Source organism: Homo sapiens, chromosome 2 (genome assembly GCF_000001405.40).
Source record: "Homo sapiens chromosome 2, GRCh38.p14 Primary Assembly".
NCBI classification, from domain to species: Eukaryota; Metazoa; Chordata; class Mammalia; order Primates; family Hominidae; genus Homo; species Homo sapiens.
In genome coordinates this window covers 121,773,003-122,926,435 of record NC_000002.12, presented here as the reverse complement: position 1 = coordinate 122,926,435, position 1,153,433 = coordinate 121,773,003, and the positions used below count along the sequence as shown (strand labels likewise).

Genomic DNA, 1,153,433 nt, shown 5'->3' with positions numbered 1-1,153,433 from the left:
TCTAGGAGCAGGAAGTGAGCCCAGTACCCTGCAAAAAAACAGGAACCTCAGTCCTACAATCACAAAGATATGAATTCTGTCCGCATTTGAATGACCTTGGAAATGAATTCATTCTTCAGGCTTCCAGAAAGGAGCACAGCCTAGCTAATACCTGGATTTCAGTCTTGCAATAGCCTGAGTAGAGACAAGCTGAGCTTACCTGGACTTCTGACCTACACAAACATATAATAAATAGGTATTGTTTTAAGATGTTAAGTTTTGGTAATTTGTTGTCAATACAGAAGGGCTGGGCTCTTGGCTAAACCCCAAACTTAAGCCTGGAACCACAGCCCAAAGTAAAAACACCTGACCCCATTTTGCCACTTATATGTTGCCTTTTTGGCCTGCCATACCTCTATCCTATGCCCATGAAAAGACTTCAGCTGGCAGAGAACAAAAATGACTGAGTATCAGGGGTACAAGCAGCTGAGTGGCAAGGATACAAGTGGCTGGGGATACAAGTGGCTGAGCAGTGAGCAGAGAAGCAACTGAGTGTCAGAGAATACATATAGATGCAGCTAACTTCAGATGAGGCAGCTTCTGGGAAATATCACCTTCTTCCCACACTATCCCTTTTCCAACTTCCCATCCCACTGAGAGCCACTTCCATCACTCAAAATCCTCAACATACACTACCCTTCAATCTGTTCATGTGACTTGATCCTTTCTGGATGCTGGACAAGAGCACATGTGCTGAAATGGCAGGGGCCTGGATGCTGCTGCAGGCCCCATACAGAGCCTGCTCCCACCAGACAGAAGTGACTGGCTAGTTCTAGTGCTCATTCACTCTGGTTCCTGCACTCACTTGCTCATGTGCTCCCTCTTGCAAGGACTGACCAGTAGTGGGCTGAGTCAAGCCACTCTAGTTCCCACCCATGAAGGGGGTCAAGGTCAAGGGAACAATCCCGTCTCATCTGGGGGCTCATCCAGGATACAAAAAAAGGGTGAGTTAAAATGCAAAACTGTCGGATCTGTCTCTTTTCAAAGACCTTGCCACTTCTCTTTTACCTTTGCATAAAAGGAATGTTGGCTCTGTTTCCCTTCACAGAGGTCTAGCCAGTCTGAACCAGGGGAAGGATACGGTGATTAAAGAAACTCATTTCCACAGAGCAAGATGCTCTTCTCCTAGGCTCCCTGCCCCCTTATGCAGTTTAAGTTGCTTTCTTCTTTGTTTTTTTGAGATGGAGTTTCGCTCTTGTTGCCCAGGCTGGAGTGCAGTGTCACAGTCTCGGCTCACTGCAACCTCTGCCTCCTGGATGCAAGTGATTCTCCTGCCTCAGCCTCCTGAGTAGCTGGGATTACAAGCATGTGCCACCATGCTCAGCTAATTTTTTTTTTTTTTTTTTTTTAGTAGAGACAGAGTTTCACCATATTAGTCAGGCTGGTCTCGAACTCCTGACCTCAGGTTATCCACCCACCTTGGCCTCTCAAAGTTCTGGGATTACAGGCATGCACCACCGCGCCTGGCCCAGTTGCTTTCTTCTTCTCTAAGCAAAAGAGTTCTCTTCCTACCTCAACACTCTGCTTATGATAGGGAAACAACAGAGGATCGATCCCTGCTGGCTGTTAGCTGTACATTTGGCAAGGCCTGTTTGAGACTTAATCTAAATTAATCTATGCACACCTGAAACACCTTTTTGTCCCAAACTCGATTTCGAGCTTTAGATTGAGGCCCTAGAAAGGAAAACCAGATCTGAGGGAGCTAAAGCCAGGCAATAGGCACAGTGTAAATGAGCAGGACTAATTCTTGCTGATTAAACCCCCACTTCATGGAAGGAGGCCATGCTGCATGGCATAAATGAGACCCAGGAAACTCAAAGGTTGTCGACAGTAGGGGAGGTAGAGGCATAGATGAGTGTGGATAATTCCTATTTTCTAGGCCTTCACTGGTTTATGGGTGCAAGCCACATTGGCATCCATGGGTGGCACCTGCCAAGGACACTGGGACTTGGGGATAAGGATGGGAAAGAAAAGGAGGTGTGCCTGCTTTCTTTCCACCTCACATTCCGAGTTTTCGCTGAAAGGAGGAAGGGAATGAGGGATGCCAAATTCCCTGTCTTTCAGAATGGGCAACAAACTTCACCACCTCCAGTTTATACTCAGAAACGGACCATGGGACCAGATAGTACATTAGAGGACCTTTTGAAAGGGGCCACATTGGTCTTTCAGACACAAGAAAGAGGCAGAAGCTTTAATGGCCACCATTCAAGCTCACAAACTCCAGAATTCCTAAGGTTCACCTCTTAACTGCTACAGATTTGACAAGAACAGCTACTCCCTCTTAAAGTTTAACTGCTCCTATACAAGGTTTAATCTATTTTATCAGGGTGAGAGAGCTCAGGATACAACGTTGTTAGTATATTTCACTTCTTTCTGTAATCTTTGGCACTAGATTCTTTCCTTGTATAATACATGTTTGATTCATGCATACTTACCTTGTAAAGCTTGTTTCTATTTCTTGCCAAGAAGCCATCAAGTCTCCAAATGGGCAGACAGGCAGAGCCTCAGATAACCAGCCCCTTTTGCTAGGGACCCTTGGGTAGACCTCTAGGAAGAATCTGACTGCCGTTTCCCCCAAATAATGCCCCCTTTCAGCAGGAAGTAGCTAAGACTGGATCGTCTATATTCTAACGGCAGTTAGATGTGCCTCTTCAGAGGGGGAAAATGACACAGAACTGCTTGGGCTCCTGGCTAAATCCCATCCTTAAGTCTGGAACTGTGGCCCTAAGTGAAAACAGCTGACCCCGTTTTTCCATCCAGATGTTGCCTTTTTGGCCTGCCATGCCCCATCCTGTACCCATAAAAAGACCTCAGCTGGCAGAGCAACAAAAGCAGCTGAGCAGCAGGAACACAAGGGGCTGAGCAGCGAGCAGAGAAGCAACTCAGCATTAGAGACTGCAGATAGACGCAGCTAATTTCAGACAGTGCAGCTTCCAGGAAAGATCAAATTCTTCCTGCACCATCCCCTTTCCAATTCCCGATCCCGCTGAGAGCCACTTCCATTTCCCAGTAAAATCCTCTGAATACACTTCCCTTCAGTCCTTTCACGTGACCTGATTCTTCATGAACGCTGGACAAGAACCTGGGTGCCTAGAGGTTAGGGGCTTGGATGCTGCTGTGGGGCCTGCACAGAGCCTGCTCCCACCAGAGAGGAGTAAGCAGCTGGTTCCAGCATTCGTTCACTCCGGTTCCTACACTCTCTTGCTTGCATGCTCCCTCTCACTTATTATTTTCATGAGGGCCTAAGGAGCTCCCATGTATCGTAGGGTATTCTTTGGTAATAAGAAGCTAGTGACCTATAAGCAGAAAGGCATACTTTTAACTCTAGAGGCTCTTTTCCATGACTCCTCACTATAACTAGGATAACAGAGCAGCCACATTCCCAAATTGCCAGTTACCATGGCAGAAGGAAAGAGAGCTCTGGGGAAGATTCTGCGCTCTCAGGCTACCAATTAAGTGCTCACACTAGAAAGTGACACATTAATTCTGCTCACAAATTTTTGGCCAGACTAGTCATATGGACACATTTAACTATAAGAACCCAGGAAATGTAGTATTACCATGTGCTGGTCATATTTGATGAATGCATTTAATGATTATCACATCCCCAAGTTGGAGAGAAAGCAGGCACAATTAGCTTAACATAGGAACAAAGTCTAATCACAGAACAGATGAAGCTAGTCACAGGATTTCTCTGACTTTCAGATTATTATCTTTGTTCTAACCCTGTTGATTCAACATGTAGACTTAGGCCTATGGTGATAACAACAAGAAATGGAAATATAAATTAATGAACTATTTACCAAAAAACATCTAAGGTACAAATAATTTCTATTTCATGCTTCTCTTCCAAAATTCCTCCCAAATTGGAAAAAGGCAGACATTACCTTTTCTCAAGTCTCTTCAGAGTAGGTGTATATAAACCATAAACAGACTTCAAACCCAGAAACTTAGCAAATTTGTCATCTCTAGAGTTTCATGGACCTAATTTTATTTTTATCACCTTCTATTATTAAAGAAGGTATACAAAATTTTATAAGCTTCAGGGGATAGAAAACACATCTGTTCTTGCCAGTAAGATCCTTCCTTACCAAAAATCCTACCCCTATCCTCCACGACCAAGGCACATCTTCCAACATTCACGTGCAATTTTTGTCTGGTTACTTAATCATTTCCAAAAGCAAGAGAACCTTCTTCCAAATTAATCTTATTAGTCAAATGCAGCAAGTCTGTAGGACTCACCCTTTTCAGGGCTAGGTTCTCCTCTTTTTAGAGCATACATACACAGATTAATGCCTACTTAGACATTTCTAAATGGAAATTTTATTCCAGGAGTTCAACAATGGTGAGTTCAAGTGAACTAAAGGCCCCAACTGTGGTGGAACTTTATGCCACTAGAAATTTTTAGAATTAATTCCTTTGAAGTAAACTTCACATCTTTATATTAATACCTGTTGTATTTCAGGAGCTTCCTTGTTACCATATTTCCAGCCTGGCATGCTATTTTAAATATACCATGCAATATATAAAACATTTTATCTGGGTCTGCATTGCATGTGAATTTTATAAGCATATGAGGTATGCCATCACTCAAGTTGTGGTTTAGATCATAGAACAGCACAGAGCCCTGCAACATATCACCTGAATACTTTTCATTAGAAAGTAAAATGCCATTTGAGTGTGGCTATTTTCGTATTTATAGCCCCTTGGATTTGTCTTATCAACCAGCCAGGGTTTCTTCCTCATGTTCCCAAGACTGTTTAGAGTCATCATGGAAAATTGTTAGACCTAAAGCAGAATTTTGTTCAATGCTTTGTTATGTATTTATTCATTTTTATGCCTTTGATCTGTTGGCCTGAGTCAATGTTATTTATTCTGTATGTAGAAGCAGTTTATTTTCAGAAAAGTTTCTGTTTCTTTGGTCAAGCTTCAATTTCATCATCTATTAAATGAAATTACAGCTTATCAGTATGAAGATAAATCAGAAATGCATGCTAAGAGCCTAGGAAACAGCCCAGGTCATACTAATGATCAGTACATATCAATCTCATTTTCTTGCCCTTTCCTTTGCTCTAATCAATCCCATTGACCTTATAAACCCTCAATAACAGTTTTAATCTGCAGAACCATCAGCTGATCCAGACATCATTGATTATGGGCATTTGTAGTTAAACCAAACTAAAACAGTCATTGCCTTCCCTCAAGTGTCTTCAGAGTAGATATTTATAAACTCTGAACAGACTTCAAACCCAGAAAATATGTTTAAAACAGTGAGGTCAAATATACTGTCTTCCTAAAGCTACTAACATACTGCTTTGGTTCACAAAGAAGACAAAAGTAAAGTGATACCTGACTGGGAATATTTGGAAAGACTTTCTGCAGAACATCTTTTCTGACACCTCTGGAGGGTGGGAAGGAAGCTTAGCATTCTGCAGGAATGATCATCAAGTAAGTGGGCATTCTGCTCAGGATGTTGGCGAAGTGGGAAGTATTTTCTATTTACTAAGTTTGGGGAATTGGAAAATTCACACACAGGATATGGCAACTCCATCAATCTGAACATTATATTAATCAGAAGCCCATCTAGTTCATAAAAACCAAGATATGGAAACAACTAAAGTTTGGTCAATGGATAAAGAAATAAAGATATTGAATTATGCTTATATATATAAGCATAATTTAAATGCATTTTATATATAAACATAATTCAGTATCTTGCTGAATTTTATACAGATATAGATAATTCAGTCTTTAAAAAGAAGGAGATTTTGCCATTTGTGACAACACTACCAAGCACAAACCAAGAGGACGTCAGGCTAAGTGAAATAAGTCAGACACAAGTTATCAAGAGTGGGGTGGGGAACACAGGAGAAATGAGAGGATGTAGGTCAAAGAGTACAAAGTCGTAGTTATGTGGGATGAATAAGTCCAGAGATCTAGTTATGACATGAGGACTATATTTAATAATGTATTGTGTACTGGTAATTTAACAACAGAGTAGTTTTTCAGTATTCTTATCACCAAAAAAAGAAAGAAAAAAGGAAGATTATTATATGAGATGTAGACATGTTAATTTACTCGACTACAGTAATTACTTAGTATATGTATATCAAGTATATCAAAACATCTTATTATACATCTTAAACATATAAAATAAAAAAATTAAGTTTTAAAAAAGCCCACCCCAAACTACTTTAACCCACTTGTTTGCTTCTCGTTGACCTTCTGTTCAATTCACAGTCAAAGGCAAATTCATACACAAGTACTTATTGGATATCTCCTTTGAATGATAAGCTGCTTTGGATGTGGTCAAGATACACTACCTATGGTTTCCGTGCCAAGCAATTTAGATTTTTTTAAAAAATAACTTTCATACATATCCGCTTACTTTATTTCCATGTCTCCCTGGGTGTTTCATATCAAAGGAAATACCTTTTTCAACATCTGACAAAGGAGAATACAGCAATTTCCCTAAATGTTGACTATGGATAGACTGGGTATTGGATATCTGCTTTGTTTTCTAACTGGTACTATAACTTTAGCCAATTTATTTGCCTTCTCTCAGGCTTGGTTTATTTCATCTGTAAAAGAGAATGAAAACTAAATACATCATCAGATTCTGGAGAACATTAATTAAAATATATATGTAAAGCACCTCGCACAATTCCTGACACGTATTAATTTTCAATAAATGGAAGATGAACATCACCATTTTGACCAACATAAAATACTTCTAAGAAATAAATTTTGCTTTGCATTTTGTTCAATTTTTAAATCCTTGTGATCATGTGATCTTTTGGTCACTTTGGCATAAAACAGTCGCTGAAAAGAAAAGTGAACTACTGTAGACATAAGCTCTCCACAAACTTTTTTTTTCTCCAAATTGGTCTGAAGATGTATCTTCAACGCTAACTGGAATGCAGGCTTAGTGGTCTAGCAGGAATCTTCTGTGAAGTTCCAAAGTAAACGTGGATTTTTATTGGTGTTTCCTGGCCCAGGTCCTAATATAGGAATATTGACTAATAGCTGGTGGAGAGGTATCCATTAGCAGGCATAATTATGGCTAGCATCAGGGTTAATGGAGGACTAACGATGCCCTTCACCTGGATTCCCTTTTGTCACAGTAAGAGAACAGTGCATAATAACTTCAAATACAACGAAGGCCCCAAACACAAAGTTATTAGACACTGTAATCAGAATAAAAGTGTATTTAGTTTTCTTTACATTTCCAGTCCACAAAATCATGCCTCAGTTAATCCTTTCTGATGTCACCATCATTATCAAACATTGCTTACATGCTTACTATTGTGAAGCAAATAGAAAACTAAGAAATACTGAGAATGTATAATATGCACAAATCATAGGGTGAGGTATTTTCACACACTTTATACCAACTGATCCGCATAACGGCCTTTCAAGGTAACTCTTCTTGATCTCATTTTAGAGATGATAATATTAACCCTTTAATAAGAAAGGGACTTACCTACAATCACATATATGAGTACAAAGTCATAGCCGTGACCTTGAAAGAAGTTCTTGCTTGGAGTCTTTAAGAAATGTATAGGAGTCTCGGAACCCAATCAGTTACAAGAAGAATAGACTCAATCTCAACAAAACCAGTCATCAGGTCCTCTGTCCACAATTGCAGAACAACTAGAGGCCAAACAATTCACATTACCACAATGCTGACATACACTTTGTCCTTGAAACAAACTCGCCTGGGCAGGAGGGAAGATCAGCTTAATATCTATTGGTCTTAGGCAGTGTGATGCTCTGATCTCTCCATCTTATTTCTCAAAGGCCTTCACCTATTGTCACTCACAAAACTTTCCATTTTCCTCTCCCCATTGAGTTCCTGGTTCAGTGAGTTGTATTTACTTGCTAGATTGAAATTCTAACATTCTTTTATAAACTTCTGGCTTGAAATGGTAAAATCTATTCCTGTCACCCCCATTGTTTCCCCAAACGAAGTGCAAGTTGCTTGTCTAGCATCCCACCGCAACTCCTTCCATCAGCTCCCTAACTCCACTGTTCACTGTGGCAATGCTAATTCCACCTAAATCCCACTCATCATGTGCCTTTGATGGAATCTAGGCTGTTCATGCTGTCCCACTGCTTGAGATATCCTCCTTTGGTTACCTAGTCATTACTCTACGCACATCTTATCAAACGCTTGACTCTGCCATCACCCACCCCAGCAACTTCTCTGACACAGACTTGTAGGGTTGAGTGCTTTTCTTTGTGCCTATAAAAAATGCTCTAGGTTTATGTTCATCACAGAAATGCTGACATCAAGTTACAGTGATCTGTTTCTGTGTCCCTCTCCCTTATTATTTTGTACTCCTTAATGATAGTAATTATATCTATTTATCTTTGTACCCCTGACCCTAGCACAGTGAATAAGATGAAATACTACTAGCTGTGTTTTAGCTCAGTGTTTGTGAAATGGTTTAGAGTGTTACATAAATGGTGTAGAGAAGCAAAGTAAAACCTTTTCTAACTCATCACAAGTTTCATGACTGAAATCCTTATATCCAAAGACAGATTAACAAGAGAAAAGCACACAAATTCATAAATGAAGGCTCAAAAAAACAGGGAAATTTGTGTATTTTTATCCTTTGGTTTGATGATGAGTGGACAGTCATGTTGAAATATGATAGAAAGAAAAAAAGGTGAGATCTAATGGTAATAAACTAGGGAGAACTTAGCAAGATCTTTTTGTTTCTATCCTACTTGGCTTATGGGTATAGGAAAGGGCCCCTCTGAAATAATGAGGGTCTTATGACCTACTTTCAGGGGAAAGTCAGGTTTTATGGCTTGCTTCAGGAGAAATTTTTTTTGAGTTTCTGTGGTCTGCTTCTACTATTTTCTCAAATATTTTGATGTATGTGTGTGTCCTGAATCTCATAAATTAATGATTTGTTCTGTTATTTTTTCTTGTATTTATTTGGAGAAAATATATTTTACTCATGTGTCCTTATATGTTTATGTTTTATTTAGTAGTGATGATAAATTTCATTTTTAGTTAATATATTTAAATTATTTGAAATTGTTAAAAATGGTAAGTAAAAATAATTTCAACATCCAAAAATTGTGAGTATGGATGACCCTGGCTTACATCAGTTTTCTAATGTAAAAATCTTGGTAGGATCAATGAGAAATACATTTTATAGCAAGGGTTTTCTTGGAAACCCATAAAATCCTATTTCAAGAGATTGACTTTTCTCAGAAATAACTTTGTTCCAAGGAAGAGGTAGGTAGATATCTGGAAGGTTACAACAAAGCAAAATTTTAAATCAGATTTGAGTTTGGATCCCTTCTGCTGGAAGTAGAAATTACAGTGGTGACAAATCTTTTAGGTAAAACATGTTCACCTCATTATGTGAGTCATGAATCTGCATATTAGTGAGCCTGCATCCAGTTCCAGATCCTCTATTGAAGGAAGGCCTGGGGGATTTCAGATGAAGTATGCAGACCACTTTGCTACTGTTCCCCTTCTTTCCTGTCAAATGAGTTCATTATACAGAGGGAAGGGTACATCTCAGAACAAAATTTGACTAACATTGTTTTCATTTTCTTATGAAGATGATCTAAGTTTCCAGAATCCTTCAATGACACAAAAGCCTTTGGGAGAAAAAATGAAGTTAAACCTAAAACTCCCAAAGGTTCAGATTGCAGGGGCTTTCTCTTACATGCACTGATGCTTACATCCATTATGCTCATCAAACCAAAAATCAGGGCCCATCAATACCTCATGCACTGTAGAAGCAGGTATAAGTATAATGAACATGACTTTCCCTTGTGGAACTTCAGGAGAGAGCGTAAAACAGACCACTGAAGAAGAAATGATGTGGGGGAAGGTAGATAGGGTAATTCAATCTTGAAAAAGAGCCAAACTTGGTTCAAAATAAACAGAACACTCCCATTAGGAGATCTTCCACTGCTGATGACTTTAAAGCGTTTCTGAACAGTGAGCCCCTTGCTCCTACTAAACTCTTTGGAACCCTTTCAAGCCCACATCCCCCAGGCTTCACCAAACTATGAATCCAGATGAGATCTCTATACATGAAATACTCACCACCAGCTCCCTTGCTTGCTCTATGCATGTAAGACCTCTGATTTAACAGCTAAATCTGCTCTATAGACTTACTAATGTCTCAGAAACGGGCACAATTCTATCACTTATGTCCTAATTATCCTACGTTTTCTATATGCTTAATTCTAAAGAACTTTCTAGCTTTTCAACGTATCCAACTCTTTTTTTTTTTTTTACACTTTTATTTAAAGTTCAGGCGTATGTGTGCAGGTCTGTTATATAGGTAAACCTATGTCATGAGGGTTCGTTGTACAGATTGTTTTGTCACCCAGGTATTAAGCCTACTACCCATTAGTTGTTTTTCCTGATCCTCTCCCTCCTCCCACTTCCTACCCTCTGATAGGCCCCAGCGTGTATTTTTCCTCTCTGTGTGTCTAGGTGTTCTCGTCATTTAACTCCCACTTATAAATAAGAACATGCATTATTTGATTTCCTGTTCTTGCATTAGTTTGCTAAGGATAATGACCTCCAGCTCCATTCATGTTACTGCAAAGGACATGATCTTGTTTTTTTGATGGCTGTATAGTATTCCATGGTGTATCAACATATTCAATTCTTGAAGCCTAGTTTTATTGCTTTCAGTAGTTCCCAAAAAGGGCAGTCCTTTCTGCCTTTCATCAACAAACATCCTGCTAAGGGTAAACAATTGTTCAGCATATTTCTTGAAGCTTAGGTCTTTCTGTACTTTAGCCAAAATGCCCCACATTATTTTGACTCAACCACAGCTTGGAGGAAAGTGAACAACCTGGGTCACTTTCACTTTTCACAGATTCCCTGGAATCTGTTCTTGCCTTCAGGATAACATTTCTTAGCAAAAATTCAGGAACATTTATGCTATGATTTCTGCCTACCCTTCCAGCATCATTTTTTGCTGCTCCTTAACTATAGACCTATCTCCCAAATCTTTTAGGTAAAGTTCTCTGAATGCATCTGGCAATCCTTGTATCTATTTTCTCATTTAGAATTTCTATTTCTCTTCTACCTGCATTATATTTATCTGATTAATATTCACCTGAATTTGGAGGTTTAATTCTAAACTTAATCTCCGACAAATCTTTTTGATGCCCCTTAACAATCATTACATAATTTGCCATAAAACTGACCATAATATTTGCAATTTACCATAGTACATTGTAATTATGTGTGCATTTCTCTTTCTCTTCCATGAATGAGTAAAAGATTTGAAGGAAGCAATGATATAATCCCAACAAACAGGAATTCGTAACTGCCTGAAATGGCAGATGTTTAGCTAATGTCAAATAAATAGAAAAGCACACCCAAACATCCATAGCTAGTGAAGGGGATGCAGAGACTTCTCTTAGATGTGGTTTAAGTGTGCTTAAGCTGTGGCCCTAGATTTGGTAAAATACTGCATGGGTGCCAAATGACCAGTAGTGAGGCAGTTATTTCTTAAAGAATGTCTGCCTCTGTGACTCTATTTTTATTTTATTACAGCTAGAATTCAGAATCTGATTTTCTGACTCTAGGATAAATATACTAACATATTCCTACACGCAATGAAAATACACCTTAATGGTGTCTCACACCTGTAATCCCAGCACTTTGGGAAGCTGTGGTGGGCAGACCACGAGGTCAAGTTATTGAGACCATCCATCCTGGCCAACATGGTGAAGCCCTGTCTCTACTAAAAATACAAAAATTAGCCAGACATGGTGGTGGGAGCCTGTAATCCCAGCTAGTTGAGAGGTTGAGGCTGGAGAATCACTTGAACCTGGGAGGCGGATGTTGCATTGAGCCGAGATCGTGCCACTGCACTCCAGCCTGGGCGACAGAGCAAGACTCTGTTTCAAAAAAAAAAAAAAATACCTAAATGAAAAGCCAGACACATCCCTTAGCTGCCCCCTAACTGGCAGAACAGCCCAGAGGAGCCACCTGACCTGGCATGGAATGGAAACAGTGGGGCCATCACATTGTTTCCCTGGTCGGGAAACCTATGCAAACAAAATTTCAGTTGGCCTTTTATTCCTTAAAAGAGGGTTCATTCTATCCTTTGTATTTGGAGGTAGGTTCATATAAATAATTCTTATTATTTCTAGGAGGGACCAAAGTCATCTTTCTTTCCTTTTTAAGTTATTCTTTTCTAGCTAGTATTTGGACATTTAGCCACTGGCTGTGCCCCACCACCTTTTTTTGATGACTTCTCATTGTGGCAGAGAAGGTTCTAATTACCATGGCCCTTGAGGCATTGCTGCTGGCCCTGTTAGGCTGACCAAGTTCTCAGCTGCCAGGGTCAGCAGCTCTCCATGAGCCTTGTTGCTCAGTAGCTTCTTGCCAATGGAAGACTTTTCCTCAAGCCATAGATTCCAGCCATTCTCAGAGCCCTGACAATTCCAGCAGGCTCATTTTCTCAATGCTGTTTTTTCCTGTTGGTTTCAAAAAAGCTTAGCGTGTCAAATTTGCCAAGTATGCAATGCAGTTAGAAGGAGTTGCCGATCATAAGGAGACATTTTAATGGGGTTTTCACTAACATGTCCAAAGTGATCTTTGAAATAACAACTTAGAGCAGCCAAAATTTTTAATTCTGTCCTTGCAAACCAACACCTTTGTGTGTTTCTAAACATCATCAGAATATAAAATGAATATTTATCCTAAATTGTTCACTTCATCAGTAACTATCACATCTAGCAATGATTAAACACCTGTAATAACCAAATGTCTTGAGTCCTCACAATAGAGCAAAATGGGAGATTTCATTGTCTTTATTTTTTAATGTATAATTTACTGCTGTCTCTATAGCCCTGGGACTTGTGTTTGGCATACATGGTACACACTGAAAAAAAATTAGTCGTATTAATTACTATTAATATTATTTTTTGAGATGGAGTTTCACTCTCATTGCCCAGGTTGGAGTGCAATGGTGCGATCTCAGCTCACTGCAACCTCCGTCTCACTGGTTCAAGTGATTCTCTTGCCTAAGCCTCCCAAGTAGCTGGGATTAGAGGTGTCTGCCACCATTCCGGGCTAATTTTTGCCTTTTTAGTAGAGACGGGGTTTCACCATGTTGGCCAAGCTAGTCTCAAACTCCCGGCCTCAGGTGACCCACCCGCCTCAACCTCCCAAAGTGCTGGGATTACAGGCATGAGCCATTGTACCCAGCCAAATTAATTATTTAATTTAACAAATAAAACAACTGAAGTTCACATCTCATTGCTAATTCCTCATTTCCATCAGGAATGCTGCCATTGCCTACTAGATCTCAACAAGCATCAACACAAACATACACATCCACACATACACACATGCATACACACAACCGCTTATGTGTGCACACACAGAACAAAGTGGGGAGCCAGCCTCAACGATATGGTCAGTTCAGTAGAGGGAAACAGACCCATCTCCACTGACATCTGTTCCATACCACACATTCATTGATACAACTTGAGATGGAGCATACATAGCCACACGATTGACACATTACAATTTGTTCAACAAAAATCCTCAGATATGTGTCCCTGAAACTTCCTATAAAACCAAGATTCCTCATTTCTGTCTTTTTTAAAAAAAATAGTGTGAATTTAAATGATGCAGACAAGCACTTGAAGCTCATTCTATGTGCTTATCTCATTCTTCCTACAAAATGTTAGCACAAACTTTCTATTTTTAAAATTATTTTTTTGACTTAAAATGCACATCTTTATATTGATCCCTGCTGGCATTTCAAGTGTTTACTTGTTCCCATATGCCAAGTCTGGCATGATATTTTGAATATATAATTTAACACATAAAACATTTTATTTGGCTCTGTATTATGTGTGAAATTGATAAGCATACATAGTATGCCTTCACTCAAGTTGTGGTTTGGATTATAGAAAAGCACAGAGCCTTGTGGCACATCACCAAAATACTGGTGTTAAAACACTCCTTTGGGGTGGCTGTTTTGATGTTTATAACCCCAGGTATTTCCATTATCAACTCCTCAATGTTCCTCCAGCATGGAAAACAAACAAAAAAAACTCTTTAAATAGAATTTTGCTCAATGCTTTGTTATGTATTTCTTCATTTTAATGCCCCCTTACCTGTAGGCCTGGGTCAGTGTTACGTATTCTGTATGTAGAAGCAGTGTATATTCAAAAAAATTTCTTTTTGTCTCAGGACAAGCCTCAATTTCGTCATAAATCAAATGAAAATACTAATACATATGAACATGAAGATAAATCAGTCAAGCATATTAAAAGCCTCAAGAAGAAAAAAGCCCACGTCATACTAGTGATCCATACATAACAATCTCATTTCTCATTTTCTTACTCTTCCTCTTGTACCCATCAATGCCATAGATGCCATAATGCTTTTATCTGCAAGATCATCAGCAGATCTGGACATCATAATTATAGGCATTCATTATTAAACTAAACTAAAACAGGCATTTCCTTTTACCAAACCAACCCATTAGACGTTTTGTATTTATCTTCATTTTTAAATTTACATCGAGTAAATTAACTCTATGGTGGATAGCTATGGGTTTTGATGAATGCACAATCATGTGTTCATATATGAACCACCACATTTGAGGTACAGAATAGTTTCTTTTTTTTTTTTTTTTTTTTTGAGATGGAGTCATGCTCTGTTGCCCAGGCTCCCAGGCTGGAGTGCAGTGGTGTGATCCCTGCTTACTGCAACCTCTGCCTCCCAGGTTCAAGCGATTCTTCTGCCTCAGCTTCCCGAGTAGCTGGGATTACAGGTGCTCACCACCATGCCTGGATAATTTTTGTATTTTTAGTAGAGACGGGGTTTCGCCATGTTGGCCAGGATGGTCTCGAACTCCTGATCCACAGGTGATCCATCCACCTCGGCCACCCAAAGTATTGGGATATGGAATAGTTTCATCACCCCAAATAATTTTATCTTGTTGCCCCTTGGTGGTCAGATTCTCCTCCACCCCAAATCCTGGAAAAAACAATCTACTCTGTGTTGATATAATTTTGCCTTTTCCATAATGTCATATAAATGTTGTATGAACATAAGTTTACATTTATCTTGGGTGCATAGTTAGAGAGTAGGCACTACATCATCTGGTCAGTGTATGCTTAACTTTATACAAAACTGCCATATTTTTTACCTAGGTGGTTGTACCATTTTGCAATCTCACCAGCAATGTGTGATGCTTCCAGTCGTTTTGTATGCTCATCAATACTGCGTAATGTCTGATATGTGTGTGTGTGTAAGTGTCATTTTGGTCATTTTAATAGGTTCCTAGTGCAATCTCATTATGGTTTTAATTTGAATTTGTCTAATAACATTGAGTATGTTTCCATGTGCTCATTTGCCATGCATAAAGCTTCTTTCATAAAGTATCTGTTGCAGTTTTTTGCTTATTTTCTAATCAGATTTTTTTATTGTTGAGTTTTCAAAAATTCTCTGTGTATTCTGGATACAAGTCCTTTGACAATTATGATTTAAAAATATTTTCTTCTTGTCTATAACTTGTCTTTCATTTACATAGCACAAGTGTTAAATTTGGAGCATGTTCCATTTGTAATTTTTTTTTTAAGTTTTAAGCATAATGCTTTGGAGTTATGTAAAACTCTGTGCCTAATTCAAATCACAAATAATTTATCCTTTTCTTTTCCTAGAAGTTTTACAGTCTTATAGCTGATCTTCAGGTTTAGGAAGGTTTATGATTCATTTTAAGTTCACAAAAGTGAAGTGAAATGAAAAGTTGTAATCTCTATGGATAGCTTATTACCGATCCAGGTGAAATACTCTGTAACATGCCGGTCTAAATCCACACAAACCCCAACTAACCTAAACTCATATTCAACATTAATTTACTCAAGTTAACAAATTTTAGCATGGAGCTCTGTTTAAAGTTCAACTTAATGCATCCAGTGATGCATTCCACACTGTCTGCAACATCAGCTCATCACTCCAGTTGGTTGTAGCTTTGATATTTAGAAGTGCAATGCCTTGAAGTAGCCCCAGCAATTTTCTTTGGGCCATAATCATTCGATCACCATACCTGATGAGATAAAATGTCAAAAACTAACAGGAATATACTTTGGTCCAGCATTAAAATGTAATAAGCCCTTTATAGGGGAATAATTAAAGTTGTTATCTTTAATTTTAAAACCCCATATAATGCAAAGAAACAGATGAAACATATTCTATATATAATGGCAGAGAGGGAGCTTTTCTGAGAATTCTGTGTATATGTGTGCCTTTTCTTCAGGGCACCATCTTCCTGGTAGCAATGTGTTTCACCATCATTTCAGTCATGAGAAACTGCTGTTAAGCCTAAAATTTGAGCAGGAGGATGCAAGTAAATTAAAGGTGAGTTGAAATGCATGACTATATATACCTCAACATGCTGCCAAACAAATATACAAGAAGAACCAAAGACAGTAAAGGAAGTAAGCTGGAAGATATTTTTTGGTCAACACACACATTGTAGATCTCTGATTGTGAGAAGAATAAGGATAAAAATTAAGGACATGGGAAAAATTAATAAATTAAATTGATTAAAACAGTTATCATCCAGCTCTGGAATTAGCCTATTTTAACTAATTGTAAGAAATCCATTTACAGTGAATTCTAGTTAATGCCTAACTTCTCAAACCATAATTAGTGTGAGCCCTTGTAACTGCAATTAACTGACTAATTTAATTTCTAAATTTGCTATTACATTTTCTTTCTGTGTGGCTTGAGTTTAAATTATTAATAACACTTTGCAATTTGTTTTACATACTTTTCTTTTTCAGAACAAATGTGCCCTGGTTTTCATAAGGGCAAATTAAGTTAGAGTTTTAGATGTTTTATCACTTTTATAATATTTTGAACTCTCGATGTCCCAAATCTTATTTCACTGGACACAATTTCTCTTTCTCTGTGGATTTGCAAGGACAAACAATGTATTAAATCTTAAAATCCAGTGTATAAAGGTTCATTGGTTGTCCAGGAAGACTTTTATGTCCTTCTATCTTTGCAATTACTGTTTCTCCCCAAATAATATTTTTTAAAATGTTAATTAGCCATGTGTGACCCAATGGAATCTTCATGCCTCCAGAACCATGGCTCAGCCCACTTTCCTAGGCCTCAGGAAGATGTATAAGGCAGTGCTCAGTGTCCACTTGGATGGCAGTGAGAGGAAATTTGCAAGGCTGGGGCTGGTGAAGAAAAGGAATTAGCAGACCAGGGGCCAGAATCTATTGCCCTTCCCAAAACAAAACTCAAACCAGAACCCAGAAGAATCTCGCTCATATGGTACTGAAGAAAGAATTTAATGAAAAAAATTAAGCATTGGGGATTAATGCTACACCCGCAGATTCCAGCTGAAAAATCTTTAAGATTGCCAGAAGCTATCTCCACATGACATTAAACATCTGTTTAAAAATTAATCTTTGAAATTGATATTTCCAAATGACTTTATTATTAACAAAATACAATTTAAAAAAAATTTTTTTGGTTGTCCTAGTTTAGTTAAAACCAACACACACACACACACACACACACACACACACACACACAGATTTCTGTGACTTTTTGTGACTGTATTTTTCAGACTTTTAAATTCCCAATCCTAAACACTCTGTTCTGAGTATACCAGCCAGATATGTTGATAACTAAATATTTGAAGCATATAATTAGACATATATGGAAACACATGCATATGTGGTGTAAACACACGCAAACACACACAAAAAAAGAATTGTGTCTTTAGCCTGATTGGTAGAAAATTCCAGGAAGACTCCTTTCTAGATAGTAATGAAAGATAAAATCAAAGCAGAAGTGGCTTATTTAAATGAATCTATGAAGCATAAATCTTAAACTGCTTCACACTGGACTTCCTAAGTAGCAAGGTGGTGTAACTAATAAGCTATCAATGAGAATTATGAAAAAATGACCTGTAGCAGAGAAATCATGAGGAAGCCTGTAATCTATCCCTTAGCAACCTTGGAAGTAAATGTCATGTTTGACAAAGTAGTTCATGTTGAGAAACACCATCTGTGCGGAATATTAGCAATGAGGAGGAGATTTCATGCTTGATAAACTGGGAATGCCAATGCCCATCAGAAAAGCCAGCTAATATTTTTAAAGCTCAGGGAAAAGGCAGTCAAGAGAAGAAAATGATGAGTTTGAAGAAAACACCTGAGGCTACTGCTCATGAAAACAAGCACATGAGAATCATTCTGTATAAAAAGTTTCTTATCCAAAAGAGTTATCTGTACTTCTGTGAAGGTACTGTACCTCCTAATATTTAATATTTTCTTTCTGCTTTCAGCTAACATCTTTATTTGCTTTTTGACACTCATTAATTGTTGTTTCCTCACACACACTAATATACATCAGCACTGGAAATTTTAAAAATTGGAAATTAACAGGCTTCATTTTTTCATTTTGAATGCCCTATTCAATTCAATAAATATATTTTGTGGATCTTTTCTGAGACAGCTCCTGTGCTGATTATTACAGGCTTTTATGGATTAAATGTTTGCCTCCTTGAAAACTCATGTTAAAATTTAATTAGCATTGTGAGAGTATTAAAATGTGGGACCTTTAAGAGGTTACTGGGCCATGAGGACTGTATCCTTATAAATGGATTTATGCCCTTATCTTCTTGGGGGGTCGGTTAGTTATTGTTATTGTGAGAGTGGATTCACCTTCTTTTGCATGCTCCCCTCACCTCTCTTTTGCTCTCTCTTTCTCTCTTTCTTCTTTTCTCTTTTTCATCCTATCTTTGCCCTTTGGAAATGTGATAACTTCTGCTATGTTATAATGCAGCAAGAAGGCCATTAGCAAATTGTGGTACCTTGTTTGTGGATTTTCCAGCCTCCAGAACTGTAAGCCACAAATTTTATAGTAAATTTGTATTTACTATAAATTACAGTCTGTGGTATTCTATTTCAGCTGTACAAAATGAACGAAGACACAGACACATACTTGCACTCAGGGAGCTCACTAATACAGATGCACACAGAAAACAATATTTCATTACATCTTAATGTAAATTTCCTCATTATGTAAGTCTGTACAGAAAGCTACGGTGGTTAGTATGCTAGGAAGACCTCACAAGAGCTGTTCTGTGAAGGATGACTGAAGTTCATCAGGTAGCATGAGTTTAGTTAGAAATATGAATGGTGCCTTAGCTTTATAAAGAAACTGACATGCCTATATTTATTTCACTGAAATCCCAGACTAGACAAATTTTCCTAACCACCTTCATCAATGATTTTTTCGTACCTATAGTTATTTACAAAACAAAAGTGTTAATATTCAGCTTTCCCACTTAATTACAAATTTCATGTTGATTCACCATTTTGTCGTTAGTAATTAGGAAGAATCCATTAAGTTCAAAATCAGTTAACTGACAGACTGTTCCAGAAGACCCTTGGTTATTATTCTTCTTACATGTGTCCTGATACTCACTTTATAATTAATCATATTTACTAAAGAAAAAAAGTGAAAAAGAAACTGTGTATCTTAAGAAAGTTGCACTAGATCTGTCTGTTTCTTTTTTTGGAAGTAAGTATTGAAGAATATGAAACTTAAATGCCTGAAGAGTTTTTCCAAGAAAATTTGCTTTAATGAGTATTTGCTCACTGTTTACTGGGTCTATGAAGATGCTCAGGAACCTACCCATTCAACTGGACTCAAATGGCTTAATGTAGTTCTGATTAGAACTTAACAAAACAAATTGTTTCTACCTAAAGTGGGTTGGGTTAGCTTTTGAATGCTATGCTTTGAAGCATTTCTTCAGTGTGAAAGAGAATTTTTTTTTCTTTATTTATCTCTGAAACTTATAGTCAAGAACTTCTCAGACTTTTGGGAACAAAACAAAACCCTCACAAAGCAAAAGGCTAAACTACGTCAATGGAAGGGTCAGAGGAATTTAAACCAGAGCAACTCCATCTTGAATAGGGGCTGGGTAAAATAAGACTGAGACCTACTGGGCTGGGCTGCGTTCCCAGGAGGTTAAGCATTCTAAGATACAGGATGAGATAGGAGGTCAGCACAAGATACACATTATAAAGACCTTGCTGATAAAACAGCTTGCAGTAAAGAAGCCAGCCAAAACCCACCAAAACCAGGATGGTGATGAGAGTGACCCCTGGTCATCCTCACTGCTCATTATATGCCAATTATAATGCATTTGCATGCTGAAGACACTTCCAACACCAACAGTGTCATGATAGTTTACAAATGCCATGCCAACGTCAGGCAGTTACCCAATGGGGTGTAAAAATGGGAGGAACCCTCAGCTCTGGGAATTGCCCACCCCTTTTCTGGAAAACTCATGAATAATGCACCCTTTGTTTAGCATATGATCAAGAAATAACTGTAAATATTCTTAGGCCAACAGCTCAAGCTGCTGCTCTGCCTATGGAATAGCCATTATTTTATTCCTTTACTTTCTTAATAAACTTGCTTTCACTTTACTCTATGGACTCGCCCTGAATTCTTTCTTGCGCGAGATCCAGGAACCCTCTCTTGGGGTCTGGATCAGAACCCCTTTCCGGTAGCAGATGGCTAGGTTTATTGTGGGTATTATCTGATTATTGTTTATTATCATTTGATTAAAGGACAAAGGGCAATGGAAATGCACATAACCTCAGACTGAACTCTCATGTGCCATAAAATTTGTCTTCATTTCTGGTTTTAAAATAATTAGAATTAAAGTTGGCCAAGATTTTGCTCGGCTCTTAAAACTTGGAGTCACTACATAGGGCTTAGTAAATAAGGAAAACATCACAGAACTAGTTAGTTCTATTTGCCAGATGTTTTCCATATATCAGACAATGCGTGGGCCTTGGCGATATAGAATTTACCCTCTTGGAGCTCCATTCAGTTATGTGAGAAATTGCAAGTACCATACTGGATTGAGAAGTGTGTGTGCTAGGTCGAAAACACTGGTAAGGTGTTGAAAATGTATACAAAATATAATTAGATACATAGCTAGTGGAAAAAATACAATCATAATATCCCAGACTTTGTAGTTATGTTGTGTTGAAAATAATTCTCTAGAATTAAGAAGAAAAACAAATCACTTGCTACATATGTTATCACAGATGACTTAATTAAAACTAAAGTTGGGTATCTACTGTAATTCAACATAACACCAAATTTACTAATTTGAAGACACACATGCTGACAGCAATGTTAAGCTTTATCTTTTAATACATTGTTTAAAAGACAGAGTCTGTAAAAGTGTTGCTAATGTATATATGTTTATTAGAAATAGGATACAGACATACGCAGGCATACATCATTTTATTGCACTTTGCCTTAGTGCATTTCAGATATTGTGCATTTTTTTATAAACTGAAGGTTTGTGGCAAGCCTGAATTAAGGAAGTCTACTATTGCCACTTTTCCAATAGCATGTGCTCACTTCATATCTCTGTTTCAGCATTTTTTAGCAATAAAGTATTTTTTTTAAGATGGAGTGTTGCTCTGTTGCCCAGGCTGGAGTGCAGTGGTATGATCTCGGCTCACTGCAACCTCTGACTCCTGGGTTCAAGCAATTATCCTGCCTCAGCTTCCTGAGTAGCTGGGCTTACAGGCACCTGGCACTACCCCTGGCTAATTTTTGTATTTTTAGTAGAGATGGGGTTTCACCATGTTGGCCAGGCTTGTCTTGAACTCCTTACCTCATGGTCTGCTCGCCTCAGACTCCGAAAGTGCTGGAATTACAGGTGTGAGCCACCATGCCCAGCAAGTATTTTTAAATTAATGTTTGTATTTACGTTGTTTTCTAGACACAATGCTATATTGCACACTTTTAATAGATTACAGTATGGTGTAAGTATAACATTTATATACACTGGGAAAACAAAAAATTTTTGTGACTTGCTTATTGTGACATTCGCTTTATTGCAATGGTTTGAAATCAAACCCACGATATCTACCAAGATACTGTAGAGGATAAAAAAAATTGGACACTTTGTATTATAGTCATTTTGATATTAGAGAAAAATATTTTCAGTGCAAGTCATCTTGTGTTTGGAATCCAGCTCATTCACTTGCTGTTTAGATAAGACAATCAGAGATCACATCTAAATATCTAGTTTACTGACTTCTTGTGATTAGAACAGTGCACTGTAACAATAGATTGTCAATAAAACTTGTAATGATTAAACTTCATAAACGAGTGTTTCCATCTCTCGTTCATCAATTTCTAATAGAATCCCTCTCTTTTTATTACCTTCCTTTCTTTACTATTTCTTTCCCACTTTTGAAGGCTCTTCTGAAGCAAATAGTCGTTAGACAATGGTGATCTTAAGTGTTGCTGCTAGGCCAGTGTTTAATGTTGCACCCAGAAGCAGCCAGTAAGAGAAGTGGAGGCATCTATTTTTGGTTCAGAATTGAATGCACAAGGGGCTCGTCAAGCCAAAAGAGGCTTAAAGTGCCTCCTGCTCACCACAACTCAGAAAGTTTATTGATCCACTGAAAGACGCGGCTCACAAGGAGAACACAGACATAGACAACTGGGATGGAAGGGAGAAGAGGTATAGAGCCACAGTCCCATAGAGCTATTCTCATTAAACAGAAGAACAGGAAGTTACATTATGCAAAGCACAGGTGAAGAAACAGGTACACAGCCAAAAATTAATTAAGGCTCATTGTCCTAAGGCTGCAGATGAGAAAAACTAAAACCTTTTAATTGTAAGTAACAAGAGCTGGGGAGAAAGAAATGGGCATATAACACGTCCAAAATATACAAGCAATACATCTTCAAAAAGTGTGTTAATATGTGCTTATTCTATGTGGAATTGTGACACTTTATATGCTGTCACTGAATCCAGTTTTTAGTGATTTCTTGCCTATTCTTTGCCTAAGTTTAGGTAGTGCCTATTCTGTGGCTTATTTTCTCAGAACATTTTTATTTTTGAGGATTAGTCTAATGAACTCAATCCATCTAAGGCATTTCTTCTTTCTCTATATGTAATCATTATCTAATTATTATCTAACTAGCTTTTGGGGAATATCTTTCAGAAAAGCTTCAAAATGTGGAAAAAAATCAATAGTTTAAATGCTATTCCATTATCTCTGGGCTTTCATCTTTTCTTCTGAGGAATTAGCTGTCATTTCATTATTGCTTTTAGGGAGATATGCCTTTTCTTCTCTAGATACTTTTAAGGTTTTCACTTCTCATTGGCCGTCTTTTATTTTTTATTACATGGTAAAAGTTGTACTTATTTATTTATCTGGTTTGTATCTATCCCATTTGCTCTGGTAGCCCTTCTTTATATCATTCATCAACTTAAAAAATTTCTTGACCATCATCTTTTCAAATATTTTCTTTCCCAATCTCCCTTTCTCTCTCCTCTCTTCTTGATAAGCTAATTACATGCCTTTAAGATCTTTTCACACTCTCCCTTATGTATTTTCAATTTTTTATCAGTGTTTCAGTCTTGATTCTTTCCTGTCAATCGAAGTTTTACTCATGAATCCTCTATTCTATAATGCCCAATCTGCAGTTGTACCCATCTAATAGAGTACTTATTTAAACAATCCTGAGATTTTCATGTGTTTGCTTTGTATAAATTACAATTTTTTAGCCATCTTCCTATCTATTTTATCATATTAATTATGGTTATTTTAATATCATGCCTGATAACTCCAATTTCTGGGTCATCTGTGAATCTGTTTTCTTTTGGTTCTGTTGTTTAGCATGGCTGTTTCCTTTGTTTGTTTGCTTACTTATTTGTTTAGTAAATATTGGGCATTCAGACTAAAACATTGTAGAGTTGTAGAGTTTCCAATAACTTTTTATCTTCTGGCAGGCAGTTTGACAAGAAGCACATCATATTAATTCCATTAAGGCTTCCTCTATGTAGACATAGCATATCACTCACTCTTCCCATGACTGAAGAACTTCCTGTTCCTCCTTACTCCTGGGATGTGTACCCAGCCCCTGGGAGTTAAACCCCAAGATTATCACACACCTCCTCCTTATCTTCTATTTTATATTTGTGGAAATGAAGAAAGTAAAATCAAGTACAGTTTTTACTTATGCCTAGAATGGAAAAAAGTATAACATGTTTCAATTGATGCCCCTTAAATTGATAGGCTAATAGCTTACAATTTTGCTGTGTCAAAACCTGGATCTCACTTTGATTATTTCAACAGATGGAATCTAGAAAAGATTTATATTAAAGAAAACACTTTACACCCTCCAAGATATATAGATTATAAGTCTATGCCTCGGGGGTGAGGACGCCTAGATCTTAGGGAAGGGTTCTATCCAACAGAACAATCATAACATGTACTATTCTCACTGCATCTGAAAGGTTCTATTTTTCTTCCATAAGACCATTTGTGTATATATATTAAAAATAAATTGGAGAATCAGATGTAAAATCAGTTTCACATATGGATTGTATCTGTAAGTATCTCTCTCTCCCTCCAAACACCAGAATAATAAAGAATATTAAATAACAACAAAACTAATGTTTGTCTTTTCTTATATTATACATATTTGCCTCTATATCTTGACTAGCGCTTCCCCAGGTTAATATAAACAATATTGAAATAATCATACTTTTTGCCATGTTTCTAAATTTGATGAAAATCCTCAGGGTGTTTTGTTTTTAATTATGAAGTGAACCGTTGGTTCAATATAGATAATCTTTATTCCATAAAGAACATATCCTTATGAAACTAGCTTTCAGCTTTTATCAGAAAGTGTTGCTGCACTTTTTCACATGATTGCTGTTGTCTACAATATAAACATACATCTTTTTCCTTCCATATGGTGGCTTAGTTATAGAAATAGATTTCCTAGTATTAAATTGATTTGCAAATGTTGCTTAACAACTGGAATATAATTTTAATATACTATTGGACTATATGTGTTGTAATTTATCCAAAATCATTATATCTGTACTTGTGTGATCATTCTACAGGTTTTTTGAAAAATAGTTGTATAAATAAATAATTAAAATTCTATAATTATATAAATTGTATAATTTTTATAGTTTGTTCCCTAGAAAAAACAGGTTGTAGTATTTGAATGTATCAACACAAAAATCTGACAGAATTTATTATATAATAATCAATAATTGTTTCATATTTTAATTCTTTAGCATTTTTAAAAATATATTACATATTTATGTAATTATGTTTTCTACTTGTGATAAATTTTCCTGTTTTTCTGGTGACACAAATACGTCTCAAATCTTAGAAATGCCTGGCTCCTAATGAACTCTATGTAAGTCTCTGATGTTTAAATCCTGGTTCCATCACATACTTAGCTTTGGTATCTGGGCATATTAATCAGCCCCTGTAAGCCTCAGTTTTTTTATCTTTAAAATAGGAAACAAATAATGCAATTATATCATGTGGCTGTTTAGGGATTATATAATATAATAAATGTAAAGCATTAGCAAGGCCTAGCACCTGGTGAGCATTGAGGAACTGCTTGACCAACAGCCACCACTGCTCAAAGAGGAAGGCCTGAGTCCATACCCTTTGTTGGAACCTTCCAAACAAACAATCCCTGTCAATGTCTGTGTCTCTGCCTTTGACATTCATTAAAAAATATTTACTGATGGTATATTATGCACGTGGTACTATTTTAAGTATTATGGATATAGAACTAATAAAATAGACAGAGAAATCTTGTTTTCATGGAGCTTCTATTCTAGTCATCATCCCTCTGCACCACTTACTGTACCTTTGTTCATTATCTGCTGGTGACCTGCTCCTTTTTATCATGCTTCAAGTTTTTTTTTTACAGATTATATTAATTTGAAGAATAAATTCACAATATGCTACTGATTTTTTTGTGCCTTTTCTGAAGGCCAGGTCCACAGCTTGTATTCTTGAAAGTTTCCAGGAAGGACTTGAAGGATCTGATCAGAGCTGTGGTTTAGGAATTCTGCTTTGATAGCAGTGAACACACAGAATAAGGAAGCAAGGAGGAATGAAGGCAGCCTGGCTGGGAACTGGCATGATGGTGTAAAAATGAAGGGAAGGAAGAACCAAAGAGGAAAGACAAGTTTTGACAAAATATTATACACTATGATAGGAGAAGAAAAATGAAATTTTAAAAGATAGTTTCATGAATTTTAACCTAAATAACTGAGAATGTACAAGTGCCATTAACTAGAGTCAGAGATATAAGAAATAGAAATAATTTTGGATGGTGAGAAGATTTTATGTGCTGACTTTTAAATGTTAAAATATTACCCAGAGAGATAATAAGCTGTCAATGATTTGTTAATAGCTCTACAGTTGGTGCCTAAAACTGTACCTGGCATGGTAAGTATGCATGAACTGACTGAATAGCAGTTTGTAATAACTGAAAATACAAAAATAGATTAAATGCTATTTGCCTTTCAAAATTTATATGTTTGCCATCAAAGGGATTTATCAAAAGGACTTGAAAAGCAATTCTTAAATTTAGTTAATAAGTAAATACCCCCAGAAAGCCAATATTTTTAAAAATAGCAGTGAGTGGAATTTGCCTGATCAGATATCAAAGCACTCTATAATTTTATAGTAAATAAAACATAGTCATTCAGGAATGAGCTTTACCATCCAAGTACTCAGAAAATGATTCATTATTATGGAGGAAGGAGGAAACAAATTGTGTGTGTGTGTGTGTAAATATTTATGATATATCATTCCAAATTGATCAGGAAAACAAGGGCTTTCTCCAGTTTGCATGACACTCATTTATAATGAGGGTGAGGAGTGAAGGGTGAAGAGTTACTCTATTTTATATTATAACAAAATGAATTCCAGGTGTATTTTAAAGCTAAACATGAAAAAGTCAGGTATGATAATAAACAGCAAAATGGTGGAGTAGCCTCATTTCTCCCCCACCACCCCCACCTCACAAAAAACAGCAAATAGACAGTTATCTATGAATAGTTAGTAGCCTTGGGAGAGCTCAAGGGTCCATTTAAGAAAATGCAGCAACATACATGGAACTATTGGAGCAAAAAACAGAGAACAACCACACAGAAAGGATTACTGGAGAGATGGTCAAACCTGAGATATTTGATCACAACTGGTAAGAAAGAGAAAGGGCAGAAGCTAGCAGTCTCGGCCATAAAAACACACAGGAAAGAGAATTCTTGTACACTGTTGGTGGGAATGTAAATTGGTATAGTCATTATGGCAAATCACATGAAACTTCCTCAAAAAATTAAAAATAGAATTACCGTATGAGACAACCATTTCACTTCTGGGTATATATTGAAGGAAAATGAAATCAATATGTCAAAGAGATGTATGTTCTCCCATGTTCACTGCAGCATTCTTCACAATAGCCACAGAATGGAATCAACACTTAGTGGAATTCATAGTATAATCTTATATTTTCAAATATGTGCATGCATATGTGCTTCTCTGAAGGTGTGCTTGTGCAGGTGAGTCGAGGTATATGAATATGTATACCTACTGAAAAATACCTAGAAAGATATTCAAGGAACTGAAAGCAGTGGCTATTTTAAGTAAATGGAGAGGAAGGCTGGGAGGAGTATAAAAAGAATGCACTTTATGCTTTATATATGTGTACTTCCTATCCTCTCAAAAGACCATGTATTATTTTTGAAAAAAAAATGACGGATATAAAAGTGAATGAATGGAATAGGTAGTTACTTGAAAGAAGACTGTAAAACCTGTGAGACTAGAAAACATAATTTAATAGAGTGATAGGGTTTTTGTTTCTGAAATTATCCTTACTGGTGACTATATCATCAACTCTTATAATGAATATATTTATACACACCAATGAACAAGATTTCACTTCTGACCATCTTTGAATAAAGCCTTATAACACACAATTCTTCAAAATTATGGAAACTTTAGTTATTCATTTTCTGTTTTGTTGGGAATAATTGTGACAAAATCAATTGTTGCTCTCAGAGACCAACGAATTAAAAATATGAGTTAGTTGAGCAGGTTAATGCAACTAACTAGAAGTTAGGAGATTATATTTCTAGTTTAGGTTCATCTAACTACTGTGGACTATAGCTTATTTACATATTGAGTAAGAAGAGAGACTGATTATATTAGATACACTTTTCATAATTGCTAGATTTAAAGAATTCCAGAATCTCATCCAACTATAAACTTCTGGAATTTTGTATCATTGAGTGTAATGTTCCCTTAAAATGTAAGTCCAGACCAGATCTTTACCTTAGTGTAACATCTTCCAGAAACAGACCTTAAAAAAGAATATAAGTTGCAGCAGGTTGTTTGCAAAATAATTTCAGAGAATGCCCATATGGAAGTGATGTCCTCAGACGTGGAATGGGGGGAAGCCAAGAACAGTGTGGTGTGTTATTAAGCTAGTTGTTACTGCGGACTTTGATGCTCAATCCCGCTTGTGATGACTTGAAGAAACTCTGGTATTTATACACCAACCCCTTGACCCTCACTGGTTGAGGGCTGTGACTGATGTTATCATGCTGGCCATACTTCTGTTTACCCTGTGCAAAGACGAAGCATGTTCCCAAAGCTGGAAAAAAAGTGTCCTATGAAAAAGTCTCAGGTATTTTTGCTTAAGCAGCATCAGAATACAGAAATGTGTGCTCAGAAGATAAGGGCAAGACACCAAAGTCTCCGCTATATTTCACCACCTCCATTTTCATTCTGTCAAATGTCAAGTCATAGTCACAAATACATAACAACAACCAAAAAAACATATGTTACAGCAGTTTCAATGAGACCCGGTATAGTCCCTGACAGTTCATCTGTTTCCAAAGCTGTAATTGATTTTCATCCTCTCCATCCTGTACCACTCATTTGATATTCCCATCACCCTTGATTCTACTTCTGCTGGTTAAAGTTGCTCGTGCAGTAGAGTGACCCAGACCCTTGTTCCTGTGTATTTGATCCCCTTTTCTTTGGTGATAGGGAGCTCATGCAGTTGGACTCATGCACATTTTCTACTCTGGCCACAATAGCTACTTTATTCATGGGCCCATCATGGAACACTGATCTTGTTTCTTTCCTCAAGGTAGCCAAAGACAGAAGATGATTCAACCTCACTAGAAAAGTTATCGTAACTTTTTGTTTTGCGCCTCACTTTGATAGATGCTAGTAAAGTTTATAGTCATCCGCCATGACCCTTCTGTGTTTTGCAGACATTAAACTGGAAGCCAAGATATGGATGTGACTGGGGACAACAACCCATGCACACTTTAGCCCTTGAGTTTGACACCAATCTTCCATCCACACATGCCCCTGCTCTACCATCTTCATTGAGTGTGTGGGTATTTACCTTTCCCCAGTATACAATTATTGTGGTACATACCTGTAGGTTCCTTAAATAAAATGTGGATAAATTTCTACTTGGTGTACTTGCTATGACCTTCAATTAAAGAAATCTGAGTCTCAAAATTGTATCAGAAATGGAAACTTGGGAATGGTCATATATTTCCTTTGTAACAGATGATATCAGTAGTCGACATTTCTACTCTTGATCTATTGGTTGTACATGTCGAGCAATTTCACCACTTGCTGCTCGTGGAACCCCTAGTAATGGCATGGTCCTGTGAGTCGGTGTCCCTGACTACTACTCCATCTTGTTGGTACATTATGTTGCTTAATTTCACTTGCTCTCTTAACAGGTTAGTGACACCAATCAGCCTCTGCTATTCTAAAATTCTGTCATTTCCATTGACACAAAGGAGTCGATTTACACAGCAGTATCCCTCACTGTCCACCTAGACCTGCAGAGGCCCACACGTAGCTTCTCAACAATGCTAGTACCTTCCTAACTAGCACATTTTTGTTGTGACTAAAGGGAGACTCTTTGGGCCTTCTCAGAGAATGTGGTCATTTGGTGAATTCTCTGTTGTTACATCATAAATAGATTTTAATGTGACCTATTATTTGGGCCTTTTTATCTGCTCATCAATATTCTACCAAGGCTGCTCTGTAATCTTCACTTTATTTTCAATATGCCACCACTTTTTTTAAGCTTTAATGAGGCCTTCCAGCAGTGTATCAAAGCTAGCTCTAGCTGTTCGTGCCAGGATATTAAACCCCAAGTTAGAGAAGAATGCCTGAATATCAATTAAGTTTCCATTATCAATCCCTATACTCTCTTCGCCCACTGGGGTTTGGCAAACTCCAGAAATATTTCTAAGCTGCTTTCCTATCTCTGTCCATCCATATTGGCCATTTCCTTTAGTAATTTAGTTAATAATCTCTTTCCTACTGCAGCAGAGACAGGCCATGCTGAAACATACTGAAACTTGACCTTGATTATTGCTCATAAAAAAATAAAAAGAGAAAAGTCTTGATGAGGCAAATATGATGTTGGGTAAAAACTTGAACAACCTCTTGACAAGGGAAGCCTGTTAATCTGTTGCAAAGAGGAAGAGGCCACACTCACCTTCTCAAAGGATTCAGGAGAATCCGCAGGTTCTGATGATCCAGCACATCTATTGGATGTCCCTGACTTTGGGATTCTGTTCCTTTCCAATCTGGGTTCTGACTCCAAACTAGGAAATTCTTGTGACTGTGCATTCAGCTACCCTTGCAGTTCTTCCACTTTCACAATCACATCCTGGACTTGGTTCTCAGCACAATCTACCATCCAGTTGCAGGACATGAGTGCCTTTAAACTGTCTAACTGTTACCCTAGAGTTGATTCAATGGTGGCTAACCCGAGTCTGTGATTCTCTTCTCCCAGAGTTTTAATGGCAGTTGACAGTAGTAGACCACTGTCTTGTACTTGCCATTGACTTTCTACCTCTCAGATGCTAAAGCTTGTTTATGGACTAGTGCAACCACCCCTACCCCTATGCCATCCCAATTCACCACAGGTAAAAATCTTAGAAATTTTGATGATATAACATGTCAGGAGTTAACCAACATTTTTCTTTTCTGTCATCAACATCAAAGGCATTCTTGCCATTGGATAGCAGATAATCCTAAAATAGAAGGGATTCTTAAGCAGGTAATCGTAAAACAGAAGGGATCCCTAAGGTTTTACTTCCTAAAATCACTTCTATTACCAAAAATCATGACTTTTGTTCTCCCTAAAAGAAAACTCTGGGATAAGGATTCCAGTGCAATGAGTTTATTCAGAAGGTGATCCTGGAAAACACCAGTAAAGTTGTAGGGATTGGAGACAAGGAAGAGAAGCAATCCAGTAAAGAGTGGAGGACTGGAGAAAAGTGAACAAAAGGGAGAGTATTAGGAGGTGAGATCACACAGGTAATGGGGCCAGATTTTGTATGGCTTTATAGGCATTGTAAAACCTTCAGAAGTTATTTTTGATAAGACTGAGGGGCATCATAGTTTTTTTATCAAAAAAAAAAAAAACTCAGGTAACATATGCTTCAGTAGGAAAACCTTGCCTATTGTGGTAAAACATTGAATGAATAAGGACAAGGAAAAAGCAGGAAGATAGGTTAGAAGATGTCTATGACAAGACAAAAGAGACAAGATGATGGCTGGGACATGAGTGGTGGCAGTACCAGTGGTAAGAGGTAGCCATGTTCTGGATTTATTCAGAAACAAAAGCCAACATGACTCATTAATGGAGTTAATGTAGGGCTTGAGAGAGATTGGAGATTAGAATGACTCCAGAGTTTTGGCCAAAGCAGTTTAACTCATTAACTGAGATGGTGAAAGCTGTGAAGTCAGGCTTCTTAGCGCAGGATGCTGTTGAATCTACAAGCATGAGGTAAGAGGAATTGTCTCATATAGAGAAATATATTTTGGTCTGGTCAAAGTAAAAGAAGAAAAGTTAGGCGAACAAAGAGATCTCAGGGCTGAGTTCTGGGCCATCTAAACTAAACGTGTCAAAAAAATAGGAAGAAGAAATGGAAAAAAAAAAAGAAAAGGGATGAACAGTCAGAGGTGGAAAATGAGGAAAATGTGGAGCTTAACATTTTACTGACAAATGTGGCAGAATAGAGTATTAGCAACTACAGTGCACTTACTAAATGCTGAGGTCTTTCTTTACATTACTTTATTTAATCTTACATACTATGAAGTATTATTATGAAGCATAACTCTTTGTGTTCTGTGTATGAGGAAACTAAAGTCTTAAAGTTAAGCCATTTGCTCCACTCACTGTGCTAGGAGGTGAATGAAACTTGTTTGAATCCTGGCTACCAGGATTCAAGTGCCGAGCTTTCATATGATAGCACACCATTCTCTTAGCAAAGGCAATATATCGCAATATATCCATTTTTCCACTTTATTTCAAAGTAGTTCTCTTTTTATTCCCGCCACAAATCTACTTTTATATTTGGTTAACTGTGTCATCACCTATTAGTATCATAGTACTGGAAAAGACCGTAAAGATCATCTAGTCAATTCTACTATATTAATTTCACATTATGGGTGCAGAAATGAAGAGAATCATTTACAGTGTAGCATAGATGTTAAAATCTCAGACTTTTAAACCAGATTGCCTAAATTTAATTCCTAATTCCCCACTTGGTGTAGGAAATTAAGTAACCTTAGAGAAGTTAATGAAACTATCCAATTCTCTATTTTCTTATTTGTAAAACAGGCTAACAATAGTACCTACTTTATAGGGTTTTTATAATTTAAAGAATTAAAAGATATAAAGCAATTAGAACACTGTTAGCTATTATTAATACTGTTAATACTTTATATGACATTTTGACATATAATTCATGTACTATAAAACTCACATTTAAAAAGGTGAGTTTAGTGGTTTTTAGTATATCCACAAAGTTACATAACCTTGACCAATATCTAATTTAAGAATATTTCATATTTCCACAATAAAGCACATACCCATTAGTATTCATTCTCCGGTCTCTGTTCATGTGAGCCCCTGGCAACATCAATCAACTTTCTGTCTCTCTGGGTTTTCTTATTCTAGATATTTCATGTAAATGGAATCATACATTATGTGGCCTTTTATGTCTGACTTCCTTCGCATAACATAATATTTTTAATATTTTTAAGGTTCACCCATGTTATTGTATGTATCAGTATTTCATCCCTTTTTAAGGCCATATATATTGTACTGTTTAGAAATACTACCTTTTGTCTATACATTTATCAATCAATGAATACTTGGAGTATTTCCACTTTGGGCTACTATGAATAATGTTAAAATATTAATGTACAAATTTTTGTGGGTATATTGATTTTCAGTGTTCTTGAATGTGTCATGAAGTTGCTAGAAATGAAATTGCTGATTCAAATGGTAATTCCAATATGAGACTTTTGAGAATCTATAGAACTGTTTCCTAAAGTGACTGCAACATTTTTCCATTTCTACCATCAATGTGTAAGATTACCAACTTCTCCAACTTCTTACCAACATTTTTATTGTCTAATTTTTACAGCCCCCCAAGAGAATATGATGTAGTATCTCATTGTAATTTTAATTTTAATTTCCCTAATAACTAATGATATTGAGCATATTTTCATGTTTATTGACCTTTGCGTGCCTTCTTTGAAGAGATGTCTATTCAAATACTTTGTCCAAATGTTAGTTAGGCTATTAGTCTTTATTTTACTCATTTGTAATAAATATTTTCTCTCATTCTGAATTATAGTTTTATTTTGTTGGTAGTGCCTGTTGAGCACAAAATTTTTATTTTCAATGAATTCTAATTTACCTATTTATTTTCTTCTGTTGACTGCGGTTTTGGTGTCATTTCTAAAAAGACATTGCCTAGTTAATGTCATGGAGTTTTATATTTGTGTCTTCATCTAAGAATTTTATTATTACATTCTCATTTTTAGATATTTGATTAATTTTGAATTAATTTTAGTATATGGAATGAAGTATAATTGTAACTTTTTTCAAGAAGATATCCACTTTACCCAACACCACGTTTTAACAAAAACCTACATGTTTCTTTATCAAAGCATCTTGAAACCCTTGTTAATAAACAATTTATCAAAATATAAAAATTTATTTCTAGACTCTCAATTCTATTTCATATTTCCATGTCTCTGTCCACATTCCAGTACCTTATTGACCTAATTACAACAGTTTTGAAGTAAGTTTTGAAATTAGGAAGTGTTAGTGTTCCATGTTTTGGGGATTTTTTCAAGATCTTTAGGTTATTTTGGGTCCGTTGTGTTTTCATGTAAATTTTAGAATCAGCTTGTCAATTTCTGAAAAAAAATGCAGTCAGAATTTTGATAAGAATTGCATTGAATCAGTAGATCAATTTGTGACTATGCTTATTTTAACAATATGAAATTTTCCAACCCATGTACATAACATGTCATTTTATTTATTTAGATCTTCTATAATTTTTTGACAATGTTTTGCACATTTTTGTTAAATTTATTCCTAAATATTTTACTATTTTAGTGATATTGTAAATGGAATTATTTACCTAAATTCATTTCTGGGTTATGAATTGATAGTTGGGAGAAATACACTTTAATTTGTTTATGTAGATCCTGTGTCCTACATCTTTGTTAAACTAATATATTTGCTCTAACAATGTGTGTGTTTGTGGTATCCCTTAGAATATTCTACATACAAGGTCATGTCATTTTAAAATAGAGATAATTTTACTTTCCAATATGGACACCATTTATTTATTTATTTATTTATGCCTTTCTTTTTTTGAGGCTACAACACCCAGTAGAATGTTGAATAGAGGTGTCAAGAACAGAAATACTTATATTGTTACTGATCTTACAGAGAAAACATTCAGTGTTCCATCATTAACGGTGATGTTAGCTGTGGGTTTTTTGTAGATCCCTTTATCAGGTTGGGGAAGTTTCCTTCTATTCTTGTCAGGTGCATTTGTCACCTAGGGCTGCCATAATGAAATACGATAGGCTATGTGGAATAACACGAATTTATTTTCTCGCAGTACTGAAGGCTGGAAGTCTGAATTCAGGGTGCTAGCACAGTCAGGTTTTGGTGAGAGCTCTCTTTCTGGCTTGCAGATGGCTGTCTTTTGGCTGTGAGTCACATGACCCTTTCTCAGTGCATGCATGTGGTGTGGGGAAACGTGGGTGGGGAGAAAGAAAGAGAGAGACCTACCTTTTAATAAGGCCACTTATCATATCAAATTAAGAACCCATCGGTATGATCTTATTTAACCTTAACTACCTCCTAAAAACCGTATCTCAAAATGTAATCAGATTGGAAGTTAGGGCTTCAATATATGAATATTGGAAGGCCATAATCAGTTCATAGCACTGAGCATTGTTGTTTTACATGAAAAGATATTGTATTTCATCAAATGCCTTTTCTGCATCACTTGAAATAATCACATGGACTTTGTCTTTATTGTATTATATGGATATTACCTTAATTGATTTTTATAGTTTACATGTTGCCAGACTCACTTTGTTAGTATTTTGTTGAAGATTTTTGTGTTGATATTCATAAGAGGTATTGGTCCCTAGTTTTCTTTCATGTCTTTTAGTTTCAGTGTCAGGGAATAGTGGCCTCATAAAATCAGCTGGAAAATGCTTCCTTCTCCTCAACTCTTTAGAAGGGTTTGTGAAGGATCGGTGCTAACTCTTCTTTAAATGTTTGGTAGAATTAACTACATCATCTAAGCCTGTATTTGTGTGTGTGTATGTGTGTGGAAAGTTCCTGGATTACTAATCCAGTCCTTTTAGTTGTTAAAGTCTATTCTGATTTTTCTTGAGTCAGTTTCAGTAGTTTGTGTCCTTCTTGAAATTTATCCATGTCATCTACATTGTCTAATTTCTTGACATACAATAGTTCTTAACATTTCCTTATAATCTTTTCTTATGTCTGCAATGTCAGTAGCAATGCCTTCTCTTTAATTCCAGATTTTAGTAAAACAAGTCTTCTTTCTTTTTTTCTTCAGCGGTCTAGCTAAAGGTTTGTCAATTTTGTTGATCTCTTCAAATAACCAACTTTTGGATTTGTTGATTTTTCTATTGGATTTTTGAACTTCATCTCATTTATTTCACCCTAATCTTTGTTTTTTCTTCATTTCCTTGCTTTGGGTTTACTTTGCTCTTATTTTTCTAGTTTCTTAAGTCAGAGATTTGTTATTTATTTGAGGTCATTTTTCTTTTTTAATGTAGACATTTACAGTTACAAATTGTCAAATGATGACAATTATTCAAGTATTTTGCTTCTGGGGAAACTCCAAACCAATCTGCCTCCTCCTCTAGCGCATGCTAGGTTGCTGACTTTCAGTGTGATTGTGGCAATGTTCATTTTCAAGGCTACCATGTAGCTGGGGAGAGGGTGATGAGAAAAGGGCATGTAAAATGCCGTAAAACTTCCTGTTCTGTCTGAGAGTCTTCCATTTTTCTTGAATAGATGTTCCTTAGATTTTTTTTCAAGCATTTGGTTAATTTACAGAGTTCTGAAAAGAGTGGATTTTTTTTTTTTACAATGTTTGCCAATGTTCTCATTGCTTTTTTAAGGAGGAAGGAATTTTTGGAGGTTCTTTTTTTCTCATTTCCATTGATTTAATTCAATTCTTTTATTATTAACCAGAATTTGAACTTGGACTTTCTAAATCCTGAGGTATTTTCACGTAATTAACAGGTAAGAGAGAATCCAATGGGAAATCAATAAAAGTATTAATTTGTAAGTAATTTGGGAATAATCAACCCAAACTCCTTCAATGCCTAACTCTTTGATTTTCATACCTCTTAAAGCACAGAACTATTATTTCAAATACAATTCTATGCAGAAGTTAAATAGATATAAAACGATAAGTGGGAGTGAGACACCCTTGTGGATTTCTGCCTCTTCTCTTCTCTGCTTGTGGGAGAACTTGAGGAAATCCCAGCATCCTCAACAGAAGCCCCTGCTTTCAATAAATACAGTTTGAAAAACAAAGTAGCAGCTGCATAAGGTGAGAGTCACAGAGGGGCGAGAGGGGAAATGGCTTCCCTAACATTAACAGGTGAAGATACAGATCCTGTGATTCTAGTCCAGTTTTTTCTCTTCTCCTGTATGGAAGATTCTCCATAATGCTGTATTTTTCCACTCTTCATCTGATTAAATTGCAATTCATTTGCATTGTTGAGGCACATTATTATTTTCATCATTTAGTAATATTATGTACAACTTACTTCATTTTTAAATATGTGTTTAACTTGAAATATATGCTGGCTCTGTCTTTAAAGAAAACAGCAAACATTTGATGTCAGAAAAACAACAAAAATAAAAACTTACAAAAAAGAAATAAAAATCCTGCCCTATTAAAGAAGGCCTTTCTGAAATAGGATTTTATGTTACATCTTGACAAAGAAAAAAACTACAAATTAAATATCAATGCAGGAGAATTGCAAGAAAATGCCATTTCCCAAAAATGAACTAACCTTATCCTTGAGCATTTGGATTTAACTAGCTAATCAACCTGTCTTTATTAGTTTTTCTTTGTTTTTCCAGGAGATTTTTAAAATATGAAGAAAATAAGAAAAGTTATTTACTTCTTTGAATAATTTTTGGAGAATCCTACATTGTTGAAAATGTATGGCATGACCAAATACATCACATTAATCATAAAACAGAAAGAGTTTCTCTTTTCATGGTCTATGTCGGGGAATCAGTTTGAAATCTCTTTTTCAAGGCTCTATGAAATGATTTTGTTGAGAACAAGGGTCATGGCTGCTGTGACTAAATATCACGATTTTTAACAAGCTGCTTCATAATATGTTTCTCTTCCATTTATTTCACTCATTTATCCCACAAGCAATGCATTTATAAATGCAATCAATGTTTTTTAAATGCATGAACACTTTCATATGGATCAGGGAGTCTTCAATAAATCTTCATTTTATATAACGATTCATCTGGAATGTTCCAGATGTGGTATTTATAAAGCATTTTCTATTCCATATATCATGAACTTTACGCCAAGCCCAATTTTCAGCCCAGAGCAAGGAGTTCGGGAACTCTGTCCACTTACAACATTTACTTTCTCTTCAAATTACAAATATTACTTAGGTCAATCCTACAAGTTCCCTAAGTGGTCACTGAGGCAAATAACACTAAATGCAGTAAGATGTATGGTAAGGAAGCTAATGATGGCCAGAGGACGGAAATGTACGGTGTTCTTTGCAGAGTATTTTCTCTAGCCCTCTACATTTCTCTTCACTGCCTAGAAAACAGAAAATACAGCTCAGTTTCCTGTGCTCCTGAAGCTATCCCTGACTTAACCAGAAAGAGTTAGTTGCTTGTACCTCTAGAGTTCACAGAGCTGGAAATATACTTACTTTTTGAAAGCATTAATCATATGATTTCATTCATTGCCTTTGTGTCTGTCTCTTCTATACAAGAAAGAAGAAAAAGTATTCATCTCACCTTTATAATTCCTGTATCTGTCACAGAATAAGTATCCAATAATAATATTTTAAAGAAATGAAAGAATGAATGATGCATGATGTACAGCAGCCTGCTGGAAAATGTGAGAAAATAGAATGAATTTATACATTTTTCTCTGGCAGGCTAGTAGGAATAAACTAGATACTATATAGCCAGGGTAGAAAGGAGAATTACCCTACACTCTGTCCTGGTGCCTTCACTGTTTGAAAGAAGTAGGAAAGGCTTTGGTGTAGACCAGGAGATGCTGGCTGGCTTGACATTCTGTCTGATCAGTTTATCTCTTAAATCAAGCTAAGCAGCAGGCAAGCATTTTTCATAAATATTTTTTAAAATAGATGAATAGAAAGAAAAGGTAAACTTCATCGTGAGCATGTCTACTTTTTTATTTTCAATAAGAGGACCTCCAAGTCTGATAAAAACCATCTAAATATTTCTTAGAAATACAGAATCTGTATGTCCAAACAAACTTACCAAATTAAACTTTCAGTGGTAGAGGGGGATGTATTTTAAACAAAAGTCTCAAATGCTTCTTACTATCAAGCTTGTTTGAAAAACATTAACCTAACGAATACTAAACACTGGAGTAAGACAAGTTCTTCTACTTTATAGATGTGCAATGTGGATTCAGGGGATGACACTTCAACTTTACATAATGGTGTATTTTTACCTCCAGATCACGTAACCTTTCTCACCCTTGTTTTCCAAAATAAAAAGGATAATGAATGTTCTAGTAGATTAAAAAATAATTGACACAAACACACACACCCAAAGTCAAAACAACAAATTAAACAATAAAAAATGGCCTTAACACATTCTTTCATGTTTAACAAGGCATGCAAAAATGAATGTCAGGTAAAGTGTAATCTGTCTCTTAAAGCTTTCTATTTTCTCCCTAGGAAGGAGAGACTTATAAGTAAGGACCTGTAATCAAAGTAGGCCAAAAAAATCTCTGATATTTAAAAAGGAGTTTGAAAATTTTAAAGTCCTTTTTCTCTCTTGATAAAGCCTGACTCTCAAGAATATCATCAGTAGGAAGTATTGGGAATTGGAAAAATGAGCCTCAGACTGCAACCCAGATCCCAGAAACGGCAGCCGAGGTGATGAGGAGGCTTCAAACCAAAGTACTCCCGAGGGTGTCCTGCAACTCTTCAGAATGGGCCTGCCATAGTAACCAGCTGTGTTTAGTCACCGACTTCAAACAGGCTGCAGACAACAATATCTTGTAAAAGTAGAGAGGTATATTTGATTCCTGTTGCTACCATAACAAATTACAACAAATTTGATGGTTTAAGAAACACAAATTATTTTAGAATTCCGTGGGTCAGAAGTCTGTCCGGGCCTGACTGGCCTAAATTAGGGTGTTGTCAGGGCTACATTCCTGCCTGGATGTTCCTTGTTAATTCAAGTGGAATTAGATTCCTTGCAGCTAGAGGGCCAAAATCCCCCTTTTCTTAGTGGCTGTAAGCTGAGGGCCGTTCCCAACTTCTAGAGGTGGCAGTATTCCTTGGCTCCTGGCCCGATCCTTGATCCTCGGCTTCTCCATCTGGAAAGCCAGAGACAGAATATTGAGTCTTCTCACATAGCATCTCTCTAACCTTTCCATCTTTGCGTCTCTTGCTCCCAGCCAGAAAAAAAGTTCACCATAGTCAATGACTCATGTGATTTATTGGGCTTACCTGCTTAATCCAGGCTAATCTGTCCATCTGAAGGTCCCTACCCTTATTTTGCTGTAACAGAAAAAATAGTAACAAGACAATTAAGATAGTTTATTAATATTGTAATAGCCTGTTTATTGTAGTTATTTCATATCTGGACAGTTCAGTAGAATCTAGAGGTAGAAATAGATACAAATGCACATGGCTATTCAATTTGTAAAAATTGCAGTAATATTAAACTAGCGAGGATAGAAAGGCTACTCAATAAGTGATGTGAGACATTAAGATAATTCAAAAAAGATAATATTTAATTTAGTTCTTACAAAAATTAATTACAGAAAAATCACAGATTGAAAACTAAAAATGCCTATAACCAAAAAAGATCTAGAAGAATGTATAGCTAGATAAAATTAAAATATTTCACTGGGAAAGGTTATCATATCAGGTAACAAAACTCATGAGAAGAAAAAAATGACAAAAAAATTAACACAAAATGAAGGCAAACAATTCATCAATGAATGGGACTCATTGAATTAACTAAGGATCATCTATTGAATGAAAATAGAGCTTTATATTTTAATATGAAAAGTTTCTAACATATTTGGAGTGAGAGTCAAATGCAGTATATATGCATAATATAATTAAATACAATGTAGGTATCATTTAGTCACAAATGTTCAAAGTTTATTCATTGCTTTGGTTTTATTATGCAACTTGTGTAAAAGTGTCTTCATATGTCTCTGGTACACATCAGTGGAAATAGTGGCAACCAAAATGTTGTTTCCAGTATGTCTTAATGGTCTGAGTGTATTGTTTATGATACTAAGGATATTGCCACTGGACCTGTGGAGACTAGTCCTAACCTGCTCTCTTATGAGACATAGACCTTGCAATTTAATGTTGTTAAAGCAATGTACCGCTGAGCTTTATTTGGGAGGCTGAGGTGGGTGGATCACGAGGTCAGGAGTTCGAGACCACTCTGACCAACATGGTGAAACCTGTCTCTACTAAAAATACAAAAATTAGCTGGGCATGGTGGCGTGCACCTGTAATCCCAGCTACTCGGAAGGCTGAGGCAGGAGGATCGCTTGAACCCGGGAGTTGGAGGTTGCAGTGAGCCGAGATCATGCCATTGCACTCCAGCCTGGGTGACAGACCGAGACTCCATCTCAAAGAAAAAAAAAAAAAGAAAAAGCAACGCACCCTCAGGGTTGCTCATCTTTTTATTTGAAGGGTGTGATAGATGACAAGGATGTTTCTCATTATTCAGCCTGGTTAAATAAACATTATAGGACCTATACTCATTCTTATATAGACATGTCCATTACATTTATAACTAATATTGAGCAAGTGTATCCACAGCAAAGCAAGCTAGTTGAACAATACAAAATAAACTCTTCACTTTCAAGACCACTAAACTGTAAATGAACCAACATTGTAAACTTACCTTGGGGAAATGACTTTTATTTAGCCTTCGTGTTGCTTTGTTTACCTGTCAGTATAATAAAGAGTAAATTAAAAAGTGGCAATGTTTAATACCATCCTAGCACAGAACAATGTAATACATATTTGCCTGCACACAGATTGACGAGTTAGGTGACTTGCCACAAAGCTAAAGAAAGTAAATTAATTGGTCTTATTGATGTCTTTCCTTCTTTCCACATCAGAAATGCCACGTGTGTCTGACATATGTGTCAGTTTCTTTATTTTGTAGGAAATAAATCTTGCCTTTTTAATCTACCAGATGTCAATCAAAGTTGTTTTATTTATTTTTAAATCATTCAATGGAAAAATAATCCACAATTCTCTTTCATTTGCCAGACCTTCTAGTGTCTATGTTTCTAAATGTGGAGGTTATCTCTTAAAGGAAAAAGATAGCCATTCAAAGAAAGTGTGTTTTAAAAATCACAGTGGTCAGAGAGAACTTGAGGGTGTTATAGGGTTCCTCCTCTTTATCCTTGCAGATACCTGAAGTCAAGGTATAAGCACAGGCCCTAATGCAGGGATCAGCAAATGGTAGCCCACTGGACAAATCCAGCCCAGTGCCTGCCTTTGTGTAATCCAGGAGTACAGAATGGATTTCATATGTTTTAGTGCTTGAAAAACATTTTGTAATATATGAAAATAATATAAAATTCAAATTTCAGTTTTCCTAAATAAAGTGTTATTGGAACAAAACCCATTTGTTGATATATTATCTAGGCAACTTTCCTACCAGCAAAGCAGAATTGAATAGTTGCTCAATCTAAGATATTTACGATCTGGATATTTGCAGAAAATATTAACCAGCCCCTGCTTTATGGTCACAAATCTCTCAGGCGACCACAAACTGCTTCCTTTTTGGCTTCCTTATTCTTTTAAATCACTTTCCTTTTTACTCAATCTTATAGCATATTGTCTTGGTTTCTGTCTATACTGTACTTGCTATGTGTGTGATAAGTTAAATGAAGACTGTAAAGCACGGGACAAACAAGGGTGCTCCGGTGTGTTAAGTTTCTGTTCTTTAATCACTCCCTCTGTCTACTCTGTCGTCCCAACTATAACACCAGAGAATTCAACATACACTTGTGGAGCTCATTCTAGCAACATTCTCTGGTGTTTTTAACTACCGATCTTGCTCCTTTTCTTACTATCTTCAAAGTATTGGCCGGGTGCGGTGGATCACTCCTGTAATCCCAGCACTTTGGGAGGCCAAGGCAGGTGGATCACGAGGTCAGGAGATCGAGACCATCCTGGGTAACACTGTGAAACCCCATCTCTTCTAAATATACAAAAAATTAGCCAGGCGTGGTGGTGGGCGCCTGTAGTCCCAGCTACTCGGGAGGCTGAGGCAGGAGAATGGCGTGACCTGGGAGGTGGAGCTTGCAGTGAGCCAAGATTGCACCACTGCTCTCCAGCCTGGGCGACATAGAGAGACTCCGTCTCAAAAACAAAACAAAACAAAACAAAAAGTATTAAAGATTCATTTGAGCAAGTAATAAAACCTGTCAATTCTTTCAACCCTGCAGGCTACAATTGACTATATGTTATCTGATCTTTTCTTCTTGGAAACAGTTGTGTTATTTATACTCTGATAAGACTCAGTCACAAACACATGTTTCTTCAAGGCAGTCTCTTTCCCCTAGGCACAGATCTTCTCAGATTTCAGAGGTCTAAAACCTAGAATATAAAATTGAAAGTAGTGGGGGGAAACTGTGCTTGTGATAAACTGTTAGAGAGAGAGGAAAAAAAAAAGTTGACTTTTTTTCCCCTAACTTAAAACCTCCAGATACAGTAATTCTAATCAAGACTTTGTTTTTTTCTGTTTTATCCATATGCCAATTATCATAAAATTGGTAGAAAATTCTATTAGCCCATTTTCTTGACAATAAAAATGGATTTAATTTTATATTGACATAGTGCATCTTTCAAAGCTATGAATATATTTTTAAAGTACTTATTTGCTTTTTAAGATATGATTTTTTCTAATTATATTTTTCTATGTGTGTGTGGAGGAGGGGAGCATTTTTAGAAAAGAGAAAATATTTTCTAATTTTCTTACTATTTTCAATTGAAATCCAGGCTGTATCCGTAAAACCAAACACCAAGTAATAATACATAGCTTTCCCTGTAATCCTGTTTGCCTTTAAAGGGATGTTAATTTTCAGAATCCCTGCAGATTGATATTGAGCACAGATGTGCACAGCAGTAAGCGCACAATATGCAGGCATGTACCTTATCTTCCAAAGTAGCAGTTGAAAATGGCACTCAACCTAATTAGCTCTCAAAAATGATTTAGAAGGACAAGAATTAGGAAGAGAGTCAGAGTTAGATAATGATACTAAATTTTGAAATAGAAATGCGTCTTTAGCAGAAAGTCATTTAAAAAATTCATATGAGGGGATAAGAATAATAACATAATCATTTAGGGTCAACCACTACTGTGATTCCATAAGCCTCAATTTTAAGTCTACAATTAGGTACAACCCTGCATGAAAAGGCCTTCCTTTGAACCATCTAACCCTACGTAGCTTGTATATTTCACCAGTGCATTCCCTACCTCTGATCTTGACCTCAACCTGTTTTGTTCCAGCTTCTTTTAGTGCCTCCAGTTTTCATGGCCATTGATTTACTCATAGATCCTTACTTCTGCCTCCATCTTCTCTTAATGCTCCATCTTTACTCTAGGCAATGCATTTTCATTGAAAATTTTGCATAGGGCTTCCTTGTGTGGATTGGGCCTTTGAGGCAGTTCCTGGGAGATATGATGTTATCTCCTTAGAAATGCCTGAGCAAATAATAATAATGATGACAAAGTTGGTGATGGTCTGCTTTCAGGAATGCCTGAAGATGGACCATTTTCTCTGGACATCCTGGACTTTTTGTTGTTTGTGGCTCTCATTTTGTTTTTAATATCAGGGCTTTCCAGAAAAGCTTCTTTGAGACAGTATCTGACGTTGTTTCTGAAGGAACAATTCCCTAAAGGCTTTAAAATAGAATAAAGATTGGAGGAAAAGTCAACAAACTGCCGCCTCCATCCCACTTACATTTGGTGAAAATATCCTCTACATCGCGTGTGCATAGATACGCAAAGACCGATGTTATTTAAATATCTGTTTATAAAAACAAAGTGTGTAATCTAAATTTCTAAGAATTCTAGCATGTAGTAATTAATTTATTCAAGAACTCCTGATTTAGAATATTGTACACTTTGATAAACATATGTACTTTTATTCTTTACCATATAGAGAAAAAACAGAACATTTTTATTTTCACATGTAATCTAAATAGATCGAAAGAGGTTGTTCAGACAGGATAAAGTTCTCTCCATTCAACATATTATTTAACCTTCTCTTCAGAATATTGCTCTATATATTTAGAAGTATAGACCCCTTTTCCAAACTTGAAAAATGCCTGACATTGGATGACAACCTAGGTTTGAGTTCTGGCTCTGTTGCTTACTCACTGGGTGGTCATGGACAATTTATCTAACATAACCCCATCTATCCCTGTGTGATATGTGGATGATATTACTGTGAAAGGCTACGGCTGTGGTGTGGATTAAAGTGAGATAATGTTGGCTAAGCGTGTTGTAAAGTAGACAATAAAAATCACTTCCCTTCTTCTGCCTTTCCACTGAAAAAGTTTTATTCCAACCATCTCTTTAGTTCAATTCCTGAAACTTGGGTCACCTCTGATCTTCTTTCCAGTTATCCCCAAGTATATGCTTTCTGCTTCTTGCTATTTAAACCACCCATAAATTTGTAGCTCCAGATGACTTGTATTTTGTGATGAATCACAGATTGATTTCCACTATCAAAAAGTAGTCCTCACCTTTCCTTCTTGCTATTATTTTTCCTCTCTGCAAAAGGTTGCCCTCAAGCAAGAAGAATTTCGCTCTTCCCATAAAAACACAAGTCTGAGGCTTCTCTCAGAGACACTTATTTTACCAGAATCATATTATTCAGTCATGAAAGAACATTTTCTCATATTTGTCTTAAATCAAACTTCTGCCCTCTATAGAACTTAACAGAATTTATATTTTGCATAACAGAATTTATGCAAAATGCATAATCTGCATAAAATTATATATTTAAACATTATAATAGAATAAATAATAAATAAAATCTTTGTTACTCTGTGTCATGACCAATTGTTAATTTCATAAGCGAGCATATTTTTTTCTCACCAATCAAATTCACTTGATCTGATTATTCAGTGATGTTCCCATCAATCTGATAATAACACACACATTGTAGGAGACATAGGAGGAGGTTTATTAAATATAGTACAATTTTTGTAATAATTGTTTTTCTAATTGCATCCCTTATAAAATAATCTTTCTGAACTTGTCTGAAAATATCTGGATGTACAGATATCCATATTTTAAAATTATTTCATCCAACTTCCTGATGGGCACAAACAGAGTTGTTGCTGAAAGTTGTGTCTTCCAGCTGATGGCTTGGGAATCTCTGCATTGGAATTTCAACCAGAAACCCAGGGTTACACTGGCTGCCACTCAAACAGAGAAGCCAAAAATCAGTTTGCTTCCATCTGGGTAGGTAGAACTTTAGCCTGTCATTTCTGAAACATATTAATAACCAAGAAGAGATCTTCCCTGCAAACTTCTAGAGGGAAGTATTGAGGAAAATTCTAAAGTAAAGTGGTGATAGTCTGTGAAACTTTATAATCTCCCATAAGGCAAAGGGGAAACTGTGCCCTCCCAAAGCATCTTCACATCTCTCAGCATTTCCAGCTCTCCTTTCAGAGACCCTCAAGCCTAAGGGAAGTTATGAATCAGAAGTCATGTTTCCCTTCTGTTGTTTAAAATAAGTCACAGCACTTTGTTTTCTTAACAAAAAGCTGGGGTTCACAAGGTATATTAACTTGGACAAAAGACAGTTTTATTCAGTTTCTTCCTAAATGTAAAAAAATGTTGGTTTACCTAAGGAAAGGATGTGTGACCTCATAATTACTTTCCCACTCGCACATCTAATATGAAAAAATATATTTAAAATGAGATATTCTGAGTCGATTGGCTACATTAGAGTGCTCCATGTCTTGTCTTTTACCCTGGGGCTCAGATAGAGAAAACATTCTTGCTCATAGACACCCATCAAGTCTGAAGTACAGGGATGTGATTTGTCTTCAGAAACAGAGCTTACCTTCCACCATCTTGACTTTACCAATTACGTATTTCTGCCCAAGACACCCTGGCTATATCATATCTCTGTAAGGCATTTGTTCCATTTATCAAATCATAGATTCCTCAAATATTAGGACCAGGGAGCCAGATAAAATATTTCTAAATCTTCAGGAAATATGGTAATTAAATGGGCAAAGAGAATTGATTCCTTATCTTGCTGGAGATTACTTCCAGAGTAGAGCAATCTAATGCTTCTCTTAATCTTCTAGTTCCTCCATCCTATTTGATAATGTATCTGTAGCATTGTATCTATCTGGAAAAATTTATACTTTAAGTGGTTGGATAGTGTCACCTCCTTTTGACAATTCATGCATGTATTTATTTAATATTTGATGAGTGCTGACTATGTATTTGTCAGGCACTGAAGCCACAGAAGTAAACAAGATGGGCATAGTCTTAGAACCATCGCTGTGTTCACGGCATCTATTGTAACCTGTTCTCTTCTTCTAAATTTCCTAGCTGCTCCAGCTCTTCTCTGATTATGATTACTTGCTTTTTTTTGTCCATCTATGCTCTCATACCTGCACTTTTGCTCTGTTGTAGCTCTTCAAGGACTGACTTGATTCCTGCCTTGGAAACCATCAGCACCAGACCACAGATGGAAACAGATCACCCAAGCTCAGCTCACAGCTCAGGTTTCCCAGTCCCTGGAACCCTCCTCAGCAGCAGTGAAATCTCCAGGCTTCCAACTGGAATCAAAGAGGTCTGTGGCAGAGTTGAGGATATGGGCCCTTCTTTGTGCAGTTGAGGACCAGAGTCTCCCAATAGCCTGTTCTTGCTTCTACTGCAGGATTCAGTCCTGAAGTTCCTGTGAAAAAGAATCACATGATGCCTGCAATGACCCCTTACCTTGTTTTCAGGCCTCAGAAAAGATTCAGCACAGGATATTGGCACTATTGTGTGGGATCTCAAACATGACAATTATCCTTTTTTAATCTTTTTTAGTGTTATTGCTTCAATTAGTTTGCAACTAATATTCATTTCCAGATGCTTTATTTGCTGAGACTCACTGTGGATGTTCAAAAAATTGCAAAGGGTCACAAAAACAAAAGTTATAAAAATTATGACTCCTTTATTCAACCAGATGCCATACTTCCCAGGTAATTGGCTGGCAAATTAGTGCTAACGAATTCTGAAAGCAACACTAGTGAGAACAGCCTCCCACTGCCATCACTACCTCCACAAGACACACACACACACACACACACACACACACACACACAGGAATCACAATTCAACAAACAATTATTAAAAATAACAATCAAACACATATAACATGTATATGGCAATTATTACATGCCACTCACTATTCTAAGCAATAACTTATTGAATTATCACTACATCTCTGTGAGGTAAGTATTGTCTGTTACATATATGAGGAAGCTGAGGCACTTCAAGTTTGAGCAACTTGTCCCAACTTCCATAGGAAGTAAATATCGGATTCACATCTAAACCCAGGGTGTCTGATTTAAAAGCCTGTTGTCAAAATGGCTTCTCATTACTGCTTCTTATAAGATTATTAAAAGAATATGATTCATCAACCCCTGCATTTATATCATTCTAAACAAAGACATATGGAGCATCCATTCTTGTCTGTCACTATGCCAGTTGCTAGTTATAAAAGGAAAATAAGAGACTTTCTCTGCCTTTAAGATATTCAGGGTCTAATAGGCTATATATATATGTGTTTATATATACAGATATTTGCACTATAGTAAAGGTTATAATAGATCATAAAAGCCCACAGAGTGGCAGTGATAACTAAGTCCATGTTCACAACATAAAGGATACTCTGTGAGAACAAAAGGACATTTAATATCCCCCATCTTTCTGAAGGTTGCCACAGTGGATTGGAAGGAGCAAGAGTTTGTAATAGACGGAACCATATGAAACCGATGCTTTGAAGGTTAAAAACTTTTGAATATTGGCAATTTCATTTGGTTAAACCTAATATTTATGCAAATATCTTCTTTAAATTTGACACTGTTATTTATTAGCAGAGTCTTTTCCTTCTTGGGTTTTAATTTTATTATTTCTTAAGAGAAAATAACAATATTTTATCATTTTTACAGTGAGCTTAACATTTCAAAAGGACTGGGCAAGGCTGAGAAGTTTCCACGTCACAGTCACGTTATGCATATGCAATAAGTTTTATAATACTTTAAATAAGGCAGCAATCCTCTGGGCATTTGTAGGTGGTTTCTTACTAGAAAATGATTTGAAAGAAAAAATTGGTTAAATGAAGTCAAAGAGAAAGGAGAGTGTTCTGTTTACTTCTCCATATCCACAGTCATCTCCTCTCAAACAATAACCATTATTGGCATTTATAATTAATCATCAATTGTTCAGTGAGGAACTTATGTGCCATGCATAGATCAGAAGATTTGAAATCTGAGAACTAAGACAACCTCATCAGGCATTTTAAGTCAGAAAATGAATGGCAAAGGTTTTTACAATTTTTAAAAAATATATACTATTTTATATATTTGAGGACTGAGATCCTTTTACTATGGCCTCTTAAAGGGGCCACTTTACTACAATGGGCCTTTCTTTCTTTCCTTGTAAAAGTGATAAAGTAAGACTATGGCCTCTAAAGCCCAGATCAAACTCTCAAACTCTCTCACTCACCTCTAGTATGAAAACAGCCAGTTACAAGCCTCCTTGCTTTTATTCTTGTCTCCCCACATCTATCTGTTCCTTCAGAGCAACCAGAATCATTCCTGTAAAAGTATAACTCAGAAGACATGACGCCACAATTGAGAATTCTCCAATAGTTTATCACTCCCTCATCAATAAAACCCACATTCCCAATGAACAGAATAAAGTTCCATAAGACCTGGACCTGACTACCTCACTGGTGGTTGTTATCAAACTGTGGTTAAAGAAATCAGTGGAAATCTAGATTATGAATAGTTGGATCCTTTCTTCATGATAAGGTATGCATGAAAGATAACATCCTGAAATGTGTTTCCTCAGAGGAGAATTTCAAACTTTAACCAAAGTCAAATCTTATTGTAAAATGATGATGCTGGCACAGGAAGTTAGATCACCTGAAAGGAAGAAAGCAGAGGGAAAGATCATTGTAAGATTTCACTCCTTCCTAATGATGTAAGTGATTGATACCCATTCTCCTCTGTGCTTACCATCATCTTTGTCCTCCCGCAGATTTGCTTTATTTGAGAGTCTTTGGGATTAGAAGGAATGAAGCTATACTTTTGGTATACAGGACATCCTTGCAGATATTAGGAGATGCGTCCCTGGGCAAGGTGATCTCAGTAACATCTGTCTCTTCACTGACACACTGGGATACCATACTTACATATAAGATGAATTTAAATCCTGCCTGTGACTTCAATATAAGAAGATGCTGGTAGCTTGTGACTTCAATATAACAAGATGCTATTATAAACCTCTTGCTCCTTCCACTCCATAGTGAGGAGACACTGGGATGCCTTTTGCTGGGAAAAGGGCAAATGTGATAAACTCAACATTTTCAAAAAGAAATTACAAGATAAGAAATGATAAATTATAAGTGACTTTGTTGACATATCAACCAAACACAACGTGTCAACTTCATTTGACTTCTGATTTGAACCAGTCAAATGAAGAGTGATAGTGTAATGGGGATGGAGAAGATAGAGGAGGGTGGGTGGGGTGGGGATTGTGAGAATTCTTGAGATTTGAATGTTTAATTGATATTTGATTTGTGCTTTTTAAAGTGAACGTCTCTTACCTACTTATAAATACAAGCTATTTACCAATGAAGTTATAAGATGTCTTTGATTTGGCTCAAAGTAGTCCATCTATTTTACAGCACAGGCATGTAGGTATAAAAAATAATAGCTTTGTACTAAGAAATTTTGAAGCAAAGTAATGGATTTGTGGTGTTTCATTATGCCACTTTGTTCTACTTTTGTTTATGTTTAAGCTTCTGTAATTTAAAGAAGGAGTAGTGTAGTAGAAGTGAAGAAGAAACCATGTAATGCAGTAGGGAAGAGTGAGGCCTATGAAAATGGAACCCTGTTTGTGCCCAGCTAGAAATAACTCAACTCGAAATCTGCTTTGAACACGTGTGGCTAAACAACACATGGTGACAGGCTGGATCGTGAAAATGCCCACATGTTCTGGATCTTTAGAATATAGAACATATTTCAAATGCTCACTAGGGCCAAAGAAGGATGTTACTCTGAGAGTTGTTTAAAAGTGTCTTGAGCAAAAGATGGGAGAATTATCAAGATGAGAAATCAAGACAAGGCAGGGTGAATATACAAAGTGGTGAGAAGTGGCAGATATGCAGTCATGTCACCAACCACAGGGCACAGTAAAGGAAGTGAGGAGCAAGATGTGTGGGAATGAGGCAAACTCACTTAGCTCACTAATTCCAAAACCTCTGGGCTTTCTTGGAGCCTGGAACTTCCTATGCTGGTGGGGTTGATCCTTGGCCACCATGCCATTTGGACTGATGGCCATAATTAGACTGCTTCAATGCGATGACTCCTTCCCTTGAGAATGAATGGTGGATTGTATACTCTAATCTTTTCAGCTGCAAAACTGAGTGCCATTCTGCAAATGCTGATTATCTGCATTGCTAAATGGATGTACTACACCGAGATAAGCCTAAGAGATCATCAGCAGATGGAGAACTTCAATACACAGTTCCTTTGAGGGAGGCAGGGAAAATAAAATTTAGTGAGAAACCGTCTTGGGATTCAATTTTTGATGGTTTAGTGATATTATTTGTGTTTTATTAAAAGTCACCTTTCTCTCGGTCCATCCACTGAGGTAATTGAAAGGTCAGGAGTTTGGAGGTCACTGGGCATTTTCTTGACAATAGTTTTTCGGGCAGTTGGACCAAAGAGTCCTGCTGCTACAAAGAGTAAAATAAAGAATCTGAGACTTTCGACAAGACAGATTCTAATAGCTATTAAGTTAGGTTTGAACAATCTGAGCACATTTCATCTTGGAAAGAGTGTTGAGAAGAATAGAAATTTTGCTATTTGCATTCCCCTGAATATAGTAAGCTAAAATAAATTCTAATGCTAAAATTAACTTTTTATTTTTTTACCCATAGAGAAAGAAGTGCAAAGCTTCTCTCACTCATATCTTCCCCCAAGCAAACAAGTATATATAAAAATACTGATAAAATTGAGGTATTAAAATACAATATATTTCTAAGAAATGAAAATATGATCAGAAAATACATCCTACTTCAGAGATAAACTTTATAATGAGTGATATTAAATGAAAATGCAAGAGTTTTCAGAACGAAAAAGTACAAAGAAAAACACATTTAAAAATAAACAGACCTATATCTACCACACAGAAAGAATCACTTCTGGACTGTTGTTTTTTCTTAAAAAGCATTGTTAAATCTGTGAATATTAATGCTGGTCAATCATGAAAAGTTAATTTAGGTCATGTGATAAGCTATGGTGACATCATTTATTTCCCCTTTTCCATCTACTTCAGGCCTGCATTAAAGTGTGCGGGGTTTGGGGTTTGGAGAATAAATTTTGGAGACACAAATGTTAGTAACAGGATTTGAAGTATGATGCAGATGTTTACTGAAAAGTGACTCAAGTGCCTAAGGGAACAGTCATTTGGAGAGAAGGATGGGCTGTGTCTGCTGATGCTGACAGAACCTAAAACTCTTACAAGCATGTTGTCAAAACACAGGCCAGCACCAGAACCAAACGAAACAGGTGGGGCTGGCTCAGCTTCTTCTTAAAAGCCATATTGGGCTGGTCATGGTGGGTCAAGCCTGTAATCTCAGCACTTTGGGAGGCTGAGGCAGGAGGATCACTTAAGGCTAGGAGTTCAAGACCAGCCTAGGAAACATAGTGCGATTCTTATTTTTTTTTTTTTTACTTTACTCTAAGTTCTGGGATACATGTGCAGAATGTGCAGGTTTGTTACATAGATATACATATGCCATGGTGGTTTGCTGCACCTATCAACCTGTCATCTAGGTTTTAAGCCCCACATGCATTAGATATTTCTCCTAATCCTCTCCCTCCCCTTTTCCTCCACGCCCCAACAGGACCCGGTGTGTGTTGTTCCCCTCCCTGTGTCCATGTGTTCTCATTGTTCAAATCCCACTTATGAGTGAGAACATGCAGTGTTTGGTTTTCTGTTCCTTTGTTTGCTGAGAGTGATGGCCTCCAGCTTCATCCATGTCCCTGCAAAAGACATGAACTCATTCTTTTTTACGGCTGTATAGTATTCCGTGGTGTATATGTGCCCCATTTTCTTTATCCAGTCTGTCATTGATGGACATTTGAATTGGTTCCAAGTCTTTGCTATAAACATACGTGTGCATGTGTCTTTACAGTAGAATTGGCGGCGGGGGGCCAAGATGGCCAAATAGAAACAGTTCCGGTCTGCAGCTTCCAACGAGACCAATACAGAAGTCCGGTGATTTCTGAGATCCTATTTCTACTAAAAAATAAGGGGTAAAATTAAGTGCTGTGCTCACAGAGGCTGAATTTTAGCAGGCTGACTACACTTGCTGCTTTGTCCATAGCAGGCTGTTTTATGCCTGTTGTCATGTCATAAGTTTAAAAATTGCCTCTTTTCTCAATTTCTAAATGCCTGAATTTGGTAAAACCAGTTGTATTGTTCTGATCTTCTGGAGCCTTTCTTCTTCTTTTAAAAATATGTTTTATGTTTATTAGAAACTTAAAAAAATGGGATGGAGGGGCATTTGAGAAGTTTAAAGTGGGTTTTTTTGTAAGAAAGAGTTTTTAGACAAATAGATCTTGCTAATGTCACCCATAAAATTACAGTGAATATTAAACATTTGACCAAAGCTGTACGTTTGTATTAAAATAAATATGTGCATAAAATACACAAATAAAATATTGAAGAGCTATGTAATTAGTTGAATACTGCACTGAAAAATAGAAATGTTGTATGGGTACTCAAAGTATGGCTTCTACTAAATGTGCACCAATCTCACACCATTGTAACGTGAAAAAATCATAAGTTTAACCTTCATTAGTCAGAGACCATTTGTATTATATTACATTACATATTTAATATACACACATCTGTATATAAATGTATAAACACACACATACAGCTATGCCCATACACTTTACAAGTGGTAAGTGGCCAACACTTACTACTTTTACTGTAGAATTTTTAACCAAACTGCTATGGAAGTGACTATTCAGTGAAAAAACTAATCACAGGATTTAAATAATGAAAAAATTTCATATAATGGAGTAAAAGTGAACTATTTTCTTCAAAAATAGGCATATAGAAGCCTTTCCACACAACACATAGAGAAGAAAGCACTTTCTGGATAATTTTAGGTAGAAAAAGTAGGTATGTTTGTAAAATTATGAGAAAAATATAATTTCAGCCTTCTCAGTTTTGTACAGTTTAAAAAAAGGTGAAGGAAGAGATGGCTAGTGCAATTTTAAAACTGTAAATAAAGATTCTATATAGTGATTAAATTTGGAGGAGCTGCAAAATTATTGAGAATATGCTGAAATTTTTATTTCAGTAATGCTTCAAAGACATTACTGGCTCAATGTGAATTGTGTGTGATCTAAAACAACAACAATATCAGTGTTGAATACAGAACTAGGAATTGAGCAAATAGATTTGTAATCAAAAGATTTGGCCTGGTGAGTGGCCCACACTTGTAATCCCAGCACTTTGGGAGGCAGAGGCAGGTGGATCGCTTGAGCCCAGGAGTTCAAGACCAGCTTGGGCAACATGGTGAAACGCTGTCTCTACCAAAAAATAAAAAAATTATCTGGGCGTAGTGGTATGCACGTATAGTCCCAGCCACTTGGGCGGATGAGGTGGGAGGATCACTTGAACCCGGAATGTTGAGGCTGCAGTAAGCTGAGATGGTGCTACTGCACTCCAGCCTGGGCAACAGAGTGAGAACTTGTCTGAAAAATAAAAAAAATAAATAAATAAACTAAACTAAACTAAAATAAAATAAAATAAAAATATTTGTCTGTGCTATAGTATGGTGAAAACCATTGTGATGATAGTTGTAATGTCAATAAGGTATGTGACTATGCATGTACACACATCTATATATGAGTAAACACATATACACAGTATGGAGGGGGATCTGTGTATGCCGATATAGAACGCATTTTGTCTAAAACTGACGTGGTGTTCCTTCATGATCCTTTATTTGATGATAAAAATGGAAATTTACTTAGTCTAATTTGGTTCAAAACTGTGTCCAAACCAATATTGTAAATAATCCCTTTAGGCACTTTTTCAGTCTCATCAATTCTGCCCTCATCTGTATGTCCGCAGTGTGGCATCACACTGTTTGGAGGATGAAGGGCTCCTGTGAACTTGTGGTATGGAGTGACAGAGTCCTTGAATTTTTTCTTTGTTTTGGGGGTCCTTGCCAGTCCTTGCTGAGGTGGGACTGATCTAGCATTCTTCTGGTTATGGTGGATCCCACGATTTAGCATTCTGCTAATGTCTGTGCTAACGTTGTGGCTAAAGTATTCCTGACCATCCTTTGTCTGCTGTAGCCATGGCCAAGTACCTCTCGCTGCAGAAATGCTCCCTACTCTCTTGCGTGTACCCTCAGAATCTCTGCAAACCTCCCTTTGTTCCCCTGGCCCAGATAGTCAGTCCCCTCTGTCATTTCCTTGTCATATGCTGGCCATGGTGGGCCAGGGGAACTTATTTCTCTATACACAAAACTGATTTTCTCTAGATTGCTGGTAGATGATCTGTCATTGTAGGACTTAGCTGTGAGCACCGACAGGATTAGTGAAAATAACTTCACCTATTTGAAATACAATAGAAAAACATGTATATCAGTTGTTTAGGAGTAAACTATTCCAAAAAAAGAATCATCTATTTTGAGACCTAGGATTTTTGTTCTCTGTCTCTCCAGACACATTGACAATAGACTCGCTCTAAGATAACAAGAGTTTTTTGTGTACCTCATTTCAGTACTTTGCATAATAGAAATTTCATGTTGTTGAAAGAGCACTGAACTTAATTTGGTGCACGTTGCTCTTCTTTTAACAGTTTTGGTTAAAATATTTATTTAAAACAAATAAAAGATGGAATTAGAAAAATGAGAAAGTAATCAAAGATTGTAAAAAATACTGAGATAGAATTAAAAGGAATAAAAAATTTGTAAATCAAATATGTAATTCTTTTTAAGTTGACACATTGTAATTTTATATATTTGTGGAGTATGATTTGGTACATTAATTTGTATATGTGTTGTATGCTGATCAAATCAGGGTATGTACTAGGCCATTTTTGCATTGGTATAAAGAAATACCTGAAGCTGGGTAATTTAAAGAAAAGAAGTTTATTTGACTCATGGTTCTATAGGCTGTGAACAACATCTGCTTGGCTTCTGGTGGGAGCCTCGGAAAGCTTTCAATAGTGGCAGAAGGGGAAGGGGAAGCTGGAGTATCACATGGTGTGAAAGGGAGCAAGAGAGAGAGAGAGAGACAGGAGGTCCTAGACTTTTAAACAACCAGATCTTGTGTGAACTATTTCATGTGATTAAGAACTCATTCATCACCAAGCGGAAGGTGCCAAGTCATTCATGAGGGATCCACCCTCATAATACACTACCTTCCACCAAGTCTCACTTACAACATTGGGAATGACATTTCAGCATAAGATTTGGAGAGGACAAATGTCCAAACTATATCAGGGTAGTTAGCTCATTCATCACCTCATGTCTTTATCATTTCTTTGTGGTAAGAACATTCAAAAGCCTCTCTTCTAGCTATTCTGTAATATACAATACCTTACTGTTAACCACACTAAACCTAGTATGCAACAGAACACCAGAACTTATTTCTAATCGTAACTTTGTAGCTACAGTTGGACAATTAATTTAACCTTGGTTAATCGGCCTTGGTCTGTTCATCTGTAAAATGGGCATACTGTCTGCCTCACAACATGGCTGTGAGCATGAACGGCCCAAAGACTTGACACATAATAAGAGATCAATGCACCTTATTTCATATTCTTATTTATTAAAACCTTATAAACATATATTTTGATATATGCCTTGCAGATGCTATTCTAATGAAATTAAGCTTTAAAATAAGAACAAGAGTCCTACCACTATCACATATCAACAATTCAATGTGTTTCTTTCCACACATTGTTCATATACACACACTGTTAGAGATATCATGAGTATAGATATTTTATATTTTCCATTGTCATTGAATATTAGATGATTATTATTTTAATATTGCTATATAATCTTTATAATAGTAATAATATGTTTATATATTAAAGGGCCATTATTGATATTTCTTCAAATTTTAACTTCCAGATTATTTCTAAATTTTACCATACCAAATGAATTTTGTAGTGATCAAAAAGTTCATTTTGAGTATAAAACACACACACCCCCACACACACTTTTCCTTTCTAAATATTTATAATACATACAAGTAAAGAGACTTACGGCACAGCGTGTTTCTATATAGGAATCAATGGGTCCCTGACATGATTGTCCATTACATATATGTTATCTAAAACCTCTGGGTGCTTCTAATTTTCCAGTGCTTACTTGTGATACTCACCAAAGCCGCAACAATAGCAACAACCAATTCCAGTTTTACCACCGACAGCCGTCTTATTAAGTGATTGCTCAAACCACTGCAGAACTTTCCCAATCCAGGCAATTGGACAAGGGCTGGAGGTTGAGGGAGTAAGGAAGAGGTGATGAGGCTATTTTGAATAGCAGCCTTTGGTTCTGCAGAGCTGCAAACTTGAACTATGGAAAGAAGCTGATAAAGTTGTCAAATGGAGAAGGAGAACCATATGTCACCTCACATGCTCAGCACCGCTCACAATACCTTCTCCTGGCTGCAAGCACACTGGGATTCACCCACAAGGCCTCAGACATCTGTGCATCAGTAAGAGAAGATTGGGCATGTCCAAATGGCCAAGAAGGCAGCTGGCCTTCCCTGCAGCTAACACATTTAGCAGTCCTAGTCAAGCAAGTGTCCTTTCGGTTAAATATAATTCATCTCCTTCTAAGTGTCAGGAGTGCTGTGGTTGTGTGTGTTCTTAGGCAAGAACATAAAAAGAACAATCATTCCACGTAGCCCAGCAAAAAATAGATATAGTTGCTCAGATGGCAGGTGGGCATAAGACGAGAAGAGAGGCCCTTTTTGAATAGAGCCCATCTATATACTTGAAAAAGATATAAGGACATCTCATGCACACAACGTTTCACTTAAAAAGTACCTGGAAATCTTCCAAGAATAGCTTTAACTAGCAATAAAAAAATAGCAATCTTTTTTCTTTTAAATCTCACCTTAATAAATTTATATTATTATTGTTATAATTTTTATTCATTTGTACGTTATGTAGGTTATTTTTTTTCCTCTCCATCCTAAATCTTCTATGTCATTGAATTTTCACAGTTAGATATAATTTGGAAATACTCCATTCAGAGCTCCAAACCATTTTACAGTTAAAGCATCTGAATTCCAGAAAGTTAAGCAATTGGTTAAGTCATTTATATAGATTTGAGCTGAGAACCCAAGGATCTTGAAGTTCAGCTGTGCACATGTTCCAATAAGAATTGAGCAAAATCTACTTCCAAAGATGACATCAGTGGAAAAACTTTACTACATCATTCCTTGTGATGTCCTTAGCGTTTCGTGAACATTGTGAGATTGTTAGGTTTCCACTTTACACACTGATGCAGTGTTGGGTGACTTCTTTACACAGGGTGCTGTCAACACATTGGCTAACACAGCCAGCGTGGGTTTCAGTGAAGTCTGCTCTTGCCCAGAACTGCAGCCTAGCAGAGGAGAGGAAAGGCCAGAGCCAGGCTCCAGACACTGCATCCCAGCTCTCCACGCACTTTCTTCTCCGTGACCTCAAAGCTTCTTCATCATTGATTAGTCGCTTTTTGTGGTCTGCCTCTCCCAGCTGAATGTGAACTCTGTAAGAGCAGAAACCTCATCTCCCTTATTCCTCTCAGGATGCCCCACCCACAGACAACATAGAAGGTGTTTGATAAATATTTGCTTAATGAGAGAACAATCTTATGAAAATTGCTTTATCTCTCCTATTATCAACTTTTCTCATCTGCAAAATGAACAATCTGTGTCGATAGAGATGAGATGGCAGGTGTGCCTGGGGCCAAGCACACAGTGGTGCTCCGCAAATGTTTTGCTGCTAGAGCTTGGTGGTGAGGTTTATTTTATTTGCAAAATGAAGCTAATAATAATAAATAATATATAATAACAATAATAATAGAGCTTCTCAGCCCATTTGTGATTTATGTCCCTCCCATCTTCTTCCTTTTTCTTCTGTTTTTATACCAACCCTTCTCCCTCCAATCCGATGCTTGGTGCCTCACCATTGGTAAGAATTCTCAGGGCAGGCTGGGAGCAGTGGCTCACACCCGTAATCTCAGCACTTTGGGAGACGGAGGTGGGCGGATCATAAGGTCAGGAATTCGAGACCAGCCTGGCCAACATGGTGAAACCCCGTCTCTATTAAAAATACAAAAAGTAGCTGGGCATGGTGGAGCATGCCTATAATCCCGGCTACTCAGGAGGCTGAGACAGGAGAATTGCTTGAACCCGGGAGGTGGAGGTTGCAGTGAGCCAAGATCGCTCCATTGCACTCCATCCTGGGCAACATGAGCAAAACTTCATCTCAAAACAAAAAAGAAAATAGAATTATCCAGGTAAAGTTTAGGTCAAGCCAGGGTCTCCTGGGTTGCTAGGAAGTACAGGTCTCCATGTCCCATCTGCAGATATTCTAGTGCACTTGGTCCAGTTCTGGTCTTCTTTGGATTAAATAGTGGGCGTCTGGCATCTGCCATACATAATGCCCCTCTCTATGGCTGGAGATTTCGTTGTAGGTGGTCTTTTGACCTGATCTGAAAAGGACTATCCTTTGCTCCGGCTTCTCTCGCATCAAGGCAAGTTATTTTGTGTAAGATGGTCTCCAGTCACCTCCCAGGGCAACTTCTTTACCCAGAAGACCACAACTCCCCTTCTTCTTCAACTGACTAAAGGTGTCCAAACATGTGACAGCTTGTCAGAGATTTTCTTGGATGGCATAGATTTCTCCTGCTATTTTTTAGTACTTATTTGTAAGAGCATCCTTAAGATATTTAAAATAATGATAGGACAGAATACAAGATTCAGGATTAACTTTCATTCCTTCACTCTTTGATTTAACAACAAAAATGAGCACCTACTCTGTGCCATTCTTCTAGATACTTGAGATACATCAGGGAGACAAAAAAGCAAAACAGACAATCATCTTTATTTTTGGTCTTATATTCTAGTGGGAGGAAAAATAAAGTAAACACAATAAGTGAGCAAAATATGTAGTGTATTTTAAGATGTTAAGTGATCTAATATGATGAAACAGGATGTGGGGAGCTGGACATGCTAGGTGTGGGATCTGAAGTATTGAACCCAGCAGTCAGGGCAACCACAATGAAAATACAGTATTTGTGTAAAACTGAAAGAAGAGCTGTGGAGCTGCATGGATATTAGATGAAAGAGTGACTCAGGTGGTGGGAGCCATCCTTACAAAGTGGTCAGGTAGGCTAGTGGGCACAGCTGTTTAAATGGTGAAAGGCCTGAGGGGCAGTAAATGAGCACAGGAAGAAAGGGAGCAGTGGGGAGGAGGTGAGACCATAGGGCAGCACACACAGCATATTGGATGTATTGAAGGGACTGTGGGTGTTTTTTTTCCTGCACGGAGAGGGGGATCATTGCAGGGTTTGGTGCAGAGGAATGGAATGACCTGACAGATTTGGAAAGAATAATCGTAGCTTCCTTCATACTTAGAAAGTTAAAGAAAAAAAATAAAAAACAAGATACTGCCGGGTGCGGTGGCTGATGCCTGTAATCCCAGCACTTTGGGAGGCTGAGGCGGGTGGATCATTTGAGGTCTGGAGTTTGAGACCAGCCTGACCAACATGGTGAAACCCCATCTTTATTAAAAATACAAAAAGAAAAAAACTAGCCAGGCATGGTGGTGCACACTTGTAGTACCAGCTATTTGGGAGGCTAAGGAAGGAGAATCACTTGAACTCGGGAGGTGGAGGTTGCAGTGAGCCAAGAACGCACAAGCCTGGGCGACAGAGTGAGACTCCATCTCAAAATAAACAAATCAATCAATCAATCAATCAATCAAACAAGATACACAGTTGTCTATGAGTTAATGCACTGATTTATGAGTCTATGAGTTAAATACACTGAGTTGGATTGGCCATGCACAGTAATAACAAAAAGCAGCCCAACTTTTAGTTGATTAAGTGCAGGCACTTCAACTAAACCAAAAGTTAAACTCAACTCAACTAAATGTTTAGCTAAAGTGCCTGTACTCACTTCTACCTCTTTGCCCTTGGTATACTCATGGTTAAAGGGGCCATAACAGCAACCTGTATATGTTATCTCAGAGGCAGAAAAAAAGATAGTAGGCAAGTTAGAAACTCTTGCTTTATACTACAGATCAAGTAAAGGCTGGTGTGTCAAAATATTTTCTAACATATCCTTGGCTTCGGAATTTGGTATAGATCCTGGCCGATGGAACTCGTCATTTTTACAAAAAGAATCAATTTCCTGGTAGATAAAGTAGATAAAGTCTAAGCCAGTTCATTATGTGTAAGCCTTCGTTTTTGAATAGATATATGAATGATGTCAGAAAATTATAAAATATGCTGGATATGTAGAAAGGGTGCAATAAATACTTACGTAATTGAATTGGATGTTAGCCAAAATAGGGTAGCATATGCATCAATAGGAAAACAAACCATCACATTGCTTAGAGCATGTGAAAAGTTGCCCTGGCAACTCTCATCTATTTAGTGGTCACATTGATCTGACATCATGTTGACTTCCTACAGAGTTAATTTCTCACTTCTCCAGACTGTAATGTCAGCACAGTTGCACATCTTTCTGTTTATTTACCAAAAATATCAGCACAGTCCAAGACTCAATATTTAAAATGCATAAAACCTATGACGGAATTAAAACTCTTCCATATCAACAATTATAAAAAGGTTAATATGCTGGAAAAATGCTTTTGCAATGTGGTTTGAGTAAAGTCATTTTATTTTATATTATTGTAAGATAAAAGCATAAAACTGATGACATTTGACATTTAGGCTCTGAAGATGGGAAATATTACTAGATGAGTTTAAGGAGGTGATATCAGAGATTATATGACCAGGTTGAGAAAGAAGATTTGAATATTAACAATCCTTAGAAATTTCAAAAACATGTAGCCTGCTCTTCTAGTCCAGTTCATCTGGATGTGAGTTCAGTACTGCTCACAGCCAGCTGGATGTTCTTAGGAAAATCACAACTTTTCTGGGCATCTATTTCAATTGCCAAAGAAACACAAACCACCAGATTGTTGAGAGAATCCTGTAAGATACCTTGCTTAAACCAGTGTAAGTATTAGCTGGAAAACACTAGAAACAAAGGGCTGCTCAAGTGTCATAATCTGACTATATGACTGGTACACAGCCACTGCCCCAACACTCCCCGTGCTCACCCCACTGCTGGCCAACTTCGCCTCTCCCTTGGGACCCCTCCTATCTAATCAGTGTGCAGATCCAATACCCAATAATGATCAACCTTTTTTTTTATCACTCCTTTACAATAACGAGATATGCATAGTGACCTTCCCATGAATGATTGTCAACTGGTTAATAATCCACATGCAAGCACTTTTAATAGTTAGAAATGACATTTAATTATTAAATGTTATTTATGTTCGCAAACATATATCATTTTGAGGTTGCTTTCCCTTAGAAATGGATTATGTTCAATACCATTTTTATTCCAATAAACACAGGATGCATTAATGAAAAGGTACAAGGGCACAAGTCACACCTGCCAAAACCCAATTTCAGCCATATGCCAGATTTGGAGAGCACCATAGAGCTGCCAATACAACCCTTTAAGGAGCCAGATGCCACGGCTGGGGAAATACTTTTCAGTCCTGCTCATGTAATTCTTACATTACTAATTAGCCTTAGCCCACACAGAACTAAAATTAATCATGAGAAGCGGCAGCTTGACTCTTCCAGTTATGTTTCAGTTTCAGGCTGTTTGCTTTCACCTCTGCCGGTGCATCCTCTGTTTCTGACACTGTCTCCTGTTTGCCTCCTTTTGCTTGGTGTTCATGGGTGGAGCTCACTGAATGCCACTGGGATGGCAGTAGTCATTCCAAATGTTGCAAGTCCAAAACCCAACTCCTGATCCTACCCTCATTACAACCTAGTCCCTCTCACAGTAGATAACAGCTTTAACATTCCTGGTTTTCAGAGGCAATAAATCCTTTGAAGTGGTCTTGCTTACCCTTTCTCCCAGCCTCCCAGCCTGTCACCAACACATCTAAATGTTTTATTCTACAAAGCATCCTAGAAAGGGAAAAGTTCTTTTACCATTATCTCCTGTTTGGGTTACTGCAAGGGGCTCTTAAGGTTGTTTCTAGAGGCCACCCTCATGTTGTAGAAGCCCAAATTCAGGCTCCTGTATGGGATGTGTAGCTAATGCCAAACATGACACATAGGTGCTGAGAGATAGAGAAAGGTTTATTCAATTTGGCCAAAGCAAGAAGGCAGGATGGTGAGATCTCTCAAATATTTCTTAACAAACAGAAGACGGAAGTTTCCTTTCCTATTACAGGAAAGTTTCCTCCTATTTCTATACAATATATCCTATATACACTACCTATTGTGTTATTTTTTCAAAGTTGATCTACCTATATGTGTACTCTTTCAAAAGTGGTACTGAAACTAGAAATGGTTCTGTCTCAAAAGTAAATGAATTCTTAAGATAATTTTGAGGTGTAAAAATGGGGAAAAGATTAAATTGTTTCTTCTTACAAATGTGTTCAGAAAAACTGATTAATTCTAAATCAGCTCAATAATAGCAACTAGCTAATTCAAAGAATAATTGAGAACATTACGATAGATTAAAACTGAATATTCGTGCAATATATACTTATTTAGACAGTTGGTTAAAAGAAAATATGGAATGTGAATGTTGAGTGTTAGTACTAGGCATGCTTCTTTGAAAAGTCCTTTTCTCCAGTAACTGATATTTACTGTAGGAACCCCAACACAAAATACCAGGAGAGGGTTTGTGGGGTGGTGAGTTGTGTCCAAGTTAAAGAACTTGGTCAACAGGGACAAGCAGAAGAGGTCATACCAAGAACGCTTTAACTTCCCACCAGTGCTTGAGCCTATATCAAACATTCAATCAAGGAATATGTCTTAAACCCCTCCTATGACAGAGGAACAATTATTTTTCATTACAAGGCTCAGTTTTTTCCTAAACAATAACACCAAACTGGCACTGTCTAAAATGACTTTACACAACATAAACATTATTAATTTGTAAAAGCAGTTCTGCTATTTCTTCTGAGGATTTATAGAATTGCTGTTTTACATGGCCAATGAATCCTGCAAATCAAAATAGAAGTACTTGAAATGCTAATGTTTTTCTGTATTCCTGATTAAGTCAATCAGATTAATTTTGTACTTATTTGCAATTTATAGCAAAATCTGTATTCATTTTTACCACTCAGTCTACTTGGCACAGTTGCTAAACATTCCTATCAATATTGCAGACAAGATGGAGCACCTGATTAATACAAATGCCTAAACATAGTTGCCTGATTTTGGCTAATTTATCTTGTATTGACAAAATCAAAAGTAGTTAAGAAATAAGCACACAAAATGTTACTCACCATCTTGTAAATGTCAACCTTATTGGGAGGCAATATTATGTGTGGAATGCTTGCCTCATTTAAATTTCCCAGCATAATTGAAAATATGTTTTAATAAATCTTACATAGTAAAAATAATCTGGTTGCAACAGGACAAGAAAAATTAAGTTCATTTGATAACATTCTCATTTAAATACTTAGCACTATGCTTGTACTCAATGATTATATCAAGTAAATCCCCCAAATTTGCAGTAAAAATGTAATTGCCTGAGAAATAATATAATAAAAAACTGAATAACAAATATATGGAGTCTGCATTACAACTATAAAACAAGTCAATAACAAAAGAATTGATAGTGTTTCGTTTGGATATTGTAGAGTTATAATTTGAAACTGTTTATGTTGCAACTATGTAAATTTATGGCTTGGCACCAAACAATGCAATGTAATAGAATTCATTCCTTTCTATCTCTTAAAGGCACAGAGTAAAATTGTAAAATCAGATATTTTTTATGGATAAATTAAAGAAAAGACAATCTTCCTGGGAAAACATAGATTCAATACATTTTTCGGTATTTTCTTCAACTTTATAAATGTATCTGTTCCTTGATCATTGCTTCTCATGATGAAAGAGACTGAATTCTTGCTAACGCCTTAAAATAGGGTTCATTCACAGCTTTAACCACCCTAACAACTGGGTCAACAACACGTCCCTGAGAACTTTGCAGAGAGAACAACAATGCTGTCTTGGCTCTATACAAATACAATTGTTAGAGTACAAATTATGCTACCTTTTTAAAATTAGATAACCTGTTTCTTCAGTTGAAAGTGGTCTTTGAAAGTAGGAATCACATATTCATCATCAGTGAAACCCTAGAACCTTGCACATTACTTAATGCTTAGAGGTGATTCAATGCACTTTTGTTGGATTTTTAAGGAAATAAAATTAAATTGAGCTTGCAAAGCAAGTAATTTGTTTTAATATGCTCTAGAAGGCTCTTTAATGCCTGTTTATTCATCTCACCAGCACTGTGCTAAAGTATAAGAGTAAATAGACATCTTATAGACTTGATTGATAGAATAAGAAAATGCAAGGAATATTTCTCTTTCTCATGACAATGACACCGTCACTTACTCACATATCCATTCCCCAAGCATTCACCAGTCACCTAATATATGCAGGATACTCAGATATCCCTTTCTTTAAGGATCTTCAAACCTAGTAGGAGGTTTGAAGTTATGTTTGAAGTATGCAGTCCATGCAGGGGTGCTGGGTTTCTTCTACCAAGCCATTGCTTTGCCCAGCACATTATTTCTTACATGCACTCTGGGGAAAGTCATACCAAGAAGATAAATTAATGGGGAAAACACATCCACAAAAGAATTAACATTAAATGTAAATGTATAGCCTGCATAGGAACACTGCTAAGTCCCAGAAAACCTGCTCAGACTTTCTTTTTCTTTTTTCTTTTTTTTTTTTTTTTTTTTTTTTGAGATGGAGTTTCACTCTTGTTGCCCAGACTGGAGTGCATTGGAGTGATCTCGGCTCACTGCAACCTTCACCTCCCGAGTTCAAGCAATTCTCCTGTCTCAGCCTCTGGAGTAGCTGGGATTACAGGCACACGCCATCACGCCTGGCTAATTTTTGTATTTTTAGTAGAGACAGGGTTTCACCACGTTGGCCAGGCTTGTCTCCAACTCCTGACCCCGGGTGATCCACCCGCCTCAGCCTCCCAGAATGCTGGGATTACAGGCGTAAGCCACCATGCTCGGCCTCAGACTTGCAATTACCATTGACTGCTCTCTCAAATGTGATTTGTTCCTCATGAGCTCCATGAGCATGTCCTGCCTCTTCTGCTCCTGGATCAAAGCCTCCTAGCCCTCCATCACTAAACCCTGGGTGCCGTACAGCCCCATCTCAACACGAAGTTCCCTCTGGCCCTCTAGTTGTCCTTACAGAAGAGAGGAACTGTTGCCTTCTCAGAACGGCCCCAACTGCTACCCAGTTTCCAATGGTCCTTTTGTTCTTGCTGGGCACATAACCTCTGACAGCCTGTGACCGTGAGCAGGCATCACTATCTCTACTTGGGAGCAGCTTTGCTGCGGTGGTCTTCTGTGGGAACTGCTGTCCCCTGACTCTGTGTATCCATGTGTTGGGTCACTTGGTTTCCTCTTTTCCAAAGAGCAGTTATTGAGTTTAGACACAGAAGTGAGCAGAAGCAGATGTGACCTCTGCCTTTATGAAGTTTGCATTCCCTGGACATGGAGTACCTGAGGCATGGCTCATGTTCTTTTCTCTCTTCCCCATATCGCTTTCAAAAGGCTAAGCAGGAATGCCCACTACTTTTGGAAGTGTATGTTTGTTTGACATCATGCTCATCTTCCAAGCACACACACTCACACACACACATTCACACACACTCACACACACTCATACACACACATTCACACATTCACACACATATTCACACACACATTCACACACGGTCACACACACATGCACACACACATTTACACACACATTCACGCAAACACATACACACTCACACACTCACACACGCATTCACACACATTCACACACACATATTCACACACAGTTCACACACATTCACACATTCACACACAGTCACACACATTCACACACATATTCACACACAGTCACACACAGTCACACACATTCATCACACACGCACACATTCACACACATGCGCACACACATTCACGCATACACACACGCACACACATTCATGCACACACACATTCGCACACATTCACACGCACATTCACACACACATTCATGCACATACACACACATTCACACACACATTCCCCAATACAGTATTTTTTCCTTTTGCTCTCTACCAAAAATTTTCTATCAGAATTCATTTGAGCTGAAAAAAGAAATAATGACAAAAAATTTCTAGCTACACGTAGATTGCGTTTTCTTTCTCTCTGTATCACCTACATCAGAAAACACAGTATCTAGAACACAGCGATTCTTCAATGACTGTCTGGTGAGTGATGCATAAACAAATGAGCAAATGAGGAACCCGAGTTTGCAATCATTCATGTGTATGAGAGCAATTAAAATATGTTTAGAAATATGATGGTTTGTGGTACTATTTCCAAATGTTGGCTATCTCCTCTTGTGTGACAATCTTACTTCTTCCAGCCTTTTGGCAGCAGGCGGGGCCATCTGATTTGCTTTGGCCAATACAGTGAAGCAGAAATGATGCTACCCACCTCTAAGCAAATATGTCAAAAACAGCTGCATGGTGCCATTATCTGTTTTTCCCCTGTTTTATGAGACGAGTATGTCCCAAATGGGGACTTTTCTTCACAGGAGTCTTGGATACAGAGTATACCAAACCTCAGCTAAACTTACAGAAGACATGAACAGAGGGCAAGAGGTAAACATTTGCTGTTGGAAGCCATTCAGATATGTTTGTTTGTTTGTTTACAGCACAATTAAGTCTAAGCTAAGTGATTTATGGAATATCACAAGCTTACTTTCGAGATGGAGAAATTATCCAAAGTTCCTAACAGTCTGCAAGTTTGGAATTGCTGAAAGAAGGAAAGGAAAGGAAAGGAAGGGGAGGGGAGGGGAGGGGAGGGGAGGGGAGGGGAGGGGAGGGGAGGGGAGGGGAGGGGAGGGGAGGGGAGGGGAAGGGAAGGGAAGGGAAGGGAAGGGAAGGGAAGGGAAGGGAAGGGAAGGGAGAGAAAGAGAAAGAGAAAGAGAAAGAGAGGCTATCATCCCCTGAGACGCCACTGGGCATCAAGTATTAAATAATCTTACATGTATAGTTCTTACAACCATTTCAAGGTAGTGTCTATCATAATTTATAGGTGAGAAAGCAGGCTCAATTATTATATTTGTTGAGCTTTCACTATGTTCCTGTTCTATGGAATGTTTTAACTTTTGCAATCATCCTAAACTAATTGACTTACACAGATATAAAGATGTTACTCTTTGCCTTTTCATTCTGTACATGTGTGAATTGTGTGTTTGTGTGTGAGGGTGTATGCGGGCAAGGTATGACATAATAAGAAATACATATTTGGTCTTTGTCCCTGGTACCTGACACAAGTTCCTAAAACTCTTGGAATTTCCTGAGTGATCAGTGTGAGGGAAGCGTCTATTGTTTTTCATAATAAGTCCTTTTCAAACATACCTGAGATTGAGATGGCTCTTGGAAAATGAGGCGTGGTTGCCAGAGGAACCAACCATGTAATCAGAGGATTGAAATTTTCAGCCCCACCTCTAACCTCCCTCAGGAAGGGAAGAGCGGCTGGAGATTGAGCTCAATCACAAGGCCAGTGATTTAACCAATCTTGCCTATGTCATGACACCTCAAAAGAAAACCCAAACAATGGAGTTCAGAGGGCTCCTAGGTTGATGAACACGTCAGTGCTGAGAGAGTGCACACTGGGAGAGGGATAAAAGCTCTGTGCTGCACCCTACATCTTGATCTGTGCATCTCTTTCGTTTGATTGTTTGTCTGTATCCTTTATAGTAAGCCAGTAAACCTAAATAAGCCATTTCTTGGGTTTTGTGAGTGTTTATAGCCAACTATCAAACAATAAGGGGTTAGAGGAGCCTCATATTTATAGCCAGTTTATGAGAATTACAGGTAACAATCTGGGCCTTGCAATTGGTATCTGAAGTGGTGGGCAGCCTTGTGGGAATGAGCACTTAAACTGTAGGCCCACACTGACTCCAGGGAGTTAGTTTCAGAATTTAGTTAAATTGTAGAACACTCGGTTGGTGTCCACAGAGAAATGGAAAATTGCTTGGTTAGAAAACCCACATGTTTGGTGTCAGAAGTATTTTGAGTACATAGGAAAACAACAGTTTTTCTTTTGACAGGGTAAGGGTAAATGGCTGTGGGGAAGGCACATAACCATGGTTGATTGTACCCATGGCACCTAGGGGTTTTGCAGAGTAGCTCCCATTTCAATTCTATAATAGAGTTTCTCATTTGGGAAATTGGTGTTGACGCTTTCTACGTCAGAATATAATTGTGAAAATAAATATCAAATCCGACGTAAATTTCCTTTGAAGATACAATCTCATCTATATATGTTTGGTTCCTTTGTTATTATTAGCAGGGGAAAAAGAACAGCTCACTCTGATTGTTCCTAATGAGTCAGTAGGGTATGGATGGAAGACAAACATTTTCATATGCACATGCCTCTGACGGAGTGAGAATGAAAAGTAAATATAATTTAAATTGAAAACTTCCAAGAGCCCATAATTTTCCAAGAGCAAATAGACAGGAAAAAGGTTTTGTGAGCTCTTTTCATAAATGAAAAGAGGGAAATCAGAAAGCAAATAAAAATGTAGCATTTAATGGCATGCTAGCTGAAGGAAATCTCACTTGGAATCACTAATGCACAAAATCGGAAGTATCTCAGAGATTCACAGACCCACACTTTCATTTTACAGTGAGGAAAAGTGAAGCCTGCTGAGGGGAAAGTAACTTGCCCAAACTCATTCTAGTAATTAGCTCAACTAAGGCATGTGAACAAATTTCAGGACATCAGAGTTTTGTGGAGCTGGGATTTTGCACTCAAGTAACATAGTGTTAAAGTAAACTCCATTTTTCTGTTCCTGATTATAATGCAGGTAGTGGATGAAATTCATCTGGGTTCTGTGCTACTTGAAATCTACACCTTGCAATTCACATTTTTAAGAATTTACCCTCTAATTTGTCCAGTGACTTTGTAATTTATTCCATCATACCAGAAACTGAATTCTGATAAGCAAATGTTATCATATCAGAAAGCAAAGGATTCTTCAGGAGAATAATACCCTTGTGGTTACTTTTTTTTTTTTTTTTCAGACAGAGTCTCGCTCTGTCACCCAGGCTGGAGTGCAGAGGCGTGATCTCAGCTCACTGAAACCTCTGCCTCCTGGGTTCAAGCAGTTCTCTGCCTCAGCTTCCCAAGTAGCTGAGATTACAGGCGGCCACCATCACCCCCGGCTAATTTTTCTATTTTTAGTAGAGACGGGGTTTCACCATGTTGGACAGGCTGGTCTCAAACTCCTGACCTCATGATCCACCCACCTTGGCCTCCCAAAGTGCTGGGATTATAGGTGTGAGCCACTGCGCTCAGCTGTGTTTACTTTTTATAAATCCATTTTTCAAATCTTGATAACATTAGATTAATGGTATATCTTTGGAGCTCAAAAGACAAAATCATTATATGCCAACACAGCCTATAGGTCACCTAAACAGAGCCTAAAGTTTTAATGAGCTCTAGGAAGTTTCCTCTGAGTTAGGACTCATGAAAAGAACTCATGAGTGTTTTAAGTGAACAATAGTTACATCGACTAAAGTAAGAAATTGGATGTCTGATTTCCTTTGAATTTTATGAGGCACTTTAAGTATCAAGCAGGAGTACTATCTCTAACTAAAGAATACCATTATTGCCATTCCAAACATTATTCCTAACTGTCTGAGATAACAATTGCAACAATAATAATAATAATGAGAAGTGGGCAATTATTAATACTTAAGTATAAATTTATCTGTTAGAATACTAATAAAAGCTTTAAAGCTGGCTTTTTAAAAAGAGCTAAGCATAGTAGGGCCTTTTAGGAAAGGCAGGCCTGGATCAGATACCAGACTGGAGGCTCTAGCCAAGTAAATAGCAAACGCTAGGACATTGGAGAGGACCACAGAAGAGAACTAAGAGGGAACTAGAGAAAATCTCCAAAGATTTGCTTAGCCTCTGTTTATTAAAAAAAAAAAGAAAAGAAAAGAAAAAAGTTATACTAAAATAAATTAATCACAAATCATTCAAAGTATATTTTTATAACTTTGCCTTCAAAGCAAGATCAGCCAAGGAAAAAAATCCCTAAGTCCTATCATTCCAAGGACCAACAAAAATATAAAAATATAAAATTAAAAAACATTAAAATGAGAATCTGAGACTATTTAGGCATTTTCTTTGTATGTTAGATATAGGATCAATCATTCCATTACAAATATTTATTGATATTACTCTAAAATTTTCTGCTAAAACATCTTCAAAAGTTCAAAATGTATTTAAAACAATGAAAACTCCATGAGTCATACTTCCAAGAGCCCCCTCCCCAAATGTAGAATGATAGTGAGAAAGGTATTTGATGAGAGGCATAAAGAATGCTTTGTGAGTTCAGAGGAGACAGAGACCCCTCCATATGGATAAATCAGAGATACTTCATGATAACAAAGGAGGCATCAAATAGATACTATGGAGTTTTTGTTTGTTTGTTTGTTTGTTTTTAGACTTCGGCTAGGAAATGAGCCTCTTTGGGTCAGATACTAGCTCTTTGGTGTAGTAGCTGTTCACCCTTGGTCAAATTGGATTCATTAATATCTAAAAAGCCCTTAGAACAGTGCTAAGCACATGTGAGTGTTCAGGGCCCATGGGTCACTATTGTATTTCACTGGGGTAAGATTCCAACACTGCCTGACAAGGGGCTCACGCCTGTAATCCCAGCACTTTGGGAGGCCAACGTGGGAGGATCACGAGGTCAGAAGATCTAGACCATCCTGGCTAACATGGTGAAACCCCGTCTCTACCAAAAATACAAAAAATTAGCCACGCATGGTGGCATGCACCTGTAGTCCCAGCTACTCGGGAGGCTGAGGCAGGAGAATGGTGTGACCCTGGGAGGCGGAGCTTGCAGTGAGCAGAGTTCGCACCACAGCACTCCAGCCTGGGTGACAGAGCCAGACTCCATCTCAAAAAAAAAAAAAAAAAGATTCTAACACTCTGAGTTGGTGATGTGGATTTTAAGGGAAAAGGCGAAGCAGGACTAGTGAAAACAATCAGCATGAACCCACTCTGAGGAGAGTCACAGAACAGAATTGAGCAGGCAAAGAAGCTGAGAAGCAAGGCCAGGCTGGGATCTCTGAACACCTATTGCATTTGCCTGCTTCTCTTTTATAAGGCAGGTCGTTTCTTACCTCATATTACACCCGTTTATGAATATGTCATTATCCCTACATGACCAGCACCTGAAAAAGGGCAGTGAAATACTCATAGAATGCATGGACGGGCATGTGTTAAGTAACACAATGAAACACTCAGGCATGGTTTTGTACAACCTCAAATTTTAGGCCTGGGCTCTGTTAAGCTCTATGTTCTACCTCTCTTCCATTTTCATCTTTGATTTTCATCTTCCGTACTATTTTGTTCCTCCTACTTGTTGACCTACACCATAACCAGTTCCGCTCAATGCCATCATGCAAGTCAATTCCTGTGTGTGAATATTCTCTTTTTCTTACTAAGTTGTGAACCTGGCCTCAGGACTTGAGAAATCCATTTTCCCCAGAAGCATTCTCTCACAACTGCTTTTCATGATCATCTTTCCTCAGTCACATCTCTCCCGGATGAACTTTTTACCCAAGCACATACAGATGGATGTGTCCATATCAGCTTTGGTGACTCATGTGGTTTGTGTACCATGATTGGCCTCTTCAAAGGGTTAGGAGTACATTTCCTTTAAGTGACTCCCTACTCAGACTACAATGACAGCTTCATTCAAAGAGACAAGTGTGAACAAATACCTAATTATCTGTTTTCACAGTTGCCAGATACTGCATAAAGGCCAATAGTAACATTTCAGAGTCTAATTCCAAATTTCAGCAGTAGTTCAATATGTAACATCAATAAGAGGAAACTGAAGTATAGCCATCCACAATACTGATGGCCAAACAGAATCCATACTTTGGAGTATACCCCACAGGCATATACCATAGCTTTAAAAGAATGGATTTTGCATTCAGTCGCCGAAATTCCTGCTCTCAAACCACAACTATAGCTAGGAGGTCAGTAAGCTCCAGTTGAATGTTTGTTATCTTTGGGAGGATTGAGGGGTTGAGGAAAATGTTTCTTTAAAAACTAGAATTAAAACAGGTTATTATTGCATATAATGCAAATGGTATATAATTTTTAAATTAAACTTGAGTCTTTAAAAACTCTTTACATTCTGACAGCTGTTTCAGGCAACCACCACATGCACTCAGGCATAATTTGTTTTCGTTCAATGGGGAAATTTTGAAAAGAGTTGAGAAGAACCCCACGGAGATGTCTCTATTACATGGAGGAGGCACTGAGCCTCCAGTTGAACAACTTCGCTTTGCGTAACTGGTACTATCAGGAGCCGCCCTGAGAGCACCCAAAAGTGAGCTTTAATGTGTAGTTACCCACACAAGAATGTCTGCTGGAGTTCCTTGAAGATAGAAATCCGCTGTGTCCTGCCTTGCCATTCGTAATTAGTCAACCAGTTTTGTTTAATTAAAGTAAACGTGTTTGGAATGCTATAATTACTTGTTAGTAAGGAAAACATTTGCTCTAATTAGGTACTCATTAGAAATTCAAAAACCACTTAATATTAGCAATTAAAACTGAAACTGTACTTTGAGATTGAATTCCCCATGTCTATAAACGAAGCAGTCCACCACACGCTGGTCCTGAATTTTAGTTAACTGACTGCAGCCCTGGATGGCACCAAGGGAAAGAAAAAGTCACAGATTTAATTGGGAAACATGGCAGGAAGACCAAAGTACTGCACGGTCCCTGCCCGTGGAAGTCACCCATGCAGAGGGGTGGGCAGAGATCCATAAACCATTTGTTTAGAGATAAGTATACAGAAAGTAGGGCGGGAAGGAAGAGAGAGAGGGAGGAGAGGAAGAAAGCAACAGTTACTCATCCAATAAATAACTGGGCCCTTTTAATGTGCAGAACAGCCTGAGTTCATGCATAGAAGAGACATAGGAGGAAATCAAGTGTTGGAGCCAAACCACAGCACAACATTACAGTTAAAGCATGGCACAAAATCATAGCACAATTCTATAAATCTCCTTAGGCAAAATATGATAAAATGTCAAAAGATAAAGGCCATGAGATTTAACAGCTATCTCAAAGGGGCAGCAGTTTGTCAGAGGGGAAATAATCAGGCAGCTTTAAATGGGTAGAGTGCTTTTGTGTTTGTGTTTTTATTTTCACTGACAGAGAATAGGACAGTGGATTCCTAAGAACACAGCATTGTGTGTATATAATCGATTGTTTTCTTTTTTTTTTTTTTTTTGCTTCTTTTTTTTTTTTTTTTGAGACAGAGGGTCACTCTGTAGCCAGGCTGGAGTGCAGCGGCGCGATTTCAGTTCACTGCAACCTGCGTCTCCAGGGTCAAATGATTCTCCCGCCTCAGCCTCCCAAGTAGCTGGGACTACAGGCGCACACCACCATGCCCAGCTACTTTTTGTATATTTAGTAGAGACGGGGTTTCAACATGTTGGCCAGGATGGTCTTGATCTCTTGAGCTCATGATCTGCCCGCCTTGGCCTCCCAAAGTGTTAGGATTACATGTGAAAGCCACTGCACCTGGCCGCTTTTTTAAAAATATGTATTTGGGTTGCATTGAGAATGCAATTATGTAAAATTTTGGCCAGATGGGTTTTTGCCACAGTGTTTGAAAAAAAAATTATTTGATTTTTCTTTGAAATCCCATTGAATATATTTTCCTAGGTCAAACAAAACAGGGCAAAGCGTGAAGGTAATAATTGTATTTGGATGAGGGCTGACTCACACATTTATTTCGGACTTCAGCTTCTCTATTTATTTTTCCTCTTTCTTTCCATAAAACCTTCCAAAATTGTGTGCTTCAATCACTGGAATGAAGTTAGCATATTGTGTTTTTTTTTTTAAAGCTATGCAAAGCTTCCATGACAATTCCCACTCAATAAACACAATGTGTTTTCTCTTTAGACAGACGACACATCTTTCACATACAGGGAGCTATTGTTCTATTTCCTAATTCATTCCTGTCCGTGTCATAAATGTTGGCAAAGAAAGGCTATGTCTACAGGTACAACTAATTTGACTGTTTTGACTGAACTGAGGGACTATTACCTGCTTACTGATAACTTAGTTAAATAGCTAGCTGTCAAGATGATCCTGCTGGCTGGGTGTAACTCACAGCAAGCATGACTGAGAGAGGCTGTTTTACTGCTGAATACGGACTCCAGTGATGGAGCCATGGGTTCTACACAGAGGTTTGTCCATTCCTAGAAGTGCCAGCTCAACCACCACTTATTTCATGATGCAGTTTTCTAGAATTAAATGAGTATAATAGTTTTAATAATCTGTATCAGTTTTGGAAAATTGCTTTGCCCATGCATTCATTTATGTGCAATTAATACTTTTTCAGCAGTCTTCCATAATTCAGATTCTATGTTTTCCTCAAGGCAGCCACAATTCAGTGGGATGACAGACTGGCTCCTTCTCATCATCTATCAAAGATTACCCTTCTTCTGCTTGTCCCATAAATGCCTGGAGCACTCAGGATTCCCTTTTCAATGCTTTTTTTCTTGTTACTTTAAACTTCTTCCATCAGCTGTTTCTATATATGAAATTATCACCTCAGTACTAATGACTTCACAATTTGTCTCTCACCATACAGTCTTTTATATATCCAACTGCTTTGATAACACCATTGCTTGTATGCTTCTCAGGATCTAAAATCCAAACTCTCACACCTCTTCATGTCTTTCTTTCCAAACCTGTTCTTGGTCCATCAGTTCCTGCCTCAGTAAGTAGCTCTACCACCCATGGAGTTGCCCATGTCTGAACTTTGTTGGCCTTAACTCTTTCCTCAGCTTCAGGTAGCACTTTTAATGAATCACCATGAAAAGTTTATTATACTCCCTTTATATATCTCAAATCCATCTGCTTGTTTTATTGTTGTTGCCCAAACTACTGCTCAATCTCAGGCAACCTAAACTTTATCTTTGAACATAAGCATATTTCACATACAAAGAGGGTTCTACAGCCTGGTCCCCTCTGATTTATTCTCTGCTATGCAGAGAGTAAGTTTTCTCATGTGTTTAAAATCCTGATGTTTATATTATACATATAAACCTAATATTTGATCGTCATGAAAAACTTAGTCTGTTATCAGCAACTTTTAGGTAAAAAGAGAAATACAAATCAAAATTGCAAAATTTCTGGAAAACAGTAATAGTGAAAACACTATAGTTCAGAATCAAGATGCAGCAAAACAAATACTCAAGTGAAATATTGTTTTAAATCTTCATAAAATATACAAAAAATAATAAAAGTTAACAAATTAAGCATCAAACTAAAAATTAGAACAAAAGGTTGAAAAATAACCAATTAATGGAAAAGAAAAGAAAGAATACTTCAAGCTAAAATTCAGCAATAAATAAACAAATTACTTCTTTGAAGAACTCCAAAATTGATAAAAGATTAAATTACCTGAGAAAAAAAGAGAAAAAACACAAAAGAAACAAACACGGTTATGATAAGGGGAAAACAATCACTGATATAAAAATAACAACTTTTTTTTTAAGTTAGAAAGTTTCGTTTTGGTAAACTCAAGGCAAATAAATAGAAAACTAAATGAAATGTAAACTATTTTGACAAAATATTATTTACCAAAATCTGACTTCATAGGAATAGAAACGAAAATAGATTAATTTCCACGAAAAATGGAGAAAACTCTGACAATGGTGTACTGCTAAGGTAATATCAAAAATACATGGTTTCATAGGAGAATCCTACTGAACAAACCACAATTCCCATACTAGTTAAACTGTTCCAGAGATTAGAGGACAAAAGGGCCATTTCTGAATTATTGTAATGACGAAATATTGATTCCAAAAATAATGATTGCAGAAAAACAAAACTGCAAGACTCATCTCTTTTATGTAACCTCATGCTAAGAATTCAAGAATGATTCACTATTAACAAATATATTAATATAATTAATTATGTTATTTTACTTAATTATAGAAATTATATGAGCATCTCTACAGAAATTGAAAGGTACTTGACAACTTTCAGCTACATTCTTCATCCAACAACAACAACAACAAATGCAACATGATGGAAATGAATGATTACATACATACTTACATGTGACTGCTTGTGTATACACACACACACATACACAAATCTAGATTAATGCAGGGACATACTTTGTGACATAGTCAATTATTAAAGTCAAGAACAAGACACTCTCTCAGCTTTCACAATTATTATCAAACTTTTCTGCTAAAGGCACTAGCAATGTATCAGAAGAGTAAAATATATTCGTTTAAAAGTGGTAGGAAGGAGGTTAAAACACCCTCACACATAGTTTGTAGATGATGTAACTGTCTTACCAGGCCTTAGAGAGTTTGTAAAAATTTTAACAACTACTAAAAACAATGAGATAGCAGGATATAGAACTAATAAAGAAGAATCAATGGCCCTCATATTAAAAAAAAAATCTAAAAGGAGACATAATGAAAAAGAAGACTTCACTTTTAATAAGAGACAAAAACAAGCATAGGAATAAACATAACAAGATATGTGCAAAGAACAACTTTATGCAGAAACTTTTTTAGAAGTCCTCAAGGAACACAAAAATAGACATGACAAGTAGAAATATATAACATGTTTTCAAAAGAATGACTCAGTCTCATAAAGATGTCAATTCTCTCTCTGTAATATAAATTAACATTAAGCCATTGAAAATAATCAGGATTTACTTCAGGATTAGATATGCTGATTCTAAATCTTATGTAAAAAAAATGAACAATATGACCATAATAACACTAAAAGTAAAAAGGCAATAAGGAGATATAGCCTTAAAAGATATTAAATATACTATAAACACTCAAGAATTTCACCTTGTAGTGCTGGCAAATGAATAGAAAGTCAAACGAAGGAAATGAGAAAGAAAGTTTAGAAATAGATTCAGATATTATAAGAATTTTATATCTAACAAATGAGGCATTTCAAGCCATAAAATAAAGTATTTTTTTACTATGTATAAATAAACACCTTTATGCCTAGGCCCCAAAACATATGTAAAAGACAAATGACAAGCTAGGAAACTATTTCAATTTTATTCATAGCAACATTTTTGCAAGATTATTGCAAGAAATCATCCAAGTGACCATCAGTTGAGTCTGGTTTAATTCCGCTGTACTCATTAAAATCATAAGCAGCTGGAAAGTTAAGTACCTACATGGGAAGGTCTGCAAAATATATTGTTATTTGAATAAAGCAAGGCTAAAAGGAGTGTGCATAGTTCACTATCTTTTGAGTAGGTAAGAAGGGTATATGTGTATCTGTTTACATTTGCATAAAGAAACACTGGAAAGCCGTACTATGCTCTTACTTACTGCTGGACTTTTGAACATGTTAATCCTTCCTCTCCATGGGTTTTTCCTCTTTTGCCTCCTGACAACTCCTATTCACCCTTCAGGCCTCCACAAGATGTATATTTCTCCGGAAAATGTTAGTTTCTGTGGCCCAATAATTTGTGGGAACTCTCCCTATGTGCTCATCTGTATTTAAGCATAATTTATCATTATACTTAATTTGCATTTTTCATTAAGCATAATTTATCATTATCAAACAATACTATAATTATCAACTTATTTGCCCCTTAAGTGCCTTGAATAAACAACTGCAGTTTGGTCCCCGCTGTATTATTTTCGCCTATCAAAGTGCAAGAAGAAGAGACTAAATAAATTCAATTAAAGAATGGCTACACCAATAGTGATGCAATATAAATTAAGTGTGATCAGAAAAAATGTCACACTTTAGCATTCTTCTGAGAGGCAGCGAAGGAGTCTAAGAAGGATTTGCTTCAAGATATCATTTCCATTTACTTCCTATCTTATCCTTTCCTGAGGATTAACTGCATACATATTGCTTTGCTGTTTGTTTATCTTCTTTAAAGAGATCTAGTCTTATTAAAGAGTTAGGAGTTGAGTGTACACTTAGGAAAAGTATATTAAGTAAGACAAGATTTGAATATGAGTCTTTTCTTTCTCTCTCTCTTTTTTTTTTTTTTTTTTTTTTTTTGAATATGGCGTCTCACTCTGTAGCCCAGGCTGGAGTGCAGTGAGTGGTGTGATCTTGGCTCACTGCAACCTCCACCTCCCAAGTTCAAGTGATTCTCATGCCTCAGCCTCCCAAGTTACAGGTGTGTGCCACCACACCCAACTAATTTTTGTATTTTTAGTAGAGGCGGGGTTTCACCATGTTGGCCAAACTGGTCTTGAACTCCTGACCTTAAGTGATCCGCCCAACTTGGCCTCCCAAAGTGCTGGGATTACAGGCGTGAGCCATTGCACCCGGCCCGCTTTTTCTTAAATAATGAAATACAGTAAACTTGTTTAAGGTGAGAAAGTAATATGTTCATTGATCAGGCACACTATATGTTCCAGGAACTTTGCCAGGTCTTTTGCATAAATTTTTCCTCCAAGTAAGAAGGATGCTTGCCATAGTCAAAAAAGGTTTTCTAGTCAGAGTTGCCAACTGTTACCCAAGTGCAAAATGCATACTTTTCCATCTATGAGCAGACACATGCCCACTCTGGTTTATTTCAGATGAAATAATTATTACTGCCCCTTCACATGATGCATCTACAACTTATTAAGTGTCCCTTGCTGGTGCTCAAAACCCCAATAGCCACAAGATGAGAAAAATAACATTTCCTATTGGGAATGAAAAGTAGTTTAACCCTTAATATTGTATTATTTTTTTCCCTTGACTTGTTAGAGAGTCAGGGAAAGTTTGGGGGTCCCAGACCTAGTGTCCTGAGGGACTGGATTTGTTCCCAAGGCCTCACTCAGAAATTTGTAGAAGTGAGTCCTTGAGAAAAATGACAAGACTCATGTTTCCAAGTTAGTGGTGGTGATGCAGGTGGGAAAATCAATGTGCGATCATGTCCAATCACATCCAACCTTAAAAATAAAAAATCATTTGAGACCAGGAGGTTGAGGCTGCAGTGAGCTAGAATAGCACCACAGCACTCCAGCCTGAGAGACAGAGTGAGACTCTGTCTCAAATAAAATAAAATGATGAAAGTAGGCATCTGTTTTTCAACCAGGTCTATTTTATTCTAGCAATGTTATTGTAGGGATTCTTAATGTTCCTCCTTATCTCCCTATTACCCGTTCTTCGTTCTCTTGTTTTGTCATTTTATTATTGCATTGTTTTATTCACTCATGTTCTTATTAAATTCCTCTACACTAGGGTTTTTCCCCTAAGCATGATTGACATTTGGGTCAGGGTAATTATTTGTTGTGGGTGGGTGAGTAGGTGGATGGGAGATGTGTCCTGTGTATTAGATGTTTAGCAGCATCTCTGGCTTTTACCTATTAGATACCAGGAGCAAATTCCCTTTCAGTTGTGACAACCAAAAACATCTCCGGACATTGATGCATGTCCTGTGGAGCCAAAACTGCCTGGAAAATAATATTTATTACTCTCTGGGCTTTTCATTGATCTTTTCCATACTGCATATGTATGTATTTTTCACTTTGTTTCTGCTGTTTTGTCTTTAATAGACTCTGTATTTTGCTGTTGTTGTTATTGTTGTTGTGTTTGTTTTGTGATCCTACACATATTGAATGTGTCTTGAGTCTTTTACATCTGATGTGATGTCATTTTTTTTTTTTTTTTTTTTTTGAGATAGAGTTTCACTCTTGTTGCCCAGGCAGGAGTGCAATGGCACGATCTCGGCTCACCGCAACCTCCACTTCCCAGGTTCAAGCCATTCTCCTGCCTCAGCCTCCCAAGTAGCTAGGATTATGGGCATGAGCCACCACACCCAGCTAATTTATATATATATATATATATTTTTTTTTTTTTTTTTTTTAGTAGAGACAGGGTTTCTCCATGTCGGTCAGTCTGGTCTCGAACTCCTGACCTCAGGTGATCCACCCACCTCGGCCTCCCAAAGTGCTGGGATTACAGGCATGAGCCATTGCACCCAGCCTAATGTGATGTCTTTATTAACCAGTGAGCTAAAAACTGCAAAATTTAGACTGTAACTATTGACTGCCCATGACATGACAGAGAGATAAGGGGTTGGATTAAGACTTAAATTGACTTCTACTAACAGCCGTGAAAAGGGTGAACCTGATGTGAGGCATGTAGGAAAGTTCCAGCTTTGATGCAAGTCCAAATGAACTTCACCTGTAAGAGCTACCTGGTGAGGCTCTTAGAATGGGGCCACTTCAGAATGGGTTATAGCAGGGGTTGGGGTACAGAATCATTATGTGGCCTTCTAGGAGAAAACATCACCCATATCACAGGACCTGCCACTGGAATTTCCTAGTATGGGGTCCCTGAGAAAGTCACAGAAGTGCCTGATGTAATAAGCAAAGTCAGTTCTAGACAGCCACATAACTAAGAGTACTGGCGGCTACTGTGCTGGAACTAGTCACAAAGTCTGTGTTCTTCCCTTTAATCCCTTCTCATCTCCCTGAGGAGTCAAATATGAACTATATGCAAGGTGCCAGGGACAAGAAGCAGAAGCATTAGAATTTACCTTCAGATCTGTCTCAAAAGCCCACTAAGAACCCCTTAGTAACTCCATATAAATCGTCATACATCCACTGGCAAGTCTCTCTTCTAAAATGATATTCAGCTATGCCTCCTTTCTAACAAGATGGAGTAATGATGAAAGATAGGAGGGGACTCCTAAAAATTCAAGAAAGTGTATGGAGCCTCACTCATTGCACACTGGAGTTACTTGGCTACACGTCTGTCTCCCAAGGTGAAGGTGAACCTGGTGAGAGCAGGACCAGCATCTGACTCATCCCTAAGTTTCAACACATGGCACATGATAGACCCTCATTTCATCACGAATTAACTTCTTTAAAGTAAAATTTCTGTCTAAATTGAGGCACGTACTATCTCCTTTGCAAAAGTACTTAATGCATTTAGCACTTTGCAAGAAAGGAAACACCTCGTTTCAATTATCAAAAAACCCCTACATTCCCGCCACCCATTTACTAAAAAGGCAAAGCAGAAGAATGAGATCCATGCACATGAGTGGCCAGCAAAAGCTTCCCTGACCTGTATCTAAGACATTTGCTCTCTCTGAAGGAAGCATCAAATTTTATCTTAAGTTAAATCTCACTCCCTATGGAAGAGAAATTCTAATTTCAAAAATGAGTCTTGTTGGTATTCAAGCCCCAAAGAGTAAAGGAAAAAGAAGACAAAAATTTCTCTGAAGCACTTCAAATATGACGACTTTTCTTCTCAGATTTCTCAATTTGTTCTCAGAGTACAAATTCGAAGAGTGAAACCGAGATTTGTTTAGCTTCTCTTCCCCTTGAATTATCTGGGAATTACATTTCACAATCTCTACTGTGGGCCTTGAACTCATCAGTGTTCTGAGTCTGCTACAAGTCATTCACTCTGTTATCTCCTGGCAAAATAATACAGCTCAGGTGTCCAGCAGCTGTTATCAATTCTGACTGCTAAGACTACACAGCTATGAGAAAAGAGAGCCTGCTCTCTGATAGAGAAAGATAAATGGCTTAACCGGACAACCCTCTTGCGTAGCTTAAGGAGAGTTCTGCCAACAGGGAGTGGTTTTGAAAAAAACAGAAAGGTATTTCCTACCCCAGATTCTCTCCATCTCAAGCCTTGTGGGTGGCAGGCTTTGCGGGAGAGCCCAGGCTGGGCAATGAACAGACCCAAGTTCTTTTTTTGGTCTCTACCACTTACTAGCTGAGTAACCTCAGGAAAATTCCTTAAACCTTTTAAAGTGTGTTTCTTCAACTGTAAAATAGAAGCAATTTAAACCTATTTCAAATGGATTGTTGTGAAAATTAAATCAGACAATGTTTGTAAGAACCTGTTTCAAGGAAGCACTCCATCAGGCTAGAGTGTCAGCCTTTGACAATAGACCTAAGCCTTCATGAGTGATAGGTCATTTAGGTCTTCATCAATGCTGGTTTTGGACCTCTCCTTTACAATTCAGACTCTCTAGATGGAAGAGCACGTGAGGTCAGGGGAATCCACAGGTTTTCAGTTGTAACTGAAATTCACAAAACTGTATGTGTGGAAAACATTTTATTAGTACCTGACCAATCAAGAATGTCTATATTTTTATATACAGTATATCATTAAGAATATCAGTTGAAGTCATCTGATTTCATTGTAAGAAGTGTTTTTCTTTTCTCAAAAATCTTTAATGAAGCCCAAGTCCTTGACTCAGGCCTACACAACTTGACTCTACCTGGTTCCTGCAGATCTCTCTCATTATGTGTATTTTTTTCCTTTTCTTTTATCCCATAAAACAAGTAGCTTTTATCTTTCCAAAGTTGGGACTTTGCACTTGCTGGGCCTTATTTTTAGAATGTTCCTCCCCAACAACTGCACATAAATGCCTCTCTCTTAGCATTCAATGCCCATCTTAATTACTCACTCTTTGATGACAACCTCTTAAACCACCAAACACAAACTAACCCTGTCTCTCCATTAAGGTTTATTTGCATCACAGGACTTTGACTATTATAGGACCAACAGGTTTGTTTGCCCACTGATCAATTACACTGAGTTAGCAGGATTTGCAGCAGGAAAGAGTTCCGTGATCATAGGGTGCCAAGTGAAGAGATGGGAGGAGACTCTCAAATCTATTTCCCCAAAAAGTTCTGGGTTCAGTATTTTTGGTCAAGATATGCCAGAAGCAGCATGGATTGCAAAGCTTTTTATTTTGTGCCATATCATTGTCAGGTTGGTGTGGTCACCTGCTTTGGGTCCATCTTGTCCCTTGGTGAGACCCCTATGGCCAAATGACTTTCAGTCAAAAGACATGTAGTCAATTAAACATTCTGGGCCAGATGGGAATGGAAGTGGGCAGACACTCAATAATGCTTAAAAAACCTTTTCAGCATATAAGAGCCAAAAAGTAAGGTTATAGAAATGAATTCTGGTCTTAGATACTGACTTGTAGCCATTTAGCAATACGAAACATAAGCATTTGGTTAAACCCTTTTGAGTTAAGGAATTCAGAGTGGCAAAATTCCTCAACTTGTTGGCTGTTTAGGTAACTCTGTGCCATCCTTGATTTGGAGCATCTGAACTAATTGTATCCCTCAAAACAGGCCCTTACAATCTCACATGCCCATCTCTCCTGCAGTAGTCACTGAGCCTAGAGAGATTGAATAGTTTTAATTTCTAGTCTTATGTCTCACAAAAGCAGATCATTTTCATGCTACCTTTCTTCTGGGTCTGAAGACAAGGCTTTTGTTAACCTGAGTATGGTGTCAGATAATAGTATCAATATTTTAAGAATTAGTAGGAGTTGGTGCCTTTTTCAGATGAGATATGTGCACCCAGGAATCAAAACCCTTTAACTTAACAGTACAAGGATTAATTAATAGCACCTGATGAAAGTCCCTTTAAAGGGGGGGTCGAGGGAGTCTTTCAATGGATATCTCTTTCAGTACATGTAATTATCAGGCTGGAGTTGGTGATGCTGGAGTTCATGGTTTGACTGGAAGCTGTAAAAAGATGCTAAAATCTTGCAGGGATCAGTTTTTACAGCTTTGATAAGTATCAGCAATAAGTCTAAGTCAGAGACTTAATTTAGAATTTGATTTTGAGGATGTATATCAAAGATGTTAAAAGGCCAAAACATTTGATCAAAACAGAATCACAGGTCATTGTAAAATAATAGTTATTAATTTAACCAAAGTGATAATCAAGACTTTAAAAGCACTACAGAAAGTTATACAGAAGTAAAAACTTTCCTTCTTAAAGCTGAATGTTCCTAAGTAATCAAAAAACTAACAACATAGGAATTATATTGATAAAATATAAAATCTTGCTTCTTAGGCCTGTTATCAAAAACACCAAGGAAAACCACCTGCAGAGTGAAGTGTGATTGCTTCTCCTTATGGGAAACCCATTTAGAGAACCTTAAAGTCAACCCTGATGAAAAGGGCACTTGAATCAATCCAATACAGGAAGAATGTGTCCAGGATTATGGTTATAAATTATATTATAGAGGAAACAAAAAACTAGAAAACTAGTAATGCATGACTCCTAGTAACACCTTGAGAAGTTTTCTGTTACATGGAAAAATCCAGACATAGCAAGAAAAGTCAAGTATACAGAATCAAATTATTCTAAAGAAAAACATTGCTTTTCTAGAGCTTTAAGATAAATATTTTATTGTCAGGCCATAGCAGTAAAGTGAAAAACAGAGACAGAATGTTACAGGAGCTGGCAATAAAATAAAATATAAAATAAAATAAAATAAAATAAAATAAAATAAAATAAATAAAGTAAAATAAAATAAAAATGAAGAAGAGAGTTTTCATCTCTGGCCTTCTCAAAGGGAGAAAAGGGTGAAAACAATGAGAAACAGCAAACGTCGAACTTCTGAGATATAAATCTGAGTTTTCAAAATGAAACAGGTAACACAATTAAAAGGTAAACCTCTTGTAATTTTTTTTTTTTTTTTTTTTTTTTTTTGAGACGGAGTCTTGCTCTTTCGTCCAGGCTGGACTGCAGTGGTGCAATCTCGGCTCACTGCAAGCTCCGCCTCCCGGGTTGACGCCATTCTCCTGCCTCAGCCTCCCGAGTAGCTGGGACTGCAGGCACCCGCCATCGCGCCTGGCTAATTTTTTTTTTGTTTTTTGTATTTTTAGTAGAGACGGGGTTTCACCATGTTAGCCAAGATGGTCCTGATCTCCTGACCTCGTGATCCTCCCGCCTCAGCCTCCCAAAGTGCTGGGATTACAGGCGTGAGCCACTGTGCCCAGCCACCTCTTGTAATTTTATTTAGAGTAAATTCATACCTTAAGGAAATCTTGTTTTATCAGAGGATAACCAATCTTTAGAAGGACTATTATGAATAATATTTTCAATTATAGTCAACCTAATCAAATACTAAATTTCTTTCATAAATTCCCTTTCATGAGTCTTGTCACAACTTATACAGGCCATCTATGACATGTCTGAACTTTCTTTTTTTTTCTAAATAACTAGTCATTTTATTTTAGAACAAAAATATATCACACAAAATATTTTTTCATATAAAAGTATTATCTTTGTTTTTATAACCCTCCTTATGAAAAATATATTTTTATATTTGTAATTGTTTTTACATATTTCTCCTCTACTTACTGGCCTTTTTACCTTGTTTCATAATCTTTTCAAGTTCATAATTTGAATCAATCTTCAGATAACTTCTGAATTAGACAAAATTATTCTTTTTCTTAATAAAAACCCAACTTTATATTTTTTTAATTTTTTTTCTAATGAGAAACACATCTTTTTTGACACGTTTTACATGCAGAACTATATATTTACTAGAAATCTTATTTCAGGTAACCTTAAGTTTTAGTGAAAACCTAGGAAGCAAGAAATCCTGAACTGTTTGTTAGATGTTAGTGTTTTATAGTTGAAATGATTTAACAATGTTTAGAAACTTGTTTCCCTATATCGTAACTGTTTCTTAACTGAAAATTACCCAGATATCTAACAAGCATTCAAAATAATTTTAAGATTTTAAACAAACAAAAAGTTTACCTTTAAGTATTTAGCCCATTCATATTTACTCATTTATTTTTAGCAGTTTATCTAGATTAGTTATGATAACTGAGATATTAGACAAAGCTAGTCATCATTTAAATTTATTTCTGTTTGACATTTTTATAGCCTGTGTTAGTTCACCTAAGTAAGAAACTTAAACTTATGAGTACTTTTGCCAATAACTTAGATGATTTAGCTGTTTTCATTGAACAAAAAACATTAAATTAGTCTTATTTGTCAAAAAATTACACCAACGAAGACCATTCTGTTTTTGGATGGGTTTATAGTCTTATAACCTTTGTGCCAAAATCTGATACCTTAAAATATCTAGAAGAGGAACATATAAAATCATCAGTAAGCCCAGACAAAAATATATGCTGACAATTCTGGAGACATTTCTATTTTTATTTTATCAATAATTTTAAAGCCAGCTTTTTAATTAATGATTTAAGTCACATGAACTTGAAAAATATTTGAACTTTATTTATGAGTGTTCTTTTAATTATAAGCCAGTTTAGTACCATATGAACATGATATATAACACAATACATGTGCATACATATAAATTTATCTAAATGCACATACAGACAATACAAAGATGCTATAGGTTTTGCTTTGAAATTCTAGTCATGAGATAGCAATACAAACTCAGTGGTTTATGAAAGATACAAAGCAGGCAGAAAAGAAAATAAAGACAGACAGAGAACTTTTAATTTTATGTTTTCAGATAAACTCATTTGAGCTCTGAATTTTTACTTTACTGTAATTTGCCCATCAATTTCAAATGTGCACAAGACTGAGCCATGGTTTATAACCAACTGGAATCCTAGAAAACCTGGCATGCCTTTGCACTTTTCCATAGTTTTTTCACAGGAGTTCGTGCCCTTAGTGGGTAAGTTACCTATTGCACTACCTAATAAAGATCTCTCTTGTCTTCCCAATTTTGCATAAAGCCCGGTGGGCTGCTTGGAGAAACCAAATGAACATTTTTCATTCTGGCCTAAATAATGCATGCACAACAAAATGTACACACTAATCACTCTACTTAGTACCCATGGGTGACCTAGCAAGGCTCACATTTGCCTCAGCTAGCCTTGGCACCTTTGACCTACTCAAGGTCGGGGGGAATGACCTCCAACCAGGAGTTCAGCAGGTGGTCTTGAGGCAAAGTGGAAAAGTGGATGGTAACCCCGAGTTAGGCCTGCCGAGCTTCACTACCAATTCTTTCAGGGATCTCTTTCACATACAAACATACATAACAGGACAAAGACAAACAAAAGGACTTCCAAACTCAATTTCCAAATTTCAGAAATCAAGAGTATTTCTCCCAAGCACTGCCCTTTTTAATCCTTTTAATTTAAGAGAAATTCCCTCAAATAAGGCCCTTCCTATTACTAAAGAGGGTCGTCAAAAACCCAGGAGAATCCACAAGACCTCCAAGGAGGCCACAAGACATCAGAAGAGACATGAGACATCAGAACATCCAAGGAGTTCACAAGACCTCAGGAGAGGTCACAAGACATCCAAGGAGGCCAGGAAATAGGGAGAAGACAAAGGGGGTGCCAGTTGCACAAATAAAACTTACCAACAATGTTTTTCACAACCAGAAACTGTTTCTATGCACAAGTGACTTATGTGCCCCATTGATAGGCAAGGCAGCAGAGACAGTCTAGTTCACTGGAGCTAAGTGGCCATTTGGGCTTATCCCTGGGTCCATCCCAATAATGACAGAACACTGAGCCTTAGGCAAATGCCCACAAACTGCTCCTGACTAGGCTTGCCATAATTTCTTACAGGATCAACAAGTTCATATGTCCGATATGCAGTAACAAACCAATTATACTGACCCAGAAGGGTTTGCAGCGGAGAAAGAGTTTAATGGTCACAGGGCACCAAGCAAAGAGATGGGAGAAGACCCTCAAATCCATCTCCCCAAGGAGTTTGTAGCTGGAGTTTTTAAAGGGGTTCATGGATAATGAAGGGCTGGAGAATTCAGATCATTGATTGGTTGGGGTAAGGGAGATAAAATTATCAGAATATGTAAACTGCATTCCTTGGTCAGCTTCTTGTGGGGTCCTTCAGACCAGCTAATGTCAGTAGTTTCATCAGTATGCAGGACATGCAAGAATATCTCAAATAGAAAACTTACCATCTCATAATGTTCAAGTTGTTATCTGTAGAGCAGTTAAGAACTATAATCTTGTAACATGGTCTATGTGATTCTGAGGCAAGAGGCATGAAACAACTATGAGGAAGTAGGTCGGAGAGCAGCTGACCTGGTGATCAATGCTGAATGTGCTGCAAGCTGTGTTCAGTTTTGTTTCTTGTCCTTCCTTCTTTCCTGATTAATTTTATAAAGTTGGTAGGAGGTGTTTCATGATTACCTGATGTCTTCTCTTTATTCTTTTTATTTATTTGCAGTTGATTCTTTCTCCCACTCTTATAAAAATTGGCACACTACACATGACAAGGTGTAAGGTAAGTTTTCAAAGAAGTGAGCCACTTATTGCCTCCAAATCTCCATGAAGCTATTACATTGCTAAATTCATGGAAAAAATATTTGTTTAATTATCATTTTGGAAATGCCAATTTTTTGAAATATGATTACGGTAACATAGTTACAAGAATAACAGGCCACCTGATTTTAAAACTCTAAAGTCAGTTTTCCCTAATTCTCTCACAGATATGATATAGAAACAATAGAAAAAAAATGAAAGCAACAGTGTAAAGCCACTTTTTCATAAAACTAGAAAACACAAGATATGTAATTCAGTGAAGAACAAGATGAAAGTGCTGTCACGGCCACCCAGGTGGTCCAGAGTCTGTAGAAAGCACATCTTTGTAGAAGACAAAGTCAATGGACCACGTTCAGGAGCCACACTTAAAAAGCTCATTTTGAAAGAATGAGAATGAAAGTGAGAGCTTCCAGGGAACCTGTTTGGTACCAACAATAAGCACAGGAGGTAGGGGCATAGGAGGCAGCATACACTCAACTTGGACCTACAGCAAGCCGCCTTTGGGTAAGGTGTTGGGGGAGTGAGAACACAGTGGATGTGATGAGCCTACAGCCATATTACTCAGTTAACTAAGGACTCCCTTGCATAGAGAATAAAAATCTGTTAGCCTGACTAAAAATCACCTGATTCAAAATGAAAAAAAAAAAATTAGCACTGGGTCTATAAAAATATATTATAATTTACACACACACACACTTCCCCCAAAAAATGTTCCCATTGAATAGATAAAAACTGTTGCCATTACCATAAAATAAAAGGAAAAAGAAAAACATCAATGGAGTAATCTCCCAAAAAAAACCAATGAGTCAAAGCTGACAAACAACATTTAAGGAGGGAAATGGTGAAGCGAAACAAGGACTTGAAATATGAGTGGCAGAACCAAAAAAAAGGTGAAATAAAAATAAGATCAATACAAAATGCAAAAATAAAGGTAACCTTGGAAACAATATGAGGGGAAATAAACGTTACAGAAAAACAGAGGATGCTATATGGAGCACGGGATTAAGAAAAGTAAGCAAAGATGGCTCATGCCTGTAGTTCTAGTATTTTCGAAGGCCAAGGTGACAGGATCACTTGATCTCAGGCTGCAGTGGACTATGATCACGCCACTGTACTCCAGTCCGGGTGACAAAATGAGACTTTGTTTCTAAAAAAAAGAAAATAAATGGCCTGCTGCAGTGTCTCATGCCTCTAATCCCAGCACTTTGGGAGGCAGAGATGGTTGCATCACTTGAGGCCAGGAGTTCAAGACCAGCCTGGCCAACATAGCAAAATCCCATCTCAACTAAAAACCCAAAATATTAGCCGGGCTTGGTGGCACACACCTGCCTTATTCCCAGTTGTTCGGGAGGCTGAGGCATGAGAATCACTTGAACTGGGGAGGCAGAGGTTGCAGTAAGCCAAGATTGAGCCACTGCACTCCAGCCTGGTTGACAGAGCAAGACTCTGTCAAAAAAAATTAATTAATTAATTAATAAAAGAAAATAAGCAAAAGGAAAAATATGCTATAAAAGAACTGAAAAGATATGATCTGAACTGAAATTATAATAATAGCTATAGAAGACAGATTCTTGTAATACTTGTTTTTGAAGGAAAATAGTTATTTCTGAAGAGGAGAAAAGAAACAAAGGAAATTAAGGTGTAATTCAATGTTTTTCTCAGATATTAAAAAATCTTGTTTTTAGATATCACTAAGTATATTGAGACCTGGAAAACATGACACATAATGATTAACCCTGAAACATATCCTAATAAAGTTACTGAACATTAAATTAAATAAAGAATATTTTAATCTAACTTTTGCAGCACTGCTGGAAAACACTAGAAGAGTGCCTAAATTCCTTAGTGAGCAGAAGTGTCCCAAGAATTTTATACAAGGCATATAGTAGTTTGAGAATGAAAATGACAGACACACATTGTTGCATTGTTTAGAATTTCCAAGAACAGAGAAAATATTTTAAATGACGCCTTCTTAAGGAAACAATGATGGAATAAACTTGAACAAAAAAAAAGAGAGATGGTTGGAGAAATTGTCATGAAGGGCCAGTGCTGAGGGTTGATGCCATTTAACTCAAGAATAAAAGCTGAAACAAATGCAGCATTATGTCTTCAATATAAATGTGAAAATTATAAACTCTGATGCGATAAAAATTGTATAACTAATGGGAGTATGATGGGAAAGAGAAGGTGTAAGATTTTATGAGATTTCCCCATATTTTATAGCCAGGGGTCAAAAAATTTACTTTAAAGAAATAAAATAATTGAGTACATAAGGGCATAAGCCTAAACATACAGAAAAAACATAATCATCTAAAATTTAGAGATGAAGAGTTTCAAAGGTAGAAGCAGGCAAAGTGGTGACATGTGTTTTTCTATTATCTCTGGCAAGTATATATTAGAAAATGTGTAAAGAAAGAGAGACAAATGTGATACATACAAACTCATTGTCATAAAGGTAATAATTAGCTCAGTATATGCAAACTCCCCTGGCAAAACCATCACAGACAGCACAGTAAAAGATAAAACAAAATAAATGCTCCAAAATCAGAAAGAATAGCTTTAATTAATATAATGTTATCACACTCAAAACTATCTACAAACCAGAGAAGAAAAAGTGCTAATCAGTGACAATTAATAGTTTAAATAAAAAGATTGGGTCACAAAATCAAAACTCAAATATTCTTTCAAAAAATATAAGCAAAATGTTTAAGAAAGATTGAAAGGAAAATGATAGAAAATCTTTTTGTTTCTAAAGGGAAACAAAAAAAGAAAGGGCATTTCAATATTAAAAAGTCAGATTTTTTTATTTGCATGTTGATATCTAGTTTCCCCAGCACTGTATATTGACGGCAGCCTTGTCAAAGATCAGTTGGCCATATATATGTGGGTTTATTTCTGTAACTTTCTATTCTCTTCCATTGATCTAAATGTCTGTCCTAATGCCAGTATTATATTGTTTTAATCACTGCAGCTTTGTAATATATTCTGAAATCAGGAAGTGTAATGTCTCCAGCTTTATTGGTTTTCCCAAAGATTGTTTTGGCTATTCTAGGACTTTTGTGGTTCCGTATAAATTTTAAAATTGTGTTTTCTTTTGCTATAGATAAAGCATTTGGGATTGGTGGAGATAGAATTGAATATCTAGAATATTTGGAGTAGTATGGGCATTTTAACAATATTAAGTCTTCCAATCCATTAACACAAAATTGTTTCTCCATTTGTTTGTGTCTCCTCTAATCTCTTTCATCAGTGTTCTGTATGTTTCAGTATGGAAGTATTTTATATCTTTGGTTTACTTTTAAGTATTTGACTCTATTTTATGCTACTATAAATGGGATTGTTTTCTCAATTTATTTTTCAGATGGCTTGTTGTTAGTGTAATGTCACTAATTCTTATATGTTTACTGTGTAACCCAAAACTTAACTGTATTTATGTATTCTCTCAAACACTTTTCATGTCCATGTGTGGTGTTTTTAGTTTTCTGGTTATAGAATCATGACATCTGCAAACAGGTATAATTTTATTTATTTATTTTCTATTTGAATTCCTTTAATTAATTTTTTTGTAAATTGTATACTTTAAATATGCACAGTTCTTTGTATATTAATTATATCTCAATAAAGGTGTTTTAAAAATATTTCAGGACATAAAGAATTAAATGAGACCAAGAAAGGCAATATATTAAGCAAGCAAGGATAATCCAAATTGAATATTAAACTTAAAAAAAAATCAGTAACCACAATAACATAACCTAAGAGAGGAATGAGTAACATGGCAAGAAAACCAAATAGAAATAGAATTCTTTTAGTAGAGGGGGACTTCAATTCATCCTTCACAGCTTGTGAGTGATTTAGTATAGAACAAGAAAAAAACTTAAAAAAAAACTAATTAATAAAACACTTAAGATCGTTATAATTAAACTAATTATTAAGGCACATTTAACTATGTACATAGCAACCACTAAGACTAAAATCATAGAATATATATTCTTTTCATGGATGTCTGAAACATTTGCAAAAATAAAAGCACTGTAAGCAAAAACAATTAAAAGCAGAAATAATACAGAAAACATTATCTGATTTATCTGCCGTGAGATATGTTAATAAAAAACTTATTTATAATTTAAATATTAAAAAATTAACCAATCGATAAATGAAAACTCTTTTGTAAGCAAGTTTTGATCAAAGAGAAAATTAAAACTAAAATTACAGAAAATGCAAAAATAAATTAGCATAAAATAGTATGCAACTAAAATCAGTGGTTCAGTGAAAATATTCAGAGAAACATGGCTAGTCTTATACTTAGTAAATAGAAAAGAATGCAAACTACTGGTTTCCATACCACCCCATCCAAAAAAATCAGGAAAAGGAAAAACAAAATATATAAGTTATAATGAAGGAGATAATACTGATAAATTAAAAATAAAAGAAAAAAATACATAAAACTCTGGGAAAATAAACCATTACCTAATTTAACCAAAGTTAATGAAAAAATAAAAAGCAAAGTGAAATAAAACAATACAAATTTATGGGAGGAAGGTAATGAAGATACAGATGAAAATATTGTATTCACAAGACATCACTTTGTTCAACTCCATAGAAATAAACTGAAAAGAATACAATGTATGCTCATTATGGAATATATAAACTATTAAAACTAACTCCAGATGAGGCAGGGAACCTAAAGAGGTAGAAACCTAAACTGTCAAATAAAGCAAGTAAAATAATTAAAATCATTAAAAGTGTCAAAAGCTACTTCTACCAAAGAATAAAATAAGACAAAAAACAATAAGCAGGCCAGGGTGTTTCACAGGGGATTTTCACTAACTCTTTAAGGAAGATATTGATTTTCTAAATACTTAGGGAGCCAAATATTAGATATATACATATATAATTTATTTATACTCTTGCATTGTATTATTTTTCTATTTAGGAAAAGATTCCAATAATTTCTGTGAAGTTAGCGAACTGTTCCTACTAAAGCTCAACTAAAAAAAACTAAGATCAAATTTTTATTTCAGTATTAATTTAAAAATTTTGTAAACGAAATAGTTGCAAACTCTGGCAGCTGATTTAATGTAAGTGCAAGACGAGCTAATTCCACGAAAGCAAACGAATTAACACTAGAAAATATTCCAGACCAATTCATTTGACTGATGGATCAAAAGTAGAAAAACCTCAGCATAACCTTTTGATAAAAATCAGCATCAGTTCTTGACAAAATGCCTTAATAATGCAGTATATTAATGGCTTAGACATTTCTTGAGCCCTTACTATGTTCCAGGAACCATTCCAAATGTCTTGTGTGTATTAACTCACCCATTTATGGCTGCGGTTTTACAGAGTAAACAGCTGGATAGCTCTTGCATATGAACATAGAAATTCATCATTGTAAAGAGTTTGCTACGAGGTAGGCACTGTTCTAAGTGCTTTCCATACATTATGTCTCTTAATCTTCACAACACCCCATGAGGTAGATATTACTGTCCCTTCTTTATCCACACATGCATGTGTGTGAATAAACATTTAATATGTCAAACTCAAACGCTCCCCTCAGGCTTTACAAGGAGGAATTAAAATTATTCTCATTAGAGGCAGGAAGAAGACAAGGGTTTTCATTATCACCACTATTATTTCACCTGGTCCTGCAGTTGCAAGTAAATGCTATCACACAAAACAGAAATACAAAAATTAGAAAACAATGGCAGAATAGTCATCATTTGCAGAGATATATCCTTATACGTGAAACACCTGCTAGATTCAAATGAGCAAATTTATTCAAATGATCAAAAAACTCAGGACAGTTGCTATATATGAAACATATAGAAATTAATAACTTTCTTATTAAGTGGTTAAAAGAAATAATGGGAGAAAAAAACCACATTCACATCATGAGTATCAGTGAGAAGGAGGTAGTGGGAAACAACATGAATTATCTACGAGGTCTGCACTGAAACAGGGTCGGTATTGAAAATGATATTGATGATCATAGGCACACAAAAACAAAGACATCATCAAATGGGAAGCCTTATTGTATTTAAAGAAGAAAACTATTTAAATGATCTCTATTAACATACAAATTTATGCTTCTGCAGTACATTTCCAATATGTTTCTGAAGTAAAATTTGTTTTCAAAATGCTTACAGGATCCTAAAACCCTACAAGAATGGCTTGAAAAGTTATGAAAAATAAGAGTAATGAGGGAAGATTAATCCTAGGTGATATTAAACACAATATAAACTTTCAAAATTGAAAAGAGTGCTGTTCTTGCATGAGGAGACAGATTAATGAGAGATGCTGAAGAGTTGACAAGAAAGGAAAAAATTGCTATCCATATCCAGGTAGCAAAGGGCAGCTGATTTATACCCTCTGTACCTTATGTTCTTTGTTTAGAGAATAAAGTTAATAATAGTAACCACCAGGGCACTGTGAATAAGCATTGCAAGCAAACAAAAGAAATTGGCATGCAGAGAAAGCTTTTATTCTAGAAAGGACAAAATGCTGCCCTTTCAATAATGTAAGTAGTCCAATGTAAGTAACCTGCCACCAAGTAGCTGACCTATAATTGTGGGGAATGGTGCCATACTGGGAACTTAGTGTAGGTCTCTGCTGCTGGCAGGTTGGGCACTTGTCAACAGCTGGGGTCAGGTTGGCCTTGGTAAGTAGAAGTGCCTGTTGCCGAACTCATGCGTAACCTCCATTTCTGTCACCATGGCCACTTTTTTCATGAGCTTTTTGAGTAACGACAGGGGTGGATTGGTTTAATGACAATGAAAAGAGGCTGACTGGTATCCACAGAATGATTCACTCTATCCATTTGATGATAAAAATACTCCTCTGCTGAGGTCACCCTTTGATGAGCATTCACACTGGACCCAAATATCTTCACGTTTTTGCCCATTCAGAGAGGTATATTCATATACCTCTTTTCCAAATTTCTCTATCACCTATTTTTCAATCATGTTCCCTCCAAATCCTTTACCATGCAGTCAAGCCATTGGCCATGACCATGCATCAATATATAATCACATGTTTGGCCATTTCTCCTTCCAAGCAAAATTAACAACCAGGTATATTGCTCAAAGTTCTACCTTCTCAGAGGATTTCCCTTCACCATTGCCCTTCAGGGATATTTCAGAAGAGGACTGTAGTGTTACAGCTGTCCACTTCCAGATGGTGCCTGCATATTGTGCAGAACCATCTGTAAACAAGGCATGCATTCTCACTTCCTCTGTCACCTAAATTTAGGGAGCTCCCCATGAAGCCATGGGTGCTGGCTAGGAGAGAGAAGGGGCAGCATAGCAGGATTAGAAACCATGGGTATTTGAGCCATTTCTTCATGTAAGTTACTTGTGCCTTCAGGGCTTGCTTGAGTCCCATCTGGTCTATACCACTTCCATTTGATGATGGAGTGCAGTTGTGCATACCCAACTTTAAGGTTTGGTGGCTCAGAAAATATCCACTTCATGATGGGAAGCTCAGGTCACATGGTAACTTGGTTGCCCATAGTTAAGTATTCAGTCTCAACTAAGCTCCAATAACAGGGTAAAGCTGTTTCTCAAAAGGAGAGTATTTATCTGCAGAGGATGGCAGGACTTTGCTATAAAACTTACCTATAGGGGCCTGTAAATGACACCAAATGGCATCCATATATGCCACTGTTACTTCAAACACCATTGGATCTACTGCATCATATGACCCAAGGGCAGAGCAGCTTGCATGGCAACCTAAATCTATTGTATAGACTTCTCTTCTTCTGGGACCCACTGAAAACTAGCAGATTTTCAAGTCACTCAGTTAAGATCCTAGAATATCACACCCAGATGAGAAATATATTGACTCCAAAATTCAAAGAGTCCCACTAGTCATTATTATGGGCCTTTCTGAATTTTGGAGTCAATATATTACTCATCTGGGTTTGATAGTCTAGGGTCTTTACTGAGTGATACAACAACTTAACCTTCACCTTAGAAGGGATCTCTTAACATACTCCATACAACTGAAGTCCTAGAAATTTTGCTGATTTGGAAAGGCCTCTGAATTTATGTACGAACCTCTAACATGCAAATGTCTTACCAGTACAGGCATACTTTATCTTATTGTGCTGTACTTTATTGCACCTTGAAAAATACTGTGCTTTTTACAAATACAAGAGTTGTGGCAACCCTGCATCAGGCAAGTCTATCAATGTCATTTCTCTAAAAGCATGTGCTCACTTTGTGACTTTGGACATGTTTTAGGAATGAAATATTTTTTCATTAGGTATGTATGTTTTTTAGACATAATGCTATTACATATTTAATAGATGATGATAAAGAGTAAATATAATTTTTATATGCACTGGGAAACCCAAAAATTTGTGTGACTCCTTTTATTGAAATATTTGCTTTTATATGTTGGTCTAGAACGGAACCCACAATATCTCCAAGTAATGCCAGTATGTCTAGTGTAGTTGCTACTTCTTGCTCACGAGGTACAATCCGCCTAATGTCATCAATGTAGTGAAACAGTGTGATGTATTCTGAAAGAGAAAGGTGACCAAGATCCCTGCTAACCCTACTATGACATAGAGCTGGAGAGTTGATCCCTGCTGTCCATTACAGCAACGATGCCCACCTTTTGTTGGTTGAGTGCTGCCACTTGACCCCTGACACTCCTAGATGCAATTGTTCTCACTGCATTTAGGCTTCCCATATCAGTGACATCAGTTTCCACTGTTAGTTCTAGTCAGTAGAGGAGAGCGATCACAGAGCTGTTCAAGGAGGCTAAGGCTCCCTCACAAATGTATTTCTCACAGTATTGATGAAAGCTATGTCTGCTGGACCCTCCCGATGTGGGTGAGTAGGTTGTAAGTGAAAAAACTAACATTCCCATCTCCCTAAGCCTTCACTGTCTTCCTTTGCAGTATACCAAATCAGGTCCAGCATTTCCAATCATGTTTCTTCCAAGTACTTTACCATGCAGGCAAACCATTGGTCATGGCCATGAAGCAATATATAATACATGTCTGGCTATTTCTCCTTCCACGTAAAATGAACAGTCAGGGGTACCACCTGGTTCATTCACAGTGGACCACCTTTTGAGCTATAATTTAGTTTACCAGTTGAACTAACTGTTAGAGCCCACTTCTAATTCTCCAAACTGCAACACTTAAACTAGAATGTCATTCTGGTTTATTCACGGTGGACCACCTTTTGGGCCATAATATAGTTTACCACTTCAACTAACTGTTAGAGTCCCCTTCTAATTCTCCAAACTGCAACATTTAAATAAGAATCTCTAATTAGTGGACTCATGTCAATATAAGTCTGTTTTGTCCAAATTTATGTTTCTTCTGCCATTTTACATAAATATTCATTCCCACATATATTCCTAAAATTTCTGTCTATATATATTGAAAAAGATCAAGGTGTTTGTTTGTTTGTTTGTTTGTTTGTTTGTTTGTTTTGGAGAATGGCACACCTCCTCATGGGTCACATTCTGTACCTCACCTTTAGGGGCCTGCTGGGACTTGAGTATACTTATAGGTCTACAATTTGCATAGCAACTGCCTCAGGGGAGGCCATTACAGTTTCCTTAGGCAAAGCCAGGTTGATCTACTCAGATGGGGATGGAATAACAGCTTTTGCTGGCAAAGAAGACTTATCAGAGTTGAGGAAATCAGTGTCCCCAATCTCATCAGGGCCTTCTCTTATTTCTTCATTCCAACTCTCAGGATCCCATTCCTTGCAAATCAATGCCCTAGTTTAACAATAAACACCCCGTGAGGTTGGAAATTCAACTGGTATTATAATTCAGCCTCTCACAGGATGAGATTCTGGGTTTGATTTTTGAGCAATCTCAGATCTGCAGCTATAGAAGATAAAGATTTCCTGCAGGGAAGACTTAGAAATTTTCAGGTCATTTATATAATTCTTGAGTTGGGAATTTGAACCCCTGAGCTCTTCTTTTCCTTCCTCTAGCAAAATTAGGAGCAACTAGTGAATATCATTACAGCTGTCAGTTTGACAAAAAGATTAGAAAGTATTATATATATGGTCACCCAGAACCTGGCCTCTCATAGCTATCTGATTAGGAGTAGCCAATGGTGATGCTTTGCCCATCTCTATTGCTGTATCACATTATAGACTATCAGTGCTCTCTTCACTGCTGGAAATAGAGTCATTGGTGACTTTAAATCTAATTAATTTAGAGAATCAATTCCAGAAACTCCAGAACCAATTCAAAACACTCATCCTTAAGATTATGTTCCTGTTAGTTATGTTATTTTCCATAATTAAGTGATCTTTTTTCATACATGTAATTCAAGCTAATTTTATTTAAGTGGTAAATAAAATTTTTTCTCATGTTTTTATTGCTTACTATTATGATATAAGATATTTTATATTATTATACAGAAGTAATAACTGTAATGTGTATGGCTATATAATATTCCATCTAGTGGATTTACCACAGTTTTCTTATCTTCTGTTCAGCATTTAATATGTTTTCAATTTTCACTGTTATAAACTATGCCACGAATGTTGAATTAGAGCCTAAAGTGCTTTTTGTTTTCATTATTATTATTCTTTGTACTACATTTACAACTTCTCAAATACATATACATATTTTGTTCTGTTTTGAGTGCGGTTTATAACTTTAAATATAAAGCCAAAACTGAAGACATGCCTTGGACTTCACCCCAATATCATGTCTTCTCAATAGGACAGTCAAGATGTTTATTTCATCCAGAACTGGTATGGATTCATGAATATCAACTTTCTGTAAGAAAACAGTTAAGTGACCTTTCTACAAATCTTTGCTTTCAGGAAAAAGAAAACATTTTACAGGCACTTTGAGAACATTTCAGAATTTCATATAGCACTTCCAAGTCTTCAATAAAACCTGTGAGTGCACCTGGCACAGGTGACTAGTCAGAGAGGAGCAGAGGCATGAATGTGTAATGGCTCATCTAAATATATCAGTAGGGTAACTTGGTAAAGTGAACAGTAATTTGGTAAAAATGAGCTTTGTAAAGGCTCACTTATTCTATATATTATTTTATCTTCTGACTTAGAGCTTGAAGTGCTCACAAGTCTATTAAAATAGGCTTTTAAAAATCTCGAAGATTATCTTTTCCAGGGGTTAAGGGTGTAAATTAGAATTCCTTAGAGACTGGTTTAAAAATGTGCATGTCACATTCCACACCAACACTGTCCTTGATGTTCTGTAGTTACTTGGGGATTAGAGGATTGGAGAATGCAGGTATAAAATGCTGAAAAAGCATTCCCTGGTGATTTTGATTGCTGTGTGTCTGATTCGGCTTCCAGAAACATTCAACTGAGACCACAGATATTGACAAATTCTGAAATTGTACAAAAACAACCTATTGTTGCTTGTGATTTGTTTGGAATAGAGCTCGGAAGAGAAATGCAGGTCACTTGACTCATTCTGATACTCTTTTCAAGCCACTCTTTTTAAAGGAATTATGTTCAACTCATTTGAAACTGGAAATACATAGCATCAGTTGATTACATTTAGTAAAATATTAATAAGAACTGTTTTTCTATATATTCAAAGACGGACCAATACTCTACAAAATTAGAATGAGGATGGGAAAGAAGGGAGAGATCTGAAGTGAAGGTATTTAACATATTCAAACACATTATTGGAAAATAACGAGCTTTGGGAATACTTACCTTAGGGATCAAACCCCAACATCACTACTTACCTGCTCTGGGAACTTATATAAATTACTTAATTTTTCTGTTTCTTTGCTTCTTTTGGGGGACTATTGGGGATAACAATACCTACCACATAGGGCTGTTAATATAATTAAATAATGTACTTTATAGAAAGAATTTCTCATGTAGCATTAGCGGAAATGATAGTAGTCATAATAGTGGTAGTTGTAATGCAATTATTTCTAACTTCTCTTTTTATCTTCCTTTACTTTGGGAGTAGGTGGAAAACATTTGTTCAGTGGTAGTAACAGAAGATATAAAGAAAAATTTTATTTTGAGGGCAATAAAAAGAACGTCCATGCTTCATATTTGAGCAAGAACATTCCTACAGTTCTTGCAAATTGCTAGAGAAAATGGCCTTGCAGAGAGAGCACAATTTCAGGATAGGTGTAGTACAGACAGCTTATGTATGTGCTTCTGGAACAATCTTACCATGGGATCTTGGACAAGTAATTTATTGTCTTTTGACCTGCTTTCCCAACTGTAAAGCAGTGAGACACAATCATCCCAAAGGTCACCTTTCCTCCACCATGATAGGTGCGTCTAAAATTATGGCATCTCCATGCAAGGATTCTTGTTGTAACCACAGTTGACCTGACGATTTTTACTCTTGTGAGGCCCATCTAATTGGCAACTGCTGGGTAAGTACAGCAAAAACAGTAGGAAGAAGATAGTAAGGCAAGTTTCTCACAGGTAATGGTGATCACACAGCATCCCTCCCCACGGCTCAGGTAATACACACAGCTGGATTGCCCTGTGGGCTTCTGTGTTTATGTAGCCTGGAAAGGATGCAAATCAACTGGCTCACACAAAGAAAGACCAGGAGTCTTTGGACTCCTGTTGAACTCTAAGAAATTATAACTTTGTATCTTGGCATAATTACTGTAGGAGAGAAAGAATGATAGACGAGCTGTTCCTTCCCCCTCCATCTGCCCCCTTTCTGAAAATAATGTCCGTCCTGGGAGATTTGAGGCTGTTCTTCACCATCTCCTCCAACCCAGTGAACAAGGTGAGAAAACCAATCCCAGATATTTGTTTAGATCAGTGCTGTCCGATAAAATGCCACTGGCCACATGTAAGTTTTTACATTTAAATTTGACTTAGGCAGTTATGCCCGTTAAGGAATTTAGCTGGAATTGGGATAATGATTGGACAAGTAAAGGAGAGTATCTTGGGAGTCTTGGCACCCTATGCTACTTTCATTTACAGCATTTAGGAGGATGGTGGTGGCAGACTTTTGATGGAGTGAGGGCGTGGCAAAACACAGGAGTGGATGCAAAGGATTTGACCTGGGGGTCCCAGGACACCACTGTGCATGTTACCTACAGTAGCACTTTTCTTTTTCCAAAATGTTTTATAGAACACAAAATTTTGTTTCTTCCTGGATTTAAATCTGGGTTGCATGCACTGTAAGTCAAAAAAAAAAAATCATCACCTTCTTCTACAGAGAGAAGGGAACTATTTCATTTTTTGCTCATCATAAGCCTGATTGAATTCTACACATGGAGAAAAAATGTTAGATTCTTCAGGAAACATCATTCTCTCTTTCACACCAGCACACATTTTGCCACAGGTTAATATTTCTCTTGCATTTGCTGAGGATTGACACCTGAAAGAAATCACTGCTCACCTCAGGGCTGGTCAAGGTCACGTTTATCTTCAAGCGTCACAGTTTTATGTTCTATTGGACAAACCTTTAAAAAGAGAAGGAGAAAAAAGAGCATTTTGGTGGAATGTGACAATTTACAATCTTAAGGCCCTTAATAGAACGCTAATATTTACTCCAAGAAGTGCCGTTTGTTTACTGCTACCATTTCTGTTTTCAAAGGCTTTGGAGCCTGCTGGTACACGCCGTGGGCATTTTCACCTTATTCTCCTGAAGTATTTTCTAACACGATCTTATAATATTCCCCTACAACAGCTGCAACTCTACAAAGTCTAATTGCCTCAAATACTAACCATTACTAGGGAAGATCATCTTCACCGACCACTGTATTAGTTTCTTACTGCTCCTGTAGCAAATGATCACAAATATAGTCACTTAAAACAACGTAGATTTATTCTTTTACAGCTCTGGAGGTCAGAAGTCCTAAAATCAGGGTATCAGTGGAGTAGCCTTCTTTCTGGAGGCTCTAGGGAAAAAAGTGTTCCCTTGTCTTTTCTAGAGGCTGCACGTATTAGCTTGCAAACCTTTCTTCCAATTTCAAAGCCAGCAGCATGACATCTGAAACGTCTGTCTCTCTGATTCTTTGATCTTTGCCTCTGTCGTCACCTCTCCCTTTCTCAGGATCTGACTCTTCTGCTTTCCTCTTATAAGGACTCTTGTAATTACACTGGGCTCATCCACATAATCTAGGATTTTCTCCCCACTTCAAGATCTTTAACTTAATCAAATCTGCAAAGCCTCTTTGGCCATGTCAGGTAATATGCTCACAGGTTTTTAGTATTCAAACGTGGACAACTGTGGAGGGGCTATTATTGAGCCTATCACAGCTACGTTGACTCTGGAGCTCAGGTTTTCTTCATTTTTACTGTTCTTCCTAGGGGAATTCTTACTAGCTCAGTAGGTGAGTAACACACTTCAACTGGATCCAGAAAACAACACTCAATCAATCGTCTTTTAAACTTAGTTCAGCCACGGGTCTAGGTGTTTGTGAATCTTCTTTTTAGAATATTAAAGCTATTAACAAAAGATGAGATCTACAGAGGCAGAAAGGGGCTTTATTTTCTGACAGTGACCTATAGATTGGAGACGAGTAGCCTTTGGGATAAAGTGAAAGTGCACTCCCAGGAAGGGTTGGAGAGTTAGAGATTATAAAGGTAAAAAGCGAAAGGCCGAGGAAGGGGCCTGGGGGAGTGAGGAACAGAGCCTTGAATGGATGACCTGTAAGTGTAAAACCACAGGTCTCTCTTTGTTGGCTGACTCTTGGTGGACAATTGTTGGTCTGTTTGGGAATTTCCAGCTGTAGCCTATTTCAGTTTGGCTTGATTGCAGGAAGGGATGTCTTGTGACATTTTTGCAACATTTTCCGAGCGCACAGTATGCATGATGACCCCCTCATCCTGCTGTGGCTGCCTGGTTCTGCTTTACCTTGAGCATCTCAGCCACAGAGAGTCCATTTAGTCTATAGGTTGGAGCATAATTTGAAAAAAATCAAATATAGAAACTTGAGAATTAAGACTTAACTGAATAACGTTAAAGAAAGCAATGGTAAAGGGTGACACGTTTTCATGTCCCACAAATCATTCTCCATTGCTTTTAGAATGTGGCTATGCCTCAATTTAGAACTTTTATTAAAATTCTTCATTGGATTCACAACACATAAGAGGCATAATCACAGTTGGCCTGCCCTTTGAATTGCAAATGAGGCCTTGTTTTCATGCATACAATGATCTGGATCCTTTTTTGAGCTTGTATGAGAGAAATTTCCTAAGTATCAGAAGAGGATGAGAGATTCACAGAATGAGAGAGAGGACAAACAAGGAGAAGTTCTGGGAACAGAGGATAGATTTTACAGCTTTGCCTAAGGCCATCCCTGAAGACTATTTTGTTGTGTGAGACCAAAGTGATTTAATGAGAAAGAAGAAGAAGACCTGAAAAAAGGCAAGCTTTCGCCATACTTAGAGAAAAATGCTCAGCCGCTTCCAGTGTTTGATGCTTGCACTACAAAACAATAAGTAAAAAATGCAAATAGAGAAGTCGGCTACGTGGTCTGCTCCCCTCCTTCCTTCACCACTCACTCCAGAGACAGAGCTATGTTGAAACCTGGTTATCTAGGTCTTCATAGGAACTCTCCAGGCTTTGATTCTGTGGGCCCATAGCTAGGCAGCTGGCATGAGACTATAGAGAAAACCACAAGAGACCTTGGTACAAGGACAGGCTCTGTCACTAAAATATGATGTCAGACAATGCATTTCACCTTTTGGAGGACAAATGATAGTGTGGAAATAACAGGGGACTCAATATTTGTGTAGTTCATTCTGAATCTAGAAAATACCACCTCTAGAAAATTACTAAGATTCTTTCAGTCTCTCTTCCTTTATTTATGAGAAAGAGAAGAAACTATTATCTGAGCAATCTGAAAAGGGCCATTAAGGTGAGACAGCAGTGAGGTCTCATTCCCCACCACCCCAACCTTGAGCTAAGTAATCACCTTTTGAAGCCACTTGCTGGGTGGGCTCTGGATTACTTGATGACAAGTAGCCATAAATTAACCTAACAATGCCATACGCTGGACACCATAACTCATAACCCAGAGCTCTAAAATGTATAGCCAATCACTAATCAATGTTATTTCTGTAAACCATTGAAAATTCCTAACAAAAAACTTTGTATCAGCACATTCTTTATTCCCTTTCACTTCTAAAAACCTGCTTGTAACGAAGGCTGAATGAAGCCATTTCCAGGTATTTCCCAGGCTTCAATCCTCAACGTGGGCCTAAAATAATTTTTATATTAATTTTCCGTCAGTATCCTTATTTAGATTGATGCCAATAAAGAACAGATTTGATATGAGAAATGAATGAAATAATGCATGCAAATTCCTGATAAAAATGTTGAATGTTAGTTTCTTTCTTAACTGTACATGAAGCAGACATTCTTAAATTCTCAGAAATTTCACAGTCATTTCTTCCCTCCTTTCATCACCTGTTAATGACTGTCCTGCCTATTAATAAGATAATGCCTGTGGAAGTTCTCAAGTTTAACAGGAATTTAATGGAGAAGAGCTAAACCTGCAGTTCATCTGCTTTAATCATGGTAAATGAGGTTCATTCCCTCCATGGCCTCTCAGATGTTGATATAATTCCAACTGACGATCCTGGATTTCCTGGCTGGTGAGGCCGGGCCCCCAAGGGCACTTTGAAGATGAATGAGTTATGGGGGCATTCCCAAGCTCACACTCCAGCATCTCCCATCCTGGTGTAGGCTGCCTGTAATTACCTGGTTGCACACTGATTGGCTTCAAAGTTCAAATATACCTTATATTTCTCTGCCCTGATGGGAAATTTATGTAACCTGCTCTCTCTCCCAGATTTTATGTGCGTTCTCTGTGTTTCTCCAGTCACACCTGTTGTGGCTTGTAACTTATCTATTCAGTGCCCTTTTAAATATAATTATGCATAATGGCTGAGACTAAATATAAAGTAAACATATATTTAGTGGTTCTTTGAATGCACAGTCAAACTGCCCTCATTAAGTCACATTACTCAGGGTCAGATTCTATTCAATGACAGAGATGGAGGAACAATTTAAGCAAGGGAATTACTAAGCATTCTTGTCTAAAGACAGGAAAACCATTGGGCTGCACCTGTGCTTGGAATAAGAGCCAGACCCTGCTCTGCTCCCATAACCCTTTCTTGACTAGGTAATCAGGAACCTACTGAACAATTTCCCAGAAATGGAAGCGCCAAAGGCATCAGTTAAAAATGATTTTAGGCTGGGCTTGGTGGCTTACGCCTGTAATCCCAGCACTTTGGGAGGCAGAGGTGGGCAGCTCCCCTGAGGCCAGGAGTTCGAGACCAACCTGGCCAACATGGTGAAACTCCATCTCTACTAAAAATACAAAAATTAGCCGGGCGTGGTGGCACACGCCTGTAATCCCAGCTACTCAGGAGGCTGAGGCAGGAGAATCGCTTGAACCCGCGAGGCAGAGGTTGCAGTGAGCCGGGATTGCAGCACTGCACTCCAGGCTGGGTGACAGAGCGAGATTCTGTCTCAACAACAACAACAAAAAAGATTTTAATGGATACACTCTGCCACAGTCTCACTATATACAACCTTATATAACCTTTGGAAATTTTACCAAGAATTTCACCACTTCTCACTACTCCTATTGCTACCACTCTCATCAAAACCACCATGGTCTCTTCTGTGAATTGCTGAGTAACTTATTTCCTAGCCTTTGGGATACCCCTATGCTCCCACCAACCACTCACAGCCTAGTATTTGCATAAAACCTTAATCACCCATGTCATGCTTCTGCTCCAAACCCTCCTGTAATTTCCCATCTTCCCCATCTTCAAGGAATAAAACCCTGAGTCTTCCAAGTTACCAATGTTACCTCAATCTGTATAGCCTCTCACCTTTGGCTACCGGTCCCTCCCTCCCTGATGCTTCTTCATGTCATTCGTTCCTGCTTTCCTTGGCCTTCTGGCAGCTCCTCAACACACAGGGCCTGCTCCCACCATGCCCAGGAATCTACTAACTCCTTCCCTCACCTGCTTCGTGACTTCTCCCAGACATCACCTTCTACCAAGGCCTTCTCTATCAGCCCTACTTGGTGTTGAACACCCCACTCACAGCATTATTTCTCCAACATTTTTATTATTTTTCTCAGATATTTTAACACAATATAATGTCTCTCTCTCTCTCTCACACACACACACACACACACATATATATATATATAACTTTTTAATTTACCCCATTCAGAAGAAAGCCCATGATGGCAGAAGTATTTGTTAAATGTGTTGCTGCCCTATCCCGAGCACATTGCCTGGAACAAAAAGATACTCATTACATATTTGTTGAAAGAATGGACCTATAGGGGTTATATTAAAATTTTTTAGAAAGATTTTGTGCAAACACTTTTTCAAAATATATCTTATATGAAAGCTGAAGGTATAAAATAGGTAAAGAAGATTCCTTCTGTTTAAAGTGTGATTAGCATCATAAAATTAGCTAACACTTACATGAAATTTACTCTACACCAGGCCTTGTTCCAAAAACATTACATATATTCAAATAATTTATCTCCTCAACAACCTAGTGATATAGTTACTCTTATTTTCCCAATGGCACATATGGTGGAAACTGAGGCACAGAGAGATTTGGACCCTTACCCAATGTCACACAGTTAATATGATGAGAGGCCTGGATTTTGTCTGCTTATCACCTCTCTTTGCTGGTCTTGCAAATGCTGGGCCTCACAGGGTTATGTTTGCAACACTGGCAGGACGTCTGGGGTTCCCAGGAACCCATTTTAACAGCCACACATCTGTAGACTGGAGGTGAAGACAGTGATTGAAGGCTATAAGTGCCCACATGATCTGGGCGGACCAGTCTTCTCACACTTGGACATCCATGGATTTGTGGATATTCTTTCTTTTTTGGAATGTCTGTCTCATTCTCCTCTGCCTGGCAAACCATTAGTCATTTTCATGTCAGCTTATTATAAAACCCTGTAGAGTTAATTTGTCCCTTAATAAATTGTATACATTTATTAATGTAGTTTTCACATTGATTTACTATTACTTGCTTGTAAATTTTAATTCTACTACAAGACCATGAGCCCCTTGAGAGTAAAGACTGTTTTTGTTGCCTCTCCATCGTAGAACCAAGCATCATGCCTCAATCTCAGGAGATTTTTAACAAATGCCCATTGATATGTAAAAAACTGATTTGTCAAAAGTCACAAGCATGGAGAAGGGAAAAGCTGGAGTTAGAACCTACTCTAATCTATTATGGGACAGTGACAATTTCATAAAATGGTCTTGCTTCTCTCTACATCTTTCACGTTAGATACTCAACAAAGCAGTTGCAACTCATCTACTCTGAGTCTTATTTTTGAGTATCCATACATTCAATTAAATGATAGCAACTTTTAGTGTTTTGTGAAGATTTGGGGATGGTGTTGTTAGGGTATTTGGAAGGTGCTGAGCCACAATATATAAGTAGTTGCTATTAATGATAACTTGTCCTCAACACTTACTAGAAGATACTAAGAGATATTCAGAATTACACATGCCCTGCCCTCAAGAAGGTTTAAAATTAGAGGAGGAGATGGTTTTCTTCCACGCTCAGGAATAAAATCTAAACTCCTTCACATGTTACCCAGGGCATTGAGCAACCTCGTCCCAAGTCAGCTCTCTGTCCTCAGCTCCTGCCTCGCCCCCTGTCCTCAGGGTTACACTTCAGCCTCGCCGCCCTGCATGAGGCTGGGTCGGCTCCCCTCAGACAAGTGCTCCTTCCTCTGCACCAGGCTCTTGTCTCTGTGCACAGTTCTCAGTGTAATTAGGCATATAATGAATACTTATGTTGAGCACGATACTGCTATTTTCTAAAAGGAATAATGAATATATGAAATAAGTTGTTGAATAAAGAGAATCTACTGGGGCATGTGAAATTAAAATGTTGCCAGAAGGTCAAAATTAATTTTGGAAACATTGGTGGAACAGAGAGTTTTACACAGAGAAAACTGAGAAAATAAAAACTGCATGAGTTCAATGAATAAAAAGGGCAAAACATCTATCCAGAGGTCTTTTGCCTTTGCTGGAATTCATTAACTTTTATTTTGGCTTCAACTCTTTGAAAAAGTTCTGCCTAGAGGAATTCGTTAATTTGAACTTAATGTGGCCTGTGGAGGCAAAGTGAGATTTGGAGGGGCTTCGAGGCTAAGCAGATGCTGGTAAGAGTCCAAGACCACCCAGGGTTGTCCAGAATCGATGAACTGCTGGGGGTAGAGCAAGGAGGCTTTTTGATGTTGGACACTGTGGTAATGACTGCCTGCAAGCCAGAATCAATCTTTCCAGCAAAGACAGATGCTCTTAAAGAACACAGCACCCAGAGAGTTTAATACTTCTCTGCCTTTGTCTCTTGGCAGTTGACATCTCACCATTACAACTGCTTCTTAACTGCAGAATCAGGATTCAGTTTTCAGTTTTCCCCATGTTATTTTGACCTCTTCCCACCATCATTTAATAGTATCTGAAGTGATGGATATGTTAACCAGCTTGAGTCGATCATTCCACTTTGTATACATATGTCTTAGCCTCATATGTATAAGTGAACATGATATATACAATAAATTATAATTGTACATATGTGTACCTCATAAATATATATAATTATAATTTATTAATAGTCCATTTAAATTTTTTAATTAAAAAACACACATTCTTTACATTAAAAAAGTAAAATTTCAATATTTTTCCATAGACAAACACATGATCTTTAAATTAAATTTATCCAAAACAAGGAAACAGAAGCAAAATCCCTACAACCCACCACACAAGCACAGTATTTTGTAGAACATTACATTTTGTTTACTATTTTATTATATATGAACAGTTCAGTGACCTATATACAAACTCTTGTTTATTCTCTTTTTTTTATTTGTAGAAATTCTCATAACCTAAGTTATAACAGGATTATATAGTATAACATAGTGGTTAGAAGTACCTTTTCTGAAACCAGGCTGCTTAACTGAATAGTGGCTTCACTATCTCCTAGCAATATCACCCTGGGCAAACAGAGATAATGATAGTTCCCTGATAGTAAGTGCTTCATAAACTCTCTCACGGTAATAATCAGTATTATTGTGATTATTTACAAAATATACTAACATAAGATTTCTTATATTTGAGGATTCTGAGACAAGGGAAAGTCATGTTCCTGTTAAAGCCTTACACCCCCACAAAAATAATTATTACTAGAATTTGAATGGCAACATGTTTCCCCACATGATGTAGAAGGTGCTGGCAGGCCTCAACATTCTGTGCATATCAACCCCAAGGCTTCCTACTGAAAACAGCTTCAACTTCTAACCTAGGTTTTACTATGTCCTTTAGAACATGCATATTCTGTACCAGATGGGCCATAGATGCTCTAGGGTTAATACTCTTGAGAGCAACCTTCAACTAATGGCAGAGTTGGAGGACAAATGAATCCCCCAGCTTCCTGGTCCCTTGAATGGAAAAACTGTGAAGCATAGTTTTGTGCAGTCTACAAGAAGTCTCCAGGAGGAGTGAGTCCCAGTTGCCCACTGAGCAGTTTCTGATAAGTTTAGGCATATGCCCACCATATGTCCTGGCAATACTATTCCTAGTTAGTTACTCAAGAGAAAAGAAAACTTATGTCCATATGAATGTTTATAGCAGCTGTGTTCATAATCACCAAGAACTGGAAACAACCTAACTGTCCTTCAGCTGATGAATGGCAACTGCTGTGGTAGTGCATTCATGCAAGGGAATATTGCTCAACAATTTAAAAATTAAAAAAGAAAACATGATTCATGCGACAACATTGTTCAATATTAAATGCATTTTATTAAGTGAAGAAGCCAGACTCAAAAGGCTACTGTATAATTCCATATATATGTCTTTCTGGAAAAGGCAAGAATAGAGGGACAAAGAACAGATCAGTGTTCTCCAGGGAGTGGGGGATTGACTATCAGGAGCAAGAATGTGGGACATTTTGATAAGTGAAGAAATTATACTACATCTTGATTGTGGTTATGTGACTGTGTATATGGGACTAAAACCCTTTATTTAACCCTGTATGTTATACCTCAATAAACATGATATATTTTTGGGAAAAAACATAGCCTTTTTTGGGGGGGTTGTTTTGTTTTATGGGGTTTTTTTAAACCATTTTTTAGTGGCATCTTTCCCTTGTCTGTCTCACTTCTTTGCCTCTCTTACTGTGCTTGTTACTATCATTTCTCAAATAAACAACTTGCACAAATTCTTGTCTCAGGGTCTTCTAGGGACACTCAATCTAAGCTACACATAGTTGAGAGTGAAAGTAATTTTTCCTATTTTATTTATTTATTTTTCCATAAATTATTGGGGTACAGGTGGTATTTCGTTACATGAGTAAGTTCTTTAGTGGTAATTTGTGAGATTTTGGTGCACCCATCACCCAAGCCATACACACTGCACCATATTTCTAGTCTTTTATCCCTCACCTCCCCCCAATTCTTCCCCTCAAATCCGCAAAGTCCATTGTATTATTCTTATGCCTTTGCATCCTCATAGCATAGCTCCTATATATCAGTGAGAATATACAGTGTCTGCTTTTCCATTCCTGAGTTACTTCACTTAGAATCATAGTCTCCAATCTCATCCAGGTCACTGCAAATGCTGTTAATTCATTCCTTTTTATGGGTGAGTAGTATTCCATCATATTCACCATATTCCATCATATATATATATATGTATATATATATTCCATCATATATATTTCTTTATATATATATCACAGTTTATACATATATATTTTATATATATATATACATCACAGTTTCTTTACCCACTCGTTGATTGGTGGGCATTTGGGTTGGTTTCACAATTTTGCAACTGTGAATTGTGCATGCTTGTGCAAGCATCTTTTTCGCATAATGACTTCTTTTCCTCTGGGTAGATACCCAGTAGTGGGATTGCTGGATCAAATGGTAGTTCTACTTTTAATTCTTTAAGAAATCTCCACAGTGTTTTCCATAGTGTCTGTACTAGTTTATATTCCCACCAGCAGTATAGAAGCATTCCCTGATCACTGCATCTATGCCAACATCTCCTGTTTTTTTATTTTTTTTATTATGGCCATTCTTGCAGGAGTAAGGTGGTATCGCATTGTGGTTTTCATTTTTGTTTCCCTGATCATTGGTGACATTGAACATTTTTTCATATGTTTGTTGGCCATTTGTATATCTTCTTTTGGGAATTGTCTATTCGTGTCCTTAGCCCACTTTTTGATGGGATTGTTTTTTTCTTACTGATTTGAGTTTGTTGTAGATTCTGGATATTAGTCCTTTGTCAGGTGTATAGACTGTGAAGATTTTCTCCCACTCTGTGGGTTGTGTGTTTACTCTGCTGACTGTTCCTTTTGCCATGAAAAACTCTTTAGTGTAATTAGGTCCCAGCTATTTATCTTTGTTTTTATTGCATTTGCTTTTGGGTTCTTGGTCATGAAATCCTTGCCTAAGCCAATGTCTAAAGGGTTTGGTTTCTAATTTTTATAGTTTCATGTCTTAGATTTAAGTCCTTAATCCATCTTGAGTTGCTTTTTGTATAAGGTGAGAGATGAGAATCCAGATTCATTCTCCTACCTGTGGCTTGCCAATTATCCCAGCATCATTTGTTGAAAAGGGTGTCCTTTCCCTACTTTATATTTTTGTTTGCTTTGTCAAAATTCAGTTGGCAGTAAGTATTTGGATTTATTTCTGGGTTCTCTATTCTGTTCCATTGGTCTATGTGCCTATTTTTATACCAGTACCATGCTGTTTTGGTGACTACGGCCTTATAGTAGAATTTGAAATCAGGTAGTGTGATGCCTCCAGATTTGTGCTTTTTGCTTAGTCTTGCTTTGGCTATTTGGGCTCTTTTTTGGTTTCATATGAATTTTAGAATTGTTTATTCTAATTCTGTGAAGAATGATGGTGGTATTTTGATGGGCATTCCATTTAATTTGTAGATTGCTTTTGGCAGTATGGTCATTTTCAAAATACTGCTTCTACAAATCTATGAGCACGGGATGTGTTTCTATTTGTTTATGTCGTCTATGATTTCTTTCAGCAGTGTTTTGCAGTTTTCCATGTAGAGGTCTTTAGGCTCCTCGGTTAGGTATACTTTTAAGTATTTTATTTTTGTTTTCGCAGGTATTATAAACAGCGTTGAGTTATTGATTTGATTCTCTGCTTGGTTGCTCTTGGTGTATAGAAGAGCTACTGATTTATGTACATTAATCTTGTATCCAGAAACTTTGCTGAATTCCTTTATCAGTTCTAGGAGTGTTCTGGAGGAGTCTTTAGGGTTTTCAAGGTAAACAATCATATCATCAGAAAATAGTGACAGTTTGACTTCTTCTTTACCAATTTTGATGCCCTTTATTTCTTTCTCTTGTCTGATTGAACTGGCTAGCAATTCCAGCACTATGTTGAAGAGGAGTGGTGACAGTAGGCATCCTTTTCTTGCTCTGCTTCTCAGAGGGAATGCTTTCAACTTTTCCACATTCAGCATTATGTTGGCTGTGGGTTTATCATAGATGGCTTTTATTACATTAAGATATGTCCCTGGTATGCCGATTTTGCTGAGAGCTGGTTTTTTTTTTTTTTTTTTTTTTTTTTTAGATAAAGTCTAGCTTTTGTCACCCAGGCTGGAATGCAATGGTGCAATCTCAGCTCACTGCAACCTCCGCCTCCCGGGTTCAAGAGATTCTCCTGTCTCAGCCTCCCGAGTAGCTGGGAGAGAGTTTTAATATTAAAGGGATGCTGGATTTTGTTGAATGTTTTTTCTACAGCTATTGAGATGGTCACGTGATTTTTGTATTTAATTCTGTTTGTGTGGTGCATCACATTTATTGACTTGCATATGTTAAACCATCCCTGCATCCCTGGTATAAAACCCACTTGATCATGGTGAATTATCTTTTTGATATGTTGTTGGATTCAGTTAGCTAGCATAATGTTAAGGATTTTAGCATGTAGGTTCATCAAGAATATTGGTCTGTAGTTTTCTTTTTTGATTACGTCCTTTCCTGGTTTTGGTATTAGGGTGATGCTAGCTTCATAGAAAGAATTAGGGAGGGTTCCTTCTTTTTGTATTTTGTAAAGTAGTGTCAAAGGATTGGTACCAATTCTTCTTTGAATATCTGGTAGAATTCTGCTGGGAATCCGTCTGGTCCTGGACTTTTTTTGTTGTTGTTGTTTGTATTTTTTAAATTACTATTTCAATCTCGCTGCTTGTTATTGGTCTGTTAAGGGTATCTAATTCTTCCCGATTTAAGCTAGGAAGGTTGTATTTTTCCAGAAATTTATCCATCTCTTCTAGGTTTTCTAGTTTATATGCATAAAGGTGTTCATAGTAGCCTTGAATGATATCCTGTATTTCAGTGACGTCAGTTGTAATGTCTCCTGTTTGGTTTCTTATTGAGGTTATTTGGACTTTCTGCCTTCGTTTATTGGTTAATCTTGCTAATGGTCTATCAGTTTTATTTATCTTTTCAAAGAACCAGCATTTTGTTTCATTTACCTTCTATATTTGTGTGTGTGTGTCCATTTCATTTAGTTCTGCTCTGATCCTGGTTATTTCCTTTCTTCTGCTGGGTTTGGGTTTGATTTGTTATTATTTCTCTAATTCCTTGTGGTGTGACCTTAGATTGTGTGTTTGTTCTCTTTCAGACTTTTTTTTTTTTTTTTAATCTTGTTGCCCAGGCTGGAGTACAATGGCGCAATCTCAGCTCACCTCAACTTCCGCCTCCTGGGTTCAAGAGATTCTCCTGCTTCAGCCTCCCGAGTAGCTGGGATTACAGGCATGTGCCACCAGGCCTGGCTAATTTTTTGTATATTTAGTAGAGACGGAGTTTCTCAATATTGGTCAGGCTCGTCTTGAACTCCTGACCTCAGGTGATCCACCCACCTCGGCCTCCCAAAGTGCTGCAATCACAGGCATGAGCCACCGAACCTGGCCCTCTTATAGACCTTTTGATGTAGGCATTTACGGTTATAAACTTTCCTCTTAGCACTGCCTTTTCTGTATCCCAGAGGTTTTGATAGGTTGTGTCATTATTGCCATTCACGTTGAAGAATTTTTAAATTTCCATCTTGATTTTGTTTTTGACTCAGTGCTCATTCAGGAGCAGGTTATTTAATTTCCATGTATTTGTATGGTTTTGAAGATTCCTTTTAGAGTTGATTCCCGGTTTTATTCCACTGTAGTCTGAAAGGGTGCTTGATATAATTTCAATTTTCTTACATTTATTGAGGCTTGTTTTATGGCCTATCATATGGTGAATCTTGGAGAAAGTTCCATGTGCTATTGAATAGAATGTGTATTCTGCAGTTGTTGGATGAAATGTTCTGTACATATCTGTTAAGTCCATTTGTTCCATGGCATAGTGTAAATCCATTGTTTCTTTTTTGGCCTTCTGTCTTGATGAATTGTCTAGTGTTGTCAGTGGAGTATTGAAATCCTCCACTATTGGTGTCTATGTTGCTGTCTATCTCATTTCTTAGGTCTATTAGTAATTGTTTTATAAATTTGAAAGCTCCAGTGTTAGGTGCATATATGTTTAGGATTGTGATATTTTCCTTTTGGACAAGGCCTTTAATGTCCTTCTTTGTCTCTTTTAACTGCTGTTGCTTTAAAGTTTGATTTGTCTGATATAAGAATAGCTACCCCTGCTAGCTTTTGGTGTCCATTTGCATGAAATGCCTCTTTCCACCCCTGTACTTAGGTTTATGTGAATCCTTACGTGTTAGGTGAGTCTCCTGAGGGCAGCAGATGATTGGTTGGTAAGTTCTTTTCCATTCTGCGGTTATATATCTAAGTGGAGCATTTATGCCATATACATTCAATGTTAGTATTGAAATGCGAGGTACTATTGCATTCATCATACTCTTTGTTTCCTGTGTATTTTGGTTTTTTTTTTTTTGCTTTTTAGCTAGTATTTTTGTAATAGATCCTGTGTGATTTATTCCTTAAAAATATTCTGTTTTGAGTGTTTCCAGGATTTGTTTCAAGATTTAGGGTTCCTTTTAGCAGTTATTGTAGTGGTGGCTTGGTAATGGTGAATTCTCTCAGCATTTGTTAGTCTGAAAAAGACTGTATCTTTCCTTCATATGTGATGTATAGTTTCATTGGATACAAAATTCTTGGCTGAATAGTGTTTTGTTTGAGGAGGCTGAAGATAGGGCCCCAATCCCTTCTAGCTTGCAGGGTTTCTGTTGAAAAATCTGCTGCTAATCTGATAGGTTTTCCTTTATAGGTTACCTGGTGCTCCTGCCTCACAGCTCTTAAGATTCTTTCCTTAGTCTTACCTTCTTCCTCAGGAACACCAATTATTCTTAGTTTTGGTCATTTAACATAATCCCAGACTTCTTGGAGGCTTTTTTCATATTTTCTTATTATTTTTTCTTTGTCTTTCTTGGATTGGGTTAATTTGAAGACCTTCTTTTTGAGCTATGAATTTCTTTCTTCTACTTGTTCAATTATATTGCTGAGATTTTCCAGAGCATTTTGCATTTCTGAAAGTGTGTTCAGAGTGTCCTGAATTTTTTATTGTTTTTGCTTTAAGCTATCTATTTCCTTGAATATTTTTCCCTTCACTTTTATATCATTTTTTGGATTCTCTTGCATTGAGCTTTGCGCTTCTCTGGTGCCTCCCTGATTAGCTTAATAACTAACCTCCTAAATTCTTTTTCAGGTTAATCAGGGATTTCTTCTTGGTTTGTCTCCATTGCTGGTGAATTAGGGTGATTTTGGGGGCTGTTAAAGAGGTATGTTTTCTCATATTACCAGGGTTGGTTTTCTGGTTCCTTCTCACTTGGGTAGGCTCTATCAGAGGGAAGTTCTAGGGCTGAAGGCTGTTGTTCAGATTCTTTTGTCCCATGGGTGTGTTTACTTGTTGTAGTACTCTCCCCTTTTTCCTATAGATGTGGCTTCCTGTGAGCTAAATTGCAGTGTTTGTTGTCTCTTTTCTGGGTCTAGCCACCTAGTGACTCTACTCAGCTCCGGGCTGGCACTGGGGGTTGTCTGCACGGAGTACTGTGATGTGAACCGTCTATTGGTCTCTCAGCCATGGATACCAGTTCCTGTTCCAGTGGAGGTGGTGGGGAGTGCAATGGACTCCGTGAGGGTTCTTAGCTTTAATGCTCTAGTTTTGTGATGGTTGGCCTCCTGCCAGGAGGAATCAGCTCCAGGGAGTATCAGCTGTAGTAGTATGTATAGGGACCAGTGGTGGGGGTTGGGGGTCCTAGAACTCCCAAGGTTATATGCCCTTTGTCTTCGGTTACCACGGTGGATAGGGAGGGGCCATTAGTTGGGGGTGGGGCTAGGTGTGTCTGAGCTCTGACTCTCCTTGTGTGGGTCTTTCTGTGGCTGTTGTGGGGGATAGGGGTGAGATGCCCAGGTTAATGGAGTTGTGTACATAGGAGGATTATGCTGCCTCTGCTGAGTCATGCAGGTTGTCAGGGAAGTGGGGGAAAGCCGGCAGTCATAGGCCTCACCCAGCTCCCATGCAAACCAAAGAGCAGTTCTCATGGAGCCTGTTTCCAGGTGGTGGGCAAGATGGGCTTGAAAACTTGCCTCAGGCTACCTGCCTCTCAACTATGGAAAAAAAGGGCTTGGTTCTTCCCCTGCCTGTGGAGTCTGCACAACAGATTTGTGCCCTCCCATGAGTTCTGGCCAGGAGGCTTCTCGCCCTGTTCAAATTGTTACAAAGTTCAACTATAGATTTCTTTCTTCCTGTGGAGTTTCAACACCTGCTCCTCTGGCCACCCTCACAATGGATCCCTGTGGTGCCAAGCAGGAATGGCCTGTTTGGGCACCCAGTGAGCTCCCAGGGCCTTTCTACTGCTTCCTCAAACCCTGTATTTTGCTCAGCTCTCTAAATGGATTCAACTCCAGAGAAGGTAGGAAACTTCTCCCACAAAGAGACCTTCAGTTTCTCCAGTGGGGCTGTGTGTTCCAGAGAGGGGGGTCTCCCTTTACCACTTCCAGCGTCGGGGCACTGACAGTATTTGTGGTGTCTCTTGGGTACTGCAGAAACAGTTCGCTTCCTTCAGAGAGTCTGTGGGTACTCTCGGGATTGCTGGCTTGTTCTTGCAGTCAACCTGGAGCTAAAATTCACAATGCGAGCCTCTGCACACTGATCTATACAGAGCTGCAATCTAGTCCTACTTCCCATCCACCATGATTAACAGAACATTTTTGTCAATGACTGGCTGGACATCTTCATTGTTTGGAAACGTTCTTCTCATTTCTTTCTCCTCCACCTTCAATGGCTTCCAACATCACTCAGAGTAAAAGCCCAGGACTCTCCTATTTTATTATACTCTTTTGAAACATGAATTATAATGACCACATAGTATTCAATTGAGGATAATATCACAATTTAATTTATTAATCCTTTGAGGTTGGGCATTATATTGTTTCCAAATCTCAGTGTTAAAAATATTTCCAGAATGAGTATCTTTCTGTAAAAAGGTTCTACAAATCCTGTATGATTTCCAAAGTTAGATTCTTAAATAAGGAATTACTGGTCAAAAAATATAAGCTCTTAAATTTGTCTTAAATGCGTATTGTTAAACTTATTTACAATAAATGTTCACTATTTACTATTACTGTTAGCAAAGTATAATTCTCCCGTTCTTCCTGTCATTGTTTTTCCATAGTTCTCATTTTACTTAACCTGTGCTCATTTCAAACAATAAATTCATGTCCCGCTACCAATTTTAATTTGGGAGGCAGAATAGCCTGATGGTTAAGAGCCCTAATCTGGGAGCCAATTAGTACATTATAGTGCTGTCTCTTAGTTTAGTTTGACATTTATTTATTTTAACATGAGACCCTTCTAGAAAAGTGTTATTGGAAAGTTACAAGTCATATCTTCTCAGAAATCATCACTCCCTTTTCCGTGCTCCCACAACGGAATGTCTATGTTTCTAGGGATCATTTATAACACACAGCCTACTAGATAGGATTAAAATCATGCTTATTTACATATAGCAGGTTGCTTCCATAATGAATGCCTAGACCAGTGTAAGAATTGAACATACTAATATATTTAAGAAAATGAGAATATTCAGACAGTCATGGTCAGGATTAAAGATAACTATAGTGGTATTCTTAAAAACAAAGAATTTGTTGATCACCTATTAGCTACCAAATACTTTACAGAAAAGTTATTCAGTCACAATAAGTCTTATAAGTTAAGAACTGCCAGCTCAATCTACGGGTGTAGTGGATTGAATAGTCCCAAAATACATGTTCACTCAGAACCTGAGAACCTGACCTTATTTGGAAATAGGGTCTTTGCAAATTTAATTAGTTAAATATCTTGAAATGAAATCACTCTAGATTTAGGGTGGCCCCTAAATTTAATAAATGGAGTCCTTATAAGAATAGGAGTGGACACACAGACACAGGAAAGAGGGACACGTGAAAATGGAGGCATAGACTGGAGTGAGGCTGTCACAGCTGAGGACTCTCAGGAGCCACCCAAAGCCAAGAGGAGCAAGGAAGGATTCTCCCCTAGAGCCTTCGGAGAGAGTGTGACTCTGATGACACTTTGATTTTGGACTTCTGGCCTCAAAAACCATTAAGACGACACATTCCTCTGATTTTAAGCCACCAAGTTTGTGGCAACTTTTATGGCAAGTCCAGAAAATGGATACAACCAGTAAGAAAACTGATGCTCTGAGGACTTCAATTCACTTTTCTGAGCTTCAATTTTTATGCTGGTGTGTGGTAGTTTGTTTTTCTGGATTTCTAGCACAAATACATTTTGTGCAAACCTGCCCAGGCTATGAGAGATGGACAGCCATAGTTTTTCAGCACATGCAGAGAATGGGGTCACCATAAACTACCTGATGACTAAATGTAGTCTAAATTTAGTCTAAATTAGTTTGATTTAGAGATGTTTCCTTAATTTTAGTGACAGTTCATGTTGCATCTTCCCAGGCCGAGGTTGGAAAATATGCTCCTTTTACAGGGACACTGCTATGACAAACAATACAATTAGTTGGCCTTGAAACTTTCCTTTTTATGGCCTAATAAAAGTAACACTGCATTCACCAGACAACCAGTCATCTATCCCCCTCGTGGATCCCACTGTATAAGAGAAGCACATGCTCTGGTTACATTAACACCTCTGACCTCTCCCCATCAGATATGTCCAATAAGCAAGAACTGTTTTCCACAGCCCCTCTCACAAAATAATGGTGCATTCCTTTTACTAACTTTGAGAAAGATATTGCTAAACATGTATAGGGTTAATAATGTATTAATAATGTAAAGAAATTTGAAATTTCTTTAGAATGGTGTCTTTCATTTCAAGTAATGGAATGACCCCCGCCCCCCCCGGCTATTTTTCCCCATAGAGTGTGGCTATAGCATGGAGACTGGGAAGAAATTTAAGGTGTGACCCATCCCTTTGCCATCATGAAGGAAAGATTTGGTTTTGTACAATTTGAGTTTTCAAATGTCACTTTCTACAGAATTATTATGAAATATTTGACTTATGGTCCATTTATTGTACTTCGCTCTGAACATTAATCCTATAGTTTCAGTTTTCCAGAATTGTCCAGAAGTTACTAATTTATCTTATTCTATTTCTTCACCTCCCTCTCTTTCCTTTCATTAGACTATCAAGTAGTTAGGAAAGAAAGTCAGTGAGATGTCTCAGGCGTGACTCAGCTACGGAAACAATAGCAATCAGAGGACATTTGGAGATGAAGAAAAAAAAGAAACAAACTTCAATACAATGAGAAATATACCAGTACATGTATGACACTCAAGTAACATAATGATCTTAAGGCTAATTTACTACCTCCTTGTTGCCTGACAGGTCAGAACAATTTGTTTAGAACATGAAATCTGCTAGTAACTATGAGATGTTGGATGTGTCATTAGCCTCTCAAAAGTCTCCATTTCCAGGCCCAAAAAATTACGATGGGTAAATACTTGATGAAGTTGTTGTGTGTTTTAATTGCAACTGAGGATTAATTACCAGCAAGCATCAGTCACTACATATTTTTTATTGATCATATTCTGTGAGCTAGGCACTGTGCTATTTTCTGTGCTAGAATCACTTACTATGAGACAGCCTGAGTAGAATTTCCTCTACTGGACTTATCTTCAACAAAGACAATAAAAATTGTCATTATTTTCAACAAAAATCTGGAACTTAACCTGGAAACCTCACTTTTCTGTGCCAGGAGGTTTCATGGGCTTTTCCCATAGGCCATTCGGGTTTATCTATGTGGACCTCAGTTTTCATATTCTTCACAACTTATACTCAAGTTAGGGCCCTGGTACCTACACTTTATGTAGCTATAGAAGAGAGCAATGATATTGGTCTTATCTTACTATGGAAGAATTGCTATAACCTCATATTCATCTGCAAATGTGGACATTTGGAACAGTAAAGAAGCGATGAACTAAATTCTAAGCCAGGCAAAGGGAGTGTTACTACCCTGACCAAAAGAATTTTTTTAACATGGAGTCCCCAAGACAACGATGGTGACTGACTCAGTGCGTATTTTTCAGCTTCATCATAACCTCATTGCAAAAGTCAACACTGCTGAAATGTGCTTTCTTTTTAAAGCACCTTCTTCTCCTGTCTTTATTCATAAACACACGTATATCTGTTTCCTCTGACCTCACCAGCTGTTTTAACCCAGAGTCTTCTTTGCAGAATGTCTGTACAGTATTCCTCAGAATTCAGTCTTGCTTTACTTGTCTCTCTTCTCCCAACACAACCTCCCGAGGTGATCGAAAACATTCCAGTAAATATAATTTACAAATGTAAGTCTCTCATCATTGTATCACCGTGAAACATTAGTGAATATACATAGTGCTTCTATGAGATGTTTCCTCTTGGATATCTCAGAGGTATTTCAAAATTTACATGATGATTTTGTACAAAATAATTTTTAAGAATTATGAAAATTTTCAAACATACAAAAAACTAGAGTGATGAGCTCATGATTTAGCTTCTATAATTATCTAGAAAAATGAAATCTCTTCCAGGTATACACCTCCATCTCTGCTTTCACCACCACAGCAGAAAGCCTAATAAGTAGGACTATTTCTTAAAAAAAGAAAGCATTAAATATTCTCAACTAATTTTTTGTCTTCACTCTTCCATTCCAAATTATTATTAAGTGTCTTGGTCATAATTCCTGATCGTTCAAACTTTCCTCCATCAGGTCTTGGCATATGCTCATTTGCCCTTCCTTGAATACTGTTTCTTCTGCTCTTGACTAGGTCCTCTTTTTTATTAAACTGTTAATATTTTCTGTTTTTGAAAAGATCCACATTACCTAAAGTGTCTGTCCCTACGTTCCACAGAGACCTGGAACCAAACCCAGAACTTCACTTCCCTGTGCCAGAAGGATTCCAGTGAGCTTTTCCCACAGGCCCTACAGTCTTCTCCAGGTGAACCTCGGTCACTATCTATATTTATTAATGGTTTCTGTCCTGTAAATATCTTCTATAATAAAAGATTATATGTGATCACTTTTTAAAATCCTTTTTAATTCTAGACTATATAATTGCCATGAAGAATCGGTGTCTCGCTTACTATTGCAGCTCTAAAGCCTAGCATAGATTTAGCCTGTTCATTCGCTACATAAACGAACAAATGGAGTGAGGCAAGAAGAAGACTGTTGGAATTGGTTTAGTAGGGAATGGATAGCAGGAAGATTAAACCTCTTTGGAAAAAATTTCTCTGAATTTAAAGCAAAAACATAAAACAGTAATCAAATGGGAATGAAGGAAAAAGAGAATGGGTTGTTTTGTGTTTTTTAAAATTTTATTTATTATTTATTTACTTTTCTCCTGGATACCACACTGGAGTTTTTCATTTTAAATATTAATGGTACCAGAGCATGTCTTTGTCCTATTGAAAATTATCCAACAGAAATATGCATGCATATGTTTCAGGAGAAAGAGGATAACCCAACAGAGCAGGAAGGTGTGAGACACAGGCCCTTGATGGAAAAACTGACCTTTGATAGGGGAATGAACAATTCCTATTTTGTAGTAGGGATTAAGAAAGAAAGGCTGAGGAGCAGGGAGACTTACCAGTTGGTAACAGGAAAATGAGAAAGATAGTGTGTATGGATTTCTATTCTCTCAATATCATTTGAACAATGTCATACTTGAGAGTAGAGCCAGGAGGAGTAGTACAGCAGTTTTGTGAAGACAGTCATAATACAGTATTTATTTTGAGAATATAAACTGATTTTTCTAGAAAAACACAGAAGATATCCTGATGATACTGAGTGCCAGTTTTGGCTTATATTACACTTTTCTAGGAAGCTACTTAGGATGGCTGTGTGATCTTCCTCAGCAGCACAGCACTCAGCTGAGGGATTCATCTTGAATTTTCACTGCAGCAGGCATTATGTTGTCATTAGAAATATCTTTAACAATTGCTACAAATGAAGTTTGTCAGTATCTTAATGTACTAAGTCATGAGTAGGTAGCCATTATTACGCCCATTTTACTGATGAAGAAACTAGTGCTTAGAGGTGCGAAGTGACTTACCAAAGCTCATAAAGCTTGGAAGTAGGATAGTCAAGATTTGCAGCAGAACACTGGCTTCGACCTCATTATTTTAACTACTACATATAAACGCCAGAAACACAAAGTTTAGAATTCAAGGGAAAAGCAGATAGAAGAGTCAGCTGAGATAGCAATGTTCTAACCAAGAAGGGAGATGTGTGTCCCAAATACATGCAGAGACTAGGGCGCTTAGCGAGTTCCTTCCTGCTGCAACCTACTTCCAATCTCAGAGCCCAGAGAGTCCCTCACAACTTGCTAACTTTTGGTTTGCTCCTTTGTTTTTTTTTTCCTACAAATGGAAAAAGTACTGCTTAGACCTGAGTTGGGGGTTCATTCTCCCCAGTGGCCTCAAGCAAATGTGGCATCTGCCCCTCCTGGTCCAGCTACTCCAATAACTTTCTTTCCTTGTCAATCTGCCTCTTTCATTTTCTCTCTAATTAAACCAAGCATAAATCAAGGTACTTTACTTTTATGTAACCAATTTTTAAAAAAAGAATGAAATGCTCTCAGAAATTGGAGCCAAGTGCACAAGTTGAGAGTGGTGACATGTTTACATCATGTCAGAAATGATAAAGGGCTGTTTTCCAAATATATTTCCTCTCAAAGTACATTCAAGAGAGTGTATTATTTACTAAAACTGTGACTGCAGCTCATTTTTGTTAATAGGCCTGATTTCAGCACTAGCTATAATAGGAAAAACAAATCATCTTTCTATTAAGAGATATAAAGACAATTTTATCAAACACAATTTCACCTTTATATATGAATAGTAAAAGCTGTGTTAAATGGAAATTTTGAGCTATTAACAATACACATTGAATTGATTTTATTTTAATTGGTAGGCAAATATTGGCCTTGAGTCTACCACGGCCTGGCTGTAGGGCTGTAGGTCCTTAGGTAGTTTATTAAAACGTCCTCTAAAATTGCAGATCGTTCATGTATTACCTGTGTTTAACAATATTTACCATATTCCATTCAAACTCAGAATGAAATACTCCTAACTGTGGTATAATGCAACGAAGCTTAGATGGCTTTTGCTTGTGGATTTTAATCCCATCTCTGCCCTGTAGTTGTGAATCCAAGGGACATTAATTTTGTCCTATCTGATACTCAATTTCTTGCTCTGTAACACTTAATTTGCTTTTTTTTTTTTTTTTGACAGAGTCACACTCTGTCACCCAGGGTGAAGTGCAATGGCACAATCTCGGCTCACCACAACCTCCACCTCCTGGGTTTAAGAGATTCTCCTGCCTCAGCCTTCCAAGTAGCTGGGATTACAGGCATATGCCACCGGGTCCGGGTAATTTTTGTATTTTTAGAAGAGATGGGGTTTCACCATGTTGGCCAGGCTGGTCTCGAACTACTGACATTGTGATCCACCCACCTCAGCCTCCCAAAGTGCTGGGATTACAGGCGTGAGCCACTGCACCCAGCCTGCATGGTTGTTTTAATGAATAAATAAGATGACATATGTAAAAGGAAATACCAAGAGAATAGGATACAGTGAGGACATCTGCTTGTTATTAAGTGTTCTTTTCTCCCTTTCCATAGCATTTTATAGTCCTGTCTTTGGGTTTATTTAAAAAATAGGATTTGAAAATATTTAGTACTTTAAAATAGTAATATAAGTGTAAGGTTTGTAAGTGAAGAATATGATAATTTATAGGTAAAGTGTCATAGGAGACCTTGTCCACCAGGAACATCTTTGGCTTGAGTTGTATGCTACATTTGAATAAAGTAACACAGCTGCAGTAATTGCCTTAAGCTCACAGAAGTGTTGAACCAGAAGAATGCCAAGTTTGTGTAGAAAATGGCTGACATTTTCAAGCTAAGAAAATGATGGCACAAAATGTTAAATTGAACTTGACCGAGTAGGTTATGCTACAGCATTGCAAAAAGGACATGCTTGCTGAGGAATGCTTTGCAGATAATTTATAAATAAATCTTTGACTTTACAAAGAGAGGAATAAGAATTCCTAAAATTGTATAATCCCAAATATGGAATGAGAGTGGATTTGTCAATGAGGGTAGTGTGACACATGGTGGTTGATTGAGTGGTTCAGAGCAAGCCCTCTCCAGGTACCATGGAGTAGCCATCATTGATAGGATCCAAAAGGGACTGACCCTAACTGGGAAGCTGTCAGAAGGCTGCTTGGAATCTCATTCAAACTAGTGAACTGATGTGCGCTAACTTGCAGAGCATAAAGCAAAGGGAATTTGAAACCGGAGGCCTTCCCCAATATCCCCCTTACACTGCAGGAACATGTGCTTAGGGCTTACCCTACCAGTCACAGAGAAGCCAGCAGAATTGTTGTCTTTAGGTACAATTGCCCAAACTAGGCAGGTGTGAGTATTTATTCCCCACATCTTTCTACACAATCCTTATACCCATTCGTTCCCATACCTATTCATAACTATTTGTCACCCTTTCTATTTTCTCTAGAATTTTGTGTATTCACAACAACATTTGCTGCATTGGTACAGTGTGACAGATACAGCACTGAGTACTGACAAACTGGGGATATAATTATTAATGAATAAAGGCAAAAGCATGACACTTAAGGACATAATCTAGTAGACTGTAATGTGATGGTAAGGAAATGCATGTATGCATGTGATATATACATATGATATATAACATACATAAAATAAATAATTATATATAATGTATAGATGTGAAATAAATGAAGATCATGTGCATGAGTCGAATGGTGTCCCCACACCCTGAAAATTCATATATTGAAGTTCTAATCCCAAGTGCCACAGAAAGTGACTTTATTTGACAATAGGGTTGTTGGAATGGAATTAGTTAAAATGAGGTCATCCTGGAGTGTGGTGGCCCCTACCCTAATATGACTGGTGCCCTGAGAAGAAGAGGAAATTTGGAAACAAGCATGCACAAAGGAAGAATACCTCAAAAACATGAAAGCAGAGATTGGGGTGATGCATCTACAAGCCAGGGAATATTAAAGATTGCCAGGAAACCACCAGAAGAAGCTAGGAGAGAGGCCTGGAACAGTTCCTGCCCTAGGTCCTTCACAGGAAGCATGGCCCTGCCAACTTCTTGATCTCAGACTCCCAGCCCCCAGAACTGTGAAACACTATGTTGCTCTTGCTTAATCCACCCAGTGTGTGGTACTTTGTTACAGCAGCCCTAGCAAAGGGATACACACAAATGAAAACAAAAGAAGGTCATTTAGTTATAAATTACATGTATATATGTGCACACACAGAGCAATAATTTCAAATATCATAAAATCAAAGATGCTCATTTTCTGGAAACAGAGCTCAAACTGACAAATTCATATATTGTCATGAGATTTAAAAAAATACTTTCCAATTGGAAAGTGAAAAAAGATAATTTCTAATGAGCTCTTAAGACAAAAACATTATATTACATCAAACACAGTTGTCCCTGGAACAACATTGGGGTTGGACACTAACTTGCCCCACCATTAACTACCAATAATTTCAACAGTAAATTAAAACATAAGTTTTATGTTATGTGTATTACACACTGTTTTCTTATAATAATATAGAGAAAAGAAAATGTTATTAAGAAAATCATAAGGAAGAGAAAATATATTTATTATTTATTAAGTGGAAGTGTACCATCATAAAGGTCGTCATCCTCTTCACATTGAGTAGGGTGAGGGGAAGGAGAAAGAGGAGGGGTTGGCACTGCTGTCTCAAGGTGGCAGACGTGGAAGAAAATCTTTGTGTAAATGGACCTGCACAGCCCAAATCTATGTTGTTCCAGGGTCTGCTGTATTTATCCTTGGTATGACAACTTCAAAATGATAGTTATAGTCAAATGTCGTATCTCTCAAGACATTATTATATGCTTAAGCTTTATATTTGTGTCTTGAATTAATGAGAGCTAAATGACAATAGCTTCGGTGCTTACTATGCACCAGATAATGTACTAAATGATTTATATTTGTTAACTCATTTAATTCTCAAAATATTCTTATGGGATAAGTACTACTATTTTCCTAATTTTATTTATGATACTGAGTTTTTGAGAGTCTAAGCAATGTCCTAAGACCAAACCAGCTAGTGTATGATGGATCAATCTCCAATTCTCATCCACTTGCTTTGGGTCCTTAAGAAATGCTTCGTACTGCCTACATATATTGCTTCTGCTTGAAAATTCATGAAATGCACTTCTCCTTAAAAAAATTCTCCATCTACAAGAAAGCCTGAGCTTCAGCCAAGCTGTTTACTTGGTCCTGACTCGTTCCGAGGACCCTTAAGTGAAGCATATTGCAGCCTCTGCCCCACCACTCTCCAGCCTAAATCTTCACTCACTATAGCTCATGCTATAATGGTAGCACCATGTCTAGGGAGTTATCACGAACAGATTTTAATACTAGTTCCATAACCCATAGATATGTTATTTAATCCTATTGAAGTTTGGTTTCTTTATAGTATGAAAACAAAATCTTACACAGTTTGTATGTATCAAATGAGAAAATATGTCTAAAATATATCTCATAGCATGTAGCAAGACTGTTTTAAGGATTATAAAGCCTCTGACAGTTAATGCAAAATGGCATCTGAAGAGATCTTTCTGAGCAGGGGACTCTCAAGTGATAGTTCTCAAGTGATAATATGCTGGAAAGTAGCTGTCCAACATGCCTGTCACCAGGGATGAGGGTGAGCTTTTCCATGGATTCCAGGACTGCAAATGCCTGGGTGAGAGCCCAGTGATGAGAAAGACTGGGTGATTGCTAGAAATGGCAATAATGAGATATAATTTTACTAATAAACTGATGAAATTATAATTGCAAATAATATGTATTAAACATTGCCATGTTACTCATATTGTGCTAAAGCAATTTAACTGCTTCTCTAATTTAATCCTTGTAACAAATGTCTCTAAATTGCCCCAATTTTACTGATGAGAAGCCTGACTCTGAGATGCCAGGTGAATCTCCCAAGATCGCAAAGCTAGCAAGTGGCTGACCTATGATTCCAATCTATGATTTCTGCCCCCATGGACTTTACTATAGAGAGTGTCTTAAGGGGATCTTGGGGTCCAAACTAGGAAGTTAAACTGTTTCATGAAATCTGAGGAGCAACCTCAGGACCAACCACAAATGAAATCAAGGCTAAAAACCAAGTAAAAGTAGAAGAGAGCCAAGCTCAGAGTAAAAACTGTGTCTTTGCATTGATCTGAGACTTCTGTAATGGTCAAATCCATTTTTATTTGCTCTGAGCACTATGCGTAGAGATGAGTAGGCTAAGTAGAGCTCAGGGTCAGAGTGGCCCAGACACATAGTAATGAGCTGAACTTCTGAGTATCTGCTGGAGGCATCAATCTACAAGGGGTGCTGAAATATCAATCAAATAAATAAGAAATATGGTGTGAGTTAACGTAGGTTTCTGCACACAACTCAAATAAATGGTAAATTATAAACTGTCTTGCCTCACACTGAGTAGACACAATAAATCTCTTATTTTGAATATTACTATGAGACAGGAAGAAAATATTTGTCACTTGTTATAACCCACTGTCTTCAGAGGAGGGAGAATCCTGGCAACAAGATCTGCTTTACTTTAGTGAGCATGAAAAAAACCAAAATCTTCATCCTCAAAAACAAAAGTATTTGCCACTTCAGAAAACAGTTTTAAGGAATAGATGCGGAATGCAAAATAAAGAAACTGGGGTAGAGTGAAATATCTTTATCAGCAAAACTGAGAGACCTGTGGAGAGGAAGAAATAAAAAAAGGTGTCAGAAAAAAAGCAGTCGAGAGCTGGGAAACCTGAGCGCATGGAAGGAAAGAGAGAGAATGGCAACTTGGCACCTGCAATGCTGAGAGGCATGCTTGATTGAACGGAAGTTGCTGCTTCAAACCCAGTTCTGGGTCACAAGAACTCACCCTTTCTCCCACGTCTGCATTGTTCCCTAGTCCTCCTAGCTATACAAGTGCAGTTTTGTTTTGGGGAATCCTCAAAAAGTATAAAAGAAAACCTCCTATATACGAGTAATAAATATATGAAGAGGGATTCATTTCAGATTCATCAAAATCCAGTTTCTTTGTTTTCTATTTTATAGAAGTTTACCTTGAAGGAGAGGGGAGATTATGTTTGGCCTCAGGTGGACACCGCTTAGTTCACTTACTACAGGCCTATCCAAAGGACGTCACTGTCAGTGCTTTTGGGGTTCTAATTAAGAGATACCTATAGATTGTGTTCAACTAAGACAGAATAGCATGGGCCTAATGAAAAGAGCACCCCCCAAGGCAGTGCTGCATTTCATCTCATACAATGGAATCCCACCAGCTTATACAGGATTCTATTGGCTCCTGTAGGGTAATTAATTACCCAGGGAATTGAACAGCAGATATTGGGATGTGGAGTCTAAAGGGAGATGTGGCCAGGATATGGAGCAACATGACACTGCCCTGCTGAAATACCTGCTTGACCTCCCCACAGGAACCTGGTGGAAAGCCAGCCCTGGGGAACAGGCTGGATTCTGCATTTCAAATGTTATTTTTTCTCAGCACGAGGAAGACCAATCGCTCTTTGTGAAACAGGAAACAAGATCTTGAAGCAAGTATGGCGCTATATTTAAAACCATAAAATGATTGTAAAGGAGCTCTAACTGGTAATCTATGTAGGAGGAAGTTACAGTATTTACGGCCCAATATGCCACCATCCAGAAAGCATCCATTATACAATGGTCATAAAGGAGAAAAACAGAGTGCTACGAGCTCAGTGTGAATAAAGGAGCTACTGTTCCTGCTGATAATAATAATAGCTACTGTATTAGGATATGGAATGAAACTTTTTTTAGTTGCCTTGTAATTGACAATTAAAGCCTGTATTCAGAAGAGAGTGACCATCAAATGGGGTCAGATACAGCTCCCAGGGCACTGGATAACTTGTCATCCTGGAGTATAGGATGGATGGCTAAAGAACGAAAGAGGGGAAATACAGAGGTAATTTTTAAACATCTTCTTTCTTTTAGGGAATAGAATACTCATAGTGCAAAATACTTTCCCTATGCTCTTGCCCTGTGATTCCCTTCCATCACCATCACATCCCCGAAGACAAGGAATGGTGGGGATGAGAGCTTTAAGCAAGTCAGGTGGATATTCCTGAAAGAAAGAGAGCTTGAATTTTGGCTTACCAGGTCATGTTCATTGCATTACACATCTGCCGGGCTACCCTCTTATTGCTTCCACAGGAGCACTGCAGGGTGAAAGAGTTCCTGGGGAACTTGGTGCCTGTGCCCCTTGGAATGTAATTAAAGAGGTCTGCCTGTTTCTGCCACATGTTATCTGAATATGGCAGAATTGCAAGAGTAGCCCTAACCAGTATGAAAAAATGCATCTCCCCACTCCACATCCCTAAAGCTCCCAGAAGATATGGAAGGAAGAATACCTCAATAGCCTCAGTGTCTGCAGCTAGAAAGAGGTTGGAGGTATGGATTTTTGATGGGGGCAACCAATAAAGAAACACATTTGTCTCTAAAAGTGGGTCATCAATAAGAGGCATGCTGTGGAAATCTGGACACCTCTCCAAGAAAAGCATACACACCATACAGAAACCAACATATCTGCAGATTGCCTCACATATCAGGGAACATCAGGAACAGGCCAGGAGCACTTCTGCATCACAGAAGCAGCCCAAGAGGCATATGACCATTACCATCTCATGATAGATCTTCACTTGTCCCAAACTTGAAGAAACAAGATCCAAAAGTGGGAAGAAAAAGAAGCGAAAGAAAAAGCCATGCACAAACTCCATTCCAAGTCTCTGACCCTCAGTTTTGTCCAATAAAGAAGGAGACAAAGATTTTACAATTGATATGGGATTGGATTTATAAACTACCTCAACTGATTTTAGTAACCATAAATGACAAGAAAGTTGTGGAATTTGAAAATGTATTTCTCAGATGGAAAAATGAGCTTCTACTCAGCAGGTTGAAAAAACAGTAAATGAAGAAAAAAGATCATTACAAATATTAGACTACATTTTCTGAGAAACTCTATGTTTCATGTGTTTCACACATCCCCCAAACTCAAAGAAGTGGTGTTATTAAATTCATTTGACAGATAAGGAAATTGAAGACAAGAGTAGATTTCCCAAAGTGATAGAGAGGATATAACTTAGATTCAAACCCAGTTCTCACACACTCAAATTTTGTGCTCTTTCTTTCTACACAACATTGTTTTTGCTGGGTCCTTGACCTGAATCATCAATATCTTTAAGATAAAGTAAAGTTGTATGTATTAAAGTAACACATATTCCTATCTAGTCAACAAGAAGATATTTTAGGCTTGATATATTTGAAATATATCCCCTGCCACTCCCACACCCTCAGCCACTTAAATAAAATGCTGACACAGGAAATCATCTCAACTTCCTTGCTAAGTGTTCAGACCATTATCCCACTGAACCACAGGTAAGTATCTGTGATGTTTGACTCTATGTGTCAACTTGGCTAGACTATGATGCTCAGTTGTACGATCAAACACTGGTGTCGATGTTGCTATACAGGTATTGTTGGATGTGATTAATACTATGGTCAGCTGAGTTTTAATAGGCCAGATTACCCTGCAACATCTGCTGCAGGGTGGGCCTCATCCAATCAATTGAAGGCCTTCAGTTCAAAAACTCAGGTTTCATGAAAAATAAGAAATTCTGTTTCAAGACTATAACACAGAAATCTCACCTGAGTTTCCAACCTGCTGACCTGCCCTACAAATTTCGCACTAAAAACTATGACATCAATATCAACTCTTACCTGAATTTTCAGGCTGCCAGTTTGGCCTATAAATTTCAGACTTGTCAGCCTCTGTAATCTTTTCAACCTATTCCTTAAAATCTCTCCTGCTCATCTATCTATCTATCTATCAATCTATCTATCTATCTATCTATCTATCTATCTTTCTATCTATCTATCTATCTGCTGTTTATCTGGAGAACCATAACAAATACAGTATCCTTAATTTCATTTCAGAGATAAAGTTTAGAAAAATAAGTTGCTTTCCCAAAGTCAAATAGCTGATAAATGATGGGTCCAGTAGTTGAAGCTGGACTTTTTAAAAAATATTTCTTCTGTAGGATGTCAACTAATGCCTCAAATCATATCTATCTGAGAGATGAGGCACTTATATTCTTACTTGCTCATATCTTCCCCCAAATACTTTGTAAGCCAAACAATACTCTACTGCGTATCAAAGGGGTAAAACTCATGGGCACATGATCCTTCCCTCCTCCTCTCTTCTGAAGCATCAAGGTTGTGTTTTTGGGTAAAATTTCCATTGATGAGATTGAAGGTCCATTGATGGTTTCTCCAAAGAGGCAGTCCAACACAATGAGCTCTTCAAAACCTCATGCTCCAAGGGGCACAAAAACCAGTTATAGTTAGCAATGCTTATTTCAGTCAGAATCATAGAATCTTTCTCTGCTTAATCTATTTTCTTACCACAGTATTATTTCCTTGCTTCTCACCTATATTTGACCCTAGATTAACCTATCTCCAATTTTATATCGTTCCCAAATAATCCTCCTATTCAATGGCTTAAATTCTAGGCCTTCACCAGGAATTGTACAACCTGAGGCAACTCATAGCAGAGCATTGGCAGCAGCGAGCTCCCTTCTAAGAAGTCTCAATGCTATACATACTGCATTTACATCTCTTTGTTAGAGCATATTTCTGCCCATTGTACCAGGCAGCCTTCATGATAACTCTGTGTATCAGTGAAGTCAGGGTCGCTATCTGCCTTTGACAAATGAAGACAGTGAGATCTAAAAAGTTTAATGACTGGACAGAATCTGAACTGGCCCGGGTCCCTTGAGTCCTCACCTGATAATTTACTTTCAATGATGGGCTCCACCTGTTTGTCTTGAAGGGGAAATGTGTTATCCAATTTGGGTTTCTATTTACAACCTCTGAAAGAGAGGCTAAAATTGACTTTGGATTTGGTGTAATCAGCAAGATAAGGTCACATCCTATAATTGAATGATTTTCTAATTCTTTATTTGGTATTTAGAAAAATGTAGAACAAAAAAAGTATTGTAGTGAGTACCTAAAATATAGCTAAAACCATTACTAATTATTTATTTCATAAAACATTGCCAAGCAAATATACAGTCGTCAAAACATAGGCTCTTTAGAAAATATTGACCTCTTTCACTGTTCAAAACGGTCATGGACAGGAATAAGAGTAGTACATGAGAACACTAAGGATTTCTTTTCAGATAATTTCAAACCAAAGTTTATCATAAAAGCCAAAGTAGATATTTTATTTGTAAGCTTATTTACTGAAAGAAAAATCTAAAATTGTTTCTCTAATATTGTTACTTTTTTATTCAACAACTACAGTAGAGAAGGCACTATTTTAGAAATGGCATATGCATAATCTAAACTGATTTCACAAAAACCCTCTGTGCATTTTAAAGAGAAGGAAATAGAGCCCAGAGAGGTTAAAGTGCTACAGTGACTCATGTGTAGACCTGTGGTTTTATTTGGGGCTAAATATCTCTAAAACCTACAGTATTTATATTCCACTTGCTTGAAAATGATAGATTATCTTGTGAATTAGAATTACTTTTATGATTTTGCATGTATCTTCTACCTTTCCACTTCCTTTATTACTCGATGAAAATGAGAATATCAGAAAAGAAGGACATTTATATTTTCCTCCTAGAGTGTTTGCCACAGCTATGTCATTCCAGGCTTTATAGAAAAAGTAGATCATGCCATGCACCATCGTTCGTCAGGGAAAGGACCAAGAGTCTTCAGTAATGCCCAGGATGCTAATGTTCGGGGTGCTGATGATGCGGCTCATGCAAATAACTGCTGCAAACATGCCCTTCACTTGGGTGAAAATTATTAAAAGAATCAGATACAACAGTTAAGATACAGTCTTGATTCTTTTACATCTCACTTGAAACAGGCTGTCCAGTGTTCATCAACTGTTATGCTGGCAGAAGAACTGCCAGGAGCTGAACTCCTTATGCTGTAAAAACAAAAGATGTTGCTTTCTATTTTTTTTTTCTTTACCCTTTTATGAGGTGAAAACCTGGAGGGTACATATAACTTAGAAAGACAGGAAAGGAATTTGTAAGAAGATTCTGAAGGAAGTGTAAGGATTTCAAGTTTGAGATGTAGTTGAATATAAACTGATGCTGAAGTATAGGAAGTGTAACTGCAGAATATGAAATAAAAAGTAACTAAAAATATATGTGGAGAAGAAAGTTCAATAGCAACATATCTTCTATGTTCTTATCAGAGCAGGGTAAAAAGCTCATATCAAATATACTGTCCTTGCTTTGCAAGAAAATGATGTTTCCTTGATAAACTTTTTGTTGTTAGCATGCCAGAAAATTAAAAAAAATACTTTAAATCATGCCTGCTACAGTTGATAAAATAATGAGGACTTACATAGGCAATTGCACATTATGTATACACATACACAAAACTTTGTGTTGTGTTGTATTGAACATGAAAACCCTGAGAACAAGACTCTACCTGTTTCTTTTCTCTAACATCTAAAAAGAGTTCTGCTTACATCGTACAAGTCAATAAACATATACTGATTGAAAGGCTGGAAGGAGTGCATATTTCACACTTACAGATCAAGGTTCTGCAATATGTATCACAAGCTTTCAAAATAATCTTTCTTTTTATTACTGAAAATAGTCATTAAATCCACTTCGATAGGTTTATCCCAAGAAAGTAATCAGAAATACACATTAAGATTTATGTGTAATGATAGTCAACTCAGTATTATTTATAATAGAAAAAAATAAAACCATATAAATATCAAAAAATAGAGAAGTAGGGTAAATAATTTACAGTATATCTCCAGCATGGAAAATTATGCAATCATCAAAAGCTATACTCTGAAAATTATTTTATAACCTAAAATATTTTTAGAAGTTAAATAAAGCAATGCATAAGGTTTTATATGCAGAAAAATCTCAATTTTGCAAATGTATGGATATAAATAAAGATATCCTGTGGATGTCATAATTTACTGGCCTTGGAAGTCTTGATTTCCTTTGTGTCAAATTACAATTGCCCAAGTGCTCATCAACTGTTACTGAAAGAATCCTTGTTTTTGACCACAAGTTAATCTCCTCAGTCACCCCCAGGTTGCCTAGTAAATGGTTCCATATCTTAAATTCATCCCAGCTTACACTTGTCTACCTACTTCTTTCTGAGGCAGAAGTCTTGCAAAGCTCAAGTGTTTTCTGTTTTTCTTTGTACCACTTCAAGCAAAACACGGGATGATCCTTTGCCCTTGAATATACAGTAGTCAGACGCTTCCATTATTTAATGAGAGGGTACAACAGAACTATTGGAATGAAAGTGCAATGCAGAAAATCACTCAAAAACTCTGCCTGTGATTGGGTTCTCTGGAAACAAATTCTGAGACTAAGAAGTAGATGCAGAAATTGTACTAGTAAATGTCCTTCTGAAATAAAAAGTGAGGAAGGCAAGATTGGGCAGAAGGAGAAGCTGATCTATTAATACACTTGCAAATGCAAGCTCTGCTGATTCTATAGGGAGCTCTACACCTTGGATACTGTTTAGCCTTGTTCCAATTTGCAGGAAAGGCCGGGGTCTTTGATATTCTTGACTATAAGCCACACCCTGAGAAAAGACACATTCTTGTATAAGATAATTTTCTGTGGCTGTATTAGTCCATTTCACACTGCTGATAAAGACATACCTGAGACTGGGTAATTTATGAAAAAAAAAAAGAGATTTAATGAACTTACATTTCCACGTGGCTGGGGTAGCCTCACAATAATGGTGGAAGGCAAAGAGGAGCCAGTCACATCTTACATGGATGGCAGCAGACAAAGAGAGAGAGCTTTTGCAGGAAAACTCCCATTTTTAAAACCATCAGATATTGTGAGACTCATTCTCTAACAGAAGAACAGTGTAGGGAACACCCGCCCCCATAATTCGATCACTTTCCACTGGGTTCCTTCTATGACACATGGGAACTGTAGAAGTTACACTTCAAGAGGAGATTTGGGTGAGGACACAGCCAAACCATATTATTCCACCCCAGGCCCCTCTCAAATCTCATGTCCTCACATTTCAAAACTAATCTTGCCTTCTTAACAGTCCTCCAAAGTCTTAACTCATTTCAGCATTAACTCAAAAGTCCACATTTCAACCTCTTACCTGAGACAAGCCAAGGCCCTTCTGCCTATGAGCCCGTAAAATCAAAAGCAAGTTAGTTACTTCCTAGATACAATGGGGGTAAATGCATTGAGTAAATACATCCATTTCAAATGGGAGAAATTGGCCAGAACAAAGGGGCTCTAGGCCAAATGCATGTCCAAAATCCAGCAGGGCAGTCAAACCTTAAAGCTCCAACATAATCTCCTTTGATTCCATGTCTCACATTCAGTTCACACTGATGCAAGAGGTGGGTTCCCATGGTCTTGGGCAACTCCACCCCTGTGGCTTACCATGGTACAGCCTCCCTTCTGGCTGCTTTCACAGGCTGGCATTGAGGGTCTACAGCTTTTCCAGGCACACAGCGCAAGCTATCAGTGGATCTACCATTCTGGGATCTGGAGGACAGTGGCTGTCTTCTCACAGCTTCATTAGGGGGTGCCCAGTAGGGACTCTGTGTCGGGGGCCGATCTCACATTTCCCTTCTTCACTGCCCTAGCAGAGGTTCTCCATGAGAGCCCCACCCCTGCAGCAAATTTATTCCTGGACATCCAGGCATTTCCATACATCCTCTGAAATCTAAGCAGAGGTTCCCAAACCTCAGTTCTTAACTTCTGTGCATCTGCAGGCTCAACACCACATGGAAGCTGCCAAGTTTTGGGGCTTGCACTCTCTGAAACCATGGGCCAAGATGTACCTTGGCCCCTTTTAGCAGTGGCTGGAGTGGCTGGGATGCAGGGTACCAAGTCCCTAGCCTGCACACAGCATGGGGACTCTGGGCCTGGCCCACCATTTTTTCCTCTTAAGCTTTTGGGTCTGTAATGGGAGGGGCTGCAGCAAAGGTCTCTTGACATGCCCTGTGGACATTTTCCCCACGGTCTTGGGGATTAACATTCCACTCCTTGTTACTTATGCAAAATTCTGCAGCCAGTTTAAATTTTTCCTAAGAAAATGGGTTTTTCTTTTTTACTACATCATTAGGCTGCACATTTTCCAAACTTTAATGCTAAGTTTTCCTTTTAAAATGCAATGCTTTTAACAGCACCCAACTTACCTCTTGAATGCTTCGCTACTTAGAAATTTCTTCCTCCAGGTACCCTAAATCATCTCTCTCAAGTTCAAAGTTCTGCAAATCTCTAGGGCAGGGGCAAAATACTGCCAGTCTCTTTGCTAAAACATAGCCAGAGTCACCTTTGCTCCAGTTCCCAACAAGTTTCTCTTCTCCATCTGAAATTACCTCAGCCTGGATCTTCTTGTTCATATAACTATCAGCATTTTTGTCAAGGCTATTTAAAAAGTCTGTAGGAAATTCCAAACTTTCCTGGAGTTTCCTGTCTTCTACTGACCCCTCCAAACTGTTCCAACCTCTGCCTGTTACCCAGTTCCAAAGTCGTTTCCACATTTTAGAGTATTTTTTAGCAGCACCCTACTCTACTGGTACCAATACACTGTATTAGTGCATTTTCACACTGCTGATAAAGACCCCAGAGACTGGGCAATTCACAAAACAGGGTTTAATGGACTTACAGTTCCACATGACTGGGGAAGCCTCACAATCATGGCAGAAGGCAAGGAGGGGCAAGTCATGTCTTACATGGATGGCAGCAGGCAAAAAGAGAGCTCGTGCAGGGAAATTTCCATTTTTAAAACCATCAGATCATTTGAGACTCATTCCCTATCATCAGAACAGTGCAGGAAAGACCTGCCCCCATAATAAATCACCTCCCACTGGGTTTCTCCCATAACATGTGGGAGTTATAATTCAAGATGAGATTTGGGTGGGGATACAGCCAAACCATATCAGTGACAGAAGGTAATATCCTGGGAGAGGCTGTGAGCCTAAAGCAGCACTATTCTCTGTAGCTGTGAGTAAGTTGAAGCTGAAGCAGAGAACTGAGTAGATCCCCATTGTCTCAGTCAGTTCAAGCTGCCATAAGAAAATACCCAGAGTGGGTGGCTTAAACAAGAGAAATAGATCCATTCACAGTTCTGGATGCTAGAAGTTGAAGAACCATGCTCTGGACAATTCATTTTCTGGTGAGGCTCTCTTCCTGGTTTGTAGATGGCCCCGCTCTTGTTGTGTCCTCTCATGGCCTTTCCTCAGTGCATGTTCATGAAGAGAGAGAGAATGAACTCTCTGATATCTCTTTTTATCCTATTGAATCAGAGTCCCTCTCATATGGCCTCATTTAACCTTAATTACTTCCTTAGAGGTCCCATCTCAAAATATAGCCACACTGGGGGTTTAGGCTTCCACATGTGAATTATAGGGACACAAACGCTCAGTCCATAGCACAAGTATTACCCATCACACACTGACAGGCTTAACACCCTCCTGAAGGCTCCCTCTCTGCTGCCTTTTCTGCTTTGCTTCCACCAGATCACAGTTCTTTCTTTCTACATCCCAAACTGAGAAGCACCTCATGTCTCCACAACTCATATTCTAGTTCTTGAGAAGCAAGGATGATTACTTCTCAATCAAATCCTGTAAACATAGTTGCTACCAAGAGACTCCAGCTACAGTTTTAAAAGTAACATATTGGTTAGCAATTGCCACAATAAAGATATGTGACAAACCACTCCAAAACTCAGTGGCTTGAATCAAAAAGCATGTGTCTTGGGGTTGGCTGATCTAGACTTATTGAGGCTCTCAGACAATTACATGCAAAAAATTTATTGGGATAAACCTGAGAAGACAAAAATGGACCAAGTGAGAAGCTGATCTAGGCTGGTCTGCTTGGCTTGACGCCAAGCTCCAGATCATATCCAAGGGTGTCCTATGCATCTCTCATCCTCTTTGGAACAGCAGGCTAGTCAGGGCCTGTTCCCCTCATGGAGATGGCAGATGTGTAAGGAAGTGTGACTATATCTGTCCAATGTGGATAGAGCTACTCTAACAATCTGGTCCAATCCCTGCAATAGATTCCCAGGGCAATATTTTCTTCTGAATTTATGTTCACTCTTCCTTAATTTATTCTTCCTTTTCACCTCTAAATCTTAGAGATTTATCATACCTTCTTGTGAAGCCAATGATTCATTTAAAACCTTGGCTGTAATTATTTACCCAGTACATACAGTTTTTCTACTGGTGGAGAATCATTTAGAATTGCTAGTTCATCCTATTACTGAAATATTAATCTCTTTTTACTAACTTTTCACTTTACATATTTCTATTAGAGATGTCATGGCGCAAACAAAGTGTAATAACCAGGTATTGATTCACATTTCTTGGAATCTCAGAGACAGAAACAGCAATAGCCATGTTATTGCCCTAATGACCTACATGTGGTATAGCACAGATGCCAGCAGAAGACAACACCAAGCTCCAGAGGATGGGTCTGGGAAACGGACTGGGATTTTGGCAGTGTGGTGCACCAGATCTCTGGCCTCAGTCTGTACTGTCAGCTCACTATGCACCTCCCCAGGTGTGATCAGAGATGGGGTGCCAGCCGTGTGGTGCAATTATATGAAAGAAAGAACTGTCTGATTGGCTACCTGAGCACCCTACAAAGACTCATTGCTGACAGCAGGTGTTTCTGGAATTCTGTGGGAGATTAGTCCTCCTCTGGAGCCCTTCTGCCTGATCCTGTTTTCTTTTTCTATCTGTCATTTATATTTATTATAGCTAATATTATTATTTTAATTTGCCATTTTAATCTGTGTTTATTCTTTTTTGCTTTGTTATAGTTTTTCTTTCCCCTCCTTTCTTATATTCCAATGTGCATATCAAATTTTCTTCTACTGTTTTGAAAATAATCTTTCATTTTCATTTAACTGTTGGTTATATTAATTAAATTCATGCTTTATTATTTCTTTCATACTTATATTGATGTCTATGTTATTTATGTCTTCTCTTTCCCAATAATTTGTTCTCCTTCTCGACTTCTCCACCCAATTCTACTGCTGCATGGTCTTCATCTACAATTTTGGCTTAGATTATTATGGTCACACATTTTTGACAGATTTATTGAGGTGTAATTGACATACATAAACTGCACACATTTAAAGTATACCAAGTGATATTTTATGTATACACACCCTGAAATCATTTTCCTTTAAAATTATATACACAAAAAATTTAATATATTATTTACCACCTCAATTTTGTTTTCCCTTAGATTTTTCCTTCTTTTCTTAATTGATGCATAATAATTGTACATATTTATGGGTATATTGTGATATTTTAATACATATAATATTTAATAATCAAATCAGGGCTATTATCATACCTATGACCTTAAATACTTAACCTTTCTTTATGTTGCAAATATTCAAAATTCTTTCTTCTAGCTATTTGAAAATATATAGTAAATTACTGTTAACTATAGTCATCCTACTGTGGTGTAGAACACTCGAACTTATTTCTCTTGTCTAACTGTAATATTTTACCCATTACCTAACCTCTCCTTATTTCTCCATCTCTCCTGTCCATCTTACCCTCTGGTAACCACTATTCAACACTCTACTATAACATTAATTTTTTAGTTCCTACATATGAGTGAGAAAATGTGGTATTTGTCTTTCTGTTTGTCTTACTTCACCTAATATAATGTCTTCCATGCTCATTTACGTTGCCGCAAATTTCAAGATTTCATTCTTTTTATGGCTGAATAATATTCAATTGTGTATATATACCACATTTTGCATCATTTGTCTTTTGATGAACACTTATGGTGATTCCATATTTTTGCTCTTGTGAATAATGCTGCAGTACACACGAGGGTGCAAGTAACCCTTTTATCTACTGTTTTCTTTTCCTTTAGATATGTACCCTGTAGTGGGATTGCTGGATCATATAGTGGTTCTACCTGTAGTTTTTTGAGGAACTCCCATACTGTTCTCCATAATAGCTGTACTCATTTACCTTCCTACCAACAGCAAATTGGAGTTCCCTTTTTCCACATATTTGCCAGTATTTGCTATTTTTTTCTTTTTGAAAATAGACATTTTTAACTCAAGCGAGATGATATCTCATTGCCTTGGATTTCTCAACTAAATGCTGTCTACAAGAAGCTCATTTCCTCTGTAAAGACACACATAGACTAAAACGGAAGGAATGGAAAAAGACAATCCACACAAACGTAATTCAAAGGTGAGCCCAAATAGCTAGACTTACATGAGATGAAATAGACTTTAAGTTCAAAACTATAAAAAGAGACAAAAAAGAACATTATATAATGATAAAGAGATTGATTCAGTAAGAGAATGTAACAATATTACTTTATATGCACCCAATAACAGGACACCAAGATATATAAGGCAAATATTACTAGATATAAAAGCAGAGATAGGTTCCAATACAATAATAGTTGGGGGCTTAAATAGCTTACTTTTAGCATTGGACAGATCATCTATCGAGACAAAAAGTCAACAAAGAAACATTGGATTTAAAGTGCACCATAGACCAAATTGACCCATCAGACATTTACAGAACATTTCACCCAACAGCTGAAGAACACACAGTCTTTTCATCAGCACACAGAACGTTCTCCAGGACTGATGACACGTTGGACCACACAACAAGTCTCAAAAATATTTTAAAAACCTAATTGAATACCCTTTATTTCCTTCTCCTGCCAAATTGCCCTGGCCAGAACTTCCAACACTATGTTGAATAGGAGTGGTGAGAGAGGGCATCCCTGTCCTGTGCCAGTTTTCAAAGGGAATGCTTCCAGTTTTTGCCCATTCAGTATGATATTGGCTGTGGGTTTGTCATAGATAGCTCTTATTATTTTGAAATACGTCCCATCAATACCTAATTTATTGAGAGTTTTTAGCATGAAGCGTTGTTGAATTTTGTCAAAGGCTTTTTCTGCATCTATTGAGATAATCATGTGGCTTTTGTCTTTGCAGTTTCAGCTTTCTACATATGGCTAGCCAGTTTTCCCAGCACCATTTATTAAATAGGGAATCCTTTCCCCATTGCTTGTTTTTCTCAGGTTTGTCAAAGATCAGATAGTTGTAGATATGCGGCATTATTTCTGAGGGCTCTGTTCTGTTCCATTGATCTATATCTCTGTTTTGGTACCAGTACCATGCTGTTTTGGTTACTGTAGCTTTGTAGTATAGTTTGAAGTCAGGTAGTGTGATGCCTCCAGCTTTGTTCTTTTGGCTTAGGATTGACTTGGCGATGCGGGCTCTTTTTTGGTTCCATATGAACTTTAAAGTAGTTTTTTCCAATTCTGTGAAGAAAGGCATTGGTAGCTTGATGGGGATGGCATTGAATCTGTAAATTACCTTGGGCAGTATGGCCATTTTCACGATATTGATTCTTCCTACCCGTGAGCATGGAATGTTCTTCCATTTGTTTGTATCCTCTTTTATTTCCTTGAGCAGTGGTTTGTAGTTCTCCTTGAAGAGGTCCTTCACATCCCTTGTAAGTTGGATTCCTAGGTATTTTATTCTCTTTGAAGCAATTGTGAATGGGAGTTCACTCATGATTTGGCTCTCTGTTTGTCTGTTGTTGGTGTATAAGAATGCTTGTGATTTTTGTACATTGATTTTGTATCCTGAGACGTTGCTGAAGTTGCTTATTAGCTTAAGGAGATTTTGGGCTGAGACAATGGGGTTTTCTAGATATACAATCATGTCGTCGGCAAACAGGGACAATTTGACTTCCTCTTTTCCTAATATAGAAAGCTGAAACTGGATCCCTTCCTTACACCTTATACAAAAATCAATTCAAGATGGATTAAGGATGTAAACGTTAGACCTAAAACCATAAAAACCCTAGAAGAAAACTTAGGCATTACCATTCAGGGCATAGGCATGGGCAAGGACTTCATGTCTAAAACACCAAAAGCAATGGCAGCAAAAGACAAAATTGACAAATGGGATCTAAATAAACTAAAGAGCTTCTGCACAGCAAAAGAAACTACCATCAGAGTGAACAGGCAACCTACAGAATGGGAGAAAATTTTTGAAATCTACTTATCTGACAAAGGGCTAATATCCAGAATCTACAAAGAACCCAGACAAACTTACAAGAAAAAAAAAAATCAAAAAGTGGGCAAAGGATATGAACAGACACTTCTCAAAAGAAGACATTTATGCAGCCAACAGACACATGAAAAAATGCTCATCATCACTGGCCATCAGAGAAATGCAAATCAAAACCACAATGAGATATCATCTCACACCAGTTAGAATGGAAATCATTAAAAAGTCAGGAAACAACAGGTGCTGAAGAGGATGTGGAGAAATAGGAACACTTTTACACCATTGGTGGGACTGTAAACTAGTTCAACCATTGTGGAAGACAGTGTGGCAATTCCTCAGGGATCTAGAACTAGAAATACCATTTGATCCAGCCATCCCATTATTGGGTGTACACCCAAAGGAATATAAATCATGTTGCTATAAAGACACATGCACATGTATGTTTATTGCAGCACTACTCACAATAGCAAAACTTGGAACCAATCCAAATGTCCATCAATGATAGAATGGATTAAGAAATGTGGCACATATACACCATGGAATACTATGCAGCCATAAAAAATGATGAGTTCATGTCCTTTGTAAGGACATGGATGAAGCTGGAAACCACCATTCTCAGCAAGCTATCGCAAGGACAAAAAAGCAAACACCGCATGTTCTCACTCATAGGTGGGAATTGAACAATGAGAACACTTGGACACAGGAAGGGGAACATCACACACTGGGGCCTGTTGTGGGGAGGAGGGTTGAGGGAGGGATAGCATTAGGAGATATGCCTAATGTAAATGATGAGTTAATGGGTGCAGCACACCAACATGGCACATGTATACATAGGTAACAAACCTGCACATTGTGCACATGTACCTTAGAACTTAAAGTATAATAAAAAAAATATATATATATATATATAAAAGAAAATTTAAGCAACTCGAGTACAGAAAAAAAAAAGAAAAAGAAAGAAACGTTGGTGACGGGATGACTGGTCCATTCATGTATTCTTTCAAACTGAGCCTCTACAAGTGGCCAAGTCAAGGCACAATGATGCTAAGAGTTGTGCAATGCACACAGGTGAGCAACGGGTGCTCTTAATTCTAAGGTACCACTCTGGTCTACTGTAAAAATAAGCTCCCATATGGGAATTTCTTGAAATATGAATTTTTATTCCAACTTTATAGGAGGCCCACTGTGACTTTGGTAAAACTCCTTATTGCTTTTTCTTGTATTTTCCACATCAATGAATTAGAGAACTCTTCTATTTCTCTATATTATCAGGGTCATCATATGAATGAAGGCTTAAACTTTCATAAATAACTTATAAATTCAAAGCATCATGAAAAAACAATGAATTATAATGGAAAACAGCATGAGGGAAAATTACTTAGAATTTTAGAATTCTGTCTCTATTCTTAACAGCTTTATACAAGTTTTTAACCACTTTCAACTTCAGTTTCATTATCTGTAAAATAATAGCTACCTCAAGAAAGTTTTATGCATAACTCTAAAGTAAATGTAACTCTAAGTGCCTGGCATACATAGTTAAGCCAACAAAAAATTTAGCTGTTATTTGTAGTGGTCTTCTTTCAGGGCATTAAACTCATATGGTTTTTTAATCCCTTCTTTGTATGCTGTACACTCCTTGATATTTGATAGTTGATAAATAAAGATTTCTTAAACTTAAATTAACCAGCCATCTAGGACACAATAAATTATGAAAACTTAATTAAGAATTTAGATTTACTTAATTTTTATTAAAATTGGGAGATGTTTAAGACATGTGAGTCAAGTCAATTTACATTTTGTAAAGCATCCGATTAGTAAATTTTCTTTCATTCCTATTTCTGAAAATATTCCTATTGTAGACACAGTGTTTAATATAGTTTCCATTAGATATAGAGTCATGGGTCGGGTATTTTTTTTTTCCCGTCAGAACTTTGAGGCTGATGTTTCAATGTCTTCTCTTATACATTGTTGCTGAAAAATGTGAATCACATTTTCTTCTTCCTTTTATGTATGGTGTTTTCTTTTAAGAAGCTTTTAAGAGGTCTTTCATTGCTTTTCAAGTTCTGTACCATCATTTGATAGCCAAGATGTGGAATTAGCTTATCAGGACCCAGAGACTTCCTCCTATATGACACTGCAATTTTAGAAAATTTGAAAGCATTTTGTTTTCAAATGTTATTTCCTCATTATTGATAATAGTATGTTCCTGGAAACCCTACTTTATGCATGATGGTTATTTTCTACTTATCTTTCCCATCTCCTAAATTCTTATCAGTATCTTTCATCTCTAAATATTCCTCTGTGTTAATTCTGGGTGATTGCCTCAGATCTCTCTTCAAATCTACTAATTCTTTCTTAGATATTAATCCATCCACTGAGATTTTTTTAATTTGAGTGATTATATTTTCAATGTCTATAATTTTATTTGCATTTATTTGAAAAAAATTTCTTTTTCTGGTTGACTTTTTTTTCACACTGTTCTTTTCTTCGTAATTTCATATCCTTCCACTGTATCATTGAGCACTTTAAATACACTTATTTAAAATTGCCTAAGTGGTTTTATCTTCAGTTATAAGGTACAATTTTTATTGAATATTTTTAAAAGGTGTTATAATGTTTTGTGTTTTCCTTTGATTTATAATTTTATTCCTGTGAGTTCCCCCAGTGAGGTTCCTTGATGTGCCTGGCCTGTAGTGGGCATGCTTGCTGTTGTTCCAAAAATGATTCAGCCTTCTGGTTTCCCAGTTGCAGAACAATTTTAATGTAATTTTAGGAGGAAAGAGGAAGATTAAGAAGCAATGTGAGCAAAAAATGTGGACATTAATTATCTTGATATTCATTCACCATGCCAATAGTATAAATTTACTTTATAAGTGTGAAAGCTGTAGGCCTGGGCTCCTGATATTTTGTGTGTGATACAATTTCCAGCCATCGTTCCTGGGAGTTGGAAAGTATTCCTGGGACTTCCTAGTGCTGTTTGGTAGACTTTTTTCTCAGAACTTGTTTCAGAGATGAGGTAGAACTTTGTGACTTCTAACCTTACGAATATAACTCAGTTATAGCTACCCAAAGCCATGGAACCTAAAGTCAAGTGCCCTCTTCCTAGGTAGGTATCAAAGCCATCATCAGGTTCCAATTCCCCTTGGATTCATGTGTCATTCATCACTTTGGCTAATTCCCTCCCTTCCTTCCTTTTCATTTATCCTCACTTCTGTACTGATAACAGGGGATGAGTACTGTGCATCCAGTCAATTAACCATGCTGAGCAGAAGAACCGTCATTTATTAATAGTAAATGCAAATAAAATGTAGCTAGTCATATGACTCCAAAGAAAGGAAATATTTTTTGTACATCATTAGTGTGATAGTGCTAATTTTATCTTTGTACAAATTCCGGAGGATTAACTTGCACTGAGGATTTTGAATGGAATTTTCTAAGCATTCTCATGTATAATTGCATCACTGAACTTGCTTCAGGTGTTTTAAGTGTACTACTACTTCCGTTTGGATTGTAAGTGTTTACATAAACATTCTAAAAAGATATTAAGAAAATTTCAAAGGCAAATAATTATATAAATTAACTAAGCAGTCTTTGAGAAATTAACTGGATTCAACTTTCAACTGGTTGGAGTATGTTTTTAAGTGATTTTTTAAAGGTAGAAGAGTGTATGGCTTAGGCAATAGCCATGTATATTTTTGAAGAGGTCATTAAATTATTTTAATAATAAGTAAGTGTTATATTAAAATTTTCAGTAAAAATCTGATCTTGTAAACACCATTACAAATTGCTTTTCTGTCTTATAACATTTTGTATTTCAGAAAAGTCTGAAACTAGACATATTTTTGTTCTTTTAAAGGACATTGAAGTCTTAAAGTGAAAAGCTTTTATTCTGTGTATGTATATGTCTATATCTATATGTACAGCTATCTCATCTATAAATAATTCCTAGATATTTAATATCTCTGTTTCTACTGCAAATGTACCTCAAGAAAAAAATTCAAATTGGTTTCTGATCAGACTTTAAAACATACATTGCTTTTTACGTTTTTATTCTTATATTTTGGCCACGTTGCTGAAACAAATTATTAATTTTAATAACATGAAGATCCTCCTAGATTTGTTTGAATAGACATTCGTATCATCTGCAAATAACTTTTCCTATCTTCTTCAATATTCTTTCTTATTCTTAATTCTAAATGGGATGCTAATCTTGTTAAGTCATTAAAATGATACATGATAAACAACCCTTGCAATTAGAGAATGTTATATTTTTCATTCATATTTAAAAATATAACAGTGAGTATCTTTTTGTTTTTTGCTTTCTTATTTTTAATTTTTTTAATTTTACTTTAAGTTCTGGGATACATGTGCTGAATGTGCAAGTTTGTTACATACATATACATGTGTCGTGGTGGTGTGCTGCACCTATCAACCTGTCATCTAGGTTTTAAGCCCCACATGCATTAGGCATTTGTCCTAATGCTCTCCATCCCTTTGTTCTTCACCCCCTGACAGGCCCCAGTGTGTGATATTACCCTCCCTGTGTCCGTGTGTTCTCATTGATCAACTCCCACTTACGAGTAAGAACATGTGGTGTTTGGTTTTCTATTCCTGTGTTAGTTTGCTGAGGATGATGGTTTCCCACTTCATCCAAGTCCCTGCAAAGGACATGAACTCAGTTTTTCATGGCTGCATAGTATTCCATGGTGTATGTGTGCCACATTTTCTTTATCCAGTCTATCATTGATGGGCATTTTGTTGGTTCCAAGTCTTTGCTATTGTAAATAGTGCTTCAGTAAACATACATGTGTACGTGTCTTTATAGTAGAATGATTTATAATCCTTTGGTATATACCCAGTAATGTGATTGTTGGATCAAATGGTATTTCTGCTTCTGGATCCTTGAGGAATTGCAACACTGTCTCTCACAATAGTTGAACTAATTTACACTCCCACCAACAGTGTAAAGGCATTCCTATTTCTCCTCATCCTTGCCAGCATCTGTTGTTTCCAGACTTTTTAATGATTGTCATTTTAACTGGTGTGAGATGGTATCTCACTGTGGATTTGGTCTGCATTTCTCTAACGACCAGTGATGGTGAGCTTTTTTTCATGTTTGCTTGGCCATATAAATGTCTTTCTTTGAGAAGTGTCTGTTCATATACTTTGCTCACTTTTTGATGGGCTTGTTTGTTTTTTTCTTGTAAATTTGTTTTAGTTCCTTGTAGATTCAGGATATTAGACCTTTGTCAGAGGGATAGATTGCAAAAATTTTCTTTCATTCTGTAGGTTGCCTCTTCACTCTGATCATAGTTTCTTTTGCTGAGCAAAGCTCTTTAATTTAATTAAATCACATTTGTCAATTTTGGATTTTGTTGCAATTGCTTTTGGTGTTTTGTTCATGAAGTCTTTGTCCGTGCCTATGTCCTGAATGGTATTGCCTAGGTTTTCTTCTAGGGTTTTTATAGTGTTAGGTTTTACATTTAAGTCTTTAATCCATCTTGAGTTAATTTTTGTATAAGGTATAAGGAAAGGGTCCAGTTTCTGGTTTCTGCATATGGCTAGCCAGTTTTCCTAGAATGACTTATTAAATAGAGAATCCTTTCCCCATTCCTTGTTTTTGTTAGGTTTGTCAAAGATCAGATGGTTGTAGATGTCTGGTGTTATTTCTGAGGCCTCTATTCTGTTCCATTGGTCTATATCTCTGTTTTGGTACCAGTATCATGCTGTTTTGGTTACTGTAGCCTTGTAGTATAGTTTAAAATCAGGTAGCGTGATGCCTCCAGCTTGTTATTTTTGCTTAGGATTTTCTTGGCTATATGGGCTCTTATTTGGTTCCATATGAAATTTGAAGTAGATTTTTCTAGTTCTGTCAAGAAAATCAATGGTAGCTTGATGGGAATAACATTGAACCTATAAATTACTTATACTTTTCACAATATTGATTCTTCCTACACATAAGCATGGAACTTTTTTTCCATTTGTTTGTGTCCTCTCTTATTTCCTTGAGCAGTGGCTCATAGTTCTCCTTGAAGAGGTCCTTCACATCTCTTGTAAGTTGTATTCCTAGATATTTTATTTTCTTTGAAGCAATTATGAACAGGAGTTCACTCATGATTTTGCTCTCTGCTTGTCTATTAGTGGTGTATAGGATTACTTGTGATTTTGGCACATTGGTTTTGTATCCTGAGACTTTGCTGCAATTGTTTATCAGCTTAAGGAACTTTGGGGCTGAGACAATGGAATTTTCTAAATATACATTCATGTTGTCTACAAACAGAAACAATTTCACTTCCTCTCTTCCTATTTGAATACCCTTTATTTCTTTCTCTTGCCTGATGGCTGTGGCCAGAATTTCCAATGCTATGTTGAATAGGAGTGGTGAGAGAGGGCATCCTTATCTTGTGCCGGTTTTCAAAGGAAATGCTTCCAGCTTTTGTCCATGCAGTATGGCATTGGCTATGGGTTTGTCATAAGTAGCTCTTATTATTTTGAGATGTGTTCCATCAATACCTAGTTTATCGAGAGTTTTTAGCATGAAGGAATGTTGAATTTTATTGAAGGCCTTTTCTGCATATATTGAGAAAATCATGTGGTTTTTGTCATTGGTTGTGTTAAGTGATGGATTACGTTTACCAATTTGCATATGTTGAACCAGCCTTGCATCCCAGGGATGAAACTGTCTTAATCATGGTGGATAAGCTCTTTGATGTGCTGCTGGATTCTGTTTGCCAGTAATTTATTGAGGATTTTCGCACTGATGTTCATCAGGGATATTTGTATGAAGTTTCTGCCCAGTTTTGGAATCAGGATGATACTGGCCTCATAAAATGAGTTATGGATGAGTCCTTCTTTTTCTATTGTTTGTAATAGTTTCAGAAGGAATGGTACCAGCTCTTCTTTATAATTCAGGTAGATTTCTGCTGTGAATTCATCTGGTCCTGGGCTTTTTTTTTATAATCGGCTATTAATTACTGCCTCAATTTCAGAACATGTTATTGGTCTTTTCAGGAATATGACCTCTTCCTAGTTTAGTCTTGGGAGGGTGTGTATGTCCAGAAATTTATCGATTTCTTTTAGATTTTCTAGTTTATTTGTGTAGAGGTGTTTATAGTATTCTCTGATAGTAGTTTGTATTTCTGTGGGATCATTGGTGATCTCTCCTTTATCATTTTTTATTGTGTCTATTTGATTCTTCTCTCTTTTATTCCTTATAAGTCTGGCCAGCAGTCTATCTATTTTGTTAATCTTTTCAAAAACCCAGCTCCTGGATTCACTGATCTATTTTAACAGTTTTTCGTGTCTCTATCTCTTTCAGTTCTGCTCTGATCTTAATTATTTCGTGTCTTCTGCTAGCTTTCGAATTTGTTTGCTCTTGCTTCTCTAGTTGTTTTAATTGTGATGTTAGGGTGTCAATTTTAGATCTTTCTCACTTTCTGATGTGGGTGTTTAGTGCTATAAATTTCCCTCTTAATATTGCTTTAGCTGTGTCCCAGAGATTATGGTACATTGTCTCTTTGTTCTCATTGGTTTCAAAAAATTTGTTATTCCTGCCTTAATTTTGTTATTTACCCAGTAGTCATTCAGGAGCAAGTTGCTCAATTTCCATGTAGTTGTGTGGTTTTGAGTGTGTTTCTTAATACTGAGTTCTAATTTGATTGCACTGTGGTCTGAGAGGCTGCTTGATGTGATTTCTGTTCTTTTTGCATTTGCAGAGGAGTGTTTTACTTCCAATTATGTGGTCAATATTAGAATAGTGTGATTTGGTGCAGGAAGAAGGTATATTATGTTGATATGGGGTGAAGACTTCTGTAGAAGTCTATTAGGTCTGCTTGGTCCAGAACTGAGTTCAATTCCTGAATATCCTTGTTAATTTTCTGTCTCGTTGATTTGTCTAATATTGACAGTGGGGTGTTAAAGTCTCCCACTTTTATTGTGTGGAAGTCTAAGTCTCTTTGTAGGTCTCTAAGACCTTGTTTTATGAATCTGGATCCTACTGTAATGGGTGAATATATGTTTAGGATAGTTAGCACTTCTAGTTTCATTGATCCCTTTACCATTATGTAATGCCCTTCTTTGTGTTTTTTGATCTTTGTTGGTTTAAAGTCTGTTTTATCAGAGACTAGGATTGCAACCCCTGCTTTTTTTTTTTTTTTTTTTTGCTTTCCATTTGCTTGGTAAATATTCCTCCATCCCTTTATTTTGAGCTTATGTATGTCTTTGCATGTGAGATGGGTCTCCTGAATACAGCACACCGATGGTTCTTGATTCTTTATCTAATTTGCTAGTCTGTGTATTTTAATTGGGGCATTTAGCCCATTTACATTTAAGGTTAATATTGTTATGTGTGAATTTGATCCTGTCATTATGATGCTAGCTTGTTATTTTGCCTGTTAGTTGATGCAGTTTCTTCATAGTGTCATTGGTCTTTATATTTTGGTGTTCTGTTTGTTTGTTTTTTGTTTTTTCTGCAGTTGCTGGTACCAGTTTTTCCTTTCCATATTTAGTGCTCCTTCAAGAGCTCTTGTAAGACAGGCCTGGTGGTGACAAAATCCTTCACCGTTTGCTTGTCTGTAAAGAATTTTATTTCTCCTTCACTTAGGAAACTTAGTTGGCTTGATATGAAATTCTGGGTTGAAAATTCTTTAAGAATATTGAATATTGGTTCCCACTCTCTTCTGTCTTGTAGGGTTTCTGCAGAGAGATCCACTATTAGTCTGACTGGCTTCTCTTTGTAGGTAACCTGACCTTTCTCTCTGACTGCCCTTAACATTTTTTCCTTTGTTTCAACCTTGAAGAATCTGATGATTATGTGTCTTGAGGTTGCTTTTCTCGAGGAGTATCTTAGTGGTGTTCTCTGAATTTCCTGAATTTAAATGTTGGCCTTTCTTGCTAGGTTGGGGAAGTTCTGGATAATATCCTGAAGTGCGTTTTCCAACTTGGTTCCATTCTTCTTCTCACTTTCAGGGACCCCAATCTATCGTAGGTTTAGTCTTTTTACATAGTCCCATATTTCTTGGAGGCTTTGTTTGTTCCTTTTCAATCTTTTTTCTCTAATCTTGTCTTCACTCCTTATTTTATTAAGTTGATCTTCAATCCCTGAAATCTTTTCTTCTGCTTGATCATTTTGGCTATTAATACTTGTGTATGCTTCAGGAAGTTCTTGTGCTGTGTTTTTCAGCTCCATCAGGTCATTTATTTTGTTCTCTAAACTGGTTATTCTAGTTAGCAGTTCCTGTAACTTTTGTCAAGGTTCTTAGCTTCCTTGCATTGGGTTAGAACATGCTCCTTTAGCTCAGAAGCCTACTTCTGTCAATTAATCAAAATATTTCTTGTCCAGTTTTGTGCCCTTGCTGGAGAGGAGTTGCAATCATTTGGACGAAAACAGGTATTCTGGTTCTTTAAATTTTCAGCATTTTTCCAGTGATTTTTCCTCATCTTCATGGATTTATCTACCTTTGGTATTTGAGGCTGAAGACCATTGGATGGGGTTTCTTTTTGGGGGTTCTTTTGTTGATGTTGATTTTATTGCTTTCTGTTTGTTTGTTTTCCTTCTAACAGTCAGGCCCCTCTTCTGCAGGTCTGCTGCAGTTTGCTGGAGGTCCACTCCAGACCCTATTTGCCTGGATATCACCAGTGGTGGAGGCTGCAGAACAGCAAAGATTGCTGCCTGCTCCTTCCTCTGGAAGCTTTGACGCAAAGGCTGATGCCAGCCAGAGCTCTCCTGTATGAAGTCTCTGACAACCCCTGTTGGGAGGTCTCTTCCAGTCAGGAGGTTTGGCGGTCAGGGACCCAATTGAGAAGGAAGTCTGTCCCTTAGTAGAGCTCAAACGCTGTACTGAGAAAAACCCTCCTTGTCAGGATCTGCTGCTCTCTTCAGAGTCAGCAGGCAGGAACATTTAAGTCCACTGAAGTTGTGCCTACAGCCACCCCTTCCCCCAGGCGCTCTGTCCCAGTGAGATGGGAGTGGTATCTATAGGCCCCTGATTGGAGCTGCTGCCTTTCTTTCAGAGATGTCTTGCCAAGTGAAGAGGAATCTAGAGAGGCAGTCTGGCCATAGCCGCTTTGCCACACCATGTTGAATTCTGCCCAGTCTGAGCTTCCAGGCCTTTTTAGTCCTGTCAGGGGAAAACCACCTACTCAAGCCTCCATAATGGCAGAAACCTCTCCCCCAACCAAGCTCGATCATCCCAGGTCAACTTCAGACTGCTGTGCTTCCTGTGAGAATTTCAAGCCAGTGGTTCTTAGCTTGCTGGGCTTTTTGGGAGTGGGACCCCCTGAGTGAGACCACTTGGCTCCCTAGCTTCAGTCCCCTTTCCACGGGAATAAATGATTCTGTCTCACTGAGGTTCCAGGCACCACTGGGTTATGAAAAAATAACAACAATAATAATAAAAACCTGCAGCTAGCTCAGTGTCAGCCCAAACAGTTTTCCAGTTCTGTGCTTGAAACCCAGGGCCCTGATGGTGTAGGCACATGAGGGAATCTCCTGGTCTGTGGTAAATACTGTGGGAAAAGCATAGTATCTGGGCTGAATAGCACAGTCCCTCATGGCTTCTCTTGGCTGGGGGAGGGATGCCTCCCTCTCTTTGCACTTCCTAGATGAGGCAATGCCCCACCCTGCTTCTGCTTGCCTTCCGTGTGCTGCACCCACTGCCTAACAAGTTCCAATGAGATGAATAGGTTACCTCAGTTGGAAACGCAGCAATCACCTGCCATCTGCATTGGTCTCGCTGGAGCTGCCAGAGCTGTTCCTTTTTGGCCATCTTGCCAGCAGTCTCTTTTTGATTTTTATATTTTAATGAGAATTTATTAATAATAGCTTGGGTGTGTCTTGATATTATCATATAATTTCTTCATTATAACCCTTTAAAACAAATTAACCTCACAGTTACATTTTGTGTGCTACTTTTGTTCATTTTTTTATAAAAATGCGAGACTTGTAAACTGAGCTAGAAAATATGTTTAATGAAAAAGTATTTTTAGGTTTATAAAATGTTTTATAATAAGAACTTATTTGTGTGCTGAAAGCATTTTTGTCAATATATTTGCTTTCTTTGCTTTAAATTTTTAATTTACTCACAAACCTATGCAGGTTTTTTCTTTACTTAGTGATGTTTACTACATATTCAATTCTCTAAAGCATATTAGCCTACTCAGAGCTTTCATACATTCTTAAGTGAATTTTAATCATTTTTCTTTATCTGTTTCACCTGTATTTTCAAATGTTGTAATGTCATTTTATATGATAATCTTTCATGTTTTAAAAATTCCACAGTATTTAAATTTATATCTCCTTTCTTATATAATAAAGGTACTATTTGTATCTTTTTCCCCCAATCAAACATGAAAAAAATTTGTCAGTTTTGGTTTTCAAAAAAAAATTTATTTTGTCCAACTTATGGTAAAATATACATAATATAAAATTTACTATTTTAGCCATTTCACCAGCATTAAGTACTTTCACATTGCTGTGAAACCATTACCATCATCAACCCACAGAACATTTTAGTCTTGCAAAGCTTAAACTACTCACATTAACTCTCTGTTTCTCCCTATCACCCAGCTCCTGGCAAATACCATTCTACTTTTCTCTCTATAAATTTGACTACATTGAATATCACATATGGGTTTGAATCATGCAGTATTTGTCCTTTTGTGACTGGTTTGTTTCATTTAGCATAATGTTTATCCATATTGTAGTATGTGTCTGAATTTCCTTCCTTTTAAAGCTGAATAGTAGTCCATCTATATTTATGTACCACGTTATGTTTACCCACTAATCCATTAGTAGACATATGGGCTGCTTCCAACTTTTGGCTATTGTAAACAATGAACATGGGTATACCAATATCTGTTGAGGCCTTCATTTCAGGCTGAGCACTGTGCTGAAGACAGGCAGGCCTGGTGAAGTCCAGAATGAAAAATTCTGTCCTGTAGTAATGGAGTTGGCCTATGGAATACTTGTTATTTCTCTCCTCTATGAAGTGACTTAGTGGAGAGAATTAGGATCAGAATAGATCTAGGAAAGATATAACCAAGAGAATGTGCTGCTGGACAGGGAAGAGGATGCTCACATATGTTGTCAGGAATGCATAGTGCCCTTGCCCTTAGGTAAGAGGTGATTGAAACTAGAACCTGCCACCCAGAAGTGGAATTACTGGATCATATGGTTACGATAATTTTTTTGTTTTGTTTTTTTGTTGTTTTTTGGAATTGCCATGCTGTTTTTCACAGTGGCTATGCCATTTTACATTCTCACCAGCAATGTGCAAGAATTCCAATTTCTCCGCATCCTTGCTAACGCTTATTACTTCTGTTTTACTTTTGCTTTTGTTTTTGTAATAGTCATCTGTATTAGTTCATTCTTACATTGCTAGAAAGAACTACCTGAGACAGAGTAATTTATAGAGGAAAGAGATTCAATCGGCTTACAGTTCTATGGGCTGAACAGGTTTCTGCTTCTGGGGAGGCCTCAGGAAACTTACAATCATGGTGGAAAGTAAAGAGGCAGCCAGTACATCTTTATATGGCCAGCAGGGTAGGGGTGGCAGGAGGTGCAACACATTTAAAAAAAAAAACACATCTTGTGAGAACTCTATCATGAGAACAGCAAGGGGGAAGTTCACTCCCATGATTCAATCACCTCTCACCAGGCCCCTCCTCCAACACTGGAAATTACATTCAACATGAGATTTAGGTGGGGACACAGAGCCAACCCATATCATCATTCTAATGGTAGTGAAGTGGTATCTCACTGTGGTTTTGATATGCATTTTCCTAATGATTAATGATGTTGAGCATCTTTTCATGGGCTTATTGTCTATTTGTATATCTTTTGTATCTCTTAATAGATGTCTATTCAAGTTCTTTATTTTATTTTTATTTTTTGAACTGGGTTGCTTGTTTTTTATTGTTGCATTATAGAAGTTCCTTATATATTTTGGATATAGATCTCTTATAAAACATATTATTTGTTTATATTTTCTCTCATTCTATATGTTGTCTCTTCACTCTTGATTGTTTTATTTGCTTTACAGAAGCTTTTAGTTTGAAAAAAACCCACATAGCCACAACAGCCTTGAGCAAAAAGAACAAAGCTAAAGGAATCACACTATCTGACTTAAAAACATAGTACAAAGCTATAGTAACTAACACAGCATAATACTGGCATAAAAACGAATACATAGACCAGTGGAGCAAAATAAAGAACCCAGAAATAAATCCAGATATTTACCATGAACTAATTGTCAACAAAAGCACCAAGAATATCTACTGGAGAAAAAGCTGTCTCCCCAATAAATTGTTCTGGGAAAACTTGATATCCACGTGACAAAGAAGGAAACTAGATCTCTCTCTCTCTCTCTCACCACATGCAAAAATCAACTCAAATAGATTAAGGACTTAAATTTAGGATCTGAAACTATGAAATACTGGAGAATAACATAGAGAAAATGCTTCAAAACATAGGTCTAGACAAGGATTTTTTTTTAGTGACAATGTTGAAATTTACTCCAACTGTATAATCCTGGAAAATTGCAAAGTTTAAGGAACTTTATCCCCCAAACCTTTGTTTCCTTGGTAACAGCTTACTGCAAAGAAGCATATTTTCCTGTGGGACTTCATTAAATTTAATGAGAGTCCCCTGTTTACACAGAAAAAAGCCAGATATAGACCCATCAAATTCCCATTTTTTGTCTTATCAAGGGTTCCTGAGATTTTTGCCCCACTGATCGATATGAAATGTGATTGTTATTTTGACTTTATCACCCTTTAAGTTAAGCTTCATTCCTTCCTTCAAGTTCCTCAACTTTGGACCACTCTTGGGCAAGGTAATATGAAACAACTTCTCCTTAACAACCCCTGTCAAGAGCAGGCTGAGCTTCAGATAAATCATTCGTTGAATAACTGTAGATCATGACATGCTCAACCACTGCCCCATACCTTATTCTTTCTAGGCTACTTTACCCCTCCATATAAAAGAAGAGTTTTTTTCTGTGTGACTTTTGGACATTTTCAGATCCTGTAGTTGAAACATTCTTCCTACTACAATAATTTCGGTCAATAAGATCTCTACTTCCCTAAATCTAAATTTGCTTTCTACAGTGGTAAATATTTTAATCTTCCAATCTGTTTTAGAATATGCATATTCTCTTTTGTAGCAAAGGATTTAATATACACTCATATGATAGTAGTTTCTATTTTAAAACTTTTTTTAATCCTTAATAATTTGCATTTGCTTTGTAAATATAGTACAGGGAGAAATGTCAAAACTTTTCTTTAATAGAGGAAATATTCTTTTATATTTCTTGTGAATATGTCCATTTTGCTCCCTTGAAGAATTTACAAGCATCAGAACTCTACGTACACAAAATAGATAGATGGATAATTTTTATCTATAGTCGATTAGTTTATCATAATTCCAGTATTCTGACTTCAATGAAAAGCTCCACAATCAACTCAATTATTTTTTGTTACTGATTATGGATGTTCGTATTGATATTTCCATTTTGGCAACCTTACTAGTTAGCGATACTGTGTAATAAAGAATTAGTGACCTTGTTGAGATCTCAAAATCTGTCCTAGATGGTCTATCTTTTTAAAATGTGCTGATACATCTTCTTGAAATTATCTTGCAGGGCTTTCAAAAGACCAGGACGTTCTGCTCTTTTAAGCTAAAAATATCTTAAATATGCTAGTTTTTCTATGTAAACATGATCATATTTCAATTGCTTACCACTCTTGGATGGATGAAATCTTCCACATATAGGAATATGAGATAAAAGACAGAATTCTTGGTAGATGTTAACACAGAGATACTGTTATACAAATATTAGTTTTTAATTTTTTTACTTCAGACTCAGGGGGCACATGTGTAGGTTTGTTATGGAGTATATTGTGTGATGCTGAGGTTTGGACTTCTACTGATCTTGTCATTCAATAGGAAGTTTTTCAACTCTTCTCCCCACCTACCTCCTACCTTTAGAAGTCCCGAGTGACTGTTGTTGCCATCCTTATGTCCATGTGTAGGCAAAGTTTAGCTCCCAATTATAAGTGATAATATGCAATATTTGGTTTTGTCTTTCTGTGTTAATTTGCTTAGGATAATGGCCTCCAGTTATAGCTGTGTTGCTGCAAAAGACATGATTTTATTATTTTTCATAGTTGCATTGTATTCCATGGTGTATATGTACCACATTTACTTTATCCAGTGATTCCTTGTCTTTGCTATTCTGAATAGTGCTGCAATAAACATGTAAGAGCAAGTGTCTTTCTGACAGGACAATTTATTTTCCACTTACATAACCAGTAAAGGGATTGCTGGGTCAAATTGTAGTACTATTTTTAGTTTTTTGAGAAATCCCTAAACTGCTTTCTACAGGGACCGAAGTCATTTAAATTCCCACCAACTATGTATAAGCATTCCCTTTGCTCTGCAACCTTGCCATCATCTGTTATTTTTTCACTTTTTAATGATAGCCATCCTGATTGTGCGTGTCACTTGGTGTGAGGTATTATTCTCATTGTGGTTTTGATTTGCATTTCTCTAATTAGTGATGTTGAGCATTTTTTATATGTCTGTTGGCCACTTTTATGTCTTCTTTTGAGAATACTTTTTATACTTTTTGCCCACTTTTTAATGGTGTACTTTCTTTTTCTCTTGTTGATTTATTTAAGTTCTTTATAGATTCTGCATATTAGTCCTTTATACATTCATAGTTTGCAAATATGTTGTCCCATTCTGTAGGGTGCCTTTTTACTCTGTTGATAGTTTCTTTTGCTGTTCAGAAGCTCTTTAGTTTAACTAGGTCCCAATTATCAGTTTTTGTTTTGGTTGCTATTGCTTTTGAGGACTTAGTCATAAACTCTTTGCCTATGCTGATACTTGAGAGAGTATTTTGTAGGTGTTCTTCAATAATTGTTATAGTTTGAGGTCTTATATTTAAGTCTTTAATATATCTTGAGTTATTTTTTGTATATAGTGAGAGGGAGTGGTCTAGTTTCATTCTTCCACAAATGGTTAGCCAGTTTTCCCAGCATCATTTATTGAATAGGGAGTCATTTCCTCATTGCTTATTTTTGCCCATTTTGTCACAGGTCAGTTGGTTCTAGGTGTGCTGCTTTATTTCTGAATTCTCTATTCTGTTTCATTGGTCTATGTGTCTAGTTTATTAACAGTACCATGCTGTTTTGATTACTATGGCCTTATAGTATATTTTGAAGTTGGGCAATGTGATGCCTTCAGCTTTGTTTTTTTTTTGCTAAGGATTGCTTTTCTTATTCAGGCTCTTTTGGGAGTCCATATAAATTTTAGAATGCTTTTTTCTAATTCTTTTTTAAAAAATAACATTGGTAATTTGGTACATATAACATTGAAAGTATAGATTGGGCAGTGTAGATATTTTAATGATATCGTCATCTATGATTTCCTTCAGCAGTGTTTTGTGGTTGTCTTTGAGAGGTCTCACCTCCTTGGCTAGATATGCTCCTAGATATTTTATTTTTTTCTGGCTATTGTAAATGTGTTTGCGTTATCGATTTGACTTTCAGCTTGAACCTTACTGGTGTATGCAAATGCTACTAATTTTTGTACATTAATTTGGTAGCCCAAAACTTCATTGAGATGGTTCATCAGGCCTAGGAGCCTTTTGGTGAAGTCTTTAGAGATTTTTAGGTATAGAATCGTATCATTAGCAATAATATTAGCTATTATTGATAACAGCAAAAAGTTGTATATATATATATATATATGTAGGTGAATGCTCTCAGAGCAGAATTCATAAAACTTCTAAAATAATTCTATGAGTAGTTTATAATTTTACGGTGAGTGCTTAGAATATAATGTTAAATAAAGCTTGTTCATTATAATAGCAACATTATAAAAAGCATGGAAAAATATTGAAAGGGAAGATACTAAAACAGAGAATAATTATGGGTTGTTCTAAATTTTTATGCACTGTAAATGATACAATGTCTCCAATTTATCACAATAAAAAGTGTTTTAAAAGTCTGAAGTTTTGAAAAGGGTTACATCAGCAAGATAGTAGATTAAGAACCCCAGAGTCATTATCCAACAGAGATACAAATTTAACAATAATATATGTTCAAAAAGTCTTTATGAGAACTCTGGAAATAATTAAGAAGTCACAATACCCCAGAGCAAACAATAGCTATATTGAAATGAGTAAGAAAACCTGCTGCATTTCACTAACAGCCCTCCCACCAAGCCAGCACAATTAGTGCAATCAGGAGAACATGCCCAACTCACAAATTTTTCCTTGAGAGGGAAATAGAAGAGTGGAGTGTGAGTGTACATAAAATTTTCTGACTTTTCAGTGAAGCTGTCTATGGAACTGGTTTCTGTTTCACCTGGTGAAGAGCATTGATGATGAGCTGCAATAGATTGGATGCCTGAGAGCCACTGAGAACAAAGGAGTGGTTTGTTGCAACACCAGAGAACCAGCAGCAGCACAGACAGACAGTGGAAGGAGCAAGAAATTATGAGATTTTCTTAAAATCCTATATACCATTGTAATTAGGAAATTACACAAACAAGCACAGAGAAGACACATTTTTAGAAAAGATTTGAGAGGCCCAAAGAATCTCTGACTAGAATAATTAGTAAAGATCTTCCCCTGCATGAAGCCAGTCCTTATGGCCTGAGAATTTTAGATCTTTTTTTCCAAATAAGTAAATCCTGGCCAAAAAAAGCATATGAAGAAACAGGGAAATAAGGCTCAATCAAAAGAAAAAATATCTCTAAAAATTAATATTTAAAGAATGAGAGCTCTGTGAATTTTCTAAAAAAATAATTCAAAATATCTTAAAGAATCTTAATGAGCTACAAGATAAATAGACGGACAACCAAACAAAGCATGAACAGAATGAGAGTATCAATAAGGAGTTAGAAACTACAAAAAAGATTCAAACTGAAATTCTGAAGCTGAAGAATAGAACAACTTAATTGAAAACTTTACTAGAGAGTTTCAAAAACACTCTTCATTTATTAGAAGAATCAGTGAACTCAAAGACAAGTTATTTGAACTTATTGACCAAGGGGATCAGAAGGAAAAACAATAAAGACAGAAAGAATAAAAAACTTATATTATCCCACCAAGTAAACAAGTATATCCATTATAAAAGTCCCAGAAGAAAAGAGATAGGGTCCAGGACTTCTGATTCGGCCATCTTGCTGATGTCACCTTTTCTTTTTTTTCTTTTTTTTTTTTTTTATAATGTTTATGTTCTATAGGTATTTTCTTTTTGGTTACCAAGACAAAAGCAAAAGGTGACATCAGCACAGTGGCAGAATAGGAAGACCTGGACTTCCTATTTTCTCCCACAAACACACTGATTAAGCAACAATTCAAAAATCAGCCCACTCTGTGAGTAATCACAAACGAATTAAAAGACTCCTGCACCTCAGAAGAAAGCTTAACCAGATTTGTCGAAGCTAGTAGGGAAATTCAGGATACTTTCTAACCAGAAATCCCTCCCTTGCACAGTGCCATTGGATCAAGAACATATGCCCTTCCTTCTAGCTTCACCCAAGGGAGAGAAGAGATTGGTTTGTGTGTTCAGCACTCCACTTCTGCAAGGGGGCTCTCAGCAAACTGGTTGCTGTCCTATGAATATTGGGGCTGTGATGGGTCTGGCACAGTCCAACCACCCAGGGGAGAATGTTGGCAACAGTTTAGCCTGGTAGATGCCAGTGATTATACCCCTTGCTCAGCACATAGCAAGTAGGTTTTAAAAAACAAGCTGAAAGATTCTCCATAGGAAAGGAAAGAATTTATCCATGTGTCCAGCACCCTAACTTTTCTCCATGGATGCCAAAATAACTAGCATTTCTAACCAGTGCTGACTTAAGCAGGCCCAGCACAGTCAAGCTGCTCAGAGAAGTATGAAAATGGTGTTTTGGGCTTGTAGACCATAGCTACCCTCTCTCTGGCTCAACACAGAATAAATGGACAAAAATCACAGCTGCCTAATTCCTCCTCAGGAGGGAAAGAATTATTATAGGCCACCATTATTTTTGGCTGTATTTGTTGGTGAAAGTGTTCTCTTTTATAAAACCAGTCCATGAAGACTGGGAGAGGTGCTTGCTTTGTTAATATACAGAAACCAACATAGAGGGTCAAGAAAAAATGAAGAATCAGGTAAAAATGTTCTAAACAAAGGAACAAGATAAACATACAGAAACCAACCTTACATGATTTATCCAATAGATAATTAAAAATAATTACAAGATGCTCATCAAGGACACAAAAATATAGTGAGAATTTCAACAACGAGATGGGAAATCTTAAAAAGTACCAAACAGAAATCATGGGCTGAACAACGTACACTGAAAAATTTACTAGAGAGGTTCCACAGCAGACTAGACCAAGCAAAAGAAAGGATTAGCAAATCCAATGACAGATCACTGGAAATAATTTAGAGGAGCATAAAGACAAAAAGACTGCAAAAGAGTGAAGAAAACTTACAGGAATTATGGGACACCATCAAGTTGACCAACACACACATTCTGAAGTCCCAGAAAAAGAAGAAACAAAGAACCAGAAAAGTGACTTAATGTAATAATGACTAAAACTTATCAAATCTGTAGAAGTAAGTTCCAGGTCCCAGAAGCCCAGAGACACGAAATAAGATGAATACATGCACATCGAAACACATTATAATCAAATTGTCAAATGTAAAAGACAAAGTAAGAATTCTGAAAGCGGCAAGAGAAAAAGAGTGACTTGTCATATACAAGGAACTTCCATGAGACTATAAATAGACATTTCAGCAGAAACTTTTTGGGTTGGAAGGAGTAAAATAATATATTCAAAGTGCTGAAAGAAAAAAATGAAACTGATAATCAAGAATACTACATCTGGAAAAACTCTTCTTTAAAACAAAAAGGGAAGATAGAGACTTTCACAGAAAAACAAAAGCTGAAGGAGTTCATCATCACAAAACCTGCCTTAAAAGAAACGCAAAAGGGAGTCCTTAAGGTTGAAATGAAAGGATGCAAAATAGCAACACAATAGTATACGAAAATATAAAACTCGTTGGCAAAGGTAAATATGTAGACAAGTACATAATACTGTTACTGTAATCATTGTAAATTGCTCTAATACTTGTATAAAAGTTAAAAGAAAAATGTATTAAAATAACTATAACTAAAAATATGTTGAAAGGTACATAATATGAATAAATATAAATCATGATAAAAATAACAAAGTGTATGGGAGAAAATTGAAGTGTAGTCTTACTACATAATTGAATATAAGTTTCTATCGGCTTTAAATAGACTGTAATACAATAAGATATTTGTGTAAGCTCCAAGGTAACCACATACACAAAAAAAGCTATAGAATTATTTTAAAATTAAAAATAACAAAGTATATAAGTTTTTTAAAGTTTTTGTTTTTCTTTTTGTGACAGGAACTTGCTCTGTCACCCACGACTGGAGTGCAGTGGCATTATCATAGCTCACTGGAGCATCAAACTCCCAGGCTCAAGGGATTCTTCTACCTCAGCCTCCCGAGAAGATTAGGTATACATCAGCATGCCTCCCAAGGTACATGCCAGCATACCTGGCTAATTTTTTAATTAATTAATTAATTAATTAATTTAGTGTGTTTTTTTGTTTTTGTTTGTTTGTTTTTTGTTTTTTGTCTTTGAATAGACATTTCTCCATAAAGACATGCAAATGGTGAAGAAATACATAAAAAGATGCTCCATGTTATTAATCACCAGGGAAATGCTACTAAAACCATGAGATACCACTTCACACTTGTCTGGGTGGCTATTTTCAGAAACAAAAGACAAAGAGTGTTAGCAAGGATGTGGAGAAACTGGAACATTTGCATGCTGTTGTAGGAATGCAAAATGGTACAGCTGCTATAAAAAAATTGTATGGAGGTTTTCCAAAAATTGAAAATAGAACTACCATATGATTCAGCAATCCCACTTCTGGGTATTTATCCAAGATAGTTGACAACAAAGTCTCAAAGATATATTTGCATACCATCTTCATGGAAACATTATTCACACTAGCCAAGAGGTGGAAGCAACCTAAATGTTCATAGATGGATGAATAGATAAGCAAATTGTGGTATATGTTATATACATGTAATTAAATATTTTTTACATTTGAAAAAGAAGGAAATCCTGTCATATGCTATAATGTGGATAAATATTGAAGACCTTAGGCTAAGTGAAATAAGCCATTCACTAAAAGACAAATACTGCATAATCCTACTCATATGAGATACTTAAGTATCTAAAGTAGTCAAGCTCTTAGAAACAGAAAATAGAATGATGGTTGCCAGGGGATAGCAAAGGGTGAAAAGGAAATTTGATGCTCAATGGGCATAGAATTTTAGTGTTTGTATTAGTCTGTTTTCATGATGCTGATAAAGACATACCCGAGACTGGGCAATTTACAAAAGGAAGAGGTTTATTGGACTTACAGTTCCACATGGCTGGGGAGGCCTCATAATGATGGTGGAAAGTGAAAGGCACATCTCACATTGGCAGCAGGCAAGAAAAGAGCGCTTGTGCAGGGAGACTCCTATTTTTAAAACCATCAGATCTCATGAGACATATTCACTATCATGAGAACAGCATGGGAAAGACCTGCCCCCATGATTCAATTACCTCCCACCAGTTTCACCCCACAACACATGGGAATTCAATATGAGATTTGGGTGAGGGCCCAGCCAGATCATATCAGTGTTGCAAGATGGAATTTTTATAGATTTGTTGCACAACGATGTGCATATAGTTAACAATACTGTACTGTGCACTTAGAAATTGCTAAGATGGTAAATTTGACATTATGTGTTTTTACCAAAACAAAAACAAAAACACAAAGCAGCCAGCAAAAAGTCAAGAAACAGCCTGGCTTTTGCTGAGGTAGGGCATATAATGTGAATAGGGAAGCGATGAAATGGAGGCTGGGGAGGGAGAGAAGGCAGGCCCCCACAGAACCTCCTGGAGAAGTTTACAAAGTGGGTATCTGATCCCATGAGCACTGGGGAGCAATTGAGTATTTTAAGCAAGTAGTAGGAAAGTCGACTTCCCTCTCCCTCCTCCTGAGAAAAATGTGTTGCAACTCTCCTTGTGGAAAAGGCTGTGTTGCTAAGAACAGTGCCTGAATATGCAGAATGGAGGGAAAGTGAGATAAGCACTCAGAGTGTGTGCATTGGCCTCCTTCTGAGCCAGGTGAAGTAGGTGCTGGGCAAAATGACATGTCTTCATGACCTAGGGAAAGCCAGAAGGTCCTAACTTCAAAGAAAGGTGTGTACCTCCTTAGTCAGTTGCTCTACCAAAGCTGATGCTAGGTCTTGTTAAAAAAAAAAGAAAAAAAAGAAAAAAAAAAAAGAAGGGGATGAAAAAGATTATCATTGAAGGGAAAATTAATTCAATTTCTTAGAAATCAAGAAGGTTGTTTTGTTCTGGTTCCTATTACTGTTGTTTTCTTATCTTTGAGGAAGAAAGTAAATTTTATTAAGTAGTAAAAGACATCTTCTCCCAAAATATCTCCTTGTATCTAAGTAATTTTATCTTATTTCAAAATAAGAATTATAGGCATGTCCTTTTTGTTTCTTACTCTCTTAAAAGAAAACATTTTTGTTGTTCATGAATGCTTACAGGAAGCTACAAAAACGTTAAAAGACCAATGTTAACAAGTAATGAATATAAATAATCCTTTCACTATGACAAACAACATGGTTTAAAATAACACATTTTTTTTCTAAAAAGTATCCTATAACAAACATTCAGATCCAGAGGTCTTATTCTGATGCCCTGAAGCTCATTATCATTCAACTTTGTCTTATTCTTCTTTTCTAATCCTCTGCCTACCTCCTAGAGCATTAAGTGCATCTGGAAAATTCTTTTTTTTAAAAGCCAAGATAAAGATAAAATTCTAGATGGTTCACATTTTCATTCTAAAATGCACATAACCCAGCTTTCCTACCCTCATATTCCACAAGACTTCTGCATTGAACTCCAAGTTGGCACCAACATCAGTAATGGACAGAAACATGGGGAAGAAACACTTGCACACAACTTCTGGTTTCAAAAATTCTAAGATTTGCTGCTTCTATGATTTGGAACAATCTGTAAGCTCCCTGATATTCAGTGCTTCATTGGCAAATGGTTATATTAATTCTTGTCCTTCCTTCTTTACTAATCTGAGGATTCCAGGTGGTAACGGGTTGTTATAGATTGAATGTCTGTGTCTCCCCAAAAGTCACATAGGGAAGCCCTAACTCCCAGTGTGGCTGTATTTAGAAATGGAAACCATAAGAGAGTAATTAAGTGTTCTTATGAGAATAGAAACCAGAGATCTAACTCTCTGTCTATCTCACCCTCTCTCTCTCTTTTCTGTGTGCACACAGAGAAAAGGCCATCTGAGGACACAGTGATAAGTTGACCATCTGCAAGCCAGGAAGAGGGCCCTTACCAGACCCTTACCACTCTGGCAGGCTAATCTTGGATATACAGCCTCCAGAACGATGATAAAATAAGATCTGTTGTTTAATCCACACAGTCTGAAGTATTTTGTTATGGAAGCCTGAGCTAACCAATGCACAGGTGATAATGAATTTTGTGACATATGAAGTCCTTTTTAAACAAAAGCTATTGTTACTTGTCCTGGAATCTCTTTGTTTGTGATTAAACAGCCATCAGCCGACCAAAGGCTGTGGGTAGTCCAAGTCCAGCTCCCTACATGGGAAAGCAAAGAGAATAGCTCAGCTTCATTTGAGGCAAATATGAAGCTGAGCATTTGCATCACACAGTTCTAGTTGATAAAAGTTTTTGAGACTATTCTCTGCCCTTCCCATCATTTTCTAGTGCATTAGAAGAATACTTTGGTTAATAATATTTATTGCCTTCCCTGTCATCAAGTAATTTTTTTATTTCAATTGCTGAAAATGGATTAGTGTCAAGACCCCAGATTTCAGAAAATGTCAAAACTTTAACAAAATGGGACCAGGCGTGGTGGCTTACACCTGTAATCCCAGTACTTTGAGAGGCCAAGATGGGCAGATCACTTGAGGTCAGGATTTCGAGACCAGCCTGGCCAATGTGGTGAAACCCCACCACTACTCCAAGTGCAAAAATTAACCTGTTGTTGTGGCACGTGTCTGTAATCCCAGGTACTTGGGAGGCTAAGGCAGGAGAATCTCTTGAGCCCGGGAGGTTGAGGTTGCAGTGATCCGAGATCGCGGAACCTCACTACAGCCTGGGTGACAGAGCAAGACTCCATCTCAAAAAAAAGAAAAGAAAAGAAAAATGATAGGAACTCTGCAGCGCATTCTGTCAAATAGAGAAAATAGGTAACTCATGTCTGCTCTTCACATGAATTCACAATCTCATTACAAAGATAAAGTACACAGAGAAAATGGCGGGTCCAATGTATAAGATGTCACAAATGATAGGGCAGATAAGAGTATCAGAAGGGAGGATCATTGCAGTTATGTGAATTCTTCCTGAACTTCTCCTCCCAATCTCCTAATTTCCCATTCTACAAAATTGTTAAACATTCCTCTCTGAATTTCACCTATTCCCTCCAGACGCTTCTACTTTTTACTCATATAAGGCTATTTTATGTTTGCTTAATACATTTAATATAGTATTAATAATTATAACATAGCCTTATACATTTTATATATATATTACATGTATAAGCTATGTTAATACATTAGTTTATATTGAAAGTGTGCTTAACCAATTAGAATACTAATAGTATACATGTATAAGGCTATATTATTGTTTGTATAATATATCAGTTTGTATTGAAAGTGTTTTACCGATTAGAATACTATAAATTCCTTAAAATGGAAATTAATGTTTTTAATCTTACAACTTTTTCACACTGAACATCATGAATTAAAAAGTAAAAGCATAATATAAATAAAATAGGAGGAGGTCTTGAGGAGTAGGTAAACTTAGGCATTCAGGGAGAGAGGTCATTTCAGGGATGAGGTAATGGTTTGACTAATGTATAAAAGTGGGAGGGAGTGTGGGAAGTAAGACAGCTTCTACAGAAGACATGTGTTAAATAGCATCTGGATAAGTTGAACAGAATCAAATTAAGGAGAGTCTCCTAAACGATAGCAAAGTAAAGTTATCAAATGCAGTTCTTTCAGTTAAGCACAGTGGGATGAAAGGATTGAGGTATCTCTTTTCCTCTCTTTTATTTTCTATTTTTATTTTTTTCCCTAAATCTAAGGCACCATATGACCAGGACATGACTTTTTGTTTGTTTGATACATGTTAAACCAAAAGGGAAAATAGCATAATCAGATTTAAATTATTAAATGTACCATACCAAACCACTTTGGACTTTCTTACAATCATTTCTATTAACAGCCCATTCCCTCCATCTACAATTGAGGACAAAGAAGTCTTCAGTGGAGCAGGATCTCAATTATTTGTTAATATTTGATAGCATCAGAATGGGTCCTCTCTTAGTCAGTTCAGGCTGCCATGACAAGTTACCACAGACTTCAAACACAGAAATATCAAGAAACACGAGACCTAAGGTTTTATACACATGTAATTTTGACCAAACAGTATTTACAATAACTCATTAGACTGGGAAATGAGATATGCTATTTCACAGTATGCCACTACACAAGATTAAGTTGGGGGGTGAATACAGCATCATTTTTACATTTGCTTATTTGTTACAGAATAATTTATAATACAATATGTGCTATTAATATTACATGACTTTTTTTTCCTTCAGATTTTCCTTGTTTTTTTAAAGTTGGTAAGGCTGTGTGAGTAAGTACTTTCAGTTAATAACATGCCCATGGACATGTGCCTACAAGGATTTGGGGATTAGGTTGAGGCCAACACATTTGGGAAGTAATAGTGCTGCCACAATTTAATAATAAGCAGCTTTGAGGCACAAAGTGTCAAATAAAACATTGATTCTCATAATAGTAAGCCATAACGGCCAGTCTAATGTTTAACTATAAAGCGCAATAGCTAGTGTTAGCTGAGTAAAGATTGATTATAAAATGGAAACTCACACTGTAACCAGTTTTAGAGAAAAAGTAAGAAGAAATAATGTTGGAAACTAACCATTTGTGTGTGTGTGAGAGAGAGAGAGAGAGAGTTAGGTATAGGTATATGTCTATTAATTATAGTGCTTTCAGAATTTACTGATAGATTGTGAGGGGTCCCTATTAAGCATCTAAGTTGATATGTTGAGTTGTTTTTGGGAATTAAGTGGGGGAATTCAAGCTAGAGATGTAAATTAAAGTTAACAAAATATAGGTTATATTTATGGCCCTGAGACTGGATGAGATCTCCCAAAGGTGTGAAGACAGTAACAGAGTTTACATGCTAAGGCTTGTGAGAATTTCAAATTTTATAGATTGAGAAAATAATAAGTAAAAATTAAATTCTAAAAAAATACAATGAAAAATATGAGTAAGAGCTCATGAGCATGTTTTACCTTCTTTCCGGACTCACTATGTGACAATGATATTTCCTTTTTGAATCGCCAACAGCCATGGCTTTGTTGAAATTATGATGTAGAAAGAGGATGACACTAAGATTTACCTAGTTGACCTAGTCAATGACCACATTGCCCTAAACATTACACGAATGTTATCTAAGATGTATAATAGTCTCCTAATAGTCTCTATGTTTGTTGACTTTGATTTCCACAGGCTACCAGAAGAACTTTACTAAAATGAAACTATTTGTGTGTTTAAAATGCTTCGGTGGTCCCCTCTTGACCTCAGGAGAAGGTCAAACTCATCTTAGTACACAACACTCTTCATCCTGTTCCTTTCACCCACCTCCTCCAGCAGTATTTCACCACTTCCCTGCTGGTACTCTGAATTACTTAATATTTCCCCTGATGTTTCATTATCATTTATCAGCAGGCTTCCGTATGTGATGTATCTCAACCTAGAAAACTCTTTCCCAACCATATGCGTTGACATTTCTGACATCCTTTAGGGATCCCTCTCCGAACTCTTTATTCTGGGTTAGATACTTTCTCAGTACTCTTCCTGACATCTTTTTCTACTGTAAAATTAAATAATTCAAACTTGAAACTGTTGGAACTTTAAGGCATTTTGAACCCAGAGAGGATTCTGGCTATGTGGCATGAGTCACATAGTGTGCAGCTGGAACTTCTTCCCCTTCCTATAAATGATTAAGAAAGGCCTTGTGGCAGCAGAGATAAGACCCCACTCAGATCATCACCCCTCCTCATGGAATGTCAAGGCAATCTTCCTTTTATTATGGCAATCTGTAACTTATCAAGTTGCCATAACCTATGCACTGACCTTGTATGGAAAATGTTGCAACTCTCCCTATATAAATGAAACCTTGACTTATCCACTTAGGAACGAAGACCCATTGTTTTAGAGTATGTGTTTTCCAGGTGGTCATCTTCAAGCTTTGCACTCAGATAAACACTATACTTCACATAGTTTCTGAATCTCATTATTTATGTTTGACACTACTCTGCATTGCAATTACCAGTGTAATGAGATAGAGATTATATCCAGAAAAGTGGTTCTCAATTGTTTGTCCCCCAGGGCACATTTGACCATGTCTAGGGACATTTTTGGTTGTCACAACTGGGGAGATCCTACTGACATCTAATTACTAGAGGCCAAGGATGCTAGCAAGCATCCTATAATGCGCAAGATTGCCTCTACAACAAAGAATTAATCTGCTCAAACTGGCAATCATGCCAAGATTGAGAAATATTGCCCTGGAATGAAGAGAGAATCACATGAGCCTTGTTGAGGTTGAGGGTGTGGAGGGGCTGCCCATGGCAGGAGTAGCTCAGAACCTGAGGGCACAGAGAGTTAGAATAAGGAAGGAAATGAAGTGTGATAAAAAGAGGCCTCGATGGGTGAGAATATAGAGAGAGTTTATCAGCTATGCTGGGGAAAGGAAATGGTGTTTAAAGAAGACATTTAGAGATGTGTTCTAGGTGAGCCACTGTGGGAAGCCCTCTCCCATCTACTCTTGCCTGCTGTCTATTGGAACATACCTTCTCCAGGACTTGTTACACCCTCACCATCCCACAAGCTTGTCCAACCTGCCTTATTTTATTGTTATTGTTGTTTTGTTTTAAGCTTTTGGCAGCCTGAGCCATGGCTTTTAGTTTCTGTCTCTAGTGACAAGCAGAAAAGGGATGAGGAAGGTATTTCGCTGGCCCAACCAGAAACAGAACTAAGAATCTATGACTCTATTATCTCCCTTGGACACCCCTGAAAGGGAAATGGTTATAAATGCTTTAGATCTATTCAATCATTCTGATCTTAGTGGCATAATACATTTCTTCTATAAATTTTAAAATTTTATTTTGAAAGTAGGACCTTTGGAGATTTCAGTGCCTGAAAACAAGTGAATAAATCACTAATGTTGAAATACCAGGCACTGTTGAAGTATACAAGGGAAATATTTGGAAAGTAGAAAGACGTTGCAACTATATCCTTCAAATTAATTCTTACTGGGGACTTCCTACCAAGCTGCCGGCAAAACTATGTTATTAAAGGCAGTAATTTATAATCCAATATTATAGGTGGTCTGCAAATAGCCCTGATACAATGCATGTTTTTCTGTGTGTCTGTGTGTACACGTGCACACATGTGTAGTGGGTAGGAGGCTGACTTATTTGTGTTATAAGCTACATCATATATTTTTATACACAAACACACACAGACATACACATTCACAGGCATATTTTCTCTAACAGCTTGCTTCTAAATTGATGTTTTACTGTGGCTTTTGAACTCAGTTGAAACAGCCCAGACTTTTCAGTTACAATAATGGATATTCCATTTGCTTGATGATATCTAAAAAACATACTTGGTGTGTTCTAACTTAGCCTTCTTTATCTCTAAAATAGGGCTAAGTCTTTGCATTCCATTTAGCTTTTGAAAGGATTAGCTGCTTCAAACCATCACACAGTGACAGGCAAGAAACCCAGCCACACCTACCACCCTTTTGGTGAGTGTGATTAGGTACAAGTGGGGGCAGAAACATGAACTAAAAAATAGAGGAAAAGGATGAGATTTAGTAACACCAGTATCTGTTGCAACTTAGAACTCCCATTTCTAAATAGGAACGCTAAAGGGGAACTTTGATAACCTCCACAAAGAGATACAAATATTGATATTTATTGCAATGTTTTGTAATATCGAAAACTGGGAATAATATTAAATTTCTATTATTAGAGGAATGGGTATATAAATTGTAATACATTCATACGTAAATGTTCAGACAGCATTTAAAGGAAATGACCTAGATCTAAATATTTAATGTTCAGTAAAATGACATTTTTTGCAAAGGGAAGAAGTGAAAGAAGTAAGACTGAGATGGTAATGCAAAACAGGTTTTAACTATAACCCTATTATTCCTTTAAAAATATAGGGCAAATATTATAAAATATTAAAGTTTCTTATATCTGAATAGCATATTTATCGATCTTGGTATTTTTCACTGTGATTAGAATCTGCTCGTGTGTGTGCATGCATGTGAGTAAGAAAGAGAGAGAGGAATTCCTGATTTGAGGGAGAACTTCTGAGTTTTGCTAATAATTTTTAAGACCATACTTGCTGTTTTCTAAGCCTTACTCTAACTTAGAAAAATAAATAGGGTGTTTGAGTCAAGAAACTTGATATTTCTAATCGGTCACTAACTGAATTCAATTTACTTCTTCCTTATTATTTGTCTAAATCACAACCTTTTTCTTTAAGTTACTAGTAAAAGCAGTATTTATTCTTACAAAATTAAGTTATAGATGCACAGTTTTACAGATATGTTATCTTTTTTTCATTTCTTCACTTTAAATATTGCCCTGGGTTTCTCTTTCTGTACATTAGTAGAAAGTTGACTTTATTTAGAAATTATAATTATTATCTCATTTCTTTGGGTCTGGAATTAGAATTGCTTGCATTGGTCTTCAGTCTCTGTCTTTTTCTGTGTTTTTTTTCAAGATTGCCACTGCTTCAGACCTGTTGTGGCCTCATTAAGTTTCTTTTCAACAGGCCTAAGATAGTTCCCACACATCTGAGCTTTTAACATCCCCAAGAATTATTTCTCTTAATGCTCAGCCTTAAGAAACACTGACTGACTTAGGGTAATTTCCTGTAAATTTTTTTTTTTAACATCACGCTTTTTTAAAAAACCATGTTGAATCTTGCTTCTTTCTCTCTAGTTCTCTCCAGTACTTCCCCTGGTAATTTATCCACATAACACATAAGTGCATGTGCCCTTCAAGTTTTAGTGTTAATGATCCCCTTCCTGAAGAAGCCTTCCCTGAACTACTCATTTGAATTAGATTCCCCTATCGTTTACCTGTCCTCATCCTTATGCTCAGTTGAGAGCCTTATTTAACACTGACTTTCCTGAGGAAAAAACTGTATCTCTATCTGTATATCTATATCAAGATAGATGATAGAGACATATAGATAGATGCCAGCTAGCTAAATATGTAGCTAATAGATAGATAGATAGGGTAGATAGATGAATAATGAATAGAGACAATAGATAGATGATAGATAGATAGATGACAGATGGATAGACATAGACAGATATAGATAGATAGATGGTTATAGATAAATGGATAGATAGATGATAGGTGAATAGATAGATGATAGATAGATAGATAGATAGATAGATAGATAGATAGACAGACAGATAGATAATAGATAGATAGATAGATACATAGAAGATAAGTAAATAGATAATCTTTAACCAACCAGGGCTGAATACAGGGTTTGATGCAGAATAAATATTCAATGAACATTGATGTAAAAAAAATTGACTCAATGAAAAACAATTCATTAGACATTAAAGTACAGGTGTCCTCCAGGGTAGTCAGTATTAGTAGGACAAGTTTGCTCTTATTTTCTGCTAGAGTTACACTTAAAATTCTCAGACTGACATTTTAGCATATTTGGCTAGCCCTCATCAATTTGACCTCATGCATAATTACAGATCATACATATAGTCTAAGAAGGAAAAAATAAAACACCACTTAGTAAAGTGGAAGGAAACCAACTCTCATTGTTTAACTTTCAGGAAACACTTTTTGGAACACCAGATAATTAAAATAATAATAAGACCATAGAATCCTATCCACTGATCCTACTTCAGACTTCTGACACTCTCAAAAATCTACATAATTGAAGCTGGGCATAGAGGAGTTGTCCTCACAAAGACTGTGCCCCACATTGTGAAGACAGTGTTCCATTTGGCTCCCACACAATGTGTGGACTTTAAAATTATACTGTATCATTTATTATTGGTTAGCATGCATTTATTCTGGTGCCAGAGAAACCTTAAAATTACTACTTTTGTAGTAAGTTTGCATTGACTATAATAAAAAGAAAGGAAAATTGACCAACTGAGAAATATTTGCAACACAAATAGCATGCAAGTCTAACTAGGAATAAGAAGGCAAGGAAATTAGCAAGAGAACTTGACAAATTGTCAATAAATATATTTAAAAATGCAAACTCATTTATTTAAAAATTAAATAATCAAATAATAAATACTAAATATTATTTATTATTCATTATTAAAATAAATAACACATGATATATAACATGGATGAGTTATTTATTATTGAATAAATAATTTATTAATAAATGATAAATAATAATTAATATTTTATAATTTGGATAAATTATTTGTTATTGGATGGATTGGTTATTTATCAGTACAACAAATGATAAATAAATAATAATAATTTAATATTTCTTATAATTTTGCCAAACTTTAAAGGAAAGTAGAAATTTGGTATAGTCAATGGAAAGACATTCTTGTTTATTATTGGGCTGGGTACATTGTTACAAATTTTCTAAAGGACAGTTTGCAAATCTCAGCCCCTTAAAATGCCCATTCCCTGCTTTCTGTACACATAGAGATATTCAGGAGGTTTACCAAAACAATTATAAAACATTAAGCCTATGAAATGTGATTGTTAACCAAATAATTATTGGATAAATGGAAGAAGCATGCTGTCATAAATAGATAGTTCAGTAATAAATCAACTCATTTATAAAAGGTGTGTTTATTCTTTGAGGAGAAAATATTTATGACACATATTTTCAAGAAAGAATAGACTTTTAAGTTGATAACACACATTCAATGTTAACAGTCACTTGCTGCAAAATAATAATAACAATAATTTTGTCTGATGGTTTTGTAATTAGTATTTAGCCCAACACCAGAATATGATATCTGGACTTCCCCATTCAGTACAAAGTACTTTCCAGGGCACCAAAGTGATCCCCTTACGTCTGGGTTCAGTCACATGTCTAATTAAACAACTCAAATTTTCTATCCTCATCACTTAAAAGAAAAACATAATTCTACTGTGATCTATCAATTACTTAAAAATGATCAGATAAGTTTGTTCTTCCCAGAATTTTAAAATTTGTGCATTTCCATCAGAGATTGAATTAAAACAAAGGAAAGTCATGTTTATAAAACTGTATGTGCATGAAAGGACATTTTATAATTTTCTCCAAAGGCATTCATTATGCTAATCCCATTTATATTACAACTGTGCTCTGATACCTGATGAAAGGATATTATTTACTTATCTGGCTTGATAAAATAATAATATTGAGATGAAAGTGCAATTAAACTAAAATTCAGTAAGACTATCTACTGTGTACCTTTTAAAAATTCATATAAGAAACAAGATACACTTCATTTCATTTCTGAATTATAACTTTGAGATATGGTAAAATAGCTAAATAATACCTAATCAAGAAATTTGACCTTCATCCTCTCCCTGCTTACATGTATAATCCATAATAAACTTGCTTTCTTTTTAATTCAGTCAAAATGGACAACCTGAAACTCTAACAAGCTCTTGACCTGTGTTGGCCCTTCCTGCATTTTCATGGAAGGATGATGCAATTCATTATTTCCACTGATACGTTCAGAGCTCTTGGCCAGCATCTTTGCTATTCATTTATTCAATCTATAGTAATCTGTGCTTAATAGAGTGCTGGAGCATGTCAGGATGAACAATTAAATATGATTGTTGTCATTGACAACCAGCAGTTATTGCTAAAAATGTTCCAGGCAGGAATGTGAGCATTGAGGTGTTTATTTTAAGTAAAGGAGAAGTTTAAATGAAGTATCTTTTCTAGATAATGACAATTAAACTCTATCATTCAAATAGTGCATTTCTCCTTCCATCTATAGAAATCATAACAGAGTTTCTTTTTTGCTTTCCATACTCCCTGGCGCAGGCAATTAATTCTTTAACTGGTCAGACTTTTGACTAAGAGTGCGATCTCTGATTATATGACTTGTTTGTTGGAGCAAGATGGGGTTCAGGTAGGGGGCAATCATCCCTGAATACGGCAAAAGGGGACATGCTCTTGAAATGGATTAAAAGAACAAATGATGACCCCTATGTAAGCAGAGAGAGAGAGAGAGAGAATCATTTAATAATTTGAATGAGAAAATAAAATGAGATTGTCAGAATTTCCACAACAAAAAGAAAAATATCTCCCATAAATGTCCCTTTTTGCCTCAATGATGTATCTAAAATGGGTGTGATATTATCAGTTCTCATAGTCAACATCCGCTGTGCGTGGGTTTGTGTGCACATAGGGTCAAAGGAGACGGTATCTGGTGAACAAACAGCTGGTATAACTAAGTAAATAAATGCCCTTTGGTGAAATCATTGAAGCTGATGAAAAGTGTAGTTGTGCTTTCCCTAATCCCTACAATAGGAGTACTAATTAAATTTCCCAACATGGAGATAGACATGTTTCAAGACGGAAATTTCTCAAGGATGACTCAAGAGCAATATCCTGGAGGAATTTGCATGGGGTGGATATAAGTATCTCATTGTTTTTAGAAAAGAAAAAAAGTGTGGCCACACAGAGGGGCTGTTGAGTTTTCACTGATACTGCAGAGATGGCCATGCAAGGGGCAGGCCACAAACTGGGCTTGGCCACAAAAGTGCACTGAAGCCCAAAGAGTAAACAGAGAGAACAAGGCTGAGCAAGGAAAGGGAGAGAGAACGTGTCTCCTCATCCCCACTGTCCCAAATCCTTGATGAGATGGGATGTCACATTCAGGAGATAAATGTCAAATCTCTGATTGGGTCACATAAGAGGTCACCCTCCAGCATTATTTAACTGTTTGGTATTTTATCTGTGATCACACAGCAAGCCCAGCCCTTTTGCTTATCTTTTTTGATTTCTCTCTTCCTCCCCCTCCTCTTCTCTGGTAAAAGGTCCTTCAAATATGACAGTTTGTCAGAGGGCTCATCATAATTTAATAAGAGTGAACATGCAGGTGAGAGAAGGCCCAGCAAGCTTTGGGACTCCTGTGTGCTGTAGCTTGATTTAGCAGAGATCAGTATGATCATCACGTGTGGCTCCATTTGCTTCATGTGTCTTTCTTTGCTGGCTGTCTCACCTGGAAAAGAGGTGGTTACAGTTTGGTACAAGATTCTGGCCTTTCTGAGTTCTCTGCTATAATGCCCTGAAATGGTAGCACACATGCTACACTTCTTCTAACACTGGTCATTCCTCTTCAGAAACCTCTTTTAGCCTCTCCCAACCAACACAAAGAGGCAGAAAGACTCAGAGATGATGCTTTCCTGGATCTGTGTCATAATGCATCTTCCCAGCAGTCCACTCTGTTAAAGGTTGAGGAAAAGCATTGCTTGTGTTCCATTACACAGTTGATGAATGGTTAGAGAAGTGCCTGAGCCACTCTTATTTCCTTAATCACTTCTAGGTCTCTCATCCAGGATTTTTTCTGCGTAATTCTTCAAATTAATTGCATTTCAGCCTACCTAAGCGTACCAGTAGTTGAATTATCAACAACCTATTAGTAACTGCCTAGCAACTGAATAGGTATACTAGACTTTTATTTTCTTGGCTGTGCAATATTTCTTTGAAATTTTGATCCCCATCCTAACCCACCAAACCCGGAGAGCAAATCCTAGAAACTGGTGAATAGACTTGCATTCACACTTCTCCCACGTTTTGTCTTTCTATGCTGAAGGAAGAGATGGAGGTGATTTTAATCTATCTTCAAATAGCAAAGTAGTTGCATACTTTACACTCCCTTCCACACACACATACTCATACACACACACAATCCCTTATTCAATTAATCCACATTTATCACATCTTTTTTTGAGGATCAGATCAATGACTAGAACTGTACACAGTCATTCATTTGCACAGGTCTCATGGTTCCTGTCAGTGATAATTGATCAATGGCTGAGACCAGAAGCCCCAGTTCCCACTACCAGGAAGAGGCTTCATTCTGCTTGGAACTCTTATTTGCCACTATCGTTGCACTTCCTTAAAAAGTACCTTTCTTCGAGGCTGGGCAAGGTGGCTCATACCTGTAATCCCAGCATTTTGGGAAGCTGAGTCAGGCAGATCACCTGAGGTCAGGAGTTCGAGACCAGCCTGGCAAATACGGTGAAACCCCGTCTCTACTAAAAATACAAAAATTAGCCAGGCGTAGTGGTGGGCACCTGTAGTGCGAGCTACTCAGGAGGCTGAGGCAGGAGAATTGCTTGAACCTGGGAGGCAGAGGTTGCAGTGAGCTGAGGTTGTACCACTGCACTCCAGCCTAGACAACACAGAGAGACTCTGTCCCCGTCTGCCAAAAAAAAAGTACCTTTCTCTTCTTCTGAAATAAATTATAAAGATTTTTAGGGAAGGGAAAGTACTTTGTTTTTAATACTACCCTTAAAATGCTTTGTGTATAGGAGCTGTGGAAAATATTTGTTGAATAAATGATTGACAGATTACAAATCATGTAAGTATAGGCAACTATCAATTACCTCAAGGCTGATTACCCCATACTTAGAATTTCTATTGACATTTTTATATACTTTCATTCCAAAGCTTATTTTTATTATTTCATGTATAGAATAGTAATTTATATGTGGAAGAAAATCCATAAAGAGTTTTAATTGGTTGTTTACCAGTTTTCTTCAAAAATGTATTCTCTCATGTATTCTATGGAATACTACTTGACTGGCAAGGGAAAATCTTTTAAAGTAAAATAGTAAATTAAATCATGGAACTAATGGACCACGAAAACTATAAAAAAATAAATAAATAGATGAAATAGTTAAAATAGTAGAAATAAAATTGAGAGAGAGAGAGCTCTATTTTGACATGAGCTTTGCATTAATCTTTGAGAAAACTTGCCATTTCTAAAGTAAAATAATTCAAAGAAGTGAGGTTGAGGAAGGAGAAGGAAGTTTTATATAATGAAGTTAAGTTTAAACTTAGACTCCTTTAAAAAATAAATGTTTGAAATTCTCAGGATCTCTCACACATGTTAATTAATAACTGCCAAACATATCCCTAAATCAAAAAGAAAGAATTGATTCCCCTTCTGAATACCAGGATTCCCCGCTAGCTGGCCAGCAGAAACAAAACCGTGTACTTTCTACACTGTCAGCGGTCTTTCCTGAATCACTGCCTTGCCTGGAAAGGTTCAGCAGGAGGTATGATAAGTGAAACGATCAGGACCACCAAACAAGACAGAGACTCCACACCAGAGAGAAGGCCTAGAGTTACCCACATAAGAAGAAGTTCTTGCTAAGAAAAGCACCTGTGTGCATACGTAGACTCATCTCCTAAGTGCAGGATGGACTTGTCTGCTGTAGAATTATTTTGGTGGCAGCTTTTAAGTTACAGTATTCCAGGGTGCATTTGCATTTTAGTTTCAGCGTGTTTGCTTATCTCTAACCACAAGATTATGCGCTATAATTGCATGCAAGAGCAGGAGGTGAAATAAGCTTTTAAAATTAGATACACAAATTTGTATGTGTCAGGACCCCAGCCTAAAACACATGGCATGCTCAGTTAGTTGGAATTTTTCAAAGAAGCTTCTTAATGAGGGGAGTGTTTACCAAGGCGTGGTAAGAGGTAACAACCTACAAGGGATATGTAGACACCTAGGGACTAGCAAGGGTGAAGAGCCTTTGCCACTCCTAGGCCTGGTGGAACAAATGGAGGCATTGGTGTTACTGGAGCTTAGTTAAGAGCTGGACATGGAAAAAGGTGGCCCTCAGGGCCATAGTGCCAGTGCTGCAGACACTGTCAGACCTGAACTCAAGCTGGGGTGGGGTGGGAGGAATAAATGCTCTAATCTTTCTACTTTTCATCCTCTGATCTCCCTCTGATGCTTTTTACTAGCAAAATTGAAACTGGGGAGGGAATGCAGTTGATGCCCCCTATGGAAATCAGCCTTCTGGACACAGAAGAGAATAAGCTGGAGAATAAAAATGCAAGGCAAATGCTGAGTAACCCACACTACAGGGAGGGAGGCATTTATCTCATTAAATATTATACAGAAACCCGAAGTTACACTCGCTGTACACTTTCAGCATTTTCCTCTTGAAAGATAAGTTGAGACCTGAATTCAAGTTTTGAATCTGCTGAGTTTGTTAAAAGCCGTTGAAATAGTCCTTTCAACCCTCTATCCCTTAATCCACATAATATTTTTACTTACCTTTTTTATGTAAAAGAGTTTGTTTAGATATATATGATAATAGTTTTAATAAACTGTGCCCTCTTCAGGGTAGGACACAGTATACATTCAGGACTTCCTAATGGTCTTTTGAATATGTGGTGAGTCTTACAGTGATGAGAAACTACAACGTAAACTTTGTATATTTTTAGCCTATGAACTTCAGGAACTTAAGCTTAAACCTTATTCTGGGAAACTTCCTTGTTGAATAGTGAAACTCTGTGTTTGGAGTTGAAGAAGTTGGGTTCTATTTTCAACACATCCATTAATGGGCCCTTTTGAAGTTCTATAGATTTCCAAATAGTGTTTTAAAAGGTAATTTGGGTTGAAGTTATGAGTAGGCAAACACAGCAGAGTGTTCTCTTTCATGTAGTTTTCTATTCATCTACAAATGGCTTTGGTCTGCAATTTGCCTTTGGAAAATGCATGCAATTTGCTTTGATAAACTTACAATTTCAGCTTCATGCTGCTCTTTTGGGGGAAATCATGAGACTCCTACAAGAGCTGGTAAACAGAGCTGCAACTTGTCAAAAGGACTAGCATTTGAAAAATTAGAATTACAGTAATTGGATACATCTATTTTTAAAGGCGCCTGTGAAAATAATCTCCTAATACTATTTAACTCAAAAGATTTTAATGTCTCAGTTCTGGTGCTCCTGGTCTACCATGCAGAGCCAAATATATATCCAAGACAGAGAAACAGGGAACTCCTGGAGAAAATTTGAAGAGAATAATTAGCAGCCTGCACCTGGGGGTTGCAGAGGGTGATTCACGGTAAAGGAGTCACACGGTGCCTAAACGCCACCTTGACACTCCTAAAATAGTGAGAATAAGACATGATGAACATAGCAATGGGGTGATCATTTTCCTTCCCATGTCTAACTTTGTTTGTTTCATATTTCTTTCATTTGGAACTTCCTCTTAAAAATACACAGATTTTAAATATATTTTACTACTTAGAAAAATTAAATTATAAAATGTTATAAATTATAAAATACTAAAAATCTTTTCACATTGGCCCTTGAGGTATTTTTCTTGATTATTCTTGTCTATATAGTTGGTTTTTTTTTCTATTAGTAGTGCTGAAATAAGGTATAGCACACCCAAAAATAAAAATAAAAGGCATGCTAAGACATAAAATTTCAAGAGACACTTGATTGTATTAAATCTGAGTACCAGAATCTTCACAGGTAGGAGATTTCTGGCTCAAGAACATTGAATAAAGCCATTCTTTTTTGATGTCTCATTCCAAAAAACTTGCTAAAATCTATAAAAGCAGCAAGAAAATATCAAGAAGAAAGTTCCACCTTCATCACTAACAAGAATATGCCCCAACTCCAAATTTCACACTTGGAAGAATATTTGCCAAATACAGTTATATTGAGGACAAGTGAGGTAGGAGGCTGAAAGACAGGCAGTCTTAACTCAGACCTTAGGCAGGATTTAGATCTCCCTGAAAGGGAGGTTCATGGTGCTCAAATAGCCATGTGATGCCGCAAGGAGGGGTGAGGGGTACCAAGGAAAAGAGGGGAATGTCCACATACAAGACTCCTTTTCAAAACAGGTGGAGGTGAAGGAGGAAGCACTCTCACTTGTCATTGTCTTATTATCAGCCTACCTTCTGGCTAAGAAACTGTTGGAAATGAAATTGGGAAGAGGAAAAATAAGAAAGCAGATGTCATAAGATCCTAACAGAGAGAACTAGTGACTTAAAGAACAATATTGTGAGACACACTGATCCCCTGGGTGAGTCACCTAAAGAGACTTGTTCCAGGACAAGTCCATGATACCCCTCCCAACTCCAATCTTCAGACACCTCTAGTTAATTATCTATCTTTCTGCCAATCTGCCTCCAGGTCTATCTCTGCATCCACATGTCCATCTACATGTTTATCAAATACTAACGGTGACTAATTCCCCTTCATTAGATTGGGATTCATTTCTGCTTTTTCAGTTTTTTTTCCTTGCATCCTCTATATTGCTTAAGTTTATAATTATAAATAAATCACTTTTTAAAATAAAATGTCAAATAAGGAATGGAGCAACCCAATTTTTTATAAAAGAAAATTTGTTCAGGCAAGGTACGAAGGCTCACGTCTGTAATCCCAGCACTTTGGGAGGCTGAGGCGGATGCATCATCTGAGGTCAGGAGTTCAAGGCCAGCCTGGCTAACATGGTGAAACCCCATCTCTACTAAAAACACAAAAATTAGCTGAGCATAGTAGTGGGCTCCTGTAATCTCAGCTATCTGGGAGGCTGAGACAGGAAAATCACTTGAACCCGGGAGGCAGAGATTCCAGTGAGCCGAGATCATGCCACTGCACTCCAGCCTGGGCAACAGAGTGAGACTGTCTCAAAAAAAAAAAAAAAAGTCATTCATTAATGACTTAACAAAGAATTGTTGATGACTGAAGCCACAATTTTATCATAATTTCATAATTTTTAAATCTACTAAATATATGTTATATATACACATAATATATATGCATGTATATACATACATACACAAAAACATACACACAAACATATATACATACAGAGAGACAGAGTTTCCTCTTCCCACTGGTGGTGTAGGCATGATTTCTGTGCTCGCCTAGCCCAGATTCTCCTCATGCTTCAAATTCTGATCCATCACACAGTGATGTTTCCAGTTGGATCCAGAGTCCCGACTAGTAATCGTAGAGCTTTCCTAGTTTTTGGTGTGCTGTGTCTCTTGCACTTCCCATGGGGTAGAATACAACTACAAAATGGGTCTCCAGTTTATTAGGTTAAACATGTATTCCCTCAATGGTACTTTAACCATTCCACTTCAAAAGTGAACTTTATCTTCATCGTTTACTATCACTCAAGCCCAATACTGAGGAAATAACATCCCCATTCCATCTCTGCCTGTGCCACAAATTTCCATCAATCATTTCCCCTTAATTCATAGAATTGTAGAATGTGTGAGTGTAAAGGGAAAGATGAGAGGAATGGGGTAACATTATTAAGCAGTTTTTTAAACACTTCACATGTCACCTTTTACTTAATACTAAAAATAGCCTTTTTGATATAGGTGTTATCGCCTGCATTTAATAGATAAAAAAATTAAAGCTTAAATGGATTAAACAACTTGCACAAGAAGCCCTAGATATTCAGAGTGAGCCTAAGATTGTAAGAGAGACTAAAGATCCCGAAATCTCACTGCCTTCACCACACTGTGCTACCCCAGCCAAGAATATTTTGTTTAACTCTTCATCTAACCCATCAGGAAGCCAAGACTTAGAGGGGATAAGGGTCTTACCCAAGTTCACATGACCAATTAGGGCTAGCACTGAACTGGGTCTCCTGAATCTTGTCTCAGTGATTTTCCATACCCAAGGTTGCCTATTCCCCACAGAAGGTACAGCTAGTGCAACCCTAACCATTCCCCACCACAGAACAAGTGTTTTTACTGAGCCAGAAGGTGTCCCTGTTGCTGGCGTCTCACTCACTCCCTTTGGACCTCTGTTCTGTCTTTTTAATCCACAGGTCATTCTTGTTCTTCTCTATCCATACAGTTCCTGAGTACTGTAGTCACACACAGGTAATAGATTTCTTTTGAGAATCTCACCAGTGCTGCCCAGTAATTGAAGACAGGTGAGAATTAACACTCTTTCATTATTTAGCTTCCAGGAAATTATAAAATTAAGCCCAAGACTGAATTATGCTACAAATGTACACAATTTACAAGTAAGCATGCAGCCTTAATAAAATCCCACTATTCTGTTTTGAGGTTCTGAAAATGTGTTGCATGGAAAGTTCTTTGAAACCAAATGTTACAATATTCTCATTATGTATTTCAGCAAATCAGCTCTTGGAATACTGTGACCAATAACCTTCTAAAGCAACAGCACAACACAAGATTATTTACATATCGAACCTTCCATGTTATCGCTAAGGGTATATGGTGAAATAGACACTAGATTTTAATGTCTGCTCCTTTAAAAGCAGAAAGTGTTTTCAAAATGTTTTACCTTATCCACACACATTGAATATCAAAAATGCACAAAAATGTAAGCACATTTCTAATGCTCATTATTGCTAATCAACAACCTTTCTAATATCTATCAACCCTTATACTTAATTAATATAGCTTCTGATAGTATTTAGTAAGCAAGAAAGCAAAACAACTTGTAGTAGCCAGCCCTGGAGTGTGGATTTTCTGATTAAAAGCTAGCAGATCTGTGTTCACTTCAGCAACACATGTACCAAAAAAAAAAAAAAAAAAAAAAGGAGCAGATCTCCTTGACATGCAATTGAAAGAAACCAATATACGCATGTACACAATATGGCCTAAGATGAAGTAGTTAAAGTAAATTGCTACTGACAAACTTATGGACTCACCATTTCCCTTGACTTGTGATCACTTTGTTCACTTACCTGCCTCTTGTCTGACTTGTTTCTGGGATCATCCTTCACTCTGACCTGTAACAGGTGCTTTCCCAAGACTCTGATCTCAACACTGTACATGCTCCTACTTTGTCCTGACCACCACCTGCTGGGCCTAGGGCTACAGCCTTGGAGGATTTCTGGATTTGTTTGGTCCTGCTTCCTCCCAGCCTCTGCTGTTCACTTTCAGCTCTGTCAAGCACTTTGCTTCCCAAGGGTCTGCATTTTTCTGTCTATTCAGGGCAATGAAGCACCAGACATCAGCCAGGTCTCTAATATCTGCACTTCTCTCCATTCAGGTACAAAACCAGCTTTTAAGGGGAGATCAAGAGTACAAGTTGGTTCAGCTCTTTTCATAATGTGGGCTTCAGTGGGAGTTCCCCTCTCTGACTTTATCATCACCCCCAAACCTAACATCACCACTTCCTTTGCTCTCTTTTGTAAAAGCGAAATTGGGAGCAGTCAATGCTCTGATCTAGTTGTCACCTCTGACTGTAAAACAGAATTCTCAAGATGCAGAATGAAAGATGTAAGGTGGCACTCAGACTGGGTGAAAATGTGCACCAAATAGCAGTGATTCAGTTTTCAAGAAGGAAAGTTTAAGTATCAGCAAATAAAGACAGACCACTCTTCAGGACCAACAAGCTCCTGCAGCTGAGCTGAGAGATCAGCCAGACACGTGGGTAAGCAGGGAGAAGAAGCCCCACCTTTCTAAGCAGCAGCCTCAGCACAGCGCATCGTGACTATGAAGACTACTCTGCAGTACCTTTTAGTTTTTCAGAAGATGCACATCATCAAAGCTTTCGATGTGAATCTCCTTACTATAGACCCATTTTTAAATAATTTCAATTACAAAAAAATGTTGTGCAAACAAAAGATCGCTGCTGGTCTGTATTCCCTGGTATAGCTGGGTCTTTGGAATTCTTGGAGAATCTTAGGTCAGTGACAAGGGTTGAGACATCCTAACTATGGGGGCAGAGCTATGAGCCTCTCTATTTAGGCAATAAAAAATTTCTCATAAGATATGGAACTAAAACTGTTTTATATAAAATCTTTTAAGAATACCTAGCTTTTTCTAAAAAAAAAAACTACCCTATGAAAGACAAAATAGAAGGCACTTCATTTATGATATCTAATGAAATCCACATAGCAACCTAAGAAATAGACTTTAGTATTTCCATTTTACAAATAAACTGAGAAACCCTGAAAGGTATCACGTGTTTTCTCACACCAACAACAAATTCCCCAGTGCTCTGACACCAACTGAGTAACCAAAAATTCAATTTAATTCTGATGCTATCTACCTGGACTGAGCATCAGATGCCACAAATTAAAGGGCTCTATCCCATAGGACTGTCCCCACTTCCAACACCAGTTGCAGTCCTAGGCCACTTAATACTTCTGTCCAACTGACTATAGATCTGGGGTTCCTATGATTCTCTCCTGCTTCTTCAGTTCTATGTACTGGCTTATTTTAAAGGATATAACTCAGAAACAGCCAAACGGAATAGATTCATAAGGCAAGGCATAACACAGTGGGTGACACAGAGCTCCCATGCCCTCTCTAGATGTGCCACCTCTGAACAAATTGACATGTTCACCAACCCCAAAATGTCTCCAAATCTCATTGTTCAAGACTTTTTATAGAGCATAAACTCCAGTTGTCTCACCCTATTTTCTGGAGGTCAGTGGCCATATAGGGCTAGAAGTTCCAGTCTCCTAAATACTTGGTCTTTCTGATGACCACTCCCATCCTGAGGCTATCTAAAGGCTCCACCTGAAGTCACATATCAGCATAAACTCAGGTGTGATGGAAACAGCTTCCTTATGAATAACAAAAGATATTTCTATCACTCAGGAAATTCCAAGCGTTCTAGGAACTGGGTGCCAGGAATTCAGAACAAAGACCAAATATATCTGTGTATTATACCAAAGTAAATGACTTTTCCAACATGATACAAATATGCCATACTATAATTTAAACAAAGATGAATTTGGGTTTATGGTCTCAACCCAAGGATTGACTCACTAACCTGGTTATTAAAGTAATATTTGCCATTGATATTTTCTCAATCAATAATTACTACCATGCTCCAATATCTGCCCATTTTACTATGATTCCACAGAGGTCTTTAGATATTCCTATCAGGCCTGAACTGGAAGGAAGGAACATGATGATAAAACCATTGTTTCGATTACCCCAGCTGAATCTACACATATGAAAAGTTGGGAGAGGTCATTTCCATTTTGTCCCTTTGATTGGAATCTTTCTTTTTCTCACTAGGATCTAGTGTGAAATGGTGTCTGGTTTATTTACTTACTTTAATGTGAGACATTTATCCAAATGTCAGAGTGTTCCCTGAAGGCAGGAAGGATTCCTAAGGGCTCAGTCACTTGAATGAATTCAATAATCTTTATGATAAAGTGTTGATGAAGTGACCAGCATTTATGTTTCACAGCAAAAGACAACTTTGAAAAGAGAGGAAAAAGTCAACACTGAAACCAGAGTGCTGAATTTTCAATGGTGCTATTTCAGTCACCCTTGGGAAACACGTTTTAGGGAGGCCACACTTTACCTGGACATCTAAATCATTTCAGTGGGGTTGGGGTAAGGGTTTCCTTCTTGCGTCCAGTGATGCTGTTATTTCACCTAGTAGAAAAGAGGAAGCAAAGGGAGTGTAAGAGAACATTCTGAGCACAAGATGGGGACTCTGGTGTTTTTAAAGAGAACTGAGTATATTGTGTGATTTCCTAGAAAGATAATTTGAATATGAGTCAGAGGAACTGGGTTTCAGCTCAAGTTCTTCCCATGAGCTACTATATGACCTTTCATAAGCATGCAGTTTCTCTCTATTGAGTGACATAAGTATAATAGCTACATTGATTGAAATAACAACAACAATTTTCCTATCACTTTGCATGTGTGATCTTATTAAGCTTAAGGATAATCATGAAAATTATCCTTCTCTCTATTTTATGTGGGATACTGCCCTAGAATTAAACAAACGTCAACTACAAATCGATAATCTTTCCAAACATTCGGCTTCTCATTAAGTGTGGTCCAATTCTTCAGGTTATTCTGTCAACAAAAAGAGTCGAACTCTGTAAAATATTTGAAGAGATTTATTCTGAGCAAAATATGAGTGACCATGGTCCGTGACACAGCCCTCAGGAGGTCCTGAGAACATGTGTCCAAGGTTGTCGGGGCGCAGCTTGGTTTATACATTTTAGAAAGGCATGAGATATAAATCAAATACCTTAAAAAATACATTTGTTTGTTCTAGAAAGGCAGGACAACTCAAAACTGGGTAGGGGAGTTGGGGGAGGCTTCTCAGCTATAGGTGAATTCAAACATTTTCTGGTTGACAATTGGTTGAGTTTGTCTAAAGACCTGGGATCCTTAGAAAGGGAATGTTCAGGGTAAGATAAAAGACTGTGGAGGCCAAAGTTTTTTGAAGTCTTATTGTGGCTGCCTTTAGAGACAATAGATGGCAAATTGTTTCCTATTCAAATCTTAGTTAATCTTAAAGAGGTTTCTTTAGGATTGGAAGCATCTGAAAGAAAAAGATCTAGCTATGTTAATAGAGATTCTTTACAGATGAAACATTTTCCTCCACAAAGAACAGCTTTGCAGGGCCATTTCAAAATATGGCAAAGAAATATGTTTCATGGTAAAATATTTTTATTTTTCTTCCTTGTCTTGTAATTTATGGCCAGAGTCAGGTTGGAAAGTAAGTCAAAATATATAGAGTTAAATAAAACCCATAGGATGAGAACTTAAGATTTGTAGGGCATGACCCCCCTAGGACCCTTAAATAGGAATTTGGGCAAGATAAAAAAAATCAGAGCATAGTTCTCAAATCTCTTTCCTCCCTCATCTTCACAAAGTTCATTGTGTTAGCAGCAGCAAATCTGGCGGATCTGCAGCAACTTGATTCTTCCCTCCTTGGAGGAAAGATTTCAGGTGAGAGGCATAGGGCAGAGAGAGAGACTGAGGCAAGTTTTAGACAGGAACGAAAGGAAGTATACTTGGAAGGGGGCCAAGTGGACATTTAAGAGATCTAAGTGTGCTGTTTGGCCCTTGACTTGTGGTTTTACACATTGGCTTGGTTCCAGTGTTTGCATTTCTCCTCCCTTGATTTTTCCTTGGGAGGGGCTATCCTCATGTTCAGTGGCCTGCCAGCATGTGGGAGGGGCCGCATGCCCAGTGGTTTACTGATGTTGTGGGCATGCTCACTTGAGGCGTTCTTCCTTTACCAGCCAAGTGTTCCTAGAGGAAGGTCATATACCAGTTAAACTGCCATTTTGCCTCTTAGTGCACATGTCTGAACACACTTGCCCAACTCCTGAGATCTTATCAGGAAGCAGCAGATCACCAACTTCAAGTACTTTCTATCTTTTGGGAGACAGACTTTCCTTAGCACTGGCTGTGACCAATTTTTATTTTAGAGAGACAGTTTAACAACTGCCTGACCATCACCTGATGGTCACTTGACATTCCTGGGTTGGAAGGCACCTCTCCTGCCCTGCTCATGTCTGCCTAACTATCTAACAATTTTATTCCCACTAAATTTGTTTTCCGTGAGAGCTATTACGATGTTATGAAATGAATGAATAAGAGCAGTTTGATAAAACACATAGTAAAGATCTACTATCTTCATTGACCACTATGATTTCCAATACTGCCTGAAGTAATTATCTTTAAGTAAACCCTAAGTTCCACAATGCCAGGGACTGTCTATCTATCTACCTATAATATATTCTTATATCTAAACATGTCTTTGTTTAGCCCAGGGGTAAAAACAGAGTAAGTGCCTCTCAAAATTTTTTGTTCAATTTTGATTTTCTGACACAACTCAAATATTTTGTCCAATTCAGTGGCAGAAACTCTCCAGTGCGTCCCTAATTCTCCCCTGTGCTTCTCATTCTTCGTACTTCCCCACTGGCCTATTCCCAGGCTCACTGGGCTCCTTCCTACAGTTTTTCTAGAACCTAATGGGTGCCAGTGACCCCAGAGCTTGGGACAGATATGTGCAAGAACGGTGCATCACACCAAGCAGGCCGGACAGGTGCACTTTCCTGCAGCTTTTAGCACAGACTAGAATACCTGAGGTAAAATGTCCCAAATGGAAATAAATTACTTAAATAATCAATGAACAAGGGCAGGTATTAATAACTTCACATGATATAAGGGCCATTTGTGGTCTACAGCTTAAGTCTCTTTCTTAGCTCATTTATTCCGTAGGAGATGTCATAGCAATGTTAAAATATGCTTCCATTCAAAGTAATTAAGCAAACACACACAGGCACTTAAGGAATAATGAGACTTAAACAGTAATGTTCATATTTTTTCCTGGTGATTTCAACAGCCATCATCCATACATATTTATGTTACTAAGAGGCATTTGGAGGCAGCCTTGGAATGTCTACTTCATTCTTCATTCATTTGCTCATTAGAAAATAACGGCTGAGAGAAAGAGAAAAAGAGAGAGAGAGAGACTGAGAAAAGAGAGCCTATGCCTTGTGGAGTGATAGAGTAGATGCAAAGACGAATAGCTGAATTGAGCCTCTGTCTCCAATCCACATGTCCTCAACTCCCAGCCCCTCCCCCCATACTCTCTTCTCCCACCACACTGAATTGCTTCCAATTTCCTGTGCTTTGACCAGCCACAAAGACATTGCACTGCTATTTCAGCCTCATTCCTCAGTGTGTGCGTGGTTCCTGTTCCTACCCCCCACCCCTTTCTATCCCTGGCCTGCTGCCTCTGGAGAGTAACTGCTAACCTTTCAGGGCACCAGGTAAAGTGATCTGCTAGAGTCTGAGTCTCCTCACTTCTCATCCAGATAAACCGCATCTCTTCCAGGGATTCACAGACATTAGCTGACTCTTGAACCATCGCCGCAGTGTGTGTGTCCACTAATCTGGATTTTCCATTACATTGTGAATTACTTGAGGGCAGTAACCATGTTTTATTCTTTTGTTTGTTTTGATCCTTTTTACTCTGGGACCTTGCCATGGCTCTTAGCACATGGGGCATGCTCAACACAATATATATTGAATGAATAAAGGGTGGAATAATTAAGAAACTCCTAGTGTAATGCTGTAGAGACAGAGGTAAACCAATAAACAGAATACAGTATCACAAGCTCATGGGCACCCATGGAACTGGGATGCACCCATAGTGTTAGGGAGGGCTTCACCCAGCTCTCAGGAGCAGGCTCAAAATTGGTTTCTGCCCAGCAGAAAGTGCAACATGAAATAAAATGCAGGAGGAGAGGGTCATTTCACAGAGGGAAGCTTGTGTAGCTTGACGAGAGTAAGGAGAGATTGCACAGGGGATGTTTCTGCTACCTGGCCTGGGGCAACACACACTACATCAAAATGTGAGGATAGGATGGAAAAGAAAGGCGCAGTACATTGGAGAGAAAAGCAGAGGAATGCTGGAGTATGGCAGAGGGGCAGCCGAATATACCTCCCTGAAATATGAAGGGTTGAGCTGAAGGCAAGTTGAAGCAGATACAAGAAACTCTCTGCCCTCCCTGTGTTTGCCTAAAAACAAGACACAGATTTACAAAGGTAAAGGGTATCCTGACCTCCCTTGGGGAGAACAAAGGTTAACTACTGAAGACAGCTTTAGATTCTTACCATCTGGAGAGGAATCTTTGTTGACAACATTTGCTAACCAGACTTTATCTATCAGTTATTTGCCTTCCCACAAGTTACCCTGGCTGGAAACTCCAGGTCCCTTTCCTTTTTCTTGTCACTTCTCTATAAATTTACTCCTCACCAACAAAGAACACTTTGTCGAAGATGCTCTATAAGCTGACATTCAAAGCCACCTCTTTGAGAACTACTCATTCTCTGGGTGTCTCCCATATATATGAAATAATATGCTAATGAATGTCTGTTATTCTCTTATTAATCAGTATGTGTATCAGGGGTCCTTTCCGACTTAATGCCTATGATAGTTGAAAAAAAAATCCCCAGTAGGGGAAACTAGACAGAACTTAAGCCACACATGTGTGTCCTAAGACAGAGGATAAGAAAAGTCCTTAGTATCCATGGAGATTTTCCCTGGATTAATTAAAGCTAAGAAGATTTCCAAGAAACTACCTAGGATTTCTTCCTGCATGAATCAACTAAGCCCCATGCCTCTATACCTGGGACAGGCTGGCACCTGGAGTATAAGGTTAATGTTAAGAATATAAGGCAGTGGCTTTGGGACAAGAAACCTACTACTCACTCCTTTACAGTTTTACAGAGAGGAAATTGTACTCGCTCAGACATTACCTATGCCTGGACATGAGCACAACAGCCAAAGAGAAACTGGAAAATACAAACAAAAACAAAAACAAAAACAAAAACAAAACCCTACTTTCTCTTAGTACTTGGGCCAGACCTTGATTACAACACCATGGCCATCTGGAGCAGATCTCTTCCCATCAGTACTCAAGGCTAAGGTTCAGGAATCAATGTAAAGCATTCTACTTGTCACCCTTGAATCTAGAAGAGCTATAAGTTGGTGCAAAAGTGATTGCGGTTTTTGCCATTTAAAGTAATGCCATTACTACATAATGGTTTTGCCATTACTTTAAATGGCAAAAACTGCAGTTACTTTTGCACCAACCTAGTAGATACACAAACTGTTTCCTAGACAAACGGCCAGTGGACATGTTAGTCAGAGACCTTGTCCCAGCAGGTCTGGAATCTGGAGCAGAGAGTGCCCATTTGGCTGCACTCTGCACAGATGGGGCCCCCATTCTGGCTTTTCTCATGGAGCCCAAAACTGCAAGAAGCCTGGGGAGAGACACACGCAGGAAGTGAACGTGGAGGTTGGGCACCTGCTTTTTCTGCAGCCTAGTGAAACATCACCCAGAAATTTAGGCTCTGTCCACACAGATTAGGAGTCCTTACTCTCTTTGGGAGCTGTGACCACAAGAACAGTTAAAAGGCCAGGGAGCATTTCTTCATGTTTCTTTCCCTAAGGACAGAGACAGGACAATGGGGCAAAGAAGAAAGACGTCTTTTTTGCCAAAACTTGAGAGTATCCTTTGGGGAAGTACGTAGTTTTCCAATACTTATTTTCCTGAAATGTAGAATAGGGAAAATAAACAAAATTTTCTTACTAAGTGGTTGAGAAGATTAGAGTAGATAATGTACTGAAGAATTAATTATAATATAAAGTTAATCAGCATTAATTTTGTGCTAACATAAAGCTATACCTCAAGTCGGTGCCTCAGACTGGCATTGGCCCTTCTCTCTGACTGCCAAGTGGTGATATTTTGTGAGCAAGTTTTAACATGTGGTCTTTTGGTTCCCTAACTTCTGCAGTGTCCATCCCGAAGTCTTGCATAGACCCTTTTCCCACAGTGTTTTCTGTGCCATAGAAACCATGCCAGCTCTGTTCTGATGCCACAATGATTCAGGAGTGCTAGGGTGGGGGAAATTCGTAGAGAGAGAAAATTAACTTTCAAGTTTTATTATCAATTAATGTTTATAAAGCATAACCTGGGTGAAAACAAATGGGTTAAAAAAACAAAATATGGAATTCTTACCTATGAAGTCAGCAGCACAAGCTTGCAGGGCTGGAGAACACACACTCAGAATATAAATGGACATCAAGAAACAGGACAAAGAGGCATAAGATCTGCATAACAGAGCAATGGCCACACTTGCTGAAATAAAGCCAAAGCACTTAGATGATTATGATAGGATTATAATCTCTAAAATGGCAAAGCCCCCCTGTCTTCTGTTTGCGGCTAGTTAAATCAGGAGCACTGTGCCCTGTCTTGGGAGCACCATGGCTAACCAACAGTGTGGTCATGAACAGCCATCACAGTGCAAGGTCCAGAAAACTGGGCTATGTGAGAACCCAGGGCCACCTAGCCCAGTAAAGGAGCCTCTGAGGAACCCAGGTCATGCTCTTCAACCATAGAGTGCCATGTAGATGAGAGACCATACCCTTTCCCCGTTTCAGTAGGGGCAGAGCTGGATTCAATGGCTAGATTCATGGGGGAAAAAAATGCAGCTCACGTGTTAGAAAGAACATATTAATAGCTTTGGCAGTCCAATAATGGAATGGCTAGCTTATAAAATTATGGTCTTCACACCATACAAAATGGGCATGTAGCCATATTGGGGGGCACATTTCCATAAATCTTAACCATTGAATGTTACATGTTCCCTAAGAGAGGAAAAATACCTGAAAATGGTTCTAATAGAGGAGAGGAGGGAGCTTGAGTGAAAGGAACAGAAACACACAAGGGAGGAACCCATTAAGGCCCCATATGTTTTTTTAAAAAAATGGAAAAAAACGGTAGAAAAAGAAAAGGTTAATTTACTGCCATTTGTTATCCCTCAAATATACTAAGAATCTATTATGTACAAACACACATTTAGTTGGACACTGTGGGAAATACATTAAATAAATTAGCCAGAATGCAGTTTTCATAAAACTTACAACCCAATAGAAGAAAACATAGTCATAAATAATATTATCAGGTAAAAAGTGACTTAAATGTGAAGCACAGAAAGCCTTCTGAGAATGACTTTAAATAAAAATGGACAAATCAGCCTATGTTTTCCTTGTAATTAAGAAATGAGATAAAATTAAGGTATTTTAAATCAATTGCTTCTTATTCATAAAAAAAAGTAGGTCAAAAAGTTTGAATCAGAGAAATGAGAAAGAAAAATTTAAGAAAAATAAATTTTCGCCCTATTTCTCCCATTTTATAAGCATTATTGATTCTCGGGTTTGGATTAGACACCCAAGAACATATTTGTGAAGTTATTCCAAATGTTTCCACATCAAGGTCATTTTCTTAAAAAAAAAAAAAAATCAATAAACCAGGGCCTGTCTCTTTCACTCAGGCTGGAGTGCAGTGCCATCATCTTGGCTCATTGTTCAACCTCTACCTCCTAGGCTCAAGCAATCCTCCTACTTCAGCCTCCTCAGTAGCTCAGACTTGGACCACCACACTCAGCTAATTTTTTTTATTTTTCGTAGAGGTGGGGTTTCGCCATGTTGCCCAAGCTGGTCTCAAACTCCTGGACTCAAGTGATTCACCCACCTTGGCCTCCCAAAGTGTTGAGATCACAGGGTCATTTTCATTTAACTTAAGTAAGATTGGCTTATTAGAGAAATATTGAAAAAAATTAAATAAGCAAAAGAAAAATGTGTGAAGAACTATAATTACATGAAGTGTATGTTAAAATGTAACCTTTTTCAATGTCTATAAATATAAATGGATATGCATTTACATATATATAACATAAATAATATACAATGTAAATATTAAGCACATTTTTATAGCATGATTCACACACATAGAAATACATTTCTCCATTGATAAAATGCTTTGCGATATCATCTTTAATAACTCATTTCTTTGTTAGGTGCACTATAATACATGTTTTATTGTGATAAAATATACCTAACAAAATTTACCATTTTAACGATTTTTAAGTGCACAGCTCAATGGCATTAAGTACATTGTTGTGCAACTGTAACACATTTTTTAAAACCTTAGTTGTTGGACATTTACTTTGTTTCTAATTTGATATTACAAATAATGCCACAATAAACATACCAATAGTTGTTCATATTTTAAATTATTTTGCTATAAATTTACTTACGTACCAAAGTATATGTGAATGTCAATTTCCACATACTCTTGGAAACTATAAGTATTCACATTACATTTTCTTTATGTATCAGACAGGAAAAACAGCAGTATTTTAATACCATATCAATTTTTATTTATTTATTTTCAAAGAACAATGTTTGACATATTTGCATTTGTAATGAATTACAAGGTGTTTGTCTTAGGAATTGACACCACCTGAGGAAGTCAGAAAGTCATATTGTAAACATTTTTAAACTCTGTCAGTCACACTGATGGGAATCATTAATTTGTCACAGCACAATTTTTTATGTTGCATTGTTTTTCTGTTGGTGTTATACATGAACTCCCATGGGTCTCTGTTGAGGGCTGCCCCCAGGAGGTGTCAATTCCTTGGTGTATGGGCACATCAGCAGAGAGGCTTTCCAAAGCCCTCAGGCACAAAGATGCCGACCCTGGCAGCTGGAAACTGCGAAGCACAGGGAAGGGTTGGAGGGCTGTGGGGATGATGGTACTGATGGTTTCTGTTACAGCCAGGACCAATCTTCTCACCACAGTGAAAAATCATTACCAACGTGTTTCATATTTTCTTTCAAACGTATTTTTACTATAAATACTATACGTGGAATATTGTTGTTTGGGCATTGTTTCCACTCATATTGTTGCAGTCACCGTCTTGTTAAAGTTATTTCCATCATTCTAATGACCACATAGTTCTCTTCTGGATTGCTTTGCTATAGCTCATTTAATGCAGTGTTTGCCCACTGATACATCGCAGTGTGGTAGGAACACTTAATACATAAGCTGCCAAAGTGTGGTCAATTTTTGTTGTAAGTGTGTGCATTTTTATGAAAACTGAGGATCACGCTCTGATAGCAGCATCTGCTGGAAAGAACATGGAGCTGAATATGAGAAAGAGAAAAAAACCTCCCACCCATCCGGTACTAAAGAAAGATCATATATTTATTAAGACACTTGAAGATTTTGCCCAAATAATACAAAAGAAATTCACAGCAAGGATTAAGCTCTTCTCCTTAAGGAGGAACTGAGATAAAAAGTAACCAAACAAAAAGCAAATGAATATGGTATTAACCAATCCCTTCAAAATTTCAATTTTCTAAACTGCAGAGATGCACAAATATGTTGAGCATTGTTAACTTAAACATTTCCTTGCTGCTGCACACTTTTTTCTTTCTATTTGGTCTCAGCTATAGAGTTTAATTAAGTATAACTTCCAGTTTATGGCACATAATTATCATTAGTTCATGGAAGACCTCATTCTCTTTTATTTTCTTTTTGCTTTTCCTGACCCCCAATCCTGTTCTATGTTCCAACACAGACACCCAATCTAATGTGTTTGTTACATGTCTTTGGATTTGTATATAACCTTATAAAAAGAGTGTTGGGTTTTTGTATGTGTTTTAGTATATGTAAATGACATTGTGCCATGGAGCCTATTTGTATGTGCGTGTAACGTGGTAGCATTAAGTAATCTTCATGTGGTCACAGGTACACCTAATTGACTGCTCCTAAGTGCTTGCCACACTGAATACATCAATCATATTTTATGTATTTAGAGATACATAAATGTAGAGATAGCTACAACCAGTAGCTATCACAAACAGTGATAAAAAGAATGAGCTTCACACATGATTTTTCATTAACTTCTTGGGAATATAAACCTAGGAATGGGCTTGTTGGTAACAGGGTGTACACATATGCAATGTAACTTCTGTCAGCTGCTCTCCAGATCAACCTTATCAGTTTGCATCCATTCTGGTCACTGCCACACACACCACTCCATCCATAACAATGCTTGGTATAATTCAAAGCTCTATTTTTTCCTAAGATGCATCTCCTAATATGTATAAGGCAATATCGCAGTTTTCTATTGGTGAGGATGAGTATCTTTTCATATAATTCTAGATATTTAGGTTTGTTCTCTGTATTTCCTTGTGTTCTTCTTATGGATTTGTAGAATTTCTTCCATATTTAACAGATTGGCTTTTAATTGGTTTTAGTTGCTGCAAATCCCTCATTTCAATCTGCCCTATGTTTGCTAACATCACCTATACTTTCCTTCTTTAATGAAATATTTAATATTTCCGTAATACAATCCATTAACTCTTTTTTTATAGTCTTTTGTTTGAGAATCTGGTATACTATCTCTTTCCCCCATCCTTACGCCAGGGCTCAATGATATTCTACATTTTCTTACTTTAGCTTGATAGTGTTTAAGGTTTTTAAGCACTCTGGAGTTAACATTTATATATTGAATGAAAGAAATTGAACGTAACTTTTCTCCATTTAGTGGCCTTTATCCTTTACATATTCCCTACTAACTGGGCATTCCAGTTCTGTCACTTAGCATATCTGCTACAAATACATGATTATATTTCTGAGCTTTCTTTGCTAATCCCTCAGTTAATCTTGAACAAGCAGCATATTGGCCACACACCCTCAAGAATGGCTTTTTAGAAACCTTATGTATATTGGAATAAAGATTACCCTTGCTTCATAAAATGAGCTGGGAAAGCTTTATTTTTTTGTCCTGGAACAACTTTTGTAAGTTAATAAATAGCTATTCTGTGAAAGTTTGTAGAACTTATTTGTTGCTCTTCTGATGACCATTTCCATTACTTTAACACATACTGAATGTTTTATGCTCTTTACTTTATCAACGATTTTTGAAATTTCATGTTTCTATAGGAATTTACCATTTCAGCTAAGTTTTCAAATATAGTATCATATAACAGCTCATAATATTCTAATACTTTTCAAAATCTCTTTGATTTCTTACTTAATTGTCTAAAATAAAAATTTGAAGTGGCTCTTTTATCACTGATTTCCAATTGTATTGCATTCTGGCCAAAGAACTTAGTCTATAAGATTTCGAGTCTTGACACCTGTGAAGCTTCATTCGTGCCCTATATATTGTAATTGCTGCATTACCTATAAACACAAAGTGTTTATTTTTGACAGTAACCATCTATCTATACATGAATAAATGAATAAATAATGTATTAATTGGTTTTTGAAAACTTGTGATATAAGAAACAGATATTTGGTCTTTGTCCCTGGTTCCCATCACAGAACTTGTAAAACTCTTGCAAATTCCTGAGTTATAGGAATAAGAGGAATACCTTTTTTCAAAGAATAATTGTTTTTTCTCCCATTCCTGAAATAGCTTCAAAATTATAAAGTTTAAAGGAGGGTCTTTTATTATTCATAACAAGCCCAATTCTATTACACTTGAGTTTATGTTAATAAGGTGACGTTTGGAAAATCTCTAAGGATGAAGGGGCTGGTGGCCAGGGGAACCGTGTGATTAGTGAGTTGGTACTTTCAGCCCCACCCTCCAACCTCAGGAAAGGAGAAAGAGGCTGGAAATTAAGTTGATTACCAGTGGCCAATCACTTAATCAATCATGGCTACGTAATGAAGCTGCCATAAAAACCAGAACCAAAGAGTAATCCTCTAGCTCTTGGAGTTATGTTTTATGCAGGCAAAGTAATTTTTAGAGATGAGCTGTCCTGCATACCCTCATTGATACTTATTTTCCACCAACCAGTCTCAAGAGCTGCTCTGCTGTTACCACCACCATTCTTGAGCAGCATGTGAACAGTGCTCCTGTTCCAGAGACCAACCATGTTGGGTCAAGGGATGAGAAATGGCTTATTATGGAAAATTTTGGGGAGAAAAAAGTCACAATGAAAAGTGTCTCCCAACATATTCTCTGACCATCTGTCAGGATCTTTTTTGCTCAAGACAGATGCTTTCCCCTCAATGGGACTCAATCATTTTCTGTCTCCACAATATTTTCTTCCAGATTTTACATTCATTACTCTCATCTCTCTTTTTCTATCTCCTCTTTGTGCTTTAAACAAAAATGTATCTCAGGCAAGTGTCCATCAATTTTGAAAGTTTATTTTGCTAAAGTTGAGGAAATGCCCACACCATAGCCTCAGGAGGTCCTGAGAACATGTGCTCAAGGAAGTAAGGTCACAGATTGATTTTGTACATTAAGGGATGGGGGGCAGAAGTTACAGGCAGACATCAATCAATACATGTAATGTGTACATTGGTTTGGTTTAGAAAGGTGACACATCTTAAAGGAGGCAGGTTGGCTTCCAAGTCATAGGTGGATTCAAAGTTTTCCCAATTGGCAGTTGGTTGAAAGAGTTAAGTTTTGTTTGAAGAGTTGAAGTCATCAGAAAGAAATGCTTAGGGTTAAGATAAGGAGGGTTGTGGAAACCAAGGCTCTTGTTATACAGGTGAAGCCTCTAGGGAGAAGACTTCAGAGACAATGGATGGTAAATGGTAAATGTCTTTTTATCAGACCTTAAAAGGTGCCTGACTTTCCTGAAAAGACTTAGTAAGATATATTTTGGGGTGAAATACTTTGATTTCTTTCAGGGCCTGCTATCTGTCGTATGATGCTATACTAGAGTTCGGTTGGAATTGTGTATCTTATTGCTACAAATAGTCTGTTTTGTTAGTCTTAAGATCTCTGTTTTAATGCTGATACTGGTCAGCTGTGCTTGAATTCCAAAGGATGGAGAGTATAAGGCGTGTCTGATTCCCCCTTCACATTATGACATTAACTGATTTTTCAGGTTAATTTTGGAACGCTCTTGACTGAGAGAAAGGGTCCAATCAGTTGGTTGTCAGGCTTAGAATTTTGTTTTATATACACTACCATGCTCTCAAGTTTTAGGTTAGTGGACCACATTTTCTGGAAGCAGAAATTTGGGAAAAATATTTTCAATTTCACTTTATATATGAGAAAATTTAGGTTCAGAGAATTTAAATAATTTACCCTGTATTATCCAGCCAGTAAACAGCAGAGAGAGAAAAAAGGTTGTTATGCCTGACTACAATTCCCGTGGTCTTTCCCTGGAATTTGTGTCATATAATAAGAAATATACAGACATCATTTTTAAGGATATCAGTTGCTCAGTTAATAAGAAGAAAACCATTCTGTTTTTACCAACTTTGGAGCTGGAGGATCATTTCAAATCTGCCCAACAAAATCAAACACACAGGAGATATTTTGAGACCCAAAGGCTCATTTTCACTTGCTGGAGATGAGAAAAGGCTGTGGAATAAGTGCAAGGATAATTTTCATTCCCATTTACAAAGACGATTTCTGCAGAAATTGCATACATAAACCCCATAAATGGACAGTGAGCATTTACAGTTTAGAACCTCTCCAGTGACATGCACAGAGCAAATGGAAATCACTCTGCTCTCCACCACTAACCGAACATAAGCTCTCCTTTCAGGTAAGTGCTTTCCAATGCAATACTCTGAACAGCAGCTCTTCAAACAAGGCAAAACATTTAATTTTTAATCACCACATAGTTGCTTGTTATGGGAGTAGACACACAAGTGCCAAGTACTAAAACATAAGTTAGTCAAATGGAAAATACCACCTGGGTTGTCATTTCCCTGAATTGTTCACGGCGAAGTTGAAATAATGGCCTGGAGTGTTTCTTAAATTTTGTGGAGTTTTGCATTTTCTTTCTGTGTGTTTTAATTTTTGGAGGAAATGTGTATTTGAAGACAAGTGGGATTATTTTGAATAATATTTTGAATCTTGTAATTTATAAGATATTTGGCCTCCTCTTCAGGAGGCAGTGTAATAGCTGTGGATGCAGAGACTCTTCATTGGTCTGTAGAATAATCAGGCAGTCAGCAAAGCCCCAAATACAAAGCTCCATTCCTTCGGCATCCTGGATAATCTATTCTGCATGACCAACACACCACAGCTTTAGCCAAGTTATTACACCAATCAGATAAAAGTGTCTACCTATTCTAAATAGAAATTGTAGCTGAACACAGGAGCCAAAGTGGAGACCACTAATCTATTTACTTACTTATTTAGATGAAAATTTCACTGTAAAAGAGAGGGAAGGAAAGTACCACATGTTGCATCCTGTGTGCTAAACATTTTGCCAATCATTTTACATTTGTAACTCAACTACGTCAGTGTAAGTCTATGATGCTGTTATCAGAAATTAGCTTTCTCCTCAAAGTGTCCCTATTTTTTGTTTTTTCTGAAATTCTGGAGGGAATAGTCTACCACTGCTCAGGAAGTAGAGTATCTAGTGCTTTCACTCCAGCTTCTTAGCCCTGCTGCCATGCCACTGGCCCTCCAGAAGCTGACAATGTTCTGCTGAGAAGAATTATCCTCCACTGAGAAACACTTTGTTACTGCAACTCTTACACTGGGAAGGGATGTCATAGTCTCCGTGTCCCTCTTTACCCTAAATATAAATAGGGCTTTTACCTATGAAACCTATTATCTTTTTGATATGTTGTTGGATTTGGTTAGCTAGTATTTGGTTAAGGATTTTAACATCTACGTTCATCAAGGATATCGGTCTGTAGTTTTCCTTTTTGGTTATGTCATTTCCTGGTTTTGGTATTGGGGTAATGTTGGCTTCATGGAATGAATTAGCGAGGGTTCCTTCTTTCTCTACCTTGTGGAATAGTTTCAAAAATATTGGTACCAATTTTTCTTTGAATGTCTGCTAGAATTCTGCTGTGAATCCTTCTGGTCCTGGACTTCTTTTGTTGGTAATTTTTTATTTACCATAATTTTTTAATTACCATTCTAATCTCAATGCTTGTTATTGGTCTGTTCAGGATATCTAATTGTTCCTGATTTAAACTAGGTGGGTTGTGTCTTTCTAGGAATTTACTCATCTCTTCTAGTTTATGTTCATAGTATTTCAGTGGTGTCACTCCCTTGTAATATCTCTCATTTTGTTTCTTAATGAGGTTATTTGGGTTGTCTCTCTTCTTTTCTTGGTTAATCTTGGTAATGTCCTTCCAATTTTATTCATCTTTTAAAAGAACCAGCTTTTTGTTTCTTTTCTTTTTTTTTTTTTTTTTAGTAGTGGTTTTCTATTTCAATTTCATTTAGTTCTGCTCTGATCTTGTTTATTTCCTTTCTTCTGCTGAGTTTTGATTTGGTTTGTTCTTGTTTCTCTAATTCCTTGAGGTGTGACCTTGGAATGTCAGTTTGTGCTCTTTCAGTCTTTTTGATGTAGGCGTTTAGGGCTATGAACTTTCCTCGTAGCACCACCCTTGCTGTATCCCAGAGATTTTGATTGGCTGTGTCACTATTTTTGTTCAGTTTGAAGAATTTTTTTAATTTTCATCGTGACTTTGTTTTTGACCCAACGTTCTTTCAGTAGCAGGTTATTTATTTCCCCATATTTGCATGGTTTTGAAGGTTCCTTTTAGAGTTGATTTTCAGTTTTATTCCACTGTGGTCTGAGAGAGTGCTTGAAATAATTTCAATTTTCTTAAATTCATTGAGGCTTGTTTTATGGCCTATCAATAGTCTATCTTAAAGAAAGTTCCATGTGCTGTTGAATAGAATGTGTAGTCTGTGGTTGTTGGATGAAATATTCTGTATCTATCTGTTAAGTTCATTTATTCCAAGGTATAGTTTAAATCCATTGTTTCTTTGTTGACTTTCTGTCTTGATGACATGTCTAGTGCTGTCAGTGGAGTATTGAAGTACCCCACTATTATTGTGTTGCTGTCTATCTCATTTCTTGTCCGTTAGTAATTGTTTTATAAATTTGGGAGCTCCAGAGTTAGGTGCATATGTGTTTAGGATTGTGATATCTTCCTGTTGGACAAGGCCTTTTGCCACTGTATAATGTCCCTCTTTGTCTCTTTAACTGCTGTTGCTTTAAAGTTTGTTTTGTCTGATATAAGAATAGCTACCCCTGCTTGCTTTTGGTGTCCATATGCATGTAAAGCCTTTAGATAATCTGATGACAATGTGCCTAGGCAATGATCTTTTTGCAATGAATTTCCAACACGTTCTTTGTGCTTCTTGTGTTTGGATGTCTAGGTCTCTAGCAAGGCTGGGGAAGTTTTACTCAATTATTCCCCTAAATGTGTTTTCCAAGCTTTAGGAATTCTCTTCTTCTTCAGGAAGATCAATTATTCTTAAGATTGGTCATTTAACATAATCCTAGACTTCTTGGAGGCTTTGTTCATATTTTCTTATTCTTTTCTCTTTGTCTTTGTTGCATTGGGTTAATTTGAAGATCTTGTCTTTAAGCTCTGAATTTCTTTCTTCTACTTGTTCAGTTCTATTGTTGAGACTTTCCAGCATTTTGCAATTCCATAAATGTGTCTAATGTTTCCTGAAGTTTTGATTTTTTTTCTTTATGTTATCTATTTCCTTCAGTATTTCTCCCTTCACTTCTTGTATCAGTTTTTGGATTTCCTTGCATTGGGCTTAGCCTTTCTCTGGTGCCTCCCTGATTAGCCTAATGACTATCCTCCTGAATTCTTTTTCAGGTAAATCAGGGATTTCTTCTTGGTTTGGATCCATTGCTGGTGAACTAGTATAATTTTTGAAGGGTGTTAAAAAGCCTTGTTTTGTCATATTACTAGAGTTAGTTTTCTGGTTCCTTCTCATTCGGGTAGCCTGTGTCAGAGGGAAGGTCTAGGGCTGGAGGCTGTTGTTCAGATTCTTTTGTCCCACAGGGTGTTCTCTTGATGTTGTACTCTCCCCATTTTCCTATTACTGTCACTTTCTGTGAGCTGAGCTCCGGTGATTGTTATCTCTCTTTTGGGTCTAGCCATTCAGCAAGTCTACCCAGCTCCGAACTGGTACTGGGGGTTGTCTGCACAGAGCCCTGTAATGTGAACCATCTATGGGTCTCTTAGCCATGGATACCAGCACCTGTTCCACTGGAGGTGCCAGGGGGGTGAAATGGACTCTGTGAGGGTTCTTAGCTTTGGTGATTTAATGCTCTATTTTTGTGCTGGTTGACCTCCTACCAGGAGGTGGTTCTTTCCAGGGAGCATCAGCTGTGGTAGTATGGAGAGGAACCAGCAGTGGGCAAGGCCCTAGAACTCCCAAGACTATGCCCTTTGTCCTCCTCTACCAGGGTGGTTGGGGAAGGACCATCAGGCGGGGGTGCGGCTGAGGGTGTGGCTAGGCGTGCCTGAGCTCAGACTCTCCTTGGGCAGGTCTTGCTGTGGCTGCTGTGGAGGATGGGGGTGATATTCCCAGGTTAATAGAGTTATGTACCTAGGAGGATTATGGCTGTCTCTGCTGAGTCATGCAGGTTGTCAGGGAAGTGGGGGAAAGCCAGCAGTCACAGGCCTTACCCAGCTCCCACGCAACCTGAAGGGACGGTCTTACTCCCACCATACACATCTGAACAGCCCCAAATCTGTTTCCAGGCAGTTGGAGAGCAGGGCTTGAGAACTTGCCCCAGGCCACCCACCTCCCAGCTGTGAAAGAAAAGGTCTTGGTTCTTCCCCTGCCTATAGAGTCTGCACACCAGATTTACACCCTCCCTGGAATTCTGGCCAAGAGGCCTCTTGCCTAGCTAGAACTGTTTCAAAATTTAGCCAGAGACTTCCTTCTTCCTGTGGCATTTTCCTCTGCCCCTCTGGCCACCCTCCCAAGGATCCCTGTGGTGCCAGGCAGGAATGGACTGCCTGGGAACCCAGTGAGCTCCCAGGGCCTTTCCTGCTGCTTCTTTTTCCCCTGTATTTCACTGGACTCTCTAGATTGACTCAGCTCCAGTTAAGGTCAGAAACTTCTCCAACAAGCAAACCTTCAGTTTCCCCAGTGGGGGTGTGTGTTTGGGAGAGGAGGATCTCATTTCCCCACTTCTGCAGCTGGGACACTCACAGTATTTGGGTGTCTCCTGGGTGCTGCAAGAGAAGTCCCCTTCCTTCAGAGGGTCTGTGGGTCCTCTCTGGATTTCTGGTTCATTCTTGCAATCAATCTCGGAGCTAAAATTCACGATGTAGGCCTCTGCCCATTGCTCTGTCCATCCGAGTTGGAGCTGCGATCTATCCTGCCTCCCATCTGCCATGATCTCCTTCTCCTACCTCATTTTACGCTACTCATCTTTCATTCAATTTAATTCTGTCTGCATCAGCCTCTTTGTTAGCGACCATGATCTCTTGTTATTTTTGAATGTTGAAAATACCTTTATTTTGCTTGGACAATGACTGACGTCTATTAGTAGCAGGTTTTTACATTATCTGGCTTTAGTCTCCTTCTTCCTACCTCATTTTACACTACTCATCTTTCACTCATTTTAATTGTATCTGCATCAGCCTCCTTGTTATCTTTATGAAGCCTGAGCTTATTACAGCTTTGGGCTTTTACAGAGGTACTGGAAGCAATTTCTGGTTTACTCCTTCACTTCTTAAAGGTTTAGGCTCTGATATTACTTCCTCAGAGAGGCCTTCTGTCAATAGCTCATTTAAAATACTTCCCACTACATCATCATTTTCTGTACGCAGGTTTCCCTTCATAGCACTTATCACTGAGTATATATATATATATATATATATATATATATATATATATATACTCAATTATATGTATACACACATATATATATAATTGAGATAAATTTGTAAGTAACTTTAAAACATGTACTCTATTAGACTCTATATTCCTACACTCCTCTTATTCACTAAAGACTAAACTCTCTGAATTTCTTGAATGTGATCACCTTATTCAGCACCATGTCTTTCATGAATAGAATCGTGCTCAGCAAATATAATGTGGACAATAAACATTTAGTGAACGATAGGGTAAAAGTAAGTCCTCCAAGATCTTTCTTGTATAGTTCGCCCATAGTTTCAATTCGGGGAAATTTCAGAAGCAGTGCTGATTTCTACTCTAATGGGAACCCACCTTTGACTCAGAAGGTGTGCTAGCAAAATTCTAAGATAGACCCCGTAATTCCCAGCACTTGCTATACACACACCTTCTCCCAGTTATTCAGTCAAACACTAATCTAGGTGTTGTTGTGAAGGGATTTTGAAGATATAATTAGACCACAAATGAGTTATTCTTTTTTAAAAACTTTTATTTTTGGTTCGGGGTACATGTGAAGCTTTGTTATGGAGGTAAACTCATGTTACAGGCATTTGTTTTACAGATTATTTAATCATCCAGGTATTAAGCCCAGTACCCAATACTTACCTTTGCTGCTCCTCTCTAGCCTCCTAGCCGCCACCCTCAAGAAGACCCTACTGTCTGTTGTTTCATTTTTGGGTTCATAGGATTTTATAATTTAGCTCCCACTTGTAAGTGATAATGTGGTATTTGGTTTTCTGTTCTTGCATTAGATTGCTAAGAATAGGCCTTCAGCTCCTTCCATGTTCCTGCAAAAGACATGATCTTGTTTTTTATGGCTGTCTACTGTTCTATAGTGTATATGTACCACATTTTCTTTATCCAATCTGTCATTGATGGGCATAGGTTGATTTCATATCTTTGCTCTCCTGAATAGTGCTGCAATGAACATTTGCACGCGTGTTCTTTACAATAGAATAATTTATATGCTTCTGAGTATATTTCCAGTAATGGGATTGCTGGGTCAAATGGTTGTTCTGTACTTTAGCTCTTTTAGGAATCCATGCTGCTTTCCACAATCGAACTAATTTACACTTCCATCAACAATGTAAAAGACATAATCTTATTGTTTTTTATGTCTGCATAGTATTCCATCATGCACATGCACCGCATTTTTAAAATTCACTCTACCATTGATGGGCATTTAGGTTGATTCCATGTCCTTGCTATTGTGAATAGTGTTGCAATAAACATATGTGTGCATGTTTCCTCTACCAGTCCCCTGACTCAAAATGTTAATCTCCTTTGACAACGCCTTCACAGACACACCCAGGAACAATACTTTGAATCTTTTAATCCAATCAATTTGACATTCAATATTAACCATCACAGAATGATATACCTCAAAATGATAAGAGCCATATATGACAAACCCACAGTCATATATGGGTAGGAACATAGAAAAACTTATGTTCCTTTGGGTATATACCCTGTAATGGGATTGCTGGGTCGAAAAGTATTTCTGTTTTTAGGTATTTTAGGAATTACCACACTGCTTTCCGCAACTGTTGAACTAATTTATACTTCCACCAACAGTGTAAAAGTGTGCCTTTTTCTCTGCAACCTCGCCAGAATCTCTTGTTTTTGACTTTTTAATAATCACCATTCTGAATGGTGTGAGATGGCATCTCATTGTGGTTTTGATTTGCATTTCTCTAACAATCAGTAATACTGAAATTTTCCTGTTTGCTGGCTGCATGTATGTCTTCTTTTGAAAAGTGTCTGTTCATGTCCTTTGCTCACTTTTTAATGTGTTTTTTTCTTTTGTAAATTTGTTTATGTACATTATAGATTCTGGGTATTAGACCTTTGTCAGATGCATAGTTTGCAAATATTTTTCCCATTCTGTAGACTATCTGTTTATATTGTTGATAGTTTCTTTTGCTGTGCAGAAGTTCTTAAGCTTAATTCGATCTCATTTGTCAATTTCTGCTTTTGTTGCAATTGCTTTTGGTGTCCTTGTCATGAAATCTTTGCCCATTTCTGTGTCCATGATGGTGTTGGCTAGGTTGTCTTTTAGGATTTTTACAGTTTGGAGTTTTACATTGAGGTCTTTAATCCACCTTGAGTCGATTTTTGCATATGGTTTAAGGAAGGGGTTCAGCTTCAATCTTCTGTATATGGCTAGCCAGTTATCCCAGCACCATTTATTAAATAGGGAGTCTTTTCCCCAATCCTTATTTTTTGTCATCTCTGTCAAAGATCAGATGGTCACAGGTGTGTGGCCTTAATTTGGGGGCTCTGTATTCTGTTCCCTTAGTCTATGTGCCTGTTTCTGTAACAGCAGTATCATGCTGTTTTGGCTACTGTACCCCTATAGCATAGATTGAATTTGGGTAACATTATGCCTCCAGCTTTTTTCTTTTTGCTCGGGATTGCTTGGCTATTTGAGCTCTTTTTAGGATCTGTGGATTTTAAAATAGTTTTTTCTAAGTCTGTGAAGAATTTCATCAGTAGTTTGATAGGAATATCATTTAATCTGTAAATTGCTTTTGGCAGTATGGCCATTTTAATGATATTATTACTTCATATCCATGAGCATGGGATGTGTTTCTATTTGTTTATATCTTCTCTGATTTATTTGGGCAGTGTTTTATAATTTTTATTGTAGAGATATTTTATCTTCTTGGATAGCTCTATTCCTAGATATTTTATTCTTTCGGTGGCATTTGTGAATGAGATCGCCTTTCTAATTTGGTTCTTGGCTTGGCTGTTGTTGGTGTATAGGAATGCTAGTGATTTTTTGTCCATTGATTTTGCTTCTTGAAACTTTGCTGAGATTGTTTATCAGCTGAAGGAGCTTTTGGGCCAAGACTATGTGGTTTTCTAGATATAGAATTATGTCATCTGCAACCAGATAGTTTGACTTCTTCTCTTCCTATTTGAATGTTCTTTATTTCTTTCTCTTGCCTGATTGCTCTGGCTAGAATTTACAATAATATGTTGAATAGGAGTAGTGAGAGAAGGCATACTTGTCTTGTGCTGGTTTTCGATGGAATGCTTCCAGGATTTGCCAATCTATTATAATGTTGACTGTGGGTTTGTCATATATGGCTCTTATCATTTTGAGGTATATCATTCTGTGATGGTTAATATTGAATGTCAACTTGATTGGATTAAAAGATTCAAAGTATTGTTCCTGGGTGTGTCTGTGAAGGCGTTGTCAAAGGAGATTAACATTTTGAGTCAGGGGACTGGTAGAGGAAGACCTACCCTCAATTTGGGTGGGTATCATCTAATGAGATGCCAGCATGGCTAGAAAAAAAAGCAGGTGAAAGAATGTGAAAGGACTAGACTTGCTGAGTCTCCTGGCTTTCATCTTGGTCCTGTGCTGGATGCTTCCTGCTGTTGAACATCAAACTCCAAGTTCTTCAGCTTTTGGACCCATGGACTTACACCAGTGATTTGCCAGAGGCTCTCAGGCCTTAAGTCACAGACTGAAGGCAGCACTGTTGACTTCCCTACCTTTTACATTTGGTACTCAGACTGGCTTCCTTGCTTGCAGCTTGCAGACAGCCTATTGTAGGCCTTCACCTTGTGATAGTGTAAGTCAATGCTCTTTAATAAACTCCCCTTCATATATACTCCTCTCCTATTAGTTCCGTACCTCTAGAGAACCCTGACTAATGCACCTTCAATTCCTAGTTTATTGAGGGTTTTTAATATGAAAAAGTTTTGAATTTTATCAAAAGCCTTTTTTGCATCTATTGAGATATCATGTGGTTTTTGTCTTTAGTTCTGTTTATATGATGAATCAAATTAATTGATTTTTGTATGTTGAACCAACTTTGCATTCTGGTGATGAAGCCTACTTGATCGTAGTGGATTAGCTATTGGATGTGCTGCTGGATTTGGTTTGCAGGTCTTTTGTTGAGAATTTTTGCATCAATGTTCATTGAACATATTGGCCTGAAGTTTTCTTTTTTTCTTGTGTCTCTGCCAGGTTTTGTATCAGAATGATATCGGCTTCATAGAATTAGTTAGGGAGGAATCCCTCCTCTTCAAATTTTTGGAATAGTTTCTGTGCAAATGATACAGCTCTTCTTTGTATATCTGGTAGAATTTGGCTATGAATATGAATCCATCAGATACTGGACTTTTCTTTTTTTGGTTGGTAGGCTATTTATTACTCATTTATTTTTGGAGTTCATTATTGGTCTGTTCTCTGAATCAATTTCTTCTGGTTCAGTCTTGTGATGGTGTGTCTCCAGAAATTCATCCATCTCCTCTAGGTTTTCTAGTTTGTGTGCATAGAAGTGCACGTAGTAGTTTCTGATGGTTATTTTTATTTCTGTGAGATCAGTGGTAATATTCTCTTCATTATTTCTAATTGTATTTTTTTTTGCATCTTCTCTCTTTTCTTCTTTTTTTCTTCTAGCTAGCAGCCTATCTATCTTATTAATTTTTTCCAAAAACTAACTCCTGAATTTGTTGATCTTTTGAGTGGTTTTTCATGTCTTGATTTTCTTCAGTTCAGTTCTGATTTTGGTTATTTCTTGTCTTCTGCTAGCATGATTTGCTCTTGCTTCTGTAATTCTTTCAGTTATGGTGTTAGGTTGTTAATCTGAGATTTTTCTAACTTTTTGATGTGGGAACTTAGTGCTATAAATTTCCCTCTTAACACCACCTTCACTGTGTCCCCGAAATTCTAGCATGTTGTACCCTTGTTCTATTAGTTTCAAAGAATTTCTTGATTTCTGCCTTGATTTCAATATTTACGCAAAGTCATTCAGGAGAATGTTGTTTAATTTGCGTGTAATTGCATGGTTTTGAGAGATTTCTTAGTATTGACTTCTATTTTTATTGTGCTGTGGTCCAAGAATGTGCTTGGTATGATTTTGATTATTTTGCATTTGCTGAGGATTGTTTTGTGTTCGTTTGTGTGGTCAATTTTAGAGTATGTGCCATGTGGCAATGAGAAGAATGAATATTCTGTTGTTTTAGGGTGCAGTTCTGTAGATGTCAATCAGATCCATTTGATCCAGTGCTAAGTTTAGGCCCTGAATATCTTGTTAATTTTCTATGTTGATGATTTAGTACTGTCAGTGGAGTGTCAAAGTCTCCCACTATTGTTGTATGGAGGTTTATGTCTCTTTGTACATCTCTAAGAACTTGCTTCATTATGAATCTTGGTGTTCCTGTGTTGGGTGTATGTATATTTAGGATAGTTAGGTTTTCTTCTTGATTTGAACCCTTTACCATTATGTAATGCCCGCTTTTTTTTGGTTTGAAATCTGTATCTGTTCTGTCTGAAATATGGATTCTCACTGCTGCTTTTTTTTCTGTTTTCCAGTTGCTTGGTAGATTTTTCTCCATCCCTTTATTTTGAGCCTATGGGTGTCATTGCATGTGAGACGGGTCTCTTGAAGACAGTATACCATTGGGTCTTGCTTTTTTATACAGCTTGTCACTCTGTGCCTTTTAAGTGAAGGAATTTAGCTTGTTTAAATTCAAGGTTAGTACTGATGTGTGTGGGTTTAATTGTGTCATTATGTTGTTAGCTGGTTATTGTATTGGTTTGTTTGTGTGGTTGCTTTATAGTGACACTGATCTGTGTGTTTCAGTGGTTTTGTGTTAGCTGCTAGTGGTCTTTCCTTTCTATATTTAGTGCTCCTTTCCGCCTTTCAAGATCTCTTTTAAGGCAGGTCTGGAGGTAATGAACTTCCTCAATATTTGCTTATCTGAAAAAGACCTTATTTCTTTTTCACGTAGAAAGCTTAATTTAGCTGGATATAAAATTTCTGGTTGAATTTTTTTTTTTTTTTTTTTTTTAGAATGTTTAACATAGGTTCCCAATCTCTTTTGGCTTACAAAGTTTCAGCTTATAGATCTACTATTAGGCTGATGGGTTTCTCTTTTTAGGTAAACTGACCTTTCTCTCTAGTTTCCTTTAACATTCTTTCTTTCATTTTGACCTTGGAAAATCTGACAATTATGTACCTTGGGATGACCTTCTCATGTAGAATCTTACAGGCATTCTCTGTATTTCCTGAATTTGACTGTTGGACTCTGGCAAGATAGGGAAAGTTTTCGTGGATGATACCCTGAAATATGTTTTCCAAGTTGTTTACTTTCTCCCCATCCCTTTTAAGTATGCCAATGACTCATAGACTTGGCCTCTTTACATAATGCCATACTTCTGAAAGGTTTTGTTTATCACATTTTATAAACTTTTTCTTTATTTTTGTCTGTCTTATTTCAGAGAGCAAGTCTTCAAGTTCTGAGATTCTTTCCTCAGCTTGGTTTATTCTGCTGTTAATACTTGATTGCATTGTGAAATTCTTGTATTGAGTTATTCAGCTCTGACAGACCCATTGGGTGTTGTGTTTGTTTGTTTTTCCACCCGCTATTTCATCCTTTAGCTCCTGCATCACTTTATTGTGATTCTTAGTTTCCTTACATTGGCTTCTGCCATCCTCCTGAATTTCATTGAGCTTTGTTCCTATCCATATTCTGAATTCTATTTCTGTCATTTCAACCAGTTCAGCCTAGTTAAGAACTCTTGTTGGAGAAATGGTGTGGTCATTTGGAGGACATAGAATACTGGCCATTTGGGTTACCAGAGTTCTTGCATTGGTTCTTTCTCATCTCTGCATGTGTGTGTTCCTTTAACTGCAGTATAGATTGAGTACAGTCAATAGACTTTGCCGGATATTCTCACTGGGTAAAGGCTTTGTGCGGGGTCTTTATTTGAAGCTGACTCCTTGTCTCTGGTTTCAGAGGGGGGCGTGTTAGCAAGGTATTTTTGGTGTTGAAGCTTTGGGGTGTGATTTAGTAGGTGTCACTCAGGCATACTTGCCAGCTGATAGACTCTTGCTCTGTTTCCTTCAGTTGTAGCCATGTTGCCTCTCAATGTCCTGAAAGTATGGGTTCCTCTCCCCCTTGAGTGCTGCTGTAGATACCAGCTTGGCATGCCTGGGCTGTCCACTGCCACTCTGTGGCAATCTCAGTGTTTATGTTCCTTCCCAACTTAGAGTCAGTAAAGGAAGAGAACTTAGTACTGGTTATGGCAGCGAGTCTTTTGCTTTTCTCCTGGGAACTCCACCCCAGAGAGATTTAAGGTCAGCAATCACTCAGTGCAATCAGCCCCGGATGGAGGGCCTGTGCTGTGGGCCCAAGCCAGGGGTTCCCAGTCTGGTAATGAGCAGTGGGGTATGTGGGGGACCCGTGGGTGATGAACTGGCCTCCTCTCCTTGGGTTGACTGCACCTTGTTGGAGGTGTGCATAAGGCACTTATGGTCTTCAATCCTTCATCAGTCTGAGACTAGGAAAGGCAGTTCGACTGCAGAGGCAGTGACAGAGAGGATTTCACTTGCTCCTGATGGCACTGTCCTAGGGAGTTGATAGCTCTGGCAGAGGGTGGCTGGAGGCTCAGGCCTGGAGGATGCACCTGGTGAGAAGATATGGGAATGGGCACCCACGTAACAGTCTGACATCTTTTTTATAGGGTTGCTGTAGTATGCTGCAGGTCAGCTCCAATCCCTAGTTGCCTTGGATTTTCCATTACCTGGAGATTACCACCAGTGAAGGCTGCAAAATGGCAAAGATGGTGGCCTGCCCCTCACTCTGGAAGCTCCTTCCCAGGAAGTTACAAGCCCGTTGCCAGCCCAAATACACCTGTAGAAGGTGGCTGGAGACCCCAGTTGCAAGGTCCCACCCTGTGAGGAGTAACGGGATCTTGGACTTGCTTAAACAAGCAATGTGGCCACACTTTTAAGAGCAGCTGTGCTGTGCTGTGGGATCCTTTCCACCCCTAGTTGGCTTGAACTCTCCAAAGCTTGAAGCCTGGAATGACTAAGTCACCCACATAGCAAAAATGGTGGCCTGCCCCTCCTCTTGGAAGCTCTGTCTCAGGGAGGTGTAACGCTGCTACTGGTGACTGGTTGGAATTCCAATCCAATGGGTCTTATCCTGCAAGGTCCCGTGGAAGTGGAACATGCAGACTGTCACTGCTAGGCCTTCTGGATTCAGCCCCTTTCCTAGGGATATGTACAGGGATCTACCCTCCTGCTTTGCTAGAGTTGCAGCTACTTTTGCCCAGAAGCCCAGAAAGCCTGAGCATCTAAGGCTTCCTGCTGTTTGCATATGCCTGAGTGGCTGCTTTGCCGAGACTCCACGGCAGCTCTGTGTGTCACACTGAAGGCCCTGGTGGAGTGGGTTCACAAGGGGATCTCCTGACTGGAGGGCTGCAAAGACTCACCAGAAAAGCATGGCTTCCCAGGGTCACACATCCACTCACTGCTTCCCTGGGCAGGGGAGGTTCTTCTTGCTCTGTGTCACTCCCAGGTGGTCCAGTGTCCTGCCTTGCTCTTCTCCATTCTCTGTGGGTTGAGTTGTTCCCTTGATTATTCCCAATGCGAGTAGATTGATGTTTCAGTTGAAGTGCTGTATTTACTCGCCCTTTCCCGTCCTCTCTGTGAGAGCCACACACACTAGCTGCTTCTAATAAGCCATCTTGGCCACCTCTCACCGAGTTATTCTTTTTTTTTTTTTTTCTTGAGACAGAGTCTCCCTCTGTCTCCCAGGCTAAAGTGCAGTGGCCCGATCTCAGTTCACTGCAACCTCCACCTCCCGGGTTCAAGCGATTCTCCTGCCTCAGCCTCCCAAGTTAATCTTAAGATAATGAAATCCTCCTCTAGCGACCCTGACGCAATCAGGTGAGTCGTCAATATGGACAAGTTTGTCCTGTTGACAGAGACTTTAAGCACAAGAGGAAACTAAAGTGAGGAGCATTCTCTGTTGCTGGACTTGAAGAGGGAGAAGGTCATGTGACAAAAAGTAGTTCAAGGCCAGGTGTGGTGGCTTATGCCTGTAATCCCAGAAGTTTGGAAGGCCGAGGCGGGCAGATCACCTGAGCTCAGGAGTTAGAGACCAGCCTGGCCAACATGGTGAAACCCCGTCTCTACTAAAAATACAAAAATCAGCCGGGCATGGTGGCACACGCCTGTGATCCCAGCTACTCGGGAGGTTGAGGCAGGAGAATAACTTGAACCCGGGAGGCGGAGGTTGCAGTGAGCCAAGATCACACCACTGTACTCCAGCCTGGGTGACAGAGTGAGACTCAAAAAAAAAAAAAATAAGTAGTTAATATGCACATTAAATATTGAGAAACGTTGATGTATTGAATGCATGTGGGGTTAGAATTGAAGGATTAGAGATGTCCTGGAAGGCTGGCCTTTCTGTGATGATAAAAATGGGGAGATAACGCTTGCTTGGTTGCAGGGCAGATAGTGGAGAAAACACAATCCGTTCAGGGCAGAACAATTGGGAGGAGGGCGTCCTGACAAGAACTGGGAGTCTGGGAGACCTGCCAAGAGTTCAGAGATCAGGGCAGTTACTGAACTCCTCTTAGGACCTACAGGGGGACAGTCTGTCTCTGCGCATAAGGGCCCTTTCAACAGGTAAGATTTAAATAGAGTCACATGCTCAGCGTGGATTTCTCTCAGAATATAAAGCTATTATTTAAGATGAGCAAGTTGGAGCATAATATATTTGATGTAACTGCATTTATATAAATTATTAAACAAAACAATACAAGAAATTATGGATATATATATATTTTTTAAAAATTTGAATGTGTATAGGAATGCAACAAAATGCTGTGAGATCCATTATGCGTGGGGAAGTAGAAAATTAGTTGTAAGACATGAGGGAGATTTGCTCTAACTATACCTGGAATTATTTTCTTTAAAAAATATATATATTATATATATAAAATTTTATATATATATATTTTAATGAAGCCCTTTATTCATATATATGGAATAAAGGGCTTCATTAAAAAGTTTGGAAAAAATATAACATTCATTAATTGTGGGTGGCAAGTGCATGTCTATATGTCATACATTTATCATTATTTAAAAATAGAAGTACTAGATTAATTTTAAACCAAAGTTGATACGTACAAAAATATCTATGAAACTTGTATACCTAGCTTCACCCATTAGGATATAAAGAACCTCTCTGACTTCCTAATTTGAGATTACAATAACTCCAAATCCCATCTATGCAGATTAGATGTCTGTCCATCTGTCTACTGGTATGTCATATTCCAGTAGAATCAACATTTAGAAGAACCTCCTTGAGATCAAAAGAAGTCACAACCACTCCTAGGTCCTGCTGTTGTTCCTGCTGCTGCCCTCATATTCTAGTCAGTGTGGACACACAAACAGGCAAGTGGATACGCAGAAAAACTAGCTGAAGGAAATATAAATGGAGCTGCTACCTTAATCATGGTGGTAAAGGAAATTTAATGATCTTACCCTCAAAATGTATTTTTTGACATATTTTGAAATGGCTGCCACTTGGCTAGCAAACAAAAGTGGCCCTGCAAAGCTGTCTTTTGTGGGGAAAATTTGGATCTGTAGAGAATTTCCTTCAATGCAGCCAGGCTGCCTCCCTTTCCTGTGCTTTTCCAGATCCTGAAGAAACTGGAGAGTCTGACACCTTTAAAGTATGAAGAGAAACATTTACCCTCTATTCTAAGGGAAGCTTCATCTACATAACAAGGTCACATTTGCTAGTCAAGCTTCTTTCTCTCTCTCATAACCTGTCTTTTCACTAAGCCTGATTTACCAATATAACCAGTTTCTGGCCATGTTCTGAGTCTGTATTCTTTACTGTGGCCTCAAGATGGTATATACATTTCTGTAACTCATTGGGAAGCTGGTCTTCATTCTTAAGGCTCCCACGTATAGAAGTTAAATAAATGTTTATGTCTCTTCTCCTATTAATCAATGTGCCTCATGCCAGTGACTTTTCGGTGAACCTTTCAGGGACTATGTGGTCAGGTAAGACCTCATGAAGATGTATTATTTGAGTTGAAAATAAAAAGATGAAGTGCAAGCCCTCCTTCAGTGTGCTGGGAAAAGCACTCTTAGCGGAGGGAAAGGCAAGTCCAAATGCCCTGATGGGAAAGGTGCTGTGTTTAAGATGCAAAAAATCCTATGACTGGAGGCTTGTGCTAGAGGTGGACGATCATGTATTTTAAGGCCAAAAATCTAGTCAGGGTCAAAAATCATAAGAATTGTTAGTTTTTAATCAGAGATTCTGATTTTATTGGAAGGGCAGTAGAAAGCCATTGAGGGATTTTTAGCAGACAAATTAAATAATCTCATTTGTGTTTTAAAAAGCTCATATTGGCTGAGAAATAGATAATGGATTAGAAAGAAAAGTAAACACAAAAGTAAATATATTACCAAGCCTTGCATGATGGGACACAGAGTTACATTATCTAGATGGTATTTCTAAAACAATATTGCATTGGGCAGCTGGTGACTCTCAGGGGATGGATGGCAGAAAGTATTAATAGAAGCACCTTCAGGATCTAAAGGACATAGGCTGGTGGTCCCAACAAACACCATGATTTACCAGTTTGATTCCTGCAGTAACCAAACAGATCCCAACGGAAGATATTAAGCTGCCACTACAAAGTACAAAGTAATAGTAGCCACAATTGCAGCCACCATGCCAAATATGGAATCCTTGCAAAAGCACATTAGCTTGGTCTAAGGTACCTATAATTGGCCATTGATTTATTGAATACACTCTTTTCTATTCTTAGCAGAAAAAGCAGTTCTGAAAAAATTCACATTCACAAGGCAGGAACGACAGCAAATGTTTCAAGTTTTGTCCCACAATTATGTTAACTGCCCCCAACCTCTGTTAAAATATAGTCCAAGGAAATCTAGATTATCTATGCATCTCACTCAACATCACATGATCCACTCCATCAATGATATGATGCTAACTGAGGAATGAGTAAGAAATAACTAGTGTAATTGTGGCAGGCCAGGTCTCCATTAGCAACCAGGGCAGTCATCCTTCACCACCACCTTAGTGTAAATCTGATGAGTGTATAACTTAAGCATTAAAGAACTGGAGAAACTGGTGCCTTAGTACAAGGGTTAGAATGTAAAAACAAGTCCATTAAGACCCCACCTGGGCTTTCTCAGACATTAGAGTTTAATTAATAAAAGGAGGCATTCTTGCACACCTTGTACCAAGACCCACTTTAGATTACATAATTGTTCCTAGGCTCTGAAGTAATTTCCAGATCTGAACCCTAGTTAAAGATTAGACAGAGTGAAACACTTCAGTTTGTAGGTGCTTTCCCACACGTAGGCATATGGTTTGAATGTATTATAAGCACTGGAGAAAAACTTGTAACTTTGAGTTGGTCTGTTGAGTTATTCTGGTTTTCTCCCTGTAACTGGTTGCAGAAACTCCCTTCTTGCCCAGTCTGTTTGCATCTTATGATTGAACCATGAGAACAAGCAGCTGGACCCCAGTTCTGTCTGGGAACATAACAGCCTGACAGGTTCTTCTTGCCCACTGTTTCCAAAACAGCCAATACATTGAGCATAGCAGGTGTTGCAGCCCAGAGTTCCATAATCACAGGGCCAGCCAAGTGAGGAGAATGGGAGATAATTCTCAAATCTGCCTCCCTAAGAACTTGGAGGTGAGGTTTTTTTTAAGGACAGTTTGGTGGGCAAGGGGCTATGGAATTTGATTTGCTGCTTGGTTGGGGATGAAATCATACGGGCATCAAAATTGCCTTCGTGCACTGAGTCAGTTTCTGGGTTGTCACAGGAGCAGTTGAGTCAGTTTTTTGATATGGGTCATGAGCCTGGTTGGCATCTGTTGGCCCAAAGAATGCAAACTCTAAAAAATATTGCAAACACCAGTCAGGTTTTGCAATAGCAATGCTGTCTCTCGGGGCAATTAGGGAAGTTACAAATTTTGTGACCTCTGGCTACATGACTCCTGAGCAGTAAATCTATTAGGAGACAATGACTAGTTATTATTTAACTATGCCTAGCATTAGCAGAATTCAGGATCTTACTGTAATTCTAAAATTATGGCCTTTTATTAGCTTTACAAGGAGCGACTTCAGTACCTGAATAAGTGGGAGATTAGTTTTGGGAAGAGACTACTATCATTCTTGCTTTAAACTATAAACTAAATTCTTCCCATAGTTAGCTTGTCCTACATGTACGGATGGGCAAAGGCAGTTTGCTTGCGAGGTTAGAAACAAGACAGAGTCAGCTATGTTAGATTTATCTAACTGTTACAATTTTTGAAAGGCAATTTCAATGACATGTCAGAAACCTTAGTAAATGTGTGCACTTTTGAGTGAAGGAGATGAATCCTGCTAAGATTCAAGGGCCTCTCATCTCATTATAATTTTTAGGACACATAGGTTAGGTATATGATGGGACATCTTAGCCAATGTAAAAAGCAAATTATTGCATCTCTCACCTACCACCACAGAGAAGGAATCATTCTACCTGGTAGACTTCTTCAGGATCTGGAAACAGCGTTTTCTACACTCGAGAATATTGCTATGGCCTATAATTTAATCGTGCAGAAGGCTGGCAGATTTGAGGGTGACCCAGAACAGAAAAGGGCTCTTCAGAGATCTAGACTATGATGTAAGCAGCCCTGCCATGAGTGGGTTCTGTCCAGATTGAGTCCTAAGATTAAGCATCGCTTATATGGCACATGGTGTCAGATGAATGTATGTAGTCACATCAATGGCTAAGCATAAGCAAGACAAGAGGGCACAAGCAAGCTGCATGAGCAAGCATCTCAGAGCCCTGTGACACTCCTCACTGCTGCACCAGTGCCAACTCTCTTGAGATCACTCCAGTGGCCCTATGAGAGATCCACAACCAAATGAAGGAGGAGGAAATACCCCTAGCTTAGCTCATGGATAATTTGCTTAGATATGTGGATGCAAGGTAAAAATAGTCTGTAGTTGCATTACCTCCTTTCTCAGGAGTGACCTTAAAATAGAGTGGTAAAGAAAATTGCTCCCAATGGGCAGAGCTTCAAACAGTAAAACTGGTCATCTATTGTGTGTGGGAAGAGAAATAGTCTGGGATTAGAATTATGTGTGAATTCATGAGCCATGACCAACGGACTGGACAATGGGACAGGTGCCTGCAGGGAGAAAGATTAGAGACTGGGGAAAAGGAGATCTGAATGGAGAGAGATATATGGAAGTGAGCATAATGTTTGAAGATCTTTGTATCCCATATTATTTCCCAGTAGCAATCATTCACCATGGAAGAAACAATAAACCATCAATCAACAAATGGTTTCATCCAGTTGATGTCAGCCAGCCTCTGATATTGAGCATCCCATGCTGGCATGATGGCAACAGGAGTAAAACAGCCAAATTGGCGGAGATGGAGATTATGCATGGATCCCTCTGAATTAACTCCTAACCACAAATAATCTGCTTCATTCTCTCTTGCTCCCACATATAATTTCCTCTTATAATCATTGACACTGACAATATTCATTTCCTACTGATTAATTTTACCCTCACTCAGAGGAAAGTAGCCCAGTCCTGTGAACCATTACAAAATAAATCAACATATAGATTCACATTGTGTATCTAAATAAACAACTTACAAGTGGACCAGGAAAATCCCATTGGGATTCAGGAATGAAAATCATTTATTGTTAGAGAAGGCATAATGAGAAATAAGCAATTTAATTAGATGTTCAATAACTCGAAGGCATATTTTTAAGTTCACATGGATTTTATTGTTTAAAATTTGTGCCCTGATTCTGAATAAGAGCATGACTGATGAATGTGTTTTAAAGTATTTCTGAGACCATAATTGTGACTGTATTCAAAACATCCAAATCTTGACTAGGTCTCTTCAGAGCTCTTTGACTTTAGGCAAAAGAAATAATCAATTTCTCAATATGAATAAGTAACCAACAAAAGCTCAGTGAGACCTTCCAACTTCTCAAAATGGAAGAAATTAATTACTTTATACCTAGTTTCCAATCTGGTTTGTTTCTAACTTAAGCCAGTAACTCCTTCAGCTACTTAAAATCATGCTTCCAGTTGTCAAGGTAGTTACAGTTTTCTTTTTCATTTTTTAAAAATGATGGGTGTTCAAATGATTGCTACCTGAATGATAAGGAACACTCTAAGAGTAGAGAAGGTGATTAATTCTGAGATGGTCTATATATATTAGGAGTTCATTTGAATCAGACCATTCAGTAAATCAATCAATAACCTTCCCCCAATGTCTTCATATGTTAATATTCCTCCAGGTCTGCACGCAATTTTTATTTCATAGCATGCTGTCAAAAGAAAAAGAATGTTCCTGAGAAATGTATCAACAGTGACTATACTTTAGAAGAATAACTTTTACTTCATTAGGTAAACCTCCCTTTCACAGGCCAGAGCCATGACATGAAGTGAGTAGTGGTTATGAAGTGAGTAGTGGTTATGAAGCTTATTAGCTCAAATGGGATCACTGAGTAAAAGGAGAACTAGCTTCAATGCAGACTTCCTAAAATGTATGAGCAGAAGACTCATAATTGGTTTTTCTATTTCCATCTGCCAACTGAACATCCCTGAATGACTCACAAGTGCTTTTCCAAAACTAAAAAATGTAGTCATTATCACTTGTTTATTCTCCCTGCCTCCTCATAACCAAATAGCCATCAAATCTCACCATACCATACTACTTTTGTTCATAAATTCTCTCTTCCTATCCATCCACTTACCTTTACCTTTCTAGTCTCTTTTTTAAGAAAAAAAAATGTATTAGTCAGATTTGTCTTTCTATATCTGGTCTCTCCTGAGAACTTCCTTTGCACAGCTGATTGGATTCTCTTTCGAAAACAGCAATTCCTTGTGTCATTTCCAGTTTGGAAATGCACCAGTGGCTTCCCATCACCCATAAAACTGGGAACAGTATGAAGGGTTAGTTGGCAACAAGACCTCACCTGATTTTCAGCCTCAATTCTGCTGGTTCTTGGTTTTCACAAGGACTGTCTATGTTCCAGCAGAACAAGATGGTTTCACTGACCAAATGTCCCTGTCCTTTAATGACTGTGTGTCTTTGTATGGGGTAGTCTGCAGTTTTTTTCCACTCTTTCCATCTGTGCTTTTCAACAGCCCTCTGGAATGTGCGGTCTTCTTCAATATCCACAAATAGACTATTTCTTCTATCATTTGGTAGCACTTTGCACTTGCTGTTATTACAGGAATCATCACAATTCCTTGAGACAGAATGAAGCTTTCATGAGTAAATTGATAATACCTAGGACAGGGTATCTAGCACTTTCTCAATAAGTATTTTTTGATGAGTAAATATATGAATAAAAGAATTATTGTCACAGGCCTCCCCTCTTTTTCTTCTCCTTCTCCCAACTCGATGATGATATAAGTAAGATTAAGCTGAAATCTTGGGGGGTGTGTATCTGCGCTCTCTGTACTTTTGTTTCAGCACAAGTTATCTTTCCTTACCCAGGTCCAGGAGTTGATTTTTTCATATCTTCTCTCCAAATAACCTCTTCAATGCTCACAGCTACCTAAATTTCCCTATTTATTTCAGAAAAAAATCCCTCTGATAATTATTGAATTAAATTATAAGTAAAAACTACATTATCACATGTTAAAACATGCCTTCAAGAAGTATAGACATTCAAAATTCTTAAATATTTGCTTCATATTTTCAAATTAGGAAAAAAAAAAGCTAATTTAAGTTTTTATGTAGCATCGTACTCTGTGTCATTCCTGTTTCATTCTTCTCCCTTGTTCCTTTCCCACTGTTCAGCCCTGTCAGAAGCAACCTGCATTATGACTGCATTTCATAGCTTTTTACACACACACACACACACACACACACACACACAGAGTCATTTCTGAGAAACACATATATATATATGTATGTGTGTGTGTATATATATCTATATACACACAGTTGGCCTTCTGTATCAATGGGTTCCACATTCCCAAAGTCAACCAACAGCAGATTGAAAGTTTCGGAAAAAATAATAAAAAATAGCATTACAACAATTAAAAATACAAATTTTAAAAATACAGTGTAGCAACATTGCATTCACATTGTATTAGGTATTACAAATAATCTAGAGATGATTTAAAGTGTACAAGGTGGGGAATGGTGGCTCATGCCTGTAATCTTATCACTTTGGGAAACCAAAGCAGGAGGGTCACTTGAGGCCAGGAGTTCAAGACCAACCTGGGTGACATAGCAAGACCTTTTCTCTACAAAAAATAAAGTATACAGGAGGATGTGCATAGGTTATATGCAAATACTGCACCATTTTATATAAGAAACTTGAGCATCCATAGATTTTGGTATAGGGTAGGGGTGCTCTGAAACCAATACCTGGCAGATTCCCAGGGATGGCTGTATAGCATTCGTTTAAATTTAGTACAACCTATTTACAAATACAGATCCTCCTCTTGCATCGTTGTAAAGTTGAAAAACTGTAGGTGGAACCATCTTAAGTCAGGGACCATCTGTATAACTTTTTGAGCATGATTATTTTTAATTTATATAAATAAGATCACTATAGACATATTACGCCACATTCAAAATGTACTGTAATGTCTATTCCTATGTAACTATTGAGACACATTCTTCTTTTCACCTGATATATAGGAATTTAAATTGTATTCAACATTATAGTAATTAGCAGTTTTGAAGACTATTTAGGCCATATGTATTTTTAGGTTTACAAATATTGCTCCAACAAACATTCCATTGTACCTGTGTACAGCATATTTAAAGAATATAAATATATATACACACAAACACAAACACACACACACACATATATATGCACACATACATGCACATGCATACATATATTTTTTGCTGTTCATTTTCTATTTTAATAGATATTTAAAATTTGTCCTTCAAATTTTATACTAATTTACATTTCTATCAAAAATTCTAACCTTATTATATACATGGTAAATATATTTTCCTAATTGATCCTATTTCCTTTAAGTATGTTTATGGCATCTTGTTGTTGTTAAAAAAGCCTGTGATTTCAATGAAGTTAGATTGCACTGTACTTCTTCTATGGTTAGTGATTTTTCTTTTTTTTTTTTTTTTGACAGGGTCTCACTATGTCACCCAGGCTGGAGTGCAATGGCGCAATCTCAGCCCACTGCAACCTCTGCCTCCCGGGTTCAAGTGATTCTCCTGCCTCAGCCTCCCAAGTAGCTGGGATTACAGGCGCCCGCCACCACACCCGGCTACTTTATGTATTTTTAGTAGAGATGGGGTTTCACCATGTTGGCCAGGCTGGTCTCGAACTCCAGACCTCAGGTGATCCACCCACCTCGGCCTCCCAAAGTGCTGGGATTACAGGCGTGAGCCACCACACTCGGCTGGTTAGTGATTTTTCTTTTGCTGTCTTCCTAAATAATATATTATTTACCTTGATGCCACATATGCATTCTTCTTTATTTCTTCTAATACTTTTGATGTGACCTCTTTCATATTTTCCTTTTAAATTTATCTTTTTTTTTTTTGCTTATAATGTGGGGAGGATATTATTTTATTTAGAATTATAATATCACATCCAACACATTATCTATGTATGTTAGAGTGGTTTCTTCAGTTCTTGGATTATTTATCTCATTAAGGCATTTAATTTATGAAAATGTTGAATATTTTATTGGCATACATATTATGTATGTTTCAAAACGTGCATAATATTAAATGTGCATCTCGATAAATTTTATTACCACTCTGATCAAGAAATATTATATCAACATGGAAGTTCTGCTCAAATTCTAATTATCACAAGAGAGAAATACTTTCTAACTTCTGACCCAAAATATACCTATAATTATAATTAAAATAAAAATGAGTTAAACTCAACTCAATGAGTTAAAAAGATTATCAGATTATATCAAATAAAACCAAACCAAAAATAATTAGTTATATGCTGCCTAAATTAAATAGGTCAGTTGTAAATAAGGTTATTTTAAAAAAAGATAAAGTAGGCATGTTCTAATAAAAATCAAGGGTATTATTAATGTCAATATAAGAAAGAGAAATTAAAGAAACATATAAGTTACTAGAACTATAGATTAATTATAATTTCATTTAAAATGGACATAAATGAGGCTGGGTGTGGTGGCTCACACCTGTAATCCCAGCACTTTAGGAGGCCAAGTTGGGTGGATCACCTGAGGTCAAGAGTCTGAGACCAGCCTGGCCAATATGGTGAAACCCCATCTCTACTAAAAATACAAAAATTAGCCGGGTGTGGTGGCATGTGCCTGTAATCCCAGCTACTCGGGAGGTTGAGGCCCGAGAATCGCTTGAACTTGGGTGGCAGAGGTTGCAGTGAGCCAAGATTGCACTACTGCGCTCCAGCCTGGGTGATAGAGTGAGACTCCATCTCAAAAAAATAAATAAATAAAAGAAAAAATAAGTAAAAATAAATAAATAAAATTGATATAAATGGAATCATGTTGTCTGTATTCATTTCTGCTTATTCTGTTGGATATGGCAATTCTTTGTCTATTTTCATTGCTTTATAGTATTGCATTATATGAACATACCAAAATTTTTTATCTGTTCTAGTGTTTATAAACACTTGAATTGTTTACACTTACAGTCACATGAACATTGCACCTATGAAGATTCCTGTGTATACATTTTTGTGAACATATGCATAACATTCTGTGGGGCATATACCTGACAGTGGAACTGCTGGGTTATACAGTACGCAAATGTTTAGCTTTAGTGGATCTGTAAAAGAGATTTTTGAGGGACTGTACCAATTTACACTCCCACCAGTAAGATATGAGAAATTTTGATAATAAAGAGTTTTTTTCTTCTGTTTTTAATTGTATTCACTCTTAATATGCAGGCATTAGCATCAGGTCATAGTTCTAGAATAATTAATGATGCCAAGCACATTGTCACATTTACTAGCAGTTTTGATAGATTTATTGTAAAGTGCATTTGCCCAGTTTTAAAATTGTCTTGTATGCCTTTGTCTTGGTATTGCTAGAAATTCAGAAATCTTCTCTCTCCTGTGGTTTGACTCTCACAGGCTTAATCATATATTTTTATGAGCAGAATGTCTTTTTAGCATAATTCAATATATCAATAATTTTCTTTACGGTTAGAATTGTTTATGTCCAGTTTTGAAAAAAACAACTTTGCTTACCCCAAGATTATAAAACTATGATCACATATTATCTTTTATGACTTTATTGTTCTGCCATTCATATTAGATTTACAATTCACCTAAAATTGATTTCGACATATGGTGTAAAATAGAAGATTCATTTTTTCTATAGGAATATTTAATTGACACAGCATAATTTGTTGGAAAGTCTATTTTTTTTCTTTTATTGTTCTATTTGTGTATTTTTACACTAATTCTACACTGTCTTCCTTACTAGAGTATCATAATAAATGCAACACCTTCACAAGTATAAATTGTCCACCTTCTTCTTCAAGAGTGTTTTGCCTTTCCTAGGTCTTTTGCATTTCCCAGTATAGTTTAGATTCAGTTTGAAATTTTTCAGCCAAAAATGCAGCTTAGATTTAAATTATGATTGTAGTAAACCAATGGATCAATTTAGGGAAAAACACAACTTAATTTCGCTGAGTTTTTTACTGCTTAACATAGAATATAACTTTATATATTTAAGTCTTTTGTACATTCTGTCAGTAATATTTTGTAGTTCTCCTTGTTAATACCTTTTAAGGGTTTTTTAGTTTTTTTTCTAGAGTTATATTATGGTATTATAAATGGCATCCGATTTTCAAATTTTATAGTTCTTTGTGGCAATATACATACAAAAATTATTTTTCTTTATCGATCTTGAGTACAATGATCTTACTAAATTCACTCAGTAGTTCTCATAATTTATCTATACATTTATTTATACCTTCTAAGTACACATTCAAGTCATGAGTGGGTACTAAATTACAACAAGTGAACTTTTTGCAAATGTTGAAATAATCAGATGTATTCTCTCATTTGTTTTGCGACTATGATAAGTTAAATTGTTCAATTTTTAAATGTTGAGCCAACCTTGTGTTCCTGGAATAAAACCAATTTATTTTTGGTGTATCATCCTATTAATATATCCCTGGAAATAAATAAATAGCTAGTCCATCCAGAATTCTTTGTATCTACGCTTATGAGAAAGACAGGTCAGCAATTCTCCTTTCTTATAATGTCTTAACTGGTTTGGGCTTCAAGTTTGTTCTAATCTCACAAAAGTTTTCTTCATTAATTAGGTATTCATTTTTTAAATAGATATAGGACTATTTAGAACTTATATTTCTTCTGGTGTATTTTCTACTAAGTTGCAGTTTTTGGGAAATTTTATCCATCTCATCTAAGTTTCCAAATTGATTCATATATAACAATTCATAATCTCTTATTAACTTTTTATGTATGCGTATTGTGATATGGATGATTTGTGCATTATACATGCTTTGTCTTGGTTATTCTTTCTAGCAGTTTATCAAACATATTTGTTTTCTCAAAAGACCAACTCTTTGCTCTATTGATTTTCTCAATAGTGTATTAATACTTTGACTTTGAATAACTTTTTTAACTTTTATTTTAACTTTTATTTTCTTTACAGTTAGTTTGATGTTTATTTACTAACATTACTAATGTAGTTCCTCTCTCTTGCTCTGTTTTAAAAAAAAACAGGATCACTGTTCTTTTTTTTTGTATAGTACTTTTTTTTAGCTCTATCAATATGTGTGGTAGGCAGAATAAGTAGTCCCCCAAAGTTGGATTAGTCCCCCTAATCTGTGGAAACTGTAAACGTGTTACCTTACATGGCAAAAAGACTTTGAAAATGTGATTAAATTAAGGATATTTCAATGGAGAGACTGTCCTGAATTATGTGCATGGGCCCAAAGGCTCTTATACAGAAAAGAAGGAGGCAAAAGAGTGAGACAAGGAGATGTGGCCATGAAAGCAGAAGTCACGGAGGTTAAAAGATGCACCACTGCTGGCTTTGAAGATGGAGATAGGAGCAAAAACCTAAGAATTACAAGTAGAATTGAGAGGCTGAAACAGGCAAGAAAAAGAATTCTATCCAAGGTTATTCCCAAAATGCCAGTCCTGCCAACACCTGGACTTTGGCCCAGTGAGAAGGATTTTGGACTTTAGACCTCCACAACTATAAGATAAAAAATCTGGGTTAATTTTAAGTTACTACATGTGTGGTAGTTTGTATTACCACAGTATTGAAAAACTAATAAAGCATGTTTCAACACTTTGCTGTTAAGATTTTATTTTGAACCTTACTTTTTTAAACTACAGTATTGTTTCCTCAGCTACAACCTTAGTGGTCCTTTCCAGATGGGTGGATAATAAGCTTTTATAGTCTTTATATTTCTTAAATGCCTTCACTCTGACACCCACCACATAGTATAATGGTATAACTATCATAAAGGATTCTAAACTGAATACTTTAAGGATAATAGTTTATTGACCTTATTTATTTTTAGTGATAAAATCTATTGTCAAAGTAATCGCTGTTACTTTGTGGAAAATCTGCCTTCTTCCCCCCCTCATAGGCATTAAATTTATTTACCCTTTGTCTTTGGTATTAGCAGATATTTCCTCTCTCCTTTTTAAAGGCAATTATATTTTTAACATAAAATAGATTTTAATCTGTCTGTCATGTGTGTTTGGAACAGATAGGAAAAGTTTTCTTTTGTTTGGTTGGTTTTTAAAATTTTCTCCCAGTTATGTGTACCTAGAAGTGCCTTAGAGATACTTGAATAAGAAATGGAATAGCTGTATCGGCACTTCTTAAAATATCACAGCTATTAAAACACATCCCTGTTAGTTTAATGCATTTGTGCATTCTTAGGTAACTGGTAAATTGCCTCATTTGTATCGTTTCAAACTTTTGTTAGTATATCTTATTTTGTACTAATGTTTTCCCCCTCTTTATCATTTTTTCTAAAGACTGAATACTTCAATATCTAGGTAAAATACATGTAAATGCTTAAGTTTACAATTCTAATAAGTTTATTTAAGTTGTAATGACAGACACAAGACTCTTAAGATATATTATACCACAGAGAAATACAAATCAAAACCACAATGAGATATCATCTCACACAAGTTAGAATGGCGATCATTAACAAGTCAGGAAAAAAACAGGTGCTGGAGAGGATGTGGAGAAATAGGAACACTTTTACACTGTTGGTGGGACTGTGAACTAGTTCAACCATTATGGAAGACAGTGTGGCGATTCCTCAAAGATCTAGAATTAGAAATACCGTTTGACCCAGCCATCCCATTACTGGGTATATACCCAAAGGATTATAAATCATGCTGCTATAAAGACACATGCACACGTATGTTTATTGCAGCACTATTCACAATAGCAAAGACTTGGAACCAACCCAAATGTCCAACAATGATAGACTGGATTAAGAAAATGTGGCGCATGTACACCATGGAATACTATGCAGCCATAAAAAATGATGAGTTTATGACCTTTGTAGGGACATGGATGAAGCTGGAAACCATCATTCTCAGCAAACTATGGCAAGGACAAAAAAAGCAGACACTGCATGTTCTCACTCATAGGTGGGAATTGAACAATAAGAACACTTGGACACAGGAAGAGGAACATCATACACCGGGGCCTGTTGTGGGGTTGGGGGAGGCGGGAGGGGTAGCATTAGGAGATATACCTAATGTAAATGACGAGTTAATGGGTGCAGCACACCAACATGGCACATGTATACACACGTAACAAACCTGCACATTGTGCACATGTACCCTGGAACTTAAAGTATAATAATAAAAAAAGAAAGAAAGTTACATGCCCCAAACAAAGGCTGTATAGAGTAAAACATTTCAGAGTGGGCAGCAACTTGGAAGGTTCCAAGACAATTTTTTTTTCAGAAATAAGCAATAAGCTATATGACATGTTAAAAAAAAGAAACTACAAATCGTAATTTGAATTTGTTTCTATTTTTATTTTCCAAGTTTTTATGATCACAACATATGAAATAAACATTTCTATTATAATTAAAATATATATGTTATACCACAATTGATTAAAAAGAAGATTATATCCTTTAAGAAGCAAAGTGAAGAAGGTGAAAGAAAGCAAAACAAAATGCTCTATTTTCAACCCCAGGCATGGTATTCACATTTTCTAAATGTTTCTATAAAATGTAGATAATACCGACTTAGCAAAATTGTTTCAATGTTTAAATAAAATAACTAAGTGAGGTAATTAAGGAAAAATAATTATCTGCCATTAGCAAATCTTCCACCTATGTTTGTATGCATACACACACACACACACACACACTTACTTTAGCTCTCCTCTCCCTGTGAAATTTTAAAAATAAAATTAATATTCCTTAAGTCTCATTAAAAGAACAATTCTGTTTTAAAATTATAGGTTTTTCACTTAACATAATGACCTCTAGTTTCATTTATCTTGTTTCAAATGACAAGATCTCATTCTTTTTTTATGGCTGAATAGTACTCCATTGTATGTAGTGGTTACATAGCATCAATTTATGTAGATAGCATATAAGACTAATTCAAAAATATCTTCGGTCAAAATGACCAGGACTGTTTATTGGGGCAAATGCACACACACATTGGTCAAGGAGAAGGGACTGATCATTAGAACCTCCCTGAGTGAGGCTGCCCCCTTAAGCCCTAGGCAGTCTCATTCAGCTGGACACAGCTTTGAAATGCTCCCCTTCCTCCTTGCTAGCCCTGCCAACAAAATCCTCATTCTGGCAATTGTCTGATATCAGTAGTTGTAGAAAAATACTCTATACTAATCCACAAAAAAATCAACACTAATATCAGCGACTGTGAAGTCATAAATGTGAAGTTAAAATCCTGTGTCACCAACAAACACTGAACTCCAGCTTCTAGGTCTGTTCCACCTTCAGAAAAAAAAAGAGGAAGAAGAAGATAGAAGAAGAAGAAGAAGAAGAGGAAGAGGAAGAAGAAGAAGAAAGCAGAGGAAGAGGAAGAAGAAGAACAAGAAGAAGAAGAAGAAAGAAGAAGAAGAAGAAGAAGAAGAAGAAGAAGAAGAAGAAGAAGAAGAAGAAGAAGACGACGACGACGACAATGGCCTTTTGCAAACATTACCAGGATTACATGAGATGGTGTGTGTGAGAATGGGCCATATGTGAGATGTGACCCATAGATTCACCTTGCAGACCCTATCCTACAAGAGATAAACACTTAGAAAACTGAGTACTGAATCTGAAGCTTAGTTTGAATTCAGTACATGCACTGATCGTTATTTTTAAGTTATAGAACTCCATATTATGGTTGACTATCATAACAAAATATCCTCAATAAGCATAAACATCTAACAAGTTTCATAAGATTTTTGACATTTTATACAATTCAGTTTTGATAGGATGTCTTGGCCACACACAATACATGGATACTGGCAACCTGTGGAAGCTAAAACTCAGACACAAAATAAAGCATGGGGCATGTGTGTGTGTGACTAAGACCTTAGAGAGTCGCTCAGATCACGTAGAGGATGAACCTTCTATTTTTTTTTCAAACGCACTAATCCTTGTACCAATGCTTACCATAACCTCCTTAACAAATTTGTTGTAATTCACATAGTAATGACTTTCAGTGCAACATTCTATGGAAATTAACAACTCTCTGACAAGCGGCAGCCTGCAGTTTATGTGCCACTAATATGCAGTTAAGTAGTTTGGGCTACTCAGACATCTGGCCCACGTGAAACAGCTGGAGAAGCACAGCTATTAACCTTTTGCTTACAAAGAGAAGCTTTCCTACAGGTGCTAAAATGTTATGGGAGACTTGAAAATGCCTTGTAATGGCTCAGACAACTTTTCTAATTGCAGGTGATGGCATTATGCCTTCCTTTCCTCAACAGTGGTGTGGAGAATCCTGTCTAGCTTCTCCTGCTTGATCTATGTCACTTTGTGTACATGCTATTAAATTTAAGTTTATCAGATTCAGGGAGAGAAGATCTTTACAGACAAAAACGTTATGCTGTATCCGAAGCCAAAGAAGCACTGCCTTAACTGGTAAGAACACTTGAGAAGGAGAAATTCTATCAACATGTGGGAAGTGCAGGAAAACAGAACTAATGTTTTTGAAGAGCTAGTCGGGTGTATGTTAACTATGTTTTATTTGTGTATTTTCACTTTTTAACATTCACTGAAACTTTGTAGAAGGAGAAAGTGAAGCATGGAAATTTTTGTCTAGAATCACAGTTAGAACTTGGTAGTTCTAGCCGGGAGTGGTGTCTCATGCCTATAATCCCAGCACTTTGGGAGGTCACGGTGAGTGGATCACAAAGTCGGGAGTTCGAGACCAGCCTGACCAAGATGATGAAACCCTGTCTCTACTACAAATACAAAAAAGAGCTGGGCATGGTAGCACGTGCCTGTAATCCCAGCTACTCAGGAGGCTGAGACAGGAGAATCGCTTGAACACGGGAGGTGGAGGTTTCAGTGAGCCGAGATCACACCACTGCACTCCAGCCTGGGTGACAGAGCAAGACTCCATCTCAAAAAAAAAAAGAACTTGAGAGTTCTGAGATTAGAGTACAAGCAACACCTGTGTAACCTTCGAAACAAGCTCCTAAGCACATTATGTTTTAACTTGTCTCCATAATATTTTCAAATCTAATTAAAATATTAAATATCCCAAATAAACCCTATAAGTAATATTTTTGCCTAAAATTTCAAGGTCCAGATAGTCATCGATACTTGATGTAGTTCAGTGATTATTTGCTTCAGAAAAATATGTAAATAAATGACGGTATCATCTGATATCCTGGTTAAATAAGAGCATGGCACCACCTGCCAAAAAATCCTCTTGCCTTATATTGAGCAATTATTTTTGAGGACCTGCACTGTGCTTGGCAGCAGTCTAGGTCTCAATGAAAAGTTCTCTGCAGGAGAGGTATATATACTATGAGAGCTTATAAAGGGTAATTTATTTCACCTGGGAATTGAAGGCAGGGTTAGAAGAAGATGTAATAACTATGCTAAAATCTAGAATAAAGTAGAAGCTAATATGTTTGCATGAGAAATAGAAGAAAGAAGCACCACGTCTTTGGTAGAGCAACTCATATGCGTAACAGCCCTGTTCAAAAACATTTTAAAAGGCTAGTAGCAGTTTGAATGTAAAGTGGAAAGAGGAAGAAAGCCTAAGAGAAAGAGGAGCTTGGGGAAGTAGGCAATGGTTAGGATATTTGGAAACTGAAAGACTATGATCATGTTTCTCTAAGATAAAAAAGGAAATCCATTAAAGTGTTCTAAACAGGTAGGTGATTGGTGACATGACTCAATTAACAGTTTAGAAAATCTCTGTGACTGTAGTAAGGAGAAAAAACTCCTGGAGGAAGAAAGGGCAGGAGACGATGGTCACATGGACTATGGTGATGGCTTGAGGAAAAATATCAATAGATTGGATAATAAATAATGAGTTGGATTTGGAGGGTACGCAAGTGAGGGGCATCCAGAAGAATACTTAAGTTTCTGTCTTGCATAGCAGGATGCATGGGTGGTAGTGTTATCCATCAAGCCAGAGAACACTGGAGAAGAACCCTGTACAAAAGGAGGCCCTTGAGTTCACCTTGGGACATTATAAACTTGAGGCGTATTCAAGACACTTAACCAGAGATGTCAAGCAGTCAACTGAATATGAGTATGTTACACAACAAAGAATCCTGGATGGAAACATAAACTTGCAATTAAGTCCTATTTGAAGCCTCATGCATGGTTAAAATTGTTTATGTAAAGAAAATCAAAACAAGGAGACAAAAAATAAGACAGAAATGAGTTATTCATTTTAGGCAGCTCAAGACAGCAATATACAACTTCAAAAAACCACCAGTCCCTTGAACTATGTTGTGAGTGAGCCCTTTGGAGTTGTTAATGTGGCTGCTATGGACAGAAATTGTAAGACCCAATTACTAGGGAGAGGAAAGTGAGCCTGAAAAGTGAGTGCCTACCCAGAGAAACAAGAAAAAAATATGGACAAGGTAGAGCCATGGTCAACAAGGGAAGAAAGTATTTCAAGAAGTAGGGCGATATAAAATGTTACAATTGCTGCAGAAAAGTCAAGTAAGATGAGGCTAGAGGAAGGACATGGAGCTTGGCAACCTAAAAGTCATCAGAATCCTTTCAAGAATTGTCTCAGTGTAATGACAGGGCTAGAAGCCAGATTGGAGTAGGCTGAGGAGTGAGCAGGAGTCTTACCCGTTACTATCAACCCTCTGTACTCTAATAGAACTTATCTCACTACGCTGAATCCATATCCTTTTCAACTTTTCAAATGAAGTGTGAGTTCATTAGGACCATAAATTATTTATTTTTGCATTCTAGTCTTATCACAATAGTCAGAGTCGTCCTCCCAAATCAGATCAGCTCTCTACTCTGCCTAAAATCCTCCAGTGACTCTCAAGAATCCTCATATGACCTTCCATATCAGCCATTCCCTTTATCTCTCTGGCTTAATCTTCTACCTCTCGCCCCCTCACAGCATCCAGTAAAGGACCCCGGCCTCCTTACTCTTCCACAAAATGCTCAGCTCGTTTCCCTTCTTTCCATCTACTTGTGTGCCCTTTCCATACACACCCTCATGGATAATTTCCTGGCTTCTTCCCAATCTTTATTCAAATGTCACTTCTTTTCATGAGAGGCCTACCCTACAGACAGTCTAAAGTGTCACCACCACCATCTCATTAAAATGGTCTCTGTCCTTGCCTGTTTATATTTTTCCTCTTCAATACTTAACACTTTCCAATATACTCTAATTTATTTATCATGTGCTTTGCCTATTCTCCATTAGAATGTGTTTCATGAAGGGAGGCCTTTTTCATGTGTGACTTTTTACTGTTATATCCCCAGTTCTGCAGTAATATTCTATTCAGAGAAGTACTCAGTAATTATTTGTTGAACAAATACAAATTTCCAGTGCTTTACACAGTGCTCTATGCATAATAGGCATATGGTAAGTTCACAAATGAATATATTATGACCAAATTATATTAATTACTAAGATTGTATTGAATACAATAATGCAAGTGATTTCATCTATTTCCTTATTATTAATTTTTGGTGTTTATCAGTAACCCATCAAAATTGCAGTCTAGTCATTATGGTGAAATACTTTGAAGCAATTTGCAATTGTAGGATTTCATTGGCTATCCATATCAACCTCGAAATTAGAATGATGGAATGTTATGTACTCATTTGGATCTAATGCCTTTCCTGGAGCATCAGGGTAAGAATACTGTTTTCATTAACTTTCTTAATAACAACACTAAAAGATGAACATTCTGTAAGTCTGAAATTCATTTGTTTTTAAACTCATTTCAAACATGAGCTTGGCTTCACAAAGCAGAAAAGAAAGATAATGTCATACTCTGGACTTGACTAAGAGGGTGGATTAAACAATTGGGTGGAAATGTTTCATGACATCTTTATGTCCTGTACTGATGTTTATTTCAAATTGAGTGATTTATTGCTCCAAAATTTTTATCTTATATGATTTCATATCATTTTTCTCCCCAAAGAAAATAAAGACTAAATTGTTGAGCCATAACTCAGTCAACTTCATAAATTTGTGACCTGTCATCAAGTGTAAGTATGGGAGAATTGTCATAATGATGGAGATTAGTTTGTCTGGGGTAGAGGGGAGATCTTGAGACATAACTTCTAGCAGAGTAAACCATTTTCTCTGAGGAGCTTGGTGAATGTTTTTAAGAAATATGGTTCATTGACTTTTTTTTGAAAAAGAAAAATTAATGATAACAGGTAGGAGGCATAGTAGCCACTGTTCCCCTAAGGCACAAACACTATATAAAATGTGTGTCCAGAATGTAGTCAGGGCCAAAGATCATGGTATAGATCTCATGTCAAAAGCAGGAAAGAATAAATAGTAAATCTACTCCTCTGGGGCATACTTCTATTTCTTTTGTCTTTTGTCTTATCTGAACTACCTCTTTTTATTTGTTTGCTCTCATGATAAATCCCTTTCCGGAGCCTAAACACGAAGGAAGCAAGAATTGTACTCTGATCCACGAAACTGTAGAAATAGAACAATTGAGGATTTCCTCACTGTCTATTGCAAGAGAGATAATGCCATAAAAATCACCTTCTATAGATTTTTTTGTAAGGAAAGAGCTGTAGGGCCAACCTATGATCTCCATAGTGGAGCAACTGCACTTGCCCTTGCCAGCACAAATCCTTGATGTTATCAGCTCCTTCAGACTGAGTCCAGCTCTCAAAGCCCCAGAGTTAAAAATTCCCTTTCCAGTGAAATAGTTTAAGAGAGTCATAATGATGCTATCATTAAGGATTTCCTTGCGTTAGGGCCGATTTAGTTGTATACTGATACGACTTAGTGTTTATTTATTCACAAGAAGTCTTTTCCCTGATAAAAAGGTGTGTACCAAAGGCCTCTGTCTCTTGCTAATTAGCATAGCTCAGTCATAGGAATGCAGGCTGCAGAGTCTGAGGAACTTTTCAAAACAGATTTGACCAATTACCATCCATGTCACTGAGAAAACTACTTAAGCTCCCTGAGCTTCAGTATACTCTATAGAAAATGGGCATAAATAATAATTTTTACTTTATAAGGTGGCTGTGACAAGTATTTCAGTGAGTAAAAATTAAGTGCCTGGAAAAGAGTTGGAACTCAGTCAATGGGTGGATTCTCATTGTCAACCCCAAACAACAATATTAAAGAATTATCCCATGTAGGTTATCATGTATTTGTCATTCTAGTCCGGCAATGAAGTAGGCTCCATAGTCGAATTTATGAAAATTTAAACTCTACAGCCTGATGTTAGCAATAGCATTTGGTTATTTGAAAAGTTATAGATGCTTGACAGTAACAACTCTAAATTGGCTTCCACTTGACTAAAGGTTTTTGATCTTCATTTATGAGACCAATTTTGAGAAAATGTTACATTCATAAAGTTCCTTTCTTGCATCAGTAGAGATATATTTTTAATCGTTTAAAAATTCGTGTGTAGCATCTCTTCTTACAATATGTTATGATACTGCACTGTGAAATGTCAATTCAGAGCATCAGGTAATTTTTAATTCATCTCCAGGCTCCTGTGTAGTGAAAGGAAGTTTGGAAATGGACTCTATAATCAGACCATCCAGAATCACAAGGTTAAAAGTAGCTTGTCAGCATCTGGACTTTTACTCTGAAGTGCATTATATTCCTAATACTTATTACAGAAAGGAACAAAAGATTTAGAGAGATGTCTATCTTTACATACATACAGACTCTCCTGACCTCACAATGGGACTTCAACACTGTATTAAAATTTCAGGATAACTGAAGGCTGAATTCCCAAAAATATATGAAACAAATAAAACTACTCATGCATCTATTTATTAGAGACCTACAGTATACAAGATATTAAAAACTAGAAATGCAACAGTAAATGTGAGACATAGTTCACCTGAAAAGGGACTTAAGGCCTAATGAGGACTTACAGTCAATTTCAAATAAATTGAATTATGCACATGTTATAACGTTCCACTCCCCAGTTTGTTTACTGAAATTATGCCTAGATGTTTCCTTCAGTGAATGGAAATGTAGATGACTCGATTTTTACTTTAATGCACAAATTATACTAAGTTAAATGTGCCATATGTGTGTATATAATATTCAAATACCTGCATCTTCAACTGCAATTGGTTAACAAGACTAAAAAAAAAAAAAAAAAAAAAAAAAAAAACATGTGTTATTCCATTTAGTGACCAAATTGTAATCTTAAGTACAATTTGACCACCTGTCTTTTCTACTATAGCACTAATTGTTACTGTAATGGAGGAGAGATTTATATCATGTTTAGGAACTATATGTCCCTTTTTCCACTTAAAAGTTACAAAGCTGATTTCCCAAAGCCTCATCACCCGTGGCTCTTGAAGGGCAGTATTAGCATCACCTGGAAAATTATTAGAAAAGGAAATTTGGGATCCCCACTTCAGAACTATTGAATCAGTCTCTGGGTGTGGAGTCCAGCGATTTATGTTTTAACAAGCTCTGCACATGATACTGAAGCATACTTAAGTTCGAGAACTTGAGTCATTATTTCTGTTTAAAGTCATTCCACTTAGATTGGTTCAGAGCCCATCATTCGTATTTCCTAGGGCTGCAGTGGCCCACATGGTAGTCGGTTGTTCGTTGTGCCTGTGGAGCACTTGAAATGAGGCTATCCAATTGGAGATTTGCTGTCAGGGTAAAAACATGACAAATTTTTAAAAAACATGTGTGGCTTATATTTATTGTTCATATTACATATATTTCGGGGGATTATTTTTAAATTTTTTCAGCTTTATTTAGGGATAATTGACATATAGAAATCTTATAAAGTATACAATGTAATGTTTATATATATATTATATATATATAGTGAAGTCATAATTACCATTTTTTTTTGGAATGGTGAGAACACCTTCAATCTTCCATCTTAGTAAATTTCAAGCATATAATACATTATTGTAAACTGTAGTCACCATGCTTTACATTAGATCACCGGAATGTCATTCTGCATAACTAAAACTGTATTCTTTGACAAACATCTCCCAATTTTCCCCTCCCCACTCTGACCCTGGCAATCACCAGGTTGCCACTTTGTCCTTCTGTGAGTTTGACTATTTCAGTTTCACATCTAATCATGCAGTATTTGTTTTCTGTGTCTGGCATATTCCACTTAGCATAAGTTCCTTCGGGTTCGTACATATTGTTGCCAATTATAGAGTTTCCTTCTTTTTCTAAGGCTAAAAATAAAGCAGAGAAATATCCCATCATATCTATATATATGTGTGTGTGTATATATATATGTATGCTACAATGAACATAGGAGTGCAGATACTACTTAAAGATCCAAGTTTTATTTTCTTGGATATTGATATGGTTTCATTCTGCAACCCCACCCAAATCTCATCTTGAATTGTACTCCCATAATTCCCACGTGTTGTGGGAGGGATCTGGTGGGAGATAATTTGAATCTTGGGATAAGTTTCCTCCATACTATTCTCATGGTAGTGAATAAGTCTCACAAGATCTGATGGGTTTATCAGGGGTTTCTGCTTTTGCATCTTTCTCATTTTCTCTAGCCACCACCATATAAGAAGTGCCTTTCACCTTCCACCATGATTCTGAGGCCTCCCCAGGCATGGGGAACTGTAAGTACAATTAAATCACTTTTTCTTCCCAGTCTCTGGTATGTCTTTATCAGCAGCGTGAAAATGAACTAATACAGTGAGACCTGGGCATTAGTATGAAGGTGACATCGCTGAAAGTAGATTTGGAAAGAATTACACAGCATCACACCATTATGGTTTTTCCACAATATAGACAAAATAGATGTAAATAGCTTCAAGAGCATAGATTGTTGTAAATTGTAAAATAAATACCAGTAGAGTGGGGTGATGCAGAAAAGATACCCTAAAATATGGGAGTGACTTTGAAATTGAGTATCAGGCAGAGGTTGCAACAGTTTGGAGGGCCCAGAAGAAGACAGGAAAATGTAGGAAAGTTTGGAACTTCCTAGAGATTGGTTGAATGGCTTTGACCAAAAGCCTGATAGCAAAATGGACAATATGGTCCAGGCTGAGGTGGTCTCAGATGGAGATGAAGAATTTGTAGGGAAATGGAGTAAAGGTGACTTGTCATGTTTTAGCAAAGAGACTGGTGGCATTTTGCCCCTGCCCTAGAGATTCAACTTTGAACTGGAGAGAGATGATTTAGGGTACCTGGCAGAAGAAATTTCTAAGCAGCAAAGCATTCAAAAGGTAACTTGGTTGCTGTTAAAAGCATCCGTTTTAAAAGGGAAACAGCATAAAAATTCAGAAAACGTGCAGCCTGAAGATGCAGTAGAAAAGAAAAACTCATTTTTTGAGCAAAAATTCAAGCTGGCTGCAGACATTTGCATAAGTAACAAGAAGCCAAATGTTAATCCCCAAGACAATGGGGAATATGTCTCCAGGGCATGTCATATATCTTCTTGGCAGCCCCTCTCATCACAGACCCAGAAACCTATGAGGGAAAAATGGTTTGTGGGTTGGGCCCAGGGTCCCCGTGCTATGTGCAGTCTAGGGACTTGGTGCCCTGTGTCCCAGCCACTCCAGCCATTGCCAAAAGGGGTCAAGGTACAGCTCGCTCCATGGTTTCAGAGGGTCCAAGCCCCAAACCTTCCATGTGGTATTCAGCCTACGGGTGCACAGAAGTCAAGAATTGAGATTTGGGAACCTCTGCCTAGATTTCAGATGTGTGGAACCACTTGGATGCCCAGGCAAAAGTTTGCTACAGGGGTGGGGCTGTCATGGAGAACCTCTGCTAAGGCAGTGCAGAAGGGAAATGTGGAGTTGGAGCCCCCATACAGATTCCCTACTGGGGCACCGCCTAGTGAAGCTGTGAGAAGAGGGCCGCCATCTTCCAGACCCCAGAATGATTGATCCACCGAGAGCTTGCACCGTGCACCTGGAAAAGCCGCAGAAACTCAAGGCCAGCCTATGAAAGCAGCCAGGGGGGTTATCCCCTGCAAGGTCACGTGGGCACAGCTGTATATGACTATAGGAACCTACCTCTTGCAGTGGCCTGACCTGGATGTAAGATAGGGAATCAAAGAAGAACATTTTGGAGCTTTAGAATTTGACTGCCCTGATGGATTTTGGACTTGCGTAGGCCCTGTAACCCCTTTGTTTTGGCCAGTTTCTCCCATTTGGAATGGCTGTATTTACCAATACCTGTACCCTCATTGTATCTAGGAAGTAACTAGCTTGTTTTTTATTTTACAGGCTCATAGGCAGAAGGGACTTGCCTTGTCTCAGATGAGACTTTGGACTGTGGACTTTTGGGTTAATGCTGAAATGAGTTAAAACTTTGGGGAACTGTTGGGAATGCATGATTAGTTTTGCAAAGTGAAGACTTGAGATTTGGAGGGGCCAGGGGCAGAGCAATATGGTTTGGCTGTGTTCCCACCCAAATCTCATCTTTAATTGTACTCCCATAATCGCCACATGTTGTGGGAGGGACCCAGTGGGAGATAATTGAATCATGGAGGCAGTTTCCCCCACACTGTTCTCATGGTAGGTAATAAGTCTCACAAGATCTGATAGTTTTATCAGGGGTTTCCACTTTTGCATCTTCATTTTTCTCTTGCTGCCGCCATGTAAGAAGTGCTTTTCGCCTCCTGCCATGATTCTGAGGCCTCCCCAGCCATGTGGAACTGTAAGTCCAATTAAGCCTCTTTTTCTTCCCAGTCTCAGGTATGTCTTTATCAGAGGCATGAAAACGGACTAATACAGATATATACCCAGAAATTGGATTTCTGAGTCATATGGTACTTCTATTTTTAATTTTTTAAAGAAGTTCCATATTGTTTTGCATAAGACACAGATAAAAAGACATTCTCCACTCATGGATCAAAAGAATTAATGTTGTTATAATGCCCATACTACCCAAAGTGATCTACAGATTCAATGCAATTCCTTCCAAAATCTCAGTGATATTCATTACAGAGATAAAAAAAATTAAAATTCATTTGGAACCACAAAAGACCACAAATACCCATAGCAATATTGAGCAAGAAGGATAAAGCTGAAGGCATCACATTTTCAAAATGTATTGTAAAGCGATAGTAATAAAAACACTATGGTACTAACATAGAACCAGTCATATGGACCAATGGAACAGAATAGAGAGCTTAGAAATATTCACACGCTGATAGTCAACTGATTTTTGACAAAAATACCAAGAACACACAACAGTGAAAAGATAATCTCTTCAATAAATGATGCTGGCAAAACTGGCAATCCAATGCAAAAAAAATAAAATTTGACCTTTCTCTCACATCATATTAAAAACAAATATAAGACAATGAAACTGTACAACTACTAGAAGAAAATATATCTGAAAAAGCTTCTTGATATTGGTCTTGGCAAAAAATATTTTGTTTATGACACCAAAAGCACAGGCAACACAAGCAAAAATAAACTGAGATTGCATCAAACTAAAAATATTCTGCACAGCAAAAGAAACAATCAACAGACTGTAAAGCAATCTACATAATGAGCAAAAATATTTGCAAACCATATATCTGATAAGGGGTTAATACCCAAAATATATAAGAAACTGATGCAACTCAGTAGCACAACAAAACAAAATAAAATACTGAAATGGATAAAGGACCTGATTAGGCATTTCTTAAAAAGAAGACATATGTCTTAATCTGTTGTGTACTTCTGTAACAAAATACTTGAGACTGGGCAGTTGATAAAGAACAGAAATGTATTTCTCAGAGGGATTAGTACTTCTGCCAGAGGACTGGGGCAGTCCAAAAGTGTTAACTCCTCTGTCATTTGTACACTTCAATGAAAATACATACTGCAGTGTATGGGATCTGATTACCCTTGCAGTTCTCAGTGTGGCCAAGTGTCATAGTCCATAAGTATAAAGAAGGAGAGACAGTGTGCTCTTTGGAGAGATTTTGATCAATGGGAAACAGGAAATGACAAATATGTGCAGAGGCATTCCTTCACGCCATCTACTCACCTCCAGCACAGCCATCTGGGGAGGTTCTGTATGCCAAAGCAAGTGTACCTGTTGTGTGAGGACACATGTCCTTTGGTGGTTTGTCATAAAACAGAGGCCAATGCACTGATCACTCCCTCTTGCTAAGTCCCTGAATCACATGTCTGATCCTGTGAATGTCTGATTCAAAGCAGAGACTGTGAACCCTAGGTGGAACAAGGAGAGAAGGGAAGCAGCAAGAGGTTAGTGGACAGTGACAAGGTGGTTGAGATGGCAGATCAGAGGCCTTGATACATGGGGTTAATATGTGGACTGAGGACAGCATAAAGGAATTTCTTCAGTAAAAAATTCACTTATTTCAAATTAAGAAAGTGCTTTTATTTCCATGCATAATAAGGGAGACTAACTTTTCCAGGGGTTCTTTATTTCTAAAATAGTTAAGTTTCTCCAGTTGAACTAAAATATCTTCTGTAAGTACCAATTGACCCACTTTTTTACTATATATTTAGAGGCAAGATAAAGTTCCTCTAATAGAAAGCTTCTCTGACTTATTCTTAGGTCATCTGCTGCTAGTTGTGAATGTGACAAGGAAGCTAGCTCATTAGTGCACTGGAGATGCTTGTGTGGGAAGACGTAGAGTCCCATTTTACTTTGCTGTTTGACATTTTTCTCTCTAATGTGTAATCTACTGAGAGAAGCTAATCCTCAACTCATCCTGCTCAGTGGGAAGTGAAGAAATTGCTAATTATCTCATCGTGATTCCACAAGCACTGCACATTTTGGTTTGGGTGTTTGTGTACGGCATTAATGAACTAACACTCATTCCTCAATATGGTGATCTAACAGTGAAATACCTATGAATACTTGACTTATATTTTCACTGAGTATAAAACTAAGAATACAGAGGAAAAGTTTCTTCAAATGTTTATAAGTAGCTGAGGAACATTACCGTCACCTTTCATGAGAGCAAACTAAACGAAACTTCTGAGAACATAACCCCAGAAAAGCTGGCGAAAATGTGATACATCAACATGAAAGACTTTTCTTTCCAAGAGGAAAGTCATAAACTGGCATTCGCTTTGGCTGAATCCAGCTCACAGATTTCTTGAGCTTATTCAGTATTTTTTAATAAAGTGAATTAGTTGCCAAAATATAAAAATCATCAGGCTGCAAATAAAAATGCATCCATACTTCTGGCTTTCTTTGAAAACAGGTTCCTCTAGCACACTGGTCCCAGGCTACAGGTGGCTTCTGTTGGAGGGAGCCCAGGAGCATGCTTTCCCCAGCTCCCCACACTCACCACCTGACCTTCTTCTCACATTTACTTTACGTGCTTTCCACCTGAAGTCATTTACTCTGCATCCTCTGTTAAGAATTTCTCTATATTTAGATTGTATCTGAACTGACAGTCAGATCTTTATCATCAGGATGTTCTAGCACAGTGGTTCTGCAACTTGACCACACACCAGTCATTTATGAAGCTTCAGACATTGTTATGCTCAGGCCATACCCCATATGAACTGAACATACTTGTAAGCAGAGGAGGGTATAGCACTCAGGCATAAGTGAGTTTCTGTTTTTTAATTCTCTAGGTTATTTCAATATGTAGCTACGTTTGAGAACAACAGTACCTGAAAATTTCCCAAATTCCTGAAGTGCCCTTGATCAGAATTCAGATAACCAGGTGATATGGTTTGGCTGTGTCCCCACCCAAATCTCACCTTGAATTGTACTCCCATAATTCCCACATGTTGTGGGAGGGACCCTGTGGGAGATAATTTGAATCATGGGGGCAGTTTCCCCCATACTGTTCTCATGGTAGTGAATAAGTCTCACAAGATCTGATGGTTTTATCAAGGGTTTCTGCTCTTGCATCTTCCTCATTTTTCTCTTGCCACCACCATATAAGAAGTGCATTTCACCTCCTGCCCTGATTCTGAGACCTCCCCAGCCATGTGAAACTGTAAGTCCAGTTAAGCCTCATTTTCTTGCTAGTCTCCAGTATGTCTTTATCAGCAGCATGAAAACGGACTAACACACCAGGTAACATCTTACCAAGAGCTATCTGGTGGCAGATGGGATAGCACATAAGGGGAAAGAGAAAACACAAGTTGGTTAGGTCAGGAGTTTGCAGTGCTGGTTGCACACTAGAAATAACAAGAAGCTTTGACAAAAATCCATTCTGGCCATACCAATAGCTATTCTGATTTGAGTGATTTAGTTTGGTACCCATTGGTCAGTATCACTTTTAAGCTGCCTAGTTTTTCTGAGAAAAAGCTAGGTTTGAAGCACCACTGGTTTAAGGAGTTCAAGACTGCAGTGAGCCGTGATGACGCCACTGCACTATAGCCATGGTGACAGAGTAAGACGCTATTTCAAAAATAGAAAATGAAAATGAAAAAAAAACCCACTGGTTTATAGCATTTTCTGCAGCTTAGAATGCTTAACTGAATTACAGATACTTAATCATCTAATAACTATGAGCAAACAGGCAACCTGGATATTGTTGAACAAGCGAGCATTTTTAATTATATTTCACCTTTGGACTGTGTCTAGACCTGACCTTCAGCTTTCTTTGGCCTTTTAATTCCCATAAAAAGCTGTCACATCTCCAAAATTAGAGGATGAGCCTCTAATTGGCAGGCTCTACTGCATCATGTAATTTTCAACATATATTTTAAGTGCCTACCAGATGCTTGTTTCTATCTTACTTCTCGCTCTGTCTCAAGAACCTAGCATGGAACCTGGCACCTGGCAGACTCTCAATAATTTTTATCAAATTTAGAGAACAGCTAAAGAATTTTTTTTTTTTTTTTTTTTTTTTTTTTTTTTTGAGACGGAGTCTTGCTGTCGCCCAGGCTGGAGTGCAGTGGCGCGATTTCGGCTTACTGCAGGCTCCGTCCCCCGGGGGTTCATGCCATTCTCCTGCCTCAGCCTCCCGAGTAGCTGGGACTACAGGTGCCCGCCACCACGCCTGGCTAATTTTTTTTCATTTTTAGCAGAGACGGGATTTCACCGTGTTAGCCAGGATGGTCTCGATTTCCTGACCTCGTGATCCGCCCGCCTCGGCCTCCCAAAGTGCTGGGATTACAGACGTGAGCCACCGCGCCCGGCCCTAAAGAATTTTCTATAGATTCTAACCTCTGCCTCTAAGCTTTTCTGTTATTCTATTTTCAATACAAAATAAATACCATAACATGTTCTTTCTTAAAACAATTTTCTAAAATTTCCAAAATGTGGTCTTGTCTCAAAAAAATTGTTAGTTAATTTAAACTCTGCTTAGAACTTTCCCTTTATTTATTCAACAATGCAGTACCCATTTTGCCCGCTCAGAATTTCTTCTTTGTATCTTTATTTCTGGACTTTTGGAAGTCCAGAAATACGGTTTTGGGCTTTTGGACTTAATAGAGGGGTCAGAACTTAGGCCACAGAGGCATTTTCTTCTTCACCCTATCATCAGAAAACCTGAGGCAGCATGAGCAGGTGAGAACTAAATATGCTGTCCATAGAAACTAAAGTTATCAGGAAAACAGAAAAAAAAAAAAAAGCAAACGAACAAACTACACACACGCACGTGTACACACAGAACGTCTCCAACTTATGAGGGTTTGCCATGTGATTTATTGTTTTCACGATGGTGCAAGCAATACACATTCAGTAGAAACTGTACTTTGAATTTCGAATTTTGATCTTTTCCAGGTTAGGATAAGCTCTTATGATTCTGGATGAGCCACAGTTTTTCTTTAGCCCATGGGCACAAGGCTAAATAACCATAATTTTTCAGTTGATAATGTTTTCAGCTTTTGGTGGGTTTATCAGGACATCACCCCATTGCAAGTAGAGAAGAATCTACTATCTATCTATCTATCTATCTATCATCTGTCTATCTCTATACACATACATATGTATATACATATGGATATATATCCCCAAATCATACATATCCATATACATGTATCCATAGACATATGGATATATATCCCCAAATTAAAGCATTAAAGACAAAAGCAGGAGAATGCAAACAAGTATGATGGTCAAAATGGGGACAAAATCTCATGCAAGGAATGAATTGAGAAGAAATGTTCAAAACAAAAATAAAAAGTAGTGAGTTCCTGGTTACAGACATGAAACTTTCCTAAGCCATAAAGATACAGACAATATTTATTGTTAATTATCATCTAAGTTTGGTTTTCTCTACTCCATAAAATTCCCCCAAATCCTACCAACCTATCATTTGGAAATGATATTCTAGCTCATGTGTGTGAATTTTGTCTCAGATTGATGAAAGCAATAATTCTCAAGCATCCTCTAGAGTAGCCCTCCTACTGGTAGCTACATATAGTTGTCTCCCTCTTTTGTGATTTGGGATCTGCAGCAGATTGTATTTTGAAAGATGGCCCCAAAATATCTCCAATCCCATATGTTCTTCTTAAACCTTGCCACTCCGTTTTTGAGAATTGGAGTCTCCTTTCCCTCTTTTTGAGTCTGGGCAGGCTTGTGACTTTAACCAATAAGAGGTGATGGAAATGATTCTGTGACTTCTGAGGCAAGGAAATGAAAAGTAATGTAGCTTTTACCTTCTTCTTTAAGACACTTGCCTTTGGAGCCCTGGGACACCATGTAAGAAGGACAACTACCATGAGGCCATTGTGTTATAAAAAGTCCAAAATAGTTCATGCAGAGAGACCGTGTGGAGAAGGCTACATGAAGAGAGAGATGCTTGATCAGCCCTGACCCTCCAGCTCTAGCCCTACAACTGCATGACACCCCAATCCAGGACTATCCAGTCACATCTTTCCAGAAACAGAAGCTGAGCTTTAATTATGAAATAATTGTTATTTTAAGCTACTAATAAATTATGGAGTGAATTTCTAATTCAGCAATAGTAAGTGGAACACATTTGTATTCTACTATTCCTTCCTTGGATATGGATGGTCCTACTTAACTAGTCTTGTGCTGGTAGATGATTCACAGGTAGCTCCCTGGGATGGGAAGTTCTGATTTGTAGTGCTTGCTGATTACTTTAGTGTGATTTCAAGTTGTCAAGGTGATGCTACTGAAAGCAGAGCTGGAAAGAATTACACAACATCACACCATTATGGTTTTTCCACAATATAGACAAAATAGATGTAAATAGCTTCACAAACATAGATAGTTGTAAATTATAAATTAAAATAAAATAAGAAATGGTAAGTTGTAAGTTTGTATTATCTTTATGCTTAATATAAATTTATGTATTCTAAATTTATACAATTTAATATCGAATAATAGTTGTTTCTAACACCCAGCTTACAAAATTACCAAGAAGTTATCTATTGGCTCCAACACGCCATGGTACTTACACTTCTCTATTGCTCTGTGTATTTTTCAGCATCATCGTAAACATCAGAACTTCAGTGGATCCACTTAAAATGACAAATAAGTTCTCTTTTGTGCATACCGTGTCTCACACCCTGCATCCAATTTATTTAGTCCTCCAGCCTGTCTCATTGACTTCCATTGTTTCAGTGACCTTGGACAATCTGAATGTCTAAAACTATCAAAAGCATTGCTAAGAGTGATTATTAGTGTGTCCCACAAGTATCTTACATTGAACTTATGCAAAACTGAGTCATTGTCTTCCCCATCACCCTTTCCTTTTTATATCTTTTTTATCTTGTTGAGTAGCATCATGAAACACCTGGTCCCTGACTGCTCTTGAATTCCACCCTCTTTCTTCTGCGTCCTGTTATTCCACTGACTTTGGTTTCTCAACTTTCTTGACTTCTCTCCACTTGAGTTGTCACTATCATAGTCCAGGTATTGATTCTTTCTTGACAGATTATTTTAACAACTTCTCAAGCAGTGATCTTACCTCTGGTCTTATACTTATCCTTTCGTCACCTTGACGTCAAGGCTGCCTTTCTAACCATGTTGTTTCTCTAGGGTGTGCCTGTTTGTGCAAGGCTGGGAGAGGTTGTTGTGTGTGTCACAAGCATTTTTTCTCTATGATTTTGTTGTCCAGTGAAGACAAACAGAGGAGATCTCCCAAGATACATACAGGTTTATATATGTACCTGCATATATACAGTGTCTTAACTCAGGTCACGTACTAAGTCTGACAAATAGTCTTAATTCCCTTTTGCCCAGTACCTACCCTACTTGTGGAATTTCTTTTTTTTTTTTTTTTTTTTTTTTTTTTTTTTTTTTTGAGATAGAGTCTCACTCTGTCACCCAGGCTGGAGTGCAATGGTGTGGTCTTGGCTCACTGTAACTTCCGCCTCCCAGGTTTAAGCGATTCTCCCACCCCAGCCTCCTGAGTAGCTGGGACTACAAGCATGTGCCATCATGCCTGGCTAATTTGGGTAGAGACAGGGTTTCACTATGTTGGTCAGGATGGTCTCGAACTCCTGACATCGTGATCCGCCTGCCTTGGCCTCCCAAAGTGCTAGGATTACAGGCATGAGCCACCATGCCCGGCCCCTACTTGTGGAATTTCATTAGAGTTCAGGTATAAAGTTCAGGTGCTTATTACTCATTTCATAGCTTTTCTCTTTTGTACTTATATTCTCTAGCTCAGGGGCATCCAATCTTTGGGCTTCCCTGGGCCACACTGGAAGAAGAATGGTCTTGGGCCACACATAAAATAGATTAACACTAACAATAGCTGATGAGCTAAGAAAAAAAATCACACAAAAAGACTCATAATGTTTTCAGAAAGTTTACAAATTTGTATCGGGCCACATTCAAAGCTGTCCTGAGCCACATACAAGCTGTGGGTTGGACAAGCTTCCTATAGCTAATCCAACCAACTGAAATTGAAATCTATCTGAAAGATATTTTCTATTGTCCAGAGACTTGTCTTAATTTTTCACCCTGATTACACCATGGAATAAAACTATAGAAATGCAATTACAGGCACTTGATTTAGTGTCTAGAGAAAATATTCGCTAGGGAGTTGAGTCACTTTGATCAGCCTTAATTTTTAACAATGAGACCATCTGAGTCTTATTTCTGTGGACATCAATTTTTTTCAAAAAATTGGTTAATTTATCTACACTCTACTTCCGAGCTGCACCATTTCCTTTAAGTGACAGTAGCTACATTTCCAAACATATATTGGATTTTTTTATTAACCCTAATTTATATACTCAGTATTTTAATCTTAATCCTAAAGTGTTTAGATTCAGCACGACTTGCTAGAATGAATAAAATTCACTGGATCATAAAATAAGATAGAAAAGTTAAATGATCTGAAATACATTTTATGTGAGACTTTCATTTTTCAATAAAGCTTCAGAAAACACGCCCATATTCCACAGGAAGGAATTTATTAAAGCTGCATTAGAGATTTCAATAATTTCTGATGTTCACAATGGATTATTTGGATACTTATAAATGAAGGGAAATGATTTCCATCAAAATATGCTGAATTATATTTTCTAGGAATATTTTTCCAATACAATCCCATATGGCCAAAAAACGAGCTTTTGAAAACAATGTATCTTAAAAATAATAACAGATTTTACTGAAATATCTTCATGTTCTTAATTCCCATGTAGAGAGTTTTCCAGTTCTTTAAAGTCTGGCTCAATACAGATAGCAATACGTAAGAGTTGTTTTCCCCTCCCTGGCACCTGCCTACTGAATGCTATTTTGTACTTGTCAACCACGTCCAAGTGTTGTCAGCCTACCATTTGTCAAAGGCACAAATGCTACTTGCTAAGCTTTACTGCTTCACCTTAAAAAGAAAGGGTGGCATTTCCACACAACTGTCATGGGACTGCTTACTATGCCACTTTGTTTCGATTGTTTCCCATACGGAATGGGGTGGATCCTGAGCTTCGGGTAGAAAATAAATTGTGATGAATATTAGTGAAATTCTGATGGTGTGCTGCTTTACCAAGAACATTTATTTACCCATTCACTCAGCCTTCCCCGCCTTCATAAAAGGTTGACTTGAGCAGTGGTTGAAAGCAATTGAATACTTGCTACCTTTCCAGGCCTGTGTTCAGTACTTTAAACGTTATCTCATGCACATCCCCTTGCAACTACGGGAGGCGTTGGTAGATTATGCCCATTTTGCGGAGAAAAAAACTGAAGTTCAAATAACTTTTATGTGGCCAAGTTTTTTTTTTCTTAATCGATGTGTTTATTAAAAACATGGACTAATGATTCTGTGCTTAAATGTCATTGTGGTAGTGTGCTGATTTTCATAAAACATAACTGATAATAAGGGACTCTTCACAAATACACTCCAGACAGAAGAAAAAGGTAAACAGAATTCACTGACAAAACAGTGCCATTTCAGACATAGCTCCCTTAATTCTTGCTAGCAAACGGAGTTTAACATTATTTACAATTATACCAGTATTGTCAGAGTATGTGGCCAAGTTTTCTTTCTCTCTACCCTCACTATTAGCATTTAGACAGGAATATCCAGTCCTATAATCAGTAAAGAGGGTGATTTCCAACTCTATACACAGGGTTGGGTATTTAACAAATAAATTATAGCATGTCCAATTAGATTTAAATTTCAGATACAGTTTTTTTTTAGTATAGTATGTCTCATGCTATATTTAGGGCATATTTGTATTAAAAATATTCATTGTTAATTTCAAATTCAGCATTAAATGGGCATTCTGTGTCTTATCTGGAAACACTGTTTATAAAACTAGTTTAGGCTATTAAAGTTAAATCCTCTTAATGTCTTATCAACCCAAACTCCTATGGATACAAAGCCATTTGTCACACTCTAATCTTTCCTTTGATCCCAGCTGGCCTATGTAACAGGTAGGATGATTCATATATCTCCACTGAGCATCACCTGCAACCTCCCACAGGTCCCCAGCTAAATATAACTCACCTGTCTTCTGCTTCTAGGCCTCTCTTTCAACAGTGCCATGTATCTGCTGCATTCTCTGCAGTTTTCATTTCTGACCCAACTGGAACCTCCCATTGACCTCTGACCTCTGAGGCTTTATGCTCTCTCAGTCCTGATTACTGATGGACGTTGTTTGCAACATGCCTGTCCAGGGCTCGAGCGCCCATTGGGCTGTCTCCTTGGGCTGTTTGAGATACCACTTTTATCATTTTCTCAACAGACTTAGAAAAAGTGTATTTTATCCACGACACATGTAAAGTCTGGACGCTAATGAGGTAAAAGTGAAGAAATCATGGGACTGGGGTGGAGAGAACGTAACAGATTGAATATCATCAAAATAGGAGCACGAAGCACAGTGGGGACTGGGAAGGAGAGATGTGGGGACAGGTATGTAAATGGAAGTTTCAGGCGCGTGTTTTTGACAGTGATAGATGAAAACATACATCAAGTACTGCCTTCCAGTTTGTCCCTCTTTGGGTACAAATGTCTACAAAACCTTGGATAAGTTCTTGTTGCTGGTAGGGCCATGGCAGTGGTGAAGCAAGCAAGGCACTTAGGGCACAACATCTAAGATTAAATAATGACTTGTAATTGTCTGAGACCTAGTGAGCTCTTAAAAAATGTTGGTTCTCTTAATGCTTCTGTCTTGGGAATAACTGCTTATTAAAATTGAGGTTAATTAAATTGAAATTATTGTATGAATAAAATAGAACACGAAGACCTTTGTCCAAAACCATGTGTAATTGCACAGGAAAATGAGCACTGCATTTGGAGCCATGAATGTTGGGTTCAAGTCTTAAATTGATCACACCCTGCATCATTTATACACTTTAAATCAGCTTCATTTTCTATAAAATTATGCATGTAGCGAGTCTGTTCCTCAGAATTATTTCATTAATGATCCTGTCGTCAAGGCTGCTGATAAAAAATTGTTTTTATTTATTTATTTATTTGAGACAGAGTTAGCTTCTGTTACCCAGGCTGGAGTGCAGTGGTGCAATTTTGGCTCACTGCAACCTTCACCTCCCAGGCTCAAGCGATTCTCATGTCTCAGCTTCTCAATAGCTGGGCACGTGTCACCACGCCCGGCTAACTTTTGTATTTTTAGTAGAGATGGGGGTTTCACCACATTGGCCAGGCTGGTCTTGAATTCCTGGCCTCAAGTGATTCGCCCGCCTCGGCCTCCCAAAAGATGGAATTTATGCAAGAGCTACTGTGCCTGGCCAGAGAAAAGAATGTTTAGATCTCTTTGTAGTAAGATTTGTGAAATGACTTTGAGTCACAATTGTCACAGAAATTTGTGAGCATCTTTCTGAAATAGATTGTTCATCACAAAAATTTATGATCATTAGCAACTCAACCCAAGCTGAGACCAACTTTGAGGTGGCTGCAAACTCTTTAAAGCATGTTTGTTTAGAAAGTCTTTAAGACTAAGATGAGTTTCTGTGTAGCAATAGTTTGCTGATACATGGTCCTTTAAATTCTGCTTCATCTCCTATTAACTCTAAGATTTCCCTAGTTCTCCTGGGTCCAAAGTCATTTCTCCTTCTTCTAAATATCTCTGGTATATAACATTTGCACCACCAACGGACAATTAATGCATATATTTTTATATCCCTAATCTGCTAGTAATTGCCCTGTTTAAGAGAATCTTGTACCACTTTAATCCCATAATTCCTTATGCAGCTCAGGAGATATATAAATATTTATTCCTTTGATTAGTATACTTTTTGTTCAAATCCCACGTGATTTTTATTGTTAAAAAGTTGGCTGGGCGCAATGGCTCACGCCTGTAATCCCAGCACTTTGGGAAGCCGAGGTGGGCGGATCACAAGGTCAGGAGATCGAGACCATCCTGGCTAATATGGTGAAACCCCATCTCTACTAAAAATACAAAAAAATTAGCCAGGCCGGGTGGTGGGCGCCTGTAGTCCCAGCTACTTGGGAGGCTGAGGCAGGAGAATGGTGTGAACCCGGGAGCCGGAGCTTGCAGTGAGCCGAGATGGAGCCACTGCACTCCAGCCTGGGCAACAGAGCAAGACTCCGTCTCAATAAATAAATAAATAAAAAATAAAAATAGGAAGTTGGCATTATATATGTTCTGCAGTACTAGCTCTTAACAATTCTGATTTAATTAAATTAGGATGAGGCCTAGGCATTGCTATCTAATAAAAGTTTCCCAAGAGATTATGATGTATATGAAGGATTAAGAATCACTGTTTTCAGGTTGGCTCAGAATGGATTAAGTCTTTAGAAGACTTATTTTTTAAGTTGATTTTGCCATGTTCACATACTCCAGGTAGAAATTATCTCCTGCCCTTTCATAATCTGCTCAGTTTGTTGTTGTTTTTGTTGTTTGTTGATGTCCTTCTGCTCTAGCTGTTTTTCTTATCTCATTCCTGTTCCCAAGAATTGCTGTATAAACCCCTTGGTTCCCTTTACTTTAAATACAAACAAATCCTTTAAAACCAAATTGATTCATCAGAGGAAAAAGATAGCACCAAATGGAATGTTGGTATTTTTGTAACTTCTAAGTGAACAATCCATTTTAAATGATTAATTCCATTATACTGCAATTTACATCTAGTGCTAATGAAATAAAATTAGTTTCAACATCGATTCAACCCTCTTCCCTCTCTCACATGATCTCATTAGCCTCATTGTGAATGTTTTGCTGCAATAATTTTTCTGCCATACCAGCTGCACCATTACTGGATTGTTATTATTGATTACTGAAAATCCAGATGTAAGAAAGAGGAATGGGCAGGGAGTTGATTACTATGATCAGTTTGAAGTTTAAGTGGGAGAGAAGTCATCCACAAGGTATCTATTCTCTTCATATATTTTCTAGAGGAAAGGGTGGGTTTCTGACACCAAGTATATTAAAAAGCCCTTATATAGATGCAGGTTCTAAAACAGTTTTCAGGGATGTGGCTTAGAGAATGTCTTAGTCTATGTGTTGCTATAACACACTACCTGAGGCTGGGTAATTTTTAAAGAAAAGAGATTGATTTGGCTCATAAGTCTGGTGACTTAAAAGTCTAAGATTGGGCAGCTGCATCTGGCAAGGGTCTCAGGCTGCTTCCACTAATGGGAAAAACAAAAGTAGGGGGATGTATGAAAAGAGATCATATGTCAAGAGAGAGAAACCTAGGAAGGCAGACTCATTTTAGCAACCTGCTCACAGGAGAACTAATCATTCTCATGAGAGCAACAATGCACTCACCCCTTGAGAGGGCATTAAGCTATTCATGAGGGTTGCATGCCCAAGACCAGGCCCCACCTCTTAACACTACCACACTGGGGATCAAGTTTCAACATAAATTTTGGCAGGAACAAACCACAATCAAACCATAACAGAGGCCTTGATTTATTACATAAAATAATGATGTTACATAGGATAAGTACATTTCAGTATTTATAGTACTTTTTCATCTACAATCCTGGATGATCTTCATGAAAAACCTAAGAAATCAGAAATATAAACACTTAGCCATACTCTATTAATGGAGAAACTATAAATCGGAGGACTTGTGTAATTGACATTTGGCTCCTTGGTGGTAGAGAGGTGACCAGACTTCTCCTGTCCCCAGTATCTCTAAAAGCAGGAATGAGAAACAAGGATGGGAGCTTTGGGGAAACCTAACTGGTATGTTAACTTATGCAGTAGGGACAGATAATTCTATGTGAGAAACAGCTATGTCTCTAATATACTCCCTAATATTAAAATGGAAAATATGGCCAGGAGCGGTGGCTCACGCCTGTAATCCCAGCACTTTGGGAGGCCAAGGCGGGCAGATCATGAGGTCAGAACATTGAGACCATCCTGGTTAACACGGTGAAACCCCATCTCTACTAAAATACAAAAAATTAGCCAGACATGGTGGCACGTGCCTGTAGTCTCAGCCACTTGGGAGGCTGAGGCAAGAGAATCGCTTGAACCTGGGAGGTGGAGGTTGCAGTGAGCCGAGATCTCACCATTGCACTCCAGCCTGGGTGACAGAGCGAGACTCTGTCTCAAAAAAAAAAAAAAAACCAAAATAGAAAATATGACCCCTAGATGCCACACTAAATATGCCACGGTGTCAGACATGCCAACATGTAAGGTACCCAGTGCCTGGTCCAGAGAGACACCTCAACCAATAGTGTTGAATAAATAAATCATTTCCTCTCATAAAGACACAATTTAAAACCAATTCCCCCGATGGAGCACGTTATATTAAACCATACTAAACACATATAAAATGTGTCTGTAACATTAGGCAATAAGTCCCCTAGTAAAAGTCCGAGGGACTATGGCATGACACAGATATATTTTGACCGTCAGGTGAGGAGCAGACTCAAAGGCTTTTATTTTAGGAGGGCAGAGTTAGAGAAATGTTGAAACACAGTGCCTTTCAATATTCAAAAATGCAGAATGGAAGAAAGTGGGTGCACCAGCCAGTACCACTCAAGAAGAGATATGAGGCCAATATTTTCTGTTTCACTATTTCTCAGAGAGTCATATCTCCACAGCATATAATAGTGGAGAGAATACTGACTGCAATCACAGATGCAAAATTCCTTTCATCTTTGTTTTAGCTGAGTGATGTTGAAATCTTGTTTAATGTTTCTGAGTCTCTGTGTTTTCATTAGAAAAAAGTCAGGAAATTTTGTAACAAATGATCAAGTCCACTAATAGATTTTTTTAATCGGCCTAGAATATAATACTAAAAAAATTTGCCCTATTTCCTCTTCTTCATCTCTTTCCTCTAGTAACTATTAGAATCCTCAAATCCTCTAGGTTTTAAAGCACTTATTTTTGTGAGTGGTTAAAAATTCAGAAAGAGAAATCCTACTACAGAAGGTCAAATCTTGTCTTCATCACTTATAACTGTCATCTTGGGCAAGCAATCTAATCGCTCTTTATTCCAAGAATTCCAGGAACTCATCATTTATAAAAGGGTATCTACTAAATCGGGTTACAGTAAAACATATATGAAAAAATATAGGGAAGGTCTCTGTGCATAACTTATTGCAAGTGCTCAGTGAGCCCTGCCGGTCCCTGCCTTGTCTTACAGGGACTGAAGCACCCGTCTACCTTCACTCCATCTTGTTGACGAGGCTCTCCTTTTTTTTTTTTTTTTTTTTTAATTATTATACTTTAAGTTTTAGGGTACATGTGCACAATGTGCAGGTTTGTTACATATGTATACATGTGCCATGCTGGTGCGCTGCCCCACTAACTCGTCATCTAGCATTAGGTATATCTCCCAATGCTATCCCTCCCACCTCCCCCCACCCCACCACAGTCCCCAGAGTGTGATATTCCCCTTCCTGTGTCCATGTGATCTCATTGTTCAATTCCCACCTATGAGTGAGAATATGCGGTGTTTGGTTTTTTGTTCTTGCAATAGTTTACTGAGAATGATGATTTCCAATTTCATCCATGTCCCTACAAAGGACATGAACTCATCATTTTTTATGGCTGCATAGTATTCCATGGTGTATATGTGCCACATTTTCTTAATCCAGTCTATCATTGTTGGACATTTGGCTTGGTTCCAAGTCTTTGCTATTGTGAATAAAGCTGCAGTAAACATATGTGTGCATGTGTCTTTATAGCAGCATGATTTATAGTCCTTTGGGTATATACCCAGTAATGGGATGGCTAGGTCAAATGGTATTTCTAGTTCTAGATCCCTGAGGAATCGCCGCACTGACTTCCACAATGGTTGAACTAGTGAACTAGTTTACAGTCCCACCAACTTGATAGTGTGCTAGTGATCTGTGGGACACCCGGTTTGGCTAGTGCCCTTTTCCTGCAGCAGAATGCCTTTTTCTCTGTCTGCTAGCATCACTGGCCCTCTCAGTGCCTCTTCATGGAGCGAGATCCTCCCACTGGGCATCTTTGCTTCAGGCAAGCGAGCCCAGCCAGGTGCTTTTAGGGTTTTTGGGAGTTCCCAGGTGATGGTCACCCTTACAGCTGTTGGCAAGATGAAGTTGCATACTTAACCTTACTCTGGTTTGCATATGTAGGATAAAATAAGCTCATTGAGCTTTAAAAGTATTGTGATGATTATATTTTAAAATAGAAATAATTTGATTTGAAATCTGACATTCACACTTCTCTTTTCCAGATATTCTCAAATGAAACATAGGTTCATTTCAGTATTGATGATCTATATCAAATCATCACATAAGACCTGTCTGAAGTCAAATAACATATTAAATCTATTTTATTTTAAAGTAGAGTTTTTTAAACACATGCTTAGCTATTCAATGTTTTTAAGCTAAACCAATTCTTATGAGAATGGCAAAATTGCAGATGGCAAGTATTATTGCTAACATTATATTAGTCAATCAACCCCTTGGTTACAATGGTTTTTAAAAATTCTTCCACACCTGCATTTTATTTTGTTTTCAAGCACACTTCAGCATATATGCACACCATCCTAAAATCCCAGAAAACTTCCCTTTTGTACCCATTTGAAAAGTACTTAATCTCTCCTCTTATTTCCAGATTCCTACCAAAGGTAGGGTTAGTGACTGGATTAGAGGAGAGCATAGAGGATTTGTCACCTGCTTCAGTCTTTGCTCCTTTCCTTGTTAGCTGTTTGACCTTGGATACTCTCCTGAGCCTTGCTGAGCCTCCGATCCCTGGCAACTGGCTCTGAAGCTTAGCTACCACGGCATGTGGAAGGGCCCAGCCCTCACTGGGGCCCTTAGAAAATTCAAGAAGAAAGAAGACAATAATATATTTTTTGGGGAGTAGCAGCAGATCCTGGATATTCATTTTCTTTTCTTAGTACTCAGCAATAGCCCCAAAGAAAGAATAATTTCTCACCAAATAATACAATATGAGTTAATCAGTTTTTTTTCCCATTCAGCTGGAATTCTGTGTACTAAAGGTATTTACACTGAATTTTCATTTGGACTAAAAGCTTGAGATTGGTAGTCATCTGTGCTTTTGATGAGTAAAGTTAATTTTTATGTTTTAAAGCGGCCATATTGCCTAAATCTTGACAGTCCTATAGGAAAAATAATAACAGGGAAACTTGGTGCTAAAATGTAAGCTCCTAACCCAAAACTAAGGCTTTAACATTTAGAATGTGTGGCCACATCATGCTATGAAATAAATAGAATTTTTGTCTCAGTTATTCTTCATTCTTCTGGTCAACAGGGGAAACACAAATAATTTATGGGAGAATTAGCTTTACCCTCTTCATCAGAACAATGCTACCAAATGACTATTTTCACCTTCCTATTTCCAACCTTTCATTATCATATGTTCTCTTACCTTATTCTCTTAGCACTCTTAAGGGTTTACAGGCAAGAATTGCAACAAATAAGGAAACTGAGATCCGAGAAAGCTAAGAGAATCACATGAGATGAGAGAATTATTAAGTGACTAGTCTTGAGCCAAATTAGGGTCCTGATTTGCCAAGGATCGTTCTAGTTCACACGTATTACCTCAACATAATTATTAAATGATTCCCCTTAACTCTCAAAAAAGAATTTGACTGATTCCTTGGTCACTCTAAGTAGAACACACATTTCCTTAGCCCCAGTCCTGTGCCCTTTCCACTGCATGAAGCTGGGCTTAAATGTATCTGCTCCTTCAGAAAACTAACATCCTGTTTCAGTCCGTGTCTCACTACTTTTGCTGCTTCAGAGCAGAGTGGAGATAAACCGTAGGTGTAGTCAATGCCATCTCTGCACTAATAAAGCTTCTGTTTCCCGGTCAGCTTCCTGCAGGGCAAGAGCTCCTTTTCAAATTACGATCAAGAGCATTAATTTATCAGACATCATGCTGAATATGCCCTGAAGTTTGGTTTGTTTTTTCTATCATTACATCTCCCCAGAGTTGCAGTCAAGAAAAGTCTAAATTATTACTGTAATTATATAAAAAGATCAAAGAACTGGCATTAATTTCTACTTAGTGGACAGTTTAATAGTTCAACCAAATTCCATTAAATCTGATATCATCATTAATAAATATCAACATTTTTATCTAACATTCAAAGAGTTTCACTTTGTCTTTGTGTTTCCTTCAAAATTTGAATTTAAATTTAAACCATCTGTTCCTTTTGAACACAACACATCACACTTACCTGTCCAGCCTGAACGTTGCAAGTTGCCTATGAGATCACTCTAGGTCTCATTAGCATCAGGCTCATGAATGCACACAGTGAAGAGCTGGCAGTGTGAAATGGAACCCAGCAAGCTAGTCTTCAGTTTGGTTAGTAAAATAAAGCACAACTAAATATAAAACCTCTTGCACGTAGATAGCTCTTCATGGCTTTTTGTTGTTTTTGTTTTGAATTTGTTTTGTAAAGCCTAGCAGCTTTGTGATATAAACAGGCCAGGTGTTATCAAAAGTCTGTAGATCTAGAAATGAGGCTCATTCACTTTGGTTCATTCACTCTTCTCTTTTTTTTTTCCTTTTTTCTGTCCACCACCATTCTTCCTGAAGTTCCAGTTTGTCCATTGAGGTTTTCAGTATTTCTTCTAACTGGACAATTTTCCCACCCTCATCATCCCAGAGCTGTAGTCAGCTGGCTCTCAAGGACTCCCCATCAGTGCAGGCGTCCCTGCAGATGACCTCCTAGTATGGCCAGGAATCCCTAAGAAGACCTAGTCGCCTACAAATGAGGGGCCTGCCTGCAGATACATAAATACAGGCCTTGTCGAGCACATGGGCAGACGGCCTGCCCAGAGCCAGCCTTCTCTTGGCACTAAGAATATCAGGTAATTACAAAATGTTGCCTCTTAGCCTCCCAAAGCTTTCAGCCTACTTGGGAAAGCAAGCATTAAGAAAATAAGTTCAAGGCCAGGCACAGTAGTTCACTCCTGTAATCCCAGCATTTTGGGAAGCTGAGGCAGGAGGACCACTTAAGCTCAGGAATTCCAGACTAGCCCTGGCAATATAGCAAGATCTTGCCTCCATAAATAAATAAATAAGCCAGGCATGTTGTCACATGCCCTCAATCCCAGCTACTTGGGGGACTGAGGTGGGAAGATAACTTGAGCCGGAGAGATCGAGGCTGCAGTGAGGCCTGATCATGCCATTGCACTTTAGCCTGGGTGACAGACCCAGACCCTGTCTCAAAAAAAAAAAAAAAAGAAAAGAAAAAAAAGAAAAAGAAAATAAGTAAATAAGTTCAAGTGTGAAGTGATTCACCTGTTCTTATAAAATGACAGAAGCTGGTGGCCTACAGTTTGTAGAGTTGGGATGTCTGCCTCTTTGAAGAAATGACAGTTAAGCTGAGATATGAATAGAAATAAGAGTTGGTCAAGAAATACAAGTCAAGCTTATGATGACTCTTACAGAAGCAATTTTAATAATAAGATACACTGACTCTTTCTCAGTTGAATCTTTGGAATATCATCTTTGTCACTCACAACACCTTGATATTTTTCACCCAGCTTCATTTCAGGGTCTCTAACATAGCCCTCATGTCATAGATTCTACTAAGTGTCAGCTCATTCCCTGAGAGATGAGCCACAGTTCCAGTGTTTTTTGTTTGTTTGTTTTTGTTTTTGTTTTTTTCGGATTCCAGTTTTGTTCAGAGTAATAAGGGGTAAGTGACTTAAGAGGCAAATACCACTGAAGTATGAGCTGTGAAAATATCCCAAAGAAACACAGGGCAGGCTGGGGTGATACAGCACATCAGAAAGGCACAGATATGAGTTCTCCAAGACTAGCTGTGTTTGCAGCAAGATTCTGTGGCCTCAGGAATCCTGGTTGGGGACCCCAAGCTGACCTGCAAAGCCAACACTGATGACTGCCCAGGGCTGCCAGACAGAACAGTCTATGTTATCACAGCAAAGGAGCTCAGGGATAAAAGACCGAAGGAAGGTTTCAGCAGGAGTCCTGTAGATGACCAGGAAGGCTTGTGGGAGGGGAAAAGAGAGACGCATAAAGGGCCCCCCGACTTTGGGGATGCAGCAATCTGGGATTCAGTTCCATGTGTTACTCCCTTGCTGGGCAATGTAAACTAGTCTCTAGGTCATGCAGAGCCTTAATATATGAACTAAGACTGCAAACTGTAGCACTTAGAGACAGTGCACATATGGCAATGAACATCCATCTTGGCACTTGATAGTGTGCAGTAAGAAATAGATATTTTTATTATCGACAGTTGTTAGAAACCAGACTGGGTTTAAGATACGTTCAGACAGGGATGGGTGCACAAAGAACACACAGCAGATGCTGTCTGGAATTGGTGGGGCAGCAAGCTGGGAAGACAGAAAAGCAACCTGTATCAGGGCTCTTCTCTCCCTGAAAAGGTACAAGAGGAGCAGAGGAGAGAATGCATGCATGGCAGGGCCCCGGGAACCCGGACTCAGGCCAGAGCAGCACCAAGGATAAGTTGGGCTCAGCAGCAGCAGCAGCAGCAGCAGCAACAGCAGCAGCAGCAGCAACAGCAGCAGCAGCAGCAGCAGCAGCAGCAGCAGCAAAGCTTTTTTGATGTGGTGACAGTGAATCCTACAGATCCAGTGCCCGGGATTCTGCAGCCACCACCGCAGTCCTCATGACTGGTGACTTTCCCTCTGCTTTAGGCACCAGCTGGTCTGAGGAGACAAGGCAGTAATTAGAATAATTAGGACAAATCATCACAGTGAATTAATGAATCACCAGCCTCCCCCTGGCACGATGGAAGGGTTCAACAAAGAGTGTAACTCCTGGAAATGCCATGGACAATAAATATTCCTGAACTTCTGTGGCACTGCCCGTGTCCAGGGGACAGTTCATTAGGAGGAAAACAACTTTCCCTGTTCCAGATTTGGCTGATCTGGCCAATTTGAACACATGTTTAACTGAATTTTTATTAAGATAAGATCCTGGGGGTTAGACCATGTGACAACATGAAAGCATTACAAATGCAATTATTAAGGTGGAGCCACATGCAAATGATCTTTCTCTAAAAAGAGAGAAAAAGTAAAAACACTACAGGGTTCATTTTCCTTTACTCTGGTTCCTGAACTACAGGCAGGATTTTGGCATTTCAGCAGACAGTCATTGTGATGTGTGACCGTATTTCATTCACCAGGAATCAGCGGGTACAAAGCACTGAGTTTCATATGACGCACATACTGTGATATAGACACTATGCTAAACATGTGACATAAAGGGGTTTTGGTATTTAATACTCACAATAATTATATAAAATATATGTTATTATCTCCAGATTACATAAGAGAAAACTAAAAGTTAGATCGATTATGTACCCTGCCTGAGGTTGCACAGAGAGGAAATGATGGATGAGACTCCCGTCAAGAGTCCACTTCTCTGCCTATTTTCTTCTTAACGTGACTCCACAAGTCGCTATTATAGTAGCTTTGTCTTGTTGAGAATTGCTTCTCTGCTCTGCAGCACTTTCCTGAAAAATAAAGCCTGATTAGCTGAGATTGACGTGTAAGGTAAAATGTAAAAGACTTTGCATTCAATGATTGTACATACCCTCTACTGTGCCAGAGTGTCCCTCAAATTTGCTCTTCTGTTCTTTGAATTCTGAAACTGAATGCATTTTGAGTTGCTGGTGTTCATTCAGAAAATTAATTTGGAAGGAACAAACAAGAAACTTTATTTTCCAGGTGTGTAGCTGTCATCAGTAATGTTCTGGACAAACATCTGTAATATCACCAATGGCAGAAGACCAGCATGGAAGAAATAACCTTCAGATTGGTGCAATCATTGCTCTGAGTCTTCTAGAGCTAACAAATAATAGACATTTGCAAGATGGTGGTAAAGTCATCCAGGAGGCATTGAGGAAGGTTGACGCAGATAATATTTCCTCAAGAGGATGGGCCCAGGCTCTGTGATCTAGCCAACACAGGTGCATGAAAAACAAGTTTAAAAAAATTACTTCAGGTTCCTAATGACTTTGGAGAAATGGGATAATTACCCATCATACCATTTCTGTCAAAACCCAATGACTTTGAGATTGGATGATGGCACCCATGTATTCTTATCTTTCAGACAAGAAGAACTACCATTCAACACATTTCCTCATTTAAATATCATAACACAGTTAGAAGACAGACAATATTTATTCCCATTATGAGGAAAAAAAGAAAAATTGAGTCTTGCAGACAGTAGGCAAAACTAAGAGGGTCACAGTCAAATACTAATAGAACTGGGATTCACAACTGTCTTTAAGGACAGAATTTCAGGCATCTGAAAATGACTATATGTATATGTTTGTTTATGTACACGTGTATGTACATGTATGTATACATAAATGCATATACTTTGAAGAGTGGAATAATTTCAGTGCTCTTCAAATCACTCCACATTTTTATGTTTAAGTATATAATGTCACCTCCTTACTACAGTCTTGAAATGTAACTTTTTAAAATGATATCTTAAAACTGTAAAGGAGTGGTAGGCTAGAAATCCTATTAGCCAAGTCTCTTATTTTATTAAAAAAAAAAAAAAAAAAAGGACTCAAAGCCCCAAGGGCTGTGCCGAATTGCACAGGACTCACAGAAAGCTAGTACCTGAGCCAGAAATTTCACCAGGGGTCTTCTGTGCCAATCACAGCCTTTATCCTGCTTTTAGTCCTCGGCCTCATCGGTGGCAAAGCATTCAGACACTACACACACACACCCCAAGGGGAAGAAAAGCTATTTTTCGTCCCAGATTGCATTTCCTTTTCTGAAACCTCCACTAACTCTTCTCCTGGAACGCCCAGGTATTCACTCTATTAGCATCCTCTCTGAAGAAACAGAAAAGGTGATTAGAAACAAAGGAAGAAAAGCTAGGGAAACTCCTACTCCCGCCTGCCGCTTTGAATGCCACTCCGATGTCCTCCACTTTCTTTACATATTCCCCTGCGCTGCGTGCCTATTGTGAGCACTAATGAACCTGCAGCCGGCCTCCAGGAGAGCGCTGCAGACGCACCTGGCGCCCAGAGAGGCGGACCAGGCTGCCCCAAAGGGAGCAGCCAGATGCAGGAGGAGGAGGCTTCCCAGAGAAGACTTCCACTGCCGGCTTCTTTTCTTCTGTCTTCCGAAGGAAAAAAAAAAGAAGTCAGGGAGGAATTCAATAACAACTCAGCCAAACACCAAGACAGCCACAAAAGAATAGCCTCTTCCAGAAGGTGGGATGAATAGCGAAGCATCCAAGGGAGGCCACCGGCGCTCCTCGGGCGCTCTGAGCGGCCCCTTACACAGGGCGATCTGCATTCCTAAGAATTAGAAGATTCTAGTGCGGTCCACAGGCTCCGTGCCCATTCCCCTCTGACACTTTCTTTGTTCTGCTTTAGGAATTTGTTAAGTTTGGGCTTATGTTCCTGCTGGAGGAGCAACGCTGGCACCTGAATTACAGCCCGATGGCGGGGGATGAGCTGAGTGCTGAGCCTCCGCGAGGGAAGCGCTGTTCAAGCTGCTGGTTGACTTTTCCTGGGGCTGGGGGATCCACCTTCACCAGTCAGCAGAAGTTAGACCGCCTCACAGGCACTCTGTGTTGCTCTCAGTGCTGGAGGCCAGGACCTGAGGGCCGAGGACAGAGCTTGGACAGAGAGGACCGCAGCCTGGGTTTCCCTTGGCCACTGGGAGCACTGGCATCCTTGGCCAAGTTACTGCTTCCCTTTGACGCTCAGCTTCCTCCTGTGTTAATATTTATTTGGTCTGAGGCAGTGCTCTCAGATATGAAACCCATCTCCAAAGAAAATTTTACAAGGAAGCCCTATTTGTAGAACAAATAGAAACTACTCTAATTAAAGCAGCTGGAAGATGAGTAGGGTGTTAGACCGAGGAATTTTAATATTTGTTATACTTAACATCTGGAAACCAATCGTTTCAAGTATAATTCTTGATTACTTACTTTGGCTGAAGCTGCTCACAAAAAAACAAGATATTCTCTGACCACCTAATGAAAACACTCTGCCCCCGGGAGCTCTCTGTGCCTTACACTGACGTACTTTTCCTTCTACTGTTTATCGCCTCTGATGCTATATTATGAATTTATTTGCTTATGTCCTTATTGTATATTTTTCTCATTAGACGCACACTCCATCAGGATCAGGGTTCTTTTCGTTTTATTTGCCATTATATTTCTAGCACTCAAAATAACGCCTGGCACATAATAAATACTTGTTGAATATATGTCTGGATTTCCCAGAATTTAATTGGAATTCTCATGTTCCCCCAAACTTGTATACATGTAGGGCCACCTCAAAGTCTGAGCGGTGAGATGAGTGTTCCCTTGCTCAAGAGTTATTTTCTCTGGGGGAAAAAAATTGAGATGTTTAATTCCTAAGAAGTGCAAATTCTACATATTTTGCTGTACCAAAAATAATCACCCTCTTCATAAAAATTTCAAAGGCACAAGGAGGACCTCAGCATGCATTCCAGAAAAAAAGGCTGAAAAGGGTAGAGCAGCAGAGGCTGGTGCCATACAGTCGACCCATGAGCACTGTGTATGTATGGCCAGGGAGCTCCAGGACACCACTCATCAACTAGAGAGCTCTATAATCAGCAGCAGAGAGCAGGCAGCCTCAGGCTTCAGACTCCTAAAAGTTTTGACTGCATCCCAGGAAATGTCTGAAAATTTGAACAAGTGTGAATTACTGGGTTATTAACACAATTCTTCACAATGGTTCAGGTGCCCTTAGAAGACTTTCGGCCCCTCTTAGGGATGGTGCTAGCCTTTCCCTCTGGAGGAGAATTGCGCAGCGGAAGGAGGCCAGGCTTGGGCTTTAGAGTTGTGTTAAAACTCAGTTCAAATCTACTACTCACTGATTCTGGGAACTTCGAATTTCTATGTCTTACATGTAAAATAAGGTTAGACATAGCTCTCTAATAGGAGTTTGTAATAATTGCAGATACTGTTTATAAAACATCCACCATAGTGCAGAACACAGAGCATTATTATTTTCCACCACTATGACTATAGTTGATGCAATATTAAAAGGTAAGATGCATATATTAACTTCAGTCAACATAAAGAGACATTCTGTGTGGCTACATTACAGCATAAAGCAAGGATGAAGCATAAACCTTCTGAAAATCCAGTGTTTATTAACATAGCTAAGATAAATGGCACTGCCCACAATATACAAAATAAGGGAAAAACATTTAATCTCTCTGTTTCTTTCTGTCTTTTACTTTACTTTTCAAATTGATGGAAAAAGTTCTTTCCACTTTGTTTAAAGTAATTCAATTCAGATACGAGGTCTCAATATATGACTCTGACTTTAACACATTCCAAATTCTTTTCAAATGTATTTTAAATATAAAAAATGTAACCAAACAAAATGTTTTCACTCATAATTTAGTTTCAAGATGGTAGCCTGAATCACAAGGTATAATTCACGGTCCTTCTATAGTATTTGGCAATATGCTTTAGAAGGAAATATGCTCAATGTTTAAAATCTTGGGCTCTGGAGAAGAAAATTCCCAGAACTGTCACTTCTGAGCTGACTGAATTTGGCCCAACTGTAAAATGGTTCTAATAGCCTCTATCTCTTGGGGATGCTATGAGGATGAATTTAAATATGCATATAAAACATTTTTAATAGAACTTGACACATTATAAGCCTTCAAAGAATGTTTTCTGCTGTAATTTTTTATTATTTTGTTTTTATCATCAAAAGTTATAAAGCAGATATTGAAAAATGTCACATCTTTAAAACCCCTCACAGAAAGCAATAATTTTTTTTTTTTTCCTAAGGGTAATGTGGACCTTTGACTCATGCCAGTTGAGCAGAATACTGTTTGTTCCAAACACTATCAAATTTCTCAAAATTGATCTTCAAAGATTTAAAGCAGAGTGGTGTCTACATAATAATGAATATCTACAAACAAAAGAAAATATTAATGATGTATACAGATGTTCCCAAACATATGAGTTGCTTTCTTAAAAATAATCCTGTACTTCTTTAGTGTACAAAGACTTAGATATTTTAATTTCTTAGATCTAGTAAACATAACAATCATTATACTCAAGATGAGTTTACCCAAAATGCACATTTCTCAAATAAAGTCAAAACTATACATGATACTTAAGCAATCAAAAGTTTCATAATTAATTAAAGAAAGATCCAGGGACATAGAACAAAATTTGGTTAAAGGTGAAAAATCTTTTAGTGCTTTGTCAATTCTCATTATCAGGACTTTTTTCTCTGACTTTTTTCCTCTGTCCTGTAGACATCATCCTTCCAAAACCAAGAGAGCCACAATCCTTGTCTCTGAATTGAATAATCATTCTATTCTGTTGCTTTTCCAAACTTCTCCAGATCACAGAAGTTTGGAGTTAGAAGCGCTCTTACCCAGGGGGTGTCTAGCATGGCGGTTCAGGAAATGCACTGTGGAAGCCTATAGACTTGGCTTTAGAATAAGTTTGGCCATTTATGAACTCTAGTTCTCTTCGCACAAGTTACCAAATGTCATCAAGCTTCACTTGCCCCAACTATAAAATGAAGCTAACAACAACAACCTTGCAGGGTTGTTAAGGAGACTGAATTAAAAAATGGATATGAAGTGCTCAACTCAATGGCATAATAGAACTTGTTTCTTTTCCGTAAGATGATACTTGCTCAGAATGTAATTGGATGAGCCTCAGAATGCAATGTTTCATGGTATTTTCCCAGAAAAATAATTCATTTATTGAAATATTAGACTATGTTGAAAGATATTTAAACGAAGCTGAATGGAAGATAATAATATTAATACTAAATATCACAGACACTCTAGGTATGAATATAAAAAACTGTCCATTTATCTTACAAGATCTTGATCCTTTTGGCTGGTTTGGTTGTTTTGTTGGGGGTGGTAGTGATGTTGTTTATTTGTTTTATTGTTGTTTTTATTTTCTATAAAATGTTTACATATCTGAAGCAATTAGATTTAAGATTTCACTTACTTTGTCTTGCGTTTTAGGCTCTGTTGAGGAACACTACTTAAAACAAATTTTAACAGCTATTATATACCCCCCAAATTTAAAAAATAATAAAAAATAAAATAAAGTGAGCCTAATACTATATTTAATGTTATAACCTACCTAGATAAAATACTGGGGTCATAGTAAGCCCCAATAAAAACGTATAGTTTCTTAAGAAAATAATTATAACACCAAAATATATGGTCACAGTTGAAAAAGCAGATACCTAGATGCACTGGCAGCAATGGTTCTACCCATAAGCTTGAAGCCACACAGTTCTGGTATGTCCGCTTTCTGACTTTTTCCCTCTGTCCTGCAGACATCATCCTCCCAAAACCAAGAGAGAGAACCTTAGCCACAATCCTTGACTCTGAATTGAAAAATCATTCTATTCTGTTGCTTTTCTAAGTTGCCAAAGGCCATTTTCACATTTGGAAGAGGGATTATCCATCCCTAGAAAATTTCTAAATCCCCTCAACTTTTTCCATATTTTCCCCTATAAATGATTTGGCTTTCCCTCTTGCTTATTCTCAGAAAACACTCTAAGTTAATTTTCTTGATAGCACTTTCCTCAACACAGAAGCCTCCCTTCCTTCTGCAGGCAAAGTGCTTCTCTATAATGCACAGCTGGCGATAGCCAATCTCTCACCCCAGGCCCCAAGTGTGCCTCACCTTACTCTCTGACCTAGTGGAGGCAAACAAAGTATTTGATCACTGTTTTCTTAGAGCCTAGGTTTTTCACTGAAAAGCATTCCTTATGGGTTAGTATAGAACAAACCAGCGTGGCAATGGCACTGCTAACTGGTTAGTTGTTGTCCTCTGGGATCCAAAGTAAAGATGACCTTCGCCTTCTGTCATCTTCTAAAGTTCTGACCCATAACTGCCCTGGTGGATTTTGGATAGAGGAGTGGTAATAGTGCAACAGGTTCATCTAGCCTGCTGCCGAGAAAGTCAAATGTACTGAGAAGAACAGGTATTACAGCAAAGAAATGAGTTTAATATCACAATGCCAGCCAAGTGAAGAGAACAGGGAGAAACTTCTTAAACCCACCCTTCCATGAGAATTTGAAGGTGTGGGTTTTTTAGGGTACTTTGGCAAGCAGGGGGCTGGGAAACTGAAACAACTGATGAAATCACAGAGGTGTCTAAAACAGCCTTCATGCAGCTGAGTCAGTTTTTGGGAGGGAGTCTCAGAACTTGGTGGCAGCTCTTGGTCTGCTGAAATGCTAAATCTGAAAAATATCTCAGTGGTGATGTTGTCTATGGTGATGATGTAGGTGGGAAGTAACACCCCCCACCTACCCAAGCCCAGTTACATGACTTTGGGGCAGCAAACAACTTACAGGAAAACAAGCTAAGCCATGGCAGGTTATGGTTTAACAATGCCTATTCTTTAGAAAAGTACAACCTGTGCCATAATTCTAACATTGCCCTATGAATCTGGCTTCAATCTTCCAGCAAGGAGGAGGGGCAATTTCCCTAGCCTCAAAGTTTAACTAAAACTAAATTTCTCTCATAGTTATCTTGGCCTCCATGCTAGATTAAGAAAATAAAAATAGTCTGTGAGGTTAGAAGCAAGGTGGAGTCATTCATATTAGATTTATCTCATTACCTATAATTCTTCAAAGGCAGTTTCAGAGACACATTTCCCAAAAGAAGCAATACTTTTTAGAGACTGCACTATAAATCCAAATGTAGAGAAAAACACAAAAGCCATACCAAACACACATAAACAAACACACACTAAATTTACCTGACTCTACAGGGGCACCATCTTGCTAATAAACTCAATTTGCATGACTAATAAAACACTTCCCTCTCAGTTCCAAGCTGGTTTCTTATACATAAGCATTACAAAAAAAAAAAAAATTCCTAATGTGACCCCCTTTTTTTTTTTTGAGATGGCAGGCTGGAGTGCAGGGGTGCGATCTCGGCTCACTGCAAGCTCCGTCTCCTAGTTCAAGCGATTCCCCTGCCTCAGCCTCCCAAGTAGCTGGGACTACAGGTGTGTGCCTCTATGCCCAGCTAACTTTTGTATTTTTAGTAGAGACAGGGTTTCACCATGTTGGCCAGGCTGGTCTCAATCTCCTGACCTCGTGATTTGCCCCCCTTGGCCTCCCAAAGTGCGGGGATTAGAGGCGTGAGCCAGCATGACAGGCCTACCCTTTTCAAGACAAAGAGAACACTGATTTCAAAGATAAATGCCCTGTATGATTCCTAGCCAACTGCCAAATGATAGAACTTCAACAGGTTTTTGAGGAAGTGCCATTGAACACTTCATCCGTTGTACCTTTTCTCAAAACCAGTAGTGAAAAAATATTTTGCAGTCCTGCAACCCTTGCCGATATTAGATAAAATTGAAAATCATTCAGCAATGCCTATCAACTATTTACTGAGAGTCATATGGTACTGTTTTTTTAATTCAGAGAGAGAGAAAAAATATTTATATAGCATAAGTTCTGGCTTTGAGGGGCTCATAGTTCACAAGAGCAAATAAGAGAGGCACGCAGCCAGTGGCAATTTAAAGTAGAAAACAATTGCTATGGCAGAGATTTAAAAGCTATGAATATTCAGAGGAAAAAGAAATTACCTTGTTTGGAAAAATCTGAAAATCTTCAAGGATAGAAGGATTTGGATTATACTTTGAAGGATTAAATAGATTTACAGACATCTTGATGGAAAAGAGTAAGAATATTTGAGGCCGAAAATCCAACAAGATCTAAGTTATGAAGACTGAAAAACATATTAAGTGAACAGTGTATACTAAATTAGCTTGTCAGTTACTGGTAAAAAAAAAATCTTAAACAAAAATTTAAAAAATATATATAACATTTAATGTCTGTTTTCATCTCTTTCTTTTGCTATAAATGAATACCTGAGGTTGGGTAATTTATGGAAAAATGTTTATTTGGCTCACAGTTCTGCTGGCTGGAAGATTGGGTGTCAGGTGAAAGCCTCAGGCTTCCACTCATGTTGGAAGGTGAAGGGGAACCTGTGTGTGACCAGGAGATGCCAGGATATTTTTAACAATCAGCTCTCATGGGAACTAATAGAGTGAGAACTCACTCATTATTGTGAGGATGGCACCAAGCCCTTCATAAAGGACCCGCCCCTGTGAACTTAATGCTTCCCAGTAGATCCCACCTCCAACATTGGGGATCACATTTCAACATGAGGCTTGGGGAGACACGCATCTAAACCATGACAATGTTCTTTATGATTACTCAAGAGCCATTCAGTTGCCTTGTACAGAAATAATTTCATTTTAACCTCACCAGCACCCATTAAAGAAAAGCAGGTATTGGCCGGGAGCAGTGGCTCAAGCTTGTAATCCCAGTACTTCGGGAGGCTGAAGAGGGAGGATCCCTTGAGTCTAGGAGTTCAACACCAGCCTGGGTGACATAGCGAAACCCCATCTCTATCAAAAATACAAAAATCAGCCAGGCATGATGGCACATGCCTGTAGTTCCAGCTACTCAGGAGGCTGAGGCAGGAGGACCACTTGAGCCCAGGAGGTGAAGGTTGCAGTGAGTTGAGATCACGCTACTGCACACTAACTTGAGTAATGGAGCAAAGTCCTGTCTCAAAAAAAAAAAAAAAGCAAGTATTTATATAGCAGAGTGCCTGATATTTAGTCAAACTCTAAAATCATAGCAACTATAATATTATTAGTAGTAGCCAACCACAGAAATGGGAAACTAAAACTCCTTCTTCAGGCTGAGTTCTTCCTATAATTGCTTGCTATTCTAACCAAATAAATATATATTTGAATCCGGTGTTAAATTCTATAATCTAATTGATGTACTGCATTAAGTAATGCATCCTAGAAATGCATTACACACCGGGAAAGTAGTTAAAATTAGTATTTTAAGTGGATTTTTTAACAAAGCCTCCAACTCCATGTACATGAAGAAACAGTCAGATAAATAATGCTAGAATGAAATCCAGAGTTAATACAAGGATGCTTTCCAGAAAGGTCTGGGGACAGGCAGTGTGGTGGTAGGCTCTGACTGCCCACATGTGCCGTGCATCATATGTGACTTACTGCAGGTTGCTGTGTATGTTTCATCTGCTGGGAACAGGAAAATGGCTGGGTGAATTCCCTTTTAGTTTTGGCTTTCTCAAGTTTTAAGTGTCACACATTTTTGGCTTCTGAGTTTGTATCCAGAATTTGTGATTAGGGAATACATTACTGTTCATATTAGATGTATGGTAAACCGTGCTTGCAATCAATCACCATTTTGTGAATGATATTTACCCATTTTCATTTTGTAGGCAATGGGATCTGCTTCAAAGGGCTACAAAACAATCAAAATAACATCAATTACAGTATAGAATGGAATAAGGCTGTACATATGTATGCGTATGGCACTATATATACATATGGCACTGAACAAAAAAAGAGCAGGATCCTAGTGCTAGGTGAATTTTTCCAGGCTTGAATTATCAATGATTCACAGAAGTATGCAATTGCTCCTTGGATTTCCCCGAACAAAGATTAAATTAGTAAGTATTGTAAATAACACCTCACAGAGCAAAACCAGGCTGAACAAATAGCTACATTTGGAAATAGAGACAGAAGATGATGAAATGAAATGCAGCATGGAAAAATACTCAGAAACACAGCCAAGAAGTCCATAAAACAGCAAATCAGCAGCGTTTAGAATGCATTAAGGGAAATGAAAGGAAATCATGAGACCATATGTGTATATTGGCCTAAAGAATAGGAACGGTTGAGTTCCCCCTGCAGAGTTTAGACTCATGCAATGTAAAAAGCACAGAACCAGGATTAAAGAGACACAGACACTGGCTTATGACCCACCCTGGTAGCAGTCTCCTAGAATCAGCTTCCTCATCTACAGGAAGGGAACACAACACCTGCCTTTTGAGTTTCTGGGGAAATGTGATCTGTGTAAGAACACTTTTTAATTTGTAAATTGTGTTCTGAATTTTAGTCATTAAAATTATCATGTTATTTTATAGGGAAAGGCACATGATACTGTGTTACTATTATACAACATAACCATCATTTTTCAGATAAAGAAATTAAAGCTCAGTGAGGTTAGAGTCATAAAGCAAATAATAACAATTACAGTTTAGTGACTGCTTAATGAATGTCAGGCACTGTGTTCCCCTGTTCTTTATTTAATCTTTACAATGATTCTACAAGGTGTATTATTTTCTGTCTAACCTACAATTTAAGGAACCAAGGCTTGAAAAAGTGAAGTGAGTTTTCCCCAAATCAAAGAGCTTATAAAGGATGAAGATGGGATTTAAGTGCAGGTGCATCTATTCTAAGGCTTATACTATTATTCACTGTGTTTCAATGTAGCGACATCATAACTAAGTGTCCTACTACATGAAGGGGCCTATACCAGTCTCAAAAGGGTGTCGGAGAGAGGGATGGGGATATAGATCAGAGAAGGTTTGCTGTGCTCCATTACATGCTGTATAAAAAGAATCTCACTGACTAAGCATGAGTCCCAGGCCAGAGCTTGGGAACACCTGTCAGCCCTGGAGAGCAAATTGAAGCCAAGAGTTGGACAACAAATTAAAACCAAAGTCCTTAAAACACCAGAGGTCACAATCAGGAAAACCAACTTCAGTCATTAAATACAAAGAATAATTGTAGAGGGAACACATCCTGTTAAAAATCAGGATAATGAAATACTGTAATTAAAATGCTGAAGGATCTAGTGGATGTGTAGACAACATGGGTGAAGAAATTGCAAACTTCAGCAGAGAGATAGAAATAAAAAGGACAGATGAAAATATTAGAAGTGGAAAATATTATAAATGAAGAATTTATTAGCTGCTCTTAACAACTGACTCTACAAAGCAGAGGAAAGTTCAATGAACTTGAGAACACATCTATAAAAACTGTTGAAAATGAAATACAAAGACAAAAAAGAATGAAATAAACAGAACATCAGATATCTGAGATAAAACATGAAATGTCTAACAGAAGTGTAATGAGAGCTTCAGAGGGTGGCAGGGACAGGATGAGGCAGAGGAAATACTTGAAGAGACAGTAATCAGGAAACTTCTGACCTAGACATGTGCGAAATGATGGATGAGGAAGCTCCAACCTTTCGTCTCCCAACAGAAACATTGGAAACAAGCAGAAATTGTCAGAACCAACTTTGTCAGAATTCAGGAATACAGTAAAACATTATAGTAATCAAAAAAATACAGAATCAAGAAAATGGTACTTTAAAATGCTAGGAAACCTTTGTACTCTCCCTTCCTCCCGACCTGCCACCTTACCCTCTTTGAACAGTCTTGGTCTTCAAGTGTCTATAGCTTGCATTCCCAGTGTGGGACCCTTTCCCATTGGTCTGGAGTGAAAAGAATAAGATCTTATTAGAAAATATTGTGTTTATCAGTTCTGCCCTGTGTAGGGCTACCTGTAGGAGTGACATAAGTTCTTTATCTCTGTTTTGCCAAACTGGAAACTCAGGCTGGAAAGGCAGCTAGTATTGCCAGGAACATTGCAAGCCAAAGTAAGGACCCTCAGATGCTTATGACAAAAGCTGACTGTCAAAGCATACAATAGACTACCTAAAGTCAAAACTGAAAGCTAGGGAGCGTTTCTTTAGAAATTAACAAAAGGAGACAAGTATGCTGAGAAATTCAGAAAGCTACATGTGTACCCAAAAGACACATGCTCAGCAAAGGCCTCAGAAGACCTTGAGTTTTCATCGTGGGCTGTTGTCTAGCCAGTGCAAACCTGTCTAAGTGTTGAGGAGGGTCCTGACACAGAACCAATCTGCAAAGACCAGGAGAAGTGGTTATTTTCCCTGTACCCCCACCCACCTTGCCCTCACTCTCACTATCACTCTGGCTTTCATTTTATTTTGTTTTTATTTGTTTTGTTGCTTATAATTTTTTTTTAATCAACGAGATCAAAAATTGGTCTTTGAAAGGAACAAGAAAATTGACAAATCTCTAGCTGGACTTACAAAAAAGATAAAAAGAGAGGAGACACAAATAACTAAAATCAGAAATGAAAGTAGAAACATTACTTCCTACCCCACTGGAAGAAAAAGGATTACAATAAAACACTATGAAAAATTATATGTCAACAAATTAGACAACCAGATGAAATAAAAAAATTCCTAGAAACATGTAAATAACTAAACTGACTCAAGTAGAGACTCTCAACAAACTTATAACAACCAAAAACATTGAATTAGTAATATAAAATCTCCCAACTAAGGAAAGTCCAGGACCAGATGGCTTAACTGTTGAATTCACTACTTAATGTGATAGCACAAAAGACATTGCCAGCTTTGACTGATGGAACAGAGATGAGAAGAAATGAAGGAGAGTCTCTCAGACTTCTGAGATCTACAGGCAGCAAAAAGGCAAATAGAGCTAATGAGTTGTGAACATGTGTGATTCTTCAAGAAAAGGGAAGAATAACTCCAAGTTTGCCTTGAGACCAAAGAGGCTGATGGGGCCTCTAGGGTTGCAGATTCTGAAGCTGAATTAGGCTTCTGTAGACCCAGAGGGCAGAGTGACAAGCTACAGTGGGTTATTTGCAGGCCTTGAAAACTAATGGGATTTATTCTGCTTTATTTCCAAATATCTTGGGGTCTGTGACCCTTTTATTCCTTCCAATTTCTCTCCTTTAAAATGGAAGTGTCAATCCTATGGCTATTACTACCCTTGCATTTTGAAAGCATATAATTTATCCTCTAATTTCACAGCTCCACACATGAAGAATTTTACTGCAGAGTAGGCCATACCCAGACTCTCATCCAGACTTGATTTAGATGATTTAGAAAATGAGAAGTGGAGCTTTTAAAAACTGATGACATTATATGAGGTTTTGAACTTAGAGTTGATACTGAAAAGGGCTAAGATTTTGTGTAGGTTAGGACGGGGGTGGATGAGTTTTGCACATAGGAAGGATATAAATTTTGAGAGCCTAGAGGCAGACTATTATGGGTTGAATTGCCCCTTCTGCCCCCACCAAAAGATATGTTGATGTCCTTAACTCCAGTACATGTGAATGTGGCCTTATTTGGAAACAGGGTCTTTGCAGATGTGATTATTTAAGATGAAGTTACATTGGATTGGGGTAGGCCCTACATCCAATGACCAGTGTCCTTATAAAAAGGCCACTTGAAGACCCAGAGACAAGCACACAGTGAAATGACAGCCATATGAAGACAGAGGCAGAAATGAGAATGATGTAGCTACTAGTCAGGGAAGGACAAGGACTGCCAGCAATGACCAGCAGCCAGGGAGTGGCAAGAAAACGTTCTTCTCTAGAGAGAATAAATTTTTGTTGTTCTAATCCACCCAATTTATGGATATTTGTTCTGACAGCCCTGGGAAATAAATACAGCTCCCCACCAAAAAAAAAAAAAAATCCACTTTAGTTACAAATACACATATAAATACAAAAGGTAAAGAATAGTTTAAAAATATAGATATGTAATGATAACACTAGACCAAGAGAAAAGAACTGGAGTGGCAATATTAACATCAGAAAAAGGAGATTTTAGAGCAAAGAGGTAAAAGTCACTTTATAAAGATGAAAGACTGAATACATTAAGACACCATGCTAGTTTACGACATTTACGTACCTAATAACAAAATATATGAGGCAAAACCTAATAGAATTGTATGGAGAAACAGATAATTATTGTAGGAAATTTTAATACACCTCTTTCAGTAACTGATAGAATAAGTAGCCAGAATTAAAAAGGCTATTAAAGATATGAAAACCATCAACCAACTTAACAAAATTAAAATGGGTGGAACACTCTACCCAACGACAGCAGAATACACATTATTTTCATGTGTACATGGAACATTTTTCAAGTTAGGCCATATGTTTTTCCATAAAACAATTCTCAATAAACTTAAAGATTCAAATTGTGAAAAAATTTTTTGTCTGAAAATAACTAAATTGGAATGAAAAATAGAAGTCACTGGAAAATCTCCAAATAGCTTCAAATTAAATAAATAACAAAGCTTTAAAACATCAACATGGAAAATAGAAAGTAGTTTGAACTGAATAAAAATGAAATGTCAAAAGTTATGGGATTCTGATAAACAGTGCTCAGGGAAAAATTTAGAGCATTGAGTCTCAGTCTCAGTATTAGAAAGGAAGAATGGTCTCAGAACAATGTCCTCAGTGTACACCACAAGAAACCAGAAAAAGAAGAGCCAATTAAACCCAAAGTAAGTTTTAAAAATAGTAAATATCAAAACAAAAAGCAATGAAATACAAAACAGAAAAACAACAGAGTGTGAATGATAGACACTGGAGATTTGGAAGTAGGGGTGAGGTGAAAGTGGGGAAGGCGTTGAGAAACTTCTTAATGAGTACGATGTACATTATTCAGGTGATGGATACACTGAAAGTCAATACTTCATTAGGAGGTAATGTGCGCATATAACAAAATTGCGCTTGTACCCCTTAAATTTATACAAATTGTTGAAAGGAAACCAAATGATGGTTAGTTATTTAAGAATATCATTAAGCTTATTTTAAAACTGTTAAAGTTTTGGTCAGATTGATTAGGAAAGGAAGAGAGAAGACAGAACTTATCAAAATCAGAAGGAAGAGAATGGTGTAGTGACATTACCACAGATTTTAAAAACACTAAAAGAATAATCAGAAAGTAGAATGAACACCTTTTGCCAATATCTTTGACAACTTAGATGAAATGAACAAATTTCCTGAAAGACAAAAACCACCAAAGTACACTCAAAAAGAAACAAATAATTAGTATAGTCTTATATTTACTAAAGAAATTGTACTCATACAAAGAACATTCCAGGCCCAGATGACCACTAATAAGTGCCACCACCAGCATTCAAGGAAGAAATAAAATCAAATCTACAAAAAACCTTCAGAAAACTGAAAAGTGGGTATTATCTGCCAAATCATTCTATGAGCCAGCATCATCCAGAAACCAAAACCAGAAATAGATATTTCAAGAAAAGAGAACTATAGACTAACATACCTTATGAATAAAATGTCAGCGTTCTGAAAAAAATTTTAGAAAGTGCTATTTATTCAACAATATATAAAAATAATAGTACATGATAACCAAATGGATTTTTCTTGGGACTGCAAACATTAATTCTTTAACACTTGACAGCCAAGAAAGAAAATTCACCATCTTACTAAACCACCAAAGAAAAAAGCCGCTTAACAGAGAGAAAGCATTTGACAATTCTAGTATTCATTCCTGATATAAACTTTTAACAAATGCGAAATAGAAGGGAGCATTTTCAACCTGAAAAAAGACATCTAGGGAAAACTCCACAGTTAATATCAAGCTTTATGGTAAAAGATTGAATTTTTTAATAAGATCAAGAACAGATCACAGATTTCTGCTCTCACTATTTCTACTCAACACTTTACTGAAGGTCCCTATCAGTACATTAAGGCACGAGAAAAAGATACCACAATCAGAAAGGAAGAACTAAAATTTTCTTTAATCACTAATGGCATTAATCATCTTTGTAGAACATGGAGTGAAATCTACAAACAAAGGCACTGGAATTAATAAATATGTTCATCAAAGTTTCAAGACATACAGAACAAATTAAAAAGTTATAAAAATAAATTTTACTTATATATACTTTCATTAAATGACTTTAAAAAAATGGTTTTTTTCCGAAAATTATATGTACCATTTAAAACACATGACATATTTAGGGATAGATGTGATTTAAAAATTTGAAAGAACTGTGCAAAACATTGCTGGAAGAAAAGTAAAGAGAGTAAAGTAAGTGAAGAGCTATGCCATTTTTATGGATTGGAAGATGCAATATTGTTAAGATGTTAATTCTTTTCAAATTCATCTTTATACAATCCCAATTCAATACTATCTTAATAAAAACCACATAAGATTGTATTGTTGATATTGACAAGTTAATTATAACATTTATTTGGACAGGCAAAGAAACTAGACTAGCCAAAACAACTTTAAAAAAAGAAAAAAGAACCAAGTTTGAAAACTATCTGATTTCAAGCCTTATAGTAAGAAAGACAGCGTGTTTTGTTATATATATAGACAGATTAATGAAACAGAATACAGATTGCAGAAAGAAACTCACACATATAGGTTAACTGATTTTCAGCAAAGATGTAAAGGCTATTCAGTGAAGACAGAATGATCTTTTGACAAATGGTGCTAGAACAATAGCATATCCACTTGCAAAAGCAAACAAAAGCAAAAGCAAAAACAAACAAAAAAACCCAAAAAACGAAAACACAAGTAAAACCCTGATTCATTTCTTGTGCCACATACAAAAATTAACTCAAATTATATCGTAGGTCCAAATGAAATAATAAAAACTAAAAATCTGCTGGAAGAAAGCAGGAATTAGGAAAAGATTTCTAAGAACTAACACCAAAAGCCCAATTTATTAAAAAAAAAAAAAAACCACCACTGGTAAATTTAAATTTGTCAAAATTAAAAGCCTATGCACTTTAAAAGACACTGTTGAGATAATGAAAGACAACTTAAAGATGATGAAAAGTGGACTAACCAGAACTCTATTATACTGCTGGTAACAATGTAAAATGACACAACCACATTGGAAAACAGTTTGGCAGTTGTTTATAGAGTCAAATATACACCTACTCTATCATTCACCACTTCTACTCCTAGGTAATTTCTCAAGAGGAATAAAAACGTGTAAAAAAGACTTCTACAAAATTAACAGAAGACTTATTCATAATAGTCCAAACCTGTAAACAATTCTAATGGTCATCAAAAAAGAATAAGAAAATAAAATATGATGTTATATATATTCATTTAGTGGAAAACTACTTAGCAAAAAGAAGATGTCATCTACTGATACATACAAATCATGAATGTAAAAAACACAGATTATTCTGACTAGACAGAGTCAGACATATACAAGCACATATTGTAGAATTCTATTTAAATCAACTTCTGAAGTAGGTAAAACTAACAGACAGTAGAAGTTGCCTCAGCAGAGACTGAATGGAAAGAAGCAAAGAATATGTTTGTGGGTGATGGAAAAAACTCTGTTGTTTAGGTGGTGGTAACATGAATGCATGCTATTACAAAAACTGATTAATAGAAATACTTAACTATTTATTTTATGATACGTAAATTATACTTCAACATAAAGTTGAGAAAACAAGGGGAGCTGCAGATAAAGACTAACAAATTTATTAGCAAGTTCAATAAGTGTAATTATTTCTCATCTCCAACCGGTAAAAGATAAAATTGGGAAATGATTTCAGCTATGGTATGACGTGAGCAAGAAGTTAGCCCTTGTTGCTATAAGCCACTGAGATTGTGGGATTGTTTGTTCATGAGACATAACCAAGCAAAAGGTGTTACTTGTTCCAAGACAAATTAGCCACCTATTTCTGCCGTTTAAAAATAAATCTCGAGGCCAAGGCGGGCGGATCATGAGGTCAGGAAATCGAGACCATCCTGGCTAACACGGTGAAACCCCGTCTCTACTAAAAAATACAAAAAATTAGCCGGGCGTGGTGGCGGGCACCTGTAGTTCCAGCTACTAGGGAGGCTGAGGCAGGAGAATGGCGTGAACCCGGGAGGCGGAGCTTGCAGTGAGCCAAGATCGAGCCGCTGCACTCCAGCCTGGGCGACAGAGCAAGACTCGGTCTCAAAAAATAAAAATAAAAAAAAAAACTCACCATCTTCAAATGTTTAAAGTATAAAATATATTAATTACCTATAATTTGTTTGCTTACTTGTTTTTGCTTGTTTTGATGTTTGCTGTTTATTATTTCTAGTGAGATGGTAAAATTCTACACAGCCAAGGCCAAGTAACAGGGAGTATAGAAATTGATATTGGAGGCTAGAAATACGATAATCTATGATATGCCTTTTTTAATACTAATAACTTAAAATGATTATCACGGCTGCAAATGGCAATTATTTTCATGTTAGTAGAGGGATGAATCTTTTTCTTTTCTGAATTACTGAAGGTCAGAGAAGAAAAGAAAGTTTCTGACAATCCTCATCCTATCTCCTAATATTCTTTGCTTCCAGAAAAATGAGTGCTAAGGCTAGAAGAAAGGGAGGTATTTGAAACCAACATATATTAACTGAATACTATGTATTTGGCATTTTTGTGGGATGCTTTGTGTACATTGTGTTGTTTAATCTTCATTAATCTTCATTTAAAGGTACAAATTATCTATTATAATCACTGTTTTAGAGATGAAGAAATTGGGGCTCACGGATTAAATGACACCTATTTTTCATATCACACACTACAAAATCTCAAACACAGGTGAGTATGATGGTGAAGAGGGTGTACTATGTTTCCTGTCTTTATTTATCCTAAAACAATTGCCAAAGTCTCCCATTTGTGAGTCAGAACAGCTTTATGACCTCCAAACCACTGTCCAAGGAATAGGAAGAAAAAGTGTTATTTGATTTGTGGTAAAGACAGCATATCAGATTTGTTTAATTGCTTCTTCATTATTTAGTTCTCAGAAACACCATCTATTAATCACCTGAGAGTTAATCATACTACATTGTATCCATTACAAGCAGAAGCCATTAGTCAGAAAGCCAACAGCAAAGACAGTGCTTATGAAAAGCAATCATCATTTTGGATGTGGGCCAGCATTTACCCAGCTGCCTGTTGGCTAATGACACACAACAGAACACTTTAGAGAGATATGGCTAAGAGGAAGCAGACATTTTATTTGTTTTCCAAAGAAAACAAAGAGTGAAATAAAAAAAAAAAGTACTCAGTGAAGTTAAAAAACATGTTCTTTTGGAATTTCTAATCATTTCTGAGTTTGTCATGGCTCACTAAAGATTAAAAATGTATCAGATGTGGTGTGCAGGCTATAAACAAATGCATCATCATGAAGAAACTGGGGAGAATAAAGGCAAAAAAAATGAAAACAACTAGAACTCTCCAGATTGAAGACAACCCAATTGTCCTTTTATTCAGAGACAATATGGCCACAAAAATTATGTGTTCAAAAAGACTTACATTTATCTTTTTGGAAAATGTATCCAACACTATGTGATGTAGTACCTCACTTAAACCTATCCCCTCCCTCTTCCTTCGGCAATCTAATTGATTTTAAAAGAGTTAACAGCAATTCTTTAGAAAGTGTTAATAAGGATATTTAGGCAATTCTAAAATGCCATTTTATACACACATTAGCAAATGCCATTCTTGGAGTCTATGTTATCTAGTAGCAGTCTGGGTGGTGTGGTGTCTTCTGAGGGGCTTCAGAGTACCTTTCATATGCAGGAAATATTTTCAGCAGTACGTTTGCAAACCATGAGATTCTACCACTAGAGTAACAGGTTTCAGGTGTGTGTCACTTTCCTACCTGTTAATCTTAAGGTTAAAAACAATTATTGGATTTCTCAAAGAATGATACTGGAACTCACTGAATTTTGGGAAAGTAAAATCCAGAGACTCGAATGGTGCCTTCATCTATTCAGGCAGCTGTAACAAATTTATAAGCAACAGAATTTATAAGCAGAGTAATTTATAAGCAGAGTAATTTATAAGCAACAGAATTCATTGTTCACAGTCCTGAAGGCTGGAAAGTCCAAGATCAAGATGCCAACAGATTCAACATGCGGCAAGGGCCCATTCCTTGTAGATAACACATTTTGCTGCATTTTCACATGGCAAAAGGGGTGAACAAGCTCCCTCAAGCGTTTTTCACAAGGGCACTAATTTCATTTTTAAGGGCAGAGCCCTCTTGACCTAATCAGCCAAAAGCCTCGCCTGGTAATACCGTGACCTTGGGGGTTAGGTTTCAACATGTGAATCTTGAGGAAATACAATTCTTCAGACCATAACAAATGTATAAAACGATAGCAAGCTTTGTAGTTCTTCACAGGCACTCTAATGTCTGAGCACAACTACTACTTACATGTTCAACCTCTTCAGTTTTATCAGCCATATTTGGCGTAACATATATGACTTTTTTGGTTTTTTTTTGTTTTTTTGTTTTTTTTGTGATGGAGTTTCACTCTTGTCACCCAGGCTGGTGTGCAACGGTGTGATCTCAGTTCACTGCAACCTCCACCTCCCGGGTTCAAGCAATTCTCCTGCCTCAGCCTCCCAAGTAGCTGGGATTACAGGCACCCGCCACCACACCTGGCTAATTTTCATATTTTTAGTAGAGATGGTGTTTCACCATGTTGCCCAGGCTGGTCTCGAACTCCTGACCTCAGGTGATCCACCCACCTCGGCCTCCCAAAGCGCTGGAATTACAGGCATGAACCACCACACCCGGCCCATATATGACTTTTTTAAGGTCTCATCTAAAAATATCCAAGTGACATGGTCCAGCAAAATTTGATGGAACCCCATAAAGAGAAAGAAAGAAAAATACAAGAAATTTTTACCAGTATTCCAAATTTCCTAGTTATTGCCATGCTTTATATCTGGAAAGGCATTCTGACTGGGCCTTATACAGAGGTATATAATGAAAGAAAATGGAAATTTAGGTAGGCAAATGTTTATTGAAGTTTTATGCAATGTGCAAGAAATATACACATTATCTCATTTAATCTTATCAATAATTGTAGACATTCTTTGCCTGTCATCTATATGGGGAATCTGGAGATCAGCTAGTTTGTGTATTTTGCCTAAATTCATATAGGACTTTAATTAAGCAATTTTTGTTTTTAAAACTTTTTTTTAAATTACCAAATCTTCATGTTTTTTCAGGTATATCTTCCCCTTATTTTATAATGCTGTAAGTTTTGCACTTGAAGAGATACTGGGGATATTCAGAATAGCTTAACATTGGTAACATCTTCATACATGACCTTCAATGGACATACAGAAGCAAAACTCCATATCCACTTCAACGGGGTTGCCATTTGAAATCGTGGGGTCGAGTCGTTGAGTGTGGCAATATCGTGCTAAACTAGGACTCACCGAGAGAGAAGTTGCTAAATGTGGTAAGCACTGGCCTTGTCCTTTAGCATAAATCTCAGGGCTACCTGACCTTGAGAGGAACCCCTACCAGCAGGTTAATGTTGGCCCCACTCTTCAGAGTTTACTGTTTTCATCTACAACAACTTAAATTGCAATGTAGGACCCCGTTTTTCCACATTGATGCCATGCTTTCCAATAGTTTCAATGTTATATTTTCCCATGTGCCGCTGGACTCCACTCTTAAGGCTTCCTATTAAAAAATAGACCACACAGTCTTTCTAAAACTCTCAGGAAGAAGGTACCTGACCTTTCCTAAACACCCAGAAGCCCCGTATCTGCCAACAGTACCCATACCAGGCAATAAACAGGCCTCACTGTACAAATAATATTTTGGAACAAGTTTGTGACATTTGTTGTTGAATCCCCAATGCATAGCAGGGAGTCTGGAATCTAATAAGTGCTTCCTCTCTATGTCTTGTTTTTCATTCATGCAGCAGCTATTTATTAAGAATCCTCATATCAGGAACTGTGATTGCACTGGAAACACAGGGAAAAGACTGAGGTCAAGGGAAGATGTGGACACCTAGGTGACCAGGTCATGATTAAAAGGATCAATTGGGGCACTTATGCAATATGACGTTTCCTTGAAGGGACCTGAATGGAGCAACCAAGTTAATTCTTGTATCAGGCAAGGCAGAATCTTGAAGGTTAACTAGGAGTTTTTCAGGTGGAAAGAGGGGTTATAAAAAAGACGTGGGAAATAATCCTGTAAACCAACCAATTGCTCAGAAATATTCTCCACCTATTTTTCTTCACAGTATCTCAACTCATGAAACATTCGGTCCTAAGATATCAAGTGCAATCTGATTCCAGCCTGTGCATTTTGACAACCTTTGACTGCTCTGCCAATCGCCAGGTGCCCCTCTCCAGCCCAGTCAGTCGTTTCTGGCTCCATTCATAACTCTGCCGGATGCCTCATTAGAGAAGTGTCCTGAGACTTCTTGTGAGATATGCCTTCCTGAGACCTACCCAATGTGCCCATGCTGACTCCTACCAGACAGCTGAGAGACCAACTCAGAGAAGAATAGCAAAGAAAGCAGAAAATGGGAGGCTTTATCCCAGTGCCCAATCCCTGCTAGCTGAGCCAGTTGAGAGTCACAAACCAGGGAAATCCAGAGATTTTAGTTTCATCTATGGCCACTGGGGGTGAGCAGTAAGAAACTGAGGACTGTAAGATGGAAGGCAACATGACAGTGGTACAAAGGAGCTGTTTGTTGTGTTTTTGTTGATGGTAGACCACTTATAGCTATTTCTCTTTAATTAAAAAAAACTGTTTTATGCAGCAAAGAAAAACAAAATTGAGTATATATTTATGTTGCACCATTTTTAAGGAGAATCCAGGTAAGATTCTAAAATAAAATAAAATAAAATAAAATGTATTAAGAGAGAAGATGGGCAAGGGTGGAGAAGAGAAAGAGAGACAGAGAGAGAGGGAGAGAAAGAAACTTTTCACCAAGTATTCTAAAGTACTGGTAGCCAAAATGAAGGCTCATTTCTGTTCTACAAAGAGAAATAACCTATAAGTGCAAGTGTTTGAAATGTTAGCTCCAGGAGAATTAGTGTGACGGGAAGTAACACTTCCTGTAAAACCAGTCTCCTTACAGACGCATCACCATCTTCTTCCAGGCAATTGTGTTTAGAAGTCAGGCAAAGGCAAGCTCTCAGAGGCAGAATTCCATTTTGGACTGCAGGCATGTAATCCATAACTTCACCAAGCAGTCAGTAAACAAATTCATGAGGATATCTTTCTCTCATGTTTTTTTTTTCCTTCCAGACCTTGCATTTTATTATCTCACATGATGAATTCCTGCTTTCATGTATATAAAGACAACATTACAAGTTTTACCTGTATTTTGAATACTACAGTTCAGCTTCTTCTAATTTAAGTCAGTCTCCTGGTCAGCTACCAGACTCAATCCATCCCCCTTCAAATTCTGTTTTATGTTTCAAATCCCCCAATCTTTGACCCTTACTCCAAGAAGGATTAGAATAAGTATCACACATGAAATAGAGGCAATAAAAATGAACATTCCACTTTGATCTTTCCATTTGAATATTTTGTGGTGCAAACAGAGAAGAGTAAAGGAGGAAGCAGGTCTTCTTCAAAGCAGCGTTCTAAATAGTGTATGACAGCCAATTACTGAGTCTAGCGCGGTCTTTCACACTTCCTGCTTCAAATGAGAATGCAAAGGAAGCCGTGTTCCTTTCCATAGATAACTTTTTTGATGAGAACATTGAAGAATTTGCACTGGAAAAAATAGAATTATAATGGAATTACACAAAATACTGTATACACCTGCCTTTACTGAAGCCATTTTGTCCAGATGTTAAATATTCAGACATCAAAACACTTAAATTAATGAGATAAAATCTAAAAGTTACTAGTTAGATGTATTAAATATGGTTTAAAAATACCTGATTGAATACCAAAAAGATCTGTTGTTGTTGTTGTTGTTGTTTTTTGAGACAGAGTCTCGCTCTGTTGCTCAGGGTGGAATGCACTGGCACAATCTCAGCTCATTGCAACATTTGCCTTATGGGTTCAAGTAATTCTCCTGCCTCAGCCTCCCAAGTAGCTGGGATTACAGGCGTGTGCCACGAGGCCCAGCTGATTTTTGTATGTTTAGTAGGGACGGGGTTTTGCCATGTTGCGTAGGCTGGTCTGGAAGTCCTGGCCTCAAGTGATCCAACGACCTTGGCCTCCCAAAGTGTTGGGATTACAGGCGTAAGCCACTGTGCCTAGTCCCCAAAAATATCATTTTTATAAAATAAGATAAAATAATAGTTGCACCATAAAGTTACTTTAGAAGTTTTTTTTTAATTTAAGAAACTATTTCATAAGCACCTTGCAATAGAACTTAAAACCTTCAAAACAACAGCCAGCAGCAAACAAAAGATGAATAAGTGGTACTGCATATGAAAATGAGAGGAAGATATAGAAAAAAGAGGAGGACTGGTGAAGGGAAAAGGGAGAAAGTGGAGCGGGAGCAGGTTCAAGGCTAGGGATGAGATGGCATGGGAAAAGTTCTCACAATGGGTGGCCAAAAGTGGGCCAGTGGGATGGTTACCTTAGATGTGAGTACCCCCTCTTCCACCCCCTCCTCTTACTGTATCTCTCATAAAAGCGGCAAACTACAAATGTCTATGAATGAGGACTTTCTGCAAATATTAAAGAAAAGGGTGTATTTGACATCTGGGTTTTCAAGCCCAAAATTCAGGCATCACAAAAGGATAAAAAAAATCAACTGGCCAGGTGCAGTGGCTCACGCCTGTAATCCCAGCACTTTGGGAGACCAAGGCGGGCGGATCACGAGGTCAGGAGATCGAGACCATCCTGGCTAACACGGTGAAACACCGTCTCTACTAAAAATACAAAAAAGTTAGCCAGGCGTGGTGGCGGGCACCTGTAGTCCCAGCTACTCAGGAGGCTGAGGCAGGAGAATGGCATGAACCCAGGAGGCGGAGTTTTCAGTGAGCCAAGATCGCGCCACTGCACTCCAGCCTGGGCGACAGACCCAGACTCCGTCTCAAAAAAAAAAAAAAGAAAAAAATCAGTTAAGCAATTAAACAAATCGGCAGAAGCCAGATTCTGATCCAAAGTTCACCACTAAAACACAATTCCCTCTTCACTCCACTGCCCCATCCCACACTTCTGTTGCAGCTAAAAACTATCAAAGAAGTTTATTTCTGTACACTTCTCTTAGCCTTATAAATTAAGAAGGAGATTCTAGAATGGGTAAAACCATGCTTTGTCTGGAAAGATGCTTGATTTTGTTACAGGAAAGGGGTCCTGATCCAGACCCCCAGAGAGGGGTCTTAGATCTCAGGCAAGAAAGACTTCAGGGAGAGCCTGCAGTGCAAAGTGAAATAGATAAATACTGGAACAAAATATTCCAATATTACTTTTAAGAGCTGAGAGGTTCCAATTGACTCCTGGCTTATGCTTTCTTGGATTTTAACCAAGCAGATATAATTCCAACTGTTTCTCTACTATTCACCAGGCAGCTAAGGCCTACCTGGACACTTGTCTCGGCCTTATAAATTAAGAAGGGGATTCTAGAATGGGTAAAACCACGCTTTGTCTGGAAAGATGCTTGATTTTGTTACAGGAAAGTGGTCCTGATCCAGACCCCCAGAGAGGGTTCTTGGATCTCAGGCAGGAAAGAATTCAGGGCGAGCCTGCGGTGCAACGTGAAAGCAAGTTTATTAAGGAAGTAAAGGAATAAAAGAATGGCTACTCCATAGACAGAGCAGCCCTGGGGGCTGCTGATTGCCCATTTTTATGGCTATTTCTTGATGATATGCTAAACAAGGGGTGGATTATTCATGCTTCCCCATTTTAGACCATATAGGGTAACTTCCTGACACTGCCATTGCATTTGTAAACTGTCATGGCGCTGGTGAAAGTGTAGCAGTGAGGACGATCGGAGAAGAGTCTCATCCCCATTTCAGTTTTGGTGGGTTTTGGCTGGTTCCTTTACTGCAGCCTGTTTTATCAGCCAGGTATTTATGACCTGTATTTTGTGCTGACCTCCTGTCTCATCCTGTGACTTAGAATGCCTTAACCATCTGGGTATGCAGCCCGGTAGGTTTCAGTCTCATTTTACCAAGCTCCTCTTTAAGATGGAGTTGCTTTGGTTCAAATGCTTCTGACAATTTGACCTAAGCCTGAAATACTTTCCTGAATGAGATGACATTTGTGGACCCTGACACACCAGCCACGATCCTGACCTTGACATCAAGAAAAATATTGATATTGATAAAAATATATATACATGTATCTATAGATAAAGATGTAGATATAGATATAAAATTAGTTTCCTCAGGCGGGCATTCATTTTATATTCACAGGGTTCTGTGTGCCAAACACTGAGTCAGTATCACGGAGTTACATGCATGTTTTAAAGAATTTGATTGTTTTAAATGTTTTAAACCTACAATTTTTTTTTGTTATTCAGCACTTTCTGTTGTTCAGGCACACAGTAGTCTGTACAATATGTTAAATCTTTTCAGTAATCAGATTTGTTGCTCAAGTCACTTTGTGTCATCTACACATCTGCATTAATCTAGGAAAGAGTTATGTGTAGCAATAATCTAGGAAACAGTTCATCTGTAGCAATTTTTACCTTAGTTCAGACCAAAGCAACTGATCAGGTTTTGATGTTTTAAGAGTCAGCATGACAAGTGAAAAAGTGTGGTCTTTTGAATTAGCCAGGCCTGGATTTGTAGTCATACTCTGCTTCCTCATGACAGAGTGTTACTCTTGGATGTGTCATGGTAATTCTCTGAGCCCCTGTTTTCCTCTTACATAAATGGAATTTAAAATATTTATCTTCATTTTGAGTAGACACTTACAATAGATGTATTAGAATTTGTTACCAACATCCTGATGAATCTGTCTTGATTGCAAAAATTTTAATGTGGCCTAAATGTTAAAAGTCCATTTTAAAAAGTAGAACAGAGAAGATATTGTTTTTTTGTCCTTGAGGCAACATTCAACTCTGTCCACTCACATAACTTGGTGGCACTCTTTAACTTTTCTGACTCCCTAGATTATAACCCTTGCTTCCTGCCTGAACCACATAAGAGATACAGTGCTTTCTTCTCTGCACTAACAGATCTGCCTGGATTTAAAACTGTGTCTGTATAAATCTGCAGTGTCAGCCAAACGACTGATGCTGTCCTTGACTGTTTAACTCTCACTGCTTCCCATTCTCCCATAGATTATAATTTGTGAGCCAACTTCAGTTGTCATCTGGTACTTCTTGAAGCTAAATTATATCAGTTTCATCTATTTTGGATTTTATTCCTTATAAATATTGCCAAAGAATTGAAATTCAAAATTTTGTCCTATTTCTCCAATGCATTTCCAAAAATCAAGTTTTATATTCTCTAATTAGGAGCCAAAACCTCTAACTCATTGATATTTCTATATATAGTAAAAAAATAGTTTGGAAATGAAATCCACTTGTTTGTCAATAAGCCTGACCAGTTGTCGTCTACGGATGTCTATTTCGTGTTTCCATGTTTTATTAGTTACTACTGATCAGAAGGAAAAAAATAAAATAAAATAAAAAAATTAAAAAAACTTTTAACTAAGAAGCAAATTTCTTGTGTAGTCTGTAATTATCAGTTAATACATTCTTTCCAGTGAACCATATTTGCAATGCTATTTTATTTATGGTGGCATTTAGATATCCCTGATTGCTTTAATGTCTGGCATGTAAAGAGTTTTTTCATCTAACATAGCATCAAACATCTGGATGGGAGCTTAACATTTAAGTAATTTAGCTCTATATTTTCAATTATCCTCATGTTTGATATCTTATGGAGCAAATATCCAGATGTGTCACTGAAGATTTCATTTTTTAGCCAGATGTTTTATTGTCTAGTAGGCATTTTTCAAATGAAAAAAATGTATTTTTACTTTTCTTAATAAAGCAATCTTTTTCTAGCCTTTTAGTTTCCAAAGTCTCGATTCCATACTCAACAGAAAATCCAATTTCCTTGAAGCTGAATTTTTTTTTTAAATCTCATTCTTTTCTCTCTGTATCTATTTATTTCCAATCACGATAATGATTCTTGCCAACTGATATAATAGCAAAATCCCCTCTTTTGTATATTACAAAAATTTGCTTTGTATAGATGGCTGCTACATAACAATTTAGCCTGTATTATTTCAGAAGACACTTCCCCTCAGTGCTGAAGATTCAAATCAAATATTTATTGGGAAGATAGTTCAAGGCTCTGTGACAAAGATGAAGAGACTCCTGAATTACGTGGCACCTTTTCTCTCCATTCTTACATTTAAACAACAGCCATATGTTTAACTGACAAGCAAAAGATGGTTTTAATACATCCTTTGGTTGCAAAGACCAAAAGTGATTCAGACTGACTTACATAAGAGTCGATTGGAAAGAGTCACTTAAATTTCAAGAAAACACAGAGTAGAAATTTCAACTGTGCCTAGTGAGAACTGAAAACTTTGTCTCTTCCTCCTTCCAAGCCTCTACTCTCTCTCTCCCTCTCTGGAGTTGCAGAATTCCATTTGACTTGCACATCTCTTGGCAGAACTCCAGTCTCAATTCTTCAGAGTGACTCTTCCTGAGTTTCAAAACTATCTTCCCATAACCTATCTATGTGGGCAAATTGCACTCATGTTTTATACTAAAACCCAGTCTAGTAATCTCAAGAGGGTATATTCTACTGCATCTTAACTCATATAGAAGAACAGTAATTTATAAATCAGCTTTATTTATTGCTCTTATTTGATATTTATTACTTAAAGAGTAAATAAAATGTCAAGTATATTAAAATAATATATTAAAGATAATAAATAGAATGTGGCTATAACAGATGTCATTCTACTCATATAACTTAGTATTGTGAGTCAGTTTCAATATATTATTTTAGAAAGATAATTTTAATTGTTTCCATTAAACAAAAACAGTCCGCTCGATTAATCAAACATCCATCTATGACAGAGTTTAAAATTCTCTAAAATTCTGTACTATTTTTGGATATAGCTTGCATGGTCAACATAAATAAATATTAGCTCATGAGACCAAGAGTCAGGCCTTGCCTCTGTCCTGATTAGTGTGTGACCTTGAGCAGATCAGTTACTTCTCAAGGAACTTTTAGTTTGAGTTGCATCGTCCATCAAGGTTAATGTTCAATGGCTTGTTTATTTTGGCTACATTAAAATGCCTCTCATCAAATCAGCTCAAAAGAGTGATGACAAAATATAATATATACATCGTGAGTTTGTTTTGAACCATATATTTGAAAGTGTGCTTCAAATCATTGCATAGCATATAAATGCCTTTGACTGCTCACCTTGTAGACAATGTCTATTGAGGAGAAGGGTTTATTAGCCTCAGTTCAACAGCAAGAGTGAAACTCAGAGTGGTCCAACAAGATGGTCAAGAAAGACACTCAACAATTGAGTGATGAAATGTGAACCCAAATACAGATTTGGCCAATTTCAAAGATCACAATTTTTTACCTACCTTGTGACTTCTTAGAACATCTTAAGCACATTTTACCTGCCTCATTCCACACTGAAAAAAGAATTAGTCGAATATCAAATATGAGGCAAAATGTCATCTACTTGCTAGCCCAGTGGGTAAACGTAATCCTAAATAACCAAAACAATGTTGTTTGTAAGTGTTGATTCAATTTCTTTCCATCGATTTATATGGAAAATCTCCCTCATGCCAATATAACTATATTTTATTTCTATTAAATGCCTTTTTTAATTTATAAGACTTTAACTAAAAAAGTAGAGCAAAGTAAATTCAGGCATAAAATAATGTTCTCTTCAGTAGGTCAAATTGAAAAAGCAATAATCAAAGTATACACTCAGAGTCACTAAGTCTAATCATTTTGATTCAGTTTCTGCCATAAATGACTGATTAGGTGGTGAATTGTTCTTTGCATCCTGATGTTCATTCCTGAAGAATAACTACTTAAAAAGAGAGAAAGAAATACAGAAAGTCACTTACATTAAAATGATAAGAGGGTAGCCATTTCAGAATCTGAGAAATAATAGCATTGCTGAGCAAGTGTTGAGAAAACTTTAAATGCTGAAGACAATAGCTTTTTAAATTATTTTCTTTTAATTTATTTACAACTAAACTGAATGTCCTTATTCTCCATTCCATTAATGTTAGAAATGAGTGTTGGCTCCTTATGTTTCCCTGTTTCTGACCTACATGCAAAGCTTTTTCATGTAATCACAGGCAGATGAGAAGTAGCAAGCAACTTTTTCAGTGTGAGTATTGAGACTATAATACTTCTCAGCAATGCATAAGAGAGAATTTGGTACATATGACTGTATAGAAAAATCACTCATAACCAATTGACTTCTAACAAACCTGAACAGAACTGGTGGGTGTACTTTGTTGGATAGAACTGAATAATATTTACCTACAGCAGTGTAAGACTACCAGAAAACCTGTATGGTGATTGAAGAGAAGCCAAGGTTTTATGCAGGAAATCTGTGTCAAGCGGAAAGGAACACCAAGGCCTGAAATTTAAGGATGAATAATGATTGAGAAAGTTGGGAGCATTGGCGGTATAAGAGGGAAGTATGTGGTGTTGAGACAAACAGTGCAGAACAAAGACCACAAGGGGAAAGATAAGAGTAGTTTTCCTTTGATGTCAAACTAAGTGTATGGCACCTTGGAGTGTTCACACCTACAGGAATTCCTGTTCACAGCTTACAGGAATACTACAGATAAAAACAAAGTGTGAGAAGTAAACATTTGTTCGCTAAACATGTGCACAGTTCAAGTGTTGTGAGATGGATGAAAGCCATTTTACCGCTCACAGGTGCCCTTGAGACTGCTAGGTATAGAGAGTCAGCACGTCCGGCTCATGATTACCAGCCAGTGGATCATAGTAATAATAACAGATTGTTATTATTGCTTTTTTTTCTAAAGAAGGAAACTAGCTTCAGAAAATCACCAATTTAATGAGAAAATTTAACTTATTGGGCTATAAGCATGAGATGCTTTTATTTGTCCTGACAGATACCACTATCTGCCTTTGGTCAAATCATTTCTCACTGGGTGGTGGGTTCCCTTAACACAATCTCATCCTGAGTTCATAAAATTAAGACTTTTTTGATTACTGGAAGAGTTATTGCTTCTTTTTTATTTTATTTTATTTTATTTTATTTGTTTGTCGGGGGGACGGATTCTGGCTCTATCGCCAGGCTGGAGTGCAGTGGCACAATCTCGGCTCACTGTAACCTCCGCCTCCTGGGTTCCAGCGATTCTCCTGCCTCAGCCTCCTGAGTAGCTGGGATTACAGGTGCCCGCCACAACACCAGGGTAATTTTTGTTTTTTTTAGTAGAGATGGGGTTTCACCAAGTTGGCCAGAATGGTCTTGATCTCTTGACCTCGTGATCCACCCGCCTCGGCCTCCCAAAGTGCTGGCTCACTGTTGTTCACTTACTAACTTTAATTTTATTTTCAATTTAAAACTTCCAGATATGACTAGCCTTGCAGCTCATGCAGCCTGGCATGGAGGGGAGGTGGGGTCTGCTTTTCCACATCTCACCTCCTCCTACTACTACCACTGTTGTGAGGAGAGGATTGGAAAGAGGACAGACAGATCCCTCCTTCATGGACTATAGCAATAATTAACTAATTTCCCTTTGTTCAATGACAGTGACTGCCTCTTGGGGTGCATCCATTTGTATTTATCCTCTCTGTGCACAGCGATTAGCAAGGAAGATTCAGTTTTGGCTCAGCCATTCCCTGTCCAAACCTCAGCGTCCTGCAAGTTTCATCCAGTAAATGATGCCATGGACACCAGCAAAACAGCTGACGCCTCAATCCCCACTCCTTTTATATAGCATGCCAGGACCACATCAAATGAAGGGGACACAGGCTGCTCCTTCATCCCCACTCGCTGCCTCCCAGTCCCATCTTTCCTCCAAACTCCAGGTTCAGCTGCTCCAATGGTCCAGGGATTCAGAATATTCCACGGAGAGCCTAATTAAGTTGCAAAAGATTCTGAAACCTTGCATGTTTCCACTCTTGGATACTCCTGCCGAGAATCAGTATAAAAAGGGATACAAAATGAGAAATGAAAAACAAAAATGCAGTATTTGTTGAATGGTTGCTTACCAAGGTTTTTGGTTTTTTTTTCCAAATCACTTTGCAATCTTATGCAAAAAACAATGACTTCCATATAAAATATCACATTGAAGTATATGAGATCAGTGTGAGTTGGAGGCAGGGTCACTGAATGTAGGAAATGGGATTTACGCTGATGCTTGAAAGATAAAGTGGTATATGGATGTAGAGAGAAAAGGAAAAGGAATTAGTGAACAAAGTTTGGATATTGTGGGGAAGATACCAGAATAGTAAATGCCCACTGTGAATTTATTAAGAAAAAAATAGACTTTAGCCAGAGAATGTTTGGAAGTTATTTTTAAGTCCTGGTCCTTACTAAAAACTGCCTAGAAAGATAAATGTAATTAATACATTTCAGGAAGTTGGGCCATTGATTTCCATTAAAGACTTAAAAACTGTCAGGCATTTAAAAACAGCATTTGACCTGATCAAGGACAATTGTCGGCTATTACTTCTGAAGAGTTAATTAAAAAATAAAATTGAACTATTTTCACATTTGTATCTTAATGACATGCTATTGGTTAGAATTAACTTAATAATGTAGTTTCCATGAATTATTTATTTCTAGGATCCATTTCCCATGACTTTTAAAATCAAAGTACAACAAAAATTAATGTGGACATAATTCTAGCTTATATGATACAGTGGTTTGGTTTAAGTGGAACATATAAAAACCTGAATAGTATTTTATTGTGGTACTTGCGTTGTTTTCATAAAGACTTCTCAGCATTGCAGAGCAGGGGAAGAAAGATTCCTATCCTCACCAATGAGAATCAGATTTTCTAAATATCGTGGCTGACAATATTCCTGACCTTATTTTTTGGCAATGCACCTTTCCAGTCTCAAACCAAACATTTGGAAATCACCTTTGACTCCTTTCTGTCTCTCATATCCTACATCTGATACACCTTGAAATCTTATCATCACCACCTCCAAAATATATCCAGAGCCTTATCATTTCTCACCACCGTAGACCAAGCTATCATCAGTCCATATAGGGATCAATGCAATAAACTTGTAAGTGTACTGCTTCCTTCCACCTTGGTCTCTCTGCATGCACTCTCAATACATCCATCAGTTATATTGTTACCACTTATCAATTCACATCTTTCTTCTGATCAAAGTCCCCCAATATCTTCTCACCTTATTCAGAGTAAAGACTGAAACCTTTATAAGGGCTTATATTACCTGCTTCAGCCCCCTATCACACATGCTCCTCCCCTAATATACCTTGGACTTTACCTCCTCCATCTTTCCAGCTCAGATACTGCTTCGGCCCCATTGACCTCTCAAGCAAACCCCTGCACTAGCTCTTTTCTCTGTTGTAATACTCTCCTTCCAATTACTTACCCAGCTCACCTCCTCAAGGTCTCTGGTCATATGTCATCTATGGTGAAGGCTTTCTCTGACCACTGTATACAAAATGCCACCCCCCCTTACCCTGACATTCCTCATCATCCTTTCCCTGTGTGGTAGATTGCACTGTTGTCTTCAGTTCTTTACTCCTTCCCTTAATAGAATAACGCATTTATGCCTTTGCCATATGACATTGCAGTACCACCCACTATGAACTGACTGTACCCCTCACATCCCAATTGATCTTGGGCTTATCCACGTGGCATGAATTGTCTACTAGACTGTGGGCCTCAGATAGAATTTTGCAATTTCTTGTTGAAGCCTAAGAAGCCATATGACTTTCCCTTCACCCCCTTGTGTTCCTATCATGCTACAAGAAGAGAACATTTACTAGCAGCACCGGTGGCTGCTAATATAAGGAGGATAAGCACAGTGGAGCAGAACTCAGTGTGAAAGCAGCCTGAGGTCACTCACTCCAGCCAAGCACAAGCCACTGTGCAAGAGAAAACAATGTTTGCTGCTATGAGCCACTGAAATTTGGAGATACGCAGCTTTACCATCACGTCAATAACTATTTATCCTGGTTTGTTTATTGCTTTTGGAATACCTGTGATATGCTATAGGTAGTTATCTCTTTGTTTATTGTTGTATCCACTGTTGATTTCTTGTTTTATCCCCAACACCTAAAACAGCACCAAGGGCATAAGAAGAACTAAATAAATATTTGTTAAATACATGAATGACTAAATGGACAGATAGAAAATAAAAATGTGCCTTTTTAAAGAAAACCAGGGAAATAAAAACTCCACCATTTTGGGACTCTAAAAACCATTATTTTTATGTGTGAATTTTTTTATTATTAGATAATTTTTGCAGTGAGCATCCTAAACATGTCCCTGAGCTTTCTTTATCCCTGACGGCTATCTACCCAGAGGAAGTCCGATTCTCCCACCTCAACAACACAACCATCTAGGGAATGAATCTTTGATACATTTTCTTTCCCTTGTTACTAACTACTGGGCCCGAAACACAGTTCCATGGAATCTTTGCACCTTACCTGGGTGGAAGGGTAAGCAAGGCTCTGGGGTGCAGTGGGAGTGAGGACAGCATAGGGTCAGGTGTGGTAAGGATTGGGCATGGAGGTAGGCAAACAGACCAAAAAGAGGTAGCATGTTTTTAACATCATAGCTTAAACATGGGGACAATTATCATTCATATTATCGGGACCAAAATATTCCTGGTGATAAAATGACTGGTACAAAGTGACCCAATAACAATAACCTTGCTCTAGAAGAAACTAAAGGAGGCCCAGGAAAGACAACTAGCAAACCATCTGTCACACAGCCAGCCAGTGGCAAGGAAAGAGCTGAAATCTATTCTCCTGACTTTGGTCCTAGGTTTTCAACAACAAGAGTCATTCAGGGGCCCCTCTCTATTGGCTTCCAGCTTCTCCCAAGTCTGCCATCATAGCTCTGGGCTCCTCCTGTAGGTCTGGCTGTGGCTTTGCATGCTTATTTTTATTACTGCCACAGCTAGATAGGGAACATTTCCTAGATACCTTCAACATGGCAAGAGGTTTGCATATATTATTCTTTTATATTTGCAACAATCCCAGAAACACTAGATGTCATTACTCCATTTTGCAACTGAAGATGTTAATGGTCAGAGAGGTTAAGTAAACTGGCCAAAAGGATATAGCTAATAAATGGCAGAGCTTGAATTCAAGCTCTGCTTAAGACTTTATCTTATGATCATTTTCCTAATCCACGTCTCTCTGCTGGCATCCCCCTGAATGCCCTGACTTCAGTGTCTACCTGGCTTCCCCCACTGAATGTGCTTGTGGCATTCATGCCCTGTGCTTTCTTACACTGGACTCTCCAAATCTCGGCTTTCATGACTCACAACACTCAGCTGACTTAGCCCAGAGCCTCCGTGGAGAGGGAGGGTTTTCAGTTATTCCCTCTGTCCCTGAATCACATATAAGTAGACTTTTCACTTAACTTTTTTCATTTCAGAATGGGCACCTCCCCTTCTTTTGCAACACATGACCCCACCAGACTCCTCTAGCCCTATATCCATTCACAGATATTTTGGTCAACACACTCTATCCTCTTGATTTTCCAAGGAAGCCTGAATCCATTTGTGCTCACCCTTGCCATGTGCCATGCACACTTAGCATCTTTGCTCAGTTTCTTTGAAAGTGTTTTATGTAAGAAAGCAGCTTTTCTCCAAGGTCTCTTGGATTGTGATAACAGTCACAGAAAAAGTGCTGTTAGGCTACAGGGTGAAGTGATCCATCCCACATGCAGACAGCAAGGATGTTCATTGTCTGTAGATAATTAAAAAAGGAAACACTGAACTGAAATTCAGCTACTTGTCATTGCTGTGCTTCACCAATTATAAACAATGTCAAAGAAAAATATTTCTCCTCAAAAAATCTTTTTTTGGTCTAGCTTCTAGGGAGTGTTTTAACTGCTATTGAGATCTGATATTACATTTCTCTGTGTCAAATGAGCACATTTTTATGACCTATCCTATAATAAACATTATGTTCCACATGCAAATTACTTTAAGAACTCCCAGTCATACTGTTGGCCCCTGACAAATACAGACTCAGCTACAGGTGTTTGTTTGGAGGGTCAGTTGGTAAGGAGTTAGAATCATTTGAGCTCACTTAGAGGACAGTGCATTATAGTTCATGTCTTCAGAGCCTGTAGGACCACATTATTCTCATGTCTAAACAGCAGTCAAAATAAACCAGATAATGTCTTAACTGTAAAGAAGAACAAACAGAATATGAGTGACTTTCATTCTATCATTCTTTGTGACCACTTCAAATGTTAATTTCTGTCTAAAATGTAAAACAGTAAAGCAGAATGCAAACTTCAAGGTGTAGTATTTTTATTTGGTAAGTAAAAACCTTTATTCTACATGCAAATATTTTACTTAAATATTATCTTTAAATGTATGATATTTTTAGTTGTTAATTGTTTTCAAACTAAACAATGAATCAGAAAAAATGATCATTCCTGGTAACTAAAGGATTATTACTGAAAATAATGTTGCAGCATGTCCTCCTCTGTACCACCAGTGCTCACTTTATTCACAACCCTCCTACCACCAAGAGCCAAATCTTGTTCAATGTGGAGGCAATTTCACATCTCAGTGTTCCAAACAGACAGTCACGGTGTTCATAAATCCAGCGAGCACCATCGCTATGGCATGCTGGAAGATAAAAGGCAAGAAGCCCAAAGAGACTGTGGGACATAAATGCCTGTTAGCGATTGCAGTGATTTTATCCATAACATCTTACAAATGTGAATTAAGCCACAACATCCAGCGAAAGGAGAAGAAATAATTATTATCCATTTCATGCAGCAGTGAAGTGATTCTCTGAGGTCATGGATTCATTGCCATCTCTTACACCTTCAATGTGAATGTCGCTTTGTCTCTGTGGGTGGTGGAAAGAATGTGACATGTGGTCACACACAAAAGCCAAAAGCAAGATTCAAATCCAGACTCTACTCCTATTCATTCACTGAATGTAACTTTTTATTTATTTAAGTTTTCTGATTTTATTATCTTCATTTTTTCAATAGAAATAGCTGCCTAATTCATAAGCCGCTTAAAGGGATTGAATTGTAAAAGGTGGAATGCCTGTTATGTGACACATGAACCCAACAAATGTTACTTCATGTAGAAATTGCCTTAAAGACTTCCTCTTTGAATTGTTTTTTTCCTCATACCATTATGTCTGAAGATAAGATGGAAGAAAATAGGTTTTTAGTCTATATTAGAAAATGTATGGGATTACTGAATATATCGTTTTCACTTCATTAATTTAGTCTGGCATATTTCTTCTGTGTTTGTTCAGTGAGAACAGAAACATAACCATTAAATTGTTCACCAAGGATGGGATTTATTTGTTAGGACTATATTCATGCACAAAAAAATAAAAATAAGAGGAGACAAGTCCCAACTGCCATGTTCACATCAATCCATCTTCATAGGGTGGCAGAATTTTATGATAGTACACAAAGATTTAGGCGTATATACTCATAATTCATTTATTTGAAAATTAAGTAACTTTGACTCCAAACACAAGTCTTGATGTATTGTTCAAGGCCAGAGAGGATGCTGCTATCAGCATTTCAAGAGGCCCTGCTCTCTATACAACATCCTAACCCAGCAATGCTCAACCTAGACTTATCTATTAGAAACACCTGCTAAGATTTTTAAAAATATTGATAAGTCAGTCAAATTTCAGGCCTGCCAGCATTAATATCTTCATGCTTTGGATCTAAAAATTATATCTGTATTTTTAAAGTAACACAGGTTTTAAGACTATAGTCCTAATCAGATAGACATTGATGGTACTGAGTTACACCACATCCTCCTGCTCCTGCTCCAATTGTAAATTGTTAATATGCCTTGCTTCCCTCCACACATAATTTCAGGCAATTCTTAGGAAACATGAAACAGTGGAATAAAAGGTCAAGGACATAGAAAGTTCCAACAAATATGCAGATTAATCAAAATCTTTTTCAGAGTTTCCTGGAAGCCAAAGCAAAAATATTTTTTGAAAACTTTCAAATTGACCTATAAAGTTAATCCACATTAAAAATCATAACAGGGTGTGTGCATGTGTGTGTATGCATGTGTAAACTGAAAAGCTAATTGTAAAATTAATATGGAAAGATAAAGGTTCAAGAACATCCAAGATATTTTTGAAGAACAAATCAGGAGGACTTGCTTCTCTGGGTATCAGGACTTAGGACAGAATACTATTGAAACAAGCTACAGAGCCCTAGAAATGGACCCATGAATTTGTATTTGTTGAGGTGTTTGTTTGTTTGTTTACAAATATGACGTTATATAGCAGTGGGGAAAAATTTGACACACTATCAGGTAATTTGTACTCTCAAAATTTAGAAGTAAAAGGGGAACCTAGATGAAAAGCAAACACACAATTTGAATATGGACTTACAAAACAGAATGTCTAAATGGCCAATAAACATATAAAAAAATAACCAATCTCATTAGCCAACCGGAAAATGAAATTAAAACTACACACTCATCAAAATGGCTAAAATTAAAAGATTCAATAATATCAAGTGTTACCAAGGATGTAGAATAAAGTTCACTCTAACACACTCATAGTGGAAATGCAATACATATATATATGTATATATGATATGATGACTTTGGAAAACTGTTTGCGTTGTCTCATAATATTGATGGTAAGTGTACCAAAAACCCAGTCATTCCTTTCCTAAATATACCGCTACAGAGACACAGATATGTGATCCAAGAGAAGTGAAGATGAATTATTTTAGTAGCATTTAATGAACTATCAGAAGTTAATAATAATCTGCATCTTTAACAACATTAGAATGGATAAAATATTACCATATAATCATATAAAGAGGAGAGTGACAATTTTTTTTCTGAAAGGACTAGATAATAAATACTTTTGGCTTTCTGAGCCGTATGTTTTCTGTCACAAGTACTCAACTTGGTCATTTTAGCAAAAAAAAAAAAAAGCTATAAATAATTTTTAAATAAAAAATTATGTCTGTGTCCTAACAAGACTTTGTTTTCAAAAACATGTGGTGAGCTGAACTTGACTCCCAGGCCATGGTTTGCTGATCTCTGGTAGAATGGACTATTACACAGCAATAGAGACAAACCGTAGTTATAAAAACAGAAGGAGCATGAGAGGAACTTTGGGTGCTGGTAAATCTCTTGATTTGGATTATTTTTAACATGGTGTTTACATTATAACAACTTGCTAATTTGTGTACTTATTTTATGCACTCTTCTATATTTGTATTATATTTAACATTTTAAAAACTTAGTCAAGTTCTTGCATTAAATTTCCTCCCAACCCTTCTGTTCTAAGCACGACTTTGATAATCATTTTTTTTGAATTGTAAGACTTAGCTACTTTTAAAATGCAAATCAGTAAGTGTGCTGAAGACACAAACTGACAATTCTGCATTCCAGGTCCCAAAATAGGTAGAGGTAACTGGGAGTTTATCTTAGTACAACGGAGGCAAAAGAAAAAAAGAAAAAAAAAGAAAGAAAGAAAAGAAAAAAGAAAAAAAGTCTTCCCATGAATAAAGGAGAATAGGAGAATACAACCAGGCCTAAAGAGGGGCTAGAATAGATTTCTCACCTATGTAAAAGTGGTCAAGAAAATAGTGACCACTGTCAGGGTTTTGCTTTATGTCAGCCTATACGACTAGGATGGTGGGAGTGACCAGAGACAGCCTGATAATCAGGACCTTGCCAAAGCACCCCCAGGATCAGTGAGTAAGCTCTGATAGCACTGAGGACAAAAGCTATTCTGTCCATTCTGTGCCACTTGGAAACCTGATTTTGGAATGTGTCTGGGTAGATGCAATCATTAAACCAATACGCACAAAGGGAGCAGAACACAAAGGGAACATGGGAGAAAAGAATTACGGTCCTCAAAGGGAACATGCAGGCTGAAATCCCAAATCCCCTAGATTAAAGTAGGCTAAGTAAAAGAGCAAACTAATGTAAACAGTCAAAAAATTAATTTAACTACCAAAAGAATCAGAAAGGAATAACTGCATGTTTAAAGACTCTCAAAAGTTAAAGAAATTAACAATATTTTAACCAAACGAATTTAAAAACAAAAATAGATTTGTATCAAGAGAAGGAAAATTAAAGAGAATCATCCATTCGTCAAGTATTTATTGAACATTACTATGTAGCAGGCGCTATTATAGGTGCTAGAAAGAAACATGAACAAAACACAGAAGTCACTACTGACTTGTAGTGAGGGAGAAAATCAAGAGTGAAGGGAAGAAAAAGAGAGGGAGAAGGAGTGGGGAAAGAAAGAAATTAAGAACAAACATTTCAGGAAGTAATATGAGTTATGAGAAGAAATGAAGCAAAAAATAAAAAAGAAATGAGAGATAAGTAAAACATATTTATCAGAAAAGGTGGTAAGAAAAGATAGCTTTTTGCTGCATGAGAAGTAACCAGAATATAGAAAGAGAGCCATTCCAATAAAAATCTGGAGTAGGGAAACATGACCATTGAAACAAAAGTCTTCAAAAATGTAACATCTACAGTATATTAATACAGTTTTAGAATACACTGCTGACCACTATACAGAAAGCTAAAAGGATGAGGAAAATGTGAAAGAAATTTTAAAACATGAAAGATAGATTAAGAGGCTTTGGTATTCACTTCATAAGAATTCCCAAAGTAGATAAAGAAGAGAATAAAAAAAAAAAAAAAAAACATTCGAAAAGGTTTTTGATGCGAACTTTCTATAATTTATAAGAACCATGGTTTTCAGATTGAAAAGATATTAAATATTAAAAAGGATAAATCCAAATAAATCTACAGTAAACATATAGTAATAAAACTGAAGAACATAAAAAATGTAACGTTCTAAAGCAAAAAAACAGGTTACTTACTAGCAAATGGCAATTAGAATGTCTTATTATCAAGACAAGCAGATGTTTCATCACCAATAATAAATGCCAGACAAAAATGGAATAATAGAATGAAAGTGCTTAGGGAAGATAATTGTCAATCTGGAATTATACATCAAGGCAAACAATCATGCAATTGTAAAGCCAAAATAAAAACTTTAGATATAAACCACTAAGTTGAACTTACAGACTTTATAACTAAAAGTATGAGTATGAAAAAAAATTAGAAAGAAGCAAATTTAACCCAGAGGATGGGTTGGTAAGAAAGAAGATAGAGATAATCTATTTTTAAAAATAATTTTTCTAGACTAAAAAAGTTTACACATAAAGAGACTATGCATAATGGTGACATGGTAAAGTTTCAATGAGAGTTGATATATGCTAAGGTAGAGAACGGTACTTACTATACAGTTTTAGATATTGTAAAACATAGGGTCAATACTCATGTCTTATAAGGAGAATAAAGTTGGATTTCAAAAATATGTAATCCATTTTTGAAAAATCGTTTAATAGATTACTTTAAACCTTCTGAATTAGAGTACTGATATAGTAGGTTTGATGAAACCATATCATTTTTTTTCCTAGTTGCCAGACTTCTTCTTTTTATTTCTTTTCTGTTATCTGTTGGATTGAAAAATATAGGCCAGGCGCGGTGGCTCACGCCTGTAATCCCAGCACTTTGGGAGGCCGAGGCGGGCGGATCACGAGGTCAGGAGATCGAGACCATCCCGGCTAAAATGGTGAAACCCCGTCTCTACTAAAAATACAAAAAATTAGCCGGGCGTAGTGGCAGGCGCCTGTAGTCCCAGCTACTTGGGAGGCTGAGGCAGGAGAATGGCGTGAACCCGGGAGGCGGAGCTTGCAGTGAGCCGAGATCCCGCCACTGCACTCCAGCCTGGGCGACAGAGCGAGACTCCGTCTCAAAAAAAAAAAAAAAAAAAAAAAAAAGAAAAAAATATATATTTTTCTCCCATATATTTTCCCTTCTATTGGTTTGGAAGCTTTTCCTGAATTCACTTGGCTTAATGTCTCTTTTATTTTCCCACACAGTCACGTACTCACATAAAGAGCTTCAAAATTAAGTGATTATTTACCATTTCCTTTCTCATAAAGAAACAGGAAGCTTGAAAAAAGAAAAAAAAAAGTAGCTAAAACTACAAAATACAAGATAATATGTGATGGCCGGGCGCGGTGGTTCACGCCTGTAATCCCAGCACTTTGGGAGGCCAATGCGGGTGGATCACAAGGTCAGGAGATCGACACCATCCTGGCTAACACGGTAAAACCCTGCCGCTACTAAAAATACAAAAAAATTAGCCAGGCATGGTTGGCGCACGCCTGTAATCCCAGCTACTCGGGAGGCTGAGGCAGGGGAATTGCTTTAACCCAGGAGGCAGAGGTTGCAGTGAGCCGAGAGCACACCACTACACTCCAGCCTGGGTGACAGAGCAAGACCCCTTCTCAAAAAAAAAAAAAAAAAAAAAAAGATAAAATATGATTTTTTAAATAAAGAATTCAGTTCACTAGCAGAAGCCTGAAGGTTGAACAGTACACTCTGGAGCTAGCAGATGCACTGAGAACCAATGATTCACGGTGATCCAGAGTATTGAGATTTAACAGTACAGGAGAGAAGGCATCAGGCATCTCCAAGGTGGGAGGTAAGTTAGAACAGATATGAGAGAGTAAATTACAGCACCCAAAGTGGTAGAGAGGAAAAAATATTCTCCTCAAAAAATCCATAACCTCAGTCCTTCACATTTTTTAAACAGAGCTTCACATTAATTGGGTTTTCCCCAATCTTTCAAAATTTGCATGAAAATAAGCCATTATTAGGGAGAGTCAGCAGAAATTAAAAAACAACAGAATTAGACTTCCAAAGACTTCAGGTATTGAAAATAGCACACACAGAAAATACACTTTATGTGTTTAACCCTTTTCTTATTTAGAAAAAAAAAGGCAGCTCACTGTCAATGCTCATTTAATTTTATATAAACACACTCTTTGAGGCTGAAGCAAATCTGATTTTTAATGTGAAAATAAAATATAAAGCTATTGTTTGAGTTATTTCTAAACAGAACTAACATCAGAATCATCTGAATCGTCAATCATATATTTAGAAGAAAATGGATTTATTAATTCAGCGATGGAGAATTACTATATTTCATAAATACAAGTAACCACTACTAAAAATAGAATGCTATAAATAGAATGATATCATTTGTTTCCAAAGTGGGTATACTAGAGTGGTGCAAAAATTAATAATAAAAGCAAGATATTTTGTGGCAAAGTTATCTCAGGGTAAATGCTGCAGCCGCAAGTACTGCTAGAAAGTATTCTTGGGGCATATGGGAAAAGGGTAAAGGAACAAAACAGAGAATTGAAAGCATAAGAAGGGAAAGCAGCTATACAATGACCATGTTTATTTTTTAAAGAATCAAACAGAGTTTACAGACATTAAAAATATCTCCCTTTATATCAAAAACCCAATAAATATATTAAAGAACGGATTAAACATAGTTGAACGGAGAATTAGTAAACTAAAAATATAGGAAAAAGTTAATGAAATGCAGAACTCAGAGAAAGAGGAGTAAAAGTAAAAATGAGATAAATGGAAAATAAATTCAGAAGGTCTAACGTGCATTGACTCAGGTTTCCTGATGCAGAACATAAAGAGAAAGAGAACATAGGAACTTAGAGAGAATGGAACCAAACTAATAAAATGATCACTGAGAATTTTCCAGAAATTATAAAGGAAAGAACTCTTATGATTCAGAAAGCATAGCATACTCTAAATACTATGAATAGACAAAAAATTATCCTGACACATTTCGGTGAAAATACAGAACACCAAAAGCAAATTGATTTTTTTAAGTAAGAATATAAGAAGCATTATTTAGAGAAACAGTAAACTTATCAATAGCACCAAAAGGGTCAGGAGAGAGTGGAACAAATATTATCAGAGGGAGAGGAGAAAATAATTGCCAACTTAGAATGGTATGCCTGGTAAAATAGCCTTTCAAGAATGAAAGGAAAATAATGACATATTAAGAAAAAGTAAAACCAGCAACCACAAAAAATAAAAATAAATAAATAAAAAGCAAACAAATATTAATCACCAACATGCAATTGTTTTGTCTGCTATGGACTGAATTGGAACCCCCTCACCCAAATTCATATGTTGAAGCCCTAAAACCCTGTGTGACTGTATTTGGAAATAGGACATGTAAGGAGGTAATTGAAGTTAATTGAGTCATAAGAGTGGACCCTAATTCAACAGAATTGTTGTCCTTATAAGAAAAGAAATAAAGACCAGAAGTTTTTCTATATATATACTTGTTTGGAGAAAAGGCTGTATGGGGAAAAGTGACATAGCTCAGATCTCAGCCTGGGAAAAGCTATGGAAAACAGTAACAGGCATTGCGCATGAAAACAGCCAGGGACTACTGACCTGCAGACTCTGGCATAAGAAAATACAGATGAAGACACATAATAGATCACCTAAATCCCCATGGATAGGCTGAGATGAAACTCTCTGTCAAATAAAGACATTTAAAAATAGCCATGTATATAAAGGAATTGAAAAAAGCACACATATAGTCCAGGCAAAATGAATTGTTTGGGCATGCCCTACTAATTAGCGAGGTATTTTCCACACAATATCACTCTGCCAAGACCAGAAGAAGTAACTTTTTATTCAAATGATGAATTTTCAAAAAAAGGAAGAAGGAATACAAAGAAAAAATAAAAATCATGGCCTATTCAAATGAAAAAAACTAGTACAAGTATTTCCTGAAGAAACATAGGCATCAGGTGTACTAGAAAAATATTTTAAAGCAACTGTTTACATATGTTCTAAAAGCTAAAAGAAAACACAGAAAAATAAATAAAGGAAGATAGAAAAATGATACATGAACAAAATGATTGTATCAACAAAGATAATATTGTAAAAAGGAACTGACTGAAAATTCTGGAGCTGAAAAATAGAATGACAATTGAAAAACTCACTAAAGGAGTCCAACAGCATACTTGAACAGGCATAAAAAAGAATCAGCAAACTTGAAGAAAAGACATTTGAAATAATCAAATTTAAGGAGCAAACAGAAAAAAAAAGGAATGAAGAAAAGTGAACAGATCCTAAGGAACTAATGGGACACCATCAAGTGTTATGGGACAAGTGAAGAAAAGTGAACAGAGGAACTTAAGGAACTTGTGGGACAAACATGTCTGTATTATGAAAATCACAGAAGAAGGGAGAGAGAAAGAGAAGACAGATTATCTAAAGAAATAATTATGGAAAGCTTACAAAATTTGATGGAATACATGAATCTACAAATTTAAGAGGCTCAACAGACATCATATAGAATAAATGTAAGAAGACTCACATTAAAAAAATTATAATCAAACAGTTAAAAATCTGAAGACAAAGAGAATTTTGTCAACAGACAAAAAAAAAGTCCACACACACACAGGCACACAAAAAGAAAATAAAAATGAAGTGTCATTATATACAAGAAATCCATAATGAGATAATAAGCAGATTTCTCAGCAGAAATCATGCAGGTCAGAAGGCAGAGGGATCTTGTATTAAAATTGTCAAGAAAGACTTGTATGCAACAAAACTGTCCTTCAGACAGGTTTGTGGGAGAAATTAGACATTCCCAGATAAGATCTGAGAGAGTTAATTATCACTAGACCAACCCTATGTGAAATGTTAAATGAAATAAATTAGGTCAAAATGAAAAGATGATAGGCAGTAACTCAAAAATGTATGATGACATATAAATCTTTGATAAAGATATGGGCAAATATAAAAACAAGGTTTATTTTTTTCATTTTGGTTGGTAACTTCAGGTTTTATTTCTTACAGCATTTTTAAGGCTAATGAATAAATATTATTATAAATCTATATTAATTGAGTACATAATAACTAATGATGTAATTTGTGACATCAATAACCTCAAATAGGGGGGGCTGTAAGGGTGGGGAGTTTTTGTATGTAACTAAATTTAACTTGGTATCACCTTAGATTGTTATAACTTCCTAATGTTATAAGTAATCTCCATGGTAACAAAAAATAAAATCTGTAGAATATTTGTAAAAGGAAATGAAAAGGGAATCAAAACAGTCCACTAAAAAATTAATTAACTACAATAGAAGATGATTAAGAAGAAGACAATGGATTCTTATAAACCATTCAAGACAAGGAGAAAACAAAAAACAAAATGGAAGAGTAACTCCTTCCCTATAAATGTCATTTTAGTTTTACATAGATTAACTTCTCTGATCAAAAAACATAGTTTGAGAAAATGTATAATAAAACATGATCCAACTATAGAATAACTTTACATGGAAGGACATACAAAATTTGAAGGTGAAAGAATGGAAAAAGATATTACTTGCAAACAGTAACCAAAAAAGGGCAAGATGACTACACTAATAATATAAAAAATAGATTTTAAGTCAAAAACTGTGGCAAGAGTTAAAGAAAACATCATATAATGATAAATGGTCAATTCACCAAGGAGATATAATAATTATAAACATATATGCACCAAATATCAGAGCTCCAAAATATATAAAACAACACTGACAGAATTGAAGAGGGAAATAGCACTACAAAAATAGAGATTGCAATACCTCACTATCAATAACGGATATAGCAACCTAACAGAAGATCAATAAGAAATTTCTATTGAACAATAAGTATAGACCAATTATACCCAAAAGACACACACTGAATTTTCAACCCAACAACAATGGAATACATATTTTTCTTTAGGGCACATGCAACATTTGCCAGAGTAGATCATGTTAGGCAAAAAAACAAGTCAATAAATTTTAAAAGATTAAAATCATATAAAGTATATTTTTCAATCACAATGGAGTGAAACTCAAAATCAATATCAAAAGGAAAACTGGAAAATTCACAACAATGAGGAAATTAAGCATCACACCCTTAGACATGCAATAAATAAAAAAAATTACAGAAAAATTAGAAAATATCTTCATAAAAATTACAACGCAATTTACTAAAACTTCCGAGTTGCAGTGAAAGTAATGCTAATATAACAAATCATACCTACAAACACTTTAATTGAAAGAGAAAGATATCAAATCAGCAACTTAACTTTGCACTTTAAGAAGAAGACAAATCTAAATGTAAAATTAGCAGAAGAAAGGAAATAATAAAGATTAGAACAGAGGTAAACAAAATAGAAAAACAATTAAAAAGTTAACAAAACAAATAACTGATTCTTCAAAAATATCAACAAAATTAATAAAGTTATCTAAATTGACTATGAAAAAGATTAATATAACTAAAATCAGATACGAAAGTGGAAACATTATACTGATTTTATACAAATAAAAAGGATTGTAAGAAAATGCTATGAATGGTAACACACAAACAAATTGGATAACCTAGATGAACCAGGCAATTTCCAATAAATAATCAACCTTCCAAGGCTGAATTATAAAGAAATAGAAAATCTAAATAAACCTATAGCTAGTAAGCAGATTTAGTCAGTAATCAATACCTCTTAATAAAGAAACATCTTGAGCAAGATGACTTTACTGATAAATTCTACCAATCATTTAGAGTTAACATCAATTCTTCTGAAATTCCTCCAAAATATTGAAGCAGGAACACCTCCTAACTTATTCTGGGTCCAGTATCAGCCTGATTCAAAAAACAAACAAATAAAACCACTGTAACATAAAAAAGCTACAGACTCATATGCTGTATAAATATGGATGTAAAATTCTCAACAAAATACTACCAAACTAATTTCAACAATATATTAAAATTAAAATACACTCAAAATCAAGGGGAATTATTTATTGGATGCAAGGATGTTTCAATATATGCAAATCAATTAATATTATACACATTAACAGAATGAAGAAAAAATACTATGTGAACAACTGAATAGATGCAGAAAAAAATTTACAAAATTAAATGTTCTTACATGAATAAAAATTCAAAAAGCTAGGAATAGAAAAATATATTTCCACATAATAAAGGCCATATATGAAACATCCATAGCTAATATAATTAATGACTGAAAGCCTTTCCTCTAAGATCAAGAACAAGACAAGGATGCCTGTTTTTGCTACTTCTATTCAACACAGTACTGGGAATCCTTGTTGCAAAATTAGGCAAGAAAATGAAATAAAGGCATTCAAATAGAAAAAAAGGGAAGAAAAATTCACCCTGTGTTCAGAGATGACATGATCTTATACGCAGTCAATCCTAAAATTACATGTACAGACACACATACACAGGCACACACACATACACACACAAACACATACATGTGTTAGAATGAATAAATGAACTCAGCAAAATTTCAGGGTATAAAAACATCACACAAAATCTACTTGTATTTCCATATACTAACAATGAACACTTCTTTATCTCTTCTTACAGTTTTTATCTTGAAATCTATTTTGTCTGATATCAGTATAGATACTTCCACTTTTTTTTTTTTGCTTCTATTGGCATGGAATATCTTTCGCTATTCTTTTATATGTAATCTATGTATGTCTTCAGGTGAAATGTGTTTCTTGTAGGCAACAGATCATACAGTCTTGTTTTTTCTTATTTTTTGTTGTTGTTTGTTTGTTTTAATCCATTCAGGGACTCTATAACTTTTGAATGGATAGTTTAGTCCATTTACATTCAAAGTTATTACTGAAAAGTAAGGGCTTATTCCTGCCATTTTGTTATTTGTTTTCTGGTTGTTTTGTGGTCTTCTCCTTCTTTTTTCCTTCTTTCCTGCCTTCCTTTTAGTAAAGATAATTTTCTCTGGTGGTATGATTTCATTTATTGGTTTTTATTTTTGTGTATTTGTTGTATGTTATTTGATTTGAAGTTAACAAAAGGCTTGCAAATATTATTCTATAACTAATCATTTTAAGCTGACAACTTAACCCTGATTATATAAACAAACTAACAAGCACAAACAAAAATATTGAAACTCTACACTTTAACTGTGTTGCTTGGCTTATTAACTTTTTCTTGCTTCGATTTATATCCTATTGTACTGTCTGTGTCTTGAAAGGTTGTTATTCTTGACTCGTTCATCTTTTAGTCTTTTTACTTAAGAAAATTTAGTTTACACACCATAGTTAACAGTTATAACATTCTGTTCTTCTTTGCACTTACTAGTACAAGTCAAGTTTTGGTGTGTTTTTTTGTACCTTCAGATGGTTTCTTATTGCTCAATAATGTCCTTTTTTTTCTGATTGAAGTACTCCCTTCAGCATTTCTTGTAGGACATGTCTAGTGCTGATGAAATCCCTCAGCTTTTGTTTGTCTGGGAAAGTCTTTATTTCTCCTTTACATCTGAAGAATATTTTTACCAGATATACTACTCTAGGATAAAAGTTTTGTGTAGTTTTTTTTCCTTCAGCACTTTAAATATGTCACATCACTCTTCTGGCCTGTAAAGTGTAAACTGAAAAGTCTAGTGCCAGATTTATTGGTGCTCCATTGTATGTTATTTGTTTCTTTTTTCTTGATGCTTTTAGGATTATTTCTTTACCCTTGACCTTTGGGAGTTTGATTATTAAATGACTTGAGATAGTCTTCTTTGGAGTAAGTCTGCTTGGTGTTCTGTAACCTTCTTATACTTAGATATTGATATCGTCTTTAGGTTTGGGAAATTGTCTGATATTATCTTTGAATAAATTTTCTACCTCTCTCTCTTTCTCTACCTTCTCTATAAGGCCAATAACTCTTAGATTTGCCAATTTGAGGCTATTTTCTAGATCCTGTAGCATGTTTTATTCTTTTTTCTTTTGTCTCCTGTATGTATGTTTAAATTACCTGCATTCAGGCTCGCCATTTCTCTCTTTCTTTCTTTCTTGATTAGTTCTGCTGGTAAGAGATTCTGATGCATTCTTCAGTATGCCAATTGGAATTTTTCAGCTCCAGAATTTCTGCTTAATTCTTCTTAATTAACTTTAATCTCTTTGCTAAATATATCTGATGGAATTCTGAATTTTTTTCTCTGAGTTAACCTGATTATTTTTTAGTTTTGTCAACACTATTTTGAATCCTCTATCTGAAAGGTCACATATCTGTCTTTCTCCATTATTGGTTGCTGATGCCTCATTTAGTTCATTTGGTAAGGTCTTGTTTTCCTAGATGGTCTTTATGCTTATGTATGTTTATTGGTGTCTCATCACTGAAGAGTTAGGTATTGTAGTCTTCAATGTCTGGGCTTTATTATACCTGTTCTTCTTGGGAAGGCTTTCCAGATAGCAAAAAAAAAAAAAAAAAAAAGTCTTGGATGTTGTGATCTAAGTTATTTCTGCATTAGGGAGCACTCCAAGCCCAGTAATGCTGTGGTTCTTGCCCAAGACCTTGGTGGTCTTGGATAAAATCTGGAAAAATTCTCTAGATTACCTGGCAGAGACACTGGTTCTCTTACTTTTTCCCAAACAAATGGAATCTCCTTCTCTCTGCTGGGCTGCCTGGAGCTGAGGATAAAGTGACAGAAGCACCCCTGTGGCTACCACCAGTGGGACTGTGCTGGGTCAGACCAGAGGCCAGCACAGAACTGGGTCTTGCCCAAAGCCCACTGTTACCACTACCTCGCTATTGCCAATGTTCACTCATGGCCCTAGGGCTCTATAGTCAGCAGGTGACAAAGCCAGCCAGGGTTCTGTCTTTCCCTTTGGGCTGACAAGTTCCCCCAGGCACTGAGTGAGATCCAGAGATTTCATCTGGCAGCCAGAGACTAGAGTTAAGAACTTTAGAAACCTACCTGGTGTTCTATTCTACTGCAACTGAGCTGCACTGAAACCATGAGACACAGCTCTTTTCACTATTCCTTTATCTTTCCACAGGCAGAGGGGGCTCATCCCATGGCCACCACCACCACAGGCCCATGCAGAGTATTGCCAGGCTATCGCTGACGTTCACTTAAGGCTTAATGGCTCTTCCGTCAGATTGTAGTGAATGCTGCCAGCCCTGGAACTCACCCTTTAGGGAAGTGGGCTCCCCTCTCACCCAGCCAGGTCCAGTAATGCTGTACAAAAGTCAAAATCTGGAGTTGGAAACCCTAGGAGCCCATTTGTTGCATTACCCCACTGTGGCTGAGCTTGTACCTAAGGTGCAAGATAAAGTCCTCTTTACTTTTCCCTCTGCTTTTCTTAAGGACAAGGAGTTTCTCACCATAGTCATCACAGATGAGAATATGCTATGTCTCATCTGAAGCCAGCATGTCTCAGAGTCTTACCCAAGGCCCATAGCACACTAACTGGGTGTTGTTGCTGGTTATTCAGGGCACAAGGGCTCTTCAATCATCAAGTGATGGATCTTTCTAGTACTGGGTCCTTCCCTTTAAGGTAGCAGTTTCCCTTCTGGCCCAGGGTGTGTCTAGAAATGTCATTAAGGAGTTAGGGCCTGGAATGGAGGCCTATTAACTCTTCCCTATGTCCTATCCTACTGTGACTAAGCTGGCATCCAACATGCAAGATGAAGTTCTCTTTACTCTTCCCTCTCCTCTCCTGAAGGAAGGGGTCTTTTTGGAGCTGTGAGCTGTGCTGCCTGAGGCTGGGGGAGGGATGGAACAAGTACTCCCTTAGCTGCCCCAGTTGGCATCTCAGTAGGACACGAGTCCCCCAAGCCCACTGGCCTAGAGCACAGCTCAGGACTAGAACTTGCCTATGAGTTGCAGTTCTTGTGGCCTACACTGCCTTTCAAGTTTATTTAGGGACCCAGAGCACTTTAGCCTCCTATGGTGAGGCTTTCCAGAACTCAAATTCTGACCTCTAGAATGGGCAATTTTCATCTCGTTATGGCTGATCTAAATGCTCCCTCTGTACACAGGCATTGGCGAATTCAGCCCAATTTTGCTTTTCACTATGACAGGGCAACACTGAGGTCAATGCAGAGTTTCACAATCACTACACTCTCCCTCTCCCAAGCACAAATATTATTAGTTTTTGATGTTATACAACTTCTGCCAGGGGATGGGGCAGGGATGACATTGGCAGTTCAAGACTGCTTTTCCTAGTCTCTTCAATGCCTCTTTCAGTGATATGAAGTTAAAATCAGGTACTGTGAACACTGATCTGATTTTTGGTCTTGAGAAGGTGGATTTTTTTTTAATGTAGATAGTTGTTAAATTTGGTGTACCTGCAGAAGGGACAATTGGTAAAGCCTTTTATTCAACTCTCTTGCTCCACCCCTTCATTATCAAATATTGATTCTGTCATTTATTAGCTGCATTGGCTTGAAAAGCATATGCAACCTCTTTGATTCTAAGCTATATTCTACAAAAAAAAAAACAGTAATTTTAGTACATTACCGTCAACTTTGCTATGTGATTAATAAATTAGAAGGCAAGTAAAAGCACCTCCTTAGTCTGGCATTGTAAGCACCACATAAATTGGATTATTTTTTCTCTTGTTCTTCTTAATATAGTTTGTGAGGTACATGTGTGTCCATGTGTATGCATGTGTGTTCACGTGTGCACATGTGTGTGTTTGTATTTGTATATGAGAGCCACGTTTTTTTATATTTAGAAGGTGGAAAGAGAGAACTTTACATCACAGGAGGATAGCATTTCATTGTTGCTGTTTAAATATATAAAGTGCATTAAATTATGTCTTATAAACTTTTTGCTTTCTGAACTTTGTTGGTTAATTTCTTCCAAGCTGTGTGCATGATAATTAGAGTCCTAAAGGTTCTAAATAGTTCTCTAATAGTAAAGAAAAAAATGTCTTAAAGTTGTAAGAAAATGTTGCTAAATTGACTACCTAGCAAATCCCGCCCTCTTTTTAACTTTCCAAGATTTATGGCACACATGAAATTAGCTTGAAAAGTAGAAGAGTCTCCTCACAGTGGCTCATCTCAAGGAGTTTGACCTTAACACTCAACTCCCTCTGATTAAATGTCTGCTCTGAATAATGAGCCTTTCAAGAACTAAGCCTCCTTGAATATGGGACACTAATATTGCACCATTCTTTTCTTCCCATGCAGACCACCCTGAATCTCAAGGTGAATTTTTCAGGGCAGCATAACCCATCCTAAACAGTTACAAGAATGGTGTGGACCCACACTTGTTGCCCAGTCTCAGAGGAGAGTCAGAAAGAGTTGATAGTTTTCAGGCCTCCGGCAGCAGCAGCTCTGCTGTCTCTGCCTTGTTTCCTCTGTGGACTTCTTTCCCTGGATGAAAAATTCCTTTCAGAGTCCACTCAACACTCAGTTATCTCTCAAAGGAGCTCAAAGGCCCCTGAATCCTGATATGATCTGGAAGAGACCAAAGACTCATCCTAGTCTAAGCCTTTAGAAACCTAGGTAAAGCATTAGGAGCTAACTCAAACCTCAGAGAAAATAAAAAAAATGCAAATGTGTGGCATGAGTATAAAGCTACCTTCACCACCACACCTAATAAATGATTCCATTCCTACATTTAATAAATATGTTCCATGTGGCCTGTGTTATGCTAGAAACTGAGATGACAGAGGTAAAATCAAACATGTCCTGTCTCATGAAGATACAATAAAATGGGGATGAGGGTGCAGGTAGCTACCTTTTTCACAACCGCTGACATTTGACCAAATGCAGTGTGTATTTCACTAAGACTCAACTTTTGGTTCACTCAGACCAGGCCCAACCAATCAAACTTGCCTCCCTGAGACTTGCATCATAGTCTGTGATCCTAAGAAACAGGCAGATTGGAAGCAATAACTTTGAAAGCCCAGATGCAAGAGCTTATGGTTTTCAGTGGCAACATCCAGTCTCCAGGGTTGAAGCTACAATATTGTTTGTTCATCAGCAGTGATGGCAGAGTCTTCCCTTGCTGGCTCTGTAGTATTTACTGGCTGTGGTTCTATATTCCTGCCTCATATCTAAACCTGGTTACCTAGCATTCTCTACAATTCTATGAACTACTCAATACCCTTTCAACAATTTGTTTTTAGTTTAAACAAACTGCAGTCAGTTTTTTTATTGCTTCCTATTTCTGTTATTTCTTCCTATTAAGACCCTAGCTGATGAAAACACTACGTGTAGGTGTGCCTTTGCGTGTGTGCATGTGTGTGCATGTGTGTGTGTAGGTATACAACTGTATTAGTCTGTTTTCACATTGCTGATAAAGACATACTCAAGACTGGGGAGAAAAAGAAGTTCAATTGAACTTACAGTTCTACATGGCTGGGGAATTCTCAGAATCATGGCAACAGCAAGAGAAAGAAGAGGAAGATGCAAAAGCAGAACCCCCTGTTAAAACCATCAGATCTCCTGAGACTTATTCACTAGCACATGAACAGTATGGGGGAAACTACCCCCACGATTCAATTATCTCCCACCAGATCCCTTCCACAACACATGGGAATGATGGGAGTACAATTCAAGATGAGATTTGGGTGGGAACACAAAGCCAAACATATCAGCAAATCTATGAAAAATGTTTAAATTATAAAAATGCTAAAATCACAAGGATCTTCTAGAATATAAACTTCATAAAAGCAGGACTTTCTCTTAATTTTTCTGTTGTACCAGGTATTTAATAGATATTTGTGCAGTGAATGTATAAATGAGTGAATGAATGGATATTTGTCAGTGGAATATCTGGATGCACACAGTTTGGGTAAACCTTTTAACCAATTGGTGGATTTGGACCCAAGAAAAATTTTCACGTAAATTCTTCATATTTTAAATAACTTTCTGGCTGCCTACTTTCACATTTTCCAGAAATATGCGAACACTTGATATTGTGAAGTCCGAGTTGCAGAATCATGCTGACATCTCATAATGCCTGAGAGAAAGGCTAATGTCCTCAACTCTGCACAACCAGTCCTCTAAATAAGTCTCCTTTTCTCTTTGGGACAAATACAAACCTCAAGGCAAAATCTAACAGAATCCTCTATATTCATTTCTGAGATAGAATGCTGTGGGTTTGACTGCAGGGGAAAAAGGAACAGATTTCTGCGAAATAATCTGACATACCCTTAATGTTGCCATTTTGTTCCATGTTCCTTATTCATATAATGCAGTGGTGTAGGAACACACAGCGCTGTGCATCAATTTCATCACTTGTGTTTTGCACACATTATGCTGGGAAAGAGAGCTAAACAGAAGCTAAACTCTGGCTCTGCAGCCTGCTTGCTTATAGCATGACAGCACCCATTGCAGGCTGTCACCTGCCAAGCACCCGCCTGCACGTCCAAGTACAGATGTTAAGTGAACTTCCCCACCAGTAAGAAGGCATCTATCAACGTGCTTCCCGGTCAGCTGGCATCAGTTAATGAGGACTTTATGCACTTCAGAATAATAACAGTAGAACTAGCTGGCAAGTCTGAACTTAGAAGAAAAATCTATAGTTTTCTTTTATAAAATAAAATCTGGCCTATTATTTCAGCAAAAGTAACAATAACAGGATCCTGAAGATACCACCTTCAGCAATCAAATTCATTCTATGGGCATAACGGCTGAAATCTATTTTTCCTTCTGATTGCTTATTAGTTTAGTACTGGAATATGCACTTTTACCTATTATTTTACCTAAATTTGAATACAGTAGAGGGAAGTCTCCTTGATAGTAGAGAAACTCATTCCACAAAAATAATTTCCTAAAGCCATTTATTCTGAAAAGAGTAACTTAAAATACACACATACACACACATACTCTGCCTTATTTATTTCACCCTGTAATTATATTTTTAGATGATTTCTTGTGTATTTTCTCACTTTAAAATGAAAATTAAAGGTCTGATGACTTGGGTGGATTTAATTTGCCCAGGGAGTGGAACTCCCACCCCAGTTCTGCAATAGTGAATTTGTTACTATGTCATTACTCAATCTATAGAATTATAGGATGCTAGTGTCACTTGTTTTTATCATGGTTTATTTGTTTTATTTTGTTTTGTTTTGTTTTGAGACGCAGTCTCACTCTGTCACCCAGGCTGGAGTGCAGTGGTGTGATCTCAGCTCACTGCAACCTCCGCCTCCTGGGTTCAAGAGATTCCCCTGCTTCACCCTCCCAAGTAGCTGAGATTACAGGTGCCTGCCATCACACTTGGCCAATTTTTTTGTATTTTTAGTAGAGATGGGGTTTCACCATGTTGGCCAGGCTGGTCTCAAACTCCTGACCTCAAGTGATCCACACACCTTGGCCTCCCAAAGTTCAGGAATTACAGGTGTGAGCCACCGTGCCCGGTCTATTTGTTTTTAAATATCCCATTATGTAGTTATATGAATCATCTGGGGGAAAGAAAACATCATCAGAAGGTACTGCTTTGTCCAGATCATGCACTTTCTTTCTGTGTCTTTAAACAAATGTGAACAAAAAACAGAAATAAACTTACAACTATTCAGGGCCAGAAAGAATTGAAGCTATCATTTAGCTCAATACTGTTTTAACATATGGGGAAATTGATACTCAGAATTCTCTTATCAAGTATCTCCAAAGTCACATTGTTAAGCAGAAGGAAAGCCTGGCTGGCTCCTGGTTTCTCTACCTGGTCCAAGGCTGTTTTCAGATTTAATGACTTTCAGTTCCACTAGTTGCTTTTTATCACGATCTTTGTGAATAAAATTGAGGCTCAGTGTGAAAAGCACAGGACGAGCTATGGGAGAGGGATAAATTCTCTAAGGGCATTTTCATAAATGTGTGCAGAATGACTGCTTACTTATTATGTACATTTATCAACCTTGAACTGCATCGGCCTTTCACTTGGTATGAAGTGAGTATCTCACCAATAGAATCTTCATTTTAATGGAGGTTACGCACATGTCCTATTATTTTACTAAACAGAACTCCTACCATTTTCTTAGACACATGTACTATTTTCTGGTATAAAATGTCTATTCCTGCATTTCCTGATGTCTAGATTTCTCTTTCACAATTCCTTTTCCCAAATTCTATTTGCTAGGATGTTATTTATCTTTCAGCATCAAATCAACTGATGCCTTTTCATGGTGTTCTAACTGGTCCTCTCTGTCCCTTAAAATCTTCATGTTTTACTTAGAATTAGAGTTATAGAGCATGTATCTTACTTGTGTAATGTTCAAAGCATCTAGCATTTATTTAGCAAAAATGTGTTAAAGCCAATTCAGTTTCTCAAACGGTGTTAGCCAATAAACATTAAAAAATGTTGCAATAATGAATAACTGAATGGCATCTATAAATCCATCTGGGACTGTCCTTTGAAAAGCAACTTCTACAACCCTAGCTGCTCTCTAGACTGCTACATTGACGCTCCATGCCCTGGTTGCTATATCTTTTTGAGCAGCAGGTGTGCCCAATGCCATAAGATCAACACTGCGTAAAAATTGGCCTCTGGGGCTGGGGGCAGTGACTCATGCCTGTAATCCCTGTACTTTGATAAGCCGAGATGGGTAGATCTCCTGAGGTCAGGAGTTCAAGACCAGGCTTGCCAACAGGGTAAAACCCCATTTCTACTAAAAACACAAACATTAGCTGGGCGTGGTGGCGGGCACCTGTAGTCCCAGCTACTCAGGAGGCTGAGGCAGGAGAAACGCTTGAACCTGGAGGCGGAGGTTGCAGTGAGCTGAGATTGCACCACTGCACTCCAGTGTGGGTGACAAGAGTGAAACTCCATCGCAAAAAAAAAAAAAAGAAAAGAAAAGAAATTGGTCTCCAGAATCCTCTGATTGCTCTGTCTCCAAACTGACCTTTACAGTCCAATTTATCTTGTATTCAACTTCCTACATATTTTTAATCTCTTTGATTTTTAATGCTGCTCCTTTATTCCCTCATTCCTTAGGCCCTTTCTTCTTTCTTTAAATCTAACACTTAATTTTCCTTCTCCAAATCTGTGTAGAGCTTTCCGTCCTTGATAGTGCTGTGCTTTTGACTTGACTTCTTTACATTTTTGCCAGACAGCAAATATCTCTTCACATGCAACATGTAATTAAATGAACTCAATTTCTTCACAGAAAAATTACCATTCTTCTGGTTTTCCAACACTTGCCCAGCTCTTATACAAGCAATAATACTTTTTTTACCCAACGGTATTGACAACACTTTGTACCAGAATTGTGTTTCTTCCCATACTTGCAGCCATCATTCCTTTGGCTAATGCTGATTCGTCCTCTGTTGCAGGCACTGCACTACTTTCTCTGAGGTACCTACATAAATGAGACATAGTTCCTTCCTTCAAGGGCCTCACCGTGTAAAGTGGATAGTATACATATAAAGAGATCATGATTACAGTGTGAAGAGCACTTGATGATAGAAACCACCAAGATTCTGAAAGCATCAAGCTGAGCATCACTCTCAATGTTGCATGGTATCAGAGAAAGCTTTCTTCAGCAGGTTGTGCTTGAATAAATTTTATACAAAAGTTTCAATTAGTTATAGAAGCTGTTACAGGGTAAAACAGGCTTGATACATCTTTGAATCTTCTCAAATCATGCAACACAAATGTCAAATAAAAAGCTTAATGATTGAATTATGACTCTACATGTGTTCTTAATCTTCCCTTTCGACAATATTTCAAATATGAATTTGCAACTCACATTTCTATATTTCTGCAATAGTATTTCTGCAATATTTCTGTAGTATTATATAATATTTCTATAACACATATTGTTGTAATAGTCTGTCTTCAGCATCTTCTCCTATCCCCATCCTACAGTCATTCTCTAGGTTTACATCTGATTAATCTCACCAAAGCATTACTTTTTAAGTGTGTATCCCTGAGGCCTATTCAATAAGCTCTAAACTCCACAACCAAACATTCCATGCCCCAATACTGAGACCCCAATCTATTTTTCCAAACATTACTTTTCTGTGCAAACTATTTGCAGTAGTCAATTTAGTCTATACCTTTCCTCTGAGATATATTATTCAGTTCTTCAGAGTGTTCAAAGCTTCTTTAAGGGGTTTATAAAGCACAGCAATAGACCAGTAATAAGAAGAAACGGTGGGTTCCCAGGAAGATGTTCAGGAATGCAAGGACCAAAATGTTACTGGAATGAGTGAGACAGGAAAAAAAAAAAAAAAAAGAAAGAAAGTGTCAGTGAAAGGTGTTCTTTGTTTACTCGAATTACATGGAACCCTTGAGTTTCCAGAACTGACAAGGACAAGTTTTTGCAAAATGTTCAGCACTTTTAACTTAGCTTTTTTTAAAATACTGCAAAAAAATTTTTTTCTTTTAATATTTGTAGCTCTACTCCCTCTGTCTGAAAGAGTGAAGGCAGCAGGAAAACACAAATATAATAGAGGAACAGTATGTCAACTATTTTCAACCATGCCAGGAATCATTAAAATTGAAATCAGGGGCTTCAAGTGTTATCAGCTTTGGTGATTCATTCTATCTTAATGCCTGCTTTCTTTGCTCCTAATGATCTCTCCATTCTGATTCCTGCACCTTCACCTCTGTGACTGCTAGCATCTGAAAAAAACCTTAATTTTTTTGCTGGTTGTAGCAACTCATTGCAAATGTGGAACTTTAGCCTTTATTTATTTATTTATTTATTTTTTGAGATGAAGTTTATCTCTTGTCATCCAGGCTGGAGTGCAATGGCATGATCTCGGCTCACTGCAACCTCCGCCTCCCAGGTTCAAGCTATTCTCCTGCCTCAGCCTCCCAAGTAGCTGGGATTACAGGCACCCACCACCAGGCCCGGCTAATTTTTTTGTATTTTTAGTAGAGATGGATTTTCGCCATGTTGGCCAGGCTGGTCTTGAACTCCTGACCTCAGGTGATCCACCAGCCTTGGCCTCCCAAAGTGCTGGGATTACAGTCATGAGCCACCACACCCATCCAACTTTAGCCTTTATTAATCCCCTCTACTTCTGTATTCTGTAGTTGAATTACAGCATAGTCTGTAATCTATCTCCTGATTCTCTGGCTTTTGGTATGGTGCAATCTTATTAAAATTTCTGGATGGAAGTTGGTCATACATTTTGTAGATCAGCGAATTCAATAAATGTTTAGTACATGCAAACACACACATACAAGCATGCACACATGCACCCACAAAAAGCAGATTTCTTTTTAGACAGAATTTTACAGCTGTTATGGAGTAGTGGTATTTAATATATGAGCTGTTGCTGCATAGTGGTGTTCAGCATATGAGCTGTTACGGAGTAGTGGTGTTTAGTATGTACCACAACAAAATATGACTGTAGGAGACCAGAATATGCCACCCCAAAATATGCCTCTTTAGCATAAGGATTATTTTGAACTGATTAATTTGGGCAACAGCAAAGATAAAAGAAGCTCTGAAAACAGTAGAAGTTGTCCTTTCACAAGAGCAATTTATATCTATAAAGGAAACATCCATTTGTAAGAATGTCTTCTTCTCCGTAGCAGGAAGGGAAGGATGACTCTCAGTCACTAGAAACGCTCATCTATAGAGAAGACATGGACCAACCTGCATAACAAAACTTATCCTGCTTCCTGTGCTTCTGTGGTCATCTTCCCATTAACTGCTCCTTACCCAAATACTCTTATCATTTCAGCTGAAGATGGCATTTAAGCCTAAATTTAAGCCACTTCTTTGAGATTTACTCATTTTCCCTGGATATCTTCTATGTACACATGAAGTATACATGTTATTAAACTTCTGTTTGTTTTTCTCTTGTGAATCTTTCTTTTGTTACAGGGATTTGTCCCAGCTAAGAACTATGAAGGGTAGCGAATGCCAACATAAAACAGTCAAAAGGCTCAGCATCCGGTTAAAAGAGTTTACTCAAGCACAAAGGTAGGGCAGCTGACAAGGGAGCAGAATTACACCAAAGAATAGTGATCAGTGCTCCTAGTGTGGGGGAAAAATGAGGATTGTTTCTATAAGCAAAAATGGAGGGGCTGAACTATAACATTTTCCGTACAAAGGCTAACATACAGATATAAGATTTGATTGGCTACTATTGATTACACTCTAAAAGGCTTGCTTAACATTCTGTCATAAAGGGTAATAGTCACAAGGGTCTCTATCTTCATGTCATCTAGTCTAGGTTTGAATGAAGAACAGGGAGTCTGGTCAAGGTATAAAGTCTCAACGCAAAGGTCAGTAAGCAGTAGTCAGGAACCAGAGAAGAAAAACAGTTGTGTTATGCAAGCCCGTTTTCAAGGTTTAACTTTCCCCCTTGGCATAGTAAATTTGGAAGGTCCTGAGGTTTTATTCTCTTGTCACAGGAGAAAATTATTTTTCCTCCTGTGACAAGAGACAATAAAGCAGGCAGCAGGTCCCAAACACTCCCCTTCCTCGGGTTGCCACTACACTCAATATTTATAGCATTCAGGCACTGTATTATGCTTATCTCTACTTTTCACTTCCTCCTCCCCTGGAGGGCTCCAGGAAGGTAGAGAATATCCCCTTCGTTTCTGAATCTCCATACCAGCCTACTTGTGGCATGTCACAAATGCTTAATGTCTGTGGGCTGACTGAGTCAAGGGCTATTTTTTAGAATTGGGAACTAGACATGATTTCATGCTTAAAAATTCCTCTAAAGTAGAGCTTCTAAGTTCTTGTTTTATAATATATCTTTCTCCATATTCTTTAGGAGTTTGAATGGTATTTATGAGAAATTCTAAAATAATTTCTAAATTATTTTATGATACTTTGAGAAATTCTAAAATATTTCCAAATTAGAAATAAAAGACCTATGATGAATTTAGTTTTATTTAGAAAAAGGTGTGCTTTTGCAGAAATGAATACCCAGAGCAAACACAATGAAAATGCCAACGAGGCCTTGCTTATCTGCAGTAGGTGTTACACACACGCACACACACACACACACTCACACACACCAGGCCACACACATACTCCTCTGTTTTCTTGTAATCAGAGAAACTGGTTTTCATATTGTGGGCATGGATCAGAGGAAAGCTCACTCGACAGTAAATTCATTTCCACGACATAAAGATATTAAATATACTCAAGCTCACTAGTAATTAGAAAAACACAAATATTAGTAAAATTAAATGCCATTTTTAATTTTCAGACTGACAAGTTCAAAAACAAAACAAAACATCTAGAGCTGGTAAGAATGAGAAGACATGTATTGTGGATAAAAATGCATTTTTGGACGGCAATTTGTACACACCCTTTAGTAACTACTTCAAACAGTCTTTCCCCAGAATGCATGCAAAGGCATAAAAGAATATCCACTGCAGGAGAGTTGGACTTAGCCAAAATAACAAACGATGTCAAGTCTGCGTGTATATCAGGAAAAGAATGTTTAAATTATTCATAATGCATCTGTGCAAAGAATATTATATAAGCAATAAACAGAATGAAAAGGCCATTATGTATTAATTTGTCCACATGTATTATGAAACAAAACTCATGACAGAACAATATATGTAGAATGATCTCTCTCTCTCTCTCTCTCTCTCTCTCTCTGTCTTTCTCTCTTTCTCTCTCTCTCTCTCTGTGTATTCCATTACATACATTTCTGGAAAGGTATACATCCAACTTTTACCATTGTATAAGTATTGCAATCTATGTTTGAAGGGGAGAGATGCCGTGTAGGCACTTTTATGTATTTATGTGCTTAAAACCAATAAAAACATGGAGGATAAATTTAAGGAGACTTTTTATATACACAGGTTTATACTGCTTTCTGAATGATAAAATAAACTAATCCATTAATTAGTTGAAAATTGTGTTTTTTAAATTTTAATAAAAGCCTTCAAATAATCAAAGCGTTCAAATAATAAAAGCCTTCAATGTTTAGGGCATTCACAAATTATATCCCTTTTCTTAGTCCAAGTGTGGCTTAAAGCTCCACTCCAGGGCCTTCAGACTTCCAGAACCGAGTGCCTTGGGAAGAGCATGCTGGGCTGATGGCTTCTGTTTCCAGCTTTTCGGTTTCTACAGCTGTAATTTAGCCTCAGCTATAACTCCAGGGCATGAGGAAATCATAGCCATTTAGCATTCTCCCTAGGGGCTTATTAGTTGGTTCTAGGTGCCACAAGATGAAGATATATATATATATATCTTCATCTCTCACAGTCTTGGCAACTACCACTGATGATGCAGGCTACAAATATTTTAATTATGTATAATTCCTCCAAAAATGATATTTAGTTTATTGTGAAGTTCTGATGGCTGTAACCTCAAATGATGATAATTCTGTAAGTTCCACCAAGAATTCAGACAACCTATATGTGCAAAAAGCCAGAGTTTAAAGACAAAACTTATGGTTTAGGTACTTCAAATATATCATATATATGTGTAATATTCCTTATCCCAACTTCACAAGTGAGGTGTGAGTCCCCATTATACAGAACAGAAACTGAGGTTGAGCAGGATTAAGTAACTGTCTCAAAGTTATATAGTCGATAAATGGGTATACCAGGATTAGGATCTAGTTTTGTCTGACTCCCAAACTTACACAGTTTCTTCTGGAACATGTTCCCCTCCAAAGCATTCAGCTTTAGTGAAGAAGGCATTGGGGATCAGAAACCTATACCCCAAAATATGGCGCTTCAACTTGCTGAACTGAAGAAGCCGCTCAAGGTCTCTGTGACCCTCCCCAGCTCCACCCTCTCTCTTCCAAAGCACAGGATAAAATCGTTCTCTAAAGTGTCCTAATCTGCCTAAGGTCCAGACCACCAAAAGGTGGTGACAGTGACTTCTGGTCCCTTCCCTGAGTTTTCATTAACTGAATCTCATATCGCAGGAAGAAAAACTGAAGCTTGTCAACGCAGCTGGGCAGACTTTTGTCACAAACTATTCTGTGGGCCCGCCGGACTTTGTCCCAGGCCATTGTATGTTTTTCAAATCCATTGATAATCCTAAAGATAATTTACTAACCCCTCAAAATCATCCATACTTCCCCATCTCCCTTTCTCCTAGGAAGAGGGTATATAAGGACCTCTACCTCATTGGGTAGTGAGGTAATCACTGTGGGATTTCCCCCTTGTGCGTGTTAGTACATTTCTATACCTTTCCTCCTATGAATCTGCCTTTTGTCAGTTGATTTTCAGTGAACCTTCAGAGGACCAATGGGCAGTTCTCCCTTTGCCTCTACAAAAACTAATGAACTTTCCTTTTTACTCTCTAGGCATGACTTTTCTAACCACCAACTTTAATTTCAGTCATCTGTGTGGTTGCTAATTGGGAAGAACCCCACCCATCCCAATTATATTAGGCTAGGCTGATGCTCAAAATTGATGTTATCCTATAAGCCCCAGAGTCTCCCCTGGTCTATAGAATCCCAAGTATCAGGCATTGAGGTGGAGAAAACACCAATTAAAGAGAAACTAACCACAACCTCCACTAACCAAAGATACTTGCTAAAAAACAATTTGGAAGCAAACCAAAAATTACCTTTATCTGGACCCAGAAACCCACCTTTCAGAGGTTGGTGCAAGTCCATGGAACCCCTCATCCCCTGTATATTTTTTAGTTTCCTGCAATCCAAGCCAGTGAGCCTGTTTGGGCAGGTGGGGTTGTAGCACAGTTTGAGCACTGGAAACAACTCAGGTTAGATCTCGAAGACCTGGTGTGGAACTCGGTCCTCTTATTTCTCCTCAGTGTTACAATGGCTAGATGACTCAGACTTTTTTAGTTAATGCTGCCACAAAGAGTTTGCAGGGGATTGGAGATGTTTACTGTAAATTTCTCCCACCATGTATTTATTCACAAATGAACTAAAAAAAAAATCATTCATGAACAGTCCTGAGTGCCTCCAGTACCTGATATATGCCTGAAGAAGTTGATTCCTGGATCACTGTCTAGAAGGTAGGGGGTGGGGTTGGAGAGGCATACAGGAGAACAGGTAATTACAAATATGTTTGGCCTAAACTACCTGATCATTATATAATAGCTATTGTGACTTTCTTAATGTCACACAAAAACCCTAGCAAGACAAATAATGATCTAATCATAATAGTATGTTATATTTATCTAGAAGGTGGGGCCTAGGGGCAGCAGGGGCTTGATTCAAACATTTTAACAAGATTTTCAAAGCAGAAATGTCTAAAATTTATAATTGATATGTAATCATTGTACGTATTTATGGAGTATAAAGTGATGTTTCAATACATATATAAATTATATAATGCTCAAATCAGGGTAATCAGCATATCCATTGCCTTGAACATTTATCTTTTCTTTGTGATGAAGACATTCAAAACCTCTCTTTTAGCTATTATTATAAATGTGGTTTAGCTTAAAGCTTTAATTAAGAAGTTCAGCTAAACATGGCCCTCATTTATATTTACCAAGATGTTACCAGAATGATTTTTCTGATTTTGGTTAAAAAGGAATTGAAGAAAAATTGGCCTCAATGATGTGGGACCACTTTTCTTAAAAGTAGATCCAATCTCCATTCTGCACAAAATACATGCTATGTTTGCAATATTCCTTCATCTATAGTAGGTTTATATAAAAAGTAAACAAGATATTTTACAATCCATATTTAGTGATGTGCTTATACAATTAGAGACTTTTATGAATCACCTTCATTGTGCATTTAAACAGTTCATAAAAGTTATGAGTCCAATGTATTTACCCCTTTTTGTTATTGTAAACCTTCAACTATAATGGCAGTGAGAACAAAGAAACAAAAATATGCATGTTCTAGAGTCTTCACACCAACCCTTTCTTCAATTATGCATGAATTAACAGAAATGAATTTGCAGCGTTTTATTTCTTGGTGTAATGGAGCTCAAGTATTTCATAAAGTGTAACCATACAGCAAATTCTGAGCTCATTTTAGAATAATTAGCACATTGATGTTACTTGTGTAGTTAAAAGAAAATGTTAAAATTTTCCCATTGTAAGCAGTTTTTGAAGGCTCACTCTGTTCTCTAAAGTGAGTAATCTTTCATTCTGAAGAAAGCTGGAAGCTCCATCTTCCCTGCATTTCATCTTCTTCCTCTTATACCTCGATTAAACTACTAGTGCTTATTCAGACAAGTCTTAATTACAGACCTCAAGCAAGTGAAAGAGCCTCTGTAGATAAAGTCAGTAATTTTTTTAAATGATGCCTTTACCTCAAGTTACTCCTGTTCAGTCCTTTGAATAATGAAAGCTCAGCTAAGGGAGACATAAAATTTGCACCTTAAAATGTCTTCATTTAACATTCTTACCAAAATTTGACATTCCCATATAGCTTTCCCCAATCCTTTCCATAAAAGGCAAGTCCCTCTCTTGGGAGAAGGAAGAAACTAACATTTATAGAGCTTCTACTATATGTCAGACACACGACTGTGCGAGGTATGCGCCACTCCTATTTCTTTGGCTGTTAGCATAATTCTGGAGGTTACCATAGTCATTCCTGTTTTGCAAATAAAGAGAGCAAGGCTCAAAAATGTTAAGTAAGTTTCTCAAAGTCATAGAAGCCAACCAGGACAAAGGGAGGACTTAATTCAAATGAGTCAGTCTGGACTCTTCCTAACTCTAGAAAATATTTCTGAGATAACAGAAAACATTTTTGGTAGAAAACTGAGAGATGGCCAAGGGGAACTTGGCAAAACTGTAGAAGCTTCTGTTGAGGTTTGCACTATAAATTATTTGGATATGTTAGACACAGCTTCCCAGATAGGATTTTGATAGATGCAACTGTAGCAAACAAAGAAAAAAATGAATAAGAAATAATGTGATTGTTTTTAAATTCCATCAAGCACTTACTGAATGATTAAGACATGCCAAAAACTATGCTGGGCTTCAGGAATAATACTTTCACCTAATTGGATGGATTCTTTTCTTACAGAGCTAGAGTTAAACATGAGAACTAGGTAAGCAAAGGGCATACTTTATAATCTAATGAGACGGGTATAACATCAGGATCTAGTGAGACAGATGTTAACGCCAGAACTTTTGTTCACAGATGTAACCCAAACACCTAGAACCTGGCACAAAATAGGTGCTCAACAAATACAAACAAAAGAGAGCTAGGAATATCTAGGAGGAGGACTTCACACAAATTAAGTGGGGAGAGTGTGTGAAGTATGAGGCATTCTTGTGGTGAGGAATAGTATGTGCAAAGGCTAGTAAGAAATAAGTGAGTCTGGGCAGCTCCTTCTCTAGGAAAGAAAATGCTTAGAGTAGAGGCTAAAGGGATCAAGGACAGACACTAGACAGCAACGCAGAAAATAGAGTGAACAATACTTTTTGGAAAAGGATGTTCAGAGTTGGATATATTCTGGATCAGATTGCTGGATCTCTGGTCCTGAGACAAATGTATTGGATTAAAGCAAGACTTTCAAAGTACTTTTCCAAGGATTCATTTCTTAAGTAATGAAAATGCATTGACATTGCAATATATTAATACATTGCTTTGGTATAATATATTAAGTATGTGATATTGTAATATAATAAGAAACATATTTAGTCCTTGTCCCAGGTTCCTGGCAAAGGCTTCTAAAATTCTTGTAACCTCCTGAGTGGTGGCGGTGAGAGAAACATCTTTTGATATCCATAGTCAGCCCTTTCAACTGTACCTGAGTTTATGCTAAGGCAGTGAATTTCCATGGGCCCTACATAGCTTTAAGTTGGGGGCTGGTGACCAAAAGAACCAAGCACATGAGTAGAGGGTTGGAACTTTCAACCTCACCCTAACCTCTGGGGTCAGAAAAGGGGCAGGAGAGATTGAATCAATCACCAACAGCCAATGATTTAATCAATCATGCCTATGTAATGAAACTGTAATAAAATCCCAAAACAGAGTTCACAGAGCTTCCAATTTGGTGACCATATGGAGATGGTGGGTGGGTGGCACAGCTGGAGAGGGCCTGGAAGCTTCACACATAACCCTCATACCTCACCCTATGTTTCTCTTCCGGCGTTTTATGAGTTATATCCTTTATAAAAATAAACTACCAGTAGTAAGGAAACTGGTCTGCTGAGTTCTGTAAACTGTTGTAACAAATTATAGAACCCAAGGAGGGGGTTGTGGGAACTCCCAATTTATAGCCAGTCAGTCAGAAGTATGAGAAATCCAGGACCTGCAGTGGTCATGTCAAGTGGGAGCAGTCTTGTGGGACTGCACCCTTCACCTCTGGGTTCTAAAGTTAGCATCAGAATTGAACTGAATTGTTGAACACCCACTTGATGTCTGGAGAGTTAGTTGAAGAACTGGTTGTTGGTGTAGACAAAACCCACACATTTGGTGTCAGAAGTGTTTTGTGGGCAAAAACAGATCATAATAGAATTGGGAGAAGCAAAGTGTTTTTTTTATTGTTATTTACTATAGGATAATATGCTTTATAAATCCATCCAAATGGAAATATTACGTAAATGATTTTTAAGCTTATTTGACAAGTAACTTGGGAAACCAGGAAATCTAGAAAACATGAAGCACTTAACTAAAGGCACTGTGTAAGATCAGCTACAACTCCCAAGTCTTGCTCCACTCATTAGTTTTGTAATTTGCTGGGTGGCTATGGAGCAGGCTTAGTATCTGCAGTAGTTAGGGTAAACTCTGGATACACATATATCCAATAATTGTACGTCTTTTTCGTCTTTTTTTTTTTTTGACAGTGTCTCTCTCTGCAGCCCAGGCTGGAGTACAGCAGTGCCACATCAGCTTGCTGCAACCTCTGCCTCCCAGGTCCCAGGTTCAGCCAATTCTCCCACCTCAGCCTCCAGTTGCTGGAACCACGGGCATGCGCCACCACTCCCAGCCAATTTTTGTATTTTTAGTAGAGATGGGTTTCACCATGTTGATCAGGCTGTTCTCGAATTCCTAGCCTCTAGTGATCTGCCCGTCTTGGTCTCCCAAGATGCTGGGACTACAGGCATGAACCATCACACCTGGCCATGAATTGTAGGTCTTTTCATTACCCCCTGCCATGTTGGCTAAATCTCTGTATCTTGGTTTGACCTTTAGATTTTCGTTGCTCCATACCCACTGGTTTCAGATTCTTACTGAAAATGGATATTTGGCCAACCCTACCCTTTATAACTGGAAACCCATCACTTTACCTAATTTTAATAAAGCATCTTTTCAAATGAGTGAAACTTGCTTCTATATGCTCTTGGAATGTACTTTTCACTAGAGACCCCTATCCCTGACTTATACAAAACACTGTTACATTCAGTTTACTCTTGTTTTGGGTATCCTACAGAGTTGAACCTCCTTATATATCATATGGTTGTAAATCACAACTAAACTTACTATCTGCATTTGAATAATACTGTTTACAAAACCACTGACCATCGGCTGGGTGTGGTGGCTCACACCCGTAATCCTAGCATTTTGGGAGGCTGAGGCAGGCAGATTACCTGAGGTTGGGAGTCCAAGACCAGCCTGGCCAACATGATGGAAACTCTTCTCTACTAAAAATGAAAAAAAAAAAAATTAGCCAGGTGGAGTGGTGTGTGCTGGTAATCCCAGCTACTCAGAAGGTTGAGGCAGGAGAATCACTTGAACCAGGGAGGTGGAGGTTGCGGTGAGCAGAGATCGTGCCACTGCACTGCAACCTGGGTTACAGAGCGAGACTTTGTCTCAAAACAAAACAAAACAAAAAAACAAAACAAAACAAACAAAACAAACAAACAAAAACTACTGATCTTCCATCTTGAAGCCTAGCCCTTCGATAAAGTCAGAATCCTCAGCTCCAGACCTCCTGGTATGGGCATATCCTCCCCTACTCCAATCTGCCACCATGTTGTCATAAGCTATCCTAATTTGAAGCTAAGACACCTTGGACAACCGACAAGAGAAAAAAGCACAAATAGTTACTAACACAATATTTATCTTTGCACATTTATTGACTATGATTTGTTTTGTTCCTTCCAGATCATTGCTAGTAGGTGGCTAACTTTCACATGAGGTGATGACAACCCCATTGTCTTCACATTCAAATTGCCTTTTCTTTACATGGGTGTCACTTTCCTTGGTCCTTCCATAGTAGCTGACATTGCGTCTTTCTTAAGTCACAGATGTTTATCTTCATGTCTTATCTTCCCAGTTGAAAGTTCTCCATATTCCTTATTCATCAGATTTTTTTGAGCAGGTTTTAGATAAGCTTCAAGGCCACATTTTGGGCATCTGATAAAATTGTCCTCAATGGCTGGAGCTTTTTGCTAAATTTCCGTTAAGTGTCTTTTAAATATTAAGGCTGAGGCTATTGCTAGAGCTTAAGTTTTGCACAGGTTGGTTTCTTTAGCCAAATTTAATTTAAAATTCATAGAGACACACTCATATATATACATATTCACATAGTTCTTTATTACTATAATTCTCATTGTTGGTCAAGTTTGTTTTTTTGTTTCATTTTGTTTTTCAAAATTGTCCAGGCCAAAATTGCTAATAATAGCTTATAGAATATTGCAACTACAAGTAGGAAATCCCTTAATTTGTGGAATATTACAATGATGTTATAGTAAGAAAGCCAATAATTTCCACAAATTTAACCTATGATTATCCATACATTCTTCCAAAATTTTAAAAAAAGTTATCAGAAGAAATAACAGCAAAATGTTCACTAAATAATTAATAATTCTGCAGAACTCTATGCAGTACTCTGGTCAAATGCTGAATTGCTGTGGCTCATATTCCACGCCTAAGAAGGGCCTGCCACTCTGCCTGTGTGTCTGTAGAGAGGCCCAGCTAGTGCCAATATGGATGTCAAGTCCGTTTACAACCAAGCCACAGGAATCATAAAGAAAAAGAGAAAGTTAGGTGACAATTCCAAGAAAGGCTACCTTCAACTTGTTAAGTCTTCCATGAAAAGTTTAAAATTATGAGCCAGGGAGCCTAAGTTAAAATGCAATTAAAATGCAGAGATCCCTCTTCTTCTTCTTTTTTTTTTTTTTTTTTTTTTTTTTAATTTTGATATGGGGTCTCACTCTGTCATCCAGGTTGGAGTGCGGTGGTGCGATCTCGGCTCGCTGTTCCTAAGCTCAAGTGATACTCCTGCCTCAGCCTCCCAAGTAGCGGGATTACAAGTGTGCACCACCACACCCAGCTAACTTTTGTATTTTTAGTAGAAACAGGGTTTCACCATGTTGGCCAGGCTAGTCTCGAACTTCTGTCCTCAAGTGAAGGGATCCCTCTTCTAATTATCTCGTCTCCATATCTAGGACCAATCTGATTAGCAATGTCCACTTTGGAGTGTTCATAGAATGTAGAAGCAGGAATAGAGTAAGTTTTGCACAGGTACTAGCCAGCGGGTTCTGAATATCTCATGAGGAAAGAAACTCTATGGATACCAATAAAGTACCATGATTGTTTTGGCAGATATTATGTTGATAGTTTGAGTTATCCAGTGTGGCTATAACTAGTGTTATTATCAAAGACAATCGACCTGTGGGTAAGACAAGGTCCGTTCATAATCTTAGACAAAGCAAATTATGACTTGGTCTTGGCTTGAATAGAAAATTTGGGGGAAGATAGGAGAGATGCTTTTGGAGACCTTGAACTCCCAAAGCAACCTTTCATTCCTTAGACAGAGTCCCACATGGAGAGGCCAAAGTTGGGGTTCAACTCAAAAGGGCAGAGCTTTGGGGAATATATGTGGCCGCTGCAGATTGTGTTTTCTCAGCCAGTGCTGAGGAGCATCAAATCAAAATCCTGTTGTAGCAGGAACATTTGAGATTGAAAGAATCTTTTTATGTCATTGGTGATGTAGATAAGATAAAATAAAACCAGAGGAATAAGAACAATTAACAAAAGAAAAAAAACGATGGAGGAGAGGGTGGTCACAGCTTCTCTCTGGTCCTCTAAAGATGTAGATTGAGATGTTCCAAAAACAGAGACAGCACAAGGCTAAAGGCCTTACCCTTCTTCACAATTTAGGGGACAATCATATGGCAAAGATCAATGCCCAGTCTAGGGAAGGTCTGCAGCAGCAGGAAGGGGCTAAGTTGCTCTTGGGCCTCTGATAGGGTTAGGAAAATCCTTCAGCTAAACAAAAGACACTGGATGGGAGAATTATCCCAACTCAGTTAAAGGTAACAGTTTCTCCAGACAATTTGTCTGGAATGCCAGACATCCTTGTGGGAGAAAATGCTGAACAGAAGAGACTCAACTTGCTTACTCCATTCTAATTCTCTCAATTCTAATTTCTTTATGTAAATGTGTAAGAATCTGTTACTGATTTTTGTTTGTAACAGCAGTATGGATGTAAGTAATGTAAACTGGATTCTGGAAACATATTGCTATGGATAAAATACTTTCCTTGCTGAGAATTTTAAGATATGTTTATATATCTTTTTGATTCACTAGAATTTTAGAAAAGTGGAACACCTGTGTGGCAAGGCCTCAGATCTACTTTGGAGATATGGAAGGAGCTATTCTTATTGCAAAGGGGAATGGCTCAGACCCCATCAAGCCACCGGGTGCAACGCTTCTTGCTTAACCAAGCAGCAGTCGTCAGAGGAAGTATTTAAGCTCTGTGAACTTTGAAGCTATAAATTCTGTGATTTCATTTTTTTATGTGAGATACATTGTATCATAAAATTTGTTTCTGTAAGTGTGTAATTCAGTAGTGTTTAGTACATTCACAGAGTTGTGCAACCATCACCCCTATATAATTCCAGAGTATTTTCATATCCTGGAAAGGAACCCCATACCCATTAGCACTCACTCCTAAGTGCTCACTCCCTTGCCTCTGACACCCACTGATTTGCCTTATAAGTCTATGGATTTGCCTTTTCTGGACATTTTATATAAACAGAATCATATAGTATGTGGTCTTTTGCATATGACTTCTTTTATTTAGCATAATGTTTTCAAGATTCACCCATTGTACTCATTTGCTTAAACTGCCACAACAGAGTACTGAAGACTGGATGACCTAAACAACAGAAATTTGTTTTCTCACCATTTAGGAGGCTGGTAGTCTAAGAAGAAGGTGTCAGCAGGGTTGTTTCTCCTGAGGCCTCTCTCCTTGGCTTGGAGATAGCCATCTTTTTCTGGTCTCCATACATGGTCTTCTCTCTGTGTGTTTCTATTCTCTTCTTCTTATGAGGATTCAAGTAATATTGGATTAGTGTCCACACAGCCCCATTTTAACTTAATTACCTCTTTAAAATCCCTATTTCCAAATTCAGTCACATTCTAAGGTACTGGGGTTAGAATTTTAGCATACGAATTTGAGGAGAACACAATTCTGTCCATAATACTTCACCCCCTGCCACTCTGCAAATTCATTGTCTTCTCATATACAAAATACTTTCACACCATCCCAACAGCCCCAAAAGTCAACTCATTGCAACATCAAATCTCAGTCCAAAATCTCATATAAATACTGTCTAAATCAGGTATGAATGAGACTTGAGTCATGATTCCTGGGGCAAAATTGCTCTCCAGCTGTGATCCTGTGAAATTGATGAGTTATCTACTTCTAAAATAGAATGGTAGGTGTATTAGTTTGCTAGGGGTACCATAACAAAATACCACAGACTGGGTGACTTAAATAACATTAAATAACAGAAATTTATTTTCTTTTTTAGTTCTTGAGGCTAGAAGTCCAAGATCGAGGTTTTTGCAGATTTGGTTTCTTCTGAGGCCTCTTGCCTTGGCTTGCAGGTGGCCGCCTTCTTGTTGTGTTCTTATATGGTCTTTTCTCTGAGCTTGCACATCTCTGGTACCTTCCTGTGTCTCCAAGCTTCTTGTTCTTTTCTTTTTTGCCAGAGTCTTGCTGTGTTACCAGGCTAGAGTGCAGTGGCACCATCTCGGCTCACTGCAACCTCTGACTCCCTGGTTCAAGCAATTCTCCTGCCTTAGCCTCCTGATTAGCTGGGATTACAGGCACGCACCACCACACCCAGCTAATTTTTGCATTTTCGGTAGAGATGGGGTTTCACCCTGTTGGCCAGGGTGGTCTCAATCTCCTGACCTTGTGATCCGCCTGCCTCGGCCTCCCAAAGTGCTGGGATTACATGCATGAGCCACTGCACCTGGCTCGCTTCTTGTTCTTACAGGGACACTAGTAAGATTGGATGAGGGCTCATCTTAACTGTCTTTTTAACTTAATAACCTCTTTAAAGTACCTATCTCCAAATACAGTCACATTCCGAGATCCTGGGGGTTAGGGTTTTGATGTATGGATTTTGGGGAGACAAAATTCATCTTAGAGCAATAGGCATGAGGTAAACATTCCCATTGCAAAAGGGAGCAATTGGGAAGAATAAAGGGGTAACAGGTTGCAAGCAAGTCTGAAACCTAGCAAGGAAAATTCCATAGGATTTTGAAGCTTGAGAATAATCCTCTTTGACTCCATGCTGTGTCCTCAGAGCCCATCCTAGTCCTAACGCTGCCTTTTGGGCCCACCAGTGTGGTGGCACTACCCCAAAACTCTCAGACCTGAGGATCCACGTTGACAGTGGCAGCCCCAACAACCTCTGAACTGCCTTCACAGCCATTCCTTTTTCATGAAAGATAGCATATGTTCACAACCACGTGTCTGTATTAGCCCATGCTATAAAATCCCAGGAGTCCAACAGCCTTGCTTCATTTCATTTCATCTTTCTCTCCTTCAGTCAACCTGACAGTGCTTCTACTGGTATAAATCCCCATCTCCATTCATGGTTTCAGCTGAGACAGCTGATTGGAATCATAAGTCACACACCTATAATTATTTTTTTGGCAAATCATTATCCAGCCCTATCCTTGATATTTTTCAGGACACAATTTCTTATTTTCTGCAATATTGATAGGCTGAGATTTTCTCAAATCTTCAAGCTCTGGTATCTTTTTGCTGACAATTCTTCAATCTATCTCTCCTTTTACATTTTACCATACAAGCGAAGAGAAATCAAGTTATGCCTTCAACATTTTGCCTAGAAATCCCCTCAGTGAATTATTCAAGATCATCACCTACAAGATCTATTTTCCACAAAACACTAGAATACAATTCAGCCAAGTCCTTGCCACCTTGTAAGAAGAATCTCCTTTCCTCCAGTTTTCAATTACATATTCCTAAGCTCTGAGACCTCACCAGAAGCACCTTCAGCATACATATTTCTAGCAACATTTTGTTAATGACTGTACATGTATTTTTATGAGATGCTAGAAGATTTCTCTACAGCTCTCTAATTTTCTGAGGACTCACGGGAATCACATTCAGCATCTATATTTTTAACAATACTCTCTTCCAATCAATTTAGGCTTTGTGTAACATACATCCAAATGAGATGGATTTCTCTACCCAGTTCCAAAGCCACTTCTAGATTTTTGGTTATTTGTTACAGCAGAATCCTCCCTTTTGATACCAGAATCTGTGTGAGTTAGCAAGGTTGCCATAACAAAGTATACCCAGTTCAGTTCAGTCCGTAACACGTATGTTATAATATGTATTTGGAATCAATTCCTTTTCTTTCTTTTCTATGTATTTCTTTTTTGTTTCACTTATCACCCTTCAATCTTCATGTAAAAACCCCTGCCCCATTTAAGTCCATGCCAACTGCGATGCTGCCTTCTCCACCTCATCCCCATTGCCAACACCTTCTTACCTGTAGATATTCTCTATACTAAATAAAGTTGTTAGCAAGTCCACCAAGATCTCCAGTTCTACCTCAGTTACTACCATCACTCTAGGAAATTCAACACACCCCAGAGGCCTCCAGCCAACATCCTGGCCTCACAAGACCTTGGCTTCCTCAGGGCCAATGAGGTGGTCTTCTTTATCCTGACACCTCAGCCAGACATTCCTACCTAAGGCCACTTCCTCAAGTGTCACCATAAGAAACTGTTCCTTTCTGACATTACTGATTCGAACACCTCACAGGACCACCACCTTCTAACCCTCCAGATCTCTTTGGGATATCTTTGCTTGGATGTTGGTTTGGCTGTGTCCCCACCCAAATCTCATCTTGAATTGTAATCCCCAAGAGTTGCGGGAGTGACCTCGTGGGAGGTGATTAGATCATGGAGGTGGTTCCCTTATGCTGTTCTCATGAAAGTGAGTGAGTTCTTACAAGATCTGATGGTTTTATAAGGGGCTTTTCCCCCTTTGCTCTGCAATTCTCTCTCCTGCCACTCTGTGAAGAGGTGCCTTCCACCATGATTGAAAGTTTTGTGAGGCCTCCCTAGACATGTGAAACTGTGAGTCAATTAAACCTCTTTTCTTTATAAATTACCCAGTCTCTTGTATTTTTTCACAGCAGTGTGAGAACGGACTAATACAGATGTCTCATAGATACTTCCAATTAAAGAAGACTAGAATTGTGAGGAGTCAGAAGCAAGCCCATATATTTAAACTCTTTGACAGTACTTACTGGATGAGTCTGTGAGGCCTCCCCCAAAGCTCCAGGACCCAGAAATCAGAAACTTTTCCTGGATCAGAAGTTCATTAACCAGAGAAATGGTTATATCCCTCAAGAGGCAGCCAATCTTCGGATTATTTTGCACTGTCATGTCTACACATCCTGCTGCAGGGGTTGTGAGCTTCCATTCTTGCCAAATCCAGGATAGTGGCTTCATTTGCTTGAGATTGGCAGCAAGAAAAACCCTCCTGGGAGCTCAAGTGCTAGGCATAATGATTCTTCTTCAGGAGGCAGGCCATGTGGCTCACTAGGAACTTACAGATCATCTCTTATGAAGTAGAAGCAGATTTAATTTCCACTCCTCTAGAAACTCTGATGGCTCCTTCTCTCTAATATGGTCTTTGCTCCAATTGTCCCACTTTGATTTTTCAGTTGCCCCGGGCTTCTCAATATGCCAGTTCTGTCTTAACAATTGTATCTCCATGTGTCAGCCCCTCATTGGTTAGGGAGTAGGCTTTCTGACACCTAGATTTAGGAATGTCATTGGTGGCCCCTGATCAGGCCTGGGGCTAGAAATGTTTGTGATAGGCACTTTGTCACTCTAATGGCTGAACCCTCTTTTAGAAAGAAGTCTAACTTTCTATTTGATGTTGTAGAATAGTGTAGAAAAAAAGAAGTCCCAATAGAAAAATTTATCTGGTCTAGAGGACACCACTTCAGGTTACCTGATACTAGACTTTCATTGTCTTTGAGTTCCTTTATATGCTATAAGTCATAGGTCACTGACAGACAATGTTTTGTCCAGTGGAGATTCAATTGTCCACCCTCCTCACAGTGTAACAAAATCAATTTCCCCTACTTATATATTCAGTTAATATTTTGATCAATATTCATGTTCCCTTAAAATGTCCATATCTGTATTAATGCTCTGATTTTACCCTTTTATCGAAAGTTGGCTTTAAATATTTTGGAGTTCATATCAATATGCCCAATTGATTTACTTACCAGTGCCATCTAAACTCCAATGACAGAAAAGTGTAACCACATACAAGGTTAAAATTTAGGCATCTCTTTCCTTTACTTTCCTAGGTAATTCCAAAGCACTAAGAGAACTTGGTTGACTGTTTTCCTCATTTTAATTTTTCTTTCTACTAATTTAGTGTTTCTATTTTCTTTTGGTAAATTTATAGCTGAAAATTTATTGCTATTGTTGGTAGCAATAGTCAGGAATTTTTTGTTGATGTTTTCAAATTTTTATTTCTTCTCATTGGGAAAAAAATTATATATTATACATTTCAAGGTGTAAAATTCAGGGTTTTTTAGTATATTCAAAATGTTTTGTGACCCTCAACAGCATTGTTTCAAAACTCTTTCATCACTCCAAAAACGAAACCCACACTTATTAAACAATCACTCGCCACTCTGCCGATCCACAGACATTAGCTACTTGCTCTTTATCTCTATACATTTGCCTATTCTGGTCATTTCATACAAGTGGAATCATATTTTGTGTAGGTCTGCTTTCAGTTAACACAATTTTTGCAAGGCTTGTTTATGTTATAGCACGTTATCAGTACTCCCTTCATTTTTATGGCTAAATAACTTTCCACTGTGTGAATATACCACATTTTATTCATTCATCAGTTGATGGGCATTTGGGCATTTTCATCGTTTATCCATTGTGAATAATGCTGCTATGAAAATATATGCAATTGCATTTCCGTAACTATTTTAAATTCTTTTTGGTATGTACCTAGAAGTGGAATTGCTGGGTAATACGAAAATTATGTTTGAACTTTTGAGGAACTACCAAACTGTTATCCAGAGAGAGTGGCTGCACAGTTTTACATTCTTACCAGCAAGGAACAAGGGTTTTGACTTTTCAACATGCTTGATCATATGCATTATATTTTCATTGTTTTGATTCTGAGCAACCTAGCAAGTGTGAAGTGGCATTTTATTGTGGTCCCTATTTGCATTTCCCTAATGACTAAGGATGTTGAACATCATTTAATTTGTTTGTGGGACATTCATTACCTCTTATTTTGAAAAACATTCATTCTAGCCTTTGTCCATTTTTAATTTGGTTGTTTATCTCTTTTTGTTGAGTCCTAAGATTTCTTTATAGATTCTGGATGCTAGTCCATTATTAGATATATAATTTGCAAATATATTTTCCCATGTTTTGAATTGCCTTTTTATTCTCTTGTTAATGACTTTTTATTTACAAAAGTTTTAAATTTTGATGAAGCACAACATATCTATTTTTTTTCTTTTGTTCCTTGTATTTCTGGTATCATATCTATGAAAACTTTGTCAAAGTCAGGGTCATGAATTTTTCCCCCCTTCTTTTTTTAATACTTTAAGCTCTAGGGTACATGTGCACAACATGCAGATTTGTTACATATGTATACATGTGCCATGTTGGTGTGCTGCACCCATTAACTCGTCATTTATATTAGGTATTTCTCCTAATATTAGCCCTCCCCCTTCCCCCACCCCATGACAGGTCCTGGTGTGTGATGTTCCCCAACCTTCGTCCAAGTGTTCTCATTGTTCAATTCCCACCTGTGAGTGAGAACATGTGGTGTTTGGTTTTCTGTCTTTGTGATAGTTTGCTCAGAATGATGGTTTCCAGCTTCATCCATGTCCCTACAAAGGACATGCACTCATCATTTTTTATGGCTGCATAGTATTCCATGGTGTATATGTGCCACATTTTCTTAATATAGTCTATCATTGATGGACATTTGGGTCGGTTCTGTTTTTTAAAGATGTTTATAGTTTTAGCTTTTATGTTTAGATATTTTAGTCAATTTTAAGTTTATTTTTGTACATAATGTGAGATGAAAATCCAACTGAATTCTTTTGCAAGTGAATATCCAGCTGCCTAAGCACAATTTACTAAGGGATCTATTTGGCTGCTACTGCAAATGTAATCATTTCCTTAATTTCTCAAATGTTTCATGATAGTGTAGAAACACAATTAAGTTTTTTTACGTTGATATTGTATCCTGCAACCTGGCTGAATTAATTTGTTAGCTCTCTTGTAAGTTATTTTGGATTTTCTTTATGCAAATCATGTACCCTACAAATAGATATTATTTTAAATGTTATTTTTAATTTGGACGCTCTTCCTTTCTTCCTTTCTTTTTTCTTTTCTTTTCTTCTCTTTCTTTCTTTCCTTCCTTTCTTCTTTCTTCCTTTCCTCCTTCCTTTCTTCCTTTCCCTCCCTCCCTCCTTTCCTTCCTTCCTTCCTCCCTCCCTCCCTCCATCCATCCCTTCCTTCCTTTTCCTTTCTTTCTTTTCTTTCTTTCTTTCTTTCTTCCTTTCCCTCCCTTCTTTCCTTCCCTTTCTTTCTTTCTCTTTCTTTCTTTCCTTTGTTCCTTCTTCATTCCTTTCTTTCTCCCTTTCCCTTCCTTCCTTTTTTTCTTTCTTTTTTTCTTTCCTTTCTTCCTTTCCCTCCCTCCTTCCCTTCCTTCCTCTTTCTTTCTCTTTCTTTCTTTCTTTCCTTCCTTCCTTCTTCCTTCCTTTCTTCTTTCCTTTCTTTCTTCCTTTCCCTTTCTTCCTTCCTTTCTCTTTCTTACTTTTACTTTCTCTTACTTTCTTTCTTCCTTCCTTTCTCTTTCTTACTTTTACTTTCTCTTACTTTCTTTCTTCCTTCCTTTCTTTCTTTTTCTTTAACTTCCTCTTCCTTCCTTCCTTTCTTTTCCTTCCTCTTCGTTCTTTCTTTCCTTCTTTCTTCCTTCCTTTTTCTTCCTTCCTCCTTCCTTTTTCTTCTTTCTTTCCTTCTTTCTTCCTTCCTTCCTCTTCCTTCCTTCCCCTTCCTTCCTTTTCCTTTCCTTCCCCTTCCTTCCTTCCCTCCTTCCTTCCTTTTCCTTCCTTCCTTTCTTCCTTCCTTTCCCCTCTCTTCCTTTCCCCTCTCTCCTCCCCTGCCCTCCCCTCTCCCCACCTCCCCTCCCCTCCCTGGTCCTCCTTTCCCCTCCCCCCTCCTCTCCTCTCCTCTCTTTTTTTTCTTTTTCTTTTTTTATTTTTTTGGCCTAATTGTCATGGCCTGAGCATACACTTCAACATTAAATGGAAATAGCAGGAGCAGACATTGCAGGCATCTTTGTCTGATTCTTGATCTTAGGAAGAAAAGGACTCAGTCTTCAAGAAGCCTGACATTAATTATGGGCTTCTCACAAAAGCCCTTTAACATGTTAAAGACATTACTTGTATCTCTAGATTGTTTAGTGTTTTTTATTTTTATATTTTAATCATATAAGAGTGTTAGATTTTGTTGAGTACTTTTTCTGCATCAGTTGAAATAATCATATGGTTTTTGTTCCTTAGCCTGGTTGTATGTTATATTACCTGCATTGATTTTCATAGAATGAGCCAACCCTGCATTCCTGGCATAAGCCCAACTTGGTAATATTGTATAATCCTTTTTTTCTATGTTGCTGGATTCAGTTTGCAAGTATTCTGTCAGAATGTTTGTGTCAGTATTCAAAAGGGATACTAATGTATAGTTTAATTTTATTGTGATGACTTTGTATGGTTTTTATGTCAGGATAATACTAGCCTCATAGAATAAAATAAGAAGATTTTCTATATTTTGAAGTAGTTTGAAGATTATTGATGCTTATTCTTTAAGAATTTGATAGAATTCATCAGTAAAATCATGTGGACCAGGCTTTTCTTCGAGGAAAGGTTTTTTTTTAATACTAATTCTACATATTTTCTTGTTAAAAGTCTATACAGATGTTTTTCTTCCATAATTTAATTTTAGTGGTTTGTTTTTCTAGGAATCTTTTCAGTGCATACACATTATCTAATCAGTAGGCATATAATTATTTATAGTATGTCATATTATCATTTTTGTTTTCCTAATCAGCAGTAATATTCCTTCTTTTAGTCCAAGTTTTATTAACTTTAATCTCTTCTTGTTCTTAATCTGATCCAGCTACATGGTTAATCTCTTTTTGTTCTTAATCTAACCCAGCTAAACATTTATCAATTTTGTTTATATTTTTGAAGAACTAAATTCTGGTTTTTTTATTTTTCCATTGTTTTTCTATTCTCTATTTCATTCCTTTTTCTCTCATACGCTTATTATTTTCTTCTTTCTGCTTGCTTAAGGTTGTTAGCAAGGGTTGTTAAGTTGTTTCTAGTTTTTTAGTTTTGAAAGGTGAACAATTATGTTATTGATTTCAGTTACTATTAATTATAGATACTTAGTTATAAGTGTTTCTCTATGTACAGCTTTAGCTGCCTACCATAAATTATATGTTGTGTTTTTCATCTCCAATAATTTCCTAATTCCCCTTGTGATTTCTTCCTTGACACAATGGTTATTTAGAAATATATTTTTAAATTTCTGCATGTTTGGCAATTTACCAATTTTCCATTTATTAATAATTAGTAATTATATTCCACTACGGTGGGAGAATATATTTGTGTAGTATAAATTATTTAAAATTTATTAAGACTTGTTTTGTGTTCTAACATAAGGTCTATCATGGAGAATATTAATGTGCAACTGAGAAAAAATCATTTGCTGTTGTTAGTTGGAGGCTTCTGTAGACGTATGTTAGGTCCAATTGCTTAATAATGTTTTTCAAACCTTCTTCTCCCTTGTTGATTTACTAACCTGCTGTCTAGCCATTACTGAAAGTGAGAATTCAACTCTCCAAGTATTATTGTTGAATGTCTATTTATTCCTTCAATTCTGTCATGCTTTGCTAAGTGTATTTTCGGACCCTTTGTTATGGGCATGTATGTTTATAATTGTTATATATTTCTGATGGATTGATGCTTTTTTAATATATAATGTTCTTTGTATTTGGTAATGTTTATCCCAAAATCTGTTTTGTCTGTGAGTAACATAGCCATTCCAGCTCTGTGGTTACTGTTCGTTTAGTATATCTTTCTCCATATTTTTACTATTAACCTATTTGTATCTTTTAATCTAAAGTATTTTGTATGCAGCATGTTGTGGACTATGGTTTGTTTTTGTTTTAATATTTTGTCAATCCCTTTTGGTTGGAGTATTTAACCCATTTTTATTTAATACAGTTACTGAAAATTCTCCTTTATATACCAATTTGATATTTATTTGTCAAATGTCTTATTTTTTCTTCTTCCTTTTCTTTATTACTGTCTTTTCTGTTAAATAGATATTTGTCTCTGTAGTATTTTAATATCACTATCATTTCTTTTTTTTCTCTGTAGCTCTAACCAATAAATTGTAATTTATTTTACTGTTTATTTTTGTTATTTTTTCAGTGGTTTCCCTGGGGATTACAATTAACACGTTAATTTGCAACAATTTAGTTCAGATGAACACTGACTTCATTCATATACAAAAACCTGGCTCTTATATAACTTCATTTTCTTCCTCCTTCTCTGTGCTGTAATTATCATACAAGTTGTGTCTTTATTCATCATATGCCTATAAACACAATGTAGAATTATTGCTTTATACAATTTTTTGAAAATAAAATAGAAGGGAAAAATGACTTGTAAATGTAAAATACATTGATACTGTATTTTACATTTACCTGTGCACTTATTTATATTGGTGTTATTTATTTTGTCACATGGATTCAACTTACTGTTTAGTGTTTCATTTCAGCCTGAAGGATTCTCTTTAATGTTTCCTTTAGAATACATTTTCTGGCAACAGTTTATCTCAATTTTTGTTTACTGATAATAATTTTTTTTTTCATTTTTGATGGATACTTTTGCTGAAATATGGAAATACTGATTGAGATTAATTTTGTTTAGCTCTTTGAACATGTCATTCTACTCTATTCTTGCCTCTATGGTTTCTGAGAATGTCTATTAATATTATTAATGGTATCTTATCAATTGCTTTCCCTTGCTGCTTTGAAGAGTCTCTCTTTGAACTTATCCAACTTAGAGTTTGTTGAGCTTCTTGGCTGTGAAGATTAATGTTTGGAAAAATTAGGGACATCAGTTATTTTCAAATATTCTCTCTACCTCTTTCTTTTTTCTCTTCTGAAACTCTCATGATGCATATGTTTGTGTGATTGGGGGCGTACTACAGATGTCTAGCTCTGTTTATGTTTATTTGCTTGTTTTTCTTTCTGTTCCTCACATGGACAATCTCAACTGATCTATCTTCATATTTAGTTATTTGTTCTTCTGCTAAGTCTAATCTGTGTTGAGCTCCTCTGGGGAAGTTTTTATTTCAATTACTGCACATTACAGAATTTCTATTGGTTTCTTTTTTATTATTTATATTAATTTACTGATATTCTTTATTTGGTGCAATATTGTTCTCATATTTTCCTAGATTTTCTTAGAAATGATTGTTTTTATTCAGTTCTTAGAACATATTTAAAACAGTTGATTTAAATGCTTTCTAACAAGTCCAGTGTCTGGGATCTTCAGGGACACTATTGACTGATTTTTTTTTCCTCATATAAGGCACACTTTCTTGTTAATGTGTACATTTCATAATTTGTGTTGAAAACTGGACATTTAAAATAATATAATATGGAAACTCTGAAAGTCAGTTTCCATTCCCCACACTGAGTTTGATGTTGCTGCTTGTTGCTGTTATTGTTTGCTTGTCAGGAAAGAATTCTGTAAATTTTTTATTTTCTTTGTATGGTCACCAAAGTTTTTGCCCAGTTATCTTAGTGGTCAACTGCTGACCAGCCAAAGATTTTCTTAAATGTTTAGGATTAATAAGCATTGCTGCCTTTGACGGTAGTGTTTGTGTCCATGTTGGGGTATGACTTCAATACTGAGGCAGGCAGCTTACAACTCTGCCTTATAAGTCTGTTGGTTTTAAAGGCTTCTGTATTCATTTATTCAGGCTTCCATTAAAAAGTACCATAGGCTGAATAGCTTAAACAACATGCATTTATTTTCTCAAGGTTCTGGAGACAAAAAGTCCAAGATCAAGTTATCATCAGGGATGGTTTCTGGTAAGACCTCTCTTCCTGGCTTGTAGATGGCTGCCTTTTTGCTATGTCCTTGCATGGCCTTTCCTCTCTGTACACACAGAGGAAGAGAGAGCTCTGGTACCTCTTTCTCTTCTTAAAAGACCACTAGTTCTATTGGATTGGTGCCCTATACTTAAGACATCATTTAGCCTTAGTCACCTCCTCAAAGGCAGTATCTTCAAATACAATCATATTAAGAATTAGGGTTTAACATATGAATTGTGGTGGGGAAAACCACTTAATTCAATCTGTAACAGCTATTCTGGGTCTGAAAGGGAGGGAACTGAGAATAGTATAAGGTAAAACATCACAAAGTTCCCTTTTACTGAGATTCAGTCTATTTTTTTAAATAAGAACTTCATTTTTTTGTTTGCAAGCTTTTGCTTAGTTTGAGTTCTGAAAAAGTTTATTTACTACTTTTCCAGTGTACTCATTGCCTTTATAAAGGAGCAGCTTTTTGGAGGTATTTTACACCAGATTTTTTGTTTTGTTTTGTTTTGTTTTGTTTTGTTTTGTTTTTGAGATGGAGTCTTGCTTCGTTGTTGGGCAGGAGTGTAGTGATGCGATCTCGGCTCACTGTAACCTCTGCCTCCTAGATTCAAGCAGTTCTCCTGCCTCAGCCCCCCAAGTAGCTGGGATTACAGGTACCCATCAACAGGCTCAGCTAATTTTTGTATTTTTAGTAAAGACAGAGTTTCACCATATTGGCCAGGATGGTCTCGAACTCCTGACCTCAAGTGATCCGCCTGCCTTGGTCTCCCAAAGTGCTGGGATTACAGGCGTGAGCACTACATCTGGCCTGCTCCTATCATTTTTTAGTGAGGTGCTCTTTAAGCACCAAACATTTATATGGCCTTATAATTGACCTCTAATTTATTGGAGTTTGAGTTCCCAAGACTTCCCCTCTTTCACTCCAGGGATCTAAATATTAGAAGGCATATTCAGAAAACTGATGGCCAAAAGACGATAGCAATATCACTTTTACAATATTTCCATTCATGTCACCTCTGAAATTTCAATTTGAAATGTAATTTCTCTGGAAGAAAGACAGTTTCCTTGTTTGACTCCATGTCATTTTAATTGTATCATGGTTTTATAATATATGTACTCCTAATGTGCCCTTCTGGTAAACTAGGGTAAAGGACATAACAAGGTATAACATGAGTTGAGAAATTCAAGAGGAATAGTTGTTCATCCTAATGTGCATTGCCTCTTTGGAATTAACTTCAAGTTCTGATCTATTTCGTGGATTCTTAGAGAAACAACTTACCCATCTTAGTCTTCCAAGATGCCAAAGAGGGCCCCAGAAAGTAGCTTACAGCAGGAGGGAGAGAGCAGCTTTGACTATTTCTTTCCTATCCTAAGGTGGGTCCCACCTCTCTGCTTGCCCTTTCACTGAACTTTTTTTTTTTAAGTCTAATCGCTTAAAAGGTGCCTAAGGAGAGGGAAATATAGGGAAAGGTTAACACTTCTAACCCTATCCACAAACCAGCGAGCTTCTACCTTTCTGGGCTTTCATCCCCACTGCTCGCCAAGAGCTGAGGAGTTGCTCCTAACAAATGAGTGTCTCAATGTCTTACAGTCAGAAACCAAATGCTTTTTACAGTCTTTTTGGTGCCTTCCAGTTTCTGCCTTTCTTTGGTATGTGATGCTTGACAACTCAGGTGGGCTTAGTGAATCTCTGTCTTGTCTTATTTTCCATCAGAAGTAGTTGTGTGGATTCATAAGGTTTTTCTGTAGACTCCAAGCCTTTTTCAGTGTCTTGTTTCTTGCAGCATGCCAGATTTTAGGATCCTGGGATAGGAGATTTGGAGGCATCAATGAAGCTTCTAGGCTAAGACATGAGCGTCCACTTAGCCTTTTGACAGAAATCTGCACATAAACTACATTCCAAATTCCTACTTATGCCATTATTATTTTTTTTCTGTTTTGCAACTCTCTCTGGTATCCTATGGTTAAAAAAGGTGATATCCCAGGAAGGATTCAGAAATATTTGGGTTCCTGGCCATAATACCATTAGGATTCTAATCTAATCCTGAACTCGTCATACTTTCCACTTTGACAGTTATGGAAAAATTTTATCAGAGCAAGCTTCCATAAGACTCTATAAAGAATTTAATTTTTCCATAAATAAAAGTAGTAAATATAGATAAGTCATTTATATATATTTTAATCTTCTAGAGACAATCAGTGTGGACACCAAACCTTGAGCATGATTTCTGTACAAGTCAGTAACATTCAGTGCACGGTAGAACAGACACAGGTACTGAACTCAACAACTAAGTCATCTTCAAGGCCTATCAAGTAAGAAACAAATCTGTTAATATCACATACAAATAAAATAAGCAAGCTCATGTTAGTGTAATAATGTGGAGCATATGTGGACAATTATGTGTGACTGATTTATGTATATTGGGACTATGGGAGCCATAAGATCTAGTAAACTGTCTTAGTAATGAGAATATATACAAAGCATCTCTAATTTAACCATTGACCTATATGGCTATAACATTCAATGAGGTAACGTATCAAACAACTATTTTTGTTGTTGTTTTGTGTGTGTGTGTGTTTAGTTTTCTCTCTGTCAATGAATTGGCAACTTCGTAGGGAGGTAAAATTACTCAACAATATTATCTCTTTTAATTCATGCAACACTATGAAATGAGTGTCTTATTTCTCACTCTCTAAGTTCTGATAATTTGAGTAATTTTTTCAAGGTTAGATAGATAGTAAGTGTCCAGGAATCAGAGCCCTATTGCCTTACCCCTTCTGGGAAGCCATATTGCTCCCTATAACTTTCATTCAATATTCTCCAAAGGACTAACTTTTCTTAAATACTCCTCCTCACATTCCTTCTGAAGATAGGCCGCCTATTCTTTCTCTGAATGGAGGAAGCTGGAAGGAGCTATAGATAATTTGACTGGAAAGAGCGAGATAAATCCTGGAACCTGGTGAGGGTGCATAGGATTTCTGTGTAAGGAACAAGCTGCGTCTTCTGTTATGTTGCCTGTTTTATGGATGAGTGAAGCTTGGGCCTTCTGAGCTTCTGGCTAGCACAGGAATATTACCAGGATCTGTGCCTTCTGGTAGCTTCTTCAGCTGCTTCTTCAAAGGTCTTTCTTGTCAGTGGGGAGAAACTAGAACCAGCAGTGTGGATCTCAGGTGGAAATCGTGCTCTGCAGTCATTTGATCTCAATAAAGCTGATATTGCTACCTTCCTTTGACGAATAGTTTTTTGAAAGTAACTTCTAATATTTTGTATTGTAGAGCAAAGAAGAGACAGGTCTTGGGATCCCACCTCCAACAATCAGTGATTAATCTCAAGGCTTCAAAATGTGTAGTGCTTGAAGACCATCTCTAACTTTAAAATCATAGGTGCAAATCTGCCAATATTTGTAAAGAACATTAAATTATTTAGATTTCTAGAGTCCCATATTTCCTTTTAATTCTTCATTATTGGTGTATCAAAAGTGCTAGAAACAGTTTCTGTCCCATAAAACACACAAAATATATATGTGCAAAATGAAAGAATGAGAGAGTAGTCTGAAAAGCAGACCAAAATGTATGCATAAAAAAGTTTATCAGAGCATTATGTACTAAGCTAAAAATTACTGGAAATAAAAGTCTTTAAAACAGAGCTCTAGTCACATAAGTCTTATGATCAATATCTATTCATACAATAAAATATGCAAGATTTGCATTTATTGAAATTTAATGACATCAGAAAATGGAACCAATACAATACAACCCTACAAAATAGGATATAAAATTACTTTATCTGCATTGTAATCCCCTTTAATTAAAATTATCTATAAACAATGTAAACATGTTGGAGAGGATTGTGAGAAGATGAAAATCTGAGTTTGTGTCTCTTACTGCCCTTTCCCAAATCCCTCTCTGGAACAGCACAATAACAAAGGGAGCCAACTGTTAGCAGACAGCTGCAGCTTATGGCCATATCGGGTGTTGACTGCAATGGGCTGCCCTGATAAGGGGCTTAGTGGGCCCAATCCCAGCCTGGGCTCTTCCCTCTAACTAATACACCCTGAACAGCGCTCCTTTCACATGGAAGAAACACCTTTTTCATACTGACACAAAGTGGCTAGGTATGGCAGAACTTGATTCTAGCTCTTGAGATTGACTGGAAAGATCACATGCATAGGTCTTCATTGTCCATATCACTTAGAGATCTCAGAGTCTAGTGACAGAGGAGAAGATTTGCACCTCCTGGGCTATGTGGTTCAAATGAAAGACACAGTTCAGCTTTCTTCGCTGACAGAAAAGGGCTTAATTGGTTGGTAAAGGTATACCAAGAAGAAATATGATTATTATTAACCAGTCATGATAGAGTTTGCCTCAGATAACCATCAGCAGGATCCATTTTCCATCAGGGTAAAATTGAAGGAGTGAGACACAGTTGTTTGACGCTTGAATGGATTTTGGCCTCTGGGTGGTAAACCTTCAATGACTAAATGACTTCTAGTATATTTGGACAATTCATATTTTTGGGTATCTTTAACATGTGACAGGATACCAATTAGTCCACTAAAAAGACTCTACATCTTATCCATTAGACAATTCAAGCAGTCAGTAGGACTCAGGAATCTTTATCAGCTCATGGAGGAGGTTTGAGGGCAAATTCTTTCTCTGGTACTGATTGCATTCTTGCAGGAGGTCACAGGTGTACATGTGACTCATGTAGCAAATATGCATGGAACAAGGTCATGTAGCAAATTCCTACCCCTTCTTTTTGTATCACAAAAAGCAAAAAATAGCAAATAGGAACAGTGGGTATACTTTAGAAGATGCTGTGACTTGAGTAGTTTCACCCATCAGACAAAGAAAAAAAACAAATATGGCAGAGAACACAGCACCCTTTTCATGTGTAAAATGTGACTTGTTACCTGTCAGACTCTGAATGATAATCTGGAACTCAACTAGTTGGCAATTTGAAAAGTACACACAAATATTTATCCAATATGGCACACAAAACAACTACCATTTTGGAGAGCCTTGAGGCAGTATCTCATTAATTTTAAGATGTTCATACATTACTATCTAGAAATGTCCACAATTAGGTAGCTACCTTAGAAAAATTTGTCACAAGGACACATGTAACACAATGTTCTTTTCAGAATTCTATAATAAAAAAATCATAGAAAAACAAAATTATTACAATTAGAGAAAAAAATTAAATGCTTGCTATTCCTTCAATCAACTAGTTTAAAATAATACATCAAATTAATAAGCATAGATAAATGAATGAGAGCTACATGTACCAACATTGATATAACCATTACATTGAAAAGTTGCAAAAGGATATATTTTATCAGTTACATATATTTGAGAAACACAGGAAATATTATATAGGCTTTATACACATAAGAATATATAGGGTAGACATGTTGTAAAGAATGAAGTAGCTTCAGGAGGCCACACACCAAAATAGTTGCTTCAGGAAATGGTTACTTCTGGGACTGAAAGATGGGGAACAAAAAGAGGAGGAGCTTTTATCTTATCTAAAACTTCTAAGATAAACAAAAACAACATGAAACAAATACAGCAAAATGTCAACATTTCATAAATCATATTAGTAAACACATGGATTATTTTTTATATTGCTATTCTTTTTTATATGGCTGAAATGATTCACAATGAAAACGAATTTAAATGTCATAGAAGTTAGCCCCATGGTATAATTATCCTCAATAGCTAATTGCTGGTCTTAGCATTAAAGCCGCACACAAAATATTTGCCTTTGAAGTTTTTTTTCCCAAAATGTACACCCATTCAATCTCTCCATTCCCCAACATCCTGGAAGACAGTGTTTTATGGTGACAGTAAGGTAGGCATCAGGGTCAGACAGACTTCCTGGCATGAATTCAGTGGATTTTTCTTAATTATGAGAGAAGAAACATTGCACAGATAGAGGGTCTATCTCTTAATGCGTGTTAATTTCATGTCTTTCCCAGCATAACTTCCTAGATGGGCCAAACAGATCTTGTTTAAGAATAAGCTATTCATTTCTTTTATCAGACTGTGGTCCGCAAATTTGGAATGCTTTCCTATAGTTTTCTGTACTATGAAAGTTTACATGAAATGTTAAGTAACCTTTAAACAACTCAAATCAATTTTGTTTCTGCCTTTTTTAGAATTGTTAACCTCACCACTTACTTCAGCATTTAATCCCTTTCTTCTCCTTTATTGCTGTGTATTACATGCCCTGCTTCATTATGTGACCCTAGAAAGGTGAATACACCCCACTAACCTTCAGTTCTTAGTCTTTTCATTGAGGTGTTGTAAAAGATAATTCAGTTCTTGAGGGATTTTTGGCACTAATATTTTACAATTTCAGAATCTCATGAGTATATAACTTGTCTTCTGAAGTCTATCACAGAGAAATCTTATAAGAAATTACTCTCACGTGCCCCGGAGCTGTGGCTTATCCAGGGTGGGAGTAGGAAGGAGGGGTGAAAGGGCAGTGCAACCACCTAAGGGGTGAAAGGGCAGTACAACCATCACAATTTCTTTGATGGAGAAGGGTGTTTTTAATGTAAACAAGCCTATTCTATATTTGTAATATTAACTTATTTGGGGACAACTAAAGAAAATACTTATGAAAAAATATTCTTATTGTTCAAATAACAAATATCATAGGGTGATATCAAATTTCACCCTAGGATGAAAAAAGAAGTGATGGCTTATCTCTGTTTCACCTAACTCAGAACTCAATCAAGGAGAAAAAGGAGAAGGCATTGCTCAAAAACATTTGAGGGAATATATAGTATTTCCTGTGTTTCTCAAATATATGTAACTGATGAAATGTATCTTTCTACAACTTTTCACTCAGTGTAATGTTTATATCAATGTTAATACATGTAGATCTCATTCATTTATCTATGCTTATTAATTTGATATATTATTTTAAACTCATGGATGGAAAGAAGAGCAACCATTTAATTTTTTTTCTCTAATTGTAATAATTTTGATTTTCTATGATTATTTTGTGTTATAGAATTCTGAAAAGAACATTGTGTTACATGTGTCCTTGTGACAAGTATTTGAAAATTTTTCTAAGGTAGCTACCTAACTGTGGGCATTTCTAGATAGTAATGTATGCACATCTTAAAATTAATGAGATACTGCCTCAAGGCTCTCCAAAATGGTAGTTGTTTTGTGTGCCATATTGGATAAATATTTGTGTGTACTTTTCAAATTGCCAACTAGTTGAGTTCCAGATTATCATTCAGAGTTTGACAGGTGACAAGTCACATTTTACACATGAAAAGGGTGCTGTGTTTTCTGCCATCCTTGTTTCTTTGTCTGATGGGTGAAACTACTCAAGTGACAGCATCCTCTAAAACATAACCACTGTTCCTATTTGCATTACACTTCAGTTCAAGAATGTTTCTTATATTATAAATGTAAATAAGCTTTCTATTTTTAAAAATGAAGAAGTTTAAAAACTATTTTTTGTTTGTTGGTCTTAGAAACTATATCGGGTTTGAACTCAACAAGGTTATTTTTGTTACCACTTCCATTTTTAAAAATTTTGTCTTGAAATCATTATGCTAGAAATTACTATTTTATCAAATAAAGAGCATTTTAATCTTCTTTTGGGCATTATTAAATTGAGTCAAGTGTTAGACTACAGATCAAGACATAAATGTGAAAGCAGGTTTGCTTAAGGTTCAGACATGAGTAAATACTGCAGATAGCCAAGCCAAGAATCCATTAATTTCTCCAAAACGTAAATTAGACAACCTCATTAATACTCCTCATATTTATGTTTTGGAAGAAGAAGGAATAAATCAAGATTGTGACAAGACTGAACATTTTCCAAAGTTCCTAAAGATATGGGAGGGCTGCAGGAAAGTGCTGGGGAGACAAGAATGGGGTCCCTGCCACGGGATCCATCCTTGGGCCTGTGCCCACAGACCTAAGTGAGGACAGGCACTCCTGTTTTCGTTCCCAAATGTTGCATTTGCCAAGACCACTTTGGCCTGCCACACCCCCTCATCCTGTGCCTATAAAAACCCCGAGGCCCTAGCGGGCACGTACAAGTGGCTGGATTTCCAGAGAAACACACCCACCAACAGACGCTCGCAGGCCATGGAGGGCAGAACGACGCGAATGCAGAGGGGAATTCGGCCAAGGGCAGGCGGTTGGAGAAGAGCCTGGCTGCTGAGAGGCCAGACTCCACGGAAGGACCATCTTCCCACGCCATCCCCCTTCTGGCTCCCCATCCATCTGCTGAGAGCTACTTCCAGCACTCAATAAAACCTTGCACCCATCCTCCAAGCCCAAGCGTGATCTGATTTTTTCGGTACACTAAGGCAAGCACCCAAGATACAGAAATCCCTCTGTCCTTGCGATAAAGCGAGGGTCTAACTGAGCTGTTTAACACAAGCCACCTGTGGACGGCAAAACTGAAAGAGCACACTGTAATACACACCCACTGGGGCTTTGGGAGCTGTAAACTCTCAACCCTAGACATCGCCATAGAGTCGAAGCCCAAAAATGCTCCCCATGGCCTGCCCGTCTGCCTGGTCCCCCTAGGGTTTCGAGCTGTGGGGCACTGAAGAACTCAGCCACACCCCCGTCCCTGTCGCTGGCCATGCTAGGGGGATAAGGGAAAATTCCTCCCATTTCAATAATAAGGTGAAATGAATACACATTTTGGCCAAATGTCAAAAGGCCCAATTTTATAAAGTGGCTGAAAGTTGAGGCCAAAACTGATAATCACTATCATAGAATTAAATTCTGGGATCAAAAATAAATTTGGATAGGTGAGGTAAGCAAACTGATGGAGCAAGTGGCTCGAAACACCTGTTCCTCCACAAAAACATCAAAAAGCAAGCAGAATTATAAGAAACCGCTTTGTCACAGCCCCAGAAAATGGTCAAAAGCATACAGGAAGTAAGTGAATGTTGAATCAAGAAAAAAGCAACATAAAAATAGTAGAAAAAGTTTGTGGCATTTTCAGTTGCCCTTGGCTACCCTTCCTAGTTCTGCTGCAGACTTGAAAGTGACACCCTGCATTTCCAGTGCAGTCCTTGTCCCTGGTTCTTAATGGAGCTGAGCAGACTTTATTTGAAAATTCGTGTGTTTGTCTGTTCTAACTAGTCTAGAGGCTACATGAAGGACTGCGGAAGATGCTTATCTCTCTTTCACCTAACTCAGAACTCAAGGAGAAAAAGGAGAAGGCATTGCTCAAAAACATTTGATGATGAATCAAAAGCCCAGTTATCTGGGGCAAAAGATTGTAGTTGTGATGTACAAAAGACTCCCTAAAGCCTGGGAAGCAAAGCTGGGAAAGAGTTTCTGTAGGAAATTACAACATCCAAAAGCACTGAATACAGTTAATCTTAGAAAGCCACATTCAAAATAGTTCATAGAAAAACAATAGAGAGAATCAGTACAACCAAAAGTTGGATCTTTGATAAGATCAATAAAATTAGTCAATCATTAAGTAAATTGACTAACAAAAAATTAATCACGAAGCAAAAATACTTAGTCAGATGTGAAAGTAGAAACATCACTACAAACTTTACAGAAATTGAAAGGATTATGAAAGAATACTCTGCAGATCAAATTAACAAATTCCTAGAAAGACACAAACTACCAAAACTAATGCAAGAAAATGAGAAAATCTAAATATACCTATAACAAGCAGGATTTAATCAGAAATCAAAAACTTCCCAACAAAGAAAAGCCCTGGACTAGATGGCTTCACTGGTGAATTCTCACAAATATTTGAAGAAGAACTAAAAAATGTGTTATCAAATTTATCTTGCCAGTTTTTAAAATATATATTTTTTATTTTAGATTCAGGGTATACGTGCAGGTTCATTACATAGGTATATTGCATGATGCTGAGGTTTGGGTTTATATTGATTCCGTCACCCATATAGAGAACATAGTACTAATAGGTAGTTTTTCAACCCTTGCCCCTTGTCCCTCTTTCTCTTACTTTTTGGGGTCTCTAGTGTCTATTTTTCCCATTTTTATGTGTATGTGTGCCTAATGTTTAGCCCTCACTTATAAGTGAGAATATGCAGTATTTTGTATTCAGTTTCTGCATTAATTCACTTAGGATAATGGCCACCAGATGCATCCATGTTACTGCAAAGCAAATAATTTCATTCTTTTTTATGCCTGCATAATATTCCATGGTGTCTGTACTACATTTCTTTTATCCCATCCACCATTGATGGGTACTTAGTTTGATTTTATGTCTTTGCTGTTGTAAATAGTGCTGCAATGAACATATAAGTGCATGTGTCTTTTTGGTAGAGCAATTCATTTTCTTTTGGGTATATACCCAGTAATGGGACTGCTGGGTTGAATGGCAGTTGTATTTTTAGTTCTTTGATAAATCTTCAAACTGCTTTCCTAAGGGCTGAATCAGTTTACATTCCCACCAACAGTGTATAAGTGTTCTCTTTTTGCCACAACCTCACCAACACGTTATTTTTTACTTTATTGTATTAGCCATTCTGACTGGTGTGAGATGGTATCTCATTGTGGTTTCGATTTGCATGTCTCCAATAGTGATGCAGGGAATTTTTCATATGTTCATTGGTTGCTTGTATATCTTCTTTAGAAAGTGTGTATTCATGTTCTCTGACCACTTTTTAGTGAAGTAATTTGTTTTGTCTTGATTTAAAGTCCTTATAGATTCTGGATATTAGTCCCTTCTCAGATACACAGATGGCAAATATTTTCTCTGATTCTGTAGGTTGTCTGTTGATACTTTCTTTTGTTATGAAGAAGATTTTTAATTTAACTATGTCCCACTTGTCAATTTTTGTTTTTATTGCATTTGCTTTTAAGGACTTGGTCATAAATTCCCTGCTTAGGCCAATGTACAGAAGAATATTTCCTAGGTTTTCTTCTAGGAGGTTTATAGTTCAAGGTCTTAACACTAAAATCTTTAATCCATCTTGAGTTAATTTTTGGATATATTGAGAGGTAGGAGTCCAGCTTCATTCTTCTGCATATAGTTAGCCAGTTTTCCCCAGTTTGCTAATATTTTAAAGATTTCTGCATCTATGTTTATCAAGGATATTGGCCTATAGTTCTCTTTTCTTATAGTGTCTTTGTCTTGCTTTGGTATCAGGATAATGCTGACCTCATAAAATTAGTTTGGAAATTATACTTCTTAATTTTTTTGGAAGAGTTTTTGAAGGATTATTGTTAATTCTCCCTAGAACAACACTATACACCATATGGATCAACATACATAAACAGAACATTCTGCCTACAAGAGCAGAATACATTCTTTTCAAATGTACATGAAACATTCTCCAAGGCAGATCACAAATAAGGTCACAACAGAAGTCTTAATAAATTTAAGAAGATCGAAATTATACCAAGTATCTTTTCCAACAGAGATGAATGAAACTAAAAATGAATAACAGAAAAAAAACTAAAAATACTAAAAAAATTACTAAAAAATACTAAGAACTAAAAATACCAAACTAAAAATGACAAAAAGAAGGAAAAAATCACAAATATGTGGAATTTGGACAACCAATGGGCCAAGGAATATATTGTAAGGGGATTTAGATAATATATAAAAATTTAGAAAACATACCAAAACTTATGAGGTGCAGCAAAAGCAGTTCTAAGAGAAAAGCTTATAGTGATAAAAATCTATATTAAAGAAGAAAAATTTCAAATAAACAACTTAACTTTACAAATCAATGAGCTGGAAAAAGGAGGACAAAGCAAGCCTAAAGTTAGTAGGATGTAGGAAATAATAAATATTAAAGCAGAAATAAGCTAAATATAGAATAGGAAAACAATAGAAAAAAATCAACAGAACTAAAAGTTGGCTTTTTGCAAAGATAAACAAAACTGTTAAACTTTTAGCTTTCAGAAAACAAACAAAAAAAAACCAGAAGATGGAAATAAAAACAAAACTGTAAAAGAACATATTACAACTGATTCCACAGAAATAAAAAAATCATGTGATTATTCTGATCAATTATTTGCCAACATATTGCATAATCTAGAAGAAATAAATACATTTTTTAGAAACTTACAACCTACCATACCTGTATTATGAATAAATAGAATGTTTGAACAGACCAATAGAGAATAAGGAGATTGAATCAACAACCAAAAACTTCTCAGAAAGAAAAACTCAGGACCAGATGGCTTTACTGGTGAATTCTTTATTGGTTTTTAAAATAAAATTAACATTTTTCATAATCAACATTATTTATTTTTGCAGCATTTTCTACTTGTAATAGTAAATATAGATTTACTCTTCAACCAAGTAGACAATTTTTTCATGTATAAAAGTAGGGCGAGAAATGTTCACTTCAAGTTACAGGTAAATATTTTTATATCTGAAAAATAATATTTAGGCATTAAAGAATCAAAATTGTCTGTGCTCCTGGTACTCATGCCTTTATTGTGACTAGATCGATGGTAATCTATCTGATCACAAAATTAAAATTATACTGAAGTAGACACTCAGCCCTTTGAATACTAATATAGAAGCCAAATATCAGATTTTGGTCAAATATCAAGGCCAATGCCAACCTCCAGTGCATTCCTAGTCGGTGTTTTTTGTATACATTGTAAAGAAGAGTGTAGAAATTTGTCTGTGAGTTTTATGTTTTAAACCTGAGCAGAGCTCTCTTGACTTAAAAATTAGTTAAGTAAAAAATATTTATATTGTACATGATTTAAACAAATGTTTTTTATTATTTGTTTGCTTGTTTGTTTCTGTGATTGGTTGATTAATTTGGCTCTTCCTACTCATGAAGCTAGGCAATATTGGACTAAAGAGTACCAGGAATTCACAGCTTAAGAAAACATTTTATGAAATAGAAAATTTTAAAAAACATAGAAAAACTTATAAAAATGTATAGAATAGCTACTTTGGAAAACATTGCTTGGATTATACATTTTAAAAGAAATTTCAGTTAAGTGCCAAATTGGTAATGTAACAAAGGAGATCAACAACATTTTTCAAATATATGGTTGTCACTCTCTTTAGCTTTTAGTTTTAAAGCCTTCAGTGATAAGAGGAATTGTGTTTAACTATGTGCAGAAGAATTGATGCTTTCTGTAACCTAGGATATTACCAAAAAAAAATGCTAATTTTTTTTTTCTTTAAAGCTATGTCCTGGAGTGAATGAGGTGAATTTGAAATTAATAAAGAGGGCCTGTTCTGACTGTGAGTCAGCCAAGCTTTCTGCAGGAGTGTCAGGATTTCTTCTGTTAGAAAAAAAGAAAAAAGAAATAAAGACAAGAAAAACAAAACAAATACAATTCATTTAAACACACACTCACAGACGCACTTTAATTTTAAGAACTCCTTCCATTATTCTCTACCTGGCTTTGACAACTAAAATTGCCCATTAACTCACAAGAGGCCTTCAGTCTTGCTATGCTTCCTGTCAGCTGATGACATTCAAGACAAGCACAGTAAAGATAAAAACATGGCCACTGCCTGTCTCTGTGCAAATCTGAAGACCAATCACAAAGTTCTTCAATTGTATGGTTGTTAGTGGTCAAGGGGAAATAAGCTGCTTTGGGAAAGCCATTAAAACAATCATTTGCTCCAAACTTCCCACAATTATGCTTTACAGTTCTGTTCAGCATATAAAAACATACATTTTGAAGCTTTGAATACATGACACAAAAAGCTTAGGGACAAATACCAATAGCTTTACTTATTATGACATACTTCACCATTTATAGCCAAAATATATCTATGAACACTGTGAATTGGTACTAAAACATCTCTTCGTGTTCTCAGATTGATGAGACTCTCAAGGACAAAGATCTTGAAAGCGATTTGAGGGAAAGTATCAAATCTCATCTACTCTGTGTGCAGAAGATATTTTCTTCACATTGGAGCTGAAAGTTTCTGTTAAACACATGAATGAAACTGTCTTCTCAGCAATAATAATAAGTGATATCTACTGAGAATTTAGTCTATGTCAGACACGGGTACCTGCCATCAGCGGTCTTGATCCTCAACACCTCTGAGTATCTTATGTGTATTATCTCACTTAATTCTCACAGAATGCTATGATGGGAAGATTAATGCCACTTTTTTCATGTGAGGAGATGAGACAAAGACAGGCCAGGTAACTTGCTGAAGTCACCTGGCCTGGAAGTGGGGGGACCAAGACTTGAACCAAGCTAGTCTGATTCCAGGGACCTCTACGGCCACCTCTATATCTGCCTGTGAGCTTAAGTAACCAATGCTTAGTCTTTGACTGAAAGATTCCAAGGGAAGTTTTTTTATTCCCTTGTCCTGCAATCTTTCACGTGGGTTTTGAGACCATTATTTGCACTGATGATGAATTTCAGCAGCAGCAGCAGCAGCACCTTAGACTTGAACGGAAAGGTAAACTTTGTTTAGCTTATTCATTTTGTTTGTGTATATTACTGTCTGGACTTCCTAGAACATAAGCTCCATTTCAGGTTTTGTTTTTTTTTAATTTGTTGTATTCATTGAAGTATCCCAAAAATGATCAGTGCTCAGTGCAGAGCTGATTTTCAATAAATATTGGTTAAATGAACATTATAAATTTAGGATAGAGAAGTTTTTAACAAGCAATCAAGTGCACCTTTGTCTTTCTATTGTCGTCGTATGAGCCAAGAAAAGCCTTTAAGCATCTCCATATCGAAATTGTCTTCTGTAAATATCTGTTGTTCTAAATTGAAGCTAATTTTGAAATTGCAATTGATATTTTTTAAAGAGTGATATTTAATGTTTAGTAAGAGTAAAGTTGAGAAGCACCACTGTAAGGCACCTGTCCTGGTTCCAGACATGTAGCAAGTGCTCAATAAATTCTGGTTGAATGAGTGCTCGTTAACTACTTCGAGGCACAGAAGAGATTAGAGGCCAAATGTTGAATAGTAATCACTGTCAAAAGTTCACATTAAATTCCATGTAGGAATAGTGTGTTTATTGAAGCAAGTCATAAATAAAATAAGCTAAGCCTTTGAAATGACTAATGACAACCATTTGGGATCCAGATGTGCTGAAGCAGAACTCCATCATGCTAGTGGGTTTGTAGAAGCTGTTAATAAAGATGATGTTATTGGAAGGTTTACTAAGAAGTATGGAATTGTTAAAAGGTTAGAAAGTCACACTTTTCTGGATAATCTGAGGTTATCATTTTGTAGCCAAAATTCATGCTTTCAAGTCTTTTCTCTATCACCCTCACCTTCATATTTTACTTTTCAGGTGTTTATTCTGAATGCTCAAATGCAACTTACTCTCTCAGATCTCTGCATTAACCCTTGCAGGATATTCTGCTTCTCCTAGATAACTTCACCTAGATAACTTCCTAGATAGAGTCCCCTGCAAGACTGCACTCAAGGTTTACCCATTCTATACTTTCCATGACCCCTCATGTGACCTAGGTTAGGCATCCCTCCTCTTTGTTCTCACAGTACCCTGTCATATCATAGATCATGAGAAACTGTGTCTGTTTGCATGTATATCAAATATTACTAGACTGTGAATTCTCCAAAAACATGCCTTATGTTTTTATCTTAATGCCCGCAATCCAGAGCATAGGACCAGACATGTAACCTGTGCTTTATAAATGGACCTTAATTTTTTTTGATCTGCAAATGTAGCATTTGCACTTTGAGAACAGAACAGTGCTCTGGCACCTTTGGATCTACCATAGTACTTTGCACAGATTCAGGTACATAGAAGGTACTCAAAAAATTATATAGTCATTATTAGAACTTGATTGATGTGAGATTCTTTTCAGTTAGTATAAAATAGGATTTGTGAATAAGAATCACATTCCATAGAGCTGTCAGGGGTTAATTCAAAAGGAACAGGACACACAGTGATTGGAAAATATTAATTAATATTTTTCATCCTTCCGACTTTTTCTGGGAAACTCCTCCTAGCCATTTAAGACTCTAGCCTAGTAACACTTCTTCCAGAAAGCCTTCAGAGACTCACCCTCACTTTGTTCCTTGGATTTATGACTCTTCTGCATTTCCTAGCATTCTACTGCATCATGTTAAAACTGCTGTCATCAAGGTCAACAATAAACTATGAGTATTGACTCATTGCTAACTGAATTCCTCTCTTTTAATATTTTAAACAACTTCAGAATTCTTAGTTTTCTACCATGTTGCCTTTTTTGACAACATTCTAACTTGGTTCTGCTGCTATATCTCCAACTATTTCTTCTCAGATTTCTGTGCAAAGTTCTTTTCCTTTCAACTACGTCTTCATTTACTCCCTTTTTTCATGAACTGGAAAAATATTTAATGTGACGCTTCCACATGCTAAGCTTTAAGCTTCTTGGAATGACATTTCTCTGTGTTGTATAAGTTTAGCTGTCAAATAAGAATCCATGCCCTTACACAAGGACACAGCTTTACTCCCTGCCCTCTCGTCTCTGGGCATGCTTTTCTCTTGGAAAACATGTCCATTTCTATGGTTTCAAAACTCACTTATAAATGGAAGACACCTAAATTCATATCTCCAGCCTTGATCACATTATTAAGATTTAATTCCACATCTCAAAGTTCCTCTTAAATTTTTCCATTAAATTTCTCATCCTCTGTAATACCAAACTCAAACTCATTTTGATGGTGGCCTGATGCCAGGACACAATAGTCTCAATTTCTCTTTAAAAAAAAAAAAGTTGTCCCCAATGTTTCGTAGCATAGCTTCTCAGGAAGAAAGCTTTATAATGCAAAGCAAGTGGATATGGGTTACCCATTTTTAATATATTTCATAATCATCCATATTTTAAAAGTCCATGTATTCACATAAATACACACAGAGCACACCCAGCCACACACACACACACACACCAAATCACCAAAGATTAGTACATTTACCCAGTGTCCCGATATAATTGGAAGACAAGCAAATGACAACTTCAATTTAATACTGAAGTCTGTGATGATGCCTTTGACACCATTCCATCAGTGCTGTGTCCATCTCTCTTACACAAGAGGATAGTTTGGGTGGCAGCAATACTGTTTTGCAGATTTGAAGACTTTCCAGGCCTCTTTGTTATCTCTCCATGCCAGCATGGAAATTTCGTCCTCCGCTCACTCCCTGGATGAGCTCATCCTTATTCATGGCTTTGCACACCATAATTGTAACTCTAGCTTCAATTTCTGTCCTGAGCATCAACTCATATTTCTATCTGCCTATACAATGTCTCATCTAAACATCAGAAATACATTGCAGACTTACATATCTAAAAACAGACCTCTTTTGTTTCCCATCTCCTATCTCAACATGACACTTCACTAGCCTTCCTCATCTCAATAAATATAATCAATATTCATCCAATTGTTAGTCCAAAGCCCAGGAGTCTTGATTTCTCCCTTTCTTTCACATCCATTTTTAAGTCCACCGGCACATTCTGTTGACTCTACCCTTAAATATTCCTGGAATCAGTTTGCTTTTTGGCACTTTCTCCATTGTCACCATCATCCCAGTCACTATCATCTCTCATCTCAACTACTGGGGACATCTCTCAAATGGTTCTCCAAGTCCACTCTTGGCTTCTACACTATCTCCTTCACCCTGAAGCCATTGTGATATTTTGGAAATATAAATCAGTTTATGTGGCTCCCTTTACTCCTCCACCATCATTTAAAACAATGACACTTAAAATCCAGTCTCTCTAGCCTCATCTCTTCCCCCAACTCAGTCCACAGCATCCTGCTGTTACTCACATATAGCAAGTTCTAAGGGCTTTTCACTTGCTCTTCTCTCTACCTAAAATATTCTTCCCCACATGCATGATAATGTATATCTGTGCTCTACTGTCACCCCTTAGAGTTTGTCTTCATTACTCTTTCCAAAATAACATTCCTCTTTGTATATTTCCTTATTTTGTTTCTTTTCTGAAGTGGCATTTATGTTTTCACATGGTAATTTTCTTGCTCATTCACTAAAATATATGCCTTATGAGATGTTTTTATCTCCTATATCTAAAACAATGCTTGGCAAAGAGTAAGAGGTAAAATATTGGTCAAATTGATGTACAAATGAATAACACAAAAGTCTATCACCTATCACAGAGAAGCCAGAGGAAGCATCTACCAGGTGAGCCAATACCAGGATGTCATTGGGAAACTACAGCGATTCCTCATGGCATAGCCATGATCACGGACAATCTACTTTACAGGGTGAAGCAGACTGGAGGAAACTTCTCCACATCATGGGGGAAGACAGTAGAAACTACCAGAGAATCCATGAAGACTAAAGAACAAACAGAAAGAGTCCAAGAGAATTTCTGCAGAGATGTGTTATTTTGTTTTCTGTGGTGTATTTTGGGGGCCAGTCCTAAGTCAAGGCACAAAGTCAGGTCAGATGACACTTCTTGTCCCTTCATACCCCAAGGCATGTTGGTCAATCAGTTCTTGCTGATCTTATGAAGAAGGAGTCCTGCCAGCTTCAGAAAACTGTCTTTGGGTTAACTCATCTACTGAAATATTTGACCTGCTTTCATTTACACACAATATTTTTTTCTCATGCACCTAATTTATTCCAATCTCTTTGCACATTCTGTTAACATAAAGTTATTTCTAACACAATATTAGAATAGCATTCAGTAATGCAATTACTATGTGTTTCTATCAATTCAATAAGCACTCTGGGCTGAGGACATCTCAGACCATGCTGGCCACAGGTCTCTGAAAATTAGCTGCTTCAAAAGTGCGAGAAGTCATGCATATGTGTTCATATATGTGACTAAGTTATTCTTACTTAGGCATATGGATTAGTGTTCTAGGACTGTCATAACAAATTACCACAAATTTAATGGCTTAAAACCACAGAAGCCCATTTACTCACAGATCTAGACGCTAGAGTATGAAGCCAAGGTATTTGGTTGGTTCCTTCTGGACGCTGAGGTAGACTCTGTTCTATGCCTCTATCCTGGCTCCTGATGGCTGCTGGCAATCCTTGGTGCCCTTTGGCTTGTTGCCTCACTCCAATCTCTGCCTCTGTCTTCATGTCGCATTCTTCTCTGTGTCTGTGTCTTTGTTCTCTTCTCTTCTCTTCTTTTATCTTCTTTTATCTTCTCTTCTCTTATAAAGATGTCATTAGATTTAAGGCTTATACTCATCCATGATGATTATATCTCAAGATCCTTAACTTCATTACAAAAGCAAAGTCACTTATTCCAAATAAGGTTAGATTTACAGGTTTGGTGGTTATGAACATATTATTGGGGAGGGAGTGTGTTAGTCTGTTTTCATACTGCTATAAAGAACTGCCTGAGATGGGGCAATTTATAAAGGAAAGAGGTTTGATTGACTCACAGTCTGCATGACTGGGAAGGCCTCAGAAAACTTACAATCATGGTGTAAGGTGGAAGGTGAAGACGAAGCAAGGCACCTTCTTCATAAGGCATCAGGAAGGAGAAGTGCCAGAAGGGGAAATGCCAGACACTTATAATACCATCAGATCTTGTGAGATTCACTCGCTATCACCAGAACAGCATGGGGGAAACTGCACCCATGATTCCATTACTTCCACCTGGTCTCTCCCTTGATATGAAGGGACTATGGGGATTATGGAGATTACAATTCAAGATTTGGGTGGGGACACCAAGCCTAACCATATCAGAGAGTGTCATTATTCAACCTAATACAGCATCCTAATGCCTAAAGACTAAGTCCAATCTTCTTCCCATGACTTTAGCTTGCTGTCTTAGCTTCAGTTTTGGTATCAACAATACCCACAGTTGGATTTCCTGGAGGCTTATAGAACTCCACTTTCTCTCCATCCAACACTGTCTGCTACATCACTAGGAATTGCTCAAGTGACCTTTCTTAATCAAGATATTCATACTCTGTTCTTTAGTCTTTGTGTATACTCTGGTAGTTTCCCCCTCTCCATAAGAGAACACTAGCATGATGCCCTTTTTGTCTCTATTACTACAATAAGTCAAAATTTGTTCTTCCATCCACTGTTCTGTAAGTTCCCTCATGGGACTCAAGCTGTAATCCTTTCCAGACTCCTCAAAATACTTTCTCCAGAATTTAAACTCTAGGAAAAGTAAAATCTCCATATTATATATTCAACCACTTCTCTAAATATTTTACCTTCCATTCTACAAACCTGGCTCTCCCCAGAGGTTATCCTTCCCTACAGCCCTCCCATGGCGTGATATCTTTCTTATTTCACTGGGCTTAGGATAAGTATCCTCTTTGATCTCCATTGTCAGTTCCAGAATATTGCTCCTTCATCCTCCCTAAACCTTCCAGCTTCTTTGACAAATACACTGCAAAGTTATACCAGCCACTATTTTCCTTTGTCACATTGCTATCCTTCTGAGCAATCCTCCTAATTTTTGCAAGATTTTTAGCACCTAATTTAGCTCGGTTTCTCCACTGCTTACTACTCTTAGCATCATCCTTGATCACTCAAAACCATCTACTACTCAAGCTTCTCAATAGCTTGTCTTCTTATCTTCCAAACACCCCATCTTACATTTCCACCTTCCTTTGTCTAACTGTCCCCACTTCCCAGGCCATTTCTTAGACTGTCCTTACCAATAACTCAAACATAATTAAATATTTCACCTCAGCATCTAGTCTTCTGTGTAGCAACACTCATTTTTCCATTTCTACTTTCTCTAGATCTCTCACTCCAACACTCCAACAACTCATCAGATAGGTCTGTGATTCCATTAACATTTTCCCCTTTTCTTCTCCACCTTCCATCAGTTTGTCACTACCTTTGTATTCAGTCGAAAGTCTGTATGATTCATCTATTGTTATCATCTCATTACTTGTCTATGTCATTCTTTTTCTTGCCTGTTTCCTTCATCATAATCATCTACGAAATCCGAATTTTGGCTTAAATTCGACTTTTGCTTTTGTCTCTATCATCCTTGCAAGATGATTCAAGCTGGAGAAATCACAGTACATGCTAACTGTGCTTAACTTCAAATGTATGATCCAAACTCTGTCCAGGAAATCTATTATATTTGCTCATCCAATTCACTCTCTTACTCACCAAAACAACTATTTCTCACTTTTTCTTCGCTTTTAAAATACTAAATCATCACTCCACCCCCCTCATTTTCAGCTGGTGACCTGCTTCTCATTTTCTGAAAAAAATAGATTTAATCAGAGAAGGTCTTCAGCCATACACCAAATCTATTAACCCCATCTGCACCCTTTTACTCTACCATTCTTCTCATTCAGTGAATGGACTCAGACCCCCTATCTAAGCAAATCCCTTTATTTGTGACCTGGGTCCTATTTATTCTTGTCCCTAAAGTGCTTTGCTCCTACAATTTTTCCCATCTCTTTGCATGCCATCAACTATTCTTTCCCTATTGGATCATTTTCACCAAATAAAAATTGTGCTCAATAAATACCCAATAGGAAAATTTTTTTTATTTCCTTCAACAGATACCATTAACATTTCCTTCCTCGTTTTGACAAAAGTTACAGCAAGTGTTGCTTACACTGTTTTCACTCTCTCACCCTTTAATCTCTCTTGAATTCCATCGAGTCATGCCTTTATCCTCATCATTACCCTAACACGCATTTGTCAAGGGAGTTAATTCACTGGTCAGTTCCCACACCTGAACTTACTTAATTGACTCTTTGTAGCATTTGACACAATAGATTTCTATCTTTTTTTCACAAATAAATTATTTATTATAATTAACAATTAAAATTAGGTCCAAATGCTTTTATTCAAAACAAAACCAAGAAAAATATTGAGATAGGTAATGCTAAGGGTTTGCTATGTGCCTGGAAATATGCAAAGTTTTAGTGTGCATTGGCACCTTTAAGATTCACAGCAGTCTACGAGGTAGGTGCTCTTTTGTTTTGTTTTGTTTTGTTCTTGTTTTTTGTTTGTTTGTTTGTTTTTTTGAGATGGAGTCAGACTCTCGCCCAGGCTGGAGTGCAGTGGCAGGATCACAGCTCACTGCAGGCTCCCCCACCGGGGTTCATGCCATTCTCCTGCCTCAGCCTCAGGAGTAGCTGGGACTACAGGCCCCTGCCACCTTGCCCAGCTAATTTTTTGTATTTTTAGTAGAGACGGTGTTTCACCATGTTAGCCAGGATGGTCTCATCTCTTGACCTCGTGATCCGCCCCCCTTGGCCTCCCAAAGTGCTGGGATTACAGGCGCGAGCCACCGCACCCAGCATTTTTTTAAATATACTTTAAGTTCTAGGGTACATGTGCACAATGTGCAGGTTTGTTACATATGTATACATGTGCCATGTTGGTGTGCTGCACCCATTGACTCGTCATTTAGTATTAAGTATATCTCCTAATGCTATCCCTCCCCCTGCCCCCACCCCACAACAGGCCCCGGTGTGTGATGTTCCCCTTCCTGTGTCCAAGTGTACTCATTGTTCAATTCCCAACTGTGAGTGAGAACATGCGGTGTTTGTTTTTTTGTCCTTATGATAGTTTGCTGAGAATGATGGTTTCCAGCTTCAGCCATGTCCCTACAAAGGACATGAACTCATCCTTTTTTATGGCTGCAGAGGATTCCATGCTGTATATGTACCACATTTTCTTATTCCAGTCTATCATTGATGGACATTTGGGTTGGTTCCAAGTCTTTGCTATTGTGAATAGTGCCACAATAAACACACGTGTGCATGTGTCTTTATAGCAGCATGATTTATAATCCTTTGGGTATATACCCAGTAATGGAATGGCTGGGTCAAATGGTATTTCTAGTTCTAGATCCCTGAGGAATCACCACACCGACTTCCACAATGGTTGAACTAGCTTACAGTCCCACCAACAGTGTAAAAGTGTTCCTATTTCGTCACATCCTCTCTAGCACCTGTTGTTCCTGACTTTTTAATAATCGCCATTCTAACTGGTGTGAGATGGCATCTCATTGTGGTTTTCATTTGCATTTCTCTGATGGCCAGTGATGATAAGCATTTTTTCACGTGTCTGTTGGCTGCATAGATGTCTTCTTTTAAGAAGTGTCTATTCATATCCTTCGCCCACTTGTTGAGGGGGTTGTTTTTTTCTTGTAAATTTGTTTGAGTTCTTTGTAGATTCTGGATATTAGCCCTTTGTCAGATGAGTAGATTGCAAAAATTTTCTCCCATTCTGTAGGTTGCCTGTTCACTCTGATGGTAGTTTCTTTTGCTGTGCAGAAGCTCTTTAGTTTAATGAGATCCCATTTGTCAATTTTGGCTTTTGTTGCCATTGCTTTTGGTGTTTTAGACATGAAGTCCTTGCCCATGCCTATGTCCTGAAGGGTATTGCCTAGGTTTTCTTCTAGGGTTTTTATGGTTTTAGGTATAACGTTTAAGTCTTTAATCCATCTTGAATTAATTTTTGTATAAGGTGTAAGGAAGGGATCCAGTTTCAGCTTTCTACATACGGCTAGCCAGTTTTCCCAGCACCATTTGTTAAATAGGGAATCATTTCCCCATTGCTTGTTTTTGTCAGGTTTGTCAAAGATCAGATAGTTGTAGATGTGTGGCATTATTTCTGAGGGCTCTGTTCTGTTCCATTTGTCTATATCTCTGTTTTGATACCACTACCATGCTGTTTGGGTTACTGTAGCATTGTAGTATAGTTTGAAATCAGGTAGCATGATGCCTCCAGCTTTGTTCTTTTGGCTTAGGATTGACTTGGCAATGTGGGCTCTTTTTTGGTTCCATATGAACTTTAAAGTAGTTTTTTTCCAATTCTGTGAAGAAAGTCATTGGTTGCTTGATGGGATGGCAATGAATCTACAAATTACCTTGGGCAGTATGGCCATTTTCATGATATTGATTCTTCCTATCCATGAGCATGGAATGTTCTTCCATTTGTTTGTATCCTCTTTTATTTCATCGAGCAGTGAAAGTAGTTCTCCTTGAAGAGGTCCTTCACATCCCTTGTAAGTTGGATTCCTAGGTATTTTATTCTCTTTGAAGCAATTGTGAATGGGAGTTCACTCATGATTTGGCTGTTTGTCTGTTATTGGTGTATAAGAATGCTTGTGATATTTGCACATTGATTTGGTATCCTGAGAGTTTGCTGAAGTTGCTTATCAGCTTAAGGAGATTTTGGGCTGAGACAATGGGGTTTTCTAGATATACAATCATGTTATCTGCAAACAGGGACAATTTGATTTCCTCTTTTCCTAATTGAAAACCGTTTATTTCTTTCTCCTGCCTGATTGCCCTGGCCAGAACTTCCAACACTATGTTGAATAGGAGTGGTGAGAGAGGGCATCCCTGTCTTGTGCCAGTTTTCAAAGGGAATGCTTCCAGTTTTTGCCCATTCATTATGATATTGGCTGTGGGTTTGTCATAAATAGCTCTTATTATTTTAAGATACGTCCCATCAATACCTAATTTATTGAGAGTTTTTAGCATGAAGGGTTGTTGAATTGTGTCAAAGGCCTTTTCTGCATCTATGGAGATAATCATGTGGTTTTTGTCTTTGGTTCTGTTTATATGCTGGATTACGTTTATTGATTCACGTATGTTGAACCAGCCTTGCATCCCAGGGATGAAGCCCACTTGATCATGGTGGATAAGCTTTTTAATGTGCTGCTGGATTCGGTTTGCCAGTATTTTATTGAGGACTTTTTCAGCAATGTTCATCAGGGATATTGGTCTAAAATTCTCTTTTTTTGTTGTGTCTCTGCCAGGCTTTGGTATCAGGATGATGCTGGCCTCATAAAATGAGTTAGGGAGGATTCCCTCTTTTTCTATTGATTGGAATAGTTTCAGAAGGAATGGTACCAGCTCCTCCTTGTACCTCTGGTAGAATTCGGCTGTGAATCTGTCTGGTTCTAGACTTTTTTTGGTTGGTAAGCTATTAATTATTGCCTCAATTTCAGAGCCTGCTATTGGTCTATTCAGAGATTCAACTTCTTCCTGATTTAGTCTTGGGAGGTTATATGTGTCAAGGAATTTATCCATTTCTTCTAGATTTTCTAGTTTATTTGCATAGAGGTGTTTATAGTATTCTCTGATGGTATTTTGTATTTCTGTGGGATCAGTGGTGATATCCCCTTTATCATTTTTTCTTGCATCTATTTGATTCTTCTCTCTTTTCTTCTTTATTAGTCTTGATAGCGGTTTATCAATTTTGTTGATCTTTTCAAAAAACCAGCTCCTGGATTCATTGATTTTTTGAAGGGTTTTTTATGTCTCTATTTCCTTCAGTTCTGCTCTGATCTTAGTTATTTCTTGCCTTCTGCTAGCTTTTGAATGTGTTTGCTCTTGCTTCTCTAGTTCTTTTAATTGTGATGTTAGGGTGTCAATTTTAGATATTTCCTGCTTTCTCTTGTGGGCATTTAGTGCTATAAATTTCCCTCTACACACTGCTTTAAATGTGTTCCAGAGATTCTGGTATGTTGTGTCTTTGTTCTCGTTGGTTTCAAAGAACATCTTTATTTCTGCGTTCATTTCGTTATGTCCCCAGTAGTCATTCAGGAGCAGGTTGTTCAGTTTCCATGTAGTTGAGTGGTTTTGAGTGAGTTTCTTAATCCTGAGTTCTAGTTTGATTGCACTGTGGTCTGAGAGAAAGTTTGTTAAAATTTCTGTTCTTTTATATTTGCTGAGGAGTGCTTTACTTCCAACTATGTGGTCAATTTTGCAGTAGGTGCAGTGTGGTGCTGAGAAGAATGTATATTCTTTTGATTTGGGGTGGAGAGTTCTGTAGATGTCTATTAGGTCTGCTTGGTGCAGAGCCGAGTTCAATTCCTGGATATCCTTGTTAGCTTTCTGTCTCGTTGATCTGTCTAATGTTGACAGTGGGGTGTTAAAGTCTCCCATTATTATTGTTTGGGACTCTAACTCTCTTTGTAGGTTTCTAAGGACTTGCTTTATGAACCTGGGTGCTCCTGTATTGGGTGCATATATATTTAGGATAGTTATCTCTTCTTGTTGAATTGATCCCTTTACCATTATGTAATGGCCTCTTTGTCTCTTTTGATCTTTGTTGGTTTAAAGTCTGTTTTGCCAGAGACTAGGATTGCAACCCCTGCCTTTTTCTGTTTTCCATTTGCTTGGTGGATATTCCTCCATCCCTTTATTTTGAGCCTATGTGTGTCTCTGCACGTGAGATGGGTTTCCTGAATACAGCACACTGATGGGTCTTGACTCTTTATCCAATTTGCCAGTCTGTGTCTTTTAATTGGAGCATTTAGCCCATTTATATTTAAGGTAAATATCGTTATGTGTGAATTTGATCCTGTCATTATGATGTTAGCTGGTTATTTTGCTCGTTAGTTGATGCAGTTTCTTCCTAGCACTGATGGTCTTCACAATTTGGCATGTTTTTGCAGTGGCTGGTACTGGTTGTTCCTTTCCATGTTTAGTGCTTCCTTCAGGGGTTCTTGTAGGGCAGGCCTGGTGGTGACAAAATCTCTCAGCATTTGCTTGTCTGTAAAGTATTTCATTTCTCCTTCACTTATGAAGCTTAGGTTGGCTGGATATGACTCTGGGTTGAAAATTCTTGTCTTTAAGAATGTTGAATATTGGCCACCACTCTCTTCTGGCTTGTAGAGTTTCTTTTGAGAAATGAGCTGTTAGTCTGATGAGCTTCCCTTTGTGGGTAACCTGACCTTTATTTCTGGCTGCCCTTAACATTTTTTCCTTCATTTCAACTTTGGTGAATCTGACAATTATGTGTCTTGGAGTTGCTCTTCTCGAGGAGTATCTTTGTGGCGTTCTCTGTATTTCCTGAATTTGAATGCTGGCCTGCCTTGCTAGATTGGGGAAGTTCTCCTGGATAATATCCTGCAGAGTGTTTTCCAACTTGGTTCCATTCTCCCTGTCACCTTCAGGTACACCAATCAGATGTAGATTTGGTCTTTTCACATAGTCCCATATTTCTCGGAGGGTTTGTTCATTTCTTTTTATTCTTTTTTCTCTAAACTTTTCTCACTTTATTGCATTCATTTGATCTTCTATCACTGATACCCTTTCTTCCAGTTGATCGAATCGGCTACTGAAGCTTGTGCATTGGTCACGTAGTTCAGCTCCATCAGGTCCTTTAAGGACTCCTCTGCATTGGCTATTCTAGTTAGCCATTCGTCTAATGTTTTTTCAAGGTTTTCAGCTTCTTTGCCATGGGTTCGAACTTCTTCCTTTAGCTGGGAGAAGTTTGATCGTCTGAAGCCTTCTTCTCTCAATTCGTCAAAGTCATTCTCCATCCAGCTTTGTTCCATTGCTGGTGAGGAGCTGCATTCCTTTGGAAGAGGAGAGGTGCTCTGATTTTTAGAGTTTCCAGTTTTTCTGCTCTTTTTTCTCCCCATCTTTGTGGTTTTATCTACCTTTGGTCTTTGATGATGGTGATGTACAGATGGGGTTTTGGTGTGGATGTCCTTTCTGTTTGTTAGTTTTCCTTCTAACAGTCAGGACCCTCAGCTGCAGGTCTGTTGGAGTTTGCTGGAGGTCCACTCCAGAACCTGTTTGCCTGGGTATCAGCAGTGGAGGCTAAAGAACAGCGAATATTGGTGAACAGCAAATGTTGCTGCCTGATCGTTCCTCTGGAAGTTTTGTCCAAGAGGGGTACCCAGCCGTATGGGTGTCAGTCTGCCCCTATTGGGGTGTGCCTCCCAGTTAGGCTACTCGTGGGTCAGGGACCCACTTGAGGAGGCAGTCTGTCCTTTCTCTGATCTCAAGCTCCATGCTGGGAGAACCACTACTGTCTTCCAAGCTGTAGGGTTCATTTAAGTCTGCAGCGGTTTCTGCTGCCTTTTGTTTGGCTATGCCCTGCCCCCAGAGGTGGAGTCTACAGAGGCAGGCAGGCCTCCTTGAGCTGCGGTGGGCTCCACCCAGTTCTAGCTTCCCAGCCGCTTTGTTTACCTACTCAAGCCTCAGCAATGGCGGGTGCCCCTCCCCCAGGCTGCTGTGCTAGCAATGAGCGAGGCTCCGTGGGTGTAGGACCCTCCAAGCCAAGTGCAGGATATAATCTCCTGGTGTGCCGTTTGCTAAGACCATCAGAAAAGCACAGTATTAGGGTGGGAGTGACCCGATTTTCCAGGTGCCATCTGTCACCCCTTTCCTTGGCTAGGAAAGGGAATTCCCTGACCCCTTGCACTTCCCAGGTGAGGCGATGCCTCGCCCTGCTTCAGCTCACGCTTGGTGAGCTGCACCCACTGTCCTTCCCCCACTCTCCGATGAGCCCCAGTGAGATGAACCCGGTACCTCAGTTGGAAATGCAGAAATCACCTGTCTTCTGCATCGCTCGTGCTGAGAGCTGTAGACTGGAGCTGTTCCTATTCGGCCATCTTGGAACCCATTTCCAACTGATTTCTATCTTAAAACAACTTTTGCATTTGGCTCCTGCAATACAATCACTGTTTGCTTTTACTTCCACATCAATGGAATGTCCATTTGTTAAATTATTTTCTTTCTGACCACTCACTCTTGCAGTTCCAGAGGCCTCAGTCTTCAGACACCTCTAACTTACGGTCATTCCCTATGTAAACTCACAATTTATGCTTGATTAAACACTCATATAAACTGGTAACTAAGTGTATACTTCAGCTCCTATCACTACCTTGCTTTCCAAAGTCATCTACATAACTAACCATCTGATTCTCTAATTGGAAGCCTAACATGAATCTCAAACTTCACATCTCTCAATTTGAATTCTTGTTTTAACACTGAAATCTGTTGCTCCCTAAGTTCCTCCCAGCTTACTGACCTGCTTCTCATTTTCCAAAAAAAAAAAAAATAGATTTAATCAGAGAAGGTCTTCAGCCTTACACCATCAAATCTATTAACCCCATCTGCACCCTTTTACTCCACCATTCTTCTCATTCAGTTTATGGACTCAGACCACCTATCTACCATCCACCCAATTTCCCAAAGAATTTTAAAACATCCTTAATTTTTTCCTTTTCCCTGATTCTCATGCATCAGCATGCCATGTTTCTTCAAAACACATCCAAGACCTGACTACTACTTACCAATGCCACCACTGCCATCCTGGCCCAGGTAGCCATCGACATTTAACTAGTCCACTGCAATAGGTTACTAAGTGTTCACATGTTTCCACTCTGCCCTCTACTATCTATAGTTCAGGCAACAACCAGGTAAATCTCAGGAATATACAAGGCAAATCATGCAACACTGTTCAATCTTACTCCAAGTAAAATTCAAATCCTTTACTATGACCCCCAAAGTTTTACATAATCTAGCCTCAGCTTCCTCTCTAACCTCATCGTACTCCCGCTAGCTCACTGTGCTCTATGCATGCTTGCATGCGTGCTGTCCTTCAAACACAACAAGCCTGTCTCAGCCTTTTGGCCTTAGGATCTGCATTCCCATGTGCTGGCATGATCTCTCCCTCTTCACTCAGGACTCTTTCAAATACACCTGCTCATGGAGGCCTCCCCTAGGACCTTTGCCAAAAGACTCCTCACTCCCCAGCCCCTTCCTGACCCCATTCCTTGCCTTACTATGTTTCATAGCACTTATCATCAACCGACTTGGTATTATATATTTTTAAAAAATGGTTTAGATTCACAGAAAAATTATGAAGATGTTATAGAGTCCATATTGCATACACTCAGTTTCCCCTGTTATTAACAACTTACATTAGGGGTACATATGTCAGAGTGAATAAAACAATATCAATGCATTATGATTAACTAACGTCCATACTTTATTCATATTTCCTTAGTTTTTACTTAGTGTCCTTTTTCCCTTCCAGGATCCCATCCAGGACAACACATTACATTCAGCTGTCATGTCTCCTTGGTCTCCTCTCTGCTGGGATAATTCCTCACACGTTACTGCTTTTTGATGACTTTTAATGTTTTCAGGAGCATTGGCCATGTATTCTATAAAATTTTTCCCTTTTGAAATTTGTCTGATTTTTTCTCATGATTAGACTAGGGTTATGTGTTCTGGGGAGAAAGACTGCAGAGGTGAAGTGCCCTTTTCATCGCAGTGTATCAAAGGTAAATGTTATACACATGATTTATGACTGTTGATGTTGACCTTCATGACCTGGTGGAGGAAAAGTTTGTCAGGTTTCTCCACTGGGAAGTTGTTTCTCCTCCTACTCTTTTCCACGCTGTGTTCTTTGAAAGAAAGGCACTATATGCTACCCACACTTATGGGGTAGGAAGACAAGCTCCACCTCCTTGAGGGCAGAGTAGGAATTATACTTTTATTTGTTAATAGGTTTATTTTCTCCCTTCCTGACACAATATAAGCTCAGCTTGGGATTCTCATTACCTAAAACAGTTCCTGATATAGTTCCTAATATGCATAGGCTCCCACTAAATATTAATGAAAGTAAACAATTAATCTCCCATCACATATACCTATTCATATGTCTAAGGATCTACCTGGGCACTTTCATCCACCTAAAAACCTCTTTTTTCCTTTGCTCATATTTTTCGGTAAATTCTCATTCAGTCTTAAAACTCTTTTTCTCATTGTTCATGTCCGCCTAAGTTGGAAGACACAGTCACATGCACATGTATGTGTATAATGTGTATACACTGTGGATAATGTGTAGAGTTGTGCCTATGGCTCAGCATCGTAATTGTTTCTTCACATCTCTGCTTGCTGCCATCCCTGATGAGTACCTTGAGATTTCTTTACCTTTATGTTACCCTAAATGCCTAGCACTGAGCCTGGAATATTGTATGCTCTTTCCCAATGTTTGCTGGTTGAGGAGATTAAACTAGATTAACAGCTTGATAACTTTCACAAAGTTGCCTTTTTCTAGCTTATTGCAGGCACCTGACTTGAGTCACCTGCTCACAATAAAACCAAATCCTTTCTTTGGATTATATAGCACATTGATGTTGAATTCTTTCCCTCCCTGGAGTCAACATCAGAGTTTTGTTGTATTACGATCACTAGGACCTTAGCCCCTTTCATGCCAGGAGCTCTGGAAGGATAGGGTTAAAAGCTTAAACCAGGAAAGAATAGAGACTCAAAGAAATGATCAAGAAGTGGCTGGCAATCAAAACTCTCCAGCACTTTAGCCATAGTTGGAGCAGGTAACCTGAAGGAATCAGGAAGAATATAGGGAACTATTTTTCCATTTCAACTACTTTATTTCATCAAGCTGCATTTCTCTGAGCTCAGTTTATGTGGTTTCATTGTCCACGGGGCCTCAGCTTTCCTGCGGTGGCCTGTGATGCTGGATACTGGATGAGGATGAAGGACAAAAGATGCTTGCAAAATAAAAAGATTATTCATCAGGAATTGTGCATGACAGTTTTGTGTCATTTGTGTCATTTGTGTTATTTGTGTGTCATGTGTGTCATTTGTGACGGCACAATTTGTGACAGCACAAAACCCAATCCAGAAATCCAGGTAATTGAATATCAACTATTTTCTTGGTTTTCAAAATACAAGTTATTGTTTTTCTATTTTAACAATTTTTATATTATAAAAGCAGACATGCTCACTTGAGAACATAAGAAAATAAAGAAAAATGTAGATAAAATAATAAATATTTGCCTGTAAAGATTTGCCCACTTTCAAAATGAGTATTTTAATATATATACCCTTCTATTCAAGTGTTTATAAGCACATTTAAAACAGTTGGAGTTAGGCCAGGTGCAGTGGTTCACGCCTATAATCCCAGCACTTTGGGAGGCCAAGGCAGGTGGATCACCTGAGGTTGGGAGTTTGAGACCAGCCTGACCAACGTGGAGAAACCCCGTCTATACTAAAAATACAAAAAATTAGCCAGGCATGGTGGCGCATGCCTGTAATCCCAGCTGCTCAGGAGGCTGAGGCCGGAGAACTGATTGAACCTGGGAGACGGAGGTTGCAGTGAGCCGAGATTGCACCATTGCATGCCAGCCTGGGCAATAAGAGTGAAACAACGTTTAAAAAAAAAAAAAAGAAGACTATACTTAAATATACAATTTGTACCTTTCTTTTCTCAGGTAGCATTATAAAATAACATAATTTTGTATTTCAAAACAATCTTTTCATGAACAAAATTTTAAATGATTGTGAAGTATTTTATCACATGGCTATCCCATAATTTTTCAAGTATTCTTCCATTTTGGAGAGGTTTCAATTTCTCATCATGACAAATTTTTGCCCCCAAATAGGCCCCCAAAATAGAGATAAGCACAAAAGTCTGAGGGAAAAGAAAGGGGATGATTTTACCAGACAGAGAAACCCTAGGAAGTTTCCCCCAAAAAGGTGATAAGTTGGTTGTATCTTAATATGAACCGGCTTAGTGAAAAAGTGAAAGGAAGAATATTCTAAATATTTAGAGGAAATACAGAGACTTAAAATCTCAACATTGGAGCTTACCACCTTCTAAGGCAGCTTTTCTATCATTAAATAATTCTAATTTTTTGAGAGGCCCTTTTTTATGTTAAGCAAATATTCTTTCTCAATATAACTTTCACGACTTGTTCTGCCTTCCATAGCAGCACTGAATAAGTCTATTCCTCCTACCATATATTAATACTTTTAAAAATGTGCAAGTAGCTGCTCGGTTTATCCTCAGACTCAAGTGATTGTGAAAGCAGTGAGAGACTTCAAAGGTCATCCACTTCAACTTTCTCATTTTTTAAGCCAAGAAAAATTGGTCCAGAATAGGACAGTCACCAGCCTCCCATGGCATACATATTTAGTGGCAGTGCTGAGTGGATAAATCATATTTCCAACTCTCAACCCACTTCTCTTTTTAATATGCTCCCTTCTCTTCTCCACTGTGAACTTCCCAGTTCCTCCTGTCAACTTTAAATAATGAGATTCAGAAAATATGATTAAGTATACAGTTTCTTTGAGGCAAAGTTTGAGGCGGGCCACCCAGAAACATCGACTCCAAAGGAATGGGGCCAGCATTCCAAAGTAGAGAAGGTATGGTTTCCTTTACATAGAAATTTTAGCAGGATTATATTTTTTATACAAGACCAGTGCAAACACCCCAGTGATTTGATTAGCTACAAGGAAGAGGACTTTATTACTCCATGAGGAGGATAATCTGAGGTGGGGGAGGTGTCTTTTCTTTGGCACTATTTGGTCCTGAATGTTTACAGAAAAAAGACGGAAGTTGCATCCGCATGCCATGCGACTCAGGCTTCACAGCCACATTCCTCAGAATAAAGTTCCAACAGCTTTACGTCTGAATTATTTTAAGTTTGAATTACTGAATTTCATCCTCCAAGTACTCTTTGTTCAAGACTCTTTTCCCACCTCTTCTAGATCTTGGTCACTTTCTCCCAAAACAGCTCCAGCAGTGCTTCAGTTCACCTGAGTTTAGTTATACAAAAAAATAATATCCCCAGCATTTTTCCTAGGCATTTCAATAACACAACTCAGTGAATTCTGATAAGCTCGTGATGCACCATTTTTCACAAATGAGAAAACTGAGGCTCTGAGAGGTGCAGGGCCTTGCTCAATCTAACAAAAATGGTAAGTGCTGAAAGTAGAATTTGATTTTAAATTTGTCTATAATTCCTTGAATTCAACTACATTTGTCTATATTTGTTGTTGCTGTTATAGCTTTGTTTTAGAATCCTCTAATTATTGCACAACTAACTTATAGCAGAACGGCAATTACAATCCAGGTATTTTGATTTCAGTAAATTTTTGCCTTTCTTAACCACATTATGACATCACATATAAGCAATCAATCCAAAGTAAGAGTTAGACAATTGTGCATGGTCAGGTTATAGCAATAATTTAAATTCTTCCATCAACCATTAGCGTGGACTTCACATCCTAGATATTTGTATCTTAACGCTAAATAAGCCTATGAGTGTATCATGAGTCTGACTCCCCAGGGTTTTCTTTATGTTGCTACTGCCTTGTTGAACCTGATGAAAGGTAACACAAGCCTTCCAATGTCAGATTTCCAAATACTCTCAACAGGTAAAGCACAAAGGGCTAAGCAGCAGGTTTGTTTGCATTTTAAATTAAAAATTATTGTCATCCTTAAAAACAAGAGCATCATGAGATGTTTGGCAAAATGGTAATATATCACTGATTATTTTAATTCTAAAGAAAGCCACAGCCTATAATTAAATATCCTTAACTTGATTTTGGCTTCCTCCATAAAAATAAACAAGGAAAAAAATAAGTGGGCAGGAGGTTGGAGACCTTCCCAAAGACTTCAGAGACAGGACTCATGGAATCATTGCCAACATGTCCATTTGGGAAGCTCCAAAATGTGTGGGCCCTTCTTTCCCCAACTCACACAAACAATGGCAGATTGAATTTGTATTTGAAAAACTTTCTAAAGCCACAAAATCAAAGACATCGATGTTTTGCAAATACAATGCAGGCAGAGTATTTATTATGTACATAACCATTCCACAGAAAGTAAAAATATTACTGCAATCCATTTCTAATCAAAATAAAATTTCAAAATAGCATCTACTTATCATTGAATCCCACTATTTTGATTCTTCTATTTAAAGAAGCACTTTAGTGCAGTGGAAAAAACATGAGCAAGGATGAAGATACTACAGTTGTGATATGAAGTATATGCTGTTTCAGGTACACTGCAGATCAGGGTGCTTTTAAATCCATTCCTTCATTTAATAACTTTTTATTCAGTCTCTTCTCAATGTCACTCCCTTTCCTGGCCCTTGAAATAGTGAAGAAGACAGTTCCACTCCTGCCCTCAAGTGTCTCACATTCTAGAAGAGGGAAGAGAAGGAAGAAATGCAAAGACACTTGTAAGCACTTTTCAAATAGTGTTGATTATTCTGAAGACCATTCAACAGGTGGATGCAGCAAGAAGGGATTTATGGGGCATGCTACACAAATGACTAATACAGTGGAAGAAAGGATTGATGCTAGGTTATTTCTAGATAGGGAGATCTGAGGAAATTTCATGGAAAATGCAACACTTTAAGCTGTCTTTCGAATAATGGACCTTTCATGTAGAAATGAAGCACTATCATCTGAGGTGGAGGGAACAGCAAAGCAGCACTGCAAACATGGTGGAAGCCCTTCCTTTGAGAGGTCATAGGCATCCATGTCTCATGTTGCAATCTATGAAATGCAGAGTCTGGAGGCTTTAGTCACCTCAGAGACATCACAGGAATGAAATGACGTGTCCTCCCATCTTCCCATGATTCTGCAGGACCCACTTCTCTCCTCTTGTATAATATGGTTCTAGGAATAATCTTTTAACTGCTCTCCCTGCTTTCAGCTGCCTGAAAGATCTTTCTAAATTACTGCTTCTCAAATTATTTTGGCCACACCCTCAGTAACAAAAACTTACTTTGTGACCTACTACACAAATTGTATAAAACAAATTAATTACTATTACTACTTGCAATGTATTTTAAGATTTCCTTTTTATTATAATTGATTCTATTTCATTAAGAAAATATACCGGTCTGAATATCTAATTTCATGGCCCTAATGGATTTAAAACCCCTGTGTGTAACTCCCAGCTCTAAAGCAGAAATGTCCATAGGATCTCCCTACTTAGCCTTCACTGGGTCCCTATTGCCTTCATGATAAAATTCAAATTCCTTAGCAGGGCTTATAAGGCCTCGATCTGGCCCTTGTCCTCCTCTTATAGATCAACCTCTTTATTTCTAGCCTCATCAGTTCTATTCCCGCCATCTTGAATTGCTTGCAGTTTCTCAATCCTGCCCCTTGGTGACTCCGAATGTGCTGTCCTTTCTCTCCTTTATGTAACCCCAACCCACCATCACTACCACTTCACCAATCCCTGTTCCTGGGCCTCCTGGCCTATCCATACTCATATTTCAAGCTTATATGAAGTCACGTGGAATTCCTGAAGAAAAAACAAAACATCTTCCTCCATGTCTGCTATTTGGGTTTGGTTTCCAGCCCATATCCTTCCATATTCCTGAGCGTGCTTCCAGAGATGCCTTCGTTCTATTGCATTATAAATTCATTTCTTTTTCTGTAAATCCCTATAGCAGAGGCAAGGTCTCAGTTTTTAAGCTCTGTATCTTTAAATCCTGGATCCCCATAGGCATTCAATAAATGTTTGATTATTAAATAAATAAATGCTTCAATTAACGGGCAAACATTATAAACGCCTCCCAAGGTACCTATGAACTCTGTATGTCCAGAAAATTTGTCCTAGTTAATTGTGAGTCATCTAGAGATTTTATTTTTCTTCATCTTTTCTCTGCTTCCTGAAAGCTGACATTGTCACTCATATGCATAAAGGATTTGTCAATCAATGTGTCTTAGCTGAGCACATTCTTTGATTCTGTGATTGAGTGATAAGGTTCTGGAAGATCTTATCTCCTAACAATCTCAGAGATTGGAGAATCCATGTTGCCTTCTTTAGTGTTAAATAATGAAGTAAGGTTAACTTGAATGTCCTTGTTTTAGAATATTTTAGGGAGTTTAATGTCAATGACAATAGCCAGCAGAGTATGGTTTTCAAGACCTTCATACACTTAACAGTTAGGCTTATTTCCTGCACATTTTAATAAGGGATGGGAGACAATCTGCAGGATTTTTTAATAGGCAGTTCCCAGAGAAGGAACGTTGGGTAACAACAGTAGGGCACAAGGGTTTGTCAGATTTTCAGTATTCTGGAAATATGTATGCCAAATTTTTCTAAACACACGTAAAATTCAGCATGTTTATATAAAAATGCAAGTCACTGCTCTCTCAGGAAACAAGACTATACAAAATAGCACATTTATTTTCAAGAGTGCGCATTCATACTAGTATGCTAATTCGTAGATGAAATTGTTGCTTTCTTTTATTATAAACCAAGTGGGAATTCTGCTAGTCACTTTTCGAGGTGATGAGAAGAATAAAGTGGTGATGAGACACATTCTAAATTCGTTGCCTACAAACTGTGGAAAGTAGAGGAATTTCAGTCTTTGTGCTTTGAGATTGGTTTACCCGGGAGCATTGAAAAAGAGACCTACATAATGCAGAAAGAAATCAATCCTCTTTTCAGGAATAAAATAACAATACAAATAAAAATCTGGAAATGAGAATGATTCTAAGCTAAGCTCCACTTTTTCTCATCAGAGCTGACAGATACAACAGTACATCTTTCCATCACTCATCTGTCAGCAGCAGCTTAGCTTGGTGAGTTGACCCACCAGCCCTTTGACACAGGGACTATTGTCCCGCCAGCAAATAACCCTCAGCAACCATGAAAGCGAAAGGAAGAAGTGAGCATTCATGAGAATGAAAAATTGGGAAAAGTGACACATTTCCTTATGTTATCTCTCTTCTATTTCTATTATATGTTTAAAACACACACTCACAAACCCATATGTGCACCTTCACAAATCTAGGTTATCCCCACCACAAAAATCATTTGAGAATCTTTTTAGATTATCAAACAGTTATAGCATCAGTAGAATAGAAATCTTATTAGCTTTAAATTTATAGATCCACACCAAATGCATTTCTGTACACCAGAAGGGGAAATAGGGGAAATGTCGAGGTTTTTGCCTCTTTTTCCATGAAAGGAAGCTACTTCAACATCAATAAAACCACACTTAGAGTCTGCTTGTATTTCCCTTGTAGCACCCAGGGCAACTCAAGTAATCAGAAAGCATTTTGATGCTACAGATTGTGGTGGATGCTGTAAGGTGTTGTGCCTCAATACTCCTTCAGAGGCCCACAACCAATGATGGATTGATGTAAGGGAATAAAGTCTTGCTGAGAGCCACCAGAGTGCCAAGCTTCTGGTGAGATCAGCTGAGGCCATCAGTGGGCCTCCATCACAGCTCATTCCTCTTCTGCCTATTCCCCTTTCTCTTCTCTCCTTTTCACAAGGGTTGATCCCAAAGGCCTCTCCAAGAATCCAACTTGCAACATGAAAACATAACAAATGCTTGTTGGGTGGGGGTAACATGGCAAAACAATGACTAAATAGATTTCCTCAGTTGAATTCAAATGTACTTTCTGGTAGCTGAGAAAGTGTGAAGACCTCTTACCAATTATCTTAGTCCACATGGGCTAAGTACATATAGCATTTGGGCTGCTATAACAAAATACCATAAACTGGACGGCTCACAGACTACAGAACTTTCGTACAGCCCTGGATGCTGGGAAGTCCCAGATCAAGGCACTGGCAGATTCCATGCCTCATGAGTGCTCACTTTCTGGTTCACTGATGGCACCTTCTTGCTGTGCCCTCACATGGTGGAAGAGGTGAGCAGGAGTCTTTTTTAGGCCTCTTTTAAAAGTGCACTAATCTTACTCATGAGGACTCTGCCCAATGACTTCATCACCTCCCCAAATTCCCCAGCTCCTAATACCACAACTTTGGGGGTTAGCAGTATAACATTAATTTGAGGGGAATGGAAACTTTCAGCCCATAGCAAGAATTAAGTCTTTGCACAGCAGTGGAACTTTGAATTGCATGTCTACATCATTTCAGGTAATTTGACATTGCAAAATCAAATAGAAGCCATTCAACTTGGACTCAGGATAATGCTATGATCAAACAGACAGGTGTCGGAAAGCCTAGATACAGTTCTCATCATTTACCATCTATGTGACCTTGGGTGAGTTAATCGACTTCTTTAGGACTAAACATGCTTGTTAATAAAATATAGATATTAATAATACTATTTTGTACGTAGGGTTCTTATGAAGACTAACCAAAAAAATCACAGAGAAATATAAATAAAGCGCTTACCTCAGTGCATGGTGTAACGGGAACATTCAATGAGCATTCTTTCTTAAATATACTCAGTTATGCTGCATGAAGCCGAAAGTCCTCAACATCTTAAATGCCCTGGCCTCCCACTGTGCCTCCCACCCAATTCCTCTCATACCCTCCCCTCACTTGCTATGTCTATCGCCCCGGATTCCTTGATGTCTTCAAACACACGAGTACAATTCTTCCTTATGACTTTTGTTTTGCTTGTTCCATCAGCTATGATGGCTATCTTCCTCACCTTTTGCAAGTGTTTGCTCAAATGCCATCTGCTAAATGACATTCATGTTTACCATCCTGTTTAAAATCACAACCTGTTCCTCAAGTCCCACACCAGTGATCTTAATATCCTTTACTGAGACCTATGGTTTCTTTTTCTCACTGCATGAATCACCTTCTAACAAATTATATACATATATATATATATATATATATATGTATGCACACATATATGTGTGTACATATACATATGAGTATGTGTGTGTATATGCATATAGTTTATTTTTGTATTGTTTTTGCTCACCTATGAGGGCCAAGATTTTTGCCTATTTTGTACACTGTCTCATTTTAACTACCTACTAGAGGATAGGTACCTCATAATTGTTGAATAAAAGGCTAGTAACTAGGACCATAAAACTAATACTGCTATTGTATATTGTACATGTTATTAATAAAGAAAAGGTGTTTTAATCAGGTGAGTTTATTAAAGCACGTACAGAAGTCCCTTCTTATCTGCAGGAGATGTGTTCCAAGACCCCCAGTGGATGCCTGAAACAGCAGAAAGTATCAAATCCTGTGTAAACTGTGTTTTCTCTATCTCATAACTGAGAGAACTACTAAGTGATGGGCAGAGAGTGTATACAGTGTGGATATGCTGGACAAAGACACGATTCATGATGGTGTGGGGACATTGTGAAATTTTACCACGCTACTTAGAACAGCAAGCAATTTAAAACTTATGAATCATTTATTTCTGGAATTTTTCATTTTATATTTTCAGACCACAATTGACCAAAAACTAAAAACTAAAAATTTTATTCTGGTTTGAAATGCAAGAGGCTCCTTTCCTGGCTATTTATCATTGCCACATTTCTTGTGATTTATTGCTATTGTTATATTTCCTTCTGTCATTTCAATGGGATTTTTGAGTGAAGGAGAGGTAAACACATATGTTTAGTCGGGCTTCTTGAACAATAAACTGTATTTTTTACATGGTTAAGATTATTCTCCTCTGTATGTATTACTTGAACATTTCAAAATTTAACACAGCATTTCCTATGTTATTTTTTTAAATCTCCTTAAATATGGTTTTGATGGTTGTATGCTGTTTCATAATACGGTTTCACTTCAATTTACATAACTTCTCATAGAATATTTGTTTCCTTTATCTATCTAGCTATATATAAACTTCCTTATTTGCTTCTATATATAAAACTGTAACTCATGGGTAAGCATTGCAGAATGAAACAATCACAGAATCTCTTCCCAATATAAAATGCATTTTAGAAAAAAAGTCAATGTAAAAAATTAACTAGGAAAAGTTCTAAAATATTATTTTTAAAACTTTGTAATTTTATGCACAAATTAAGAGACACCAGGAGAGTGCAGCTTAGTACAGAGCTCAGTTCTGTCTCTATTTCTGAAAAATTGACTGTAGGAAGAAGAGACATCTGACAAAGCCTGAGGAATCTAACCAGAATCTCCAATTTGAAGATAACTAAACTGAAGGATTAGAAAACTACTCAGAAAAAAGTTGAATTTTTTTTCTTAATACTAAACTCCCCCTGTAAAGGGCCCATCTTATCAAAAACGGAGGAAATGACAGTAGGATTTTTTTTTTAATTTTTTCAGTGCCCCAGAATGGACTGGGAGAACCAAGCAAAGTCCAGGGTATACCTTTATAGCATACTCACTCACACAGACACGCACACGCACATACATAGATACACACACACACACACACACACACACACACACACACCACACACATTCAACCCTGGGAAGAATAAACTCTGATGTAGGACAGTTAGCAAAACAGGTGGACAGAGCCCACATCTCCAACCAGTGTCGAATAGAGCAGCAGCTATATTCTCTCTACCCTACCTACACTCCAACAACCCAAGGCATCTGCAATAAAATGTGCATAGGATGAAATATGGATTACAGCTCAGAAGGAAAGATGAATGAGTTGCATTATCAGAACTCCTAGAAAGTAAAACTGCTCATATGAAGCATCAGTGAAATAAAAAAATAAAAAACGATGCAAGCCTAATACAGAAAAAAAAGGATTCAAAAAAGAGGAAAAAAAGGAATATCAGACACAAAATAAATGACACATCCAACCTAGACAAAAAAAAAATGCAATGAACTAAGAAAAATTCCCAATTAGGGCTTTAAGCTATATATAAATATTTTTTAAAATAGTTAAGTAGAATAGGATCTAAAATATTAAATAACAAATAGTAATTTCTACTCTGGCTTTGTATAATGCTATTCTAATTTCCTCATTACTAACAAACTGTTTATAACCTAACAAACTACAACAAAATAACTGTATAAACACAGTATATAACATAAGCAAAAGAGAAAAGAAATGCTTTTCTCAAAATGTCTCAAAAGACAAAATTCCAAACATATATACTACCGATTAAACCATATCCTACAATTATTAACAAATGGAACATTTTTGTAGCTTAGAGCATCTGCATTCTGGTTAATAGTGACTTTTGAGCTTTCCTTGAGTAAAATAGTATCTTCTTTTTCTTTCTAAAAGAAAGAAAAAGTTCCTTCTGCAACTCTTATACAGCAAAGACACAATAGGAATTTTAAAGCCTCTACCTCCATGAAAATGAAACCGCTTGAAGTTACCAACAGTGACTTTTTTCATGTTGTTCACGGTATCATGATTCATGGGGCCAATTTTAGGAATGGCTCCCCTTTGCCGCTCTATTATGTGACTTAAGATGAACATTATGAAACAGAGATTAAAACCTCATATTATCCTTAATTAAACTGAGATATGTAAAAAATAAGCAACTTGCACAAGATTAAGTAGTAAATAAGGACAAAGCTAAGACCTGAAACTAGGTCTGTCTGACTCTCTAATCTACATTCTTTCCAATCAAGGAAGTCAATTTCATTTACCTTTCTCTCTTCGTCTTCTGAAGACACACAGATGGGTTTGGGGTAGCATTCCTGGCAGTGATGATTGCTCCCAGGAAGCTCACAGCTGTCCTAAGGCAGTTTATGTATAACTGTCAGCCACACTGAGGGTCCACACCTTCTCAACCCAACCACTCGCTCTAGGAAAAAGTTCCACGTGGTCAACATCTCCTTCCTTGGACTAGGATGTAGAAAACAACAGCCTGTTTTCATTCCTAAACTAGTGAAACACAGAAGGGAACGGGACCAGGACTCTTGCAAAACTTAGATAAATATCCATTTTTATTTCCCTCACTCCCACCAATGCATAGGGCTCTGAACCAGAGCAACTCAAATTGATCTGGCTCTCATAGAAACCCAAATAGTCCTCCATTATTTCTGACTGTGACCTTGATCACATTCCATCATCTATTCGTTTGTGTCCAAAATTGCTCTCCTTTGTTTGACTGTAATCTCCTCAGCACTTTGACTGTAAGCTTCTATGCCTTACTTATCCCCCAAAGTCCCTGGCTCAAGAATAGATGGTGATTTATCATTAATCAGATTAGTGAATGGGCTTCAGCTTAGTGCAAATGTAGAAGTGAGAACACTTCTAGTTACAGACTGTACAAAAGAGGACTCACAGGTGAGCTAGCCGCTCCTCCTCAGTTCTAACCAACTGCATGTATTTAGAGCAGCCGGTTTCTCCAGCCTCTTCCATTCTAACATGTACAAAACTTTGTGTTCGAAACTTTTAATTATTGCTCCAAATCCTTTTCCACTTAGAATTCAATAAAGTAACTTGGAATAAGGAAGGCCCCTGCCAGCTTCTCTGAAATTTCCTTCAGCTTTCAGTGTTTACTACCTCAGAGAACACAGAGCTATTCCTGTTAACATGTCAACCACATCAAACAAAGAGCTTCCTAAGTAGACACTTAGGGGAGATTTCCAGTGAAGGGAAAATTGCCATAATGCTGGTAAGTGGATGAGCTGCCATCGTTGGAAGGGAATTATGGGTGAGAGGATATGCCTGACTAAATGTAAAATCCATTAAGGCACATTGCAATTAAAGACGATTCCTTAAAGAGCTCCCTTCAAAAATGAGCTTCTAGGGAGATGGAACCAAGAGCCCTATGTTGTCGCTGGATGGCTATGAAGGACCACTGCCAGATGAGGATGAAAAGGGAGGAGAGGCTGCCTGACTTTGCAGATAGGAGATGAGTGAGGTTCTGGGCCCCGGCTTCTCTCTTTCTTTTCCTTTGGGGCCTCTTTGTCCCACTCTGCCTACTTCGGGCCACACAATCATTTCCAATACTCAACTCAACCACCTCATATGGAGAGTATATATATATATATATATATATATATATATATATATATATATATTCTGATTCTGTTCACTTCACCTGAAGTAGATTCATAACTTTAAAGCATGCTACTTGTGTGTGGTTGGTTTACGTTCTCTTCTAGTTTCTGGGTCCAAATCTGTGCTCTTAAAGGGAAATCGGGGTGGGGTAAAATGGTGTTTGTTGATCAGTTTTGCTATGTGACCAATTTTACGCTAAATGCCTAAATGCTTTACATGCTATTACATTTAATTCCAACAAAAAAGGAAAAAAAAAGAAAAAGAAAAAATAAATCTCCCTCCTTCAGAGGAAGTAAAGCTATTGATTTTAGGCTTTCTATTTTTCTACCATTTGTTCCCAAATACATTCCTTACTGGAATTTCCTATAAACTGGTTATTTTTTTTCTGCAGGATCTTTCTCATAGTCTCGCCTACTATTCATCTACTATTCAGTACCCTACAATATTTGCTGTACCTCCACCCACCTCCATTTTTAACAGGGTTTTCCTTCTCCATTGTTCTGTGTCTTTGACATCCAAGTTAGAGCATCTTCTCTATGCTCTCCCAAGCTTTCCTCTCTCTTTCTAGCTCCTTTTCTGTTCTTTGTTTGTTTGTTGTTTGTTTGTTTGTTCTTGAGACAGAGTCTCGCTCTGTCACCCAGGCTGAAGTGCAGTGGCGTGGTCTTGGCTCACTGAAACCTCTGCCTCCCAGGTTCAAGCGATTCTCTTGCCTCAGTCTCCTGAGTAGCTGGAATTACAGGCACCTGCCACCACGCCCAGCTAATTTTTGTATTTTTAGTAGAGATGAGGTTTCACCATGTTGGCCAGGCTGATCGCAAACTCCTGTCCTCGAGTGATCCCCCCTCTTCAGCCTCCCAAAGTGCTGGGATTACAAGTGTGAGCCACCGCGCCAGGCTTCTTTTCTGTTTTTATATAATGTTTCACATTCCTCTCCAATCCTGGCTTAATGCCTAATAATCTTTAATATTTGCTGGACCTGGTTATATATTTCAAGCCCTGAATAAAAAACTTTCATGGAATATGTTATTTTATTTTTGCGTATAACTCATTGATACCAGTACCATTTTCAACTGAAATTACATATAAGAAAACTGAGGCACCAAGGGTTCTGTAAGAGACAGAACCAAGGTTCGACTCTGTACCCCCTCAAGTACATCACTTTTCTAGATAGAGTGTATCTAAAATATGCTAATTATAATAAAAATACATACTTGTATATTCAGTCATCCTATTCTTATAACCAAAATCAACATATTCTTGTCAATGGAAATCAACATCTAACTGGGAGCAAACCTATAATAGCGTATACTAGTATACAGCTATGTCTAAGGAAGGGGCATTTTGCCACAGAGCAATTTTAAGGTATTTAGATTCATTGTTCTAGAGAGAAAAATGTCCCCTGGATTGTAAATTAGAGACATCATGTGTTAATCTTTTTTGTGTGTGGTTGTTCCCTCCCCCATTTCAAACTTGCTCCCATAAGAGTTACCATTTAACTATAACATTTCGCACAGAATACAAGATGCATATATATTAAAGGAGACAAGTATTAAGGGCATAATCCTTGCCCTCCAGAGGAGGCGTTACCTTGGGATGGTCTTTCATCACCTATCTCCACCAGATCCCCTGGTCACAGGTTTAAAAATGGCTTAGCAGGGCAGATTTAGTTCTTAGGTAAGGTTGCCAAACTTAGGAAATACAGAACACCCAGTTAAATTTCAATTTTAGATAATTTTTTTAGTATGAATATGTCCCATGAAATATAAGGGACACATTTACAATTAAAAATTGTTAATTGTTTATCTGAAATTCAAATTTAACTGGGGTCCTACCTAAGTAGAAAGATGGGATCTTTCGCCTATCCCATGTCTCTTACTCTAAGAATATAGAAGGAACTTAATTAGTACATCACACATGCCACGTATGAGCATCAGGCTTATATTGGCATTTATAATTGTACCTGGTAAGTACAGATTTCTCTGCTTACTGGAGAGGGCAGCCAGGGAATGGCTTGAGGGAGCTGTTTCTGATATCCTTTCATATCTTCCCACCTGAGTGGGAAGTGCTGCTCCTCTAAAAGTTGTCCTGGTTCAGGTATTCACATTGTGAGTCTCCAGCTCTCCCACTCTGCCTCCAGTGATGCTGAGAAGGATGCTGCTTATTATCTCTGAACACATAGTGCAAACCTCACTTAGGTGTTCTGGGAGGCATCAAATATGACCCAAACACAAACATTGGGCCAGATTCCCAAGGCTCGAAAACAGCTGGCAACTAGGAGGGTCCACACCTTCTCCAACCCAGTCCTCTACCTACAGGGAAACTTCTTTCTTGGGCATCTCTTTCCTGTGGAGGCACACGGATGTCCAGGTTTGCAGAGGCTCTGTGGTGGCCTTTTCCCCATTCATGACTGCCAAATATGCTTCTGTTCCTGCCTTTCAATATTGCAAAGTCGAAATGGGGTCTCAGAAGTGTCTGGGTCTTTGGGGAGGAAAAATACCACTTCAGGTCTTGATGTTGCCTTAGGGTTTCTATCTGAGGCATAGCATCACCAGTCTCCACTTTCTTTGCAATAGCCATCAATTAGACTTCAGTGAACAACAATATATTGAACAACTGCTAGCTTTTACTACGTTAGGTGCTGGGGATATTAGATAGAAATAATTAGATTTGCATCCTTGACACCCGGGAGGCAACAGAGATGTGTAATCAAGTAAAAGATGACACAATATATTAAGTGCAATGAAAGAAGCAAAGGCAGATGCAGGATTTGTAGAGCCAGAAGCTTAACAATTTGGAGTGCACTCTTGAAGAAAAAAGAATACATAATCCCTAAATATAAAATTAGTTGGAATGTTAATGGTAAAATTCCAAACACAATACAAATTACTAAAACACAAAACATTTCATAAACATTATAAAATCCAGAAAAAGAACATAGTATTTTGATTAATTAACAAACTGACATATCTCTATCATACCTTTTTTGTACATTTTTGGCTGCAAATTCTTTGTCCATTTGTATGGCATCAATTTTGTAGCACAATTATCTATAAAGAGAACAGAAAAACAATCCAATGTTGCTTATAGCAAGTCGATCCAAGTTATTTTTTCTTAGTTTTTCATCACATAAAAAAAGTTTATTTTAGCTGCACAAATTGTTATTGGTAATACCACAAACATTTGTGGGATTGCTTTCAAGTCTGGGGAAAAATATATCGAGCTTATTTGTTGTATGAACCATGAGACTTAGAAGAATTTCCCTAGACTAGCTTCCAGCTCCTCACGTATCAAACCTTGTTTCCCCTTGGCTACATACATATTTCTTTTCTGGCACTCAATGAACCCTTCATTTTGTGACATACTTCGGTCTCTGTGTCTTTCTGTCATGCCAGTTGATCTGGTGTGGTGAGTGGCGGGGCCATGTCTAGAAGCTTTTCCTACACTGTCTACTGAAGCGACAGCTAAACAACTACAAATACACCAAACTAATTGTGCTTCTGACTTAACCGTCCTTTCGTTGGATTCTAAAAATATCAATGCCCCTCTTGCACCACTAAATTAGTGGGTAAGAATGTCAGGAGAAGTTGAATAGGAAGAGATGTAAGATTGTGGTTAAAATGCCAATTTATGTTCATTTGAAAAAAGCATTCTTGATCACAGTAATCACTTTCACTAAGTATGTGTATATCAAAAATCACCTTGTACACATTACATACAATTTTTTAAGTTTAAAACAATAAATAAATAAATAAATAAGTAAATAAATAAATAAATAAATAAGCATTCTTTGTTGTATACAGTGCTGGGCTCCTGACTGTTTAGGGCCACTACTTCTCCGCTCCCAGCCGACTGTCCAAGGACAAGGGCGGCATCTAGCAGAGCAGGGGAGGGCGCCCTCCTCAGGCACGTGCGGCAACTGCATTGGCAGCCTGCGGCTGCAGGAGGAGGAAAATGCTGTCAGATGCAGGCTGGGGAGGGGTTAAAGCTCAGACCCAGTTCTAAGAGACCTTGCTGTTCATCTCAGCTCTCTCCTCGTCTTCCCAACCAATTGTTCTGCAGGCAGTAATTTCTTGTTTTGATCTCTTGGGAAGTTTTCAAAGAACACACCCCAGGCTTATGTGTCCAACAAAAAGGAAAACGCACGGTCCCCCGGCTCCCTCCTGCTGTCCCGCTATGTTTCTTTCTCATTTTTGCAGCATTTTCTAATATTGCTCTTTGATTTGTGGCTCCGATCTGGCTTCCCCCTGAGGATTACTGTTGCTTTTGCTAGTTTTCTCAGTTAGAGTTTTAATTCTTACTGTACTGGGAGGAATTTCTCTGAGGATAGTTTCTGCTGCCAGTTTAGAGAATTGGCCTCTTTTTCAGATGCTGTTCTTTCTTAACGTTAACAAGGAGTCCAGGAATCTCATTGTCTCCGTGTTCCTTGCCAGGCAGGCCTACTGGTTGTATTCTTAGACCACTCCCCTCCTGCCCTAGGCACCAGTTCCACTGTGGGCAAATAGCTGTTTCCCATTGGAAATTCTAATTCTAATTCAGTACAATAATGAAAAGAAGACCAGGAAAGTGGAAAAAAAAACCAAAAAGGAATAAAATGATCTTTTTGAAATCAATAAAAAGAAAAAGTCACAGACATAAAGATTCAGCTCATAGAATTCCTCTTTGTTGCTTTCCTGACCTCTCAACCTCAAAATGTTTTCCTCCCTTCTTGCCCCAGGCCTCTCCTGTGTAGCGTTCTCAAATTAGACAGGTGATGCTGTGAGGTATGTTAGAACATTGTCACTTTTTCAGCTAATACCGTCACTAAAATAAGGGCAAGAATTCTCACTTTCAGTTTTAACATATGTGGAAAAAGGAAGTCACTGCATCTGTTTAGATCTGTAGAACAGGACTAAGGCCAGCCAATAAACTAATAGAATATCCTCTGGGTTATCTCTTCTAGTGACAGGCTCCTGGTCACCAGAAGCCATCAAGCAGTGCCTGGATGCCACATTTCAAGAATAGTGTGGAGGAAATTTCTGTGGGTAGAAGTCTGGATTAGATGATAGATTACAGTTCATTTTAATGAAGAAATGTAATTATTTTTAAGTAACTTGCAATCCAATAGAACTATGAATTAAAACTTTAAATGAATTGTTCAAATTTGCTGAATTCCAACATATACATTTTATTCAACAATGAAAATCTCTCTCTTTTTTTTTTTTTTAAGACAGAGTCTCACTCTGTCGCCCAGGCTGGAGTGCAATGGTACGATTTCGGCTCACTGCAACCTCCGCCTCCCAGGCTCAAGCGATTCTCCTGCCTCAGCCTCCCAAGTAGCTGGGATTACAGGCACCCGCCATGCCTGGCTAATTTTTTATATTTTTAGTAGTGACGGGGTTTCGCCATGTTGGCCAGGCTGGTCTCGAACTCCTGACCTCAGGTGATCCACCTACCTCGGCCTCCCAAAGTGCTGAGATTACAGGTGTGAGCCACCACACCCAGCTCTAACTATGAGAATCTTTGATGTTAAAAGCACACACATAGATAAACTAAAACGTCATTTTGGATTGGAATAAAAACTTCATCATTTCTTAAATGATAAAATAAAATAAAAATATTGACAGTCACTAAATTAAATCTGAATTAAACCAATATCCTTCTTATTTTGATCGTTTTCTTGGTTGTAAGAAAATAACATTAAAACCTATGTAACACTGTTGTACTTATTAAATGGGATAAATTACTGACGATGCTGAGCATCTTTTCATGTGTTTGTTGGCCATTTGTGTATCTTCTTAGGAGAAACATCCATCCAAAAGTTTTGCTCATTTTTAAATTAGGTTATTTGTCTTTTTATTATTGAGTTGTATGAGTTTTTATATACTCTGAATATCAAACTCATTAGATATATGATTTGAAAAATTTAGATATGTTCAAATATCAATGTGGGGGGGGTGGTAAGAGAAGTAGTATTTGCCAATATCAAAATATTTCAAATATGACTTGAAAAAAAATGAAGAAAGATATGTGAAGAGTCTGACAAAGAAACAGGCCCAAGGAAAGGGCACAATAAAAATTATTTCCACCCCCCCTTTGCCTTCCTTGATTGTTTTCTTGGGGTATGAGGTCTTTTGGGTGACTTCAGTCAATGAGTAGAATATATCTGTAGCTCAATTTATTCATCTGGTTTACATTGAAATGGTATTTATTCTATATACAGATAATGTTTCTTCAGAGATATGAACTCTTTGGTATAAAAATTATCCTGAAAATGCTAAGTATTCTTTGAAAGAGATGCCTTCTACACTCATCCTACATATATTCAGAATGTGGGAGCATATTTGGCTGGCTTTCACGTAGCTCACATATGTGGAAGTCTGCCGAGATCATGTTGAGGGAGAGAGTTGTTTGGGCAGAAATGAGTGAGTTATAAAACATAAATGGTTGGACAAAGGGGGGAAATAAATCTCTGTACAGACAAGCCTAAAACAACCACAAACGAGTTTAGGCAACATTTTGCACATTACTGCCTTTTAAGTCACGTGGACTTAAAAGTCACTGCACTGACTTGGCTGCCTGGGTGTCCCCTACTGAGGGGAAAGTGGTGGCCTGGGCCCTCCTTCAGCACAGGCTTTGGAGGAGGCCCAGGATGACGGGCATTACAGAAGACAGAGGATGCTGTAGTTGGCACCTCATTCACTCAGCCTAGTTGCCAGGCCACTGCCGCAGCGTGGGGTGGTGGTATGAGGAGTAGTTAGTATGTGCCGGGCACAGTGCTCAGCTCCTCGCCCACATATTTCAGTCATGCTGGCCCCATTTTTGTCCCATTTACAGATGAGCTCCCTGAGTCTGACACCGCAGGAGATTTGCCTGAACACAGCCATAACTAGCAGCACCAGGAATCAAATTCGGGTCACTGTGACTCAAAACTTGTGCTCTATTCTGTTAGACCAAGTTCTCCATTGGAAAATTAAAAGGGTATAGAGGGTACAGTGATCCAGTCCCTAGCATTGAGGGTCCCTAACTGAAATTCTCTCACATTGATTTACTTCTGGTTATCTTTTCCCCACACTGGAACTCACGTTATTTGTGTATATCACAAACTATCCTTCAATTACATTTAAAAAGGCTACTATGTCACCCAGTTAATTCTCCCTTAGGAAGCTATCTCTCTTCTACAGAGCAACAGGACTTGGGCAATTTGCTTAGATACACATAACTACTAAAAACCTTTTTATTTTTTCTCATTCTTCTCTCAAATGTTCTATGTAAAATTATTGTATAAGAAAATTATTGGAACAGCAGCAGAGGTAATTTTGAAATGTTTCTTGGAATTAAATTTTAGTAAATAATCATAATAATCATAATAATACTATCAGCTAAGCCAACACAATGAATGCTTGCTAAATGGAAATTTATTACGGGATAAACATTAATTGCATTGGAATATGACAATGTCATTTTACTAAATACATTGTTTTTACGGTTTTGTTTTAGTAAGTGAAAATTAATATAAAGTTCAAGACTTTGATGACTTCATCTCCAGCTTCTTTCTCCTGTCCCTGTTTTGCCAACCACAAATTTATCCTACCACAAATATCCACAAGTACATGAGTAATCATATAACCCCAGATAGGGGGACAGGAAGCCTGGACTACATCTTGACTCTACTATTTACTTAGATTTTTGAACTGTTGAAATTACTTAACTTTTCTGTGCCATGGTTACTCTTTTGCACAATGATGAAGATACGTTTCCTGTCCTAACTCGACCAGGGTTATTTATGAGGATCAACTGGAATGAAAGTGATCTTACAATTTAAAAGAATTATATTGATAGGAGGTATTGTTCTTTTGTTCTTTTTTCTTTTCTTTTTTTTTTTTTTTTTTTTTTTTTTGAGACAAAGTCTTGCTCTGTCACCCAGGCTGGAGTGCAGTGGGGCAATCTCGGCTCACAGCAAGCTCCGCCTCCCAGGTTCACGCCATTCTCCTGCCTCAGCCTCCTGAGTAGCTGGGACTACGGGCGCCCGCTACCACGCCCGGCTAAGTTTTTGTATTTTTAGTAGAGACGGGGTTTCACCGTGTTAGCCAGGATGGTCTCGATCTCCTGACTTTGTGATCCACCCACCTCGGCCTCCCGAAGTGCTGGGATTACAGGCGTGAGCCGCCACGCCCGGCCGATATGAGGTGTTGCTCTTAAGCAAAGTGAATGAGCAAAGACAAAGGACATGGTCATATATTTCTAACCTCTGCTCTCCAGCTATACATAATGGTTATCAGTAATTCAACTGGGTCAGAATTGCTATATTCCTTACTTCAATTGTAATAGGGTGTTGAATAAAAATAAGGTCATCTTTCACTTGTTCTTGTAAATATATGAAGTTCGTGGTTCCAGTTGATTATTCCAGATGTGTGTTCCGTTAAATGTTTACAGGCCCACAAATCCATTCAGACATTAAAGCAGTAGGACAGATTTATAGCTTTAAAAACAATCTCATTTGCACAAGTAGAAACTATATGGAAGGTTAACATCAAGGCTTAAACATTTCTTTCCTAACAGTGAGACTGTCAGTTATTTAAAAGCCCTTTCATCATTCAACATAGATGGGAATCTACTATACGTCATGCCTTGGACACATAGTAGGGGCAACAATGTTGATTAAAAATCGGCCCTGACCTCAAGGGGCGTATGGTCTCCTGGACATTAGCCTAGACGTTAACCTAGACATTAACGATGTAGTCTTACAAGTTAAGGTAAATATTACAACAGAACATTTACTATAGAGGGAGGTACACAGTATCATGAGAAAGACCTTTTAATTAAAAGACTTAGGTTAGTTAGGAAGATACTGGAGTGGATCTCTGAAGAAATGACAACTGACTCAAGCTTTGAGGAGAGGGTCAGGGTTACCTGGGCATAGAAGGAGGAGGGATAGAGCATATGCAAAGCTCAGGTAACAGGTGAGGTTCTGAAAATTTCCAGAAACTAAAAATCAATGTTCCTTTTGAAGGTTGTGAGGGAAAAATCTGGAATAAGGAGATGGAGAGAGACAAATGCATAAAATGAGTCTGGAGACAAAGCAGGAGATCCAATGATGCAGGGCCTTGTGGTCCATGCTAGCAATATCTATCAAGTTTGGACTTGATTCTAAACACAATAGAAAGTTATTGAGATCAGTAAAGCGTTATCATCTGAGGGATGGCATGATCAGATTTGAATTTTCAAGACAACATACCTGGCAGTAGGATTACTGCATTGGAAGAGAGTAAGTGTGTTTGAGGAAGACCAATTTAGAGACTGTTGTAGCTCTCTGATCCGAAGATGATGGCACCTTGGAGTGGGGTGGGGTACCAATTAGGATAGGTTTACACTGAAGTAAAAAACAACCCTAAAATTCCAATGGAATAAAACAAACAAACAAACAAATGTGTATCTGCTGTTTATTCGGTGTCTGCTGTGAGCCCAGCTGACCATCCAGCATAGCTGTCCTCCAAGCACAGTCTCTCAGGTTGCTTTGACCTCATGGCCACTCTATTTCAAGTGCTTACACAAATCCCAAGCAGGAGAGAGAGACTGAAAAATAGTACACTGATTTTAAGTACTTCTTTTTTTTTTTTTTTTGAGACGGAGTCTCGCTCTGTCACCCAGGCTGGAGTGCAGTGGCACAATCTCGGCTCACTGCAGGCTCTGTCCCCCAGGTTCACTCCATTCTCCTGCCTCAGCCTCCCGAGTAGCTGGGACTACAGGCGCCCACCACCATGCCTGGCTAATTTTTTTTTTTGGTATTGTTTTAGTAGAGACGGGGTTTCACCGTGTTAGCCAGGATGGTCTCGATCTCCTGACATCATGATCTGCCCACTTCGGCCTCCCAAAGTGCTGGGATTACAGGTGTGAGCCACTGCACCTGGCCTTAAGTACTTTTTTAAGGAAGTGACCACATAACCTTTGCTCATATTTCATTGGAAAAAATAAAAAGTCACTTGTGCCATGCTTTCTTACTTCAAGGGGTGGGGAATGCACCTATGTTGGCAGAAACAAAGCTAATGGCTCATATGTAGCCTTTATTCTAACCCGGTAGTTCTCAGTTGGGTACAATTTTGCCCAAGGTGACATTTTACAATGTCTGGAAACAGTTTTGGTTGTTACAGCTGGAGTAGTTCCTCTTGGTATCTAATGGGCAGAGGCTAAAGATGATGTTAAACATCCTAAAATACACAGGACACTCCCCCCACAGCAAAGAACCACAACAAAACATTATCTGGGCTAAACGTCAATAGTGTTGAGGTTGAGAAACCCTGCTCTAGGCCCATGAACAACTGAAAACTTGATGGATGGTTGTATTTTCAATGCAGTTTGGACTCAAGGAATGTATAGCCATATATGGTATCTTGCTGAGCTGGCTAAGCACTAAGCCAAGCAGCTGTATCTAAGACGTTTACTGAGTAACCCATACTTGATCATCTGCAGCTGCACTGGGGCATGTGTACTAGTCACTTAGGCCTAACAGAGCTGTGTGCTTTGCAAGGAATAAAATGTAAAAGATGCCATAGTTGATGCTTCCCTGAACTGAAGGCATCCACACCCTCTCAGCATCATCTCTCATGCCAAGCGTACAGCAATGCTGGAAAGTTGGAAGCTATGCCTGGAGGTTATAATCCCCAATACTGTATTGTTACCTGTGTATATCCTTTCTTAATGCTACACACATTTTGTGCAAAATGAAGCCTATTGTATCTTGTAGGTGTGGTGATCAGTACCACTGCTTCTGCTTGGAGAGGACACATTGCAAGTGAACACAAACTGTTAGTAAGTAGCAGTAATGTCTATCACAAGTGTTTGAAATTGGGATAAAAAGAATGATCAGTTTTGGGAGATATTTAGAAAGTGATGCAAATACTATTGCTCTTTCCCAACTCTATTTTGCATTATCTTCTTTGCCAATAATGAGTGAATTTTGTTCAGGTGCTTTCCCTCCTCTGCGCTTCAGGGTAAACTGGTTCCAGTTCCCTTGCAAGTAATTGATTTAGGCATGGGCATGTAATACAATTCAGGCAAATGATATGTAAGGGAGAGGCCACTGGGAGCCTTCTGGAAAAATGTTTCTGCATTCCTAAAAGGAGATACTTAAGACGAGATGGCCTTTTTATCCGCTGGGCATTGTTGAAATTGTGTGTGAAACTGAAGTGTGCTGCAGTCAACTTGCTACTATAATAGAAATAGTCTCAGAACAAGGCAGACTTGTTAATGATAACAGAGAGAAAAGTAGAGAAGAATGCTGGTTCTGACTTAACCAACCCTGGATATCTCTTATACTAGGACTTCTTATTACTTGACATTAAAAAAAAAAAACTTAAATAAATTTAAATTGACAAATATTTATATTACACGTAGCTAAACCATCTTCAGTGATACAGAATTTAAAATCCACTGGACTGTGATGGAATACATATGGGGGAAGAATAGGAGACTTAGATTTCTGGGTTGGTAACAAAAGGGATTTGGTGGCCTTAATGAACACATGAACACTAGAAGAATACAAGGTTAAATTAGGAACAGCAAAATTTGCTTCTTGGATATTTTTGAGTTTTAGGTGCCTTGAATAATATAAAGAGAGATTTCAAGTGGGCAGTTGGATATACATGTCTCCAGTTCAGAGAAGGTGTCTGGAGTGGAGATATCTATTTGCAAGTTATGGGGGCAGAGGTGATGATTTGTGGCCATAGATTGGCTAGCCTAGTGGAAATGCACAGAGACGGTAGCCTAAGGCCAAGTCTGGAAAACTTCAATGTTTAATATTAATGTCTACATAGAGGAAAACGAGCCTATGAATGTGGCCAAGAACAGTAGTCAAAGATGCAGAAGGAAACCAGGAGCATACTGTGCCACAGAAATCCAGAGGAGAGAGAGCTACGAGAAGGAGAGAGAGATTGACAATGCAAGAGAGTTACAAAAACAAAAGAGAGGTTGACAATGTCAAATTTGATAAGTCAAAAAGATTAAGAATCAAGCATTTCTTTTCAGTTTAAAAACATTGAAAATGATAATTAAATATAGAAAAATTGTCATATTTATATTGCATATACTTTTTTGTGTGCATTGTCTCTTTTGAGTCGCTACACAATGTTAGAAATGGATTCAACAGCTATTGTTGATCAATTTTGCACAGGGACCATGAGGCTTAGATATGCTGAGTGACTTACCCATCCAGCAATGGAGTAGCCACACTAGAGTTCAGACTCACTGCTGATAACCTCCTGGTGCAGGGTTTTTTCCATGTTTCCCACAAACAATTTACATTTTACTCTCTTGCCAGCGACAGTGAATTAACTGTGAGTCTAGTGGGAAAAAAGGGAGTGAGAGTCAGATATACAGACAGACCAAGTAGACATAGATAATACAGTCCAGACCCTGTAGGACCTGCATTACATGAAGAATAGCGTAACAGTGTCCCTAAGGCTTCTTTCAACCAGACACCTGCCATATATTCAGCCAAGTATTGACAGTCAGCCTCCTGACAGGGTAAGACTTCCAGTCTTTGAGCAGCGAGAACACAGGCAGATGTAATGAGATGTGCCCACCATTTGGTGGCGGGAGGAGGCGCTTTAGTGATTTAGTGAGTGGAGCACATTGCCCCCTTTGAAAACATGAGTTCCATATGCTCAAAACAATGGTGTCAAATAGGTATTGATAAATGGGACTGCCATAGAAAGTTCCACAAGCTAGGTGGCTTAAACAACAGAAATGTATTTTCTCACAGTTCTCACATTTCCAGGGGCTAAGGTGGGTTCCTTTGGAAGGCTGTGAGGGAAGATCTGTTTCATGTGTCTCTACTGGGGATGGTTCTGGTGGTTTGCTGGCAATCTGTGGAATTACTTGGTTTGCAGGCATAGCACTCTGATGTCTGTCTCCATCTTCTTATGGTTTTCCTGCCTGTGTGTCTCCATGTCTAAATTTCCCCCTTTGTATAAGAACACCAGTCATGGTGGATTAGAGCACATCCTAATGACCTCATCTTAACTAATTACATTTGCAATAACTGTTTACGAACAGGGTCCCATTCTAAGAAACTGCAGGTTAAAACTTCAGCCTATGATTTCAGGGAAGACACAATTTAACTCATAACAATTAGCTTCTCTTAACAATGAGTAAAGCTGAAATATGATTGGCTGGTGATACAAATATAAACATCTATATACATATATAAACATATACTGACACGCACATGGGCACGTGTGTGAGACCTCAAGATTCCTGGGTCAGAGAAGCACAGAAGCCCATGTTTGTTTTCATACAAGAAACAGCAGCCAGAGTGGCATCTTGCCCAGGTTCCCCAGTCCTCATGCCCACAGGATGACACAATGAGGGCAGGATGTTAGCTGCACACAAAGGGGTGCATATAACCCAGGAGAAGAACCACCAAGTTAGGAGACTGAGTGATGTGGGTTCTGCTTGAATATCTGCCCATTCTACCCTCTGGAGAGAAAGATTTCAAAATATCCCAAAATGCCAGTAATTCTCCTCTAGAGAAGAAAAAGGCATCCCTTGACTCCTAACCCTGAACTGTAAGAAAATGTCTCTAGAGAGAGGGAGAAGAGGGCTTTATCTTTACTACCCTGGGACTTCTCCAGGGAGAAAAAGTTGCCACATCTCTCCAGAAGGATACATTATCTGTAGCTTCCAATGCTATTGACTATGAAAACATGCCTTTGGGTCAGAAACACAAGAAATCCAATGAGAATTTGTCTCCCAACAGTTTATCAGAAGGGCTAAATTATAAAGTTGGTCATATTGATAACTAGGATTATGTCCCTATTGAATTTTAGATACAATCTTTAAATATGTTTAAGAATTTTATTTATTGTACTTGAGTAGCTTATTTGTGTATCTGTCTCTTCACTAGATGATAAACTTCATGAGATTCTAGACTGGGAATTCTATTTTAACATTGTCAGTGCTTAGCAGAGCACTCGGTAGCTCATAAGCATTCAGTAAACTATTGTTTCATTAATATATAAAACAAAACTCCTCATATATTTTGCTCTATAGCTTATGTGCATTCATTGTCATCTTTTGACTTTTTCTAACTTGGGATGTTAAAATGTAATAATTTATCCATCATTTGTCTTCCTTCAATGGCTTTATCACTGCACTGATTCAAATATCCCTAAGACTTTTTAATCTTCAGGTTTCTTTATTTTTCTTCATACATCAGCTTTGTCTCTTTATCTTCTCTTTGTTCCTCTTTAATCTCCTAAACCATTCATGTTATTATTACAAATGTTCCATGTGTTTAAAATTAAGTGAATTATTTTTTATTGGAGAAATGCTATTTTTCAAAATCCAATTAACCTGCTCATTTAAATAGCTTCTGCATATGAAGAGGTTTTTTTCCACATTAGAAAAAAAAGAACTTTTATTTCAACTCTTTCACAAGTTTTAAATAACACCTTGAGATGAATTTTGAGATAATCTCATTTTTATTCATATTTTGGCCATTAAAGTATCCCTGAATTATAATCTCAAATAATATTTCATGTACATGGAAGTCTATGTGGAAGTGACTGTCACTTGTTGACAAAATAAATAGTTGTTAGACTCAGCTGCCTGGGCTGACCACTGACCCATTTTCCAGACGACAGCCTGCCCCTGCTGACTTTCTTCATACTGCCAAGGTGTACTGCATGGAGACACAAGGAATAGAGAGACCACACTCACCTCCTGCAGATACAACTCCAAAGTGCTAAGACTCTAATATCTTTAATAATGTTCTCTCTTTATTTCAGGTTTTGGACTTGGAGCCTTTAAAAGACCTAAACATTTTTCACTGTAATATAATGCCCTGTGTTTCTAACAAACCTAAAAACAAAACCGAAGCCACTGATGGCACATAGAGTGACTTATAAGCTAACCAAAAGATAAATAAAAGTAAAAGTGAAAGGCTTACAAGAGATAATATAGTTGCAGATTTTTGCCAATTGCCTCAAATTCAAGGCATATATATGAAGGAAGAAATAAATTAAAAGGATACATTTAATTGTTGTGGGTTCAATTTAATAAGCTTTTGTTTTACAGTTATTCACTTAGTTTTCTTGAAAACGTTGTATTAGTTTAAGCATGGAACAGATTTTTATCTCCGGCCTGTAGTCAGAGAAGGACAAAGTAGACTCTCTCCTGTACATGGTTGACAATCCTATGTTTTAATTTTTAATTGATATATAATAATTGTACATATTTATGGAGCACATGTGATATTTAGATATATGTATATGCTGTGTAATGATTAAATCAGGGTAATTGGGATATCCATCTCCTGAAACATTTATCATTTCTTTGTGTTAGGACATTAAAAATCCTCTCCTCTAGCTATTTTGAAATATATAATACATTATTGTTAACAATGGTCGTCCTATTGTGCTATAGAAGGAACCTATTCCTCCTATCTAACTGTAATTTTATACACATTAACCAACCCCTCCCTATTGTTACAGTCTCGCCAATGCTCCACAATGTAGCAGTCTCTCATTGCCTGAGTTAGACCCAGAGTTCTTTGTCTCATGACCAAGAAAGTTAAGGAGCACAAACACCAAGGGCGAGGTTGGAGTAAAAGTTTAACAAGGAAAAAAAGAAAGTTTTCTGCTGTTAAGAGGGGACCCAGAAGAGGGTTACCATTTTTACTGTTCAATGCAAAGGCTTTTATAAGAAACTGATGAGGCCTGGACATCTCATTTGCATAAGATGTGAACTTCTGATAGCTCCACCCTGTCCTCTTAATACACATGGGGGCCATTAGCTTGAGTTACTGCATATTGCTTTATTCCTTATACTCTTATACTGCATATGTGTCAGGGGATGGAATTTTCCATTGCGGGCATGTCTGGGCAAGCCACCTGTGTAACCTCTCTTATCTGTGCAACTGTGGCCATGTCTTAGGCAAGACCCCCTCTGCAAGCTCCCTTATCTGTGCCTGCAGGCTTTTCTTTTGTTTGAAAGAATTCAACCAAGGACCCACCTTACCTGCCTGCCTGACCTGTTTCTTCCTTTCTCCTCTCTCATATTCACCCCTCCTCACTATCTTTTCCAGCCTCTGGTTACCACTATTCTACTCTCTACTTCTATGGGAAAAGTTGATCATTTTAGCTCTGATTCTAAGACAAAGTTACAGAATAGACCTGGCTTCAACTCTGAAGTATTCCTTGGAGAGGGCCCATGGAATATTGCACTTAACATTAAGAGTCAAATATGCTTCAGTCAAATGGGGAGTTATGATTCCTACCTTTGAGATTCGTTATGGATTTATAGGTAATGTACGTGGCGTAGTACCTACCTACTGCAGTTGCATGTATTTGGTAGTTACTACTAGTTGACCTGCAGGGGGAGTGCACTCGAAGGTTGTACCAATCCCTTGCTCCTTTGTCTTCCAAATAAAATGAGCATGATCAACCTGGTCATTCTCATGCACAGGCAGATAAAGAAGAAAAAACTTCACATGCTGTAGAAATGTATGCCACATGCTACATGCAGGAATACCCTCTTCTGTCCAAAATTTATCCTCCTGATTAGTGAAGTCTCAGTTAAAGAAAAGACTAAGACTTTCATTTTATAGAGACAAGGCTTAGAATATGCCCTCCCTAAGAAAACAATAAGTCAAAGGAGAGTTTGAAATTGGGAGATAGAAGAAAAAAATGGTTATTAGGCAGAGAAAGCCTCAAGCCACCAGTTTACTGACCTTGATAGTTAGTAGGTCATGTGGAGATCATGTAAAATGCTTCTGCAATGAGCAATCAATAGAAAGGGAAACTGATTTTTTAAAGACCATTAAAGCTCTCCTAAAATGTTGTTTATTCTAAGCCAGAAATTTGAAAAAACTAGAATTTTTAAACAAATTAGAGTAAAATAGATTCAAAGTTATTAGATTTCAGTGCCTAGAATATATTTTATGTGGGTCTATATATATAAATACAAATCCATATATATGTGTGTATACATATATGTATACACACACAATCGCACACATCCCCACACAAACACACGCACACAAACATATAGCTGTATCATGATCTAAAGGGCTTATCTTAACCAAGAGGAGAAGTTTTGGAATAATTCGAAATTAGTTTTGGTTGCTGTTGTTTGTTTTGCTTTAAAATACATGAAACTTCAGGAACTGGAGCTACTTTGAAATATGATCTTAAAATGCTGTATACGTTTGTAAAGAGATGATTAACTCTTTCAAAAAAGTTTAAATCCCTCTATTGAGAACATTGGTCCCTTCTGCAAGAACTACTGGCTCCTTCTGAAGGCAGGTACCTTCTTTCCACATCGCCAATGACATGCAGCTAAGTTCACCCATAAGAAAGCGGCATTGATTGGCTGTGGAGTAACTGACTGCTTGACCGAAACCACACAGATGCATCAACCTGCAGCTGCAATGATTTACGTGAAGGAACCCTGGGCTACAGGAAATACACTTGGAAATACTTTTATCTTCTTTCTTAACATTTCTTCAGAGGTGGATTTTTCATGCGGTTAATCAGCTTAATCTTCATTGCACCTCACTTGATGAGCTCTTCTCAAGGCTTTGAATTTAATGTTGAGTTTATCATTTTGGTATTATTTTTGTTAAAAGGAGCTCCCAAATTTGAACAAGTTTCAGATCTCACAAAAACTGGGTCTACCCCTTCATTAATCATAGACTAATCAGTATTTAGTTTAATAGTTCCAAGTATTAAATTTAAAAGACCTTCTCTTACACTTATTTGAAAGTCCATCTATTTACAGTACTCAGCGTTATATGAGTGTACACAGAGGATGAGAGTTTTGGAAATAGATCACATTTGTTGATCTTGAGCAAGTCATTGATTTCTCTGAAAATCTGTCTTCTCAACAGCAAAACTGAAATATCATGGGATAATTTTGAGGATTAAATGTAACTTCCCACAAAGATGAAAGTGATTAATGTTAAAAATTTCCACCCAACTTCCAGTTGAAAATAAGTTCATTGTAGAACTGGATTGACTTACTCCTTCTCAACCTGCTTCTGGTGAAGTTCCCAAGAGAAAACTGAGGGGCAGCAGTGGGGGAGGGGTGCAGAAAAACATGAGAGCAAAAGAATATAAATCACACTAACCGCCACCCCCTCACTTCCAGGTCATGAGGTTCCTAATCCAGCGTTCTATTTCTCTGTTAATATGAAGGCATCAGTAAATTTTGATAACTCTGATTCACAGGTATGTAGGGCACTATTGTGCTTAAAATTAAAAATATATTCCACTGGCTTTGTCCACTCCACCAACACATCTGACATTTCAATCAGTCCAGAAGACAAAGCAGATGACGTACCATGCCATTATACAAAATGAATCCTTGGACCATAAGGCTCAAACCACCGGAGTGACTGAAGTTAACTCTTGTCACATGTTTGTTTTGCCATCAGGCTGATAATAACCTTAAAAGCCATCTTTATATTACCAAAATTAAAAAAGGTGTCTTCAGAAGCATTGGAGTATCTCTTCATGCAAAGTTGGATTCAGAATGCTAAGATAATGGAAAATGAAAAGAAAATGATTATTGTGGTAGATTCTGTGAGTCAGTCTTTGTTCTCTCCCGTAACTCCAAACTCATTTCAAAAAGCATGAAATGCTATCAGTTAATGGAGGCAAGTTAAAGATGGCCATATTATAACTGAAGAAGGGCTGCTAAATGTTTAGATAATAGTCATCAATTTGCCATCATTGGCAGACATCTCCCCTGAGAGTCCTTTCATAAATTCTCCAGCTCAATGCACCCAGAAGAAATCTACTCCTAGGCAGCATTACAGATTGCCAGCTGTGAAGAGCCTGCCCCACCCCTTGTCACAGCTCAGAGAGTTTGCATGACAAAAGAATAATTGAATTGGTAATGCAACAGTACATGACATAGATCACCATTTTGCAACAGGAATGTTCAAGTCATGAATAATGAAGTGATTTCCTCCAGAGTAATTTATGGAACAGGTACATTAGCAAAGCAAGCTCCTGTAGGTGTGAAAATGCACCCACCTCTGACCCAGGGGAGCTCAGTGAGGTCTCTCAGCTCATTTAAATCCCTTTCATTGTGACTTCCGCTTAGAGCAGGTAGCAGGGCAGCAGGTATGACGAAGGGGGGATATTTTTGTTTCATTATATTTTATTTTTTTTAATGCCTTGTGGTATCTTGCCACAAGAGTAAGAGAGAGGTTTTCTAAAGCAGTTTAATATTGAACATCAAGCAGTTGCCAAGGAATCATAACCTCTGATCATTTCTGGCCTCTATTGAGTTTGAGTCGTTACTTCTGGTCACATTACTGAATGCAAACCACTCAACAGTTAGTGCTTCCAACAGGTTAGCTGTCGGGAAACTGATATGTGGGAAAATAAGACTCCATGTTTAGACACTGAAAAAATTATCTTTTCTCATTTACAAAACTCTAAATTATTTATAACAAAGATTTGATTTGAAGAATAAAAGAGTTTGTACTTCTTAAGAAAAAGGTCCTGAGGAATTGCTATTTACTCTTACATCAATAGAGAAACCATCTTAGCAGAGCATTACAACACTGCAAGAAAAGGGGAGAGAATGAGGGAAATGGCATTGTTTTAGGAAGATTTGATTCAACTATTGGAATCAGCGGAGAAGGATACTTCAAAATATGGAAATTTGGCATGATAAGCACTTTAAATTAAAAGAAATTGGGAGGCCTTAGAAGCTGCCTCAGAACCAAAAATTTTCTAACCTTCTCTTGTTTCTCACCCACCGCCCAACCCCCAAGCACACGGAGGGACTGTCTCTGGAATTCCCTAATCTGATAAAGGAAAATTTGTCCCCAAAGAAATGCAATTGCCTTTGCCCCACTGCCTAGGAATCTCATCAAATAACAAGGGAAGATTTATCACCAGAGAAGAGAAGAGGCTAAAAATCATCACCATACCCAGACAGATTTTTTGTCTGTTTTTCTGAGGGCAGCTCTGAGAGATTACCTGAAAGACTTCATTTGCATAATAAGACAAGCTTTGTTCACAGTGAAGTTCTTACCTTCCACGAGATCCCCCAGAGCTCAGAGAAACTTTGTTCCAAGCCATCGTTCTTTGAGCTCAATCATTTGCCCCCCATATTATTTAAACCCCTCTAAATATGGCCTACAGACCTCACATTTAAGCCTCAACCATCTAGCCCCTCTTTGAGTCTCCTTTCTGTGGGACTCCCAAGTGTATATGCACATTAATAAATTTGTTGTGACGTTTTCCCCTATTAATCTGTCTATTGTTAGTCATTTTAGTGAAACTTCAATGGGCAGAGAGGAAGCATTCCCTCTACACTTACATAAGCAAGAAGGTCTAAGAGAAAGCCCACTGGATTCTCTTGCCAACTAGACTGTATTGTTAGCAATAATTAGAGAAAACAAAAGTGGATTAAATACAAGAATCATGATCATTACCACAATAATAGTAACAATAGCCACTATTTATTCAGTTTTTACTGTTTATCAGATACTGTGCCAAGCATTTTCCATACGTTTTCTTATTTCATTTTACCAGTACCTCCATAGCATTGGTAATATGTGTGTTCTCATTTTGTAGATAAGAAACCAGAATATCAGAAATTTTAAGTAACTTGATGAAAATCAACAAATGACTGAACTAGAAAGCAAGCCTAGCTTTATTTTTTCCCAAAGGATCAAATTATTGTTTTTACCCAGCCACATGAAAATCAAATCAAACAAACCAAGGAGAACATAAATTATTCTTACAAAAAGCCTGAATTCAGCCCTTTTTTGCACCAAGCACCATGTGAGGCACTAGCAATACAAAAATGAAGAAAAAGTCTCTGCCTTCAGGTTGCCCACAGTCTAGTAGGGAAGTAAAGTCATAAACAAATATTCCTATGTGTTTTAATTTTGGTACATAATGGATAGTATCTCAATCTAGGTGCTTTACGTACAAGGCAAATAAATGAACTCTGGGCAACTAAAGCAGGAAATGATCTGTACAGAAAAATAGAGAATAGTTGTATAAGGACAACACACTTAAGTAACAGTGGATGAACTCAGCAGAGGCTTGATTATTGTTGATGTGGTAATCTGAAACAGTGGGGTATCTGCCAAACAGTGACCCAGGGAGTGAGGCTGCTTCCACGTTGCAGTTCTGCCTCCAAGTGGTTTTGAAGGAAGAGAATGATCGAGGAGGCACATTGGTTTTTATCTCCTTGGGTCCAGAAGCTAACATGTCATACATTCTCACAGTCTATTGGCCAGAACCAGTCACATGCCCCAAATTAACTTCAGAGAAGGATGAGATGACTGGTGGGCAGGAGCACTCTGGTTTACAGAACTAACAGTAAGATGACAGCGGTGGATATGAGGCGAGAATGCAACCAGGACACCCTAGGGAACTTGGCCATCTCATCAGGACCCCTCCTGCTGGAGTGAACGAACACCATTTTTCTTTCTTTACGTCTCTTCACTTGAGAGATGTCACATGTTGCCCAGATGAAGACAGAAGCATCTTGATTTATAGCCCACCAATACCACATGCAAAGAGAAAGAGAAGCTAATCCCCAAAAGGGAAATAAGGAGAAATAGGCATTAAAAGGTGAATGAGAATTTTTAGGTAAAAAGAGGGAGGGGGAAAAACATTAAGGAAAACCCACAGAAAACAAAAATGGCATGCCGACCCAGGAAGCTTCTTGCTGTTTTTGATGACTGGTACTGAGTCCATGAGACAAAAGAGATGACACTGGAGATGCTGAGCAGTGGCCATCATACAGAGTGTTGTTTGATCATTTAATTCTTTTTTTTTAAATTTATTATTATACTTTAAGTTTTAGGGTACATGTACACAATGTGCAGCTTAGTTACATATGTATACATATGCCATGCTGGTGCGCTGCACCCACTAACTCGTCATCTAGCATTAGGTATATCTCCCAATGCTATCCTTCCCCCCGCTACCCCACAACAGTCCCCAGATTGTGATGTTCCCCTTCCTGTGTCCATGTGTTCTCATTGTTCAGTTCCCACCTATGAGTGAGAATATGTGGTGTTTGGTTTTTTGTTCTTGTGATAGTTTACTGAGAATGATGATTTCCAATTTCATCCATGTCCCTACAAAGGACATGAACTCATCATTTTTTATGGCTGCATAGTATTCCATGGTGTATATGTGCCACATTTTCTTAATCTAGTCTATCATTGTTAGACATTTGGGTTGGTTCCAAGTCTTCGCTATTGTGAATAGTGCCGCAATAAACATACGTGTGCATGTGTCATTTAATTCTATCAGCTGTAAGCAAATGGTGCAAACTGGGGTGCAACCCACCCCAGGTCAGTGGACTGCCCTCTGCACCCTGAAAGTCATTCTGTTGTTCCCAAAATCTGAACATTGAGAAGAAATCACAAGTAAAGTAACACCTCTGCTTCTTCTTCGCAAACAGACTTGCCCACACATTCACATACATGTGCCCCCACATACACACATACATGTGTCTATACACGTATGCACACGTATAAACTCACATATGCCTACACACATCCACATACACACTCATGTGTCCCCACATACAAAAAGGCTTTCATGGAAAGGTGAAAGCAAAAGAGACACAAAAATCTCCAAGCTATCCCTAGTTTCAAAATTTGACATTGTCAATTGTGGAGAGTCCTTGCAAAGATTTAAATGGAGATGCACATGATCAAGTAAACTCAAAATAAAATTACTCTGGATTTAATGACACACTAGAGATGAAGGAAAGTCCTAGACTAGAAACTACATTGGTTCTTCTATCACTGCCTAGTGATGTGACCTCTGATGACTTGCTGGAATTTACCTAGACTCAGTTTTTTCATTATTATCACTATGGGACAATATTGTTTTCTTACTGGGGGTTCCAAATAAGAGCACGTGAAAGTGATTTAAAATTAATATGCATTCTATAGAAGTTCACTTTTCAAGTGGAAGCCCTCATCCATTTGTTCTGAAACCTAAAATACTTTTGGGCATAGACTCTAATAGACATAGTTCTGAAAGACAAGACATGGGAGGGAAGGGAGAATCCAGGGTTTGAGAAGACATAAAGTTCTTGCCTCTCCTTCAGGCTGCTCTGGGTTACTACCTAACACTGCTGATCACATAAGGTGCCAGTAATTGGCATTATGTACTCAGACTGATCAGTAATAATCCACTGAAACTAGAGAAAATCCATTTGTAAGCATTTAATTTTTGAAATGAAATTTCAAAGTGCAATTTTGGTCCTCACTAATGGCAAAGGCATAGTTAATTCAAGCTAGTTTCAACCAGATATAGAGAAATATAAAAATAGATCAGTCTGTTTAGTCCAAGAAAAATAATACAAAGTGTCAGTTAAATAATTATCACTAGGTAAAAGACCTATCTCTGTTCTGAGGAAAGAACAAAAATAAATAAAAACAGAGATTTGCTTTACCTACAAAAAATTCAAGTTATACATAAGGAGGAAGCTTAAACAATAGCTAATCCAGACAAATCATTAAGCAGAAAGAAGGCATAAAGTGAAAAATACTGTGAACTAGGAGAAAGAAAGTTATATTCTTGTCTCACTGGTAAAAAATGTGCCTTGGGACGTCACTTAATTATTTTGGTCTCAAAGCCCTAAGTAATAAAGCATAAGTAATATACAAAAAAATGCCTCTCTTCTCAAAAACTATCCTTCATCCAGCACCTCTAGTTTTTATTAGTTGCACATTATCCTCCTGGTCAGCCAGAATCAGACTCCAGAGCTATCCTTAATTCCTATCTCCTCACTCTGGCCACCTATGGATGATCTATCTCTTGATTATTCTACATTCCTGATTCTCACCTCCACTCGAAGTCCTTACAACTCCTTGCCTGGGTTGTAGTCAAGGTCCTAGGTGGTCTCTCAGCCTTGTGTGGCTCCACAGTCCAGGCCACTGGCTCACTGCTAGCTGGCAGGTTAATCTTGTACTGAGCTGTGGCTGTGTTCGCTGACTTGAGAGAAGCTTTCCCTGACTCCATTAAGTGAAATGCTGTTGTTTTTTATGATAACTTTAGGGCTATTTGAAAGTTTGCTCCAAAATATCTTTCTGAAAGTATACCTCAATTCAACTTTTTTTCTTGAAATTCCCTATGATCCAACCAAATTCTCTGTAGATTTATTCTAAATACTCCTTTTAGATGTGCACTTCTAGAAAGATGGAGCAACAGGGATTAGAGTCACTCTCCTGCCAGAACAACTAAGACACTGGATGCAATGGTTTTAGAGGCAATGGACAGTAGGCAACAAAAAGCCGTCATGTCTGAAAAACAAATAAGGTAGGACAGCACATGTACCAATTTTCCCCTTGCAGACAATTTCTAGATCACAAAAACAGGACAGGGAACCCAGGTGACGCTTGGAAGTGTCCCTGAACTGAAGAGATGGAACTGGGAGGCTACAGAGGACCAGGCAGCTAGAATTTACAAGGCCAAATTCCAGAAAGGAGAGAGCTGTCCCCAGAGAGTGTTCCAGAAGTATGCAAATGGTCTCACTCAAATCTTGAGCTGTCTGCTAATCAGGACATGTGAGTAGAGAAACTACTGAGGCCAAGGAAATAGCCATGCCCCCCAAATTAGAAGAAATGATACCTGGAACTCACACAGGCATAGAAATAATTCCCCTTCTCACCACCCAGAGTAGAAAGCCTTATAACTAACTCAAAGAGCAGCGGGTAAAGTACTCAGAAACATTCTGCTTCATTCGTTGGTAAAACTCGTGCTAAACTAAACATTGTTCTGATTTTGCCCAATAAAACGTACAAGAAAAATGAGAAAGGGTAAAACTGTTTCCAAGTAACATAACTGCATGCCAGAACAGAACTGAAGAATGCTGTATTTATAGATACACAAAACATGCAGCACCAAACAAAGTAAATTTTACAGTGACAAGCATTCAATTAAAAAATCATGGCTGGGTGCCGTGGCTCATGCTTGTAATACCAGCACTTTGGGAGGTCGAAGCAGGCAGGTCATGAGGTTAAGAGATCGAGACCATCCTGGCCAATATGGTGAAACCCCATCTCAACTAAAAATGCAAAAATTAGCTGGGCATGGTGGCGCGCACCTGTAGTCCCAGCTACTCGGGATGCTGAGGCAGGAGAATCACTTGAACCCGGGATGCAGAGGTTGCAGTGAGCCAAGATCGTGCCCCTGCATTCCAGCTTGGGTGACAGAGTGAGACTCTGTCTCAAAAAAAAAAAAAAAAAAAAATTCACTAGGCATGCACAGAATCAGGAACCACTCAATGATGCAAAATTGTGAGAAAAATAAATCAATCCAAACTAATCTAGAAACGACATAGATGACAGGCTTAATAGACAAAGACAATAAAAATCATTATAACTATACTGCATATAATCAAGAAGCTAGAGAAAAGCTTAAATATGTTAAGAAAACACAGAAAGATTAAAAAGTAGATGAAAGTTTAACTTCTAGAGGTGCAAACTACAACATCTGTGGTTAAAAACACACTTAATAAGATCACCAGCAGATTAGACCTTGCAAAAGGAAAGATTAGTAAACTTGAAGACATGGCAATAGAAACTGTCCAAAATGAAACAGAAAGAAAAAAAGAGCAGGAGAACAAAACGGGATAGAGCATCAATGAACTGTGGGGTAATTTCAAGCAGCCCAATATAATTGGAGCACTCAGAAGAGAAGAGAGGGAAAGGGCAGAAAACAGTATTTGGAGAAACAATGACTGAAACGTCTCCAAATTTAATGAAAAATTTAAGTTCATAGATCTTAGACTCTCAGTGAATTCTAAGCAAAAATCAAACAAAACTACACTAAGGTATGTTAGAAGCAATTTGCTGAAAACTGATAGTAGAGGGAAAAATCTTAAAAGCAGCCAGAAAAAGTTATACATTATATATAAAGAACAAATATAAGAATGATTCTAAATGGCCCTTTCCTATTCCCCTTCAGACCCTAAAAGATGAAGAATAGAAACTACCATCTCTTTATGGAGTCTGAATAAAGTCCAGACTGCTTTTCAAATCGAGGTTCGTGACTAAAGGGATACAACTGATTCCAAGAATGGGATCTTACTTTGTAATGTCCTTCCTGCCAATCTGGGCATTTCTTTTTACTAGTGGTCTGTTTCTCATGGTGACATTTGAATCAATAGATGTTTTATGAGTGCCTGCTCTGTGCAAAAGATTCACTTATCTAGAGCCTATTGCAATTTGCAGCTTAACCTGAAGCAAAATCAAGACAAGAGCACAACAGCCTGGGTGCTAAGTCTCAGCTTGACACTTAGTTCTGCCAGTCACTTAGAACACACTTTCTGCCTACATGGTCAATGAGAAAAGTGGAGCTGGGTGGTATTTAAGGTGCCCCTGGCTATTATATAAATATTTTAAACATACTGACACTCCTAGTTGCTTTCCTGTTTGCTTTCCATGTATCAGAAGTTTATGAGTATAAGCTCAGTGTACATAAAAGAACAGTGGCAATAACTTTAAAACTTTGACCAAAAATTACTGAGCACTACATATATCAAATAGGATTCTGAACACTGGAATTAGGTCTTTCTCCTTAAGGAGCTCAGAGTTTGGAGAAAGTGATTTGTCAATGTAAAGAAAGAAAGAAAGAAAGCTGCTAGAACTTTGGGGAAATTTGGAAAGACTGAAATGGAAGGTAATTTTGGATTTAATCAAAAGAGACATGCTCATATTTGCAAACAAATAGGTTTACACTTAAATAGCATATCTTTGCACAGTGACCCTGAAGCAAAATAAAAGATTATCCAAACATGAGCCCCTGACTTAAAGTAGCGAATTTAAGAGACAGTAAAAGCAAAAGTTCAAAATACGATGTTTGTCAATCCAGATGATGTGATCATCTAGAAATACAGTAAATTACATAAGTCTATGAGAATTTTACATCCTTCAACACTGCTGCTAAGTAACATTACAAATCTCAAATTTGGCTGGAGTTTAACCTTCAAAGAAAAAAAAAAACATGTCCAAGCTAGTGATGAGCATGCCCTGAAATGTTACCACAGGAGGATCTCTGGGGATCCACAGGCTAAGAAATGGGGTCCCATGATTCATCTGCTTGTACCTGCTATTGACATTCCAGTGCCTAATTCTTCTGTCAGGTACAGCAGGCCACAGCAATCATTAATTGAACATCTGTTATGCACAAGGTACTGGGGAGACAAAGGTGTCTCCTTTCAAAAAGCTAAGAGTCTAGCAAAGGTGGCATACAAGCATTGCAATGTTCTTTGCCTAAGACAGCACTCAATAAGCAAATACATTAATATTTCTTCAGGGAGTTGATTAATAACCTCACATCTGTTCAGATCATATTTGCTCCCAAATGAGTTCAGGTTAGCTCTGGTCTCACCATCAAATCAGTTAGAAAATTCTGGAAATTTTAGAATACAGGATAAAATATGTAGACCTGAATAAGAAAGTAGAGTAGAAGGAACTGATTAACTTCACTTAGGAATATTAAAGATTTTGCCTTCTGGAAACTTCTCTTTCATTTGTACCTTTATCTGTTCATTTGCTTTGCAAATTCAGGACTCCATAGTTCTTGACTTCTGTTCTTCTTGTACCTTTCTCAGAATATAGATTGGTTTGGAATACACTGGACGCTTAATACTCTCTTTTTTGAGACAAGGTTTCACTCTCTTTGCCCAGGCTGGAGTGTAGTGGTGCGATCTCGGTTCACTGCAACCTCCACCTCCGAGGCTCAAGCAATCCCCCTGTCTCAGCCCCTCAAGTAGCTAGTACTACAGGCATGTGCCACCACGCCGGGCTAACTTTTCAATTCCTTCTTGGTAGAGATGGGGTTTCACCATGTTGCCCAGTCTGGTCTCAAACTCCTGAGCTCAAGCAATCCACATGCCTAAGCCCCCCACAGTGCTGGGATTATAGGCATGAACCCCCGTGCCCAGCCTTAATATCCTTTTAATTAAAACAAACTAACCGTATATATATATGTATAACAGCTCACAGTTCCATGAATAAATGCTTGTAACAAATGCTTATTATATTAAGTAAAAAAAGCTGGAAACAATTACATATTTTACGGTACATTTACTACAACTTAAAAGTGCATTAAAATATTCTGGAAAGAAGTACCCAAAAATGCAACTGTGATTGCATTTGAATGATGGAACTATAACAGTTTTTTCCAATTTCTACACTTTTGTAGCTTTCCTTCCAATTTCTTTAACAAACATACATTTAAAAATAAACCTGAAAAAATTCTGGAATCCTGAACTGAACTTTGAAAAGACTTTACTTTTGTATATTTCCACCATGATTTTCTTAAGACTTACTTGGTACTAGGAGTTTGTTTTCAAGCCTTTCATATTTTTAATAAAATGATTCACAGTTTCTAAATTCCCATGCAAAATTCCTAGCTTCATCATTAACTAGGTTTCTCATGTGGTATTTTTGGCAATGGGAAGCATGTTTCCCACGTATTATATGGGAGAATAACTCATGCTGCTTCTGATAAGGCTGAAATGTGTGTCAACATCCAAATTTCCTCATCCTATGTATTTCTTTAAGTGAAAGAGATAAAGGAATACCTGTTGATTGCTTATTATGCTTGCTACTCTAGCCTTCAATTTGGTACAAAATAAATGTACATCTTAACATGGTCAAAGGATTTAGTTCAGCCACCTGTTTTAAAATCTTCTGTTATCACCTAAAGGTTTTCTGTGATTATTTTTTGTATTACTTTTTATTGTGGTAAAAGACACATAATATAAAACCTACCATCCTAACCATGCTTAAGTGCACAGTTCAGTGGTATTAAGCCTATTCACATTGTTGTACAACGATCACTATCATTCATCTCCAGAGCAGTTTTCATATTGCAAAACTGAGATGCTGTACTCATTAAATAATAACTTCCAATATTTGTATTCTTTATTATGGCAAAATACACACGACATAAAATTTATCATCTTAACCATTTTTAAGCATAGAGCTTAGTGGCATTATGTACATTCATGTTGCTGTGCAGCCATGAAAACCACCCATCTCCGGAACTCTTCATCTTATAAAACTGAAACTCTGTACCCATTAACACGAACTCCCCATTCCTCCCTGTCTTCAGTCCATGGCAACCACCACTATACTTTCATTCTTTCTGAATTTGAATTTGACTACTCTAGCTGTCTCATATAAGTGCAATCATGCATCATCTGTCTTTATTATAATTGGCTTATTTCATTTTGCATAATGTTCTCAAGGTTCATTCAGGTTATAGCATGAATCAGAATATACTTACTTTAAAAGGCTAAATAGTATTTCATTGTATGTATATACTACATTTTCTTCTTTTTAACTTTTATTTTAGGTGCAGGTATACATGTGCAGGTTTGCTATATAGGCAAACTCATGTCACTGGGTTTTGTACAGATTATTTAATCACCCAGGTACTAAGCCTAGTACCCAATAGTTATTTTTTCTGCTCCTCCCCCTCCTCCCACCCTCCACCCTCAAGTAGGCCCCAGTGTCAGTTGTTCCCTTCTTTGTGTCCATAAGTTCTCATCATTAAGCTCCCACTTATAAGTGAGAACATGTCATGTTTGGTTTCCTGTTCCTGCATTAGTTTGCTAAGGATAATTTTCCCCAGCTCCATCCATGTTTCTCCAAAGGACATGTCTCAGCATACCAGTCATCAAAAACAGCGAGAAGCTCAGCATCTCCAGTGTCATCTCTTTTGTCTCAGCATACCAGTATGACATGATCTCATTTTTTTGTATGGCTGCATAGTATTCCATGTATATATGATGGTAAGTTTTTATATCTTGTCACAATCTTAAAGTTTTTTGAAAATTGAAATAAAATTGAAAATAAAGTTTTTTGAAATTAAAACAAGCAGGAAATGTAAACACATAAAGGCACTGTAGGCATAAATGGGATCGCGTTTATACAAACAAACAGATTTGTGTTGGCAACACAAATTAGAGGGCATTTAGTCCGTGGATGTGCTGATTCCTATTTACTAAGTGGCTTTGGATTTAGTCTGAAGTTGGTTTTTCCATGTGGTTTCGATGCATAAGGCAATCATTTGACCTCTATGATGAGCTGAATTCCTCCTCATCACAGTGAAGCAATGTTTATTAAGCACCCATCAAGTGAGGTACTAGGTATACTAGTTTCTTCTCACAATAAGGTCATAATATTTGAAGTAAGATAGTTTCGTTTTGCTTTTAACTAAACACGATTTTTCTGGTTCTGTTGCTTTTTTAATGGGTGCAGCCCCACACAGGCACTGTTCTAGGCACTGAATCACAGTCCTGAATCAACAGACATTATCTCTACCCTCATGATGTTTATAGTCTCCGAGAAAGCAACCTCTGAACATACAATTCCATGTGTAAGTAACAAATGTTATATAATAAAATGTATGTGATGTTAGATCACAATTTCTAAATTAATCTGAGTTACCCTATCTTTCCCTACTCACACCACTATTCTATCTTTTCTACTTTATTTTTGTCATCTGCGATTTTGTCTCAATATCTTATGCCTCAGTCTTCTCCAATTGATTGACTACTGATTTGACTTTGCATTTTTTAATCAAAGGGTACTCCTTCAAGCTTTTCTTGTCTATCTGCCTCTTACCACAACACTTGCCCCCCCAGCATAATCACTCAGACCACAGGCTCCCCACCATAAGGTATGAGAGCATGTTATGCATGTTATGCCAGTGATGAGCTTTAGAATGGCCATAAGAAATTTTGGGAACTGAAATAAGAATGATGTCACAATGAGTTAGAGTTAGAATGCTGTGGAAAAGTTTCTGAGAAGGGAGAGAAATGGAGGGAAGTGAGACATGACTAAGATGTAGGTAAAAAGGAATAAAGGTTTTCCCTGCTCAAAACTCTCATGAAGAAATTAATGGAGAAGGAAAGCACAAAGCATGCTTGAAAGAAAGCAAGTAAGTAAACTAATTTGATTGAGTAATCTTCATGGAAAGGATTAGAGGGGGTTAAACTGCAAATGAGAAATGAAAAAGAATAAAGTAATTTGTATGGCTTATTTTTACACTTCCTGATATACTATGCTAAATGTGTATGCATATGTGGATCAGGACAAAGAAGGAAAAAATGCACAAAACCTTGACAAAATTGCTGTCACCAAAATATCCTGCAAATCTTCATACTACTCCATTAACTAATGCAACTTACATCTTCAACCTAAAGTAAAACTTGAAAATCAAATAGAATTTCATTTGCTGAAACAAAAAGTCATAGAATTCATTTCTACATCGCATTTATTTTAATAGTTTACTGAAGGAACTGACTTTAAATATCAGCAACAAGGAGAATAAATTTTTAAAAGTAAATCAACAATGAGAATAGGAAATAGAAACACATTTTATGTTTGGTATAACATTCTCTAGTATTATATTACAAGCATATTAACTTTTTCTGGCTGCAAATTTAAGTTCACTCTTATGATCAAAGCTCTTTCTCATTGCCCTTGTTGGATGTTATTCAGGGGTCATAAGAAGATCCTCCAAATTTTATTTGTTTACTTTTAAAATGTCCAATATCGAGAAAAAGAAAAACAATTCTTTTCATTAGATGTCATTATATGTTATGGCCAGATGTTCTCACCAGCAAATGCTTTAGGTATTCTCCTACCTAAATGTGAGATTTAGAAGTCACAGTTATCCCATAATAGCATGTCTTGCATTTGTGCCTAAAATTTCGCATCATTATGTTTTTCCCTTTCTCTGAGTAAAGGAGTCTTCTTATAAGTATCACCTCCCATGGAGTGATAAGAAGTCAAACTCATCCATCATGTCAGTGGGAAGAGAAGGTATAAATGATAGAAGAGATCCAAGTTTATCAGGAAAGGATAAAGGGCAGCTTACAATTTGGATCAAAACGGCAAATTTTGATACATCTGCCTACGCTGTCCCTCACAGCAAGCCTGGAGACATTAGAAAATAAAAATATAAGGTGTCAGAATGGATGTAAACTAGAAGAAAACAGAAATACTTGGAAAACTGAAGATACGTGGGTCTCACTATACAGAAAAATGGTGGCTGGGAGAAGAACAGAGCTAGGGCCTAAGAGACCCGAATAGGGCCTGAGCCCAGCTGGGGTGGGAAAACTGTAGCAGTTTGGAGCTACACCCTTTGCCTTCTGACAGAGCACCCTGGGCATGAGCTGATTGATGCCCCACACGCTCACACCCCCATGGATGTTCTCACATGGTATGTGAGCACACTGGTTGTTGTTGCTGGCCAGGTAAACACTCAGAATAGTGAGTTATACAAATAAGTACAGGGATATGATATTACCTGAAGGTCCACCTTGTACATGTTCCTGGTGTGAGAGCAGTAGCGTTACCCAGATGCAGGAAGACAATGACAGAACAAGGCCATGAAAAGGATGGCTACACACAGAGCAGCTTTTGTATAGCTATACCATTTATCTTGGACCTGGCAATTGAGACTAAAGAAAGGTGTTATCAGACAAAAGTAGTGCTTTGGGAAGTAGGAAGAAGACACCTTGGGTGCAAAAAAATGCCATGAAGAATTGAAATGGTTGAAGCTCATATTAGAGTACTTGTTTCAGACATCTGTCTTGCTCTTCAGCCCCTACTTTTACCAAGAGAGAGGAGGAAAAGTCTAGAGAGCAAACAGACTCAAGAAAACAAACCTGAGCTTGGGACAAAAACAATCTTACAGTATTGATAAAGCTCAAGCATTGAGAAAGAAAAGCAAAAAGAGGCCTATCTGTAACACAAGAGGTGAGTATTGGAGGAGGGATTTTAAAACAAACATTATTAGTATTTAAGAAAGATATAGAGGCACCTGCAAACATCAAGTAGGACAAGTTGTTATGGATAAGAAACAGTTGGGAGATATTGGACACGAAAAATAACGTTTTTGAAAGAATTCATGAACACCAATTAGCTGCCTCTCTAGCACACAATGTCTCCCATGCCCAGTGGCCCATGATTCCTATTGGCTTATGTGTGGTTTTCAAAGAACATGGCCTTGGATAGCTAACAAATATGTGTTGTCTCCCTTGCTACAGTGACTGATTTGTGCATTGGCATGTAATCTAAAGTGGTCAAATCAATGTGACTGTCAGATTCCTCCAGGGACTTGTGGGACATAGATGCTTCTCACTTTCTCTGGGTGATGTGGTATGAAGCCTAAAACCATTTCTCTACCATGATTGAAGTCAGCCTGAGCATAAAGTCTACACATGAAGATCAGATCTGAGCCCTGCTGATACTACAGCTGAAGACTGTTACATTTTGGTTGCACAAGCCATTAAGTTCTCATCTTTAAGATAAAATTTGTTTATTTTATGCTTGAAAAAAAGTGCTCAAACTGATAATAATAAGTTGAATTATAGAACAGATGGGTTCAAAACGAAAATTAGTGAGCTTAAAAGTAGGATTAAGAATATCTTTCCAAAAGCAGCATGAGGAAATAAAGAATGAAAAGTATTAAAAAATAAAGCTAAGAAAAATGTAAAAGCAAAAGTGTCAAACTGTCTAAAGAGAAGAATTAGTGACAAATGAATAATAATATATTTTTTAAGTTAATATTTGTGTTTTTAAAAGATATTAGATTTCAATTTTCTTAAAATAAGCTTGGCACTCTCTAATTTTTTTTAGTGAGAGTTCGAAGAGTGCCAAGCTTTTTAGGAGACTTGAGACATCCCCTGCAAAGTCATGCAAGGTCCCAGAAAATGCATAATACAGAGACTTTCTCTGATAGAACTTTTGGGAGAAGAGTTACAGTAATGTAATAAATGATTCCATGAGAAGACAAGAAGAAGGAGAATCAAAAACAGGGAAAGAAATTACCATTTTAATTTAACAACAGATGATATTGAGTGATGCACCATTTTGTGCCACCAAGAAAAAAAAAAGATCAAACTATGACAACATGCTCTCTTCCCACATTTATATTCTGAGGGATACTTATTTAAAAGTTAAAGTGTTATTTTTAAATGTGTCTTAGAACCCACAAAGTACAAATGCAAGGTATATTTCTGACTACAGGAAAAATATAACCTCATCATGAATATCTGCAACAATTTGAGATTAAAACTTCAGGCAAAACTGTCATTTAAATTGATGGTTTGGGGAGGTAACGATAAGAGAGTGGCAAAGCATTATAAAACTATTGCTTTTCCCCTAGGAGAGTATATAGTATTAATAACCTTCAATAACTGGGCAAAATGTGTATACATACATGCCTTAATAAATTAGGCACAATTTATAGCTAGAAATAGAAATAGGTAGAAAAAGAAAAAGAAAGAAAATAAATCTACCTAACAATAGTCGGAAAAAGAAATAAAACAAAGCAAAGAGAAAGCATACTAATTATAAAATAAGAGAAAAAGTGGCAGAAATAAGTTCACTTTTATCTGTTTTTATGATATACACATATAGATAGATTAACCAAGTAAAAGACACATTTATTAGTTTTAATAAAATAGAACTAATAATATATATTTAAAAGATGAAGAAAATATGGCAAGATTGAAAACAAAGAGATGGGAAAAATATAATTAACAAATGTTAAAATAATACAAGCTAGTCAGTTTATTATGACAAAATAGTATTCAAATAAATATTAAAATATGACAAAAAATAGTGCATAGTGACTTAAGGAAAAAATGATACCAAGCAGATACAATATTCATAACCTTATATTACATAATTATGTAGCCTTAAACTATGTAATATATCAAACAACAAAATAAGGAAAACACATAAGCTACAAATGTAGTTGGAATTTTTACACACACATGTAAACATATTCACATACACACATCCCAAAACACGCTATTCTCAAAATTATGCTAGTTTATAGATTTGAGCAGCATGCTTATCAAGTATAATCTAGTGGATACATTTTACAGTTCTTGTGCTATTCATTAAGACTCTGTATTTCTCTCAAAAGCATGTAAAATAGTGAAATAATTCATACAGGAAATCTCAATACATTTTAATGCACAAACTTTTTTTTCTGACAACAATCCAATTAACCTGAAAATCAGTGTCAAATAGATAACAAAAACCATTTTCAAGTTTGGAAAATTTAAAATCATACTTTCATCTAACCAATGGGTTGAAGGTGAAATCTTGAGAGTATTAAGTTCTTCATGCAAGATAGTTAAATTTCAAAATATCAGAATGTTTATTTAGTGGGAAAAACAGTGATTCTAAATGTGTTTATTTAAAAAAAATAAATCCTGGGTGCAGTGACTAGCACTTGAAATCCCAACACTTTGGTAGGCAGAGGCAGAAGGATTGTTTTAGCCCAGGAGTTTGCTAACAGCCTGTGCAATATAGAGAGACCCTATCTCTACAAAAAATAAAAAATTAGCCAGTGTTGTGGCACATGCCTATAGTCTAAGTCATGTGGATTGCTTGAGCCCAGGAGGTGGAGGCTACAGTGAGCCATGATCTCACCATTTCACTCCAGTCTGGGCAACAGAGTGAGATCCTATCTCACAAAAAGAAAGGAAGGAAGGAAGGAAGGAAGGAAGGAAGGAAGGAAGGAAGGAAGGAAGGAAGGAAGGGAGGGAGTGAGGGAGGGAGGGAGGGAGGGAAGGAGGCAGGGAGAGAGGGACGGGAGGGAGGGAGAGAAAGATAGAGAGAAAGAAAAAAAGATACAAAATAAATGAGCTTGAGTGTTTGCATTAACGAAGTAAATAAACCATAAACATAAATTTAAAGAAATTAGAAAAGAGATCAAGAAATATATCACAAATCCACGAATTAGAAAACAACAAAACAATACAAATGATCAGTACATTTAATAAGATAAACCTCTGAAAGCACAGATCATTTAAAAACAAGTAAGCATAAAAAGCAGTAACAACAGAGAGAAGAGTTACTAAAAAGCAAAAAAGCAAAAGCCAGAAAGAGAGAGAGACAGAGAAAACTAAACACAAATATAGAAGCAATCTTAAAATAATAGAACATTTTGGAAAAAAAATAAGCCACAACCCAAAAATGCATTTAACAGGAATAAATATGGAATAAATTAGGAATAAGAGACTGCCAGAATTGTCACAAAAAGGAATAGAGAATGGATTTAAAAACTAAGTTAATAAAAGCCATAAAAACATGAAGTGATCATCAACAATCCTCCACAACCACGCTACCTCTAAAATTTCCGGGTCTAAATGGCTTACAAGTAGATTTTCCCATACTTCAAAAAACAAAGTCACACTCATAAATGAGTTGTTCCCAAACTAGAAAAACAATGAAAATTCTCAGCTTTTTAAATGATATTAATAATGCTTAACACTTAGATGAGATAATAAAATGCAAAGATAAAAAATACAGACTAATTTTTCTTTTGAGCATAGATGCAAAAATTTTAAATTATATTTTAGTTGATGCAAACCATGAGTATATGAAGCAAAATGTAATTTCATGTAGATTTTTCTCAGGAACGCAGAATCAAATAAATTGTTACATTCTTATCAATCATTTTATGTCATGAAATTAACAGGTTAAAGTAGAAAAACACAAAATCACATCACAGAGGTCAAAATGACATTTAATAACTTCAAGACATATTCCCAAATTTAAACTATCTAAAGATAAGTAGAAATAGAAGGGAATCTCCTTAACCTGATAAATGCTATTTACGAAAACCTTATAGCAAACATCACACGTAATGCAGAAACTGAAGAATCATTTCATTTAAAGTAAGTAGTAAAATAAGAATGTCTTTAACAAGAGAGAATAAAATTATAGAAATTGAAAGAAAAGAAATAAAATTACTGTATATGCAGATTATATAGTCATGTTGACAAGATATTAGAGCTAATTTAAAAATTCAGCAAGATTGCTAGGTAACAAAATAACCTATAAAATTCTGAAGTGTTTCTCAATAACCATAATGAAAAAGGAAAATTATAATAGAATACTATATTCAATATCAACAATAAGATAATCACTATAGTATAAAGGAATTAACCTACCAACAAGAGAAAGAGGATAAGGCCTCTATGAAGAAAAGTTTGATTCTTTGTTTGTTTTCATTTTTTGTTTTTTGTTGGTATTTTTTTTTGAGACAGAGTCTTGCTCTGTCACCCAGGCTGGACTGCAGTGGCCAATCTCGGCTGACTGCAGCCTCTGCCTCCTGGGTTCAAGTGATTCTCCTGCCTCAGCTACCCAAGTAGCTGGGATTACTGGGATGTGCCAGCACGCCTGGATAATTTTTGTATTTTTAGTAGAAACAGGGTTTTATCATGTTGGCCAGGCTGGTCTTGAACTTCTGGCCTCAAGTGATCCACCTGCCTTGGCCTCCCAGACTGCTGGGATTACAGGTGTGAATCACCATGCTTAGCCTAAAGAAACTTTTAAAATCTATGCACATATACAAAAACCTATAACCAGAGAGATTATACTGTGTTTGTGTGTAAGAGGGTTTAATGTTATAAAGACGTCAGTTCTATATCAACTTAATCTATAATTTAATGTCCTTCCAATAAAATCCCCAATGAATATATTGTAGATTTGAGAAATTCTTTTATGAAATATATATGGAATAATTAGACATAAATAGTGAGTGCAATCTCACTAAAGTTACCTTACCAACTACTCAGACATACTTCTAGGCCATGGTAATTTAAACAATACTTTTTTGGCACCAAAATGGAAAAAATAAAGATGAAAGTAACCAACCTAAAACAGACACACACATGCATGCGAACTTTTATTATAATAAATATTGCATCAAAAATTAGTGCAGAAGACAGCTGCTTTGATGTGCCATGCTCTAGGTAGTAGAACATTATTTTATTTTTACTACGACGAAAACAAAGTGTAAAATGGCAGATGTAAATCCATCTATATCAATAATAACATTAAAAGTAAATGGTTTAAAAATCTAACCAAAAGGTAGAATGGATATTTTTAAAAATTAGGATTCAGCTATATACTATCAATAATACATTGAAAATAAAATCTGAAATATTATAAATATACACATATATACCATAGAAACAACAAATACAAGAAAGCTGAAATTGTTATATTAATTTCAGGCAAAATAGACATTTAAATAAAAATATGTCATCAGAGATAAAAAGGACCATTTAATAGTAATAAAATGATCAATCTATCAGGACAATATAACAATTATCATCATATATGCACCTTACAAGAGTCCCAAAATTATGAATCAAAAACTTACATAAACAAAGTGAAAAATAGACATTCCAACAATAGGCACTTCAATATCACCCTCTCAATAAGGAATAGATCAACGAGGCAGCATATCAAAAATAAAATTGAGAAATGGGAAAACACTTTAAGCCAACTAGACTTAGTAAGTATCTAGGTAATTTTTTTAACCAATCACAGCAAAACATACCTTCTACTCAAAAGCACATGAAACACTCTCCAGGATAAGCCATGTGCTAGCTCATAAAATAAACCTCAATAAATATTTAAAATAATAAAATTATGCAAAATATATTTTCATACTACAGTGGAATGCAATAAGAAAATAACAGAAGGAAATTTGAAAAATTATTATATAAAAATTAAACACTTTAGAATTTCAAAGAAGAAATTAAGTGAAAAATTAGAAAGCACTAATGATATTAATAATTATTATTATACAGCATACCAAAATTTTTGTGATACAAGCAAAGCAATGTGTAGAGGATAACTTATAGCTCTAAAATGTCTACATTTAAAAAAAATCTCAAATCACTAATCTATGAGAAAAATAAAAGAAAAAATTAAACCTAAACCAAAAATAAGGATAGAATAAAAACTATGGCAGAAATTAATAAAATAGAGAATAGAAAAACAAGAGAAAATTAATGAAACCAAAAGCTAGTTCTTCGAAAAGATTAACAAAATCAGCAAACTATTAGCTAGTTTAACCAAGGAACACAGTGCAAAAGCTCAAATTACTAGAAACAGAAATGAGAGAGAAAACAATACCAACAACCTTGCACAAATAAGAGGAATTATAGATAAATACTGTGAAAAATTCATGGCTATAAATTAGATAACTTAGATAAAATAAACAAATTATTAAAAAGAGATAAACTACCAAAACTGATTTAAGGTTCACTGGTTATTTCTATCAAACACTTGAATAATTAAACATTAATTCTTCAAAAGCTCTTCCAAACAGTAGAACGGAACACTTCCCAACGCATGATATGAAGCCAGTGTTATCCTGATACCAAAACTACACAAAGATACCATGATAAAAAAAATCTACAAACCATTATCTCCTTTTTTTTTTTTTTTTTTTTTTTTGAGATGGAGTCTCTCTCTGTCACCCAGGCTGGAGTGCAGTGGCGCGATCTCAGCTCACTGCAAGCTCCGCCTCCAGGGTTCATGCCATTCGCCTGCCTCAACCTCCCGAGTAGCTGGGACTACAGGAGCCCGCCATCACGCCAGGCTAATTTTTTGCATTTTTAGTAGAGACAGGGTTTCACCGTGTTAGCCAGGATGGTCTCGATCTCCTGACCTCATGATCTGCCCACCTCGGCCTCCCAAAGTGCTGGGATTACAGGCGTGAGCCACCGTGCCTGACCACCATTATCTCTTATGTTTATAGAGAACAGAAATCTTCAACACAATACTAGCTAACCATATCTAGCAACATAGAAACAGAATAATACATTATAACCAAGTGAGATCTATCCCAAAGATGCAAGGGAAATTTAACATCTGAAAAATCATGTAAACGAAATAAGAAACCAAAAGCATGATATTGTCTAAACAGCTACAGAAAGCATATTGATGAAACATAACACACATTCATGATAAAACACTAAGCAAACTAGAAATAGAAGGAAATATTCTTACCTTGTGAAAGTCACCTGTGAAAATCCCGTAAGAGACCTCACACTTAATAGTGAAAATCTGGATGCTTTCCTCATAAGGTCAGAAACAAGTCAAAAATGTCTGCTCTTGGCTTTTCTATTCAACATTGTATGTGAGGTACTAGTCAGAGCAGTTGGGAAAGAAAGAGAATTAAAAAGCATCTAGATTGTGAAAAACGATGCAAAACTATCTCTACAGCACATGTTAATGTATATAGAAAATCCTAAGTGATCCACTAAAAAACGATCAGAACTAATAAGTGAGTTCGTCAAGGCTGCAGGACACATCAGTGCACACAAATCAGCAGGATTTCTATACACTTGCAATGAACAATCCAAAAATTAAGAAAGTAATTTCATTTCCAATAGCATCAAAAAATAATTAGGAATAAATTTAAGAAAAATATGCAAGACGTGTACACTGAAAACTACAAATGTTGTTAAAAATTTTTTTAAATGTCTAAATAAATGAAAAAACAGCTCACGTTCATGTATCAGAAGGCTTATGATTGTTAGGATAGCAATAGTCTCCAAATTTGTCTACAAACTTGATGCAATCCCTATCAGAATCCTAGCTGTCTTCTTTGTAGAAATTGATAATTTGGTTCTAAAATTTATATGGAATTGCAAGGGGCCCACGATAACTAAAACAACCTTATTACAATGCAACAATAATCAAGATGGTGTGGTACTTGCAACAGGGTGGGCACGTAGATCAATGGAATAAAATTAAGAGTCAAGAAAAGTTGTTTCTATTTGATTCTTCTCTCTTTTCTTCTTTATTAATCTGGCCAGCAGTCTATCTATTTTGTTAATCTTTTCAAAAACCCAGCTCCCAGATTCATTGATTTTTTGAAGGGTTTTTTTGTGTGTGTTTCTCTATCTCTTTCAGTTCTGCTCTAACAGAAATAACAAGAAATTAGTTATTTCTTGTCTTCTGCTAGCTTTTGAATTTGTTTGCTCTTGCTTCTCTAGTTCTTTTAATTGTGATGTTAGGGTGTTGATTTTAGATCTTTCCTGCTTTCTCCTGTGGGCATTTAGTGCTATAAATTTCCCTGTAAACACTGCTTTAGCTGTGTCCCAGAGATCCTGGTATGTTGTGTCTTTGTTCTCATTGGTTTCAAAGCACTTACTTATTTCTGTCTTACTTTCGTTATTTACCCAGTAGCCATTCAGGAGCAAAGTTTCTCTAAATATGGAAAAAAGTATTTTTATTCCAGGTTTGCAGTGACATTTCTGTATCCAGCTTCTAGATGCTGGATACACCCATGCCCCATGGATGCATAATTGTTAGTCAGTTCTTTTGATAATTACAAAAAGAGTTTCCAGTCCAAATCCAAATTGGTGTATCCTGATACATTCTTCACAAGACAAAATCTTCCATCTACCACATTTGAATCAGATTACAAAACCTTAGGAAATGAGTCAGTTCTTATTTAAGTTAACAACAAATTTTCTACAGATTAAAGTCCTAAAAGAAAATTTATTTTCAAGGAAACAAAGTGTATATCTAGACTACAGGACCAGAGGAATAGGAAGAGTGATGGCTGAGTATTTATGCTTTAAAGAAAATGCTCTCCTCTTCTCCAGCGTCTTAAATATTGCCTCCCTCAATCATTCCTTCATGTGATTAAACACTCTTGACTTTCCCAAGCTTTTTCTCATGCATCAAATTTGCTGCACAACCCTTGACCAGAGAATGGGACAACACTGTTACAAATAGTGTAGTACATCTGACAGGCTACACGAAATCAAAAAGATAGAGCCATCGATATGTGCCCAGAAGCCTAAATGACAACATCGTTTTCACTCTAAAACACCATGCGGGCCCTGGTTCTTTTGTCCTCAAACACAAATGACACAAACTCACGTTTTAGGAGCTTCACACTTGTAAATTGTTTTCATCTTGTGCTGTTCAAGTGAGGTTGAGTTTAAACGAGCATGAAGACATTGAAGAGATGTCAGGGAGGCAGTCAATGGAAAAGAGGTTTGGTGTATGAGGTCTGCGTTTTATGTATATGGCCAAATTTATAAGTGTTACTGACAGGGAAGAGGGGAGGATGGGAGGAGTCTTTAGGATGTATAATATTTAATGGCCAGTAAGAGAGGGAGAAGAGATGTCAGTGAAAAACAAGGCAGGGCAGAGTTGGGTCCAAGCGCAGAGGATTCATATGAAGGAATGGTCAACAAGACCAACTGCTTGTAAGATGTCAAGATTGATGAAGACTAAACATTGTCCGTAAGATTTAGTGATTTGGGAGTCAATGTTAACCTACCAATTAGGACTTCACAAGATAGATAAAAGTGAAGAGGGAATAGACAGTAAAAAAATAGAGATTACAAATATAGAAGATAGGTGGTAAAGAGGAAGAAAAAGTAATTTATTCTTATGTTTAGATAGAGAAGAGAGCTTTTTAAATTTTTTTATTTTCTTTTGATGCTTTTTGTTTTTTGAAATAATTTTTAAGTCAATGTGATGTGTTAACTTCAGAAGGAGATGTTTATTATATAAGAGTTGTGGACTTTTCAATAATTTATAATTCCTGGATAAAAGGACAGCTGTTGGAATCCATAGAAAAGGAAAATAATTAAATTTAGGTAAAAAGGTGATAAGTGGTTTGTGTCCAATGGTAACTTTTAAGAATTACTGCCAAGTTAATGCATATATTTTTACTGTTTTCAGTCATCACCATAGATTCACCAAAATATACTACTTATCTATTGTCCAGTTTACAGGTGATAAAACCAAAACCAAGGGAGTCTAGCTAATCCAGGTGATAGGGGAAAAGTAAAAGAATCAAAATGTATATCTGGCCGAAAGCTTAACATAATGTTTCCAGACAAGGAGTTGGAAATTTTTTCCTATAATAAATATTTTAGGTTTCACAGGTCCTATGGCCCCATTATAACTACTTAACACTGCACACATAGCATTTATAGATTATGCACACACAAATAAACAGGACTGTGTTCCAGGTTAAACTTTAGTTATGGACTCTGAAATTTGAAATGTATATTATTTTACATGTCATGAAATATTTTTCTTTTGATATTTCTTAGCCATTCTAAAAATGTAAAAAATATTTCTAGCTCCTGGACCATTCAAAAACAGGCAGTCAGGCAGAATGACCCATGACCATGTAGTTTGCTGACCCCTGCACTGAGCGACACTGTCACCCCAGGGCTATTCTGTATCTCATGGTGACTCTGTTCTACCACTCTATTTCAAATAGCTTACCACCTGCTTTAGCAAAATCTGTATGGTCTTCTAATGTCTAATCCTCTTCATATTTTTCAGTCACATTTGCATTCCTCCCCTAGACATATTTGTACTAATATTTTTTGTCATTCTAAATCAGCCACCCTCTTTCTCTCTCCCTCTGTCTCTCACTTTGTAAATCTCTTCTTCACTTCCTAGGCCATTCTTGCATCTTTGCTTCTCTGAGCACATTGCAAAATCCTCAGCAGTCCCATTTTACATCATGCCACAAAGACTTCCAGCTGGGCAAAGGTATAGTCCACTCATATGCTATTCACTTGTCTCTGTCCTGCTTGGCAAGCTACTTTTTTCACTTAAGATAACTTTCCTTTGTGCACTTCTAGTTCCAAAGTTCAAAGAAAGAGAAAATATGTAATTATACCATGCCTGTCCTATCTCAGCAAGTCTTCTGATATCAAGAGTTTATTTGTCATGTTGCTGACCAGAGGGGAAGGTGTACCCATTAGTGCCAAGGCTTTGATAGATCTCAGCACACGGAAATATTCCTGGGGGCTATGTTTCATCTCAAGCGTATGACTGAATTAATCCCCAGGTTATGCCACAACTTTCCTTTGACACTTAGGTAATAAATAAGACATACTTTTAAAATAACTTTCCCTTTAGGCTAGAATATTTCTGACAACTGACTTGACTCTGATTTGCTTTCATCCAGAAGGAACTTGTTGTCAAGGAGCCTCTTGTTCATGACTTAGGGGCTGAATACGAGCCCCCATCTCCTAGACTGCAGCCCTGAATTAGGTCTTTCTCTGAATAAATTCTTAATTATCTTTCTACTTAGCTGTAAGCTCATTAATAATCTACTAGACTGTGCAGCCACTTAAGTCCCTAAGGCTTTGATTCCTCAAAAATGCAAACTGAATACCTTAAGTATAATGTTTGCAAAAGTAGATCACGTCAGGATATTAAAAAGAGCCTTGGAATCAACTTTATTCCTTTGTGTAAAGAACGTATAAATGTATCATATTTCACATGAAAAAGTCCACTGTGATATTCTAAGTACTCAAATCTTTTCTAAACATAATGTTATTTCTATCTCATGTACAAGTTTTGAGGAACTGCTGCTGAGACTGAAAGAGGAAATCTAAAAAGAGAGAGCATGGACAAGTGGGGACTGGAGACTGAACAGCAAGAACTGTTTGGTTCATTTACCCCACGGAAAAATTGTGAAACCAGTGGGGTCTTTATGAGTTTTTAGGTTGACATCTGAAATTTGTAACATAATTCTAATAACTGCAAAAGATATGGTTTCCCATGTATTACATGTTTTATAATACTTTAAATATATTTTGATCGAAATCGGCAGAGTTTGTTCATTCAATTAGTGGGAAACTCCAGTTTTCAATCAAACCTATCAGCCAAAGAGGTTAAATTTCTGAGAGACAACATCTGACTTCATTTCTAGAGTCAATCAACTTGGTACTACATATGGCTTCTATGAGCTCCTTGCTGCTGAGTGAGAATTCTGAGATGTTAACCACCTTGCTCTGGCATGGTGCCTTGTCTGGACATGCTTCCTCACAGAAACAAAGCCTTTGTCCTCAGGAAGGAAACATGCTTGAGCTGTCCTTTTGTTGAGTGCCCAAGAGGTTTTACACACTGGGTCAGAGCAATTTCCAGATAGCTGAGAGCGGTGCTTGCCTTTTCCCACTGTTTCCTGTAGAGTAAAAAAAGAGCAATTGACAAAGGGGAATGGAGAAGAACTGACAGAGGGACTCTTGAGCAGAATAATCTTAGGGACGAATACAGATGGAAGTTAACAATCTAGAAATGTATTTTCTTATAGCTATCCAGGCTCTCTGGAAAATATTGCCATGTCCATAGGGATATATATGCCCAGTGATAAATCTCTAAAGAAGACACGAAGAAATAAGAGAAGGGCAAGATGAGAGACAAGACACCAACTCCCAAAGAAAATTGCCGAGTTTCTCAACCCTTCAAGGGCCATTTGAGAGCAACTTGGTGTTGTGCAAGTCACTGTATGCAGTATGCAGAGCAGACAGAATTTGCTGCGGGATATGAAGCTCACCAAGCGACCAAGGGATCTAACTGGAACCGGCAGAGAAGAGCCCTTTAGAAGTAGAAGTGAGAGAATGTTCCTAACTGATTCACAGACACAGCACTTCCCAGCACTCCCGGTGAGAGCCAGAAAACCCGGGGGTCCAAACCTAAAAGACAGGGGACATCAACAAGGCTGAGATGATCCATTTTGCCCAAAGATTTGTAATCTCTTTATGTGGGCTACCCATACAATGTCTGAAACGTGTTTTATGGCATTCTGTCAAATTCTTTGTTGTACGATTGCTGGGTTTTCAGATACCCTCAAGAGTCCTGAGAAAGGTGAACAGGCCACCTGGCAATGCTCTGCAAAACTAATTAGTGAGGGGAAGTATTGAAAAATCACTCAGATGGCAGTGTGGCAATTACAAACCATTGAAAGTGTGAGGCAGATGGTGAAGTTCTTATGTTGTCTTACTTATCGGTTCAACAAAATCATACCAATTGCCCACCATGTGCACAGCACAACTAATAATGAAATAATTATTTCATTATTAATGAAAATGAAATAATGAAATAATTCATTATTTGAATTATTGAAAAGGCAGGTATGCAATAATGAATAATGAAAAGGCAGGTATGCAAATTCATAAAATGCAATACAGGAAGTCTGATTTTACTGGACAAACACTATCAGCATGAGCAATTCACGAGTGTGACACTGCCATCTTAGCCATCTAATCTTCCACCACTGCTCAGCATTTTCTCACTTCTGGACATTCCTCAAACCCTTCCTCTACCCGAATATTCTACCAGGTCCTTGGCTTCCTCTCCCCATGGGGGTGAAATCATGTGCATGCTGCTTGACACATAAACACATCTGGCCACATTACTTCCATGCACATTGCTGTGGATTCATGCACCACACTGCATCATCTTTGTCTTCCTATATCCCCCAGCAGTTCATAGAGAAAAACGTGGCCAGGACCATGTCTTACTCTTCTTTATACATTGAATGTTTGACAATGTCTGACACATTGCAGGCATAATAGGATCAAATCCCACTATCAAAGCCAAATGAGGTGTGCCTGATTACCCCTTAATCTTGAGGATTCCTTTCCTCTTCTCCCACACCACTCTTGATATATCTAAGGACTGCTCTCAAACACTGCATGTATGGTAGTTACTTGTATAGTCTACTAATCCAACTACACTCTTGGGAAAAAGAAATATATTTTGCTTTTCTTTGTAACCTCCACAGAATCCACCAGAAAAGGGAACAAGACCTTCTGCTTACATAGCCCAAGCTAACAAAGCCAAGCAGCACTTCCCACTGCTCCAATCTTTGTCTGCACCTGTCTCTCCTATGGTCACTTAATTACAGCCACTTGGACTTCTGTTCTGACCCTTAAGCCCTGCTCAAACTCATTCGCATCCCAGGGCCTTCACAATTGTTGCTCTGTCTGCCTGGAACATCGGCCCCTTGCTCCTCAGAGCTCAGCTCTTTTGATTCCTTCAACACTAAGCTTAAATAGTATTTCCTAAAGAATCATCCTCAACCATTCTCACATCAGTGGCCCTACCACAGGCTCATCATTTCTTTTATGTCACCTGGCTTTTTTCTCTTGTTTATTTATTACTCCCATGCTCCTCCCCTCAACACACACACACACACACACACACACACTAGAATGTATGGTCAGCCAGGAGAGTCCTGGTCTGTCCATTGTCACTGCTTTACCCCAAGTAAAGTGCCTAGAACAAAGTAGGTGTATAACAAATATTATCAATTGAATAAATAAATTATAAAATATTAGGTAATTCAAGAATTATTGCTGGAATAAAAAATAAAGAAAGAAATAAAGTCATTGTATCCCATCTTCATTCGCTGTTTCAACATACATAAAAACATGTTCTGAATAATAAATTGATTTATTGATATCTACATTGATACCTTAGCAAAACTGAAAATCACTAGGTGTTGGGACCTTGGGAGAAATGGACGTTTCTCAAAAAATGAGTACTAGACAAAATTCAATCTAAAACTGCATTAAAAACAAGTCACATTGCATTAAATTGGAAAGCAATATAACACATTATTCAATTAAACCCCAGAACCCACTAACTAAAACCTCAATGAATTGAAAATATAGTGGGGCTCCACTTTTGTGCAAAGCATATGTACATCTTAGCAGCTGGGCCATGATTTGCCATCCCTTAAGAAGGTTATGCCCCATGATCAAATCTGTGAACAGACATTTGTGAAGATGCAATTGTGTGCTAGGCCCCGGGCTCAGCATAAATGGCACATACACAGAGAAGAGACAGTGGACAGTCAGGAAAGAATAGAATAGTAAGGAATGGGGAAGAGGTTTGTTGTTGGGGAGACTTCCCAGAGGAGATAATGTACATATACGTGACGATCTACTTTGGGAAGGAAAACCACTAGGACAAAGTAAGAACCGGTACTAGCCCAAGGGAACAGCTGCTGCAAGGGAAAACCGAATGAGGTCAGGCTATGCTCCTGCCCAACTAGGTTGGCAGCAATAAGCAAAGAGAACTGAAAAAAAAAGTAAAAGATAAGATATTTAATATCACTTAAAAAATTCACGAGGTCAGGAGATTGAGACCATCCTGGCTAACACGGTGAAACCCCATCTCTACTAAAAATAGAAAAAACTAGCCAGGCATGGTGGCACGCGCCTGTAGTCCCAGCTACTCAGGAGGCCGAGGCAGAGAATCACTTGAACCCAGGAGGCAGAGGCAGCAGTGAGCCGAGATCACGCCACTGCACTCCAGCCTGGGTGATAGAGCAAGACTCAGTTTCAAAAAAAAAAAAAAATCAAGTATAGTTATAAGCTAAGAATGAAATCCCAGAAGTTTTAAGACTTTTAAAAACAAACACTGACATAAACAAAGTTTTTGAGTACAAACTAATTGATTAGACATTTAACCTAAGCCCTAGTCCTCATAATAGAATTACTTAATAAACTTTTAATTTTGGAATAATTTGGGGTTTATAGAAAATATACAAAGATATACCAAGAGTTCCCATATGCCCTTCACCCAGTTCTCGCTAGTGCTATGGCTCACACTGCCATGGACTGTGGGGGCTCAGAACATGATATCTCAAAGCATGGTCCTCTGGCGTGCAGAGTACTTTGAGCTAAAGGACTGGAAGAGCCTCAGAAGCAAACCCTTTCTGACCTTTTCCTTTTCTCCTGACTCCCACCCCTGTTCCTTCTCCTGAAGAGTTTCACAGAAATCAGAATTCCTCTCTCCTAAGCCAGGTCATAAAAACTTGAACTCTTCCCCAAATTCGCCATAAAACTTAGAAAGTTCACTCCCTGACCCTCTCCCTCTCTCTCGAAGACCCTCATGTGACAGGTGTCCTGTCTTATACCCATAGGAAAGGAAGGTCACACAGAGGCCAGGAAGAATCCAAACAGACAGGCCTTGCCAGGCTCCCCCTCTTTAGATCACACTCTTTGGCCCAGTCACATTTCTACATGACTGCCTGTTTTTCATCAAACCTCAGAATAAAAATGCACATTTCCCTTGAGTCTTTGGGTCTTCATTTCTGAAGGCTCTCATAACACATAAAACTTTGATTAAATAAATTTGCATGCTTTTCTCTTGTTAATCCATCTTTTGTTATAGGAGTGTCTGCTGTGACCTTATTGATGGGTGAGGAAAGGGACCACACCTTTCCATCCCTACAGTACAGTTGTCAAAATTAAGAAACTGACATTGGCATATTACTACAGACTTTATTCAGATTTCATCGAGTTTTTCACTAAGGCCCTTTATGTGTTTCAGGATCAAATCCAGAATACTCCATTGCCTTTAGCCAACATAGTATTTTAAATCACAACCTTACTGTTAATGTTAATGGGGATAAGATTAACTATACTTATAAATTCTAAAAAGAAAGATGTCATAGCACAATGAATCATAGTCACCCGTTGACTTTTGTTTTTAATAAAAGGGTGCTGTACTATGCAAAACCTATTTCCTAGTAAAGCATGGTTGGAAAATTGTCCTTTGATTTAAAATTAACTTTTCTTGTTGACTTTCATTATAATTTCAGAATATTTTATCCTTGTTGCTGAATGAGCTTCAATAGACAGTGGTTCCTAACACTTAGCTTTAATTTCCCTCTTTTCATACCCTTGAGCAGTTAATGATCTACAAACATATTCTTACTTGCATTAAGATGTTGATGCGGCTTTCTTCTTTTGTAATTTTTTTTTAATCTGTCCTTTTTGGAAATTAACTGTGTATGAGGTTTTCTAAGAATGCATTCACAGAGGGGTATTTTGATCTTATTTTCACATAGAGCTAATTATGCTGAATGGAATCATCTCACCACTGTAAAGTGAGCTCATGCTCTGTGATTTGTGCAAGTCCCTCAGCCTCCCCACACCTCATCCCAGTGAAAGGGAGAAAGGGGAACTCCACGAAAGTGGGATCCCAACCAAGTTCTGATAGACAATGGGGAAAAGGAGACTCAGCAGAAATGAAATAAACATGTGACATGAATATAATATTCTATTTAAATATATTGTATTTCACTAAGCGTAATAACATCCTTTTAGTCACTCACTCTTTCCTTCCCTTCCTTTCCTTTTATTAATAGAAGTAAGATGTAGCAAATTAATTTAAGTGCCTGCCATTGTCCTCCCATTTCCTCTCTCTCCCAAAGTCTTCCCCCAACATAAAACCTTTTTCACTTTTTTTTTTGGTATTATAGTCCTTATTTTGATATTTTAATGAAATACACTATTAAGGCATATGTTACACACATACATACACCCACAAACACACACACGCACACACACACACAGTTTGTCTGTTGGCTCAAATGGCAGAGTCAACCCAGATGAAAATGTGTAAGTCTGTAGGCTGCAAACAAGGCTTGTGTCTTTGCTGAACAACCTTGTTTGAAATCCATCCCATGACCTCCCACCCCCAGCCTTCTTTTCCCTGGAGATGACAAGGATAATCATGCATACCTAGCAAAGAGTTGATGTCAAGTAAATGGTGGCTTCAATTATTCAATTTTCCTCCTCAAGTTTCCTGTAATGGCACCGTATGCACCAGTAATGACTGCAGTTTTACTTTGGTTTGCTTTCAAGAGGAGAGCTTGGTTTGTTCTCAGTCCTTGTTCTGTACCCCTGCCTTGGGTGTTAGTAGAGGCTAATGAGTGGGAGGGGGCTTTCTAAACACAGAAAAAAGAATAAACTAAACTGTCAAGAGAAAAGAGTACAATCTATTAGAGGTTTTGATCACCCTATTTGTCACAGAGAAATAACAGATGCATTAATGCACACAGCATTTATAATTCAGAGATCATTGTTACACCAAATGACAAATGATGTTACTATAATGTACCATTTGTCTTTTCTCACATAGTTAAAAAACCATAATTACTAAAAATCATGACAACTTGCCAATTAAACAGACTCATTCACCCACAGATGAAGCATGCATCTTTGCATTTTGCAAATTAAATAGAGGTGTGTGGGGAGGATAAGAACCAAAGTGTGTGGTACAGTGATTTATTAGGAAGCTTGAACAGGTATACATTAAAAGTAAAATAATTTCTACCTGTTTTCTAGAGCATCTGAGCCACCTGAAAAAATTTCCAGTTGTAAAAAACAGTAATCTGTTTTCTCCCTAAAGACCTTCAGACTTCGTAACAATCTGACTAATAAAGTTAATCTAATCTCATCTGTCTTTTACATTTATTGTGCCAGTGAACAAATGATCTAATACAAGTAAAAAGAATGGATTAATCTTATATTATTTGAAAAAAGAATTTTAAATGTACATAAAACCACTGGGCACACCATTTTGGAAATAAATAATAAAATGCATTACCCCCAGAAAAACGGTACAGAAAGGGAGGAAGGAGTCCAGGATATGGCAACAGACAGCTGATTGAGTTCCTGAAAGGACTTGAGAGAAGGGCTGGTCAGGGCCAGCTAACATCCAGCCCTCATGAGGAGAGAAAAAGTGACAGTATATTTAATACATGGTGTTTCTGCTCTGGGTGACTTTGGGACCCAGGAGGATGAGCGCAGCCCTCTTAGCAAGTGGAGCTCAATTTTGTTCACATGTCACAAGAGTTTATGGATTCTGTAATACATGTCAATTCCTAGAAGTAGAAGCTTCCATTTGCCTTTGCCTGCTGACAGACCACCCCTTTATTTGGAAGAAACTACCTCTTTTGTTATACAATGTAAAATAAAGAGCCATTTCCTTGAGAGAGAGAGAGAGAGAGTGTGTGTGTGTGTGTGTCTTAAGGAAAAATAGTGTAAGACTGGGTGTGGTGGCTCACGCCTGTAATCTTAGCACTCTGGGAGGCTGAGGCGGGCAGATCACCTGAAGCCAGGAGTTCGAGACCAGCCTGGCCAATATGGTGAAACTCTGTCTCTACTAAAATACAAAAATAGCCAGGCCTCGTGGTGCATGCCTGTAATCCCAGTTACTCGGGAGGCTGAGGCAGGAGAGTCACTTGAACCCAGGAGGTAGAGGTTGCAGTGAGCCGAGATCGCGCCACTGCACTCCAGCCTGGGCGACAGAGCGAGACTCTGTCTCAAAAAACAACAACAACAATAACAATAACAACAACAACAAAAAAACAGTGTAGTAATCCAAATGCAGATATTTGAGGTTTGTTTAATAAGAAAAATTCTGTTGTGCATCAGCTAGAGGCCACCGTGGAGAATGTGGTTAGGTGCACAGGTCGTGGGGGCAGTGGGTAAAGATCTCATCCCAGGGTCCCCACATCTTATAGTGGCTGCCATAGGGAAATTCACTTAAGCTCTCTCTGCTTCCATTTTCTCCTCTTAAAATGAGCCTAATCACAGTACCCAATTCATAGGGCTATTGTGAGCATTCGTGAAATGAATCTCCTGCCCATGGTAGATGCTCAGTAAGTGCTGGGTGTTTGTTGGTGGGTGGGAAGGGATATTTATTTCCTCTGTTTGTGTTTAGACAGCAAAATTCTAAAATTGGTGTCTGGTTTGTTAGAAATGGATCTGATTTGCAGAAACCATTGCAATGAGGGAGTTAGCAGAAAAGTGGCCTTGCCGTCTGTTGGAGTGTGAGATTTGCCAGCTACAATTATAAAAAGGGCTAATTAATTTTAGAATGGATAAAACCCAAAAAGCAGTCTTCGTTTGCAAACAAAATTGTGTTACAGCCAGAGCTTTCATAAAGAAAAGTCCAAACACCCCAAACTCATCTTTGTATTTTGTGAGGATAGGATCATCATCAACAGCAAGAATATCTACTTCTTTGACAATAATGAAACTGGAAATGATAATTTAAGGAGGGAGCACCAGCATATGAGACTATAGAATTTCCATTTGCACTAGCTATCCTTCTCTTTACAGAGCTGTTTGAATTTCCCTTGGGAAAAGATGCAATGCAGACTGGCTTTGAAACTTGGACTCCTTGGCCAAAAAACATGCATATTTGTTTCCTTTTAATTTGTTCAAATGTATCATCAACACAACCAGAATCCCTGTGCAGTTGGTACTGGACTAGTTAATTAGCAAGTGTAAATAAACAGGTGAGAGAAAATAAATTTGCTGTTTAGAATATATTTTGCAATTTTTTGGCAAATAGTCAAAAGGACAGCTTTTACATTTCTAAAGAAGGAGAAGGTGACATATGACCTAGATAAATGTATGATCCTAATCTACTGTATTTCACCAACTCTTACTTAATGCAAGAAATGGAAATATTATCTCCACAGAACCATAGTAGTATCCCATAAGGAGGAGATTGGGAGAATAGAGAATTTTGGGGTCTGAGCTCAAGTGACTTAAGGCAGATCTTTCAGTGCAGGAAATCAATTGTCATTGGGCTTGGTTCATAAGGTCATGGTTTAGGACTGGTAGCACAATTCAGTGGGGTCTTGAAGTGAGTCTGAGGAATAGACTAGGTTGGATAGGCAAGCCAATAAGCAAGCCATTTGTATGGACAAATCAATTTGCAGAAATTCCCTGAAGCAGCCGGGAAGTTATTTATTGATTTATGCCTTTATCTTACTAAAAAAAAAAAAAGAATGTCCTGCAACAAATTGTGAAGTTATGTGTTTATAGTCAGCCTCAGTCCTCCATCCTGATAGTGAAGCTCTGCGAACACAGGTTGTCCCTTCTCTCCTGATACCATGTCAAGTGCCCTTTCCCTTGTACCACACTCTTCTGCTCTCTGCCCAGGGCCAGAACTTTGCTTTAACTACAGAATGCAAATTCCATTCTCGTGCCCTATGTCTCTTGCAAGTGCACAGCACTGAAGTTGAACACTTTAAAGCTCTCAGTCTCCAAATCCTGTCTGTGAGCTGGCTCTGAGCTGCTTGTGCTTTAATTCCCTGGGGAGTTTTTCTTTTCTCCTGGAACCCTTCATTTTTAATGTATCATATATTTTTCCAGAGGATGTGCACAGCTAGGTTTGTGAATCCTTGAACCAGGAGACAGAAATGAGTAATAATTCAGTGTTTCTTGAGGTGATTAAAGGCATAGAATACCTAAACACCTTCTTGTTCTTTCTATGACACCATGAAGAATGTCAGATTCAAATACTTGTAACTGAAATGATTATATATGGTATTTAGGACTACACTTCACTAGCAATAAGCAGTACCAGGTAAAAGGTTTAAATACAATGCACAGAAGATCTTTTTTAATTAAGAAAATTGCTCTCATCAACTTCTTCCCCTTAAAAGTTGAAGGAGGGAAAAAGGTGAGTCACATTGTGTCTGGATGAAGCATTAGACCACAGGGCCATGCAAACACAGAGAATGAGAACCACTGGGCTAGAAAGAAACACAGCTGGAAACTCAGTCTGTGAGGCTGCCTAAATAGCAGCTGTAGGGGATCACATTTGCATTCTGACAGGAAGTATGTTGCCATAATTTGGAGAAGATACAGGGGGTGAGAATTACTGGTTCTTTGTGACTGCAGGTATGAGAGATAATTTTTTTTTATATTTGAGGAATTCTAAGACTCCCTTGTCCTCAGGGGTAGGCAGCCATCTGTTTTGCCCATGACTACACTGGTCCTCTATTATAACTGGTATTTGTCTTATGCTTTCAGTTCAGGCAGGTTGGGCCAGGTTATGCCTCGGTAACAAACAGCCCCCAAATCTCTGTGATTTAACACATCAAGCATGCCCTTTTCCTTCACAATAAACATCAGTACAGTTCCACCAGGAGCTCCAACATTAATGGGGTTCCATCCCTGCATGGGCTTGTATGATGTGTTAGAAGAAAGGGCTGTTGGGAGTCATACACTGGCTCTCAAGCTTCCATCTGTAAGTAACACGGTTCACTTCCATTTCAATTTCATTCGCCAAAGTTAGTCACATGACCACACATAATTTCAAAAGGGGAAGAAAGTTTATCTCTTTCATATGCCCAGAAATAAGAGAACCAGAGCACATTATTTACCAACAGCCTCCAAATGTTAACTTAGGTTTGAGAAATAGACATTCTCACACTCAAATTGCAGCTCCAACAACAGCTAGTAGGTAGCCTGAAAAGTACTGAGAGAGAAAATGGGTCCCTAGAGAAGCTGTTTGCATTATCTCTCTGACGGTTTGTATTGATGGGCTGGGTTAAATTAAAAGGGCCAAAGCAGGAAAGACATTAGCTATCCCAATCTGTCCCATCCTTTAGTCAATGCCAAATCCTTCCCTGCTGTGAAATGTTCTATGACTGTCTCAGGCTGCATTGTTCTGTCTCGTTTCTTCAGTTATCACCAATACCTAACACATGGTCACTCTTTGATAACAATGGGGGAAGTGAATGAATGCTTGTAAATCAATATTCCGGGGGAAACAGTTCTCCTCTGTGCCACTCCACAAAGTGCCTAGGCCAAGGATGGGCACGCAGTACAAAAACCATAACTCTTTAACAGTTGATTGACTAAAAACAATAATAAACACGAAATTGATGGATGTGAGCTGAGCTCCTCATGGTTCCCTCAAAGAATAAATGCCATTTCTATTGAAAGCACATTGCTTACTCCTCCCACTCAGCCTGGCCACACAGAGTGAGTTGGAAGACTGCTGAATATAAATGACATTTGGCTGGGTCCTTGTGAGGACAGTCATTAATATTGCTAACAGGTCCATGTGTTAAACTTGGCCCAACACGGGCACCAGATGCATCCTCCCAGGCAACCTGGGGGCCCTTCTGATGACTCCTCCAGGCCAGGCACACTGCATCTGCTTGCATTCAGGCAGCCTGGCCACTTGGCTCGAGACAGAGCGTCCATGGCAAGAACGAACACTCTCCCAGCGAGGCTCTACTTCATGAAAAATGAATGTAGCTGGGGAGGTTGAGTCCTGCTGGCAGATCTGGTCTACAGATGGTGTACTTCTTCTAATGACTGGGGACAGCCGATTGAAAGATCATCTAGGCCTACTTCTGCAGTCCCAGAGGAGTTAGATAAATTCAACAGGGATTTATAATAATTGCATGCCTACTTTGTATCTAGCCCTGTGATCACGAAAATGGGCAATCAGAGATTCGGAAGAAAGATGAACTAAGGCGTCCTTTGACAAAGGTGTGATCTTAAAGTTGGACAGTGTGTAATGAGAGGAGGAAATAAATTCCTCACTGTGGTGAAGGGTTAAACATTTTTTAATAAATCTAATAAAGGATTCACATACATTATTTCTTTTAATATTTGCAATCGCCCTATGAATAGATACTAATATCTCCATTTTCCAGATGAGGAAACCAAGGCTCAGAGGTTACACGGCTTCCCCCAAAGTCTGACACTTGATAGAGTCAGGATTTAAACCTCTGATTCTGAAGGCCATGTTATGAGATTGTACCTTATATCTTGAGGGCTATTGAGTTCAAATAAGTCAGGCTCAGAATATGACGAATAATAAGAAACATTTCCAGAGTGCTCACTAGGCACCTGACAACTTCCTACGCCCTTTCCATGGAATAACTTATTTAACTTATAGCAACCCCATCAGTTCAGTACTAATATACCCTCACTTTATAAATAAGGAAACATGCACAGAGAGTTGAGATAATCAGCCCAAAGTCACACAATGAAGTGGAGTAGTAGGAATTTGAACCCAGATGAACACAGTTTGTCTTCCTGCCCACTACACTGTATTAGTAATACACGTAACGATCACTTCCTTCCCCTAAGCCTCCCCAAATATGTCCAGGACATTAACTGAGAGGGTTATTTATTGTTTTTATCTGTCTTGTCTCAAAATAGAAGTTTACAAACTTTTAGAAAACAACTTTCCCTGGCCTTAGTTTTCAAAACCTAGAGAAGGAGGGCTTTAAAGATTAGGTGTGGTCAAATCTGATAGATAGATAGATAGATAGATAGATAGATAGATAGATAGATAGATAATTGATAGACAGAGATAGATAGATGATAGATAGATGATAGACAGATAGATAGATAGATAGATAGATAGATAGATAGATAGATAGATAGATAATAGATAGATGCATATAGATTTTTTTAAAACTTCTGTCTAAACTAGGAAGCAAGTGGAGGAGGGAAGAGATCCCACAGGTGAAAGTGTTAGTTACTGCCCTCCTGAGAAAGGTGATAGGACTTCTATTAGTGATATTGCACAGTAGAAAGGCTGCACATGAGGAGGTAAGGCTCCTAGCCTCATGAATAATCTCATTGTACAAGTTTAATATAGAAACAGTAATGCAGTCAACTTCAAAAAACCACTCAGATTTAGACAATTACATTCCTGCTGACCATTGTAGACAGGCCATAGGGCCTGAGCCAAATGCTTTGGAATTTCGTGGTGCTTAAGGGTTCCAAAATGAATCTCAAGAGGGTAAGAGTTCTCCACAACAAAAAGATATTAAATTTCTTATCTACTGTGAGAAATAGGGGCCGGGACTCAGATTTCATTTAATTTGAAACAAAGAAATGGAAGGTTCTTAGATGTGAGTAAGGCAAGACCCTTTCTGTGTGTAGATATTATCTTGACATTCTGCAGTTTTAATATTTAGTACAGTATTAGCTTGAATATCTGAGAAATGCTTCCTTTCTCTTTTCCCTAATTCACACACACACACACACACACACACACACACACACACACAATGGAAGAAAAGAATAGAGAGGAAGAAAAATAACAAAGCTAGAAAGATTTGTAGTGGCAGATGCAAAAATGAATATTAACTGTTTTTCCAAGTAATAGAATCAGATGTTTAGTTTAGCAGGAGACTGTTGTGTATCTAATTTTTCCATTAAGATTTTCATAGAGAGAGACCTGATAACCACTTTTGCAGTGAATATTGCCGAGGTGTACTTGCATGGTTGAAGGGGAAGAAAATGAATATGTGCATTTAAAATTTTTATGATTACATTTTTAGTGAAAGGAGGAGGATGACTGGAGTTTCACAGCTGCTTTAATACAACTGGTTTCACTTAGAGAAGATGACATGTTGAAATGTGATGAGTAAAGATGTGCAGAATGCTTCCCCAGTAATTGGAATTCAAGCAACAATAACACTGGGCATTGTTGGATCCTTTACAACTTTAAGAAAAAGGTCTCCTTCCTTCATTTTGGAAAAAAGCGCACATATTATAGAACATCATGACTTTATTCAACATTAAAAAGAGAAATTAAAAATTATTTCACCTGAGTGCATCTGCATTTGAATCAAGCATATGCTTAAGTTTATGCAACTTCTAACGCACAATTTCTTCTTCCAACTTTCTATTGCTATAAAATGGCAGGATTTTAGAGCTGAATGAGTAATTTTGTGTCAAATTCTCACTTTAGAAATGAGGAGATAAAGGCCTAGGTAAGTAAGGTAATTTACCTATAGATACACAGTAAATTGATGGCAGAAATGGAACCAAGCTAAGAACTCCTGATTGTGCTTCTTGAATAGCCCAAGATGGGAGGGTCTGAGCAGTGGGAAAGAGACTGTCAGGGGCCAAGGACCAGTTATCCTGGGGAAATATTAAGAAGAACTGAATGAGACTAACAGCTGGTAAAAGGCCATTGGCTGTAGCAAACAGATTACAGATGATGTCTATAGTCAGGACTTTTTTGGTCATGAGTGGTGGAAAACCATCTAAAACTAGCTTGAGCTAAAGGAAAAAATTACATCCTCATGTTACCAAGAAGTCTGGATTTAGAAGTTATTTCAAGTACACCTGCAGAGAGGTGCCCAAATGACTATCAATCCTTTTTCTCGAGCTCTGTTTCTTCGCTTTCTGTGTTGGTTTTATTCTTTCTTATAGGTAGCATCTTCCATGCAGTGAGAAAGAGGGCCACTTTGTAATCTGTATTTATGTTCTCCCACTTTGGCAACCTCAGCTGAAAAAGAAAGCCTGCCTTTCAACGTTCAAACATTAATTGTGGAGCAGAACATTAATTTCTGCCCCAAAGGTATATGTTGGTAATTAACATATACCAACTCTATACTCAAGAAGTCGCTATTCTTGGCCAGAGGTGAATAACATTTCAACTCTATAGCTGGTGCAATACAGAGAGATTTTATGATTCACTGACCAACTGAGGACATATGATAAGGCTTATCTTAAAGATAAGAGGATATGTAATTGGAAAAAACAGGCTAAACATTAAAACAATAGCTTGAGTCTTCCTTTAGTGACCAACAAGCGTATATACCCTTCTTTTCAAACATTTGCTCTATCTAACAAATTACAAGTATCTATGTACAATTAAAATCATGTTCAACACTGCCCAAGGGGTTATAGCCTAAAGTCAGTTCCAGATACTGCATGCTAATTTCATGTCATGACATATCATGAATCATAATTCATAATACAAAATGAATCTTAAAACGATTCATCCCATGAAATGAGCTTTGAATCAAAGGAATATTCATTCTGCCTGTATTTCTACTAAAATCCTATTTCAATATTCTGAGGTCTATGAATAAAGTAAGTACTCGGTTTCATCATCTGAAGCATACCAACTGAAAACTGGCTGGAAAAACGTAATAATCTCAAACACTCCCACTTACAAAGCAAAGAAAAGGAAATATTATGAGGAGACCCTTGATCCATAGCACATGCCGAATACTCCTGGACAAGAAGAATCCTATCTCTCTGCATTAGTTGGGGAATAAGAACCTTGGTCAGTCAATCTTGCTGTCCTACTTTCCGTGCTCTGATATCATTTCCTCCATGATCATGCCAGGCAGAGACATAGAAACAAATTACATGCTAGAAGTTCTATCACTTTAGAAGCCCATTTCCTGTAGGGACAATGATAGGAATCTTTGGTTTGCTTTGGAAGTTGAGAAAACTTTTATCTCTAAAGCATGTTTCTCTGACAATAGAACTACTTTAAAACCCCACTCAACCTCAAGGCTATTATATTTCTAAGGACTCCCAGTTACAAATACTGGGACATTTTTAAAGATATGATCCATGTATGTGGATCCCAACCTGGTAGACTGTTTTTTGTAGCAATAGGCCTTGATGCTAGGCTGTAATGGATGCCATGGGGTACCTCCTACAACCCCTGTACAGGTCTAAAACCCTCATTTCCCTACTTCTGGGAGTTTTAGCAGCCAGCAGTTTTCAGCTGAATTCTTTTTTGGAACTTGCCTTCAACTAAACAGAGCTGACTCTCACAATTTTTGCCTCTTCCCTGGATTTAGAGGCACATTTGATGACCGGTCAACATAGGGGTATAAATGCCTGGTCCCCCTGTTCAACTTTAGACAACTCTGAAGGGCCAACTCAGCTTCATAACTTTACATAGAATTGACCAATGTCAATATTGCTATAGCATCACTCTGCCCAATCTTGCTACCTTTATTCCTCCACAGGTGTGGATTCTGAAAGCATTCCTACAATAAATATTCTGCTCGTAAATTCCCATCTCACTGTCTGCTTCCCAGGGAACCCAACCTATGACAGGCAGTGCCAGGAGTCTAAGAGACAAAATTCTAAAATGAGATTACTGGAACTCAGTTAGATAACTTGCAGACTGGCAGGCAATAAGGACCCCAAAAATGGTGATTGGTGGAGCATGGACATTCCTTGGCATATAACAGTGGAGTAATTATTAAAATTCTCCCCAGTATTAACCAAGATTGCATACCAAGAAAGGAGAAAGCATTGATATGTGCAATGTAAAAGATGACCAAGAAATATTTGAGAATTAATAATTATGAGGACTACGGAACTGGATGAATGTTGCTGTGCACAATGAACACTGTGAAGATGGACAATGAAGGGCTGAAGGTGATTCATGTCCAACCAAAGACTAAGGCCAGAGGGTCTTCTTAGAAGCATAGAGAGAGACTAACCCCCTGCTTCTACTTGAAAGGGGTGGACTTTGGAACAACCAAAAACTGCCAAATTTTAGTAAGGCCTTCTCTCAGTCAGTCAGTCTTCTCTCACCAGAGAAGCAGACCTGTAGGATATACATACATACATCATTGTGTGTGTGTGTGTGTGTTCACACAGAGACACATGCATATGCATATATGTATATGTGTATGTGTTAATATACATATGATTCGTTATAAGGAATTGGCTTACACAATTTTGGGGGCTGGCTAAGCAGGTCTTAAATCCATAGTGCAGACAATCAAGAAGAGCAGCCTGGAAATTCTTTGACAGGAACCAAAGCTGCTGTCCCCAGGTAAAATTTCTTCTTCCTTAGGGAAATCTCAGCTCTGCTGTTAAGGTCTTTTATGTGATTGCAATCAGGCCCACCCACCCAGATTATTTGGTGTAATTTTCTGTACTTAAAGTCAACAAATTGCAGCTATTAATCATATCTACAAAATACATTCATAACAACATCTAGATTAGGATTTGGTTGCATAATTGAGGACTTGAGCTTGGCAGAGTGGACACATAACGCTGATCCTCCTAGGCCTAGAGCAGGAAAAGGCTCTACATCAGCTCCAGGCTGTGGTTTCTCACATTCATGAGCTCATAGCTTCAGTGGAGGAAAAAGAGCACCGCTTAGCTGGGTCTCTGCCTAGGGTCTCATAAAGCTATAATCAGGGAACTGTCCACTGGAGGGAAAGATGCCATGTGATATTATGGTGAGATCCAATATGAGAATCACATCATGGATGAAACCAAGGAGTGGAAGTAAGAGAGGCTACATTTACCGTCATTCTGAATTTCCCACTTGGTGAACCTGGACCTCCCATTTCCAAAGCTGGTTTAGACGTTTTGATTCCTAGATGGAAAACAATTCTACCAAGTGAAAGAGCTGAGTCCTACTAACCCAAGTGACAGCTGCTGCTTGGTCACTTCTGACTCTACTCTTTTTGCCAAGAGACCAGCAACTGAAGGAATCAACATCCTGGCAGGACAAATGATTCTGATCATCAGAAGGTTGTTCATACATCACAAAGATGGGAAGAACATGTGTATTCCCCAGATGAACCAATGGGTGTCTTTTGGTGCCCCCTTTCTTCAATAACTTTCAGAATTGTCCTAAATTGTACTAAGAAGAAAATTGTTTATATTCTGCATCAACCAATCATTAGAAATGAGATTCTGAGAAGTGGACAGGACTTCTTTGGCCAAAGTGGCTTCTTCAGCTAATGGCAAGTCGCAGAGAAGGATCCAGTGGAACTTATTGGCAATTAACACTTGCAAAAGCTAGAAAAATAAGTGTGGTATCTGAAGTTATAATTAAGTTTTTAAATTACCATGATAAATTTTATTATTATATCACCTAATCTTTTAGTCACTTTTTTGTCACAAACACTGTCTCCTATTCTATTCGTTAGATTATTTTTACTTGAATCTGGCAGGCTTATGACTGCTTCAAGCAAACAGAGTAAGGTAGAAGCGAAGCTGTGTGTCTTCCATGGCTGGGTCAGAATAGGTCATTCAGCTTCCTATTGATTCTCTTGGGCAGTCACTCTGGGGAAAGCTGGCTATTGTGTAAGAAGTCCAACAACCTTGAGACTACCTTGCTAGAAAGGTCACAATTTGACAGCCCATTTGACAGAAACAGCTGAGTTCTCAGCCGATAGCCAGGAAAACCACCAACCATGCGCGTACAACATCTTGAACTCACAGCCAAGCCAAGTTTTCTGATAATGATGTCTAGCTGATATCTAAATGCAGCTGCCTAGAAGGACCAAATACAAACCAGCCAGCTAGGGCCTTCTCAAGTTCCTGACCCACAAAATTTTAATAATAATAAAATGATTGTTGTGCACAACTCAGTTTTGTGGACAAGCTGGAAGTGTCCTAAGGAGACTCTTAGTGGAAACATGATGGGACTCGAGAAGGTTGTTGGAGAAGAGCTAAAGGAAGATGGCATTGAAAGCTGAGGAGTATCTTTATCCTGACACTACCATGTTGGAGAGGTTCTAGGGAGGCATTCTGAGTAACATTCTTCACTGAATTCTCAGACGACTGCCAGCATCAAATCCTAAATATGTCTGTGGGCCTTCGCAATGCCCAAGAATTCTGTGTAATATAACTTCTATATAGGAAAGCTTTTGAATTTGAACTTTTCTTTCGATAACCAGCCATTTTACTATTTACATGTGTTATGTTAAGATTTTATGTTGGAAAGTTAACATCTTAAAAAATGATAGTTTTTTAAATTATTCAAATATTTCATTTTTCTTGTTGCATTGACTAGAAGAGCTAAACTAGTGTTAAGTAAAAGTGGGCACAGCAAATATTCTTGTCTTCTCCTACATTAATGGCTTAATAAGCTTAAGTTATTAAAAAACCTTTATTAACAATAATAATAAGAGCTATTGTGGATTACTGTTTGGTGCTAGGTGCATAATAACAGTATGTTATAGTTCTTAAGAGCACAGATTAAAAAGCCAGATTTATTGGATTCTAATTCCATCTCTGCTCTTTGTGATGTAGGGCAAGTCATTTTACCAGTCTTTGCTTTAGTTTCCTCATCTATAAAATGGGGATAACAATGGTCTACTTACCTCATTGGGTTGCCGTGGGGATTAAAATGAAGGGGTAAAATTGGCATCACTTAGTGCAATGCCTGATCCTTAGTAAGTACTGTGTAGGTGTCTGTTGTTATTAACCTTTATCAAGAGTCTTCTATGTCCAGATTCTGTGCTAAGAGCTTCAATTTACTGCCATATACAAGGTTTACAACCTTTCTGTGAAGTATATACTATTTTCTTAGTATTTCAGGGAAGGAATCTGCAGCTCCAAATAATTGTATAACTTGCCTTGTTGCTTAACTGTAAATGACAGAGCAAGGTTTTGAACTCAAGTCCATTTAACTTTCTTTCTTTCTTTCTTTCTTCCTTTCTTTTTTTTTCTTTTGAGACATAGTCTTGCTCTGTCACCCAGGCTGGAGTGCAGTGGTGTGATTTCAGCTCACTGCAGTCTCTGCCTCCGGGTTCCAGCAATTCTCCTGCCTCAGCCTCCTGGGTAGCTGGGATTACAGGCTCATGCCACCACACCCTGCTAATTTTTGTATTTTTAGTAGTGACAGTGTTTCACCATGTTGGCCAGGGTGGTCTCAAACTCCAGACCTCAGGCAATCCACCAGCCTCAGCCTCCCAAAGTGTTGGAATTACAGGCATGAGCCACTGTGCCCAGCCCCATCTAACTTTCAAGTTCATATTTCCCCCCAGTGATATGATATGCTTCTAGTTCCATGGCAAGTACTTTGCAAAAGCAAAGAGAAATATTATACATAGTTCCTTCCCTTATGGGTCTTAAAACTCCAGGAGCCAGTTAGGGCTGCCAGCAAAGCACTCAGTTTGCTGGATCACTGGAGAGGAGGAGAGAGGAGCAGCCATGAAGAACTTGGCTCCATTCTAAGTTCTAAATTTTGAATGTCAAGGAAAGCAGCTGCCCTGGATTTCCCTGAAGAGCAGTGAGCTGTCAGATGCTGAGATTCCATCAGACAAAGAGCCCAGGTTATCTCCCTGCAGGGATCTGATATTTGACCTCACCTTGCTTTTATTCTGAAGTCATAATGAAAGGTTGAGATGAGGATAGCCAAAAACATGTCTGGCATGGAAGGTTGGTTCCCCTGAATAAATTGCAATGATTAGGAAATGAACATATTTGGAGACCTTTGAAATAATGTTTCCATTTTAATAGTACTTTATTGCAAACTGGCTGTCTTCAATCTTGACCTTCTTTATGACATTCAATTCCACATTTTCAACTGTTTCCTGGATGGCCCTATAGATAAGAACAATAAAATCCTCTGAATTAAAATAATCCAAGTAAAACTAAAGTTATCATCCAAGTTTACCTTCCCACCTATACTTTGTTGTCATTGATATTGTCATTAATCTTATTGTGTATGCTTGACACTTTGAAATTATCCTTGACCCTCTGACCCTCTCCTTCAAGATAAACACTAGGTTCTATTGAATTTTCCTCATTTATCTCTCTCTTTCCCTCTCTCTCTCTCTCTCTCTCTGCCTTAAGTACAACTATCTCTATAGTTTACACCTACATAGGCACATAGTCCAATCATTATTTTCTAATAAAAGCCCCCCTTTCATTTCAAATCCCTTCTACCCAGTATGTCAAAATAAATCATTCAAAAAATCCCCTTGAGTAGGGAAAGAGAAAATTAGTAACTTTATAGTAGAGAACTTTGGCACACTCTATCTTAACCATGTGATAAAGGTTCACATCACCAGATATGTCATGCGAATATCATGACCCCATCATGTAAGGTGACTGGAAGGGCTCTGGAGTTTAATTCCAGTGTAATCATGAGGAAAAAACATCAGACTTACCCAGGTTGGGAGAAATTCTAGTGGACATTTGGCCAGCACACATTAAAACTGTTAAGGTCATTAAGAAAAAAAGGAAATACTGGGAAACTGTCACAGACCAGAGGAAACTGGGAGGTATGATAATTAAATGCAATGTGGTACCCTGGGTTTGATCCTGGAGTAGAGAGAAGGCATTCACGGAAAAGCAAGAGATATGCAGATGGCTGGAGTTTAGTTTGTAGCAATGTACCAATGTTCATTTCTTAGTTTTGACAAGGTACCAAATGAGGAAAACTAGGAGAGGGGTATATAGAAAGTCTCTTTATAACTTTTTTGTAAATCTAAAATTATTCTGAAATAAAAAGTTTACTTAAAAAATGCTCTGTGTGCAAAAATTTTCATTAGAGCCCCACTGTTCATCAAGTCCATGTGTAGAATCCTGCTGTCCTTGGCTCACTACTGCCTTCTTCAATCATCTCTGTAGGCAGAATGATGCCATTCCCAAAGATGTTCACACCCTAATCTCCAGAAACTATTAATACATTGTCTTTCATGGTTCTATTAAGGTTATTGGCCTCGAGATTGGGAAATTATTTTAAATCACTTGGGTAGGCCCAATCTAATCATATGAGCCTCTTAAAAGCAGAAAACGTTTTTTGTCTAGAGGCAGAAGAGATGTGGCAGAAGGGGAAGTAAGAGAGATTCCAAGCATGAGAAGGATTTGGTGTGCTGTTGCTGCCTCTGAAATGCAGGACTCCCCACGCATGGACCAGAGGAGGCCACAAAGCTGAGAGTAGTCCCCAGCTGACCGCCAGCAAGGAGAAGAGGAGCTCAATCCTACAGCTGCAAGGAAATGTTTTCTGCCTATAACCTGGCTGAGCTTGGAAAGCTTTTTTTCCCAGAACCACTCCATAACAACCCCCACCAACCAATATCTTAACTTTGGCTTTGTGACACCTACAGAAGAGGAATCAGCCAAGACAACCTGGACTTCTGACCTAAAGAGGCATGAGATAATAAATGGGTGTTGTTTTAAGTTGCTAAAGTGGTAGTAATTTGTTATAGCAGCAATAGAAAGTTAATTCATCCTGTATATTTTTTTCTTTTTAGTCCAGTGCGGTCTTTCTCATCTTGTTTTTTACTGTCTCTGCCATTCATTTGGTATGTGGGGGAGGCTGCCTTTTACTGTTTTTCTGAACATGAATGCATCATTTTCCCAACTAGGTTATAATTTCTTTGAGCACTATGGTCTTGCCTTGTTCATGACTATACGTGTGTGTGTGTGTGTGTGTGTGTGTGTGTGTGTGTGTGTGTGTGTATTTCCAGCTGCTTACTGTTGCATTTGAGGCTTCCTGATCCTGCCTGCCTGCATCTATCTTTTAGGCTTTTCACCCATCAGTCTCTGACACCTACCCTAGATTTCAATCTACACTTGGTAAATATTTGTTGTATATAAAACACGAGTGTCTAATGTCCTAATCATAGTTGTTCAATAACATGGTGATTATGATAAGCCTGAAGAAGTGGAACGAAGAGAGAGAAAATAGTGTCAGATTCTGAGATAAGAAAGTAAGCAAAAATATTATGAGTCACAACAGATATTCCTCAAAAATAGTGATTTTCAAGTTGGTCAATTGCCCCAGGAGATATTTGGCAATGTCTTGAGACATTTTTTATAGTCATGGTGGGGGAGGGAGATTTCAACTGACAACTAGTGAGTAGAAGCCAGAGACGCTGCTTAACATCATATGATTCACAGAACGGCCCCTACAACACAGAAGTATCCAACCAAAAACATCAACAGTGTCCACGTGGGAAACCCTATTCTAAAACCACACTGCTCAGCTATGCATAAGGGATAAGGTAAGGGTCCTGCTGTACTTCGGAATATAAGCAAGAACTGGAACAATTGAATAATCCACAGGCTCAGTCCTTAGGGAGTCTGTAATTACATATGAACAATAGCATTTATTCCACACTTCTGTGAATGTCTCTGTCATGTCTAGATATGTTTATCTGTCAATGCCTAAAATTAAAATATTTTCTTGAGCTATAAATTAGCATTAGTATCTCTCTGTAAGCCAGCTAACCCCAAAGATGAGGTTATGTCCACAGATGCTAAAGGAAAAACAAGTTCTCAGCACATTATCTAATTAACAGCCAAGCCTGCTGTCCGCTTAGTACTCCTATGTGGTATTGCCACTCTTTCGAGGACAGCCCTCATTTTCACAAATGCTCACGTTCAGCCCTTATAATATTTATCTTGTCAAGTTATGAAAAATTGTTGAAAAGTCATTTTGTACATTTTTGGGCATTTGAGCCTGAGAGAAAACGCTGAAGCCCAGTGAAGGGTCCATTTGCCACATGCCACTTCACCAGAGGGAAGGAAGAGTCTGCCAAAGACTCTTCCTTTCTCTCAAAATTTTCAAATAAATAATTTCTCCTAAACCTTCCCAGACTCCAATGTATCACTTTTCAAGCTGCTTGAAAGCTAAGACATCTAAACAAGAGAAATTTAGTTAAGGAAAAAAATGTAGCTTTCAAGAGCAGAAGCTGGGAAACTACTTTCACATGAGAAGTTCAATTTAATCTGAAAGGAAGACAAATCTATCAATGTCCATTCAACTGGTTCCAAAACCTGAGGGGCACTCAGTTTCCTCCTAGTGGAATCTATGTATTAGATGTTATTTGGGTTTTTCTGTTCCTGAAACACTTACTTTAAGGTGTACCATGTAATTGAATTTGGCTTTTATTTTCTCTTAGTCTACGTATGTCTACACTTTTCAAATGCTCCTTAGATTTTTAGCTACAGGTAAAATTTCTCTAAAATGAGTAGGTGATTTATGTCCACATGCAACAACATTCAGCAAAACCAGGGAACCAGGCCAGTGTTCTCAAGTGGACTATAAGGAGTTTATCTGCTTCTGATTCAGTGGCTCTTTCCTTTTATTATGGGCTGCTGGAACGTGCTCTAGTGGAGTCCCTCATCAATGCCCAGCCAGGTTTGGGGGATAATAGTCTGACAGAAACACATTTCAGGGAGAAGTAATTTTATTGGCATCTTACACAAAGACCAACTTTAATAGTGAAGACTGAGTCTAACAATTTCTATTAAAGATATCAGGCTATGTAAGATCATAACTTGGACCCTTCCAGTTGATGAAGGAATCTAGCAAACCTCAGACAAGCACCAAACACTTGACTGTCTCTTACTCCACTGAAAGAAAGCAACTTCCTTTTGTCAAACACTTGCACTTACTAAGTACCGCACACTAACGGACACTTTTAACTCCATTTTGCAGGTAAAGGAACTGAGATTCAAAGAGTGTTAGTAACTTCACCAAGGTGGTAGAGAGAGGAATTAGGATTTGAACTGGAATGTGCCATGCTCCAAAGCCCTTGGTTTATTTCTCCCATACATGGACTGATGAACCCTGGAGTGCCAACCCCAGCACTCACACCAGCAACAGCACTGGGTGTCAAGAAAGGAGGAGAAACATAGGCCTTGATCTATAAGTGCAAGCATCCAAGAGTATAAAGGGCTTTTTTTGGTTTGTCTGTTTATAGCTTTGGGGACTATTTCCTCAGTGGAGAAGAGAGATGCACCATGAGTTAGCAACCCCTCAGTCAGCCAGGCCTGCATCAAGCATTGGCCCTTTCCCTACCTGTGTCCAGAGTGATCTTTAGCAGGTGATCGAAACTCTCCAAACCTCACTGTCTTCATTTCCCAAATAATGACAATCATAATAACTCTGGCCATGCATATTGTTTGAAAGCATCAAATAAAATACTCCCTGAGTGATCCTTGAACAAGTCAAAAAGTATGGAGGTGTTCTTAACCTTGCCCCCTCTCTCTATATGTAATAAGCTAAGACTGAAAGCTTAGCTAGAATCTTATAAGGCCAGAAACCCAGAGGAATCAGCTACTGTGGCTAGCAAAGTCTTCTTAAGAAGCCCCAGAAAACCCAAATCTCAATAGAGAATCACATTTTAACTATATGCCTCCTTTATCCTTTCAGGAATTAGCATGAGTTTAAAACAGAAATGAAAAATCAAGACAAACAAAATGCACTGTGACTTGAGCATATGCAGCATATCAGCAAGGGAGCCAGCATGGAGGAGACATCCTCGCATTTTATGAGACAGCTGTGGCTCACCTTTCCCTCTATTAAAAGCCAGACTCTGTGGCTTTTCTGCAGGATTACTAGAACCTCAATGAGCCCGTGATCGATCTGACTTTCAGAATACTTTAGCAGGCTCCGTGCCTCAGACATACCGTGCTCATCTTCCGTCCCCGCTGACATGTTTGTGTCAGATGGCAGCCAAGCTCATGGAGGGTCTGGCTAAGAATATCCGGGACTCTGCCTCCTTCACTCTTCTTTTCATGAGTTTTTTTCAGAGATTCAGAAAGTTTGTTAGAACAGTTCCTTGCTTTCTGGCCAGCAAATATACCAAATCTTCTGAATAAAATAAGAGTTCACACTGTAGTCGGCAGCCTCCAAGATGGCCCCAGAGAGCCTCACCTCCCAGAACTCACATCCTCGTGCACTCCCTTTCCTTTAGGTTTGAACTGGACTTACTGACTTGCCTCTAATTCATAACACATGACAGAAATTATAAGGTGTCATTGCTGAGATTAGGTTTAGGTTACAAAGACTGTGGCTTTATCTAGGGGCATGCCCCCAATCTTTCCCTCTTACCCGCTTTGATAGAGGCCAATCCCCATGTGTGAGCTGCCCTTGGAGAAGTCCACACGGTAAGGAACTAAGCGAGGCCTTTGGTCAACAGCCACTGAGGGACTGAGGCCCTCCGTCCAGCAGCACGTGAGGACCCGAACGCTTCCACAAACCTCTGAGTCCAGCAGCACACGAGGACCTGAATGCCTCTCACAATACCTTGAGTGAGCTTGGAAGCGGATCTGCCCCAAGTCCAGCTCTCTCATGAGACCACAGTGCCCACCAGTGCTGTGATTGCCATCTTGTGAGAGATCCTGAGTCAGACGCCCTGAGATCAGCTGTGCCTAGATTACTGACCTACGGAAACTGCAAGATGCCAAATGTTTGTTATTTTAAGCTCCTGAGTTTTGGGGCAATTTGTTACACAGCAATAGAAAACGACTACACGATACTTAGCAAATATTCCCAAGTGTCTAACTTGACAAAGCAAAAGAACCTTCTTCAAATAAGTGCTTTCCCAACCCCAGAAAACAACTCTGAATAAAAACGAGCATATCTTCATCATCAGTTCTAGTGTGCCTGTTTTCTGAGGCAGGTATAATACAACAGTAAAGAGGCCAGACTTCTGGGTTTAAAGACTGACTCCACTAACTTCTTCACTTTAAGTGAGTTATTTAGCATTTCTGTGCTTCATATATAGATAATGAGAATGATAATCATACCCATTACATAGAATTACGTTAGTATTATATTAGTTTATGTTAGTATTCTCAGCATGTAACACAGTTTCCATTATATAGTAAAGGTAAAATACATTTTCTCATGAGTGAATAGGTATGACTTAATCTTTTTATCCATCTAACTATACTGCAATCTATTTGAGGCCGTGGATCACTCCTCATGTTGTTATTTATTTCATCATATCCCAACATGCTATGCACAGAAAGGCAGCTCAAGAAATATTTTTGACTACTTTGACACAGAATAATATTGATCCATTAAAAGTTCATTGGTTGCATATTCTTATTTGAATTCTTTTTGCTGTGGAGACATAAATAATTTATCCTTCCCGATTCTACTATCCATTTGAATTTTTGGTTATGTGTAGATTTTATAAAGTGTCTAATTTTCTACCTCAATTTCCTTCAACCAACATGAATTAAATGTGTTTCTTACTTTTTCTTGCAATGAAATCAATCAAGATCCAGAAGTACTTAGTTTGTAGCTAAGACTTTGAGTATTGACAGTGAACATGAAAACTCTTTAGATGAGAGAATTTATAAGAACTGCAGTTCTGATACTTCTCTGTAAGAAACATCATTAGGGAAGCCAGTAATTCATCAGCAGAGAATCCCCAGGGAAGCAGAGCAAGGATGGCTTTGTGCACCATGATTTTCACTTCCAAATTTCAAACAGGGCTGTCCCAAACCTTGCCTGCTGTTTCATGTACTCACCACACTGATTGGTAATCACTGACCTACTTAGCTGTATGCTTCCTCGTACAGCTGGTACCCAGACTAGTAGCATCTCGTTATCTGAGAATTTGCTAAAAATGAAAATAACTGCGTTCTACCACAGACATAGTGAATCAACAACTCAGGAGCTTGGGCCAGAACTTTATGTTTCAACAAAATCTCCAGTTGATTCTGATGTAGCCTAAAGTTTAAGAACCACATTGCTATAGAGCATAAATTATTTGAGGGTAGTGCTCACGGATTATTTAAACTGATATTTCTAGTGTCCAGTGCTTGACCTAAAGTAAGAATTCCAAACATGTTTATGAAAGAGTGAAGAGGGTCAAAGATTTTGCTTTTGAACCTTTTGAGTTTCTGTATGACTCCTTTGGGTCATCTAGGAAGATGGGATTATGAGCTGTCAGGGTCCATATAACAACAAAAAGTAAATGTCCAGGAAAGACCTGTGACTGAAAAAGTCATGCTATTCACCCTTCAAGTCCCACTCCAAGTCGTACCTGCTTTGCAGATCTTTCTAACTTAAACCCCGTGTCCTATGATCCTCCTGTCTGCGTCCATTCTTTATTATTTAAGTGACCATATCCTAACTGAATATTGACCATCATTACTCATTTTTATACCTTCAACAGCTGGCACACTTTTTAGAATAGTGTTAATGCAGAACAAATCTTTCCTCATTAATAAGGATTTGTGGCATACCTATGTTAATGTTGAATTAAATCAGTGTTGAAATTATTAGCAAAGCTATTCCTATCAGACTTAGTCCTGAAGACAAGCCAGGTCTTGGTAATTTTACACCTTACATTATTTTCAAACAGATCAGGGTACAGTCCAGGAGCCAGGTTTTCTTGGGCACCTTCCTTCTCTTTTAACATTATTGTTTGTTCTCTCCCTGCTGTCTCTTGACCAGGGAAATGTCTTCAATATCATTTATTTTGAGATCTTGCTCGAAACTGTCATTGGAGATGTTAGCTGTTAATGAATGCAAAAAGTTGATAAGTTTTAGCTTTCTTTTTTTGATATGTTGGCTTTAGAAAGTCAAAATTCTAAGACTAAAAGACCTTCAAGAGAGAAATTAATAAAAATCACTATTTCTTTCCTTCATTAATAAATACTTATTTAGCATCAACTGCTATGCATTATCTTAGGTGCCTGGGATATCTTACTGAATAAACAATGATGCCTGCCCTTAAGGAGCTAAAATTCAGTGCAGCATATGAGGGGGAGATACTGGAGGGGGCAGACAATGAACACAAATACAGAAACAAGTATGTAAAATGTCATATTGGAAGGTGGTGTGTGCTATGGGGAAAATAGAGCAAAGGGAGTGGGGCAATGATGCTGAAATGATGGATAGTAAGTGGATTTACAGGTCAAAGCTGGGGATTGTTCCCAGAAGACTCTCAACATCCATTATTTTACCTTTTCCATGTTCACCTCTTTTATTATTCTATCAAGCCTCAAAGCTTCAAATGTAATTTACATGCAAATGACTCTACAATTTTATACTTCCAGTTTAGAGCTCCTCCACATACTACACATCCAACTGCCTTCTTGGCATCTTTATTTGGGTATCTAACAGGCATCTCCAATTCTATTTTCAAGAGCATCTTCTATTCCAACACCACCCCCTCACCCTCATAGACAAACTATGTTGTCCCACAGTTTTTCCATCTCCATTAATGGAAACTCCAACCTTTAAGTTGCTCAAGCCAAAACCCTTGGAGTCTTCCTTAATTCCCCCTTCTTCTAATAATCTCTTATCTGATCAGACAGCAAATCCTGTCACCTCTACCTTCAGAAATCCACCCAGCATCTAATCCTCATCACTGCCCTGTGGTCTAGCCCCCATCCATTCTTGGATTATCTTGGATAATGTTTCCATGATCACAATTGTCTCCTGAGATTAATTTACTTTTATTCCACAACACAGTCTGTTCATAGCACAGCAACAAAAATGAGCCAGTTACTTCCACATCAGGCCATGTCCTGCCCCTGATGCAGCCTCTCCATTGTGGGTTCCCCATCGCCCTACTCTCAAAAGCCAAATGCTTCACTCCAGCCCGTGATGCCCTCCAGAATCTGGTTCCCATGGTCTCCAAGTCTCCATCCCTTTCCAATTTCCACCTCACTCGTCTTGTTACTGGTGGAAGGTATCCAAGTTACCAGTGGTGAATCCATATAGGTCTGCAGCAACCTCAATTCTTGCCTCCTCAGAAGAAAGAATTCAACTCAGGGGCATGAGGCAGAAAAAGAGACTGAGGCAAGTTTCAGAGCAGGAGTGGAAGTTTATTTTGAAAGGCTTTAGAACAGGAAAGAAAGGAAAGTTCACTTGGAAGGGACCCAAGCAGGCATCTGAAGGTCAAGTGTAATGTTCAACCTTTGATTCTAGGACTTTATAGGCTGGCCCCTTTCTCATGATTCTCCCCTTAAGGTGGGCTGCCTGCATGTGCAGTGCCCTCCTTACCCCTGGGAGATGAGCATGCACAGTGTGTTTGGGAAGTTGTGTGTGTGTGCCCATCTCAGGCTTTCTTCCCTTTTCCAGTAGAGTGCCCCTGGTAGGTCATACTCTGCCATTTTGTCTTTTAATGCGCAAGTCCAGGAAGTTGTCTCTCCCTGGCATCTGCACTCAATTAACACTTTAGTGCAACAGACGTGGACCATCAAGATATGGCCTCTCCCTGGTGCCAGCTGCCAATTTAACGCTTTTAAAGAGGCAGTGTGATAATTGCCAAACCACCACCAGACATTCCTAGTGGGTGGGGGAAGATCCCTATCCTGCCCCACTCATGTCTAACTACCTGTAACAGTCTTTCTCTCAACACTAGTTTCTTCTTTGTAGTCTTTCAACATTCCAGGCACAACCCATCTCCTACCTCAAGGTTTTTACACATGCTGTCCCCTCTACCAGGTATATTTCCCCCCCAAATACCCAAATGTCTCATTTCCTTATCTATTCCTGGCCTTCCCTTTCATGTTGCCCTTATTAAACATTATGAGACCTCCTCTGAACACCCTAAAGAACTGTAACTTTCACCTCCCCATACCGTCTGCCTTAATTTTCTCCATATCACTTACTGTCATCTGACATATGGCACATTTACTTACTAATTTATTGGTTATCATATCATTTCCAGAATGTAAGCTACATGAGGGCAGCCCTTTTGTCTAAATTATTTACTGCTGAGCCTCAGTGGCTACAAGAGCACCTGGGTACTCCCTTCACCTCTGTTGCTCCAATCATTTGTCCTGGAACCCATACTGCATTAGGAAGTGAAAAGCACGTAGTTTCTATCATTTAATCTCCATTACTACCCTGTGAAGAAAGTCCGTGTTACCCTGGGAAAACTGAGGCTTAGAGAAGTAAAGTGACTTGTCCAAGGTCACATATCTTCTACCAGTTAGACCTAAAATTTGGATTAATACTCCAAATCTTATGCTATTTTCACTGTAGGATGTGGCCTTGTAATCACCACGTTTTCTAGTTTCTGTGTTTGGTGCCTCGATGAGCTTAGAGAAAGTGTCCTACCCAGGGCTAACCAATTCCTAGAGATAGCGAACAGCTCACTTGGAAGCATGCCTTTCATATGCAAACCAACTACCTCATTTATTGGGGTCTTACACTCTAGGTCATTATCCCCCTGAAATTATTCAAACTAGTCAATCCTAAGCCAGCTGACCTTGCCTCACTTTTTCCTTCTAAAGGAAACCAGAATAAATGCTCTTGCCTGAATTTTTCCCTTGACGCATCTGCTTCCACAGAGTGTGCTCCCCCAAGGGCCCTGACTGGCATGCTCTACTTCCTCCTCTTGGGAACAAACTGTATTTTCAGTGGCAGTAGTCTTCTGATCTGTTGGCCTCACCATACTTGAAGAATAATAAACCTACATTTTAGACCATGCTTGGGTGGTAAAGGATCTGGAAATCTTGTCCTAACAGGAGGCTTAAAATAACTGAGAGGAAAGAGGCTATATCTCAAGTCCATACTTAATCCTTTCCTGGAAATACAGTATGCATGGGAAGATCTTGGAAGCCCATTGATAGAGATATTAGAAATCCAGATAGTAAAAGGGGCTGAGAAAGAAGTGATATAGGCATGGAAAACAAGGGCATCCTTTACAAGGTCACAGGAATATGGGAGAAGGTGAAAGGAAAACACATTTATCAAGCACCCAGTGTACATTGCCATGAGTTATACTAAAAAATTACCCATTATGTTAGTAAATCCCCATAAAAACCCTGAGAAGCAAGTATTATCATTGTCATTTTACAGAAACTGAAACTAGGACTTAAATAATTTAGGAAACTTGCTCAAGTTTATAAAGATAGGCAGAGGCCACTAGGAACATATTTGGTTTCAACATCAATGCTTTCCCTTTCACCGCACTGAGGTCCAAGGCCTACAGCTGAACAAGAGGTCAGATGGTATTATTAACAAAATTAATCTAAGTTTTGCTTTCTTCTGATTTTGTTTTTTTTTTTTAATGAAAAATGTGCTCCTATCCATTCTTTTATCCCTGATTTTCCTGGGGTTCTCTTATCCTCAAGAAATCCAAAACTTATCTCAGTACTTCAGTCATTTGTATATAATTATCATTATATACCTTATCATTGCCTTTCTCTTTGTTAACAGACCTAAGCTTCTACACCACACTGTGGAATTGATAGACATAGTTAGCTAGGAACTGTCTTAAAAGAAAGTTTATTTGGACAAATTAGATTGCAGTGATTCATTAGGTCCTCCTGTGAAGCTGCTGCCACCGCCCTCCTTCCTGACGTAGATAAAACTGAGTAGTTTATTGTAAAACTACTTCCTGTGTTCAGCCTCCTTATCGGCAGCCTGCAAAATTAATTTCACTTGAAGACTTCTACCTGCTCTGTTTAATAATGTAAATGTATTTAGCAGGGGGATAGGTTTTCTAAAGTCAGGTAAATTGATACAGACATAAACACAATAAGGCTTCAAGTGCAAGAAAACAGGAAGGATTTGTGTATTCAGGGCATGAGAACAATCTAATATTCTCTATATATGAGTCTTTTGATTACTCTAGTTTCATTGTCTTCATGGAGATATGACTCTAGGCAATGTTACCAGTATTTAGCCTCACTTTCCTCATCTATTAAGAGAGAATTATAACAATTACCTCATATAGCTCTTGTTAGGGACGAATAGAATACCATAATGTACCCAGCACTATGCCTTCCTAGAGTGGTCATCCATAACTGAGTGGACCATGAAACTGGTCTGTCAGTCTTCAAGTCCTGACTCCAGCACTCATCACTGTGTGACTTTGGGCAAGTTCCTAACCTCTTTGTGCTTTTCATGCTTCAGTTTCCCTATATGTAAAATGAGGGGAGATATAGTGAAAACCTTATAGGATCATTATTATGATTAAAAGAGTGAATACATGTAAAGCATTTGGACCTGCACTGGAGATCTACATGACCCACTATATAATTTTTTTTGCATTTTAAATTGAGACATAATGGATATAGCATAAAATTCATCATTTTGAAGTTTAAAATTCAGTGATCTTTAATGTCTTCACAATTATTATACAACTGCCACTACTATCTAATTCCAGAATATCTTCATTTTCTTAAAAGAACCCCTGTACCTGTCACTCCAAATTTTTCTCTCTCTCCAGTCCCTGGAAACCAATTATCTACTTTCTGTTTCTTTAGATTTGCCTATTCCGGACATTTCACATTAATGAAAATATGTGGCCTTTTGTGTCTGTCTTCTGTCACTTAGCATAAAGTTTTTAAGGTTCATCTATGTCGCAGCATGAATCAGTACCTATTCATTTTAATGGCTAAATAATATTCCATTGTATACATATGCCACATTGATTATCCGTTTATATCAGTCAATGAAAATGAAGGCTGTTTCTACCTTTGAGCTATTCTTTCTTTCTCCATTAAATGGTGTTTGTATTACTGTTGAAAATCAACTGACCATAGATATATGGGTTTATTTCTGAACTCTCAATTCTATTACATTGATCTGTATATCTATTCTGCCACAAGTCGTACAACTTTGTTCTTATTTTTTAAATTTGTTTTGAATAATCAAAGTTTCTTAAATTTCCATAAGAACTTAAGGTTCAGCTTGTCCATTTCTGCAAACAAGGCAGTTAGAATTCTCATAAAGATTGCAATGAATCTATATGAGTCAATTTGGGGAGTATTGTCATATTAACAATATGAAGTATTTCAGTCCACAAACACAGGATGTCTTTCTATTTATTTAGGCTTTAATTTTTTTACTATATTTTGTATTTATTAATATATAACTCTGACCTTTTGGTTAAATGTGTTTCTTAATATTATATTCCTTTTGAGGTTATTGTAAGTAGAATCATTTTCTTATTTTCATTTGTGAATTATTCACTGCTAGTGTAGAGAATTACAATTGATATTTGTATATTGCTGTTGTGTCCTGAAACTTCTGTAAACTTCCTTATTAGCTCTAGTAGTTGTGTGTGTGTGTGTGTGTGTGTCTGCTTATCATTTAGGGTTTTCTTTTTAAATTTTAGATTTGGGTGTACATGCGCAGATTTGTTACATGGGGTTTATTACATGGGACTGAGGTTTGAACTTCTGAGGTTTGAACGATAGTTTTTCAACCCGTGGCTCCCTCCCTACCACCCCACGTGGAATCCCTAGTGTTCATTTTTCCCATCTTTGTGTCCATGTGTACCCAATGTTTAGCTCCCAATTTATAAGTGAGACCATGTGGCATCTGTTTTTCTGTTCCTGCATTAGTTCACTTAGGATAATTGCTTCCAGCTGCATTTGTGTTGCTGCAAAGGACATGGTTTCATTCTTTTTTATAGCTATGTAGTATTCCATGCCATATATGTATCACATTTTCTTTATCTAATTCACCATTGAGGGGCACCAAGCTTGTTTCCATATCTTTGCTATTTTCAACAGTGTTGTGATAAACATACAAGTGCAAATGATTTATTTTCCTTTAGGCATATACCTAGTAATGTGATTTCTGGGTCAAATGGTAATTCTATTTTAGTTCTTTGGGAAATCTCCAAACTGCTTTCCACAGACCTAATTTTTCACAAAATTAGAAAAATCTATTCTAAAATTCATTTGGAACAAAAAAGAGCACAAATAGCCAAAGCAATCCTAAACAAAAAGCACAAAGCTGGAGGCATCACATTGGCTGACTTCTAAGTTTATTATAAGGCTATGGTAATCAAAATAACGTGATACCATTACCAAAAATAGACACATGGACCAGTGGAACTGAATAGAGAACCCAGAAATAAACCCATATACCTAAAACCATCTGATCCTCAACAAAATTAATAAAAATAAGCAATGGAGAAAGGAGTCCCTGTTCAATAAATGGTGCTGGATAACTGAGAAATCCCCAAACTGCTTTCCATAGAACTAATCTGCATTCCCTCCAACAGTGGTTAAGTGTTCCCTTTCCTCCACAGTCTTGCCAACATCTGGGTTGTTTTTTTTTTTTTTGACTTTTTAATAATGGCCATTCTGACTGGCATAAGTTGATATCTCATTGCGGTTTTAGTTTGCATTTCTCTGATAATTGATAATCTTTAGCATTTTTTATATGTTTGTTGTCTGCTTGTATGTGTTCTTTTGAGGAGTGTCTGTTTATAACATTTACCTACCTTTTAATGGGATTATTTGTTTTTGTCTTGACTCATTTAAGTTCCTTACAAATTCTGGATATTAGTACTTTTTCAGATGCATAGTTTGCAAATATTTTCTTCCATTCTTCAGGCTATCTGTTGACTCTGCTGATAGTTTGTTTTGTTGTGTAGAAGCTCTTCAGTTTAATTAGGTCCCAATTATCAACTTTTATTTTGGTCGAATTTGCTTTTGAGGACTTAGTCATAAATTATTTGCCTAAGCCAATGTCTAGAAGAGGATTTCCTAGATCTACTTGTAGAATTTTTATAGTTTCATGTCTTACATTAAAATCTTTAATTCATCTTGAGTTAATTTTTGTATATGGTGAGAGGTAGGGGTCCAGTTTCATTCTTCTGCCTGTGGCTCACCAGTTATCCCAGTACCATTTATTAAATATGGAGTCCTTTCCCTATTGCTTATTTTTGTAGATTTTGTTGAAGATCAGATCAGGTGTGTGGGTTTATTTCTAGGTTCTCTATTCTGTTCCACTGGCCTATGAATCTATTTTTTGTACTCGTACCATGTTATTTTGATTATTGTAGCCTTATAATAAACTTAGAAATCAGCCAATGTGATGCCTCCAGCTTCATTCTTTTTGTTTAGGATTGCCTTTGGTATCTGGGCTTTTCTTTGGTTCCAAATGAAATTTAGAATGCTGTGAAAAATGACGTTACTCATTTGATAAGAATAGATTGAATCTGTAACTTGCTTTGGGAAATATGGACATTTTAACTATACTGATTCTTCCATTTCATGAGCATGGAATGCTTTTCCATTTGTTTGTGTTGTCTATGATTTCTTTCAGCAGTTTTGCAGTTCTCCATGTAGAGATGTTTCACCTCCCTGATTAGATGAATTCCTAGGTATTTTATTTTCTGTGGCTATTGTAAATGGAATTGCATTCTTGGTTTGGTTCTCAGCTTGCATGTTATTGCTACATAGAAATGTTACTAATTTTTGTACAGTAATTTTGTATCCTGAGACTTTGCTGAAGTTGTTTATCAGGTCTAGTAGCTTTTTTGTGGAATCTTTAGGGTTTTCGAGGAATACAATTGTATTACTACTGAAGAAAGATAATTGGACTTCCTCTTTTTCTATTTGGATGCCTTTCATTTCTGATTTCTCTGGCTAGGACTTCCAGTATTATGTTGAATGGGAGTAGTGAGAGTAGACATCCTCATTTTGCTCCAGTTCTTAGGGGGTATGGTTCCAACTTTTACCTATTGAGTATAATGTTGGCTGTAGGTTTGTCATACATGGCACCTATTATTTTGAGCATGTTCATTCAATACCTAGTTTGTTGAGGGTTTTTTGTCATGAAGGGATGTTGGATTTTATCAAATTATTTTTCTTCATCTGCGGAGATGATCATATGGTTTCCGTTTTTAATTCTGTCTGTGCTAGGTCACATGTATTAATTTGCATATGTTGAACCATCCTTGCATCCCAGGAATAAAACCTACTTGATTGTGTTCTATTAACTTTTTGATGTACTGCAAGATTCATTTTGCCAGTATTTTATATTTGCCTATAGTGTTTTCTTTCCTCATTGTGTCTCTGCCAGATTTTGGTATTAGGATGATACTGGTTTCATAGAATGAGTTAAGTAGGATTCCCTGTTCCTCTGTTTTTTGGAATACTTTCAGGAAGACTGCTACCAGCTCTACTTTGGTAGCTCTTCTTTGTGTTTCTGGTAGAATTTGGCTGTGAATCCATCTGGTCTGGAGCTTTTCTTGGTTGGAAGGTTTTTTATTACTGATTCCATTTTATTACTCATTATTGGTCTGTTTGGAATTTGTCTCTTCCTGATTCAATCTTGGGAGATTTTTTCCAGGAATTTACCCATTTTCTATGGACTTTCCAGTTTGTGTGCATAAATATTTTCATAATAGTCTCTAAGGATCATTTGTATTTCTGTGGGATTAATTGTGATGTCACCTTTGCCATTTCTGATTGTGTTTATTTGGATCTCTCTACCTTTTTGGTTAATCTAGCTAGTGATCTTTCAGTCTTCTTTACTCTTTCAAACAACCAACTTTCTGTTTCATTGATTCTTTGTATAATTCAAGGGGGTTAATTTTATTTAGTTCTGCTCTAATTTAGGTTGTTTCTTTTCTTCTGCTAGCTTTGGATTCAGTTTGTTCTTATATTTTTAGGTTTTTTTAGGTGCAAAATCAGGTTGTTAATTTGAGATCTCCCTATCTCCTTTTGTAGTCTTGTTTGTGTAGTTGCTTTATAGGATCAATGGGCTGTGTGCTTGCATGTGCTTTTGGGGTAGCAAGTATTGGTCTTTAGTTTCCATGTTTAGAACTCCCTTAAGCATATCTCGTAGGGCTGGTCTTTGGATGACAAATTCCCTTAGCAATTGTTTGTCTAGGAAACAGTTCATTTCTCCTTTGTTTATGTAGCTTAGTTCAGCAAGATAGGAAATTATTGGCTGGCACTTCTTTTCTTTAAGAATGCTAAAAATATGCCATAATCTCTACTGGCTTATAAAATATCTGCTGAGAAATACAGTAATAGGTAATTTGGATTTTCTCTGCTACCTTTAAGATTTTTTCTTTTTTAAAAAAATAATTTCAACTTTTATTATGGATTAAAGGGTTCACATGCAGGTTTGATACATGGGTATATTGCATGATGTACAGGTTTGGGGATCCCAATGATCCCATCACTCTGGCAGTAAGCATAGTACCCAACAGATGGTTCTTCAGCCCATTCCCCACTCCATCCCTCCCTCCCCTGTTTAGTGGTCCCCAGTGTCTATTGTTCCTGTCTTCACATTCATGTGTATTCAATTTTTAGCTCCCACTTATAAGTGAGAACATGCAGTATGTGCTTTTCTGTTCTTGTGTTAGTTCACTTGGATAATGGCCTCCAGCTCCATTCATATTGCTGCAAAGAACATAATTTTGTTCTTTTTTATGGCTGCATAGTATTCAAGGGTGTATATGTACCACATTTTTTTATCCAAACCACTATTGATGGGCACCTAGGTTGATTTTATGCCTTTTCATAGTGAATAGGACTGCAGTAAACGTATGGGCACATGTGACTTTTTGATACAATGAATTATTTTCTTTCGGATATACATCCAGTAGTGAAATTGCTAGATTAAATTGGAGTTCTATTTTAAGTTATTTGAGAAATCTCCAAACTGTTCCCATAGTGTATTCCCACCATCAGTGTATAAGTGTTCTCTTTTCTCCACAGCCTTTCCACTATCTATTCTTTATTGACTTTTTAATAATGGCCATTTTCAATGGTGTGAGACAGTTTCTCACTGTGGTTTTAATTTGCATTTCTCTGATGATTAGTCATGTTGAACATTTTTGCATGTTTATTGGCCACTTGTGTGACTTCTTTTAAGAAGGGTCTGTTCATGTCCTTTGCCCATTTTTAACTGGATTTTTAGTTTTTACTTGTTGATTTGTTTAATTTGCTAACAGATTCTAGATATTAGTTGATATGATTTGTCTGTGTCCCCACCCAAATCTCACCTTGAATTGTAATAATTGCCAGGTATCAAGGGTGGGGCCAGGTAAAAATAATTGAAACATGGTGGCTATTTCCCCCATACTGTTCTCATGGTAGTGAATAAGTCTCATGAGATCTGATAATTTTATAAATATAGGAATTCCCCTGCACATGCTATCTTGCCTGCCACCATGTAAAATGTGACTTTGCTCTTTGTTCACCTTCAGCCATGATTGTGAGGCCTCCCCAGCCATGTGGAACTATGAGTCAATTAAACCTTTTTCCTTTATAAGTTACCCAGTCTCCAGTTTGCCTTTATTAGCAGCATAAGAACAGACTAACACATTAGTCTTTTGTCAGATGCACAGTTTGTGATATTTTCTCCCATTCTGCAACCTGTCTGTTTACTCTGTTGTTAATTTCTTTCACTGTGCAGAAGAAGCTCTATAGTTTAATTTGGTCCCACTTGTCAATTTTAGCTTTTGTTGTCATTGCTTTTGATGAGTTAGCCATAAGTTGTTTGCAAAAGTCTATGTCTAGAAGGGTATTTCCTAGATTTTCTTCTATCATTTTTAGTTTGAGATCTTAGATTTAAATCTTTAATCTATCTTGAATTAATTTTTGTATATGGTGAGATGTAAGTTTCCAGTTTTATTCTTCTGCCTGTGGTTCACCAGTTATCCCAGTACCATTTGTTAAATAGGGAGTCCTTTCTCCAGTGCTTATTTTTGTTGATTTTGTTGAAGATCAGATGGTTGTAGGTATGTGGGTTTATTTCTAGGTTCTCTATTCTGTTCCATTGATCTATGTGTATATTGTTTGTAATGCTATCATGCTATTTTGATTACTTTAGAAGCTTACTTTAGTAGTTTTAGTAGCTTACTTTACTTTTAGAAGCTTATCTTAGTAGCTTTAGAATAAACTTAGAAGTCAGCCAATGTGATGCCTCCAGCTTTCTTTAGTAGCTTTAGAGCTTATTTTAATAGCTTTAGAATAAACTTGGAAGTCAGCCAATGTGATTCCTCCAGCTTTCTTTTTTGTTGTTGTTGTTATTTAGGATTTCTTTAACTATTTGGGCTCTTCTTTGGTTCCAAATAAATTTTAAAATAGATTTTTTCTAATTCTGTGAAAAATGGCATTGGTATTTTGACAGCGATAGCATTAAGTTTATAGATTGCTTTGGAAAGTATGATTATTTTATAATAACTGTATTGATTCTTCTAATCGATGAGCATGGAATATTTTTTCATTTGCTTGTATTGTATATGATTTCTTTCAGCAGTTTTGTGGTTCTTCATGTAGAAATCTTTCATCTCTTTGTTGTATGAATTCCTAGATATTTTATTTTCTTGAGATTGTATTCTTGATTTTGTTCTCAGCTAGAACACTACTGATGTATAGAAATGTTACCAATTGTTATATATCAATTTTATATTCTGAAACTTTACTGAATTTGTTTTTCAGTTCCAGCAGTCTTTGGGTGGAGTTGTTAGGGTTTTCTATGGATAGAATTATACCATCAGCAAAGAGCAATAGTTTGACTTCAATTTTTTTTTTTGGCATTGACCCTGGATAGTATAATGACTATGTGTCTTGGGGATGGTCTTCTTATATAGTATATCACAGGAGTTCTCTGAATTTCTTTTATCTGCATGTTGACCTGTCTAACAAAATTGGGCAAATTTTTCTAAATTAGATCCTCAAAATTTTTTTCAAGTTGCTTACTTTCTTTTCTCTTCTCCCAGGAATGCCATTAAGTCATACATGTGGTTACCTTACATAATCCCATATTTCTTGAAGCCATTGTTCATTTTTTAAAATTATTTTTTCTTTATTTTTGCTGACTGAGTTGATTCAGAGGACTGATTTTAAGCTCTGAAATTCTGCTTAATCTAGTTTGTTTTTAAGGCTTCTCACTGTATTTTGAAATTCTGTAGTGAATTTTTCAATTCCAAAAGTTCTGTTTGTTTCTTTCTTAATATGGCTATGTCATCTTTCCAATCTTGGTTCATTTTTCTGGCTTCTTTGTGATCGATTTTAACTTTCTCTTGGATCTCATTGAATTTCTTTCCCATTCATATTTGAATACTGTGTCTGTCATTTTACACATTTCATTCTGGTTAGGAGCCATTGCTTGGGAGCTAGTGAGATCCTTTGGAGTTGATGAAATGTTCTGGCTTTTTGTATTGCCAGAGTTCTTATGCTGCTGGCTTCTTCTCATCTGAGAAAGCTAACACTATTTTTTTTTTTGAATTTGCTATATTTTGGATGGTACTTCTTGATATTTTATTGGTTTTTCCCCTCAGGAGTAATAACTGTGGTGTATGTTGTGTATGGTCAGTTGGCTTTGTCTCTGGCTGCTTTCAGGGTATCAAGGGTCTTTACAAGTTTTCTGGTTGCAGGTAGGTTTGTGCAGTGGCTTTCTCAGACATCACTTTTTGTAGCAATATGATTTTGTTTGGTGGTGTAATTCAGGCTGAAGTCCAGTAGGTGGCACTTAAGAATAGGAACCAGCGCATAGGGGCAGGAGTGGAAGCAACAGAGAAGCATGAAACGTGCCTTTTCCCAGTGCATGCACATTCATCTTCAGTGAGGTGGAGGCACTACGGAAGCCCAAGAAATGATCTCTTTTAGTCCATTCGCTGGTCCAAGATGGGAAGAGCCACAGCTGAGTCCACAAAGGTGCACCAAAGAGGGAGGCAGGCTGGAGAGATGACTGCCCCCCACTTCCATTCCTGGGCTTTAGTGGTGACACCTTCAGCAGCTGGCACCATGTTCACATTTTCTTTGACCCAAGGGAACTTTGGCAGGCTGCACTGCCCATTCAGGGGTGGATTGTGCCAAGGGTTAGATCTCCAGGGAAGTGAGCTCCACCTCCTTTCCACTCTTTGGAGCTGGCAGAGCACTGTCCCCAAGCTGAGCAAGCGAGCAGGCTGGGGCACCCAGAAATAACATGTGGAGACTGGTTCTAGGTCACAAAGCTGTCCCTAGCTGCAAGTCTTGCTGCCTTCAGCTTCCACGATTACCTTCCCCCTCTAGTTCAGTGATGGGAGAGAGCCTAATTGCAGCACCTACTGCTTGGGTACTCTCCACACTCATTGCTCAATTCTGGCTGTGGGACCATTCCCTCATTCAAGAGCAAGCACTCCAGTTTCTGTCTCGAGACTAAAATACCTGCTGTGGCTGCTGCTACCAGGTCACCAAATGCTGTCTATATACTATCAAAATGGTGTCAGTTGTGGGCTTGTGACTGGGGAGGGTGGGGCCCCATTCTAGTGAATAGGCAAGAAGCTTTGGGAAGTGTGGTCCACTGAAATCTTGGCCTCACAGCAGCCTGTACCAGGGCATTGAGTATTGTCCTAGGTATGCATAGGAGAACCTGGCTTCCCTGTCCCTCTTTGGCTGGGTGGCAGCTAGAGTGCATCAGCCCAAAATCAAGACAATGGTGAAGTTTTGGACTGGGAACAGAAAGGGTGGAGGATGACCTAGGCAAGCAGTGTGAGCAAAAAGCTGTGGAGAGTGTGGTCTGATCATGTTTCAGTCTCACAGCAGCCTGTTTCAGAGCACTGGGTATGACTATATATATATATATAGGATAGCCTGGATTTCCTGTCAGTCCTTGGTCAGGGGGTGGCTTTAACCTTGTCAGCCTGAGCTCAGGTCGAAGGCAAGCCTCAGCCCACCACTAAGCTCTCAAAATGGTGCCTTGGTCTGGAACCAGAGGGGATGGGACACCATCCAGGCAAGCAGCATGAGTAAGACTCTGGAGAAGTGTGATCCACTTATATCTCAGTCTCAACAGTAGTTTGTAGCAGGACAGCAAGTACCCACCCAGGGGTGTATGGGTGCACCTATTCACCCCTCTCCCTTCTTGGAGCAGCACAGTGGTTGCAGCCATGGTCTATAGGTCCACAGCATCTTGGTTCTGAAAATGGCTCCTGACTGAGGCTGCTCCTGACACAGATAACTGTGGGATTCTGTGTAGGAACCCTTTCTGGAGCAACGTCTCTGTGCAAAATCTAGGCAGCTCCATATGTCAGGCACGAGGACCTAGTGGGTTGATGGTTTCTCCCATGCCAGGTTTGTTAAAGTTCATTTCAGAGGTCTGGGTATTTCTCTGTTACTGTTTCCCCACATCAAGGCATTTCTCCCAACTCTCAGTAAGTTCCTAGCTGGACAATCTGCCTCAAACTCTCTTCCTACTTATTTCTGGTGCTTTCCATCTCTTCTGTGATGAATCCAAACATTCTCTCCTAGAAGATATGTTTGAAATTTGAGTATCTACTTCCTATTCTGGCTCTTCCCCATGGTGGAAGCACATAGTACCTGTATTTAGTTGGCCATCTTGATCCTTCTTCTCTTTAGCCTTTTCTGTGTATAAGATCATGACATCTCTTAATAGTTTCATTTCTTCCTTTCCAGTATGTATGTATTTTGCTTCTTTTCCTTGTCTAGTTGCCATGTGATATGGCTTGGATCTATGTCTTCACCAAATGTCATGTTGAATTGTAATCCCCAATGTTGGAAGTGGGGCCTGATGGGAGGGAGGTGGTTGGATAATGGAAGTGGATTTCTCATGAATGGTTTAGCACCATGTGCTTGGTGCTGTTCTTGTGATAGTGAGTGGGTTCTCAAGAGATATGGTTGTTTAAAAGTATGCAGTACCTCCCCCATCGCTCTCTCTTGCTCCTTCTTCCACCATGTAAGACCTCTCACTCCCCCATTTGCCTTCCTCCATGATTGGAAGCTTCCTGAGACCTTCCCAGTAGCAGAAACTGCTATTTTTCCTGTACAGCCTGCAGAACTATGAGCCAATCAAGCCTCTTTTTAAAAATATGTTAGCCAGACTCAAGTATAGCACTGTGAGAACAGATTAATACACTAGGGTTAGAACTTGCAGCACAACAATAAACAGAATGATATCCTTGTATTATTCCTGTTCTTATGGGGAAAATATTCAGACTTTCACCATTATGTATGACGTTAACTGGATTTTCCACAGATACCCTTGCCAGGTTGAGAAAGTTCCCTTCTATTTCCATTACAATCAGAAAACATATTTTGTATAATTCTAATCATTTTGAATATATTAGGATGTGTGTTGTGGCCTAAAATATGATCTGTTCTGCAGAATATTCCATGTGTGCTTGTGAAACGTGTATTAGGCTGTTGTTGGATGAAGTATTCCATAGCTATCTGTTAGGTCTACTTGGTTTATAGTGTTGTTCAAATTTTCTATTTTCTTACTGATCTTTCTAATTGTTCTATGCAGTAGTGAAACTGCAGTATTTCAGTCTTTAACTGTTATTTAATCATCTATTTTCCCCTTAATTCTGTCAGCTTTTCCACCTCTATTGTGAAGCTCTCTTATTAGATGTATATGTATTTATAATGTTTCTATCTTGATGGATTGACCTTTTTATCAATACATAATGTCCTTCTTTGTCACTAGTAACAATTTTTGCTTTAAAGTCTTGTTTGCTTCATATTATTGTAGCCACTCTAGCTTTCCCTGGTTACTGTTTGCATAGTATATATTTTTTTCATCCTTCAAGTTCAACTTACTTGTGTCTTTGAAACTAAAATGAGTTTCTTCACAACAGCATATAGTTGATTATGGCTTTTTTATTCTTAATTTTTGTATTTTAATTGGTTAAAAGTTAACCCTAAAGTTAACTGCTAATATCCTACTGTTGACCAGAAGCCTTACCAATAACACACAGTCAACTAACACATATTTTGTATGAAATACGTATTAGATACAGTATCATTACGATAAAGTAAGCTAGAGAAAACATCTTCATCCTCTTCTTCATATTGCATAACCTGAGAAGGAAAAGGAGTAGTTGGTCTTGCTGTCTCAGGGGCGGCAGAGGCAGAAGAAAATCCAGGTATAAGTGGACATGCACAATTTAAAGCCATGTTGTTCAAGGGTCAACTGTACCTATTTCTACCATTTTGTTATTTTTTTCTACATGTCCTATCTTTTTTGTTCCTCATTTCCTGTATTACTGCCTTCTTGTGTGTTAAACAGATATTTTCTAGTGTATCACTTTAATTCCTTTGTCATTTCGTGTACTATATGTTTTTAAATGTTCTTGGTGGTTGCCCTGGTATTAAATTTAACTTAATTTATAATTAAGTTAAATAATTAAATAAGATCCAGATGCAGGAAACTCAGAGGTCACCAATCAATTTCAACTCAAGAAGGAGCTTACCAGGACATATCGTAATCAAATTATCAAAAGAAACCCCAAGTGGTTTTCAGCAGATTTTTCAACAGAAGTACTGCAGGCCAGAAGAAAATGGAATGATACGGTCAATGTAATGAAGGAAAAAAACTGCCTACCAGAAATACTTTACTTGGCAAAACTGACCTTCAGAATTGGGAAAGAAATAAAAACTTTTCTAGACAAGCAAATGCTAAGGTAGTTCATCACTACTAGGCCTCCTTTATAGAAACTACAAAGGGAGTTCTTGAAGCTGAAATTAAAGGCTGTTAATTAATAAAGTAAAAACAAATTGAAAGTTAAAAACTTAGTAGAATAAGTAATGTATAGTCATACTCAGAATTCTCTATTACTATAAGAACGGTATGTAAAGCAATTTTATTTCTACTATGAAAGTTAGAAGGCAAAACTATCAAAAATAACTCTAGCTACAATAGATTGTTAAGGAATACAAAATACTAAAAAAAAAAAAAAAGCAAGTTTTGGCATCAAAATAAAGAAAACGTAAAGGAGAGGAAGTGAAAGTGTAGTTTTCGTGTGCAGTTAAAGTTGTTATCACCTTAAAGTAACCTGTCATAAGAAGCAGATGTTTTATGTAAGTCTCATGGTAGCCACACACACAAAGAAAAACCTACAGTAGTAGCACGAAGCATAAAAAGAAAGATCAAAACATATCACAACAGAAAACCATTAAACCTCACAGGAAGACAGAAAGAGAAGAAGAAATTAACAAATGGCCTACAAAACAATCAGAAAAAAAAATTACAAAGCAGCAGAAGCAAGTCCTTACCTATTAATAATTACCTTGAATGTGAATGGATTAATCTTTCCAATCAAAAAACCTAGAGTGGATGAATATATTTTTAAAATAGGAGCCAACCATGTGCTCCCTACAGAATACTCACTTTACTAGTAAGGACACACATAGACTGAAAGTGAGGGTGTAGAAAAAGGTATTCCATGCAAATGAAAACTGAAGGAGAGCAGCAGTAGCTGTATTTATATTAGACACAATAGTCTCCCATTAAAGAAAAGCCCAAGACCTGAAGTCTTCACTGCTGAATTGTAACAAACATCTTAATATTAATACTAATTCTTCTCAAACGCTTCCAAAATATGAAGTAGAAGGAATACATTCAAACTCTTTTTAGAAGGCTAGCATTATCCTGATGCCAAAAGCTGGACAAAGAGACTGTCCTTGAAGTAGAAAGTAGAAAATTACAGACCAATATTTTTGATGAACATAAATGCAAAAAATTCTCAAAAAAAATTAGCAAACTGAATTCAACAACCCATTAAAAGAAACGTTCACCATGATCAAGTGGTGTTTATCCCTGGGATGCAAGGATGGTTCAACATATGCAAATCAATAAATGTAATACACCACATCAACAAAGTGAAGGATAAAAATCATATGATCATCTCAATAAATGCAGCAAAAGGATTTTGCAAATTTCAACATTTGTTCATAATAAAAACCTTAACGGATTAGGTATAAAGAAAATGTAACTCAGTACAATAAAGACCATCTATTACAAAGTCATAGCCGATATCATTCTAAACAGTGAAAAATTGAAATCTTTTTCTCTAAGATCAAGAACAAGACAAAAACGCCCATTATTCACCACTTCTTTTCAACATAGTACTGGAAGTCTTATCAACAGCAATTAGGCAAAAGAAAAAAAACAAAAGGCATCCTAATAGGGAAGGAGGAAATAAAATTGTCTCTGTATGCTGACAGCGATCATATATGTGTGTGTGTGTGTGTGTGTGTGTGTGTGTGTGTGTGTGTGTGTGTATATATATATATCTTAAAGCCTTCATCAAAAAACTGTTAGAACTGATAAACTGAATTCAATAAAGTTGCAGGATACATCAGCACACAAAAATCAATAACATTTCTACATACTAAAATTAAGAAAACAATTCCATTTACAATAGCAACAAAAATGCTAAATACTTAGATGTAAATTTAACCAAGGTGGTAAAAGACGTGTATGCTGAAAAATATGAAACACTGATGAAAGTGAAGGAAATATTTTTTAGTGGAAAGATATCCCATGTTCAAAAATTGGAAGAACTGATATTGTTAAAATGTCCATACAACCCAAACTAATAAACAGATTCAATGCAATATCTATCAAAATTCCAATGTCATTTTTCACAGATTTAGAAAAAATACTCCTTCAATTCATATACCATGAATAGCAAAACAATCTTGAACAAAAAGAACAAAGCAGGAGGCATCACACTCCCTGATTTCAAAATACATCATAAAGTGATTGTAATTATAACAGGGTGGTACTGGCATAAAAACAGACACATTGACAATGGAATGTGGTTTTATGGTTAGTTGATTTTTGACAAAGGTACCAAGAACACACACTGGGAAAGGGGCAGTCTCTTTCAAGAAATGGTTTTTGGGAAAATTAGTTACCCGCATGCAAAAGAAGGATAGACCTTGGTTTCACAACATACACAAAAATCAACTCAAAATGAATTAAAGATTTAAATATAAGATCTCAATGTGGAAAACTATTCAAAGAAAACACAGAAGAAAAGCTCCATGAAATTTGTCTGGGCAAAAAATTTTTTTTAATATGACCCAGAAAGCACAGGCAACAAATGCAAAAATAGCCAAATAGGATGGCATCAAACTAAAAACCTTCGCACAGCAAAGGAAACAATTAACAAACTGAAGAGACAACCCACAGAATGGGAGAAAATATTTGTAAGTGATACATCTGATAAGGGGTTAATATTAGAAATATATAAGGAACTCAGTTAACTCAATAACAATAAGACAATTCAATTAAAAAAAGGTAAAGAGCCTAAATAGACATTTCTCAAAAGCAATACATACAAATAGCCAATGGGTACATGAAAAACTGTTCAGCATCACTAGTCATTACAGAAATAGAAATTAAAACCACAATAAGTTATCACATTATACCTGCTAGAATGACTTTTGTCAAAAAGATGAAAGATAGCAAGTCTTGGTAAGGAGGTGGAGGAAAGAGAATTCTTGTACCTTGTTGGTGGGAATGTAAATTGGTACTACAGAAAATGATATGGAGGTTTCTCAAAAAACTGAAAATAGACCTACCATATGATCCAGTAATTCTACTTCTGGGTATATATCCAAAGAAAATGAAATCAATATGTGGAATGTATATCTGCACTCCCATGTTCATAGCAGCATTTTTCACAATAGCCAAGATATGGAATAATCCTAACAGTCCACTAACAGGTAAACGGATCTTTAAAATGTGGCATATACACATGGTTTGATACTATTCAGCATTTTAAAAGTGGGAAATTCTGTCATCTGTGACAACAAACTGTCTCTTCAGTTTGTTAATTGTTTCCTTTGCTGTGCAAAGGTTTTTAGTTTGATGCTATCCTATTTGGCTATTTTTGCATTTGTTGCCTGTGCTTTCTGGGTCATATTAAAAAAATCTGGAGGACATTATGCTAAATGAAAAAAGCCAAGCCCAGAAAGACAAATACTGCATAATCTCACTTATATGTGGAATGTAAAAAAGTGGAACTCATAAAAAAGAGAAAGTAGATAGTGGCTGGGTGAGTGGAGGGAGGGAGAAGATGGGGAGGTGTTGATCAAAGGGTAAAAAGTTTCATATAGACAAGAGAAATAGGTTTTGAGATCTATTGCACAGCAGGGTAACTATAGTCAGTAATAATGTATATTTAAAAATAAGAGAGTAAATGTCAAATGACTCACAATAAAAAATGATAGGTAAGTGAAGTGACAGATATGTTGAATAACTTGATGTAGTAATTCTACATCGTATACCTGGATTGAAACATTTTATTGTACCCCAAAATATATACAATTGTGATATGCCCATCAAAAAAATAATATTCATAATAAAAAACTAAATCTCTTTAGTATTATGACAACTCTGGTAATCAGATCACCTCTCCTCCTCAGAGTGTATTGTTACTGCTTATAGTGCTTGTTATTTATTTAGTGATACGGTTTGGCTCTGTGTCCTCACCCAAATCTAATCTTGTAGCTCCCATAATTCCCATACTTTGTAGGAGGAACCTGGTGGGAGATAATTGAATCTTGGGGGCAGGTCTTTCCTGTGCTGTTTTCGTCATAGTGAATAAGTCTCACAACATCTGATAGAAGCAAGAGTTTGCCTGCACAAGCTCTCTCTTTGCCTGCTGCCATCCATGTAAGATCTGACTTGCTCCTCCTTGCCTTCCACCATGATTATGAGGCCTCCCCAGCCAGGTGGAACTGTGAGTCCAAATAAACCTCTTTCATTTGTAGCTTGCCTAGTGTTGGGTATGTCTTTATTAGCAGCATGAAAACGGACTAATACATTTAATTACTTTTTATAATTCTCTATATTAAGAGAGAATTGTTTGTCATGTATTGCCACTGAAGTCACAGTTCCATTAGTTTAGAGGTCAGAGATTGGTCAGAGATTTTTTTTAATGCCTAGAACACACACACAAGTCTCCCAGTCTTTACTGGGAGCCTTTGTGTACCTGTTGGGGCACATGCCTTCAACACTCGACAAGGCCATTACAACTATGCCTCAGCCTTCACTTCCTGCTCATGCAGAGACTGAAGGTTAACAAAAAGTGAGAACTCAGGGCCTTCTCAGGACTATCCTGAGCATATTTGCAGTTCTAGGTAGGCACACGGCCTTTTACATTCCAAGAAATATGTCAGAGCTTTCCAAAGTCCTTATACACATTTCCCTTCCTAGTCATTCTTCCCAAGCTTTCAGTTAGTCAATTGTTTGACCCAACTTTTATCTATACCTCAGGCAGCAGCGACTAAAACATTTGGATATAAATTTTTACAGAAAACACCTCCACCTAGGTAGTGATTTTGGCACTGGGGATTTCCAAATCAGATGAACTAAAAACAAGCCTTTCAATTTAGTCTTCCAGGGACTAAAGTTCAGGTTTCTGTAAGCCTTTGGTTGATTTCCAGACTTCCATAAAAGTTGATTCTGATAATTTTCACCAGTTTTTTCTATTGCTGTTATGAAGGGGCAAAATTTCAGAGTCCCTTAGTCAGCCACTGTCACTATGACTCCACTATATGAATTTTACATAATTATTGTTCTTACCATTATTTTCTTTTTCCCCTATAATATATAAATCTCAGGAGAGATTTAAGATGAGATGCATTATCTAATTCATAACCATCCTATTGTAAACTTGTGGTAGTCTTCAAACTGACCCATATTCATCCCTTCACTTCTCAGATCCTGTGACATAAATCTCATGTCAACCAATTTGCCAACAAAATGTTAAAAACAGTTTCAATTGGGACTCTGTTTATTCCCATGAGTTAGTAGATAAAATTTCTTCCAAACTTGAAGAAAATCTAGTGACTCTTTGGCCATTGGCTTATTCTTCAGATGCTTTGTTCAGGGCAGTTTGATGGTGTACTTCATCCAGATGAAAGTAAATAACATAGTCACTCACTTAGCACACTGGCATTGTTTTTAACAAATATTTTTATTGAAGTGACATATACGTACAGAAAAATACATTAACCCATGGGTGTTTATGCAAAGTAAGCATGCCTCTGTATAGCTAGCACTCAGATCAAGAAAAAAAAAGATTATAAATATCTCAGAAGAGCATTTGATGACCCAGTAACCACTCCTAATCTTCATGCAAAGGTTGCCCCTTGCCTGACTTCTAAAAATACATATTAGTTTTTTCTACTTTGGGACTTATATCAGTGGTTTTATACAGTACTTGCTCTTTTCTGTCTGGCTTATTTTGTGCCAAACAACATTAGGGAGATTCATCCATGCTTTGAAGTTGTAATTTGTTCTAATTGTTGTACAGCATTCCTGTACAACAAATTGGAAATGCCATAATTTATTTCTCCACTCTGCTGATAATAGGCATTTGGTTTTTTCACAGTTTGGTTCTGTTATGAATTTAATTTCTGTATTCATTCTTTTTTTTTTTTTTTTTTTTTTGAGACAGAGTCTCACTTTGTCCCCCAGGCTGGAGTGCAGTGGCGCAATCTCGGCTCACTGCAAGCTCTGCCCCTGGGTTCACACCATTCTCCTGCCTCAGCCTCCCGAGTAGCTGGGACTACAGGCACCCACCACCATGCCTGGCTAATTTTTTTGTATTTTTAGTAGAAATGGGGTTTCACCGTGTTAGCCAGGATGGTCTCGATCTCCTGACCTCGTGATCCGCCTGCCTCGGCCTCCCAAAGTGCTGGGATTACAGGCGTGAGCCACCGCGCAGGGTCTCTGAACTCATTCTTATACATGTCTTGTGATAAACATATGCACCACTTCATCTTAGACATATATTCAGAAGTGGTGTTGCTTCATCATAGGGAATATACATGAGCAGCCAGTTTTACAAAATGATTTCACTAGGTTATTCTGCCATCAGCAATAGGTAAAAATTTTTGTTGTACCATCAATCTTTTTCTTTTAGGTATTCTGGTAGGTATATAGTTACATGCTTTCGTTGAGTTAATTTGCACTTTCCTAATGACCAATGAAGTTGAGCATCATTTTGGATATATGTGAGCCATTTGGATGTCTTCTTTTGTCAAGTGCCTTTTCAAGACGTTTGTCCAGTTTTAAAATTAGATTTTCTATTCTTTTCTTATTGATTTATAGGTTTTTATATACTCTGAAAGGACTTCTTTGTCAGTTATATGTGTTGAAAATTACTTTTTTCCACTGTACTGCTTGCTTCTTTACTCTTTAAATAGTATCTTTTGAAAAAAACAAGTTTTTTACATTAACATAGTGGATTTTTTTAAATGTTTTCCTATTGTCGGAAAATTAACATCCTATTTAAGAAATATTTTCCTAACTTACTGTCATAAAGATAATGTATTTTAGAAGTTTTATATTTTATCTTTTAAATGTAGAGCTGCAATAAAACTTTTGCTTTTCTGTAAAGTGTTAGGTAGAAGTGAATGTTCATTTTTTAAGTATATAATTAATCAACTTATCCTGCATTATTTATTGAAGTCTATCATTCTCCACTACTCTATAGCACCACTTTTATCATCAAAATTAGTTTGCTTATGTGTGTGGCTCTGTTTCTGGATTCTCTATACTGTTTAATTAATGTGTTTGTCTGTCTCTTCATTAATATTATACTGTATTTTAGATTTAGAATAAAACTTGATAACTGATGGTAACTTTTTCTTCTTTAAGATTGTCTTATGTATTTTTGGTCAGGTATAGTCCTGTATGAATTTTAGAATTAGCTTATTAATTTCCACCAAAACACCTGCTAGGATATTAATTAGGGTTCTGAATTTATAGATTAATTTAGGAAAAATTGACATATTTAACTATTTAATCCTTCAGTTCATGAACATGGTATATCCCTACACTTAGCAGATATTTTTTTCTCTCTGTAATGTCTTGTAGTTTGCTAGCACATGGATCTTAAATATCTTTGGTTTGATTTATTCCTAGAAAATAAATATTGCTCAATGAATTGTAAATATCATTTTTTAAATAAAAATTCATTCTCTTTATACTAGTAATATGTAAAATATATTATTGTTTGTTCTACATGGTCCTTATTCAATAAATGTTCTAAATGTACTCATAACTTTTTATCATTCAACTCTAGATTCCTTTGGGTTTCTATACCTAAAATGATACAATATGTGAATATTTGATGTTTTACATATTGTGTTCCAAATGTTATACTGCTTATTTATTTTTGTTTCTTTATTGCCCTGGCTAGGAACTCCAGTACAAAGTTGAAAATATGTGGTGATAGTGAGCTTCCTACCTTTTTCCGGTGTCACTATTAAATAAAATGGTTTTTTTTTTTTTTGGTGCCATCTAACAGATTGAAGAAGGTCTTTTTGCCTTTCTTGTTAGCTAAAAATTTTTTAACACTTAGAGTGTAAATTTTATCAAATAATTTTCAACTTTTAAAATATTTGTGCAGTTTTGCCCTTAAATTTATTAATTTTGTAAATTTTATTAATTCGTAAAGGCTATACAATATTTATCCTTGTAATAAATCAACTTGGATATAATGTATTAGCATATTATATAACTAAATTCAGTTTGCTATTATATTGCCTAGGGTTTTTGCATTTGTATTTAAGAGAAAGATTGGCCCTTAAATTGTCTTTCTTGTAAAGTCCCTGTCAAATTTTGATAAGAAACTTACACAGATTCATAAAAGGTATTAGAAAGTATTTTTATTTTTTTATTTTTTAGTTCTCTGGAAGATTTTATGTTTAATTATTATTCTTATTTAAAAATTTAAAAATTTTATCTTTTGATTTCACAGGTGAAGTCACCTGGGCTGCAAATTATGGATTACATTACTTAAATAAATTTTAGATTATTAAAGTTTTTTATATTTTTTAGTGCAAATTTTATAAATTGTGATTTCAAGGAATTTGTCAATTTCAATTAACATTTTGAATCTATTAGTATTCATTCCTTTTATTATATTTTCTAATTATGTATGCAGGATATTGGTAATTTATGCTTTCTCAATTTTCTTTTTGATTAGTCCTTACAGTATTGTTCCAATTGTACCAATTGTATCTGTTCACTATGTCATTGTCTATTTTTGTGCATCTTCTCTATGTGTTTTTAAATTTTTTTTTACATTTCATATTTTCTTCCTTTGGCTTTCTTTCATTTTAATTTTCTGTTATTTTTTCCTAATATTTTGAACTGTATATTAAATTATTACTTTTCACACTGTGTTTCTCTGATAGTGATATAAATTTCCCTTTAAGTAGTTTTTGTTGCATCACATATTTTAGAATTCAATTTAATTTCCATAGTGATTTCTTCTTTTATTTATGACTTACTCAAATGTATTTTTGCTTAATTTGCATAACTTTGAAAAAAATTTTAGATTTCAATTTATTATTTATTTCTACTTTAGCTCCACTATTGCAAATAACATAATCTGTGAGATTTCAACCCTTGAGCTTGTTTAAATTGCTTTATGGCTTGACATGTTCAATTATGGTTAACATTCTATAGGAATAAGAAAACATTGTGTATTCTGCAGTTGTTCAAACTATCTACAAATCCAAATTTGTCCATTTGTTCTACCGGGTAATGAGAAAGGTTATGTTAAGATTCCCCACTATGATTGCAGATATATCCATTTCTCTTTTTTACTCTGTGACTGCTTAATACTTTGAGACTTTCTTCCTAGATGCATACAAATTTTGAATTTTTATATATTCCTGATAGACTGACAGTTTCATCATCATGAAATGTCATCTTTATCTCTAGTGATAATTCATTTTATAAAGTCAATTTTGTCTGACAGTAACATAGCTACACTAACTTTCTTTTGGTTAGTGTTTGCAGCCTATATCTCTTTTCATGCTTTTATTTTCAACCTTTCTGTATTTTCATATTTAAGCTGAGTTTCTTTAAAGTAGAATAGAATAAAATTCATTTTCTTAAAATTAATTCTCATAATCTTTGTCTTTTAATTAGAATACTTAGTCTGTTTACATTTGATGGAATTTCTAGTATATTCATGTTTATTTCTACAATTATACTAATTTTTTCTATTTATCTCACTGTTCTGTATTTGATTTTTTTGTTTTTTGCCTACTTTTGAACTAATTATTGTTATTATATTTTTGCCTTATTTGTTTTTCTGTTCTAAATTCCTTAACGCATTTTTTCAGTTGTTAAACTACAGAGTTCATATGTATAACTGAAAATAAAATATAGTTAAAATTAGTATTTCTACTCCTTCTAGGAAAGTGCAAGACTTTAAACATTTAAAGTATTGTAATTTTATTTATTCTCTTCATGTACCTCCTTTTGTGCTATTAATTGCATAATTTTAATTATTTGTATAGACAAAACTCCATAAAAATCTGATTTTTATTTTATGCAGTCAATATTCATTTAGATTAATCCACATATTTACCCTCACCATTGCTCTTCATCTTTTCTTTTGTTGCTTGTTTCTATACGCCATCATTTCTTCTTTTTCTGGTCTGAAGAATTTTACTTAGTGTGTTTCAGTAGATTTACTGATGCCAAGTTATTGCTAATGATGTTTGTTTTGAAATGTTTTGGTTTCACTTTCATTAGAAATGACTATTTTTGATGTGCATTAAATTCTATTTTATCAATTATTATTGCTAGTTATTAAAAAGCAAGCTATCATTACGGGCTGGCGTGGTGGCTCACACCTGTAATCCCAGCACTCTGAGAGGCCGAGGCGGGCGGATCACGAGGTCAGGAGATCGAGACCATCCTGGCTAACACGGTGAAACCCCGTCTCTACTAAAATTACAAAAACTTAGCTGGGCGTGGTGGCGGGCACCTGTAGTCCCAGCTACTCGGGAGGCTGAGGCAGGAGAATGGCATGAACCCGGGAGGCGGAGCTTGCAGTGAGCCGAGACTGCGACACTGCACTCCAGCCTGCCTGGGCAACAAGAGCGAAACTCTGTCTCAAAAAAAAAAGAAAAAGAAAAGATTTGACTGCCCCATTGGATTTCGGACTTGCATGGGGCCTTCGTTCTGGCCAATTTCTTCCATCTGGGAAAGGTGTATTTACCCAACGGCTGCACCCCCGGAGTATCTAGGAAGTAACTAACTTGCTTTTGATTTTACAGGCTCATACGCAGAAGAGACCTGCTTTATCTAAAAAAAAAAAAAAAAAAAAAAAGAAGCTATCATTACATTGGTTTTTTATTTTATTTTATTTCTAAGAAGTGCCTCTCATTATTATTGTTGTTTCCTTAAAGCTAATGTGCCTTTTTTCTCCAGCTTATTTTAAGATTTTCTTTTTTCTTCTTGAATTTCACTCAATATTTTTCTCACTTGAGGTTTGCAGAAATTCTTGAATCTACAGGTTGGTATTTTTCTTTAGTTTTAGAAAGTGCTCAGCCATTTATACCTTCTTTTCTCCTCTGTCTTTTCTCCTTCTGAGATACAAGTTACGCAGGTTTCTTATCTATCTTACACACCTCTCTCTCTTTTTTACCCTCCTATCTTTCTGGGATTTATATTTTATACTGTATATGTTCTATTGAAATATTGTCTTCCTCTACAGATATGCCCACTCTTCTGTTTGAGCCATCTGTTTAGTTATTAACTGTAGTTAGCATATTTCTTAATTGAAGGTTTTCCATTTGATCTTTTTATAGATTTCAACTCTGTAGAAATTTTCAGTCCTGTCTTATATTATTTTGAATATGTTAAGTTACTCTGTTTTCTAGCATCTCTTGGTATTTAGTCACTTTATCTTTCCTCGTGTATGCCTAGCAATTTTTTTCAGTCTATTTTCCTAAAGATAAGTACTCATTTCTAATCGTTCCACGATACCGTTCTCAATGTAAAACATAACAATGCTTCCCTTAAAGTAATGAAACATTGTTTAGTAAGTGCTTATAGACTGGCTGTTCTTTTGTATAAATAAATTATAAATGGAATATGAGTCTCCAGAGGAAGTTATCATTCCTTCATAGAGGATATATTTGATCTTTGTGAGGCAGTCGGTTAGGGAATACTCTCCTTATTCCAATTATAGATTGAAGTGATTTAGGAGTGGGTCTCAATATTTGTGAAAGTTTGTCTATTTTTGTTGTTTTTGCTGTTTACTTTTACTCTTAGCAGTATGTACTCCTGGCAAGATCTCAACCTAAAGCCTGTAATGTTTACCTGTGCTTCTGCATGTTAGCAACTCCTGAACTCCAGTTCTTGACTTCTCAGACCTGTGATATGCTGCAGCTTCTGCATATACTCTTATGTTATTGGTTTTTGATGGCTGGGTGATGCCATTCAAGGCAAAGAGAACAATATGAGAAAAAGCAAGGAGGCAATAAAAGCATGGAATATTGTGTATGGTCAGCGTACCAGGGAAGTAGCAAAAGATAAGGAAATTAATTTAGGTAGATTAAATTTCCGAAGTGTCTTGAATGCCACAATAAAAATTGGGGATTTATTTTATTGGAGAAAAGCCAAAGCTCTTAGTGAAGTGGATTGCTCTGGCCACTGTTTATAACTCTTCCTATGGGCTAGTCCCCTAGTACTTTTGGCCAACTTCTTTTCCCTCCCTTATAAAGGACTCAGTTCAGTTTGGGGATGAGGGCCATAGTGCTGCCAGGAAAATTTCCTTTGGGATTTTGCCAAGATGGTAGGCAGATCCCCATGTCAGAAGGAGACTTTTTCCACATATATTCCCAAAGAGTTTGTGACTGATTCTTAAGGGAAAAAAATAAACCAAAACAAACAAACAAACAAACAAACTCAGTATTTCATTTCTAAAGATTAAGATGTGAAATCCGTGATCCCTTTCGTAATTCCACTCTTGCCTATGATAGATAGGTTTTCAAACACATCTACTTATAAAATGCAATCATTATTCAGTCATATGAAAATGAACAAAAGCTACACGTTCTGAAATGCAGCAATTGTTATCTCCATGACTTAATTATTTTGCATTTATTGTTTCTTCAAGGTTAGAGATTTTCTTTTTATCCTACAGACATTAGCAAGTTGTTTTTTATTATACTGATTTGATTAGAATCCTCAAAAAGTCATTTTAGCCTACTGGCAAATCTTTAAATGTAGACAGATACAAATGAATTTTAATTGTTTCTGAGAATATTTACTTGGGTAAAAGAGATAAGAGATATTTTTAAATTCTTCAAATACATATGTGAATCGAGATGTTTCATTCATTGACAACAAAATAATTTGTTCCTCATCACATTAGAAACATACATCCTATTCATACTCTCCTTTAAAATGGTTTTTTTAAGAATTGGGTGGATTTTTCTACATCTTGGATGCTATAGAAGGCATTGAGACTCAAAACTGACCAGCTATTTTGCTTGGGGCAAAGTTAGGAGAATTGTGCCCTTTTATACTTCAATCCTGTAGTTTCTGGTGACAAGGATTATGAATTCTACCAAGATTTCTCTACCCCCAGACCTCCATGAGATTAACACAAAAAGTTTCTCTAAATACTAATATTTTCCATCCCTACCTTTTTGACCATGACAGTCATTAAATTACTGCCTTGGAAGGATTAATCCAGGAGCCATGAACAGAGGGAGATGGGCAGGTCTATTGCAATGAAATGCAGTGAAATGGGAAAATCTGTTGTAAGCATTTTGACATAGGCCTTTCAGAGACTGAAGGTTATTGATTAGAGCAAATGGGATGAATCAAAGACTTTCTAAAACAGCAGGCAGAACTCAGTAGATTTTATCTCCCAAAAGTTGATACAGCATAATCAGACATAAACTGCAGAGGTCTCGGTATTAGGCACACAAAGCATGAGCCTGATGGCCCATCTCCTCATTTCCAGTAACTAATGCAAGGCTAGCAAAGGGTAGGATGCACAATAATTGTTTGATTAATTAATTTATCAAGAATTTAAAGTGAATAAAGTGAATGACCACATTGTCACAATTCTTTTAATTGGTAATTTCTAGTTTTAGATTTAAGTGAAAATACACAAAATCTTAAAACTCAGACCTTTAGAAAAACTATCAAAATGTTTTGCAATTTCTTTCAGAAATTAATGTAGACAGTATTGAGTGAAACGTTTTGTAGCGATCATTGCCAAAGCATGTCAGGACTTTTCTAGCTCCCCAAGACACTTGCTCAGAATACAGAAGTGCTCAGTTCAACAAACCCTCTCTGCCTTTTGATAATGCCAATACCAGCTTTGCTAAGCCCTGTTCCATGAAGAATGAATTCAGAATGCAATAGTTGCTTGAGTCTAAAAATTCTTTCAGCAACTTTATCAGTAGAACAAATTTCTTAGTTCAGAATTTCCCAACAAACATTTGATTATCTGAGGCAATGAGGAAAACAAATGTGTTCTGGGAATCTCTGTGATTTTTGAAATCCTTACTTAAAGAATCATAAAGTCTCTTTTCCCCTTGACCTACCTCCAGCGAGAATTTAATAGTCTATTGTGCAACGGAAATTATAGCACTGTACCCCTAACTCTCCCATCGTTTACGTTGATAAAGGTATTGGGCTGGACAGTGCTCCATAGAACACTCGGGGAAACTCTGATCTAAGGATGTCATGCACAATTATCTCTCAGAGTTTAACAAATGTTTATTGAATAAACACTTCGTATTCCTCAAAAGCTTGTGAGCTATGAGCTATGCAAAGACAGGTTAGAGTCGTTCAATTATGTAATAGCGGTTAATAAATGACTAAAGGACATATTTACTCACTGACTGTGCTGATGGAAGGCCAGGCCACTGTACCTTGGGGAGAGCATCTGCAAGCTGTGTAGGGAGCTGAAATGTTCAAGGCACCTGAGACAATTTTCTCTGCCCTAGTGAAACAGTAACTTCTGTAAGTCAGCCTTGCTTCCTTCTGTAAGCATTGAACTATGGTTTCATGATCACTTTTATGTTGTGTAAATTATTCACTGAGGCAGGTGGGAAATTCCACTTAAAGAAAAATTGCAAGAGAAAGATTTGTCTCCTGCTTCCCCCAGATTGCTGCCTGACTGCCAAACACACACACACACACACACACACACACACAGACACACACACACACACACACACACACGAGACTGTCCACTCTTACCTGCTCAAGGAAAGTGCCTGTCTCTGGAGAAATCATTGTACCACAAGGAATCCAAAGGTGGGACTGAGGATGGATGAAGGACTCGGCAATGCTCAGGACTAGAGATTCCTTCCCTCTCCCTGGCCCCTTCCATGGCTGTTCAAAAAGTCCTAAAGCAGGAAACCCATTAAAAACATCTACCTGCAAACACAGACTGTGGAAGAGAAGGACGAAGAGTAAACCTCACAAAGAAGAATCAAATTTCCACCCACTTTGTCCTTCCCTCCAATATCCTCACTATATATCCTTACAGACCCTGTTTTTTCTTTGTTCTACATGGGAAATCCTGCTTTCTAAAGGAGAATGTTTGAGAAAGTGACCACTAGATGAGAACATGATGAAGAGCTGAGAGACTGAAGGTGTTGAAGACAAGCTTATCTACTTAATTTGCCAAGATCCTAGAAGGCTAATATCATTTTTCCTTGTTGAAATGCTGGAAATTCTTAGTGAGTCTCCTAGTTGCCTCCTTATATTTTGCTTCAGGTAAAAAAAAAAAAAAAAGGAATATTCTTTAATGAAACAATTCTTGAAATGTTTATACTTTTCCAAAACAATATAATGTACACAAAAGTAAATATGGGGACAAAATTTTAATGATAGAGCCATAGAACTGCATTGTTGACACTAACCTTTCAGTGTCACTCTGAGACGGAGTCACTCGAAGACTCAGGATAGGAAAGGTCAGGGCAACCTCTAATAACATGCTTCATTTAGAGCAGCTAAGAGGATATGCTCCATACGCACTTGATAGTATTTCTCCCCAAGACTCTCCCCTCAAACCAGAGGCTTAGGTCCACCCAGGACACCCTGTGTCAGCACACTGTAGGATATGATGCCCTACTCCTCCTCCTTAACTCGCATAATCGTAGTAACTAATGACCACGTTTATTGTGTGAGGGTCTCAGTGCTTTTCATGTACAATCTTGTTTAGTATCCATAGTCACAAACACTCCAAGAAATAGATATTATTATGCTACATCCATAAGTAAGAAGATTAAGGATTTACAGATCCTCATTGACAATAGTGTTAAAGGATGTAACTGCAACTGCAATGTTCTTTCTCTTTCCCACAGCTAGGTTATAAAGCAACTATGTCTGCTCTTTTTCATTCACTTCTACTCAATTTTTTTCTTCCTAACCTCGAATTGACTCTTTTTCTAATGATAACAGAATCTTAGAATTACACATATGAAGACTATAAAATATTTAAACTGACATGCCCTTAAGTAACCATTATTTAAGCAGAAATTTCTTGTGAGAAATTGGAGGCCCGGAAATATTATGCTTCTTATCCAGAATCACCACCAGTCCTCACATCTTCAGACTGTCATCTGCAGGTCTTTTTTCTACAGGACTTGGCCATAATTCCTTTTCACTGGGTAACCTCTAAAACATTTATTTTAAATACTATCCCCTTGCTATTCGCATCCTCCAATGATGGCAAGAAGAAGTAATGCCTTAGAGTTACAAGAGTAAATAAACACAGACAGCCCTGTTCTCCTTGCCTATGCCTTGCCTTCAGGAACATGACATAATTCAGTCTGCATGCAGACCTGAATGGAATCAGTATTTCATTCCATTACCTTCAATGGGATTCTCATTGCCCTTCCTAGAATAATTTAATTTCTCTCACTTCTCAAATTAAATGATACCTGAAAGTTTCAGCTGATGAACAGCTCCTGTTTTACTGTAGGAGGCCTTCCTTCAGGTACATGGGGCATTCATCTTTTACTATTAGTGAAGGCCATTAGCTGCAATATAATGCCCTCTCTCTCTGACATCCACTACAGTAGTAATACTCTCAGCCCCAAATGAAACTCATTTCCATGGCTCTGAATAAATAAAAGCAGATTACCTGTAATTTTTTTGACCATGCATTTAAAGAAAGCACATTGATGAAAGGGAGGAAAGCATTTATTAGGGATTCATATAATTGCCTAATGTATAGAATTTTTTTATTATTATTGCTTACATTTGTAGTGCAATATTATATTAAGAGTGGCATTGAGGTAATTCAAATATTACACATGAAAAAATTAGAAAAGTATACCTTGTTAGAAATTTAGATTAAAATAACATCAATGTTCATGATAATATTGGCTAATATTTATTGAATGCTAGGCATTATTCTAAGTATGTTGTCAGCATTACCGAAGCTAATTTTAATGAGATGAGTAACTGGTACAGCATCACATGACTATTAAAGGGAGGAGCTGGATTTAAGCCTGGAGAGCACTGTGCTTGTGCTCTGAACCTCCACACCATATTCCCTGTGAAACCCAACTCAAGAGAACCCTGAGCTACACATTCTAACACAGTTCCCCAGCTAGGAAGATAAGCAAGGCCCAGCTGTGCTTGGAAAATTAATAGAGACAATTTTTAAAAGTGCATGATGCATTCATGGTTTCCCTCAGACAATGGAAACACACACACCCACAAATACATTGAAACCACAGGAAACTGTAAGCAGCAATCTCCTCTTATTTCAGATTATCAATCAGTGAATGAGTCAAAAAAATTTATTGAATATCTATATACTATACATCACTGGGCATCTCAAGGGATCATGCTTTTGCCTTATAACTTGAATTCGTAAGTGTATCATATCACCTGTGGAATACGGGGTCAAGATACAAGTGTGCAAAATGTTACCGTTGCTATGGTGAGTGCACATAGTAGGTTATTGATGTTGGAGGTTGCAGGTGCTAGTCACTCATCTGAAGCTGCTTATGAATTGAAAACAGTCAAAAGAGGCCAATAGCCTCTATTTCAGTATAAGTTGTATTAAAGGGTTGACAGAGGATCTGTAATAACCAATGTATCTGATAGAGTTGAATTGGAAAATGAGGTTTGGAACTGAAGCCAAAGTGAGGTTTTCAGCTACCTTGCCCCCAAGTCTAATCTCCTTTGGGTACTACTTACAGAAAAAGTTCTGTCCACAAAATTCAGTAAGTGCCCTCATTCATGGAGGGTCTCAGTCACCTTCCACACACCAGGAACCTGTGAAATGAAGAGCCAGGGGAAGCAGTTAGGTCACTGGTGTTCTCTAGGAGACAGGACCTGCCACTTGACTCCTGTGTGCTGTTTTGCACAGTGAGCTGGACTTTCTGGCCAAGCTGTGACACAGGCAGCAAAAGACAGGAGCTGGAGTATGTTTCCTAATTTGAGGTACTTTCTTCTGTGGAATATGGGCCGTCAGATCACTCTCCCTCCACTTTCTTGTGTCTGAAAAGGACATCACTACTTATCTCATAGGTGGGAAGAGAGACTGGAAAAAGACCTCCAATCTAGAGAAGCAAGGTTTGGAAGGGAAGGAAGCAGCTCAGCCTGTATGGGCAATGCAAGGATGTAGGGCTGCAATAGGATGAGGAAAAGCGCAGCAGACGTGGGCTAACTTTCAAGACGGGGTGGAAACAAGGTGAGTTCAAAGGAGAATGGATGGTTTGAGTGGAATCTTGGAAGATATGGTAAGATAAGAAGACAATAATTGGCCAGGCAGAAGAGGCAGAAAAGGTCATTCTAGACACAGAGTGGGATGAGAAGAGGCTCATGGGTCCAGGGACAGAAGCACCTGCAAAGGTACCCACACCCTGCCCTATAAGACGGCAGTGGCCCTCTGAGCCCAGAAACCTCAAGATGTCCTGGGGAAATCTCCTAGGGCCACAGGGTTGTGAAGGTCTGAAACCTAGCAAGTAAAATGCCATCAGCACCCCTGCCTGAATTCAGCCAGGGTGGCTCCTTTTTGTTGGAATTAAAAATAAATTTTTATCTGAACCAAGTGTTCTGAAAGTTAAAAAATAAAATTTAAAAAAAGGCAACAAGACACCACACTCATAAGCTGAGGAGCCAGAGGTCTGTAAATAGCTACCGATGTAATAGGCATGCTCTGTGGTCGTAAATAGAGCATCTGCTCCTTGCAGGCAGGGGCTGTGTTCACATTTTTTGGACATGGCCTTGGCACTGTTTCCTACAGATAGTGCTTGCTAAGCGGTTCCTCTCCAGCACCACAATCCCCTTCCTGGCATCACTCTGGGACAATTCTCTCTCTTCTCTACCCCTTTCAGACCTTCCTCCTTTTTACTACTTACATAGACTCCTGTTTCCCCACATTTTGTTAATTACATTTTCTTTACTTGTCTCAGTTGATTCACTCTTACAGAAATACGCAAGCATGATGACACCTCTGTGCCAGTCCCGCTGATGCCCCACCCAGGTCTCTAAACAAATGTTTGTGCAGCTCAAAACAACATAAATATCCAGGAGCAACAGTGAGACTACAGGCAGGCGGGTCTCATCCTCCAGAAACCAAGAGGAAGAAAAAACCAGCTGGGAATGGAGCTAGAAAGCATATGAAATAAAACCATAATACTGTTGCAAGTAAGATAAAGGTCAATGAATTTCAAAATGTCAAATGACAAAAGGATAATCTCCCTTCCAGTTTTCAGTTAGTGTAGTTTAGTCGCTGCCAAGTCTTAAACCTTTCTGACTTCGTGTGCATTTTTAGTCTCGTAGTAGCAGTTTATGAGCAATTTATTCAAGTGTATATTAATATCCTCATAAATGTCAATCAGCACCTTAAGTGATGTGAAAATTTTTGGTAGATAGATTATATCTTGGGTATAATAATTGTGCATTGATTCACATATATAGACATTTGAAGCCCTACTGGGGGGCAGTGTGGAAGGTGGAGTTGCTGGGGGTTGAGGGTGGCCGGTGGCTACTAAATTTTTCAACGTTTCATGCTCACTGATTCTTTAGGGATAATAAAAATGTCCAAATCACAAATGATGGTGGTTCTCTGGATATTTAGCAAACTTTTATTGAGTTTCCATATATGGCAGGCATTGGGATAGCTATATCTATAGATATCTATAGATAGAGAGCTAGATATAGATACATAGAGAGTGAGAAAGACAGAAAGCTGACTCTTTAGAGCCTCTTTAGGAAAAACACACTGCAAAAGCTAAAGACATTGTGGGAACTCAATAAAATTTGTATTAATGTCATATTGTTGTAACTGCTAATAATAAAACAAATGGCAGTGTTCATGTGCCAGGCACTTGGCACGCATGGTTTTCATTTGGGGGTAGTTATCACTATCCTTATTTTAAAGATTAAGAAATCGTGGTGCAGACAAGTTAGAGGACATTTCTGAAGCCACACAGCAATTGAAAGGTGAAGCCAAAATTGTAACCCAATACCGTCTGACTCTAGAACTCAAGTTCTTCCCACTACATATTGATGCCTGCTGAATATCAATGAATGCTCAATCATTACATTTTCAAGATGAACCAAACCCATACAGCAGTCTAATAAGCATGCAAACCAGTAAGACCACATACATATTCTTTCAAGCTTTTCCTAATTTTCACTTAAATGTCCAAGCAAAGAATCATTCTCAAGTTCCCTAAGGAATACAATCCATGCAATATACTTGATTGGTTTATTAAGTATCTCCTCTTCCCTTGTTGTCTCTCTCTTTTTCTTTCTCTCTCTCTTTTATACAGTTCCTAGCATAGTACCAGATGCACCAGAAGTTCCAAAGAGCTGAAGATTCTTAAAGCATTTAAACCATTGAATGTAATCACTCCTTCTCTCTTTGAGCCTTGTGCAAGTTTATATCTGGACTCAGCAGGGTATAGAGTTATGGAAAGAGAAATGCACAGCCCCTCCCCAGGCAAATGACATGCAAATAGCCTGCTTCAGCATGTCAGTTCCATGGTAGTGGTGCCAGCAATGTCTAGGGGAGAACAGGAAACAGAGAGATTGGTATCTATAGGAGAGCTGGAGAAATTTCAGAAAAAGTAGACATTAAACAACCCTAAAAGGAAAGTAGGAAGAAGAATCACGTTAATCGTTAAGTTGAAAGAACACTACCCACAGACACTAAGTGCAAAAGTGTGTGATGCGTTTGGAGCAAGTGGGCTGTTCCATTTCACTAGAATAAAAGGAATATGAAGAGTATTGTGCATGTCTTCTCTGCTCCTGCTGTTATAGCAAAATACCATAGAATGGGTGATTTATAAAAAATAGGCATTTACAGCAAGGTGAGGTAGCTCACACCTGTAATCTTAGCATTCTGGGAGGCCAAGGTGGAAGGATCATTTGAAGCCAGGAGTTTGAGACCAGCCTGGACAACAAAGCAAGACATTGTCTCTACAACAACAACAACAACAAAAATTTTTAAATAGCCAGCATGGTAGCACAAACCTGTAGTCCCAGCTATTTAGGAGGCTGAAGCAGCAGGATCATTTGATTCCAGGAGTTCAAAATGCAATTAGCTTTGATTGCACCACTGCACTCCAGCCTGGGCAACAGAGTGAGACCCAGTCTCAAAACAAAGCAAAACAATCAGAAATGTATTGCTCACAATTCTGGAGGCTGTGAAATCTAAGATGTCCAAGATCAAGGCACCAGCAAATTTGGTCTCTAGTGAAAGTTTATTCTCTGCCTCTAAGATGGCTCCTCTTGCTGTGTCCTCACAGGCAAGAAGGTGTAAAAAAGGTCCTCAGGCCCCATGTCCTCAAGCCCTTTTATAATAGCATCTAATCCTATGCATGAGGGTACAGTTCTCAGGGCCTAACTACCTCACAAAGCCCCCACATCAATACCAACACCTTGGGAATTACATTCCAACATAGGAATTTTGGGAGTCACCAAAATTCAGACCCATAACAGTGGCAATTGGGGTTGGAGAGCTCTGTGAAATCAGATAATGAAGGAAATGAATTTCATGCTACAGAATTTAAATTTATATTATGTAAGAAACGTAGCCAGGGAAGGTGGTTTACACCTGTAATCCTAGTCCTTTGGGAGGCCAAGGCTGGCAAATCACTTGAGGTCAGGAGTTTGATACCAGCCTGGCCAACATGGTGAAGCCCTGTCTCTACTAAAAATGCAAAAATTAGCTGGGCATGGTGATGGGTGCCTGTAGTCCCAACTACTTGGGAGGCTGAGGCAGGAGAATCATTTGAACCAGGGAGGTAGAGTTTGCAGTGAGCCAAGATCACATTAATACACTGCAGCCTGTAAGACAGAGAGAGACCCCAACTCAGGAAAAAAAAAAAAAACAGAAATGGAATGAAGGGAAGTGGTATGGTTTGGCTGTGTCTCCACCCAAATCTCATCCAAATCTCATCTTGAATTGTAACTCCCACAATTCCCACATGTCATGGGAGGAACCCAGTGGGAGGTAATTGAATTATGGGGGTGGGTCTTTCCTATGCTGTTCTCATGATAGTGAATGAGTCTCATGAGATCTGATGGTTTTTAAAACAGGAGTTTCCCTGCACAGACTCTCTCTTTGCCAGCCAACATCCATGTAAGACATGACGTGCTGCTCCTTTCCTTTCACCTTCCGCCATGATTGTGAAGCCTTGCCAGTCATGTGGAACCATAAGTCCAATAAACCTCTTTCTTTTGTTAATTGCCTAGTCTCAGGTATGTCTTTATCAGCAAAGTGAAACAGACTAATACAGGAAGGGTTTTGATGAGGAATGCAACCAGGTTAGACCTTCGTTTTAGGAAAATAATTAGTGAAAGAATAAATAGGGGAGGTAGCATGTGATTAGACAGTTTTATTTGGAAGGGGAGTTAGGTGCTTTAGAATTCTGTTCCCTCTCTCTATTTGCAAAGATTGTATATAGTAACATGCTTCCCTAAGACGGTGGAAGATGAAGTGGTTGGTCTATGTCATGTTCTTCTCCAGCACTGGAAAATCTCACTTTATCCCTTTCCCCTTCACTCACTGAGCATGATGAAGTGTTTTCTGGGAAGACAGTCAATGGGCTTCAATGAACAGAGGCCTTGGTTGTTCCCTAAAATGTTGAATGAGTGCCTCTGAGAGACAAGATGAAAGCCTTCAGAATGATTTGAGTATCTTCAACTATGGCCTCCTAAACAATAAAAAGATTCTCAGAAACTGAAGACAAACAAAGCAACTTCTAACACAGAACTCACATTATATCATCCCATGCGATTACAGCATATTTATATAGTGCTTTCACATGTATAGTATACTTATGCACTTTATAATATTATTAAAATTTGAATTTATGGTATTATGAATTACATATACTGTTATATATAATTCCATGTAAGCTCACATAGCCTCATGTATAAATGTTTGCAAATGTGAATGAATAGATTTAATATATTAAAACAATTTCAGAGAAAAATCTTCAGATAATAATATTTTAAATAATCAAGATTTAGGAAATTCAGCCCTTTCTTTCCCTGGAAAGGCAGTTTAGCAATTCAGCTACTCATATAAATCTTCTGACAATTTGAATGTGGAAAACTCTATGGCAAATTTAGAATTATAATGAGCTTCAACCTCAGCTTCAGAGGAGAAGGAAAATTTTCTCACTTAGACTGAACTTCCCTCAGGAAAAAAACAGAAAGAAAACACAATAATGTTTCAACTTAGATTAATGAGATTAATAACAACAGAAACATCATCAAAACAATTATAATATAGCCAATTAGCCAATTTGGGACAGAGGAGTGTAAAACGTGCAGTTTTTATGGGTCACTGGCCCTATAGGATATAGAATAGGTATGAAGTATGAACAGTGACAGAAATACCAACATTGGGCACCTACTGTGGATCAGAACAGAATTAAACAGAATTAAATTATTTCGTATATTATCCTATTTAATGCTCACAGAAGCTCTATGAGACAGCATGGAGTGTATCTGCAAAGTTTCCTGGGAGCTGTCTCTGAATTGTCCGGCAATGTGCTAGATGAAAAGGGAAGTGCTGCCCTCACCCGAAGACAGGTTGTATTTTCCTCCAAGTGCTCCCTAGGTCTCCAAGTACTGAGCAGGTAGCATTTCTTATCACGGCCCTAAACAGCTGGCATCTAATCTGCTATTACATTATAGTTACATACAACACCAGGTGAAGTCACAGGGCATCATGAATCACTGCCAGCTTTGTGTCTCCACTGTTAAGGTCATTCTCATGCTCACCCAGTTAAAGAGAGAGCAACAGAGGGCAGGGTCCCTTCCCTGGAATAAGTCATAGTGGCTCCAGCAAGCCTCAACTGCATGCATCTCTGCAGAAAGCCAATAGATCTGGGTAAGCAAGTGCCATTTCTTGTTGACCCTTTACTTGTAAGTTTCCCCGGAAATTTGTTCTTTGTACCCATACTATGTGTTACTATGAACTTAGAGAAATTTAAGTAACATATTAGAAATCAGTAGGAGGCATATGAGCTAGGATACAAACCTTGGTCTATCTAATAAGAAAGTGATTCTTGTTAGGAAGATTAACTTGTCGAAAGTCACAGTCTTACAAAGTTGTGAGGCTAGAACTTCAACCAGGTTTGCCAATTCACAAGCCACTATTTGTTATCACAGCCCACTCTTCCTTAAAGGGTGAACTTAAGACCATCTATACAGTAATTACCAGGGGCGCTTATTACTATCACAATTTTATGAGTCCTACTTCAGATTTATGGAATCATAGTCTCTGATAGTGACGACCTCAAATCTGCAGTACCTAATAGGGACGTCAGGTGATCCTGATGAAGTTGAAAGTTTACAATGCATTGCTTTATGGAAATTGTCCTGAAATTGCCACAAGAACCTATGTGCACATAAGGTACCCGGGGCAGTGTAAGGCAAGGGCCAAACCACACATCTTCTCTATGCATTGAAGAAGTCAGTCTCTCAGAAATGAGACATTCATGAAGCCCTACCTCTTGGAATAAGTAGTAGAAAACAAGAAAAGAGGAAGGTTTTGTGATATCATAGGGGCTTTGAGGATCCTATCAAAAGATCCACCTGAATCTCCTATATAAGTGACTTCTGATACATGAACTCAGAGAACATGATTGCCTGGTCAAGAGAGGTCCAAGGAAGCATGCACACTCTCTTACAAAGTTGACAAAAATACCTATACTTGCTTCAACCGTGGTCTATTCCTAGCAACACCAAGGCGGGTAAGGAGGAGTACAAGTCCAGGCTTTAAGGGCAAGAGCTATAGTTTTCTTCCTTCCCTGGAAAGTAAACAAAATGTAACTTGCTTCTAACGTTCAGGGAGAACCAGTGATGAACTCACAAAAATGTGGACCAGATGTGTGCCAAAGTAAGACAGGGTGGAGCCGCCACAGTCACTACGTGGGTAGAAGTTTTATGCAATCCGAGAACCATGCTCTGCATTCACCTCATCTTTTATTCACTTCTTCCTTCCTCTCTTGTCTCACCAGAGAAAACTTGGGCTCCAATTCAAAAGGAAGCTTGGGCAGAAGCTTATGATTGAAAAATATTTTACCTAATTCATCAGTGTTAAGTGTGTCAAAAAAGCAAACCTTCCAAGCACTGCTATAAATCACTCTGCTTAAAACAATAGGAAATATGTTGCTCGAATGCAGCAGCAATTGCTATGAATTCCAAACAGTCAAGCAAAAGACAAAAATGCAAGCCTTGGAGGGAGATATAATTTCATGGTACTTTTTGAAGACCTATAAATTTTCAAAAAAGTGGGACATATCTAACATGGTGGAAATCAAATAAAAGATGATTAAAACTAGAAAGGATACAAATAAAAATGAGTTTTATTCATTCTTTACAGTGCTTGGTACATAGAAGATGTTCAAAAGTTTTTGTGATGAATTTATGAATAAATTCCAAGATTCTCACAGTTATTACTGTGGTTTCTCAAAACTGTTAGCCTTCACCCTCAACATTATAAGAAATTACAGAATCATTGAAGGCCTATAGAATTGTCCATTTTATCATTGGACTGGCCAAAGGCCCTCACTTATACTAGCTATAACCATTCAAGCTTTGGTGATCAGGCAATTTACTTCCATTTTACTTAGTTGAGTTTTGTGTTGATTTCATTTTTGTGTTTGTGAATACATGCTTAGAAAGAAGATAATGATACTTCCTCCCTGATGAATCACCAATTCAGACTGGCAAAGAGAATGGGAGTGGCTGTGTCTATGCCTGTGATTGGGGTAATAAAATTTCAGTAAACACATTAGTGTGTCTTTCCCTAAGATGGCTATCAATACCCAAGCAATATTTAGGCCAAGTACAAAGTGAGCTCTAAATAGGAAGCTTGTAGAAGCTTAAATGAGGGTTCAGCAGCAATAACAAATTTCATCTTCTGCTATAATTATATTATCAAAGTGAAAGAGGGTTTAATAAAAAATTGTCATAAAAATGAATTGTTAGAACTGTGTATTTATGAAAAAGATACATACACATATATCCATTACATATATACACATATATATAAAGATTTCTTTGTTTATTTGACAGTAAAAAAAGCATTGAATTTCTGTTTTGCAACCTTTAAAGTCTTTCAATAGCAAAGGGTCATTTCCTTAATACCATCTTTCCCAGTTTATCAGAAGGTCTCATAAGTGTTTCCTTGACCAGGTCATTTTATGCCTCTATTTTTATTTCATCTTGCAGTTTATTAACTCCTCAAAGGCAAGATTTCTTGACTACGTTCTTTGCGGCCCCTTTTTTTTCATTTAATCCCTTTTTCAAAATGGTCATTGGTATTTGTATACCAGAAAGCAATGGATATTTGTTCATGTCTACATGCATATACACACAGTTTCTAAACAATGCTAATATCATCACCTCTGGTGATAAAATTAAGAAACAAATTAATAACTAGGCCCCTTTTTTCAGATAATTTGTTTACATCTGTGAGATGAAAATTCTGTCTCAATTTTCTATATAATTTTGGTCCAGAAATTCTATCCTCTTTCATCCTTGCTTACTAACATGCAGAGTGTTTTTCTTTCTATTGTTTTTAACAATAAGTACTGAAGCCCTCCTAACTGTCCCCTCAAAACTGTGAACTGTTAGTTGGTTAATATTTCAAAACTTTTACATGAAATGCATATATTTATATACCCATATATAAAACATTCACATTTATATGTATGTATATATACATAGATGTATACACACACACATATACATATGTATACAGAAATAGAGAGAGAGACAGAAAGAGAGAATGTCTTAAAATCCATTTTCCACACAGCAGTGAGAATGTTCACCTAAATAAGAAAACCAGCCCTAGCACTGCTGCAAAGTGGTCTCCTGCTGGATCCAGATATTTTACCATGTCTCTCACGGTTGCCATTGTCCCTCCTGATCAGTATTATGTGGCCATCAGGAGTTCCTTTCTGGTCCTCATGAATAAAAAAAGCAACCTTATCTATTCCAGGTCCCTCACTTGAATGCTTTTCCCCCATATTGCTACTTGGCTGGCTTATTCTCAAACTTGAGATAGCAATATAAATGCCATTTCCTCAGAACTCCTCTCTGAAACTATAGTTCTCTCTTCCGCCCCATCTAAAGTGGCCTCCCCAAGTTTCTATCACATTACCTTAAATATTTCCTTAACATCACTATAATTACCTTATGTACTGTTTTTATTGTTTGCTCTCTTATTTCCCAACAACATGTAGAGATATTGTTAGTATTGCCTGTAATATATCACCACCAATCCTGACATACAGTAGATGCTCAATAAATATTTGATGAGTGAATAAATCGATGAAAAACTGAGTTCATAATTCACATATCATTGAATAACTTGCTTTTTTCCCATGAACAATGAATTATGAAAACAGTCCTATGTCAGCACATACAGAGCTTTTCTTTCTGGTTGCTGAATTGTAGTCCAAAATGTGGATACATATCAGTAAATTAAGTACATTTCTACTGATGGATGTTCAGGGTTTTTTTAATCTCTTGTTATCAGGCACAGCCCTGAACTATACAGATTCGCATTTGTATTTGGATATGTTTGCATAACTTGTTCTGCAGGATAGATTTCTACATGTGAAACTGCAATAAAAAAGGTTTTTAAATATACATAGATAAATTCAAATGGCCCTTAACGAATGCTGTCAAAAACTGCAAAGGGTCTGAGACTTTCACCTAGTTGATAAGTCAGCCTGACACAATTTCATGGATGCTGGCAGAAGAAGACCTGAGACTCCTGGTTAGAGGCAAAGGACTTTGCTGCTCATGTCACTGGAGGCAGTCTGATTTTTATGTTTGCTATGGTCTAAATCACCCCCAAAGGCTCCACCTCCCAATACCATCACACTGGGAATTAGGGCTTCAACATATTAATTTGGGGTAGGAAACAAAACACACATAACACTTATATATAACAGACTTGGGATATGATTATGGCATATGATTTGGCTTGAAAACGATTGATCATGTCTCAAATTGCTTTCTATAAGCTGTCGCAGCTGATCCCTTCAGGCCTTTTGATGTGTTGTGGACACTGTGGTTAGCAGACTGAGTAGCAGGGGAGGTGTAGGAAGACTTCAAGTAGCAACAATTATCTGTGAAAACCAAGTCTGGAACTCTGGGATAATTCTCTTGCATTGCACCTTTGACCTTCTCCATGTGGTCTAGGGAACATCACACACAGTTCCATTATGAGTACATCAGAATGCAGGACAGCTGACCTGAACTCATTTCCACAGGACCTCTGGGTAACCCATGTGTTACTTTGGATAACTTCCTTAACCTCTCTTGGTGCCTTTTTTTCTCTTCTATCGAAAAAAAAAGTGGTTTGAATAACCTTACAGATACCTTCAAATAAAGATCAGTGATGCAATAAATATGATCTATATTTTTACAGCTGAATTTTTTTCAGAAGCAGGATTACCCATCAGGTCAATAGAAAGAGCCATCAGGGCAATAGAAAGAGGAAAAATATATTTTAAATTATCAATTAATCCAAGATAGTCTTTCTTCAGCTTACAGTTGCTTTAGATACCACCTTCAAAAGGATTTGATTTTCACTAGTCTTATATCCTCAGCTATCACCCAGCCAAATATGATCCTGTAAGAAAGAAAGGAGTAGAGAAATCCACCCAAAGCATCCCACAGAGATGGAGTAAGGAAGAAGTGGGCTCAAATACTTCTTCAGCCACCATAAACCAAGTTTTTAATCTCTCTATAATACTTTTTCCTCATCTACATTATGGGGTTCATAGACTCTAATGAGGGCATCAGCATCAGTGAAATAATCATGCTAAAAATTGTAGAATTATAGCTGTAACGAATGCTAGAAACCCTTTTAACATTGAGCATTGAGTCCTGACTTAGATTGGGAAGGTCAAGAAAGCCAAAAAGCAATTCCTGAAGGTGCTCAGATAGGAAGGTTGAAGAAGGCAGCGTGCCAGGCTGCAGAAACATATGTTCAAGGGCCCAGCATGGATTGCTCAAGGGAACAAAAGAAAGTGCAGTGAGCCTGAGGAAACAAGGAAGATGATAAGGCTAGAGAGTTGAGTGTGGTTCAAATCAGGAGGAAACAAGGAAGGGGATAAGGCTAGAGAGTTGGGTGTGATTCAAATCAGGAGCCCATACAAGTATCATGCAAACCAAGACACAACTGAGCATAAATGGGGACAATTTTAATAATTATGCCAAGATAACAGGTATGAATCAGCACTGTCCATGGAAAATGAGAGAATTGAAGAGAGGGAAGCCTATTAGGAAATTATTGCAGAAACTAGATGAGATATAACATATTATGAGATAGATGTATTACAACTAAGAAATCTTGGGTATAGAAGGTGTAGTGCGTCTTGGAGAATGCAACAAGGTTGTGATGGTGAAGAAGTAGTAGATAAAAGTAGACTTCTCTTTCCTCTCTGGAGGGAGGGCTGCCTTGCCTTCTAGCAAGGAATACAGGAATCATGCCTATGGTCCAGCCTAACTAGCACATGAGCACTTTCGTTAAAGAAGTATAACAGATTCTAAGCATCAACATTGGCACACCAGTGAACACCAGATCAATGTTCCTGCATGTGTCAATTGTACTTCATGAAATATTTGTCCAAGAAATGTAATTAACAGGACCCCCTGCAGGTTTCAGATGTTCATAATATCCCTCTAATTTTCAAGAAATCACAGCTTCCTTTGGCGTAGGAATCAACAGTCATTCACAACCAGAGTTTATGCTAATTTCAGAGGCAAAGACAGCTTCAAGGTTAATGTATCCAATCTGTTTTGCTCATCTGTTTCCATCTAAATCTTTACTATGACTTAAGAGTTTAAAAGGGAAAGAGCAGAAGGCAGCAAGAAAAAGAAGGAGGAAAGAAGGAAGGGAAAGACAGAGGAAGGGAAGGAGGAACTATTATGTTAGGAGGGAACTAGGATTCATCCATGTATATTTATTTGTTTGCCCTCATGTTTCTATAAGAAAAGGTAGGAACCAAACCAAAGTGAACTCAAAGTGAACCCATTGTGATTCGCTTCTAGGAGGAAATCCGAAATCTCCCATGGGATTGAGTAGCATAAAGCTGTACTGGCATGTTTTCTGGAGTCAGAACCCAAGTGGTGAAAGGGAAATTTTAAATAGGCTTGAGAAAAATAAGTGATCATGTTAGTAAGACTGGGCACTTTTAGTCAGTGGAAATAAGAACTAGAAATGTACTTATTTTAGAACAATTTTTATGATGAAATATTGACCTTCTGTTATCAAGGTCACAGTTTCTCTCCTTGGTCTCTCTCTCTTTCTGTCTCTCTCAGATAGAGTTAGCCCACAACCCAAGATGAGATAGGAAATGTCTGCTCTGACCCATTCCATCTGCTGTCTTGGGGCTGCTTGACTGCTCTTGGCAGGACCTACTCATGTCTGAGGCTTTTGGCGAAAACCTGGGTCCCACCATGGTCCCTTCCCTGAGATATTAGAGTGAACATTTCTTTAACAGCCTAATACCAGTGACCCACAAAGGAACATCTTAAGAAAATGTTTCTCAGGATTTACATTTTTTAATGAGGATAAAAAGCGAAACGAAGGAATCAAATCTCAAATGTGGAATATCAGACACTGTGGAATGGAGTGGAAAATTATACTTCTACATGCATATTTATATACATATAATATATAAGGAATAGAGAGCAAAGGTACAGATGCCATCAGCTAATGTGATACGGGAAATACAAGTTCATTATCTACTGCTCTGGGACTCCCCATACTGCAGCCAGGTAAACTGTAGTGGGAAAAACAGAAATACTACTTTTCACTCTAAGGGAGTGAAGCAACATCTATTACATGAGCAGATAATCAGGTACTTTTTTCTTTTTATAAAAGAAAAGAACAGAGTTCCAAAGAAGAAAGTGAGAGTGGGGCTGGGAGCTTACTCGACTCTGAGTGGTGAGGAATGGCATCCTGAGGACACAGTAAAGTGAAACCTAGGGTGGGGAGCTGCCATGCCAAATTTGAGGAAGTCCATTCCACTGTTCATATTTTGTTCATATCTCCTTGCAATCATTTATTGTGTACACGTATTACAGTTTAGAGCTCTTTTTTTTTTTTAGACCGAGTCTCGCACTGTCACCCAGGCTATAGTGCAGTGGCACCCTTTTGGCTCATGGCAACCTCCACCTCTGCCTCCCAGGTTCGAGCGATTCTCCTGCCTCAGTATCCCAAGTAGCTGGGATTTCAGGCACCCACCACCATGCCCAGCTAATTTTTTGTATTTTTAGTAGAGATAGCATTTCACTATGTTGGCCAGGCTGGTCTCAAACACCTAACCTTGTGATCCACCCACCTCGGCCTCCCACAGTACTGGGATTACAGGCATGAGCCACTGCGCCTGGCCTAGAGCATCTTTTATACGCTGTTTTCTTCCTTCCACTCAGTGCTATATTAACAGCAATTTATCAAATTGTAACTTTCATAAATATTTCTAGTGGTTATTTAGTATTTTCTTAAATAACTCTCCTTAATTTACCAAACTATTTAGGGCATTTTCCATTATTGTGAATAATACCTTGGTGAGTATCTTATCATATAAACAATTATATTTCAAATTTCGAATTATTCCCTAGGATACAAACCTAGGGTTGGGATTATTGGATAGGGTATGAACACTAAATGTTTGGTACATGTTGCCATTTACTGTATATGAGTCATTATCTCATAATATACTGACTAAAGTTGTCACAATTTCTAATTTTTTTTATTAAAAGAGGGAACATGAAAGCTTGCATTTTGATTTGCTTGGTTTGATGTCTTTCAATTGACTGACATACCTTAGCCGCAGATGTTTCCCGAGGTGCTACCCGAAAGAGTCGCTGGACAGCGGTTACGCATCAAGACCCATGCTCACCTGTGGGACAGATTCTTGCAATTCCAGCCCTCCCAAACCCATTGCACTGGCTCCCAGGGCCAGGCAAAAGCTCTCATCCAGGGTGGGATTCTGGATTGCCTGTGTCTCTCTTGCCACATCTGGGGAACTTCAGAAAGCCTGATCTCCACTTGCCTTTGAGAGACATTTCTAGTACTCTGACATGTTTTTAAGGAAGTAGGGATGGGAGACACTGTGAATGGTCACAGGTAGGGACTGCTGCTCCACTCCAGCTTTCACCCATTCATGAGCCCCAACTCTCTCCCCGCTTAGGGAAAGCACCTTCCACATTTAGCCCTTACCTCAGAAGTGTAGTTAGTGTCATTAACAGCCCAAAGTTTATATAAGACTTGCCTGTAACCCGCTTATAGTAGGTGTCAGGTCCTCCAACCCCAGACCTAGAGTCACAATGTGGATCTAGAATCCTGAAATCTGCGTTTTTCAAAATACTTCCATATACAGGTAGAGGCTAATGTGTGTACCTGATTAAGATCCATTGATTGAAGAGTACCCCATTACTCCTTAGAAGCTGGAAGATTTCCACTCCAAGGAGTGGACTTTGTGCCAATCTGTAAGCATCGAGTCAGTCGTTTGTCTTTGCAGCACTTAAAACCCTGTGTAAACAGACTCAAGCAGACCCAGCCCACCATCATGGTCCACAAGCCCAGACTTGCAAAGGTACTCGGCTTAGGATCTTGGGAAATCCCCATTTCCATATACAAACAAAGGAACGAAAGGTTTGGCAATCACCCAGAGAAAGTCATTCAGTAGAGTTCAAAAATATTTTTATCCTAATTATCTGAATAATTAATGCAAAGTCAAGGTAGGATATAATTTTATTGTTTTAAGTGGAAAACATGTTTTCAAAGTTCATCAGACTGATGTAAAAGAACACAACCAAACCAACATAGCTCCAAAAATTGTAATCAGAGATGCTAAAATGACTTTTATGTTCTGTATGTAGAACAAAAAAATGTCTTTTAAATTAGTAGCTTATTAAAAGAATCAGTAGCTAGCAAGTAATGTATTTTCTTCTATAAAGCGATAGGGTATTTGTGATTGCATGACCCATTGTACAAAGTTCACAAAAACATTATCTGTGATCAATGCCGAGTATGGACAGAGAATTTTATATTGCCCTAAGGGAGGGAGTCTTGGCTGCCTTCTTAACAAGCCAAGGAACCATTTTTAAATCCTGCTGAAATACGCATCGAATATTGGAGGGACACTACTTAAGTCAGCAAGTATATAAATGGAAAATCAACATTTGAGCCCAAAACAAAAAGGACGCTAGTATTAACAACTAAAATATAAGATGTTAAGATGTTTAAAAGCTATTTTGTTTCTAACTTTTCAGTTAACACCGGTTACTAAATTCAACATATTGAGCTGTGTTACTTGCTCACTTTATTATGAACAGTGTGTTACTTGCTCAAAGGAGAACCTCCTGTGCGTGGCTGGTAATACAAAGCCTCCTCCCTCAGTCTTCAGCTACAAGTGACTTCTACTGGTCAGGCATTCAGGACAAAGTCAAAGGCACATCTTAGCCCTCCCCAGCTGACCCCACCTTTCACTGGCATCCTTATTTCCACCTCCGTCTCCCCACAAAACACTTGGCTCTCCCATGAGAAACAATCTGAATTTTATTTAGAAATCTGCATATGTTCCTTTCCTTCCTTTTCAACTTTTTCTACAAAAAATGTTGAAACAAGCCAGGGTATATATTAAATCCATGGGGCCGTCCATAGCCACTGCTATAAGCTGTCCTCCCCTCCAGTGAAACTGCCAACACTTACCATATGTCTCCTGATGTACTTACCCTGCATCATACACTACAGAGCATCATTAAAGAGAGGGATGTTCAAGAACCTAAGTCCTAAATCCCCATATTAATTATAAATTCCCTAGGCTTTGGATTGCACCTGTATAGTGCTTCTTCATCAAATTCTGTGTACATGGTAGGTGTTAATGCATGAAGAATAAAACAGTAATTTAATAATAATGAAGTAATAGCAACTCTCATTGTATTGTGCATCTATGAAGTGCCAGACACTTTTCTAAGCACTTTGTATATGTCATTACATTTAGTAACCACAATACTATTTATCATTTTTCCCCATTCTTCAGGTGAGAAGCATGTGTGTGAATAAGAGAAAGATGTTAGTACACACCCTCAGCTTGGAGAGGTGCTATGCTGTGAGAAGTTTCTGGAACCAAACAGACTAATAAACTACAGAGGCATGTAGCCCCATTTTCTCTCCACTGACCCAAAGTGTTTTTGAGCCCCCCAAAGGGGGAAAATATGACAGTAGCCAAGTCCACATGTGGGGCTAGGTGGTAGGGCAAGAAGGGAAGAAAAGAAACAAGAAAGAAGTTACATTCTTAAGTTGAGAGCTAATATCTGGGATCATCTATAAATCCTTCTAGCTTTGTCATGTTCCTTGTTTGTGTGCTGGGAAAAAATACAAGTCTTCACCAAATATTGGATCCAACCAAGTTTTCTTTCCTCTTTCTAGTAGAATTCTACTTCATCCATTCTTTTACTTATTTTTTTTAAAATGTCAACTGAGTGCCTACCATGCAAAAGGTTTAATGTTAAGCTATAAGGCATGATTTCACTCTTCCTGGAAAGAAAGTGAAATTTGATAAAAGAGACATATAGAAAAACTGGAGGAGGAGAAAGGAAAGAACAAGTCAATGCTGTTTATAATGAGGAAGGCTTCTGAGGGGAGGTCATGCCTCAGCTGGTTGTTGAAGGATAGTAAGAGTTTGCCAGGTGAAGTTTGCAAATAAGGGTTTGCTGGAGAGAAATTGGCATGTCCAGAAGCTGCAGGTATGCTGGCCACACATGGAATTCAGTGGAACACCTGTATCCAGGCATTTTCTACATTTCTGCTCATAAGAGAGGTGCTTTCTCCGGCTTTGTTTGGATAAGTAGTATTAAAAGTGTTGTAGGGCAAACATTCATATTTATGCTGTATTTAACTTTTCATTAATAATAAATTCAGGGGAAGTAGCATTGTTATTAATATTGATCAACATTCCAATTGAAAGCACAGATGTCAGGGATTTTTAAAAACCGGGTTCAGTTATATTTAATAGTGCTGTTGATGAGAGGAAACCTAATGAAAACCAACAGATGGTCTATTTAATATCGCTCTCGGCTTTGAAACATGTGCCAAATGTGATACACACAAGGACTTGACAGGGCTGCTCCTGGAAGCCTTTAATTACAAATATTTGCACTCCTGGGCCTGTTCAAATTGCTAAAATAACACTGCGAGTCTAACACTGGCCAAGTCAGAATTTAAATAATACCAGTTTTGTGATATTGTTCGTGGCATTGTATTTCTAAATGACCTCTGTAGACAGTTTTCCTGGCGGTTTTTTGTCTCTCTCTCTCCCTCCCTCTCTCTCTCTCTCTTCCCCCTCTTTTTTTTTTATTTTCGATTAAAGAACTGGAGCCCATGGCCAGGATGAACTCAGACAGTCCCCTCCCACATCAGCATACTCAGTCTGGAACACTGAGCAGCATCTCCAAAGTCAAAAAGCATGGATCTCCTTACTATTATGGTTGACTCAATTACAGACAGCCTTGCTGACATAAACTGCCAAAGCAGTGAGTAAGTAATTAATAATAATAATGACAATATCAATGACCCCTTTATAAACCTTGCTAGTCACTTGGCAAATATTACCACCATTCCTTGTAACAACAGAAAACAGAGATAAAGACACTGAAGCTGAGAAGGGCTCAATATTAGACTCAAGGTCACACAGCTTATAGGTGGTAACTGGGCAGGCTAATTAACCAGTAAGAGCATGATAAACCAGTCAATTATGGCAGGATAGTATTTCACAAAAGAGAAAGAAGCAGAAGGAGAAGTGGGTGGGGAGGAGGAGGAAAGAAAGGAGAAGGGGAAGAGGAAGAGGAATAAGAAGAAGAAGAAAAAGAAGACCCGTAATATGGTTTGGCTGTGGCCCGACCCAAATCTCATCTTGAATTCCCACATGTTGTGGGAGGGACATGGTGGGAAGTAATTGAATCATGGGGGCAAATTTTTCCTGTGCTGTTCTCGTGACAGTGAATAAGTCTCATGAGATCTGACAGTTTTAAAAACAGGAGTTTTTTCTGTAAAGCTCTCTCTTTTTGTCTGCTGCCACAACGTAAGACGTGACTTGCTCCTCCTTGCCTTCTACCATGATTGTGAGGCTTCCCCAGCTACATGGAACTGTAAGTCCAATTAAACATCCTTCTTTTGTAAATTGCTCAGTCTCAGGTATGCCTTTATCAGCTGTGTGAAAATGTTCTAGTACAGTAAATCGGTACCAAGGGTGGGGTGCTACTAAAACAAAGTTCAAGATTAAGGCTCTGGCAGATTCTGTTTCCAGCAAGGGCCCTTCCCACGGCTTGCAGATGGCCACCTTTTCACTGTTTGCTCGGGAGGTCATTCCATGGTGACTGAGCTAGGGGTGGAGAAGGAAGGGAGGTCAGATGTCTCTTACTAGGAAACTCACTAAACACTAATCCTATGGGATCAGGGACCCACCTTTATAACCTAATTTAAACCTAATCACCTTCTTGTAGGTCCTATCTCCAAATACAATCACATTGAAGTTTAGGGCCTCAGCACACAAATTTTGTAAATACACAATTTTGTTCAGAGCAATTATCCTTTATTTAAATTCTCTCAAGACATAGACCAAGATATCAAAACTTGATAAAGCTATCACAGAAAGCTATAGCCAGTTTCTTTTTCAAGATAGATATAAAAATTCCTAATAAATTATATTCAAAATAATACAGCATCATATTTTAGAATGTCACATTTTTAACTAAGTAAAGTATACTCCATGGCTACTGGTTCAGCATTAAGTAAATTTCTCAATATAATTTATTATATAAACAAATTAAAGAGAAAAAAGCAAAAAATACGTGATTATATCAACATGTGCTAAAATCGTATTGAATAAAATTTAGAAGACATTCCTAATTAAAATTCATAGTGACATGGGAATAGAAGAAACAGTCTAAACATGGAAAAGTATAATTAACAATATCCAAGTAAAAACGTAGTAACAAAGATGAAATATGAAAGTCATCATGATTAAAAAACAGGAACAGTAACTATTCCCATAGTCAAAAACCAAAAATATCTCCATTTGATGGCTTGCCTAAAAAATATAAAAGACTACTAAAAACGTGCTTAAAATAATAAAGCAATTTGGTAAAGTGGCTGAATCCAAGTTGACTAGCTAGATTTTAATGCTAACAATTTCATGTTAGAAATAGGTATGCAAAAGGAAAATCTCATTTTAAAAAGTAGTAAAAACTACAAAATATCATAGATTAAATTTAACTTAAAATTAGTAGGCCTACATGAAAAGAGCTATAAAAAGTTATAAAAGGACATAAACTAAAACATGAATAAATAGAAAGACATAGCATGTTTCTGGATTGGAAGACTTTTAATATCACAATATTTCCAATTTTATTTAAACCGATATGTCATCTTACTATAACAGTAATCAGGATCTCAGTTTTTTAAAGTGGAAATTTTTTTTCTAAACTTTATGTAAAAAATAAATGCATGGGAAATTCCTAGAAAAAATTTGAAAGTAAATAATGAAAAGTAATTTGCTTTTCAAGGTTTTAAATGTACACAAAGGTATTATAAGAGCAGTATTGACACAGGAATAAACAGATGAGAGAACAAAACAAATAGTAGTGGTACAAAACAATATGCATGATTGGAAATTAATCTATGTAAATGTGATATTTAAACTATTAAGAAATTATTATTTTTAATAGTGACATTAAAATAATTGTCTATGCATAAGCTAAAGCAAACCTTTTCCTATAAACATACAGACAGTAAATATTATGAGAGGAAAAGAGCCAAGGATGATATGTAAACAACTGGGCATAATTGTGTTCCAATAAAACATTTTTTAGAAAAATGAGCAGCAGACTAGAATTGGCAAATGGGCCATAGTTTACCAACCCCTAACTAAAAGAAATTTAAGTGAATATTGTTATGTCACAAAAATAAATTACAGATAGTTTTAAAACCTTATTGTAAGAAACAAAAACAAAAATATTAACGCTAACCATATTAAAAGGAGAAGAGTTTTATAAGCTCAGTGTAAAGAGGCTTTGTTTGTTTTTGTTTGTTTTAACTTTTATTTTAAGTTCAGGGGTACATGTGCCAGTTTGTTTTACAGGTAAACTTGTGTCATGAGGGTTTGCTATACAGATTCTTTTGTCATCCAGGTATTAAGCCTATTACCATTAGTTATTTTTCTCAATTCTCTCCCTCCTCCCACCCTCTGCCCTCTTATAGGCCCCATTGTGTGTTGTTCCCCTCTATGTGTCCATGTGTTCTCATCATTTTGCTCCTATTTATAAGTGAGAACATGTGGTATTTGGTTTTCTATTCCTGTGTTAGTTTGCTAAGGACAATGGCTTCCAGCTTCATCCACGTTAAAATGGAATCAAGAGATCTTTTTCAATAGATCATCAACTCAGGTAACAGAAAGGAAATGACTTACACATTTGTTACTTAACTGTATAAAAGTAAAGCATAAGAAACTGAACAAAATCAAAAGACAAACTACAGCCTAAGAGAAGTATTTGCTGGAACATATGATGAGCAAACAGTAACTATATGTAACATGTAAAGAGTTCTTGCAAACTGATAAGCAAAATTAAACTGATCCAACTGATATATCTGTAAAGGATATACGCAGGCAATGCTCAAAAGCAGAAACTCAAAACACTCATAAACTTAAGAATGCATGCTCTTCATAAATGAGGTCAGGTCACTCCTCTGCTCAAAACTTGGCTGTTTTAGTTCATTTGGGAACTAGTTCACTGGCTATAGCCCAGGTCGGGGTGGCTCATAAACAACAGAAATGTATTCTTCACAGTTTTGGAAGCTAACAAGTCCAAGATCAAAGTCCCAGCATGGTTGGAGTCTAGTGAGGGCTCTCTCCCAGGTAGCAGATTGCTGAACTTCACAAAGGCTAGAGAGCTCTCTGGGGTTCCTTTCAGAGGGCACAAATCCCATTCATGAAGGTTCAGCTCCCATGACCTAATCACCTCCCAAAAGTCTTACCTCCCAATACCACTACAATGAGAGTTAAAATTTCAATCTATGGATTTTAGAGGGATACCTTCAGTCCATAACACCAGCAATGGCTTTCATTTCACTCAGAGGGGAAAGCAAAGACCTCACCATACCTGCAGGCCCCATTATCTCTTGAACTTTCCCCCTGCTAATCTCCCTCTTGCTCCTTCCTTTCCAGCCATAGTGCCTGCTGTGCTGCTTCTGAGAAACACAGGTATGCTCCTAATCGGGGCTTTGCAGTGATGCCTCCTTCACCTTGAATGCTTCTCTTCAAGATTTCTATATTCCCTCACTTCCTTCAAACCTGCTCAAATGTCTTCTCAAGAGGCCCACCTCTGACCACTTCATGTAAAATTGAATACCCCCACCACCACACATGCACCACACACACCACACAGATATGCACACACAACATACACACACCATACACACATACCACACACACACATACACCATACCACAGATACACACCACACACACAGGCACATATACAAAAATACACACATATACACACACTCACAATCCTCCTTACCTTGCTCTATTTTTTCTTTTATTATAAAATATTATCATCTTCTAGGTTTAAGGTCTCTCACCTTGGCAGGTTTCTAACAACCAAATTAACCTCAGTGAACATGGAGCTGGAAAGAGCTATTCCCAGTCAGCCATCACAAGCCAATACAGGCCTGCTCTAGCACATAGTAGGTGTTCGGTAAATATTTGTTGAATGAACAAATGCTAAACCGCACTTGTAATTGCAAACATGTAAATTAAAACAAGATACAGTTTTCATAGATCAAAATGGCAAGCATGTTATAGGTGAATAACTTTAAAACCAACAACTCAACAATCTTCCTTTTAGGAACTGATTCTATAGAAATAAAAATTTCAATGCCCAAAGGAGGCATGTACCTTAATATATTTATTGCAAAACACTGTTTGTAATAGCAAAAAAACTGGAAATAATTTAAATACCCACATGAATAGAAAAATTGTGAATGAATTATGGTACATCCATCTTACTAAATGTCCTGCAGCCATGAAAATAATGAGTTGTATCTTTAAAAAGCAACCTGGAAAGCTATCCATGATATGTTTTAAGTGAGAAATATAAGTTGCAGAAATTATAAGATCTAATTGTGTTTAAAATGTTAAGAAAATGATTATAAATATGTATTTTACTTGCAAGATCATAAAAAGTATTAAAAACACTTAATTTAGAATTAAATTTGGAATAAACTTATATAAAACTTCATACTGTTTTCCTTTTATACCTTAAAAAAGCTAGAAAGCCTTTTGTATCAGTCTCTGCAATACCTAGAATAGAATAGTTTCCTACCTATTGAGAATTTATCTGTAAAATCTCTGCCTTAGCAGAAGGACCTTGTTGAATTACCTTCAGATTCTGCTTTCAGCATCCTCTTCTCATTGTATTATTCTTAGACTCCTTTTTTTCATATATATATATATATATATATATTTATTATACTTTAAGTTCTAGGGTACATGTGCACAACGTGCAGGTTTGACTCCTTTTTTTCTACTCCACTACATAGCTCATGCCTTCTAGGCTTAGATGTCACAATACCAAAAAGCTTGCAACAAAATGACTCTTGGCTTGAGACAAACTGAGTGCCAATTTCCCATCATTACCCAAAAATACAACCCAAAACTATGTTTCCAAAAGGAATCTGAAAGAGAACTTTTTAAAAGAGAAAGTAATTAATAATAACATAGCTACTATCTTGAGCCCCAAATCTGTGGGTAAGCAATGATGCAAAGGTCAAAACTTAATGAGTTTGGTGAGTTTGGGAATTTGGTGGGTGAAGATTGTGGGGTACAAGATAAAGGGAGAACTCAGACATATCTAGGTCATGTTAAGGAGAACAGATGATACTCCAAGGGCAACAGAAAGCTGTACAAGGGTTTTGTGTAATGGAATAACATACTATGTCTTGTGTTTTTAAAAGACCATTTTGGCTGCTATGTGGAGAATCAGCTTCAAGGAAGCAAAATAGAATTAAAGATCTATTTTGGAGTCATCCGCTGGGAGACAATGGTGATTTGACATGGATTGAAGAAGTAAACAGATGCCAGATATTCCATAGAGCACTTACAGCATTCAGTGATGGATTGGATGTGGTGAAAAGAAAAAGAGAGGAATCAAAGATAATCCCACATCATTCCCAATGCCCTCAGGTATTCTGGTATTCAGAGGTCTGGCCTAGAAAGGGAAGTCAGAGGCAGGGATTGAGGAGAAGGTAGTCCTACCTTCAATAAGCAAAGAATGGAGAAAGTCTGGCATGATATAAAGAAAACTCAGAGAGCATAGGGCCACAAAAGGCAAGAAAATAGAGTGTTGCACAGGAATAGTTAACTGTGTCCAATGCTGCCGAGAAGTCATGCAAGATAAGGGCCAAAAATGGCACTGATTTGCCAAAATAAATTAAGGGCATTCCTGGCCCAGCAGTCAGAGTAGAGTAGTCAGGTGATCAGCAGAGTGACACAGAGAAGAGAGGATGTAAATGAGAAAGAGAGCGGTGGGCATTACAATTCCTTTGGGAAGATGTGTTGAAAAGAAAAACAGAGACATAAAGCAATAGATTGAGGTATATATTAGATCTCTGAAGGGTTCATTCACAACTAGATCACCCCGGAGCTTATTTTTACATTAATAGAAATGATCCACAGAGAAGAAATGAAAGATGCGGAAGAGAGAAGAAACTGCAGGAGCAAAGTCCTCAAGTGTGGAAGAAAAGCCCAAGCCAGATACCAGGTGGGGTTGCTACCCATGGCATAGGTCACCCATGCCAACAGGAGACACGGCCCATGTACACAGGCAGGCATGGTGGGAAATTGAGCAGAGGTAAGACAGAGCTTTCCAATGGGGAATTTTCTTTTCCCGTTGAAGCATGATGCAAGGTCTCCAGTGAAGAGTAGGAATTGGCCAGCAAAGGAAAATGTTGAGGAACAATTTCAGAAAGAGGAGGAGCAAATTCTTGTAATACTGAAGTGTGCCTGTTGGGATGAAACAATTGGACAGTTGAGATCACTCATGAAGTCTGACTGGCCAGCACCTTTGTGTGTTTTCCTGCAGGCACATTCAGCAGACCAGGCACTGGATGGAGGAGGTATTATTCACTCTATCTTACAGGCAATAGATCGAAGGCTCACAGATGTTGAGTAGCTTGCCAAGCCCACCCAGTTCACAAGTGACGAAGCCAGGATGAAATGCAAACATGTCTGACTTCAAACTTCCTTCAATAAAATAATAATAAATAATAATGATAGTAACTTCTTTCTGCCTTCCACCGAAGTACTTGCAAATATACAGATGGTAAAGGAGAGTGTTTTTAAGGATAATTCCAAAGTCATAACAAATGTGCTTCAGCAGAAATGAGGGAGCAAATGTATAAAAAGCAATCCATTGATACTTTTGGAAAGCAATAATCCCATTACATATTGATGACTCTTAAATCTTTGCTAAAGGCTTATTTTTAGTGGACTTCTTAATTGCTTAGTAACAATGAGATAAGATGATAATCTACAAAAATAACCTGAAAGAATGGTATGCTGTAAGCTTGGCAATATTTGTTCAAAATAAATTCCTAACCATCAACTAATTAATAAAACCAGCAACGATCATAACATTGAGAAACAAAAACACCCAGCATCTAGCAGCAAAACAGTGTCAAAGAAAACAAATGTCCTGTGGGAAATGTCTTTAAAAGTTCATCACTTTTTTTTTTTTGCGTCAACCTGAGCAAATCGCATACGGCAATTGACATCCAAAAAGTCTAAATGTGGCTCTTGAAAAGTAATGCAAGAAAACGACTTTTTTTCCTACTTGAACAACAGAAAGGAGAACAGAAATAGTGGACTGAGTTGGACAATTGATGCCAAACAAATCTATTTGATTAGTGGATAACACTGCAGGATAAGTAGATGGAGCAAGGACAATGATGAATGTGCACACTTGTATGAGAATGTGTGTGTGTGTGTGTGCGTGTGCACGCGTGCACATATATTACACAAAACTTCATATAATCAGATACTTACAAATATTTATAAGATGTGAGTTAGAGTTATGAAAGCTCATAAAAGATTTAATTGAAGTCAATTTTATAGGCACAGAGTCAGATTTAAACATATTTAAAAGACTGCTAACATGAGACATTATAACTCCAGGGAAAACCACAGGGGTATATTTAATTTGGTCAGTCAGATGTGAGGCTTTATCTAATAACCCAGAAATTTGGAAATAGATTATATACTGTTAACTTGTAATATGAAATACAGGTTTTCTTAGGAGTAGAAATTTAACACCCAAAGGAATCAAGTTAAGTTAAGAAATGCAAACAAGCAATATCTAATAAAGACTAATTGATAGATGTGTAAATGCATTAACTCATAAAGGTTCTGAGTCAACCGTCTCGATGAGTTCACAGCATTTGTATCAAAATCATCTTAGATATAATGTGATTATATCATTTAAGCTTATAGCAATAATAATAAAATAGCCACTATTTGTCACATTTCTACACTGTGATTGATGCCATCAGGTTCTTTATAATATCCTCTCGTGTAATGAAAACAACTGTATTTAACAGATTAGGAAACAGAGGCCCTGAGAACTTGAGCTGAAGCTGCTTGCTGGAGCCAGAGATCTAGCAGTGAGATGAGACTGAACACTCCCAAAACTCTTGATTGTTTCCACCATTCCTCTCTGGCACCCCTGAGTCCATAGCAAAAGGCCATGCCAAAGGGCAGATGGCAAGGAAGCAGATCCCATCATCCCTGGTCATCCTGACACTGCCAGGCTGGACTGCTGTCCCCCCCTTGCCAGTCCCATCGTCACTGACACAAAGCCACCATGTTCTCTGTCCTCCTTTATCAGGAGTTGGGACTGGTTAGGAGAACAGTGAGAGTCCCCAGAACAGAGCCTCATCCAGCTTTGCACCTCCACCTCCCCTACCCTGCACTCCAGGCCCACACTCGCTCCCACCCAGCTTCCTAGCACCCTGTAGGCTTCACTTTACCTAGGTTATATCTGTGTATGTATGTGTGTGTACTTGTGTGTAGATGTGTATGTGTGTACTAGAATATATATGTTTGTATGTGTCTGTGTGTGTTAGTGTATGTGTGTGTTTGTGTTTGTGAGTGCACACCAGGGGATGAAGTAGAAGCATAAGGGACAGTGCTGATTGGTGCAAAAGGCCTTTTACATTTAGAAGGGCCAGGTTTGAACCTTAGCTCCATTATTTTTACTAATGGACTCTCGGACTACTTCTGGCTCCTTTACTCCAGCGGTTCTCAGTGGGGAAAATTTTGCCCAAGGAAACATTTGGCAATGTCTGGAGATTATCTGGGTTTTCACGAATGGGAGGGGTGCTACTCACCTCCACGGACAAAGGCCAGGATGCTGCTAAACATTCTGCAGTACACAGAACAGCCCTGCACGACAAAGAAGTGTCCTGCCCATTGTCACTAGTGATGGGGTGGGGATGTCCTGCTTCACCCAGAGAAATGAAGCCACCTGCAAGAGTCTTTTCTCTCACTCAGCTCTCTGGCAACCATCTCTTCTAGTCTCAGGGCTTCAGCTGCCTCCTACCAGATTAAGTTTCATGCAGCATACATAGCTTTAGCCAAATCATATTCATTCCGAAAAATCTGTGAAATACAAGCACTTCAGCCTGGTATTCCAGGGCTCCGTGGCTTTTCTGCATTGGATGTTTTCAATCTTATTTCCTATGAATCTTCTCTCTACGTGCTATGGCAAGAATATTGAACAACTCACTGTTCCCCTCATCCTATACCTGTTTTCCAATCTCGGGGGTTTTGCTCCTGCTGACCTCCCACCAGGAATCTTCTTCCATTTTGCTACTCACCAGAATCCCCACATTCTTCAAGATTCCACTCTACACACCCTGACCTGATTCTCTCCCTTAGAAGGAGGAATCCCTCACCAGTACTCCCCCGTCACTCCATCTGGGCCTTGGCCAGGTCACTCCCTGGGATCGCCTATTTTTTAGAGTTGTCCTGTGCATGCCCCACTAGACGTACAGCCCTTGATTGAAAGATCTCATTTTTTTTACACAATAGGCAGTGATAATTTATCATCAAAAAATAGAATGAAGCTAATTAATGTAAGATGGTTTTTAGAATAAAACAGAAGGGGTATTAATATATTTCCACATTTGTGTCACAAAGAAAATGTTTAATAAATATTCATTAAACATATGTGTAAATTCATTGATCAATTAAATGAATTTATTGATTGCTAAGAACACCCACTACAACTCATTTGATTATTTGATTAAGGCACATCATATGTCAACTTCACTAAAATAATTCCATATTAATTTTTTGAGTTTGAATGTACAAAGTGTGGGTTGACTGTCTGTTGGGAAAGGCTACATGCTGTGAGACACCTGCTTATATCATGGGTACAAGACCAGCTTTTGGAAAGCATCCACGGCACTTTTTCTATGCTGTTAATTTTTTTTTTAACTTTATAGGTAAACCTGGATTATATAATCCTTACAGGGCCTAAAAGAGATGCCTCTATTGTCAAAGAGGTGAATGACCATTTGCCAACCTTCACTCAGGATATGGCTGGAATTTGGAGGCAGATCCAGGAAGGCCATGATTTGTAGCTGCTGAAAGTGAATGTTCAAGACTCTAAAAATACAGCACTGCCTACTCATCTCGCCAGTCTGTTATTCCCTGTCCTGAGCTCTCAGCCGTGAGGCACCTTCTGAGAATGGTAATGAAATTCCGATTGGTAATGAAACCCATCCTAAAAGGTCATTTCAACCAAGCAACAACCATTGGGCTAGATCTGGTTGGACCCTTGACCCTTTTCTACCTTCTAGGGCATATGCCATGTGCTTCAGGCACGCACACTTTCATTCTGTCCTCTGCTGTTCAAATTTCAACATGGGCCGGGCACAGTGACTCATGCCTGTAATCCCAGCACTTTGGGAGGCCGAGGTGGGCAGATCACCTAAGGTCAGGAGTTCAAGACCAGCCTGGCAAACATGATGAAACCCTGCCTCTACTAAAACAACAAAAATTAGCTGGATGTGGTGGCATGTGCCTATAATCACAGCTACTCGGGAGGCTGAGGCAGGAGAATCGCTTGAACCTGTGAGGCAGAGGTTGCAGTGAGCAGAGATCACGCCACTGAACTCTAGTCTGGGCAACAGAGCGAGACTCTGTCTCAAAAAAAAAAAAAGAAAAATTCAACATGCCCTTCTTGCAGTGATTCAGGCTCCAATATGATCCCATCCATCACATCAACTGCTAAAACTCAAAATCTTACCAGGCTGTAATTCCATCTAAACTTGGGAGACACATATATGCTAAGATATGAATGATAACCTTGGAACCCATCCCAGGTATTGCTTTGCTAAAAGAAAGCACCTTCATTCACAAAAATGTGCTTTCGTCTTAATTTCAATAAAGAAATTCAGGTAGCTCTAAAGGAGATATTTTGGGAAAGGGAGCTCTCAGCTTACCTTCAAATCCTCATGCTAAAACCAACCACACTAATTTTGTGAACCTTCGAATGACTTAATCAGTGTGTTAATGAACACTCACATGTATTCTCCCCATTCCTGCTAAAATGAACATCTCAAAATCCAAATCTGTGTCATCACCCTGCTTAAAATCCATCGCTAGCTTACTATTGCCTATGTGATAGAAGCTCCTCATTATAGAGCTGAAGGTTCTTCTCAATGGGGTTCCCACTTCTGACCCCCCTAAACCTGTTCTGATGTCTAGCTTCAATATACCAAGAAAATTCTTACCTTCAGGACTTTGCACAAGCTGGGAACTCTGCCTGCCCTGTGTCCCACTTAGGCCCTTCTGAAACAGGAACTCTCATTTGTCCTCAAGGCTCAGCCTAAGGATAACTCTCCCTGTGCTGGACCAAGAGTCACTACTTGTGTTTGTCCATTCAGGCTACAATAAGAAAATACCATAGACTAGGTGATTTATAAACAACAGAAATTTACTTCTTACAGTTGTGGGGGCTGGAAAGACCAAGACCAAGGTGACGGTAGTTTCAGTGTCTGATGACACTTCCTCACAGCACCTTCTCACTGTGTCTTCACATGGCGGAAGGGGCACGGGAGCTCTCTGGTGTTTCTTTTATAAGACCACTAGTCCCATATGTGGGTTCCACAGCCATGATCTAATCACCTCTCAAAGGTCCCACCTCCTAACATCATCTCCTTAGGGTGAGGATTTCAACATATAAACATTCAGGCCATGGCCACACCCATGCCGTTCTTTTTTTTTTTTTTTTTTTTTGAGACAGAGTCTTGCTCTGTCACCCAGGCTGGAGTACAGTGGCACAATCTCGGCTCACTGCAGGCTCTGCCTCCTGGGTTCAAGCGATTATCCTGCCTCAGCCTCTGGAGCAGCTGGGATTACAGGTGTGTGCCACCATGCCCAGCTAATTTTTGTATTTTTAGTAGACATGGGGTTTCACCATGTTGGCCAGGCTGGTCTCAAACTCCTGACCTCAAGGGATCCGCCTGCCTCGGTCTCCCAAAGTGCTGGGATTACAGGTGTGAGCCACCACGCCTGGCCTGCCCTTCCTTTTTAAAAGCTCCTTTACCACCTGGGCTGCAAGCTTTTTGAGTTCCAGGTGAATATTATCATGCTTCTCCATATCTACCTAGCACAGGTGTTTGTTGCATGTATAAACACTTGTTGAGTATATCAACCAATCTCTCAATTAATAAACAAAACTTTTCTAAAATGAATGAACCAGATGAAAGTGGGATTAGACCTCATTTTTCAAATAAAAAAACTGAGGACAGGGAGAGCAAACAATATATTGCACATCTAAAAACAACCTGAAGTAAGCCAGAACTACATATGGTTCAAGCCCACTGTTTGTGAATAAATGAAACATGTTTTCTACAAGGGATAGCCTTGTGGTTAATGCCCAAGAATTTGGAAATGCCAGGAGTCACGTCTCAACTCTGAATTTGCATAAGTTGCTTAAGAAAATCAAGTACCTACTTTAAGTATTTTAAAGAATCCTAGATCTGATGCTGAGGGTGAGTTTGGAGTGCAGGGTATGTAAGATGTAGAGAAGAGGAAAGGATTTGGAGAAGGAAGATGCAGAAAAGCAAATTCCGGAGAAAAACGTTGCTATAGAATAAGCATGCCATGATTATAGGCAGCTAAAATTGTTGGATGTTCTTGTAAAATCATTAAATCCTAATTAATATTGGATTAGGTTTGCCACAGTATGATGCACCCCAATGCGTTTCTTCTCAGATCAGAAATGCCCAGTCCCCTCCTGCTGGTCTCACAGATGCTTGTCAAGTATGCCCAGGTTCTTGTTTGGGATGTGAATTTGTAAAGCTTCCAACCCACAGACAACAAGTGTTGAAAACTCATTCCTGAATGCCGCCTCAGAGATAAACAAAGTTGTTAGGTTCCTTGATGATCTGACATTCAGTGATGGGCTAATGATTTTCACTCTCTTTGGGAAAAGAAATGCTGTGGTGAAGAGCTGTGTTGACGGCTGGTCACAGGCTGTTTTTCTGCTTGTGAATGCTCCAGAAAGCATCTTTAAGTCAAATAATAATCACTTTTCAAGCTAAAGTTTACCAAGCGCTTTTTTCCGTAAATTATCTTATTTAATCCTTAGGACAACTCTGAAAGTTTAAGTCCTAAAATATGCTCTCTGCAAGCTGGAGAACCAGGAAAGCCCATGGTATAGTCTGGTCCAAGTCCAAAAGCCTGAGAGCCTGGGGAGCCAGTGATTTAACTCCCATTCTGAGGCCAAAAGCCTCAGAAGAGTGAAGGGGAGGGCCTGCTGGTGTAGGTCCCAGAGTCTGAGGGCCCAAGAACAAGGAGCTCCAACGTCCGAGGGTAGAAAATGGATGTCCCAGCTCAAGAAGAGAGAGAGAATTTGGACTTCCTCCACCTTTTTGTTTTCTATCTGGGCCTCAATGAATTAGATGATGCCTACCCTTGCTGGTAAGGATAGATATTCTTTTCTTTTTTTCTTTTCCTTTTTTTTTTTATTATTTTTTTTTTTGAGACGGGGTCTTGCTCTGTTCCCCAGACTGGAGTGCAGTGGCGTGATCTTGGCTCACTGCAAGCTCCACCTCCCGGGTTCACGCCATTCTCCTGCCTCAGCCTCCTGAGTAGCTGGGACTACAGGCGCCGGTGACCACGCCCGGCTAATTTTTTGTATTTTTAGTAGAGACGGGGTTTCACCGTGTTAGCCAGGATGGTCTCGATCTCCTGACCTCGTGATCCGCCTGCCTCGGCCTCCCAAAGGGCTGAGATTACAGGCGTGAGCCACCGCGCCCGGCCCAAGGGTAGATATTCTTTACTAAATTTACTGATTCAAATGCTAATCTCTTCCAGAAACAGTCTCAGAGACACATACGCAGAAATAATGTTTAACCAGCTACCTAGGTATCCCTTAGCCCAGTCAAGTTGTCACATAAAATTAACCTTCCCACCATTTTCCTCATTCTACACCATCTTCCACCTTCTCATCCTTTCCCAACTCATTGTGGTATTGCTAAGTCTGGTTCTCTCCTCTCCACCTATCTTAAATTCCAAACTTTTCCAGTCTATCTCCAAGAGCATCTTATAGCACATAACACCTCCAACATCACACTCATTCTTCAGAACTTTTTCATCTCATATTCTCCCTATTATACACTACTCTACTGAAACTGTTTCCCAAAACATGTATCAAGAAGGACTGTGCAAATCCTGGGTCACCTGGGCTTTTCATAGCCCCTACCAGGGCTTACTGTCCTCTCCTGGGTTAGCCCAACTTGCAACCCATCCTAAACTCCACCGCCAGATCAGGCTTTCTGTTGCGCACCTCTTGGTGCATTATTGTCAGTTTAAAAACTGTGATGCTTCCCTGGAGCCAACCAAATTTGGTAAATATTTCGTAACTTGAATCTCATGATCCTCCAAACTACCCCTTCAGACTTACTGCTTTTGTACCAGGGGAAAAATTATATTAGTTTTATGGGACGAACCAACCTCATTTATTTTTTGTAAAGTATCATCAACATGATTTTTCAACTTCATATCAAGAATCTCTCATAATATGCTCAATAGGAAGTGTTATAAAGATGGTAGCTAAGACATGTGGAGAGAGTCTCCAGGGCCTGTGCAGATGTGGGATATATTTAGACATGGAAGAACATGCTCACAGTGGAAATCCTCACCCTGGTGCATCTTTCTCATCTCTAAGTGGTACATGTGTCTCTCAGCTGGAGATGTCGTCTTGCTGCCCCTGCTTTTAGCAGGCTGCCCCTCCTGTGGAGAAAGAAACTCAGAGAACAAAGTTCAATACCTGGATGCAGAAAAAAAAAGAAGCTAATTATTTGAAGCATCTCTTCTCTACCTTTTCTTTCCTTTATTAATGCTGAGGATTAGTCATTGTTGGTTTGCTAATCTCTGGCTTAACAGTAAACACAAATATTAAGATCTAATTCCATATCAACTAGGTCTACTAAACATTTCAACATTTCAAGTATGTTGACACCTTATTCCACTTATTCAATAACAAAGGGAAGGAAAAAAAGTATTTTTATGTAGTTTAGTGATGCAGTTTTCAAAAAATTTACTTATAAGTAAGAAGATACAAAAAGGTTTGAAGACAATTCATGTCTGTTATTCTCCAATGAAATACTGCATATCCTCTACAAGGATGTTCAACATCAATGAATGACAACTTAAATATCAAAAACTGGCCGGGCTCGGTGGCTCACGCCTATAATCCCAGCACTTTGGGTGGCCAAGGCAGGCAGATTACAATGTCAGGAGTTCGAGACCAGCCTGGCCAATATGGTGAAACCACGTCTCTACTAAAAATACAAAAATTAGCCGGGCGTGGTGGCGGGCCCCTGTGGTCCCAGCTACTCGGGAGGCTGAGGCAGAAGAATCGCTTGAACCCCAGAGGCAGAGGTTGCAGTGAGCCGAGGTCACGCCACTGCACTCCAGCCTGGGTGACAGAGCAAGATTCTGTCCTAAAAAAAAAAAAAAAAAAAAAAAAGTTATGCTTCATTATTCACAGTATTGACCTGGCTATTCTATATTTTCATCTCATACATCAAGAGAGGAATGTTAATCCCCTATCTGAGTTAAAAGGACATCAAGTTCCCCAGGTAACCCTCCATGTGGCAGGAGTAGGTATGGTGGTAGAAAAGTTTGGCTGTAAAAGGAGCACGACCTGTCTGTGAATGAGTGTGTAGACAGGCAGTGTGTAGCCAGCCAGTCACAAAAGTATTCACGCCACCCCAAATTCAATGTTCATGACTTTGCTGAGACAAAAATTAAGTAGTCTTAACTAGAAAAAAAGTTCTAAAAGATCTACTGTTTAGATTACTACTTTTTCATTGCATGGACATACTCTATTCCTATGTCTGTCTTTCTTTTGTCCTGCGTTCTACTTGTTCATATTTTCTACATGTAAAAAAAGGCTGACAAAACATGTGGTCATGTCCAAATCTCATATTTTGTAACATAAACGCAAATACACCACACACACACACACACACACACACACACACGTGCACATATAAACACACACATACTGTGGAAATACACACATTCACATACTTACATACCACACACATGCACATATGCCACACACATGCACACAGACACGTACACCCACACATATTCCCCACACATGTATGCACAGCACACACAACCCTCATGATTACATGCACATACGCATACCACACACACATGCATGTGCATAACACCACACACATGTGCATGCAAACACACACATGCCACGCATATACACACACCGCACATATACACGTACATGCACAGTATACTTTGGAAATCAGAAGATAAGAAAAATATTGTTAACACCACTAATATTCCCAGTAGTTTTATATTTGCTAGTATATTTCAGGTAATGTTTAACTGACTTCTCTATGTTTAACAAATTCTTGAGGGTATGAGGATGGAAATAAATGCATTGCATGTCATATTTTGCTTATGTACTAAGTGAATGGAAGCTGAAGAAAACAAAGAAAACATGAAAAAGAAAGGCAGAAGGACGGCATGATTAGGGCCAGGGCCACAGACCTGCCTCTGTCACTGATTTGCTGGGCACATTCTATTTCCCAACCTCAGTTCCTTCATTTGTAAAATGTGGAGGCTGGATTAAACCATAAAGTGAAGTCACTGTTGTGGACTGAATTGTGCCCAACTCCACCACCAAATTCATATGTTGAAGCCCTAATCTTCAATGTGCCTGTAATTGGAAATAGGGTCTTTAGAGAGTCCATTAAGGTAAAATGAGGTCACAGTGGTAGAGTCCTAATCCAGTAGGACTGGTATCCTTTTTATTTATTTATTTATTTTTTTTTTTTGAGATGGAGTCTCGCTCTGTCGCCCAGGCTGGAGTGCAGTGGCACGATCTCGGCTCACTGCAACCTCCACCTCCAGGATTCAAGCAATTCTCTGCCTCAGCCTCCTGAGTAGCTGGGATTACAAGCACCCACCACCAGGCCCAGCTAATTTTTTTTATTTTTAGTAGAGACGGGGTTTCACCATGTTGGCCAGGCTGGTCTTGAACTCCTGACTTTGTGATCCACCAGCCTGGGCCTCCCAAAGTGCTGGGATGACAAGCGTGAGCCACCGCACCCGGCCTGGTATCCTTGTGAGAAGAAAAAGAGACACCAGAGGCACGTAAGCACAGAGGAAAGGTAATATGAGGACACAGGAGAAGGTGGTCATCTGCAAGCCAAGGAGACAGGCCTCAGAAGAAACCAACTCTGCCAACGCCTTAATCTTGGACACCAGCCTCCAGAACTGTGAGAGAATAAATGTCTGTGTTTAAGCCACCCAGTCTGTAGTATTTGTTATGGCAGCCTTGGCAAACTAAAACAGTCAATTCTAACTCTAACAGTGTTTCATTCTAGTACTATGAACATAAAATGTCTTTATGTATAAAGATCAAAATTTATTAAAGTGAATGTAAAATAATATTGTACAAGTGATAAGCAAATTTTTAAAAAATTCTACAAAGTAATCATCAGCTCTCAGAAGTTTAATCAAATATCAGTGACAACTTCTAGAGGGACTTAATAGTTTATATAGTGTTTTCACATAAATTATTTTATCTCATCAACTAACGAATTAGAAAATGTTGTAGGTCAGAGGATTAACCCCAGGTCCCAGGCCTCTATAACACAGAGATTAGCTCCCTTTTCTTCATAAAAGAACAGAGAAGGCCGGGCACGGTGGCTCACGCCTGTAATCCCAGCACTTTGGGAGGCCGAAGCAGGCGGATCACGAGGTCAGGAGATCGAGACCATCCTGGCTAACACAGTGAAACCCTGTGTCTACTAAATATACAAAAAATTAGCCGGGCGTGGTGGCAGGCGCCTGTAGTCCCAGCTACTCGGGAGACTGAGGCAGGAGAACGGCATGAACCCAGGAGGCAGAGGTTGCAGTGAGCCGAGATCGTGCCACTGCACTCCAACCTGGGCGACAGGGCGAGACTCCATCTCAAAAAAAAAAAAAAAAAAAAAAAGAACAGAGGAAAAAAGTTTTCCAAGTAAGTTTTACTGAAAATGGGAAGGTGGGAATGAGGAGCCACCAGAAAAGGCATTTGAAGGTAATGGCTGGTTCTCACCGTATTGTCCCTCATCCCTTTAGTAAGTGCTGTCTGCGGGGTACTGTGTCAGCATGACTGGAAAAAATGCAAAGTTCCAAGTCTTCATTTCTGCCCTCAGAAAGATTATTATCAATTAAGAAAATAAGATATGAACAGGAGATATAAATAAGGATAGAAAATAAGTCACAAACACGTGTCATCTAAAAGAAGTGAATGAAAACTATTGTGGAGGAAAACGAGAGTTTCAGACTTTTTGCTGTGATACCTGGGAAAAAAGATGAAATCTGAGTTTTAAAAAAACCCAGAGCCTATGGATAAGGGGAGGAGGATTGACAGGTAACTTGTTACTTCCAGTGGCTGGAAAATTAGTAACCTAACCAATGGCCTGCTTAAAGTTATTTGAAATAACTTCCTTAACCCCAGTGATTATAACTTTATTTTTGCCATGTTTCTGTCATGTTTATTATTTAAAATATTTTTAATGCGTCTGTTTTGGGACAGCTTAACCTGGGAATCTGGGCTTTATCCAATTACCTAAATTTAGCTCATTGGTCAGAGATGGTTCCATTATTCCAACATCGTGATTTCCTCAAGATGACCTTGCAGGGGTGATAATCACCTACTTGGAGCAAAAAAGCCATCTATGGTAACAAGGGGACATTTGTCAAAGTTACGGCCATCTCATATCAGTACCTGTTCGCAATATATTACCTATATTTGGATCCTGAACCACCTTCACTCTCAGTCTGGGAATCTGAATGTTTTCCTCCACATGTGGCTTTTTGGTCTCCTACTTGGCTTCATCCATCAAATGTAACTTCTGCCTTCTCTGTTGAGCATGTATTACTGACCTCACTGCTGAAACCATTTGTATAAACTTTACAAAGTTAATCAGAGAAGAAGGGATAGGGAGAAAGGAAAAAAAACCGAGTTTGCAGCACACTCACCTTGATCACCAGGTCAGCTGCTCTCCGACCTGCTTCCTCAGAGTTGTTTCATGCCTCTTGCCTCAGAATCGCATAGACCCTGTTACAGGATTATAGTTCCCCTTAATTGCTCTACAGATAACAACTTGAACAATATGAAATGTTAAGCTTTTCATTTCTTTCAAGTCCTGCTTAACGGTGAAACTACTGACGTCAGCTGGTCTGAAGGACCCAAAGAAGCTGACTCACTAAAGAATGCAGTTTCCACATCCTGATGATTTTTTTTTATTATTTTATTTTTATTTTTGAGACGGAGTCTCGCTCTGTTGCCCAGGCTGGAGTGCAGTGGCACGATCTCGGCTCACTGCAAGCTCTGCCTCCCAGGTTCACGCCATTCTCCTGCCTCAGCCTCCCGAGGAGCTGGGACTACAGGCGCCCCTACCACGCCCAGCTAATTTTTTGTATTTTTTAGTAGAGACGGGGTTTCACCGTGTTAGTCAGGATGGTCTCGATCTCCTGACCTCATGATCTGCCCGCCTCAGCCTCCCAAAGTGCTGGGATTACACGCGTGAGCCACCGCGCCCGGCCCACATCCTGATGATTTTATCCCTCTTATCCTGATCTATCAAGAGGCCCAATCTTTCAAGCCCTCACCCTCCATAATCCCCTTCAAAGCCCCAGCTCAGAACTCCTTGGGAAGATGGATTTGAGGGTCTCCTTCCATTTCCTTGTCGGTGCCCTTTGGTTATTAAACTCTTTCTCAGCTGCAAACCCTGCCACAAAGAAAGTGTATTGGTCTGTTACTGCACAGTGGGTATATGAACCTGTTGGTCCGATAGCACAGCCAACACAAAAGGTTGCACTTCTATCTTCAGACAAAACAATCCACCTAATTGCATACTTTCATGATTAGTCCTACATAGTTCAAATCACATTTCTGCTAATTCTAGTCATGTACAGTACAGATTGATTCTTGGCATTGACATCCATTGCTAAATAATCGTAATACTCTATATCCAGCTAAAACAAGAAACTCGAACCAGTAAAATGTTATCCCTAAAGGCAGTTAGATGGCAGAAAGGGCATGTAGAACGTCCTCTGTTTCCTCAAGTCCTAATGCCTCCCTTGGCTGGATTCCATATTACATGCTAATTTGCAAGGCTGAAATAAGGTGATTCATTTATTAAGGAAATGAAGCCAAGCATTACATTATAATAATTAACTTTTTGAAAATAATTATTTAACTTTAGTTTAAATTTATCAGTCACCAGGGAGTAGCTGAATTCTGATTACCATTTTAAAATATTGCTTGGAAGGAATTTCTTAATACAGGTAATCACATTCATTTTTTCTCTAGTTTGATCTAGTTCCATTATTGGATGAGTTAAGAAGGTCTCATAATTAATTACAGTCTCACAAATACTGTCCATGCAACTTTGCTCTTCAGCGACTATTTCCTGGTCTAGAGAAAGGAATGCAACTGTCATAATGACCTAGTAATTGCAATATTTGACTGATATGTAAGGAAGGCAAATTACTCTAATAAGAATTTCCTGAGTCTCTGGAAGTTTGGCTACATAATGGTACAGGTGTCTTCTAAGTATAGGTATTGGCAATGACAGGATGCTATTCCTTTTAGACTACAGAAATATTTCAAAATAAGTTATGATTGACATATTCTTGAGTTTGCAAAGTTTCTTAGTTCTTCATATCTCTTTCCACTTCTTCCTGCTTACGTTCCCTCCTACTTTCAGCCCCTCTCATATCTTTTAAACTCTTTTCTCCTAAAATAATTTAAATCTTTCCAAATGATACAAAATTACCTTTGCAGTGTATTCATAGCCATGCAAAAATAGGGGAAAAATGGTTAGAAAAGAAAAAAAACTAAAAAAGACAAACATGTTTATAATGGGTTATGGGTAAGGTTTCTTGTTATTTTAAAAAATTTTCTATAGTCAGTAAGCATCCCTTTTGTGATGATAATAATAATAATATGATGATAATAATAATAAACTTAATAAGAGTGGAAAGAATATGAGCTCAATAAATCTGATTTAAATTTTTGCCATGCTAAATAATCATAATACCCTATATCCAGCCAAAACAAAAAATTTGCACCAACAAAATCATGGTACCATGAACAAGCCCCATATCACCCCCAAGCACTGTTGTTATCTTTCATCCAGTTTGTTATACAATACTTTCCTTCCAGAGCTGCTGCGAGAATTAAATAAAATTATCTCTGCAAAGTCCTTTACATGATACACATTACTTTCCTATATAGTAAAATCTTTACCATAATGAGAGAAGAAATTTCACTGAAAACTAAGCTAAAAACACACTTTTCTGAGCAAAAAATATGATGTCTTTGTCTCTTCATAAGCATGCAGTCAGAAAGTTAGACACCAAACAGGAAATGTCTTTCCAGCTGATTGCATCACCCCAGTCAATCACAGCAATCACAAAGTTTATGACTGCAATACCATGACAGACAAGTGTGGGTGTTATTGGCTTACAGCCATGAGCAAGGTTTCAGATTTTTTTTACCTGGATCCAAGGTAGTCGTTAGACACTGCAATGGTATGTCCAGTTTCTCAAAACCTTGTGAAAATAAAGCCCCTTAAGACTAATAAGGGACATGTTTATGATATATTTGCCATAAAACTAATTAACTGAAGCATCCAAAATCTTCTTGCTGTCAGAACCAGTATGATCTGCCATAGGAAATCTTCTCTCTGATTCTGTAAGAGAAGTTCTTTCTTTAAGGCTATCTGTGTTGATATAGTTGGGCTCTGTTTCCTCACCCAAATCTCAGGTTGAATTGTAATCCCCACATGTTGAGAGAGATGATTTAGGGTATCTGGCAGAAGAAATTTCTAAGCAGCAAAGCATACAAGAGGTGACCACACTTTTTCTGAAAGTGTACAGTCATATGCATTCACAAAGAGATGATCTGAAATGGGAACTTAGGTTTAAAAGGGAAGCAGAACATAAAAGTTTGGAAAATTTGCAGTCTGATCACGTGGTAGAAAACAAAAACCCATTTTCTGGGGAAAAATTCAATCCGGCTGCAGAAATTTGCACAAATAACAAGGAGCCGAGTGTTAATAGCCAAGACAATAGCTGCCTAGTGGAACTGTCAGAAGAGGGCCACCATTGTCCAGATCCCAGGATGGTAGGTCCACAGACAGCTTGCATCACGTACCTGGAAAAGCCACAGGCACTCAATGCCAGCCTGTGAAAGCAGCCATGGGGCTGTATCCTGCAGAGCCACAGGGGTGGAGCTGCCCAAGGCTGTGGGAGCTCACCCCTTCCATCAGTGTGCCCTGGGTATGAGACATGAAGTCAAAGGAGATTATTTTGGAGCTTTAAGATGTAATGACTGCTTTGCTGGGTTTCAGGCTTGCATGGGGCCTGTAGCCCCTTTGTTTGGCCAATGTCTCCCTTTTGGAATGGGGGCATTTACCCAATGTCTGTATCCCCACTCTATCTTGGAAGTAACTAACTTGGTTTTTTAGCCATTTGAGGAAATATGAAAGCTCCACTATAAATCTCAAATTTGAGATTTCCAGTGAATAAGGTGGTTTATGTAAGAACTTGCAAAAAACAAAATTTAAAGCATCTTTTGACCAGAAATGAATTTATTTAACGAATATGATCTGAATATCTCCCACACGGCAAGACATGGAGACACAACACAAAATTAATGCTGCCCCAATAGTCAATCCCTAACAAATCCTGTCTCTTTCACTTCTACTATGCAACCTTGTTTTTCATTTACGCGGCCATCTCCTTCTTCGTCTAAGCCTTCACCTTCTCTGACTTAGAGTGACGATAACAGCCTTCTGTCTGGTGTTCTTGTAGCTGCTTTTCATCCTCTCTCCAGAATGCACATCCTCCAGGAGACCTTCCAAACTCCTCCCAACTTTGCCTTTGGTGTTTTCCTGCAGTCTTACCTCTTGCCATTTCTAATTCTGCATTTCTACTGAACCTGAGCTACAGGTAGCACACTGCACTGAACTGTGCGTATCCTACTTGCTCAAGCTTTTGGTCTCCTTGGTGTGCCCTTGACCAATGCTTTGCTTGGATAATTCTTTTTCATTGCCCCAAGATTTATCGTATTAATCGTGTATTTTCTGCATTCTGATGCTTTGACATCTGGGGCCTTGCTGATCTTAGGGGGACCCTCCTCCCAGGGCTGTGCAATTCCTAAAAATAATAAACAACTCACCTGCAAGTGGATCTTTCATATGCAAATCAACCAATCCAGAGTCCACACCCAACCACCTCCTCTATTGGAATGTCACTCAAATTGACAATTCCCCTGCCCTCATCACCCCAGAGCCAGATACCAGACCATTAGGGACAGCCCCTACAACTTAGAGCCTGCTGAAATTACTCAAACTTGCCAACCCTAAGTCTGTTAGTCTTGTTTCCCTCATTTCTTCCCACATAAACCATAATAAAGGCCCTTGCTCACATTTCTCCCTCACTCCCTCTGCCTCCTGCATAACCCTGGTTCTTCCCTGAGTGGCCCCACAAAGCATGGCATCGTGTGCCCCTTCTTCTTGGGAACTGTAAGTAGTATAACTCTCCAATGGGTTCAACTTGGCTGCTGCCTAGATAGAGCCAATTTATCAAGACAGGGGAATTGCAATAGAGAAAGAGTTATTCAGACAAAGCCAGCTGTGCATGAGACGGGAATTTTATTATTACTCAAATCAGTCTCTCTGAGCCTTCAGGGATCAGAGTTTTTAAGGGTAATTTGGTGAGTGGGGGCCCAGTGAGTCAGGAGTGCTAATTGGTTGGGTCGGAGATGGAATCATAAGAAGTTAAAGCTGCCCTCTTGTGCTAAGTCAGGTCCTGGGTAAGGGACTGCAAAATCAAATGAGCCAGTTTATCAATCTGGGTGGTACCAGCTGATCCATCAAGTGCAGGATCTGCAAAATATCTCAAACACTGACCTTAGGTTTTTCAATAGTGATGTTATCTCTAGGAGCAATATGGGGAGGGTCAGAATCTTGTAGCCTCCAGCTGCATGACTCCTAAATTATAATTTCTCATCTTAAGGCTAATTTGTTAGCCCTACAGAGGCATTATAGTCCCCAGTGAGGAAGAGAGTTTGTTTTGGGAAAGGGCAGTTATCGTCTTTGTTTCAAAGTTAAACTATAAACTAGGTTTCTCCTAATGTTAGTTTGGTCTATACCCAGGAGGGAAAAAGGACAGCTTGGAGTTGGTTAGATCAGATCTCTTTCACTGTAATAATTTTCTCAGTTATAATCCTGCAGTGATGCCTTCAGTAACAAACTATCTTTTCAATGACAATTGTCTTCTGATATGTTGGCCTCACTATACTTGAATAATAATAAGATCTACATTTTAAAATGTTCACCTCCATAATCACCTCCTTTGGGAAATCTATCCAAATCCCTTTTCTCTACACAGAATTTGATACAGTACATCTCATCTATACCTCCACAGACCCCACATGTGCCCTCATGAGCACTCCCACCACATTGCAATGAAATGGGCTGAAAATGCATCAGCTTCCCCTTCAACTGTCTGGCCAGAACAATATCTTGTGTATAAACTTATTGCCAGAGCCTAAAATAATGCCTACCTCCTATGGTACAGCAGACTCTCCATGCATGTTGGTTGAATTTAACTGACCTGGAAAATGATCCCTGCCCTCAAAAACATCAATTTGGAGAAAGATACAGAGCAGCAGCCAGATTGTTCCAGTGCAGCATGGTAAATACTAAGAAAGAAATAAACACAGGCCACTCTGAGAGTTCAGAGGATGCTCAAGGGGCCCTTGACCCATGACACCTTAAAAGGCTTCATTTTGGTTTGGCTTTTAGCCTCAAAAGCTAAGAGTACTCCTGCTTTAAACAAAGCTCGTGGATTATTCCACAGTAAATTTAAAAGTGCTAATAGAATGAAACATAGTAGCCTCAGAATCAGTTAATTTGGAGCTCTAGACTACTGGATTTGAAGACCTGGCATATTTACAAAGAAATTATTGCATCAGTTAAGTGAGCTATCTCAAATTTCACCTTCTTAATGTCTTTTTACTGTGCCCTGTCTCCTTCCATCTGCCATCGCTTTGTCATGGGTCATGATGGCCACACACCTTCCCTGGGAAGGAAGGACCAAAGAGTAATTAAGTGACTGAGTGAAAGTCCAGCTCAGCCATTACTTTCCTACCTTGGACAAGTTATTTAACCTCCCCAGATATTTTTCTCTGTTTAATAAACTATCATTAACTGATAGTAACTACCACTCAGGTCATAGTAAGGATTAAATCCACAAATCCATATAACATGCCTGGCACACATTAAGAGCTCAGTAAATTTCAGCCATTGCTGCTCTTGCAATATCATCCCCATTGTCTCCTCATCTCCAGCTGCACACATGCCATCAGATCTTTCCTCTCTATGGATGCCTGTCTAACATAGAATCCTGGCCATGTTTCTATCCTGCCTTTAACCTTCTCCCAGAACTTCTAAAATGAATTCTAAGCTCCTTAATAAGACATCAGAGACCCACAATCAGTCCCCACTAATATCTGCAGCCTCTTTTCTCATTACAGCTCCAGCTAACGTGAGCTTCTCTACTTTAGGCTGATGAATACACCAGGCTTTTCCAAAGTTCCACCTGTGCACTCTGGCACAGCTGTCACCTTCACCCAGAGGCCCTCACTGCTATCCTCTTCCTACCACTGACAAAAATTGGCAACTTCGGCCAGGCTTGGTGGCTCATGCCTGTAATCCCAGCACTTTGGGGGGCCGAGGTGCACGGATCACCTGAGGTCAGGAATTCAAGACCAGCCAGGCCAAAATGGTGAAATCCCATCTCTACTAAAAATACAAAAATTAGCCAGGTAAGGTGGCATGGGCCTGTAATCCCAGCTACTTAGGAAGATGAGGCAGGAGAATCGCTTGAACCCAGGAGGTGGAAGTTGCAGTGAGCCGAGATGGCAGCACTGCATTCCAGCCTGGGTGACAGAGCAAGACTCTGTCTCAAAAAAAAAATTAAAAAATTGGCAACTTCTCTACCCTCTACCAATCTCTGTGATAGCACTCTTGACACTTATCAGTATTGATTTATAAACATATGTGCCTTCCCCCAGTAAACTGTAAACTTAAAGAGAATAGAAACCATGCTTCACTCATTTTTATGTTGCCAGTGCCTGAAATGGTGCCTGAAATATAGCAGCAGCTCACTAATTTCTTGTAGAAATACAAATAAATTAGATGAGTAAAATCAATTAGTGAAAATACCAAAATTCATTTCCTCTTTAATCTACTAGCTCCTTCTGGAAGTTTAGCAAACATAAATAATTTTTATCATGATCAGGTCTGGGCCTGTATGAAGAGAGTATGTGTCAAACTGAAACAGAGTGGGCTTGATTTATCGTATTTTATGTACAAGAGCCAGTGCTTCCCCTTCTGAACCCCCTTCTCCCACCCAGGCCCCTCCCTGGCCCCCATTTCTGCACACAGAATGACAGCATAGATAATTAGATTAAACATATATTTTGGTTGATTTGATCTTTCTACAGTGTGTAAATGCAAGAAAAGAAAAAAACAAAAAAAGCTGATCCAACTGGTCTACACCTTCAGATACTATTTAATTAAATATTTGGCAGATATCACTGGGATATGGCCACCCTATTGCCCCTTTCATCTTATTTCAACACTACCCATCCCAACTTCTTATCAAAGTTTGACAAACTGGCTCACTGACGTATCAGTTTTAGGGAGAATGCCAGAGTTTGTGATTTAATAATTCACTCTACTCTCCAAATACATAATCATTATGTCTTAAAAGCATGTTATACTGCATTGTAATTTTCCATAAAATTGAAAATGATGGTAAGCTATGACACCAATTGTTGTCAGAGCAAATACAAAAGCCTGTTTGGAGCCATGGAGTGCTTCAAGCAAGTAACCCTAAACCAAGGAGGAAATACATGGCTTAATTGGATTGTCATCAGTTATACTTTAATGCCGAGCTGCTTCTAATCGCTGTGCGTGATAGAATTTTTCATTCTCATTACAATGTTATTATTGTTTATTTTAGATAAGTCTGTAACTGATAGGTATACAAATGTATGTTTTTATTGCCCTTTAGGCCTCTTAGATAAAAGTACTTACTGGACTGCCTTTCCAATAAACCCTTCATTAAAACTAACTCTTGATATAATCTCATTAAAATTGATTTTCTGAAACAAAAAAAAATCTTGAAAAGATGCAAAAACATCACAGGTTCAATTTTTAAATAAATTATTAGGTCAGTTACTTAGATTGTCATCCAACTGTATTACGTAACAAACAAGCTAACTCTGAATACTTAAAAAAAAATACAGGACCTGTGATGGAGGCATATGGAGTTTAATTACTCTGATGGCTTGGGTGGGATTGGAGTAATGCTAAGAAGCCTGCTTTCCTAATGAAAGTCTTTGATACCCTTTAGCATTGCTAAATACCTATAAAAATAAGGCTGCTTATCTCAGATGCTTCTTGTTTTGTTTGGGGTTTTTGTGTGTTTTTCTCTGTCATATAACCCACATGATAATATAATACCTGCCTAAGCCCTGTACCACATTGCAATGTTTTACTATCAATTTTTGCTGCTTAACCTAACCCCATACTCTGAGAAGGACATTGTCCTTTCTTCAGGAAGAATTTTAAATAGTTGTAGTTTTTGTTTATTTGTTTGTTTTGTTTTGTTTTGTTTTTGACACAGAGTCTTGCTCTGTCACACAGGCTGGAGTGCAGTGGTGCGGTTTTGGCTCACTGCAACCTCTGCCTCCTGGGTTCAAGAAATTCTCCTGCCTCAGCTTCTCGAGTAGCTGGGATTACACAGGCATGTGCCACCACACCCGGCTAATTTTTGTATTTTTAGTAGAGATGTGGTTTCACCATTTTAGCCAGACTGGTCTCAAACTCCTTACCTCAAGTGATCTGCCACCTTGGCCTCCCAAAATGCTGGGATTACAGGCATGAGCCACCGCGCCCAGCCGGCTGAGTTTTCTAATTCAGGTCACTCAGCACCAAGGCAACCTGGAGGTTAGTTTGGCTCTGAGGTTGTATACCATTCCTTAAAATCAGACTTCTGCTACATGATGCAGAAGAGAATGCACATCACAAACTTCTAGCTACAGGGCACACACAATGGACCTCAGGTGCTGTGCTCAGAAATCCATCACCACATTTTTGCCAAGCCTGTACTTCCCATGGGCTGCTACAAGATTAGCTCTCACTCAAGAGCGGCTATCATTATCCTCAGTCCATAGATGAGGAAACTGAGGCTTAGAGAGTTTAAATAACCTATCATTCTGAGCAAACTATCACAAGGACAGAAAACCAAACACCACATGTTCTCACTCATAGGTGAGAATTGAACAATGAGAACACTTGGACACAGGGCGGGGAATATCACACATGGGGGCCTGTCATGGAGTAGGGGACGGGGGGAGGGATAACATTAGGAGAAATACCTAATGTAAATGACGAGTTAATGGGTGCAGCAAACCAACATGGCACATGTATACCTATGTAACAAATCTGCACATTGTGCACATGTACCCTAGAACTTAAAGTATAAAAATTAAAATTAAAATTAAAGAAAACCTATCAAAGGAAAATGCAGCCATTGGAAGAATTGCTAGTACTCTCATTTGAATTTTTAAAAGTGGTGTTATTACCATCATCTTTACATTTATCAGTACTTTATCTTGGGTAACTCTCACCCTAAGGCCAGAATTGGCTTCTGAATGCCAATGAAAATATTTGTATTATTTAGAAAGCAACGTGAATAGTGATCACTGGAGCAATCCAGTGCAGTGGCCCTGCTATTACTTGCCATCAGCCCCCTCCCTGCCTAGCTTGGGTGTGTGTGTTGCCTGCTCCTGGGCTACCATTCAACATGCTCTGCAAGCCTGCTGCAACTCCACCTGCCTGGGCCAGTGGTGACCTGCCATCCATTTCTGTAGTCTCTAAATGTGGAGGTCTACGTCCTCAGTTGCATTTCACCCAACACCAGCACCTAGGTCCCACCCTGCATTAGCAGACCCAGCAAGAAACACACCCCACTCAAGCAGAGTAATATTTCACGTGCTTAAACGATGTGAATAAGGTTAAGAGGAGCCAGCAAGGAACAGTGAAGCACCCCAGGGCCAGCAACAGCAGGCAGCAGCTCCATCCCTTAGCCTTGAAAGGGCAAGAAGAGAGAAAACATTGTAGACCTTGGTGAGGGTGATTGCCATAATTTTAGTAGCAGCTGTAGATGTTGTCTCCCACTTGGGATCATGGGACAGGATAGAAGGTTATGCCCATCTCAGCTCAGCAGGGAGGGAGCCAGGTGAATACACACTCTCCCTCTTTCTGCTTCCACCTTCTCATCTTCTGAGTGAGGAAGTCACAGAGCAAAGAATCTTGCTTAGGGCATCCCATGGAAGCCAGTTTCTTGGCAAACAGAGGAGGGTGGAAAGAAGGCTAGAGATCGAATGTGAAGGGAAAAAGAGAGTATCACACTTCCATGTACCTCTTCTTTCCCTCAAGAAAGATTTAGTTTATATTCTAGGTTTCTCTCCTCTGAACTGGTATGTTCCATGGCTTCCTAAAATTCTGTTGAGAAAGGCTCACCAACAGGTAGTAGATATTTGTGATTTTTATTCTATTTGTATGTTTTTCTTCCTCTTTCTGGCAATAATACTCCAAAATTATTTTGGAGGGTCATTGTACCCAAACTCCTATTTCATGTGGCATGTGGCTGGTGGAAGCACCCCTAGTGGAAGATATTGAGTCCATTGTTACGCATCAGGATCAGACTAACCCAAAAGGAAATATTTTAGTTGTAGCCAAGTCAAGTAATTCAAACCCAGAGATCAGTTGACATAAAATTCTGGTCAGTTTTGAACTTCAGCTGTCAGGAATTAAGTCTCTCTACTGTTCCTCAAACATAACTCTTATATAATTAACCCTCTGTGCTGCAGAATATTGTAAGCCTATTTCCCTTCTAAGACTCTGTGGGCAGAGAATACACTGTTCTTTATATCCCTAACACCTAGCCCAATTGCAGACACTCAATTAACACTTGCCAAATAAACAGAAGAATAAACGAAGACATGAGAAAGTAAACATCATCCTAAGGTTCCATCTAGAATACAAGCCATCCTCATAGAAACTTCATTGCTGTACCTCAGCCTGTGTATCTATCTGGTGTTAACAGTAAGAGCAAGAGTGATGATAAAAAGGATAAAGGATAGATGATGATAGAGATTAGGGAATGAGTTTGTGGCTTTGTATGGATAGTGAAATGATTTAGAACCATATACCTTGGTGAAAACTGAAAAGTTCTCACATTTTAATCACCTCATAGAAACTACAAACTTGACAGTGAAGAATGCACAAGATTAACCAACAAACAAGGTTAGCTAATGAAGAATTATTTTTCTAAGTGAATAAGAAAAGTCCCCCCAGCCCCTACAACCTGGACCTCCTCTATTGTTTTCTAACATATCCCCTGGTCCACCCAAGTAGTCATTCCCATACCCCCTCCATTCTAATCTTTCTTCTCAAAGCATTGAATGCTTTTCCCACCTCTTTCTTGTACATCCTTCAAGGTCAAGTTCAACTTACAGTCCCTCTGAGAAACTTCCTCTTAACCTACTCCACCTCATTCATTTAGAGCTCAGCATCGAAAACGAGGCACTCTTCAAGAACAATTGTCTGAGAGATCACCACAGTGATTCAAAGACAAGATGGTAGAGTCCAATTATGTCAAAGCAGATTTACCTTTATCCACGTGTTTGGGCCTCAATGGAAGATTACATTTATTCAGTATTATACAATATTTTCCTGCTTTGTTACATCATTGCTTCAACTGCATAATATTTCTCTTCCTCAAAACAATAAAGTTTACTTATCAATTTTTGGAAAACAGAAAATATATTTTATAATCCTCCTTTATTCTCCCTTTCCCCTATTATAGCATCAAGTACAGAGTTATACATAAAATATGATAATTTGGCTCAACCAAACCACACTAGCAAATCAATTGTTTCATGAGTTTCAGTGGCACTAATGATGCTATACTAAGAACAGTCACTTGGTATCATGACATCTCCTTCAAAGGATAAGAACGTGCTTCAAGAAGCTTCATTTCACTCAAACTCTGTGAACCTATCATCCATAAATGAAATATATATATATATATGAATTGCTGATAATGTGTAAGTAATGGGTATTAGTCAGGATAGCCTAGGTTATGCTGCCATAGCAAACAGTCCCCAAAATGCAGCTACTTAAAACACACAATTGATTCTCCTTATGCTGTATGTATGTCCCCAGTGGGTTGGTGGGGGTTTCATAATACTAAAAGATTGGGTTAAGGGAGGCTCCTCTATCTTATAGAACACCGTCTGTGGTATGCAGCCTCCTCTATTGTTATAACAGGCAAGAGAAAAGGTAGCAAATTGCACTTGGGCTTTTTTACTACTTTAGTGTGAAAGGGAGATGGAGCACCTCCTGACAGTTCATTGGCCAGAAGTGGCTGCATGGCCCTCTCTACTTGAAAGAAAACTGAGATCTCATTGTGGTTTTGATTTGCATTTCTCTAATGACCATCGATGATGAGCTTTTTTTCATAGGTTTGTTGGCTGCATAAATGTCTTCTTCATCTCACGCCAGTTAGAATGGCAATCATTAAAAAGTCAGGAAACAACAGATGCTGGTGAGGATGTGGAGAAATAGAACGCTTTTACACTGTTGGTGGGAGTGTAAATTAGTTAACCATTATGGAAGACAGTGTGGCAATTCCTCAAGGATCTAGAACTAGAAATACCATTTGACCCAGCAATTCCATTACTGGGTATATACCCAAAGGATTATAAATCATTCTACTACAAAGACACATGCACATGTATGTTCATTGCAGCACTATTCACAATAGCAAAGACTTGGAACCAACCCAAATGCCCATCAATGACAGACTGAATAAAGAAAATGTGGCACACATACACCATGGAATACTATGCAGCCATACAAAAGGATGACTTCATGTCCTTTGCAGAGACATTGAGGAACGTGGAAACCATCATTCTCAGCAAACTAACACAAGAACAGAACCAAACACCACATGTTCTCACACATAAGTGGGAGTTGAACAATGAGAACACATGGACACAGGGAGGGGAACATCACACATCAGGGCTTGTCAGGGGGGTGGGGGGCTAGGGGAGGGATAGCATTAGGAGAAATACCTAATGTAGATGACAGGTTGATGGGTGCAGCAAACCACCATGGCACGTGTATACCTATGTAACAAACCACCACGTTCTGCACATGTACCCCAGAACTTAAAATATAATTAGAGCAAAAAAAAGAAAGAAAACTGAGAAACAAAGAAGAGTCAATAAAATATTTGTTGACTATTACTGTCTTTTCCACTTAGTATAAAAATTCTCAGAATCTTCTAGGTGGTCTTTTATGGCTTGATTTCAGGAACATGGTAGACACTAACCTATAAGAGACTACTAAAGAAAGAAGAACCAAGGAGATGAGAACTGCTGACCACTGTTACATGAAATATTTCTTTTCAGTCAATTTCGTTTCCTCTTTTCAACAAATGGAATCCCAGTTACTTTTTCATTGCAGAGAAAAAGTGAAAAATGGAGAAATTGGCCCCATCTGAGAATGGGGAATAAATTCTTGGATAGAAATTATTTAGAGGTCTAGTGCGTAGGATATGAACTAAATATTCCTAAATTTCTTCTAGATTGATTTAGCAGCCACTCAGTCAAAATAGCCAGCTAGTGTGCCAGATACTTTGTCTCTGGATGCACAAAATCAAATAAAACCAGATTCCCACCCAAAGCAAAGGAAATGGGTAAATACACAAAGTCAAGCACACAAGGCATTATCCCAAAATATTTCAAAGAGTTAAGAACTGAAAGAAAAGAAAAGGATCAGATCTGCAGGTGGACATGAAAGTGAGGATCTAGAAGGACTTCATAGTGCAAACGACATTGAAAGAAATTTATAAGGTATTATTCCACGCTTTAGGAAAATGTTCTATTAATTTTTTCAGCCTTTCCTGACCACAATGAACTTCTTTCTGAATTCTTCTTTTCATTTATTTGCTTAACAGAAGTGACAGGAGCCCATAGGGGTGCCACATTTTCCTGCTTCCAAATCAATTCAGCTTTGCCTTTTCCAGCTGTTGTGCTGGATTTAAGTCCGCAAAGCCAAACTGGAGGCATAGGAAGCCAAGGCAGTTAAAGCCTATTCATCTGACTGCTCCTTTCCCATTTGATGGTTGAGTCAGCTTTTAAAATAATGCTTCTCTTATTTGTTATTCTCCTTCTTTAGCACTACTGCCAGATGTACTTTCCACTTCACATGAAGTTTGGTCTATTCCAATTTTCCACTTCTCTGACTCTAATCCCACAGTTACAAATGGAATCCCAGGCTACACTAATATCTCTTACTTGCTGGCACTGAAAAGATCAATATTTCAAAATGCCATATGTTTTATAGATCGGCTACTGCATGCATACAAATACTGTGATATTTGAACCATTACAGTGATTGTAAGTTACATAAACCAGTTGCTGAATAAAGGCAAACTATCTCTTGTGGTTAAATTTCCAAAGGTCATCATGATGGCTGACCAATGAGCCAACTGTTGACCTGTCTTTTGCCATATTTAAGAGTTTGAGACATGGAAGAGGGTGAGGAATAAAAGAATCACCAAAAATGCCAACAGTATGTGGGGTAATTTAATGCTGAACATACTCATTGGCAATCAGACATCTCCAGGATCTTACCTGATGTTTTGCTTAATTGCAGCACTCAGTTCCCCAGAGTCTTTTGCTACATCCATTCCTTCACTTATTCATTCAGCAACTGTTCATTGAGCAACTGTATTTCATGACCTGAACTCTCTTCTAGGGATATAATGACAAATAAATCACTTAAGAGTCTCAAGGCCTACTCTCTAAAATATGTATGTGGGCAATGGAATATAATAAGGAAAATAATAGAAACACATAGTGCCTTGTGAATGGAGGAAAAACCCCAGCCTAAATAAGCCCAGGAGGCTTCCAGGAGGAAGTGAGGCCTGAGCTGTGTGTTGAAGGATGAATAGGAGTTAGTTAGGTAAAAAATTTCAACATGCTTGTCATAGAACAGCACATGTAGGAAGCTGCATGTTTCAATGTGACCAGAATAATTCATGACAGTGGGCTTGTATTAGATACAAACAAAAAATAAGAAATGGTCTGTGCTTCAAAAATATTAGTTTTAGGAAGGACTATTGACAGCAGGAACTAGCACTTGTGAATAACCCACTGTGTACATATATGCAGTTGACACTTCCACATACGTTATTTAACTTGACCTAAGGACTAACCCTCAAGGAATATTGAATTAAGGTCCTGCCCTCCTCATTTTGCAAATAAGGAAACTAGGACCCAAAATATTAAATATTTTTCCTTGAATCTTCATGAAGTAAATCATAAAATTAGACTACAACTCTTGGGCTCTAAAGTTTACAAAATAGACCAAAATTCCAACAGAATGATATATGGAGCCAGAACAAGGGGCATAAATTCTAAGACACAGAAATTTGAAGGAAGGAAAAATGAGCATTCATAGAGTGAATATGAAAGACTCGTGTAGTTGATAAAATGTGAACTTGAAATATAGGATAGAAATTCACCAGAGAAAAAAAGAAGGAACACATCTTTACGGGCAGAAAATAAATAGGTGCTTAAAAAGTTAAAGTCATTAATTTACGGTTGGAGTTAGTTCTCTTGGTGTGCTTTGCCCTTGTCAAAGGACATTGGAGTATTGGAAAAATATTTATTGAGTGCCTATGAGACATGACACCTGTGCCTTGTACTTTACAAGCCTTCTCTCTTTTAACCCCCGTAACAAACCAATGAGCCTCAATATTTTCTCATCCACGAAATGGGAGTGAATTCAAAGATTAAACACATGTCAAGTGCATACACATTGCAGTGTTTGGCATAGAGTAGATCATTGGTTTACACGACCTTCATTTGACAGATACAGAAACCAGGCCTCAGAGATACTGAATACCCAGCCTTCAATCACACAGCCAGAGGAGAGGAAAAGAGGACTTTCACCCAGGTATGTCCATTACATACCTTCACAGTCTTTCAACAGAGCCATACAAACTCCTTTGGCTAGGGTCAAACTGGAGCAGAACTGTTTAATAAACAAGGTATGTACTCAATAAGACAAGAATACGCTGTCCATAACAAAAACTCTGTGGTTTGAGGTTTGATTATTCCTCACCCTCCATTTCAGAAATATTGGGATTCCTGAAATCCCCATCAATTCTGATTGTTTAAAGCATAGATGACAGATGATAGATAGATAGATAGATAGATAGATGATAGATAGATAGATAGATAGATAGATAGATAGATGCGTAACAAGTAGACATGTATACTTTAGTGTAATTTTACTGCCATGCATGACCACTTCCAGGTGCTCTGTTTTTTAAACCTTATCTGTAATTTGTATAATTAACAAGTAAACACTTTTAGATAATTTTAGCAACCACTGAGCAGGTGAGGTGTTAAAAGGCTCCTAAAGTCATCACACGCAGACTATATCCTTTGATTTAGCAAAAACCAAACCATATGTGAGTATCAAAAAACATAAAACCACCAGGCTCCACAAAGTCACTGAGGCAATAAAATGAGCCAGTTTTAAGGCAAGAAGAATGACCCCCATTAAAAAGGAGTTTTAGAAATTAGGTATGGTAATATGGCCACAGTCCGTAGGAGCAGTAGTCAAATGAAAATATATTTAAAGAATGGTTCTGGCCCCTGTGGTATGTGTACCCTAGGAGAGCCACCATCTCTTTAATAACTTTGCTGTATTTCTTTACCACATTATTGAAAACTGTTTAATGAGCAGTTTCCCTCAGAGAAGATATCAGATTCTCAGAAGCAGTTGCCATGAGAGACACTCTTTAAAGCCTGATGAAATTATGTTTATCCTTTTACATTTCTTCCTGGGGCAGTTGAAATGGCCGTGTTTTTATTTTCTTCTTCTTTTGGAAATACATTTCTGCGTATGGAAACAAGATATGTTCAAGATAGAAAATTTGAAAATACAATGCATAAAGAACAGCAGAGATCAATGTGATCTCTCTTTCCAAACACAGAGGTAACTCTTAATATTCTGATATATCACTTCTTAAATTTGAATTCCTGCGTTATTCTTATATGAGTAATAATAAATACATGTATGTTAATCACATTTTTATACTACAATTTTGTATCTCACTTGGTTTTTTAAATTATCATTATCCCATGTTAATCGTAAGTCATTTTGTAATACAGACAATAGCTGCCTGAATGCTTCAACATCTTCCAGTCTGCAGTGTTCTTCTTAACTATTAACATCTACACCTGCTACCAATCATTAACTCTAAGCCTTAAGGCAGCATCTCTTTTTAGCTTACTTTTTGCATGCGGGTACCATCTCTCTTCCTTCAGCATAGCTCTATGATTACACATGTTGACACCAAAGTCAGAGAGCCAGATACCAACTTGCTCATCCACCACCGACTAGCTGTGTGATTTGCGATAAGTCACTTACACTCCCTAAGCCTCCATATTTTTCCCTCCGTGAAATGGGTGTGAATCCAGACTAAAAGGTAAAATGCACAAGTGTATAGCATAGTGCTTAGCACAGAGTAGGTCATGGGCTTGCATTGACTTGTAAAAGTAGAAAGTCAGGAAAAATAGCAGGATAAATTATATTGATAATGGTAGTTATAATAACATTTCTCCAAACACTATTAACACAAGATTCTTGAGTATAGTGGACTTTATTTAAAGTCTGAAGATAAATTTACAGCATAAGGCAAGAAAAAATGCAAGCTTATTTCAGACTCTTCCTAGAAATTTTTAGAACATCTCCCAAAGAGATTTCTTGCTGGCTGTCTTTTCAAATAACAGTATAGCTTTGAATGATTTCAGAAAGCTCTTCTGAATTTTTTCTTCAAAAATTGCCTACATCCCTTTATATTGACTATTTTACTTTACTTTTTACTTTATTCTTTTTTTTTAAGACAGGGTTTCACTCTGTCACCTAGGCTGGAGTGCAGTGGTGCAATCACGGCTCACTGCAGCCTCAACCTCCCAACCTCCCAGACTAAAGCAATCCTCCTTCCTCAGCCTCCGGAGTAGCCGAGACTACTAGAAATGCATCACCATGCAGGGATATTTTTTTCTGCAGGGTCTCATTATGTTCCTCAGGCTGGTCTTGAACTCTTAGACGCTAGTGATCCTACTGCCTCATCCTCTCAAAGTGTTGAGATTATAGACATGAGCCACCAAGCTGGGCTGACAATTCTATTTTCTTTTCTTTGTGGATTATTCCTTGGTGCTTCTTATTTCATTCATTTATTGGAGTTTCAGTGTATTTCTTTTTTATTTATAGGTGTTATTTTATGTTATGTTACATATTAGATGTTATATTATAATTGAATATTTTAGTATTCCATTTTTATTTCTTTATTGATATTTTAGTAACTATAATTTCTTTGCAGTATTACTAGTGGTTTTACCAGAAATTACAGCATGTATCTTAAACATAAAATAATTCACTTGGTCTTGATATTTTACTACCTCATGTAAAAATTGTGGAAACCTAATATAGTTCAATTCACCACCATCATCCTTAGCACTATAATTGTCAGATACATTATGCCTATAAACATTATGAACTCCATGCTATGGTGTTATAATTGTTGCTTTAAACAATCGTGGTTTTTTGGAAAATTAAGAAAAGAAAAAAATCTTAAGTCTTTTCTATTTACTTACATTATTTTCTCTTTACAGTGATTTGCTTCCTCACATAGATTAAAATTACCATCTGGTATAGTTTCTCCTCAGCCTGAAAAAGATAACTTCCTTTAGCTTTTCTTACAGAATAGATATGCTAACAACAAATTTCCTGTTTATTTTTGTTTAAAATATCTTTTTTATTCTTTTTTATTGATAAATAATTGTTGTATATATTGAAAATGTCTATTTCACCTTTGTTTTGGAAAGATGGTTTTGCTGTATGTAGAATTCTGTGTAGTCAGTGTTTGTCATTTAGCCCTGCAAAGATGTGTTCCATTTACTTTGTCCTCCATTGTTGATGATGAGAAGTCAGCCACCATTTCTATCATTGTACTCTTGTGTGTAATGTGACAGTTTTCTTTAGCGGCTTTCAAGGTTACCTTTTTATCTTTGTATTTCAGCAGTTTCACTGTGATGTTCCCGGTGTTTTCTTTTCATTTATCTTGTGTAAGTCTCACTAAACATAAGTTAAAAGTTTTCAAGCATTTAAAAGAAAATTTCCTTTGCCTCTCTTTCTGGGACTTCATTACACATAGGTTACTGCTTGGTAGTCTCACATGTCTCTACAGTTCTGTTCATATTTCTTCACTTTCTTTTTCTTTCCAGATTTTACAGTAGATATTTTATTTTGACCTGCCTTGAAGTTCAATTGTTTCTTCTGCTGTTAAATTCTTCTAGTAAAATTTTTATTTCAGTTACTACACTTTCCATCTTTAGAATTTGAGTTGGTATTTTTCTCTGCAGTTTCTGTTCATCTGCTAAGATTACCCATCTGTTTATTCATTATATGTATAACATTCTTAAGTTTTTGAACATACTTATAATAACTACTTTAAAAGTTTTCTGATAATTGCAGCATCTGGGTCCTCTCAGGCCAGTTTATATTGACTGTTTGTTTTTTTCTTCTCTATGGATAACATTTTGCTTGTTCTCAGCATGTTGAGTGATTTTTTAAATTGAATCTACACATTATAAATGATACATTTGTGAAGACTCTGGAATATTTCATATTCCTCTAAACAATGGTTTTTGGTCTAGAAGATAGTCACTTTGACTATACTCAAAGTCCAGACTCCAGTTCCCCTGTGGTAAAAATCAGCTGAAATCTCCCCTTAGTTCTTGATACGGTTTAGCTCTGTGTCCGCCACCCAAACCTCATCTAGAATTGTAATCCTCATGTGTCAAGGGAAGGAACTGGTGGGAGGCGACTGAATCATGGGGGCAGTTTCCCCCATGCTGTTCTCATGACAGTAAGTGAGTTCTCATGAGATTTGATGGTTTTAGAAGTGTGGCACTTCCTCTCTCTCTCTCTCTCTCTCTGTCTCTACCTCTTTCTCTCTCTCTCTCTCTCTCTGTCTCTCTCTCTCCAGCCACCATGTAAGACGTACCTTGCTTCCTTTTCTCCTGCTACCATGATTTTAAGTTTCCTGAGGCCTCCCCAGCCATGTGGGACTGTGAGTCAATTAAACCTCTTTTCTTCATAAATGACCCAGTCTCATGTAGTTCTTTATATAAGTGTGAAAATGAACTAATACAGAAAATTGATACCAGTAGTTTGGGGCACTGCTATAAAGATACCTGAAAATGTGGAAGCAACTTTGGAACTGGGTAACAGACAGACATTGAAACAGTTTGGAAGGCTCAGAAGAAGACAGGAAGATGTCAAATGTTTAGAATTTTCTAGAGACTTGTTGAATTGTTTTGACCAAGATGCTGATAGTGACATGAACAATAAAGTCAAGGCTGAGGTGGTCTCAGATGGAGATGAGGAACTTATTGGGAACTGGAGTAAAGGTCACTCTTGCTATGCTTTAGCAAATAGACTGGTGGCATTTTGCCCTTGCCCTGGAGATCTGTGGAACTTTGAACTTGAGAGAGATGATTTAGGGTATCCGGCAGAAGAAATTTCTAAGCAGCAAAGCATTCAAGAGGTGACCTCACTTTTTATGAAAGCGTACAGTCACATGTATTCACAAAGAGATGATACAAAATGGGAACTTATGTTTAAAAGGGAAGCAGAATATAAAAGTTTGGAAAATTTGCAGTCTGACAATGTGGTAGAAAACAAAAACCCATTTTCTGGGGAGAAATTCAAGCCAGCTGCAGAAATTTGCATAAATAACAAGGAGCCGAATGTTAATAGCCAAGATAATGGGGAAAATGTCTCCAGGGTATTTCAGAGATCTTCATAGCAATTCCTCTCATCACCAGCCCAGACGCTTAGGAAAGAAAAATGGTTTTATGGGCTGGGCCCAGAGCCACACTGCTATGTGCAGCCTTGGGACACGGTGCCCTGTGTCTCAGCCGCTCCAGCTCCAGCCATGGCTGACAGAGGCCAATGTACAGCTCATGCCATTGCTTCAGATATTGCAAGCCTCAAGCCGGGGTGGCTTCCATGTGGCGTTGGGCCTGTGGGTACACAGAAGAGTTGAAGTGTGGGAAACTCTTCCTGGGTTTCAGAGGATGTATGAAAATGTCTGGATGTTCAGGCAGAAGAAGTTTGCTGCAGGGACAGGTCCTGCATGGAGAACCTCTAGTAGGGCAATGCAGAGGGGAAATGTGGGGTTGGAGCTCCCACACAGAGTCCCCACCGGGACACTGCCTAGTGGAGCTGCGAGAAGAGGGCCACCGTTGTCCAGATCCCAGAACGGTGGATCCACTAACAACTTGCACTGTAAGCCTGGAAAAGCCAAAGGCACTCAAAGCCTGCCCATGAAAGCAGCCACAGGAGAGCAGCCATGGGGGCTGTACCCTGCAGATCTGAGCTGCCCAAGGCCTGGGGAGCCCACCTCTTCCATCAGCATGCCCTGGATATAAGAGATTAATAAAAGGAGGTTATTTTGGAACTTTAAGATGTAATGACTGCCCTGCTGTGTTTTGGACTTGCATGGGACCTGTAGCCTCTTTGTTTTGGCCAATTTCTCCCATCTGGAATGGGAGCATCTACCCACTGCCTGCACCTACATTGTAACTTGGAAGTAACTAACTTGCTTTTGATTTTACAGGCTCACAGGTGGAAGGGACTTTCCTTGTTTCAGATGAGACTTTGGACTTGAAAAATGTGCTAATGCTAGAATGAGTTAAGACTTTGGGGGACTGTTGGGAAGGCATGACTGTATTTTAAAATGTGAGAAGAACATGAGATTTGGGAGGGGCCAGGAGTGAAATGATATGGTTTGGCTCCGTATCCCCACCCAAATCTCATCTAGAATTATAACCCCCACATGTTGAGGGAAGAGCCTGATGGGAGGCGATTGGATCATAGGGGCAGTTTCCTCCATGCTGTTCTCATGACAGTGAGTGACTTCTCACAAGATCTGCTGGTTTTAAAATTGTGGCACTTGCCCCCTTTCTCTCTCCTGCCACCATGTAAGACATGCCTTGCTTTCCCTTTGCCTTCCACCATGATTGTAAGTTTCCTAAGGCCTTCCCAACCATGTGGAACTGTGAGTCAATTAAACCTCTTTTCTTTATAAATAACCCAGTCTCAGGTAATTCTTTATAACAATGTGAAAACAGAATAATACAGTTTCCTTAGTTTCCAGCTGCTGTATTTTTTAAGAAAACCCCCTGCAAAGTCTCCCCCCTTGCAGACAGAGTTCTTGGGTGGATTTTTTCAGTAAATTATTGAGTTCACACTCTCTATGGCTCCCTTTTTTCCAGGTACTCTCCCAAAACTTGGTCATTGTTCTGCTAGCCTGAGCTGTATCCTCTGACACCTCATACCAATAAGGCAGTAGCTCTCTGTAGATGAAGCAGCATGCAAGCTGAGTATGGGGCAGTAGAGGCTTGGGGGGCCTTTAGGCCTAAAGCTGCCAATTTTCCAACCTCATTCCTTTTTCTCCATATTTGCTATTGAGAGCCTTTAAATACTTGTATTTTTCAAATATATTTTCTATATTTTAAAATTATAGACAGGTTATTTCAAACAAGCCACTCTGCCATTACCAGAAATCATATGTCTTATGTGACTTTTAAGTTTTTTCTTCCTCTAGTCCTTCTATGCTTGAGTTCCACTGAAGAGTCACTTTCTCATATGTGAAAGAATATTCTTTGCTGATCAGTGTGTGGATTTTTTTCTCCTGCTAGAGTCTCAAAAAACAATGCAGCTATGTAATTGCTACAATTTAATGACCTTAACTCACTTTTACCTCCCAAAATGGCAGAAAGTAGTCAGAATTTATTTTTCATGTCTAGTAGTCAGCAAGGAGGATGGGAAAAGTGTGAAAAGGAAAAAAATTGTTTTTGAAATCAATTCTGTACTCTTCATAGCTAACTATTGCAAAAGTTCATTGGTCTCTTTCATTTTACTTCCTTAAATAACCACTTCTTCTCTTACTGAGAAGAACCTATTGCCCAGGACCTATCCTCTCTATTGAACCTGGAGGTTGTTTCTGAATATCTAGAGTCTTCATGGTCTTCAATGTTCAGCCATCATTTTATGCTTTAAAAAAATTTCTTGGCTGGAAAATCTTTGAGAACATAAACTGTTCACCAGTGTACCTGTTCCTAAATTCACACTTTTTTGAATTCCGGTCAGTTCTATTCCTATACAAAGTTGAAACCAATAATACAGAAAATATTATTTTGGGAAGGAGAGGGAAATTAAGAGTTGAAAGCTAGAATTTGTAACTGTCAGGAAGTTAGAACAGAAGACACTAGGGTATGTAAATAGATATTCAATATATTAAATTCAGATAATAATATTTGAGTTCTTAAGAAGTATCTGGCCTATAGTAGATGTTACATAATTATTTGTTAAAGGAAAATTATTTATTTATACTAGTGAATGATGGAGTGTCTTTATTCATGCTATTTACTGTGATTCATTTGAAAGACAGTTTTATTTAACTTTTCTAGGAAGAGAGAATAAAAGTTTGTATCACAACCTCTGAGACTGCCTCCGACTCTAAAATATCTATCTATCTATCTATCTATCTATCTATCTATCTATCTATCCATCTATCTATCTAGCATCTAGCATCTATCTATATATGATTGTGTGTTTCCAGATCAAAACAAGCTTGACAAGGCCTCCTCCAGGCATACCATGATAAGTCTTTGCCCATCTCTATGACAACACTTCATACTGTTTTGTAATAATTTATAGGGTTGTCACCTCCATCAGACAGTGAACTGAAGGATGAGAGCAGTGCTATAATCATTTCAGAAGATCTCAGCCATAATTACTGCCTGCTATACACAGTAGAAACTCAGAAAATGATAAATGGGTACATGTGGGACTTTTTGTACATAAATGAATGGTGTAGTTTTTATGTAAATTATCATTAAAGGCTTTTTTCCTATATCATATTAATATGCCAAATTAGACTGCTATTGAGAATATACAGTTTCAACACAATTTATTGGCTGCATCTTAAGGGCCAGGCGCCAGAAGGGGGCAGAAGATGTAAAAATGAGAGCATTTGTCCATGTGCTAATAGCACTTACAGAGGAACAATGGCCTCTGTTGCCTATTTTCATGTTAAGCAAAAATTGGCACAGGAAGCAAGGCTATTATGACTGGAATCTCCTTTGGAATTCTCAAGATTAATATAAGAGTCATAAATAGTCATAATAGTCTTTTTAAATATTTGATTGTTTTAAATGTAATTTCTACTTAAAGATTTATGCCTAAGATATATCAGCAGGCAATGCTCTTGGGCTAAGAGTTTTGAAGGGTTATTTTCAATCTCTACTTTTAATCCACAAGCCAATAGAATACCAGGAATTATTGTACACCACATTCTGCCATAGTCAATTATGCTAGATTTATTTCCAAAATATAAATTGTAACCTCTCCGTTTTACCATAAAGTGAACCAGATGAAGTAAGTAAGGCACACATAGTTGGCACATAGGAAAAAATTTGATGTCTCTTCTCATTTCTAGGATTTGGTAAAAGAATAATGGATTTATACAATGAGTTAAGATTGCCCAAAGATAACTTTTAGATTACCGAATTGCATAAAGAAATAACCAGTTGCTTTAGCTGCTAAGCTCTGCTCTTTAGAAAGAAGTAGCACCAATTTAGCAAACTCAAGGAAACAGAACACATTGGAGCACCTAACCAAAGTGAAGTTAGGAAACAAATATTAGAATTGAAAACTCTGGAGAAGAGAGAATTGGGTCATTCTTATATTTTCTAGAATCAAAGACACAGCAGAATGTGAAATATCCCATTAACATCTACCACCTCATAGCCATTGCCCTTGTCTCTTCTAGTGTAGGTCTAGCTCTATTGTTTTAATCTGGACAATTTTAGTAACCTGTTAGCTCAGTTCTTTGTTAGCAGTCTCAGCTTCCTCTCGTATGTACTCCAGAGACCCACCAGAGTGGAAGGAACATGTCGTTTTCATGCTCAAGTTCCTTCAGCAACTCCATCAGAGAACAAAACCCAAGGCAAGCCTGGTATTTAAATCTTTTTACACAGTCCTTCTTTGCAAGATCTTTAAAATAGCAACATTAATCATAATAATAACAGCAACTATATTCTGTGTGTATTGTTGGGACATTTCACATGGCTACATTTAAACGTTTGTCTACGTTTGCTGTTTCACTATATTTGCAGCCCTTGCAGCACAGATGTGTTTTTTCTATCAGTTCTATAAACAATATTACACAAAGTGTCGAGCAGTGACTGCATTAATTAAGGGGTCACCAAGTTCCAAGGCAATTTAAGTAAGAATTTTAATGCTGCCATGAAATCCAAAGTGCTTGTTCATGTTTAACAAGCTGTGCAGTGAAGGAAAGGCGATGAAATTTGGCACTGCAAAAGATGGAACACACACTTTTTTTCACCCGAATGATCACTAGATGCGGTAAAAACAGAAAACTCTTTTTAGCTTTTTTATTTTTTAATACAAAGTAATGGGAGATCTTGTATTTCTGCCTAATGCCAATTTTCTGACTCAAAATGACCAAATCACTTTTCAGGGATAGTGAAATTGTTCAGTGGAATTTCATTATGCTGGGAAATGAAATTAATGTGCAGTCCAAAAATAAAATCAACTTTCTGTAAAAATAGGGTATTGGTAGACTCTAAAAGGATGTTTTAAAAAGGATAAAATGACAGCAACCCCAAGACATTTTAAAAATGCGGTAATGTAGTTATTCTGATCATTTTTTTTCTCTTAAAAATGTTTTCCACATACATTTGGATCAAATGTCCACAATTATATTTTATTATTATTTTACTTTTACTTGTACATTCCAAATGGAGACTGTGTTCATTCTTTTACCCATATCATGAGCTGGCTGAAACATTCAAACGCCACACATTCATCTCCTACAAAGATCAACTAGAAACACCACATTGTACTCAAAATAATTTCTCAGGAAATTCTTGCTTGTTTGTAAACCTGTTTTAACTAAGATTCTGTTTCCTCCCACTCCAAAATCTGGGAGTAGCGGCTTCCAGCTTGATCTTGTGTCCCTTCCAGACTTGGTGTTGACCCCTTATTTCCTGGTAGCCATTCCCTTTCTTTACAGATAGCAGCTCTGCCCAACTCCCTTGACCTTCTATTGCTTGAAGAAGAAAGTGTTCCCTCTAATGTCAACACTGAGTCACATGTTGCTGTAATAGATGTAACTGTCAAGATTCTTTGTCCTCAGTGCACCTTTGACCATGGTTGATCAATCCCTGCTCTTTGATAATCTCCTGTTATTTGACTTCTGGGATGTCGCCCTCTCTGGTTTCCCCCCCTACCCACCTTAGCTGTTACTTCTATATCTTCTTTGCTGGTTCTACCTCATCTCTTTGACTCAGTCTTGGACATCTTTTCTTTTTTCAATATACTCACCTTCTTCATGGTGCCATCAGTCTCACAGCATTAAAATCTATCTATAGGCTTGTGTCTCCCAAATGGTGACTCTCCTTTCTAGTCCTTTCCCCTGAACTCAAGTCTCCAGTTATCTGCTTAACATCCCCACACAGATATCTAATAAACATCTTAAATCTAGCATGTCCCAAATAGAGTTCTTTCCAGCTTTCTGCATCTCAGTTTTGGCAACTCCATCATTTGCATCACTCAGACCCAGTCATCTGTGATTCTTCTCTTACTCTCCCACTCCACATCAAATCTCCCATCATGCCAATGTCGCCATCAAAATATATGCACAGTGGAAGAATTCTCATGACTTCCACTGCTACCAACCTGGAACGAGCCAGCACCATCATTGTCACAGATTACGGAAACACCTTCTTCTTTCTCCTTCTGCCTTTGTGATCTATATTCTGCCTACCATCCTATCTTTTCGGTTATTCTTAACACTGCTATCAAAATAGGTTATATCATCTCACATCCCCTTTTACACCCCTTCTGTAGCTTCCTGTGTTATTTCAAGGGAAAACTAAAACCATTACAATGGCCTGCGAGGTTCTACACAATCTGCATCTCCCCACTGCCCTGATTTGTGTAACTCCCACTTACAAACCCTCCACTGGCCTACACTGGCTGGCTTGCTGCTCCCAAAGCCTGTGCATCCTACTTCTCCCTCAGAGCCTGCTACAATCTGAATGTTTGTGCCCGCCCTCCCACAAAATTTACATATTGAAATCTAATCACCATTGTGACAGTATCTGAAGGTGAAGCCTTTGGGGGTGATTAGGTCTTGAGGGCTCCACCTTCATGAATGGAGTAATAACCCTTATAAGAGAGGCCCCAGAGAGCTGTCTTGCCACTTCCACCACGTGAGATACAGCATGAAGGCTCCGTCTATGCAACAGAAAGCAGCCCCTCACAGACACTCCATGTGCCAGTGCCTTGATTCTGGACTTCCCAGCCTCTGGAAGAGAAATCAATTTCTGTCGTTTAAACCATTCAGTCTATGGTAGCTTTGTTATGACAGCCCAAGAGGACTAAGACAGAGCCTTTGCACTTGCTATTTCCTCTGCTGGACCACTTTCCCTGGCTAATTTCCATTCCGCCATGTTGCTCCTTCTCTCAGCTCTCCTACATCTTACCCAAGTATCGCCTTCTCAGCAAGTTCTTCCATTACCACCTCTAAAACTGGAATGCCTCCAGTGCTCCCTCTTCTCATGGTCTGCTTAGTTCTCTCTACAGCACATCTCACATATTATATATTTCAGCTTTTTATGCTTTTGATTCTCTGCCTCCTTCTACCAGAACACAAACCCCGTGGAACAGGGATCATCATCTGTGTCCTCATGGTTGGATCCCTCATGGTCTAGAGTAGTAACTGCTACATAGGTGCTCAATAAATGTTTTTTGATTGAATGAAAGAACAGAACTACCTTGTCTCTGGTCTCAGATGTACAAGCTTGCCATCCTTTAATCTGCCATGAGCAGTTCAATCCAAATTAACATTTACAAGCACCAATTATATTTGAGATGAATAAGACAAAAATCCTTGCCCTAAAGAAAACGGCAGTTTAGCAAGAAGATAACTGGTAGTAATAACAATAATAATAACAAAGATAACAGTTTTCATTTATCAGTTGTCTAATATGTGCTAGGAACTGAACGAGGTTATATTTCCTTTGCATCTAGTAACTCAGCTGCAGGATCGAAGGAGAGTCAAAGGAGTGAAGGAAGGCTTCAGATCTGGGCCATATGAATGCCTATATATGTATAGCATGGTGCGAAAAAAATAAAAGGGTATATTGACTAAAACATTCACATCAAAAGATGAATTTAGGCTTTGTATGTGAAGACACAGAGGGGCAGCACAGCAAAGCACATCAGTGTGAGGTTCAGGTGGTAGACCACCGCATTCCAATACTTCCTCTGCCACTAGGTATGTGAGCTGGAGCAAGTCGTTTAACATTTCTGGCCCCTGTCTTCTCATTTGCCAAAGGAGGAAACAATAGTCCTCACTACCTGTTTAAGGGGACGAGGTGCAATTACATAAGTTAATATGTAAAAAAAAAAAAAAAAAAAAAACGTAAATACCTGCTTGACACCTAGTGAGTACTGCATCGTGATCAATTATAATTCTTTATAAGCAGCAAGTGCTTCATCCATTTATTCTCTGAACACATGTGGGGCACTAGCTTCACCATGAAGAGTAGTTTCTGCCCTCAGGGGCTGGCAGTGTAGAGAGAGGGACAGTGAGATAACAGCAAATGCAGGGCAGCTTTGTCTGGTGAGCATAGGCCAAACAAAGGGCAGGGCCCATGGTCTGAGGTCAACAGCAGGGATTTCAGGAGGTGGTACCTGTGGAGGAAATGTGAGGATTCTTGTGGTGGGTGGAAGTGAGGGTTGGTAAAGAATTTCCAGGCAGAAGGAACAGGAACAGAGTCAATAAAGACACTGGGGGAAAAACCTGAGTTTCAGTCTGATATGGCTTAAAGAAATGCATGCAATAAAATATTAAAATATGAATTACAACATTAATGTGTCAATGTCAAATCTAGTGAACATGGAATTAAACCCAAGAGGCTGTGCCTGGAAGAAAAGAAAGAGGATAAAGATATACGGGCCAGAAGCTCCTCCAGGACTTTACCTCTGAGCTTCCTGACAACCAAAATAAAAATGGTATTGTACAACACGGTGAATATAGTTAATAACAATGTTAAAGATACAATAAGAAAATAAAATAAAAATGGTAACAGAATTTATTCAGTGGTTTTTTTCAATGTTCATGAAGACAAATCATGACAGTTCTTAAGAGGAAGCAAAATTTTACCTAGCACTCAGCTTTGGAAGAAATGTCCTACATAAAACTTAAAAGGAACACAAGCAGTGTTGTAGATGGCAACGCTAACCACAGCTTAGTATGAAAAGCAAGTGTGAGCCTCAGAAGGCAGTTTATTCTGATGCCTCAATGGAAGTTTAGGGCATAACACTGAACCACAACTGAGTGAAAGTCATCTAACTGAGGGAGAAAAAAATGTGTTACTTGCACTGTTTCTCTCTCATCTCCTTAGACTCCCAGCCCACAGTTCACTCAGGAATAACCAGTGCAGGATGTTAGAGCTTCCCGAACCTCCCCTTCCCACCAGACCTTTTCAATTCCTGCCATGTTCACTTAAGCCCATTGTGTGGCCAGTTCGTCAGTTTCATTAACTTGGTTCTAACCAACAGGCACTTACAAAATATCATGTCAATGTTTCTTAAACACATTTCCCAATGGAAACATTTTTAATATTTGTTTTTGGTTAGCTTTTAGGTTGTGAAAATCCAAGACCTATAGTATATTAAGCTACTGGAGAGAAAGTGCTACTATTCTAAGGATGTAGGGGCAGGCTGCTGGACAAGAGTCAGGCAAGAACTGGAGTGTTGAGCTGTCCATCTCCTCTGGGTCTCTCTCTCCCCTTTCCAAGCCTCAGTTTCTCTCTGCATGGTTGCTCCTTTCCTCCGTCTTTCTCCATTTCCTCACCCTGTAGCCAATATCTTGTCTCCTTTCTCAGCTTACATGTCAGAATTTGCTGGCCAGGGCCCGAAAGGAACTTTCTGACTTCCTACACATGGCCGTGATGTCTCAGTATTTCTCAATTCAGAGCACCAGGAAAATCTGACTGACCCAGCTTAGCTACACAAGCTGGGTCTCACTAGTCATATATCTCTGGTAGGCTGCTTCTGCACACCTCTGGGACAGCCATGAGCAGTCGAGGTGAGACATGGAGAAACATACTGTACACCTGGGTCTCTATCAACAAAGTGCTAATCTCTACATAGACAGTAGAAGAAAGGATAAGCCACATCAGAAAGCCCCTCCCAAAAGAGGGATCAGTTAAAGAAGCTGTGGCATTATGGAACATAAGGTGCAGAACCCGAAGCCAGAAGGATCTTTGAGAGCCTTTACATCTCACTGTGAATGAGGCTGCTGCCAATGTTATCTATGCATAACGCATATGCTTTAAGAGAAATAATTTAGCTTATTCTATCCATCCCCATTTATTTATCCTTTTGGTAATAAACTGTTCCTTAATTCATCCTGTCCTGCGTTAGAACTGTTGTGCTGATGTGGAGAAATAGATTGTATTTGAATTACTGGATCATTTTCATTTGGCTGTTTGTTCAAATAATAATCTTTTTGTTTTCAAATAATTATAAATTATAGAAGAAACATTTCATTAAAGACTTAATGTGAGGAGAGACCAGTTTTAACCTGTAAATATATACATATATATTTATCTCCATTGTATCTACTATCTGTAAGTGGCTGTCACGGAAACCTTTCCTTACTCAACTTACTTTGGAAAAATGTAAAAAGAAATTGATGGCTTAGGAAACAGAGCTTCCCATCCTAAAACCATAGGGAAAAATTAATTTTAGTTCTGATCACAAAAAGTTCAAAGGACTCTACACCTCATCAGTTCAGTCCAACTTATGCATGGCTTCATTCTGTGTCCAAAAGTTGTTCTTCCAGAGTTTTAACCAAAAAGTATCCAATTAAATTCACTGCTGATTGGAGCAGCAGTGTTTCTGTTCGAATGTAGACATCTGACGCCGTCAAATAAACCCATTATTCTAGAGGATGACAATGACCTCATTGCTTCACCACTGAATAAATACAGTCTACTGCAAGAGTATTACTGGTTCCAAAAAGCCACTTCAAACCACCTGCAAGACTACAGATTCTACTTTGGAAACTACTTGTAGAGGCAAAAAATGGAGCTAGAGGATCACTTAGTAATAACACAGACCCAGTCTTAAATTGCATTCAAGGAATTCCATTTTGATACAAAGTGCTATTTTATGAGGAAATAATATCGAAAACTCAGAAAAGCTTATGAGGAGAAAGAACTAGGATTTTTAGCTTGAGCCAGACTGCAGATGAATCTAACTAGTAGGTCCAGCCTTTTGTGCAGTATTTGCCTCTGCTCTCAACATGCTCACCACCGACCAGCCTCTTGTTGTGCAATTTGTTCATCCCTTCTTTCTCTCCCATCAGAGAGTTATACTCCTCAGTTTCAGGTTAAGATGTTCTGTCAATCATGTGTATGTTCATCAGGGTTAATTTTAAGCAGTAAGTGCTTTTCATGGTGAAGTTTTCATTCTAGGTTTTATACTGAGTTGCACAAAGAAAAAAATGTCATTAGCTTTCCAAGAATTTTCTGATATTAGCATTGCATATGAATGGAAAAATGTGATGGACACCTAAAAATTGCATGACATAATAATGCTATTTATTTAATATGGCAGGTGCTCTGTGGAACACTCTATTCAAATAATCTCTTACATCTCAAATAACCCTGCCCATTTACCCTATCTTCCTCCATATAGGTAAGAAGCGGAGGCTTAGAAAGATTGAAGCTGCTTTTCAGGTTTCAAAGCAGCTATTAGGTAGTAGACCTGGGGTTTGAACATTGGCCTATCTGACTTTACAGCCCAAGCTCCTACTATCTAATAATTACAATAGCTTCTTCTCCAATCTTTGACCTCTTAATTCATCTTCCACACTGCCATGTGAATATTCCACATTTCTATCTGACCATTTGAGATTCATTGCTTAAAATTCACCAGTGATTTCCAACCATTTGCATGCTTCTTAACAAAGCCTGCAAGGCCATGCATGAATTAGCTCTCTTTTGCTCTCTTGCATCATTTCCCTTGCTCTCTTATAGTTGCGATCTCTAGGCACTAAACTCATTGAATTAAAACAGCAGGATTTTAAGAAGTATTATTGATCACATGGCCTCCATGTGCCATAGGAGTAGAATAATAGTCCCAACCAAGCCTGATTTCACAGAGAGTAGGCTTAATATATGTTTCAGTATTAACATACCTTCATGAGAACCATGTTACTAAAATGCTTCCCACTCCAACAGTGGGAATCCCTCCCTCAGCATGCTATGGGAGGAAGTAGAGTTCAGTATCAGGAGAGACTCCAGCCCTTTGTGCTAGGCCTTTTGTGTTCTTTTCTGGTGGTATTGTCTCATTTTTTAATATTCCAAGTAGGAAATAAATGTACTCCAAGAAGTTCCATGCCAAACCTTAAAAACTGTAGATATAAATGCTTCAGATACAATGAAGCATGTATTATTTATCTTTTCTATGTATAGGCATGTTTAGATCCAGGGTTTAGATTTGTTAAAAGCTTAACTTAATTAACCAAACAGAAAAGAAGCAAACAAAATCTATGATGTCAACAGCCATATAAAGTCACCCTCTTGCTTACAGATATTCCCTTGCAATAAATAGTGAAGGGAGCATAGCAAGAAAGTTTTCTGCCCCTCAAATTCCATTATCATAGTAGACTAACCTATAAATATTAATGTTTTTTGGTTTTTGTTTGGTTTTGTTTTGTTTTTGAGACAGAGTCTCACTCTGTTGCCAGGCTGGAATGCAGTGGTGCGATCTCGGCTCACTGCAAGCTCCGCCTCCCGAGTTCAAATGATTCTCCTGCCTTAGCCTCCCAAGTAGCTGGGACTACAGGCATGCACCACCACGCCCAGCTAATTTTTGTATTTTTAGTAGAGACGGGGTTTCACCATGTTGGCCAGGATGGTCCCGATCTCTTGACCTTGATCAGCCCGCCTCAGCCTCCCAAAGTGCTGGGATTACAGGTGTGAGCCACTGCACCCCACCAAATATTAATGTTATACAAAAGAAAAACTCCTTCAAGAGGAAGAATAAAGAAGAAGAAGGAGAAAAAGAAGAAGGAGGAGGAGGAGGAGAAGAGAAGGAGGAGGAGTAGGAGGATGGGGAGGAGGAGGAGGAAAAGGAGGAGGAAGGGAGGAGGAAGGGGAGGAAGAGGAGGAGGAGAAGACGGAGGAGGAGGGGGAGGAGGAGGAGGAAGAGGAGGAGGGAGAAGCAGCCTGGACCTCAGGATGGTCCAATAATTAATTCTATATATTCCTAAGTCATTTATGCTTGCCTCAGTCTTACATTGTTAAAAATCTGGTTATGTGACCAACTCCCTCACAAGATGACAAGCTCTGCAGATGAAGAGATGATGAGTTGAGTTGGGTGATGGAGTAAGAGCTCACTATTTACTAGATTGTGACACTGAACCTCTGTATGCCTTATACACCTTTTCTGTAAATGAGAATAGTAATTTCACCTACTAAAAAGAATGCTGTGGAGCTTTGGTAAAAGAATATATTTACATAAAACCTTGAAACAGCGTCTGGAACATAATAATATATGCTTGACAAGTGTTAGAAATTTTTAAGGAGAAAATTAAAATTTTCATGTGATCTTCTATTCTATCTCAGTATCAGCAGTAACTCTCTGCAGTCTGACATGGTCAGTACCAGCAGTAACTCTCTGCAGCCTGACATGGTCAGATTATATGCACGATATTTGTCCACAAAACTGATTATAGAAAAACAGAGCACTCTATTAATTGTAGTGTGACCTTGCATAGAAACAGAGAAGCAATGTAGGTGTCTACCAGCAACATCAACTAGTTGGATGACAGCAGACTTGGCAAAGTGGACTCCACCAATCTTTTCCAAATGTTTGTCCACATACTGGCACCAAAAGAGATAACGTTTTCACTGACCTCTATTAAACAGGAAATGGAATAAATTAAGTGATGTTTTCATCACTTAATTTAAATTTATACAAAGTACCATTCTTCATTCTAAGATTATTTCTTTGTGACATTTTGATGTTGAAATGCCCTTTTGCTTAGAAACAATGGCGAGGTTAGGTGATAGCAGGCTTATTTGTTTCATTTGTGGCTTGCTTTGTTTTGTTTGATTGAATTTTAACGTCTTACTTGATAACATAAAACGTTAGCAATCTTTTTTTTGGTCTCCACCTCCTCCCTTTTATTTTCTGAAATTATTCTGTTTTATGAAATCCCATGGGAGTCGGGCAGAGTAGGACACTCCTGGAATAATTTTTCTGGAATTCCAGGTCTTCTCTCCCATCTTACAGGCTCAGGAATCTGATTTATTATTTCTGAGAGATGACATAATCATAATAACAATAATTAAACTACACTGAATGGTTAATCTGTATAAGATACTATGCTAGGTACATCACATTTTGTCCTCACTATTATCCTACAAGACAGGTTGCCCATAGTTACACAGCTAATTAGTAATGGAGCCATAATTCAAAGTTAAGTCTGTCCTCTGAAACCTACGCTTTAACCACCACATTACATCACCTAATTATGGAACCCCAGGAATGTCCTTTTTAGTGACTTGAATGAGAAATATAACTTTCCTGTAGGCCACATTTCTTAGGTGTATGTTTTCTCCACATTTTCTATTTGGAGCTAACCTACAAGAAGGATGTTAAAATTGTAGCTTTTTGGTGAGCAATTAATTTGATATTTTGCATATAATATTTGGATACATTGGGTTGCAGATTATCCAAGAGCTGAGGTAACTCGAAGTATTCACAACTCAGTATGAGGTTAACAAGGGCAGAGATCTAAATATTCAAAATTCTTTGTTAAGATGTCTTCTGTACTTGGGTGCTTATAGGAGGAATTACTGACATTAGTTAGTTTTTTGTTCTTCTTCTCATATACTAATGCCATAAATCAGTTTCCCTACAAATCCCTCTATAGACTGAGAGTTAGTACTTTTGTGGTGACTTTTAATATGTCACTCTAATCCATTATAGAATGAGGAGGGAACACAGCACAGTGGCACCCAATCTGGGCTTTGAAAGTAGCCTGCTTTACCCCTGCTCTGTGGCCATGGGCAAGTTTCTTGGTCTCTCCAAACCATAATTTGCACATGTTTGAAAATGGGCGTGTGACTACTTACTTCACAGGATTGGTAAAATGATCAAATGAGATAATATTAGGTTGGTGCAAAAATAATTATGGTCCTTGCCATTACTTTTAATATATAAAACACACACAGAATGTTGTCTAGAGTGCACTCAGTAAATGACACCTCTTGCTGCCATTGCTGTTCTTACTGTTATTTATACTCATATTACCTTGTAACTCTCAAAAGAAAATCCTATACCCTCTATTTCCAGTGCTTGAGAACATGCCACTGTTGTCCCTTTGGGCTGGCTACTTCCCTCTTTGAGGCTGCCTTGCCTTTCCAGGGAGGAATCGCACAAGTTTCCAGGTAGGTTGTTTATTAGCCTGTTTACTGCCTAGAGAATTTCTGAAGTCTTTTATTTCATCTTTTCTGGTTTTTTTTGTTTGTTTTTTGTTTTTTTGGGTTTTTTTTGCTATTGTTGTTCAAGCTGTCAGTGTTTCTGCTGATAAAACACTCTCAAGAACCCTGTGGGTCTCCTGTATATGTCTGGAGATTCATTCCCTTAGACCATAGGCTCCTCCAGAGATCTTTCCTGGGTAATTCCATCTCTTTCCCTGGTTCTGCTTAGATATCTGAGTCACACACCCAACCTCTTCAGTCAGCTCTCTGTGTTATTTGAATACTCTGATCTCATTTTTTTTTGAGACGGATTCTCGCTCTGTCACCCAGGCTGGAATGCAGTGGCATGATCTCGGCTCACTGCAAGCTCCGCCCCCTGAGTTCATGCCATTCTCCTGCCTCAGCCTCCCAAGTAGCTGGGACTACAGGCCCCCGCCATGACGCCTGGCTAATTTTTTTGTGTTTTTAGTAGAGACGGGGTTTCACCATGTTAGCCAGGATGGTCTCGATCTCCTGACCTCGTGATCTACCCACCTTGGCCTCCCAAAGTTCTGGGATTACAGGTGTGAGCCACCACGCCCGGCCAAATATTCTGATCTCTTAATCCTTCCTAGGTACTAGCGAAATAACCACTTGTGTTCTTGGGTTTCTCTCCAAGGCACTCGGTCCTGACAATGAATCACCTAATTTTAGTGTCTTGCAATCTGTTTTCTCATACAAACGGAAGAAGAAAGAAGGTGACCTCTTCAACACTTTGCTAAAAAAAATCTCCCCAGCTAAATACAAAGGAGCTTTATCATTTACCAGCTCTGCTTCTTATATAACTGCAAGACAAAATTCTAGTAAGTTTTCTGTCACTATATAACAAAGATTCCCTTTCTTCTGGTTCCCAATAAGATGTTTCTCATTTCCTTTGGAGACTTCACCAACAACACTTTCAGCATTCATATTTCTACCAACACTTTGTCTATGGTGATTCAGGTATTCTGTAAGACTATATAGACTTACTCTACCTTGCTCCTCACTTCCCTCTGAGCCCTCCACCAGCAGAGCCTTTAGCATCTATATTTCTACTAACAATCTATTCAGGAAAATCTAGGCTTTTTCTATCATGATCCTCAAATTTTTCTAGCCTCTGCGCACTGCCCAGTTCTATAAACCACTTCTAGATTTCTTACCGAAGCACCACATTTGCAGGCACCAGAATCTATATGAGTTTTCTATTGTTGCTATGACAGATTAAACATAGTGGATTAAACTAACACCAATTTATTATCTTATAGTTCTAAAGATCAAAAATTAAACATGGATCTTACTAGGCTCAATTCAAAGTGCCAACAGAGCAGCATTCCTTCTAGAGTTTTGGACACTTGAAGAGGTTTTGGATACTCAAATGGAGAATCCATTCCAAGCCATTTTCTGCTTCCCGAAGCTGCCCACATCTTCTGGTCCATGATTGCATGACTCTAACCTCTGCTTCCATTGTCACATCTTCTTCTCCAGCTCTGATCTTCCTGCCTCTCTCTTATAATAACCTTAGTGATTACATTGGGTCCACCCAGATAATTCAAGATAATCTCCCCATCTGAAGGTCCTTATCTTAATCACTTCCAAAGTACCATCTGCCATCTGATGTAACATATTCACAGGCTGCAGGGATTAGGACTTGGAAATCTTTAGGGACCATTATTCTGTCTACCACAAGTTGTAAGAGTTCTATACAAATTCTGGATACTAGGATCTAATCAGGTGTATGACTTACAAATGTTTTCTCCTATTCAGTGGGGTTGTCTTTTCACTTATGATAGTATCCTTCAATGCATCAAAAGTTTAATTTTGGTGACAAAGCCCAATTTTTCATTTTTCTTTTGTTGACTTTGCTTTTGGTGTCATAACTATGAGTTTTATAGTACTAGCTCCTATATTTAGGGTTTTTTTCATCCATTTTGAGTTAATTTTTTATATGGTGAGAGGCAGAAGCCCAATGATATTTTAATATCTCAGCATCATTTCTTGGAAAGACTATTTTTCCCATCAAATTATTTGTGCAGTCTTGACAAAAATCAACTGACTATAAATAAGAGAGTTTATTTTTGGACTCTCATGTGATTTCATCGATCCACGTGACTATATTTATGCCAGTACATCACATTCGAGATTACTGTAGCTCTGCAGCAAGTTTTGAAATCAGAAATGTGATCCTCTAACTTGTTCTTTGACAAAATTTTTGATATTCTGTATTCCTTGTGTTGCCACACAAATTTGAGGATCAGTGTGCTAATTTCTAAAGAAAAAAAAGCCAGCTGGTATCTTGAATGGTATTGCATTAGATCTGTAGAAGAATTTGGAGAGTATTCCATCTTAAGTAAATATTTCAATCCATGAACATGGAATGTTTTTTCATTTCTTTAGAAACTTCTTAATTTCTGTCAACAATAATTTCTTTAATCAGTGTGTAAGCCATTTACTTCTTTTGATGTTTGTCTCTATGTATTTAATTATTTTTAATGATTCTTTTAGTGACATTATTTTATTTTTATATTATTCATTCCTAGTATATAGAGATACAATTAATTTTGTACATTTGTTCAGGATCCTGCAATATTTCTGAACGCATTTATTACATCTAATGGGATTTTCTTGGTTAGCATTGTTGTTTCCTTAGGATTTTCTATGTGCAAGATCATATCATTTGCAAATAGAGATAGTTTTACTTCTTTTTTTCTATCTGGATACATTTTATTTCTTCTTCTTGCCTAAATACCTGAGCTAGAATCTCTACTTCAATATTGAAGTAGCAAGAGTGGACATCCTTGTTGGGTTCCTGTTATAAGAAAAGCCTTTGGCCTCATAATATTGAGCATGAAACTATGGTTTCTTCATAGATGCTATTTATTATGATGACAAAGTTTCATTCTGTTTCTAGTTTGTTTAATGTTGTATCATAAAATGGTATTGGATTTTGTCCAATGCTTTTTCTCCATTAATTGTTGTCTTTTTAATTAATTTAACTAATTTAATTAATTTTAATTAATTGGCTCTTATCCTTTATTCTCTTAACATAGTGTATTACACTGACTGATTTTTGCATGTTAAACCAAACATGCATTCCTGGGGAAAATTCAGTCAGTCATGGTATATAACTCTTTTACTTTATATAGTGTGCTATTATTTTGTTGAGGATTTTTGCGTCTATATACATAAAGGATACTGGTCTGTGCTATTCTTTTCCTGGAAGTTTTTTGTCTGTTTTAGTGACAGGGTAATAATCACTTTATAGAATGGGTTGAAAAGTGTTCTTTCTGCTTCTATTTTTTGGAAGAGTTTGTGAGGGATAGCATTTCATTCATTGTATTCTTCAAGTGTTCTGTAGAATTCACCAGGGAAGATACATGGTCCTGGAATTTTCTTTGTGAAATGTTTTTTGATTACCAATTCAACTATTTGTTACATGTCTATTTAGATTTCCTATATTTTCTTGAGTCAGTTTTGATAGTTTGTATATTTCCAGGAATTATCTATTTTATCTAGTTTGTCTAATCTGTTGACATACAATTTTTCCTTTTTCTTTTCTTTCTTTTCTTTTCTTTTTTTTTTCTGAGACAGGGTTTCACTCTGTCTCTCCGTCACCCAGTCTAGAGTGCAGTGGTGTAATCATAGTTCACTGTTGCTTCAACTCAAACCCCTGGGTTCAAGCAATCCTTCCAATGCAGCCTCTACTGTAGTAGCTAGGACTACAGGTATGTGTCACCATGCCCAGCTAATTTTTAATTTGTTGCAGAGGCAGGGTCTCGCTATGTTGACCAGGCTGGTTTTGAACTCCTAACTTTAAGAAATCCTCCTGCCTCAGCCTCCCAAAGTATTAGGATTACTGGTGTGATAACTTTTCATATTATTCCTTTGTAATTCTTTTTTGTTTCTATAAAGTCTATAGTTACATCCACTTTTTAAGTTTTATGTTAGTAATCTGAAATTTTTTTGGTCAATCTAGCTAAAAGTTCGTCAAATTTTTGGTCTTTTCAAATAACCAATTTTTTATGTGCTTTTTTTCCCTATTGTTCTATTTCTTATTTAGGAATGTGTTGTTTAATTTTCACACATATCTAAACTTCCAAAATTTCATTGTGTTATTGATTTATAATATTATTCTAGAGTGTCTGAAGAATATATTTTGTATGAAGTCAGTCCTTGTAAGTTTATTGACGTTTATTTTATGTCCTCACATATGGTCTATCCTGTAGCATTTCCAATGCTCATTTAAGAAGAATTTATTCAGCTATTGTTGGGTGGAGTGCTCTATAGATACCTGTTATGTCTAGTTGGTTTATAGTGTTTTTCAAATCTTCCATTTCTCTGTTTATCTTCTCTCTAATTGTTATATCCATTACTGAAAGTGTAGTATTGAAATACCTATTATTGCTGAAATGTCTGTTTTTCCTTTTAATTCTGTCAGTTTTTGCTTCACACATTTTGGAACTCTTCTCTTAAATGCCTATATGTTAATAATTATTCTTGATTCAATAATGTTCTTGATGCCTTAACCCTGATTTCTCCATCTCAATTCACTGGAAATGCTAGAGGGTTCTCAGCCTATTTTCTTAAATTTCTTCTTTTATCTACATACTGTCTTTAGGTAAACATATCCAGTTTCATGGCTTTAAACAACATCTATATACCAATGACTCAGAAATTTATATCCCCAGTCCCAATCTCCCCAAAGAATTCAGAGTCATATATTAAGCTGTTCATTCTCTGTCTCATATACATCTCACATATAACAGGCTCAAAACTGAACTTATGACTCACTCACCACCCAACTTGTTCCTCCCTCTGTTCTTTCCTATCTCAGAACATGTCGGGGGGAGGAGCCAAGATGGCCAAATAGGAACAGCTCCGGTCTACAGCTCCCAGCATGAGCGACGCAGAAGACGGGTGATTTCTGCATTTCCATCTGAGGTACCGGGTTCATCTCACTAGGGAGTGCCAGACAGTGGGCGCAGGTCAGTGGGTGAGCGCACCATGTGCCAGCCGAAGCAGGGCGAGGCATTGCCTCACTTGGGAAGCACAAGGGGTCAGGGAGTTCCCTTTCCGAGTCAAAGAAAGGGATGATGGACGCACCTGGAAAATCGGGTCACTCCCACCCGAATATTGCGCTTTTCAGACCGGCTTGAAAAACGGCGCACCACGAGATTATATCCCACCTGGCTCGGAGGGTCCTACGCCCACGGAGTCTCGCTGATTGCTAGCACAGCAGTCTGAGATCAAACTGCAAGGTGGCAGCGAGGCTGGGGGAGGGGCGCCCGCCATTGCCCAGGCTTGCTTAGGTAAACAAAGCAGCCTGGAAGCTCGAACTGGGTGGAGCCCACCACAGCTCAAGGAGGCCTGCCTGCCTCTGTAGGCTCCACCTCTGGGGGCAGGGCACAGACAAACAAAAAGACAGCAGTAACCTCTGCAGACTTAAATGTCCCTGTCTGACAGCTTTGAAGAGAGGAGTGGTTCTCCCAGCACGCAGCTGGAGATCTGAGAACCGGCAGACTGCCTCCTCAAGTGGGTCCCTGAACCCTGACCCCCGAGCAGCCTAACTGGGAGGCACCCCCCAGCAGGGGCACACTGACATCTCACACGGCAGGGTATTCCAACAGATCTGCAGCTGAGGGTTCTGTCTGTTAGAAGGAAAACTAACAAACAGAAAGGACATCCACACCAAAAACCCATCTGTACATCACCATCATCAAAGACCAAAAGTAGATAAAACCACAAAGATGGGGAAAAAACAGAACAGAAAAACTGGAAACTCTAAAACGCAGAGCGCCTCTCCTCCTCCAAAGGAACACAGTTCCTCACCAGCAATGGAACAAAGCTGGATGGAGAATGACTTTGACGAGCTGAGAGAAGAAGGCTTCAGACGATCAAATTACTCTGAGCTACGGGAGGACATTCAAACCAAAGGCAAAGAAGTTGAAAACTTTGAAAAAAATTTAGAAGAATGTATAACTAGAATAACCAATACAGAGAAGTGCTTAAAGGAGCTGATGGAGCTGAAAACCAAGGCTCGAGAACTACGTGAAGAATGCCGAAGCCTCAGGAGCCGATGCGATCAACTGGAAGAAAGGGTATCAGCAATGGAAGATGAAATGAATGAAATGAAGCGAGAAGGGAAGTTTAGAGAAAAAAGAATAAAAAGAAATGAGTAAAGCCTCCAAGAAATATGGGACTATGTGAAAAGACCAAATCTACGTCTGATTGGTGTACCTGAAAGTGATGGGGAGAATGGAACCAAGTTGGAAAACACTCTGCAGCATATTATCCAGGAGAACTTCCCCAATCTAGCAAGGCAGGCCAACGTTCAGATTCAGGAAATACAGAGAACGCCACAAAGATACTCCTCGAGAAGAGCAACTCCAAGACACATAATTGTCAGATTCACCAAAGTTGAAATGAAGGAAAAAATGTTAAGGGCAGCCAGAGAGAAAGGTCGGGTTACCCTCAAAGGGAAGCCCATCAGACTAACAGCAGATCTCTCGGCAGAAACCCTACAAGCCAGAAGAGAGTGGGGGCCAATATTCAACATTCTTAAAGAAAAGAATTTTCAACCCAGAATTTCATATCCAGCCAAACTAAGCTTCACAAGTGAAGGAGAAATAAAATCCTTTACAGACAAGCAAATGCTGAGAGATTTTGTCACCACCAGGCCTGCCCTAAAAGAGCTCCTGAAGGAAGCACTAAACATGGAAAGGAACAACCGGTACCAGCCACTGCAAAATCATGCCAAAATGTAAAGACCATCAAGACTAGGAAGAAACTGCATCAACTAACGAGCAAAATCACCAGCTAACATCATAATGACAGGATCAAATTCAAACATAACAATATTAACTTTAAATGTAAATGGACTAAATGCTCCAATTAAAAGACACAGACTGGCAAATTGGATAAAGAGCCAAGACCCATCAGTGTGCTGTATTCAGGAAACACATCTCACGTGCAGAGACACACATAGGCTCAAAATAAAAGGATGGAGGAAGATCTACCAAGCAAATGGAAAACAGAAGAAGGCAGGGGTTGCAATCCCAGTCTCTGATAAAACAGACTTTAAACCAACAAAGATCAAAAGAGACAAAGAAGGCCATTACATAATGGTAAAGGGAACAATTCAACAAGAACAGCTAACTATCCTAAATATATATGCACCCAATACAGGAGCACCCAGATTCATAAAGCAAGTCCTGAATAACCTACAAAGAGACTTAGACTCCCACACATTAATAATGGGAGACTTTAACACCCCACTGTCAACATTAGACAGATCAACGAGACAGAAAGTCAACAAGGATACCCAGGAATTGAACTCAGCTCTGCGCCAAGCGGACCTAATAGACATCTACAGAACTCTCCACCCCAAATCAACAGAATATACATTTTTTTCAGCGCCACACCACACCTATTCCAAAATTGACCACATACTTGGAAGTAAAGCTCTCCTCAGCAAATGTAAAAGAACAGAGATTATAACAAACTATCTCTCAGACCACAGTGCAATCAAACTAGAACTCAGGATTAAGAATCTCACTCAAAACCGCTCAACTACATGGAAACTGAACAACCTGTTCCTGAATGACTACTGGATACATAACGAAATGAAGGCAGAAATAAAGATGTTCTTTGAAACCAACGAGAACAAAGACACAACATACCAGAATCTCTGGGACGCATTCAAAGCAGTGTGTAGAGGGAAATTTATAGCACTAAATGCCCACAAGAGAAAGCAGGAAAGATCCAAAATTGACACCCTAACATCACAATTAAAAGAATTAGAAAAGCAAGAGCAAACACATTCAAAAGTTAGCAGAAGGCAAGAAATAACTAAAATCAGAGCAGAACTGAAGGAAATAGAGACACAAAAAACCCTTCAAAAAATTAATGAATCCAGGAGCTGTTTTTTTGAAAGGATCAACAAAATTGATAGACTGCTAGCAAGACTAATAAAGAAGAAAAGAGAAGAATCAAATAGACGCAATAAAAAATGATAAAGGGGATATCACCACCGATCCCACAGAAATACAAACTACCATCAGAGAATACTACAAACACCTCTACGCAAATAATAAACTAGAAAATCTAGAAGAAATGGATAAATTCCTCGACATACACTCTCCCAAGACTAAACCAGGAAGAAGTTGAATCTCTGAATAGACCAATAACAGGAGCTGAAATTGTGGCAATAATCAATAGTTTGCCGGGCGCGGTGGCTCACGCCTGTAATCCCAGCACTTTGGGAGGCCGAGGCAGGCGGATCACGAGGTCAGGAGATCGAGGCCATCCCGGCTAAAACGGTGAAACCCCGTCTCTACTAAAAATACAAAAAATTAGCCGGGCGTAGTGGCGGGCGCCTGTAGTCCCAGCTACTTGGGAGGCTGAGGCAGGAGAATGGCGTGAACCCGGGAGGCAGAGCTTGCAGTGAGCCGAGATCCCGCCACTGCACTCCAGCCTGGGCGACAGAGCGAGACTCCGTCTCAAAAAAAAAAAAAAAAAAAAAAAAAAAAATCAATAGTTTACCAACCAAAAAGAGTACAGGACCAGATGGATTCACAGACGAATTCTATCAGAGATACAAGGAGGAACTGGTACCATTCCTTCTGAAACTATTCCAATCAATAGAAAAAGAGGGAATCCTCCCTAACTCATTTTATGAGGCCAGCATCATTCTGATACCAAAGCCGGGCAGAGACACAACAAAAAAGAGAATTTTAGACCAATATCCTTGATGAACATTGATGCAAAAATCCTCAATAAAATACTGGCAAAACGAATCCAGCAGCACATCAAAAAGCTTATCCACCATGATCAAGTGGGCTTCATCCCTGGGATGCAAGGCTGGTTCAATATACGCAAATCAATAAATGTAATCCAGCATATAAACAGAGCCAAAGACAAAAACCACATGATTATCTCAATAGATGCAGAAAAAGCCTTTGACAAAATTCAACAACCCTTCATGCTAAAAACTCTCAATAAATTAGGTATTGATGGGACGTATTTCAAAATAATAAGAACTATCTATGACAAACCCACAGCCAATATCATACTGAATGGGCAAAAACTGGAAGCATTCCCTTTGAAAACTGGCACCAGACAGGGATGCCCTCTCTCACCACTCCTATTCAACATAGTGTTGGAAGTTCTGGCCAGGGCAATTAGGCAGGAGAAAGAAATAAAGGGTATTCAATTAGGAAAAGAGTAAGTCAAATTGTCCCTGTTTGCAGACGACATGATTGTATATCTAGAAAACCCCATTGTCTCAGCCCAAAATCTCCTTAAGCTGATAAGCAACTTCAGCAAAGTCTCAGGATACAAAATCAATGTACAAAAATCACAAGCATTCTTATACACCAATAACAGACAAACAGAGAGCCAAATCATGAGTGAACTCCCATTCACAATTGCTTCAAAGAGAATAAAATACCTAGGAATCCAACTTACAAGGGATGTGAAGGACCTCTTCAAGGAGAACTACAAACGACTGCTCAAGGAAATAAAAGAGGATACAAACAAATGGAAGAACACTCCATGCTCATGGGTAGGAAGAATCAATATCGTGAAAATGGCCATACTGCCCAAGGTAATTTACAGATTCAATGCCATCCCCATCAAGCTACCCATGACTTTCTTCACAGAATTGGAAAAAACTACTTTAAAGTTCATATGGAACCAAAAAAGAGCCCGCATCACCAAGGCAATCCTAAGCCAAAAGAACAAAGCTGGAGGCATCACGCTACCTGACTTCAAACTATACTACAAAGCTACAGTAACCAAAACAGCATGGTACTGGTACCAAAACAGAGATATAGATCAATGGAACAGAACAGAGCCCTCAGAAATAATGCCGCATATCTACAACTATCTGATCTTTGACAAACCTGAGAAAAACAAGCCATGGGGAAAGGATTCCCTATTTAATAAATGGTGCTGGGAAAACTGGCTAGCCATATGTAGAAAGCTGAAACTGGATCCCTTCCTTACACCTTATACAAAAATCAATTCAAGATGGATTAAAGACTTAAACGTTAGACCTAAAACCATAAAAACCCTAGAAGAAAACCTAGGCATTACCATTCAGGACATAGGCATGGGCAAGGACTTCATGTCTAAAACACCAAAAGCAATGGCAACAAAAGACAAAATTGACAAATGGGATCTAATTAAACTAAAGAGCTTCTGCACAGCAAAAGAAACTACTATCAGAGTGAACAGGCAACCTACAAAATGGGAGAAAATTTTCACAACCTACTCATCTGACAAAGGGCTAATATCCAGAATCTACAATGAACTCAAACAAATTTACAAGAAAAAAACAAACAACCCCATCAAAAAGTGGGCGAAGGACATGAACAGACACTTCTCAAAAGAAGACATTTATGCAGCCAAAAAACACATGAAAAAATGCTCATCATCACTGGCCATCAGAGAAATGCAAATCAAAACCATAATGAGATACCATCTCACACCAGTTAGAATGGCAATCATTCAAAAGTCAGGAAACAACAGGTGCTGGAGAGGATGTGGAGAAATAGGAACACTTTTACACTGTTGGTGGGACTGTAAACTAGTTCAACCATTGTGGAAGTCAGTGTGGCGATTCCTCAGGGATCTAGAACTAGAAATACCATTTGACCCAGCCATCCCATTACTGGGTATATACCCAAAGGACTATAAATCATGCTGCTATAAAGACACATGAACACGTATGTTTATTGCAGCATTATTCACAATAGCAAAGACTTGGAACCAACCCAAATGTCCAACAATGACAGACTGGATTAAGAAAATGTGGCACATATACAGCATGGAATACTCTGCAGCCATAAAAAATGATGAGTTCATGTCCTTTGTAGGGACATGGATGAAATTGGAAATCATCATTCTCAGTAAACTATCGCAAGAACAAAAAACCAAACACCACATATTCTCACTCATAGGTGGGAATTGAACAATGAGACCACATGGACACAGGAAGGGGAATATCACACTCTGGGGACTGTGGTGGGGTGGGGGGAGGGGGGAGGGATAGCATTGGGAGATATACCTAATGCTAGATGACGAGTTAGTGGGTGCAGCGCACCAGCATGGCACATGTATACATATGTAACTAACCTGCACAATGTGCACATGTACCCTAGAACTTAAAGTATAAAAAAAAAAAAAAAAAAGAACATGTCACCATCAGCCAAGGGTATTCTCAAGCTTTAATTTTATTGATCCCTCTCTTCCTCTGCCACCATAGCCAATTCATCTATAAATTTTAATTCAAAACCATACCCTGAATCTACTCCTCACCAGCTCTGTTGCCACCCCTTCCTCTAAGCCAATGCCATCTACCATCTTCACTACTGCAATAACCTCCTACCTGCCCTCACTGCTCCTACACTTGCCCTCTCCCAATCCAACAGTCACATAAAAATTATTTTTATCATAATTCAATTCATATTGTTCCCTTGCTTATAATTTCCCAGCTGCTCCCTATTGCTTTGCACTTGGAATAAAATCCAACCTCTTTACAAAGCAGACAGGCCCTCTCATGAGTTAAACCTCACGTTCTACTCTGAGTTGGTCTCCTACCACTACCTACCTTCTTCTTTTCCTCAGATATGCTCATTTTCTTCTCATTTTAGGTCCTTCGCTCTTGCTTTTCCCCCATCTTTGCTTGATTGGCTCTTTTCATCATTATTGTTTCATCATAGTCTCAGCTTTAATATTGTCCCCCAAGAAATGTCTTTCTTGACCACCTAGTCTAAATTAGCTTCTCCCACTCATACACCAGATACTAACTTCCACAGCTCCATGTTCTGTTTTCTTCATAGCACATCGCATGTTTATTGTATTCATGGCACTTCATCACTATCTGAAATAATATGTCCACTTATTGGGGTTTTTTTGGTCTCTTTCCTCCCCACACCTCAATTATTGTAAGTTTCATGAGAGTATAGATTTTCCATTTGTTCAACTTACATTCCCGAATCCAAACCTACATAGTAGGTGCTCAGTAGATATTTGTGGTATACATGGATTAATAAATCTAGGTTGTGGGAATGAATGGATAGTTTACTTGAGAGCCAATATCAGGACAAACATATTCCAACCATATTGTCTATTTCTTTGCTCAGAAATCCAGAAAGTGTGGGCTATATGTCCACACCAAGAGCTAGGGCTGGAGTCATCCCGGCAGAGCCACAGGGACTGAGAGTGAAAGAGGAGTGGACTGACAAAACAGACTGAGGATTGGATTTTCTGCCAGAAAAGGGGCAGGAAACAGCAACATTCATGCACTGTAAACACAAAACAAGACTATAGTTACACTGTGATTAAAGTTATAAAGATTAAGCATGGATATGAAAAGAGCAACCAAAAATTATGAAAGTAAAATCATGAGGTTTAGGTATAGTGGAATAAGGAACAATGAATGTTCTCTCTAAAACATTATTTAATGCAATTTTAGTAATGACTTTACAATTTAAACTCATGAGAGAACTAAACTCTAAGGGAAAGGTGTTAAAGGAAGCAGACGAAAATGATAGGGGTTAATATGCCAGAAAATCACAGGGATGTTGTAAGCATCTCCAATACATTTTCAACTTCTCTGAAGATGCTTCAGGTATTAAAAGACCCAGGGTTATAATCATTTATTACATTAAGTATACACTTCTTGTAAGTCCACAAGCTCTGAGAAAATAAAGGCAGGGTCTAAAGGAATTCAAGATAAGAATCACTAGGCCATTGCCAAATGCAATTGAGCAAAGTTCCTTGTCTCCCAGGCTTCTTCATGCATATCATTCAATAAGCACACACTTGAGGATCTATAACATTAGACACAAATGAAAGACATAATCTCTATATTCAGATGACTCACAGGTAAATAAACAATGAAAATAACCTGATGAGTATAATAATAAAGGTAAAAACCTGGGAGCTACAGGAGCATAAAGCAAAAGCTCCATGCTTATTAAGGTATTGACAATATTCAGGAAAGGCAATGTCTGCACTAATCTTGAAGGAAGAGTAGGAATTCTCAAGACAATAAGCCCTCTCAGGGTTTAGAGAAAAGGGATATCTAAATGTGTGGAGGAAGAAGGCTTCCCAAAAGAGACAGAAATTGAATTTGACTGGAACAATGAGTAGGATGTGCAGAGGCAGACAGATTAGTTTCCTAGGGCTGCCATGGAAATTATCACAAATGGATAGCTTAAAACAAAAATGTATTCCCTCACAGTTTCAGAAGCTAAGTCCAAAATCAAGCTGTCAGCAGGGCCTGCTACCTCCAAAGCCTCTAGTGAGATTCCTTCCTTGCCTCTTCTACCTTCTTGTGGGTGGTTGCTAGCAATCCTTGGCATTCCTTGGCTCAAGGTAGCATCACTCCAATTTCTGCCTCCATCTTCATATAATACTCTACTTTCTGTATGTCTGCAGGTCTCTGTTTCTGAATTTCTCTTATAAAGACAGTAGTCATTGGATTTAGAGCCCACCTTCAACCAGTATGATGTCATCTAAACTAATTACATCTGCAAAGACTCTATTTCCCAATACTCTGAGGCTTCAGATGAATATGAATGTTTGGGAGAAGGGGAGCACTATTCAACTTAATACATCAGATGATATGAAAGTATAATTGTCAATTCATGGACCACCCAGAGCTACTTTTGTGAGATTTGACATTCATAGGTATATATTCAAAATATATAACAAATGGTACAGTAAATACCCCTAAAGTACACACACACACACACACACACACACACCCTAAATAAGCTAAACTGTAAAACTAGTTATTAAGTTTTACAAGTTGTAGCATAAATCATTTATTGTCCTAAAAACCTCCAAAATGTTGGTTCTATTGGTGCAATCTTTTGTAGCATGACTGATACTTGTTGTCTGAGCCATATTTTGACATGGAGGAAATCACCTCAAACTATTTTAGTGACTTTCCCATTTAATCAATAGCTATTAGGTCACATTTTATCTTAAGCTGTAAAGATTTCCTCTTAAAACTGACAATATTCATTCTCCTATTGAACCCTCTCAGTTTCTACATAACCAATAATAATTGGGCAACAGCAATAGCCCAATTTATCAAAAAGGCTAAAATTTAATATTAAAGTGTCTTAGATATATGTATATATATATATTTGATATTTTTACTGTTGCTTAAGTTGTAACAATCATTTACTGGAATGTCATAGATATTAAGTCAAACCTTATCTTATTTGCTGAGAGGCAGTGAGGTTGTTGGCAATTTATGGTCAGCAGCCTGCGGCCAAACCCTGGCTCTATAATTAAATCTTAAATAACTTTTCTCCACCTCAGTTTTTTTCACCTGTAAAAGAAGATAATGATGATATTTGTGATATTCAACCTAGTTAATTATGCATCTCAAAAAGTGCCTGGCATAGAGCAAGTGATATATCAGTGTTAATGCTCATTTTATTAATAAATCTAATGCTTTTAATATCTGTAATAAGTCAGCTTTTGGTGGCTTTTGATGAATTTTTCCCATTCCATGGAGATGAACTTCAACAGGATTGCTTAAAAGAGAGACCTAAAGTCTTGGCATCCCTCACCCCAAACCATCCCCCGGCACAGCTCTTCTTCATGTCCTATCCCAGAAGTGCTTCCGTGGCATGCTGGTGGAGCTCACGATGCCTAATTGGCTCCTGAACAGGCCTCCCTGACTACCCACTCACTTGGTTGTCCATTCTTGGATCACTCAGAGCCAACATCTTTGGCTTGGTAATAAAGCCTTTGTACTAAAAATAGCTGTGTGAGGGCAACTTTAGGGAAATAATAGGCAACAGGGAGCAGTCACAGATGCAAGTGCTCATGTGGCATTTCCCACTGGGGGACCGGTGAAACCACCAAGGAGGCCTCCTCTCTCACCAGGGTTGAAATTCCTCTGGTCTGGGGCTCCACTAGATTGGGTGGCAGATGCCAGAATTATTCCCAGGTGCTGTCCACCATGTCTTGATTAATCTGGACAATAATATGGGCAGGGTTCAAAGCAGCCCATCAGGATCTCAGGTAAGCCAATAATGTTGCCCAGGAAGTGGGGCTTCTAGAAGCTAATGACATTGTGAACGATCAACCAAAATAGACGCTAGTCGTGGTGCTGGAACACGGTCCTGGCAGCCGCTGCTATACTGTAAAGCAACTCACCAGTTACCCGATCATGGTTATGACCAGGAGGTCCAACGGATGAGCTAGGTGGGTCTGGGTCTGGGTTCTCAGATACTTTAACGTATCAAAGCCCATGTTGAATATCCAAGAGGGGGCCTGTAGTGTGCGATGTATTTTAATTGTACTTGACCACAAAACTTTTCTTTTGTTAAAGAATCTCTTGGAATTCATATTCTATCAAATTCATTTGGTTAGATGCCGGTGTAATAAAAAGAACACAGGTTTGGGAGACACTTGGGTCACAATTTTACTTTTATCTCCATCACATACCAGAAACATCGCCTCAGACACTGCTTGCTCTCTCTGACCCTCACTTTCATTTCATTTGTAAAAGGGGAATAATAAGATTCAGCTTTAACAAATTATTATTAAAGCATAAGACCTGGAGAGAAAGAAAACTTTAGGGATTGTATCAAAAGCAGGTTTGCTGTTCCTCAGTTTGCTCATCCTCTCTCCAGAGACTACACTTTCCAGGCTCCCTTGTCTCTAGTTCTGGTCCATGGAAGGTGGGTGTCTAGTGATGACTCCACTTCCAAACCAGAACCATGAAACCCTTCTATAAGCAACACAATACTCTCCTTCTCTCCTCCACCCCCAAGCCCCAGTAATTGGATGTAGTGGGTTCTGTCAGGACAGAATCCTAAGGAGGAAGGAACATATCGGTCCTTTGACTCACTTCTAGAAAGGAAACCTCCCAGCCAAGAGTGCCCACTCAGGCAACGCATTAGCAAGAAATAAACATGCATTGTTTTGCACCACTGATATGTTGAGAGGCTTTGTGACATTCCTCTGGTATGGACGGAAATCCCAGAGTACAATGCCTGGTAAATGTGTAATAGGTGGTAGACGCTGTGGTTGCTATTGAGATTACCGTTGTTCTTGTTGTTGTTGTTGCAGAAATACACTCAGAAAGAAACAGATTCTTGCAATTCTGCCAAAATGTCATGGAAGTCAAATTCCCAAATACATTTGTATCTCTCAATGGATCTATCAACTCTGTGTTGTATGACTGTAAAGTACTGATTAGTCAGCTTGGGCTTCCATAACAAAGTGTCACAGCCTGGCTGCCTTAAAAAAACAGAGGCTTATTTTCTCACAGTCCTGGAAGTTTGAAGTTCAAAATCAAGGTGTCAGTAGTCTTGGTGTTGTAGATGACCATCTTCTCCCTATGTCTTCATGTATGAATTTTAGGGGAACACAATTCAAACCAAAACAATCACCAGCCTTCAGCACTGTCTTCAAAGAGTTAAAGAAAACTTGTCAGATAACAGCCTCATTTGCTTAGTCTGTTTTCTCTTGCTGATGACAGAATACCTAAAACTGAATACTTTGTAAAGAAAAGGAATTTATGTATTAAGTTATGGAGACTAAGAAGCTCAAGGTCCAGGGGCCACATCTGGTGAGAGGCTTCTTGTCAATGGGGATCTTCTGCAGAGTCCTGAGGTGTTTCAGGGTATATCATGGAGAGGGAGCCAAGCATGCTGACGTGCTAGCTCAGGTTTCTCTTCCTCTTCTCAGAAAGCCACCAGTTCCACCCCCATAATTACTCATGACCCAATCACCTCTTAAACACTCTACCTCTCGATAGTGCCACATTGGGGATTAAGTTTCAGCATGAGCTTTGGAGGGCACAAATATTCAAACTACAGCACTTATACTCTTACTGGAGTGTTGATCACACATCAGCCGGCATCTCTACTTAAACTTATTCTACAAATGTCAATTTTACACTCTCTACTTGGAGACAATGCTTTATTGTGGGATAAGGAAAAAATAGCTGCAGCAAATATAATTGGTTTCCCCCTTAGTTATTCCACAAAAATTCACGTGATGTATTCATTTAAACATGAAAGGAAGTGAATTTCAGACAAAATTCCTACTGAGAAGAAAATAAAGCAAACCCCCCATTATGATTCAGTTATCCTTTAATTATTGTGTTCCATCACATATGGATATATGGCAGGCACTTGTTCAAAGGAAAAACAGTATCTCTGGCATTCACGCAGATTTTTAGAAGCATATCTGGAAAGCAATTTTTTCAAAATATTTTTCAGTTTCCAAAATTATTGGAAAGCTGGAAAACAGGCTGGAAAGAATAATGAAATTGTGTATTGCCTTTAGAAATTGTTGCATTCTAGAAAAATAACTCATCAAGTAGATGAGTTAAGATCAGTAGAATTTATTTTAAAGGCACCAGGAGGATTCCTCATTGAACACGAAGCTACCATATGTATTGTTGTAGAGTACATACTCATCCTATGGTTTTACTCCCCCCGTCTCCTGACGCTGTTTCAGCAGGGATATCTTCATTTATCCTTGCAGTTGCAAGGAACAGCCCTCACCAGTAAGTAAAACCTTGAACTCACTGCTGCCTGATCACCCTCAAAGTCTCAGATGGAAAAAAGACAGATTTAAGAAGGATTGCCTGAGGGCCTTATAGTCTTTTTGTTCCTCTCATCTAGATGCTCTCAAAGTCATTCTTGGATTAAGCTAGGCAAACAGAACCCCTTCTCACTTGGACCATATTCTTTCGCTCCCATCCTGTAAAGTACAAAAGAAGCTATGGACTCACACTGAAGCTTCAAAGAGAAACTGGGTGGGCTTGGAACATGCCCTGGGGTGAAGATCTTGGTGTGGGCCAGCAACGATGTAATGTTACATTTATTTACTGAGAGCAAATTATCTGCTCTGCACACTTCTGGCTTCATAGCATACAGGATTTTCATGGACATATTATTAATTTTACAAAAGCAAGTTTTACGTGCCTCATTCACTGGGCTTTCTCCAATGCATATCACAAGGCTTCAATAAATATCTTATTCACTCTCTACAACAACCCTGAGAGGTCATTATCTTTATCTTAGGGAAGAGGAAAATTAGGCCCAGAGAGGTAGAGACTTACCTGGGTTCCACACCTAGCGAGAGGCAGACAGGAGACCAAGCCCAGGTCCAGCACCACCCTTGGATTCAAGCAAGGGCAGGGCCCCTGCCCCAGACCTGGCTCTGCAGGGACCCCACACTTTGTCATGCCATTTTCCTTGAGTATTTCTACATCCTCCTACAGTTCCTGGGGCTGGCTGGGGCAGGCAGTGCCTTCTAGCAGTTGTCCCTTACCTGTACTTGTCCTTTGTGAGCCCTGGTCTCATCTCTCCTCTTTGGGATACTCCTGATGTTACCAAGCAATCAATGGGCTCACTGTCCAGTGTGCACAGAAGCCAATCCTGTCTCTACTAAGACAACAAAAATTAACTGGGCGTGGTAGCGGGTGCCTGTAATCTCAGCTACTCTGGAGGCTGAGACAGGAGAATTGCTTGAACCCAGGAGGCACAGGTTCCAGTGAGCCAAGATCATGCCATTGCACTCCACCCTGGATGATACAGAGAGACTCTGTCTCAAAAACAAAAAATAAAAAATAAAATAAAATAAATAAGGATCAGTTTGCATGTGAAATAAGAGAACTGGATGGGACTGAAACTAAGTTCATTGTATCTGGAGGATTTATACATATCTCTTTCTCCTTTGTGTATAGAATTCTTCACAAGGTCACCTATTTTATAATGGAATATTTACAAAAGTAAACAGTTCATCAAAATTAGTTAATTACTGTATTAATTCGTTTTCACACTGCTGTAAAGAAATACCAGAGACTGGGTAATTTATAAAGGAAAGATGATTAATGGGCTCACAGTTCCACATGGCCGGTGAGGCCTCAGGAAACTTACAATCAATCATGGCAGAAGAAGGGGAAGCAAGGACCTTCTTCACATAGTGGCAGGAAAGAGAAGTGCAAGCAGGGGAAATGCCAGATGTTTATAAAATCATCAGATCTCATGAGAACTCACTCACTATTATGAGGACAGCATGGGGGCAACTGCCTCCACGATCTAATCACCTCCTACCTGTTATCTCCGTAGACACGTGGGGATTATGGGGATTACAATTCAAGATGAGATTTGGGTGGGGACCCAGCCAAACCGTATCAATTAGTTACAATATGCTTTGATTATCATCACTCTTTGAGACAAGCCTGCAGGCACAACACTTGCTGCTATCAGATACACAGCAGTGACAAGAGGCAGGGCTCAGTCCCATTAGGCTTTTTGTTTTAACCTGTCTCAGGTGTGCAGTGCCAGTGGGTCAGGCAGCACTATCTGGTGTAGAGTTAAGAATTGGATCACTGTTCAAGAACCAGGCATTTTCTTCTATTAAACTACAAAAACCTTTGGATGAAAGGCCGCATGAAACTTTATGTGTCATTAGCATCTTGAGGGATGCTTGTTTACATATATCCTCTCATGTGAAAAAACTGAATTTAATACTGGTGAAAAGCAAAAAGAAGTGTAAAAAGGGATTAAAACCGTGGGAAAAGAAGGAGTTCCAAGGACCAACCTCGTCTGCTTTATAACTTTGCCTTCAGAATCTGACTCTAGACAAAAAAAATGGCTTAAAAGAAGTAACTTTTCAAAACTTGTTCTTTTCACCCCCAAATCATAAATTAAGGTGAACTGATTGATATATTCTACTTTGCCTTTGGGTATGACCATCAAAACAACATAATTTCAGGTTTTGTTTTTTGTTCTTTGTGTTTTAAGGATCCGAAGAATGAATTGGAGTAAAGTGATTAACTCTTTGCTACGTCTTGATCAAGTGCCCTTCAGAATAAAAAGAGATCAAATAGTAAGCTATTCTTAATTAAAGTGAATGAATAGAATTGATTTAATAAAATTATAATGTTGTTTAATGACTGTGGGAGATTGTGTTCAGGGCAGAAAACTGACATTTTGCCTTAATCGATGCACATTTTATTAAAATCAATGAGGTCTATTACATAAGGCCTATTGAAAGTAACTTTAATAAGGTCCAATCTATAAAAAGTAACCAACTCTAATTCAATTGAAATTTAACCTGATGGTAACTACAATGTTCATCCAACATATACTTATTGAGTGCTTACTATGTACTAGGCACTGAGGAAGTATCAATGAAAAGTCGCTTTTTCCTTCCCTTAAGGTACACAGTGTAGGATAATTAGCTGACAATTTTGAGTTAGATTCAAGTGCACCTCAACTTGTGGTATTTCACTTACATTTTAAAGAACCATTTTTGTTACATTTTAAATAAAACTTCAACTTGGAAAAAAAAGGAATGCTAATGTCCTTTCCAATTCTAATATATGACTTGAATTGTTAATTGTTAATAGTGGAATGGTCTCAGTTTCATGTTCAAAGGGAGTTTTTGGTATTAAAAAAATGGCTACTATGCATCGCAGTGTGCATAGCGTTTTCCTCTCTTATGATAAAAAAGAGATTTTCAGCCATGTCTGTCTTCCACATTTGCTTCCAGAAGGCTCAGATGCCCACCTCCAGGAGGCAGGTGGGGTGGTACAGCCTGCTCTTAGTCTCATGCTTTCTTCTTGATCTTGGCTGCCCATTAAAACTTCTGTTTCCCTGATCCCGATTCTTGGTTCTTATTGATATTGAATTTCACTCTATTACATTTGCCTTTAATGTAAGATGCTTTGAAACTGTTCAGGAACAAAGTGAATTATAACTTTTTTTAAAAAAAGTTTTTAACTATTTGAGGGCTAAAACAATATAGTCCCTATTTCCCTAGGGTACTTTGCTCAGCTTGTGTGATGTAACAGATAAGCATGAAATTCTTCTTATTTTAAATTCAGCAGATAACTTTATTCATTAACTCAAAGAATATATATTGAGCACCTCCTATGTTCCAGGAGTGCTTAGTGCTCAAGTTGTAAATATGAGTTAGACTCAAGTTGTTCAGGGTAGGCTAATTACTATAACAACAAAAACAAAAACAAATCTCAGAGGTCAAATATAACCAAAGCTCATTGCTCACAGTCCTAAGCTGGAGGTGTCTATGTTTCATTATGCTTAGTCCTCAAAGTGGCCCTAGGTATCAAAATCCAGTTGAAAGATGGGGATGAAAAAAAGTGTGGAGGCTCCCGTGAGAAGGAGTTTTAGGGCCAGCTCTGAAAGGCCAGCCACTTCCACCCACATTCCAAAGGCCAGAGTTTGATCCCAAAGTTGCACCTAACTTCAGGTATTTGTTGACAGGGGCTAGGAAATGTCTTACTGGATGACCAGGAAAAGAAAGAAGAGGGGCTTGATGAGATTCAGGCACTATATCTCTCGTGGTCCAACCCTCTGAGCACCTTGAAGCATGCTCACTCCCTCCTGCTGGAGACAATGCAAAGACTCAGGCAGGCCCTGTATCCAGCCCAGGCGCAGGCTCTCCAGATGCTGTGTGGCTTCTTACGGTGGAGAGTCACTTGCCCTCCACAGATACATGCACACTTAATAAGCAATGGTGGACCAGGGTCAGGAAAATGACAATAAAAATTCCTAGTCTGAACATAAAAGAATGGAGGGCACACAGAAGTTACTGACCCAGTTATAAGACCCAGCTGACTCACAGGGCAGGGCAGTTCCTTGACTAGGCTTTGATATTGTCTTGTGATAGGAATACTTCTGTCCATCTCCCACTATTCTCCTTGTTATATCTGAAAAGGGTTAAGGAGGTATGTCTTCCTTGGGAACTGGTCCACTTCCCCATCCTTCTTGCTGCACCAAATGTAGTGTCCTAGAGATCAAACATGCAAAGTGGTCTTTAACTGGGGGAAGGAGATTGTTTTCATTTTGTTTTGTATTTTCCAGGATTACACAATTTTGTTGGAAATAAAATTTCTTCAAAAACGCATTTAGATTCTGATCTATTTGATTCTAGTTTACTCATGTACCTCTCACTATGCCCAAAGTTCTTTCAGAGATGTTTTAAATCCTGTCTATCTCAGTCATCCCAGGATGCTATAATAAATACCATAGACAAGGCAGTTTAAGCAACAAACATTTGCTAACATTTGCTTCTCACAGTTCTGGAGGCTGGGAAGTTCAATATCAAGATGTCAGCCAATAACGTTCCTGGCGGAGATTCACTTTCTGGTTTGCCAACAGTTTGCCTTCTTGCTGTGTCCTCAGTGGTTGAGAGAGGGATCATCTCTCTCATGTCTCCTTCATAAGGTCACTCATCCCATCATGAAAACTCCATCCTCATTATCTACTTACCTCCCAAAGGCCCCACCTCCAAATACTATCACACTGGGTATTAGGACTTTCACATGTGAATTTGGAGGGATACAAACATTCAGTCCCATAGAATTGTCTTTCTTCTATATATCGTGATCCCAAACCCCATGCTTCTGAGCCAAGGGCAGGCAGTGATCAGTTTCCCTGATGGGATCAGGGGAAACTTCTCAGAATAGGTAAGGCTTGATATCTATGTTGAAAAATCCATGATGTTCACCAATTATATGGAAAGGGAAAAAAGAGAAAGGTGTGACTGTGTAGCATAACCAGTAGGTTAGGGAAATTCTAAGTATTCTGGCAACTCCAGAGTAGGAGGTTCCCAGGCACAGTTTCCAGGACTGTGACTGAAAAGACCATCATGTGCCAGATCATACAGGGTCTTACTGGCTTTGTTGGAAGTTTGGCCTACAAGCAGCAGAGAGTCTCTAAAGGACTTTAAGCAGGGAATGACAAGATCAAAGTGGAGGCAGGGCTGAAAGAAGAACCACTCAGTGGCAGTCACCATAGCCTGGGCAAGATGTAATGAAGACCTGTTGAAGGCAGAAGCTGTGGGATGGAGGGGAGAGTTTGCACACAGCAAGTGTTAGGATGGAGATTCAGGGATTGCAGACAAGGAGGAGCCACTGTCCTCACTGCACTCAGTGATTTGTTAGATTTCATGCCCTCCTCACCCCTAGAAACCAATGACTGCGTGAAGAAATGGGAACAGCCTTCAGCTGGCTAGGTCTCTATAGTGATTCTGTCTATGAATCTGGAGTGAAAGCCCAAGCTCAGCTCAGTAGGCGAACAGATTCCTGACCCTATAGAGGAAGGATCCATGGAAATGAGTAAACAAAAATTAAACTGTAGATTCCACCAGTGCAAATGGTGTAGGAAGCTGAACCCCTCATCCCCTTTAGATAGGACACCATCCACTTGCCACTGAGAGGTAGAGAGAGTGAGAGAGCAAGATAGTGAGAGAAAACACGTATGATTTTACATGCAAACTCAGGAAGGCAACCATTAGGTTATTGAAAGTTAACATTTTTCCAGATATTATTTAATCGTTACCAGCTTCTTAGTTCTGCTTCACCAAAATACAAAAGCAAACACAGTTTTTTGCCCTTGTAGCTGTCTTTAATTCGATTTTAACACAATGCACCTTGTAGTATTTGGAATTGCACCTAATTAAAGCATTGAAATAAAGGTACTTTGTGAATCTCATCTTTGCCAGGTTTGTTACACTGGTTTGCTACTGGTGAAAATACTCTTTTTGAAAAAGTTGATCATCTTCAACCTGTCTTCACTGCTAAGTACAAGTGAGATATTGACATTGTATGTTCTCATTTATTTGTGAGATCTAAAAATCAAAACAATTGAACTCATGGACGTAGAGAGTAGAAGGATGATTACCAGAGGCTGGGAAGGGTAGTCGGGGGCTGGAGACGAGGTGGGAATGGTTAATGGTTAATAGGTACAAAAAAATAATAATTAGAAAGAATGAATAAGACCTACTATTGCCGATAGCACAACAAGGTAACTATAATCAATAATAACCTAATTGCACATTTTAAATAACTAAAAGCATTCAATTGGATTATTTGTAACAAAAAGGATAAATGTTTTTCTTTTTGGAAAATCCCATTCTCCGTGATGTGATTAAAATTCATTACATGCCTATATTGAAACATCCCCTGTACCCCATAAATATATACACCTACTATGTGCCCACAAAAATTAAAAACTAAAAAAAGAAGAAAAAAATCCAAGTGAGATATTAAGTTGTAGTATTGGAGTCTTACTCAGAATAGCACCATCAGGGTAGGTAGAGGCAAACTGGAGAGTGAGCATTAGATGACAGAAAGAACACCAGTTTTCCATCCTGGAGTCAAACTATGGGCCTTCCAATTCCTAGCTGTGTGGGCTTCGACAAATTGCTAAACCTTTCCAAGTTTTCATCTATAAAACATGGCAGAGAAGATTAGCAATGAAGGAAATGTGCAGGGCTGTGCCTGCCTGGATTGTCACAAAGCAGGTGCTCAGTAGTTGCAGACCTAGAGTTGCTGGTGATCCTCAAGTTCTGAGATAAGATGTAGACATCAGTTACACCTCATAAGGTATAAAGCCGGGGATGCTGGTAAGAAATGGATCCTGTTATTTGAATGACTCAGTAAACTCACAACCAGCTCCACTGACCAAACTTCCAGGGTAGCATCCTACTTGGGTAAGAGATTTGAGGGACTCAAAATACTGTCCTTCTTCAATTCTAAGACATAGATATCCGATCACATGTTAATATATCTGAAATCTGTATGCATACATCTTATTATTGATTTACAATTAATAAATGTCATAGTCCCAGACCCCACCTCCACCCCAGAATGCCATCATGAGATTGATGGAGTGTTTCCAACCAAAGACATTTTCAAAAAGGGTAAATAGGATTTACCATGCAAGGCAAGAAAAGCCAGTCCTTACCTGTTTTCAGCATATTTTAAAATTCAGGTCATCTTAAGCTCACATGGTTTCTAAACCTTTTACAGCAGGTGTGCATGATCAAAGTGCCCAAATGAAGTCAGATGTGTCTCTTAATATTTGGTTCATGGGTTGCACGCCCCTATGCCTTCACTCCACCATTGCATTTTTCCTGGAATACCTGTCTCATTTTACACTGACAAGTACCTGTTCATGTTTCAAGCTTCATCTGAGCTTCATCTTCTCTGAAGTCTTTTCTTTTCTCTTTTATTTTCCTTTTTATGGAGAATAGGGTCTTGCTATATTGCCCAGACAGGTCTCGAACTCCTGGGCTCAAGCTATCCTCCCGCCTCTGCCTCCCTAAGAGTTGGGATTACAGGCGTGCGCCACCACACCAGGACAAGCCTTTTCTGATATAGACAATGCTTACCCACAAGTGGAAATGAAAACTCCCTCCTCTTTGCTCCTCTTTGCCCCACGAGCTATTAGTTCTGGAGTTCCCTGTTATTTCTTTGCATCTGCTTGTTTATACATGAGTTATCTATTTCCCATCCCTCACCCCTTCGGGCAAGTACTGCTTGTGTCTCATTCCTCTCCCAGACCTGAACATTTACTTAGAACATAGTAGATATTCAAGAAGTTCTCTTGAACAAATTAATAAATACCCTCCATACTAGTCTTTTCATGTAAGAAACTCTATGAAGAACTCAGCTTTCAGAGTAACATAAAAGTAATTTGTAATCTAAAAATCCAAGTTGGAAGAGGAATCCCTTAGTAGTACAAATTTAAAGCTGGAGAGCTTCTAAAATGCATGTCACTATGAAGCGGCTGAATGCTAAAGTGTCAGTCCCTTTTCTCCTGTAAGTTTTGTGGCTGTGTGGTTTATTTGGATTTCCTTATTAACCTGTATTTCCCTTATACACCAGGCTGAAGTTCAATCTCTACAGAGTTCCTCCTATTCTTCCTGTATGAATCAAACCACGGATGCTCATCTTGTTGTCAAATTCACCTGACAGATAGATTTGCTACAACAAATGAAAACACTAAATAAGCAGCTCCCATCTATTTTTTATGGCTGACATTCGTTCCCAGCAAATAGCAAATGTTATCCCAGGATGAGAGCATCTATAATTCCTGAAGTTTTTATTTTGCTATAAATCATAGTGAATATTTCCATTGTGAGACTGTTTTAAAATGTAAAGCAAAAGTTAAAATACATGTACTTTTAAAATTCCTTAGAAAGTGTCACAACAAAGTTTTGTTCCAGAAAGAAGTATGGTGAAGATGGCCATGGAGAAGACCATAGAAGGGTTAAAAAAAATCACCGGAAATATATAACCTAATTATACTTTATAAATAAATATATTTTCACGTATGCATATATAGATAGATAGATGCAATCAAGAGTTTAAAGACAAGGTGCGTAATTACAGATGCCTCTTCTCCTGTCAGTTTCAGATTTTTGTTTTCACCGTACTCCAAGGTCATCACTACAACTGTCAGACTTTCTGAACCTAAGACATTAGAGCAGCAGTTGTCAAAGGCTCACAAACTCACCTGCCATTCAGACAGTCCTCCCAGGGAAAACTTGACTGGAAGAACCAGGGCAAACAGAAAATAATTCTAGGAGAAGAGGTAATAGCAACAGCAAGAGCTAACAGTTACAAAAGTCTTCTTATGCATTATCTCCGTTAATCTTCATGATTGCTTGTAGGAACAGGTACTCTGATTAGTACCGCTTTATAGATGAAAAATTAAGACTGACAAAGATTAAGTACCTTGTCCCAAATCCCACAGCTAGTAAGTGACAGAGGGCCTGAAAGTGGTTGACTTTCAGTTTGTATTGAAGACCAATATAAACAAAAAATTTGAAAGGCCCTATAGAATTTTCCTTCTTCCTCTTTAGATTTGAATTAAGGAGAGAAAAGGGTAATGGTACTATATTTGGGCAAATTATCTCCTGGTTCGAGTCATTTCTATCCGTCAGCATTTCTGGAGGTCCAACAAAGTTCCACCTGCCTGTATGGTGACTCTGGTCAGCTGACCACAGTACCGGAAGGTCTGGCTATCACATCCTCCATGTTTCCTTGGGACAGCTTTGGTCTCTACAATATAGTACTGTATCTGTGTTCACCTGAACCAGATGTGACTAAAAATTTGTCATAATTCTAATTTCTTTCAACCTCTTTCAATTCCAAAAATTCCTAAAAATTAAATAATAAGAGGATTATAATTTCAAAATGTCATGTTTGTAAGTATTGCATAAATCACGCATTGCCTTCCCCAGAGATGCTATTTGTACAATTTCTCAAGCAACACCTACTATGCTCCAGTTACTTGTGCAAGGATGTCTGCATGCATTTTCTCACTCCATCATTACAAAATCCCTACAGGGTGTGTTATTAGTCTATTTTATATATGAAAAAAGTTTTAAAACCAGAGATTAAATAAAGTGCCCAAGGTCATAGAGGCATTAGAAGGCAGAACCAAAATTTTATCTTAGGTCCGACAGCCTGTACAATACAAGACACTCTCACTTCCTGCAACCTAAATGAGACTAATGCAAACTACTCAACAAAAGACTCAGAATTGGACTTTTCAGCACTTTCTCTCCACTTGTTTTCTGCTTTTGTTTTGTTGTTTTTTGCTGGGTTTTTTTTTTGTTTGTTTGTTTGTTTGTTTTTTTTTTGCATTTTACTTGAAAACATCTCACGTAAAATCATCCTCTGATTTTTTTTTCCCTGAGAGATGCTGAATAAACAGTTTTGGTGATGTGTCCACAATTACAAACTTTTCATGATCCAATTAGTAATCTGATACTTAGGTATTTATTGCTTTCATAAGACTCTGCAAAATGACTTTGAAAAATTGCCCTGACTCATGGTTCATATCCGAGGCTTTATCAAATGCACATTTTTTAATATAATGCGGGTGCCATGAGGTTACAGGCACATTGCATTCATATTCAATAACACTCTATAATCCTGAAAATAAAATACTGGGTTACTTTTAGGAAAAATTCCTTCCTGCCTATATTTTTTATTCCAAAACCATAAATCATCTATGAGATGAATGTGGCATTTCCTGAATAAGAGAGAGAGTTAAAGAGTTTGAGAAAAGGAAAAAACAGTCAAACATCAAAATAAAAATTAAGATGTTACTACATTTCATACAAATGCAAGTCATCATGTGAAAGTTTGGCAATTAATGCTCGAATATTTTATTCCAGTGAAGCCTCCTCTGAACCCACATCTAATTACTAGGACATCCGCTGAGAAGTTTTTTGATAACACAACAGTGCTCAAGATCATTTCTATTTTCATTTATCAACATAAAATGTGTAGCGCTCCTAACTCTCAGGCTTTAGGGGATGTTTATATGGAGCCAAAACTGTTGTCATAACAATTCAGATAAATTACATAACTCTAAGCAATGAATTGACTCATAGCTATGGAAGTTTTCCCAGGTAGATTTCAAACGCAGTTTCTAAAATGATCCTCCTCATGTCTATTATCTCCTTTCTCCCACCCATTACACCAATTATTCCCAACTGCTGGAGTCTACATCAAGGAGAGAAGAGAGGCAAAGAGCACCCTTCCCTGTCATTGGCCAAATATTCTGTTTTGTTTTGTTTTGTTTTGTATTCAGAAATTTCAATCAAACCCTCAGGAACCCATGCCCTGGCAAAGCCCATGCCCTGGTGAACTCAGAATTTTAGCAATGGGCATACTGATTGTTAAATGACCGTAAGCTCTGGTACTCTGAGCCCCAAACCAGAGCTTGCTCTCATCCATCTTCTCCCACAGCTCTAAATACAGCCCTAAAGTGAGACCACTAAAAAAAGTCACTTGATAAGGTGCCTTATTATTTCAACATCCCCACAAAAGTCCAATAGCTGGTGAATTCCTTAAGGAAGGAACAGAGAAGAAGGGGGCATCAAGTAGAGGTTGTTGACAATAATGCACATGGATGAAAAGGATAGTCAGTGATATAGATTGAAGAGGATGAGGAAATAAAAAGCACCATAAGCACCATTATGCATTGCACACCGACAATATTGGCATTTAGACTGGATTACTCTTTGTTTTGGGATCTACACTATGCATTAAAAGGTATTTAGCAGCATCCTTGGCTTCCTCCTATTAGATACCAGTAGCACCACCTCATCCCAAGTTTTAACAATCAAAAATGTTTTCAGACATTGCCAAAGATCCCCTAAAGACAAAACTGGCCTTAGTTTACAACTAATGTTGTAGGTATACCAATTAATCTCAACCCTGCCCATGAGGAAGGCATTATCATTCTTGTTTTCCCAGGGAAAAAATAACAGAAACACTGAACCCTTCTATAGAGCTAATCACGGGGCAGGCATGCTTACATATACACTCACCTATCACCTATTATATATAAATCCCCATGGGTTTATATATAACAGTTAGTATTATCCCCATTTTACAGTTGAGGAAGCTGAGGCACAAAGCTGGTCAAATCCTGCTTGAGGTTCACACCCAAGCTGTGGACCTTCCTTGATGAGGCAGCCAGCTCCTGTGCTTGCCCAGGGTTGGTCCCACTGTAGGACATAAGAAATTCTGCTCCAAGGCCATGCTCCTTCCACCACCTAAAGCTGCTCCTGAAACAGAGCAAGCCATGGTAGAATGTAGAATGATGCTGTACTCACAGGTATGACCCTGAAACACCTGGGTTTCTAATGAGAAAGAGCAGTATCTTCCACTTTGAAAACCAAATCTACCGCATGCTCACATGGAGACCACCAGGCTCATGAAGCAGTCCGTATCTTTCCTAGGGAACGATAGGCAAGTCTTCTCACGGAAACACTTTCTAATCATCCTTCCAACATCTACACTCTCAGCCCTCTTTGCTCACCCATCTCAAAGAAAGTATTCTACCACAGACTATCTACAAAGATAGTAAACCTTTACAGCTGTATCCTAACTGCTGCTTTGTTTAATATAGAAGCAGAACATTTGATTGAATTAATTGCAAATTAAAAAATAACCAATAGACAAGAAAGATTATTTGCTAAATGTACAGACCCTTGAGTAAGAAAAACTCAGGTTCAAATCCTAGCTTCCCTATTCATCAGCTCTAGAAATGAAGAGTTCCCATGTCATCAGATAGGGATAACAAACTCCACCTCTTAGAGTTCACAGTAGGCAATATAAAGCCCCTATCAAGGGGCTGGGAGGTCGGGGTCTTTGTGGTTTAACGAGGAAAAGAAAGATGAGGGGTTAGCTAGTGAAACAGAATGTCGGGCTTTCTTCTCACAACCATCTTTCCTCACCAAGACAGAATGAGATAAAGGTGAATCCACTGGGCTGGTGATTAGCAAAATCCAGACCAATTGCAGCATCTTCTCTCTCCTCTGAAGGGAGGCAACATATTGATTCTACTTTGAAATATCAAGGTCTCACTTCAGGGAACATAACTTTCTTTCTTTGGCTCACAAAGAAACAATGCTAAAAAATAAAACTACCTATGCATCCTCTAGTGCATGGATTCAGATGGGCTGAAGCAGTAAAAGTGACTTTCCCACAATTCCATTTTTACAATAACCCTTCTCCCAGGGCATCAATATTAATACAGTCACACTTTCCAGGAGGGTGAATTGCTAAATCTGCAAAGCCCCCAAGGACAGCTTAACTGTAAGCCATTCTCTTCAGGATTGTAAGGTGATGCATAGCCCTCCTGGGTAGACATCCTAATGTATGCAACAGCCACAACCGTGGCAGGCAGAAGCTGCGAGAGTGATAGTCAGGAAGGAAAGATAACTGGGAAGGCAGGAATACAACCTCACGCACTCACCAGCCATGTAGGCAACCTTAATCACTCCAGTGGAATCTTTTCTCTTCATGTCCTCCCTGCTCACCAAAATCTCAGACCCCTTCTGTCATGAAGGATGAGAAGAAGGCTGGTGAAGCTCCCGCAGTTTCTATGGCAGGCACTTGTAAGAAGATGCTGAGCTAAGCCTGTTCTCTTCTCTTCTTGAGGTGCCCCAGCATTTTACTTTCTGCCCTCTCCCCACTTGTGCCCTCCTCTCCCCTCTTCAGCCCCATAGTTGCCTGATTCTCCTAACTACCTTCCCCTTTCTTTTCCTCCAGAAAATCACCCCTGTGAAATGAAGATATCTTTGTTGTCTAGTTTGAACTAGGAAGAATATTCTTTTCTAAGAATTCAAATACAAAATTTATTTTCCCCAAAATATAAGTCCTAATAAGGAATACTAACAGATAGAACATTTAAAGATAAAACTTATAGGCTACGAGTTTTCTACATTTGTTATTTTTTCCCCTCCTTAACTGCTCTCAATTGCAGCTAAATTTAATTTCCTTAGATTCCGAGTTTCGGAATAGATTTATATTTTGTAATTCACTGGTCATCTCTCTTTAGAGTCAAAAGTGTCCTAGGACACCAAGGTATTTTTCCATTTTTCCATCAAAAATTCCTACAGAGCTACCTGCGATGGGTCTTTCAGGATTTATTCCAATGACAGAGCCTATCTTTGAAGTAATTTACTGAGGGTTCCAGCAACCTCCCAGATTATTTAAAGAAAGAGGAGATAAAAGCTACCCTTGTGATGAAGTCCTTACAAACAACCCAGAAAGAGCAGAAATGACTTCCAATCAGGAAAACATTTTCTATTTAATGCTCTAAATTGAGGTAAAACAATCAACAGCTCAACACATATTTTCAGTGGCCACTGATAGACCAGACCTTACACACAATTGCACTTCTCATAGGAAGTGTTTGAGCTCAAAAGCAACCAGCTTCCCTTGGCCTCAGGTACCATTCATCCTTCTAACGAACAAGAACTTTTGAAAAGCAACTTTAAACAAGAAATTAATTTGTTTCTATTTGGTTAAGGTAGCATTGAAAATAACTCCCTCACTTTTTTCAGAGGGGTTTACCTTGTAAATGAGGATGTCTGATGTGGCAATCAAAGCAACGCATTGTTCATTGCATAATATAAAACAGGACGCATCATTGAGAAAGCTAAAACTGTTACCAAGTGGAAGGCATTCTTTCATTCATTAAATATTTACTGAGGGCCAACTATGTGTCAGGCACTATTCTAGGGGGTTGGGAAACATCAGTGAACCAAACAGACAGAAATCCCCCCTCCTTGTGTAATTGGCATGATAGTTCATTAGGGATTCTAATTATAGAAAGCAGCATTATATTTTATTTTTCAATATCTTCTCTAGCATCTAACACAGTGTCTTGCATATAATATACCTCAATTAATACTCCATGGCTATATGACTGTTCTGTTACTAACCAATGTATATTGAGCACATATTATTTGCCCAGTACTGAAGGACCCAAAATGAATAAATCTTATTTTTTTATTTTTGATACAGAGTCTCACTGTAACCCAGGCTAGAGTGCAGAGGTGGGATCACAGCACACTGCAGCCTCCACCTCCTGGGCTCAAGTGATCCTCCCACCTCAGCTTCCCAAGTAGCTGGAAGCACAGGCACATGCCACCACGCCTGGCTAATTTTTGTATTTTTTGTAGAGATGGGGTTTCACCATATTGGCCAGGCTGGTCTTGGACTCCTGGGCTCAAGTTATTTGTCCACCATGGCCTCACAAAGTGCTGGGATTACAAGCATGAGACACCGCGCCTGGCCAAAATGTATAAGTCTTGATGCTTGCTCATGGGAAATCACAGGTCCTAGCACTTCCTGGTTTTCAGCTGACACAGTGGAAACCTATATAAGGGCAGGGGAGAAACAGGAGGTGGGAACAAGACTAATTAGAGGACTTAGAAAAGGGCTACTTAGAGGAGATGCTGCAAGAGCTGAATCTTGGAGTGTAAGTAGCTCAGCACCAGGTAAATGGGGACAGGTGTAGGGATAAGGAAAGGGTTGGAAATACCAGGCAGAGAAAACAGTATGAACCAAAGCAGAGGGGCAAGGAACAGTCTTCTGTGTCTGGAGTGGCCACAAGATAATAAATGGTTCCTCATCCCTAGTCAGAGACAAGATCCTATTGAACAAATCCTCAAGGTTTCCTCATCCTCTTGTTGGGGCAGTTGGGTGCCAATCCAAAGCCCATACCATTTCCAAGAAAGAAATTCTTATACTTTATAAAACACAGGAAAAATCATGATCACGTACTTCTGTGAGTAGAATATTTAACAAATCAGAAAAAACTACTTTGGGCTTGAGGAACAGAAATTATGCAGGGCTCAACCCAACCACACTCCCATAGAGGAACAGAAATTATGCAGGGCTCAACCCAACCACACTCCCATAGAGGAACTGAAGAGGTCATCGAGTTTTCTGAAAGGCACACTTTCTGCGGGCATACATGAGGGTCACTTTGATGGCCGGCTCTTAATTTACCTTCAAACGCCTCCTTCAGTGATGTGCCCGTTTGTCTCCTCAGCCTTGTTCACTACAGGGAGCTAAATATGCCTTTAATATTTATCTGTGCTGTGAAAACTGCTTCTACATGCATCCCTTTGAGGGAAATAGCCAAGATCAATGCAGGACTGACATATACTAAATGAAGAAACAAACAGAAATATTTATTTCTCTGTCCACAGACCACAGTGCCTCCTGAGGGTGAGAACAAATTGGCAGCAACAATACAGTACTCCAAGTGGGGAGGGCACTGCCTGTCTCTAGAAAGGCCAGGCTATACAATATTTTTTCTTTTTTTATAGGAGAGATCTATGCAAAAACATCACACAATGAAAATAATATTTTAAATGTGGTTTTTCTGTGACTGTCCTGAGATTAGAATCTTATTTTGCTTGGGGTTTTAATAATTAGTACCAATGAGTACCAGATGCTTTAAATACTTTATCCCATTAAATCCAGACTCCTCCAATTTAAGTATCATTATTGATATTTCACACATTATGAAACAAGCAACCAGACGGGGATGGTGCCTCACCCAAAGCCCTCAGTAGCAGTGGTTCAGTTTGTATTTGAGCAAGATTCAAGATTCATCTGGCCCCAAACCCTAGGCTCTTTTTTCAGTGAACACGACTTCCCGTGAATTTGGAACATTGGCTGAATATATAAGTATGTAACATATAAACAAGAATACTGTATGTCTTAGGTGTGTTTTCCCTGAAGCAGCTCTTGAGATAAGGATCTTGAGCAAATTACTTATTAAGGAAGGACTAGTGAGAGACAGACCATGAGCAAATTACTTATTAAGGAGAAACTAGTGAGAGAGAGACAGACAGACAGACAGACAGAGAGAGAGAGAGAGAAGCGGATAATTTCAGACAATCTTCCTGCGGAAGTAGCCTCAGCTGATCCTGCAGGAGAGAAGTCAGGAGCTTAGCAATCTCAGAGCCATCTCACCCAGATAAAGGGGCTGGGCAGCCCTGATCCTGTGTGTCAGTCACCCAGCCAATGGCAGCCCTGAGGATGTGAACTCTCAGGCAATCTGATGCTGCAGGAATCCTCCACTGGCCCGAAGACAATCTTCAAAATAAGGCAAGAACTTACTAAATTTGAAGAATAATTGTATAGAAACATTAAAATTGACCTGAGAAGGATATATGGCAGCACTGACAGGGTCCACTATACCATTTCAAAGCAAATTGTCACAACCAAAAATGTGAGCACAGGTTCATGCTCCAACGGATAGAACCAAAAGCAGCACCCATCCCAGCCCCTCCCTGACTAATCTGCAAATGGGCTTAGATCTGCAAGCTCCTCTTTCCTCCCCTGTCTCCCTGGGCCACTGAATCAATTCCAGCCAAGGCAGCAGTTTGTCCTTACACTCAGTGCCATCAGCTGCTGGAGGCAGATTTGGGGATCCTTCCTTTAGCTTGATCCTCAGAGTACCTGGAATACCTTTGCACCCTCCAAGTGTCAACCAAGTCATCTCCATGCTTGTCCAGTCTTTCTAGTACTTTGACAGGTTCAGAGTCTTTGTATAGTTCTTGCCACTCCTCCTCTCTAGGAAGCATAACCTGACTCCTATTTGTCTTGAAAGAGAGGATGCACAGTATAAGGTTATCAAGGCTATGGAGACATTGGTGTGCAACCTGCCTCTGCTACTTACTAGCCCTGGATTTTGGGCAATTGACCTAACTCCTCTGAGTTTCCTCATCTGTTAAATGGAGAACAAGAAGGCTAGCTCAGGATTCTCATGATAATTAAATAAAATAATGTACAAAACAACTATTTATAATGAATAGCTGCCATTTTCTATGTTATTGTTATTTTAATATGCTCTCCTGAAACCATGACTCCCTGATATAGCAATGGCAGCCTGGATTGAGTTCAAGTTCATAATTCTTTATCAGGAGGTCTAGTTCTAAAATCAGATTAGAATACTCGAGGTTTTTTCCTTACTTTTCTGAGATTTCCATTTTCAAGGACAAAGAACCTATGCAAGTTATGACAGTGTCAATCCTAGCCTTAGCAGCAGTAATCCATATAGGCCAAACCCTATAATCAGCTGAGGCTTATATCACAGACAGAGGCGAGATATATAATGACACCTGTGACCTATATTCCTCATTTATAACCTGGACTCCTGGCTTGCAGGAGGGTGGAGGATAGAGCAGCAATGAACCAGTTAAAAGCCACATAAGATTGCAGCAGGGTTCTTGAGAGAATTAAGCCCTAATCTCTTAAAGCATCCATTGTATGAAATGAATTAATTTCTCTCTCATGCATTTAGAATGTCACGACTTATATACCATCCTTGGGAGAATTGAGAAAATAGCCACTCAAATTATTTTCTGTGTCCTATAATTCATATGAGGAGCCCTATTTGAGAAGTGATAATCTAAATTAATGCTTCTTAATAGATATGCAAACTGAATTTATAGATTATAAATGCCTTGCTCAATCTATGGCATATGGCAAAGCTAAAGACAGGAAAGTTCTTTGCTAAATAGTCCCTAGTGTCATTATGTAAACCCATCTCTAGAAACCATCTTAAATAAATGCTTTTCATCTCTCTCACACACACAAATTCAGAAAGAGAGAGAGAATTTATGAATGAGATCTCCATCAGATCTCATTGCACACGACAGAGTAACATGATATTCATTTAACAGCTAAAAACACACTGGATAACTTCTCATTTAAAGGGGTTAGTGGTCCCTCTCCTCTGTGATTCCATAGTTCCTTGTGCTAATATCTCTCCTGGAATATGTTACACTGAATCTTGATTATGTGCTTTTGTATGCATCTTTCCACTGAATCGTGATGGCAGTTAATCAAGTTTACTCATTTCTAATATCCATACCCTAGCAGCATTTGTCACATAAAAGGCATCAATGTAAAAGTATATAAATAAACTGTAGTGGAGGAAAAAATTTTCTCTATTCTCTTAGGTTATTTGGAAGGGGCCTGTGAATTAAACTGACAAAAGTAGTATTAACGTTCCATACACTTTCCATTTGACGTTACTATTTTTTACATGTATGATGGGTTTCACAGAAAAGAAGTTGGGGGGAGGGGGGAGGGATAGCATTGGGAGATATACCTAATGCTAGATGACGAGTTAGTGGGTGCAGCGCACCAGCATGGCACATGTATACATATGTAACTAACCTGCACATTGTGCACATGTACCCTAAAACTTAAAGTATAATAATAATAAAAAAAAAAGAAAAGAAGTGAAAACTCCGAAAGAGTGGTTGGACTTGGGTGCCTATATACCATTTTAACAAAGGATGATAAATTTAGACAAATGACTAGACAAAGGAAGGAAGGCTTTGGTTTCTAGGGCAGTAAAATGTGGGAATGTAAATACATAGGGGAAACTATGGAATGGCAGATGAAAGTTATTTAGTAAAGCTTATTTACACAGAATCATCTTGGTGCCATCTCTGCCTGCAGTAATAAGGGTTAATCTCCTCTTCCTGGTACAAGAAGGAGAGAAGCAGATATCTCCACAAGGAAAATTTACATCGTGCTTTTAGGCAGAAGGAAAGAGCAGAGAACTTTTCCTGTGTTTGATTTTTTCTCAACTGCCTTCATCTCAGAATAAGCCTATGCCAAAGTGGCATATTTTGGGATGTCATATTCTGGACCCCTTCAAAATCAACTAATGAAAGCCATTTCAGAAAATGGAGCATGGTGAGTTTAGATGGTCTAACCTGGGGGATATGCACTCCCAAAATGAGTCAACTTATCAATTATTTACAGTACTTTGACTCTGGAAAATATGGCCACATATACTTATTAACTCTATCAGAACCATATACATTTCATTTTGACATATTAAAAACAATTATTTAAATAAAATTTAACAGCATCCAAAACCATGTAGCACACAAAGGAAGATTTGATTTTGTCATCTTGAAAAATGTTTATGGGGAAGCCACATGAGGTTGTATTGAAAGAAAATGCAGTTGTAACAATTTATATGATAAATAAATCATCCTGTGGATCAGCGAATGCAAACTTGATTGTAAGTCTTACTCAGGTAATTTAAATCAATAAAATGATTACTCAGGTAATTTAAATTGATAAATGGAATAGTTGCAATTGTTTTTTCACAAGGAGCAATAACTGTGAATTTTCATGTGAAAACTCCCAATTTTTAAATGTGAGCCAACGTTGTGTACACCAGACAAAATATGCTTGTGGGCTGGATTTGGCCTGAGGGGTTAGCGTCTAAATGACCATATCAGTGAAAACCTAAAAATTTGAGAGGAATGCAACATCTACACATTGACCAAAGTGAGTCAACAGAAGATTTCTGCCTCCACGCATTTTTTAATCTTTGTTCCACCCCCAGGCACTTAGTCTAAGTTGCTGCCAACAATGAGTATTTTAGACATAGATTTTACCTGCTGGAAGATTACAGTTTGGAACAAGGCAGGTTATAAATAAATAAACCACATTGAAGGCAAAATTGATGATTCCTATTTTTATGCCCAAATTGTACATGTTCTCTATCACAATCCTTGGAACTCTTTGTTGTCTGGTCCTAGCATTTATAAATTTAACTCTTGAAATTTCAATTACATGGTATCAGACTCAAAGGTCAAGGACATACAGAAAATTTCTTTTTGCTGAAGTAGCTATGTGAAATACAAATGTTGTGAGATCGATGTAACTAGTAAGACAATCTAGCCCACAGCTTAGCAGTCCATCTCAGCACAAACTCATCTTTTTTTGTTCTCTAACTCTTACATATGTGCTATGGTCTGAATACTTGTGTTCCTTCAAAATTCATGTTGAAATTCAGTTGCCAATATGTTAGTATTAAAATGTGCAGCTTTTAGGAGGTGACTAAGTCATGAGTGTGGAGCCATAGTGAACAGAATTAGTGACCTTATGAAAGAGACACAAGGGAAATAAGTTAAGTCAACCAGTAATTAAAACAAGAATAAATGTGGACTGTCCCAGGCATCCCAGGATACAATTTCCCTATGCTTGACCGTATTCCATGTCCTAATCCCGTCTCCTCCTGTATAGGAGTAACATTGTTATGAAGTTTATTGTTATGAAGTTCATGTGCTTCCATATAGAATTTTTCTCTGTATTTACATTTGTAAAATGACACAGTTTTGTTTTTCATTTTATTTTCCCCAAGATATCCTGTTACTCATTTGTGATCTGCAAAAAAAAAAAAGACACAGGGGAGCAGTTTGCCCCTTCTGCCATGTGAGGATGTGAGAAGAGACACCACCTATGAAGCAGAAGGCAGGCCCCCACCAAACATTGAATCTTCTGGTGCTCTGATCTTGGACTTCCCAGCCTCCAGAACTGTGAGAAAATAAGTTTCTACTATTTATAAATTACCCAGTCTAAGGTATTTTGTTACAGTATCCCAAACAGACTGACTACGTGCAATATATTTTATTAAGAGTTGAAAACCTTGATTCTTTAAAAAGAAGAAAAGAAAGCTACCACTAGCTCTTAATATATGCAGATGTAAAAGCTAACTTTCAGGGCTGGCAAAAAGTGGAAAAAGAAAGTAAAATTTCCACCTTAAGTCAGCCTCTCAGCAGCATGTCAAAGTTGAGCTTTTCATGTCAAAGTTGAGCTTTTCTTCCTTAAAGCATTTTTTCACTTCGCATTCAGAAGCCCAGTTTCTCTTAGCTGTCCTATCTTACTATTCATACCCCCTCAGTCATCTTTCCAGATTCTTCCTCGTCTTCCCAACATCTGCAGCCTAGAGTGGTCCAGATCTCAGCCTTCACTCCTCAAGTCTCTCTATTTTTAGTCTCCAGGGGATATCAGCCTGACCTAGGGCTGCAAATAACACCTACACCCAGGACTCTCAGATCCAGATCTCCCCCACATCACCCCAAACTCCAGACTCACAGTTGCTTCCACTCTCCGTATCCCTTTGTTTCCTATTCAAAAATGCAAGCCCAAACCCGTTCTTCATTCCTCCCCATTCCCTACCCCTTCACCCTTTCCATCTCAATAAATGCCTACTCCTGGCCACCAGTCATTTATTTCTCATCCCATAACATAATCTATTATCAAATCCTGTTGGCTCTATCTCTACCATGGAACTAGAATCTGCCCTTCTCACCATCTTTGTTCTAGTTCAGGTTACCAACATCTACCAAAACTGTTTCCACAGCCCATTACCTGCTTTTCTTGTTGGGCCCAGGATTTAATCTAAAATCCTTACGAAGTGCAACTATGCACAATAGACCTTCCATGCACAACGGACCTTCACTTCTTCTCTTCCTCATCATTTACTTCTCCTTCCACTTCTATAGCCAAGTTGGCTTCCTGGCTATTCCTTGAGTGTGCCTGACTTATTCCTGCCTCAGATCATATGCACCTGCTCTTTCCTCAGATATCTGTGTGGCTCACTCCCTCTCTGTTCAAATGTCACCCTCTTAAAGAGGCCTTCCCTGATCATTCCATTAAAAAAAGCTTTGTCTTCAATCTCTCTTTATTCCCCTAACCTACCTTTTTCTTCATGGCCTTTATCACTTTCTGACATAAAAGTAAGCTCCATGAGAGCCTTTGATGCTTAATAGATGTTCAGCAAATATTTAAATTAATTAATTGCTTAATTAATTAATGACTCTTTAAGCATTATAAAGGACTAGAATGAGATTAATTTTTCAGTTTTAACTTATTGCATGTTATGGGGAGAAACAGATTATGAAATCAACCTCAAAAGCTTTAATAATGTTTATCTTGTGAATGTCAGGATCTACTTCTGGCCTTTCCTTCTAAACTTGGAGCTCCTTGAGTAAAACAATTATGCTTTAGTCATCTTTGTACCCCAGATCTAGCAAAATGACTTGCCCATAATACAGGCCTGAAAAAATATTGTTGAATGATTAAGTATAAGATGGCCAACCAATATTTTAATCAATTTAAATCAAGCAAAGGGAATTTAAGAAATTATTACATACCCCCTTTAACACTGTTTGCAAAAAGAGACAGAAGAAACTGTTTAAAAAACATTTTCTTCCTCAGATATACAGTTGGGTTAGTAGACGTTGAACTTAGAATTCAAAAGTGGCCTTTTTGTCTCCCTAAGTAGGTAATTTGAATGCATACCCATCTACCCACTTTTCACAGGAGAGGCAAAAGAAGAAAGGAGAAAGAGAGAGAGGCAAATGGAGTGTTTGTTTACATGTTTGTTTGTTTGAGACGGACCCTTGCACTGTCGCCCGGGCTGGAGTGGTGAGATGATGCCAGGTGCCTGCATTCCCTGCTGACTTGCAATAATGAGATATTAAATGATAAGATGGAAGGATGTGCCTGGGCTGTGCCCATGTGTGCTCATCTTCTTCCAGGCACACGTTTCCCTTTCAAGTACCAGATGAACATTTCATAATTTGAAAACTAAAATTCCTAACAGTGTTTTTTCTCCGACATCAGGCTTCCCAATTGTGTAGCCAACACAAGCGAAGGAAGATGTATTATTTCATACGGCTATCTGCTTGTTTTCCTGCTGTTTGCATTCGGCAGAATGGAAACCTGTGGGTAAATGGAAATTACTGCCCATAGGGCAAGCCTCTCACATGGCTATAATTGTGCCTTTCCCCGCAGATCTGGTTGCCTCTGTTCTCATACCTGCTTGCTCACTCCCCACCCACATCCCCTGCCTCTTTCCATCAGGTGATTAATTGTGGATCTTAAAAAGGATACCCATCTTGGAGTCCAGAGCAGATGAGAGAAATGGAAAATGTTCATTTGGTACTAATGGGGAAGAAAATGTAATCAACAGGCATTTTATTTTTCCGCAAAATTCACTTTCCTTTTAACTTAGCTCTCAATATTGTTATGAGTGTTTCCACTGTCGTGTGCATCTCCACAGACTGCAATAAGCCATCCTTGTTTCTCCTTTAGTTCCTGCAAGTTTCTAAAGCAAAGGGCCAGTGATGGGGAAAATATTCCTAGGAAATTGGAGTGGGCTCTACAAGGTGCTCAGGTTAATGGGTAGAGTCCACACTCAACTGCCTGGGTTTGTAATTTCCTTCTCCTGTGTGTCCTGGTGAAAGCCTCTGTACTACATAATGCTTTTTCCTTCTTTCTGCCTTTCTCTAACCAGTATCATGGCAGTGTCTAAATTCCCATCCCTCATTTTCCTTGTTTGTTTAACTCTATGCATTAAAATCAGAGATGAGATCCTTGACCTTTCCTACCTTTTTTTCAGTGCCATTTGTAGAACTTCAGCACACATTTTATTTTGACTTGAGGACTTGGATATTGGGATAAATGCATGCAGTTTTTACAAAGATTCATCTTGGAACGATCTTTGGGTTCTTCAGCAGGTTCCTTCAGCAAGCTTCCTTAACTTGCGAAGAGTCTTCAAGACAATATGAACGAGCACCAGATGGGGGCCTCAAAGGACTCATTTAACTGCAAATAACACAAATAACACCCACACACTGAAGACAACCTCAGACAGGGCTGTCATGGATTTTGGCTCGTTATAAGATTGGAAAGTGGCTGAATATGTGTGGGAAATGATACTGAGTTGGGAAGTGAAAGTGCAATGGCTTTAAAACTCTTTGAATGTTCTTCCAGCTGGATTTGAAATAATATACTTCCTGGTTCAGTGATTCTGGTGATAGTTCTGGAAGCCGCCACAGGCTTTGTCTTCTCTTCTCTGTATTACTCTGGTGATTTTAAGAGTTTATGACTCTCATGGCTCAAAGAAAGGGGAAAGGCACCAGGCCAATTACCAAAACATATAACAAAGTCTAAGAGTAATGGCATGTTTTACAGCCATCAGAAGTTTTAAAATATGATGTTCAAATATATACGTGTGTGTGTGTGTGTGTGTGTGTGTATATATATATATATGCTCCACATAGCTTCCAGGGCTGCCGTGTGTGTGGAGCAGATGAGTGGAAGGTCATGAAGCACTGCTTCATGGAAACAGTCGCAGAGCAAACCCTTATATGCACAAGAGCTCATGCAGCCTGCAGGAGACCCACACTCAAGCAATGCCCAGCTCACTCTTCATATGTGAGCCCCGCCGGACTGTGTCCACTCGGAGGGGTCACTAGTCTTGTTTACAGAGACTCAGTGTCCCCCTTGCATCCATCCAGAAAGGGGACAGCTTTCTATCTCATAAAGGATGGATATGTGGGAAGCTGTCTCCATCAACACTTATTTCAGAATCAAGAAGTTCATGAGTATTTAGTGTCTCTACCTAAAGGTTAGACTGAAACTCACTTGGCAAGTCAAATCACATCTCTCCTTTGCTTCAACTCTTTCAGAAATCCATCACACTCAGAATAAAATCTGAAGCCAGATCAAGGCCTCCACGTCCGCAGCCCAGCCTTGTCTGCCTTTTCACCTCCCTGTTCCCCACCCCTCTTGCTCACTTCTGCCTGTGCAGTGGCTGGTCCCTCTGCCTGGCACTCTCTTTCCTCACCTTCCTCATAATTCAGACGTCAGGTGGTTGAGGTCTTTCCTGAGGACCCTGTGTGATGAAGGCCATCCTGTCCTCTGCTCCTCTCTCCCATCACGATGTCAGTTGGATGGTTTCTGCGGGGGTCCAGGAGGGTCCATATGCCCCTCTCCATCTCAGTTTCCTCTATTGTTAACATCTTGCAGTAGTGTAATACTTTTATTAAAATTGATGAGCTAATATTGATAGATGATGATGATGATGATGATGATGATGATTACTCTTAGAGAGAGGGTCTTATTCTTTCACCCAGGCTGGAGTGCCATGGTGTGATATAGTTCATTGTAACCTTGAATTCCGGGACTCAAACAGTCCCCCACCTCAGCCTCCCTCCCAAGTGGCTAAGACCACAGGCATACACCACCACGCCTGGCTAGGACCACAGGTGCACACCACCACACCTAGTTTTTAAAATATTTTTTGTAGAGATGAGGTTTCATTATGTTGCCCAGGTTGGTCTCAAACTCCTTGCCTCAAGCAATCCTAACACCTTGGCCCCCCAAAGGCTGGGATTACAGACATCAGCCACCATGCCTGGCCTAATGCATTATGATTAACTAAAAGTAGTTTACATTGAGGTTTCCTGTTGGTGTTAAACACTCTATGGGGTTTCACAAATGCAAAATGCCATGTATCCACCATGACAGTATCATACAGATTAGATTCACTGCCCTAAAAATCCCCTGTGCTCCACCTGTTCATCTTCTCTTCCTACTGGCTCCAAACATGATATTTTTACTTTCTCATAGTTTTGCCTTTTCTATTAAATAGAATGTCATATAGTTGAAGTCATATGATTATGCAGCCCTTTTGACTTAGTAATATGCATTTATTTTCTCCGTGTCTTTTTGTGGCCTGAGAGCACATGTCTTTTTATCTCTTTATCACTATGTTGCATGGATGTAAATTATAGTTTTCTTTTTTCTTTTTTTTTTTTTTTTTTGAGACGGAGCCTTGCTCTGTCCCCAGGCTGGAGTGCAGTGGTGTGATCTCTTCATTTTCATTGTGAGATATTCAAATAATGCAGAAGTATACAGAAAAAATATCAGTCAAAGCCATGAGGAAATAGGTTTTTCTAAATTACACTTTAAGTTCTAGGGTACGTGTGCACAACGTGCAGGGTTGTTACATATGTATACATGTGCCATGTTGGTGTGCCGCACCCATTAACTCATCATTTACATTAGGTATATCTCCTAATGCTATCCCTCTCCCTTTCCCCCACACCATGACAGGCCCCAGTGTGTGATGTTCCCCACCCTATGTCCAAGCGTTCTCATTATTCAGTTCCCACCTATGAGTGAGACATGCGGTGTTTGGTTTTCTGTCCTTGCGATATTTTGCTCAGAATGATGGTTTCCAGCTCCATCCATGTCCCTACAAAGGACACGAACTCATCCTTTTTAACAGCTGCATAGTATTCCATGGTGTATATGTGCCACATTTTCTTAATCCAGTCTATCATTGATGGACACTTGGGTTGGCTCCAAGTCTTTGCTATTGTGAATAGTGCCACAATAAGCATATGTGTGCATGTGTCTTTACAGCAGCATGATTTATAATCCTTTGGGTATAAACGCAATAATGGGATTTTTTTTTTTTTGAGACAGAGTCTCTCTCTGTCACCCAGGTCACCCAGGCTGGAGTATAGTGGCATGATCTCGGCTCACTGCAAGCTCCCCCTCCTAGGTTCACGCCATTCTCCTGCCTCAGCCTCCCAAGTAGCTGGGACTACAGGTGTCCACCACCACACCTGGCTAATTTTTTTTGTATTTTTAGTAGAGACAGGGTTTCACCGTGTTAGCCAGGATGGTCTCGATCTCCTGACCTCATGATCTGCCCACCTCAGCCTCCCAAAAGTGCTGGGATTACAGACGTGAGCCACGTTGCCCAGCCATAAATTATAGTTGTAGTTCTCCAACCCTACAACTTGGAGAAAATATTGCAAAATACATATTTGATGAAGAATTTGTATTTAAAATATGCAAAGAACTCTTAAAACATGTCAATAAGAAAACAAACAATTAAGACATGAGCAAAAGATCTGAGCTGACACCTCACCAGAGAAGATATACAGATGACAAATAAGCATATGAAAAGATGTTCAATATCAAATATCATTAGGGAATTGCAAATTAAAACAACAATGAGAGACCACTACGCACCTTTTAAAATGACCCAATTCCAAAAATACCAAAACCACCAAATGCTGGCAAGGATGTGGAGCAACAGGAACTCCTGTTTATTGCTGGTGGGAATGCAAAAACGACTCAGTGATTTTGGAAGACAGTTTGGCAGTTTCTTACAAAGCTAAAACTAGTCTTATGATATGATCCAGCAACTGTGCTCCTGACTATTTACCCAAATGAGTTGAAAACTTAATGTCTACACAAAAACCTATACACAAGTGTTTATAGCAGCTTTATTTACAACTGCCAAAAATTGGAAGCAATCAAGATAACTTTCAATAAGTGAATAGATTTTTTTAAAGAACTATAATTTACAGCCAGGCACGGTGGCTCATGCCTGTAATCTCAGCACTTTGGGAGGCCAAGGCGAGCGGATCACGAGGTCAGGAGATCGAGACCACCCTGGCTAACACAGTAAAACCCCATCTCTACTAAAAATACAAAAAATTAGCCAGACATGGTGGCAGGCGCCTGTAGTCCCAGCTACTCTGGAGGCTGAGGCAGGAGAATGGCGGGAACCTGGGAGGCGGAGATTGCAGTGAGCCGAGATTGTGCCACTGCACTCCAGCCTGGGGGACAGAGCGAGAATCCATCTCAAAAAAAAAAAGTAAATTATAATTTACATCCATGCAACATAATGATAAAAGAGATAAAAAGACATGTGCTCTCAGGCCAAAAAAAGACACAGAGAAAATAAATGCATATTACTAAGTCAAAAAGGCTACATAATCATGACTTCAACTATATGACATTCTATTTAATAGAAAAGGCAAAACTATGAGAAAGTAAAAATATCATGTTTGGAACCAGTAGGAAGAAAAGATGAACAGGTGGAGCACAGGGGATTTTTAGGGCAGTGAATCTAATCTGTATGATACTGTCATGGTGGATACATGGCATTTTGCATTTGTGAAACCCCATAGAGTGTTTAACACCAACAGGAAACCTCAATGTAAACTACTTTAGTTAATCATAATGCATTAGGCCAGGCATGGTGGCTGATGTCTATAATCCCAGCCTTTGGGGGGCCAAGGTGTTAGGATTGCTTGAGGCAAGGAGATCGAGACCAACCTGGGCAACATAACGTAATGAAACCTCATCTCTACAAAAAATAATTTTAAAAACTAGGTGTGGTGCTGTGCACCTGTGGTCCTAGTCAGGCATGGTGGTGTATGCCTGTGGTCTTAGCCACTTGAGACTGGGGTGGGGGACTGTTTGAGTCCAGGAATTCAAGGTTACAATGAACTAGATCACACCACGGCACTCCAGCCTGGGTGAGAGAATAAGACCCTCTCTCTAAGAGTAATCATCATCGTCATCATCATCATCATCTATCAATATTAGCTCATCAATTTTAATAAAAGTATTACACTACTGCAAGATGTTAACAATAGAGGAAACTGAGATGGAGAGGGGCATACAGACCCTCCTGGACCCCCGCAGAAACCATCCAACTGACATCGTGATGGGAGAGAGGAGCAGAGGACAGGATGGCCTTCATCACACAGGGTCCTCAGGAAAGACCTCAACCACCTGACGTCTGAATTATGAGGAAGGTGAGGAAAGAGAGTGCCAGGCAGAGGGACCAGCCACTGCACAGGCAGAAGTGAGCAAGAGGGGCGGGGAACAGGGAGGTGAAAAGGCAGACAAGGCTGGGCTGCGGACGTGGAGGCCTTGATCTGGCTTCAGATTTTATTCTGAGTGTGATGGATCTCTGGAAGAGTTGAAGCAAAGGAGAGATGTGATTTGACTTGCCAAGTGAGTTTCAGTCTATCCTTTAGGTAGAGACACTAAATACTCACGACCTTCTTGATTCTGAAATAAGTGTTGATGGAGACAGCTTCCCACATATCCATCCTTTATGAGATAGAAAGCTGTCCCCTTTCTGGATGGATGCAAGGGGGACACTGAGTCTCTGTAAACAAGACTAGTGACCCCTCTGAGTGGACACAGTCCTGCAGGGCTCATATATGAAGAGTGAGCTGGGCATTGCTTGAGTGTGGGTCTCCTGCAGGCTGCATGAGCTCTTGTGCATGTAATGGCTTGCTCTGCGACTCTTTCCACGAAGCAGTGCTTCACGACCTTCCACTCATTTGCTCCATGCACACGGCAGCCCTGGGAGCCATGTGGAGCAAGAGCACAAGCCCAGATCTGCCAGGCATCCCTAATCAGTTGTGCTCAGCTCCTCCATCCTCAGTGGCCTCACATGTAAAACAACAGGTAGCAATACCAGGCTTCAAGGTCGTGGCATTGGAGCTGTCAAAGTTGTCAGAATCAAAATGGAGTCACTTTTGTTAAACAAACCAAAATCACCTGACAAATAGAGACAGGGAAGGCCATGAAGAGAAGGTTCTCATGCTCGTACGCCTGATAACAAAATGTATCACAAAAGACTACAAAAACCACAAGCTTGCACAAAGGTCATTGCTACTTCCCACGAAAAATACTTCTGTAAGGACACCTGCCCAGGAACTTCCTGTGCAACCTCAACTGGCATCACCGTTGTTATTGACCCTTGTAGCCGAAGATAATTATCTCAAAACAGTGGTGTAATCCTCCTCATTTTTCCTTTAAAAACCTTTGTCTTCTTTTATCTCCCTGAACATACACATAGTTCACTGTGGCACTCATCTTCTCATTGCAATGCCCTATTCCCAAATAAATATCATTTTCTTTTAGAGAGTCTTTCTGTTATTTAGGTTGACAGAGACAGTGTGTCTATGGGAATTGGCTCCTGTTGGTCTCCGTGCATGAGAATTATCACTACTATCTAAGTAAGCAGCTCCAACCATACAAGAGCCCTAGAAAAGAAGGATTGAGATTTAATCCATTTATTCTGGAAGTGCCGTTGTGGAATTGTTTTCTGTTGTAATTTTTGTTATTGCTCCCTTCACACACTCATTCATTCAATAAACACTCATTAAGTACTCCCTATATTCCAGATATGCAGATATTTTTTAAACTATGACATTTTGTGTAAAATTAACAAAACAAATGTTTCTAGAACAGAGAAGCTTATTACTATGGAATACAATTTCTGGTGAAGGAACTGAACTTCAAAGGGCAGGGGTATCTGGAGTTAGCCAGGGCAAGGGCATCCATGGTCCCTGTGTGTGTTTGTGGGTGAGGGTGCTCTGAGCACCTGGCCTGGGCAATGCTGATCCTAAATGCCACTTCTTACCCCACCCAGCACCAATGGGGAGACATTATCCCTTGACAGGGAACAGGAGGCTGCTGGTTCAGACCACAACATCATGCCTACAGCATGCACTAGCCAGCCTCCAAAAATGCTTGGGGGACCCCAACTGGACTTCAGAAAGAAGGTAGTTCTTTCTTTGTCAGACATCTCTGCCCTGTGGCCACATCAACAATAAGCATGGGAGAAGCAGAAAGTATATGTCCTGTGCCCATGCTTACCACAGCCACTCCACAGACACTGGCTCTTCTAGAGACTCATTACTAGATGATCTGCAAAAAGCTGTTACAACTGGGACCTTGGGGAACAAAGAAGAGGACCAACAGGAACTCGGGAGCCAGAGAGGAGCATGGGGTTCTCCCCTTGGGATGAACCTGTCTCTGAGACCCAGCTGCACTCCTCTGCTCTCTGCGACCTCCTGCCTTTCTCTCTGTATTCTCAGATGCAATCTACTCTGACACTCCCCACCCCCTGTCTCCAAGACACTTGTGCACAGGAATCTTCCCTTTGGTGTTCTGAGCAGCAGGGTGTGAGGTGTGGGGTGGAGAATAGAATATTAAAGTTCTAAATCTGTCTCTCATCTAATGTGATTCCTTTGAGAAGACTAAAAGCTGGGCTCGTTTCTCCCATCTAGGATTAGTAAGAACATTGCAAATGTAGGGATGAAACAGAGTCTAGAGAAGGGCCCACCTGTCCAAGGGCAACTGTGGCCAGAGACAACCTTGTCCCTTGTCCTCAGCCGAGAAGAGCAGCAGGTGTGACAAGGGTAGTTAATGGAAACTCCCACAATTGCACTGGTGCCTTCTGGAGGTTTTTTTTTTTTTTAATCATTTCCATTTTGAAGGCCCAAGGTAAAACAATTTTCAGGTATTCACATGGGCACATAGAAATGTGTTTTGTTCCAGCTGCTATGCTAGGCCGAGCTCAGCAGAATCATCGAGTCGCTTCCAATCTATGATTTTCTGCTGATGCTGACAAAGGCCACCCCCATGGGCTGGAGAAGAAACACTGTATTTACTCACATAATTCTCTTCTTCCAAAGGCACCTGACTTCCCTGGAAAGCTAGTGAGAAGGAGATGAGCAGACGTGCTCTCACGCTCTTCCAGCCCTTGTGGCCAGGAGCATGGGCAGGGGGAGTGAGGCAATAAATGGATATGACTCAGACACCAAGCTATTAATTAAACCTGACTCTTGGCCGTCTAGGTGTTGAAACTCCAGGTTGATCGCGATGGCTAATCAGCCTGCAAAGGGCAGTAACTGCTATGAAGTGCAACCAAGTGACGCCTCGTGACCTCTGACATTTCTTCTGAAACAGCCGCACCAGGGAATCTCAGGGATCCTGGCTCCACAGCCACCTGACTGCCAAAAAAGAACTGGGACATTTAGACTTTGCTTTTATTCTTACAACATTTTAAACTCTCCAGTTAAAGAGCAATTTAATAAGGCTTAGTGTCACACGGTCCTGGGCTCTAGCTTTGTGGTATACCAACTCCTTATTCTGAAACTTGCTACAAAAGGGTCAGAATCAGGAATTTAGTCTCGCTTTTGGATATAAACCATATTTCAGGGCAACCAAATAATTGGTGAAGGAAAAATTCTTTTTATATAAGAATATCAACTAATGAACTTAGCAGGAATGATAGAGAATTATAGAAATCAACAGTTTGTGATACTTAATGAATTAATCAACTGGACAATGGTTATCAATGGCTAAAAAAAATCAGTGAAAGGTTAAGGAGGACACTTAGCAAGTATGGCTCAGATTAACGACACCTGCCCCCAGTCATCAACTGTGACATCTGTAGAAAGGAAGTGGCTGATATAATGCACTAGGAAGTGCCGCACACCATGTATAAAGAAAAAAGTGTTATTAAAAGAGAACACATTGACCTGAATCTAATGATGCCACCTTATTAACCTGCCAGTTTATAGAAAATATGAGAGATAAAAGAAGAAGGCAAACACAGTCAAATGGAAATAATCAGCTCAATTCAGAACGTGGGAAATTCTACAGAAGAAAAAAAACCAGGTGTCTTCAACAAGTAGTTGGCATGGGAGAAAGAAGAGGAGAAGAAAAATGTAAAGGTAAAAAGAGTCTTAGTAATTATATTAACCAAACATAGTGTGGGAGTCCATTTTATTTTATTTTAACTTTTATTCTTGTTTCAGGAATACACGTGTGCGGTTGGTTCTATAGATAAATTTCATGTTGCGAGGGTTTGGAGTACATATTATTTCATCACCCAGGTGATAAGCATAGTACCCAATGGATAGCTTTTCAATCCTCACCCTGTCCCACTCTCCACCCCCAAGTAAGCCCCAGTGTCTATTGTTCCCTTCTTTGTGCCCATGTGTACTCAATGTTTAGCTGCCACCTGTAAGTGAGAACATGCAGTGTTTGGCTTTCTGTTCCTGCATTGGTTCACTTAGGATAATGGCCTCCAGCTCCATCCATGTTGATGCAAAAGACATGATCTCATTCTCTTTTATGGCTGTGTAGTATTCCATGGTGTATATGTACCACATTTTCTTTATCCAGTCTACCATTGATGGGCATTTAGGTTGATTCCATGTCTTTGCTATTATGAATGGTGCTGTGATGAACATATATTTGCATGTGTTTTTTTAATTATTATCTTTTGAGATGGAGTCTCACTCTATTGCCCATGCTAGAGTGCAGTTGCATGATCTCAACTTACTGCAACGTCCGCATTCTGGGTTCAAGTTATTCTCCCACCTAAGCCTTCTGAGTAGCTGGTATTACAGGCACCTGCCACCATGCCCAGCTTATTTTTGTATTTTTAGAAGAGATGGGGTTTTGCCCTGTTGCCCAGCCTGGTCTCGAACTCCTAGACTCAAGCAATCCACCTGCCTCGGCCTCCCAAAGTGCTGGGATTACAGGAGTGAGCCACCGCACCTGGCCAGCATGCGTCTTTATGGTAGAACAATTTATATTCCTTTGGGCATATACCCAATAATGGGATTGCTGGGTCACATGGTAGTTCTGTTTTAAGTTCTTTGAGAAATCACCAAACTGCTTTCCACAGTGGCTGAACTAATTTACATTTCCACCAACAATGTATAAACACTTCATTTTCTCTACAGCCTCATGAGCATCTGTTATTCTTTGTCTTTTTAGTAATAGCCATTCCAACTGATGTGAAATGGTATTTCACTGTGGTTTTGATTTGCATTTCTCTAATGATCAGTGATGTTGAACATTTTTTCATAAGCTTGTTGGACATGCATATGTCTTTTGAAAAGTATCTGTTCATGTCCTTTGATATTTTTTAGTGGTGTTTGTTTTTTGCTTGTTAATTTAAGTTTCTTATAGATTCTGTATATTAGGCCTTTGCCAGACGCATAGTTTGTAAATATTTTTCTCATTCTATGGGTTGTCTATTTACTCTGTTGATAGTTTCTTTTGATATGCAGAAGCTCTTTAGTTTAATTAGGTCCCATTTGTCAATTTTTGTTTTGTTGCTTTTGGCATCTTTATCATAAAATTTTTGCCAGGGCCTATGTCTAGAAAGGTATTTCCTAGGTTTTCCTCAAGGGTTTTTATAATTGTAGGTTTTTCATTTAAATATTTAATCCCTCTTGAGTTAATTTTTGTATATGGTGTAAGGAAGGGATCCAACTTCAGTCTTCTGCATATGGCTAGCCAGTTATCCTAGCACTATTTATTGAATAGGGACTCTTTTCTTCATTGCTTGTTTTTGTCAATTTTATTAAAGATCAGATGGCTGTAGGTGTGCAGCTTTACTTGGGAGCTCTATATTCTATTCCATTAGTATGTATCTATTTTTGTACCAGTACCATGTTGTTTTGATTACTGTAGCCTTGTAGAATACTTTGAAGTAGGGTACTATGATGCCTCCAGCTCTGTTCTTTTGGCTTAGGATTGCCTTGGCTCTTTGGGCTCTTTTTTGTTCCATATGAATTTTAGAATAGTTTTTTCTAATTCTGTGAGAAATGTCATTGGTAGTTTGATAGAAATAGCTTTGAATGTATAAATTGCTTTGAGTAGTATGGCCGTTTTAAAAACACTGATTCTTCCTAACCATGAGTATGGAATGTTTTCCCATTTGTTTCTGTCATCTCTGATTTCTTTCAGGAGTGTTTTGTAATTCTTGTTGTAGAGATCTTTTGCTTCCCTAGTTAGATGTATTCCTAGGTATTTAATCTTTCTGTGGCTATCGTGAATGAAATTGTGTTCTTGATTTGGCAATCAGGTTGGACATTATTGATGTATGAAAGTGTTGCTGATTTTTGTACATTGATTTTGTATCCAGAAACTTGGTGATATGGTTTGGCTGTGTCCCCACCCAAATATCTTGAATTTCCACGTGTTGTGGGAGGGACCCTGTGGGAGGTAATTGAATCATGGGGGCAGGTCTTTCTCATGCTGTTCTCATGATAGTGAGTAAGTCTCATGAGATCTGATGGTTATTATAAGAGGGAGTATTCCTGCACAGCTTTCTTTTTGCCTGCTGCCATTCATGTAAGACATGACTTGCTGCTCCTCACCTTTCACTATGATTGTGAAACCTCCCCAGCCATGGTGAACTGTAGGTCCAATAAACCTCTTTCATTTGCAAATTGCCCAGTCTCAGGTATGTCTTTATAAGCAGCATGAAAACAGACTAATACACTTGGCTAACATTGTTTCTCAGATTTAGGAGCTTTAGGGCAGAGCCTATGGGTTTTCTAGGGATAAAATCATATTGTCTGCAGAGATAGTTTGACTTCCTCTCTTCTTCTTTGGATGCCTTTTATTTCTTTCTCTTGCCTGATTGCTCTGGCTAGGACTTCTAATACAATGTTGAATAGGAATGGTGAAAGTGGACATCCTTGTCTTGTTCTGGTTCTCAAGGGGAATGCTTTCAGCTTTTGCCCATTCAGTATGATGTTGACTGTGGGTTTATCATAGATGGCTCTTATTATTTTGAGGTATGTTCCTTCAATGCCTAGTTGTTAAGGATTTTTTTAACATGAAAGGATGCTGAATTGTATCAAAAGCCTTGTCTGCATCTATTGAGGTGATTGTGTGATTTTTGTTTTTAGTTCTGTTTATGTCATGGATCACATTTGTTGATTTGCACATGTTGAACCAACCTTACATCCCAGAGATAAAACCTACTTGATTGTGATGGATTAGCATTTTGATGTGCTGCTGGACTCAGTTTGCTAGTATTTTGTTGAGGATTTTTGCATCAATTTTTATCAAGGATAATGACCTGAATTTTTCTTTTTCTGTTGCATCACTGCCAGGTTTTGTTATCAGGATGATCCTGACCTCATAGAATGAGTTAGGAAGGAGTCCTCCTCCTCAATTTTTGGAATAGTTTCAGTAGGAATGGTACCAGCTCTTCTTTATACTTCTGGTAGAATTTGACTGTGAATCTATCTGGCCCTGGCCTTTTTCTGGTTGGTAGGCTTTTTATTACTGATTCAGTTTCTAAACCCATTATTGGTTTATTCAGGGCTTGAATTTCTTCCTCATTCAGTTTCGGGAGGGTGTATGTGTTCTGGAATTTATCTACTTCTACTAGATTTTCTAGTTTGTATGCATAGAGGTGTTTATAACAGTCTCTGATGGTTTTTTGTATTTCTGTGGAGTTGGTGGTAACGTCCCCTTTGTCATTTCTGATTGTGTTTATTTGGACCATCTCTCTTTTTTACTTCATTAGTCCAGCTGGCAGTATATCAACTTATTTATCCTTTCAAATAAAGAACTTCTTCTTTTATTGATCTTTTGTATGGTTTTTTACTTCTGAATTTCATTCCGTTCAGCTCTGATTTTGGTTATTTCTGTCTTCTGCTAGCTTTGGGGTTGTTCTTACAGTTCCTCAAAGTATGATGTTAGGTTGTTAATTTGAGATCTTTCTAACATTTTCATGTAGGGATTTAGTGCTATGTACTTCCTTCTTACTACTGTTTTAGCTGTGTCCCAGAGATTCTGGTATATTGTGTCTTCTGTTCTCATAGTTTCAAAGAATGTCTTGATTTCTGCCTTAATTTCATTGCTTACCCAGAAGTCATTCATAATCATGTGGTTTAGTTTATCTGTAATTCTATGGTTTTGAGCAATCTTCTTGGTATTCATTTCAATTTTTATTGTGCTGTGGTCTAAGAGTGTGATTGGTGATTTCAGTTTTTTAATTTGCTGAGAATTGTTTTATGGTCAATTGTGGGATCGATTTGAGTATGTGCCATGTGCAGATGAGAAGAATGTATTTTCTGTTGTTTTGGTGTGGAGAGTTCTGTGGATGCCTGTTAGGTCCGTTTGGTCAAGTATTGAGTTCAGGTCCTGAATATTTCTGTTAGTTTTCTGACTTGTTGATCTGTCTAATACTGTCAATGGGATATTAAATTCTCCAACTGTTACTGTATAATTATCTAAGTCTCTTTGTAGGTCTCTAAGAACTTGTTTTATGAATCTGGATGCCCTGTGTTGGGTGCATATATATTTAAGACAGTTAAATTGTCTTATTGAATCAAACCCTTAGCCATTGTGTAATGCCCTTCTTTGTCTTTTTTGATCATTGTCAGTTAAAAGTCTGTTTTGTCTGAAATTAGAATAGCAACCTCTGCACTCCAGCCCAGGCAACACAGTGAGACTCTGTCTTAAAAACAAAAAAAGAGTAGCAACCCCTGATATTTTTGGTTTCCATTTGCTTCATAGATTTTTCTCCATCATTTTACTTTGAGCTTGTATTCTTGCATGTGAGATGGGTAACTTGAAGACAGCATACAGTTAAGTCTTGCTTCTTTATCCAAGTTGCCACTCTGTGCCTTTTGATCAGGCTGCTTAGCCTGTTCTCATTCAAAGTTAACATAAATATTTGTGGATTTAATTCTATTATCATATTGTTAGCTGGTTATTATGTAGAATTGATTGTGTAGTTGCTTTATAGTGTCAGTGGTCTATTTATTTAAGTGTGTTTTTGTGATGGCTGGTAAAAGTCTTTCTTTTCCATACTTAGCCCTCCTTTAGGCACCTCTTGTAAGGCAATTCTGGTGACAATGAGTTCCCTTAGCATTTGCTTGTCTGAAAAGGATCTTATTTCTGCTTCACATATGAAGCTGAATTTGGCTGGATATAAAATTCTTGGTTGGAATTTCTTTTCTTTAAGAATGCTAAATATAGGTCCCCAATCTCTTCTGGCTTATAAGGTTTCTGTTGAAAAGTCCACTGTTATACTAAGGGGGTTCCCTTTGTAGATGACTTATCCCTTCTTTTCCTAGTCGCTTTTAATATTTTCTCTTTCATGTCAACCTCAGAGAATCTGATGATGATTATGCATCTTAAAGATGGTTGTTTTGTATGGTATCTCACAGGGGTTCTCTGCATTTCCTGAATTTAAATATTGGCCTGTCTAGTGAGATTGGGAAATGTTCATGGCCAATATCCTCACATATGTTTTTCAAGTTGCTTGTTTTCCCTCCTTCTCTTTCAGGGATGCCAATGAGTTACAGAGTTCATCTCTTTACACAATCCCATATTTCTCAGAGGTTTTGTTTGTTTTTAAAATTCTTTTTTTTCTTTATTTTTGCCTCACGGAGATAGTTCAGAGAATCAGTCTTCAGGTTCTGAGATTGTTTCCACAGCTTGTCCTTGTCTCACATGCCTCTTGCCTCTTCTTCTATTCTTCTGTTAATACTTGCCATTGTATTATGAAATTCTTGTAGTGTGTTTTCCAGCTCTGTCAGATCAGTTTGGTTCTTTGTTAAAATGGCCATTTTGTCTTTCAACTCCTGTATTATTTTGTTGTAATCCTTAGATTCCTTAAACTGGGTTTTGACTTTCTTCTGAATCTCAGTGGTCTTTGTTCCCATTCATATTCTAAATTCTGTGTCTGTTATTTCAGCCATTTCGGCCTGGTTAAGGACCATCACTAGGGAACTCGTGCAGTTATTTGGAGGAAAGAAGACACTCTGGCTTTTTGAGTTGACAGAGTTCTTGCACTGGTCCTTTCTCAACTGTATGGGCTAATGTTCCTTTAACTACAGTGGGATTTGAGTATAATGAGTTGTCTTCATTTCTGGATGTTTTCAGAGGGCTAAGTATTTGTGCAGGGTCTTTATTTGTAGCTGAATTCTTATCGTTCCTTTCACAGAAATGGAGGGGGGATACAGCAAAGTATTTTTGGTGTTGAAGTTCAGGCCGTGATCCAGTAGGTGGTGCTTAAGTGCAATGACTGGTAGGCTCTTAGCCAAGTGGCTCCTCTGTATTTCCTCATGATTGCAGCTGTGGTCCCTTGCAGTGCTCTGAAGGTGTGGGCTCCTCTTCCACTCAAATGCTGGATGCAGATCTTGGCTTGGCACTCCTGGGCTGCACACCATAGCCGTGGAGCTAGCTCAGGCTTTATGGTCCCTCCCAAACGTGAGGGTAGCAGAGGCAGAGACCTTGGCAGTGGTAATGGCAGAGGGCCAGAGGGTCTTTCACTTGTCTCTCAGGGCTGCACCCCAGCACAACACAAAGCAGTTATCAATCAGAACAATCAGTCTGAGGTGGGGCGGCTGTGTTGTGGGCCCAAGCTAGACAGCCCTGCCTAATGATGAGCAAGAGGATGGGGGTGCTCACGAAGAAGACAGACTGGGTTCCATTTTAGATCTTAATTGTTAAGAAAAATATTTAAAAACTCCAGAAAGACAATCAGAAGAACGAAATCCTGAGTTGAGTATTAGATGCTATTAAGCAATTATTCAGGAAAGTTGGTAATTTTGTTGTTTGTGATAATAATATTGTGCTTGTGTCTTTTTAGAGTTCACATCTATAAAAGTTACATATGGAAATATACACAGGTAAAGTAATATGTCATATTGAATTTGCTTAAAATACTTCTCTGTCCAAAAAAAAAAAAAAAGGAAATGGCAGGGGGTGATGGATGAAAGAAGAAGGAAGAAGGAAGAATGGAGAATGGCAACATGTTAATAATTGATGAAGATGGGTGATAAGGGCTAAATTTGAGTCTGAAAATATTCATAAGATTTAGTTAAAATAGCCATTGCAACTTAATTATTAGCTATGTGATATTGGACATGTTTTAAATTTTCTGAGCTCTGATTTTCTCATTAATGAAACAGGGATAAAAATGTTTTTCCTTCCATGATCGCTTTGAAGATTAATTAGTGTAATAGGCCTGAATAATGCCAGGCTCCTAGTAAGTACTTAATAATACAAAAATCCCTTGTAGATGTCATGGAATATCCTTAACACTTTGTTTAAACCAGTCCTTCTAAGTAAGCAGATTCCAGCTCAGTGAAAAAAAAAAAACACTGCAGACAGTGTTCCTTTTGAATCCAGATTTAAGCATGGATTCACGCTTTGTATCCAGAAACTTGGTGATATGATTTTGTATCCCGTGGATGTTTTTTGAGGACATGGATTCTGTCTCATTCTCACCTGAATTCCTATATAACAGGGTGCTGGCTGTGTAGTGAGGCTGTGTTTGTCAGCTGGCTGACTGAATTAGCGAATGAATGATGCCTGATAATTTAGCCCATTTAAGCATGGTTAACATGCAAGTGAATGAAAATACAGCATAGACTACTAGAGGAGGGATGAAAAGGAAGATAGAGTTGGTGAGAAGACTGTATGAATTAAAATGGGCAATGGAGAAGAAGAAAGATTCAACTGTAAACTTTCATCAGGAGCCAGGCAATCAGTGGGAGGAGGCGTGTGAGACAAGGACAGAGAAAGAGTGGTCAGGAGACTTTGGAAAAGTACAAACAGAGGGAGCGAGCACAAGAGCACAAATGCAATCCTGCTCAGAGCCAGTGAAACACCTTCTCAACAGTACTGAGAGCAACAGATCATGCATTCAGATGGAGACTTTACGGAGTACAGGCCAAGAAGTAGTTAGACCTTTGTTCAAGACTGAACAGTTCCCTTAAAAGTTTATCTAAAAGTTCTGCAAAATTTATTTTTAGGTATTTGTATCTCCTAAAACAAGAACCACATCTTTGAATAAAAATATGATAAACTATGTCTGAGTGCAGCATTGAAATGAAATAGAAGAGCTTAGTAGAAAGGCATAAAGGTTATATTTGGGGAGGGAATATTTAGAATCAGTCAGAAATGTGCAAAGATGTATGGGATGTAAGAAGATCCATTCAGTACATCACTTAGGGTTTTGAAGAACAAGAACCAGCACAACAGGGGTTGTTAATGCAAGAGCTCAGCCAAAGAATCTCATTTTGCTCCAAGCCAAAAATGGATACGTCAAGTTGAGTTCCATTAAAAGAAAATGGCAACGTAATAGAAAATGTGTTATACACAACATATCTCATTGTAGAGAAGAGAACATCTTTTTGGAAAGTGATCTCAAAATCAGAAATGATGTGATCAGAAATTAAAGGAATTGGAAAGTAATCTGCTGTATGCTTCAATTTTTGAAACACTGTTTGAAGGGTTTCTTATTGATAAATAATAGATTGATAATAAAGTCAAGTTAAAGGCATCAGTTTATCTTGAATAACAGGGAAGTCATTTGTAACCCAGTAAATGCCCCTGTGCCTCAAGAAGTATGCCAGAGTATAGATAGGAATGAATGAGGCTATTTTTCTTTGCATATCATGTCAAAAACAGTGTGATAAATGGGGATGAAATTTTGAACTGTCTGAGCCTTTCAGAAGTTGGAAGCCTTTTAAGAGATCTGATTAATTTAACATGTCAAACCTAATGGTGAATGAGTTCCATTTCTCCAAAGAGCAATTAGTCAACAGAATAAATTAACATGAGATATTGTCAAATGCAAAGACTGTGCTCATTGCCAAAGATAAAACACTTTTACTGCTATTATTGAACTTGCTTCTTTGTTCTGTGAAGGGCTTCTGTGACATAATTCCCTCACTGACCCCTGTGCTTGGAATAAGCTGCCATCATTTCTTGTCTGGACCACTGCAAAAGCCTCCTAATTTGTCTCTCCTTAGCCACACTTATCCACCTCCTGTCTGCTCTTTGTATACTAGCCACATGATATTTGAAAACCACAAAACTATTTTTGAGAACGTCTCAATAACATCCCATTGTGTTTGGGATAGACAAATAAGATTAGGGTATCTTGCAAAGCCTGAGTCCCTAAATACCCCTCAATTCCAGCCACCTCCCCCGACCCCATATCACTTTCCCATATTCTTTGGCCTTCTTTCATTTCTTTGCACTTGCCTTGCTATCTCTGAGTCTTCTCACATCCTGTTCCCTCTTCCTGAAACACTCTTTCCCCTCCCCACTGTCTCACATACTCAACTCCTTCTCATTCTTTAGACTTCGGGACAGATCTCAGAGCTACTTACTTGGGAGAAACTTCCTGATGTCCTGACGAGGTCATGATTCTCTATAGTGTATTCTCACTGCCTCCTGGGCTCTGGTGTAGCACCTGTCACGGTCCCCACATCCTCATTATAAACCTTTAAGCCCTTTCATTCATGCTTCCAAAGCCACCTATCGACCAAATTCTTCTTCCAACACTGCCATGACTCTTCGTGTTGTCAAATGCAGTGGTCCCTTCTCTGTCACTTGACATCTCATCAGCATTTGACACAACTGAAAACTTCCTTCTTCTAAAACACTCATTCCTCCCGGAATTAAGGACATCACAACCACCCAGTCTTCCTTCTACCACATTAGCCACCAGTTCTCAGAATTAGCTTTTATCTTCTCTTCCTCAGCTAGATCCCTTGATCTTGGAGCACACTGAGCTGAGAACTGGGCTCCCTGTGATCTCAGCCAGTCCCGTGGTTTTCAGTACCACCTGCATTAAAATGGCACCCATATTTATGCATCCATTCCCAGACATCATTACTGAGCTCCTTATTAGTCTATTCAACTATGTACTTGACATCTCCTCTTGGAATCAATAGTCATCTCAAATTTACTCAATCAAAACAAAATTATTGATGACCTGTGCAGGAACATGCATAAGCACACCCCAATCTTTGGCATCTCAACAAATGGTTCTACCATCCATCCATGTGCTCAAACCAAAACCTAGGTGTCAGCATTGATTAATCCCTGCTTTCTTCCTAAACTCTGACACTCAATCCATCTTTCTTCCTAAACTCCTGACACTCAATCCATCATGATGCTCTACTGGTTCTCCCTTGAAAAGATGTCCTATATCTGACAATTTCTCTACAACTTTATGGCAGCCATATGCTTCCCATTGCATTTAGGATAAAACCCAAACTCCTCAACAAAGACCACAAGGCCCTGTATATCTACCCTTCTGGCCTCATCTTGTCTCTCTCACTTCTTTCCTAAGCTCCAGGCACATCAGCTGAGAGGGAAGCCATGAGCTAAATGCTATCAGGAGAATCAAGGAGAAACAAATGGGGAGAATAAGTGGAAACAGAAACTAAATCGCTATCTTTCTTGGCAGAAAGTTAGATCATAACTAAAGCTGAAAAGTCAAGAAGTAACATTTGTCTGTTATTTAGAAATATGAAGGGAAATACTAAAATAATACACAAAAAGTATTTTAAATGATTATTTATGAAGCAAGAATTAAGCATGGTAATGGTGAGAATTGATGAAGTAGGAAAATTCCTATTTTTGTTATAAATCTCAAATACAATTTAACTTTTAAAGAATATATATTACATTTGAGAAAAATAAAATTTGGGGGAAAAAAGTATTGAGGAAAAGACAGTAAAATCTTGTGAAGAGACAGACAAAGAGGGAGAAAAGCCAGAAGACCTGTAGAATGTTCTATAATTTTCAAACACAAAAGAGAAAATACCAAGAACATCTCTTATATTTGATTAAGGAGAGTTAAATTTTAGGGAAAGGATAAGCTGTGCATGCACCACTCTTAGTTGCCTCAGCAACCGGACTACCTAGTAATGATAATTATTTTATCATGTAAAAAGTTACATGCAAATTCAGTAAACAGTAATTAGGGGCAAAGTAACACACGGCACTGACAGGCTGCACTTTGGTAGAAGGGCTAGGACAAGGTTGTTCCAAGTCAAAGGACGAGATAATGAAAAGAAGAACTAAGGACCAAAATTGAGTCTGCTCTCCTGCAACTTCACTGGATATTGCAAGCACACTGCACCTCTCTCGAATTTTGGTAAAGCCAGTGTAGGTCATAAACATTTCATGCATCCATACTGCTTCATCTATATGACTATATCTCCCACTCTACTTTGAGAACCCTTTGAAGAAGGCAGGTGACTCTAAACTTTGAATAAGTAAGGCAGGTGGAAGGAGAATGTCAGGAATTTGGGAAGAAAGCAGGGAGTAATCAATGCTGATACCTAAGTGTTGGCTTGAGCACATGGATGGGGGTAGAACAATTGGTTGAGATGCCAAAGATTGGGATGGGCTTATGAATGTTCCTGTGCAGGTCATCACACTTGCCCTTGCCAGATCCTGTCGCTTAATAGTCGATCAAAAAATATTTGTTGAACAAATGAACAAATGAATGAATGAACAGACTCTTCAAAAGATGTGGCATAGCCAGGAGCTGCCCCCTCAAATGGAGTATAAAAGCTATCAAAAGGAATTGCTTCTCCCCAGCCTGGATGTATTCACTAAGATCTTGAGTCTGTGTTGGTGGCAGGGCTCATCTGGGCTTTTTGGCATTGATACTTGATAGAGCCCCTCAAAGTGTGAGGGAGCTATAATTCTCCCCATGGAAAACCAAAACTTAAACTAGATAACTTCTATAAATCCATAAACATGTAAGTATATGTAGATCTATGGATGCATTTATGCACTCTCACATACAAGCAGCCTTCACACTGCCCGTGGGTGAAGCAGCTGATTACCTATGGCATAATTCGAAGCACACAAAATGGCCTACCAGCACAAAAATGCCTCCCTTTCTAACCAGCCATAAATCTGAGACATCTTTATTATACTTGTCACTTCAATTAATATTATTTTTAGAAAGTCCTTCTTACAATTCAAACACATTATATAAAAAGGAAACATCAATATAGGCAGTGAGGGTGGTGTGGAAGAAAGGAGATCTCATGAGTATGAAATCAGTGGATCCACCACTAACTAGCTGAGTTATCTTATAAAAGTTAGCTAACTTCACCAAATCTCCATTTATTAAACTGTAACATATAGAAAAACCCAACTTCATAGTATTATTATAAGAATAATAGAGTATTTGGTAAACTGTAAACCTACAATTTAGTTTCTACTACATCTTGGGGTTTTTGGGTTATAAGATAGGCTGGCAGACATCAGAGCCTTGAGATATGGAATATGAAACAAGAAATTGTATGGATACGAAGGATGAGCTGCTGCGAGAAAGAGTAAAGAAAAATAAATTATAGAGACACTTTACCCATTCTCTTCGCTTGGTGGCACATATGCTCAAACAGGGCCCTGCCCTTGATTCTTACTGACTCCAGCCATATAACTGCACCTGAGTCCTCAGTGAACACAACATTCTTTTCAAACTGTGGGTGATGACCCTTTAGTGAACTGTCATCAGTTTAATAAGGCATGGCCAGCATTTTAATAAATGAAATAGAATTGAAGAGATGAAGAAAGAAAACATCAAAGCACATTGAGTATAGCAAGGGTACATACTATCTTAGGAAGATTTTGTCTTTTGTTGCAGTGGTATTTGAGTGTGTACATGTGGGTGCTGGATCACGATGTAAAACATATTCCTTATTACTCAACACAATCAAAAAAATTTAAAAACTTCTGCCATACGCCATACACATGCTAAGATACTTTCAGTTTCCTAAATAGGCAATACTCCTTCATATCTCTGGGCCTGTGCTGGTGCTCTTCCTTCCAGTGGAAGGTCCTTTTGCCCACCCTAGCCCAAATGGAGTCTCTTCTCAATAATACACAGCGAAAGCTTAGTTACCTGCTGTGTGAGTCCACATCCTCACTCAGACATTCTCCTTTGTTCTCTCTATGCCAAAGACTGCACTCTGTCTGTACCTTGGTCACATTCATTGCATTTAGATTTAATCAATTGTGTCATATTTTATTTGAAGTTCATTGAACACTGCTTGTCTGCCTACTAAATTCTTGGCTTTTTGAAGGCAGAAACTCTCTCTCTCTCTCCCTCATCTTTTTACTCCAAGAACATGTTGTATTGTAGGTGTGTTGGAAATGTTTGCTAAACCAACACATAAAAGATAAGTTGGAAAATAGAAAAGCCATTTTTTTTTCTGTTGAAAAGTGCTTCCTAAGCAGCCATCCAACTCTCACAAATGGGATTTATTCAGTTATCATACAAGATGGGACAGAAAGCCCCCACCAAGATGACTCTGCAAGTCTACATTCATCTGCCGCTGAGGAAACTCTGGAGTTGGTCATGAATGATTATTTGCCGAGCATAGACACCAAATTGATATGAGGACCCCTTCAAATCTCAAATAAATGCACAGATACTTTAACAAAAAAAAAAAAAACGAGATGGTCCATGAGGCCAATATCCTTGACTCAAAATGTCAGCAAAGGTTGTCCCTTCAAAAGGTAATAATATGTTTCTATAAGACATGAAACACTTTAAATCAATATATATTGTATTAAAGCCTTGCTTTTGGTGGGTAGTTTTTTTTTTAATAAAACATCAAAAGATGAAAGAAAACTATTGTTTCAGCCCCCTGAATCCCTGGGGAGATACAAGCCTTTACATTCTGCTGACATGGGCACAAGAAAGAGCCAGGGACAGGGAAATTAAGTGAGACCCCTGTTTTCCCATCAGGCTGGGTGTTCTGGCTCGTTTCTCTGGGGGCAGTAGCTGGCACAAAGGCCCCAGCCCCTCTAGGATGGCACAGCTTTGAAATAAGATGCAACAAGGAGGCAGAATGAATTATTTCTGTGAAAGCCCATTCCTCGTTTCGTCACAGGGTAGTTTTATTCAGTAAGTCCAAATTTGGCCATAAGTTCTCTTTCATTACCACAGGAGCGAGAATGAACTTCCCAGAATTATTCAAATCTGGGCTGTAGCCTGTTTCAGGCTCAGCTCCTCTCAAACTTGAATGGGCAGTTGAATCTTCTGGGGATCTTCCTAAAATGCACATTTCTGATTCAAGATGTTTGAGTTCCTGCATTTCTGATAAGCTCCCAAGTGGCTCTGGTGTTCTGGTCCCTGGAGTCTGATGCCAAGTCTTCATCAGCTCACTCTTTCTTACACAGGAAAATAGCAGATAACCAAGGAGTAAGGATCCCATGTATTCTGATCATTTGTTTATACAAGGTTCTGTCAGTTATTTTATTTTATTAAAATAAAAATAACTTAAAATACTTTTTTTGAAAAAAGAGAAAGACAGCAGACCTACATCTAGGTCCTATTGTGTGACATTCAAAATGAACGATGCTCTTTTGTCTAATCCCAGCATGACACTAGTTATGACTCTCATTTAATCAAACAGCAAACTAAGACTCATATATTAACGTTTTCAAAGTCATCTAGGCAATAAGTAGCCAAGGTGGGATTTGAAATCAGTTGTCTCTGACTCCAAAGTTTAGAGGCTTTCCGATATTTTGGCTTCTTGGATTATTAGTTAATAATACTTTCAATTAGGGTCAGGAGCGGTGGCTCACGCCTGTAATCCCAACACTTTGAGAGGCCGAGGCAGGCAGATCACCTGAGGTCAGGAGTTCGAGACCAGCCTGACCAATATGGCAAAACCGCGTCTCTACTAAAAATACAAAAATTAGCTAGGCATGGTTGGGGGTGCATGTAATCCCAGCTACTCAGGAGGCTGAAGCAGGAGAATCACTTGAACCTGGGAGGCAGAAGTTGCAGTGAGCCGATATCGTGCCATTGCACAGCCTGGGCAACAAGAATGAAAATCCATCTCAAAAAATAAAAAAATAAAAATATGCCTTTCATTTAAACTCAATTTGGTAGATATGTGCATATGTAGAGAGAGGGAAATATAGATTGCGTGTGTGTGCGGTGTTTGTGCACAAAGAACAAGGAAGAGAGGACACATAGATGAAGAGGACCCATTCAAGCCCTCCAGGATCACACAGTCCCCTAGAAAGTAAGGCTCAGGAAGAGATCACTCTACCGCAACAAGCCTAGCACTGTAGTGGAGGCGCTGGCTGAGAGGCACGCTTTGCACAGAATGCAGCTCTTGGAACAGTTGCCACCTCAGCTGGTTTTGAGGGGTGAAGATGAGCTTATTTGCCAAAGGAAGGTAGATGCATTGCCAGGTGGATCGCTGCGTCTCCAGAAGATCGCTGGAGAAAAGTCATGGAACCATGACATAAATTGTATGTATTTTAAGGAGAATTTTTGATTAATGACCATGGAGGATTCCTTTACTTACTAGTTCCAAAGTTAATTAATAAGTTATTATTTTTAAAGGTTCTGAGTGATAAGAGACTGACACATCAATTATACGAGTTTTCTTTTCTTTTTGACAAAATCCCTTCATTTGTCTATCTAAGATCACAGATAAAAGTCATTTTTTACCCATAATAACTTCTTAGCCTCCAGCTGATAAGGCAGACAAAAAGAAATTAATCTACGCTCCAGCTCCATGGGCTTAACCCAGCCACTGCCTCCCCTCCTAAGCCTGAGATAATCAATTTTGATGACAACAAATGATACCTTTATCTTTCTTTTCTGGGCTCTGAGAGATGGGCTGCTTCTACTCTCAATCAGAGAGCTGTTACAAAGCAGCAAGCACACGGCATTCAAATAACACCACACAAGCTAAAAAGCCTGGACAATATCAAGCTAATGGCTATAATTTAAATAATAAAAATAAATAGGCAGATTCTAGGTACAGTTTACTGAGTCAAATGAAGAAAATTCTTCAAATGACAAATTGCCAAAAAACTTCACTGCCCAGGGTCCTCTGGCACATTTGTGTAAGAGACTGATGCTCTGTTCTGCTGCCCAGCAATGACACCCTGGGCTGGAGGCCTTCTTCTAGCCATCACGTTATTTTTATTTTTTTCCTTAACAAACATTCTTTTTTTTTTTTCTTGAAAGGGTGGATTTTATTTTTATATTTGTTTTTATTTTTCTATTTACTTTTTCATTTCAATAGGTTCTTGGGGAACAGGTGGTGTTTGGTTACATGAATAAGTTCTTTATTTCTGAGATTTTGGTGCACCCATCACCCAAGCAGTGTACACTGTACCCAATGTGTGGTCTTTTATCCCTCGCCACCCACATCCTGAGCCAAGACTATAGAAGCATCTCACACCCCTCACTAACTCAGGTCTTCCATCTCCACAAGGAGTTAAATTCTAAGAGGCCTGATGTTCCCAAATTGTAGAAGCCAGTCGAGTCTAAATCACTCCTGGTCAGAATGCAAATGGTAGGCCCCTCTAGACATTTATCTTCTTGCCTTGTTCATATTTACATAATGCTTCAAATATTGTGGGATATTTGATTATCCTTATGGAAATGAAAATAAAATTGGAGCCCTTAACTAGTCTATAAGCAATAATCTATCACAGACAGATCAAAGACTTAAAAAAATCAAAATTTGAAAACACTTGGTAGAAAACAGTGAGAAGTATTTTATGACCTCACAAGAAACCACAAGGAAATAATTTCTTAGTAAAACATGACAAGGGCAAACTTAAAGAAAGCAATTAATATAGTCAACCACATACAAATCTTAAAACGTCTCTCTATCAAAAGAAACCATTTGAGAAGTGTGAAAAAATTATAAGAAAATGGGAAGACAATATTGGGAATGCATATAACCCCCCAAAGTATTTGTTTTTAAGATGTGTAAGGCAATCTATAATTCAATGAGAAAGCCATGGACAAGGATGTTCACAGCAAGGCTGCTTCTAATTACAAGTGTCTGGAAACAGACCAGATGCATACCAAGAGGAAAATGGATAAATAAACTGAGGTCTGTTCAGCCATTTTTATACAAAACAACAGCTTGAAGGACTGAATTGAATGAGAGGTATAATCTGTAAACATGGATGAATATCATAAACATAAAGCTGACTTTTTTATAAAAGCAAAGTTGCAAAGGATGTATACATTAGAATCTGTTTATATAATGTTTAGAAATGGGAAACGATGCCATACGTGTAGTAAATATAAAGACATTCATGGGAATGATAAACTTCCCAAAATTATGTAAAATTATGCAAAATTCCCCCAGGAAAGCAAAATTATGATTCCCTCTGGATAGAGAGAAGGGTGTGCTGATTGCGGAAGAGAATGCCAAAGACTTCAAATATTTTGGCACTATTGTATTCCTTAAGCCAAATTTTATGTTTATAAATATTTATTTTATTATTCAGTATATCCTTTAATATGTTGAGAAAGCTTCACAATAAATATTTTTTTTAAAGTAGTAAAAAATGAAATGGAAGTTTGATATGACCTTCAAGAAGAACACCACAACAAGATAAAGCAGAAAGTTAAGAGAGAGGCGGGGTGCGGTGGCTCACGCCTGTAATCCCAGCACTTTGGGAGGCTGAGGCCGGCAGATCATGAGGTCAAGAGATCGAGACCATCCTGGCCAACAAGGTGAAACCCCATCTCTACTAAAAATACAAAAATTAGCTGGGTGTGGTGGTGTGCACCTGTAGTCCCAGCTACTTGTGAGGCTGAGGCAGGAGAATCACTTGAACCCGGGAGGCAGAGGTTGCAGTGAGCCAAGATCACGCCACTGCACTACAGCCTGGTGACAGAGTGAGACTCCATCTCAAAAAAAAAAAAAAAAAGAAAGTTAAGAGAGAGGCAGGGAGAAGAGGGAGAGAAAGAGAGAGAAAGGTGAGATACACATATTCTAATGACTCTTTAGTAATAGCTCCCAAAGCAGAAAATAAAAGGGAAAAATACACACAAACCAATAATAGGAGAAACTTCTTAGAATTTAAACAAGACATGAAACTTGTTTCATGGGGGCCCAAATGATGCCAAATGAAGACCCATACAAATACATCATGATGAACTCCAAAGAAAAGGAGAACACTCAAAAACTTCTAGAGAGATGAAAGAGTACTTACAAAGGAAAGATAACTAAATTGATATGACTACCTATTGACAGCATTAAATACAGAAAGACAATAAAATACTTTCTTCAAGGATCTGAGGAAAACATTTTTATCAAGAATTTTTAATTAAAGCCATCCAATATTCAAGAGTGAGGGGAAAATAAAACATATTTAGAATTAAGGAAGACAATAAGTTCACTTTTCACAGATTATCCTAGAAGAGCTATCAAAGGATACACTCTGACAAAACAAAAACAAAGTGCATTCAAGAGTGAATGGATGTGAAACTGATTACTAGAAAAACTAAGCATTAAAACTTATCACAAAGTCTAAGAAGGAACAAAAATAAAAACAATATAAGTAAAATCCTACATTATACCAAGAAAGGCAGCTAGGTGGAGGGAAAAAAGAAATAAAACAAAGTATGTTTCTTGCTTATTCTGTGCAAGCATATAGCTTCTTATTAAGGCAAGAGATTAATTTAAAATAAATATATGTATAAATACTTCACATATCCCTTAATTTAAGAGAAATCACTGAAAGAACAGATACCCTTTCAAATCTGTTTTCAGATCTGTTTCTCAAGAAGATTGACCTTACGTTTGCTTCTCAGAGTCTTATGGTTTTAGTTCTTATATTTAGGTTGCTTATCCATTTTTGAGTTAATTTTTATTTATGGTGTGATGCAAGCGTCCAATTTAAGAAGCACCCAATTTTATTCTTTTGCATGTTGTAATCCAGTTGTCTGATAATCCTTTCTCCATTCCATGGACTTTGCACACTAGTCAGAAATCATTTGACTGTAGGAATATGGGTTTATTTCTGGACTCTAAATTCTGTTCTATTGGTTTTGGTGTCATATCTAAGAAGTAATTCTACAAAAGTCAAGAAAAGAAATAAAATGTATTGAATAGAAACTTCTAAATAAAAAGATAACATTTGTACCAATATATTTTAAATCACCATAAACGAAAATTGAAAAGATATGACACCAAAAGTATAAACAACAAAAAGATAACTAGATTAAATTGGACTTCATCAAAAATTAAAAACATTTGTGCATCAATGGAAAATATCAAGAAAGTAAAAGAAATCTACAGAATGGAAGAAGATATTTACAATTATGTATCTGACAAAGGTTTAACATGCATAATATATAAAGAACTACAACTCAACAAGAAAAAGACAAACAACCCAATTTGATTTTTAAAATTTTTTACTGATACAGTTGTACATATTTTGGGAGTATATGTGATATTTTGACAGATGTATATAATACGTAATTATCAAACCAGAATAACCAGTATATTTATCATCTCAAACATTTATTTTTTCTTTGCGTGGAGAACATCACAAATCTCTTCTATTTTGAAATATGTAATAAATCATTGTTAATTATAATTTCCCTACTGTACTATCGAATACAGGAATGAATCCCTTCTAGCTAAATGTATTTTTGTACCCCTTAACCCAGTAGTTCCCAACCTTTTTGGCACCAGGGGCTGGTCTCATGGAAGACAATTTTTCCACGGAACCGGGGGTGGGCGGAATGGTTTCAAGATGATTCAAGTGCATTACATTTATTGTGCACTTTATTTCTATTGTTATTACACTGTAACATATAATGAAATAATTATACAACTCACCATAATATAGAATCAGTGGGAGCTCTGAGCTTGTTTTCCTTCAACTAGACGGTCCCATCTGGGGGTGATGGGAGACAATGACAGATCGTTAGGCATTAGATGCTTATAAGGAGCATGCAATCTAGATCCCTTTCATGCGCAGTTCACAATAAGGATTGTGCTTCTATGAGAATCTAATGCTGCTGATGATCTGGAGCTCAGGCAGTAATGTGAGTGATGGGGAGCGCCTGTAAATGCAGATGACTCTTCCCTTGCTTGCCCACCACTCATATTTTGCTGTGAGGCCTAGCTACTAACAGGCCACTGATCGGTACTAGTCTGTGGCCCGGGGGTTAGGTACCCCTGCCTTAGCCAAGTTCTCCTCATCGCCTCTCCTGCTTCCCTTCCCAGCCTCTGGTAACCACCATTCTACCCTCTACCTTCATGAGATCCACTTTTCTAGCTCCCACATATGAGTGAGAACATGTGATATTTGTCTCCATGCCTGGCTTACAACCCAATTTAAAAATGGGCAAAAAACCTGAATAGACATTTCTCCAAAGATATATAAATGGCCAATAAGCACATAAAAGATGCTCAATATCACACATCATTAGGTAAATGCAAATCAAAACCACAATGAGATACCACTTCATACCTGCTAGAGTGGCTATATTTAAAAACCAAACAAAAACAAAAATACAAAAAATACAGCAGTCCCTCTTTATCCCCAGTTTCACTTTCCACAATGTTCATAGTGTTACTTATGCTCAACCATGGTCTGAAAATAGGTGAATCCAGTACAATTCGATATTTTGAGAAAGAAAAAGACCACTTTCACTCAACTTCTATTTGAGTATATTGTTATAATTGTTTTATTTTGTTATTAGTTATTGTTGTTAATCTATGACTGCTCCTCATTTATAAATTAACCTTTATCATAGGTTTGTATTTATAGTAAAAAAGCAGTACATATACAATTCAGTACTATCCATAGTTTCAGGCATCCATGGGGGGTTTTGGAATGTACCCCCTGTGGATAGGGGGAACCACTGTAACAAGGGTTGGCAAGGACATGGAGAAATTAGGACTCTTGTATATTGCTGGTGGGAATGTAAAAATTATGTAGCCACTGTGGAAAACGGTTTTGCCGTTCCTCAAAAAGTTAAGTGTGGAATTACCATATAACCCAGCACCAGTCCTAGATAGAATTAAAAAGAAAACTGCAAAAGAATTCAAAATAGGGATTCAAATGAATACCTGCATGCCAAGATTCATTGCAGCACTATTCACAAGGGCCAAAGGGTGAGAGATAACCCAAACATCTACCGACTGATGAATTAGTAAACAATGTGGTATATTCATACAATGGACTATTACTCAACCATAAAAAAGAGTGAACTCTGAACACATATTATAACATGGATGAACCTTAAAAACACTATGCTAAGTGAAATGAGCCAGACACAAAAGGACAAATATAAGCCCACTTATATTAAATATTGAAAATAGCTGGAAATTCACAGAGGCAGAAGTAGATTAGAGGTTACCAGGGGCTGCAGAGAGAGGAGAATAGGAAGTTATTACTTGATGGTTACAGTTTCTATTCAGAGTGATCAAATAGATAGTGGTGATAGCTGCACATTATAAATGTAATTGATATCATGGAATTGACTTAAATGGTTTAAATGGCAAATTTGTTATATGTATTTTACCAGAAGAAAAAAATAAATTTTTTCCAAAATAAACTCAGATTGAATAACAAAATCCAGTCTATTTACTGTTCAAATGAGACACAACTGTAATAAAAACATCAAAAGAAAACTGAAACAACTATAGAAACATACATACAATGCAAATGTTAATAAAATAAATAAGAAAGTAGAGCTGTAATACTAACAATAAATGTTAACAGAATTCAATTTGGAAAACAGGAGAAACAAAAGGAAGATATTTCATTTTGATTTTTTAAAAGTCCAACTTGCAATGAAAATATTGCATAACATTGATGTATGTACCAGGCCACATAGAGTGGAAATATATGAAGCAAAATTTGGGGGAACTATGGGAGAAATTGACATCCACAATCATGGAAGTAGATTTAAACACACCTTTTTCAGACATCAGTTAGTAAAAAAAAAAGAAAAAGTAGATAATGTTTGAATAATAAAATTTAAAAGCTTGATCTAGTATCTAACTCTATATAGAAATTTGTCTCTAACAGAACAACACTTTCTCTTCAAACATATGTGGAAAATTGACAACACAAATTATGTTAGGCCACAAATGAAATCTCACCGAATTCCAAAAAGCAAAAATCAAAGAGGTCACATTCACTGAGCACTACTGCAATCAAAGTAGAAAGTAGCAACAAAAGGCTACAGTAAAGAAAATCCATATGCCTGGATGTTGAAAACTTGCTCTTAATTAATTACAGGGTTAAAGAGGAAATCAAAAGCATAATTTTGATGGAAACATTACTGACAATTTACATATAAACTGAGGGCTCTAACCAAAGTAGTAATGAGAGGAAATATATAAGAGGCCTCTATTAGAAAACAAATGAAAAATAAATAGCTAGTTTTTTAAAAACTAGAAAAATGTGCTCAATAAACAGAAGAGGAAAGGCTTAATATAGATTAAAGCAGAAATTGATGAAAAATAAAATATGAAATGAGTTGATTAATAAAACAAAAGATAATTTGGAAAAATTATTGAAATGGATTAAAAATGGGATGGCTAATCACAGAAATTAAACATTTGAATAGACACTATAAGGAAGTAATTTTTACAAACAGATGAAAAGAAAAATTTTAAAGTGACAGAGAATATTATGTGCAGCCTTTCAACAATCTCTGAAAATCTAAAAGGAATCAAAATTTAAGGAAAATTTAAACTGTCAAAATCAACTCAATAAAAAGTAGAAAACATAATATTCCAATTGCCAAAATTGTAATTATAAGATACAGACAGGAGCAAATCACTTTTCTGAGGAGTTCTAACAAACCTTAAAGAGACAACAACTTTGTGATTTCTTCCAGAGCATAGGAAAAGTGGGAAAACCAACTTCTTTTACCCATCAGACATAAGTATGATACTAAACTGGACAAAAAACAAATGACTAACAGAAAACTATTAGCGAAATTGAAAACAACAGAGTAAAAGAAAACAAAGAGAAATACTAACAACTATAAAAAACAACCTCGTGGCAGGATTTATGTCAGAAACATGACCATACTTCAAGATCAAAAAACTTTCTCAGGGTGATTCACTGTATCACATAAAATTACATAAAATTACTTATCGAAGAAAAATATGGAATAAAAATCATGTCGATAGATTATAAACATCTGATAAAATTTAACCCTCATTCTCATGTTTTATAAAAAGATAACCATCTAGATTTAAATGAAAGTTGCCTCAACTTGAAAAATTTATCTCTCAAAAACCTATAGCTGACCTTAATATAAACATAGTGGTGTCAAATTTATAGCAACCACTATCTGTTGTATGATTCCACATTGCACTGAGATCTTGGCCAATACAATAAGGAATGAAGTGATATTCTTATCATTATTGGTATTCAATATGATCATCTAGCTAGAAAATATAGAAGAATCATTCCATCCATTATTAAAATTAATTGAATTTGACAAGGCATCTATAGTTCACATCAACTTACACAAATCAACAAATTCTTATATGCACTCTAACCCCAGGTTTCAGGTGAATCCTACAAACATGAAATACAAATATGAAACATACGAAAAGTTATCTGTAACACACAATTATCCTAACCTAACAGGATACATTAGCAATTGAGTTTCATGAGTGTTAATTTATGTAAATATTTTATTTCCTTTGTTCAGTATATAGTTGTTTCTAATCTATAGATTGACACTTGTTTTCATCTGTGAGCAAGAAGGGATAATCCAAGGAGCTTCAAGCATGTCAAGTAATTTCAGAAAAAGTAGGAACTCAGAAAAAGAGCCACAGAGATTGCTTAGCAAGGTTGTTCACACAAAATAAGGCAGAATGGAGCTCCGATGATTAGAAGATAGAGTGATCATATACAATAACCAAATAGAGAGATGGTTTAGCAGTAGTTTCTAAAATGTTACATCAGTAAATTTTGCTAATTAAGAGAACAAACCAGGCAGACAAAATCCCTCTTCTGCTAGGAGATGAAAATTCTAGCTGGCTCTACCAATTATAACAAAAGAATCCCAGGGGACACACAAGTTTTAACAGTGTTAATAGACCAGGTTAATCCATCATCACGCTAGAATGACAAGTTATATAACAATGGCCAAGTAAGATTTAAAATTACATATCATAAAAAAGAAACATATTGCAGAAAATAAAGGAAAGGAAGAAGAAAAAGGGGGAGGGAAGGAAAGGAGGGAGAGAAGAAACTCAATGTGAAAGGAGTGGATTTAAAACTCGTAGGTGGGAATTGAACAATGAGAACACATGGACACAGGAAGGGGAACATCACACAGCGGAGACTGTTGTGGGGTGGGGGGAGGGGGGAGGGATAGCATTAGGAGATATACCTAATGCTAAATGACGAGTTAATGGTGCAGCACACCAACATGGCACATGTATATATATGTAACAAACCTGCACATTGTGCACATGTACCCTAAAACTTAAAGTACAATAATAATAAAATTTTTAAAAAAATCTTTTTAATGTAAGAAGAAAATGTTATATTTGAGAAGAAAATTGGGGCAGCTGATGAGTAACTCAGAATCTCTGACGGGGAAACAGCAAAGTTTGGTGCTCTACATAAAAATCAGTTTGCTATTTCAGATCCTATAGCTTCAACCAGTTGGTAGTCACTTCTTATTTTCTTTTAGACCTGGAAAGAGTACTCTCACTGTGGGAAGGATTGAATTCTGTCCTAAAGGTTGTTAAGAACTATATTAAATAATAATATAAAAATGAATGTAAACTAAGTAATTTAGCTCTTGGTCAGCAAATCACTTAGAAAATGAGCTTTTAGCAAACTTTCTGTGGCGTGCTAACATATTTTGAGCACACCCAATCACTCTAATACGTCTGGAATAGTGCAGAGTACAAATCCTGTCCCACTGACTGTAGACGTCACAAAACCATTGCCATGGAGAACGCACTTGTTTGGACCCTCTATTCTCCATGAGACAATTTCTGAAAGAGAATGGTAACTGCAATAATTTCAGCTAAGCTGAACATCAAGCTGCCCCCTCTCAGGACTTCCTGGCCAGATACCATGCAGTCACTGGCTTATCCCAGGAGCGACAATTTCAAGGTCTCGTTTGCCCAATTACCTTCTCAAGAAAGGACTAATTAATTATTGTTGTTATCGTTGTTACTATTATTCTTGATTGTTAACACTAGAAACAAGGAACAGATATGAGTAACTGGCAAAAAGAACTGTGTGCACCTGTGCACAAAAAGTGAGGAGGGGCTCCCAAAGACCTCCCCGTACTCCCTTCTCCCCCGCTTAGTATCCAGTGCCTGCAGCTTTACACTTGTTGTTTCATCCTCTTGGGCCAACTTTGCAGATTACAAGATGCTCTCTCTGCCTCAGACCCCACTGCCCTTTTTCGGGTTCTCTCTCATTCTTTACCCAGACTTAGCTGAGGCATGCAACACCTCCTCTGGAAATCTTGGGGCTCCTCAAGTTTCCCAGGACACCTGATACCACTGCAGTCTCACACCCACCACACTGTGCTGGCACTGCCTGTAACTGTGCTGGCACTGCCTCTCACCCACATGAGACCCTAGAAGGCAGAGGCTGGATAGGATCTATCTTTAAGTCACTTCACGCAGTATAATCCTGATTCACAATAAACATTCAGTGATTATTTATTGAGCTGAATTAAGCTGAAAAATGAATGTAAGTCTAAAAAAGAGTAATCAACTCTTCCGTCTGTATTAGCTATCTCCTACTCACTCTAAAGTTCACCAAAACTTAGTTAGCAGCTAGAAGTGCCCCCAACTAATTCAGACATAGATGAACCAAAAAGACTAATAGACTCGAAACACCAACCCCAATACCAGACCCATAGAAGATGCTTGATCATCTTGGTCACTGACATGTCTTTCTGGTCATTTACCCATGAGCCATCCTCCCACCCATCACGGCACCTTCCAGGTTCTTCTTGTGCTCACTCCCTGTTTCTCCGGACCCACAATTCTTCCTTGTCTATCTGAATTCTCTCACTCCAGCCATCACAGATTATCTGCTTCCAAAACCTCATTTCTGACAATGCATTCTGATTTCTCTCTCTTCATTTATTCTCCGTGTTCATCTTCAATTCTTATATCTGTTTCTTTTTTTTTTTTTTTTTTTGAGATAGAGTCTTGCTCTGTCACCAAAGCTGGAGTGCAGTGACATGATCTCGGCTCACTGCAACCTCCACTTCCCGGATTCAAGTGATTCTCCTGCCTCAGCCTCCCAAGTAGCTGGGATTACAAGTGCATGCCACCGTGCCTGGCTAATTTTTGTATTTTTAGTAGAGATGGAGTTTCACCATGTTGGCCAGACTGGTCTCGAACTCCTGACCTTGTGATCTGCCCTCTTCGGCCTCTCAAAGTGCTGGAATTACAGATGTGAGCCACCACGCATGCCTGCTCTTAGCTCTGTTTCATCTCCTGATTTCACCTTTAGGTCCCAACCCTAAAAGGGAGGTTTATCTGCAGAGTGAACCCCCACGTCCTCAAAAAAGGAAATTATACTGCACAATGAGAAGCAGAATGGCAGTGAAGAAGACTCTTAATGCAGCCAGCACCAGTTTCCTCAAAATGAGCAGTTTTAGCAGGTTTGATCGCTGAGGGAAAAGATGGGGCTACACAGGAGACAGAAAGAACAGTTGCCGTAGCAATAAACACCAGACATAGAGGCAACAGCTAATGTTGCGTGTTACTGTGGACCACAGTAAAATCTTTCCAGCTCAAAGTCCAGTACGGTTAGAAATACCAAATTGTGCAGCCCATATAGAATTTGGCAATATTTAACAAATATATACATTCATTGGCCTTAACTCCAACAATCCCACTTAGCCTAAATATACATTTCAAATAATACCAACAACCACGTGCACTTTGTTATTTATTGAAGTATTATTTGACTTTATAAAAGATACCAAAGAGTCATATGGAGACATAGGGTATAACCTGTGTTATATACACATGGTGGAGTACTATGCAACTGTGAAAAAGAACAAGGAAGATTTCTATGAACTGATGTGGAGTGAATTCCGGAAGACATTGTAAAGTTTTTTTAAGGCAATGTGAAAAACAGCATATGTACATGCTGTCTTGCGAAAAGAGAAAAGGAAAAATAAGAAAACATGGCTGTATATTCTCATCGTCACCAACAGGATCACAAGAAGTGCAAACTAGAAAACAATGATGTTAGTTATCTAGAGGAGGTGGGGAGAGATGGGGTAGAAGGGGTGTGAGAGGAAGTACACCATTTATAAAATGCTTGACTTTTAGAATTGGTATTCTTCAGAAATGTCTATGTCATAAGATACAAAAAGCCTATGGAAATATGCTAGACATACAACTAAATACAGTAATTTATCGGTGAAAAATACCGTAAAAATTAGCGAATCAACTGATAAAATCAGAACGTGGAGGGTAGATAAAGCATCACAATTATGTTAAATTTACTGGAGTTGAGAACTGCATTGTGTTTATGTGCAGGAATGCCCATATTCTTAGGAGATACTTAATACGTTGTTTAGAGTTAAAGGGCCATAGTGTATGGAACGTATTATGTATTGGTTGAGGAAGAAAGAGAGAGAGAAAGCAAATACAATAGGTGAGTCCAGGCAAAGAGTGTATGGGCATTCTTTGTAATACTTTTTTTGTTGCCACTTTTCTAAAGTTTAACCCATAAAATTAAAAGAAAAATGAACGGAGAAGAGGGAATCTGTAAGAAGATTTTCTTTCTTTTTTTGGGGGGGTGGTCACAGACCCTACTCTCTAATAAATACTCTTAGAATAATAATAATGTGTAACTACCATTTATTATGTACCTGCTATGTGCCAGATACTGGACTAGTGATTTTACACATATTTTCATTTATATTCATAACAACCATACAATGCAGGCTTCCTATTTTCTGCACTATTTTGTATTACTTTTATATCATCTTCCAATGTCTGGAACAACTACAGTTATTTGTAGCTTTATATTAAAAACTTGATTCTAATCACAGATATGTAGATGTGCCCTAACCTATTAAAATAAAGAAGTATTGCAACCCATTAGTTGATTCTCAATGATAAGCAGCAATAGATAACTGTGTAGCTAAAGCTATTATTTTTCCCTTCTGCCGTCCCCAACTTCTAAGCCCATATCAAGCCCTATTTTTTGTTAAAACCTTTTATTTTAACCGTACACATTAAAAACTCAGAGATAACCATGTTTTCTATTCATGGATTTCTCTCTCTAATCTCCAGGAAGTTATTAGAAACTATATCAGTAGTACTTGCATTCGATTATTCTATTATACTAAAATATTTCCTTTCAAAAATCAGAAGTTGCATTCTACCTCCTTCTAGCAAATTGCAAATGAAGCCGGTCATATGAAAAGCTTAACATGAAAGACATTGGGATAAATGTGCTGTCAGGAAAAAAGAGAAAGATGGGTCTAGGAGAAGCCAAATATATTCTAATATCTAGTTTCCTGCTTCTATACAGGACTGCAACTTAACACAAATCTTTAAAATCCTCCAAGACACGGCCGGGCGCGGTGGCTCACGCCTGTAATCCCAGCACTTTGGGAGGCTGAGGCGGGCGGATCACGAGGTCTGAAGATCGAGACCATCCTGGCTAACACGCTGAAACCCCGTCTCTACTAAAAATACAAAACATTAGCCGGGCGTGGTGGCGGGCACCTGTAGTCCCAGCTACTCTGGAGGCTGAGGCAGGAGAATGGCATGAACCCGGGAGGCGGAGCTTGTAGTGAGTGGAGATCACGCTACTCCACTCCAGCCTGGGCGACGGAGTGAGACTCCGTCTCAAAAACAAAAACAAACAAACAAAAAATCCTCCAAGACACATCATTTTCTACTTCCATAGTTATCTTTTAGCCAGGTTTAAGCCTATCAGGGAAAAAAAAATAACTTAGTTCCAAGGAATATCTCCACTTCCTTAGTTGAGGAGATTAAGTCAGTTTCCTCTACTTTAGTATAGTTTTCAGATAACTGATTATGTGATTCATTATTTATGTAGCTGATAATATAATTTATTATTTGGCCACATAATTATCACTCAATGATCAGCAATGAATAGAGAAATGAAATCTCTGGTTTCAAAGATTTTGTTATATTAGCAATAAGGATAATCAGTTTAACTCTCTGACCCCAGGAGACAGAAGACTTCAGATAAAATATATTGTGAAATAATAAACATTCGCATTTTTGTCTACCATTAAGCTTTGCAGTCATCTTGCTAGATGAGAACCCCTCTGCTTTACAGATGAAAGTGCTGAGGCACAGAGAGAAACTATGACACCCTAAGTGCCTAAAGGGTTTGGCATTGGAGTTTCCCCTCCACGGGGCTGTAGCTGACCACCCCTGCCTCTGCTTCTGACACCTAGAGTCATTATGTTCCATGGAGAACATGTAAACGAGCTGTTCATCTTGCAAAATCTTTAGGAAGTGACATTTTCTCTTTCTGCATTACACTTCCTATTCTAGTATACTTTATACTTTAAAAAAACATACTGGAATAGAACCACTACTTTTTTTTTTTTTTTTTTTTTTTGAGACGGAGTCTCGCTCTATCGCCCAGGCTGGCGCGATTTCGCCTCACTGCAAACGCCGCCTCCCGGGTTCACGCCATTCTCCTGCCTCAGCCTCCTGAGTAGCTGGGACTACAGGCGCCCGCCACCGCACCCGGCTAATTTTTTGTATCTTTAGTAGAGACAGGGTTTCACCGTGTTAGCCAGGATGGTCTCGATCTCCTGACCTCGTGATCCACCCGCCTCAGCACTTTGTAATCCCAAAGTGCTGGGATTACAGGCGTGAGCCACGGCGCCCTGCCAGAACCACTACTTTAGTTTTAAATTAGATGCACTAATGAATTGCAACCCTCAGGTCAGGTCTTACTTCCTCCAAGGGGACTTTCTAACCACATGCTTTTCCTCCTTGCTCATTAGTACTCAATGTGTGCTTGGTGAAAGACTGAATGACAAATGAGTGAAAGGCCCAGAGAAAACTCCCAAAGACAGTGCAATCACCGTGGATAATCCTCTTCCGAATCCAGGAATTCAGACTTATGGCTTGCCTTCTCTGAGCCTGTCACTCTGCAGAGACCCTTGTTAGAGAAATGGCTGTGGACAAGTAGCTATGGCTCCCTCCACAGAAAGCTAAAGACCCTTCCCAGTGAAGCCAACTACCATAAGCCATATCTGTCCACCTGAGCAAGTGACCAGCAGGTCGATAGATCATTGGACCATCTCCAGAAGAAAGGAAACAATGACTTTTGAAGGGCATGCTAGTCAAAACCATGCCTCCTTACAGCCATGGAGGTCCCTCACCCTCTCCACTTGCTGATCTAGTCTATGTCTCTGTTCTTTCTGACAGGCCTTCTCACTCTCTGGACTGTTTTCTCTCCATGTACAACCAAGCAAAGACTTCATTTTTTGAGACTCAATAGAGTTGACTGTCTCTGTGAGCTTTCCCCAATTCCTCTGAGAATTTAGAAATAGAAGATTTTTCCCTTTTCTCCCATATTTATTGGTACCTACACATTGCAGTATGGCTTTGTGGTCTATTATTTTACCAAATTTCCAAGTCTTTTTGTAGAAGATAGAAATGGTACCTTGTCCCCTGCCTCCACTTGCTGAAAACATCAGATATGCACCCCCCTACACCCAAAGCACTCCCTGACTCAATACTACACACTCTTCAAGAGGCTTATCTCAGAAACAATGACCAATCTTCTCCCCAGAGAGCACCATGTCAAAGCCCACGAAGCATTGCTCTTCTCTTACCTCAGTCACCATAAGGAGCCTAAGATGCATCCAAGGACTCATGACCTCAATGCTTGACGAGTCCCCCAAGCTGACCCAAACTCCCACCATTCCCTAATCCCCCAAACTTGATGACAGACCATGAGTTCTGGAGGGCAAAGCCTTCCCTATCTTCTTACTCTCACTGACCATTCCCTCCACCTTATCCTAAATGGAAGCTCTGTCTCCCTGATGACCCTATATCCCTGTAACCCTCTCTCAAGTGGGAGTTGTGTTTCTTTCACAGCCATGTCCCATGGAACAGGTTTTCTCTTACACTTCACAGTTGCTTCCACACCGTGTTCTTCCCTTCTCTCTATGACCCCCAGCCCCTCTAAGGCATGTTCTATCAGATGGTAGCCCATCCCCTGTCCTTGCACCAAGCACCTGCCCCCCTCCTGGTCACTTCTCCTCATTCAATGTGGATTCTATTCCCTGGACTGCTGTTTTTCTCTTCACTATCACTCCTATCACGATTCTTGGTGGTTACAAAACCTTTGATACATCTATCCAATATCTGGCCTCTCATTATCTTTATCTTTTCACTGGCAGTGAGTTTGTTTTCTACCCCACGTCAGCCCTTCATCCCCAGTGATTTTTAAGCCAGAATAGTAATTGATTATTGGGTTATGAAATCTAGTTTTGTATTACATTAAATGAAATAAAATATAAGAGGAAATATCAGGGTACATTGCCTGTAATAACCATAGGAATTATTTCACGAAACTTTGCCTCAATTTTATATATATAGGTGTATATATAGGTATGTATATATAGGTGTATATATAGGTATGTATGTATATATAGGTGTATATATAGGTATATATGTATATATAGGTATATATAGGTGTATGTACAGATATATATAGGTGTATATATAGGTATATATGGGTGTATGTATAGATATATATAGATGTATATATAGGTGTATATATAGGTATATATAGGTGTGTATATAGTCGTATATATAGCTGTATATATAGCTGTACATATATAGGTGTATATATAGGTGTACATATATAGGTGTACATATAGGTGTATATATAGGTGTATATCTATAGGTATATATAGGTGTACATATATAGGTGTATATATAGGTGTACATATATAGGTGTATATAGGTATATATAGATATATAGGCATATATAGGTGTATATATAGGTATGTATAGGTGTATATAGGTATAGATATATAGGTATATGTAGGTGTATAGATATACAGGTATATGTATATAGTTATATATAGGTGTATATATAGGTGTGTATATAGGTGTGTATATAGGTGTGCATATAGGTATATATATAAGTGTGTATATAGGTATATATAGGTGTGTATATAGGTATATATAGGTGTGTATATAGGTATATATAGGTGTATATAGACAGGTGTGTATATATAGGTGTATATATAGGTATATATGTGTATATTTACAGAGGTATATATAGGTGTATATATACAGGTGTGCATATATAGGTGTATATATACAGGTGTGTATATATAGGTGTATATAGGTATACTAGGTATATATAGGTATATGTGTATATATGTATATATGTGTATATAGGTGTATATATAGGTGTATATAGGTATATATAGGTATATATGTGTGTATAGGTATATATGTGTGTATATATAGGTATATGTGTGTATATATAGGTGTATATATGTGTGTATAGGTATATGTGTGTGTATATATAGGTATATATGTGTATATATAGGTGTGTATATGTGTGTATCTATGTAGGTGCATATATGCATATATATAGGTGTATATATGTGTGTATCTATGTAGGTGTATATATGCGTGTATATATGTAGGTGTATATATGTGTGTATATATAGGTGTATATATATAGGTATAGGTGTATACATATGTGTGTATATAGGTATATATAGATATATATAGGTGTATATATAGGTATATATAGGTGCGTATATATAGGTATGTATAGGTGTATAGGTATATGTGGGTGTATATATAGGTATATATGTGTGTATATATAGGTGTATATATGTGTATGTATAGGTGTATATATGTCTATATATAGGTGTTTATATGTGTATATATAGGTGTATATATGTATAGATAGGTGTATATATATGGGTGTATATATGTATATATAGGAGTATATAGGTATATATAGGTATATATATGTATATATGTATATATAGGTGTGTATATATGTGTATATAGGTGCATATATGTGTGTATATATAGGTGTGTATATATGTGTATATATAGGTGCGTATATGTGTGTATATATAGGTGTATATATGTGTATATATAGGTGTATATATACGTATATATGTGTATACATACACCTATATATGTATGTGTGTATATATACGTGTATATACGTATATACGTACACCTATATGTATATACATATACATGTATATGCACATATATGTATATACGTATACATGTGTATGCACATATATGTAGATGTGTACACACGTGTATGCACATATGTGTATATGTATACACACGTGTATGCACATATGTATACACACGTGTATGCACACGTGTATACACATATGTATATCTGTGTATAGACGTGTATACACATCTGTGTATAGACGTGTATACACATCTGTGTATAGACGTGTATACACATATATGTATATGTACTCAGTCATGATATAAAATGTATCTCTCTTGTGTTGAGTCATGATCAAAACAGTTCTGAAACCACTGCTGTAAACATACTCATTACCAATAACTGCACCTCATTCAATGTTCCCATGGCAAGCATCTCCCCCTGTAGCCACCACCTTCTCTCTCTTTCTCACTGTCTCTAGCATCCTAGCTCCAGAAATTCTTCAGTCACACCAAAGCTTTCAACCCATTAGCCCCGGCCTTTTCTGTATCCTTTGTTCATCTCAGGTACTCACTTTCCCTCATTGCCTGGCAGCAGTGGCTGACCACTACATGCTGAGATCTTCAAGGACAAAAAACACGTCCCAGTTAACTTTTTATCCCTGACATTAACACTGTGCCTGGCACAAAATAGGTGTTCAGAACATCTTTGTTAAATTAACAAGGCTGTTAAATTTACAAGACTGAGTCCTACTGAACAGGTTGATAAAAGCCTCTATGATTTGTGTTTGATTTTGTTTATCATTGGACGCATATACCAGTTAATCTCCTCTATCAGTACTTCTCTAATTTCTGCTTTGCAAGGTTTTATTCCCACAGTTTTCATTCAGTAAAGTCAGGACCACAGAGATCCTCAATATTCCACTACACCATGAGGGAAATTGCAGTGAGTGAGCAATTTCAGCCATAACTCTCTGGTCATACACCTAGACTGAGAGAAAGAAAACCCTCAACATCTGTCAAAAGATTAATAATTTTTATGTACAGTTCAAAGCTGTCAGGTATAGTTCATTAGAATAATAAATCTATTAAATATTGGAAGGATTAACATCTCATTATCTCACCCTTGTTATAAGAATGAAGGTTTTATTATCCTGATGACTTTAAATAACCCTTCCCACATAGTGCATTCTCCTCACCTCCTCCCCCACCCCTCACAGTTAGGCTTTGACATAATTTTTTTAAATTGGGCATTATCATTTTAAGAGAGCATCAGAATGTCAATCCTGGCTATGGGAGGCTGATGGAAGACTTCGTTTTAAACAATTCTTCACACGTGATTCTTTCGTGCTTATACACTTTCTTTCCTTAATACCTTTACTATCACATTTGGCATTTAATCATTTAAAACTCAAACCAAGATGCAGAACGTGGCAATGAAAAAGAGCACTGGATTAGGATTCCAGAAGCCCCTCCCTGGGGAGGTGGGTGTCTCCATTACAGACTCACTGGGGGAGCCTTGTCAGTTCCCTGCTTGGAATATTCTTTTGCCTCATTCAAAGCTGAGCACCAGCAACTCCCCTATGCAGCCTTTGTGGATCCCTCCAGGATAGCAGACTCTTTTATATGCCCTCACTCAATCTTAAAATCTTAAAACATCAAAAATAAGTAAAATACCTGTAACTATATTTATCACATTTTCCTGCAGTCTTTTTTTTTTCACTCAGTTTAGTGCCTGGCACATAGTAGGTTCACAACATATTTACCGAAGGAATAACAAAAAGTGTCTCTCCTAATTGACTCTAGTACATAGTAGGTACTCAATACTGGTATTGATTTAATTGAATAATTTGGGATAGAATTTTTCTTTCTATTCTGTGGAGAAATCTAGAAATCAGGGTGATTTAATAACTCATTCCAGGCCTTAGAGGCAATAAGTGCTGGGGCTGGGATTTGAACACAGGCCTGCCTAGCTTCAAGCACTCACCCATTCCACTGCATCAGTCTTCCTCCATGTGAGCCTCTGGTGTCTTTCTGTGTCATCAGAGGCTGCATAAACGTTATTGACTGGCCGTTTGACTTGGACCCATTGGAATATCATCAGGGCACCAATTGTGCACATCAGATGAGGCAAAATATCACTGAACTTACTGCTGCTCCTCTTTGGTGGGACAGCTGACTACTAAGTGCAAACCCTTCCCTAGCACATCTCTGAATGTACTTTAAAAAAGGTAGAGGACACTCTCTTCCCTCAGGAAATGTGTAGATTAAAAGCCGTTGAAAGAAAGAAGACACACACTCTGCTCACAGTGACATCATCTCACCACAATCTCCACCCAGAGGCATCAAGAAAAGAAGTATCAATGGTACTTCTAATGACTTCTCTGGATCCCAGAGATGGGCTGCTCAATCAATGTTGCTGAAACTAGCATGGCCATTACATGTTTATTAGGAAGATAACATCATTTCATTTTACCTTGTCAGGTAATTTTATATCTAACACAAACACGGGGTATAAACAGTAACAAACAGCTGGAGAGGAGAAAAATGGTTATGTCACCCCATTGTGTAACATCCTAACGACAAAGCCAATCTCCAAAACAGATTGCAGACTCCACTTGAAAAGCTGCTGGTTTGCCCCAATTGACTGATTTTCTTTGTTTGTTTCATTTTGTTCAGACTTGATAAAGGCGTCATCAATTAACACTCCACCCCCCACTCAAATTCTGTCCTTCGAAATCACACAGGCTTGCCCAGCACAGGCCATGGATGGGCACCATGTTCTCAGAAATCACATAGCTCTTTTTGAGTTGGCTTCTTTGAAGCCAAAGTATTCATTCTCCTTGAGGCTGATTGAATCATCTCTTCCAATTCCTCCATGTCTGTCCTCTGAGTTTGTCTGTTGAGTTTTAATTAAGACACTTTGGAAAGTTTTATACTCCTCTTTCAAATAGCAGCTTAGCCTGATAAAATCTCCCAACCATGGCCACCCTGGCCAACTAGACTTAGGATAGTGAAATAGGACATCTTTCTAGGTGTCAGCTTCATTCTTTTCCACTTGCAAATGATACATGATGAGCCTTGGTCTATGGAACTAATTGTTTCTTCCCAAATAAATTCTCCTACTGTCAAAGTTTAGAAAATCAAATAAGACCCTTTAGACAACCCCAGAACTTGACCTTAGCAATATTACCTTTTCTTTATTCTTACCAAAAACCTTTGATATCTATGTTTTATTTTTAATCTGATGTATTTAAAATAGTTAATGTGGAGCTTCCAGTTAAAGATGGTGGAATAAAGCTTGTCTATTCCAATTTCCTCTTTGAAAGCAAGAGAAAATAACAATAAGAATAAAAATAAAAATTGAAAAAAGAACTCTCTTCCTCTTGGCATATGTAGAAAGAGTCTAAAGATGCAAACCCAGCTGCTAAAAGAAATTATTCTCCTTGTTTTTCTCTGATAGGTAAGGCCCCACTCAACAAAGTGGTGAAAAATTAGTCTATACAGATGGCAAGTAAGCATATGGAAAGATGCTTCACATCATATGTCATCTTAGAAATGCAAATTAAAACAGCAATGAGATACCAATACATACTTATTAGAATGGCTAAAATCTAGAATACTGAGAGCACCAAGTCCTTGCTGGAATGTGGAAAAACAGGAACGCTCATTCATTGCTCTCATTGCTGGTGGGAATGCAAAATAGTACAACCACTTTGTGAAACACTTTGGCAGTTTCTTACAAAGTTAAACATACTTTTATAGGATCCAGCCATTGTGCTCCTTGGAATTTACCCAGAAGAGTTGAAAACATGTCTACACAAAAACTTGCATGCAGATGTTTATAACAGCTTTATTAATAATTGCCAAAACTGAGAAGCAAACAAGACATCCCTCAGTAGGTGAATAAACTGTGGTATATGCAGACAGTGGAATATTATACAGTGCTAAAAAGAGTGATCTATCAATCCATGAAAAGACATGAAAGAAATTAAAGTGTATATTACTAAGTGAAAGAAGCCAGTCTGAAAATGCTACATACTGCATAATTCCAACTGTATGACACTCTGCAAAAGGCAAAACTAAGGAGACAGTGAAAAGAGCAGTGGTTTCCAGGGGATGGATGGAGGGAGGGATGAACCAGTGGAGGGCTGAGGATTTTTAGGGCAGTGAAAACACCCTGTATGACTATAATGGTGGATCCATGTCATTACACATTTGCTTAAACCCACACAATGTATAGCACCAAGAGTGACCCCTAATATAAACTATGGACTTTTTGATGACAATGATGTGTCAATGTAGGTTCAGCAATTTCTTTTCTTTTTTGTTTTGTTTTTTAAATTAATTTTTAATTAATAAATAATACCTTTACAAATTCTTGTGGTAAATGGATATGTGATGTTTCAGTACATACATGTTCTGGTTGGGGAGGTCAGTGTGTGGGAAGCGGCCCAGAATGTGTGGGGGGAGGGTTATGTGAAAAATCTCTGAAGCTTCTGCTGCATTTTGCTGTGAACCTAAAACTGCTCTTCAAAAATAAATCTTTTAAACAAATTATCATTAAATATGAATATGCCACATTTTGTCCATTTATCAGTGGATGGATAATAGATACTTTTTAAAATTATCATTGTCTTTACGTTTCTCTAGCAATTAAAACCCCAGGCAGTGAAGTGGTGGGAAACTCAACCTCAGTTGACTGGTTTCTCTCAGAGGTTTCCCTTCATGTCCAAGTTCCAAGGTTTGTGTAGTACCCAGGATGTGAGTGTTTGTATTGTCTTGTGTATAAGAGATGGGAAAGCATAGGGGGAAACCTAGAATTGAATTCATCTGTCCATAGAGGAAATGATTACTCCCATGTCTCAAAGATTCACAGTCATTGATACACACAGGATGCTGCTGCTAGGGGACCCTCTGCCCATTCGTGCATTTTCATCTGGCCCTTCTGATGCTCGCCTGTGACTCCTAAGCGCATGGTCAGCATGTTGAGGTCAGGTTGGCCATTGCTGAGCGGCACCAGGCAGCACACCCTAGCGGAGGTGGGTCACTTTCCTCTGCTCTGTGTGGGAAAGAGGCACACATTTTCCCTGCTCTTGAGTCCTCCATTGCTCCCAGAGTCTTGCTCTCCGCTCAAGAGTCTGGTGAGGAGGTGGAGCACAGAACCCCTTTCTCCAGAATGCATAAACTCTTCTCTCTCAGCCTCATCAATTCCCAACTCCTGAGAAAATGGTTTCTAGTCTGGAGAGAGGGTGGAAGGTTGTAGAGCCCATTATTCCCCTTCCTTAATCTTTTCCTCTAATATTTTAGGCTTCTGGAACACAAAAGCCAAAGTCTTCCAGATAGAGATAAAAAAATTCTATTAATATGCAAGTCATTTCTAATAACACAGCAAGAAATATATGGTGTTTTTTAAGATTCATCCAAGTTGTAACATGCATCTATACTTTATTTCATTTTATGGTGAAATGACATTTCATTGTATGGATATGCCACATTTTTGTTTGTCGATTTATCAGCTGATGGAAATTTGGGTTATTTTCACTTTTTGGCTATTGAGTCTGCTATAAACACTTGTGCACAAGTTTTGTTTGAAAATCTGTTTTCAATTTTTTTGTATATATGCCTAGGAGTGGAACTGCTGAGTCATGTACTAAGTAAAAAAGGCAGACACCAAAGGCTATGTATTGTATAATTCTATTTCTTTCTTTCTTTCTTTGAGACAGAGTTTCGCTCTTGTTGCCCAGGCTGGAGTGCAATGGCACCATCTTGGCTCACTGCAACCTCCACCTCCTGGGTTCAAGCGATTCTCCTGCCTCAGCCTCCCGAGTAGCTGGGATTACAGGCACATGCCATGAAGCCTGGCTAATGTTATACTTTTAGTAGAGACCAGGGTTCTCCACGTTGGTCAGGCTAGTCTTGAACTCCCGACCTCAGGTGATCTACCCGCCTGTATAATTCTATTTAAATGGAATGTCCAGTATTGGCAAATTGAGAGAGACAGAAAGCAGATAAATGGTTGTCAGGGCCTGGGAGGAGGGGGAAATGGGGAGCGGCTGCTTTCAAAGGGATGAAATGTTGTAAAGTTAGATAGTGGTAAGCGTTGCACAATACTGTGAATGTCCAAAATGCCATGAAATTGTATACTTTAAAATGGTAAATTTTAAAGAATCAAAAAACATAAAGAGATAATGTCTTATATAATATATACTTGTACGTGATATAAAATATATTGTATATACTATAAAATGTGCACTCTACTTATATAACATAAAATTATGTAAAGTTTTATACTTACATAAATGTATAATTTTTATATGGATATAATACATAAATATAATGTATATACATACAAAAATAGCTCCCCAAATAGCTATAACCCTAACCCACAGTCGATGAAAACTAGGCATAAAAATTTGTTAATTGTGGATAAAATTAGGAGAACACCAATTCAACTTTTGGAAAAAAGCGGACAGGTAAGTTATTGATTAGCTCATTTCTCATACCAAGAACCTAATGATTACTGCTTAATACTGAAAACCAAGAAATAGAAATTTGAGTATATGATTTAAAGTATAAAAATAATCATGTAGGGACTTAAGGAGAGGTCACGGTACTTGGAAAGAGGCAGAAGTTAGAAAATGAAAGGGGTGGTCTGTAGAAAAGAAGCAGGTCAAAAGTCAAAGGTCAAAAAAAGCAAATGGCAGTAAAAGGAAATACATATGCACTAATTATTTCGACTTTCATAGTGGGACAGCAAAAGATACTGCCACAGATACTTTCATAGCTGAAGAATATAGAGTTAAATGTATTATTATCATTTAATAAGTTTCATTCGTTCCTTCAGTTTCATAGCTGAAGGAATATAGGGTTAAATGTATATGAAAAAACAATAACAACAACAAAATCGAAACAAGCAGTAACAATATTAATAACAAAAGTGAAAACAGAACATAAACTTTCCAGGCTCTCAGAAAGAATACACCCACATGCGCAAAGCAAAGAAAACACAAAGATGTGCCACAATGCAGAAAACACTAAAAGCAGAGGTTGAAAGAACATACCAAATATAACTGTCATATCAATAAATGTTAATAAGATGAACTCATTTTTAAAAGAAAATATTTCTCAGATTTCATAAAACATGAAATCCATCCACATGCTGTACACAGGAGACACAAATAAAAGACTCAGGAATTTTGAAAGAAAAGTGATAAATAGTAACAGATTATACAAGCAAATGGAAACAAAACGAAATCAGGAGTCAACTATTAATATTAGTCCCAGCTGCATGCAAAGCATAAGGTAATAAGTGAAATGAAGTGTACTTAATAATGATGGAAGGTGCAATCCACAGTGAAGATCTGTCATAAATCTTCACACAAGAAAACATAAACATTTATGAAGCAAGAACAATGAGAGACAGATGGAAATACAGAACCAGTTAAGATGTTTTTCTCACTGGCCTCTGGCCATCAAAAATAAAGTAGAACAAAATAAAATATGAGAGCTTCAAACTACTTACTTAATATGTTAGATGTAATAGACATATCAAGCTGTATATTGTGAAACTAGAGCATATAATCTTCTTTTCAGATGCCTGAGGAATGTTATTTTTAACTGGTCATATATTTTGCCACAAGAAAGCTTCAACATACACCCCAAATTAGCCTCCCATATTCTCTGATCTTTCAGATAACATTTTAAAAATTTAGAAGATAATAATACAAATAGACAAGAAAAATATCAAACCACTGATATTTCTGAAAACTTTTTAAAAATAATCTTTGGCTGAAAAGGAAAATCAAAAGTCAAATTACACAATATCTAGGAAATATGAAAATTGGTTGCACTAAGTATCAGAATTTTAGTGCTGCAGCCAGCTAACAGCATTGTAGGAAAATTCATAGCTTTAAATATTAAATTTCTAAATAGAAAATAATTTAAATAATTGAGTTAATCATTAAAATTAAAAAGATGAAGAGGTAAACAGTAAAATAATCCAAAGAAAGCAGAGTGTAGAAAGTAATTTGGAAAAATTAAAACAACAAATTAGTAGAACAAAAGAAAACCATTAAATAAATAAATGGATCCAAGAGCTTTTCTTCTTGAGAAAAGAAATGTATATAAAGAAACAAAACTAATTAAACTAAAGAGCTTCTGCACAGCAAAAGAAACTACCATCAGAGTGAACAGGCAACCTACAAAATGGGAGAAAATTTTCACAACCTACTCATCTGACAAAGGGCTAATATCCAGAATCTACAATGAACTCAAACAAATTTACAAGAAAAAAACAAACAACCCCATCAAAAAGTGGGCGAAGGACATGAACAGACACTTCTCAAAAGAAGACATTTATGCAGCCAAAAAACACATGAAAAAATGCTCATCATCACTGGCCATCAGAGAAATGCAAATCAAAACCACAATGAGATACCATCTCACACCAGTTAGAATGGTGATCATTAAAAAGTCAGGAAACAACAGGTGCTGGAGAGGATGTGGAGAAATAGGAACACTTTTACACTGTTGGTGGGACTGTAAACTAGTTCAACCATTGTGGAAGTCAGTGTGGCGATTCCTCAGGGATCTAGAACTGGAAATACCATTTGACCCAGCCATCCCATTACTGGGTATATACCCAAAGGACTATAAATCGTGCTGCTATAAAGACACATGCACACGTATGTTTATTGCGGCATTATTCACAATAGCAAAGACTTGGAACCAACCCAAATGTCCAACAATGATAGACTGGATTAAGAAAATGTGGCACATATACACCATGGAATACTATGCAGCCATAAAAAATGATGAGTTCATGTCCTTTGTAGGGACATGGATGAAATTGGAAATCATCATTCTCAGTAAACTATCGCAAGAACAAAAAGCCAAACACCGCATATTCTCACTCCTAGGTGGGAATTGAACAATGAGATCACATGGACACAGGGAGGGGAATATCACACTCTGGGGACTGTTGTGGGGTGGGGGGAGGGGGGAGGGATAGCAACGGGAGATATACCTAATGCTAGATGATGAGTTAGTGGGTGCAGCGCACCAGCATGGCACATGTATACATATGTAACTAACCTGCACAATGTGCACATGTACCCTAAAACTTAAAGTATAATAAAAAAATAAAAAATAAAAATAAAAAATAAAAAAAAGAGTCAGAAAAAAAAGAAACAAAACAATAAAGCGTAAACACACAGCATTAGAAATGAGAACTGAGAAATAGTCACATATACAGAGGAAAGTCAAATGAATCATGAATAAAAGCTTTGTTCACCCCTAGATAAAAATGTATGCAGATTGGATACAATGAGTGTTAACCTAAGAAAGTGTAAATAAACCATTCTCCCTTACAAAGGACAAAACATCTAACAGATCAAATACTACAGGAAAATTTGAAAAATTTGTCATAAAATTACCTCCCCCCAAATAAATAAAATTATTTATAACAAATGAAAAAATACATAATCTCACTCCAAATTAAAACAGCGATCATTAAGATTAAAATGAAATACAATTTCCAATTATCAGAAGGCAAAGATTAAACTATTGGCTAATTTAGTGTGGAAGGCCTTCTGATACTCTGCTGTAGTGTATAAAAGTGGTAAAACCTCTTTAGAGTGCAACATGGCAATAATTATAATTTTAAATGCTCATTTTCTTGTACTCCAAAATTATGCTTCTAGTAAATTATCCTGCATATATAACCCCTAAAGTGTAAGAAAATAGGTATGAAGATGTTAAATAAAACATTGTATGTAACCAAAAAGAAATCATTAAAATTCCCATGATTAAGGAAATAATTTAACAAATTAAGATCCATCCAAACAAACAATGGAATATTACAAGAATACTGTCAATATTGACTAGAAGCAAGTTGGAGAAGATGCTGGCAAGATTATGTTTGTTGATCTGGGTGCCGGTGACATGGGTATGTTCAGTTTGTTAATGTTCATCATGCTGTACACTTGTGTGCACTTTTCTATACATCGTATCTCCCGTCATATTAAAGTTGACCCTTGAACAATAAGGATTCCAACAGCACAAGTCCACTTATATGTGGATTTTTTTCAACCCATCGCATATATCCACAGGATGCAAAATCAGGGCACACAGAGTGCCCTCTTTTTGTGGGTTACCCAGGGCTGACAGAAGGACTTGAGCATGCATGGATTTTGGTATGTAGGGGTCCTGAAACCAATCCCAAGAGATGACTGTATGTTGCAGGAATCAGCCATTTCTTAAAAGGTCAGACAGGAAATACTTCAGGCTTGTGGGACGTACAGTCTCTGTTGTAACACTCAACCCTGTCATAGTAGTGCAAAAGCAGCCATAGAAAACAGTAAATAAATGGATGTGGCTGTGTTCCAGTAAAGCTTTATTTAGAAAAACAGGTGGTAGATCTGTGGCCATAATTTGACAACTCCTTTTATACAGTATAGAGAATATATATAGTCTACATCATATAATCACCTAAAAAAATTTTCAAAAAGCAGAATGTGCTTCCATATTTGTTCATAAAGATTTTTAAAAGATTCTAGGTCAGAACAATGCTATCTGCTGTACTCTTGTTTCTGTTCAAAAAGAGAGGATTGATATATAAACTACGTACTTGTGTGCTTATATGTGCACAACATGCAAGGAACATGTTTGGGTATTGACAAGGCTCCACTCCAAGTGGTCACCCTTGAGTGGGATTAGGCACTGAGCTTGGAGAGAGACTAAATTTTCACAATGTATGTGCAGGAATTATTTTCATATATAATTATCTTAAGTCTTAGGATCATTGATTTTATAATAGTTTGATCAGTTTGATCATATATATAGATTTATCTACCCAATATTTAATTTCCTAAATATGATCTTTTTCTCATCAGAACCAAACAATTTAGGATTATAGCATTTTTGCATGTATGTGTATGTAAATTCATCCGTCATGCAATGGGAAACAAAAACTCTTCAAAACCAGGTTTCTAATAGCAATTTGTTTCATAAACTTATTTTCCCCTTTATTTATTACATTAAAATTTTATTATCTCAAAGAAAACTAATACCATTTTTTTAAATTAATGTTTGGGGTTTCCATGGAAAAGTGTGTGAATAAAGTAAAAAAAGAAGAAAATTTTAAAGGGGATACAGTGTCCATTAACAGCTATGTTTTAGTAAAGCCACAAAGATGAATGTTTTATTTACTTCAAAGTTATCAGGATAAATCCCATTATTAAAAAATCAGGACTATCCCTTTCATCATTGACATATAATAAACTTCAATCATACATTTCTGTAATCACCACAGTATAGAAAATCCTTGCACCATAAGTAGACCCTTCAGCATCAGAGAGAGGAGAGACCTCAGGTCAATTAAGGGAGGGGTCTGGGCAGAGAGCAGGTGCAGAAAATATACTTAAATATAAGGTCCATGAGTTTAACATGTGAAAAATAAGAGGATTGAAACCTAAAAATACTTGGGGGCCAATTTGTGTGTGCGTGTGTGTGTGTTAAATGGTTAGTTGAAGGCTTAATGGAAGATGCAGATATAAAATACACCTACATAGGGATAAGAATAGTTCAGACAAAGGTTAATGTTGGGAACACATGCCTGGGTGACAGCAGTATTTAGAACCAAGGATTCACAATAACAAACAAGGCCATATGTTCTTCTTTATAAAAGTAAATGTCTCTTTTCTTAAATATTTAAAAAAGAATGCTCTCACAGCATTCTTTAAGTTTCCCAGGGATTCACTGAAAATTCTAGATCATTAGAGCATAGGAATAGATACAATTTAAAAAAAATAAAGATGTTAGTGAAGTTGCCATCTATTCTACAGGCTTTCCCCTTTTTTCAATCTGTTTCATGGGCTTTTCATGTCATAAAATGCTTGTGGGACTCCAAGGTGTTGTAGTTCTTTACTAGTCTCTGTGGGAGGAAATTAAATATATAGTTATAAACTGCTGAGATTTAATTGAAGATACCCACAAAACATTTTCTCCAGTGAACCTAATCTTTTTATCTTTAACTTAATGAGAACACATCCTGTCTGAACTCTCAAGGGGGAATAGACTCATGTGCATGAACTACTGATTCTGGCAGAATTATAGAAGTCAGGAATATCTGCAAGACGTTAATGGTCTTTGGACTTATTGTTCCACCATCTGTTCTCTGCATTAAAGGGAGATCTTGGATTTCAGCCTAGACTCACTGAAGTGTTCCCCTAGATACTAAGCCAACTTAATATGTTAGGTCACAAAAGTTGTGTGTTTCTAATCAACCAGCTCTTAGATCCCCCAATCATTGCTAAACCTATCGGTGTATCTATGATCTGATAAAGCTTCTAAATTTCTCTTTTCTAGTGTTAGGGACATTGGATGGGAGGAGAGGAAATCTCAAATACCTTTGACATTTTTCAGTTTGTGTGGAATAATAAACGGTTAAATTTAATAGTTTTCCATCTCTTTCCATGGCCAGTTATCTTCTAAAATGCCCCCAAGATGGAAAGTTACCCTATATTATCAGGGTAGATTCTTCTAACTTTCCATTATTGCCCAGATCTCTCTTAGACTAAGAACACTTAAAGTAATAAGCCTCTGTTGAGCACTTCCTAACACTACCTGCTCTGCAAGGATTATATTTAACACCAGCTGCAGATATATGAAATATGTGCCATGATTGTCCCTTGCTTCTCAGATGAAATGAGCTGAGCAGCACAGAGACGTGAGCTAAATGCACCCAGCCAGTCAGCAGCAGAGATGGAGTTTGAAACCTGGCAGCTGGACTCCAGCACTGCACTGTCTCTCTGTCCTAACTAGGTCTAGGAGTGCTCAATATTATCAAGTATTGACAAATACATATGGATGGAATCTGGTTAAGCTTTGCCTTGTTACTCATTGTAGGAAAGGGCTCTATTTTTTCTTAAGCGTTATTTAAATGATCCAATCAATTGCACACAAATGGTGTCAGACAGGCATATTTTGCAATTTTAACTTGCCCTTGCAATTTCGTTAACAGTCTGAATTTACCAGGCAAACCCTTTCTTAATTATTATAACAGCAATTTATTGATTACCTACTATGTCCCCCTCTTTCCTACATTGTCCCTAACCACAAGATATTTATACTCCTTTAACAAATATGGGAACAAGGATTGGGTCACTGGAATTTTCCCTGCAGCAACTTTAACAGAAACCACCTTTGCTATTTTTTTAAATTGAAAAAACCCTGACCCATCTTCAGAAAATATCCATCTATCCTGCTGGAATTGATTCATGTGTTTACTGAAATAACAAATTGTTCTGCTACTGCATGACAAAAGGAATTCCTGTTTCTGGTGCTTTAAAGCCCACCAGATATTTAATACTATTGTACCATTCTTCTAATTTAAACAGTTCATTACTGCTCTCCCAGGTTCCACTTGGGCTCATTTTGATTGAAAACTGCAAGAGTTCACAGTTCAAAAGGAAACTTTTGGCTCCTTATTTTGAAAGTCTTTGCTCATAGCATCAGCCAAATTCTTTATAAATACTTGCTCATTTCTCACAAAAGAATTTTTCATTTGACACATGCACAGTTTAATGTATTAGGCATGGTATACTATGACATGTTTAAATTTTACGTGGAAACTACTCATTTGGAATTATATTCTACAATGCATTGGTCTGCTCCCACCAATCAGTATTCATGAAGTTGGAAGGAAGTATAAACAGTAAATTATGGTTTATAATGAAATCAATCACTCCATGTATTAACACCCAAGGCTATGGAACCCTGACAATTATATGCACTGATAGCTTCACATATGCATGGAGAACTGAAATGGAATATCCCTCTGTCATTCCAGGGATGAACCCCAGCATGTAACCTAAAGGAGGTAATTTTTGTAGGTGCTCTCCCCTATAGAAATTTACCTTTCCTCACTACCACTTACCCTGAGCATGAGGCACTAAGGTTTAGGAGTTGGATCAACGATCATCTATGTGCCTTTTAAGGGCAATTGAATCTGAAACTCGGAGCTCAGGTCCGATGATATTCTGAAATTCCTTTCTGCTAAGGACTGTTATATTTTTGAAGCTACTCACTTGACAAGGAGAAAGTGTATCTCAAACTTGGAGAAAGGAAAAAGTGAAAACAAAGGGGAAGAGAGGAGGAAGGATAAAACCAAAGAAGGGAAGGAAATTAAGATGAAGGTGGGAGTGGAGGGAGAAGAAAATCAATGACCGTCACTTACATGTAATAAACATATGTTCATTTCAGGTTCATAATAGGAAATATTTTAGCATTTCTTATCTATTTCTTTTCAACATGTTAGTACTACTTTTCCAGGGGTTAACTAAAAATAAATCTGGTTTGAGACTCTGTTGAAGCAAAACAAAATAAAGCCTAACAAGGAAGTTCAGTTCAGATTTGGGCAATTTGTGTACCTTAGTCCCAACGTTACTTTTTTTTTTTTGGCTTGTTAATTTAAAGGCCTGGTGTCATCATGCCTGCTCATGCACACATGCTACCATACATGACAAGGACAAAGCCTTGTATTTGTTGACTGATTGTCCCCTGTTCTGAAAAAGAATATCCCAGGGGCCTTTTGTTGCATTTCTGATATTCTCACTGAGAAGATTTAAAAACCAGGCCACTTATGCAACCACCAGAAGATTCCACTATTTCAGATACAGTTAAACATTATTGCTTAAAGGCTTTATGGCCTATATACCATTAGCAAGCCTGTGGAGATTCCATTTAACATATAAAAAGGTTGACAATACTGCATAATAAATGGCATACCATTATTACTTTCTTTGGTGTTTATTTTAATGGAATAAGCCGTGATGAATCCTTTAAGTTCTCATGCACAATTCCACAGCATTTCCATCATGATTTGCAAGGAAATAATGCACAACATTTTTACAGTTCTGCCACCTTGCAAAGGAGCCAGAGGAGAAGCATTTTAATGGGATAATAGTTTTTTGGTCTAGCCTGACAGCACAGCCACTGCTGTATTTCACCCTCCATGTGAAGGCTCCCATCTTCTGTGTGGTCTCCATGACATTACATTTTATTGGCTTAATCCCTCTTCTAATTCCCTTTACTCAAAGAAAGCCTTCTTCAATGCTATGTTCCCTCTCAGTATTGAGCAGTCTTTCACTCCAACCACTCAGCCTATATTAAGCTCCTACTCTGTAAATTGCTGCTTATAGGTGGCATTTACAAAGAAGAAGAGAGAGTTGCTTGTTTCAAAAAGCTTCTCGTGGCCAGGCGCGGTGGCTCATGCCTGTAATCCCAGTACGTTGGGAGACCGAGGCGGGCGGATCACCTGAGGTCAGGAGTTTGAGACCAGCCTAGCTAACTTGGTGAAGCCCTGTCTCTACTAAAAATACAAAAATTAGCCAGGCGTGGTGGTGGGCACCTGTAATCCCAGCTACTCAGGAGGTTGAGGCAGGAGAATCGCTTGAACCTGGGAGGCGGAGGTTGCAGGGAGGCAGTGAGCTGAGATCATGCCATTGCACCCCAGCCTGGGTGACAAGTGAAACTCCGTCTCAAAAACAAAAACAAAAACAAAACAAAAAACCTTATCGTGCAGCAGAAGGTGAAGGACCTGTGCTGACTGAGCACCTACTATGGACCTGTAGTGCCAGGAACATAACGGGAGCTCAGTCATGTGCACGCTCTCCTGCCCTGCATTAATGTTTGCAATCCTTGCAAAGGCTACTACATTATGCAGATATCATCATCATCCTTTATTAAATGAAGAAATTGGGATTTAGAGTCAATAAAATCCATTGTCATGATAAGATAGCTAGTGAGCGCCAGAGTTGATATTTGAACCTAGTCCACATACTACACTACCATGCTTCCCTACTGGGTTAGAGAAAATAATTCATAATACACATACCATGCATCACACTTACACAAAATTCAGGAGGTGTATGATTAATTGATAAATATCTTCATAAAGAGTGATCTGTGGTGAGTTAGCTTGAGAAGACAAGTTGAACATGAAAATATATAGAGAATTTGATTATGCTTAAGTTTTATTGGCCATGTTTTACACCAGAAATAGTCTATCTTCTAAATATTTTCTTAGAAGTGCTTCACTTTTTCAGACCATGAAATGAAATTTGCCAGAATGTGTGGCTAAAATAAGTAAAATAAAAATCCAAATATTACACCCTTCACAAGGCAAGAGAATTTTCAGGTTAGAAATTTAAGACACTTTTGTCCCAAAACCTTTATTTAAGATGAGAACATTGAAGTCCAGAGAGTGAAAAAGTTTTGCTTATCTTTAGCTAAAGACAAAATAGAGAGGAGAAGCCAGATCTCTAATTTCTGGACCAACTTCTTCACTATATTATAATGAATATTTCCCAGTTTCTTAACTAACTGACCAGTTATTTGTAAAACAGTCTTAGAAAGCAAAATGATAATAAGTCCAGTGTCACTGCAGGTGATGAATTAATCATTCATCTTCTGCAAAAAATTGAGCAGGCTTCTCTGATGCAGCCACATCTTTCCTTTGCAATTCCTCATCTGTGTCTCCCTGGTCAGGTACGGTGGTACTTCATTGGTTCATGCTCCCCCTAAGAATGGGATAATGAATGACACTAGACAGATACAACTGGTTCATTTCAACAATGGACATTTATTAAACATCCACTGTGTGTCAGGCTCAACCCTGGCTTCTGAGAAATCAGCATTACCTAATCAGGAAAGAGATGTGAAAATAGGGAACTACCATAATTTGATGATTGCAATACTTTTATTTCATTAATTCAGTAATAATTTGTTGAATCAAGCTTGGTGCTCAATCATGAAAAAAGCAGATGTAGTTCCAGCCTACTGAAGGAGGAAAATGTTAATCAGATCATCAAAAAATAAGTACAAAATTGCAACTAGGACAAATGATAGGAAAGAGATGTGCAGAGTGTCACAAAAGTAAACTACAGAAGGAGTATATCAAAGACAAAAAAAGTCAGGGAAGGCATTGCAAAAGAAGTGATTCCCACTTAGAAAAAAAGTGTGTATGTGTGAATGCATACATCATGGTGTGCTATAACTTACACTAAAAATTTAAAGTTGGTAAGAAAAATGTCACAAGAAAAAAATGAGAGTAATGATTAAAGGAAAAAGCAAAGGGGTGGAGAGGAAAAGATCAGAGAAAGTCAGGGGTGAGTTTGTGCATATCACACCTGCCTGGAGCCCATGACTCAGAGTAAAGGTGAGTCCAACCAGATGGACTGTACCCATGGACATATTTTGAAATAAAGCTATAACTTTTACAAATGTTCTACCTTTGCTCAATTTACTAAAACTTACTTTAGGGTCTTATAATCATTTACTATAGGAATGAATTGTGTATCCTATAAAACCTCCAATCCAAGATCAAGGCACTGTCGAGTTCAGTGTCTGCTGAGGATCCTGGTCTCTCCATCCAAGATGGCGCCTTGTTACTTCATCCTCTGGAGGGGACAAAGGCTGTGTCCTCACATGGAGGAAGAGATGGAAGGGCAAAAAAAAAGCTAAGATAGTTCCATCCAGCACTATTATAAAACACTAATCCAAGATTTGTGGATACTCAAGTCCCTTATATAAAATGATACAGTATTTGCATATAACCTAAGTAGATCCTCCCACATACTTCAAATCATCTCTAGATTACTAGAGATTACATACCTATAAACCTAATTATAGAAATTACAGATTATAGAGATTTTAGATTATATACTTAATATAATGCCAACACATTGCTGCATTTGAGTGGGTTCATTGTAGTACTCAGGGCATGGCAAATTCAAGTTTTACTTTTTGGAACTTTGTGGAATTGTTTTTCTGAATATTTTCAATCCATGCTTGGTTGAATCCAGGAGGGCAGAGCCCTCACCAGAGGGTTTGACTGTACATGTTTACTCTCTGTTCTTTGGCTAGTTGATAAGCTCTACTAAGGGCAAGAAGTTCTGCCATCTGAGTTGATTTTGCCTCAGGTAGAGAGCTATATTCCAGAGGACTGCTTAATTTGGTGATAGCACATTCTGCTTGATAACCTCCACTTCCAGCTCTGAAGCATGACTCACCAACCAATAATCCAAGGTCAGGGTTCTCAGTAGGAGTCTCCAATAAATCAGAGTGAGACACAGGATGTTCACTAAATGAGGTAAAACAATCATGAGGTTTCCCCTTCCTCTGGTAAAGGCAAGTGAAAGGCAAGTATTGCAGCAGTGAATGGCAATATGAATCACAAGAGAAATTTAGATCTTTTCAGTCTTTAAGACCTAGGAAAAATATTACTTTTTTAAATCTCTAGAACATAACTATCCAGGTCTGTGCTGTCTTCCACAAGTAAAGGCAAAAAGATATTGGCTGCCCTGGTCTAGAGGCACACTGCAGAAATATGGAGCAAAGATACACTACAGTGAAGCAAGAGGCTTCAGATGGAATTAACGACATTATTGGTATTTGGGTTAGATGCCACCACATCGAAGAATAACAATGTTGTTGGTGGCCTTGGTGTCTTAGACAAGTCAATATTCTCATCCACTTGGTATCTTTCCTGGCAGAACAAGCGTATTGTAGTAGCTAGTCCAGGATACATGAAGGTCTTTGGATAAAAGGCTTTTAAGTATAGATTTGAGTCCTTCTTTTGCTTTTGGCTTCAAGGGATATTGTGGAAATAATTGCAACAGTTTGGTAAGATCTATCTGAACTTTAGTAGGTTCTGCTCCAATTATTTTTCCTATTTCAGTGGAATGTTTAGCCCATAGGATGTCAAGTATAGTCTCAAGATCTTTATTTGCAGTGTGCATCAAACACAATAGAGAAGGCAAAAGTACATCTAGATCAGAAATCCCCCAATTATAAGCAAAGGAGTTCTCTAAAGCCTCAAGTAACAGTCCCTCGAGTGTGCATATCACATGACAATTCCATTTGCAAAGTAAGTCTCTTCCTATTAAATTTGCAGGGGTTGGTATCACAGAGCAGGAAGGAATGCTTTTCAGTCAAAAGTCTAAGTGTTACCCCTAAGAGCTGACAGATAGAAAAAAGCTATAGTTTATTTGAAATATCTAACACCTGTGTGGTATATTTACTCTGAGGAAGATGTTGAGCAAAGGTGGCAGGGTTTAATGTAGAAAGAGTAGGATCATATCTACCAGGAATAGAGGAGGTTGACCATCTGTATTTATTGTTAATTCACCTTGAATGTTTAAGGGTAAGGCAAGATAGTGAGTTCTTTCCTTCCTTGATGCATGCTCACTGATCTGAATTGAAGGATTTTTCTTTGTCTTGCTTTTTCTTTGCATGACCAGACTATCTGTTTTCCAGTGTCCCTTCAATAAGTGTCCTCATCAGTAGATAGTTGATTAGAAAGTGGGCCACTTAGCTGGTTGATTTACAGAATATAAGTTTATTTTTGTTCTTATTTCATATTTATTCTAAAACTCTTTCAAAATGCTCTCCAAGGTGTTGTGGTTCAAGAGAAGAGGCTATTCCTCGTTCTAATTTCTGGTTTTGAATTAGGTCTCTAATTTCAAATTTAATTCCAAGGACAAAATGAAGTGAAACGGCCACTGTTACATCAGTGCCATCTTTAACTCCTGAATGTTGTCAGAAGGTGTTTTCTAATCTGTCCTAAAAATCTTCTATAGTTGCATCTTTTCTGTTTTCATGATTTAATTATAACCCAAACCATTTTTACTAGAAATAGTTCAGATATGGCTTTTAGAAGATGTTAACCTACTGTTCTGGCTTTGTTTTTGGGCGGGGGGGTCGGTGGCAGGGGAGAGCCTTGAGTTTATTACAGAAAAAGGCATTCTGTAGTCCTTTTCCAGGTCGTTATAATTAACTTTTGCCATCTAGGCTTTAGCATCTGAGGTTTGACCAATATCTATACAACTTGGGGCCAGGCTCACACCTGTAATGCCAGTGCTTTGGGGAGCCAAAGTGGGAGCATCGCTTGAGGCCAGAAGTTCAAGACCAGCATGGACAACATAGCAAGACCTCACCTTTACAAAATTTAAAAAAAAAAAAATAGCCAGGCATTGTGGCACACACCTGTAGTACCCAGCTACTTTGGATGCTGAGGCAGGAGAATTGTTTGAGCCGAGGAGTTCAAGACTGCAGTGAGCTATAATCATGCTACTGCACTCCAGCCTGGGTGACAGAGTAAGACCTTCTCTCATTTAAAAAAAAAAAAAAAAAAAAATTAAGGAGCAGGTTATTTAATTGCCATGTATTTGCGTGGTTTTGAAGGTCTCTTCTGGAGTTTATTTCCAGTTTCATTCCACTGTGGTCTGAGAGATGGCTTGATATAATTTCAATTTTCTTAAATTTATTGAGGCTTATTTTGTGGCCTATCATATGGTCTATCTTGGAGAAAGTTCCACGTGCTGTTGAATAAAAAGTGTATTCTGTGCTTGTTGGATGGAATGTTCTTCATATATCTGGTAAGTCCATTTGTTCCAGGGTATAGTTTAAGTCCATTATTTCTTTGTTGACTTTCTCTCTTGATGACCTGTCTAGTGGTGTCAGTGGAGTATTGAAGTCCCCCACTATTATTGTGTTGCTGTCTATCTCATTTCTTAGGTCTAGTAGTAATTGTTTTATAAATTTGGGAGCTCCAGTGTTAGGTACATATATGTTTAGGTTTGTGATATTTTCCTGTTGGACAAGGCTTTTTATCATTATATAATGTCCCTCTTTGTCTTTTTTAACTGCTATTGCTTTAAAGTTCGTTTTGTCTGATATAACAGCTACCCTTGCTTGCTTTTGGTGTCCATTTGCATAAAATGTCTTTTTTCACCCTTTTACCTTAAGTTTATGTAAGTCCTTATGTATTAGATGAGTCTCTTGAAGGCAGCAGATAGTTGTTCTGTGAATTCTTATCCATTCTTCAATTCTGTATATTTTAAGTGGGGCATTTAGGCCATTTACATTCAATGTTAGTATTGAGATGTGAGATACCATTCTATTCATCATGCTATTTGTTGCCTGTATACCTTGGTTTTTTGTTTTTTGTTTTTCTTTTTTAAATTGTATTTTTGTTTTATAGGTCCTGTGAGGTTTATGCTTTAAATATGTTCTGTTTTGATGTGTTTCTAGGATTCGTTTCAAGATTTAGAGCACCTTTTAGCAGTTCTTGTAGTGGTGGCTTGGTAGTGGCAAATTCTCTCAGCATTTGTTTGTCTGAAAAAGACTGTATCTTTCCTTCATATATGAAGCTTAGTTTTGCTGGATACAAAATTCTTGTCTGATAATTGTTGTTTGAGGAGGCTGCGGATAGGGCAGCTCAGACAGCACATGGTCCTACAAAGTACCTCTCTGATGTGACTCGTGCTCTGGGAGGGAGCACCCACTGGGGAAGAATCTGAACCTTCAAGGACTCAGACTAGAAAACTTATAGAGACCCCAAAGCCTCAGCCATAACCTAAACTGAAGTAGTTCTTGGCCTTTTTTTGGGACTCAGGACCGTTTGATAATCTGATAAACTCTAGTGACTCTATCCTCAGGAAAATATGCATAGGCACACATACACATATAATTTTATGTACAATTTCTCATGGCTTACTCTGTCTCCACCCCCAAATTCCCCCAAACCTCTCCATGGATTCCCACATTAGCACTTACAGTTCCACTGTCAGAATCCAAAGCTTGCTGGAGTCATGAGGACGAGTGTCAGTCTAAACCCATGGAAGCCTTAGAAGATATCATCTATCTTGCTTTATCCTAAGGAGCAATAGGCTGAGTAGAGGTATTCCTTGGTGCCTCCAAAAGTGCCCAGCCTGCCAATTAAACATTTTCTGCAATCCTGGATATTGACTAACCAAGTCACTAACCTAAGAGCTGCTGGCCATTGTGCTTCTCCAAGCCCTGGTTGAGAATTTTAACCAGCAGCACAACTTACCCCATTTCTACCAGTCTGGCTTTTGAATTCTTCTTTTAAATGACTCATGCTCATTTCTTCCTTTTTCAAATTAAAGAATTTAGGACAGCAATAAAAAAAGAGGTTAATATAGGGTGGGCAATGCAGCTTATAGGCGCTCAATATAATTCTGATTTCTTCTACCAGTAGTTGCTGGTCTAATTTGTATTTAGAGAAATCCTTAATTCAGCTCAGGTCCAAGGCTTAAATTCTATAGTTACCTGCATACCTGGCTCATGGGAGAGGTGGAAGTTTGGGTCTTAGGCGAAAGGGAGGGAGTCTGAACAGGGGTATAATAAGGGAGGAGTTGATAGGGGTGAGTAAGGAGAGACATCAAAAAGATAAGGGGAATGAAGGAGAGTTTTGTAGAGGGAAGCAACTGAAAGACAGGATGGAAAAGGATTTAGCAGGCAAATGAGTCTAGTTTGTTGTTGCTTAATTTAGTCAAATTGCTCATTAGCTTTAGCCAATGACTCTTAGTGAAGCAATTATTAAATCAGAATTTCATTTGGAGGCCTTGCATACCAATTAAAAAATGCTGCCCATTGGGCCTGAGAAAACTTATTTCCTTTTTTTTCTAAAGCACTTCTCAAATGAACAATTTTGCTCTAGTCAAGTCTTCCCCAGAGTGGCCACTGAAAATCAAATCATCCTTGATGAAGTTATGTCGTTTAGAGATAGGCACAAGAATTAGCATTGTAATGGGAGTAAGTATAAGAAGCAGGAGTTTTTCCTAGAGGAGGCAAGGATTTATACTTGGACAACCCCACGAGTGTTGGCAGTGGTCAGTAGAAATGTGAGGCTTGAGCACTTCATGTTTTGAGTCCCCAGCATGATGGCTGTCCTCCTCCCAATGCAAGCTTGACAATCTGCACCACCAGCAGACAAAAAACCAGCGAGAACACTGTCTGTGGAGCCAAGCCAAGCACTTAGACAAAAACTTCAGATGGAAGGAGAACCTCATCCAGTTCTATTAGTCACTCACAGCAAAATTAGTCCAGGTGGATATCAGCCCAGTGAGAACTGTACACTCACCAGTCTGTGAGGCTGGCTCAAACAACAAGCTTACAGGATCTATGCCTGCATTCTACCTTGTAAGTCTCCTTCTGGGCCAAACAACAATTTCAGACAGGACAATGCAAAACAGAAACATAAAAGAGAGTAAAGAGGGATAAAAAAGAATGGCCTAATTCCACCAAGGATGCCAATCAAATGGGCACCCAGAACAAACCCAGGTACCAAGCTGAGAATAAAACCTAGGAGATCAAGGTAGAGAGAACAGAGTCCAGACCTGGTGCTCACCGACCATGTCAGCAGTGACTCAACAAGCCACAAGCAGCAAGGGACAGGCGCCTCATGTACCACACCTGGGTGAAGGATGCTGCCCTCTGGGCCCTGATGGCAGCTTTGCCAGCACCTGAACTGCCTTCGAAGACATTCCTTCCTTCTTGTAAGGATAACACATATTTGCAGCTGAGTAGCTCTATTAGCCCATTTCCTGCTTGTAGAACCCCAGAATCCTGACAGCCTTTCTTCATTTCATCCCATCTCTGTCCCTTCAGTCCAAGCTGGCAGCATTTCTGCAGAGATGGTTGACTGGATCCACAAGCGGCACACTGAGTCTCTCTGGCAAGTGGTTGTCCAGCCACACCTTTGGCCCTGTTTCCAGAGCACACTATATCTGGATACGCTGAGAATCTTCTGAAACATTAAGTGCTGATTTCTTTCTGATAAGCAGTCCCTTCTTTGATTCATCTCTCTCCTTTTGCATTTTACCAAAAGCAGCAAGAAGAAGCCAGACCATGCCTTCAACACTTTGCTTAGAAATATCCTCAGCTAAATATCCTATTTCATTCCTTATAAGTTCTACTTTTCAAAAAGTAGAACACAGTTCAGCCAAGTTATCTGCACTTTGTAACAAAGGTTTTCTTTCCTGCAGCTTCATATAACATGTTTCTCATTTCCATCTGAGGCCTCACTGAAAACACCTTTGACGATCATATTTCTACAACAGTCTCCTACAGGCAATCCAGGCTTCTTCTGTCAAGCATCTCAGAACTCTTCTAACCTCTACCCATTACCAAATTCCAAAGCCACTTCCACATTTTTAGCTATTTGTTACAGAAGCATCCCACTTTCTGTTACCAAAATCTGTATTAGTTTGCTAGGGCTGCCATGACAAACTACCACACACTGGGTGGTTTAAGCAACAGAAATGTATTGTCTCACAGTTCTGGGGGCTGGAAGTCCAAGATCAATGTGTGGGCAGGTTTCTTCCTTCTGAGTGCTGTGAGGCAGAACCTGTTCCATGCTTGTCTCCCAGCTTCTGGTGTTTTTCTGGCCATCTTTGGTGCTCTGTGGCTTGTAGATATATCACCCTGATCTCTGCCTTCGTCTTGACGTGGTGCACTGTGTATGTGTGTCAATGTCCACATTTCCCCTTTCATAAAAACACCAGTCACATTGGATTAGGGCCCCACCCTACTCCAGTATGACCTCATCCTAACTAATTGCATTTGCAATGAGCCTATTTCCAAGTAAGGTCGCATTCTGAGGTACTGGCAGTTAGCAATTCCACATATGAATTTGGAGGGATGCAATTCAGCCTATAACAAACTGTTTCCATATAAGTTTTGTATTTTTAAAACATATCCTTATTTCCTTAAAAATGAATAATTTCTTAAGTCTTTGATAGAATCTGATTGCATGCAAGAAAATTTCTACTTTAATATCAGATTTCTTTTTCAATTAAAGCTTAGCTTTAAATTAATATGTAAAGAAAAACTTAGTGACATGATAATCTCTGGGATTAAACAAAAATGTAATTCTGTCATTCAAAAGTGCTAGAAAGCAATATAGCTAGCTAGAAAGGCTATGTTCATAGTTTTTTTATATATACTTATAACTAAAAGGTAGTTATATTTGAATCCAAGTGACAGTCAGAAGAGAAGTGGGTAGGGATCTGGACCATGTGGACATGCAACGCACTTCAGAGAAAATCAGCAAGCAGATAGAAGAGCAGGACACTAGGGAAAGATTCTTAATGTGTTAAGAATTGCCCAGGAGAAGCAAAGGCAAACGCAGGTCTTCTAATTTTAAATCCACTGTGCTTCTACCAAGCAATGCCTTTTGTCTTTGCTGATTCAAAATGAAATTTACTCAAAGTACAGCCTCGGCAGCACACAGTAGGGGAAGGTCTGTGAGCCTGACCCTGGTCTTCCCCCCTGCTCACCCAGGTGGTCTTTGAAAAGTAAAGACATCTCTGAAAAGAAAGGATGGTATTATATTATACAGAGACCTCCACAGGGTCCCTCTATCATGTGAGTTAAATATATATCTGAATAAACTTTTCTTCATTCACAAAAACCGCTACTCCCAATTTTAATTGAAAGATGAGCACCCTGAAAATGTGAATGAAAATCATCTCAGCCTTTACCTCCTTTCCAAGAAAATGCATAGTGTTAATAAGATATTTGCATAATATTTTATGGTTTATTGTATATATGCATCTACATTTATATTTACATTTCAAAGTGTTTTACTCCCTGTGAAGTTCAGATTCTTTCTCTCCATTTGAAGAATGGCAGATTTGAGACACAGAGAAAAGTTCAACTTGCCAAACTTCCTAATGGTCTAATTGGAACTAGAAAGCAATGTAGCTAGCTATAGGAGTACTAGTTAACAGTAAATTAATTGAGCACCAACTTATTCAGAAAGTCACCTGGGTTGGTTTCAGGACAACGCAGTCATTGTGATTCTATGCAGCTTCTTATACAACCTTCTAATTTCTTTGTTGCCTCTTTGTTTGTGTCTACCTGCAAAGAAATTAAATCGCTTCTTGTCACACAAAGCATGTTCCACAAGGCACATGTCACCTAAATTTTCAGAAGCAGCAGCTGTCTTCTTAGGGAATGCTATTGTTACTTCTATAATTAAGGCAAGGTGGCCAGGTGGCCTCCACACCAAGATGCTTTAATTTACTCTACCTGGAAACCCACTTAAATCAGAAAGTAGAGTTTCCAGGGGATTCTCCACAAACGGTGAAGAGTGAAAAGAATTAAGAGTATGTGTTGCACAACCTACACAGATACACAGGCAGCCTGGGGAACTAGTGATGATTTCCAGTGTAGACATTTGCAAAAATAAAAGTAAGCATGGGAAAACAGTGATAGTCGACATTTATTGAGGGGTTAGTCTGTGCCAGACCCTGATCCAAAGGCATTCAAAGTAATTACACATTTGATCCCCAAGCCAGTCCAATGAAGAAGGCACTATTATTACCAGCATTCTACAGATGAGAACACTAGGGTGGTGAGTAACTTCTGCAAAGTCAGAGCCAGTGTGAAGCAAAGTCAGGAGCCCAACCCAGGCAGCTCACCTAAAACCACAGGCTAAGAGCAGCTTTTTGTGCAAATGCATTTATAGATGTTAAAGGGAAAATAAAAGTTTTGATTGTTGTAAATGCAGCTAGAATGGTAGATTATGGGTGTTAATAATTACATTTATTGAAGACTCTGGAGAAACACTGGAATATGTTTAGGATAAGTGAGTAAACAAGACAAAATGGTATGGACATCTTACGTTTGAAAAATGCATCTATAGAGAAATAGAGATAAAGGCAGCAATAGACCATTAAACACGAGCAGATTATCACTTAAAAATATGGTGGACATCATGTTCTTTAATCACAAAACTGTGAAGGAGGTGTTCTGTTGGCTAGGAAAGGAACAGAAAGCTATGCATATATTTTCTTCTAAGTCTCATGGAAAGAGTCAAAGAAGCAAAATTTGTGTTTATTTTATTATATTTTTTAGAGACAGAATCTGGCTATGTTACCCAGGCTGGACTTGGACTCCCGGGCTCAAATGATCTTCTCACCTCAGTCTCCAGACTATCTGGCATACAGGCATATGCCACCACACCTGGCTGAAATTATTATCATTATCATCATTATTATTATTTTATTCAGGTTAAGCAGTTAAATAAAAAGTTTTCCAGCGAAAATTCCTATAAAGAATCACATCCGGCCGGGTGTGGTGGCTCATGCCTGTAATCCCAGCACTTTGGGAGGCCAAGGTGGGCAGATCACCTGAGGTCAGGAGTTCAAGGCCAGCCTGACCAATATGATGAAACGCCGTCTCTACTAAAAGAAAAATACAAAAATTAGCCAGGTGTGGTGGCATGTGCCTGTAATCCAAGCTACTTGGAAGGCTGAGACAGGAGAATTGCTTGAACCTGGGAGGCAGAGGTTGTGGTGAGCCGAGATCATGCCATTGTATTCCAGCCTGGGCAACAAGAGTGCAACTCCATCTTAAAAAAAATTAAAAAGAATCACATCCAGTCTTCAGAAAGGCTGAATATTTGGAAAGAACATTGCCTAGAAAGCAGTCTAACCCCTAGAATAAGAAATGTGTGTGAAATATACTTATGCCTCAATGTTAGAGCCAGGATTGCATTAAGTGGTGATTTAAAATATCTGGAAATTTGAACAAAGTCACAATTGCAACTTACTACATACTATTTATTTAATCCAATTATAAGTCTTATTTAAAATACACATAGAGTAAATACTTAATAATAAGAATGCAATGGTTTTAATAAAAATAAGTTTGAGAAGTAGAGGGAAAAAAAGCCATTGTACTTTTTGAGGAAACATACATAAATATGGAAATAGGTGTTTTTTGTTTTTCTTTTTTATTTTGAATTATACTTTAAGTTCTGGGATACATGTGCAGAATGTGCAGGTTTGTTACATAGGTATACACGTGCCATGGTGGTTTGCTGCACCCATCAACCCATCATCTAAATTAGGTATTTCCCCTAATGCTCTCCCTCCCTTAGCCCCTCATCCCCCGACAGGTCCCGGTATGTAATGTTCCCCTCCCTGTGTCCACGTGTTCTCATTGTTCAACTCCCACTTGTAAGTGAGAACATGCAGTGTTTGGTTTTCTGTTCCTGTGTTAACTTTGCTGAGAATGATGGTTTCCAGATTCATCAATGTCCCTGAAAAGGACATGAACTCATCCCTTTTTATGGTTCCATGGTGTATATGTGCCACATTTTCTTTACCTTGTCTATCACTGATGGGCATTTGGGTTGGTTCCAAGTCTTTGCTATTGTGAACACTGCTGTAATAAACATATATGTGTATGTGTCTTATAGTAGAATGATTTATAATCCTTTGGGTATATACCCAGTAACGGGATTGCTGGTTCAAATGGCGGAAATAGGTGTTTTAACTCTCATTTTTCTCATTTATCTATATTTAGATTACATCTGTTAAGCCAAATAGTGTTAAATAATCACCACTAACCTCCAACCTCCTTGCTTATAAATTCACACCTACCTGTGCAGGAAATGCTGCCTGCCAAGTCTGAAATAATACTTGAGGCTGCTGCAAAGTCCAACATAAAAATACTTAGCTAATTAAATAAATAAAACTATATTCATCATAATTGGGAAAAGGAAAATATGGAAAGCTGACCTGCCTATAGTGCCTATTTTTTACTAAAAAAATAAAAACAAAAAACGAAACAAATAAGCCAACAAAAAGCACAGAAGTGGCAGAAGATAAGCTTTCAGTAAAATTTTTAGAGGAAATCTGTGAACCAGCAGAAATTTGCATCCCATTGGCAAAGGGGTCCACATGGGACCCTGAGGACCCAAGGTTAGAATTCACAGGAATTGTGGGGAGAGCTCTGGGCTCATATAGTCCATGAGACTGAAGGCTTGAGCCATGTTTCCCTAAATATTCGGGATCTAAAGCAGCCCCAAGTGACATCTGAGCAGCCCCAGAACACTGGACCAGCAGATAAACTGGCCCCCAATGCAAAATGCAGTATTTTGAGTCTAATAGTGGGTCTAAGTCCACCCTCATCTTGACTATGAGACCAGGGAACCTACAGCTCAAGGAAGAAAGATGACTGTTTCTGCACTGGCCATGTTGTTGCTTGGGCCAGGGGAGAGGGTTGACAGAACCCTGAGGTTCACATGGAAATGTGTGGAGTAACACACAGGTCAGGCAGGTAGAGAGAGCAACACATACAAAGCATTCTGTGGTGTCTTAGCCAGGGCATTGCATGACAAGGAATAAACTCATCAACCCACCAACCAGAGGAAATCCTGGCCATGGGTGATTACTGCAGCTTCTTAAGTGACACACAATCCTGAAAAAGGAACAAAAAACTTTGATCATTGAGAAGGGCCTTTCTCCTGATTCACCTGCTGGGGCAGACTCCCCAGAGCCTGGTATCCTCCTAAGGAGTAACTGCCAGGCAAGCTGGGATCCACTGGCCACAGCCACATGGATGTGAGCCAACATATGGCATCTGCGAGAAGGCACAGCCAGATTGAAGAGGAGGATTCTGAGCTGCTGAAATGTTCCCAAGGAGTCAGGCCTCAGACGTGGAGAAGCAATGGTGATAAATAGAAAAATTGCATGGTCCAGAATTGAAAATTATACAAGGTCAAAAAGTCATAACTCTCCCTGTCTCCAGGCAACAATATCCAACAGCACACAAGCATTCAGGAATGTGCACAGTGTTGTGATCTATGTGGCAGGTTTCTGAGTACACAGCACCAGGAAGAAGAAGAGACCTCGAGGTGTAAAACATCCTGAGATTTTGGCAGTAAGCTGCATGCCAACTCCTCCTGCTTGCAATTTGGAAGACCAGGTCCCACTGGAGCAAGGTGATGAGAAAACAACTGCCAGCAAGACATCCCTAGAGAAACTAAGCCCATGCAAGAATTGCTGATTCTTGCTCATTTAGGAAGACAGATGGAAGGTGATGGTCATCTGCTGTCCCCAGGAGACAAGCCTCTCAGAGGTCTGGAAGGTTCAGCTTACATCCCCAGAGCCAAAGCTTATGGAGAAGCCTGAACTCCCAACAGGGAGAAATAATTGTTAGGTTTCCCATTCCAGTCAGAAGGGATCTTCAGAGCAAGCCAGAGGCTCTGAAGAGACACTGCACCCATCCCCCGGTGCATGTGTGACCCTACAGGCAGCTATTACATGCGACCCATTAGAGCCCAAGTACTGTGGAGAAAAGGCAAGAAATACAATATTCCTCAAAGATTTGGGGAGATGAACTGCCCTCCATTTATTTTGCCTTCAACTCTTGATGGACAACTTGGGGCAAATTGCACCAAAAAGAATTCCAGAAACTGAGGTCAGAGAATGAAGAAAAGCCAGTTAGTACAGGTACTCCTTTCCAATCCTAGCTCCTGGAAGAAGGGTCAGAAATGGATGGGCAAACCTGTAAACCCTGGCTCTGAGGGTGGAAGGAGTTGCCAAAGCCTCAGCCTGGAACTTCCATGGCCCTCCTCGCCATCTTCACACCCTCACTCAGCTCTTTCTGTATCCCAGTTGCCTGAAAACTTCTGCTGACCACGAGTAGCCCAGCCTGACTGAGAAGCCCTGTATAGAAGGGACAAGATATGTCCCCTACCTAGCCTGTACCATGGAAACAGATCCTCAAATAAAGTCTCATAAGAGCGTACTGCCCATCACCTATGGAGTAAGCAGTGTCAGGGGAGGTCAGTCTGGAGGCCACAGTTGGGCATCATTTCTTGTCTTTTCCTCATCCATCCCCTGGACAGATCATCTGCATTGGGACCATCACAAGATATCGGAAGATGAGAAAAAAAAAAAGTTATTCACTAGAATTTCAGGAGATTGTATAAAAGGCAAAATTGCCTAGCTTGGTTGATCCCTGAAAAAAACTCAAAAAAAGTCGGAAAGAGGCCACTGTGTTGGGAGAAAGTAGAAGGAATAGTTTTGGCTGGGTGTGGTGGCTCACGTCTGTAATCCCAGCACTTTGGGAGGCTGAGGCAAGTGGATCATGAGGTCAGGAGTTCAAGACCAGCCTGGCCAACATGATGTAACTCCATCTCTACTAAAAATACAAAAATTAGCTGGGCATGGTGACGCATGCCTATAATCCCAGCCATTTGGGAGGCTGAGGCAGGAGAATTGCTTGAACTAGGACCGGGGAGGCAGAGGTTGCAGTGAGCCAAGATCGAGCCACTGCACTCCAGCTTGGGCTACAGAGCGAGACTTTGTCTCAAAAAAAAAAAAAAAAAAAAAAGAAGAAGAAGAATGAATAGTTTCCATTTCCCAAGTGAATGCTTAGGGTATAGAAGGTCACCCACTGGGATTTAAGTTAAAGGAGTCAGTGGACTGCAAGCAGGCATGCAGGGAGCACACTGGAGGCTGATGATAATCAGACAGTCAGCGGCAACCCTGCACCATGACACCCTAATGTCCTTCATGAAGCCACTCAGCACACATTGCTTGGCTGGAGCAGATTTTCTCACCCAAATGGCAGATATCTGAGCCCAGATTATCATGGAGGTAGTAGTGAGATGACAGTCACAGCCAAGGGAGTAGAGACAGGGGCATCTCTGGAGAAACAAAGCATTTTTCACAAGCTTTGAACCCCTGGGGTTGAGAGGTGAGCCAGATTCATCTAAACCTCCAAGAGCCAACGAGTCTTCTGAGTTTACGAGATTAAATTTAAAAACTGAAGACTAGGCTCTTCTAGTAGCTAACCTGCTGCCTAGCTCAGAATAAGAATCTATTTGACTCTTCATCCATTTGTTAAGTGAGGGCTGACTTTTGGTTTCAAGCTTTAGGTACCTACTCTGTGCTTAGGATTGTGCCAGGGACCATGTCCCTGTTTCTAAGAGTTGTACATTCCTTTGGAAGAGGCATTGCCTGGGCGGCAAGATGGGTGCTGCACCTTCAGGGGTTGCTTTGTTAGAGGTCCATCCAGACAGTGCATCTCTGGGGTTCTGGAGCCTAGGATTCTGATGCGTGTGTTGCTGTGTGTGTTGAGGAACTACGAGGATCTTCTTTGTATTGGACATCTTAATAATCTTATTTTAACACAGTTATTTTCCTTTGTAATCTTATGTATTTACTTCTTATTGGGGTATCATTTAGATACCATAAAACGTGTGTATGGGTTCAATGAGTTTTGACCATTGCATATACTCACACAACCACCACCCTCAACAGGATACAGAGCATTTCCAAACCTCAGAAAGTTTCCTCAAGTCAACTCCAATCCAAAACTGAACCTCCAGTGTTCTGACTTCCATCACAGTAGGTCGGTCCTGCCTGTTCTTGACTTCACCCACATATGTTTCCTGGGTGGCTTCTCTTGCTTGACACAGTGATTCTGAGATTTGAAGCACAAGGCGTGTATGGAGTGTGTTCCTTGGGGTCTTGGAAGGAAGACTATCTGGAACGTGTTAGGGGTGTTTAATAAAGGGCTACAACGTTGTGAGCTGGGAATAAGGAATCCACAAGCCCCTCGGGGTGAGTCACAACCTGAAACCAGCATGTTCTTCACCTGAAGAGGGGCAAGAGCAGCCACTGGAAGAGGAAAGACAGCTCCATCAGGCCAGGAGGCCTTCAGTCAGGAACAGCCAGCCTGGGCAACCACACAGGGAAGAAGCCAAGAATAAATGCCCTGTCTCTCTCTCTCCTTTCGATATGCCCCACTGGCCCAGCGCAACTGGGAGCCAGAAGGTAGGAGACGCCGTTAATTTCCTGCAAAGAGGCCAGCTGAGGTAGAGACCTGCAGGAAAGCATCTGGAGCTGGAAGGAGAAGGTGTTGAGCACATGCCCGTGTGTTCATGAAAACCCAGAGTATGGGTAAAGCCATGGGGGTCTGACAGCAGGGAGGGGCACAGTTAAGGAAGTTCTAGAAAATTAGCTTTCTTACCCTTCCCTCCTTCCTTCTTCTCACCCTTCCTTCCTGCCTTCCTCCTTTCCTCCCTCCCCCCATTCTTTCCATTCTTCCTTCCTTTTTTCTGCCTTCCTTCTTTCCTTCCTCTTTTCCTTCGTTTGAAAATGGCTGCACCTGCTATAGACAATAATTGTGTGTTTACTACTATGTGTCAGATACTCTGTTAGGAGCTTTACATACTTATAAATAGTTAGTTTTAATATTGAATATTCTTCAAACACCTATTTTGAAGGAATGGCTATACCAATTCTACAGACAAAACCAGAGGTTCAGAAAGTTTACCTGTGGGACTATAAGATAAATTTGCCGCCATTCCCCCCAGATTAATAACCAATGGATACAAACAGCTATTGTACCCAGGGGCCTGCGAGAAATGATACACAATGAATGCACCAGACTGGAGCGATCAGGGAGCTGGTAGGAGGATGGGGCCTCTGACCGATGCTTGAAGGAGGGGGGATGCCGTGTGCAGGGTGCAGAGGGCATTCCAGGTGTGTGGACCGCAGCAGCAGAGGCACAGAGAGAGGGGGTGAGCTGCCAGCTTGGAAAATGGAGACCATCCACTTGGGGGTGATGAAGGTTACTGAAAAGAAAAGGTAGTAAAGGATTAAGGTAGAAAGGCAGTGAACCCTGAAATTCTGAGATTCATACCATAGACAGTAAGAAAACAGTAAAAATTTTGATCAAGGAATTTGCAGAATCATAATGGATCTCCCAGAAAATGTCTTGTGTCAGTGGGCAAAATGGATGATCTGTAATAGAGGCAATTGGGAAGTTATTGCAGTGATCCAGGAGAGAGGTTCCGTCTAGAGTGGTGGCCACCACAATGAAAAGAGACAGTCCTGAGACAGATTGGGAGAAAAAAGCTCAGTAGGACCCAGCACCAGGGTGGACAGCATGCTAGAAGAACAATGAGTCGTGAGAAAACAACTGGAGAATCCAAGCTGGGGGCAAGATGAGTGCAGGGAGGAGAGGAGAGCTCAGCAGAGGGAAGAAGTTAAGGGCAGAACCAGAGCCATGGAAAAGAGAGGCGCTAAATTGGTTTGGACAAATTGCACTGAGGCGCCCAGCAAGGTGTCCAGGGAGAGCTCTTCGGTAAGCTATGTGGGAGGTGTTGGGGAGTCTGATGGAGAGCTTGGCTTCAGACAAGTGCCTGGTCAATGCTGGGAGCAGAGGAGAAAGCTGAGGGAGAAAGAGTAGGCAAGAGAAGGCAGACAAGGATGAGATCTCCTGGACGCTCTATGCTCAGCTGTTCAGCCACCACTGTGCAAAGACCCAGGACATAGCAATGGTCAAATTACTGTCTGGCTGGGTTTGTTTTCTTTGGGGAAAGGGGAGGAGGGAGAGGACATTTCAGACGTATAATAATAATACTCCTTAAACCACAGGTGGCATACTCACTTTCTTCAAGTCAGAAGTTGCCAAGGGCACTTTATTTCTAGACCATTCTTTTTAAAAATCAAATCATCAGGAATTGTGCTTCTGGGAAATGCTGTTCCAAACACCTATTAAATATGCAGCCATACCGTTTGTTTTGCATTTTTCTTAAGGGTAACAATTAACCTTTAAAAAGTCTGACCTTTCCAAAGAGGTAGACCTGTTATGGGGAGCTCTGAGGTGCTGGGTCAATGTTTCAGAGAATTGTTTGCTTCATGAGCATTGTAGACTTAGGGCTGCAGTGGTTTTCTTATTCTGTAATGCTGTGGCTCTGAAACGGTTCACTAGCATGATATGTTTAATTTGTGAAATGAAGCCGTCAATTGGAGTCACAGGGCTCAGTCCCCGGCACCCCGAGACAGGGGAAGGAAGCACAGCCAGCAGAACAGGCACTCACATCTCACACACTCGGCAGGGAACACATGCCCCACAGCAGAGCCTGACTTGAGATTATCCCTCAGCTTATTCCTAACCACTAACCAGACGCTCAGCCCCAGCCCAGATCCGCTGGAAACCAGCCTGGTCACCTCTTTTCCTACCACCAGGGGAATCGGCCAGTCCTTGCAATTCACCACCAAAGTGATCTTTCTACTTGGAAATATTACCACGCCATGACCCTGATTAAACCTCCAGCATCCCCGTGTTTATCCAGGACACAGTCAGGACCCTGTGATCTGGCCTCTACTCACTTCTTCAGCTTTATCTGCCATTCCTTATTCTGCCCCCTCCCTTGTACACACAAACACATATTGTTCTTAAGATAAACCAAAGTCCCCATGGCTCCCTACACGCCTCCACTCAATGGGCTCTCTGCACGCCCTGCTCCTGGAGAACCCTCCAAGTTCTCATTGGCAAATGCCTGCTTTTCCTTCCAATTCAGCTCAGACATTGCCTCCTTTGGAGTGCCAGCTGTGACCCATTTCCATTAGGTGGCTCTTTATGTACCCATAGCATTTTACAGATGCCTGTTTCCCAAAAGGGACTCTACTCTGTCCTATTCATCATGTAAAGTGGTCCAAGCTCCCATGGAACCACACACAGAGGAGAATCTTAAGCAATTTTGTGCAATCGATACAAGAATAAATGAATGATGAAAACTTTTCCTCCGACGGACATACATGAAAAGTACACAGGCACACTTTCCCCAGACATTTCTGGAAAACAAAAACACCTCCAGTATCAATCTGATTCCAACTAATGCATGATGGTATGCCCACAAAAGGTTAAACTGAAGAGACCCAGGGAAAAGGAAGGTTGACAGGAGCGTGTTGGAGATGGAGTGAGCCACTTGTCATTGGGCTGAATTGTCATAATACACATGAAAAGGCAGCTCTCAGCAAGCCTTGACCGCACACTAGATGGGGGCCACAGAGAGATGGGTGAGACAGAGGCCCCACTCTAAGGGAGCTTAGAGTCTAGTAGGGAAAGAGAGAAAGGCCAACAATAAGGACCTCGAAGGGAGAAAATGGCCAACACTCCCGCGAGGTGGATGCAACCTCTCAGAACTTAGCCAGGAGCAGTGGCTAGCCGGGAAGGACCCTGAAGGGATAGGGAACAGAAGGCAAAGGCACCTTTGAAAGGAGCTTTCAGAAAGTTGCAAGCACCTCTGCATGACTAGAGATCAGGGTTTCATCACAGGGGGCCAAGAGCTGAGGCCAAAGAGATAAGCAGTGGATGGATTTTAGGAGACTTCCCATGGTGTGCTAAGGAGATAAATCTTATACTCTAAGCAGGTGGGAGCCATTCCTAGAGGAACAGTAAAATCACTGAGCAGCACTACGTGTGGAGTGTGAGGAAAGAAAGCGATGGGAGTCCTTGCTGGCACAAGCCTCAATTATGTACTCAGATTAAAACTGAGAAATAATTCCACCTACGGGCCCAGCAGGGCTCCCATGCACAGTGGGGGATGCGTGCGGTCAGACATCCCAGGGAAGCACAGATGGGCTCTCACAGAGCCTGTCAGGTGAGAAGCAAACACGTGGCTCTGGAGAGAGGTCTGTGGTCAGAGGTGTGCTGCGTGGCAGCAGGGAGACACCGCCCGTGGTCAGTGAAGCTCTGTCAAGGTGCACGTTGGACAAAAATTCCCTCCACTCACTGACCTAGAAAGTATGCAAGAAAACAAATGAAAAGGATTCATTACCTCAAAGGGCCAGCAAAGATCATCTTCTCTTATCAGATCATGAGAGTGCTCTTCAGGAGCTGAACGTAAAAGAGAATCTATTACAAACGCTGATCCCAGATGTGATGGGAAAAGCAGCATCATCACAAACTGTAGTTCTTTACCAAAAAAAAAAAAAGACACTCCATAAATTTCAGACACAATTAGAAATGCAAAGATAACAAAGTCATAGAAGGAGAAGGAGGGGAAAAAATATTTGTTCTAGAGAGATGGTTAACAGTGAGGAAATATTAATATTGATTTCTACTTTTACAGCAGCAAGAATAATCAGGCTGAACCGGTGACTCACCAATGCTTAACCAGAGCACCAAAAGCAAAGTTGGATGTGCAGAACACATCAAAATTCTGCACGAATCAATTTAAAATCATTTCCCCTCGTCTAGTGTGGTGACAAATTTATTAACAGGCTCAATTGAGAGGATTACTCAGTCCCCACACCTCCCTGTGAGTGCTCAGGCTACAAGCCTTAAAATCCCAGGGTCACTAATGGAAGAATCCATGGATGGGGCACAGCAAAGGAGGCAAAGATGGGAAAATGCACACCTGGATGCTCGGCTCCCCCAGCGCGTCCTCAGATCTGCAGTGTCAGGGGCAGGACAAGGTAGGGTTTGCCAGGTATCAGCCTAGATCAGCATCTTCTGTGGCCAGCAAGAATGCACCAGAAAACAAGAGCCAATTCAACATTTGCAGTAGCCAGTGTGTCCCCACATTCAAACAGGAAAGAAATATATAATAGAAAGGGAGTGGATGCAAGGATGTAAAAGGAACAGCAAGACTATCTCAGTTCAAAACAGCCACCGAGCTTACTAGGAGAGGAAATGGGGAGGGGTAGGTCAAAGGAGGCAAACTTGCCGTTATGCAGGATTAATAGCTCTGGAGAGCCAATGAGCAGCATGAGGACTACAGTTAGTGTTATTGGATGCTATACTGAAAATCTGCTCAGAGAGTAGATTTTAGGGTCTCTTACAACAACATAAAAAGCTAAGGATGGTAGGTGATGGATATGCTAATTTGCATGACTGTAGTAATCATTTCACTATGTAGATATAGATCAAAGCATCATATTGCACACCAGAAATCTCTATGCTAAAAAAACAACCACTGAGTCCCTTGAATTCTACCTCCTAAATAATTCCTTAATCAGCTCCGCCCCTGCCTCCCTACACTTTCCTAGTCCAGGCCTTCATGCTGCCTCCCGGGTCATTCCCAGAGCCTCCTGATTCATCAGCCTGGCATGGGTCCTGTGCCTCCCTTGGAGGAGTGCCACCAGCATGGCATGTCCAAGGCAAGATTTCATCAGAGCTCTTGCTCAACAGTCCCTGGTGGCTTCCACTGCCTCCTGAGTAACCCCAGATGGCATGCATGTCCTCAGTCTCTCTGCAGCCAGCTCCATCTGCCTCCACCTTCCCCATCTGCTTCCCACCATGTCGTTTTGCAATCCTGGAACCCTTTAGTTCTTAGGGCACACATGGGGGCATCTCGCTCCACAATGCCCATCTAGACTCATGCTGTTCCCCCTGCCTGCAGCACCCTCCTCCTGCTTCCTGAATGACCTGGAAAAGTCGTGTTGGTCTGTATTAGTCAGAGAAGCCTGGCTGCTGTAACAGACAATCCTATGCCACCATGCATCAACACCGTGACGGTGTGTGTGCTCACCTGCCCATCCCATGACTTCTGTTTCACCCAGCCTTTCAGGCCCAGGCTTCACTCCACCAGTGGCTCAGCACCCCAGGGCCTCAGCATCCAGCTAGCAGCCAGGGAAGAGGTACCAGGAAGCCTGACAGGGAGGGTTTATGGGCCAGGCCTTGGAAAGTTAAAGGTGGATGGAGGTCATGATTTCTGCCTGCATTCCATCCTGGAGTGTATCTGTGTGCCTAGTGGAAAAGGTAGCCATTTGAGAGCAATTAGCTTGTCTCTCCAACAACATCTTCTCAGGCCAGACGGGACACCATCTCCTTCTGCAGCCTTACTGCTCCCTGCTCACCCCACCCTTACACTCGGGGACCTCTTTCCTCCATGACACCCACCAGACACTAAAGGTATTGTAGCACAGACTGGGTCTCCGCCTCCGTACCCCATCCCCTTATATGACAGGCTCTGGTGCATCTGGAGGTCAATCAGAATGCACCAGAGCCTGTCAGCAAAATGGAGACACATTTCATGGAGAAATGCGTGATGCTGGGAGACGGTCTCCTCTTCCAGGCACTTGCTGACCTGGTCCCATTCTCTCACTGGAACCAAACAGGACCATGGTAAACAAATATATACCAAAAGGAGCCATAGCATGCCTTTGGACAATGTTTGTCTTTAAAATGGTAGAACAAAGTGAAATGAAACAGGCTTGGGTCTACAGATTAATATATGAGGACTGGAGGAAGAAAAGAAATGAACTTTTTAAAATTTTTCTCCTGCTTTGATAAATAGGTACCTAAAGGCATGAATAAACAGAGGGAATAAATGATCAAGGTGAAGGAGAAACAGAGCCCTAGTGTTTAAGCAACAGTGACAATTTCTCCAGTTCATTGGTGTGACAGGCACTGTGCTGAGATCCTTGTATCTGCTATTTCTTCCAATGATCAGTGGTAATCCTACAAGTTACGTGCTATTGATATGGACACCTTAAAAGGGGAGGGAGCTAAGATTCAGAGATGATGGACACCTTGCTCAAGGTCACACCCTCAGAGCATAATGCAATTAAGATTTGAACCCAAGCATCCCATACCCAATGGTGTACAGGATGACAGCATCCATGAGTTAGAAGGAGGATAATCATCTACAATGGGGTGCATGTCAGGAAAGGCATCTGGAAGTCAATCAGAATGCACCAGAGCCTGTCAGCAAAATGGACACACGTTTCATGGAACGCTTGATGCCGGGAGAAGGTCTCTTCTAGGCACTTGCTGACCTGGCCCCATTCTCTCACTGGAACCAAATAGGACCAGGTAAACAGATCTATGCTAATATCATCTCTTCTTCCTATAGACAGCAAACTTTCTGAGCCATTCTACCCAAATCCTGGAGGCTGGGATCCATGAGGACTGCTCCATTCATCGCAGGAGAATGCAGGAGAAGTGTTGATATTTCAAGCTGCATGTTTCATTTGTAAATTAGAAACACTTACCTATTAATTCACATTCTCACCATTTTTGCTATTACTTTTGAGCACTCGAATTATTTGTGCCCTGCTTTTATGAGGCCCCTAATCTTCAGCTCCGAGGGCCTAAAACTGTCATTCAGTCTAAATTAATAGCAGTCTTATTGGCTCATTATTTTTGACATCTGGTTGGAAGTGCAAAGCAATAGCTATTAGGTAATAATCGCAGTAGGCTCTGATTAGAAACTAATAACATTAGCAATAAACATTAAATGTGGTTGCCATGAAGCTTTGAAGCTTGATCGAAGGAAGAGGGCAAGACTGCTCCACAATGATGAGAAACTGAGGGAAGGGGCTGGAACTCACCTCCCAGTTCCTCCAGATCAGACCCCCAACCCTGGTAACTTACATCACCAAAAACAACATCTGTTTCTGTAAAAGGAAAGAAAAATGTAGTAGACAAAAATCACAAGGCTTGAATGGAAATACAGAAAAATGAATATTCTGAATTTCCCAAATTCACAAATAATTCACAGAGATTTCTATTTTTCTCCCAACATTTTCCTTTCTTCTTCAACAAATGTGCATAAAGCCAGTTCTTGTACTGGTAATTATTGATATTTATTGAGCACTAATTATGGTCCAGGCCCTCTTATTCTAAGCACTTCATATACATTATTGCATGCAATTCTCACCCCGTCCCCGCCGCCCGCCCCCCCGCCCCCCCGCCAGTAAAAAGCCTATGGAGTTGCTGCTGTCATTATTCCCATTTACAGATTGGGAACCTGAGGCACAGAGAGGTAAAGTCACATAACCCAGGCCACACATCTTGCACAGTAGCGAGCTGAGACTTGGATCACAGAGTAATGCTCACACTCATACAATGCTGTCATTCTTGCTTTCGTTTTCTAACAAGTTTTTCTTGAGCACCTACAATTTGCCAAACATTCTTTTCTGAGCTATAGCAGAAGGAGACTGGAATAGAAAGAAACATGGGCAGATATAGTCCTGGGCACTAACCGACTTGCCTGGATTATTGTAATAGCTTCCTAACTTCTGAGCACCTCTTCCTTCTGGTATTTCCCAGTGAAGCAGCCAGAGGGATCCTGTTAAAATGTGACTCAGGTCATGTCACTCCTCAGTTCAGAACTTTCCTCTAACTCCCTGTCTTGGTCACAACAAAGGACAAATTAAACAGGATGATTTATGTCCACCTGGAGCTCCCCTCATCTATCCCGCCTGTCACTTCTCTGGCCTGTCTCTCACACCTGTCCCATTTGGTCCATGCCAGTCCCATCAGCCTACCCTCCACTAATAAACAGAACTGCACCTCCTACCTCAGGGCCTTTGCACTTGCAAAGTGCTCTTCCTAGAGTGCTCATCCCATTCTATCTCTTTTAAATTTTTTTAATTGACAGATGTTTATGGTGTCCAACATGATGTTCTGAAATATGTATACATTGTGGAATGATGAAATCAAGCTAGTTAACATATCCATCACCTCACATGCTTTTCAATTTTGAGATGAGAACATTTAAAATCTATTCTTTGGGCAGTTTATTATTAATTATAGTCACTGTGCTGTACGATAGATTTCCAGAACTTATTTTTCCTGTTTAACTGAAACTTTGCACCCTTTAACCAACATCTCCCCGTTTCCTGAACCCCAGCCCTCAGTCCCTGGTAACCACCACTCTACTCTCTGCCTCTGTAAGTTCGATTTTTTTTAGAGTACACATGCAAGTAAGATCATGCAGTATTTCCGTCTGTGCCTGGCTTATTTCACTTAGCATAAAGCCCTCCAGGCTCCTCCCATTATCTCTGTTGCTTGTCCCCTATCTCCTTCAGATTGTGTTCAAATGTCACTTTGCAGTGAGGCTGTGTCTGAACCTCACTACCTTTTTAAATGGTAAACACCTCCCCCAGTGATACTTCCCATCCTGTCCGTTTCTTGTTCTATTTCTCCATGGCACTTCTACCACCTAGCAAACTATACATGTTGGTTAGCTGGCTAGTTAGTAAGTTTGTGGTTAGTTACATTCTCTGTCTGCTCTCCACTAAAATATAAGTTTCAGGAAAACAACAGAATGTGTCTCTTCTGCCCATTGCTTTATTCCCTGTGCTTAGAATGGTATCTGCACGCAGTAAATGCATAATTCATATCTGTTCAATGAATAAATAAATCCTATCCTCAAGGATCTTATCTGTTTATAAAAATGAACTATACTCTCCCTGGGTCCTGCTTCAAAACAACCAACTTCACAAATGCCACACATAAGCCACCCCCACATGGTATGCTAGCAGGCAGTGTAGGAGTCAGTGTGTTGATGGGGTAAAGGCTGGAAGATGTGTGACCTCATAGCTGTGTGAGGTCTTCCAAGGCACAGGATGGAGGGAGCCTTCTGGAGGAAATACAGAGCTAAGCATAGAAGTAGAAGCTCAGGATGGTTTAAAGCCTGATACTGCTGCTTACCAGCTCCTGCACTTATACCCTTGAGTGAGTTTTTCAACCTCCCCAAGCCTCAGTTTCCTCATCTGTGATAACTGAAATAAAAGTCCTACATGGCTTCAATGGACTGATGAACCCTCTTTTGGCCAAAAGACTGTAGAGTTTTAAGTTCCCGACCATGACAGGACAGAGACCAGATGCGCCCCGCTTGCTGCAAGTCCCTTTACCTTACTCATCATTGGCAGATCTTAATCAAAGGCTGACTTGAGGAGGACAAAAAGTCAAGCCAGAAGACTTCACTTACTTCATTCGACCACCCAGTGCCTTCCTCCTGTTTGTATGGTTCTGACCTGACAGCCACCCTGGGCCACAGAGACTTCCTTCTTGATGGATGGATGGCTGCGAACAGGTTTGGACTGGTGTCTTAAGACTGCCCAGAGGGTGGGCTTGTAGTCCATTACACCTTTCTATCTTTATGATCCAGATAGAATACATTTAAATGTTAACTCTCCACCCCAAAGTGAACACAGGTCATATGTTGTCATACGTTTCATGCATGCGAACCCAGGAATAAAGTTCTCCTTTAAATTTACTGATTCTGACTCTCATTCAACATCTGTAAACTGATGATAATATCTACCAGGTCACAATGTTGTGAAGATGAAACGGAAAAACATATGCACACTAATGCCACGCCTCATATACAGGGATGAACAGAGCAAATTCCGCTTTCCCTTCCCTTGGAAACACTGGGATGAGCTGGAAAAGGCAAGAAGGAGCGAAGAAAAAGCAGGAAGCCTTTTTTGGAATAATCTCCACATGCACGGAAATATCCTCAAATGACAGCCAAGATTTCAGGCAGACCCAGCTGGCCCTAAAAGACAACAGAAATCCAAAGATAGGAATTGAATTTGTTTCCTGAAAGCAAAAATCTCCTCAAGAGCTTTGCTGAGCTCCTCCATCTGCAGTGAGGACCCGCAAATCCAAACAAGCCTTACTCCAGCAGCAGGCTGTGGGCCAGAGTTTCCATCTTTGTCTGTAGCATCACGTCAGCCCTGGTGTGATACCAATGTTTTGCCCGAGTTTCTTAGCTGAGTATCGCCAATCACACCAAGCATTCCTCTGCGGCGGGGACAGGATCCTGTCCCAGTTTTGTGTAGCACTAACAACTCCTCTACATACAACTCTGGCATGGACATCACCTTGTAGATCCTCCAAACAGCCCTATGAGGTCAGCACATGGGACAGGGGTCACTGCCAAGCTCCCAGTTTACAGAAGATGAAAGTGAGGCTTGGAGTGATTTCATGTCTCATCCACACTCTCAGTCTAGCAGGTGGCTGATTCAAGACATGTACCTGACTGCTCCAACTTGGGTCCAGTGGCTGTTCCACTACATCACACAGCATCTGTACCTCTCAGCACTCAGGTGTTCCTAGATATGGATCAAACTAAACCTGATGTGCCGAAGAATTGCCTGGCAATGACTACTTCCATTCATTGGTATATACTCAATGCTAGGAACAGTACAAGTTATGCTGCACACACTCTTTGCTCTAAACCTCAATATAATCCTATGGGGTATTACCATCTACCCCTGCAGTTCCCTTTAGTGATAAGGAAATTGAGACCAAGAGAAGTGAAGTAACTCTATCAGTGTTGTACAGCTAGAAAGAGACAGAAGTGAGACACAAAGTGACCCCTATGCCAGACTCTTATCTGCACAGGGACACCTCTTGATGCTATGCAGGGAAGGAGTGCCTGGGGAGGTGAGGAACCCCACTCCTTTGTAAGTCTCTGGAAGGAGGCCTCTCTGGGAGAGGAAAGGAAGCTAAATGCCCCAACACTGGATCTCTTTCCCTGGTGCAAGGAAGTGTTATACAACCTCTGAAGTGGATTCAAATGTCAATCACCAGCTAAAAGATATTGGTCAATTACCCAAACTTCATGAACATCAGTTTCCCAGTCTATTAAATGGCACATACCATATAGGATTATTTTTAGAATTAACTGAAATAATCAATGCAAACCATTAAGCACTGATGTGGGGAACATGCTCCATCCCTTTTCTCCTTTCCCACGTGATGGAAGGGACAACACTGGACATTGTTCAAGAAGAACATGGAGTAAGAGGAGGTTATATCAAGCAAGGCTTGCTGGAGGTCCACAGAGACAAAGGCCAGAAGGTGCTGAGGGGCGGCAGTGCAGGCAAGGCAGTGGAGGCAGAGGCCTGCAGGAGGACAGATGCTGAAATTTCTAGAGAATCCAAATTGTACCTTTGATTATGATTTTGTCCCTTCTTGAGCAAGCTCAGCCCCAGAAAGAGAAGCAGAACCCAGAGCACTTATCTCATCCTCAACCTTCCATCACTCACTTGCCACACACAGGGCACAGCCAGGCCTCTCTCTCCCAATGCAATCTGGAAGCTGTGGACTCAGACCCACACGGTCTCTACCAGAGCTTGTGGGGCTCCGCAACTGTAGGCTGACCCCCATCCCTCAAGGCTCCTCCCTCCAGTCTCTTACCAAGGCTGTGGTTACTCCTTTTCCTCACCTAAAAGGCATCATTTTTCCTGTTCAAGGCAGTACTGTACAATAGTAGGGGATGGGGGAAACTGAGGCATGCAGGGTGGCAGAGTAGCCATGACTATCCTTTGCAGGGCAGCATCATCTCCCATGGGTTTGAAGGACAGGGAGCCTGCAGGTGGCTTTGCTCTGTGCCACCTCCCCCTGCCATTCCGTAGACAGCTGCCTGCCGGTGGGGAGGCGGGAAGCACATCCATCTCTCCAGAATTGGCCTCAACCTGGCTTTTTAGTCCCTGAGGTTGGGCTAATACACAGCTAATTATGAATGTTTCTGGCCCGGGTTCCTTGCCTGAAAAGCTGCCACATTCAGCATGGCTTACGAAGTCCCAGCTATGTCGACAGCCCCCAGATTCCTTGAAGGCTGAGGAGATGCCTCCAATGGCCATTGCCTGCAGATGCAAGGTGAACATCAGCAGCCCTGCCAGAGTCATGAGTTTCCTGAACCAGAGATCCGCTGGACCTACAGAACATTGGAACACTTCCTTTTCAGCAGAGTTCTGATGCCTTTAGAATTGCAGATTTGTTAAAGCACCAGCTCTTCACAAAACCTTGAAAATGAATGGAGACTGCCCAAAAACAAACCCTCCAGGACAATGATGTCTGTAGATGGTCCCACCATGAGCTTGCTCCCTCCCTTCCTCCACCCTCCCAGGCACCCAAACCTGCCCCAGGACCACAAGCACAGGAAGTCATGTTAGGGTGCTTTGGCCACAGGACAGAGGATGGATGGAAGTGGCAGTAAAATAAATAGGTCTTTATAGTCAGAAAGCCATGGTGTGAATCCTGGCCACACCGTTTATAACCTGAGTGACTAGGGACAAACTGCTTCATCTCTCTGAGTCTTGGTATTTCCACTGTAAGATAGGGAATGGTATCAGTCCTGAAATGTGGTTATGAGAATTACAGCACAGAATTCAAGGCAGAAGGCCTGACACGGAGCCAAACACATAATAAGCACATAATTTACCTGCCTTCCACAGTCAGGAAAGGAGACATTGAGAAACACATTGAAGATGATGAAGTAATAGGTTTCTAGCTTGAGATCAATGGATGTCAAGAATCCAGCTGTCAAAGCGCCCAGGTTCTGAGGCCATGGTGGTCAGTTGGTTACCAAGCAATGGAGTCTTAGCTATAAGCAGTTTGGTAATTTAAGTTGATGGGGTCCTGGGAAGCCCTCAGCCTCTCCCTCCAATATGTTTCTCTCCCTTGGCTATCAGGGGGTTAAAATTCCTCCACAAGAGCTTCCCTGTAGAGCCGTAGAACTGTTCCTTGTTAGAAGCTGTCAAAGAATGATGACTCTAAGGCACTGATGATGTAGTATCACCCCCATCTCCCATCCCATCAGGAACGCCATAGCCTACGGGATTGAGTAAGACTCCTTGGCAGAGCTCTCAATGCTCTTTAAAATCTAGCTCCATATATAGCTTCCCAGGCTCATCTCCAGCCATGTTTTATGACATTGTCACCACATCACTTGCTTAGTTATCCATCCTCAAACTTGCCATGCCCTTCCACAGCTCCTCACTTTAGCCTTTGCTGTTCCTCTTCCTGAAACACCCTGTCTTGCATGTTCGTCTCATGGACTCAAGTGTTAAGTCTCATCCCAAACACTCAAAACCCCTTGCAGGTGAGTACCATGCTTCTGCCCAGGGCTGAGGAAAGAGGGAAGGGAGAAGGTGGCTGTCATGTCCTGAACACCTGCTACCCTGGCCAAAGCACTGTGCTGGAGGATTCATAGAGGCATACTTACCTGTTTTAATCTGCAGGACAACCCTGGGACTATGTATTTTCTCAATTTAGAGAGAGGAGAGAACTGAGATGTAGGAAGTTAAAGTAACTTCTTTCCCAAAGTTACAGGGTTAGAAAGTATAACAGGGAGATCTAACCCCAAAGCCAGGGCACTTGCCCATTACCTCACACTGCCTCCCTTCGCTGTGAAGCATGACAAGTGCCTGAGATGGGGGTTCACAGAGGCTCTGGTGGTCTCATGGCCACCTCTGACACGGGGTTCTGGCTTCTGAACTCACTTCCTTGTGTCTGCCCAGCGGCCACACAGATGAGTAACCCACCTCCTCCTTACACTTCCCTCTCTTGGCCACCAGTGCCAAGCAGTCACAAGGGTGCTGGACTTCACTCAAGTCATCAAGCCTGATCTCATAGGAAGGGCCATCTAGGACTCTTCTGTTGCCAGGGATGTCTGCCTGTGGTCCTTAGGTTAGAGCAGAAAGGAGAGAAAGTAGCTCGTGGTGAAAACAGAAGTCACCAAGGGCCTACTACATGGAAATACTTGGCAAGTAAGTGGCCAAACAGGATGGACCCATCCATGTCAGAGTCACCAAATGTCCGTCCTCTCTGCCCAGTAGTTCTAAGCCTCCCTCCTGGGTCTTCTTTCTCAGTTTGCCCCCAGGTTCCATGCTACCCCTCTGGGCTTGGCACTCCAAGTCCACTCCATGCATCTCACTCTGTCCTCACAGGGCCTCAGGCTCCCGCAATAGCTCCCACGTTTACATCTTCAGCCCTGACCGCCTTCCTTCCTTCCAACCCTGTGATTCCCCTGCTACTAGATATCTTCTCCCAAGTATGCCAGAGGCACGAGTCCAAAATGAGCTTGATCATCCTTCTTCCTCTTCAACAAGCACTTGTTTTTCCTAATTCCTTTATCTTGCATGACAACACCCACCGAGTTGTCCAGGTCATAAACCCAGGTGTGTTATTCTTGACTCCTTCATCTCATCCCTTGCCCGTGTCCAGTCAGTTACTGCGTTCTGTAGATTAATGTCTCTCTTATCAGCCATTTCCCTCTATTTCTAGACCACTGTTGTAACTCAGGACTTATCTCTTTTTTTTTTTAGACGGAGTCTCACTCTGTCGCCCAGGCTGGAGTGCAGTGGTAAAATCTTGGCTCACTGCAACCTCCACCTCCCGGGTTCAAGCGATTCTTCTGCCTCAGCCTCCTGAGTAGCAGGGACTACAGGTGCACGCCACCATGCCTGGCTAATTTTTGTATTTTTAATAGAGACATGATGTCACCATATTGGCCAGGCTGGTCTTGAACTCTTGACCTCGTGATCCACCCACCTTGGCCTCCCAAAGTTCTGGGATTACAGGCATGAGCCACTGTGCCTGGCCAGGACTTATCTCTTAATGGGTCTCTCTGCTCTCTGCTCCTTTGCAAGTGACAGCAACAGTAGACTTTGCCAGACCAAATCTTATCTTGTTCTCCCCTTTGCAAACCCATCAGCACCCCTGTACAACTTTGAGAGACAGACTCTTACTTCTTAAATCCACACATGACACCCTAGGGGATCAGAACACCCCTGCTGTCTAGCCTTGTTTCCTGCTGCTCTCCCAGTCATAAAATATGATCCACAGTCCCTAAGCCCCAATCTGTTTCGCACTCTGTGTCACACACACCACTCTCTGCCTCAAGTGCCTTTCTCACCCTGCCCAGCCAACTCTTACTCACTCTTCAAAGCCCAGTCCAGGTGTGGCCTCCTCTGGAAAGCCTTGAATGGTGCCAGTCTGCTTTAAAGGTGGGTTCACTGCTGTCATAGAATAACACATTGCACCTTCTGATCATCCACCTTCACACTTGAACACGGGCTCTGTTTGGTTTATCTTTGGATTGCGTTTGGAATATCATTCATGACTCCTCCCTGCAGGGAGTACTAAAAACAACGCTGCCGAGAGAGTGGTGTGTGTCCCTGTGCATGTGCGCACACACAGGCATGCACACGCACCTCTGGCTGGCCCAGGTCCTGGCATAGGGCCAATTAATACATGTTCACTGAATGCATGAAAGAATGGATGGAGGAACGAACGAATGAATCCAGGGAACATCTAAGAACCCCACTAAACTGAACGTTCCTCAAAGAAATACTCAGATGGGAAAATCACTATTTTTTTCTTCATACTCACAGTGACAAAATGCCCAGACACTTTCCATCTTCTCCATTAAATGGGTAAAATTGGGCTTCTGGCCACATTGGCCCTGGCAGGATGGAGGAGAGGAGGTGAGGAGTCTTTCTGAATGGTGTATTTTCCTCTCTTGGTTTTCTTAGCTGCCAATTCTAATTCACAAGTTCAGATGCACCTGAGGACAACCCAATCCAAAGCATCCCATGCAGGAACCAGGCCCTCTCACCCAGAGCTGTCAGAAAGGCCACTTGGGAATCACTGCATCTCAGACTTGATGTGAATAAGAACCCCTGATGACTTTGCTAAAGCTTTCTTGGCCTCACTTCCAGATTTCCTGATTTGATGGATCTAGAGAGGGGCCCAGAAAACATGATTTTACTGAGCAAGCTTCACAGGTTGTTCTGGTACAAGTTGTTGGTAAATCACACTTTAAAAACACTGCTTTAGGCTGGGCATGGTGGCTCACGCCTGTAATCCCAGCACTTTGGGAGGCTGTGGTGGGTGGATCATGAGGTCAGGAGTTCAAGACCAGCCTGACTAACATGGTGAAACCCTGTCTCTACTAAAAATACAAAAATTAGCCAGGTGTGGTGGTGCGTGCCCCGGGAGGTGGAGGTTGCAGTGAGCCAAGATCATGCCACTGCACTCCAGCCTGGGCAAGAGAATGAGACTCTGTCTCACAAAAAAAAAAAAAAAAAAAAAACACTGCTTTAGGTGTTTAGAAAAAAGTCCCACCCATTCCTAAGCCAAATATAATTTGCTTCGATTTTTCATAGACCTACTCTGGGATAAAGTGCTCTGAAGATCAAATATATTTAATATTCTGTTCAGGGCCAATGGAAGCAATCACTTCTCAGCTTGGAGATCCTATTAGGAGAGCAGATGATTTAAGTGTTTAGAAGACTGAGATGCGTTTGGAATATCATTCATGACTCCTCCCTGCAGGGGATACTAAAAACAATGCTGCTGAGAAAGTGGTGTGTGTCCCTGTGCGTGTGCACACACACAGGCATGCACACACACCTCTGCATGTGGATGTTCATCTCATCTTCTACAAACACAATTTTGTCACCTATTTCACCATTTGGGGTAAAACTTAACCCATTTTAGAATAAAATCAAATTTTGGAGTCTAATGCAGAGGGAGAGGGGTTGTGTAGAAGGAAAACAACACATTTGTGTTTCCACTGTACATTATAAATATGAAGATGTAAGAAACTCTCTGGAGCCTTGCTATTCATATGCAGAAAAAGCTAAGTTTCATCTACATATTCCTGTACACATACACATTTAATGTTGTTCTAAGTGAAGAAAAATCATAATTTAAAATTATTAACATGAATGTTATCATTTCTCTTTACATTGAACAATGCCAGTTATAAGTGCAAATATAAGAGCATTGAACTCACATGTGAAGTCACTTCAAATACAGTTGTATTTCATAGCTTATACATGCATTTTTATTTCATTCTGACCAGAAGAGTGGAAACCCTGCACAGAACAAACTCAACTGTTTCTATTTCACTCTTAATATGTGCATTTTCTGCCAGCACTCTATGGAAGCTGGCAGTTTCCATAATACCTTGTACTGGCTTAGAGTCTCTCTGAACTCTCACCAGAATTCTGCACTCATGGGCATCATGAATCCTGTGTGTGAATGGGGCATCCCCAGATGTGTGCATACTCCATTGTCCCACTAGATTTCACTTGTAAAACACAAGTTCAAAAAAAATTATCAAAAACTTCAAGATGGCAACACCAGATCATTAAAGCAAGAACAAGCGCCTTCTGAGTGCAGTGCCTTGTGCAGTTGTCCAGGCTGCATGCCCAAAAAGGTGGCCCTGTAAGTCCTGTGAAGTCTATGGCAGACAAGTGTGAGAGATCTAGGGGTGAGAGGCTCTTGACCTACATCAGCAAAGGTGAAGGAGAGAAAAACTGCATTGGGGTGAGCTGCACTTTCGAAGACAGTAGGGCAGGGATGAATGAAGCCAACTGCCCAGGAAGGCTTCCTGGAAGGCCAGAGGGTCCACGAAAGGGGCAGAGGGTTGGAGTAAGTGACGAGTGCCAACTGGGGAGGAGATCAAACCCATAGCACAAGAACTCCAGCTTGAAGTGCCCAGCAGGGAACCTTACGGAAAGTCACCGGGGAGCCCCAGGGGAAGATAAGGTGGCCGCTGTACAGCAGCCATCCAGATGGCCCCAATGCCACATCAAATCTGCACCAGCCAAGGGAGGCCTTCTCTGCCCCATCTCTGCTCTCTTCTGCCTCCACCTCCAACTCTGCAGGCATCAGGAGCCACAGCTGGAGGACAGTGGAGGAGAAGTCAAGAATAAGGCTGGGGAAGCAGAAAGAAGCCATCGTGTGTCCAACCAACTTCAGTCTTTCTGTTCTAAAGGAGGTCCCAGCAGAGGGACAGCAGAAGATTTAACTTTGAAACAAGTTCATGGTTTTATTGCCTAGATGGGACATTTCAATTACAGAAAAGGAACTGTTCCCATAATAAAAAAGACACTAGAGGATGTTCCACTACCTCAAAGTGACAGGAGCACACAGGCTCATGTTTGGCTTGAATAAACAGAGTTAATGTGTTTTCAGCTCAAAGAAATGTTTTCCTCTGCATACACACACACACACACACATCACACACACACACACACACACACACACTACACACATCACACACACACACAACTCTGCCATGTGCATCCTCTAAGTTCACCTAACCATCTATCCACAGATACACTTGTGTCACCTTTTCTACCATTTGAGATAAAAATCTAACTCATAGAAGAATAAAATCAAATCTCAAAGTCTAATGAGGAAAAGCGTCTGTGTAAAGGAAAAAAATCATGTTCTCACCTTCACTGTATATTATGAATATAAAAATTTAACATAAGGAACTCCCTGGAGCGTAGCTTTCTTCCACCCTTCTGTGAGTTTTTTTGTTTGTTTGACTGGTTGGTTGGCTTGTCTGTTTTTGTTTGCTTGCTTGCCATTTGATTGGGATTTTTTTAGTGATAGGGTGATCATTGTGTCCAGATGTGGACTTGAACCCCTAGCCACGTTCCCAGCACAGAATCTAGGGGATGTTTTCTTAGGCAGTCTAAGACTACCGAGTACAGTTCTTTTACTTGAAAACATTAAAATGCCTTTAGATTCTCCAGTTCAAAAAAAGTATGTGCATTAAAAAAACAAATTACTAATATAATATATCCTCACCAAGGTGCCCAACTGAAGATTTCTGACCACTTCAACCTGGTGGATTCTGGTGCTTAATCCTGAATCCAAAGAAATAAAATGAGCTGTGAAGAAAGAACTAAGATAAAGTGTATGTATTTCCTATTTATTTTAAAGTGAGAGGAATTTTATTCCTCAACCGTTTTATATCATGGGAAAAATTATTCTTTTCTGGATTTTAAAACTTCTTATCTACTTGCAACACAAAAACAGGTTTTTAGGGTTTTTTCAGGATTTATAGTTCTATAACATAAATAACTCAGCATAAATAAAGGTATTAAATCATCATATATTCAGAGCTTTTGGGGAAAATTAATTGTATTTCCAACAATAATAACATTCAAAACCTTTATATTTCTACCTTAGGCTCCAACACAAGTCTTCCTTCAGGCCTCTTGAATGATCATCTTCCTAACAAAGCAACAACAATGGCAATTGCAATGAATAACTGTATCAAATATCATTTTTGAGGTCTTTCTACGTGCCAGGCTCTATGTGAAAGGCTTCATTTGTATTGACCACTCAGTTCTCACCAAAACCCCATGAATTTTACAGATGTAGAATCCAAGGCCAGATCGGTCCCCCATTCTGTTGCAGTTCACTGAGCTAGGATGCAGCAGGATCAGGAGGCAGCCCCAGGCAGGCTGGTGCTACAGTGGTGTTTGGAACACCTCCTCTGGGTGACTGAAGACCACGCCTCTACTTGGAGGGATTCATAATATCATCGGCACCAGAAGTTCACAGATTTCACAGACAGGTGCGAGTTAATGATATGGGTTCTAGACCCAATATTTTACTAAATCACACAGTGGATCTTAAGAGAGGCATTTAAAGAGTTTCCCCATCTGGGTAATGGAGATAATGGAAGGAGCCCTACCAGCTGCAGAATGTTGATATGGAGTCAAAAGAGCAAAAAAGTGTGATCCTTAAATCAAATATCTAGTTCTTAATAACTCATTATCTTTAATGCTTCAAAACCTTTGTAAAAACATTTCAACTGTTGAGATAAGTGCTAATTTAATGAAAGGTGTATTAGTCCATTCTCATGTTGCTATAAGGACAGAGACTGGGTAATTTATAAAGGAAATAAATTAAATTGGCTCACAGTTCTGCAGGGCTGGGGAGGGCTCAGGAAACTTACAATCATGATGGAAGGAGAAGCAAACACATCCTTCTTCCCAAGCGGCAAGAGAGAGAAGAATGAGAGCCAAGCGTAGGGGGAAGCCCCTTGTAAAACCATCAGCTCTGGTGATAACTTACTATCACAAGAATAGCCTGGGGGAAACCACCCCCATAATTCAATTACCGCCCACTAGGTCCCTCTCACCACACTTGGGGATTATGGGAACTACAATTCAAGATGAGATTTGGGTGAGGACACAGCCAAACCACATAGGAAGGAGGGAAGAGAAGAAGAAAAGGAGAGAGAAAGGGAGGAAGGGAGGAAAAATGGAGAAACTAAGATTAAAACAAAACCCCCAGTGAAGAAATGGCAGAACTGAGATTAGAATCCAATCTTTCACTCAAAAACCTAATATGAGAATAAATTGTGATATTTGCCTTTTAATTTAGTTTGTGGTAGTTTTTGAAATGCGGTTGACTTCTTTGGACATTTCAGAGGAAATCTCACCCTTGGAAATGCCTTACACACGTCATGGCCATGCTGGAGGAAAAATGGGGATTATAATCACCATCTCATGAAAGATACACTCAATATAACAGAAAGATCATGCTTAGTTAAATTAAGTTGCTCCATGAAGACTTACCTGATAAAGATGCATACAAACTGAAAAGAACTGGTGTTCTCCAGTGTTGAGCAAAGCCTCATGTCTTCCTGATTTCCCACCGTGTCTCAAGTTTGAGGTTTCTGCAGGGAGAATAATGCTATCACCTCAGAGCCAAAGGCTGCTGGAAGGCCACGTGTCACTCTCATAAGCCCACTCATTATTATTATTATTGGTGTTGTTCTTGCCCTCATTATTTTCATTATTTATTAGTGGCCTTGTTCTTACAGTGAGTAAATTATTCTCTGGAAGTAATCTGTTCCCCCAGGTGAGTGAATAAAGACTTCCTCTTTTCAGAGTAAATGCTTTTTTTTTTTTTTTTTGGCCAAAATGCATACCACTCCCTTACAGTGGCCATTTCATAATGTGATTGAACCTAATTGTATCATCTGCTGAAGGAGGAGGGTCACCAAAATGGCGGCCCCCACGTTTCCTAACCCCCTGTGAAAGCCCCCAACACAGAAAGGAAAGGATAGCTGTGAACTAGGGGAAATGCCTAGCAGATCAACAAAACCCCACCTAGGAGAAAACAATCATTCATTCCCTCAAGAATTGCCCACCCCCACCATCTCACAGGTCTGAAATTGCAGAATGCCAATGTCTCCAGGGGACAGGCAGATGACAGAAGCTCCGGCGACTCACACATGTGAAGCAGGGGAATGCTGCAAGTCGTGGGGACATTAGTGTTCCTCTCTCACTGCAGTGTTAGTGTTGCCAGCCTCTCAAATGTTTTCAAGAGATGCAGGAAGTCGAGACTTTTGGGTGAAATGGTACACTCTTCAAATTTGGTAACTATTTTTTTTTTTTTTTTTTTTTTTTTGTGAGACGGAGTCTCGCTCTGTCGCCCAGGCTGGAGTGCAGTGGCACGATCTCAGCTCACTGTAAGCTCCGCCTCCTGGGTTCATGCCTTTCTCCTGCCTCAGCCTCCCAAGTAGCTGGGACTACTACAGGCACCCGCCACCACACCCGGCTAATTTTTTGTATTTTTAGTAGACACAGGGTTTCACCGTGTTAGCCAGGATGGTCTTGATCTCCTGACCTTGTGATCCGTCCGCATCAGCCTCCCAAAGTGCTAGGATTACAGGCGTGAGCCACCACGCCCGGCCTTCAAATTTGGTAACGATTTTGTTCTAATTTAATACACTGTATGGGCCAAACAAAAGCCAGTTTTTGGCCAATCACGTGATAGCACTTCAAGCGGGCTTCTACATAACTGAAGGAACAGCCTGTCCAGTAGGTGACCAGTGATCAGAGGCATGGATAGGAGTCCAGTGCAGGATGGCATTTGAATGCTCTTCATATTTGAAACTCTGAATTTAATAAAATTACCCTGGCAGGCTTCAATGCATGCAGCCACTGGAAAAACCTGTCTGCCAGTGGGGTGGGAGGGGTTGAATGCTAACTTCTCTGAGCCTCAGTTTCTCCAGCTATAGAATAGTAGGGAAGACAACAGTACTTATAAGTTTACTGTAGGGATTAAAATGCAGTAATACAAAAAATGAGTCAGACTAGAAACCTCATGGTAGGTGTTCCGTAATCTTAGTTCCCAGCTCCAGGCAAACAGCTATGTGACCTCGGGCATGTCCCTTTATTTTTCTGGACTACAAATGCACAAGCGCTGGGTTTGGGCCACGTTATCTCTGTAGCTTCTTGTGTGTTGCTGTTCTGGGACCCCCTGAGGACGGCCTTCCGCTCCCTAACGGTGCGGCCCTGTTGACATTCTGTTCTCTCGATAATTGCTAGGATGGCTTTACCAACACGGTTACCTCAGAATTGAAATCCAGCAAAGGAGTCATTAGCAGTTTAACTGCATTTAAAATATACATATATAAGATCTCCAGATCTCCCACAATGCTATCTAAAGGACAAACGATTGTCATTTAAGTTTTGACATAATTATTAACATTTAAGGTTAAAATGTTCACTGCTCGATAATCCTTCCTGAGTAATTGCAGTGTTTCTAGCTGAACTGGAGGCTGATAAATGACTTGCCTGGAAGTTGCTAGGGAAGCACTAACTTCACAGGATGAGTGAAGGGAATTAAATCGTAGGACCTGGAAGAGACTGTCATGTCTTTCAAAGAATAACCCAGTTAACTACAGCAGGGCGGGGCAGAGCAGGGAGCGCTGGAGCAAATCCAGCTCCCCACCAGAGCGAGACGTGCTATGCAGGGACCAAAGCAGCTGCCGCTGTGCCCGGGGAAAGATGCCATTCATCACACCCCTCTGACCCCCTCCATATGTGATGCTATTGCTACACTCCATCATCATCATCACATCTCCCCAGGTACCAGTCAGTTTTTGCAGCAAAACAACACAAAATCTCTGCCGCGTGACAGTATTATTTCTCACTCTGGTCTGTGGGTCTGCTGGGTTGGCCACACCTGGGGTTCACTCCAGGTCTGCTCCACGTGTCCGTCATCCTCAGGCTTCCTGGGCACAGTCCTCTCGTGGTGATGGCAGACAGCCTGAGGACAAGCAGACACACACAAGGCCTCCTCGGACCTCAGCGCAGACTGGCGCACTGAAACTTCCACCCAATTCTACAGGCTGGAACAGCCACATGGGTAAGCCCAGCCTCAGAGGGAATGGAGGGGGATAGACTCCTCCCATGGTGGGACAGGGGAGTGAATATTTGCTGAACAGTCATCTAATCTATTGCGCCCCTAATTACCTTGAGCCTCTGAGGACAGGAATTATTCTTATTCCTTCCCCAGCACACTGCCCAGCATAGCTCTAGAAAAGGTGACTCTGACTCTTTGCTGAAATCCAATCCAATGATACCCAGTGGTGGGGCACTCAGGCCACAGGCTATAATAATATGGAAGTCCAGGTAGGCAAGCTGGCATCAGGGAAGTCTGTTAGAAATGAATAGAGCTCCAGCTATATTACACTTTTCTGAGAAGTGGGCTGTAAAAGGAAGTAGTGTCACGTCTAAAAGTTCTGGAGCCACAGGCCAGTGATTAAACTGCGCACAGAAGAACAATGACAGTAGCCAGGGCTGAGGTGGCCACAGGGCTCAAGAACAAGCAGATGCTTAGTCCTGAGAGCCATGACAGCAGGCAGGAGCAGAACCACAGCGGGGCCAGGATTCCTGAGCAGGACGGGGCTCTCTCTTAAGCTCGGATGGTCCTAGTACTCTGGGGCTTGGCAGCATGGTGAGCTGCAAAGACGTGGGCTTTAGTATTGCAGACACCTGGAGCCTTTCATCTATCTAATCAGGTAAGCTTTCTAACCTTCAAAACTTGACTTCTTCATCTGCGAAATGGGACTAACACCCTTTACTTCAAACTGTTTTACTGAGGTTTAAATCAGATGACGTGTTTAAGGTGCTTGGTTCATGATACATGTTCCAAAACATGTTAGCTCTGCCTGGGCCTGCCTCCTGCACTGGTGCATAGATTGCATGTGGGTCCAGTGTCAGAGGCATGGAGAGAAGAGTTAAGTGGGCCTCTAACCAACTGTATCTATAAGACACAAGTCCTTTAGGCTGAACATTTGTGTTGCTGCAAAACAAGTTCATAAGGTCTTGTCCTTCTCTTCCCAAGAGGCACTAATTGCAAACTGATCATTTCTCTTTCTCTTCCCAATATACAGTGATTTAAGATATTATCAGAAACAGGTCCAGTCCTGTCTTAGTCCAATCAGGCTGCTATAGCAAATTACCATATAGACTGGGTGCCTAAAACAACAAATATTTATCTCTCACAGTTCTGGAGGCTGGAAGTCTGAGATCGTGGTGCCAGCATGATTCTCGGTAAAGTCCTTCTCCTGAGTTGCAGACGGCTGACTCTTGCTGTGGCCTCCCATGGTGGAGAGTCAGCTAGCTAGCTCTCTGGCCTCTTATAAGGACACTAATTCCATCCATGAGGGCTTCACCCGCAAGACTGAATTGTCTTCCAAAGGCCCTATCTCCTAATACCATCACCTTGGAACTAGGATTTCAACATAGGAATTTGAGAGGGAAAAACATCACACTGTAGTGGGTCCCTTCACCTCCAAATAATAATATTTTGTATATGATGAAGGGTTTTTCTCCTCTGGTCTCTCATGGAACTGTCAAAGCCATCCAAGGAAAGACAGGTGTTATAGACTGAATATGTACGTCCCCCTATAATTCATATGTTGAAACCCTAACCCCCACAGTGAAGCTATTTGGAGATGGAGCCTTTGGGAGATAATTAGATTGAGAAGAGATCATGAAGGTTGGGCTCCCATCATGGGATCAGTTTCTTTGTAAGAAGAGGAAGGAAAAACTAGAGCTCGCTTGCTCTCTCTACCATGTGAGGGCACAGTGGGAAGGAACCATCTGCATGCCAGGAAGAGGGCCTTCACCAGGGCTGAATTGGCCAGCATCTTGATCATAGACTTCCAGCCTTCAGAATCATGAGGAACAAATGTCTGTTTAAGCCACCCAGCTTATGATCTTCTCTTATGGCAGCCCAAATTGATGAAGACAACATGTAATATTGTCTGCCTTTCCAAGATGAGAAAAATGAGGCTGAGATTGGTTAATAAGTGACTTTCTTGAAATCATACAGGACAGTCCTTCCATTAGTAATTGACTTCCTGTAAGCCAGAAGCTATTTAACACACAAATCCTTCTGAAAGAGGAATTGCACTCCAAGGCTTTCTGTCACCTTCTTGAGGTCATGCTCACCTGGTCAGGGGATTTTGACAAGTCATGACAACCAATTGTTTCCTCAAAAATACTCAGAACTCATCCACTTGGCAGCTTGACAGTATTTTAAAAGAAATGCCCATTGTTCAGTATCTTGAGGAATGATATTAATGGACCCAAATTTAAGTGGAAGATCATGCAAAATGTAGAACTGGCTATCTCCTAGGAAACTGGAAACAGGGAAGGAAACAAGATAAAAACCACCGCCGATGTGATGTTTCGGGAAGGAAAGGGTGAGGGCAGTAATATCCTTTCTGGATTTTCGTTTGCTTGTTTTTATAGCACATACGTTCCTATCATTCTGCTAAAATTCTTCATATATCTAATAGTTTTATCTTGGAAGGAAAGGGTCAACAGCTTATTGTCGCCTTTCCTCTAGCCTCAGGGGAGCCCAAGATTTGATCTTCAGGTAAATCCTTCTTGCAACACTAACTTAAGGAATTCATAGAGGCATAATGGATCCAATATAACTGCTATACACAGATTCAGCTCCAGGGCCTTATTACTGAGGTTGCTTAGTTCATAACCTACAATTGATGAGTAAGTGGTAGCTGATAAGATATGGCTGAACTGAGAATAGACTCTGGTCAGCAACCCCTGAGAAAGGAGTAGCAAGGCGTAAAAGCCACAAGTCCCCAGAACTGATTGCTGTCTGTGCCCACTAAGCTTTGTTTGTGACCATAAATATTACAAGTATACACTGATTTCAAGACATGCTTGGGGACTGCCAAGACCTCCATTATGTTGCTGATGTGTGTGCTGTGCTAGTGCCTTTCATGTTCTTTCTTAAAGTTAAATTAGTGCTGGGTGAAGCCCATAGTGTCTCATGAGTTCAGCAGTCAGTGTGAACCCCAAACCATTGCCGTCAGTCAAGCAGACTGGGCAGTGGGATCCTAGACCAGTTCTCAAAAAGGGAACTCCACTGGTATTGCACCATTAGCTGTAGGTACTCTTGATTGCCATTACCCTCCTCCTCCTCTCTCTAATAGAATTCCTAGGGGTTGGGCACTCCAGGGGAAAGATGGATCCAGCCTCAGCTGAATCACATGCCAACCAAGGCTGTCAAATTCCTCTTGCTGGTGAAGGTTGGTGGGTAGGCATTTAATCAGCTGGCTAGATAGACAAGAAGGGAGGGCCTCAAAGATTCCCAAGAAAGTGATCCTTTCTTTTTAAGAAGGAAGACTTGGAAGAGGTGGCATCTTTTTGCATCTGGACATTGCGAGGTCTAACTGTGATCGCTGGAAAGGAGTTGCCACTTATGAACAAGAGGGAACCATCCAGAGGGCTAAGGTGGCACACTGAGGAGAGTAGCTATTAGCAAGAGAAACTCCTTTTGATGTGATCGCTGTGCTTCTCCTTGTGACAGACCTACAGCTGCGCTACTACTAAGCTTCTTCTTATATGCAATAATACACTTTCTTATCATTCCAGCAAACTTGGATTACTGTCTTCTCTTACAGCCAAGAGTGCCCTAACTCACAAGGTCAGTAAGTGGTGGAGAACTTGAGCAAACCATTATCTCCCCAGCTCCACCACTTAATGACCCTGTGTGGTCAGTGTATTAGTCCATTTTCATGCTTCTGATAAAGACATACTTGAGACTGGGTAATTTATAAAGAAAAAGAGGTTTAATGGACTCACAGTTCCAGGTGGCTGGAGAGGCCTCACAATCATGGCAGAAGGCAAAAGGCACATCTTACATGGTGGTAAACAAGAGAGAATTACAGCCAAGAGAAAGGAGAAACCCCCTATAAAATCATCAGATCTCATGAGACTTATTCACTACCACAAGAACAGTATGGGGGAAACTGCCCACATGATTCAATTATCCCCCACCAGCTCCCTCCCACAACAGATGGGAATTATCGGACCTACAATTCAAGATGAGATTTGGGTGGAGACACAGCCAAACCATATCAGTCGGTGTGCCAGACAGGGACACTGACCACACAGGGTCAGTAATGTTAGTTATCATAATGGGATAATCTGGTCTGGAGATGGAATGGCATCAGGAAACCAGGGGCAGAAAGTTCCCAGTATGGAAGCAGAGACCAGAGGGGACCCGCCATCAAAGCAGATGGGAGTGCTCAATTCCACTAAGTCAGGCAACTCTGTTGCCATTGATTTTGCACTGACCCAGCAAGCCTACGGTCATCTGACAGCACCAGGTTTGAAAACTCCCAGGTAAATATACGCAGTTTATTTGGGGAGAATTGCTGGCATAATATGAGAGCCTATTTGTGTATGGGTATTGAACAGGGGAATTCAAAATGTATGGGCTATGAAAATCCTAACCACTGGGGACTCTGGATCAACTCAAGTCACACCCAGGAGATAACTGCTAACTCTTCTACACTAAGGGCCAGCCCTGCAGAGGGAAAAGTATTTTTTCATATCCTAGAATTGAGGTCCTGATCATATAATTGACTTACATATTACATATAACAATGCAGCATTTGATCTAATTGAAAAGTAGCTACTGGAAGTGAAGGTGGTTTTCCATAAGAAGAATAGCTGGTATTATCAGGAATAACAGTGAGGTCACAGGGCATTGAGTTGAGTCAGTTTGTTCTGACACTTACATATTTGATTTTCATGCCTCTTTTATTCTAAGATGCATAATCCATGTCACCCAACATGGAGCTGGACTACCAACTACTCTTCTTTTGAAAGCTATGCTAATTTGAGACATTCTTACCGGGCGCACGGTGTGGGTATGGGTTACAGAGAATGTGGATGATCTATTTCTCAGGAAACCTCTGAAAAGGAGGACAGTCACCCATCTGTCTGAGATTTTGCAGGGCAACAGGCCTGTGGGCAGGCTCGAGGATGGATGAGCCAATCTGCCAAAGGGAAAAGCAGGCAGAGTTGGAGAGAGGAGTTTAAAAAGCTGTTTTGCAAATGCTTCTCTCAGGCAGGAAACTGCTCTATAACCACCACAAGTTTCTGAAGGTTTTTTTTTTTAATTTAGTCTTTCTTCTATACCTTGGTTTTATATGCACACAAATAGACATAGAGACAAGGTCAAGGAACTTCCTCAGACAGTCTTCTACCTGTCTCTATTATGCTTTAGTCAGCCAAGATATCTTTCCAGGGCACCAATCAAATTAAATAACCTGAGTATCCATGAATTACATCTATAACTTGCACCACTTAGAACTGTCCGCAGGTCTCCTTATAATGGCTATAGAAGAGACTCTTTCTCTTTAGGATGGATAAGCTGGCATCTCCACTTGACCAAGTGGTGCTATCTTCAAGGCATTTACCTTTTTTGAAAGGCCTCTTGCCTCTTTGGGACCTGGAGGAGAGTTGAGCATTCCATAACCTTAAAGAGGCAAATGAAAGTAAATCTGTGTGCAAAGGTTGCGAATCTCAAGCGATGCCCTCTCCACAGCTTAAACCACAGGATCTTGACTTGACTTGGCCCTAAAACTTTTTCTTGTAGTCCACACATTCAGAACAAAGAAAAAAGGATTTAGAGCTCATTGCATACCTACAATGAACCAGGCACATTTGGTATAAGTTTTGCAGGTAAATTTCAGGAAAGAGCTCACTTTCAAGAAAAGTTAAATACCTTGCACAAGATAAACAACATACTGAATTCTTAGGTACTACCTAGAGCATTGTGCATGGATTATCTCATTTAACTCTCATACAAACCTAGGCAATACCTATCTACTCATCCTCACTTCACAAGTAAGGATTTTAAGGCTTAGAGATATATAGCTTGCCCAGATAGGTGGCAGGGTTGGATGCAAGCATAGAAGTCTGATGGCAGGGCTACTGACTCCCATTGGGTCCCTACACAGCCAGTAAAGGGAAAAGACCCAATTCTCAGCCAAGTATGTCTGACTCCTGCAGGGAGATTCCCTTCACTGCATCATATTGCATCTCAGAAAGAAGATAATGCAATTGTCTGGGAAAGTGAGATATATTGAAGGTTTGCCATGCAAATTTCAGGCATTGGATCTTAAGGGATGGAATGGACATTACACAGCACATGCAGACTCTCTCATCATCACTTTCCATTCTAGTACTTCTCTTCCCCTGCCCCTGGCAGCCCCATTTCCCCTCAGAAAGAGACCACTAGGGTTAGAAGGGACCAGAGGCTGGATGCGGTGGCTCGCGCCTATAATCCCAGCACTTTGGGAGGCCGAGGGGAACAGATCACAAGGTCAAGAGATCGAGACCATCCTGGCCAACATAGTGAAACCCCACCTCTACTAAAATACAAAAAAAAAAAAAAATTAGCCGGATGTGGTGATGGGTGCCTGTAGCCCCAGTTACTCGGGAGGCTGAGGCAAGAGAATCGCTTGAACCCTGGAGGCAGAGGTTGCAGTGAGCTGAGATCATGCCACTGCACTCCAGCCTGGGTGGCAGAGTGAGGCTCTGTCTCAAAAAGGAAGACGAAGAAGAAGAAGAAGGAGAAGGAGAAGAAGAAGAAGAGGAGGAAGCGGAAGAGGAAGAGGAAGAAAGAGGAGCGTGACTCCTCTAGACTCGCACCATAGGCCAGGAGTCAAATCACTGTTGCAAGCCCTAGTCTTAGTCTAGAGGAGGACATGGCTCTTTCTCTCTGGCTGGGGATCAAAATGACCTCTACTGCTTGTTTAAATACAGAACCACCCCCCATCAGACCTCATTCATGATCCCCCGGTCAAAATCTCCAAGGTAAGCCACAGGCATCTGTACTTTTAAAAAATTTTCCTCAGGGCTTTGAGTGATATTTTTCTGCATACTTCTGCATTATTTGAATCTCTCACAATGAAAATGAAACTATTTTTTTCTAAAATAAAGCAAATGAATCACAGTGTGGTGCGTATGTGCATATGTGGCTGTCTCCCAAGCCTACCAAGTCTTCTGATGTGTGACCAGATTTCAGGCCTGCTGCTGCTGCTGTTCCATTTATTCCAGGCTGTTGCTGCCCAAAGCTTTGACCTACTGCTTCTATTAAGCCTTTTAATGAAAATCTAAGAAGTAGTATCTACCCTGACAACGGAGACCAGAGAAAGAGAAAAGATCTACAATAAAAGTGAATTAAGGTGCAGTTTAAAATACAGGAAAGGGCACAGACTTTGAAGTCAAAAAGCCCTGGGTTTGGATCTGCACCTGCCATTGTTGCTGGCTCAGCATTTTTGGACAAATCGCTTAATTGCCCTGAGCCTTGCTTTTCTAGCTAAACTCTGGAGATAATAATTCCTGTCTTGCAGGATGATGGCAAGAATTCAACACAATAATGCATATAGCATGCCTAATGCATACTCAATGCTAACAAAATGGTAGCTATTATATCATTAGTCTCATAGAAATTATTATCATTATTATTATCAAAATTTTCAAAAGTAATTTTTATTAGCATTAATAACCCTTCATTTCCAAAGAATGAGTGGGAAAGAAAGAAAAGACATTTCAGAAGACTTTAAATGACTAGGAAGGAACAACTTACAAAGTATTCAAGTACAGCAAGCACTGCAGGCCACTGCAGAGACTTCTCCACACTTCTGGAGAGCTATTTGATCCACCTTTTTTTATGATGTGAGTTCACAAGGCAAGATCCCGCATTCCTTCTACAGCTGGTCTAAGGCCAAGCACAAGGGTGGCACTCAATAACACAATCTTATCTCCTCTCTCTTTTGAGAACTGCCTCAAGAGAAGAAAATCAACCACTCTCCAGGTAACTTTTGTGGAAGAAAGGCAGCATCAAAAATTGGAAGGTGCTTGTTTAACTTTCCAAAGAAAGAGGCATCATGATCTTTTCACGTTCTGTGGCATGTGTAGCATCAGATCATATCAATGGAGAGTGCAATGGCATCAGAAGGAGGAAAGGGGAATCCAGCAGCAGGGTCCATCTCCTGCAAGTGAATTATCAGTGGGGACTGGCCTGCTAAAGTCATCTTGTCATACCATGACAAAAGGAGGCCATCCAAGGAGCTCCTGCTAGAGACAGATTCAGAGGAAATCAGTCTGATGGATGACAGTGGGCTGTGGAAGCATCTGCGGAAAGTCAGTGCTAAATAGCAGGAGGAGGAAATAATAAAGAGGGCATCACAAGACAAGTTGCTGGATGAAAAAATATCCTTTAAAAAAAGCAGAGCTTCTATAAAAATGACATCAAGCCAGTGGTGACAAAACGGAAAGCCGCAGTCAATTTAGTCTGCCGTGGACCAGTCCTAACAGCTAAAAGGCCCCAGACCTTTGCCTGCAGCTCAGCCTCCAAGACAGGCTGGAACCCTTGGCACCCTGCTGCACTGCCAAATTTTGCTGAAGGGCACTGAGACTCAGCAAAGTTCAGCACCTTGCTCAGAATCCCCCAGTAGGTAGGTGAGAACCCAGTTCTCCGTCCTGTCCTCTTTTCCATTTGTTCAAACCAGCTCACACCCCAAAAGGAGGTCCATCTGAACACAAAACCTTTCAACTTTCAATGCAGGTCACCAGGAACAGGTGATCTTTGTTGCTTAAGGGTCTAAGGAAATAATGTTTGGCTGGTAGATAACAAACAGCCCCCAGGGAAACAGGTTGACCATCAAGGATGAGCGCTAGGAGTGATGAGAAGGATCTCACCTAGAAAGACAGGCAATTGGGTGAGGCACTCTGCCATGGCATTTTTAATGACCTCTCATGCCATCTCTTATTGATCTGGTGCCCAGGTCCAAGGTGGCCTCAACTGGGGAAAGGCGGTGAGAGTTGAAAGGGCATTTCACAAAAACACAGGACACAACTGGAGAGAAAAGAGAAACCAAAGGCCCAGCACTTCCATATCTTTCAAAGAAAAGTATTTTTCTCCTGAACCCTTTAATTGTCTTTCCAGGTGGGTGGAACCTCAACACCTTGAATCATGTGTGGATGTGCAGGTCTTTCATCTATGACCTTGGGGAATCATTCTTTCCACTCACTTCCCCATTTGTTTCTCAGAAGAAAGGGGAAAGGGGGAAACTTCTTGCTCTCTTTTAATTTTTAATTGTTTTACTAACAGGATAATTTTTGAAATATCCTCTGCTGTTTTGAATATCCTGGCTTTTTGGTGTGGGTTTTTTTTTTCAATTTTTGTGTTGGTTTTTTTTTTTTGTATTTCAGCCCCAGGAAAAGAAAAGGTGAGTGCCACCTCAGGAAGAAGGTTATGACACAGGGAAAGCCCTGTAAGGCAGGAAGGAGAAGAGGAACACAGTCCTCTTGGCTCCAGGAGGGAACCTGAGAGAAGCCACAGAGAGGGAAAGAGAGGAACTCTCCTCTCTCTCTCTCCTACTCTCTTCCTTTCTCTCCTTCACTTATGAGACCAAATCTGAAGCAGAATCACAGACAAATTTTAGGAGAATACTATAAAAATGAAGCTTTGTGTGCGCTTTCCCAGATACAGATGGAAAACTTTCAAAAGCACTTAGACAATGACCCCATACAACATGGCACCTAGGTTGGACATGGCCACAGGTTGGAAATGTCAGAGGAACAAAGCAAGTCAGAAGAAGGAAAATGTCACCCTCCATATTCCCCAGAGCCAAGGCTAATGTGCAAAAGATCCTCAGTGTACTGTGAGCCTGGAAAAGGTCATCAAGGGTAGCTGGGACGCAGACAGACCAGGACTCACAGGCTGAAGAGGGAGCCCACGGAGACATACATACCCCATCCAGGAGCTGTAGTTTGGGCCGTGCTGGGATAAGGGAAGAGAGAGGGTCCCCACTCCAGGAGCTCACAGTGGTGGCCAACCCCATGGCCCATGAGGGCCATTATTCTGCCTCCTGACAGTCAGAAAGGAGACTCTGCCAGCACCAGAGACCACCAGCAACAGAGGGCACCAGCAGCAGAAGTCAGCACAAAACCCACAAGGAGCTCCACCGGCTGTGGATCCAGCACAGGTGAAACAAGCCCCCGAGAAAAAGCAGACATGGCCATTTCCCAACCCAGTGGGCAGCAGCACCAGAATTCCAGTCTTGGACCACACCAGCCCTGCTGCACTGGAGAGCTATGAAGGACCGCATGACAACAAGCACATCTGAGCCTTTGTTCATAGCTGACACTTCATAAGTAACACGTGACATGAGCAAAGCCTACCAGAAGCTTTGCCCTCAATTGTGTGTAAGGCTGCTTGTGTCAGAAGGTCCCCCTCACCCACCCTCTTGTTCTCCTTTATTCACAGTTCCATGTGGCCCTTCACTACAAAGGATGCTGGAGTAATCAGCCTCTTCCTCAGAAAAGAGTTCATGATAACACACAAGCACAAGCCTAGAAGACAGCAATTCCATGTCCATAATCGGATCCTGCTTTATATTGGGTTGTGTTTTATATTACTTGAAAACTATGAGATTAAGTTAATTAACCACTCGCTATCCTCTATCAGGACAGCAGGTCATGCAGAGAGGTTTAAGAATTTATTTTTAAAAATCTAAATGGACTTGGTATAACTGAGTCCTAAATATTCTCAAACAGTGTGCTCTGGTTGAGAAAGCTAAGTTTGTTAGCTTTGTGGGAAGGGTTCTCGGTTGTCTCTGAGTCCCCAGATACATTTATTAGGCACAGAAATGACAGGCAGGACAGCATATTCCACAGCACCATTCTCCACTCAGCTTTGGACTCTTGGTTCTGCCTCCCAAGCCCCTCCAAGCTCCCAGGGGAAGACAGTGCATGAAAGGGCAAAGCCATCTGTTGGCAACGCTCCTCGTCCTATCAATCCCCAGACACATGGCTTGTGGGTCACAGGATCATGGCTGTCCAGAGAGCCTTTTGTGGGTCCATACAGACGGTCTTCTCAGCGCTGTGAGACGGAGGTTTTGTGCTGTCTTGTAGAACTGGCAGAATTCATTCAAAAGTGTGCTCATAAGTTACCTCACTCTTTTCTATCTCTAGCTAGAACAGCCTGACCCTGGAAGAGCAAAATAAGAACGTTCTCTACATTAGCTTAAAAACATCCTTATCAATAACTTTTCAGGTAAGTGGTAAAAACGAGTCTGAACAAATCACTGGCTTAGCCATTGTGTTAGGCAATTTCATAAAAATAACTTTAATGTCCTTTCTTGCACAAGTTGGGAGAAGAACACAGAAGCACTACCTTGATGTTCAGCCCAGAGAAGGGGAGGCAGCAGTAGCCCAGGGCCTCCCAGGCTCACTGCGGTGCGTTCAGCGCTGTCCTGTGGAGCATCTGGAATGGCCCTGCTGGGGTTCACGCAGCACCTGCAGAACCCAGAGATTCCTACCTCAAGATCTTCTTTGTAAACATAATAGATGGCCTTGCAAACATAACTCTGAAGTGCGATGTTTATAGATCATTCTTTTAAAAATCTTCAAGGATATGTCAACAACTATTTGAACAGGGAAATTTTAGGAAGTCAACTTTATTTGTTCACAGGATAACTTCACACCAGTAGTTTCCACCTGCATCTGTATAGCCAGGGGCCCTTCTCCATTCAGGGAAAAGCTTTAGAGAAATGTTCAAGAAAGAAATATTGCAAAACCTCCTGCACTGTTTTCAGGAGGAGATCATTTTAGGAAAGCTCTCTTTGTGGTTGCATTCCAGTGAAATACACAATACAGAGTCTTAAGAAGGGAGCTTGATACAGAGCAGTGACTGATTTGCCCCCAGATTCAGGCACTGAGTGGGTGTGAGTGTGCAGGGATAAATGTGAGCATCTCCAGCTCAGTGGTGGCAAGGACAGCTACACCTCTTGTGTCTTAAGCACTTAGCAATATGTTTGACTTATAGTGGGTACTAGAAAAAAGCTAAAAGAATGAGTGAATGGATATGCAATCTAAACTCTGGTTTCCTTGTCTGTAAAAAGAAACAACAATTATAAATTTCCAGGTCCTGCCAACCTCAGGCCATGAGCATCAGAAAGTAGGGTAAGCATACACACTCATTATTGTGTCTTTCAAGCAGACTCTTCAGATGCATGCTTTCGTATCCCCATCCACTCTTGAACTCGGTGTTCTGCAGTGTGAGTCACTCATGGAGAGTCGGTCTTTGCAAAAGGACTTGACATTCTTGGAGAGCAGGAACTGGCCATGTTTATCTCTGTGTCCTCATGCCTGGTACCAATGACCAGAGCTGTTTTGAAAGGGTCCTGGGGGGCACTCCCCCAAGAATGTCTCTCTGAGCCCAAATCCTGGTGGCCACATGCTGTTGGGGCCTTCAGAAGCCAGAGCATCAGTGGAAACTGACTTGTGCCTGAACACCAGTGGTGAAAAATGAAGTTAAACATCTTCATTAGGAAATGTCAGGCACATGAAGGAGGAAATGCAGAGCAGGGAAGAGTGGGCACAAGGAGCATGTATAATGAGGCCCAGAGCTACGGGGTGCCAGCCACAGGGCTGGGAAAGATTCAGCTGACTGCTGTGCAGCACAGAGGGTGGAGAGCCTGGGGCTGTTAGCATCCCAACTTCCCATGGTTAACTCCTGTTCCCTCTGACTGCTAAGTAGATCTCTGCTCCCTGGCTGTTAGTGGAGGAGTTTGTCAAGATAAGAAATGCACTTGGAAACATTTTACATCTTCCACACAATTGGCTTGTTCACAGTGTAAGTTTGCCACAAGCAAAGGCATTCAAGCTCTCCCCAGACACTGCGAGCCTGCAGTTCATACTCAGATCTTGAAAATACTTACCAAGCTCTCTGCATTACCTTGATTTCCACAGAAGGAAGATCGGGGCAGGGTACACACAGAACTTCATCAAAGCAAGAGATATTTAAATATATTGCTCATCTTCAGCAGGAAATGGTATTTCCATGTTATCTTTCTCCAAGAGAAAAAGAAACCTTTTCACTTTAAAGGCATCCCTGATCTGCCCGGCCAACTTAAAGCATTTTCTACATCAGGATTGGCAAACACGTGGCACTTATAGCACCGGCGAGCCCTTCTGCGTCCATGATAGGCATTGCTTACCAACTACTGCACATGGAGATGCAATAATTCAGCTTCAGAATCCTTCTCAACACTGTGCTTCACGCAGTCACTGTAATCAAATGATATTAGTCATGGAGCCCCTGCTATGCTAGATACTTCATGAGCTAGCCCTCTGACCTAATCTCCTGACACTCTCAGAATGCATTTGCTACTTTTTCCTGCCCCTTCTTCTGATAACTGGCCCTAATTTACTTTGAGGGACCACCCACCCTCCACACGTCCAGTTCAAGTGGCTCAGGTGTAATCATTGTACTCCTGGCTCTGGGGGTGGATACATGAGCAAGGCCCAACCAGTCAGAACATCGAATCCCCCTGGCTTGAGACATTAGACCAGAGATACTCATGTGGTCTAATCTGGTCCAAAAGACTCAATCTTGGAACTCAAACCACAACAACTGAGAACAAATACACTTACTTTACATCTAGACCCAGACTTGCAAATTTGTAAGCCTTGAGCCCAGAAAAGAGAACTTCTCTGAGGGTCACAGAGACAGTGAGAGAGAACATTTGCGTCCCGGTGAGTCACGGCATCATTTGATTCTATGTCTTCTGATGTTTTTGAAGCCAGGTCTACCTGTGCCCTGTTTCAAATATATGAGGCAATAAAGCTCATTTTTAAAAAGCAACTAAAGTCAACTCGATTGAATTTCTGTCACTTGTAACTGAAACAGCCCCAATGGTGCCCTCACTCACTTCAACTTGATGATTCCCTTGGCTGGTAATGGACTCCAACAGCAGTGAGATCATACAAAGCCACCAGGACCTACCCTAACGAAGTGAGTTGAGGCACACTTGTTAGAGGCCAAGGCCACACACATATGCCCCACATCCAGAAAGCTAGTCCCCACCCCACACAGGTCGCCCTCAGAGGAAGTAGTCATAGAAGAGCTGTTACAAAGAAAAGACGTCTCTGCAGGTGGAAGCCTTTCATCACAGGCACCTCAGAGCCATCCAGTCGTACAATTCCTGAGCACAACCATGTCTTATGGGTCAGCAAGCCTGGCACTGTTGCTGGGATTCACCAGCTCTGCTTCCACAGACATAAACTGGAGAAGCAAGCCCAGGACATGACCACTGCCCATGATATAGATCCGTACCACTCGCGCTGGCCTGCTGCTGGAATCACAGTAGATTCTCCTCCGGTAGTTCCTGGGTGAGCTCTTTCTTGCACCTCTCATTTTCTGCCCCATTTCAACCTTCAGTGCCATCTTCCTGCCCCATTGTGACTCCCCAATATCCATAATCTGACTCTTGACAACTCTGCAACTGTAGGGTGTGGCCCAGCTGTGGGATCCCCTTTTCTAGTGAAAAGCTCCCACTTTTAGTTTCTTAAAGAGGATCTTGACACAGGTCCAATTTGTTCTGGAGTCTTTGGTTTCTATATACGAAGGCAGATCAAAAGTGCCTTGCAGACATAGCTGAGTTTGCTTATGAGGGCTGGATCAGAATCCCTGTTCCCTATTATTACAGAAGCCGTAAGAATACCAACATTCTCCCCAGTGGCTCAAAACTGAGGGTTAAAATGTTAATCAGGAGTCACCAGAGATGCATGAGTCAGGATTCAGACATTCTGCACACCGATGCCAAGAAAGTACACATATTTCAAGTGTTAAATCCCTATTCTTTTCCAGGGAGCTCAGATTTCAGCGATCATACTGAATGGGGATATTTGGGCTTGTTTCTCAGCATGGACCAAGAGAAACAAAAGAGTGCAATATAGCTCCCACTGTTAATAACAGATGCCCCCTTCCGGAAGCTTTGTCAAAACCTCTTAAGGAACACATGTGTCTCACTCACTTCTTGGCTATATCACTCTTCTGGCTTCAGCAGGAACACATTTCATGCCCAGGAGAAAATGCATCAGTGAGAGAAAGACTTCAGTGTTTCTATAAACAAAAACAACTCTAGCAAATCCCCATAAAGAATTGTTTCCTTTCATATGAGAGCCCAACTTTTAACAGCTTTCAAGTAATCTTTGAAAATATATTCATTTTTAGAAACTAGTTTCCACCAGGATATAAGACATTTAGAAGAAACCAACTATATTACTTTTCTGTCCTTGGAAACTACCCTTGCAAGCAAGAACAATTGTGAAACTATTTCTAGTGGTGATAAGACTTTTGCCCGACACAAGCTATTTTCTGTATCGCATTTCTAAACTCCCAGATAGTTTACAGAAATCATCCCCCTTCCCTCTATTGAAACTGCCTTTGCAAAAAATTATAACTGAGAAAATTATGATCTTGCTTCTAACCTCCGAGCTGTCATGGTTCATTCCTGGGCATAGGCTGAACTAACTTTGCAGGGAACTTACTCTATAGTTTAATTTTGAAACAAGGACGATAAGAGCTCTTCCCCAAAACAAAACTCCTTTTTGCCAGGGAACGATACTGCCTTTGCAGGGCTAACAAATTAGCCACAGGATTAGAAATTGTGGTTTAGGAGTCATGTAGTTGGAGGCTACAAGATTCTGAACCTCCCCAATTTGCTCCTGGGGATAACATCCCTGGTGTAAAACCTAAGACCAGTGCTTGAGATATTTTGCAGCCCCTGTACTCAATGGATCAGCTGGCACCACCAAAATCGATAAACTAGCTAATCTGGTCTTGTGGCCCCCACCCAGGAACGGACTCAACACAAGAAGACAGCTTCGACTCCCTACGATTTCATCTCTGACTCAACCAATCAGCACTCCCCCGACTTCCCGGCCCCCTATCCACCAAATTATCCTTAAAAAACCCAATTCCCAAGTTTGTAGGGAGACTGATTTGAGTAATAATAAAACTCCAGTCTCCTGCACAGCCAGTCTGTGTGAATTAAACTCTTTCTCTATTGCAATCCTCCTGTCTTGATAAATAGGCTCTGTCTAGGCAGCAGACAAGGAGAACCTATTGGGCAGTTACACTAACACCACCTCTGCTTCTGCTCACAAGTGAGTGCCTTAGGTACCAGGTCCTGCAAGGTGAAAATGGCTGTCAGCCCTTGTCACTATCTCTGCTATCCTAGGCTCTCCCCTATGGCACATAGGCAGAGGCCAAAACCCACATTTCCCAGACTGTTTTGCTAGCATGGTGCCTTTTTTGAATCTTCCAATGAGAAACACTCATGAAAGATCTGGGGTGGAAAAAGAAGCAGAAGCCATCATGGTTCCAGCAGCTGGCAGATGAGCATGAGGCACTGCACAGTTTCTGGAACCTTCCCTATGAATCACACCCTTGGGCGATGAGCCGCTGAGCTCATCAACAGCTCTCACTTCTCTCTCTCCCTGGAGTCTGTGGGGCTCTACCCACAGTTAAGAGTCTGAAGGCAATGCAGGGCGATAGGGATGGCCCTTGAGGAAATCTGCATCTCCTTATCAGTGAAAGGCCTAGGAAGGACATCACAGTGTCCCCACACAAGGGAGAGCTGACCTCTTCAGAGAGGCAAGAAGAGGCCTCTTCTGCTGACAAAGACAGCCTGGCAAAAAGTGGAGGCCTAAAGTATCAGCTTCATCAGAATCTAGGCAAACATCCCCATTCTGATTCTCAGGTCCTGCTCTTTCTCAACCAGGGTTCTAACACTTACATTAAAAATGTGGTCTAGCTGTGAAGTCAACTTTGGTTAGATGACTATAACCTGTAGGATCAAACTGTGCCTGGAAGGAGAGATGGCCAAAGGTGTAGAGCTACACTGATTCATGAGCTGTAACCAATGGTTTGGCTACATGGGTGAAGGTTTCAAAGGAGTTAGATCAAAGAAATGTTAGCAAAGAGTTTTGAGGAAGAGGGAGGGAGATGAACTTACCAGAAGGAGCACAGAGTGTGGAGATATCTGTGTCCCATGTGACTCTTTACCAAAGGGCATCTACTGCAAAGGTTGGTCTAGTAATCAAGTGGAGATGATAATTCCTTCTAGGCAAGTCAGTGTCTTTGCCCAACTCCCCAGTGCCTGCTCAATGGGCTGCTGAGCAGTGTGGCCAGGACATGGATTGACATTACACATCAGCTCAACAATACAATCTCTGCTGGCTGTTACCATTGCTAAATGCCCCACCTGCTGAAATTAGGGATGGAAACCGAGTCCATAATATGGCATGGTTCCATAAAGAACCAGCCAGATACCTGGTGGCAGTTCCCTTCTAGTGAAGGGTCAGTAGTTTGTCCTCACTAAAATAGAGTGAGTCAATTCATCCATCTCAGCTCTATTTTAGTGATTTGGATTTGTCTTCTCTGTCCCTGATGCTCTGCTGGACTGTCATCACTGAACCCACTGAATGACTTAATTATTGCCATCATATTGCTTCCACATAACATCGCTTCTCACAAAGAAATTCATTTCAGCAGAATGAATAAGGCAATGGACTTGTGCCCTTGGTGTTCACTGTTCTTACCATTTTTCCCATCATGCAGAAACCACTGAATATCCTAGAATATTGCAGTGGCCTGTTAACAACTTAGTTGTGGCACTAGCTCAGAGACACCACCATGCAGAATTGGGAAGCAATCCTATAAAATGCAGCGTATGCTGTGAACCAGCAACCAATTAAGGACTCTGTTTTTCTGACTGTCAAAATATAAGGGTAGGAGATCAAAGCAATGAAAGAGTAGCCACTCTCACTGTTATTCCTATAACAAACTTGCGACATTTTTCCTCATGTCTCCATAACTTTGGGGTCTGCTGCTTTAGAAGTCTTTGTTCCCAAGGCAATAATGCTTTCATGAGGGACACAACGATTGTTCCACTCAACATAAGTTGAGATGACTATCTGGCCTTCCACTAAATCAAAGGCAAAAAATAGTTACTGTACCAACTTTAATGATATTTCTTAATTATAAAGGAAAAACAGAGCCATTGTTAAACAATAAGGACAGTGAGGTATGCATCAAGAAGCCATCGTATTCCCTGGGGAAACATGCAGCGATTTTGTGCCCAACATCAAAAGTCATTAGGTACTGACAACCCAGGACAGTCGGTACCACCAAGGATACAGACTCTTCAAGAGTAAAGATTCCAGTCGTCCCACCAGGTAAAGAACTTTGATCAGCTAAAGTGTTTGTTGAGGGCAAAGAAAATTTGGAATGGATAGTGGAAAACAAAAATTAAAAATGGCAAGTATGGCCTCATAACCACTTGCATAAGTTGGGGGCAGAGCTATGTATATCCCTTGACTGTTATTTATTGTTGGCCCTTGAATAACATGGGTTTGAACAATGCAGGTCCACTTATGCACAGATTTTTTTCAATAAATATATTGGAGAATGTTTTTGAGATTCATGATAATTTAAAAAGACTTGAAGATGAACTATGTAGCCTAGAAATATAAAAAATATTAAGAAAATGTTAGGTATGTCATGAAAGCATAAAATATGTGTGTTAATTAACTATTTATGTTGTCAGTAAGGCTTCCAGTCAACAGAAGGCTCTTAGTAGCTAAATTTTGGGGAAGTCAAAAGTTATACTCAGATTTTTGACTGTTCGGAGGATCAGCTCCCCTAACCCATGCATTGTTCAAGGGTCTGTATATATTTGGTATATATTAACCCATTTATTTTCCCCTCCTATTCCTTTATTTTATATAATGTGTGTTAATGATGTTTATTTAACGTTATAATTTAGTCTTTAGGTGATACGATATTCAAGGAGAATTGTGACTGATGCAGAAGGGCCATGAACATCCCTTAGGGCCAGGTGCTGTGGCTGCTATGACTTTGCTCCTCTGGTTCCATGGAAAGCATCTTTGTTGTAGGAGAGATAGTTGTATTGTTATTAGGTATAAGCATATTCATGTTGTTGTTGTTCTTTGGAAGTTTAAATACGATTAGAAGCATGTTTATGAATTCTGAGGAGGCCAGGAAGTGGTCTGTGCTAAATGGCAGCACTCTGCACCATCCCCATCCTCTGTCCTCATAAGCTGTACCATGTAGTGCAAAGGCTAGATGACTGAGAACCACATTTCTCAAATCCTCTTCAAATATGGTTCCCATTAAGACTCTGCCAAGGAGAGACCCTGTCATGAGACTGGAAGGGCAAAATCATAATTGAGGGCAGGCAAGAGGGCTTTTGTTATTCAAAGACATGAGGCTTTGTCATCAGTTTCCATATGACCCTAAGCACAGAGCATATCTCTCTTATTTCTGGCATTTAGTGAAAACTTAGAAAATGTTTTTCTGTGTAGACAGATGACTATATAAAATATCACTTATATATTCTTTTTTAGCTATTTGGATATATAAAAGGATGGATGGATGGATGGATGGATGGATGGATGGATGGATGGATGGTTGGGTGGATGGGTGGATGGATGGATGGATGGATGGATCAATGGCTGGATGGAAGTTGAGGCAAAAAATATACATTCTATATTCCTGGAATTTGATATCCAATAAGCATAGAAAGATCAAGTGACGGTTTTGAGTTTTGTTTTAAGGATAAATGAGAGAGCACTGAATGTTAAAAGAACATTTAAAGATAAAAGAGAGATCCTCAGAGAGGAAAAATTCAAATTTGCTAGAGAGGATGGTGATCACTATTAATGTAAGCTCTCAGACCAGATGGAGAAACATGGACTCCACAGTGAAAGGTATCTAAAGAAGAGCCCTGTGCTCTCCCAGAAGAATGGAGAAGGATGCAGTTGGCAGAATCTGCCTACTAACCTTTATATGTCATCATTATTTTAGACACATTTTATGTGTTTACATGAAAACCCAGAGAAACAGTTTTGGGCTCCACAGAAGAATGAACATTTTCACCAGTATGACCAGTTAACCATAGGAGTGTCCACTGCTGTCACTAGAAGCATTTGTGTGACAGCTAGATGGCTAGATCTGGAAAATACTACAGAAAGGATTTCTGACCAGCTGGAAGCTTGGACAAGAGGAATTCTAAGATCTTTTCCAAGTAAAACTTCCGGGGTTGCTTTCTTCCCTGCTGTGGTCCATTTAATCTTTACCACTGGCCAGGACACAGAGGCTCACCTGCAGAAAGACTCTAGGTATGATGACAGCTAGTAGAAGAGCTGTTTTTGGACAAGGAAGCCCCTCTCAACACTCCTCAATTCATAACACATAAGTAGTTGCCTACTCTGGATATGCAGGAGGAATGATGATATGAAAAGTGTCTGCTAAATAAAGCAGTCTAATTAATAAAACAACTGTCAAGAGCCTGCAATGCTAATTTCATCTCACATGTGTTGCATTCTCACACACAACCAAATAGGAAACCATCTAACCCAAGTAAAGTAGTTTCTAAATTACCTTTTAAGAGGAAGACAAGTGCACAAACTGCAATAAAATGAGGGCAATGCTGAAGGTTGAAACAATATCTGAAATTCAGAGCCTGCCTTTGATCTTTCCTTTTCAAAGATATTCTCAGCCCTGCGATACCCTCTGAGGCTGGAGAACAGCAATGGAAGTGACTAGTCCCTGCCTCATGCTGGAAGCCCTACTACAAATTGCATTCAGGTTTGAATTCAAAGGTGTCCTGCTGAATGAGCTCTCCAAGCAGAGCCAGAGTTTAAATGTCTAACATCATTCTTACTTTCTTTTAGGTAACTGGGTCTCTGGATCTCCAGCTACACATTCTAAGACCCAAGAGGTAGGAAAGGTAACCTCAGCACAGGCTCTGGTTTCAGACCAGCTCAGGGTTTCAGTCCCAACTATGCTGCTTTCCAGCTACATGGACTTAGATCGCCCAGCTTCTCTGAGCTTCAATTCTTCATCCATAAAGTGAAGATAGCTGTATCTTTTGCAAAGTTTTAGCAAAGATTAACTCAGAGAATATGTGTAAAGCTCTGAATACAGAGTCCATTATGTAACAGGGTGTCACAGAAAGTATTACTTTATCCACCCACTGAACTTAAAATCATTGGTAATTTGAAAATCCAAAGGTTGCTTATTTTTTCCTGTTAGCATTTCTCCATTCTGAAATGGAATTTTGCACTTTATAGTGTTACTGTTAATAACTACAGGTTCATGTATTCATTCAATAAACATTTAGTAAGCACCAAAGGTGTGCCAAGCCAAGTGACCAAAGCTGCAGCTGAAGAGTTATATGAACCCTATGTCCTGCCCTCAGGAGTCCAAGTCATTTTTTCACCTAGGCTAAGCAGAAAAGTGAAATCCCTTTGCTATTGTCGCAAGAGTCACTTGGGGCCCCACCATCTCTGGACAGGTGACTGTTGGTGTTAAGAGGGGGTTGGCATCTGGCCCCTGAGACAGGACTACATTTAAGGATTCAAATGTAGTTGTTGGACATAATCGAGCAGCTTGACAGATGTCTAAATAGAAAGGGCCTCCGGAACTCTTCTGTTACCTAGGCTTCCAAAATGTCATGTCCAAGCAATGCCACTATGAGGTGTTGGCAGAGACCTAAAAATGCTTCTTTTTATCCACTAGTGACCATCCACTCATTCATTTATTCCCATTCAGCAGACATTTCTGGAGCACCTGATGCCACGTGCCAGATACTGTGGTAGGTGCTACGGAAACAGAAAATAAATCAATTGTTCCTGTACATGAGGTGTTCACAATCTAATAAAACAGACAAGTTAGATGCAAAGACAGATGGTGCAACACCATTGGTGCCGTGATGGGGGCTGGAGGGCACAAGGGCTGTGGTAGCACAGAGGATAGCTCTCCACACATGATGAAGGCCGTCAGAAGAAGCATTGTGGAGATCGAGTGAGCTGAGTTGGGGAACTCTTAGTCAGCTCAGGTTGCCGTAATAAATTACCATAGACTGAGTGGCATAAACAACAGTTATGGAGGTTGGAAGTTTGAGATCATGTTGGAGGTTGGAAGTTTGAGATCATGTTGCCAGCATAGCTGGGTTCTAGTGAGGTCTCTCTTCTGGATTGCAGATGGCTGACCTCTTGCTATGGCAGAAAGAGAGCTAGCTAGCTCTCTGACATCTCTCTGGCTTCTTCTTTCTTCTTTCTTCTTTCTTCTTTTTTCTTCTTCTTCCTCTTCCTCTTCTTCTTCTTCTTCTTCCTCTTCTTGTTTCTTTTTTTGAGATGGAGTCTTGCTCTGTCATCCAGGCTGGAGTGCAGTGGCATGATCTCAGCTCACTGCAAACTCCGACTCCCATATTCAAGCAATTATCCTGCCTCAGCCTCCCAAGTAGCTGGGATTACAGGTGCGTGCCATCATGCCTGCTAAATTTTGTATTTTTAGTAGAGATGGGGTTTCGCCATGTTGGCCAGGCTGGTCTCGAACTCCTGACCTTGTGATCTGCCCACCTCAGCCTCCCAAAGTGCTGGGATTACAGGTGTGAGCCACTGCACCCAACCTGGCTCCTTCTTATAAGGGCACTAATTTCATCTATAAGGACTTCAATCTCATGATATAACTACCTCCCAAAGGCCCTACCTCCAAATACTACCACATTGGGATTTAGGGTTTTGGCATATGAATTTGGGAGAGAAAATATTCAGACCATTTCATTGTTCAAGCAATGAGGCAGAATAAAAAGAAGCAAATTCCTCTTTCCTACACCTTTTGCTCTATTCAGGCCCCCAAGGAATTGTATGATGCTCACCCATGTTGGAGAGAGCAATCTACTTTACTGAGCCCACCCATTCAAATGCTAATCTCATCCAGAAACACTTTCACATACAAACCCAGAATAATCTTTAACAAAATATCTGGGCATCCTCCAGCCCAGTCAAGTTGACACATAAAATTAACCGTCACAGATGCAGACCAAAGTAAAAGGTGCAAGTCTATAAGCCAAGACGCATAAAACAGGGCAAGATTTTGGAATGATTATCAATGGCTGCCCCAGGGTACGAATGTAGATGTTTGGCAAACAATGATGCAGAGAAGTAGATAGAAGTCAGACCAATCATTTCCTTCAGACAGCTCAAATGCTTGCTGCAATATAAACAATTTTTTAAAAACATGTCTCACTTCTTTCATCAGATGGCCCATGAATGAAAGACCTGGATGACTTTCAGTGGGTGAGCCCTACCTCCTTGGTTGAACTCTCACCCAAACACTTGGACCCCACCCTTATGCACTGAGGTTAAATGCAAGAAATAATTAATGCCTATGTCATCTGTGGCCACATCGAGGACAGTCCACCTGCACCACCTTCTTCCAGGACCACAACGGTTACCTGGCCTTCACTCCCTCCAGCCCACAGCTAGCATCTGGTCACTAGCTCACTCTTCTAGTGGTGTCCCCTTGGGCTCAGAGGCATCCCACCACTTTGCTTGTTGGTTTGGTTATCACTTGAATGGTTATCACAAGCTGTTTGACTCAGCACCAGCCCAGCACAGGTTGGGAAAGGAGCAGAATATAGGGGAAAGTGGAGGGACTTTGGGACTAGAGTCTGGTTCTTCCACACACTTTCCAGGTGACATCAGTATTAGGCTAGGCCCCTTTACAAATCCAAACCTCATTCTTCTCGTTGGGAAAATAGAGATATTAATACTTCCTGGAGGGCTTGTCAGGAGATGCCACTACCCTGCAAGTTCCTTGGGTCAGGGACTTTGCCCTGCTCTCTGTCATGGTTCTAATCCCTGATGATTATCTGACATGTGGAGAAAATACCATGAAATATTCATGAGTGTATACAAAGTGCCTGACTCATAGTTAGCTCAAGTAAATGTGTGTGCCTGTGTCCTGAAAGAGTGGTTATTTCCCCCAGCACTAACACTACCGTAAGAAGTGCAGGTGGGAGAAAAACAAAGAGGACCTCTGAGTCAGACACCCCCTCCAGGGCTCCATTGTTCTCATTCAAGTCAGGAGATGGTGGAATATCTCCATGTCCCAGAAGGCCCACCCAACCTCTCTAACGGAAAACCTTTGGCTAGTTCAAGGTGTGGCATGAAAATTAAGCCCACACATCAGAAACATTGCACCCACCACAACCAGCATGGGTTTACCACGTGCTTGCATCTGACAGCATTGTTTAGACAGAGCTTTAAGTCTTAGTTTCACAAATTAAATGTGTTGAATGAGTGACCAAGTGATTGAATTTAGTCAAATAAATATCAGTCAGTTGATCCCCTTTTTTGTGAAAAAACAAGCATGCATTGCACCTGTACCAAATTTTGGCATGCATGATCTTATGGGCTAGACTGGGAGTGACTTTCAATGCTATCTTTGACTGACAAGGAACCTGAGGCTCAGGGAGGTTATATCGCTAGTAACCTGCAGAGCCTGGTGCAGAATCTACAAGCTGGCCTGCACTGAGATGCCTCTACGTGGAGCAAAATGTCTAGGTTTTGCTTAATTTGAACCCATCAAGAAAGAAAATGGCACTATTCTGGGGTCAATAGTTCTCCATATTGTGTGAATATTGCTTTTCCTTTTCTACTTTAAAAGTGACACCAGAGTGGTTTTCGCCAGTTAAAAATACTATAGCTGTCTGTTCAGTAGGGAATCTTTTGTAAAGAGGATCAAATATTTAAGACAGGGCATTTTTCCCCCTTAGAGCAGAGCTAAGCGGAGGATAAAAACGTGCTATCTTCCTCATCCGTATGCAAGAAGGAGAGTTTGGATCCACATTCTTGTAAACCTGGAGGAGTCAGATAACAAGCGTTTCTCAATCCAGTGGCTCAAATTTCAACCAAATATAACTTTTCTATCTTGCAAGACAGATGTGGCAATCCAGAAATATTATGATGAGAATGTAGGGGAAGGAGAAAGCACAGTTTGTAGTTACATGGCAATGAAGGGATATCAAACTGTGCACCATAATACCATGAATTACGAGACCAATGGGACAAGAATTTTTTTCCTGGGAGGATGGATGGGTGACACTAATACTCCTGTGACTGAAGAAAGCCAGCATGTGCCCTGATGTTACAGAAGGAAACACAGACATAAAAGTCTAATATAAACATTCTTGGGCCCAGACTGAAGTGAAGATAGAAAGGTTACCATCGACAATATGGATATAAAAATATCAATCTGCAGTATAATTATAAATAAAACGGTTGTTAACTTTTACAACGCCTACATATATTTATGTAATGTCAAAGCTTACACATCACCAATCTTTATATCAACTTTTATATTGGCATTCTGAGAAAAACACCATATTTCCTGGAGTTTTTTGTAAAATAACAGAGAGGCTATGGCCATAAACATTCTTCAAATGCATAGATCTCATCTCTGCGTGTGTAAATGGTATGTGTGCTGTGTACATTGACATGCTAATGAAAGCATAAATAACTCACCAGAGACTCCAGAAATGGCCAGAGCAGCATTGTCAATTTGACCTTTAGCAGAAACAGCATGAAAATATTACCAGTGCATCCAAACGCTGCACCCACCCTGAATCTGGGAATGCAGGAAAGAACAGAACACCCTGACTACTTCCTATACGACAGTGTGGCCCAAAGAGTGCCTGGTCCAGCCTCAGGGAGACTGAGTTCAAGTCTACAGCTGCCAGTAGCCGGCTCAGTAATTTTTAAGTAAATCGAGCATCATTTTATGTCTCCAGATGTTTGCCCATAACAGAGACTTTCAAGTATATGTATGAGGCCAGACCCAAAATCATGTGAAAGACTTTTTGAGATCCCAACCAGAAACCATTAAATTGAGGGCTATTCCACTCATAAAGGTAACATGAGAAAGTGGTGCACTTACTCCAAGGATAAAATTGTCACTATCATTTGCAGACCTCATTGGTTGCTACTGTCCTACAGGGCAACACCTGCTTGGGGAACAGCCTTGGCTATACAGGCAATGGGGCTGGGTTCAAACTCTGACCCCATCACTTATCAGCTATGTGACTATAGGCAAGTCACTTAACCTCTTTGAGATGTCATTGCATCTGCTGTAACATGAGAACAGCAGTATCCACCTAATGGTGGTATTGCGATAATTAAAAAGCCACAGCTAGCATGGTGAATGCTGTGTAGTAGACAATAGATGAAGGATTCTCCTTCTTTTTTCCGACATGGGTTCATTTACAAGTTGCACAAGAAAACGGCCTCATAATATCCACCCAACACATCAGCCAGGCTTGCCACGAGGATCTGATGTGACAGTAGATGTGAAGACACTTTGAATATCTCATTTATCATAACCATGTGTGTTCACTGAGTGTGTATATATAAGAGATGCTGTTGTAGGTGCCAATAAATATGTTATTTAGACCTAATAATCACTACCATGCTAACATTGATGGGAAGGAGGGGACTTTGCCCTCAACTCACAATCTTATCCATAAAGAAGGCAGTTTCTGGCCCCTCTTCCCATGTGGGGAAGCACTCTCTCTCCTCACCTCAATTTGCTCTTCTCCATTAGAAGAGTAATCATAAAGACATGGGCCTTTTCCCAAATGTACTCCTTGTTGGGCATTTGTCTAAGGGCTTCACACACAGTTACTGATTTAGTTCTCACAGCACCTTCAGCAGATGGCATTATTATTATTCCCATTTCACAGATGAGGAAATCAAGGTTGAACTCCATCATGTCACCTGACAGCAAAAGATGTGTGACCAGTAAGTGTCCGAGCCAGAGAGACATGGGAGGAGAGAGGCAGCTGTGTTTGCTCTGCAGACCCCAAGGATACTGATCCAACCAGCCGATGGGCAAGAAGATCAGATAAAAGGAAGGGGTAGTCCACCTCCTCTCCCAGCTGCAGGCCCAGGGGAAGAGCAGGGTGACGGTCAGGTGCACATGTAGAAGGTAAGCCCAGATGCATGCATACCTGGCAGGAGGAAGCACTAGAAGGGCCACTCTGAGGATAAATGTGGAGGGTGAGACAGGAACCTGCCTTTAGGGTTCTGCAATTCTGCCTCTGGGTGCCTGGCATGGCTCACAGAGAGTCTGGACTCCACAACCAGATTAGCACTCGCTATTAGACAACACCGCCTAGTGGTTAAACTCACGGTCTCTGCCTGCATCCAAATCCCAGCTCGGTCCCACCCCATTTACTGAAAGGCCAGATTCAGATGGGATGTGGGAGCTACACTTTGCTCAACCCTAGACTATATTCTCTAATCTAGGGTGGCCCTGAGCTTTGCTTTGTGGTTTCTGGAACTTGCCCGGGTTAATAAAGCTGATGTAGTTTTCCTTTTAACGGTGTAAAACCCTAAACCTCTAACAGTAAACTGGGGGCCTAAAAGAAATGTCACTGGGTTTTATTATAATTATCCACAGGCCCAGGGATTCTCAAAGTGCAATCCTCGAACCAGTGAGATTAGTATGGCTTAGAAAATTATCTGGCCCAATTCCAGACCTACTGAGTCAGAAACCCTGGGCCTGGGGCCCAGCAATCTGTGTGTGAACAACCCCTCCAGGTGATACTGATACATGCTTAAGTTGGAGACCTAATCACAGGCACCATCAGTCAATCAATCAATTCTACCAGCCCTACTGGGTACGAAAACAAAGCCTTGACACACTTTGTAGGGTGGAGCCTGCCGTAAGATGATCCCCCACCCTCACCTCAGCACACAAATCCACCCATTTCCTTACACAGGAGCCATATGGATTTTGCTAATACAAACATAGTAACTAGTCAGCTCAAAAAGTTTCCATGAGAAAAAGTCCCAATGGTGTTTTCCCATTAATTGGGATTGCTCCATTGCTATTTCTAACAAAAACATCATTTTTAGAAGAGAAAATACAAGCAGAAAGCATTGCAGCTAAAATAAAGGATTGTTACATTTTGTGCTTCTTCACCTCTTCCCACCTGTCTTATGCTAAGCATGTGTGCACACACGTGAGCACACACATGCACACCTACAACACTCTGCTGGGACAAGACCCCAATCCTATCAGTTCAGGTAAACCCAGCAGTGACGGGATTCCAATGAAAAAGGAATTTCATGCTCAAGTCAGGCCCTGGGGCAGTGCCCCCTTGCACACAGGGTTTCTGCTTCTCAGCCTTCAGGGTTTCCCTCTTCTCGGGGCGGTATCCTCAGCTGTCTTCTTTTGATGGGGACCAAGAAACTTGGCCTATTTTCTCCTTTTGGTCTTTGTCACTGCCTCCATCCACTCTGCCCCTGGGGTTGTCATCCCCCAGGCATGCAGAGATCACCCTGTAGGTCTCCTCCTGGTTCCCTGGCTATTCCCAAAAACAAACCAGAGCACTAAATATGAAAAGAAGACAGATCACAAAAGCCACCAACAGAGAGCTGGGGACTTGAGACTTCTGCCTTTTGCTTCCAGTTCTGATAGAAGATCCCACTAATCCTCTCCTTCTTTGACCCCCTCCTTCATGGGGGTCCACGTTCACCTCTTTTAGTAACCACAGTCTCGGCTTAAGGTAAGGACAGTGTTTACTATTTATCAGTTGCTCTATGGCAAGCAGTAGGCTGGAATTTAATAGATATTAGCTGACATAGTCCTTGTGACAACACTATGAGAAAGATATTGTTACTCTTGTTTAACAGATGAGAAAACTGGGGCAAAAACTGAGGGAAAAGGACTTTCCTCACTCTCCATGCTGCCCTCCTGACTTTTCCTAGCTGAAGACACATGTCAGAGCCTGGGGGAGCTCTTGTTTCAAATCTGCCTTTAGGTCAGCCCCAGCCTGGGTGACATCAGTACCCTGAGACGCCCTCCAAAAAGGCTCACAGTAGAGCACTGCTCAGTAGGGTCATGGCAATGGCCCCTGTCCGGAGGCAGCCAACGCTGCTGAGCCTGGCCCTCATGGCTCAGTTCCACACCCCTTTGTTAAATAACTCTGAAGAACCATATTCAATCACTGAATCTCCTTGTTCCTCCAGCTGCTCATCTGAAATATGGAGACAAAAATGCCTTCCTATCCACCTCACAGCGCAGGAATAAGCCCCAAATAGAAAAGGTGGATGGGAAAGATTGAAAGTATAATGAAAAGAGCATTACATTAAAAGCTTCAAAGGAGATGTCGACCTATAGTAGATACCAGATCCAAAAACTTCAAACTTGGTGATGAAACCAGTTAAATGACCAGTTGTCAATGAAGATATGAAAGAACCAACAAGTGCACATTAAGAGATTTCTTTTTGAATGAATAGTTCATTAGATACAGTCACCGGGAGCTGGGAGTCCCATCCCACCCACATAGAGGAGGGATGGACAGGTGTTGCCCTTTAATCCCAACAGAGGAGAGGCTTTGATGTATGCTCCTTATGATGGAGTACACCACAAATTCAGCCTGACTTGGCCCTGGAAAGCCAAAACTGACTGTGGTCCAGAGTTCAGCCCCATGTCTGGGAATTAAGCCTGTGAGCCAGAGTTGAATCATGATAGAAATGTTGACCCAGGGTTGTCCCAAAATGGGTTCTGCCAAGGAGGGGCCTCAGCATGGAGACACAGAAGGCTGGACAGGCAGAAGCAGAGGCTGAGAAGAGACTGACTGGGAGCATCCTCTTGAAAGAGAAGCATTTCCCATGAAAGAGGAGCCCGGGGAAGCCACCAGCGAATTCATAAAAGTGCCCATAAGAGATGGTCTGCCTGGCTGAGAGAGGGCAGAGCCATCTCCCTCCAGCATTAGTGGACTATGGACTTCCTCATGCCTTATCCCTCACCTCCACCCCCACTTCTATGCTGGTGGGATCACACACAGCAGCCAGAGAGTGGGTGAGGATGTGAGCTAGGGACAGAGAGGCACTGACCATACCCATTCCCGAAAAGCAAATATTCTACCTGCCACCAGCCCCAGCTGGGTGGAGGGGAGACCTCACCCTTGAATGAGGAGGGGAGCACTCATCCCCATACTGGCCTGGATACTCTAGCTAATTGAGGCAGGTTTTGTGACTTAAAGTGACTAAGAGCCTGGTGTCACCTAAGAGACCACAAAAGCCATGAGACCCACCCAATTTCCATCTCCACTTAGCAGACTGAAAGGAACAGTGGGAGAAAAATAAAGTTCCTTTCACTATTATACCCCATTATTTCTGCTTACTTAATATGCCAGCTACAAGGTGCTGTTTTTTTACCCTAACAGATGCCACCACCATTTACGCGGGAATCCAAGCCAGAAACCTGGGTGGCCCTTCACTCCTGTCCACTCACCTCCCCTGGTCAGCCCCTCACCGTCAATACCTCCCTGAGTCATCACTTCTCAATCTCACAGACCTCCATCATCTTCCATCTGCCTGCATCATGGACTGGCCTCCTAATTCAGCCTCCCTGACTCTCAGCTTTCCCTATTCAATCCACTCTCCTTATTGCAGCCAAAGCGATGTTTCCGAAATGCAAAGCCGACACCTCTATTATGTTGAAAACCCTTCCGTGGACCCCAGCTACCTTCAGAATAGAGTCCAACCTTTTAACTAGGCTTCTAAGGTTTTTCAGAACCTGGGCCTGCCTCTCTCCCACCCTCTGCTTCCCTCACTCCACTTGCTCCCACCCACTCTGAGCCAGGTACTCCTTCAGTGCTCCACCGAAGGCACCACGTCCTCCTGGTGTTTGCTCCTACTGTACTCAGAGAACAAACTCCAGGACTGCTAACTGATGTACTGAGGTGGGCTGTGAAATGATCCAGGTGCTCCTGGTTTTCTAACCTCTAAAGCCTTAACCTCCAATTTGCCATTAGTGCACCAACCATTATTGGTGCAGCATACCAGTATAAGCCAGAAAAGTCTGGTTGAAGCCACACCCTATAAGGGAAGAAGGGCAGGGCTTTTGCATGGCTAACAACTCAGGTCTCAGTCCAAATATCACCTCTTGCAGGAAGCCTGCCTTGACTTCCCGACACTGGGCTAAGTTGCCCTCCTAATAGCTCCATAACACAGTCTCACTGCTGCCTTGCTTATCCCACTGTTTATCTGGTTGCAAGTTCTTTGAGGGCAGGGCTGTGTCCTATTCACAGCTAGAGCTCAACCTTCCAACGCCTCATCTATATAAAAGAATAGTGAAAGTTTATCCCTCGGGGAGTTATTATTATAAAATGAGAAAATTAATGGAGAGCACATAGCATGGTATCTGGTGTATAGGTAAATACTTAATAAATTTATTTATTTTTATTATTGCTCAACACATTGTTGAATAAATGAGTCAATGGAAAGATTGATGTCATTATTACAATGTGGCATATATGTGCCCCCAGGAACAGCCTGTGGGCAAAGGCAGGCTACTGACTAAATGACTTGTCAAGGTCTTTTCTATCCCAATAACTTTCTGATTTTGAGGCCCATGAATTACCCAAACACCATCAAAACTGAAAAATTTACCTCCATCAAGTGGTTGTCGGCCACAGAGATTGATAAGAGATGGGAAGTGCTGGTGGTAAAACTACATTTCTAATTAGCTAGAAAAATTCGTCCTGTGTGCGTGTGTAAAAGGGTCTTTAGATAAATGCCTGTGTTATCTCTCCCTCACAGGGCCTGGGTGGCCAGCCAAGTGCTGACTTACTTCTGCATTTCAACAGAATCTGTTTTGTAAATTTGTTAAATTCTTCAGAATGAAACTACTTCCTGGTGGAAACTCATTTTCTGCCCCCTTTCCTGCCTCTTTTCTAGTTTTCCACCTCCGGCATGACTTGCTGGCTCTGTGGGCAGTGACTGTCACTCTCCAACATGTTCTCTCCCGTCCCGTGAACTGGACTTCCCAATCCCCTCGCTGACGGTGTGGGTGGAAGAGAGATGGCTTAAGTGGTTCTGATAACAGTGGCAGGAAAAAAATGGTCAGGATTTTTGGAGGACGAGAGGGGAGTTACAAGATGAGAACCAGCTCAAGATACTGGCTCTCGGTGGTGCAGAAAGTGAGTCTGAGTCAGGGGGATTGGGGTGGGAAGAGCATCATTTTCTTTTCCCTTTTTTTTTTTTTTTTTTTTTTTGAGACGGAGTCTCACTGTTGCCCAGGATGGAGTGCAGTGGCACCCTCTCGGCTTATTGCAACCTCCAGCTCCCAGGTTCAAGCAATTCATCTGCCTCAGCCTCCCTAGTAGCTGGGATTACAGGTATGTGCCACCATGCCCAGCTAATTTTTTAATAGACATGGGGTTTCACCATGTTTGTCCGGCTGGTCTCGAACTCCTGACCTTAGGTGATCCACCCACCTCGGCCTCCCAAAGTGCTGGGAATACAGGCATGAGCCGCCCGGCCAGAAGAGTATCATTTTCCTATCTAACTCCCAGCATCCCAGGACAGGTGGCAGATGGTATACTGGAGCATAAATTGAAGCCCCAACTCCAAGGGAGAGTAAATGCAAGAAACACCAAATAATACCTGGCATTTAATCAGCCAGGACTGGGTGTAGCACTGGGTCTCTTCACAAGTGTTATTTCATTTAACGCTATGACAACCCTGTCAGATCAGGGTTATCATTATCCTCATTTTACTGGTGAGGAAACTGCAGCTGAAAGGAATATCATTCCCATCTTCTTCCATCAGAGCAGCAGGCATGTGGGCCCCAAAGGAGAGACAGCTCAATGCAAAAGTACATCCCCCAAAAGCTTCAAAATCACCATGACTAATACCATTATGATTAGTTCTCAAAGAAAATGTGGACTGCTTGGGGCGCTCCTTACTTTTGCAAGTAATATTTATGACAATGTTCATGTCTTCAAAATCTTGTCGGAGGCCGAATGTATCCATGCAATGGCGCTGGGCCCACAAGACAATCCAGGTGTTCTTTGTTTTCTAACCACTAAAGCCCTAACCTCCAATCTTCCGTTATTGAACAAACCAATACTCTTGTACTGAAAGAAGCCAGAGCAGCCTGGCTAAAGCCATCCCCTGTAAGAAGGTGGGGCAGACTGCTCCCTTGGCCCAACCCTCTCTCAACACCTGAACCCAGAGAAGCCCCAACCGAAAGACTTTCTACGGTTTGAATTGAGTGCTTTGTGTCATGGGCCTATCTGGGACTCTCTGCCTCTTTACAGTGAAAAAAAGAAGAGTTTTAAATATTTTTTAGCAGAAAGACAGCCCTTTCTCATTGGGATTTGAGCTGCAAAGACATGGCCAACCAAACAGAAACAGGATTATACCTGAGGAGGATCTTGGAGTAATCACCAAAATCCACTTCTCTTCTCCCTCTAGGCAAGAGGAAGGATTTACAGTTAGGCAAGACCATGCAAGCTTGCAAGATGTGAGCTGAAGTGACCTGTGTTGCTTCCAGCCTAAAGCATTTAACCCCTGATGCAAGACCCTCCAGCGTTCTCCTACCCCAAGCATTCTAGCAAGAAGCCCGTGTATCTTAGATGGTGCAGCTGTATGATGGTGGAATCTCCATCAGCCTGGATCCTCAGGAGACTGTGTGGAGCAGGGCCTTCTATCAGACATATTGCACATGCAAAGTGGGAGGTAAATAAAGGCTTATTATGTTAAGCCTTGGCGATTTGGGAATTGCTTGTTACTATATCACAACCTAGCCCAGCCTGACTAACATATTCATGGTGTGAGACCCATTCCCCAGGAGCAGCAGAGCTCAAGGGTGCTCCTCTGTTGTCCTTTTATGTTCACTGCCCTTTCTGTAATAACAGTCAGGACAGTAGGTGACTCATGTTTATTATGCTTTGGTAAGTGCAGTAGATGGCAAATTGTACTCAAACATAAGCAGTGAGAGCAGAGAGTAAGCTGTCTACTTTTTCTGTACTCTCCTCCACACAGAGTTAACATTCATCAGGCATTCACTCTGCACTAGATATGTTAAGACTATTATTTCTCATTCCATAATATCCCTGCAATGAAAGTAGGTATCGTGCATATATCAAAACATCATATTGTGGCCGGACATGGTGGCTCACGCCTGTTTTCCCAGCACTTTGGGAGGCCAAAGAGGATGGATCACCTGAGGTCAGGAGTTTGAGACCAGCCTGGCCGCCATGGTGAAACCCCATCTCTACTAAAAATACAAAAAATCAGCCAGGTGTGGTGGCAGGTGCCTGTAATCCCAGCTACTCGGGAGGCTGAGGCAGGAGAATCTCTTGAACCCGGGAGGCATGGAGGTTGCAGTGAGCCGAGATCACATCATTGTACTCCAACCTGGGCAACAAGAGTAAAACTCCATCTCAAAAAAAAAAGAGAAAAAGAAATAAATCATGTTGTATGCCATAAATATATACAATGTTATTGTCCATTTTAAAATTAATTAATTAATTAAAAAATAAAATCAAAAATCGGTATTTTAGTCTCCATTTCTTATATTAGGAAACTATGGTTCATGGAGATTGGTTTATTTAAGGTCACCTAATGGAAATTGGGCTGTAAATTCAGGTGTCTCTGATCCCAAAGGCTATGGTTTCCCACTACCTGACATGAGCCTGCCCACTCAGTATACTCTGAATAAATGATTAGACAGATGATCAGACAGATAGATGACAGATAGATAAACAGACAGAATGTTTAACTAACATGTCTTTTCCATTAATAGTAGAGCCCCAACCCCCAAACAAGCTGGCAATTGTGCAGGAAAATGACACATTCCTCAAAAAACAAAAGGTCAAAATGAAAGCACATTGACAGCTACTTCATTGTCACAATTTTGAGAGCAGGCTCTGCATTTAATTCTCAGGTTTCTGACCACTCAAGATCTATGTGACTCTGGGTAAGTTACTTCACCTCTCTGTGCCTCCCTTTCTTTAACTGTAAGAAGGTGATTAAAATAGCACCTGCCTCCTTGGGTTTTCATGAGGACTAAGTGAGCTAGTATAGGTACAGGGCATGGAAGAAGGGCTGACACACAGCTGCCCTCCAAGACTGTTACCTCTGGGTGGGCTGTGAGCAAGTGGAAAGAAGATCTCCGGGGCAAAGAGCAGCATCCTCAGCCCACTATTCCTAGGGACGGTGCCATTCACCTTCTCCTCTTCAGGACCCACCAGAGCCCCTGTTCCTTGGAGAAAGGGTGGTTGGTGAGGACACCGTCTCATGTACGAAAGGTGGCCCTGCACGCCTCACTAACTGAAGTTTACTTAGAACATGGGATGATTCTGTACCCAAACCACAAGGCACAATCCCAGCTCCTGGGTCATCCTGCAGGCGGTGCCCAGGAGCACACACCACCGGGACGTGCTGCACACCCCACTTAGCACTGTGATCCCCCTGACCAGCTGTGTGACGGCTGAGTGCAAATCCCCCTGGCAATTGCTTTGTTCAACTTCATGGCAGATTTTCCTCAGGATCCTCAATCAAAGACACCTCTTAATCTTGTTTTATTAGCTTCACAGCTGAGAAAAAAAATTATAGTGGTACGATGGTTATCATAATAATATTTTCAGATCATTATTTATATTATTTATATTATCTACTTAACCCAAGAGAACGTGCTGTGGAAGATAAAGGCCTTGCATGAGCATTGGCACACCCCACAGCACTGCTGAGAAGAGCCGGGCCAGTGGTGGTAGGTAGTATCTAAATGGTACAGACGAGTGAAGAGTCACAAATACAGCCAGACCCTCAAACTGAATATTTAACTAACATGTCTCTTCCATCAATAGCAGAGCCCCAACCCCTAAACAAGCTGGTAATTGTGCAGAAAAATGACACCTGCACCTGTGCAGGAAAAGGTTAACCAATCAAATGCCCAAAGCCAACCAGTGACATTAGTTGAGCTGAACAAGAATCTGAGTGCAGTGGCACAAGGGGCCCCAGTACACTTTCCAGAAACCACAGGAAGTCTTCAGTTCCTGGCTCCACAGCATCTGGAAACTGTAGGCCCCAGGAGTGCAGGAAATTGTTCTCCTTTGCAGTTATGATGTCCAGTAGAGGGTTTTCCACATGGTAAGGATGTGATGTATTTGTGGAATGAATTAATGAATGATGCCCTCAGATTGGTGAGTGATCCGACAGAGAGAAGGCTGAGATGATCTAGCAACTGTGCCATTCATTTCTCCACCTTGTAGCCCACAGAGGAGGTCTATTTCATGTCCCTTTAAAATGGTAAAAAGACCATTCCCTGGTCCTAATGTGGTTCTTTCAAATTTTATATGCACATTAATTGCTTTTTAAAAATTATGGCAGGTTATTTCCTCAGTCTTTCCTTTCCACAGCCTCTTTTTCAAAAAGTGTTGGGAGATTGGCCCCCAATTCACTATCTCAAATTCCCATGCTCTGCTCCCTAGATTCAGTTTCTGGTGAAAAACAGTACGTCAAATTAGCTGAGGAGAGTGAGTCTCTGTGGATTTGAAGATGTACCATGATGCAGCCTGCTGCAGACACAAATTCTATGTAGTCTACTGTTTTATCTTTTAATAATTCATTCAGATTTCACATTTTAGTTCCTAAAGTACCTGTGTTTGTTTAATATAAAAATAATGGTATATAATACTTAGCAATTAAATTATTGGGTTTCTCCCTATCCCTCACTCCCACCCAAAAATAAATAAAATCAATTGAACCTCCAAGAAGACATGTTGTGTCACACACAGAGCCAAGTCCAACCTCCCAGGCACGTCCTGATGGCCCTCTATTCTCTGAATTTCCCCACCCAGACTCATCTCTCATTTCTCCAAGCTTACATACCACAGTTTGACTGAACCAAGCATCTTGCATTTCCCTAAACACACAATTTCAGAGGCTGGCAACCAGAAATCCTTCAACAGAGCAGGATAGCACTGCACTGGGCCCTGGGCCTGAAGTCAGTGGGTATGTAAAACACATTGGTCTGCAAGCTTCTCTCCATGAGATTAGTGCCATTGGGTGCTTAATGTGCTACTTATATATGAATGGCAGAGACCTAGCAGCTTTCTCTCTTCTCTGAAGAGGAACAGGGGAGCTCTGGGAGCCTCTGATCTGCTTTCATGGGTCCTCTGCCAGCCAATGCCTCTAGTCCTAATGTAAATCTTTGCTAACATCATCTTCAGGCCTGCAATCCATTCTGATCCTTAAACTTACATCTGTCAGTGCAATGCAAAACTAAACATTTTGCATTATCATTCATTTTTTCCATCATAAAAGCCATACATGAATTTTTAGAACATACAAAAAAGTAGGACAATCACCCACCATCCCACCACACAGAGGCAACCAGTATTTACATTTTGGAGTTGTTCTTCCTGTCTTTTTTCTCTATATAACTTTTACTTAGCTTTAATCATTCAGCATTAGTATTTTGTATCCCCCGCCTTTTCACACACTTTAGCACATTAGCATTTGCACATGCTAAAAAGTCCAAATTATTCCTGAACACAAACAATAACTGTCTTCTTATTTCTAGGTCCAAAATGAGAGTGAGAAAAAGGAGGTTAAGTACAGGAGCTAAAACTATTTTTCATGGCAGCCAAGCAAATCTAGAAAAGAATTCTTTGGTATTATGCCCCATTCTCTGCCTCCAGGAAGGGTTTCCTGGCATGAGTCATTTCTGCCTGGGGATGAGTCCATCCCCTGAAGGTCACCCCTGACCATTTCTGATGGGTAGAACAAGTATCCTGTCTAAGCCTGGGTTCCAATCCTTTAAGCAGCTGTGCTGATTTGTCCTGAGTCTTTGAACTCACTTGGATTGTTTCAGCTGCAGCGACCCACAAAGGTTCATAATATTCCCCAAATATACTTCCAGTCTCCCCAGGATATTGTATCATTATCCAGTATTAACAATGACCACTTAGCTCAGATTCCTTGGGATTCTGTGATGGTTAATTTTAGGTGTCAACTTGACTGAGCTACAGGGTGCCCAGATAGCTGGTAAAACGTTATTTCTGGATGCGGCTATGAGGCTCTTTCCAGAAGAGATTAGCATTTGAGTCAGTAGACTGAGCACAGGAGGTGGCCCTCACCCGTGTGACTGGGCATCATCTAATCCACTGAGGGCCCAGATCAAACACAAGGTTGGACAAAGGACAAATTCTGTCACTTTTCTTGAGCTGGGTCATTCACATCTTCTCCTGCCCTTAGACATTAAAGCTCCTGGTTTTCAGGCCTTCAGACTCAGGGATTTACACCAGCATCTCCCACTCCCAGTTTTCAGGCCTTCAGTCCCAGACTGAGAGTTACACCATCAGCCTTTCTGGTTCTCAGGTTTTCTGGCTTGGACTGAATTACACAGCTGGCTTTCCTGGCTCTCCAGCCTGCGGATGGCATAGTGTGGGACTTCTTGGCCTCCATAATAACTTGTGCATAATAAATCTCCTCTCGAAATCTGTATCTGTATCTATCTACTTATCTATATATCCAATTGGTCTGTTCTCTGTAGAACCCTAATACATCTTATTTTTCTATTTGTGTGGAAGTATTAACTTCCATGATGCAATTGAAAGATTTCAGAGATAAGACTCAAGAAGTCAGGGATCAAATCCCATTTTTGCTAATGTCTGATCCTAGTTAATTCCAAAAAGGAGGGGCAGAAGAGGGAGAGAGTTGATAATTATAATAAGTATAATGATGATGGTAATCTAGCAAATGCTGAGTGATTATCACACGCTCAACCATGTCCTAAGTGCTTTATATGCTTTACCTCATTTAATCTTTACAATATCCTGTCAATGCCTTGCATCCAAAACTACCAAGAACACCGCTGTAGTGAACAAAGGAGGACTTACTGACTCACTGCAACCAGGGAGAACATAGGCCATGGGGAGCTATGGGGCCTCTCAGTAAGAGAATGTTAGAGAGGATTTAAAATAGGATTTGGGCTTGTGATAGATTTCAGGGAAGGTCCAAGAAGGGAGGGCGTGGCTCTGGATTGGATGCTTATAGGAAGAGCAGGGGTAGTTCTCTAATTGATTAACTTGATCATTCTTACCTAGAAGGTGGGATGAACAGAAGGAGATTAAAGATGTACTTGGTAAACACACAGCAGTCACTTACATCAGCCAGCACAGGGGTGCTTCGTCATTTTCCTGGCTTGGATCATATCCTTCTTTTGTTTGTAGTTAGGCATGATTATGAGGTGATCTCGCTTATGTCTTAATTGTGGTCAGAGTGGCTTTGTCTGATGTTGATGTTTTCTGACGTTGTTTATGTTAAACAGGAGGACACCAAGGGGCTGCTTTTTGTTTTACCTTATTAAATGGGTGCTGTTTACTATATTTATGTTAAGACAAAAAAATTCAGGCTTAGGCACGCTGAGAAATTTGCTAAAGTTCCTATAGCTAGAAAGGAACAGGAAATGAATATAGGTCTGACTCAAGGCCAAAAGCCAAGTAACGATCACACTGAACCTCCTCTTCAGGTAGTGATTTTTATCTTGTTTTATTTTCATTTTTGGATAAGTAATGCATGGAACATGTACAAAATTCAAAATGTGAAAAGGGCACCTAGTGAAAAGCAAGTCTCCCTCCTATTCCCAACCTTCTCTCCAGGCCCCCTTCTCCTCCCAGGAGACCACATTGTCCCCATTTCATCCAGGGTCTCTCATTCATGCCAGAGCTTTGCCATGTGGATAGAGCAAATCCATTTCAAAGGATGGCACTGGGAGAAACAGCCACTGAGTTATGACTTAACAAATTATTTGTCCTTGTTCCTCTCTTCCAAAAACTCTTTCACAAGGTTTCAGTGACTCAACAAATATTGATTAAACACATACTATTTCCAGACACTGTGCTCAGCACTAGGGAAACAAACAATAAACCAAACAAGCTGCTTGCCCTTGAGGGGCTCACAGTCTAGTGGAGAGGATGACATGGATGAATCAGGCCAGTGAGCTGTAGGGGAGGATGCACAAGGAGCAGGCTGCCCTGCCAAGGATGGCAGAAGAAGATTGAAGGAGAAGGAAGCACCCTGCCTAGATCCCAAGGGTGACAGGGATTTACCTGGTGGACAGAGGTGAGGAGCGAACTCCAGACAGAGAAAGAAGTCAGTATGAGCAATGACATGAGTGTGAAAGAACGTGGCACATGCTGGAGCCTGCCCATGCCTCTAAATGGCTGGAGCACAGGGCGCTTGGGGCAGGAAGCAGGAGAAGTGAAGGAAAACGTAGCTGATGGTCCTGTCTCAAGGAGCCTTTTGCAGGAAGCTAAAGAGAATATTGTCAGGATTAAATAAGATGGACAATGTGGAAAGGATTTGAAGAGCTTAAACATTCAGCAAACGTGATTAATTAGATGGGTTACTAGTTCCTGCACCCTCAATTGTCATTCATCATTGTCCTTTTCTGAAGGTGCTGCTTCTAATTGTGGTCACCACTTGTGGGGCCACTGACTGAGGACAAAGATCACAGAGGCTACTGAAAAGAAAGATGGTGAAGGGGGGCACTGACTGAGGACAAAGATCACAGAGGCTACTGAAAAGAAAGATGGTGAAAGGGGGCACTGACTGAGGACAAAGATCACAGAGGCTACTGAAAAGAAAGATGGTGACCACCTGTACACTTGATACCTCAATTAGACACACTGGGCACCCACACCCTAGGGCACCATTAGCAAGTACCGTTTGGTACTCACAGGCATCCAGGTTCTATCAAAGGTGTGTCTAGGATAAATTGTTTGAGAAAGAAGGTCTAAGGGTCATGTAATCCTCTCCCTCCTCAAAGAATCCTGAGTGTGGCCTTTGTGACACTCTAGACTGCCAGACATTGTATTTCTGAACCACATTAGCAAAGGCGCAAGCAGAAGTGCTATCGGTGCTGCAAAGGGTGCTGCTATCCATACAGCAAAAAGCTGGATGTAAAAAGCCTAAAGATAGATCCTTCCAGGACAAATTGTTATAAAAAAAACTCTGTAACCCATCTGGGTTTTTGCCCTGATTTCCAGGAAGCTCCAAGCTAAATTTGACACTGTAAAGAGTACAGGCTTTGGAGTCAGACAGTGCCACTTACTACCTACGTAGCTGAGGCAAGGGTTTACATCTATTTGAGGCTCAGTTTATTCATCCATGAAATGGAGATAATAATATAAACTGCCTAATGCTATAGTGAAAATTACATCAGAATGTAAATGTACAGAAGAGCATAGTACCTGTCACAAGCAATCAATATATTTCCTCAATAAAAAGCAGTTGGTTTGGCCTATTGATTTGATGTAGTTATTCCTTCATAAAATAGAAATCATGCATGTCATTTTAGGCCTCAACACAGAGTAAGTACTCATAAATAAATGTTCATTGTTTGCAATTAAATAATTTCCCCTGCCAACAGTAGGCTTTCTTACTTTGGGATCTCCTCTAAGTCTTTCACACAAATATGAAAAACTGCTATGTAGCTTTCAATTTAACAAATCTTTACTGATCGCATCTAATGTGCCAAGTACTGTGTGACCTGTGGAGCTGACATTAATAAACCAGGTCTCATTCCTGCCCAAGGAGCTTGTAGTCTGGAGGGAGAAATGAACATGCAGACACCTCCCTACAGGCAGGTGGAGTAGGTCCCATAGGCTCCTCTCAGAACCCCATCCAAGACAGAATCCCAAACCAGACAAACTGACGGCTGAGAGGTAAGGGTCTCCTTACCTGTGAGTGGAGCAGATGGTTGGCCATAAACTGGGGTCTGAGGCCCAACAAGACCCTCTTACAGTCTATGGTTGAAGCATCAATACTCCAATACTCCAATATTCTATTTTCCCTAGGAAAAATGGTAACAGTCCATTGAGGTTTTACACCCATCATTAGTCGCGCATCACAGTCATCATGTGCAAGCTAAGGGGAACCTGGACATCCCAAAGCCAACTTCTTCAGATGAGGGACTCAGGAAGGAAGAGCAATTTGGTGAAGGTACCACAGCCAATCAGTCACCAAGTTGGCCCTTCAGTTTAGGTCTCCTAACTCCTACAGCTCTTTCTTCCACCCACGGGAGAAGACCATGGCCCCAGGAGTGTCATAAGCCAAGGCCAAGCCTTATTTATCAGAGAATCCCTGTTGCAGTGCACAGCATGCAGCAGGGATTTGGCCTCTGGGATCCAGGAGGGATGGTGCCAGCCTGGAGACAAGACCACAGAAGCAGCAGCCCGTACCTGTGGGCTGCAGAGGTGTGAAGTGGGAAGGGGAGCACTCTAAGGAAAGTCAGGACATTTTGCTAACTGCATAATCAAGATCTGTTGGGAGCAGGGCCCCCCACAAGACAGCTTCCTCCTGTCAAAGTCTTATGCAGGGACCACTAAGTCCCCACTGAAGGCCAGCCACACCACTTGAAGACCCATGCCACGTGCAGTTTTAAGCAAAAGTGCCACAACACAGCACCACCAACAATAGAGCTATTGGATTTTTAAAATTCTATCTCAACTCTACCTGTTGGCACAGCAATAGGGGTCAGCAAACCACAGCCCACAGATTGAACCCGGCCCACCATGTTTTTGTAAATAAAGTTTTACTGGGACACAACTCTGTCTATTCTTGTACGTATTGTCCATGACTGCTTTAACACAGCAGCAGAGTTCAATAGTTCTATTAGCAGCCATATAGCCCTGAAAAGTATAAAATATTTACTATCTGGCCCTTTAAGGAAAAGTTTGCCAACCCCTGGTATAGTAACTAGTGTGATCCTAGAGTAGTGGATTTCTAATAACAAACGACCTCTGCTGTTGTCTCAATTCTGTCTTTTCCCATGAATTCCAACCAAAGCGTCATTTCAAGTTCCCAAAATTCACAACGCTGGGCTTGATGGGTTCCTTAGGTATTCAGCGGATGGTATTGGGCTGCCTGGCCTGCTTCCCTTTCCTGGAGCTTCTCCACTCTCTTCCCAAAGCCCAACCTGTCCAGAAAGCTCTGACCCCTACCTGCAGGCCCAGCCTACTTGTTACCACTTTCCTGTAGCCTCCCTACTTCCCCTCACCTACCCCCGTCTTATCCCACACACACAGTCCTGCCAGACAGAAGCAATTGTCCCTTTAGGTGTATCCTCAAAACACACAACATATCACTCTCTTACATCACCTACCTTATTACACTGTTTGTGGATTGACTTTTATAATATTTATGTGTATCCTCCATCTATAATCATCTTTGAAAAAGAGACTGTATCTTACTCATCATCTTCATGCCTAGAAGAAGTCCTGACATATAGAAAATTAGATTGAAGCCCATTTGGAAGGAAAGGCATCTTAGGTATCATCCCATCAATTCCTTCATTTTACAAGTCAGAACACTGAGGCCCAATGTCACAAGACTGGCCAGCGGCAGAGCCCTCTCGAGGGTCTCCCTCCACTAAGTCCAGCCCTCATTCTAGTGCACCACACAGTAATGCAGAGATTCATGTGCGTTAAAACAGCAGTCACTTAGGAATGGTGGTCATTATTTTCAAGGTAGCAGCAATGGGAATCTTCTCCTAAAGTGATACATCCATCCCCTGTCCCAGAAACCAAAAGCCAGCCCTGGTCTCCTGACAGCAGTGACAGGAGACAGCATGCTGCAGCCACCCGAGTGCCTATGCCCATGATGGATCAGTGGGCTGCAAAATTAAACTCCTCTTTTTAGAGGCCATTTGTGTGTTAAGGAAGAGAATAAATGAGATAACCCCACGGCCAGTTAAAAAAAAGGCACCCAGACAGAACTTCATTTGACTCTTTCAGGCCAATGGGGGAAAATGAGCTTCGTAATTGAAATTGTAATGGAATAAGTTGGGCCTGGTGGCGGTGAGGACAACATGTTCTTGGAGGTCACGTCATGAGAGGTGACATGCAAAAGTCATCAATAGGTTGGCAACTCAAACGTTTCTGTGAAAGAACAAGAGAAAGCTTTCTGGATGCCATGTGGGGGTTTCTGGACCACAGAAGTGGTCTGGACTCCAGAGCATAGTGTGGGACTGGGTCATAGTGGAATTGTTTTGTAACTAATTACAAGGCATGACCATCCTTTGTCATGTCTGATTTGTGCACAGTCAGAACCAGGCCCCATCTCTCCTGTCCCTCCTAAATCCACATTAAGGAGGTACACATGCCTTGCTTTGACTCTTCCTGGGTGCAAGGATATGAGCTGGGGTAATGTTTTCTCTCAGTTACACCTTTATTGAAAGCTCTCTCTGTGCTGGCACTGGGCTGGGGACCTCTTGGTGAATGACACAGATAGCTTCTGCCATCAGAGCACTCACAGTGCACAATCATAACAGGCTCCTGTCAATCCTAGTGGAAGAATATCAGGACCAATTAATTGGAGGCAGAGGGCATTTTGGAGGAAGCCCCTCAAATTATCCCATACAGGGTCCAGCTGTGTAGAGTGGGAAGAGAACTTGCTTTAAAGGCCAAGAGGTATGGAAGTCAGCATCAGCCTCCCAGCTCATAGACCTCAGATAGTTACTGATGTTGCCATAACCTCACAGAGAAAAGGGATAATAATAGTAACGTGGGAGCTGGTGGAGAGGATGAAAGAAGCTACTGTGTGTCGGTGCTTAGCGGGGAGCCTGGGCGGCACTGTTGTTATGAGAAGAGCAGCATGGGCAAGGGAAGACGCTGAAGCATCCATCACCCTGAAAAGGCAGTCAAGGAGGCTTTGGGGGCTGGAACTGAGGAGGCTCTGTCAGCTTCTTACCACTAGCACCTTGCAAGGGCCAGACACACAGTAGTTCTCGTTCTTTTCTGTTTATTTCAAATGAGCTTGTGTTTTAAGGAGAATATAAATTCTCTCTTTTCCCCTCTTTTGAACGGCAACAGGTCCTCCATTCATGCCTTTCTCTCCATCTTCCCATCTCCCACCACAGCCCAGCCCCACTTCTCAGCATGGGTAGAAGTAACTTGAACTCTCCTCTCTTAGCTAAAATAAATGAATGTGGGAGAGCATAGATTTTAGAATCAGACTACCCTAGGTTTAAAGTCCCAGCTGTAGCACTTACAGTCCCATCCACATAACCTCCCTGCACCACAGTTCTCTCACCTGCCAAATGGAAATAATGAAGATGCCACATTCTCAGAGCCCCACTGCAGGGATTGAATGCCCTGATGTGTGTGAAATGCTTTGCACCGTGATTGGCGCATCGCAACACTCAATAAATGTTGCCCATGGACACTGCAGCCTACAGGTGTTGCGGTCAGCTTTCTTTTTCATTGTGAAATGGACAGTTCCACCTTCACAGGGTGGATGTGAGAAGCAGTAAAAGGCAAAGGCCCTCCTACAGTGTTTGGTACATAACAGGCACTGAGTAAATGTTAGGTGCTCTCCTTCAAACAAGCACTACATCATCCCCTGTATTTACTTTTACACTTGGTGGGAAGCATCAGGATCAGTAGGGGCATACAGATGACAGCGTCAGCACCAGACAGGCTTGCATCTGAGAGGAGGACATTGAGAGGGGAATGGGATTTAATGGATTCAACAGGAATCCCTGCTGCCTCGTGGCTTTCCCCCATCACTGCGTGTTTAGTGACCTGCAGTGGTTTCTCAGACCCTGCAGGAAACCTCCCTCTGTTCTGCCCACTCACCCCGCAGCATGAATATGGGGCTGACGCAGTGTAACGTTTTAACCAATAGAGTGGGCTTATCTGCTCTTTACTTGTTTGTGACTTGTTTGTGTTGGGAAGAATGCATAACTGGCTAGGCCTTGCACATAAACGCCTCGCCTCTCACCTTCATTCATACATATCTGCTTTAGCCTTCACTTGCTGGACTTCTCTTCTTCCAAATAATTGACATAATAGTCACCATAATATCTTTCATTTTTGAGTGCTTACTATGTACCAAGCAGTCTATATCCATGACATCATTTAACTCTCACAAGAAGCCAATAATAAATATAACAACACCTCTTGGGAAAGATAGAAACTGAGACACAGAGAGGTTAAGTAACTTGCCCAACTTCACACAGTTACCAAGTAAGTGGAGGAGCCAAAATGTGAACCTAATCAGCCTGACTCCAGGAATCTCTTACCTACCAGGCTCTCTGCCTTCTTAATGGAGAAACCGAGGCTTTGCCCTCAAACCTAGGGCTGCCCATGCCAGCTCTGCCTTGAGAATCCGTGCCTGGAAAGTCCAGCCAGGGTGGAAGCATCCAGCTACATCCCCCAGTGGGCACATGGATACATGGCACCTCTTCTGGTGCCCGGTCCATGAGGCTAGTGACTCCCCAGGGCTGAGGGTTGGTATTGTTTTCAGCTTATGTCCAGGTAGAGAAAGTATGTCCCAAGGATTCCACTCAGCCCTTCCTGCCATCATAACCCTCACTCCATGGGCCTAGGGCCAATGTGGAAATTCTGGTCATTGCTGCAAATGTCCATTTAAATAAAACATCCAGGAACTGAGGAAATAACCACAGGGTGAGTCCATGAGCCTTCCTACTGGACCACAGTTTTTTGGGGTTCCCAGGAATTAGCATCCATAAGGAGCCAGCACCAAGTAATCTCCAAGAGGTCTGGGCACTTCCACTCATCTCTGCACCGTCACCCTAGTGGACGGACACAGGGCTCTTTGGGACAGCTTAGGGGAAGATATAAGATGTACTTGTGGCTCTGCTGGGAGGACCTTCCCCTTCCTCCAGAGGACCCAACCTCCCCTTCAATCAAGGGCCTGTGAAGAAACATAGGTCTGAAAAGTGAGGGGAAAGCAGTAACTCTGCATTTTGGTGACTCAAGTCACATTTCTGGACAACAGACCTAGAGATTTCCTGCTATGTAGGTCAAGCAATATTTCAGTAAGCTGCCTGTCTATTGCTTTCCTAGGGACAACATCACTGCTAAAGATAACTGCAGGCCAAAACATTCGAGTTTCCGGCTTGTCCCTGCTGCCCGTTATGATAAATGTGCTCAACTGGGCTCTGCAGTGCAGCCTCGCCACATGTCTCCTGCCACCCTGGGACCCCGTCCTCCCCCACTGAAATCAGGGAATTTGTCCAAGTGGCATGTTTCTCTGTCATCCCAGTCTCCAGAGGCAGCCACCACAGAGATTTCTAAGGCAACTGAAGCATTTCCCAAAGTCTTCATGCAGGGATTGTCCACTGGGCCCCTTTAGGAGCTGTAGGGGAAGGCAGGAGGTATTGCCAAGAGCTCATAATAAGCCCACTTCAACATCCCAGCCTCTCTAAGCCTTTGGATTGCTTCTCTGCCTCCTCCCAGGACAGTGCAGGCATCCCAACCTCATTTAAATATGCAACACTCTGTACAGGTTTTGGCTTTATTCAACGAATCAAGCAAGCTATAAGATCCACTTCCATGTGCGCAAGCTAACACATCAAACTTAAAATCTCTAATAAGTGTACTCATATCAATAAATTCCTCCCAATCTACCATTAAATGTCATCCTCCTCTGTCTAACATCTTTAGAAGCCATGTCTATATATTCCTAGGTTTCTACTGGTATAAATTAGCCAAGTTGTGCAATTACTTTGGAAGACAAGCCATCTCCTGCTTGGTCAGACTTTGTGGCTGTTCCCCTTACGCTGAACCCTGACTTCGGTTACAGGTATATGTATTAGTTTTCTATTGCTACCATAACAAATTAGCACAAACTTGGTAGCTTAAACCCACACATATTTGTTACCTTAAAGTTTAGTGAGTCAGGAATTCAACACGGTTCTCCCTGAGCTAAAATCAAGGTGTCAGCAGGGCTGCTTTCCTTTATGGGACCTCTGGGGGAGAAACTGTTTCCTTGCCCTTTACAGCTTCTAGAAGCTGCCTGCAATCCTTGGCTGGGGCCCCTCCCTCCATCCTCAAAGCCAGCAGTGTGCACCTCTCTGATCACTCTTCCATAGTCACATCTCTCTCTGACCCTCTTCTACCGTTTTTTTTCCCCACTTTTAAGGACCCGTGTGACTACATTGGGCCCATTCAGAAAATCCAAGATCATCGCTCCATCTCAAGGTCCTTATCGTAATCACATTCCCAAGGTTCTTCTTGTCACGCCAAGTAACATATTCATAGATTACAGAGTTTAGGATGTAGATATCTTCAGGGGTGTTAGTCTGCCTACTACAGTGTAGACTACCTCTGAGGCAATAACTGGACATTGTTGTACTACTTGAAGGGAATGAGGCTTCCCCCTTGGATGGTAACTGGCTCAGAAGAGATTCTTCCAGGTCTTCATGCAAGGGAAAGCTAATCTTAAGCCAGCAAGGGAGGTACAGGGACTCAGAGGTTTAAAATTCTCAACTTTATCTGAGTCCAGTCTTCCAGCAAGATTGATCCTAAAGAAATGAGAAATTCGATATTATTTTAAGGCTGCCATAACAGCACTCCAGTTTTCTGGCCCTAATATGAGCAGGGAGTTTAGAGTCCTAAACTTGTTTTCTTTCTGTGCGTGCACCTGTGCACTTAAAAGTAGCCTCCCTCAACCAGTCCTTGCAGTCATTATTATGCCGAAGTAGTCAAGGGCAGCAGCCTTGTGACCCCCAACACACAGGGCACTGGCTTCATAGGCACTTCATCAGATCAGCACAAGCGATAATTCAAGGTAGTTTTCTTGCCACTGCATGTCAGGAGGTGCTAGTATCCCACTGCAATGGGCCAAGAGCTCAGCACTACATTTAAGGGTAAGGTTACCACCAAACCAATTCCAAAATCTCCTATTTGAAAATCCATTTCATGAGACCACTCCTTTTTTTTTAAAAAAAAAAAAAAAAGAGTTTTGCCTTGTTGCCCAGGCTGGAGTGCACTGGCACGCTCCAGACATGGCTTCTAAAGATCTTAGACTTTAGAGACTCACTGCAACCTCCGCCTCCCAGGTTCAAGCAATTCTCCTGCCTCAGCCTCCCAAGTGGCTGGGATTACAGGCATGCACCACCACGCCTGGCTAATTTTGTATTTTTAGTAGAGACGGGGTTTCTCCATGTTGATCAGGCTGGTCTCGAACTCCTGACCTCAGGTGATCCACCTGCCTCGGCCTCCCAGAGTGCTGGGATTACAGGCGTGAGCCACCATGCCCAGCCGGGACTACTCTTGATAACATTCTTGATAACTTCAGGGTCAAGTCAGAAAAAGAGAAGTCACACTATGGATTTCAAAAGAGATAATTTAATATCGTGTAAATAATTGCTTATAAGAGCATTGAGAACTGAAAGCGTGAAAAGGGATGCTGGGGTCCCCAAGACTCCCCCACCCCCAGGTTTGGTGATTCACCAGGAGAACCCACAGGATGCAAAGCACAATCAGCAAAGGGAAAAGGTGCAGGTGGCAAAGGCCAGGGGAACCAGGCACAAGCTTCCAGAGTCCTCTTCCAGTGAAGTCACACAGGACACAACACCTCTAACACCAAGTTGTGACAACAGTGGGCAATGTCTTTTACAGGGGAAGCTTGTTAGAGACTCAGCACCCAGGGTTTCTACTGGGGGCTAGTCACTCTCTGTCTAGCACATACCAAAATTCCAGACTCCAGGAGGAAAGCAGGTATTCAGCATAAACCATATGGTTTGTACAAAGAGCTTAGGCAGTCTTCTCAGTTTTAGGAATGATGGAGACTCTCCCGAAATCCAAGTTCCCACATGCCAGCCAAAAGCCAACGTAGCAAACAGGTCTTTCTAAGAATAGCAGCGGGGCCTGCTGTATTAACTCTTTTCTGCACAAAAAGGAATGTGGAGATAGCATAGAACTAGTCACTGCAGAAACCAGCAATCATCCCTAGAGCTGGAGAGAGAAAAGACAAAGTTTGGAGTATCAGAACCTAGAAGTATGCTGGACAAGTCTCCACCAGGCAGAGACTCATCCCTGTAAGAGAAGGGAGCTGTTCAGCTTCTGCTGGTACCATAGAGGGAGCCGGTGAGGCTGTTTCCGGGCATGCTGGGACAAAGGTGGAAGCTGGAAGCACCACACTGACCAGTGAAGAAGCATCACTGGGGTGGTGCTCGCAGGAACAAAAGGCAAAGAGGAAAGAGCAAGGCCTGTCCTCTCCTGCCCTCCTCTCTCCCTGTATTACCCCTTAGTGTGGAGCCTAACAGGAAGCAGCTGGCAATGCAGAAATATAGTCTGTAGAAATCCTGCCATAGGACCACAGTGCCAAGAGGGTCTGGTTTTGAAAGACAGCAGCTTACAGATTGGCACACTCATTATACGCCAGGCCTTCCGCCAAGAGCTTTCATATTTCATCTCAGTTAATTGAGTCTTTACAACAAACCAGAGGCAGGTCTTCCTATCCCCATTTTAAATGGAGAAAATGGAGGCTCAGAGGGGTTAAGTAACTTCCCCAACGTCACCCAGCTGGTAAGTAGCAGGGCTGAGTCCCAAAGCCCTCATTTTCTCTACTGTATCACCTGGATTCCCAACTATGAGTGCACTGGCAAGTCATCTGGGAGAACACTTGCCAGAAAAGACACATCAGAGCAGGAAGGGAAGAAAAGTCACCCTAAATGAACAAGATGGTTGCTAGCCTCAAAGTCTGGGCCACACACCTGGACCCTGTGTGTGACAGCAGACACCATCCCCATCCATATCCATCATGTGTCCACCTCCCCTGCCCTGAGCAGCCTGTTGCAGACCCCACCCACACCAGGCTGTTCCGCAGTGGCCGCCATCAAGAATCCCAAGTCCTTCCAGCAGAAGCAAGCCGCTGCCCAGGGCTGGGTTCATGGATGTGCCTCTCCTGGGTGATGGCAAGGGATGCAAACCAAATAGAAGAAAATTCCAAATCACTATGTCCTGGGAAGATTCCTCAAAGTCTTTGTAAAATGTTCAGGAAGCATTTTCAATGTTCTTTCATCGCAGAAGATAGGCTGAGTATTCCTATGAGAAGAGGAGAGTGGGGCTCAAAGCCCTCCAGCCCATGCAGAAGCAGAATATGCCCTGTCCTTAAGGAGGATGCCCACAGAGTTGGCTGTAAAGCTGTGACCACCATGCACAAGCACACAAAAGGCCAGCGATGCTGCAGAGACAGAGTGTCTACAAAACAGCCGCCGTGGGTAACAGACGCCGAAAGTATCAGCAGTGATCTGTTATTCTTACAAGCAGCAACAGGGCTCCCAACAGGCCTAGAACAACAAAATTAATGGATTGGAAAGCAAGAATCTAATGTACGAGCTCTCAAAATTCCCCAGACTAGCTGACTCACTGTGCACATCCAGTAAGTCACAGCTCTTGGGTTTGAGGTGGCTGGGACTCCACTGGGGCTGGAGGAGGACGCAAGAGCAGCCAGGGGGAGGTGGGGACAGGGGAGGGGGTGACACAGACAGCAGATGAACCAGCACTAGCTCTTCCAATGAAGCAAAACACCACTTTCACGCAAAGCTTCTTTGAACTTCAGCAAAACAAATAGTATTTACACAGACAGCCTCCAAAAAATAAACTCCATAATGAGAGAGCAAAGAAGTCTACCCAGTTCACCCGCTTGATGGTTAAATCATTTTTTATTGAATTCAAGTTTCATGGACCATTAAAGGTCTGGAAGGAGAATTCTCAGGGAAGCTTTTGGACTAATGAGTGTTTTGCAAATTGCTTTTCTAACAGATTCGTTCTTCTTTTTTTCTGAGAATTCTAAGAGCCTTTGGCTTGCATGATTTGGCCCTGCATTGGAAAAACAACAGCAACTATTTTAGTTGAGCCTAATTTATTTTCATTATTAAGAAGTGTTGGTGTTTTGTATCTTCCTAATACATTTTTGACACTGATATGAATCTGCTGTCATCAATCAAAATACCACAAACTCCTACACTTGTCTTTCTGCATTCATCAGATACCCTCTGACAAGTGTTCTCTCACCTCCTCCGCAAAGATGTGGGCCTGCCTTCACGGACCCAGCCACCCAAAGAAAACAGAACCTGCAGATAGTCCTATGCCATGCACTAACTGCCTTCAGCTTCCTCCATCTGTTCTTGCTCCTAGTGCCAAGGCAGAGGAGGACAGAGAGGAGCAGCACAGCATCCCCCAGAAGTCCCCTTCCCTGCCAGGCGAGGCCGATGCCCCCACTCCAGAACACCCCCACTTCGGGGGAGGGGGTGAGTCTGGCAAGCCAGGATCTTCCCTGGAACCTTTCCCTTAGAACTACCAGGAGGGTCTTTGTTCTTCTGTTTGGTCAGCAAGCTGGTAAGGTGTGGCTGGGAGATGCTGTGCTTCCCTGGTGATGGGAGCCTGCTGCAGCAAGGGAGAGAGACACATTTAAATTTTACTGCAAGACTTTTCAGTCTTAGGAGCCAATAAATTGTCTGAATTGCTCATTGGCCTGGGGTGGGTTTGTCACTTCCAATGAAGGAGCCCATGGTGTCTGCAGCTGGAAATCAATCCATCAACAACTATTTATTGAGTGCTTTCCAGGGGCTGAGCCCTGTTCTAGGTTCTGGGAATACAGCCAGGGTCAAAACAGACACACTGGACTCTACTCCAGCTACGTCCTCAGGTGCAGAGACAGACAAATTAACAAATAAATATATACAATGGCAAGTGACACTGAGTGCCTTGGGAAAAACAAAATTGCATACGGGATAGAGAGCAGGGGCAGGGGAAGCCACAAGACTTCCCTACTTCAAAATCATCCCTCGGTGTTGGAGAAAGATGTGGACTTCCAGAGACAATGCAGCATGGGGTTGGTTGAAAATGCAATGTGGGGTAGGAAAAAAACGGTGGGGGTGGATGAGAGCCAGTACAAGGCATGACAGCCACATTAAATCAGTAATTTGGATTTTGTCTTCCAGGCAAGGGTGGCCAATGGATTGGCAAGATGAGCAGTGTGGGTTAGGAAGATCATGGTGGCCCCTGGCGGAAAGAGAGGTAGAGCAATCGGGGAAGGAAGCAACCCAAGGGGGCAGCCCTGTCATCGTCATTCACATTAGAGCAGCATGCGTGCCAGGGGAGACTCCCGGGCCGATTTGGACACCCAGTGAGTGTTCATCAAAAGGACTTGGTGGGCGACTGAATGTGGAGTGGGGAGAGAGAGCAGGCAGGGAGGTAACTTGGGTTTCCTGTTGCACAACAGGTTGACGGGAGGGGGATTTTCCCATATAAATCACAGTAGGAAAAGAGGTTTCTGGGGGGCATAATAGATTCAGATTTGATATTACTGAATTGAAAATTAAGGGTATGTCCCAAAGCAGATACTCAGTATGCAGTTATATATACCCAAACCTTGGTTCATGAGGGAAAGAAGGATCCTCAGAGCTCTGTGATCCTAATAATACCACCCAGTGCCCAAATCCCTAATAAAGGGCATGAAGAGGACTCCACCTGGCTCTATGTGGCATGCAAAATCCCCTCCCCACTTCTTTCCACCCAACACTCACAGCACTGCCACCACCATCTGACTTCCACCCACCAGTGCCCACCTCATCACCTGCCCTGTGTAACCTGAGTGCCCCAACCCCACTATAATGCTGGACTTCTCCCTGAGACTCATCCCCTGCAGCTCTTTATATCCCTAAGCCGAGCCCACCTCTCACCTCCAAAACTCCCATCACATTCTCAAACCTCCAGCCAGGATTCGGCAAAATCCCCCATATTCTTCAACTGTTTCTGAATGTTTCTTTCTCTTTTTGGTCCTCGTCTCCCATGGTGGTGGGACTCACAGTTCACTGATGGATTATCTGGTCACTGTCTCATCTCAGCCGCCTCCTGTCCTCTCACACTCGCTTCCACGTGTTTCTCACCATCGCTCCCATGTGTACACCATATCCCCACAGTCCTTGCCCTGGTTTCCCCTCATTGTTTTTGCCTGGAAAAACCTGACCCTAGTTCAATTCTTTGGTCTACATCGCCGCACTCAAATCCTGGTGGTTGGGGAATGTGGCTGGACAGAAACACAGCTATTCACTTTAACTGTTGCTGCTGCCTAAAGAGGCTACTACATACCCAGTCCTTTCACTCTCCCACTCCTTCTCACGTTTCTCCTCCTCTACTGCCTCTCATCCTACTGGAAGGTAGAAGCCATTGAGAAACTGTCACAAGCTCCCCTGCTGCCTCCTTCTGCATGCTGCACCCTTCCTGCTTCCTGCTCCAGAGGCTCTGGGCCCCTGCTATGGCCAGTCTCTGGTCCTCTGAGGTTGCACCCACTCACAGCCCCTCACACCTACCCAATGGCATTGTTCTCTCCCATCACTCCACCATCATCAGTCGCTCTACTCGCTAGTGGGTCATGTCTATTTCTATTGGTGTACAAACATGATGCTGTTTCCCCATCTTAAGAAAACAAATGAATAAAAAATGCTTTTGGCTCCATATCTGCCTCTAGCTACTTTGAATTATTCTTCTCCCCTTTTCAGCAAAACTCAGAAAGAGCTGTTGGAACTCTTCCCCATTTCCCCCCTCGCTTCTCTGTTGAGCACACTCCAGCTCAGCTTCTGCCCAGTGCTCCATCAAAACTGCTCTTGTCAAGGGAACTGACAACCTCCAGGCTGCTGAACCCAGTGATCAATTGTAGGCCCTTATCTAAACCTGACCTTTCAGCCTGATTTCAAGCCATTTCTCCCTCCTTCTTAAAATGCTTTCTTTGCCTGCTTCCAGGAAAGTGCTCTCTCTTGGTTCTCCTCCACCCTTCCTGTCTGTCCTCCCCAGCTCCCAGAGTTGTCCTCAGACTTCTCTTTTCTATCTATGCCCACTCCCAAAGTGGTCACCTTAAATACCATTTATAATGCTATTACCTCTCAAATGTAGATCACCAGCTTGACCTCTCCATTGAACTACAAATTTGTGTACCTAACTGGCCACTGGACATCTCCATCTGAGTGTCTACTGAGTATTCGATCAAAATCTCAACGTTCACTACCTCCCTCACCGGTTTCCCCTGCAGACTTCCCCATCTTAGTAAATAACATCTCCATCATACCAGCTGCTGCTGCCAAAAACACCACAGTCCTCCCATACCACTCACTTTCTTTAATATCCCATATCTAATCTACTAGCAATTACTGTTGGACCTACCTTCAAAATCATCTAGAAGCCACTCACCATCTCCCCACCTGCTATCCTACCCAAACACATGTTATCTCTAGTGTGTTGATGCAGGAACCTGCTAACCCAGCTTCTCACTTCTCCTTTGTGCCCGGAGGTCTACTTACCACAATGGCCAGAATGATGATGCCACTCAGTTCTTCACATAGCCATCCTGACAAGAGCCAATTCCTGACAGTGGCCCATGGGGCTGTGCACTAACTCTGATCATCTTTCCTGTAATGCTCCTGGTCACACTCTCTAGTTCAACCACATTGATCTTGTTCTTCCACAAACAACCCACGCACAATCCTGTCTTCTGGCCATTTCATTTGCTGCTCCTCCAGCTCAGGAAGCTTCTCCACAGATATCTGCATATATATATGCACCCTCTCACTTCCTTTCAGTCCTTTCTCAAGTGTTACTTTTTCAAAAAGGCCTTTCCTGATCATGCAATGCAAAGTAACACCCCCACCCCACTCTTCCCCACCGACATCCCCTTGCTCTATTTTCTCTAGATCACACACTCTTACTTCACAACATGGGTGTACTATAGATCTCCTTCTGTGGTTCTTTGTTGCTTCTCCTTTCTGATGCCTATCCTGAGTCCCAAGCTACAGTGCCTTGACCAGGTCTTGCTGGATCCATAGAGATCCTGGTTAACAGCACTGCTCCTCCCAGGGGGATTGTATTCTGCCTGGGACTCCAAATGGTGGAGTTACAGGTATTGCATCTGTCACCTCTGGTGGGAAGGTATACTAGGGTACCAAAAATGCCTACATTTGAGGTCAACACTGATAATAACCACAAGGACTTAGAAGAAAAAACAAAGAGGTTGCATCCTAGTCTTCTTGGTCTGTGATCTCTTAGCTTGGCTACCAGACTTCACAGGAGCCTGGCACTACAGAAGATCAGAAAGGACCATCCTTCTCCCTTTTCAGCCTTTCCATGGTGCCCCTCAATGGTCAGCGGCACAGTGCATACTGCAAGACAGACGGGAATCTCACTTCTGCTCCTGTCCCTGTCTCGCCATCCCCATATCCTGGTGGTAGCAGCCTCACATCTCTGCCTGGAGAGATGCAGCACCAGCTACCCCCACTCAGATCCCCACCGCCACCCCAGCCTGCCCCTTGAAGAAGGTAGGTCTGTAAGTGAGAGAGCTCAGGCCTGCTCTTGCCCTCAGCCTCTCTCACTAGAACAGCAGAAACTCCCAGAGGACTTGCTTCCTCCTACCTTTCAGCACATAGCTTGTTCTCCTTTCAGGTTAAGTTGTTCCTGCTATAAAAATGATTAGTTAATTGGGTGTAGGCAGTATGAAACAGAAGGGCCCATGAGCATGGACAGCTGAAAGTGGTTTCTCAAATTATTTCCATTAATGTTGAGAATAAATTCCCGGGATGCTAAGTCTTTAGTGCGCAGGAGTTATCTCAGAAATTAGAAGCTACATTAACCACTTCTGCACATTCTTCTGCCACCACAGAGCCACGCCACCCACGAGAGGGCCCTTCATCCCGAGGCTCACCCTGGGAAGCCCAGGGCACCAGCGGCAAGTGCTTAATTACAGACACCTTCAAAGCTGGAGCTGCCACGCCTCTCAAGTCTCTGTCAAAGCAATGAGGACAGAGCAGGGCTCGGTGAGCTAATGAGGAACCAGCCACCTGCCTCTCTGGAATCCCCTCAGGTGGGCATTATGCTTTCTGTGAAAAGGAGAGCAGCTCAGCCCAGAACTGGTCCCTCTCAGATCAACTTCATTTCAACACATAGCCACTCACACGGTAGGTGAGATTAGGAAACAATGGTGATTGTCTATTAATTGGCCTTTGTGGTAAGTTAGCAGCGGCGAGCTGCTGGTGAGCCTGCTAGAAGAAAATTATACTTATTTTTACTGAAGGGTAAAATAGCCCTCTTCATCTTTGTTCAGGAGAAAAGGAAATGTGAAATATTTCAAATTAGTCAGTGGGAATAAAGGAAGTAAGGGGTGGCAGTAGGGAGGGTAAATGTTTTGCATCTGGTTTCAATGCCTTCCTATATTAGACCTCTTCTAATTATGAATTATTATTTCAGTTATTATTGGAAAAATGGTTGTCAATTACTAAATTACCATGTTTCACTCACTCCACTAAGAAGAAATTATTTGAGCCAACAATGCTCAAGCTAATTTTGCCTTTGAATTTCCCACAGTATTGCTAAGCAGAAAGGTCCACCACTAGGCTGAAGTAAAATTTGGTCTCCCTTCCTAGAAAACAATGTATTCCTCCCAGGGCCCTGCAGCGGTAGATATGAAGTCACCAGTGAACTGTTAGCAAGGACAGAGTCTTACTGACAGTGAAGAGATGACTTCACTACAGATGTCAAGCAAAGCCCTGACCTCCTTGGTTTAAGGCAGTAAGTCCTTCCTCTGCGTTCTAAGGCAAGGCCACTTAGAAAAAAACACATGGGCACTGGATACCTTCCCCAGACCCCAAAGCCCCACCTTGCCTCCTCCCAGGTTTCCACTGGATTTTTTTTTTTTTAGGCGGAGTCTCGCTCTGTTGCCCAGGCTGGAGTAGTGGCACAATCTCGGCTCACTGCAAGCTCTGACTCCCGGGTTCACGCCATTCTCCTGCCTCAGCCTCCTGAGTAGCTGGGACTACAGGCGCCCACCACCATGCCTGGCTAATTTTTTGTATTTTTAGTAGAGACAGGGTTTTGCCGTGTTAACCAGGATGGTCTCTATCTCCTGACCTCGTGATCCGCCCACCTCAGCCTCCCAAAGTGCTAGGATTGCAGGCATGAGCCACCACACCCGGCCTCCATTGGATTCTGTTTGTGAGATTTGAGAGGAAATGTCTTAAGCTCTGACCAGGATCTTGAGCGAGAAGGAAAGCAGGCGTTTACTTCCTGGGAAGTCTCTGCTCCTAGAAGAGTGAAATGTTCTCTGGTCCAAAAGGAAGGAGAGAGTTTAAAGAGCAATGATGGGGAAAGAGCACCCCTCCAGGGTCGGGAAAACCTGGGTTCCATCTTGCCTCCGCCTTTACACCGTGTGAGACCTACCGCAAGGTACTCAACCTCTTAAAGCCTCAGTTTCCTCCCAGATCATATGAGGTACAAGTACCTACAGCACATATTTGTTCTGAAGCTTCAGGCCACTATGTATGTAGGGCCTTCGGTAGATGAAGCAATGGAAGCCCAGAGAGGGAAATAAATGGCCAATGTACAAAGAGCAAGTGACTGGTCTAGCTAGAATCAGAGACGCCCTCAAGGCTGAGTCTTTCCATCGTACCCCTTCCTCTGGCAACTCGGATTTCAAAGTTCAGCCACAGTAACTCATGGAAAAAAAGGATGTAGATTACTTCATTAATCATTTCTTATATTGATTACACACTGAAATAATATTTTGGATACATTTGTATCCAAAAATAAAGTAGCATTACTAAATTTAATTTCACCTTTCTTTTTCCTTTTTTTAATGTGATTACTAGAAAACTTTAATTTTCTGATGTAGGTGGCATTATATTTCCAGTGGATGGTGCAGAACTAACTCATAATCACATCTCTTCAGATCCACTGTCTCAGCTGCCTGCTGGGCATCTTCCCTGCCATATACCCATCATCTTCATCCATTTTGCCATACAGACACTGTCTTAAAGTCCTTTTGTGAACTCTAGAAAGGATAGCATTCAAGTATTTATAGGCAACCAACTGTTGACCATATTGGTGCTGAATGCCAGGTATTATTAAAATGTATCTCACTAAGTAAGATAAAGTAAATGAGCCAGAAGATGTTGCCGAGACATCAACAACATCTTTCTGTAGTTACATAGTTCAAACAGGCACGAGTAGTTTTCCTATTCATCTCTGGCTAATAACCATTGTTCTGGGCCTTTTGTTCAAGAAAAATGCCCCTGAAGTGACAGACAAGAGATGGTGCCATACATGACGCTGTCTGGCAGTAGCTGATGCCCTCTTAGCCCTCACATTCTGGGTCCCTCACAGGGAAATTGTGATTTCAGAGAAGCCCCCAAAGGTAGGTACCTGTTTCTTTGTCTAATCAACTTCACCACTCTCTACTAATAACATTATTAGAACCACCTTATTACAGATATTTCATCCAACCATATTTATCTGTATGGGCTGGGCACTATCCTGGGCCCTAGGTATTCAAAAATGAATGAGATTGTTGAGGTTCCTGCCCCGTGGAGTTTACTTTCTGGTAAAGAGTGGATCCAGTTAAGATGTATTTAGCTGCAGGAAACAGAAAACCCCGACTCCAGTAGTCTTGAACAGTAAGCGTGTGTCTTCACATACCAAGAAGTCCAGAAGGACAGTGACTCCAGCTATGGGTTCCAGGAGCCTGGCTCTGCTTCACTGAGCTTTTCTTTGTCCCGCCCTATTCCATACAAAAGCCTCATTCTCAGGCTGTTTAGCAGGATGCTCACTTTGCTACATACACCATCTCCACTCCTTAATCCCCAGCTCTCAGCCTAACCTTCTGAGATCTGGCTCTGAGCCCTACTCTTTGGTCACGGCTCTCCAGGACCAAATTATAATGGCTTTCCTTGACTTACACATCCATAAAACCTCCTTTCTGGCTCCATCACAGCCAAGAGCAGGGTTAGGGTTAGGGTTAGAATCAGGGTTAGGGTTAGAGTCAGAGGTAAGGCTACTAAGGAACCGTGCCTCTCTTCTCCCTTCTGTTCTGCTCCCTCTCCTCTCTGCCTCTTCTTCCTCCTCTGTCTTTACATATTTTGCCTGAAGAGCTCATTCTTTCTTCCATCATCTGCTAGGATGACTGCCCCCAGAGCCGGGCCATCAGCCATCACTGTGACTCCTGGCTCCAGATCCACTTTCTCAGCTGCCTGCTGGGCATCTTCCCTGCTATATGCCCATCATCTTCATCCATTTTGCCATACAGACACTGTCTTAAAGTCCTTTTGTGAACTCTAGAGAGGATAGTATTCAAGTATTTATAGGTAATGGGAACATTGACAAGAGGGTAAAATTTCATCCACACATTGGCTCAGCAACTGCTGACCATAACGGTGCTGAGTGTCAGGTATTATTAAAATGTATCTCACTAAGTAAGATAAAGTAAATGAGCCAAAAGGATGCAAGGCTCTGTTCTCATAATGTATTGAGTAAATATGCCAATATGTCAGTATGTACAAGTCCCACCCCCTCTGTGGCAGCCAGGAAAGAGCACTCCTAGCTTCTGGCCAAAGCAACTGGACAAAGGCTTCAGGAGACAGAGCCCAGGTGTGGGGTGAGAGCACTGCCTGTCCAAAGTCGCAACACCTAGGCTTCCCTCTTTACATAGTCAAGCAGAGCTGGGACCCAGCTAACAGCCAAGCCATGGTCCACTATACAGCATTCTTCACCCTGTGGGGAACTCAGGGCCCAAGAAGACCCTGCTGAGTGCCCAGGGGCAGTGGTAAGGGCACCAAGTGACTCGTGCCTTGCCCCCTTCGGCTGCTTTGCTGGAGTCCACAGGCTGCTGCATTCTTCAGCGTCCTGTGCCAAGGGCTTCATGTGACTGAGTCGTGAGCTAAGGAGGACTGAAACAACCTGTCCTATCACCTCATCCCTTGATAGCGACAAATGACTAAGAGAGCTTTCGAGAATTCTTGGCTAAAACGGAACTCCATATCTTCCCCCTTAAACCACCTCCCTTCTCTTACCTTTCCCATTCTTCCAATGCAGCACCGCTTCTCCCCCAGGTTCAAAATCTCCCCCTCCTGCTCACAGCACAGGCTACTTTGAGGTTGCTCACCTCCACTCACTACCTCCTCTCCCATCACTTTTTGTGTGATTACGGCAAGAGCTGCCTACTTGGAACCCCAGTTCCAATCGCAACACCGCTCTTACTTCAAAGTCTTATGCTTCCCCTGACTAATGAAATCAGAGTTTCTCACGCATCAGAGAAGACGACTTTAGAACCTCATTCCCAAGAAGACACCCTGTGTTCAGGGGCTCTGTGTCCAAACTGACCAACAAGCCCAATGAGGAAGGAGGGTCTGGGCAGAGGGAGGTTGAATTTAATTATAAAGCTACAGCAAACTGGCACCAACTGCATGCCAAGCCTCCTTACACACATTTTCTTTTCTTTTCTTTCCTTTTTTTTTTAATGCAGGGTCTTGCTCGTTGCCCAGGCTGGAGTGCAGTGGCGCAATCTCAGCTCACTGCAACCTCCACCTCCCGGGTTCAAGCAATTCTCCCTGCCTCAGCCTCCTGAGTAGCTGGCATTAGAGGCACCCACTACCACGCCTGGCTGATTTTTATATTTTTTTAGTAGAGACGAGGTTTCACCATGTTGGTCAACTGTGTCTTGTGCTCCTGACCTCAGGTGATCCGCCTGCCTCGGCCTCCCAAAGTGCTGGGATTACAGGCGTGAGCCACCACGCCCGTTCTTACACATATTTTCTTATTAATTCTGGCATCAAAGCTAAAAATAGACATTCTGACTCCATTTTATAAAAGGGAAAACTGAGGCTTAGAGAAGAGAAATTATTTCTGCAGAGTCACAGAGCTGGCACGTGGCTGAGCCTCATTCTGCCCCTGCTGTCTGAGTCCACGCCGGGGCCTCGCTGCTGTACCTTGCTCCTTCTGTCCCTGAGGACAACACGCAGAGGAAGGGGTGTGGCTCTACTCACCACTGTCTGCTCTGTGCCTAGAACAGGGCCTGCCACATCGTGGGTGCCCATTAACATGGGTGGCACGAAGAAATGTTAGAAAACAAGCAACATTCCCAGGACAATGGCTGTTTGTAGCAAAGTGAACAGGAATGCAGATTGGGCCAGATTGCAAAGGGCTTTACATATCTTGGTGAAAAAATAATAAGAATAAATTGATTTCTATAGGCAAGGGAAGTCACTGCAGCTTTTAAATTGATGAACCCTCTTTTCAACAGCTGCACCCTGAATCTGCTATCAAGAATCTTACAAGAAAAACTAACATGAAAGGGAGTCCCTCCTAGCAGCTTCCTTGCTTGTTAAAATTCTCTGTGAATGATCTGTCTCAAACAAGACTTGAAATTACCGATTTTTGCTCTATCTTCTCTGATTTGCACAGAGCTGCCCTTTTGGAGATCCACAAATGTGCAATTGTCATGCTGCCATTAAGTCTTCCAAAATATTGATTTCAAATGTGAATTCCCATCCTCACCAATTATCTTCAAAAAGAGAAGTACGTCAGGGAAAAAATATCGTATTTCCCCACCCTTTGCTCTGTGTCCAAAGCATTTGTAAATGTAGTATTAAGCTTAGAAAACAGCTGGTGTTTCAACCCAAACTTTAGAGCTGGGGGAACTGAGACCTGCTATAAAGATATGGTGTCCAAGGAACAGCAATCCTCAGGGCCTACAGGGCTGGGCTCCCTTCATTCCATGGAAGGGACCCTTGCAATCATGTTCAGTAGAATCTGTTGCTGTTCTGTCTCCCCTCTTCCGGAATTGGGCCAAGTCAGTCCCAGAACTTTTGCTGAAGCTACTGGAAAAGAAGTGCCCCCTCCTCATTAACGTAATCTGGAGCTGACAGCAGCTGTGCACCACCCCAGGGGAGTCAGCCTGAGAATAAAGCCTCTCGTGGAGGAAACAGAGACCATCAATAGAAGAGACAGCTTCCGGATGACATACCCTGTGCCTGAAGCCAGATTCACTTCCTGAATTTCCCAGCATTGTAAGTCCATACTGGCCCCTCAAAGAACAACCACAACAATCACATCCACTTTCAGCTGGTTTGATCAGATTTCAGTGACTTGTAACTAAAGAGTCCTCTTTACAGACATAAAGAAATATTCCGAATGGTGCCTGCTAAGTGCAGAAAAGGGGGTATGTGTGAGAAATGAATTCAGCACAGAGAAAACAGTAAATAACATATGGGATGAGAAGTGTGGACAATGGAAAGAAGCAGAGCTCTGCAAAATCATGACTCGAGAGGTTAAAGGCAGGGAGGCAAACCAGGCAGGGGGCCTGCCAACATGAGGAATGTGAAGCTCACGCTTCCAGGGGCCCACGGCAGGAGGCAGCCCAACCACCACCATCTGGGACCAGGGCTGTGGGACCAGAGTGTGGCTTCCTCAAGGGACCAAGTGAGCACTGAAGGGTTTGATCCCAGGGAGTCGCAATCCACCTGGAGTTTCTAGATATCATTACATTGTCAATGGATGGGGGCAGCAGGACCAAAGCCAGGGTGCGGCTTCTTCAAGAAGCAAAGGGAATCTGTTTGCTGTTTCCAGATACCGCTCGGCTATCACCGCCTGTGGACACTGCTGGGGGAAACGTCACGCACAGGCTCTTGCCTTGTACGCGTAGCTCCAGCTCACCATTAGGTCAGGGGCCTTGTGAATCAGGGCTAGGTCTTGTACACCATTGAATCTCCCCCAGCGCCTGGCATGGAGCTGGTGCAACAATGACATTTCTGTATGTGATAACATCATGTATTTACGTGGTGTCACATGGTTCCCAGAACACATTCACCAGTGAGACCTTGTCTGAGCTCCAGAAGGCAATTCCAGCAGGGATTTTTCTCACTGCTTGAAAACGAAAGGCTGGGGACATCAAGTGCCCCCCTCAAGGGCTTAACTAAGTCTTTTGAGTCCCAGAGCAGTGGCCCCTGTCCACCATGCCAGTTGGTCCTTTCCTGCCTGGCCCATCTACAACCAGTCACCCAAAGAGGCAGGGCCAGGCAAGGTCTCTTTAGCCAAGAAGTAGTAAGCGGCCTTAGGCAGCCTAAATGTCACTTTCTCCAAATGCCAGAGACACCCTACAGTCCTCTCCAATAGAACCTGGTGCTTTCCTTTTGTGGCACTTGCAGTTTCAAATAATTTACTTACTGGTATGTTTAATATTTGTCTTCTCCCTTGGACTGTATGCTTTGTGAGATCAGGGGCTGTGTCCTTTTTTTTAACCACTGATAAGTCATGTCTGGCATAGAATAAGCCCTCAATATGTTGATAACTTGAGTGAATAAAAGAATAAAGGCATGGAGATGGAGCCGGGACCTCGGCCTCAACATCTCAGGTTTCCTCTGAGCAGCCTGCAGCCTGTGGGTATGGGGGCAGCCGTGAGATTCAGACCTATGCAGAGAAGATCAGGTCTAAAGACTGCATCATGCTCTCCTTTACCCTGGCACCTCCCAGCACTGTCTCCCAGGCCCCAAACCACCTGAGTGTCCAGATCTCATCTGGGCAATGGTGCCCATGGTATGTCATTAGAAAAACATGCATGAGTGGAGCTTAAAGTTACTGAGCTCACACCTGCTGTGTTCTGTTCACACCCTTCTCTGACTGTCGGTGGGATCTGTAATGCATGTGTTTGGCATAGTAAAGTGTTAATTAATAATCTGCGGACAAAGAAGACTATATAGGAATCTTGAGCCATCAAGCAGGGTACAGCTTTTGATCTGTGTATCATGGAAGGTGAAACTAAAAGATGAAAGGGTGCAGAGGGACTGAGGGGCTGGAGGAGTGGTCCAGGACAGGAGTCCACAACCAGCAGGCAGAGACACCCTCCACACTGCTGGGGCTGCCTCTCAAAAGTGCAGCAGGATGCTGCCTCTTTCCTCCTGGAAGCCTTCTAGGCTGCCCCACCAGGCCCACAGCAGAAGTTCTCAGCTGCTGCCTTGGGACACACCAAGGCATAAGTTGCAATCACCTGTGAGGTGTACTGCCAGTAATTCATTATTAATAGAAATTAAAATTTAGAAATGAGATTTTTGTTTGCAATATGGAACAACTCTCCCTAAAAGATCCTGATTCTCACTCTTTGTTCTTGAGTAGGAGAGAAAGCAGGCACTAGCCCTGGTGAACAGGACTGTATCTGACCCCAGCGTGAGTAGGGAAGCATGGTGCATGGGAACGCAAGTCTAATGCCATGGCTGCAAATGTGGCTGAGACCACTGACCCACAGAATAAAACCCCAAGTCCTGAGCATGGGCATGAGACTCTCTGAGCTCCAGTGGCCCCACCTGGACCATCCCCCCTGCACCCCTCAGCTACTGCATTCAATCCACACTCTCTGGACCCCTCCACACACCCTTGCTCTCTTTCCTTTGCTGCTTCTGTCCCTAACAGAATACCCTTTTCCCTTTGTTTGCCAGCTCGTATTTCAAGACTTAGCCATGGGGCCTTCCAGAGTCCTGAAATCACTTTGTGTCTTAGCTGCTTTGATTTCTCACACCCCACATTCTCTAATGTGTCTGCTCACTCTTTCCCAGTCTCTCGCTGGCTTTTCCTCCTCCATTCAACCTGTGACTTTTGGAGTGCCCTGGGCTCGCTTTTGAGCCTTTTCTCTATCTGCACTCTCTAGGTGTTGGTGTTCCTAGGTAATCTAACACTTTGGCTGCCTTCTATGTGATGGTAATTCCCAAATGCAAATCTCTGAACCTCAACTTTCTCTAGAGCTCCACTATTCATCATGGTAGCCCCCAGCCACACGTGTCTACTGAGCACTTGAAATGTGGCCAGGCTAGTTTGAGATATGTTGAAAGTGGAAAATGTGCTCCAGGTTTTGAAGAATTAGTATCCAAAAGATGTAAAATATCTCACTAATCATTTTATATTGATTACATGTTGAAATTTTAATATTTGGGAAATACAGCATTAAATGAAATATATATCAAAATGACTTTTACATTTTCATTTTTACCTTTTTAACGTGGCTTCTAGTGAATGTAAAAAATGCATATGTGGGCTCACATTGTATTTTCATTGGACAGCACTGATCCAGGGCACCAGGCCCCTTCCTTCTCTGTCTACCCAAAAATGAAAATTTACATTTTCATTTTTACCTTTTTAATGTGGCTTCTAGTGAATGTAAAAAATGCATATGTGGGCTCACATTGTATTTTCACTGGACAGCACTGATCTAGGGCACCAGGCCCCTTCCTTCTCTGTCTACCCAGAATGTTCTCTGACATCCAAGAGAACATTCACTTTGAATAGGATCAGGTAGAACTTTTGATTTTCCATTCCATGGTACAGGGCACCACAATTTCCCTAGTTGCTGTATTAAAAGCCCATGAATTAAATCCTTGTGTCCCCCTTTTTCTTCACTCTCTACATCCAACTCTTTTGCAAGTCCTAATGGTTCTTCCAAAATACACCCTCAACCTGAGCACGTCTCCAATCCCAGCACCACCAACTCCAGCCCCTGCAGTGCCTCCCCTCTCCACACTGCCTCCCACTCCTCCCTTGCTCCCCACTACTCATCCTCCACAAGCCGGCAGAATGGTCTTTTCCCAACACTAACAAGGCCAACCTTGACAAAAATCTTCGAAATCTTCCAATTGTACTTAAAAAGTCCTGATCACAGCCTACAAGGTCCTACAAGACCCATGGTGACCTTGCCTCTATTCTCCTTTTTGACCTTCATGCCCTCTCCTCCCTGCCCCAGCCCCTTGGTATTTCCCACACATGTCAAGCTCATTTTCCTTCATGCCCTGTGCACCTGCTGTTCTCTCTGCCTCTAGTGCTTTTCCCCGCTCTTCAGCATGGCATGATGCCTCATCATGGAGGTGCTCTTGGGCTGCTGAGGGCTCTATCCCAGCACCCCATTTTCACCTTCCCAGTCCTATTATTCTCTAAAGTTATCTTATTTATGTTTTTGCTCACTTGCCAGTTGTTCACCTCCTCCTTCAGAAAGAAAACTCCCCAAGGGCAGAGGCCCTGTCTGCCAGCTCCACTGCTGCACTGCCAGGCCCTGGAGCAGTTCCTGGCCACAGAAACCCTCAAGAACAAATGAAGGAAGGTTTATTGAATGAATAAATGCACACAGAAATGCCACACACCCCTCCTTTGAACCCCTCCAAAATATTTGTGATTGTCTCCAGCCTGGTCATTTCCATTACATATCTCTCTACATGTCCACTTCCCCAGTTGTATTAGTCTGTTCTTATGCTGCTAATCAAGAACTGCCCAAGACTGGGTAATTTATGAAGGAAAGAGGTTTAATTGACACAGTTCTGCAGAGCTTGGGAGGCTTCAGGAAACTTACAATTATGGTGGAAGGAGAAGCAAACACATCTTTCTTCACATGGCAGCAGCAAGGAGAAGTGCCAAGCAAAAGCGGGGAAGGTCCTTATAAAACCATCAGGTCTCATGAGAACTCACTCACTTCCATGAGAACCACATGAGGGTAACCACCCCATGATTCAATTACCTCCCACCAGGTCCCTCCCACTGCACATTGGGATTATGGGAACTATAACTCAAGATGAGATTTCGATGGGGACACAGTGAAGCCATATCACCAGCCAAACAACAAGCTGACAGGGTGAGGCTGCTTCAGACTTACTTTGTCTCCCAGCACCTATCTCAGGGAAAGGCGTGCAAGGGGTACTTGGTGAGCTCATGTTGAATCCAAATTATCTGCTGGTAGCTCTCGACTCCACTACATTTCTCAGAGCTACTTCGTTGCCACAGGCACACCATCACAGGCTTGCCATGAAGGCTGGAGTTGACCCTGTCTGCGGTGTCTACATGGTGTCAGTGGCCTCCTTCTCCGGGGTGTGCTCCCATGTGCATGCAGAGACAGGTAAACCCAGAACTGGATGAAAAAAATAAAAGGACAGAACACATGTGCAGACAGGAGCTGCCTGTGTTTCTGACAACTTTTCACCTCCTGGGTCAACCCTGTCTGAGACGCCACTTCCATTTCTGCCCTTAGAGTCCAGGACATTAACTCTGCTTCCTTATGATAAACCCCCCCTTTCTTGTTGAAACCAGCTCCAGTGGATATCTACTCTTCGCAACCAGGAATCCTTACAAACACAGGCACCCAGCAGGAAAGAGAGTCCGCATAGCCTCTGCCTCTATGCTGTTCAAGGTCTGGGGATTGCAAAATGCAACCCCTCCCCATAGTGATCTCAGCCTGAGGAAATAAAGAGTAGCTCCTCTTTGTAAAAATGCTGGGTCCCAGCATAGCAGCAGAATGCATGCCCACTTCCTTCTTTGACTGCTCAATGCTGTGACCCAGGGCAAGGCTCTCTTAGGTCTTTGAGGACATTGAAGTGAAAAATTCATGTGTATCTTGGATTATGCAGCAAGTAGCTTCCTAAAAACTGTATGTGAATCATATTTTTTAAAATAGAGTCCCATTTCCCCACGGACGTGGCTATTTGCTCAGAGATGCTTTCTCTTCCTTTCTGATTTATCTCCAACTGGCAGCAGCAAACTATGACCCTAGCTTCACATTTCTCTCCTTCCCAAGTGGCTCATCAATCAATCAACAAAATTTTCATTCAGAGCCTATTATGTGTAAGACATTGTTCATGATCTGTAAAGAGAAGAGGGAATGCACCGAATGCACTAGGGGAACCCGCTCTCTGTGAATCCTCTATAAAACCATGTGAATAGTCAACCTCTTATTTATCTCTTCCGTAAATTCAGATTTTCTTCTATCATGTTTTCCCAAAGAGGTGCCCATGTGTACTGAAGAGCCTGTCTAGGTTACCATAGAAATAGAGAGTCATAAAAGGATATTTAGAAATCTAAGCACTTCTATAAATCGCAATAATAGCAATCACAATTGTTTGGAGCCATAATTGAGACTATTCGTGGTGTGTTCCGAGGAAAAGCACAAATAACTCACCAATCTGCAATTCCTGGCAAAGAGAGCGCAAACTAGGAAAAAGTTAATAATGCTTTAAAAATAAGTTGTGTCAGGCCAACATAATTTTCCTTTGTGACAGAAGACAGACTTCTACAACTGCGGGAACCACAGGTCAGCCACCACCATCTCTAGAGCATGGACTTTTCCTATTGTCTGTGGCACCCAAGACACTTCAAGGCCTACCTCAGCAGCTTCTACTCAGCTTCAGAAGAAAATACCCAAATTTGTTTCATATATTTATAATTCACCTGGTCCACAATGGATTCTGAGGCACTTTATAAAAGATTGTGCAGCACCAAAAGGTAAATACAATCATCCCTCCATATCCACAGGTTGTGCATCCCCAGGTTCAACCAACTGCAGATTGAAAATAATCAGGAAAAAAAAAAAACAGTGAAAAATAACAATACAATAAAAACCACAAATAAAAACAATGCAGTATAACAGCTATTCAGTATTTACATGGTATTAGGTATCATAAGTAATCTAGAGATAATTTAAAGCATATAGGAGGATGTGTGTAGGTTATAAGCAAATGCCTATACCATTTTACACACGGGACTCAAGCACCCACAGATTTCTGGTATCTTTAGGGGGTCCTGGAACCAACCCCCTCCCCATGGATATCAAGGGAGGACTACAGTAAAAAGGGGAAACATCACAGCAAAGGGCTTACTGGAGAATTTTTTATTGTTTGCAAATTATAGACATGAACTCAAGCTAGCTTTATAAGGAAAAATAAGACATAGAATTTTGCAATAACAAATAGTTAAGATTTAATCTGTGGAAATCAAAAGCAAGGAACTAACTGGTCCCAGGAAGAACAATCACCAGCCACAAGTCTTTTTATCTGGATCCCAGGGAGTATCAGCTGCCTGTCCCCCAGCTCTTTCTCTCAGGGCATCGACCTCTCTCTTCTTTGTCAGAAAACTGGCTTTCTTGCTGCCCATCAAATGGTTACCTGCAGCCTCAAAGTCTACTTCTCAGGGCTCAAGCCACCTGGAGAGATGCCCTCTTGGTCCACCCCAAACTCCCAGAAAGATCTGAGCTTTGACCCAGCTCATCACAGATGACCGCCACTTATTCAGAGATTGGTTGAAGCAGAGGGTAGAGCTGTCTTAGTCAGCTCAGACTACCATAACAAAATACCATAGACTTAAACAGCAGGAATTTATTTCTCACAATTCTGGATACTAGAAATCCATGATCAAGGCGCCAGCAGGGTCAGTGTCTGGTGAGGGCTCTCTTGAGTTGCAGATGGCCACCTTCATGTTGTACCCTCACATGGCCTTTCCTGGGTGCATACAGGTGGAGATAGAGAGAGGAAACAAGCTTTCTGGGGTCTCTTCTTATAATTCCATCATGAGGCCCCATCCTCATGATCTCATCTAAACCTAAATACCTCCCAAAGGCCCCATCTCCAAATACCATCACATTGGACGTTAGGGCTTCAATATGAGAAATTTTTTTGGAGGGGTGGAAAAAATCCTGTGCATAGAAGTACATGACATTTTTCAAAATGACAGCTTGGGGTCCACCACCAGGTGTGAGGAGGCACCACCAATGTGAACTCAGCTGCAATTCCAAATGTGTCCTTTACAAAAATTAAAGTATGTGAATAAATGCTTTAAGAATAGCTCTAACGATTTACTAACACCTTCTGAAGGGAAGTTGACAGTTATTTGTTACTTTTTCTTGGTTGAATACACAGCACGCATCCTCCTTCCGCTTGCAGTTGCTCTAATCTACCAATCTCCCAGCCCCTCCCTTTCACTCATTGAAGGTTTGCATTTATGTGCTTTTTCTTCCTCAGGCTTTGCCATCATCCTGGGTGATGTCAGCCAAATGGATGACCCCACAGATGGCCTCTTAATTCTGTTTCTTGACCTACTTATTTCCAATGGTCCTCTCTTCCCCTCCCCCTCATGCTTCAGTAAATGTTATACTTCTAGAATCACTAATGCAAACACTGTCAGCCACAATCTCTTACCCTCCACCTTGCTCACCCAACTCCTCTCACTCTGACAGTTCTTGAACTATAGTTTCTCTCTAGTCATCAGCCTTCTTCTTTCTTCATTTACTAACTCAACTTGGACTCCATGGTCCATGATTTTAACAATATTTTTGCCCATACCTTAGGCTCCCTGAACCATCTGCTGCTTTTTATTCGTACTATCCAGATAAAACCCAAGCCCAGGAAAATCCAACTGAGTGCCACCTCCTAGCCTCTGTCTAAGCAGGAAAAGCCAACCATGGCAGCTTAAGACCACTGCACATTATTGATCCTTAACCTCAAGTGAGCCTGCACTCTGCCAAGCAAACCTACTACATCATCTCTTGCCTTACTTCATAGTAATTTTTTCAAACTTTATTCTTCTCAAACTTCCACCCCTGCTACCCACCCACACTCTTCTGTCTCATCAGGGGATCTTGCCTCCTGCTTTACAGAGAAAACAGATGCTATTAGACAGGAAAATCCCACAATCAAACACACAGATGTGAAGGAAACCCCCCTTTCTCTCTCTCTCTCCTACGGCAGAAGAGCTGACACAACTATCCATCCAAATGATCTTTGGATCCCACTGCCGCCTACCACCTATGGAATCTCTTATTATCATTTTCCCTTTTCCTTACAATACTCACAACCTCTCTCTGATTGATCTTTCTCTGCTTTTAAGCATCTGAGTCGCCAGAGTCCAGTTTCAGCTACTCCCCCGTCTCCCTCGTCCCCTTTACAGTCAACCCTTAAGGAAGAGTTGTCTTCACTCGTGCCTTCATACCCCATGCACTCCACGGTCCACTCTGATCTGTATCTGATGCCCATTATTCTACCTAAATAACCCTTGCTAATATTTCCAATGATGTCCATGCAGCCACGGTGGACATTTTCCAGGCCTCATCTTAGTGGGCCTTTCAATCGCATTTGACACTGTTGTCTTTTCCTCTCTTCTGAAAGACTTTTCCTTAAACTTTCATAACCTAACACCCTTCTTGTTCTATTTTTTCTTCTCTGGCCATACTTCCACTTCCTTTGCAAGTTTATCTTTCTTCTCAGCCCAAACATAGTGGAAGCCCTCAAAACCTCATCCCAGGCATTTCTTCTTGTCTCAGTCAACACTGTCTTCCATCCCACGGTTGCAGTTACCACCAAAACAAAAAAAGACTCACACATTTATAAAACCAGCCCAGACCTCTTTTCTCTGTTCTAGGTCTTCAAGTAAAACTGCTTAATTAGCGTCTCCCCTTGGTTGTTGCTAAAACATCTCACACACAAAAGCTCTACAACTAAACTTTTGTTCTTCTCCACCAGCTTCTCATTCTGCTCTCTTCCAGGAATTATATCTCATTCAATAGCACTACTGACAAACCTATTGTTTAAGCCAGAAGTGTTAGTGTCATCCGGACACCACCTTTTCCTCACTTGCCATATCAAATGAATCACTAAACCTACTGGTTTTACTCTCCTAGTATCTCTTGAACCATCTACTTTTCTCTATCTCTACCAACATCCTAAACCATCTCATACCTGGACTATTTCAGAAACCTTCTACTCTGGGGCTGCTCTAGTTAGCCCTCCACACTGCAGCCAGAGTGATTATTTTTCCTAAATGCATATCTGATCACATGTCTCACCCACCCCTCTTTACTCTTTGACCCCAAACTTATATGAGGACATTTATGTCCCTCCTTGAGGACACTACAGCATCTAAACTTCTTCCCCTCATAGGACACATCCTATCTCACTTGTAATTGTTGATTACATCATACATGCACACACTTGCAAGCATATGCAACACAACCACTGTGAGCTCCTTAAGACAGGAGCCTCATCTTATTCATCTCTGTAGCCCTTGATGATGTCCAGGAAAGATCTGTAGGAATGAATTAACTCAACTGAATTATACTGAAGCCATTCATTTTTAACAGCAGAAAATTCAGAGGATGTGATGTCTCCTTAAACATCAAATTGCCTCCACTAGTCAATACACGAGATAAAAGTTAACATATTGTCAAACTGCTTCATAGTTTCTAAATAGTCCCTGTACCTGCTCTGCAATGACTTTGAGTGATGAAATGAAACAGAGTCCATGCCAAGTATGGGGTGGCATGAAGAAGGGTATGGAGAATATGTGTCAATGGCGGTGGCCAGCTGGGGCCAGGGAGTGGTGACCCTGCTGGGTATCAGGGAAGGAGGCAGGAGAGCAAGGACTGTTATTGTGCTGATAGTAAATGTTTCCACTTGGATCCTCAGCTCCGCCTCCATTCCTCTAATGACTTTTATGAGTACCTACCCAGATCATGCATATCTCTCCTTGGCAGCAGATGGCAGCGGTAATAAGCCACAGTGGCAAGCTAAACACTGACAGGTGGCAGGGAAATGGGCTCTTCTCACCTTTAAAAAGAAAGCTTGTCTGGGAGATGAAGCAAATGAATGAAAACCATGCAGAGATGTGTCTTTTTCAATGAGGCACAAGTCTTTCAAAGTGACTTCCAGTGGCTTTACCTACAGACCAAGAGTACACAGAGAGGGAGTCTTTGTAAATGTGGCCAGTAAATCATTTCTATGGAGCTAGCCCTGATGTCCTGCCTGATGATTAGAATCTAACTCCAGACCACAGACAATGGACTCCAAGGAAACCAAAGGCCCACAGATGGTCCACCCACCCTTCAATAGCACCTCTTTACTTGTCTCCCATGGCATACTGGGCACACCTGTCTCTGAACTTCCACATGGTTTTCTAAAAGCCCTGTAAATATCTGTCCTCTTCCTCCCATTAATCCATAAGCTTTATGGGGAAAGGTACCATGCTATTTTCAACTCTACTATTCCCTAGTGCCCATCAAAATGCTTGATATTTAGTAGGAAATTTGGCAAAATGCAAAGAACAAGCTCAACAAGATCCTGGATTTGAATCTTTCCATCCACATGATATGAAGCAAGACATTCAACCTCCCCGGATTTGTTTTCTTCATTTGTAAAAGTGCGCAACTGCCCTGAAGAGTAAATACAAGAATTAAACTTGGTCCAGAATTTTAATTCTTGAACAGAGCTCCTAGCAAAATGCCTAACACACAGTAGAAACTAGTATTAATTGAACTACTCAAGGAACTAACTCCCTGCCCCACCCCATTTGAAATATTGGAAGGAAGTGAGACTGCTTTAGTTCAGAGATCAGTGAGGTATTTTATATTTACAGAAAGAAAGAATTAACTCATCGAGCACCCGCCATGAGCCCGGCACTCTGCCAGGAACATTCCTCACCACAGCCCTGTGGGTTGGCCATTACTATCCCATATTACAGATAAATATATATAATATATAAACTATAAAATTATACAATATATAAAATATATATTAAATATAATATATAAAATAATATATATTAAATATAAAATAATATATATAATATAATACATAATAATATATAGTATATATAATAAATTATTATTATATTTAATAATATATATTATTTATATACTATATATTATTTATATATACTATATATATTTATATATACTATATATTTATATATACTATATATATACTATATATTTATATATACTATATTTATATATACTATATATTTATATATACTATATGTACTATATATATTTATATGTACTATATATACTATATATATTTATGTTATGTATATTATGTTAGATATATTTATATTATATTTATATTTAAATTATATAATTTAGATATATTAAATTATATATAATTTACATATTATATATTATATATTATAAAATTAAATTATATATTATATATTATAAAATTAAATTATATATTATATATTATATATTATAAATTAAATTATATAAATATATTTATATTTATAACATATTATATTATATTATATATCTATATTATATATTATTTATACTACATATATTTATATATAGTATATATAATATTATATATACTATATATAGTATTTATATATACTATAAATAAATAAATATATATATATAATATATGTCATTGTACGTTTATCTGAGCCCACAGAATATACAACACCAAGTGTGAACCCTCATGTAATCTATGGACTTTGGGTGACTATGATGTGTCACTGCAGATCCATCAATTAATAAATGTATCACTTTTGGTGAGGGATGTGGATAATTACAGTAGCTATGCATATGCAGGGGCAGAGAGTATATGGAAAATCTCTGTATTCTCCTTTCACTTTTGCTGTGAACCAAAAAAAAAAAAAAAAAATGAAACACCATCACCATTGTATTCGCAAAAGATAGAGAAGCAACTCAGAAAACATACAAGAAGTAAAAGAATAGCGTTGCCCCAAAACAAAGAGTAATTCCATGGGAATTGAATGGATAACACAAACATAATGCAGAGATGCCAAGTGAATTCAAAGTGCTTGATGAGTGGATTACATCAGGGAAGGCTGTAAGGAGGCTCTGAGCACTTTTCTGCAAAGGCGTGTTTATGTCTTTCTAGAAGGTTAACCTGAACAACCTTTGTGAACTAGGTCCCACTCCTGCCCAGTAGTCTGGACTGTCTGATATGAGCTACCTTCCAGGGACTTACAGAGAAGAGGGAAATCCTAGGCTGGGGAAAAGAAGTTGGTCAGTTGTCATGGAGACACCACTAACAGAAGGTGATGGTCACTGGAGCAAGAGGGGTGACGCCAACCATCATGTGGAAAAAAGAAAACCCATCATTGACAGTGGTATTTCTTAGCTAAGCCTTTTTAAGAAGAGGTGAGCTTACCAACCAAAAAAAGTCCACGACCAGACAGATTCTGAGCCAAATTCTACCAGAGGTACAAGGAGGAGCTGGTACCATTCCTTTTGAAACTATTCCAATCAATAGAAAAAGAGGGAATCCTCCCTAACTCATTTTATGAGTCCAGGATCATCCTGATACCAAAGCCCAGCAGAGACACAACAACAAAAAAGAGAATTTTAGACCAATATCCCTGATGAACATCGATGCAAAAATCCTCAACAAAATACTGGCAAACTGAATCCAGCAGCACATCAAAAAGCTTATCCACCATGATCAAGTTGGCTTCATCCCTGCGATGCAAGGCTGGTTCAACACACACAAATCAATAAATGTAATCCATCATATAAACAGAACCAAAGACAAAAACCACATGATTATCTCAATAGATGCAGAAACGGCCTTCGACAAAATTCAACAGCCCTTCATGCTAAAAACTCTCAATAAATTAGGTATGATGGGACGTATCTCAAAATAATAAGAGCTACTTATGAAAAACCCACAGCCAATATCATACTGAATGGGAAAAAACTGGAAGCATTACATTTGAAAACCGGCACAAGACAGGGATGCTCTCTCTCACCACTCCTATTCAACATAGTGTTAGAAGTTCTGGCCAGGGCAATCAGGCAGGAGAAGGAAATACAGGGTACTCAATTAGGAAAAAAGGAAGTCAAATTGTCCCTGTTTGCAGATGACATGATTGTATGTTTAGAAAACCCCATCATCTCAGCCCAAAATCTCCTTAAGCTGATAAGCAACTTCGGCAAAGTCTCAGGATACAAAATCAATGTGCAAAAATCACAAGCATTCCTATACACCAATAACAGACAAACAGAGAGCCAAATCGTGAGTGAACTCCCATTCACAATTGCTTCAAAGAGAATAAAATACCTAGGAATCCAACTTACAAGGGATGCAAAGGACCTCTTCAAAGAGAACTAAAACCACTGCTCAACAAAATAAAAGAGGACACAAACAAATGAAGAACATTGCATGCTCATGGATAGGAAGAATCAATATCGTGAAAATGGCCATACTGCCCAAGGTAATTTATAGATTCAATGCCATCCCCATCAAGCTACCAATGACTTTCTTCACAGAATTGGAAAAAACTACTTTAAAGTTCATATAGAACCAAAAAAGAGCCCGCATTGCCAAGACAATCCAAAGCCAAAAGAACAAAGCTGGAGGTATCACACTACCTGACTTCAAACTATACTACAAGAGTACAGTAACCAAAACAGCATGGTACTGGTACCAAAACAGAGATATAGACCAGAGCAGATATAGATATAGAACAGAACAGAACAGATATAGATATAGAACAGAACAGAGCCCTCAGAAATACTACCACACATCTACATCAAACTGATCTTTGACAAACCTGAAAAAAACAAGAAATGGGGAAAAGATTCCCTATTTAATAAATGGTGCTAGGAAAACTGGCTAGCCATATGTAGAAAGCTGAAACTGGATCCCTTCCTTACACCTTATACAAAAATTAATTCAAGATGTATTGAAGACTTAAATGTTAGACCTAAAACCATGAAAACCTTAGAAGAAAACCTAGGCAATATCATTCAGGACGTGGGCATTGGCAAGGACTTCATAACCAAAACACCAAAAGCAATGGCAACAAAAGCCAAAATTGACAAATGGGATCTAATTAAACTAAAGAGCTTCTGCACAGCAAAAGAAACTACCACCAGAGTGAACAGGCAACCTACAGGATGGGAGAAAATTTTTACAATCTACCCATCTGACAGAGGGCTAATATCCAGAATCTACAAATAACTTGAACAAATTTACAAGAGAAAAACAAACAACCCCATCAAAAAGTAGGCAAAGGATATGAACAGACACTTCTCAAAAGAAGACATTTATGCAGCCAACAGACACATGAAAAAATGCTCATCATCGCTGGCCATCAGAGAAATGCAAATCAAAACCACAATGAAATACCATCTCACACCAGTTAGAATGGTGATCATTAAAAAGTCAGGAAACAACAGGTGCTGGAGAGGATGTGGAGAAATAGGAACACTTTTACACTGTTGGTGGGACTGTAAACTAGTTCAACCACTGTGGAAGTCAGTGTGGCGATTCCTCAAGGATCGAGAACTAGAAATACCATTTGACCCAGCAATCCCATTACTGGGTATATACCCAAAGGATTATAAATCATGCTGCTATAAAGACACATGCACACGTGTGTTTATTGCAGCACTATTCACAATAGCAAAGACTTGGAACCAACCCAAATGTCCATCAATGATAGACTGGATACAGAAAATGTGGCACATATACACCATGGAATACTATGCAGCCATAAAAAATGATGAGTTCATGTCCTTTGTAGGGACATGGATAAAGCTGGAAACCAGCATTCTGAGCAAACTATCGCAAGGACAGAAAACCAAACGCCACATGTTCTCACTCATAGGTGGGAACTGAACAATGAGAACACTTGGACAGAGGATGGGGAACATCACACACCAGGGGCCTATCGTGGGGTGGGGCGGGGGGATAGCATTAGGAGATATGCCTAATGTAAATGATAAGTTAGTGGGTGCAGCACACCAACATGGCACATGTATACATATGTAACAAACCTGCATGTTGTGCACACATACCCTAGAACTTAAAGGATAATTAAAAAAAAAAAAAGAAGAAGAAGAGGTGAGCTCAGAAAGCTCAGGAACCAAACTCTCTATGTGTACAGCGGGGTAGTGATAGGCAGCTAGCAGTGCTGCTATGAGTGTTCAACGTGATCCTGAATATAACAGGTCTAATGCAGTGTCAGGCACATTTAATATACAGTAGCAACTATTAACTGGTCAGTTAATTTCCCAACACTTTTATCCCCAGAAGCTGAAATTCCCTAGAAAATGCCTTTTGAATTTGGATGTGAGGAGACAAGTAAAAATTGTTTCTCCACTGGAGTCTCCACTGGCAGATTTGTTTTCCCTAAAGTGCCTCTTTTATTTAATCCATGATATTATTCCAGTATATCCATTATAGCAAATACTCTTAAGAAGCAAGGCTTGAATTCAGAAATAAATTGCACTCACAGATCATATCTGCGAATGTGCATCATTAGTGTTTAACTGGCAAAACTAGATACAAGGAAGATAGATGATCCCATTGGAAAAAGCCAAATCGGATTTTGAAGAGACTTTGACTTGCCCCCTTTCACTTTTTCTTCCTGGCAAAGGAAAAGCAAAAACTAAATGGCTTCGCATATGGTTTTTGTGCATTTGCAACAAGTCAGGAGAGGCACATTGGTCTTCGGCTGGTCAGCTCTGTGGGCCGTTTATCTGTTATTGACATCACAGAGAAAGCCTGGGATGGAAACAACTCCTCATGTTTGCGTCAAGTACTGTTAATATTTGTTTGCAGCCCTCCTTTTCTTCTTAGAACTGAAAACCAGCCATCTATTTCCCTCAGACTAGAATCTATTATTTATGAATTATTTCTCTATTCATCGCTTTGCTCTGAAACGCGGTACTGCCAAACCCTTCCAGCTGATCAAGGGTTTCAGACAAAAGGAATGCAAAGACAGAACAGCATCCAAAAATAGAAATTAAATCCATTTATCCTTATTCCACCTGACAAAGGAATTATGCTGACTGGCATGATTTTTACCTACACACAGGAAAAAAATGGTGAAGAAAAGAAAACCTATGTTTGAATGTTCCCAGCCTCCCTTTTTATTGGCCCTACAGTGCCCTTCTTCCCTCTTCTCTGGCCCCCGGGTCCCTGGCCTGGCCAGCTCCCACCCGCTTTCCAGGCAGGCTTTGCCACGGAACACCAGAGCTCAGTGAGGCTCCTGAGTACCACCGTCCAGACCCTGGGCAAGACCCAGGAAGAAGCCACAAGGAAAGGCCAGCAGCAGAGGCAGCCCAGCCCAAAACAGGAAGTGCAGGAAAAGACCTGGGCAAAGTGAAGCAGGGATCCTGGGAAGCTTTCCCAAAGAAAGACGCAGGGTTCCGTGACTCCTCTAATTGATCCCACAGCCACATCAACCTGGGCTGAGGACGCAGGCCCAGTCATAGGGCTTAAGTTTACTTTAAAGATAACGAACTCCATCCCGGTGCCCCTCCACCGTGGTGGGCCTGGGGTCCATTTCCATTCTTCCCAGTGAAACTTCTATTTCAATGGTTTAACTAGACACATTAGTCCAGTGGTTTGAGCACAAGAATACAACATCAAAAATTATATATATATATGTATATATATATACACATACATACATACATATATATATATACACACACACACACACACACACACACACACACACCTAAACCCACAGGCACACATACCTTTAAAATTTCAAGTATACTTATATTGTCCAAGCAAATATGTATATATTTATTAATACATTCTGAAAACTAGCCACAGTTACACGCAATAATGTTTCAAACTTCAGACAACTTTAAGTCTCCAGAATCCAGCTACAGTTAAGAAGGCAAAGAACTTGGCCCCTGAGTGGCCAAGCCACTAAATACAGTTCCTGATTGTCCCACATGTCCCTGGAGTCTAATCTAGTCCATGAAGTAGAATTGTGGGCCTGGGGCTGACAGCAAAACTCTCACTTCTTCAGAGCTGCAAATGCAAAAAAAATTAGGAAATGGGCACATTGAGAGGAAGAGAGTAAGCCAGAAAAGAGAATGCACACAGCATCAAATCAAAAAATCAGCCTACACTAGTTGCTGGGAGCCAGAGGATTCAAACACCAGGCAGACAAGAACAACAACCTCCGACTGGTGCTGGCAGGTGGGAGGGGTCCTGGGTGAATACCGAAACCTGGAGGAGTAGCCGCAGCGGATAAAGCGTATGTGCTGCCTGGTGCCTGAGAGTCAACAGCCTGGGTTTCTTTAAAGGCCTAGAGATGCAGAGCAAGACACACAGCAATTGCCCCAGGCCTCCCTGTTGAACAGCAATTGAACACGCTGGAGTTTCTCATCTTCCGCTTAGAGCAAATCAAAAGCAGCAAATTACAAGTGACAAGCAAGAAACTGACACTTGTTACTCATGACACAGCAGCAGGGAGTAACAGCGGGAATGTGACAAAAGGAAAAGAAACTCCCTAAATTAAGAAAGGACATAGACAAGAACTCTAAGCACAGCTCCGCCACTTCCTAAGGCCCTTGATGATGTCACTTAGCCTCACAACGATGTGCCTTCCTTGTCTGTTAGATATCAATGATGACACCTGTTCGCGGGGCTGTCATGAGGATTTAATGAAACATGGATCTGAAGAGTCAGTCGGTCCCTGGTACATAGAAGAAGCCCAAAAACATTGCTTCCTTCCTCCGTTCCTACATGGATTAGCTTCAGTCCACTCGCCTAACAAAGCACTTGACCCTTAGCTGCTCTCCCAGAGAACCAGGGAGGAATGTTGCTATTATCTCATATTGAGGAGAGAATGAAGACTCAAGGGTTAGACCACATGGACAACTTTAAAAAACCAGAGAAGGCTGATATGGTTAGGCTTTGTGTCCCCACTCAGATTTCATCTTGAATTGTAATCCTCATAATCCCCACGTGTCAAGGGAGAGATCAGGTGGAGGCAATTGAATCATGGAGGGGGTTTCCCCTATGCCGTTCTCGTGAGAGTGAGTTCTCATGAGATCTGATGGTTTTATAAGGAGCTCTTTCCCCTTCGCTTGGCATTTCTTCTCCTGCCACCGTGTAAAGAAGGTGCCTTGCTTCCCCTTCACCTTCTGCCATGATTGTAAGATTCCTGAGGCCTCCCCAGTGATGCTGATCTGGGAGTCAATTAAACCTCTTTCCTTTATAAATTACCCAGTCTCAGGCAGTACTTTATAGAAGTATGAAAAGGAACTAATACAATGGCCTTTTAAGAGGAGAGTCAAGTGTGAAATTTCTTGGCATGACACCTTGGATACCAACCAACAGGTGCTGCCATTGTCACCGTCGTTGTTGTTTTGACAATCTGCAAGAGAAGAAAATGCTTCACCCCTGTCTTAGTCTCCTTAGGCTGCTATAAGAAAATACCTCAGAGTGGGTGGCTTATAAGCAACAGAAATTTATTCCTAACAGTTCTGGGAGGTCCAAGATCAAGGTGCTGGCAGAGTTAACGTCTGGTGAGGGCTGGCTTCCTGGTTCTTAGACAGCATCTTTCTCACATGGTGGAAAGGGCAAGGGGTTTCTCTGAGGCATCTTTTAGAAAAGCTCCAACCTCATTCACAAGAGCTCCACCCTCATGACCTAATCACTTCTCAGAGGCCCTGCCTCCCATCACTGTCACCTTGGGAATTAGGATCTCAGCATATGAATTTAGACAGGGACACAAACATTCAGACCACAGCACCCTTTTATGAAACATCCTGCTATGGTTTGAATGTTTCCCCCAGATTCATGTGGTGGAAAAGTAATCCTCAATGCAACTGTGTTGGGAGGTGGAGCCTAATAGAAGGTAATTGAGTCACAGAGCCTCATAGTGGGCCTTGCAAGTCGTGCTACTGGGACTGGGCTTTACTGCAGGGCCTCTGGAGTGTTTCACACTGTGGAGTGGCAGGCCACATTTGCACTCTGGAAACACCATTCCTTATGGCAAGTCTCCTGTGGCTCCAAGGGGACTTCCTCTATTGCTCCTTAGCACCGCAATGTCTAGGGAGAAATAGCATACAAGCTATACTTGATGTAATTTTAAATTTTCTTGCATAAAAATAAAAAGAAACAGATAAAATTAACTTTAACAATATTTTTAACCTAACATCTCCCAGATATTATCAATTTAGCATGTTATCAATATACAAAAATACTAATAAAGTATATTACTTTTGTATCCATACTTAGCCTTTGAAATCTGGTGTGTATTTTGAACTTACAAAACATCTCAATTCTGACTAGCCACATTTCACATGGTAGTTAATGGCTACCACAGCTGACAGTGCAGATCAGACGCACCCTCTGGTGACCTGGGTTTAAACAAGCATTTTGGAGAGAGTCTCCACTGGATGTAAAAAGCATTGAAAAGTCATTATGAGGAAGCTGGGAGAGAGACGTGCAGATTGACCGTCCCACTTCACCAATAAACCCCAGCATGCCCTCCTGGAATTTTCTTTAAGATAAGAATCTTTATCTTATTTGCCATAAATCTTACCTTCAGTCAAAACAAAATGCCATTCCTTGGTGCCTTGGAGAATACCAGAGTCTGGAAAATGAAACTTGGAGGAAATACTAAAGGGTCTTCAGGAGAACTCATGTGGTCTCCTCGTGCCACCTTGGGACCTCCACCAGGAGCACATTGAAGCACTGGCTACTTAGGACCCCTAGAGGGCGTGGGGATTCTGCATGGTCCTGGGGTTCCCAGGGTAGAAGTGTTCTTCCTGCCAGAGAAGCACCCAGAGTGTCCCTGGCACCATTTCTTCAAGGGGACAAGAATCTGTTGGTGACCAGCACCAGAGTGGAGGCAAGAAACCAGTAATACCTGGTTTCCACACCAAACTTTTTGAATATTCTCCAACAGCAGATTTCCCTTACAAATCTGCTGTTGGAGAAACAGGCAAACCACAAACACTCTTTCAAGCACAGAACTCTCCGAGAAGTTGATGGGCTGCCTCTCACTCTTCCAGTGTAGCTGGAAGAATGCGCAACGTGGTTTTTGGTACAAGCCAGGAGCAAACTGGTATTTTCTTCTTTATCTTCCTCTAAAAGCAGATCTGTGGGGCAAACATTCTTGCGGGGAGAATAAAAATATTGTGTGCTTTGATTTTGGCCTCACTGCATATTTTGTCAACACAGGTTAACAAGGCAAAAGGGGAAGAGAAAGGACAAAAAGACAAGTGTGAGGGGCTTTATGTAAGAAAAGCTGCTGATAAGCACATGAGCCACACACAGCCCTTTCAGTGCCTGCATCTGGTGTGTGGAGATAACAAAGGCACCTTACCCTTTTTGATGGGGGAAAGAGGTTTTGCCATGTGACAAGTTAGCTCCACTAGAGAAGGAATTTTATATCAGTTATTTCCCTCATGTTAAAACAAAAAAACGGAGAGAAGCAGAGCGTCACGCCCAGCACATGCGGCAACCTTATCTTCTCCATAGCTAACTCTTTTCCTCCATGAGCTCGTCCAGTCCCGTGGCTTTAAATTCCATCTAAATGTGTGGTTCCCAAGGGTTTACCTTGAGCCCCCTGCCCAGCTCCACCACGCCCCATCTGTTCCTGGCCCTATTTCCCTCTCATCGCAGTTGACTGATTACTCAGTCCAGAACTCTTACAGGTACCCTTGACTATCTCTCTCTCATCCCACAGTCAAACCATCAGTAAATCTTGTGGCTCAGAATGCACCCAGGATCTGACCACTCCCATCCTCTGCCACCATCCTAAGCCAGCCCCACCTCTCCCCTGCTACACAGGCTTTCTCAGCAGTCTCCTCACTTCCACTCTACCAACCCCTACAATCCACTATCCACACAGCAGTGAGATTGCTCCTTTGAGAACCTAAGTCAGATCATGTCATTCCTCCACTCAAAGTCGTCAGCTCCCCAGCTTCCACTGAATGAAAGCTCAACTCCTTGCCAAGGCCTGCAGGCCCTCCAGCAGCTCCCACTCAGCTCCAGCCACTATGACCTCCTTGCTGGCTCCCTAGGGATGCCATTTCACTCCTGCCTCAGGGCCTTTGCACTGCAGTCCCTTTCGACTAGTCCTACCACAGACCTTCACACAACTCTCTTCTTCAATTCATTCAGTTATACGACCAAAGCCACCCCTTCAGAAGGCCTTCCTAGACCACCCCACCCAAAACTGCATCGCCACTGTACTGTATTTCCTTATTCTACTTTATTTTTATTCATAGCACTTACAACTACCTGACTTTATATTATATTTTATTTGCTTACTTACCTGTCATCTGTCTACCCCCACCAAAATGTAAACTCTAGGAAGGCAAAGACTTATCTTATCCATTGCTACATCTACATGCCTAGAAGAAGAATGCTTAGTACCTAGACAATCAATAAATATTAGTCACACACAAAAGATGTATTGTTCGGGATGTGGAAAAAGGGAACCCTTGTACCCTGTTGTTGGGAAAGTAAATTAGTATGGCCATTACGGAAAATAGTACGGATGTTCCTCAAAAAAATTAAAAACAAAACTATGATATGATCCAGCGATTCTACCTCTGGGTGTATGCCCAAAGGAAATAAAACCGGTATGTCGAAGAGATATACTGTCCAACATGTTCATATACTCACATGCTCATTTTAGCACTATTCACAATAACCAAGACATGGAACCAACCTAAGTGTCCATCAGTGGATGAATGATAATGAAATCATGGGGCCAGTCGCAGTGGCTCACGCCTGTAATCCCAGCACTTTGGGAGGCTGAGGTGGGAGGATCATGAGGTCAGGAGTTCAAGACCAGCCTGGCCAACATGGTGAAACCCCATCTGTACTACAGATACAAAAAATTAGCCAGGCGTGGTGGAGCATGCCTGTAATCCAAGCTACTCAGAAGGCTGAGACAAGAGAATTGCTTGAACCTGGGGGGCAGAGGTTGCAGTGAGCCAAGATCGCACCATTGTACTCCAGCCTGGCAACAGGGCAAGACTTTGTCTCAAAAAAAAAGAAAAAAAAGAAATCATGGTATGTATACACAATGGAATACTAATCAATATTTTGAAAAAAGGAAATCCTGTCATTTTCAACAATATGAATGAACCTGGAGGATACTATGCTAAGTGAAATAAACCAGGCAGGCTTTCTCCTATGACCGGCGAGGCCACGGGACCTGGCCCCAACAGGGCTCTCTGGGCTCATCACTCACTAATCTCTTCCCTTCTTACTGTTTCTGGAACATAATAAGCTTATTTGCCCCTCAAGGCCTTTGTCCTTGTTATTCCCCTGCCTAGAAAGACTCTCCCTTCACTCAGATGCTGCTTCACTCAGCCATCCTATCTAAGATAGCCACCACGGCCACCTCAGCCCCGACTTGGACACTCTGGGCCTTCAATCTTCTTCATTTTTCCCCAGAACTTTATACAATCACTTCCTGGACTTATTCGTTTGTCTTCCTGGTGGTATGAGACCTCCCTGAGGACAGATTGTTTTCCTGTCTTCCGTATCCAGGACATTGCCTGATGCACAGTAGGTACCCAACAAATATTAGTAGAATAAATGAATGAGGCAAGTAGCCAGAAGGAGACTGTGTAACCCACATGCAAATAAAAGTGGAAAATGTGTTCCTGCTGTCAGCAACCTTATCCCCCAAACCTATGGTCTCCTATGGAATGGTTAAAAACTCTGATTCAACCCATTGGAAGCTTAGGCCACTGTCATGGGGTGAAGATCTTAGCTATGACACCCCAGAAATAAAGCCAGGGGAACAATCTGCAAGTAAGAGACTTCAGCATTGGGAATCAGGAATATGACACATCACTACTTTGGTTATAGATTAAGCTTGCTTTGATCCCAGACCTCTCCACCTTTGCTCACTTTTTTTGCTGTCAGCCACCCCAAAGTCTTAAAAAGATAAGGCAGAATGGCAGTGTGTTTTCTTTCAAGAGTTTTAAATAGGAAAAGTTCCCAGTACTACCTAGTCTGAGCTGAAAAGTTTCCACTCCTGAACCTTGGTATCTAATAAGATTTTTCTTCCTACCCAGCAAAATTATAAGTTCAAAAAAACTTAGTCATGGAATCAATGAGCTAGAAGGTTTATCCATGTACATTAAGTCCAGCTTCTCCCATTGCACAGATGAGGAACCTGAGGCACAAACACACAATCGGCTCAACGTTTCATGGTGAATTTGGGCAGAGTGGAGGCAAGAACCTTGGCTTGTGCCTTCCACTTAAAGCACACTCAACTACCAGCTGCTTAACCTGCCCTTGAGTTTGTCCTGGGAAAGCTTCCCTACTCTAAATTTGAGACCCAAATAAATTATTTTCATAAAACCTAGAACTGAAGGTCATTTGGCCAAAATGTGACTGCATCTGGTTGACTCCTTCACAAGGCAGGCAATTGCTTGAACAGGCTGAACTGTTGGAGTTGTTGCTTACGTTGATTCTGGCTCTGCTTCCCTGGTGCCTCTATTGGTCCCAAGTGTGCCCTCCGGGAGGCAGATATGACAGTGATTAAAAATATGTGCTTTCATAACAGATGAATCTGTTTCAAATTCTGGCTCCTCCCATTACTAGAGGTGTGGCCTGGTAATATTTATTTAGCCTCTCTGCAAGATGGGAAACAGTGTGAATAATATGACCCTTTTATGTAGATAAAAATAGATGGGCATAGATACACCCTGTTTCACTGACTCTAAGATGCACATGTAACCATTCTACCAAAAATTTAAAGGACCCAGTTCAAAATGGCTGACTAAATGTAGCCATGTGTACCTCCTCCACAAGAGAAACAAAACCAGCAGGTAGATATTCCCACTTTAGATCAATAGATCACCTAAGAGAGACACTGGGACTCAACACACAAGAGTCAGGAAGCTATTGAAGAAGAGAAGGACAGGCAAGCCAGGCAGCCTGCTCAACCAGGATCAGCTGGGAACCAAAATGTGAGGAAAGGGAAAGTGAGAGTCCCCCAGGCCTCCTCCGTCCTGCCACAGACTTTTACAATTCTAGATGTGGGAGAGCCCCTTGACCCATGCAGGCCTTGAGACTAACACAGAGAGGTGCCTAGAGATTGCACAGAGGCACTGCTCCAGAGAGGAAGCTCACACTGAATCCCACAGGCTTCCAAGCCCTGAGAAGCTGCAGCTTGGTGCCAATCTGAGAGCTAAGCCCCCAAAGAAACATGTCCTGCCCTGCGTCCAACTGGACTGCTGCCACCCCAGGCCAAGGAGGGAGAGGGGAGAGTAGGCACTTTCACATGCCATGAAGACAAACCCCACTGCCACTGCTGTGGGCTGCTTTAGGACCAAAGGGCAAGAAACCACACTCCGCACTGCAACCCACATATGTCACTCCAGCAGAGGGGCCCTGCCTTCCCAGATCACAGGCCTGCAGCCAGCACCATTCTGACGGCCCAAACTCCTAATGGCTGCATCTTACCTTGGGGCCAGGGCTGATGCTTCTATTGTCACTGCCTAGCCAAGGAGGGAGAAGACAGGCTGGGATTTCACACACCACAAAGATGAATACCACCACCGCCACTGCAGGCTGCTGTAGAACCAAGGTACAAGGAAACCATGCATCCCAAAGCTACCTGTCTACACTGCTCCCACTGAGAATAGCCTCACCCTCCCCAGTGGAAGGCCTGCAGCACAGCCATCACCACTCACACATGACCATTCTGCCCATGGACTGGAGATCACTCCATCCCTGCTTATCTCAGCCAGTGACTGAATGTACTACCAGGGGGCCTGAGGACAAGTCTGTCAGCCTCGTCCTCTCTCCCTAGTACTTGAGCATGCCATCCAGGAACCTGGAAACCACCCAGCACAGTCCATCACCATTTGCACCTGAACACTTCTCCCAGGGTCTGAGGTCAGGCCATCACAACCTGCCAATGACCACCACAGCTGGCACCCACCCTCATGCACCACCAGCAGGCCAAGTGACTGAAACACCCAACCTGTCATGGTCACCACCAGCATCAACATGGTCCATTTGGATTCCAGTGGATTGGTCCACCACCACTACTGCCCTTGTTGCACATCACATCTGCTACCCACGGACCCAAGAGCCCACCAACACACCCAGCCCACCACTGCCATTACTGGCCTCTGAGCAAGCCACCTGGAGACCCAAGCATCAATCTTCCTGGACCAACTAACACTGGTACCAGTGTATGCCACCCTGAGTCCCAAAGACAGGTGTGCTCAGCACACCACTGCCATCCCTGGAACCTGAAGACTGACCCACCCTGGCATCCCAGTCCCTGGCAAAACTTTATCACGGACTCCAGTAATAACCACTCTAAAGCCAACAAGGAAATCACAGGTGCCAGTGGCACTGTTTGCAGTCAAAGAAATCATACAGAGATTACATCCATACATGCACCCCAAATCAAAGCCAAAGCACCCAATGTGACCAACAATGTAGATACATCTATAGGGAAAAAAAATCTCCCCTATAAAAGCAGATTCAAAAAATTGGAAGAAGTGGCTGTTACACCAGATGCACAGATATCGATGTAAGGACACAGACACAGAAACATAAAAAAGCAAGGAAATATAGTACCTTCAAAAGAATACAATAATTCTTAAACAACAGACACCAATCAAGAACAACTTTATAAAGTCCCAGGTAAATAATTTAATTACTGATTTTTAAACTTAGCAAGACACAAGAGAATCCTGAAATATAATACAGAGGAGTCAGAAAAACAATTCAGGATAAGAATGAGAAATTTAATAAAGAAACATTCTAATGGACATTCTATTAAAGAGGCATTAATAGACATTCTATTAAAGAACTAAGGAGGACTTCTGAAACTGAAGACATCATTGAATGAAACACAAAATACATTCAACAGCTTCAACAATAGATAGTTGAATAGATTCTTTCTTCAAGTAGAAGAATTTCAGAACTTAAGTCTTTTGAATAATCCAGTCAGACAAAAATAAAGAAAACAATAAAAAAGAATAAGCAAAGCTTTTGTAACATTTGGGAAAACATAAAGCAACCAAAAAGAATTGTCAGTAACCCTAAGGGCAAATAGAGAATAAAAGGATTGGAAAACTTCTTTAATGAAATAATAGATGAAAACTTCTCAAGTCTGGCAAGAAATATAAACATCCAGATACAGGAGGCTTAGCAATCCCCAGGAAGATACAAATGCAAAAAGATCTTCTCCACAGCCCGTTATAGTCAAACTGCCTAAAGTCCAAGATAAAGAGTAAATCCTAAGAACAGCAAGAAAAAAGCATCTAGTCACCTCTAAAGGAAACTCCATTAAACTAACAGTGGATTTCTCAGCAGAAATCTTACAAGCCAGAAGAGAACTGAATGACATATTCACAGTGCTAAAAGAAAATAACTGTCAGCCAAGAATGCTATACTCAGCAAAATAATCCTTTGTAAATGAAGGAGAGATAAAGCCTTTCCCAGACAATCAAATCCTGAGGGAATTCATTACCACTAGACCAACCCTACAAGAAATGCTCAAGAAAGTCCTAAACCTGAAACCAAAGGGATATTTACAATAATGAAAACACATAAAAGTATAAAACTCACTGGTAAAGCAGTCACACAAATGAGGAAAAGAAAGGACTCAAATGATACTACTATAGAAATCCACCAAACCACACTGAGAAACAATATGAGAAAAATGAAGAAAGTATGTATATATAAAACAACCAGAAAACAATTATAAATAGACAGGAACAAAACCTCACATATCAATAATAACCTCGAACATGAATTAAATGCTTCACTTAAAAGATATCGAATGGCTAGAGATTGTGCCACTGCACTCCAGCCTGGGGGACAGAGTGAGACTCTGTCTCAAAAAGAAAAAAAGATATATCATGGCTAAATGGACTTTTAAAAACATGACCCAACTACAATACGTTAACTATAACTTATTATAACTATAACTGGTAAGGTGAGTTTCTTATAAGCAACTGTAATAAGTTTCTTACAAGAAACTCACCTTACCAGTAGAGACACATATAGATTGAAAGTAAAGGGATGGAAAAAGATATTCCATGCAAACAGAAACAGGAAGTAAGCATTAATAGCTATATGTATATCACATGAAACAGACGTTAAGTCAAAAACAGTAAAAAAAAAAAAAAGACAAAGAAGAAAATTATATAAAGGGATTGATCCAACTAGAGGATATATAAATCTTAAATATATATGGGCCCAACACTGGAGCACAAAGATTCATAAAGCAAATATTCTAGACCTAAAGAGAAGGATACACTGAACACAATAATACTGAGGGACTTAAACACCCTACTGTCAGCATTAGACATATCATCAAGACAGAAATTTCAACAAAGAAACATTATATTTAAACTGGACTTTAGACCAAATGGACCTAACAGACATTTACAGAATATTCCATCCAACAACTGCACAATGTACACTTTTTTTCATTAGCACTTAGAACATTCTCCAGGATAGATCACATGCTAGGCCAAAAACAAGTCTCAACAAATTTTTAAACATCAAAATTATATCAAGTATCTTCTCAGACCACAGTGGAATAAAGCTACAAAGGAATTCCAAGATAAACTTTGGAAACTATAAAAATAGATTACCATAACCCTAATTAACAACATGCTCCTCTATGACCATTAGGTCAATGAAGAAATTAAGATAGAGATAAAAAAAATTTTTGAAACAAATGCAAGTCAACACACCAAAACCTGCAGGACACAGCAGAAACAGTGCTAAGAGGGAAGTTTATAGCAATAAATGCCTACATCAAAAAAGTAGCAAGATTACAGATTAATATTCTAACAATGCACCTATTGGATGTCTTCTACAATTACCAAAAATGTTTAATTAAAAATAACAATGCACCTTAAGGAACTAGAAAAACAAGAATAAGCAAAACCTAAAATTAGCAGAAGAAAAAAAAATAACAGAGATTAGAGCAGAAGTAAATGAAACAGAGACTAGAAAAACACAAAAAATTAGTGAAACAAAAAGTTCATTCTTCAGAAAGATAAAATTGATAAGCCACTTAGCTAGACTAACCAAAAAAAGAGGAGAGAAAACTCAGAAACGAAGAAGAAGAGATTACAACTGATACCACATGTATTAGTTTGTTCTCACATTGCTATATAAATAAAAAAAAAACCTACATGAGATTGGGTAATTTCTAAATAAAAGAGATTTAACTGACTCATAGTACCACAGGCCATACCAGAAGCATGTGTGGGGATGCCTCAGGAAACTTACAATCATGGCAAAGGGCCCCTCCCCCAACATTGAGGATTACAATTCAACATGAGATTTGGGCAGGGACATAAATATAAACCACATCATTCTGCCCCTGGCCCCTCCCAAATATCATGTCCTTTTCACATTGCAAAATACAGTCATCTCTTCTTCACAGTCCCCCAAGTCTTAACTCATTCCAGCATTAACTCAAAAGCCCCTGCAGTAGACTTCTTCGTGGACATCTAGGCATTTCCATACATCCTCTGAAATCTAGGTGGAGGCTCCCAAGCCTCAACTCTTGCCCTCTGCATACCCACAGCTTAAAACCACATGAAAGCCACCAACAATTATGACTTGCACTTTCTGGAAGAGCAGCCTGAGATGTATGTGGGGCCCTTTTAGCCACAGCTGAAACTGGGGTAGCTGAGATGCAGTGAGCAGTGTCCAGAGGCTGTGCAGGCTGCAGGGTCCTAGGCCTGGCCCATGAAACTATTCTTTCCTCCTAAGCCTCCAGGCCTGTGATAGGAGGGGCTTCCACAAAGGTCTCTGAAATTCCTTTGAGGTATTTTCCCCATTGTCTTGACTGTTAACAGTCACCTCCTTGTTACTTAACACAAATTTCTGTGGCTGGCTTGAATTCCTCCCCAGAAAATAAGTTTTTCTTTTCTACCACATGGTCAGGCTGCAAATTTTCTAAACTTTTATGCTCTCCTTAAATATAAGTTCGAATTTCAGATCACCTCTTTGCTCACATATATGACCATACACTGTTAGAAGCAGCCAGGCCACATGTTGAATGCTTTGCTGCTTAGAAATTTCTTCTGCCAGATACCCTAAATCACCAGTATCAAGTTCAACGTCCCATAGATCCCTAGAGCAGGGACACAATGTCACCAGTCTCTGTGCTAAAGCATAGCAAGAGTGACCTTTACTCCAGTTCCCAGTAAGTTCCTCTTCTGCATCTGAGACCACCTCAGCCTGGACTTCATTGTCCATATCACTATCAGCATTTTGGTCACAACATTCAACTAGTCTCTGGGAAGTTCAAAACTTTCCCTCATGTTTCTGTCTTCTTCTGAGCTCTCCAAACTGTTCCAAATTCTACCCATTACTCAGCTCCAAAGTTCCTTCCACATTTTCAGGTATTTTTATAGCAAGGCATCACTTCCTGATACCAAATTTCTGTATTGGTACCATTCTTGCATTGCTATGAAGAACTACCTGAGACTGGGTAATTCATAAACAAAAGAGGTTTAATTGGCTCACAGTCCCACAGTCTGTACAGGAAGTATGGCTGGGGAGGTCTCAGGAAACTTACAATTATGGCAGAAGGTGAAAAGGAAGGAGGCATATCTTACATGTCCAGAGCAGGAGGAAGGGGGGAGAGGTGCCACACACTTTTAAACAACCATATCTCATGAAAACTCACTATCACAAGAACAGCAAGGGGGAAATCTGCCCCCCATGATCCAATTACCTCCCATATAAGCCCCTCCTCCAACATTGGTGATTACAATTTGACAATGAGATTTGGGTGAGGACACAAATCCAAACCATATCACCACAGAAATACAAAAGATCGTCAGTGACTATTATAAACAAGTATACACTAACAAATTGGGAAACCTAGAGGAATGGATAAATTCCTGGAAACATACAACCTCCCAAGATTGAATCAGGAATAAACAGAAAACCTGATCAGACCAGTAATGAATATCAGGATGAAATGAGTAATAAAAAGACTCCCAACAAGGAAAAGCCCAGGACTAGATGGATTCACAGCCAAATTCTACTAAATGTACAAAGAAAAACTAATACCAATCTTCCTGAAACCATTACAAAAAATGGAAGAGGATAGAATTCTCTCTACCTCCTTCTTTGGGCCAGCATTATTGTAATTAAAAAAACAGACAAGGGCACCACAAAATATCCCTGATGAACATGGACACAAAAATTCTCAACAAAATACTAGCAAACCAAATCCAACAGCATATCAAGGAGATAATGCACCATGATCAAGTGGGATTTATTCTCCCACTTGATCATGAATGAAAGGATGGCTCAATATATGCAAATCAGTAAATGGGTTGCATCACATCAACAAAATGAAGCACAAAACTATATGATCATCTGGGATTGCTGGCAAGATGGCTGAATAGGAACAGCTCCAGCCTGCAGCTCCCAACAAGACCAACACAGAAGGCAGGTGATTTCTGCATTTCCAACCAAGATACCTGGTTCATCTCACTGGGACTGGTTGGACAGTGGATTCAGCCCATGGAGGATGAGCTGAAGCAGGGTGGGGTGTCGCCTCACCTGGGAAGCACAAGGGGTCAGGGAATTCTCTCCCCTACCCAAAGAAAGTCGTGAGGGACTGCGCATGAAGAATGGTACACTCTGGCCCAGATACTGTGCTTTTCCCACGGTCTCTGCAACCTGCAGACCGGGAGATTCCCTCCCATGCCTATGCCACAAGGGCCCTGGGTTTCAAGCACAAAATTGGGTGGCCATTCAGGCAGACACTGAACTAGCTGCAGGAGTGTTTGTTTGTTTGTTTGTTTTTTCCATACCTTAGTGGTGCCTGGAACACTAGTGAGACAGAACTGTTCACTCCCCTGGAAGGGGGACTGAAGCCAGGGAGCCAAGTGGTCTGGCTCGGTGGGTCCCACCCCCATGGAGCCCAGCAAACTAAGATCCACTAGCTTGAAATTCTCACTGCCAGCACAACAGTCTGAGGTCAGCCTGAGACACTTGAGCTTGGTGTGGGGAGGGGCATCCACCATTGCTGAGGCTTCAGTAGGTGGTTTTACCCTCACAGTATAAACAAAGGAAGTTCAAACTGGGCAGAGCCCACCGCAGCTCAGCAAGGCCACTGTGGCCAGACTACCTGTCTAAATTCCTCCTCTCTGGGCAGGGCATCTCTAAAAAAAAGAGGCAGCAGTCTCAGTCAGGGACTTATAGATAAAATCCCCATCTCCCTGGGATAGAGCACCTGGGGAAAGGGGTAGCTGTGGGCACAGCTTCAGGAGACTTAAACATCCCTGCCTGACGGCTCTGAAGAGAGCAGCGGTCCTCCCAGCACAGCATTCAAGCTCTGCTAAGGGTCAGATTGCCTCCTCAAGTGGGTCTCTGACGCCCGTGTATCCTGACTGGGAGACACCTCCTAGTAGGGGCCGACAGACACCTCATACAGGAGAGCTGCAGCTGGCATCTGGCGGGTGCCCCTCTGGGATGAAGCTTCCAGAGGAAAGAACAGGCAGCAATATTAGCTGTTCTGCAGCCTCTGCTGGTGATACCCAGGCAAACAGAGTAAAGAGTGGACCTCCAGCAAACTCCAGCAGAACTGCAGCAGAGAGGCCTGACTGTTAGAAGGGAAACGAAAAACAGAAAGGAATAGCACGTCCACTCAGGGACCCTATCCTGAGATCACCAACATCAAAGACTAAAGTTAAATAAATCCATGAAGATGGGGAGAAACCAGTGCAAAAAGGCTGAAAATTCCAAAAACCAAAACACCTCTTCTCCTCCAAAAGATAACAACTTCTTGCCAGCAAGGGAACAAAACTGGATGGAAAATGAGTTTGATGAATTGACAGAAGTAAGATTCAGAAGGTGGGTAATAACAAACTCCTCTGAGCAAAAGGAGCATGATCTAACCCAATGCAATGAAGCTAAGAACCTTGAAAAAAGGTTAGACAAATTGCTAACTAAAATAACCAGTTTAGAGAAGAAATAAACGACCTGAGGGAGCTGAAAAACACAGCATGACAACTTCCTGAAGCATACCCAAGTATCAATAGCCAAATCAATCAAGCAGAAAAAAAGGATATCAGAGATTGAAGAGCACCTTAACGAAATAAAGTGAGAAGACAAGATTAGAGAAAAGAATGAAGATAAATGAACAAAGGCTGCAAGAAATATGGAGCTATGTGAAAAAACCAAATCTATGTTCGATTGGTGTACCTGAAAGTGATGGGGAGAATGGAACCAAGTTGGAAAACACTCTGCAGGATATTATCCAGGAGAACTTCCCCAACCTAGCAAGACAGGCCAACATTCAAATTCAAGAAATAAAGAGAACACCACAAAGATAATCCTCGAGAAGAGCAACCCCAAGACACATAATCGTCAGATTCACCAAGGTTGAAATGAAGGGAAAAATGTTAAGGGGCAGCCAGAGAGAAAGGTCGGATTACCCACAAAGGGAAGCCCATCAGACTAACAGTGGATCTCTCTGCAGAAACTCTACAAAACAGAAGAGAGTGGGAGCCAATATTCAACATTCTCAAAGAAAAGAATTTTCAACCCAGAATTTCATATCCAGCCAAACTAAGCTTCATAAGCAAAAGAGAAATAAAATCCTATACAGACAAGCAAATGCTGAGAGATTTTGTCACCACCAGGCCTGCCTTACAAGAGCTCCTGAAAGAAGCACTAAACATGGAAAGGAATGACCAGTACCAGCCATGGCAAAAACATGCCAAATTGTAAAGACCATTGACACTATGAAGAAATTGCATCAACTAACAGGCAAAATAACAAGGTAGCATCAGAAAGACAGGATCAAATTCACACATAAAAATATTTACATTTAATGTAAACGGGTTAAATGCCCCAATTAAAAGACACAGACTGGCAAATTGTATAGAGTCAAGACCCATCAGTGTGCTGTATTCAGGAGACCCATCTCACGTGCAGAGACACAAATAGATTCAAAATAAAGGGATGGAGGACTATTTACCAAGCAAGTGGAAAGCAACAACAACAAAAAAAGCAGGAGTTGCAATCCTGGTCTCTGAGAAAACAGACTTTAAAACAACAAAGATCAAAAGAGACAAAGAAGGCCATTGTGTAATGGTAAAGGGGTCAATGCAACAAGAAGAGCTAAGTATCCTAAATGTATATGCACCCAATACAGAAGCACCCAGATTCATAAAGCAAGATCTTAGAGACCTACAAAGAAACGTAAGCTCCCACACAATAATAGTGGGAGACTTTAAACACCCCACTGTCAATATTACACAGGTCAACAACACAGAAAATTAACAAGAATATTCAGGATTTGAACTCAGCTCTGGACCAAGTGGACCTAATAGACATCTACAGAACTCTCCACCCCAAATCAACAGAATATACATTCTTCTCAGCACCTTATTACATTTATTCTAAAATTGACCACATAATTGGAAGTAAAACACTCCTCAGCAAATGCAAAAGAATTGAAATCATAACAAACAGTCTCTCAGACCACAGTGCAACCAAACTAGAACTCAGGATTAAGACACTCACTCAAAACCACACAACTACATGGACACTAAACAGCCTGCTCCTGAATGACTACTGGGTAAATAACGAAATTAAGGCAGAAATAAAAATGTTCTTTGAAACCAATAAGAACAAAGACACAATGTGCCAGAATCTCTGGGACACATTTAAAGCAGTGTGTGAGGGAAATTCATAGCACTAAATGGCCACAAGAGAAAGGAGGAAAGTTCTAAAATTGACGCCCTAACATCACAATTAAAAGAACTAGAGAGGTGAGAGCAAACAAATTCAAAAGCTAGCAGAAGACAAGAAACAACTAAGATCAGAGCAGAACTGAAGGAGATAGAGATACAGAAAACCCTTCAAAAAATCAATGAATCCAGGAGCTGGTTTTTAGAAAAGATCAACAAAATAGATAGACCACTAGCCAGACTCGTAAAGAAGAAAAGAGAGAAGAACCAAATCAACACAATAAAAAACGATAAAGGAGATATCATCACTGATCCCACAGAAATACAAACTACCATCAGAGAATACTATAAACACCTCTATGCAAATAAACTAGAAAATCTAGAAGAAATGGATAAATTCCTGGACACATACACCCTCCCAACTCTAAACAAGGAAGAAGTTGAATCCCTGAATAAACCAATAACAAGTTCTGAAATTGAGGCAGTAATTATTAGCCTACCAACCAAAAAAGTCCAGGACCAGAAAGATTCACAGCCAAATTCTACCAGAGGTACAAAGAGGAGCTGCTACCATTCCTTCTGAAACCATTCCAAACAATAGAAAAAGAGAGAATCCTCCATAACTCATTTTATGAGGCCAATAAAATGCTGGCAATCAGAATCCAGCAGCACATGAAAAAGCTTGTCCACCACGATCAAGCTTCACACCTGGGATGCAAGGCTGGTTCATCATATGCAAATCAATAAACATAATCCATCACATAAACAGAACCAGTGACAAAAACCACATGGTTATCTCAGTAGATGCAAAAAAGGCCTTAGACAAAATTCAACACCGCTTCATGCTAAAAACTCTCAATAAACTAGGTATTGCAGGGTGCGGTGGCTCATGCCTGCAATCCCAGCACTTTGGGAGGCCGAGATGGGCGGATCACAAGGTCAGGAGACCGAGACCATCCTGTCTAACACAGTGAAACCTCATCTCTACTAAAAATGCAAAAAAAATTAGCCGGGCATGGTGACAGTCACCTGCAGTCCCAGCTACTTGGGAGGCTGAGGCAGGAGAACGGCATGGACCCGGGAGGCGGAGGTTACACCGAGACTGCACCACTGCACTCCAGCCTGCGCAACAGAGCAAGACTCTGTCTCAAAAATAAATAAATAAATAAAAATAAAAAATAAATAAACTAGGTATTGATGGAAAGCATCTCAAAATAATAACAGCTATTTATGAAAAACCCACAGCCAATATCATACTGAATGGTCAAAAACTGGAAGCATTCCCTTTGAAAACTGGCACAAGACAAGGATGTCCTCTCTCAGCACTCCTATTCAACATAGTATTGGAAGTTCTGGCCACGGCAATCAGGCAAGAGAAAGAAATAAAGGATACTCAAACAGGAAACGAGGAAGTCAAATTGTCTCTGTTTGCAGATGACATGATTGTATATTTAGAAAACCCCATTGTCTCAGTCCAAAATCTCTTTAAGCTGATAAGCAACTTCAGCAAAGTCTCAGGATACAAAATCAATGTGCAAAAATCACAAGCACTTCTATACACCAATAACAGACAAACAGAGAGCCAAATCATGAGTAAACTCCCATTCACAATTGCTACTAAGAGAATAAAATACCTAGGAATCCAACTTACAAGGGATGTGAAGGACCTCTTCAAGGGGAACTACAAACCACTGCTCAAGGAAATAAGAGAGGACACAAATAAATGAAAAAACATTCCATGCCCATGGATAGGAAGAATCAATATCGTGAAAGTGGCCATACTGCCCAAAGTAATTTATAGATTCAGTGCAATCCCCATCAAGCTACCAATGACTTTCTTCACAGAATTGGAAAAAACTACTTTAAAGGTCATATAGAACAAAAAAAGAGCCTGCATAGCCAAGACAATCCTAAGCAAAAAGAACAAAGCTGGAGGCATCATGCTACCTGACTTCAAACTATACTACAAGGCTACAGTAACCAAAACAGCATGGTACTGGTACCAAAACAGATATATAGACCAATGGAACAGAACAGGGGCCTCAGAAATAACACCACACATCTACAACCATCTGATCTTTGACAAACCTGTCAAAAACATGCAATGGGGAAAGGATTCCCTATTTAATAGATGGTGTTGGAAAAACTGGCTAGCTATATGCAGAAACCTGAAACTAGATCCCTTCCTTACACCTTACACAAAAATCAACTCAAGATGGTTTAAAGACTTAAATGTAAGACCTAAAACCATAAAAATCCTAGAAGAAAACCTAGGCAATACCTTTCAGGACATAGGCATGGGCAAAGACTTCATGTCTAAAACACCAAAAGCAATGGCAATGAAAGCCAAAATTGACAAATGGGATCTAATTAAATTAAAGAACTCCTGCACAGCAAAAGAAACTATCATCAGAGTGAATAGGCAACCCACTGAATGGGAGAAAATCTTTGCAATCTACCCATCTGACAAAGGGCTAATATCCAGAATCTACAAAGAACTTAAACAAATTTACAAGAAAAAAACATCAAAAAGTGGGCAAAAGATATAAATAGACACTTCTCAAAAGAAGACATTTATGCAGCCAACAACCATATGAAAAACAGCTCATCATCACTGCTCATTAGAGAAATGCAAATCAAAACCACAATGAAATACCATCTCTTGCCAGTTAGAATGGTGATCATTAAAAAGTCAGGAAACAACAAATGCTGGAGAGGATGTGGAGAAATAGGAATGGTGGCAGTGTAAATTAGTTCAACCATTTTGGAAGACAGTGTGGCAATTTCTCAAAGATCTAGAACAGGAATACCACTTGATCCAGCAATCCCATTACTGGGTATATACCCAAAGGATTATAAATCATTCTACTGTAAAGACACATGCACATGTATGTTTACTGCGGCTCTGTTCACAATAGCAAAGACTTGGAACCAACCCATTATCCATCAATGATAGACTTGATAAAGAAAATGTAGCACATATACACCACGGAATACTATGCAGCCATAAAAAAGGATGAGTTCATGTCCTTTGCAGGGACATGGATGAAGCTGCAAACCATCATTCCAAGCAAAGTATCACAAGGACAGAAAACCAAACACTGTATGTTCTCACTCATAAGTGGGAGTTGAACAATGAGAACACATGGACATGGGGAGGGGAACATCACACACACCAGGGCCTGTCCAGAGGTGGGGGACTATGGGAGGGATAGCATTAGGAGAAATACATAACGTAGGTAATGGGTTGATGGATGCAGCAAACCACCATGGCACATGTATACCTATGCAACAAAACTGCACGTTCTGCACATGTACCCCAGAACTTAAGGTATAATAATAAAATAATAATAATAATAATAAAACTCTATGATCATCCCTATAGATGCAGAAAAAGCATTTGGTAAAATTTAGCATCCTTTCATGACAAAAACTTTTAGTGAATTAGGGGTAGAAGAAAAGTACCTCGACATAATAAAGACTGAATACAACAAACCCACAGTTAACATCACAATGACTGGGGAAAAGTCGAGAAAAAACAAAGATGCTCACTTTCATCACTGCTATTCAACACAGTACAGGAAGTCCGAGCCAGAGCAATCAGGCAATAGAAGAAATAAAAAGAATCCAAATTAGAAAAGAGTAAGTAAAATTATCTCTCTTTGCTGATGATGTAATCGTATCTAGAAAAACCCAGACTTTACCAAAAATTTTGTAGATCTGATAAATGAATTCAATGAAGTTGCTTAATACAAAAGCAACATACAAAAATTAGTAGTATTTCTATACACTAGTAACAATCTAGCCTAGAAAGAAATCAAGACAGCAATCCCATTTACAATAGCTACTAAAATGAAATAAAATAAAATACCTAGGGAAAAATCTAACCAGAAAGGTAAAGATATTTTCAAGGAAAACTATGAAATACTAATGAAAAAAATGAAGAGAACACAGACAATAGAAAAACATGCCATACTTATGCATCAGAAGAACTAATATTGTTAAAATGGCTATATTGCCCAAAGCAATCTACAGATTCAACGCACTCCTTATCAAAATATCAATGTCACTCTTCACAGACTTACCAAAAAATTTCTAAAATTTATACAGAACCAAAAAAAAGCCTGAATAGCCAAAGCAATCCTGAGCATTAAGAACAAAGCTGGAGGCATAACATTATCTGACTTCTAAATATATGATAATGCTATAGTAACCAAAACAGCACAGTATTGATATAAAAAAGACACACAGACCAATGGAACAGAATCCAGAATCCAGAAATAAAGCCACATATTTATAGCCATTTGATTTTCAACAAAGCCAACAAGAACTTACATTGGGGAAAGGATGCCCTCTTCAGCAAATGATGCCAGGAAAATTGGATAGCCATATGCAGAATAATGAAGCTGGATTCCTACCTTTCAGCATATACAAAAATCAATTCAAAATGGATTAAATATTTAAGCGTATGACCCAAAACTATAAAAATACCAGGAGAAAACCTAGAGAAAACTCTCCTGGACATCAGACTAGACACAAAATTTATGACTAAGACCTAAAAAGCATAGGCAACAAAAGCAAAAATAGACCAATGGGACTTAATGAAATTAAAATGCTCCTGTATACCAAAAGAAATAATCAAAAGAGCGAAGAGACAATCTGTTGAATGGGAGAAAATATTATTTAATAATATTTAATAATATTTAATATTAATATTAATAATATTTAATAATATTATTAAATAATATTTTTAAGCTATTCATCTGAAAGAGGACTAATATCCAGAATATATAAGAACTCAAACAACCAACAGGAAAAAGAAGCAAATAATCCCATTAAAAAGTGGGCAAAAGACATGAATGGACATTTCTCGAAAGAAGACCTACAAACAGCCAATAGGTGTATGAAAAAATACTCAATGTCACTAATCACTAGAGAAATGCAAACCAAAACCACAATGATATATCTTAATCCAGTCAGAATGGCTATTATTAAAAAGAAAAAATAACAGATATTGGTGAGGGTGTGGAGAAAAGAGAACTCTTATAAACTGTGGGATAAAGACTACTACAGCCACTATCAAAAACAGTATGGAGATTTCTAAAAGAACTAAAAATAGAATTACCATCCAATCCAGCAACCCCACACCGAGTATCTACCCAAAGGAATAGAAATCAATATATCTATCAAAGAGATATCCGTGCTTGCGTGTTTATTGAAGCACTATTCACAATAGCAAAGATATTGAATCAACCTAAGTGTTCATCAATGGATAAAATGGATAAAGAAAATGTGGTATATATGCACATTGGAATACTACTTAGACATATAAAAGAACGAAATCATGTCATTTTCAGCACATGGATGGTACTGAAGGTTGTTATCTTATGTAAAATAAGCCAGGCACAGAAAGACAAATATCAAATGTTCTCACTTATATGTGTAAGCTAAAAATGTTATCAGATGGAGGCAGAGAGTGGAAGATAGATAACACACTGGGAAGGGTGAGTGGAACAGGAGGGAGTATGAAGAGAAGTGGGTTAAAGGGTACAAACACACAGTTAGATAAAAGGAATAAATTCAATGTTTGGTAGCAGAGTAGGGTGATTATAATTGACAAAAATGTATTATACTTGGTGATGGGCATCCTAAATACCCTGGCTTGATCACTATGCATTATATACATGTAACAAAATGTCGCATGCATCCCATACATTTGTACTGATGAAATTGTTTAGTTTAAGAAACAATGCCTCCTACAATGTAGGATCTCCCAGAACCACTCCAGCCAGGTGACAGCTACAAAAAAGGTCAACACTAAAGCATCTTGGAATACTGAAATGTAATAAGTTTGCTAGCATGTGTATTCTGGAAAGAATCAAAGACATATTCATAAGTAATTGCCTCCAAGGAGAGGAACAGAAAATGGGAAATGAGGCTTTTGCTGTCCGTTTTCTTCCACTCCACCCTGTTTGGCTTTTCCAACTTGAGAAATAAATTCAAGAATAAACGGATCATTTGGGCCTTATTTTCTCCTTTATACTTTGTAACTTTAAAAAGGCTCAATCAATTTTAGTTTAAAAAAAATAGAAGAGTAAGTGAAGTAAATTATCTTTTTTTATTTTTTTTCCGAAATGGAGTCTCCGTCTGTCGCCCAGGCTGGAGTGCAGTGGTATAATCTCAGCTCACTGCAACCTCTGCCTCCTAGGTTCAAGCGATTCTCCTGCCCCATCCACCTGAGTATCTGGGATTACAGGCACCCATCACAGTGCCCGTCACCAAGCACGGCTAATTTTTGTACTTTTAGCAGAGACGGGGTTTTCACCATGTTGGCCAGGCTGGTCTCGAACTCCTGACCTCAGGTGATCCGCCCCCCTCAGCCTCCCAAAGTGCTGGGATTACAGACGTGAGCCACTGCACCTGGCCAAGTGTATCATCTTAATTCTTGATCTTTCTCACTCTCACCTTTGTTCCATTCAAGAAACTGGAAAAAGGTTTCCAAGATCTAAAGAGAGATGGGGTGTTACAGTGTAGTGTCAGGAGTATTGAGGCAGAGTTGGAAGGCAGGGGTAGACAGCACCCCAAATTAGCAAATCTGTGGACAGAAAATTAACATTCACACATTGCTGGTGGATGCCACATTTTGTATTACCCTTTTGAAAAACCATTTGTCAAAATCTAACAATTAAATATTCAGGTCTTTGACCCATAAATGTCACTACAGTAATTTTATCATGAAGAAAGTTTTCCATAATACTTTGTAAAATATTCATATAATTTCTTTTAATAGCAAAAATAATTGGCACTATCTCAAATTTACATCAATAGGTTAAAGTAAAATATAACACACCCAATGAATAGAAATGAATCCATAATAACATTATAAAAATTTTATTTAACAATATGATAACCAGATTAAATTTTACAAAGTGAGATATAAAATTGCATATATAGTACATTTGGGCCAAAAGGAGCAACACTTTCAAATGCAAAATGTTGAAGAAATGGCAAAATAAATTTAAATAGAAAAAATATATGGGATAGGAGGACAGACACCTTAAACCTAACATGCATTTACTCCTTCATTTATGCATTCAGCCACTATGGATCATTCCCCTTGAGCTGAGCACTGTGCCATGATCTGAAGAAAACAAGATCTTCGCCCAAAAGAAGCTAAAGAAGCTTATGACCTAGGCATACGGATAATCCATTTCCCTAAAGAGATTAACAGAACAAAGGAATAGAAGTAAATGCAAGAGATAACAGTAAAAATAAACTGTCTCACTCGAACAGCTAGAATAACAGCAAAATATAACCTAAAGAAAGAGGGAGGAATTATTAAATATAAAAACTGGAAGTAATTTATTCAAATCCTAAAAAGCAGAATGAATAAAAAGAATTTGTGAAAAGACCAACAATATAGAGGAACATCTTACAAAGCTAATTGATAGAAAGAAAGAAAGGAAAGAAAAGAAAGGGAGAAAGGGAAGAAGGGAGGGAGGGAGGGAGGGAAGGAGGGAGGGAGGCAGGAAGGAGGAAGGAAGACAAACAACAACAGAAAACATTGAGAATGGAGGTCTTCCTGTTTCCAGTCCTACATGCAAGGAGCTTGAACGTTGTCACTCCCATCCTCACAACAAAGGAAGAGTTGAAAAAACTGAAAGTCAGCAATTCTTCTCAGATCCATCAGAGAACTCAGGTGACAGGGCAAACTGCTGCCCCCAAAACTGATGAGACAGCCAGGTGGACACAAGGAATCACAGCTCACTGGAGCAGAATCCCAGGAGGAGAAAACTCCACCAGAAGCAGTGCCAAGGTAGGAAAACCTGAACTATAATTCATGAATTGCTGGAGGCCCTGTGTGGACGAAGTTTGAGAGTTTATAAACTCCAGGGGGACCTAGTCTTACAGGGATCCCCACACTTTTGTGAGCCTTACCTCCAGGAGCTCTCCCAAGTTCTCACAGTAAATACTGAAGAAAAAAATCCACTTTTGCTTACAGCAGCAGGGAGAGAAAACTAACGATTTTGAAATCTGCCCAGAGCATTCTGCTTTTCTTAATAACATATTGAGAATGAGAAGGGGCTTACAACCACAAGCATGAAATGGTTGTTTGTTCATTATAAGAGAAAACTATGTACAACTGTATGATAATAAATTTTAAAATTTCAGTGAATTGGTTGATTTTTCAAAGACACAAATTCACCAAAACTGATGAAATGAGAAGTACATTTGAATGCAGCAAGGCAGGGATGTGGAAAATGAGCTTTCTCGTATGCTTCTGTAAGAAATAACCTCACATTGCTCTTCTGGAATGCGATTTGAAGGTCCACGTCAAATATCTCTAACATGTGCAAGCACATTGACCTGTAAATTACTACTCTCATGCAAATTATTCTGACAAAATAACAAATGAGTGAAAAACTGCATTCTTCCATAGTCAAAGATATTTATCAAAGTACTATGTATAATAGTGAAAAATATAGGGAACAACTTGCATGTCTAATAATAACAATTTTGATAAATAAATTGTGGCATATGTATAGGCTGCTATCCAGTCATCAAAAATGAGGCTGTGGGTACTTTTTGGTTTAAAAGCTGTTCACACTATATTAGCAAGATGCAAAATGCAAGTCACCAAACAAGATATATAGTGTGATCCCACTTTATATTTATTTAGAGAAAGAAAACAACATTTTGCAAAACCACATATCCAATTGCTTGCAGCACTTAACTCTAGGGACTTGAGTTTGGGTAATTCATTTTCTTCTTCATACTTTACATGTTTTATGTATACGTGTTTATTAAAATAAGTGTAAAATATGTACACAAAGAACAAGTGACCAATAAAGGTACTAAAATATTATTTCTGGTGCTGAAAATTTGGGCTAATTTTTTTATTCTTATTCCTGGACTTCAGCAGTTAAGAAGAGCCTTTATTACAAGACAATGTTATTGATAATTAAAAAATAAATAAACTCTTAAATGATAAGCGTTCCTGGGTTATAAGGCCAACTCTGTCACTAACAATGTGAGGAGCAGTTACTTCATCTCTAGTCTCATTACCTCACCTCCGAAATGAAACAGCTGGAGTCCATCTTCTTGGGGGCCTGGTTCTAATGCCCACTTTGAATGCTGTTTCTTTCAAGGCACTGCCTGGCTCAGTCATTCAGGAAAAAATCTACTGCTGTTGCAAGCTTGATATACAGTCCATTTAGAAAGAGATTTTGAAGAAGAAAAGAAAAAAAAACAAGTAATGTTCATTTGTTTCATTACAACAATTTAATAGAAACAACCATCCAAAAAATAGAAAATGTCAAGTGGGCTATTAAAACCCTCCAGCAGGAACGGGTGCGTCTAGGCACAAATATTAAATGCGAACAGCCTCAAGAGAGGAATACAGAAGGGCATGCTTGCTGCACCGGCTCAAGCACCATTTTTGTCTGAAGAGAGGATCATGCAGAAGGCTGGATATCCACAGCAGCAGAGCTTGGCTTACAGAGGATCCATTGTGCAGAGGGACCTTGGCTGCTCTTCTGCCAAAAACAAATTGTATACCCTTGCTGTTTGTTTAGAGTCATTCAGTGCTGCATTATTGAGGGCCATTCTGAGCCAAGCACTGTGCTAGGGGCTGAGGATTCCAAAACGAACGAGGCATAGACCTTGTTCTCACGGATCTCACAAATCCATAAAAAGAAAGAAAAGCAAAGAGCAAATTTCAGGGCTATGGAGGAATGCATCATGGAAGCTTGGCAGGAGCCCAAAGAAGCCCCTTGCTAGTTCTGCGAACTGAGGCATGGCTTCCTGAGTCCTGACAGGTGAGTGAGTGCCAGCCAGGTGTAGTTAAGAAGGGTGCTGCAGGGAGAACGTGAACAAAGGGCCCTGAGAAACAGTGTGTTGTGCTCCAGTAGTTCACCGTGTTCCTCTCAGCAAGTGCGGCAGGAAGGAGGGAGGCAGGGCTGAGTCCTGAAAGTAGGCAGGAGCCAGGAAGAGCTGAAGCAAGGCAGTTTCATGTCAGATTTCATTCTAAACTCAGGAAACAGCCCCTCCATCCATCCACTGGAACGCTAGTGACCAAGAAAATACATCCAGAGTCCCGCCCCTGGTCCCACTCACACCAACACAACCCATCCCAGATGGCCTAGTTATGAGTACAATGGTCTTCCCACAAGCCCCGTTTGAAACCAAACATTATTGGAATAAAACCATTGGGAGGGGAGGGATGAGGATACTGCCCTGGGCTGACATCCCCTCAACTTGGCCTTGGCCTTCCTGCCGCTTCTCAACAGAAATACGAATAAAAAAACCAGAAGTTTGGTCTTCATTTTTCCGATTCTCCAAATTTGTTATAATTTGCAATTTGTTTCAAGGACTCTGTTTTCATTTCAACTAAATCCCTACCAAAAAAATAATTATCCAGTAATTTTCCAGTAGAGGAAAAAAACACACACAAAAAAAAACCATGTTCACCCGTGGTCAAGGGTGGGGCGCAGCTGACTCAGCAAGTGGTGCACTTCAGTGTGGACAGGAATCTTCCTCCTGGGCATCAGGGAGCCATGCAGGAGACTCAGGAAGAAGGAAAGAGGGGGGATGCAGCAGGTGACAGGGAGGAACAGGATTCACCAAGCAGGCTTGGGCAGGACGACTGGGGAAGAAGGTTGCCCATCTCTCAATCATAATTAAATGCTGTGCTCTTTTCCTGAATACTGTTAGTATCATTTATTCCCATCAAGAAAGGGAGGTCTGGTCCCAGCACACAAACCCAGCTTCAGGACACTTCCAGGAATAAAAAAGGACATCCCCCAGTGAGGATTCCCCTCCAGTCGCTAACCTACCTTGATATTTGTTGCGCTAGGATGCAGAGGCCTCCTGGTGCAGTAAGGCACCTGCAAACCAGTTTTGCTAACCCAGCACTGGAAAGGAAAGGGAGCTGAGACTCTGGGGCAGAGTCATGCTGACTCTTGGTGTTTAGAAGTGGCTCAACCTCTCTAGGCCTCATTCTTTTCTTCTGTCAATGAGAAAAACTAATAATGCTTTCCTTTATTGATTTAAAAAAAAAAAAAAAGGACCAATGGACAGACCTGGCAGTGTCCCTTCCCCCACACCCTTCCTTTACGAAGATGGTGGCTGGAGCTGCAGCAGCCTTTCTGTGGCCGTGAAGGAAAGGCCAAGACAAGCATACATGTGCCTGTCCTGACATATCTGAGCCATTGAATTAAGGCCAACAGGTAATTGCCTCCAGATTTCTTGTTCTATGAGAAAAATTCACTCTATTGATTTAACCACACTGAGTCAGGTTTTCTGTTAATTCTGCCAAATTCAATGCTAACTGAAGGAAGGGTGTTAGGACAATTAAATAAGATATGAACATTGCATAGCACAGTACCTACAAAATAGCAGGAGAACAATGTTAGTCCTTCCTCTTATCAGTCTCTCTTTTGAAAGCAAAATCTCTCCTGGAGATGAAGTACTATCAGAGGGGGTGAAAGTCAATGTGATATTTGCAGCATGGACTCACAAGATGTCAAACCAGGAGGTTCTACGGATCATGCATGTTACACCTTTATCTTCCAGATGAAGAGACTGATGCCCAGAGAGGAAAAGCAACCAGCACACAGTTACTCAGGGAGTCTGTGACAGAAATAACACATTGCACCCCAGGGTCCGAAGAAGCATCTGCTGACCCTGTCATGGGCTGGGGAGAGGGACACACTGCGGAGGGAGGACGTGGGCTTAGCAGTCAGACGAGCTTGGAGAGGAGCCCTCAGCCTCAGAATCCCTCTCCTGCCCAGCTCCCCTATCCTTTTCCTGTTATTTCCCAGTCCGGGCCCCCCCAGATCTTCCCTTGGATGGTCACATCACCTCCACCTGCCTTCACATCCTCCTCCTCCGACAACATGTGGACCACCTGTACACCTCCTCCACCGCTGTCTTCACTCCAGCCACTGCACACAAACCTTCAGTGACTCCAAGGGGAAGAAGCCCTCATTCCCCTGTCCATCCCTGGGACAAGACTGTAGCTGGGTCACTCCACCTTCTCCACAGGCTACTGTCACGTCAATCACATGTTCCCTCTCTGCCTCTACGCATCTGAGTGATGCTTACTCAGCCGCGGAGCTTCCCTGCAGATCCACTTTTCCCACCCTGTTGAAAAGTGACCCCTTTCCTAACAGCCCATTCTTCCTCCTCTGAACTCCAGGAGAACTTATTTCAGCATTGGCCGTATTGCCACTTGGCATTTATGGCTTCAGGTTTCTGCTGAACTCTTTGATTCCTAAACGTCTAGTCCCTTTGCACAAGCTTTTTGAGAGCAACCACTGCCCTGTCTGTGCCTAGCATGGGAGCAAGCACAGAGGAAAATCTGGGAAGCCTTGGTAGCAGCCCGCAAGGTAGCACCTAGAGCAGTGAGTGCCAGGGTCAGACTCATCGTGGCCACTAATGCCTCCTGAGAGGCTAGGATGCAGCAGAAACAAGGTGTGCTCACAGGAATCTTGCAAAGAGCTTAATAAAAGACCATTTACAGGTGTACTTAAGCAGATGTACAGAGGCAAGGGAAACAGGAAGGATAGCCCAATGCCCCAGGACAGGCAACATACCTAGGCTGAAGGGAAGGAGAGGAGGCTGTAGCCAGGGCTTCATGAGCCCCTGAGCCATGAAAAGGGTCCAGCTATAGAAACTATGGCTGCAATTGGGACTGGAAGGGACTCAGCCCGTGCAACAACTGGCACCAAAGCAGGAAGGAAGTAGGGGAACAAACACCCCCATCTCTCTCTCCTTCTACCTCTCATATCTTGCCAGTGCCTTCCATTGGTCAAACTCAACAGGAAGCCAGAAGGCAAAGAAATCTAAATGATGGAGTCCATAGGGATTAGCCCTCCCTTCACCTTCCCAGGATCCAGAGCAAGGTAAAGAAAGGAGGAGAATGTATTAGGGGAAGAAAGGAGAGGGGCAAATGGAAAATTACCAGCACAGGCAGGCACTGGCTGAGCAGCTTACCCTTCACAATAATCCCTGGAGAAAAGGATTTTGATCCTCATTCGCAATGAGGAAACCAAGGCATAAGGAGATCCATTAACTTGCCCAAAGTCACGGAGTAACAAAGTGGCTGAACCAGGATTCATATGCAGGCAGTCTGACACCAGAGTCTGTATGCTTAAAACAATACACTCAAATGCCTTGTGCAATAAGCAAAGGAATGAACAAGTATAACTAACGCAATGGCCAAGTGTCTCTTCTACATCCATTCTTGTAATGACAAAGCCTAGGAAATCTTCATAACCCCACACCTGGTGAATTTTTCTCCCAACCGCACCCCTCAGTAGAAAGCACAGCCATAATCTAGAACAGCAAGTCTCAAACATTTTGGTCTCAGGACCCCAAATTTATTGAAAACCATCAAAGAGCTTTTGTTTACGTAGCTTTTATCTGTCAATGTTTGTCAAATGAGAAATTCAAGCTGAGAAATTTTTGAAATACAAAAGTACATGCCACAGAAAAATGATGCCATCACCTATCATGGAGCTGCTGAGAAACTCCACTGCACACTTATCAGAGAATAAGAGTGAAAGGGGCAACTAACATCTTAGTGTTACTATGGAAAGAGTTCTGACCTTAGGGATCCCATTGAAAGGACTTGGGGACCTGCCACTTGTCCTCAGACCACAGTTTGAGAATTCTCAACCCAGAAGCTGCCTTTATTTTATTAAAATAATTATATAAACCATAGCCTTATATATTATTAGCCTGAACTTAGTGACCTAAGTCTCATTTCTCCTCCTTCCTCTCTCTTTAATCCCATTATTACTCAGACTCCATCTATCCAGAGTGCAGAATGCTCTTGGAAGCCACCTCCCAGGACCAGAGCCCAGAGAGGGAAAGCAGCTCCGCCAGGGCTGCCCCTGGAGTGGGCTGATAAGCCCAGCTGAAGCAGTCACCCATGGAAACACAGCCTTTCCAGGTGTCACATCAGAGAGCAGGCAACAGATTATAAAGCAGGGAGAAAGGCAGAGTTCTGTGCAAAGAAACTGATAAACTGGCAACAATCTGGGAGGCAAATGCAGCAAGTGGTCACCCCAAAGCAAGCCCAGAGCAAGAAGGAAGGTGCACGGAATGGGGCCAGCTCTGGGGAAAGCTGAGGAATGCATGCCCCAGCCATTCTATTCATTTATCTGGCTTGTGCTTCTGGATATCACAGCAAGACAAGAAGAGGGAGATAGTCCCCTTCCTCCCCAGCTTAAAGCTGGTCATCTGGTTCACAGATACTGTAGGCTCCAATAAACTCTGAAAGGCAATCGGGAAAATGGTAAATCAGATGCTGCATGGATTTACTGGATATAAAATGGTGTCCTTTTTTAAATCTGGTTTTGTACTTTATTTTTCTTTTATGCTACCTTTAAGCTATTTGATTTCATCCACCTACTTTCTATCCTTCAGCAAGTGTATTTATATTCTGTAATGAAAAGAAAGATTTTGTATCATAGTCTCTCACATAAAGCTATTCCATCGGAAATGTATGTGACCTCATCTCACTCTCCCTTCTCCCCAGAAAGAAATGAATTCCCTTCTGAAGTCATCTCTGCCAACTCACAGTGGGCACCATTCATCCCCAGCTGAGAATCAATACGCTTACAGACACAGCCTCATCATCTTCACAACCCTTTCTATTTTTTAATCATCCACGTGCTGAGCACTGAGACATGCACTATACACATGTTATTTCTAAGCTTCAAAACAACTCTACTAAGGAAGCATCATTGTCCGTATTTTGTAGATGAAGAAACCGAGGCTCAAAAAAATAATGTGCTTCATCCAGCTGGTAAGTGACTCAGCCATGATTTGAACCCAGGATGTAACAGACTCCAAAACCTTTGTTAATCCAGCTTCCATCTTGCCTTTTGACCATTTTTTTTTTCTCTAATCAGCAGCAGTCTCCTCATGCATCCCAAACTTTGTTCACTGCTGTATCAGGCACAACTCTCCTGAGAGTGGTGCATAAGCCTGGTCTGATGGTTCCTTGGTTAAGAAGCAGACTCACTAGACTTTCTGATAATCACACAGAAGTCATGCTTACTACCTCTTGGCTTATAGCTGACAATTTCCTCCGTACACTGTAACTGATACCGCTGCATTCTTTTTCTTTCTCAGACATGATTCCTTCAGTGCCTTGCTAATTGCCTCCAGCCTATCCTTGGTGCTTGCAATTCCAAACACTCCTTTAAAAACAAATTAGGTAAATCTCCCTCTTGCCCACTGTGCATTTTCTGTCATTGTCCTTGGAGTAATGAACTTTCCCTGGGCTTATGAAAAAAAAAAAGCATGGAAGTTGAAAATATCCAGTTTAATGTAGCAGGGGGATAGTTCTGATTGATCAACCAAATGCTTCTTTATCCCCCAAATTAGCATTTCAAAAATTTCTGCCACATCTCATTTTCCTGAGTCTTAACAGGCTAAAACAGCAAATGGGCAAATGTTGCAATTTTCTAACTGAGATGATCACCCTGACACAGGCTTAGGTTTGAATATGTCTGTGCACATGCGGATGTGTATGCGTTGAGATGTGTTCTGTGGATATGTGTGTGAAGGGGTGCTTCAGAACATGTGGTTACTCCATACCTACTCCCAGTAGACTTGGCCTCCTGAGGTCTCCAAAAACATGGAGAACCAAAGACCTTTAAACTACAAATTAACTGCTGACCCCAAGTCTCCTAGCTGAATGAAAAGTGGGATAGCACTGGCTCAACCCAGCTCAATGACGTGAGTTTTTACAAAATATTTGGACATTGAGCTCCTCTCCACACTACCTTATCTTCCTACACCCACCTCCACCTCTACACTCAGAGCCACCTATACTCTATAATAAACAGGACCTATTACCAGAGCTTAAAACATGAGGTGGGCTCCCAGCGGGGAGGTATCTTTTCTTGGGGACATTCACACACACTGGCAAACCAGTGCTTGGAATTAGGACCCATCCCCTCCTAGATTTTTATGACCAGAGTCAAGTTTCCTACCCCAGACAAAGAGCAAAGTTCCCGACCCTGAACAGTGCCACTCTCACCCACCATACCTTATCACAAATGAGAGGAACAGGATGCAGAGACATGGGTCTCAAAGTGGCAGCCCTGGGACACTGAGAGTGGAAGATGCCACATGAGAAAAGAAAGGAAGAAGAGGTTAGGTGGCTGATAAACCTGGAAAGGAATCCTGGAATGGGAGTCCGCTCTGGTGGTTCACAGAGTACATTAGTCCTACAAAGGCTCTGAGGAATTCTGTGATAAAGAAACCTGTTTAACTGGATTCAATCCAAATTTATTTGGCTGCACAATGGTCTTTTCTGCATAACTTCACTTAGACTCCTGCAGAACTAACGTTCCCCTGAGCAGTTTGGCGGAAATGCTATTCTAAGTTAAAAGGAAATGAAGGCTGTTTCTGTCAAGGAATTATCTCTCACAAAGGAAACATTTAAAGAAAATGAAAAGAGAGAGAGAGAGACAGAAACAGAGAGAGAATGCAGCCCAGGCAGTTTAGATCCTCACCACAGCCTGTCTAGCAAATCTCATTTCTCTATCTGGGTCTCTTTTTAAATTTCCTGCAAGATTTTGTGCTAATTTTGTGTGTGTTAACATCTGTGTAGAGGGTGCATGTGTGTACTGATGTGTGTGTGAGGGCATTCCCAGGAACAAAGGGTTCTCTTCAATGGTGGAAAACAAGATTGCATCTAAATCCCCTCACAAAGACACCACAGCTCTTCCAGCACATCACCAGGACTGAAACCATGCCAACTGAGCTTTCAACCATGCATTAAAAATTAGAATTAAAATGCAATACCTTAGGGGTATTTTCCCCTCTTATAGTGAATTAGCTTAGGAGCAAATAAAAGCCTAATTATCTAGGAAAAGGGATCACGCTTTTCACTCCACAGAGATTCCAAGGCTGGCCCTATTCTGTTTGAGAGTTCACATCACATGACAATGATGAGAGGATTTGGTGTCACCCAACTGAATAGCCCTGCCCCAGGTCACTCTTTACCTCCCTGTGTCACTCCTGAGAGAAACGCATATGCCTGACAAAGATGGCCAGGAATCCAGCATCACAAGTCTGCTTTTGGTCAACAAGGACAAGAAGGCATGATTGTGACTCTAATTCCACCCTGACCTCAGATGGGAAATGTTATGAACTGTGCAGCATTGAAAGGGTGAAAACAAGTTAACAGAAAAGGAATAACAGAAGAGGGTGGAAACAAGTGAACAGAAAAGGAAGGCAAGCTTAGAGGCTGATGTGGGTTTGGATGTGTGTCCCCTCCAAATCTCGTGTTTAAATGTAATCCCCAATGTTGGAGATGGGGCCTGGTGGGAGGTGATTAGATCGTGGTGGTGGAGGGGAGATCCCCTCATGAATGGTTTAGCACCATCTCCTTGGTGATAAGTGAGTTCTTTCTCAACTGGTTCACACAAGATCTAGTTGTTTAAAGTGTGTGGAACCTCCTCCCCTGTCTCTTGCTCCTTTTCTCACTTTGTGATATGCCAGCTCCCTTTTGCCTTCCACCATGATTATAAGTTCCGTGAGGCCTCACCAGAAGCCAAGCAGATGCCAGCACCATGCTTCTTGTATAGCCTGCAAAACTGTGAGTCAAAATAAACCTTTTTGCTATATAAATGACCCAGTCTCAGGTATTTCTTTATAGCAATGCAAGACTGGATTACTACAAAAAATTGGTACTGAAGAGTAGGGTGTTGCTATAAAGACACCTGGAAATGTGAAGGTGGCTTTAGGACTAGGTGATGGGCAGAGGTTGAAAGAGTTTGGAGGACTCAGAAGAAGACAGGAAGATGAAGTAAAGTTTGGAACTTCCTACAGACTGGTCAAATGATTGTGCTGATAGAGATATGGACAGTGAAGTCCAGGTTGCTGAGGTCACAGATGAAAATAAGGAAGTTATTGGGAACTGAAGTAAAGGTCACCTGTGTTCCACCCCAGCAAAGAACTTGGCTGCATTGTGTCCACATCTTAGGGATCTGTGGAAGTTTGAACTTAAGAGTGATGACTTATGGTATCTAGTGGAAGAAATTTCTAAGCAGCAAAATGTTCAAAATGTGGCCTGGCTACTTTTAACAACCTATGACCAGATATGGGAGCAAAGGAAATTATATTTAAAAGGGAAGCAGAGCTTAAAAGTTTGGAAAATTTGCATCCTGGCCATGTGGTAGGGAAAGAAAGAGCATTTTCAGAAGAGGAATAAAAGCAGGCTGCTGAACAACAACTTGCTAGAGAGATTAGCATGACTAAAAAGGAACCAAGGGCCAATAGCCAAAACAATGGGAAAAAGGTCTTGAAGGTATTTCAAAGGTCTTCAAGGCAGCTCTGCCCATCACAGGCCCAAAGGCCTAGGAGGAAAGAATAAAGTCAGGGGTCGTTGCCCTGCTCAGCCTTGGGACATTGCTCCCAGAATCCTCATAGCTCTGGCTCTAGCCTCAGCTCAAAAGGCCACAGATACAGCTTGAGCCACCACTCCAGAGAGCACAAGCCATAGGCCTTGGCAGCTTCCACATGGTGTTAAGTATGCAGGCACATGGAATTCAAGAGTGAAGGAGGCTTGGCAGCTTCCACCTAGAGTTCAGAGGATGTAGGGAAAGCCTGGGTGCCCAGGCAGAACTCTGTCACAGGAGAAGAGCCCCTGAAGATAGCCTCTGCTAGGCCAGAGTTGGAGGCCCCACACAGAGTTCCCCACAAGGGCACTGCCTAGTGGAGGTATGGGAATGGGGCCACCAGCCTCCAGACCTGAGAATAGTAGAGCCATGGGCAGCTTACACCCTCAACCTGGAAAAACTGCAATCACTCAACTCAACCCACGACAGCAGCCTTGAGGGCTGCATCCTACAAAGCCACATGGGCAGAGCTGCCCAAGGCCTTGGGAGCCCACTCCTCACAGCAGTGTGTCCTGGATGTGGGACATGGAGTCAAGAGTTATTTTCAAACTTTAAGACTTAACGTCTGCCCTCCTGGGTTTCAGACTTGAGTGAGGCCTGTTGCCTCTTTCTTTTGGCCAATTCCTCTCTTTGGGGATAGGAATATATACTCGATGCCTTTGCCACCATTGTATCTAGAAAATAAATAACTTTTTTTTAATCTCACAGGCTTATAGGTGGAAGGAACTCATCTCCAGACAAGACTTGGGATTTGGGACTTGGGATTTCTGAGTCAGTGCTTGAATGAGTTAAGACTTTGGGGGACTATTATGAAGGCATGATTGTATTTTGAAAGGTGAGAAAAACATGAGATTTAGGGGGCCAGAGGTGGAATGATACGGCTTGGATATTTGTCCCCTCCAAATCTCATATTGAAATGTGATTCCCAAATACTGAACATGGGGACTGGTGGGAAGCGTTTGGGTCATGGGGGCAGATCCCTCATGAATGGTTTAGCACCGTCCCCGTGGTGGTAAGTGAGTTCTTGCTCAATTCGTCATCGTGAAATTTGGTTGTTTAAAAGAATCTGGGACCTCCCTCTTTTTTCTCTCTTGCTCTCACTCTCGCCATGTGACATGCTAGCTCCCCTGTCACCTTCCACCATAACCGGAAGCTTCCTAAGGCCTTCACCAGAAGCCATGCAGATGATGATGCCATGATTTTACAGCTTGCAGAACCTTTAATAAGAGCCAATTAAACCTCTTTTCTTTATAAATTACCCAGCCTCAAATATTTCTTTCTTTTTTTTTTTTTTTCTGAGATTAAGTCTCACCTTGTCACCCAGGCTGGAGTACGATGGCGCAATCTCAGCTCACTGCAACGTCCACCTCCCGGATTCAAAGGATTCTCCTGCCTCAGCCTTCTGAGTAGCTGGGCTTACAATCGCCTGCCACCATGACCAGCTGATTTTTCTATTTTTAGTAGAGGTGGGGTTTCGCCATGTTGGCCAGGCTGGTCTCAAACTCCTGACCTTGAGATCTGCCCACGTCGGCCTCCTAAAGTGCTGGGATTATAGGCATGAGCCACTGTGCCCAGCCCAGATATTTCTTTATAGTGACACGAGAATGGACTAACACAGAGGCACTGAATGTCATGCACAGCCTCACACTGGGTGAGCGGTGGGTAGGATGTGAATCCACATCAGTGTGGTTCCTAAGTCCTTATTCCTCACACTGCACCAGAGGAGAACTTCATAAGCTAACCTTCAAGTCAAGATTCTGATCTCCATGTTCTTTGACCACTAGCGACAGAGACTCTACCCTTCCTAGGAATAACTCAAGGTGCTCAGCTCAGATCTGAACTGGTCCAACCTGTGCCAGCTACTAAGGTATGATTTCTAGCATGATCTGAATGTTTGTGTCCCCCCCAAATTCTTATGTTGAAACTTAATCACAAAGACAATGGCATTAGGAGATGAGATCTTTGGAAGTTAATTAGGTCATAAGAGTGTATCCCTTATGAACAGGACTACTGCCCTTATACAAAAGAGCCCAGAGAGCTGTTTTACCCCCTCTACCATGTGAAGATGCAGCAAGAAGGCACCATCTATGAACCAGGAAGTGGGCCTTCACCAGGTGCCAAATCAGCCATTGTACCTTGACCTTGGACATCCCAGCCTCCAGAACTGTGAGAAATACATTTCTGTTGTTTATAAGCGACCCAGATTTTTGATATCTCATTATAGCAGCCCAAAATGACTAAGATCATCTCTTGCTTCCAAATAGCCTCTGCTTTGTGGCCCTAGAACTCTGACTCAGCTGACCTCATTTCTCCTTTGTCAGGTGAACTCTCTCCGGAGCGGCCACTAGCGGGAGACTGGCAGACAGGAGCTGGGGAAGCAGAGAAGTGCTCTATCCCCTTTCCTTGCCCCCAGGAACGGCCCCATATTGTCCCCAGGAATGGCCTTATTTCAAGCAACAATAGTTGATTTCAGTCTTCAGTGCATTTTAGCACTTACAGACCAACTTTATTTTGACCCCTTCAAGGTACCAGTAGCAGTCAGGCAGTGCTGTCTCCTCAGAGGTCTGAGCTTCCCTGACACTCTCCTCTGAGCTAAGGTGCTAAGGCTTCAGCCCCAGCTCTGCAGGGCCTTCCATCTCCTGGTTAGCAGCTCCAGCTGGGGAGCACCAGGCTCTGCAGGGACCCTTCTCTGGGCTACTAGCTTGTGTTAATCCTAACCTCTCCCTTTGTTCCCACAGCCTTAGGGGTGGACAGTGTTTTCTTCATACACATCTTTGTTCTTACCTAGTGTTTCCTTTTTGCTCTTATTCAGCCTCCTAAGACCTGTGTGTCCAACTTCCCATATTAAATTCCCTTTATGAAATACATAGTATTGTTTCCATGTTCCTGACCAGATCCTGACTCATAAAGGACTCAACTCCTGCAATCATCTAAACAAAGCTGACCCCAAAAGTGAATTCAAAGCTGCAGACTCCTGGGAGGAAATTCTGCTGTTTGCTTATGCCCAAGGTGCCATTTCAGAGCAAAAGTGTAGCTTTCTTTCCATCCATCAGTGAACTTTTCACAGGCCCTGGAAGCTAAGGCTGGCCAGCCCTGCTGCCCAATCCTTATTTCAGCCCCATTAAGCTGCCAGCCTCAGGCCTTGCCTAGAGCTCCCTGGGAGCAGTTTCCCAACTTTAACTTCTTCTCTTGTCAGCTCAGGATCCTCAGTTCTGCTGACCTCAGCTCACTGGTGGAGAGGGGCTGAGACATCCTGTTTGGCAGGCAGGGATATGAGCAGTTTAGCACCCAGAAACACCGAGAGGAATGCTGTGAATAGGACATCAGACAGACCTGGTGGAGAGAGGGGAAAAGGAATGCCTTTGTCTTTGCTCGAGCTCTAGCATACCATACCTCTTAGCACAGGACACACAGACTCACCCTCTCCCACTACATCTTGACCCTTATTCAAGCATGTTTCATCTTCCATTCATAGGGCCTAACCCATAGGAGGTGCATAATCAACACTATTACACATGAAAAAAAATTAAAGAGTTCCTGAAGATATGCTGCCAAAGAACTTCCAACCCAATAATGCTGGTAGAAAAGGTGAGGTCAGACTTCTTTTGGAATGAAATTCCCAGAACCCTGATTTATAAAGACTGTTATGAGCTGAAATGTATCCCTTTATAATTCCTTTTTTGAAATATTAGCCTGTAGAACCTCAGAATGTGACTGTATTTGGAGCTAGGGCCTTTATAGAGATTATCCAAATAAAATGAGTGGGCCTTAATCCACTATAACTGGTTTCTTTATAAGAAGAAGAGATTAAGACACAGACAAGCACAGAAGACCATGTGAAGACCCAAGGAGAAGACCGCCATCTGCAAGCCAAGGAAAGAGGCCTCAGAAGAAACCAACCCTGCCAACACCTTGATCTTAAACTTCTAGCCTCCAGAATTGTGAGAAAATAAATTTCTGCTGTTTAAACCACCCACTCAATGGGCCTGGGTTAAGGCAGCCCTAACAAACTAGTATGGAAACCATATATTCCAAATTAAAATCCAGGACCCAAGTGTATGAAGATCTGTGTAAAATTAAGGATAAAAATACTGGTTAGGCTCGAAGTGAGGTTATCTGTGGGAAGGACCTTCAGAACCTCATGAATTGAGTTGCACAGAATGGGACACAAAGTGTACCTATTTTATGCCAAACCAAGTCTCACAAAAACATAGCCCCTGCTGCTGAATGGAGATGATCAGCTGAATTCTCTGGAGTGGGAAGGCACAGGCAGAGGCACGACCCGCAAGACAGCCTCCAAAGGATTCCCCTTTTGTTTCCCATTCCTCATGATCTCCATTTCGCCCAGAACCAGAACTCCACAGGCTGCAAACTCTCTCTTTTAGCAAAGTCACGAAACTTCTTTGAAATTCCAATAGTTCTTCTGTAAAACTGAGATAAAATCTGCCTCACAAGGTGGTCATTTTGATTCCATTTTACAAATTATGGAGCACAATGCCAATAGGAGCCAATATGTACATGATCATCACTCTTTTTCAATGCAAGAATGCAAAATCACTTTTCTTGGTTTCCTTTTACATCAGCTGATGTGGACAGTCATTCTCAAAAAAAAAAAAAATTGTCATAGTTTGGCTTTCCTGAGAAGCAAAGCCTGAGATAAGCATTTGAGCATGCAGAGTTTTTTGGAAAGTGACCCCAAGATACCTCAGCAGGGGAGTGGAGAAGAAGAAAAGTCAGAAAAGAAGCCCAACAAAGGGTGTATTATCAAACAGGGTGCCAGTGTGGGTGACTGGAGCTTAGCCCTGCGCAGGAGCTCTGGGACACAGTAAGCCCACAGCACACAGCACAGGAAGCCAAGCCTATCCATGCACTCGCTCCCTTCGCTCACTGGCTGAGAGACACCAACACCTGAGAAGGGTGTGTTAGTTCTGACATTTCCAGTGGGCAGAGCTGGCTCTGGTCACCCAAGATAACCCTCAGGCAATAGCCCTGGCATTTTAAAATCATGCACTAAAATAATAAGGCCCAAGGGGGTGTGAGCATCTACCCTTAGAAACATCCTTGCCAAGTGGTTGCTTAAATTGGGTTTGATGTGCTTTTGAAACATGATGAATTGTTCCATTTCTTACAAACCAAATATCATAGACCAATCTGTAAATCCATATACATTATACATTTTTCTGCTTTGAATGTTCCTCTATAGCCCTCCTACTACTTTGGATTTCTGTCCTATGGCATCCACTTCTCAGTGATGGGTTTCCTTGAGTCCTGCTGGAAAACCAAGCCCTTCCTTTTATAGGTCACCATCTTCATCTAACCGTGGAATGTTCTTTGAGGACTCACTCTTGCATGTCCCTTTGAAGACTCACTCACAGCTATGTGCACACACCCACACACACATACCACATCATACCAATGTGCTTTTTATCACAGTTATCAGGATAGGACAAGCATACACTATAGTAACAACCCCAAAATATCAATAGTTTAACATAACAGAAGTCTATTTCTTGCTCACTCCTGTGTGGAGCTGGGTGGCTCCCTGGGACTTTGGTGATCCAGGGTGCTTTGGTCTTATGGATCTGCACATCTGCAGGAGTTTTCCAAGCTCACTGCAGCAGAGAAGAGAGAAACTAAGAGAATCACATGTAGGCTTGTCACTGCCTCAGCCCAGATCAGCACACATCATGTCTACCCTCATTTCACAGGCACAATCTAACTGCAGAGGGTGGGCAGTGTGATGTCCATGTGTCCACAAGGGAAGGAAGAGCAGACATTGATGCCCAGCAGTGATGTGTGCCAGTTACTCCCAGGGAGGTGGTCTTGTGAGAACCCACCAACAACAGAACCACATTATGACAATAATGCTGAGCGGGGTTCCATCAGACCTGGGAGACCTACATCAGAGCCAAGAATGTGGAGTCAGGTTTGCTCCAGGACTAAGCAAGTTTACTCACATTTGCTCTACAAACTCTTAGCATTCAGTGAAGCCACAGATGATGCCAAATCCCTTTGCCTTAAAATATTTGGATTTTCACTTAACTGATGTGTCATCTATATCATGCAGTTTACTTGTCTGATATAGCATGGGTATACTCAAATGCAAGACATCAGGGTGAATGTGCCAAGATGCCATGAGCTCACTAGGAGATAATGGGAAATGGGAACATATGTGACCAAGTGACAGTCACAGACAGGCTGACTCCAGTTTGCAGACGCCCTATTTGTGATGATGACAGAAAGAGCCTGAAATTGAGAGAAGACTGTGCTCAGGAGATATCCCAGATTCCACCTGGGATCTATGCAAGGATCAATGACATCCCTGAAGACCTGTGAGCCAAGTGTGACTTGGTCTTTTTTTAAGTTATCATAAGATTCCAAAGGGAGACTGACAATGAGGCCTTGGCCTTAGGAAAAAGTAGGATGACTACAAATTAAGAACCAACACTGATTGATTGTTGAGGTGATCAGTCTCACAGGCTTTATAACAAATACTGAGAAACTGAATGGAGGGGGCTGAACTACAGGTTTGGTTCTTATGATGTAGTTGCAATTCTTTCCCTGCCTCAGAAGCATTTACTTTTATAAATATAGAGGTTTGAGGTGTCTATTTTTCAATTCTAAACATTAAAGTATACTCCTCGCCAACATAAGCATAGCCTTTACTTCTGAGCTGCCTCGAGTGAAGCTGAATATGGAAACTTCAACCAAGCAAACCCTGCAGGCTATTCCCAGCTCAGAGAACCACATGCATCAAATGTAGGAATTGGTCCAGGAATCACCGAGGAAGGACACAGCAGTCTTGCCCCAGAAGGGAGAGCAGAGACAGCAGCACAGCCCATGAGAGGTACACCACCAGACTGGAGCTGGCCAGGCCACTGCACCATTTCTAATCACTAATTCCCTTGGAAATATGTATCTATTTCAGTTATGAAAAGGCGAACTCACAAACTCAGCCCAACTAATCCATCCTTGTTCTCACAGCTGCAGCTTTTCCTCAGGAGAAAACCTGTCAGTCAAATATCAGGATGTGACTCATCCAATTCCCTCAAAAGGCAATTTCAACCTATTGGTGGTCAAAATGCCTCTGAAAGCCAGGTTATGGCAGCTTCTAGGCTGGTATGGAGACTTTTTTTAAAGATTGCCTTACATTTATAGAAGGCACTTTGAAACATTGATTTATATCAAGTAATAAAATTTTAATTAACGCTCTAACTTATAAACCCTGCATGTTGTGTGAGTTAGAACATAAACCCAAAGCGATCGTTCTTTCAGGATGAGAGAATTATCCACTTGGCTAAAACAATGAACTGACCCATCTAATGGCTTTATTCAGCCAGAGTGGATGCTGGCTGGGTTTTGGAAGTAATAGGTTTTCTCAGTGTGTAATTCAATGATTCATTCTCTTCTGGTGTCCCAAGTGACTACATTGAGTCTTACCAAGCCCACAAGAAGAACCCCGTTTCCTGTCATTCCTGGTGTATCAGAAAGACCACTCTGTCAGGCTGGGATCCAGGGAGGCCAAGTCTGGACGGAGGTGTTCTGCTCCCTTCGCTTTGCTAAGGAAGCACAGGAGTGATGATGGGCAGCTACACAGGTGAGCTGGGGCACAGCAAGATTTGAACCACAGCCTGCCTATTGCCCAAGTCTGTGCTTCCTCCACCACACTGTGCTGATCTCTGTATCTTAAATGTGGTGGGCATTTCCTACTGCCATTTCCCTTTTTCTATCTTTCTCTTGTCTCATTTTCTTTGGGCACTCACATAATTGAGAGCACCATCTAAAGTGGGAGGCAAAAAGAAAAACAATCACAGCATCAATAACCCTGTTAGGAGCTGGCTTATTTCAAATTTACAGCAGATGCCTGAAAGAAAACTAATCAATATGTGCTCCCTTCCTCCTGGAGGTAAGGCAGCAATCCCATGCTGTTTATGAGTTTTATGAAACTCCAGTCATTTTCTAGCAGTTCAGGGAGCTCTAAATTTTGCTTTTACCAATATACACTTCAACCCCGAAATGGAAAATCATTTTGTAAAATAGAAGAGCAGTCCATTCTTTAAATATGAGATTGATATATGATTCCTGCTTCAGATATGGTCATGAAAATTCTTCAATTAATCCATTGGTGTCACTTCAGCAACTTCACCGTGATTTGAAGTCTGTCTATGCACTTCATAGAACATCCCCCCAATCCTCCAATTTACTAAGGCTTTGCTCCTAAAAGCACTACCATTGTCAAATTTCCTAAATATTTAAGTCTATTTCCAATGACATGTGAAAGGATTAGCAAACAAAGTTCTCATTAGTCAATTTCACATTCAAAACTATAGTTTGCTTATCAATCCTATTAGGATATATACAAGCTTGAATATATTTTTCCTGGAAAAAAATATGATTGAGTATCCTTCCAATGTTCACATCTCAAACAGCTCTTTATGACCTTCTTATGTTATATAATTAGAAAAGCACCAGGAATCCCCCCACACCTCTCAAATATACAAGCACACCTCACTTTATTGCACTTTGCTTTATCGTGCTTCACAGATATGGCATTTTTTTAAGCAATTGAAAATTTGTGGAAACCCTGCCTCAGGCAAGTCTGTCAGTGCCATTTTCCAACAGAATGTGCTCACTTTGTGTCTCTGTGTCACCTTTGGGTGATTTCCACAATATTTCTAACTTTTTCATTACTATTACATCACTATAGTAATCTGTGATTAGTGGCCATTGATGTTACTGTTGTAATTGTTTTGGGGCACCACCAATCACACCCTTATAAGATGGTGAACTTCACTGATCAACGTTGTATATGTATTCTGACTGCACGAACCAGCCATTCCCCCATCTTTCTCCCTTTCCTCAGGCCTCCCCTTTTTGTGAGACACAACAATATTCAAATTAGGCCAATTAATAACCCTACAATGGCATTTAGTGTTCAAGTGAAAGGAAGAATCACAGGTCTCTCACTTAAAATCTAGAAATGATTAAGCTTAGTGAGGAAGGCATTTTGAAAGCCAAGGTTGGCCAAAATCTAGGCCTCTTGCACCAAACAGCTATCAAGGTTGTAAAAGCCTCTTGAAGGGAATTAAAAGTGATACTCCAGTAAACATACAAATAATAAGAAAGTGAAACACCCTTCTTGATGATATAGAGAAAGTTTTAATGGTCTGTGGCTTGTTTAATAGAAGATCAAACAAGCCACAACTTTTTTTCTTTTTTTTTTTTGAGATGGAGTCTTGCTCTGTTGCCCAGCAAGTTCCGCCTCCCAGGTTCACACCATTCTCCTGCCTCAGCCTCCTCAGTAGCTGGGACTACAGGTGCCACCACCACACCCAGCTTATTTTTTGTATTTTTAGTAGAGATGGGGTTTTAACGTGTTAGCCAGGATGGTCTCAATCTCCTGACCTCGTGATCCGCCCACCTCGGCCTCCCAAAGTGCTGGGATTACAACTATGAGCCACCGCGCCTGGCCCAGCCACAACATTCTTTTAAGCCAAAGCCTAATCCACACCAAGGCCCCAACTCTCTTCAATTTATTGAAGGCTGAGAGAGATGAGGAAGCTGCAGAAGAAAGGTTAGAAGCTAACAGAGATTGAGTCATGAGGTTTAAGGAAAGAAGCCACCTCCATAACATAAAAGTGCAAGGTGAAGCAGCAAGTGCTGATATAGAAGCTGCAGCAAGTTATCCAGAGGATGTAGCTAAGATCATTGATGAAGATGTCTAAACTAACAACAGATTTTCATTACAGCCCAAGCAGCCTTACATTGAAAGAAGATACCAACTAAGATTTTCATAGCTAAAGAAAAGTCAAAGTTTGGCTCCAAAGCTTCAAAAAACAGGCTGACTCTCTTGTTAGGAGCTAATGCAGCTGGTGACTTCAAGTTGAAGCCAGTGCTCATTGGCCATTTTGAAAATCCTAGGTCCCTTCAAAATTATGCTAAACCTACTCTGTCTGCGCTCTATAAATGGAACAACAAAGCCTGGATGACAGTGCATCTGTTTACAGCATGGTATACTGAATATTGTAAGCCCAGTATTGGAGGAAACCTACTTCTCAGAAAAAAATATTTGTTAAAATATTACTGCTAATTAACAAGGCACCTGTTCACCCAAGAGCTCTGATGAAGATGTACAAGAAAATTAATATTGTTTTCATGCTTGCTAACACAACATCCATGTATCAAGGAGTAATTTCAACTTTCAAGTCTTGCTATTTAAGAAATACATTTAGTTAGGCTATAGCTGCCATAGATAGTGATTCCTCTGATGGATATGGGCAAAGTAAATTTAAAACCTCTGGAAAGAATTTGCCATGCTAGATACCATTAAGAATATTTATGATTTATGACAGGAGGGAAAAATATTAGCATTAACAGGAGTTTGACTATAAAAACCCTAGAAGAAAACCTAGGAAATACCATTCAGGACATAGGCACGGGCAAAGATTTCATAATGAAGACGCCAAAAGCAATCGCAATCAAAGCAAAAATTAACGAATGGGACCTAATTAAAGAGCTTCTGCACAGCAAAAGAAACTATTATCAGAGTAAAGAGACAACCTACAGAATGGGAGAAAGTTTTTGCAAACTATGTATCCAACAAAGGTCTAATATCCAGCATTTATAAAGAACTTAAACAAATTTACAAGAAAAAAACAACCCCATTAAAAAGTGAATAGAGGATGTGAACAGACACTTCTCAAAAGAAGACATACATATGGCCAACAATCATATGAAAAAAAGCTCAATATCACTGACCATTAGAGAAATGCAAATCAAAACCACAATGAGATACCATCTCACGTCAGTCAGAATAGTTATTATTAAAATGACAAGAAATAACAGATGCTAGTGAGGTTGGGGAGAAAAAGGAACACTCTTACACTGCTGGTCGGAGTGTAAATAAGTTCAACCATTGTGGAAGACAGTATGACAAATCCACCTCAAAGACCTAAAGACAGAATTACCATTCAACCCAGCAATCCCATTACTGGGTATATACCCAAAGAAATATAAATCATTCTGCTATAAAGACACATGCATGCATATGTTCATTGCAGCACTATTCAGAATAGCAAAGACATGGAATCAATCTAAATGCCCATCAGTGATAGACTGGATAAAGAAAATGTGGTACATATACACTGCCAAATACTATGCAGCCATAAAAAAGAATGAGATCATGTTTTTCACAGGGACATAGATGGAGCTGGAGGCCATCATCCTTAACAAACTAATACAGGAACGGAAAACCAGATGGCGCATGTTCTCACTTATAAGTGGGAGCTGAATGACGAGAACACATGAACACATAGAGGGGAAGAATGCACACTAGGTACTACTGGAGGGTGTAGGGTAGGAGAAGGGAGAGGATCAGGAAAAATAACTAATTGATTTTAGGCTTAATACCTGGGTGATGAAATAACCTGTAGAACAAACACCAATGACACACTTTTACCTATGTAGCAAAAATGCAAATCATGCACGTGTACCCTTGAACTTAAAAGTTAAAAAAAAAAAACAAAAACAGGAGTTTGAAAGAAGTTGATTCAAATTCTCATTGGTGATTTTGAGGGGTTCAAGACTTCAGTGGAGAAAGTAACTGCAGATGTGGTGGAAGTAGTAGAGAACTAGAATTATAAATGGAACCTGAAAATGTGACTGAATTGCTGCAATCTCGTGACAAAATTGAATGAATGAGGAGCTGCTTCTTATGGATGAGCAAAGAAAGTTGTTTCAAATTAGTCTGCAAGTCACAATTCCTCCCTACTTGGGACATCAACATTCCTACAGATGAAAAGAGGTGCCTGTCTGATCTGAATAGCCAGAACACTGGGACAGGTGAAGGCTGTGAGTTGGTTAGCTTTCCTGCTGGCCTAGCAGGGGAGCTGGGGTAGTTCCCATTCTTCACCCTGATAAAACCTTAGCACATCTAATTGAGAGATCCCCCAACCACCTTCATCAAGGCTTGGACTTCTGACCATCATTGGGTATTACATTTACCCACCTGTCTTAGCTACAACTGGTCCCTACCCAAGGATATTTCCCCTATCGGCATGAAGCATGAATTATCAACTCAGTAAATCAAATACTCTGTAAAAATTAAATAAATAAGTAAAGCACATACCACAAGATAACAAGCTTTAAGAGATCCCTACCATTCCAACTCCATCGAAGACGGTAAACTTGCCCACACACCAAGTACATAAATACTGCAACCAGCATCTGGGAAAGCCAGCACACAAAGACTCTCTGTAACTAAGGAACTTATTCAGAGTCTTCACCCCTACAAACAGCAAGAATCAAATGAGGCTAAAATAAATTATAAACATTAAAGTCTGATTCTTAAGAGGAAAAAAAAGAAATTTTAAAAAACGGTCCAATCAAAAATAAATTCAAGAACAATTTTAAGAAATAGTCTACTCAAATAAGAAAGAACAGAAAAGCAATTCTGGTAATATGACAAAACAAAGTTCTGTAACACTCCCAAAAGACTACTAGCTCCCCAGCAATGGATCCAAACCAAGAAGAAATCTCTGAAATGCTAGAAAAAGAATTCAGAAGATTGATTATTAAGCTACTCAAGGAGATACCAGAGAAAGGTAAAAAACAACTCAAAGTAATTTTAAAAAACAATTCATGATATGAACAAATAATTTTCCAGAGAAATAGAAATCATAAAGAGAAAAACAAATTCTGGAAATGAAAGACACACTTAGGAAAACACAAAACACATGGAAAGTTTCAACAATGACTAGAACAAGTAGAAGAAAGAATTTCAGAGCTCATACACAAGGCTTTTTAATTAACCCAATCAGACAAAGACAAAGAAAGAAGAATTTTAAAAGAATGAACAAAGTTTCTAAGAAATATGGGATTATGTAAAATGGCCAAACCTATGAATAATTGGTGTTCTTGAAGGAAAAGAGAAGTCTAAAAGTTTGGAGAACTTATTTGAGGGAATAATCAAGGAAAACTTCCCTGCCCTTGCTGGAGTTATAGACATCCAAATACAAGAAGCTCAAATAACTCCTGGGAAATTTATCACAAAAAGATTATCACCAAGGCACGTAGTCATCAGGTTATCTAAAGTAAAGATGATGGAAAGAATCTTAAGAGCTGTGAGGTCAGGCGCGGTGGCTCATGCCTGTAATCCCAGCACTTTGGGAGGCTGAGGCAGGCAGATCAGGAGGTCAGGAGTTCGAGACCAGCCTGGCCAATATGGTGAAACTCCCCCTCTACTAAAAATACAAAAATTAGCCAAGTGTGGTGGTGCGCACCTGTACTCCCACTTACTCAGGAGGCTAAGGCAGAAGAATTGCCTGAACCCAGAAGGCAGAGGCTGCAGTGAGCTGAGATGGTGCCACTGCACTCCAGCCTGGGTAACAGAGCAAGACTCTGTGAAAAAAAAAAACAAAAAACAAACTTTGAGACAAAAGAACAAAAGCATCAGGTAACCTGTAATGGAAAATCTATCAGATTAACCGCAGATTTCTCAGCAGAAACCTTACAAGCCAGAAGAGATTGGGATCCTATCTTTAGCCTCCTTAAACAAAGTAATTGTCAGCCAATAATTTTGCATCTAGCAAAACTAAGCTTCATAAATGAAGGAACAATAAAGTCTTTTTCAGACAAACAAATGCTGAGAGAATTTGCCACTACCAAATTGACACTACAAGAAATGCTAAAAGGAGTTCTAACTCTTGAAACAAAAACTTGATATACACCAAAATAGAACCTCCTTAAAGCATCAATTTCACAGGGCCTATAAAACAATAACACAGTGAAAAAAAAAGTATCTAGACAACAACTAACCTGATGAATAGAGCACTATCTTACACCTCTATACTAACATTAAATGTAAATGGCCTAACTGTTCCACTTAAAAGATACAGAATGGCAGAATAGATTAAAAGTAAAAATCTACTATCTTTATGAGACTCGCCTAACACCTACGGACTCACATAAACTTTAGGTAAAGGGGTGGAAAAAGATATTCCACACAAATGGAAACCAAAAGCGAGCAGGAGTAGCTATTCTTATACCAGACAAAGCAGACATTAAAGCAACAGCAGTTAAAAAAAAAAAAAAAAAAAAGGCAAAGACAAAGAAGAACTTTATGTAATGATAAAAGGATTAGTCCAATAGGAAGGTATTACAATCTTAAATGTATATGCATCTAGCACTGGAGCTGCCAAACATAAAACAATTACTACTAGACCTAAGAAATGAGATGGGCAGCAACACAGTAATAGTGGGGGATTTCAGTACTCCACTGACAGCACCAGAGAGATCATCAAGATAGAAAATCAACAAAAAAAGGACTTAGACTATACTCTAGAATAAATGGATTTAACAGATATTTACAGAACATTCTTCCCAAAAAAAATGCAGAATACCCATTCTTCTCATCAGCACATAGAACATTCTCCAAGACAGACCATATGATAGGCCACAAAACAAGTCTCAATAAATTTTAAAAAATCAAAATCATATCAAGTATCTTCTTAGACCACGGTGGAATAAAACTGAAAATCAATTCCAAAAGGAACCCTCAAAACTACACAAATACATAGAAATTAAATAATCTGCTCTTGAATGATTTTTGGGTTAACAATGAAATCAAGATGGAAGTTGTAAAATTCTTCAAAATGAATAATAATAGTGACACAACTTATCAAAACCTGTGGGATACAGCAAACGCAGTGCTAAGAGGAAAATTCATAGCATTAAATGCCTACTTCAAAAAATCTGAAAGAGCACAAGTAGACAACCTAATGTAATGCCTCAGGGAACTAGAGGAGCAAGAAGAAACCAAACCCAAACCCAGAAGAAAAAAAAGAAATCACAAAGATCGGAGCAGAACTAAATAAAATTGAAACAAACAAAAAAGCAATACAAAAGATAAATGAAACAAAAGACTGATTATTTGAAAAGATAAGCAAATTGATAGATCATGAGCAAAATTGACCAAGGAAAGAAGAGAGAAGATCCAAATAAGCTCAATTACAAATGAAACTGGAGACGTTAAAACCAATGCCACAGAAATACAAAAGATCATTCACGGCTACTATAAACAGCTTTACATGCATAAACTATAAAATCCAGAGGAGATGGATACATTCCTGGAAATATACAGCCCTCCTAGATTAAATCAAGAAGAAATAAAAACCCAGGGCAGACCAATAACAAGCAGCAAAAGTTAATCAGTAATAATAATTTTTTAAAAAGTCAACGAGAAAAGTGGCCAGGACCAGATGGATTTACAGCTGAATTCTATCAGACATTCAAGGAAGAATTGATACCAATCCTACTGAAACTATTCCAAGATAAAGAAAGATAGAGAAAAGGATAGAGAAAGATAAAGACAAAATCCTCCCTAAATCATTCTATGAAGCCATTATCACCTAATACCAAAACCAGGAAAGAACTTCACAAAAAGGAACACTACAGACCAATATCCCTAATGAACAGATATGCAAAAATCCTCAACAAAATACTAGCTAACCAAATCCAACCAGTATGTCAAAAAGATAATACATTATGATTAATCATGATCAAGTGGGTTTCATACCAGGGATGTGAAGATGGTTTAACATACACAAGTCAACAAATATGATACATCACAAAAACAGAATTAAAAACAGAAATCAATAAACTTAATAAATGCAGAAGAGCATCTGACAACATTAAGCATCTCTTTATGATAAAGACCCTCAACAAAATTGGTATAGAAGGAACATACCTCAAAGTAATAAAAGCCATATATCAATAAAAGCCAAAGTAACAAAATCCACAGCCAACATCATACTGAATGGGAAAAAGTTGAAAGCATTCTCCCTGAGAACTGGAACAAGACAAGAGTGCCCATTCTCACCACCTCTATTTAACGTAGTACTGGAAGTCCTGGCCAGAGCAGTCAAACAGGAGAAAGAAATAAAGGACATACAAATTGGAAAAGAGGAAGTCAAACTGCTGCTCTTCACCTATGATATGATCATAAACCTAGAAAACCCTAAAGATTCACCCAAAAAGATCCTAGATCGGACAAATTCAGTAAAGTCTCAGGATACAAAAATCAATGTACACAAATCAGCAGCACTGCTATATACTAACAATGACCAAGCAGAGAATCAAATCAAGAACTCAATCCCCTTTACAACAGCTGCAAAAAATAAAATACTTAGGAATATATTCAACCAAAGAGGTGAAAAATCTCTACAGAAAAAGACTACAAAACACTGCTGAAATAAATCACAGATGACACAAACAAATGGAAACACATCCCATGCTCATGGATGGGTAGCATCAGTATTACAAAAATGGCCATACTTCCCAAAGCAATCTAAAGAGTCAGTGCAATTCCCATCAAAATACCATTATTATTCTTCACAGAACTAGAAAAACCAATCCTAAAATTCATATGGAACCAAAAAAGAGCCTGCCTAGCTAAAGCAAGACTAAGCAAAAAGAACAAATCTGGAGGCATCATGTTACCCAACTTCTAATTATACTACAAGGCTATAGTTACCAAAACAGCATGATACTCGTATAAAAATGGGCATGTAGACCAATGGAACAGAATAGAGAACCCAGAAATAAAGCCAAATACTTGTAGCCAACTGATCTTTGACAAAGCAAACAAAAACATAAAGTGGGGAAAGGACACCCTATTCAATAAATGGTGCTGGGAAAACTGGCAAGCCACATGTAGAAGAATGAAACTGGATCCTCATCTCTTACCTTATAGAAAAATCAACTCAAGATGGATCAAAGACTTAAATCTAAGACCTGAAACCCTAAAAATTCTAGAAGATAACATCGGAAAAACTCTTTTGGACATTGGCTTAGGCAAAGAATTCATGACTAACACCCCAAAAGGAAATGTAACAAGAACAAAAATAAATAAATGGGACCTAATTAAACTAAAAATCTCTGCATGGCAAAAGAAATAATCAGCAGAGTAAACAGACAACCCATAGAGTGGAAGGAAATAATTGTAAGTTATGCATCCAACAAAGAACTAATATCCAAAATCTACGAGGAACTCAAACAAAGCAAGAAAAAAAAAACAAATAATCCCATCAAAAAGTAGGCAAAGGACATGAATAGACAATTCTCAAAAGAATATATACAAACAGCCACAAACATATGAAAAAATGTTCAGTGTCACTTACTATCAGGGAAATGAAAATTAAAACCACAATGAGATACCACCTTATTCTTGCAAGAATTACTATAATTAAAAAGTCAAAAAATAATAGTTGTTGGCATGGGTGTGGCAAAAAGGGAACACTTTTATACTGCTGGTGGGAATGTAAACTAGTACAATCACTGTGGATAACAGTATGGAGATTACTCAAGGAACTAAAAGTAGAAATACCATTGGCCAGCAATCCCACCACTGGGTATCTACCCAAATGAAAAGAAGTCAGTATATTAAAAACACACATGCACATGCATGTTTATAGCAGCACAATTTGCAATTGCAAATATATGGAATCAATCTAAGTGCCCATCAACCAAGGAGTGAATAGAGAAAATGTGGTAGGCTGAACATGGTGGCTCACACCTGTAATCCCAGAACTTTGGAGTGTCAAGGCGGGTGGATTACCTGAGGTCAGGAGTTCAAGACCAACCTGGCCAATATGGTGAAACCCAATCTCTACAAAAATACAAAAATTAGCCAAGCATGGTGGCGCACTCCTGTAGTCCCAGCTACTCAGGGGGCTGAGGCAGGAGAATCGCTGAAACCCAGGAGGCAGAGGTTGAAGTGAGCTGAGATCACACCACTGCACTCTAGCTTGGGCAATAGAGTGAGAAAAGAAAGAAAGGAAGAAAGAAAGAAAGGAAGAAAGAAAGAAAGAAAGGAAGGAAGGAAGGAAGGAAGGAAGAGAGAGAGAGAGAGAAAGAGAGAGAGAGAGAAAGAAAGAAAAAGAAAGAAAAGGAAGGAAGGAAGGAAGGAGGAAGGAAGGAAGGAAAAGGGAAGGAAGGAAGGAAAAGGGAAGGAAGGAAAGAAAGGAAAGAAAGAAAGAGAAAGGAAGGAAGGAAGGAGAAAAGAAAAGAAAGAAAGAAAATGTGGTATATAGAGAGACTGGAACACTATTCAGCCATAAAACAGAATAAAATGATGTCTTTTGCAGCAACTTGGATGGAACTGGAGGCCATTATTCTAAATGAATTCTAACTCAGGAGTGGAAAATCAAATATTGTATGTCCTCACTTATAAGGGGGAGCTAAGCTATGAGGATGCAAAGGCATAAGAATGATATAATGGACTTTGGGGGCATGGCAGGGGGAAGGGTGGGAGTTATAAAAGATTACATATTGGATACAGCATACACTGCTCAGATGATGGGTGCAACAAAATCTCAGAAATCATCACTAAAGAACTTGTCCATGTAACCAAAAACCACCTGTACTTCCAAAACTATTAAAATAAAAATAATTTATAAAATAAAATAAGATTTAAAAATTAGTCTTCAACTACCTTCTTGATTTTCCTGGCAGTCAAAACAAGAAGGAATAGCATATAAATCATGTGATTTACATTATCTATGAGAGAAAATCTTAGCAATTGAGGATAAAACAAAGGAAGTTTTTGGTGTTTTGTTTAAGATTTCTGGATCAAAAAGGATCCCTCTTCCAGATCTTGTATGACATCAAGTAATGAAAAACTCTATGACAACATCTCTACCATTAACAGAAAATTTATCTCAGTGAGAGTAATACTTGGGAGGGAACATTAATGGGGTCTGATGCTGACAAAGTACTGAGGACATTATATTAATGATTGCAGACATGCATGCATGTTTTGTCCACTTGGGCTCCTATAATACACTACTGTAAATGAGATGGCTTATAGCAACAGAAATTTATTTCTCACAGTTCTGGAGGGTGAGATGTTCAAGATCAAAGCACAGGCAGATTTGGTATCTGTTGAGGACCTGTTTCCTGACTCACAGATGGCCATTTTCTCTCCGTTTCCTCAAATGGCACGCAGCTCTCTGGTGCCTCTTTTATAAGGTAGTTGCTATGGTCTGAATGTGTCCTCCAAAGTTAATGTGTTGAAAACTTAATCTCCAATGCAACAATGTTGAGAAGCGGGACCTTTACAAGATGATTAGGTCATGAGGGTTCTGCCCTTACCAATGGATTAATATCATCATTACAGAAGTGGTTTATCCCTGGAGTGGATTAGTTATATCACAGGAGTAGGTTATGATAAAAGAATGATTTTAGGCCAGGCGCAGTGGCTCACGCCTGTAATCCCAGAATTTTGGGAGGCCAAGGCGGGCGGATCACCTGAGGTTGGGAGCTCACGACCAGCCTGACCAACATGGAGAAACCCCATCTCTACTAAAAATACAAAATTAGCTGGGCATGGTGACACATGCTGTAATCCCAGCTACTTGGGAGGCTGAGGCAGGAGAATCACTTGAATCTGGGAGGCGGAGGTTGTGGTGAGCCAAGATCGCACCATTGCACTCCAGCCTGGGGCCTGGGCAACAAGAGAGAAACTCCATCAAAAAAAAAAAAAAAAAAAAGAATGATTTTGGCTCCTTCCCTCTCTTGCTCTCATGGTCTTTGCCCTTCTGCCTTTCATCATGGATGATACAGCATGAAGGCACTTGCCAGATGCTAGTGCCACACTCTTGGACCTCCCAGCCTTTAGAGCCATGAGCCACATAAATGTATTTTCTTTACAAATTAACAAGTCTCTAATATTCTATTATAGCAGCATAAAATAAACTAAGACAGTCACTAATTGCATTCACAATGGCTCCACCCTCATGACCTAATCATCTCCCAAGGCCCCCCCCTCCTTCTAACACCATCACCTTGGGGATTAGGTTTCATTATATGAATTGGGGAGGATGGGGTGCACAAACATTCAGTGCTTTGCACATGTCTAAGAAACAGAGGTCCTGCTGTTGAGGAAAATACCTATATTGGCCCAAGCGGAGCTCGTCTCATTCATTAATCATGATATAACTCATTTCAGAATGTGTGTCTGAGAACCAGCCTGACAAAAGTTAGGGGAAGGCAAGACTTCTTACTGGTGAGTAGATGAAAATGGACGGCTCGATAATGCAAAAACAGACCCAGATTCTTCAGCCATAAAGGGTACAGCAAATGACTTGCTAGTGTTTGGCTCTGACAGCCTCCACTCCAAGAGGAGGGGTTCATGTCTAACCTTTTTTCAATAAGCAAAAAATCTAGAGACAAATCCAACCAAAAATTGTCACCAGCAGCCAGAAGCAGCAGCTGCCTGAGAGCATGTGATGGGAAATGGTAATGCCTCATGGCCAACAGACTTCCCTGCCATCACATAGGAGGGGCTCAGCCCTAGGGACTGTGCTGATGCTTGGTGACAGGTGTCTGGACCTAATCCTCAGACCTCTGCTTACCTGGCACATGCCCCAATGGGGTCCACCTGCAGGGGTGGCACATTGCCTGGTGTGATGGGCAGAGGAGTTCCATCCATTTGGTCCTGCCAGTTAAATCTTGACTTAATAGAAAGAGGCAGAAAGTACAGCCCCTGCCATGAAAACTGACTGCTCCAGTGGCCAGAACCCAGCTGAGCCTTGTGGCAAAGAAGCTGGCCATCCTGAGAAACTCAGCCATCCTCCCTTTACTTTACCAAAGAAGCCGCAAAAGAAGCCAGTGGCAGAGGTGAGATAGGAGGATGTTTTGGATAGGCTTCACTCATTCTCCATCTTCCCCTTTTGTGACTCCATATGCCTTGCTAATTAAGTTTCTGACTACTCCAGTGTTGGAGCTCAAGGAAGGAAGAAAACATGAAGAGCAGAAAAGTTCACATTTGATGCATCGTCTCTGGATGGCTTAGCATCAGAGTTCTCTGGGTTTAGCAGAGATTTAAAGTCAACTCTTTCATTGGAATCATGCATAAATTTTTCAAAGATGCCTGTCCCTAGGAGGAATCTTGTACCTGACATTCTCTTGATTGGGAAAAAAAAAAAAGCCCTTCCTTGGCTCTTAAACACCCAAAGTCACCTCCAGCTTCTTTCTGCAGAAGGGCCTTCTCCATTGGGGTCCTCTTGGACAACTTCTAAGACAACCTGTCCCAGCTTGCTCAGGGATATGGCCAACACTTTAGGCCACTGGAAACACCATGTATTCCCAATTGTCCCAACACACTCCAAGTACAGGATGCCCCCCGTGCAGCAACGCCACTTTGCTTCACTTTCCGAATGTTTTTTATTTTTTCTCTTTCTGATTATGTAAGCATCTTTCTATAACATTAAGAGTTTGCAAATGCACTCCATAATCTGCAGTATATTAAATTCTTTCATATACTATCAACTCAATGTTTGTTTCATGTAAATTCTACTGGAGCACTGCACTCATTTTTCAACACAACAAATGGGAATGGGAGAAACCCAGTCAAGCCCCTTGGACAACCGCTATAACAGGAAAAGAAAACAGCTTTGTTTTACAGACTGAAATTAATACCCATTCTATGGCTGTTTGATTATTTATATTGGTGATTTCATCTATATGAGTTTGCATGTCAACATGACTATTTCAAAGAATAGCCAGCAAAGGAGGTCAGCCAGGCGCCCCCAAAGAAGGAAAGAATTCTTAGTGGACCGATTGATGGTAAGGACAGAATAGCCTCTGGCAGAATTGTCAGGAGGGAGAAGGATGTCTGCAGCAGAATTCACTACATCATCTGCAGGGATTAGTGCAAAATGAAAATGCAGAGACCCTCGTTCAAGTCATCAAACACAACGGCAGAGCATCACACCAGTGCAGGGCTCTGAGCCACTGCACAGATTGCAGGCAAAGATGCTGGCCTGTCTGCAGGAGAGGGAAGGAAACTAGCAGTTGATGAGCAATGGGATTTGAAGTGCTCTTCAGGTGCTATTCAAATGTTGCTCCATATGAGAGTAGGGAGGGAGGAATGCCTATGCGGATTTTTCAAAGAGGAAATTGAAGCTGTGCAGGGCTTGTCCAGAGCACCCAGCTGTGGAGTGGCAGATGAAGTATTCAAATTCTGTCCTGCCTGAACCCACTGTCCCCCTGGGAAAAAAAAAAAAAAAACAGATCTGGCTGCAGGAAATGGCCTGCTAGATGTCATTGATACAGTCACTTATACTCCCTGAAAATTTTGCCTTTTAAGCTGAATCTCATAGTGGAATAAAATGTTTTGTTTCAAAGTGAAAGAACTGTCCCTCGTGGGTGAAGATATAGGAGTGAGATTTGAGAGGCTGGCCCACCACCTGAAGGCTCACGGGCCATAATGACAAGTACTCAGGCTGTGAAGCTTTGATCCTATTGCCTCCTGACCCCCAGGCAGTTCCAAAACAAAATAGCCATGTTTTTCTGCTCATACTGGAAGCTCCCAGAACTCATGGATATGCAAAAAAGAAAGAAAGAAAGAAAAAGTCCCAAACTGTTTAAAAAAAAAATCCAGCTTTAAGTTGAGTAGAAACACGAACTTACCTTTTTATAATTCTTCCTCAAATATAAACCTTCTAATTGGAAAACAATATATGACTCAATATTGGATTGAGTGCTTTCCTTTAGTATCTTCCTAGCCTAATCTCAGATTATGTTAATCGCTAATTAATACCTTTTGCTTTTTATTCATGCAGAAAGAATCGATATTTTAATTACAAACTGCTTAATAATTTTCCTTTATCTATCCTTTAATGGCATTGCCAGTTTATTTAGATGCAAACATCTAAGGATTTTTATATCCCCTGGAGCAATTTCTCTTTTAAATACTTTCAGTGATACAGTTGCTATAAAGCAGTAAGTGAGCCAAGGAGACGTAGCATGAAATTACATTCCATCTCTGGAGTTTGAGTAATTAAATAAAAATGTGTCACTTACAAGGTTACAATTTTCCATCAGTGGATTTTCTGGAGGAGATTGGTGACTTATTAATTAATGCTATTGATATCATGTTCTTAGAAATCACCAGGTTGGAGAGAAACTGAGAATTCTTTGCTAAAAGCATTGTTCATTCCTCTTGAAGATGAGAGGCAACATCATAACAAAAACTCAGGGCCTTTGGAGCCAAGAGAACCTAGGTTTAAATGTCAGCTGATATTCCCCACCTGGCTGACCTTGGGTACTTTACCCAATCTCTTTTGTAAAATGGGGTTAATAACAACTCATACATTTTTGCAGGGATTAGACAGGTTTTCACAATGCCTAGCATGTTAGTATTTTTATATTTCATTATCAGTGACACCAGAGAAAGACACAACGCTTAAATGTCTCTTAAATACGGTTCCTAGCATGTTTCTTCTGAGGGAAATTATAGAGACGACTATGGCCCAGGACCACAGGCGTTCCAGTGAATAGCTAAACACAGGTTTTTGCAACAGCAATTTTCAGCATATGGTGTATGAATATATTTTTTTCTTCTTTTCAGCATAAGCCATTTTTAGTGATAGAGAGAAAAGCATCCAAGAGCAAAACCATTTAAAAACATGTCCTTATTGCTGAAAGGAGAGGAAGGATGAGATGAAGGCAATGGAGCCCATCCCTAACATTCTCTGCTTTCAAATTCCATGACCTGCCAGGCTCATGGCCCTTTACTGACAGTGAAAGAGGGCATGCCTCCTATTTTTACTTCTTTCTTTTGCTGACTTTTATGGGAAGTTCTCTAACCCATTGGTACAAAGCTGGGTTTTTTGTTTGAATCTTAAACAACTGAATGTGATCCCCTATACAACTGCCTCTTGGCAGCAATGGCAAGTTCAGCTGGAGAGGGCTGGAGAAAGCCTCATCACAATCAGACGGCATTGTTCCCTGGCTGCATCAGGTTTTGTCCCGGGATGGTTACCACATTGCAAAGGTGAGAGCTTCTCCCTGTCAAAGAAATAGGATCCAGACAGGAGCAGATAAATGCTCAATAAACTCAAGCAGATAAAAACTCAAGCCTCACTCCTTGGTCTATGCCGGGGACTCTCCAGCTGCAGACATGGCTCCTATAATTAGGTGTGTGGTTCTCACCCCAGACCCCACTGACCAGGCAGTTTGAGGCTGGATGTCCTGGGATGCCAAGAAGAGCACAGGGGCCAGGTGGAGGTGAGGGACCGAGTCACCTAGGAAGCTGAATCAGGGCTGAATCAGGAAGCTGAATGTCTAAGAAGCTCCCAAGTATTCTTTCCACATATCAGATGGCCGATGATGTAAGAGGAGTTCTCCCAGAAAGGTGGTCTCCCCATAATGCTGCAGCTCCAGTCCCAAATGTGAATTTACAGTTCTTCTCTGTCATACTTTTGCCCATCTACTAGCACGTATGGTGGTTACGCTAAACTCCCCCTGGCTCTACCATGGCCAACTAGTTACCTTAGGTTACCAACTTTCAGTTTCCCAAACTGCCACCCATCCTTTGAAATCCATTAAGTCTGCCTCCTCCAGGAAGTCTAATATCACCACTGCAACTTACAGAGCTCCCGACCTCTGCTGACATCTAGAGCTTCTGCTTTAGGTGCCAGGTTCTGTTCAGCAGGTTCCTGTCTTTTTGTGGCTGCCCTGCCTCCAAGGATCAAGTGGGATCAGGAACCACATTCTGAGATTTTCTGGGATCTGCTAGATTTCATATAGGTTTTGTTTGTTTGTTCAGTTCGTTGGTTGTTTTGGGTTTTTTGTTGTTGTTGTTGTTGTTTTGTTTTGTTTTTTTTTTGAGACAGAGCCTCGCTCTGCTGCCCAGGCTGGAGTGCAGTGGCACGATCTAGGCTCACCACAACCTCTGACTCCCAGGTTCAAGCAATTCTTCTGCCTCAGCCTCCTGAGTAGCTGCGACTACAGGCACCCGCCACCACATCCAGCTAATTTTTGTATTTTTAGTAGAGACCGGGTTTCACCATGTTGGCCCTGCTGATCTCTAATTCCTGACCTCACGTGATCGGCCCGCCTCAGCCTCCCAAAGTGCTGGGATTACAGGCGTGGGCCACTGCACCTGGCCAGATTTCATATAGTTTCTATTAAAGGCAATGTGCAAATAAATGATAGCTGCTATAGAAGAGACCCACCAGGCTAACAGGGTCTGGCCCATGGACAAGAAAGGGCTCTCGCCTCTGGCTGCTTTCTTCCTTCTGAGAGGCAGGACTACATAATATACTGGTTACCTGCTAAGATCCAGAGTCCAGAAGGCAGCAAACTCCAGCCCCACCACAAACAGGCCCTGTGAGTTTAGGCAAGTTTCAATGGAATTTCAGGCCTGTGAGCTGACATAATTGAGCAGCAGATGGTGGAAGTCCTGCACGCCCTAAGAGGGGGATTCCTCAGAGCCAGACTCACTGACTCTAGGATATTCCACTCTTGGCAGAGGGAGCAGAAATAGCACAGGGAGAATTAGATGCCGGTCATGTTGATCCCTAACAACTTGCAGCAATATCCTGTTCTTGTCATATAGATCAGGACAAAGGTGATTCCCACACAATGGGTTTCTCCTTGAAAGGAAATTGATGGCCTAACCTAGAATTCTACTGAGGAAGCAAGACATATCCCATTTGAAAATTGAAGAGGGATAAAACCTGTCAATTCTCCCTTTAGAATTCACCTCCTAAATCTAAAAAAAAAAAAAATTAAAAATAAAAAGTAATTGTAGGCCTCAAAGCATCCCCTCAACTTTATCTTTGCCTTCCATTTCACAAACCTGGCATTTCCATTAAAATTCCCTTTCATAAAAATCGGTTTTCAGACACTAGTGATAGATGGTGCTACCCTTTACAGCTGAAACCATTTGTGTTGATATCACTTCTATCAGCAACCACAAGTGAGCCCATAAAGTCAGCCATGTCCCCCGTGTCCCATTCTTGCCAGACCCCTGGGGACCTTCATAATCTCATCCGTGACCATCTGTTGACAGGGGTGGCCCTGTATGTAATTCAATAAGCCAGCTAACAGCCCAGAAAGTATGTGCTGAGCCCATAATCCACTCAGATCTGCACTGGGAGTGGGGAGATGCTGAACCTCAGCCTCCCAAAGTGCTGGGATTGCAAGCGTGAGCCACCTCACCTGCCGGGGCTGAGTCTTATTCCTTCTATAGTAAGGCTTAAGGGAGGTGTTCATTCATTCCCAAACACTTATGTAGGGCCTATGAGGTCTCTGCCACCAACCACCCTAGATTCCAGGGGTAAGATAATAAATGGATTATAACCAAAAGGTTACAATCTAGTTGGAGAGACAGGTGATAAGTTAGAAAACAATACATAATAAGATCATTCTAAATGGTGGTTTAGTGCTATGGAAAAAATATAGCCAGGCAATTATATGAGGACTATGGGAAGTGTGACGGAGAAGGTAGAATAAAAGTCCGTCACTGCCCACAAGGAGTTTATACTCCAGTTGACAAAAGCACTTGACCCAACCACAGTGACAGACCAAAGCAACATTATCACATAGTGTGATTGAGACCATCAGGGCTGCAAGTCTTCAGGGGACAGGAGGCAGAGAAGGTGGCATCACTGAAGACACATCTCAGAGGAGAGCACCTGGAATGAGGTGAGAAATATGAGCATCTTGGAGAGTCATCAACCCCAAGCACCTTCTGTGAGCCAGGCCTCATTGTACCCATTTTGCAGAGAAGAAAACTGAGACACAGATGCCCGCAATTTTGCTGCTGGTAAACAGCGGTGCCAGGGGCATTTGCTCATGCTTGGCCACATGAAAATCTGGTGTTACTGGGCCTCAGATAAGCACTGAATGTCTAAGTGTTTGAGGAGAAGGTCCCAAGTGTTACCTTTCCACGTATCAGATGGCCGGTGATGTAAGAGGAGTTCTCCCAGAAAAGTGGTCTCCCCATAAAGCTGCAGCTCCAGTCCCAAAATCCCCACTGTCTTAGGTCTGCTTAGCTGGCTGCCTCCCTCCCGCAGCTCCAGCGATAGCTCTGTGGCAGCAGCAAGAGGCAGTTTTAGGGAATAAAATAGATCGGAGTAGAGCTGGTCGAGGACTCCCGGCTCCATGGCCATCACTAAACACCTACATAAGCCTCCTTCAGCTGTCACACACCAACTGTGAATTATCAGGGGAAGTCATGGCCAGAGAGAGCTTTGCCTAATGGGGCACAGAGGGCACCTGAGCAATGTGGGGTGTGGGACTCCAGATGTTTAACGTTTGGGGCATGTTTTTTCCTCTTTTAAAATCAACTTCATTGAGTTATAATTTACATATTATAAGATGCACCTGTTTAAAGCATATAGTTCAATGAGTTGTTTTTTGTTGTTGTTGTTTTGAGACAGAGTATCGCTTTGTCACCCAGGCTGAGGTGCAGTGGTGTGATCTTGGCTCACTGCAACCTCCACCTCCCAGGTTCAAGTGATTCTCCTGCCTCAGCCTCCTGAGTAGCTGGGATTACAGGTGTGTGCCACCACGCCCAGCTAATTTTTGTTTTTTTAGTAGAGACAGAGTTTCATTATGTTGGTCAGGCTGGTCTCAAACTCCTGACCTCAAGTGATCTGCTCACCTCAGCCTCCCAAAGTGCTGGGATTACAAATGTGAGCCACTGCACCTCGCCAGATCAATGAGTTTTCACAAATATACATACCTGTGTCCTTAGGGGTGCGAGTGCTTCTGTCAGACCCTCCTGCAAAATCCCCAACCCAACCAACAGGAATTTCACCACTTGCATATTGGCCCCAGGGACACCTTAGATGGTCTTGGTGAACAGGCCATTTCAACACTACCACACCTGACGGACACTGTCAGTACTGGGCCATGTAAGGTCCCCCCAGAACCATGCATCCAGAGGTCTTCTACCAGCTGACAGCTGGGGCCCTCCCAATCCCTGGCTGTTTGAGAGCCAGCGCCATGTCGCGGTCGTGGTAAAGAGTCCTGACTCTGGAGCCAGACTACAAATCCCAGCTTACCCCCACCTGTGCCTCAGTTTTTCCTCTGTAATGGAGATAATAATAATGCCTATCTCACAGACCCCCTACCTGTGCCTCAGTTTTTCCTCTGTAATGGAGATAATAATAATACCTATCTCACAGGAACATCATGAGATCTCACGAAGTATGTAGGGTGCTTGTAAATGTGGCATACCCAGAGTAAGTAGTGAATGTTATGTAGGTGCTGCCATCATCATGGTTCCAGGGATGGACTGAGGGGGACTCAGTTGTCACTCAGGCCTAAGGACAGCAAAAGATATATATATATATTTGAGCAGGAGAGGATGATTGTCTTTGTATGTTGGGTCCTTATCTTTCAATTCATGTTTTTTGGAAAAGGAAACTTGGGCTCTTATTTGGCTGTCGGTGTCCAAGGCTTGCAAAATGTGTGGGTGGGTGCAGTGGGAGGCGAAGTGACAACAGAGGGACGACCTCACTCCTCATGACCACATCTGACCTGGCCCTCTGTGAATGCATTTTAGAGAGTTAGTGTCCATTGGTAATATCTTTGTCTCGGAAGCCAGACACCAGGGCTGGGTGTTTGTTTGTTTGTCTGTTTGTTTGTTTTGTTTTGAGACAGGGTCTCACTTTATTGTCCAGGCTGGAGTGCAGTGGCGTGATCTTGGCTCACTGCAGCCTCAATCTCCCAGGCTCAAGCAATCCTCCCACCTCAGCCTCCCAAGTAGCTGGGACCACAGGCGCATGCCACCACGACTGGCTAATTTTGTTTACTTTTTATAGACACGAGGTCTCGCTATGTTGCCAAGGTTGGTCTGGAACTCCCGAGCTCAAGCGTTCTTTTTACCTCAGTCTCCCAAAGTCCTGGGACCACAAGCATAAGCCACCGCCCTTGCCTAGGGCTGAGTCTTATTCCTTCTATAATCACACCAAGTGGGAGTCTCTGAGCCCATATCTGATAAGCAAGTTTGAGTGAAAAAGCCCAGAATCATCTGGACAGCATAGACATCCCTCCAGCATGGCTTAAAGTGTACACATGACACAGGGTCAGGGTCTACCCCTCACAGCTGCACCTGTGTAGGGTAAATGCACCTGATAGCCATAACTTAAGCATATGCTTAGAATAACCCTGTGTGGCAGATGCAATTGAATGTGTGTTCCGAGCTAGGAAATCCAGGAGTGGCCAACCTGCAGATTCATTCTTTATCTATGATAAACATCTGAGTGCCCAGCCTGTTCCATGGAACATGGGCTATACACGGGATCGAGGCCCTGAGTTTTGGGTTAAAGGAAGGTTACCAGGTGGAGGTTTTTAGGGGGAGGGTGTGAAGTGAAAATGCAATATAAAGTGCATGCCGTTTGCAGGAGGTTGCAGTTTTCCTGCTTAGCCTGCTGCTGCTAGGCCGTAAGGCTGCCTTGTCCAGGCTGCCACCCCTGGACTGTAGGTAAGATGGTTCTCTGCCCAGCTGGGCTCTCTCCTCTGTATATAAGCCCCCTGTAAAACCTTGTGTCTCGTGTGCTGACTCTAAATCTCTTCTTTGGCCTCTTGAACCTGGTGCCTTCCCTATGTGGGTTAATAGGGGCTTGGCACAACAACCTGGAAGGACCAAAGAGCAAGCTCTGAGAGGAGTAAATCAATATCTTCCCAACAGGGAGCCCTCCCCGTGGCCAACAGCCACCCAAACGGATGGGGCATGCTCACAGCTCCCAGACACTCTAGCCCCCCACGGGCCATTCCTCACTGTTGCCATCTCAGTGCACTAACTTGCCCCCTACTCTGAGCTCAGGAAGGTAGCACACTTATCCTCTGTGCCTCCAGCAACCAGAGCAATGCCCAGCACATAGCAGACACAGCAGAAGTTTATGGAATAAATAAACAGGGTGAAAATAAACTAAGACATGTCTAGTCCACCATTAACAGCCTGTATTTATGTCAGGAAAGACAGTGACACAGCCTATGCTTTCACAGGCACAAGGCCTGGTACCCAGCAGGTGTAGATAAACACTTAGTGAATTAATCCAAGAGGGAAGCCTCCTCTCTGAGATGTTCATTTCTTAAGTTTCTTCTAGAGCTAAAGACTACATCTGGGAATTGTATTTAAATTTTAGAAGTGTTGTTAAAAGTTTAACATACATATTTCAGTTTTAAATAGTCGCCTTTGCTACCAAAATTGACTAACCTCATTAAATACTTTGGGGAAACAGAAAAGAATTGAGGTCACTGGTCCTTTAGGTATTATGTGTATCTTAGAGACATCATAAAATGGTTTTAGCTGCTTATTGCCTGCTCCCTGCCTTGGCTACAGGAAGCTTTACACCAATATGCAGTCTACACAATCTGAAATTATCTATGTTCCTTTCCATTTCTGTACACTAACCTTATGAAAGTTTACTTCCTTCCTTAGTTTTTCTCTCTTCCCTGATTTCTTCATCTAATAATTTTCATATTTTTCTATAAGCCTCCTCAAGATATCTACAAGTAGAAATAAATAGTAAATATACCCAATACATGTACATATATATTTTTATAATGTCAATATAGATATTACAGTCCTCTGAAAAATAACTAAACTTGGCCTGAGTCTCTGATTCTGTGGCTTATAGAACAAAGCCCTTCCTACAATTGCCACAAATTCTTGAGAAAACCTCCTTGAAGCCCCTTCACTGATTTCTGCAGGAAATGTAACCCACCCCAGCTTCGGTGAGTTTAGCCAACTTGATCTGGGACTCTGGGTGACATCTCTGATGGAGCTGGTGATGGCCCAATTCTCCCAGGCTTCATCGTTTCTTCCATCTCGTTCCTCCCCTAGGATCTCCTGCCAGCTTTTCTTCTTCATTTTTGCTTGCTGGTTCCACCACTATGTTTTGGAAGTTGAGCATAAGTTCTCTTTGTCTATTCTAAGAGACTTTTCAGAGTAATTCTTCCAAAGGAATCCAGTGTTCTCCCTAAAGGGAGTTCGTGAGTACACTTGTCTATGCCTCCTGACATCTCGTCAGATAAATCCTGTTACTTTGTTGGACAAGAGTCTCAACAGGGAAGGCCCTGAGGGCTCCCTGTGGAGTTCTCACCTGGGCTACAGAATCTGAGTAAATCCACAGCAGTGGACGTGGTGAGGGGCCAGACATACATGGCTCTCTCCCAGAATCAAGTGATGTCACTGAGTGAGAGCAGGCTCAGGAATGTGCAAAGATCACTTAGAAATCTGCTGTCTTGACCTCAGCAACAGATCTACGTGTTGGTCTAAGAGCAGTGTGAACACATTCCTTCCTAGTTTGCAAAGTGATAGAAATAGGTGGAAAATGTGGATTCGCCAAACAATAGACTGGACTGGACAGCAGGACACAATTGGAATTGTGTGCAGGGAATTGCCCTTATTTTCTGACAGATTAGTGAAGAAATGAATATAATCAGTCTTTTATCCAACCCATAGCAAGTAATACCGGTGGAAATAATCAACACAAAATGAAACCAGCAATGGCTACCATCACAGGCAGTAAAATTTATACATGCAAAATTTGACCCAGAAAATAGGATTTTGTGGAATTAATGACCACAAAAGAAAACTCACAATGATGGAGACCATAATCAGTAAAATTTCATATTCATAATAAAACTGGCCAAAAAATTAAACCTCCAGAGCAAAACTTACATGAAAAGAATTGATTTAGATAAAAAATAACTTCAGGGAAATAAAAGTGGAAACAATTGGAGACAGTTTAACTCCACTTCATAGAAAATGGACCAAGAAATTAAATTGGACATCAGAGTTTATTCTGAAAAGTGCATTTTCAATGAACATTCCTTAGTGTGGGTATAATTCTTATTCAAATATTTGCATTCAAAACACTGAGTGAAGGGAAAGAAGATTCTGGAATGGAGTTCTTGGGGCCAGGTGCAAACAAAGTAGATATTTTTACATCCGTGACCAAGCCTGGTACAATGTTCTCAGTTAATAGTTGTAGAATGATTTATTTACTTATCTAAAAATCAAGCATCTCTGCCTCTCTGGCTTGCCTAGCCAAAAGACTTCCCTTCAGAATACCCTTCCAGACACACAGTTATCTCTTAATCCCATTTTCTTCTTCTCAATACACAAAGAACACAGCAGAGACCCCTACCACCACCACCAAGACCCCACCCACAAAACTGCATGTCTTCCCCCCACACCAGAATGCCCCATTCAGAAAAGAAAGCAGTTTATATCTGTCAATTAAGACTTCTGTTGAACATAAATAAAAATGTCTTGATTTTAGAACTCTGGGGGAGGAGATAGCAACCAATGTTGAGGCATTCAAGAGTCACTTTATTTGTTGTTTCAAAATGCATTGCAATCTTGCTGTTGTAAAAATTTGTTAAAAAAAAAAAAAAAAAGGCTGGGTGCGGTGGCTCATGCCTGTAATCCTAGCACTTCGGGAGGCCAGGGTGGGTGGACTGCCTGAGCTCAGGAGTTCGAGACCAGCCTGGGCAACATGGTGAAACCCCGTCTCTACAAAAATACAACAAATTAGCCAGGCGTGGAGGCATGTGCCTGTAGTCCCAGCTACTTGGGAGGCTGAGGCAGGAGAATTGCTTGAACCCAGGAGGTGGAGGCTGCAGTGAGCCAAGATCAGGCCACTGCACTCCAGCCTGGATGACAGAGACTCCGTCTCAAAAAAAAAAAAAAAAAAAAAAAAAAGTGGAGAGGATGAGTGCTTCTTCATCTAGGCATCTTAGAAATCTCACAAAATAGTTAGCATCATTATTTGCTGATACACCTGTCTCCTCTCTGAAAGACTGTGGGTCCCTTGAAGCATTCGATGGGTCTCCAGCCTGGAGCCATGCCTAACACGTAATAAACATCATTCTCTCCTGGGTTTCTTGAGTGAATAGATGAGATCAGAACCCCAGACAAATTGATAGGAAAATGAATTCCATTTACACAATTTATTTTCATCCAAAATAGAAAATCTACAGTTCTGGATGGCTGCATGAGCAGCAGGACAAGAGTCACAGGCCATTTAGATTCCACATATAGAACAAGAAAATGTTCAGGTGAATCACATCCATTGTGTAAACCAAGCTAGAATCCACTGGCCACTCAAAGGCTAAAAATACCAGTGAGGACGACAGTTTGTTGAACGCCCAGGTTCATGAACATGTGCTAAGTATAGGTGGTAACTGATCTGGCAGAATTGCTGCAGCCCGCTCCAGATCAGCCCATTTCACAGAAGATGGCTGACCCTCAAAAAGGCAACTTGCCCAACTAAGGTGCAAAAATAAATCTATTTCATAATTGCCCATTGTAGCTGTATGAAAGAACAATAGTGGAGTTTTTTAAATAACCACAGGCACTCAAGCCCCATCCCACTGAAGGCTGTGACTCACAGATCTAGAGTGAGCCCAGGATATCTCTGATGTTTAACAATTTCCCCCACATGATTCCAATCATAACATGCTCACAAAGGTGGGCATGTTAGCACCCGGGGAGCTTCAAAAATGCCAATGCCTGGGCCCTGCCGAGCCCAATCCAATCAGCGCCTCCAGGGAGGAGCATGAGCTCGACATCTTCACAGCCAGGATTGAGACTCCCTGGAAACTGCAGCCTGCACTCTTCCCTCTGCGTCTTCCCATCTCAGATAAAGGAGCAGTGTCGTTTGCTCACCAGGAAGAGTAGTTCACGGTGGCTGAACCACAGCTATTTAGTAAATCTGGTGCTTAGCAGCAGATGCTGCTGTCTATGTCTCTGAAAAGAAATCTGGCAACTCCAACCTGTGAGGCCTGGAGGGCAGGAACCACATCTTCTGTCTCTGTGCCCCCAGTACCTCGCCCAGAGCTGACAGTTAATTATTCTTAAACACCGCTATCTGCAGCTAACATTCCATCATCAGCCTAATAGGAAGGGTGCCATAAGCCACATTAGCTCCCAGGAGGGCTGGAGAAACACCAAGCCCTGTGGCTTCTCTAGACATCCCACCACCAGACAGCCTCCTCAGGCTCCTGGAGGTCCTGGGCCAGCTCTGCTTCTGGAAACACCAAGATATCGTGGGACCAAACGTGGAGCCATGACTACCTGAAAGTCAAGCTGACCTATCTCATGGCCTGCATCTGCCCAGCGCGCTGCACAGGGACAGCTCGGTGCCAAATGCCCAGTCCACCACCTGCCAGGAGGTAACAAGAAAGTCCTGGATCCACCCACCTTTGCAGAGGAGGCTGAACATGGTGCAGATGGCGAATGGCCTGGCTGGGCTGGGAGCCTTGTGTTAAGCGTCATGCTCAGCTTTCCCAAACCCTTTGCAAAGTCGAGTTCTCTGTCTTCCAGGCCTCTTTTGGAGAAGCATGGAAAGTTTATGAATGAAGAAAGATGGAGCTGGGATGAGCTGGATGTGCTTTCCTGGGACCATCTCCATCGCCTTGAATGATGAAAAGCCACTGCATTCACAATGTCAGGAGCACTTGGAGCCTGACAGGGGTGGTCAGGAGGAACAGACCCCAGGACATGACTCTGTCTGGCACAGTGCAAGACGCAATGTGCACCGCTGTCTACTAGTCATGACCCTGGGCAAATCACCTGCTCTGCGTCTCTGTTTTTTTCCTTCATGCAAGGGGCATTAGAACAACTACCTCTCAGCAGTACTGTAATAATTGAGGGAGGGTGGCAAAGGTGTTTAGCAGATGCTTGATAAACAATAGCCATTATCCTCACCCTGAGATGCTCTGTGCCTAGTGTCTTCTCATTAAATGCTTGTGAAATAATTAAATGGATATATGGGTGAATTCATTAAAAACAAAATTCATACGGAGGCAACTCTTTTAGGGAGAAGTGAGTATCTTAACCCAGTTTGTAAACAGAGGTCAAAATCCAGAATTTCAAAATAGCTATAGCTTAGCAATGACTGTCTGTAAGGCATGGAGCTCTATAGCATTCAGTGGTCCACATGGTAAATATTATTTATTGATTCACTGGATAAAGAAACCAAGGCTAAGGGTTGCTCTTAGCATCTCCCATCTCCTGCCCTGGTCTTATGTGCCCCATCAAGCATGGAGCTTGGCAGGATGACAGTGCTCCCAGCACCCCCAGCACCCACTGTATAAGTATGCATTCTTCAGCACAAGCCTGGTTGCTGAGTGAGGGCCTGCTACATGCCTCGCTCATGGTCAACACTCAGACACCAGCAGACCACCAATCAGTAGGGTTTCAGATAATTTGTTCATTTACTTATAATCACAAATACTTTTTGGATTTACACCATATGCCAGGCACTATTCTCTATGACGAAGATATAGCAGTTACAAAGCAGATCAATGCCTGCCTTCATATGGTTTACATTGTAATAGGAGGAGACAGGTCATAAGCAGATAACACGAAAGTCTAAAATGTGCTGGGCACTGGTAAGCACTGTTTTCAAAGAACTCAGGTTAGAGAGTTGGAAGATGGCAAAGTGGCAGAGCTGATTTCCACACCGTGACTAAGAAGGGCCTCTCTGATAAAGCAGTTGGAGCAGATTTCAACATGGTAGGGGAGCCAGGTGGACATATCTGGGGGGAAATCTCTCCAGAGAGGATGGAAAATGGGGTGCTCGGATTGTCCTGCGGAGAGCAAGGGCCAGTGAGACTGGGAGGGAGGGAGCGTGGGGCTGGGCTAGACTGAACTCACTGGGAGTTTTGGACGGACCCCTGTCTGCTAGTTCATTCTTTCTTTTAGACAGGGTCTTGCTTTGTTGCACGGGCTGGAATGCAGCGATGCAATCACAACTCACTGCAGCCTCAAAGTCCTGAGGTCAAGAGATCCTCTCTCCTTTGCCTCCTGAATGGCTGGGACTACAGGCACACACCACTATGCCTGGCTAATTTTTTTTTTTTCTGTAGAGACAGGGTCTCACTATTTTGCCTAAGCTGGTCTTGAACTCCTGGCTTCAAGTGGTCCTTCCACCACAGCCTCTCAAAGTGCCAGGATTACAGGCATATGTCACCCCACCCTGCTGTCTGCTATTTCGAGGAGAGACTGTAGGGGTGAAAGAGGAAAGCCAGTTAACAAACTATTGCCAAAAACGGTTACCAGAATTTGAATGTATTAATATATTTAATCCTTGCAACAACAACACTAAGTGGCTACTATTGCTACCCTTATTATAAAAGTGAGGAAACTTAGCCACAGAGAGGTTAAGCAACTTGCTCAGAATTCCACAATCAGCAAGCTGTGGAGGCAGGATTTAAAGAGGGCAGCCTGGCTCTAGGGTCCATGTGGCTGAACATTATATGGTATAGACCCACCCAGTATAACACACTGGGAGCACGAGGCAGGGAGCTGTCTTCCCGACATGGGGAAATGGTAACCTACTCTTTTAGAAGTCTTCGAGAAAGTATATAAGCCAAAAGAAGTCTTTTCTATATTTATTTATTTAGCAATTTCAAATGCTTTGCAGGCCAGGAGCCGCGGCTCGAATCTGTAATCCCAGCACTTTGAGAAGCTAAGGAAGAAGGATGACTTGATCCCAGGAGTTTGAGACCAGCCTGGACAACATAGTTGAGACCATGTCTCTACAAATAATTGTTTAAAAAAAAAAGCCAGGTGTGCTGGCATATGCCTGAATTCCCAGCTACTCAGGAGGCTAAGATGGGAGGATTGCTTGAGGCCAGGAGTTTAAGGCTGCAATGAGCTATGATCGCACCACTGCACTCCAATGTGGGTGACAGAGCAAGACCCTATCTCTAAAAAAAAGGCTTGGCTAACCCTTCAACTAAAAAATAAGTGCATTAGCATTAATTAAGCTTAGGATATCTCATTTATTCATCTAACATCCCTATGATGCAGATATTATTAGCCCATTTTACAGATAAAGAAGCTGAGGCTTAGCAAGGCCAAGTAACATGCTCAGAGTCCCACAGTGGGGATTCAGATCCCATTTCTACTCTAAAGACCATGGTCTTTCTGCCCTGCACCATCCATCTTCCCAATAGTACTTAAAAGAAAATACACGCTAGGATTGGGGAAAATTCTCTTTCCATGCCAAACATCCAGATTGGAGACTTGAGCTGCAGTAATAAAGGAGAATTTTTTTTTTTTTTGGAATTCATTCTGGGAGCAAGAGTATTTACCACTGCCAAAAACCTCTAGAACTGGGAAAGCACAAAGAAACCAGGTCAACAGCTGCCACCAAGCACTTCCAGGTAGTGAAATCCAATGGGGTCCAATGGCAGACACCCTCAGTGCTGAGTGAGAAAGTGAAAGGGCCCCAGGAGAGCTTCAATAGGTGAGGGATGCTGCACTTGGGAAGCAGGTGGTTCAAACAGTACTTCTGAAGCAATGAGCTCTGTGCTGTCAATTTCTACTCAGATTGAGAATGGGCATGTCTTTATAGACTGTGCCCAGAAAATGTTAGACCAATGCGCTGCAGCTGCCAAACACACCAACAAACTGCTGGCCATGTCAGGAAGGGCAGCCTGGAAAGCAGAGAGGAGTCATTATCCCTCCCTCCCATAAAACCGTAGTTCACTTGCACCTGGAGTAGCATATGTGGTCCTGGTCTCTGGCCCACACTGGAATAGAGCAAAGCTACAGAAGAGAACCGCCCCAAGCAGGGAAATCCAAATCTGGATCTATTATAGTTAGCATCTATGGAGCCTCTAAAATGGGCCAGGAACAATCTAAGAGCTCTTTCTATCATTCAGTCTCACAACAACCATATTAAGGATGTTTTAGCTCCATCTGAGAAATGCTAACCCTGAGACTGACAGAAACGAATAATGCCCACAGAGCCCCATCATTTGTGAGTGGTCTATACAGGATCTGAAGTCCAGCTTCCTGGATTCCAAAGCCATTCAGTTTACCAGAGCCCAGGCCAGCTCCTAGATCAGCCCTTCCCCAAGCTTCCTGCTGCCCCATAGGCACTAAGGTACTTCTCACCACTTCGCATCACAGACCCTATAGTCCAGCCACGGGGTGGAGAGGCTGCCTCCTTCCCAAACCAAGTGTTGGGGTTTACAATCAAGGGTCAGACAGGATAAAGAGAACCTATAAAGCATTGAGGAAGGGAGCTGGGGGGGCATTACAGTCCCTGTGCCCTCGGAAAGGTGGGATGGTCTATGCGTACACACCACAGCCTCAGGAACCCAGACTCATCCACCCTGCTGAGCCAAGCTATACATAAAGCTGAACAGACATGGCTCTAGATATTTCATATTTATGATACTCCACTCACCCCACGGAAGGCAGAAAATCGTGGAGAGTTAGTCCTGGGCTTACAGAATTACAGTGCAGGTCAGAAAGAAATTAACACTATGAGAGACTGAACAAGGGCCCAGTTTGCCCACCTTTGGCTCCTGACTCAGATATGCACTAACCGTACAAACGCAGGCAACCTCCCTGTGCCTCACTTTCCTCATCTGAAAGGTGGGCTTAATAAGGCGTCATGTGAGTTGACACTTCTGAAGCCTTTCAAAAAGTTTCTCTCACTTAGTCAGTGCTCAACAAATACTATATATTGCCATATCTTGTTCTAGTTTTCCATACCTGGAAAGTAAAAAGACAGTTGTGATTTTTTTTTAAATCATCAAGTTTGAAGAAAATTATTTACAAGCTTGACCTGCCTTATCACATCAAAATGTGTATCATATTTAACCTTTCAACTTGTGCAAATGGGATCATGCTTTAATCCCAACATGCATTATATTATACAAGTAGATACCTACTCGTATTGTTGCTTCCATCTCATCTGTGGAGCAGCCAAATGTAATTTACTAACAATTCCCACCTCAATGGCTGAGCAAGGGTGTCATCTCCCACTCACATGCATTGCACAAAATGCCATGTTCAAGTCTTTGGAAGCATAATGGAGAAGAAAAAAAAAAATAAAAGCGTGTTCATCCGCATTATGGATTCCACAAAAACACAAGAATAAAACAAACACATAAATAAAACAAGAATAAAAACACAAGAATAAAATGCTCAGTGGAGTATCTCACTAGTCTTGGCCCCATGACTTGTTGCTAATGCCAAAGTTGCCATTCAAGAAGAAAATGTTAATTTCTTTCTGGGAACGTGTTATAATAGAGATCTAAGAACAGATGCTAAAGAGCTGTATCAGTGAGAACTGTCACCCAAAACAATAGTTTTAAAAAGTAATAATGCTATTAGAAAACTAAGGCTCAGAAAGATTAAGTAATTTGCTTGAAGACACACAGTAAGTTTCTATTTCCAGCAAGGGTGAACCAGGCAAGACTAATCTTCCCATTAAAGACCATTTAAAAAGCTAGTCAAAAGACAAAGAAAAAAATTTTCTTGAAAGCATCAATCCACTAACAAGATAGTGAGGATTATTTGGTTGAGATCCAGTAAAGGGCTGGAACCCTGAGAGCTGAGACCAGCACTCAAGGTTGCTTTTGCTATGAAGTATTTTCTGGTCAAGATGAGGTAGCTAAAAGACTGAGCTGTACTTTTCAAAGTGTTGTGGAACTAGGGGAACAAAATTATAACCTGGTGTCTTTCAAGGGAGAAAATACAAGTAAACACTTTTCAGTTTGGGATAGGAGGTACGACAAAGGGCTGCACCTTAGAATTGAGAGTGTTTTAGACATGAATCAGCCTTTTCATGGATAGCAGTCTGTCTACACATCACTGATAACCCAGACAACTTCAACTTAAATTAAAATGCATTTACGGCAGGGCTCGGTGGCTCACGCCTGTAATCCCAGCACTTTGGGAGGCCAAGGTGGGCAGATTACGAGGTCAGCAGTTCAAGACCAGCCTGACCAACATGGTGAAACCATTTCTCCACTAAAAATACAAAAATTAGCCAGGAGTGGTGTCATGGTACAGCTCTGGAGGTCAACGTGGCCCTGCCTTCCTCCAACAGAAGCTGTGATCAACATGGCACTGTAGTGAGCACCTGTTAAGGGCAAAGCTTGTTCTATAAATGGACATTGTGATCATTATTCATTTCATTGCTCTCGATTTCACAGAATCAAATAACTTAGCATGTAAGGGAATTGAAATTGAGGGGGCCAATTCCCTCAGTTTGCAAGTGAAAATATTAAGGTTTGGGGAGGTTGACTTTCTAATGACAGAGTCAGAAATTGGACTAGAGCCAGCTCTCTGAACCTGAGCCCTTTAGCTGTTTACTAGCATTCCAGTAGAATGACTTGTGAGTCAACCCAAAATCCTGATCCACCCTGCCATCCCACACACAGCACCCTAAAGGGTGGTATTTACAGAATTTACATTACTTTGTGCCAAGCGAAAATATTACCAGATTATAGATGCAGTATAATCTCCACTGTTCTCTCTCTCTCTTTCTCTCTCTCTCTCCCCGTGTGTATGTGTGTGTGTGTGTGTGTGCGTGTGTGTGTTTGTTTGTAACCAACATCTGACTTTGAAGGAAGGCAAGCAATTGGATAAACAGAAAGGAGACATTGGGGGCTGATAGAGACATGTGAACCAATGTAGTGTACCAATGCAGAAAGGTTCTTGGCTCACAAGGGCAGTGGTGAGAATGACTGGACAGTGTAGACACTCTGTGAAGCAAAACAGGTGCCCTCATGGGAAGACAGGGTTAGCACACAGCCAGACATGGGTTTAAATCTCAGCCAGCTAGGCCACCTAGCAAAATCTTCTAAGCCTCATTCATTCATTTCTTCAGTAAATATTTATTAAGCAACACCTGAGTACAAGTAAGCACTAGAGTACTAGAGTCGATGAAATGTGCTTCAGTTTCCCTGCTAGTCAAAATGAGGACAACATACGCTTCTTGCAGGGTTACTGTGAGGATTTAGGTAAAATGCCTAGTCTATGGTCTAGCACATGTACTTGATAAACGGCACCATTTCCTGCAAGCTGGACACATCATTTGGGGCCCAATACAATAATTTGTAGCATCAGGAATTAGGGTGGATTCCTATGATTCAGAAAATGTTCAGTAAAAGATGAAAATGAAGTGAGTCTCTCCCTACCACCACTCCTTCTCAACATCATCATTTACACAGGTCACAAAGCTACAGCAAAGGATCTTCAAATGATTGTGTGATCTTCTCTACGTGATGGGAGCTGGGGGAACGGAGGCAGAAATGCAAAGCTGACCATGGGCAGCCTTTCATTAATCAAAACCAAATGGAAAAGAGGTAGGATTTTTTTAGAAAAAAAGAAGAGAGAAAAATTGTCAGTATGAAATATTTGGTTATGAGCCCCACAGCGGGCATCAGTGTCTTGGCACTAAAGTCAGATTAAAAAGGATGCCTGCCTTTTGTTTCAAAAATGCAATGCAATGAGTGTCCTACACAGAAAAGAAAAGGTCACCAAGGGAGGGATAATGCTTCTCAACATTCTCCAGCACCTAGGCGTTAAAGTGACTCATCCGAAATTTAAAAACCAGCCAACTGGAATGTCAAAGGGTTGGCTTATGAATGAATAAAGGAAAGAAGGATATCCCCAGGAAAGATGAAACAGTCAAATAGAGCCATAGAGTTCCAGAACTGGAAGGGACTTCAGCAATCAATAGCCCTCGGATAGGTGAGACAACTGAGCAAGACCAGAGAAGTGAAGAAACTTGCCCAAAGAAACCAAGCCAGAGAGGACAGTGTCTTAGCCTGTTCTCCCTAGAGAATGGAGCTTGAGACAAAGGCCTGGGTGCAGGTGGTGATGCATGCGGTGATCCCAGGAAGCAGCAGCTAGGGAGAGTGAGGCAGGAATGAAAAGCCAGCAGTAGGGGCCATCACCAAGGTCACTGCTATGGGCAACCAAAGCTCATATTCCAAAAGGCCCCCTCAGCAGTGCACAGAATGACCCCCAGGGTTATCTGCCAAAGGAGGAGAAACAGGAGCATTTGTCCATGAGGTGCTGTCCCGCAGGATTGTCCTGGGAGGTTTTAACTGCCTGTACTTCTGCACACATTGGCTGTGCATGCTTCTACTACTCCACTATTGAAAGAGCCCTAAAGCAGAAAGCCAAATCAAGGGAAGCATGCTTGAGGCCAGACACCATCAGCACAAAAAGAACCAAAGCCAGCATTGCACTATCCATCTGGCAATGGCTGAACTCAAAAGGGAGATAAAAGGATGCAATTTGGGCACCAGATGAGTCTACTATAAACCACAGATTTGGAGCTGAATCCCCTAATGCTAATACTTATTCCATGGTCTCAGGATATAACAAGAACCCCATTTCTGAAAGACTTAAGGAGTCCATGTTTCTCTCATCACCATCTAATCAGAGGCTCGAGATTCTAATCAGAGACTCATTTACCTATTGCCTCGAAGCCCAAAAATATAAAATTTTTCCACCTCAAATTCCAGCTCTACCTTGGGGTCACAAGGTAATCTCGAATATTAATGTTAACAGGAAACTGAGCTCCCTGATGGCACAGACAATATCGTATCCTAACGGTATGTTGAGATAGAAATCTTTCACATCTAAAGCACTCATAAGCCAGCTTTGATGTCAGTAAGTAATAAAAGTCTGAAAGAAAATGGGTCAATTTTAAAGGAATATTTAAGCAGCAGATCTCAAAAGCCCAGAATCAATGCTGTCCTCTCCTTGCTAGGCTGTTCCCAAAGTCCTTAAAGGAAACCCAGTGGACAAATTAACTGTAGAACCAGTGAAGTATCTGGGAATGTCAAAAATGTGACAGGTGGTGCCAAAAATCTGTCACATCCATTTGCAATGGGGCATATTAACAACCAGGCAAACCCTGCCGTTCAATTTCATTTCATTGTTCCAGACAGGATGCTTGGTGCCATGTCATGCTTCCCAGACTGAGCTGGGCAAGTTTCTGAGGGATGCAGCTGTGTGCCAGAGGTACCGAGAAATGCCCCATACACATGCATGTACTCCAGGAGCATATATCATGCTTAAAAATACCAGGGATTTTTCTATTTGAAATCTATCTTATAGAGTCAAATGCCAAATTTATATTCATTTTTAAGATAAAATTTACAACTATGAAGAATTTTCATATTGTGATGGGCAATTTGGGCAGTAGCCCTCAGGCACCCTAGGGATATGAATTCACTTTCCTCTGCCTGTAGAGTAATTTTGATGGAAAGGTTTAGAAAGCTCTGATGAGGGAAAAAGCTCTTTGCAGTCACACAGATCTAGGTTTTAGAAATTCGTCTGAGCAGAGTGTGATGGTTAATACTGAGTGTCAACTTGATTGGACTGAAGGACACAAAGTATTGATCTTGGGTGTGTCTGTGAGAGTGTTGCCAAAATAGATTAACATTTGAGTAAGGGGGTGGGGGAAGGTAGACCCATCCTTAATCTGATGGGCACGATCTAATCAGCTGCCAGCGAATATAAAGCAGGCAGAAAAACGTGAAAAGGACAAGATGGGCCGAGCTTCCCAGCCTACATCTTACTCCCGTGCTAGATGCTTCCTGCCCTCGAACATCAAACTCCAAGTTCTGCAGTTTTGGGACTCGGACTGGCTCTCCTTGCTCCTCAGCTTGCAGACAGCCTATTGTGGGACCTTGTGATCGTGTAAGTTAATACTTAATAAACTCATATATATATATATATATATATATATATATATATATACACACACACACACACACACACACACACACCCATATATATATATCCATATATATCTCCATATATATCTCCATATATATATATATCCATATATATCTCCATATATACATATATATGTTAGGATATGATAGATCATATATATCATATCCTAACAGTATGTTGAGATAGAAATCTTTCATATCTAAAGCACTCATAAGCCAGCTTTGATGTCAATAATAAAAGTCTGAAAGAAAATGGGTCAATTTTAAAGGAATATATATATACAGATATATATATATGGAGATATATATATACACACACAGAATAGGATATATATATCCTATTTATATATATATATACACACACATATATATGTGTGTGTATATATATGTGTGTGTGTATGTGTGTGTATATATATATCCTATCACAGAACTAATAGGATATACATATATATATCCTATATATCTGTACATATACATATATATATCCTATATATCTGTACATATACATATATATATCCTATATATCTGTACATATACATATATATATCCTATATATCTGTACATATACATATATATATCCTATATATCTGTACATATACATATATATATCCTATATATCTGTACATATACATATATATATCCTATATATCTGTACATATACATATATATATCCTATATATCTGTACATATACATATATATATCCTATATATCTGTACATATACATATATATATCCTATATATCTGTACATATACATATATATATCCTATATATCTGTACATATACATATATATATCCTATATATCTGTACATATACATATATATATCCTATATATCTGTACATATACATATATATATCCTATATATCTGTACATATACATATATATATCCTATATATCTGTACATATACATATATATATCCTATATATCTGTACATATACATATATATATCCTATATATCTGTACATATACATATATATATCCTATATATCTGTACATATACATATATATATCCTATATATCTGTACATATACATATATATATCCTATATATCTGTACATATACATATATATATCCTATATATCTGTACATATACATATATATATCCTATATATCTGTACATATACATATATATATCCTATATATCTGTACATATACATATATATATCCTATATATCTGTATATATACATATATATCCTATATATCTGTATATATACATATATATCCTATTAGTTCTGTGTATATATATATGTGTGTGTGTGTGTGTATATATATATATATATATATATCCTATTAGTTCTGTCCCTCTAAAAGAACCCTGATTAATACACAGAGTCACTTGGAATGAGTTATTTAACTTGTCTGAGCCTCAGTTTCTCATCTGTTAAAGGTGGATAATAATGCCTACTTCCTGGGGCTGAGGGGAGAATTAAATCAATGGTGTCCAATCTTTTGGCTTCCCTGGGCCACACTGGAAAAAGAATTGTCTTGGGCCACACATAAAATACACTAACACTAACAATAGCTGATGAGCTAAAAAAAAAAATTGCAAAAAAATCTCATAATGTTTTAAGAAAGTTTACGAATGTGTGTTGGGCCACATTCAAAGCCATCCTAGGCCGAATGCATCCCATGGGCCACAGGTTGGACCACTCTGAATTAAGTGGTATAGTATAACAAAATGTGTAGTGTAGAGTTGAAACTTGATAAGCACTTATTTCCTTCACCATTTTTATAAGACAGAAGCAAATAGAATTCAGATAGATTTAAGAAGGGTTTAGGAGAGCTGTGAGCTATGGGCCTGTGGTAGCTGATGGCATTAATGGATGCTTTTCTCCCCCCACCTGCCACACACAGCCCCATCCTCTGCTGGATGCCTTTGCAGGGCCCTCCTTCTCTGACTCGGGACTTGGCTGTATGACTGGCTTGAGCCAATGTGAGGTAGAGGGGCATGGCGCAAGCAGAGGCTTTAAATCTCTGTGCACCCTGAACTTGGTCTGGTGTGCCCTGTGCCATCACCTTGTGTCTGTGAGGGTGCTTAAAGGAACATTTAAGCAGCAGATCTCAAAAGCCCAGAATGAATGCTGTCCTCTCCTTGCTAGGCTGTTCCCGAAGTCCTTAAAGGAAATCCAGTGGACAAATTAACTGTAGGACCAGTGAAGGACGTGGCCCAACCAGCTTGCTGGAAGATAAGACACAGGGGAGGAGAGCCCAGTCATTTCAGTCATCCCAGCATAGATGAGATAACAACCAGCCAACCCGAAGAAATATGGGAAACCCAAGTTGGGATCGCCTCTCCAGCCTACAGCTGAGCCCCAACACAAGAGCACGCCCAACCCGTGAGTGAAATGCTGTTTAGAGTCAAACACTGGTGAGGTGCTCAGGTTGGTTGCTACATGCTTGTATTGTAATAGTTAAGTTACCTGGTGTCATGGGCTGAATCACATCCCTCCAAAATTCATATGTCAAAGCCCTAACCACCAGTACCTCACAATGCAACTGCCCTTGGAGATAGGAACTTTAGAGAGGTAACTAGATAAAATGAGGCTGTTAGGATGGACCCTGATCCAATCTGACCGGCATCCTTATAAGAAAAGGACATTTGGACACCTGTAGAGACACCAGGGGCACGTGTGCACAGAGAAAAGGCCATGCAGGCACAGCAACAGGGTGGCATCTGCAAGCCAAGGAGAGAGGCCTGAAATGGGTCTTTCCATGATGGCCCTAAGAGAAAACCAACACTGCTGACCCCCTGATTGTGGGCCTCCAGCTTCCTGAACAGTGAGGAAATACATTTTTTTGTTTAAGCCACCCAGTCTGTGGTACTTTGTTATGGCAGCTGCAGCAAACTAATACCCGCTGGGTTTCTGTGGCTTTGACAAGATGGGGTATTCTGCTGGGTGCTTTACATATGTGCTTCACTGAGTCCTCATCACAACTCTAGGCAATTGGCCCTGTAATCCCCAGAGCATGGGGAGACAGCTGAATCTCAGAGATCAGACAACAGCAGAGGGCCACACGGCCAGAAGTGGCCAGACCTGGGCTCTCACGGTGTCTCCAAGGCTGATGTTCTTTCCAATGTGCATACTGAGAAACTGAGGCAGGAGAGGAAGTTCCACCAGCATTTCCACCCTTGTCCCTTGTCCAAATGAAACTCTCATAATGTATTTAACAAACACAATTTTCACACCAATAGTAAGCACACGTCAAAGTTCTATTTAACCGATTAATGAAGGATCCAGCAGAAAGGCACGTCTGGTTCCAAACAGAATATGTAAAAGTGATCTTTCACGCTCAATGGAAAAGAAAGAAATGTTGAGACAAGATTGCTAAGTTAGACAAAAAAAAAATAAAACTGATTAATTCCTTATAGGATAATAAAACCATAACTTTCAGGGTTATCTTTTCAAACTGACAGCTAAATTGTCACATCTTACCAGTTTTACAGAACTGAGTAATGTTTGAGTCCTAATCATTGTGCAAACAAAGTTTCATCACTAGAGAAGATAATCCTTAAGCTGACTTGTTAAAAAATGTTCCAGCACAGTGGTTCTCATGCTTTTTTGGTCTCAGTATCTCTTTACCCTTTTAAATAACTTTTTAAATGAATTAAAGCCCCAAAGAGCTTTGCTGATGTGAGTCACATCTATCGATATTTGCTATAGTAAAAATTAAAACTTAGAAACATTTTAAAATGTTTTTATTCATTTTTAAATAGCAATAATAAACCTACTATAATTTGCCATAAACAAAATGCTTTTATGAAAGCTAACTACATTTTCAAAAAAAAAAAAAAGTTTAGTGAGAAGAGTAGGAATGTTCTACATCTTTGTAAATCTCTTTAATGTCTAGTTTAATAGGAGACAGCTGGATTCTCGTAGCTGCTCCTGCGTTCAACCTGTTACAATATGTTGTTTTGGTTGAAGCCTGTGAAGGAAATCCAGCCTCTCAAAGACATGTTATTGAAACAGGGAGGAGGGATATTTTAATAGCATTTTTGGATAACTGTGGATTGTTTTATTTGATACTTCTCTAAAGTACCACCGGACAAGTGGTAGTTTCTACAGGTGACTTGCAACATGCAACTTAAAGCCATATCAGTGGACTTTTGTACTCTGTTAGAATAAAATCCGCGGGTCTATCTTACACTTTAAATGGATCTCTTACCCATGTGTGATTGTCTCACAATGAGTACTTAGAAAATATCAGTCCATTGAATTGTGAAGATCTTCCACATGTTGACATACTTCATTATACTATTTCCAAAAATTCATTAATATCACCACTGGTTTTGTCAGTGAAACTGGGTTTTGTTGTTGTTTTGTTTTTTTTTGTTTTTTTTTTGCTGAGAGGTGGTGGTAGGGGAAGTATACAACGACTAATAGCAAAGTTTCCTGCCCTACCCTGATTTGTACCAAGGCACAAGCAGTTTTACCCACTGTTGGTTTTGTATCAGTGTGCAAATGTCAACATAGTGAAAAAGGCAAGTAACATCTTCCTGTTATTAAGAACTAGTTTTGACCTTACCGAGCTCCTGAAAGGGTTTTGGGATTCCCTAGTGTTTCAGCCCATACTTGGAGAAGCACTGCATTAGCATGACACTGAAAATATATTCAGTCATCTTTTCCCCTTATTTGCAAGTGTTAGATAATTTTCCTTAACACCTCTGACTTTCACACAAGTAAACAGAGATCATTCACCCAAGTTAGGAGCAGGAAAGCTAGTGGAGGAAACCCAGTGGGGCTGGTGGGGGAAAGGAGGGGGCAGGGGGCGGGTTTCATGCCTGTCACTTCCTGATGTATGAAATGTGTGAGCAAGACCACCCTGAAGAAGAAACGTCTTCTCCAAATTTGGCTCTGCAGGAGACAGTGTATGATCAAAGCAGGAAATAAGTCAGGGAAATCTTCCCAAAAGCAGATATGACGACACAAAGGCAAGTGGGTGGGCTTAGGAGTTTCACAACGAAGTCAAATGCCAGTTAACCATTAATCAGCAAAGTTAATTAGCAGATAATCACCATCCCTTAGGGTTTATAGGATGCTGCAACTCTCACAGATAAATTAATTTCCAAAGAAAACAAACAACCCAACTCTTTAGAAACCATTGTGAATATAGGCTTTTATCTGAAGCCTGCAAACAGTACACTGATGACTTCTCCTTCAGGCAGTCTCACCCCCTCAGCCCTGTGTACCCCATTTCCTAGCTGGAGCACATAGAATAGGGTAGGATGAGATGAAGCTGGTGGCGTGGACCAGACACCCATCCATTTGGCCAGCATCTCCTGTACCCTACAGCCCTGTGCTAAGAGATAGGGCCAGCACATTGGGCAGCAACTAGATGGAATCTGCTCACCGTCCAGGAGGAGGGAGGCTTTAAAGTAGAGGCCACAAGATTGAATGTATAATTACAAGTCGATTGAGTGCCCTAGGAGGAAGGGATATGGCACCATGAGAATATATTTTTAAAATGAAACTATCCTGGGCTGGGGTCTGAAATGCTTCTGAGAAGCAATGTCTTCTGCTCTGTGAGCTGGAGACTGGGTAGGAGCTGATGGTCACAGGCAGGTGGTCAACCAAGGGACACCCAGGAAGAGGCCCTGTGTCAAGGCAGAGCATGGCGGTACAGTGACTGCTAACAAGCATGGAGAATGAGAAGCACAAGGTCTGAGGGCAGGTAGGGACCAGACCAGGCCTTGCAGATCAGGCAAAGGCTGTGGGTCATTACGCTGAGAGTGAGGGGTCGCCAAGGGGGATGGTAAGCAAGGTCTGTGCCATGACACGATTTGCATTAAAAATAGTATTGAAGGCCCAGAGTGGAGGACAGTGGGAGAGGTGCCAGAGTGAGGGTAGTGACTAAGTAGGAGGCCTTACAGATGTCAGGGAGAAACGTTGGCAGCTTGGACTAGGGTAGTGATGGTGGGGTGGGAGAGAATGATGTATTCCAGAAATATCGACCAGACATGGAGATGGAAAGGATTTAAAGGTGGAAGGAAAGGGAGGTAGAACGGATAGCATCTAGATTGTTGATGTGCATAATTAGATGGATATTACTGAACGCTGGAAGAGGCCAGGTTGTGAAGGAAGCTCTGAAGTTCAGCCTTGGCTGTGTTGAGTTTGAGGTATGACAGACAGTCAGAGTAAGCAGTCTGACGTGCGAGCTTGGAGCTCAGGGGCAAGGTATGGACTGGATATACACTTGGTAATTTAAGCCATAGATGTGGAAGACATTTGCCAGGAAAGAGAGAAAAAGAAGAGAAGAGGAAGGAGAAGTAAGAGAAGAAAACAAGACAGAAAGGAAACTAGAGGAGGCGAAAGGAGAAGGAAGAAAAGAGAGGACGGAGGGGACAGGAGGGCGGAAGAGGGAAAAGGATGAGAAGGGGAGCTCCTGCACTTGCTGACCTCATATAGAAGGATGATTCTGCAAAGAGACAAAGAGTCTCCTGCATGGAGACTAAGAAAGGGGACCTGAAGAGTGTGACATCTCAGGAGGCAAGGGAAGGGAGGACGTCAAGACAGGAGAGTGGTAAGATGTGCCAAATACTGCAATAAAACACCAGTTGACTGCTGAAGTCATGTGGGATGCCTTCCTTCACCACCCCAGAGCCCCCTCAACCCTCTGCCCTTGCCTTGCTCCCTGCCCCAGGTGTCTGTCTCCACTAAACCACAATCCTCAGGAGGCAAAGAGCATGTCCCTTAAAGACAAGGGAGCCCCCAGCACACAACACGATGCTATCAACAAGTAGGCTGTGAGCTGAAGTCTGATCAATGAATGCATGGAATAGAAATGTTCTAGCAGCAGAAAAGACAGGGAGTGAACAAGTGCCTCAAGAAAGAATAGCTTCGGAGCAAATCATTAGCTGAACCTCAGAGGATCTTGAAAGGCTCTTCAGTCCCAAGGCTGTCCTATGCCATGTGGTTGAGGAGGAATGAGGAAAACCCCTCGTGAAAAACATGAGATGTTTCTCGGTAGCTCATGAGATCTCATGCTTCAAAGGCAAAACCTCAGCTACTCTGAATGGCACATTCCTGCGATGATGATGTTGAATCACGCAGTTTAACTACTGAACACATGATCCTGCCTTCAAGGAGCTTTCGATCAAGTTGAGAAAGAAAGGCTATAAGGTATCAAACAGGAAGATCCTAAAAGTAAAATAAGTATAAGGTTGCCTATGGCTGGGTATTTAGCAATGTCATGGAGGTGGGGACATAAAAAAAAGATTGTGACTCACCTCCCTCAGTGTAAAAAAGACAAAACCTCCAATAGAAAAGGAATAGAAATGAACAATAAATTTCCAAAAGAAGAAACACAAATCCATAAGGACATATGAAAAATAATCAACTAGTAGTTACCAAAGAAAGGCAAATTGAAGAAATGACAGCATGTTTCAAATTAAAAGTAAAAAGGCATTTAATTGAAAGCAAAGACTTGGAACCAACCCAAATGCTCATCAATGATAGACTGAACAAAGAAAATGTGACACATATATACCATGGAATACCATGCAGCCATAAAAAGAATGAGTTCATGTCCTTTGCAGGGACGTGGATGAAGCTGGAAACCATCATTCTCAGCAAACTAACACAGGAACAGAAAACCAAACACCACATGTTTTCACTCGTAAGTGGGAGTTGAACAATAAGAACACATGGACACAAGGAGGGAAACATCACACACTGGGGCCTGTCAGGTGGTGGGGGAAAGGGAAGGGAGGGCATTAGGACAAATACCTGATGCATGTGGGGCTTAAAACCTAGATGACGGGTTGATAGGTGCAGCAAACCACCATGGCACATGTATACCTATGTAACAAGCCTGCACGTTCTGCACATGTATCCCAGAACTTAAATTTTTAAAAAAATTAAAAAATAGAAAAAAATTTTAAAAAGGTATTTAATTTAAAATAGCAATATCTGGTGTTGCCAAGGGTGCAAGGAAATGGGCACTGGTGTACACTGATGAGCATGCACACATCTGCAGAACCTCTCTGCAGGGCAGCTTGACACTAAGCATTGAAAGAGTTAGATGTGAAGTGCAATTCGCCCTCTGGAAATTCATCCTAAAAAGATAATTAAGGATGGGTACAGAAATTTAATCATAAGGAAGATCACTGCAGTGCAGTTTTTTATTACAAATAAAAGTTGGAAATAATCCACATTGCCAAACAGAGGAGGGTTAGTTAAATAAACTATGTGCACAACAGATGTAAGCAAACACTAAAAACACCTTATAGAAATATTTATCAATATGAGAAGATGGTATTATCCTACCATCTTAAGTACCAAAAAACAGATTATGGGGAAAAATGGCAAGATGGCCAAATAGGAACAGCTCCGGTCTACAGCTCCCAGCGTGAGCGACGCAGAAGACGGGTAATTTCTCCATTTCCATGTGAGGTACCGGGTTCATCTCACTAGGGAGTGCCAGACAGTGGGCGCAGGTCAGTGGGTGCAGCGCACCGTGCAAAAGCCGAAGCAGGGCGAGGCATTGCCTCACTTCGGAAGCGCAAGGGGTCAGGGAGTTCCCTTTCTGAGTCAAAGAAAGGGGTGATGGACGGCACCTGGAAAATCGGGTCACTCCCACCCGAATACTGCGCTTTTCCGACGGGCTTAAAAAACGGCGCACCACGAGATTATATCCCGCACCTGGCTCCAAGGGTCCTACGCCCACGGAGTCTCGCTGATTGCTAGCACAGCAGTCTGAGATCAAACTGCAAGGCGGCAGCGAGGCTGGGGGAGGGGCGCCCGCCATTGCCCAGGCTTGCTTAGGTAAACAAAGCAGCCCGGAAGCTCAAACTGGGTGGAGCCCACCACAGCTCAAGGAGGCCTGCCTGCCTCTGTAGGCTCCACCTCTGGGGGCAGGGCACAGACAAACAAAAAGACAGCAGTAACCTCTGCAGACTTAAATGTCCCTGTCTGACAGCTTTGAAGAGAGCAGTGGTTCTCCCAGCACGCAGCTGGAGATCTGAGAACGGGCAGACTGCCTCCTCAAGTGGGTCCCTCACCCCTGACCCCCGAGCAGCCTAACTGGGAGGCACCCCCCAGCAGGGGCACACTGACACCTCACACGGCAGGGTATTCCAACAGACCTGCAGCTGAGGGTCCTGTCTGTTAGAAGGAAAACTAACAAACAGAAAGGACATCCACACCAAAAACCCATCTGTACATCACCATCATCAAAGACCAAAAGTAGATAAAACCACAAAGATGGGGAAAAAACAGAACAGAAAAACTGGAAACTCTAAAACGCAGAGCGCCTCTCTTCCTCCAAAGGAACGCAGTTCCTCACCAGCAACGGAACAAAGCTGGATGGAGAATGACTTTGACGAGCTGAGAGAAGAAGGCTTCAGACGAACAAATTACTCTGAGCTACGGGAGGACATTCAAACCAAAGGCAAAGAAGTTGAAAACTTTGAAAAAAATTTAGAAGAATGTATAACTAGAATAACCAACACAGAGAAGTGCTTAAAGGAGCTGATGGAGCTGAAAACCAAGGCTCGAGAACTACGTGAAGAATGCAGAAGCCTCAGGAGCCGATGCGATCAACTGGAAGAAAGGGTATCAGCGATGGAAGATGAAATGAATGAAATGAAGCGAGAAGGGAAGTTTAGAGAAAAAAGAATAAAAAGAAATGAGCAAAGCCTCCAAGAAATATGGGACTATGTGAAAAGACCAAATCTACGTCTGATTGGTGTACCTGAAAGTGATGGGGAGAATGGAACCAAGTTGGAAAACACTCTGCAGGATATTATCCAGGAGAACTTCCCCAATCTAGCAAGGCAGGCCAACGTTCAGATTCAGGAAATACAGAGAACGCCACAAAGATACTCCTTGAGAAGAGAAACTCCAAGACACATAATTGTCAGATTCACCAAAGTTGAAATGAAGGAAAAAATGTTAAGGGCAGCCAGAGAGAAAGGTCGGGTTACCCTCAAAGGGAAGCCCATCAGACTAAGAGCAGATCTCTCGGCAGAAACCCTACAAGCCAGAAGAGAGTGGGGGCCAATATTCAACATTCTTAAAGAAAAGAATTTTCAACCCAGAATTTCATATCCAGCCAAACTAAGCTTCATAAGTGAAGGAGAAATAAAATACTTTACAGACAAGCAAATGCTGAGAGATTTTGTCACCACCAGGCCTGCCCTAAAAGAGCTCCTGAAGGAAGCACTAAACATGGAAAGGAACAACCGGTACCAGCCGCTGCAAAATCATGCCAAAATGTAAAGACCATCGAGACTAGGAAGAAACTGCATCAACTAACAAGCAAAATAACCAGCTAACATCATAATGACAGGATCAAATTCAAACATAACAATATTAACTTTAAATGTAAATGGACTAAATGCTCCAATTAAAAGACACAGACCGGCAAATTGGATAAAGAGTCAAGACCCATCAGTGTGCTGTATTCAGGAAACCCATCTCACGTGCAGAGACACACATAGGCTCAAAATAAAAGGATGGAGGAAGATCTACCAAGCCAATGGAAAACAAAAAAAGGCAGGGGTTGCAATCCTAGTCTCTGATAAAACAGACTTTAAACCAACAAAGATCAAAAGAGACAAAGAAGGCCATTACATAATGGTAAAGGGATCAATTCAACAAGAACAGCTAACTATCCTAAATATATATGCACCCAATACAGGAGCACCAAGATTCATAAAGCAAGTCCTGAGTGACCTACAAAGAGACTTAGACTCCCACACATTAATAATGGGAGATTTTAACAACCCACTATCAACATTAGACAGATCAATGAGACAGAAAGTCAACAAGGATACCCAGGAATTGAACTCAGCTCTGCACCAAGTGTACCTAATAGACATCTACAGAACTCTCCACCCCAAATCAACAGAATATACATTTTTTTCAGCACCACACCACACCTATTCCAAAATTGACCACATACTTGGAAGTAAAGCTCTCCTCAGCAAATGTAAAAGAACAGAAATTATAACCAACTATCTCTCAGACCACAGTGCAATCAAACTAGAATTCAGGATTAAGAATCTCACTCAAAACCGCTCAACTACATGGAAACTGAACAACCTGTTCCTGAATGACTACTGGGTTCCTGAATGACTACTGGGTTCATAACGAAATGAAGGCAGAAATAAAGATGTTCTTTGAAACCAACGAGAACAAAGACACAACATACCAGAATCTCTGGGACACATTCAAAGCAGTGTGTAGAGGGAAATTTATAGCACTAAATGCCCACAAGAGAAAGCAGGAAAGATCCAAAATTGACACCCTAACATCACAATTAAAAGAACTAGAAAAGCAAGAGCAAACACATTCAAAAGCTAGCAGAAGGCAAGAAATAACTAAAATCAGAGCAGAACTGAAGGAAATAGAGACACAAAAAACCCTTCAAAAAATTAATGAATCCAGGAGCTGGTTTTTTGAAAGGATCAACAAAATTGATAGACTGCTAGCAAGACTAATAAAGAAGAAAAGAGAAGAATCAAATAGACGCAATAAAAAATGATAAAGGGGATATCACCACCGATCCCACAGAAATACAAACTACCATCAGAGAATACTACAAACACCTCTACGCAAATAAACTAGAAAATCTAGAAGAAATGGATACATTCCTCGACACATACACTCTCCCAAGACTAAACCAGGAAGAAGTTGAATCTCTGAATAGACCAATAACAGGAGCTGAAATTGTGGCAATAATCAATAGCTTACCAACCAAAAAGAGTCCAGGACCAGATGGATTCACAGCCGAATTCTACCACAGGTACAAGGAGGAACTGGTACCATTCCTTCTGAGACTATTCCAATCAATAGAAAAAGAGGGAATCCTCCCTAACTCATTTTATGAGGCCAGCATCATTCTGATACCAAAGCCGGGCAGAGATACAACCAAAAAAGAGAATTTTAGACCAATATCCTTGATGAACATTGATGCAAAAATCCTCAATAAAATACTGGCAAAACGAATCCAGCAGCACATCAAAAAGCTTATCCACCATGATCAAGTTGGCTTCATCCCTGGGATGCAAGGCTGGCTCAATATACGCAAATCAATAAATGTAATCCAGCATATAAACAGAGCCAAAGACAAAAACCACATGATTATCTCAATAGATGCAGAAAAAGCCTTTGACAAAATTCAACAACCCTTCATGCTAAAAACTCTCAATAAATTAGGTATTGATGGGACGTATTTCAAAATAATAAGAACTATCTATGACAAACCCACAGCCAATATCATACTGAATGGGAAAAAACTGGAAGCATTCCCTTTGAAAACTGGCACAAGACAGGGATGCCCTCTCTCACCACTCCTATTCAACATAGTGTTGGAAGTTCTGGCCAGGGCAATTAGGCAGGAGAAGGAAACAAAGGGTATTCAATTAGGAAAAGAGGAAGTCAAATTGTCCCTGTTTGCAGACGACATGATTGTATATCTAGAAAACCCCATTGTCTCAGCCCAAAATCTCCTTAAGCTGATAAGCAACTTCAGCAAAGTCTCAGGATACAAAATCAATGTACAAAAATCACAAGCATTCTTATACACCAACAACAGATAAACAGAGAGCCAAATCATGAGTGAACTCCCATTCACAATTGCTTCAAAGAGAATAAAATACCTAGGAATCCAACTTACAAGGGATGTGAAGGACCTCTTCAAGGAGAACTACAAACCACTGCTCAAGGAAATAAACGAGGATACAAACAAATGGAAGAACATTCCATGCTCATGGATAGGAAGAATCAATATCGTGAAAATGGCCATACTGCCCAAGGTAATTTACAGATTCAATGCCATCCCCATCAAGCTACCAATGACTTTCTTCACAGAATTGGAAAAAACTACTTTAAAGTTCATATGGAACCAAAAAAGAGCCCGCATTGCCAAGTCAATCCTAAGCCAAAAGAACAAAGCTGGAGGAATCACACTACCTGACTTCAGACTATACTACAAGGCTATAGTAACCAAAACAGCATGGTACTGGTACCAAAACAGAGATATAGATCAATGGAACAGAACAGAGCCCTCTGAAATAACGCCGCATATCTACAACTATCTGATCTTTGACAAACCTGAGAAAAACAAGCAATGGGGAAAGGATTCCCTATTTAATAAATGGTGCTGGGAAAACTGGCTAGCCATATGTAGAAAGCTGAAACTGGATCCCTTCCTTACACCTTATACAAAAATCAATTCAAGATGGATTAAAGACTTAAACGTTAGACCTAAAACCATAAAAACCCTAGAAGAAAACCTAGGTATTACCATTCAGGACATAGGCAGGGGCAAGGACTTCATGTCTAAAACACCAAAAGCAATGGCAACAAAAGACAAAATTGACAAATGGGATCTAATTAAACTAAGGAGCTTCTGCACAGCAAAAGAAACTACCATCAGAGTGAACAGGCAACCTACAGAATGGGAGAAAATTTTCGCAACCTACTCATCTGACAAAGGGCTAATATCCAGAATCTACAATGAACTCAAACAAATTTACAAGAAAAAAACAAACAACCCCATCAAAAAGTGGGTGAAGGACATGAACAGACACTTCTCAAAAGAAGACATTTATGCAGCCAACAGACACATGAAAAAATGCTCATCATCACTGGCCATCAGAGAAATGCAAATCAAAACCACAATGAGATACCATCTCACACCAGTTAGAATGGCAATCATTAAAAAGTCAGGAAACAACAGGTGCTGGAGAGGATGTGGAGAAACAGGAACACTTTTACACTGTTGGTGGGACTGTAAACTAGTTCAACCACTGTGGAAGTCAGTGTGGCGATTCCTCAGGGATCTAGAACTGGAAATACCATTTGACCCAGCCATCCCATTACTGGGTATATACCCAAAGGACTATAAATCATGCTGCTATAAAGACACATGAACACGTATGTTTATTGCGGCACTATTCACAATAGCAAAGACTTGGAACCAACCCAAATGTCCAACAATGATAGACTGGATTAAGAAAATGTGGCACATATACACCATGGAATACTATGCAGTCATAAAAAATGATGAGTTCATGTCCTTTGTAGGGACATGGATGAAATTGGAAATCATCATTCTCAGTAAACTATCGCAAGAACTAAAAACCAAATACCGCATATTCTCACTCATAGGTGGGAACTGAACAATGAGAACACATGGACGCAGGAAGGGGAACATCACAATCTGGGGACTATTGTGGGGTAGCGGGGGGAGGGATAGCATTGGGAGATATACCTAATGCTAGATGACGAGTTAGTGGGTGCAGCGCACCAGCATGGCACATGTATACATATGTAACTAACCTGCACAATGTGCACATGTACCCTAAAACTTAAAGTATAATAAAAAAAAAACAGATTATGAAACAATATGTATATTATGGTGTGATGTTATTAGTGTGTGTGTCTGTGTGTGCATGCACACATGTGCACAGGAGATCTGGAAGGCTATGCATCAGTATGTTAACAGAAATTAGGTGGATATGGTTATGAATATTTTAAAATCCTTTGCACATGTCTGTATTTTCTGACTTTTGTTAACAAGCTTTTGAAATGAGATTTTTTTAAAAAAAATGTTTCTAAAGAACTGCGTAGGGCATTCTGGGTGGAAAACGGATGAACAAAGTCATAGAAGGTGACTCAGAAGCTGAGAAGGTTTTACAGTGAAGACAAAGTGGAGACCAGTCAGATGGGAGAACTGGGGTCCCCCTACATTGGTCCTGTTTAGAACAGGCATAAAAGGCCAACTAAATTAAAAAAAGGGTGAAGGTTTCAGCCTTTGCATAGGGCTGTTTGTTCAAACTTCTTTAAAACTTTTTTTTTTTTTTTTTTTGAGACAGAGTTTTGCTCTTGTTGCCCAGGCTGGAGTGCAATGGCGCGATCTCAGCTCACTGCAACCTGCGTCTCCCAGGTTCAAGTGATTCTCCTGCCTCAGCCTCCCAAGTAGCTGGGATTACAGGCATAAACCACCATGCCCAGCTATTTTTGTATTTTTAGTACAGACGAGGTTTCTCCATGTTGGTCAGCCTGGTCTCGAACTCCTAACCTCAGGTGATCATCCCACCTCGGCCTCCCAAAGTGCTGGGATTACAGGCATGAGACACCATGCCTGGCCCTTCTTTAAAACTTTTAATCCCGGCGGGGCGCGGTGGCTTACGCCTGTAATCCCAGCACTTTGGGAGGCCAAGGCGGGTGGATCACGAGGTCAGGAGATCGAGACCATCCTGGCTAACAGGGTGAAACACCGTCTCTACTAAAAATACAAAAAATTAGCCAGGTGTACAGGCAGGCGCCTGTAGTCCCAGCTACTCGGGAGGCTGAGAGGCTGAGGCAGGAGAATGCCATGAACCCGGGAGGCAGAGCTTGCAGTGAGCCAAGATCACGCCACTGCACTCCAGCCTGGGCGACACAGTGAGACTCCGTCACAAAAAAAGAGAAAAAAAAAAAACTTTTAATCCCTCTTGTTCCAGGATAGATTTAAGGTCCCTTACAAATATACATGCAATGTCAACAATCACTTATGCAACACCTGTACATCCCAGGCACTGTGCTTGGCTCTGGGGATGCAAAGCTGAACTGTAAGATCAAGCCACTCAGTGCCAAGTGGACTAGATGGCTCTCCAGCAGGTAGGTAACAGTAGAGCAGGAATCACAAAACGCTTGTCTCATGGCTCAGCCTGGACAGGAGTTGTATTGTTTGGCCAGTTCAGTGTTTTTTGTTTGTTTTTTAACTTGGATGACTTTAGGCAGGACTTGCACTCTCCAACTGGAGACCACAGTTTCTACTTTCTCTCTTTTCACCATGGAGGCTTTGCACCATCTTCCTGGCCCATGAGGGCATTGGGGTTTGCCAGCTCCAACCACCACCACATTGTAGGGAAAAGAACATGGAATTTGCAGCCACACAGACAAGAGTTCCAGTCATGATCTATGCAACCTAGAACCAGTTCCTTAGCTTCTTTAGTTCCCTTCTCCTTAAAGGGAGTCCCAACTTTGGATACTGTGAGTCTTGCTCCCTGGCCCCCTAGTCTATCAGGACAGGCCAGGGAAGGGTTTTCCTGGCCAGGGCACATTGTTAAGGTCTGAAATCAGGCTAAGCATGGAGAGAAAGCCCTTCACGCTAGATTCAGTGAAGTGGACCAGAAATCCTAGGGATTGAAAGGAATAGAAGATCGGTGAAGTGTAAGCAAATCCAAACTGCGTGCCCAGCCCCATGAGAATCAGGCGCCCAAACACAGTGGAGCAGAGAAACCTGGAGCAGATATGCCCAGGCAGTGCTGCAAGAGGATGGCAAGCCCAGACAGATCCCCAAATCGAGGGAACTGCATGTCTGAATAGGGTCTGGATTTTCTGGGGTGCACCCAGTACATTGTCAGAGGCCAAAATTGGTGCGCCAAGTTTCGTCCTTCTCATGCCTGCTGGCATGTGGACTGGAAGAGTACTCATGGTCTTGTACTTGGAGTGGGCATCTTTTTCTCCCCAGCTTCCCTGTTATTTCTAGGTTTCTTCCACAGCAGAAAGCAGTCATTTCCAGCCCCCAGTGCAGGCCCTCCTTGCCCAGTTAATGCATGGGCTGATTTCTCTACAGAAATATCATAAGACCGTCACATGGACTCCCTTCTTAATGCCTCAAATTCTCCCTGTAGCTCCTAATTCCCCAGTATGGACACCAACTTATTCCTGAGGACTGGTGTTGTCTCACCAGCTGTGTTGTGAGGCCCATAAGAGAAGAAAAGTGTGGCTGGGTGCGATGGCTCATGCCTGTAATCCCAGCACTTAGGAGGCTGAGGTGGGCAGATCACCTGAGGTTGGGAGTTCGAGACCAGCCTGACCAACATGCTAAAACCCTGTCTCTACTAAAAATGCAAAATTAGCCAAGTGTGGTGGCACATTCCTGTAATCCCAGCTACTCGGGAGGCTGAGGCAGGAGAATCACTTGAACCCGGAGGTGGAGGTTGTGGTGAGCCAAAATCACGCCACTGCACTCCAGCCTGGACGACAAGAAGAAGAAGGAGAAGGAGAAGAAGAAGAAGAGGAGGAGGAAGAATTTAAAAAGGAAGAAAATATAAACTAAATAATTCAATGGTGCTCTGAGGATAAAGCAAGTTCTAATTTGTGGGAAAAGGATTAAATATTTGTTTTCTGAAAAGAGTTATTTTGCATTTTGTTTTCTATTAAAATGTATTTAGTTTAAAAAAAAACACAGCATTCAGTACAGTGTTGGACATAGAATTATGCTTTTTTTTTCCAGTAAGAAGAAAGTCTTTTAAAATAAAGAATGAAAATTATGGGGAAAAAACAAAAATGTGGAAAGGATAAATCTTTACATTATAAGCTAGAAAACTATACAATATGAGCCAAACGAGAAAACAAAACAAAACAAAAGGTGACCATCATTATTTTTTGTACCTCAGCTTATCTTGCTCTTGAACTCTTATTGATTGCAAGATACCTGTAAATGCTCAATCTTGTCAGTCGGAGGCAGTTGGGTAATTAGTCTTCCTGAATGTCTCCTCTCCTCAAGAACATCCTGCTTCTTCCTACTCCCCAGCAGCAGGTGGACACTGGGAAAGGTTAGGGTCCTGGTGCTCTGAGAGAGTGGCTGGCTCCCTGCTGGACCCACTGTGAAGGTAGGTGTCTGTGGCTAGGGGGACTCATGGCCTGCAAGGCTGTGTTTCTTCCCCACCAATTCCACTGTCCTGCTGGGGCTGCCTTTCTTTGGAGAGCCCAAGGCTGCCATCACACCCATCGCATGCCCAGCTCCAAGGAATAGCTTGCCCAAGACCCTGGGAACCTGAGAATCACATCTCACACCCACCGCCAAGAATCTTCTCTTTGCTTTTGCGTGTCATACTGATGCAAGGCAGGTGAACCCAAAATCGAGGCTTCACCTGGGAGGGTTGTTGCCTTTGCCCAGGAAAGAATTTAAGGGTGAGCCAGTGGTGCTAGACAGCAACTTCTATTGAAGCAGCAGCAGAGGTGTTGTGCCTTGTGGAGCAGGGCTACCCCAGAGGCAGTGTGCCCAGAGCAGCAGCTCAGAAGCAGTTTTGTACTCACACTTATATTTACTTTGAAAATTAAGGGACAGATTATGCAAAAATTTCTTGAAAAAGAGTGGTAATTTCTAGGTGGTTGAGTCATTGCCATGGACAAAGGTGGTACCGCTCGAGTGTTGCCCTGGCAATGGTAAACCGACATGGCACTCTGTTGGGCATATCTTATAGAAAGTTGTTTTTGCCCCATCCGCATTTTAGCTAGTCCTCAATTTGGTCCAGTGTCCAAGCTCTGCCTTCTAACTCAATATGAGAAGCAGCAGCCCCCCAGATTTTTCTGAGAGGTGAGTAATCTTTCCAGGCCATGTCTGAAGATGCATGGACAAACCTTCTGCTCCAGGACTCACATGAACCCTTCTGGAAGCCTCTGTTTATCTGCCTCCTGCCCAGCAATGAATTGGGGAGGTCAAGGATGCTTACATCTATATTCTTGCCTCCACTCTCTTCCTCCACCTGGGTCACTCAAATAGAAATATTCTTCACTGCATCTCCTGTCTCCACAGTCAACAGTTCAGCCTTGGATTATTTGTTTGTGCATTAGTTGTGATCAGGTTGGGCTGCAATTGAGAAGAAAACAAACGATGTTTTTCACTTACATACAGGCTAGCCTGTCCATTGTCTATTGCTGCATAGCAAATCACCACACATGCAGCAGCTTTAAAAGACACAAAGTTATTAGCTCACAGCATCCATGGACCAGAAGTCCTGGTACAGTGTGGCGCAGTTGCGTTCTGTGCTCAGGGACTCTCAAAGCTAAAATCCACTTTGGCTTTCAAAGTGTTGGCTGGGCTGGGCTGTCTGCAGACTCTGGGGAAGAATCCACTTACAAGTGCATCTAGGTTGTTAGCAGAATTCAGTTCATTGCAGTTGTGAAACTGAGATCCCTATCTCCTTGACATGCAGATGCCCTCATCTTCAAGCCAATAATTGCATGGCGAATCCTTCTCATGCTTCAAATCTCTGCCTTCCCCTTCTGCGACGGGCTGGAAAAAGATCTTCCCTTTCAAGGGCTCATACAATTTAAACTAGGTCCACCTGGTGAATCCAGGACAATCTTCCGATTTTAAGGTCAACTAATTGGTACCTTAATTACATTTTGCCATGTAATGTAACATATCCATGAATAATGCCAAGGGCAAAAGTCATGAGGCCCAAGCTCTGCCTTCCACAGCTGGTAAGGCAACTCTGCCTTAAGTCCTCAGGACCCAGGCTCCCTTCTACTCACCACTCCATCACCCCTGGAAGGGACCTCTGTCCTCGCAGCCCAGGATTCAACAACTGTATGCCAAGGCAGATGGGTATAGGGTTGTATAGGGTTCATTCTGACTAGGTTTTAAGGAAGGTTCTCAGCAGCTGCCGCACAACGTTTCTGCCTTCATCCCATTGGTTCTACATTGTGACATCCTTGCCTGGTTGTAAGGGAAGCTGGGCAAGGTAGCTCCATTCTGGGTGTCAATGTGGCTGGGTACAAATTCTATCAATAAGAAAAAGACGGAGAATGGGTAGTTGGGGACAATATGTAAAAAGAAAATCTGGGGAAAGCCCATAAAACCCCTTTTTCTCTCTTGTTAGCTTGGTCTTCAAGTCTTTAAAACCTTTAGTTTGAAACTCAAGCTAAAACTGGCACTTTTGTTGCAGGCAATGGTCCTTTCCCCCTTCCCCAGGCAATCAGTCTCAGCCTCCAGGCCTGAATTTACTGGCAGAAAAGCTGAGGGAGAGGATGTGAATTTAGGGAGAAGATCATTATGGTACTACATTTGAATGCAGAGATACGGGAGCGGCTGTTGTCTCCTAATGTGCACCTCCCACTGTTGTCTAGAAGTGTTTGACTCTAAGCTTTCTTTATGCTCCTACAAGGGAGAAAGAAGGAATGTTGCAAGGCTATCTTCACGCCAGTATTTGGTCCCAAGCCCTGTAAATACAATTCCAGTTGCAAAGCCTAAAGCAAGTAGATGTTCATTTTCTTTTACAAGACAGGAGATGACATTCCGTAATGTCATGCAGTTATTACCCATCTAGCATGCAAAAAAGTCACAGAAATGGAGCCAATGATCTGTAGGAGCAATTTTCCACTTTCGGCCATGCTTAAGGAATACAGTGGATGGGCCCGTCACAAGCAGCCAGTGCCCTCAGCCACAGCTCTGCATAACCTAAAGGGTCATAGAGGTGGTTCTTTCCCAGTCACGAAGGGAGGACTTACCTGGGCAGGAGCTCTCCTGGCTAATGGCACCCTAACTGGAGGACTCCTGGGGCACGTGAAGACTTCGTAAAGAAGACTGGTACTTCAAGCAGTTTATATTTTCCTGATTCCTGCTTCTTAGAAAAAGTAATAAATTAGTAATTTCTGAACCTAGAGTGACCTAGAAGGAAAAAAACAGAAACGTTTGATTCTGATCAATCTGAATGTGCAAAGTGACTCAGCCACTTCCCAACTATGAGAGGTTCTTAGCAAAACTACTTAAACTAGGAGTCTTCATTCCGGGATTAGGACATCAACATATATTTTCCATTCTCAGGGTCCTATTTCAAGGCTCTGAGTTCATATACGTGAATTCCAGGAACATTAGCAGAGGCTCAGTGCAATCGGTAGTTATTGGTGTTGTCATTGTACCATATGGGATCAGGATTGCATCATTAAAAATCAGTGTTGTCCTGAATGGTATTGCCTAGGTTTCCTTCTAGGGTTTTTATGGTTTTAGGTCTAATCTTTAAGTCTTTAATCCATCTTGAATTAATTTTTGTATAAGGTGTAAGGAAGGGATCCAGTTTCTACATATGGCTAGCCAGTTTTCCCAACACCATTCATTAAATAGGGAATCCTTTCCCCATTTCTTGTTTTTGTCAGGTTTGTCAAAGATCAGATGGTTGTAGATGTGTGGTATTATTTCTGAGGGCTCTGTTCTGTTCCATTGGTCTATATCTCTGTTTTGTTACCAGTACCATGCTGTTTTGGTTACTATAGCCTTGTAGTATAGTTTGAAGTCAGGTAGTGTGATGCTTCCAGCTTTGTTCTTTTGGCTTAGGATTGTCTTGGCAATGCAGGCCCTTTTTTGATTCCATATGACCTTTAAAGTAGTTTTTTCCAATTCTGTGAAGAAAGTCATTGGTAGCTTGATGGGGATGGCATTGAATCTATAAATTACCTTGGGCAGTATGGCCATTTTCACGATATTGATTCTTCCTATCCATGAGCATGGAATGTTCTTCCATTTGTTTGTATCCTCTTTTATTTTGTTGAGCAGTGGTTTATAGTTCTCCATGAAGAGGTCCTTCACATCCCTTGTAAGTTGGATTCCTAGGTATTTTATTCTCTTTGAAGCAATTGTGAATGGGAGTTCACTCGTGGTTTTGCTCTGTTTGTCTGTTATCGGTGTATAAGAATGCTTGTGATTTTTGCATATTGATTTTGTATCCTGAGACTTTGCTGAAGTTGCTTATCAGCTTAAGGAGATTTTGGGCTGAGACAATGGGGTTTTCTAAATATACAATGATGTCATCCGCAAACAGGGACAATTTGACTTCCTCTTTTCCTAATTGAATACTCTTTATTTCTTTCTCCTGCCTGACAGCCCTGGCCAGAACTTCCAACGCTATGTTGAACAGGAGTGGTGAGAGAGGGCATCCCTGTCTTGTGCCAGTTTTCAAAGGGAATGCTTCCAGTTTTTTCCCATTTAGTATGATATTGGCTGTGGGTTTGTCATAAATAGCTCCTATTATTTTGAGATACGTCCCATCGATACCTAATTTAGTGACAGTTTTTAGCACGAAGGGCTGTTGAATTTTGTCGAAGGCCTTTTCTGCATCTATTGAGATAATCATGTGGTTTTTTGTCTTTGGTTCTGTTTATATGTTGGATTACATTTATTGATTTGCATATGTTGAACAAAACACCAAAAGCAAAGGCAACAAAAGCCAACACTGACAAATGGGATCTAATTAAACTAAAGAGCTTCTGCACAGCAAAAGAAACTACCATCAGAGTGAACAGGCAACCTACAGAATGGGAGAAAATTTTTGCAATCTACTCATCGGACAAAGGGCTAATATCCAGAATCTACAAAGAATTCAAACAAATTTACAAGAAAAGAACAATCAACCCCATCAACAAGTGGGCAAAGGATATGAACAGACACTTCTCAAAAGAAGACATTTATGCAGCCAACAGACACATGAAAAAATGCTCATCATCTCTGGCCATCAGAGAAATGCAAATCAAGACCACAATGAGATACCATCTCACACCAGTTAGAAGGGCAATCATTGAAAAATCAGGACACAACAGGTGCTGGAGAGGATGTGGAGAAATAGGAACACTTTTACACTGTTGGTGGGACTGTAAACTAGTTCAACCATTGTGGAAGACAGTGTGGCGATTCCTCAAGGATCTAGAACTAGATATACCATTTGACCCAGCCATCCCATTACTGGGTATATACTCAAAGGATTATAAATCATGCTGCTATAAAGACACATGCCCACGTATGTTTATTGCGGCACTATTCACAATAGCAAAGACTTGGAACCAACCCAAATGTCCATCAATGAGAGACTGGATTAAGAATATGTGGCACATATACACCATGGAATACTATGCAGCCATAAAAAAAAGATGAGTTCATGTCCTTTGTAGGGACATGGATGAAGTTGGAAACCATCATTCTCAGCAAACTATCTCAAGGACAAAAAACCAAACACTGCATGTTCTCACTCATAGTTGGGAATTGAACAATGAGAACACTTGGACACAGGGTGGGGAACATCACACACCGGGGCCTGTCATGGGGTGGGGGGAGCGGGGAGGGAAAGCATTAGGAGATCTACCTAATGTAAATGACGAGTTAATGGGTAGAGCACACCAACATGGCACATGTATACATATGTAACAAACCTGCATGTTGTGCACATGTACCCTAGAACTTAAAGTATAATAATAAAAAAAAAAGACTTTACAAATTAAAAAAAAATATCAGTGTTGTCGAGCTCAGCTGCAAAGAAGTTTGATTAGACAATCCAAGCTACTCTTCCTAACCAAGATTCACTGGGTATTGAGAGAGGGCTGAAATGACACTGTTGAATTGCAGGACAGCATGGCTCTCAAGTGACATTCTGTCCAGAGTGCAAGGAGCACCCACAGGTGCTTTGCAGTAAAGGCACTTCAATCTCATTTCTAACACTCAGGAAATGCTGAAATGTAAGGACTTTACCCGCTCTGCCTCTGATGAAAATCGGCCAATAACAAACACATAAGTGCCATTGTTTACCACAGCAACGCCCTTGGCAAGAGATCCCCACATTCCCACCCACAACCCCTCATGGCGTGGCCAGGATGACCCAGGGCAGACAACAAGACCTTCTTGTAAGTATCAGAGGAATGAAAGCAGGTGTCTGAAGAAATTCTTAGTCCATGCCGGGCACAGTGGCTCATGCCTGTAATCTCAGCACTTTGGGAGCCCAAGGTGGGCGGATCATGAGGCCAGGAGTTCAAAACCAGCCTGGCCAGCATGATGATACCCCGTCTCTACTAAAGATACAAAAATTAGCTGGGCATGGTGGTGCGTGCCTGTAATCCCAGCTACTCAGGAGGCTGGGGCAGGAGAATAGCTGGAACCTGGGAGGCAGAGGTTGCAGTGAGCAAAGATCATGCCGTTGCACTCCAGCCTGGGTGACAGGGTGAGACTCCATCTCAAAAAAAAAAGAAAAAAAAGAAAAGAAAGAAAGGAATTCTTAGTCCAACTACAGACTGTGGTGTTTGGGACACTCCCACATTCTCAAATCAAGACTAACCTTCAACAGGTCTCACAAGCTCCCTGTCATGCTGATGCACCAATCCAGGGGCCACAGCTGGGAACCAGTGCTCCAGGGCAGCGGTCAGCAAACTAGAACCCTCCAGTGGGCCAAATCCCACCTGCCTCCTATGTTTAGACAGCCCTCAAACTACAAATGGTTTTTACACATTCGAATGGTTAGAAAGAAAGGGTAAGGAGCAGGGAAAGCATTTCATGATGCTTGAAAATTACAGAAAATTCACACTTCAGTATCCATAGATAAAAGCACATTGAAATGTAGCCATGCTCACTCATGGAAGTGTTGTCTGTGGCAGCGGTCCCCAGTCTTTTTGGCACCAGGGGTCAGTTCCATGGAAGACAATTTCTCCATGGACGGGTGTTGGGAGTAAGGATGGTTTGGGGATGAAACTGTTCAACCTCAGATCATCAGGCATTAGTCAGATTCTCATAAGGAGTGCACAACCACCTAGATCCCTCGCATGCACAGTTCACAACAGGGTTCGCGCTCCCAAGAGAATCTAATGCCGCAGCTGATCTGACAGGAGGAGGAGCTCAGGTGGTAACGCTCACTCACCCACTGCTTACCTCTTGCTGTGCAGCCCTGTTCCTAACAGGACACAGATTGGTACTGGTCCACAGCCCAGGGGCTGAAGACCCCAGGTCTATGGCTATTTTTTTTTTTTTTTTTGAGATGGAGTCGCACTCTGTCACCCAGGCTGGAGTGCAGTGTCGCGATCTCGGCTCACTGCAACCTCCACCTCCCAGGTTCAAGTGATTCTCCTGCCTCAGCCTCCTGAGTAGCTGGGATTACAGGCACGCACCACCATGCCCAGCTAATTTTTGTATTTTTAGTAGAGACGGGGTTTCGCCATCTTGGCCAAGATGGTCTCGATCTACTGACCTCGTGATCTGCCCTCCTCAGCCTCCCAAAGCGCTGGGACTACAGGCGTGAGCCACCGCACCTGGGTCTATGGCTATTTTTGTGCTACAATGGCACAGCTAAGTACTTGCAATAGAGACCATAGAGCCTGAAAATATATACTACATGGTCCTTTAGAGAAAATGCCTCCTCTAGGGAAAGCAAATGGCTCCATGGAACACCTGAAAGGGAAGGGTGACGCCCAGAGCCTGGTTTCCTGCTCTTTGTCCTGTGTTCTGGGTTCATCTTAAAATGAGTGCTTTACAGAGAATAACTTCTTTAATGCTTAGGTATTAATAAAAGGAAGATTTTTTTTAAGTTCCCTTTAATCTTTCCCTTTCTGCTTATATTCAAATAAAAGCAATTACAGCGCAGAGGCCTGCTAAGAAGTCTGATGATTTATGCAAAAGTAATGTGGCAAGAGCTTGAAGCAAATGTATTTATTAAAGTAACCCAAATAATCAGATCATAGCAAATGGAGAGAAAAAAAATCCAAACCTGTAATTCCTAGCCAGTATTTCATTTTCGTTTACATTTAAATGATACATCTTGTGGCAAATTATTTCAGACTTTTTCTACCAGGAGAAAGGGGAAGAAAAATGCACTCATTGAAGGAAAGCTCTGCAAGAGGCAAAAGTGATAAACTTCCCCAAGCCTATTTACAAATGCAGTCAATGAAACAGAATTTTAATGAATTGTGCCACATAATCCGGCAGTTAATGAGCTGCAAAAGCCTTTGTCAATTGCAGTGACTGGGAACTAACTCTTTCAGTTTCAAGATCAATAAGAGAATTCTCTGCTCTGCGTTACCCAAAAGGGAACTCTGGGGAGAAAGGAAGTTGTCAGAGGAATGTCATCTCTACAGGTCGCAGCAGCAAGGCCGCCATCTGTTTTGTGTGTCTCCTCCATCCCCCCTCCCCCCCTTTATATTTAAATCCCCACTTCAGACTGAGGAGTAAAAGACAGTTTGGAGATCAAACAGCACAAGTCCTGTGAACTGCCAACACAAAATGACAACAAAAAGGTTTGAATGACTCTAAAAATATCTCCCAATATTTTAGAAACTGTATTGAGTCCGGACGCTGTTCTGGACCTCTGGGAGGGGGTAAAACCCTTGGCATTCACTATTTTTGATAGACAAAGGCAATGAGAAGTGGGTTGTTAAGGATTAAACAGGCCTGAGGCATCCTGCTAATTTGTCCTTCCATAACACTTCTTTTATCTGCTGTTTTCATTGCTCTGCCGCCAAATAATCACATTCTTTTTCAGAGGTCTGGGATTTGCAATTATGGTATGATCCATCTCTATCACCCAGAGTTGTTGCTAGGGAGATGTGGTTGTCGCTATGGTCCTAATGCCACAGGACATAAGAAATCCCAGGTGGAAAAGACGCATCATTCAACAGCAGGTGGACAACATTTACTGAGCATACACCAAGTGGAAACAATGAGGAACCTTGGGAAGGCAGAGATGAATGAGACCTCAAAACCACCTTTAATTTGCTCTTCGACCACTAGAGGAGACACACAATTAGGCTTGTTGAATGAATTAATAGACAATAGAGTTATAGATTTCTTGTTTGGCAGAGGCCTTAAAAAGATTTTTTATTTCATGTTAGGGACCCAGTGAATATGTTTCAATTGAGAGGCAAGAAACGTATATATCATTTCAACACCCATGCAAACTGAGTGAAGCCATTCCTACCACATCATCCCCCAACACCCAGTCTTGGAGTTTACTTAGAGGCAATTTCCACTACACCTGTGTTTTCACCCATTAAGGCTCTGTCTCCCTTTCTGGCATCAGGTGTGAAACTATTAGCCAAAGCCACAAGAAAGCAATTTCAGGAAGGGAAAGCCTCATAAAATGTGAAAAATTAAAGCGGTCCTGAATGTTGCATTGAGGAAATTGCCACAGGCAATCCCATTCTGTCAACAGAATGTTCCACTTGGCTGCAACCAAGACACCAGTGAAATGTTTTGACACATGGCACGGTAGAGAAAAGGGAGAATGAGGCACTGAGAGAATCAGGCTGCCCCAGATCACCCAACATTCATTCTAATATTTAGTAAACTTCTGCCAGACTAGAAAGAGATAAAAAGATGTAGTCCCTGTCTTCGAGCAGTTTACAATCTAGCCAAAGAGGTAGGTTTGCATACAGATCTTCATAACAGGGGAAAATGAAGCAATTCCTCTAAGAAGTGCCACTGAATACCAGAAAAAGAGGTGAGACCTGCTTCTACTTCAAGAAGATCTGAAATGCGATAGCAGCCCTTCTGAATAAAGGAAACGAGTCATCCAAAAAGTGCCATGGGAGGAGACTCATCTCAGGGGGAGAGGCTTTGGGCCCCAGAGCCCAGATTTGCCCTTCTATGGTTAACTTCTCCTTGGACTTGGGGATGGGGGTCTGAAGGCTTTTACTAATCAGATCCAAGAGTAATATGAAATCTTTCTCTCAGGTGCCATTGCACAGCTGAGGCAAGGCTAGAATATTCAGATAAGATCACATCAAGTGTCAAAGGTTAAAAAAGAACTTTGAAAATTGATAGCCCAAATTATCAAGCAATATGACCTCATCTTTCACTTGTAGCCCTCCTTTCCCTAGAGGGGCTCCCCTTTCTTGGACCTGCCTTATATCTTTGTAGTGGGCACCATGTCAGCATCACCCAAGATGCTGTGAGCCCATGCCAGGACACTCCTGTCCTTCAAATCTGAATACAAGAGGATATGCTTTTAGAGAGGGGAGTTTCCTGCCTATAAATTTGGTTCTGATTTCTTCCCCAAGAAGCCACCTTGGAGGACCTCAAAACGAGCACCCCCTCGGAAGAATTCCTATATGCCCACAGGGTCACAGTTTGCAGCAACCTGCACACAACACAACAGCCAGCCTTGGCACATGGAGCTATAGACATGCAGAGCTGGAGGTGAGCAGGTGCAGGCAAAGATGTTCAGTTTTCTTCAGTATCTGTGCTGGAAGCAGGAGACTATCTTTCAGTGCCACTAATTCAAACTACAAAGAAGGATGTGCTGCCATTTTACCTTCTTCAAATGTGAAAAAGTAGCAAATCTTAGCTCCTCTCCTTCCAATCCAATTAAGAGTCTCCTCTCTGGCTTTCTGAACCTCCAACGGCTTCCTCTTCTGTCCACCCACCACATCTACTCAGGACCCAGCCACTCCCAAATGCCTTTTCCATCTTCAGCCAGGCTGATCTCAGAAATAATTATTCATCAGCACCTGTAAAGAGTCAGATGCAGTCCTCAACACAGAGGAAACCAAGTCCAGTGAGACTTGGCTGCTGCCTTCAGAGAGCTTACCACCAGCGAGGGAGCCAGGCGGGCGAGCCAGGGATGATCGCAAACACCAGAAGCACAAGACACACGGGCTCAGTACCCTGTGTGCAGGTGAGTAGGGATTGGATTGCCAAAAAGGAGGTGAGTGGTGTCCAAGTAAGAGGGGTGGTCTATGAAAAGTCACACCAGAACACAGCATGGCTCATTCACAAAGCCACAGACCATGCAGTGTAGCAGGAGCACGAGAGCTAGAAAAAGATGAAGTGACACTGTCAAGACAAAGCCAGCCCAGGAAGGATTTGGTGAGCCACACCGAGGAAGTTCATCTTCATTCTGAAGACAATAAAACCCGTAAGTGGTTTAAGCAAAGGGAGATTTGCATTTCCAGAGAGCACCCTGGTGGCTCTGGGGAGGCTGGCTGAGGACAGTAACACAGCTGGAGGACAGTTCCTGGACTGTCGCCAGGAAGCTGCTAAGGCCAGTAGGATGGCAGCGAGCCCAGCATCAGAAAGAGGAGGCTGTATCTGAGCAGTATCTAGGAAAGAAATGTGCAGCACTTGGCGGCTAACTGAAGCTCAGGTGTGAAGGAAGGCAAGCACACGTGGGCTCATTCCTTCCTTTGCCCCTTTGCCCAGGCAGTACTCCAGCCTGAAATGCCCCCCGCCCTTTCCTCATCCACCCTGGCCTGAAACCACTCTCACCTGCCCCCAGGAAGTCACCCCTAACAGCCTCCACCCACACTGTTCTTTCCTTTCTCCCCTACACGCTGTCAGGACTGCCCAGCTGAAAGCTGAGCAAGGCTGTGCTGCTGCTGCACTTTTCCATTGCTCCCTCTGCCTACTGGATGCAGCTCCCTGCGGGTAGACCGGGTCTCCCAGCCCATGTTGCTTCCCATGCATCTTCCACCTCTCTCAGTGTCATCTCATCCTCATTTGCATATGCAATTGCCACACAATAGTCTCAGCAGATGCAATAATAACTGGCTATCAAACCATCATCTTTTGAGAGCCAGGTATGTACCAGGCATCACTCTTTTTATCTATCTATGTATCTACCCATCTACCACTATGTCTATATTTTTTATGTTTTTTTTTTTTTTTTGAGACAGAGTCTCGCTCTGTCGCCCAGGCTGGAGTGCAGTGGTGCGATCTCAGCTCACTGCAAGCTCTGCCTCCCAGGTTCACACCATTCTCCTGCCTCAGCCTCCCGAGTAGCTGGGACTACAGGCGCCTGCCACCACGCCCAGCTAATTTTTTTGTATTTTCAGTAGAGACGGGGTTTCACCGGGTTAGCCAGGATGGTCTCGATCTCCTGACCTCATGATCCACCCGTCTCGGCCTCCCAAAAGTGCTGGGATTACAGGCGTGAGCCACTACGCCTGGCCTTTTTATGTATATTCTTATACGTAAAATAGTAGTATAAATATACTACTATATAAAAATAGTAGTATATTTTTACGTATATTCCTGTCCTTCTAGTCCTAACAACAACCCTTCAGGGTAGGGAGAATTATTTGCTTTCCAGAACCAGAACCAAGTGTTAAAGTGTTTAATCAGAAACTGAGAAGGGCCTGAGATGGTATCCTGCTTCGTAGGCTAATAAGTTAACCTGCCACCATTTTATACACATATAGTGACAGAAGACACAAGACACCTGGATCAGAGACAAAGACCATGTATTATTCACAGCAAAAGCAGCAGCTGGAGCAGTTGCTAGCATCAGTTTTTCTAAAACCCCAACCTCCACAAGGTGACATGGTGAGGTCCAATGGCGCCTGCATGTCACAGGACAGGAACCCCAAAATGGCAAAACCCTGATCTTAGATAGGGCTGCTGGTAACTTCCATTCTCCATTACAGAGAGAGATCTGTTTTTAAAATTGGAATGTAAGCAAATCCCTCCAGGGAGGGCAGTGGGAGTTACCTATCCTGGAAGGTCTCCAGAGAAGGAGCCATCGCTAAAGCTTTATTATCTCTGGTTTCTATAGCTGTGTATTATTCAAAATGCTTGAACAGACAGTCTGAGAAATGTAGGAACACAAATACTGAGCCATGATGTGCTGTTCCCCCTGCTTGTCTCCAGACAGCCCACGATGGTTCCTTGGTTTATAGCTCCTTGTTCTAGGACCCATGTCACTCTCCCCAAGGGCAGGCTCTGTGGAATCACAGCCAACTAGTAATGAATGCCACCTAACTACCACAGGCTATGAACCATGCCAGATGCTTTACAAACTATCTCTAATCACTGTAGCAACCCAGTAAGGTGGGTATTATCACTCCCACCTTAAACACGAGGAAGTTATGACTTGCAGGTGAGTGTCTTACTCATTGCTACACAGTGGAAGCAAGATTCTTTGCCAGGGCGATCTGACTACAAGCCCTGTGCTTTTCTTTACTCTTAAAGCCTTGAGAGTCTCCTTGGGTCTCTCAAGAGGTCAGGTTCCTCTTTGTCTCAGTGGAAGGAGTCGAGTAGCTGCCTTGCTTACTATTAATTTAAAAAGCCATTACTTAACCAGACCCTTCCTAGCAAGATGGCCTTTTAAGAATAGCAATTAAGAGCCTATATTTTATAAGCAGATCCAATTACCTTAGAGCAGGACAAGATAAAGGGTACAAGCTCATTAACTAAAAATGCCATGCTACCTTTGCTACAAAAAGGAGTTTTTAAAAAATCCAAGTGCCTTAAGAAAATTAAAACAACATCCAGGCAGCTTCCTACATGCATACAAAACACAACCACAACATTATGGCTGCGAACGCCAAAGCTCAGTACGATAATGTCATTGCCTTTCCAGGCCCCATGCAGATGGGGATGGGGCAAAAAACAGCAGTTGGTGGAGCAGGGGCCCCGCAGAACTGCAACCACAACCTGCTCTGTTTGCACCATGCCTGTCCCAGCCAACTCCTGTCACCAACCCACGATAACCCTGGGCCACAGTCAAACTGGCTTGCAAAGAAAAGCCTAGGAATACTTGTTCTACGATTATTGCTTTTAAATCCCTACCACTCAACTCGCATTTCTTTTTCTTGGGGTCAAAACCATTAGTGGCACCTGCTGGGCATTTCATTAAGGCTTATTTGAAGACATTAGACATCTGCCAGGTTGGAAGACAGAGCTGCCCGTGTAAAAGAGGGCAATAGCCACACACCAGCCATGGAGGTTCAGCTCAGTCCGGGGGACTGTCGTCGCGAGAGCCAACCATTTTTGGCTGCTGCTCTGGTTCCAAGTTGAACAAGGAGTATGTCGTCCGTATTGTTCCACCATGAACCCAATCTCTTTGAGGACCTATTCACAAGGAGGCTTAACTGAATGAAGATAGATGGGACACTGGATTCTGGCAATGATTTGTGATGAGGCTGCCAGTTTGCACACACCATGACTGATGAAGTGCGCAGCAACAACATGCACCTTGCAAGGCCCTGCTCTTTCCCCAAGAAGCAGCTCCTTCATCTCTCCTCCTTGCCTCACTATTAAAAATGGGGGGAAAGGTGGGAAAAGGTGGAATTATTGCAAAGTATTCTGTACAAGTGAAGCATCTATGAACTTGCTCCCATACACAGCACTGACTGTGGATCCAGGCCCATTCTAGAATGAAGTTTCAGTGACACTGAAAGAAAACATATGGTTCTCTTGTAATAACGTGGCATGGTGTAGACATAACCTAAATTTGAAAACCTCTTAAAATAGAAACCTTGATTCCATCTGTCCCTTAAAAAAGAAAAACTCATAATTGCTTATAACCATGTTCATTTACCATTTTCTCAAATGTTTAACAGCTGGTGAGGGGCAGAGGCCAGAAGAGCAGGAGGAGACGGGGTAATTAATAAAAGTCGTTATCCGCCTTGATTTCAAATGTTATCAGTGCTTAAAATGTCAAAACTATGTTCCCACATTCCTCAAATGACTCGCCCATAACGTGTCATAACTGAATCCAGCCCACGTATTCACCCCTGGAGGATTCTAAAGAATGAGCAAGCTAACCCTGACTACAGTACTTCTTTTGAAGGACTTTTGAAGGCTTTGACTCAGGGAGAACCATTTGCAGAGAGAATTCAATTGATGAGAAGAATGTATGCCAAATATTTATGTCTTAAAATTCCAATTGAACTTCTTTTCAAGACAAGGACTCAAAGCAGCAGGAAGTTGGAACCTGGTAATACATCTGTTTCTGCAGGGAAATGTCATTGGTTACACCTAAAGATGCGTGTGTCTTTATAGAGCTGGTATATCTCTTGGGAAGGATTCCAACAGACATATTCACAGGTACACTTCAGCTGTAGAATGTCTTGTAGCACACTGAGGATAATTTGCCTTTCCGAGGCAGTCTCCTGTCCAAGACAGTTTCTCAGAGCCGGGTGTGAAGACCACAAGCCCAGATTACCTGTGATGTTTGTAGGCCCTGCACACTCACTCCTGACCCTCATGCCTGCAGAATCAGAGTCCCCAGGTGGTCCCGGGCTGCATGCCAGCCACCCCTCAGCTGATTCTGATGCAGAGTCAGGTCTGGTACCAACGCAATCAGGGCCGCTGCCTCCCTGGCCACTCGCACTGGGCACCTGCAACAGTGAGGCAGGTCCCTCCTGTCCAGCTAGCTCTCTGCAACCATGCCTGGAGGTAGTATTTAGTCCACAATTTCATGAGGGCAATAAAAGGATTTGTTGAAAATGACTGAACACATACCACCTGGAAGGAGGAGAATCTTGGAGAGTTAAATTCACCATTATGATACGACACCCTAGAAATGACCATCCCCAGGGTCCCTGGGTCGCCTGCTGGTTCTTCCTCTTCAGAGAATAGTGAAGCATTCTCTGTTAAATCATGGGCTCAGTTCTCATCCAGACTGAGGCTGCTGGTAGCCCTCAGATTCTGCTGGGGTGCTTCCCACCCGACCTGTTCCCATGCCAGCCTGCACAGTTAGAACCTATATATGAAAAATCCTCAGCCTCTTCTTCTGTAATTCTCAGACTTCACTTAGGTAGATGGCATAGGAGAAATAATAACAACTGACTTTTGGGGAGAGTCAGGCCCCATGCAAGGGTTTTGCATGCACATCTTGCTTAATCTGCACACCTCCCCTATAAAGAACCAGTACAACAACTACTTTGTAATGAACAAATGGAGGCACAGAAAGGTTAAGAAACTTCCCCAAGGACACACAGCTGGCCAGTGCTAATATAACAAAGTAGTTTACTCAGCACAAGCTTCTTCAACCTGTGGCCTGCTTGCCCCATGCGGCCCAGGACAGCTTTGAAGCCGCCCAACACAAATTCATAAATTTTCATAAAACATTGCAAGATTTTTTTGTTATTTTTTTAGCTCAACAGCTATCATTAGTGCTAGTGTATTTTATGTGTGGCTCAAGACAATTGTTTTTCCAGTGTGGCCCAGGGAATCCAAAAGTTCAGAGAAAGCCCCTCACTTAGCGCATAGGTTGGTAGTCAATGTGTCTAAGATGCAAGGATGTTGCATATTTTACATAACTGCTCTACGCCTTATCTTCCTCACCTAATAAAGAGAAATGATACTAATAGAATTGTCATGGAGCTAGATGAGTGTAATGGTTAATTTTAGGTGTCAACTTGACTAGGTAAAGGGATGCCAGAATAGAATAGAGCCTCGGTGTGTCTGCAAGGCTGTTTCCAGAAGAGATGAGCATTTGCATTAGGGGACTAAGCAAAGCAGAGCCACCCTCCCCGGCATGGGCAGGCATCATCCAGTCCTTGGAGGACCCAGATAGAGCAAGAAGGTGGAGGAAGGGCAATGGTGCTCCCTCTGCTTGAACTGGGCCATCCATCTTCTCCTGCCCTTGGACATTGGAGCTCCTGGTACTCAGTCAGGCCTTTGGCCTGAGACTGAATTATACCATGATCTTTCCTGGCCCTCCAGCTTGCAGATAGCATATTGTGAAACTTCTCAGCCTTCATAATCGCATGACCCAATTCCCATAACAAATCTCCTGTTATATCTTTATCTATATTTATGCTATTGTTTCTGTTTTCTCTGGAAACCCTGACTAATACAATGAGTTAATTTGTAAAATGCTCAGAACATTACCAGTGCCTCATAAGCACTCAATAAATGCTGTCGTTCCTGATTTTGTATAGTTCCTAAGGAGGTTCCTTCCCTCTGGTGCTCTGCGTCTGTGCAAATAACCTACCCCGGCGAGAAGCATATCCCTCCCCATGTGTGCTCTGGGCCCCTGTACCGACTTCCAGCCTAAGGGCTCTGAAGCTCCCTGGTCAGTGACCATTGACAAAGAGTCTTTGCTTAACCAAACTTTAGTCAGGCTCTCAGCCTTCTCCTAGGTCCGTATGTGCACCTCCTTGTAAAAATCCAGCTTCAGCAAGAACCCTGCCAGGTCAGTTTTTTGTTTTTTGTTTTTTGTTTTTGAGACAGAGTCTCGCTCTGTCGCCCAGGCTGGAGTGTAGTGGCGTGATCTCAGCTCACTGCAAGCTCCGCCTCCCAGGTTCACGCCATTCTCCTGCCTCAGCCTCCTGAGTTCCTGGGACTACAGGCGCCCACGACCACACCCGGCTAATTTTTGTTGTATTTTTAGTAGAGACGGGGTTTCACCGTGTTAGCCAGGATGGTCTCGATCTCCTGACCTCGTGATCCGCTCGTCTCGGCCTCCCAAAGTGCTGGGATTACAGGTGTGAGCCACCGCACCTGGCCCCAAGTCAGTTTTGTAAGAATCCCCCTACCCTTGATACCTGATCACCCTCCATATCTGACCAGGCTCTTCATCCTCCACCATCCTCCAGGTGATGTCTGGTCACCCTGGCCCATCTTCAGCAAGGATCCTGTTAGGTCCGTTTAGCCAGAATCTCCCTTACCCTTGAGGTTTCCTCTTAGCAATTTTCCATCCACTTCCTCCCAACTTGCTCCTTGGCTATAAACCTCACGTGTGAGTGCTGTATTTGGAGTTGAGCCCAGTCTCTCTTCCCTGTGGCAAAATCCCATTGTGGTGGTCCCTTTTCCTATTGTGATATCTTGAATAACGTCTTCTTTACTGTGCTTTAACAAGTGTTGTCAGCCAGGCACAGTGGCTTACGCCTGTAATCCCAGTATTTTGGGAGGCTGAGGCGGGCAGATTACCTGAGGTCAGGAGTTCAAGACCAGCCTGGCCAACATGGTGAAACCCTGTCTCTACTTTAAAAAATACAAAAATTAGCCAGGCGTGGTAGTGCGGGCCTGTAATCCCAGCTACTCAGGAGGCTGAGGCAGGAGAATTGCTTGAGCCCAGGAGACGGAGGTTGAAGTGAGCCAAGACTATGCCACTGCACTCCAGCCTGGGGGACAGAGCGAGACTCTGTCTCAAAAACAAACAAACAAACAAAAAATGTTGTTGAATAATTTTTTCCTTAACACCATCTTCCACCTTCTTCTCCTTTGAGCTACATTTTTCCCACCCAAGACCAGCAAAAAGGGGACGCCCTGGCTGTGTGACGGGAAGAGCGCCTTCTTGGTGACAGCCTTAGCCAAGAACAGATTTTCCTCCATTGCACAGAAATGTGGCTGTTGTGGCACTTCCTCTCTACCACTATTAACCATCCTGCCAACCCCCCCCCACCCCCCCACAGCAGTTTAGCCTCCACATCCATCAGTGTGTCCTCAGCCCCCACCAGCCTAGTCTGCACTTGCTGAAAGAAAAACTTCAGCATCTAAACTACTTACAAAAACTGAACTTGCCTTCCCTGTGTCATGGGCATGTGGGGTGCAGCTGGGCTGCAGGGAAGACAGAAGCCAGGCCCTACTTCACTCGCATGGGATGGCCTCTCTTCTGTTAATCTTACCATTTCTTCCTGCCCAGACCAGGTTCCTTCCCCTCCATGAAGTCTTTATGTGCACTCCAGCCTACACCAACTCTCCCTTCTCTCTTTTCTCTGACATGACCCAGAAATCCCATTACTAGGCATATACCCCAAGGAATATAAATTTTTCTACCATAAAAACACATGTGCACATATGTTCATTGCAGCACTATTCACAATAACAAAGACATGGAATCAACCTAGAAGCCCATCAATAGTAGACTGGATAAAGAAAATGTGGAATATTACCCAGCCATAAAAGAGAACAAGGTCATATCCTTTGCAGCAACATGGATGGATCTAGACATCTTTGTCCTAAGTGAACTAACATAGGAACAGAAACAAAACACCACATGTTCTCACTTATAACTGAGAGCTAAACACTGAGTACAGACGGATGCAAAGAAGGGAACAATAGACACCAGGGCCTGCTTGAGGTTGGCTGGGTGAAAGGAGGATGAGTGTCGAAAAACTAACCTACCGGGCACCATGCTTATTACCTGGGCGACTAAATAATCTGTACATCAAACCCCTGCAACATGTAATTTACGCATGTAACAAACCTGCATATGTACCCTTGAATCTAAAACAAAAGTATATTAAAAAAAGAAAAAAAAAAAACAGGCTTTGGGCTGGAATTGGCCCACAGGTCAAGTTTCTCAACACCTGAGTTTTAAAAACAAAAAAGAAGCAAATTTTAGATCAGTATGTACAAGTTGAAGAGCAAAGTTCCCCTATCTATATTTAAAAAAAAACATAAATCTGTATATGTTCATTATTATGTATATACGTGCTTTTTAAAGTTTGGAAGGATTACAAAAAAGATAAAATGATCAGGCCACCTTTAAATAGCATGAGGAATTTTGACAACTGTCTTTTTTTACGCGTGACCTCTATTCCCCTTCAACCATCATTTAGATAGCAACTCTAATACATAATTTTTCTAAGTAAGTGTGTTCAGCCCCCTCCCTAAGGAACAATTGGCAGGCAACCAAATCCCAATCCTCGCTCCTAGCATCAGAACGCCCAAGCCAGCCAAGACAGGGGCCAAAGGCAACCACAGCCTGCTGGAGCAGGGACTTTGATACCTGGTCTTTGCTCTTCAAGATCCAAAAGCCAGAAACAGGAATTTTTTCAAAACAGCAATTCATTTGAAGTATTAATTAAAATGCAAATTACTCCAAGATGGCTTGGCTTTCAAATGTTTGCTCTGTAGTTTTCATGAATATAAAGCACATGACAGGCTTCTGTTTCGAACCATCTGCATACTTGCTCACAGTTGAAAAAGTGCTTGACTTGAACATAACTGAGGGGGGCGATGAGTGCCAAGCAAAGCAGTAACACCTTTAGCAAGAGCTGTTCCCCTTCTGGAGGACAAAGGAGAAAAGGGTTGGGGAACAGCCCCCTCTGCCAAGACTCAGCCTCCAACAGGGTCCTTTGAGTGGGGTGGAGCCTGCTACCCTCCAGGAAGGGGAGCCAGTTACCACGGCACACCACACAACCCTCTACAATGCATCAGCTGGCTCATGGGCCTTTCCTTCCTGAATCAGGGAAGGGAGAGAAGCAGTGAACAGACATGAAGCTCATAAGGGATGTTTCTGGCTCTGTGTGTGTGTGCTTTTGTTTGTTTGGGGTCTTTTATTTTTGTACAGACAGTCTCGCTATGTTGCCCAGGCTGGTCACAAACTCCTGGCCTCACATGATTCTCCTGCCTTGGCCTCCCAAAGTGCTGGAGTTACAGGCATGAGCCACCACTCCTGGCCATCTGAGTGTTTTTGAACCAATCACTTTGCCCCCAGTTTGACAATGGATGTTTTCTGTTCTCAAAGTCCATCTTGGGCCACCCCTCCCTGCAGAGAGCTGCGTGTCTGCTCCCGTGTGAACCCCAGGTTTCCTGTCTCCTCCCTCTCTGATGTCTCCACCCCTGATTTCAAACTCCTCTTCCCTGCATTGTTCAAAGAACTCCTACCCTCCCCAGCTACCTCCTACTTCTGCACTTGCCTAAACAAGACCCACCCAATGGAAGACAGTTTACCAACCCTCCTCTATCACTAACCACGCCTCACCCCCAGTTCCCACCTCAAACAGCTATCAAGGCATCTCTTGCAAACACAAATTCAGGGGAAAGGAGTCATGCCCACCTTACTCCATCTTCCCTTCAGAAAGTCCAAGGAGATGGGAGAGGAGGCATGAGAATGACACAGCCCTCTCTTCTTTAGACCTTGCTTCCTGCAGACATTTCTGCTTTGGCAAATAATCAAAGGCTCAGATGGCCCCTAAAAGCTGCCTGCAGATATTTGAGGGGCTGTCTTGTGCCAGAGAAGACAGAGGACAGACCAGGCATCCACAGGAGGGCTGCGCCCCACACTATTGCAAGGTATTGGAAGGGGATCCCCATGACCGCACATCATGGCCCTATCTCAGGCAAAAGTTGAATTGGATGAACCTCCAGCTTCTCCCACAAAAGGCCTATGGACTCTACATTCTCACAGCTCAGTCTTCAGAGGGGAGAGAACATCTGAATGCTGGCCACGTGAAAGTGTACCTAATTGCTCCCACAAGCTCAGGTTACCTCCTGCCCTGGATGCTCATTCTGTCTTACTAAGCAGGCACTCGCTGGTCCAGGTTTAATGAGTAAAACATTTCACATTAGCAGCATTCGTTTGTTTGAAAGCAAAAGCAATTTGTTCTTTTAAATAGGTTAAGCCCACCTTGACAGTGTTGTGTATATTCTTACTTTGTATGGTCAATGTTTTGTTCAAAGGAATGCAAAGGGGAACTCTGGTCCTGCCTTTTTGGGGGATCATGATCAGTTCTGAATTAGAAAAATGTTAAATAAATAGAATTTCCTGAACTCTGAAAAATGTCATAGTGTGGTTGTGTTTGTTTATTACATAAATAAACTTAGTTGATTTCACCCATTTGACCCAATGCTAGGCTTGTGTTTATTTCACCCATTTGACACAATGCTAGACTTAGCTAAACCCAAGCTCTCTGGGCCACGCTGCCCTCAGCACATGCCAAGTGCATGCCAAGACCCACTAGAATATTCTTTCCACTAAGGCTATCTACCTGTAGCTGTTTAGTTTAATTTGGTTTGGTTTAGTTCCATTCAGATCAGTTTAATTTAGTTTTGCTTAGTTTTTCATTGCTTTATTTTGTTTTGGGGATGTGGGCAAAGCGAATAGTCCAAAAACACTCAGAAAGGGCAACGTGTTAAGATGTATGTTGGAGGTGTGTTTCAGAAAAGACAAGTAAACAGCCGTCTTCTAAGCTCTGCTCTGTGCCCAGCCCAAACCTCAATAGTGCTGGGATATGGAAGTACTCTCAAAAAGCCACCAGTCTAGCACAGGCAATGAAGCCATTGAAAGTAGTGGCAAAAACCACAATTACTTTTGCACCAACCTAATTATATGTGTGTGTGTATATACATATGTAACTGGCTTACTACTTAAACATATTTTTGACCATGTGCTATGTAGAAGGCATGCCATGGGGTCCCGTGGAGAGCCAGGGCCCTGGTTTCTGGGTGCCGATAGCCCAGCAAGGGAGAGAGGACAGACACGATAACCCAAAGTAAAACTGAATGAGTCAGACAATTAAATGCTATAAGAGTTAAAGGAAAAAGAGCCCACAGTGGGGTTACTGGATTTAGCAAATAAAAAGACAGGACATTCAGTTAAATTTGAACTTCAGACGAACAAAGAATAATTTTTATTATAAGTGTGTCCAAAATATTGCATGGGCCATATTATGTTATTTGGGATGTACTTACAAGAAATTTTTTTAAATTTACTGTTAATCTAAAATTGAAATATACCTAGGCATCCTGTATTTTATCTGGCAACCTCAGCATAGTGGGCTGAGAAGAGGAAGCCAGACTTCTAAGAGGAGGTGGGATGTCAAGCACGCAGAATGTTAGAGGGAAAGGATATTGCTGATATTTGTGGGGAAGGTCAATGTGAGAGAAGTTTAGGGTGGGCTGGGGGTGGGCTCAGCTAGACCACTTCAAAGCTGAGAAGGCGGGAGTGAGCAGATGACAATGTGGAATGCTGGCTAAATTGTCTGAGTCTACCTCAGACAAGGAACCTTATTCATCAAATCCATGTCTTCCTGTATGATAGGAGCATGCTATTAAAAGGGAAAGACTATGGAAGCTTTCGCAAGGCAGGCTGTCCATCTCCCAGCTTATGAATGTCAGTCACACTTTATACATCAGTGTCATTTCTTAAAGAACGACTCATTTGCTGCAGTTAGGACCAGCTCAATTCATGCTCCGAAATTTCTTTAAAGGGACCTTTCAGTCCCATTTGAATCTAGTTCGATCAAAATTAGATGTGTGCTGAGGCAGTTTTGGTAACTGTTAGGGTCTTTGCAAATGAGTTCTGATGGTGACTTTCCATCTCAATAGCTCACCACTGCAGGGTCTTGGCAGAGTCCCGTCACCCCTCTGAGCCTCAGTGCTCTCATATATGCAGTCTACCTTACCCACTAGGGACCAGAGGCAGTGCCTAAAAAGCATCTAGCAAAACACAGGATGCAGTGGACACTCCCGTTGGCAGGAACCTGGTTTTCAGCACCATTCTGACAGATACATGCAGATTTCTGCTCTACAAAACAGTCATCTGAGCAGTCTTCAATCTCCCTTAAATAAAAGTTTATGAGCTCAGTCCTCCTCTTTCTCACCAGTTACTCTTTAACTAAAGCCTCACGTGCTGCAGCTGCACAGCCTGGTTAGCAGTGAGAGAACCAAGCCACACCGAGCCTGTGTGTTCCTGCCAACGCTGCGAGACCTGGGAAGAAGCACATGGCATGTCCTGGCAGCCTTCTGAGCACTGCCGTTTATCCTTTGCAGGACAAACTTAGTACTTCCCCAATCCTCCGTGCTGCTGTGGTGCTTTAAATCAAAAGAACCTTTGATGGAAAAACAATGATCTCTTTTTTCTGAGCTGGCTTGAGCCCATGTTTCCCCAACCGATGTCAGGATCTGCCTTTGGCTCCAATCTCACACTGTTCCCTGCAGCCCCTTTGATTCCCTCCCTGCAGCAGCAGGTGGCCCACCTGCTCATGCCTGAAGACACAGGCAGGTCAACGATGAAGTTGGCACCTGCTCCAGTAAGAGGACCCAAAGACACTTTCTGAGCCTAATATTAAGTCTTGAAAGTGTGATCCTTAAGGATTTCAAATAACGCGAGCCAAGTTTCCTGCACACTCGTCCAGCAGCTATACTGGGTAACTGTGCCTGATCTCAAGATGTTACATATCTCAAACTCAGTTTCCTCATCTGTAAAATGGAAATAGTACCACCCTCAGGGCTACTGCAAGGCTTAAATAATTCTCTACATAGGAATATCCTAGCACTGCTCTTGGCACACAACCAACACTCAGGAGATGGTTATACATTTATTGAGTGTTTACTAGGTACCAGCGATTGTTCTAAGTGCTTTGCAAATATTAACTCATTTAATCCCTGCAACAACCCTACAAGTGAAGTGCAGTTATTACCCTCCACCCCCACTGTGTTTCCAGTGAGGAAATGGTGATGCTCCACCAGGTTCCGTGTCTTGCCCAATTCATGCAGCATTTGCGGGTCAGCTGGGCTTGGAACTCCGGACTCCAGGCTCTGACTACTACCCCATCACTGCCTCCTTACAGAAGTCGGTCATTGTACCATTGCAGGAAAGTCAAGGCTTATGCCAGTCATAGGCAAGGTCAGCCTCAGGACCTTGTGGCTGTGGAACAGAATGAAGGCTGCACCCCACACCTCACGCCACCACCTCTGGGCTCAGCACTGCCTCTCAATCACAGGGAGCATGGCGGCTGGGCCACCGTTGCTGGTCATCATCCCCTGTTTCTGAAGCTCAGTCACATCAGTGCTACCAGGAGATCCTGGTGGGGTCTCTCAGGCCTAAAAGCCCATCTCCACCCTGCAGAGCACGCCCTAAACATCCCACAGCTTGGGCAGGCCATCTTCTTCTCTCTTGAAAGACATGAGGGAGGAGCCAAGATGGCCAAACAGGAACAGCTCCGGTCTACAGCTCCCAGCATGAGCGACGCAGAAGACGGGTGATTTCTGCATTTCCATCTGAGGTACCGGGTTCATCTCACTAGGGAGTGCCAGACAGTGGGCGCAGGTCAGTGGGTGCGCGCACCCTGCGCGAGCTGAAGCAGGGCGAGGCATTGCCTCACCTGGGAAGCGCAAGGGGTCAGGGAGTTAGTTCCCTTTCCGAGTCAAAGAAAGGGGTGATGGACGCACCTGGAAAATCGGGTCACTCCCACCCAAATATTGCGCTTTTCAGACTGGCTTAAAAAACGGCGCACCACGAGACTATATCCCACACCTGGCTCGGAGGGTCCTATGCCCACGGAATCTCGCTGATTGCTAGGACAGCAGTCTGAGATCAAACTGCAAGGCGGCAGCGAGGCTGGGGGAGGGGCGCCCGCCATTGCCCAGGCTTGATTAGGTAAACAAAGCAGCCAGGAAGCTCAAACTGGGTGGAGCCCACCACAGCTCAAGGAGGCCTGCCTGCCTCTGTAGGCTCCACCTCTGGGGGCAGGGCACAGACAAACAAAAGACAGCAGTAACCTCTGCAGACTTAAATGTCCCTGTCTGACAGCTTTGAAGAGAGCAGTGGTTCTCCCAGCACGCAGATGGAGATCTGAGAACCGGCAGACTGCCTCCTCAAGTGGGTCCCTGACCCCTGACCCCCAAGCAGCCTAACTGGGAGGCACCCCCCAGCAGGGGCACACTGACACCTCACACGGCAGGGTATTCCAACAGACCTGCAGCTGAGGGTCCTGTCTGTTAGAAGGAAAACTAACAAACAGAAAGGACATCCACACCGAAAACCCATCTGTACATCACCATCATCAAAGACCAAAAGTAGATAAAACCACAAAGATGGGGAAAAAACAGAACAGAAAAACTGGAAACTCTAAAACGCAGAGCATCTCTCCTCCTCCAAAGGAACGCAGTTCCTCACCAGCAACAGAACAAAGCTGGATGGAGAATGACTTTGACGAGCTGAGAGAAGAAGGCTTCAGACGATCAAATTACTCTGAGCTACGGGAGGACATTCAAACCAAAGGCAAAGAAGTTGAAAACTTTGAAAAAAATTTAGAAGAATGTATAACTAGAATAACCAATACAGAGAAGTGCTTAAAGGAGCTGATGGAGCTGAAAACCAAGGCTCGAGAACTACGTGAAGAATGCAGAAGCCTCAGGAGCCGATACGATCAACTGGAAGAAAGGGTATCAGCGATGGAAGATGAAATGAATGAAATGAAGCGAGAAGGGAAGTTTAGAGAAAAAAGAATAAAAAGAAATGAGCAAAGCCTCCAAGAAATATGGGACTATGTGAAAAGACCAAATCTACGTCTGATTGGTGTACCTGAAAGTGATGGGGAGAATGGAACCAAGTTGGAAAACACTCTGCAGGATATTATCCAGGAGAACTTCCCCAATCTAGCAAGGCAGGCCAACGTTCAGATTCAGGAAATACAGAGAACGCCACAAAGATACTCCTCGAGAAGAGAAACTCCAAGACACATAATTGTCAGATTCACCAAAGTTGAAATGAAGGAAAAAATGTTAAGGGCAGCCAGAGAGAAAGGTCGGGTTACCCTCAAAGGGAAGCCCATCAGACTAAGAGCAGATCTCTCGGCAGAAACCCTACAAGCCAGAAGAGAGTGGGGGCCAATATTCAACATTCTTAAAGAAAAGAATTTTCAACCCAGAATTTCATATCCAGCCAAACTAAGCTTCATAAGTGAAGGAGAAATAAAATACTTTATAGACAAGCAAATGCTGAGAGATTTTGTCACCACCAGGCCTGCCCTAAAAGAGCTCCTGAAGGAAGCACTAAACATGGAAAGGAACAACCTGTACCAGCCGCTGCAAAATCATGCCAAAATGTAAAGACCATCGAGACTAGGAAGAAACTGCATCAACTAACGAGCAAAATAACCAGCTAACATCATAATGACAGGATCAAATTCACACATAACAATATTAACTTTAAATATAAATGGACTAAATTCTCCAAATAAAAGACACAGACTGGCAAATTGGATAAAGAGTCAAGATCCATCAGTGTGCTGTATTCAGGAAACCCATCTCACGTGCAGAGACACACATAGGCTCAAAATAAAAGGATGGAGGAAGATCTACCAAGCCAATGGAAAACAAAAAAAGGCAGGGGTTGCAATCCTAGTCTCTGATAAAACAGACTTTAAACCAACAAAGATCAAAAGAGACAAAGAAGGCCATTACATAATGGTAAAGGGATCAATTCAACAAGAACAGCTAACTATCCTAAATATATATGCACCCAATACAGGAGCACCCAGATTCATAAAGCAAGTCCTCAGTGACCTACAAAGAGACTTAGACTCCCACACATTAATAATGGGAGACTTTAACACCCCACTGTCAACATTAGACAGATCAACGAGACAGAAAGTCAACAAGGATACCCAGGAATTGAACTCAGCTCTGCACCAAGCAAACCTAATAGACATCTACAGAACTCTCCACCCCAAATCAACAGAATATACATTTTTTTCAGCACCACACCACACCTATTCCAAAATTGACCACATAGTTGGAAGTAAAGCTCTCCTCAACAAACGTAAAAGAACAGAAATTATAACAAACTATCTCTCAGACCACAGTGCAATCAAACTAGAACTCAGGATTAAGAATCCCACTCAAAGCCGCTCAACTACATGGAAACTGAACAACCAGCTCCTGAATGACTACTGGATACATAATGAAATGAAGGCAGAAATAAAGATGTTCTTTGAAACCAATGAGAACAAAGACACAACATACCAGAATCTCTGGGACGCATTCAAAGCAGTGTGTAGAGGGAAATTTATAGCACTAAATGCCCACAAGAGAAAGCAGGAAAGATCCAAAATTGACACCCTAACATCACAATTAAAAGAACTAGAAAAGCAAGAGCAAACACATTCAAAAGCTAGCAGAAGGCAAGAAATAACTAAAATCAGAGCAGAACTAAAGGAAATAGAGACACAAAAAACCCTTCAAAAAATCAATGAATCCAGGAGCTGGTTTTTTGAAAGGATCAACAAAATTGATAGACTGCTAGCAAGACTAATAAAGAAGAAAAGAGAAGAATCAAATAGACGCAATAAAAAATGATAAAGGGGATATCACCACCGATCCCACAGAAATACAAACTACCATCAGAGAATACTACAAACACCTCTACGCAAATAAACTAGAAAATCTAGAAGAAATGGATACATTCCTCGACACATACACTCTCCCAAGACTAAACCAGGAAGAAGTTGAATCTCTGAATAGACCAATAACAGGAGCTGAAATTGTGGCAATAATCAATAGTTTACCAACCAAAAAGAGTCCAGGACCAGAAGGATTCACAGCCGAATTCTACCAGAGGTACAAGGAGGAACTGGTACCATTCCTTCTGAAACTATTCCAATCAATAGAAAAAGAGGGAATCCTCCCTAACTCATTTTATGAGGCCAGCATCATTCTGATACCAAAGCCGGGCAGAGACACAACCAAAAAAGAGAATTTTAGACCAATATCCTTGATGAACATTGATGCAAAAATCCTCAATAAAATACTGGCAAAACGAATCCAGCAGCACATCAAAAAGCTTATCCACCATGATCAAGTGGGCTTCATCCCTGGGATGCAAGGCTGGTTCAATATACGCAAATCAATAAATGTAATCCAGCATATAAACAGAGCCAAAGACAAAAACCACATGATTATCTCAATAGATGCAGAAAAAGCCTTTGACAAAATTCAACAACCCTTCATGCTAAAAACTCTCAATAAATTAGGTATTGATGGGACGTATTTCAAAATAATAAGAGCTATCTATGACAAACCCACAGCCAATATCATACTGAATGGGCAAAAACTGGAAGCATTCCCTTTGAAAACTGGCACAAGACAGGGATGCCCTCTCTCACCACTCCTATTCAACATAGTGTTGGAAGTTCTGGCCAGGGCAATTAATTAGGCAGGAGAAGGAAACAAAGGGTATTCAATTAGGAAAAGAGGAAGTCAAATTGTCCCTGTTTGCAGACGACATGATTGTATATCTAGAAAACCCCATTGTCTCAGCCCAAAATCTCCTTAAGCTGATAAGCAACTTCAGCAAAGTCTCAGGATACAAAATCAATGTACAAAAATCACAAGCATTCTTAAACACTAACAACAGACAAACAGAGAGCCAAATCATGAGTGAACTCCCATTCACAATTGCTTCAAAGAGAATAAAATACCTAGGAATCCAACTTACAAGGGACGTGAAGGACCTCTTCAAGGAGAACTACAAACCACTGCTCAAGGAAATAAACGAGGATACAAACAAATGGAAGAACATTCCATGCTCATGGGTAGGAAGAATCAATATCGTGAAAATGGCCATACTGCCCAAGGTAATTTACAGATTCAATGCCAGCCCCATCAAGCTACCAATGACTTTCTTCACAGAATTGGAAAAAACTACTTTAAAGTTCATATGGAACCAAAAAAGAGCCTGCATTGCCAAGTCAATCCTAAGCCAAAAGAACAAAGCTGGAGGAATCACACTACCTGACTTCAAACTATACTACAAGGCTACAGTAACCAAAACAGCATGGTACTGGTACCAAAACAGAGATATAGATCAATGGAACAGAACAGAGCCCTCAGAAATAACGCCGCATACCTACAACTATCTGATCTTTGACAAACCTGAGAAAAACAAGCAATGGGGAAAGGATTCCCTATTTAATAAATGGTGCTGGGAAAACTGGCTAGCCGTATGTAGGAAGCTGAAACTGGATCCCTTCCTTACACCTTATACAAAAATCAATTCAAGATGGATTAAAGATTTAAACGTTAGACCTAAAACCATAAAAAACCCTAGAAGAAAACCTAGGCATTACCATTCAGGACACAGGCATGGGCAAGGACTTCATGTCCAAAACACCAAAAGCAATGGCAACAGAAGACAAAATTGACAAATGGGATCTAATTAAACTAAGGAGCTTCTGCACAGCAAAAGAAACTACCATCAGAGTGAACAGGCAACCTACAAAATGGGAGAAAATTTTCACAACCTACTCATCTGACAAAGGGCTAATATCCAGAATCTACAATGAACTCAAACAAATTTACAAGAAAAAAACAAACAACCCCATCAAAAAGTGGGTGAAGGACATGAACAGACACTTCTCAAAAGAAGACATTTATGCAGCCAAAAAACACATGAAAAAATGCTCACCATCACTGGCCATCAGAGAAATGCAAATCAAAACCACTATGAGATACCATCTCACACCAGTTTGAATGGCAATCATTCAAAAGTCAGGAAACAACAGGTGCTGGAGAGGATGTGGAGAAATAGGAACACTTTTACACTGTTGGTGGGACTGTAAACTAGTTCAACCATTGTGGAAGTCAGTGTGGCGATTCCTCAGGGATCTAGAACTAGAAATACCATTTGACCCAGCCATCCCATTACTGGGTATATACCCAAATGACTATAAATCATGCTGCTATAAAGACACATGCACACGTACGTTTATTGCGGCATTATTCACAACAGCAAAGACTTGGAACCAACCCAAATGTCCAACGATAGACTGGATTAAGAAAATGTGGCACATATACACCATGGAATACTATGCAGCCATAGAAAATGATGAGTTCATGTCCTTTGTAGGGACATGGATGAAATTGGAAATCATCATTCTCAGTAAACTATCGCAAGAACAAAAAACCAAACACCGCATATTCTCACTCATAAGTGGGAGTTGAACAATGAGATCACATGGACACAGGAAGGGGAATATCACACTCTGGGGACTGTGGTGGGGTGGGGGGAGAGGGGAGGGATAGCATTGGGAGATATACCTAATGCTAGATGACGAGTTAGTGGGTGCAGCACACCAGCATGGCACATGTATACATATGTAACTAACCTGCACAATGTGCACATGTACCCTAAAACTTAAAGTATAATAAAAAAAAGAAAAAAGAAAGAAAGAAAGACATACAGCCTTCCGTGTTGTTGCCCACCGTCTCCTTGAGACCCCATCCTCCCACACCCACTCCCAGAACCATGAGAAAGGCCAGCTGCCCCCAGCAGCTCACTCCGGGCTCCCCAGCCTGCCTTGGACTCCGTTCATCCTGTCCTGCACCATCCCAGCTCCTGAGCCTGTTGATGGCGCTCCCCTGTCCCCCATGCTATCACTCCTCAGATTTCATTCTCAGCATCATTGTTGTAGTTACAACCTTGGCTCCTCCATGCAATGGCTCTGGGCCCCAGTCCCAGCTGGGGAGGTTCTGGAGAACCTGTGGCCCCAAGACCTCCACATTCCATGCACCACCCATACTGGCAGGTGGCTCATTCTGCAGCTGGGGGAGCTAGGAGCAGACACATCCACTGTCCCTCAGCAATGATGTCCCCCAGCTCCACCAGTGGCCACATCTCCTGCACAGCCTCCCAGATGAGTTTCACAGCTCACACTTTTCTTGAGATCTGCCCTGAGACTGAAGAGCTTGAAAGCAGCGTCTGCCATCGCCCCAGTCACCGCAGAGGCTGTGAAATGCCAATCAAGTTGTGACTCAAATATTTGTCCTTTGTTTCTACAGCTCACTCATTAAGAAATTTCCATGAAATTGACCTTAGCTTCCTATTTCTTTTGGCACTTATCTGATTTGTTTGTATTTCCACATAGGGCAGGAGATAAAATGTAGTGAAAACACAAACTTTTCTTAGCAGCAAAGGACCAGATAACCACTATCCTCACTCAGACTCCACAAAAAATATTCTTTAAAAAATACTTGGTTGTGTGCACAAGTGTAGCTGGCTGCCACACTTTCACATTCCATCCTCTGATCTAATGTTTGCCTAAGTTTCCACCATTGCATACACATTTTCTGGATAAGTCACCTTACAGTTATTTGTAACATCAGTGCGATTTGGTTCATCTGTCCTGTAAGTAGCAAACTCTAACTGCAAGGAAATGGGACCTCCCATGGGAAATGTATGATGGAGAAAAGGAGGAAGAAACAGCTCCACGTCATTTTAGAACGCAGCACCATGGAATGCTTGGTGCCTCAAACCAAACCCCCAGGAGCTTCCTGCCCTCGTTTCCCTCAGGAGACACTTTCAGTCCATCAGCCAACCCAATCGATGTCCCCCACTATGGCCCTCTCTGTCCCCTTGCTGTCTCTCCCCTGCCCCAACCCTACCCCTCTCTTGCCTAGTATTGCTGCTGCCTCTTAACTAACTTCTTGGCTTCCAATCTCTCCCCTGCCTCCCGTATTCTAACAGTGAGAAGAAGGATCGCTTCAAAATACAGATCAGATAAGTGCTCACTCCCTGCTTTAAACACTCTAAAAACTTCCCAATGTACCTGCAATAAAATCAAAGCCTCATTTTGATTTTCAAACCAAAGACCTGGTCCCTGCCTTGCACTCTGACCTCATTCCTTCCTAAAATAGCACCCTCTCTGCTCCTGTCCCCTGACCTCCCATCTTGCTCTTCATTTTCTGCAGGGCCCTGAGGCAGGAGAACTGCATTGCTCATCTGTTGATGCAGTTATTGTCTGTCTCCTCATTAGAACATGGGCTCTGGGCAAGCAAAGACCATGTCTGTCCAGTTCCCCTCTCTGTCCCAGTGTCCAGAACAGCACCTGGTGCTCAGGTATTTGCTATATTAAAATGAATGAGCACAGAAGGTGTCTGAGGAGGACAGATGTGGCTGAGAATCCCAAAACAAGCCTGGGCTGCTGGACTCGTGCATGCATCAATTCTTCCTGATGTTCTTGGGTTCTGTGGGGATGGTGCATGCACTGCACAGATCCCACTTTAGTGGGGACTTGTAGCTCCAGATGTGAGGGCACTGTGGGCAGAGTGAAGAGCTCTCAGCCCCTCCAGGGTTTGCCTCCGCTGCTGAAAGCCCTCACCTAAGGCTACACTCTTCTCAGCATGGCCCACACCCAGTGACTGATCCAGGCAGGAGCAGAGAGGTCTGACCTCCTCTGCCCAAGAAAGGAAATCTCCAAAGGGCCAATCTAGCTCCAGCACTCCCCACAGGGCTGTGCTCACTGTGGCAGGCCTGCATCATAGCCGCTCCCTCTCCTCTGCCCTCTTCTGATGCCTTCCCCTTCCTTCCACAGATGTGGCTTCCCTGGGCTCCCCTACCAAACCCCCTGCCCGCTGAAAATCTCAGCGCCTGCTTCCTGGGAGGCCCAACCTGCAACAGGCTTCTCCCTTTTTTTTTTTTTTTTTTTTTTTGAGACGGAGTCTCACGCTCTGTCCCCCAGGCTGGAGTGCAGTGGCACGATCTCAGCTCACTGCAACCTCCACCTCCAGGGTTCACACCATTCTCCTGCCTCAGCCTGCCGAGTAGCTGGGACTACAGGCATGCGCCACCATGCCCGGCTAATTTTTTGTGTTTTTATTAGAGACGGGGTTTCACCGTGTTAGCCAGAATGGTCTCGATCTCCTGACCTCGTGATCCGCCCGCCTCGGCCTCCCAAAGTGCTGGGATTACAGGCATGAGCCACCACACCTGGCCTTTTAGCTTCTCCCATTTCTAGGCACCATGTCAGGGGCAGCAATGTAGAGACGGAAAAAACAGGCGCTCACACCTAGTAGGAGAAGCAGACAAACCAGCTGACAGCCACAGGGCCCTGTTATGATAGTGACATGATGGAGGAAGGCTTGTAGCTATCCGGGGCACAGAGAGGGTCTCCAGCCCAGCCTTGAGCTCTCCAGCCAGGCAGAAGCACCAGAGAAACTTCCTGTAAAACATGAAGCTTAAGCTCAGTTCTGAGGAGCAAACCCGTTAGCCAGGAGGATGACAGGAACAGGATGCAGCTGCAGGGAGGTGAAGTGGGAGAGCCAGCAGGGCCCAGGAGAGGAGGGGGGCCCAAGAGAGCGGTGCATCCTTGCATTCAGCAGTGCAGGCTTCATCCCCAGTCCACAGGAGCTGCTAGAGTGTCAAGCAAGGGAACAGGAAGCAGGCACCATCAGAGGGGGAGAGGCAGCTAAATGCTGAATGTTAGAAGGCATCCCAGGCCCTGCATCCATGGGAAGGTCAAAGAGAGCCCGGGCTGCACTTCCTTGTGCCTGGTCTGCCCTCTCGGGAGCCTCTGTAGTCCCCTATTGCTGGGGGTGGGGGCCTGGCCCAGCTGATCTCCACCTAATGTCTCAAAGCGTGACCACCCTCTGTGCCAGCTCTCTGGGTCCCAGGACACATCACTCGCTGCCCCCTCGCCCTCTGCTCTTTTGAAGCCCATCCATCACACACCCTCATCACTTGGTATTTATCACCTAAGGAAGGGCCACAACCTCCAAATCCAAGTGCAGCAATGTGACTAAAGCCAGCTCTCTGCATTTCCATATTTCTGTCGGAATGACATTATCTACTTTTGACCAGAATGCTTTGTGACCCTCTCTGTTAATGAAATATACCATGGTGATTACAACCTTCTTTAGGCATGGTATTTAAAAGTATCGGTGGCTTTTTAGAGAATACGCTTCACAAACTGCTTGGAAAACTCCATCACTTGAGTTTGCTTTTGACCCAAGTCTGATTTCTGATTTTTTTTTCTTTTATTTTCCCCTTTTTGTTCTCTCTTGTGCCTTTTTTTTTTTTTGAGAAGGAGAGGTGGGCAGGAAGGTAGACTTCAGGCTTTGGGATTTACTTCATTAGTTACTTCATTTCCTTACTTTTCATAAAAGCTTGCAGAGTAACTGATATTTTTATTCTGAAAGCATTTCCATCTACGCCAGACCACTGGCTCGGTTTTAGCGAATTAAACTTGTGAAACGAGGAAGTGGATAAAAGTTCATTCCAGAAATGCAGGCTGATGCGATTCTGCATGCTAATTGAGCCTATGCCCCTGCAAAAGGACACAGGGCAGGCGGGCTTTGGAGCTGTCCCAGCAATGCCCCCTTTGCACAGCCCTGCAGGATAGGGAGGGGGCTTGGGGTGTGAAATCCACGGGGTAAAAATCTGATATCTGGAACATGATAAATCACCATTTGCTTTCCTATTTCAGAATATTTCCCCCATCTTTTTATTTAATACTGCCGACAAAGGACCTGCAGTGACCAGAGGGGCTCTGACAACTCCCATCTGGGCTCTGCATTTAAATCCCCATCAGAAGTTACAGAAAGGGGCCAGCTACGGTGGCTCATGCCTATAATCCCAGTAATTTGGGAGGCTAAGGCAGGTGGATCACTTGAGGTCAGGAGTTCAAGACCGGCCTGGCCAACATAGCGAAACCCCGCCTCTACTAAAAACGCAAAAATTAGCCAGACGTGGTGGCATGCGCCTGTAGTCCCAGTTACTTGGGAGGCTGAGGCACAAGAATCACTTGAACCTGGAATCCTGGAATGTGGAGCCTGCAGTGAGCCCAGATTGCACCACTGCAGCCTGGGTGACAGAGCAAGACTCTATCTCAAAAAAAAAAAAAAAAAAAAAGAAGTTACAAAAGGGATTGGACATTATAAGAAGAGTAAATTTTTTATGAAACAAATGTGTGATGTGCTTAATAGCAATAGTTACTGTTCAGCAGCTACATTGTGCCAGGTGTTACACAGATATTATTTCTTCTTCTCAGAACAGCCCTTTGAAGCAGGCTTCTTTATCTCCATTGTCCAGAGAAGTAACTGCAGCTCTAAGAAGTTAAGAGGGACAAGGTCACAGAGCAAGTGGGTGGCAGACTTGAGCCTGGGTGTCCCTGACTCTCAAGTTCATGCTCTTTCTGTTGAGGGAGATTTGAAAACGGGGACTCTGCACCTGGTTGAGCTAAACCAGCACCGGCATAAGAGGTCAGGGAGAGGTCTGCAGTCCAGCCTGCCCAGATGACATTTTCCCCCTTTGTTCTACAGCTGAAGCCCTGTTACTGCCGACACTATTTGGTTTTCCTATCTTTAGGTAAGAGAAGCTGAGGATTGCCTGCATTCCTCACTCCCCATGGCCTAGGCAAAGTCTGAGTCACCCCAGGAACAGTGGCATGAGAGTTTCCGAAAGAACTACCCCAAACCATCCCAAGGTAGGGCTGGCTGGGATTCCAAGGAAACACTAAACGCCCAGGGGGATCCATCTAAAGCATTTATTAGGAGAATTTACATACACAGGGCTTCATCATCCTTTAAACAGTCAGCAAGATAGGAGATGTTCTACCCAGATGTGTTCCCAGCGAGTGTCATGGAGTTTATATGAAGGTTTAAGGCATTTAGCTCAGGGCTGAGGCCACTTTCTCCATGTTTAGCAACATGTGTGATATTTCAGTGTTTGAGGCAACAACCTAAACAACTTTATCAGTGCCTGCGAATGTTCAAAGCCCAGCTTGGGTGCAAGCCTGCAAGGGAAAACATGCAGCTGGCCGGGTCACAGAGTGTTCAAAGCATTGTGTGTTTCAAAGGAAGAAAGCGGAGGGAACTCCAAGATGCTTTTGAAACTGTCGATTCTACTGCTGCTAAACAACAAGGCAGAGACATGGTAACCCCAGCAGCACCTTGATGCCAAGAAGTGGAGAAACACAGGTCAAACTGCAGATAGGTCAGTGCTCCAGAGGGTGCTGAATGGACACACGGGATGGGACCCCATTGACAAGCACCTTCAAACTGGTGACAGAAGCCACGCTAGCTGCCTCATCCCCCCAGGGAGCCCTGCAAAGAAAGAAACATGCCAGCATTGCCATGGGAAAAAAGGAAAAGAAAAATGAGGATGAACCTTACCAGATATTTAAAATATATTCCAAAGCTACTGTAATTCTTTTAATTTAGTACTTGTTCAAGAATAGACAAAAATAAATACAGTAGACAGAATAAAGTAACACCTAAATGCATATTTTACAAATAAAAATTTAGTAGGCGATAAAGACAGCATTTCAAATTGGTGAGAAAAATGAATGGATTTGTAAACTGGTAATGGTACAACTAGCCAGCAATTAGCAAAAATATATAAACCTGATCTCTAACTCAATTCCTATCAAAAATAAGTTCCAGATAAATCAACTACAATATAAAAAATAAAAACAAGAGCACTGGAAAAATGAGGACAAACATTTATAATCTCAGCAGAGAGAGGGCCTTTATAAGCTTGACACAAAATTAAAAAGCCATAAAGAAAATATTGACAAATCTGACCATATCAACTTTAAAAAGTATCTAAAGATAGCCAAAAGACAAAATAGGGAAAATATTATATCTCTTGGCAGATGAAAGACTAATTTCTTTAATACACAAAGAGCTCTTATAAATCAATAAGCAGAAGATGAACCCAGTAGAAAAAAAGTGTGATGGCCATTAACAGGCAATTCAAAGAAAACGAAAGGCAATTGACCATCACATAAGAACAAATGTTCACCCTCACGCAAAATTAAATAGATGCAAATTACAGCAACATAAATTATCTTCTACTCTTGTCTCCCTCCCAAAGTAAACACAGCGATCTTTTCAAAACACAAATTTGATTATATCTCTCCACCATCTAAATCTCTTTAAAGGTTTTCCACCACTCTTGGGAAAGGTTTTAAATCCTTAATGGGTCCTGTGTGGGCCCTGAACCCATCACTCTTTCCTAACTCCTCCCATCTGGGTCTTCTCTCAGGACCTTTGCACCTGGTATACCCCCTCTCCCTGAGATGCTTTTCCCTCTCCTCTTCCTTTCCTCCCTCCCCTAATGAGCTTCTACTCATTTTTCAGATTACAGCTCAATTCTCCCTTTCTGGGGGAAACTTGTCCTGACCCCCCAGCCTATTCCCTCACTACATTAGCTCTCTCTTTTATATGTTCTCCTATCATGTATTTTTGCACTTATAAAATGTGATTATTAAACTAATATTTGTCTCCTCATCTGGACCATAAGCTCCATTGGGAAACTGATTTTATCTATGTGGTTTTTAAATTATTGTCTCCTCATCTGGACCATAAGCTCCATTGGGAAACCGATTTTTTTCCCAATAAAAAATTCACTTTTTTTGCCGGGCGTGGTGGCTCACACCCGTAATCCCAGAATTTTGGGACTCCCGGGCGGGTGGATCACCTGAGTTCAGGAGTTCGAGACCAGCCTGGCCAACATGGTGAAACCCCGTCTCTACTATAAATACAAAAAAAATTAGCAGGACATGGTGGCAGGTGCCTGTAATCCCAGCTACTTGGGAGACTGAGGCAGGAGAATCGCTTGAAGCTGGGAGGCGGAGGTTGCAGTGAGCCGAGACCACGCCACTGCACTCCAGCCTGAGCAGCAGGAACGAAACTGCATCTCAAAAAAAAAAAATTTACTTGTTTATATTCATCGTGTTCTTGGAACATAACACACAACGCTTGCCATATAGTAGGTGCTCAATTAATATCTTTGAGTGACTGAATAAACAAAAGAATTGTTTTCTCCTGTGATGTTGCAAATATTAGAAAGGTGCAGAGAGAATCAGGCATTTCTGATTAGCAAGAAAAATTGTTGGAGATCAAGCTAAATTGTGCCAAACAGGATGAATTTATCTGTTAGCTAGACTTGTAGATATACACAAAGATAGATGAAGATGTTGCTTGCGGCATTCTTCATGATAGCAAAAGCCGAGAAACAGCATGCATATTCTTTTTTTCTTTTTTTTTTTTGAGACAGAGTCTCACTCTGTCGCCCAGGCTGGAGTGCAGTGGCGCGATCTCGGATCACTGCAAGCTCCGCCTCCCGGGTTCATGCCATTCTCCTGCCTCAGCCTCCAGAGTAGCTGGGACTACAGGCACCCGCCACCACACCTGGCTAATTTTTTGTATTTTTAGTAGAGACGGGGTTTCACCGTGTTAGCCAGGATGGTCTCGATCTCCTGACCTCGTGATCCACCCGCCTCGGCCGCCCAAAGTGCTGGGATTACAGGCGTGAGCTACCGCGCCCAACCAGCATGCATATTCTTTAAGAGAGAATAAGTTAGAAAAGTTATGATACATCCATGCAATGAAATAGTGTACAGCCATTTCAGAGAATGATGCCAATCTTTACATGTGGGAAGATCTCCAAGATCACCTATGAACTGAAAAGCAAGTTGTGGAGCATTCCATGCAGCGTGATTCCATTTGTGATTTTTCAAAGGAAGCAATACATCCTTTCCCTTGCATAGGAAATTTCTGGACAGATGAGCAACAAGCAATGAATCATGGTAACTTGAGGAAGAGGGGCCAGAAGGGGAGATTTATACTCTTCACCTTATGCCCTTCTGGATAATTTGAATGTAGTCACGAATACATATTACATTTTTAATATTGCAAACTAGTTATTTTCAAAAATTAATTGTTTAATAAGGGATCCATAAGGAGTTCATTAGCACCATAGTACAGAGCCCCATTATTTCCAATTATCTTTCTTTCTTTACTCTCTTAAAGTTCAGCAGTTCTTAACCTTGGGCCCTCATCTTCTCTGCTGTCTTTGCCCATTCTCAGCATCATCGGTGACTTCACAGCACTAAGGGAACTTCATTTAAAATAATGATTCCATAAAGCAAAATTCAAGCAAGGGCTCCAGCTGTCTATGGAATCAACACTCATTTGTTGGGATTTTTGCACACCGATTCTCACCTGAGCCAAGTTAGTCCAGGGAGGTTCTCCCGTGGTTTCGCATCCTTTAAATGGCCCACGTAAGAAGAGTCCATGGAAACAGAACATATCTATTCTAGGTCTGAATGGAGTTGCTTCTTCCCACTACCTCTCTTTAATGCTTCAAATTAATTTTCAGGTGGAGCTGCCAAAAGCTAGTTACTCCAGAAATAAATATATACAGGAAGAGAAACAAATCTACCTGTAATAACCATATGGAGTACACCAACACTGCGTTCAGGAGGAGAAAAGAATTAAGTAACAGCACACTGAGGTGCAGTACAGCTTGTTTCCATGACGCTATAAATAATAAAATCACCCCAGACGCTGCCTGAAGTGAGCTATGAAGGATACTTGATTTCCTCCAGTTCTGTTGGCCGTCTACCATCTGCTGTGCAGCTAACACCACTGAAGGGAGCATTAACACGGCTAAGAGCCTCCTTCATGTTATATCTCTCCCTGTGTGCTCTTCAAATTGTGTACACTGTCGAGGTAGCGGCATGGCTATTCCTGATTAGAATAACTCTGGGAGCATTTCCGTCCATTTCTTCCCCTCTCATCTCTGCCTGGTTGCCTTTGCCTGCCCTCCACACCCTGGCAGCAGATGGTGTCCGTTTATTTCTGAGGGGTGGGCAGGGCCTGACCTGATGGCATGATGACCACACCTTGATGCAAAAGAGGAGGACCCAGAGAGTGCAGGTGGGTGGAGAGGCTCTGGACACAGGTGTTGAGGCCCCAGCAGAGGCAGGAGAGCAAAGGACAGCTCAGCCGGCGACCCCTTTCTCCAGGTTCTCATGGTTGCTTGTTGCCTCTGGCAGGTGGCAGAGGAGGGCCAGGGACTCCATGGGCTGGAGGGAGGAGACCCTTCCCACCCAGTCTCTGCAGAGTATGGCCCTGTTGCCCCCTGAACCACTGTCTTCTGTGCCCCATTCTGTCCCCACAGTCCATCTTCTCCCCCAAAGTCATGGGTGCTCCCGGGACTCCATGGGCTGGAGGGAGGAGACCCTTCCCACCCAGTCTCTGCAGAGTATGGCCCTGCTGCCCCCTGAACCACTGTCTCCTGTGCCCCATTCTGTCCCCATAGTCCGTCTTCTCCCCCAAAGTCATGGGTGCTCCCTTTGGGATGCCCTGTCCCAGAAGCTTATCTTTGCTCTCTTTGGCTCAAAGAAAAGGTGAGCTCTTTGCACCGCATGACAAAAGGATGATAGAAGCCTGATCTACAGTTCGCTATGGGCTTACTTTTACTCGTTCATTCACTGAGCAAGCCAGCTTTCATCCAAATGTATGTGTCCCTCACTCAAATAGCAGCCCATGATGACACTATCCACCCTCCCCATCAAAATTACAATGCCCTCTGGAGAAATTGGGATTATGAAAAGCAAGGGCATTCACCTTAGAAGGACCCTACGAAAATGTAGACAAGAACTGGGGAGCCCAGGAGGAGGTAAGGGGAAGAGGGTGTCTCCTAGCCTTTCTCTGGGGACACAGCATCACTGATTTATCTGTGACTGCAGGTCATTGAGAGCTGAGTCATGCCGGCCCTGTGCAGAGGCCTGGGTTGGTTCTGGAGGCACCCTCTGAAAATCCAGGCAAGAGGAGCATTCATCCATGCCAGGGCGTCAGTTTGGATTCTTTAAGAGCATAAAATAACAGTAGCGGTGCCATCTGCTTGCTCCTTCACCTCAGAAACGTGCAGCCTCCTAGTCAAGAGCATGGCCTAACCAGACAGAACTGGGTTCCAGTCTTATTCCTACTACCTAACAGCTGGGTAGCTGAGGGTCCTCTACAATCTCTGAGATTCCATTTCTTCATCTATAAACTGGATCTAAGGAAACCTCCTTCATTGGACTGTTATGAAGATGAAACAAGATATTGTGCTTAAGGAACATAACACAACACCTGCATTTCCTTCTGAAGAGAAAAGTGAAACCAATTCTTCTTCACATTGGCCACCAGGGAGCTCAGCATCAAATGTCAGGCTCAATTGAAAGCAAGAAGGCAGGACCTGTGATGGGTGCTCTTCTTGCCTTCTCTCCAGGCTCAACATATGTCACTTGTTCTTATTTTCCTTGGACCTAAATCTTTCTTCTTATATTTACATTGTTTTATGTTATGTGTTCCTGTTTTAAATCACCTCCAGGACTTTGTGAAAGGAGTAAGTATATAAGGAGCCCACCTACCTTCTGGGTTGCAGCTTACCAGTGCAGGCTCAGCTGGGACATGACCAGGGTAAACTCAAAAGATGACTAATATTCTTTCAGCTCTGAAAAAATTCTAGGTTTAAACCAACCTTTATTCTCCTAATACACAGAAGACGTCATGTGCAACATTGTTTAAAATTCTTCAAGCGTAATGGAAAAAAGTCTCCAGGGCCTTGTCAGCCCAAGACGGGGGCTGAAAAGTTACCCCAAGTGTCCTTTGCTCCCTGGGGAGCAGGCAGCCACCACACAGCCGGGATGTCATGCCTGGCTTATTCTCTCCCTGTGGCTCTCAGTGGAGCTGAGCTCAACAGAGGTCACCCAAGGTCAATGTGGCACATCAGAAAGACAGGAGCCTGGAGGCATCCCCTGCCAGCACTGCCAACGTGCCCTGAGGGGGCATCCCACCAGGCGGTTGGAAGACAGGGAGCCACGGGTCTGGGGGCTGGGAGGCTGAGAGATTTCTCACTTCACCTGAGGTGCAGGCAGGCCTAATGAGAGAGAACACCAGCCCAGGGCTTCTCCTGTGGTTTCCTGTCAAGGAAACTCAAACCAGGGAAGAACAAATGCCAGCATGGAGCCCTGAGAAGCAGTCATGCAGGGGGAGTGCCTCCGCGATGGTGCGGGGACCCAGGAGACCACGTTCTACTGCTAAAACAGGGACATGAACCACACCTGGAGCAAGCAAGAAGGCTGCAGGGGCCCTCGCAGGCCAGGGTGCAGCACTCCCTGAGGGCATCCCGTTCCTAGAACATCTACAGTGGCAGACGCCTTGAAGGGGGCGTCCACTACCCCACCCATGTCATGCCTTGGGAAACCTGCGGGGTCCGCGTGGCTGCTGCTGCAGTTCACCCTCCCCAAGCCCCACCGTCATGGTAGGCAAACAAGTCAATGTCATCAACAGTCTCTGTGCCCTGCTCTGTTCAAAGCACAGGACCCAAAACTCCACCCATGTTTCACTATTTAGCTCCAAAGACATTAACCACCACAGGTCCTAAAAATGTTGCTCAGCTGTGAGTGTCTTCTATCTCTTGTGCCTTAACTTGCAAAACAGTCCCGTCTTTCTTCACAGTGCTAGAGAGAGGGGTCTGGTGCAGGGCTGATGGGGAGGCGGTGCCATGCAGGGTCCGGCCCAGGCTCTCACCTGAGCAGGCGCAGCCGCGCTTGCCACCTCCTCCAGGGCTTTCCCAGCAACCGCCTCCCCAGCTCAGCTCACATTCTGCTCCCTTCCTTTCACCGTCACCCACCTTCTACAACAGCACGTCTCACTCTCTACTGAGCAAGCCCAGGTTCTTAGCTGCTTTAGAGATTTTCAAGATCCCTTCAGATGCACTTCCTGGGTCTCCATTTCAATCACCACTTGAGCTTCACCAGTTCCAGCAGCAATGTCCCTCCACACTTCCCTAATTACCCTCTTCCAGTCAGTCAACAAACACTGGGTAAGCACCATCTAAGGGCATTGCATTATACTGGATCTTGGAGAAACAGTAGGAAAAAATAAAATCAGTGGCCTGGGGCATCAATGAACTGACAGGGTAACTGCGGAGAAAAAAAAAATCACCCCCAGGAGCGCCATCCCCCTGTTATATGACCCTGGACGAGCCCAGGCTCTCCTCTGCTGACTGGGTATAAGCCTCTTCTTACTGTCCTATAGCCAACAGACATTTTTCGCAGGTCTGCGGACAAACTCCCCTCTTTCGTGAACAGAATCTTTTGTTTTCCTTCCCATTCTTAGCCTTGTGACTTGATAAAGTTAAACCCACCCCCAGCATAGGAGAGGGTCCCTAAGTCAGTCAGAGAGTTCCATGCTTCTGGCCCAAGGATGGACACACAAACTAATCAGAGCCAAGGATATGCAAGGAGACTTTCCGGGGCTTTGTGGGAATAGAGACTGTATCCCTGCTCTGTAAAAACTACTAGAGGAGACCCTCTCTCTTCCACTGGATGACATAATCAGAGGTTGTAAGGATTAGAACTCCAGCAACTATTTTGAAACTGCAAGCTTTCCTGGGCTGCTAGCAGCCTTTGGTATAAACCTCAGGAAAGAAGCCTAGTCCAGGAAGGCAGAGCAGGAACAAGGAAAATATTTGTCCCTTAGGGACAGGACCTTAGGGATAGTTGTTGAGCCCTAGATCAAGCTTCACCTGAATCAGGACTACCGCTGAGTATATCAGTGACATGAACCAGCCAGTAACTCCCCTTCGTAGATCAAGTCAGCTGGAGTCTTTCATGTCACTTGCAAACAAACCTGCTCTAGCTGATGTACTCCCTCACAGAGGCATGGTGGAAATTAAGTCAGGAAAAGCTCTCTGAAGTTTACATAAAGCTCTCCACACCCCAGGCGGTGTTATGCAGCAGGAAGCACTTGGCAGCTGCCCAATAAACACATTTCATATCTTAAGGCCTGATCAGTCCTGCAGAGAAATTATCTCTGAGTCTGAGTTGTCTCTTTGAAACAGAACTTCCCTAACAGCCTTGATCCATCCGGAACAGCTGCTGTCAAAAGCTACCAGGACCACAGTAATCACGAAAAGCATAGCCAACAAGGAGTTTCTGTAGCAGCGTCTGATGAAGCTACCATAGGCCACGCTCATCACAAAAGTCACAGCCACGGGCATCCCTCAGTTCATGCTGCTGCCAAGGTTCCCAAGGCCCAGCCTGAAAAAAGCTGCTTATCTGCAATGCCAGAAACTGAGCTGCAATCTCAAAACATTATTTCTGGAAACTGAAAAGAATCCCAGGTAAATGATCAGAGCAAAGGAGAAACTGTTGGTGGAGGTTGTCAATTAGGGAGAAACCAAGGCATGTTAGCCTTCGGGGGACAGATTTGATGCACATGCTCAAGAGCCAAAGATCCTTCAAGTCTCTTCACTTCACAAGAGATTGCCAAGAGGCCTGAGATCAGTCTGTGGCTGAGAAGATGAGCCCAGCCACATCATTTCATGCGCCCGGATGCATCTGAACAAATGTCATCAACAAGTTGATGATGATGCTAAGAAAACGGCTGTTCCATGCCAGCCTACACCTCCCTGGCATGTCTGGTACCTGCTTTCCTCCTTTTTGTGGAGAGTCAGACACAGGATGCCAGTGGGGGATGGGCTCTGACCTCCAACTTATGTGTTCTAGGCCTCTCAAGTACTGGGGAAACTCTGGAACTCCTTCAGGCCGTGCAGGGCAAGAGGAGACAATCAGGGGCATCTATGGAGGCCAGGAAAAGTCTCAGGTGCAGCCCAGCCATGTGCTTCCTCAGGGCCCTCTTTTTTTTTTTTTTTTTTTTTTTTGAGACGGAGTTTCGCTCTTGTTGCCCAGGCTGGAATGCAATGGTGCAATCTCAGCTCACTGCAACCTCCGCCTCCCAGGTTCAAGTGATTCTCCTGCGTCAGCCTCCCGAGTAGCTGGGATTACAGGCATGCGTCACCATGCCTGGCTAATTTTGTATTTTTAGTAGAGATGGGATTTCTCCATGTTGGTGAGGCTGGTCTCAAACTCCTGACCTCAGGTGATCCGCCCACCTTGGCCTCCCAAAGTTCTAGGATTACAGGTGTGAACCACCAAGCCCAGCCAGGGCCATGTTACGAGTGTGTCAGAGGTCCAGGCTGGCCTGCACAGGAAGGTGGTCTCCAAGTCCTCTTTCAGTCTGAGCTACACAGGACCACCACACTCAGTGTGAGTGCCCACTCCCATTCCCATGGACCTTAGCTCCTTAGAGAGCTCCCGAACCTTCCCCCACAACACACAGACACAGCAGCCACGCCCTACACACAGCCCACAGCACAAACCCACCCGCATTTCATCATAGCTCTATCCAGGACAGTGTGATATGCTGCCCTTTGTAAAAACCTGTACACCTACTAATAGAAAACTCTGAGCTTCTGCTAAGTAATCATATTTTATCCTCTAATGACATGGTGAGTTCTGTGGATAGTGTTTCTTTGCTTTGGCTGCTAAGAGGTTAAGAGCCAAATCTGTAACAATCTCTCATATCTGCCTAAGACCCTCGGACCAGCATTTGTGTACCTACCAGCCTTTCCTGCCCTGGAGATCTTATGTGTACACCTTCATTTTGCTGTGACCTCAATTTCTTCTTGTTTTTTTTAATCAAGTTGAGTATACACACATGTTGACATATATATATATATATATGAGAGAGAGAGAGGCAAACTCACAATCTTCTTAGAAGGAGGCTGGAGAGTATGCAGAGAAAGAGAGAATGGATCAAAATGAAAAAAAAACTTTTCAGCCATGTGTTCTTATGTTGCAATCTTAGGACAAAATGGGAACCATGAAGACACACCTCTAACTTTGGAATAATTTCATCAGGCTCCCTGTTCAGAAGTCCCAAGTAATAACCATGACCTGTCACATCTCAAAAATAACTATATAAGCTGAACAGCCAAAAAGTCACTTTTGGAGATTATTTATAAACATGGGTGATTCCTGATGGAAATTAATCCTTCATTTTATAGAAGTCAGAAAAAAATTGAGAGACTAATTCAGAGAGTACTTGGAAGCGAGCAAACAACCAAGAAGTGAAAACCCATGAATATGGAAAGGACATGCCTATTGAATGTGTGATAATTATCCCGCCTGCAGACCAGGGACTGCAGCATGAGCAAAATGCTGTGCAGCATAACTTACTGACACCTGAACCAAGGTCATCCTTGGGTGCACCATTCTTGGGATTTAGACCAGTTCATAAATGGTAGTTAATGGCCCATTCCAAGGAGAATCTCTGCATACTTAATGGCTGTGGGTGACACTTTAGAATATGTATCTATTCAAAGTGACACATACATAGGGAATCTGTGATCAAGCACCTGCCATACAGCCAAAAATATAGGGAACATTTCAGTCGGTGGCTGTGCCAAGCATTGGTAAGCGCCTAGTGCATACACAGCTCTGTGTCCCTATTTCCTGCTTCATCCGATGACTCGAGTAGCATCTACTGAATCTGCTTCCAGAGCTGTGTTGAGAACATCAAGAGATGTCTTAGTGTAGAAGTAGCCACATGGATGGTGACATTGTCATGTCTTTTGCAAAGACACGCATTCTGCATGTCCCAAGTCTCCTAAAGGTCTTGATTAAAGTTATTTCCAGAAGAGGCAGCAAGATGAAGTGTGCAAATGATCTAGCCCCATACCCTGGAAAAGAGTGTCCAAAGCAGAGTGCCTGGCCTTAAGGAGTTTGTATTCTACTTGGAAAGAGGATATTATAAATCTCCCATTTTGCTTTTGAGGAAACTGAGGCACAGGGTCACATGACATCCAAAGTCAAATAGCTTGTTAGTGACTGATACAGTTTGGATATTTGTCCCCTGCAAATCTCATGCTGAAATTTGATCCCCAGTGTTGAAGGTGCAGCCTAGTGGGAGGTGTTTGGGTCATGGGGTTGGATCCCTCATGAATGGCTTAGTGCCGTCCTCACAGTAATAAGTGAGTTCTTGAGCTATGAATTCCTGCAATTATTCCTGAGAGCTGATTATTTAAAAGAGCCAGGCACCTCCCACCAACTCTTGCCTCCTCTGTCTTGCCATGTGATCTACATATGCTGGCGCCCCTTTCTTTTCTGCCATGATTGGAAGCTTCCTGAGGCCTCTCCAGAAGTGGATGCTGGTGCCATGCTTCTTGTACAGCCTGCAGAACCATGAGCCAAATAAATCTCTTTTCTTTATAAATTACTCAGTCTCAGGTATTCCTTTACAGCAATGCAAACAGAATCAGTACTAGCACCCAGGACCTGTGATTATTTGGGATGTGGCAGATGCTGCCAATGCTCTACTTGCTTTGTTTAAACCCCACCACTTCAAGTGCTCCAAAAAGCTACCAAACTGCCAGCATCTGCATCTCTGTACCTGGAGGTTTTGCTGGAACCACAGAATGCTGTTCTGCTTCCCTGCATGGCAAATCAGAAGTGCCAAGGAATTAACATCCCCCACAAGCAACCCCCAACCAATGACTGACAGGAAATGGTGCACAAATACCCAGCTCCTCCACCCATTGGGAAGGATCATTCTGCAGTTTCTCTTTTGCATCATTTTCCTGCAAGTCTTCCCTGCCCTCCTGAATGAACTACTTGTACCTGAATCCTTATTTCTAAGAACATCGAACACACAGGCAACCAAAGCAAAAAGAGACCAATGGGGCTGTCAAACTTTAAAACTTTTGCACAACAAAGGCAATGATCAACAGAGTGAAAAGGCAACTTATGGAATGGGAGAACATATTGCAAACCCCGTATCTGATAAGGGGCTAATAATATCCAAAATATATGGAAAGAACTCTTACAACTCAATAGCAAACAAACAAACAAACAAAAAAGCCAGATTAAGATATGGGTAAAGGACTTGAACAGACATTACCAAAAAGACATACAAATGGCCACCAAGCAAAAAGATGCTCACCATCACTAATCATCAGGGAAATGAAAATCAAAACCATAAAATCTCACACTTATCAGGATAGCCACTATCAAAAAAATAAAATAAAAATAACAAGAGTTGGTGAGGATCGTGGAGAAACTGGAACTCTTGTGATATACAATGGAATGAATATTATTCACCCTTAAAGTAATAAGGAAATCTACTAGGTGCAGAGGTTCACATTTGTAGTCCCAGTTACTTGGGAGGCTGAGGTGAGAGGATCACTTAAGCTCAGGAGTTTGAGGACAGCCTGAGTAACACAGCAAGACCTCATCTTAAAAAAAGAAGGAAATTCTGTCATATGCTACAACTTAGATGAACCTGGAAGACATTATGCTAAGTGAAATAAACCATTCACAAAAGGACAGATACTACATGATTTCACTTATATGAGGTATCTAAAGTAGTCAAACTCTTGGAAACAGAAAGTAGAATAGTGGTTGACAGGGGCTAGGAGGAATGGGGAAAGGAGTTTTTCAATGGGTGTAGAATTTCAGTTTCGCAAGACAAAAAAGCTCTAGAGATCTGTCACACAACAATGTGCATATAGGTAACATTACTATACTGTACACTTAAAGATGGTTAAGATGGTAAATGCTGTTTTTTATTACAACAAATAATAATGAACTGAAAAGTATGTAGGTAAGAAACAACTAGAAAGTATCACTAGCAGGCAGGCAATATGATAAAGGGGAAGAAACGTGGTCTTTGCAGTCAGTAGAGCCAGATCTCAGTCCTGACCCTCCAGTGACTAGCTGCTGAGTTGGAAATTCCCATTGCTGTGTCCCACAGCACTTGGTACACTGAATGCTTTCCTGTGGGCAACTTGCTCATACAGAATATGTTGGGGAAAAAAGCACTCTGCACCTCAAGGAGGTAAATTGAATTCAGTTTTAGGTGTCTTTCTACAGTGATGGAATTACAGGAGAAAACAGCTTTACTCCTGAGACAATCACATATCTCTGCTTGGTTTCCTGTACAGGAGCCCAACCCAGTGACATCCTGGGTGGGCTTTTCCCAGCCACCTCCCTCTGAAGAGTGATTCACAGGACACCTGCTCGCCAAGCTCTGAGCTGCTGGCAAATCCCCTTTTCTTCACTGCCCCACAGGTGCACTCTCAGCAGCCATCTGTATGGTCAGTGAAGGGACCTTCACAAATGACAAGAGCTGAGGATTGGACTCAAAGAGGGGGAGCCCTGGGACCCTAAGATGGAAGGACAGTGGGAGGGGCAGTGAAAGGTGGGCAGTGGGATTCCAGAAGCCAGGTAAGGAGGAACACCCAGGCGAGAGGAGGTGGATGAACCTACCTAGCCGTACAGACATGCTGAGGAGTCCACAGTGGTCTTAGGAGTGGGCTGCTGGTAGTAGGTGTATATAATTCCCTTCCTCTCTAGGCTCTGCCTCCGAGCTCCTTGGGTGAGAAGCTGTCTTCTTCATCACTAAACTTGTCACCCTCTGTAGCAAGCACACAGCAGGTTCTTGGTCAGTGTATGCTGAACTCATTCCTTTAGACTTAGGCTCTAAGGCTCAAAGACATATTGGCACAAAGACGGCTCACTGCGTCTCCATGTGGCTGGAGTGGGACTCAGCCCCTGCCCGCTGCAACATAAATCCTTGTGTTAATGCATAGCCTTGTACAGGGCTTGGCATGTGAAGGTGGAAACATATTAATACAAGGTCTGCACTAATTGGCTCTAACAATCCCAGCCTTGGGCTCCCCGTAACTGCTACCACTCCACTGACCTAATAATTACAATTTATGTGGCAGCAAAAGTGCACAGAATCTGAAGGATTTGTTTTGCTGACTTTAAAGAAAATATTCACAGGTCATAACAATATGAAAATGTTATTTCCCCTGGTGAGCCACATCACAGAAAGCTGGAGACAAAAATCCTATTCAAAGACATGGTCCCACCAATGCTTTATGCTTTCTCAGTCATGGGCTGTGGGGAAGCAGGGGACAGACGGGCAGGACATCCATGATGGCTTCCCTGTTGGGTCTGCCTTCTGTAGCCAGGGCTATATGCAGGGGATTTCCAACGGTAGCGGGGAGATAAAAATTGTTATTTAAAACCCAAATTGACTGTGGCTGCTTTTGCAAGCAGCATGATTCTTTTATATTACAGGCTAGAAGGGCAGAAATCTTCCTGCTTCCATTTTAACTGAGCACCAAGACAACAGATACCCAATACCATAGAATCTGTAGACACATCCCCAAAGGCGGAATTTATCAAGGTCGGATGCAGAACCTTGTCCACTGCTTAAGAACTCTCTCACCCTCTCCATGAATACAAAAAGTAATTATATCTTTGGAGCACTCTGATCCAGATATGACCACAGATTATATACCACAGACTGTGCTGTGAATCCCACCCCCTGCTACAGGCTCTGTGGCCCCTACAGCTGGAGGATGGGAGGGCTGGGTCCCGACTCCCACCTGAAAAACCAAGAGGTCAAAGGTGAGCAAGAAGAGTTCTGAGCAAGAAGGGTGCTGAGCAGGGGATGTGTTTCCCAAGGATCCAGTGTGTGCCCCATGGGAGAGAAAGCCAGCTGTGGGATATCTTAGGGTCAACAGGGCCACCTAGGGGGCCAGAGAGATCTTGATCTCAGCCACAAGAAGTCAGGATAAGACTGCATTCCTCGGGCTGCCAGAGGTGTCTCTAGCTGCTACCCAGAACAGAGGAGCACAGGGCTGCTCAAAGGGATGCAGTCAAGGAACCCACCTGGGAAGCTCTGAAGAGCTTTCCAAATCCCAGCACGAGGGATGCAGTCAGCTCTCCATACCTGCCAGGCCCAGGGAACAGGAAGCCAGCTCCCTGCAAAGCCAGCAGGAGTGAGATGGACCCTCCCTCCTCCAGCACCTCCAGCATCATCCTGCCAAGGTGGAGAAACTAAGAGAAAGCCACTCATGTCCTTAAAGCTGGGCCAAGCTGGGAGAGAGGCAAATATTTGTCACCAAATTGAGGTAAGATCTGGGACTCGACATTCAAATTGCTGAACTGGGATTTAAAGTCCCTACAATGGTCTATTACCCAAGAACAGAAAGAGAGGCTGTGGGTCTGACAGTTTCACCCAGGGGCACGGCAAAGTCACCAGCACTGAGTAACCTTGAAAGGGGAATAGGGGACAAACTAAAGCTGCATTTGATCCCAGCCCACCAGTCATGCATTCCATACCCTGGTTATAATATCAGTACAGATGAAACCTCTGTTCTCCTTGCATAGACTGAGAGCAGAGAGACGTATTCCAGAATCCGTTCTCCCCTCTGCCATGGAGGCAGAACTGTAGCTGGGCACAAGCTTGCAGGCCAGGCCACTCCTCAGGCTCTGCATAGCTGGTGGAGCCAGGTAACTAGGTTCTTGTCCATGGGATATGAGTAGTGGCCACACATGCAACTTCCTGGGCTGGTCCTGTGGACACCAGTGTGGACTCTTCCACACATCCTTTCATTCTCACTGGCAGTTCTCCAGTCAGGGGTGGGGGAGCAGCAGATGGAGGGAACTTGCTTCTCTGAATGATCTCATGGAGCGGAGCTGGACTTCCCATCTATCCTCAGACCCATTACAGGAGGGGAAAATATGGTCTGTGTTTTGAGGCATTGCCTGGTCAGTTACTTTTACTTCATCTTTACCTTATCAAATACATGGGAAAGCTGCAAAACCTGGAGGAAGCATCTGTTGCACAGTGCATCCCTGGACCATTGGATTTGCAAAGGAAAGTCCAGAGTTGAGTTCCTGGCTAGGGACCACTGAATTGCTCTACATAATACAATAGGAGTTTTTTCTGGCATCATTAGAGATGGAAAATGGTGGTAGGCAAGTGGAAAACAAACACAGCAGGCACCTGGATTTTGAGTAGTTGAGAAGGCTGGGGAGGTTTTTTCTGAAGAGAAAGAATGCTAATATTCAGTATTAAATTAGCCACTATATGAAGTTTGCTGTAACTTCTCTCACTATTACCTCGGAGTTTTTAATAAAAGCCCATCTCACTGAGCTGCTTCATGTGCGTTGATTGTTTTGTTTTGTTTATGCTACATTAGGATAATAATTTCAAATTACTAATTATGGATTTTTCAAATGTATAAGAGAGAAAATAGCACAGTGAAGCCCCATGTACCCATCACCCAGCCTCAGCACTTAGCAACCCATGGTCAATCTTGCTTCATCGCTGCACCCGCCCATTTTTTTCCTCACTAGACAATTCTGAAGCAAATCCTTCTTGATGGGAGTACTCAGCACCACTTATAAAGTAGTCTTGCCAGAAAAAATCCACCAACCATTGAAAGGGTTGATTGGATTCTGGTTTGATTTCTTTTGGCAAGACTACTTCATAAGTGGTGTTGGAAACTTCCACAGGGAGACATATAACATCCAACCTTCTCATTTCATGACATTTCAGTAATCTTGGAGAGTTTTCTTTCCTAGAAGGGAATAAATTAGGCAGGTCTGTTTCTCACATTTGGGTCAATCCCAGGGCAGAATAATGAGGCAGTTTCAAAAAGCACAGCATAAAGTGATAATTTGGCAAAGACAGAACCTAGCCAGAAGTAACTAGAAATGAGTATAAACAGGAATTTACAAAAACCTTGGTGAAGGCATTTGACTTCCCACATGACATAAGACGGAAGATGAAGCCCATCTTATCTGGATAATACACGGGAAGATACCCACCTCCAACATCTGGTTCATGTAGTACAATTGTGGCAGAGGTGCTATTTTCTCCTCCAGGTTTTGTCCATCCATCCTCCTTACCAGGGCCTTTACCCTCTAGGTGTGTCCCTCTGGTGTCTTGAATTCAAGTTCCCACCACCTCAAACTCTTTGTCTAGCATCTCCTCCAGAAAGTGTCTAGTACACTCATTCTCAGTGAAACATACAGGTTAATCCTAACATTTCACATCTTGCTTAATTAGTTGGCTTCCCCTGACAACTCTACTAAATAATCAAAATAGCAATAACCCTTCCAGGAAACAAGATGTTCAAAGCAGCCTGACAAAGTGGTAAAGGTCAGAGGCATTCCTTCCAGATTCTAGTCCAGTACTGCCAATAATTAACTGTGTATCCTGGAAAAGCACTTCCCTTGTTTGGGCCTCAGTTTCTCTAGTATCTAAAGGGATTGGAGTCATGCTGTCAAAAGTCCTTTTCACTTGGAACATTTTGTCATGTAGGTGAAAAGACTTTGAAAGGTAAAAAGCATCATGTTAAGTAAATATGCTTAACTACACAACACTCATTTGAGGCATTATTTTTCTTTAAAGCGTATTATTGGAAAACTTAGAATTCTTCAGGTAACTAAAACATTAAGGATTTGAATCCACACGCTGTAGACCACCAGAAAGAAGTTTTCGCAAAGCCCATGGTCTATTAACATGCAAAAGTCTCCTGAGATACAGACTTGTTCAATGAGAACATTATAGAATAGCACAACTATGACTTGTCTTGATTACATAATTATTTGCTTCCTATCACTTGGAAAAATTCCTATCACCTGGTAAAATTTTGGTTCTTTGACTTGTGTCTTATCATCAGGGATCCAAGCAAAAAAATGATAGTATATTTTCAGAAACTGATTGATAGCAAATGACCATGCCTTACCCCCTATTCCCAGGGCTGGCCCAGAAATAGGCCACACCATAAATCATTTAATGGGTATTTATTGTGTTCCACCCAGGTTCTCAGCCCTGGATCCCCTGGAGATCAAGAAGAAATGTATCTGATATCAAAGAGTTTACAACTCAGTTGGGGGTAGAAGATAAATGAATACACAAGACATAGCAGCCAACAAAACAATAAGTATTAGACTGAAATCGTAAATTGCATGACACTGCCCTTGAAACATCCAGTCTTCAGAGAAGGAAAGGATCAGAGAGGGCCTGGGAGCCAAGGCAGGCTCCATGGAGAAGTAAATAAAAGCCAGGACCCTCTTTTATCTTTTCTCAAATAGGAAACACCAATTTTACTGTCATCATATATGATCAGGTGGAAAGGACCAATCCCAAGAAAGTGAAAGTTTCCTCAAAACCCTGCACCCAAGAGAAAACACTGTTAGTAGGTCAGGATTGGTACACACCTCCTTGGAAGACTCTGTTGGCCGCCTACCAACCTATTCACCCCTCTCTTCTAACTTTTTAAACTAACTTATTATTGGAGTAAAAAATACAAAACATAAGATCTACCCTCTTAACAAATTTTTAAGTGTTCATTACAGCATTGCTAACTATAAACACAACATTATAAAGGAGATCTCTGGAACTTATTCCTCTTGCACGACGAAATCTTTATATCCATTGAACAGCAACTCCCCTTTTCCCAGTTCCCCCAACCCCTGGCAACCACCATTCTACATTCTGCTGCGATGACTTTGACTACTCTAGATAATTCATATTAGTGGAACCATGCAGTATTTGTCCTTCTATGACTGGCTTCTTTCACTTAGCACAGTGTTGTCAAGGTCCATTCATGCAGCATATAACAAGATTTCTTTCTTTTTTGTGGCTGGATAATATTCCATTGTACACCACATTTTCTTTATCCATTTGCCCATCAATGGACATTTCAATTGTTTCTGTAACTTGGCTACTGTAAGCAAGGTTGCAACAAACATGGGAGTGCAGATACCTCTTCAAGATTCTGATTTCAATTGTTTTGGATAAATACTGAGAAATAGAATTGGTAGATCCTGTGGTAATTCTATTTTTAATTTTTGAGGAGCTTCCATACTGTTTTCCATAGTGACTGTACCATTTTACATCAATACAGGACACATGGGATCCAAATTCTTCACATCCTCACCAACACTTGTTATATTTTGTGATTTTTTTGGTAATAGCCATCCTAATGGGTCTGAGGTGGTATCTCATTGTGGCTTTTACTTGCATTTCCCTGATGATTAGTGATGTTGAGCATTTTTTCATATGCTGGTTGGTCATTTGTATGACTTCTTTGGTTAAACATCTATTTGGGCCTTCTGCCCATTATTTATTTATTTATTTATTTTTTTGCTTGGTTTGTTGGAGTTTCTTGTATATTTGGGATATTAATACCTTATCAGATATATAATTTGCAAATGTTTTCTCCCATTCCATAGGCAGACTTTTCACTCTGATTGTTCTCTTTGCTGTACAAAAGCTTTTTAGTTCGATCTAGTCTCACTTGTCTATTTTTGCTTTTGTTGATTTTGGTGTCATATCTAAGAAATTATTGCCAAGACCAATGTCAAGATTTTTCCCTATGTTTCCTTCTAGGAGTTTTACAGTTTCAGCTCTTACATCTTAAGTCTTTAATCTATATTGAGTTGACTTTTGTGTATGGTGTAAGATAAAGGTGCAATTTCATTCTCTGGCATGTGGATACCCAGTTTTCCCAACACCATTTGTTGAAGAGACTACCCTTTCCCCCATTGTGTCCTCTTGGCACCCTTGTCAAAGATCAAGTGACTGTATAGGAATAGGTTTATTTCTGGGTTCTCTATTCTGTTCTATAGGTTTACACGTCTGGCTTTATGCCAGTATCATATTGTTTTGATTACAGTAACTTTATAGTATGTTTTGAAATCAGGAGGTATGAGCCCTCTAGCTTTGTTCTTTTTTCTCAAAATTGTTTTGGCTATTCAATGTCCTTTGTTGTTTCATATAAATTTGGGGATTTTTTCTATTTTTGTAAAAAATGCCATTGGGATTTTGATAGGGGTTGCAGTGAATCTCTAGATTGTTTTGGGTTGTGTGGACATTTTAATATCCTTAAGTCTTCTAATTTATGAACACAAGCTATATTTCCATTTACTTATGTCTTTCTTAATTTCCTTCTCTTCTTTCTTGTGAGGATGAATATGATTTTGTTTGAGCATCAGGAGTCCAAAGGATTTCAGAGTTCCCTTTCCAGCCTCAGGGTATAAATGCGAGCTAGTATTATTCACCCTGGTAGTTCCATAATTAGTTCTAGAGACTGGTAAGGCTCAGGCATCAGATTCAACCCTGGTTAATTAACATAACGGAAGTCTGCTAGGGGCTTTAAGAAGAAGTTTTCCTTCTTAATAAAAGAGAAACACAAGAAGAGATGGTTCTTCCTGACTTTGGACATTGCCATGTAATGAAAGGAAGCCTGAAGGAGTTGCAGCCAACTTACACCCTTTAAAGAAAGTCCAAAGAATGTCTCAGTGGGAAACTAAGAGCCCTGACATTCTTAAGCTGGAAAACTAGCCAACCCTCGAACCAACCGTGCTCTGACTTCCTGCCATGCAACATAATAAACCTCTCTTAATGTTCAAGGCACTTTTGATTAGGTATTTTGTGACTTGCAGCAGCAAACGTAAACCAAATATCCAAGTTTTCTATATATGAATATATACAATTATACATAAACAAGAATATACCATACAAGGTGCCTTGCGACCTACCTCGTTTCATTTATCAACATGTCATGAGGGTCTCTCCATATCATAAACAAAGCTTTCTTCATCATATACATGCATACATTTAATTCATATGTATCTGAAATGGTGCAATAAGTGTGCTAAGAACCAAGGGCTCCCATTCCAGTTCAGAGTAAGGTACAGTGAACACACTATGTCAAGTCTCTTCCATTGAATGAAATTTATAAAACTTGGAAAGAATGCCTGGAGCAGTTATTTGAGAACTATAAAAAGTAAATCACAGCAGGTAAATTAAGAATACCAGAATTCAAAGTATTATACTGTCAGATTGATGGTAAGTTTCCTATTTTACCTCCAGTTTCCCCTGGCCTGTACCCAAGGAAGCCCAAAATCCAGAAGGGGGTGTCAGGACACGGACAGAAACAGCACAGGCAAAGCCCTCTAGTTCTGGTTTGACACACTGGAAAAAGGTCCCCTAATTCTCAGAGAGAGTGGGGGAAATCCCACACTTTTCTTTTCCTTTTTTTTTTCTTTTTTCATTCTCCATTCTCTTACGTCCTAGCCTCAGGGGAATCTCATGGCAGCAGAGGCTGTGAAAGATGTGGCACGAGGATTCCACAACCACCTAAACTCTCAAAGAGGGGAAAGTCTCTCTGCTCAGAGGAGCATGGACAAATCCCCCTTGTTTTTTTTTTTTTTTAATCTCAGTGTTTTTCCACTGCTTGTCCCCAGGAGCAGGGGCAACCATAGCAGAGCAGAGTAACTAAAGCTACAGCTTTCTGGCCAGAGGATGAAAAAGGAGAAGCCCCAGGAACCAGAATGCACCAGAAAGATCACAGAGAAGAAATGCTCTAGATGGCCCACACTCGAGCGGCACATGCGTGGATCTGATCTTCAACAGCAAACCAAAGACTTGAGAACTACACTAAGAGGCCGCCACCTGCATACCCAACTGGCCATTGAGGAGCACATGTGTGCAACAGATATGAATAGCATTATAAATGCTTTTAAAATGAACCCAAAATTGAAACCACATTCCTCAGAGGACTGGTCAGCACTCGCAGCCTAAACCCAACCAGGTTGTTGGCCTATTAAAACAAAATTGTCAACTTATAGGATTTAAATAAGACCCAGAGTTTTATAATATTCAAAACATTCAGGACATAATCCAAAATTGCTCAGCAGTTACAGAACCAGGAAAATCTCAATTAGTATGGAAAAAGACAAACAACAGATGCCAACACCAGATGACACAGATGTTGGAATTATCTGAAACAGACTTTAGAAAAATGTTCCAAGAAGTAATGGTTAACACTCCTGAAATGAAAAGGTATAAAGTCTCAGCAAAGAAATCCAAGATAGAAAAAACAACCAAATGGAAATTTTTATATCAGAAAAATATAATAACCAAAATAAAGAACTCACAGGATAGGCTAAAAACAAAATAGAAATGGCAGGAAAAAAAAAGTCAGTGGATTGAAGAAAGGTAAATTTTAGCAAAAGATCAAATATTAGTGTTATCAAAGTCTCAGAAGGAAAAAATATGTGGTTCTGAAAATTTTTTTGAAGAAATAATGGTTAAAAACTTTCTAAATTTGGCAAAATATGAACCTACAGATCCAAGAAGCTCAGCAAAGCCAAATAATTCATATCTAGATACATCATCACAAACTTCTAAAATCTGTTTAGATTTTAGAAGTGTGTGTTTACACAAAAAATGTGAAAGCATCTAAAGAAAAATGATACATTAGTTATAGGGAAAAAACAATTCAAATGACTGCAAGTTTCTCATCAGAACCCAAGAAAACCACAAGACTGGCAAACTGTTTTTCAACTCCTAAACCAAAAGAACTGTCAAGTCAGACTTCCTTATTCAGTTAAAAAAAAATCCTTTAAAAATGAAGGTGAAATAGGTAGATCCTCAGATACTCAGATAAAAGGTGTTATTGTTTGAATGTATATGTCTCTCCAAAACTCATATATTAGAACTTAACCCCCAAGGTGGTGATAGTATTAACAGGTGAGGCCCTTGGGAGGTGATAAGGCCATGAGGGCTCCACCCTCACAGATGGAATTAGTATCCTTATAAAAGAGGCTTCAGAGAGCTGCCTCCCAACTTCTGTCCCTTCCACCATATGAGGACACAGCATTCCTCCACTTCTGGAAAATGCAGCAAGAAAAGCACCATCTTGGAAGCAGAGAGCAGCCCTCATCAGATATCAAACCTGCCAGCACCTTGATCTTGGACTTCTCAGCCTCCAGAACTGTGAGAAATAAATTTCTGTTATTTATAAATTACCCTGTCTCAGGTATTTTGTTATAGCAGCCCGAACAAATTAAGACAAAGGGAAACTAAGATAATTAGTTGCCAACAGACCTTCACTAAAAGAATTACTGAAGGAAATTCTTCACAGAGAAGGGAGATTATATCAGAAGTAAACTTGGAGGCAGGCACAGTGGCTCACACCTGTAATTCTAGCAGTTTGGCAGACCAAGGCAGGGGGATTGCTTGAGTTCAGGAATTTGAGACCAACTGGGCAACACAGTGAGACCAGTCTCTACAAAAAATTTTTTAAAAAAATTAATTGGGCACGGTGGCTCACACCTGTAGTCCCAGTTATTTGGGAGGCTTAGGTGGGACCACAGATTGCTTGAGCCCAGGAGTTCCCGGCTGCAGTGAGCTGCAATTATACCACTCCAGCCTGACCCTGTCTCAAAAAATAAATAAATAAATAAATAAATAAATAAATAGAAAAAAAAGAAGTACACTTGGAGCACCAGGAATAAAGGAAAAATAGTAAATATCTGGGTAAATGGTAAATATATGTACTAGTCCATTTTCACACTGCTGATAAAGACATACCCAAGACTGGGCAATTTACAAAGGAAAGAGGTTTAATTGGCCTTACAGTTCCACGTGACTGGGAAAGCCTCACAATCATGGCAGAAGGCAAGGAGGAGCAAGTCACATCTTACATGGATGCCAGCAGACAAAGGGAGAGGTTTTGCAGGGAGACTCCCATTTTTCAAAACCATCAGATCTCATGAGATCTATCACAAGATCACGAGATTCACTAGCTCGAGAACAACACAGGGAAGACCTGCCCCCATGATTCAATTACCTCCCACCAGGTCCCTCGCACAACACATGGGAATTCAAGATGAGATTTGGGTGGGACACAGCCAAACCATATCAATATAGTAGGCTATTTTTCCCTCTTGAGTTTTAAAAATATGTTCGAAGGTTGAAATAAAAATTATAGTATTATCTGATGGATTTTCAATGTAAGTAGATGCAATACATAGCACTATTGTAACACAAAAGGAGTATAAACGGAGTTATATGGTGGTAAGATTGATGATTTTACTTGATTGTAAAACATAGTAAACATTAATTCTAAGTAATCAACCTAATCCGTAGTCAATATAAAGTAATCAGAATTACTTTACAGAGTAAATCTTAAATGTGAAAAGCTAAGGATATATATATATTGTAATCCCTAGAACAAGCACTAAAATAAATAAACTTATTTATTTATATTTTGGAATATTAAAAAGTATTCAATTAAGCCAAAGAAGTCAGGAAAGGGCATACAAAGGAACAGAAAATAGAGGTAACAAACAGAAAACAAATCAAATGGTAGAGCTAAATCCAAACATATCAATAATTACATTAAATGTAAATGGTCTTAGTTAGGAATTAGCAAACTGACTTCAAATATAATGAGATAGGTAAGTTAAAAGTAGAACAATAGAAAAAGACATTTCATGCAAAAACTAATAAAAAGAAAGTTGGGGCTGGGCACAGTGGCTCACACCTGTAATCCTAGCACTTTGGGAGGCCGAAGCGGGCAGAAACTTGAGGTCAGGAGTTCGAGACCAGCCTGACTAACACAGTGAAATCCCTATCTCTACTAAAAATACAAAAATCAGCCAGGCCTGGTGACCCATGCCTGTAATCCCAGCTACTCAGAGGCTGAGGTAGGAGAATTGCTTGAACCTGGGAGGCAGAGATTGCAGTGAGCCGAGATCACACCACTGGACTCCAGCCTGGGCAAAAGAGTGAGACTCTGTCAAAAAAAATAAAAAGGAAGGAAGGAAGGAAGGAAATGCCTATATCATCAAAACATACTTCAGAGCACAGAAAATTATCATAAATAAAGAGACACATTACATAATGATAAAAGGTCCAATTCATCAAGAAGACGTAACTATCCTAAGTGAATAAGCTCCTAACAACAGAGCTTCAGAATACATGAAGCAAAAACCGACAGAACTAAAAAAAGAAACAAATCCACAATTAAAGTTGAAGTCATATTGGCTTCTACTCCTGCGTAACAAATTATCACAAATTCACAGGCTGAAAACACAGCACATCAATCATTGCACAGCTTCTGTGGGTGGGGTCTGGGTACAACTTATCTGGATCTTCTGCTTAGGGTCTTATAAGGCTGCAATCAAGGTGTGGGCCAGGGCTGATTTCTCATCTGGAAATTTGACTATGAAAGCTTCTGCTATTAAGCTCCCTCAGGTTTTTGGCAGAAATCATTTCCCTATGGCTATAGGGCTGGGAGCCCCAGACTCTTGCTGCTTGTCGGGTGGATACTTCCCTCAACTCCTAGAAACTACCCTGTTTCCGGCCCCATGGGCCTCTCAACACAACTATTTACTCCTTCAAGGTCAGCAAATGAAATTCCTGGAGCACATCTTCTTGGAAGATGGACTCATATAATGTAACATAATCTCGGAAGTTACATCTGTCACCTTTGCCATATCCTAGTGGTTAGAAGTAAATCACAGGTCCCACTCATACTCAAGGGGAGAGAATTATATGAGAGGGTGAACAGTACACAGGGATCATTGGGTACCATCCTAGTGTCTGTCCTTTACAGAACCTTCAGTAGTCTTTTTTTCTCAATAATCAATACAACTAGTACATAGACAATCATCAAATATATAGGAGAACTAAACAATAGCTTTAACCAATTGGATCTAATTGCTATAAGTAGAACATTTAATCCAATAGCAACAGAATATACATTCTCCTCGAATACACTAATACATATCATATGTATTAGTCATAAAACGAATTTTAACAAATTTTAAAGAATTAAAATCATATAGGCCGAGAGTGGTGGCTCACGCCTGTAATCCCAGCACTTTGGAAGGCCGAGATGGGAGGATCACGAGGTCAAGAGATAGAGACCATTCTGGCCAACATGGTGAAACCTCAGCTCTACTAAAAACACAAAAATTAGCCAGGCATAGTGGTGTGCGCCTGCAGTCCCAGCTACTCAGGAGGCTGAGGAAGGAGAATCACTTGAACCTGGGAGGCAGAGGTCGCAGTGAGCAGAGATCACGCCACTGCAGTCCACCCTGGCGACAGAGGGAGACTCCGTCTCAAAAAATAAAATAAAATAAAATAAAATAAAATAAAATAAAATAAAATAAAATAAAATAAAATAAAATAAAATCATACATAGAATGCTGTCTGACCATAATGGAATTAAACCAGAAACAATAATAGATAACCAAAAAAATCTTCAAACATTTGGAAATTGAAAACCACACATCTGAATAGTCCATGGGTTAAAGAGGAAGTCATAAGGTGAATTAGAAAATCTTTTAAACTGAATGAAAATGCAGATCTGAATTCTCAAATTTTGTCAGATGCAGCTGAAGCAATACTTATGGGTAACTTAGAGTATGGTATGCTTACATTAAAAGGGAAGAAATGCCTCAAATTAATCATCTAAGCCTCCACTTTAAAAAACTAGAAAAAGAAGAACAAAATAGAGCCTAAGCATGTGAAGGAAAGAAATAACAAAGATAAGAGCAGAAAACAATGAAATTGAAAACAGAAAAAATGATAGAAAAAATCTATTAAAATAAGAGTTAACTTTTTTGAAAAGATCAAAAATGAGTACACCTCTAGTAAGAAAAAGAAAAAGAGAAGAAAGATACATATTACTAGTATAAGGATTGAAAAAGGGAATATCACTACAGATGCCACAGAAATTAAAAATATAATACAATGGTCAGGCACAGTGGCTCACACGTGCAATCCCAGCTCTTTGGGAGGTCGAGGTGGGCGGATCTCCTGAGGTCAGGAGTTCGAGACCAGCCTGGCCAACATGGCGAAACCTCGTCTCTACTAAAAATACAAAAATTAGCTGAGCGTGATGGCAGGCACCTGTAATCCCAGCTACTCAGGAGGCTGAGGCATGAGAATCACTTGAACCCAGAAGGCAGAGATTGCAGTGAGCTGAGATCATGCCACTGCACTCCAGCGTGGGGGACACAGCAAGATTCTGTCTCCAAAAAAAAAAAAAAATACATATCTATATATATATATATGTATGTAATAAAGCAATACCATAAACAGTTCTATGCAAGAAAATTTGACAATGGAAATGAACCAACTCTTTGAAAACCAAAATAAATCAATTCATTTAAAATAAAACAGATAACCTGTGTAGTCCTATAACTATTAAATAAATTAAATTCATACTTTAAAACCTCCTGGAAAAGAAATCTCCAGGCCAGATGGCTTCACTGAAAATTCTACCAAACATTTAAAGAAGAAATAACACCAATCTCTTCTAGCATAGAGTTTGACTCATTTTATGAGTCCAGCATTAGCTTAGCTACAAAGCCAAAAGCAGTACAAGAAAATAAAGTAACAGACCAGTAACCCTCATAAACACAGATGCAAAAATCTACAGCAAAATTTTAGCAAGTTGAATCTAACAATATACAAAAAGAATAATAATTATGGCCAAGTGGGGTTTATTCCAGGAGCACAAGTCTGATTCAACATTCAAAAATCAATCAATCAATATAATATACCACATTAACAATCTAAAAAAGAAAAACTTCATAATCATATAAATTGATACAGAAAAGGCATTTGCCAAAATTTAATATCCTTTCATTACAAAAACTCTCAACTCACTAGGAATAAAAGAGAGCTCTACCTCAACTTAATAAAAGGCATCCACAACAAACCTATAGTAAATGTCAAACATAATGGTAAAAGACAGGATGCTTTCATCCTAAAACTGGCAACAAGGTAAAAATGTCCACTCTCTTCACTCTTATTCAAAATTGTACTAGAAGTTAAAGCCAGAATATTAAGATGATTGAGGGAAAAAGTATACAGATTAAAAAAGAAGAAACAAAACTATCCATTTTCATATATAACATGAGTGTTCACACAGAAAATTCCAAGGAATCAAAAAAAAGTAGGGGTAGGGTCTAAGGGTTATAAATGAGGCTAATAGTGAGTTTAGGACTAAGGATAATAAGTGAGTTTAGCAAGGTCACAGGATAAAAGGTCAACATTTTAAAATTAATTATATGTCTGAAAACAAAAAATAAAAATAATACCATTTACAACAACTCTAAGAAAATATTTGGGAATATATCTAACAAAAATTACAGGATTTATAGACTGAAAACTATAAAATGCTGATGAAATAAGTTAAAGAGACCCTAAATAAATGGAAAGACATACAGTGTTCATGGATTGGAAGACTCAGTGTAGTAAAGATGTCAATTCTTCCCAAATTATCTATTGATTTAATGCAATTTCTGTAAAACTCCAAGCCCGATATTTTATAATACAGACAACCTGATTCTAAAATTTATATGAAAAGCCAAAGAAACTAGAATAGCCAGAATAATTTTGAAAAAAAAATAAACTTTCAAGACTCAAACTCCCCAATTTCATAACCTATTATAAAACTACAATAATCAAGACAGCATGGTATTAGTGAAGAAATAAACACATGGGTCAATGAAACAAAATGAAGAGTTCAGAAACAGACCCACACAAATATGGTAAATTGACAATGGTGCAAAGACAATTCATTGGAGGAAGAAAGGATAATTTTTTTAACAAATAATATTGGAACGAGTGGACATTCATATGCAAATGAACGTTGACTTGAACTTCACACCCTACATAAAAATTAACTAAAAATAGATTATAAATATAAACTATAAAACTTTAAATAAACACACACACAGAAGAAAATCTTCATGACCTGGTAATATGGTTTGGTTTTGTGTCCCCACCCAAATCTCATCTCGAATTGTAATCCCTACATATTGAGGAAGGGACCTGATGGGAGGTGACTGCATCATGGGGGTGGTTCTCCCATACTGTTCTCATGACAGTGAATGAGTTCTCATGAGATCTTGATGGTTCTATAAGTGCTTAGCAGTTCCTCCTTTGCGCTCGCTCTCTCTCTCTCTCCCCCTCTCTCTCTCTGTCTCTCCCTGCACCTTGTGAAGAAAATGCTGGCTTTCCTTTGTCATCTGCCATGATTGTAAGTTTCCTGAGGCCACCCCAGCCACGCAGAACTGTGGGTGAATTAAACCTTCTTTCTCTATAAATTATCTGGTCTCAGGTATGTCTTTATAGGAGTGTGAAAATGGACTAATACACCTGGGATTAGGCAAAGAATTCTGAGACATGACACCAAAAGTACTGTTCATAAAAGAAGTGTTTGATAAATTGAATTTCATCAAAACTAAGAACTTCTATTCTTTGAAAAACATTGTTAAAAGAACAAAAAAAAAAGCCAAAAACTGAGGGAAAATATTTGCAATGCATGTAGCTGATAAAGGACTTGTATCCAGAATACATAAAGAGCTCTCAAATCTGAATAAGAAAACAAACCAGCCACAAATGGGCAAAAGATTTATACAGTCACTTTAGCCAAGATGTACCAGTGGAAAATAAGCACATAAAAATATGCCCATTATCATTCATCCTTACGGAAGTATAAATTAAAATAATTAGATACCACTACACACCTGTTAGAATAGCTAATTGTTGTTGTTGCTTAACGGAAAATCCCAAGTGCTAACAAGGATGCAGAGCAAATGGAACTCCTACACACAGCTGATGCAAATGCAAAATTATATGCTTTAGAATATATGATATGGCAGTTTCTTACAATGTTAAACATATCATACCAACCAGAAATCCCACTTCTAGCTATTTACCCAAGGGAAATTAAAACCTATGTCTGTACAAGCACCTGTACATGAACATTTATGGCAACTTTTCCGTAATCACCCAAAACTGAAAGCAACCCAAAGTTTCCTCAACTGATTAATAAACAAACTATGCTACAACCATGCAATGGAACACTACACAACAATGAAAAAGGAGCAAACCACTAACACACACGACATGGGTGAATGCCAGATGCATTATGCTAAGTGAATAATGTCAGACCCAGAAGGCTACATACTGTATAATTCCATTTATATGACATTTTTGCAAGGTCAAAAATATAAGGATATCAAATATATCAGTGTTTGTTGGGAGCTGGAAGAACTTTAGGGGCTACAGAAGAATTCCTTATTCTGATTGTGGTTATACAACTATGCAGTGTTTTTGTTTGTTTGTTTTTGTTTTTTTAATTCTCAGAACTGTATACTAAAAAGGGTGGATTATACTTAAGTTTTTAAATGGAAGGGTGTGGTGTGTGGCACTGTGTATCAATCCTTTTTCTGTTCCTTTACCAGGCACGTGCTGAGCCCTTACTCTGCACCAGATGTGTGAATTCCCCAGTTGTTGGCACCCAAGATGGCACCTCCCTGTAGACCACAGACGGCTGGGCACCCAAAGCAGCATAAGTTTTGCTGCTGCCTCGTCCTCTTGGCCTGATACAACAGAGTTTCATTGCTCAGTTTCCAAGAATGTATTTACTTACAACCCACCAGGAGACCAAAATGAGAGCTCTCCAAAGCAATTTTATCCTCTGGTTTTAAGAACAATTTTGCAATGCCTTTATAGAGCCAGCATGAAACTAAGAATGCATACAATCTCAGTAACAGAAAAGCAGAGTGGGTAAGGCCACACTGCCCTGAGACTCTCCTCCAAGGATTACTTTGGGTCGGGCCCACCCTGATCCTATTGCCTCTCTTCCTGCTCTCAACAGAAACTTGATAAGCACATCAGACCCGTGCTGGAAAACAGGCCTGTATTTTCTCTAGCACGAAGTAATTTCTACCCAGGGACTTTCCTGACACAGTTTGTCAAGCAAATTAGATTGTCAAGCAAATTAAAAGTAGCTGCTAAAAATGTGACCCTGAGCTGCTATATTCTTGTTACTCTGATCAACCCCACCCCTACATCCTGAAATCTGCTTAAGGGCAGCCACCTTCTCCATGGCTCCCCAGTGCCTAGGCCAGTTCTCAGCACACATTAGGTGCTAATACATGGAATCAGTCAGTGAATGAATGAGCGAATATAAAGCCATTCAAAATTCATTTCTTAAAAAGTGTATCTATTAAAGAATTGAATCTACTTGAATGCTTCTCCTCAGTGTCATTGTGGCTGAAGAGACAATGATAGCAGTAAACTCTTCTAACTGATAGGACACTTTTGTTGGGGGCATGGGGTGGACCATCTTTCATATTTGCTCGGCTCAGGAACATTGCATGTGTACAGACACCTTGACAGATCAGGAGGGCCTCCAAAAGCCCTTCCACGTACATAGCTATCAGTGTGACTCCGATATCTACTGGAACAACCCAAACTCTCGACATCTGGGTAAAAGTGAATAAAATCCCTAATTCCAGTGTGTGGAGCCTTCACCAGGATTTTGCAGAATCCCGAGGGACTTCCAGGGGCACGGCCCAGGCAGCTTCTGGGCTGTCTTCCACTCATGCCTCCTCTATTCTGTGCCACATCAACTGGTCCAGATGTGAACTGAGGCTTTCCCCAGTTCTCTCTCTCTCTCTCTCTCACACACACACACACACACACGTACACACACAGCACATAACACAAAACTTTCATGTGAAACTTTGGCAAGTAAACTTCACTGAAGACGAGGGGAGGGGTGTCCATGGGGCCGGCTCCCACAGCATGCAGCCCAGTCAACTCCGAATCAGGTGTCAGGCATTCCTGTTCCCTCTCGCTGACCCGCGCCCAGAGGCCATTGTCCGGACAGCACCCGCACTGGCTGGAACTCCAGGTTTCCCCATCTTGCCTGCTACTCCCTCCTCTTCCTCCGGCCTCCTTCCTCACCTCTCCTCTTTCAAAGGATATAAAACAAATCGTCCTCATTGTCTCATTAAAAGCAGTTTAACATCCTTTTTGTGACCTGAGACCCCTCTAGCACCCTCTTTCTCAGTGGTGTTTCAAGACTTTTCCCAAAGACAGCTCCTCCCCAAGAGGGACCCAGAGCCTGATGTTACAACACCAATGGCCCTGCCCTAGGCCGGGGCACAGCAAGAGCCAGGGGGCTCTGGCCTGGCTCCATCACCACCCCCTCCACGTCAGCAACACCCCTGGCAGAAAAGAGCACAGGACAAGGCCACGCATTCCTTGTCCCCCCTTTCATTAAGTGTCCAAGTAGTTGGATCTAATCCATTAGAGGCCTGGTCCCTCCCTGGTGCAGGACTCATTAAGCCATCACCTCATACCTGCTATGCCTGTCAGGTTCCAGAGTCCTCCCTCTCCCCCTGGCTGTCAGGACCTCAGACTTCAAGTGCTGCCCCCCTTGAAGTATGTGGCACTCCCCTTGAAGTATGTGACACTCCCCTTGAAGTATGTGGCACCCCCCTGTGACCTTCCAGGACCTCAGTGCTCCCTCCCAGGGCTCAGATAGCAGAGTCCAAAGGGAGGCTGCTGTAAAACCGCAGGGAACGTTGCCTTGGGGCTAAGCAGAGAAGCCATCTCTTCCTGGATAACAGAGGTGTAGCTGCAGACCCTGCAGAGTGGGATAATGCACGGTGGCCTCTGAGACCGGACTGCTGGGCCACTGGGCGTGGACCCTTTCGGAGCAGAGTGCACCCTACAGGCACTTTCTGTTTGTCAGAAACATCGTCCTAATAGACTTTGTTAGATCACGACGCTTTACTGCCATCTGCTGGAAGCTTATTATAATAAATACACAAACCTACAGAGTGAATGGTGCCTGCCTTGGTGTGGACTCCAATGGGCAGTGCTTGTTCCCCACAACAGAATGACGACCTGCCCTTGGCCCGGCTCCAGTCCCTGGGCACCGAGACACCAGGAGAGGCCGGGGGTGCACAGTAATGCATCTGGGCATGGGTGAAGCAAAGTCACATGTCCCTTCACCATGCAGCCAGCCCATGCTGAGCCCAAGAATCACATGAGGGAGGAGTCTCATGATATGCTCAGCCTTTGCAGCAAAATGTCCAGAAAAAAATGAATTGCAAATAGGTTAAGGCCCAAAGTAGGCAGTAATACTATGCCCTGGAGAGAAGTCAGACCAAGGTCGGTGTACTGACCTTGTCTTTTGTTTTCTATATTCTTGATGCTTTGACATTGGGGCCCTTGCTTACCCTGGAGGGACTTCCCCTTCCAGAGTGAGGCAGTTCTAAAACTAGTGTGGCCCCTTGGCATGGGGTGCCCCCTCCTCTTGGGAACTGTGAATAACAAACAGTCTTTTCAATGGCAATTCGATCTGTTGGCCTTGCTGTACGCCGAAGTTTCTGTTAATACACTCTACTTTAACACAGTGCATAATCAACATACTAAATAATGCCTGTTTTCAGAAGGAACATATGTGGACTCCAACTGCCATGGCTCTGTCTTTGCTCCAAATCCTAGTAGGATCCTGCTACCTGCCCCACCTGTACCCACCCAACTCCTGGTTTGCCCAGAGCCACACACTCCTCCTTTTATGCATGTTACTTGCTGTGGTCTGGTCTTATTTCTTTCTGGTTTTAGCTGCACTATCTGCCTAGTTTGCATTAAACAAACATTCGAAACTGAATCTCTTATTTTAAAAAGACACCTTTTTACACTCGACCTGACGAGTCTTTCCCCTTGGGGGTGGCAAAGTGTACCTAGGACTCCCAGTTCAGGGTCTGGAATGGGACTCACCTGGCTTTTATCCCAGATCTACTATTCAGTAGCTGTGTGACATCAGAAAAGTTAGGGAGGTAATATGGAGAGTTAAGAACAAGAGCTCTGGGGCTCATTTGTCTGCATGTAGATCCTAGATCTTCTCCTTACCAGCTGGGTAACACTCAGCAAGGTTCTTAACCTCCCTGAGCCTTAGTTTCCTCACCTGTAAAATGGGGACCATAATCATAAAACCCACTTCATAAGTTTAAAGAGGTTAATATTCATACAGTGCTAAAAGCAGACCCTGGTGCAAATTTGTTTAAATTTCTTATAGATGCTTGATATTAGACCTTTGTCAGGTGCATAGTTTGCAAAAATTTTCTCCCATTCCTTAGGCTGTCTGTTTACTCTGTTGATAGTTTCTTTTGCTATGCAGAAGCTCTTTAGTTTAGTTAGCTCCCATTTGTCAATTTTTGCTTTTGTTGCAATTGCTTTTGGTGCCTTCATTATGAAATCTTTTCCTGTGCCTATGTCCTGAATTGTATTGCCTAGGTTGTCTTCCAGGGTTTTTATAGTTTTGGGTTTTACATTTAAGTCTTTAATCCTTCTTGAGTTGATTTTTGTATATGCAACACCGTATTTTCTTAGACGATGAATGTGAATGCTCTTTAGACACTTGCTACTTTGCCACAGTCCCTGCTGCTTCCCAATATCTCAAATTCATTCATGTATTTTACCTCTCTGGCCACTGCAGCCTTAGAGTTTCTGACCCCTACAAGTTGACTGGAGTCCAGGAAAACAATGACTTTCTATTCCAGCAGGCTGGCTTTTTACCATGCCTTCCTGTGCATATTTTATCATTAAAATCATCCATTTTCCCTGGAAGTGCCAGTGATGGGTTTGAGGAAGGTCACAGGAAAATCTAAGGAGCTTATCCTCTTTTTACACCCCTTTTCAGAAAGGCACAGTGGCCAGCCAGTATTCTGTCACTTTGAAGTAGCAGTATAAAGAGGAGCCTGACCACAGGGTCCTTGAAGCTCTGAGCAGTTCCTCCAGAAGCCCCAGGTGAGATGCAGCTGCTGGCTGGGAGCCACAACTTTCCCAGAGCCCAATGCCTGGAGGCCGAGAGCCGGGGGATAGGCTCAACTCCCACAGGGGATGCCACATCCAGGATCACAAAGGTATCAGCAATTCATCAAACATAATCACCACAGATTGTATTCATGGAGGCTGGATAGAATTAGGAAGCTGCAGGCTACAGTGGATGCATTTCTGATTAGAATTTCTCAGCCCTGAGCTACTGAGGATAATGAAAGTCATCACTGGGAGAGGGGCAGAAAAAGGAAAGTAGAGAGAGAAGGAAGGCAGACACCAGTTTGGCCCCCATCCTGATCTCTAAATGGAAGGAGCACAAAGATCCCTCTATAGTTCATTTTCCCTCGGGCTCCTGCAACCTCATCTCTCTTTGAGGACTGGCTGCACCACAGGGGCCCCAGGCCCTCACCTCACACCCACTCAAGGGAATGTCTGGGGTACAGCCCCATAGCTATTTCTCACATATTCCCTGGGTGAGATTTCAGAAGCCCTGCACTAGAGAAAGACAAACAGTAGTAATAAAGACTGCCTTTCACAAGTCTTTCTTTGATGTTTTTAAAATCGTTTTTAAAAATTCTTTAAAAAAAACATATTTTGATATAAAGACCACTAAGGGGCCCCCAAGATTGCAGTTACCTATCATTCATTCTGAAGCGTGGGGAAAGGCGACTGGTGGGAAGGAAAAGTGAGCTAATAGGGGATTTCGCACAAGCATAATGGAGCTACATGGCTCTTATAGGACACATGCCCTATTTTGCATCCTGCCCTATGCTCTGCACGGGACATGCAAAGATGAAAAAGGTAAGCCGCTGTGCACTTGGGACAAAAGACAAGAAACAAAGGACTCCAGCACAAACAATTTGTGCTCAAAGGAGGGATGCCACTGAAACTGGAGGCTAATCTGATTAAGTTGCCAAACTTAACCTTCCTGCCTGCTTTTTTTTTTTAATTTTATTATTATTATACTTTAAGTTTTAGGGTAATGGCTTATTTCTAGTCGATCTTAAAACTCCCACTAGCTTCCTTATAAATAACATCTCTGACTGTGCTTCACGATAGTAACAGTTGCTTCAGGTTGTTTTTTGGGAACTAGCGGTCAGCTCTTGTTTAGTTCAAGCCGGCTGGGACCACAAACTCTTCAACTGGGCCTGCATAGGTACCCAAAGAGGCTTCTATGTCAGAAGGCCAAAAGTTCCACCCTCCAATCATGCTAACACACTTATTTTCTGCACATGTGTCCTATGAAGAGCCATGTAGCACCATTATGCTTGTGCAAAAACCCTTATTACCTCACCTCTCTTTCCCACCAATCACCTTTCCCCACACTTCAGACAACCACAATTTCTCTCCTATAATTACCCCCACACCCGATTTTCAGGGAGGTGGATTTGAGATTTGTTCAACTGTCTCCTCACATGGCAGCCTTGAGAATAAAATCTTTTCTCTTTTGAAAAAAAAAAAATCATCACCACAGTGATTGGCTTGTTTCATGTAGGCAGAAATGAACCTGGTTGCTAACACAAGGGTGCTGAGGGGAGGGTGGCAAAGGCAACTAACTGGGAGAAACCAGGGAAGGCTTCATGGAGGAAGTGACATTGAGATGGGAAAGAGAGGAAGGCTTTCCATGGGGGCACCACCAAATGTCAAAGAGTCCTCTGCAATGGTGGAGGCAGATAGTTAACCACCAAATCTACCCTGGCTGTCTTCCGGTTACAGCCTTGTCAGTGGGCATAAGTCAGCACAGGTGAGCGCCACACTTCCCAGCCTCCCTCTGACAGAAGTTCAGGTCACAGGATGTAAACAGAACTGATGTGCACAATGTCCAGGTCATCTCCAATTTGAAAGGTGAGCCCTTTCAGGAAGAGTTTTAACCAAGGAAGCAGCATGATGCATTTGGTGTTTTTGGAAGTCCCCTAGGACAGCCAGGGCTGAGGGTGAGTAGCCAGGAGGGGAGAAAAGAGCCAGGGAAATTTACAAGAAAGTTCCTTCCATTGTCTAGACAAAAGCAGATGCTCGTCCTGAACTCCGCTAGTGAAGGAGGGGCAGTGAGCAGCAGGACCCCCGTGACAGAGCCTGAGTGCAAGACTGAGGAAGGGCGTGAGTCTGACTCAGTCACCCAACCTCAGTCTCAAAATACAACTTCCTTTCTCATGTTCGCTCCAGCAGTCCATCCTCAAATGCACGGGTGCAGCCCCATATGAGACCCACCCACCCACCCACCCACAGTCAGGACGGCTCTCTTGCTGATGCCACACACCCCAAGACCCATGTGCCACCATCCTGAACATCCCCCAGGAAAGGACTCCATGGATGTGGGCAGCTGAGAAACTGTCCTAAATTCCCTGGGGGAACCTCACCAGGCACATCCAACCCTTCCGAGTCACAGGCAAACCTAAAAAGGCAACCCTCCGGGTGCCTCAGGGCTGTAGGGAAAGGACAGAATATCTCCAAGCCATTGAAAACAACTGAAGACAAGAGAATTATAAAAGAAAATGCTAGATGTGTCCCCAAAATGGTGAGTTAGAGAAGGCACATTTGGCCAGCAAGGATAGGAAAGGGTTGGAAAAGGAGTCCCGCACACATTCGCCTGTTAATAATCTTCATCTATCTCCTGACGCCTCCACAGGGAGGATTTCTCTCAACTGGAAATAAATAACTCAGGGATCAAGGATATAATTGGAGCTCTTGATCCAGAGTGTGACCTTCCACTTTTCTCTATTTATTTTTTAGATTAATCAGAGTCTTTACTGGGCTCATGTCAATAAACAACAGGCTTTTTCAATATATACCACCTGCACATCCAATATATCCAAGAAAATAAAAACATATCCACAGGGATTAGTAGCCATGAATCACCAGGAGCCAAAGAAAAGTGCTGTAGATTTTAATAGCCCCAACTATCTGTCTCTTCTAAATGGAAAAGAGGTCAGCCCAGCCAGCCCATGCTCAGGAAAAGGAAATGTGATATACCTAGCCATATTTTTGATAAAACATTTGCTTGAAGAATAGCTGTGTTCTGATGGCTGCGTCATGCACAAAAACAGGACTTGAAGCTGAAACATAAGCCTATCTGCGATAAAAAAGAAATACAAGGGAAAAAGGGAGCAGGAAGAAAGACAAGAGACAGCAGGAAGGAAGGGAGGAAAGAAGAGAAAGATGAGAAGAAAATCCCAGCAGAGAGCACTTCCTCTTCCCTGTGGTGTGGTTTGGAAAGGCTGCCACAGCTGCAGGGCATTGAGCAACCTGCTCACCTCTTCCAGGACTCAGTTTCTTCAGCTGTAACCCGGTGGAGGAGGCAGGCAAGCGTGTGCGTAGACTTAACAAATGACAGAGGCATCTTTGCAAACCACTAAGGAAAAGACAGATTGTTCAATAAATGGTGCTAGGACATTTGATAACTTAAATGGAAGAGAATAAAATCAGATTCTCATCTCTAACAGCCCACAAAAATAACCCCAGAAGAATTAAAGACTGTTAACAAAATACCATGAGATCTGCAGAGGGAAAAGAGAGCTTTCCTTCCTGAAAGCAATCTGCAGATTAGGGAGGCTCAGACTTCAGTACGAGTGAAAGTGTGCTCGCTGAAGAGCAAAGGGAGTGAATGTTCTTGCCCAGGTTCTCAATCAGGTCCATTTGTTCTAAAAAGGATTCAAACTTGTTCAGTTCAGATGGAACCAAATATTCGAGCTCTGATTGAGTAGTTTCCAACCCTAAAACCAGAAGTTTCTTTCAAACAACTGGATTGGAGTGGGGAAGAGAATGTTCTGGAAGCAGTTTATTTTGGCTCTGGTTATAGGAACTGTTCTGGCTCGGGGATATAAAGCAAAATGTTTGTCAGGAGCTGGTTTTTCTGAGAACCAAGGACATGTGACCATTCTTCATCAGCCCGCATCGCTGCCTGGTTCTGCTTTTAAACTGGAAGCGTCTCTATTATTCACAGGGAGCCTGTCTCTATTAATCACAGAGAGCTTGGAGTCTTATTTTAGTTTTATTTCACAAGGCCTAAATGGAGAAAGGCAAATTTTAAACTTTTATGAGAAAAATAGGCTATCTTTTTAACTCCTACGTAGAGAAGCCTTTGTAAAGAAATCACAAAAAGCATAACCCACATAGGAGAATTTTGGTAAACATAACACATTAAACTTTTTAAACTTTCTTGTAACAAAAAACATCATAAACAGCATCAAAAAACAAAGGCAATAACTGAAGGAAAAAACATTTTTTAGGAAAAAAACACAATTAAAATAAAAACTAGGCAAAAACGAGAAATACAGATAAGTCCCAGAAGAGGAAAACAAATGGCCAGAAACAGGGAAAGATATCAGCCTCACAAGGAATTGGGAAAACTTAAATTCAAACAATAAGACACCATTTTACAGCAAAGAGAGTGGGAAAATCCCTGATAATTCTGAGTGTTGGTGAGAATGTGGAGAAGCAAAAACTCACCTAAAAAGTAGCTGTTGTACCCTGAGAAGCTGATAACCAGAAAGCAATTCCCTTTCTAGGAATATTCAGTAGAGAAGCTCTCACTAACACACACAACAAGATGTCTGGACAATAATATTCCCAGAAGCTTGGCTTACAATATCAAAGATGGTACAAACATCCTAAAGGTCCATCACCAGGAGAATGGCTAAATGGCTTGAGGTATACCTCATCTTTATTTCATTCATACATGGAAAGCTATTCATATATGGAAATCCCAACAACAGGGCTGAAGGGACAAAACGAGGTTCAGGAGGATATGGCTAGTGTGATATGTGATACCATTCGTTTGCAGCAACATTGTAAGCTGCAAAGCAATAGTATGTGTTGTCTGTTATACACAGATACTAGTGCACATGGAAGACACACATGGCTGGTAAGCACCAAGCTCAGGATGCAGCTTACCTCTAAGGTGAGATAGAAAGTGATGAGACTATGCCAGGTTCCATGAAGGAGCATTAGCTGCGTCTGTCATGCTACTTTTTTTTTTTTTTTGAGAGGGAGTCTCACTCTGTTGCCCAGGCTGGAGTGCAGTGGCATAATTTTTTTTTTTTTTTGTATTTTTAGTAGAGACAGGGTTTCACCGTGTTGGCCAGGGTGGTCTCGATCTTCTGACCTCGTGATCCACCCACCTCAGCCTCCCAAAGTACTGGGATTACAGGCGTGATGGCCCATATTTCTCTAAAAAGCTGAATCAGGCTGGCTGTGGTGGCTCACGCCTGTAATCCCAGCACTTTGGGAGGCCGAGGCAGGTGGATCACCTGAAGTCGGGAGTTCCAGACCAGCCTGGCCAACATGGTGAAACCCCATCTACTAAAAATACAATAATCAGCTAAGCATGGTGGCAGGGGCCTGTAATCCCAGCTACTCGGGAAGCTGAGGCAGGAGAATCACTTGAACCTGGGAGGCAGAGCTTGCAGTGAGCCAAGATCGCATCATTGCTCTCCAGCCTGGGCGACAGAGCGAGACTCCGTCTCACAAAAAGAAAAAAAAAAAAAAAAACAAGAAAGAAAGAAAGAAAAGAAAAGAAAGGAAAATAGTATATATTCAAGGTGTTCTGCATGATTTTATATACGTATACACTGTGTCCTGATTACCAAATTAATTAACACATCCTCACCACAAGCAGTTACCATTCGTGTGTGTGTAGGGAGCGGGAGGGAAGTAAGGACACTAAGATCTGCTCCCTTAGATAATTTCAAGTAAATAATGCAGCATGATTAACCACTGTGAGGGATTTAGTCTTACAATCAACTTTCCCTAAAGTACTTCCAGTAAAAAATTATTATTATGAGTATTCCCCCAAAAGGATTCCATTATCCAATGCTTTTAGGAAATAGATATGGTTTGGGTCTGTGTCCTCACCCAAAACTCATGTCAAATTATAATCTCCAGTGTTGGAGGTGGGACCTGGTGGGAGGTGATTGGATCATGGAGGCGGTTTCTCATGAATCATTTAGCACCATGCTCTTGATGCTGTTCTTGCAATAGAGTTATGGTGAGATCTGGTTGCTTAAAAGTACATAGCACCTCCCCCCTCTCTCTCTTGCTCCTGCTCCAGCCATGTAAGATGTGCCTGCTCCCTCTTTGCCTTCCATCATAATTGATAGTTTCCTGACGTCTCCCCAGAAGCTGAGCAGATGCCAGCACCATGCTTCCTGTACAGCCTGCAGAACCACGAGCCAATTAAAACTCTTCTTTATAAATTACTTAGTCTCACGTATTCCTTTATAGCAATGCAAGAACAAACTAATACAGAAATGGTACTTTCTAAATCTCCCTTCTCTGGGATTCACACACACATGAACATATTAAAGGCTCTGAGAAGTCCTGCAAAAAAGAAACTTTATTAACTTGGGTATCAGTATTTCCGAAACTTAGCTAAGCATAGAATTCCTTTCAGCCCCTCACCTCACAGGCCCAGGGATCCTCAGAAACACTTTGGGAGATGCTGGGCTATGAGAGCTCTGACACTAGATGTTTCTATGAGATGTGCTGGGGAACTCAACAAGTAGCTATTGCACCCAAGAGTCTGATGTATGCAAGCCAGGCAGGTGGGGAAGAAGTCTGGGTGAAGCCCAGGACCAATCCCCATGAGCGAAACCTCATTGTCACCACGTTTTGAGAGACAGGGAGAGGAACTCAGCAAAAGTCATGCTCATGACAATCTCAACATTAGATATTTTTCCCTGCAAGTCTCCATCATCCCCATTCACCCACCCCCAACACCACTTCTCCTTCTAGATGCCCCATTTCACTTGGGTTGGACTTCCAACCTCCAAGTCAACCACCCTGTGTGATCCGCTCATCTGAAAGTCCCTGCGCTGGCCATCTCTGTGCTTACATGTGTCTTTAACCTCCGTATTCCCCAGCCTGCCAGGACGCAGTCTCTCCCTCTGCATCAGGATGAGAGCCCCAGGCTCCTCATGGTCCTCCCGCCCACTATGTCTTTTCCTCGAACACATCCTGTACATCCTCCACTCCGCAGGTCACTTTTTCTAGAACACTAAAATGGCCACAGTACCTCTCCACATCCCTATCACCCTGAAAACTGAATCCCTTTCCACATTTGAGCCCTGCTTTCACTCCCATCTTCATCTCCCTTATCCCCAACTTAATCCCCTCTACTGCTGTCCCCAGGATGTGCGGCGGGGCTTCACACCTCCATACTTACCTCAAGCCTCCCCTCACCACGGAACTCTGTCTCACCTCTCTGGGCCTGGCCAGCCGCCTGATCAGACACCCAACCAGCCAGTCAACCTTTCTACTGTGCTCTCTGAGCTCCTTGGAGGCAATTTTCTTACACTGCCACACCTTGCAAGGAACTGAACAGGAAAACATTAACAGCTATTTCTCAAGCAGGGCATGTGACTGACGAGAGAGAATGAGAGGAGGTGAAGGAGGTGCTTTGCCCACGGCACCATTGGGATCTCGATGGATTTAAGTGTTCTAAACATTTTTGACACATAAAACAAGACATGTCCAGATTTCAAAATGGGATATTAGATTTTCTTTTGGCCTCACAAGAACAATAAAGCACTGTAAAAATTTTAGGTTCATTAAATGTAAGGCTTTTCTGTTGTTTTTCCCCAAAATGCTGTCTTCCCTTCTCTCAACACAACTAACCCATCACATAAAATGAATATAAGCCTCAGCCTCCAAGCTGAGAGTCCCCAGAGATCAGGGTGGGCTAATGAGAATTAAAGAGTGGCCTTAATCACATGATCATAGAAATCGATTGTATTCTATTTGAATTTTATGCTTTTGCAAAGCATTTCCCCATTCCATCATTTGTTTGCCATTCACATTAATTATAAGATAGATACAGCAGATATTACTCCCACCTTGCAGAGAACTGTGAGACCAGAGAGTCTAAATGTTTGTTTAAAAATTTGTTGATCAAATTTGAAACCCAGAAGTGTTTTTTTTTTTTTAAATTAACTTTTATGTTAGGCTCAGGGGTACGTGTGAAGGTTTGTTACATAGGTAAACTCATGTCATGGGGATTCTTTCCACATATTATTTCATCACCCAGGTATTAAGCCCAGTACCCAATAGTTATCTTTTCTGCCCCTCTGCCTCCCCCCACCCTCCCCCTTAAGTAGATCCTAGCTTCTCTTGTTCCCTTCTTTGTGTTCATGAGTTCTCATCATTTAGCTCCCATTTATAAGTGAGAACATGCAGTATTTGGTTATCTGTTTCTGCATTAGTTTGCTAAGGATAATAGCCTCCAGCTCCATCCATGTTCCCATAAAACACATGATCTTGTTCTTTTATCGCTGCATAGTATTCCATGATGTATATGTACATTTTTTTATCCAATCTGTCACTGATGGGCATTTAGGTAGATTCCATGTCTTTGCTATTGTGAACCGTGCTGTAATAAACATTCAAATGCATGTGTCTTTATGGTAAGATGATTTATATCCCTCTGAGTATATACCCAGTAATGGGATTGCTGGGTCAAATGGTACGGTAGTTCTGCTTTTAGCTCTTTTTTTTTTTTTTTTTTTTTTTTTTTTTTTGAGACAGAGTCTCGCTCTGTCGCCCAGGCTGGAGGGTACTGGCGAGATCTCGGCTCACTGCAAGCTCCGCCTCCCAGGTTCATGCCATTCTCCTGCCTCAGCCTCCCGAGTAGCTGGGACTACAGGTGCCCACCACCACGCCCAGCCAATTTTTTGTATTTTTAGTAGAGACGGGGTTTCACTGTGTTAGCCAGGATGGTCTCGATCTCCTGACCTCGTGATCTGCCCACCTTGGCCTCCCAAAGTGCTGGGATTACAGGCGTGAGCCACCGCACCTGGCCTGCTTTTAGCTCTTTGAGGAATTACCATACTGCTTTCCCCAATGGTTGAACTTATTTACACTCCCACCAACAGTGTATAAGTGTTCCTTTTTCTCTCCAACCTCACCAGCATCTGTTATTTTTTTACTTTTTAATAATAGACATTCTGACGGGTGTGAGATGATATCTCATTGTGAAAACCCAGAAGTTATTAGTTCTGACAGTTAACATGTATTATTTACTATGTGACAATCATGTTCTAAGACTGTCTTATTTGATCTGATTTAATCTTCCCAACCACGCTATGAAGTGGCTGCTATTATCATTCCCACTTTACAATGAGAAAATTGAGTTTCTTTCCACTCAACCACAACCCCCAGATGAGGAAGGAGACTCTATCGCCCATGGTTCTTGGTTATAAGTGACAGAAACTGAACCTCGCTGCTTTAAGCAAAGAGAATATTTATTAGAAAATATATTGGGTTTGGATGCAAATGGCTTCCAGCTGTCAGAAAAAAAAAGCCTATTGGTTTCATAGCTCATCTTTATTATATTTTTATATTCACTATTGTTTTATCTGAATGTTCTCTTCTTTCTTTAATAAGTAAGTTCAAAGTTGATGAAAGATGATGCACTGCATATATGTCCCAGTTAGGAGTTTGCGATTTCTCACTTGATTTAAATGTGCTAAAGCAACTTCCAAACTGCCACACTTTTTTCAGCTTTTAGAATGAATTTTGCGTCTGATTTAAAGAAAAATAAGTATATAGGCTGATTGACAGGAAGAGATGGAAAACCACTCAAGAGGGGATAGAGAAGCACTCTGAGGCTTTGCAACCAGAAGCAAAGCCCAAGTTCATCCCGCAGACCCAGGCTGGGGCCTCCCCCCAGCCACTGACCCAGGGCATTGCCCTGGCCCAGCACACACCGCCTACAGCCCCACTGTCTTCACCACCGCAGATGCAGTCCCTGACTACCATTCAAACCCTGGGTAACCTCAGGACTGGCCAAGCCTAAGTTCCATGCCTTACGCTGGTACTGAGGGAGGTGGGAAGAAGAGAAGCAGCATGTCCAGCTTCAATTATGGGAAGTGGGCCTGGATCCACAAGGTGGGGAATTCCCCACACATAGCAGGGGCAAGTCAGATGCTGGACAGCTCAGAACAGCAGGGTCCACATATAGACAGGTGAAAGCCACTCAGGAACGGAACTGAGCCTCCCCTGCCTGTCCTTTGTGCCACCTTTCCACGAAGGCCATGTGGGTTTGCTGGAGGGTTGTGGGGGCAGGGAGATATCTGCCTTTTCCAGACAGTTCCGCACACAGTTTCAGAACATCGTCTAAGGTTTCTAACAATAGCCTCGGAGTATTTCCGAGATTGCACTGCGCTCCTCCTGATGCTGAAGACCTGCCAGCCCACTGCTCTCCCGGAAGATGTCAGGGAGGGGTATGGAGACCCTTGGGCCACCCTTGTGTCATTCCTGAGTCAACATCTGCAAGCTCAGTGCTGTGGAGGAAAGAGAGTGGGAGGAAGAAAAAGAAGGATGAAAATGGAGATGGGAAAATGTAGCCCCTCCGGTGCCATCCCAAAGGGTGGAGCCCAGGGTTCCTGAGCCACTGGCTCACCCTGAAGGCTTGTCCAGGACGGTTCCCGAGCCCCTCTTCTGCTTCAGCCAGGTGGCACCAGGAGGGGCCCTGGCTGCCACAAGAAGATGGCCTTTCCTCAGTCACACCTCCCAGTCTTCTTGGCACCCAGGATGGCAAGTAAAAACAGATATTGGAGTGGAGGGTGTTTATTTTACCATGACCCAGCTGCCTTCCTCCTTCTTCCTGGATGAAGCCTTCTCTGATCCCTGACCCCTGACCCTCTGACTTCCTGACCTCTAGACCCAATAGTCTGGTGCTATTCCCACCCCTCCTCTGTGCCTCCCTGGTACATACTTACTGCATCACACCCCATTTTATGTATTTTTCACATGCATGACTTGATTTCCATGAAGGCAGGGATTCTATTTTATTTCAAGGTATAACTCCAGAGCATAACAGTATGCCAGAGCATATGCAGTCCCAATATGCAAAATTCATTTTAAGGATTTATTAATTACAAGGCTGCTTGTGCTAACCAATTTCTCAGTACTTATCAAACAGCAAGAACTTGAACTCTTTCTGCCCAATATTTACCAATAGCTCAGCTATAGAAAACAATATTTATGAAAACTTGTCAGCCTATTTATTTTTGTAGATCAGAACTCATGAACTGGCAGCCCAAGGCTGAACTTGGTCCTCGGAGTATTTAGTTGGGTCTTTGTGGTCTTTGTAAGTGGGAGTGGAATGCCCTTACCAGAGCTGGTACTCACCAGCTCCCCACCGGCCTGCCTTCCTGCTATCACACACAGCAACTGCCTGCCACACCCTGGAGGCATTCGGGTTTATCCCTCCTGCTTCAGATGTGCTAAGATGTTACTTTCGGAGGAAGTCTAAGACCAGACTGCTGCATGCCTGGGCCTCATTGCTGGGTACAATGTTAACTCCCTTTACTGAGTTGAGCTTAGATGATGTGCCCACAGCCAGTGCCAAGGATGCAAGACAGAATAGTCCTGTGCAAGACACTCCTCCTCGTGTTCTTGTAAGAATGGTTTGATGATGTGGCCCTGGAAGTGAGGAGCCTTTAGAAGTACCCACTGGAGTCACTGGAGCCAGGGGTCTTTACGCCTCTCCTGAATCACTGATTGATGAGGAATCTCTTGAAATTCCATAAATCCTGTAACTATACAGTGCTAGTGATTGTGTCTTCCTCTTGAGTGAGTGCTTAGAAAAACATAGAGCTATAGTTTAGTCCACCTCTAGAAAATCATCTGAACCTCCTGGATGTATTTTCAGTGAGAACTATTCCTCTGGTTCCATTCCTTTCCACTGTTTTCCTTCCATTTTTTTTAACCATGTTTCAATTGCAATGTATCTTCCTGACTAATCTTTTTAAAGGAATGTAAAATAAAAACAATGATATAAAAAGACTGGTTGACCAACTGATGACCTGAAAACTATGAAAAGGACACAGTAGATGAGGAGGTGGGAAAAGAGCAAAATCTAATCAACATCTCGTGGAGAACCCAAGTCTTCCACAGAACCTAGCACCACTGTAGTGCTTGCTGTATGGCTATTGAAATTGCTTTAGTATTTATTAAAGGAATAAAAGAACCTCAGAACTAGACATGGCAAGAAATGTCCCTGTGTGGTCAGGTTGATCTGGCACATGATAGGAAATCAGTAAATGTTTGTTGAATAAATAAATAAATGAGTAAAAAAATTGAACAAATGAACAAGCAGCGTGGCGAAGGTCTAAAGATGCCGAACCAGAAAGCTTACAGAACAGGAAGTAGTGTCATCGTCACTGTGATTAAGGTAAGCCCCTAGGATAAATGGTCGGTAGACAGGAGAAAGCTGCCTGCACCTTCAGTTACGGCCAGCCCAGAAAAGGTGGTAATACTCAACACAACATCCCTCCAGACACAGTCAGGATGGTGGCAGCACCAAAACAGCAAAAGCCTTCCTGGGGCCTCCACCACCCAAGTCCAATTTCAACACTTTATTGTTCCCCCACTCCTTGCCCAGTTCAGTTTTCACTCTGTGTAATTGCTTTCTCTGGATTTGGCCAACTTTCTCTGGAATCTTCTAGAAAAGCAATATGAAAGCTGTTGCAGCCACACCATCAGTCCAGAGTTTCCCAAAGTCTTCCAATTCCAACTGATACTGGATGTTCACGAGGGTCTCCTGAAACGTTTGATAGTTGCCAAACCTCTGAACACCCACAGCACACAATGTCCCCATTAAATGCACGCAGCATATTTGAGATACTTAAATAGCTTCTTAAACCCTTAGTGAAGATTATCACATACTCAAAACTGAGCAAAAACCACCAAGACCTAAGAGAGCAGTGGCTGTTCCGGATGTGGCTAGGTTCACTCACCAGCTCCTCTGTGCCGGCCTCACGAGAATCAATATTCAAATTTTTGTCTCTAAAAATGACCATTCATCGTGTGTTAAGGGCTTTCAGGGTGCTTTGCAAATAAATAGTTGAAACCACAAATATATCAAATCCTCTAATGCTTAGGGTCTAAAGTCACTCTTACTCCAAAATTAATTTGCACTCTCTCTCTTTCTCTCTCCAGCCTCAGAAGAAAAACTATTAAAGTGCAGACATCAAAATCCTGAACAACAGCTTTAATAATGCTAGAGAGGCAAACCTCAGAAAAATACTAAAACAGCATCAAAAAGGAATCAAAATACCAGCCACAATTCTATTTCACCCCCCCAACAATTATCAAAATAACTCAACTCTCACTCAATATCATGTGTGTTTTCTTCATTAAATTTACAGTGTACCTCATCTCATCACCCTCCCTCCCCTCAAATGCGTCGGTATTACTTTGCCAGTGAAGTCTGGTCTGAAGGGAAAATTCAGACTTCAAATATTAAATCTGAGCTTCACAGAGTAGTAATGAAGAAATCAGACAGAAAACCTTTGTAATAACAGACTCAGACAAAAATAAAGCCCTGGAATCAGCTGGAATAGCCACGTCTAGTTTATGGAATCAGTTATGCTCTTAGACCTTCTGGGCCCGGCGACTTTTGCTTTGGGCTCCTCTGTATGTACGGGCATGGATCACCCAGTTTTTTTAAAGCTGCTGTCAAAAACTGTCTCTAGGACCACAACTAGACTCATTATCAATTTATCTCCTTCCCCTGTCTACCTCCCAGGCATCACCAGTCTCACCACCTCCTAATTTGTTCTGCATCTGGTGCCATAGTACACTCACCCGCTCTGAAACATGCATGTAAAACAGGGTGGGCCTCCCAATTCCAATGCCTTAAAGGCTAGGGAGATCAGCTGAGAGTAGAAAAATAAATATATTTTTGGCTGAGTGTAGTAGTTCGCACCTGTAATCCCAGCACTTTGTGAGGTCAGGGCAGGAGAATAGGTTGAGCTCAGGAGTTCAAGACCAGCCTGGGCAACACAGTGAGACCTCATTTCTACAAAAAAAAAAATTTTTTTTAATTAGCTGGGCACGGTTGCATATACCAGTAGTCCCAGCTGCTCAGGAGGCTGAAGCAGGAGGATCAATTGAGCCCAGAAGATCAGGCTGTACTTAGCTATGATTGCACCACTGCACTGTAGCCTGGAGAACAAAGCAAGAGCCGATAAAAAAAAAAAGAAAAAGAAAAAGAAAGAAAGAAGAAAGAAAGAAAGAGGGAGAAAGGAAGAGAGAGAAAGAAGAAAGAAAGAGTTTTTAGAATGTATTTGATTACTATCTTGTTCTGCGTACAGTAACCCTGACAAAGTTTATTCAATTATTTGAAACTCTAGCATAAAGCAGCACCATCCAACCATCCAACAGAAGTAGAATGCAAGACACATACTTCATTTTAAATATTCTAGTAGCCACATTTTAAAAACTGAAAAGAAACAGGTGAAATAAATCTTTTAAATATTTTTTATTTAACCCAATATAGCCAACATATTCTCCCTTCAATATATAATTAACATGGCGTTGGTGGTAGAGTGGTGAGCATAGCTGCCTTCCAATATATAATCAACGTGTCTTCCAAATCTGCACTTACAGTGCATCGGGATGCAAACACTAAATTTGCATCAGACATACTTAGAGTTCATCAAATTTATAGCTGAAAGAGTAGATTCACATGCCCAAGTTGTTCAGACATAAAAGTTCTCCAACAATTAAAGGAGTATTTGTTTTTAATTTAAAATTTTGATTAATTAAAATTCCAAAAAAGTAAAAATTCAGTTTGGTCACCCTGGCCACATTTCAAGTGCCCAATGGTCACTTGGAGCTACAGGTTACAGCCTTAGGCAGAGCAGGTTAGGACAAGGGCCACCTTTATGGTATACTCTAAGAGTTGGGCTCTCACGTCAGTCCAACCTACGTCGAAATTCTGGCTGGCACATTTACTAATTGTGTGACTTTGGGCTAGTCACTTAACCTCTGTGTTTCCTGTTTCTCTTCTGGAAAATGGGGCTAACAATACCTACCTCTTAAAGCTGTTAAATGAAATCCCAGCTGTAAGAGGGCCCTGCTGTAGGTACCTAATAAACATTACCTCCTACTCACCCATTGAAACCTCCTCACCACCTTTTTCCAAAAACTGATTTTGTGAGTAGATAAGGCAATTTGCATATAACTTGAATTTAAGCTAAAGCACCCTTCCACCAAAGACTTTGAAGATTCTGCTCAGTCTTGTGAGTACCACTAGCAGTAGGCACATAGTAGGCCCTCTGGGCCCCTCCATTCTAGCCAGTGCCACTGGCATTTTAATTATCTGCTGACAACAGCAACTCTCCCACTGGACTGAGAATAATTTTTATGGGTTTTAGCTCTGCAGAACCAACACATACACAGGGCCTGGCACATCCCAGGAGCTATTAAAATATGGTTTTTGAACAAAGGAATGAATCACTCTATAATGCTATGTGTGAAAAAGAGGGGGAGGAGGAAAAACTTGTAAAATATGTAAGCCTTATCCTAGCATTATCTAGGGCAGAAATGATGCCTTCTAAATTAGCAGAGACAGCATTATCCAGGAAGTCTTCCCTGAACATACTGGCCCACAGGGTTCTCAAACTGTGCTGAAGATGGGTGAATTTTGGAGAACTCCCCAGCAACTGTGCATAGAATGCTACAAAATTGTTCTCCAGCCCTTCCATCAAACAGTGTGGCCTCTCCATCTCTTTCACAGGCTGGTTCCTGTGACTTTCCTACCTCCTCTCCTAGCAGGTAAACACCTATTCATCCCTTAATACTCACCTTATTCATTTCATCCTCTGAGAGGCCTCCCCTGGCTCTCTGCCCTTCTGTGCCCCTGCTCCCATTGTGCCGCTTTGGGACCTACTACACAGTTCTCTGTTGTACCCAAGGGTTCTACATTTCAAACTATTTGCTTCATAGCTGTCTTTCCCCCAGAGCTGAGTGTGAACACCTTGAGACAGGAGTTCTGTGTCCTCAGGCCAGCTCATTGCCTACTGCAGGGGCTGTGGCGCCAGTGTCTGCAGAACAGAACTGAATTGAATCAAATTAAAATCTTTCATCCCTTGCGTGTGACACTTTTAATGACTAAAGTTCAGAGAACCGAGTTTTCTAGTTTTCTGTAGGATTTTCTAGAATTTAATTTTTGTAGCACTTTATCTTTCCAGGAACCAAGACCCCAGCACGTGTCTCTAAAGCCCAAGAGTGGGGCAGAGATCAGGCATGAAGGTGGCTGGGGGAAAATGGGGGAACTTCCACTTCCTGAATACCACCTCTGAGCCCAGTGCCCAGGTGCCACTTACATCCTTGTGCCACCAAATCCTCGCCATGTTTCTGCCATGGGTGCTGTTATTCTCATTATATAGACAGGGAACCTGAGGTTCAAAGAGGTTAAATAACTCCAGAGAGCTTTCGGTGGAGCCAGGGTTCCAAGCCAGCTCTGTTGAAATCCAAATTGAGTGTTCTTTCCACTACATTGTGTTGCTTCTAGGTCCGGAATGGTAGCTTGCAAAATAGGAAAGACACAAAGAAAGGGAGGGCAGATTTTCAAATTTTGCCAACAGCCAACCTTGTCTCCCAAAGTTCAACAGGCCATAGAGGAGCCATAGAGAAGAGGAAGAGAAGCAGCTGCGTATATCTTCATTCATTCCACAGGTATGTATTTAATACTCAGTATGGTGCAGACATCACGTATGTAAGAGGCTCTTGGAAAGATGAAAAGTCCATGAGTTTAAATTCCAACTGTGTCCCATACAGCTGTCTAACTTTGGACAATGTACTTAACCTCTTGGAGCCTCCATTTCCCTGTCTGTCAAAGAGCGATAATCTACCATGCAGATTAGAGCTAATATATGTAAAGAATTCAACATAGAACATGGCCAATAGCAGGCAATCAACCAATGAAAACTATTATTATTGCAAAGTCAAGACAAGAGCTTTGCCCTCTGTGAATTTAGTCTATCAGGGGAGAGAAACAAGTAAACAAATAATCTAATGATTACATATTATGCGGCAACTTACCAGGAAATCAGGGAGTGCTCCCACCCCCAAGTGGGCTGCCCCCCACTCACGGGAGGTGTTCTTGAGCCCCCCAACCTGTTTGAGCATTCTCCCTCTCTTTCTCACTCTCCACCTAGAGATGTCCTAGAAGTGATGCGGAGGTCCTGTCTACATCACCGTCGGAGACTGGACACCGCTGCCCTCAAAGCTGACAGGAGGACAGCTCAGCTGGGCAGGCAAGAAAGCCCCAGCCCCTGCGCACAAAGGAAATGCACGAGCCCTCAGCTTGACACAGGCCATCCCCTGATGCTGGGGTGTGCAGGGCATGTGGCTGACTCCATAGCATGCAGGGCAAACGATAATTAAATCAACCTGCATGGTTCAGGCATTCAGGCGTTTGAAATGGGCACTTGTGTGGAATGGATTCTAAAATGATAACACACGGCTTATTCTTTCTTTCCTTTTTACTCTGACAACATTGTGACTAATGGCTTTACTTTTAGGGTTTCTGGATCATTGAGTAAATTTTAGGGTCATTAGTGAGGGCAAAAGCGGCTTTCTCATTCTTGATCTGTTTGCCCTCAAAATATTTTCCTCTCTACTCCTTTCCATGGCTGTCATGATCAGCATGAGTGCCCTTGATGTGGGGTTTAATGCCATGTGGTCCACACAGTCTCCACAGACCAAACAAATCAACAGTGACAACAGCAAGGCAGCAGATCATTAAGCGTAAAGGAACTGTAATGGACGCATCAGTCAATTTGAACTGCCCGGGCAGCCCCTATCTCCTGGCCGCCTCCCTCCCCACGGGGCTTTTCTCCAGGAATCTGTTCCCATAGCACCTGCTGAGCTGGCAGCTGGCCAAAGGATTCTGCTCCCAACCAGAGCTGGTTAAACCTGGAGTTGGTACCTGACACAGCTCCAGCCATCCAGCTGGCTGGCCAGCAACCAAATACTGTCTCTCCCTGGAATCTGAATTAAGGGACACAGCTATGCTAATCCGTAATGGGTGATGGAATTGTCATAACATGCCAATTTGGGGCTGGGCTGGTGGCCCCTTGGACTATGTGCATGGCAGAATGCAAAGAGGAGAATAAGAATCAGGGAGACACTGACAGAAACAGAGATGGGGGTGCTCAACCCCTGGGGAAGAGGTCTGTACAGGAGCCCACAAAGTACTTTCTACTGCCTGTACCTGGGGTCATCAGGTCTCCTGGATGAAGCAGGAACATTTCACCTGGAAGGCCCTGGAAACCTTCCTAATATAGCCACCTCTCTTACACATGGGCAGACTGAGACCAAAGAGGAAAATGCTTGACCAGGGCTACCAGAAGTATCAAGGATGGACTTTACACTGGACTGTCAACTTGGCTAGGCTATGGTGCCCTGTTGTTTGCTCAAGCATAGCCTGAATGTTGCTGTGGAGGTATTGTGTGATATAATTAACATTTAAATCAGAAGACTAAGTAAAGCAAATGACCCTCCTTCATGTGGGTGAGCCTCATCCAATCAGCTGAAGGCCTGAAGAGCAAAAACTGAAGTTTCCCAAAGGAGGAATTTAACCTCACAACCGCAGTGTATAATAAGCAACCTCAGCAGTCTCATGACACAAAATCAATGTGCAAAAATCGCTAGCATTCCTATATACCAACAACAGTCAAGCTGAGAGCCAAATCACAAATGAACTCCCATTCACAACTGACACACACACACACAAAAAAAAAAATACCTAGGAATACAGCTAACAAGGGAGGTGAAAGATCTCTGCAAGGAGAACTATAAACCACTGCTCAAAGAAATCAGAGATGACACAAACAAATGGAAAAATATTCCATGTTCATGGATAGGAAGAATCAATATCATGAAAATGGCCATGCTGCCCAAAGCAATTTATAGATTCAATGCTATTCCCATTAAACTACCATTGACATTCTTCACAGAAGAGAAAACTACCTTAAAATTCATATGGATAACTAAAAAAGAGACCAAATAGCCAAGGCAATCCTCAGCAAAAAGTACAAAGCTGGAGCCATCATGCTACCCAACTTTGAACTATACTACTGGGCTACAGTAACCAAAACAGCATGGTACTGGCACAGAAAGAGACAAAATAGACTAATGCAACAGAACAGAGAACACAACAGTAAGGCCACACACCTACACTATCTGACCTTCCACAAAGCTGACAAAAACAAGCAATGGGAAAATGATTCCCTATTCAATAAATGTTACTGGGATAATTAACTAGCCATATGCAGAAGATTGAAACGAGACCTCTTCCTTACACGACATACAAAAATTAACTCAAGATAGATTAAAGACTTAAATGTAAAACCCAAAACTATAAAAAACCTGGAAGACAACCTAGGCAATACCATTCAAGACGTAGGCACGGGCAAAGATTTCATAATGAAGACACATAATGAAGCAAAAGCAATTGCAACAAAAGCAAAAATTGAGAAATGGGATCTAATTAAACTAAAGAACTTCTACACAGCAAAAGAAACTATCAACAGAGTAAACAGACAACCTACAGAACAGAAGAAAATTTTTGCAAACTAGGCACCTGACAACGGTCTAATATCCAGCATCTATAAAGAATTTAAACAAGATTGCAAGAAGAAAACAACCCCATTAAAAGGTGGGCAAAGGACATGAACAGACACAGACACTTCTCAAAAGAAAACATACATGCAACCAACAAGCATATGAAGAAAGCTCAATATCACTTATCACTAGAGAAATACAAATCAAAACCATAAGGAGATATCATCTCACACCAGTCAGAATGGCTATTAAAAAGTCAAAAAATAACAGATGCTGATGAGGTTGCAGAGAAAAGGGAACACTTATACACTAAATTAGTTCAACCATTGTGGAAGATAATGTGGTGATTCCTCAAAGACCTAGAGATCCAGCAATCCTATTACTGGGTATATACCAAAAGGAATATAAATTATTCTGTTATAAAGACACATGCACATGTATGTTCATTGCAACACTATTCACAATAGCAAAGACATGGTATCAACCTAAATGCCCATCAGTGATACACTGGATAAAGAAAAAGTGGTACATATACAGCATGGAATACTATGCAGCCATTAAAAAAGCATGACATCATGTCCTTCACAGGGACATGGATGGAACTGGAACCATTATCCTTAGCAAACTAACACAGGAATAGTAAACTGAATAAAGCATGTTCTCACTTATAAGCACATAAAAACAGTCTTTCTGTAGCATGTACTGAGCACTGAATGGGTCAAGATGCTTTCCCAAGAGGCTGAACTAGTCAAAGAGGGAGTCTGTTGCCTGGCGTAACCTGGAAATGCAAAGATGCTTCCTGTTGCAGCAGAGCTGCATCCTGGGCCTAAGGATGCCTCCAGGCTCCTTGTCTATGGATGGATTGATATGCATCCAACTCTCCTCCTCTTCCTCCTGCATGTTGGCTTTGTTCTCAAGCAAGCTCTGCCTGTGTGGGTCCGAGGTGGCCACCAGCAACTCCAGGCCCCATCCCCTCTGTTCCAGTCTTTCCAGCGAAAGTCTCAGAATTGAGTTGCACTCAGCCTGGATAGGGTCACATGTCCAGCCCTAAACCAGGTTCTGTGACTCTGGCTGGCCTGGCCAGGGTCGTGTGTCCCCTACAGGAGCAGGTGGAAGACGAATGAGCATTCCAAAAGGACATGAGGGTGGTGTATGAGAAGGAAAAAGGATGCTGGCAGGCAGGTGCGACAGATGGCCGTGACAGGCCCTGTCCACGCACTCAGCTTTCCAGGCCCACATCAGCCAGTCTTCAGAGCAGCCCAGTATGTGTTCATGGCCATTTTACAGATAAGAAACTAAAGCTTAGGGCTACATTCCCACAGCAAGCACAGGGTGAGCGGGATTCAAATCCAAGTCTTAGTTCCCGAAATGGATCAAAGTTCCTCAAGGGTGTTGGTGCCTCTGAGATTCTCCATCAGCTTTGGCACAGTCTGGCTCTCCCAGCACATCTTCTCCAAGAGACTGAGCAGGATTCTTTAATCTGGCATGTTGCTGCCCAGCCACGGGCTCCAGCCTTCTCTGGAATTCTCCTGTCCAAATTCCCCGGTCACCTTCTGCTCCTGCTCCTGTGTGTGGTGATGCTTCACAGCTGGTTCATCACGTGCTTGCAGTACCCACCACTGTCTCATTCATGCTTTGCGTGTCAAGCAGCCACACTGCTGCCATGTGACCACTACCTGCACGGTGTGAGGTGGGGCAACACCAGTCTGCCTCCTCCTAGACTTCCAAGCACCCTTCCGAAGAGTGGCCAAAAACAGGCCAGCATTTTTAATACTTTGGGAATGGGTTGGCCAACATTTGAAAAAGCTGCAGCTTAGCAGATATGCTCACAAGCTACATCTTCTAAAGCCTGACATTGGTTAGGAATTAAGGTCGGGTCCAGGTCTCAGTATTAATAATTCTTTCTCTTTATCACCTGAATTTTGCTGTAAAGCAGTGCTGACCAATAGAAACATAATATGAATTATATATGTGATTTTCAACTTCCTAGGCACCACTTTTAAAAAGTAAAAAGAAACTGGGAGAAATAATTTTATTTAACTCAATGTGATCATTTCAAATATGATCTCAGATATGATCATTTCAACATGCAGTCAATGTTCTAAATTATTTACGAGATACTTTACCTTCTTTTTTTCAAAATCTTTAAAATCCAGCATATAGTTTACACTTACAGCATATCCCAGCTGAGACCATCCACATCTCAGGGGCTCAGGAAATACACAAGGTAAGCTGAACAGCTCGCGTCTCAAGGATTAGGTACAGAGGTTGGGGCTAGCAAGTGGCGGCTATTTATGACCCCAAAGTCACAAATTCCTATTCTGTGACTACATAGAAATCAAGAAATCACTAAGGCGCTGTCTCTCTCCTTCGCTTCACAACCATGGGGCCAGGTGATGATCTCTGACTCCCTTCCTCATCTACACTGCAGCCCACTTCAGCTTAGGGCAGATCCCTGGCGCCGTAAAGCGAGGCAGAGAACAAAGCCAGAAAGTATGAGTACACGCATATGCGCCCAGTGTGCACATGCCACCTCAAGCCCATTCCAGGCTCTGTTTCCAGCCAGGTCATCTGTAGTGGGCAACATTATAGGTTGCCACATAGGACCACATCACCTGTTCAGCAAAAGCTTCTTCAATAACTAAGAGAGAGAAAAACAACTTTTTAAAGCAGTTATCACATATCTGAAATTATCTTGCCATTCCGTACTTTCTCATTGTCTTAAATCCTCCTGACACCCCAAAGAGGTGCATCTCATGGCCCCTTTCAGTCAGTGGAAACAGACACTCAAAAGAATGTCAGTAGGCTGCCAAGGGCCACATAGGTTGGTAATCACAAAGCTAGATTCAGACCCAAAACTACCCGCCTCTCAAAGTACATGTTCGCTTCCCCACACTCCCCACAAATCAAACCTTAACAACTGTCTTTGTCAGCTCAGGCTGCCATAACAAAATACCATAGTCTGGGTGGCTTAAACAGCAGGAATTTATTTCCTCACAGTTCTGGAGGCTGGAGCCTGAGATCAGTGTTCCAGCGTGGTCAAGTTCTACAGGGCCCTCTTCCATGCTGCAGACAGCCACCTCGTCACCGTGCCCTCACACGGCGAGGAGAGCAAGGAAGTTCTCTCTCTCTGCCTCTTCTCTTAAGAACACCAATCCTGACCAGGCAGTGGCTCATGCCTGTAATCCCAGCACTTTGGGAGGCCGAGGTGGGCGGATCACGAGGTCAGGAGATCAAGACCACGGTGAAACCCCGTCTCTACTAAAAATACAAAAAGTTAGCTGGGCATAGTGGCGGGCGCCTGTAGTCCCAGCTACTTGGGAAGCTGAGGCAGGAGAATGGCGTGAACCCAGGAGGCGGAGCTTGCAGTGAGCCGAGATTGCACCACTGCACTCTAGCCTGGGCGACAGAGCGAGATTCCGTCTCAAAAAAAAAAAAAAAAAAAAAAAAAGAACACCAATCCTGATGGGTCAGAACCCCACTCTCGTGACTCACTTAACGTTAATAGAGTCACATTTGGGGTTAGGGCTTCAAGATATAAATTGGGGGTGACACAAACATTCAGTTCCTAACAACACCTAGTACCACTACTTCTGCCAAAATGTCAAACTCTGCCCTTACCCCAGATCCCACACCTCTCAACCCAGTACCCCCACCCACCTTCCTGCCCTATCTGCCACATGCTACCATCGGCAGCTCCCACAGCAGGAGGTGCGCAGGGGCCACCCAACTGAGGAAGGGGCTGATGAGCTGTTGATGTCCAGTTACACTCCTGACCTGTGACCACTGGCTCCCCTTGCCTCTAGGTCTTGAGGGCTCCCTGACTCCCGGCTGCCCCCTGACTTCTGGCCACTGGCTGCAGTCTGACTGTTGGCCTTTGTGTCCCACTCCCACGCCTGGCTCTGATCCTTTCTTCCCCGTTGGGCCTCAGCTCCCCAGTCCTGCTGCCCATGCCATCTGCCCAGCCACCCAGTTACCTGTGGTCTCCCTGAGGTGACTGTCTGGTGGCCCTTCCCACTGTGTCTCCCACATAGCAGCCACTCCCTCACCCTGCCATACATGGGCTACAGGTATCCCTGTGAAGTGGCAGCTACACAGCCTCTCCGATAGGCTGGAGGCCAGGCTGGTTCCCAGGATGGAGGTGGGTGGGTGAGCTCTGCACCAAATGTATAAATAGAGCATCCCAGGCGTTAATTATCTCCCTCCAGCACATCATCAGAGGCCATTTATGGAAAACCCACACTGAGCCGAGTGCAATGACTGGAGGTTCCCAGCTCTCGCCTCAGGATTACTGCACAGCTGTCACCCACAAGAAAGGAAACAGGTGTGCCAAGGAGCCTGCATTAAAGAACTGCTTCTCAGACCTTGCCTGAAATAAGCCACGCATATACAGGGCACCAGCATCCCCAGGTCACAAGCTAGAAAAGAACCAGAAAGAAAAAGTGAAGTGAAAGCGGTGAAGAGAAGAGAATTAGAAGAAGGAAGAATCAAGAGTGAAAAAATAAATACTTACCAAGGGTCGGGCTCGGTGACTCACGTCTGTAATCCCAGCACTGGGAGGCCCAGGCGGGCGGATCACCTGAGGTCAGGAGTTCCAGACCAGCCTGGCCAACATGGTGAAACCCCGTCTCTACTAAAAATATAAAAGTTAGCTGGGCATGCTGGCCCCTGCCTGTAATCCCAGCTACTCAGGAGGCTGAGGCAGGAGAATTGCTTGAACCCAGGAGGCTGAGGTTGCAGTGAGCCAAGATCGCGCCACTGCACTCCAGCCTGGATGACAGATTGAGGCTCCATCTCAAAAAACATAAAAAAAAAAAAAAACAGTAACAACAAAAAACTTCAGCAAGGGGTGGTGAGCCCAGTACCAGCTCACTGTATGAGAACCTCTGATCTCCACAGAGAAGAGAATCAACTTCTGCATGTCAAGGCCTTTACTTAGGAATCAAGCCACTCCCTATACAAAGCATCAGATCTAGGCATCAGTCTATGGTTGGTCAACCAGGCAGATGCCAGGGCTCAAGAGACTTCGGTAGCAGTCGACATTTGCTTACCTATATGTACGCAGTCACTGTGCATTGTGTGCATTGTGGGCACTATTTCGTTTGATCCTCACAAAAACCTAGGATACAGGAATTATGCTTATCTTACATATGAGAAAATACCTTTTCACCTATTCTTTGCCATGAGGAAATGTCTTGCCATGATCACCCAGCTATTAAGTGACAGTCAGAACAAAACCTCCATTCTGCCAGATTGCAAAGGCCAGCTGTTGACCACCATGTTTATTTTTAAGCTAGGATTCAGGGAGTGTTATTCCACAGGAAATGCTTAAGAGTGGGGAGAGAGGATTTAAATGTGTAAAAGAAAGTGGCTGTGAGCGAACACTGAGAGACACAGGTGGATTTGGCATGTTGCTGGTTGAAATTCTGAACCCTTCTCCCAAGCAGTCAAGTCCAAAATCCAAATTGCTGGCACCTTCTTTGACTGAAAACGTTCACTCTCTCTAGAAGCAGAAGGAATTCATCGTGGAATGTCACTTCAAAAGCATTGTTTCCTTCCACTCAAGAAAGTGTTAAGAACACTCACTAGGGAAAGTATCTCTCTGAGATAACCCAGCTGACTGTGAAAATTAAGGTATCTTCAAACTTTTACCATTCCATAGTCATCATTGAGAAGTAGAGAAATGTTTGTTGGCAAAAATCTGTGGGCCAAGGATTTCTTGATACACTTTTACTGCCTCCTTGGCTGGGGCTGGAGCACTGCACACCAAGTGTGTCACCTTGTAGGATCTGTAAATCCTCTGAGAAATAAATTCAGGGTGGCCACACACATCTTGTGAACTTGACTTCATGCCAGCAGAAAAAGAGAACTAATCAACCATGCAGCTAGGTGTGGAGCCAGAGAGAACTAGTGACGGAATCCTGGTCCCCAGAGGGTCATAAACCCCCAAGGCCGCTCAGACACAGATGTCCAAATGCACATCTAGACGTGCACTGTCTGACATGATCGCTGCTCGCCACATGTGTCCCTTGAGTGCTCACAGGTAGCTGGTTGGCATCGAGATGTACTCTAAGTGTAAAATACACCCCAGATTTCTAACGTGAAGTATGAAAAATGAAATACCTCATTAATAATTTTCTAGTCATTACTTGATGGGTTAAATAAAATATATTATTAGAATTAACTTTACCTGTTTCTTTTTATTTTCTTAATGTAGCTACTAAAGAAAAAAAAATTGAAACAGATTGTCACCCAGGCTGGAGTGCAGTGATGCAATCTCAGCTCACTGCAAACTCCACCTCCCAGGCTCAAGGGATCCTCTCACCTCAGCCTCCTGAGTACCTGTTACTATAGGCGTGTGCCACCATGCCCAGCTGATTTTTGTATTTTTTATAGAGACGGGGTCTCACCATCTTGCCCAGGCTGGTCACAATCTCCTGGGCTCAAGCAATCAGCCTACGTTGGCCTGCCAAAGTGCTAGGACTACAGGCAAGGCCACCGCACCTGGCCAGAAAATTTAAAATTATATATGCAGTTCACATTCTATCTCTACTGGACAGTCCTGCTGTAAACAGTCAGGCCACTGAAGGAATCTCAGCAAATCCGTTTGTGCTTCCCATCTCTTTTCCAAATACCTCTGACTGGTAGAGCAGGCAAAGCCCTCAGTCCTGCCCCATCCCCCTTTCTAACCCTCGTCTTTCCTAACACAGAGGATGCAGAGGTTGGGAACTTCCCTGGCATGCACTTTAACCAGGCTGACAACCTACCAAAGGTTTGGCAACACATTTTGAGGCAGAAACTCAGGAGTCAGACTCCTGTTTGAACCCTGGATTTCTAACTAGTAACACGTGTGATTTGGAAGTTATATCTGTGTTTCCAAAATTCTTCTATGGTGGAGAAGTGCAAATCAAAGCCATAATGAGATATCACCTCACCCCTGTTAGAAGAGAAAAGGGAATTCTTACACATTGTTGATGGGAATGTAAATTAGTACAGCCATTATGGAGAACACTATGGAGGTGCCTCAAATATTAAAAATAGGGCTAGGCGCGGTGGCTCACACCTGTAATCCCAGCACTTTGGAAGGCCGAGGTGGGCAGATCACCTGAGGTCAGGAGTTCGAGACCAGCCTGGCAAACATGGTGAAATGCCATCTCTACTAAAAATGCAAAAATTAGAAGGGTGTGGTGGCAGGTGCCAGCTACTCAGGAGGCTGAGGCACAAGAATTGCTCGAACCTGGGAGGCGGAGGCTGCAGTGAGCCAGCCTAGGTCACACCATTGCACTCCAGCCTGGGCGATAACAGCGAGACTTCATCTCAAAAAAAAAAAAAAAAAAAAAAAATTGGAACTAGAACTACCATATGATAGAGATATCAGCACTCCCATGTTTATTGTAGCACTGTTCACAGTAGACAAGATTTAGAAGCAACCTAAGTGCCCATCTACAGAAGAATGTGGTACATATATACAATGGAATATTATCCATCCATAAAAAAGAATGAAATCTTGTCATTTGAGACAATATGGATCGAATCTAGAGGACATGATGTTAAACAAGCCAGGCACAGAAGGACAATTACGCCATGATCTCACTCATATGTGGAATCTGTAAAAGTGGATCTCATAGAAACAGAAAGTAGAAGAGTGGTTGCGAGAGGCTGGGGAAGGGAAGATGGAGTGAAGGGAGAAGTTGCCCAACCAGTACAAAGTTAAATAGGAGAAAAGAGCTCTGGTGTTCTACCACAGTAAGGTGACTGTAGTTAACAATAATATATCGCGCATATCAAAATAGCTAGAAGAGAACATTTTTAATGTTCTCACCACAAAGAAATGACAAGTCTTTTGAGGTGATGGATACACTAGATACCCTGATTTGATCCTTGTACAACATAGACATGCATCAAAACATTACACTGTATCCTATAAATATGTACAAATTATTATGTGTCAATTTAAAACAAAGTAAAAAAGCTTGGCTTCTAGCAAGGCTGCCCTTAACAGGTTCATTTGCAGGGCTCAAGGCAAAAGTACAGCTGGGAGCCCTCATGCCATATTCAGCCTTCAACATATGAATCGGAGTGGGGGGGCACACAATTTGGTCCATCATGCCATGTGTCCAAATATCTAAAAGATATAAATCAAGCTCACAAACTGCCTGATCAAGTACATTCTATCCTCCTCTCTTGACAAATACACCTTTCTCTGCAACAAACTTTCAAAATGTGTAACCTTATGGCTTTTATGTTACTAAAACTAGCAAGATGCCAAAGACAGCTGAGTGCAGTGATTGTGCCTTCCTGGGTATTCTACTGATGAGTAGGTAATGTTTGGATGGGTGATGATAAAAAAATAGTTAATTAATATATTATTACATGTTTATTCCATGAAAGTTTTTATCCCTTACTTCATTTTATTAAAATCATAAATTATGTTAAAAGTTTAACCATAATTTGTGTTCTATTGTCAGTAATGATATTAGAGATTAAAAAACAAAATGGGGCCAGGCGCGGTGGCTCACGCCTGTAATCCCAGCACTTTGGGAGGCTGAGGCAGGCAGATCACGAGGTCAGGAGATTGAGATCACCCTGGCCAACATGGTGAAACCCCATCTCTACTAAAAATACAAAAATTAGCTGGGCGTGGTGGTGCGTGCCTGTAATCCCAGCTACTCGGGAGGCTGAGGCAGGAGAATCACTTGAACCCAGGAGGCAGAGGTTGCGGTGAGCCAATATCACGCCATTGCACTCCAGCCTGGGCAACAAGAGTGAAACCCCATCTCAACCAAAAAAAAAAAAAATTTGAATACAAAATTTAAAAGTTCCTTCAAAGGTGTCAATGAAAAATTAAAATTATTTTTCTTAAATTTTACAAAAAGTTTTTTTTCAAAAATAGTCTAAATTATGCAACAAAGTTAAAGGCAAAGTAAAGTTATAATTATGATCAACTTTTAAAATCAAATGTATTTTGTAAAAGCTCTTTTTAAGTTTTTGAAAGTTTAAATCTTTTAAATTGGTTATCTAAACATAAAACTATTCATGATTCTGGCATTCACTGTCCTCCTAAATGTCAACATGATGAGTGGGTACCATGCTTCATGGTGTTGTGTCTAGACTTACAGACATACAATTTTGCAAAATGTTCCCCAGCCATCAGTGCAATGTTTGTGACTATGGACCTAACTGGTGAGTACTTCCAACTGGAACGTGAAATGAAGTAGGAAAATGAATGTTAGCACTAGTGGATAATGATACTCTGTTTTGCAAGACTCTACAGTCTTCACGTGTTCTGAGAGAGAGAATCTGGCAATTTAATTAGTCTTTCTTCAAGGAAAATTTTGACAACTTAATTAGCTTATCTTTTCTTTTACCTAAATGCTTCTGCAACTTGAATCCTCCTCGTCTCCAAGGCAGTGTTCATCTCTGAAGTCTGCGGTGGCACAGCTACAAACCTTGGCAATCTTCCAACACAGTTGTCTTTTATTCTGAGGAAATAGGAAGAGATGTGAAGAAATGTTTCCCTGGGGCTGGAACAGTATTAGTCACACAGTGGATGTTTAAGGAGACAAGTCACTCTGTGCCCCTGCTAAGTTCCAGGAGGCAGAGGAGTCCATGTGTTCCCAAATCTGTGTTGTGTGTTTCTGATTTGCAAGGAATTTACAAGGCCCTCTCGTATGCGGTAAGCATGGAGCATGGGGTACGGTTACTCTTGCCAGCATCTTAGGGCAGCATCAGGATACAAAGTCAATCAGAACCGAGTTCACTCACTGAATTCCGCCATTCTTTTAGTGTGCAGACTTGCATGAAACAGTAGTTAAGTTACTAAATTCTCCAGGATTCTTAGTTTTCTAATCTGTGCAATGAGGACAATGAAACCTCACCTCATTTAAGATTGTCTTGAGAATGAAATAAGATATTTGTAGAACTTCAAAATATTTTTGAGACATAATTGGTGCTCTATTACTGTTGAATAAGTCAATTACAATAAATGGAGTTAGTAAGTTCTCTAGACACCTGTTTTCTCATTTACAAAATGGGAGAAGTGATATCTATGTGTGATATTGTGATATAATAATAAAAAATTTGATCCTGCCCCTCAATCCTGGCACACAGCTCCTAAAACCCTTGAAATTTCTGTAGTAATAAGAGTGCCTTTTGTATGCTAATAAGATGAATGACATCTGGGGGCCCCTAGAAAGCTTCAGGATGGGGACTGATCACCAAAAAGACCAAACCATGAGTGGAGGATTGGGGCATTCACCCCACTCTCCAACCTCTGAGGAGGAGACAGGGGCTAGAGATTGATCACCAATGGCCAATGATGTCATCAGTCATGCCAGCATAATGAAGCCTCCATAAAAATGGGAAAGGACAGGGTCAGAGGGCTTTCCAGTTGCTGAACTCACAGAGGTTCCTGGAGGGTGCTGTGCCTGGAGAGGGAATGGAAGCTCTGCGCCCCTTCCCTCTTACCTCACCCTACAAATCCTTAGATTTACCTTGCAAATCTAAGGATTTGCTAAAGTGTCTTTAGAATCCAGCTGTTCATCTGTATCCTTTGTAGTATATTTTATGATAAATGAGTAAATGTAAGTAAGTGTTTCCCTGAGTTCTGTGAGCCACTCTAGCAAATTAATCAAACCCAAGGTGGGGGTGCTGGGAACCCTCCATTTACAGTCATTGAGTCAGAAGCACAGATTACAACTCGGGACTTGTGGTTGGCATCTGAAGTGGGGTCAGTCTTGTGGGAATGAGCCTATAACCTGTGGGACATGACGCTGTCTCCAGGTAGATGGCGTCGGAATTAAATTAGAGAATTGGTTATTGGTAGGGAGAAATTCCCACACACATTTTGGTGACCAGAGCTGAGTGCTGTTGTGTGAGGGTAGGAAAAAACACAGTTTGGTTTTACCTTCAGAGTATGTCATTAAGACTATTTTGAGAATTAAATAACATAATTGGCACATAAGAAGGGGTGAATATTAACTGGAAGCAGTGTTTATTGTGACATGGTGATGAGGATGAGGATGAGGATGATGAGAATGACAATGACAACTCCAAGCACAATGCCAAGCACATCCCATTTCATCAGGAAGCTCTTCAAACAGGCATTAAACAAAACCAAAAGCAAATCTCTACACTCGACTATTCAGACCACACTATTGATAAAATAACTATTACTGTTTTTCTCATAATTATTAGTCTGTCATAAAGCTAACATTCACTAATGAAGGACAGTAAGTACAGAGCAGCAAATGTCTAGATTCTCTTCCATGGGAGCATATATAATCCCATTGAGAAGATGGCTCTAATATACAAGAAATAATTTTGTTAACAAGACAGAATATAGCACTATTAAGTCAAATGCTAACTTGTATTGTGCTGGCTGCCTGGAATAAGAATTCCAAAGGAAAAGTGATTGGTGGGGCTGGAGCAGTCAGTGGGTTTGTAACTGAATGACAGAAGAAGACAGATTTTTTTAAAGACGAAGAAGAAGAAGAAGAAGAAGGAGGAGGAGGAAGAGAGAGGCAAGGTGTGGCGGCTCACACCTGTAATCCCAACACTTTGGGAGGCTGAGGTGGGCAGATCACCTGAGGTCAGGGGTTCGAAACCAGTCTGGCCCACGTGGCGAAACCCTGTCTCTACTAAAAATACAAAAATTAGCTACGCCTGGTGGCACATGCCTCTAGTCCCAGCTACTCGGGAGGCTGAGGCACAAGAATCACTTGAACCCAGGAGGCAGAGGTAGCAGTGAGCTGAGATCATGCCACTGCACTCCAGCCTGGGTGACAGAGTGAGACTCCAGCTCAAAAAAAAAAAAATAAAAGAAGAAGAAGGGAAAGAGGCAGAAAGGGAAAAAAGAAGGAAGGAAAAGAAACAGGGAGGGAAAGGAAAAGAGGGAAGAAGGTACCAGAGTTGTATGAATAAAGAGAGTAGAGAAGTTGGAGTACGAGTCTATCTGAATAACAGAAAATAAACTCATATATTAACATCAACATTTCCCTTCTCATTGGTTCTAGCTACTTGTTTTCCCCGAATTTAAGGCTGAGGCCCTGTCCTTTCACTGTTAAATGATGCTGCTATGAGGAAACAGATGGTCCTCGTGTTGCAGAAATCATCACTGCCGCAATCTTGGATCCATATGGGAACTTCAGTTAACACAAACTTTGACATACCCTCTTGTTGTTCTTTCTTTTCTAATTATTACCAAGTTTGTTCACTGTCTGTCACTCCTGGTGTTAGAAATACTATCAGTTAGCATTCTAGTCATTATTCACCATTAATTCCTCCAGCACTCAATCACCACATCTGTTATTAACCATCTGGTCCATCTTTCCACTTCTGCATGTTATTTACATATGGCAGTTACCCAAGTTAACGTGGCCATTTAGACGGCCAGGTTTGCACTCATTTCCAAAACACAGCTACAGGGATAATATTTTGCCAATATTAAATCAAGGCATTTTAACCCCACCTCCTCTTTTTCCACATGCAACCTCCTATTTCCTGGAATGTGGCGTATTGCTCCAGGGCAGAAGACAGCTAGACCATGACCTCTTTAAGAAGACAGTAGGCTAGAAGGTCAGACATTGCAAAAACCAGAAAGGATTTGCTAAGTGTCTTTAGAATCTATGTGATGCATCAAGGACCAGGGCTGGGAGACCAGAGTCTAAGTCCTTTTCTACAAGGGAGAGATGCAACTGAAAAAGGAAGGGAAAGCCCACCCCTCCCAGCCAGGGAATTACGGAAAGAGGAAGCAGAGACGTGCTGATAAGGGCCGCAATGTAAGGGATTGTGTCAGATGAAGGGCACGGACCCCCAAGGCCGGAGGGCCACTCCTACTCACCATGAGGGACTCTTGGAAGCTGCCACCTCAAATGCCCATCCAAGAGTCCCTCTCCTTCCTTCACCCCGGGATACAGATGCCACCTTGGAGAAGAGAGGGGAGGGGAAGAGAGTGGAGATAAAAAGACTGCGCTTGGGCCGGGCACAGTGGCTCACACCTGTAACCCCAGCACTTTGGAAGGCCAAGATGGGTGGATGACCTAAGGTCAGGAGTTCCAGACCAGCCTGACCAGTATGGTGAAACCCCATCTCTACTAAAGAAACAAAAATTAGCTGGGCATGGTGGCATGCACCTGTAGTCCCAGCTACTTGGGAGGCTGAGACAGAAGAATTGCTTGAACCCAGGAGTCGGAGGTTGTAGTGAGCCAAGATCGCACCACTGCACTCCAGCCTGGGTGACAGAGCAAACGACTCCTTCTCAAAATAAAAAAATAAAAAAATAAAAAAGACCGCGCTTTTTTTCCTAAAATATTTGAATGTATTACCTAACAATTTAATCAAGTCAAACTGTTTTAAACTTTGAAGAACTTATAAGTTAGAGAAAAACTAGATTATTTGTTGACAACATAAAAAAAACTATACACATCTGGCTAAGTAAATTTGCAATCTGCAACATACAGTAGTTTTTTGTCAATTCAGATTTTCTTCATTAATTTTGAGTTCACATGAACTCAGGCATGCAAAATCAATGCCTCTATCTAGGGACAAAACAACTTACTGGCTCATCTTACAGAGTAAATGAAATTATAGAAAGAATATTTACCTACTTAAGAGAATAAAACTATTAAACATCCTAGAAGCACAATTTGCCTATGAAGAATGTCATTTCAGCTAAAGAAGCAGTGTATGATGTTCAGGATGGTGTTTGATATGCTAATTATGTAGTCTTCTAATATGAATTTATTATTAATGTCAGCTAACATTTACTGAGCCTTTAATATGGGCTAGTCAATGTGCTAAGCAGTGACAATAGCTCCAACCCTATGAGGGTTGCTATTATTATGCCCCTTCATAATGAAAAATCAAGGCTAGAGGAAGTGTCTGTTGTATTTATTGAGTTCACTGTAAAAAATGTTTATACTCTATGGAGATGCTACTGGTTGGCCAAATAGTCAAGTTCATGTAATAACAAAGGACATATAATGGAATTCAATTGTACAAGGGTCCTTTATTTGGGGAATAAAATGACCACTGCAGCAATTTGTGGATAAATGATCAGGATGAGTTTCAGACCACTTCTCTCATCACTGTAATGTAACTACCTCTGCTATAGAGATAAATGGGCTCTGACCCACCCACAGGAACACTAGAGTCTGGTTCTGCCAAAAACCTATCATAGGCCAGGGTTACAGACGTTACTGCTTAGGTTTCTTGACTAGTTTTTAAGCTCAGAATGTAGGAAAAGCTCCTCTTTCAGTAATAAAATTCATCTTTGTTCATTCTGAAGCCTTGGTGGAAACCTTCCAAGAGGCGCCATAGGGCCTTGCCCCTGCACTGCCTCTCTCCCTGCCTTAGAAAGCAATCTGCAGGGCCTGGAGCAGGAGGGAGCTTTCGCCTGGTATGGCACACTCCTGAGAGTGGACAGGAATCAAGTTTTGATCAGACAAGCCTGGCTGGAGTCCGTGATTTGCCACACACTACTTGTGTGACTTCTGAGCTTTAGCTGCCTTAGCCATTAAAATGCAAGTAATAACATCTAACTCATAGGGTTGTTGTGCTGATTATATGAACAAAGGTATGTAAAGCCCTTCACATGGAATCTGGCACCTGGTGAACACTTCAGTGAATAGTCGCTTACCACTATTTTACTGTTAATAATAAGCACTCCTCAAGTAAAAACACTTGCTGCACCAAATACTTTCCAAAATACCAGTCGTGAGGAAGTAATCCTGATTTAGTCAACTTCTTGACTTTCATTCTAAGAGACTCAAGAGTAAGAAGATCCTTTTAAAAGCCCTTCATCGACGGGTGGTGGATCAATTAGTTCAGGTCTCTTCTAGAGACAGGCCAGTAGGAAATGGATCCTAGTAATTTAAGGAGAAATAAATATTGCATCTCATCTTAGGTAAAGAGACATGACCACACATTTTAAGGAAAATTTGAAAGCATCCCTGAGGAACCTTCCAACCCAGTTTATTCTCTGTTCAAGAGCTAAGCTAGTTGGAGGGTTTGGCTAACAAGAAGTTGTACTAACTCCACTGTTGGCTTTATAACTTTTTGTTTAAATTTTGTTCAAACTCGTTCTTTGAAATATTAAAGTAATTTTAAAACATTACAGCAAAAAAAAACAATAATTTTTTTCAAAAAATAACATTTATAATCCCAGGGGTCCAATTGCTGACTTTCTGTTTTCATTTTTGTTTCTTTGGTTTGGTTTTGTTTTGTTTGCGATGCAGTCTCACTCTGCTGCTCAGGCTGGAGTGCAGTGGCGTGATCTCGGCTCACTGCCACCCCGGCCTCCTAGGTTCAAGCGATTCTCCTGTCTCAGCCTCCTGAGTAGCTGGGGTTAGCTGGGATTACAGGCATGTGCCACCACACCTGGCTAATTTTTGTATGTTTAGTAGAGATGGGGTTTCACCATGTTGGCCAGGCTGGTCTTGAACTCCTGACCTCAGGTGATCCGCCAGCCTCAGCCTCCCAAAGTGCTGGGATTACAGGTGTGAGCCACCGTGCCTGGCCAATTGCTGACATTTTGGTGTATGACCTAATCCTAATTCTATCTTCACATTCCTCTTTCTCCCTTTATACTCATACTCTTTGGGAAAAAAATGCAGTACTCACTCTCTCAAATTTCTGAGAGGTTGCTCTTCCTCAAGCCACTCCTCCAGTCAGGTTTTTTACCACTACCTTCCCCCAAAGGGCTCTTGTCAAGATCACCCGTGGCCTCCATGCTGCTCAGTCTGAGGGCCGAATCTCAGCCTTCTTCCTAACTACCTTCTTGAAGGCATTTGCCTCAATTTCCCTCTCCTGCCTCTTGGAGGCACTTTCTTCACCCCACTTCCAGGACATCAGCCTCTCCGGTTTCCTCCTACCTCACTGGACCTCTCTCCACTTCCTCTGTGGTTTCTGCTCTTCTCCCAGCCTCCCGAAATTGGAGGGGCGAACCCAGGTCTCAGTCCTCGGTTCTCTTCTCTTCTCTCAGGCTCCTCATCCAGACCCATGGCTTTAAATAGGTCTCCATGCTCTCTCCCCAGGTTATGTCCCCAGCCTTGACCTCTCCCCTGAACTCCAGACTTGCCTCTGTAACTCTCTACAAAACACCTCCACTTGGCTCTGTGGTGCACTTCTCACATTTAACGTCCCGATCTTTCCCAACTCAATCCTTCCAGGTGCTCAGTCCAAAACCTTGGAATCATCCTGGCTTCATCTTTATCTTTCACCCATTCAATCCATCCAAAAAAAAAATCATCATCATTTCTTGATTCAAAATACATCCAGATAAATCCTACCTCAAATCTCCCCTTAACCACTATTACCCTTGCCCAAACCACTACCATTCCTCTCTGTACAATTGCAGGTCACCTCCCCAAGTGTCCTCTACAGATTATAGCTGTCCAGTGGAAATAGAATGCTGCCACATATGTAATTTAAAATTTTCTAGCCTCAAATTGCTTCTGGAAAGCTATAAAAAATTAAAAATTAAAACATTAAAGAAAATCCTAGTAGCCACATTAAAAAGGGGGAAAAACTTAAATTAATTAATTTTAACAATATTCTTTATTTAATCCAATATATCCAAAATATTACCATTTCAACATGCAATCAGTATAAAAATCAGTAACATGTTCTACATTTTTTCACACTAAGTGTTTATAATACAAAGCCAGTGTGTATTTCACACTGATGGCACATCTCAGCTCCGGCTTTGCCACAACCCAAGTGCTCAGTAGCCACAAGTGGCAAGTGGCCACCAAAGTAGACAGTGCAGCTACAGAATATTCTAAACACAGCTTTCAGAATGATCATTTTAGAACATAAGTAACTATGTCGCTCCTCTACTTAAAACCCTGCAGTGGCTCCCCTTTTCCCTCAGAGTAAGAGCCAAATCCCCTGCAATAGCCAATAGGAACCCCTGTGAGCCGTACACCTCTTATCTCTTTGACCTCGCTCCTCCTCCCTTCGCCCCACTGCAGCCCTGCCACGGCTTCTTAAAGTCCTTGTCTGTGCCAGGGACTCTGCACCCCAGCGGCTCTGCACTGCTGTTCCTTCTGCCTGCAACACTGCTGACAGCCCATAACTCACTCCATCACCCCTTACTCTTGACTCACACACAGCCTTCTCAGTGAGGCCCATCCAGACCTCCCTTTCTAACACTGAAAATCCCCCACCCATCCAAACACACACCCTTAATATGGCCTCTCTTCCTTAGACTTATCTACTTTTTTCCATAATATGTTTAACCTTCGAACACACCATAAGGTCAGCTTTCTCCCCACACTGGAATGTAAGCCTCATGATGCAGTCAGGGCTTTTGACTTCTGTGTTCACCGAGGTGTTCCCAGAGCCTAGAACAGAACCTGGGCTACACACAATAAATAATAAATACTTGGTGAGTTGAGTTATATTTTTATTCACTTAATACAGCATGAAGGGCCAGGCACGGTGGCTCACAACTGTAATCTCACCACTTTGGGAGGCCGAGACAGACGGATCACCAGAGATCAGGAGTTCGAGACCAGCCTAGCCAACAGGATGAAACCCCGTCTCTACTAAAAATACAAAAATTAGCTGGACGTGGTGGCAGGTGCCTGTAATCCCAGCTACTCAGGAGGCTGAGGCAGGAGAATCACTTGAACCTGAGAGGTGGGATGGCATCACTGCACTCCAGCCTGGATGACAGAGTGAGACTCCATCTCAAAAAACAAGAAAAAAAAAATACAGCATGAAGATTGTTCCCTCACCGTTAAATATTCATCTCTATCATCATTTAGACGATGGAGTGGTGTATCATTCATGGAGGCAGTTCCTTTCTACTGAACCAACCTAATTGTGAGCACTAAGGTGTTTCCAGTTTTTGTCATCAGCAAGCCGTCATTGGGATAGAGGTACATGTTTGTTGGTAAATTTGATTCTATCTGAAACGAAGGAAATGTAAATGTGTAGGTCTCTGACAAATATTAATATATTGTTTTTCAGTCTTAGATTTCCCTTTATAAGCAAAACTTAATGAACACTCTAGTTGAACAGAATTTCATGTACCTGTGGGATTTTCTCCTTTGAATAAACTCCTAGAAGTGAAATAACTAGATCAAGGGGTGTGCATTTTTATGATGGCTCTGCTCCATGCAGACTGTACTTGTCTTTGTTGTTGGTTACTTGTAGGTAGGTCAGTCAGCTGCGCAGCTTCATCACATACATAGCTATACACACACACACACACACACACACACACACACACACACATAATCGTTCTCCATCCCACCCAAGTCCACCAAACTAGAATCTCTGTAAGTCACGCCCAGTCATCTGTATTTTTGGAACTGCCTGGTTAATTTTAATGTTTGTCTGGTATTTCAAACTACTAACTGAGAAACTGAGTGGCTATGTCTTTGAGAGGGAGCACCACCACCAATAATATTTTCATTTCCATTAAAAATATAATGGGTGGCCAGGCACGGTGGCTCATGCCTGTAATCCCAGCACTTTGAGAGGCTGAGGCAGGTGAATCACCTGAGGTCAGGAGTTTGACACCAGCCTGGCTAACACGGTGAAACCCCGTCTCTACTGAAAATACAAAAAATTAGCCGGGCGTGGTGGCAGGCACCTGTAATCCCAGCTACTTGGGAGGCTGAGGCAGGAGAATGGCATGAACCCGGGAGGCGGAGCTTGCAGTGAGCAGAGATCGCGCCACTGCACTCCAGCCTGGGCGAAAGAGCAAGACTCTGTCTCAAAAAAAAAAAAAAAAAAAAAATACAAAAATTAGCCAGGCATGATGGCAGGTGCCTGTAATCCCAGCTACTCGGGAGATTGAGGCAGGAGAATTGTTTGAACCCGGGAGGCAGAGGTTGCAGTGAGCTGAGATCATGCCATTGCATTCCAGCCTGGGTGACACAGGAGACTCTGTCTAAAAAAAAAAAAAAAAAAAAAAAAAATATATATATATATATATACACACACACACACACACACACACACACACACACACACACACATACATATACGCTGGGAGTGGTGGCTCATGCCTGTAATCCCAGCACTTTGGGAGGCCACAGAAAGAGGATCACTTAACCCCAGGAGCTGGAACCCAACCTGGGCAAGATGGTGAGACATCATCTCTCTAAAACTTTTTTAAAAATTAGCCTGGCATGGTGGAACATACCTGTAGTCCCAGCTACTTGGGAGGCTGAGGCGGGAGGATTCCTTGAGCCCAGGAGTTCAAGGCTGCTGTGACCTATGATCACACCTCTGCACTGCAGCCTAGGAGACAAAGTGAAACCCTGTCTCTAAAAAAGTAAATAAATATAAATAAATAATTAAAATATAATGAAAATAAAGTAGATCAATCTAAGGAAGACAGGGCATACTAAAGTTATGTGAGTGGGTGGCGATTTTTCAGTATTTTTTGTTTTTGTGGGTTTGTTGTTTCGTTTTGCTTTCTGGTTTTTGTTGTTGCTGTTTTTTGTTTGTTTGTTTGAGACAGGGTCTCATTCTTTCACCCAGGCTAGAGTGTGCAGCCTCAACTTCCTGGCCTCAAGCAATCCTACCACCTCAGCCTCCCAAATAGCTGGGACCACAGGCACATGCCACCATACCAGGCTAATTTTTTTTTAATACAGTCTGGGTCTCACCATATTGTCCAGAATGAACTCCCAGGCTCAAGTGATCCTCCCACCTCAGCCTCCCAAAGTACTGGATTATAGGCATGAGCCACCATGCCCAGCCTGGATTTTCTGTTTTTAAAAGGGAGGTCTGGATAGGCCTCCCTGAGAAGGTCACATTTGAGTCAAGAGGAAGGGGTGAAGGAGTGAGCCATGGGCTGTCTGGCAGAGTGTTCCAGGATCAGGTGAGCTCCCATGCTCTGATGGGGATTTCCCTGACCCCTAATTGCATTCCCACGCACATGTGCAGATGAAGCTGTTCACACTGCCCAGAGAACAGCTCTTGGGTCAGAGAGGTCAAGAGGGGCTCACTAACAGAGTCAAATAGAGCAGGGATGTCAGCTGTCAATCCCCTAATGCCCACCAGGAAAACCCATCAGGCAGAACTACGTGGATCCAACTCAACAAAGCAAGGGAGACACCACCTTGATGGTCTCAGTGGTGTCTCAAAGGGAAAATCAGGGAAGAGTATTTATAAGATTTTAAGGCCAAGGCTGGTTGATTTTATGGCAAGAATTACAAGGTGGAGAACTGATTGGGATGGAGCAGAGTTTTGACACAGCAGCTGGAGATTGATGGGCATGGTGAGGTGAGGGTCTCAAAGCCGCATTGATGAGAAAGCTGTTAATCTTGGTTCACAGTCTTATCTTCCAGGAACAGGTATTTCCTGGAGGAAGCAGCTAAGCTATTTCTCTCTGGTCCCAAGATTGTTTGGTATAAAATCAGGTATAAAAACGTTCTCAATTCTTCCCAGAACTGTTTAGCACAAGGACAGGAAAGTGTGTTTGTTCCCTGCATTATTTAACATGGGGAGACTGGTTCAGTTCTCAGGGAGAATGCACCCACCCAGACTTTGTGATTGGAGTACAAATTATTAAGTCTTTGTAAATAAAATAGATTTCCTTATCTTTCAGTAGAGTCTACTTTAAAGCTCACAATTACAAGAGTTAGATCAGCTGGTTAAAACCCCACACAGGCCTTTTCGTGTGGTCCACAGGGACCCTGGGGATGCTGTGCGCAGGGCCTAGCACTTGAGAGGAATTCAATATATGCCTTTTAAAATCAAACCTCTTAAACCTTAGCAAGCAGCTCTCCAATGCCAAGGAAGAGAATACTAGAAGGGTCCCTTCTGGAGGAGCGAGGTTTCAAGCCATCTCAGGGACCATAGTCAAAGGCAGGGAACCCACTTGGAGCTAGGTCCTTCCTTATACCTAGGGAGGTGAAATGTTGCCCTCCAGGTAGCTTCAGCTACCAGTCAGACTCTGCAGCTTGTGACAAAACATGTGGCCCAGGAGATTTGACAAGAAGGTACGGAGGGGGCCTGAGAGACTCCATCCTACACCTTATAGAGCTCTTGCTCATTCTACTTATGGAAGACGTCTTTAATCAGACCTCTGCTAGCTCCACTTTTGAGGTGGTTCTTCTAGAATGCATAACAGAAGACAGTTATGTAGAGGCCGGAATTTAACTCCGTTGACTGCAGAGAGCCCCCACTCTGTCCTCAGTGCTAGGGTAGAGGAGCAGCTGCCGCCCCTCCATGGCACGCACAAGACATTGGTTCCCATCACATGGACTCAGTGTGGTCCTCCCTGGGGAGGCAGGGAGGTGGACTCTGAAGAATCTGCTTCTCTGAAAGTTAAAGAAAAGAGATATGCATTGGCCTGAAGTGCTGGGACAAGGTCACCAAACACGGGAGGGTTAACCAAAGTCCTGGACTTCTATGATTAAAACATCAACTGCAGGCGCCTCCATGGACAAGTTACTTAACTCTTTGTGCCATTATTCCCATCTACTAAGTAGCTCACAAGCAGGGCTGCTGTGAGGATTTGTTAATACTTGTAAAATACTGGGAAGGGCACCCAGCACAGAGTGAGCGCTACATAGGGAGAGCTGTTATTATTTTTTCACTCTCTGTGAATCTTTATCATTTTCCCATCTACATGTCTGTCTCTTTATCCAGACTATCCATGCATTTCAACAGGGATGATTGGAAGAGGGGGTAAAAAATTTATTCATTTTATGTATAAAATATATAGAGAGATAGATGGATATATAAACAGATAAATAAATGGGCCAGGCTCAGCGGCTCACACCTGTAATCCCAGCACTCTGGGAGGCTGAGGCAGGTGGATCATGAGGTCAGGAGTTCAAGACCAGCCTGGCCAACATGATGAAACCCCGTCTCTACTAAAAATACAAAAATCAGCCAGGCAAGGAGGCACGCGCCCATAATCCCAACTACTCTGGAGGCTGAGGCAGGAGAATCACTTGAACCCGGGAGGTGGAGGTTGCAGTGAGCCAAGATAGTGCCACTGCACTCCAGCCTTGGTGACAGAGTGACACTCCATCTCAAAAAAAAATAAATAAATGGATGGAAAATAGATAGATAGACAGGTACTAACTATACAGTACATAAACAGATATCTAGTAAACCCATGGTATTAAAATTTCATGATGGAGTGAGGGGATTAGGAAAGGAAGCCTAAGTCTCTGTAGGGAGCAATGATGAAAAAAAGTCTGGCCAGCACTGTCCTGAGCTGTGAGACCTGAGAGTCGACCTGCTTAGTCTTGGAATGCCCAGCCCCTAGTGCAGTGCCTGCAGAAAGTACAGAGCCCATAAATAAACTCATATCCATCTCAGGTAATTCCTTACAAATCCCCATTTTCCCATCAGCTTGCATTGAGATATATCTCTGTCTCTGTATTGTAATATCAGGAAAGAAGAAATGCAGAGTGACTCCTTAAGAAGCAATTTATCAGCAACCAGCATCTGGGAGCTGCAGGGAATGGAAGCCCATATCACCTGCCTGGTCTCCACCCATCTGATCCACAGCAGGGGGAGGCCAATTTGTGCTGGTTCTTAGGAAAACACCTGCCAGGTAAAGGTGGTCTGCAGGGCCAGCACCTCCCTTTCAGCCCCCAGCAGCTCCCCAGGAATTTGGGCCCAGCCCCACTTCAGCAATCCCCAAGTCAAACTACTTAGGGTCCACCACTCTAGGAGTTACTAAGCAGATTTTTTTTTAAATTGAAACACACATGCAGGAGACTGATACTGGTTTAATAATTCTGCATCTCAAATTTAGACAGACAATACCTGCATCCTCAGGCAGAATGCAAAAATGGTGGGATTTCAAGCATCTACCACCCTACTTAATGGGGATTTGTTGGGGCTTTTGGCTGTTAATTCCATATTGTTTTCTTTTTAGGGGGCTTTTTAAATATGAGAGAGATGTATTTCTTAGTGCCTCAAATCACACATGCTGTGAAGTAACTTGAGTTGCCGATGTATAGAGCTGGTCTCGGTAATACTGCTTGGTTAGAAAATTGCTAAAATCAAAGAATGCCCCAAAATAGAGCCTGACATGGAGTTTGTTGATTATGCATTAAGTATATCATTTAAATATAATTTTGGCTATCTGATACACTTACCTTTAATTTTGCAAGGGGGGTAAAACCTGCAAGAACTCCATGTCACGGAACCTAAGTCACTCAGTGGACACACTCAGGTTACTACCGTGCTTCCAAGAGGCATCAGGAACAAGGGTTCGCTGCCATGCCCCTCCCTGGCCTGTGCTAAATGCTAAGGAGGGGTCCTGCCTGGGGCCCACAGCCATGGAGACAGTGTTGTCCACCACAGACTGTAAGCCACATCCCCAACCCGGCTGCAGCTCAACAGAGACAAGACAGTCTGAGACCCGCGAAAATGAGGCTGCAGAGAGCAGGTAGGCCAGCAGGCTGTGAGCACAAAGAGATTTTCTTTCAGCTGAACCCTGGGACCAGGGAGTTAGATGTACAGGTGTGATTACCGAAAGCAGGATTCTTTATTTACATTTTCTCTTCGTTCATGTCTCTAATGAGCTCCCACTAATGGCACGCATGAACTGAAAACATTTTAACTATGGCTGTCTACATCTTATCATACTTATGAGCCAATTACAAGGAACTGTTCATTTGCCAATTGTAGTGAACTCCAGGTACATTACACTGAACAGGTGTCTCACCAATAATAATGATTGTTATAATCTCAGACAGACAAAAAAGAAGGAAGAAATTTGAAGATGATGGAAGAACAAGTCTGTGCCCTGCTAGTAACAGCTGGTGGCTGTGTGATTCCCGTCATCTGAAATGCTCCACCCTTTCCCCTGAAAATGTCTGTCCTCACTCAACCTTCTACCTACTATCCTCCAGATACGGTGCTAGCTAAAAAAAGATGGCACTTCATATTCTTATGGTAGGAAGGGAACAGCCACTGTCCGTCCTTCCTCCTACAAGCCAGGCACCAAGCTAGATGTTTCCCACACATTGTCTCACGTAATCCTTACCACAGCACTGTGAAGGGGGATTATTGCCCCCATTTGTAGATAAGAAACAGAAGCTGATGGTCTGGTGCAGTGATTCTAAAACTTTAGGGTACATCAGAATCGCCTGGAGGGCTTACTGAAACGTGTATTGCTGGCCCACCCCCAGAGTTTCTAAGTCAAGAGGTCCGAGGTCTGAATTAGGACCGGGAATTTGCATTTCCAATTAGTTCCTGTATGAGGCTGATGTTGCTGGTCCCGGTTCACATTCTGAGAACCACTGGAATCGTGGAATAGGTATAAGCTGAGGTTTGACATAGACTCAGGTTCAAGTATAAACCCTACTGATTAATTCCCATATGATAATGGGCAGGTCACTAAATCTGGCTGAGCCTCGACTATAAAATAGAGATAATGACATCTACTTTGCAGTGTGGCTCAGAGGACTTGCAATAAAATGTGTGTGGAGGGCCTAACTGGAACCCAGGTAGCAAGCACTCAATAGGGCATCACTGCTGTTAGGGAGGCCACTGTTGCACTGTGAGTCCAGCATCACAGCCAGATTGGGACCCATGACCTTCTCCAAAGTCTGGCTCTTCTTCATGAACTTTCCTATTCTCACATTCCCAGCTCCGAAGTCCTGGTGCACTTATAGGATGCGCCACACAATGACGCCCATCATTCTCAACAGTCTGAATCAGCCAATATTGCTTTCTGCATATATCTTACCCCCTCTCCGCCCAGTGTAAGTTCCTTGAGAAGGGAACTGTGTTTTATGCTGCTTCTACATGTCCCCTACATGAAGGCTAACGTAGAAGGCTCTGAATCATCCTGGAGCTGGGAGGCCTGCCCTCCGCATCCCACCCTACCAGCCCCCAGGGAGCCCACTAGCCTTTGTCTCCAGTTGCCTCTGAGTTTGTAAAAGCAGTTCCATAAACTTTTTGGAAACTTTTGTCATAAAGCCACCATAGCATTAAAACTACAGAGAGCCTAAGTTCCCATCCATTTTAGTCCTTTGTTTCACAATTGAGAACAGTTGGGTTTGTGGCAGATCCAAAGGCTTTAGATATATCAGGCTTGAGGTCACAGAGTGATGTGACATTGCATAAGTTACTTAACCTCTTTAATACTCAGTTTTCTTACCTGTAAAATGAGAACAGAGACCTTACAAGTTTACTGAGCTACCACTAATATATGCAAAGTGATCAGCACACAACCATCACAAAACAATTGATAGTTATAGTTAGTGCTATTGTTGCTGTTAATAACCATCACTAGAAATCATAGAAGACATAATCCTGTTTTGTTCATGTTATATTGTCTGTAATATGCATTAAAATATCTCAGTATGAACAGCATGGTGTACACGTATATACAAATTAACTTTATACCCAAGAGTTATTGAATAACATTTGAATCATCTAATCATAAATCCATACTCCAGAGGAAAGTAAGGCCTTGTTCAGGTGTTTTCATCTGTATTTATACCAGGAGTACACTAGTTAGCATAAGGGATAAGAGATGCACAAAGTGTTATACTGCCAAATAAGACTCACAAGGATCAGAGGTCTTAACCAGTACCAAGATTTACTAATAAGTCCAAGGATGCAAGTAATTGTGAGGCACAGATAAAGCAAAGAGAAGTCTGGACACCGGGCATAGCTCCCCAGGTCCACTCTTGCTACATCAGCATGCACTTTGAGGAATTCCATGCAGCTGCATCACTCACACAAAAGGGATCTGCTGTGGTCATAAAACATCTCCAATTTTATACTTAAATATTTACATAGCCTACACGATACTTTCCAGGTAGTCCTGTGACATAAATCCATAGATCTCAAGTGTTTTTTTTGTTTGTTTTTTTGGTTTTTTTTACTGTTGTGGACCAAATGTTTGTGTCCCCCACCAAATTCATATGTTGAAATCCTAACCCTCAATGTTATGGTTTTAGGAGATAGGGCTTTGGGGAGGTAATTGGGTCATGAGGGTGGAGCCTTCATGAATGTAATCAGTGCCCTTATAAAAAGAGACATGAGAGCTTGCTTCCTCTCTCTGCTCTACACTGGTAAGGATACAAGAAGAATATAACCTTCTGCAAACCAGAAGGCAGGTCCTCACCAGACTAGAGAGCAGATCCTCACCAGACACAGGACCTGCTGGTACCTTGATCTTGAACTTCCCAGCCTCCAGAACTGTGAGGAAAAATTTTTGTTGCTTAATCCACCCAGTCTATGGAAATTTGTTGTAGCAGCCTGAAAGAACGAAGATACTTACCATAAGCAATCCTATAAAGACCAAATACATCCTGCTAAAAATCCTTCCATAGGTAAGGACTCTCCTGTTAGCTACTATTGGTAGCTAACCACCAGTCAGTGGTTTTCCAGGAGGCCTGTTACAAACATGTTTACAAGAGACTTAATCAGATTGGCTTCCTTCTTCCTTTCCCAGAGGCATCCCAGCAACCTTATCCAAGGGAAAGGGATAAATTGCAGGACTGCTGCTAACCATTCTTTTCACAACATTAGAAGTCCTCTTCATTGGTTAAATGAGTGGAACTCAAAAAATATGACTGACTAAAAAGATTTACAGGATTTACTGCCTTTGCAAAAATAAAATATAAGAAGTAATCAGCTGGGTGTGGTGGCTCACACCTGAAATCCCAGTACTTTGGGAGGCCGAGGTGGGTGGGTCGCTTGAGATTGGGACTTCAAGGCCAGCCTGGCCAACATGGTGAAACCTGTCTCTACTAAAAATACAAAAATTAGTCGGGCATGGTTGTACACGTCTGTAATCCCAGTGACTCAGGAGGCTGAAGCAGGAGAATCGCTCGAACCTGGCAGGCAGAGGTTGCAGTGAGCCGAGATCATACCACTGCACTCCAGCCTGGGTGACAGAGCAAGACTCCATCTCAAAAAAAAAAAAAGAATCTGTCAAACCCAACAGGTTTCACTGATAGAGGAGTATTCCAGGTCTAGAGTGTATTCTCCCACCATCTTCAACTTAACATAAGGTTTTGTCAGCTGACTTGACTAGACAGCTGTCTGGTTCTACCACTAGAATAGCATTGCCTCTACCATGGCACCAGGGGGCCTTTCATACAAGGTGCTTGTCAAACAACATAATAATTGGGTGTGGACTTGACCTAAGTTTGGAGAAAGAGATTGTAGAACTCTTCTTTGCCTGCTTCCAATAAATATGGCTTGGTCATAAATGTAGTGTGTATGGCAGAACTGGATCCGAGACTTGTTTTCATTATAATTTAGCACCTGATAGCAAAGGGATGGGAAGGGAGCTAGTGTCCTACCATCCTCAAAACATCAAACTCTCCCAAAGTTCTGGCAATTATGAAAAGAACTAACTAGCAAAGGTCAGTTAGCAGAGAATTTATAGACCCTGCTCCTTGTCCTGCTCTGCCACTAACTAACTGTGTTGCCATGGCCCACATGTCCCTTCTGGCTTCAGTCTTCTCATCCGGATTGAATTCTATTCATCTGGACTGAACTACTATTGTTACACAGTGACTTTCTCCCTGCTCTGACCACTTCATGTCCTACTGAAGGGCACTATAGTAAAAATGGGGGTTGCAGAGGAAGAGACACAGTAGCAACTTGCTTAAATCAAAAATAAGCAAGAAAAGGGGAAAGATAAATGTGGCCATGGGATTGTGGGAAGGGAGGAGGTCCAGATGGGTTGGGAAGAAGAAGGTCATCCTTTGACATCCCTCTCTTATCTTTGAGACAGTTGAAATAAGGGACATGAAGAAACTTGAGTAAGTAGAAGGAAAACAGAAATGTTAATATCTAGGGTGATCATACAATTTATTGTCCAAATGACCAGGACTCTTTTGAGAGCACTAGGGAAATTTTTTTTTTTCTGAGACAGAGCCTCACTCTGTTGCCCAGGCTGGAGTGCAGTGGCACAATCTCGGCTAACTGCAACTTCCGCCTTCTGGGTTCAAGCGATTCTCCTTCCTCAGCCTCCTGAGTAGCTGGGATTACAGGCATGTGCCACCGCGCCTGGCTAATTTTTTGTATTTTTAGTAGAGATGGGGTTTCACCATATTGGCCAGGCTGGTCTTGAACCCTTGACCTTAAATGATCCACCCACCTCAGCCTCCCAATGTGCTAGGATTACAAGCATGAGCCACCATGCCCGGCCAGGAAGATTACTAATAATAGTTTCATAACAGATATAAACAGGCACTGTCACAGGCACATCAGGATGAATGTCACCTGACTCATCGCTGGCACTAGTCTGTGCATCAATACACAAAATTCAGTCATGCATCTGATGGTTCCTGCCATTAGGGTGAATTAATAAAGGCAAATATGATTTCTTTCAAAGCTAGAAAATGTATTTTTTATGAAAACATTCAATCAAATATGGAAATAGCAAAAGGTACCTTACTACTATCATTCTTATACTTTTAATTACTATCTTAGCTGAATTGATAGTCTTATCTTTTGTCCTTGATGAAGAACTTCTTCAACCCTTGAAGGAAAAAAAAGGAATATTTTCCCTCACTAATGGTATGAATATTTTAAATAGGTAAAGTAGAAAATATCTTTCAAGCTTCAATAAAAAGGCTACTCGACTAATCAGACTCCCTTTCATATCATGATCATCATTAAAAATTAATCTACTAATTTTATCTTTTCAAATAATATTAGAGAAAGTACTACCTTACTTCAGGAAAAAATACATATATTTATAAAAGCAAGACTGAACTAGAGTAGAAATGCTAAATCTACAGAGGCAGAACATAAATGTCCAATAATAATAAATGGTTAAGTAAATTCTAATACATTCATGTAAGGGAAAATTGTGCAGCCATTATAACTGATCATTTAGAATTATGTTGACAAACAAAAATACCTATGATATATTTAAGGAACAAGGTATGTTAAATCATGTCAAATATCTTTAAATCTACAAGTTCATGATAATACTAAAAACAAAGGAGAGAAAACATTTCATTGTTCAGTGGTGGGATGATGAGAAACCTACCCATTATTTTGAAAACTGGTAAAGAAAGGAAAAGAATCAAGCATTTATCCTGCCCTTACTGTGTAAGTTATGCCTCTGGGTAACCAAATAGTTGTGGAGGGCAAATTTATGTTTACAGAAGTATTCCAACTGATAAACAAAAATGATATGATGGGATTACAGCATCACCATTTTACACCTTGTAATGAATTAGTAGATCTAGGTAACAGATCTAAGTAACGTAAGAGAGACCAGACATGATGCCTCCTGGAGCATGTACGCGACACCATTTATAATGTATTAATAGATGTGACTAGCCAAAAAGGAGCCTGAATTTCATCAAGCTTTCAGATCTAACTAGCAACGCACAGGAACTACACAGGACAGAGGGACAGCAAAGAGACACCACAGGGGAGCAATCAGCAAGATCCAGACAGAAACTTGATAGAGTAGATGACTGCATTTCTTCAACAAATAAACTATAAGGGGAAAAGATAGAAGAGGAGCCTATAGATTTAAAAGATTGCTAAAGAAGACATGCATGCAGTCAAAAGCATATGAAAAAAAGCTCAGTATCACTGGTCATTAGAGAAATGCAAATCAAAACCACAATGAGATAACATCTTACACCAGTCAGAATGGCTACTACTAAAAAGTAAAAAAATAATAGATACTGGCTAGGATGTGGAGAAAAGGGAACACTGATACACTTAGTGGGAGTGTAAATTAGTTCAACCATTGTGGAAGACAGTGTGACAATTCCTCAAAGACCTAGAGACAGAAATACCATTTGATCCAGCAATCCCATTACTGGGTATATACCCAAAGGAATATAAATTATTCTACCATAAAGACACATGCATGTGAAAGTTCACTGCACCGCTACTGAAATAGCAAAGACATGGAATCAAACTAAATGCCCATCAATGATAGACTGGATAAAGAAAATGTGGTACATATACACCATGGAGTACTATATAGCCATTAAAAGGATCAAGACCATGTCCTTTGCAGGGACATGGATGGAGCTGGAGGTCATTATCCTTAGCAAACTAACACAGGAACAGAAAACCAAATACCAGATGTCCTTACTTATAAGTGGAAGCTAAATGATAAGAACACCTGGACACATCGAGGAGAACCACACACACTGGGGTCTACCAGAGGGCAGAGGGTGGGAGGAGAGAGGGGATCAGGAAAAATAGTAATGGATACTAGGCTTAATACCTGGATGATGAAATAATCTGTACAACAAACCCCCATGACACGTTTACCTATGCAACAAACCTGCATATCCTGCACATCTACCCCTGAAATTAAAATACAAGTTAAAAAAATAAAAATAAAAATGTCCATGTTAACTTTAAAAAAAATGTGGTACATATACACCATGGAATACTATGCAGCCATAAAAAAATGAGATCATGTCTTTTGCAGGAACACAGATGGAACTAGAGGCTATTATCCTTAGCAAACTAATGCAGGAACAGAAAACCAAATACCACATGTTCTCACTTGCACATGGGAGCTAAATGAAGAGAAGTCATGAACATAGAGAACAACAGACACTACTTGAGGGCCTACTTGAGGGTGGAGGTTTAGAGGAGGGAGAAGAGCAGAAAAAATAACTATTGAGTACTAGGCTTAGTACCTGGGTAACGAAACAATACAACGAACCCCCATAACACAAATTTACCCATATAATAAACCTTCACATGTACCCCCAAACCTAAAATAAGAGTTAAAAAAAAAAGATTTAAGAGACGTATCAGCCAAAGGAACCTATTGTAAGTATGCCTTGATCCAGATTCAAATAAACTGGAAAGAAAACAATTACAAGACAATTAGAGAAACGTAAACAGTGATTGAGTATTTAAGGATATTAAGACTGTGCTAATTGTTAAGCTGTGAAAAGGGTATTGTCATTTTTTAAGAGTTTTTATATTTTATAGAGACATGCTGAGATATTTACTGATAAATTGAGAGCATGGCTAGGATTCACTTCAGAATAATCTAGGTTGCGGGTAAATTGCAGTTCAGATGAAACAAGAGGCGCCACAAATGGAAATTCAATATGGATTTCAGTCCATTTAAGTATGTGTTTGAAGTTTTTCATAATAAAAAAGATTTTTTAAAGTGAGGGTAGGGAAACAGGATATTTAGTATAATCCCATTATGCAAAAGAGTGCAGCAAACACCTACAGACATGAGAGTGAGCTCAGGAAGAAAATCAGGCTAGGCGCGGTGGCTCACGCCTGTAATCCCAGCACTTTGGGAGGCTGACGTGGGTGGATTACTTGGGGACAGCAGTTCGAGACCAGCCTGGCCAACTGGTGAAACCCCTTCTCTACAAAAATACAAAAATTAGCCAGACATCATGGCACATGCCTGTAATCCCAGCTACTCGGGAGGCTGAGGCAGGAGAATCACCTGAAACTGGGAGGCAGAGGTTGCAATGAGCCAAGATTGTTCTACCACACTCCAGCCTGGGCAACAGAGGGAGATTCCATATCAAAAAAAAAAAAAGAAAGAAAACCAAATGGAACACATTAAAGAGTCCAGGAGCTATCCTGGGTGGCAGAACCATGGGCAATTTCTCTACTTTTATATCTTTCTCATTGTTTACACTTTTTTAATGAGCATATATTATCTTTATCGTTTTTTTAAAAAGCCGCTTTCGCTTTTTTCAAAAGAGCCTTTGAGTAAATAAGAGATCTGCTGCCTTCAGGGTCTCTTGTGGGCGGCAATTCTGGAGTTATGCTGATGGATAAAGGCTTATTGCTCTGCTAATCCTTCTTGTTATTGGAGTTTGGAGCTATTAAGGCACATTACCCTATGGAGTAATATAACATCTGAAATCGTGTCAAACAAACGTTCGAATGGTGAAAACGGCATGTTTCACAGGCATGCCAGAAAGGGTATAATTGGACCCATTAAATATGAAGCATGTGAATTCCAAAGGTTACTGAATAAATAATGTTACTTAACAAAATGAAATTAGAGTGTGAACGGGCTGAAATTAGAGTTCATTTCCTTTCTGAAAATTCCATCTCGTTCTTCAGAGAGTGAGCTGATGGGGCCTTCCCTCCATCAGCTCCTATCTGGATTTGAGAGCGTCTCCCAGAATGAAGTGCTGGCTTCACTCTTCTCTCCTGCACATGTGCACCAGGAAGCTCCTTCAGGGCTTGCATCACATACAGTTCTCTAGTGCCTAATGGGCAGAAGGCCTGTGTTTGGCACTGTGGTGGAGGGCTGGGGGACTAAGAGGACAGGGGTAAAAAAAAAATGACTTTTTTTTTAGATGGAGTCTTGCTCTGTCACCAGGCTGGAGTACAGTGGTGTGATCTCAGTTCACTGCAACCTCTGCCTCCCAGGTTCAAGAGATCCTCCTGTCTCAACCTCCCAAGTAGTAGGGACTACAGGCGTGCGCCACTATGCCCAGCTAATTTTTGTATTTTTAGTAGAGACTGGGTTCACCATGTTGGCAAGGCTGGTCTCCATCTCTTGACCTCGTGATCTGCCTGCCTTGGCTTCCCAAAGTGCTGGGATTACAGGTGTGAGCCACTGCAGCCAGCCAAAAAAAAATGACTTTTTAAACAAAGGCCTTGCTTCAGAAGATTGTGATCCAATTGGGATGTCAGCCTCTCTCTCTCTCTCTCTCTCTCTCTCACACACACACACACACACACACACACAAATTGATACTAAAACACGAATTGCAGAATTGTAGGCATTTCCTGCTCTTATGGACTAAATTATATCCCCACCCCCACCCCCAAATGTGATTATATTTAAAGATAGGGTCTTCAAGGAGGTAATTAAGGTTAAATGAGTTTGTTAGGATGAGGCACTGATCCAATACAATGTGTGTCTTCATAAGAAAAGGAAGAGCTACTAGGAGTGCATGTGCACAGAGGAAGGCCTTGTGAGAAAGCAGCCTTCTGCAAGGCAGGATGGGAGGCCTCACCAGGAACCAACCCTGCAGGCACCTTGATCTTGGACTTCCAGCCTCCAGAACCATGATAGAATAAGTGTCTGTTGTTTAAGCCCCTGAGTCTGCTGTAGTCTGTTGTGCAGCCTGAGCAGGCTGATACACCTGCAGCTCACACTTCTCCATGTCACAAGTACTTCTTCCCATTCTTCACTGCCACACACAGCTTCTTCACTCTTCAATAATGGCCACTCCATCTAGGGGCCAACAGAAACCATGGAAACTCTCTTTGCTTATCTTCAATCACTTCTTGGGATCCCTTTTCAAATATGCTGCAGTCGGGAATGCCCAAACCAGGAACACAGCTAGCCCATGTAGAGCCTTTGTGTGAATTAGAAAAAAGGCCCTTCTCTGGTCAATATGGCCCTGGGGACACACAGCAGAGTGAGCAGACAGTGTTTTTATGGTCATCAGAAGATGGCACTCCTTCCTCCACACAGACTCAGCCCAATGCCAGGGTGCACAGGTGGGCAAGCACAGTCCCACCATGCCACTTGGCCTGATGTCCTTGCACAGCAAGTCCCCAAACTTTTTGGCACAAGGCACTGGATCCACGAAAGATAATTTTTGCATGGACTAGGGGGTGGTGGGGGATGGTTTGGGGGTGATTTAAACACATTACAGCATTACATTTATCATTAGACTCTCAAAAGGAGCGAGCAACCTAGACTCCCCACATGCACAGTTCACAATAGGGTTTGTGCTCCTATGAGAATCTAATGTCACCACTGACCTGACAGGAGGCGGAGCTCAGGTGGCAATGCTCGCTTGCCCACCACTCACCTCCTGCTGTGTGGCCCGGGTCCTAACAGGACACAGACTGATACTGGTCCATGGCCCGGGGACTGGGGATGCATGTCCTTGTGCCCAACCACAGGCAGAGCTCTGAACAAGCCCCTGACCACCTGTCCCAAGGCTGGCTTCTCATCTCAGCGCAGGGCTGCACAGATGGCAGAGAATCGCAGTAGCGGTAGAGACAAGGACAGCTCCTGTGTTCCCTGAACTTCCTTCTCATTCCCCCAACACCAGCTCCAACGCTGGTCCCACCAGCAGGTACGAGCCATGTTCCACACCACCCACTCCAGAACCTCAGCCTGGCCTATGCCTGGGGACTCCTCTGACCCACAGTTGATGCCCTTCTTCCCTGCCTTTGTCATTCCACACCAGACTGAAAGGAATCCCCCAGGAGGCTGTTGGGGTGGTTGGGAGGAGGAGCGGGCCCACAGCTCAAGGCTCCCCAGGGGGACTTCACCCCAAGGCCTCTCTGCCCCTGCAGAGCTATGAAAGCTCTTCCAGGAAGGGCCACCTGGTGGCAACTTCCATTTGAAAGGATGTCCCATGTAAGCCCAAATTGAAGAATTTAACCCAATACTAAATTTTTAAAAGACTGAAAATGCACCAACTCTGTCATGGAGCAAATGTGAGTTCAGAGAATAAAGAGTAATGATTGGGTTCCTCTTAGTTTCTTCTAATTCTGCCCACGAGCAGCTCGTAGCTGATCTCTTCTCCAACACCACAGCTGAAGATAACACCTGAGGATGGCATCTTCCCCTTAGATATGGCCCTGGGCTGGGCTTCTCCATGGGCAGCATGTTCTACCGAAAGCATGGTATGATTGGAAAGATGACTTTATAAAAACCTCCTGGCTAAGAACTCCTCCCTCATGTCCCCACCAAAGGGCTACCATTATGGCTTTATTTCTTTGGCCCAATTCTGGGCTCTTTTAGAATGTCACCATTTCAGGAGCAATGACATTAGGAGCTCTTGCTACCACCAAGTGTAGGGCAGCAATTATGAGGCCAGGCTCTAAAGCCAGGTTTGGAGATTCAAATCCTGGCTCTGCCATGTAACTGGTTCTGTGACCTTGGGAAGGTCATTTATCTTCTTCTTGAGTCCAATACCTCAGCTGAGAAATGAGGACAATCATCATCCTCTTTCCTCCCTGGCTTGTTGGAAGTGTTAGATGAGGTGATGTGGAAGTTGGTTAGCACAGTGACCAATATCTAGTAAGCAATCAGTGAATGTTTGCTATCATTAATCTTGGATGCTCGAATGTTAATTAGTCTATCAGCTGTGTTCTTACAGGGTGATAGACATTTCGATATGGTTGGCTTTAAATTAACTGACCAAAGAGTCAGCAATTCCAGCCTCTCCCAGTTGTCACCCATCTTTTCACTAATGTCACCCACTCTCCTGCTGATGTCACCCTCCCTCACCCCAAGGTCAGCCACCTCACCACAATGTCCCCATTCCCCTCCAGTTCTTAGGGTGCCTGAGTCCCATACAGAAGGTGAAGCAGCTTCTCCTGGTCTCAAGCTTAGGGCCTGCCCTTGGCTTTAACTGGAAACTGAAATGTAAGTTGTTGAAAAAACTAGTCCAGGATACTTGGCTGAGGGCAAGGTAAATATAGCTGAAATCCTATCCCTCCAGTGGCTGTAAATTTGATTTAACCAAAAAAGCATGGGCTGAGGATTTAATGAAAGCCCATCCCCAGCTTGGAAAGAAGCAGAGTAAAAAGAGAGTGGTTATTGACATTTTCACTGCCGGGCAGGAGATGCATGTCTGGCCCCAGTGAGTGAGTCAGGGAATCCATCAGCATTGGAAAATGAATGAGGCGCCCATCAATCTCACCCCAATCTCACTCCCAACTAAAACAGAGCTGGGCCACACCACTCCTCAAGCTGTTTGCCAGCCAAGCGCCACTGCTCTGCTCCTAGACTTATGGAGCCAATAAGGACACAGCAGGGCTGGAATTTGGTTGGAAATCTCCAAAAGGCATCTATTCTGTCCCCTCTCTGATACGATCAGCCTTTGAGACTCGAAGTTGAATCTCCCTAACACATAGGTGAATGGGTGTGTCCTCTGCAAATCATCTGAAGATAACAGGAATTCCCCTCCCCCACCAAACTACTCCCCCCACCATTGGAAAGCCATGGCCTTGAGTTATCTTCAGGCAGACTACCTTCTTTTTCCTCTTTTTAAAGATATAAATATTCTGGAATTGGTCATGAAATAAAATGTCATCAAATATTAGTGGCAGAGGGTGAATTGGTTTCTCCAGTTTCTTACTCCATGGGGATGAGTCAAAAGCTTGTTGTTGGGGAAGAAGTTTGGTATTACATGGTGTGGTAGAGGTGATCACAGCCCAGAAAGGACCATGCTCCCACTCCACAGTCAGGCTGCTACTGGGGAGCCTACCAGGGACTGCACTTCCCAGCTTCCCCTGCATTTGGAATTAAACATCTTGCAGTGGAATGGGGGTGACAGTGATAGGTGTTCCAGGCTGACCTGGTAAAGCATTAGGTGCAGGATTCTCCATGCCCCTTCCCTGGGTGACTCCAGGTCGACCTTGTGCAGCACAAGATGGCAACGCCATGACATGGAGCAGCTTGGGTCCGTGAGTCACCCCTTGGAAGATAGCTGCCTGCATGGGATGGACTGTGCCAATGAGATTTGGGGTGGTTTGTACAGCAGTTAGCACCACTCAGCTGAGAGGAGAGGCGCGGACAGAGCTCAGGCCTGTGGTGGTGCTGTCACAGACATGGCTGTGGGGAGTAGAGACATGAATGAGAATGATGGGCACTTTATGGGGAACGAGGGAGGGCAGAAATGCACGCAAGCTACTCCCGCTACAGCCAAGCGTTCCCAGACTGCAGCCACCCTGATTAAGTCACGTGAGGTCATTTGACAAGCACAAGAAAAAAGAATCCATTACTCTAAATACAAGTTGTTTTGTCAGAAAAAACTTTTTTCTGTATTTGGTTGGGAGTAATGAGGTGTTTTAAATTTTTACTTTGGTTTTGATTTGGCTCTCACTAGGACTGAAAAGCCATTCCAAATAAGGTATTGCTTTTCCCTAAGCTTCCCTGCACACGTGGACATGTAACTCCTTAAAAAAGCTACCCTAAATCCACGTGCATACTAATGCACTCATTTCCATGGTTTTTTGAACCTCCACACTTAGATTTGGATCAGGTGGCAAAGTGAGGTCATTGATGATAAGTATCTTACACCTTGAGTGCCCTGCCCCTAGATCATGCTATGGGACAGTCACTGGCTGCCAGGCTGGGGTCTAGGAACTAAGTCAGTAAGTGTCTGCTGAATACATAAATGAAATACTATTCAATATCTTTCCACTTCTTAGTTAATCAGTCAATCTATTTTCCAAGTAGCTTCTATGCCAGTACAATTCCCCAGCCCCCATTCTCTATAAATGCTTGGCGAGGGGCTGGGGGACAGGGCATAAAAATAGAAACCATTTCAAACAAAAGTCTCCCACATCATAGTTTGGATTAAGGGTTAGCCCAGGTCTGAGCCAGCTCATGCATTCCACCAAAAATTTCTGCCACAAGCTATCTCAGGATAATATCTACAGGTGAATGAACTTGTTTCTTTCTCCATTTAAGAAAGTCCCCATTACTAATTCTCCAATACTCTGAGTGAAATTTACACAGACACAGACACACACACACACACACACACACACACACACACACTTGGGTTGAACAATACTGAATACTCTAACAATCAGTGTTCTGGGAGGCAAACAACTCCAGCTAACTTAAGCAGAAAAGAAATTCGTTTGTAGTGCATTGGCTGGCTCACAGATTCAATTGAAATTACCTGGGAATCAGGTTCAGAAAAGAGAAAAAAGCTAAGGAAAATAAGGTGTTGAGAAGATCACACTGTGAGAACAGCCTTCTTAGCACCACAGCTATAGTCTGAATGTTTGTGTCCCCCTAAAATTCATATGCTAAAACCTAATCCCCAATGTGATGATATGAGGAGATGGGACCTTTGCAGGGTAATTACAGGCCCTCATGAATGGGATTAGTGCCCTTATTAAAGAGCTTGGAGAGCTGCCTTGTGTCTTCCACCACATGAGAACATGGTTAGAAAGCACCATCTATGAACGAGGAAAAGAGCCCCCACCAGACACCAAATCTGTTGGTACCTTGATCTTGGACTTCCCAGCCTCCAGAACTGTGAGAAATAAATTTCTGTTGTTTATAAGCTACCCGGCCTCTGGGATTTTGTTACAGCAGTCAAAGCAGACTAAAACACATACCATCACTGACACCATTGTCACTGGACTGCAGTCTCTATCTCAGCCTGTGCAGCTCTGTTACTCACGTTTCAAAGTCCTAGGCAGAAACATCCAATTGACGTAGGATAGGTCATAAGCCTGCACCCCAGCTTCCAAGAAACCAGGGTAGGTGATAACCATCCCCCCTCATTTTCTGAAGTGAGTTATTTGGAAACTAGTCAGCCAAAAGTAATGGACAGCCTGTTGCAGTCCATCTCTTCAGCTCCCCAACATTTTCTCACACTAGTCTTCCCATAATGGGAACTTTCTAAAAGTGTTCCTAACATAGCACAACTATCCTTTAATATGCTGAAAGTGCTCTCAACTCTCCTCAAGGTGAGGCACCCATATTACATCAGCTAGCCCAGATTTCTAGACCATGTCCATTCCACTTAATATATTTTAATGAATTTCTTTTCATTGTTGCCACTCTATCTTGATATTCTATATCCTAGGTAACAAATTATAAAACAACCACCATCAACACTAGAGACAACAATGAAAGGAAATTCATTAAAATATATTAATGTATACATTAAAAGACATGAAAGAATACAGTAGCCATCCATGCTTCTGAAAACATGGCAGTTATGTCTCCCAAACTGCATCGCTCAATACATGTTCTCTCGCATAGTCCCTCGCACCTACTATGCAGCTATTGACCTGAAGAATGCCTTTTCCTCTATTTCAATAAGCAGAAAATCAAAACAAAATTTTCAAACCCAAAGCAGTTTGCTTCATCTGATAAAGACAACAACACACTTTTACCGTCTTTCTTTGGGACTATTTTATAGCGTCAGCTCTATGCCATACTTACTCCACAGGAGTATTTCCTATATCACCATTATCCTACAGGATGTTATACTCACCCACAATACTAATGACGCCAGGCTTATGGAATATAGAAATCAGAAGGCTGCAGCCATACTGGATGATTATGTAACACACAAAGGGTCAGAGATAAACACCATGAAAATATTTAGGTGTGTCATCTCAATACAGTTTCCAGGGTCCAGTGGTCTAGAATACCGATTTCCATCCCCATGAGTCTGGAACATGCCAGTTTTGAAGTTTTCATATTGAAGGGAGGGATGATTTACCAGAAGACACAACAACTGTTCCACTGAATTGTAGCAGAGGCTGCTACCTGAATCTTTCTTGTTTCACATGCCTGAAACAGGCAAAATTGGAAGCTAGAATGTTAGCTGGTATGATTGATACTCTTAAGGGGAATTAATGCTGCTCTACCCAATGAGGGCAAGAAGGTGTATGGGATAAACTACAGTGGCCATTAGAGGGCTTCCTGGTGTTTCCATGTGTGCGAGGTACTGTAATAGACCCATGTGTCCTAATTCCCAGAACCCATAAATATGTTAGGTTACATGGCAAAGGAGCATTAAGGTTGCTAATTAGATTACCTTAAAATAGGGAAATAATGCTAGATTATCCTGTGACACCCAATTATAGTTACATCATTAGGTTTAAAATAATTCGGTCTTTGTTTTAAGCCATATTTACATTCCACACCAGTCAAACTTGATAGAAATCATGATTTTTGTGGTGGCGCTAATCTTTGAAATTCCCCTGGAATGTAGTATTACTTTGGATTACCATTTAGTAGTGAAGAGCCACACACTAAAGAGAATCAAGATAGTTACCAAATTATGGCTAGCGTGTAGTTAGAGCAGTATTCAGAATGTTCTGACCCACATGGATCTTTGGGGGCTGGTTAATTTTAGAGACTCTAGAATTGAAACAGGTAGGCAGCTCACTAATATTCTACTTGATCTATAAAATAAACAAAACAAATATCCCCTATAGATCTAGTGATCAAGTCATGGTCCTTCTGTTACAGCAGTCAGAGCAGGGAAAAGCCATTCCAAATAAGGTATTGCTTATCCCTAAGCTTCCCTGCACACGTGGACATGTAACTCCTTAAAAAAGGACTTTATTTTACCCTTTCTCCCATAATATCCTTGACTTCATGGATCAGAAAGACAAGATGGGGATTCTAGCAACTGCTGAGTATATATATGTGTGTGTGTGTGTGTGTGTGTGTGTGTGTGTGTATGTTTTAACTTTAAACTCACAATATGAAGAAATAATCTCAGGATGTAGTTTATTATAAAGAAAACTCAGGCTGAAATCAACAACCTGACTCCTGTAAGCTCTCAGTAAAACCACTAGACTAGCATGACATTCTGTCCCTTGAGAATTTAGACTTATTTCAGAACTAGTGTTCAGTAATCCCCAAAAGAACTTGCTTTTTCCCTGCCCCCAGTACCTGGTTACTTTAGTAAATAGACACAGTCCTTTTGCAAAAGATTTGAGAAAGACTCACAGTATATATTTGTGATGACATTGCAGGCTCCCTCCTCAAGGGAACCTGTCTTTCCTTCGATCCAAAGAGCTCTGGGTCTGGCAGCTGACTTAGATTTAGGTATTAGGGAAGGACCATGACTTGATCACTAGATCTATAGGGGATATTTGTTTTGTTTATTTTTTTAGATCAAGTAGAATATTAATGGGTTGCCTACCTATTTCAATTCTAGAGTCTCTAAAATTAACCAGCCCCCAAAGATCCATGTAGGTCAGAACATTCTGATTACTGCTCTAACTACACGCTAGCCATAATTTGGTAACCATCTTGATTCTCTTTAGTGTGGATCTTCAGCCTCTATTGTTCCAGAATTGTCTCACCCAGATTGAAACCAGGGAGCCCCTTCCAACTACAGTGTCTCCTACCAGCATACAGAGCAATCCCAGTACCATACTTCTCAAAGATGCTGATCCTTCCTCTCGGCACAGATGTCTCTCTTAATGCCTTAAAGAAGAGTGAGGCGGGCAGATCACTTGAGGTCAGGAGTTCGAGACCAGCCTGGCCAACATAGTGAAACCCTGCCTCTACTAAAAATACAAAAATTAGCTGGGCATGGAGGCACGTGCCCATAATCCCAGCTACTCAGGAGGCTGATGCAGGAGAATCACTTGAACCCGGGAGGTGGAGGTTGCAGTGAGCCAAGATCATGCCACTGCACTCCAGCCTGGGTGACAGAGCAAGACTTTATCTCCAAAAAAAAAAAAAAGGAAAGCAATGTCTAGGCCCTCCTGAGGGGCACATTCGGAACCACTCTTAGACCTAGGCAACCAGGTTTACTGTGCCAGGCTCTATACCATAGGGGGGCCTGCTGTGATCCTCCTCTTACTGTGCCCCTTTCCACAGGGTGAAGTCTCTCATAAGGTTACAATAGTCAACTGTCAGTCATGGCTGCCATTTCAACTGAAAAGTCAACTGGAGTGATGGATGGGGTGGATCTGCTCCCAAGCTCACACACATGGTTGTTGGCAGGTCTTGATCCCTCACTACATGGACACAGAGAGTGGCTCACAACATGCCAGCTTGAGTCTCTCAACCAAGGGATCTCAGAGAGGGAGAGAGAGCCCCCAAGAGAGAAGTCACCGTGTTTTTATAGCCTAATCTCAGAGGCGACATTATGTCTGCTGTACTCTATTCATTAAAAGGACTTCACTAAATCCAGCCCACACCCAAGGAGAAGGGATTACACAAGAATGTGAATATCAGAAGGCTGGTATTGGTGCAACCTTAAAGGCTACTTAACACAGCTTCCTTAGTAGGGCTCAGAAATACTCCCAAGTAGGAAGGGCCTTGTGTAGGCAACAAAACAATAAATGTCCACTACAAGTACTTAGGTAAATTAAGTACCCAAAGATTAAAGGAACCAGGATAGACTCTGAAAAAAAAATAAGGTAATGGGTCACAGGGCAATTTTAGAAGTTCTTCTCCCATTTTCGGTTCATTTTTGCCTAGTTCCTAAGGCATATGTGCAAGCCCGGCCATTTGTGTGTGCAGAATAGACAATGTCCACATGGTGTGATTCAACAGACACAAAGAAAGTCTGTCTCCTGGGACCCAGGAAAGCCTCATCCCCAAATCCCATGCTGTCACTCTCTTTTTCTTACATTTTGTACATTGCAAAATGAGATTTTTTCTTTTTTTTTTTTTTTTAGCATAAAGCTTCTTGATGTAAGGCAAACATCTCTGAGGCTTTTAATATGGGAAAGTTTTATCAGTCACTAGTACCTTGGTACGAATTTGGTGGCTCAGGTCTTTTCTAGAACATTCTTTCTTTGATTGCAAAAGGAGAGTATAGGAAAAAAGAAATACCAGGAGGATCCCTAGAGATTATCATGAGGTGGTGATTCTGTCCAAGAGAAGAGAAGGTGCATTGAGCGGAGACGGGTATAAAGCCATCCTTCATTTTCTTCATCATTTAGCCCACAATTTTCAGTCAGCAACAAACAATGACATTGTACTGATGCACAGTCCTTGTTTTATCTGGCACTTCATTCTATGACACCCGAGTGAGGGAAGCATTGTGTCCGCTATTTAATAGAGGAGGTTAAGTGACTTGCCCAATGTCACAGCTACTTTGCTATTTTGCAGCAGAGTCAGAATTACTATCAAAGGAAGTGGATTCCAACATCAGTGTTCTTTCTACTACATCTTCCAGCCCAAGGAAGCAGGATAATGGCAAGGTGGGGGGCAGGGGAGTGAGGGCGGGTTTTCAGAGTGATCTTTAGAAAAACGCACTCTTGACAAGGAGAGCTGTCACTCCTTGTGACTCTGACAACACAAATAAAACACCCCTACTTGAATGGATGGCAAACAGTTTTGCAGGCATTAGGGGTTTTTAATCCAATCTTGAGCACTCAGATTTTGATTAGATAGGACATTTGGGGAAAAGGTAGTTTATGTTGAGTGGGAAGCCGTATTGTTCTGTGCTTAAAGTATGCACACTCTGGGAGGGAGCTTTAGAATATTATGGCTCTGAAAGAAACACTTTCATCCTGGCAGTGGTATTTTCAAATCTAAAACCACTTCATCATTTTCAATGGCCCATCCAGACACAGCCAAAGACAAGGCTGATACCCAGGCTGATGTTATGCTAAGTGTTGGATGGCCCTTTAAGTCCTCGTTTTTGTCTTCTATCTCAAACTTGAGAGTAAGGGACCTAAAAACCAGGGTGAACAAATGTTTTCTGTGAAGGGCTAGTTAGCAAATATTTTGGACTTTATGGGCCAGACATCTCTGTCACAAGTATTCAGCTCTGCCACTCTAGGGCTAAAGCAGTGACGGGCCATAGGTAAACAAACAGGTGTGGCCAGGGCTGGCTGTGAACTTGCAGGACCCCGAGAGTTGAGTGCCTCCTTAATTTGTTAAACCCTGGACACCTTGCTTGTCTCACCTTAATCCCAGGCCTGAGCAGGACTGTATCATAATAAAATCTTGTTTACAAAAGCAGTAGGCATCCTAACAGCCAAAAAGCAGAAGCAATCCAAGTGTCTATCAACTGAGGAATGGATGAACAGAATGTGGTCTATCCATACAATGGAATGTTATTTGGTCATAAGAAGGAATGAGATACTGGCACATGCTAGAGCATGGAAAAAACCTAGAAAGTGGTGTGCTAAAAACAAGAAGTCAGTTACAAAAAACCCGGTATTATATGATTCCACTCATTCAAATGGTATGCCCAGAACAGGGAAGTCTATAAAGACAGACAGTGCATCTGTAGTTACTTGCTGAGGAGGGGCAGAATGAGGAGACATTAAGGGGTAGGGATGGTAGCTAAAGGACTTCTTTTCGACGTGATGAAAATGTTCTAAAATTGACTGTGGCAATGGTTGTACATCTCTGTGAATACACTAAAAATGACTGAATTGTTCACCTATAATGGGTAAATGTCACGGTGTGTGATTTGCATATCAATAAACTGTTTAGGGAAAAAAGAAAACAAGTAGTACACAGGTCAGATTTGGCCCATTCTCCAGAGTTTGCTGACCCGGCTCCAGTGTAATTTTTTTAATGTATCTTCTTTCATCTTCCAGGTAAACCTGTGAGGCAGATATTATTTTGGCTCTGAATGATGAGGTAATTTGCCCGGGTCACTCAGCTAGCAAGGGGAGGGCCAGAGTGCCTTCCGAGCACATCTGTGCTACTGGGCTCATCACTCAGATGAGAAGCCTCCACTTTTATCTCCTCCAGAGTGTGTGGCCCAGAGCTCTGTGCCTGGAGAAGACACCATCAACTGTTGATTTGATTTGTACTTAGAGAAGAAAAACAGTGTAATGATTAAGAGCACAGACTCTGGAGTGAGACTGCCTGGATTCAAATTCCAGCTCATTGCTACTGCATGATCCTGAGCAAATCAGCTTTTCCTCTCTGTCTCAGTTTTCTCATCTGTAAAATGGGGATAACAAGAGCTCCTACCTCACAGGATTCTTGTGAGAAGTTAATGAATTATATATGAGAACAGTGACACAGATTTGCTATATTATTATTTATAAGCTACGCTTCTCACAGGTATTGATGCTCCTGCAAGGAGTGCAATCTGTTCTAATGATGGACATTTCAGGAATCAACAACAGGTCAGCAGGAAAAATTGGGGGGAAAGGGGAGATGCTTGGCCCTCATCAAATCACACCATAAGCAGGTCTTGCTGCTCAACTAAACTTCACGACATCCCCAGGCCTCCAGCTCTCCCAAGTGCACAGGACATTTGGGAAAATTAATGGATGGAGGAGTTTGACTTAGCTGCCTGGACCTGCTGTGATGGGAGGGGGTGTGGGGCGTACCCCGGGCCTCAGCCACTCAGCACCATCCGGAAGCGCCTCATGTTCCATTTAGCTTATAATAGCAGATATGAAAATTTTATCAGGTTTTCTGCCTTACTCTTGTGAAATATTAAACATCAATAAATTATTAAGCTGAATGTAAAATACTACAAATGTTCCTAGATTTCAAAAGGCACTTCAGAAGCACGTTGGTTACAGGGCTATTTTGGGCAAAGCAAACCTGCCCCAGTAAGGAGGTATCTTTTTTCTTCTCCCATTATCTGTGTTCCTTCATAGGGAAGTGTCTATTCTGGGATTCACGCTCTACAAGTAAGCCCCAAAGAAGCTTCTGCACAGGTAGCCACTTGACGCGTTCTAGGAGGAGTGTGGGCAGGATCTGGAATCTGCACCCGGGAGGAGGGAAGAGAGCTGCAGGCCTGGGGCCCAAACTTTGAAAAAAATGACAGTGTTAGGTGTTCCTTCTCTCCATCTTGGAAGCGGGAGTGCATCTTGGGCACGGGTTGTGGCCAAAAAGGTTTCTGATGGCCCAGGAATGTGTGTCTAGTGGACAAGGAGGTGCTGAATGGAGTCTGTTTCCCTAGGAGGCTAAGGAGGTTCCTGAGAAAGACCCAGCCGGATGTGAACCAGCGAACCTGACAAATCAGTGGGGTGCCCAAAGGACGATGCCTGTTGCCAAGGAACTGAGGAGCCTCCCTGAAAACAGCTCACCCTGAGAAGAAGGCACTAAGCCCCAGTCTTTGGTTGCAAAAAGGAATCCTGAGCCCAGCACTGCAGCTGCTTCTCTGGTCCTCCCACAGCCCAGCCTCCTGCACCTGCATCTGGCTCAGGACAGAGGGACAGCTCCGAGAGAAACCAAAAGGAGACACCTCACTGGTGCACAAGCCACTCAGCTCAGGTCTCCATTACAGGGCGTCCCAGAAAGGGGAGAGAGGGCTTTCCTGCTTTGTTACAAATTGCCACACAGCTCAGCATGCAGAGGCAAGTCAGCCACGACGGAAACATGACACAGGACAGCATGGGGTGACAGTGAGGCCCAGACAGCAGCAGCAGGCACAAAGGCTTTCAGCACGTAGCAGGGAGCCGTGGGGGCAGAAAGACGCGGTGCCTACAGCGCCTGGCAGAGCTCCCAGGATGGAGCTGCTCCCTCGAGACCCAAGGCTGTGCCTTCCTCATGCCTGCCCAGGAAGGCTGGTCCCAGCCAGACTGCCCCTTACTCCTCCACCCCACCTTCGCCTCTGCCTCTCTCTGTTTCAACACTGTCTCTGTGTATGGGTGTGTGTGTGTGTGTGTGTGTGTCCATTTATATAATTTATTTCATAAATCAATTTAGCATTTTACCCAAGGAAGACAGGTGTAACAATTAGGAATAATTTTGTCTACCCGTAACAGAAACCTGACCAGCTGTGGCTTAGCACACCAGGACAGCTCCCGTTTACCTCACACAGCCTGGTGGTAGCGGGTGCAAGGTTGATCCCGGGTCACTGAAGATCCAGCCTCCCTACTCTTGCAGCACTGTCTGCATTCTTTAGTGTACTTGCTCTTTCTCCTTCATGCTACCCCTCTAGGTGTTACATCTCCCGGGGAAACATCAAGCAAAGAAAACCTGACTATAGGGACTTAGAAAAGCAGGGCTTGTTTTCCTCATCACAGGAAGTCCAGAGGTAAGCAGATGCCCATGGGATTTCAACTACTCAGCAGCACTGGCGCCTCCTGTGCCTCCACACCACAATCTTTGGTGAATGGGCCTCTGGCATCACTTGCCAGTTCTTGGTGACAAGATGGCTGCCACAGCCCCAGACATCACACCTGCCTTCAAGGTAGGAGAGGGGAGATGGGCAAAGCCAGCTGCAGCTGCATATGTCTCCTTTTATCAGAAAAGCAAAAGGTACATTTGCTGGTGAGGCTTATCTCTCTCTCTGCAGCCTAGGCCTCTGCCTTGTGAGCCAAATCCACACATCCAGCTGTCTCCTGGGCATCTCTCAGACCCCCATACGTACGTGAAAAGACTGGGAGACCTGGGTTTAAGACTGAGCCATGCCACTGGCTGAGACCTAGGAAAAGACACTTAATCCTTCGGAATCTAGGTTTCTATCTAACTTTGGGAATACTGCTCCCTGAAGACCTCCCATAGAGTTACTGTGAGGATGAAATCAGACAATGCAGGTAAAGGTGCTTTGAAATTGCAAAGCATGGCAACATTTCCTCGTGTGTTCCAAGAATAACAAAAACAAAAAATGTGCACTGCCAGGTGCGGTGGCTCATGCCTGTAATCCCAGCACTTTGGGAGGCCGAGGCAGGCAGATCACTTGAGGTCAGGAGTTTGAGACCAGCCCAACCAACATGGCAAAACCCCGTCTCTACTAAATATACAAAAATTAGCCAGGCATGGTGGCAGGCGCCTGTAATCCCAGCTACTCGTGAGGCTGAGGCATGAGAATCACTTGAACCTGGGAGGCGGAGGCTGCGGTGAGCTGAGGTCACACCATTGCACTCCAGCCTGGACGACAAGAGTGACTTCGTCTCCAAAAAAAAAAAAAAAATTGAAAATAGAACCACCATATGATAGTCAGAGACATGGGCACTCCCATGTTTACTGTAGCACTATTCACAGTAGCCAAGATTTAGAAGCCCATCTATGGAAGAATGTGGTACATATATACAACAGAATACTATTCAGTGGAGACTGGCTGAAGGGAGAGCTGTCTGAAGAGGGTTCTGGAAAGCCTTGGAGGCAAGCAGCTGCCAGCTCCTCCGAGCCTCGAGCCTCGGTATGTTGAAAGGCAGCGGCAGGGTGGGGCGGGGAGTGGGGGAGCGGGGGGGTGGGGGCGGTGGCGCGGGTGCAGCTACAATCTGCTCCACGCAGCTCGGCAGGGCTTCTGGGCACAGGGAGAGACCCCTGGGCAGGCCCCATTCTGTATTCAGATGACACAGGAATACCAGCTCCTGGGGAAATTAAAAAGTATTCATTCTTTTTAAATGTTATGGCCATATTTAGGAAATCCTGGCTGCAGTGATGCAAGCCTGGTCTCACTAGACAGAACTTCTCAGCACCAACCTATTCTGGGCCTGAGCGCAGCATGCCATGTGCGGTGTTTCCACCTCGCTCAACCCGAGCATATTTTGAAGGTTGGTTTGGTTTGATTTCTCTGCCAAATGTATCTCAGGATTGATATTCCACCAAAAACCATTTGGAAATCGCAGCACCCTTCGACATGATCATGACGGCATTCTCTCACCAGTCCCAGCTTTAAAAACCTGTTGGATTCAACTAAGAGTCATGTGGCCAGGCTCCAGCCTCGGAGGAGTCCCCGGTCTTCCCACATTCCCATCTTTGTTCAGACAATCACATAGGTTAGCTGGTGTGACTTGTGTCTGTTTTAGGTGATTTGCCCCAGGCTCTGTCTCCTCCAAGATGGTCCCAGCTCCACCATCCTGCTGGGTCCCGCAAAGAGAAGTGAGGATCCCAGAGCCCACTTGACCATTTTTCTAAGAACCTGGCTGAAGCATTCCAGCTGGAGAATGCACTGCCGTCTGCACCACCTCGTCTCTTGCCTCAAGCCCTGGATTCACTCAACAAAAAGCCCACCTCATCCCCCAAACCTGCTGCCCCCCTGCCAACCTCTCACCAAAACAATTTTCACAACCTGTGACATGGTATTAATGCCACCACTCTCCCCTCTTGCCTTGCCCCAGCCACCTGCAGATCCCCGTAAGGGAGGCACCCATGACCTGGTGAAAACTGTGGCAGCATCGTCCAACGGTAGCATCGTACCTTGTGCGGCTGGGTATACCAGGGTATACCAGGGAGGAGCCCAGCATGCCCCTGTTGACCCCAGGTCCCCCTCCTTCTCGTCTACCATGGACTGACCCAGCCCATATGCCCTGCCTCAGAGATGCTAGGAGTCTATATGATACCTCTGCACAAAGTCAAAAGGTTCCCCTTCACAGACACTTCATTTCTATTCATTTTTAAATTCTCACCATTTTCTGATTTTTATTAAAATGAGACACTTCACTTCTACTTCCCAGAATTGTCATACTAGACCTATACAATCTATGGTTTCTATGATATAAACAATGCTCTCTTAAATGTATCCTTGGGCAGTGCACAGCCTGCACAACTGTACACAGAGGCCCTGCCCAGCCTTCTGCCTACTGCTAAAGTTACCCAGAAGCCTGTCCCCTTCCCTCTGATTCTAGTCATTGACAAGGCAACCACATACACACACACACACACACACACACACCCACAAAGAAATATGAGCAGACTGCCTGCCTGAGTCCAGAACCACCTGTCACTTGGATGTTTTCCTTGCCAAGCTGAACCAGCCCCAGAGCATCCAAGGATGCCTCGGGAAGGCATCCTTGCTTCCCCAGGGAGTAGACACTAATGGATACCTAATTCAATGGCTCTCACATTATAAAGTGGTGGCTAATAAAAAGCATTTATAGAACATTCATTGGAGAACTTTACATCCGCACTCCACCCATAAAAGCTTGATCATCTCCAAAGGTTACACATTCACGTGGGTCAGAGAGGCTGGCCAGGACCTGCTCCAAACTCATACCCAGAGCATCCAACCGCAGTCAAATATAGTTCCACTCAAAGTGGCATGACTAATTTCTCCCTCTCACTGCCCTCGGGTTTGAGCCGTGTGCTGTGCCCTGGCTGCCCTCAAGCCCGGGCCCGGTGTTCTGCAGTTTGTCTCCAGCTGGTGTGCAGAGGGCACACCTTCCTGCTCAAGGTCAGGGTCGTCTATGCTGCCTTTGTTCGGACCAGCCCTGTGCTAACCATCCAGCATGGCTTAGCTCATGAACCAGCTTGATCCTGTGCAGTGAGTCCTGTTAACATCCCCATTTTCTGGAAGAGAAAACTGAGACTCAACAGAGGTGAAGCAACCTGCTCAAAGTCCCACAGAGTCTGGCCCCTAAGCACTGCAATCGATCTAAAGCAATCATGTAGGTTAGCTGGTGTGACTTGTGTCTAACGTTTTAGGTGATTTGCCCCAGGCTCTGCCTCCTCCAAGATGGTCCCAGCTCCACCATCCTGCTGGGTCCCACAAAGAGAAGTGAGGATCCCAGAGCCCACTTGACCATTTTTCTAAGAACCTGGCTGAAGCATTCCAGCCGGAGAACTGTGCTTATCCATCCTGGGACCAGCTAGAGGCAGGGATGACCTTCGGCTGCATGCCCTCCAGAGAGCCCTGGCAGCCTTGGGCCACCCGAGGAATGAGTGGGGTGCCACACACCCGCATGACAGGCTGCAGAACACACCAGCAGTGGGGTGGGCCCACTATCCACCTCCACCACGCAAGTCTTCCTTCCTACCCTGGACATTCAAGGTGAAAGCCAGTCATCTTCTCCAGCTCCCAGAACTGGGCCAGCATCAAGTGGGAGGGAGGGAGGAGACAGGGTGAAAGGATGAAATTAAGAAACTGAGGCTCAAAGGGTTGTGGTTTTTTTGCCCAAAGCCTCAGAATTCCTTAGAAACCTGGTTGTGACTAAAAGTCCTGCAGACTACTCCCCAGCCCATCCCTTCCTCAGCACCTCCAATTCCTGTAGGAGCCCCAAGTCCCCTGCAGAATAAAGCCTCGTGCCCCATGCCCTTCTACGCACAGCAGCCTAGCACTAAAGCAAACTGCTTGCAGCTGCCACGCACCAGCAGTGACTTTCCCTCCTGCTCTCCTATACGAAGGATAACTGCCTACTTTGCTTCTATGCTCTCACATTTCTTCCTCCAGAAAGCCTTCCCCAAACCCTGAGGTCGCAAAAACTATCCCTTCCCCTGTGCTCCTGGTGCCGAGTGCATACCCTGCCCGGTCCCTCACCACATTCCTAGACGTCTGCCCGGCTCTGGCTCCCTCAGCGGGTCAGGCTCCAGGAGGGGAGGGGCTAGGGTGTTCAGCATCGCATGTTCCTGGCGCCCGGCATAACAGCTGGCACCCAGACACTGAGGGAAAGCAGCAACACCCTTTGGACTTGGGTGTGGAAAGCCTCAGTGCACCTGGCCGGGAAGATGGCTGAAAGGGACAGAAGGAAGGGTGGAGGCACCAGCAGCTGCCCCCCTTCCCATCTCTCTGTTTCTCCTAACCCCATTCACCACCTTCCTTCAACCTTCTCCCATCTCACAGAGGTAATTCTAAGTGATACCTTTTGGATGAGTTCCAACTCTGTTCCCACGGCAGTGCTCCATCCACGGGAGCCGCAGCATCGGCAGGGGCTGCTTTTGCACAGCAAAGCCCCCTTGGGGAGTACTGCACACTGTCCCCAAGAGAGCCCCTGGGCCAAGAGGAAGGCGCCGCCTGGGGTTGTGGTGGTTCAACAACGCCGTTACGCCCGGGACTCAGGGTCAGGCCAGGGGGCCTGGACAAGAGAGGAAGCAGTGACCCTGTTCACCCACGGGAGGGAGAAGGCAGCCTTGGGCCACTTCAGGAACCAAGCCAGGAGGATGGGGAAGTTCCGGTGAGGCTGTTCACTCATCAGAAGAAAGAATGTTCTAGAAATCAGAACGTTCTCACTGAGGGAAGACTCTTCTAGAGACATCAGTTCTGTGAGAGCAGGGGCTGTCGTGTGGGCCTCAACTCTATCCTCCGCGGTTAGAACTGTGAGCAGCGTACTGTGAATACTCCGTTGATAGCTGCCAAATGAGTGCGTGGGTGGATGGTGGAACCCAGACGATGAGCTGGTGTCGAAGGACCCCTGTGGGACCCGTATGTATGCTAAGGCAGGGGTGGCTGAAGCAGTGCCCTCTAAGGAGCATCTCCAGTTCAGGACGCCAGGACCCCTCACCGGCCCAGGGAAGCTGGGAAAAACTCCCCAGGAGCGGCCCCTTCCCGCTTTGTTTCCGCGAGGTCTGGGCTGTCTAGCCCAGTGCCTGTTCAAGAAGCGCCCCCCAGTGTCTGATGCTTCTTCATTCCAGATCACATCCAGCTGAGCTAATCGGGTCTCGAGGCTTGATTTTGAGATCATTCTGAGTCTGTTTTGTAGGCAGTGCAAATTGTAACTCCAACGGGTTTCTTGGCCAAGCCTGATGGTGCTAAAATAGTGTAAGAAATGGGGGCTTAGTTTATAATTCTAATTATTGGAATCAAAACTTCTAAGCAGTTCTTACCCTATAAACTTCACTTCCCAGAGCTAGATCCTAATATTTTAACTGATTCTAAATGTTCAACTTGGAAGTTTCTGAAGCTGGATTGTAAAGTTGGCTGATTGGTGAACAATCGTGGCACCCATCCTGGCACCTGGTGACCCTCATTACCTGCTGCCTGGTGACCCGCTGGGGGAATGAAAACACATATTACTGTCTACACAGTGTTGTCATGAGTGGTGGGGTGCCCAGAAGCCCCCCAGAGCCTCCAGAACTGTGATAAATACTTTTCTGTTGTTTCAAAATTACCCAGTCTATGATATTTTGTGATAGACACCCAAACAGACTTAAGACACCTATATATTACATGAGGGGCAAAACCAAGAGGACTATGCAGACAGCAGATCTGCTAGGGGCCTTGGGACCCCATCTGGTTCAACCCACAAAAAGCAACGTGGAGTCTGGATTTGGGAAGACAGAGGCTCCCAGAGCACATGCTGTCCCCTACACACTAGCTGTATAACCCTGGTCAGGTTTCTTTATGTTTCCCAAACCTCAAGTTGCTCATCAGTTAATGCAGATAATCCTTAACTGCTGCATGGGATGGTGGTGAGAATGTAACAGGTGAAATGTCTCTCCTGGAGTGGATGTTCAGTAGTGGCAGTTATTATTCCAAGTGAGGTGTTGAGCTTGTGTCAGACCCATCAGCACAAGGTCACAGGGCCGTCTCCTATTCAGGTGCAGGCCAGAGTCTCAGAGCCTAGGAATCTGGCCCTGGAACTCAGCCTCAGTCCCCCGCTTTTCCTCAAGGAGTGACAATTTGACAACTCCTCCAGCGTTGCCCCTTCTCCCGCCCCTCTTCACCCCTCTGCTTCTAGAAGTTCAGGGAGGTTGCCTGTACCCATGTTGCTCAGGGCATGCTGGGAGCCCCTCATCACAGCCTCTGCCACAGCAGGTAAACGCCTTGATGAGATTTGATTTCCTATTAGGCAAGCCCAATGGGGTGAAGAGAAATTCCAGGTCTTCCCACAGTCCCCTTAGAAGCACTCGCTTCATCAAGCCAACCAAGATTAAGCAATTTACATTTTTTTTAAATCTATGCAAAAGAGGCATTGCCTAAATCAGTGCTTTGTCCAATTAAAAAAACACTTCACGGCCATCGTTTCCAGCAGGGCTCTTATGAGGCGTAGCAGAGCCTGGCTCTGTGTGAGAGCAGAGGTGATGGAGCTGACATTTCAATTAGCTTCATCTTACTTGGGGAATTTATACCTTTCTCTGGCATAATTACATCTTCAGCTTATCCTCAAGTCCTCCTGCCCTTGAAAGTCACTCTCCAGCCTCACCTCCTCCTCCAGGAAGCCTTCCCTGGTCCCCCGCCCCTGGGCCCCCTCTCTCTTCTAACTTCCTAACTTCAGCACACCCTGTTACGCCACTCTTTCGGCCCCTGCTTGAAGTTTCTGTCGTGGCCTCCAAGACAAGCCAGCTCTAAATCCACATATTCGTATAAGGCCGTCGATGTGAGCAGACGGGGCTCCTACCTTCACAGGGTATGCAGAGAAAAGTCATGAACAGCAGCTGAGGTCTGCAAAGCCCCCAGTTCCTAATGGAGATCCTGCATCATCCAACCCCCAGTTCAGAACATGCAGACCCAGTGAGGCCACCACAGAGAGGCAAGAGGAGGACGATCAGAGATGCAGAGGTGACTTTGCCCCCGAAAGTCACCAGGCACAGGCTCAGGTCCTGGAGTCAGAATGCCTGTGTCCAGATCCCACCCCTGCCTCTTGCTGTCTGTGAGACCTTGGACAGTCACTTCCCCTCTCTAAGACCCAATTTCCCATCCTATATAATAAAGGATAAAATAGCTCCTACCTCATGGGAAAGGTATGAAGGTCAGATGGGCTCAGCTATGGATAGTGCAGAACAGTGCCAGGCACCGCCATGGTGCCATTCTACAGTGGCTTCCCTATTGGGTTCCGGGGTTCTGACCACAGGCCTGTGTCTTTGACTGTGGCCTCCCCACTAGGAATCCTCTGGGATCCCCAGGTCTGGAGTCCCTCTCCCTCCCCCAACAGACAGTCCCATTCACAAACTTGCCTCTGCCCATCATCTCCACCTGATGCCCTTGCCTGGGATGTTCACAGGCACTGGCCTACCAGGATGACCTCTGCTTCTGGAATAACCCCTTGGGCTCTGGCAATAGTCTCATTATCAACCACAATAAGTAGGATGAGAAAACCAAGGCTCTGAGAAGAAAAACAACACGCCCGGTTCCTCGTGGCTAGCAAAGGCAGAGCCAGGATTCAATACCAAGTCTCTTTAACCCCAAAGTCCAGGTTCTTCCTACTAAGTAGCCATACTCTGGCCCCACAAGGAAAGAGTCAGGAGCACCCATCAGGCTCACTCAAGCTGGACCTCCTGACAGCTTCTTCTCACTCCTGTCAGCCCTATCCACTCCCTGGGCACTGAGAGAAATGCAATGTTGTTTTCTCTGCCTTTTTTCATCACCATTTTCATCACCACTATCCCCTGCCTGCTTCTTCTAGCAAATCTTATTCATCCTTCAAAACCCCAAATGAAATGTGACCTCCACTTAGAAAGTGTTACAGATGCTCCCACTCTTTAGGCCAGTTTACATATTCCTCCACTATGTTCCTAATCCTTTTCTCTGTTTAAACTTTGTTTGTAATTGATGTCTGTTCCTCTGGACAGGATTCTCAGCTCCTCAAGGGCTGAGTCTCACACACAAAATCACCAAAACAGAGCTTTTCCATGCCCCGCCCCATCCTCATGTTTGAGGGGCCAATCATAGACAAATCGATCCAAAATACATCTGGAAAGAAAAAACATGCAGACTGAAGGGCCTCTGTGACTTCAAGGTGCAAACAAACTCAAATTTTGAGAATGAACAATTTCTTGGATTAGCTGACATCATGGATCAGAAGTATGTGAAACTCTGAAAAATATTTTCAACTCTGGCTTCAGAGGTTGTTTCCATCAGCCTCCCAGCTGTGCTGCCCAGTTCATCCTCCACTCTCCATCAGTGCCCAGGCTCTTCTCAGATAAAGGCCTTAGAGTCAAATTTGTTCCCCATCAGCACTCCCCTGTCTGAAGCCCCAGTTATGAGAATCCCAGGCCCTTTTGACAACTCAAGTATTTTGCTATATTTTTCCTTGAAATAAAAAGGAAGGTAATGATATGCACAGCAACATTAATGCAACATTAAGTTAAAAATTAAATTATTCATCAGCATGAAAATAATGTTAAGGTGCTGCTAGTGTTTTAATCACTGGCAGTAATACTCGGTTTTGCAACAACAGACTTTCTGCGCAGTCACTTAAAACATCACATTACTCAGAAAGGAAATGATCTCAGCTGCAGCCAATGCAGGCTGCTTGTTCACAGGTGAAAGGAAGTCCCTAGTCTCTGGACCCAAAAGCCAGAGAGGCATTTCTCCCATCTGCAGCTGATGGGGGTGAGTCCAACAGTAAGTGTCTTCTGCCTTGGTTGCACATCAGCATCTCCTGAGTTTTCTTTAAAATACCAATGCCCGAACCCCACCCGCAGATATTCTGTTGTAATTGGCGTCACTGCTACCCGTTCCCCTCTGCCACTGCGCCCTCTGCCATCCATCATCCCCTGCCCATCCCTCAATGCCCATCTCCCCCTCTTCCTCCCCTTCCCGCGTCCCCACCATCCCCTTGCTGCTGTTAACTGTGAGGGAGGAGACACAGGGACTAGACAGAGAGGATGACAGGGTTGGAGGAAGCAACGACCTCCCAGCAGCATGGAGGGCAGCATGGGGATGCTAAGAGCATGGAAAGGCCCCAGCAACGAGATCTGGTACTTGGATCCACACAGAGACAGAGACAGATGCTGTCAGCAGGCACTCCAGGTCCAGGGGAGAAAACCAGCACATAAACCTACAGTGGCCAGTTGTGTGATGGCTGCCCTCGGGAAGGCACCCAGGGGCTAGGAGAGCACAGAGGGGCCCCACAGCCCAGACTGTGGGGTCGGGCAGGGCTTCCCAGAGAACTGAGAGTCACAGAATTGTACCAGCTGCCTGGATTTAGCAAACAATTAGCTATTTACCGTTGTTATGGGTTGTAATGTACATGTGTCCCCCCCCCAAAATTCTTTGGTGGAAGAATGGGACTGTTTTGGGAAATAGGGTCTTTAAGGAGGTAACAGGGTAAAGTGAGCTCATGAGGGTGGGTTCTGATCCAATATGGCTGCTGTCCTTACAAGAAGAGGAGATGAGAGACAGCCATGGGAGGACCCAGGGAGAAGACAGCCACCTGCTGGCCAAGGAGAGCAGCCTCAGGAGAAACCACCCTGCCAATGCCTTCAATTCAGGCCTCCAGCCTCCAGAGCTGTGAGCAAATACATTTCTGTAGGCTAAGCCCCCCAGTCAGTGGTAAACCATGCATCCTCTCTCTCCAAAGCTGCTGAGTCCGGTTGGGTGGTGAGGACCCCAAGGCTTGGGAACACGAAGTAACCTGCCAAAAGTCCAGGGTGCCGGCAGCCAAGCTCTCAATGGTGCCAACAGGAGTGAGGCAGGCAGATGAGGTGAGAGGGTTCTGAGGGTCACTGGTCCCTAGACAGGGGGTGCCTGCTCGCCTCACTTCAACCCACACCATGACTGTCTCCAAAACAGTCAGGTCCTTCCCTTCCTTCCTATGTCCTCAGCACCTCTGAGAGATGTGAGATAGCCTCACAGGCTTAGCCTCCAGGGATGGGTAGATGGCACCCTGGGCACCAGTGGACTCAGACGTTCCTGGGAGCAGTGACAGAAAATGTCCCATCTTCCCGGAGGGCCTGGGCCCAGCAGCTTTTGCAGGAAGGAGCAAGCACATTACCAGGAGGCAGGATCTGTGCACCCAGACTGGCTGGAGGGAGACCTCTGCACCCTCACCCCAGTCCCTGTTAGAATGGCAGCCCAGGCCCCAGTGAGTCCCCTCACACTCCCGCGAGGGTCACTGAGAGCTGCAGGCACAGAATCTGCCCGCCTTTGCAAGGTCCGGGAGCTTATCTATGGCTGGATAATATTTTGAGACATTCATGTATGGATTTTTCTCCTCCTTACATTTTCCCCTTTCCCTACCCATGCCCAGGCAAGTGGCTGATTCAGTCCTTCAGTGCCTCAGGGAAGGTGCGCCACAGGACAGAAAACAGAAAAAACAGCAAGTCTTCCTGGATCTTCTGTCCCAAAAGTGTCAGCTCTGAGGATAATGGTTCTCAAACTCATTAATGCATCAGAGTCACCCAGAGGGCTGACTAAGATGCAGCTGACTGGGCCCCCACACCCCCTGCCCCCAAGTCTCTGATTCCTCGGTTTGAGGCGGGACCTGAGAACTTGCATTTCTAACATGTTCCCAAGCAATACTGGTGCTGTCAGTCCAGGGCCCCACTTTGAGAACCCCTGCTCTATACGGTGCTGAATATCAGAGGCCCCTGAGGAGCTTTCCAAAACTCCCATCCCTGGCCTCCCCAGAGATTCCAGTCTAACTGGCCTGGGATGGGCACAGGCACTGGAAAGTTCTTGGCAGCTCCCAGTGATTCTAGCATGCAGGCAGGCTCTCAGGCAGAGGTTTTCACAACCTAGTCCCTGGCCTCTGTCTGCCTCAGATAAACTCACACAGGCCAGCTCCCCCACACCGCACCTTATGACCCCCACCACACCAATTTCTGCCCCATGTTCACCGCCCAGAACGCTCTGCACATGAGTTCCCCTTCCTCGATGCAGGCCCCACTCAAGTGCTCATGCCTCTGAGATGCACTCCCAAGCCCTCTGTACCCCAGCCCACTTCCCGCAGCTCCCTGTTCATGCTCTTCCCATCCATGCTGGGAGCACTCACACCTGTGGCCCCAGCCTGCAGGTCGAGGGCCAGTCCTCATATTTGTTTCTGTGTTCCTGGCACCTCAGCCACAGTGGGTGTTCACTGCTGTCTGAATGACCCCTGACGTAGTCATCCTCCCACACTGACCATACCTGGAAAGCCATATCTGTTCTCAGCACATGTTAAGAAAGGCAGCACGTGGCTTGCCGAAGAAACACGAGTGGGAAATGGGAGAGCCATCTTCAGATACCCAAAGGACTGCAGGAAGGAAGAGATAAACGACTTCCGCGGCGTTGCTTTGGGGGCCTGTCACTAAAGCTCCAGGTGGAGGTCATAAACAGTCAGAGTCAAGGTCATGTCAGGAAGGAGCAAGTTGTTCCCATGGTGCTTAGAGTTCCCAGGAGAAGGCCTTGGGCAGAGTGCTGCTTCCAGCAGAAATGCTGCAAAAGAAATCCCAAGCAACCAGGCTGGGAGCAGCCTTAGACCCTTGAAATCCAGAGAATCTGCCGGTCCATGGCAACAGTGCTCCCCAGCAGCATCTGGGAGTAGGCAGAGAGGTGGCAGACTGGGGTCAGCCTGAGAGCCCCTGGAGCTGATGCACCTAGTCTACCCGGAGCCAGCTTCATGGGCTTGCTTGTAGAAGACTCCATCCGTGGTTTAATCCTCTGCTGTTGCAGTCTTACAACGGTTAATTTTTGAACATAGGCTCCATATTTTCATTTTGCCCTAGGGCCTCCAAATTCTATAGCAGGTCCTGAGTGTCTCCCCACTGCTACTGTAAGCAGAATGACCTTGAGCCATTAGGTAACCTCTGGAGATAGCTGCAGGCCAGAATACCTCTCAGCGCCATCTCCAGACATAAATGAAGGAATGGATGTGAACGCTGTTTGGAAAGGTCAGTCATCATTTCAAGAGATGCTCAAATATTTGCTGTTGACAAATGTGTTTATGATAATGGGTTGAAAAGCTTTGCAATACTAATCCTAATAATAGCTGCCATTTATTCAGCATCTTCTCTCTGCTAGGTTCCCTATGTTGTTTGTTTGTTTGTTTGTTTGTTTGTTTGTTTTTTGAGACAGAGTCTCACTCTGTCGCCCAGGCTGGAGTGCAGTGGCGCGATCTCCGCTCACTGCAAGCTCCGCCTCCCGGGTTCCCGCCATTCTCCTGCCTCAGCCTCTCGAGTAGCTGAGACTACAGGTGCCCGCCACCACGCCCGGCTAATTTTTTGTATTTTTAGTAGAGACGGGGTTTCACCGTGTTAGCCAGGATGGTCTCCCCTATGTTTTTATTTACTCTTCACAACTACCGAATGAGAGACAAATGATTATTCCCAGTATACAGATGAGGAAAGTGAGGCTAAAAAGCTAAGTGATTTGCCCAAAGTACCACAGCTGGCAAGTGGCAAAGCCAGGAGTGAAACCCAACTCTGCTCGATCCCACGTCCAGGCATTTTGATGGATTGATTCTCTGCTTGAGTCTGATTCTATCTGGGAGGTTTCACCTCCAACAAGTTTCCCTGGACCAAAGAAATCCAGGGAAGGTGAAGACTAATGTTGGGCTAAAGGTGAGTTCCAACCCAGGCCAGTGCCCCCGTGGCTTCCCTATGAGGGTCCCGCTAATAATACCAAGAGCCAGCTCTAATGGCTGACCCCGTTGGCAGGAACTCCCTTCCTCACTCAGGTCCTTAAAGACTCTAACAGGTTTCCCACAGCTATGGGCAGAGCAGACCTCTGCTGGTTTGAGCTAATGTAGAAGTAGCTGAAAAGACTCTTACTGGGAATTCTCTATTTCTTTTCCTTATTTTCCCTTTCAGCACAAAAGGAAGAAAACATATGACCTAAATCTGCCAGACACCTTTGAAAAGAAGGAACCCCTGGGAGAAACCCATTAGCAATCCTCACAGCCTATTTAATTATTATGAAAATACCAAAATTGTTAAGTAGCTAGAAAATACTTTGAATAAGAAGTTTGAGATTACAGCTCCTGCTGCATTTGCCCCCAAACATGTACAGTAGTTTTACAATACAAGGAAATATTTCCAGATGTCAATATTCATACAGAGTCCCCAGATCACTTTGAGGAGGTGAGAGTCTCTTGCAGAGATGTACTTTAAAATTATAATTTGTAGCACCCCCAAAAGCATCCTTTGGAAACTGCAAGTTGTCCACACTGGAGCTGCAAACACACCCATCCTTCCACTTGTGGAGAACACGGCAAAGGAAATTTAAGGGGATATGTGGCTGCTTCAATCCATTGGTAAATGCACACATGGACTCTAGAGTTTGACTGGACCTACCAGTTACTGATCCTGTGCTTGGCTGAACTCACTGGTCCATCAACCAGCTATGAGGACCAAAACAAAACGCTTTTAGGAAAAGGATTCTTTTTTTTGTTTTGTTTTGTTTTGTTTTGTTTTGTTTTCATTTTTTTTTTAATTTATTTTTTTATTGATAATTCTTGGGTGTTTCTCACAGAGGGGGATTTGGCAGGGTCATGGGACAATAGTGGAGGGAAGGTCAGCAGATAAACAAGTGAACAAAGGTCTCTGGTTTTCCTAGGCAGAGGACCCTGCGGCCTTCCGCAGTGTTTGTGTCCCTGATTACTTGAGATTAGGGAGTAGTGATGACTCTTAACGAGCATGCTGCCTTCAAGCATCTGTTTAACAAAGCACATCTTGCACCGCCCTTAATCCATTTAACCCTGAGTGGACACAGCACATGTTTCAGAGAGCACAGGGTTGGGGGTAAGGTCACAGATCAACAGGATCCCAAGGCAGAAGAATCTTTCTTAGTGCAGAACAAAATGAAAAGTCTCCCACGTCTACCTCTTTCTACACAGACACGGCAACCATCCGATTTCTCAATCTTTTCCCCACCTTTCCCGCCTTTCTATTCCACAAAGCCCCCATTGTCATCCTGGCCCGTTCTCAGTGAGCTGTTGGGCACACCTCCCAGACGGGCCCAGAGGGCAGAGGGGCTCCTCACTTCCCAGTAGGGGCGGCCGGGCAGAGGCGCCCCTCACCTCCCGGACGGGGCGGCTGGCCGGGCGGGGGGGCTGACCCCCCCCACCTCCCTCCCGGACGGGGCGGCTGGCCGGGCGGTGGGCTGACCCCCCCACCTCCCTCCCGGACGGGGCGGCTGGCCGGGCAGAGGGGCTCCTCACTTCCCAGTAGGGGCGGCCGGGCAGAGGCGCCCCTCACCTCCTGGACGGGGCGGCTGGCCGGGCGGGGGGGCTGACCCCCCACCTCCCTCCCGGACGGGGCGGCTGCCGGGCGGAGACGCTCCTCACTTCCCAGATGGGGTGGCTGCCGGGCGGAGAGGCTCCTCACTTCTCAGACGGGGCAGCTGCCGGGCGGAGGGGCTCCTCACTTCTCAGACGGGGTGGTTGCCAGGCAGAGGGTCTCCTCACTTCTCAGACGGGGCGGCCGGGCAGAGACGCTCCTCACCTCCCAGACGGGGTCGCGGCCAGGCAGAGGCGCTCCTCACATCCCAGATGGGGCGGCGGGGCAGAGGCGCTCCCCACATCTCAGACGATGGGTGGCCGGGCAGAGACGCTCCTCACTTCCTAGATGTGATGGCGGCCGGGAAGAGGCGCTCCTCACTTCCTAGATGGGATGGCGGCCGGGCGGAGACGCTCCTCACTTTCCAGACTGGGCAGCCAGACAGAGGGGCTCCTCACATCCCAGACGATGGACGGCCAGGCAGAGACACTCCTCACTTCCCAGACGGGGTGGCGGCCGGGCAGAGGCTGCAATCTCGGCACTTTGGGAGGCCAAGGCAGGTGGCTGGGAGGTGTAGGTTGTAGCGAGCCGAGATCACGCCACTGCACTCCAGCCTGGGCACCATTGAGCACTGAGTGAACGAGACTCCATCTGCAATCCCGGCACCTCGGGAGGCCGAGGCTGGCGGATCACTCGCGGTTAGGGGCTGGAGACCGGCCGGCCAACACAGCGAAACCCCGTCTCCACCAAAACCAGTCAGGCGTGGCGGCGCGTGCCTGCAATCGCAGGCACTCGGCAGGCTGAGGCAGGAGAATCAGGCAGGGAGGTTGCAGTGAGCCGAGATGGCAGCAGTACAGTCCAGCTTTGGCTCCGCATGAGAGGGAGACCGTGGAAAGAGAGGGAGACCGTGGGGAGAGGGAGAGGGAGGGGGAGAGGGAGAAGGAGAGGGAGAGGGAGAGGGAAAAGGATTCTTAAGGATACGCTTAAGTAAATCATAGTGACGGACACAAAGTCGAAAACCTGCCTCTTGAATTTTCCATCTATGCATTTGTTCAGTACAGTTATTAAATCATTGTTCTTTGCACAAAAACATGCCTAACACATAGTCCCAGGAGTTTTCTAAGAATAACTGCATTTAATTTATGTAACATTTAGCAAAGCCCACGTACCCAGTGCTGGGCTACATAGGAAGCCAGCTCCTTCAACCAGAACAGCCCACTTTATTCGTATCTGCAGTCTTCCTCTTGTTTCATCTGCCCCTAGCCCCACCTTCTATCCCCCTGGTTACAATGAAAGCTTACTTATAGATTCTATGAGACCTCACCCTTGCTAGTCACAGGTGATTGATGGGGCAGTGGTTGGAAAACTGACTAAAGCTAAGCCAATGAGAATCCTTCTCCTGCCATTGTATGGCTTGGGAAGCAGAGAAAGTTGGTCTACAGAGCAGACAGAGGGCAGATGAACAGTCTTTAGAATAAATTCTCCTTCGATGCTTAAGCCAGCTCAAGTGGATTTCAGTTACTAGCCACCAAAATGGAGCTTAGTCTCTACTTGATGATGCAAAAACTTTAGGATAAATTGATCCCAAAAGTCCATATTTGTTTATTCCTACGGGTGTAATTATCAGGTACAATAACTAGACAGAAGAAAAGACAGTGTGTGTCTTTTAAACTGAATTTGGTTAATGGCACAAAAACATTAAATAGATGCAGTCATCCCTTGGTATCTGTGGGGGATTAGTTCCAGGACACCCTCTTCCCTTCAGATACCAAAATCCAAAGATGCTTGAGTCTCAGAAATAAAATGATATAGTAGTTGCTTACAACCTACACACATCCTCCCATATACTTTAAAACATCTCTAGATTACTTATAACATATACAATGTAAATCCTATAGAAATAGTTGTTATACTGTATTGTTTTATATTTACATTACTTTTTATCTTTTTTTTTTTTTTTTTTTTTGATGGCATCTTGCTCTGTCGCCAGGCTGGAGTGCAGTGGTGTGATCTTGGCTCACTGCAACCTCTGCCTCCTGGGTTCAAGTGCTTCCCCTTCCTCAGCCTCTCAAGTAGTTGGGACTACAGGCACGTGCCACAGCACCTGGCTAATTTTTTGTATTTTAGTACAGATGGGGTTTCACCATGTTGACCAGGATGGTCTCAATCTCCTGACCTCATGGTGTGCCCACCTCGGCCTCCCAAAGCACTGGGATTACAGGCATGAGCCACTGCGCCCGGCCTGTATTGTTATTTTTTATTGTTTTCTTCTTAAATATTTTCAATCTGTGGTTAGTTGAATCTGTAGATGTGAACCCCGTGGATAGGGAGGGCCGTACCACTTTCCCTTTCTCCAGCCTCTAACCTTTACAACTGTGCTTCTCAAGGTGTGGTCCTGGGGGTGGGGAGAGGGTGGGGCAGCAGCATCAGTGTCACCTGAGAACTTTCTAGAGCTGTGAATTCCACCCTAGACCTGCAGACTCAGAAACTCAGGGTGGGGCCCAGCCAGGTGTGCTCTGAGAGCCCTCTGGGTGACTCGGATGCACAATGAGGTTTGGGGACCACTGGTTTACTGGTTGGTTGCTAGATGCTTTCACTTACATTACCCCAGCAGCTCTTCAAAACAGCCTGTGAATAACTCCTCTTACCCCGCTTCACATCATAGCCAGCTGGAGCTCGGTGGTGGGGGGGTTTCCTTTCCTGAAGGCAGTGCCTGGCAGAAGCCAGATGGGCCTCGCTCAGCTTCTCACTGTGCTCTCTTCTACTCCTTCCTGCAGCTCTCCCTGGTCCTCGCCCTCCCCCGCAACCCTAGGAGGTTCCATCACTTCCGTGTCCGGCTCAGGCCCACAGCAATTTCCTTTTGCTGCCACCAAACCCAGGCACCCATCCACCACACCCCTGTCTGTCAAGCCACCGAGTCAGGCTAACGGCTTCTCCTCTACCTCTGGAGATTGTTCTGTAAGGACAGAGACTGTCTCCTTCACCTCTGATGCTTCCCCCACCTCCTCGTGGGTCCCAGAACTCTATGCTTTCCTAGCGGTCTCTTGCTTGCTTTCTAGCTCTAGCTTTCCCAGTTTCCCAATTCGGAGTCCCACTGATATGCAGACATCCCGCAGAAGTCATTCCCTAGTAAGCACGTTTTACCTACTTAGAATTAAATATTGGTAGCAACGCAGCTTCCTATGAATGAGTTGACACTGAAGTAATAATGGGTCACTCATGTCTAAATGTGAAGAAGAACTTGAGGATTAGTAGGAAACTTTGTATGTTTATAAAGCCCAGCACCATAATGGCCAGAAAGGAGATTAGAGAGGAACAAGGAAGTGAGTGCTCCTTTCCCAGAGCCTGGCCTCTGACAGTGACACTTACCAAAAACCAGGGAGAAGAGAAGCAGGGACAGAGAAGGATGGGTGAGCGGGAAAAGACTGAATCCCAAGGTGGAGGCATAGACTATCTCCAGTCTCTTGTCAACATCATCAGCACCACCCAACAGGGTCCCCCTAATAACCTATGTTTCCATTGCTCCCTGACCTGTCTGCCTGCAGCCATCACTACTCCACCGGCCGGGACACCCATCTGAAAGAACATGGGCCCAGGAGCCTGAACAGACAGGGCCTGGGGTCTTGGGGGAAAAGCAAGGATGACAAATACAGAGTCTGCAGAGCTTCTCCTGGAGAAAAGAGTCCCCGGGTCTCAGCCTCCCAAAGGGTGACTCAGGAGCAGGCTCACGACTCAGCCAGGTTGGGGTCACTGGGATGGCCCAGGCCATGCACTGCTTCAGCTCTGGCATGGCCCATTTTTTATTCTGGAAGGGTTTCCTTTTTTTTTTTTTTTTTTTTTTTTGAGACAGAGTTTCGCTCCTGTTATCCAGGCTGGAGTGCAATGGCGCCATCTCAGCTCACTGAAACCTCCGCCTCTCAGGTTCAAGCGATTCTCCTGCCTGAGCCTACCCAGTAGCTGGGATTACAGGTGCCCACCACCACGCCTGGCTAATTTTTTGTATTTTTAGTAAAGACAATGTTTCACCATGTTGGCCAGGCTGGTCTCGAACTCCTGACCTCAGGTGATCCACCCACCTCGGCCTCCCAAAGTGCTGGGATTACAGGCATGAGCCACAGCACCCAGCCTATTCTGGGAGAGCTTCTATATAGAAATGTTGAAATCAACTGAAGCAAAGCAAAAGAGATTGTCTATTCCAAATAATGGAGGCTCAGGCCTCTCATGAACCTGTGCCCTGAGGAGCTGGGAAGCTTGGGAGTAGCTGCCAGCCTGAAACTACAGAGTTGTTGGGGTCTGCTCATCCCCAAATAGTTCTAGGGAGGCTGAACAGGGAGGGAGAAAGGGGATATCTCAGGAGTGGAGCATGTGCGAGGTTCTGTCCTCCTATCAGAAACAGAGCAGGAGAGAATTTGGGAATATAGAAGGAAGCCACAGTATGCTCAAAAAATAGTAAACCGAAAGCAAATAATAATCATAACAATAGGCCAAGCTAGAGCTAAGAATTAAGGAGAAAATACCAATGACATTTCTCAACACCTCCTGTGTGCCAGGCTTTGGGCTAGATGATCTCTCCACACGGTCTTGTGTAATACCACCAGCGCCCTGCAGGGTAGAAGTTACCACTCCTACTTCGCAGGTGAGAAGACTGCTCAGGACTGCATGCTGGAGCATGCTGGCTGCTGCTGGTGTGGCTTCTCTCTGGGCACCTTTGCTCCTTCCAGCACAGTCTCCTTGTTCTTGAGGTCAGTGGCCTCATGTTCTGGTTGGCTGCCGGCCCAGAGCAACCCCTCTCATGACAATCAGTCCCAATGCCTGCCCTTCCTCCCTCCAAGTTGTTCAGGCATCAGCATAGTCTTGGAACAACTCCCTCCTCAAAAGTGGCCCCCACTCACCAGTCACAGCAGCCAGAGGCTGGGTGTCGCCCTGGGCCCCGCTCACTGGCTGCATGCTGCCCACCACCAAGTCCCATCAGCTCAAATCCACCCACTTCTCAGCATCCCCATAGCCAGGGCGCAGGCCACAATCCCCGGCACCTGGATGGCTGCAAGCGACCCCCCCCACCAATAACTTCCCCACCCCTCGGCCGGAGTGAACCTCCCAAAAAACAAAACTGGTGCTGCTGCTTCCCTCTCACAGCTTGAGTGGCTTCTCATGGCTCCCAGGGTAGTCCTTAGAACCCCAGGCTTCCCAGGCCCTGCGCCTTCTGGCGGTGGCCCCTTCAGCCTCGGCTCTCACCCTGGCCTCCCTGAAATCATTCTGCCTTCCTGGGCCTCCAGCTCCTGCGCATGCCGATCCCCTCCCTGTGCTGAGTGAACAGCTGTTCAGGCCTTGTCTGATTCACCCAGACTCAGTTACGGCCTTCCTGAGCCCCCATATCTGCCCCGCTTGCCTGTCTGAGCACTTCGCATGCTCGCTGCACAGTAATTGCTCCTTTGCTTGTCTGTCTGCTGAAAAGACCCAGGTGGTTGAGGGCAGGGGCCATGTCTCATTGACTGTTGCATCCCAGCCCCGTCCCAGTACCTGCAGGTTTCGGGCTCAATGGGCTGAATGAACAAATGAATGATGGGTGTCCCCAGTGCTGCACCCTTCATGGTGGAAGTGAGGTCTGGGATGTCCTGTGGGTGCCCTCCAGCCTGACAAACAAAGTTGGATTTACTGAGTGGGTGCGACAAGGGAGAACGCACAGCATGGGGAACCACGGGGCACCTCAGTGAGAGGATGTTTGAAAGGCTGGGTGATTTGGGCTTTGAGTGGGATTGGAAGCTGTTGGGAAGCGGGGGTAATTCTATAATCCGGGATTTAACTGACTTTTCGCTGAAAGGTGGAAGGAAGTGAGGCTAAATGTCCAATCGGTAAAGAAGCAGCTGTCACTCATGTTAGCCAGGATATAGGGATGTTTGATATTTTTGTGACTTGGACAATGCTCTTGTTTTTGAGTTCAGACATGATTACAGAGTGTGAAATAAGATATATGTATATATTGGTCCCTGGCCCCAGTTCCTGACACAGAGCTCCTAAAACCGTTGGAGTTTCCTAAGCAATGGGGTGCTAGGAGCATCTTTTGTTCTAATATTCTGTCTTTATTCCAGTTCCTGACACAGAGCTCCTAATACCTTAGAATTTCCTGGGTCCTAGGAACATCTTTCGTTCCAATGCAGCAGCTCTCCATGGGGCCCTGTATAAGGTCTGTCCCCAGAAAGACCAAGTCATGATTAGAAGCCTAGCACTTTCAGCCCCACCCCTGATCTTCTGGGGAAGGGAGAGGGGCTAGAGATTGAGTTAATGATCCATCATGCCTATGTGATGAAGCCTCCATAGATATCCCTAAAAGACAGGGTTTGGAGAGCTTCCAGGCTGGCAGAAAACATCTATTTGCTGGGAGGGCAACATGTCTCAGCTCCCCAGGGATGGAAGCCCATGCTCAGGAGCCTTCCAGACCTCACCCTGTGTACGCCTTCACCTGGCTGTTCACCTTTATCCTTTATCATATCATTGATTTCCTTGGTAAATGTAAGTGTTCCTGAATTCTGTGAGCTGCTGTAACAAATTAATCGAAACTGAGGAGGTATCGTGGGAACCTCCAATGAGTCAAGTCAGACAGAAGTTGGGGTAACCTACTTTTTGCAATTGGTATCTGAAGCAGGGGCAGTCTTGTGGGACTGAGCCCTTCACTTGTACAGTCTGATGCTATCTCCCAGTAGATGATGTCAGAATGGAGCTCAGTTGCAGAACGCTCTGTAGGTGTCTGATGGAGAATTGCTTGGTGTATGGGGAAACTCCCACACAGCAGGAATCAGCGGTGTGGTGTGCTGTCTTGAGAGGATAGTAGAAGAAAACTGTCAGTTTAGGGTTTTGTTTTTCCTATCTCATGCAGGAGGGGTCTTGTTTTTGCCCTGATTCATCACAGTCATAGAGTGGCCTTGTCTAAAGCTGGCATTCTGCGACATGGTTTATGGTCAATGGGAGAACACCAAGATCTGCTCTCCTCTTGCCGGGGCTGCTGTTCCCTTTCTCGGTCTTCTGCGAAGCAATCCTGCAGGTCACTGGCCTGGCACAACCACAGGTACAGTGAGAGGGACGGTGCAGTTCTTCGCTTCACATTCTAGTGGTGTTCTCTAACTGAGGGTCCACGGGGGTGGGAAGTGGGGATGGCGTCCAGTCTCCTCTGGCCACCTGCTCCTGCAGCCTCCATCCAAGCCTTCCTCGTGGCTCTCAGAAGCCCAGGGTCTTCTCCCCCACAGCTGTGCAGGAAAAGCTACTCCTTGTGGAACCTCTCACTCTTCCCTCTCCCCATGGCCCTGAGGTTTTCTGGAATCCTTTTGGTTCCCAGCCTTTTTCCCAGCTCTTTTCAGGTATGAGTTCTTTGGTCTCATCGAGTTCCACTCAAGATGGGTCAGTTGGAGAGAGAAGTGAGCAGATTCTGTAGTTGGAGAGGAGGAAAGAGAAAGGAAGACCCCTGAGCCTAACCCTGAGGGGCATCTCTCCATCACAGTCACACCCTTCCGACTGCTTCTGCCTCCTCTTAGCATACATTTTAGCATCGTTTTGCTAAAATGCTCTGCATCTCTCCCTCTACACCTTGAATTTTATTACCAGTCACACCTGGTGTCAAGAAGACACATAGAAAGAAGAAAAACTAGAACTACCAAAAAGCAATAAATTTTTTTAAAGAGGAATAAACTGTGAATCACAAACACGAAAACCTCCTCATTCTTTTCTCATGCTTGTCTAAATTGTCAGCCCCTTAGAGTCCATGCCTCCACATGGTACCTCGGCACATTTGTACCATCTCCGCTATGTAATTTGGGTCCTCCCAGTTACACTCTAAGCCTCTGTGGAGAGGAGCTGTGCCCCATCATTCTGATGCTGTCCCTGCACCCCGGCCCCACCTGACTTCTCATCCTCCTCCATTGGTTCAACTCAGTCACAGCCACCTCCATCTTAAGGGCTCACTGTCTCCATTGAACTTCTCTGCCATGGCCCCGCTGATAGGTTCAAAAGGCATGTGAACATCTGAGCCTTTCTTTGTAGTCTGCAGCTGGGAAAGGGGCTGCAGGGCACAGCCACCACTTAATAATGTAGACCTTTCTCTTGCCTCCCACAGAGGGCCCAGGGCCTCCGCCTCTGCAGAGCAGGAAATGTCAGCTGAGATTCCTGCCTCCAATCAGTGGTTAAGAGGGTGCTTTGTTGTCCCTGAGCATCTGAGGATGTGCCCATGGAATGAAATTCTCTTTCATATGCCCCATTAGAACAGCTGATTCACATGGGAAAAACCATGACCTCTGCCTGCAGGCGGAAGCTGGCTTTGTGAGTGTGTTAGGGGAGGTGAGGATAGGAAAGGGGAGTTTTCTGGAAGCTTTTTCCTGTCATGTGTGGGTGAAGACTTTAGCTGCTGACATCTCCCCCATCCCCCACGCCACTTGCTCTCTGCATCCTGTTACGTTCAGTGTACCATAATCATGAGCCAGATTTCCCCCAAATGTTTACTGCTTCTTAGCTGGTGTGTGGGTTGGGGATGGGGATGAGAGGGAGAATGACTGCAGCATCCTCATGGCGGGGGGAGGGGGCCTTCCTAGGTTAGGGTTGCTTTGTTCACCCCTGCAGTAGCCAGCACCTGTTGGGCCAGCAACACAACCCCCTGCAATTTTTATGGCACATTTATCACTGCCAAGGTGCTGTCATAATCACTGTCTCAATACCCTGATGCCAAAGGGAGAGGTGCCAGGATCCCCATTTCAGCCAGGAGGCTGCAGCAGGGCCCACTCTCATACCAGGTTTGCCTCCCGCTCTGTGCCTCTTCTAAGTGTGAAAATGCAGCAGAAAATATCCAAATGTGGAAATCACACAAGTTAGAAGAGATCGTGTTTGCATTATAAAATATTTATTTTCTGAAGGACTTCCTCAAATAAAAAATGCTTCTTATGCTTTTGAGACGCATGTTTCCAAGATATTACTTACTTGTCAAAATAAAAGCCACGAAGGTAGAGAAACTGAAAACTGAATTAACAGATTAAAACAGTAAATATTTTAAAAGCAAAACAGTGATAAACTACAAGAAAACAGAACTAAACACGTGTTAAACATACAAAAAGGAAGAAATTTCTAAGTTTAGAGGAATAGAACTCAGAAGTGAAAAAAATGAGGATATCCTACTGAAAATATATGTAGTGAAAATGAAGTATGTATGCTTAATCCATAATATTTAAAACTGATACAAATTGAAAAAAGCACAAAGAATGTGAACAGTTTAGAAAGAGAACAGTAATTAATAAATAAGCATAAGGGAAAGTACCTCCACAGGGAATCAAATAAATATAAATTAAGACAATAGAAGAAAATGTTTTGGTATAAAAATTTAGCATGAAATGCTCATTTTCAATGAAGATGTAATGAGATGGGCAATATAATACATTCTTGGCAGAAGAATAAACTGATCCAACTGTCCCAGGAACCAATTGGAGTTTTACACACACACACACACACACATACACACACACACACACAGCTTTAGCTTTGGAAGGTGTTGAAACTTTTATGATTACATGTAGTCAAAGCAAACTTATTCATGACACTTTTTAAAGATGATGAGGAAGACTTTATTCAAGAAAGAACTACTGCAGTAGGGCTTGTCAGTGGGGGAGAGAAATTGGGCTCAACTCCAAATAGAACAAGAACAAGTGGGGACTTACAGCCAAGAAGCAGGGACGGGGTTCGGGATGAAAAACTACTAAGAGGAAACTTCAGGGGTAGCCAGGACACTGGCTAAACCACTTCTTTTTTTATTATTATTATACTTTAAGTTTTAGGGTACATGTGCACAACATGCAGGTTTGTTACATATGTATACATGTGCCATGCTGGTGTGCTGCACCCATTAACTCGTCATTTAACATTAGGTATATCTCCTAATGCTATCCCTCCCCACTCCCCCTACCCCACTACAGGCCCTGGTGTGTGATGTTCCCTTTCCTGTGTGCATGTGTTCTCATTGTTCACTCCCCACCTATGAGTGAGAACACACGGTGTTTGGTTTTTTGTCTTTGCAATAGTTTGCTGAGAATGATGGTTTCCAGCTTCATCTATGTCCCTACAAAGGACGTGAACTCATCATTTTTTATGGCTGTATAGCATTCCATGGTGTTTATGTGCCATATTTTCTTAATCCAGTCTATCATTGTTGGACATTTGGGTTGGTTCCAAGTCTTTGCTATTGTGAATAGTGCCGCAATAAACATACGTGTGCATGTGTCTTTATAGCAGCATGATTTATAATCCTTTGGGTATATACCCAGTAATGGGATGGCTGGGTCAAATGGTATTTCTAGTTCTAGATCCTTAAGGAATCGCCACACTGACTTCCACAATGGTTGAACTAGTTTACAGTCCCACCAACAGTGTAAAATTTTTCCTGTTTCTCCACATCCTCTCCAGCACCTGTTGTTTCCTGACTTTTTAATGATTGCCATTCTAACTGGTGTGAGATGGTATCTCATTGTGGTTTTGATTTGCATTTCTCTGATGGCCAGTGATGATGAGCATTTTTTCATGTGTCTTTTGGTTGCATAGATGTCTTCTTTTGAGACGTATCTTTTCATATCCTTTGCCCACTTGTTGATGGGGTTGTTTGTTTTTTTCTTGTAAATTTGTTTGAGTTCATTGTAGATTCTGAATATTAGCCCTTTGTCAGATGAGTAGATTGCAAAAATTTTCTCCCATTCTGTAGGTTGCCTGTTCACTCTGATGGTAGTTTCTAAGCATTGCTGAAGACAGGCCAGGGCAATCAGATACTGAGGGTGGGAATTTGGTGAGGAATTTAATGAGCTATCAAGGGTGGCGGATTCTCACTCAACTGGCCCAGCAGGATTTTTGCTACCACTAGACTAAGCAGGCCAAGGATAGAACCCAAGCCTGGGCCTAGCTGAGAAGGGGCTCGGAGGAGCCTGACACAAGTTTGGTTAAGGAGAGTCTTTGCATACCCCTCAACCTACACACACACATACGTGTGTATGAACGTATGTGTATATATAACTATAGCATGTATAATATACATTATATATTATATGCAATATAATATATATTATATAAAATCTACTTTATTATATAGATGTTTATGATGTATCATAAATAATTCCTATCCTTCCAAAGCTAAAGAAAGGAGAAGTTGATCTGGAGAAAAGGCCAAAGACAAAAGACTTTCCTCGACACCCACTGAACTGACACTCATCTCTTCTACCAAGAACAGCCTCTAGACTTTCCTCCTCCTGAGTCTCTTGCTGAGCCTGAAGATGACTGCAGGCAGTTCTTCCCCATGGCCATCATCTTCACCAATGGTTCTCAAATGTGAGACAGCACCAGAATCCTCTGGAAAGCTGATCGAAACACAGATCTCTGAGTGCCACCCACAGAGTTTCTGCTTTGATAGGTCTATGGTGGGGTCCTAGAATTTGTGTTTCTCATGAGTTCCCAGGCATGCAGCTGGTCCCCAGGCTACACCTGGAGAAGCAATGGCCTGCACCACAGGTACCTGGCCCAGTGTCCCACCTGAGTAGCCTCCTCACTCCTCCCCAGCTGGCAGCACCTCAGCAGGGACACGCAAGCAAGATCAGACCCAGGGTCAAGAGTTTGGGGGAAGCTGCCTGGCACCCTCTGGGCACACATGTCTTTGCTTTAAATGCAGCAAATTCTCCAGCCTGTGGTGAAGGATCCAGTCACCCTACCTGACTGGATGCCCAATTTTCCATCACTCCCTTGAGTTTTCTCCCTGTCTCATTATGAGCAAGTTACTTCACCAGCACGAGCTTCAGGATCTTCATCTGCAGATGGGCATGGGAATCCCAGCACGACAATGAAATTACTGACGGACCACAGAACCACTTGCAGGGGACTTGCCTCACCATGAGCAGCAGCAAAAGCCAATGGTCATCATTAGCATCATCTGTAGTCAGTGTCCAGCCTCTCTTGAAACCATGCAATCCAACCTATCCCATTGGCTTTTCCTCAAATTACATGCCTTTGCTTCTTCTGTGGTGCCAAATCCTTTTATTTCAAGTGGTTTTATTGAGATAATATCTTTATTATTTTAAAGTCACACATTGTGAGGTATAAAAAGTAGAATCCTCCCCCACCAACCCTGATCCCACCTTGATTGCAGTCCTGACAGGGGGATATGCATCCTGAGCAAACTTTATCCACAAATATACAAAGAGGTAAATGTGCAGAAATGTTCTATATAGGTATTCTTACAAGAATTATGTGATGCCACATAATTTTCTGAAATTTTCTGATTTATCCTTTTTATGCTAAAAATTGTATTTAAAGAACTTCCAGTTTTCACTCCAACATGTAAAGAACTTGGAAGTCATTCCTCCCATCCTTACAACACGAAAACAGCTGAACAAACTGAAAACCAATGGCTTTTCTTACACCTATCAGAGAATTGAGGTTGCAGGGCAAACTGCTACTGTAAAATCTGGAGAGACAGGTGAGTTGAGATTGTGTTCTGACATCAGCGTACCTGGAGCAGAAGCCGCTGCAGCCATAAACTGGTAGGCAGTTTCACTTCAGTGAAACCGAATCTGCAGAATCACTTCAGTGGTGATTCTGAAGAGGTGCTGAAAGGCTGAGTGTGGATGCAGTGAGTAAGAAACTCCTGGGGACTGCAGTCTTGAGGGGATACACTTTCATGGGTTTTATTTCCAGGAACTCTACCAGGTTCTCAGGGTGAAGGGTGGAGACAGACCCCCTTATGTCTTTGACAGACAGAGGAGAAAAATAACCTTTTTTTTTTTTGAGACGGAGTCTTGCTCTCTTGCCAGGCTGGAGTGCAGTGGCACAATCTTGGCTCACTGCAATCTCCGCCTCCTGGGTTCAAGCAATTCTCCTACCTCAGCCTCCCGAGTAGCTGGGATTACAGGTGCATGCCACCACACTCAGCTGATTTTGTGTGTGTGTGTGTGTGTGTGTGTGTGTGTGTGTGTGTGTGTATTTTTAGTAGTGATGGGGTTTCACCTTGTTGGCCAGATGGTCTCGTGCTCCTGACCTCATCATCCACCTGCCTCGGCCTCCCAAAATGCTGGGATTACAGACGTGAGCCACCGCACCCAGCCAAAAAGTAACCATTTTTAAATAGTCCAGAGAATTCTCCATAACAAAGACTTACTCCCCAGCAGAAGAAACCAGAGCCTTACCCAACTAACTCCAGCCCCCTCCAGCCTTCCTGTCTTACCCAAGGAGGGAACAAAAAGCTAAGAAACACATGTGAAGGTAACATCCCAGGGATACGGGCCTGCTAGGGACTGAAATTTATTCATGAAATTGTAGAACACCTCCCCTTCCCCACTCCTTACCACCACAGCAACAGGGCCTCAGTGTAACAGCAGGGATTACAACTGAAAGAGCTGCAAGGTCCACATTCTATTTAAGAAGTAGGCTCTTGGGAAATCCAAAGAAAATGAATGAAAAAAAAAAAAAGAAAGAAAACGAGGGGAATTAGAAGTCTCTTGCATCCACAGCTATGGCAAACATTAAACACAGCCCAAATTCTAGCAATATGAACATAAAACCTCCCACTAATGGCCTGTTTACCTCAATTTCTGTTACCCAATACATCATGTCTGGCTTACAACAAAAAAAATAGAAAGACATGCTAAAAAAAAAACAAGAAAAAACAGCTGAGGGAACAAAACAAGAATCAGGGCCAGCCATAGTGGCTCATACCTGTAATCCGAGCACTTTGGGAGGCCGAGGCAGGTGGATCACTTGAGGTCAGGAGTTCAAGACTAGACTGGCCAACATGGTGAAACCCCATCTCTACTAAATATACAAAAATCAGCCAGGCATGTTGGTGGGCACCTGTAATCCCAGCTACTCGGGAGGCTGAGGCTTGAGAATTGCTTGAACCTGGGAGGCAGAGGTTGCAGTGAGACAAGATCATGCCACTGCAGTCCAGCCTAGGCAATAGAGTGAGACTCAGTCTCAAAAAAAAGAATCAGAACCAGACTCAGATATGCACAGATTTTGGAATTATCAATAGGAAATTTAAAATAACTGTGATTAACGTGGTAAAGGCTCTAATGGGAAAAAAAACAGGCAACATGCAAAATAGATGCGTAATATAAGCAGAGGGATAGTGACACCAAGAAACGATCAAAAGGAAATGCTGTCAATAAAAAGCACTACAACAGAAATGAAGAATGCCTTTGATGAGCTCACCAACAGACTGGACACAGCTGAGGGAAGAATCAGTGAGCTGGAAGATATGTCCATAGGAACTTCCCAAACTGAAATCCAAAAAGAATTTTTAAAACACAAAAGAATTTTCAAGAACTGTGGGACAATTTCAAATGGTATGACCAATGCATAACTGAAATGCCAGGTGAAGGAGAGAGAATGGAACAGAAGAAATATTGAAGTAATAATGGCCAAGCATTTTGCAAAATTAATGATAGATACTAAACCACAGATTCAGTAAGTTCAGAGAACACCAAACAGGACAAATATAAAAAAAAACAAATCTACACTAGGTATATCATATTCAAGCTGCAGAAAACCAAAGACAAAGACAAAATCTTGAAAGAAGCCAGAGGAGTTGGGGGAGAATCTTTCCTATAAATGAACAGTATAAGAATTACCACAGAACTTTCATCAGAACCCATGCAATCAAGAAGAGTGGAAGAAGATATTCCGAGTGTTGAAAGGAAAACACCACCAACCTAGAATTCTGGATCCAGGGAAGTCATCCTTCAAAACTTAAGGAGAAATAAAGACTTTCTAAGACAAACAAAATTCATCACCAGCATATCTGCCCTACAAGAAATGTTTTTTTTAAAAAAAGTCCTTCAGAGAGAAGGAAAATGATATAGATCAGAAACTTGGATCTAGATAAAGAAAGAGCACCAAAGAAGGAATAAATGAAGGTAAAGTATTTTATTTTTCTTATTCTTAATTGATCAGATAAGCAATTCTTTGTTCAAAATAACAGTAACAATAATAACAATAGTAACAGTGATAGTTGCAACAGTAACAAACATGGTAACAATACTATCACTATAATAATGATATAGCTTGTGGGTAAGTAAAATTATGTTATAAGGAATTAGAGGGAGAAATTGGAAATATCTTGTTATAGAAAGTAGTAGTTACTTATCACTTAATGACAGGAAGTGTTCTGAGAAACGCATTTCAGCATTGTACAAACAACATAGAATTTCTTGTGCAAACCTAGATGGTTTGTGCCTACTATATACACACCTAGGCTAGATGGTACAGCCTATAGCTCCTAGGCTATCAACCGATACAGTATGTTTCTGTACTGAATACAGTAGGCAGTTGTAACACAATGGTAAGTATTTGTGTATTTAAACATGTCTAAAATAAATAAGGAAGACAGGAAACAACAGTCAATAAACCACAAATATGAAAGAACAAGGCTTTGTGCTGTGTTGGATTTGAATCTGTGGAGGCACTCTAGTTACTTTCAGTCCACAAAGAGAGTGAGACCCAAATGTCATAGACAGACTTCTGTTCACTGATGTGTGGTTCAATATCCACTTCCAGGCATAGAGGGGATTATGACCCATCCTCTTGAGGGTTGGCAAAGCCATGAGTCTTGCTATTTATTGGCAAATAAAATATCAGTATTTAAAACCTTGTGTGTTTCTCCATCTGTCCTTCCCCCAGCTCAGGCAAATGAAGACATTGCAAATGGTGAACCCTGGGCCCCTGAGCAAAGAGGGGCTGACACAGACCCCATGCCATGCCATTATGGACTACTGCATGAGTAAGAAATAAAACTTTGGGCCGGGCCCGGTGGTTTACGCCTGTAATCCCACCCCTTTGGGAGGCTGAAGTGGGTGGATCACCTGAGGTCAGGAGTTTGAGACCAGCCTGATCAACATGGTGAAACCCTGTCTCTACTAAAAATACAAAAATTAGCCGGGCATGGTGGTGTGCACCTGTAATCCCAGCTACTCAGGAGGCTGAGGGAGGAGAATCACTTGAACCCGGGAGGCCAGGGTTGCAGTGAGCTGAGATCACGCCATTGCACTCCAACCTGGGCGACAGAGCGAGACTCCATCTCAAAAAAAAAAAAAGAAATAGAACTTTGTAGTTTACAGCTACAGGGATGTTTTACAGTTCCTTCACCCCTGTGAATAAACCACCGAGCTTCTGAGACTATATAACCAGCAATAGAACCCACTCAGTATATATACCAGTGGTTTAAATTAACACACAGCTGGTGAGGTCATTTTACAGCTTAAGTTAACAAATTCAGTTTCCTCTAACCAACGTATTTTATAACTTAAGTGAACAAATACAATTTTCTGTAATAAACGTGATTTCCAAACCTATGTGACTAAATCATTAATTCACCAGCCTTGCTTCTTCTCATTAACGAGAAGTAATGTGGGAAGGATCTTGTCCCAGAAAAGCCTGTGCCCCACTCAGCTCTTCATTTCTTCTACTTTGATGGGAACCGCAGTGTGAATACCCCTCCTCTCTTATTGAGAAAAGCAATTATAACACCACAGTAAAAGTTCACAAAGTTTCTTATTAGATACAATTATAGCTTACCTTCAGTAACTAAAGTCAGTCTATAAACATAAGCCCATAACGTCCAACTTCCACAATATGATCACGATTGAAAAAAAAAGTTGTATGTATCAGAAAAAGAAAGACTAAAAAGAAATGCATTGAATTGTAGAAAGTTGTTGTCTTTGAGCGGTGGGAATGTGAGCAATTTTCTCATTCCAATTTCTCCTTTTCTGCGTTTTTCAAATGTGTATAATAAAAACATATTACTTTTATAATGGGGAAATATATACCAATAATGGCCTCAATTATAAAATAGACATATTCATCTAAAAAAACATATCTTTCTACCCAATTTACACAGTTTCACATTGTTATAATGCCTCTAGAAGAAAAGTGGTTTTAAAAAGTAGTGGTTACCAGATGTAAAATTGGGCCTTGGAAATGCTCATCCCATAAAGGACTGACAAAATCAATGTGCTATGTAGAAATGGGTGTGAACAGAAAGAGCAAAAAAAAAATTAAAAAGGCAGCCAGTGAAAGACAGAAGACTACAGTAAGTTTCCAAGTTTTCAACGACAGCACAAAAGGATTACTGAAGAGTTTTAAAGTTCAGATCCTTGGGTTCAATACCCAGAGGTCTTGACTCAGTGGGTCTGAGTGGGACACAAGGATCTGCCTGTTGGGCAGGCTTCCCAGATGATTCTATGCAAAGGTCTCTGCAGCACACTGAGAAATTCACCCTAGAGAAGGCAGAATGGTTTGATCCAATGGAGAAGTTGAAGAATGAGCCAGAAAGGAATTAGCTCGGTGGGTCTCCTCCTTGGCTGCATGTGGGAATCCTTTGGGTGGCCTTCTTAAAAAATTCATCCCCAAAAATACTAGTGGATCCAAGTCTCTAGGCAAGTGAGGGCTTGGAGGGATCCCCTGGTGATTCTGACACACGGCAGAATTGTGTCCCACTAAGACCTTTCCAAAGGCATCGCAGAAGTGGCCGCCGCTCTGTCCATTCCTGGCTGCTCGCTCTAGCTGTCCATCACCAGCCCTGGTGACTGGGCAGAAGACAATCTGGCTGAAAGCAGGCTGGCCAGAATGCAAGTTTTAAATCCTTCAAACAGTGGACAAAACTGAAAGCATAGCCAAAGCAGCAGAGCAGGCATAATTGGCTTTAAATTAATTCAAAACTGTATGACAAGAAACTCCAAGCCCTGAAAAATTCCAGATAATTTTCTTTTGCAATTTCTTTTGCTGATTGGCTTTCTTCTTGTTGTTGTTTTCCTTTTACAAATGCCATCCACTTTTATGAAAGAAATGTGAATACATAGACAAGCAAAAAGAAAAAGATAAAGAATACTCCTCATTCTACCCACTCAGAGACAATCAGTAAAGCACCTTGGAGTGTGTCCTTTCCTTACACAGATATGTGCATCCATTTTTATCTCATAGATTTTTCCAGCACCTCTCTTTGGACATCTACAGTGACTCAAATCGTCCCTGTTCTAAAGAGTACAGAGGAGGGAATGAATGGCTAAAGATTTACTATAAATACAAAGAAAAAAGTAAGAAAAATAAAATTGTGAAAAAAAATCAGGAAATTCTCAGGGACACACAAGTTGTTGCAAAACTACCCCAATTATGTTCAAATGTTACCAAAAATTGCAAAAAAAAAGTGACATGTATTTTCGACGAAATCATCATCACTGCCAAATGATTGTGAAGAGCAGCTTCCATCAAGTCAAATTGTTTTCTGCCCAGTCCTTCACATGACCTGGCACACTCATTCCTACCTCTGCAAGGCTATTCCTGCCACTCTCCCAATTCCTGCTTGATGCCTTTCCTCCTCTTTAGTGTACCCAAATCCCTTCCCTCCCACAAGGCCCCGTTTAAATCCAATCCCCTTCCCCACCAGGCCTCCACTATCCCCACGATCCCCACAACCCACCATGCTACCTTTTCTCTGAAGCCCTCAGTGTTTACCTCCGCCTGTGGCTTGTTATTGATTCCTGTTCCATACACCTCCATGTCCCCAGTCCATTAGTCTCATGTCCCTACTGAGACAGTCACCTCTCTTTGGACTGAATCCAGCTTATCCTCTTTTGTGTCTCTCACAGCATGGAGCACAGTGCTGGGCACACAATAAGCCATCAATAAATACTGAATGAAGTGTGGAGTTTCTAGGTAGAATTAAAAAAAAAAATCTTCTATTCATCAGTAATAAAGCTCGGTGGGCCTGCACTGAACAATGGGAGGGTCACAGTGGAAGCCCAGTGTTGTTGTAAAGAGGCAGGTCTGCTAGAAGGATACAGAGGGCACTGCCTTCCTAAAGGCAGCAGCACGGAGAACAGAGGAGAAGGACAAAGCAGCCGCCCTGTGGGAGGGTCCCCCACGCTGGACCCTTCACAAAGGCTTTCCCAACACAGGCCGCTAAGTGGCTCAGAGCAAAAAGGGCAGGGAGGGGACCCAGACAAGCCAACAGTCTCCTGCTGCCATGAAGCCAGCACCAGATCCATCCCTGGCTGGCCTCAAAGGCCGTAGTGGTGAACACAGAGGGGCCCATGTGGGGCGAAGCCACCTAATTCCCCCTAACAGGAGAGACCAGGCTGTAAAGGCAAGTGACGGCAGCCTTCAGAAGAAGTGACAACATGACAGTGTCATGCCAGAGCCCTGTTGTGGGGGAACAGGGAAGCCAATCAAAGCAGCATCCACTCCACACCTTAGGGAAAGAGATGCTTTCATTCCGTAACAACATTAAGGGGAAAGCTAAAAGAAATGACGTTTTCACCATAGAATTCCAAGTCTCCCATTGAGGGAGGGGGGGGCTGCTGTCTTACAAACACAAGGGGTTCTCCCAGGGAGCACCCTAGAAACCAGGAGATGAGTGTCCCCAGCAGGTTGCATCAAAGAAATCTCATCAGGGCCGGGCACAGTGGCTCACATCTGTAATCCCAGCACTTTGAGAGGCCGAGGCGGGGAGATCACCTGAGGTTGGGAGTTCGAGTCCAGCCTGAGCAACATGGAGAAACCCTGTCTCTACTGAAAATACAAAATTAGCTGGGCAAGGTGGTGCATGCCTGTAACCCCAGCTACTCGGGAGGCTGAGGCAGGAGAATCGCTTGAACCCGGGAGGCAGAGGTTGCAGTGAGCCAAGATCTTACCACTGCACTCCAGCCTGGGCAACAGAGGGAGACTCTGTCAAAAAAAAAAAAAAAAAAAAGGAAGAAGAACAAAGGCAGGAAGGAAAGAAGGAAGGAAGGAAGGAAAGAAAAGAAAAGAAAAAAGAAAAGAAAAGAAAAGAAAACCTCATCAGGAAGGCCAAGGCTCAGGATAATCCAGGACCTGCCAAAGAAAGTAAGGGCAGGAAAGCCAGCTGTTTAAAGAACTAGGTACAAACTGTGTTCACAGGAATTCTTTACAGGGATTGCCTTGTACTTATTTAGAAGAAATTCCTTAATAAGCCACTTGGGATAGAAGCTGTGGGCTGTAGAGTATTTGCCAAAAGCCAGTTCAGAGAAAGTTAATTCTCCAAAACACAAACTGCTGAATGTTTAATTCACTGAATGACCAATTTGCCCAACTATCAGACAAGTACTGTACGACTGGCCCTCGGCAGTTTGCCACAGCTGTTTCTCTGCATCCTACCAGAGTGAAGTGTGCTGGTGGCTTTCTCCACAGTTTGGTCTCATGACCTTTGGGGATGAGAATTTCTCATTGCTGTGATTTCAGGTGTTGGGGGATGCCTTCTGTGGTCATGGAACAAGATTTCTGACTGCTAGCATATTTTCACTCAGGCCTCTGACTTCTCACTATCACATAAACTAAGGAGGTGTGAAGTAGCTACATCAAATGAATATTTTAAGCACAGTTCACACTGCAGATAGTTGGTTGTTGAAACTGTTTAATACTCCAGATGTGAAAGAATGGCTTTGCTCACTCACCACTTTACCCCAGCACAGGTTCTCTCTACTTTATAGACAGTGTTCTCAGCCTGCCACATAGAAGCAGGCACACCATGCAACCCTAGACAGAAAACCGACCCGATTGTCCCATGGAACTCATAGTAACAGTTTTAAAAATAAATGTAGAAATTGACCCTCCCTGGTCTTAAAACTTGAAACTTACATTTGTCTTATTTGAGTTCCTTTCTCCGGAAACTGACCCTCAGGCAAGGAACTGAAATTCATCAGGTCACCTCATCCAGACGATGAGATGCCAGACCTCTCATCCATCATGACCGCTTCCTTATCCCTCCCTAATTCTTGTTTTCCTGCCTTCCCAGATATACAAGCCCCCCAATTTTAGTCAATCAGTGAGACAGACAGATTTAAGATATCTCCCTTTCTCCCCAGCCGCAGCACCCAATTAAATAGCTTTCTTCCCTGGCAATACTCGTTGACTCACAGATTGCTTTTCTTTTTTTTTCTTTTTTTTTTTTTTTTTTTTTTTTTTGAGATGGAGTCTCACTGTGTTGCCCAGGCTGGAGTGCAGTGGTGCGATCTCAGCTCACTGCGACCTCCACCTCCCAGGTTCAAGCAATTCTCCGACCTCAGCTTCCCGAGTAGCTGGGATTACAGGTGTGCACCACCATGCCCAGCTAATTTTTGTATTTTTCGTAGAAACGGGGTTTCACCATGTTGGCCAGGCTGGTCTTGAACTCCTGACCTCAGGTGATCCACCCACTTCAGCCTCCCAAAATGCTAGGATTACAGGCGTGAGCCACCACACCCGGTAAGAGATTGGTTTTCTATGCAGTGAGCAGCAGGACCCAGACTGAACCCCTGGCATTTCAGTAACAGACATAGAGTACATGGGTCTGCCTTAGGCATAAGTATTCCCAGAGGATGGCAAACTGCCCCCTCAGGTGCAACTTGTTGGTCGCCAGCATAGAGCTCAGCCTCTGGAATGTGAAAGGCATGAAACACTGACGTCCAACATCCCCACACAAACACCACAGCATAACCTCTGCCATGCCACTTTATAATCCTGGACTCTGATCATCCAGTGAGTTGACTTTTGGTGAATTAGTGTCCATCCAAAAAGGGACCTCCCATATTGGCCAAAACCATCTTGCGCAAGACAAACAGAGACATGTCTTGGTTGCAAAGGGACAGTGGAGGAGGCTTAAGCAGAGAGGAGAGGAGAAGGTAAGTGGGGCAGATAAGATGGAAAAGGAAAGATGGCCAACAGCATGACCCCTCCCTGGGGTCCCCAAAGTGTCAATGGCAGTTGACAAAAAACCATGAAAGTCTTGGTGTACATGGCTTTCTTAGGGAGAAACAGAGTTCTGCATCCAGATTGGGAGCAGGGTGGCATGGTCTTCTGCAGAGCAGAGTTGCCGAAACAGAGAGAAACCATGGGAATCTGCAGAGAGCCTGGGGAGGAGGGCTCTGGGCTGACACAGGTCAAAGAAGTTGGGTTCAGTCAGGTTCAACCACATCTCCAAAAGGCAGGAAGCTCAGGTGACATCTGGACTGGATGACCAAGGGGAGACCATATTGGCCCACTGGCCATGGACTAAGAGACGTCACATATATTCATTCTTTACATATGTTTGAAGCAAAGAGGTGGACGATGAAAGGAACATCCCACTGCTTAGTGATGCTCTAAAGTTTATGAGATGAAAAGAAATAGAACGACAAACATCTAGCCTTGTGTTCATTTTCCCTCTCTGGAAAAATAGTCAGCAAGCTTGGGACTATTATATGAAGCAAGGGAGTTGCAAAGTGAGTGAGGTAGGCAGGGTAATGTCCCCCCAAGGAAGTCTAAACTCCTGTCCTGGGCAGCAGAAGGCCACTGACTGAGACCATGCTAGGCAGGGAAGTAGACAGTGTTAGGAGCAAAAGGGAACCAGAGACAATTTCCTAAGCAAAACAGGCATAAAACTGCTGTGAACTGATGAGCAGAGACAAGAATGAGAAGTGAATGGATGGAGGCAAGTTGGAACAGGAAGAGGAGGCACTCGCTAAAGGAGTGCGTGGATACACTAAAGGAACAGGCCTTGATGTAGCCCATCCCTTTCCTGAGGGTGGGGAGGGAATTGCTGAAAGCCCCAAGTCAGTCTAGCTCTGGGTTCCATTTCTCACTTGATTTGGATCCACCTTATCCAACCTTGCACATAGAATGCATTCATCCAACAGATAGTTGATGGGCTTCAGCGACATGCCAGGCACTATTCTAGATGTTGGGTGTACACAGTGAACAAACAGGTCACAACCCCAGCTCTCGAGGAGCTTGTGTTCTGGAGGGACAAGACAACCAAGCAAGAAATTCAGCGGAAAGCCTCAGATGGTGAGAAGAGCTAGAACGAAGGTGAAAAGAGTGACGTGACAGAGACTGGGTCTGGGGGCTGCATGTGGCTCCTATCAGCTGGTCAATACCAGGAGGCCTCCCTGTGAAGGTGACTTGAGTTATTTCCTGAATGACAAAGATCCAGGCATGTGGTGATCTCAGGACAGAGTAACCCGGAGAGAGGGAACAGCAGGGTGAAGACCTCAAGGCTGGAGCCCAGCTGGGTGTGCTCAGGGCAGAAAGAAAGCCAGCATGGCTAAGCTTAATAAATAAGGAGAGGCAGGGACCAGATCAAGCAGAGATGGAAGGGATCAGAGCACACAGAGGAACGACTGTGCGTGCTCTGCCCAGAAGAGTGGAGAGCAATGGAAGGAGGCGTGTGGAGGCAGTGCAAACTCCCCCATGTCCCTCAAGGGCTCATGCTCACTGCTGCCATCGTGCCTTGGGCCACGCAGTGCCACAGGGCAGCAGGGATTGGCCCCTCTGGGATATTTCGGCATTATTTGCAAGGTTGCTTTATGTTCCGCTCCAGGGCTCACTGTCCCCCTCGTATTCCTACAGCAGAGCTGTCCTGCATCTGCTATAATCTAGCAGAGCCAAAGGAGATTAATTGCTGAGTGGAAAACGCAGACTCTGCTTCTACAAGGTGTGCAGGGTTTTCCTCCTCCTGTCCTTTCTCTGCAGTGAGCTTTGCTCACCGGCCCAGTCAGTGCCAATGTTCTGGGGAGATGTGATAAATGAGCCCATTCTCTTCAGAGACACTGTGTTTTCTAATGGGTTAAAGGGCAAAATTTCAAGATGTTATTGGTATAGCTGGTGGCCAGTTCTGCCCCATTTAATCACATTATCTTGAGGGCCAAGAGGGCAAAAGAGTTTGGGGTATTTTTTTTTTGTTACTTGTTTTTCAATTGGAACACATCAAAGGATCACAGAAAGGAGTTAACAAACGTCTAAAGGCAGAGGAGGCAACAGCAACTGCCCTCCAGAGCTGCTTCTCTCCTCTACCTCCCCATGGCCTGGAGTCTGATGCTTGCTGGGAGACCCAGGCATGTTTGGCAAGTGCCAGCAGGAAAAGGTGTCATAAGCCTCAGACCAAATCATCAGCTAGGCTGTTGCTCCCAGAAAGAAAGTTGGGACCTGAAGAGCAATGCAGGTGTACCAACTTTCCCCACATAAATTGGAGAATGGGGAATTCATTTATTAGGAAGCAGACTTTGCATCATGAAGACTCTCATTGTTATAATTTCCTCACAGTTGAGGCTGACGCTAGAGCATAAGAGAAGATCAATTATGTGGGCAGCTTAGGAGCTCACAGATTGTTTACCAAGTCACCATCTGCACTTCTGACAAAAAAGGCTTTTGTGTATGTTTAGAGGTTGTGACCTCTTGCTGCAATTTAGGTTTGGTTTGAATATGCTGTTGAGGATTGCCTTGGTGATATTCCTATTACTTTTAGTTCATAGCATTTACATTCATCATGATTAAAAATCATCTTCATGGCTGAAATATATATTTTTAAAATAATTTTGCAATAGCAAGTCTGAAACTCTGACTTCTAACCCTTTTTCCTACTGAGGCAATTATTTTTATAGTGAAGTAGATCTACGACATTTTCAAAGGGTTGTTGGAAAGAAGAGTAAAGAATTTGTAAAAGGTACATAGTAGACACTCAATAAATGTTAGTTCTCTTCCTTCCAGGTACCCTGACCTTTATGGAGAGTTTGAAATTATCCTATATCATTAAGAACCAGCAGGACTTTAATGAAGCTTCATGGCTTAGTGGCTAACATTCAAACTTCAGAGCCAGCCAGATTTGGTATAAAGACATGAATCCCACTCTTATCACTGGTGTGACTTTGAGCAAAGCACTTCATCTCACCAAACTTCAGTTTACTCATATAGGTAAAATAGAGGAAGTAATTTATATCTTGAGGAGTTTGGTCAAGATGAGGAGTATCAGGAAGCCATCTATCAAATCTATCATCTATCGAATGAAAGGTGTCATTATATCATCTATCGAATGAAAGATGTCATTATGTCATCTATTGAATGAAAGGTGTCATTATCTCTCAGTGCCTGGGAAGGGATGGAGGGAAGGGCCAACTCTAACCCAGCGCCCTGCCCTCCTGAGACGGAAGTTCTGGTACACCCTGAACTGTCAGTATTTTCTAGTTCCCTTGAAGGGAGTTCCCCCATTCCAGATCTTTGGGATCCCATCCTTAGCCAAGAGCAAGCTTTCTTTTTCAGAAGCAAATGCATGCACTCGGGATTTATAAAGGAAAATGTGATGCTGTCATTTACTCATAGAGTCACTAGGCATGAGGCTGTAAATGTGATTTATGTCCAAGGTTTGGCCCTCAAAGGGTAATATACTTCATCATCACAGCCCAGCGATGGCTCCTCCAGAAGAGTTCTATTTTCTCTCAGAACCCAGAAGTCAATACCAGATCTTCAGAGAATTCTGAACTTCCACAGTCTGGCAGGAGGGAGGTGAAAGGTTGTGCAGTCCCCTATTATCTGTGTGCACTACAGGAAGGGACTTGCCCCTCTGAGCCTCGATGTCCTCCACTGTGAACTTGCTGCCTCCTCATGCAAATGCCCCAGGGCCGGTGACCACGTGTGCAGCTACAGTAGGTGTTAGGGGAGCAGAAGCAGGTGGCACCTGGACGTGGGGAAAAGAGGGAAAGGAGGAGGAAGAGAAGCTGTTAATGTTTCAGGACTAATTCCTAACAAAACTCTAAAGGAGGAGACACCTGGTCCTCAGCTCTCAGACCAGCACTACACCTGCCCCCCAACCCATACCCCAGCTGAGTGCCCCCCAACCCCAGCTCTGCCCCTTATGGAGGGCAGTGGGCTGTCCACACTTGTAGGAGATCAGTTGCTCTCATCAGAAGGTGGAGGCTTCTCATGAGGGGCTTTATGTGAGTAGCACTGTCCCTGGGAGAAGAATCTCAAGATGGCCTTTATAGGGATGAGGGAGATTGCTCAACTGTCACCCTTTGCGGATGGGGCCTCTTCATGGCTGGAGAGTTCTTCTGGTTCTCCATTTCAGTCACTCACAAAACACACGCTGACTATCCACTGTGCGCCCTTGGGAACCATGCACACCGGCCAGCAGGACAGACATTCAGATGAATGGACACCTGCAGTGGCCTTCTCTTCCTGGGGCTGAGCATGAGTCTCTGTGTCTAACAGATCTGAAGGCAAACTGTGACTCTGCCCACAAGAATGCTAACATCTCAGCCTGTCTCCTGCTGAATGGGACAACGTTAAGATCCATTGCTCAGAGTTTTTGTGAGAGTTCTATGCATTCTAGTTTTATTCTACAGCCCTGCTCGACTTCCCATCATCCACCCACATTCACAACTCTAGAGCCCCAAAGTCAGCAGCCCACCTTGAGCCAAGTGGCCAGGATCTCACAAGGATGAAAGCTAGCATCTTGGTCGTGGCCCATTCCTCCTTGGCCAGCCTCATGCTCTGCTTCCCAGCAGCCTCTTGGGATGGTCTCAACCTGTGCTCCTCACACATAATGTTTTGTCTGACCCCACCCTTCCTCCTCTACTGGGACTCTCAGGACCTGCTGGGATGGCGTCTGCTCTCAGTGGCTCTGGGCTTCTCCCACAGAGGTCCCAGAGGCCTGTATTTGGCCAGGTCTACTACAGCCCTTTGCAAAGAGGAGCCAAAAATCAAGAGTAAAAATCTCATCTCTGAGGGTCTTCCCATTCTGAACCAAGCCCTGGCTGTGGACCCAGCTCCCCCAGGCATTCAGTTTCCCCCAAACAAACAAGGAGAGCAGACCTTATGTGGGCCCCACAGGGTAGCCAACTACCAGGATAGAGTAATTTTAGGGGCACAGAACGGCTTGCATACCCTGAAATTCCTCCCTTGCTTGCTCACTGGTGCCTGAAATTACTTCAGCAGCAAACAACATGCTTTATTCCACAATTAGAAGCAAGCCTTTAACATAGATTTCTCTGGTCGAGAAAACACAATGCTTATGCTCACACTGAAATATGAAAGAATGATTCTCGAGGGAGTGGAGGAGTATGTCATCATCTCCAGAGGTACAGGATTGAGGACATGTGCAATTCTTCCACAGACACACTCAATAGCATAGCCTCAGTTCAGACCTTCAGCAGGGCAATTTGGTAGCACATATTAAAATGTTAAATGTGAATACCCTTTGACCCAAAAATTCCTCATCTAAATCTCTCACTAGGGAAACTCTTGTGTAGAGGCAGAAAGAGGCATTTACCAGAATGTCCCCTCAATCATAGTTTGTAGCAATAAAAATGTATATATAAGAACCCACTTTCACGCCCATTCATAGGGACCTGGCTTAAGAACTTGGGTGTTTCTGTACTAGGGACTACTAAGTAGCTGTTAAGGGAAAGTAAAGTAGGTCAAGTGCGGTGGCTCATGTCTGTAATCCCAGCACCTTGGGAGGCCAAGGCAAGTGGATCACCTGAAGTCAGGAGTCCAAGACTAGCCTGGACAACACAGTGAAACCCTGTCTCTACCAAAAATACAAAAATTAGCTGGAGATGGTGGTGCGCACCTGTAGTCCCAGCTACTCAGGAGGCTGAGGCACAAGAATCGCTTGAATCTGGGAGGTGGAGGTTGCAGCGAGCCAAGATCGAGCCACTGCACTCCAGCCTGGGTGACAGAACGAAACTCCGTCTCAAAAAAAAAAAAAAAGAAAGAAAGAAAGTAAAGTAAAGCTATCTGTACTGATATGGAAAGGCCTTTAAGACATTTTGTAAGTTGAAAGAAAGCAAGCTTCAAGACAGTGCACAAAGAATAATAACAATTAAGTAGAAAGGCAGTAAACCTACATGTTTCCGTAGGTAGTTGTGTCCATATGTAAATGCACAAGGAAAAGATCTGGAAGGATACACACTGGAGATAGGTGCAGTTATCTCTTAGAGATCTTGGATTTGGGGGTGCTATTGAAGACAGACATTAGCTTTATGTAAACTTTATTTACAGTCATAATACGATCATTGAATACTTGCATAATTTAAATTATTTTAGGAATATTAAATAATCTTATGCTTGGAAAACAAAGTAACTCCTTATAATCGTAATACAAACTAAAGTATTAAAGCTAGACAAAAATCTTTTCAGGCAGTGAGTCATAGGCTAAAGAATTTGACAAACACAGAAATGATAGCAATTTAATAGGAATAATGTTTTGAAAAATATTTAATTTTCTCTTCTGCCTTCCTGAATGTATCTTCCTCATCCTAGCCAGTCAGGTGCATTTATTCATTTATTCATTTATTCAGGACTCATGTGTTACAGAAAGAATGCAAAGGAAAAAAATGAGGAAATTAGTAGTCTGCTTCTGGCATGCAAAATACGATTTTGCAGCAAGGAGATACACTTGAAAGACAGGATTTGATAGAGAGTGAAAGGCTTCTAATTCCTTTAGCTCTGACTTGGTATATCAAGAACAAAGCCTAGAATGACCATGGCATGGAGACCCCCACAGCCCCCACCAGTGAGGGAAGATAGACCTACTGCATGTGACAGCCAAGTCACGGAATTGCTGCTCCAAGGAAGGAATAGAATTAAATTCCACCCCGTTACAGCCTGAAAGATTGCAAGAAAGCAAAACTGTTGGGTGTTCTTCCCCACCTTTTTCTCCAGGATTAGGTGTTCAGCTCGCATGGGGAGCCCTGACTGTATTTCGGGATCTGTGTGATTCCCAGCGTGTGGCCCTGCAAGCTGCATTGTAATAACTAGAGGACTCAGGGGCCAGAGAACACCTTGCCCAGAATCCCGACCCTTCCTAGTTCCTGCAGTGTCTCCTCCCAGCTCACCTCACTCCATGGCTGTCTCACTCCATTCAGGCTTCTGTAAGAAAATACCACAGACTGAGTGGCTTACGAACAATAGAAATTTATTTTTCACAGTTCTGAAGGCTGAGAAGTCCAAGATCAAGGCACTGGCAGATTCAGTGCCTGGTGACGGCCAGTTCTTCGTAGATAATGCCTTCTAGCTGTATCCTCACATGGTGGAAGGGGAAAGGGGTCTGTCCTGGGACTCTTTTGTTAGAGTGCTAATCTCATTCACAAGGGCTCTACCCAATGGCTTAGTGACTTTCCAGAGGCCCTCAATTCCTAACACCATCACCTTGGAGGTTAGGATTTCGACATATGAACTTGGGGAAGACAAAAACATCTGGACCATAGTAATGGCCATCTTGGAGAGGAGCAGAAAACTGGAGAAACTGAGCACAGGGAATCGACTTAAGGAGATCAAGAAGAAACAAACAAGATTAGTGAGGATGTGGAGGAACTGGAACCCCTCACATGCTGGGGCATTGCAAAATGGTGCAATACTTTGGAAAATTGTTTTGCAGTTTCTCTCTTTTTATTTTATTTTTTTTTGAGATGGAGTCTTGCTCTTGTCACCCAGGCTGGTGTGCAGTGGCACAATCTCAGCTCACTGCAACCCTCTACCTACTGGGTTCAAGAAATTCTCCTGCCTCAGCCTCCCTAGTAGCTGGGATTACAGGCATCCGCCACCACACCTGACTAATTTTTGTATTTTTAGTAGAGATGGAGTTTCACCATGTTAGCCAGGCTGGTCTCGAACTCCTGACCTCGTGATCCACCCGACTCACCCTCCCAAAGTGCTGGGATTACAAGCTTGAGCCACCACGCCCAGCCTGGCAGTTTCTCAAATGTTAAACATGGAGTTATGGTATGACAGAACAATTCTATCCCTAGATATCTACCCAAGAGAAATGAAAATAGAGATCCACAGAAAAACACACATAACTGTTTGTGGAAGCATTATTCATAACAAACAAAAGTGGAAGCCACCCAAATGTCCATCAGCTAATTAATGGATAAATAAAATGTGGCATATCCCTGCAATGGAGTACTATTTGGCCATGAAAAGGAATGAAGTTCTAATACACACTACAACATGGATAACTTTAAAAACATTATGCTAAGTGAATAAAGTGAATCACAAAAGGCTACATACACATTGTATGCTTTCATTTTCATGAAATGTTACAAGAGGCAAATCTATAGAGACAGAAAGTAGATTCATGGCTGCCTAAAGCTGGAGGCATTGAAATGGGCAGGAATGGGGAGTGACTGCTAATGGGCACAGGGTTTCTTTTTGGAGAAATGAAGATGTTCTAGAATTGATTGTGCTAATGGCTGCACAACTGGATGAATATATTGAAAGCCATTGAATGTTATGTTTAATGGATGAATTGTATGTATGTGAATTTCATCTCAATAAAGTAGTTGAAAACAGAAAAAGAAGTATAGGTAATGGAAAATGAATAATCAGATTGTTTTAGAACTGCTTTTGGAACAAGTTAGCTAAGCCAAACCTTGAAAGACACCTGAGAGGCTCTTGGCATCATGGCAACCACCCTCACAGTTTTGCTATTTACCAGGTTCATGACATAGGGGTCACTTGTCATTTTCCTGGGGCATAAATTGGAATATTTCACCCACATGGCTGCCTTGAGGGAGGAAGTGGCTAAGCTAATGGGTAGAGCAGACTGCCAACACCTTCTCTTCCAAAAAGATTTTTACTCAGCCTTTCATTGTAACATACATAAAAATTTTTGAGAATAATGAGCACCTCCTTTTTCTTTTTTTTTGAGACATTTCGCTTTGTCACCCAGGCTGGAATGCAGTGGCATGATCACAGCTCACTGAAGCCTCAACATCCCAGGCTCAAGCATGATCCTCCCACCTGAGCTTCCCAAGTAGCTGGAACCACAGGCATGCGCCACCGTGCCTGGCTGATTTTTGAGATTGGGTCTCACCATGTTGCCCATGCGGGTCTCAACCTTCTGGGCTCAAGCCATCCTCCCACCTGGGCCTCCCAAGGGGCTGGAATTACAGGTATGAGCCACCACATCCAGCCCACTTTGTTTCTTTGTGGAAAATGACACCCAAAAGAAAGCCAACTGCAAGTGCTGGTGAAGGCAATGAAGAAAGAATGAAATGGTCTAATAAAAAGTATGTGCTTTGGCCAGGCATGGTGACTTATGCCTATAATCCCAGCACTTTGGTAGGCTGAGGCAGGAGGGTTATTTGAGCCCAGCAGTTTGAGATCAACCTGGCAACGTGACGAGACCTTTAAAAAAATTACTCTAATTTTTTTTAGACCTATAAAAAATTGATATGGTGGTGCAGGCCTGTGGTACTGCCTACTCAGGAGGCTGAGGCAGGAGGATTGCTTGAGCCCAGGAGTTTCAGCTATGATTTACACTGCACTACAGCCTGGGTGACAGAACAAGACCCTGTGTATATATATATATACACATATATACACATATATATATGTGTGTGGTGATATGGGTTGGCTGTGTCCCCACCCAAATCTCATCTTGAATTGTAGCTCCCACAATTCCATGTCATGGCAGGGACCCAGTGGGAGGTAATTGAATCATGGAGGTGGATCTTTCCCATGCTGTTCTTGTGATAGTGAATAAGTTTCATGAGATCTGCTGGTTTTATAAGGGGGAGTTTCCCTGCACAAGTTCTTCCTTGCCTGCCACCATGTAAGATGTCCCTTTGCATTTCTTTTGCCTTCTGCCATGATTGTGAGGTCTCCCCAGCCATGTGGAATTATAAGTCCATTAAAGCTCTTTTTCTTTATGCATTAACCAGTCTCGGGTATGTCTTTATCAGCAGCATGAAAATGGACTAATACATAGGTATACACACACACACACACACACACACACATATATAATGTGTGTGTGTATACATATACATATATATGTGCTTCAATAGTAGTCTTCACAAGAAATGGTAAAGATCTCAGACATAAACTTCCAACATGACAAGGATCCGCTTTGAGGGAAATAGATAAATTGAGAAAAGCAGAAACAGAGATGAAGTACACAAAGACATAATAAAATAACCAGTAAGAAAATCATGTTCCCTGGTCTTCCCCAAAGCCTGCTCCTTGCACCACTCCAGGCATGGTGGAATGCATGGAAATCCAGGTACTTGCAACGTAAGTGTAACTTAAGACCCAAACACTTGAAAATTCAAACAGGAATTCAAGAGAGAAATAGGACTTTGGGAGAGCAGTAGAAGAGATGCCACAGCATAGGACATGATTAATTGTTAAATGAATTGAGTGGTTGGCCAACAAAGGAGGAGCTCAGAGGCAGGAGAGGTCATTTCCGGGCAGGCTGAACCCTGCACAGAGAGGAGGCAATTTGAGCAAGATAAATGTAAGGGAATTTAAGAACACTAGCCTGGAAACATTTTGCCCTTTGATATCTTTTAATTGAACTTCTCCTTCCCATCACAGATGCAGATCCTTTTCATGGACGCTGGGGTCTGTGTTGCAGCCTGGACTCTAGTCCTCTATGAGCTGTTCACCTCTTGACAGGGAGGAGAACAGGAGGGGAGGAGAGGGGCTTGTATTAGTTCCATTATGTGTCTCCATCAAAGCTTGCTGCTGCCTCCCGTCCTCATTCATCACCTTCCTACTAAGATCGCCTGGCTAACATCTGTTTGACTTCCTGCTGCATGCCCCAGAAGTCCTACTACCTTGAGTCAGCACAACTCATGACACAGTCAGTCTTTATGAGATCAGCAAAGCCTAGCCTTGTTGCATGATTCCTACTGACAAGTGCAGCAGGAATGTCGAGGTGGCCTTAAGGAAGGCAGCGTGGTTGTCTTAGTCCTTCACTGAATGGCCAGAGCCAATGTTCCTAAAAGAAGCCACTTCCATGAGAAGGAGCCTGTGGGTTTCCTTGAGGCAGCCTGTTGTGGAAATGAGTGGGAAAACACAAACTGTGAAAAAAAACAAACTGTTTTTCCTCTGCCTTCATACCACAACAATCAAAGCAGACTTCTGTGAGCAAATGTGTTGAGGTTCCTCCCCACCAATAAGTAAGCAAGCAGTTCTACAGTGGACACCAGCTGAGAATCCTCCAATTCAATTCCATTCTGACACTGTTTATCTGGAGATTGCATCAGATCCCATAAGTTGAAAGCTCAGTCCCAGAAGACTGGCCCCTCTTCAGACACCAGTCACGAGCCGCAGGTTGTCTTACCTGTGCTTCTGACCAACCAGCCTAAATCAAAGTTCCCACAACCCCCTCCTCAGATTCAATTTGTTTGCTAGAGCAGCTCACAGAATTTAGGAAAACACTTATTTGCATTTACTGGTTTATTATAAAGGATATTACAAAGGACACAGATAAAGAAACGCACAGGGCAAATTATGTGGGAAGGGGCGTGGAGCTTCCATGCCCTCCGGGTACACATCCCTCCAGGAACCTCCAGGCATTCAACTACCTGGAAGCTCTCCTAAGTCTATCCTTTTGGATTTGTTGGAGGCTTCATTACATAGGCATGATTGACAAAATCATTGGCCATTGGCGATCAACTTGACCTTCAGCCCCTCTCCCCTCCCTGTAGGTTCAGGGGTGGACCAAAAAATCCCATCGCTCTAATCCTGCCTTGGTCTTTCCTGGTGACCAGCTCCCATCCTGAAGCTACCTAGGGGCTTCAGCCATCAGTCAACTCATTCGCATGCAGAAAGACACTCAGCACATTGAAGATTCCAATTATTTTAGGAGTTGTATGCCAAGAAACCAGGAAACAGGCAAAGACCAAATGTATATTGGAAACAAGCAGGGAAGCAAAAACAAAGGAATTATCTGTGTGCCAAGGTACTTGCTAGACCCTTTACAGGCTCTTTTAATCTCTACAATAAGCCTGCAAGTTAAATAAAATTATTCACATTTTACAGTTGTAGAAAGAGACTTAGAGTGATTAAATGCTTTCCACAAAATCACACAGCTAGTAAGTGTTGGGTTGGGTTATAACCCCAGGTCTGTCTGATCCCCAAAATTACCTTTTTTCCATCTTATACTGCCCTGCATCCATGTCCTATTCAACCTCATCTCCAGACTCTGCTGAAGAAATTAATTTAAAATGTTCATTATTATAACATCTGCAATATTATTCCAGGTGAGATGGTGGTGCCAGGGATTCCATTCGTATTACTGCTAAATTTCAAAAAAGAAATAAGTCAGGGAATGATAATGATTCTCATTTTACTACCATGGATACTGAGGGTTGTTTTAGTGAGGTTGGGCTAGGCTCTGTTGCTGTAACATGTAACCCCAAGATCTCACTGTTTTCACAAAATTGATGTTTACTCCTTGTTCATGTAATGTCCAACATGGGTTGGTGAGGGCTTTGCACTGTCACTCACTCAAGGACCCAGATAGATGGAGGCTTCACCCTCTTGTAGATTCACCGTCTGGGACCCTAGCTTCCTTATCACCCAGGCAGCAAAAGTCAAGCACAGTTTCCTCACACCTGTTCTATTCTTCAGTACAAAAGAACCAATCCCTACCTCAATGCAAGGAAGTAGACTGTGACACGTACATGAGCACATGGATATTTGACAAGCAACAAATGTCATGGCTACAATTCTCAATTAGGTTCAGAATATTGTGCTAAACCACAGAGCTGAGACTTGAAACTGGTCTATATGTCTCTCTCCAAGGTTCATGAATCATTGTGCGATCCAGAAAAGCAACTGCTCAAATCCATCAGAGCTATTGCCATGTGAAGTCAGTCCTGTGACTCATCCCATTTAGAATTCAGGGTCCAGAAGGAACACACAGGGTTGCAGGAAATCACAAATGTCTTACTGACTTCAATCATGGACTTTCGTGACATCCCAGAGATGACCTGATTCATCTCAAATCTCCAGCATGATGCTCTCTCCTTTGCAGGTTATCTCAGCCACTGTGGAACTACATTTATTTCTGGCCTGTCTTGCTTCTGCAGGCAAATGATTTTATGGCGCTAGTCTCTTAGTTTGGATGCTTATATATATCATCACATTCTAACAAAGACTTGCTGCAGTATAACAAAAAATGCATAGAAAGTAAGTTTAAAAAATAAATGTGAGAAAATCGATATGGGAAAAATAAGATAAAGTCAAGGATAACATTATACATAGTGCATACTGTGGGGTTCTGTGCACTTGCTGGGGGAAAGTCCAATATGCTTTCTGAGCTTCCAGGCAGCCAATGAAAGAGTGCTATATAATCCAGAAATACCCATAAGATAAAAATTTAGCCAGATATTCAGGGCAAGCTCAGCTATTCCTGGTACTTATACCTGACAGAACTCTTTCTCATGGGACCACCCTAAGGGGATATATTATGAGAGAGTGAAGGGAAAAAGAAAACCAAAAAAGGCAATTCCAGAAAATCAGTGGCATATCAGGAACTCTGGATGAAACTCTGAGGCATCCTGGGGAACACAGAACACAAGCTGATTGGAGCTAGAAAGCCTTCTCAGAGGGCAGGAAAAAATCACTTCCACAGAAGAGGGAGGCAAAAAGATATCAGAGTGTAAAAAAGAAAACAACAGAAACTTCAAGCAGATTCGAATAATCTCTGCTGCCTCTGATGGAATACGATTGAGTTTAGTTGCATGAGAGACTCAATTTGGAAATGAGAGGCAAAACAATATGGCAGCCAGATGCTTCTTTGCAAGCTTCAGAGTCCAAAATGGTGGAAGTAAAATTGTCCCATGGGAAACTGAGCAGAAGCACCAAGAAAGTTTGGAGCCAAAGTCCAAACTCCTCCCACTTTCAAACACTGTAGCCGTCTGACAGATGCCCACTAGATTATGAACATGTCTGCTTTAGGAAAGAGAGTTTTTCACGTTTCATGCACCAGCCACCAAATACATGTTGCCTGCTCTTGGTGAAGACATATTAATAAAATTCTGCAGGAAGTGCTGGTTCTAAATTTGACATTCTCAGGAGTAGTGGGAAAGAATATGTCAAAGGAAAGAATGTATCAAAGCAAACAGAATCAGAGAGTCAGGCAAGTTATATACATTATCTTTAATCCACATCACAACCCCAAATAGTAAGTATTATTACTTTCCAATCACTTTGACTACAATGACTGCTTTACAAATGACTGTACTCAGGCTGAGAAACATGGAATAGCCTGAGCAATATTACACAGCTCATAAGTGGGGAACACAGAATTCTAACTTATCTCTGCCTAGTGCCATTTCCGGTGCCTTTTAATAATATAATACTGCCTTTTGATACCAGGTAAATTGAAGAAATGAAAACTGAAGTAAAAGAGTCATTAAAATCCCAAGAAAAGATTAAAAAATAAACACATTCCTTTGTCACTGGTAAACTGAGTTTTTTTTCCCCTACTTTGTATAGGTTGCAAAGAAAGAACATCCAATTGGAAAAAAAAAAAAAAAGAAAGAAAGAAAAAGCAATCAGGTTTTATTCAATGGCCAGAGAATGGAGAAGGGGTAGCTCTTGCTCTAAAGGCATATTCCCCGCCCCCAGAGTGTTGGGAGGCAGGGGAATCTTAGAGTTAAATGCGGGCCAGGAGAGATGTAGGCATGCAGGGTGGAGTTCCAGACACACAGGTGCAGTCCCAAACATAATTCTCCATATACCGCATGTTTACAAAATGGTAGAGATTTTCTTTTAGAGGAGGAGATTTCAGCATTATAATTATATGTTCATGATCTAAAGGTAACTAGGGGTCACTTGTTCCAGTTTGCACCAGTTCCAGGCAGGTCTTATCTTCTTCTGGTATTTGGCAAGGGGTCACAAAGCTCTTGCAGTGCCTGGTTTCTTCAAGCAGCTGTGCCTATAGATAAAGAGACGAAAGAAAAAAAAACTGGGAAAGTAAAATTCCAATTGCTTAGATGAGGCTGGGTTCATTCGGTGACATTTTTACTTTTGTTCCCTCCAAAACCCTCCTAAAACAATTAGAAATGAATTTTAAAAAAACATAAAGCCATGAAGACAGAGCAAACAGAAGATGAAATCACTACATCCAAATTTTGGAAACTGGAAGGCAAGATGAATGAGTGAGAATGGATTTAGAAAGTTCAAGAGCACAGAATCCTTTGCTGGTTGTACTAGGGAGAGCCAGGAAGCACCCAAATTACCCTGCACTGCCCCTAAAAGATTGAAGAATTTTTCTGGAAGTGGCAGAAAAATAGGGCTGAAGACAGAAGGATGAATAAAATGTCTATATAAAAGCTAGTAACCTTCCCAGCTCCACACAGCCTGGGACTGCTCCTCATCACCAAGCAGAAAACTGGAGGCTTCTTCTCTGGAGAGGATAAAGCAAAGGGTCTTTAGACCTAAGGCACCAGGCATAGTCCAGGGTGGAGAAACTATTTTCTTAAAAATGGTGAAGTGGGCATTTACAAATAGAATTCAGAGGCTCACAGGGCACTGTCAGCTAGGTGCAAATATGCTAAACCAGAGATGGGGAAGGTCTTCTCTAAGAAAAAGACCCAAAGATGCTGATGTCAGAGGATCCCCAGTGGAACAGCCCAGCGAGATCAGGCTGTACTGACGACCATGCACAGTGTCCAAACCGCCTGTCAGTCTCACAGCCCCCACTACTGATCACGAGTAAACAGGGAAAGTTGCCAGACATCTGAATAAAACATCCAACAAGAACACCAGATGCCAAAACAGAGTAAAGCAAATTGGAAGAAACAGAACTATGCAAGAGAAGATAACATCAAAGTCAACCATCCTTAATATCCTCAGCTAAATAAGATCAAGTGTTCTACCAATGAAATAAAAACAGAGTTTTCTTTTTCTAAGTTCTCATTCAGGAAACAAAAAGAGCTCTTGGAAATTAAAAATATGATAGCACATATAAGAAATGCAGTAGAAAGTTTGGAATATAAAGTTAAGAAAATATCCCAGAGTAGAGTGAAAAGATAGAGACTGAAAAATGTAAAAAGTTGAGACGTTAAAATTATCACATCAAAGATTTTATTTAACCCATCAATTAATAAGAGAACCAGTAAGATGTTACAAATGGTTTGGTGGAGAAATCAAAGAGCAGACACATAGACAATAGAGAATGCTGAAGTGAATATGTAATCGATGCAAAACTAGCTTCTTGGGGAAAGAGGGATATCAATTTGCAGCTGCACCAGACAAAGTATATTTGCATCTCTATGAAAGGCAGTCATTTACAATAATCTCAGTTTTCCACAATTTTAGCTCAAAGACAATGGAGTTGGAGGCCTTTATAGAATCAGGTAACCCAGAAGAGTACACTAAATAGGATCCCAAAACTCTTTTCCCTGACAGAGAGAAAAGACAAGAAAATTAGAAGATTGTTCCAGGATGTCCAATACCCAAATAATAGAAATTCCAAAAAAGAAACAACAAAGAAAACAGTAAGGGAAAAGATTATCAAAGAAATAATTCTAGAAAATGTTTCAGAACTAATGAATTAGAAGAGTGAGTCTTTTATACAATTATCAAAACTCATGAAATTGTTCACTTAAAATGTTTGCATTTGTTGTATGCAAATTAAACCTCAATAAAGTTGATTTTTTAAAAAGAGCTGGCTCAACTGATACCTCTAAAGTGATGAGCTTAGACCCAAACAAAGACACTTTATCACAAATTTTAAATCTCTGGGTACAAAGACAAGAGACTACAAGCTTTCATAGCATTGAAATGTCACCAAAAACAAAGAATTTTAAAAAGTCAGATGGTTTCAAACTTTTCAAAAGGTCGAAGATAATAAAGCAAAGCCTTCAAAATTATGAAAGAAAACAATTTCCTATTTAAAATTCTATACTCAGCTAAACTATCATAAACATATATAAAATCATCCCCTGAAAAAAATACTGTGACTGCCTGGCACTATTTCTCAGGAAGCTGATGAAGCCTGTGTTCCACCAAAATAAGCAAGTACCCACAAAAAAAAAAAAAAAAAAAAAAAAAACCCTTGAGACACAGCACAGGAAAGGGGTGAGGGCATCCCTTGGATGATGTGGAAAGACTCTACAATGACACTGTGCACCAAGACCAAAGGACGACTAGTTGATCTTGGAGAAAATCAGCAGACCTCAGGAGATAAAGCTGATAGGATAGCTGACACATCTGAACATCTTGAGGAGAAATTTAGATAATTGGCAAGGAGTTTAGGGGTTGAATGAATGATAAGCCGATGGAACATTCAGCAAACTAACCCAAAACAAGATGCTTCTTAACTCTAAGGAAAAACAAAAAGCAACCTAAGAAAGTAAGTGTAATCTTAGTGTACTACTTGCTCACCTATCAATGTCTTCACATTTTCATAATAATGTAAATACCAAATAATGTTGTAACCAAAATTCTAGTATAATTATATTGGGGAAATGGAGAGCACAGAAGGGTGTTTGTTTTTATGTTGTGGGATAAACAAGTCAAATCCTTACCTCATCTTCAACAAAGCTGTCCATATATCATTCGAAAATTGTTGAAGTTGGCCAGGCAGGGTGGCTCACACCTGTAATCCCAGCACTTTGGGAGGCTGAGGCAGGCGGATCACTTGAGGTCAGGAGTTCGAGACCAGCCTGGCCAACATGGTGAAGCCCCATCTCCACTAAAAGTACAAAAATTAGCCAGGCGTGATGGCATGTTTCTGTAATCCCAGCTGCTAGGGAGGCTGAGGCAGGAGAATTGCTTGAAACCAGGAGACAGAAGTTGCAGTGAGCCAAGATTGCACCATTGCACTCCAGCCTGAGCAACAGAGTTGCTCCGTCTCAGAAAGAAAGAGAGAGAGAGAGAGAGAAAGACAAAGAAAGAAAAAGAAAGAAAGAAAGAAAGAAAGAGAGAGAGAGAGAGAAGGAAGGAAGGAAGGAAGGAAGGAAGGAAGGAAGGAAGGAAGGAAGGAAGGAAGGAAGGAAAAGAAAGAGAAAGGAAGGAAGGAAAGAGAAAGGAAGGAAGGAAAGAGAAAGAAAGAAAGAGAAAGAAAGAAAGGAAGGAAGGAAGGAAGGAAGGAAGGGAGGAAGGAAGGAAGGAAGGAAGAAAAAGAAAGAAAGAAAGAAAAGAAAAGAAAAGAAAAGAAAAGAAAAGAAAAGAAAGAAAGAAAAAAAGGAAATTGTTAAAGTCAACAATTAGTGGCTGGGCACAGTGGCTCGTGCCTGTAATCCCAGCACTTTGGGAGGCCAAAGCAAGAGGATCACTTGAGCTCAGGGGTTCAAGACCAGCCTGGGCAACATACTGAGACCCCATCTCCACTAGAAATATTTTTTAAAAAATTATCCGGGCATGGTAGTACATGCCTGTAGTCCCAGCTACTTGGGAAGTTGAGGTTGGGGGATCGCTTGAGCTCAAGAGTTCAAGGTTACAGTGAGTTATGATCCCACCACTGCACTCCAGCCTGGCTAACAGAGTGAGACTCTGTCTCAGAAAAAAAAAAAAAAAGAGAGAAGTAGCAATAGAAATACGTTATTTGTTTTTTATAAAAATAATCAGCTTAAAGACGTTTTGAAAGTGCTTATCTGTGGAGAGGATCAAATGGAGGGGACCCAGGATGCATAGGAGATGGCGGTTTTTCCTGTAGATCTATTTGTCTCTTTAAGTTATGTGCATGCAAAGCCCACCTCCGGGACCAATCCCAGGAAGACTGATGGCCAAACTCTCCTGGGAACAGCTGAAGAAAGAGAACCTGGGTCCATCCCTGATGATCCTTTGTTCTTTGTCTTGGAGATTTGAGAGTTAACATCTAGATGCAAAGAAATAAGTCCAAACACTAACACAGACTGATTTTGAGTCTTTGTTGTGGCCAGGCGTGGCTCACGCCTGTCATCCCAGCACTTTGGGAGGCCGAGGCAGGTGGATCACCTGAGGTCAGGAGTTCGAGACCAGCCTGACCAACTTGATGAAACTCCGCCTCTACTAAAAATACAAAAATTAGCTGGGCATGGTAGCATGTGCCTGTAATCCCAGCTACTCGGGAGGCTGAGACAGGAGAATCACTTGAACCCGGGAGGCGGAGGTTGCAGTGAGCCGAGATGATCGCACCATTGCACTCCAGCCTGGGCAACAAGAGCAAAAACTCCGTCTCAAAAATAAAATAAAATAAAAATAAATTATGTGCATGCACAACTTTGATCAACATAATTTCTGTAAGAAGAAGAATGCATTGACAAAGCTGTTATTGTAAGTTTTACAGACCCAGGGAAAGTAGGATTTCCTGTTGTTGATTCCAATATCCATCTCCCAAGTTTCCAGAGGTCCTCAGTCTTAATATTCGGGGGTATGTCCAACTCACAGCAGGCCAAAAGCTGTCATGTTCCAAGCAGAGGCAAAGTAACCCATTCTCTGAATTTTTGCCTTTAATAACACAAGACGCAAGCCCCATTGGGTGGAAACAGGCCTGATGTGCGACTCAGAACATCAATATTTTATTTCCCACTCATCAATCATTCACTACCTGCTGGCAAACAGTACCTTCCAGGGGGTGTCTCCAGGTCTCTGTCCAGCGCCAAGATTATCAATATTTTATGCTTGGGAGATGAAGTTGCTACACAGGCACATAATCCCCTGCCCAAGCAGTGCACAGAAAAAGCTCTTCTTTCCTGCAGGCAGCTCTGGGAGAACGTGGCAGGTGGTATCTGTCACACTGCTCCAGCTCCCTCTGTGAGCCCCCAGTTCTACACATTATGCAGCAGGCACAGGAATGCACTTGCAGAGATGGACTTCTGGAGAGGAAAACTGAGGCAGCCTTTCCAGTGTCCCTAGCACTTTCTCTCTACTGCCCATAGAATTTTTCAACCAGAATTCTTCATTCCCTCCCTGCCCTCGGGCCCTAATCATGGTGTAAATTAAGACTGATTCATATGGCTGCGCACAGTGGCTCATGCCTGTAATCCCAGCACATTGGGAGGCTGAGGCAGGTGGATCACCTGAGGTCAGGAGTTTGAGAACAGCCTGGCCAACATGGCGAAACCCTGTGTCTACTAAAAATACAAAAATTAGCCAGGCATGGTGGCGTGCACCTGTAGTCCCAGCTACTCGAGAGGCTGAAACAGGAGAATTGCTTGAACCTGGGAGGCAGAAGTTGTAGTGAGCCGAGATCATGCCACTACACTCCAGCCTGGGTGATAGAGCGAGAGTCCGCCTCAAAAAAAAAAAAAAAGGTTTCGTTGATATAACCTAAAATCTCTTTCATTCATCAAAAATCATTTATAGAAGACCAACAATGTGTTGGGCTTCCAGAGAGTTCCTGGGAACACAAGTACACATAAAACACATTTGTGGACATGTCTATTTCCATGGTGATACAGTAACATCTGTCATTTTCCTAGCACTGTGTACCAGGCACTGTCCTGGGCATTTGACATCTATTGCCCTTAATTCTTACATCAAATCATAAGGTAATCAAACTAGATTTCAAGAAAGACTGTATTTTTTCCCTCTCAAGTTTATTGAGAAACAATTTACATACAATAAACTGCATCCATTTAAAGGGTGCAATTCCAGAAGTTTTGATAGTTGTATACGCCCCAGAAACCACCACCACAATCAAAACACTCGACATTTCTATCACCTCCAAAAGATTCCTTGCGCCCTGTTGCAATCCACACTTCTGTCTCCCTCCATCTGCAGGCAACCACTCTTCTACTTTTTGTCACTGTAAATTACGTTGCATTTTCTATAAATGGAAGCATACAGAGTGAACTCTGTGCCTGACTTCTTTCATTCAGCGTAATGATTTTGAGATTCATCCACATCCTTGCATGTATGAGTACTTCATTCTTATTTGCTGCTGAGTGGTTTTCTATTGTATGGAAAGACTGCATTTTTATACCCATTCACCTGTTGATGGACATTAGGACTGTTTCCAGCTTTTAGCTATTATGAATAAAGCCGCTGAAAACATTCATGTCAAAGTCTTTGTGTGAACATACGTTTTCATTTCTCTTTGGTAAATGCCTAGAAGTAGAAGAGCAGGGTCATATTGTAGATGCATAAAGTCTTTCCTTTTTAGCATCTTTTTATGGTCAGACATGATGCTTTTGAATGACACTGTGAGAATACATAGGCCTCAAGGTTATCTATGAAGGATTATATGATTAACAAGAATCAACTGGATACCAAAAATAAACAAATAAATAACCCTATGCAGCTCTCAATGTCATTCGTTATTATAATAGTGCTTATTTGGGCCAGGCACAGTGGCTCCCGCCTGTAATCCTAGCACTTTGAGAGGCTGAGTGGGTGGTTTATCTGAGGTCAGGAGTTTGAGACCAGCTTGGCCAACATGGCAAAAACCCCATCTCTACTAAAAATACAAAAATTAGCCAGGCCTGGTGGCGGGCGCCTGTAATCCCAGCTACTCGGGAGGCTGAGGCAGGAGAATCACTTGAACCCGGGAGGCAGAGGTTGCAGTGAGCTGAGACTGCACCACTGCACTCCAGCCTGGGCAACAGAAAGAGACTTCGTCTCAAAAATAATAATAATAATAATAGTGCTTATTTACACCATCAAGGAATAAGTGAATTCCTATAAGCAAATTTTCTAAAAACTGAAACTTACCCTTTTAATCTACTTTTAAATTATTTTAAATATTATCTATTCCTGATACTATCAGCAATTTATTAGCATTCCTATTCCTCTAGAAATCTTTGTGACAGGTTTACAGCATTTGCTCCGTGCCTTATTAAAATGTGTCCTGGCCGTGCTGCCACTGACACCCCAGAAGTGTCATGCTGGCTGCCCAGTGCTGTCCCTGTGAGCTGCCCAGGCAGGGAAGTTGTTGCCCCAACACCACGGTGGCTCAGGTGGCTGTGTAGATTTGTCTGCAGCTCAGAGATGTCCTATATTCTGTCCTACTCCACACCTTTATTTCTTTTAACTATCAGTCACCAATCCAGTCTATAGACATAGGCATACATGTGCACCCACATGTACACACAGGCACAAACACGTTCACACAGAGGCATTTCTGCTAAGCAGTTCCTAAATCTTTGTGTGAGCTAAGAAAGCAAATGACCAAGGCTATCAGAATTTTGTGGAATCCAGTCAAAAAAAGACAGATGCACTTATGCACCAAGATTTTTCTAAAATGATATTCACAACAGTGGTATTTATATAACAAAGGAAAAATATTAAAAGAACAACCAAAATGTTCATTAGTAGGGAAATGGATGCATCATGTGATCAGTACTAAATCAGGAGTTTTGACTGAGGTGCCAAGAGACAACTGAGAGCACACAAGCAGGAGACTCCATGAAAGATCAGCTATGAGAACCACCCAAGTGGAGTCTGCACAGCAATTGCAGGATCCTGAGACCCCTTCCCAAACCCAGAGGGTGATAAAAGAGCTGAAGAGGGATTTAGTGAGAAGGATGTTTGGAGAGCCCCATTGAAGTCTGTGAGACAGACCTCATGTAGAGGAAAGTGGGCACCTCCCCTTCACCAGACATCTAGAGAGACATACTTCCCTGTCAACACTCAGAGAGCTTGCTGTGTGTCCCTAGGGTTTGGGAAACACAGTCTGAATCCTGTCCAGGAAATCCAGAGGTGAGTGAAAGGGAGCAGCTTCAGTATTGGGGCCTGGGGAAGGTGGCTGCGCTGGGATGGCTGGTGCTCCTAGAATGTGTCAGGCAAGGATATGTGAGGGCTTCGTGTGACCCAGAGGTGGGCCATTCAAGAGAGAGCCAGCCTGAAGGGTCACCTGAAAGGGTGGAGGGTCTCTAATAAGCCAGGACTTGTGGAGAGGACTGCAGGAAACAAGGGCCCCAGGGAAAGCAGCAGCCAGAGACTCCCAACACTCTGCCCCATCAGAGGAGCTGAAGTCGGAGGAGTCCCTGAAGGTGGACTCAACGTCATCTTGAGACAGGATCAGTCGACGTGGAACTTTATACTCCCTTTCTCCTCCTCCCTTCCCATGTTTAACCCTGAATGAGGTAACAAGAAAGAAAGAAGAAGGTGACCACTCCGCCAACACTTCCTTTGCAAAGTCTGGTGGCCCAACCACACCCATGCCACAGCCAGGCAGGTGCAGGAGACAGGATTAAAAAGTTAATATGTTGGATTACACATTCTAATTTCTGAATCAAGACTGTTTTGCTATAACAAGTGTTGACAAGGGTGTTAAGAAAAGGGAACCCTGGAACACTGTTGATGGGAATGTAAATTGGCACAGCCATTATGAAAAACAGTATGGAGGTTCCCCAAAAAGTTAAAAATATAACCACTGTAAGATCTGTGAATCCTACTTCTGAGTATATATGCAAAAGAAACAAAATCAATATCTTGAAGAGTTATCTGCGCTCCCATGTTTATTTCAGCATTAGTCACAATAGCAAAGGAAGCAACCTAAGTGTTCAGCAATGGATGAATGGATAAAGAAAACTGTTATTTAAACAATAGAATATTTTTCCACCTAAACAAGCAGAAACCTATCATTTGCAATAATATGGATGAACCGGCCGGGCACAGTGGCTCATGCCTGTAATCCCAGCACTTTGGGAGGCTGAGGTGAGTGGATCACCTGAGGTCAGAAGTTCAAGACCAGCCTGGCCAACGTGGCAAAACCCCATTTCTACTAAAAATACAAAAATTACCTGGGTATGGTGGCAGGCGTCTGTAATCCCAGCTACTCAGAAGGCTGAGGTAAGAGAATCACTTGAACCTGGGAGGCGGGGGTTGCAGTAAGCCAAGATCGCACTACTGTAATCCAGCCTGGGTGACAGAGCAAGACTCCATCTCAAAACAAAAAAAATATATGGATGAACCTGAAGGACATTATGCTAAGTGAAATAAGCCAGACCCAGGAAGACCAATACTGCATGATCTCACTTACACTTAGAACCTAAAAAAAAATTGAACTCATAAAAGCAGAGAATAGAATGCTGGTTGCCTAGGGCTTGGGGGTCACCAATGGAGTGACATCAGTCAGAGGTACAAACTTTCAGCTATAAGTGAAGCTCTAGAGATCTAATGTGCAGAATGGTGACTATAGCTGACCATACTGTATTGTACACTTGAAAATTGCTAAGAGTAGATTGTATTGTAAGCATTCTCACCCAAAAAAAAATGATAAGCATGTGAGGTGATGGATATGTTACTCAGCTTGATTTAATCATTTCACAATGTATACATATGTCAAAACATCACATTGTACACCCTAAATATATATGATTTTTATTTGTCAGTTATACTGCAATAAACCTGGGAGGTGGGGAGAAATATTGTTCTGCTGCTTAAGGAGACCTACGAATAAATAGCCTAGTCATGGGACCACCTGAGTTTTTATCTAAGACATGGGGGAAACTCTTCCCTGACAACATTTGAAGAAATAGTGGGAAGTAAAATGAAGTTGTATTCTGATTATAGCCCTCTAGTCATGCTTGCTCAACACACTGGTTACATAAAATATGGACACCCACACTATGGACCACCAGGCAGTGCTTAAAAAGAATGAGTACTAACATACAGTCTCCAAGACATAATATTGTGTGGGGTGGGGAAGCTAGTTGCAAAACAATTCTCAAAACATAATCACATTTATGTAAAAAAAAAAAAACTATACAAAAGTGTGTGCATGTGACTGTGCATATACATGTGTGTGAGACAGAACAGAATTCACTCCCTTCCATCCCCTTTGCTCAATCCCATCCTCACCCCTGGGAAACGGGAAAGGGGCTTTTAGTTCAATAGCATACCAAAGGCAATCAGTAGAGCAGGAGACATTGCCTGGCATGTAGGAGCTTTTCTCCAAAGGAGGTACAGGATGTGACCTACCATGACCATCCAAGGATGGGGCCGGGAGTGTGTCTTCCAGCCTTGCCCCTAGAGTCTTTGGCAGATGGACAAGAGACTGACTGAAGACTAGACAAGGAAGGAGGGCATAGTGAGACTTAAGAGCACTCCTCCCACTTGGCTGAGCTAAAAGACACCCCATAGGGAACGTTAGGAAATATTTTGTATCATTCTCTGAACTTGGAATACTTTAGGGATCAGTTAGTAGCAATAAGGGGTCCTTCAAGTAACAGATGACAGGCACACCCCTTCAGACACTGGGGACAAAAAATAACCTTCAGATGGGGATCTTTTGGAAGAGGTGTGGCAGGATGCCCACTCCTCTGCTAAGGGTGATTGCAGCAGGGCAGGCGGTTGGGGGCTAGTGAGGGCAGAGAGGCTGTAGGAGGAATACGAAGGGGCATTTTCACCTTTCACTCTCATTTTGAGTTGTTCTCATGTTTATAAGCAAATGTGATCTTCTGTTGCTTGTGTCGTTTTATTGCATAGTACATTTGAATCAATAAATTGGACCACACAGGGTCCTTCCCTGGCCCCATCATGGCCTTTGGAGACTGAGCTCTTTGGGCTCTTCTAGCAAAGTCAGACTTACATTTGCACGTGTCTCTGAGTTCACAGCCGCACTCCTTCTAGCAGACTGTGTCTGCGCTGGGGAGAAACCTAACTTTGCAGTCACTTGTACATTGCTGTGCAGTGTCTTTATACCAAAGGGCATTCGCACTGGAGATCCCTGCCAAGAAGAAGCACAAAGCCAAGGTGCTACCACCATCCCCACTTTGAATTTGGCCCTCTCGGCACATCCCGGGCCCATTTTCAAAATTAGACAGCATTAAAGAAGACTACAGGAAAGCCTCTGGGAAAGCCGCCCCCTCTTTCCCTGGGTTTTCACAATCAATAAGTAAATGCTGCTGAAATTGAAAGGCCTTCCCTGGTGAGGGCACCACTCTGCCTTCCTGATTAACATATTATAGATTCCATACATCTGGCTGCCGAATGAATTCCAGAGCACTGAGTACCAGCACTGAGTGGCAAGCCATTCAATTTCTTTGGTTAAATTCCATTTTTAAAGTCCTGTATCTTAAGAGGAACCCTGGGGACTGCTCTAAATTATATTAATTTTTAAAATCATAGAGGTAGTCAAGGGTAGAATTTAAAGATCATTCAAGTCGTAAGGGATCATTAGAATGGTGCAGCCACTTTGTAAAACAGTCTGACAGTTGCGCTGAAAGTTAAATAATATATGGTTACCTTATGACCCAGCAGTTCCACTCCTAGGTATATAACCAAAGGAAATGAGAACAAGTGTTCACACAAAAACCTATAACTGAATGTTCATAGCAGCAGCATTATCCATATTAGCCAAAAAGTGAAAACCACCCAAATGCCCATCGTCTGATGAATGGACAAGCAAAAATATGGTGTAATCACAGAGTGGAATAGTATTTAACCATAAAAAAGAATGAACTTCTGACACATGCTACAACATGGATGAAGCTTGAAAACACTATTCTGAGTGAAAAGCCAGAAAGAAAAGGCCATATATTATATGATTCCATTTATATAAAATATCCAGAACAGGCAAATCAAAGACACAGGGATTACATTGATTTAGGATTGCCTCGGACTAGGTAGTGAGGGGAAGACTAGTAGGTGATGTTCAAAAATTGACTATGGTGATAGTTGCACACTCAGAATCTACTAAAAACCATTGAATTGAGTGATTTAAATGTCTGAATAGTATGGCATGAGAATTATCTCTCACTAAAGTTGCTAATAAAAAAAGAGAGAGAGAGAGATCTTTAGGTAAGGTCCAGCTGACCTGCACTCTGGTCTCAAGATAATTTTCCCTAGATATCAGCTAGAATAAAACCCAAGAGTTTTGTCACTCAATTTGTCATTTATTGGACAAGTATATGTTAGGCTGTCACCTGAGTGCCTGGCACTGTTCTGGTGCTGAGAATGCTGCAATGAACAAAACAGACAGACAGACCATCCCATGGAGCATGCACCCTCTTGGGAGAGACAGGCAATTATAATCAATCAGAAAAGACTACGTCAGCTGATGATGAGCAATACGAGGAAACATAAACCAGGCCCAGGGGAGTGGAAAAAGAGGGGCAGCACTGCTAGTTCCCAGAGTAGTCAGGGAATTTCTCAGACAAGGAGGCATGTGAGCAGGGATGTGAAGGGAGTGCTCTCAGACCACAGTGCTGCCAGTCTGACACCTCTGGAAAGAAAGGGGGAAGGAAGGAGGGCTGTGGAGGAAGAGGCACGGCAGCAGTGCAGGCCAGAGAACGTCTCAGGCAGAGTGACGGGGACCCTCAAGCACAGATCCCCCAGTGGACAAGTCCCATCCCAAACAGAAATAGCCTGGCTGGCTCAGTACCCTCACCATGCCTACTGATTGGCAGGTGCAGCCCAGAGAGTGGACCCAGCAGGAACACCCCAGCAATTGAAGGTGCAGTGCTGGGGGCTGTCCACCAACCACCCTCGTCACAGCAGGTGCTGTTGAAGGGAGACGTGGTGCACAGCTCTAGGACAACCACACTGTCCTAAGGACTTTGACTTTTACCTTAAGTGGGATTAAGGTAAAAGCAGGACCATTGGGAGGTTTTAAGTGGAAGAGTGACATGCTATGACTTGCATCATAAAAGAGTCCATCCACTGCTAGGTTCAGAATTAGACTGTCAGAGGGCAAGAACAGGGGCCACAAGACCAGTTAGGAAGAACTAGGGAGAGCAGAAGGGAGTTCAGACCATCAAACTTTCAGGAGTAGTGTCCATGGTTAAAAATGGTCAAATTCTGGGTATATGCTGAGAGGTAGATCTGATACTATTTGCTGATGGATCATGAAGGATGGTAAGCAGAAAGCAAACATTAAGGATGACTCTAAAATGTGGGGCCTCACCAATTAGAAACATAGAGATGCTATTTTCTGGAAGCGGGGGCAGGACTGGGACTGAGTGTTCGAAATCGGGAGCTGGATTTCGGACATTTCATCTCTGGGAAGCCTTTTAGGTGTCAAGGTAGAGACATGGAGCAGGTAGCTGCTGTGAGAATATGCATTCAAAAGAGATCACTGGTTGCAGGTCCAGATTGGGCAGACTTCAGCCTTTGAATGGTCTTCGAAACCATGAGACCCAATAAGACCACCTAGGGAATAAATGCAAATAGAGAAAAGAAGTGATCAGATGCTGGATGTGGGGACCTTCAACGTTTAGAAGTTAGAAAGATGGACAAGAAGCAATGGCAATTGAGAAGGAGTTGGCAGGAGTGTAGAAGACAGCCGAGAGAGAAGCCCCCGGAAACCAAGTGAGGAAAGAATCTGAGGAGTGAGGCACTGTGCAAAAGCTGCTGATAGGCCAGGTAAGGTGAAGACTCAGAACTGACCCATAGAGGCCACCTGACAAGAACAGTCCCAGTGGAGTGTAAGGACAACCTCATGACACAAGTGCATTCAAGAGAGGAGTGGAGGCAGTGGGAATCCAAAGAGGGATGTGGGCTCACAAGATGTTCTCTTTACTAGGCGACTTTGCACAATGAGGGTGTCCAGACAGACATGGTCCAGGAGAGAAAGGGAATTGTTGGAGCAAAGTTGTTCGGGCATGAGTTTCCTATTGCTGCTGGAACGAGTCACCACAAATTGAGCCTTAAAACAACATAAATTTATTCCCTTATGTTTCCAGAAGTCAAAAGTCCAAAATGGATCTTCTGAGGCTGAAACCAAGATACTGACCAGGCTGTGTTCCTTCTAGAGGCTCTAGGGGAGAATGTGTTTCTCACCTTTTCCAGCTTCTGAAGGCCAACTGCATTTCTTCTTCCATCTTCAAGTCCAGGAGCACAGCATCTTCAAATCTTTCTCTGACTCTAAACTCCTGCTTCCCTCTTCCATCTTTTAAGGACCCTTGTGATTATCCAGAATAACTCCCCATCTGAAAGTTTTCAATCACATTTGCAAAGCCCCCTTTTCCATGTAAAGTAACATATTCACAGGTTCCGGGGACTGGGATGTGGACATCTCTGGGGGCCATTTATTCTGTGTACCACTTTGGTAGGAAGGAGAGGATGTGGTCTACAGTGCATGTAGGGATGGTCCTCACTCAAAGCACAGATAATTCATCTTTAATAACCACAGGAAAGGAGAAGAAATGATGCGGGTGCAGGTAAGGGTGATACAAAGAGCAATCACCCCTCCCATTGGCTGAGGAAGAGCACGTTTATAAAAACTTGAATGGTGAAAATACCAATGGCGATGACAATGATGATGGTGGTGGTGATGGATGGGGTGCTGTGGTGGTGATGGTGATGATGGTAATGGTGACTACCATGTTAGCTACAATGTATCTTGCCTTTACCAAATATTAAGGACTTTTATGCTTTATCTCTAATCCTCATAATCCCCACTCTGGAAATAGGATAGCTGAAGCTACATGAGGTTAAGTAATATACCTAATCACTGGCAAGTCTGGTACAGGAACTCAGTTACCAGCTAAGAGCGGGTGGGGTAAATTCAGTTTCCCAGACCAAACTCAATATTTGTTTCTCCCCATTCTCTCTCTCTCTCTCTAGTCTGCTTCCATTCCTCTAAGGAGTGTTTGTTCATTAACCCTGATTGGAAAGGAAGCAGCTTCCCCTGATATCTGTTTGTGGAGGACAGTGAAAACTTCAGTTTGCTCCTGCCCTTATATTGAGGCATCTGAAATAAATTAATGTATATGAAACTTTTTCAGAAACATACCTTAAAGCATACAAAGAACCTGAGTGTCCCAGGCAATGGGAAGTTTTTCCAAACTCTATGTTTCAGTAGGAAACATTCTGAGATGTTCTCGAGTCAGGAGCTGCATGCCCATCCTGCTCCAACATTTATGAGCCCCGAGACCTGAGACTTCCAAGCTCCAGTTTCCTCCTCTGTAGAATGCCGACTCTCATACTCACTCCCCAACATTCTCATGCTGATGGACATAAATAGCTAATACTGTAGAGGGCTCCGTGTTTCTGAAGGGTCTACTGCGCGCAAAGCCCTGCTGAAAGCACTTTACCTTCATTCATGCACAGAGTCCTCCTCGCCATCCGACATCAAGGTGCTATTGACAGCCCCATCTTATTATACAAATGGGGAGCCCTGGGACTCCCTTCCAGATGGGTCACCAGAGTCTGGATTACTGAGCCCCCAAGGAGAGGAAAGGAATCAGATGGTAGTTGTGAGGGAGGCATGGTGGCAGGAGTGAGAGCAGAGGGACTTCTTTTCAAAGTTCAAGCCCTGCTTCTTTTACCTTAAAGAGCCTGTGTGCAAAGAGAAAGCAAATTTAGAGCAACAGAAAGTAAATCAGTGGTTACCTGGGGCTGAGAACAGCATTAACTATAAACAGGCACAAGGGATCTTATTGGGAGGAATGAAAAAGTTCCAAAGCTGGATTATAGTAATGGTTGCACAACTCAGTAATTTTACTAGAACTCATTGAATTATTCACTTAGAATGAGTGAATTTTATGGCATGTAAATTTTACCTCAATAAAGTTGGTTTATAACAAAAAGTTTGCATGAGATGAAAAAGCAAAATTTGGTTGGGGTGGGGAGTGTCAGCAGTTTTAAAACATGGCTGGCCGGGCGCGGTGGCTCACGCCTATAATCCCAGCACTTTGGGAGGCCAAGGCGGGTGGATCACGAGGCCATGAGATCGAGACCATCCTGTCTAACACGGTGAAACCCCGTCTCTACCAAAAACACAAAAAATTAGCCAGGCGTGGTGGCGGGCGCCTGTAGTCCCAGCTACTGGAAGCTGAGGCAGGAGAATGGCGTGAACCCGGGAGGCGGAGCTTGCAGTGAGCCGAGATTGCGTCTCTGCACTCCAGCCTGGGCGACATAGCGAGACCCCGTCTCAAAAAAAAAAAAAAAATGGCTAAAAATCTTTCAACACTTCTCCCACTGAGGGGTGGAGGTTTTGTCCCTCCCATGGATCTGGGCACACGTATGACTGCATTGACCAAGAGAGGACAGTGGAAATGACACTAGTTGACTTTCACCTTGTTCACTGGGAACATTCTCGTGGTGGATAATTTTATGCGCCAATTTGACTGACGGTCAGGACCCAGAATAAACATTATTCCCGGGTGTATCTGTGTGGATATTTCCATGAGATTAGTATTTGAATGGGTGGGCTCAGTCAAGTAGACTGCCCTCCCTGAGGCGGATGAACATCTTCCAGGGCCGGAATAGAACCAACGGTGGAGGAATTTGGGAATTTAAGCCTCTTTTTTTCTGACTCACTGATGAGCTGGAGTATCTCATCTCACCTTCTTTGGCCTTCAGACTAGGAGTTACATCTGGGTTCCCCGGGTTCTCAGACCTTTAGATTTCGAATGAATTTTACCGCCAGCTTTTCTGACAGCAGATCATGGGACTTCTCAGCCTCCAAAATCCCATGAGCCAATTCCTCATAATAAATATATTTTAAATAAATATATATATATATTATATATAGTCATGCTTCGCTTAATGACAGGGACGAGTTCTGAGAAATGCATAATTAGGCAATTTTGTCACTGTGTGAACATCATAGGGTGAGTTTACGCTAACCTGAATGGCATTGCTTACTACACACCTAGGCTAAGAATGGTATAGCTGATTGCTCCTAGGCTACAAACCTGTACAGCACGTTATTATACCAAATACTGTAAGCAACTGTAACACAATGGTAAGTATTGGTGTTTCTAAACATATCTAAATGCAGAAAAAGTAGAGAAAAAAATACGGTGTAAAGATAAAAAATGGTCCACCTGTAGAGGGCACTTGCCATGAATGGATCTTGTAGGACTGGAAGTTGCTCTGGGTGAATCAATGAGTAAATAATAAATGAATGTGAAGGCCTAGGACACTACTGTCCGCTACTGTAGACTAGACACTGTACAATTAGGCTACTCTAAATTTATTTTAAAATGATAAATTAACCTTAGCTTAATTGTACTTTTCACTTTGTAAACTTTTCAATTTTTTTAGATATTTGGCTCTTTTGTAACAACTTCAAACACAAACGCATTTACAGCTGTACAAAAATATTTTTTTCTTTATATCCTTATTCTATAAACTTCTATCTAAAAAAATTTTTTTCACTTCTTAAACTTTTTTGTTAAACACTAAGACACAACACACACATTAGCCTAAGGCTACACAGGGTCAGGATCTTCAACATCAACATCACTGTCTTCCATCTCCACATCCTGTCCCACTGGAAGTTCTTCAAGGACAATAACATGCATGGAGCTGTCATCTCCTAGGATAACAATGCCTTCTTTTTTTTTTTTTTTTAGATGGAGCTTTGCTCTTGTTGCCCAGGCTGGAGGGCATTGGCACAATCTCGGCTCACCACAACCTCCGCCTCCTGGTTCAAGCAATTCTCCTGCCTCAGCCTCCCCAGTATCTGGGATTACAGGCATGCACCACCACACCCAGATATTTTTGTATTTTTAGTAGCGACAGGGTTTCTCCATGTTAGTCAGGCTGGTCTCGAACTCCTGACCTCAGGTGATCTGCCCGCCTCGGCCTCCCAAAGTGCTGGGATTACAGGCATGAACCACTGTGCCCAGCCAACAATGCCTTCTTTTGAATACCTCCTGACTGACCTGCCTGAGTCTGTTTTATGGTTAACTTTTTTTATAAGTAGGAGGAGTACACTGTAAAATAGCAATTTAAAATATAGTAAATACATAAAGCAGTAACAGTCATTTATTATCATTATCAAATGTTATGTTCTGTACATAATTGTATGGCTAGACTTTTATATGACAGGCAGTGCAGCAAGCATTTACTTCAGTGTCTCCACAAACACATGAGTAATGTGCTATGCTATGATGTTATGATGGCTATGATGTCACCAGGTGATAGAAATTTTTCAGCTCCATTATAACCTTATGGGAGCACTGTCACATACACAGTCCATCATTGAACAAAATGTCCTTAGGCGACATATGAGTGTATGTGCGTATATATGTTCTGCTTCTCTGCAGAACCCTGACTAGTACAACTCCTCTGTTAAAAAGGAGTTGTAAAAAGGAGATGTAAAAAGTCCAACTACCCTGGTGCCATCAGGAAGTCAAGCAGTTCAGAGAGCCCATGTGTCAAAGAAGTGAAGAAGCCTCTGGATGATTTCAGACCCCAGTCATTTGAGTCTTCCTAGCTGAGGTCCAAGACATCATGGAGCAAAGTCAAGCAGTCCTGGCAGTGCTCCCTTTAAGCTCCCGACCTGCAGAATCTGAGAGCATAATAAAGCAGCAGTGGCTTTACATCACCAGGTTTGGGATTTCTGTTACACAGTAACAGTAACTGGTGTGGAGTCCTCATTAGTATGCAACAATGAGGAAGGGCCCCCAGGTAGGGGAGAACAATGTTCTGAGAGATGGGAGATGGCTGATTACATACAATCCACTGGCACAACATTCTTTTCCCAAATACCTCCTTCTGCATGTAGCCTCTTCAGCACGAACTTATAAAACATCCTTCCAGCCCCTGCCTCTTGGCAGACAGCCCCTTCTCTGCTGTACTGCCCATTGCACTCTTGTAACATATTTTCATACTTTCTCTAATAAACCTGCCTTTTTTTTAACTACAACTGTCTTAGTAAATTCTTTTACCACCCACGATGCCAGCCCTAGCCAGTCGCACCTGCAACAACTGGAGCATCAGGTCACTGCAATTCAATTTGAAGGCCCTCCTTTGTAGCATACAGCTGTTAATAAGGTAGCAATAGCAGTGCTTTAGAGGCAGCTGACTAAGCACTTGCAGCTGGGCCAGGAAGCCTGAGTTCATCACAAACAGCTGAAGATAGAACTCTGCTAAGCCCTGCTGTGCTGCCTGTTCCCTGGGCAGGCACCAGCACCTCTTATCAGACAAGGCTACGTCTATACTTGCCACTCAACTTTACCATAAGCCCTTGAAGACATCAGCCACTCCCTGCAAGTTGATGAGCATCTCTACCTCCTTCCCTATCTGAGTCTTCTTTGCTGCAACCAGAATGAAACAGTCAGCCACACAATGAAGAGCCTCTCGGTCATCGTTTTGCAGCAACTGCTATATACCAAGGACTGAGACAGAGAGATGAAAAAGAAGTGGTGGTCCTTGCCTTTGACGAGTTCACAGTCTAGTGGGAAGGACATATAGATCCCCTTGAAGCTCACTGTCATTTAGACTAGCTACAAGCTACCTGGGTCCACTTCACCCACCTCCAGGCTTCAGGATGGAGAGAAATAAAACAGGCCCACCTGGACACAAGTAGTACTAAAAATAATCGGTGTTTGCTTTCACCAAGTTCAGGAAGAAGAGCTACAAAACCATAGATCTATCTTCTATGTTTTTATTCCTAACAAATCCATCCCAATTAGGCGAAGAACCTCTTTTTTCCCTCATTCTAAAGTTCCAGCTGTTTCCAGCTTCATAGAGACCCTCTCTGTCTCACCCCCCAGATCTCGTGAACAAACTCATGTTTGTGAGTTTATAATTCTCAATTGTTTCCCCCATCAGCCACAACCTCCTAAAACCGAAGCAGCTTCATGCTTGCCGCCTGAACTCAGATCACAGGCTTTTGGCTCTCCTCCCTTGATCATTCTCGTTTTTGTGCCGGATGTTACAGACCCTGTCAGTATCAGAAATGAGGAATGCCGCCTCACATGAGCGCATGGAAGACACACACACTCATAGTCCTGTAAGCACGCGCTCAGCCAAAGAAGCTCCAGGATGGCTGAGATGAGAACAGCCCTGCATTTCAAGCAGTCTGGAGTCGATTCTAACCAGGTCTTCTGCAAATCCCAGCAACACAGATAACAACATTGCTGACACTCAGGCAGGCTTCGTGCCTTTTCCTTTGGTCTGGCATTCAGTATATCTTCCCGCTATAATTAGATCACTGGAGATTTGGCCAATGAAAATAAGATTTATTCTGGCCTCCTCTTCCTCCCCAGCTGCACCTCGAGGACTCACGTTTGACTGCTTAATCCCCTGAATCAGGTCTCCCCTCTGGGCTCAGAGTGAGAAAGCAGGGCCAGAAGACATTCCCTTCTAAAGAGAGCTCCCTCCTAAACCTTGTCAATTGCCTCCTGGCTCCAGAGGAAAAATTCTTTTTTCCTATTTTGCTAAAGTAAAAAAAGATTCCAAATTTTTGTTTAATTTCTGTCCTGAAAGTATTTTTAAAAGGAAATTTTGGGAGAGTTCAGGAAAAGTTCAAGGGCTTATGAATTCTGTAATCATGTGTTGTTTCGTTTTGTCTCTTTGGTTTGCAGACTGAGTTGTTTGCTGACTTTGCTTCCCGCCACCTCCACCTCACCACCCCCGCCAGTAAACCTGTCATTTTTCACCCAGAGCAGTCACCCAACCCAGACTGGAGAGACCCCTGGGGCAGGGAGGGCTTCGAGGCACACCAGGAGCCCCTAAACCAGCTGGCTTGTTCACCCTCTCTGTGCCTTGGTTTCCTCATCAGGAAGTGATGTCCACCTCCTAGGGTTTTGAATGGATGAGATGAGATGGCAAGTGCCATCCCTGCACCTAACACATGCTCAATAAACGTTATCTGCCTCCCTCTCTCGTGGCTCCATCTCTCAACCATTTTTATGGGGCTCTAAAGCTAACAACCCAAGGAAGACTATGATGTCAAAGTCACAAAGGCGAAGACATTAAAGGTACAGAAATGTCTATTTGAGCAGGTGGTTGTCGCCTCAGAGCCCCTCAAAGCTGTTTCTGCTCCTCCTGCAACCCTTGTTTTAAAGCCATACCCCACTCCCCCACCCCCCAACACCCCACCAGCCATACTTTCCATCTCCCCACCCACACCTGCAAGCTGCCATGGGTCAGAGAAACAGAAGGGGAGGAGGGGAGGAGGAGGCAGAGGCGTGTGGAGAGGTGTCTGGCAGCCGGTGAGACCCAGAGAGAGTGAAGGGGAGGTGGGGTTTTGGTGAGCTGGGAACATTCTTGCACACATTTCCAGTTTGAGTTATAACTTGACAGTGAAAAATTGAGAGGAACAACCAAGAAGGTAGATGGAGGTGGGCGCAGAAGCCGGCAAGAATATGAGGACCCATAAGAACGAATGTCCAGCTCAGGGAGGGAGTCTCTCCAGAAATAATTTCAAAAGTTCAGCTTTTAAAAAAAGTGAACACAGGAGCTTAATGATACATAATTTATGAAGGGCAATTTTGTAATATGCAGCCAAATTCTTTAAAATATGTGTATACTTTTAGCTAGCCATTTCACTTCTAAGAACTTATTCTAAAGATTCCAAGTGCAATGTGGGGACCTGGTTTCACTCCAGCTTCAAAGAGACTAACTGTGAAAAGACATTTGTGAGGCCATGAAGGAAGTTTGAATTCTGGCTGGATATTTGATGGTAATCAGATTATTAATAACTTTTTATTAACTAAAGTCAATATTTTATTCAGATTGCCTTGGTTTTTTAAATATATTTTTAATTGTATCTGATTTTATTGTTAGTTGTGGCAAAGTACACATTACATAAAATTTACCATCTTAACCATTGCTAAGTGAACAGTTCCGTAGTGTTAAGGACGTTGACATTGTTGTGCAGCCAACACCACCATCCATTTTCTGAACACTTCGTTTTTTAAAATTTAAACTCAGCTGGGCGCAGTGGCACATGCCTATAATCCCAGCATTTTGGGAGGCTGAGGCGGGTGGATCACCTGAGGTCAGGAGTTTGATACCAGCCTGACCAATATGGTGAAACCTGCCTGACCAATATGGTGAAACCCTGTATCTACTAAAATTACAAAAATTAGCCAGGCATGGTGGTGCACCTGTAATCCCAGCTACTTGGGAGGCTGAGACAGGAGAATCGCTTGAATCTGGGAGGCAGAGGTTGCAGTGAGCTGAGATTGCACCACTGCACTCCAGCCTGGGTGACAGAGTGAGACTCCATCTCAAAAAAAAAAAAAAAAAAAAAAAATTTAAGCTTAATACCCACTAAATAATAGCTCTTCATTCCCTCTTCCCCTGGTCACCTCTATTCCTTCTGACTCTAAATTTGACAACTCTAGGTACCTCATCTAAGTGAAATCATATGGCATTTGTCATTTTGTGATTGGCTTATTTCACATAGCATTATGTCCTCAAAGTTCATCCACATTGTAGCATGTGTCAGAATTTATTTCCCTTTTAAGGTTGAATAATATTTCATTGTATGTGTATAATACATTTGTTTATCAATTCATTTGTTGATGGACACTTGGCTATTGTGAACAATGCTGTTATGAACATAAGTATACAAATTTCTCTTTGATAAATTGCTTTCAATTCTTTTGGGTGGAATTATTAGGTGTTAATTCTGTTAACAATTTATAATTTCAGTATGTATAATTATAAATTTATTCAATCATATTATAAATTCATACTGAATTATTTATGGGGAAAAAATAATCTGAGATCTTAGACTTGCATTAACTATAGCAGTAGTGACAGAGTGTAAAATTAAACAAGACTGAACATATTTCGGTAACTATTGAAGCCAGAGGATGGGTAAGCGAAAGTTCACCAGCCTAGTCTCTACTTTTGTGTCTCTTTGAAACTTTTCATTTAAAAAAAGTTTAAGCCGGGCGCAGTGACTCACGCCTGTAATCCCAACCCTTTGGGAGGCTGAGGTGGGCGGATTACCTGAGGTCAGGAGTTCTAGACCAGCTTGGTCCAACATGGTGAAACCCTGTCTCTACTAAAAATACAAAAATTAGCTGGGCATGGTGGCAGGTGCCTGTAATCCCAGCTACTTAGGGGGCTGAGGTGGGAGAATCGCTTGAACCCGGAAGGCAGAGGTTGCAGTGAGCCGAGATTGCACCACTGCACTCCAGCCTGGGTGACAAAGCAAGTATCCGTCAAAAAAAAAAAACATGCATTTGATGTCACAAGCAGTGTCCCCTTCATGTTCCCTAGGAACTACCCTATGACCTCCCTTAAAGTGAGCTCCCAATAAGTGCAGAGTGGAGTGGCATGATGTGGGGTGTAGGAGGAGCAGCACACTGGAGAGGCAGTGGGAGTGTCTGACAGGGCCGGGCCTGCACTGCCACTCAAGCTCATGGCCTCCGTGCCTCATCTGTGCAATGAAGAATGGAAGCTCATAATCCCCAAGGCCCCTCATATCTAAAATGGGTTAGTTCCAGTCTATGATTTTATGAAGGCTTGGAACCCAGGTCATTGTTAATAACGCTCCTTTCCAGTACTGTATTTGATGAGTTGAGTGTCTACGTGCACTGATTTAGGGGAGGGGAAAAAGAGCACTAGATTGATTTTTAGAAAAAATCAATTTTTGAAAAAAACTTAGTAGCAGTTTTTAAAACCACACAAACTTTTTAAAGAACTGAATTCAGCTAGGGGAATTTTCTTCTCTTAAGTAGGCACAGAGTCAGTCATTCAGTATCTACTGGGTTTTCTTTTTCCCAGGGAAAGTTTCTTTTCTTTGCTACGCATATATTTTCAACCTCCTAATTTGGGTATTAATTTGTCAGTCCTCCCCACCGTGGTTCCCAAGGCTTCCCAGCTCAGGATCATTTGTGACTTTAACAAAGGCACTGTTGGGCTCTCTGTCCTGGATCATTAATAAACCGGCTTAGGGAGGCAGGGGTCCCACACCGCGCTGGCGTGATGGATGACGGTGGAACTTCACCTTCATTTCAATTTCCCTAACTTTCTAAGCCACACTATTCCACCCCTCCTCCTGGATCCCATAGAAACCATCATTTTTCAGGCAGCTTCGAGGAGAAGCTCATCGTCCTGGCTGCATCTGTTTCCTTCCACATCTGTTTTCTCCAGATCTTCATCATTCATCTCCATTTTCCCACAGCATCTCTCTGTCCTTCCCTGTAACTTCTAACGATGTCACTGGAGCCGCTAACTGTCCCAGTTTGGAGAAATCTGCATGCCACTTTGCACCGGAGCTCCATTTCATTCTTCCTTCTTCATCTGTGCACTGGGGTGTGCACAGGAAGCTTTCCTTTTCTCAGTATCCGCCACCAGCTGGGCTCACACACAACCCCACCACCACTTCCCATGGGGGAGCAGCTCCCTTAATGACATCACAGTTGGATTCCATAATTTTGTGGTCATTTCAGTTAATTAAAGAAATCTCATTCTGGTTTTTAAGGCTCAGTCCTGTTCATTTTACAGCTTCAATCTCATTTTCTATTCAAAGCACTCCCTGTCCACCCCTCCTCCAGCATAGGCCAGGTTCATGGGCCTTGGAGTTGGTCGGGGGCCTGGGGCAGGGCTGATTTGTTAACCTTCTCTCCCCTTCCCAATGTTCATCCCTCTGGGGATGGGTGGGAGAGAGAACAGCTGCCCTTGCATGACTGCCCAGGAGGCTGCAGCCCTCTCCTAGCCTCATGCTCTTCCAATTAAGAGACACAGGGTCCCTCAGGAAATTCACCATATCTCCCAACCGAAGCCTAACTATGGGCCTCTCTCCACATCTGTCTGATGACAACATCTCTGGCTTGGGCTGGAGACTGAGGTCCCAGCCAGTCACACCCATCCACCCACTCTCCGTGGAGCCTGCAGGCAAGCAGGATCCAGCTCCTCGGTCTGCCAGGGACTCGGAGGGAGTGGTCTCGGCCCTGCTCTCAGCTGCCTCCCATCAAGCTCCAGCGCAAGAGTCCAGCAGCATCAGGCCGTCTGGTGGGTCACGTTTCCCAGAAGCAGACTCTGAGATGAGAATTTGTGAACAAGTGAATTATGAAGGCGTGCTCCTGGGGAAAACCTGTCAGGGAGTAAGGGAAGCCAGACGGGGAAGAGGAAGGAGCCAGGAAAGGTTCCCACTTTATCCCAGGCAAGTGTTAAGGCAGGGGTCAGCAAATCAGGGCTCGGGAAGCTAAGATCAGCCCACCAACAGTTTTTGTGTGGTCCATGAGCTAAGAAATTTTTTTTTTTGAGACAGAGTCTCACTCTGTCGCCCAGGCTGGAGTGCAGTGGCGCAGTCTCAGCTCACTGCAACCTCCACCTCCCAGGTTCAAGCGATTCTCCTGCCTCAGCCTCCTGAGTAGCTGGGATTACAGGCCCATGCCACCAAGCCCAGCTAACTTTTGTATTTTTAGTAGAGATGAAGTTTCACCATGTTGACCAGGCTGGTCTTGAACTCCTCACCTCAGGTGATCCGCCCACCTCGGCGTCTCAAAGTGCTGGGGTTACAAGCGTGACCCACCATGCCCAGCCCTAAGAATGATTTTTAGATTTGTAAATGTAAAATGTAAAAATCTTTAGCCTCCTGTGATTTTGTCTCTTGACCCGCAAAACCTAAAATACAGAAACCCTTGAACAAAGTCTGTAAAATATATTTTGGGGATAATGGGGAAAATGATCCCATGAACTGGTGTTGGTGACACTGGAGATGTCAGGGATGTAGGCTTAATTAAAGTAGTCCCCTCTTATCAGAGGTTTCACTTTCCTCCATTTCAATTACCCACAATCAACTGTGGTCTACAATGGAAATTGGAATTTTAGGAGTCAACAATTCCCAAGTTCTAAATTGCACACTGTTCTGAGTAGCATGATGAAATCTCATGCTGTCCTGCTCCATCCACCTGGGATGTGAATCATCCCTTTGTCCACCATATCCACGCTGTAAACACTACCCTCCCCTCCCCACCTCTGCCCTCATTACTGCATAGGAAGAAGCATAGTGTATATAGGGTTTGGTACTATCAGTGGTTTCAGGCATCCACTGGGCATCTGGAAACATATCCCCAGAGGATAAGGGGGGTACTATTGTATTTAGAGTTGAAATGTCAACATGATTCTAATTTACTCTAAATACTTCAATAAAGAAGATGAGGCAAATATGGTAAAAAATGATTAAGTCGAGGTGATAGATTTAATTACACCAGTCTCATTACTGTATGTTTGAGATTTTTTAATTAAAAAATACAAAATTAATACTCATCTTCCACTTTTCACCTTCCATATCTAATCCATCACCTAAGTCCTGTCTATCTTACTCTCTAAATCTTTCTCAAATGTGTCCCTTTTTCATTCCTGCTGCCATTTAGCCCAGCACCTCATCAAAGACCACAACCACATAGTGGAGGCTGCAGAGGAAGACTGCTTCAGCCCAAGAGTTCAAGGCTGCAGTCAGCTATGATCACACCACGGCACTCTAGCCTGGATAACAGAGCGAGATTCCATCTCTTTAAAAATAAATATAATTAATTAAAATAAAATTTTGAAAAAAAAATTTAAAGGCTGAGCAAGGTGGTTCATGTCTGTAATCCCAGCACTTTGGTGGGGCAGTGAAGGAGGATAGCTCAAGACCAGGAGTTCAAGATCAGCCTGAGAAACGTAGCCAGATCTTGTATCTACGGAAAAAAAAAAAATTATTTAAATTAGCCAGGCATGATGGTGTGCCTCTGTTGTCCTAGCTACTCAGGAGGCTAAGGCAGAAGGATCGCTTCAGCCCAGGATTTCAAGGTTGCAATGAGCCCTGATCACACCACTACACTCCAGCCTGGGTGACAGAACAAGACCCTGTCTCTAAAAGAGAAGAAGAAAAAAGGCCACACAGTAGTGCAGAGCCACTTTGTATGCGGATAAAACACCCAACATGACGCCTTCTTCCAGCAAACAGTCCCTAAGTGCCTACTATGTGCCAAGCACTGTGCTAATCCCTAGGAGGCTGGTGGTGACGCAGCAGAACTCTGCCCTCCTGGAGTTCCCAAACCTCAGAATCCCCCTTCACTAGCACCACTCACCACACCCATGGGGTTCACAATGATGTCCCTGGGTCATTGAGAAAGGATTACGTTACACCTGGTGTATCCTGTATAGGAAGACAAGGGTTTATGTCACCACACCAGAAAGCTTTCCATGAAAATATTCTTCATTTCTTTTTTAACATTGGCTACTGAAAGTGGTGCCCTCTCACCCGCCTTGAAAGGCCACTCCCAGAAGTCATTCTGCCAAATCTGGGTCCTCAGGACTCCCTCCCCCACTGCACCCTCCCGGCCTCCACATGCCCCATGGGTCTACACAGTGATATACTGGTAAAGCTTTACAAACTGGCTCTCTGGAAAAGAGAGAAAAGCCCCAAGTTGTATGTTTGCCAATTTCTGTGGTGTAAATACTCCCATTTACAGGATGCTACCAATGACATACTGGAACACAAAACTGGGGAGAGATGCACAGTAGCACACACAGTATTTCTGTAACCACCCAGCCACAGTAAATGGAAATAACCTCCAGGGCATTCACTATATGGTAGCAAAATAATGGGGAAGTGATGAGCTTTGAGTATTTGTTATCTTTTTAAAATATAATTTAGGCCAGGCATAGTGGCTCACACCTGAAATCCCACCTCTTTGAGAGATTGAGCCCAGGAGTTCTAAGACCAGCCTGAACAATATAGTGAGACCCCATCTCTATAAAAAATCAAAAACTAGCCAGACATGATGGTGCAAGCCTGCAGTCCCAGCTATTCCAGAGGCTGAGGTGGGAGAATCGCTTGAGCCTGGGAGGTCAAGGCTGCAGTAAACCGTGATTGCACCACTGCACTTAGCCTGAGCGACAGAAAGAGACTGTCTCAGAAAAAAAGAAAAGAAGACAAGAAAAAATTAAAATAGAGTTTATATCATTGAAGCTTATATAATTTAATTTTTAATAATGGCTGAGTTTAACAACTGGCTTGCAAAATTCCTGAGCATTTAATAATCATCTCCCACGAGCGCGTATGAGCCTGCCCCAGCACACTCTGGGTGCCACTCAAAGGAAGCCCTTCTGCTTCCACTGGGGCAAAGGATTTTGAGCTTTTTTTCCTAAGGTTTTCCTCTATCCCTGAGGCTTCTTCTTTCATTGGGAGAAAGCTTGCTTCACCCACCGCCACATGACGTCAAACTTCAAAACGAAGGTGAATGAGCCACACATATTACTGACATCATTCCCCTTTGTCGCGCTCGTGTGAATCAATTCATACCGCAGAAACAGGTGCGGAGGCAAAGCTCACTTCAGCTATGGCTCGGAAATAGTTAAGCGGAATGAAAATCATCCCCCTTCCCCCGAGAAGCCTCATATCCCTGCCGAGCCCTCGTGGAGGAGTGCTGGAGCTTCAGGAATGATGGAATCTAAAACACAGCCTTCTTTACTTAGCAATATTCATCCCTCATTAAGCAAGCCTATATTTAGGATTGCTTATTTCTTCAGGGTGAACATTTTCTCTGCACCTGCTTGGCATGAAAAAAGAGAAATGAGTCATTCGTTTCCAAGAAGGAGCCACTTGGCACCATTTACCATTTCACCACACACACACACACACAAACACACACACACACACACACACACCTTCCAAATCTACAGTTCATCTGACCAAGAAAAGTTATAAAACCAACACGAAAAGACCCAAACCTCAAATCCTTAACAAGTAATGAAAATCCTCGGTGCTCATCAGGGATTCTTCCATTTGCTGACCATTTGCATGTTGTAAAACCCTCTCTCCTTTTCATTATCAACTCAGTTTAACAAATGTTTAAGTAATTACTGTGTGAGGCCCTTGGAGCTGGAAACCCAGTAAAGAGAATCTGTTTAGAAAGACTGAGGTTTATGTAATTCAATTTAGAAAGAATTTCATTCATGTTTTTAATATTTTTCTAACTTTTTTTTTTTTTGAGATGGAGTCTTGCTCTATCACCCAGGCTGGAGTGGAGTGACACAATCTCAGTTCGCTGCAACCTCCACCTCCCAGATTAAAGCGATTCTCCTGCCTCAGCCTCCCGAGTAGCTGGGATTACAGGCGCCTGCCACCACACCCAGCTAATTTTTGTATTTTTAGTAGAGACAGGGTTTTACCATGTTGGTCAGGCTGGTTTCAAACTCCTGACCTCAAGTAATCCACCCACCTCGGCCTCCCAAAGTGCTAGGATTACAGGCATGAGCCACTGCGCCCAGCCAATATTTTTTTAACTTTGGTTCCTGAATGTGGTGAGCTCCTCAGCTATTCTCCCAAGGACTTGGGACCTGAGGATCCCTCTCTTCAAAGAGAATAGGGGAGACAGACATAGAGATGAAGTACTGGTAGCTTAAAAGCATCTGCATTCAAAATCTGTGCAAGTACAGAAGTAGGACAGAGAAGGGAATCATTAACTCTCATAGTCAGGTTCTGGAAGGCCAGGGATGCCTTCCTCAAAAAAAAAAAAAAAAAAAAAAAAAGGTGAACCTGAGATGGGTTTTGAAGGATGCATGGAAGTTTGCCAGATGAACTAGGATTGAAAGGCCCTTCCAAGAGAAAAGAATAAGAAGCACTAGAGAGACTGCTCAGAAGGCCATTGAAAAGAATTTTAGGCCCGGCACAGTGGCTCATGCCTGTAATCCTAGCAGTTTGGGAGGCCGAGGTGGATGGATCACTTGAGGTCAGGAGTTTGAAACCAGCCTGGCCAACATGGTGAAACCCCATCTCTACTAAAAATATAAAAAATTAGCTGGGCATGGTGGCACACGCCTGTAGTCCCAGCTACTCAGGAGGCTGAGGCAGACGACTGGCTTGAACCCGGGAGGTGGAGGTTGCAGTGAGCCGAGATCACGACACTGCACTAAAGCCTGGTGACAGAGCAAGACTCAAAAAAAAAAAAAAAAAAGGGAATTTTATACAAGTGGAGTATCCCACAGTGCTCTAGATCAGGGCTTCTCAACCTCAGCACTACTGACATTTTGTACTGTATAGTTCTTTGTTGTCAGGGCTGTCCTGTGCATTGCAGGATGTCTAGCAGCATCCTTGGCTTCTACCCTTTATATACCAATAGTATCAGCCCCCAGGTTTTATTAACCCCAAATGTCTCCAGACATTGCTGAAGTCCCCTGGGGTACAAAATCACCCCAGCTTGAGAATCACCACTCCAGGCATTATTCTTGCTATAACACTAGGATAGAAATTTAGGCAGAGGGGACACTGTGGGGAAGCAAAATTGATATTCCCCTGTCCTGTGGTCATCATATCTGTGGCTTTCCAAGCATCTCACAGCCTGGGGAGGTTCAGTGACTGCTGCTCTGGGTAATTGAATGGATCAGGGTAATTGGCAGCATCATAAATATCAAGGGCAAATACAAAGGCCACGGGACAGGCCAAGGAACCTGGACTCCAAGGCCGCAGCTCCCTCTCTGCCCACACCATCCATCAGGTGAGGAGCTGCAAAAGGCCCCCATTTCAGAAAGACAGTGATCTGGGGGAGTTGCAGGGAAATTTGGGTGCAGAGCCAGACCGAGGTTAGAGGTGCAGTTCATTTATCCCCAGCAGCTTTTTGCTCTGTGAGTAATGGCAGGAATGGCCCTGGGTAGTGCACAGTCTTCAGAAAGAGCCAAAGGGAGAAACAGCTTGTTATTTCAGTGGCTTAGCTCCATCTCTGGGATGTGGGTGGTAACTAAGGACTCATTCGCATTCCCTATCAGCGTGCAGCTCCTGCTCAGAGTCTGGGAAATACTTGTGGCTCTAGAAAAGAAGTCAGTGGCCCTGTGCTAGAAGTGGAGAGAGGGGACAGAGGCTTCAAGATGAGCCAGCTTGTGCCCCTGGGACAGAATCCTGAACCAAGCTTCGGAGCTGCCGGATTCCTGGTCCCTGTTTCCCGCGTGATTAAATCTGAAATTACTTGACACAGTTTCCAAGTTCCTGGGCCTCTCTAGCTTTGTCTCCCATCTCTACCCTTCACGCCCAAAGGTCTCCCTGCCTACAAAAAGCTACTTACGGTTCCCAGAGTGAGCCCCACAGCTGCACTTTGCTCATGCTGTTCCCTCCATTCAAATGCCCTTCCCACTTGCATCTCCACCTGCCTGGCAAACACTGCATAGCTTGAATACTCGTTCAGAGGCTGAGCCCCTCTTGGCCCCACCCTTCAGGTACAATTGTCCCCTCCCACCACTTCCTGTGCAATCTCTGCCAGCACACCATGTCTCTCCTTGTCTGTCCCTCCAACTGTCCCCTGCTCCTGCTCCTGTATATCTCGTGACCATGTCCTCCTCCTCCTCCTCCTGACTGCAGCACCCAGCACAGTCCCTAATGAAGAGCAGGTGCTCCCATGTTTGCTGAACAAATAAAATCACTCCCCATCCTCTCACCACACATCCCGGAAGGGTAATGCAGGCCTGCTGCGTCCCACCTCTACGGCTGGGTGTATGTGTGTGCCCACAGGTGCACACACCCTTGCACTCACTCCAGGACTCTCTTAACCTTTGACTTTTGCTGCATTCAGCTCTCCTACTCTCTCAGCATGACTTTCCTCTAAGCTAATAGAGGTCACTCTTTCTACTTGAAGTGTGAATGGCTAACAGTGCACATGCTCCTACCCCAGATAACCAAGGTATTGTAGTTGGACCTTGGGCACCTTTGCAAAGAGGAGGTGCCAGTGATGTGTGTGAAGTGTGGCCCTGGACTGGCACCGAGGGACAGCCAGCTGTAACATACTCTTTCCTACCCTGCTACAGGGAGTAAACAGGCTGCTTCCTGCAACAGACAGGGCTGGGACAGATGTTGGTTGCCTTGGGAAGAAAAATGCAGGTGTTTTTTCTGGGCATCTGGAGTGTGTGGGGACTAAGTCAGCAACTGACAAGTAATGAATGGTAAAGCTTCCCCTGGGAGTCCATGGAAGACCAAGTGAGGATGATGCTAAAGGCTTCCAGATCCAAGAAAACATATGGCTTGCCCTCAAGTGACTGGTGAGACTTCAGGATGCCCCAGAAGGATTCAGTGAGAAGTAGGGTTAGGTGAGGGACAATCTGCAGATGTAGCAGTTTATGCTGTTTTATTCTATTTTTTTTTTTCTAATAACCTTCTCTCTCTACCCTCATTACCAGAAGTTATTCATGAGAAATATAGGGCTCCCCAGGAGGGCTGATATCCCTATGAGGAGGTAATGAAAATATAGCAAAATGCCCCACAGTGAGGACCCCAGGACCTAGTGTCAGGGCATCCCTAACAAAGCTACAGCAGGGATTTCAAGGTGGTGCCAGGCCCACCTTTTGCATCCCATGGCTCACACCTCCATGAGATCAGGGACCCATGACAAGGACTCCCTCCTTGCCCAAACTTCAGTCGGCCTCCTCTGGCCCTCTTTTCAAGCAGGCTTTGTCCAAGCCTCATAACCGAATCCGGTTTTGGCGGAGAATCTTGCTGAGCTAGGTTATTGAAACCCTCCCCAACTTGGCCAAATGAGCTCCTCCTCCTCCACCCTTGAGACTTGATCAAAGGTCTTAGTGATCTTCCCTCCACTCCCTCACCCTGCCCATGGCCTACAAATCCCCATTTGTCCCTGCTGTATTTGGAGTTGAGTTCCATCTCCCTCCCATATTATCATAGCCTTGAAGAAAATATTCCTTGCCATTTTAACAAGCCTCAGAATAATTTCTTTTGTATATCCTGTCTGTCTTATGCAGCACTAGCACAGTGCCTGACACAGAGTCAGACATCCTGATACCTACACCGGTTTAATTAATTCACAAATGCTATGTTAGTGTCTAACAATTTTATCTGTAGTTACTTATAGATAGAATTATTTCTGCCTGGATGCCCCAGAAGGATTCAGTGAGAAGTAGGGTTAGGTGAGGGACAATCTTCAGATGCAGCAGTTTATGCTGTTTTTTTCTATTTTTTTAAATAATCAACCTTCTCTCTCTACCCTCATTACCAGAAGTTATTCATGAGAAATATAGGGCTCCCCAGGAGGGCTGATATCCCTCAAAGGTGGTAATGAAAATATAGCAAAATGCCCCACAGTGAGGCAATGAGAAGGGGAGGAAGACGGAAGCTGAGAATAGACTGAAGATGGTGGGCCAGCTGATAATAAAACGTCCTGTGGAAGGAAGTCCCATGGCATGGTCTCTTCTATCAGGGAGACTATTTCACACTTGGTGGCTTCATACATGGTCACATCTGTTCTGCTAAGGAGTACCTAATGCCCAAGGCTTCCTGGTCAGAACCAAGAACAACGCTCTGCTAACCAAAGAAGGGAAAGATATCCCAAACTGAAAAAGGGACCCATCTCTGTGCTTATATTGTGGCTACTCAGAACAACACCTTTTCTGAAATTTTGATCAGAGAACACCATCTTCTAGCACAAACACCATGAAATGCTGGGTAAATATAGTAAGCAGCCTTTTCAATCTTGACAGAGCCCTGAAAGAAGGAAATAGAACTCCCCAGGGGCCAAGAAAATCCTTGAGCTTCTGCTGTGAAACCTGGCCAGGAGGATGGATTCAGGAAGGGGCATGAGCTCGCAACTCCCGGGGGATTGGGGATTGATGCTTACAGGGAGTGGGTCTGATGAAGAACAAAAGTACAAACCAGAAAAGAAAAAATTCTCACCAACTCAGGTGGATGACAAAGAAATTTTAGCTTAGACTTGAAGTGGAAAGTAAATAAATAAAATAGTTATCTGGGAATTCATGAACACAAATCTGACTTCATATAGATTTGGGGCTCAAATTTATCCCACCCAACTTGGTCTGGAACCCCCAGGCTAAAAAAGTCACATAAAATTTGGTTCTCAGCTAAATGATGCCCCAGGGGAATTGGTAAAAGCCAACGCTCTGAAGTTGGATATATTATTGGAAGATCTAATCTTATCAACATATCTACTCTCTCCAAATGAATTCATAGATTCAATAAAGTCTCAGTCAAAATCCTAGCAAGTGTTTTTGTGAAAATTGATGTTTATTCTAAAGTGTATATGGAATGAAAAGAGTCAAAAAATAATCAAAATAGTTTTGAGAAAGAGCAAAGTTGGAGGGCTCACACTACCAGATTATCAAGACCTTCTTAAGAAAGTTGTGACATTTAAGACAGTGTTGTATTGGCGCAAGGATAGACAAACAGACTAATCAGACAAAGGAGAAACCTCCACATACAGACACCTGATTTACAGCAATAATAGTGCTGCAGTGCAAAAATAAACCTTGACCCCTACCTCACACCATACCAAAAAAAGGCAATTCCAAATGAATTGTAGATCTACACGTGAATGGTAAAACAACATTTCTATGAAATAATATAGGAGAAAACCTTTATGACTTTAGGGTAGACAAGGATTTCATAAGGCCTTACATGTGATTGTAATTCTTTTAGAAAATGCAAAAATGTGTGATAAAAAGTTGGGCACAGATTATAGCTCACACTTATAATTCCAGCACTTTGGGAGGCCAAAGTGGGAGGATCACTTGAGGCCAAGAGTTCAAGACAAGTATGAGCAACATAGCAAGACCCTGTCTCTACTAAAAATAAAAATAAAAATTAGCTGGGTATGGTAGCACCCACCTGTAGTCCTGGCTACTCAGGGAGCTGAGGCAGGAGGATCACTTGAGCCCAGGAGTCCAGGGTTGCGGTGAGTTATAATCACACCACTGCACTCCAGCTGGGTGATAGAATGAGGCCCTGCTTCAAATAAATAAAATAAATAATAAAATGTGTGATAAAATAAATATACCCAATTTCCCTACCACTCAGAAATTAAAGAAAATACTTTTGAATGTTTTTGAAAAGCGGTTGCATCTTCCATCTCCCTCACCCAAACTAACAGTGGATTATCCATCATTTTATACTGTTCTCTTGCTTCATGAGTGAGTCTTTTCTCAAAAAAAAAAAAAAGGCCTGTAGGCTTCTAGACAGCAAAAGCTGAATCAGCACTAATACAGCCATAGGGACAAGGCTGTGGGCATCTCCTGGACAGAGCTACAGGCTGATCTTCTCACTTTACAGATGGGAAAGCAGAAGCCCCCAGGGCTACTTGACTTCGCTGGTAGAGGCAGGATGGTATCCAGAACCCTGATCACAGTGCTGTTTCCAACACATGTCCTCTTGTGGGGGATGGCTAGCAATGCTGCCCCTAAAACAGTGTTCTCGGTGCCTGCTGAGGTCACTGGCTCCACTCCTTCTGTCCCCTGGGGCATCTCAATACGTCACCAAGTGGTGGTGATGTCATCCACTGACTGGGTGATGCTCCTACCTCCACCAAGACTCAACCCTCCTGACACTAAGCCCAGTGGCATCAAGCCACACGGTTCCTTGGTGGTGTTTTCCAAAGTTTAAGGACAGCCAACTATTTCTCTTATGTGAGCAGCTTCCCACTGACGGTGAGAACTGAGTGAGAAACAGAGAGCTGCCTGAGTTTTTTCATTTTGTTTACAATTATTTGAAATCCAATGCTACAGGACACTGGGACAAACATAAATTAATTTTCCTTGATTGGAAGCTGATGAATCTCTTGTTGTGTTGAAAAGGACTCTGACAGCTCTGGGCTTCAGTGAAAAGAGAGCTATTGTTTTCTTAATTGGGGACTCATAGAACTTGTAGATGCAGCCAGGGCCAGCCTGAGGGGCAGAGGTGGCCCATCTGAGAGTGGGTTGTGAGATAGACCATTTATAAAACCATGGGCGACGGATCCCAGGAGGCTGCTGAATGGAATTATTCAAGAAGCATCACCATGTGTCCATTTTCTATCTGGTAAAGAGCTTGTTTTTCAGCTTGCATCCCTGTCAGGAGTTCACCCTTCCAGCCCATTGGAAAATATAATCTTCCCCAGTGTCCGCCATGTTGAACCCTGAGCGCACCCAGGAACAGAGGCGGCAGACTCAGGCAGAGATGCAGGGCTGTAGGGGATGAAAAAGAGTGGAAGCCACACCCAGGTAAAGGAACAAGTCCCCTCCTCTGTGAAGCATCCTCTGATCACCCTCAGCTACTGCAGTTCTCCCTCTCCTGGGATCCCACTGCCCGGTGGGGAACCCCAGCATAGCCAGTAGCTCCTTATATGGGAACAGTTGGCTTGAATGTGTCCTACATGACTGAGAGCTGCTTCATCTCTGAACCCAGGGACCCAGTACAGCAGAAAGAAAACATGGGTTTGGAGTAAAACAGCTGGAGGCTTCATACCAGCTCCATCACTTCTGCTCTGCAGTGCCTGGCAAGTTACATCGCCTTGTCACACCTTGGCACCCAGTGGTAGAATGGGTTTCACACTGGCACTGCCTTGTAGGTTGAAGTAAGTTAAAGGCCAAGTGTGGTGGCTCACGCCTGTAATCTCAGCACTTTGGGAGGCTGAGGCAGGAGGATCGCTTGAGCGCAGGAGTTCAAGACCAGCCTGAGCAACACTGGGAGACCCCGTCTCTACAACAACAATGACAACAACAACAAAACACTGTATTTTAAAAGCATCTAGCACAATGTCTGGTCCATAGCAAGCACTTAGTAAATGTTAGCAATTAATAATAGATGTTATTAGGAGTTCATTAATGTTTGTTTTTGTTGCTGCTGCCGCTACCTAACAGAAGCAATTAACAGAGCGTATCTGAAGAAGCAAAACTCCACGGAAATCAATACAGAGCACACTTAAAGAAATATTTGAGCAGCCCCAACACTATCCCAAATGGGGACTTGGTGCAAATTACAAAAAAGGTTCCCACAAGACACTTCCCTACCATCTGCCAAAATTGTAACAGTCACTCTCCTGATCTACAGTGTCTGCAATTTTCAAGCACCCCCTCACCCCACCCCACCAGGTGTGCAATGTGAAGCACAGCCAGCTGTAAATGACAGGAGGAAGTTCACAGTCAGGAAGCAAGAATCAGGGCCTCAGGGAGGGAAGGTGCAAGCCGGGTGGCCTGTAGCAGACCAGAGCGGCTCAGGCCCGCAGGAACACGGCTGGTGAACTGGAACACAGAAACGAGAGGGGAGTCAAGACGGGCCTCTTAGCCCCTGTCTAGGGATCAGTCCACCTCTTTGGAGAAGAGCTTGTATTTTTCAATTTGGGTTGTAACTTTGAGAGAGTAAGAAAAAAAGGCAACATGGGTTGATCAGCCTTGTATTAAGAATTTTCTTACCAAAGTAATTCAGGAATGGAAAATCAAATACTGTGTGTGTTCTCACTTATAAGTGGGAGCTAAGCTATAAGAATACAAAAATACACAGTGATAATGAACTGTGGGGCCTGAGCGGGAGGAGGCTGGGAGGGGGGTGAGGGATAGAAGACTAAATATTGGGTACAGTGTACACTTGCTCGGGTGATGGTTGCGCCAAGATCTCAGAATTTACTACTGAAGAACTCATCCATGTAACCAAAAACCACCTGTACCCCTAAAAGTACTGAAACTAAAAAATAAACAATGAAAAATATTCTTACTGAATAGTGTATGTACTTCTTTCCTTAGAAAAATAGAAGCAGAGAATTTCTAGTTCAGCAAAATGGTGAAGTAAGCTAACACAAAACCCTTCCACTACAAATACATAAAGATTTTAGATAAATCAATAGAAAAAGAAAACTATATTTTAATCAACTTTTTTTAAGTTTTCCCCTAATTAGAAACCCCATTCCTAAATGGTGCTGGAAAGGAAATATACCAAGGAGAGAGAAGTAACCACGCCAGAGGAGCAGGACCAGGAAACCTCTCTCCTGGTCTAATGAACAGAATGGCAAACACCACATGGTCACCAAGCCTTTTCTTTCTGTCTGCTACAGCCACATACCAAGCCCTCATTTTCTTTCTTTCTTTTTTCCAATGCCAAGTATAAACGGAACCCAATTTGCGTGAGCAAATGAGAATGGATTGAAACAGGTCATCTGTAAATTTCCCAAGCTGGTCCAGCAGTCATTCTGCAAACTTCCAACCTCCCCACCCTCTCAATGGATTGTGGCTTTAATGAACATTATTTCTGCCACTAGAGAGCCACATACAAAGTGGAGTTTAAAGGTCTTCCCGCCCCAAAACATCTCTACCACTAGATAATAGCAGTCTGAAATTTCTCCACCAAAGACTCATTGTTTGGGGTTAAGCATTTAAAAGGCAAAGGTTGAATGGAGGCAGGGGAGAGGCAGACCTGACCTTCCTGTGGGTTCTAGAAGAGCAGAAAGAGGAAGTTGCTGAAGGTGGCAGAAGGGCACAGAAGGCCCATTCTGCAGCTCTGGCCCTTGGCTGGGGCCTGGGGTACAGACACACTTTGGAAGCCCTTGAAACCTGAACTCCAGGGAGAGGGGTGTGAAGTCAAGGCCCAGAGTAAATCAGCAAAAGGAAAATTAAGAGGATCAATAAAAGAGTTTAATGAAACATAAACAGGTTCAGGGAGGGCTTAAATAAATTTCTGGTCCATCCACAGCAGGTTGTTAAGGAGCATCCCTGACTCTTAGAGGTTGATGTTGTGGAAAACAACCGTGTTCTCCTCCCAGGCATCCCTGTGGATGGTGCCTGAAGCTGAATTCCTGGCTGCAGAACCCAGGGCTGACCTGCAAAGGGGCAGGGGGTTTCTCTTGTCAATTTTTAATTGTGGGTCCAGAATGGGAGCCAGGAGGCTGACCCAAAAATCTTGGCACGCAGCACTTGTGATGGCTGGAGGAAACTGAGGATGCTGAAATGGGAGTGGCAGAGCCAGAAAGTCCATCTGAGCATGCCTGCGATTTGCAAGCCAGCTGCAGCCCCAGAGGCAGAGGGCACAGAGCACAGGGCACAGGGCACAGGGCAGATGGGCAGACACCAGCACCACTAGGACCTCACCCCTGCCCCCATGAATTTCCACTGCTCCCCACTCAGCTGCCCCTCCATAAGGACCCAGGAACATGGGGTCACAGCCATGTCACATGGGAGCCCCAGCAATCCAGGAAGGCTGACTCAGGCCCTCTCTCTGCCCCCAACACCATCTTTGCCCTGATGCAGGTGCTCCATGCCAGTGCAGAGAAGGGGTGCCTACAAGAAAGTCCACCCTGGAGAGAAGGGCTAACCCCTCTGCTACTCTCTTCCTCAAGCTACTGGACATTTGCCCTCCCAACCCCAATGGCACCAGGATTCCCAGGACTCTGCTGAAGGGGCAAGCCCAGACCCCCCACTCTGACTGCTGCTCACCTGCCTCCCTGGAACTCTTCTCCAGGGGGAAGGAAAGGGCTCCTGCCTGGCTAAAGCGCTTCTTCCATCAAATGTTTCACATTCCCTACAGCAGCAAACAAACCTCAATGAAAGACCTCATCTCTTCACCAAGGAGGAAGTCCTGTGATCTGAGGCCCCAGCATTGGGCTCTAAATATGGAGCCACAAAAAAGAAACTACTAAACACAGCCCTGTTACATTTCCCATAGTAAACTGTGCAGACCACCAAGGACAGCTCCATTGGTCTGTGTCTGTGTTTGTACCAGTACCATGCTGTTTTGGTTACTGTAGCCTTGTAGTATAGTTTGAAGTCAGATAATGTGATGTCTCCAGCTTTGTTCTTTTTGCTTAGGATTGCTTTGGCTATTCAAGCTCTTTTTGAGTTTCTAGTTTTTTCTAATTCTGTGAAAAATGACATTGGTAGTTTGATAGGAATAGCCTTGAGGGAAGAGGCAACACAGTAGAGAAAATGGCATTGAATCTGTAGATTGCTTTTCAGGCTTTTAATCTCTTCTCTCTACCAGCAGGATTCAAGCTGGGTTTCTATCCCCCCCTCACTTGAACATCCTAGCCTCTGCCACAGACACCTAGCACCCTTTCCTCATTTCTTAGTTCAAGTTCAAAATGAGAGAAAGAATCCGATTGCTCTAGCTCAGCAGGTTGTGCCAGGCGACAATCTGGGGCCACTCCTGGACCAGTCAGTTGTAGCAGAAGGGTCACATGACAAAACGCTTGACTCACCCACAGCCATCCGGGCTGGTGGCTCCCTGCACCTGGGGCGGGAGTGCCAGCTGGGTGATGATGGGCCTTCCCCCACGCAGGCAGAAGTGTCCTTAGGTTTAAGCAAGATGGGGAGTGTGTGGCTGCATGCCTGGGGTATGGCAGGTGCCAAATTCCTGCCGGCTCCCCATCCCCATCCCCTCCACTCCTTTCAAGGAGGGACAACCATACTAGTGGTTCCTGCCCTCCCTGGATGGCATCCCTAAGACACCATCACTACCTGCCTTCCCAACCAGGGCCTCCTCAGAGCACGCTATTTAAGGGCATGGAACTAGGGCAGGGGTAGTGGTAGTGGCAAAGCCAGCCAAGTGACAGATGCCTCCTCTCACCCACCCAGAAGGGATGGATGGAGGGAGCTTCCAGAGAAGAAAAAGGGAGCAGCAGGAGAATGCACTGCCAACACCACAGGCTTTGTGCTTCCCTGCCCCACCTGCCACAGAGGGCCAAGGGTGGCCTAATCATTCCTTTTTCTATTCTGCCCAAAACCTCTCTCTCAGAATGCTTTTGAGCAATCCCCAATTATCCCTTCTCCCTGATGGTGGCCAGGCTTTGACAGGGGCCAAGGGAGAGCCATCAAATGACAAAAGGCAGGAAGAACAGAGGCAACAAGAAAGCAGGGAGGGCGGGAGTGGCAGCAGGACAATTTTTCTGTCTTCTTTTCCCCAAACTTAAGAGCCTGGTTTTCTCTGGATGCTTAGACATATGCATTTGAGCATGAGCAGCAAGATCCATTTCACTACTAATGAAAGCAATATTGGGTGGAGCTTCTGGGGCTGAATGCTGACTTCCGGTCAGGCTCAGTACCAGTGCAGACTCCTCCAGCAAGTTCCATGACCTTAAAGAGCCTCAGTATCCTCCTCTGTAAAATGGGGATGACAGTAGAACCTAGCTCATAGAGGCAATGCGTGCTGTCAGTAAAGAGATCTATGTACACGACTTAGCACAGAAACTGGCATTTACTAACTGGCCAGTAAGTGATGCTCTTTATCCCCTTTGACGGAGACAGGCAAAGAGCCCATCACCTTCCCTGTCGAGGAGTCTGCCCAGGGACTGTACAGCTCGGTGGTGTTACAGGAACAGAGCTGCCTGGCTTGAGAAGCTTTATGTGAAGTTGGACTGTTTTCTCATCATTTTGGTTAACATTCCAGGCATCCTCAAAAAGTAAGAAAAGGATTGCTTTATAGGACGGATCTGCCCTTTTTTTCCCCCTTCTTTTGCCCCCAGGAAACATCTGGTCTTTGAAAGCCAGGCTTTGTGCAGTTCTCCAATTCATTTCCTGCTTTACCTGGTTCTGGAAAATAGGCTCACCGAATATCTAACAATTTTCATTTTTCTCTATTGCTTGGCCTCTTCCTTCTCTGTATTTCATATTCCTCTCCTCCTTTCGTGTCTAGCTGAAGACTTGAATCTTATTAATGTGGCTGGCCCTTCACCTTCTCCACGGAGCCCCTGGCTATTGGAATATCATAACCTGAGTGTCACTCATACCTGCATCAGACGTCACTTGCACCAAGCGCCGAGAGGAATCAGAAGCAGCCCAGACTTGCGACATAACCAATGACAGTAAACGTGCAACAGGTGGTGCAAAGTGATGAGGACCAGTCTTGGGGAGGAGGAGGAGGCCACAGCCCACTCTGGGCTCCAACAAGTTCCACCATCCCCTGACCTTTGTCTAAACCTAAACTCTCTCCTTTAGCATCCCCTTGCTTGGGGAAAGGAAATGTTCCCTCTTCCGCAGGGCAGATACACTACCCAGTGGGACAGAAGGACAGCAGTCTACCATAGGCAGCATTTTCAGACCATTGCCCATGCCCTTGGCCAGCTCTCTTTAGCCAGAGAGCATTCTCCACCACCCCAGAGCTACTTCAGTTTCTGGAAAGGAAGCCCTCCAGCTAACAGGTCTCGCTCCACAAGATGTATATACATTTAAAAAAAACAAAGCTCTGGCCAGGTGCGTCAGCTAACACCTGTAATCTCAGCACTTTGGGTGATCACGAGGTCAGGAGGTGGAGACCAGCCTGGCCAACATAGTGAAACCCCATCTCTACTAAAAATACAAAAAATCAGCCAGGTGTGGTGGTGTGTGCCTGTAATCCCAGCTACTCAGGAGGCTGAGGCAGGAGAATTGGGTGAACCCGGGAGGCAGAGGTTGCAGTGAGCCGAGATCACACCATTGCACTCCAGCCTGGGCAACAGTGCAAGACTCTATCTCAAAAAAAAAAAAAAAAAAAAAAAAAGAGAACAAAGCTCTGCATCATGCCCAGCAGTGATGGCCTTTCCATCCTCTGCAAGGCCTCGCTCAGGAGAGAGGAAGGAAGGAAGAGAAAAAAGGAGAACTGGAGAGAGGCCCCGGAAGCCACAAGGCTCACACAGGTGCAATTCTCCATAAGTCCTTGTATTAGTTCGTTTTTACACTGCTGATAAAGACATACTCAAAACTGGGAACAAAAATAAGTTTAATTGGACTTACAGTTCTACATGACTGGGAAGGCCTCAGAATCATGGCGGGAGGCAAAAGGCACTTCTTACATGGCGGCAACAAGAGAAAAATGAGGAGGAAGCAAAAGTAGAAACCCCGGATAAACCCATCAGATCTCATGAGACTTATTCACTATCACAAGAATGGCATGGGAAAGACCAGCCCCCATGATTCAATTACCTCCCACTGGGTCCCTCCCACAACACATGGGAATTCTGGGAGATACAATTCAAGTTGAGATTTGGGTGAGGACGTAGCCAAGCCATATCATTCCACCCCGGCCCCTCTAAATCTTATGTTCTCACATTTCAAAACCAATCGTGCCTTCCCAAAAGTCCCCCAAAGTCTTAACTCATTTCAGCGTTAACCCAAAAGTGCATGGTCCAAAGTCTCATCTGAGACAGGGCAAGTCTCTTCCACCTATGAGCCTGTAAAATCAAAAGCAAGCTAGTTACTTCTTAGAAACAATGGGGGTACAGGTACTGGGTAAATACAGCTGTTCCAAGTGAGAGAAATTGACCAAAACAAAGGGGTTACAGGCCCCATGCAATTCCAAAACCCAGCAGGTGCAGTCAGATTTTAAAGCTCCAAAATGATCTCCTTTGACTCCAGGTCTCACATCCAGGTCACGCTTATGCAAAAGGTGGGCTCCCATAGTCTTGGACAGCTCAACCCCTGCGGCTTAGCAGGGTATATCCCCCCTCCCGGCTGCTTTCACAGGCTGGCATTGAGTGTCTGCGGCTTTTCCAGGCACACGGTGCAAGCTGTCGGTGGATCAACCATTCTGGGATCTGGAGGATGGTGGCCGTCTTCTCACAGCTCCACCAGGCAGTGCCCCAGTAGGGACTCTGTCTGGGGCCTCTGACCCCACATTTCCCTTCCCCATTGCCCTAGCAGAGGTTCTCCATGAAGGCCCTGCTCCTGCAGCAAACTTTTGCCTGGGCATCCAGGCATTTCCATACATCTGCTGAAATCTAGGTGGAGGTTCCCAAACCTCAATTCTTGACTTCTGTGCACCCACAGGCTCAATACCAAGTGGAAGCTGCCAAGGTTTGGGGCTTGCACCCTCTGAAACCATGGGCCGAGCTGTACCTTGGCCCCTTTTAGCAATAGCTGGAGCAGCTGGGATGCAGGGCACCAAGTCCCTCCACTGCACACAGCATGGGGACCCTGGGCCCAGCACATGAAACCATGTTTTCTTCCTAGGCTTCCGGGTCTGTGACGGCAGGGGCTGCCCTGGAGACATTTTCCCCATTGTCTTAGGGATTAACATACAGCTCCTTGTTACTTATGCAAATTTCTGTAGCCAGCTTGAATTTCTCCTCAAAAAATGGGTTTTTCTTTTCTACTGCATCATCAGGCTGCAAATTTTCTGAACATTTGTGCTCTGTTTCCCTTTTAAAACAGAATGCTTTTAACAGCACCCAATTCACATCTCGAATGCTTTGCTGCTTAGAAATTTCTTCTGTCAGATACCTTAAATCATCTCTCTCAAGTTCTTTGAACAAATCTCTAGGGCAGGGTCAAAATGCTGCCATTCTCTTTGCTAAAACATAACAAGAGTCACCTTTGCTCCGGTTCCCAAAAAGTTCCTCATCTACATTTGAGACCACCTCAGCCTGGATTTCATTGTCCATATCATTATCAGTATCTTTGTCAAAGCCATTCAACAAGTCTCTAGGAAGCTTCAAACTTTCTCACATTTTCCTGTCTTCTTCTGAGCCCTCTAAACTGTTCCAACCTCTGCCTGTTACCCCATTCCAAAGTGACTTTCACATTTTCAGGTATCTTTTCAGCAACGCCCCACTCAACTGGTACCAATTTATTGTATTAGTCCATTTTCATGCTGCTGATAAAGACATACCCAAGACTGGGAAGAAAAAGATGTTTAATTGGATTTACAGTTCCACATGGCTGGGGAGGCCTCAGAATCATGGCGAGAGGCGAAAGGCACTTCTTACATGGCGGCAACAAGAGAAAAATGAGGAAGAAGCAAAAGCAGAAACCCCTGATAAACCCATCAGATCTCATGAGACTTATTCACTGTCACAAGAATGGCATGGGAAAGACCAGCTCCCATGATTCAATTACTTCCCCCTCTGGGTCCCTCCCACAACACATGAGAATTCTGGGAGATACAATTCAAGCTGAGATTTGGGTGGGGACACGGCCAAACCATATCAGCCCTGGTGGTCAGGAGGGAATAAAGGCAATGGCCTGAGTTTCTCCTCACAACACCAGCCCTCCCTGTAACTTTCTGAAACTCCTTTGTCCCATCCAGACAAAGGAGTTTTGTTTGCTGTTTGGTTTATTCGTTAGGTACTTACGAAGTGCCAATGCTATGACAGTTACATCAGTGCTGACCCCACCACTGTCACCTTCATGCCCAGGGGCTGTGGAGTCCAGTACACCAGAGGGTCCCCAGCCCTGACTCTTGTGGGGAATTACCCTGGAATGACCAGACTCTGCCTGGTGGCAGAAGGCCCCTCGAGAAGATGGGAGAGGAGCCCTGGGGCTGTGTGAGGGCTGCACATGGCTGGACAGATGGGATGTAGGATGCAGCAGACAGGCCAAGGCCATGGTCCCAAGGCCAGACCCACAAAGGGTGTAAGGGTAGCCCTAACAAAGATGCCTCCAAGGCTTGGGACTTTGCAAGGTCTTTCTTAGGAGATGCAGAATGAAAACTTAAGCCACCACCATCTAGCCTACACCCACAGTGCCTGAATAAGACCCTTCTGGATGGAGCTGGGGGCAGAGCAAGCAAGCTGCCCTAAAGGTCTCTCATTGCTGTGGGAGCCCGCCCATCCTCTGACACACGAGCAAAACCATTTTGTTTCTTCGCTCGGCATTGTTCTGTTTGTTGGCTTGCTTTCATTCTGCTTCCTTTCCTGTTTTTGGCATCCTCATTAACATCATGTTCTAGTAAGGATTATGTGCTTCAGAAGCTCAGGAAAAGGCAGGAAGCTCAAGCAGGCTCTGGCTTTGGCGGCGTCCCTGAAAGCAGTGGTGGCCTCGAAGCCAGGTGGAATCATTCGTGTCTAGTGCCATCTTTTGGCTATTTTCGAGAACTTCAACTAACAGAGCTAAAGTAATGCCTGCTGGCCTTCAGCGCTACAAAGCCTCTTTCTTTGCTTCTAGTTTAGGGGAAAGGCCAGTCTAATTCGGTCAAAAATCTAAGCTGGAGATCACTCACGAGTGAAAAGATACTTTTAAACTTTCAATAGCCAGGAGGCAGGGCCAGAGCCTGGCCTATTCTTCTTGAAAACTTTGGAAAGTTTCTTGATGGGTAAGATTCAGCAAGTAGGTCAGTCCTTGTGCTACCCTAGTACCCGGATAAACTCAGCTGTACACGGGAAAATAACTCCCTGGTTCCCCCACTAAAGAAGAGTGTAATGCTCTATCTTTCCAGGCCAGTCCCCTCCGAGGCCCCTCACTCTCTAGCCCTTCACACAAACTCACCATCCGGCACTCCCTGCCTTGGGCTGTTGGGGAGGAAATCAGAATCTCGAGGCTAACAGATCCTGCTGTGGCTGCAAGCATCCCTAAGTGTATGTATTGTCTCTGGGCATTTTAGTGGCCAGATGGAGTTTCTCCAGAAAAGGCCCCATCTCCCATGAGAACCATGAATTCAGACAGCCGGACCCAACAACGCCAGTCTTAGGAATACACTCTCCAGAGGAATACACACGTGCAAAATGGTACTGGTATAACTTGTAATATTATAACACATGGTATTCATAGCAGTGTTGTTTTTAATAGCAAAATATTGATGATATTCTAAATGTCTCTCAACAAGAGGATATTAAATACATTGTGGTACAATGAAACAACAGAATACTAGGTAGCCATAAAAAAGAACAATATGGGAAGATCTCCAAGATATATTATTATATGAAAAAAGTGCACATAGTATGCTAGCATACATAAGCATATTTATTCCATATATGTGCAGATAGATGTATAGCATATGCACATATAAAATGCTTATATAGGTGATCAAATATTTCCAGGACAGTACACAAGAAACTGGCATTATTGGAGCCCTTTGGAGGGAATCAGATGGCTGTGGATGGGGATGAGAGGGAGACTTTTGTATCTTTCCATTTTAAACCAATTTATTTTAAATCAGTGTATTTACTTTTTCAAAAGTATGTAAAGAAAAAAATGACCTCTGTCACCTAGAAGCTGGTCAAGTGCCTGGAATAGAAGCATCCCATGGTGGACCACAGCAGAAAATGAATAAGATACATTTTGTAGACAGATTAGCATTTCATACACTTCTCTGTATTTGCTTCTTATGTTATCCCAAGACTTCTAACAAAGTACTGTTTGAATATTCCAGGTTTGCCTCTCCATGCCGAAGGATTTAGCTCTCACAATAACAAAAATGCTAAAATGCAGGCCCTGCCTTGAAGGAGTTCCCAGTTTCCTGAGCTCAGCAGACACCTAGAATACCTTGCAATAAAAAAAATAGTTTGGATAATCTATTGCTATGCAACAAAGGCCCACAAAACTTAGTGGCTTAAAACAACAATTTATTATTATCCCCTTCAGCACTGTGGGTTAACCGGGATCAGCTGGGAGGCTTCTATTTAGAGTCTTTCATGTGGTTGCAGTCCAAAGGTGGCTGAAATCGGAGTCATCTGAAGGCTCAACTTGGCTGTACATCAAAGATGATTTCTTTGCTCACATGTCTGTCTCCACAGCTGCTGCTGGCCCTGTGCCTCTGTCCAGGTAGCCTCTCCACATGGCTGGTTTGGTTTCCACACGGCATGTCTGTCATCAATGGTAGATGGCTTCTCCCAAAAGCTGCAACCTCAGAAGCCGTGCACTCTCTTCTGTTGCATTCTATGGATCAAAATCAAGTCAGAGATCTAGCCTGGATTCAAGGGAAAAGGACTATACAAGGGAAGAAATACTGGGAGGCATGGTCATCTTTGGAGAATGGCTACCACAAGCTAGGATAAAGACAAGCCCAGGTGCAAAGGCAGCCCAGAACTTGACCCTGACTCACTGTCCATCTCAGCACTTGTTCTAAACTGGAGCCTTCTTATGCTTTTGAAAAAAATGCATCTTGGGAAGTTATTATTAATGTCTTCAAATTTCAAGCCTGAAAAAAATGAGGAAACCCGGCCAGGCGCGGTGCTCACGCCTGTAATCCCAGCACTTTGGGAGGCTGAGGCAGGTGGATCGTCTGAGGTCAGGAGTTCGAGACCAGCCTGGCCAACATGGTGAAACCCCATCTCTACTAAAAATACAAAAAATTAGCTGGGCGTGGTGATGGGCGCCTGTAATCCCAGCTACTCAGGAGGCTGAGGCAGGAGAATCTCTTGAACCCAAGAGGCAGAGATTGCAGTGAGCTGAGATCGCACCATTGCACTCCAGCCTGGGCAAAAAGAGCCAAACTCTGTCTCAAAAATAAATACATAATGAGGAAACCAATCAGGAAGATTGTAAACCTTGTTTCTTTGTTTTGCTGTATTAGGCCCCAGCCCACAAAAAGCCACATCTCAGAACTAGCTTTGTACAGCTTCTTCAACTGATGAGCTTCTGAAATACAACGGCGGAATCCAAGAAGCCCCATGGATGCCATATGGGGGAACCTCTGGATATCAAGGCCACACCTTCTTCACTCCACAAAGATACACACACACATGCACAGCCCCTATGCAACAGGACTTTCTCAACCTCTTCTCCATCCTGCTCCCATTGAAACTCGACTCTGCTGGGTTCTTGCTCTACCAAAAAGAAAAAAAAATGGACCCAAATAATCAACAAGAAAGTCATAAGAAACCTTTAAAATACCAGTGAGACTCATTCTTGGTTTCCATCTAGATATAAAGAGAATGGAATATAAATAGAATATCTTATAGAACTAATAAAAATAACATCCTTTGAACACAATTTAATGGTATAAAGAGGCGATCACAATATACCATTAACTGCAAAAAAAAGACACAAAACTGTTCACAGTATGTATACATGCAGAAAAAAAAGATTAGTAGAAAATACACGGGAAATATTAACAGCGATTCTCTCTAGTGGTAAAATTATGCGAGACTTTTACTCTTAATACACTTCTATATTTTGGACAATGAACATAGAGTCCTTTTAGGATCAGATAAAAGTTCCATATACGCATATGTACCTACTTTTGGTCTTTTCTCTCAAAATCTCCATTCCCCATTCTGACATTAGCACTTCCCTCTCAACTTGGGTCTGAACTGTCAGCTTGACCAAGGGCTATTGGGACAGCAAGCAGGGTGTCCCAAAGGCCTCCATCAGCCCTGGCACAGATGACAGTCTCCTAAGTGGAGTCTGCCCTGCCCCTGGATTTTGGCATAAAAGAGCTGGTTAAAAATTTGAGCTATGCTTTTGAATGCATGCTTTTGAAAAAAATGCATCTTGGGAAGTTACTATTAATGTCTTCAAATTTCAAGCCTGAAAAAAATGAGGAAACCCAGCCGGGCACGGTGGCTCACTCCTATAATCCCAGCACTTTGGGAGGCCGAGGCGGGCTGATTGCTTGAGGCCATGAGTTCCAGACCAGCCGGGCCAACATAGTGAAACCCTATCTCTACTAAAATTACAAAAATTAGCCGGACATTATGGTGCATGCCTGTAATCCCAGCTACTTGGGAGGCTGAGTCAGGAGAATCGCTTGAACGCAGGAGGTGGAGGTTGCAATGAGCCTACATTGTGCCACTGCACTCCAGCTTGGGTGACAGAGTGAGACTCTGTCTCAAAAAAAAAAAAATTGAGCTAGTTGTGAATATGTGTGTGGGGCTGGAGCAAGGAGTTGGCGTGTGAGGAGAGCTGCTAAGGTAGAAGTTTGAAAAGAGGCATTTGACTGCTGAGAACAAAGCCAAAGGAAGAGGAAGACCAGAAGACACCAGCAGAAGCCCCCTTTGGGAAACATTCCAGGTCTCTCCCTACTCCACACTCTCCCGCCCAAAGCTTGTGCAGTGCTGACCTCCTGCGCCTCACAAGTGACATCTTTTATTGTCGTCATCATCATCATTACCACGACCACACCTAGGATATTATGCGTTATATCTCACTTAGTCCTCTTATCCAGTAATATAAGGATTAATAGAGATGAGAAAACTGAGGATGATGAAATTAAGTAACTTGCCTTAGGTCAAACATCATATTAGTCAAATGGACCATCTCTGGAGCCAGAGAGAAAAACGTTTGTTCCAAGTTGTGCCATTTTCTAACTGTGTGACCTTGGGCCTGAGCCTCAGTCTCCTCACAGGTAAAACGAAGACGATAATAGTACCTACCTGGAATCGTTTCCCATAGCTGCTGTAACAAATTACCACAAATGTACCGGCTTAAAGCAACACGCGGCCGGGCGCGGTGGCTCACGCCTGTAATCCCAGCACTTTGGGAGGCCGAGGCGGGCGGATCACGAGGTCAGGAGATCGAGACCATCCTGGCTAAAACGGTGAAACCCCGTCTCTACTAAAAATACAAAAAATTAGCCGGGCGTAGTGGCGGGCGCCTGTAGTCCCAGCTACTTGGGAGGCTGAGGCAGGAGAATGGCGTGAACCCGGGAGGCGGAGCTTGCAGTGAGCCGAGATCCCACCACTGCACTCCAGCCTGGGCGACAGAGCGAGACTCCGTCTCAAAAAAAAAAAAAAAAAAAAAAAAAAAGCAACACGCATTTTATCTTTTACGGTTCTGAAAGCCAGAGGTTTAAATGAAGTGTTACGGAGCTAAAATCAAGGTATCCACAGGGCTGGTTCCTTCCAGATGCCCCAAGGGAAGATTTGCTTCTGCTTTTTGAAGCTGCTCCCAGCCCCTTCCTCCATCTTCAATGCCAGCATCTTCTCTTCTCCCTGACCTCCTCCCTCCCTCTCATAAAGGACCCTCATGATTACATCGAGCCCACTCAAATCCAAAACAATCTTCCCATCTCAAGATTCCTAATTCAGCCGGTTGTTGTGACTCATGCCTGTAATCCCAGCATGTTGGAAGGCCGAGGAGGGAGGATCACTTGAGTCCAGGAGTTCAAGACCAGCCTGGACAATATAGTGAGACTCCTGTCTCTAAAAAACAAAATAATCCTTAATTTGATTACATCTGCAAAGTCCCTTCTGCCAACTAAGCTAACATACTCACAGGTTCCAGGGATTAGGATGTGAACCTCGTTGGGGAGCTATTATTCAGCCTGAGAAGGTTGTTAAAAGTATAAATGAGTTAACATACAGAGAGTGCTAGAGAAAACCATCTGGCACAAAATAAATGCTATTAACCGTGTTAGCTGTTGTGATTAATAAAAGTCACACACACACACTAAGTGGTGTGGCTGAAACTGAACCCCATGCCAGGCAGAAGCCCAGGATGCCATAGAAACCATAAAATCGGAAAAATTGGGGGCGGGGGGAATCCCAGAAGGGGGAAATCTTGTCTGGTTCTACAACAGACCTAGCAGCGTCTGTCTGGATTCCTTAGTGAGGAAGTTCCCAGTATTTACCAAGTTAATTGGCTTTGACCTCAACCAATAAGATAACACAAAATACTGCATATGATCTTTGAGTGACAAAAGAAACGGGATGCCTCAGCTTTGATCAGGGCCCAGTTTCTGAGATGTGAAACGGAAGTCGAGCTGTAAATGTAAATAGAACTACAAGTTGTGTCCTCAAGCTTCAGTAACAAGTCTGGGAGCTTCTCCCACTTTTTGAAAAGGAAAATAGGCTCTCGTTAATTTCATTCCATCACGTGGAATTTCTAATGGCTTTGACATTCTAAAAACAACTAAATTGGAGCCTTAAAACATATATCATTTGGAAGGCAGCCTGGTAAGATGGAAGGAGAGGAGGACTGGGTTGGAAACCACCAGTGCTGGACTCCACACCAGGCTCTGAACCAACACCTGCTGCAACCAAGACTTGGCCCCTCCCCTCTCTGGGCCCCAGTTTCCTTACTAGTAAAATGAAGGGAGTGAAATCCCCCCGTGTTCTGACATCACATCATCTGTTGATTCATTTCTTCTGAAATTTCTTCCCCTTTCCCCTGCTTTCTCTCTCTTTCCACCAGAGTATCAACAGATTCATATTTTTTTCTTCTCTCAAGGGAAATGCCTTAATTTGAAGTCACTCATAATTTCTAATTTGTACAATAAATGTAGCTGGTTGGAGTAGATAGTGGAAGATGCATGGATTCAAGTTCTGGCTCTGTAATTTACTAACTGTGTGATCTTGAGTGAATTACTTAACCTCTCTGTTTCCTCAGATCTACGGATAATTCCTGCTCACAGGAATGTTGTGAGGCTCAAATAAGATGATACATGCAAAGCACTTAGAATAGTCCCTCTCATATGCAAAGTGCTTAGTAAACAGACATTAGCAGGAGGAGGAGTGGCTGCTGTTGTTGTTATTTCTTTTCTTTGTTGGATCTCCTAGATCCTACTAATAGGTGACTTTAATAAAGGCATTTTGAAAAGACCATTCAGAAGAGACAGTTTCCCCTCCTAATGTCCCTCTCCCAGGAAGAAAGGAAGGAAAGAAGAAAGAGAAAGAGGGAAGAAAGAAAGGGAGGCGAGAGGAAGGGGGGAGGAAGGAAAGAGAGAGAAAGAAAATTCAAATGCTGCCATTAAATAGACCAAGATCAGAGGTATTTCATCACAAGAAAAGAAAAACATCATTACAAGCTATAATTTTTGGCTTTCAAGAAATTATATTCATTTGAAAAAGAGCATTGAACTTGTGCCTTCTTAGTAGAAAAATAAACAGCTTTCTGAAGAGTTAGGAGATGATTTTACATAAAAATTGAATTTGTTGAATGCCAGAAAAAGTGATTCGAATATTTGATTTCATCCACCAAATGTGTGAACAACTGGCCTAAAAGATTTTCACTCAACTTGCTGATGGCGAATTTGGCTACAATTGAAACGGGCAGAAAAAAAGCCCAGGCCCCTAACGGCCTCTGGCTGGCAGCCAATCAAAATGATGTCACCCACTCAGTGATGTGCCTCAAACCCCTACCTCCGTCCTGGCTTCCTCTTTCAGCTCCCTACACACACACACACAGGAACTCTCAGATGGCACCTTCCTTCCTCACAGAGAACAATTCTGATCAAATCCACACTGAAGATGTTCTCTCTCCAGAAGTATTTGCATTTCATGGGTTCTTGTTTAATTTTAAAGCTAATACCAGTTTATTTAAAACCGTTTGATAATATGAGAATAAAAAAAAAACTTCATTTTAATCACTTGACTTTCCCAGTCCAATTCCATGAGCCAAAGATAACTGAAGTGAATATTTCAGAACTAGGAAGATACTTCTTTGATTACAGAGAACATCATTTCAACCCAACTCCTCACAGCATACATCCCAGGGAAATTCTAAAGCAGCATTTTCCCAAGTGTGCCCCTAGACAACTGTCTTAGTCCATTTGCATTGCTAGAAAGGGATACCTGAGGCTGGGTAGTTTATAAAGAAAAGAGGTTTAACTGGCTCATGGTTCTGCAGACTGTATCAGAAGCACGATGCCTGTATCTGCTTCTAGTGAACACCTCAGGCTGCTTCCACTCGTGGCAGAAGGGGAAGGGGAGCAGGCATCACATAGCAAGGGAAGAAGGAAGAGAGAGATGGGGAGGAAATCCCAGGTTCTTTTCAACAACCAGTTCTCATGGGAACCAAGAGAGCTGGAACTTACTCGTCACCACAAGGACAGCACCAAGCCCTTTATGAAGGATCCACCTCCATGAACCAAACACCTGGCAATAGGCTCCACCTTTCATGTTGGAGATCAAATTTCAACATGAGATTTGGAGGGCCAACTATCTAACAACTGATGCATGAAAGACTCTACAAATAAAGCGAAAAAGAGGAAGGGGCCCTTGCCTGCTGCCCTTACCTCCTGAAAATGCACAGTGAGCACTGTCCTATCTAAGACTCAGAAGCTGTGCAGTGTATATATAAATATATATATAATATATGTATTCTGTTTAGCCAAACATTACCAAAACATTCAGAAACCTTAGAACCACATGAAACACACTTTAGAAAACACTACTAGTTAAAATTAAACACAGCTAGTTAAAATTAAAAACAAGACTACTTCCTACAACAGTTATTATTACCCTTTTTCTAGATTTTTTTAGCCAATACTATAAATACATGAAATGGAAATAAGAATTGGACATTTTAGAATGGCATAGAGAAGAACGCATTGTTGGGTGATATTTTGTTTATCTATAAATTACAAAGAATAAGCTCTAAAACTATTAAAATTCATAGGAATTCAGCAATGTAGCTAGAATACAAGCTAAATTTTCAGAATAATAGATTTTCCATAACTTAGCAATAACCAATTAGAAAAGTTAAGATATTTAATCCCAATAATTATTTTTAAGAATTATCTAGACAAAGCTTTAATGAAAAAAAGTTAACATTTCCACTAAGAAGATGAGACTGCAATTTATGAGTAATGCTCATGGAGAAGGTAATGCTTAAATAAAGGAATTAAGGATGGTGTGAGTTGCCTGTAATCCCAGCACTTTGGGAGGTCGAGGTGGGTGGATCACTTGAGGTCAGGAGTTCGAGAACAGCCTGACCAACATAGTGAAACCCCATCTCTACTAAATACAAAAAAATTAGCCAGGTATAGTGGTACATGCCTGTAATCCCAGCTACTTGGGAGGCTGAGGCAGGAGAATTGCTTGGACCCAGGAGGCAGAGGTTTCAGTGAGCCGAGATTGTGCCATTGCACTCCAGCCTGCGCAACAAGAGTGAAAACACCGTCTCAAAAAAAAAAAAAAAAAATGGCGTGAGTTTAAGGCAGCAGAAAAAGACATTTTGGAGCAAGTCAGCATTTTACTTGAAAAATGTTCCTCTTCCTTCTGGCCTCTGTGTTCACTTATGAGAAATCCTCCATCATCTCCACCTGCCACCACCTCCCAAAGTGTTGGGATTACAGGCGTGAGCCACCGCACCCGGCCCCTCCATCATCTCTTTAAAGGTAATGCCTTATCTCCCTAGATGCTTTCAAGATTTTTCTTTGTCTTTAGTTTTTGACTGATGATTTCAGTGTGGATTTCTTCGGGCTTATCTTGTCTGGGATTCATCAGCCTCTGTTGGTTTGTGTCTTTTGCCAAGTTTGGTTTGTGTCTTTTGCCAAATTTGGCAAGTTTTCAATCGTCATTTTTCCAAATCTTTTTCAGCCCATACTTCCTTATCTCCTTCTGGAACTCCAATAATACAAATATTCGATCTTTTGTTGTTGTCCCACAGATCCCTGAGGCTCTTGTCATTTTTTTTTCCATCTGTTTCCCCACTGTTCAAATCAGGTAATTTCTTTTGTTCTGTCTTCAAGTTCACCAATTCTTTCATCTTTTTATTCATCCTGCTATTGAGTGCACACAATGAGTTTTTTATTTCAGTTATTGTATTTTTTAGTTCTAAACTTTTCATTTGCTTTTCCTTATACCTTCAGTTGCCTTGCTAAGACTTTATTTTTCGTTTGTTTCAAACATGTTTGTAATTTCTTATTGCAGCATTTTAATGATGACTGCTTTACCATCTAATTTCTGTATCATCTCTGTGTTGACATCTATTGATTGTCTTTTCTCATTCAAACTGAGATTTTCCTGGTTCTTGGCAAAACCACATTCCTTAGAAGGACATTGTGCGTTAAGACTCTAGATCTCACTTAACCTTTTTTCTTTCTTTTCTGTAGGTAGTCACCCTATTTAGAAAGAGCATGAAGGCCAAAGTGAGAGTGGACATTCAGCTCCCGGCTGGGGCCCACTGACACCAGCAGAAGCCAAGCACATACACTCATCACCTCATCGCCACCAGGTTCAGGTGTAATTTCACTGACTCCAGGTGGGGCCCGAAATGCAGCTCCCCACTCAGCCCCACCAACACCATGGGGCCTGGGTGGGCATAGGGAGCAGTTTTTCTTTCTGTGTTTGGCTGGAATTGGGTGGGTATTGTCTTCTTGGATGGCCATTTCTTGGTCCTTTGGCTAGAATAAACAGGCTTTTCTTGGGGCTTTTTCTTTTTTTCTGTGCCTGTTAATGGTTTCAGGTTGACACTTCCCCCAGCTTCCCATCTGGAATATGAGGGAGGCAAAAAGAAAACCCAGAGCAACACAGGAACAGAAAACCAAACACTGCATGTTCTTACTCATAAGTGGGAGTTGAACAATGGAACCCATGGACACAGGGAGGGGAACATCACACACCAGGGCCTGTCGGGGGGTGGGCGGTTAGGGGAGGGATAGCATTAAGAGAAATACCTAATGTAGATGACGGGTTGATGGGTGCAGCAAACCACCATGGCACGTGTATACCTATGTAATAAACCTGCAAGATCTGCACATGTATCCCAGAACTTAAAGTATACTAAAATAATATAAAAAAAGAAAACCCAGAGAATTCACCACCATGTCATTCTTCAAGCCCCAAGGTCCCTAACCAGTCTTCCAGGACAACCTATGGAGGAAGATACTCATGCAGACAGCAGAGCAGCTTGAACACCCTGAGCGGGGAAGCCACCTTGCGACGGGAGAAAGTAGGGGCCTCCCTAAACACAGACACAGGAACAAATTCAAACACTGATGTGTTCCAAGTAGCCTCCTAACAGGGCCTGTGGAGTCACAAGGTGAAGGTCAGCCAGTCTTTCCTGGGTCATGCATACAGACTCTTCGCTGACATTTCATTTTTTTTCTTTATTTAACAGTTTTATTGATATAATTCACATCACATACAATTCTCCCATTGAAAGTGTACAATTCAATGGCTTTTAGCACATTCGCAAAGTTCACCGCAATCAATAATAGAACATGTTTATTAACCCAAAAGAAACCCAGCGCCCCATAGCCATCACCCCCAGTTCCTCTCCATGGCCCTCAACCCCAGGCAACCACTAATCTCTTTTCTATCTCTAAAGAGCCACCCATTCTGGACATTTCATATCAGTGAAATCATATAGTTTGTAGCCTTTTGTGGCTGGGTTCTTTCATTTGACATAATCTTTTCAAGGTTCATCCATGTTGCAGCATTTATCAATTCTTCATTCATTTTTATAGGTGAATAGAATTGATACCCCATATTGTTTACCCATTCATCAATTATAGATGGATGTCTAATTCTATGTCTAATCATTTGAACAACTGCCATACTGTTTTTGCAAAGTAGCTATGCCATTTTACATTCCCATTAGCCGTGTATGACGGCTCCAGTTTCCCCACATTCTTGCCAACACTTATTATCAGTCTTTTTTATTGTAGCCATCCTAGCAGGTGTGAAGTGATATCTCATTGTGGTTTTGATCTGCATTTCCCTGATAGCTAATAATGCAAGCATCTTTTCATGTCCTTATTGGTCACTCTTTGGAGGAATATCTGTTTAGATTTGTTGCCTACTTTTTAATTGGTTACTTGTGTTTTTGTTGTTGCCTTGTAAGAATTTTTTATATCTTCTGGAGACTATATATTATTAGATATGCAATTTGCAGTCTATGGCCATACCATCCTGAATGCACCTGATCTCATCAGATATGTAATTTGCAAATATTTTGTCTCATTCTGCAGGGTGTCTTTTCACTTTCTTTATACTCTACTTTGAAGCACAAAAGTTTTTAATTTTGATGAAGTCCAGTTTACCTACTTTTTTTTATGGATTGTGTTTTTGTTATCATATCAAAGAAATAATTGCCTATCCCAAGGTCATAAAGTTATTCCTAGGCTGGGCACAGTGGCTCACACCTGTAATCCCAACACTTTGGGAGGCCGAAGCAGGTGGATCACCTGAGATCAGGCATTTGAGACAAACCTGGCCAACACGGTGAAACCCCGTCTCTACTAAAAACACAAAAATTAGCCGGGCGTGGTGGCACACACCTATAGTTCCCAGTTACTTGGGAGGCTGAGGCAGGAGAATCACTTGAACCCAGAAGGCAGAGGCTGCAGTGAGCTGAGATCGTGCTTCTTCTATTGAGGCTTCTAAGATGCCCAAAGCCCGTGGCCCCCAGTGTTCTCCTGCAGCAAGTGAAAATGCATGCCATCAATGACCAGACACAAAGGCAGGAGTTTGGATTGATGCATTAATCATTGATTGATTAATGCATTTGATCAATGCATTAAAGTGCATGGACAATGAAAGATGCTCATGCTAAGTGATAGGTGAATAAAAACCAAACTTGTGACAATTCCTGGTACATAGCAAGTGTACAAACAATTTGCTCCTGTAGTTTGACTTCAATCATCTGAAATATACGGGTAGAAGCTGAACTATGTGGAGAGATTAAGCTGTTTTTTCTATTTTGCTATAATTTCTATAGAAACTATACACATATGATCTATATATTCCATGTATACATATATGTATATAAATATTTATGCTCTAATAAGCATGCATTAATTTTATGAACTGCAGCATGGTATATTTACTATACTATATTGAAAAAAGCGTTAACTTCAGAGCATTTGAATGTTTGCTTCACCATTTACTGTGTTTGTGCCTTTGGCCTTCTAAATCTTATTTTCTTCATCTATAAAATGGGCACAATATCTACCCTGCAGACTTCTTCTGAAGATAAGCAAAAATTAAAGCAAAGCACATAACACGGCATCTAACACACAGTAAAAGGACAGCTAATGCTGTTTCTTACAATGAAAGAAAACAAACTTTCCTTTAAATTGATGAATAAGCAAATGCATGATAAATATGTGCATGTTACCTAGCAATAGCTCCCATCATCATCTCCTATTTGTTAACTCAATTAAGGTCTATGTGTTGAGTGCTAACTACACACCAGGCACCATGCCTGACTCATTAGCCCAGACTGGTTGTTGGATGAATGTCTGGACATTCCTGGATGCTGAGAAGAGGACATTCAAGGCCAGGAAGACTCCGATAAGCGGGCACATTGCAACCATGAGCTCTGGGGAAGGGAGAGAGAAAAGTGAAAGCCACCAGCCAAGGAGAGGATACACATGCACCAAAGCCCTGGAACTATCCTGAGGTGAAAATTTGAATTAGGACCTAATCCCAGGCCATCTACCAGACTTTTTCTTCCTGCCTCTGTAGCTGATTCTTGCTCCACTGAACCACAAATACCCAATCCCAAAAGTGTATTAGTCAGGACTGCATTTAGTTGAATGCCTCAAAAAAAAAAAATCTACCTTAACAAGTTAGGAATCATTTGTCTCATGTAACAAGACACCTAGAAGTAGTTGCCTAGGGCTAGTGCTCAAAGATGTTACCAAGGACCCCCTTCCTTCTCTTTTCCTTCCCTGTCAGCCTTAACATTTGGTTGTCAACATGCAGGTCATGGACGGCGGCTGCTGCATTCTCATCCCAGGCTGGAGGATGCAGATGGCAAAGGGCCAGTGGTTGTGCTAGAGAACATGTGTCCCTTTTCCAAGTTCTCCCAGGGTACTACCTGGTGACTTCCACTCCCACTTTATTAGCCAGAATGGTGTCACATGGCCGCCCTCTCCTGCAAGGGAGTCCTGGAAGACGAGCTTTTTTTTTTTTTAAGACAGAGTCTCGCTTTGTCGCTCAGGCTGGAGTGCAGTGGCACAGTCTCTCAGCTCACGGCAACCTCCACCTCCTGGGTTCAAGTGATCCTCCCACCTCAGTCTCCCAAGTAGCTGGGACTACAGGCTCCTGCAACCACGCCTGGCTAATTTTTGCATTTTTAGTAGAGATTGGGTTTCACCATGTTGGCCAGGATGGTCTCGATCTCTTGACCTTGTGAGCTGCCTGCCTTGGCCTCCCAAAGTGCTGGGATTACAGGTGTGAGCCACCACACCTGGCCTTAAGATGAGCATTTTTATTTATTTATTTATTTATTTATTTATTTATTATTTTGAGAAGGAGTCTTGCTCTGTCGCCCTGGCTGGAATGCAGTGGCTCGATCTCAGCTCACTGCAACTTCCGCCTCCCAAGTGATTCTCCTGCCTCAGCCTCCTAAATAGCTGGGATTAAAGGCACGCGCCACCACAGTCAGCTAATTTTTGCATTTTTAGTAGGGACAGGGTTTCATCATGTTGGCCAAGCCGGTCTCGAACTCCTGACCTTGTGATCTGCCTGCCTCGGCCTCCCAAAGTGCTAAGATTACAGGCGTGAGCCATCGTGCCCGGCCAAGATGAGCATTTTTAACTGGGTCATTGCTTCCCAGATGAAATCAGGTGTCCACCAGCTGTGCCTTCCACAGCTAAGCTGGTGAAGAAGTTGCCACTCCAGTGGCAGGCATGAGAAGTCCCCAGGAAGAGTGCTGAGGTATGGGAAAGCTCTGGGGTCATTATTTGGGGAGGAAGCCAACCTTGTGCTCTGGGTGGCAACCGACACCTCTCCATTAGAAGAAGGGGGAAGCTCCCGCTCATAATCAGGAGTTTCCAGAGGCAAAGACAAAAGGAGAAGAGGAGGCCAGCAATAGCCTCTGGGGAACCAGGAAGAAGAAGAGTGAGTGAGGCTGGATGACGATGGACAAAGATCAGCAATCTAAAACTGAAAAAGGAAAAGCCTGCTGGTGGAAGGGCCAAGACGGGACTGTGAAAGAACCAAATACCCAGAGACTCAGTAGTTGCCATGGAGAGTGTGGAGTAAGCCCCTCCTCCTCTCCCACATGGACCTTCTGCAAAGGGCAAGTTGCTCATCGTATGAGCTGAGCTGTGTCCCCCCAAAATTTATGTGTTGAAATCCTAACACCCAGTACCTCAGAATAGGACTATGTTTAGAGACAGTCTTTATAAAGATAACTCAGTTAAAAAGGTCACATAGGCAGGCACTTACCCAACATGACCGGTGTCTTCATAAGAAGAGGAAGCAAGGACACTGACATGCACAGAGGAGAGATCTTGGAAAGACGCGGAGAAGACGGTCATCCACAAGGCAAGGAGGGAGGCAACAGAAGGAATAGCCTTGCCACCACCTTGATCCTAGACACCTGCCTCCAGAACTATGAGAAAGTAAATCTGTTGTTGACGTCACCCATTTGAGCCACTTTGCTGTGGCAGCCCTGGTTAGTGTTTAATCAGGGGAGATGGGTTGGAGCACTCTGAAGCAGCAGTGTGTCTCACATAAGAATCTTTGTGGCTGCACAGAAACTGCTCAGAGTCAAACCCAGCAGCTTGAAGCAGAAGAGTAAGACTCCCTGGGAAGCCACAGAAATGACGAACAGGTGTTGGGCTTTTGAAGACCTGCAGTTAAGGAGGGGCCAAGGGGTCTGAGGGCCCCGGCCATCATCCAATCTTCACAAGCTAAGGACACTGGCTGGAAAGAGAAGAGAGACATGATTTCTTTTTTTTTTTTTGAGACGAAGTCTTGCTCTTGTCCCCCAGGCTGGAGTGCAATGGCGCAAGCTCAGCTCACTGCAACCTCCGCCTCCCAGGTTTAAGTGATTCTCCTGCCTCAGCCTCCCGATTAGCTGGGATTATAGGCACCTGCCACCACGCCCTGCTAATTTTCGTATTTTTTTTTTTTTAGTAGAGATGGGGTTTCACCATGTTGGCCAGGCTGGTCTTGAACTCCTGACCTCAGGTGATCTGCCTGCCTCGGCCTCCCAAAGTGCTGGGATTACAGGCAGGAGCCATCATGCCCGGCCTAGAGAGACATGATTTCTTTCTGAGATCTCTCTTCCCCTGGAACCTGACCTAGGGGAGAGGAAGCCACTCTATGTGGAGGAGTGGCCACAAATTCGCCCTCTCCCAGACACCTCTGTCCCCGAAGAGAATCTTCCAAGGATCTGCTCTTGGCCAACTGCCCTGTGGGAAATGACTCCACGAATTCCCCAGTGTAGCTACTCCCCGTTCTCCTCCCCACTTTATTTAATGTCATGTTTCTCACCGTCCGACGTGCTGCACATTTCACATATTTATTTGTTTACCATTTATCTCCCTCCATTTGAAGCTTCCGGAGGGCATGGATTTTGTGTGTGTTTTTTTCACTACCATATTCCCAGCTCCTAGAACACAGTAGAGGCTCAGCAAATATGTCACGTGAATCAATGACATTAATTGCTAACAGCCTATTATTGAAAACTGATGAAATCTCTACACTCTGTCCCTAAGGTATTTGCCTTTTCATATAGGAATCCAGGAGTTTGGAGTAACTTGAGGACTCAGGTTAATTGAGTTTTTAAATGATGGAATCTCAGACAAATTGGCAGACTCATGTGGAAGATATCTGAAAGCAGACAGAACTTCCTGACCCTCCTCCAGTCACCCCATGGAATTGGCTACTTGCTCCCTAGAGGTAGACGCCATGGGGACACACATGGGAGAGAAGGGAGCTGGGCACGGGGAGAGTGAGGACCCAGGGCCTGGGCTCCCAGGCATGGCCCACTGCGTTGCTCCTTCTGGAGCTCACTAGCCCCATCCTCAGCCCCTGAGTGCACAGAAGCGAGCCTCTGCATTTTGAGTGGCTGAGACGTCATTTTGGGGGAGTTTATGTCATTATTAATATGGAAATATGCAAGGTTCCATGGCAAGCAGCTTGCCCTTTTATTAATAACAGTTATTCACAGTGCAGGAGTCAAAGGCATTTCTGCTTGGGTGCTCATTAAAGCTGGCCCCATAAAGAATGGGAGTAAAGCAGTAAATCAGCCGTGGGTCCAACCATCTTGTGTCACTGGGAGTAGGGGGTCTGTATCACCAGAAAGTGGGGTGAGTATCTCAAATCCTGCTCACCAAGCTGTGTGCTGGACAGCCCACCCCCCCCCCCATCATCACCTGTGTGCAACCTGGTACCCCACCCTGCTCCTAAGGAGGGAGCCCTAGGTCCTGGAGTCACCTGTCATCTTCAGATACTCTCCAGCCATCACAGGTGGCAAAAGCCGGGGAAAATCTAGAGTCAGCCCAGAAACCGTGACTCCAGCCCAGTTCTGCTCTTCCCAAAAGCCCTGCTGAGATCCCAGGAATGCGCAGCTCCTGCGTTTTTCCAGGGGTGGGTAAATGCTGATTCAGTCTACATTTCTTGAGGAAGACTGGAGGGCTGTTTCCGTGACCTGTCTCAGGGCTGAGGAAATAAATAACATAGGTGTGGGATTCATCGTTTACAAAAGTGTGATGTCATTTATTTTCATGATCTTCATCTCACTACAAACTCCATACCTGCCAAGTCCTAACTCTTTGTGTCACGACGTTCATTGTTATTATCACTGCTACTATCACCACTATTATTAGAGGTGACTCCTCTAACTGACAGAAACTTCAGCAGGATTACATAGAGAAGTAACCCCAAAATGCCTATGTTTCCAAATGATAGTTGACCATAACTTTTGGTTAGCTATGGCTGCATAACAAACTACACCATAATTTGGTGGTGTAAAACAATGATTTATTATTTCTTATGATTCTGTGGGTTGACTGGGCTTAGCTTCTTGACACAGCAACTGGACCTCAAAGTGACCCAGGCCAGGAACAGTGGCTCACATCTATAATCCCAGCACTTCAGAAGGCGGGGGCGGGCAGATCTCTTGATCCCAGCAGTTAGAGACCAGCCTGGGCAACATGATGAGATACAAAAGATACAAAAATTAGGTGGGTGTGGTGGCATGTGCCTACAGTCCCAGCTACTCAGGTAGCTGAGGTGGGAGGATTGTTTGAGCCCAGGAGGTCAAGGCTGCAGTGAGCTATGATTTCTGCCACTGCATTCCAGCCCGGGTGGTAGAGTGAAATCATGTCTCAAAACAAATAAAATAAATAAAAATATAATTAAAAAGATGGCCAAAATAGAAGCTGCAAGGCCTCTGAAGGTCTGGGCCAAGAAGTCCACTGTGTCACTCCAAGACTGTGACATCCAGTCAAAAGATGTCACAGAGCCTGCCCAGTCAAGAGGAGAGGAAACAGTCCCCTGACCCCCTGGCCACTGATGGAAGAAACAGAATGTGCATCCAGGGATAGATCACTTGTGCCATCTTTGCAGTCTATCGGCCTCATCTAAATAACCTTCAACAAAGCAGACCCACTTTCTTCATGGGCGCCTGTGTATATACCACCTAGCTTATGTGAGCCTTGATTTTCTGACAAAGTAAATGAAGATGCTGGTGTCTTGTCTGAACAGGATAACCTGTTAAAATTCCTTTCCAGAGCTGTGAGTCTGTGGCTTCTACTATCTCAGAAATGCTTTCAATTACAAACAATACTAATGCATTCTTTGAACTTCAGGACCTAAAAAAGATGAAAATATCTGTCTTCCCTCCACCAGCAGGCCTTAAATCTTAGGCTATGTTTAGTGATCTTTTAATTCCACAGTGGTGTCAGAACCACCAGACTTACCTGAATTTGTTCCTCAAATTTCTTTTGGCATGTATTATTTTTCTATCCTAAAGGAAAGAGAAAAATTTGGGTCAAACGTTAAATATGGACTGGGCGGGGTGGCTCACACCTTTAATCTTGGCACTTTGGAGGCCAAGGCAGGAGAATCGCTTGAGCCCAGGAGTTTGAGACCAGCCTGGGCAACCTCGTGAGACCACCGTCTCAAAAGTAAATAAATAAAAACAATTTTTAAGTTAAGTATAAAAGCCAGGTTCAGTGGCTCATGCCTGTAATCCCAGAACTTTGGGAGACCAAGGCAGGCTGATCACTTGAGGTCAAGAGTTCAAGACCAGCCTGGCCAACATGGTGAAACCCTGTCTCTGCCAAAAAATACCAAACTTAGCCGGGTGTGGTGATGCACACCTGTAGTCCCAGCTACTCAGGATGCTGAGGCACAAGAATCACTTGAACCCAGGAGGCGGAGGTTGCAGTGAGCCAAGATGACGCCACTGCACTCCAGCCTGGGCAACAGAGCAAGACTGTCTCAAAAATAAATAAATAAATAAATAAAGTTAAATATGAAGATCCTTTCCCAGTACTTCTGTGAGAAAACATGAAACTGGCATGCAAGAGGAAAAGTTACATTAAACCTAAGGAAAAGAGATCACCAGAGGATCATTGACCCAAAACATACATGCATCATAGAAGATGGGAGGAGAAAAACTGGCCCACCCAATGACAATGAAAAGGACCTTTGGACTGGCCAAGCGGACAAAAAAAAAAAAACCTTACTTTTCAAAAAAAGAAAATTTAAAAGTATTACGAACACAAATTCTTTTTTTTTTTCTTTTGAGACAGTGTCTTGCTCTGTCACCCAGGCTAGACTGTAGTGGTAGGATCATAGCTCACTGCAGCCTCCAACTCCTGGGCTTAAGTGATCTTCCCGCTTCAACCTCCCGAGTAGCTGGAACTATAGATACACACCACCACACACGGTTAGTTTTTTTGTGTTTTTATTTTTTTATAGAGACAGGTTCTCACTATGTTGCCCAGATTAGTCTCAAATTCCTGGCCTCAAGCCATCCTCTGATCTTGGCCTTCCAAAGAGCTGAGGTTACAGGCGTGAGCCACCGCACCTGGCCATAAATGCAAATTCTTTTATACGAAATTCCAAATACTGATGAAAAAATGTATTGACATAGCCAAGCAAAACTGCCCTGCAAATTTCCATTTCCTCACATAAATCACTCTTCTTATGTTTCTCTGCACCACAGCATGAGGCTTTTCTTTTGCTTTATCTTCACATAAAACGTCATCAAAGCATCTCATAAATTTGATTTGCAAATTCAACGTGTCACACCCATAACCCTGTCCCTCTGCAAAACAGAATCTCGACCAGCTGCTCTGAATACACCTCTAGAACAATGCCTGGAAGAGCTCATCAGCACAGGACATTGTGAAGACAACAAAACAACTTATGAATAACTGAACTCCCACTACAAAATGGGAAGTGCGTGAAACTGAGTATCGATATGTACAAACTAAACGTATAGCAGGATCCTGATATTAATTTTCAGCCCTTCCACCTAAGGAACCAGTAAAAACTCTAAACTGACCATCCCATTCTGTTCTTTTTTCATGTCTTCTATACAGGGCTGTTGCTTCCTTTAAAATCAGGGTCCATATTGTTACTTGCCAGAAATTTACAGGAAATCTCTGCCAACATTGTAATACAAAAATTCACCTGACATACCAAGTACTTTCTGCAATTGTAATGCTAAGGGTTGCTTCCTCCAACACAACCTGCTCTTGGTGTTTACATTTCCCTGGGGATGGCTTCCCACTCTCCGCAGCTTCAGAATCACTGTGTTCCGCCCACATTCGACAGAAGAGAGGGAGATTTTAAGTTTTATCTTTCTTGCTAGCTAGTCAAAGGTGTCTCCATATTAGGGTCCAGGGTGAAGATGCTTTCCTCTCTTGCACTGTCTCTCTCAACGTCTTTTAGCCACTGTCACCATCCCCAAGGTCACCATGATACTTCTATGTGACTGCCCTGACCTACGTCTTGAAAGAAGCTGGTCAACTCAGGACCTCATGGAACATATTTGTAGCTCCTGTCACACGGGCTACATGAGCACAGAAAGTCCAAATCACGAATTTTTTTAGAGCTGGCAGAGACTCTACAAATCAACTCCATCCCCCTCATTGTGGAAATAAGGAAACTGAGATGAGAAGAGGCGGGGAAGGGAGAGGAGGGGAGAGGAAGGAAGGAGAGGGGAGGAAAGGAGAAGACAGGAGAGATTCATTCATGTTTGCACAGTACAGAGAACAGAAGTTGCATCTCCTAACTCTTTAATGTCTCAAATAGGAATCATTCTGGATTCCAGACTCGCCATGGAGATGGGGCTGCCAGTGAGGATCTCTCTCCTCTACTGCTCTCCTGCAGGCCCATGCCTTCCATCTGTTACTGACTACTAAGCCTCCCTTTCCATCCCTTCCCTGGGCTTGGCTTACAGGTGTCCAGTGGAAGTGTCCACAGGCAGGGCCAGCTTCACAGGAAAGAAACCTGGACGGTCCCACAAGACCCCACATATAGAAAGACCCTGTGCTTTACTTAAATTTCTGCTGCCACCGTCTTGAAATTCTTAGTAGTTTTTGAACATACAGGGACCCCCCACATTTTCATTTTGCACTGGGCACTTACAACTACATAGCCAGTCCCATCCACAGTACATACCACATGAATTAGTCACCTTTGACTAGCTAGCAAGAAACACAAAGCTTCAGAATCTCCCTCTCACCCTGAGTGTGGGTGGAACCCAGAGCGATGACAATGCTACAGTGACCTCACCCACATTTCTCTTCCAGGGAGGGTCAAGAGTGTGAGCAAGAAGATCAATAAAAATTATCACTAAGCATCCTCCCTCCCTGGGCTTCGGGTTCCAGAAAACAACCCTTGTCCCCCAGCCCCAACTACCTATCTGTGAATATACAGCAAGTGCCCCCTTGGCCTAATTAACTAACCTCTCTGAGCCCCTGTTCTTTCTTTCCTCCAATTATAAAGGCCATAAATGCTCATTACAGAAAAATTGAAAACTACAGGAAAATAGAAGGAAGAAAAGGTCACCTGCCTTATTTAACACACATATTTTCTCTATAAGGTACATCGCAGCCTTACTATCTGAGCGTCATCACTGTTAACACTTTCGAGTTTTCCTTCTGGCCTTCGTTCCATGCCTACACTTTTTCACATATGTAAGGAAAGACCACCTTCTTCCCAGCAAGAAACAGTATTGGTCATCTTGGGAGCTTCTGCTGCTGGTGGCCTAGAGAGCCAGATGAAGGAGTAGAGAAATGGCAGCTGACTGCAGGATGGTACAAGAAGGGGAGGAGAGGAGAGGTGAGGAGAGAGGAGGGGAAGGGAGGGGAGGGGAGAGGGGAGAGGACGGGAGGGGAGGGGAGGGGAGGCAGCACCGTGGTTCTGCCGAGCATCGCGTGCTCTCTACATAGTGGTGGGGCTGGGGAAAAGAATCCAGACCTGCTGCAACCAGCCCAGCAGGTGACAAGGACCCCCTCCGCCCCAGCAGTGCCCTGCTCCTGTCACAGTTCCTATTGCAACCAGTATGGCAGGGGGTGGAAGTAAACAGGGACAAGAAATCTTCCACAGCTTTGGGGATGAGATCCTCAAGGAGCTGAGTAGACGTGGATTGTGGGTCATTTCTTTCAACCATAGCCCTTGTAGACTAATGGGAAAGAGTGCAGTGGCTAAGACTAGCCTCCCTCCATGACCAGAGGAAGAGACTTCCAAGGAGGTGCTGGTGAGGGGTGGCGAGAAGGGAGGAAGGCACTGCAGGTGTTCATTGCCCCCTACCCACCCTGCAGGCTGATGGCATTTGGGAAACACCTGCAATGTGAAGGAGTTATCACATCGTACACAGAACTGCATATCCTGGTTTTCCACATGACACTATATCATAAGTGATTTTCAATCTTATGATAAAATCTTGATAAATACTTTATTATTTTCCATTATGTAGATATACTGTAATCTATTTGGCACTACAATGAACATCTTTGTAGTTAAAGTTTTTCAGTATTTAGGATTATTCCTTCAGGCTATAATCTCAGGAAATAAGTAATTAGATTCAAATACTGTGCATTTTTCAGATACTCAATACACTGCTTTCCAAATTACACTAATTTACAATCCAACCAGATTAGATGACAGTGCTGCACATGGGAAAACACACATATACATATACACTCAATTCTCATTATTCCTGGTAGTTATGTTCTATAAAGTCATTACAAGCACTGAATTACAAATACTGAACTATGGCTCCTATGGGAAATACAGGGTTAGGTTCCTGCAAGCCTCTGCTCACAAGATTTTCATCAACCAATCAATACATAACCTTTTTTTATGAGTGTTCTCTTTAAAGACACCTCATTTATTACATGTTATTGATTCATTAACATTAAAATTACAGCCAATAGCACTGTAATGCATGACTAAGTGAAGCTTGTCTAATACACATATCTTCTAATACACGTAAGGCACATAACAGCCTTCTTGCACTTAGAAACACTAGACAGCAATTGAGCACTATTCTTGGGGGCCATTTTAACCAGTGAAATCCCCCCCAAAAAAGCATACAAATGTAAAAAGTGTTAGCTACATGTGGTGGCACACACCTGTACTCCCAGCTACTCAGGAGACTGAGGAGGGAGGATCACTTGAGCCCAGGAGTTCAAGGCTGCAGTGAACTATGATCATACATGACACAGCACTCCAGCCTGGGTGACTGTGTGAGACCCCATCTCCAAAAACAAGTTAAGGCTGGACGTGGTGGCTCACGCCTGTAATCCTAACAGTTTGGGGGGCTGAGGCGGGTGGATTACCTGAGGCTAAGAGTTCGAGACCAGCCTGGCCAACATCGTGAAACCCAGTCTCTACTAAAAATACTAAAATTAGGCCGGGCACTGTGGCTCACGCCTGTAATTCCAGCATTTTGGGAGGCCGAGACGGGCAGATCACCTGAGACCGAGAGTTCAAGACCAGCCTGACCAACATGGAGAAACTCCATCTCTACTAAAAATAAAAAAAAATTAGCCAGGTATGGTGGTGCATGCCTGTAATCCCAGCTACTCCGGAGACTGAGGCAGGAGAATCACTTGCATCCAGGCGGCAGAGGTTGCAGTGAGCCGAGATCATGCCATTGCAAGCCAGCCGGGGCAACAAGAGCGAAAATCCGTCTCAGAAAAAAAAAAAAAAAAAAAAAGCAGCTGGGCATGGTGGCGAGCGCCTATAACCCTAGCTACTCGGGAGGCTGAGGCAGGAGAATCACTTGAATCCAGGAGGCAGAGGTTGCAGTGAGCCAAGATCATGCCACTGCACTCCAGCCTGAGCAACAAAGCAAAAACTCTGTCTCAAAAAAAAAAAAAGTTAAATTTAAAATTTTTAAGTGTTAAAAAAGTAGCACTAAATAGACCACAAAATGGACACTTGCTTACAGTGTGGGAGCTGAACCAAGAAGGCAGAGTATCCCCTTGTTCACCTCATCTGGAAATGTGCACATTGGAGAACTCAGTTTTTTACCACTCTGAGCATGTCTGGGAATGACCATGAAGATTACTTTTGGAGTTACTAGTAAATTTTAACAAGTAGGTGAATTCACAAATACAGAATCTGTGAATAATGAGGCTTGACTGTATTTATACGTGTGTGTACCTATGTATGTACGTGTGTGTGTGCATATATATCTATAGATAGAGATAGACAGGCAGATAGATAGATCAATCTTGTCTTAGACTCCAGGAGAGCATGTGAAGTTTTTCTTTTGAAAAAGTAAATCGCTGGGTGCGGTGGCTCATGCCTGTGATCTCAGCACTTTGGGCGGCTGAGGTGGGTGGATCACTTGAGCTCAGAACTTCAAGATCAGCCTGGAAAACATGGCAAAACCTCGTCTCTACTAAAAATACAAAAATTAGCCAGGTGTGGTGGCCTGTACCTGTAATCCTAGCTACTTGAGTGGCAGAGGCAGGAGAATTGCCGAAACCCAGGAGGAGAAGGCTGCAGTGAGCTGAGATCACACCACTGCACTCCAGCCTGGGCGACAGAGTGAGACCCTGTCTCAAAAAAAAAAAAGTATAGCAAGAAGACAAACATATGATAAGACAAGTAGAGTAAAATGTTAATGGTAAAATCTAGATGGTGGGTTTATAGGTGTTCACTATAAAAGCCAATTGTTCCAGAGTTTAAAATTTTTCATAATTAAATGTTTTCTTTAGTCATATCTATAGAATAAATAAGGAAGAATATAGTCAAACTGATGCAAGCACTTATTTCTGGAGAGTAGAATTGTAAGAGATGTTCACCTTCTTTTCTCCTTCTTCTTTTATTTATTTATTTATTTTTTATTTTTATTTTTTTTCAGAGACAGGGTCCCACTATGTTGCCCAGGCTGGTCTCAAACTCCTGGGCTCAAGCGATCCTCCTGCCTCAGCCTCCCAGAGTGCTGGGATTACAGGTGTGAGTCACCACACCCGGCCTGAGGCTTTCTCTTTCTACCTGATACATTTCTAGAGAAAAATAAGATTATTCTTTATCCTTACCATTTCATCTTTTCTCATATTCTTTTTTCAGCCAGAGAGGTTAGCTGATGTGTCGATGTTTCTCCAAGCTTACTTGATAAGGACTCAAAGGCAAGGCTGACTGTGGACGGTAGGAGCTAGAATGGGGTGATGCACCCACAGTGTGGCTGACCCCAGGCTGCTCAGACCTACTACACTCACCGTTTCTTAGCCCATCCCTGCTATTTCCCTTACGCACCCCTGTATTGCTGGTGTCCTACATTGCACCTTACCGCCCTGATCAGACAGCGAATTCCTTGAAAATAGAGACCGCGGCAGCAGCACAGCAAATGGAAGGAGCATCGGCTTTGGACCAGGACTGCTGTGGGCTCAGGTCCCAGTGCAGGGCACGGCTGAGAACCTGTTTCCTTATCTCTAAGATGCTGTACAATTCAAGTCTCAGCTACAGAATGCTTCAACCTGGGAACGTTATCCCAATCCTATCCCAAGAGTGCTGGGAATTTTGTCCCAAGCAAGACTTCAGAAATGAGTCGCACCCAATCCTAAAGAAGGAGGAAAAGAACAAGGGCAAGAATGCAGTGCAGGGAGGGGCTAGAGTTGAAGAGAGACTGCTTGTCTGAGTAGGGCATGTTGGTACTCTCTTAGCTGTGCAGCATCCAAATTTGCTTCCCACCCAGATTGTTGCTGCAGCGTGAGCTTGGCTACAGTTTCCTCTGCCTACCTCTCTTTGCTCTAACCCATTTTCCAGCAAAGATGCCTCTTTGAGATCAAAATGGTGCCCTGGGGTACCTTGGCACACAGTTTGAAACCCATGACTCTAGGGAAATAGAAAAAACAGAGTGGAGGAGGCAAGGATAAAATGTAGGCATCTTTGAAGGTACCTTGTATAAAGTTAGATTAAAAGCAAAAACAAAGCCATTCCTAAAAATCGAACTCAAGCTGAAACTAATGAGCTTCATAGTATATCAAGTTTATGGCATAAAAATTATCTCAGGTGACTATTAATAGTACCTCCCTAAGGACAAATACAAATACATCCTAAGGACAAAAAAGAACCATAAAGAAATCTTAAACCACATTCAGTAGACTTAATGTTAACAACATCATTGGAATCAGTATTTTGGGTTTTTTTAATTTTTATTTTATTTTATTTTTGTAGAGATGGGATCTCCCCATGATGTCCAGGCTGGTCTCAAGCTCCTGGACTCAGGCAATTCTCCCGTCTCAGCCTCCCAAAGTGCCAAGATCACAGGCGTGAGCCACTGAGCCCAGCCTGAAATGAGTATTTTGAAATTACTGCAGAGCAAGAGATATGGATATAAATATAGAAAATGAGAGAAGGCATGTAAGAAATTATGGTAATATCATCAAGCACAAAAATGTTTAGGGTAGAAAAAAGAGAGTCAAACATAAAATTCACATAAAATGCAAAAAAGTTAAAATGCTATCATCTGTAAATTGGATTGGAAATATCAGAATAAATTCATGAATTATTTTTCTATTTTAAAAAGTATGGGGCCGGGCATGGTGGCTCACGCCTGCAATCCCAGCACTTTGGGAGACCAAGGCGGGCAGATCACCTGAGGTCAGGAGTTTGAGACCAGCCTGGCCAACATTGGTGAAACCCCACTTCTACTAAAAATACAAAAATTAGCCTGATGTGGTGTCGGGCACCTGTAATCCCAGCTACTCGGGAGGCTGAGGCAGGAGAATCACTTGAACCCGGGAGGTAGAGGTTGCAGTGAGCCAAGATCGTGCCATTGCACTCCAGCCTGGGTGACTAGAGTGAGACTCTGTCTCAAAAAATAAAAAAATAATGAAAAAATAAAAAGTATGGGCTGGGTGCAGTGATTCATGCCTGTAATCTCAACATTTTGGGAGGCCAAGGAAGGAGGATCACTTGAGTTTGAGACCAGAATAGGCAACATAGTGAAATTTTATCTCCACAAAAAATGTTTTAAAAAATTAGTCAGGCGAGGCAGCACATGCTTGTAGTCCCAGTTATTCAGGGGACTGAGGCAGGAGGATCGCTTGAGCCCGAGTTAGAGGTTGCAGTGAGCTATGATCCTGCCACTGCACTCCAGCCTGGGTAACAGAGCACGATCCTGTCTGAAAAATAAATAAACAAATAAATAAATTGTCAAAGCAGTGACCACTGAAAAGGCCAGCAGCAGTGATAACCCAGTAGCAACTAGTAACCCCTTGTGCCCATAATGTGGTCTCTAAATACCGTTTTCCCCTAAAGGGAACCAAGACACCTTTGAGACATGGCCACTCCAGTTCTGCAGTGGAAAATGAATACTGAGTCTAGAGTATCTTGTGTCTAAAAGTAAGAAAACTATCAGACACTCCCAAGTTATGTCAAAATGTTACAGAAATTGTTGCGTTTTATTTAAGTTCACAAACAGACAAAACTCATGCATCATGAGAGAAGTCAGCATAGGGGTTACTTTTAGGATGAGCAGAGCAGTGGCTAGGAATAGACAAGAAGCTTCTAGGGTGCTGGTATCTTATCTGGAGGCAGTTACACAGGCACATATATTATTTTTTCTATGATTTCTTTTTTATGTTTATCATTTTATTTGTCATTTTTATCTTTTTTATATTTATCATCTTAAGCATTTCTAAGTGTACAGTTCAGTAGTGTTAAGTATATTCCCATTGCTGTTCAACCAATTTACAGAATTCTTTTCATCTTGCAAAACAAGCTCCACACCCGTTAAACAGTAACTCCTCATTCTTCTCCTTCCCCAGTCCTCAGCAACCACTATTCTACTACAAATTTGACTACTCTAGGTGCCTTTTATAAGTGGAATCATGAACAGTATTTGTCCTTTTGAGTCTGGTTGATTTCAAGCATAATGTCCTCCAGGTTCATCCATGTTGCAGCATGTGTCAGAATTTCTTCCTTTTTAAGGCTGAATAATAACCCACTGTGTGTATACACCACATTTTGTTTATTCATTCATCCATCAATGGACGCTTGGGTTGCTTCCACTTTTTGGCTATTGTGAATGATGCTGCTATGAGCATGGGTGTTCAAATATCTCTCAAGACCCTACTTTCAATTATTTTAGACATATGCAGTGATGTGGAATTACTAGATCATATGGTAATCTATTTTTAATTTTTTGAGTATTTAAATTGTACCTAGCTATATACTTGAGATCTGTGTACTTTTACAGGCATATGTTACTAATTGATCAGTAAGAATCAAAACATAAGCACTTTAGAAAACATTTTGACAGTATCTTACAAAGTTAACTATATGCTTATCATGAGTCAGCAATCTCATTCGTGGTTATTTACCCAAGAGAAATAAAAACACATCCACACAAACACCTGTACGGGAATGTTTATAGCAGCTCTATTCATGATATCAAAAAGCTGGAGACAACCCAAATATCCATCTGCTAGTGAGTGGATGAATGAACTGTGGTACATCCATACACATGAATCTGCTCAGCAACAGAAAAGGAACAAACTCCATTTCCTGCAGTGGAGAAAAAGAAAAGGAATAAACTACCACTATACACAAACATCGATGAATTTCAAAAGCAGGCTGGGCGCAGAGGCTCACACCTGTAATCCCAGCACTTTGGGAGGCTGAAGTGGGAGGATCACTTGACGCCAGGAGTTTGAGACCTACCTGGGCAACACAGCAAGACCTCATCTCTACCAAAAAAGTAAATAAATAAAGAATATGAAAGCATTATGCTAGGTGAAAGAAACCAGACAAAAGTCTACATACTAGTCCATTTATATGAAATTCTAGAGAAGGCAAAATTGTAGTGATAAGGCAGATAAATAGTTGCCAGGAGCCTGGATTCAGGGAGGGCATGAAGGAACTTTTAGAGTTGGTAGAAATGTTCTATGTCTTGATAGTGGTGGCAGTTACCTGATTATATTTAAAACTCACCAAAATTGTATGCTTAAAATTGGTGAATTTTATTTTATTTAAATGATGCCTCGATAAGGATTCCTTAGAGAACTAAAAGTAGATCTACCATTTGATCCAGCAATCCCCCTACTAGGTATCTACCCAGAGGAAAAGAAGTCATTATATGAAAAAGATACTTGCACACGCATGTTTATAGCAGCACAATTTGCAATTGCAAAAATATGGAACCAGCCCAAATGCCCATCAATCAATGAGTGGATAAAGAAATTGTGGTATATATATATATACCATGGAATACTACTCAGCCATAAAAAGGAATGAAATAATGGCATTTGCAGCAACCTGGATAGAATTGGAGACTATTATTATAAGTGAAGTAACTCAGGAATGGAAAACCAACATAGTTTGTTCCCTCATATGTGGGAGCTAAGCTATGAGGATGCAGAGGCATAAGAATGATACATCGGACTTTGGGAACTCGGGAGAAAGATCGGGGGCTGGTGAGGGATAAAAGACTACAAATTGGCCACAGTGCACGCTCCTCAGGTCGTGGGTACACCAAAATCTTAGAAATCACCACTAAAGAACTTATTCAGGTAACCAAATAATACCTATTCCCCAAAAACCTATTGAAATTTTAAAAAATAATAGAATAAAATAAAATTTATATATATAACAAGAGGAAAAAGATTATACCTCAATAAGGCTGCTTTTTTACGTGTGAGAAGGAAAAGGAAACCCTCACTGGTCACTTTTGGGGGTTGCTAGGGCACCAATTCATCATTCTGGAAACTGATAATTAAAAGGAAAGAATCAAGTAATTATCTGCCTTTCCTGTACAGACTATATTTCAGGGTGCAGCCTCTACTGTGGTTCTTTTCAGATGCTACTAAACATTCAGACTCGCAAGCTGACCGTGAGCCACACCGGAAATGAGAGCCTCTGGGAAGGCCATAGGGCAGGAACCACAGCTGGCCCACCGGCAGCACCAGGCACTCCCCTTCCTTGGCTATAAGGACGCAAAGGCATAAGAATGATACATTGGACTTTGCCATGAAGCAGCCCTAAGGCCACCCCAGGAGCTGTCCTCTCCCCAGGGAGACCCAACATGGCGCAGGAACAGGAACCGTGCTAGGGTAGAAGCCTGGTGCCCACAGGAACCAATGTCTCTTGAAACAAGTCCACAGATAGGAGTTTCCAGAGCCCCTCGAGAATCCCTGCACTCAAGGAAGCTATGGCAGATGGCATTTTCCAAAGAGGGACACGATACTCTTGCCCCATATGTGATTTCAGAAACTTGCCACATAAAGAGGTGAATCAAATTTTTATAATAAACATTACTACTGATGTAATTGTTTTAAGCAATGATAAATTTTAAATAATGAAGTGGATGCAAAGAAAATATAATAAAAGTGAAATTCATCTTATATTTCTAAATTTAAAAGATGCAAATTACAAGCAGAATGTAGACTATAATTCTAGTTTTTGGAAAATTTAGAACCACAAAAATATTAGTAGTAAATTTTCTTTTTTTGAGAGCAAGAGATGATCTCACTGTCACCCAGGCTGGAGCGCAGTACACCATCATAGCTCTCTGCAGCCTCGACCTCTCGATCTCAAGCAATCCCAACTCAGCTTCTTGAGTAGCTGGATCTACAGGTGCACGCCACCATGCTTAGCTAATTTTTTAACTTTTTGTAGTGACAGCATCTTGCTATGTTGTCCGGGCTGGTCTCAGCTGCTGGGTTCAAGTAATCCTTCCACATCAGCCTAGCAAAGTGCTGGGATTACAGGCGTAAGCCACCACACCCAGGTTATAGTGAGTATTTTGAGATATTGGTATTAAGGAAAGAATAAACAATAAAATAGTAAAAAGATACATTGGTAAAAGTAAACAAATTTTCTAACTCATAATAAGCTATGCTAGTGGCAGCGTGGTGAGACAGCCACTTTTTTTTCTTTTTTTAAATTATACTTTAAGTTCTAGAGTACATGTGCACAAAGTGCAGGTTTGTTATATATGTATACACGTGCCGTGTTGGTGTGCTGCACCCATTAACTCGTCATCTACGTTAGGTATATCTCCTAATGCTATCCTTCCCCCCTCCCCCACACCACGACAGGCCCCAGTGTGTGATGTTCCCCACCCTGTGTCCAAGTGTTCTCATTGTTCAATTCCCACTTATGAGTGAGAACATGTGGTGTTTGGTTTTCGAGACAGCCACTTTTACATATAGCTGGTGGTAGCATAAACTGGGATGGCTTTTCTGGAAAGCAATTTGAAATTATGTATCTAGTCTTTAAAATATTTATATCCTTTGTTAGGGACAGAATCATGACCCTCTAACATTTCTATGTTGAAGCCCTAACCACCAATGTGACTGTATTTGGAGATTGGGCCTATGAGGAGGTTATGACAGTTAAATGAGGTCATAAGTGTGGGGTCTCAATCGGATAGAGATGGTGCCCTTATAGAAGAGGAAGAGATATCAGAGCCCTATCTGTGTCATGTGAAGACACAGTGAGAAGGCAGCCATCTGCAAGCCAGGGAGTGAGCCCTTACCGGAAACCAAATCAGTCAGAACCTTGATCTTGGACTTTCCAGCCTCCAAAACTGTGAGAAATAAATTTCTATTGTTTAAGTCACCTAGTCTATGGTATTTTGTTATGGCACCCCAAGCTGACTAAGACACCCTTAATTCAAATATATGAGTTCGGCCAGCCACAGTGGCTCACACCTGTAATCCCAGCACTTTGGGAAGCTGACGTGGGTGGATCACCTGAGGTCAGGAGTTCAAGACCAGCCTGGCCAATGTAGCAAAACCCTGTCTCCATTAAAAATACAAAAATTAGCCAAGCATGTTGGTGCATCCCTGTAATCCCAGCTACTTGGGAGGCTGAGGCAGGAGAATCACTTGAACCTGGGAGGCAGAGGTTGCAGTGAGCCAAGATCATGCCACTGTACTCCAGCCTGGGTGACAGAGCCAGACTCCATCTCAAAAAAAAAAAAAAAAAAAAGGAAATATATGAGTTCTAGAAATCTTCAAAAGGAAATAACCTCAGAAATGCAATCAATGACTGCATACCAAGATGTTTATCACACTATTATTTGTCATAATGAAAAACTAGAAATTTTGTATCGAATATCAATATTACTCTTTATAGTGAAATAGAAAAAAAAATGGAAGACTGTAAACCAAAATTTTAATAGTAGTTTCCTCTGGGTGGTACAAGTAAGTATTTTTTTAAATTTCTCATGGGTTCCTTTTTTTTTTCAACTTACTAATGAACTTCCATAGCCTTTAAAATTTGTAGGGAGAAAGGATTTTTGTAAAAACACTAGAGATAAGCCAACCACCTCCTCCCACCCCATCCCCCAGGGAACACATACCATCCATTCCCCAGCACCTGACCTACGGACTCATAGTAGAGCATGCCAATAACGATGGAAGAGCAGCTGCACCTGGTTCATGCAGTAAACATCTGTTAGCTTATCGGAATGCATTCCTCTTACTGGTTTTGCTTCGGGGCCTCCTCTCACATTGGATAGTCAATGGGTGGTGGTGTGGTTGTCAATGAACGTGCATTATTATCGGTCAGAACCCCAAAAGGAAATCAGTGGCACATTCAAACTGGGTAATTTGAGGAGAGTTTAATAAAAGGATAATCTATAAAGGGATGGATAGTGTTTGAAGAAAACATGAGGGCTAATGTCGTGCCCCTTACCTAATAATAGGGCAGTGCTGTTGTCACCCTGGCTGAGAGAAGGGTGTGGTTATAAGAAGCTGAACAGAGGAAGAGAACTGTGAGGACAAAGTCCCCAGGCAGGAGCTATGATCCTGGGTTAACAGACAAAGTCATCCCAGTCTTACTTTCCTCCCTTCTCATTGGCCAGATACATCCAGAAGCTGGAAACTAGTTCAGCCCTTTGATGTCATCCTCTAAGGAGACAGAGCAGAATGGAGAAAACAGGTAAGTAAACCTGAAGGCTATGTCTAGCACAGCCCCTGGGGCTCAGGAACCACAATTCACAGCAAAGCTGAGAATTCAACGTCTCTTCCTGGAGTTCAGCTTCCGAGCTCTTGGTACAGGCATACTTCATTTTATGGCGCTTTGTAGATATTGAGTTTTGCTTTGCTTTGTTCTTTAGCGACAGGGTCTCACTCTTTCTCCTAAGCTGGAGTGCAGTGGCACAGTCAGAGCTCACTATAACCTCAAATTCCTGGGCTCAAACGATCCTCCAGCCTCAGTCTCCCAAGGAGCTAGTGTTAGGTTTTGCAGGGAAGGTAAGGGACACCCACACAGAGAGGGCAGCTCGACAGCAAATGCAGGCTTATGTCCAGCATAAAACCTACAGAAGTGGGGAACCATCCTAATGCCAGTGCCCACAACTGCTTATATGCTGGGGGTACTTATAGCTATGGGCGGGAGGGGTCTGAGCAGCGTGGCTTGCTGCCTGGCAGGATATTGAAAAGATGTTCCCGTGATGAGGTGGTTCTGGCCCTTGTTCCGGTGGGCTGTCATCGTGATGTTCCTTGGATCTTTGCCCACCAAGATATGATAGGGATGTTTCTTTAATACGGCCTTTGTCCGCCTTGTGGTCAGGTGGTTAGGCAGAATGTTTCTCATGGCCCAAACCCCTGTAAAATGTTTTGCTTTAACCAAAGTCTGTAAAATAGCAGGGAGCTTACAAAATGGTGAAATTTGGACTAACAGCTAGGACTATAAATGTGTGCCACCATGCCCAGCTAATTTTTTCATTTTTTTGTAAAGACAGGGTCTTGCTATGTTGCCCAGGCTGGTCTCAAAGTTCTGGTCTCCGGCAATCCTCCCACCTCAGCCTCCCAAGTGCTGGGATTACAGGTGTGAGCCATTGCACCCAGCCCTAAACATACCTTTTATATGCACTGGGAAACCAAGAAATTCATGTGACTCATTGTATTCTGATATTTGCTTTATTGTAGTTGTCTGGAACTGAGCCCAAAATTATCTCAGAGGTATGCCTATATAAACATGGGGCTTAGAGAAATGCTTCTCTAGCCAGTTTTTCCCCCACTAGAGAAAGGAGATTAAAACATTCTAAGGATAGAAAAAGAGTTGGAAGACTATTCAGAGTGAGAAATTCATGAGAATCTCGGCTCCTAACCAGTCCCCGAAGGTGATCTCCAAGATAAGAGGATGACAGAACCCCTCAACACATTCCGATCTGACAGAGGAGAGGGGACTTTCACCCCGCCCCTTGTCGAGACTCCCAGGAGGTGACAGCCTTGCAGTACTTTCTTGTACTGTTAAGGCATGGAACAGTTCTATAGAATGGCAACCAACATGCTGGGGCAACCCCACAAGACTCCCTTGGCCCCATGTAATGTGTAAGCCAAATTTCCCCACGTCTCCCAGTGGGGTGTAAAAGTCAACCAGTGGAGAAGAGCTGGTCCTGCAGTCAAGAGAAGGGAAAGCCGCAGCAAAGACAAACATGGGCCATATGGTCCGAGGCCCAGGAAAGGCGGGCTTCATGATGGATGCCAAAGTAGAATGAGGGAAACACACATTTGCACCTCCGAAGCTGTCAGCCTAAGGCAGAGTATGACTGCAGACCAGCCACACACACGTGCACACACAATCACACACACACACACTCTCTCTCCCTCTCCCTCTCTCTCTCACACACACATACTCTCTCACACACACACACACTCCCTCTCTCCCTCTCTCTCTCACACACACACACACATACTCTCTCTCACACACACACACACATACTCTCTCTCTCTCACACACACACACACTCTCTCTCTCTCTCACACACACACACACACACACACTGCCATGGCACGGAACTGAGATCCATCAAAGGGATGTGGTCAGAAGGAAAAAAAATCCCAAACTGAATTCTCATCCAAAATCACTGAGGACACCAATACGTCACTGAGGAAAAATACACTGGAATTGTTTATACTATAAGAGAGAAGACATGTTCAAGACAGAAATTAGGTCTGTTATAGAGAAATTTACTTTTTTGCATACCTAAGTTCATGGCCCATAAAAATCATACCTACGACACATTGTCTTAAAAGTGCAGTCTGATTCGCCATAGCCAAAACCAAAAGGCAGAGCAACCCAAGTACCCACTGGCAGGTCATAGACAAACAATATGTGGTCTACACACACAATGAAATGTTACTCAGCTCTGAAGAGGAAGAACATTCTGACACGTGTTACAATATGGCTAAGCCTGGAAGCCATTATGCTAATGAAATAAGCCAGTCCAGTCACAAAAGGATAAATACTGTGTGGTTCTACTGACATGTAGTAGCCAGAATTGTCTAATTCATAGAGATGGAAAGTACAATGAAGGTTGCTAGAGCTAGGAAGAGGGGTAAAAGGGAGTTATTATTTAATGGGTACAGAATTTCAGTTGCAAGGGCAGGCACAGTGGCTCACGCCTGTAATCCCAGCACTTTGGGAAGCCAAGGTGGGTGAATCACCTGAGGTCAGGAGTTCAAGACCAGCCTGGCCAACATGGCAAAACCCCGTCTCTACTAAAAATACAAAAAATTAGCCAGGCTTGGTGGTGGGCACCTGTAGTCCCAGCTACTCGGGAGGCTGAGGCAGGAGAATGGCGTGACCCCGGGAGGCGGAGCTTGCAGTGAGCCGAGATCGCGCCGCTGCACTCCGGCCTGGGTGACAAAGCGAGACTCTGTCTCAAAAAAGAAAAAAAAATTAACTTTTTAAAAGTGTTTTCCACAGCAGCAGCAGATCAGTTTTGAACCCTTGACACTGTCAAGTGGTGACCAGAATTCAAGGCTAAAGAACAAGCCAACAAGCATGTAAGTAGGTGATAGCAGAGAGAGAGGATGGGCTGGCTGAGGAAGAAAAGCAGTGCAACCCCTGGGAACACCTCCTCCTCCAACTGTCTGAGACACAAGCCATCAACCCCAGGAGTCACACAGAATGAGTCACAGAATGGGTCACACGACAGCTTCAAAAGTCAGGTGATGTGATGAATGTAAAAATGCTTTAACAAAGAAGAAAATGGCATACAACATCATCTAGTTTCATAGGAATATCCAACAGTGATATGTTTTTTTCAATAATGTCAGCTGTTAAATCAAGTTTACCTAAAGCTGCCTCCTTACATTTGTAAGTTCAGCCTAAAGGTTTCTCTGTACATCGTGAACTATAACAAGTGGAGGTGTAAACAGACCATAGCCTACACTTAACGCCAATCACCAAGTTTTGGCCAATCAAATGTAGCCATCCGTTTGAACCATGGTTCAAATAAGGCAAACATCCAGCTGTAACCAACCAGGCTGTTTCTGTACTTCATTTCTGTTTTCTGTCCATCACTTTCCTTTTACTTTTTTTTTTTTTTTTTGAGACGGAGTTTTGCTCTTGTTGCCCAGGCTGGAGTGCAATGGCACGATCTCAGCTCACTGCAACCTCCGCCCTCTGCCTCCCGGGTTCTGGTTTTTTTACTTGTTTGTTTTGTTTTTGAGATGGAGTCTCACTCTGTTGCCCAGGCTGGAGTGCAGTGGTGCAATCTCGGCTCACTGCAACCTCCGCCTCCTGGGTTCAAGCAATTCTCTTGCCTCAGCCTCCCAAGTAGCTGGGATTACAGGCGCCCGCCACCATGCCCAGCTAATTTTTGTATTTTTAGTAGAGACAGGGTTTCACCAGGGTGGCCGGGCTGGTCATAAACTCCTGACCTCAGGCGATCCACCCACCTTGGCCTCCCAAAGTGCTGGGATTACAGGCATGAGCCACCATGCCCAGCCATGTGGGTTTTTTTGTTTTTTTTTTTTTTTTTCCAGGACAAATTCTCACTCTGTCACCCAGGCTGGAGTGCAGTGGCGCCATCTCGGCTCACTGCAACCTCCATCTCCCGGGTTCAAGTGATTCTCCTGCCTCAGCCTCCCAAGTAGCTGGGATTACAGGCGCCTGCCACCTGATTTTTGTATTTTTAGTAGAGACAGGGTTTCACCACATTGGTCAGGCTGATCTCGAACTCCTGACCTCGTGACCTGCCCACCTCAGCCTCCGAAAGTACTGGGATTACAGGCATGAGCCACCACACTCGGCCTAATTGTTTGTGTTTTTAGTAGAGACAGGGTTTCACCATGTTGGCCAGGCTGGTCTCGAACTCCTGACCTCAGGTGATCCACCCGCCTTGGCCTCCCATAGTGCTGGGATTACAGTCACGAGCCACCGCGCCCGGCCCACTTTTCTTTTTCTGTCCATAAATCTTCTACCATGTGGCTACGCTAGAGTCACTGAGCATACTCTGGCTCAGGAGGCTGCCCGATTTGCAAATTGTTTGTTGCTCAATTAAACTCTTTTAAATTTAATTTAGCTGAAGTTTTGATTTTATCACAGCTTTGTACAAAAGGGGCAATGAAAAACGTGCTGCTAAGGGACAGAGGCAGCTTGACTGCAGAACCTGCGCATCCACGGAGCTTGCAGAGAACTGCAGACCAACCGAACCCTCTGCACTTTTGCGAAGGAGTTCAGCAAAGAGAAGGGACCATTCACATGAGCCATTAGCTAAACAATATCAAATCAAAAGGTCATAGTAGAATTCACAGGTATCTCAGAAAGTCTTTTAAAAGTCAGTAGTATATTTAGGATAAATCACAATGCAAAAAAATATATACACATCTTTATAATTTTTTGGCAATTTCCCTTTTTTTTTTTTTTTTTTTTGAAACAGCGTTCTCACTGTGTCACCCAGGCACTGCAGCCTCGACTTCCTGGGCTCAAGTGATCCTCCCGCCTTACCGCCTTAGTCCCCCTAGCAGCTGAGACTACGGGTGTGTACCACCATGCCCGGCTAATTTTTGTATTTTCAGTAGAGACGAGGTTTCACCATGTTGGCCAGGCTGGTCTCAAAGTCCTGAGTTCAAGCAATCCACCTGCCTCAGCCTCCCAAAGTGCTGAGATTACAGGCATAAGCCACCATGCCCAGCCAATTTCCCAATGTTCTATGATGATTTCTTATTTCTAATAAAAGTAGCACGAGTCAAAAAGGAGGAAAACATACAAAATGTCTCATGAAGCAATGATACAGACATTTAAATATTCCCTGCAACTCCCACCATACCTCTGACAGAACACCAGGCAGTATCAACTATATTCCCTCCCCTCCTTCCAATGTGTATTTTTTAAATGAAGATTAAAGCCAAGGTTCTCCTTCTCCTTCTGGAGTCAGCTCACAAATGCTTGTGCCAACCCCACTTCCTTTTTCCTCAGTTAAGGTAGTTGGGGAAATATTCCTCTTTCTGTTTTCAGTTTAAGGAAAGGTTACAGCTGCTTGGTGATACAGGCAGGCCACAGCCCAAGAACCTGGGCACCCATTTCACCAGTTTTATAAAACAATATAAAGTCATGTCCTTGTTCTTTGAGGGGGTGGGACAGGACATAAGACAGGCTCCCCAAGTCCCCCGGGCAGGACTCCTGTCGTTAACCCACTCATGCCCACCTCCGGGGCTGATCCCAGGAAGACTGACGGCCAAACTCTCCCGGGAACAGCTGAAGAAAGCGAAACTGGGTCCATCCCTGCTGATCCTTTGTTCTTTGCCTTGGAGATCTGAGAGTTAAGAAATAAAGTCCAAACAGTAACACTGACTGATTTTGAGTCTTTGCTGTGGCGGGGCGCGGTGGCTCATGCCTGTCATCCCAGCACTTTGGGAGGCTGACGCTGGTGGATCACCTGAGGTCAGGAGTTCGAGACCAGCCTGGCCAACATGGTGAAATGCCATCTCT

The 1,153,433-nt window shown here is 40.5% G+C and overlaps 8 long non-coding RNA genes across 26 annotated transcripts, besides 24 other annotated features; 3 read left to right on the top strand and 5 right to left on the bottom strand.

Moving 5' to 3' along the window:
* Positions 1 to 38,709: 38,709 nt before the first annotated feature.
* Positions 38,710 to 51,728, bottom strand: LOC105373595 (uncharacterized). The gene is made up of 7 exons (XR_923292.3): positions 51,446 to 51,728; positions 49,831 to 50,145; positions 49,316 to 49,737; positions 47,209 to 47,495; positions 41,450 to 41,494; positions 40,024 to 40,074; positions 38,710 to 39,890 (listed from the first exon to the last, which is right to left on the bottom strand). It is a non-coding gene; the product is annotated as an uncharacterized LOC105373595 (long non-coding RNA).
* Positions 51,729 to 117,542: 65,814 nt separating this feature from the next.
* Positions 117,543 to 126,343, top strand: LOC105373594 (uncharacterized). Of its 5 annotated transcripts, none has more exons than XR_923289.3 (4): positions 117,543 to 118,117; positions 120,850 to 121,739; positions 122,559 to 122,645; positions 126,220 to 126,343. It is a non-coding gene; the product is annotated as an uncharacterized LOC105373594 (long non-coding RNA). The 5 variants fall into 5 exon arrangements; XR_923288.1 differs by lacking the exon at positions 126,220 to 126,343 and adding an exon at positions 124,939 to 124,974; XR_923291.4 differs by lacking the exon at positions 126,220 to 126,343 and having other exon boundaries at positions 120,850 to 120,990; positions 122,559 to 122,723.
* Positions 218,905 to 218,954: an enhancer, noted in NCBI's record as "active region_16474". NCBI's record gives its function as "activates an Ori minimal core promoter by ATAC-STARR-seq in GM12878 lymphoblastoid cells {active_cell/tissue: GM12878}" and the evidence as "EXISTENCE:reporter gene assay evidence [ECO:0000049][PMID:35858748]".
* LOC107985943 (uncharacterized) lies at positions 261,391 to 267,219 on the bottom strand. The gene is made up of 2 exons (XR_001739690.2): positions 263,537 to 267,219; positions 261,391 to 263,456 (listed from the first exon to the last, which is right to left on the bottom strand). It is a non-coding gene; the product is annotated as an uncharacterized LOC107985943 (long non-coding RNA).
* Positions 264,583 to 265,241: an enhancer, noted in NCBI's record as "OCT4-NANOG-H3K27ac-H3K4me1 hESC enhancer chr2:123418771-123419429 (GRCh37/hg19 assembly coordinates)". NCBI's record gives its function as "activates a minimal SCP1, AML or CMV promoter by ChIP-STARR-seq in primed H9 embryonic stem cells {active_cell/tissue: H9 hESC(primed)}" and the evidence as "EXISTENCE:reporter gene assay evidence [ECO:0000049][PMID:30033119]".
* Positions 406,152 to 406,652: an enhancer, noted in NCBI's record as "H3K27ac hESC enhancer chr2:123277360-123277860 (GRCh37/hg19 assembly coordinates)". NCBI's record gives its function as "activates a minimal SCP1, AML or CMV promoter by ChIP-STARR-seq in primed H9 embryonic stem cells {active_cell/tissue: H9 hESC(primed)}" and the evidence as "EXISTENCE:reporter gene assay evidence [ECO:0000049][PMID:30033119]".
* Positions 409,061 to 409,987: an enhancer, noted in NCBI's record as "OCT4-NANOG-H3K27ac hESC enhancer chr2:123274025-123274951 (GRCh37/hg19 assembly coordinates)". NCBI's record gives its function as "activates a minimal SCP1, AML or CMV promoter by ChIP-STARR-seq in naive H9 embryonic stem cells {active_cell/tissue: H9 hESC(naive)}" and the evidence as "EXISTENCE:reporter gene assay evidence [ECO:0000049][PMID:30033119]".
* Positions 421,326 to 448,319, top strand: LOC105373593 (uncharacterized). Of its 3 annotated transcripts, none has more exons than XR_923287.4 (3): positions 421,360 to 421,470; positions 422,282 to 423,296; positions 434,713 to 434,776. It is a non-coding gene; the product is annotated as an uncharacterized LOC105373593 (long non-coding RNA). The 3 variants fall into 3 exon arrangements; XR_923286.4 differs by lacking the exon at positions 434,713 to 434,776 and adding an exon at positions 423,587 to 423,810; XR_007087223.1 differs by lacking the exons at positions 422,282 to 423,296; positions 434,713 to 434,776 and adding an exon at positions 448,057 to 448,319 and having other exon boundaries at positions 421,326 to 421,470.
* A 45,178-nt stretch (positions 448,320 to 493,497) lies between these two features.
* Positions 493,498 to 1,023,983, bottom strand: LOC105373592 (uncharacterized). Of its 8 annotated transcripts, XR_001739684.2 has the most exons (7): positions 1,023,447 to 1,023,983; positions 981,989 to 982,102; positions 705,517 to 705,617; positions 533,395 to 533,473; positions 529,032 to 529,159; positions 496,455 to 496,532; positions 493,498 to 493,686 (listed from the first exon to the last, which is right to left on the bottom strand). It is a non-coding gene; the product is annotated as an uncharacterized LOC105373592 (long non-coding RNA). The 8 variants fall into 8 exon arrangements; XR_007087222.1 differs by lacking the exons at positions 493,498 to 493,686; positions 496,455 to 496,532 and having other exon boundaries at positions 528,749 to 529,122; XR_923281.3 differs by lacking the exons at positions 493,498 to 493,686; positions 496,455 to 496,532; positions 529,032 to 529,159; positions 533,395 to 533,473 and adding exons at positions 662,563 to 668,766; positions 677,821 to 677,914.
* Positions 652,277 to 652,477: a silencer, noted in NCBI's record as "peak3844 fragment used in MPRA reporter construct". NCBI's record gives its function as "represses an SCP1 promoter by STARR-seq MPRAs in K562 erythroleukemia cells {active_cell/tissue: K562}" and the evidence as "EXISTENCE:reporter gene assay evidence [ECO:0000049][PMID:32103011]".
* LOC105373591 (uncharacterized) lies at positions 679,389 to 692,211 on the bottom strand. Of its 4 annotated transcripts, none has more exons than XR_001739686.2 (3): positions 690,126 to 692,211; positions 685,234 to 689,107; positions 679,389 to 684,775 (listed from the first exon to the last, which is right to left on the bottom strand). It is a non-coding gene; the product is annotated as an uncharacterized LOC105373591 (long non-coding RNA). The 4 variants fall into 4 exon arrangements; XR_001739688.1 differs by lacking the exon at positions 679,389 to 684,775 and having other exon boundaries at positions 684,917 to 685,436; positions 688,165 to 689,107; XR_001739687.1 differs by lacking the exon at positions 679,389 to 684,775 and having other exon boundaries at positions 684,917 to 688,389; positions 689,013 to 689,107.
* Positions 704,417 to 704,617: a silencer, noted in NCBI's record as "peak3842 fragment used in MPRA reporter construct". NCBI's record gives its function as "represses an SCP1 promoter by STARR-seq MPRAs in K562 erythroleukemia cells {active_cell/tissue: K562}" and the evidence as "EXISTENCE:reporter gene assay evidence [ECO:0000049][PMID:32103011]".
* Positions 720,354 to 720,855: an enhancer, noted in NCBI's record as "NANOG hESC enhancer chr2:122963157-122963658 (GRCh37/hg19 assembly coordinates)". NCBI's record gives its function as "activates a minimal SCP1, AML or CMV promoter by ChIP-STARR-seq in primed H9 embryonic stem cells {active_cell/tissue: H9 hESC(primed)}" and the evidence as "EXISTENCE:reporter gene assay evidence [ECO:0000049][PMID:30033119]".
* Positions 733,777 to 733,977: a silencer, noted in NCBI's record as "peak3841 fragment used in MPRA reporter construct". NCBI's record gives its function as "represses an SCP1 promoter by STARR-seq MPRAs in K562 erythroleukemia cells {active_cell/tissue: K562}" and the evidence as "EXISTENCE:reporter gene assay evidence [ECO:0000049][PMID:32103011]".
* Positions 790,091 to 790,200: a silencer, noted in NCBI's record as "silent region_11925". NCBI's record gives its function as "represses an Ori minimal core promoter by ATAC-STARR-seq in GM12878 lymphoblastoid cells {active_cell/tissue: GM12878}" and the evidence as "EXISTENCE:reporter gene assay evidence [ECO:0000049][PMID:35858748]".
* Positions 881,972 to 882,472: an enhancer, noted in NCBI's record as "H3K27ac hESC enhancer chr2:122801540-122802040 (GRCh37/hg19 assembly coordinates)". NCBI's record gives its function as "activates a minimal SCP1, AML or CMV promoter by ChIP-STARR-seq in primed H9 embryonic stem cells {active_cell/tissue: H9 hESC(primed)}" and the evidence as "EXISTENCE:reporter gene assay evidence [ECO:0000049][PMID:30033119]".
* Positions 897,407 to 898,606: an enhancer, noted in NCBI's record as "CDK7 strongly-dependent group 2 enhancer chr2:122785406-122786605 (GRCh37/hg19 assembly coordinates)". NCBI's record gives its function as "activates an origin of replication core promoter dependent on BRD2, BRD4, P300/CBP, MED14 and CDK7 cofactors, with strong dependence on CDK7, by STARR-seq in HCT116 cells {active_cell/tissue: HCT116}" and the evidence as "EXISTENCE:reporter gene assay evidence [ECO:0000049][PMID:35650434]".
* Positions 907,930 to 908,488: an enhancer, noted in NCBI's record as "NANOG-H3K27ac-H3K4me1 hESC enhancer chr2:122775524-122776082 (GRCh37/hg19 assembly coordinates)". NCBI's record gives its function as "activates a minimal SCP1, AML or CMV promoter by ChIP-STARR-seq in naive and primed H9 embryonic stem cells {active_cell/tissue: H9 hESC(naive and primed)}" and the evidence as "EXISTENCE:reporter gene assay evidence [ECO:0000049][PMID:30033119]".
* Positions 916,156 to 916,710: an enhancer, noted in NCBI's record as "H3K4me1 hESC enhancer chr2:122767302-122767856 (GRCh37/hg19 assembly coordinates)". NCBI's record gives its function as "activates a minimal SCP1, AML or CMV promoter by ChIP-STARR-seq in naive H9 embryonic stem cells {active_cell/tissue: H9 hESC(naive)}" and the evidence as "EXISTENCE:reporter gene assay evidence [ECO:0000049][PMID:30033119]".
* Positions 916,711 to 917,266: an enhancer, noted in NCBI's record as "H3K4me1 hESC enhancer chr2:122766746-122767301 (GRCh37/hg19 assembly coordinates)". NCBI's record gives its function as "activates a minimal SCP1, AML or CMV promoter by ChIP-STARR-seq in naive H9 embryonic stem cells {active_cell/tissue: H9 hESC(naive)}" and the evidence as "EXISTENCE:reporter gene assay evidence [ECO:0000049][PMID:30033119]".
* Positions 926,849 to 927,143: a silencer, noted in NCBI's record as "tiled region #14931; HepG2 Repressive non-DNase unmatched - State 22:ReprW, and K562 Repressive DNase unmatched - State 8:EnhW". NCBI's record gives its function as "represses a minimal TATA promoter and a strong SV40 promoter by Sharpr-MPRA in HepG2 and K562 cells {active_cell/tissue: HepG2 | K562}" and the evidence as "EXISTENCE:reporter gene assay evidence [ECO:0000049][PMID:27701403]".
* Positions 949,872 to 950,379: an enhancer, noted in NCBI's record as "H3K27ac-H3K4me1 hESC enhancer chr2:122733633-122734140 (GRCh37/hg19 assembly coordinates)". NCBI's record gives its function as "activates a minimal SCP1, AML or CMV promoter by ChIP-STARR-seq in primed H9 embryonic stem cells {active_cell/tissue: H9 hESC(primed)}" and the evidence as "EXISTENCE:reporter gene assay evidence [ECO:0000049][PMID:30033119]".
* Positions 968,759 to 971,892: an enhancer, noted in NCBI's record as "VISTA enhancer hs2321". NCBI's record gives its function as "enhancer in: pancreas[4/7]" and the evidence as "EXISTENCE:transgenic organism evidence [ECO:0001131][PMID:17130149]".
* Positions 1,037,989 to 1,038,098: a silencer, noted in NCBI's record as "silent region_11924". NCBI's record gives its function as "represses an Ori minimal core promoter by ATAC-STARR-seq in GM12878 lymphoblastoid cells {active_cell/tissue: GM12878}" and the evidence as "EXISTENCE:reporter gene assay evidence [ECO:0000049][PMID:35858748]".
* Positions 1,112,241 to 1,112,809: an enhancer, noted in NCBI's record as "H3K4me1 hESC enhancer chr2:122571203-122571771 (GRCh37/hg19 assembly coordinates)". NCBI's record gives its function as "activates a minimal SCP1, AML or CMV promoter by ChIP-STARR-seq in primed H9 embryonic stem cells {active_cell/tissue: H9 hESC(primed)}" and the evidence as "EXISTENCE:reporter gene assay evidence [ECO:0000049][PMID:30033119]".
* Positions 1,114,570 to 1,115,071: an enhancer, noted in NCBI's record as "H3K4me1 hESC enhancer chr2:122568941-122569442 (GRCh37/hg19 assembly coordinates)". NCBI's record gives its function as "activates a minimal SCP1, AML or CMV promoter by ChIP-STARR-seq in naive H9 embryonic stem cells {active_cell/tissue: H9 hESC(naive)}" and the evidence as "EXISTENCE:reporter gene assay evidence [ECO:0000049][PMID:30033119]".
* LINC01823 (long intergenic non-protein coding RNA 1823) lies at positions 1,116,478 to 1,136,033 on the bottom strand. 3 transcript variants are annotated; one of them, NR_183364.1, is made up of 5 exons: positions 1,135,917 to 1,136,033; positions 1,133,201 to 1,133,247; positions 1,131,714 to 1,131,938; positions 1,129,716 to 1,130,195; positions 1,116,478 to 1,116,807 (listed from the first exon to the last, which is right to left on the bottom strand). It is a non-coding gene; the product is annotated as a long intergenic non-protein coding RNA 1823 (long non-coding RNA). The 3 variants fall into 3 exon arrangements; NR_183363.1 differs by having other exon boundaries at positions 1,135,933 to 1,136,033; NR_183365.1 differs by lacking the exons at positions 1,116,478 to 1,116,807; positions 1,129,716 to 1,130,195 and adding an exon at positions 1,131,396 to 1,131,566.
* Positions 1,122,000 to 1,122,079: an enhancer, noted in NCBI's record as "active region_16473". NCBI's record gives its function as "activates an Ori minimal core promoter by ATAC-STARR-seq in GM12878 lymphoblastoid cells {active_cell/tissue: GM12878}" and the evidence as "EXISTENCE:reporter gene assay evidence [ECO:0000049][PMID:35858748]".
* Positions 1,135,630 to 1,136,291: an enhancer, noted in NCBI's record as "H3K27ac-H3K4me1 hESC enhancer chr2:122547721-122548382 (GRCh37/hg19 assembly coordinates)". NCBI's record gives its function as "activates a minimal SCP1, AML or CMV promoter by ChIP-STARR-seq in primed H9 embryonic stem cells {active_cell/tissue: H9 hESC(primed)}" and the evidence as "EXISTENCE:reporter gene assay evidence [ECO:0000049][PMID:30033119]".
* On the top strand, positions 1,136,072 to 1,148,725 carry LOC105373590 (uncharacterized). Its single transcript, XR_923272.2, has 3 exons — positions 1,136,072 to 1,136,579; positions 1,147,570 to 1,147,646; positions 1,148,639 to 1,148,725. It is a non-coding gene; the product is annotated as an uncharacterized LOC105373590 (long non-coding RNA).
* Positions 1,148,857 to 1,149,831: an enhancer, noted in NCBI's record as "H3K27ac-H3K4me1 hESC enhancer chr2:122534181-122535155 (GRCh37/hg19 assembly coordinates)". NCBI's record gives its function as "activates a minimal SCP1, AML or CMV promoter by ChIP-STARR-seq in naive H9 embryonic stem cells {active_cell/tissue: H9 hESC(naive)}" and the evidence as "EXISTENCE:reporter gene assay evidence [ECO:0000049][PMID:30033119]".
* Positions 1,149,832 to 1,150,806: an enhancer, noted in NCBI's record as "H3K27ac-H3K4me1 hESC enhancer chr2:122533206-122534180 (GRCh37/hg19 assembly coordinates)". NCBI's record gives its function as "activates a minimal SCP1, AML or CMV promoter by ChIP-STARR-seq in naive H9 embryonic stem cells {active_cell/tissue: H9 hESC(naive)}" and the evidence as "EXISTENCE:reporter gene assay evidence [ECO:0000049][PMID:30033119]".